This window comes from Rhineura floridana, chromosome 2, assembly GCF_030035675.1.
Source record: "Rhineura floridana isolate rRhiFlo1 chromosome 2, rRhiFlo1.hap2, whole genome shotgun sequence".
Lineage (NCBI taxonomy): Eukaryota > Metazoa > Chordata > Lepidosauria > Squamata > Rhineuridae > Rhineura > Rhineura floridana.
The window spans coordinates 139119017-140099016 of record NC_084481.1 but is presented as its reverse complement, the minus strand read 5'-3'; the positions used below and the strand labels follow the sequence as shown (position 1 = coordinate 140099016).

Sequence of the window (980000 nt, the reverse complement as noted above, 5' to 3'; positions counted from 1 at the left end):
AAACAATAATGAATGTACAAGATATGTTGGGCAAGAAGGAAGCTTGCCCTATTGCCTAGAACCATCTGTCCTCACAACTAGTGGTCCTTACAGCTTATAAAGGAAGGGCACACAAGCCACCATATCATCCTAGCTAGTCTCTTGGTCCATTAAAAGAACACACAATGCTTAGGAGCAGAATAATCTAGGAAAAGCTTGTGCATTCCCTTGCAACTACTCCTAGGCTTCTTCGGGAAGCCATGCTTGGAAGATGGAGTTTTAGATGAGGGTCTGCAGCTTTTTGAGCCTTGGGGGAGCTGCTTAAGGGCCAGACTCTCCTTATATTGTCATTCAAAGACACTCAACTTTCTAAGCTAGATCTTCATATGAATTAAATTATTATTCAGCTCAGTTCGGAACACACTGATTCTTCTCTGCGGACTTGTATAATAGTTCCAGTAGCATTAAACTACAGAGTGCCAGCTATAATAATTTGTCTAGAGTCCTGGACTATATGAGAAGTCTTCAGAAAATCTGATACTTTAATGAGATTAAATTAAAATAATGCTGCAACCATATTTTATACATTGGCATTTGTATGAGTCACAACAAGTTTTTGTTTATTACTGAAGTTTGCTGTGTTGGATTTGGAGAACTAGGTAGCACAAAGCTATGATGAATGAGAGGTACTGACTAGTCTAGACAATGAACATAGATATGCCTATTTAAAAGAGGCAGCACAAAGGCTGCTGCTTGGTGTCCTTGGAGGTTACAACAGGATGCAATTATATTTCTTTCAAAAAGCTTACATGTGACTCCCCCCTCCCCCTCATTTATCAGATGCCTGAATGTTATGGCTGTATTCTTCTGTGAGTCTGTGAGTCTGTAATGTCCAATTTTCTTTTGTAAGATTATAGCCCATTTAAATTGCCCATTGCAAATCGATTCCTACAGTGCAATTTAATGAAACCTTTTGTTGGCAATTAAGATTACTAATCTAGAAACACTTTTTATGTTACTGTAACTGTTAAGCTGGGCTACCTTGTTCTCTTTTTAGCAAAAAAATGCTATGCATATTGTGTGTGCGTGTTTAAAACTTGAACAGTTTTATTTAATCTAGTAAGGTGTTTGCTGTAAAGTATTCCAATTTCATTTTAAAATTAATTGATGTAAAATTTCAGTATTAAAATTAACCAGCTATGGAAAACTTTTATGTGGAAATTTTGAAGTGAAAGACCCCAGTCCAGAGATTCTTTTGTATAAAAATGATCTTCTCTTCTTGTATTCATGATGGATCCTAAATGACAGCATGGGTCACATGTTTGGGAGGTGGGAGTGATTCATCCCATCTCTCAGTAATTAGCATTGTCTTATATTTAATGAGAGAGATCCTAAAGTGCAGCCTACTCCATATGAAGAGTCTAGTAGCTGCCATTTCCCTTTGCCCAACATGCTTTTGTGTGCATACTTGATCCAGAAGGAAAATCCATATGAGAAAAGTTCATGCAGTTTGTCTCTAGGTAATTGGGTGTGCTCTTTAAACCACTTGAGAGCTCTAGCTCATTGTTTGTTGCTGCTGCCTTTTGGTGTGGGTCCTCCTCCCCCGCCAACACCAATACATGTTGGGGAGGTATGGGTGTTTTCCCTCAGAGTAGCTTTTCATGGAGGGTCTATTTCATCTTGTAAACATCAGAAGTCCAGAGCATTGGGTATGTTGGAGGCTGCTTTTATACTAAGACCATTGCTTATCTAGTTTAGTATAATCTGCCTGGTCTGGCAGAAGGTCTTCAAGGTTTCATATAGTAGTTGTTCCTAGCACTATCTGAGGATGCCAAGGATTGACCTCAGGACTTTTTTCATGCTAAGAATGTGTTCTGCCATTGAGCTAGTCCTTGTCCCACAAGGGTTTTTGTTGATATCAGTCTCCCAAGGATTTTCCAGTGACCCTCAAGATAATGTATAAGCTGACATGTCTTGGCTGCTCCCTGCGCCAAGCAAGCCCAGTCTTTTTCCCTGCTCTGTCTCTGACTCCCAGAAATCATCTCCTCGGGTAGATGTCATGGGAAGCCAGAAATTCTAACATTCAAAGAGCTTTATTTTGAAGTAAATGAAACCTTGTATGAAGCAGAAGTAATAGTGTGTCAAATGTTTTAACCATTGAACTTTGCTAGCCAAGAAACTATTCATAATCACAGATAATAATTGAATATCTATTGATTCTTTGTTTCTCTTGCTGGCCAGCTGCCCAGATTCTATAACGATGAGTAGTTGTCTGTGCGACATTTTTCATTGTTGAATGCATGGTAATGTGCAGTGCACATTTTTCCCATTGTGTCAAACACCAATTTTTTGATAATGGGGAAAAGAATATCTAATTAGGGAAGTACCTTAATTTATTTTAAAGCACATTACCCTCTATTGCACAATAATATTTTAACTGGATTGGTTATGTATGAGGTGTTGGAACTGTGTTTTGATACAAAACTACCTTCTTGCTGGGAGGCAATCATTTCTGTAAGTGTACAGATCATATCCTATGCATAACGTTCACATTCAGGAACCACACAAATATATAAAAATGGAGTGTCATGCTTGCAAAAGTATTATGTGAGAGAATGTAATATATGCAAAATGATCTGCAATGGCAAGTAAATTCTCAAGCTCAGGTAGAACATGCTTATATTGCACCCCCCCGGGGTTATCTGAAAATAAAGAGACTCCTTGGAGCCACTAGAATTAAAAGTTCAACTGATATGTTCCCATCAGGTGATCAGTTTTCATGATCTAATGTTTATGAAAAATTGCCTTATTTGTCAACTGCCACACTTTGCTACTTTTGAAGGTATGTCTGCAAAGAGAACCAGAGGCTGGGACCCAAAGGTTGGGCATGCAGCTGTGAGAGGGAAATGTGCCTGTATGTAGAGCTTTATGTGCTGCTTTCGTAACAGCAAGTCCACTCTTCAAGAGTGGAAGAGACATGTAGCTGTTCAGTTTGAAGAGTGCCTCGTCTCTTCAGCAGTAGGAAGTCCTGCATCAGACATAGCAAGCAAACATGACTTTCCTTGCTATGTAGAGACATGAAGCAGTTATGTGGCACTGCAGGTTATTCAGATTTGCCATTTTCATGCCTCTCACCTGCATTTCTATATGTCACCTTTTAAAAATGAATGACGGGTGTCATTGTCCAAATGTCCATGGTTCCCTATACTGTCCTGCATGTCCTGGTCCTGCATGTCCTGGTATACTGGCCTGGTTGACAACCTGTGGGGCACTGAGCAATGCTTGAATGGGGCCCAGAATTAGAAGGAACTGCCCAGCACTTGTAAGTAGATCTCAGATGACAAGATAATCTGGTTCCAACAAGCAAGGTAAGATAGAGTTCTCTAGGACATGGAAAACTCTGAGTGACAACACTAAGGTAGGACATACCTTGCTTTGTACTCAGCTGAGATCCTAAATAGCAAAATGGTTCTGCTGACTAACAGACTACACAGCATGCTGTCCTGAGACTGTGAATTTAGGAGTTCCTCAGTAGTTTCCGAGAGAGCCAGTGTGGCATAGTGGTTAGAGTGTTGGACTGTGACCTGGGAGACCAGGGTTCGAATCCCCACACAGCCATGAAGCTCACTGGGTGACCTTGGGCCAGTCACTACCTCTCAGCCTCAGAGGGAGGCAATGGTAAACTCCCTCGGAATACCGCTTACCATGAAAACCCTATTCATAGGGTCGCCATAAGTCAGGATCAACTTGAAGGCAGCTCAATTCCAGTTCAGTAGTTTCCAGTGGTGGCCTCTGCCTCCTCTGCAAATCTTAAAAAAATATTTAAAATCTTTTTAAAAAATCTTTAAAAAATCTTACAGTCTTACAAAAAGTGAGTGGCTTTGGGCTGTTGTGACACAGTGGAACTGTGGGTGGAACACACTTGAGGATTCTTAGCCCTAAGCCTTGTGGCAGAGTGGGTGGCATGCAGATTGCTTTGCTTTAAATTGGGCCTTGGCCATCTTAGGGTTTGAAGGATCCCTGAGGTGTACGGCTTCTGACTTGTGTATGTAGATACCTTGGAGTCAGTGACTGGGGCATCATGGCGATAGGACACAAGAAAGGAAAGCACAGCTCCTGGCAAGCACATCAGTGGGTTTCTGCTGCACATGCATGTTCTTTTTATGGATTTTGCCCATCATTGTTCTTTCACTTTTCATCATAACTAAAATTTGTCAGTATTTTTGATAATTACTCATAAGCTGCACTGAAAACCTACGTAAGCACTTTCTATTCTTCTGAATAAGAGTGCTCCCAAGGATATTATTGTTTAAATAGCAAAATAAACACCAGTGAGGTTTAAAACAACAGTGGTGAAAAACCATTCCTTTTTCTAATTTTTGAATATTTCAATTTGAAGTTGTCTTGGTGGGAAATAATTGCTAGAAGTGCAAGCTTCTTCCTCATCTAACAAACTATGAGTTTATCTCACAACTAAACCAAAGGCAACCTCTGAATGTTCAATAGTAGCTGTGTAGCATCCATTGATGGTGCGGGGGCAGGGGGCAAAGGAATTCTCTTCCCCATCTCTGCTGTCTGCATTTTAGCCTCTTGCTGGGACAGGACTGTGCAATCACATAAGGATTTATCTGAGAGAGCCCAGTGCCCCCAAATAAGAGATTCTTCCTTCCTTCCTTCCTTCCTTCCTTCCTTCCTTCCTTCCTTCCTTCCTTCCTTCCTTCCTTCCTTCCTTCCTTCCTTCCTTCCTTCCTTCCTTCCTTCCTTCCTTCTTGCCCTGAGTGGAACCATTAAAAAAAATAATATTCCTTTTTCTTGCTTTTCTAGAGTAGTCCACTCTCTGTGCTTCTGGGCACTGCCCCAGAAAGAAAACGAGCCAGAGAGATTTTAGAGTTTTTATCTGCACATCTAAGTCTAGCTGAATAGTGATCCTCTCTCGTAACTTTTACTTGTTACTTTTCTACCTCTATTAGCTCAATCTGTATAATCTCTTTAGACCTCTGGCTAAATTTACTTTTCCCCTGCTGCTTCCTGTTAAGTCAGTCAAAACAAATATCCATCAATTTGACTAGCAGGGTATTAAAAACATTTTTGTTTCTTATTTGGGATCACCTACCTGGATGATTTTAAGCCCTGAGAATGCATAGTGTAACTATGCAATAAGTTGATAAATACTGTATTGTATCATACTTTGACCACTATACTGTTAGCATCAAAACCACTAATTTAGTCTGGTACATAGAGCTGGCCACCACTTAGGAATACCTCTTTGGACTTTTTCATTGGGTATCTCCCAGTAAGACACATTTTACTGTGATAGTAAGCCACATCTTAAGCAATTAAGGTGACAAGAGCTTCATCTAGGACTGTGCTTCTAAAGTTATTATTACCAGCACAAGCCAATGAATGTTAATAAACACTGAGGACAAAGTATTGAAGGTCATTGTAAACTTGTTTAAAAATGTTGGCACGATATTCTGTCTGTATAGACCAGTGTCTCCTTAAATATGAGGTAAGCCTTGAGGGGAAGGTAAAGACGGGCAAAGTACATTCTCACTAACCATTCTCAACATGTGCTGGTGGCTAAGCAAGGAGGCACCTAGTCCCAAACTGAGCAAACTAAGATGCTGAGTCCTGCTTCCTACTGTTTTGCAATCTTTATTCTGTTTGGGAAAGTCACTAGCATATGGTTTCCCCCTAGGGAGGTGTATTATCATAGTTGTATCCCATCCTTTCTCCAAAGAATCTAGAGTACTGCATATGGTATGATGCCAACAAAGCAGGTTAAGTTGATTTATAGAATTACAGAGTTGGAAGGGACCTAAAACATCTAATCAAACTCTCTGCTGTCACAGGACACCCATTGCTGCAGCATCCCTGATAGGTGGTCATCCATCCACATCTTAAAAACCTCTAACAAAAGCAAGTCTACCACCTTTCAAGGCAATCTGTTCCACTGTCAAACAATTCATACTGTAATGAGAGTGTTCCTAATGCCTAGTCTAAATCCCTTTTTCTTGTAATTGAAGCCATTGGTTCTGGAGCAACCCCCCCCCCCAAGTTTGGTCCATCATCTGCATGATAGCCCTTCAAATATTTCAAGATGGTTATCCTAGTGCTTCTTAATCATCTCTTCTCCACAGGGCTGTGGAGTTGGTATGCCAGACCTTCGACTCTGACGCCTCTATTTTTCTACTGTCCTACTCCGATTCCAACTCCAACTCCGACTCCTTCATAAATGGTAAATGTACATTAACAAGTAACACATTTACTGTAGTAAAATGGTAGCACAAGGCATTTCATCACCACCACGTGAATCCAGAGCTTGAAAAAGTTACTTTTTTGAACTACAACTCCCACGAGCCCAATCCCTCAGGCTGATGGGAGTTGTAGTTTAAAAAAGTAACTTTTCCAAGCTCTGGATTCACGTGGTGGTGATGAAATGCCTTGTGCTACCATTTCACTACAGTAAATTTGTTATTACTAGTTAATATACATTTGCCATTTATGAAGGAGTCGGAGTCGGAATCAGAGTCGGTACATTTCTACCGACTCCGACTCCACCCAAAATTGCTCCTGACCAGACTCCACGACTCCGACTCCACAGCCTTGCTTCTCCAGGCTAAATATACCCAGGTTCCTCATCTTTCCTCATAGGATTTGGTGTCCAGGACACAGATCTTCTTTGCCACCTTCTTTCTTACATCTTTCTTATATTTTCTTATATTGAAGTGCCCAGAAGTGGATACGGTTGTCCACGTGAGGTCCATCTGATCAAAGCAGAATAGAACAGTACCAATACTTCTCATGGTCTGGATGCTATACTTACGTTGATGTACTCTAAAATGCCATTGGTATTTTTTCCACTGCATTGCACTGCTGACTCATGTTTAACTTGTAGTCTGTTAAAACTCCATAATCTTAGCTTGCATGTACTGCAGTCAAGCCAGGTGTTGCCCATTCTTTATTTGTGAATCTTTTTTTCCCTACCTAAGTGCAGAGCTTTACATTTATCTCTGTTGAAATTCATTTTGTTAGTTCTGGCCCAGTTCTCATGTCAAAATGATCACGGATGCTATTTCTGTCTGTGAAGGTATTAGCTAAACAATTGTGGTCCCAGCAGAGAACCCCATAACTAAGAAACTGGGTGACCCGAGTCTGTGAGATGAGCTTCATCGCTAAGCAGGGGTTTGAACCTGAGGTCCTTACATCCAGAGCCAACAGTGTGTATGGTGTAGTTCCAGTGTCGAATAGTAGGTGTCAGGCATGCGCAGTTGGGGCAAATCAATTCTTTATTTTAATTTTAATTTTAACAGGTGACCATCCTAGATGAACACTGTGAGCTGTTTTGGTTTCCTCACAGTTTTTTTATTGGTTTCCCACTTCTTTTGAACCCTGACCACACTTGCAAACGATGCCCATTTTGCATTACGTAGTTGCATCATAAACATGATAGGCAAAGTTGATATTATTGACTGTGCTGGCTGGGTCTAGCTGACCACTTGCCGGTAGAATGCTTGCCCAGTGCTGCTTTTGACAGCCCCAGCTTCTGTTACCTCCCAACATCAGCCACCCTTAAGGATGTGGCTCCTTTCTCTCCCACAGCTGCTGCTCAGTGAAAGTATCCCACTTACTCTTCTCTGCCCCAGACTCTCCAGGTAATGCCACAGGTGTTACATAGATGGAATAGGGCCTTGCTCCATCCACTTCATGCATTGACCTGGTAAACTGTTTTTAGTGCTTTATCATCTGATTGTCAACCTGGGCTCCCTTTGGGAGGAAGGATGAGATAAATAACAACAACAACAACAAGGATGATGATTGAATAAGGTTGTGCTCACGAATCTACCAAGATTAATTCTAACATTTAAGGTGTAAAATGTTGCTGCATAAAGTATACATTTGTAGACTTCTTTTTTCTTTCCCCAAATTTACAAATAACTGCTACTCTGGGTGACGAGATAGTGAGAAGAATAAAGATAAGCTACTGATGAGAATAAAGAATAATCGCAGATTATGATCTGTGGGAAGGACAGAGTTTACAACATTTCAAAAAGAATTTAATTGCCCAGAATTCTTAGATTTCATCTTGGATGTATAATTTGCTGACAGACATTTATTTTATAGTTCATCTGTTATGGGCAATTTGGTTTTCATTTTTAAAATTGCACAAGTTAACATTTTTGTGTCCCTGACTATATGGAATGCAACATCAAACTTCTAATGCCCCAATCCTAAATGGAAATAAATGAGGCTTCCCTTCAAGTAATGAGTTTAGGATGAAGATGCTGAGGTCAGTCTTCATCCAGGGCTGCAACATCATAACCATCTTCCCTTTCCTTAAAAACAACATTAAATGACAGTATTCCATCATACTTCCTCTCTTCATCTTTGAAAGTATTTTTCTGCCTGTTTTGTTGCTATTGGGTCAGCCTTAGCTGCCTTTCCTTTTCCCCATAGTTGTTAGTCATGCCACTTTAGATGACTTAGTAAGCAACTCTCTTAACATAAAATGCTTTAGGCTTATATTAGGATAATACTTCAGAAACAGCTAAATATTCTGTTCCTGCCCAAAAATATTCCCATGAGTTATTGCCAGTGAAACATGCTACTTCTACAAAGCTATTGTTTGGTTGTTTTCCTACTTTGTTGCTTGTCAAAATAAGGCTGTATATGTCTTATCAGTTCAGCCACAGACATATCACAACAAAGTGTGGAAGCCATGTATTTTTTGATACGCATTGCAAACATGTATTGTTTGAAATTGAAACCCAGCATTTTCTATTTGCTGTGATACTGGCATAGTGATAAGAAAGCTTCATTAAGATTTGATTATTTGCAACACCAATGGTATACCCATCCTCTGCCTTGCTAATCCTCCAAGTTCTACTTGAGGGATTCCTTCATTTGGCATGATTGTTTTTAAAACATTAAATCAGTTTCTGATATAGAGCCCTATGTCTTCCCTTTTTGGGATTTTGATTCTGAATAATAATTATTTTCTTGGATTTGACTGTCTTGTAATTGTAAAAATGCAAAGGTAAGCCAGAACATCCATATGTACTTGAAGTACTGTTCTGCCAAGCACCTGTGGATTACTGTTGACAGAATGCTAAGTTAAGTGTTTCTGGTCTTTTCCAGTCACAAATATATCTTGGTATATTTTAACTGACAATGCTAAGTGACAGTAATGAATCCTTTATTATTTAATGGCTTTAAATGTTCCTGAACACTTGTGTTAATACATAGGTTTCAATGCTAACTATTACTCCTTGAATGGAAGGTCTCCTTCTGTTCATCAAGGGAACTGGGAATCTGCTGGGGTACAAGGGTGGGATGACTTCCCCCCAATCTCCCATTTTCCCTGCAGCTCCCTGCTCAGTTCCTCATGCTTTTCTCATGCTTTTCTGGAGAGTCTCCAAACCTTTTCTCTCTTCCGCTGGTGGGAGTGTTCTGTGCACACACAACTGCTACCTAGAATACTTCAGATTGTCAACCCACATGCCCCTTTGCCTTCCTTGAACCACTCCTTCCATTCACATGAGCATGTGATACATCATTCCATCAACTATACTATGATATATCAACAAAAATTTGATATTTCTATTATATATACCACTTTGGAAACATGTGTTGGGAAACTGTTTATAAATTCTTAAGGTAAAAGATTCCCAGTCGCCTCATGAACCATGTCAGAAGCCCTCTGCATAGGAAAAGCTAAAACCTTCCAGTCTTTCAATTTCAGTATGTCATCAGTTGCTAAATGGGTGAAGTCAGACCAGGGAAAGATATGAAGGACAACCAAATCTCTAGGCCAGCCTTTCCCACTGTTTGGGTCCGCAGATGTTGGTGGACTACAATTCCCACCATTTCTGACCATTAGCCATGATGGATGGAGCTGATGGGAATTGTAGTCCAACAGCAGCTGGGGACTCATTGAAGAATATTTTCTTTGTGGGAAATATTAAAATAAACAAAAGATAATTTAAAAACATGCAGACAATGAACACTTCCCCATATTTTCACAAATTGTGTTATTCTTTCTGTATCCAAGTTCAGGCAAAATTCCTGTTATGGTTTTAATCAAGAAAAAAGACAGTCAGCCTCTGCTTATGTTAATCTGCTCACTAAGATTCTTTAAGAAGGAAGAGTAAAATGTATATAAGCTGTATAAAATAGGAATGGAATTGTGGCTACTGTGGTGTAGTGCAGTGGACAGCTATTCCTGGAGGCCATCTGGCTGAAGACATTTCTGCCTCTCGGATTATTCTTAAACCCAAGAAAAATCTTTGCATTGTCATCAGTGGCCCCTTTCCCTGCTAGATAAGATGACCTAAAATGTATAAATGTATACGTTTGTGGAGGCATGCTGTTTTTTAAGCACAGTGGCAATTCTAAAAGTAAATGTCCAAAGGTTATGCAGGTTGATAATGGAAATAATAGAATCTGAGAGGAGGAGCAGGAAATCTTAAATTTTCCAGAATGAAACATGAAAATGGGAATGGAAATGTTTCAAAGCCTGAGGTGTAGCTTACTTCACAGCTCAGGTCTTTCCCCATTTACTGGAACTGATCTAGAAACAGATTACCCCCCCCCCATAAAATTCTAGATCAGGATATGCTTTCTCAACCATTGGTGGTCTCTAGTGATCTCAGTGCAACAATAGGAAGTCTATTTCAGCATTTTGATATCAAATAGTATATAAAATTAATTTTAAAAATCTACATCTGGCTTTTGTCAAGTCAGAAGACCAAGAAGAAATCAAGACTAAGGCAAGAAACAGCAGCAAGTAAAGTTTTGGTGTGGCTTAGACTAAAACAGCAAATCTAACGCATGTAGGATCTAGACTTTTATGTTATTGCCTGCTCTGCCTGGCCTATTGATATTCTGATTTATTATCATTAGCGATGTTGCTGGAATTTGTAATTACTTGGTTTCATGTATGAATTTGTCTAGCTCATTCATGCTCAGCTGTTTCATGAATTGAGCACTATTTCCTTAAAGTTCTGCTTTAGCTCAGAATGTAAATGAGATTCTCATAAGGCAGCAAGAGACCAATATATATATTAACTCCTTATTTTCAATGAGAGTCACATTGATTGCTGTGTAACTACATGAAATACAAAGCCAGCTGCTTTTAGGTGCATGCACAGATGTTCTTTAATGTTAACCACTTACTCTCAATGAAGCACTCACTAACTGCTGTGAACTATATGACCAATTTGGTATTGTGTGTGTTTGAAAGGCCACTTATAGTTACTTTTAGCTAGACCTTGGTGGTGATACACAACTGAATCCTAACCTGATTTCCCTGCAACCCCATGTTAAACACATGCTGTGGATTCAGATCATGCCTACATCTAGAACTTGTGTGTACAGATTTGATTAGAAACCATCTCTGTTCTTAAGGCCATGTATAAAAGCCAATACCAACATGTTTACAGCAGTGTATAAAAACACACACACATTTGATCCATTTATTAATTTAAGTAAGGATTTTTGTGCTGCCTTTCAGAGCAAAATTATCTCAAGGCAGCTTAAAATCAATATCATAAAAATCAATAACATAAAAATCAGTATCATAAAAACATTTTAAATCTGTTCTAAAACAGCAGACCAATAATAATAATAATAACAGTTTAAGCAATATTACAACTTGAAGCAGAGAATTGCAGTTTTAAAGCCAGTCTCTTACTTTAAACAAAGGTAGATCAAAATAGGAACATAGGAAGCTGCCTTATATCAAGTCATGTAGCTCAGTATTATATACAATGACTGGCAGCACTTCTCTGGGGTCTCATGCAGGAGTTTGAATCTGGGACCTTCTGCACGCAAAGCAGCTGCTCTGCCACTAAGCCACACCGCATCCCCTCATAAAAAACTCTTTCAGGTATCCTTAAAAACAAACAAGGAAAGAGCCATATGTATCTCCCTGGGGATGGAGTTCCATAGGTGTGGGCACCAGTGCAATTGAACTTGTATTTGTCTTTGGGCAAAATCCAGTGCCCTCATTCCTTTAGCCCAAGGATTTACATTTGCACAACAGAACGTCTCCCCTTCCTTTCCCCCACATGCATCCCACACCCTCCCCAAATCTGCTCTGGAGAATTAGGGGAAACTCCAGAACAGATTCAGGGGGTGCAAGGGGGGGAGGAGTGGGGGGAAGTTCCACTGTGCAAGCACAATCCTTGAGTGAATGGCACAAGATTTAGCACTACTTTGGATGCAAGCCCAAATCTACTGTATGTTTGGGAAAGTTGCTTATTTGTCTTGGGCACCTTTTAAGATACGGTAAAAAAAAAGTTGCATGATGGTTCCTGAGATCAATAAGCACATTTTTGTCTGTTTGGATATGATTCAATGTCATTTTGAATCAAGACGGCAGACTGAATCTTTCAAAACTGCACTGATTTTTTTAGTTTCTTATAATTCCCAACCAATGCTAGGCACAAGGCTGCTACTCTACTACATATTTTGAAAAGTTGTTTGTTCTCTATGCATTTGGACACCTCTTGAGATATCATAACTACATTTTGCATCATGGTTCTTGCAATCAAGGAGCAGGTTTTGTCTATGATGGGATATGATTGGATGCTATTTTGAATCAAGATGGCAGACCAAACCTTTCAAAACTGCCTTGATTTTATCCACCGATTTCAAAATTGCCCTGATTTTTTTGGTTTCTTAGAATTCCTGAGCAATGCTGGGTACGAGGCTGGTAGTAGGTGAATATAGATGACCAGTTCACTAGAACCCTTTTCAGGCATTACAGCTGCAAAGGGCCAACATAATTAGAAAAGAGCTGTGGGATCATGCCTTCATTTATGCCCACGTGATTGCATGGTTCCTTCTGGCTTCTTCCAGGGTTCTCAATTGCATGGGGAGCCAACGTGAGTACAGCAGGCTTCCTGTTGCAGAAATTGCTATAAAAGTGGTAGTCAACGTGATGCCCTCCAGGTGTTGTTGGATTACAACTCCCATCAGTCCTAGTTGGCATGACCAATTGTCAGGGACGATGGGAGTTGTGGTCCAAAAACATCTGGAGGGCATCATATTGTCTATCCCTTTACTAGAACTCGGGGAAACCAAAGGAGCCTAGGAGGCTGTTTTATACCAAGTCAGACCATTTGTGTGTATTTCTAGCTTCGGATAGTCAACACTGCCTGGCAGTGGCTGTCCAGGTTATCCTATAAGGAGTCTCTTCCAGCCTCTTGTGTGGAAATGCCATGGATTGAACTTGGGACCTTTTGCATGCAAAGCAGATGCTCTGCCACTGCCTTATGGGTCATCCCTAAAGGAGCTAAAGGCATGGCCCCATATGTACAGGGAGTGGCGGTTAACTCTGTCTGGTCTTTCAGTGACACCCCCACCCCAAATAAATCAGCATCCTGAGCATGTTTTCTAGTCACAGGCTCTGCATGTGGATTATATACATGCAGAGACAGAGAAGGGAGAGAATTATAAAAGCTGTCTGTATTTTTAAAAATGTTTGTTTGCCTAAACTTATCATTCTGGCTTAAAATTTCTAATATACCATAGTAAATAAATTCCTAGCCTTGGCAGAGCCACATGATTACTTTTGCCAGCTGTTCCCAATGCCAGGGGAAACCATCGGCTTTAAATTCAAGAATTGCAGCTTGCTACTTCCCATTCATGTGTCGGTAGAGAATAACAATGTGAAGATCCCCCCCACTCTAGCTATCTGGCTGCTACTTTTAAGGGATTTAATTGTAGAAATAATAATAATAATAATTAATTTTACAATTTAATTGTAAAAATAATAATAATTGTAGAAATAATAATCCATATATCAGTTCATATCTGCTTTGTTAAATACAAACACTGCCTTCTGCTTTCTTGAAAAAAAAAGCAAACGGAGCTCCTGATAATTTAAACCTTTCATATAAGCAGCACAATTGAACTTCCTTAATAGAATTTGGTGCAGCATCTCCTCCTCAAATAAACAAAATGCATATGTAAAATTCAGTATCAGCTGCTTGCCAAGAAGGTCTGGGGGTCTAGTTCTTCATCATATTTTTATATATTTAGTAGCTGAGTCTTTGAAACACATCAGCTGGACAGAGGAATAGAGGTCTTCTCACACAGCTCTCCATCACACAGCAGCCATAGGAAAAACCCTGCCATGCTGATTTTCAGACACACACACCCAGTCATGGTAAGGCAATTGTGCAACTGTTAACACACTGCTAGTACAAAAGCAAGTGGATTGTCTTGCTGGATGAGAGCAAGAGCCATCTATTAATCTATCATTACATTTACAGGAGTGGCCAGTTAGACTTTTCTAACTGTATACAAGCCTAGAAGAATATACATTATAGCCTTTATCTGCCCTCAGCACCTGGAATTCAAAGATATAGGCCCTGATCAGACAATCATTCCAGGCATGATAAACCACACCCTGGCTTATTTTACTGGTTTGTTAACTGGTGTTCAGCCGAAGTTCCCCTGTTCAGACATAACAGGGAACCCTGGCTTAATAGAGTTCAGTTTAAGTTTATTAATATTTCACAGGCACTTGAATTCCAAAAAACAAATATTTTGATTTCATAAAAGTTTGGATAAACAAACACCCAAATACAAAAAAGTTCACTGACAATACATTTTTCATTGATAAAACGTAGAAACAATATTAAGCCCAAATTAAAATGACCATTTATTATTTAATTTATATCCCACCCTTCCTCCCAGCAGGAGCCCAGGGTGGCAAACAAAACCAGTAAAAACACTTTAAAACATCATAAAAACAGACCTTAAAATACATTAAAACAAAACAACGTTAAAAACATTCTTTAAAAAATCTTTAAAAACATCTTAAATAAAAAGGGTTAAAAAACATATTGTTTAGAAAAAAAATGTTTTTCAAAAAAATATTAAAAGCAATTCCAACACAGACGCAGACTGGGATAGGTCTTAACTTAAAAGGCTTGTTGAAAAAGGAGAGTCGTCAATAGGTGCCAAAAAGATAACAGAGATGGCGCCTGCCTAATATTTAAGGGGATGGAATTCCACAGGGTAGGTGCTGCCACACTAAAGGTCCGTTTCCTGTGTTGTGCAGAATGGACCTCCTGATAAGATGGTATCTGCAGGAGGCCCTCACCTGCAGAGCGCAGTGATCGACTGGGTATATAAGGGGAAAGATGGTATTTCAGGTACTGGTCCCAAGCTGTATAGGGCTTTGTACACCAAAACTAGAACCTTGAACTTGGCCCGGTAGCAAATGGGCAGCCAGTGCAATTCTTTCAGCAGCGGGGTGACATGTTGGTGATACCCTACCCCAATGAGCAGTCTCGCCACTGCATTTTGCACCATCTGCAACTTTGGCAGCCCCAAATATAGCGTATTACAGTAATCCAGCCTGGAGGTTACCAGTGCGTGGACAACAGTGGTCAGGCTATCCCCAGTCCAGAAACGGCCACAGCTGTCTTATCAGCCAAAGCTGGTAAAAGGCACTCCTAGCCACGGAGGTCACCTGGGCCTCTAGCGACAAAAATGGATCCAGGAGCATCCCAAGATTACAAACCTGCTCTTTCAGAGGGAGTATGACCCCGTCCAGTGCAGGCAACTGACCATCCGAACTCGGGAATCACCAACCCACATTGCTTCCATCTTGCTAGGATTCAGACTCAGTTTATTGGCCCTCATCCAGCCCACCACTGAGTCTAGGCAGCGGTCCAGGACTTGCACGGCCTCTCCCGATTCAGATGTTATGGAGAAGTAGAGCTGGGCATCATCATAATACTGGTGACACCTCACCCCAAATCTCCTGATGACTGCTCCCAAGGGCTTCATATAGATGTTAAACAGCATGGGGGACAAGATGGTACCCTGTGGAACCCCACTTGTCCAAATGCCTGGAATCCGTGAGTGGGTGGATGGGAAGGAACAGGCTGAAGCTCAATCCTGATAAAACCGAGGTGCTGCTTGTGGGTGACAGGGGAAGGTTGGGTGTTGTTGACCTGAAGCTTAATGGGGTGAGACTTCCCCTGAAAGATCAGGTCCGCAGCCTTGGGGTTGTTCTTGATTCCAAGCTGTCCATGGAGGCTCAGATTTCGGCAGTGAGCCGGGCAGCTTGGTATCAACTATACCTCATACGGAGGCTACAACCCTACCTCCCGATTCATCAGCTCCCACTGGTAGTACATGCCCTGGTCACCTCTCGATTAGACTACTGCAATGCGCTCTACGTGGGGCTACCCTTGAAAACAGTCCGGAAACTACAACTGGTGCAGAATGCGGCAGCTCGTTTGCTTACAAACAGCCGCTGCCGTGATCATATCACGCCAATGTTATTTCATCTACATTGGCTTCCAGTTGTTTTCCGGGCCCAATTCAAGGTGTTGGTGTTAACCTTTAAATCCCTATACGGTCTCGGCCCAGTTTACCTGAAGGAGCACCTCCAGTACCACCAATTAAGCCGCCCGACTAGATCAGCCACACAGGGCCTTCTCTCAGTCCCACCAACGAAAACAGCTAGGTTGGTGGGGACTAGAGAGAGGGCATTCTCAGTGGCGGCCCCCACTCTCTGGAACTCCCTCCCGTTCGATCTCCGCCATGCCCCTTCCCTGGATACATTTCGCCGGGCCTTAAAAACTTGGCTCTTTGGACAGGCCTTCGGGATCTCCGGGGTAGGCTAATTTTTCTATGATTGTTTTAAATTGTTTATTGATTGCCCTACATTGTTTTATACTGCTGCTATTTAAAATGGTTATGGTTGACTGCATTGTATTTTATTCTGTATTTATATTGTATTTTATTAATTTTAATATGTACATCGCCTAGAGTGGCTTTGGCCAGATAGGCGACACAAAAATTAAATTTTACTTTTTTTTACACAACTGCCAGGGGGCTGAAAGACAGTCACCCAATGCTATTCTCTGAGAGTGACCTTGGAGATAGAATCGGAACCACTGTAAAACAGTGCCTCCAATGCCCATCTCACCAAGTCGGCCCAGAAGGATACCATGGTCAATGGTATTAAAAGCCACTGAGAGATCAAGTAAGAATAACAGGGTCACACTCCCCCTGTCCTTCTCCTGATAAAGGTCATCCATCAGGGCGACCAAGGCCGATTCAGTCCCATAACCAGGCCTGAACCCAGACTGGGATGGGTCAAGATAATCTGTTTCATCCAAGAGTACTTGCTGCGCCACAACCCTCTCAATCACCTTCTCTAAAAAGGGGGTATTTGCAACCGGTTGGTAGTTGTCACAAACCAGTGGGTCCAGGGTGGGCTTTTTCAGGAGTGGTCGGACCACTGTCTCTTTCAAGGTGGCTGGAACCGCTTCCTCTCGCAATGGTGCATTGACCACACCCTGGATCCACTTGGTCAAACCCCCTCTTCAAGCTTTAATAAGCCAATAAGGGCAAGGGTCGAGAGGACACGTTGCTGGCTGCATCATCGCAATCACCTTGTCTACGTCATCAGGCCACATCAACTGAAACCGTTCCCAAGAAGTTGCAGCAGGCGTTATGCATTAATAAGTCTGTAAATTTTAATTGCTTGGAATACAAACTTTGCAGTTGTTTCAGTTACATAAGACTGCATGTCTATGACCAGGAAGGCCACTAACCGCTCCATTGACCTTCCTAGGAAGTAGGCAATCAAAGGACAAATGTCTGGTTCTTTGCAAATGTCTGGTTCTTTCATCTTAATACAAGTAGGATCGTATTGCTGAAGTTGGTGTACAACAGGAGGGGGGGAGAAGAGGGGCAAGAGGAGGAGTGTTGGCCCTGATACTCTTTCCTGGCTTCATAAAGCTAGCTAACGGCTATGATAGAGATATCTTCCTTGAATTTATCAATTCATACTTAAGTCCCTTATGTTTATAATGGACATAGGTCAAAATCAGTACAGTAGGGCCCCTTTTTACAGCTCTTCACTTTACAGCGTTCCACTAATGCAGCAGTTGTCAATTGCAGAAAGGCCCCGCTTTTACAGCGCTTGTTCCGCTTTTTCGGCATTTTTTTTGCTGTCGGGCGCTATTTTGGTCAATGTTAGTCAATGGGTTCCGCTTTACAGCGGGGGTCCGGAACGTAACCCACTGTATGAGTGGGGCCCTATTGTACATTGTATTTTCAACTTCGAGAGATCAATAGTGTGGTTTTATAAATGAGATGTGCACATCTCTCTCTTTGCTGTCCAGAAAGATGTAATCCCTGATTTGAATGAATGTTGGAATCTGGATGTTCTGGAGGAGGGGGAATTTTTTTTTTCCGTAATAAGATGACTGTGAAGGGCAAAGCAATCCTACTGAGGCGCCAGATAGGACTGGAGCAGTGGAGTCACTACTGCACCTGAGGCCTTGCTGGTGAGAGTGGAAGGGTGGTGCAGCTCAGAGGCCCAAGAATTAGATCCCTTGAAGAATCCAAAGAATCCAAACCCTCTGGTGCCTTGACTAGCTTTCTGCTGGCTACTGTAGGTGGGAGGATGATCAGTAATAGGTTGCTGCTCCTTTGACAGAATTCAGGCCTCTGCCACAGTGGCGTCTTTCTATCAGTAATGCTCTTCTCTGTTGATGGAAAGGCAGCTGCTCTGCATCCTAACACACATATCCTACCAGCAGCATGGGTGTGTATATGTGTGTGTTAGGATTGCAGCCTAAGACTACATAGATGCATCAGGGAAGGGCTTTCGGGCAAAGGTCTGCACCCCTATTTGGCAATTAGTTTGGGTGGGCATGTAGCAGGATTGACTGACCACGTTTTGAAGCAATATACATTACTATATAAAGGGTGTGTGTTGTAAAATCATTAAATTCAGGATCTAAAATAACTTAACAGCACCCCTGCATAGATGAGGTTGTGTTACATGATGCAAAGATTTTGGTTCGACAGCAGCTTTCTTTGCTTTTTTATTAAAATGGGGATACCTCTATTACAATATTTAAAATAAAATACAGAAACTTCTTTTTTGTCCCACATTAATGTAACATCTTAGGAATTCCAAAACAATTAATATTTTGTGTGTCATATTCATTGGTCTATAAACCTTTTATTTGTCAAGCAGTTTGTATAAGAATGCTAGGAGTGATTTTACAAACCTGTGTGGTCAACAATACACAGAATTTTTTTTAAAAAGAATTATGAGTTACATCAATATTTGTTTTAGATTCTATATTTATTTCCTTTGTCAAAAGCTTCCCTCATAGGGTTGCCAGGTCAGAAGCATCCCAAACCCTGAGATTTTGGGGGCAGGTCCAAGTGATGTCATGGGGTGTGCCTGAGTGATGTCATGGGGCGGGTCCAAGTGATGTCATTAAACATGATACATTAGTGCAGTTAGTGCAGAATGCTGCGGGTCAATTGCTGACATGAGTAAGACCCTATCAGCAGATAATACCTCTGCTCTGAAATCTGCACTAGTTGCTGATTTGCTACCAGGCCAAGTTGAAGGTGTGCTTTCTATGTTATGGGTTCCACATAGTACTTGTTCTGCTGTTGTAAGAAACCGATCGTTTAGTGTGGCAGCACCTACACTTTGGAACTCCCTGCCTATTGACATTAGCAGGTGCCTTCATTGTACTCTTTTGGATAACTTCTAAAAATATTTTTGTTTAGGCAAGCCTACCCAGGCATGTAGAAGCTATTACCTTTTATCTATTTTTAACTCATTGTTGGCTTTATTATTTTGAATATTTTTAAATACCTTTCTTTAACTGTTTTTGCCAATAATATTTTTGTTTTAATTCTTTCTGTAAGCTGCTTTAAGCTTTTTTTTTTTTACCATAAAGTGGTATATAAATGTTGTAATTAAAATACATTAATAAATTTTAGAGTCACTGTGGCCCTTGGGTCTCTTTCCATTTCTAAGAATAAAGGAATCTGCCTTACACTGCTGAGGCCATTTGGTGCCATCTAGGTGAGTACTGATGACATGGACTAGCATTGGCTCTCCAGGATTCCAGGCAACAGTCTTTTCCAGAAATTGAATTTTGGACCTTTGCATGCAAAGCATATGCCCTACCACTGAGCTACAACCCTTCCCCTGTTTTTAAAAAAACGTTTACAATTGTTCTTTTCAATTTACTAATGAATGCATATCATACCTAGTGCAGATCCACACCAGTCATTTAAAGCACATTCCACACATATTTGAAGCATATGAATCACAGCACAGAATCATGGGAACTGTAGTTTGTTAAAGGTGGTGGGAACTAAAACTGTGAGGGGGAAACCACACTTCCGAGGATTCTTTAGGGGAATTCATGCACTTTAAATGCAAGTTGGATGTGCTTTAAATGTATTGTGTGGATCTACTTAATCAACTTTGTTTTAGTTAATTGTTTAAAATGGAAATGTGCATAAAGCTTACTGGGTGACCATGGGCTACTTACCATCTCTCAGCATAATTTGCCCCTCAGGATGAAAATAACAGAGCGGAACCATGAACACCCTGAGGAAGAAGGGCACACTGAAAATGTAGAGGAAGTAATACTGTACAACCATAGTGTGAAATCAGATACTTATCAGGACATAGTATGAAGAAATATTTATATAAGCATGACTATCAAATATGTTTATTATTTACACAACCTGTAAAGATATTTATGGTGCAATCCTATGTTTTGTTTACTCAGAAGCAAGTCCCAATGTATTCAGTGGGGCTTACTCAAAGAGGGAAGCGTGCACAGAGCTGCAACCTGAAGTGATAAGCAACTTCATTCACGCAACCCAGAATTCAGAAACATGGCGGGTTAAGCTGATTTGCAACTGTTTATATTTGTTTTTATGGTTATTGGATGTGAAAGGGATTTATTTCTTATTGTGACTGCCTTGGTTTCCAGACTGCAACCCTACCTCACAGGGTTGTTGGAAAGATTCCCCAGAGCTTGGAAGTAATTAGCTACAAGTAATGAATTGTAATTCATTACTTTTTTGAGGAACGAGTGGGTAATTCCTTTAGATTTTGATTGTAACAAAACTAGGAGTAATTATTACATTTGTGGAGTAATTGTAATGTTTCCAGCATTACCTTTGGGCATTACTTGGGGGGGGGAAGCAGGGGAAGTCTTCTACTCCTCTGATTTGTGGATGAAAATCATTTCCCTCAAACTGGGCTTCTGTGCAGCGTCGCTCTTGCCTTGTGTTCTGTGGGTGGGTAGGCGGTGATAAGGGAGGAAGTGGTGAGTGAGATGGGATGAAGTGGAGAAAACAATTGTTTTAAAAAATGGATGATGGAGTGGAGGGAAAAAGGAGCCAGAGGGCAAGAACATGGATAAAGGAGGAGCAGGAGGCAGCAGCAGAATGGAGATAAAGAACTGTGGAGGTGAAAGATGACTGTGTGTGTGTGTGTGTGTGTGTGTGTGTGTGTGTGTGTGTGTGTGTGTGTGAATACTGTGTGTGCACTTGGCACACAAAGTGGCCTCCACCACCCTCTCTGGCTACTGTGCTGCATTTGCAGTATTTTTAACTTTTTTGCATCTCAGGGAAAAATGTTTGCTTAGGTGAGTGTCTCTTAGTTGGTGGCAGGGCAGCGTCCTGGAGGTGGTTAAGTGACAGAGATTACGCTTGCTGGCTGCGTAGGGGGGGTTGCACTTGGTTTGACATGCAAAGATCTGAGTAGTGGCCTCTGCCTCCCTCCCCACCTCCCTTACTAGTGGAGAGACCACCATTGCTAACTTGTGGATAAAAAGAATTGTTCTACCTCTGTATGTGTGAGTTTATTTTTAATGTTGTTTTAGGCTATTTAGATGTGCAGCAGCCAAGGCTAGCACCTTGTAGGCGTGTTTTTAAAAAGTATGAAATGTAACTGTAATTTGGAAAAAAGTAATCAGTTACTTTCAGAGCAATTGCAATTGTAACAGCAATTGCTACTTTATGTAGTTGTAACTGTAATATATTACTTTTTAAAAGTAATCTTCCAAGCTCTGAGATTCCCATATACACACACACTGGAGATGTAAAAATACATACACCCCATATAATAGTTTATTGTCAAAACTAGTTGATCATTGCAGAACATTAAAAAAAATAAAATCAATATTAGTTTTCTACATAATAAAAGCACTGATACCTAAGTAAGCCCTGCCTAATTGCTTTAAAATAGGATTGGTGGGGGAAGAGAAAGATTTACAACACAAACACAATTCTTTGCTATGTTCCCTCAAAAGTCCCATTAATTTACAGCGCATTCCTAACCATGTCTGCTCAAAAGGAAGTCCTATTAAATTCAGTGGGGTTTACTCTGGGTGGGATTAGCATTTAATTGGATTAAAGCTTCATATTGGGAAGGTTTTCAAAACACTGCCCTCTTCAAAATTTAAACCTGTCTGACTCCTACACACAAGAGAGAAAAAGACTGGAAGCTATATACTTACTCAATTTGTGAGATTTTCAGAAAAGCAGGAAAAAGGAAGTTTTCTGAGTTGTAAGGAAAAAGCAAATTTTTTGACTTGCAAAGTGCTGTGTAGTTACTGTCTTGTCAATCACAACCCTGACTTCACTAATTGGCTACGAACCTGAAAGGGTGGAATTAGAGCAGGAAGCTACAAGTGAATTAACTGAAGTTGCAGAGGGGAGTGGCGGCTGACATTTTGGTGTATATATCGGGAACCAGACCACCTAGAAACTTTTTTTTAATGAAAGCTGAAAGTCTGGAGATTAAGTTGAGTCACCTGGAGACCTGGAGAGGACCCCAAAAAAACAGAGTCTCCGGCTGAAAGCTGGAGATCTGGTAACTCTACTCCCCCAAGAGGCGTGGAACTTGGAATGTGCACATGTTGGATTTTTAAAAAAAAGTTTGATAAATTTAGCATGTTGCATCTTTTTATACCTGTGGACTGGTCACTACTTCTCCTCTTCCTTTTGCAGTGTTCACCACATTCTGAGCACATTTAAGATTCTGATTCTGGTATACCACTATCAACACATGTTCTACTTGCTGGTGGACTGCCTCATTGTTACTGCCATACACTGAAACCGTTGAGTGAGAGGGACCAGAAATTGATCCCGAAATAGTACATGGCATTGGCAACCCAAAGGTTAGGAAAGACAAAGGAACTGCTGTATTCTGAGATACCTAAAAATATGAAACGAAGAAACGTCTTTAACTTCTGCATCACAAACCAACTTAATAAGCTACTGAAAAACAAATTTCCAAGCGTGCTGGGCCAAATATAGGAACTTAGCTTTGTATGAGGTCTGTTGTGCAAACACATGCTTGAGAGCACTGGTGCAGCAGTATCCATGGCTGCTTCTGTGTCAGGATTGGGATTAGAAATGCATGGGGCCTTCTATTGTTTCCTGAAATAGATCCGCTGTGTCTTATTCAGTATTAGCACTTGGGAAGGAATCTAGAAGGAATCTTCACTCATCCTGGGCAAGTGGCTAACTTGGAAGGCTACTCATGCTTGATTGTATGAGTTGGTCTCTTGGTACAGTTCTCAGCCCAGCCCACAAAATCGAAATGTGTGTCTCTTTCTTAAGGGATCAGTGCATTAGGCATAGTGCTTGATCCTGCCTAATCTTTCTCAAAGTTATTCCTTGATAAATATTTCAGGAACAAGCTTTTCAACTTTTCTCACTAAACAGATGCAGGAGAATTTCATTTCAGTTGGGCTTATTTTAAAATGTTAATGCTCATAATTGGAGAGTTTTCTGTGACATATGAAAATCTCAATACAGTAGGGCCCCGCTTATATGGCGGGTTTAAGGACCAAGCCCCCGCCGTAAAGCGGAAATCGCCATAAAGCGGAAGCCATTGACTATGATGGGCTGCGTCGCACGAAAATGACGTGAAAATGTCGCAAAATGCCATAAAATGGCAAAATTGGCTTTAAAATGGGGAATTTCCCCGAATTGAAAGCCACTGCATCAGCGGAACGCCGCAAAACGGAACACCGGTAAGCGGGGCCCTACTGTATACACCTAAAATATAAACAATCTTATTTGTTAGGCCAGTTTGTCCCTTATTTACTTCACTTGATGAGTGTTTCATACAGGCCTGATGGTTGCTCTTAGCACTTCTGGCAGTTTGGGAATATTTGCCAATGATGTTTTTCTTTAATGTTTAGAGCTTTTAGATAAGCATGTTTTGAAGGGGTAAAGAGAGATTAATCAGTTCTAGAAAGTAGGCTGTGTTTTGTATGATGGGTTTCGCTGCCTGCATCCCCCCCCCTTTTTAAGTGAAATTAGTATCAGATTCAAAACAGTAGACTTCAGGTTTCTAAAAAGAAGAAGTTCCAGAAATTAGCATTTATCGGGTAGCCACTGAAAACCTGTGTACTTCGGACATGTTTATTTCTAAACATCAGCATTTCATTAATGCAACTTTTTTTATCAAGTAATTTTATTGAGGTTTTTAACTGAGTCTATTGCTGTACTTAACCATCTTCCTTAAACTCAGTAATACTTTTGTTGATAGGCTACTGGAGAACTTCTTAGAAACCTTTCATACTTGTGAAACCAGGGGGGGGAAGCAGAGGCAGCTCTGGGTGCATATAGCCTCCGGTCGGGTGGCTTTCCCACCAAAGATGGGCTGGAGCTATATATTCCAATAAGATAGGGAAAGTGACATCACATGTACTCTTTCCTCCAGTCTTTACCTGGAATATATGTTTTGCTACATTCTGAGAACATTTATATCTCTGCCTTTCCTGTCTTTACGATCCATTTTTCATCATCAAACGGGGAGGGGAAGACAGTTTGCAGGACTGGAGTTGAACACCAATCTTCCTTGTGAGCATTTGAAGAGAGGTGTTCATTTGTGTGAGCACCTGCTCTCAAATGTTTGTGTCATATAGGAAATTGCCATAGCAAAGTGAATCATGGTGCCGGAGAATTTTATTGTGTCATCTGGAAGACATGTGGTTCCAGCAGCTAGACACATCAGTACGGAACTGGCTTCCCGGTTATATCAAGAAATAACAGTTCTATGTGGTTAAGATCAAGATGTGTTTTTTAATTGATCATTTATTGTGACTAAGTCCAAATTATAAAGTAAGTCACTGGTAATAGGTAACGCATTACTGTAATTAGTGAAGGTGTGAATAGACCAACAGTAATCTGGCTTTAGCTCACTTAATGGCAGAAATGAAATCTTGGTTGGCCACAACAAACATCATTAACAGTTAAAATGGACTGAATAGCAGCATGATTATAAATGCATCAGGCAAAGAATATAAAGAGAATTTCATGTGTCTATTGGATTCATGGAGCCAAGGGAATTAGGAGCACAGCTGTCATCATTTGACTTTTTTGCTGCTGATGGTGGTAGCTTCCAGCTCCTATGCAATTATTACATATGGCAGCCAACTGGCTATACTGAAGCATCTTTTCAATTTCTTAGACAGCCCTGAGGCTCTGTTATTTACTGTCTATTCCATGGAAGCAATTTTTTAAAAACTTGTCTTAGGGATTTTTTTGCCCTGCCATTCATTTGCCTCTACTCTAAGGAATATTCAGTGCAGTCCCTTTTTGTCTGGGCTTTTTGCATCTCCTCTTCGCTTAACTTTAACTTCTTCAGAAATCCACATGTTCTACACTGCCAGAGAGGAACCCTGTGACTACAGTGCAAGCAACCCATTGAAAAAAGGGCTAGAAATTCTACCATATTAATCAGGAAAGAAACGACATTAGAATTCGAATAATCACAGAAAAATGGAAGAAGAAATGGCTCCTGTCCATTATTTTAGGATCTGTAGTTCAAATGGGCATATTGAGCCATATATATTTCCCAATGTTTATAAACCACTTGAATTTGATGTTCTTTATACAGTCTGGCACCAGCTTCCAAAAACACTGCTGCTCTGAACAGAAGGCTGTCTCCCTACTTGCATTCAGCACAATGAAAGAATTGACCTCAAGTTTATGTCCATTATTTAATATAAATACAAATAGCAAGACAGTCTGGGTGTACTGGAATCTTATTTTTTCTTCCTTTCCCTGATACTGGAAATGCCTCCTAAACCCCTTTACCTGGCACTGTCTCCTTTGGTTCAAGAAAAATGCCTGAGAACCTTTTTCGGCGATATCAACCACTTCCTCATACAGCAAATACTATTCTCTTTGTTCCCTTTCTTTTCATTTCTTTCCAGGTGATTAGGTGGCCCCACAGTTGCTGAGATCCGGTTTCTGATAACATCTATTAAATCTGTCTAAGGAGGTAGCTGCCTGAATTAATAGACCAGTTAAGATTGTAATTTTATGGCTTTGTGTTATAGCTCTACCTGCAACTGATTGCAAAATGCTACATATTTTGAATACTGGTCCCCTGAACGGTTGCCCTTTCATCAGCAAAATACCATGGCCTTTCCCACCTCTGATTGCCAATGCCTACAAACAAACAAAATTAAAACCCCTGTTTTGAACTCACATGTTTCTAAAAATTAAACAGAATTTAAGGACCTAACTCCTCTGACAGTTTAATGAAGCCCATTGAGACAGAAATTTCCGGCTAGTCTAGCGGCTGGTGGACCCAGTTTCATTGTAAGGGCTGCTGCCACTAGCATAGCCTTGGGACTAACGACTTTGGCTCTAGGGTCAGGTCTTGGCTTGAGTGCGGTGATGACAGCTGGTGTTCTTGTGCCAGAGCTGGAAGGTGACTCTCTGCTGCTCCATCACTGTGCGGACAACAGCCTTAATCAGCACAATTACCAGATTTCAAACTTTCATTTAAAAATAGTGAGAGAGCAAGCCTCTTTCCCTCAAAGAACCCATGATGCAAGGCAATATGTGCTGGCAGTATTCTGCTCATTTTTGTAAGAAACTAGTCTGCTTCAACTTTTCAGTGCTTTTAGCCAATGAATGAAGTCATAACCATGACTGACATTTAAGAAAACAGATCTAGCCAATTAGGCAAAGAGAAGTCTAGAGTGACACACCCACTTTCTGGAGAAGGAATTTACTAGTTACTTTTTAAACCTTATTATGTATTTCAGTCTTGACTGGTGAAGAGGTGATTGTTACTCCATAGAAAACAAGTAGATATCCAGGATTTTAGTGTAGCTGTGATGGAGCAGCAGCAGATATCTCCAAAAACAAAAGGTAGCATCAAAGACAAGAGTTTATGATCTTTCTGACTTGGGTCTTACTTCATTAAAAAAAAAAACCTTCTAAATTTGCAAACATTTAAGAAATTACCCTGCCAATGCAGATAAAACCCATAAGTATTCTGCCTATATTGTAGGGCATGGGTCTGTGACCAAGACAGTGTACGTTACATTGGTTCTGCAAAGTAACCTAGTTGTTATATCTATTTTGCTAGTGGAGGGGTGAGTAAGAGTAGTGTATGACAACCCTGAAATGTTATCCTAGCATGCTGTTTGTTCGTTCTGGGAAAATGCAGGGAGGGGAGGGGAGGTACTGTGAAGTGGATTGCAGCAGTGTAATTAATTAAGGGTTGGAGGGTGCGACGTGTGCCAGGAAAAAAATAATGAGGCTTTCAGCAGTGGGTGCATGCCACGTCTAGCCATGGATGGATGGAGAGCAGGTCTGTCTGTTGTGAAACGATTGAGGAGCAGACCTGCTGGTATACAAGTTTTTCAGAGGACAGGTCTTCTGAGCTTGCTAGATCTGGTGCCCAGGCCTCACTTAGTCACCACATCTAGCTATGCAAATGGTAGACCTGGTCTCTGATGCCTGTTAGGGTTGCTCATTTCGAATATTTAGTCTCCCCCCCCCTTCTGGCAGACACCCATGGCCATAAATGCTGCTGTCTACCTTTGTTAGGGCTGGAAAGTACCATACCAAGTCAGAACGGAGGGGCTTAGAAACATCTCTGCATCCCTGTACCCATTTTAGAATTTCCAGAGCCACATAAATCTGTATGGAAGGACTGAATTGCTATCAGCTGAATACTGTCAGCTGGTGGGAGTCTGCCTGTAATGAGTCTGTATTTGCCAAGCATCTAATTTGGCTTTGGCTCCTGCAGCAGAAGTCAATGTGCAAGCCATCTTTACTGCATCTAAAACTTATATTCAGGACTCCATTGTAAAAATAATAGCATGTACAAGATTTTGAGCTACCTCTAATATTGGCCAGATTGGTAACAGGGACCAGACGGTCTGAACATATAAAACCAATTCTGGCCCGCTTGCACTGGCTGCCTGTATGTTTCCGAGCTCGATTCAAGGTGCTGGTTTTGACCTATAAAGCCTTACACGGCTTGGGACCACAATACCTGATGGAACACCTCTCCTGATACAAACTCACCCGTACACTATGTTCAAGATCAAAGGCCCTCCTCCGGGTGCCTACTCCAAGGGAAGCTTGGAGGATGGCAACAAGGGAGAGGGCCTTCTCAGTGGTGGCCCCCAAATTATGGAATGATCTTATTGACGAAGTGCGCCTGGCGCCAGCACTGTTATCTTTTTGGTGCCAGGTCAAGACTTTCCTCTTCTCCCAGGCATTTTAGCATGTGTTTTATACTGTTTAAATTTTTTAATTGTGTTTTAAATTGTTTTTATAAGATCTGTTTTAAATTGTATTTGTCTTAATGTTTTTAGTTACTGCAAACCGCCCAGAGAGCTTCGGCTATGGGGCGGTAGACAAGTATAATAAAATAAATAAATAAATAAATAATATTTCTTCAGGCACAGTTGAATGGTAACTGAAGCCTGGGCAATTTTTGTCTGCTAATAAGATGCTCACAAAATGGTGAGAATGTATATGGAAATGTGGTCATGGGCTGAGTGGGCGGGTGAGGGCCAGCCCCAACTTCAGTGCCTTCAGACAGTCCCAGACGATTAACTCCCCAGGCCCCTGCTTCTTGTAGTCCTCTTCTGTTATGTAATAGTACTTATATAGCAACACTTGGAGATAAAATTTAGTGGTGCAATTGTTTTGTGCTAATCAGAAAGTTTGACTCAAGGAATTCAGTTGCTTTGTCATTTTTGTAAAATGTCTTTTTCTAACTAACATTCAAACTATCCCAAGCTTTTTAGTGTCCCCTTCTACTTCTGTAAGGTACAAAGTGGATGCCAAAGCACGGTGTTTTTCTTTAAAGGAAGAGGACCTTCAGGCTATTTTTACTTATAATGTTGGCAAATTTAGAATATTCCTTGCCTGACCTTTTCCATACATTGCATGTATGTTTTCTTCCAATGTACTATTGTTTCTCTTCAGGTATTAGAGTTTCAGCTTTTCTTCTGTTCTCATCTCAAACATTCTGCTGACAGATTGAATAACTCCGGTAAGCTTCTCTGGAGACAGAGGAAAAAAGATATCCCACCCCTTTGAGTTGCAAAGGTCATGGTCACTTTGCAGTTCAAACCGGGGGGGGGGGTCAGTACAAAAAAAGTGACCCAGAAGAGCTGAATCTCCACATTTTTGCACAAAGAAAGAAATGTGGTCATGGAAGACAGAAAAAGTTACCCTCTAAAACAAGATTTGTTTTTTTGTGGGGGAGGAGCAGTTACAGTCTGAAAGACCCATCATGCCACCCTGGGCTCCTACTGGGAGGAAGGGCAGGATATAATTTAATAAATGATTAATAAAATCATACAACCCCCTTGAGCTGTTATAGGTGCTGGAACTACCAAATTAAAAAAGGCAGATTTAATGGAGCCAAAGAGGGAATTTGGCATCAATGTCTAACTTGGCTTTTCTTATGAGACCTTGTAAGATGATGTAGTCTAATTATTTTACCTGGAAAATGGGGAAAACAGTACTTCCAAAGTGTGCCTTTTTAGCATTGCGTGGGAAGAAGCATGCAGCTCTTCTCTTTCCCTCTGTGTTATTCTTAACAATAGGACAGCCATCTGAAGAACTGGACCAGACACCCATATAGATTATGGCCCATGGATTTGATGGGTGGAGTTGTGGGGGCTCCATTTCTACTCCATTCCTCTTCTTCCCTTCCTTTTACCCGCAGATCCATATTTCCCTTACACCTGCAATTCCACTTCTTTCCCTTCATGGTCTGCACAAGTGCCTACAAATCCCTTCTTTCCATGCAAAGTCTTTTTCCTAAGGGACTTTAGCTGAGACGCAGCAAGAGGCATGGTACAGTACATCTCTGTCACTAGTAATGCTGTTGGCAAAGTCAATCAAGACAAAGCTTTGCACATTGCCTTCACGGGTCTCTGAAAGTAGTACAGTACCTAACACCAAGGAAATGATATGGGAAATGTTCCTGTAACTTGCTCAACAGTCCAGTAGTTTTTCAGGAGCAGCCGATTATTTCAGGATCATTGCCTTTTTTTGTATCTGTTACAAACAGTTGTCCATGAATTCAGTAATCATAATGATTTGATTTATTATTTACATTTAAAACCACCCTTCATATAGCAGGCTTTCAGGGTAAAATTAAGTACATAAGTACATAAGAAGACAAATATGATTTCCAGGGGCCTACCTGAGGTTATTTGTTGTTTATATGCAACTGAGCTGCTGTTGCTGTTACACTTTTTTGTATTTTCCTGTATTTAATAGTTTGGTATACTGTATGGTTTTTTAATGGTCTGTTGGCCATAATAAACTGATTATGATCATAAGATCTTACGCCACTGAGATAACTGCTTCAGATGTTTTCGGCCATATGAGGTGGGAGATTGCATGGAATTGAAGGACTTTGGATGGCTGATGTGTTGGTAAGAAAGCATGTCCAGTCTTGGCAACAGATTTAGATGTAGAATTAGATGTATCCTCCTCCCTCAGGACTTCATGTGGATTCTTCTCCCTCAGATTACTCCTTGGGTATGCTGAAAAACAAAACAAGACAGGGATTCTGAGGGAAGGACCTTCATTTAAAGATCACTAAAATTCCTAGGGTGTCTGAGGAATAGACTGCAAGAGGCATCTTCTTATGAAATAGACTGAAGGCACAGGTTCTCTCTTGTAAGTTCTCTATTTTTGAGATAAACACATGGATCCATTCTAGCCAACTATTATAAAGGCTCCATTATTTCATTTCTTCCCTGTGCTCTCCCATAACTAATTTTATTTAGTGAGGATGTTATCAAAACCAGCCCAGTCATATATCTGTTAGATAGAATATGTCTATATCTGGATCTGAAGAATGAATACAAATTCTGATTCACATAAGTTGTTTGCTGCTTGAAGATTGGGATCAAGTGGATCCATCTTTCTCCAGAACAGTCTTTCAAGGAAGAGGCCATAAACTCTGGGTAAGAATGCAGGTAAGTGTCTTTCTCTGACTATAGGAAATGCCCCCACCTTTTTAATGACTTACTTTCCCCCTACTGTTCAGACATACTGGTATGGGTCAGGCCAGATGACTTCTTCTAGTACCAAGATGGTGGGTTTGAAAAGCAATCATGGCTGCTTTAACCAAGAGAAAGCAATCAAGGTCTTCTGCTGGGGGAATCGAAAGGTCAGTTTCTGTAGAAGGCTGGGCAGCAGACACTGGCTTGCTGAGGCAGCTGGTTCCTCAGAGGAGAAGGAAACTGCAATGGTTGGCTCTTCCTATAGGAGCCTCACTTCTACTTCATGCTCCTGACTCTCCTGCCCAAACATGAAGTAGTTTTTAGTTTAGAAGGATAACTGTTACATACGTGCATGATTGTAGCTTGTTCTGCTGTTTTATTTGAAGGAATATATATGATATTTGTTGCCGTGTCATTGAGAGGAGGTTACAATAAATGCAAGCTTACAGTCTTCATTGCTATTTGTTTTGGGGGCAATAATTTTTAGCTGGTATATGCTTTTCAGAATATGACAAATATAGGTTCCCCTCTGTGGTTTATCCTCAACTGAATCCCACAAATTGATTTTGCATTTTTGAGGCACTTGCATTGTGATAACTGAAGTTTCCAGTAGACTAACATCTTGTTATTTTTTGAGTACAGATCAGTATAGGCACAATACAGCCAAAGTCGAATAAATGAATGTGTTGCATTCCACTGATTTCAGTGGAAGAGGTTGAACTCTCTTAACTCTCCCACTGAAATCAATGAGACTTCAAAGTGTTGAACTTTGTTGGACTGTGCCCCATTTTTAAACAAAAAACCAAAAAAACCTTGAATTGACTTTCAATGTCATTGGTGAAATCTGATCCTTTAGACTAACAGGCTCTGGTCTTGGGTATACATTGGGTTCTTTTATACAATAAATTATGAGTAAAAGGGTATTTTTTCCTTTGTGCATATATACAGATCAGTTGTGATAGATTCAGGAAGGCTGCACCCCTACATGAGATCACATAATTTGCTTTGAGCTGCCAAGTTCACATTTAAAAAAATGGGATACTCTTTTTCCAAGGTCTTCTTTTTGTGATATTTTTTTAACGATGAACTGTGGAGCCTCGGAGAATAATAACCAGGTGATCCTTTTCCTGATTTAGGGTTTTGAAGTGGGTGTCATCAATCACTCTGTAAATGTGTTTGAAACATATATTGTGTTATGATAGATGATGCTGTTCTTGAGGAAGAGAAGATCAAGGAAGGCTTGTAACCTGGTTTCTATCTTGTGAAATTGCAGAGGAAGAGGATAGAATGACTGTTCTATTTGCTGGGCTTGCAAACGTTTTTTTTTATATATTATATACTTGTAATTGAAAAGTACTTAGTCTGGTGTAGTCCCAAAGCTGCCAGCATAAGCAGTCTGTGAATCACCACTGAATGGCCTTAGTTGATTGGGGTGTAATAATTAAGCTCCTTTATTGATTTTAGCTTATAGTGCTTCATGGCCCATCCTATTTACATCTAGCTAAATATAGACCTAATATACACATGCATTTTGCTTCGTTCCTTCATCGCTTATTCCACTCTGCCGTGATGCATAAAGTTAAAAACAGTTACCCTAAACTTGATTTCTGAAAATGCATTTAAATAGTTCCTGGGAGAGAAACTGCAATTTCTTTCTATCATCCAAATGTCTGGGAATTTTTAAAATCTAAATGTAGAGAATAATTCTGAGTTTAGAGAGCTGACTAATATGAAGTTCTTGTGTGTTTACTAGGAACCTGAGATGGCTTATGAGACCAGATCTTCCATGATTTCACACGATACCTTTCTTATCTTGTTAGTAGTTCTTTTCTTTGTCAGGCAATTTCTGCTAATGTTATGGGTCTTGCACTTCTAACAGACCACAAATAGTGCTTCTAGAATTTTTTTACCAACTACACTGTTATTACCCACCTCAGAAAATGTAACAGGAAGTATCACAAGCAGAGGTTTAGAGCAGGGGTGTTGAACTGGTTCGGACTAGTCGGCTTGATCCTTGCCTCCTGCATAGGCCAACATTAACAGTGGGTGGGGCTGCTCACCTGTCAATCATCTGATGTCATTCTGATGTCTGGAGACAACTTCAAAGGGATTGATCGTAGTTCTAGCAAGTCCCTTTGAAGTCTCTTTATGGATGCAGTTTGAATTCAGACTACACATGCAATGGACATTTATTCTCTGCATCCTTACCTACCTCACACCTGATATCAGGTGTAGGGCAGGTTTTGTGAAAACTACCTCAAATTGGGACCCTTGTCAGACCTAATTAGGCCCAGGGGCTTGGAGGTTCCTCACCCTGGTTTAGAGTTCCTATTGCTGTTGTGACACAGGGCAGGTCCACACCATACATCCAATGCACATTTAAAGCATATGATGTTCCCCAAAGAAACATGGGAACTGTAGTTTGTTAAGGGTGATGAGAATTTGCAGCTCTGTGAAGGAAAAAACACAGTTCCCAGAACTGTTTGGGGGATGTCATGTGATTTAAATGAGCATTGAATCTGCTTTAAATGTATAGTGTGGATCTGCCCACAGTGTTTACTGTACTCCCTGTGCTTAGTCTGTATTGCATGGAGATCAGCACACCTTCCTGTGCACCAGCCCAGTGTCTAGAATTCTGAAATTGTTCAGGTCTTTCAGATACCTCTGCAGTTCTGGGCTCCACCCATTTGCATTAATGCAAACTTTTACACTCACACAGGAGGCTAAGGGTTAAACTATTCAGGAGGAATGGGCAATGGGCTCATATTCTTAATTGTTTTTTGAACACCAGATTACTGAGAGTAATTGGTGTGCATGTTTGTTTTTTCACGGAATTATGGAACCAGTCAGCTAGGAAGATCATATGGGCTCTAATAACAATGTCATTAATACTAATAGTGTTATAATAGGATCAGTTATTTATATGTTAAATTAATGGAAAAAACAATTGCAGAATGTGTGTGTCTTGTAAATTTATTGTAGCTTCAGTCAGAGTATAGAATTATCATTCCTGGTGATGGAATTCCATCATTTATTTATTTTGCCTTGTCTTCACTCACATACATGGACTCTATTGATTTCTTGTTGAGGACTAGGGATGATTCCCATTCAGTTTACCTTCTTGCTGTTTGCTTGTTCTACTTGCAGTAGCCTTTTGCAAGCTATGCTTGGGCACATCAACAAGTGATGAGGCAGGAAATCTACTTTTGCTGCTTTACTTATTCTGTTGCCTGAAGGGAGCTTCCATTAGCCTAAGGCAGGTGACTTGTACTGGTTTCCTCTTGTCCCAGGAAAAGGCAACACATTAATCTATGCTAATGATACTTCCCTCCTCTCCCTTGTGGAGCAGGTGGTGAGTGAACCATAGAGTGGAGACTCCTGGGACATGGAAAGCAAAAAAGGGATGAACTTTTTGTCACTTCTATGACTGGCGGCTTACACCACTTAATGAACTGGCGATTGCTAGATGGAATTAAAAATGGAGAGCAAAGGAAACAGAAGAATCAAAGATGAAGCCAATGCTCTGTTAAATAACTAGTCTGTATAACCATTGCATTCTTTGCTATTATTTTTTTACTTGTGAACCTCCTTCATAAAATTTGTGCTAACCAGATTTTATAATCTTGAAGCCATCTAGTTCCAAAATAACCTCAAATGCTTTGCCTGAACCCCTTTGCAGACTGTATCCAGTTATTTTAGATCAACATAACCTCTAATGGGTACAGGAAGTAATCAATACTCTTAAAAGACATTTAGATTAGAGCATATAAAATATTTATTTCCTGCATTTGTTGTTTTAAAAATATATTTTATATTCTTCATGCATAATTGAAAGGTGCTTAGCTTATTAAATTAGTTAAGATGTTGATTTTTATATTAACCTGAGATAAAAACGTAAATTAATTGGTCTAAATTTTCTTTTGTTGTGCTGAAATACAAGAGAAGGAATCTGATCCATTAAGTCTAGCAGGCTGCTGACTTACTGAATGGCTAGGTCTTTATTTAGTAACCTATAGAGTTGCCAGCCTCTTTCAGAAGAGAAGTGGTGTTTAGTCGTTAGTTGCATATGCATGTTTACAAATTTCTCCAAATGTTAGCAGATTTGAATGTCAATTGCTTGTCTTCAGCACTGAGGATGATCTGCCAAAACAGGTAAGGTGGCAAAGATGATGGTCTGGTCATTTTCAAAGGATCCCCTAATCCTTTGCAGGGGACTAAAGGGCGGATGCAGTGGAAGGAGAAATCTCATTGTGCAAGCAGAAGTCTGTTCTGCTGTTGGATTGGCACAACTGGATATCCCTCTCACTGTTGTTCTCAATAATACAGAAGGAGGAACACTTCAGATAACCTGATGCTTTACTAAACTCCCATCAGAGCAGAGGTAGCCAACATAGTGCCCTCCAGATGCTACTGGACTTCCATCAGCCCCAGCCAACATGCCCCATGGTCAGGGATGATGGAGTTGTAGTCCAACAACATCTGGAGGGCACCACATTGGCTACCCCTGACATAGAGGATCTAGGTTTCAGTCTTAGGAAAAATTTTAAAATGTAGGTAATCCTCATAAGATTTAAGTATTGGCAAAAGCATGAGATATTTCTTCTCCAAAGATGAACATTCACTATTTTGGCTTTTATTGTGAAACTATCTTACTTTTGTGTTTAATAAAATGGCATCCAAATGATGGAGTGACCATCAGTAGGATTCTGCACTACAACAAAACCAATGTTTGTGTGCATTAACCCTGCACATTTTCATCCATCAAATTCCTGACAATTTTTTCCACATGGCTAGAGTAGATTGTTAAATTATTTTTTCCTTACAGAAGCAGATTGCTTGAGGGGAAACCCTGACTATATCTTGGAAGAACTGACTATTGATATGGCACTTATTAGGTTGGCCATTGCCATGAGAGATTTTAAATTGTGTTTTCTATGAAAGTGCAATTCTGCATTGCTAGTATTGGATGTGTTTTAACCAGATCCTCGCCAAAGCCTACCATGTTTAATCTCTAGCTGTGTTAGGCACTCAGGCCTGCGGATGGGTGATTGATTGTCTTGAGCAGGCAGAGAGACAGAAATCAGGGAGGCAAAAGGGAAGTAGTCTGGGGAAACAGAAGAAGAACCTGATGGCCTTCCTCAGTGACACATTGCAGGGACTGAGGGAAAGCAGCATATCTGAGAGCATTATATGAGCCATTGATACTAGACTGGTTCTCTTCGTCACCTAACCTGTCACACCAAGAGGAGTATGGGCTGTGGGACACGTGGAATGTAGATCCCACTTCTGATCAGCAGCTCTGGTATAAAGGGAGTGGATGTCTTGTTTGTAGGACTTCTGGTTTGAGCACCACAGTGCCTCATAAGTAGGTAAATAAAGATCCATTTACTTATGAGGCACTGTGGTGCTCAAACCAGACGTCCTAGATTAAGTTGTTCTAGAAATTATATCCATTTCCATAATGATATACAATAAATAATTGTATACAATTGTAAATAATTGTATTACAATAAACAATGATTTCTAGAACAACTTAATTCTGCACCACCTGAGAGGTAGTCATGTTAGTCTGTTGCAACAAAAACACATTTATTATGGGATAAACTGTTATGGACTAGACTCTGCTTAATCAATTAGATACATTTTGTTAGTCTTTAAGGTGCTACAAGACTCCTTGTTAGTTTTTCTTAAAAACAAGATTTCTCTCTTTCTATTTTCCATTCAATTTAGGGATGTTGCTGAAGTTTATAAACTCTGCATTACAAAGCTAGCATTTTGACCCTGCTTTCTTTTCTCGATCAGAGCCAGAGATGAACTGAACTGCTGTGGTGTCTGAAAAATCTTCCAGAGTTGGGAAATTTTGTTTTAGGCATTGTCTTTGAATACTGAAGCTCCTTGAGCAAGTTGCCCCTGTGAACTGAATGTGAGTGCCAGTGGAACTGTTTGCCTGCTCCATGTGTGCATTTGCAAATGTGTAAGCCCAGGGATGGCAAGCCTGCCCTGGGCCCCGGCGCTCCCCTTCTGCGGTTTGTGGCAGGATTGCTGCCGTGGATAGCACGCTGACAGCTCCGGAGCCTCTGCCATGCCCTTGCTGCAGCTTTCTCAGCTGTTGTGCAGTTGCGCATGCAGCTCTGCCCTTAACCAAGATGGCAGCTGAGGTTTCCCTAAGGGGCTGAAGCCTCTGCCGCCATCTTGGCTCATGGCACATATGCACATTTATGTGTAAATCTTTGAACGTTTTCATATCATTGTGTCATATCATTAAAGAGCATGCATTGTTTAGGTTCCAGGAGCCAAACAGATAGGGAAAATGGACAGACAGAATGCCCAGGAAAGCACATCTGCAAAATAGTTGATTCAGAGCACACCACTTGATTAAATGTAGGAATTACACGAAGCTGACTTCTAAACAATTAGAAATAGCTCAAGAGCAGCTTCAATTTTTTTGTTTCCCCTATTGTTGTGAGAATAATGCTTCAGTGCAATCTTGTCTGTCCCCTTGCAGTATCTGAGCTGTCTGCCTCCAGCTCAAGATACCATTATGGAAGCATTAATGCTACTGGCAAGATAGTGGCACTCATGAAGATTCAGAATCCCATTAAGAGGCTGTATAGTAAGAACCAGGAAATATCAGGAGGTCAGAGGTTGAGAAAATCTATTCGCTTTAAGTCTGTATTTCTTGTTAGCTAAAGAGTACCTTGCTGGTTAAATACAAGGAGGAAAGTAGCCCTTATGGTGTTGAGAACCAAAATAACTCAAATCCTAAAAAATCCCAGGTCTTTTTCAGTTGATGGCTGCTTCTATGTAACTGTGATTCTAAAAAGAGAGGGAGAGAGGATAAGAATTGGAATAGCTTTAATTCTGTGTTTGTACCTTCTCACCCTAAGCCGGCTAAGGAATGTATTACTTAATTGAAGCAGGAAATGCAAGTATAAATCTGAATGTACATCCTGCCTGTCTGGAGAACATTGCTTTCAGTAGAATGTGCATGGAGACCCACATTTAACTATACATCTACATTCTAGTATAATTAATAGTCACATTTACATTACTTTTTTAAAGTTTAGCTAGAGCTGGATTGAGCATCTGCCTGTATTTTTTTTCTCTCCACATAAATTCATGCTCTCCATCAATTATTTCTTCAATTAGCAGGTGCTGTTTTTCATTAGTGTACACACACACACACACACACACACACACATATGGGTTACCAGGTGTCTGGATTTTGGCTGGATACTCCAGCTTTTGGGGGGTCCTCCCTAGGTTTCTGGGTGAGTCACCTTAATCTGTGGACTCTCAGCTTTAATTTAAAAGAAAATTAAGTTTCTAGGTAGTCTGGTTCACAAGATATACACCAAAATGTCAGCCCCCCCGCAACTTCCATGAAAGGATCTCTTAGCTGGCTGCTCTAACCCTGCCCTTTTCAGGTTTGCAGCCAATAAGTGAAGTCAGGGTTGTGATTTGTTGACCTCCAGGCAGTGCCTAGAGCTCATACTGCAATGCCAGAAAATGGTTGTTTTTTTCTTGTTGATCTGAAAATCTCATAAATTGAGTAAGTATATAGCTTTCAGTTTTGTTTTTTCTCTTGTGTGCAGTAGTCACACGCTGGGCTGTTGAAGAGGGCAGTGTTTTGAAAACCTTTCCAATATGAAGCTTTTCTGGGAGTAAAGCTGCAATGCTAATCCCACATACCCGGAGTAAACTTCATTGAGTAAACTCCTACTCCCTTCTTCTTCCCATCCTCCCTTCTTCCTCCTCTCCAGCTCACTCCAGCCCCCCTTCCTCCTTCCCCTCCTCTTCTCCTTCTTCCTCCTCCATGGCCAGTTTAAGTTATCCTAAGCAAGATTGCATGGAAGGAAATCCCACTGAACTCAATAAACATGCAAATGATCAAACCTGCCCTCCTCTTCCCCTCCCCCTCCTGACGGCTTACCTCCCCCTCCTTCCCTCTGCCCTCCTCCTCCTCCTCTCCCCATGCCCCCATGGTCAGTTTCACCTACCCTAAGCATGATTGCAGGGGAATAAATCTCACTGAACTCTTATGAGCCCTGTCTTTTGAAGCATTTACTACCAATTCGCTGCAATTTGGTATATTTCCATTTCACTCCTCTTTTCCCATCCCTCACCCACCCCCTTATAGTTTTCCTGCGAACATCCTCAGCCAGGTGTCTCTGTCCTCCGCATGAGAAACTGCAGGGAGAATCTTCCTTCAGGAACAATCTCAGCCTTCATGTATAAGACTTGACGTAAATTTTGTAACAGGGAAAATAAAGAAAAAGTGATATAAACCTTCAGACTGGTTGCCAATAATCCTTAGCATTTCTCCCCCTAGCAAAGGCAGTAATTTTTCCACATCACCCTAATTTGAATGTAAGATAAGACTAGAATTAAGGAGGGATTCGAAAATGAAGGGCATAAGTTCCAAAGAGCCTTAAAATGAATCTTTTCAGTCATGGTACATAGCCGAGGAGGGTAGGGTAGGTTTGATCATTTGCATGCTTACTGAGTTCAGTGAGATTTACTTCTGTGCAATCACTCTTAGGATAGGTGAAACTGACCTGGGGAAGGGACAGGGAGGGGGAGGGGAAGGGGAAGGATGGGAAGAGGTTGGGTGGGTGGGCACTGAGCAGAGGGAAAGCCCCTTTCCCTTTCAAAAGGAAAACATTGTTAACGGTATTATTATTTTTTTGGGTTTCCCCCCACCTTTTTATTCTACAGCAGACACTTATAGTCTCCCACCCAAATTTAAACAACAGCTGTCCCTGGCCACATCCACACCAGCCATTTGTTGTTGTTGTTATGTGCCTTCAAGTCGATTACAACTTATGGCGACACTATGAATCAGTGACCTCCAATACCACCCTGTTCAGATCTTATAAGTTCAGGTCTGTGGCTTCCTTTATGGAATTAATCCATCTCTTCTTTGGCCTTCCTCTTTTTCTACTCCCTTCTGTTTTTCCTAGCATCATTGTCTTTTCTAGAGAATCATGTCTTCTCATGATATGTCTGAAGTATGATAACTTCAGTTTTATCATTTTAGCTTCTAATGATAGTTCTGGCTTAATTTGTTCTAACACTCAATTATTTGTCTTTTTTGCCGTCCATTGTATCTGCAAAGCTCTTCTCCAACACCACATTTCAAATGAGTTCATTTTTCTCTTATCTGCTTTTTCACTGTCCAACTTTCACCTCCATACATAGAGATCAGAAATACCATGGTCTGAATGATCCTGACTTTAGTGTTCCATGATATATATTTGCATTTGAGGACCTTTTCTAGTTCTCTCACAGCTGCCCTCACCAGTCCTAGCCTTCTTCTAATTTCTTGACTATTGTCTCCATTTTGGTTAATGACTGTGCCAAGGAATTGATAATCCTTGACAAGTTGAATGTCCTCATTGTAACTTTAAAATTACAGAAATCTTTTGTTGTCATTACTTTAGTCTTCTTGACTTTCAGTTTTTGTGCTTTCCTCTTTAACTTTAATCAGCATTTGTTTCAAATCATTACTGGTTTCTGCTAGTAGTATGGTATCATCTGCATATCTTAAATTATTGATATTTCTCCCTCCAATTTTCACATCTCCTTCATCTTGGTCCAATCCTGCTTTCCATATAATATGTTCTGCATATAGATTAAACAAAAAGGGTGATAAAATACACCCCTGTCTCTCTCCCTTTCTGATTGGGAACCAATCGGTTTCTCCATTGTCTGTCCTTACAGTAGGAGATTAAATATGTAGGAGCATTTAGGCATCTGAAGCATTTGGTGGTTACTGACCCCATCCAGGACAGATTGGACATCCACAATCTGGTCAGATGAACCACCCACTAGCAGCATCTCAGTCTTGTCTGGATTGAGCCTCAGTTTATTAGCCCTCATCCAGTCCATTGTCGCAGCCAGGCACCAGTTCAGCACATTGACAGCCTCACCTGAAGCGGATGAGAAGGGAAATAGAGCTGTGTGTCATCAGCTTACTGATGGCAACCCACTCCAAAACTCTGGATGACTGCACCCAATGGTTTCATGTAGATGTTGAACAACATGGGGGACAGAACTGACTCCTGTGGAACCCCATACTGGAGAACCCACAGGGCCGAGCTATGTTCCCCGAGCACCACCTTCTGGAGGCGACCTGCCAAGTAGGAGCGTAACCACTGTCATGCAGTCCCTCCCACTCCCAACTCAGCCAGTCTTCCCAGAAGGATACCATGATCGATGGTATCGAAAGCCGCTGAGAGATCAAGGAGAATCAACAGTCACACTCCCCCTGTCTCTCTCCCGACAGAGGTCATCATACAGGGCAACCAATGATGTTTCCATGCCAAAACCAGGACTGAAACCCGACTGAAATGGATCCAGATCCCGACTGAATGGATCCCGACTGAAATGGATATTTTAATGCGTTCCATTTCTTGCTTGACAATTTATAACTTTGCCTGGTTTATGCTTCTTACATTCCATGTTCAACTCCGGACTCTCCAGACTCTCCTTTCGCATTTTCCAGACTCTCCTTTTGCTTTGACCATTCTGACTTCGGTGACCCTGCTTAGGAGTCTAGCCTCTTGGTCTAGACTTCTGATGACATTGCTCTCAGCTTCTTCGACACTCTCTAACCCCCTCATCACATTAAGGTGTGCATCCTAGAGGACATTTATTCCACTTTAAACAGTCATTTATTCCAGACATTTATTCCACTTTAAACAGCCGTCTTCCCCTCTACAGTCATCAGAAGAGGGGCTGACTGTTACACCACTATGGCCACTGGAGCTCTGTTGGGAATAGGAGACTCCTAACAACTCTCAGCACCCTTCACAAACTACATTTCCCAGGATTCTTTGGGGGAATCCATGACTTTTTAATAATAAATGTTTGGTGTGGGTGTGGTGCCTTGATTAGCCAAGCCAAATAGCTGTTAGTCTGGCTTTTAGAACACTCATGGTTCTTGCTGAGCATGCCGGCACTATCCAATGTTAACTTTCTTAAATTAATTAAAAATCAGCCATGCATTTTTTAAACTTTTAAACTGCAGAAGATGAAGGTCAGAGTATGGGGCAAGGTCAGTAATAGGATTACGAGTACTCTGTGAACATGGCTGATTTTTAATTAATTTCAACAAATTATGAGACCACTGACAGAAAAACGTTCAGCAGGGGTCTAGATTTTTTCTCTTGTTTTACACTTTGAACTGTTTTGTGTATTGCCATGAAAACTTAGAGTTGTTAAGCAACCGTTTCTGAATTCAGGACTATATGTTTTGTAAGGTTTTGTTTTGAAATGAGCTTATGGGAAGCAGCAGAATGGCATGGGGGTATTTTTAATTTAACATTGTGGAATGTGAAAAATCCATGCTGGCTATAGTATACAGCCACTCTCGTGGCTATATAATTTAAAAGCATTCAAAAATCACTTCAAAATGTAAAAATCTCTAAGCAGTGTACAGTATAAAAACAATAAGCAATATAATTTAGACAAAAATGCAACACATGGTAAAACAATAGTATAAAAGCATTTAAAAGTAGGAACTGATGGCATCTAAACACTTCAAACAGGGTCTGATCTTATAGATAAGGGAAAACTTGGGCAAAAAATTGTCTTTAGAAGGCATCTGAAGGATTTGGTGGTTACTGCTTCACAAATGGCAGAAGGAAGTCCAATGGACTGGGCAAGAGTGGGAAATGTCCATTTTTGGGGTCTTCACTCTGTGATATCCTGCAGGGAGTGGTACCATGAGTAAAATTTCCTCAGATGATCTAAGTAATCTTATAGGTCTACAGGGGCAGGAGGCGTTTCAGGTAGTCTCTGTATAGATTCTTTCCAAGGCTTACTGGGGCTAGCCCTAGAAGATATGAAGTAACATTAGAGCTAAGAATGGAGGAAGAATTTGTTTTAAAGAGATTTCTACATACAGTTAGCATGATTCCAAGTTCAGGACTATAAGTTTTGTAAGATATTGTTTTGAAATGAGCTTATGGGAAGCAGCAGAATGGCATGGGGGGTATTTTCAATTTAACATTGTGGAATGTGAAAAATCCATGCTGGCTATAGTATACAGCCACGCTTGTGGCTGTGTGATGTTTTATTTTGATGTGTTTATACCTCTCCCTCCATAATGGATCGCAGAGCTGCTCAATATAAACAGAAAAATAAAATAATTGTACCATACTGAAACTGCCTGGATGGCCTCTCTCATGTCAATGCAGAAGACGTTATTCAGTTTGCCCATTGGCTATGCAGGGTCCTTATATGTCAGATGTTCTGTTCACCTCATTTTACAGAGTCTCTGACATCAGTTGTCTAAGGTTGGAGCTCCCACACAAACCTTTTTGGGGCTTGGGAGAGATCAGGAAAATAAATGGGAGTTCAGCAGTGGCTCCAGTATTTCTTAAAACATTTATACTTTAAACATTTATTTTTTATTGATATAAATTATACATGTATCTGGCCTTGGAATAATGTAAGTCAGGATACCTGGTTGTACAATATTCCATACCTAGATTAACACATACATTATAAAGACTCTTAGATGGGAAATTTAAATGCATTAAATATGGGGTAAGCCCATAACAATAAAATTACAACATCAATAAACCACAAGATTACAATAAACAGTGATAGATATTTACAAAACTGCAACCCAAAACCAGTACAATTCATGTTCCGAATGCTTGGCAGCTAGAAACATGTTGAGCCTGTGTTTAAAGATGTCAGCTAGGAGGGAATTCCATAGACAGGGTGCCTGCCACTGAGTATGCCCTGTCTTATTCACCATTCTTCTAGCTTCTGCCATGGGTGGGAGTAGGGCCAACTGTAATGTCTGGATTACTGGAAGCGGGAAAGATACACTCCCTCAGGAACCTCCCTCAGGTTCCAAGTTGTTTGGGACAGGGACATGGAGCCTGTGGCCCTCCACATGATGTTGGATTTCCAACTCCCATAAGCCCCAGCCAGTATTGTCAGTGGTGAGAAATGATGGGAGTTGTAGTCCAACAACATTTGGAGGGACACAGCTTTCCCATCCCTGGTTTAGGGCTTTAAATGTTCATAAAGAGCTTGAACCAGGCTCAGTACCTCATTGGCACCCTCAGTTTCTGTTTAGCCAGTGTACCAAGCTTTTCTTAAAATGCCAATGTACAGATGGCAACAGAAGCTGCGGATTTCTTTGATTGTGTACTTTCTAGCTTTCAGGAAGCATAATTTGAAGCTCACACTTCAAAAATTCTCTGGAGGTGCAGCTAACAGAGCCCCCTTGGGACGAGGCTGCTGGCTTAATTTCCTCCCTATGGCAAACTGAATAGAACCCAAGTGCAGCACACAATTTTTGTCCGTCCATCGTTTTGGATAATGTTCATTCCAGTGTGTGATTTTGTTTTTATGCATCTTGGATGAGATGTTCAGAATATGGACTACTGGCGATGATGAACAAAGACCCTACTTCTTGGATTTTAATGTAACAAGACTGGAGATTTTAGTTCTTCCATCTCAGGGACGATCAGCTAGTGGCATAAACTATCCTGATGGTGTGGCATATTTAGAAACTGTAGATGATGACTCACCTTGATCTTTTGGTCAACAAATAGTCAATACACCTCCAATTTTTATTTAATTTTCTATGTCTATGAGCAATTTCACACATGACATTGTCAGCTGATGACTGTATCATCCAGTGGATGGCTTTTGTGCATGAAGGAGCCATCACAGATGCCAAAGTTTGCACTACCATATCTGGCATCAGGTCAAATTACCTGATGACAGTGTTTTTTTACGAAGGCTGATCATATATTCAGCTGGAAGCCGCAGACCTCCTTCTTACACTGGCAGCATGGAACTTCTTCCATTTGGCTTCTTTCTCCTGCACCCCCAGTGTACATGAGAAGCCCTAGACCAAGTATGAGGAACTTTGGCTACACATCATCACCTCACCATTCCTGGAAATGGCAGAGGCAACACTGGTATGGGGAAGAGCTGCAGGGTAGGCTTCTTTCATGCGCCCAGGGCCTCTCATGTTACCCCAGCAGCATGGGAAGTTGCTGTATAAAAAAACACCTTCCTTGCCACCATTGTAACATAAGAAGAGAGTCACAAGACACAGTGAAATCGGTCTTTGCAATGAAATGAGAGAAGGTGAATTGCTGATTGGAGGTACGTAGGTCTTCCATAGTAATTATTAATTGTTTAAAGAAATACTTTTTTGACACTTCATTCTACCAAATCTGATCTAAGAAAGTTAATTTCTGGACAAAAAAAGGTGGTCTAAAGTTTCCACTTGCTGCAGTCTGTGAGAAGCTGAAGGCTTTTAAGGTTTCTCAGCATGCCCAGAGTATTTCAGGATTCTATGTTCTTTGAACTAGAAGAACTACACTTTTCTAAGTTTAAGTTCTGCACCTTTCAAAAGAGAAGTGGGGAGAGAGCTTAATCGTGAGCCCAGGTTCAGATGACACACTAAGCGAAACCTTTGCTTGGCTCAATGCAGCATGGGATTAAAGAAACCCAGGGAGGAATAAAATGGCTGAGAGCTCATCTCCAGGAGCCCACACTTTCACACAGTCCTGGTCAGCCATAGTTCGGCTTATCATGTTGTGTGAACCAGGTGATAGTAAACTTTGGTTAGCTATGGCTGTTTTTATTTCTATGCAGACACTTTCCTTTGGCACAGAATGAAGTTGTCTTTGCAGTGGATATTTGCAGTTTGTCACTTCATTCTGTTTGGCACATAAGCTGAAATAAATGCTAGCTGACAAGTGACTGATCTGGGCTGGAAAGTTGAAATGAAAAAGGTAGCAATCGTCTGCTCAGTTAACATTTGCCTTGCCTATTAAAGGCAGTAGGACAGAGCAGATAATGTTTGGTGAACCAAGATACTAGCTTAAAGTATCTTGGTGAATGTGGCTCTGGTCTTCTGAGGTAGACATTTGGCAAATTGGAGGCTTTCACCCATATTAAAACCTTCCTTTATTTTGCTTTGTCCATCAGACCACTTTATTGCCTTCTTAACAGCATGTTTTACCAACAACCTCTGTATTAGCACATGTTTTCTTATGTTGTTGAGGGGGACATTCAGAGGAGTGTATTACTAATAATACTTGGGTATTATTAGGGATACCAAAATGTATTGAGATAAACAGTATGCATCACAGATTGGGGAGGTAATTTTGGCTTTCCCCGCTTACTGCTTGAAGTATTGCAAAAACAGTTTGGCATGAGACAGTGGAGCAGGATAAAGTCAACATGTGTACATTGACAGTACTCAAAGACTGACAGTACTCAAAGATCGCTTCATAGTCTTTAATGTGTGCACATCTATTAATTTTGATATGATTGAATTATCCTTAATTGTGTTCCAGGTTTTGCCCACAGGACTTAATGTAAAGGCTATATTAATGTAATACCTTTTAAAGTTTTTTTTTGAAACTCTGAGGCTACAAATTATGCCCAGTTACTTTTTAATTACGAACATGTCACAGGCTGCAGAATTGCAGTTTGGGGATACTGTCCACTAACATCCCATCTCCGTTACAAGTTTAAATCCATTTAAATCACTTTTAGACTCATAGGTTCTGAGATGGAACCCTGAAAATTTTAGAGACTCCTTTCCTTCTCGTAGGGTTCTCTACTTCCCAGGGTCCTTGAGGAAAAACTGACAGGTAAATAGGAATAAGATTATATTGCAGACATGTCCAAAGTACTGCTGCCACACATTTGGGGATTCTCCAGAGCATTTTTTTTGGGGGGGGGGAGGAGCAGGGGAGAGGGGAGAAACAGAAGATGTGCATAGAGCGCTGAATACATCCTTTTATCTCTTTCTATACATATCTTCTCCAATTGGATAAATTCAAAACTACTACTTTGTGTTAGTTTGTCAGGTAATCCCTTCCATTCCATTAATTTACAAATTTATGAATACAGTAGGGCCCTGCTCATACAGCGGGTTACGTTCCGGACCCCTGCTGTAAAGCGAAAACCGCTGTAAAGTGGATCCCATTGAATTACATTGACCAAAACGGCGCCTGGCGGCAAAAAACCACAATAAAAGTGGAACAAGCGCTGTAAAGTGGGGCCTTTCTACAATTCACAACCGCTCTATTAGCGGAACGCTGTAAAGCAAAGCGCTGTAAAGTGGGGCCCTACTGTAATACCATTGTTGAAAAGATTTATGAATTCAGTTCTTCTAATTCCCCAGTGCTTTGCTCTCTTTTATGCTGTTGAATGTCAGGCCCAGGATGTGACTCAGGAACCAGACCAACGGCTGTAGTTAATTCGTGTTTTATTAGGGTAATGTCCAAACAAAGACTGCGTTTTCTCATGAAGCAATACAGGGATACAGGTCCTGCGGCATTGGGAGAAAGTTGACAGAGCAAGGGACTTCTTCCCGCCTGTTCTTTAAGAAGGGGCCAAACGGGCGCGCAATCTTTCGCTCCTCCTTAACTGCCCCTCAGGTACTGCCCGCCTTCCCCCCCTTCTCTCCTGTCTTTTCAGCTGTCTGCGTGTGCGCGGTGAGGGGGGAAGCATCACCCCCTCCTCTTCTGAAGTTTCCGATTCCAGGATGGGGGATAGGGGAGGGGCTGATGGTAAACTGCCTCCCCGCTTTTCGGCTGTGAGCAGCCCTCCCTCTTTCCCCTCTTGCTCTGAGCCTGAAAGAGGGGGAGGCGTGAGAATGTCCAGGGAGGGCTCAGGCTCCCCGTCGCTAAGCGACCTTATCACTGGCAGTTCCTCTGTTTCGTCTTCGCTCCAAAGGGGGGAAGTTCCTCCCCCTTCCCTCTGCCATCCATCCGAATACTCTTCTCCCAACTCTCCGGGATCCAGCTCCCCGGGATTGGGACCCCAGCTCTGCCTTCCGACATTGAATGAGTCAGTGTGATGTAGTGGTTAAGGTGTTGGACTATGACCTGGGAGACCAGGGTTCGAATCCCCACATCGCCATGAAGCTCACTGGGTGACCTTGGGCCAGTCATTGCCTCTCAGCCTCATGAAAACCCTATTCATAGGGACACCATAAGTCGGAATCGACTTGAAGGCAGTATATTTACATTTCTTATGCTCTTGAAAGACTATTATCATTTGACCTGAAACAAATTCTCTGTCTTGGAAAATATGTTTTTTTCTATTCTACCTAGTTCCATTTCGATTTTAACTGTTACTCATTTTTTTTTATCATTGTATCAGCTTTGATATGGGCTGCTGTCACACTGCACTTTATTCTGTTTTTCTGGCGATTTCTTACCTGGTAATTTGCACATTATATTTGATCTTTCACACAACGTCCAAGCTAGTTCTGGCATTCTAGTGGAATATAGAGCAACTTTAGTACTAATTTTCATGATAAATAATACCAGAAATAATCATTTTGCAAGCTTGGGAACCCGGAAAATCGCAGGAGTTTTTTGCTAGCTGCAGCTGCTCATGTGACAGACATCCCAGCATGCAGTGCATTCCTGCCCTTATATATATGTCAGATGCTAAAGGGAGAGGTATTGCATGGCGACAGGATGAGATCTTAGATTTCCTACACAGTGGGGAACTACAGTGTGCATGTGTATAATGGGTGAGGGACAAAAACAAGACATCCATTGTAGCTGTATGAAAGACAGTTGTGTAAAATGCTGGCATATCAGCTGAAAAATCTACTTTTTCTTAACGCAACAGGTACTCAGTGTGAAAGGAATTTTAGAAATCGGGACAGAAGCGCTACCATTTTAATCCATTAAACTAATGCAATAAGGTCCATGTCTGAAAGCAGCAATGTACTGAGCAAATCTCCCATGCGTGGTCAATCAGACTCTGCCCTTTCCCATCTCTCTCTCTCTTTCTTTCTCTGTCTCTTCTCTCTCTCCCTCCCCCAAGCAGTGGTAACAGCCCCACATTATATTTCTATTATGTATGGTAGCTTGATCACCTTCATAATGTTGCTACCTGTTGGGACTACAAAACCAGGGGATTGTCAAGTACCTGGCCAGCCACAAATACATACAGTACTGTGTTCAGCTTCATGGGACTCAAGTTGCGCAGGCCTTGTCTAGCATCTTCATCTTGATAATTTCTTTCCAGTATACTCCTAATGGCTTTAGTGTTGACCTCTTGACACTCCTCTCTTATTAATGGTGTTGTGTGTAGCTTTTTGGCTAAAAGTTTTCTGCCATCATAACAGGGACAGGTCATTTCTGGTTCTGCTACATACTGACTGATAGTTTTCAATGAAGACCGGGCTGAGATCATCGAGGCTGTCTTGTTCCAGGCAGATGTGACTCTTAATCTCCCCCAGGGGGATAACAAGCTAATGGTTTGCCTGTAAAGCCCTGCAGCTTTTAATAGTCCTCTCTGAAAATGAACAGAGCAGCAGTGGAATCATATGCTGCACTGTGATAACATAATGCTCTTACAAAGCTGTTCATCATACAAGCTGCTTTGGTGGACAAATTAGACATGCAGAATTTCTAGGTTTTAGCTTATTCAGAGTTTAATTAATTTAGTGTAATAAGATGTAAGCACATTAATATTAACAAAATACTTTGTACTGTTAACTGTAATACTCAAATGAAAAGCCATAAGCATTGTTGTGGTTTTAAAATAAGAAAGACTTAGTGGTGTTTATAAATAATGTTATCTAATTTATTGAAATATGCATGTAAGGGGAAAACAAAAAAAGATGGCAATGCAAATATTTGAAATGCTTATTACAATAAAATATTTATTAGTTTTTAAATATATATATATACTCATTCATTGGCATGCATGGTTGATCCTGATATTTGAGATAGCAAGGTTTCTGCTAATGTGCCTTAGGACAGAGACACATTGTAATTTTCTCACGTCATTTGCAACTGCTTATTCATCATCATCATTATTTAATTACATTTATATCCTACCTTTATCTTTCCTTCAAGAAGCTCAAGGTGGTGTACATGGTTCTTCTCCCTCTCCATTTAATCCTCGCAACAGCCCTGTGAGATAGGTCAGGCTGAGAAACAAGGATTGGACCAAGGTCACCAGCAAGCTTCATGACTGAGTAGATTTGAACCCTGGTCTCACAGGTCCAACTCCAACACTCTTAACCACTACAACTCAATTGACAATATAGGTTAATATAGTAGGGTGACACAAACTATGGCTGCTGCAAAACATGTATTTGCAGTGAGAATTATAGTGATAGAACATAGACATCAAATGTAATCCATTCAAGACTGCTGTCCAAAGCAGGGGTATCCAAGTGTCAGATCCACTATGTTATCCAGACTATATCACAAACAGAGAGGAGTCAGATTTCAGACAGGTGGCTTATGTCATGGCTGAGGTGTAGATAGGTGTTCCTTCAGCTACTGGAAACCAGGAGCCAGGTGTTGTGTCAGGGGTAAGAACCAAGGGACCAAGCCAAGGGTCCATCCTAAAGACTGGAGTTAAAGAATACACCAGATCCAGGAAGGCTATTGTTCCTTAAGCAAAATTTGTCAATCTAAACAGGATTATATATAGTCTTGTATAGCCTCCTGTGAAGGTGACCAGCCAAATCTGAGAATACTTCACTGCCTGGGGAAATGCTAGATGTTCTGTGGCTCACCACATGGGGCAGTGGCACACAGAGCCAAAGGTGCTCAATTTTAGCTCTGGTGGCTCTTGACACATATGCAAAACACCTGACACATAGCAAGCAAATAGCTTTGTATGACTTAAACAACCACAAAGTTGTTAATCTATATCGACTGGCATGCGTTTGGAGTGTTATAGAATTATAAATGGTGTAATCATAACTAGTTCCCATGATTTACAGATGGCTCCTGAGAACCACAGACAAACCATGACTTAGTGCAGATGAGCAAACATGCAGGTTCCTGGAGCAAAGATTATGGCCGCTGCATTCCTTCTCAGGTCCTGGTGCTGCTGTGCTAGCCAGGGATAACCCTAGACTCATGGTTTGTCTCACTCCAGAGAAACCATTAGCAATAATCAAGGTTTGTTCTTGTTTTACCACTTATGGTTTGTCTGGGGGAGGCAAACTATGAGTCTGGACATAACACTAAACTAAACCACAACTTAACCCCAGGTAGTTCAGCAACAGGAGGACTTGGAGGGCAGCAAGTGACCACAATATTTGTTTAGGGAATTTTTGATCACACTAAGCCATGGTTTGGCTTAGTATTATGTGCAAACTGGGCCAACATGTTCAAGTTGAATATATTTATTTATTTATTTATTAAATTTATATACTGCCTCATAGCCGAAGCTCTCTGGGCGGTGCACAACAGACAAACAACCAATATACAATTAAAACCATATGTTAAACAACTTTAAAATAGATTCATTATATCATAAATCAAACATAATTAAACACAGAAGTAACTAAAAAACTCAGTACAAGATAATAAATATTAAATTAAATTAGTTAAGATATTAGGATGTGAAGATGTTAAGGTGTTAAAAATTACAATATTAAATATTAAAGGTATTAAAATATTAAAATGCCTGGGAGAAGAGGAAGGTTTTTACCTGGCGCCGAAAAGATAATAATGTTGGCGCCAGGCGTACCTCATCAGGAAGAGTATTCCACAGTTCGGGGGCCACCACTGAGAAGGCCCTTTTTCTCGTTATCACCTTCCGGGCTTCTCTCTGAGTAGGCACCCGGAGGAGGGCCTTTGATGTTGAGCGCAGTGTACGGGTAGGTTCGTATCGGGAAAGGCGTTCCAACAAGTATTGCGGTCCCAAGCTGTTTAGGGCTTTATAAGTTAAAACCAGCACTTTGAATCGAGCTCGGAAACATATGGGCAACCAGTGCAAGCGGGCCAGAGTCGGTGTTATATGATCGGACCGCCTAGTCCCTGTTAATAGTCTGGCCGCTGCATTTTGCACGAGCTGTAGCTTCCGAACCGTCTTCAAAGGCAGCCCCACGTAGAGTGCATTGCAGTAGTCTAGTTTAGAGGTTACCAGTGCATGGACAACTGACGCAAGGTTGTCCCTGTCCAGATAGGGGCGTAGTTGGGCCACCAGCCGAAGTTGGTAGAAAGCACTCCGTGCCACCGAGGCTACCTGTGCCTCTAGTGACAGGGATGGTTCTAAAAGAACTCCCAAACTACGGACCTGCTCCTTCAGGGGGAGTGCAACCCCATCCAGGACAGGATGAACATCCACCATCTGTTCAGGAGAACCACCTACTAACAGCATCTCAGTCTTGTCTGGATTGAGCCTCAATTTATTCGCTCTCATCCAGTCCATTATCGCAGCCAAGCATCGGTTCAGCACCTTGACAGCCTCACCTGAAAAGGATGAACAGGAGAAGTAGAGCTGCGTGTCATCAGCATACTGGTGGCAATGCACTCCAAAACTCCTGATGACGGCACCCAGTGGCTTCATGTAGATGTTAAAAAGCATGGGGGATAGTACTGACCCCTGTGGAACTCCATATTGGAGAGCCCAGGGTGCCGAGCAAAATTCCCCAAGCACTACCTTCTGGAGACGACCCACCAAGTAGGAGCAGAACCACTGCCAGGCAGAGCCTCCAACTCCCAGATCAGCGAGTCTCCCCAGAAGGATACCATGGTCGATGGTATCAAAAGCCGCTGAGAGATCAAGGAGAATCAACAGAGTTACACTCCCCCTGTCTTTCTCCCGACACAGGTCATCATACAGGGCGACCAAGGCCGTCTCCGTGCCAAAACCGGGCCTGAAACCTGATTGAAATGGATCCAGATAATCGGTCTCATCCAAGAGCGCCTGGAGCTGGTCTGCAACCACTCTTTCTAGGACCTTGCCCAGGAATGGATATTTGCTACCGGCCTATAGTTGTTAAGATTTTCTGGGTCCAGGGAAGATTTCTTCAAAAGTGGTCTCACCACCGCCGCCTTCAGGCAGTCAGGGACCACTCCCTCACGCAAAGAGGCATTAATCACTTCTCTGGCCCAGCCGGCAGTTCCAACCCTGCTAGCTTTTATTAGCCAAGAGGGGCAAGGATCCAACACAGAAGTGGTTGCACGCACCTGTCCAAGCCCCTTGTCAACGTCCTCAAGCTGCACCAATTGAAACTCATCCAAAGAATCATGATTAGACTGTGCTCCGGACACCTCATTTGATTCCACTGCCAAAACATTGGAGTCCAAGTCCTGACGGATGCAAGAGATTTTATTTATTTATTTATTTTATTTTATTTATATACCGCCCTAAGCCCGGAGGCTGTCTGGGCGGTGTACAAAAAGATAAAAACCAGCACAATATATAAATACAATAAATACAATAAATCAAGAAACAAAACAAACAAACAACAAAAGAACCAAACAACATCCAAAATACAGAAATGCTGTTAAAATACACTTTAAAATGCCTGGGAGTATAAAAAAGTCTTCACCTGGCGCCGAAAAGATAGTAGCGTCGGCGCCAGGCGCACCTCATCAGGGAGACTGTTCCACAGTTCGGGGGCCACCACTGAAAAGGCCCTAGCTCTAGTCACCACCCTCCGAGCTTCTCGATGGGATGGTACTCGGAGGAGGGCCTTAGATGTTGAGCGCAGTGTACGGGTAGGTTCATATTGGGAGAGGCGTTCCACCAGGTATTGCGGTCCCATGCCGTGTAGGGCTTTATAGCTCAAAACCAGCCCTTTGAATCTAGCCCGGAAACAAATAGGAAGCCAGTGCAGATGGGCCAGAACAGGTGTTATATGAGCGGACCTTCTGGTCCGCGTCAACAATCTGGCCGCTGCATTCTGGACTAGCTGTAGTTTCCGAACAGTCTTCAAGGGCAGCCCAACATAGAGCGCGTTGCAGTAGTCCAATCTAGAAGTTACCAGAGCATGAACAACTGAAGCGAGGTCGTCACTGTCCAGATAGGGACGTAGCTGGGCTACCAATCGAAGATGGTAAAAAGCGTTCCGTGCCACCGAGGCCACCTGGGCCTCAAGAGACAAGGAAGGATCGAAAAGAACTCCCAAGCTACGAACCTGTTCCTGGAAGTGCCTAGCAAATTCATTACAACGGGCTTCCGATGGATCTATCATGTTCCTAGGGCCAGAATGTAACAGCCCACCGACAATTTTAAAAAGCTCCGCCGGCCGGCAGATAGAAGATTGTATAGTGGCAACAAAATGTTGTTTTTTTGCTGCCCGCACTGCCCCTAAATACAGCTTGGTATAGGCACTTACCAGTGCAGAATTTCATCCATCAGGAGTTCGTCTCCATCTGCACTCAAGCCGTCTCCTGTGCTGTTTCATCGCTCTCAGCTCTGAAGTATACCATGCAGCTGTATGAGCTCTACCCAGGAGAGGGCGCTTGGGAGCGATCGTGTCAGCTGCCCGGGTCATTTCAGTATTCCATAATTTGACCAGGGCTTCGGCAGGAGCGCCAGCCCTATCAGCCGGAAAACTCCCCAGAGCCGTTTGAAAGCCTTCAGGATTCATTAGTCTCCGGGGGCGGACCATCTTAATAGGTCCCCCACCCCTGCGGAGGGGAGAAGCATGGTTGGGTGGGAATAAAATTGCAGGGAAAGGTCTGGTTTCTGAATTACTAACATTCATTTGAAGGTGAGGACAGTGGTTCCATACCTACAACCATACATGTTCAAGGCCCCCTCCCTGCTTTTTCAATGTTTCCCATTGTGAAGAGAGAGCCCTGTGTGTATAGGCTTTGTTCTGACCTTCAAATGAATGCACAATGATAGGGACAGTGTATGACCTGCCAACTCTCTCTCCCTCCTTCTCTAGATCCATTCATTTGTCCTCTGAAAAGGGCTTTGGCCTTTCACCTTTACCTTTCTTGTATAGAGAATCACAGTACAGTTCCTTATGCTTTGCAGAAATTCTGCCTTTCAGATTGGAATTATGATTCTCTTAATTCTGTTTTATGCTTATTGTCCAGCCTGTCGAAAAGACCAATTAGTATGTGATCTCTGGAGAAATGCCTTCAGAATATATAATACCAGTAATGCACTTTCCTTCTAGCAGAGACTTAAATTGCATTGATCCACCAGAATATATGTGGAATACACAGTGATTTTTATTTATTTTAACTAATTAGCCAGCCCTAAAAGTTCACACTGTGATCTGAGAGTCAAAACTGGGATCTTTCATCTTGCAAACCAATGGAGTACTTCTTTAGGAAAAGCTTTTAAAATGCTTTCCATGCAGTCAGTCTTCAAATTATGTCCAAAGTGACAACATATGACTTGCATGAAGGACACTGTAAGGAGGCAATAAAAATGTCCTATATGCTGTTTTCTTTGGAAAATATCCAAGTGATATAGCAACTGTTGGTGAATGGTAATTGGTTTTTAATCAGTGTCAAAGGAACGTGCACTCTACTGAATCTATACATAGGTTGAAAGTAACTGCCTTTAGCACCCTCTGCTATATTTCTGAAGCAGATTAATGTTGCAAGCCTGGCTTGGCAAAACAAACCCTTTGTGCAAAATGTATAATTTTGTATTTTCTTTCTTTTTATGATGCTCAACAACCAGTGTAGCTTCACAATATTTATAAACAGATAATTGGAGCATATTGGAGCATATTGTTCAGCTCTGCTGCCCTTCAACTGGGCATTTAAGCTGTTAAACCAGGCACGCCACCAGTATATATATTTTTTATCTCTTCCATTGATCTTGTACAACATAATATACATCTTTGCAAGGTTGTTGCAGATGAGCTGTCAAAAATCTAAATAGGTTGGTGGTGTCTAAAGTATATTGAATAGAAAGAGAAAATATTCCTCGTTTCTATTGTTGATGGTCCTTTGCAGCTAATAATGGCCCATTGTGAGCAAGGTAATGATTGGATACATCCTGGATCATCTTCTCTCAATGACCCTGGGTCTTTTGCTATTACAAGTGAGATTATAACCCAATCATTTCAGGATATCAAGGATGTTTCATAGGATATTGCATGAATGAATGAAGAGGGGTGTACACACATGCATGTGCGTGCGCGCGCGCACACACACCCCACACTTTTAAATACTGTTAATATTATTACTATTATTATTTATTCATTTATTCATTTCTTCCCATGAGGCATTCTTTTTTAAAAAATTAATCTGATTTACATATAATAATAACATATATAAAACAGTTACATGTTATCATAGTTCTCTCTAGGGATGCATGAGGAATCTGATTTCTGTGAATTCAGATGCGAACTCTCCTGATCTGCACCACATGAACTAATGTAAAGGTAGGAACTTACTGTCCTTTGGAGTTTGCACTTCTCTGCATTTTACTTGGAGTTTTTGGCTCAAAAAAAGGACCAAAATGCATTAACATACATAGTTTAGGATAGGATACTTTTACAAATGTATATGCTGATATAACATTCATATTTAAATAACCTCTTTACCCTGCCCTTTTGACACCTGAGACATATACATCCTATTATGAGACTTTAGGTTGTTTTTAAATTGTTTTTAATGTTTTATTTCAAAAGTGTTGTAACCCATCCTGGGATTTTTGGGTGAGGGATGGGTAGTAAATGATGATGATAACATACATATTTAAGTATGAAATTTAGTGTAGATTTTTTTTAAAATCTGCAGATTAATGTAGAAATAGGATGGAGCAGGCTAACAAATAAACAGATGTGAAATTGACATGGACAGGAAATAAACTCATTCCCTTCAACCTTGGTTGTCTTCCAAGGGACAACTCTGGGGAGCAGCTAACAGCACCTTCACACTCACACTCACACCACATCACTTTTGTCCACTTACTAGAGTTCTCACTACATGGATCAACCAAGTAAAAATAGCAATGTTTATTTTTAAAAATACACAGCAGTGATGACTGGAAAATTATTGGGGGCCCTCCCTGCATAATTTACAAATGTTTACTAATAGTGGCCTACATTGCAGGAGAACCTTGCCATTTCTCCAACCTGCACTATGAGGATAAGGGACTGTGAGGGTGTTGTCAGGGCAATTTTTCAACGTCTACAAACACGAAACAAATACTTTTTTCAAATGAAATAAAACTTGAATTTGAAAGAGCTTCTGCCTTTGAGGGGGTAGGCAAATGTAGAACCTCCCCCCTTCACACTGATGTTGAACAGGTTACTAGGAACTTTGTTGCCAGCACAAGTGCTGATGTGCAGGGTGTGTGGCTAGCAGTGTAATGCCACTACTCAGTCACGTTCATTATCCGCACATGCTGAATATGTGAAAGTTTGTCATAATTATATTCATAACCTTGCACCACCCCATGAACCATTTATTAACCTTTATTGTCTTGAATTTAAACCGAACCAAAGTGCTTTCAATCACAGCTGAACCTGTTCTAAAGCCACAAAACCAGAACATTTAGCATTTAGATTATCTGGACCTAATAAAGGGAGCTGGTGGGAGTTGGGGAGGATTTTTCTACTATGTTTGGTACATTCCTAACAACCACAGAGTCTTACCTGGTCATGCATTTGTTACTTTACTATTTGCAAGAATGTTTTAATTAGGAAAGGACAGTTTGTCACAGTAATTGTTGCAGAAAGAGAACATGTTTGTTCTATTCATAGTGATTTTAAATGTTCGTCCTCCTTTTTTGCTTGTAGTACGCTGTGCTTGTTCAGTTTTGGTTCAGCTGCACCGGTTTTTATAAACACACAATTTGTTTTCTTGTGTTGATGCCAAGCATTGTTTTTCAAACTTCTAGACCATGACCAGAACTCTGAATACAAAGTACACATTTATGTTTTGCTTGGTTGAAGAGCACTGCCTAGGAGCAGAAGGTGATTTTGACAACTATATTAATGAGACAACATGAATATAAAATGTATTTTAGTACAAGACCATTGTATACAAAAAGCTTAATTCTTTTAACATCTAAATTATTTTATTTCAATTGATATGATAATGCAGAGCAGTCATTACACAAATTTCTGATGCGTTAATATGTGTTAAAATCTGAAGAAAAATCCCCCAAACTTCTCATTATGTGCCAGTGCTGAACTATTGTATTAAAAGGTGTAAAGAAAAGAGACAGGGGACATGTTCAGACATTATGGTAAACTATGGTTTATTGTTACAGTAAAGGATTGCAGCAAGCCTTGAGCTTTTCTGCTCCCCTTTCCTCCTCTGGTATAGCCATGAGGAGATCAGAAGTTTTTGCTCTTGTTTTTGATTAACCACAATTTAGCCTTATGCCCAACCCTAATCTTAAAATGTGATTTGTTGAAACTAGCCAGTTTCAAACCATGGCTTATAAAGCTGGATAGTTTCAACAAACCATAGTTACGATTAACCACAGTTTAGGGTGCAGATGTAAAGCTAAGCTGTGGTTAACTGAAATGAAAGTGAAAGCTTCTAGAAGAGGAGAGCTAAGAGGAAGTACAAGAGTCTGAGGCTTCCTTTAGCTTGTGCCCATCATGATAAACCACAGTTAATTGTTATGTCCAAATCCAACCAAAGTCAGATTCAAGTTTGCTAAGTACTGGTGATACTGGTAATATTTCTCTTACCTGATTTAGTATTCAGGACACAAGATTGCTACATGACGTCTCATTTTTCAAAAATGATGTGAGAATAAAAATGCTGCTGAACATTTTTATTATCTCTTACGCTAATAGTGTGTTCTTTTAAATTAATTGTTTCTCTAATTCTGAGAGATGCCAGTGTGCTCTTTTGGCGGTAAAAGTCATGATAATCTCAATATGGTTCAAATCACTTAGTGGATGGAATGAAAATTCTTTGCACACATGGAGCTTGATTTTTCTTTTTAAATGCTTTGAAATGTTCAATTTGGAATTACGTTGTCTTGTTTGTGGTACCTACTTTCTCTGAAATGAGATTAACAGTAAAACAGAGCATGACTCTTTCTTTGGTGACCCTCACTTTTCAGAATACTCTTCCTGAAAGATTTGCCAAGAGCCATTTTTCCTTCTCCCCTTCTCCAGTTTCACCCATTTGTTTGATGTCTACTGCTGCTGCTGCTGCTGTTTATTGACCTTTTCATATCCAAATAATAATAAAAACACAGTCTTCAGATTTCATAGCCTAGGATCTCACTACTATGTCCCAATGACACCCAAGATGTACCACAATTACTGATTTTTCTCCAGTACCTAAATTGCCAAATATCTTGTGATGCTTGTCATTTTCACAACAGGAAGGCAACCCATCATGTGGTCAGCACAGAAATCCAATTTATCACCCTATCCATGCGTTCCTTCCATGCATAGGACTAATGTGTGGAGGCTGGAACAGAGCCATGCCTCTTGGCCAGCCCCCTCATATCATATGGCATGCTGTCCCATCCACAAAGTGGTATTTATACCTGAAAGCTGCTTGCGAATCAGTGCTCTTAGCACTCATACACGATTGTTGCTTCTGGTCATCCAATCACCAACAAGAACCCTACTTCCCACATGGAGGTAAATCCTTGGTGTTTAAAGAACTGAATTTCATATGAGCCCCACGCACTAATTGGGGCAAGTCAGTGGGCACTGCTCTCTGTACCACCTATATGACAGATCCAGATAGTTGCAGATAGAGGCTGAGCCTTTCCACAATATCAGCCAAACCGTGCAACCTCCTTCCAAAACATGTCAGGAAAGTTTTGTATTGGCCTCTGACAAAATTTATAAAACTTTTATATTTTATCAAGCCATGTTGAGTAAAACTGTGTTTTTCTTTCATGCAATATAGTGATTTAAATATTGTTCTGTTTTTGTTTTGTTTGTTTGCTTTGGTTGTTTGGTTGTATACCACTGTCATTGATATCAAAATATTGAAAAGCCTTTTGCGGGATTGTTTATGTATTTAAAGCATTCTTATTCTGCTCTTGTTGTTATATTAAGAATTTTGAGAAACTGAGAGATATGATGGGTTTTACTAAAGCCTGGTTGAATCTGATGCCCTCGCCTGTTTTAGAAGGAAGGTTCAGAAATACGTCAAATTTGAACATCCCTCTTTGTGATTTAAACTGGGTTGAAGACCTTACACGTATTATTATTTCTAATGTGCTGAGAGCAATACTTGAGACAAATTTTGGGGAGAGATGTAAAGAGGTCTGACCATGGGTCTATGATTTCTCTGCCTGGCAAATAAGATAAATACACAACTGAGAAAACTACACATTTTCTATCTGCAGTAAAAGATAAGAGGACAACACTCTTAAGAGAGAATGCTGGGCCTTGTATCTTGTTGACGTTTCAAAGGTTTATGCTTGCTTGATGCTTTTATTCAGGTTTTATAAATTGTTTTATTTTATTTTATTTTACTTTATTGTGATAGTTTAATCTGAAGTTCCTTTTTTTCACTCTCTCTTTACTATAGACTGATGGAATGGCTGCTCATGAGGGAGGACCCTGATGGATGCCCTCCTGTCCTGCACCCATGTTCTCTGCCACAGCAGCTATCAGCATAGGAGTGGTACCGCCAATATGTCCCTAAAGATTCAGCTAGTTATCTCTTTTAGCTAGCCTTTTTGTTGGGAGTTCTTTGTGTCAAAGACAGGCCAGAAAAAGTGTCACTCATCACGCAGATAGTTGTACACTGCATGTTCGGTACAAAACAATAAACAGACACAGAGTATTGGATTTTTAGTGTTTATGGCAGGTCTGCACTATGGAATGTAATGATCACTGTCCGTTCAAGACAGAGGAGCTGCATTTCCCATTTGGAGAGATTTATAATGTTGGTGGCATGGCCAGCATAAAGCCGTAATTGGTTGCATTTTGGAAGATTTCCTAAACAAGGCAGAATAGCCTCAATGGATGAGAAATATAGGAGAAGACGTGTGTGTGTTGATTCTGATTCTGTGTGTGGAAATAGGCAGGTGAGAGGGTGTGGTGCAGAAGACATTTCAGGAAGGATCCCTTGTGTCTTTTAATCCAGGCTTGGATATAAATAAAAAAAAATCTGTAGGAAGAGTTTTCTATTGAGTTGAGTCAAACAAGTGAAGCTTACCTTGCAAAGTCGGAGGCAAAACTATGTCTATATTTCATAGTAGTACAGAAATTGGGCATATAGTTCAGCTTCTCCTTTTTTAAAAGTGACTAACCAATATGTTGACAAAGGCATGCTAGAAAGGGGCTAAACCTCAGAAGCCAGAGAGGTAGTTGATTAAATATTTCAGTGGGAGGGGCTTCAGTGCCCTGCCTATTTTTTTGCATCTACCCACACATGTAAGAGCAGAGTAACTTATACAAAACAAATGAAATTATATATATTACATACATGAAATTACATACATGTCAGGAAGGATCCCTCATGCCTAATCCAGGCCTGGATATAAATCCAAAAAATTCTATAGGAAGAATTTTTTTTAAAAAAATGCATATTTTCTATAGAAGTTGTACAGCTCAGCATTTCTTGGTTCAGGTTACATTGGTATACATTTTTTAAAAAACTAGAGTGCTAGATGAAGATATAGGCTCACTGCAGAGTTGCCAATCTGACACCCAATTAAGGAGACTAGGATGAAACTTTTGAAAAGCAAATTGCCAATTTTTCAAGGAGGGATGATGTACTAGTAATGGGGGACTTCAGTTATTTATTTATTTATTTATTTAATTTATTAGTCGCCCATCTGGCTGGTTATCCAGCCACTCTGGGCGACGTACAAAATAAAACATCAAAATACATTTACGTTAAAACATTTAAAATCTCAAATCAGAATAATAAAACCTAACCCACCCCAAAAGCCTGCTTGAAGAGCCAGGTTTTTAAGGCCCGGTGGAAGCCCATCATAGAGGGGGCATGACGGAGATCATTTGGTAGGGAGTTCCACAGGGTGGGGGCCACAATTGAAAAAGCCCTCTCCCTAGTCCTCACCAGTTTAGCTGTTTTAACTGGTGGGATGGAGAAAAGGTCTTTTGAGGCTGATCTTGTTGGGTGGCATTGCTGATGATGCTGGAGGCGCTCCTTCAGATAGACTGGGCCAAAACTGTGTAGGGATTTAAAGGTCAAAACGAACACCTTGAATTGGGCCTGGCAAGCAACATGTAACCAGTGCAACTCCTTCAGCACTGGAGTGATGTGATCTCGCCGGCTGTTGCCTTTAATCAGACGCGCCGCTGCATTCTGTACCAGTTGCAACTTCCGGACTGTTTTCAAGGGTAGCCCCACGTAGAGCGCATTACAGTTGTCTAGGTGAGAGGAGACCAGGGCGTGTACCACCGATGGGAGCAGATGATTGGGAAGGTAGGGGCGCAGCCTCCGTATCAGATGGAGTTGATACAGCGCCGCCCGGCTCACAGCTGAAACCTGAGCTTCCATGGATAGCTGGGAGTCGAGGATGACCCCCAGGCTGTGGGCCTGGTCTCTCAGGGGCAATTGTACCCCACCGAGCACCAGGTCCAAATCCCCCAACCTTCCCTTGTCTCCCATGAACACTACCTCGGTTTTGTCAGGGTTCAGCTTCAGCTTATTCCTTCCCATCCCGTCACTCACAGATTCCAGGTACTTGGACAGGGATTCTACAGCCACTCTCGGTGAAGATTTGAATGAGAGATAGAGCTGCGTGTCATCCGCATATTGGTGACATTGTAGCCCAAATCTCCTGATGATGGCCCCCAGTGGCTTTATATGGATGTTAAACAGCATCGGAGAGAGGATGGAACCCTGTGGCACCCCACAAGTGAGAGGCCAAGAGTCCGAAACCTCATCTCCCAATGCCACTCCCTGGTGCCTACCCAGAGAGGAAGGAATGGAACCACTGCCACACAGTGCCCCCAATGCCTAACCTCTCCAGGCGGTCCAGAAGGATACCGTGGTCAACAGTATCAAAAGCCGCTAAGAGATCCAGGAAAACAAGGAAGGTGCATTCACCCCTATCCAACGCTGTCCTCATATTATCCACCAAGGCGACCAAGGCTGTTTCAGTCCCAAGTCCAGGCCTGAAGCCTGACTGAAATGGATCCAGATAATCCGTTTCCTCCAAATGCGCTTGCAACTGCTTCGCCACCACCCGCTCAACCGCCTTACTCAGGAATGGTAAATTTGAGACTGGGCAAAAGTTGTTCAAATCTTGGGGATCCAAGAAGGGCTCCTTTAGAATTGGCTTTATTACTGCCTCCTTGAGGACTGATGGCATTACTCCCTCTTCCAAGGATGCATTTACCACCTCCCTGATCCCCTCGCCCAGTCTGTCCTTGCAGCTTATGATGAGCCACGACGGGCAAGGATTGAGTAAGCAGGTGGCTGGCTTTAAAGTTGAAAGCACCTTGTCCACTTCATCAGAAGGAAATAGCTGGAACCGATCCCACATCACCAGAGAGCCACTGGCCGACTCTGGCTCGCTCACTGTATCCACAGCGCATGGAATTGCACTCTTTAGACGGTCAATCTTATCTGCAAAGTGCTTTGCAAACTCATCGCAGGAGGTTTTAGTATGTCCCATCGGTTCCAAGGCAACTGGACTGACCAGGCTTCAGACCACTTGGAACAGCCTTCTGGGACAGCACTCTGTGGACGTAGTAGAGGCACACTGCTCTTGTTGCCACATGGTAGGCTGCCGCAACCGCTCTAACCTGTGTCCAATTGTCCTCCAAGCGCGATTTCTGCCACCGGCGCTCTAGGCGTCTCACCTCCTGCCTCAGAGTTCACAACCTAATATTTTAAGGCAGACAAATTCTGCCAAACATGCCCCCCCCCAAATTCCTGACTTGTGTTGGGGATAACTTTCTCTTACAGAAAGTGGAAGAAGCAACTAGAGGATCAGCTATCATTGACTTGATTCTAACCAACAGAGATGATTTAGTGGATGAAGTGGCAGTTACGGGAACTCTGGGGGAAAGTGACCACACTATACTTGAGTTCTTTATTTTAAAGGAAGCAAAAGCCGAGAGTAGCCATATGTCCCCTGGACTTCAGGAAAGCCAATTTTAATAAACTCAGAACAATGGTAAATAAGGTTCCATGACAAGCAACCCTAATGAGAAAAAGAGTCCAAGATGGGTGGGAGTTTCTAAAAAAGGAAATTTTAAAGGCAGAATGGCAAACAATTCCATCAAGGAAAAAAGGGGGAAGACAGCAGAAGAAGCCAATGTAGTTTCACAAAAAGCTTAGAGATGACATGAAAACAAAAAGACACATATAGGAAGTGGAAGGAAGGCCAAATCACAAAGGAAGAATACAGATGGATAACACGGAATTGCAGGATAGCATCAAGAAATGGTGGTACAGCTATTCAGTGAGGATGGCAAAATGATAACAGATGAAAAAGAAAAGGCAGAAGTGCTCAATTCCTTCTTTCGTCCAGTCTTCTCCCAAAAGAAGGTCTGTGACCCTCCTGGGAAACATGAAGCTGCAGGATTGCAGCTTCAAATTGATAGACAAATGTTCAAGTAATACCTAATAACTTTGAACGAGTTCAAATCTGCAAGGCCTAATGAACTGCATCCTAGAATATTGAAGGAACTGTCTGAAGAACTCTGGGAACCACCGTCTATTATCTTTGCAAAATCGTGGAGGATGGGGAAGTGCTGGATGACTGGAGGAAGGCTAATGTTGTCTCTATCTTCAAAAAGGAAGAACCTGAGAACTACAGACCAGTCAGCCTGACATCAATCCCTGGAAAAAATCTGGAGCAGATTATAAAACTGTCAAGCAGACTGTGGAAATGCTGTGGAGATAATATATCTTGACTTCAGCAAAGCTTTTGGCAAAGTGCCACATGATATTCTGATTAGCAAGCTAGCTAAATGTGGACTGAATGGGAACAACTATCAGGTGGATCCACAGTTGGCTACAGAATCATACTCAAAGAGTGCTTATCAATAGGCCCCTTCCAACTCTACTATTCTGTGTCACGTGGAAAAATACCTTCCTGCCCATGAACATGATGTTTACTTAGACCAGCCTTCTCCAACTTGGTGCCCCCGATGCTTTTGCCCACAACTCCCATCATCCCCAGGTAGCATGGCCAATGATTAGTGATTATGTGAGTTGTAGTCCAAAACTTCTGGAGAGCACCAATTTGGGGAAGACTTGACCTCATTGAGTTCAATGGGTTTTACTTCCTCCGTGGCACAGAGTGGTAAGCGGTGGTAATGCAGCCGAAGCTCTGCTTATGGTCGGAGTTCGATTCCAACGGAAGGAGGAAGTCGAATCTCCAGTAAAAGGGGTTGAGGTCCACTCAGCCTTCCATCCATCCGTGGTCGGTAAAATGAGTACCTGGCATGTGCTGGGGGGTATAGAAAGACCGGGAAAGGAACTGGCAATCTCACTCCATATACACGGTCTGCCTAGTAAATGTCGCAAGACATCACCCGAAGAGTCGGAAACGACTCGCACTGTAAGTGCGGGGACACCTTTACCTTTAAGTATGTTTAGGATTACACTTTGTGTGTTTTTCATTACACTGCGGGTTACCTAGTTTCATCTGTTTTTTTTCTTAGCTTCACTGTGTGCAATATGATCATTTAGCTGAGATCCTATTTTAACTTAATTAAGATTGACTCCCTGTATGTATGAACTGGAAGAACTCCAAGGAGTGGACTCCTTTTAACACATGAGAAAATAGTCTACCTCTTAACAATGTGCTTCAAGAAGGCATGCCAAGATTAGCATTTTTTCAGTTATAGCTTTAGGGGATTAAATAATAGGGAGAAGAATTGTTATATTTGTGAGGAAATCTTACTTGGTAAACATTAGCAACCAGCTGAAGCCGTGATGGTTTCATAATGCTCATTGTTTTTTTGGAGAATGAAATGAATAACAACTGGGACCCCTTAAAAAAAACCCAAAACCAAACCATATCTCTGTCTCTGAAGTAGAAATGAAAATAATTTTAGAAAATTATGAATGTTTATAGCTAGAAAACAGATGGTAGTAAGCTGGGTTTTTTAAAAAGACATGAAACAGATAATCAGTTTTGAGCTAACATCTTGAATCTGTTCTAGGAATGCAAGAAAAACAAAGCTTTTGGTACATTTGTGTCTTTTGTACTTTTCAGAAGTGGAAATGATTTTCGCTGTACTAATTCTAGAATTAGAAATAAAAGAGTTTCAGCTCAAATATCTTTCATGAACAAGATTGCTCTGAACCCAAGGTAGCAGCAGATGTTATCCATGTGTACTGAGTTTTGTAGCTCTGTTGTTCTGAACTAAAGTAGCTAGTAGGCTTGCTTACTCAGTCATTCAAAGCAATAAATAAGCCCATACAATAAGCCAGAGACGGGCAGACTTCAGGTTCTCAGAAGCTTTCCCCCCTTAGAACCTCAAGCTCTACCAGTCAGAGGCAAGTGCAGAAGACACACAATTATGCTGTATACTGTCTTGCTGTATTTTTGAAAGTACAGTCTATAAATATTTAAATAATAAAGAAGTATAAACAGCAGTGTGCCTCTGAGCACATTCTGAGCCTTTGAATTTATCTTCTGTACCCAGAATTGAGCTCAGCTCACAGTCTTTTCTCACAAAAGTTCAATCTAGGTTAGTTTTCTTAATCTTAACAGCCTAATTTAGGTGAAAAATGTTTTGTTAAACAATTGGGAATTAGAAACCCATACTAATCTATTACAAATCACCCAGCGCTCAGCGGCAGCTGGTGGCTGCATGTTAGTGGGGCAGCGGAATCCGTCCCAGTTTTAATCTGAACTTTCAAGGAACTGTCGTATGTGGTTTGGAGTAAAACCCAGAGTGGGTTCCAGTGCCCCACTGACATGGAGCCACCAGCTGCGATGCCAGATCTATCCTAGTATACCTTCTGCCCCCCTACTATATGCTGTGTATAAGGGTGGCAAAGGGTTTGAACTGAGAAATGTCAGGTTATCCACAAATTCATTGCATGGCTTCTGGCACTTTTCTAGCAGCACTGACTTCTCAATATATGAAAGCTAATATAAACAAAAAATACCCCCCAAAAGAAACCGTTGCATAATAATATAAGCTGATGATGAGAGATGGAAATAGAATAACTGGTTAAACTATTCTAACTATTCAGTCATTGATAGGAAGCTGTTCTGTGCTGTCAGAATAATATATTAGGTATTGCACACAAGATAAATGACATAAATTACGACACAAATGCTTTGTAGGGACAATCAATACAGTGCTGATGTTCCTGCAGTTGTGTGCTGCTGTGATATTTATCAGAAATCTTTATAGAAATTGCTTAGCAGAAAGGTATTTGTCCTGGCACAGTGATGATTGTGAAAAGATATTGTGTACAAAAAGTGTCATGGGTCTTTGATGAAGTGATGGCAGTCTGCAAAATTAATAGTTCCTTGCAATTCACTTGCCTCCATATGTAGTCAATATTATGGTATTTGCTGCCACAAGATGGTTACTGGCTTAGGTGGCTTTAAAGGAGCTTTCAGAAATTCAGAGAGGATTGTTGTCCATCAATGGCTAGTTGAGCCCTGATAGTTCAAATGCAGCATGTCTGTAGGGATGAACAACTATGTCAATTCTGGTTTCTCTCAGTTCCTCATTTTCACACTCATAAGTTTATTTAACTGCATTTCCAGTTCATGATTTTAAAAAAAAATACATTACATGAAAATTTGTACACATTTTCTGTACATTTTCCCTAGTATACTTATTTTGTAAGCAGTTTTACCTAATATACATTTTTGTAGAAGTAATGTCACCTAATATAATGTATTTTCGTGTTATTTTCACTAGTATACATTTTTGTGTACACATAATGTATGCTTTTTAGTTGCATTTTTGATTGGATAAATACATCACAAAATTCAGAGAAGTGTGAATTTCAAAGAATAGCTGTGTTTTGATTTGCAGATTGTTTTGGAAAATGCGAATTAGGTAGGCTCACATAAAAATATGAACCAAAGAAATTTCTCCCCCATCCCTCTCTCTGAATATCAGTTGCTGGGCTACACACCATGCAGGAGAGCCATTGGGTGGTATTCAATGTTAGTCCTACTTAGAGTAGATCCATTGACGGTAAGTGACATGACTAAAATCTGCCGCAGAGGTTTGGAGGACCCTCCAGAGCAGGTTTTGTGAGTGCTCAGGGAATAGAGACGAAGGGGAAGTCCCCTCAAGTGACCAGAACTCAGTGAGCATGGTGCTGAATCCAATCCTAAATTAGTTGAACTTGCATCCCATTGAAAACAATGGAATGAGTTAGTCATAACATAACCTGTATGTTTCATTTAAGGTTTGGCACAGAACTGGGTTAGAAGGAAGACTAATTTTTCACAGATGGAGAGCAACCGTTGCTTCTCTATCTCAGAATCCTAAATGTATAAATCTGGGAGGGATTTATTTAATCTATAATCTCAGTCTGGGAACTGAGTCTACAAGCTGACCTCATACACCCTAATTTTTTATTTTTCCTCATTCCCTGCTTTGTGTCATCTTGCCTGATGAAGAGCTCTGGAGAACTGAAAAGCTTGCCACAGTCTTCTGATATTTTGGTTGGTCCCAATAAAAGTATTGTCAAACTGTGGGTTATTGATTCCAGTGGAGAGTAAGTTCAGCTAACTTCTGGATTCACCTACAAAAAGCCTGCAACACAGAGGTAGCTGTCATATAGCACTAAGCCACATTGAGCAATGTTACGATCAAAGCCTGTTTTCAGCCTCTTATGTAATCTCTAAGCTTGAATCCAAGCCAATTTTCTGATTTCTTTTTTTTTGTTCTTCCATTTGGAAGGAAAGAGGAAGGCACCACTCTTTATTAAATACAAACATATTTATTACCTCAGTTGTGTTTCTTTCATCAGTAAAATCTTTTGTGATTATATCAAAGTAGTGAAGGTGGGCGTATCTGTGTCTGGAATTGCAGTAATAATGGACTTTATTCTGCACAAGAAACAAAGAATTTAGGCAGCTTGTTTGTCTTCTGACCAATTCTCTTGTTCATCTGTCAAAGTTGGCTTGATCACAGACCTTCGTTTGGCTGGGATCCATCTTCTTCTTGTACAGTCATTTGGAACTGGGAGAATTTTTTTTATGCTGTAATACAATTGTAGTTGGTTTAGCCGTATCAAATCTGTGCACTCTGTACAAGCAGCTTTGAAATTTCCCCTTACTGACATATTTAACCTGACCTTAAAATGGAATAATTGCATGCCTGTAAGCTTGCTCAGCAAGTACTGGATGCCAAGATTTCAGTTTTGGATCACTCCTGCATCTTTGATTACCATCCTAAACATTTTCAAACTAATGATGACTGGTTATTAAAAATATAAAGGAAATTTTTGAAATTTATTATTTTTCAGGAGCATACTCTTACTCAGGAATACCTGTACAAATTGTGGCCTATCTACATAAACAAAGCCCTCCTGGTTTTGCCAGGTATTGGACAACCCCTCTGTTTTTGTAAGCAGGTGGTAAAAACTGGAAGTATATTGATCCCCTGGTGGGTTGCCATTGATGATCGTTGGGCTGCGTTCAGTTTTGCGAGTTACAAGGTCTTTAGCCTTCCTCCAAGTGATAATAAGCTCCCCTATTTGGATCCAATGTTCTTGTGGGAGTGTCTACTCCTACGTGATCCTGTGTTGTAAGATCAGCTGGGTACTCCCTGTTCCAGGTACAGTCTTTTGCTGAGATTAAGGAACTGGAGTTTACTCAGATGTGCAAGGCCATCTGTGTAACAGAGTCCTAAGGAAAAAAAGGTCCCTATTTTGTCCACTGTGAGGTGTCAGATAACAGCATTTCTCTTTTAATGACCTGCGTTTTGATCCACTAAGTGGTTTTATGTATCCTGTATGTGTGCATATGCCTCACAGTGTTATGTCCAACCTGCTTTGCTGCTCTGAGCTTCTTGGCTGAAGGGTGCTGTGAAATACATAGGAAACAGGAAGTAGGAAATTACTTTTGCTGATGTTTAAATGCAATGGCCATTTTTATTTTATTTTTTGCTATGGTGCTTTTCTGATATTTTTGACTGTTCTGTCGTTGTTTTGTCACCTTGTGTATATTAGCAAATTTTCACCTTATAAATGTTAAAATAAATTAACCTCTGCAGCCATTCCCAGATCTCTTTGCTTTACTGATGTTTTGGAGGCAAAAATAGTTTATTCTTGCTTGCTAAGCACCCACTGTCCCAGAAACCTGAGATCAGCATTCTTTGCAAATGTTTCATGCTGCAGAACCTTCTGTGCATGTTGGAAATGGGGAATGGGCCAGTTTCTTTCTTCTGCTGGATTTGGGTCCACCATTGAAGCTGCATGTGGCCATAACTCCCCAATTCACACCACAACTTATCTGATGTGTTGGGGAAATTTGTAACCAAGTATACCCTGTACTATAAATACTGGTCAGAGGTTCTGAAACATTGGGTGATATCCACGGTTAGTCACAGAGAAGACTGATTGAACTCAGATGGACTTAAATTACTTAAGTCAATTTAGTGTAGTTTGTCTACTCTGACTAATGTTGGATATCACCCATTGGCTTTAAGCTCTGTGGGAAGTACAGATATGCCTGTTTCAGGCTTTTTGCTTGCCTGGCCTGAGTCTGCCATTCAATGCAGTCTGGGAAAATTGCCATGGTTTTGCTTTACTGCCTGCCCTTTGGGTTGTCTGGCTCTGCTGGCAGCTTTCATACCCATCTTGTGTTTACAAGCAGAAGAGCACTCAGCTTATTCTCACGGCTGTTCCTCCCTGCCCCCATTGTACCTTTGGAAATTTCCCAAAGTCTGTCCTGTATTGTATATTTATGAATGTTTATGAAACCGTATTATCTCTTGAGGAGCTGCTTCTTACTGTGGAGTGCAATGTCAGTTCAGAGATACTTTTAATCTCCCTGTTTTCCCCTATTTAATGGCAATGTAAAGAGAATTCTTCTTTGGGGCATCAGGTGGATTAGCACTCCTATATGCAATTACGTGGGAGTAAGCCTCATTAACATCAATGGGATTTACCTCTAAGTAGATATGTATTAGGTTTGTGCTACAAGAGTCTACATTTACAAAGGAATCCTGTTCATTTTTATTTAGAAGTCCCACAGAATTCAATGAGGCTCTCTCTCCCTAGTAAATAGGGAGTAGTAAATAGTAAATATTCCCTGTGTGAATAATGTGCTTAGTTCTTTATCTGACATTTCAAAATAGCCTTTAGCTGGCAGGTTGTTGCCATGGGTCTCTGTATAGCCCTCGCTCTGTAATTGCTTCAGTTGCTGTTTACAATCAGGATGATTTTGTCTCAGATTTAAGTACTGGATGGGAAACTAATTTACAAAAAGTGTATTTGTACCTATCTCTGTATGTAAAATTTAAAAGATTAATACTATTGCATAGTTTTCTAAAGGGTAGTGTGAGTGATGCGTTGATAGACTGAGTGGCTGGCTACACATTACTCTCTTAATCCTTGTGTTGCATTGGGAACAGCATAGACACATTTTCTGCCTGGCTCAGTGCAATTCTCCAGGAACAGCCTGAATGGATCTCTGGCGATACGCCTCAGGTATTCAAACACTGAACACAGTTGATGGCAAGCAGAAATCTAGGCTTGGTAACCAATAGCCAGAATATAGCAGAAATGGCCCTGAGTACATATAAGAAATTGAAATGCCCTTCAGTTGAGCAAGTGTACCTGCAGCTGTGCTATCCTACGAACAATTAGGTGTACTCTGCATGGGAATGAACGGTAAGGCATCACAATATACAGTCTTCTGGCCCTTGGGCATTCTTATGCACCAACATGAAAAATTTCCCTGCCCTTTGCTTATTGATGAGTGATCTTGGTGAGTAGAGGACGGTGAGTGGCACCTTTTGACATTGTTGCAAGATCAACACCAAGCATTCCCCTCTATTTCCCCCCTATTCAGCACTAATTCCCCTCTATTCAGCATTGGTTAGGCCTCATCTTGAATACTGCGTCCAGTTCTGGTCTCTGCACTTCAAGAAGGATGCAGACAAACTGGAACAGGTTCAGAGGAGGACAACAAGGATGATCAGGGGACTGGAAACAAAGCCCTAGGAGGAGAGACTGAAAGAACTGGGCATGTTTAGCCTGGAGAAGAGAAGACTGAGGGGAGATATGATAGCACTCTTCAAGTACATGAAAGGTTGTCACACAGAGGAGGGCCCGGATCTCTTCTCAATTGTCCCAGAGTGCAGGACACGGAATAATGGGCTCAAGTTGCAGGAAGCCAGATTTCGACTGGACATCAGGAAAAACTTCCTGTTAGAGCCATACTACAGTGGAACCAATTACCTAGAGAGGTAGTGGGCTCTCCAACATTGGAGGCATTCAAGAGGCAGCTGGACAGCCATCTGTCGGGAATGCTTTGATTTGGATTCCTGCATTGCGCAGGGGGTTGGACTTGATGGCCTTATAGGCCCCTTCCAACTCTACTATTCTATGATTCTATGATTCCCAGTTTGTAAACATTTTAAACAATTTTTTTCTTCAAGGCTGGCCTCTTTCCATCCAGTATTCATTTACAGTTCTGCAAAAACAAAAAGAAAAATTATCTTCATCTCTCACATAAGCCTATTCCTGAGCCGCAAGGTTAATGTTGCCACATTCCATTACAGCAGGTATGGGGAAACTGTGACCTTCCAGGTGCTGTTGGACTACAACTCCCATCAGTCCCAGTCAGCATAGCCAGTAGTCAGGGATAATGGGGGCTGTAGTCTTATTTATTTATTATTAGATTTATATCCCACCCTTCCTCCCAATAGGAGCTCAGAACAGTAAACAAAAGCACTAAAACACTTTAAAACATCATAAAAACAGACTTTAAAATACATTAAAACAAAACATCCTTAAAAACATTAAAAAATCTTTAAAAACATTTTTTTAAAAAAGCTTTAAAAACATATATTTTTTTAAAAAGCTGTAAAAACATATTTTTTTAAAAAAAAGCTTTAAAAACATCTTAAAAAGCAATTCCAACATAGACGCAAACTGGGATAAAGTCTCTACTTAAAAGGCTTGTTGAAAGAGGAAGGTTTTCAGTAGGCGCCAAAAAGATAACAGAGATGGCGCCTGTCTAATATTTAAGGGAAGGGAATTCCAAAGGGTAGGTGCCACTACGTTGAAGGTCCATTTCCTATGTTGTGCAGAATTGACCTCCTGATAAGATGGTATCTGCAGGAGGCCTTTGGATCTAGAGCCATACAACTGCTGTTGCGAGGGTCAGTCCAGCAGATGTGTGATAGTCTCCGTGCAAAATGTTGCTTTAAGCAGACATGATTGGTCAAGATGTAGCAAAGCAGGTGTTGAGTATGTGGATATGTGCAGCAAACTCTGTACACATCATTGTTCACACCATTAGCCCTTGCATTTTTAAAGCCCCCCCTCTACACATTGGACTCCACGCTGAGGTCCAATGCAGCACCTTGCCTGCTATTTTTTTAAAACATTAAACATTTACACAATGGCTAATGACATCTAGTTTGACCATTATGTTCCTTACATCATATACTTCTTAACTGTAAGAAGAGTTGGTCATAACTGTGAATTGCCCTGAAAAGTTAAGGAATTTATCATTATAAATTATAGAGGAGGGATAAGATAAATATTTGTTGACTGTACCAGAGGTCTAGATGGGAGAGTACTTCAGCAATGTATGGAGGGCTTACAGACCTTTCACCCCTGGACTTAAATATTTGACGAATATTGTTACATTTCAATTGTCCTGAAAGTTAAAATATATTGGTATTCTTGTTTTAATGCTGTCTCAGTGAACTAAGTCTCAGTAAACTGTCATTTGAATCCTTGGCCATTAGCAAGTACAGCTCCCACCCTCATGCTGCCTCCCACATTATTCCAAAGGGTCCCCTAACACTCTGGAGTAGATTGTTTTTGAGTGGGGGGCATGAGAGGCTTCAGATGGGTGGGGGAATTACCAAAGAGCCCTGTTCTGCTGATGAAAGGCTCTGCTAAATCAGTCTTCCGTCAGACTCAGTATAGGGACACCAATTGGAAACAACCTGTTATAACTGATTCTTTTTGTAAAACACTTCACTGGACAAAATGTTACAATTCCCATGTAATCCCACAAGCAACAGACTGCTGTCTCATGCCCAGCCCCCTACTCTAGCCTCTGTTTTGCAGTATATTTCTATATTGCAGTTGCTTCAGTTTTATTATTTCAGCCATAAAGTAGTGATTTGAAAGAGTTGTGATTTTTTTTCCTCTTTGCCTTCTCATGTTGCCTGACAACTGCTGCAGAATCTGCTTTTCAAAATATGGGAGGTGGGATCCTTAATATTTTACAGAAAAGTGAGTAATATAATTGCAGTAGGAGTAATACGCATCTCAGCATGGGAATGGTTTGGGAACAAATCTCACTTCAGCAAAGCATTTAATGATGGTAAATTGATCCAAGTTGTTATAATTTGTATCTTCCCTTTGGGAACTGTGTAGAGGGGGATAAACTGTAAATGGGTAAATGCACAAGATTAAATGAAATATCCTCTTTCCTGTAATGGACTGGTACATTTAAATCTATAGAGCCTGACCCATGCTTTCCAAAAGGCAGAGGAAAGGTTCACATAATCGCCGTGACTTAGGCCCCATCACATGTGTGGCAAGCTGTGTGGGAGCTGCTCCTGTATGGTGATATCACAGATGACTGCTCTCTCTCTCTCTCTCTCTCTCTCTCTCTCTCTCTCTCTCTCTCTCTCTCTGCCAGTGGGTCTTTACTACATGCCTGGCACTCTTCCAAATAGGTTGAGTTTTAACATGATCATCTACACCAATATGGTTTTTGGCATTCACATACAAATCACAGCCAGAAAGAAACACTCTTGAAACACAGGAAAGTAGCTCTAGTCCTTCCAGTGTAAAGTTGAAGAGGGGCTTAGAACAAGACTGAAAAAGGGCAAATCTGTCCAACATTAAATGAAGTGCAGAGAAGAAATGTATGTGCAACTACTAGGGATTCTTCACTAGTTAATATTCCTCTACAGTGGCAGAGTGATTGGCTTGCTTATCAGAGCGTCCTCGGCAATCAGAACTCACGAATGCCTCATAGCGGTTCAGAGCTACCTTCCATACTCTCAGTCCTCCTAGCATCTTTCTTCAGATTTTTCTCTGTTATCTTCCTCTTGCAGGAGAAGGTATTTAATACGAAACAGCTCTTTAGCTTAGAGGAAAGAGCCTAGTGGCTGGAAGTTTGCCCTTTGATGAGCTGAAACTGGAAGTAGAGCACATAACATTTCAACAGTGAGGAAAATTCACCTATCAAGGCACAGTCAATGAGGCTATCAAGTATTCACTGTTACTTAGAACAATTAAATCAGAATTAGTTGTTTGTCTCTTGTCCCATATTAGATATTGTGGCCTCTGCTGTGCAGCAGGTCTGACTTGATTCTGTTTTGAAGTCCCTTTTGAATTTCAAATGGATTAATCATCTCCCCCCCCCCCCCCGGCAAGTACAGTATAGCTTTTGTCATAATAATTTGCTTTGCATTTATTTATTTTTTTAAAAATAGAAGGCACTTTTAATGTAATAAGTACAGAACTAACATTTGTGTGCATGTATGTATGGTCTCATAGTGATATGACTGAAATTCAGCAGCATTTTAGCGCAAATTTCCCCTAATATGCAAATTGTATGTAATTCTTGCCTAATATGCACTTCTTTCCAAAGCAATTTTCCATTACATAATGCATTTTTGTGTGCTGTTCTCACCAATAGTTGCATTTTTATGAATACTTTAGTATAGCCTTTCCCAACCTTTGGGTCCTCAGATGTTGCTGGACTTCAATTCCCATCATTCCTGACTATTGGCCATGCTGGCTGGGGCTGATGGGAGTTGTAGTCCAATAACGTCTGGGGACCCAAAAGTTAGGAAAGGCTGCCCTATATGTATTTTACCTGGCTGGAGAAGTACATTGCAAAATTTGGAGAAATGCAAATTTTGAAGGATTACTATGTTTCGCTTGACAGATTGTTTTGAAAAGTGTGAATTAGGTAGGTTCACCTATAAATGCAAACTGAAAGTAATTCCTCCCCCATCCCTAGTGAAAGTCCACTTACTTGAATCAAATTTGGGCTACTAACTATAAGCTGCTTCTGCAAACGACTGCAAAAAATAAAAGGTTACTTTCTTTATTGGTTCATGATATTATTGGCTATGCTGCTTGTGGGATATGTGTGAAGGTGGAAGACAGGCAGAAGTGCATTGTCTTCTAAGCAGAGTTCTGTCACAAATCTTGATGCTATGTCCCCTGACTGAGGAATATGTTAGCAATTCTGGTAACATCGGCTACAGTGGCAGGCTGCTGTCATTCTAGAGCAGGCAACTGTTTCAGTGGCACACATTCCCCTCCCAGTCCTCCTCCCCATGTGAAAGCGCTGGTAAGTGGAAGTATAGTTTTCTGGCAGGAGTGGTGGTGGGTGGGTGGACTTGATGATTTAATGCTTGGTTTTGAGACTGAACAGCAACACACCCAGACATACACATACACAAAGCAAAGTTGATGCTGTCCTGTCCTGGCAAAGCAGAGCCCACAGGCTTGTCAGGAGTTTGTAAACCTGGCAAGCAGTCTGGGACAAAAGGAGGGGCAGGCAGGAAACAGGCAAGCAGGGTTCCTTCAATGTAGTGAGCCCTTTAGGGCCCCAAACAGAGCCCCAAGAGCAGACAACTTGTTTCAGGCGAGAGCTTCCTCTCATTGGAGCCCTTTTATGTTCTCTGACTACACTTCTCAGACTCCACCTCCTTGGCGAGGTGTGTGAAGCCCTAATGTGCAACTTTTTGGGCTGAAGCCTAGCACTCTGTTAATTCTTCATGGCTGGGCATGCTGCCTGTGTTGGCTTCCATGGAATGTGAGGCCCTTGGAGGTGATCATGCTGTCTGTCTGCTGGGTGAAGGTTTGAGAGCTGCAGGTTCTGGTCTGTGCTCAGAGATCTCTGACATCTTGGTCCTGAGCATCTCTGGCATCTTCCAGTTCAGCCATGGTATTTGGACCCAGCGCCTCCTCCATCAGCACCACTGTCTCCTCAGCTTCTGTGTCTATGTCACAGTCGGAATCTAGGGTTATGGCAGACTGAATTAAAATGCAGTTATTGGGAAGGAGAGTTTCCAGTCTAGACCAAGTAAGGGGTTAAATTTATCAAGTTCTGAGAATTTGCCAACAGTAGGTACTGGCCTTGTTTGACAGGTCTGATGAACGCAAATTGCACAGGTGTACAAGTGGAACATCAGCTCCAAATATATGTCTTGTTATGAATTACAAATAGAGTAAGAATTATAGGGTGAAACTGCCTGACTGAAAAAGAAGTACAACATGCAGTGAAAATTCATATTATGAAACCTATAAACTAAGTTGACATCACCAGTAACATATCAGGATGATAATCTAAACGTGTTTTGAGTTTCTTAGTGAGTGGAATATAGTAATTGTAGGGCTATAGCCTGATCCAACAGCCCTGATGTTTATGGTTTTCATTTATTTTCAGTGTTGAGAAATGATTTTTAGTCACCATGAGATTACAGTAACTGAGCATTCCACAGCATTGAAGTGAATGGGGCAGGCTTTGCTCATATAGACCTTGATGTGTTATGGAACTCTGACTCATGACTCAGGTCTGTGGAGATGTTATCAGTGACTTGCAGCTCACTAGTGATGACAATTAGCATTAGTCAAATAGAAGTTTCCAAATACTTTAAAGGAGAGGGTTTTTAAAAAAATTATTGCCCATTCCATTGCCACTATTTTGAAAATGCAAGCAGTTAGGCGACAAATATTGTGGCAGTTTAAAGGAAACATACCTCAAACTTTACATGGTTTATTTCATATTGGAATTTCCACCAAATCTGTATTACTGTGTTTCAGTCCAACTGTTCCATCTGGAGTGATTGGGCCTAATAAGAATTACCTGGGGGGGAAGAAGTCTTTCCAATAATTACTCACAGGGGAGCATATGCCAGATTTCTGACTGATATGACAGAAATACACAGACAGTTACTATTTGCATACAGATAATATCAGATGCCTAGCAAGCTGTCTGGCTGGTGGGTAGGTTGCTTATCCATAAAGGTTAGTGTTTCTGTATCTCTGACACTGAACTATAATTAATCCAACTTTCATGTTTAATCCTGACTAAAACTTGGAACTTTTGAGATTCCTAAGCCTTTATATTTTAATTTTAGTGCTACAATAGGACTGAATGCTGATGTGGCCACCCACACAATTGTTGTTGGGGTGTTTGGCAACACTTTTATGCTTAGCAAGCAGGGCTGTGGAGTCGGTATGTCAAACCTTCAACTCCTACTCCTCTATTTTTCTACTGTATGACTTTCTCCTCTATTTTTCTACTGTCCGACTCCGACTCCTTCATAAATGGCAAATGTATATCAATTTTTCTACTGTCTGACTCCGACTCTGACTCCTTCATAAATGGCAATGTATATTAATATATTAATATTAATAAATTAATATTAATATTAAAATATTGATTTTATTTTGAAGTCGGAGCCAGTACATTTCTACCGACTCCGACTCCATCCAAAATTGCTTCTGACTCCGACTCCATGACTCCGACTCCACAGCCCTGTTAGCAAGTTAGCAGAGATTATGTGGAGATGGCAATTGTATGAGCTAGTGCCTTCATGATGCTAAAAATTTGTACAACTGCAACATCTCAAACTCAAACACGGACTCTAGTGGTCATATAAATACTGGCTGTGTTATGGATATGCACCACAGATAAGTTGCCAGTTCATAAACTGTTACCTCCAAATAATCCATACTACATGGCACTCATCAATCTGTTTGGTCCCATGGACACATTTGCACACAGGAGAAACTAATATCCACCATGCATACCCCCACACATATGCACATGCCATACATTGCAGTCATGCATACATGACAACCACAGTCACTCATAGCAACCACACACAACCATAGATGTACCACAACCCCCCACATACTTACTCCGTTTGTCCACCTACCAGCAATTAGACTTAAAAAAGTGTTTTAGCTTTTCTTCAAGCCGAATGGGAAGTGGTTTTGCTGGGGAGGCAAGAGTTAACCTTACCTCCCCAGCCGCAAGCTCCAGGAGGATCACTCCTCACAACAGTTAGGGTTGTAAAAAGCTTTCTGTTGGAGCCAATAGAAGGCTTTTCCCCACAAGCCTAATTGCAACAAAGGAGTGGCAATTGTGGGGGGTGGGGCACATCTAAACTGGAGAGAGAAGGGGTAATACTTCCTTCCCCATCTGCCACCACCAAAATTGCCCCTCCCCAATTGTAATTAGACTTTGGGAAAAACCCTTCTATTCAACGCAATAGAAGACTTATTTGGCTTCTGCTGAATGGTAATTTAGTGGAAGGGGAGCTCTATACCTTTGTGGATGGGAGTTCATAAACATACAGCTATGGTAACCACATGGGCACTGGTAAAGTGTGGGGCACCCTATATTCCTGATAACTGTTCAGTGGCAGCAGTCATTTTACTACCAGAGCACCACCACTTCGCTGCCTAAAATCATGAGGTCACAAGAGAAAGAGGGCCACATGAAGACTATCAGTGTATGTGTATTTATCGGTATTAAAATTTTATGTTATGTTATGTCATGTTACAATTTATTTCTATGCCGCTTTTTGGCCAAAAAGGCCCTCAAGGCGGCTCACAAAAAATAAACACAAATAAAAAATACACATCAGAAAAGAATACAGTTTACAAAAATTTAAATAAAAATATTAACATTGTTAAAAAAGCAACAGCAACATCTTTCAATAACAATACAATAACAAATGTCATATTGTCTCAGACGTAATGCTTCTTAATGGAGTTAGTTTGTATGTTCAGCTCCAAGTCATCCAGAGATGTATGTGTGAAACAGCCCCATGTGCCTTTGCTGGATGAACACTATGCATTTTCACAAACTATTTTCAGAGAGAGGTCCGCTGTAATATTTTTTATTAACATAGATTATTCTTACAGATACAGAATCACCAGCTAGAAACAGATGCCCAGTGGAAAGCTCTGTAGAACCAAAAAGCTTACATACTTCTATAGCAATCTAAGTTGAAGGAGGGGCAATCAGCTCAGTACTTGCTTTGACTGGATCCTTGGCATCTCTGTTTTAAATGATTTTAGGTAAAAAGGCTAGGCAAGACCACTGTCTGAGACCCTGGACCTAGATGGACCAACGGTTTGACTCAATACAAGCTAGCTTCACATATTCATATGGCCCATTAAAAGTTTATTTGACCCTCTTTCCATTCCCTCTACTTTAGAGTCAGCAGAGAAATCACTTATCTCCTCTTCTAACAAAGGTGAACCGAAAACGACATGAATCTGATTCGTACCTTGGTACTGAGAAGGAGGTTCTGACAGGCGTCCATACTTGTGCTTTTTGCCATCTTTCCAGTCTATTGCTAAAACCAAAGAGAGAAAATAACCCCACGAACATGTAAATGAGGAATCAAGTTACTTCAGCTTCTCCTTCATAGGCAAGAAGTCATGCTCCATGTTGCCCCCTGTTTCTTGGTCAACCTCAAGCAGCTTTAGGTTTCAGTGTGTAAATGCCCCTTCATTTGGTTCTTTCTGAGGGCTTGGTTTCCACATTATACTGCCTGTTACAGGTCCTTACCCTGGAATTGGCTCAGGTTTTCTAATCTGAATTTTTTTATTGTTAAATTCAACCCACTTCTCAGAGAGGTGAGAAGTTCTGGGGTGCAGAGCTTCTCAGTTTGGTTCCCTTTGGAAGAGAACACTGGATGCTTATTGACATTTTGGAATATTAGTTTTATTTATACATGTACAAATTGAGCAGCTTAAACATTCTGAAAGACAGATCAAAATCTACTGCTCCCACATAAGATTTCCATGGTGACAATCAGCACCTTGAGATGCTGTTAGCCTTTTCATCTTCAACAATGTCTCTGTATCTGTTCTCAGTTTTGCCCCCAAATGCATTCTGCCCATCTATTGTTCTTTCCACACATCATCTTTAGCTGGGTAGAAGAGAAAGGTCTTCTATCTCTCTGCTGGTTTCTGTACTATTTAGTTCTCATAGCAACATATTATTTCTAATTTACCTAACAAATATGAATATTTGCAGCCAGGCCAGAGATATTAAGGTAACCTGTCCAACCTCCAGTCTTTAACACCACACAATATGTTTTGATGTATAGCCTGTAGCCACATATGTGCTTTTTTCTTACTCTAAAGCATGGGGGACCAGTCCAGACTGGGACCACCACATATGGGTAGAAGAGGCTTAACCCTTTCCTCAACTGTGATACACTCATAATGTGCGCCTCCCACATGCAGCAGTTAACAATAGTAAAACAAAACAAGAATAATTGATACCCGTGGGAGCTTTTTAAACTATCACTACCTAGGGTGAGGTGTGTGTGGAGAACAAACTGCAGGCTGCACATTAAACATAATGTGTCATTTGACCCTTAGAAATCATGGACTCAAGAATTGGAAGAGACTTTGAATATCCCCAGTTTAACCTCCGCAATCTTAAAATGATTGCATACCTTTTGCCCCCAAGGATCTTGTTTGCTTTAATTTGGATTCCTACATTGAGCAGGGGGTTGGACTTGATGGTCTTATAGGCCCCTTCCAACTCTACAATTCTATGATCTCAAGGAAAAGTACATGACTCTCTTTCATTTTTTTATTCTCAAAACAACCCTGTGATGTAGGTTAGGGCTAAGAGATAATGTCTGTCCAAAGGCCATCTAGTGAGCTTCATGGGATGATTTGATCCTGGGTCTCCCCAGACCTAGTCCATCCCTCTAGCCACTACACTGCACTGGCTCCGGTATCAGCCATGGCCATGAATTGGACCCATTTCTGATGAGATTTTGATTGGGTGAAGCTGAGGCTTAATCCAGACAAGATGGGGGTGTTGTGGGTTGGGAAGCCAACTGACCTGCATGAAATGATATGCCTGGTCCTGGAGTGGGTTGTACTCCCCCTAAAGCAGAAGTGGCTAACTTGTGGCTCTCTAGAGGTTGCTGAACTACAACTCCCATCATCCCTTACTATTGGCCATAGTGGCTTCGGATGATGTGAGTTCTAGGTTAACAACATCTGGAGGACTACAGGTTAGTCACATTGCTCTAAAGGACCAAGTTTGTAGCTTGGGGAACCTCCTGGACTCAGAGCTATCTCTTGGAATTGCAGTTGTCATCTGTGGCTACCAGATCATTTCTCAGTCCAATTCAAAAGTCTGGCTTTAATTGTTACAGCCCCAAACTGTTATTTGAAGAACCACCTGCACCCATACAGCCCAGGCATTGAGATCTGCCTTGTAGGCTCTGATTGTGTACCTGCCTGTGAAGTTTCTGTTGGTGGGCATGAGAATCTGTTCCCTTTCTATGGTGGCTTTAGGCTCTAGAACTCTTTCCTCTCAGAGGTCTGTATGGCCCCTATGCTATGGATTTTTAAAAAAACCTCCCAACTTTTTCGAATGGCTTTTCTACAGAGCTATGTTAGAAAAGATTTTTGTTGTTATGTGCCTTCAAGTCGATTACGACTTATGGCGACCCTATGAATCAGTGACCTCCAAGAGCATCTGTCATGAACCACCCTGTTCAGACCTTGTAAGTTAAGGTCCGTGGCTTCTTTTATGGAATCAGTCCATCTCTTGTTTGGCCTTCCTCTTTTTCTACTCCTTTCTGTTTTTCCCAGCATTATGGTCTTTTCGAGTGAATCATGTCTTCTCATGATGTGTCCAAAGTATGATAACCTCAGTTTCATCATTTTAGCTTCTAGTGACAGTTCTGGTTTAATTTGTTCTAACACCCAATTATTTGTCTTTTTCGCAATCCATGGTATGCACAAAGCTCTCCTCTAGCACCACATTTCAAATGAGTTGATTTTTTTCTTATCCGCCTTTTTCACTGTCCAACTTCCACATCCCCTGTTAAATTTGCTTTATTAGTCTTTGCAATCATTTTGACTGGCCTTTTAAAATAATTGTTAATGCTTCTGCCTTTGTTTTAGATAATTGCATTTATTGTGCTTTTACACATGTCATGGGGGAGACATGACCCAAAAGGTGGCATATAAACAACTGTACGTATGTACGTATGCATAAATTAATAAATAATCTTACAAATGCTAGAACAGAGACTGAGCTGTTAAATAGAGTTTGCAGTGATTATAAGAAATGTGATACCCTGGGGACTGATATAAGGCCCTTGCACATTACCTGGCCATCCTCATTACACCCAAAGTGAATAACAAAGGAATAACAAAAAACTGGTAAATAGAACAGTAGAGATATTTCTTTGTTTCCTGAATCCTTCTCATTTGTATGTATGATTATGTTTTATTTTTTCAAAGCCCAGTTTAACATTTCCTGATGCAGAAACATCCCACCTCAATCTGAGAGTTTGTTTTCCCCCACCACACATCTCAATCAGGTAACAACACTGACGTTTTTCTAGTATGCACAGCAGATATTATAGTCTCTTTCTCTGAATCTCATTATTCAAGTTAACAGAGCAGAAGAGTAACACAAACCATCCATCTTGCTGGCTTGTTGCCCAGGGCTGGTGTCTAAAGATGGGTGTCATTATTTGAGAACACATGGAACAGGAGCACATTTCCCCCTTTAGCCTCAGAAAAGAGTGCCAAAGGTGTAACAGCCAGTGTCACTGGCAGAGACAAGTGTACCAGTTACAGGTGCAGACTGGAATAGTGTCTTGAGATTACATCACTATCATCATCTACATCCGTTGATCTAATGATCACAAAGTGGAAGAAATGGAAATAATGGTGGGAGACACAATATTTACATCCCTGTCCTTGTGGGCATACGAGTTGGTTATAAAAGAGAAAAGCAGAACCAAACAACTGTGCCAAAAATTTTCATCCCAGTGGCATTATATGGCCTTGCATAGAAATCAGTGGGCTGATCTATAATGCATAAAGCAGGCATTTCTTCACGTATTGACTGAGGCAATGTATGCATCAGAATGCCTCTGGCAGACAAGAGATCTGGTTTTGGGCCTGGAAGGTTCTTTGTTTGTATGTGCAATTTCAGTTGACTTACTTAGGGATGGATTCTGTCTAGTCTTTTGTAGCACAGAGGTAAGGGGAGGGGGCTGAGTTCAATATGCGGTGATATTGCTGACACAGCTGCTTTCAGCTGGCACTTAAATTAATGATAGGTTTCTCAAGAGGTGGTGGTGGTGGAGGAGGTGAAATAGATCTCCAACTGCTCTATACAGCCCTTCTAATGCAGGTAAAAAAAATGTCAAATATATCTAGCAATTGTTTATTGACTGAGGCATATCTCTGGGGATTACTGTGAAGATTTATACATATGAGGCAGTTTGTTATATTTACATGAAAATTATGGCCAAAGTGATAGCATTTTTTCCCGATGGAAATCTCCAGTGAAGGAACCCTTGGACCTGTACCATTTCACCTAAAGGTAAAGGTGTCCCTGCACTTATAGTGCGAGTCGTTTCTGACTCTTAGGGTGACGTCTTGCGACGTTTACTAGGCAGACTGTATATATAGGGTGGGATTGCCAGTTCCTTCCCCGGTCTTTCTTTACCCCCCAGCATATGCCGGGTACTCATTTTACTGACCACGGATGGATGGAAGGCTGAGTGGACCTCGACCCCTTTTACTGGAGATTCGATTCGACTTCCTCCTTCCGTTGGAATCGAACTCTGGCTGTGAGCAGAGCTTCGGCTGCGTTACCACCGCTTACCACTCTGCGCCACAGAGGATCTTACTCATCTGAAAAACAAAACAGAGGGCACAATCCATTTCAGTGGCCCATTAGCGTCAGGGGAATTTAAATTTAAATTGTAAACTCTTCAAAGCTGAAGCCTCACCTCTTGCGCTCCATAAAGCACCATTCATGCTGCTGATGTTGTTTAAATAAAATAATCACCATCACCAGAATGTTCATATATACATTTATTTGGCATCCATATTTTTAGCAGGTATGTGGATGAGATGGTTTCACACTTCTGTTAAATAACATGTACTCTTGTGTACTCGACACCGCGGCTTGATATCGGGCTGCCAGGGAAGAGCTACGGCGGGTGGTTGGCGGAGACTGGTACAGTTTAAAAGGACTTTTTGTTACTAGAAAAATGAAACTGTGAATAACATCATGGGTGGGGTGGTTCTAGTAGCTAAGCTGAAGTTGAAATTGTGTTACTTCTCTTCTACTTTTGCCATATTGACTAGTTGTGTAATAGGATTGTTACAATGTGTCATGTTATATTTATAGTGTTGGTATGGTTTTTGTGTTGCTGTTATATCTGCCATTTGTTTTTTCTCTAGTACTGTATTATTTTGCTTGAAATTGTTTTTGCCATTGTTGGACTTGCTGTAAACTATTTCATATGCAGTGTGTTTTTGTTTTCTTTTTTGTATGTCGCTTTGAGTCCTATTTTTGGAAAAAAGCGACTAACAAATGCTATTAATAAATAAATAAATAAATAAAATACTAGGTGAAGTTGACTAGCCACTTTATAATATGACAATGTATACTATTCCCAATATTTTTTTTAACCTTTGGAAAGCATTCCTTTTTCCTTAATGGCTTTAAAAACTGAATGCTTATAAATTATAGCGGTAAATAAATGCCAAGGAAATAAGTTCAATTAACTAAATTTTAAACACAATTAAATCAATAATTTTACTTTGGGTGGGGTTGTTGGAAAATTCTCTGAGAAATTTACTAAAACCCTTCAAGCTTCCTTCAAAATTTCTCAGATGTTTGTGTGAGAGATGTGAACACCCAAAATAACAAAACAAATGCCAATTAAAAGTCCAGATAAAATGTTTTCAGATTTCCCCCATTGATTTTCTTTTCCCCCTTATCATTTTATCCGTTCCTTGCTGGCGGAGGGGGACAGTTTACCCCTTCCTACATTTTACTGCTTTTAATACTCCTGAGTTTGTGCTAAGTGGGAACCTTAGGAGCCAATGTGGAATAATGGTTAGGGTGTTGGACTATGACCTGGGAGAATCAGGGTTCGAATCCCCACTCAGCCATGAAGCTCCCTGGGTGACCTTAAGCCAGTCACTGTCTCTCAGCCTGACCTACCTCACAGGCTTGTTGTGAGGATAAAATGGGGAGGGGAGAACCATGGACACCACCATGAGCTCCTTAGAGGAAAAGTGTGATATAAATGTAGTAGTAATAATAATAATAATCCACATCAAAGTTGTATGTTAGGCAAATTTCAGTGGCTCTAGTCCTAGCTTTCACTAACTTTGCCAATAGCATGCAGTTTCTTCACTGGCCTGGGCTTCCAAGAGGACATCCATAGCTGATGAGAAGCAGGAGACTCCCAGCACAGCTTGACTAACAGCCTGTTTTCACAACTTATGTGGGTTGCAGGTAGAGATGTGCAAAACTCCCTTGAGAAATTTAGTCTTAAGACTCAGATTGGGCCATCATAGCTCAATGATAAAGCGCATGCTTTGCATGCAAAAAGTTTTGGATTCAGTCCCTGGTAGGTAAAACGGATATGGTGCTGGGTGATGTAAACGACCTCTGCCAAGACTCTGGAGAGCCACTGTCAGTCAATGTGCACAGTACTGAGCTAGATAAACCAATGGTCTGATTCAACATAAGGCAGCTTTCTATGTCCCCCTCAACGTTTCTCAGATATTTTATGCATGACTATCCAAAACTTTCAGCACTCCCTTCCTCTTTAGGTTAAATTTAGTGATAACATTGGGTTATAGTTTTTGCACATTTTAGTCGAAGCAGAACAGGCTGCACACCACTATCTTGTTTTTCAAAACATTACATGGGAGAAACATGTCAGAACAAAGAAAGGCTGGTAAGTTTCACTGTTGATCTTCCCACTCTTCCCAAATGATATTGGTTTTGTCAGTTGTCAACTCATGCAGAGAATTAAGAGATGGTGTTATTAGTTTCTGTATTGTTCTGTATGACAGTAATCCATGTCCCTCAGGATAAACTGCAAGGGTGGATTATTATCAAAGGAAAGGAAAGAAACACCAGTCGGTACTAGTGCTAACTTTTTTTTTTCTACATTGAAATTGCTATTGAAATCATGTCTTATACTGGTTGGAGGTAAAGAAGAGCTGAGGGCAAGGATGTGTACGTGCTTCAAATTTGTTTGCATTAGATGAAAATGACCTCCAAAGTTGTTCTTTATGTATTTAATGTGTTACTGTACCTGAGCAGAGCACTGGCATCTGGGTACAATGAAATGAGTTAAAGTAATAATCTGGGCTACTGTCTGAAAGAAAATGAAACCAAATTAACAAAGAGGTTCAGAACGTTGGGAGGATATACAGTGCCTTGCAAAAGTAATCAGACCCTTGACCAATGGTCTCATATTATTGGATTACAAATGGTACATTGTAATTTCACTCTGTATGATATTTTATTTTGAACCACTGAAACTCAAAATCAATTACTGTAAGGTGACATTGGTTTTATGTTGGGAAATGTTTGTGAGAAACATAAAAAACTGAAATATGTTGCTTGCATAAGTATTCAGCCCACACACATTAACATTTGGTAGAGCCACCTTTCGCTGCAATAACAGCTTTACGTCTTTTGGGATAGGTATGTATCAGCTTTGCACACAGAGATTGGGTGGGTGGGCACTGGGCAAAGGGGAAGCCCCTTTCCTTTCCAAAAGGAAAACATTGTGAACAGTATCATTCATTTTCAGCGTTTCCACCACTAGTCTCACACACAAATTTAAACCAAAGCTGTCCCTGGCCACATCCACACCAAACCTGTATTTCACTTTAGACAGTCATGGCTTCTCCCAAAGAATCCTGGGAAGTGTAATTAGTGAAGGGTGCTGAGAGTTGCTACGAGACAAGGCGCCCTGTTCCCCTCACAGTGCTTCAATCAGAGTGGCTACCTATTCAACTACTCTGGTCACTGCAGCTCTGTCAGAGGAATAGGAGTCTCCTCTCAGCACCCTTCACAAACTACCCTTCCCAGGATTCTTTGGGGGAAGCCATGACTATCTCACCAAGGTCTGGTGTGGATGTGGCCCCCGATTAGGCAAGCCCAGCAGCTGTGAGTCTGGCTTTTAGAACACTGACAGTTGGTTCTTAGTGAGCATATCTGGCCTTTTAATTGAGTTCCTTGTAAAGTTTCTTAAATTAATTAAAAATCAGCCAGGCATTTTTAAACTTTTAAACTGCAGAAGATAAAGGTCAGCGTATGAGGCAAGGTCAGTTATAGGATTTACATGCACTCGGGTAACATGGTTGTTTTTTTAATTTCAACCAATTAGGAGAACTCTGACAGAAAAAAGTCCAAAAGGGGTTTGGGTTTTTTCTCTCTCTTTTTACTCTTTGAACTCTCGATTGTCTCTCAGTGTTTTATGTATCGCTATGAAAATTTAAAGGGTTGTTAAGCAAACGTTTCTGAGTTTCAGGACTTAGGTTTTGTAAGGTTTTGTATTGAAATGAGCTTATGGGAAGGGGGGTATTTTCAATTTAACATTGCGGAATGTGAAAAATCCATGCTGGCTATAGTATATAGCTACTGTCGCGGCTGTATAAAAAGAACAAAGGAAGCAGCCTTACACTGAATCAGACCATTAGTCCATCAAGCTCAACTGGCAGCAGCTTTCAAGGGTTTCAGCCAGGGGATATCCTCAGCCCTACCTGAAGATACTGGGGATTGAACCTGGGACCTTCTGCATACAAAACATGTGCTCTACCACTGAGCTGCAGCTTATAGTTTATTATTTACTGGGTTACTGGAAATGCTTCTGGACCACCCCTCATGATCTACAAAGATAGAGTAGTACCCAAAGGTAAAAATATAAAACAAAACAAACAAATCTAATCAATATATTATGTCTTATATTGAAGATAAGACAATGTCATGATAACTAACAAACACTGGAAGCAGTTTAAAACAGAGCAGACTAGATGCAAAACTTTAAATTATTATTAATAATAATAGTTAATAAATAAAATGCCTGGGCAGATGGATAATTTTGGCCTGGTGTCAGAATAATTGTACCTTTGGTACTGGTCCTATCCCTACACCATTCGTCACCCCTGCTCTGCAGAAAGGGTGTTCCACAAATGGGGTGCCACTACAGAGAAGGCTCTTTCCCTTCTTGCCACAGAATAAACTTCAGCAGCCAATGGGACATGAAGCAGAGCCTCCTCCAAATATCTTAAAATATAGGTAGGCTAGTACAGGAAGAAGTACTCCTTCAAGTATTTGGATCCCAAGCCATTTAGGGTAAGTACCAGCACCAAAGCAGATCTTTCAGAATCACTGGTCTGTTATTTAATCTGAAGTTTCCAAGTTATTTTCAAGGGCTGCCCCACATAAAACACATTGCAATAACCAGCCTTCCCCAGTCTGCTGGCCTTGTTTTAGAAGACAGCCAATGAGACGTTCCTTCCTGCTCTAGGTGGCCCTTACTGGCCAATGGCCATCCTGGCTGGGAATGATGGGGTTTGTAATCCACAACATCTGGAGAGCATGAGGTTTGGGAAGGGCCCACCTTGTAATCCACTTGGGAGGTTACTGGAGCATAGAGTTGCTACCAAACTGTGACAAAAGCAAATTCTGAAGTGAATTTTGAGGATTCTGCTACAGCATATCTATACAAGAATTTTGAGGGAGGCTGTAGTAGATTGATAAGTGGAATTCCTGTAAGATAGTTTAGAAGCAAAATCTGCATGTAGTGTATATGACATCTTCAGCCTGATGGCCGAATTAAATGTTTCTGACATAGTGTGCCCTAGCATGCTTGATTTAAACAAAAAAAGTGAGTTGGGGACTGAGCTGGACCAGGATTGTGGCTTGGGAATTCACTCCACAACTGCTATTTGCAATAGGAGACAAACTCCCATTGACCATTGGAGAATAGCAGTTGCATGTATGCAGGACCATACCAGAGTCAAAAGATTAACACTCCCTCTCCCCCATGCCACAATCCAATCTTGCTTCTGCTTTGCACCAGCAATTTATTTTTTAAAATTCAAGCATAGTGGGGCAACATTTTTGGTCCCAAGTTTCCATAATTCTTCCCACAAGAATTCTGAGGAATGCTGGAAGCTTCAGAGTGCTCTCTCAGCTCCGGTAAGATTACACATTGCTACTTTTGATTGGGAAATAAGTGATTCTGAAAGAAAAATTGGCCCCAGGGAGTTCTTTAGTTTTATGGCAGACCATGGCATCCATGAATTCTAATAAAGACTCATGGCTTACTCAGATACACAAAAAACTCTTCCATGTGATGTGCCTTAAGAACTTTAGTGGAAAACACAATGCGATGCCCACAAATACAGCTATGGCTTTTTGACAGTGGTGGGTGAAAAATGTGGTGTGTTGGCAGAAATTAATACCAGAGAGCTGACAAATATCCATGAATATTCCAAGTGTTAAATTATCTGTGGGGAAATGTGTCTAACACCATAAGAAGAACCCTGCTGGATCAGGACGAAGGCCCATTTAGTCCAACATCCTGTTCTCACCTGAGTGCAACAGCTCTCTCTTCACTTGTGATTCCCAGTAACTGGTAGTCAGACATAGGGTTGCCATATTCCAGTTCCACAAATCTGGGCAGGTTAATTTGCATATTATGTAAAGTATTTGCATATTATGCAAATTATTTGCATATTATTTGCATACTATGCAAATATTTGCATATTAATACTTGGATTGGCCAGTTGTTTTGTTTTTGTGCCTAGGAATTACCACCAAAAACTGGGGAAAGATGTGAGAAATCTTTTTTTAAAAAGTGACATTTTCAGCCTTAAATGCCTAGACTCTAGTTTCCAACACTATGGAGTATTTATTGATTGATTAAGAGAATTTATATCCTGCCCTTTTGCTGTTAAAAACAGAGCTCAGCACAGCTTACAAATATAATAAAAACAATAAAAATACACAATCAATATAAAAACATAATAAAAACACAAAATAGCAACAAACATAAAGTAAGTCAGGGCAACAGTACGGTTAACCATATACGATATATTTCAAAGATGTGGTGGGTGGAGAAAAACAAGAAGCCAAAATGTTAGGAAAAGGAGTCTTTCTCACCACATGCTCAGTTCTAAATACTGTTGCAGCAAGCTTTACAAGTTCCTCCAGTATTCCACTGGTGCAGGCACTCAGACATTCAAAGTATCTGTATGTTTCTTAGGTTTTATAAAAGCAGAGCTTTGCTTAACTCAAAATTTCTTCTCCCTTTGATCAACCACATCTACACAGGTTCCACCTCCATACTCAAAATGAAACTGGGCCTGGAAGTGTGCAACAACCCCACACATACCTTGCTAATTAGATTACCAATGCCAGGATGTCTGTCTTATGGACTACTCTCCTGCTCCCCCCCCCCCGGGCATCATGAAAGACCCAGTCCTGGGCTCAGAAAGAAAATAAATATCTGGTCCTCTTCAAAGTATTGATAAGCCTCTTGTTTTAATTGAAATAATAATTATAAATTCTTGTTCTTATCACTAATGGGAGTTAATTATCTTGCATATGCTGCTGTTGCTTCTATGGCTGTAACAGAGTGAGGTTAAAGATAAGTGAAATGCAAATAGGAAAAAAACAACACAAAAGACAGTAACACTTTCCTAAGTGTAATACCATACCAACCACAACAAGATTCCTATGAGTAAGGCAGAAAACTAAGCATCTCACAACCAAAAATATGATAAATGAAGAAATATTTATATAAAAGCATGACTATCAAATATATTTATTATTTACACAAACTGTAAAGATATTTATAGTGCAATCCTAGGTTTATTTATTCAGAAGCAAGTCCCAGCAGCGTATTCAGTGGGGCTTACTCAAACAGAGACAGAAATGCAACTTCAAGTGATAAGCAACTTCATTCACACAACCCAAAATTCCGAATCATGCCACTTTACGCTGTTTTGCAACTGTTTATACTTGTTTTTATGGTTATTGGATTTTAAATGGCTTTATTTCTTGTTGTGAGCTGCCTTGGTTTCCAACCCTACCTCACAGGGGTGTCGGAAAGATTCCATACACGCACACACACACACTGCAGATGTACAAATACATACAGCCCATATAATAGTTTATTGTCAAACCAGTTGGTCATTGCAGAAAAATCAGTATTAGTTTTTAAAAAATCAGTATTACTTTCCTACAGAATAAAAACTGTAATACCTAAGTAAGCCCTGCCTACTTGCTTTAAAATAGGACTGGAGGGCACAAACACAATTCTTTTTTACATTCACTCCAAAGTCCCATTGATTTTCAGCACATTCATAACCATGTCTACTCAAAAGTAAGTCCTATTGAATTCAATGGGATTTACTCTGGGCATATGGGATTAGCATTGCTTTTACAAAAAGCAAGCATTGGGAAAGTTTTCAAAACACTGCCCAAGCTCTGACTCCTGCACACAAGAGGAAAAAAACCTGAAATGTATATACTTACCCAATTTATGAGGTTTTCAGATAAACAGGGGGTGAAACCACCATTTTGTTTTCTAGACACTGCCTAAGGCCAATGAAACTGAAACACAATCCCTGATTGGCTGCAATCCTGAACGGGCGGGGTTAAAGCTACGAAGTGCTATACAGTACTGTTTAAAGAAAGATTTAACAGTCGGGGGGGCGGCTGATGTTTTTATGTATATCTCGAGAACCGGGCCACCTAGAAACTTTTTTTTTTTTAAATTAAAGCTGAGAATCCAGGCCACCTAAAGGGCTAGCTGGGCGCTGGGTGGCATGCATAGAATCCGGGTAAAACCCGGCTAACTGGGCAATATGGCAACCCTAGTCAGACACATCTTGCCTTCAACAGTCTTCAGGGACAGTTGGTGATGCAGTGTATAGATAGGGCTTTTGCACATCTAGACTGGCCTCAGTGGAAGAATTTTACTAACACACAAGGGCTGATTTATTGTCATGTTTATGGTTAGGATGGAATTTTCTCTCAGGTCAAGAAAACCCAGGAACTGTCATGTTTCTATTTGCCTTCCCCTGTAATACGAGGCCTGGTTCACTTGTTCAAGTCCTATTTGCTCAGGAGCAAATAGTATTTCAGGAAAACTAGACAGGCAGAAAGGTAAGGTGATGGGGAACAGTCATGTATTTGGATTGGACAATAGCCCTGGTCCTCTCCAGTTCTGTGATTCTATGAATTTCCAGAGTGAATGCAAATGCATGCTTACATTTTTGAGGAGCACATACAACATACTATTGTAGGTGTTTTCGGCATTCTTTGTATACCTGGGTAAATAAATGGATGTTTCTAGGTTGTTGTTGTTCTTATTGCTGTTACTACTGTTTAATATAGCACCACTGTTTTATCTTGTGCTTTACTTAATAATGTAAAGAAAAAAGACAGGTTCTTGCTCCATAAAAGTTTAAAATCTAAATCCTGACAGTGTGGGGGACAACAAAAGGAGTGTACCAAAGGAAGGGAAAAAATTTGATGGCACATTTGTTTATTTATTTTTAATTCAGTTTCATGAACTATGTGTCATGGGTACTCTGTGGGGTGTTTTTTAAAGAGTCAGATTAATTTTGTATGATAGTGATCCTACAACACTGTTCTTCAATCTTGGGTCCCCAGATGTTGTTGGACTACAGCTCCCATCATCCCCAAGCAGCATGGCCAATGGTCAGGGAAGATGGGAGTTGCAGTCCATCAACATCTGGGGACCCAAGGTTGAAGAGCACTGTCCTACAGGATAGCAAAGGCATCCCAAGTCTGCAGTTTTAGTACTGTGGATTGCTGACAATACTGGCTATGTAGCCAGTTTGATTAAGACATCTTACAAAACATGGAAAATACAGTGTCAAATTTTGCTTTTCAAAATCCCAAAGGATTCTGCTGGAACCTTAAGACAAGCTCTTTTCTGTTAGTGTGTGTCTTTTAAAACAAATATACAGGTAACTGTTTATGCTGAGATCTCATTGCCAAAAATCCTTTATCTGTTGTGAGTAATCCCTTGTTTCCTCTATGCCAAATGGCACTGTTGTGCGTGTCAGAAGGCAGCTAATACACTGAAACAGCGAAGTGCTTTATCACAGCTATCATTTCAAACGTAGCGGCTTGCAATGTTATCTATTTCAAGAGCACCAGATTTTTTGGGGGGTGGGTACCTTCCAAAAAGGGACTTTTGATAACACAGATATAAAGGTACTGTTCTGTGGAGGTGCTACAGCCAGTTTCATGCTATGAGCAGATGGTCCCTTTCTTGGAGATAGTCCCAAAATGGATTACTCCTCTGATGCAAAATGATACACTGGAAAATTGCAGATCCACCATGACCACACTTTTAACTTCCTTCATGCTTTTATTCTTTATGCTTTTATTAAATTTATTATTTATTTATTATTCTCCACCCTCCGTTTCCCCCCACCCCCCAGCTTTTTAAAATTATCACTCTGCTTTGTGCTGCTTAGAAAACCTTTGATAGACAGAATACAAGTTCACTCACAGCAGGAAAGATTTATCATTTAAAAAATGCACACATTACAATGTCTCAGAACTGGAGAAGAAAAAAAGAGGAAGCAATTGTGTTGGTAGCACATGTTCAGTTTTCCATTCAGAAGAATTAAAAAGTGATTTCTGAGTAAAGGCAAGGATTTCAGTATGCTTGCAGTCAGGTCGCCAATTGTAATGTAAGTTTTTTCACTCTGTAGATGAGTAAAATCCTCCTTCTGGGAGGAAGGGTGGGATATAAATTTAATAAATAAATACTTTCTCAGAGGGATGTCCACACAATTTGTTTGGTTGAAAATTCACCCATGGCTCATTATAAAGCTGTGAATTTAATGCTTGTGGAAGTTGAGACAAGCCAGTATAATTCTGGGTTTGGGAGGATGACCCTGATTCTTTATGGCTCACAGGGCTGGCTCCAGGTTTCTGGGGGCCCACAGGCACAGGGTATCAGTGGGCCCTTGTTCCCTCTCTTTCCTCCTCAAACCACATTCCTCCTACCTTGTGGCTCCACTCCTTTCAAAGAAAACAAATCTTTGCCAATATTGCAACTCCCTCTCATAAAATAAAAATACAAAATTTATTGATTGATTGATTGAATTTATTTTAATTTGTTGGGTTAAATTTATCTATTTTGTAGGCCTCAGCTCCTAAAAATTTATTCTGGTTTACCATGTTAATGATTGGCAGATTATATCAATAGTTTCAGAACCTGGGATCTTCCACAAACTGTACCATTGCAGACTGAACCTGAGGGATCTTCTGCATGCAAGGCAGATGCTGCAATGGCCCTTTCCTGGCACTCACAACTTACTCAGCTATGCTGAGATATTAGGAGGCATTCTAGAATTTATCTTAGAACCCCTTATTGCCGTGTGGCACTGTTATATCAGCAGGGCAAGCCAAGGACAGAACAGTAGATGAAAGTCTGCCCTTTTCAACAAATACTATTGTTGCGCGCCTCTCCAATCTCCGAGTGGTAAGATTTCCGGGGTCCCTACGCTCATCCAGGGTTTGGTTTCCTTTGGGAAGAAGGTCAGCGGAGACTGCGGTGTCTTTATGAAATATGGTTCGTTTACACACATTCCAACCTGAGCTTAGAATGGAGGAGGTTCAAGGCATCAGCAGTCCAATATCCAGCTTTTCCATCTGGGTTGCAGGAGGCATCCTAAAGCCATGGTGCAGAGGGATAGCCTCTCTGCCTGCCTTCAGCCCCAGCCATTCTCTAGACACAACTAAAAACACTCAAAGCACAAACTTCTGCTAGTGGCCAGGAAGGGGGGAAGGCTCTCGTGAAGAGTTTCAATGACAAAAGAGTCTTCCTGGCCCATCCACCAGTTGCTGGGCAACAGATAGACCCATTACAAACCTGGCCACTCTATTTGTTTAACAAAAGAGAGACTCATCTGACCAGCAGCACAAGTTCCTCATTCCAAGGCACAAGATTCCAAATCAGAGGCTGGAAAGGGGACCCACAGGGATCATCTGTTCCAACCCCCATGCTCATAACACAATTTTTTAAAAGTTAAAATTCCACTTCTCAAAAAATAAAAAGGCATTCACAATAATTCAGCTACAATGCAACTATATGTTAAGAGGTGTGTATAGTGTACAAAAATGACAGTAAAGGTTACCTCCATATCAGGGCTTACATGCAGAGAAACTTTCAGATACTGCAGACCCATATAAACACAGATGCAACACAATACTCCAGCATGCCTCAGTCCATCAGAAACCCTCATAAAAATGTCTATTAAGAGGAATCACCTTTGATGTCTAGTGCAGAATAAACACAAAGCACTGGTGGAGATTTAATGCTATTATTCGTTCATTCATTCATTCATTCATTCATTCATTCATTCATTCATTCATTCATACATAGATACATACGTACATACATGCATACATGCCAAAAGGCCTCAAGGCAGCTTACAAGAAAAACACAAGTATAAAATACATCAATAAAACAATACAGTTTACAAAAATTAAATAACAAATAACATTATTTAAAAAACAGCAATTACAACATCCAGTGAAAATACAGGATGGTGCAGGTTCCTGGAGTGGCAGAAACATCTCAGGTTGCCCCCAACAAAGGTGTGAGTTGGTTTTCTCTCTTTCCTTCTATGCTTGCAAATCCGACACCTTCAGTTGAACTTCTAATCAGCTTCTCTATTAGTATTACTAATACAGCACTTTGTATGAAAGACTGAAAAAAGGGCCTTTCTAGGGACAAACTATTAGTCTTTAAACATGCTGTGTGACCACCATGCATAATAAATGTACACATTTGCAAGTTAGAGACACATGATATAACTAGGACCTCCTGCCAGACCTCTCAATTAGACACAATTAGACTAAAGCCCCATTCATACAGCGCTTGTTCCTGGTTGCCAGGCTGGCCTCCAAGAGGTCTTCTGTATCTTTAAAAGTTGTGCAGGGGGAAGGGAGAATTCCACCTTGTGGTTTTTCCCATTACAGTGTTGCAAGAACACCTGCACATGGCTGACTTTCTCTTCTCCTAAAGATACAGGATCAGTCTCAGGTCCTGAACCTGGCAACCCCAGAGAGGGATCATGACCACCTCAAGGAAGAGGGGCACACTTAAAATGTTGAGGAAATAATAATGTACAACCATAGTCTGAAATCAGATACATATCAAAACAGAATATGAAGAAATATTTATATAAACATGACTGTCAAATATTTTTATTATTTACACAATCTGTAAAGATATTTATAGAGCAATTGTATGCATGCTTACTCAGAAACAAGCCCCAACATATTCAATGGGGCTTACTCAAACGGGAAGCATGCACATGACTGCAACCTCAAGTGATAAGGAACTTCACTCACCCAAAATTCAGAATCATGCCACTTTAAGCTGTTTTGCAACTGTTTATACTTGTTTTCATGATTATTGGGTTTTAAAGGGATTTATTTCTTGTTATGAGTTGCCTTGGTTTCCAGTTGGTAAATACATACACCCCATATAATAGTTTATTGTCAAAACCAGTTGGTCATTGAAGAACATTTTAAAAAAATAAAATCAGTATTAGTTTCCTACAAAATAAAAGCGGTGACACTTAAGTAAGCCCTGCCTGATTGCTTTAAAAATTAGGATTGGAGGAGGAGAGAAAGATTTCTAACACAATCCTTTGCTATGTTTACTCATAAGTCCCATTGAGTTAGAACACAATCTTAACCATGACTACCAAAAAGTAAGTCCTACTGAATTTAGTGGGGTTTACTCCCAGGTATGTGGGATTAGCATTGCAGCTTTACTCCCAGAAAAGTGAGTATAGGATTAAAGCTTCATATTGGGACGGTTTTCAAAACAGGTTATGAATAAAACAAACTTCCCTCTTCATCAGCCCAGGAGTATTTAAACTTGTTTGACTCCTTATAATTAGAAAAGTATAACACATTGTAACTGCATCATGACCTGCAGCATGTACACTTTTAATAATTTCTGTCCAAAAATTATTTGAAAGATAATATGCTATTTTTGCAAGTAATTAAAAACACCTGCATGTACACTTCTATTATAATCATAACTGAAATTGGTTACTGTACGTGCCTACCAAGATCCTCCTGTGATCTTCAATTCTAGTGCAATCCTATGCATGTTTACTCAGAAGCAATTCCCGATGTATTCAGATGTCCTGCACAGAAAAAGTTTTCTTTATGCTGCTGAAAGGTATAAATGTACTGAATTCCTGATGTGCAGACAAGCAGGAAAAGGCAACTGTTTTAAGAATTTGCAATGAGGTATAGCTATTGCCTGGAAGTCAACAAATCCCTTATCAATCACAACTCTTGAGTTCATTTATTGAAAGGGCGGGGATTAGAGCAGCTGGTACTAACAGATGTTCCGGAGGGGGCATGCTGACATTTTGGTGTATATCTCTTGAACCAGACCATCTAGAAACTTGATTTTTTAAAAATGAAAGGTGAGAGTCTGGAGAGTGGGGTGACTCACCCAGAGAGGGCCCCCAAAAACCAAGTCTCCGTGCAAAACACTAGTGTGTACCATTGACCCCCTGTCCTGACCCTGCCGCATTGCTCACCAGAATTCTTGTATTTTGTTTAAAGTTTTTATAAAAAGTGGAAATGGTTTATTAGAGTGTAAGATGACACTGATATCTCAATATATAATTGTGACATCATGGGAACTCTCCCCAGCTACTTTACATAGTTGTGTATGAAACAGAATAGATGCTAATATGAGGCTTAAGAGGGCTGTAAAATGTACTCTTGAGAGGCTGGAAGGGAGGGCCTGCTTATTAACTAGGCCTGCAGCCTAGTCCAAACCAATCACAGTAAGGTATTCTTTCTTTATGTCTGGGAAACAATAGTTATAAGTTATAAGCAATAATAAGATTGGTCAGGCAGGCTTAGGATTGGCCCAGGCCAAGTAGCCCCAGTTACAGAATTTGTTGTAAGGAGAGAAGGAACAGGGAAGGGTTTAAGGAAATATTCTGTGGCAGAGCAAGCAGCCTGTTCTTGTCACAGAAAGAACTCTAGGCCTGCTGGGGAAAGAATTCAAGGAGTGAGTGAATGGCACCTAAGATTTCCAGGCAAGAGTAATTTTCTGTGGCAGGTAGAGTGAGTAGTGAAGAAGGCAGTGGGGTCACTGCTACAGCAGTGCCAGCAAAAACAGCAACACCTGTTCACAGAATATATTTGATTTACTGCCATTATTATTTTCCTGTCTTTATGCCACAATATTGCATTATTCTGTACTCAGGAAGAATTTGCCAACTGCTTTGAGGTTGTGACAAGATTTACCCTTTTCTGTGCTAAAATGTCCAGTGCTTTCAGTTCACAGGCTTGTGTTAAGCATAATCTTGAAAAATATATATGAAAGTAACAGGGAAGATTGAGTTAAGAATATGTAAAACTCAAAGATCAACAGACCAGAATGACAATCGAAAGTGTGAAATGCAAATACCAAGATGCCTTAGAATATAATTATAATCTAGGCTGCTGGATTAAATTATGTTCTGTAGCTAAATATAAAAGCTCCAAATTTGGAAGCAAATGGTTGAGAGATTTTGGTCACCACAAATAATAGCTTCAGAAATATATTTTTTTGGATTATAGTCATCTCAGAAATCACATTAGCTCAAACCTTGCAATATTTATCAAGAAACTCTATTATTTGTAGTACCGTTTGCAAAGGTTTATTTCCCCGGGGAACTATTGAGAGAAAATCAGTAAAGCAAAACCTTCTTTTCTCTCAGCTATCCAAAGCATTGACTGCTTGGTATATAAACTGTTAAGTGCCTGGCAACATTGACACAAGCGTTGTGCACATCCTTGGACTTCCTATCTCCCCTTGGTTAAACCCCAAAGATTCCCCCCCCTCATACTAGAGTGAAAGAGCTTGTGAGAGAGGAGCCACAGCACAGTTTGAAAAGGAAAATGTAATGGAACATGTTTTAAAATCATTCACAGGAAGAACAAAGTGCCATTTCTCCCTATACTCTGGTTGGTACAGGAATAATATGTAGTAACTTAAGATCTGAACCTCTCACTGTAGTACAGGTATGGGGCTGCTGTGAACATCATGTTGGAGGTCATTAGAAAAGGGATAGAAAATAAAACTGCAATATAAAGCCTTTATGCAAATATATGGTGTGTGACAGCACGTATTTATTTTTATTTCATTTATGTTGGGAAAATAGGATATCATGCTTTGCTCTCCTTGGCATTTTTCCAGTGGGATTAATCCAGGCTTTCATGCCCTGTTCTTGACACCTAAATTATGTACAGGTGTACATACAACACTTTTTTTTATGAAAGAAGTGAAGTCTCCAGAAATTATTTAGAGACATGTTGGCCTAAGTCATATGAACACTATTGTCCTGTTCTCGCTAAGCTCCTGAGTAAACAGGGGACTTGCCAGTAGCAACAGCAAGGTGGGCAACAAGTAAAGCAGTATCCAAGGTCAGGGTCCAGGCAAGCAAAGTCCACAACAAAGGGTCAGGTGAGAGGCAAAGTCAGAGCAGTCCAAGCTCAGGGTCCAATCAGTCAGTGAGCAAGGCAGGTCAAGGGACAAGTCTGGGAGAGTCCATGGTCAGATTTGGGGTCAGCAGGAGATCAGCTAGCAGGCAGAATAGAGTGGTGGTGCATGGCCATTGTTCCAGCAACTCTTCCAGCCTAGCAGTGGGATGTTTGAGCTGGAGCTGCTGGAACCACACCCCAACCTCAGCTCTTTTCATCCAGAGGTCTCCTCAAGAGGAGGGTCTTACTCCTCAGGGGACCTTTACTCCCCAGGAGTCCTTGTCTGTGGTAGGGCACTATTCTCAATGGACTGGGTTTCCAGCTGGTGTTTGAGGAGCAACGGGGAAGGAGAAGGGAGAATTTCACCTTGCGTTTTTCCCATTACAATGTTGCAAGAAAACCTGCACTTGGCTGAATTTTCTCTTCTCTTAAAGATACAGAATCATTCTCAGGCCCTGAGCCTGGCAACCCTATTTAAAGCATGTCAGGTTTTCCTTAAAGTACAAAATTTTTGTCCTACTTGAGAGTTAGGAATATGAAGTAGACTTGTTGTTAGATTCAGATTGAAAGAAACATATTGATTTCAAGGACATCTTGATTTCTCACACGTGAATTGTACTGCTTAAAAGCGTCTAACAAATAATAGTCTACTACCTTCTGAGGCAGTCTGTTCCACCGTTGAACAGCTCATACCATCAGGAAGTTCTTCCTAATGTTTACCCTAAGTCCTTTTACCCTCTGGAATAACTGAAAATAAATTTGGCCCATCATATGACAGCACTTCAATGTTTGATTATGGTTATGATATCATCCCTTAAGCATCTCTTTTGAGCAATGCATACCCAACTCCTTAAAGCGTTCAGCTGAGACACAGACTCTGGGATTACACCTGCAAGTTCCTAGGATGCAATTTGCCAGGTTCTGAAGACTCGAATTAGTTTAGAGTGGCTAGATGATCCTGTACTGTACTGCAACTTCTTTCCTTCATAATTTGATCTGTTTTCCCCAGGTTGAGCACAGTTACCGTTGTAGGAGCATTTCTGCTTTCTCTGTATCACAGAGATCCTTCCTGGTGCAGGAAAGAGCCATGCTGTATCAGCTACCACACTGTTAAAGATAACATCAGAAAACACTTTTGGCAGCCTCAGGAGTCGCTCAGTTATTATGGTGTTGTTGCTAGGATCCAGAACTGCTGAGGCATTTAAATTAAACACATATTTGTAGTACTGTAGTACCTGTGTAGCTTGTTCAATTTTCAACTGTGCTAGGAACATGACATTACATGCTATAATGAGGGGTTTCCCTGGTATGTTGAAAAATGGCCTGATACATCTGAGGCCTGTTAACAAGTGCTAACTAAAGGAATGATTGTGGAAATGTAGGATTCAAATGTTGTAAATCAGTGGTTCCCAAACGTTTCTCCCCCCCCCCATGGACCTCTTGAAAATTGCTGATGGTCTTGGTGGACCACTTAATGATTTTTTTCTGCCTGTTATAGCAATTGTAATGCATTGTGCTAGATGCTGTATGATTTGTAATGTATTTTTATTTCTTATATTGTATTTTATAGTCATACAATTTGCATTCCATAGAATTCAAATTGTAATGCAATAAAATACAATTTAAGAAATAAAAAGCAATAAAAATGCAATTAAAATCAATATGAATATTTAATGTGAACATGTTGCAGGGTACCTGAATGAAGCTTGAGGACCACTGGTGGTCTATGGACCACAGTTTGGGAATCCCTGTTTTAATTGAAGTAAACATGACAAAAACTACAATTAAGCACCAACACAATCATGTCACCAGGATGTTGTCTGGATTAGCCCACAGGTTTGCTTCAAACTTAAGCAAGTGACTATATATAATGGGCTGATGGTGTATGAGCAGACATATGGAAACTTGTAACAGGCTTAGGGTGAAGCTTTGTTCTATATGGAATTTATACCACACTATATGGTCCCAAAGGGCAGCTTGCAATGTGTAATAAAATACAATAAAACCACAACAAAAGTGTAATATCTAACAGTGTCCCATGTAGCATTGGATTCCTCTCCAAAAATAGCAGGAGCAGAATAAATTAGGTAAAACAAGCAAACACATCCAGAGTTATATAATTTGTTATACAGGTTGCAGAATTAAGTTACTTATCATTAGTACAGATTTATTTTAAAACAACATACACATCAAAGCACACAACCCTGGATATGTTATAGCTGTGTGAGGGAATTAACGTTCCAGAATTCAGAGATAATATTGGTGCTTCTCTTTGACAAGAGGATCCCAGGATCCAGGCTGGTATTGCTCCGTACAACCATAAATATTTCCCCAGGTACAGAAAGTTGATAGAGGAAACCAAGACGCAAACAGACACAGACTGCAAATCTGTTGTGTAACATTACCTTCAGAGGAAAGAAACCTATGGTAGGATCATTCATTAAAAATCCCAAGGTTTACAGCATATAAATATGAATTAGAATCCAATATATACAGTAAATATAACCATCACCACAGTAGCTGGACAATCCTTAATGTCTTGGTATATTAAATGACCATCAATGATTGCGTTCAGTAAGGGCAGTGAAGAGAGCAGTCAACTTATCCAATACCGCAGTACACTAGGGGCAATGAGGGAGACAATGGGATACTGTAACTTTATCATGGTACTAAAACTATGATTACTGTTCCAACAAAGAGAGAGGTAAGTGTAGGGATCTTTAGCAAGATCACCTACCCAAAATAATCTCCATTTGCATATCTTCCAATGGACGCTTTGCACCTATCCATCGTAACAGGCACTTGCTCTCTTTCCAGGCACAGCTGCACATGGAATAATTCCCAACAGCTTCCTGGTCCCCAGTCCCCAGAGACAGTATTATCAGCACATTACCAGGCACGAAGGTGAAAACAAGGGAATGAAACTAGTCTGGGGAAGGAAGGGGAAATGGGGGAAACCAAATGAAAAATACACAGCAGCTGGTCAGTGACTTGATTTTCAACTCTAATCTCGGTTTGCACAGTCAATGGGGGAGAAATACCACAATTTGCATGACAAGAGCCAAGTGAATTGAATGGTAGCAAATCAATTCTGCAAAAGGAGATAAAGCCAGAATATAGCTAATGTATTAGCAGAAAGGCAGAAATTCAATTCCCGTAATGTCAGATGATATTGATTAAAACTGACACTTTTTTTTATTCTCCTGCCACTTGGGCTCCTAGAACAAGTTAGACTTATAAAGACACAGTTGTCCTACATGTATGTAAATACACTTCAGCGTTAGGGAGAATAATGCAAACTCCACCTCTTGAAAAATACAGTACTTGAGGCTTTAAAAGGTTGAGCTAACAAATGACTTATAAAAGGAGGAGGAGGAGGAGTTCAGGGACAGGACACCCCTATGTCAGTAAGGGAGCATAAAGACAAAAACACAACCTTGGAAGTATGTTGGTATTTTTAAATTTACAAGCTTCCGAAACCTATGACCATTTCAGGCAAGGCAAAGTCCAATTTATGTTTCTAATCCTACAACAATCCACTGATTGGAGCCAAAAGCCATCTTGCTCCAGGCATTTGGAATGCAAAGGGTCACCCATAGCTATCTTTTACTGCCTCCTAACTATTTTTAATCTCCAACCTGTGACTATTTATAGTTTGTTAAGGAATTATACACATTTAAATAACATCTCCAATCTCTTCCACCATCCATGGATATTCCTCTAAGTTTCTATGTGTTTGGACTCTGCTTCAATCTCGCATCTGAATTTAATAAGCCTCACCATCAACACTGAATTTAATAAGGTAGAAAATATTCTAAAAATGTGCACCTGTTTTCTGTAATTAAAAGCAATCCTTTCTATCTCCCACGTCTACCTCCCCCTATTTAATTATCTCATTAAACAGCAAGTCAGGTTTTTCTTAATGGAAGATATTACATCTGTATCAGATTTGCTGATTTGACAAAATAGGAGCATTCAGTGTCAAAAAGCTTCAGTTGATAGTGTAGCTTATAAAGTAAGAAGGAAGCTGCGTGTGTGTGTGTATAAAAGACAAACTGGACATGCTTGCATAATAAAGGAAGATTTGCAATGCTGAGACTTCTCCTAAAAATACTGAATACTTTTCATTCCTGAATAAAGTTTGTATTTGGAAAATAATTCATGTTTATATTGGAACTAGAAAAATGTTGTCATGACAGGCTGGATGTGTGTACGGAGGAAGATCCTGTACACTATGGAGATGAATTTTATTCTTTTTTTATTTATTAAAACTTATATCCCATCCTTCCTCCCAAAGGATCCCAGGGCAGTGTGTTGCCCTTTCACGGGTTGCCAGCTGCTAGTAGTTGAGCAGGCTTTGCCACCACTACAAATGCACCAACAACCATTCATTTCTTGCGGGGGAGGAAAGCTTGTTTTCATTCTTACTCAGATGTGAGTACACAGCCATCAGGGCCGCTGATCTCTGGATCAGAAGCAGGTTTTCCTCCATCTCCTGATCAGGGATGTAGTCATCCTGAGTCCTAGGGGGTCTTATACCCATTACTTTTTTGGTAACAGAGTCTCTATGTCTCCAGCATCCTAAGAGCCAATTGGCATGAAAGAGAGTAACTGAGAAGAGTATTACAACATACTTCCTTGTCTTTTCCTATTGATTGAAGCCAATCAGAGTGAAAGGAGGTGAGTCAACCACTGAGAAGACTCTTTTCAGTAGCTAGCACTCCCCCTTCATGCTTATTGACTCCTTGAGATGTCTGTTGTTGTGGGAGAAGGCGTTAACAAGGATCTCATTCTCAACTCAGCAGCAAAAAGGGGGTGTGACTGTGATTATCATGAAGGGACCCTGCACTTTTGCCACTACACTACTGCCCCCCTTCATGTGTCCCAGCTGCAGCCCCTTTATTGTGTCCAATAGAACCCAATGAGAGTCATTGAATGGCCCCTTTCTGCATAGTCCTGCCCCCTCAGCCAAAAGTTTATTCCTATATCCAGCCTCTTCTTGCCAATTGTTTCTCCCTTTTCTTCATCCAGACCTTTCTCTGCATTGAGATGTACATCAGAAGTATCTGGACTCCATTCATATTGTAAACTGCTTTGGGCATAATGTATAGATAAGTGATTCAATATTTTTATCAATAACTATGGGAACATTTGGGAGTCTGGATGGTAGGATCTAACCTTTCAACTGAATATGTTTATGAGTGTACGTTTAAAGTGCCATATCTTATAATTAGTTCATGAATCTATCTTTTTAACACTCAGAAAATCATCTCAGAGGTGCATTTCCTTCATCAAAACAGTTTGGGGTCTTGGTGTGACCAATCTTCTCTTCTGTATTGATCAGGCAATACAGCATAGTTATACGCTGGGTTTCAGTTTTACAAATAGGAATCTTTCTCTCTTTTTTTTATCATTAATTTTTATTCAAATTTTCAAAAACAAAACAAAACAAAAATAATTAAACAATAAAATAAAATGTTGACTTCTGATTTGTCGCAGATCAGTTATAGGTCTACAATATATAACAAACCTGTCTCTTAAATTATATTACAAAATCACTTTCCTCCAGTAGTTATCTTAATTAATCATCAAATCTCATAAACATTACTTTATTCTTTCCACAAAAAGTCAAAGAGAGGTTTCAATTCCTTGAGAAATATATCTATCAATTTTTGTCCAAATAAACATGTCAATTAATCCATCTCATCAAATCTGTTAGGTCCAATAATTTCAATAGCCATTCTTCCATTATCAATATTAATTCCATCTTCCATCTTCTTCCATCCTTGCACTCATAATAATCCTGTTAAATCCAGTAATTTCAGTAGCCATTCTTCCATTATCAGTGTCCCATAATAATCTTGCTGTCATAGCCATAGTCATATAATAAGAGTCTGATGGGAATTTCCTTTATCACAAATATTTCCTTGCCATCAATTCTGAATGTGTTGCTGAAATATTGTTGTAAAGTCATATCTCTGTTCTTCTTTTTTACGAAATGCACTGGCACATCTCTTGAGAGTTTTTCCATTGTCACATATCTGTAATTAATTCCATAGATTTTTTCTATGTCAAGCTCCATCACATCATTCCAGTCCAGAAATTTATCCAAGACATTGATAACTTTATCTCTAATATCTTCATTAATTTCTTCAGAGACAACGTTGAATTCCAAACAGTAAACTTTATCTCTAATATCCATAAACTCCAAGTCTTTTTCCAGTTCCACATTTGTTCCAATCTCCAGGGCTTGCATCTTCCCTTTAATTTTTATTTTTTCATCTTCTAATGCTTGTCCAGTTGTATCTCTGATCATCAACCTCCTCTCTCACAAGATCCCCTATTTCTTTAAGCTCCTGCTTCATTTTGCCAAATTCAATTTTCATCTCCTGTCTTACCCTGTCTCAGGGTTTGTTTCGTTATCTCAATCTCATCCATTATTTTCTGAAACATAATTACTTCCAGGGTCTCAGCCACTTTCTTGATTGCCATTCTTAAAACCACGAAGGAAAAAAAAAACCACTTCTTATTCCGGCAACAATTGGGTTAATACTCCAAGCCTGATGACATCACAGTGTAGACAGCACAACCTGCTTTATCTCTTATATGTTCAGGAATGCAAAACAAATTTAGTTCACAGCATCAAAACAGTTAGTGGCATCTTGAACAAGCAGATTCGTCAAAATGGAATAGACCAAAAAAAATAGTCCCAGACATATAATACTCCAAAATTCATAAATCAGATTTATTTTTTTTTCTCCTCAGAATAGAAATCCCTCATCCGTTTGTATCTTTAAAATGCACAATTCCAGGCCAGCTTTTTGCAATCAAAACAAAGATAAGCTTTTTCAATTTCTTTCCTCCTTAATTTCGTGAAGAAAGAGAAGAGTTATAACTCACCCAGGGATTCTTTATAGCTGATTCATTGACAAATCTCTTTTCGCTGCAACAATTTAAACCAGATGATAAAAATAGAAAGAAGGATGCTTGCCTGTTAAAATCCGTTTTTCTTTAAAGGAAAGATAAATGTGTCGCTTAATCAGTTGGAGCTTGTTTGAAAATCCGTCCGGCACTGCTGGCTGAACCTTCTCTCATAAACTAATGAAATCCAGTCCTCCCAACAAACACAGGCTTTTGTGGTTAATCTCTACGCTTCTCCCTGCCCGGGAGAAAGTCTTTACCAGTCAAAAAAAACGTTCTGACTGATTTTAAAACTGAAAAAGCTTCTTCTGAGACGAGAGCTCGTCTCAAAGGCAGGCACAGGCGAAGTCACCCTTCCCGGAAGTCCAAATCTTTCTCTCTTTCTGTGTGTATATATATATATACACACACATACAGAGAGAGAGAGATAAAGTGAGAGTTTCTAAGTGGTGTACAACAGGAATACAGGATCAGATACAAAAAGGATACAGCATAAAATCGGTTAAAATTAAACATAAAATCATACTAGCATACTTAAAATTCCTGCTGAAATAAAAAAGGCTTCAAGAAATGCCTATCTACAACCTGCCTACTCCTGTGCTATAGTATTTTATTTATTTATTTAAAAAAATTGTACCCTGCTTTTCACCTCATCTGGGTCTCAAAATGCCTTTATTTTTATATTGTTTACACTACACACAGACATAATTCCTAGTTTTCTCCTTAGAGAAGCCTAATTTAGAATGAAAAAAGAGCTTTTTAGTTGTTATTGTTAAGCAATTAACCATCAGAAACTCTTGCTGATCTACTGCAGATTACCCAGAGATCTACCACTAGTTCCCTATCTACCATCTGTCCAGCCCTGTACTATAGCATTTATATCCCTTAGCTCATTTAGGCTCCTCTGCACAACAATACAGTGAGGAGAGTTAGGCTAAAGAGTAGCCATTTCCCAAGGCCACCCTACTAACCTTCATAAACTGAGTCTTGGTCTCTGCCATCTAAACGCAGGACTCTTATCACTCTCTTAACACTGACAAGGAGAATGCTTCATTAAAGGGTGCCTGTATGGAAGCGAGGCTTTTGATTAGACAAGATGTGTTCTTGTGCTATAGAAACAAATAAATCCTTGGTTTAACGTTCTGTATTGTGGAATATGCAGGATTTTCATCTTTGGTTTTAAATTGTGTTTTTTTGCCTGACACCCCTGAGGACGTGCAAATACCTCCTGCAAGTGGCAGAGGGAGAGCAGCTGGCGGCAAGTTGTGGTTCAGGGTTACTGAATCAACAGGCCTAAAGTTCCATCTTACATGATGATAATCAGGTTTCTAGGCAACCAATCCTATTTTTACTTCCCTCCCATTGAGAGAAATGCCTCTTTGGGCAGGCAGGCAAGAAAGAATGACGGATTTCGGCAGTCTCTAATTGAGCTGAAAGTAAAACTTAGCCCTTGAAATCTCATGGCAAGGCAGCATAAAAATATAGCACTGGGAGCAATAAGAAGTAAATTGTTCCCACTAATTAAACAAAGCTACATCGGAGCCATGCTGATTGAAGCCTATCTCAGGTGTGCACAGAAACATGCTCTTCTCCAGTGCATGCATCACCCATGCTGCGTGCTCAGTCATGCCTTACTTCAATTATTAAGGCAACATTTAAAAGGGGTGTGTGTGATGCTTTTTAATGTCCAGAGTTAATTTAGTGCACAATCTATCAAGAGCGTTTCCTAGGCAAGCCCCATTAAGATGAATAACAAATGTTCAAGAGCACTGTGCTGTAATGCACCTCCCATAAAATTATGCATGGCATTGAGAAAGTGGATAGAGAAAAGTTCTTCTCCCTCTCTCATAATACTAGAACTCGTGGGCATTCAAAGAAGCTGAATGTTGGAAGATTCAGGACAGACAAAAGGAAGTACTTCTTTACTCAGCGCATAGTTAAACTATGGAATTTGCTCCCACAAGATGCAGTAATGGCCACCAGCTTGGATGGCTTTAAAAGAAGATTAGACAAATTCATGGAGGACAGGGCTATCAATGGCTACTAGCTGTGATGGCTGTGCTCTGCCACCCTAGTCAGAGGCAGCATGCTTCTGAAAACCAGTTGCCAGAAGCCTCAGGAGGGGAGAGTGTTCTTGCACTCGGGTCCTGCTTGCGGGCTTCCCCCAGGCACCTGGTTGGCCACTGTGAGAACAGGATGCTGGACTAGATGGGCCACTGGCCTGATCCAGCAGGCTCTTCTTATGTTCTTATGTTCTTATGTTCATTTGTTGGTGGGGCCTGTATAATGCAGAAATTATACTTTGGCTTAAATATGCCTTCTCACCCTTTTTTCTGATAATTTTGTTTTCCCTTAGTTGCTTAAGTGTCCTTGGTTGAACCCCAGAATCATATTGTCCATTACCTCCTGGAGTCTCACTCTAACATCCCTTACCCATCCTATTATTGTCACTTATGTGTAATGTATATATTTAAGTTAAATAATAATATATTATAATTTGGATGTTGTTCACATGCCCCTCCTTTTATTAGCAATTCCTTCCTGATACCTTTTCATTCTCCTACTTTTTTCTCTCATATTTCTTCCTCTTTTCTCTTGTCCCTTCTTCCTCCTCTCTCCTCATTTTTTCTCCTTTCCCCTCTCTTCTCCTTTTATTCTTTTTACCCACTCACTCCATTCCTTTATTATTATTGCCATTATACCTATTTACCTTCTAAATGTATTGAAATTGCTTCTTTTGAATTTTGGACATAATGTCCCCTTATTTCACGTATTTGAAAATCTTTTCAATAAATAATTTGTTCCAAAAAAAAGAGAAAAGGCCAGCCCTATTCAGCCTGTTGTCTCTTCATTCCCTATGTTGATCTGTCACTAGGCTAAGAGAAGATCAGGTGTAGTTTGAATATCAGGTGTAGTCCAGGTTAGTTTAAGGTGGACTTTCTTTGCTCTGAAAATGTTCTGCCCCTGCTACACCTGCCAAGTCCTTCTCTGTACCTTTCACAACCACAGCTGTGGTGGGAGAAAAAAGGCTGTGACACCTACAGCATTTCAGAGTGAAAATAGCACTAACAGAAGGAAAATGCTGAGAAAGGTATGCCCTTTCATCACCTATGGAGGAAGGCAATGGATTGAGAAACTGGTTTTATGTTGTTTGGTTTATTTATTAAAAGATGTTTATGCTGCCTTTTAGGGTAGCTTTTATACAGTATTAACATGCAAAACAGTAAAAACAATAAAAACTAAGTACAAAACCATCACAAAATAATAAAATGAATGTGTGTGCACGAGCGCATTTATTTGTTTATTGTATTTATATACCGCCCCATAGCCGAAGCTCTCTGGGCGGTTTACAATAACTAAAAACATTAAAAACAAATATACAAATTTAAAAACACATCTTTTAAAAACATTTTAAAACACAATTTAAAACAATTTAAAAACACATGCTAAAATGTCTGGGAGAAGAGGAAAGTCTTGACCTGGCGCCGAAAAGATAACAGTGTTGGTGCCAGGCACACATCATCCGGGAGATCATTCCATAATTTGGGGGCCACAACTGAGAAGGCCCTCTCCCTTGTTGCCACCCTCCCAGCTTCCCATAGAGTAGGCACCCAGAGGAGGACCTTTGATGTTGAGCGTAGTGTACGGGTGGGTTTGTATTGGGAGAGGCGTTCCATCAGGTATTGTGGTCCCAAGCTGTGTAAGGCTTTCTAAGTTAAAACCAGTACCTTGAATCGAGCTCGGAAACATACAGGCAGCCAGTGAAAGTGGGCCAGAATCAGTTTTATACGTTCGAACTGTCTGGTCCCTGTTACCGATCTGGCTGCTGCATTTTGCACAAGCTGCAGTTTCTGAACCGTCTTCAAAGGCAGCCCCACATAGAGCACATTGCAGTAATCTAGCTTGGATGTTACCAGAGCATGGACAACTGAAGCCAGGTTATCCCTGTCCAGATAGTTGGTGGAAAGCACTCCTTGCCACTGAGGCAAGTGACAGAGATGGCTCTAGGAGAACCCCCAAGCTACAAACCTGCTCCTTCATGGGGAGTGCAACCCCATCCAGGACAGGTTGGACATCCACCATCCGGTCAGAAGAACCACCCACTAGCAGCATCTCAGTCTTGTCTGGATTGAGCCTCAGTTTATTAGCCCTCATCCAGTCCATTGTCGCAATGCCACCTTCTGGAGACGACCCGCCAAGTAGGAGCGGAACTACCGCAATGCAGTCCAACCCACTCCCAACTCAGCCAGTCTCCCCAGAAGGATACCATGGTCGATGGTATTGAAAGCCACTGAGAGATCAAGGAGAATCAACAGAGTCACACTCCCCCTGTCTCTCTCCCAACAAAGGTCATCATACAGGGTGACCAAGGCTGTTTCCGTGCGAAAACCAGGCCTGAAACCCGACTGAAATGGATCCAGATAATCAGTCGCATCCAAGAGTGTCTGGAGCTGGCCCACAACCACTCGTTCAAGGACCTTGCCCAGGAATGGAACATTTGCTACCGGCCCATAGTTAAGATTTTCTGCATCCAGGGAGGGTCTCTTCAGGAGTGGTCTCAATACCGCCTCTTTCAGGCAGCCAGGGACCACCCCCTCTCGCAGAGAGGCATTAATCACTTCTCTGGCCCAGCCGGCTGTTCCATCCCTGCTAGCTTTTATTAGCCAAGAAGGGCAAGGATCCAGCACAGAAGTGGTTGCACGAAACTGTCCAAGCACCTTGTCAATGTCCTCAAGGTGTACCATCTGTCATCCAAGAAATTGGGACAAGGCTGTGCTCTGGATACCTCGCTCAATTCACCTGCTATAACACTGGAGTCTAAGTCCTGGCAGGTACTAGAGATTTTATCCTGGAAGTGCCTAGCAAATTCATTACAGCAGGCCTCAGATAGTTCTACCATGTCCCTGGAGCCAGAGTGTAATAGCCCCCGGACAATTCTGAAGAGCTCCACTGGGTGGCAGATTAATGATTTGATAGTGGCAGCAAAATATTGTTTTTTGCTGCCCTCACTGCCCCTAAATACAGCTTACCATAGGGACTGTCGAGCCCCAACCCTCTTGCGAGGGCCTGGAGAGGGGGGATATGAGTTTCAGGCTTCTCAGTTGTCAGAGGGTGAGGATGGCCCAGGAGTTGTTGAGACTCCGCAAGACCTTGAGCGAGGGAGTAAGGAGGATTTCAGGCCAGTTCCCTTGGACGGCGCTGTCCCAGCTGCGGAGAGCACGCCGCCCCCAGACATGTCAGAGGAGCAGCTGGATGATGAGCCAGAGTGGGCGTTAACTCCCCCTTTACCCAGTGGCTCACGGGATGAGTCCAACACTTTGCTGCCACCTGACCTCGAATCTCTGGCTAAGGAGCAGGTTCCTTCAGATGAGGTGTTGGAAGCACGCCCCCCTTCACCACGCTCTCAACGCAGGGAGGAATGGACAGGCCAAAGGCAAAAATTGCGCAGGAGCCAGAGAGTACGCTCCAAGACCCTGCATATTTAAGCCTGCCGCTTCCGGGTTGGAGCTGCTGAGTCAACTTTCTTTCAATGTTGCAGAGCATGCCTAGAGTGCAGTTAGGGAATTCTAGTGAGATAGCTTAGGGGTTTCTATGAAGTGCACTGCTTTTGATGTGTCCATTACTTTAATAAAACACATTTTAATTGCACCTGTGTCTCTGTCTTGTGGATCCTGCTCAGAACAGGACAGGCACTTACCAGTGTATAATTGCATCCACTAGGAGTTCGTCTCCATCTGCACTCAAGCCGTCTTCTGTATTATTTCATCTCTCTCAGCTCTGGGGTATACCATGGAGCCGTACGAGCTCTACACAGGAGAGGGCGCTCAGGAGCAATTATGTCAACCACCCAGGTCATTTCTGTATTCCACAGTTCAACCAGGGTTTCGACAGGAGTGCCAGCCCTATCAGCCGGAAAACTCCCCAGAGCCCTTTGGAAACCATCCGCATCAGTCTGTGGGGGCAGACCAACTTAATTGGTCCTGCACCCTTACAGAGGGGAAAAGCCACTGTAAGTCTAAACTTCAGCAAGCACTGATCTGTCTATGACAGAGGGAGTGATGTAAGGCCCCCCACATTCAAATCACTGTCTCCATGTCCATTTGCAAAAACCAAATCTTGAGTATGCCCTGCTACATGTGTTGGGCCAATGGCATATTGGGACAGTCTCATGGTTGTCATGGAGACCATGAAATCCTGAGCTGCCCCGGATAAGGCGGCCTCGGCATGGATGTTGACATCCCCCAGAACCAACAGTCTGGGGGATCTCAACAGTACACCCAAGACCACCTCCGTCAGCTCAGCTAGGGAGTCAGCTGGGCAACGGGGTGGGCGGTACACCAACAGAATTCCCAGTCTGTCCCGCTGCATATACACAATATAGTACAACTCATTAAAAAAAATAAAACCAGACTTATCAAAACAGTATTAAACGTCAATTTAAAATTAACTAAAAGCCTACAAATCCTGCAGCCAGTTATATCATTAGTAGTAGTTTTGTGTGCAATTGCCTTTATAATCCTGACGTCTATCCAAGTCGTAGGGTGATATCCACTTGTGCATATCTGCCAGTGAAATGAACTTCTGCTTGTACAGTGGGCCTTCCCCTTCCTCTCCTCCAACTGCAGCCCCCTGTATTTCCCAAAAATTGTTTCAGAGGGTTGTGGGACTGCAGGTAGGGGAGAGGAAGGAGGAGCCCATTGCAAAAGAGGAAGTCCACTCACGTAACATTGTATTTTCACTCATATGTTTTAATTCATTAAGCATTCATAAAACTGCACAATTGACATGTGCATTTTCCTATCAGTGGGGATAAACAATATACAAAGGCCGTGTCAGGCACTGACTCCTCACCGCCCCAAACTGCTTTGCAACCAGGCCTGGATGTAGATGTGGAAGTCAAACTTGGAAGTCTTGGAAGTCAAACTTGGCTCCCATCTATCTGCAGTGGCCATCTACCTCCACCTCCATGCCTACTGCCTCTGCAAAAGGGCCAAAGGGGGGTCCTTCTTCTCAGGCATTCTGGGCAAGATAGCCCACAATGTACCTGAGTTGCTGTGGTGCTTTGCCATGATAGCTAGAAAGACTTTTTAAAGTTAGTTTTTTTCTATAAAAAGAGCTTTTTTTTACAAGTCTGTTTAAAAGGCTTTGTAGCTGCTGTGGCAAACTGCTGTGGAAGCACAGGCATTCTCCTAGTCACCTCACCCGGAATGCCTGGTTTTAGAGGAGGACCTCTCTTTGGCCATTTCTCAGAGTCCAAGGGAGGCAAGAAGCTGCCAGTGCTGCCTCTGCTATTGCAACAGGGAATAATTAATTTTCTTAAAGAATAGGAAAAGGGGGGGTGGCAGAGAAAGGCAGGGGCTCAGGGGGCTCCTTTGCTGGGGTGTGGCTCCAGCAATAATAATAATAATAATAATAATAATAGTAGTGGTAGTAGTAGTAGTAGTAGTAGTAGTAGTAGTAATAATAATAATAATAATAATAAATTTTATTTATTGGTCGTCTATCTGTCCAGGTTAGTGGACACTCTAGGCAACTTACAATAGTAAAAACAATACATAGTATACAACATATTAAACCAATAACATAATCATAATCAGTTTAGAACAATTCCAGTTAAAACCACATAAAAATTAATCCTCCCCCATTCCATAGGCCCGCAATAGCAGGAGCATTGATGGCCAGGGGCACAGGCATCAGCCAGGCCCCTGAAGTCTGGCACCATCCCTTAACATACAATCTATGGACCATTGGCCACTTTTAGAGCCACCAAGGTCTTCTCCATAAGCTTTCAATGGGTTTGGACTAGGGTTGCCAGGTTCAATCCCTGAGACGGATCCTGTATCTTTACGAGAAGAGAAAGTCAGCCAAGTGCAGGTGTTCTTACAATCCTGTAATGGGAAAAACCACAAGGTGAAATTCTCCCTTCCCCCTGCACAACTTTTAAAGATACAAAAGACCTCTCAGTTGCCGGGCCCAGCCTCCAAGAGGTCTTTTGCATATTTTTTAGTTGTGCAGGGGGGAGGGAGAATTCCACCTTGTGGCTTTTCCCATTACAGGGTTGCAAGAACACCTGAACTTGGCTGACTTTCTCTTCTCCTAAAGATACAGGATCAATCTCAGGGATTGAACCTGGCAACCCTAGTTGGGACAGGAGACCTTTGCAGTGCAGGAAAGCATTTTAACTGAATACATTTCCTTTGCTACATTCTGGGCAGAATACAACTTCGGCTTCTTCTGTTCCCCACTGCAGCCTCCCATGCACCCCCAAAATCTGTTGGTCAGTGAAGCATGCTGTGAGACTCACAGACGGGGTTTTTAGCAAAGAGAGTGAAACCTGAAGCAGAAGGGTTAAGCTGTGAGAACAGAGCGCCAGGTTTGCCAAGGTCAGTAGCTGGCTGGGAAGCCTGATAAGGTGGGATGCTTGGAAAAGCTCAGTGTGGGGGAAAAGCTGTCTGTGAAGAGAACTGTGTCTAATGTCTTTGCCTAGTAAAGACTCTTACAAGAAACTTGCCTGGCCTGGCTTATTCCTGTTCTATGCGACTCTTGGATTCCATCCTTGTATGATCTATACATGCACACGCCAACAGGGGTTATGAGCCCAGCTTATCATACAAGGTAACGGGTTCGAGAGTGTTGACGTGACGTTGTTGCAGAGAGAAACAAAGTGCAAGTAAGAGGCAAGTAAGAGCGGACAACATGGCTGTAAACCTGTTATCCGGGATGCCAATGGAGAGACTGAATGCTGTAAACTACTCCAGCTGGAAATGGAGAATGAGAGCAGTTCTGATTAAAGAAGATTTGAATGATGTTGTAGAAAACCCCCCTCCGGCAGCTCCTTCAGCAGCGTGGTTGAAGAAAGACGAGAAAGCGAAGGCTTTTATTACTCTGGGGCTGTCTGATTCTCAACTGTTGCTGGTGAGTAATGAGCCGACAGCTAATCAGATGTGGGAGAAGCTAAGAGCCGCTCATGTGCAGCAAACTGCGGGGAGCAGGCTGTGTTTAGCACGGAAACTTTATCAGATGCGTTTTACAGATGAAGTGACTATGACAGAGCATCTGGCTGAATTTCGTAGATTAAAAGCTGAGCTGCAAGATAGAGGAGTGCATCATAGTGACATTCAGATGGTCTATATACTGTTATCTTCATTTGATCAAAAATGGGATGTCATGGTCTCTAGTCTGGAAACTTTACCCGACGGACATCTGAATTTGGACTTTGTAGAACAGAAACTTCAACAAGAGTGGAATAGAAGACAAGAGAATAAGAAAACAGAGTTAAAAGAGACTGTGGCTGTACAACAACAACAAAATCAAAGAAGCAGGCAAGAGAATAAAATATGTTACTTTTGTGGGTCCCGTGGACATATACAGAGACATTGTTTAAAGAAGAGAAATAACAGGGACTTTGGAAGTCAGAGAACAAGCGTGAACTTTGTTACTAAGGAGGACAATAAACTCATTAACTCTAAGTGGCTTCTCGACAGTGGAGCATCTAATTGCCTAATCACAGACTCTAGTTTATTTTACACTTCAAAGCCGGCGCAGGAGAAGATTTATCTGGCTGACGGATCGTCTCAGGACGCGATTGCAGAAGGCACGCTCAGGTTGAGTAATTTGGGAACTATATTAACAGATGTGTTATTGGTTTCTGGTTTAAAATATAACATTCTATCAGTAAGAAAATTGGCTCAAATAGGTTGTAAAGTTACATTTGAAAGGGATAGATGTTTTGTGAGAAAAGATGGTGAAATATGCATGCAAGGGAAATTACAGAACCAGATGTTTATGGTTGAGTGCAATCTTGATAAACCCACGTGTGCCTGGATAAGAGTTAATAAAGATAAACATGATAATTGTTTACATGAATGGCACAGAAAATTAGCACACGCACATTTCGAAAAGGTACAAAACACCCCAAAGCATAGTCAAGATTTGAAATTAACACATTGTGAGCATGTGGATGAGTGTGAAGTATGCTATAAAACAAAAATGACTGTGACTCCTGTAAATAAGAGCTGTGAAAGCACGACCACTGAACCCTATCAGCTCATACATGTGGATTTGGCTGGACCTTTCCAGTGCTCAAAAGGTGGAGCAAGGTTTTATTTAGTGATTGTGGATGACTTCTCCAGATTTACACATGTGTTCTTATTGAAAAAGAAAAGTGAAGCAGAAGAGAAATTGAAGGCATTTATACAGAGGACAGAGACACAATGTGGGGTTGTTATCAAAAATATCAAATCAGATCAAGGTGGGGAATTTACCAGTAATTCATTTAAAACATATTTGGAAAAGAAGGGAATAATACAGAGTCTCACTGCTCCCTTCAGCCCATCCTCCAACGGAACTGCAGAGAGGAGGAACCGGTCATTGCAGGATTCAATGAGAGCCATGCTAGCAGATGCAGATATGAATAACACTTATTGGGGTGAATGTATTCTGTACACTGTTTATATTCAGAACCGCCTCATGCACAGAACAATAGGCATGTCTCCCTATGAGAAACTGACTGGAAGAAAGCCCAGGGTGAAACACATAGAACGTTTTGGGGCAAAATGCTGGGTACATGTTGCAAAACAGAAAAGGCATGGTAAATTAGGCTCGAGAGCTCAGGCAGGACATATTTTGGGATTTCAGAATTCATATTATAGAGTTTGGTTGCCTGAGAAACAACAAGTAGTGTAAAGCAGAAGCATAAAGGTGATAGATAAACCTTGGAGAGACAGTCAAACAGTTATCCTAGATAGTGCAAGCAAGCAGGAAGCAGCAGATGTTCCTTTTGGGCAGCAAATTCCATTAAGAACTGCATTGACTGATCTAATACACGGTGGCAAACGTACTGTAAAAAGGCTGAGAAGTGAAGACATGGCAATGCAAGATACAGAAGTGCCAAGTACAAGTGCAGACACAGGTGCAGGTCCAAGTAAAATAGAGAGTGAGGAAGAAATGGAAATAGATAATGTTAGGAGATCAGAAAGAAAAACGAAAGGTCAACCACCTCAGAGATTCACATTTAATGTTACACAACAGAATAATGAAACAGATAAATATCCAGTAGAATGGGAAAAAGAAGGACCAATAGATAAAGAAACAATGGATCTCATGTGGAAGTTTTGTGTTGAGGAATGAAATATAAATGTATTATCAAATAAAAGTGAACAAAATGACTCTGTAAAACCTGTGTGAATAAAGAAATAAAGAAACAAGAACCGAATTGAAAAATGTAAATAGAAACTGTAAGAAAACAAACCATGTACTGATATATATTGTAATGAAAAGTTAATATTGTAGAAATGTAATAATGAACAATGAAGTTTTGTAATCTGTGAGTCTCAGGTGGGGGCTGTTGGTCAGTGAAGCATGCTGTGAGACTCACAGATGGGGTTTTTAGCAAAGAGAGTGAAACCTGAAGCAGAAGGGTTAAGCTGTGAGAACAGAGCGCCAGGTTTGCCAAGGTCAGTAGCTGGCTGGGAAGCCTGATAAGGTGGGATGCTTGGAAAAGCTCAGTGTGGGGGAAAAGCTGTCTGTGAAGAGAACTGTGTCTAATGTCTTTGCCTAGTAAAGACTCTTACAAGAAACTTGCCTGGCCTGGCTTATTCCTGTTCTATGCGACTCTTGGATTCCATCCTTGTATGATCTATACACGCACACGCCAACAAAATCTGCTCCAGAAGGTCACTTAACAGATTTTGAGGGCTTGCAGAAGGCTGGGAGGAAGTCCTGCTGTGCAAATGGAAGTCCATTCCACCTGGGCATGGACTACCTACAGGTCAAAATATCATAGTACTGTATGTAAATTCTTAATAGTAACCGTGTATGCTTTCTAACGTACATGGAACTGAGGACTGGAAAGAAAATTAAAGAAGAAAGGGCTGAATTTTTATATGGATGCATCCTTCACTGGTGAGGTAAGCATGGATTTTCAACATGGATATTGGTGTGAGAGTACAAAATGTAGCACAAGAACCCACCCTAAGACTTAATTCCAGGATAACTGCAGCCTTTCAACTTCCATTGGCCAAGGTCTTTTACTGGCAATCAAAATGTGAGATCTATTCATGCTCCTTTTATGCATCTTGTCTTATCTTTATTTTGTTCTCCACCAGCACTTGTTCCACTTAAGTGTGATTGGGGTTATGAGCCTAAGGAGACATAGAACATATGAGAACTTGCACCTTTTCAATTAAAACTTGATATAGCCAGAGAAGCTGCAGCCTGTTGTAAGTATTAAATGAATAAAAGAAGCTTTAAAAACCAGTAGCTGCAGATATTTAGTTGTTGCCTTGCATATTTTGTAAATTCCCTCTTGACAGGGAATGATATTGTTAATGCCAACTGGTGTATATTACAGTTGCAGTGATGACAGGTATCTGTTTGGTGCTAGCAGGCTGATTTTTAAAGAGCAGTGACCTGCAGGACCACTATATACAGAGATCAGATGAGCAGGTTGCTGCAGGTGCTTGAGTTTTTTTCACTGATTTAACTCTTTACAGGCTGCTTTAGCCTGCAAAGGCACTGATTTCTGTTCTTTAGAGTCTCCTTGTACAATCCAAGAAGCAAATCAGCTGTATTACTAGGGGAAAGGTTTTGTCATTAAATTTGCCTTTGTGATTATCCTTTTATTGACTTACTGGTATTCATTTAATGTCTCATAGGTTCTAATTTGAGGGCAAGAGGTTAAATGTTATCACAAATTGTTACTGTGTTCCAGAATTCATCATCTCATAGGGATTTCCCCCCTATTTTTAAGTGATAATTCTCTACCAGCAAAGACCAGCAAAACCCAATCTCACCAATTTATTTTTTATTTCTTTTATTTGGTATTTGGGCAGTTGCCAAATGTTAAGTATTTCAAAAGACAGGGGACAAAAATTAGCTGTGATTTATATTGCTGTAATTGATTTTTATTTTGTTTTGTTGGTTTTAATGCATCTAAGACTAAAAAGTTGCAGCCTCCATTCTCTCATGTATCTATACCTAAAAGGCCCAATTCATTCATATATCAAACATTTCCATAACTTCTTATTGACTGGGGATTTTGATTCAGACAAGGAAAGTCTTAAGTTACTCAACATCTTTCATATCTTTTCTTACATTAATTGAGAACTGGCTGACACATTTCCCCCTGACACATAAGATAATGTCTGGAAAACTGGCCAGTTGCCTGTTTCTGCTGATGCCTTGCTCGAAGTATTAAAAAAAATATTTCAACAAAAATGCCTATAATATACATCCTCCTGCAAAAGGCAACGGATGGAATCACCTGGTGAAGAAAGGTACAGTTTGCTTCTAAAAAAAATCATAATGGGATGCGGAGTCTGATTTCAATCATTATCACTGAAGCATTAGTTGCAAATTCTGTACAACCTGAGATGATGTTGAATCATATGCATTACACATACATCCCCAAGTGGTAAGAAGTCCTGCAGCAGCACTAACATGAGATTGGTTACCTCTGGAAGGAGCAATAACTGGAGGAGACTTAAGGCATTTCTCTAGTATTTGAGTTTAGCTACAAATCTACAAATACGGCATAGGTGAGGAGTAGGGTTGCCAGGTTCAATCCCTGAGACTGATCCTGTATCTTTAGGAGAAGACACAGTCAGCCAAATGCAGGTGTTCTTGCAACACTGTAATGGGAAAAACCACAAGGTGGAATTCTTCCTCCCCCCTGCACAACTTTTAAAGATACAGAAGACCTCTTGGAGGCTGGGCCTGGCCTCCAAGAGGTCTTTTGCATCTTTAAAAGTTGTGCAGGGGGAGGGAAAATTCCACTTTGTGGTTTTTCCCATTATAGTGTTGCAAGAACACTGGCACTTGGCTGACTTTCTTTTCTCCTAAAGATACAGGATCAGTCTCAGGGATTGAACCTGGCAACCCTAGTGGGGACACAGCTTAGCACTCCTACAGTCAGCAATTCTACTGTCCTCATATCAGTTCTCCAGAGATAAATCCACATCCCCACATCCTTCTCATTCATACTGTAGTTGCTCCAGTGCACGCACGCACGCACGCACGCACACACAGAGATTATCCAGCTATTTCCTGGTTATTATTGTCTCCCATTAAGACAATTTTCCTGGCCAGTGAGCCATTAGCCAGTAATCTCCCTCATCTAAGGAAGATATGGCCAGACTTGGCTGGTAGTTTTAACCAATATTCATATCACCAAATTGATAGAAAGTAACTTAGGTACTTTTTTGTTGTTGATCTTCAACCATAACTCCAGGACAACATCTACTAGTTACTGAATGTACTGAGTGAAATGACCCACTCACCATAACAAGGATCCACCATATTCAGGGCAAACAAGCTATCACTGCATGCAAAACAGCCGTGTTGGTTGTTCCATTCAAATTTGTAGTTTGTAGCACTAAGGAGAAGCAGCCTTTGGGGTGACTTACTTCTCACTGATGTGATTCATAAACACACATTGGTAAAAGTAGCTTTGATATGTGTGATTCCATGTGCACCTAACCGTTTGGCAGGACACACTGACAGGGCACACCACATAGAGAGAAGGATCAAATGTGAACTGCAAAGCCACCTTAAGGTAATATACTTCAGTTAGTTAAACGTGTGAAAGCATTTTGTGATGGGTTATAGGGCATGCTCTAAAAATGTAGGACAATTTATTGCCCGAACACAATCTATATTGGTTTTTTAATAATAAAAAAGGTATGTAGAAATGCTGTGGCAATGTTCACTAGTTAAGCCAGCATTTATGAACTATGGCTTGTTTTGTTTTTAGTAGGTAGGCTTGGTATGTAATTTGCTTAAAAATTGGAAAATTAATGTGCTGGAACAGTTACTAAAAGGCTCATAAATAAAGAATTGAGGACCAAAAGCTTGAAATGTATCTGAGGTTCTGTTAATTATGATTAATTGCTTCTCCTAAAGGTTTTTTTAGAAGCCTCTTAGCAACCATGAACCCTAATTATTGCCCATCAATGAAGGCACAAGAGACGTTTTTCTTCTTTCTTATGACTAACATATTGGCAATAATACAAATGAAAGAAAAGTCCAGTCCTGGGCAACAGTGGAGATTATGTTTTTTTAAAATACAAATGCCATCTGGCTTTCAAGCTAGCAAAGTTGTTTTAGTGTCTCTTTCTTGTTATCAGTTACTTGAGGGTCAATAAGGTAACAGGGTTTTCTTCCTTATTGACTCCCTGCTGTGGAATCATCTTTTTGATATTCACATCTCAGGTAACTTATGGGGCACCAGCACAAAGCATATGATCTTGTTTCAAGACTACCGAGATACCCTTTGCATGTATTTTTCCTCATGCAGTTTTAGTTACCAGCCAAATAAATTAGCCAGAGGCCGAGATTCATTGCATTTTAAAATGGTTAATTATTTAATACTCTCAAAAGATTGTATTTGTATCATTTTATAGATAAGCATATAGACGTTGCTTCTGGATCCCTAATACGTTTTGAGGTTACTTTATTTGATTTTGTCAAATTGCTGTAATTACAGCTTTTCTACCATGAAGAATGACTTGAAGGCCTTTTAAACATGGTCAGGAACATACAAAGAAACCCTTATTGTGACTAAGAATCCAGCCCTAAGCTTTTGTATTTGAACAAACTAAACTACAGTTCTGGTTTCCGTACCCTGAATATGTTTCATTTAGTAAAAGAAAAGCTGGTGGATTATGGCAAACAAAAGATGCTCATTTTACTGCAACAATTTAAAACCATTTGTACAGCTGAATGAGATTATGCATGAACAGATACTTTTACTTGAGTACTTTCCCCCTTATTCATGTAAAAATCACTTTTTGATAGCTGCAGAGAATTCCATTTCAAACCAGCAACACAGATGAGCTCAGAGCATTATCTATGTACAGATTGCTTACTTGCCTCTCTTTGCTTGAAGCAGCAAAATACTCCAGGAAATATAGGGTTTTTTGATGGCTGAGAGAGGTAGGAAAAAACACTTAATGCAAATGAAGACAGAAAATGTGACTTCATGAATAAGAAATAAGCAAAATCTGAAACTTCCTATAGGCAGTATTATGTGTTTTGAAATTAATTGCTCAATGCACTGCAATACCCGTGTCTCTGTTTTAGGAATATCATGCATAAATATGTAAGTTTTTCCTAGCTCATTTGGGGTGACTGAGGTAAGATGAAATGGTTTCATTTTTGTAAACACTACACACTTAAAATTAAAAATATGTCTATCTAAATCTCCGTGTAGCATGCATATATTCTGTGTTCTTCAGGGTGCATATATGCACAGTGTTATGTTTATTGGATCTAAATGCAAAGCTGGGGGAAAATGCAGAAAAAATAAAAATAGATTTACAATGGCAAGGCAATATAGAAATTATAATACAAAGATGATTCATTTATAGTTTCTAATCTAAGGAATAGAAGATTAACCCTTCATATTTCTTGGTCTTGTAACTTTAAGATGTATCCCAAGCACAAGCCAGTTAACATCTTAATTCTTCAAATTCCCACCTGACAATAAATGTGTGAATAAATGGATGAATTCACTACTAGGCAAAAAAAGCTTGTGGTTTAAGAACATGCCTATAGCTAACAGATATTTCTATCAAACTTTAAAAAGCAGGGAAATTGGGGAGCTATAGTGAATGCACCAGGGGAGCCAAAGACCTGATCTCCTCTCTGAGATATTGTATTGCCCTACAAATTTGTAGGGCAAAATTTGTAGATGCACAGTCCAATCCACTTCCTGTGTAGCTTGGAATAATTTGGTACCATGTGCCTCTGAGCATATAATGAGTGGTGGCAACTCCTGTCATCCCCAAAGATGGAGAATTACATTTTTGTATGTTTGTTGATGTTCTTCTTACTTTGCTTCTTTCCTGCGTTACTACTGTTTCTACAGAGAATCTAACTTAGAAAATTATATTTCTTTCATTATTCATCCTAGAAATCTTTGTCAAATTTATTTTTAATAATTTCAAAGCCTTTTTGTCGGTCAGTGTCATATGATGGGGAAGACACCCTTTTATGTTTCAAACTGGAGGTTATATTCTATTTCTATTTCTATTAACAGTTGAATCTGAAACTGCAGTTCGATGTAAAATCAGACTGATTACAATATGTTGCTACTTAAGCAATGACTCTAGCTGTTGGAAAAAACAAACTTGGCTTACCCAAGATGAATGTTTTCAGCCTGCTATGCTTAAATCATTCCACTTAAGGAAAGGTGGGTATGGTCGATTAAAAACATAGAGCACACCTAGAATTTTGCTAGAATATATTTCACCTCCCACTGTTTTATCTTGTGCAAACTGAGACACTCCTCATGTCCATTGGAAACTATTCTGCAGAACAGTCAGTGTCATTATTCCACATTTGTTTTTGGAGGTTTTTTAGTGTTTCAAAGTGTTGCTGTACTTCACATATTCACAGAAACAGAAGCAAACAAAAATGGTTTACTATAGGAAACTTCACTAAATTTGCAAAGTAAATCAAACATATTTCAAGGGATTACCTGAACTCAACTGTCTTAATATTGTTGCTTCCTCCCTGCTAAAGCAAGATCAGCACAGCACATGTCTTGTTTCTGTTATTTGGGCTGATTGCAGGTGTTACCACCACAATTGGTGTTACCAATTGGTAACATACCACAGTGAGCATGTAACCATATACATACTGGCTGTTGTACTCTCTTGCCATATGGTCCAGGGAATTTTACTGTTCTTCATTTAGTTACATACACACTGTGGTGAGTTACCACTGGGTGAATGATCATCTGTATATATATATAAGCAAGTGCCTTTATTTGTGATCACCAGAAAATGTACCTGGTAAACAGCAGTTGTATAAATCAGATGTGGGGAACCTTTGACCCACCAGATGTTGCTGAAAGACAACTCCTATCAGCCCCAGCAAGCATGGCCAAGAGCAAGGGTTGATGATTATTATTTATATTTATTAGTCGCTTTTCTCACAAATGCAACTTAAAACAACTTGTAGTTCAGCAACATCTGGAGGGCCCAAGATTCCCCACATCTGATATAAGCTTTACAGAGATGCTGAAGCCATTTATCTACTTGTTGTTTTTCATGAGTTGATCAGATGAATCCACATCTTTTAGCTTGGTCTTTACTCTGTAATAAGACAAAATGTGTGCCTCTTATGAGTAGTATGGCAAGATGATGCATCAGACAGTGAGCCAACTGATACATTTCAACTAGTATTCCTAGTACTTCCTGGATTAATAACTGTACTAGGAGTACTACTGTGCATTTAGCAGTGGCACTATTACCTGCTTTAAAATGCCTTGTGTTATATTGTCCAAATCTAAAGGAAAAGGAAGTCGGCAGATGGAGGACAGACAGTATATATTGGGACAGATGATGGAGAAAAAATAAGCAGAATTTCCTTGCTAGCAGAATTTTCTTTGCTAATTTAGAGCAGAATGCACTGTGCTTCAGCATAAAGGGATTATTTGGTTTTCCCATAGCAACATCACTCACTGCATTTCCAAGCTGTGCTAGGCTTGAGAGCGTTAGTTTGAACTGAAACAGGAAAGGAGTTGGAATGAGGAGAGAGGATGGGATGGAAATAGAGAAATGTGATGGCCTGAATGAAAATCCTTTACACTATGTTGCAAATTATATTATAAGCAGCTCGTCTGTGTGTGTTTCCCTGTTGACCGAATTCAGTGTGGTTATAGAAGTGTTGCTATGGTGACTGTAAGTGACAGCTGTTACGTTGTGCTCCCCAGAGAAATGTATGGTAATAATGGTCATCCTCCTCACATAGGGTTGCCAGGTTCAATCCCTGAGACTGATCCTGTATCTTTAGGAGAAAAGAAAGTCAGCCAAGTGCCAGTGTTCTTGCAACACTATAATGGGAAAAACCACAAAGTGGAATTTTCCCTCCCCCTGCACAACTTTTAAAGATGCAAAAGACCTCTTGGAGGCCAGGCCCAGCCTCCAAGAGGTCTTCTGTGTCTTTAAAAGTTGTGCAGGGGGGAGGAAGAATTCCACCTTGTGGTTTTTCCCATTACAGTGTTGCAAGAACACCTGCATTTGGCTGACTGTCTCTTCTCCTAAAGATACAGGATCAGTCTCAGGTCCTGAACCTGGCAACCCCAGAGAGGGATCATGACCACCTCAAGGAAGAGGGGCACACTTAAAATGTTGAGGAAATAATAATGTACAACCATAGTCTGAAATCAGATACATATCAAAACAGAATATGAAGAAGCATTAAAACTTGAAAATAAATGAACAGGTAGTATGGTTTTAAAAATCATTCTCATGTGCTGTAATTAATGATACCTTATATATTCAAAAATTGTGTTTATTGTGGAAGTACTCTTTACCCAAATGAATGTTTTGTACATTGTAGAGAATATATACTTTTCTTCTATGTACATCTAAGTCAGACAGAAAAGCAAGTGCTTTACATAATCAAGCCTGTCTGGGCTTTCAGTAAAATGCCAGCAGGATTTTTTTGTTTACACTTTAAATGTAGAGTTTATGCTAAGTACTTGTGGGTGTGCCACTTACAGGTTTGTACGATACAACATAAACATGTGCCTTTGCTGCTTATAGTAGCCAATTATGAATCCAAACCTTTAAACTTAAAGGGTAGTATGCAGTGCAGGCCCTACTCAGAGTAAACCTGTTGAAGTTCATAGACATGCTTTAACTTAGGTTCATTTGTTTCAATGGGTCTGCTCTAAGAAGGGCATCATTAAATACAACCCAAAGCGACCAAAGCCCTTGTCTCAGGCTCCCATCCATATATTCAGTCTTTAGAGGGGAGTGCAATTGTCACTGCTAGCCACACCCTTAAATTATGTGCAACCAATGGCCCTATCATCTAGCATCCATGCATTAGGCAAAACATAAGAACAGGCCCTACATGTTTACATGTTCAACTGTTCACACATAAGTAGGTGTGCATGATCAGGAAGCATTGTTGTAGCAGAGCTTCTGATGGTAAATGTAGGCCATATGCCCATATCTTCATGGACGGTCATTGTTATGTTTCACTCAATCAATAGAAGCCAGAGGCAAAGCTTTCCGTCATGATTCCACTTCCCTCCAGGAGTTGACTGAACTCTGATCCTGGAGTGGATCATGAGAAGGGGGAATTAGAGAAGCAGATTTCATTATGAATTTTGAAGCATGGAATAGGAGTAAATATATTTTTTCATTAATGATGTTTGTGACAGACTAAGGTTGTTTTCACTCTGCACTTTATTCTGTTATTCTGACAATTTCTTACCATGTAATTTGCACATTATATTTGATATTTCACACAATGTACATGCTAGTTCTGGAATTCTAGAGGAATATAGTGCAAATTTTGTGCTAACTTTCATGATAAAATAATACCAGAAATAATCTGTTTGCAAGTTTGGGAACACAGAAAATCATGGGAGTTTTTTGCTAGCTGCAGCCAATCATGTGACAGGTATCTTAGCATGCAGTGCATTCCCACCTTTAGGTGTGCTTTTTTTTTTTTTTTGGCCTGATGAAAATTGTGCCGGTATTCCGGTGTAGGTGAGGGTAGCAGCAAGCATTAAATGGAAATGGACTGCCTTCATGTTATGGTGATCCTATGAATAGGGTTTTCACCGTAAGCTGTATTCAGAGGTGGGTTACCGTTACCTTCCTCTGAGGCTGAGAGGCAGTGACTGGCCCAAGGTCACCCAGTCAGCTTCATGGCTGTGTGGGGATTTAAACCCTGGTCTCCCAGGTTGTAGTCCAACACCTTAACCACTACACCACATTGCATTACACAACTTTTTAAAAAGTCAGGTGCTAAAATGGGAGGGGTTGCATTGCAATGAGACGAGAGACCTCCTACACGATGGGGAACTACAGTGCACATGTGTATAATGGGTGAGGGATGAAAACAAGACATTCATTGCAGCCATGTGAAAGACAGGTGTGCGAAATGCTGGCATATCGGCCAAAAAGCCACAGTTCCTTAATGCAACAGGTACTGTTAATGCAAAAGGCACTACCATTTTAATCCGTTAAACTAATGCAATAAACCCCATGTTTGAAAACAGCTTAAGGGACCAAATTAGACACACCATCATTCACATAATTAAAAAGTGTATGAATTGTTTTTTTTAAATTAAATTGCAGGCATGGATGAGGAAGTATCCTATCCTTCATACCAGAGTCCTGATCTGAATCAGGACCTCCATACCTGCAGCTTCCTGTTAAAAAGCCATACAGATGCTAACTTTGGGAATGGCATCTTATTTAGTTTGGCCCCAACACATATGTCTTGTTACAAAGTTTACTTTAGGGATAGGCAGCTGGCTTCCCATCTGGCTCTCATTATAGCCCTCAATCCTGAAGATTGCTCTCTTCTGACAGGTGCATAATAAGAGGAAGGTTCTGCTGAAGCCTTTGTTCCCACCTGAAAGAAAGGGGCTAAAGAGCCTTACTGTTCATGTTTTTAACTGAGTACTTTGGAGAATTTAGAAAAACTATTCATAGAAGCGATGTTTCACAGAAGGACTTTGGTGCCTTCTCTTGGCTTTCCTTTTCTGGAAAAGGCAATTAATTGTGGTTCTACCATGCAGAACTCAGTTCCATATGCTGTGACTCCACTGGGGTTCAAATGCTATTCCTCCATCATTGAGACACAAGGTTGGCAATGATTTCAGACCATCTGTTTATACACTCCTTACAGCTCTTTGGTATCCAGTTTTCTTCCTAGCCCTTTTGTTCCATAACATACATTTCCAATTTCAATGGGCTTATGATGTGGTGCCCTTTGTTTGGACAGTTATGGAGAATCTCTTGCATGGATACCCTTTCTTCCTGAAGTAAAACTAAATAGAGTGCTTTCTTTAACTCTCATGGAGACTATTGAGAGAGTGTTCTTCATTGGGGTTGATCAGTGGTCCCCAAACATTCCCCTCTATGGGCCACTTGAAAATTGCTCAAGGTCTTGATGGACCACAATGATTTTTCTGCCTGTTGTAGCAGGCAATGCACTGTACTCGATGCTGTATGATTTTTGTTGAATCAAGGCTAAACTTCTTAATTCTAGCCTCCTAATGTTGGTAATCCTCTCCTCTCCTTTCAAAGGACTTTCGAGTGCCTCCTTACCCTGTCAATTCTGGTCTATCCTGCTCATCTTCCAGGTGGACCGCTGGACCACTGGTGACTCACAGACCATAGTTTGAGAGTCCTTAGGCTATATCTGTTCTTCAGCTTGTTTTTAGGAGATGAGTGAGAAGAATGGAGTACATCAACCATAGTAGAGAACTTTCATACAGTTTCCATATTTGTTCAAGTACTCATATGTTTATGTGAAATCAGGTATCCAAATATTGAATTTATAAGCCATCTTCTCAGTCAGTGCATGGAGGGGAGTGGGATCACCAGCTGCCTCTCCCTGCCAACTTCATGTGGATATAACTGTATGTATGCAGGCCTTGTACTTACAGTTGGAAATCTTTTCACAACCATTGATTCAGCGGTATTCATAAAGAGTATTTTCTTCCATTCTTTCCAATGCATGGAAGTCAGGGGTGTGGATAGCAGCTGCATGCAGGGGAGTGATGGGGCCAGCGGCTGTGATTCTACTCCATGTGTCTCCATGGAGGGGCCCAGGAGAAAAGGACTCCAATAAAAAAAGATGATGAAACATTTGCAGTCTCCCTCTTTAGTTTCTGAAAAAGAGGTGGCCTTTAGCATTTGGAATTAAACATTCTTTAGCAGCTCAAATTGGACACTTTCTAATTACCAATAATAACCAAGAAAGAGTGCAATGACTGCGTTATGGAATTAGAAATAGGTGGTTCAGTACTGCATGATCAGGTTCTGAGATTTGGAAACAGTACCTGAGAGATGAATATCACTGACCAAGTTTTCATGCCACACTATGCTAAACCATGGCTTTGAACAAATGAAAAAACATGTGGGTTCCCAGAGAGAAGATAGTAGCAGCTTTATACTTCTTTGGTTACGAGCTAAGCTGTGGTTTGGCTTAGCATATCATCCCAACACAAGCTCATGGTTAGCTCTCTCCAGAGTAACCATGAGCTGTAACCAAGTTGTCTTTTGGTTTACAGTTCCTGGTTTGTCTGGGAGAAGTCTGGGTTTGTATGACACACTGAACCAACCAAATCATGGCTTAGTGCAACACAGAGGCAAAATGACTGGGAAGGAGCATCCCTCTGGGAGTGTGCATGTTTGCACTATGCCATGGTTTCGCATAACAAAACATGGAAACAAGGGACACTGTCTTCTTCTTTAATCTCCAGGTTGCTATTCATGTATTTTGTAATGCATGCAGTAGAATTGTACTACTTTCTTAACTTCACTGACTTAGCAACATGGAATCCCTGGAAGTCACTCTGTATGTTTATCACTTTTCCATTGTTAGTCTTTTTCAGTCTCACACTGTCTCTGAACCATATGTACCTTCTTCTATTTTCCTGCCAAAGAGTTAACATTTTTCATTAGTAGCGACTGAAGTCTGCATTGTGAATTTCTGCGTTTTAAGAAGCTGCTGAGAAATGATGATGATGATTTAATTACCTGTGGAAAGCAGGTTATTGAGTACTCTTGGGTATAATTTCAAACCAAGTGGGAGTTATGTAAAGAGGTGCAAAGTGAACAGTAATCATAAGTGACGACAACTAAAGGATATGACTGCTGAGAATGGCTGATGACTAGATAATGGTTCAGCTTGACAACAATTAACTACTACTGTAAACACACAAAAAGACACTAAAAAGCCAGTATAGTAACCCAGTGGCCTTTATTACTTCAAATCACTGCTTCACATCCTACTTTGTGGCTAATTTTCAAGCATGATTTTAGATACTCAGATGTAATTCATAGCCAGAGCCACAGTGAAATGTGGAGGTAGCAATATGTAGTTGGAATCAGTAGTGGATGGTAGAGTGTGATGGAGGCACTTACCTGATCTCCCGACAAGTGAATTATTGCTTGTTACTGAGCAGGAGAGCGGGAGAGGCAAGGCAGTAGAGAGGGCGGAATGGTGCGAATGACTGCGTGAACCTCATTATCGCCTTATTCTTCCCCTTCCCAATAAACAGTGACTCAGCTGCTGGGAGATCAGGTAAGCACCTCCCCACCACCACACTGTTTAGGATCTCAGACCTCAGTGCCTAAATATATTAATGCTACATTTCACTGGATCCTGGTTATGCATTACATCTAGGGGTGGGTGAAAATCTTGCTGAATTCAGATTTAAGTCCAGACTTTTCAGTGGTCTGCATATGCCCCATCTTTGTGGAGCGATCCCGTTTGCTCTGAACTTCAGTGGCTTTCTCCAGATTCCCCCCCAAATATATTGTTCTTTTATTGACAGCAGTGCAGCTCTCTCGCTCGCTCTCGCTCTGTCTGCCAGCCCCCCTCAAATAATTCAAGCTCCAAACAGGAGGAAGCTAACCAAGCCTGTAATAGAGATTAAAAGGAAACCCTAGCAAAAGTGAGTCTCTAGTCCTCCTCATGGGTGAGACTCTCTACCCTTGCCTTCTAATCTCTGTAGTGCTAACCTGTTAAATGATTAAAAGGCAAGCCTAGAGACTAGAGAGACTCACCCACATTAAGGACTCTAGGCTTGCTGAGGAGGAGGTGGGGCACTGAAAGCTGTTTTCCTCCTTTCCAGAAGTAAAACATCCATTCTGTGCTTGCTAATGTAAAAACTGACCAGCTTCAGTCACAGAGGACTGTTGTCCTTTCCTTTATCAATATTTTTAAAATAGTAATATTTCCATTCAAAATTTTGATAATTCTTTTCATTTATTGACATTTCCTTTCAAGGTATTGATATTAATATTGAAGTTTTTTGGTAGAGAGAAAAATCAGACTGGTAAATGCAATAGATAGTGGACAAATAATGAAGTCAAATCGATACCGCCTGTGAGGTAAACAGAATGCTTTCAAAGTGGCACTGGCCAACAGATCCCATCTCGAATTACATCTGTATTAAAGCTTTGGATTGAATACAAAGTTTCCCTTTCTTCCATGGAAAGAGTTTCCATTGACAGAATACTTCCTTTGTTGGAGGAAGGAAACCTTTGGATACAACCCAGTTACTTTGTATTATTGTGCCACAAACTCAGAACTAAAATATATTAGAGAATGCATTTTAGATGGATTGTTATACATGAACCATGTAGGTGATATTCTAGGTAATATGCATTAACAGCAAATGAAAAATTTATTGCAGCAAACACCTATTTGCCATACACCGAAGTAGTCACAGCGCTTCCAAGGAAGAAATCACAGGACAAGGACCAGCTTTTTTCTGTGTTATACTTTAATCAATCATGGAAGTATTTAAAGTTTAAAAGAAATTGACCAGGAGAACTGAGCAGAAGGCCCAGGGACAGCGCGCATAGAATAATTAATGATCCATATAACTCTAGCAGCCAGGGGTGTTGACTGGCTGGAGAAGCAAGGCTACTACAGTCTGTCACTACTGTTTCATCACTCATCTGCTAATTGTGGTAAATAGCATTTTTATGGATCCCATGGCGCTCATATCTGTGTAGTACCAGCACCACAAGGAAAAATTAAACCCCCCCCATTGTAATAGCAATTGGGTAAAAAAGCTTTTAAAAAGTTCTTTTGGGATTAGTTGAGAGAGAGGAGAGGAGCGTAGTTAAAATATGGTTCCAGTTTCAATAAAATGAGCCCAATAATAAACATATATCTGTAAATCAGTAACAAAACAAATGTCTTGCTTTGTGATTGCATATGTTGCTACGCATGGGCAACACTAACTTTTAAATAACAGCACAAGCCTTTGCATATTTTATCTGAACTAAGTCCCACTGTGTTCAATGGGGCTTACTCCCTGGTAAGTGTGTAATATGATTGCAGCTTATGGCAGGTTGCAATTCACACAGAACCACAAGTGTCAAAGGCCACAAGCCATCCTGAACTGAAGAGAATTCTTCTTCCTGGGAGATTATACATACAGTGCATTGCAAAAGTAATCAGACCCCTAACCAATCGTCTCATATTACTGAATTACAAATGGTACATTGCAGTTTCACTCTGTATGATATTTTATTTTGAAACACTGAAACCCAACATCAATTATTGTAAGGTGACATTGGTTTTATGTTGGGAAATGTTTGTAAAACACATAAAAACTGAAACATGTTGCTTGCATAAGTATTCAACCCTCATACATTAATATTTGGTAGAGCCACCTTTCGCTGCAATAACAGCTTTACATCTTTTGGGATAGGTATGTACCAGCTTTGCACATAGCGTCGGAGAGATTTTGGCCCATTCTTCTTGGCGGATTTGCTCCAGGTCATTCAGGTTGGTTAGATGTCACTTGTGGATCACAATTTTCAAAAAGCGCCACAGATTCTCAATGGGATTGAGATCAGGACTTTGACTGGGCCACTGTAGGACATTCACCTTTCTGCTCTTGAGCCTCTCCAATGTTGCTTTGGTCTTGTGCTTGGGATCATTGTCCTGCTGAAAAGTGAATTTCCTCCTAAGCTTCAGTTTTTTAGTGGACTGAAACAGGTTCTCTTGCAGTATTTCTCTGTATTTTGCTCCATCCATTCTTCCTTCAGTTTTAACAAGATGCCCAGTCCCTGCTGATGAGAAGCATGCCCACAGCATGATTCTGCCATACTTCACTGTAGGGATGCTGTGTCTTGAGGGCAGTGTTTGGTTTGCGTCACACATAGCACTTTGAGTTTTGGCCAGAAAGCTCTTTCTTGGTCTCGTTTGACCACAAAACTTTTCCCCACATCACAGCTGGAGCACTCATATACTTTCTGGCAAACTCCAGACGTGCTTTCGGATGGTACTTTTTGAGTAATGGCTTCTTCCTTGCCACCCTCCCATACAGGCCAGTATTATGCAGAGTGCTTGATATGGTTGACTGGTGCACCATTTCTCAACTCTCAGCCACTGAACTCTGTAGCTCCTTCAAAGTGATTGTTGGCCTCTCTGTGGCTTCTCTCAGAAGTCTCCTTGTTCGAGCACTGAGTTTTGAGGGATGGCCTTTTCTTGGCAGTGCTTGGGTGGTGTGATACAGCTTCCACTTCCTGATAATTGATCCAACTGTGCTCACTGGGATTTCCAAACACTTGGATATTATTTTGTACCCTTTTCCTAATCTATGCATTTGTATTACATTACATTATCTCTCACTTCATTTTCCTTCAGATCCATAGCGTGACCAATGATCCTTCAACAGTGGGGGTTTTATCCTGACAGTGTGACAGCCACTTTAATGGTTCACATGTGGAGGCCAATGGTAAGGTAATTGTGTCCTCGATAGGGCAATTTCTTACATCTGTATAAACTGGGAGCTTCCATGGCACAGGGGTTGAATACTTATGCAAGCAACATGTTTCAGTTTTTAATGTTTCTTACAAACAGTTCTCAACATAAAACCAATGCCACCTTACAATAATTGATTTTGAGTTTCAGTGTTTCAAAATAAAATATCATACAGAACAAAATTACAGTGTACCATTTGTAATTCAGTAATATGAGAGCATTGGTGAGGGGTCTGAATACTTTTGCAAGGCATCATTTATAACAAAGATAAATGTTTTGAAAGTGGGAGTACTCCCCTGCCTCATAGTGATGGGGCAGGTTGCATCTGTTAAATTTCTACCTGTCACATAGCTGTTATAGGCAATCAGGTTACAGTACAGTGTAACCTAGCATATGTGAAGAAAACAGTGTCCTTATATTAAACTGGGGATTCTAAGGCTGTAGTCCTGTACCTCTTTCCTGGGAGTAAGCCTCATTGAATTCAGTGGGACATACTTCTGGGTAGACATGCATAGGATGGGTATGGTAGGTTCAAATTCCTCATTGGCATGAAGCTTACTGGGCGGGCCTGCCCTAAGTCACTACCCCTCAGCCTAAACATACCTGGCAGGATTGATGTAAGACTGCGATGAAATAACCTCTATGTACATTAACCAGATATCTTGGAAGAAGTGTGGGATACAAGCGCTATTAAAATATGCAATAAACAATTGCCTACACTGAATTTAGTGTACTCAAAACTGATTACAGAACCTCATTTTTGAATATATGCTAATAATTATTAACTTCTAGAGAAAATATTTACCTTGGGGATTTTAAATGGATAAGGGCATGTCTGAATTCTGTCTTTATTAGAATAATTATAATGAATAAAAATTTAAGTAAATTATGCAAAAAATATTATTGTTCCTAAAATGTTACCTTTTGATTATTTGTTAATAACTAAAACTAAAACTTTAATGCATAAAGTTTTTGGAAGTCTACTTTCATTGTTGGCATATGGCTACCATTTAACCTCAACGTTTTCCAAACACTTAACATCTTTGCAGTTTGTGATAATTCTAAAACCTGACAAACACTGATCCATTGGTTACAGTCTAATTAATATCTCCATTTAATGTACCAGTGACTGAAAGCAATGCTTCATTTTAGTGGATATACTGGCTTCCATTCAGTGATTAAATGAATACATTTTCTTGGTACAGATTGGCTGACAGTTATAATAGGGAATGGTTCTAGCAATTAACTGCGCATAAAATAATGCTGCTCACATCATGCCTGAAATTCAGATTGTGTACAAAATGGTTTGAGATTAATACAGTCATGATAGAGAGGACTATGAAGGGTCATTGCCTATCCAAAGCACCTTACACTAAGAAGAGGGGCTAATTATACAATATATGCAAAAAAGAAAAGGAAAGCAGCTTTGGCAAAATTTCCCTATCCCCAGTGTCTCCATTCTGCCACTCCCAAGCAACTTTTATACCTACAAGAAAATGGGCAAAGGTACGTTGTGGAATAATATGTATAAACACATGAAGCTTCCCTTATATTAAATCAGGCCACTGGTCCTACTAGCTCTGTATGGTCTGCGCTCACTGGCAGCAATTCTTCAGGGTTGCAGACAGGGGACATTCCCAGCCCTCCTTGGAGATGCCTTTTGCATGCAAAGTATATGCTCTATTACTGAGTGATGGCCCAAGCCACTGGAGCAAAGAAACAATGGTCAGGGGGAGCGTTATATGCCCTGTCTCCATGCTGATTTGTTGCTCAAAATCCTGCCCAAGAAGTGGCTTTAAAAAAAATGTTGTGGGACTCCATTTTACGTGTTACATGACATATGTGGCTACCGCACAGGCTATGATGCCTGATGGCAAAGTATAAACAATTAACATGTGTGGCATAGTCCTCCCAGCCTGTTGCTTTAAGATTACCCAACCCTCCATCATGTATAAGCAGAGGGGGGGCATTCTTCCCACCAAGTTTCCAAGACACCCCCAGAGGAAAGGGTCGCATGTTGGCAGCCCCTACCTTCCGTCACCCTGCTTGCTCCATCCCCTAGCTCCTGGGCATTTTCCTAGATAGGTGACTGCCTTGTGACCAGCAATGGCACGAGAAGAAAAAAAAGACACCAGAAAAAATGTCGGGGGCGGGAGGCACAGACGAGGCAAAGTATATTTCTAAGTGGGTGAAATATACTTGGTGGGGGAGCCAACTCCTGGTTTGGGGAAGCACTTGCCCCCCTTGCTCCCCTTTGGCACCAACCCTGCTTATGATTGGCTGGACAACATATCAGTCAGCATCCACCTGGACCAAAGGACTTTAAGAATACCTGTTGCCAAACTGTCCTTTGTTGCTCTTGATTTTCCCCAAACTGCAACTAATCCTTGAAGCTGCCACTTCCAATTGTGACCTTTGAGAGTAAGTTTTCCAGTGTAAGTTTGGACTAGTGTAGGAATAGTTAGACCAACATTCTGGTATAGTGTTCCCCTCCTCCCAGTTTTAGTTGGCTTACTCGCTATTTCTTCCCCTCTTCCGTATTACATATTCTCCTTTTGAATAAAGTGCTGAATTCAGTTTCTGGCTGTATTGGTTTCTGGATATACTCAAAGATTGGTTGCCCTCCCACAAAGTTTAGATCAGCGTTACCCAACCTTTTTCGATCCAACGCCCCTTTGCAAAATCTTTTTGTGCCCAACGCCCCCTTGCAAAATCTTTTTGTGCCCAACGCCCCCCTCAGATTATGTATATGCCAATGCTTCCTATTCTTCCCTTAAAATATGAGTAATGCATAAAAGGTATTTTAGTGATTATTACTGATTGTTTTTATCATGCCTTTTTATTGCACTTAGATTACACGTTGAATTCTTAGTATGATTTATTAATATACATACATAGTTACAGAAAAGTAAACATCACAGAAACAACGGGTAGCGAGTGTGTCCCATTCCTGAAGAAAACCAGTGAATAACTGACTGTCTGTGTCACCCGTTTGCACACAGCACTCATCCATTGGAAGAATGCGCCCTCCACCAACACACTCAGCTTATCAAACACTCTCTCTTGATTGGTTCCAACATCCCTCAAGACAGCATCGGAACATTACCTAGTGCTGGGGTGTGGCTGATATCCCCATTCCTTGATATGACACTGGCCGCTATTCAGAATTTCTTTACTAAAGAGCACACACTATTTATAGTGTTATTTCCATGAATTGAGACTATTAAATACATTCTAACTGGGGACAAAACAGTTTAAAAATTAATGATTTGTGTATTAAATAAAATTAAACTTAAATGCTTCAACTGTCACATCAGACCGCCAAATGTCAACACCCCCCTAATGAACCCAAACACCCCCCTAAAGTTTGTAGTCACAACAACGCCCCCCTGAAAGGCTGTAACGCCCCCCAGGGGGGCACTACCACCCACGATGGGAATTGCTGGTTTAGATTGTTTGGGGCTACACTACTGGTTGTTAAGGTGCCTGGGAGAGCAGGAGAGGCGACAAGTTGCTAAGCCAGAGACTCAGAATTCAGTGGACTCTTTCCCTACTTGTGTGGAAACCACCATAAGGCAGTGGGAAACCCATGCCAGAGGTGAGACAGAAATAGGTGGTGAAAGCAGAGAGAGAGAGAGAGACGCATTTTGTGACTGGGCTGCCCTTCAGGATTAGCACTGGAGTATGTAGTGCCCTTTCATTACAACATGGACATGTAAGGTTGAGCAAATGTAAGCACAGCTGATGTCTGGAAACAATTGAGTAATAGTGCAAAACTGGGGGAAGCTGTGAAAGTGGTCTCAAGGGACAGAGGACAGAAGAAAATAGGGGCTAATGGCAAGGAAAGGTAGACAAAGCATGCTGGGAAGGAAAATTGAAGCTTGTAATAAACTACACATATAGCTACAGCCATCTTTATGGCCACATTTCCATATCTGCTCCTTTCATTTGGTAGGCACCTCAAGTTTATATTGAGCTTGAAAACATTCTAGGCACATTACCAAAATATTAATAAAAATTCAAACAAAAAGTTCCCCACAAAATATAACATATAGGAAGTGGGGGGGGAAGAGGGGGAGAGAATAGGTCTTTGTCACTAAGACAACAGGAAAGGGCTCCAGAACAGTTTAGAAACCTGACAAAATATGGCAAATAGGTGACAAATCAAACATGTCAAAATACAGAGAATTAATTTCCAGTGGCTTGGATCCAGCAGTGCCCAGTGTGGGTTGAATGACATTTCTTGTCATGCAATTATTGGGTCACTGATTTCTGTCAACTTCCTCCAGCTTCAGCCTCCACGCTACATCAAATGCTGTTAATTAAAACATCATAAACAGCAAATACAAAAAAACACCAGAATATTTCCACATTCTATAAAACACAATTAACAATTAAATAGAGCTCCCTGTTTAGTATCAAAATACACATTATACATAAAGACCAGTCAGTTTTATTCACCTAAGTATCTTTCTTGTAGGTACAACATGTAAAACTTAGCATTCTGGACAAAGCCCACACAGGCCGTTAGCAACGACTACATGTGGTATTTTGCTTGCAAAATCCTAGCTTCTCATTCAGTGTGTCTCAATAATAAACAATATTTGTCTGAAAAGCAGTATAAAAGTATAGTAAATAATTAAATATTTAAAGAAAAGAAGCTCATCACAGCCAATAATTCTGTAAGAGTAATTTACAGATTAGTTTCCAAAGAGAATATAACAGCTTGCTATGTCTGCTTTATGATTTAGTGCAGTATGCTTAATTGCCCAGCATAAAGACAAACAGTAAAACGCGTTCCTTTAGGAAGGTATAACAGATTTCAGATACAGAAATAGGAAAATATAAATTATGATGTGTTGTTTACATTTCCATGATGTTCACAATTATATTAAAGTCTGATTTTGCTTTGTTTCTGCTAAAGATATGACATGTAAAAATCTATGCTGCTCATATGTTGTATTCTACATTTTGCGTGTTATTAAATGACATACATACATTTAATTTCCATTCTCTCTAAAATAAATTTGTGCTGAATATGGAATTTATCTTTTTAATGCAGTTATGCTAATTGGAGGTGAATCCTTGACTAAGCTGGGTCAAGGGTAGGATTTACAGCATCTCTAGACATGGAAGCTGGGATTCTTCATTGGCAAGAATGAAATATTATGAGGTTACAGTGATGACAGGAAGAGCTGACATGATGCTACAGAGGTTGATTGGATTATAAAGGGATTACGTTGTAATGGGATAGGAAGATACTTCGGGAATGAAAAGATGCTATGGATTTTTGGTGAGGCAAAATTTCTAGGGTCATGCCAGTTCAGGATTACAGCCAAGGGTTTTTGTCAAATATCAAATGGTGGGAGGAAGACCTGGAGGTGCTCACTAGAGTCCATGCATGTCAACTCAGAAGTAGGTTTCATTGAGTTCAGTGGAGCTTACTCCCAGGTAAATGTGTATAGAATTGCATCCTCTGATTTTATTAAGTAATAAGACACTAGTTAAAATCAACAACAAAATTACGTATGACAAACTGTCCTAAAGCTTTTAATAAGCAAGTGATTATATTGTTATGTGCCCTAAAAAGAAAAAGAAATCATACCCAGATTATTTTTCCATTTGATAAGCAAATGATAAGGATCATCTGGGATCATATCAGCTGTACCTTATTCAGCCATTATTACAGTTGTTGTGCTGTTGTCTAGGAAGCCTTCGCATCAAACAAATGCAAAGCCAAACCCAAGTGCCTGGCACAAGGTGCTTGCAGCTCAAACTGAGCCGAAGTTTATTCGTGAATTACATTTATTTATTTATTTATTGTATTTATATACCGCCCCATAGCCGAAGCTTTCTGGGCGGTTTACAATAACTAAAAACATTAAAAACAAATATACAAATTTAAAAACACGTCTTTTAAAAACAATTTAAAACACAATTTAAAACAATTTAAAACGTATACACATTACAAGGGCAAATGAGGCAAGTTTGAATGCATCTTCCCTGTGTGGGGCTGCATAGACTACAGATGCTCACCCATAGACTCACTGAGGAAGTTAAGTTCTATCTTCCCACACATTATCACTGAGCGGTAGTTCAGGTCTTCTCATACACCCACTTTCTCCTGCAACCTGGATCATGCAAAGCGTCCCTCAGCTTTCCTTCCCATGTTAGTTGCAGCCCCTTACAGATCTGCCAAAGAAGTCCCTGAAGTGGCCCAGCACAGACCTTGCTTAATTCTGACCCTGCTTAATGCGCCAAAGAGGAAAAAGAATGAGAAGGCTGCAGGCAAAACACCTGGGAACAGTCCCAAATATACCAGCGAGAAGAGCTGCGGCATTCAGACACTGAAGGAAGGAGGAATATCTCAGGCCCGTCCACAGGAGGAAAAAATCTCCTGTACAAAGCAAATCCTTCATCTGTCCCAACTATTAGGAAGATGAATAGTAATCTGGCAACTCCAAACAACAGAATCATTTCTTGGAAGTTCACTATAACATTCATGAAGTATCCTCCAATAAGAGCATAGACTCCTCCTGATGCTCCTACCAGACCCTGGCGGGGATCACAGATTGAGCTGGCCAAGGAACCTCCAATCACTCCTGAAATATAAACCAATCCAACTCTATGGCCTTTGTGAACCATTTCTAGGGGAATCCCCAAAAGAAGCTGCAGGAAAAGGTTTCCTAAGATATGTTCAATGCCAGCATGCACAAGCATGTAAGACAAGAATCTCCAGGCTTCCTGCCTTTTGTCAGACCTGTAAATAAGAGGGCTTTCCCAGATTTGGTTGTCTAGAGTGATCCACTGTTTCTGGGGTTTTAAAGCAGCATAATAAATGAACACAGCCAGCTCAGCTACACTGATGGCAACGATGAAGAGAGGTGGTGGGATGCAGTTGGCTCTTTCAAGGTAGGTCGCCCTGCCCTCTTCTGGAAGCATCCATTTAGAAACCGTGTCATGGATGTTGTTGCAGTTACTACAAGCCGCACAGTTTCTGCCTTCATTTCTCTCATCTTCCTCCTGTGACTCCGGAGCCCTCTCCAAGTTCAGTCGCTCAAACTCCATGTTAGAGTCAGCCTACTCCTGCCCAAGCTCCACCCTGCTTTCGGAGCCGGCTCCCTTGACACATGGCACATTCACCTGACTTGGGGCAACCGCAGCAGCAACAGCCTGCACCGCCGGCTGGTCCCAAATTGGGATTGTTTAATAAATAAACGATTTCCTGCTTGCATACTTAAGAAATTGCACAACTTGGTTTAGTCATCATGGTAGGCTTCATTCTAAGAATTCTGTTGCGTAACTTATATTGTGATGTTAAGAACTAAGGAGTTGAAACTAAAAGCTACTGCACTGGTGATGAGGCTACCACATGGAACCGAAATGCATCTGTCCTTCAAAATTCACGCTTCTCTGAATGCTGTGATGCAGTTCTCCAGTGAAATAATGTGTACAGAAATGCATATATTAGTGGAAAGTGTGCCTACACATTCACATATTAGTGAAATAACTCAGAAAAAATGTATTATATTAGGGGAAATTGCTTGCAACAATGTGAGTAACAGAAAAATAATGTTAACAGGCCAGAATGTTAACTGAATTGACTCTACTGGCTCCTAATTTGTTTCCATGCCCAATTCAAAGTGCTGGTTTTGACCTTCAAAGCCCTAAATGGCCTTGGACCAATGTACCTGAGGGACTGCTTATGCCTATATGTACATGCCCATGATTTAAGATCACCTGGCTCTGGTTTCCTCTTTGGTTTTCCCCTTGAATTATTAACTGTATTTTACGTATTTTTATCTTATTTAATGTTTTGTTGTGTTTTTATTTAATGTGTATGATTGCACTGTGAGCTGCCCTGAGTGCCCCATTATGGGGTAGATGGGCAGGATAGAAATATTTTAAATAAATAAAACAGCATACAAAAAAGTATATATTATAAGAAATTTGCACTAAAATAGACAAATTTTCATGAGGATTTTTTTTTTAAGGAAATACTTACAAACTGATGCAGAAACGTGAAGGGTACTTAAGACTGGAAAAATAAGAAACTGAGAAAACCAAAATTGATAGTGTAAAGAACTCTGCTGGTAGGTCAGCTCCCAAACCCAGGGCAGTTGGTCCCAGCCAGGCACAATCTGTGCCTCCATTATCAGGCCTGAGTTAAACCAATGCCAACCCTGTAAGGTAGGTAGACTGCCACCACCTCTTAAACCTGGTCACCCACTCTGGGCCAAAGGGAAACCCAGAGTGCCAGAAATAGACCTACTAAGGATTCCAAAATACAAGAGTCAAAAGTGCACTCCTTGTCTTGGAAACTTAAGACAAAATACTCAGTTATACAGTAGTTTGTATGATGCTGGATTCAGAGCCAAAATCTCCCTGGAATGAACATACACTGGTAAACAAAAGGTAGTCTTTATTAAAATAAAATTGTAAGTGCAAAAAATATAGCAGCAAAAATAGTTTCTTAAACCAAACACCCAGAAAGTTAGGTAAAATCCAAAAAATGCAGAGTTCAATCACAGGACAAATATAACAAATTTGGCTAACCTATTCTGTACCCACACGTAGTAGGAAGACAGACAGAATAACGTCACAGTTCCACATCCTCTCCAGAGATGTATAGCCTGGATAGCAATAGGAAGATGGAACCCCAACATCAGGTAACACTAAGGAACTTTGGGGAACAAAGAACAAAATCTTAGCTCTACTTTTATTGGGGAAAAGCCTGGCAACACCCAGGAATTAATTAGCCAATCAGAGGGCTCCCTGATGAAGAAATCTTCCAGAACTTTCATACCTAACAGTTGTGTGCTTCTCCAACTATCCCAGGCCTGTGGCCTTGAGGTTCAAGCCTCAGCTGAATAAGCAGGTGTTCTCAGTAACTGCCTATTTAATTAGATTCATCTGTGGGAACTGACAGTCTCACGGTCTTCTAGAGGCCCTAATTCAGGCAAGTTTTCTCCCCCACAATTCCCTGCCACAGAACCATCTTTATTAGCAAACCTTAGCAAACCAGGTGTTCTTGACACATTCTTGACAGATAGATTTACCCACCCTAGTTGTTCTAAACACAACCAGCACAAGTGATTCACCATGCCACCTGGTTTGCAGAGATACCAATGAATGCATACCCCTGGAACCAGCACCTCCTATAATTCCCTTCCCTCCCTCATAACAAAATCCAGTAGAAGAAAAATGATACACTTTATGTAGCATCTTTTCTTTCCACTCCATCCACCAGAGACAAAAGAGGCCAAGGTTGAGAATCTCTGGAAACTGTACTGTTGCCAATACCAGTAACATAAATTCACTTTTCTTTTATTCGGTATGAGATTTTAAACCTTAAGTACTGAATGGTGGGAATATAGTACTGAACTGGAGGGCAAAACAGAGTGCCTTATCTCTAAGCATGACATACCCTGCAGTGTAGGGCTATATATTTTGTCTAGGTTCTGCTGTTCTCTGTATGAATCAGACACACACACACACACACACCCCGGAAATATCAAAAAGTATAAAACAAGAAAGAGGAAACAAATATCAAAGATACCCAAATGAGGATATGTTTTATTGTAGATATGCCTGACGCATATTGGCACAATTGCCTTCATCAAGGGCTTATGTGTAAGAAATCCACTAATAGGCAAAAACCCTTGCGGTTTAAGAACGTACCTATAGCCCACAGATATTTCTATCAAACTTTAAAAAGCAGGGAAATTGGGCAGCTATAGTGAATGCACCAGGGGAGTAGGAGACCTGACCTCATCTCTGAGAGATTGGATTGCCCTACAAATTTGTCAGAATGCAAACACAATTTGGGTTGGTCTTTCACAGTCCAATCCACTTGCTGTGTGTATCTTGGAAGAATTGGGTAACGTGCCTCTGAGCATATGGTGAGTGGTGGCAACACCTGCCATCTCCAAAGATGGAGAATTATATTTTTGTATGTTTGTTGGTGATCTTCTTACTTTGCTTCTTTCCCGTGTTACTAATGTTTCTACAGATAATTGAAACTAGAACATTTTATTTCCGTCATTATTCATCCTAGAAATCTGTGTCAAATTTATTTTTATTAATTTCAAAGCCTTTTCATCGGTCAGTGTCATATGATGGTGAAGGCAGCCTTTTGTGTTTCAAATTGGAGGTTATGTTCTATTTCGGGTGCATTAACAGTTGGATCTGAAACTGCAGTTTGATGTAAAATCAGACTGATTACAATATGTTGCTACTTAAGCAATGACTCTAGCTGTTGGAAAAAAGAGGATGCATGTTTTCAGCCTGCTATGTTTAAACCACTTTATTTAAGGCAAGGTGGGCATGGTCAATTAAAAACATAGAGCACACCTAGAATTTTGCTAGAATACATTTCATTTCTCACTGCTTTATCTTGTTCAAATTGAGACACTCCTAAGGTCCATTGGAGAATATTCTGCAGAATAGTCAGTGCCATTATTCCACAATTATGTTTGGAGTTTTTGTTAGTGTAAATTTTGCAAAGTGTTGCTGTACTTCACATATTCACAGAAATAGAAACAAAAGAACATGATTTCCGATAGGAAACTTCACTAAAATTGCAAAGGAAATCAGACATATTTAAAGTGACCGTCTGAACTATATCAACTGTCTTAATAATGTTGCTTCCTCCCTGCCAGAACAAGATCAGCATAGCAAATGTCTTCTTTCTATTATTTGGGCTGATTCCAGGTGTTGCTACCACTCACCATATGCTCAGAGGCACATGTTACCAAATTCTTCCAAGCTACATAGCAAGTAGATTGGACTGTGAAAGACCAACCCAAATTGTGTTTGCATTTTGACAAATTTGTAGGGCAGTCCAATCTCTCAGAGATGAGGTCAGGTCTCCTGCTCCCCTGGTGCATTCACTATAGCTGCCCAATTTCCCTGCTTTTTAAAGTTTGATAGAAATATCTGTGGGCTATAGGTACATTCTTAAACCGCCATGTTTTTTGCCTATTAGTGAATTTCCCTGCTTTTTAATCTGGGAGGTAAGAAATGGGATCCTGTCCAAGTTTGCTAAGAATGGATTGATCATTTCATGCTTATTGAGTTCAGTGGGATTTACTGCCCTGCAATCATGCTTAGGATAGGTGAAACTGACCACAGGGGATGGGGAGGGGAGGAGGAGAAGGAGGGAGGGGAGGAAAGGCAGAGGGGAGGACTGGGAGGGGAGCAGGCATGAGGGGGAGGGGAGGAAAAGGACGGGTTTGATCATTTGCATGTTACTGAGTTCAGTGCGATTTACTCCCATGCAATCAGGCTTAGGATAGATAAAACTGACCGGGAAGAGGGAGGGAGGGCTGGAGTGGGCAGTGGAGGAGGAAGAATCAAGAGGAGGGAAAAGGGAGAGGAGAGGAGAGGGGAAGGAGGGGGAAAGTAGGTCTGATCATTTGTACACTTATTTAGTCCAGTTGGATTTACTCCTATGCAGGCATGGTTGGGATAGGAAAAACTGACCATGGGGGAGTGGGAGTGGGAAGGAGCATATTGGAGGGGGGCAAAGGAAAGGGGAGGGGAGGGCAGGTTTGCATGGTTATATAGTTCAATGGTATTTACTTCCATGCAATCATGCTTAAGATAGGTAAAACTGACCAGGGGGAGGAGGAAGGGGAGGGGGAAGGGGAAGGAGGGGATTGGAAGTGGATGGGGATGGGGAGGGAGGGGCAAAGGAAGGGGGAGGGAAGGGGCAAGAGGGAGGGGATAGAAGGGAGTAGAAGGGAGGGTGGGTTTGATCATTTGCATACTTTTTGAGTTCAGTGGGATTTATTTCTGTGCAATCATGTTTGAAAATGGAAATGGGCTGCCTTCAAGTCGACCGGACTTATGGTGACCCTTTGAATAGGGTTTTCATGGTAAATGGTATTCAGAGGTGGTTTTGCCATTGCCTTCCTCTGAGGCTGAGAGGCAGTGACTGGCCCAAGGTCACCTTCATGGGTGTGTGGGGATTTGTAGCCTGATCTCCCAGGTCGTAGTCCAACAGTGACCGGCGGCAGGGGCAGGGAGGGGTGGGGAATGGGGAGGGGAGGAGATTGGGTGGATGGGCATTGGGCAGAAGGGAAGCCCCTTTCCTTTCCTAAAGGAAAATGTTGTGAATAGTATCATTACTTTTCAGCGTTTCCCCCACCTTTTTATTGTACAGCGGGCACATGTAGCCTCCCACCCAAATTTAAACCAAAACTGTCCCTGGCCACATCCACACCAGGCCTTTAGTTCACTTTGGACAGTCATGGTTTCTCTCAAAGAATCCTGGGAAGTGTAGTTAGTGAAGGGTGCTGAGAGTTGCTAGGAGACGCCCTGTTCCCCTCACAGTCCTTCAATCAGAGTGGCTGACTGTTAAACCAGTCTGGCCACTGGAGCTCTCTCAGTGGAACAGGAGTCTCCTTTCAGCACCCTTCAGAAACTACACTTCCCAGGATTCTCTGAGGGAAGCCATGACTATCTCAAGTGAAATCAAAGTCTGGTATGGGTGTGGCCCCCTGATTAGGCAAGCCAAGCAGCTGTGAGGCTTTTAGAACACTGCCGGTTGGTCCTTACTGAGCATGACCGACGTTATAATTGGGTTCCAGCCAAAATTTCTTAAATTGATTAAAAATCAGCCAGGCATTTTTTTAACTTTTTAACTGCAGACGATGAAGGTCAGAGTATGAGGCAAGGTCAGTATTAGGATTACAGATACTCTGTGAATATGGCTGATTTTTAATGAATTTCAACAGATTATGGGAACTCTGAGAGAAAATAGTCCAAAAGGTCTCTGGGTTTTTTAAATCTCTTTTTACACTTTGAACTCTCTATTCTCTGTGACTGTTTTGTGTATCGCCATGAAAATTGAGAGGGTTGTTAAGCAAGCGTTTCTGAGTTCAGGACTATAAGTTTTGTAAGGTTTTGTTTTGAAATGAGCTTATGGGAAGCATCAGAATGGCTTGGGGGGTATTCTCAATTTAACATTGCAGAATGTGAAAAATCCACGCTGGCTATAGTATACAGCCACTCTCATGGCTGTATAATAATAATTGCTAAACCACACATACAAAAGTTTCCAAAAGGTTTTTGTATGTGTGGTATAGCAATTATTTTATTATTATTTCTTATAGCCTCTTAGGGAGCCTTTTGGCTAAAAATCAAGATATACATGTCTTAATTTTAATTTAAATAATAAAAGTAAATAAGCCCTTGATAAAGGCAATCATGCCAAAATGTGCCAGGCATCTTTACAATAAAGCATTTCCTCATTTGGGCATCTTTTGAGACATGTTTCTCTTTCTAGTTCTATCCTCTGTATGAAGAAATATTTGCTGTGCTTTCTTTCCTTTTTTATTTCAAGATTGATGCATGTTTAATGTAACCTTTAAGATGCCAGTTTGAATTTATAATAAGACTGGATTATTCAAAAGCCATAAAAGATTGGTTTCATGGTAATGATAACATGCCCTCATGTACTCATCTCCTAGAGCTCTTTTTTTCTGTTTTGAACTTTCAAAAGGTAACATAAAACCAACCATAGAAAGCAACTGTACACAATGTTGATGCCATAATTTTCTGGGTGCTTCTTCACAGGAATCTCCCTGTCTTTAGAAACATGAAAATATTTTGGGAAAATGCTTTGCTACCTCAAATAGAAATACTACTTGAGATCGCATAGGTGAAAAGGGATGCTATGCAGGTAATTTGCCCCCTTCCTAAAATTAGTTTTTCCCCTCTAAGGTTTGTTGCTCCTTTCCATAATTAGTTGCTAGGAAAGTGGACATTTGTGCTTTGTTCATAGCATACAGTCAGCTCAAGCTGCTACAAGTGCAGATTGTGACTTGCTGTTGTCACTTGTCGACCTAGAAATTTGCATTTTTGATTATTTGGTGAACCAAAATCATCTGACTCTTAAACAGTTGGGAATAATAAGTCATTTTAGTTATGCTCACTTCACCACTCTGACCACCATGTCTGGTGACCATTACTGACTGCCAGTGGAGTCCTATGCACGTTTACTCAGTAGCATTTCCCATCATGTTCAATGGAGCTTAGAATTTAGTGTCCATGGGACTGCAGTCATTGAACACAGTGGGATTTACTTCAGGCACCACAAATGTTGGCTAACAACAGTAAATATTTTTTCTTACTCATTATCAATATTTTCAGGCAATCCAACTTCTTGTACAAAATAGTTAGGTACTTTTAAACATTACAGTAGTGTCTGGGAGTCGCATTTCCATTCCCTGGTATTACTGTAACTTTTAAAACCCTGTAAGCATGGGTGGGCATCAATCATACAGATCTTTAACATGAAATCATTGCTGCACTATACTTTAAAAAGTATTCAAGTGGTATCTTAATGGTAAATAATAGTATGCTGACTTATTGGTCTTATGTCAACATACAGAACACAATATGAAATATATGGAGTGGAGCTACCTCCATGAGCTTCTGAGTTTATTAGGCCCATTAGTGTGTACATGGTGGGAGAGAGGAGAGTATTAGTGTTACTTTTCTATTAATATATATATATATATATATTATTATCATTATTTTTACCCCGCCCTTTTTCCAAAACTGGAACTCATGGCGGCTTCCAGATAAAAGCACACATATAATTAAAAACGTACAAAAGTCTAGATTAAAATCAAATTAAACAATTTACAGTATTAAAACCATTCATACATACAGTTAAAATAATTCAAACTCAGTTTAAAATAATACAGTTAGGCAACAGCAATGCAGCATCCTTCAAGACCTGTCCTTAACAGCTTTCAGTTCCAAAGGCTTGTTGAAATAAAAAAGTCTTTGCTTGCCGATGGAAGGACTGCAAGGAGGGGGCCATTCTTGCTTCCCTAGGAAGGGAGTTCCAAAGCCTCGGGGCAGCCACCGAAAAGGCCCTATCTCGCGTCCCCACTAGTCGTGCTTGTGAGGACGTAGGTATTGAGAGAAGGGCCTCTCCTGAGGATCTCAGGGCCCGGGCAGGCTCATATAGGGAGATACGGTCTGACAGATAGCCTGGACCTAAGCCATATAGGGCTTTATAGGTCATCACCAGCACTTTGAATTGTGTCCGGAAACAGAGTGGCAACCAGTGGAGCTTTTGTAACAGGGGAGTCGTATGGTCCCTGTAACCAGCCCCAGTTAACATTCTGGCTGCAGCACGTTGCACCAACTGAAGTTTCCGAACAGTCTTCAGAGGCAGCCCCATGTAGAGCATGTTACAGTAATCTAAGCGGGATGTAACTAAGGCATGTGTCACCGTGGCCAGATCAGACTGAACGGGCGCAGTTGGCGCACTAATCTTAATTGTGCAAAAGCACTCCTGGCCACTGCAGAAACCTGGGCCTACAAATTTAAAGCTGAGTCCAGGAGCACACCCAAACTGCGAACCTGCGTCTTCAGGGGGAGTGTAACCCCATCCAGCACAGGCTGAATCCCTATTCCCTGATTTGCCTTTCGACTGACCAGGAGCACCTCTGTCTTGTCTGGATTAAGCTTCAATTTGTTCACCCTCATCCAGTCCACCACTGATGACAGACACCGGTTTAAAACCAAGACAGCTTCCTTGGAGTTAGGTGGAAAGGAGAAGTAGAGTTGGGTGTGATCAGCATACTGATGGCACCGAACCCCAAACCCCCGGACGACCTCTCCCAGCGGTTTCATGTAAATGTTAAATAACATGGGGGACAAAACTGAACCCTGAGGGACCCCATAGGCCAACGACCAAGGAGTCGAACAGGAATCCCCCAGCACCACTTTCTGGGTTCGTCCCTCCAGAAAGGAACGGAGCCACTGTAAAACAGTGCCCCCAAGTCCCATCCCAGCAAGGCGGCCCAGAAGGATACCATGGTTGATGGTATCGAAAGCCGCTGAGAGGTCCAGCAGAACCAACAGGGACACACTCCCCCTGTCCAGTTCTCTGCGTAGGTCGTCCACCAAGGCTACCAAAGCCGTCTCCGTCCCATAACCAGGCCTGAAACCAGACTGAAATGGATCTAGATACTCCGTTTCATCCAGGAATCCCTGGAGCTGGGAGGCCACCACATGCTCTATTACCTTGCCCAAAAATGGGATATTGGACACTGGCCGATAATTATCCATTATGGAAGGATCCAGGGAGGGCTTTTTCAACAAAGGCCTTACAACTGCCTCCTTTAGGCACACTGGAACTCTGCCTTGTTGTAAGGAGGCATTGATCACTCCCTTCACCCACTCAGCCAGTCCCTCTCTGGCACATTTAATGAGCCCGGAAGGGCAGGGGTCTAGAAGACATGTGGTGGCTCTCACCTCTCCAAGGATCCTGTCCACATCCTCAGGCTGTACAAATTGAAAAGAATCCCTTATTATTGGACAGGCAGGAGCCAAAGTTTATCCACTGAGACTGTATCAACTATAGCATCCAAGTCGGAATGAATCTGAGTGATTTTATCTGCAAAGTGCCGTGCAAATTCTTGGCAGGGGTCTGTTGAATGGTCTATATTATCCCTACGGGGGCCAAGATGTAAAAGACCTCTGACCACTTGAAACAGCTCCGCTGGACGGCTCCCTGCAGACACAATAGTGGCAGAAAATAATGCTTTCTTTGCTGCCCGTACTGCCACGGAGTAGGCCTTCAAATAGGCTCTAGCCCGTGTTCGATCAGACTTGCTCCGAGTCTTCCGCCAACGTCGCTCTAGTCTCCGTCTCATTCGTTTAATCACCGCCAGCTCCTTGGTAAACCAGGGGGCTGGGCTGGCTCCACTTTGTGAGAGGGGACGCTCAGGAGCGATCGTGTCCACCACCCTGGCCATTTCCCCATTCCAGAGGTCAACCAGAGCTTCGACGGAATCACCTGCCGAGATGACAGGAAAATCCCCAAGAGCCATCAGGAAACCATCCGGATCCATCAGCCTCCTGGGGCGGACCATCCTAATCGGTCCCCCACCCCTGCAGAGGTTCTGAGTCCCAGTGAGTCTAAACCCAACCAGGTAGTGGTCTGTCCATGACAACGGAACTACAGAAAGTTCCTCCATACCAAGATCACCATAATCCCCCTCCACACAGAAAACAAGGTCCAGGGTGTGGCCAGCAACATGAGTGGGGCCAGATATTACTTGGGACAGTAGTGTTAGCAGTAGTGAAGTGGCAAATTCAGAAGTGCAGGGTCCCTTCATGATAGTTACAGCCTCGCCCCCTCCCATCCCCCCCTTTTTGCTGCTGGGTTGAGAATTAGATCCTTGTTAATGCCTTCTCCCACAACAGCGTACCTAGGAGCCAATCAGCATAAAAGGGAAGAGTGTTAGCTACTAAGAAGAGTCTTCTCAGTGTCTGACTCACTTCCTTTCACTCTGATTGGCTCCAATCGGCAGGAAAGGATAACGAAGCATGTTAGAAAACTCTTCTCAGTGGCTAACATACTCCCCTTTCATGCTAATTGGCTCATAGCATGCTGGAAACATAGGGACCCTGCTCCCAAAAAAGTAAGGGTTCTAAGACCCCCCGAGTCGCTGGATGACTGTACCCCTGAGTGTTAGTATTTGCATAGGATTCCAAGATTTATAACCCTATCAGGCCTGGAGGTGTGCTGTCCTCCTGCTCGGCTTCAATGCACACATTTTCTCCCTCTCTCGTAATACTAGAACTTGTGGACATCCAGTGAAGGATGCTGGAAGATTCAGGACAGACAAAAGAAATGAGTTTTTCACATAGCACATAGTTAAGCTATGGAATTCACAGAGAAGGCAGTGATGGCCACCAACTTGGAGGACTTTAAACGAGGATTAGACAAAATTCATGGAGAATAAGGCTATCAAAGGCTACTAACCATGATGGCTATGCTCTGCCTCCACAATCAGACGCAGTATGATTCTGAATACCAGTTGCTGGAAAGAGAAAAGAGCTCTTGCACTCAGGTCCTGCTTGCAGGCCTCCCATGGGCAAATGGATGACTGCTGTGAGAACAGGATGCTGGACTAGATGGGCCATTGCCTGATCCAGCAGGACCTTCTAGGGTTCTTATGTATTTATTTGCATACTTGTGTAAATATTTATTTGTTTGTTTGCTTGTTTATTTATTTGCGTATGCTGGGGAAGCAAGGGAAGACATTTCAAAACATTTTAAAATTATGACGTTTCAAAACTTAGAACAGATCATTTTGCTTTAATGATATACAGTAATTTCTATTCTGTTATCTGGTTGTTTACCTCATTTAAATCTCAGCTGTAAAAAAAGGGGTGGGTGGGGAGGCATATATTATATAGCCCAAACCTTTGACTTTTCTCCCCAAATTTGGAAAGGACACAAAAGTTAATAACTTAGATATAAAAAAATTACCCATGCCAGGGTAGGGTATAATGGAGAGTACACTTTACCTAAGAAAAGACAATACTTGTAAATGTATTCCATACAAAACAGTTGTTTTGTGGAGGTTGCCTTAATCTGCCCCAGCGGCAACTCCCAGATCCCACAATATCATTATAAAACTACCAAGCCATAGCTGTGAGAGCACTATGGAAAAAGGGTATGTTCTCTAAGTTGAGTCATTGGAAAGTAAGGCCCTGGAATGTGGTGATAGTATGCTTTGTAACTAGTGTGTCAAGGGGAAGCTGCTGGACCCCTGTGAGTTGAAAGATGGGGGAAGGATTATACCAAAAGTGATGCTGCTCAGACTTAGAAAAGTAGGGATATAAAGGACGAAAGGGTTTTTTTGTATATGAATTGGTTGATGAGGAGGTAAGTCTTAGTCCACATTTGAGTGGCCCTAGGGTTGTAGGCGTTAGCCCTGACTGATACCTCTGAAGCAGCAAGATGGCACACATGACCACCTGTCTTATTTCATACAACACCTGTAGCCACATCAGATAATAAGGTCAAAAAGCCTATGCAGATCCATGAAAGACAGTAGCCTCCTTCATCCATTAATCACATGGAAGGGGCACTGTGTGATTACAAGGATGCCCCTGGCATTAGATACATTGTTGGCTCTTCCCCACAGGGTTCTGCTTGCATGGAAGCCTATGTATGCATGAGCAGCTGCTTATGCATAGGCTTTCCCTACTGCAGATAGTTCACACTAATGTGGACATCATGGGGCCAAAACTGAAACCTATCAGGAAATACTGGGGTAGAGAAATAATTGGAGTGCCCTAATAGGATCATATTTTGAGGATTCTGTTAACTCGTCAGAAAATTAGGCACTATAATTTAAACATGGTACAGACTAATGATGATTAATTTTTAAATATAGAATTGTTCTTTTTGTTGAAGAAATCCCTCAGTACAGATTGTCTAATACTTGCAGTTGTTGCAGCTGTTAATGCTCATCAGCCATTACAGCTGCATACTTGACGTTATTTATAATGAAAACAATCCTGGCCAACTTTTATTCCATTTTTTAAAAATACTGAGAAGCCCCTCTCTCTTCTTCCTCTTCAATCCAAATGTAATAAATCAAGCCTGCAGAAATTACACATTTAGGAGGAAGAGCTTTAAACTTTTGCTTACGTTTTCCATTAACCACAGTTTAACATTTCATCTGAACCCTAAACTGTGGCTGTTAGATGTATAGGTAATTTCATTAAGTATTCACAAACTGGACTTTTTCTGTTTTATGCCACTTTTGCATTTGTTCTCCCCGAAGTCCATTCCATCCAGTTTCCAAATGGACAACTAAGTTCCAATCTGCACATTAGTCTGCGAGGTGAGAATCAGGTCAGTTCACTGAATCTGTACTTGATTAACTGCCAATTGATAGCAAAATAATGTTTGCTGTGCAGGTGAAAGTACGTTTTTAGTGTGCACTGATTCTTGTGTTTTTATTTTTAGACTGATATGCTGTACAATATCTATCTATACCTATCTATCCATGTATGTAAAATGACTTCTAAATAGTCTTTCACAAATTATTTGGTAGGACACACCACCAGTCCTCCATAAAGTAGCTTATTCAAAGGGTTGAATCTAACTAAGGCTTACTCAGAGTAGACCCACTGAAATTGTTAAAACTAGGTTAGACATGTTTATTTTCATTGGGTCTACTCTGAGTAGTACTAGCATGGGATGCCACCTGTAAGGTTTTCCAAATGATATGTTATGAGCTACTTTGTTCACTTACATATCAGTTGAGTATGATTAAACTGCATGCTAATTAATTGAGGGACCAATTATTTCAGGCACCAAAAATAATCAGGTCATATCTTCTCTGTATTTATCCCAGAGATAGATATGTACTTCTTTACCTGAAGGCCTATTTACAAAATCAGCCCCCCCCCCCAATGTATCCAGATTGTATTCATTTAATTCAAAGTGAGATCTGCAACATATCTTTCTTTAACAGAAATAAAGCAAAACCTTTTTAAAAACATAACTTTATTTTGAAATAAAGTTTAAAATACAGCCAACTAAAAAGGAAATATATACATAACAATACAAGACCACTAATTAAGGGGAAAAGGAAACTCGCTTGTTACAGTCCTTAGTATCATGGACAGATTTGTGGGGCAAGTGGAGTAAAACATCCTTAGAATAAGCTCATTGACTATTGTGAGAATCTGGATGGTTAAGTTGTCATAGTCAGAAAAATGCATATACCTCTGTCCTTCATTTGAATTTGATTAGAAGCTTGTAGAATGGCCCCCACTGCAGACACCTTCTCTGCCTCCCTGATTTTATTTGAAATGTGTTCTTTTAGCCCCCCACCTTTTGCTTGGTGGGCAATCACCTTCTGAGCACTGCAGGGAAATCAAGCTGTCCTTGTGTCAGAGGGCAAATGGACATATTGTAGCTGCAGGGAACTTCCAGTGTCAGAAGTTGTTATCCTCCAAAGGCATGCAAAGGGAAGCAAAACAGAGCTGCAAACTCTGCAAAGAGATCCTGTCCATCCTCTACAGTTATCCTTTTCCATAACTGCTGTCCCCTCAGGCTCAGCAATTTATATCCTTTGCCCATTCTCTCTCTCTCCCTCCTTGGGCCTGCCAGGAGCAAATTTCACCAACTGAGCTCCAGCTCCACAGGACAGCGGCCCTTGTGCCAGCCTTTCCCTCCCTTGCTCTCTCTGCTGCCCTTCCTACTTAATGCCCCAAGAGTCGGAAATCAAGAGTGACATGGCTGTAGCTCTCTTCCAAGTGAAAGTCAAAGCAAAGCTGCCTTCTTAAGTTCTGCACTGTGCCTCTCCTTTTACGTCCTGCTTCTGGTGATAAAACGGTTGTTCATCAACTAGGCACCCTCTTGGAATTCCCTAGCTGCTGTCTTAATATACATGGCTTAGCTGAAGGAAGATAACGGGAGCAGTGAAGCTGGATTTTATAATTTCCAGTTTTTATAACCTGGACAAACAGCCAGTCTAAGAATCAAATAATAGGCAGACTAGTAAAAACTATCCTGTGCATCCCAAAGTAGGTATCTTTTACATTAGTTGCAAGTTCTGTGGGTAACAGATTTGTCCTATTTTCAAGCTGCCTGAAGATTACATAATACTTAATAATAATAATCCTTTAGCATTTATATAACACTTTGGAGTGCTTCACATAGAATAACAGAATCATAAAATAGTAGAGTTGGAAGGGGTCTGTAAGGCCATTAAATCCAACCCCTGCTCAATCCAGGGATCCAACTTAAAGCATACCGGACAAGTGGCTCACCAGCTGTCTCTTGAATGCCTTCAGGGTTGGAGAGCCCACCACCTCTCTACGTAATTGGTTTCATTGTCATAGTGCTCTAATGATTAGGAAGTTTTTCCTGATGTTCAGTCGAAATCTGGCTTCCTGTAACTTGAGCCCATTATTCTGTGTCCTGCACTCTGGGATGATGGAGAAGAGATCCCGGCCCTCCTCTGTGTGGCAACCTTTCAAGTACTTGAAGAGTGCTATCATATCTCCCCTCAGTCTTCTCAAGTCTAAACATGCTCAGTTCTTTCAGTCTCTCCTCATAGGGCATATATCACCAGGAATTCTTATAAACCTGTAAAAGAAAGTCAGTATTATTTCCATATTGCAGATGGGGGATGAGTCTGAGACAGAGAGACTCTCCAGTCATTCTTTTGACTGTGCATTCATGATGATTTGTGGTCATGATGATAGCAGGGTGGTTTTATGTGATCCTGCTTTCTGTACTGTTTGCACCTTCAGGTTTCAGGGCACACATATTCTTCGTTTCCAACTGATGCCTGTTCCGTATCTTCCTGTAACTTTTCATACCATCGATATTCTGGGTGGGGGTTTTTGTCCTGCTTTTGTTCTACTATAACACAAGAGTGCCCCTCCAGATCAGAGCTTGGAAAAGTTACTTTTTTGAACTACAACTCCCATCAGCCCAATCCAGTGGCCAAGCTCTGTTCCAGATGGCAATAATGTGGGAAACTGGAGGAGCATTGCTGAACAACTAATAAAGCAAAATGATAGATGGACGGTCCAAATAAATCTACCACTAACTACACTACTGTTGCATCAATGACATGTTACAGAATATATCTGCAAAAAACAACCAGTCTGGAGGGGCCCAGAGTGGCATGTCTTACATCCCACCTAACTGATGCCAGATGTGATTAGCTTTTTTCTAAGTAAAGAAGCAAAGGGATGAGCTAAATTTCTTTTGTAAAAAACTTTTTGTAAAATAGATTGTATGTGCCCAGTTTCACCTGGTGTGGGAAATCCCAGACAGTGAAATCTTCACATTGTTGGGTGTCAATGAATAGGAGTTTCCTTTTACTCCCTTTCCTATTCTGTAGGAATAGGAACACTTGGTTTCTTCATTGCTGCCAACAAGACTATAGAGGTTGTGCCTAAATGCTCCTACATATTTAATCTCCTACTGCAAGGAGAGAATATGGAGAAACCGATTGGTTCCCCATTGGAAAGGGTGTGAGACAGGGGTGTATCTTATCATCCTATTTGTTTAATCTTATACGCTGAACATATCATATGGAAAGAGGGATTAGACCAAGATGAAGGAGGTGTGAAAATTGGAAGGGGAAATATCAATAATTTAAGATATGCAGACGATACCATACTCTTAGCAAAAACCAGTAATGATTTGAAGTAAATGCTGATGCAAGTTACAGAGGAAAGCACAAAAGCAGGACTACAGCTGAACATCAAAAAGTCTAAAGTAATAACAAGAAAAGATTTATGTAACTTTAAAGTTAATGAGGACATTGAACTTGTTAAGGACTATCAATACCTTGGCACAGTCATTAACCAAAATGGAGACAATAGTCAGGAAACCAGAAGAAGGCTAGGACTGGGGAGGGCAGCTATGAGAGAACTAGAAAAGGTTCTCAAATGCAAAGATGTATCACTGAACACTAAAGTCAGGATCATTTAGACCATGGTATTCCTGATTTCTATGTATGGATGTGAAAGTTGGATAGTGAAAAAAGCAGATAAGAGAAAAATGAACTCATTTGAAATGTGCTGTTGGAGGAGAGCTTTGCGCATACCATGGACTGCGAAAAAGACAAATAATTGGGTGTTAGAACAAATTCACTAATAGGCAAAAAACCTTGCGGTTTAAGAATGTACCTATAGCCCACAGATATTTCTACCAAACTTTAAAAAGCAGGGAAATTGGGCAGCTATAGTGAATGCAGGGGAGCAGGAGACCTAAACTCCTCTCTGAGATATTGTACTGCCCTACAAAGTTGTCAAAATGCAAACACAATTTGGGTTGGTCTTTCACAGTCCAATCCACTTGCTGTGTAGCTTGGAAGAATTTGGTAACATGTGCTTCTGAAACTCATGCCTTCCCCCTCCTTCCTTGGGAAGGAGGCTGGGTCCGTCAACCCAGGGCTCAACATGGATTGATTCCATAAAGGAAGCCACAGACCTGAACTTACAAGATCTGAACAGGGTGGTTCACGACAGATGCTACTGGAGGTCACTGATTCATAGGGTCGCCATAAGTAATTGACTTGAAGGCACATAACAACAACAAAATTTAATCTCCTAATGTAGGACTATGGAATCCTTGCCCTTTTAGTTAACTTCTGTTGGACAATTTCCCCATGTGTCTGAGACACAAACATCAAACTCTGGAGATTCATGTTGTTCTTCTCCTAAGTCCTTCCTCCAAATTCCAAACCACATCTGGCTGCCTTTTTTGGCTTCTTGGGGCTCAGTCTCACAGGTCTTCTGGTTGTGGTCTGCTACTGGCCTTCTCCACTACTCAGGAAGGATTCTCTTAAGGCTGGGCCTCACACCATTCCTTTGCCTTTACCTGTGTTTACTGCCTATCCATGAAGAACAACATTGCTCAAAACCTTGATCTCACAGCTTTGCTGAGAGCTCAAACATTCACATTCTGAGTAGTGGCAGTGTATTATGCAACACAGCATCACAGGTTTTACTTTGAATATTTTTATTTCGTTTTGTAGCAGTTCCTATCTTTTGGCAAATGTTCTTTATTTTAAAATATCCATTATAATCTTTATCTTTAAAAATAATGAAGAAAAGTCATAAATAAAAAAGTTATCCAGCTGACCTCTTACAGCTTTACAGTGCTTATAATGTTTATAGTATTTGAGGTGCTAAATGCTTGGTAATGTTGCTACAGCTTTACTTTGTTCCCACAGATTTTTACCTAGTACAAATGACATCAAAGTGGTAATGGAAAAATCACATACTTTAAACATATGTGATTGGTGATGATTCCAGATTCCTAGGGTCTATTTGCTGCTCCTCTTAGTCGAGTATTTCCATTACAGTAGGGCCCCACTCATATGGCAGGTTAGGCTCCAGACCCCCGCTGGAAAGCGAAAACCGCTGAAAAGCGGATCAGCTGTAGCGCGGGGGTCTGGAACCTAACCCGCTGATCCAGTGGGAGTCTGATCACACCAGAAGAGGAAAAGATCAGCTGTAGCACACTACAGCTGATCTTCCTCTCCTCCGGCGCGATCAGCTGGAGTCTTGGCGCCCCTGAGGAGGAGAAGATCAGCTGTAGCGTGCTACAGCTGATCTTCCCCTCCTCTGGCGTGATCAGCTTGAGCAGGGGAGTCTGATCGCACTACAAGAGAAGATCAGCTGTAGCGCGCTACAGCTGATCTTCCCCTCCTCTGACCCAATGACCTGGAGTGCGGGGAGCTCCAGCCCCCCCTCCAGCTGATTGCCCCTGCTGGCGCCGTATTAGCAGAACGCTGAAAAGCAGGGTGCTGAGAAGCGTGGCCCTACTGTATCTAGTGAGATAAATGAAAGTTAAGCATGCTTTGCATCTTACAGACTGAAGTCATCACCTCCACCCCCACCATTGTAAACACAAAGCAGTGTGGTTATTGATGGAGGAAGTGAGTAGAAAAAAATGAAATTGATGCAAAGGCAAAAAAAAAGTGAGTTGATACAGTGCATACAACCAAAATGTTTGAAAGGAAAGAATGTATTTACAATAGAAGAGAACCTTTTCAGATTAATTGAGCCTCAATTAATATTCCTTGCATGTGATCTTGAATTTAACCCTTGCCTCAGAAATGTCTAATCAGCCATTTGAGCATTGTACTCTTAGCTTTAGCACTTAATACTTGTCTTATAGGGGGCTGGTAAGTCAAGGATGTGGGTGGATCTGGGCTTAAAATGTTAACCATAGTGAAGTTGGTAATCATGCCAGTTTTATTCATCTATGTGTTCTCAATTATAATTATAATCATCTGAACATCACTTTAAATTTTACTTCGGAAATTTCTCTGTTGCATACTCCACTTTATAATCAGTTTATTTGCATTCTCTCTATCCTTTACTAATAAATCACATTTCAGCAGTCACAGCTAGCTCCTTTGATCACAGTGTCTGGTCATTCACAAACTTGGTTTCATTCCCTATTGACATATAAAATAATAATAATAATAAACTTTAATTTATAGGCCGCCTATCTAGCCAGTGGCCACTCTAGGCGGCGTACAATAAAACATGATAAAATACAATAAACAATATAGCCAGTACAGTACAATGTAAAAATTACAGTATTTAGTAGATTGTTCATATTACAGTTCTAGAACTAGTTCACCTTGGAAGTCTCAAAGGTCGTAAAGGCCTGATGGAAAAGCCAAGTTTTCAGCCCCCGGCGAAATATATCTAGGGAAGGGGCATGTCGAAGATCCATTGGGAGGGAGTTCCAAATCGTGGGGGCTGCCACAGAAAAAGCCCTCTCTCGAGTCCTCACCAACCTAGCCACTTTAGTCGGTGGAACCGAGAGAAGGCCCTGAGTGGCAGATATTGTAGGGCGGCACACTTTATGACGTTGGAGGCGCTCCTTCAGGTATACTGGGCCGAAACCATATAGGGATTTAAAGGTTAATACCAACACCTTGAATTGAGCCCGGAAAATAACTGGAAGCCAGTGAAGATTGTATAACACTGGGGTAATATGATCATAACGGCGGCTATTCGTAAGTAAACGAGCCGCCGTGTTTTGTACCAGTTGTAATTTCCGGACTGTTTTCAAGGGTAACCCCACGTAGAGCGCATTGCAGTAGTCTAAACGAGAGGTGACCAGAGCATGTACTATGAGTGGGAGCTGGTGGACAGGAAGGTAGGGTTGCAGCCTTTGGATGAGACGCAATTGACCCCAAGCTGCCCAGCATACCGATGAAACCTGAGCCTCCATGGTCAGCCCGGAGTGACTGACTGAAAATGACTCACTGAAAATGCAGTGATGCAAGCAAGCAGTGATGCAAGCAAGCAGAGGTTTCCATGGTCTGGATCATTAGCATTTTTTACTTATTGTAGATCAGCAATGAATTCCTCTGTTTTGCTTACATTTGAGACTTCATACCCACACACGAACCACATTAAGTGAGGTCACTGGTTCATCTGTCCCTTGTGACCTAACCTCAAGAAAATGCTCTGAGATAGTGTATATGTGCTCTATAGCTGCTGTCACCATTGATTTCAATCTAAATAAAAGAGAGCTAAACCAAGAGTGATACAAACATTTCAACAGTTTGCCTCTGGCAGACATAATGTTAAGCAAACACTTTTCTGATGAAGGTAAGAATAAAGACAAAAAACAATAGATTATATACAGAAAATATTTTAATATTTAAAGCAACAACAACAAAGACTATTGACCACAACAAAAAACACATCATGATACTCCTGAGACCTGTTTGCCTGTCCAAACATTCACAGTTTCAGATTATCTGGTATTTTAACCTGTATAATGCTGGTTGAAGAGTGAAGACAGATATAACATTCAGTGAAGGCTCACAGAGTTCTGATCCTGACCGACAAGTATATCAGCAAATTGAATGCTGAGTAATGCCCCTCAATCTTGCATCTCTCCACATTCAACCTTCTTCCCACACTGCTGCTTCCTCTGCCTCCTCCTGCTCCAGCTGAGGAAAATTAACCGTGCCTTGCAGCAAAGTGCCAAATTTATGTATTTAATATTCTGTCCTTCCTCCCAAACGGAGCCCAGGGCAGCAAACAAAAACACTAAAAGCACTTTAAAATATCTTTAAAATCTTTAAAACATATTAAAACAAAACATCTTTAAAAACTTATTAGAACAAAACATCGTCAAAACATCTTTAAAAAAAACCTTAAAAAGTAATTCTAGCACAGTTGTAGACTTAAAAGGCTTTTTGAAAGAGGAACGTCGTCAATAGGCGCTGAACAGATAACAGAGATGGGGCCTGTCTAATATTTAAGGGGAGGGAATTCCAAACAGTAGGTGTCACAACACTAAAAGTCCGCTTCCTATGTTGTGTGGAACGGACCTCCTGATAAGATGGTTTCTGCAGGACGCTCTCAGTTGCAGAGTGCAGTGATTGACCGGGTATAGAAGGAGTAAGACAATCTTTCAGTTTTTTTGCACATGTTTTGCTAGCTTTCTCCAGTTGGAGCAGGAGTAGGAGGAGACTCCAGTTTTGGGGGGTCCCCTCCAGGTCTCTGGGTGAGTCACCTTATTCTCCAGACTTTCAGCTTTCATTTAAAAAAATTAAGTTTCTAGGTGGTCTGGTTCCAGAGATATACACCAAAACATTACCCCCCCCCAAAAAGTTCTGATCTAATCCCTGCCCTTTCAGGTTTTTAGCCAATAAGAAATCAGGGTTATGACTGACAAGGAATTATAGAGCCAAAATGTAGAGTCAGATTGAATTGTCTGCCTTCCAGTCAATTCTAACTTATGGAGACCCTATGAATAGCGTTTTCATGGTAAGCAGTATGCAGAGGGGGTTTACCATTGAGAGGCAGTGACTGGCCCAAGGCTCAAAAACATGCTTTTTCCTGCTTTTCTGAACATCTCACAGATTGAATAAGTAAGCTTTCAGTCTTTTTCTCTCTTGTGTGTAGGAGTCAGACAGGTTTAAATTATGAAGAGGGCAGTGTTTTGCAAACTTCCCAAATTGAAGCTTTAATCCTCTTTTCTCAGGCATTTTAACAGCATTTTAAGAACATGAGTTTTTAACTTTCTTATCTGTTTTTAATGGTTTAAATTTGTATACTTGTTTTTAATTGCTGTAAACCACCCAGAGAGCTTCAGCTATGGGGCGGTATATAAATGCAATAAATAATAGTAGAAATAATAATAATCCAGTGCTTGCTTTTCCAGAGTAAACATACCCAGAGTAAACCCCATTGAATTCAATAGGATTTCCTTTTGAGTAGACATGGTTAGGATTGTGCTGTGAATTGATGGGACTTTTGAGTGAACATAGGAAAGAATTGTGCTTGTGTTGTATATCTTTCTCTCCCTCTCCAATCCTATTTTTAAAGCAATTAGGCAGGGCTTGCTTGGGTATCACTGTTTTTATTATGTAGGAAACTAATACTGATTTTATTTTTTTAATGTTCTGCAATGATCAACCGGTTTTGACAACAAACTATTATGTGGGGTGTATGTATTTTATATCTCCAGTGTGTGTGTGTTAGGGTTGCCAGGTTCAGGGCCTGAGACTGATCCTGTATCTTTAGGAGAAGAGAAAGTCAGCCAAGTGCAGGTGTTCTTGCAACCCTGTAATGGGAAAAACCACAAGGTGGAATTCTCCCTTCCCCCTGTACAACTTTGAAAGATACAGAAGACTTTCTCTTCTCCTAAAGATACAGGATCAGTCTCAGGCCCTGAACCTGGCAACCCTAGTGTGTGTATATGGGAATTTTCCCAACAACCCTGTGAGGTAGGGTTGCAGTCTGGAAACCAAGGCAGTTCACAATAAGAAATAAATACCTTTAAAATCCAATAACCATAAAAACAAGTATAAACAGTTGCAAAACATCTTAAATTGGCATGATTCGGAATTTTGGGTTGCGTGAATGAAATTGCTTATCACTTGAGGTTGCAGTTCTGTCCCTGTTTGAGTAAGCCCCACTGAATACATTGGGACTTGCTTCTGAATAAATAAACATAGGATTGCACTATAAATATCTTTACAGGTTGTGTAAATAATAAATATATTTGATAGTCATGCTTATACAAATATTTCTTTATTTTTCATATTTTTGGTTAGGAATCCTGACTGGTTGTGAGATGCTTTGTTTTCTGCCTTACTCGTAGCAATCTTGTTGTGGTTGGTATGGTATTGCATTTAAGAAATCACTGTCTTTTGTTCTTCTTTTTCTATTTGCATTTCATTTACCTTTATCCTCACTCCTTTTTATCCATAGAAGCAACAACAGTGGTTCCATGCGCTCCGCTCAACCTTCTTAAACCCACTGATGATGCATCTTGTTGTTTGTTTCTTGCCCAATAGTGGTAAAAGAGAATTCACATATTTGGAAGTGTGGATGCAATTGTTGTTCCCAAGCTGCTGCCTGCAAAGGTAGACCAAATCATGTGTGCTTTCTCTCGATCAATTATATCCACTGAAATTGGGTTGGCTGATAAAGTGAGTTTATAGCAGCCCACAGGGGAGACAGAAAAGGGTAAAGAATCTTCTTACTCAGACCTCTTTCTGAAGTGAAGGGTCAAATCTGTAAAGAAATTTGGATGTTAAAAGGTAGGGGCAGGGCATTCCAGGCAGGAGGTTGCCAACCCTACTTGGATATGGATATCTTTGCTTTATCAACAACTAGGGTTGCCATATTGCCCGGTTAGCCGGGGTTTACCCGGATTCTTGGCATGCCACCCGGCGCCCAGCTAACCCATTAGGTGGCCCGGATTCTCAGCTGTAATTTAAAAAAAAAAAAGTTTCTAGGTGGTCCGGTTCTCGAGATATACATAAAAACGTCAGCCGCCCCCCGACTGTTAAATCTTTCTTTAAACAGTACTGTATACAGTACTATAGCACTTCGTAGCTTTAACCCCGCCTGTTCAGGATTGCAGCCAATCAGTGAAGCCAGGGTTGTGTTTCAGTTTCATTGACCTGAGGCAGTGTCTAGAAAACAAAATGGTGGTTTCCCCCCGTTTATCTGAAAATCTCATAAATTGGGTAAGTATATACATTTCAGTTTCTTTTCCTCTTGTGTGCAGGAGTCAGATCTTGGGCAGTGTTTTGAAAACCTTCCCAATACTTGCTTTTTCTAAAAGCAATGCTAATCCCATATGTCCAGAGTAAATCCCATTGAATTCAATAGGACTTACTTTTGAGTAGACATGGTTATGAATGTGCTGAAAATCAATGGGACTTTGGAGTGAATGTAAAAAAGAATTGTGTTTGTGTTCTAACTCTTTCTGTCCCCCCCCAGTCCTATTTTAAAGCAAGTAGGCAGGACTTACATAGGTATTACAGTTTTTATTCTGTAGGAAAGTTACTGATTTTTTTAAAACTAATACTGATTTTTCTGCAAGGACCAACTGGTTTGACAATAAACTATTATATGGGCTATATGTATTTATACATCTGCAGTGTGTGCGTGTGCATGTATGGAGTCTTTCCAACAACCCTGTGAGGTCGGGTTGGAAACTAAGGCAGCTCACAACAAGAAATAAAGCCATTTAAAATCCAATAACCATAAAAACAAGTATAAACAGTTGCAAAACAGCGTAAAGTGGCATGATTCGGAATTTTGGGTTGTGTGAATGAAGTTGCTTATCACTTGAGGTTGCAGTTCTGCCTCTGTTTGAGTAAGCCCCACTGAATACACTGGGACTTGCTTCTGAATAAATAAACCTAGGATTGCACTATAAATATCTTTACAGTTTGTGTAAATAATAAATATATTCGATAGTCATGCTTATATAAATATTTCTTCATTTATCATATTTTTGGTTTTTGGTTAGGAATCCTGACTGGTTGTGAGATGCTTAGTTTTCTGCCTTACTCATAGGAATCTTGTTGTGGTTGGTATGGTATTGCATTAAGAAATCATGGTACGAAATGGCCTGAATCAGTATAAGGCGGATTCCTTGGTTCCTAAAAGTGGGAAGAGACTCAAGGGCCACAGTGACTCCAACATTTATTTATTTTTATTTACAACATTTATATTCCGCTTTATTGTAAAAAATCTCAAAGCGGTTTACAGAAAGAATTAAAACAATAAAATTATTGGCAAAAGCGTTAAGGACAGATACTTAAAAACATTCAAAATAATAAAACGAACAATGAGTTAAAAACAGATTTTAAAACACAATAGCTTCCACATGCCTGGAGAGGCTTGCCTCAAGAAAACTGATTTTAGCAGGTGCTGAAAAGAGGCGTCTCCCTAATGTCAATAGGCAAGGAGTTCCAAAGTGTAGGTGCTGCCACTTAACAGGACTGATTTCTTACAAGAGCAGAACAAGTACTATGTGGCACCCATAACATGGAAAGCACAGCTTGAACTTGGCCTGGTAGCATATCAGCAACCAATGCAGATTTCAGAGCAGAGGTATTATGTGCTGATAGGATCTCACTCATGTCAGCAATTGTGCTGAGTTTTCTGCCTTACTCATAGGAATCTTGTTGTGGTTGGTATGGTATTACATTTAGGAAAGTGATACTGCCTTTTGTGTTGTTGTTTTCCTATTTGCATTTCACTTATCTTTAACCTCTCTCTGTTACAGCCATAGAAGCAACAGCAGCATATGCAAGATAATTAACTCCCATTAGTGATAAGAGCAAGAATTTATAATTATTATTTCAATTAAAACAAGAGGCTTATCAATACTTTGAAGAGGACCAGATATTTATTTTCTTTCTGAGCCCAGGACTGGGTCTTTCATGATGCCCATGGGGGGGAGCAAGGGAGTAGTCCATAAGACAGACATCCTGGCATTGGTAATCTAATTAGCAAGGTATGTGTGGGGTTGTTGCACACTTCCAGGCCCAGTTTCATTTTGAGTATGGAGGCGGAACCTGTGTAGATGTGGTTGATCAAAGGGAGAAGAAATTTTGAGTTAAGCAAAGCTCTGCTTTTATAAAACCTAAGAAACATACAGATACTTTGAATGTCTGAGTGCCTGCACCAGTGGAATAGTGGAGGGACTTGTAAAACTTGCTGCAACAGTATTTAGAACTGAGCATGTGGTGTGAAAGACTCCTTTTCCTAACATTTTGGCTTCTTGTTTTTCTCCACCCACCACATCTTTGAAATATATCGTATATGGTTAACCGTACTGCTGCCCTGACTTACTTTATGTTTGTTGCTATTTTGTGTTTTTATTATGTTTTTATATTGATTGTGTATTTTTATTGTTTTTATTATATTTGTAAGCTGTGCTGAGCTCTGTTTTTAACAGCAGAAGGGCAGGATATAAATCCTCTTAATCAATAAATAAATGCACAATAGTGTTGGAAACTAGAGTCTAGGCATTTAAGGCTGAAAATGTCACTTTTTAAAAAAAGATTTCTCACATCTTTCCCCAGTTTTTGGTGGTAATTCCTAGGCACAAAAACAAAACAACTGAATGATCCAAATATTAATATGCAAATATTTGCATAATATGCAAATTAGCCTGCCTGGATTTGTGTGACTGGAATATGGCAACAACGCAATCCAAACCATATCTACTGAGAAGTAAGTCCTATTGAGATCTATGGGGCTTAGTCCCTTAGTAAATGTGTTTAGAATTGAAGCTCTTCGGGCATCTATCTTTATTCCTGAGTGCTCCCATCTAACGTCTCCACAACACTAGGCTCCTTTCTTCCTACAATGGCCTTCTGGTGACTGGCCTGGCCTGGCCTGGCCTGGCCTGAGGGCACTTAAACCCCTTTTGCCAGAAGCGAATTGGCTAGATTAAATGTTCCCTACCCAGGCTCCATCTTTTAGCTACGATTTCTATCTTAATTTCCAATCAGATAAATGTTTTTGTATGAATTGTATGTGACAAGCAACTGTGGTTGATGCTTAATGTATCATGCTTAATGACATCACTTGGACCTGCCCCATGATGTCACTTGGACCCACCCAGTGACATCACTCGGGCCCGCCCCACAACATCTCAGGGTTAGGGATGCTTCTGACCTGGCAACCCTAAGCAGGAGGAGGAGGCAGTACAAGAAGGAGTGGCTGGGAAGGGGGAAAATGAAGGTTTCAATTAGCTTTTGATTTGCTGGTATTCTCATATTCTGACATGAAGGCAAACTAAAAGTATGGCTAAGAATATGATATGAACCCTCCTTTTATATGACATCTGTCTTCTCTCTAAGATAGTGTCTGGATGGAGTATGGGACTAGATCTGGCTGGGGGGCTGGATCCAAACGTGGCCAGCCCTTCAAGTCACTTTGACAGAGGTGCAGGGGCTGCCTGCCAGTCTGTCAGCTGATGTGATATGACTTCAGGGGATTAAAACTCCAGAGGAAGAATCGGGAGCAGTTTTCCCTGTGACACTGAATTTTGGAAGTGATCAGATGTACTTGGAAGCAATCAGAAGCTCCCAAGTGTATCTGATCCCTACCAAAACCAGCATGATAGGGTAAGGTGCCAAATTCAGACAATACCAAATTCAACCCATGGCTGCAAAGGAATGTTGTTTGGCATCAGCAGATTGAATTCATTGCTGCTGGAACCCACAGCTTTACCTATCCCACACCTGATGTCATATGATGTCAGGTGATGGACAAGTGGGTGTGGCTTCTCCTAAATGGCCTGGTGGACCTAATTAAGCCTTTGCTGGAGTGAGCTCAGTGATAATCCTGGTTCTGAAACTGAAATAACTGTCTCTGAAGGATAAGGGGAAAGTCTGTGGTCCCAGGCTGCTTTCAGACATGAAAGTTATTGCATTAGTTTAATGGTTTAAAATGGTAGCGCTTCTGTTCCAATTTCTAAAATTCCTTTCACACTCATGTATATATATTTAGTTGTATAGACACAGGGAAATGTGTGTGGGAAATGCTGCTGCTACGAAGCCTACACCAGAATACCAGTACAATTTTTGTCAGGCAAAACAATAGGTGTACACCTAAAGAGCAGGAATGCACTGCATGCTGGGTGCCTGTTATGTGAGCGGCTGCAGCTAGCAAAAAACTCCTGTGATTTTCCGGGTTCCCAAGCTTGCAAACAGATTATTTCTGGTATTATTTATCATGAAAATTAGCACTAAACTTGCTCTATATTCCACTAGAATTTCAGAACTAGCTTGTACGTCATGTGAAAGATCAAATAGAATGTGCAAATTGAAATGGAAATGCACTGCCTTCAAGTCGATTCCAACTTATGGTGACCCTATGAATAGGGTTTTCATGGTAAGCTGTATTCAGAGGGAGTTTACCCTTCCTCCCTCTGAGGCTAGTCCTCCCCAGCTGGCTAGGGCCTGCTCAGCTTGCCACAGCTGTACAACCCAGCCCCTTCCTTGTCCGCAACTGCCAGCTGGGGGGCAACTGGGCTCCTTGGGACTATGCAGCTTGCCCACGGCAGCACAGGTGGCAGGGCACGTAACCCCTGAGCCACTCACTGTGGGGGTGATCTTTAGCAGGCCCTTTACACCCAGGAGACATGAGTGGGGATGTTATTTATTTTATTTTATTTATTTTATTTGTTTCATTTATAGACCGCCCATAGCGAATAGCTCTCTGGGCAGTGTACAAAAGGTTAAAATACAAAATATGACAATAAAATCAAGCTACACACAATAACGTTATAAACATTTAAACGTTTAACAGTTAAAATGCCTGGGAGCATAGCCAGGTCTTAACCTGGCGCCAGAAAGACAGCAGCGTAGGCGCCAGGCGTACATCTTCGGGGAGGCTGTTCCACAGTTTGGGGGCCACTACAGAAAAGGCCCTGGATCTAGTAACTATCCTCCGGGCTTCCCGATGAGTTGGTACCCGGAGGAGGGCCTTAGATGCTGAGCAAAGTGACCGGGTAGGTTCATAGCGGGAGAGGCGTTCCACAAGATATTGCGGTCCCACACCGTGTAAGGCTTTATAGGTCAAAACCAGCACCTTGAATCTGGCTCGGAAGCAAATAGGTAGCCAGTGCAAACGGGCCAGAACAGGTGTTATATGCGCTGATCGGCTAGTTCCCGTCAACAATCTGGCTGCCGCGTTTTGCACTAGCTGGAGTTTCCGAACTGTCTTCAAGGGCAGCCCTACGTAGAGCGCGTTACAGTAGTCCAGTCTAGAAGTTACCAGAGCATGAATAACTGAGGCGAGGTCATCCCTGTCTAGATAGGGATGTAGCTGGGCTACCAGCCGAAGGTGGTAGAACGCATTCCTCGCCACCGAGGCCACTTGTGCCTCAAGAGACAAGGAAGGATCGAAAAGAATCCCCAAGCTACAAACCTGTTCCTTCAAGGGGAGTGTAACCCCATCTAGAACAGGGTGAACATCCACCATCTGGACAGGGAAGGCACTCACCAACAGTGTCTCAGTCTTGTCTGGATTGAGTCTCAGTTTATTAGCTCCCATCCAGTCCATTATCGCGGTCAGGCAACGGTTCAGCACATCCACAGCCTCACCTGATTCAGATGAAAAGGAGAAATAGAGCTGCGTGTCATCAGCATACTGATGGCAACGCACTCCAAAACTCCTGATGACGGCACCCAGAGGCTGCATGTAGATGTTAAAAAGCATAGGGGACAAAACCGACCCCTGAGGGACTCCACAATGGAGAGTCCAGGGTGTTCCCCAAGCACTACCTTCTGATGACGATCCGCCAAGTAGGAGCGGAACCACTGCCAAGCAGTGCCTCCAACTCCTAACTCCGCGAGTCTCCCCAGAAGGATACCATGGTCGATGGTATCAAACGCCGCTGAGAGATCAAGGAGAATCAACAGAGTCACACTCCCTCTGTCCCTCTCCCGACAAAGGTCATCATACAGGGCGACCAAGGCTCTTTCGGTGCCAAAACCAGGCCTAAAACCGGATTGAAACGGATCTAGATAATCGGTCTCATCCAAGAGCACCTGGAGCTGATTTGAACTCAGGCTCTGGACTGTGAGCCAGGCTCTCCTTCCCACTATGCTATACCAGGTTAGAAATCATCAGAATAACGGAATAAAGTGCAGTGTGAAAGCAGCTCCAGTCTGCAAAATGTTGCAGTGGAGAATGTGGGAAACCAGGAGAAAATCAAGAAAGCATAACCGACCAAAAAAGACTCTAAAGCATTTGGCTGACTGACCATAGATGTTTGACATTTCAGTTCTAAATTTTGATGATCAGATTCAAGAAAGAAAATTGGGGCGGGAGTGGAACCTTCGTGTGTACAACTGAATATGTGAAGGTTCTGTTGCTACAGACAGTCATGCCCTTTGCATAAAGGCTAAGCAGCCAGGTTCCTTGACATGTCACTGCTCCTGTGTTGATGAACACAGGAGCCAGTATGCTTAAATACAGCTATTGTCATCTTGGATTCCACAAATAAAACAATATGTGGAATCTTCTGTACACAGGAAGCTGCCATATACCAGGTCAATTTATTTGTCTATCTGGCCCAGAACTGTCTGTTCTTGGTGGCAGTGGGTCTCTGGGGTCTAAAGTAGAGGTCTTTCACATCACCTGTCACCTGATCTGTTTTAGCTGGAGCTACCAGGGATTGAATCTGGGATCTAGTGCACTACCATTGAGCTGTGGTCCCATCACTAGCTGAGTCACCTTCCCACCTCAGGTTCATTGTTAGTTTCTCAATGAGGGTCACTTTGGTATATGCAGTTAGTGTTAAGCTCCTATTGTTGCTCCCTCTCTAAAATTGCAAAAACAGGGGTGGTTACGTGCCCCTGACACCAGCAGCAGGTGGACTGTGCTGAGCTTGGTGAGTCACAGGTTGTGCAGGGTCTAGAAGCACTCTGAGGTGGAGCACCTAACTGTTCATGAGAATCAAGCTTTTCTGCTCAGTGACGGGAGACATGCCCCTACATCTTTAAGCTACAGGACCTGCCAAATATACTTCTGTCTTTGGAGCCCACTTGATCACCTGTGTCTAGACTCTCACTAAGAGAGATAATTCATGAGAAGAATTGGGTCATACAAGGAGACAGAACCATAATGGGATATCATTTATCAGCATATTAATGACAGCTCCCTTGAAATCTCTACATTATCTCACCCACTCCTGCTTTGAATAGGAGAAAGAGCAAGATAGAATGCACATACATCCAGCCTCCTACAGAGCTATAAAAAATTCACTGAACATTTTACAAGAAACAACATGAAAAGTCAGAGACATCTCAATTTTTTTGCCATCTGAGACTAGGGTCTCTCTCTGTTTCCTCTGTTTCAGCTGAATATTTTTTTATTCAGGATAGGAATAAAGCTACTTTGTGCTTCAGTTCATAGATCTGTTATGCATGATAATCATTAATATTTAAGTGACGTGGAACTCCAGGAAGATGCTTGCAAAGTATAAATTATCATCATGATGATGATGATGAAGTCTCTTTGTTTATTTCTCTTTGCTGCCAGTGCTTGGGTCAAGAGCCAAATGGAAAGAAACGGTAGTTTCATTAAATTTTACTTGATAAATATTCAATTCCTTATATCCTGAACCTAAGAGAAGAAAGCTAAATAATGTTTCATATCTTGGTTTACCAGTGACAGAAAGAAGGGAAAAAAGATTAGTTTACATTTTCCTGAAAAAATGTATATTTGAACAAAATCCTTCAGCAACTTCAGGATGTGTGTGTGTGTGCCAGACGCTAAATGATTTATGGTGAGGTTATTCCTTCAGCTACACAAGACAATAATATGCATTTGTGGGTAACATGCAGCAACTCCATTTTGATTATATTCACATTTTAAGTTTCAAATCATGTGTAAAGTGACAGTAATGGGGAGGAGTTGTTAGGCAAATGACATAACAAATAATCTAGAATGTTTTCACATTTAGCCTTTCCAGATGATTGGAGGGTTTATTGCACTATAAACGAGCAGTTGTAATACAATTGTTGCAGAGAACCAAGGTACCACTTCTATTGCAAGTAAAACACATTTTCTCTGTAATCATAAAGCAGTATTTTGTTGCTGTTAAAATGCAAATCTTACTCTCCACACAGCTAGTACTCTGTTACAATAGATCTTCAATTTCATGCCTTTTATTTTGTGTGTGTGTGTGTGGTGGCGGGAGATGTAACATCACTGCCCACAAAAGAACAAGAGAAAGCACATTACCAGTGTCTGTAGAGTTATAATGCTGTTCTTCTTGATAGGAAGAACAATACCAGCCTCTCTCTTCTGCTGGTCCTGGCATTTAGGGGGTAGGACAAACCATTGGGATAGCACCATGGCAATTAGACAGCTATGAAGGACATTGTTGGAATTGAAAGGTCAGACCTTAGGTAAAAAAATCAGTTTTCCCCCGCATCTCAAGACTTCTGACTGATATTTTACCCAGAAACCATTTCTCAAGTAAAAGAGCTTTTGTCATGGGAGCCTTTTTAAAACAAGTTATCCCCCACATAAGATAGCACTGACTCTCCATTCATGTTTCAGATGGTTCTAAATTTATTACTTTCAAACTTGAAAAAATAAACAGCCTTCGCAAAATTGTAATATATGGCTTAATAACTGACAACCTAAAATACTCAGTGTGAATTTGAGTTTCTTTTAGTTTGCCTTCTTTTTTTCTTTAGTTTTTTGGTCTGCTGCCCCATGGGCTAGAAATGTACTTCCTTGGAAAGTGCATGCAGCCTACAAATGGTGTTCTGCCCACTTCTTTGTTAGAATAAAAGAAGTATAGTACACTCTTTACTTCTGTCTCCTCCTTCCTCCACTCCACCATCTACTTCCAAGAATTACAAAAGACTACTAAACTGTCATATGAAAATAACTCATGGAGCACATAATTTTGCTAGTCAGCTACCACAAAGAAGAGGCTTATTCAGTCTATGCATCATGTGCTTACACATGGGATTGTTTGGTGCTTACCTCAAAAAATATCATCCGTTTAATGTATGTATGAGATGACAGGTCTGTGGCTCTGGAAACAATCACAAGAGCTTAGAATGCAGAACATGCCAGAAGAAGAGAGATGTCTCTGGGATTTGTAGTGCCCACGGGAGCTATTTCTGCCAGTGGGTCATTTTATTTTGTTACAATTGGACACCGTTATTGATCTGAGCTGCATGCCACCTGGTGTCCTAGCAGCATGCTGTAATAGAGCCTAATCTACACAATGTTTTAGCTCACAATGATCTCACAAATAGTAAGCAAAATAACATTTGCCATTGCTATATGTATCCCCTACATTTAAATTTTGTTACGTATTTATAACTCTTCCCTGTTCTAATGTGTGCATTTCTATAAAGGCATAATGCATCCTCTGTTTCTAAATACAGAAATACATTTGTTTTTCTCAGAGAAAAACAAAACAGTGTGTTCCTTCTAACCTTATTGAGAGAAATATTGGGAACACTCAGGAACCACAGTACTCTTCTACATGTGTGTATCCCTCCTTTGTATTAGGCCCTTTCTCCTTGACCATTGCTCTTGCAGCCACCTATCCACCCACATTTTAATAGCTTTTCTTACCCTTCCTTCCCCATTCTGTCAGTTCTTGAAAAAAAGTCTTACATATTCTGCTAGTTCAAATAAAATGAAATCAGTATTTCCATAATCGCCTTGATTTTTTTCAATTAATGCAGCGTATGGGTGCCTTAGTGTTGATTTTGAGCATACAGAAGATCAAGAACAAAAAATGAAAATGAAATAATGGTTCAGGAAAGAGTATGAGCATCCTTGCCTGTCCTCTTAATCGGAGACATCCCCTGTCGAGCAGTGACATTACTTACCTGCATAGACAGCAGTTAGAAGTTGTTGGTCTCTGCCAATGCCTCAAAGGCTGGAAAATAACAGGGCAGTCAGCTGGCAAGGACGGGATGGACTTAGACTAGTACATTGTTGTTCAGGAATAGGAGTCTGCCTGCCTTATTCCTTGTCATGTTCAGGTCCAATACCACAACCCACAGAGAAAGTGGCAAGGCAAGATTGGTCAAAGGTTGCTGGACATGGATAGCTCCAAGTGAGCAGTTTGTTTTCACAAGTTGGAAGCAGAATGAGGCCTTTGAAGCTTCTCTCCAAACTACCTCCTCCAGGCTCCATCCCTTGTAGAGAGCTTCAAAGCCTTAAAGGGTCAACCCTCTGGGCTGAAGACAGGAACTCCTCCATTCAATAGCTTCCCTCCAGGTACGGTTCCTGTGATGCCAAACTAGTCATGTGTGGTGGGAGGTTTCCGATTTTTCAGGCTCAGGGAAAAGTGCCTGTGAGGGTCCAGGCATTAACAGAGTCTTTTTAGTCTGATGTGGTTGAATTTCCTGCATTTTCTACAGCAGGGGTGGGGAACTTGTGACCCTCAGTTGTTATTGGACTTCAGTTTCCATTAGCCCTAGCCAGCATGGGAGATGGTGAAAGATATTGTAGCCTAGCAACATCTGGAGGGCCACTCCCTACCCCTGTTCTCCAGAAAATCTTGGTCACTATTGGTCACTGGCTTCCAATATGCTACCGGGCCAGATTCAAAGTGTTGGTATTAACCTATAAAGCCTTATACGGCACGGGACCACAATACCTGCAGGAACGCCTCTCCCGTTATGAACCGGCTCGTACACTACGGTCTACTACGAAGGCCCTCCTCCGGGTCCCGACCCATAGGGAGGCCCGGAGGGTAGTAACAAGATCTAAGGCCTTCTCAGTGTTGGCCCCCGAATTGTGGAATAGTCTCCCCAAGGAGGTACGCCTGGCGCCGACACTATTATCCTTTCGGCGCCAGGTTAAAACCTTTCTCTTCTCTGAGGCATTTTAATCTAAGTTATTTATGTAAATGTTGTAATTGGTATTTTAGATGATGTACTTTTATATTTGTTATATTGATCTTGTAATTTTATTATTGTATATGTTTCTATGTTTGCTGCCCAGAGTGCTGTTTGCTAGTCGGGCAGGATATAAGCTGAATAAAATAATAATAATAAATAAATAAATAATAATGCAGGCTCTGCCCTAACTTTATATAGACACCTATAACAGCTTTGGTTCATGCCTTTTTAACAGACTCAGAAAGAGGACTGAGGCTCATTTGTTCTATTTTATCTCAGATTGGTCTCTGCAGCCACCACTTCTGAAGAAATGAGCAGCTCTGATTCATATGCATTTGAAGGGCGGGGAAGTTCATATGAATAAATAAATGAACTGGCAAAAAATAGATAAAGGTTGCCATTGGCATAGACCCCATAAGGCTACAGAAAGAGAGATTATCTGCTGAGCCTTGATCATACCTATTCTGTCACAATGCCCCCTTGGTAGAAAGCACCATCTGCCACAGTTTCCGTGCCTAAATCGCTCCAATGGTCATGCTGTACTCTACAACAGCCTTTTCCAGCTTTTGCATCCCCAGATGTTGCTGGACTACAGTTCCCATAATTCCTGACCATTGGCCATGCTGACTGGGCTGATGAGAGCTGTGGTCCAGCAACATCTTGGGACCCAAAGGTTAGGAAAGGCTGCATGAGCACGGATAGAAAATCATACCTATGACTTTTTTTTGTCTCTTCACTCTCCTCATGGATTATGTAACAACTGAAGCCAGTCTTAGTAGTTCTTAGAGAATCACAATAGCATATTATTGTAAGCATATTAAAAGCAGAATAATGCCACATGTCAATCTCAGTGTAGAAGTTAGTTTGCTTAATCCTGTTTTAAACTGTCTCAAGGTAAAAATATATATATTAAAATCTCAGCTGTTATTGATTTAAACCTGGGTCAGAAGAGAGTGATTCTGTGTTGAGATACAGGTTAGGTCAGTGTTCCCCATATATTTTAACTGGGGGCTCCTCTTTCATGTTTACCTCTGGTCCCTCACCAATCAAACACAATCCATTTGTTCCATAGTTGAGTGTATGGAGATTTGTTCATACTTTTCTGTATATGCATATATGACCACAGTGTGTGAGGTTCTGTGGACTGGGATAGTGACCCAACACTGACGTTATGGAAAAATATATAACACAACATATCTGACTCCTATGTTCCCTTGTTCTCAGATCAGGCTTGGTTGATCAGGGTGGAGTCACATTCTACTTCTCAAATCAAATGGGAACCAGAAGATATTAAATTCATCCAGTTTTTGCCTGGCAGGAGAGAAAGAGAGAGGAAATAAATATTTGCTTCTTTTTTCTCTGTGTGTTCTCCCTCAATTGCCTTCCCCAATAGAACCTTGCTTGAGAACCTAGTGATAATTCTGTATTAATTAATGTCAGGTAGACAGGAAGATGGATTATTGAATCTCTGGCATGGTACAACAGCTTTCTGTGTGAAAGTTCTGTTCCTAAACTAGCTGTTACTGAATAGTCCAAGTAGCTGACTCCAGATATCTTGTGTTGCCATGGTTGCAAGTCAGATATAAAACATTTTATACTCCTGGTTCTGTCTTGGGTTCAGATGCAGGATACTTGATATATAGGTCAAGTCTAAGTCCAAGTTGAGGTCAGACCTGAGGCCAGGTTGGGAATTAGGAAGTTATATATCAGTATTATTTCCTTACATTTATATCTCACCTTCCTTCTCTCATGGAACTGAAGGTGGTGTACATATGATTCTTAGACAGAAGAGCCATCTGGGCATTGACTAGACCGAGACCTGCCTAGCTTCAGCAAGACAGCGGCCTTCAGACGATATCCTGGAACCAATAAAGTACAACAGTATTCTCTGTGGCATTTGTGCAGACAATTGGATTGGAAACTAAATTTCAAAATCAATTTAACACATTGTATTAAATTCTTAGAACAGTATGTGTAGATTATCTCAACAGATTCCTTATGGTTGAGTTTACTACTTTTCATTCTGTTCGTATCTTCCCTCTTTCAGAAACTGAAAAATGAAACTGCCGGATGCATAGCAATTTTTGGATTAATGGTTACACATTAATATTCAAACCTACATATTATTTCTTATTTAATTGAAATACCACATGTAATAGAAATGCCACATGCAGCACCACTCCCTGGTGCTAAAATCTCAGCCAGTAATTTAAAATGACAATCCATTTGGAGAATCACAAATCAAGAAGAAGGCTCTTTATATAAAATAACTTATCTTACAGTACTGTAACTACAAGCAGTCTCTGCAATAGTCACAATCTTTATGAACTAGAGAGGCTCTTTCCAATTCCAGTGACAAAAGATAAGTTGAAATAGCCACTTTAAATCTGTGGAGAGTGAAGTTCTGAAGTCTGCATACTGCATCAATAATTTATGTTGTTGGTATACAAGAGCAAGAGGGAAATTGCACGTGTTTAGTATTATTTTTAAGAGTCTGCAATACCAAGAGGAATTATGACTATTGTTTATTATTTATATATCCCGCACCTTCCTCCAAAGGAGCTGAGGAAGCAAGAAATACAGTATATATATATATGGGGAAAGTGTTGGCTGTTGATTAGTACGAGTGGATTCCTCTGTGCTGAGGATGGACCTATATTCTCAGCCTTGATTTCCAGAAGAAAGCAAAACCAGTCAAGTTTCCTTTTGTGTTGTTAACTTTCATTCAATTACAGTTACAACAGTTTGTGACATTTTCTTAGTATTACTGTGTTAATTAAACGCATCCTAGATGTAATTGCCACTTTTTATGAATGATGAAACTACTATTTGTTTTTATTAGGGAATGTCCCTTGTGTGGTTTGTTTTTGTGATTACTGCGCATGATAGCAGTGCTCTTCCTTAGGAAGCCACTGCCAGTGTAAGTATTGATACATTGTTATACCAGCAATGTACCTGGGAACAGAAATCCATACCACAAAAGGAAAAGGATACAACTCAACTTTATTTGATACCAAAAAACTATAAGTAAGTAAAATAAATTTGTCCACAGGGCCTCTCCTATAGTAGAAGTGCCTAGAAGACTCCAGCCATAGCTGGGGGTGCAGGGGATAATTATGGAATGATGATGGTTTACTACATACTTGTGACACCTTCAGTAAAAGGGGATAGTAAATTCCTCTTGATCTTCAGGTGAAAGTGAGACCTTGAACTTTTCTGGCTGGTCCAGGGCAAGGCTTCACAGATGGAACAGGCAGGCTATTCTGGGATCAACTATTGAGAGGGGTTTTTTAAGTCTATGTATCACTTTGTCTTAAATCAACAGTTAAAGCTAATTGTGTTTGATTGTTCTTGTTTAGTGATGTCTTTCTGCTACCTTTTTCTTTTATATTATTTCTAGAAAAGTTGGGATATAGAAATGCATGTCATTCCCTATGTTATTCTACAATTCTGAGGTCATCCAAAATATGTAGTGATGTCAGCAAACCAGTATAGAAAGTTCAGCAGAACAATGTGTGAATCCTAATCAGTGAGTACATTAAAGTTCAGCATCATGTTCTGTGATTATGATTGCATTCAGATTTTAGGTAAGATCTTGAGCCATTTCTACCCCCTTAGTACTGTCTTCTTCCAGTTCTTCATGGATCATGTTCTTCAGCCCCTCTCTTCATGCTCATATATGTGGCCTTTATGGCCGCTCCATTGATTGTTATATATATTTGTCTCATCATAGTATCAGCAGATATATATCTGCAAGCAAGTCCTGATCTGCAGATGATGGCTTTCTACTACATACTGTGTGCACCAAGAGATTTTACCAAATGCACCTCTTACAACCAGACCCTTGTCAATCAGACCCCCAACTTCTGTGGAGGCCCAGGCCTTCACAAGCATCAGTCCTACATTATCCTGGATAGTCCTTACCAAGTAAGATTGTTTGTTGGTTTAATTGATTATTTCATTTGTTAGTTGCTTCATACCCAGTGGTCTCGAGGCAACTTACAACAGATTTAAAAACAACATAAAACAGATTTTAAAAGATGCAATATAATTTTTTTTTAAAAAAATAGTATAAAAATTTAAAACCCAAATGGAAAAAAAACCCTAAGGCTACAATACAATACATGTCTGTTCAGAAGTAAGCTCCATTGGGTTCAATGGGACTTACTCCCAGGTAAGTGTGCATTGGCCTAAGTGCCTAAGAAAGCACTCTTCAAGGGCTAAAGGCCTGAGTGAAAGCAAAGGATGGGCAAATTCACAACCAATTCACTGACTTCAGAAGCATCTTCTCTGTATCAGTGGGCAGTACCACCAGAACTGAATACGTCATTTTATATTCTGAGTTGCTAGGGGTTGTGACTGAAAGAATGCTGTTACTCTTAGGTCTTGCTTACAGGCTTCCTGAGGGCATCTGGTTGGCCACTGTGGCAATAAAATTCTGGGTTGAATGGGCCTTCGGTCTGATCCAACAAGTGGGTTCTTATATATTATTATGACTCTTGACAGAAAAGTTCTTTAAACCATATGGAGTTCCCATTAGGGCTGACAGTCAACTGGGGGCAGGGGAACCTTTCTGGCCCTTTTGTCTGATTGCTTTGGAGACATTTACCAGAAAAACATGAGGCATCTAATCATTTTATTTATTTATTATTTAGAGGCTTTATGCTCCACCCTTTCTGTCTCAAAAGAGATGTTCAAGGTAACTGTATGGATGGCCTTTACCAGGGGGCAAGTCTTTAGTGTGGCAGGCCCTGCCCTGCGGAATTCTTTGCCAATAGAGGTTCGGCAGGAGTCATCCCTGCTCTCTTTCAGACATCTTTGAAAAACTATTATTCAGGCAGGCCTTTCAAACATTGATGTGTTTGATGTTTTTATTGTATTATGTTTTATGTTTATGTGTTTTAGGTTTAATACCGCCTAGCAATATTTTATATGAAAGTGTGTTCTATAAACATTTAATTAATTAACTAAAACAAATAAATAGTGAATAAGCAGCTTTTACACTAGACATCACCTCCAGACCTTCCCCAAACCACCAGACTCTGGCTGTGGCCCAACCAGAACAGATGGGCTCCAGACCTGCCCCCAAATGCTGGACTCTGACTCCCCTGGCCCTGCCTGCTCTGGGCTCTATCGCAAAAGTCCTCCCAGTTACCAGAATTCAAGAGCTGAGAAACCTAGTAGTCTTTCCATTCTCTTCATGGACAGCTGTATGGAAAGCCGCCTAGATAGCTTTTTGCAAATACAATGAAGAAAGTGAGGAAGACTTTCTCCACCGCCGCCAACAGCATGAGATCAGTCCTTTCAAACAGAGCTAGCAGTCTGCTATGGTGCAGATTGAATATCAAATGCACTCAAGTCAGTCCCTCATACGGTTGCCAGGTTCAGGGCCTGAGACTGATCCTGTATCTTTAGGAGAAGAGAAAGTCAGCCAAGTACAGGTCTTCTTGCAACTCTGTAATGGAAAAACCACAAGATGGAATTCTCCCTTCCCCCTGCACAACTAAGAAATATACAAAAGACCTCTTGGAGGCTGGGCCTGGCAACCAAGAAGCATTCTGTATCTTTAAAAGTTGTGCAGGGGGAAGGGAAAATTCCACCTTGTGGTTTTTCCCATTACAGTATGCAAGAACATCTGCACTTGGCTAACTTTCTCTTCTCCTAAAGATACAGGATCAGTCTCAGGCCCTGAACCTGGCAACCCTAGTCCCTCACCATTTCTCCTGACTCAAGTTTTCCGCATACTTTCACATGTTTGAAGCATCAGTTCACTACTAATTCATCAGACAGAATACCTTTTTGATAACAAGAAGCAATGCTGGCACAATTTCTCCCTAGATAAGGCTGTCACTTTCAAACTGAAGCCCAAGCATTACACAAATGACCTGAGAGGACAGTTTGGTTCCACCAGATACACTCAAAAGAAAAGAATGTGGAATGTGTTTTCCTCCCAATTTTTGCTTTGTCATCTCTGAAAGTAAACTGCAAGCTAATGTTCTTCAAGTTCATATGTGCCTTTTTAAAATTTAGAACCCAGTAAAAATAGTAATTAGCTAGCACTAATTGCTTTTTGAAACAGACCTCATGTCAAAACAGCATTGCAATGCAAGAGTCTGTATGAACATCTTTGCATTTTAAATTCCACCCATTGAAGGCATTCAGAGCAGTAAATTGTATTATAGCAATTTGCTTCACGAAATATGTATTGTAAATCTAGCTTTCACTGACAGCTGTGACAAGCTATGCTCCTAAATATATGTCTGATCCAGGCTTGATTGCTAGTCTGGATTCTCTGATCCATAGTAGCAATTAAACACTTTTTATCTGTCACTAATTTTTTTTATTTGATCATTCATTCTGTTTTGCTGCTCCAATTCACCCTCCAGCTTTCTTGGTTTCATAAACTCTGTATTCTCTCAGCAAACATAGCATTAGCAAAATCTTTTTAGTGCCAGTGCAGTCATATTAGACACTTTTCTTTGTCTGACCAAAGGAGGAAGAGAGCGTGAATGGCATGGTTCCTGCCGGGTGAGGGGAGACTTGTCTGTTGTATTCAGCGGGTAAATAATTAATGGGAGCTGCTAAATGGAAGCCACGTGGTCTGCCAAGGCTGGAGGTGCTGCCTTTTGAAGACATTGAGGAGCCTTAGGCAGTTGATACACAATGTAAGAATGGGGGAGGCCCTAATGAAAACCTCTTGGAGGTTTGCTGGAGTTGATTTTATGACTCAGGACCTCCCACCAGCAAAATATGAAATGAAATGATTTTTTTTTATTTCGGTCCCAGACCAGCCATCACCAGCAAAATACAATGGTGTTATCAGGTGCATTAGATAGCTCAAGGGGTACAAGGCCTGTAGAACCCAATGGGTGCAAATCACTTGGAACTTCCCCTACACGAGATCCACTCAAAGACAGGATTGCAAAAGAACCATATTGTGCAATTCATTTTTGTGGCTTGAATGAAATAGAAATACTGGGTTCTTGTGTCTGTTTTTTTGGGGTTGTCAATTCTTGTGCTTCTTTTTTTCCTAGTTCAAAAAAACTTATTAAGGCAATATTTTGAATGCTAGCTTAATTGAGGTAACATGTAGAAAAAAGAGTGTGTGGGGGGAAGGACTGCACAGTTAATGTTCACACAGTGCTATGTCAGTTGGGCAATTTATGACAGTGGTGCTTAATGTTCTTTTTAGGACTCATGAGGCAAAGTAGACTCTGTCTGCACAGGACAGATACTGGGAACCTTTGGCAAAAGCTTCACTTTGATAATTTGTTGCAAAACCCTCGAGAAATCTCTTATATACGTCAAAAACAGCTGAATCAAATTATGACATATTCCGTATTCCAGGAGAAATAAATGAATATGCCAAATAAAGTATTCAGTGCTGAAGATTCTGCTTTTTTTATTCATACAGTATAAAGTCTTCAGATAGCAGAATCTGTCCCATGTTCACAGCTTTTCAGTTTTAAAAAACAGTTTAGTTCAATGGTTCCCAAACATTTTCCCCCATGGACCACTTGAAAATTGCTGAGAGCCTTGGCGGACCACTTAATGATTTTTTTTCCTGCCTGTTGTAGCAATTACAAGGCACTGTGCTAGATGCTGTATGATTTTGAAATATTTTTATTGCTTCTTTTATTTCTTATATTGTATTTTATTGTTTTACAATCCTCATTCCATGAAATTCAAATCATAATAAATAAAATGCACTATAAAAATAAAAGAAGTAATAAAATATAATTAAAAAGCAATATGAATATTTAACACGGACAGCCATGGACCACCTGAATGAAGCTTGTGGACCCCACAATTTGAGAACCCCTGGTTTAGTTCCAGGTATAAATTATCAGGATTGTAAAAATAAATATGTAAAAAAATATTTATTTGTTTTGTCATTTTCTCTAATGCTGAAATGTAGTGCTAATTGTATGCTTATTTGTATGTATAGTACAAGAGGGAAACAGCAAAGATGTCACAAGGAAGTCTCAGGTGTGAAATGTTTTATAGTCCTTGATGCCACAGGATCATATCCCAGAGAATTGATGTAGTTCTTGGTCTTCCAGTAAACCAAGTACCTTTCTGCTATGAAGAATTATTCTAGATTTTGTTTGGACCTCAACATTCTGCTGACTTGTTCCATAAAAGTGGATGACTTTATGACCAAGAGAACTTACATTCTATAGCTTGAGGTAGAAAGGATATATATGGGAAACACAAAGCCCTTTTCTGACAGGGAAATTCATGTTCATTAAAAAAAATCATGATACTTGAAGACTGTCCTGCCATCAGGGGATGGCAGCTGCTGATGGTCCCTGTCTCTCAAGAGTGTCCACTGCTGATGCTGCCCTGATTCAAAGTGGTAGTTATAGTCACCAAATCCATCATTTCTCTTAGTGCCAGATGGCCACCATTTTTCATTTACCCTGTCTGGATCCCAGGCAGCTGGAACCACCATTTTAATTCCCTGCAATTCTTTTGGCCCTGTCTTGGCATCAGTTCCAGGGGCACAATGGGGGGATAAAAATAGTAGGCACTAGCAAAAGCTTGTGTTTGCCAGTTAGGAGCATATTTGAATGCTCTGGCCATCATTTTCATTGTAGCGATGGTGGCAGAAAATAATGCTGGGCCACACACTGTGAGACACCACTGCCACGGGAGGGGAAAACTGCACCATGGTCCCTACCAAGGGCCCACCAACCCTGGAGCTGCCCATGCTTGAGGAGGTGCACCTTGAAAGCGGTCACAGCACAAATACAGAATGGAGGTTTGCTGGCCCAGAAACACCAGAGGGAAAATATGCCTATGTCTGTATTACTAATTTCAAACCTTCCACTGTGGAAGACCTGGGAATTATATTCAGCTCCTTCCCAAAAGCCCCCCCCCTGGGGATTCTGGAGAGAAAGCATTTTTGATTTGTAATGTATTGTAGGCATCTCTAAGATACAAAATTCATTGCTTGCCTGCCAAATTCACTGCCTCCAAGCAGGATGTGATACAGCACTTTTATTGTTGGAGGCCAGATCGAACTGCCTGAGTTTGTGGATGCAGGTTTATTGTTTGGGGTCAGTTGCTAGTATTCTCGTGCTGAATGCCTTTGTAGAGGTCTTTGCAGACATTGTGAGTGAAGTAAGTCTGGCAACCAGATCCAGCCTAAACACTTTTATTTTCTTCAGGTCAAGATTTTTTGTCAGAATTTTTTCATAAAATGGATTAAATTGTCAGAGTGCTGATGTCTAATTCATTGTATACTGTTCCTGGCAAACCACACTTAAACCGAATCACGCTGTATAGCAGCAGGACTTATATGCGTGGCTGCACTTTACTTATCTAAGAATTAAAATGGTCCAGCAAATCTTTTTAAACAACATTTATTTATTCATAACATTTATGTATGTTTATTTAGCCATTTTATATGCTGCCCATTGCCAATAAGGTCTTAGAGTCAGAAAGGTTTACATCAATAAAAAAACAAACCACACACAGTACAATACAGATCAAATATAACAAACAACAGTTCCAAAACTTGAATAAACAGGAAGGGGAAAGCAGCATCTTACCCCCCTTCATAATGTATATCCAAGGGCAGGATATATTTATATCACAGATCAATGTTGTGTAGCTGATAATATCTTTTTTAAAAAGATTCACAGCTTTGCTAGGAAAGCCCTACAATTTCTCAGCTTCAAAAGAACAGATGTATTATCTGAGAATATTACCTATTATCTGGGGGAAAGTTCCAAGATCTCTTGGAAAGAACATTTCCATTTTGAAGAATAGAACACATTTTTGATAAAAACAAGGCTACAGTTTGCTCCTTCATTTTCTCATGTACGGCATATAAGATCATAAGGTGCCCTCTACTGTTTTTTATAAGAAATGCAAGCTTGGTCGATTGAAAAATTCTAGTGATGGATAACTAGGAAACTGCAATTCACTTTGCAGAACTTTTCTGATCATTGACTCAACCTCAAGCCAATGGTCTCCTAAATTTTATCTTGATACTGATCCCTGTTAAGTGACGAAATATACTGATCCCTGTTAAGTGGGAACAAACAAGTACAGAGTATCAGAAAACCATTAAGTAACACTAGTAAAACATTTTCCCAGGGACACATAGCATTGGCACGTAGCTGCTGCATGCGCAGGGGGCTCTGTGTGGGGTAAGAGTTCTTAAACATTACTCTTGCACCAGAGTGAATAAAGCCTTTCCCCTATCCTGAATATGGGGTAAGTAAACAAATAAATCTAAAGCATAGTTTGTAACATGATTGAAATTGCCAAAAAACATAGAATGCTACCCCCTGTTTATCCTGACTCAGTTATGGTAATTGCCTATACCCAACAACTGATAACAGAATAGACTGTCCTGATTTAACCTTGCCTCACTCTCACATCTAGAATTGTTCCCACCTTTTTTGGCCGGTGGATTATTATATGGGTGCTTCCAGATAATTTGCAGGAAGATTAGCCGATGACAGCTACAAAATGTGCATTCACTCTGATTTGTTTGCAGGGAAGTTAGATGATGTTGCATCACAGCAAGTGTTATCCCACAGTTTTCATTTTCCTATCACTTTCCCTATCACAGAAAGTCTGATCTTTGGGGGAAGTTGGTTTGTTGTGCGAGATCTCCAGATCAGCTTTAACTGTGCATCCTGAATTTGTCAATATATGATTGAATCCCACGCCTTCCCAAATGGCATATGGGACCTCAGCAATACTTTTCACACCAATGAACCAAATATTAGTGGGAAACTGCCATTATTTACACCAATAGGTCCCCAAAACATATTAGCCAGTAAAAATATTAATAGATCACCTGCCAGCACTTACAAGTGATACTTCTGAGTGTCTGAAGAGAAAGAATCATCTTGTCTAATCTGGAGGCAATTCTTTTTTGTCATAACATGAGGATTTAAAAACATGAATCTTGGCAGAATGACATTTCATAATTCATTCAGTGTGTTTCATTTACTTTCATATCTTTTTCAGTGGGAACTGCAACAAAATGTTGCAATGTAGATCAATCTAGTTCAGGATAACAGCCAGCCAGCCATGCCCCTTTCCAGAACACTCCATTCTATCCCCTATCCCTCTAGGGTTTTTTTTAATCTAACAGTCATATCAATATTCTGTTCTCACTGGGCATGCTCAGTCTTCCCTGACTGATTTATGTATTTTTGCTGCCTTCTTGTATATATTTCTGCAAACTTTAAGATTCTTCTAAGTCTGCTGATACCTCATGTATGTTGTTCATGCCATTTTGGCTATATAAGGACCAGCACTGAGAGAACTGAGTTCTCTGTTAGTATACGTGACAAGCCTATAGGAACATCAGTCTTTGATGCTATGAATGCTGTGCTAGGCCATTTAATAAATAAGAATGTCTTTTATATGGAAAGTGTGTGTATGCATGTGCATGTGTGATCCCATATAGTGCCTGACTGTGAAAGAATTATAATTTAAATACAAGCAAGCCTATATTGCTAGCTTGCTTTCTGCATCTCCAAATATCAGTTTCTTGCTCAGAAGATGCCTTTGGTCCTCCTCCACTTCCTTTAATATAATCACCTTTTTTTTTTTTTTTTTTTTTTTTCAATAATTTTTATTCAGATTTTCATAAAACATACAAGACAAAATCATAAAACATTCAAAGACAAAAAACAAAATCAAAAATAGTTAAACAAAAAGAAAAAAAGAAAAGAAGAAAAAAAAAAAAAACAAAAATAAAAAATAAAGAGTAAAATATTGACTTCCCATTTGTCAAAGATCAAATCAGTTATAAGTCTATAATATATAGCAATCCTGTCTCTTAAGTCATATTATAAAATCACTTTCCTCCAGTAGTTATCTTACTTAATCATCAAATCTCATAAACATTACTTTATTCTTTCCACAAAAAGTCAAAGAGAGGTTTCAATTCTTTAAGAAATATATCTATCAATTTTTTTTTTCCAGATAAGCATATCGATTAATCCATCTCATTACTAATTATGATAATCTTATTGTCATAACCATAGTCAAAATAAACATTTCAATTAATCCATCACATCAGAATCTGTTAGGTTCAGTAATTTCAGTAGCCATTGTTCTATTATCTCTATTAGTTCCATTTTCCATCTTCCATCTTCAGTAGTCTTGTTAAGTCCAGTAATTTCAATATCCAATCTTCCATTATCAGTATTCCATAATAATCTTGCTGTCAAAGCCATAGTCATATAATAAGAGTCTGATGGGAATTACCTCTATCCCAAATATTTTCTTGCCATCCATTCTGAATAAGTTGCTGAAATACTGCTGTAAAATCATATCTCTGTTCTTTTTTTCAAAATACACTGGGTCATCTCTTAAAAGTTTTTCCATTGTCACATGGCTGCAGTTAATTCCATAGATTTTCTCTATATTGGGCTCCATCACATCATTCCAGTCCAGAAGATAATCCATGCCATTGATAACTTTATCTCTAGAGTCTTCATTAATTTCTTCAGAGATAACATATAATCACCTTTTGAGGTGAGGATTTAAGTAGGAGAGACCAAAGTTAGGACAATGCCAAACATACAAATGTCATTTAATTGTTCTGAGGCAAAGAAAGAATGTTTTCCTGTTGAACTATGCACATATTCATTGTCCACCAACTAGGGTTGATTTCTTGTGTTAACAGATGTATGCATGATGTAGCCTGCAGGTGGCAGTAAAGAACACCCTGCAACCAGGAAATATCCTCAGATACTCTCCTGTGCTACACTTGTGTCTACTGAGCTATACATGTTTTCCTCATGGGACCCCTTTGTTTTCTCCTAGGACTATTATTTCCAGAAACTCAGTGTTTATAATCGGCATTAATTAGATGTCATATATTCCCTAACTCCTCCATTTGCCAGGAGCAGAATAACTTTGACAGCACTATTAGGAGAAAGAGAGACCCACTCTTCACTTTGACCTCCAGGGATGAGTAGCATAGCAGAGTTAACATGCTTGAGCTCTGCAAAATTCCACTTGTGGTCAGGATCCAATACATTATAATCGACAAGAGTTACATCTGTTTTGCTTGTCTCTTTTTTCACAGTTGAATTATTCAAGCTTATTTTATGAAAGCTTCTTGTTATCTGTCTCTTGTGCACATGCTCACACAATCAATTTGAATGGTGGCTTAGCTGCCTGCTTCATCCAATTATAGAAGAGGGGAGATAGGAGATTGCCATAAACACGGTTTGCCTATATATTTGTTCGACTACAACTCCCATTCTCCCTGACATTTCATCTTGCCGACTTAGGCTGATGGAATTGTCGTCTAACAACATCTGGCGGGCACCATGTTGACTATCCTTGCCACAGAAGAACAATGATTTGTCCTTTACTCATTGGTAGCTTGATACTTGGATACCTCTTGGAACTTTAATGGGACTGACTTAGATGCAGCTCTCTCCTATGCATGTTTAATTTAAGTAAGTTACACTGCGTGGTGATTACTCCAATGTAGTTGTGCATAAGTAAAGCAACCTTTAGAAGTGAAGCAAGCACCAGCATTGTAATTTTTTTTTAAAGTGTTTGAAAACTTTTCAAGTCAGCCTATTTTATTTCTGCAGTTTTTTAAATTCTTGTTGGTTAATACTTAATACATAATACTGTTTTATAATCTGTTTTATGTTTTATATTCTCTTTTTGCACTCCACTTTTTATGTTGGTTTATTGTTTGGCTGTACAAAAATCATTTTTATATTTTATCGTTAGGTGGAGTTGGTTTTTATTGAAGATTGTAAGTTGATTTGGACTTCCGGGAAGGGTGACTTAGCCTGTGCCTGCTTTTGAGACGGGCTCCTGCCTCAAAAGAAGCTTATTCAGATATATCAGTCAGATTTTTTTTTTTTTGACTGATTAAACTTCTCCCGGGTAGGGAGAAACGAAGAGATTAACCTCAAAGCCTATTTTTGTTGGGACGACCAGATCTCATTAATTTATGGGACGAGGTCCAGCCGACGAAGGTGGGACGGATTTTCAACAACAAGCTCTATCTGATAAAGCGAACGTTCATCTTATCTTCTAAGAGAGAACGCACTAACAGGCAAGCACCCTTCTTTCTATATTTTTCTTTTACTTGACTTAAATTGTTGCTGTTTAAAAGAGATTTGCCAGATTGATCGGTTTTTGACATCTCACTGGGGAGCCATAACTTCTCTCTGCTACTCACTAATTAATAGCTTATCTCTGTTTTTGTTGCAAAAAGCTGTCCTGGATTTGCATTCTAAAGATATACACAGAAGAGGGATTTCTATTCCAGATTTTTATTTTGAAGAATATTATATTGTCTGAGACTACTCTCTTTTTGGTCTATTTTATTTTGACGAATCTGTTTCCTGACGACCGCCATTAATTGTTTCGATCCTGGGAACTGCATTTTGTTTACTTAAGCATGGAGAGATAAGGCTGTCTGCTCTGTTTATACTGTGATGTCACCAAGTTTGGAGTATTAACCCAATTGTTGCTGAAATAAGAAGTGGTTTTCCTATATTTTTCTTTTAAAATGGCAATTAAGAAAGTGGCTGAGAAGCTGGAAATAACTATGTTTCAGAAAATAATGGATGAGATTGAGATAACGAAACAAAACCTGCGACAGGGTTGTAAGGAGCCGAAAATTGAATTGAGTAAAATGAAGCAGGAGATTAAAGATATAGGGGTCCCTGTGAGAGAGGTGACCCTGGAAGGGGTCCCTGTGAGAGAGGAGACCCCGGAGATTGGAACAAACGTGGAACAGGAAAAAGATTTGGAGTCTATGGACTTTAGAAACAAAATCTATTGTTTGGAGACACAGGAGATTAAAGACATAGGGGTCCTTGTGAGAGAGGAGACCCTGGAGACTGGAACAGGGGTCCCTGTGAGAGAGGAGACCCTGGAGACTGGAACAGGGGTCCCTGTGAGAGAGGAGATCCCGGAGATTGGAACAAACGTGGAACAGGAACAAGATTTGGAGTCTATGGACTTTAGAAATAAAATCTATTGTTTGGAACTCAATGTTATCTCTGAAGAAATTAATGAAGATTCTAGAGATAAAGTTATCAATGGCATGGATAATCTTCTGGACTGGAATGATGTGATGGAGCCCAATATAGAGAAAATCTATGGAATTAACTGCAGCCATGTGACAATGGAAAAACTTTCAAGAGATGACCCAGTGTATTTTGAAAAAAAGAACAGAGATATGATTTTACAGCAGTATTTCAGCAACCTATTCAGAATGGATGGCAAGAAAATATTTGGGATAGAGGTAATTCCCATCAGACTCTTACTATATGACTATGGCTTTGACAGCAAGATTATTATGGAATACTGATAATGGAAGATTGGATACTGAAATTACTGGACTTAACAAGACTACTGAAGATGGAAGATGGAAAATGGAACTAATAGGGATAATAGAACAATGGCTACTGAAATTACTGAACCTAACAGATTCTGATGTGATGGATTAATTGAAATGTTTATTTTGACTATGGTTATGACAATAAGATTATCATAATTAGTAATGAGATGGATTAATCGATATGCTTATCTGGAAAAAAAAATTGATAGATATATTTCTTAAAGAATTGAAACCTCTCTTTGACTTTTTGTGGAAAGAATAAAGTAATGTTTATGAGATTTGATGATTAAGTAAGATAACTACTGGAGGAAAGTGATTTTATAATATGACTTAAGAGACAGGATTGTTATATATTATAGACTTATAACTGATTTGATCTTTGACAAATGGGAAGTCAATATTTTACTCTTTATTTTTTATTTTTGTTTTTTTTTTCTTTTTTTCTTTTTGTTTAACTATTTTTGATTTTGTTTTTTGTCTTTGAATGTTTTATGATTTTGTCTTGTATGTTTTATGAAAATCTGAATAAAAATTATTGAAAAAAAAAAGATTGTAAGTTGATTTGTGGAGGAAGTGCTTCAAAAAGAGTATAATTTTTTAAATAAATAGAGACTGCAAGCTTACTTCCATTTGGAACAGTGAAATGCAGAAGAAAAAGAATTCCTGGGACTCCCAGCAAGGTGAAGTTATGAGGCATGATCTACATATACACACATATCCATGCAGGCTCAGCCCAGCCCATGTTAAGGGATCATCAAAAAGCACAATGGATCCCTCTTCCCAGTGCATATTGCAATGCACCAGCTATTATTCAGAAGAGGAGGCCAGTGTGTACATCCTATAAAGTCATCTACTTTGATTCTTTACATTGGTTTCATGTATTTCTTGTATTGTAAATTATATATTATGATGAAAGGCATGCTAGACATACTTCTAATACATAATAAAATCAATATCTGTCAGTTCTTCTTCCCAGAATCCTGTATTCGAATGTAAAGGATAAGGTGACAACACTCAATCATTTTCTTTATGGATTTTAATTGTATTCCCTATTTTGATAGTTGTAAGTTGCCTACAGGGTATGGCATAAGCAACACACAAATATAATAAATTTGACTATCACATTCTTCAATTTCCATATTATTTTTAATAAATTAAATTGCATTGCCCTCATTCCAGATTCTTTGAGGACTTCCACTCCCTGTGCTATTAAAATATTCTGTTTATTTATGCTCTTTGCTTCCAGTTTTTCATCTAGTTAACAACAACAATAGGATGAAAAACTAGAAGCAATCTAGAACTCTTTGTCTCTTCTAATACTCTTCAGTGTGGCCACCCTCCATTCCAGGGCACTCACTTTTTCTTCCAACAGTGCCACCAGCTTGCACTTGTTGCACGTGTACGCCATGTTCTTCTCAGTCAAGAAAACAAACATTGCACACACCTTGCAGGTCGAAATGTCCACAAAGAATTGGGAGTGAGGGCAGTGCAATTGAATTTAATTTATTAAAAATAATATGGAAATCAAAGAATATGACCCTCAGGCCAGGCCAGTCACCAGAAGGCCAATGAGGAAGAAAGGAGCCTAGTGTTGTAGAGATGTTAGATGAGAGCACTCAGGAGTAAAGATGGATGCCCCTGAAAGCTGCAATTCTAAACACACTTACTAAGCCCCATAGAACTCAATAGGACTTACTTCTGAGTAGATAAGGTTTGGATTGTGCTATTAGTAAAGCTTGACTAGGGATCCTCTACAAAGATATCCATATCCAAGCAGGGTTGGCAACCCCCTGCCTGGAATGCCCTGCCTCTCCTTTTTAACATGGCTGCTCCAAACTTCTTTAAACCTTAACCACTTCTGAAAGAGATTTGAGAAATGAGTAAGAGTTAGAAGATTCTCTACCCCTTTCTGCCTACCCTGTGGGCTGCTATAATCTCACTTTAACAGTCAATCCAATTCCAGTGAGTAATATTTGACAGAGAGAAAACACTCATGGTTTGGCCTACCTTCACAGGCAGCAGCTTGGGAACAACAACAATTGCAGCTACACTTCCCAGTATGTGAATTCTCTTTTACCAGTATTGGGCAAGAAACAAACTGTCATGCAACCAACAAGGTGCATATCAGTAGGTTTAAGGGAGTTGAGCTGAGCACATGGAACCACTGTTGTTGCTTCTATGGTTGTAAGGGAGTGAGGTTAAAGTTAAATGAAATGCCATTAGAAAAACAAAATACAGTTATGATTTCCTAAATGCAATTTTATACCAACCACAACAAGATTCCTGTAAGGCAGACAACTCAGCATCCCACAACCAGTCAGGATTCCTAACAAAAAACCAAAACAAAAAAAATCCTGGCAGCCAGTCAGCCAAGGTCACAGAAATCCCCATGCAGCAGCACCTGACCCAGGGGCTGCAGTTAGTGCAGAATGCTGCAGCATTATTGCTAAGATGAGTGAGACTCTTATCAGCACATAATACCTCTGCTCTGAAATTTGCACTGGTTGCTGATTTGCTACCGGGCCAAGTTCCATGTGCTTTCCATATTACGGGTGCCACATAGTACTAGCTCTCCTCTTGTAAGAAATTGATTCTTTAGGGTGGTAGCACTTATGCTTTTGAACTCCTTGCTTATTGACATTAGGCAGATGCCTTAAATGTACTCTTTTTGGCACCTGCTAAAAACGTTTTTGCTTAGGCAAGCCTACCCAGGCATATAGAAGATATTATGTTTTTTATCTGTTTTAACTCATTGTTGGTTTTAGTATTTTGAATGTTTTTAAATACCTGTCTTTAACTGTTTTTGCCAATATTTTTATTGTTTTAATTCCTTCTGTAAACCGCTTTTTTCCCCAATAAAGCATATATAAATGTTGTAAATAAAATAAAATTTTGGAGTAACTGTGGTCCTTGGGTCTCTTTCCACTTTTAGGAACCAAGGAATCTACCTTATACCTTATACAATTTTGAACCTTTGCATGCAAAGCATATGCCCTACCATTGAGCTACAGCCCTTCCCGTTTAAAAAAGTAGCTTTAAAATTGTTCTTTTCAATTTACTAATGAAAGTACAGTATACCTAGGGCAGATCCGCACCATGCACTTAAAGCACATTCAATGTACATTTGAAGCACATGAATCCCACCACGCAATCATTGGAACTGTAGTTTATTAAGGGTGGTGGGAACTATAACTGTGAGGGGGAAACTGCATTTCCCAGGATTCTTTGGGGGAAGTCACGCGCTTTAAATGCAAGTTAGATGTGCTTTAAATGTATTGTGTGGATTTATTTATAAACTTTGCCTGCATATAAATCATTTTAATTAGTCTTTAAAAATGGAAATGAGTTTAATTGTTGTAAACCGCCTAGACAGCTTCGGCTATGGGCCGGTATACAAATGCAATAAATAAATAAATAAATATAAGGTTTACTGGGTGACTACTCACCATCTCTAAACCTAATCTGCCCCTCAGGATGAAAACAGAGGAGAACCATGACCACCCCAAGAAATAAGAGCACACTTAAAATGTAGAGAAAATAATTATGTACAATCATAGTGTGAAATCAGATACTAATTGGGACATAGTAGGAAGAAATATTTATATAAGCATGACTGTCAAAGATGTTTATTAATTACACAAGCTGTAAAGATATTTATCATGCAATGTATTCAATCGGGCTTACGCAAACAGGAAAACATGCACAGAACTGCAACCACAAGTGACAAGGAACTTCACTCACCCAATCCAAAATTCAGAATCATGCCACTTTAAGCTGTTTTGGAATTGTTTTATACTCATGTTTATGGTCATTGGATTTTAAATAGATTTATTTCTTGTTGTGAACTGTCTTGGTTTCCAATCAACAACCCTACCTCACAGGGATGTTGGAAAAACTCCATATACACATGCATTGAAGATGTAAAATACATAAACCCCATATAAAAGTTTATTGTCAAAACCAATTGGTCATTGCAGAACATTTGTTTTAAAAAATAAAATCAATATTGATTGATTGATTGATTGATTGATTGATTGATTGATATCCTGCCCTTCCTCCCAGCAGGAATCCAGGGCGGCAATATTCTTCCACCTCTTGTACTTCTCTTTGCTGTTGTTTGCTGCTGTTGTTCCAATGTTCTATCTAAGAACTCTTTGTCTCTTCTAATACTCTTCAGTGTGGCCACCCTCCATTCCAGGGCACTCACTTTTTCTTCCAACAGTGCCACCAGCTTGCACTTGTTGCACGTGTACGCCATGTTCTTCTCAGTCAACAAAACAAACATTGCACACACCTTGCAGGTCGCCACCAGTGGAGTGTCCTTCTGGTCTATAGTCTCTGCTTCCTTTTGTTCCTTTCTACTTGTCATGACCTTTACTTTGTCCTGTCCTTCAGGGTAAATAGGAGAGTCCACTGGTATGTGGTTTGCTGTACAAGAAAAAACAACTTGTTTTCTTTGAGCTCCCATGCCGAACTCCTCTACCAAACTCCTGCTAGCTCTCCCTGTCTGTTCACTCACTCTCTGAGAGCTGGCTTACTTATATATCCTCTGGACCAGCTGACACAGCTCCCTCTGCTCTGCTCAGTTAGGACTCAGGAAACAGAATGAAAACTCCTAGCACACCCAGCTGCTCCTAGTTGCACTCAGCAGCTCCCAGACCACCCCCCTTCAGCCAGCAGCTCTCAGGCCACGCCCCTTCTAATCAAGCTGCCATGGAGCCCTTCAGAGCACATGGTCAGAGCACACAGCTTCAGAGCCCTCTCTTCTCCTCCACTGCCTGGAAAAAGTGTTAAGATCAGCAGCTGGAACTCTGTTAATTTTGCCACAGCCTGATGATAATGATCTTACTTAAGTCCCAACAAATATTACCTCCCTTCCAATGCTAACGGCCCGGCAGTGAGGAGGCACCGCGGAGGACGACCAGGCCTGGTGAGGCCACGGGGAGCATTGGAGTGGCGGTGGCTGGGGAGCATCGCGGAAGGGGGCTGGAGGTTGGGGTTGGAAAACGCTGTGAAAGACGGTCTGGTGGCGGCGGCAGTGACAGCAAAAGAGCGCCGCAGAGGAGTGGCTCACGGCAGTGAGAGTGCCATGGGGGAGAGGCCAGCGACGAGAGAACCCCACAGAGGACAACCAGGCCTGGAGAGGCCGCGGACACCATTAGATCGGCGGGGGTTGGAGTCTGGGCGTGGCCTGCCTCTTTGCCCTGGTGGAGGAGAGGCGGCCTGGCAACGGAGGAGAGGTGTTGGGGAGAGTGGCCAAAGGTGGGGCGACCTACAAGCCCCCTGCGGTGTATATAAGGGAAAGGAGGAGACCGCTGGGACATAGAAATTGTAGAGAGGAGGACAATAACGGCTTGTTAACCCGTGGGTGGCTGGGAGATTCTGTTGAGCCCAGTTAAGAGAGGGATATGTGCTTGGCGGAGAAGGTTTCAGTAGGGAGGGTGGGAGGCCATGACATTAAGAGGCTAGGCGGCAGAGGCTGGACAGGTGTGAGGGGCAGGCCAGGCCAGTTTTGGGGAACAAGGAATAGATGTTTAATATCTATTCCATGTTCCGGGCCTGCCCACCACCAGAAGATAACTGGGGGAGGTGCAGCTCCAACCAATCTTCAACTGCTGCTCTGTAATGCCAGGTCTGTGGTACAGAAAACATCTCTCATCCATGACATGATCATGGATGAGAACGCAGACCTGATGTGCATTACGGAGACCTGGCTGGATGAGGCCTCAGCTCCTGTGCTTGAGGCCATGTGTCCAGCCGGTTTCCAGTATGCGCAGCAGCCAAGGATTGGGAGGCGGGGAGAGGGAGTGGCAGTTATTTATCGGAGGTCCTTGGTTTTTGCCAGACCCCCTCTCCACGAGACCAAGTTTGTTGATTGCATGTACTGGAGGTTAGGACCCAAGGGCAGTTTAGGGATTCTCCTTGTATACCGCCCACCCCGCTGCACAGCTGACTCCCTGACCGAGGTGCTGGAGGTCGTCTCGGCTGTGTGGGTTCTTTCCCCCAACCTTTTGGTTTTGGGGGATTTTAACCTGCATGCTGAGGCGGCTCTCATAGGAGCCCCTCGGGATTTCATGGAAACCATGACTTCCTGGGAACTGCACCTTAGTAATTCTGGGCCCACTCATGTAGCCGGTCATGCTCTCAACCTTGTATTTGCCTCGGGTGGGGGAGGTAGTACTCTGAAAATGGGGGTTATTTCTTCAGACCCCGTGTCATGGTCAGATCACTATCTGGTAAAAATGGACCTCTCATTGCCGCATACCCTCCGCAGGGGACAGGGACCTATTAGGATGGTCCGCCCCAGACGCCTGATGGAACCAAGAGGATTCCTGAATGCGCTGGGAGATTTGGAGCTGACTGAAGACCGCCCGGTCGAAACCCTGGTGACAGAGTGGAATAGAGAAATCGCCGGGGCAATAGACCGGGTGGCTCCGAAACGTCCTCTCCCCCTGAATAGAGCTCAAACCGCGCCGTGGTATACACCACGGTTGCGGGGCTTGAAGCAGGAGGTGAGACGACTAGAACGCCGGTGGCGGAAATCTCGCTCAGAAGATGATCGGACACAGGTTAGAGTAGCAATAGCGGCCTACCAAGTGGCAACAGAGGCAGCAAAGAGGGCTTTCTTTGCTGCTTCTATTGCATCTGCAGAATGTTGTCCCAGGAGGTTGTTCCAAGTGGTCCGAAGCCTGGTCGGTCCAGTTGCGCAGGAACCCTTGGAGCACTCTAAAGCCTCCTGTGACGCATTTGCAAAACATTTTGCTGATAAAATCGATCGTTTGAAGAGTTCGATTCCGTACGCCGTGGACACAGGAAGCGGGCCAGAGGCGGTCAGTTGCGATCCAGTCCGGTGGGATCGGTTTCAGCCTCTTCCCTCTGAGGAAGTGGACAAGGTGCTCTCTACTGTGAGACCGACCACTTGTTTGTTTGATCCTTGCCCTACATGGCTCATTGTGAGCTGTAAAGAGAGACTGAGCGAAGGGATCAAGGCAGTGGTAAATGCCTCCTTGGAAGAGGGGGCATTGCCATCGGCCCTCAAGGAGGCGGTAATAAAGCCCATCTTAAAGAAGTCCTCCTTGGATCCCCAAGATTTGAATAACTTCCGCCCAGTCTCCAATTTACCATTTTTGGGCAAGGTGATCGAACGCGTGGTGGCCAAACAGTTACAGACACACTTGGAGGAAGCGGATTATTTAGATCCATTCCAATCGGGCTTCAGGACTGGACATGGAACTGAAACAACCTTGGTCGCCCTGGTGGATGATTTGAGGAGGGCGTTGGATAGGGGTGAATACTCATTCCTCGTCCTCCTGGATCTCTCTGCGGCTTTTGATACCGTTGACCACGGTATCCTTTTGGATCGCCTGGAGAGATTGGGAATCAGGGGCACTGTGCTACAGTGGTTCCGATCCTATCTCTCTGATAGGCACCAACGAGTAGCAGTGGGGGAGGAGGTTTCAGACCCTTGGCCTCCTAATTGTGATGTGCCACAGGGCTCTATCCTCTCCCCCATGCTATTTAATATCTATGTAAAGCCGCTGGGGGCCATCATCAGGAGATTTGGGCTGCAGTGCCACCAATATGCGGATGACACTCAGCTCTATCTCTCATTTAAGTCCTCACCGGAGTTGGCTGCGGAGACCATTTCCAAGTGCCTGGAGTCCGTAAGTGAATGGATGGGAGGCAACAGGCTGAAACTGAACCCCAACAAGACCGAGGTACTGCTTGTGGGAGACAAGAGAAGATTAGGAGATTTTGACCTGGTGCTGAATGGGGTTAGTTTGCCCCTGAAGGACCAGGTTCGCAGCCTCAGGGTCATTCTTGACTCCCAGCTGTCCATGGAGGCTCAGGTATCAGCAGTGAGCCGGGCAGCTTGGTATCAATTGCATCTGATACAGAGGCTGCGACCCTATCTTCCGGTTCATCTACTCCCGTGGGTAGTGCACGCACTGGTCTCCTCTCGCTTAGACTACTGTAATGCACTCTACGTGGGGCTACCCTTGAAGACGGTCCGGAAATTACAGCTGGTACAGAATGCGGCGGCACGGTTGATTACGAACAGCCGCCGGGGGGTTTAACATCACCCCGGTACTTGAAGATCTACACTGGTTACCAGTTGTTTACCGAGCCCAATTCAAGGTGTTGGTATTAACCTTTAAAGCCCTACACGGTTTCGGTCCAGTGTATCTAAAGGAGCGCCTCCAGCATCACCAAGTATGCCGCCTGACAAGATCAGCCTCTCAAGACCTTCTGTCGGTCCCACCAGTTAAAACAGCTAGACTGGTGCGGACCAGAGAGAGGGCATTCTCGGTTGTGGCCCCCACCCTCTGGAGCTCTCTGCCATACGATCTACGCCATGTCCCTTCCTTGGTAGGTTTCCGCCAAGGACTAAAAACATGGCTATTTCAGTGGGCATATAGAATCCCTAGTTAATTTTAGTTTTATAGTGTACAGATGGGGGTAACTGAATATGTTATAATTGTATTTTTATGTATTTTATAAGTGTATTTTAAATTTAATTATGTACGCCGCCTAGAGTTGCTGTTCATTCAGCCAGATAGGCGGCCTAAAAATAAAATTTTATTATTATTATTATTTATTATTATTTGTCTTTGTCTCTTCCTCCCTATACCTCCTCTGCCAAACTCATCGCTCTCTGAGAGCTCGCTCGCTTGTACATATAGCAATATTGCAACTTAATCCCTTTTTTGCTTCCCTTCCCACCAGCAGTGCAGGCAGGCTCCTTAAGTATATTCACTAATAGGCAAAAAACCTTGCGGTTTAAGAATGTACCTATAGCCCACAGATATTTCTACCAAACTTTAAAAAGCAGGGAAATTGGGCAGCTATAGTGAATGCACCAGGGGAGCAGGAGACCTGACCTCCCCCCTGAGATATTGTACTGCCCTACAAAGTTGTCAAAATGCAAACACAATTTGGGTTGGTCTTTCACAGTCCAATCCACTTGCTGTGTAGCTTGGAAAAATTTGGTAACATGTGCCTCTAAGCATATGGTGAGTGGTGGCAACACCTGTAATCAGCCCAAATAATAGAAAGAAGATATGTCCTGTGCTGATCTTGTTTTAGCCAGGAGGAAGCAACATTATTAAGACAGTCGATATAGTTCAGATGGTCACTTTAAATATGTCTGATTTACTTTGCAATTTTAGTGAAGCTTTCTATAGGAAATCATTTTCTTTTGCTTTTGTTTCTATGAATATGTGAAGTACAGCAACACTTTGCAAAATTTATACTAAAAAAACTCCAAACATAATTGTGGAATAATGGCACTGACTTCTGCAAAATAGTCTCCAGTGGGCCTCAGAAGTGTCTCAATTTGCACAAGGTAAAACAGTGGGAGGTGAAATATATTCTAGCAAAATTCTAGGTGTGCTCTATGTTTTTAATTGACTGTGCCCACCTTGCCTTAAATAAAGTGGTTTAAACATAGCAGGCTGAAAACATGCATCCTCTTTTTTCCAACAACTAGAGTCATTGCTAAAGTAGCAGCATATTGTCATCAGTCTGATTTTACATTAAACTGCAGTTTCAGGTCCAACTGTTAATGTACCCAAAATAGAAATAGACCATAACCTCCAGTTTGAAACAAAAAAGGCTATCTTCACCATCATATGACATTGACCAATAAAAAGGCTTTGAAATTAATAAAAATAAATTTGACACAGATTTCTAGGATGAATAATGAGGGAAATAAAATTTTCTAGTTTCGATTCTCTGTAGAAACATTAGTAACACAGGAAAGAAGCAAAGTAAGAAGAACACCAACAAAGGCAGAGGGGAGGACTGGGATGGAAGCAGGCAGGAGGGGGAGGGGAGAAGAAGGACAGATGTGGTCGTTTGCATGTTTATTGAGTTCAGTGGGATTTACTCCCGTGCAATCATGCTTAGGATAGGTAAAACTGACTGGGGGTGAGGGATGGAGGGCTGGAGTGGGCAGGGAAGGCGGAAGAAGGAAGAGGGGAGGAGAAAGGGAGAGGAAAGGGGAAGGAGGGAAAAGGCAGGTCTGATCATTTGTATGATTATTGAGTTGAATCGGATATACTCCTATGCAATCATGATTAGGATAGGTAAAACTGACCAGGCTGGGCCTGCCAACCAAGATGTCTTCTGTATCTTTCACAGTTGGGCAGGGGGAAGGGACAATTCTACCTTGTGGTTTTTCCCATTACAATGTTGCAAGAACACCGGCACTTGGCTGACTTTCTCTTCTACTAAAGATACAGGATCAGTCTCAGGCCCTGAACCTGGCAACCCTACCTCCCACCCAAATTTAAAACAAAGCTGTCCCTGGCCACATCCACACCAGGCCTCTATTACACTTTGGACAATCATTATTTATTTATCTATTTTTTTAGTGTATTTATATACCGCCCCATAGCCAAAGCTCTCTGGGCGGTTTACAATAACTAAAAACATTAAAAACAAATATACAAATTTAAAAACACATCTTTTAAAAACAATTTAAAAGAATTTATCATGGCTTCTCTCAGAGCCATGGCTCAAAGCCAATCATGGCTTCTCTCAAAGAATCCTGGGAAGTGTAGTTAGTGAAGGGTGCTGAGAGTTGCTAGGAGACACCCTGTTCCTCTCACAGACCTTCAATCAGAGTGGCTGACTTTTAACCATTCTCTCAGGGGAATAGGAGTCTCCTCTCAGCACCCTTCACAAACTACACTTCCTAGGATTCTTTGAGGGAAGCCATGACTGTCTCAAGTGAAATCAAGTCTGGTGTGGGTGTGGCCCTCTGATTAGCCAAGCCCAGCAGCTGTGAGGCTTTTAGAACACTGACAGTTGGTCCTTACTGAGCATGCTCCACGTTATAATAGGCTTCCAGCCAAAATTTCTTAAATTAATTAAAAATCAACCAGGCATTATTTTAACTTTTAAACTGCAGTAGATGAAGGTCAGAGTATGGGGCAAGTATTAGGATTACAGGTACTCTGTGAACATGGCTGATTTTTAATGAATTTCAACAGATTATGAGAACTCGCAGAAAAAAGTCCAAAAGGGCTCTGAGTTTTTTTCTCTCTTTTTAGACTTTGAGCTCTTGATTCTCTCTGACTTTTTTGTGTATTGCCCTGAAAATTGACAGGGTTGTTAAGCAAGCGTTTCTGAGTTCAGAACTATAAGTTTTGTAAGGTTTTGTTTTGAAATGAGTTTATGGGAAGCTTCAGAATGGCATATTTTCCATTTAACATTGCGGAATGTGAAAAATCCCCACTGACTATAGTATACAGCCACTCTCGTGGCTGTATAATAGGCCTTTTGTACTGAGGCTACGCACACTCCAAAGTTCTACACTTCCAGCCAGAACTTAACTGGGTGCCATAACTGGAAAATACCAAAGGGGGGAAGGGAATAAATTTTTGCCAGGACTGTGCATGTGTGTGCTGTCATGGGGACCACTATATCTAAAGGACCACTTTTCCCACTATGATCCTGCCTGGACCCTGAGGTCACAATGTGAGGCCCTTCTCTGTGTGTCGCCTCTGGGTGCCAACAAGAGATTAGCACATTTCCATAGTAGATCCCTGCCTATGGAATGTTCTCCCCAAGGAGGACCACTTGGTGCCAACTTTGTCATCATTTTGGTGCCAAGAAAATCCCTTTTTGTTTTCCTGGGCATTTGGGCAATACCAATGATTGGATTTTTTTATTTTGACTATGTTTTAACCTGTTTATGTATTTTTATTATTATGTTTTATTCTTGTAAATCGTTTTGGGACTTTTGTTGTGGGAAGCAATACATAAATTCAATGAACCTAAACCTATGAGTTCTAAGAGGACTGCACATGTGCTATCTGTGTAGACATCTATGAAGATGCTGCAGACAGGGAATGTCAATGTTCATCCTTCCCTGCGATTAATCTTTCAGAGTTGAGTTGAACATAGTCTATAGGGCATTATTCTGGAATACAAGGGAATGGCTATCTTTTTGTTTTTATAGATCCAAATATTCTATAGACAGCCTAGTGTTGCAAGATGCTATTACTCTCTCATCCTCCAACTTGGCTGCTCAGGGCAGCAAATTCTATTTATTCCAATGACACAACTAAGTGAAATAGGCACAACCTCGCCTTTCACACTGGTATGAAAACTTTAGAACAGAGGCTGTTTTGTGTTAGGACTTTCTTTGCATGCTTTTATCTTTATGCAGGGGAAGTTTTTTAAGGCAACAAATAAATGGACAAGCTTCCAAGAAGATTCTGGCAGGACCTTAAAGTTGAATTGCTCTTTACAAAACTTTTTGCTTTTTCCCAGATGATCTTAAATGATCAGTGAATTGGGTGCTGCATTGTGGTGCTAACTGTTCCATCTGGAAATGGTCCTCTCTGTACTGTTGCTGTTTCTACTTTAGTGGAGTTAATTAATCATGTCACTTTGAAATTTTACAGTCTTGGCAATCTTTTCATCTGGATCTTAAAACATGTCAGACAATTGCCTTTGTTGTAAATGGGCTTCTGCATTTCTCTTGTGAACTTTTACATTATGCTTACCCTTTTCCCTTCAAGAGACGAAAAGCATTTCTGTATTTGACTCTTGCTCTGATTCAGCATGAGCAAGACCCTTTGGGCTAAGGAACTCAGACCTTTTGTATGGAAACATGTCCTCTACTATTGAGTGATGGTTCTTCCAACTTACCTGCTCTAGAAGCATACATAATTTAACAGAATGTGACTGGCTAATTCCTGGCATCTCCAGGTAAAATGATCAAGTAGCAGTTGATGTGAAAGATCTCTTCCTGAGACCCTGGATAGCCACTGCCAGCCAGAGTAGACAATATTGATAGAGAAATGGTCTGGTCTGGTATAGAACAGTTTCTAATATCATATCCCAGAAAGCCATCAGCTGGTAAACCTAGGACTGGTAGTTCAAGCAAATAGTCTAGAAGAAGACTGAATGTTGGAAGATTCAGGACAGACAAAAGGAAGTACTTCTTTACTCAGCGCATAGTTAAACTATGGAATTTGCTCCCACAAGATGCAGTAATGGCCACCAGCTTGGATGGCTTTAAAAGAAGATTAGACAAATTCATGGAGGACAGGGCTATCAATGGCTACTAGCCATGATGGCTGTGCTCTGCCACCCTAGTCAGAGGCAGCATGCTTCTGAAAACCAGTTGCCGGAAGCCTCAGGAGGGGAGAGTGTTCTTGCACTCGGGTCCTGCTTGCGGGCTTCCCCCAGGCACCTGGTTGGCCACTGTGAGAACAGGATGCTGGACTAGATGGGCCACTGGCCTGATCCAGCAGGCTCTTCTTATGTTCTTATGTTCTTATGATGCTAAAGAGCTTACCAGCCAACACCAAATCATGGCTGGCTCTAGGCTTCAATGGACTCTTGTCATAGTGGCCTCTAGTGGGCCTTCCTGGCAACGTTATGCATGGTGATGGTGCTCCTTTGACCAGCATTGGGCAGTCACCATTTTGATTTCTCACCATGCCCTGCAGCAATGCTACTTGGGAGCACTGTAGGAAATAGAGATGACGGTCCCCTGACCCTCTGATTCTGAGCTCCAAGAAACCATGTGACACAAGGTCCACAAAAATATATAACATAATTCAGTACACTGTACAGATCTGTCTCCATTCCTTCCAGCCAAAGATATGAGGCAGAGACTGATAAATGCAGAGCATTGTAACATCTCATCATGCATTGTCTCTGCCTCCATGCCTCTTATACCATCTAGTTTGGCCCTAAAGCCGTCCAGTCTGGCTAAGGAGGCAACAAGAACAATTAAACCCATACAGTGGCAAGGTAAAACACAGCTGCAAGTCAGAAAACTGCTGCTTTAAATTCTTTGTACCTTCAGCATAGGGGGCAGGACAAAAGTACTCAATAGTCCTGTTCAGGCTACATAAGATATCACTTGGGGTTTTAATCTTTGTTGAAGCTGCATTGCTGTTACAGGGCTTGACACTGACTATGTGCTGACCTATAATTTGTATTCCTGTTCTCTTGCTGTGTCAGCCCAGCTGTATCTGATATACCATTCAAGCAGTGGCGGCTGGTGCCCTCTAAAACTGGTGGGGTTGCTATGAGGTCACATGGGCATGGCCAATGAGGTTACAGGGGCGCGGCCAAGGTCTGGTTTTCTTCCCATCCTCCTGCACTGAAAGATTCTGTGGATGCTTAAACATTTCAGTTTTACAAATAGAACGTAAAGAAATGGGAAACTATTGTACTTTGGTTTAGAAAGGGTCCACAAAACTACAATAAAATTATTGATAAAACAAAATGAGGACTAAAACATACCCTGCTGCCACTGTGTTTTTTTTCCTTGCCCTCCGTGCAGCAACGCACACCCACCCACCTACTCTGTACAAATACTGAACTGAACTCACACAGAAATTTTGCTTTCGAAGGCTAGCTGCAGAGAAAGAATTGTGCTTCCTGTTGCTTTTGCCTGCTGCTTGCAAAAGCAAGAGAATAGCAACTCAGAGAGGAGCCGTGCAGATTGCAAATGCATGCATCTGATTGGCTCAGATCGAAATGCATTGGGAAAACTCTACATAGTTCTACTATAATGCTATGGAACTTCCAATGCATTTCTGAGGGACCTCTCCTGACTGGTCAGAGTTTATTCTATGGGAAATAAAATCAAAATGGAAGTCCTGGAAGTGCTGAGGGGACCTGCTTTGGTCCTGATGGGCGTTTTGCTGTTGGAGGGGGAGAGAGAGGGAGAGGAGGAGGAGGATGGCAGTAGCCACTCCTACTAGAATTTTAATCCTGGAGAGAGGGGTGGGATCATTGCAGTGATTGTGATTGGCTGTGCTATCCAGAGATGATTGGCCAGAACAGAATATGGACAGAAACAAATCCAGTGTATCTCTAAATGTGAGGTACAGTATAGAATATGAATGTAAGGAACCAGAGCTTGGAAGATTACTTTTAAAAAGTAATAAATTACAGTTACAATTACTTGGCCCAAAAAAGTAGTAATTACCGTTACAATTACAATTGCTCTGAAAGTAACTGATTACTTTACTTTTTCTCAAAAGTAATCCCTACAATTACATTTCAGTTACTTTTTTAAAAAAAACTCCTACAAGGTGCTGGCCTTGGCTGCTGCACATCTAAGAAGCCTAAAACAATATTAAAAATAAACACACACACACAGGGGGTAGTAGAATAAAAAAAATTATCTGTAAGATTAACATAATGGCATAACAGAATCTCACATCCCCCCAAGCAATGAAGATACCCCAACACTTGAAGATTAACATAACGGCATAACAGAATCTCACATCCCCCCAAGCAATGATGATACCCCAACTCTTGAAATCAAATTTTACACTTGAAATGCTTTTATAATATGTTTCTGTTATGTCTCAAAAGAACAAGATGCTCAAAGAGCATGTCAGACAAGGAATGTCTTTTTACAGTCATTACGTTGCCACCAGTACTGAACAGGCGTTCTACTGCGGCGCTTGAAGGCATGCCTGTGTTGTGCTGCAAAAAACACCGCAGCACACGTGGAAAGCCATGGAGTGATGACACTTCCCTGCTGGGAGACCTCAGGTACCTCACCAGTTCCTCCTCAGCAGTGTCCACTGCTGACTTCTTGCCCTGGAGCAGAAAGTTAAAGAAGTCATCTTCTAAGTCATCTCCTTCCTGGTCTTGATCTGAAGACTGATCACTGTCCTCATTAAGTACACCCATCTTTATTTCAGCTTTCAGCAAGGCTTCCATTGTGTATCTAAGAAAGAGAGAGGATATGTTAACACATATATGTTAGGAAACCATCATCTGCTCTTCATTTCCTGATGCTTGTCATGTCCCCTGGTTCAGGGTCCAGCCTGAGCCAGTGGATGATGACATGGAAGGTAGAAAGGTGACCAAGTCACCACACTCATGGGGCAGCACAGCAGACCCTTAAGGATTACCTGCAGCAACCCAAGGTTGTGATGAGGAGCCCCAGGAAGAAAAGGCCCAGCCCCTGCCTACCACCTTAAGCCCTCTGATGCCTCCTTTGAGACAACATTTCCCTTGGAGTAATCCACCCAAAGGGCTTCCCTAATGTTCTTACTTGTTGGTATGGGTGGTGGCCTGACACGATTCCAGCCAATCTAGTTTGAAGCGAGGGTGTAGGCAGGCTGCCAGAAGAAGCCTCTTGTCCTCCCAGATAGCTGCAAACCGCTTTCTTAGGGCTTCGCGCACACCTCTCAGCAGCTGAAAACAGTATGTGTACCTCTCAGGTTTGTTTTCCAGTCCTTCTAACTTGCGGTCCAGATTGCAGAGCGTTGGTAGCAAATACCCCATGAACATGCCGTTCTCCCGTTGCAGGATATCTAGGGACTGGGCTAGTGGCTCCATAATCTCTGTGTATTCCTGTACCACTTCAATCTCAGCAGCTGTGATCCTGGACAAGGAGCAGCGGTCCATTATGGCGTGCGTTTTTGGTGGCACAGTTGACAGGAGCTCATGTAGTTGCTTCAACGCATCAAAGGTGGAATTCCACCTGGTCTTATTCAGTACCTTCAGATACACACCACATTGCGCACGGATATACTCAGCAATCTGTGCTGACTGGTTCTGCTTGGACCACAACTTGCTGCACTTTCCCATCAAGGAATTTAACTGTTTCTTGAAAGGACCAAGAAGACTACTTTTGGAGGAGTCAGAAAGCATGGCCTCTATGTCTTGTGTTGCCACAAGGTTGAGGGTGTGGCTAGCACATCTCTGGTGTGGTGGTAAAACAAAATCCTCTCCTGAGTCTGCAGCTTCTTCCTCTGCCTCAGGTCCTGTGTCCAGGATCTCACAGATAGGCACAAACTCCACCTCAGCCTCCTCCTCCTCCTGGTTATCACCATCATTGTCACTGGTGCCTGCAGCTTCCACTGGTTCTGAAAACTCTGAACGCTTTCACAAAGTTGGAGCCATTGTCTGTAGTAGTGCACATAACTTTGTTGTGGATCCTGTACTGCACATGTACATCATGCAGTGCTTTTGAAAGGACATCGTATGTATGGTGCCCCTTCAGACGCTTACAAGCCAAGGCCCCGACCTCACGTTTCAGGGTAGTTGGGTTGATCCAGTGGGCTGTTACCCCAAAGTAACTCTTCTTGCCATTGGTCCAACAATCTGCAGTGGTTGCTATATATGCCACAGCACCCATTCAGTTTGCAAGAGTTTCTCTCATGTGGCATGCTCTCTTCTCAATTCTGTCTCTCAGAGTCTTGGCACATATGATGGTGAGATCTTTGGGGAGTCCAATGCGAACCAGATTAATGAATGATGGTTTGTCCACAGTCTGAAGTGGTAATGTCTCCTCTACAATGAAATCAATGATTCTCCTGTCAAGATTGCTCTGGGTGACAGGCTCCCTGCCAGATCCCCACCTCTCAAGGGTTGTCTGCTGCTGCTTCAGCATTTTGGGAGGAGGGGTGTCATGCATTGGTTCAGGAAGGCCACGTCTCCTTGCCTTTATTGCTTCTTCAATTGCTCTCAGCTTCTCAGGGTGTGCCCTCTGAGGAAGAAGAACAAAGCATGAATCCAAGAAAAAATGGAAGAGGAACTTCACAATTTAAACATAAATAGACAATGGACACTCTTTGAGGACCAGCATGACAAAGGCTTACCTCAAAATGTTTCTTCACATTGGATGAGGAGGAAACAGCTGATCTCAGATTTTTGATCTTTGGAAGGCAGTAATTGCATCGTACAACAACATTTTTCCCACTCTGGCTCACAAATGTACAAGCTTTCTCAAAGCCAAACCATGGTACTTGCTGTTCTGCAGATGTGGCTGTGGGCAACTGGCACTGCTTCATGCCCTCCTCCTCCTCATGCACAGGGCCTCCTTTCTGAACCTCACTTTCTAGTTTTGCCTCCTCAGGATCAACAAGCTGTGACTCAAGTGGCCGCACTAACTGACTGCTGCTCTCAGCAGCAAAACCTGCAACAGGCGTCTCTGTAATAAACAAGAGATAATGCTCCTATATGGGTGAACTTCAGCTGTGATGTGCCCCCATCTCTTCCCCATGCTGCAAGATCCCCTAGTCAGAGTGGAAGTAAGCAGGTCGATAGCACAATTAAAAGAGATCCTATTTGCATCATTTTTGCTCACTGAATAACCCTGCCTGGGCCAGTCTAACCTACTATCTCACAGGGTTGTTGTGAGAACAAAATGAGACTAGGGTTCAAATCCCCACATAGCCATGAAGCTCACTGGGTGACCTTGGGCCAGTCACTGCCTCTCAGCCTCATGAAAACCCTATTCATAGGGTCACCATAAGTTGGAATCAACTTGAAGGCGGTACATATATTTTTTATTTTGAATATGATGATTATGATAATAAATATGCAGCATTTCAAATTAATTCTGTATGAGAAGCATTCCATGCCAAGCTTGGAAAACCAAGGATGAGGTATAAAATGTAGACAAAAATACTTTTGACAAAATGCCGTTTATCTTTTATATCTATATCTATAATTAGCAATACAGCTGAATGATGTATGTAAAGTATTTTTTCTTTCCCTTTTCTTTTTTATTAATATTTTAGTACTACTGCTAAAGTTCTGATGAAAGAATAAAGCATTCATTAGCCAAATTCAAATGATTAGAACACATCACATAAATTCCACTGAAGTTGGAGTTTTTGCCATAGAAAATGAAAAAAACATAACCTATGATAGCCCAATAGACAATCAGAACTAATATAAAACCCTATTGCTTCTCATTTGCAAATCTTGCAAGATCTAAGGTAACTCTAGATCATGTGAGTTCAGGTGATTTATGTTATGTACATTTGTATAGATATTAGCAGAGATTGTCAACAGTCAATGATGCTTGTGTGTGCCAATGTGTGTGTTTGTGGCAGGCTTTTACCCTGCACTGAGATCACTGAGACTTAAGACTTAGTAAAATAAGAAAACCTATTTCATTTATAGAAATACATCGTAGATAGGAAAGGTATACCTAGTTCTAAGTAACTAGCTTGGAGGCGCAACACCCAGGTTTGGGAGTTGCCCTCACTGCCCCTTCTTCATGTGTACTGGAGAGTGACAGAATAGGGCTAGAAGCAAATAGAAAGCAAAAATGGAAAGTAGGGTAACATCTAAAGAAACACTCCCCTTTACATCTCTCCTTTCTTTCTTTCTGTATATATATATATATATTTATTTATATTTATATATATCCCACCCTTCCTCGCAGTAGGAGCCCAGGGCGGCACTGACAGTGGTTGACCTTCACTTCCTAAAAAGCAGTAATGATGAAACCCCTCAACATTGCCTATTGCAGCCTGTGCAGCTTTGGCACTGTTCATCTTATTGAAGCTTACTGGAGCTTCTGCTTTTTGCACCTGCACATTCTTTTCAAGGCAGCAATTGTGTTGCAGCGACTGCACCACACAGCCTGAGACTTCTCTCCTCCTTGCTTTGGTCACCACGTGGCAATGTCATCAAGAAAGGGCTTGCACATAAATACACAAGCCTGGGCTGTGATGAGAACAGATTAATCTCAACTCTGAAATTCACTGTATGCGAACTGAACAGTACTTGTCTTCCTGGTCAAATGATTTTTTTTAAAAAAAAAAACCAACTCTAGGGCTACAAGCTTTACTTTTCAGCAGATTAATTAACTAAAAGGAGAGTTGATTAATCAGTGGGGCCTATTTTTATTGGTAAGAATGAGTTTTAATATGAGACACTTGTTTATTGTTTTTAGAGTAATTTTGTGTGTTACTGTACCGGGGAATGCATGAAACAATAACAAAGATCAGCCTTGATTTTTTTTAACTGTGTGACCTAGAGCTTCTGTATTGAATTCTTCATTGTCTTGCACTCCTTTTAATTATTATATTCTGGAAATTCTCATAGATTTGAAGTCTTGGTGATAAGCAAATCAATTGAAATGTAATTGATCAGTTTATTGAAAGGGAGAGGATTAATCAGTTAAACATTTTAATTTTACATTGCCCAGATATTCAGCTGCAATAAATGGATTTTTTTCAACAAGAGGAGATCTTCACAGGTACCCCGCCTGGGGATGCTGTTGGAGAGAATGGGGTTTACAGGAGTTGTCTCTCTCTGGGACTGGGAATCTCTTTCTCACAGAACATGAGTTTGAGAGCTGGGGGACTGAGAGGAGGAGCTGCAAGGACCCTACTTCTCACCTCATCTCTGCCAAGAACAAAAAAATCAGCCTTAAGCCATTTATTATACGCCTAATGATTTTTTATTTTTATTATTATTATTACTGAGACAGTTTTTGTCCCACATACAATTCAGTCTTGTGATTAAACAGGACAAAAATACAAATAAAAAGAAAGATGGAGTTCAAATAAATATACAATAAAAAGCTAGCCGGCATTTTAAAAGGCAGGAGTAAATACAGCACACAGGTATGCATGGGAACAAGGGGGAGAGTTCAAAAAGGGGGGAAGGAAGAGAAGTAGGCCGTCGGGGGGGCAGAAGGTGCCGCGGAGGCAGCAGCGAGGTAAGGAGAGACACACACACACACACACACACACACAAATCATCGTCACTCACCTCCACAGCTCTTCGCCATTCTGCTGCTGCCTTCTCCGTTGTCCTTGCCCTGGCTTTTTCCTCCAGCGTCCATTTTTTCCTCTCAGACGCTAGCAGGCCCTAACTATTCACCTCTCACGAGGGAAGAGAGAGTCTGCGCAGAGGTCCAATCAGTGTGAGGCACATGTCTTGTGTTCACCAATCACAGCCAGGAGCTGACTTCCCCTTGTTCCCGCCCCCAAGTAACGTCCAACCTAACGTGGAAATGTTAAAGTCGCAGCTGAAAAGTAAGGAAATTACTAGTCGTTCCGTTACTTGCCAAATGTAATGGAATTACCCACTCGTTATTTAAAATTGTAACAAATTACAAGTAACTCGTTAAAAATAACGAGTTACTTCCAAGCTCTGTAAGGAACTGAGAAGGGACTGGGCTGTAGGTTTGGAGGTTTACGGTGGTTAGGGTGGGCAGTGCCCCACTTGCCCTTAATGAGGGAGCTCTACTGCATTCAAGGTGTTGTCACACCTTGTATGTGACAGAAATTGACAAAATGATCTCTTGGAGTGTTCAAGTCTTTTCAATGGTAAGGTCTGAGCTTCTGTATGTTTATTCAGAAATAAGTCCCTTTCAGTTTCAGAATTTGTAGGAGGCCCTGCTTGTGCTACTCCCCATTAGTATGATTTGTGGAGTCACTATATGAAGCAGGGCCTTCTTAATGATAGCACCCTGCCTTTGGAACTTCCTCCTAGTACAAACTTCCTCACATTATATTAATTCAGGTATCTGTTTAAAGTGCATTTATTTTTGCAGACCTTTGGAGCATAGCTGGAGTGGCCTTGCTTGTCTGCCTAACTTATCTAATGCTTTCTGTTCCATGGTCTTGAACACTGCTAATTGTTATATACTATTGTTACATTATATTTTATTGTAAATCTGTGGTTTTTATTTTGTTTTATGATGTATTTTATAAATATTGTTAGCAGCACTGGATTTTGTGTGAAGGACAGGATAGAAAAATAAAGCAGTAATGATAATTAATTTCAGCTGCATTGAGTTGCAACTTTTCCTGCAGACCCTCATCCTAACTTCCTGTTGCCTAACAAGACTCCTCTGTGTGTAGTTCTACTCTTAAATTTGCTGCTGTGCAATTTACAATTTGGGTAGCGCCAACTGGATTGTGGTTTGCATCAAACTAGCCAGAATAAGCTGTTAACAAATACTTAATGGAGAACATGTATTAAAAATATAAAAATTGATTTATGAAGTCAAATAATTACATCTGCAAAACTTGTGCAGTCTGCATAACTAACTTGTGCTGTTGCTGATGAACTGACGCAGTGTGATATTTGGAATCACGGCTTTGGGAATTAGAGTCAATTGATCTTTCTACCTTTAAACAATATTTTCCAATGCCTTCAACTATCTCCATCAAAAAAAATTTTGGTACAGGTGGGACATTCCTTTCCCTGCTGTCCCTCCCATTAATATGGGGAAGTGCAATCTCCTTGAATAAGGAAGGCAAAAGTATAGAAAAACAAAAAAAAACCCAAAATGGCTACCAGTGGATTTCTTTGTCAGGCTGTTATGCTCATGTTCTCTGTAACATTGAAGGGTTCTGTGGTAATAGAAAGCGAGGAAAACTTGTCATCACCTCTTTGAAAATTACCCCTACAAAAACCCTTCTTTTTAGGGCTGAAACGCTTAATTAGTTCATTGGTTAGAATTAATTTCTAAATGTTCAGCTGACTAAAAACATCCCTGATTAACTGGGCAGATTTTTTTAAAGTATTGATAATTGAAGTGCTTATAGAAACTAGATGACAAGCACTATCTTGAGAGGCATCTCCACACACAGAACAATGCAGACACATGTCTATATTATCTAAAAAGTAAGCATGATACTTGCTTCAAATATACTCCTATATAAGTGATAGCTTAATCAATTAACAGTGCAATCCTATGCATGACATCGTTTTCAGAGACACTTACCTCCAGCTAAGTGCATCTAACTAAGCCTGAAACTAATATGTTTAATTTATGAAAGCGTCTGCAATTGACTTGCAGCTTCTTGCTGATGGGTGACCTCTAAGTTCAGATATCACCATATATGTATATATCCTGCCTTCCTGTCACTTTCTCTATGGCTGCATACTGTGTCCACTAACCTGGATGGAAACCCTTTGAAGAAAGCAGGAATTCTAAGTAAACAGGAGTGAACTGTATGTGAAGCAAAACTTGCTCACCGAGTAGGCTGCAGCTGCCCAGAGGAATTCTTAGATAAAACACTAAATGCTCCCTAACTCTGCTGAGTATTATGCTTTTTAAAAAGCACTGCCTAGGGCTGTGGTGGTTGGGACCATGGGGCTTGCTGTCATCTTCCAGCAACTTCCTGCTTTCCCTGCAGGCATTTATTCACAAGACTCTATGGCTGAATTATTGGTGATACTTCTTTCTGATGTTTACATTTTGCTCCCTGCTGAACTTCCTACTTTTGATTTGCTTTTATAATTGCTTTCATATTTTTCCACCTTTGGCTTTTTCAAAACCTTACAGCTCTATTTTAGAGTTGTGTGTAATAACAGAACATTGGTGGAGAAGGGAAATCCTCTGCTTAATACAGGTTGATGCTGATGGCACTCAACATGGAAGCTGCTGGATCCACACTGCACACTGCAGTGTGCATCCATGTCAATGACATGAGTTTGTCTCCAAGTAAATTATACTCAGAGGAGACTAGGGTTGTGCTAGAATTCCTCCCAATTCGGATTTGGAACAGAATTTTCTACTAATTCGCTTATTCTCTATCATTGCAGATTGGATTTTTATGTAATGATTTTCCGCAGCTATTCAAAAAAAAAATTTTTTTTAAAAGCCACCTCTAAAATATCAATATTAAGAATGATAATTTTATCACTTTCATTTATCTTGTTCCCTTTCAAAGGATATATCTATTTCCTTTAAAATTATTGATATTTACTTTAAAAATATTGATATTAATATCAATAATTTTGGGGATGGGAAAAACATATAGGTAAAAGCAGCAGATAGTGGATAATGAACACACTCAAATTGATACCAGCCTGTTAGGTCGACAGAATGCTTTCACACTGGCACTGGCCAGTGGATCTCATCCCTAGAGGAGACCCATTGAAATTAATGGACTTAATCCCCCCCTTCTCAATGTTGCTGAATTACATCTTCCATCATTCCTGATTATTGGCCATGCAAACTATGGTTTATTTATTTATTTATTTAATTAAATTTCTATACCGCCCCATAGCCGAAGCTCTCTGGGCGGTGCACAACAATCAATACAATACAATAAAATACAATAGGTCACATATAAACAACTTTAAAAACTTTTTAAAAACTTTAAAATTATAAAATACCCAGAAGAATCAAGACAGTTTTCAACACATACTAAAAAGCTAAAATGCCTGGGAAAAGAGGAAAGTTTTAACCTGGCGCTGAAACGATAGTAATGTTGGCGCCAGGCGTACCTCATCAGGGAGATTGTTCCATAATTCGGGGGCCACCACTGAGAAGGCACTTTTCCTTGTTGTCAGCCTCCGAGCTTCCCTATGGGTAGGTACCCGGAGGAGGGTCTTCGATGTAGAGCGTAGTGTACGGGTGGGTTCATATCGGGGGAGGTGTTCCACCAGGTATTGTGGTCCCGCGCCATATAAGGCTTTATAGGTTAAAACCAGCACTTTGAACCTGGCCCGGAAACATATAGGCAGCCAATGCAAGCGAGCCAGGATCGGTGTTATATGATCGGAATGCCTAGTCCCTGTTAGCAATCTGGCCGCTGCATTTTGTACAAGCTGCAGTTTCCGGACCGTCTCCAAAGGCAGCCCCACGTAGAGCGCATTGCAGTAATCTAACTTCGAGGCTACCAGAGCATGGACAACCGAAGCAAGATTCTCTCTATCCAGATAGGGGCGTATCTGGGCCACCAACCGAAGTTGGTAAAAAGCATTCTGTGCCACCGAGGCTACCTGAGCCTCAAGTGACAGGGATGGTTCTAAAATAACTCCCAAGCTACGAACCTGCTCCTTCAGGGGGAGTGCAACCCCATCCAGAACAGGTTGAACATCCACCATCCGGTCAGGAGAAGCACCCACTAACAGCACCTCAGTCTTGTCTGGATTGAGCCTCAGTTTATTAGCTCTCATCCAGTCCATTGTCGCAGTCAGGCATCGGTTCAGCATATCGACAGCCTCACCTGAAAAAGAGGAAAAGGAGAAGTAGAGTTGCGTGTCATCAGCATATTGATGGCAACGCACCCCAAAACTCCTGATGACAGCACCCAGCGGCTTCATATATTAAAAAGCATGGGGGACAGAACTGACCCCTGTGGAACCCCATATTGGAGAGCCCAGGGTGCCGAGCAATGTTCCCCAAGCACTACCTTCTGGAGATGGCCCGCCAAGTAGGAGCGGAACCACTGCCAAGCAGTACCGCCAACTCCCAAATCAGCGAGTCTCCCCAAAAGGATACCATGGTCGATGGTATCAAAAGCCACTGAGAGATCCAGGAGAATCAACAGAGTCACACTCCCCCGTCTCTCTCCTGACAAAGGTCATCATGCAGGGCGACCAAGGCTGTCTCTGTGCCAAAACCTGGGCTGAAACCCGATGAGCATTGGAGTCCTACACCATGGGGGGAGGACATAGGTTAGCCATCCCTGAAATAGAACAAAGCACAAGAGCATGCATGTAAGTGAAAGAAGTTGAAATTGTCAAATTCACCCATTCTCTACACCAGTGGTTCCCAACCTTTATGAGCGCGGGACCCCCTTTGTAAACTCAATTTTTTTTGTGACCCCCCCACATGCTAATTGAAATTATAGTGTCTGTTAATTGAAAAAAAATACATAATGAAGTGTTAAGTAATGTCATTTTTTATTCATCTCAACAAAAAATATGATGATGATATTTATTTTCTGCCCTTTACCAGAAAGTCCCAGGGCAGATTACAGAATATAAACAACTTCTAACTATTTTTAAAGGATCATCAACTTACTAAGTAACTAGGGGCTTCATGCGCCAACCCCATACACATATATGCACACACACACTCCCCAAACATGCACACACATAACTTGGAGCTCCCAAAACACTCACATCCACACCCACACCCAGGGACACACATGCACACACACACACAGGTACTCCAGAACAGGTCCCTCCCCAAATGAATCTGCTCAGTTAATTACTTCTGAAACCCACAATGTGAAGAAGAGTGAAACCAGGCCATATTCACACTGTGTATTTATTCCACTATTATCCACTTCAAATACTAATGGCTTCCTTCAAAGAAGCCTGGGAAGTATAGTTTGTGAAGGGTGCTGAGAGTTGTTAGGAGGCTCCTCCTCAGAGAGCTACAGTTCCCTCAGTGGTTTAACGTTCCAACCCTCTTTCCAGGAAACTCTGGGAATTGTAGATCTGTGAGGGGAACAAGGGTCTCGTAACAACTCTCAGCACCCTTAACTACACTTCCCAGCATACTTTGGGGGAAGCCATGACTGTTTCAAGAGGAATAATAGTGGAATAAATGTACAGTGAATGCAGCCCAAGAGTGTCCAGGTGACCAAATGATTACTGTTGACAAGTTCTTAAAATCAAGCTCATACATCCATGGTATAACTGAGTTAATGAGAAGGCTGGTGCTGTTTTGCAGCTGTCAGAGATTGGAAGTCTGGTTGAAGAGATGTATGTTTCAACCTTAAATCTGGTTGCACATCTAACTTTTTTCGATATTTTGATTTCAATGCAACAAGTGCATTGGCTTCTTCTCCCCCCCCCACACACACACAAGAAAAGGGATTCCTCTTACTTTTCAAGGAGCTATCATGCTGGGAGGAAAGAAGAAAACATCCCTTCTGATGTTTTCAGCCCAATGTTGCTCCCCCTTCATCAGAGAGGAGAAATGCCTCAGTAAAAGCCACTCCTGCCTCTACTCCCTTGTCCCTTTACTGCAGGTTTTCAATCTGGGCTGGCTTCCTCCTGCAAGCCGTGTTTGGTGGGAAGGTGTGCAGTGTAGGCACTCTAGAATGGGAGTGATCCAGACTGCATGAGTAGTGGCTGCCTGGCAGAGAATTACCAGATATAGAATGCATGTTGAGTAGTTTTAAGTTGTGCAGCCACTATGCATGCAAGCTGAATCACTCCTATTCAAGAGAGCTTGCAGTGCACACCTTCCCGTTCAGCCCAAACCATCTAGTTCAGGAGGAGGGCGGGTAGTAGGTGGTGGCGCAGCAGAATTATGTCTGGGACTGGGGAAGAGAAGTGTTTAGCACAGTTAACAAACGTGCAGTTGCAGCACCTTTAGCTTTGAACTTGTTTAAGGATTTCGCACAAAATTCTCTAGCATGACATCACACACACACACACAAATACACACACACAGAGAGCCTCATCTGCTACCCACCCAGGAAAGATAGGGTACCTGAAAGCCTATTTGTGGGCACGAAATTTTACACAGGTGTTGACTTGAGGAGAGGGGAGGTATCTTATCTGATTCTGCTTATCTAATTCTATGAGGCACGATATACATTTGAGAGCATAACACTAACACCACCCCAGGAGTAATCCTGCCTCCGTGTATTTTTCTGTTGCTGCAAAGACCTCCCACCCTCCATGCCTCACCTGCAGCCCGCTCCAGCCGTAGCCCTGCGCTCACCCCTTTACTCTTTATCCCGCCCTTCCTCCCTGCAGGAGCCCATGGCAGGCAAGCAGGGCTGGAAGCAGGGGGTGGGGTGGAGGAGGAGAAAGAAAGGAAAGAAGATGACCCCGTCGGGGAGAAGGGAGGGAAAGGTGGTCAAGTAGCTGGGCTGGGCTGGGCTGGCCAGAAAAAGACACAGCAACAGCGGAGCTCCAGCCGATTATGTTACTTCCTCTCTGCAACCACGCACCCCCTTCGTGGATTTAGGTGGGAAGGGTGAGCTCAGTGGGAGGAGACAATGGGAGCGTCATGACATCAACAACGTCATGGGTGGGAAAGGATACGCCGCTGGCGGAGGGGCAGTCACCATAAAGATAGAAAAGGGATAGAGGCAACACTCCATCTGTGGCTTACCATTATTTGAAGTTCCTTTTTTAAAAAAAAATCTGTCTTCTTCACGACCCCCTTTTGATTGTTTCGTGACCAGGTTGGGAATCACTGCTCTACACATTATTTGGCTGGATAATTGCATTGCAAAATTCAGAGAAGCATGAGTTTCAAACAATTTTGTTCCAGAAAGTGTGATTTAGGTAGGTTTGCACATAAATGCCAACTGAATTCAATTTCTCTCCCTTCCCTACTGGTAATCCATGGGATCCAAACCCACTCAACTCACCCCCTCCAGTGATAGGCTAGGTCTGCTAGGCAGCATCTCAGCAGGCCTACCACCATCACCATGTTCATTCCCTCTATGCCACCCACATTCTTCCCATGACTCTGACCCATTTCAGCCGTTTTGCTGGTGTATCTTTGCTGGCATTCTACCAGTGTATCTGGGGCATTCTGCAAGCTCACCTGTCTTAATGGCAGTGTGTTTTGCATTCCACTTGCATAATGGGGCTTCTGCCAAATCCTATAACTCCTCAGTGGCTCTTAACAAGATTGTGCTCTGCAGCTGCAAATTGTACTCTTATCACTTACTCTAGGAAGTACTCTTATAGTAGTACTTAGTAGTTTAGGTTGCCAACCTACCCAAGTATCAGCCAGAGAGGCTCTGTTCACAGTGCCATTGCCAAATGAGGTTCAGGGGGCGACAGCATGTGAAAGGGCCTTTCAGTTTGGAATGCTCTCACACCAACATTATATGGCTTTTGTCAGCAGGTCAAGACTCAGCTCTTTGCCCAGGCTTTTCCTGAAGAGGAATGAGGTGCTGTTTCATCTGATTCTATTCACTTCTGCTTTTGAGTGCTGCTGTTTTGTTGTACATTACTCCTGCCCTGAGACCTTTGGGGAAAGGGCAGGTAAGAAATTTAATAAACAAATATTTGGATATTGATCTCAGTGACACAGAGGGCTGAAATATTTTCAGCAGCAGCCCATTCACTATGTGATTTCTCATTGGTTAGAATCACCCACATGAGTAATCCAGGTAGAAGAACAGATCAGAACAGCAATAAAAGGTGAATATTCATACAATATTTTGGGGGGAGATATTTCTACCCCAATAAAATTGCAGTTTTCACTTTAAAAATTTAAAACTGATGAATATTTGGCAATATTTGGCATAGTCCTACATCCAAGTACTCCTTAGTTATAGTAAATATAATAACCTACAGGTATCCTGCTGCACCTCAGAATTAAAGGGGTGAACTATGGGATTTTCTAGCTTCCATCTTTCCCCCCTAATTTCAATTCTAAGACAGTTATATGTCATAAAAAGCCGTCAATGAAGTGTTAACTAAAAATACACACACAGTATCAGCCTGGCTATTTGCTAGAATTCACACATTTTGTAAGTGACATATGGTTTCAACCCAGCTACACTCATTTCTGGAAGAGAAACACATTATTCTGGAAAGCAATCACTATAATTTCTACTAGCATTTATCACTAGCATATAAAAAACAGTAATACACAGAAGTGATTTTAACAAGAGGATATAGCTGTAATTTTGCAGCATTGATATTTATGGAGGTGTTTTTGGATCCTGTGAAAATTAATCTTTAAGGTCTCTATTACTGATAGAAAATGAGTTTCATGGACACACATATGTAAAGGCATTATATACAATCAGGTTTTTTAAAAAAATTAGGGACCTGCCATGTTTTATAATGCAGGGATGTCTGTCTATCTGTCTGTCTTTCTGTTACATTCAGACATACATAATAAAATGGCCTCCTGATATGGCCATCTTTTGTTTTAAAAGAATTATTGGTGTTGATGTCACCGAGCTCCTGATGTTTGTCTATTACTGCAGGATATAATTTGTAAGTTGCTGATGACAGGGGGCAGGCTGAGTTTAGGGGAAGGCAAGCTATCAGAGAGGAAGTATTGATCTGTTTGTGTGCATTTCCCTTCTCAATAGTGACCATGTTTTAGCTTCAATCACTTGTCTAAGTGCAGCCTTGTAAGTATGGAGGGCTTCAATTGCAATTGCGGGTCCCCTTTTTCATAAAGCAGATAGTTTGCAAGTTTGTGTTCATCTTGGTTGACTTAAAATATTTTTATTAACTGTTTATTTAATTTTAGCCACCCAGTATGGCTTTGGCATGCTCTCAGCATACTTTTGGCTGCCTTGCCTGTCTAAAGAGACTTTTGGCAGGGTCCTTGGTCTGGGATTTGCACACTTTTTCCATCCTAACAAGCATGCTTGAGGCGCCTAACCATACTTAGAAAATAAAAAGGACCAAGCTTTACTTAACCATGAAAGGAGTAAAAAGGGATTCTGTTGCTTCGATTAATACATTTTGTGAGCCTTGCTCTAATTTGAATTCTGATACCAAGCAAGAAAAATAACTGCCACTCCAAATATATACACACCAGAGCAAAATATATATCTTTCAAACTGAGAATATCTGCATTTTCATATTAGTGGTAAGGCAAAACCTCCTACAGAATGGGCTATTAAAATATATAGGCCAGGATTTACAGAGCTATGGGAGACACCTGGGGGCAAGACCGTAGTCCATGCATTGGTAATTTCAAGACTGGATTAGTGTAATGCACTCATGTAGGGCTTCCTTGGAGGTTGGTCTGGAAGTTGCAGCTGGTACAAAATGTGGCGGCTAGGATTCCAACTGGAGTGATGTACTGTGAGGATATTATGCCTTTGGACAGAGAGCTGCACTGCCTGCCCAGCTGTTAACCAGGTCAGGTTCAAGATGATGTTATTGATGAATAAAACCTTTAAAAACCTGATACTAGATTACTTAAGAAAACAGCTTCACCCCAAAAAGTCTGTGTGCCTGTCCGCTGAGATCTGCAGATAAAGTCCTTCCTGCGTTGTTTCATACACATCTTGTGGCAAGCTGGGGAGGGCCTCTATTCATTTATTTTTTGCTATGGTGCCCAGCCTCTGGAATCACCTCCCATCTCGGCCATGAAGCTTACTGAGTAACCTTGCGCCGGTCACAGTCTCTCATCCTAACCTAACTCACAGGACTGTTGTGAGGATTAAATCGGCAGGGGGAGAACCATGTTTGTATGCCACCTTGAGCTCCTTGAAGGAAAGGTGGGATATAATAATAATAATAATAATAATAATGTTCTGGCGTTTGTTTAAGGCCTATTCACCCAAGCATTCTGCTGATTTTTATTTCCAAGCTTTTAGTGATGGCTTTTTACTGTGGTGTATTTTTACTGTTGTAGTTTTTAATTTTATTTTGATATCTTTTGTACACTACCTTGAGACTGTATATACTGAAAGTTCCTCAGTTGCAAAAGTGATTTACTATATGGCATAGCAGATTGCTGTTTGAGGAAGATGAATTTAAATCTCCCTTCAGTTTTGGAACACAGGATATACAACACAGAAGGGGCTCCTGCCTAGAACGTCAGTGAGCTCTTCTCGCCCACCCCTGCTAGCTCTCAATGAGCCGAGGCATGTATTATGTAATGTGCCTGGCCATTCTGTGAACTGATTGTGCAGGAGGGGTTGAAATGTGTCCAAGGTTATTTTAAAATATCTGCTAAACTAAGTATCTATTTATTCCGGGACACCAAAGAAAAATATATTGCACCCCTTCCAGAAAATTGTCAGGTTTGATATTCCTTAGAGTTGGAAAGTATCTTGGAGGTCATCTAGTAGAACCTTCTGCTCAATGCAAGATCTGCAATGCAAGATACAAGCTCAAAAGGCCCCCAAATGCTTCTGTGTTTGTCCTTTCTGGTTGTGCCAGTGTTTAGGAAGCCACTCCCTGCTGAGCATAATTATTGTGATATGATACAGGAAAGAAATCAGTGTCTAAAATCTACCTAAATGAAGCTGTTGAGAAAAATGTGTAGGTCAGATCCTTGACTTATACTCCAAAGGCCCTAGAAAGCCAGCTCGGGCTCAGAAACAGTTTGTAATATGTTATCTGTGATTCAGTCTCAATGTTTTCTTCAACGGACAGTTTCCCCACAGAGTGCATTACAGTAGTAAAGTTTTGAAAAGATGAAGGCATGCTGTATGGATGATGATACCGAGGTCTGAATCTGTAAAAAGAGGTTACCTTTTAAGTAGTTGTTTAGGTTCTGCTTCTAAATATTTCTGATCACAATTATGGTATAACATTGTGTCATTTAACTTAAAAGCTAACAGCCTCCAGTATAGTGGCATTTTCATTCTAGTTGTAAGGTGAAACCGCCTATAGAATGAGACTGAAAAAATATATACTTTATATGGAAATGTTTATTCATTCTAAACACTGGCTTAGTACTGCCATCGTTTTTCATCACACCAGACAATAGGCAAAGGCTGAACTCCTGTGTTTGCTTATGCACACTTATGTCCTGCTTGAAAGCATTTTTATGTATGAGGTGTACCTCTCCTTTGAAACTTTTTCGAGTCTGGCTGTTTCTATATGGAGTAGAAAGCAGAGGAGAGTTTGCAATTGCAATCTGAATGAGCAATTTTGTTATAATAGGTTTTATTGTACATAAGGCAACAACAACAAGCTTCATGTGCACAAAAATTCACATAAATGTATGCACATGTAACTGGGACAGGATTTTAGCCATGCAGCCTGATTCTTATCCATATTTATTTAAAAGGAAACCCTCTGATTTCAGTGGGATTTCTAAAGAAGGGTGCATTGGATTCAAGCTAACATAAGTCAATTTGTCCAACTTTTAGGGCCATCTCTATAGCAGGCTCAGTATACACTGTGATGTTTAGCTCACATTCATTAAAGCATTGTCATGACATCTTTGCCAGATGGATAAATGATCGGTGATAAATATATAATTTATAGATTATGGCAGAGCAGCCATTGTTTTGCTATTTACAATGAAGAATTGTCACTTAACCAGCTGCTGCTGCAGCTATCAGGTAATCAGGTGCTAATATTGGCTTGGTTCACACATCACATTAAAGTATAATTAAAAGCAAACTATAGTTTAATGTGAATGTGCAGCATCCTAGCACATGCTGCTGAAAAATTTTTGCTCTGCTTCTCCCTGCTACTGCTGCACTGCTGGGAAACAAGCCATAATCTGGTTTGCTGTGACTTCTCTCCAAATAAACTATGAGTGGTAAACAAATTTTGTTCTTGGCTTAGTGCTTGTAGTTTGTTTGTGAGAAGCAAACAATGAGCCCAGGTTTGGACATCATGACAAGCCAGACCCCAGCAGTAGGCATGGGGAAGGAGTGGAGCAAGAACTTGGGCTCCTGCTGGGAGGAAGGATGGGATATAAATCAAATAATAAATATATAAACTTTTTAGCAACATGCAGCAACATAGTTTGTTTTAAAGCATGGTTTAACGTGATGTGCAATCCAGGCCAGATTATGACAGCCAGGTTTTTTTGGGGGGGGGGAGAATCTTGCTAATGGACAGCTAAATATGCCAGACTCACTCTCTTGAATGTGTAAAATGAAAACACTGGTCTCTGAGGATGAGCAAAGCTATTTAAAGATTTATTCCCCAAATGAGTTTGTAAACACTTATAAGATCACCACAGGGATATGCAACATCTGCAGTAAAATATATTTAGCAAGATGCAATGATAATGAAAATCAGCTTTCATTGTTTTTTAAATGGGGTACTGGAACAAACTCCATTGTCAAGATTTGAAGGAGCATACAAAGGAGCTTTGGATTTTTGTTTCTTGATCAGCAGCCATCCCAATGTACAGAGTAACCTGCTTTTAAAAGTGGAGGAGGTTTAAAAGCAGGGTGTGTTGCGATACAAAGGACAGCTTGGTATCAGAGGACAGCATTGATATAGTGGGCAAAACAGAAACCTGGTGAAATACAGAGAACCGATGGACACAGTTATCTTTGGATATTAAAGGTATAAAAGGTTGTGGATCTTGCTTGTTGTCTAGATAGCCTGGTAAATAGTGCTGGGGAGGAGAGGCAGTGGTTGTGGTGCACGTTGGCACCAATAAATGGGGAAATGTAGTTGTGAGGCCCTGGAAGCAAAATTTAGGTTAATAGGTAGGATTCTGAAAGCCAGGACTCCAAGGTAATTTTTCTGAAATGCTACTGGTTCCACACACAGGGCCAGCTAGACAGGCGCAGTTTAATAGTCTCAGTGTATGGATGAGAGAATAGTGTCAGGAAGAGGGGTTTGGATTTGTTAGGCACTGGGGAACATTTTGGGACAAGCCGGGCCTGTACAAAAGGGACAGGCTCCATTTGAACCGGGATGGAACCAGACTGTTGGCACTTAAAATCAAAAAGGTGGCAGAGCAGCTTTTAAATTGATTCAGAGGGAAAACTGATGGGACCTGAGGAGGGTTCAGTTAGGAACGACTCTGCCCCTGGGATAAAGACCAAAAAAACAAACTTTTCAGTGGGGTAGGCCTTGAACTGGGCACTGAGATTGCAGGAGCACATCAATCCAGAGAGGCAAAAGTACCACAGAGCAAAGCAAAAGTGCCAAAGACACTTGAAGAGAGACACTATATACAAGTGTTTAGATGCTAATGCTATAAGCCTCCAAGCCAAGATGGGAGGACTGGAGGGCTTGGTCTTGGTCTTGGAGGACAGCATTGATATAGTAAGCATATCTGAAATGATTATCCCTGGATATAAACTATAGCAGAAGAACAGGGGGAAATGTACTGGAGGTGGAGTCACGATATACATGAATGAGGGCATTGAATCCAGCAAGCTAGAAACCTCCAAAGTAGCTGACTCCTCCATAGAATTGTTGTGTGTGGTGATACCAGGCCCCAGGAGTAATTTGGTACTGGGGAAGTGCTATCATCTTCCTGATCAAAATGCTCAGGAAGTTCTCAAGATGAAGAATTAAATCAAGGAAGCATCCAAAAGAGGAAATGTTGCAGTAATTGGTGACTTCAACCAAGCACACATAGATTGGTTAAACATGTGTTCTAGTCATGACATAGAGGTAAAATTTCTAGATACCATAAATGACTGTGCCCTAGAACAGTTAGTCATAGAAGTGACCAGAGGGATGGTTACCCTTTGGGTAAAGCTATCAATGGTGGCTATGCTCTGACCCCGTGGTCAGAGGCAGCATGCTTCTGAATACCAGTTGCTGGAAACTGCAGGAGGTGAGAGTGCTCTTGTGCTCAACTCCTGCTTGTGGGCATCCCATAAGCATCTTGTTGACCACTGTGGCTGCTTTCACACATGGGGCTGATTGCGTTAGTGTAACAGATTTAAAAGTTAGCACTTCTGTCCCAATTTCTAACATCCCTTTCACACTGCAGTACCTGTTGCATTAAGGAACAGCAGCTTTTTCACCAATATACTGCCATTTCGCGCAACTGTCTTTCATACGGCTTGTTTTTGTCCCTCACCAATGCGCACTGTTGCCCACTGTGTAGGAGGTCTAAGATCTCATCCCGTCACCATACAAGCCCTCTCCCTTTAGGATCTGACTTTTTAAATTGTTTTAGTTGTATCAAGACGGGTGTGTGTGGGAAATGCTGCTGCTATCTGCACTGATGCCGGAATACCAGTACAACGTTCATCAGGCAAAAAAACACAAAAAACCCTCACAACTAAAGGGCAGGAACATACTGCATGCTGGGATGCCTGTCATGTGAGTGGCTGCAGCTAGCAAAAAACTCCTGCAATCTTCTGGGTTCCCAGCCATGCTAACAGATTATTTTTGGTATCATTTATCATGGAAATTAGTACTAAACTTCCATTATATTCCTCTAGAATTCCAGAACTGGTTTGTACATCATGTGAAAGATCAAATATAATGCACAAAGTACCAGGTAAGAAATCCTCAGAATAACGGAATAATGTGCAGTGTGAAAGCAGCCTGTGAGAACAGAATACTGGACTAAATGAGCTATTGGCCTGCTCCAGCAGACTCTTATATTCTTATATAGCAGACCAAATCCTACTAGGTGCATCCAAAACTTCAGGTGTCCCTACAGTAGATAATGGGCCATCACTTAGCACATCTTGAGGTCTTGAGTTTTCAGTTCTCAGACTATCTATGTTACATTTGTATCTCAGCATAGACTGTCTTCAAGACTATGGACACAGAAAAATGGCACAATAATGAGTCTAATAATGAATAGCTTTACAGTGACTACATATAAGGATCTATAGTGGTTAAGGTGTTGGACTACAACCTGGGAGACCAGGGTTTGAATCCCCACACAGCCATGAAGCTCACTGGGTGACCTTGGGCCAGTCACTGCCTCTCAGCCTCAGAGGAAGGCAATGGTAAACCCCCTCTGAATACAGCTTACCATGAAAACCCTATTCATAGGGTTGCCATAAGTTGGAATTGACTTGAAGGCAGTCCATTTTTTTTCATATGCAATTGATGGTATAGAAATAGAATGAAATCAGATCAGGAATCACAGGCAATTAGTGCCAAACCCTCAGGCATCCCTTTTCTAGCAAGAAGAGTGCTTCTAAGGTTCTATAGTAGGAATATCCTTAAATGATATTAATTACACCAGTTCATTTCTACCTCTGCTCTTCTTATGCTGAATTTCACAAGCCCCTCACTCCAAAGGACTTTCAATGATATCCAGAGATAAGACATGGAATGCACTTTATCTTATTATACAAAGCTCTAGAATGAAAACTCCAGCAGATAATAGCATAGGCATATTTCAGTTTTCTGTATGTACAAAGTAACTAAATAAAAGGTGTTTTGCAGACTCCCTGTGGTCCTACTTCCAACTATAAGATTTTGAGATAAAATCACTATAGTAACAACATCTCATGAACTTTGGACCCAAAGTATGAAACTCTCATCATATGATTTAAGTGGCTATCCTTAGAAATGGCAGTAGAGATCCTAATAGTACCTTCTATATCTGAATACGTATGCATAATGCAACTTTGGCAAAGAAAGCAAGACCAAGCTAAGGAGGACATAGCCTACTAGGAAGGCCTCCTGCAATGAGCTCTATAAAAACAAATGGTTGCTAGGCCAAAGCATGCTAGTGTGGATTGGGCCCTGTATTTTTAACTTCTACAGCAATGCACTCAGTTATGCGAAACAAAAATCCCAAAGGAACAACTTTCCTAATACAAGCAAGTTGAGTCTTTGTTTCGCTTAAGCTGTTCTTTGCTTACATAAGAGAAGGATCAATAGACAGAGACAGAGACTTGACCTCCGCCCACCTGCTGAGATTTTCTGAATAGCACATTATATTATGAAGTAGGGCCCCTCAATAGCAGTATTCATCCTGCTACTGTTATCTGTCACTAACTGCCAATTATAATAGAGACATATTTTGTAAAACATTATCTATCAAAGCCTCAACTGTGCTATAATAGAAAATGACAGGACAGTATTAAGGCATGTGTATTTAACACATTAATACATTGCAAATCATGGCATTCCAGTAGCTAAGAAAATATTCAGAAGACAAGGCAGTAAAAATGCATTTACAAATTATTTATCAAATATCACTTTTGTGTTACTGCTCCTCATCATTTTAACAAATAAAAATAAACATGGGATTGGTAGCACATGTGTGAAGGTTTTAAGCAAAAAATATCTACTTTAAATTGGAAAGTATTGGCTCTGTATCTAATGTGCTTTCCAATTTTATCTTCCTTTGCTAATATAAAAGTAATCTATATGACAGGAGGTACTTAAACTATGCTCCAGGAACCATCTGCTCCCTGGTGCAGTTTTTCCTCTCGTCGAGAAGCAATGGGACAATCCAGTTTAAGTCATTACATTATCTTGCATCTATGCCAAGCCACAATCCTGTGCACACTTAACTTGGGAGCAACATTACGTGGCAAGAATTTCCCCTTATCCAGCTATAGTCACATGTTACGATGACAGAAAGTGGATTGGGATATGCATTGTGAAGCACATGTAATGCACAGAAATTAAAAACAGGACAATACAAATGGAAAACATCTATATTCAGATGCACTTCTGGAAGCAGATGTCATACATCCATTCTGCACTACATTGCTTTCAGTAGGATGTGCATGGGCATCCACATCCGCATTCTGCCCTAACCAATAAATTATGGGCATTAGTGGGTCAGAGCATGGTATGTCTCAGCAATGGGAACACATTCCCCTGACAGGTTGGAAATATTTCCTGAAGGGATATAAGAAATCTCAAAAAGAGACACTTTTCATGAGGCATGATGTCCTTTTTTGGCTTCACATGTGTGTGTGTGCTGTAACCTGCCCCTTTGTCAGAAATTCCATGAGACAGCCAAGGTACATTGCCAATGCAACACAGGAGAAGCAAAGGCCACCACTGTTCTGAAGATGCTGCTTTGGGGGAAGAAATGTAACTCTAAAAGTGAATTCAGGTGGCGAGTGCCAACGAGATTGAAACCAAAGTGGGGCCACTAAGAAAGAAGAGCAAGGCATCATGTCCTCAGGAGAGGCTTGGACAAGTGCATTTTTTTAAAACAACCAAATCCTAAGGAGGCAACTGTCTGCCCCCCCATGTCCAAAGAGGACTGAGCATGCTCAGTATCAGTGGAATGTTGATTGAAAAATAAAAAGAGGGTGGAATGGAGGCATGATTGGCTGACTGGAACTCTGAACAAGAGTACTTTTGAGGGTATATAGACACATTCTTGCAAGTCCCAGTTATTTAGTTTCTAGTACTGAAATTCTGGTATTGTACATCCACAATGAATCCAGTTTAAATTAAAATTGGAAACCTTGCCAGCTCGTTAACAAGTGTTGATTGAGGAGGGTGGTCCTTTACTCTTGAGGACCCAAACTCAGAAAGAAATTAAATTACCTTTTAAAAAGCAAAACCTTCATTTTTGAATTTAAACCTAGCAGCATGAAAAATGGATAGAAGGCACACAATGAACATCTAGCCAGAAAAAGAAAAACAACATAGCAAGTATAATAAGTGATTAGATGCCCAGAAATTACATTAAAAGTTCAAGTCAGAAAGTCACCAGCATAATAAATCTTGTTCCCTTCTACTAATAAAATCTAATTTCATGAAAATAATTAAATTTTTAAAATGATCAGACACCCTTCATCTTCCTTGGGAGGAGGGGAGGGAGTATGCTACCAATAATAGGCATTATTTAAATCAACAATTAGTTGCTAAAGTTTAGTTTATTGAGCTAATATAAATATAAACAATGGGGATCATTATTATTTTCTAAGCCAATCTTTAAACAGGACTGGGGAGATCAATAATCCTAGTGATCCATGAGAAAAAACTTGAGTAAGTCATTCCTATTAAAAATAGTGGAAGCTCTGCTTGGAAATCCTCACGGGGGGGGAAAGGAAAGCTGCCTTGCTGAAACACTGCTGAGGCAGGTTTGTGTGGAAATCAATATTTTTTCTTTTGTAGACTTCTTTCAAGTACTGGGAAGGACAGATAGTTGCCAGGGAAATCTCACCCTCTTTCAGACTTTCCTCCCCTGGCTAGGAGTGCTTCCAGACAGGGACTTGTAATCATTCAGATATCACTAATGTTAATATCAATCAGATATCACTAACAAGTTGTTAGCAACAGGTTTTTTTATTGCATTTTCTGTGGAAAGGTTTGGATTAAGTTTGGATTAAACAGGAAAAAACTAGTATTTTGATGCGAACAATGTCCTTTGGATGCCACAAAAAATTGCAAGCATTAAGGGCAGTCATTCCACAATAAATACCTGTCTGGAAGCACCTGATGCCAGGAAAACACTATAAATCCAAACCACTTCAATGCAGGTGTGCACAAGCATCCTGCTGCTTATCCAAAAATGAGTCAACTTTCTCCTAGAATTCCAAGCAAATGCATGAAAAGGTTTGAGGGATTTCCAAGCATTCAGCTCAAGCACTTGCAAAAACTTACACTCAGTCATTGCAAACCACCTGCTGCTGCCTCCCACCTCCAGAATTCAGAAACTAGGTGCTGCAGCTTAGGACAGGGGAAGTCAGTGGCTTCCAAAAGCCTAGTTGAGCATCTTTTCCTGTATATCATTTCTACTGGGGATTGTGGGAGACTGGCAGTCCCAGTCTCTAATGGGAAAAGATGCTCAGTTGGGGCCTGGGGAGCAACTGCTGCTTCTCCCTTTCTGAACCCTAAAGTATGTCTCAGGCCCATGAGGAAGAGCAAGAAGATGGCTCACAGAAGAAGGAAGTGGCACTTGCCTCAGTTCTGTTTGTGAGCATAAAAGTTAGCTGTGAGGATCACTGACTGAATGCTCATGGCATCCCACATTTCAAGGATGCTTATTTTTCATGGCTGTATACAAAGGAATCAGAGCAACCGAGACAAATTCTTCAAAAGCTTGGCAGAACAGATCAGTTTTCACCATGCAGTGGAATTCCATCAGTGTTGTGGCCATCGATGCCTCTAATGAGGGAAGTTCACTTGGTGTTATCAACTATATTTCATCAGAGCTGAAACAGCTCTGTTGGTTCCTAGTTTGTTTCCATGCACAATTCAAAGTACTGCTGTATCTTAAGCCTATATAGCTTTCCACCTGTCTAAAGAAGTACTTCCTCTAGCATAAACCTTCATTAAGATCAGCCAAAGACAGTTGTCTCCACCTTGACAGGTTAATTAGATTGTGGCTGTCACGGACAGAGCTTTTTCTGTTATGGCACCCTGGATGTGGAATGCCCTCTACACACATTCCTAGCACCTTCTTTCACCGTCTATGAAGTTGTCCCAGGCTCAGAAAATGTTGTTCATGGCCCTGGAAGACAGACACATGCCATAAAGACCCATCTAGTATGGCTTACTGTTCATATATATATATATGGCTTACTGTTACACACACACACACACACACACACACACAGAGAGAGAGAGAGAGAGAGAGAGAGAGAGAGGCAAAAAACCTTGTGGTTTAAGAACGTACCTATAGCCCACAGATCTTTCTATCAAAGTTTAAAAAGCAGGGAAATTGGGCAGCTATAGTGAATGCACCAGGGGAGCAGGAGACCTGAACTCCTCTCTGAGATATTGGAATGCCCTACAAATTTGTCAAAATGCAAACACAATTTGGGTTGGTCTTTCACAGTCCAATCCACTTCCTGTGTAGCTTTGAAGAATTTGGTAACATGTGCCTCTGAGCATATGGTGAGTGGTGGCAACACCTGCCATCTCCAAAGACAGAGAATTATATTTTTGTATGTTTGTTGGTGTTCTTACTTTGCTTCTTTCCTGTGTTACTAATGTTTCTACAGAGAATCGAAACTAGAAAATTTTATTTCCCTCATTATTCATCCTAGAAATCTGTCAAATTTATTTTTATTAATTTCAAAGCCTTTTTATTGGTCAATGTCATATTATGGTGAAGGCAGCCTTTTGTGTTTCAAATTGGAGGTTATGTTCTATTTCTGTATTGGGTGCATTAACAGTTGAATCTGAAACTGCAGTTTGATGTAAAATCAGACTGATTACAATATGTTGCTACTTAAGCAATGACTAGCTGTTGGAAGAAACAAACTTAGCCTGCCCAAGATATATGTTTTCAGCCAGCTATGTTTAAACCACTTCATTTAAGGCAAGGTGGGCACGGTCAATTAAAAACATAAAGCACACCTAGCAGCTTGTTAGAATATATTTCTCCTCCCACTGTTTTATCTTGTGCTAACTGAGACACTCCTGATGTCCACTAGAGACTATTCCGCAGAATAGTCAGTGCCGTTATTCCAAAATTATTTTTGGAGTTTTTTTAGTGTAAATTTTGCAAAGTGTTGCTGTACTTCACATAGTCACAGAAATAGATACAAAAGAAAATGATTTCCTATAGGAAACTTCACTAAAATTGCAAAGTAAATCAGACATATTTAAAGTGACCATCTGAACTATATCAACTGTCTTAATAATGTTGCTTCCTCCCTGCTAAAACAAGATCAGCACAGCACATGTCTTCTTTCTATTATTTGGGCTGATTGCAGGTGTTGCCACCACTCACCATATGCCCAGAGGCACATGTTACCAAATTCTTCAAAGCTACACAGGAAGTGGATTGGACTGTGAAAGACCAACCCAAATTGTGTTTGCATTTTGACCAATTTGTAGGACAGTACAATATCAGAGAGGAGGTGAGGTCTCCTGCTCCCCTGGCGCATTCACTATAGCTGCCCAATTTCCCTGCTTTTTAAAGTTTGATAGAAATATCTGTGGGCTATAGGTACGTTCTTAAACCACAAGGTTTTTTGCCTATTAGTGAATTTCCCTGCTTTTTAATCTGGGAGGTAAGAAATGGGATCCTGTGCAAGTTTGCTGAGAACGGATTGATCATGAGTTCAGTGGGATTTACTCCCCTACAATCATGCTTAGGATAGGTGAAACTGACCACAGGGGATGGGGAGGGGGGAGGAGGAAGAGGGGAGGACTGGGATGGGAGCAGGCAGGAGGGGGAGGGGAGAAGGACAAGTTTGATCATTTGCATGTTTATTGAGTTCAGTGCGATTTACTCCCATGCAATCACGCTTAGGATAGGTAAAACTGACTGGGGGGAGGGACGGAGGGCTGGAGTGGGCAGGGGAGGAGGAAGAAGGAAGAGGGGGGAGGAGGAAGGGAGAGGAGAGGGGAAGGAGGGGAAAAGCAGGTCTGATCATTTGCATGCTTATTGAGTTCAATGGTGTTTACTTCCGTGCAATCATGCTTAAGATAGATAAAACTGACCATGGGGAGGAGGAAGGGGAGGGGAAGGAGGGGGAAGGCGAAGGAGGGGATTGGAAGGGAATGGGGAGAGAGGGACAAAGGAAGGGGAAGGGGCAAGAGGGAGGGGATAGGAGGGAGGAGAAGGGAGGGTGGGTTTGAACAGTTGCATACTTTTTGAGTTCAGTGGGATTTATTACTGTGCAATCATGTTTGAAAATGGAAATCGAGTGCCTTCAAGTCGACCGGACTAATGGCGACTCTTTGAATAGGGTTTTCATGATAAATGGTATTCAGAAGTGGTTGTACCATTGCCTTCCTCTGAGGCTGAGAGGCAGTGACTGGCCCAAGGTCACCCAGTCATCTTCATGGGTGTGTGGGGATTCGAACTCTGGTCTCCCAGGTCGTAGTCCAACACTGATCCAGGGAAGGGGCAGGGAGGGGAGGTGGAGGGGAGAATATTGGGTGGGTGGGCACTGGGTAGAGGGGAAAACCCTTTCCTTTCCAAAAGGAAAACATTGTGAACAATATCATTGCTTTTCAGCATTTCCCTCACCTTTTTATTCTACAGCGGGCACATGTAGCCTCCCACCCAAATTTAAACCAAAACTGTCCCTGGCCACATCCACACCAAGCCTTTATTTCACTTTGGACAGTCATGGCTTCTCTCAGAGAATCCTGGGAAGTGTAGATAGTGAAGTTTGGTGAGAGTTGCTAGGAGATGCCCTGTTCCCCTCACAGACCTTCAATCAGAGTGGCTGACTGGTAAACCAGTCTGGCCACTGGAGCTCTCTCAGTGGAACAGGAGTCTCCTCTCAGCACCCTTCAGAAACTACACTTCCCAGGATTCTCTGAGGGAAGCCATGACTGTCTCAAGTGAAATCAAGTCTGGTGTGGGTGTGGCCCCCTGATTAGGGAAGCCAAACAGCTATGAGTCTTGCTTTTAGAACACTGATAGTTGGTTCTTACTGAGCATGCCCGACATTATCATAGGGTTTCAGCCAAAATTTCTTAAATTAATTAAAAATCAGCCAGACATTTTTTAAACTTTTAAACTGCAGAAGATGAAGGTCAGAGTATGGGGCAAGGTCAGTATTAGGATTACAGGTACTCTGTGAACATGGCTGATTTTTAATTAATTTCAACAGATTATGAGAACTTTGACAAAAAAGTCCAAAAGGGCTCTGGGGGTTTTTACCTCTCTTTTTAGACTTTGAACTCTCTATTCTCTCTGACTGTTTTGTGTATCGCCATGAAAATTTAGACGGTTGTTAAGCAAGCGTTTCTGAGTTCAGGACTATAAGTTTTGTAAGATTTTGTTTTGAAATGAGCTTATGGGAAGCATCAGAATGGCATGGGAGGTATTTTCAATTTAACATTGCGGAATGTGAAAAATCCACGCTGGCTATAGTATACAGCCACTCTCGTGGCTGTATAATAATGCAAGTTTCCAAGTAGTTGATCCTACTAACAAATTACCATCTTCAGATTTTTAATTGCATTGCCATCCATTTTCCCACCCAGGGTTTCCCTCCCCTTTCTCTTGCTGTCCCACAAGCAGTTTTGGCAGGGGTCATTCCCTGTGATAAAATAATAATGAGAAGCCCTTAAGAAAACAAAGCAAAAAAAATCATTTTCAAAGCTCCTTAGGCACCCGGAGAAGAATGACTTTACGTCTTGTGTTCTAAAATGCTACTGTTGGGGTGGGGGGAGGTGGAAAGAGCACCATCCTGCTGCTGCTCCTGATGCTGTTCTCTTGAAGCAGCCAAAAAAACAAAGTACAAGCACACAACACACACATGCAGAGCACCTACTGTGTCACAATGTGCTTTCCAGTTCCTAACATCGGTAAGCTCCAGCAGCAATGCCAGGAAACTATTTACTGGAGGAAATAACTGTGATAAGAGGCTAAAAATAGTCTGGCTGTTGTGGGGGGGTTGGGATGGAACACATTTCGTTGAAAGGTATGTTGAAATGAAAGGAAATGAAGCTGTTAAAAAGATAGCAACACACACAGGGGAAACATATTCCTGCAGTTACAGCAGGGCTTGGAAAGCTATGGCCCTCCAGATGTTGCTGGACTGCAGCTCCCATCATCCTTGACAGTTGGCCACTGTAGTTGGAACTGATGGGAGTTAGAACCCATCCTGGAGAGCCACAGATTCCTTAGACCTGGATTAAAGCAAAAGGTCTGGCAAAATCGATGCAATATTTTCTGTTGATTTGGTTCTCTCCTACTCCACTTTGCTGAATATTTGGGTTCAAGGCTGATACAACCACTAAGCATGTTGGCTGACCTTGACAGAGAGGGGGAAGGTAATTTTTTTCCTACCATGCCAGCAGAAATACTCAGAAGAAAAGAAAAAAATGGTGAGATACATAGACAACACAGTATAATTTGTGCCTCAAGGTCACTGTCATCCTTCCTACCTTCCTAGAACTTTGAGGGTGGGGAATCTCTTTACAGCTAAAAAACATAGATCTAATGGGCTAGTTATACAAATTGCTTACCTTGATCCAGTCACTAGTTAAAGTCTCCTATTCAGCAATGCAAATAAAACTCCAGTTTAAATACTCTGCTCTCAATAATCACACTTATATTGATGGATAAAGACAAACAATTATATTAATTATCCTTACACCCTACCTTTCCTCCAAAGATATCAGTGTACATGGTTCTTCCTTCCTATCATATCCTCACAACAACCCTGTGAGGTAGATTAGGCTGAGAGATAGTGACTGGCTCATCATCTGCCAAGGAGCTTCATGAATTAGTGGGCATTCAAACCTGGTCTTCCAAATCATAGTCTGGCACTCTAACCATGATGGAAAGATTATTCTGTTCTGCTACAAGAATTTCCTAATAGGCTAAACCCATTGACGAGACTCCCTGTGAATGTATATGTCAATAACAGATGCCACAGGTGGGAGACCATCCACACTCTTCAGGCAGAAGACAGTAGGAGAGCCTTGCAGTATCTTCCACCACAATAAACTCCTAACAGCCAGTTCCAACACTGATGTTTTACATGTAAAATGCTTTCTCAGACTGCCATGCACACAAGTTTTTCAAAGACTATGTTATGCATTTAAATTGCTGAATAGATCTAGTTTTCAGGATGATCTTTGTACAAGCTACAAAGTCACACAGTTGGATGAAATATTTTCAGATGTGTTATGCTGCCACAGGGATTGTTCCCCAAAGCTTCCAGTAAGTGGATGCCAAACATTATGCTGGAACTGGCTCTTTTGCCTAAGCAAGTCAACGGAAACTGAAGGGTCATTTTTCAGAGACATCCATGGTGCAGTCATACAAACTCCTCCTTCTCATGAGAGGTTTGCAGCACCTTCTCCCACTGTAATTCCTGCCTGTAAACTCCTCCTGCCCACAAACATAGCTGAATTGGAAGCAGCAGCACTGATATGCTAGTTCAGCATACAAAATGCTTTCAAATGAGCCTTCTGAGGCCTATACATCTATGCAGGACTGTCTCACTGTCAGCTCTGAATGTTTACATGAGTACTTTACACAAGTCCTCCACATGCTCTTGAACTGGATTGGCTCTAATTGGATTTATCTATAAATAATCTGGAAAGGTATGTACTACTTGATGAGACAGCAATATATGGGACCCAATACAGTAAGATTTAAACAGTACTCTCTGACATCTGAATCAGTGCATTGAATATCTTCCATAATCACCTTAAATCCTCTGTGCCCACCACAATCATGACTGAGAACCAAAAAGCTACCTTAGGTGTGGCCAAAGGCATGCCTCATTGCAAATTGCCTTTAGCCCCCCTCTCCTTCCAGGTTCACTAATGTAAAAAAGAAACACATGCATTGGAGTTAAACTGTCAGTTTTTCTGATTTTTGGGAGGAGGAAGAACAGATCGAAATTTTTGACTCTCTTTCTGCCATTCTAGAATCTAGACTATAATGACAAAACTGCAGCATCTATAAGATTGTACTTTCTAGGTTCCTGGTGCTGGTGTGTACTTAATCAGTGCCAAATCTTATATTCAGTAAACAATTCTGTTCTGCTAAACAGCGTCTGCAAAGATTTTTTTATTTTTTCGGACTGCGCTGGAAACAGCACAGAGGCAATTAGCCTCTGCTGCTTCCAGAAAATTAAATAGAAAGCTGACATCACATCAATGTGACAAATCCAGCAAATGTAAGGAAATACACACTAAAAGCTGCTACTCAGTCCATCATTCAAGCGCTTATATATAAAAATATGTATTCTAGCCCCAGATCAGTTCTGTGCTGTGCATGTCAACTGAAAAGGTGTTTTCTTGACATTCTCTTAAACTGGGAATTTTGTTTCTGTTATAGTTTTCTTGTACCAGCGTCCCAATTACTCTAGCACCAAGGTCTTACAAATGGACACATGGACAGGCCAGCACTAACAACCCATTTCAAACACCCCATCCTGTGTGGAGAGCAGAAAGGAGAACCAAATCTGTTGCTTTGAAACTGCATAGAAAACATATGCTTTTTTTGGCACCATATATCAAAAGAGAGTATCATAAACTGTAACTGATGTCACTCATTATATTAGTCCAATATGGAAGGGGGTTCAAAAGCGGCTGCTTGGGCATTTTTGACCAACTCTATATCTCATTTATTCCTAGTGCGTTTCTTACAGTCAAGTGTTTTTCTCCCAGCGTGTTACTTCCCAGTATAGAAAACCAATGCTAAGCTTTAATAGAATATTTGGCATTCACATTAAAGTAAATTCCCAACCCCACAATAAGATTCCTTCATTTTCAAGTCATTCTGTAATTCATAAAACTGCCTCATTATATCTCCTGCAACAGTTTTCCAAGTTGCCCACTTCTTCTACTCATAGGGTAATTACAATATTGCAAATTTAGTAATAATATTTAGTTACTACAAATGCATCATCCTGACTAAATCTTTCATGGGGAACTGTGTGGTCAAACACTGGGAGAGGAGGACAAAAATCTTCAACTTTGCATCCTGTAGAACAAAACTTTCCCTACAGATTATACCTAAATAATTAGTTATGGAATCATTAATTAAAAAGAAAGCAGCTCCTTCCAGCATGCAGGTAAAATGATATATCCACAGGATGGTTCACAACACTTTCATATGCATCACCTATAGAACTTGAACAAAAACAATTCAACAATCCAGGTTGACATTGCAGTCATTTGGAGTTTGTTTCAGTTCTCTGCTGCTTGACATCTGGAAACATTCTTTTACTAATGTGTTTCTTAGCAAGCAGAGAGAAATACAAGGGTAGATGCTTGAAGGTTTTGCAGTATAACTCCTGTATATGCTTGGAAACAAGCTTGCGCTGTTCAGGACCCCAGCATGGGGACAACAATACACAACTGTCTGATTTTATGACATTCAGTTACCTTTGTCTATATGGGCTACTTACAAAATGAATATCCAGTGGGAAAACAGAACAGATTTAAGTGTTCAGTACCAGGTCATGTCACCATAAGTTAGGCAGCTGCTCATCATTTCACAAGCTAATATGACAATATACATTTCAGCCCTACCTGCTATATGCAAATACAGATGTAGCAGTGTATGCTCTTAGAGCAGATGAATGTAATTAGCAGCAAGTAATCTCAAACCATGGGATAATCCATTTTCAGTGTAACTCTGGCTCCATTCAATTTTTTCTTTCTTTTATTGGCTCATGTAAACAGCAATCTGGGAGGTTGCCTAACTCCATGACTCTAGCTCATAACTGTCACAGCTGAGCTGTTGAGAATTATTTTCTGTTAACAGCAATTTCTGCCTATTAATTAAATGTGTTCCTGCCTCTGCCAGTACTTTGGAACACAGAATGCATAATGAAGTGCAATATATCTAAGAAATAGAAACCAACTAGCATCTTCCAGCAGTTTTTAATGCTTCCGTTTTTTAAAAAATTGCAAGAATTGACCTTTGTTTTTATTGTATTTTAATATTTTTATTGTACAGTGGTTTTTGTTTTTTAACTTGTTGCAAACCACTTTGATGTTTTTAACGAAATAGCAGTATACAAATGATAGATAGATAGATAGATAGATAGATAGATAGATAGATAGATAGATAGATAGATAGATAGATAGATAGATAGATAGATAGATAGATAGATAGATAGATAGATAGATAGATAGATAGATAGATAGATAGATAGATAGATCAATCGATCCTTTGGAAGAGCAAAGGAGATTTCTTGCTGTTCAGCAGCTCTTCACTAACCTGACGAGTCTTTACCATTTTCCTTTGCTGAGCAAGTCATCCAGGGCAGAGACTGACCAAGTGCAATTCTACCCTGACAATCCAAGACTGAGAAAAGAGGCACTATTGAGTTGAGAGGTGGTTGGTATTTTAGGGGATGTGGACCTACATGCAGTGGCTTCCCCATGGCTCAAAGTTTTTCTCAAGAGACCTGTATCAAAGTTTCCCTTTTGCATCAGTTAGCCAATGGGAATGTTTGATACAAATGTGCTCTCATTGGTCCGAGTGTTATGAGATAGCAACTCTTCAGTCAGATTAGCCTTCTATGGTTTTCCTCCAGTGAATCCTTAGAACTGTAGTGTCATAGCGGTCCCAGTGTTTTCAGAACACTCAGGATCCATGACACTCCACATGAAAAGCACAAGAATTCCAGCACTTCCTTCTTTTTAAAAGGTCAGCCTGATAAACCAGTGTGGTTCTTTGCCCCAAGTAATTCTTGGAATATTCCTTAAATCTAAATCAGGACTTTTTTTAAATTATGGATATAAATGTTTATTAAATTGCAGTGATATTTTTATGACTGAACACTACAGTCATGTATGAGATATAAACATAAATAATAAAGCCCCACATTTATGCTGACTAATTTTAATGTATTTGAAAGTTACTTTAACATGTCTTTTTGTTTCCTTGAGCACAAGAATATGGGATTTGATACCATATTCATTTTTCTGTGTGCTATAATTCTGGAGGTCAGAGTTCCAAAAGTGGCACCATATGATTCCTTGCAACTCTAAAGCATTGTGGGAATTTGGGGGGAAGACTATTCAGTGAGGACAACTTACTGTCAAAAACCATCCATCAAAGGTAAATTTTGACAGTGACACAAAATTACTAAATTTGCTGTTTGGTGGGCCAACTAATATTAAAGAGTAGAAATGAACCTGAGGAGTTTGCTTATTTATTTATTACATTTATATCCCATATTTCCTCCAATGAGGTCTAGGCCAGAGTACATTTTGTCCTCTCAACAACCCTGTGACATAGATTAGGTTGAGAGGTAATGACTAGTCCAAGGACATCCATTGACAGCTGCATTTGAACTTAGAGCTTCTCAATCATAGGCTGACATTTCTTGCTAAAAGCAACAAAAAAGCTTTCTTCAGGTAATACATAGTAAAAGACAAGAGAAAATAAATGGTGGCTCAGCGACTCAGTGAGGATGGGAAAATGATAACAGATGACAAAGAAAAGGCAGAAGTACTCAATTCTTACTTTGGCTCAATCTTCTCCCAAAAGACGGAGACCCTCCTAGGAAATGCAAAATACAAGTTGAAGGGCATGATTGCAGGTTGAGATTAATAGACAAATGGTCAAAGAATACCTAATTACTTTGAACAAGTTCAAATCTCTAGGGCCCAATGAACTGCATCCTAGAGTAATGAAAGAACTGGCTACAACACTCTCAGAACCACTTGCTTATTAACTTTGCAAAATCATGCCAGATGACTGGGGGAGGGCTAATGTTGTCCCTGTTTTCAAAAAGGGCAAAAAGGAGGAATCTGGGAACTACAGACCAGTCAACCTGACATCGATCCCTGGGAAAATTCTGGAACAGATTATAAAGCAGTCCATCTGTAAACACCTTGAAAATAATACAGTGATTACTAGAATCCAACATGGATTTGTCAAGAACAAATCCTGCCAGACTAATTTCTCCTTTTTTTATTGGGTAACCTCCCTGGTAGACTGGGAATGCTGTGGATCTGCTGTGGATAATATGTCTTGACTTTAGCAAAACATTTGACAAAGTGTCCCATGGTATTCTGATAAGTGGGTTAGCTAAATGTGGGCAGGATGGAATAACTATCACTTGGATCCACAGTTGGCTACAGAATTGTACTCAAAGAGTGCTTATTAATGGTTCCTTCTCAAAGTGGGGGGAGGTAACAAGTGGGACACTGCAGGGCTCAATCCTGGGCCTGGTGCTCATCAACATTTTTATTAACGACTTGCATGAGAAGGTGCAGGGAATGCTTATCAAATCTGCAAATAATTCAAAATTGGGAGGGATAGCTAATGCCCTGGAAGACAGAAACAAAATTCAAAGGGATTTTGATAGGCTGGAGCATTGGACACTTTCAGAGGAGAGTAACAAGGATGATCAGGGGACTGGAAACAAAGACCTGTGAGGAGATACTGAAATAACTGGACATATTTAGCCTTGAGAAGAAAAGACTGATGGGAGATATGATAGCACTCCTCAAGTACTTGAAAGGTGGTCACACAGAGGAGAGCCAGGATCTCTTTTCAGTCATCCAGAGTGCAGGACACAGAGTAATGGACTCAAATTACAGGAAGCCAGATTTCAGTTGAATATCAGGAAAAACTTCCTAACTGTTAGAGCAGTACAACAATAGAACCAATTACCTAGGGAGATGGTGGGCTCTCCAACACTGGAGGTATTCAAGGGGCAGCTGGACAGCCATTTGTCAGGTATGCTTTAACTTGGATTCCTTGATAGACTCCTTCCAACTGTACTACTCTATGATTCTATCCCATAAGGGGTGGGGTTAAGATGTCTAGTCTTTGTAAAGTGTCCAGATCAAGATGATACAAGTGTGTTATTGTCTAGCAGCATTTACTAGAGCAGCCTTTCCCAACCAGTGTGCCTCCAGATGTTGTTGGACCACAACTCCCATCAGCCTCAGCCAGCATTGCCAATGGTCAGGAAAGATGGGAATTGTGGTCCAACAACATCTGGAGGCACACTGGTTGTAGGGTTGCCAGGTTCCTGGCCTGAGACTGATCCTGTATCTTTAGGAGAAGAGAAAGTCAGCCAAGTGCAGGTTTTCTTGCAACCCTGTAATGAGAAAAACCACAAAGTGGCATTCTTCCTTCCCCCTGCACAATTTTTAAAGATACAGAACACCTCTTGGTTACCAGGCCCGGCCTCCAAGAGGTCTTCTGTATCTTTAAAAGTTGGGGAGGGGGGAGGGAGAATTCCACCTTGTGGTTTTTCCCATTACAGAGTTGCAAGAACACCTGCGCTTGGCTGACTTCCTCTTCTCCTAAAGATACAGGATCAGTGTTAGGCCAGGAACCTGGCAATCCTATAATGCTGCTGGTTGCAAACAAAGGCAGACACACAGGCTGGTTGCTGGGGCCCCTTTAAGGAGCCACACCTCAGCTCCCAGCTGCTATGAAATGAGGTAGTGAACTACAGCTGTATTGCTATGGCAATGGGAGCAGGTCTCTGCCCCACTGTCTCACAAGAACAAGATTGACCCTCATAAGATTGTACTCCCTGTAGCAGCGTATGTGGCATACAGTACTGGATAACCAAGTCAAGACAGGAAGAAGAGGACCTGAATGAGCTCCAAAACCCTCCAATTATTATTATTATTATTATTATTATTATTATTATTATTATTATTATTATTATTATGGTGGTGGTGGTGGTGGTTAAATAATAATTTATCATCATTATCATCAAATAATGTTTTTTGAAAATTTTATTCTATATATAAGAATATAACAAAAAAATGAGCAAAAAGGGAAACTGCAATTGAGATAAACAACCAATATAGACACTAACATGTTGGGAATCACAGCATCAGCCATTTATAGCAGAGGATAGACACATTCAGTGAAAATCAAGATGTAATTATTCTCATAAGATGCAGCTGATCTCCTTAAAAATAAAACCATAAAATATCTCTTTTAACAGATCAGGAGGGAGTTAGATATTAAGATAACCATATTGATCTAGTTACGGTTAACAAATTATCATTAAGGCCTTGCACAGATGTATAATCCATGAAATCCCACCAAGTAATTATTATTATTATTATTAATTGAATTTATATCCTGCCCTTCCACACAAAGGAGCCCAGCTGGAGGGAGGCACATGTCTGAGATCACAGCAAGAAGTGAGGCCATCATGGTTCTGACAGCCTTGGCAGATGCAGGATCCCTCAAGATGCTCCAGCCAGGAAAAGGCACCACAAAAATAAATGAGTATGGCTTCGATCTTCCGCTAATGGACCTGAACTCAGTAGAACTTCATTCTGGATGGACACATAAGAACATAAGAAGAGCCTGCTGGATCAGGCCAGTGGCCCATCTAGTCCAGCATCCTGTTCTCACAGTGGCCAACCAGGTGCCTGGGGGAAGCCCGCAAGCAGGACCCGTGTGCAAGAACACTCTCCCCTCCTGAGGCTTCCGGCAACTGGTTTTCAGAAGCATGCTGCCTCTGACTAGGGTGGCACAGCACAGCCATCACGGCTAGTAGCCATGGATACCCCCGTCCTCCATGAATTTGTCTAATCTTCTTTTAAAGCCATCCAAGCTGGTGGCCATTACTGCATCTTGTGGGAGCAAATTCCATAGTTTAACTGTGCGCTGAGTAAAGAAGTACTTCCTTTTGTCTGTCCTGAATCTTCCAATATTCAGCTTCTTTGAATGTCCCTGAGTTCTTGTATTATGAGAGGAGAAGAACTTTTCTCTATCCACTTTCTCAATGCCATGCATAATTTTATACACTTCTATCATGTCTCCTCTGATCCGCCTTTTCTCTAAACTAAAAAGACCCAAATGCTGCAACCTTTCCTCGTAAGGGAGTCGCTCCATCCCCTTGATCAATCATACTGGTTGCCCTCTTCTGAACCTTTTCCAACTCTATAATATCCTTTTTGAGATGAGGCGACCAGAACTGTACACAGTATTCCAAATGCGGCCGCACCATAGATTTATACAACAGCATTATGATATCGGCTGTTTTATTTTCAATACCTTTCCTAATTATTGCTAGCATGGAATTTGCCTTTTTCACAGCTGCCGCACACTGGGTCGACATTTTCATCGTGCTGTCCACTACAACCCCGAGGTCTCTCTCCTGGTCGGTCACCGCCAGTTCAGACCCCATGAGCATATATGTGAAATTCAGATTTTTTGCTCCAATATGCATAATTTTACACTTGTTTATATTGAATTGCATTTGCCATTTTTCCGCCCATTCACTCAGTTTGGAGAGGTCTTTTTGGAGCTCTTCGCAATCCCTTTTTGTTTTAACAACCCTGAACAATTTAGTGTCGTCAGCAAACTTGGCCACTTCACTGCTCACTCCTAATTCTAGGTCATTAATGAACAAGTTGAAAAGTACAGGTCCCAATACCGATCCTTGAGGGACTCCACTTTCTACAGCCCTCCATTGGGAGAACTGTCCGTTTATTCCTACTCTCTGCTTTCTGCTTCTTAACCAATTCCTTATCCACAAGAGGACCTCTCCTCTTATTCCATGACTGCTAAGCTTCCTCAGAAGCCTTTGGTGAGGTACCTTGTCAAACGCTTTTTGAAAGTCTAAGTACACTATGTCCACTGGATCACCTCTATCTATATGCTTGTTGACACTCTCAAAGAATTCTAATAGGTTACTGAGACAGGACTTTCCCTTGCAGAAGCCATGCTGGCTCTGCTTCAGCAAGGCTTGTTCTTCTATGTGCTTGGTTAATCTAGCTTTAATAATACTTTCTACCAGTTTTCCAGGGACAGAAGTTAAGCTAACTGGCCTGTAATTTCCGGGATCCCCTCTGGATCCCTTTTTGAAGATTGGTGTTACATTTCCAGTCCTCAGGCACGGAGGAGGACCCGAGGGACAAGTTACATATTTTAGTTAGCAGATCAGCAATTTCACCTTTGAGTTCTTTGAGAACTCTCGGGTGGATGCCATCCGGGCCCGGCGATTTGTCAGTTTTTATATTGTCCATTAAGCTTAGAACTTCCTCTCTCGTTACCACTATTTGTCTCAGTTCCTCAGAATCCCTTCCTGCAAATGTTAGTTCAGGTTCAGGGATCTGCCCTATATCTTCCACTGTGAAGACAGATGCAAAGAATTCATTTAGCTTCTCTGCAATCTCCTTATCGTTCTTTAGTACACCTTTGACTCCCTTATCATCCAAGGGTCCAATCGTCTCCCTAGATGGTCTCCTGCTTTGAATGTATTTATAGAATTTTTTGTTGTTGGTTTTTATGTTCTTAGCAATGTGCTCCTCAAATTCTTTTTTAGCATCCCTTATTGTCTTCTTGCATTTTTTTTGCCAGAGTTTGTGTTCTTTTTTATTTTCTTCATTTGGACAAGACTTCCATTTTCTGAAGGAAGACTTTTTGCCTCTAAGAGCTTCCTTGACTTTGCTCGTTAACCATGCTGGCATCTTCTTGGCCCTGGCGGTACCTTTTCTGATCTGCGGTATGCACTCCAGTTGAGCTTCTAATATAGTGTTTTTAAACAACTTCCAAGCATTTTCGAGTGATGTGACCCTCTGGACTTTGTTTTTCAGCTTTCTTTTTACCAATCTCCTCATTTTTGTGAAGTTTCCTCTTTTGAAGTCAAATGTGACCGTGTTGGATTTTCTTGGCAATTGGCCAGTTACATGTATGTTTAATTTAATAGCACTGTGGTCACTGCTCCCAATCGGTTCAACAACACTTACATCTCGCACCATGTCCCGGTCCCCACTGAGGATTAAGTCTAGGGTTGCCGTCCCTCTGGTCGGTTCCATGACCAACTGATCTAGGGAATAGTCATTTAGAATATCTAGAAACTTTGCTTCTTTGTCATGACTGGAACACATATGCAGCCAGTCTATGTCCGGGTAGTTGAAGTCACCCATTACTACCACATTTCCTAGTTTGGATGCTTCCTCAATTTCATATCTCATCTCAAGGTCTCCCTGAGCATTTTGATCAGGGGGACGATAGATCGTTCCCAGTATTAAGTCCCTCCTGGGGCACGGTATCACCACCCACAACGATTCTGTGGAGGAGTCTGCCTCTTTTGGGGTTTCGAGCTTGCTGGATTCAATGCCTTCTTTCACGTATAGAGCGACTCTGCCACCAATACGTCCTTCCCTGTCCTTCCGATATAGTTTATATCCAGGGATAACCGTATCCCACTGGTTTTCTCCATTCCACCAGTTCTCGGTTATGCTCACTGTATCAATGCTCTTCTCTAAGACCAAGCACTCCAGTTCTCCCATCTTGGTTCGGAGGCTCCTAGCATTAGCGTACAGGCACTTGTAAGCAGTGTCTCTCTTCAAGTGTCTTTGGCACTTGTGGTTAGGCCTGTGGTAATTTTGCTCTTCTGAATTTATATCCTGTGCCCCTGCTCTCACAATGCCTACTTCTAGGCCTACCCCTTTTAAAATTTCATCATTTGTTTGGTTTTTATCAAATTGTAATCCAAACAGTAATCCAACCTGGAGTTTACTAGTGTATGACAACAGTGGTCAGGTTATCCCGGTCTGGAAACAGCCGGAGCTGTTCTACCTGCCGGAGCTGGGGAAAGGCACTCCTAGCCCCTGAGGTCACCTGGGCCTCTAGTGACAAAAATGGATCCAGGAGCACCCCCAGACTATGCTCTTTCAGAGGGCGTACAACCCCATCCAAATCAGGAAATTGCCCAATTATCTGAACTCAGGAACCACCAACCCACAGCCACCAGCACACCTCATGTTCATTATTTCACAGGGAACATCCTGGTCAGTCAGACAAAGATAAATGAAAACAATCTCCATTATAAAAACATACATATTCACACTGAGGTACATAAATCTAGATTCATAAAAAGAAAGAAAAAACACCTTTGTATATCCACAGGGCCTCACTGGCACCAAACAGGCAATGCCCTTTGGCTACTGCCCAAGATGACTGACTGCCTTGGACTTCTGCAGCTAAATATTTTCTCGCTGGGCCACACTTCTGAAACAGTTCTGCCTGCAAACAGACTAGCAGACAGGCAAAAACAAGTAGGTGCTCACAGAGTGCAACAGAGGTTGCAAGGGTCCCTCTCAGCACTGCCTTGGGCTTCCGCAGCTAAATATCCTCTGGAATGACACAAAAGGTAGAAAGAGGGCATTTACGTGTACCCTGTGGGTGTCTGCTACACCAGAACTCTTCTTATATCCCACTTAATTTTTGTTTTGTGCTATCCCTGAACCAGTCTTTGTACAATTGCGCATATTCTGTATAGGCAAAAGAACCAAATTCTGCTAATGAAAGTGCAAAAGGAGAACAATGGCCAGGAGGACAGGGAGTTTGAGATGTTAATCCAATCACAGGAATATTCACTAGTAGGCAAAAAACCTTGCGGCTTAAGAATGTACCTATAGCCCACAGCTATATCTATCAAACTTTAAAAAGCAGGGAAATAGGGCAGCTATAGTGAATGCACCAGGGGAGCAGGAGGCCTGCACTCCTCTCTGAGATATTGGACTCACCATATGCTCAGAGGCACATGTTACCAAATTCTTCCAAGCTACACAGCAAGTGGATTGGACTGTGAAAGACCAACCCAAATTGTGTTTGCATTTTGACCAATTTTTAGGGCAGTACAATATCTCAGAGAGGAGTTCAGGTCTCCCGATCCCCTGGTGCATTCACTATAGCTGCCTAGTTTCCCTGCTTTTTAAAGTTTGATAGATATAGCTGTGGGCTATAGGTACGTTCTTAAACCACACGTTTTTTTGCCTACTAGTGAATATTTAATCTGGGAGGTAAGAAATGGGATCCTGTGCAAGTTTGCTGAGAATGGATTGATTTGCATGCTTATTGAGTTCAATGAGATTTACTCCCCTGCAATCATGCTTAGGATAGGTGAAACTGACCACTGAGGATGGGGAGGGGAGGAAAGGCAGAGGGGAGGACTGGGAGGGGAGCAGGCAGGAGGGGGAGGGGTGAAGGAGGTTTGATAATTTGCATGTTTATTGAATTCAGTGCGATTTACTCCTGTGCAATCATGCTTAGTATAGGTAAAACTGACCAGGGGGAGGGAGGGAGGGAGGACTGGACTGGGCAGGGGAGGAGGAACAAGGAAGGGGAGTATGAAGGGACAGAAGAGAGGAAGGAGGGGAAAAGCAAGTCTGATCATTGGCATGCTTATTGAGTTCAATGGTACTTACTCCTATGCAATCTTGGTTAAGATAGGAAAAACTGACCATGGGAGAGGAGTGGGAGGGAGTGGGAAGGGGAAATGGAGGGGAAGGAGGAGATTGGAAGGGGATGGGGATGGGGAGGGAAGGGGCAAGAGGGAGGGGATAGGAGGAAGGAGAAGGAGGGGGGGTTGATCATTTGCATACTTTTTGAGTTCAATCAGAGTTATTTCTATGCAATCATGTTTGAAAATGGAAATGGACTGCCTTCAAGTCGATCCCAACCTATGGCAATCCCTTGAATAGGGTTTTCATGGTAAACGGTGTTCAGAGGTGGTTGTACCATTGCCTTCCTCTGAGGCTGAGAGGCAGTGACTGGCCCAAGGTCACCCAGTGAGCTTCATGGCTGTGTGGGGATTCAAACCCTGGTCTCCCAGGTCATAGTCCAACACTGCCCAGGGAAGGGGCAGGGAGGGGGGGAGGAGATTGGGTGGGTGGGCACTGCGCAGAAGGGAAGCCCCTTTCCTTTCCAAAAGGAAAACATTGTGAACAGTATCATTGCTTTCCTGCGTTTCCCCCACCTTTTTATTCTACAGCAGGCACATGTAGCCTCCCACCCAAATTTAAACCAAAGCTTTCCCTGGCCACATCCGCACCAGGCCTTTATTTCACTTTGGACAGTCATGGTTTCTCTCAAAGAATATTGGAAAGTGTAGTTAGTGAAGGGTGCTGAGAGTTGCTAGGAGACGCCCTGTTCCCCTCACAGACCTTCAATCAGAGTGGCTGACTGTTAAACCAGTCTGGCAGCTGGAGCTCTCTCAGGAGTCTCCTCTCAGCACCCTTCACAAACTTCACTTCCCAGGATTCTCTGACTGTAAGTGAAATCAAAATGTGGTGTGGGTGTGGCCCCCTGATTAGGCAAGCCAAGCAGCTGTGAGACTTTTAGAACACTGCCGGTTGGTCCTTACTGAGCATGCCTGCCCTTATCATTGGCTTCCAAGCAAAATTTCTTAAATTAATTAATTTTTTAAACTTTTAAACTGCAGAAGATGAAGGTCAGAGTATGGGGCAAGGTCAGTATTAGGATTACAGGTACTCTGTGAACATGGCTGATTTTTAATTAATTTCAACAGATTATGAGAACTCTCAGAGAAAAAAGTCCAAAAGGGCTCTGAGATTTTTTTCTCTTTTTAGATTTTGAACTCTGGATTCTCTCTGACTGTTTTGTGTATCACCATGACAATTGAGAGGGTTGTTAAGCAAGCGTTTCTGAGTTCAGAACTATAAGTTTTGTAAGGTTTTGTTTTGAAATGAGCTTATGGGAAGCATCAGAATGGCATGGGGGGTATTTTCAATTTAACATTGCGGAATGTGAAAATTCCACGCTGGCTATAGTATACAGCCGCTCTCGTGGATGTATAATTAATGCAATGCATTTTAATTTTTGTGTGAGAGAGACTGGAATTATCTGGAATGAGGCTGATAAAGAGGAACACAGGGTTGCAAATCATGAAATGTGGTGCAGTCTGGACAATGTCTCAAGATTTTTTTTAAATTAAAGATTGTGTGGGAAACTGCTCCCGTGGAGGCACCTGATGTGAATATAAACGTAGAAAGGTTTGTGCATCTGAGATTAGTCTATCAGCATTCAGTTCTGCTTCATAATTTACTTTCTGCCATCAGTTGTAAGATTGGAACAAGTGACTGTCAGTAGCTTGTGACATAGACAACAGATAGGGCCTCTGGGTCTCACAAATCAATACATCGTGCAGGAAGGGTGGCTTTCTTAAAAAAGCATCCTGTTTTATGCATAAATAAAATCTCTAGGTATCTCATTAGATTCCCAAGAATAGCGCCACTCTCCGAATAAAATGCATTATGTAGTGAAAAACAAACGTTTAAAGCCGTGTTTCTCTTATGCTGATGCAGCACTTGTTGGTACTTAATTTTCCAAGCATTTGGTGCAGTACAGGTGGAAAGATCTGTCAGTTTTGGTTCTCTCAGTTTCTCATTTTTCCAGTCTTAAATTCAGTTCTCCATATTTCTGCAGCAATTTGTGATTTGAAATAAAAAATCCTCCAGCATTTTAGTACAAATTTCTCTTTTGTATGCAGTTTTAACTAATGTACATATTTGTGCTAGCAATTTCTTGTCATATAATGCATTTATGTATGTTATTTTCACTCCTATATTCATTTTTATGCACACTTTTCTCTAACATATGCATTTTGGTAAATGTTGTTTCGTTGGCAAACTACTTTGGAAAATTCAAATGTGTGAAATTTGATAGTGCAGATTTGATAGATTTGGCCTGAAATACAAACTGAATCGAATGTCTCACCCATCCCTAGTAGCGTCCTCAATTTAGCAAAAGAGACAATCCATACAAGAATTCTAAGAGGTGAACTGTTTCTGTTGTGTTCTACAAGCATAACCAGAGCTTGGAAAAGTTACTTTTTGAACTACAACTCCCATCAGCCCCAGCCAGCATGGCCACTGGATTGGGCTGATAGAAGTTGTAGTTCAAAAAAGTAACTTTCCCAAGCTCTGAATAACTTTCTGTTAACAATGTAATCTGAATTATGTCTGCTTAGAAATAAGCCCCAAAAGTAAGGTCAATAAGGCTTACTCTCAGGTATGTGGATACAGGATTGCAGCCTAAAATGGGTCCCTCCTCCAAGAGTCAGCACCCCTGTAACAATGCTTTCTGGCCCACGCTTCCTGCAATGTGTAACTGTTTCATGTCAATTTTTCTGAGAACCTTTACCCTGAAGATGAGGATGGGGAAAATACAGGAAGGCTGGCACAAGACATGGCGCTGACTGAGCCAAGGCAAGACAATGCTATCTCTCCTCTCCCTCTGTCACTCCTCCTCCTCTCCTCTCCCTCCTTCTCTTACTTTTAACATTTTGGTGGTGCTAATGGAGGGGGAAGAGGTGCAGTGCTGTCATATTAATGCCAGCAGTGCATTTAAAATAAGGGGAGGGAGAGAGGAGCAGCTGAGGTTGAGGCAAGTGAGCAGAGGCACTGAGGACACTAATTAATAAATCACTGGCCTCTACTGCAAGAGGCAGTTACCTCATTTTGCCGAATGAGTGAACCAACGCCATCCTAAATATTTAAATCTGTGGATCCACCAGCAATTGTAAAAATGCTGGTGTGCACTGTGTGGCTTTTGGTGCTTCACATCACATGTGTCATGACCCCTGTATCCAGCAGTGATTGGGATACACAGTGAGTTGGTGGCTGCAGGGACACCAGATAGGGAGCTGGGTCAGGATTCAGATAAGGAGATTATTGCACCTGAGGCTGTTGGACTGCAATTCTGAGAGGAACCTCTCAGACCATCAGGGCCTATAGGGCCAGAGCCTGAACTCTCACAGGCACCTTCCCTGAATCTGAAGAACCAGATGACTCCCACCACCCATCAAAAGCAGCACAAAGACTACGCCAAAAGAGAGGCTATAGAATTGAGGAGAAGCGCCTGTCATCAGGCCAGAAGGTTGAAAGACTCTCAAGTTCTCTCAAGGGGGTGGAGCCTGGAGGAAGTAGTCTGAAGCCAGAGGCATAAAAAGCCTTAGTCTGCTCCCAACCTTTGTTGGAACCAGTTGCTCTCTCAGAGCTGTTTGTGATCTAGCAACCTGGGGCCAACCTTGCCTTGCCACTTTCTCTGTGGTATCTGGCATTGGACCAGAACATGACAACATGATAAGGATGAAAAGGGAAATAGTACACAATCTCAAAGCACCCCCTATCTATCTATCTATCTATCTATCTATCTATCTATCTATCTATCTATCTATCTATCTATCTATCTATCTATCTATCTATCTATCTATCTATCTATCTATCTATCTATCTATCCACCTTTTAACATATGGTCCCATGGTGGTTTCAACAATGGAATGTACAATTACAGAAACAGATCCATTACAGTTTAAAACAGGTAAAGCCATTCCAAATGGAACAGAACAGTATGAATTCAGCAAAAGAGGTAGGTCCCATAAAACAAAATGCCTATCTATCTAAGGCTAGGGTAAAGAGTAAAAGGGTAAAAATGACCTGTTGAGTAGAGAATTGGCATTGGATCTCCAATACAAGCAAAAAGAATTGTTCAGGGTAGAACTAGATGTTACAAGGAAAGCATGACTATTTTTTCCCCTCCCAAGGCAAATACAGGGAGGGACATTTGCAGGAATATTTGGGTAGTGGGAGACATTGCTGAACCTTTATCCCATGATTCTCCCATATAAATGTATCCTTTGGCTATTTCAAAACATTTTTATCTAGCAGGACTCTGAAACTAGAAGCTTACCTGGAGGCAAAAACCTGCCTTGGAAGGGAATTTGCAAGGGAAAATCAGTGGACACGGGTAAAGCTAAGCATGAACCATCCATAGCAAGAGCCCCTTGCCATAACATTCATGCTCTCTCTGCAGACACTAATGTGCTGGAAACGGAATGTCTGAAGTAATATGTTTTTCCACTCTCTTTGAATGCCTGTTTCTCAGCCCCTAAGTTTGTATCATACCCTTAGAAGCTCCACATCAGTCGAGTAATATAGGTAGCAGAAATCCAGCCTCTGACACCCATGTAGTTCTTTCCATTTGGTTGCAACCTTTCACAGACAATTTCAATACAGGACTAACACTGAGATGGAACCACACTGCCCCTGTAATGTAAGAATTGAGCTTTGACTCTCTTTGTATTTTATCTTGATTTTGGTGTGATTTACTTCTATATAATTAATCCAGTTGCTTTTGTGTGCATATAGGACTGTGGTTTGCTCCTTATGCACAATCCTATTGCATATGTGGGTATTTTCTGACTCTGAAGAGCAAGAATCTTGTGCAGATCTCCATGTGCTTATCAGTTGACATAGTAGGTCACAGCCAATCCACTTAAAACCGGGCCATTGGTATGAGACACAAAGCAAATAAAAGCATCTTAAAATGTTAACTGAAAGCAGCAGAACTTTACTTGTGTGATAAATGAGAATAGATCCCATATAATGATATATAGCTTTAAAAAAATGTCTCAAAATATTTACTTCTTGGTATCCACATGTAGGAAGCAACTCAAATGCACTGTACACCCAACAGTAAACATTCTGAAGGATTCATAGTTTATGTGTAGAAGTTACATCCAGTTATGATGCCATGCACATACTATTGATTTCATCTGGACTGCTTCATAGCAAGCAGATTGTGCCTTGGAGCCTAAAGCAGTACTCCAATTGATTCCTTCAAGTGTGGCTGTGCTTGTGATTTCATATAGCCAGGATTCATAAACTCAAAACCTCTAAGGAAATAAATGTGAAGAGTGGGCTTCTTTTAACACGTGCCATTTTCATGGTCAATACAAGCAGAAAAGTTTATTCTCCTCCAGAGCTCCAGGTAGACCTTCAGTGCACTTGAAAATAATTCCAATGGTGTCATTTGAACTGGGCCCTATCACTGAATAAAAGAACCTCGTAAGGTTAATTATATGTGCACTTATGAAGGATTCATTTGAAGCAGACAAGTGTAAGAAGGAATATGTTTTCTAATAATGACAGCTTTAGCCATTTGCTGCAGGAGTTATGATATCAAACCAACTTCATATAGATTTATTTATATCTGAGAGCGCATTTCAATTTATGAAGGATTTTTATGACAACATAAACAGGAGAGGAAGGGTTTTTTATATTTAAGGCCTCTGAGAGACTTATATTTTTTATATTGGTTTAAATCCAAAATCCTTTGCATCTGGAGAGCTTAGACAAACTGTACATTATCAATTACTGTTTTCTATCAAATATAATAACACTTAGCATTTAGAAATCTCTTTCTGTCAGTATTTGGCTTGAAATATATTAGGTTAATTAATCCTTATAGCAGTGTTGTGACCCTGGAGCGGTATAATCAAGTACCTATTAGCAATGTTTGGTCTGAGCATGTGAAGGCAGGTAGAATTGGTGAGGGTTTCTAGTTTCTACCCATAATAGAGATCTCACTGTTGTCAAAAAAATAGCTCCGCAAAGCTCCAAATATCGTCACAGGAAATTCCTTGGCTACAGAAAGTAACATGCACATGTGCAGCTATATATCCAGGTCACCAGGGCTTAAACTCATGGTTGACTGAGAGGAATCAGGCTGCTACTTCAGCCCACCAAACAAACAAACAATCTTATGATGGGTTCAGGACTGAACAGAGAAACGTTGGGTCACCTGCTGTACACTAGTCTTGAATCACTTGTGGTAGCTACAGTGTCGTGAATTTAGGATGCTGTTTTCAATCTCTGAGCAGAAGATTGCATTGGAACTGAAGGCCAAGGGAAACAGGTTCTTCAACCTTGGCAATTGTGGAGCACATCAAGGGGATTTTTGAGGAGATTTGGTTCACTGTTTCTAGATCAGCCTTCCTCAATCCAGTGATCTGATGTCCTCCAGATATTGTTGGACCACAACTCCCATTACTCTCAGCCAGGGATGATGAGAGTTGCAGTTCAACAACATCTGGAGGACATTAGGTTGCCCTAGACTATAGCTTCCCTGGGTGATGGGGAAACTAATTCTTGTCTAGCCAGCCTCACCCCATTGTGAGTACTCTTCAACCCCTTCTTGAAGTTGTGAGGAGAGAGGGCTGAAGCTATTCACTGATTTCACGGCTCACTTCAGATTTAACTCAGGGGGGTAAGCTCAAAGCCCTTGCTTCTAATTACTGTGCTATTCCAAGTGTAAGAATATTGAACAGTAATGTTTAACTTAATGTTTCTATATGGCTTCCATTCACTCAGTTGACCCTTTTTTTTTACACAGGGATTATCTCCATGTAAGAAAATGTTTGCATTGCCTAATATACAGAGATCAGCACAAGAGGTGCATTTTGCCACAGGCAGATGGACTAGGCAGTTTCTTCCATATGTGGTGGTGGGAGAGAAGCAACAGGAATTGTCTTAAGTCCCCCGGGAATAAGCTCACATGTATTTTTCAACACATGTGAGAAATACTCTTCCCATCAGATGAGATTTGGTGCCCCCGAATGGCTTAAAGTGGCTCAACCATATTGATTCTTCCTGGTCTTGGTGAGAAAGTTGAAACTGAGCCAATTGGTGTTGGCCTTATTTCTGATTCTAGTGTAACCACATTGATCCAATTGACATGCTCTATAGCTGGGGTGGTTGGGGTCTGTGACAACCTCAGAGTCTTCTGCCTTATACCTATGCCGTTGGGAACCCAAAGCATACTTACTTCTTTGATTGGCAAATTACTGGGACCCCCTGCTGAGCCATCTCACTTGTTTTGTTTACCTTTACATCCCACCTTTCATCCATGGCAGTGTTTTTAAAACCAATCCCTAAAGGCATCTGCATCTGCCTTTCAGTCATGCTTACACACGTGACTTATGAATATGTAATAAGCAGAACCTGTTTCGGTATGAACTGTGTAAGTCCATCTCCTAGAGTCCAAGTGTGGCATAATTCTGTTCTTCATGTATTAATGGAAAGACAAAGGAGAGGTAGAGCTCATGACAGGAGGGCCTATCTCCTCTGCGATGGGCACTTGAGTTGTTCTCCTGCTAGTCTTTCTTTTATACACACTTCTACACCAGAATGTACAGTTCAAAGGGGGAAAGGGTGAATTATAGCACTCATTCAGGCATTATGTTTTATTAGTAGCCAAAAATCAGGTATGAGAGTGATCCTAAACAGTGATCTGTGAGCTGGTTCTTAGTGAGTCCAGACTGAAAAAAATATGTGTGAATAGTAACTCAAAATCTGCTATATTCAAATAGAAATTGTAACTGTGGGAAACACTTGTGCATAAACTCTGCTCTGTAGTTTTATTACAAGAATGTCTTGAATAATGTATGAGTGATTTAAACAGAAATCTCAAACATGACAAATATCTTTTGGAGAACTATAAAGAGGCCCTGTATAATCTCAGACATTTGAACCCTAGATGTGAAATTACAGGCAGTCACTGCTTGCAAGCTAAGGAAGAGAATGTTGCCCGCCACATTCTTGACTGTTGCCTGAAGAAAAGTTCCTGATAACTGTAAGTCTCAATTTGTTTCATATTAGTTCAAAAATAATTACAGATGCTGGTAATTACCTTCCAATTCTGTATGTTGCTGGGCTGCTTGTATTCTTCCTTGACATTTTTTGCATTTTAAGTTAGCATGCAACTAAATGTTACTTTTATGGTATTTTGTGTAATATACAGTATCTGACAGTGCTGAATATTATTCATTTTATTTTTAAGGTTATTACTGTCTATAATGTTGAGCAGTTGGGGAAAAATAAACTGGGGACAGAAAAAAATCATGTTTTTGGGTTCACCGATCCAGCTACAATTTGGGGTTAGAGAGCTAACAAATGAACTCTGTAATTTGTGGCAAAGACGGCTGACAGCATGTGCAGTCAGGCTACAGAGTAAATTGTCATCTAGTAGAGGAGATTTTCAACTTGGATTGGTGCTTTTCTGGTTCACTTAAAACTTTTCCTAGTACTATGCGCCCTGGTGCCCTAAATCTGTTTTGCCTTCTCTGTTTCCATTGCTCTCCTGCTTAAAGCTTGTTTTTTAAAAGAGCTAATGCTGCAAAAAGAGATCCCAGCAGTTTTCACTATTCAAGGGACAAGTTATGAATTCTGACAATTGATGTTTATTTATTTATTACATTTATACCCTGCCTTTCTTTTCATGATTGAAACCCAAGTCTGCTTACATATGGTTCCCAGGCAGTCTCCTATCCAGGCACTAGACCAGACCTGACCCTGCTTAACTTCAGCAAGGAGCTAGCCTTATGTGCCTTCAGACCATAGCCTAGGACCTGGATATCTGTCCATTCTTCTGCAAAAGCTTGGCGGGATTTTTCCAGACCATCTTCCAGGGTGAACATATGTAAAGTGCATTACAGTAATTTAATTAAAAAGTTAGTGGTAGCTGTTCCTCCTTGCTTTTTATTTATCATAGAATAATAGAATAGTAGAGTGGGAAGGGGCCAATAAGGCCATCAGATCCAATTCCCTGCTTAATGTAGGAATCCAGCTTAAGGCATACCCAACAGGTGGCTGTCCAGCTGCCTTTTGAATGCCTCCAGTGTTGGAGAGCCCAACACCTCCCTAGGTAATTGGTTCCATTGAAAAAATCTCCTATTGGCTCCTACGGGAGATTGGTTTTCAAGCTTAATAGGCCCTAGATTATTTGGATCCTCAATATTCAGCCAGCACTTTCTTCCATTTAACATCCTCCTCCATTCCCAGGCCATTAAGTTGTGCCAGTGAAGCCCTGCCCTAGATGCCATGGTTATCCTCAACCAGCAGCCTGACTTTTTTTGTGATGTTCCTGTTCTTTTTAACTCCCTTCTGCTTAGAGCAGTGGTTCCCAAACCCATTCCCCCATGGACCACTTGAAAATTGCTAAGGGTCTTGGTGGACAATGATTTTTCTCCCTGTTATAGCAACTGTAGTGCACAGTGCTAGATATTCTCAATTGTATTTATATCTCTTCTTTTATTTCTTACACTGTATTTTATTGTATTACAATTTGAATTCCATAGAATTCAAAGTGCAAACGTTATTCATAGACATACTGCAGATCACCTGAATGAAGCTTGTAGACCACTGGTGGTCCATGGACCACAGTTTGGGAACCCCTGGCTTAGAGGATCAGGAGGCATAGTCACCCTTTTTTTTGTGAAAGTAAGGGGAGTGAAAACTTTATTTCCTGTTGTGATTTCAGTGATAATATAACAATCAAGAATAAATTGCTTTATCTTTTTGTGTGTGCTTATTCTAATGCTTTGTTTTGATTATTCTGTTACTTTTATTGGGGCAAATAGTGGCAGAAAGACATTTTGTAATGTAGTAAATAATTAATAAATAATATCCCTGCAGTCTTGACCCATGTACCTCTGACCATGCTCTGGGATAAACTTTACTTAGCAGACAACCAATGACTTCTATTTCAAGGCTCCGTCACAATTATTTTAGCTGTTCACATATTCCCAAACGATAATTCTGTACAGTGATTTCCTAAAGATATTTTAACACACACACACACACACACACAGAGAGAGAGAGAGAGAGAGAGAGAGAGAGAGAGAGAGGTTCAAAGAATTAGCACTTCAGACACAATCAAATATAGTATTTATAATGATTATACCCCAAATGCTAAAAAAAGACAGCTTTGTAGTGCAATCCTATACGTGTCTACTTAAAAGACAGTCCCAGTGAGTACGATAGGGCTTACTGCCAGACATATTGGTGTAGACTTGTAGCCTTGGATCAATCTGGCATCTAAGGTCTGTCAGTAGGTAGGTGACAGTAACAGAACAGACAAAAATAGTCTTCTAATGCTTTAAATCAATGTGATAGTGTTTGTGACAATATAAATTAGCCATTTGTATGGTTTGCAAGAATGTGTTCATAAATAAACAGAAGGGGGAATTCTTCCTTTTATCACTAAGCATGTATCATTAAAATGTTTGCTTATTTCTTTGCTATTAATAAAACTTCTTATTTCTTATTTTTATTATTTTGAAACATTTATTTTATTTTATTTTCTTCTCCCTCTTTAAATTTATCTATGTATATATGTTTGATTGTATAAGCTATATGTTGGTACATTGTAACAGGCATTTAAATTGCTACGAAGATTTTGATTTGTACACTTAAGAAGCTGATTTTAAAAAAAGAAGGAATTCAAGAAACACGGTAGACAAATTTTGAGCATCTTGGTTAAGTTTTATTGCATATGGGGTTATGTGAGTGAGTGTGTATGTATATGTATGTGTGTGTGTGTGTGTGTATGCTTATATACGTACTTGGACCACTCTGAAAAGACTGTATAGGAAAACTCAAAGTGGAAAAGACAATTAATAAAAAGGGGCAATTTAACACTAAACTGACTTCTTTATATGCACCAATGTGATTAATGCTCCTTTTTTCCTTTCTTTTGTTGTGTGTTATGTATTGCTTTATACTGTTCGAATATTTGAATGGCGAAGAAGAAATAAAATGTTAAATAAATAAATAAATAAAAATAAAACTTCACAGTGGTGTACAAAAATTTAAAACAACGGTGGGGGTAAAATAGGTACTCGTGACTATCAGTATTCTGAATCTGCTTGGCAGGGTTCATATTTCCCAGTGGTAGACATGTGTTTTAATTTTTCACAAGTTATGTATATTTTGAGAGAATTTTGCACATATGAGCATTCCAACAGGCTCCAAGCACAGGGTTGGGGATGTTGAAAATCCATTATCATGAGAGAAAAAAGTGAAGCAAAACTGAAGATCATGGTTGATGATATTTAATATGCTTACTTTTCCCCCTATATTCATATCATATAATATATATTGTTATTGTTATTGTTGGAAGAGAACAAGCAACATTCTGAAATGGGAGCTGCTGAGATAGACAGATACAGGAAACTCTAGAACTTGTGATGTGCTCTAGAGACTATGTGATGTGCTCTCTCAAAAATTATATGTCCCAGAGTTCTTTAATTTCTGCAGGCATTTATTGCGTACAGACAGGAGAGCTCACCAGCACATGACAGGAGGGATGGACAAGCACTCTAATAAGCACACTACTCAGACATTAACCAATTGTAACTGTGGAAGGGCTGCAGGGCTGCTCCCACCCCCTCCACCTTGACTTTCCCATGCTGAGGAGGCATGCAGTCAGCTGAATGAAATGTCAGTCCTCCTCACAATCAGGGTTCCTGACTGACAGAATGGGGATGGACATGCTGACTGTAACAGCACTCAACCAAATGTGTTTACAATCCCCCTTCAAACCTTTCTGCTTAATGCTGGAAGATCGGGCGGAGGGCTGGTACCCATGTTCCCATCCATGGATACATTTGGCAAATGTCTGAATAAGGCTATTGAGATCCCAGAAACAGAGGGAGCCAGTGCTGCTTACCAGATTTACCACCTTCAGAACATGTGTGAGCAAATGAGTCGCGCTTCCCGTCTCTAGAGTGCATGGAAGAGTTGACCCTGCATTAGGGACAGAGAACACTGTCTAACAGGCATTTGTTACCAAGGATAATTAATATACCTACATGCCATTCTGAGACTTCTGGCTATAAATATAAAACAGGCAACCAAGAATGTAAGGAACTTGAGCAAAAAGAAGCTAAAGGATGCCAATCAGCTAATTTCTCAAAACAGACAAAGCATTTCATAGAGTGGGAAGGGGCCCATGTTATAAGTTTGTAAAAAATCCCAGAAGGGCCCAGAGAAATTATGCTTGCATGCTGCATTCCAGTATCGCATAGTCAATTGAGGGAGGCAGCCCACAGCCCACGCTCAAAATCTGTTCCTACAGTTGCCAACACAGCTTAGATTTACATTGAATGCTTCAGGCCATTCTTTAGACTGGAGTCATATACTGATGTGATTTCTGCTCCAAAACTGTTTCTGTATGGTTGGGGTTGTGTGTTGCAGCAGTGAATCAAATCAAATCTTTATTTACAGTCGATAGACCCATAGGGTGTTGCAGCAGTGTTAGTTCCAACTACATGGAAGTAGTTTTGGGGTAACACGCATTAGATTTGAAAGACTGCTAAATACATATTTACTAGTCTTAAATACATAAATGAAGGTAATAGTTAAAGCATGTTTAGAAGGGAACGATCAATTCTTCTCAGTGTTAAATGTTTGCTTCACATTTTGTGCCACCTGTATACAATGGATTACATCACACCATAGGGATGACCCAGAAACAGACATTATCTCAGCAGGCTAAAATAATAAAGCAAGAATGTTGTACAGAAGATGTACTTTTCCCATCAGTCTCACTGTAGTATAAGATAGTTGGTTACAATATTGTCAGCTTAAAGTATTTCCAGATTGTTGTACAGGGTTATGGTTTTGCTGTAGATCCATGAAGAAGAAAAAAACACTGGGCTTGTGATTTCTTCTGGATATTTTCAAGGACTTCCTTTGCTTTGTTTGGTACATGATAAGAGGTTGGATGTTACATATTATTTTAATCATTACACAGCTTGGGATTTCTATACGAGGAAAAAAAATAATGTCCAGTTTTTTTCTGAAGGGTTAACAGGCTAATTTTATAGTTGAAATTCATCTTTTATAAGAATGCTTTCTCTTTTAGAAAAAAAATCTTGTGCTGATGTCAGTGTTTCCAACCACAAACAATTCAAATGCTACTTTTGAAAAATCAAATTAGGAGGAAACAGATCTGCAGAGATGCAATGATCCATATGTCATTATTACTGCCTTGATTTCTCCCCTCCCTCCAAATTATTACAATGTTTGAATTTGCACTACAACTTACAAATTAAAAAGTAATAATAAAGACAAACCACATAAATGGTTTACTTCAGAGTGTTTATTCACTCCACTATTTCAAGAGGTGTTTCCAGCCTGTTGATATCTTGTGTTGTAATATACCACACACTGAAGTCATCCTGCCCACTCACCCTAATGGAGAGGCTGTTTGACTAGTGAATTGAAGCAGGAAGCATACGTAATGCATACACATGTCCCTATGATTGAATTTATTTGCAATAAATGGTTCACGGTCATCATGAAAGTTCTGCATCTATTAAAGCAGGCGCTGCTTATGCATAAATTTAATTTGACATGGAAACCATGAAGAGGTCACTTAACAGTGGGAACATGTGTTCTCCTCTGTAGGTTTAAGCACTTTGAGCAGGTGTAGATGCAAATGATAATAAGTTATGGTCATTAGAGTCATAAATTTGGACAAGAGTCACACTTCCCAAACCACTAATTTGGCTGTGCTGGCTGGGGCTGATGGGAGTTGAAGTCCCAAACAGCTGGAAGACACCAGGTTGAGGAAGGCTATACTAACCAAAGGGCTTCAATCTCTTCGCCCTGTTCGTATGGAATGTCCAAGAGGACAGTTTAATTTTTCAGATGTGCCGATCGTTCTTGAAAGATCACCCATCTGCCAGACAAATGTTCTGAGGATTTGGTTTATGACAGCAAGAAAAAAAGTATCTGCATTCTGCTGGTTCAACTTATTTACAATTAGTTTACTGAAGCTGAACACAACCCTAAGATACCCGAATATATTTGCAGCTTTCATCAAATTATAATATACAGGAGATGTTATGGTGTCTCTCCGGCTCTCTGAACAATCTATCCATCTGATTTCAGGCTTAGTGCCACTATGAGTAGCATTCATACTGGCTGGGAGCGAAGAACAGTTTTAGCATCTGCTAGAAAGGAAGGACACTTATTCAGTATCTTCTTAGTTATGTAAGTCTCCATGAATCCTCATATGAGCTTTCTAAGCAGCATAATTCGTACTATTATATTTTTACATGCAGCCCAAAGTCAGTAATAAGAGATCCCAGGGACCTCAGCAAATATCACCAGTTTGGTTTCCTTGGGAAGGATGGTAACTGGAGACTGTGGTCCTTTGTGACATATGACTTTATTTGCACATTTAGGTGCTGGACTACAACCTGGGAGACCAGGGTTTGAATTCCCACACAGCCATGAAGCTCGCTGGGTGACCTTGGGCCAGTCACTGCCTCTCAGCCTCAGAGGAAGGCAATGGTAAAACCACATCTGAACACCGCTTACCATGAAAACACTATTCATAGGGTCGCCATAAGTCGGAATCGACTTGAAGGCAGTCCATTTCCATTTTCAAAGGTTGAGCATAAGAGGTTCACAGCATTCTTACAGATCATAGTCTCCCATTAGGTTTCTAGGGGGACCACCAAAGCCACAGCTTTGGATTCAGCACAGAGAGCAAAATCAGGCCTTTCTCACTTTCTAGCTTCAGTCCAAGACAAGACTGGCCCCAGGTCTTCTCCAACTGATGGCATCACCTTCAGCTAGGGGAAGGGAGAAGGTTGCCCACCTTCTGGAAGCATCCCTAGCTGTTTAGTTTCTATGGCAGCATACTTCCATGTGTCCAACTCTTTAATTATGCAAAGAGATACTTAAAGTAGAATCTGCACATCTGAAGTCTTCCTACTTCCAATGTGAGTGTACCACCAGTGGCTGCCTCTCAGGGTTGTGTGTCTGGAGGCAAGCTGATACTCAGCAGACTGTCTGCCAGCTGGGGTAGGGGAAAATGTGGACAAGTTAGTTTTCCTGGTGGGGATTTGCCCACCCTTGACCCATGCAACACCTGACCATAATCAAGCTATAACAGCAAAGAACATGTGGACATGATTGGGGCTGCAATCCTAAACAATCTTACATGAGTAACTATGTTTAGGATTGCTCTGTAAACTGGCAATTTGTATCATATTTACCTGTATGTAACCATTTTAAAAAGCTACTTGCTTAAACACTTTAATCTTCTTTGAAGTCTTCCGAATTTTACAGTCCATTTCCCATGGTTAGATGAATGTAACCAACTGCAGCATGTTTCTTCAGAACATCATCAGTATTTTCCAATCAAAATAATATTTTTAAATACCTATTTATAATGCTATTGTTTTGCCAGTGACTATCATTCATAGCAGAAAGTATTGTAGGTAAAGACAAATATCTCAGTTAACCAATTTCTTATTGCAAGGCACAAGCTATAGGGAACATTCTAATTTAAGCAACTGTTGTTTAATTAAGTCTCTTTGTCATCCATTTGGAGTTTAATGGTGATCTGGCAAAGAATAAGGGGGAAATGAAACATGGAATTACAAGACAGCGCACTGTAAGGAAATACTGCTCTGAGTCAGTTGCCATTTGTGGGCCAAGCATGCAGTGTCTTATAATCACTGCTTTACAATCAGCAGAGAAGTATTAGTGACATTAATTTTCTTTTGCAGTTGAATAGAACCCAGACAATGTGCCCTTTTCTTTAATGTATGCCGCATCACAAATAAAAGCTGGTATGCTGGCTTATATCTTCTACTCTTGATAATTATGTGAGGGGTTTTTTAATTGAAATCTTTCATTTTGTCTGTTTATCAAAAGCTATATTCGTGATCTTTTAAGAACCTGCACAGAGGGAAATAGTCTTATTCTTTACACCCAGAGAGACAAAGAGAAAAGACAATGGGAGGGATCTAGACAGCAGTGGGCAGAGTCCAGTTCATGGTGGAGGGTGACTGTTGAGGAAGCAGTCGTAAAGCTACTGCATGGTGAGGTTGCATGCTGCAAGGTCTACAATCCATTAAATTCATTCTGTTCACATTTTAAAACAACACAAAAGCTTCACAATGTGGCCTCCATTTTTGTCCAGGAATTCTGCCGCAGCAGTATTCCACATGTCCTGTGACCTATAGTTTCCCAATGCTCTTAGTAAAGACAAAGAAGACCCAAGTAGAATGGGAACCAAAACAAAGCTATGCTTCAAAATTTGCACTTTGAATTTTATGATGCAGCTCTCCAGCTAAAAGACATTTACCAAAAAAGCACGTATTGGGAGAAAGTACATATATCTTTTTAAGTACTGACCTCATCCCAGTCTGTATCTGTGTTGGAATTGCTTTTTAATACATTTTTAAAGCTTTTTTTAAAATGATGTTTTTAAAGATGTTTTGTTTTAATATGGTTTTAAGGGTGTTTTGTTTTAATATATTTTAAAGTTTGTTTTTATGATGTTTTATGTTTTTAGTGCTTTCATTTGCTGCCTTAGGCTCCTACTGGCAGGTAGAGTGGGATATAAATCTAATAAATACATAATAAATAAATAAATAAATAAATAAACATTCCTGAAAACATTGTACAAAAATGCCGTATATTAGGGGAAACTGGTTTCAAAAATGGGCACAGTAGAAGGAATTCACACAAAAAAGTGTACAAATTTTCATGCAGATTTTGTTTTGAAAAAAAAGGTTGCAAACTGATGCAGGAATGGGACAAACTGAATTTAAGATTGGAAAAAATGAGAAACTGAGAGAAACTGACATTGACAGATTGGCCCATCCCTAGTCCTGCAAGCTTCATTTTCCAAGGCCTCGATGCTGGCGTAGCTGTGTTGTAGGGCACTCCTTCCATTCCCATTCCTTCCCTGTCATTGCCGGTGCAGCCATTACCAGATGCATTTCACTGGGAAAGGGAAGACAGTCATGACATGAGAATATGCTTGTATTTGAGCACTTCCCACTCCCTCCATTCCACAATTTAATGCAATTGCTAGTATAATGCAATAACAATATTGTTTGATAAATTCAAGATCATGAATTAACTCAAAGTTCAAGTACTGCTCAGCTAGCCAGGATTTATTACCGATTGCAAAGACAATATTGGTCTTTCTATTTTATGTTGTGGGAATTCAGCCACACTACTATCTGATCAATTTGTTTGTAAAATGGATACAAACAGTGAAAGGCCCTTCTTGATTATTTTGGCTCTTCTTCCTGTCAAGAGAATTTTCTGTTAGGGGAATTTTAATGTTTACTTCTCTGGTTAGTTATTTAGACTTGTTTGTTTCATTGTGGCTTGTTCTAGGGTCTAAGGCCTGTGCTAATTAAACAAGGGCTCTCTGCAGAAGATGCCTGCCCTCAGGCTAAAAAAATTAGTGATTGTATCTCGAAGGCTTTATATTCAGGATGCAGTTACAGTGATTCAGTGGGTCAAGATTTTTAATGGGCCTGCTAACCTTGTAGGTGAATTGATTGTGCAATTGCAAACAACATAGCACATTAACTCCTGGAAAACAATAGTAACTGAGCCCCATTTAGCTTAGGGATGGAAGTGGAATTTGTTCTTCGGAGCAGACTGTCCAAATCCAATGTTTCCAAACTTGCTTGTAGATTGGAATGCAGTTAGTAGTTGGATTGTGCACTTCCCCAGATTTTGCTATGCAGTTTCAGTCCCAAAAGGTATGCACACAAATACATATCTTGTATACAAAATGTGTATTTTAGGAGGGGAATGCATGGAAAAGTATTGAAATGCTTACAAATGCTTATCATATAGAAAGAGTGCATACAAAATGCATAAATATATGAGCAGATTTTTAATGTTTTTTCAGAATGTCTGCAACAAAACCAAACCAGGATGGAATGGATTGAGCACCAGCAAAACTGCCACAAAACATATTTAGGCTGCTCCATATATCTGTAATTGAAATAGCTGGACAATATTTTTACTTCCTATGATCCTTTGTGCAGGCTACTCACACCAGGATAAACTGTGTACACTGTGACTTTGGAAGGTGTCATCCACTGGATGCCACAATGGTAAAAGGTTTTATGCTGGTTGGCCTGCTTGGTGTTTTGCAGCATGTCTGCAAACAGCATCATGAAAGACATACGAGATGCCCCTCCACAACTCAGTATGTAGAGGGGCAGGATCTTAGTTAGGGTTTGTGTCGTTTGAAACAATTGTATATTATTAAATATTTTGCATGTGAAATAATGTTTGAAATGTATGCATGCGAACTGAACAGGTGAACCACCCAGTAATGTACCTCTGTCTTGTCTGGACTGAGTTTCACTTCATTGGCCCTCATCCAGTCCATTACTAAGGCCAGGCACTGGTTTACAACACCCATTTCCTCACCTGGATTAAATTAAAAGGTGATATAAAGCTGGGTGTGATCTGCAAATTGGTGGCACCTTAGCCTACATCCCCAAATGACATCTCCCAGCAGTTTTGTGTACATGATAAATAGCATAGGGGGCAAAATAGAGCTCTGTGAGACTATAGCATAATTGCCAAGGTGTAGAGCAGTAGCCTCCTTGCATTATCCTCTGGACTCAGCTGCTGCTTCTGGCTCTCTCGGCAAAGGCCCACAGGCTGACCAAGGCATTTTTCATTCCAAAACCAGACCTAAAGCCTGATTAAAATGGATCTAGAAAATCAGTGTCATCCAAGAGAGTCTGCAGCTGACTGGCAACCACCTACTTGATCGCCTTGACCCAAAAAGGATTTCTGCAACCTGTCTATAGATATTAAGACCTCCTGGGTCCATGTCTTTAAGAGTGGTGTGATCATCATCTCTTTTAAAGAGGCTAGGACCTTCCACTTTTGCAATGAGGAATTTACAACCTCTGGAGGTTATGCAATTGTTTATAGCAAACTAGAAATGCTGTCCCTTGTAAAAGGTTGCTTGTTACCAACGCCTCTGGAATCTTTAAATTTTTTTACAGAGATACTAGATTATCTGTATAGCAGGGGCAGCCAGCATAGCGGGGTGGTGTCAGGGATCTCTGCTCCCAACACCGGCATCACTGCCACTTGTAGGGATGGTGTGGGGGTAGGGCAGGGAAGGCAGAGAGCCAATCTGACACTCCCACTAGTGCACCCATGCCTCACTGCCCCACCTCTGCACTGTTCAGGTAAGCAACAGCAACACTGGTGTTGGGAGGGCAGCTCTGAGGTACTGCCCCACTAACCCAGCTGCTCCTGCTGTACAGAAAGAAGGTAATATGGAAGTAAATTGATCAAAGTTTTCAAACAATGTGAAGCTAATCAGTGAAATGCTGCCAGTATGAAATTGCTTTTTAAGTTGTTTTTATAAAAAATTTAAAGGTTTTAAAAAGATATTTCTAATGATTTTAAAGATTTTTTGTTTTAGTATGTTTTGTTTTAATATATTTTAAAGTCAGTTTTTAAAAATGTTTTTAGTGTCTCTGTTCGCCGCCATGGGATATGATGATGATGATGATGATGATGATATCACAATATCATCACATAGCAAGTCAGATAAATTCTGTCCTTAATCTGAATGAGCAAACATTTTTGCTCTTTTTGCAGCTTCCCACATTCTCCACCCCCCAAAAAAGATGATGAAAGTGAACAGCTTTTCACAGTTGAGGAAAGCATCAGCAAAAAGCATATTTCCTCTTTCAACTCAGCCCTACAAAGTACTAATATGTGCAGTATGCTGACAAGTTAAAAATAGCCTGGTAAAGTGCATGCAGTATTGGTGGTATAGAAATGGAGGCTTTTTCCTCTCATCACTGTTGTTTTTCCACCACCTTTCTCTTCTAAGCAGTAATTAATGGGGAACAATAGACTGAAACACACATTGAAAAGCAACCAGATAGAAAAAAATGATTACAGCCTCTATAATCATAGGTTTTCAGATAAGTAAAGTTTAAATCTGTACTATTTTTATTTTTAAAAGACTGCAAATCATTTGATATTTTTAAAATCACAAGAATATTATCCTCATATGGCAAGAATATATTCTTTGACACTTGCTGAAATCATTTTCAGCTTTTTAAAAATTCAGTTATTAAGATTTAATTCTTGCCCTTCTGAACCACATTCTCACTGAAAGCTTTTCATTGTGTGGAGTCTGACACTGCATGAGAGGCCTTCTGTGCATGCAACAACACTTCCTATTCTCATCCTCCTTTCTGCAGCCTACACCTCCCCCCATATCAAGGGATGAATATGAACAAGCAGAAGCAGCTCACACAAAGCCATGAGACTAGCTTCCCAGCGGTGGTGTTGCTGTTGCTTACCAGGAGGACAAGTTGGCAGTGTGGTTGAAGCTGTGCTGACACGCTGGCGGAGCCAATCCAGCACTCCCATCAGTGCGGCCACACAGCCCTGACTCCCTCTCTCTCCCAGGAACCAATGGCAATGCTGCTGCCAGGAAGCTAGTGTCGTGGCTTGACCCCGCTTGGTGAGCTGCTTCTGTTAGCAAGTAACATTTGATGTATTTAGGTTTCACTGCAGTTGGAAATTATGATCTAGGCTTTATTTCAGTTGAGGATTGGAGGTTGCTAGAGATAGGCTAATCTGTCAATTTTGGTTTCTGTCAGTTTCTCATTTTTCCAATCTTAAATTCAGCTTGCCCCATTTCCACATCAGCTTGCAAGTTTATGTTATTTTTTGTGTGCATTTCTCCCAACATTTTTGCATACCAGGGCCTGGTATCACCACCCACAACAATTCTGTGGAGAAATCTGTCTCTTTTGGAGTTTCTAGCTTGCTGGAATCAATGCTCTCTTTCACTTATAGAGCAATACTACCATCAATACATCCTTCCCTGTCCTTCCAATATAGTTTATATCCAGGGATAACCGTGTCCCACTGGTTTTCTCTGTTCCACCATGTTTCCGTTATGCTCACGGTATCCATGCTGTCCTCTATGATCAAGCACTCCAGTTCTCCCATCTTGGTTCAGAGGCTTCTAGCATTAGCATATAAACACTTATACAGTAGGCCGCACTCATATGGCAGGTTAGGTTCCAGACCCCAGCTGGAAAGCGAAAACCACCGGAAAGCGGATCAGCTGTAGCGCGGGGGTCTGGAACCTAACCCGCTGATCGCACCAGAGGAGGAGAAGATCAGATCTTCCCCTCCTCGGGCGCGATCAGCTCGAGTGGGGGAGTCTGATCGCGCCAGAAGAGATCGGCTGTAGCGAGCTACAGCTGATCTTCCCTTCCTCCAGCACGATCAGCTGGAGTGAGTATTAACGGAACACTGAAAAGTGGGGCACCGAGAAGCGGGGCCCTACTGTATACATTGTCTCTCTTCACGTGTCTTTTGGTTTGGCCTGTGGTACTTTGGCCTCTCTCAATTGCTGTCTTGTGACCCTGTATTCACAATGCCTAGTTCAAGGCCTACCCCATTTAAATTTTCATCATTTTTTATGTTATGTTATGTTAAGGAGCAGATTTGTTCCAGACTAGACCCTCCTGAGCTCCTGTCAGCTTTCCCCCCTCAACCAGTTTACAAGCTTCTCTGACACCTTTTTTATTTTAAGTGCTACCAATCTGGTTCCATCCTGGTTCAGGTTGAGCCCATTGCTTTTGTACAGGCCCGGCTTGTCCCAAAATACCTAACAAATCCAAACCCCTCCTCCCATGCACTAAGACTACAAGCTGTGCCTGTCTAGCTGGCCCTGCACGTGGAACCAGTAGCATTTCAGAGAAAGCTGTCTTGGAGGTCCTGGCTTTCAGCATCCTACATAGCAACCTAAATTTTGTTTCCAGGACCTCACAACTGCATTTCCCCATGTCATTGGTGCCAACATGCACCACCACAACAGACTCCTCCCCAACACTATCTACTAAGCTATCTAGATGATGGGTGGCATCAGCAACCTTTGTGCCAGGCTGGCAAATCACTCTGCAGTGTGTATGCCCATCATACACCCCACTATCTATGTTCCTAATGATCGAATCACCTAATGATCCCTCCACCCCTCGGAGAAGTATCCTCGGCATAAGAGGGATAATTTCCCTCTTCCTCAGATAGATACTCTCTTTCCCCAAGGCCCTCATTCTCCATGATAGTAGAAGAGCTATCATCCTGGGAGTGGGACATAGCTATAAGGTCCTCAAAGGCCACAAATCTTTCTGCAAATCTCAGCTTCTCCAGGTCAACCACCTTGGCCTCAAGAAAACAAACTTGTTCCTGGAGAGCCAGGAGCTCACTGCACCAATGGCACACCCACGAGTTCTGTCCAAGAGGCAGATAGATGTACATGTTACAGACAGTGCAAAACATTGCCACATCCCTGCCGGATTACAACCTGCATAATTGTTTTGGTAGTTTATTGAGTTACTTTAAAAGGTTAGGTTTTGTTTAGGTCAAGGAATAGATGGGCAGAGCGGGGTGCCTTGGCTGCCTCGCTTTGCTGTCAAACTCTCTCTGCTGTTTAACTTGCCTTTGTCAGCTGGGGGCTGCCTGTAGCCTGTGGAGCAGGCTCCTTCACTAGGCTATTCTAAATTTATATATGTGACTGGTTCCTCCTAGCTACTACTGCAGGCCAGTGAGTTCAGGGTGTGTGGTCTAAAGTCCTGCTCTCATTCAGTTTAGCCCCCTGGGTATGGGGAGTAGATAATGGGAAGTGAACAAAGTGAGGCTGGTGGCTCAACTGTCAACTGGGGATTTACTCCTTTGGGATTAACTCAGCCTTCCTTCCCGAGAGAGGACTGTTTAAAAACTTTTACTAATGATACTAAGAAAAGCTAACTAGCTTTTAATTTAATTTAATTTAATTTGCTGACAACAACATGCTTTTAACAGTGCAAGTTCCTCTGTAGTTTTAAGTGATATTATGCTCATGTTAAAAATATCTGAGCAATATAGAAATGCAAATACTTTTGTGCAATGGTTGAGAAGCGGGCTGGTTCATATTTAAAGGTTTGAGGTGGTTGTTAAAGCATATTTACATCTGTCTACATACTCTGTGGCTGGGAAGGAAAATAAATAAACCATAATTTTGTTTGCATTTTTCATCTTCCTTTAATACCATTACTAGATATACTTTGGGCCATTTAGAATAATGAACAAAGGTGCCACTGAGTTGGTGCCACATACCAGCTGAGTCTCTCCTGGATTTCTAAGGCCTTATATAGAATCTACTGAGTGGCAAATTATAGTCCTCTGCTTTATCCAGGATTGTTGTAGTTTTACACACACACACACACACAAACACGTAATCTATGTTTTGTTAATCAGTGTAATGAATATTTGATTTTAGTGATTAACTGCATCTTATCAGGATCCAGAGCAAACCTATCTGAAATGCTGCATGAAGCTTGTCTATATGTATGTATATGGACCCATTTCAATCTGACTACAAGCACAAACACGACACTGAAAGTGCCTTGCTCTCCTTGTTTGCTTACCTTTTCCAGAAGAGAAACAGAGGGAGTGCAACCTGACCTATCAGGAACTTTTACTCATATCTTCCTGGGTGGATTGAGGGTTGGGAGTTGAGGGCACTGTGTTACCACAGTTCTGGTCTTACTTCCAAAGCTTAATCAGAGAATAGCAATCAGAGACTATGGCTTGGAACCTTAGGAGCTAACTTGTTAGGTCCCTCAAGGGTTGATCTTGTTCGCCATGCTCTCTATCAGTGTTGGGCAACCTTTTGGCTTCACAGGCCATGTCCTTATCAGGATCTAGCCTTACTGACATAGGATTGTAAGTGTGGAGTGCTTAAGTTGACATCTTCAGCAATGTAATTTTGTTAGCTGAGTCAGATGAAGATGCATCTATATAGATGGTGTATTTGTTGGTATATATTGGATGGGATAAGAAGAGCCCTGCTGGATAAGGCCAAATGCCTATCTAATCCAGCACCCTGTTTTCATTATGGCCAACCAGATGCCCATGGGAAACCCAGAAGCCAAACCTGAGCACAGCAGCTCTCTCCTAACCTGCAGTTCCCAGCATCTGGTATTCAGTGGCATACTGCCTCAGACTGCGGAGGTACCAAGTGGCAATATTCAACTACATTTTTGTGCTAGTGCAACTACATATTTGCACTAGGGAATTTTCGCCTCTCCTCCCCTGCACCATCCCCAAATCTGTTCTGGAAGATTGGAGAAAAACTCAGAACATTCTGTTGCATAAAGAGAAATCCTTATGGGTGACAGAAGAATCTACTTAGTGCTATGTTGAACAGTCTTTGTTCGTAGAAGCCATGTTCAGATATTTCTCTCATCCAACCTTTCAGTGCTTCCCTTCTAAGTATGGAAGGGCTAAGGAAAGGGGTATCCATGTTTCTTAAGGGAAGCACTACAGTGCAGTATATTGGGGAGAGTGCAGAGAAGGGAGTGCTGGTGTATTATGGCAATGGAAGTGTGGCTAGAAAAAACTTGAAACTGTATGTCTTCTGGAAGCTGTTTAAGTTAATTTAATCAAACTGGCATGTGGTAGTTAGCGATAGCCAAGCTTTAAGCATGGAATAGGCTAGAAGGCCAACAAATACATGAAAATGAGAGTTTAAATATTATTTTATTTTATTTATTTTTAAAACTTATATACCGCCCGACTAGCAATAGCTCTCTGGGCGGTGAACATATAAATTCTGGTTAAACACCACAGTTCTCTCTAGGTGTTCAGTGACTGTAGCTTTGAGGCACAATATCTTTGTTGCTTTTAAAAATTATTTTTGTACTTTCAGGTATCAATATGCACTTGGCCCAACTGGGTACCACCTTTGATTGCTTCCAATAATTCAGTTGAGCCATTTTCTGAATTGATTTTTATATAATCCTAAACAGGTGCTTCTGTGGTCCTTACATTAAACTGGTTCTTAAAAGATAATGTGTAGCAGAGTACTTGTATAATTTTTGATTTTGGTGCATCCTTTCAATCTGGTGTTGATTCCAAAGCCGCCTTCCTGCAGCTCCTATTCAAGTCCATGTTGGATGTTCTGTCCAACTTCCTCAAGGAAAGAGATTAATGCTTTTTAAAAAGGGGCATTGCACTATAGAGAGAACATCATGATTTCATAATCTATGGTTCATTTTCTTCCCCTAACATTGTTATCTTTAAGAAACGGATTTTGAACCTTGTGGGCCACCCACACCACCAGTGCAGGAGATTTCAAGAAGGAGATGAAGTGTTTATTTTTCTGGCTTGGAAAATGTAATGCTCCACGAAATGCCTCACATATAAATTGGCTGTGTTCATTTAAACTAGGCTCTGGTATTTACTAGCCTTCCCTCTCGCTCTCAAATGAGAATTAGATTTGCCAGATGTTGCTGATCATAAAGAATATTCTTTTCTTTCCCCCTGTAAATGGAAATGTTCTTTGTTATTTCAGAGCAGAAAAGCTACACAGAACTCCACAGACCAAACTGCAGCCCCATAATATACCTTTACCCCCTTTTTTTTACATTCAGTGTAATGCCACGGGAGATAACATTTTCTTTTAATGCTTTTTTAGCAGGCCTGCTTAGGTGCATTGTCTTGATTAAAGGCTTCATGTTTATTAAAATGCAGACAGCTTTTTTTCATACTCTCAGTGGAGATGATGATATGATACAGTGGGTTTGCATGACTGGAAACTGCAGCTATATTCATAAAACAAGCTTTCCAAGTAGACATTTTTATGCAGCAGAAGAAAGCATAAATGGATGCATCAAATAGATCCTAATTGTATAACTTGCATTTACAGCCTTGACTGAACACTTAGAAATGCTGTTAATTGTTTTCCAAAACACTGATCTCTCTAACAGGAATGGTAATGTTTCTTTAGCACTTTTGTATCCTGTTCTTCCTCCAGCGGTGGAACACCTCCTTCAGCAGCGTAGTGGCAAATTCAGAAGTGCAGGGTCCTGTCATGATAGTCACTGCCATGCCCCTTCTAAGATTATATAACCTTCTAAGATTTTAGAATAATCTGGTGAGGCTTGAATGCTGCTTTCTCATTCTTTATAATTTGACAATAGTGATCGAATTAGTGAATTTAATGTCTACACGTTTATCTCCTGCTGCTACTAAACCACTTGGTTATGTATATTGGATGCTATCATGAGGATTCACTGTCTCTTCTTCTACAGTTACAGAATTCTCACTCTCCACAATTTGGCTGCTTGAAGTAGGAACTAATAGGAACTACTCTCACTCTGATTGGCTCCAATCAGCAGGAAACAACAAGGATGCAAGTTTGAAGATTATTCTGAGTGGCTAACACACTCCCCTTTCATGTTGATTGGCTCATGGGATGCTGGAGACACAGTCCCTGCTGAGACCTGGCTCCCAAAAAAGTAAGATGCTGGATGACTATACTCTTGATCTCCTCACAATAATCATTTGAGCTATGATAGGCAGAGCAACAATGACCTGACCAGTGGCTGATTGGGAATATGAATGCAGGACTTCCTTATCCAAGTCCATCACACTGTCCACTACATCACACTACATCTCATGCGGGATGTAAAAGGGCTGGCATACTTGAGGTCACTTACCATAGATATCCAGAATATCCAATAGAGATGTTACCAAAAATCAGTGCTTGGGAATGCCCTCGCAAATAGGTAAGTTTTAACCAACTTGCAGAACACCATTACTGGAGCTGCCTGCCATCTCTGTGTGTGTATGTGGGGGGGGGGGTAATGCCACAGCATGGGGGACACAGCAATTAAGACCAGCCCTTGAGTTGCAACCAGATGATTCTTCACCATGTGTGGCATGACTAGAAGGGCCTCCTACAATGATATCAGTAAACAGGATGGATTGTACAAAAGGAGACACTCACTTAGACAGGCCCCAAACTGTTCAGGACCTTAGCAGACCTTAAATTCAGCTTGGTAGCGAATAGGCAGGCAGTGCAATTCCTATAGCACAAATGTAATATATGCACAGTAAGATGGACCACTGAGCATCCCAGCCATTACTTTTTGCACTAACTACGGCTTCTAAACCAACCTTAACAGCAGCCTCACATTCAGCACATTCTCTGTTCCTTATCTACACCATGCACTGCTCTGGCTGTTTGTTCTCTTGGCTCTGGTTGAAAAATTGGCAGATGTTCCACTCCATTCCCTTGATGAACAGTATGCATCCTACTGGCACCTGCAACAAAATCTTGCAGTAAGTCCTCACCTCATGGCAGACGTGCTCTTGTTCAGAGTTCCTGCCAGACATTCCGCCAGTGGTGCCCTCCCTGGGGCTGTTGTAAGCCATAAGGGGCGCAACAGTGACATTTCATTCTCCTCCTCTCTCCTCAATCTTCTGTTGTTGTTTTTCCTTTTCAGCTGTCACTCAACACTCAACTAGCTCCTTGTGAAGAATACTGAGCATACTCAATCCTCAGTGGGCTATGTTGGGGAGGAGAGTTTTCCCCTTTGGGTGCTTTTAAAAAAGGGTTTCTTGTCCTTTTGCAATTTTTGGGGTTTTCCCAAGCATACCGATTCCTCTGTCTTGTTTCTCAGTGGCCCTGTTTCATCTCCATTTCTCTCAGTATGGAGACACTGTCTGCTATTAGATGGAGTGATGGCATCAATGCCAGTGGGGCTTTACAGAGTAACAGAAGCAAACAAAATCAAGTCCCTGTTCCAAAGCATTTTCAGTCATAATTTGGATATGGATTAAGAAGTGAATGGGAGATAAGCAAAGAAAAATGAAGAAAAGGGCATGGTAATAGGTATGAATGCAAGAACTTGTATTCATCACACGTAAGGCTTTCTTTCAGTTGGGAATTAGGACTAAGGTATTAAGTGAAAGGGATCAGGGAAAAGGTGTGTTGCATGTGTTAAGGAGGGATTGGGGAGGGAGGAAGGAAGAAGAGGCGGCTATTCTGAGAGAGAGTTGTAGTAGCAGCAATGGACAGAGCTATATTAAGAAAGAGAAGACCTTTGAGTGGATGAGGTTGTTTGAGTTGAAAGAGTGAAAATCATAGGCAAGAAAAGAAGGGGAATAAAGGCAGAAATACAGGGGTGAGCTCATGAAAGATAAGGACAAGGGGTTGCATCTAATGCTGCAACAGTGGAGTTCCACTGGCAAAATGGGACTCCATTTTTCTCTCCTCCTCCTGTACCCCTCCATCTGCTCTGGAAGGTCCCACAACCCTCCAGAGCTGATTTTGGGCAGAGCACAGAAAGCAGTTGTCCAAGGGTTAGGGGTACTATAAGTTGAGACCTCACTAAGACCAAAGCCATGGGGCAAGGCTGAGTGATCAGACTTTCAGCAGAACCTCCTCAGCAGTGTAATAACTCACTCTACAACAGGAAAAGCCAGCTGTTCAAGATTTCTAATATTGGTTTAATTGAATGTCATATTTGCCAGCAGCTGAATGTTAAGGTTAGCATGATGTTGCACTGGGACTTTAAAACCCATTTAGTCAAAAGAAATAAGACACCAGACTAGCAGCCAAAACCATCAAAGCTGTCAAATGCTAAACTCTCTCTGTTGTTTTACACTGTATAGCCAACTCTGATGTGAATTGTGAAGACAGGTGTCATGTCACATAGAGCAACTGGGCTGCCTTCTAAAAATACTATTGTAATGCATGCAGGGTTTCCAGGGTGATTGCAGGGAGAGTAAGATTTGGGGTCACTTGTAAGTTCAATGGAAGGTTCAGAACTTGGATAATTGGCTGTTTTTTGCTTCCCCCCCCAACGCTTCTGCGTCACCTTTCCTTCAAAATTTTACACCAGTTTACAAAAACACATCCAAGGAAGTCAGCCGTGAAGTAATGCAACATAAACTAAAACTAGAATAATGAACAATTAAATAGCAGCAGTTAAAAGCAAACCAACAAGGGAATCATGTAAGGTACTGGCCAATCAACTGTTCTCAAATACTCTTTGGAATTGGAAGGCTTTGACACATCTTTGGAAAGACAGCAGGGAGGAAGCTGTATGGGCCTTTCAAGAGTGTTCCAGATCATTGGGGCTGCTACTGAAATGGCCCTGTTTCTGATAGGCTTCTCCAGAAGAAATCAAAGGCTGGAGATGTTCCTGAGATAATGGCTTAAGCCAGTCAGGGCTTTAAAGGTAAGGACCAGACTTTGAACTAGGCCCAGAAACAAACTGGCAGCCAATGCAGATGTTTCAAAATAGATGACATGTGAATATTGGTCCACATCTGTTAAATAGCAGAGTGGTGTGTCTGAACTCCCTTCAAAGGTAGTTATGAAGCATACCGCAATTAACTTAATCTGGAAATCACCAAAGCATGAATGACAGTGGCTGGGTCGGGTCTCTGTCTTCCAGCAGCTGGCAAGCTACTGTAACAGCTGAAACTAATATAAAGCACTTTCTTCCATAGCCACTACTGGAACTCCAGGAGCAATGTTGGCAGTAGTAATACCCCCAAACTCAGATCTGTTCCTTAAGAGTTTGACTTCATGCAGAACAGACCTGCTAACCAGCCCACTGAATGCTGCACTATTATCATCTCTGTCTTATCTGTACACAATCTGAATTTATTCACTTTCATCTAATCCACCACTGATCACAGGCATGAATTCAAAGACTGCACTGGCTTACCTGCTTTGATGAAAATAGAGCTGAGTTGTATCAGCATACATATGAAACTGAGCCCCATACTCAGCTAGCAATTTCATAGAATCATAAAATAGAATCAACCTATAAGGCCATTGAATCCAACCCCCTGCTCAATGCAGGAATCTAACTTAAAGCATACCCAATAGCTGCCTCTTGAATGCCTACAGTGTTGGAGAGCCCACCACCTCCCTAGATAATTGGTTCCATTGTTGTACCACTCTAACAGCTGGTAAGTTTTTTCTGATGTTCAGCCAAAATCTGTAACTTGAGCCCATTATTCCTTGTCCCACACTGTGAGATGATCGAGAAGAGATCCTGGCTCTTCTCTTTGTGACAACCTTTCACATACTTGAAGGCTGCTATGCTATCATATCTCCCATAGTTGTTAAACAGTATGGGAGACAATATTAAATCCTGAGTAACCCTACAGGATAATTTATTTTATTTTATTTTATTTTTATTTTATTCAATTTATTAGTCGCCCATCTGGCTGGGAACCCAGCCACTCTGAGTGACGTACAAAATAAAGGCATATAAACATCAAACATAAAAGTATATAAACATCAAAAAACAAACAATAAAACTAAACAACTAAGTAGAAGCTATTCCCCAAGCCACACAGCCCAACCCAAAGATCAGAAAGTCCTCCTAAAGAAGCTGCATTTGAAGGCTGGTGGAGCAAGGCAGGTGGAAACAGCCTCCCCTGATGGCAACAGAGTCTCTCTCCCCTCATAGTCCTTCTCCCGAGGCAGCTCCCTTTTGAAGGCTGGAGGGTGGAGCAAGGCAAGTGGAAACAGCCTCCCCTGATGGCAACAGAGTCTCTCTCCCCTCATAGTCCTTCTCCCGAGGCAGCTTCCTTTTGAAGGCTGGAGGGTGGAGCAAGGCAGGTGGAAACAGCCTCCCCTGATGGCAACAGAGTCTCTCTCCCCTCATAGTCCTTCTCCCGAGGCAGCTCCCTTTTGAAGGCTGGAGGGTGGAGCAAGGCAGGTGGAAACAGCCTCCCCTAATGGCAACAGAGTCTCTCTCCCCTCATTCTCATGGAGAGGAGCAAGCGTTCCCCAGCACCAACTTCTGAAAGTAATTTCTAGAAAGGGCAGAACATCTACAGAATGGTGCCTTCAACCTTCTGGCCTGAAAGGCAGTCTAGAAAGATCCCATGATTGATAATACTGAAAACTGTGATGAGGCCCACAAGAATCAACAGAACCACATTCTTATTTATTTATTTTTATTTATTTAATTACATTTCTAGACCACCCTATAGCAGAAAGCTCTCAGGGCTGTTTTCCTCTTTTCCAGAGAAGTTCATCAATCAGGGTGACCAAGTCAATACCAGTCATGAAGCTAGTCCTGAAACCAGAGTGAAATGGATTCATATAATCAGCTTCATTCAGAACCACCTGGAGCTGACCAGCCTGTACTTTCTCAAGCACCTGCCAAAAAGGCAGACTGGAAACTCAAAATCCCCCAGGCTCTTTAGCAGGATCTTTAAGGACAGGTCGCAAAATCACCTCCTCAAGCAACTGGAATATATCCCTCGACAAGAATGGTTTAACTAGATGGCTATATCAACCTTTTAACTACCATGAATAGTTTTGCTGAGTTGCTCTCCACAGATTCATTATTGTTGAAAAGTAAGGCTTCTTCCTAAGACTAACAAGGAACACACTCTCAAATCCTTGAGTAAAAAGTTTGATGGAAATGTTATGTTCAGGTGTGTTCCCTCTTAGATCTTGATGCAAATACTCATGGCACTAACTATGCCTTTCTTAATGTTATTATTGTTGCTGCTCTTGTTATTTATATTTGTTAGTCACTTTTCTCACCAAAGTGACTTACATTAAAACCAGTTAAAAAGAAGCACAATTAACAGAACCTAAACACCACATCTATACATTAAAAACCATAATGTAATCAGTCAATACAAAATAAAAAAATCAAATACATATGAAGGACAGGTCTTCAGGTCCTGCCCCAGTAAAAGAAGCTGGGAATAGTCAAGACTCCAAACGTTAAAAGCCAAAAGCCTGGCTAAAGAGGAAGTTCTTTGCCTGGCGCCTAAAGATAGATAAAGATGGCACAACATGTGCCCCCCCTTGGGAGAGCTTTCCACAACTGGTGGGCTACCACTATCAGTATTCAGAAGTGATTGGGCATTTTTCTTCCTGGTTGACCCTTTAGGCAAGTTTTCAGATAGAGATCTGGCCTTTAGAGACTGATGTTCTAGCTGTTTTCTACAGTTTCTAACTATACAATATATAATGCCTTAATTTTCTGAAGCTGTTATTTTCAAGCCCAGGATATATGCGTTCACTTTGAGAGAGAGAGAAAAAAATGAATGTAAGTTTGCTGCTCTTCTGACTTCCAGGAACATAAATTAGATAATAAGAACTTTACAAAGAGTAAATATTTTATTTTATTTTTTCACTACAAGACTAAGGTGAAATTTTCTGATGCTGCTCAAAGGGTTAATACAGATGGCCATTTATTTATTAGGAAACTTCCATAAGAACATAGGAAGAGCCCTGGTGGATCCATTGAAGGGTTATCTAGTCCAGCATCTTGTGTCCCACACTGACCAACCATATGCCTATGGAAAGCCCAAAAGCAGAACATGAGCATAACATCTCTCCTGCTGTTCTTCCCCAGCAACTAGTATTCAGAATAATCTTGCCTTTGATCTTGGAGCTTATATATATGTCATGACTAGTAGTCATGGTTCACCTTAGCCTCATGAATTTGGCTAATTCTATTTGAAAGGCATCTAAGGAAGGGCCATCACTGCATCACTTTGTCCCCTTACATATCAATGAAATTTTTACCACATATCTGCACCAATGAGATACATCAGGAGTGGTGCAATTTGTACCATGTGGGAAGATTCTTCAGACAACTAGCTTTCCCCCTGTTTGTAGGCTCCCTAAAGTATATCATTGCTTGTGAAATGGTCCTGGGATATGTTCTGAAGGCACATGATGCAGCCACCTTGCTGAAGCTAAGTTAGTCTAGGCCCAGATGTGGAAAACCTATTTATGACTATTAATGTTCAAAGATGGAAGAAAGGCAGGATATAAATGTAATAATACATTGTTACAAATTAATACTATCATAGATATTTCATAGAACAAGCAGCCAGGGTCATATTCCAAAAAGGCTGGGGTGCTCTTCAATGAAAAAGAACACTGATGTTCCCATTTCACAAGAGTATCAATTTGCAAGTATACATTTTCCTTAAGCCACATGGTGAGGTCACAATAAATGAAAGTCTTCTGTACGTGAGAAACGTTAGCATCCGGAAGGAGAGCAAAACTTTATTTAAACTGACATAGTGTTTCCAAGGATGCCACATGGAATTTCAGGAGGCAACACATTGTGTTTCCTCGCAGAGATGCAACAGTGGTTTGGCAAGAAGAAAGATACCTCCACTGTGGGACAGAAACAGATTGCTTCAAATCAAAGTGGAGAGAAATTGATGGATATTCCAGTCTCCCAAAAGGTATGTATTTCTATTTTCTATTTATATGCCATCTGTTAGGATCATTGCTGCTTGATATTAACTAAGATTTCCCTCTGTGTTTTGACAGTTCAAAGCATATAGTTCCTTGTCAGCATCTATCTTGTTTAGCCTACCCAGACAGATATGAAATTTATCTGCTTCAGGAGTTTCAAAACCAAAAGCTGGAAAGTCATATGAATAAAAAATATATCCAGAACTTTGAGTGTGAATTGGGCTAAGAGTTGTCCAACATATGAATCAAAATTATTTTAATTTTCCTGTGCTCTGAGATAATATACTGAGATAATAATTGTTTAAGTGCAGAAGTAAGTGCTTTCTGTTTATTTCTTTATTTGCAGCATTTACCAAAATGCAAAGACATAAAAATACATACAATTTTGAATAAAATCTCTGAAACATTTTGAGCCTGCTTCTAGACATGCTTAATAGTACAAACAAGTGGAGAACAACATAAATTCATTGATATGGGGTGTGCATATAATACATTCTCTATCACCTGTGTACTCACAGTATTCAAGACATAGTACTCATGTGCGCACACTAGTTGCACATCACATTCACTTACCATTCTCCTATACATGCAGCATTCAGATCCAGCTGGTCCACAGTTTGAAATTGCTCCACCTCTTTTCACCAACAGAAAAAAGCTCTCACTATCCTTAGGCCTTGTGTGATGACAATGTTTAAACTTCTGATGGCTAAACTATACATTACATGAATGATAGGATTAGCTTTAAAAAAAAATAAAAATAAAGTACATTGCAGTGAAGAGAGGTTTAAAGCCTTCCATCCCAACTATTATCTTGGTAGAAATTGCCCCTCCCCATGTAGAAATGGAGGGAGGGGGTAATCCCACTTGAGTTTTTTTCCCCTAATGCTAATCGGTGCACAGGAGGATTGTTATTGAGATCATGGCTAGGATGGGGAGGCTTACACCTCCATTTCCTTCAGGACCACAGTGCTGGTTACAACTGCCCTTCCTCCCACATGTGACACTTTAAAAAAATTACTCAATTGCTAATAACATCATTACTGCAATGTGCAGTGAGGCCCTGTGTTGCTGGAATGTTTCATAAAGCCTGACTAGGCGCACTAATAGCTTGCATAGGCTCATTTTACAAAAGCTAGTAATCTGCCATGTCCCCTTACATACTGAGAGGATTTTTACCACATATTTGCATCCATGAGAGACATCAGGAGTGTGGTTGTTATGGGAGGGTTGTTTTGTATGTGTACACACACACACACACATATATGGTAAGTATTTGTATGAATTCTTTTAATGGTATAAAATGTGTTTATGTTTATGTTTTTAAATGTGTTGTAGGTCCTTTGGGAGAACAAGCATCTAACAAGTCATTATTATCATTATTTCAGCCAACTGAATCCAGAGGTCCCACCCAGTAGCTTCCAAGGATTCAAAGACAATAGCCCATTTTTACCTCAGGGGTTTTTTTATCTGATTTTTTATGTATGTGTGTGGGTTAGGTCAGCAACTCTTGTTATTTTTCTGCAAATCCATGTTTCTGTGCTTTAAATTGATCTCTTAGTTGTGTCTCTACAAACCTAATAAGTGCCCTGAAGACTTAGGCAGTGTGCATTCCCATGTATGCCCAAGTTGTAAAGAAAATGTTCCCATATGAACTGAAACTGACTTGTTACAAGATAAAGCCTGGAAATCTTTTGTCAATTTCACAGCAGTAGGAGACCAGCTTCTAAAGCAGCCTTTCCCAACCAGTGTGCCTCCAGATGTTGTTGGACCACAACTCCCATCAGCCTCAGCCAGCATTGCCAATGGTCAAGAAAGATGGGAATTGTGGTCCAACAACATCTGGAGGCACACTGGTTGGGAAAGGATGTTCTAAAGCCTCAAGGCATAGTCTGAAAACTCATTCCTTGGGATTTGTATATGCCGAAACTGACAAATTGTTTCTCCAGAATTTGCCTTGAGACTATGGCACACTTCATGTGTTTCTATGAATGTGTCCAGAGCAAGCAGTGGGATTGTGCCCACTGTCCCTGCTCCAAGCTCATACCAGTCCATAATACCAGGCTCCAGGCTCTTCTGAAAGAGCCTATGTATATTCAAATTGTATGTGCATAGCTTGTGTGCCTGCAAGTGAGAATCCTGTTATTTATACATGCATAAGTTCTTTCAGATGTATGTGTAGGATATGAAAGAGGAAAATTATTGTTCCCTCAATACACATTTATTGCAATTTACAAAGAAGTTTTGTTGTCACTTCAGTTTCAGAGTTGTTTTCCTCTTTGAAAGTTGAAGGATCTCCTACTGAATTGGCCTACCCAAACCTGGGCTGGTGGCCACCAGCCAACATTCACCACCACCCCAAATGCCCCAGACATAGCATCATTCTGGGGCACCCAGGAGGGATAGTGGTCACCAGCAGTGGTTGCTTTTTTCTGGCAGTAGCCACCATTTCGGAGGGGGGCATTACTCAGATATTGCATCATTTTAGAGAATTCTGGGGGAAATGGAACTCACTAGTGGTGGATCATTTCCCCCCAGAATATCCCACAATGTATTCTGAGGAAAATGGTGGCCACTGATAGGAGCTCTGCTGCTGTCATGCCAGTGAGTCCATCCCCTCTCCCCAAATTGCTGATTGCTCCTTGATTCTATGGTCTGTGAATGGCGCTACAGAATTAGGGAATGAGGCATTTCAACCTGGTATAATACATGGGTTTCCTTTGTTCTTCATCATCAGAGGTGCTCATCTGGAGATAGGTGAATGGTGACAGGGGTGATGCCTTTTTTTGTTTGTGATATGCCCTCTCCAGGAAAGCTCACCTGCTGCCAACTGTGATCCCTTTTCTGTGCCAGACATTTCAGAAATGTTTTATAGCACGTCAGTGGTGTTTGTTATCGGTTGCTGGAGTTTGTGGATTTACTGATTTTACTGGTTCTTGGCTGTTGCTTTGCGATTACTATGGATTTTATATAGTGTTTTACTATATTGCTTTTATTGGACACTGCCCTGGAAATCTTGCACTGAAGGCTGGCCTATACATTTATCAAATAAACAAACAAATGTTAAATGCAATTTTTTTAAAAAAAAACCCTAAAAACCTTGAATGGCTGTATAAGTTGTAGGGATGTTCTTGTTTTTTCTGAATCACTGAGAACATCTTCTCTAGGTTCATTACCAGCCCATGCATCACACTGGAGAACAGGCTAAGTATTCAGCATTAGCAAAAGCACGGGTCAGTTGCTGCCCACTTTTCTTGGCTCAGTGTCAACAATGGCTGAAAGAAAGTTTCACTGGTCCAAAGAATGTGTAAAACAGCTTGGAAAGTTGCCTGTATCTCTGTCACACCCATCCTTCCCCCGTTTGAGCATGGCATTCAAAATGGCAAGCTTTGCTCTCTTTTTCTTAGCCCTGAAAAGCAAGGCCTTCTTGCTGAGACCTTGTCTCTCATGTTGTGTTCTCCTGTAAATGGTGGTTTTATTAGCTCCTCTTTTTTCTTTCGGTCTTTGGCAGCACACAGAATGACATAGCATCCAGGGCACCTTTCCAGGCTCTGAAGTTTTACAAGCAATACACAGTGGAAACATTTACAAATCTTTTCCAAAGCACATACAGTATGTGGGGGATGGGGGACTCCGTTGTTAAATGCTGGTAGCTGTTATTTGGGCTAGGTTTTCAGTTTGTTGAACTTCTTCTAAGGCACAGAAGAAAGTTTTGCAGGTCTTCAGGTTTGGGGGAAAACTGAAGTAAATCAGAGACTGCAGCGATGGCAGGCTGTAGATTCTGTCATGTTAGCAAGTTAGAATTTGCTGGTTCCTTCCGTTGTAGGATTGCGCTATACATTAACTGAATTGTTAAAATGATTGGTCCTTCAGGTTTATGATACAGACAGAAACCCCAATCTGCTTAATCTCTTAATTGTTTTCATTGGTGTATCACAACTTTGTTAGGGAGAGCAGACTCTTCAGATATTCACTGCTCAGCAAACAGTATTTGTATCATTTTCAGATTAGGCACACTCCTCTGAATTGTGCCAGCATGGAGAAATGTATATAATTTCTGTAAACAGAGTACCAGTCTTTGCCTATCTTGAAGGGCCCATTACATGTTTCTGTGGTTTTACATGTCGTTAAGGTATATTAATAGTTCAAAGTGTTGGTTTTATAACTTACTTTAAGTGGATTTTTAAAAACTGTATTTAAACTGTTGACCTGACTTTGGGCTAATATGGTTGTTTTTGTAATGTTTTTGTAATGATCAGAATTATTGTAATTTTCATATATATTATAATGGTGTGTTTTCCAGCACTAATTTCCATAATTTTTTTAAAAGGGGGGGGGGAAGACCACATCTGAAACAGCAGAAATCTGGATCAGAAATTTTCATATTTTTGTTCCTTGTTTTAAGTTACAGCTAATGCTTAGTCGAAGGGTTATATCTAACATAGTGCTAAGTAAACGTCCTATCAGGATTACTGCTAGTACAATGGAACTTCCCCCCTCTTCTCCCTCCATACACACCTGCTCTAGGGGTTCTCCCAACCATCCAGAGCAGATTTTGGTAGGGTGCAGGGAGAAGAGTGGGGGGAAATCACATTGTGCTAGTGGTAATCCTTGCATTGATGGGATGTGACCGTTGAATACCGCCTAAAACCTTTGTATCCAGAAGTGTCAAATCTCTGGTATGTAAGATTATCTGGTTTGGGTCTATTTCCTATATTAATTAGTTCCTGTGTACAGAAACCGTTCTGTACCAGAGTGTTCTTAAAAATCTGGTATTTTTAATACTTTTTTGAATACAAGTGAGCACCATGTTATTTTTATTCCAAGTACTATCACTGGAGACTCCCCAGGATTCCACATATCAAATGGCAATGCATAAAGAAGAGAAAGGCTTGAAAATAGCAGTCTCTGTACCTATATTTGCCCCTGAGGTAATCTGCATCCGCTATAATTGAAGCTTCTAATGCAACATAATTTCATTCATCCTCTCTCATTGTCAGAATGTAGAAATTCAGATCAATTTAGTCTTTGCAGTAATTCATTCTGTGATGCTCTGCCACAAAAGCTGGATTTTATGTCAAGATAGAAGAGTTAAAATGATTAGACAGCAATATCCAGAATATTTGATACATCTGCCACGTTAGGTGTATGAATCTGTATGACAAAAGGGGCCATGGATGGAAGGAAGGGGGTTGCATTCATCTTTGCATTTTTCCTACCATTTTTCCTTTTCTTCTCTGGATTGTCTGTGGCCAACCTCCTTAGTTTCCCTGTCCCAACATGACCCCCACTTTCTGCACTGTTCTCTTCCACTTCTTCTTTCGTCTACATTTGTTCTTTGCTTGGCACTTTTTGAAGAACTGGCATGATTGCGCATGGTGTGGTAGGCATGGGAATACAAAAGAACTGCCCTGCTCAAACGGGATAAGCCATATTTTTGCCTACCTGATAGTAAGTAAGTAAAATTTTATTTTTGAGTCGCCTATCTGGCCAAATTAACGGCCACTCTAGGCGACTTACAACATACAATAAAATACAATAAAATCAATAAGGATCACAATTCATCTAAAACCCCACTCTTCCGATTAATGACCACCTTAAAAACTAACCCATCCCAGAGACCCCATAGCCCTGCCTGAACAGCCAGGTCTTCAAGGCCCGGCGGAAACCTATCAGGGAGGGGGCATGGTGAAGGTCGAAAGGAAGGGAATTCCAGAGGGTGGGGGCCACAATCAAAAATGCCCTCTCTCTGGTCCGCACCAGTCTCGCTGTTTTAACTGGTGGGATCTTGCCACTAACCAGTGGCCATTGACCCAAACACTAGGGGCACCACTAGACAGCATATGCCTGGAGAATCAGCTGCTGGGACTTGATGAGTTGCTCACTACAACAGAATAAATGTACTCAAACTATGTCTACACTTTCTGTAACTTGCAGCCTTATTCTGCAGCACTGGATCTGCTTCAAGAACCCTCTGTGCTAGCACAGCAACTCCAAGTGGAACAGGTCAGGGAGTGGCTGGTGAGAGAGCGATGGAGCTACCTGAATGAAAGGCAGTCTTTGCCTGTCAAGCATTGACATTGTGGGTGGGTTGAAGCTTTGTAAAGGCAGGTTAGGGGGTGAAAGTGGAAAGCTCTGTGCCGCCTGCCAGATGTAGCACTTTAGGAGAGCTATGGCAGTGTAAATGTCAGCGTTAACCACAGCACCCAAGGGCAAGAACTAGGATCAGGCTGAAAAGATAAAACAAACAGGGATACTTCTGCACTGCATCTCCCTCCCCTCCCCCCACACACCTATCAACAAATAGGAATTAGGATTGTAGCCTAATTCACCAAATCAAAAGGATTTGATACAACGGAATCTTTTAATGAGTCCCTTTGTAAACTGTACAGTTGTGCTCAGCCACCAAGGCTTGCCTTTTATCTGTGCATTAAAAAAAATCCAATCTGTTTACGAATCTGTCTGTGCTGTGTTCACTTCAGTCTGGTTTGAGTTCTGCTCCCAGTAAAATGAAGCTTTGTGCTCCCATTCACTGTTACGGAGAATTTAAAAACAACTTTTTCCCATTTGGCAGAAGCAGATGAAATTTGTAGGCATAGGTGCTCCTCTGAAGTGGATTAAGTCTGCAAAATTGCAGGTCCAGAGGTTTTTGTGAGGGAAGTACAGGAGACTCACTTTCCTACATAAGCCAACAAAAAAACCCCTCCAGAATCCATATTAGTTTCACTGTGTGTATGTGTGTGTTTGTGTGTGTCTTTCTTGCTTGCTGAGCTTTAGACTCACAACAGCCCTTTCCCTCTGCAGAGGTGGGGGACCTATTAAGTTGGTCCGCTCCCGGAGGCTTATGGATCCTGTTGCTTTCCAGAGTGCTCTGGGAGTTTTTCCGGCTGATAGTACTGGCGCTCCTGTCGAGGCCATGGTCGACCTGTGGAATACGGAGATGACCCGGGCCATTGACATGATTGCCCCCGCGCGCCCCCTTCGGTGCAGAACTCAAACAGCACCGTGGTATACCCCGGAGCTGAGAGTGATGAAGCAAGAGAGAAGGAGGCTAGAGTGCAGGTGGAGGCGAACTCCTGATGGATGCAGTCATTCTTTGGTGAGTGCCTCCACTAAGGCGTATGTAAAAGTGGTTAGGGCGGCAAAAAAGTCTTACTTTGCTGCCACCATTAGATCATCTCTTTGCCGCCCAGCGGAGCTTTTTAGGGTGGTACGAGGGCTCTTACATTCTGCCCCTCATGACACTAAAGAAACATCAGAAGCCCGCTGCAACGAATTTGCGGAGCACTTCCAAGACAAGATTGCTTGCATCCGTCGGGACTTAGACTCTGATGTTATTGTCGGTGCGTGCGTATAGATACCGAACAAGTAAGCAATTCTGGTGCTGAATAGATCCAGTAAATAAGCCAGGCCAGGCAAGTATCTTGTAAGAGTCTTTACTGACAAAATACATTAAACACAGTTCTCTCTCTAAACGACTTTCCCCCACACCAGAGCTTCTGTGAGTTCCCTTCTTATCTACCCGGTTGCCCTTGCCAACCAGCTGCTGACCTTGACAAACCTGGCACTCTGTTCTGCTCTGCTTAACTCTTTTGTTTCAGGTTTCTTTCTCTCCACTAAAAACCCTGTCTGTGAGTCTCATAGTTTGCTTTACTGAACAACAGTTATTACAGATGATTCCATTGGAGTGTCCAGAGCACGGTCTTGTCCTTCATTGTTGGATGAATTTCAGTTGGTGCAGCTTGAGGAAGTGGACAAGGTGCTTGGAATGATGTGGGCGACCACGTCCACCCTGGATCCTTGCCCATCTTGGCTGGTGAAGGCCGGCAGGGCTGTAACCACCGGCTGGGCCAAAGAGGTGATAAATGCCTCCTTGAGAGAGGGAGTAGTCCCTGGTAGTCTCAAGGAGGCAGTAGTGAGACCTCTTTTGAAGAAACCTTCTTTGGACCCAGATGTTCTGAACAACTACAGGCCGGTGGTGAATGTCCCTTTTTTGGGCAAGGTCTTGGAACGGGTGGTCGCCGGCCAGCTCCAGGCGCTTTTGGATGAAACCGATTATCTGGATCCGTTTCAATCCGGTTTTAGGCCCGGTTTTGGCACCAAAACAGCCTTGGTCGCCCTGTATGATGACCTTTGTCGGGAGAGGGACAGGGGGAGTGTGACTCTGTTGAGTCTCCTTGATCTCTCAGCGGCGTTTGATACCATCGACCATGGTATCCTTCTGGGGAGGCTCGCGGAGTTGGGAGTTGGGGGCACTGCTTGGCAGTGGCTCCGCTCCTACTTAGCGGATCGTCGCCAGAAAGTAGTGCTTGGGGAACACTGCTCGACACCCTGGACTCTCCATTGTGGAGTCCCTCAGGGGTCAGTCTTGTCCCCCATGCTTTTTAACATCTACAAGCAGCCTCTGGGTGCCGTCATCAGGAGTTTTGGAGTGCGTTGCCATCAGTACGCTGATGACACGCAACTCTACTTCTCCTTTTCACCTTTTTCAGGTGAGGCTGTTGATGTGCTGAACCATTGCCTGACCGCGATAATGGACTGGATGAGAGCTAATAAACTGAAACTCAATCCAGACAAGACTGAGACACTGTTGGTGAGCTCTTTACCTGCCCAGATGGTGGATGTTCAGCCTGTTCTAGATGGGGTTACACTCCCCTTGAAGGAACAGGTTCGTAGTTTGGGGGTCCTTTCTGACCCTTCCTTGTCGCTTGAGGCTCAAGTGGCCTCAGTGGCGCGGAATGCGTTTTACCATCTTCGCTTAGTAGCCCAACTATGCCCCTATCTGGACAGTGACGATCTCGCCTCTGTTGTTCATGCTCTGGTAACTTCTAGATTGGACTACTGTAATGCGCTCTACGTAGGGCTGCCCTTGAAGACTGTTCGGAAACTTCAGCTAGTGCAAAACGCGGCAGCCAGGTTGTTGACGGGGACCCATTGGTCCGCGCATATAACACCTGTCCTGGCCCGTTTGCACTGGCTACCTATTCGTTTCCGAGCCAGATTCAAGGTGCTGGTTTTGACCTATAAAGCCTTACACAGTGTGGGACCGCAATATCTGGTGGAACGCCTCTCCCGCTATGAACCTACCCGTTCACTTCGTTCAGTATCTAAGGCCCTCCTCCGGGTACCAACCCATCAGGATGCCCGGAGGATTGTTATTAGATCCAGGGCCTTTTCTGTGGTGGCCCCCGAACTATGGAACAGCTTACCTGAGGAGATACGCCTGGTGCCTACGGTACTTTCTTTTAGGCGCCAGGTTAAGACCTGGTTATACTCCCAGGCATTTTAACGTTCATGTTTTATATTCAATGTTTTTTACTCTACCTTGTTGTGACCTTGTATGTTTTATTGTAACTTTGTATTTTAACTCTGGTGTTCACCGCCCAGAGAGCTATTCGCTATGGGCAGTCTATAAATAAAATAAATAAATAAATAAATAAATAAATAAATTCTTACCTTAAAAAAAATTAAGAGGTGGCTTAGAGGTATGTATTTGGGGAGTGAGGTCCAGTGTGGGAATGGCGGCAGGAGTGTTGGATTGGCTCAGCTGTCACACCCACACCACACTTCTTTCCCCAAGCTATATCCCCCTCCCACTCAGTACGGGGCAGCAACATTTGGTGTATGGAAGCCAGGTACACAATGCTGCAGTGCCTTCGCAGCCCCACTGACTGCTACTTCTCTGTCCAAATGCTAGAAAAGCTGGAAGAATATAGCTGTAGAGGCTATGGAGGAATAAGCTGTGGGAGAAGGGCAGCAGTGCTATCAGAAGAGGTCCAATGTCTAACATTGCATAACTGCACCACTGGAGGAGGGACTCTTTGGGACTCCTCATCCATGCACACCATTTACCGTTAAAATTGGACCCCAGCCCTTTTTTCATGATTGAAGCAATCCTGTGTTTAAGTACAGGGAACTACCAGCATTGCTTCCAGTTTGGCCCGTATAAGGACAGTGGCACATCTCCAAGACACAGAGAAAGGGGCAGGAGACATTATATGGAATCTCCTACCCAAATATTGATCTTTGCTTTGGATAAGCATTCAGGGGTGTTATGGGTTAGTACAGCTCCAAGGGAGTTGTGCTATGGGAGATAATTTTAAACATTTCTCTGGATGAGCCCAACAACCAAAATAATTAAATAGAAATGCTCTGCTATCCTTTGTTCTTGTTAGCCTCTACAGTCTGCAGGCAGTCCAAGTGGCATTCACCAGTTTGGCACCCGCCTGTACAAGTCAACCTGCAGTAAAATGGCTTTACGCGCCAAATGTTTAGACTGGAAGAAAAATAAAACATGTTTAGTTAAAGCTGTTTTTTGTATTCTCTGTTGTGCCTGCATTTTGGACTACACCCTTCAGTACAATTACCCAAAAGACTGAATCCCATATGTGCTGAAAGACTTTTAATTGGACAGAGTATTTCAATTTATGGCAGCTTGGCAAAATGTTTCTCATTTCTGCTACATCCACCTGCAAATAAGTGCTACAAAATTCACATCTCTTTGTCACTGTGTTGTCCTTGGATTAGAAGGATGGCAGCACACCCACTTTCGTAATAAATGCATGTACTTATTTACAACGAAAGAGCACAAAGACGGGGAAATAATTGAAACTGATGCTGTTACACAGAAATATTTAAGCAAGTGTCTTATGAAAGCGGAAAGGGAGAATCATTGTGGATTTGAAAACTCTGGGACAGATTACACAGAGAGTGACAGATTTCTAAGCCAGTCATATATTAATCATATTTTATCCCTTCCTTTTTTCCATGAAGCTGGGGTTCATCCCATTTTATTCTCACCACAACCCTGTAGGGTAGGCTAAGCTCAGAGACTGATTTGCCCAATGCTTCAACTTCATGGCTGAGCAGGAATTTGAACGTAGGTTTATCCAGTGCATAACATCACACCGACTCCTGGCTACCTCATTATTTAGAAACAGATTCACTTAGATTGGTTAGTTCAAGGTAGGCCTACTATTGCAGATAATTATTGTTGTGCCTTGGCTGAACACTGTGCCCTTTGAACAAGGGCACCAGGTTTTATGTAGAGTAATTTTGTTGTTTTATTGCTAGTGGTTTTATTGGTTCTAGTTTTATTGTTTTTACTGCATCTCCTATTGTTTTATTTGGTTTTTGTTGTTTATTGGTTGTCATGTTGCTTTTATTGTTATTTTAATATTATGCTACACCACATTATACATCTTTAATGGAAAGGTGGAGTGAATGAGCCTAAAAATTAGTAAACAAGTGTGCCTACTTTGTAGATTAGTAAAGCAACAAAAGAGCCTTGTAAAATCTTAAAGATTATGATTTTGTAGGCAAGGTTCTATTTTTTTTTTCAGATGTAGTTTAAGTCGCACTATGTACTCCATGTACTCTGTAAATTTATAATTGATATCTGTAGCTAAATTAGTAGCAACCTTGGTACTAGAATCCATTATTCTAAATACTCTTCTGCAACATAATAATATAGCAGCAGAGTAGTGGAGGCTGGTGTATTAGGGCTACTGGGGCTTAGCCCTACCAAGTGGAATGCCCAGCATTCTTTTTTAAGTTTCCCCAAAAATCTAAGCCGTACTCTTTCCTGACCCAAATATTTTTCCACAATCCATTTCAACACAGAGAGAGTCCGGGATACTTTTCTGTCAGTCTCCTATGCTCTGGCCAATCAGCTCTCTGCACTACTCAGCCAATCAAAATCCAAAAGTAACTATCGCCAGGAGGTCTCACCCATCTGTCTCCAGCCTGAAAAACCCACTTTTTCACCTTACTGAGGAAAATGGCCATTTGCCCTAGCTGTGCAGGTTTTCCCTCCGTCCTTTTGTCATTATCTCACTCCTTTTAATGTATCTAACCTTAACTGTATCTAACCAAATTACTTTTTGGTAGCCCAGGGAGATGTTCTGAGCATGCTCCAGACTTCAGAGCTGTTACCTTGTAGACTACATCTCCAAACTCTTTAAAGTAGAACCAGGAAAAAGGTGTGACTATTAGTTGCTTTTTTAAAAAATAGAATTTGGAGAGAGAGAGAGAGAGAGAGAGAGAGAGAGTATGGTGGCCACAGTAGACACAGTATTAGTCTTCCTCTATTATAAATATATATGTAGGGTTTTTAAATATATATATATACTATTGCATTTTTGTAAATGAGGGATAGGAGGATTTGGAGGGGAAATGGTGGACTGTGGACAGCTTGTGTGTGTTTGTGCTGGGAGGAGGCTGATATAGTCTCCAGATTGTGAAGCTGTGGCACCACCACTCCACATCACTGCTGTGGTGCTGCTACATGTGGTGAGCTTAGAACCCGAGGACAGGCCTTTTCAGCCTAAAAGGAGAGAGTCTGGTTTGTGCAGGCGGGGACTTCAAGTTCTCTCCCTGCCCCCATTGTTGCCTAGTCCAGGATCCACCAGGCCAAGGCCAAAAGGAGAGTTTGGTCTGTCCAGTTCTGGTGAGATGGGTGGGTGAAGAAAATCTTTCTTTTAAGGCTACCCTTTGTGTATTAAAACATGGTGTTATGATAAAGGCATTCTCCTGGGTTGTGGTGTGAATATGCACTGTTTGTAATTGAAGATATAGGTGAGACCTCCTTGCTAGCAACTTTGTAAAGGGCTGTAGACTCCCCAACGATCCCCAACGATTGAACATGCTCTCGCATGAGGTCCACCTGGCACATTCATTGACATCTTTTTGGCATAGGGTTGCCAGGTTCCTGGCCTGAGACTGCTCCTGTGTCTTCAGGAGAAGAGATAGTCAGCCAAGTGCAGGTGTTCTTGCAACTCTGTAATGAGAAAAACCACAAGGTGGAATTCTCCCTTCCCCCTGCACAACTTTTAAAGATACAGAAGATTTCTTGGTTGCCAGGCCCGGCCTCCAATTGGTCTTCTGTATCTTTAAAAGTTGTGCAGGGAGGAGGGAGAATCCCACCTTGTGGTTTTTCTCATTATACTGTTGCAAGAACACCTGCACTTCACTGACTTTCTCTTCTCCTAGAGATACAGGATCAGTCTCAGGCCTATTTTGGCACCAGGTAATGACTTACCTTTTTTCCCAGACATTTGATAGACTTAGATGGTGTTGTCTGTTATTGGTATGCTGCCAACGCTTCCTGTGGCTAAATGGGAGTGGTGTTGTTTTATTATTTTGTTTTTATAGCATATATTTGTTTTGTTTTTAACATTTGCTTTTTGTGTGTAATTGTTTGTTTTTGTTGTAGATGCTTTGAGACCTTCAGGTAACAAGCGTCTAATAAATCTAACAAATAATAATATTTGCTATGATGTGGAGAATTGTTTTATAAATCATTCCCTCAGGAATAATCTTTAGATTCTCTGAGGGGAAACTCTGGACTAGGTCCTAGGCATCACATTGGGAGATCAGTGTTTTTTGGAATTGCACATCTCTAACAATAAATATATTTACACAAGTGTAGTGTAGTGTGAATGTTGCAGCCCTTCTGGATTTGCTTAGAAGCCACATGACTGCCATGTTTAATTGATAATATGACACTTCAAACATTTCAAATCTATTACTGTAATGCAATGTATTTGATGTTAATTCTAGCTAATTTATTTGAGAGTTCTGGGATATCTTGTATGAGATCTATGGAAATCCCAAGGAATCCTGGTTTGGCTGTTTTTGTTTGTTGTCAGCTGTCTTGAAGCAAGATGTTAAAAGGATGCTGGCAAATTCTTATTTTTATACACATATACACACAGGTAAGCTCTATATAACACAGTGGGACTTGTGTCTGAGTGAACATCCATAGGATTATGTTGCATGACCGTTCCCTTGCTGGGGAACGCTGCTCAGTTGATGAGAATATGAGAAGGAGAGCGTTCATGCCCTGCTATTAGGCTTCACGTAGGCATCTGGTAGGGAACAGAATGGGCGTTTGGTCTGCTCCAGCAGGGCTCCTTCTATGTTCTTATGGTTAATGCTCTTTGGCCCCACTGAAGTGGCCCTACCAAATTCAGAGACCATTGGCTGCAGCTGCATTAGAGGAAATGTTTCGTAAGCGAATATGTTTGTTTGAATTTGGGAAATGTTGCTTCCAGGGCATATATAATAATATACTATGTTTTCAAGTTCTCATCTGAAATCATGAAAGCTAAAAACCTTTTGGAAATTAAGATTTACGTAGTATAGTACACATATTTACCTGGGAGAAAGCCACATTGAACTCAGTGGAACTTGCTTCTGAACAGACATGTATAGGAGTGTGCTGTAGGGGTTATATCTGACAAAATCATGCTCAGAGTAGAGCCACTGAAATCAATGGACTCCAATTAACAATAGCTAATTGAAGTTCATTGATTTTAGTGGGTCTATTTGGAATATGACGTAATCACGTACAACTCTTAATTGGCTTGATTATCACTTGTTTGTTCATCTTGGTGATTTGTAAGGGCTATGCCCTTAAAGGAAACCTATAAATACGAATACAAATTAAAATAAAAATGCTTTATACCTGTTTTGTTAAATATATTTTTAGTATGCAAAAACTGATAATGCACAAAGAACTTTTTTGGTATAGTCCCAACCAAGGCAGAAAGTCTTGTTTGGCATCCTGCATATTAACATGAAGCATGGTCTCTTCCCTAAACTGCGTCCTTGTTGCTGAGGTGACTGGTGACCTGAATTGATGCTGGGGGCTAATTGCCTGGCTTGATGGATGATTCTTTTCAAGGCAGAGAAAGTAGGTCACCAGCGTTCAGAATTTAGGATTGGGACAATTTAAGTATTTGTGGAGACTTTCTAACATTAAGCTGCCAAAAAGCTTTTGCTCTTCTTAAGACCTCTGAGTGAAAATCAACTAAATATCCAAGTTAGTATGCAAGCTTAGTTTTTTTCCACTGCCCATGAAAGTGATGATAATATATAATCCCGATGAAATGAGCCAAAAAGAAACTCTGAAAAACTTACCATAGTTGATATGCAATAACAATATAGTTTCCTGGCACATCATTTGCAGAAGCCCAGTCACTTAAAACTAAGAGAAATAGTACCTTAAGGACCTTAATCAATCTTACTCTGTCAGTGTGACAGATGTGCACACTTTCCTTAATGAATAATGGGGGGGGAAGCCCTTAGTCAATCCGTACTTTTCAAGGTACACCTCATTAAGCGTTAAATTCACATTAGTTGTTTGATTTTAATGCTAATGATGAATTGACTAGGCCAGATTATTTTAAGAACCTAGCATAAGAAAAGCACTGCTAGATAAGACCAAACCACGATTCTCTCTACAGTATTTCTGATTTCCAGAGGTGAGTGTTAGTGCCTGTGCAAATGTGGCCAAAATAACACAACCCACACAACACAGAGATATCAGCTGGCTTGGGCAACCCCCAAGGTTAGTAGAGGTTAAAAAAAAAATCTGGAGACCCCCAGAACAGCCCAATGAAAGCATGCTTAGCAGCCACAGAATGCTGAGTTTTTTTGGGGGGAGGTGGGAAACTGAGTCAGAAGGGGAATAGAATGGAGCATCCCAAAGGAGCTGCTCTCAGAGTGGAGAACTTGTGGGGGTCCAGAAACATCTGGAAGCTACTTCATCAGCCTACTTCATCAGCCCCAGCCAGAATGGCCAATGGTCAGGGATGATGGAAATTGTAGTCCAAAAAAACTTGGAGGTTCAAGGGTTCCCCATCTCTGCTCTAGAAAATGGAGGCTTAATTTAGCTGTCATGTCAATGGCACTGATAGATGTATGTTCCCCATAGACCCATCATCCTCTCTAGTCATGCTGCTAATTTGTTCCACTTTTCTCCACACAAATGCTTAGTATGAGCATCTGCCTACATAAGGACAGCTGCAACCAACTAGCAATCACAGTACATCTGTATGTTTTATCATGTTCACCATATAGAAAATAAGTGCTACTCCTTTGTGTGCATCAGTTCCAAGATACATTGTTACTTTAGAAAATCCAAAGCTTTCACCGTTGTATGGTGTCTTGTATTGTATACTCAGCAGCTCCTTCCCATGTGGACCTTTCCAATCAAGTGGATTAATGAAAACCAGATTTCTCCTTAACTGGCCTGGTATCTGGCCCAACTCTTTTCATAATGATGTAGGTGAAAGTGATTTGCTAGAGAAGGGTAGCTGTATTCCTTACTGCCTTCTCATATTGGATTTGTGATTGGTCCAAGCAGCTGAGAGTAGCTGCCTGCCTGTGTCTTACCTTGATAGAGGGAAGTCCTATTTGAAGGGCTGTCTGAGGATAGTCCTCTGTTTGATGGGAGTCCTCTATTTGAAGGGGTCTCCAGCCCAGCTTGGCTTAAAGAAAAAGAACCAAGAAAGGATAGCAGGGGCCTTGAGTTGAGTTGCCTATCAACAGAGATCACTGAGAGAGCAGACTGACTAGCACACAGGTCACCTCATTATAATCTTCCACTCAGTGGTAAAAATGTCCTATATTTCTATAGAAATTATCTCTAAATTTGCATCTATACCTATAAATTAGCATGTACAAATTTTATGCAAGCAGGTACCTGCCTTTGTCCACTTTTTGGTGATGCACCTCCTCAATGGCCACCCTAACTAAGGATACTAGGATTGCAACGTAGGTTGCTTGCAAAAGTGGCTGTGCAGTGGGAATGAAATTATTTTTTGGATCCATCTACTTTATGGCCATTTACAACAAATGGCTGCCAGTGTTTTTGTTTTTGTTTTGTCCAGTACAAGCCACAGTGTGGATGGGAACATATTGTTTAAGCATCCTAGGAAAAAGAACTGTATAGTTAGGTTAAAGAAATTTCAAAATGTAACCTTGAAAGAAACTTTCAAAAGTCCCCAATCACTGTTTCCTTGATCAGGAAGATGATTTAATGCTAACAGTTCTGCCTAAATCAGTATGATCTGGACTTTATAATGTGTATTTTCTTCAAATACCTCTTTTCCTTCCCTTAACATGACATGACTCTGTAATGGACAAAAACACTCTGCAAGAACTGAATATGTGGACCACTTGGGAACATTTTCTTACTAAATATTTTTTGTTTAAGTTGAAAGAACTCCATCATATAAACAAAACATAGCCATGAACTATCTTAAAATATGTAGCAAAGTGGAAGAATAGTGTACATAGCATGTCTCTGGTATAATGAACTGTTTTGTTTTGTTTGCAGTGCATTGATCATAAATGTTTACTACCCATTAATTAATGGCTACAGCTTGACCTATGCTCACACAAAAGTTCCCAAAACCAGACAAAGTCAGGATCAGAGAATTAAACTGGAAAAGAAGTGAAGTACAAAGGAGTACTGCAGATGGTAGCATTACTTTCAGGAGTAAAAGCAATGCGGGACAAGGAAAACTTTGTGGAGGAGGAAAAACCCTGAGAGATATGGTTACTGACAGCATAGTCCCATAAATGTTTACTTGGATGTCCCACTGTGTTCAATGGAGCTTAGTTCCTTGTAAATTTCTTTAGGACTGCAGCATTAATGTTTCTGACACTGAACCACTCCTAAGAGATAAATAAATCTACTTGACATTGAAACAGCATGCGAGCACTAATTTTCCTGGGAATTATTATTATTATTTTACACAAATTTATTTTCCTGCAATGTGCAAAAGCTAAAATTGACAGCAAGATATAGAGTAATCAACAAAGAATTCAGAGGGATGAAATATTTGTTGAATTTCACTTAAATCTGTGAACACTACAAATGGCATACAATGTGGATTTAGAAGAACTGGAAGACTGGAAGAAGTGCAAATAATTTGTTTTCTACCCTCAGGTTTTCATCTCCAATATGTGGCAACTGTACTGAATATTCATTACAGGGCCATTTTGCTGAGAAAATGTACTTGTGAATTGCTTTGGAAACTTATAAACACAATATAAATGGCTGAATTTATTTATTTAACATACATCTTTCCTCCGTAACATTGGTTGTCATGCGGACCAAGTGAGGTGTCCCTACAGATTTCTCTGTTGCCTTCTCTTCCAGGTTCCTTAGCTCAGCCTAAGCCAACCTGATGCCCCCTAGCAGTTTTGGACTACAACTCCCATCAACCCCAGCCAGCACCAAAGGGCAACAGGTTGGTGAATGCTGCCTTAGCATTTCCTGATAGTACGTCACCTGATAATACGTCAATCTACCTTTCTGCTCTGATTTCTTCTTATTTATTTGTTATCTTGTATTTCCATTTAAAAAATGCCCAAGGTGGCTAATCACAATAAAATCCAAAATAGAAATTAGCCACTCAATATAATAATCAATAATATAGTAAAGCTGTACAAAATCAGACATAAGAGCAGATAAAACATTAAGAAAACCAGTTAGAAACATAAATAAATTAAAAAATACACATGAGAGCACAGGACAGCTGAGAAGAACAAATTGCCTGAAATCCATGTTGTCTGATTCTGAGTATGTTTACTCAGAAGTGAGTCCCATTCACTTTAATAGACCCTACTCCCTAATAAATATGCTCGGTATCGCAACCTTGTTCTTGGATCTCCACCCCCCTCCATTAAATTAATGGATTTCCTTATTTACTTTTCAGTTTTGCCTGTTCCCATTTCTGCCCTTTCTGACATGAGCCACCACCTTGCTGGTCTCAGTCAGGTCAGTGCCTGGATGGCTAATGACCCAGGACCTCTGTGTGATTCTGCCTTGCATTCCATGAATTTTTACACCCTCCATGAAAACTCCAAGATGATTTGCTTGTATGGGACTCACCACATGTGACGAAACCTACAACTTTTCAAAGGCATGTGCAAACAAATGAGGAGGGATGGCATACCATCATTCCCTGTGTAGATTTATGCTGTCATTTGCTTTCTGCAGTGTCAGCAGCATGATGATGAAAACAAAGCAGTGCAGTAAGACCTACAGGGAGCTGTGTAAACACACTAGAAATCACAGGTCTGCTGTGATTATTGTTATCCTTGCTAAGAAAGAGACAAGCCCAGGGTAAAGGAAGCAGCACAGTGAGAGACATATCTGCATCTGTGAGAGATGATATGAAATGAGGAGGTCTTATAAGCGACACAGATTCCAACCTATACCATCTATGCAAGGGGTGGGAACATGTGAGTCTCCTGATGTTGCTCTACTACATTTCCCATTACTCCTAACCATTGGCCATACTGATTGGGGCTGATGGGAATTGGGGTCCAACAATGTCTGGATGCCCAGAGGTTTCCCACCACTGAACTAAGCTATCATCTCAAACCTTGCTATTTCTGCACTGAAAAACACTTGGGCTACAAGTCTCCAAGCATGGCACTTTGTCTCATGGTGACTTTTTAAGATAAAACTTCAAAGTTATATTTTCTGATTTACTTACAATCAAACTAGCCAGCAAAGAAACATATGTACACAAACATAGTCACTTATCAGTAACAAAAAACATATGTTGAACAGCCTCACACGATATCTCTGTTGCTGGGCTGTTCTACTTAAGGCTACAAGTGGAGGATTGAATGTTTAATGCTCTTTCAAGTTAAAAGCACCCTGAATGTTCAAAACTATGTATCAGGAAAGCTCCTAAGACAGAACATTTTTATGTTACATGCTTGTTTTGTTTGTGCAGGACTTTTTTAAAAAATGTGGGGGAGCATATGATGTTCCTGAAGTGGTACAGTCATATTACAAGTATATCAGATGGCTTGCAGATTGCATAGGCTGGCTCTCAGAGTTCAAAGTGGCAATAGTCAACTACCTCGCAGGAGATACGTGTGACCTTCCTGGACACCTTCCTTTTAAGTCTCCTGACCGAAATCCACTGTGACCCTGCTCCCAGACCCCCCTAATGATTGTGGCCTCTCTTTTAGCCAGGATTATGTGGCCTGGAGGCCTTGCTGTTCTGGATCCATCAGAAATAGAATTCTCAGATATCCCCTTTGACTTTGGTGGGAAGGAGGAGCAATTACTAGTCTAAACTGAAGACTGGCAGCTCAAACCAACAATCACACAGGGTTGTTTACTCTCCCTCTTCACTGTCTGAGAATGCATAGGACACAACTGAAGCTATTAATAGGTGCCACACCATGTATGGATCTATGTCAGTGTGCTGACTTTTTACATGTCTAGAAATTCATTTGGAGCAAAGCACTAGCAATCATCTAGCTCTGCCGGGGATGTAAGGACTCAGCTGGACTTTGGACTTTCTCAGATGAACTCCTGTTATCCCTAGGATGGCCATGTGTCCTACTTTACAGAGGCAGTTCTTTACTTGAAGGAGTCCTCTATTTGGAGGGCTGTCTGGTCTCAGCCCAATTTAAAGATAACGAACCCAAAAATGAAAGAGCAGGAGCTTGTAATTGCCCATCAAGGCACGCAGCTCACCTTCTCATAGTCTTCCCCACTAAGGTGAGATGGGTTGTACTTTCATTTAAATTACAGTAATTATTTCTCAGTTTGCTTCTATAAATGTAAGTTAGCATATCTAAATTGTATGCAAGGTTGTCTCCTCTTTGGGCCCTTCTGTGTGTGTGTTATGTACTGCTTCCTTTTTGATGATGTGTAATTAGCCACCCTAGTTGTCGCTCGAAGTAATCTTGTAGTACCTATAAATCTCTGCTCCAGTTCTGATCCTCCTTCAGAACTGATCTGCTCACCCTGCCTGAAACAGGTCACAGTCAGTCAGAGCTTGGAAAAGTTACTTTTTTGAACTACAGCTCCCTTCAGCCCAATCCAGTGGCCATGCTGGCTGGGGCTGATGGGAGTTGTAGTTCAAAAAAGTAACGTTGCCAAGCTCTGCAGTTAGTGCAGTACAAGATATCTTGTATTTGATATATGGGACAAGAAGAGTATGTAGATAGCTTTCTATGAAGTCCCTTTTCAAAGGGAACTTAACGCACATTGTGAGTCTATGTAGACTTGCTCCTTCCTCACTTTCCTTTTGGCTTGAAGATAGGTGTAAGCACTTCAAGGAAGGGTAAAACATTTTTATATCATTTACAGTTTGGGTGGCCCAGACTTATGGATGTTCACCATGACAAAGCTTGAACACCTCTGCTCTACTGTTGTTAATGGATTTAACGTCTGATTGGTTTCAATAAGCAGCACATTAACATGTTCAGAAAACACAATTGGCTTCCATGCAAGAATTTAAGAAAAGCTGGAGTTTTTCGGATTGGCTCTTCATGATATGTATCTCTCAGGAATTTTGCTTCTCCAAATTCCACTCCAGTAAAACCAGACATTCTAGTAAAGTTACTTCTTGTTACGTGATTGATCAGAAAGGAGAAACTATAGAGGAATTCTATTTACAGCACAATCCTATACATATCTGTTTAGAAGTAAGTGCCATGGAATTCACTGGGGCTTACTCGTCAATATGCATACACTTTACCCTCTGGTTACAAGTGGAGTGTATGGATAAGCCTGCCACGGAGAACTGTATGAACATGGCAGGCAGCTGAGATCATCATCTGAGACCATTGTCCGAGTACCCTGCCTTTGGAAGTTAGGGAGACAGCTAATGTGTAGTGGCACTGAGATTATGGAACTTGTTACCCACTGAGATTAGGAAGGCACCTTCTCCATTATGTTTTAGGTGCCAGCTCAAAACGTTGTTATTCCAGCAAGCCTTCTCTTGATGGTGACCCATATTGTACTTCTATGAACTTATTTTTTAATTTACTTTACAAATTTATAAACTGATTCACTCCCTGAAGCCATTGAAATGGCAAGCAAAATGAAAATGAGATAAAATATAAAATAAAAAAAAGTTAAAACCATTCGTACAAACTAAAATCTGTGTAACAACTTTTACTGATGTACAGTTATTATTCCACAAATGATTGGCTTACACAAAGCCTTCTCAAACAAATATGTCTTCAGTAGACACCTAAACTTACGATATTCAGTGCTTGCCTAATTTCATGCTGCATTTTTCATGTTTTCTCTATTGATTTAGGGCATAATCCAACTCGCATTTACACCGGGCTGAGGGGAGTTGGATGTGCCAGATCTCCAGCTGAGCCAGCTGGGCCCCAGCTCAGTCAGGCTGCGCCAGCGTAAATTCCTCAGCTGGAACTCAGCTGAGACTGGCATAAGTGAAGCTGGCGTAAGCAGGCGTAACTCCTGAAAAAGGGGTGTCCTGGGGGCATGCTGGGGGCATGTCAGGGGAGGGGCCAAGGTGAGGGGACTTAGGCCACATCCAACTCATGTTCGGAGCACTCCTGCAGCTCCCAATTCAGGCAAAAGTTACACCAAGAAAAAGGTTGGTCTAAGAAAATTAACACAATAGAAGTCAATGGAGAGGGCTTACTCCCTGGTAGGAATATTTGGGAGATCAGGCTTTTACTGTCTGGTCCCTGCACGCAGCTCCTGGCTAAGCCAGTGTTCAGCCAACCTAGAGGCTCCTGAACAACAACTGGATGCGGTGGAATTTTATGCCGGCTTCTCTTGAGCTGGTGCCACTTATGCTAGCTTCCCCTGAGTTGGATTACTCTGGCCCTTGTTTTATTTTGCATTGGTTTTAAATTTTGGGTTTTGTGTACTGCATAGAGATGTTTATAGTATGTGATATAAAAACTGAACAAATAAAGATCCTAAATAAAGGAGAGAGGGTCTTTTCTGTGGTTGCACCTGATTGTTGAATTGTCCTAAGGAAGATTTTCCTCTCATCTTCACTCAGGCACCCAGAAAAGGTATGCTCCATTTGCTTGGACTTTTTAAGGGCTAAATCGATGATTTTGGTAAGCCACCTTAAAATCAACGATGGCAGAAAGGAAGCATACAGTTAAAAGAAGAAAGAAGCAGGGTGGTTTTTTTTAAAAAAAAAAGCTTTTGATTGAAGTTGTTTTATATTTACATACAAACAACAAATACAGGGAACAAAACAAATCTGAATAACAATATAATGTAATTTAAAAAAATTGTTTCAAGATGTAGCTCATGTTTCCAGAGTGAAGGTAACAGAGGGTGGTATATGCAACATTATTGCTGCATCTCTAGAATAGCCTTCCCCAAACTAGTGCCCTACAAATGTTTTCGCCCGCAACTCTGATTAGCCCCAGCCAGCAGGTTGTGGAAGGCTGTTCTAGGAAATACAAACATACACTGGAGGGTACATTATAATTGTTCAATAAAAAATAATGTTCTGCTCATAAGCAAAGCTGTACTCAGCCATGACTTGTGTGAAGAAGCAATGTGAATGCAAAGTGGGAGTGGGGTCATGCTCTTTGCTGCACTCCTCTTGTCCTGAGGCTCCTTGGGTTTCTTCCCGGTCTGCAGTGGGGAGCCTCCTGTACTCGTGTGGGTTTCCTGTACGATCAGAATTCTAAACTGCTCAGGGAGCCTACACAAGCACAGGCATCCCGACGGTGGAACTCCTTCCCCCCTCAGATATGGTTGGTCCTGGGTCTTACAAGCTTTTGTCACCAACTGAAGACCTACAGTACATATTTACCCAGGCTTTTGGCTGAATCCGTGTCTGTGCACTTTGTAAACAGTTATTTGACTCTCTGTGTGGTCTTGCCTGTTTTATTGTTTTTCATAAGTTGATTGTGTGGTTTTATTGGTATTGCACCCCACTTTGGATTGTGTTATAATGAAGAGGAAGTAACACATTTTACAAATAAAAGACAGCAGGCTCCCCAGTTCAGACACTGCGGAGACACTGTCATGGAATATACCATTATTTTACATAACTTTGTTTTGGTCTTTTTTATATATAACAAAGTAATTGTACAGATTTTTTTTAAAAAATGCAGAATTTCTAGACCAATTTAATTATTCTTTTTGAAAATCATGTAGTAGAAATGAAAAGCTTCAGTCATAATCCCCCTTCCAAGGAATTTGGCTTCTGATGCATACATTAATATTCACATGCTGAAAACTGTTCAAGTGAACAAAAGCATTTTAGCGGAGCACAGTGCCGCAATGTGTGTTCCATTTGAAAAGGCAGAAGATCATTTATGAACGTTTTTTTCCCTCAGTTTGGCAATGCTGTGGAGTACAGAAAAGGCTAAGGATGACGGAACACCCACACGAGAGTATCAGCATCAGAACAAAATATTGGTCTGTAATTCTTAACAACACTGAATTCAGCTCTGTTATCTTGGCTAAGGGTTATGAAGCTAACCACATACAACTCCACCATCTTTTGGATGAAACTAATTGTCTAGATTGTTTAGGTTTGGATTTGGAACAGAAATTGATCACCCTGCTAGATGACTACACTGTGACCCTGTCTGTTCTGACAGCCTTCTGGGTCGTCAAACTGTGTTGAAAGATGGAGGCACCTAGGGTTGGCCCAGGGATGCTGGGGCCCTTGGGCACCAGCCTGCCCTGGACCCTGGCACCCGCACGCATGCACGCCCCACCTATGTACCAGGTGGGCAGAGGAGTGGGAGGTTGGGCGGGTGAGGGGGTGGGATGGTGGGCGAGCGAGCAAATGGGGTGGGTGAGTGAGTGGGGGGAGAGGAGGAAGCTCTCTAAAGGCATTTCTGAAGTGGCTCGTTTCCAAAGCTGTCTATGGGCCCATCCAAACTCACCCGGATATGTCCTTGCAAGGCTGAGAATGTCAGATAAAGCCATACTACAGCCCCCACCTTCCCCAAATAGAGCAATTTTATCTCACAAGGAATTTTCTGTGTGAGTTTGAGGGTCCCATGGCTGAAATAGCAGCGACCCTTTCCTGAGAGGAGAGAGATGAGAACTGGGAGAGTCTGGGGTGTGTGCGTATTATAGATATATTTATAATGGACTGATGAACGAAGTGGGTGTAATCCTTTGGCCTGGTGTCTGTCAAAGATTGCTTCGGATCCTTGGCTTTCAGCGCTCCCCTTCTTCAGAGGAGTGGCTCCAACTTCGTGCTCCTAAGGAGTGGCTTAGGCTGTGATCCTGAAGGCATTTACTAGGGAATAAGCCCCACTGTACATAGTGGGACTGACTTCTGAGTCAATTCCCACAGGATCACGTTGTGAAGCATTTCTCACATCTGCGCCCCTGCATCAGACCCACAGCATCGGACCCCGGCTTCAGGGTCCTCCTTCCCATTGCCACATGGCCATTCTGTCTACATCAGTTTGGGTCCCTGACCCCAGCGCCAGTGCCCAGACGTGACCATTCATTCCCAAATACTCCCACCATGACACACAACTCAGGACATGCCCAAACTTCTCCAGTTTCCCTAATCCCTGTCATAATTCTGCCCAGAGAGCGGCTGCTTCAAGCACAAGCATCTTGGAACCTGGAGCAACAGCCTTTCTGGGCAGATGTGTTCGTCCTCCCCCCGCCCAGAACAGGGCTGCCTAATGGTGCCCTGTTAGTGTTAAAAATAAACAGCTATAGTTGCTTCTGCGCAAATGCACATTTTTGCATCTGCACAGTAGTACTTGCAGAGCCCCCTAACACCACCCCATTTCACTGATTGGTCAAGCATTGTCATTTAGTTCTTGTGGGGCTTCTCGGACATTCACGCACATGTGCAGAAGTGGAAATACATGATTGGCTGGGAAGGAAGGAAGGAAGGAAGGAAGGAAGGAAGGAAGGAAGGGGAAACGCCCAAGGACCACCCCTGGAACACCTATAGTAGTAAACTCCACGGCATTGTGTCTGAGCGCCATAAAGGTAAGGCAATTGCTTCCCGCTTTAGGAAAGCATATCGCATTTTCCAAACAAACGCAAATACGGATTTGAGCATGCAAAAATCTGCAAAAATGACCAATGTTGTATGGACCACGGAAAATTAAACAATACACAAAGCAACCATATTGCACATTACACAGTTGTTTGGATGAGCCCTAAATTACATTGCGTGCACACATACCCAAGACAAGGAACAGGAGACATGCACAGCTGTTGCTCACCTTGCTATATATAACTAAGGTAAATGCAACACACCACTTTCCTGCTCCCAACTATTACATTATTTTCACTTCCGCCCCTGAAAATTGGCAAAATACCCTCCTCCAAGTTGCCCCTTGCAAACGGGTTAGTCAGTTGGCAGAATGCATCTTGCAACAGCTCTACTTTAAACAAACAAAGGTACTCTGTCCTGGATTCAAAGAACTGCGTAATTAATTCTGCTTACCCAAGGAAGTAAGGCACATCCAGATTGTCAGTATTTTGTCAGAGTGATTCAGATGCATCCTAGAACTAGGTTTGCACCTTTAAAGTGGGTTAAAGCACTATGTCATTCTAGCACAACAAATCTACTTTAAAAACAAACAGATTTTTTGGTGGTTTAGAAAGTGACAGGGAAATGCACTGAAAAGTGTGGGATGAATAAATGGTTTATGGGAAGACCATACACCCTGCAACCAAATTAGGATGAATACGGGACAAATGCCCATTGTTATATGACCGCCCTGTAAACAAATCAGAACAAATGCTCAGTAAAGACCAGACATAGTCTAACCTCCGCATAAGCTTTGCACGAACAAATCAGACTGAGAGCTCAATAAATAGGTTGTACAGATGGACCCTTGGACTTCTGTTTCATGAACAGCAGCCCTCCATCTCTGTGATGCACAAAGGGTGATTTTTGAGTCCACCATTTGTGGATCAGCCATCCCAACCAAGAAGGAATATATTGTTTTAAATTGTGTTTTAAATTGTTTTTAAAAGATGTGTTTTAAATTTGTATATTTGTTTTTCATGTTTTTAGTTATTGTAAACCGCCCAGAGAGCTTCAGCTATGGGACGGTATATAAATAAATAAATAAATAAATAAATAAATCCCAGTGTTCTTCTAAGCTGTTGGACACATCTGAAGAATCCTATTGGGATCTTGTCCTTTATACATGCTAAATTTGATTATTTCTTGTAAATAAAGGACAATGAAGCAAACATGTAAAACCCCTGGCTTGATTTCTCTACCCCATCCCATTCATGTAATAGTCACATGAGAGACCTACCTTTACATTTTCCCCTGCTGTTATCTTGCAGTAGGCAGAAAACATTAATAACTAGTTTATGGGTACTGATAGCACTTTAATGATATTGCACACTGTTTCCTGGCCCAGCATTTCCAGTTCTAACTGCATGCTGCTGTTTCTCCCTTTAAATAACGAATATCTTGGCAATTCATTCTGTTATGCCTTGGTTCAGAGTATATGTGACAATGGAATTCTGCAGAGGTGTGAAAATAAAAAAAATAAACAAGTAGTGAAAAGAGATGACCTGAATATACAAGATCTGAACAGGGTGGTTAACAACAGATGCTACTAGAGGTTGCTGATTCATAGGGTTGCCTTAAGTCGCAATCGACTTGAAGGCACATAACATACACACACACAGGGAAAAGTAGTATCCATTAAAAACCTACACTGCAGGTAAAAACAGGAAACAGAGAAAATGAAACAGCCAGTAGAATTTTTATTCAGTCTGGTGCTTTTTTCTCTTCTGTTTCACATAATTAAGTGAGCCAAAACACAGCTGAAATGCTAGCTGTATGTATGGATTTCAGAAATAACCTTCAGGTTTAAGTAATCACAGCTCAGTGTAATGCTTTGAGCAATTAAAGGAATGGGGATGCCTTTCAGGTACATTTACAGTGGCTTTTTATTTCACAGAATTAGGAATTGCTGAATAATTATAGACAGATACTTTCTATGAAATTCTCAGTGTTCATTGTTTCTAAAGTTTTAAAAACTCATCTAGAGCCTTAACCAGGAGCAGGCAGCATGATGAGATGGTGTTGTGGAGCTGTACTCCAAATGCCAGCATTGCAGCCACTTACCAGGATGATGGGGGGGGGGCACAGTGCCAGGGAGGTTGGGACTGTGCATGTATACCAGTGGGAGCACTGGATTGGCTCCACCAGTGAGCACGCACAGCTCCAACCTCACCGCGTTGCCTCCACGCTATCCCAGTAAGAGGCAGCAATGGCATTGTTGGGGGGCAGCTCTGCCGCACCGCCTCACTCTACTTCCACTTCTGTCTTTAACAGAATACAGTACAGAGCTAGAAAGTTGAAAGTCAGTTTTGCTAGATTTAACCTTTGTCTAAATCTCTTGCCCTTGGAATTACAATTACTTGTAAGGCTTAGTATCTTAGGGTTAATTGCACATGATGTTAATCACATAGTTTGCTCTGAAGTCCAGTTTTTTTCTTTCACAGCCCCTCCCCCTCCAGTCTGGCTCAAGACACTGGTGAGAAGGGTAGAGTTTACTGTTGTAGAGCCCTGTTCCATATCAGGGTCATTGTGCAAAGCAACAGGTTAAGTCTCCCTATACCCCAAGCAAAATCTCAGAGCAGATTGGGACCCCCCATGGTGGCAAGAAAAATCATGCACTCATACATAAACAATATTATTTACATCATGTGTGGTTTGTCCTTTGCATGTCAATGGGGCTAAAGTTCTTTTTTTGGGGGGGGGAAGCACATTTTGTGAAAAACGTTTCTGTTAAACATTATTGCAACGCATTGTATGTGGGGCTGTCTTTGAAGGCAATTTGGAAACCATAGCTAGTGCGGAACATAGAGGCTTGATCGTTAACTGGAATAAGTTCTGGCCCTACTTCACTGGCTGCCAGTTTGTTTCCAGGTCCAGTACAAAGTGCTGGTTTTGACCTTCAAACCTTACATGGCTTATGACCTCTATACCTAAAGGACTCTCTTTTCCAGTATGAACCTGTCTGAAAACAATCTCAATCATATGAGGCCCTTTTGTGCATGCCGTCTCCAAGGGAGGTCCAGAGAGTGACAATGAGAGAAGAGACCTTTTCTGTAGTAGTTCACTGTCTGTGGAATGTAATTCTGAGTGAGGCCCACCTGGTGCCGACTTTGTCATATTTTCAGCAGTATTCTTCCAGGCACTTGGGCAGCACCAGTGATTGGATGTTTCTACTCGGATTACCTTTTAATATGTTTATGTTTTTACTCTAACTAGGATTTTTTATACGTTTATGTATTTTTTACGGTATCATATTTTATTTTTGTAAATCACTTCAGGACTGTCTGATGTGAGAAATGATTCATAAATTCAATAAACTAAACTAAATGCTTCCTATTTCTAAGTGATGCTACAAAACTGGGTGAAAATGGTCATCCCTCCAAAATGACTGTCATCACTCTGATTTGGCTTTGTGATATCAAAACAATCTTAATTGTTTTCATGATCACATGACATCATCACATTGCCTACACAGTTCTTAGGATCACCTCAGAAGAAGCCCATCTTCATTTTAAATGGTACCAAAGCTACAGTTTAGGGGGGAAAGCATTTGTGGTAAGCAAGCTAAGCAAGGGGAGGCTTTTTATTAACGTGTTTCCACCAAAAATCTCACTTTGCTTTGAAAAAAGTCATAGGCAAAAATTCAGCACAGTGCTACCGGAAACAAAACAAAGCCTCCGTGCACCTGCAAAATGGTTTCACCTGAACAAAATATATTTAATCCAGACTAATTGCCTGAATAAACACTTGTTAATCTGGAGTGTTTCTCTCCAGGTCTTTGCATGCTTAAATCATACATGTATAGGCCCAGGAGTGTTTTAATTGTCCTATATATGAAGAATATGTGCGAAATCGTATAGCTGAAACATGCACAGTTCGTTTCCTCACAGTAGGTGGCTTGGGTCTCAAAAGTCCTGTGCCTACTGCAACTTTCACTTAAATCAAATCAGGTGTAGGCCCAAGGGAGCAGTTTTAAGGATCACAGGTTAAGGCTATGATAGCAACACTCTTTCACAGTAATTTGTACCAAGGGTGCCACAGCAGTTTTCCTTATTTAGATACATTGAACACCATAGCCTGCTTAGCTAAGGGATTTTAGTACTATTCTTCTTACTATTAGCAATACCTACCCAGAGGTATAACATTTTTATTGCTTTAGAGCGTGATGTGTAGCACCTGAATATCATTTGTATTTTGCATGTGGAAGCCAGATTCTTAAGGCGAACAGAATCCCTTTGGGATGCTAAATGGTGTGTGCTTGTGTGTGGAAAGAAAGAAGAACGAAAGAACATTATGCATACAATTTCACATAATAGATTCAATATAAGGTTCTTTCAATGAAGCACCATGGAAAAAGGACTTAATTCAGTTTTCCCCATATCTAAATTCCATTCAGTTAACAAAAATCCTTTTGGCTTAACATGTTGTGTTAAGGGCTTTCTGTGTTCTCTCAAAATGCCAGGAATTTACAGCTGTTGAGGGTCAAGCTATTAACAGAGGCATTATTTGAGTAATATTTATATGTTATGGTATCCCTCCTGTGGTTAGTTGGAGCTTCACCACTACCTTGGAGCTGGATGGCTGCCAGTGGTGGAGTAGTAGACCTAAGTCCCAGATTTGTCTGTTCACTAGAATGGACACATGGAGTTTATGCAACTGAAGCTACCATTCCATACTGCAACCTTGCTGCTGCACTGTGGGCACAGCAGGAGGTGGGGGGATGGGACGGGCTTTTTCTTCTTCCTTCCAATTGAGGGAAAGCAATGGAAGGCAAATAACTATATCAGGCCTGTTTCTGTGGGCATAACATGGAAACATAAGGGGCTTTGTACCCACTACAACCCATTTCCCCTTGCTCCACCAGTGGATCATTGCCAGAAGAACATCTACGCCGCTGAAGCTTTCTGTCAGCATAGAAGGGGATTGTTCTACTAGTGTACCTCCATCTCTGCCAGATACACTTATGCCACTCTCAATGACCCCTTGTCCAGCTTTGCAGTGGGGTTTGGATTGCACCATTAGATTCTCTCTCTTTCTCTCTCTCTCTCTCTCTCTTCTAATCCACTCCTTTTGCTGGGACTCTGATCTGGCTTTAACAGTCTGGATCTCTCATATCATTGCAGCAACGCTGGGTAGTAACGTTAGTGGTAAGGTTACTTTAGCAGTAAGGCAGATACCATATCTCAATGAAAGAGTGCATGCTTTGCCTACAGAAGATTCAATCCCTGGCATCTCCGTGGCACAGTAGGAAATGACACAAAAGAATAGACAATACAGGCCTAATACTAGGCCAAAGAGTTTGACCTGTTTTTGGTGGACATTTGGGCTGAGAATATCATTTGGTGCTGACAAGGCCAACCTCTCTGTCAACATCACATCCTCAAGTAGCCATCCAGTGGAGCTTTTCCGTATTGTCAGGGGTCTGTTGACCAACTCCAGGAAATGGAGTTTTAGACCCTTCAGAGTTCCACTGTGAATTGTTTGCAAGGTACTTAGAGGATAATGTTGCTCACCTTCATAGCAGTCTTGATGCCCCATCCACATCTACTATAGTTCCCAGCGAGGTGTTGAGTGCAACGTCTGCTGCAATGGTTTCAGTTGATGGCGGCCTGATGACGTGGACAAGGTGCTTGTGACGGTGCGGCCGGCAATGTGTCCTCTCGACTCTCGCCCTTCTTGGCTTATTGAAGCTTGCCGAGGGGTTTGACCGAAGTGGATCCAGGATGTGGTTAATGCATTGTTGCAGAAGGGAGTGGTTGCAGCCGCCCTGAAAGAGACGGTGATCCAAAAGCTCCTGAAAAAGCCCACCCTGGACCGACTGGTTTGTGACAACTGCCGACTGGTCGCAAATACTCCCTTCTTGGGGAGGATGATTGAGGGGGTTGTGACGCAGCAATTGCAAGTACTCTTGGATGAAACAGATTGTCTTGACCCATTCCAGTCTGGGTTTTGGCCTGGTTGTGGGACTGAGTCGGCCTTGGTCACCCTGATGGTGACCCTGTTATTCTTACCTGATCTCTCAGTGGCTTTTGATACCATTGACCATGGTATCCTTGTGGGCCAGCTTGGTGAGATGGGTATTGGAGGCACTGTTTTGCAGGGGTTCCGATCCTGTCTCCAGGGTCGTTTCCAGAGAGTAGAGTTGGATGATTGTCTTTCGGCCCCCTGGTAGTTGTGCTGTGGGGTGCCACAGGGTACCATCTTGTCCCCCATGCTGTTTAACATTCAGTCGGGTTTTAGGCCCGGTTTTGGCACTGAGACAGCCTTGGTCACCCTGTACGATGACCTATGTCGGGAAAGAGACAGAGGGAGTGTAACTCTGTTGATTCTCCTTGATCTCTCAGCGGCTTTTGATACCATCGACCATGGTATCCTTCTGGAGAGGCTCGCGGAGTTGGGAGTTGGAGGTACTGCTTGGCAGTGGTTCCGCTCCTACTTGGCGGGTCGTCTCCAGAAGGTAGTGCTTGGGGAACATTGCTCGACACCGCGGGCTCTCCAATATGGGGTCCCGCAGGGGTCAGTTTTGTCCCCCCTGCTTTTTAATATCTACATGAAGCCGTTGGGAGAGGTCATCAGGAGTTTTGGAGTGCGTTGTCATCAGTATGCTGATGACACGCAGCTCTACTTCTCCTTTTCATCTTCTTCAGGTGAGGCTGTCGATTTGCTGAACCGTTGCCTGGCCGCGACAATGGACTGGATGAGAGTTAACAAACTGAAGCTCAATCCAGACAAGACTGAGATGCTGTTGGTGGACGGGTTCTCTGATCGGATGGTGGATATATACCCTGTCCTGGACGGGGTTACACTCCCCCTAAAGGACCGGGTTCGTAGTCTGGGAGTCTTTTTAGACTCTTCCCTCTCACTTGAGGCTCAAGTAGCCTCGGTGGTTAGGAATGCGTTTTACCAACTTCGGTTGGTAGCCCAGCTACGTCCCTATTTGAGTAAAAAGGACCTTACATCAGTGGTACATGCTCTGGTAACCTCACGTTTGGATTACTGTAATGCGCTTTACGTAGGGCTACCTTTGAAGACAGTTCGGAAGCTACAACTAGTGCAAAATGCGGCGGCCAGATTGCTGACAAGGACCAAGCGGTCCGAGCATATAACACCTGTTCTGGCCAGCTTGCACTGGTTGCCAATATGTTTCCGGGCTAGATTCAAAGTGTTGGTATTAACCTATAAAGCCTTATACGGTGCGGGACCACGATACCTTGCGGAACGCCTCTTCCGATATGAACCGGCCCGTGCACTACGTTCTGCTACGAAGGCCCTCCTCCGGGTTCCAACTCACAGGGAGGCCCGGAGGGTGATGACAAGATCTAGGACCTTCTCAGTGGTGGCCCCCGAACTATGGAACAGTCTCCCCGAGGAAGTACGCCTGGCGCCGACTCTGCTCTCCTTCCGGCGCCAGGTCAAAACCTTCCTATTCTCTGAAGCATTTTAAGTTACACTGATTTACTTTTAAAAATGTTTATTGTATTGGATTGTTGATTGTATTTTAGTATTATTTTGTTATTCATTGTATTTTTATGCTATTTTATGTTCACCGCCCAGAGAGCTATTGCTAGTCGGGCGGTATATAAATTTAATAAATAAATAAAATAAAATAAATAAGCAAAGCTTGTTGATAACAACCCCTCTTCTATCAGTACAGCTTCCTGTTTTTCTAAGGAAGTTGCTTTTGAATGCCATACAGAGGAGCCTTCAGATGAGCTGGGATCATCCTGAAGTCTGTATCCACGGGAGGCTGATCCATTAGGGCTAAAGGGGCACTGCCCCACCAATCTGAGTTTGCCCACATCCAGCTCCCATCTGCCTGCCTTCTTGCTTACAATCCGTCCAGCGGACGGTGCTGCCTGTCAGCTTCCTCCCCCTTAGTCTCGCTGTTGGCCTTGTAGAACAGAGAAGGAAGGAGGATGGGGGCAAAGCCAAAATTAGTTGGCTCTGGTTCCACCAACTGTTTGGACTCCCTACCTTCTGCCCCACCAGCCCCAATGGGCACCAGCCACCACTCCCTGTAGCTAATGTTCTGCTCCTGGACTGCTTATTTATTTGACTGTTCACAGTACCATCCATCCAAATGTATACCGCCTAAATTCCTCAACAGTGTTTTAAATTTATTTTGAAAAGTGTTGCTTTCAGTTAATGTGTTGATTGAGATACTAAGGAATAAAACTGGATTCCTGGAAGCTTTGCTGTACGCAGTGAAGTTTAAGTATGTTGGTAAGGGCAGTTGACCCAGATCAGTATTTTACTGAATAAAGATGAGAGAGATTGCTTTTATAGCACTGTATTGACAGAATATAGGTTATCATCCAATAAATAAGTATTGCATTTATATCAGTGCACTGACAAGTTTTCATCCATTAAATTAGCCTTGACTGGTAAGGTTTTTTTTTTGCTAGTGTCAGTGTTGAGTGATATTCTCATCCCATATATGTCCATCAAAAACAAGTCAGGGGGGTGGTAATGGATGGCATTTTAGCAAGCTGAAAATCACAGTATTTGAAATGGTTAAATCACATCAAATGATAGTAACGAACAAAGTTTACATTTGACAAAGAATCTCCATAGCAACATTGGAAAAGGAACCAATTTTGGTTTCACGCATCTGTAAGGAAAAGCTGACCAAGAAGCAAATAACAGATGCATTTAGTTGTATTAATATTAAACAGTTAACAGTTTCTATAAGAGGAGCCACAGTCCTCTTTTTAGGGGGTCCTAATGACACAGTGTTATGTCATTTGTTAATAACCACATGTGAAAATAAATCTCTCTTGTTCCCTCTGTGTGGGATAATTATTAATTAACACTTGATGGCTCCTCACCCTCATTGAGAGGGCTGCATTTTGATGAAGTGAAAGTTCTGCCTCCCGCCTCCTTCTGCCAATTTAAGTGTGTGGCAAACGCAACTTGTCTCCTAGCAGCAGGATTTATGTCACTGGTGTCTCTGCAGGGTTGCTTATTCAAAGAGTCATTACAAATTCTCAAATTAAACTGCTTAGCTGTTTGCCAGTTCCTTATGTCTCACTGCTCCTTGGAGTCTCGCTGCTTTTCCACACCAAGAAAATCAACGGCCATCTTACTCAGGCTAATAACTGAACAATAGACTTCGTTTTGTCCCAGCTCTTGACCTTGTTCATTTGATCTTGGTCAAAGGAAGAAGTTGCATCAGCACGTTCTAGAGCTTGCTCAGTCGATATCCTCTTCCTCAAGAGCGTATAACACTGCTGTTGTCTTGCTCTATACTGAAGGGCATGGGCCCTGATGCCACTGCATGGCAGTGTGTGAGTGGTCTGAATGAGCTTTGCAGCACACAACCTCTTGCCTTCTCCCTTGCCTTGAGAAGCAAAACCTAGGAATCTGCAATTAACTCTGTCTTCCCATTATGTCTGAACTGGGAGACAATATTTTGGCTTGTTTGGAAACTAACTTTAAACCATGGCTTCATATTCCCGGTTTATGATTAATTGTAGCTTTCTGGCTTGTTTCCCCACTCATGTGAAGGGAGGAGCACAGCAGCTGCATATGGGTGCATGAAGCTAATCCACATCTCTGCTTATTAAGATGGGATTTGATTATCTGAACGTGGCCATAGTCTAGCCTAGTCCAAGACATTTTGCTGCATGAGGCAAGATGGTGCTCCTCAGTTCTAAGTACTGAAGTCAAGCAGACCCAGTGGCAGGATAACATCTGCTGCTACATCTGAGAGCAGCAAGGTAGCTTAGGGGGCATAGACCATAATGCACTGCACACAAGGCTCTGTCCCCCAGCACCTTGCTACTGCCGTGCACCCCTCCAGCATCTGCTACCTGAAGTAGCTGCCTCACTCCAGCTGCAGCTCTCTCCAGAGGTCTGAGGACTTGCCAAGTGATAATTAATAATTATACCATGCAGAGGAAAGAAAAGTGATTTATTTTCCACATGTGGCTATTCTTAACAAGTGACACAATGCTGTGATTTCTAGTTTCTCTGAGCTATCTTTAACAGATCTTAGGAGTAAGGAAGGCTGTGAGTGGCACCATCACAAACAACACAGAGCGGACCTTGAAGCAAAGAACTACATGCCAGCGTGCTCTTTTCTGAAAGAGAGTGAGTAGTCCTGTAGTTAAATTTTTGCTTCTGAGATAATATTGAATTGGTAGGCTCATGCAGCCGCATGCAGAAGGAGCCTGACTGATTGTCATCTCTAGTTTATCATTCAAAGGCTATTTTTGTATTCATGTCATAAAGATCATAGTGTCTGGAACTCTATGGAGGGCTTACTTTAATCCAGCCTGGGGGGTTCATGACAGTTTGTGGGGAGGGGGGAAACCACAGTGCCATTTGAGGGAAGACTTTTTCTCATCCTGCAACATGCTCTGATGCAAACTGATGAAACGAAGGAGCTTCTTAAAGTCTGGCGTAACATACCATTGAAAGGCTGTAAAAGGACTGCAGAGCTAAATGTCAAACACTTTGACAAAGGAGGTGGCCCTCATTTTGCTTTTATTCAAAGATTTGTGCTAGTCATATTTGTACCTATAAAGTGAAAGGCTTGCACTGTGTAGCTCTTGAATTAATTTATCCCAGATTTATTCCTCCCTTCTCCCAAGGCACTCAGGCAGGCCCAGGTACAAATCTGGGGGGAGTCTAGGCATGCTGCCCACAATGACTGTCCCCCAGTGCCAACTGGGCTTACCCTCCCCAGTTCCAGCAGCCACTTGGGACCTCCAGTGGTGGTAGCACTGCTGCATCTGACAACATACCCCTCCCCATCGCTCGCTCACGGACATACACAGCACGAGGGGAAAGGGGGTGGCAGCCACCAGCCTATCCCTCCCCATCGCATGTTTACTATGTATTTACCAGTGATGATATAAAGGACCAGGAGTTGAGCAGATACTTGGCAGCCAGCCCATTGCAATGCCATCACTGCTGCTGCATCCTAAATGAGTGAGAATGAGTGAGCGAGAGGAGGGGGAGGCTGGTGACTGCAGCATTGGTTCCAAATGACAGTGAGCGGGGGGGGGGTGGACCCTGCCCAGTGTCCCAGTATGCTGGTTTCTGATGCCAAGCTTGAGCTCAGGGTGAAGTACATGGTTCTGCCCTACCCATTTTACCCTCGCAACAAGGTTTGAGAGAGAGCTGACTAGCTCTCCTGACCTCAGATGCATCACTTATCTTGCAAACATATACATGTCTGCTCCAAAGCAAGACCCCTGGGGCTTACTCCCAGCTCAGTGAGTTGCATTTTTAAGCGGTATCCTTTAGTTATACTAGTTATCGCTACATCTCTTGCACAAGCACACATACTTTGATACTTAAAATTACCTTTTGAACAACCTTTTTCTTACAGTGGACTTTGTTGTGCTATCCTAATCTGCCTGTATGAATACTTGTAACTCAATTAAGTAAGCAGATGCGTATTTCACCATGGTGAAATCTGGATCAGAGCCATGTGAATCCGTGACAATAATTTGTTGTTTGCTGCTGCAAATATTTCAGCTCTAAAGATGTTAATGTGATTTGTTAGCTGTAATACCGTTTCCTGAAACATAGCTGCAGGCACAGCCTGAGCCAGCAGCTGGCAAACAGTACAACTCAGAGAAAGTTAGATTTGCTTCACTTCCATTGAAATGAATGAGAATTAAATTCTTAATGTGTGCTTAAACCCTTTGGATTGTAATGGGGCTTAAATGTGTGCCTAAATTTCTCTGGAGTATGCCCACAATCTCAAGTGAGTCTTTCAACCTCTCTGGAAAAATAGAAACTTTTCCAGCACTGTCAGCTAATATTGAAATAATTTTTTGCAAGATAAAAGGGACTAAATTTTCTTGAATGAGTTAACAAATTAGTTTGATGAATTAAATGATAGATTAAATGATACCCTAAAGATAGGTCACAGGAGTACCAGTGAGCATTACTGCTTATCAGAATGGTGTGGGGACAGGTCAGTGGGGTTAGGTCTGCAGGGACAGACCCATGGAGCCATTCTGGTGCTCCCTCAGGTGCACCTGTACAGCCCCATCCTCACCACCACCCTGCCTCTGCACTATCCCTGTAAGCCACAATGACACCTACGACTGGTTGTGTCAGGTACCGCACTGGCTGCTCCCTGATAGGTAATCTATTTTAGTCTTTAATACACTCTCTGATTTCTATATCTTAAACAGTCTGTGACTGATTGTACAGTACATATTGCAGTAATACTTTGCACCTTTACAGTTTAATGAAAACACTGTGATTAAAACCCTTGATATATACTGAACACTAAACATTACCCAGTTCTCCAAAGCTGAGAACCAACCAAGTTTTCTGACACTTATTTTTTAAAGACTTTAAACGGATAGCTTCGTATGTATACTGTAATGAAATTGGGGAGGGGTATCAATAATCACTCAAGGATTGTCCCAAAATCCTGTGCATCTTGTTTTAAAAAGAGACTGTGCGATTAGATTGGACATATTTAGCCTGGTGTATTCTCTTTTGTTAGGGGGATGGATCTAAATGAGATATACATCTTCAAAAATAAACCACTGAACATGTACATTGTGTAAGTGTGGATGAGACAAGTGTGTGTGTAAATGGTCAATGTCCTCCCGCCATTCACTCCCTCATTCCCCTGTTAGCTTGCTTTGCACATGCATGTGTTGGATTGGATATACAGACATACTACAAGAGGAAGTGTTCCGAGTGGGTGTGAAGAGATTTGTGCATGCCACTGCATGCACAATTTTTAAAAAAGAGCGAAGGAGGAGAAGAAAGCAGTGGTGACCCTGGCTACACCTTGGGCCTGCTTCAGATGGCAGCTGATGAGCCTGTTGCAGTGGCGGGTCTAGTTCATGCTGGTCTGGTGTGACACAGCCGAAAGACGGCTGCTTGGGGCTCCTGCAGTGGCTCCAATGGATGCAGATTGCCCACCTTCTCACCAACCCCATTTCATCTTGAATTGGTGGCTTGGCTCATGGCCAAATCACAGACAGCCAATGAGGTTGTGGCAGTGGTGGCAAGTCACTTGCCCACTTGTTTCCTGGGTCCAGTCCACCTGACACTTGACAACCCCTAGGCTGCTACTGGTGAATTAAGCCAAACCCAGGAGGAAGCAGCAGCACATCAGTTAGGGTTTGCATATGAGAGACAGATTGTGTGTGCATATGTTGGCCAGGCAGAGAGAGTGTTTGTGCTGGGAGCAGTTGTGTAGTCATCCAGAATCTCAGGGGGTCTTAGACCCGTTACCTTGTTAGAAGCAGGGTCCCAGCCGGTTCTCTAAGACTCTGGCATCCAATGAGCCTATCAGCATGAAAGGGGAGAATGCTAGCCACTGAAAAAAGTCTTCTAACATGCTTCCTTGTCCTTTCCTGGTGATTGGAGCCAATCAGACTGAAAGGAAGTGAGTCAGCCACTGAGAAGACTCTTCTCAGTAGCTAACACATTTCTCTTTCATGCTCATTGGCTCCTAGAAACATCTGTTATGGTGGGTGAAGGCATTAACAAGGATCTTATTCTCAACCCAACAGCAAAGAAAGGAGGGGGCGGGAAGGGGGCGTGGCTGTGATTATCATGAAGGGACCCTGCACTTCTGAATTTGCCACTACACTACTGGCTATGTTGGCCTTTCTTGAGTGTTTTGCTGGTTTGGATCAGTGCTGAGTCCTCTCTCCTCCATATTCTCTGATTGTCCTGTTTCTGAGCTCACTTTCTTGAGGTATGTGCTTTGTTTGCATTATAATTTCTCTGCTGTAGATTCAGATATTGTCTTCCTGACTAGAGATTCTCAGTCTCACTGTTTCTCATCTGCAAAATGGGTAAATGTTTTCTAGCACAGTGGTAAACTTTTCCCCTCATGGACCACTTGAAAACTGCTGAGCATCTCGGTAAATGACTTAATGATTTTTCTGCCTGTTGCAGCAATTGTAATGCACTGAGCTAGATGTTGCATGGCTTTTAATTGTATTTTTAAGGACATGCTACGGACCACCTGAACAAAGCTTGCAGCCTACTGGTGGTCCACAGATCACAGTTTGGGAATCCCTGTTCTACCATATCCTCTAAATGTTTTATTCCTTAATGTTGTCCTACATATATGTGTTATCCGTGTGACTTATGTGTAATCTGGGGCTGAGCTCACCTACATAAGTTATGCCCTTTTATTTCTTGCTTTGTGCTTGTGACTCAGCATAAGGATGCTGTTAAAGCTTAATGGGCAGGTGACTTCATAAGCACTTGAAGCAGCTATACACCATAGGTGCACAAAGTGTTTACCACTGGGTGCTGCACTTTTATCACCTTAGGTGTTCAGGGTCCATCCCTTGTCCCCAGTGGGCCCCAAGCCAAAGGGCTCTACCCTTGTTCCAGAAATTTTGGGAGTTGGTCACTTATCCTAGGAAGGCTATATCAAAGCTAATGTATGTAACAGAACCATTTCTGAATGACAGCAAAAACCCAGGAATCCTGTAACTCCAGGAAGGGAAGCTCTCAGGAATCTGTCGTGTTCTTATACTTGAAACTGGAATTGTCTACAACATTATTAGGACTTTCGTTTCTATATCAACTGCATTTCTGGAAACACATAAGGATATTACTACATATCAATCGCATGAGATGTGTCTGTTATATGATGATCAAAATCCTAGAACAAGCGTGGCTGTTGATTAGTATCTCCCTTGTCCTTGAGGGACATTAAACATCTCTAGGTTAAGTACTAATAGCACCCTATAGTCTGGAACTCTTACGCCCTTCTGACGTGATTTATTCTTAAGACAATGTGCTTTTGGGCTCCTGTGACAATTTGGAGGATATATTTTATTGTCCAAGCGTCTTCTTAGTGCTGAAGCCGCATGATAGCTTTACTGGAAAATGCAACAGAGATAGGGTTGCCAGGTCAAAGCATCCCAAAACCTGAGATTTCAGGGGCGGGCTCTAGTGAAGTCATAGGGCGGACCCTAGTGATGTCACAAGGTGGGCCCCAGTGATGTCATTCAGCATGATACATTAAGCATCAATCACAGTTGCTTGGAGCATACAATTAAAAAACAATTCTCTAATTGGAAATTAAGATAGAAATTCACTAATAGGCAAAAAACCTTGTGGTTTAAGAACATACCTATAGCCCACATATATTTCTATCAAACATTAAAAAGCAGGGAAACTGGGCAGCTATAGTGAATGCACCAGGGGATCAGGAGACCTGACCTCCTCTCTGTGATATTGTACTGCTCTACAAATTTGTCAAAATGCAAACACAATTTGGGTTGGTCTTTCACAGTCCAATCCACTTCCTGTGTAGCTTGGAAGAATTGCCTGCCTTTTCCATCCGGGCCTGGAGGCAGGCCTCACTGCAATCCAGTTAATTTTAGTAGGAGTACTATAGATTAAATAGCAACCTTACTTTTTCAACATTCAAAGAGAAAGATCACTCTCTTCAATAGTGAACTTGGGTAGTGAGTGCCAACAGAATAGGATTGTAACCAAAATGGGGCCATTTGAGAGACAAGAGGGAGGCACCTGAATGTTCAGGGAGAGCCTGAGGAATGCAGAACAATTAAAAAAAAAACACCTATTGGGATATTCCTGCAACACTCCTAACACAGAGCAAGTGAGTTCAATTGTCATGACATGTTGAGTGTCAGCAGGAAAAGAGAAACAGAAAGAGGAGTTCTGCCAGCTGGCAGAGATTCTTTAGGATTCAAATGAGGCACACCTGGTTGATGCCTTTTAGGCCCAGTGACAGCAAACAGTCAATTTGGGCCCTGTCTGAGGGCCCCTATAGGCCAGAAGGACCCCTGAGGGTGGAGCTCCCGATCCACAGCAGCATCTGGTCATGTGAATCGCAGAACGGGACCTCCTAGGCACTTCCCTAATACAGGCGGTGCAGGTGTTGGAGAAATTTTCCTCCTCTGGGTCTTTTGCTGGGGGTCCTTGAATAAAAAGTTTGAAGAGACAGGCTTGCAGCAAAAGGTAGGCCTTTATTGGATGACAAGTGTACACTTGATCAGTCTCTCCCTTAGTGAGTGGAGAACTGCAACTTGGCACTGGTTGCCTGGGGTTTTTATATATTTCAGGACAAAGACTTTAGCATCTACCAATCAGGATTTAACACTTCAGAATGACATAGACACGATAGTATTACACAGACATTTTGCATAGGTACATTGTACTTTAACACATCAGAATGACATAGACTTGACAGTATTATGCAGATATTACACAGGCATTTGCATAGGCATTGCATAGGTACTGTACTTCTCTGCATTGTGTTCTAGTGACTTTGGCAATGTTCAGTACTTCACATGAAAGTACATTTTCACAGTGAGCAAAGCACTCCAGCTAGTGAGCAAGCAATTTAGTTACGCATTTTATTACTGCAATTCTTTCTTTCTACATCTCAGGGATACTGAGATGTTCTGCACAGTGTTATCTATTATTTTGAGTACAAATAGTGCCAAACAAACCAGTACAGTAAAAGGAGACAGCTCCAAAGAGAAAAGGATGTGGCTTCTTACTAAACTATTAAAATGTTATGAACTTTTATAGCTTTATGAAAGAATATATTTTGCTTATTATTTATGTATATTGAATTCCCCATTAGCTATACATGTATGTATATATAAAATTCCCCATTACAGGCACCCACCTAATCTACCTGTCACATTAGCACATCATTGTGTACATCCTGCATGATGCATTTGCATGCCTGCCATCAGCCAAGATGGCAGCAAGGAAGGTGGGACATATGGGCCTGTTTCAGCCCCACACTTCTTGTATTGGGAGGGGGTGTTGGGGCTTACCATGCTGCAGCCTTGGGGCAGGCTGGTGCTCAAGGCCCAGGCACACTTGGTGCCAGCCATGATTCCCTTCCTAGATTTTATTTAGAGGGAGAAACAAGATGTCAACAGTACAGACAAAATGGAAAGGAACAGAGACAGTGCAATGTACATCTCTTCAGTTACTGGGAACCCAAGTGCAGTAACAGAAACATTCGATCCTTGCCCAGGGAGAGGTTTAAATGAATGATCTCCCCTGGGGCTTTCTCTACTATTTGCCCATCATTGGTCTCAATATAATCTACTGACTTATGACATCTTCTAATTATTTATCAGCCACCTCTGTGTCTTGGTGGTGTTCTCACAGATGCAACTGACCATCTTTAATCAGCTTATTGGTTGCACTTGGCTGCATGTGGCTGACCAATCCTTCATTAGCTCAAGCACCTGTCAATCCTGTGCTCCCTGAACCTTCCCATGGGAAAGTTCAGGCATACAGAGCACTCAAGGAAAAGACAAGTACATGAAGGAATAATTACATACTTCACACGATCTCCTCAAAATAGTGTGTCTTCTGGGTAGGGAGTACTACAAGCAGGGGTGTGGAATGCCCTGCTTGAGCCTCTGACAGCTTAACCTAAAAGATATGACTGGTCTGCTGGAACTCTGAATGGAAACACCACAGCTAGGAGGTAAGGATACACTGCAGCATTTTGTTACAGATCCCTCTTGTACTCGTTAATCTTCATCTTTACTGAAGAGTGCTGAGCTGCTGTTATACTTGGGAATATAAAGATAGGGAAAAGTAGATATGTGAGGTTTCACTCTGAAAAATGTATCGTGGACCCAGATTTTTCATCCGAATGCCTATTGAGCCTTCTGAATTGCAAATCCCATGCTCGCTTTTGAACATACTGAAATTTGATTCTAAACAGATACAGATTTGCAGCATTCACAATGGAAAGTGAGAGAATAGGGATTTTAAGGATGCTTTTCATATCAGAAGACTTTGCTGAACATGTGCAGCAGACCTACTGTGTCACTAAAGTCCCTACTACTACTACTACGATGAAACTGCACCATATTCCAGTAAGTTCCTAGTAGCACTACAGATTTGTTTCCAAATTCTGCATGCAGCATCTCTAATCAAAATATAGGAAAAACAGTGCAGTTTGCTGCTGCTTGTTGGTATCAGATAATGCATTTTCACTGACAACATTTAGAGTTGGTTGTATCTACCTTTATTTCTTAATAAGCAATCTCATAAGACATAACTTCATATTCAGTAAGCAATTGTATTTATTATTTGATAGATTAATTTTCTTCTATACCTTTAGAAGAACATTCCTTCTACTGCACTCTTGATCTCTGCTGCAGTGAATAGAAGAGGCTCGTGAACTGTATGAAGGGGGAGCTATTAAGTCAGAGTTGCCACTGGTATGCTCTCCAGGTGGATTCTCCCTCAGATCCTAGCAGCAGCCAACTGTCTTTGGTATAACTGCAAGAGTCCTCTCTCCCTGCCCCACCCAAGATTCTCTGATGCTGTAACAACCTGGGAAAACAGATACAGATTGGCAACATCCACAACTGAAAGTACATAAGATGATAGGGCAGGGGTGGATGACTTGTGACTCTGGGCTACACATGGCTCATGGCCTAATTTCATGTGGCTTTGGGCTGAATTTCATGCAGGTGGCAAGGCAGGGAGGGGAGAATTAAGGTCATCACCACCCAGTATACTTTCTTTCTCTGTAGATCATCCTTACTCCACACTATTTCTCTTTCTCTCTTGTATGGGCTGGCTCTGGTCTTGTTCAGTGCTGGCTTTGGATCCTCCCAATGCCAGCATGTGCCCCAGAGAGATTACCTCCAAAGGAATGCAGACCTCAATGCCTCCCCAAGTTGCCCACTCCAGCTTCTGAGAAGTGTTCTGGCTAGCTCTGCTCTGTTCTGCTTACCAGGAAAACTTTACTGAGATGACATGTGAAATCCCCTTCTTGTGTTTCTGAGGCTTAAGAAAATTGCCAAGGTCTTTCTTTCTTTCTGGGTTTCATTTCATGCAGAGGAGAATAATAAGCAGGGCATGATTTCATTTTTCTTCCTTTTTCCTTTGTATGTTGACACAGATTTAATAATGCTCTTAACAGGTTCTGATCATGCCTTCTGTCTGAACGTGTGGGATTCAGTAAAGCTTGGGCTTCCTATCTATTATATAAATGTCCCAGGATCCCTCAGCCAAACATTACAGCTCATCATTTTTCAAGCCAGTGGGCTATTTTCATACAATCCTGCTCCTTTATAAAACATGAAGTGAGGTCAAGAGTCAGGAAGGATTCCCAGGGAACAGTTCAGTATACACAACGCAGTGTTACAGGTTTAAAGTAGCAAGTGCCAGTGAACACACTGAATGGAAGGTTTTCAATTTTTAATAGCCCAAATTCAAATTATGCCTGAAGCCATAACAAGGGGCTTTGTTCTTGTCAGATCTAGCAAGCTGAACGGGTTTAAGACTGCTTAGTGGGTGAATCAGAAATCTCAAAGACACATTCAGGCTGTGGCATTAGTGGCATCAGTCATTCAGTGGGTGCCACTCTTTCCTTTTGAGTCCAATTAGCGCCATTGTACTTACAGTTAAGAGTCTGGTTGCTACAGCTGCTGCCAAAAACAAAAGCAAAAACCAGGTTTGCAATGTACTTAAAGATTTAGAACAATGCACAGCTACATGAGAATACTTGAAAATAAAACCCAACTGCCACTTTTTGTAGAGAAAGATAGCTTCAGGAAAGGGCAATTAGGAATGGGAAAGTGGCAGGGGAGTGTTACCTTACCCTGCTTTTCGCTGCAGTGCTTCCCCAGGTTGCTTCCTTCTCTTTTGGGCTCCAGACACGTTTGCAAATATAAACACAGATCTTGACACTCATAGGTTCAGGAAGTGTGTGTGCGTGCCTGCGTGCATGCACATTTTCAAAAGAAATGCCGTGAATGGTGGGGGAAGGTTAACCACCTTGTCTCTGCTCCACATTATGCTCCTTCAACTGCTTTTCCTTACAAAAAGCAGCTGCTACAGTTTTGTTTTGTGCACTCATGAGTAATGTGTAGCCTCAACCTAAGGATATCCTGCCTGGACTCCAAACATAATCGATTTACTCCAATTTATTTTCTTTCTGCCTAACTTCAAATCTCACTCAGCTTTGATTATTTCTTACCCATCCCTATAGGCCAGGTGTGGGGAACCTTTGGCCCTGCAGATGTTGCTGAACAATAACTACCTTCAACCCTACCAAGCATGGCCAATGATCAGGGATGATGGGACTTATAGTTCAGCAACATCTGCAAGGCCAAAGGTTCCCCTGCTATAGACTGTTAAATGTAAGGCTTATATGAAAGACTTAAAAAAAACCCTGTAGAGTGGTCAATCTGCATTTTAAAGTTAAGAAACCATCAGTTGCTTCATTTATTTATTAAAATATGTTTATCCCACCTTTCCATCTATATAGGACCCTTAAAGTAGAAAACCTTCTTGTAGAATACTGTAACTGTGACACCAGGTATTTGTTTAATCGTCGCAATACCAAGGGATATTTCCTGGCCTGTTTGGGGATGTAAATAATAAAAATAAAGTAAATATGGGTATCAGTAGAATTATTTATTTGTTAGATTTATATCCTGCCCTTCCTCCCAGTAGGAGACCAGAGTGGCAATTTAGAGTGTGAGTTTACACAGCCACCCAGTTTTTCTAGTGTTTTTAAAGAAAGTGGTCCTTCAATTGGATTTGCAAAAAGAGACCCTTCAGCCAATGGACTAAAAGCCCAAATAATACATAAACAGATCTTGTAAACTAAGAGCTGCATTTATTATACCTGCTCAGTCCCAACACAAACATGTTATGCTAGCTTTGCAATAGATTTTTTTTGAAAGTGTGTCTATTAAGATGAGGGGGGAAGAATCACGTTCTGCCCTAGGCTCCAAATCAGGTCAGTGGTAGGCTGACTTGACATGGTGATCGGTCAGGGTCTTGCTGTGTCTTCACCTACAACCCAAGGCTACAGGCAGTGAGTTGCAGGCTTTCTTCTCCAAGACAGATATCTCACTTGTCCATCAAGCAGATTTTCTGAAAATGTGAACTAAGACAGACCATCATTAGGATACAGGTTAGTAAATCAGTGAACAGCTCATTGGAACAGAAAATAGCGGCATGGTAGGAAAGGAGGACTGTCAGGCAAATTTTGGTTAGTCTGCACTTTATTTCTTCCAAGGCAGGAGGGAAAGTAGGTCATGTTTCCTAGACTTTTATATTCTTTTATTTACAGTTTTTGCCAGATACAGTACAAGAATGAAACAATCAAAATAAGCATAGTGATAAAAATGTTGTACAGTCAGCCCTGATCCTGTGAGGGTCTGAGCGCCATGGGGGATCAGAGGACTAGTTCTTTGCTTAAGTCATTGAGGATGGGAATTGATTGGATCCATGGAATGTGACTCCATTTTGTTTCAAATTACTTTAAAAAAATAGGTAACTGAACTAGGAAATCCTTCTCTACCTGAAACCCTGGAGAACCACTGCTAGTCCGACTAGATAATACTGACCTATATAAACCAGTGGTCTGGTTCAGTACATCGCAGCTTCACATGTTCATATGGAAATCCCGGTTAGAGTGACCATGTGTCCTACTTTACAGAGTACAGTGCCTTATTTGAAGGGCTGTCAGAGGAAAGCCCTCTGTTGAAGATATCCTCTATTTAAAGGCCTGTCTGGTCCAAGTCTGATTTAATGATAAAGAACCATATGAAAGGGAGGGTCTGGGCAGCAGACTGAAGAAACATAAAGATCATATGGACAAAGTATTTCTCACTATGTGTTTCTATTTAAATTATAGTGATTATTTCTAAGTATGCATCATTACATATTTTATTTATTTTATTATTTTATTTATACCCCACCCTTCCTTCCAGCAGGAGCCCAGGGCGGCAAACAGAAACACTAAAAACACTTTAAAACATCATAAAAAGACTTTAAAATACATTAAAACAAAACAATGTTAAAAACATTTAAAAAGTTTTTAAAAATATAAATTATTAGTCTATGCACATTTCATGCAAAACTGTGCCGTCACTTCTTGTGATGCATTTCTTCGTTTTTGGCAATGTATAACTGCCCACCACAGTCCCAGTTCTGAATTCTGAATTTGTTCCTCTGTTCAGATACCAGGTGCTGTTTTGTCAGCATTTCAGCTTTTCTCAGATTAGGATGAGCTTCCAGTGGGTGTAGGTTTTGGTTATATTGTGTTAATCCAGACAGATGTTAATCCAGACATAAGATTCACTTTACTTAGCAGGCAAGAGTAACACATGAAATATGCTCGTGGAAACTGTTTAAATGCCTGAAGTGTTTTTGTAAAACAGCTGAAGATAGTCTACCACTCTTTTAGCTTCGTGAGAAACTGCTGGATTTCCCAGACTACATTTATTATGTGGCTCAAACTACACAGAACTAGTAATAATCTACAAGGTTAGAAGCAAAGAGTCCACCAGCCCATCTTGGCTGAGAGCGATGACAACAGACAATTTACATGGCTGGAACAGCTCTTGGGGTCATGAGTCCTGTGGAATGGACTTGGAGTGATGAGGAAGATGAGGAGGAGACAAAATGGGACTTGGGGGAGAGCCCCAGTGACTTGCATTCAGAGGGGGTTGAGGCCGAAGACTTCAGTGTCACTGACAGTGACAGCTCCACCCCTGTAGCTCCAATTACTACTAATGAGGCGCTGCCCGATCAGGAGCCTGCCTCTTCACCTTCCCTTCACCACCACTTCCTCGCTCACCCCACTGTTGCCCCCACTCACCCCTCCTCCTCCTCAGGAGGATGACCTCACTGAAGTGTCTCCATAGCCCTTGCCTTGGACACGTAGGCTATTGCGCCAGCAGGCTCACAGGGTTCCCATTGTCCCACTGAGGAGGAATGCTTGCATGCACACACGTTTCCATCTGTGACACCTTTCTCATGCATGTTGAATGAACCCACTTGCTTACTTGAGGGTTCTAAGGGGCATGTCTAATTGCTGCAACAACATCTTAGTACTGTATAGCCTAGTTACTCTCTATAGAGATGCTGAGTCCCGTGTGATCTGTAAGCTGATTCATGAAGGGCTCTGAACTGAAATTTTCTATTAAACCTGTTAAAGAAAAGCACACCTTCATGTCTGTCTCTGACTTTAACAGGCTTGGGCAGGACACCAACTATACAAAGCCGGACTGTAGGCCTAGCAAGTAAGTAGGCCCCTCCCTTCCAGCTTCCTAAGGATACATTTTACAACCATTTTAAGCCTCAAATTTCATACACAACTATGTAAAATATTTACTTCATGATGCCCAGGGAGAGGTTCCATTATGTCACAATTATATGTTGAGATTCAATGCCATCTTACACTGTAACATACCATTTCTTTCTATGAAAACATTAAACAAAATACCAATAATTCTGGAGAGCAATGTGGCAGGAGCCAATGGTATGGACAGGAACTTAGGCAGGGGTCCCCTTGCTTTATGGGGACCTGGGGCAAATTGCACTAGTCCCCCCCCCACACCCACCAGGCATAATACAGCTTTGCAGTATTATCAAGTTGTATGGCTTAAGTAACAGACCCTACCAATCCCAGGCTTTCCCCAGCAATGCTAATAAAAAAGGGTCCAGACCAAGCTACATCTTATTTGAAGCCCTTGGGAGCAGTCATCAGGAAATTTGGGGCAAGGTGTCAGCAGTATGATACCAGTATGATGATAGCCAGCTCTATTTCTCTGCAACATCTGAACTGCCAGAGGCTGTGCAAGCCCTAGACCAGTGCCTGGACTTGGTGGTGAGCTGGATGAGGGCTAATACACTGACTCTGAATCCTAAAATATGTTAACAAAAATGTTATGAACTTGTAGCAATAGGTTCCACATGCATCATTTTACTGCTCTTTGTGTAGTTGGTCCTGTTTTCAGTGTTAGCTGTTAATGGACACAAAGTTAATTATGTGACAATAATTTAGGCTCTATCCAAGCCAGGCATGGAGTACCAGATATTGTTTGACTACAACTCTCATCTACCCTGAATATTGGACATGCTTGCTGGGGCTGATGGGAATGGGAGTTCAATGACATCTGTAGGGTCATGGGTTCTCTGTGCCTGACATGCATCGTGCAGTAGATATCTTTGCCAGGATAATTCAGTGATGATTTTGCTTTCCTCTAGTCACCTATGCATTTCATTCAGTTTGCCCCCAAATAGCAAGACTAATCTGCAGAAGAGTAGAAAGAAGTGGTGCAGGCCTCTCGGTGGAATGCAGCAGGATCTTCCAGAACTTAACATGAAGTGGCAAGAAGAGGCCTATTGGGCTCCACTACCTTGCAAAGCTGGAGTCACTTTAAGTAGGGTCTCTTCTGCAGAAAACATAGAACAAGTAGGTAGATTTGGGTTGGGAGCATTTTCTTAGCTAACTACAGCAAGCTCAGTCACTAGAAGAAAAACAGACAAGATGCATGTTTTGTGGCACTGCATCATTCAGGAATGCCCAGAACAAGAATAATACTATTGACTGTGGTCATCTGTGTAGTAACACTACAGTGTTAAGTCAGGAGTTATGACAGCATGGATGCTTGTAAATAAAATCATGTGGGGGCAAGTGAGGCTAAGCACAGTGAAGGCAAAGGAAACTGTGCTAAGAAGAAGAAAAAGAAGAATCAGCTAGAATAGAGGGAAACAGGTGCCCAATAGCAGAAAAACACCACCACTGCCACTGTTTGCTGAGGCAAACAATAGATGATAGCTCACTTGGCAATATAAAATGTTTTAGTTTGAAGTGCATATCAAATTAGGAGATAGAAGTGAAAACATGCAAAGGGGATGCACAGGGAGAAAGAAGAGTCTTTTGCCTGCCCCCCTGATTTCTCCCTCCCTCTTCCCTCATCTGCCTCTGTTCAATCCTCACTTCAAGCCTCCCCAAATCACCATCCTCTTTCTGTTTCCGCCTAGCTCAGCCCATCCAGTTCAACACCCATGTTCACCTTCATCCTTCCCTCTCCTCTTCTCAACTCTTGCATTCAGCTTCCCACCTCAACCCCTGCTGAGGGTTTTTTTTAGGGTTCCCCCCCAAAAAATATTCTTTTCTTCATTTTACTTAATTTAAATCAATGTTGGTTTTAATGTGATTTTTGTGATTGTTTTCTTTTATAGATTTTCCAGTGTAAAAGTATTTTTATTAATTACTGTAAATTGAAAGTCATATTGGGAGAATTGTATACTATAACATTACAATAATAAATTATTATTTTTTAATGTGGTTCAATGGTTTGTTAGACATGTACTGGAGAGTCCCAAGGTGACATCCCTGTTTAGCCACAAAACGTACTGGATGACCCTACCCCCACCAGTGACGCTCTCAATCTAACCTCTTTCACGGGGTTGTCGTTAGGATTAATATGGCAAACCTCAGTTCTTTAGAGGAAAGGTAGGCCAAAACTGGTTATAGTATGCTCACCTATGTCTTTCCTCACCTAATAATAATCCCACATCAGATCACTGGCCCATCTAGTTCTGCACTGTTTGCACTAAATGGCATTATTTGCCCTCCAGGGTTTCTGGCAGGGGCTCTCCCAGCGCTATTTGGAGAAGCTTGTTTTCTTGGCGGTGCAAAGGCTAGCACTTGCTTGCATGTTGCTCTCTGCTGCGAAGGTAGTTTTCCCAAGGCAGGAGGGCAGCGTTTTGACAATTTGGGGACAAAAGAAAAGTTCCCTGCCACTCTCATTTGCCACCATCTCTGTCATAAAGACATGAAAAGTGGCAAATAGATAAAGATTCAGCATAACCATCATTTAAACTGAATATGGACTTTTAAAATATAGGACTTTACCATTGTTTTAGATGATAACTGATTTTTATTGTACAACACATTGAATTTGTATTATATTTTTTATTGTACAACATCCTAAATATTAGAAGAAATGCTACTATTAACAAGTGGTATATAAACAAAGAGATTGTTAAAATTATTTCTTTATAAACGCACAGCCTACCTCCTCCGCAAAGTTCAAGAAGACAGCAGAATGCACCATATTTGTAATACTGAGCTTATGCAAACAGCTAATCTGAACCATTAGTGTTTGTTTGCTATAGAGTTGTGTTTCTCTGCCATTCTCTTGGGATATGTTCAGAGCAGACCTGGCCCCTCTACCTGTAATGACTAATCCTGAAAAGTTGCATCTCATCATATTGATTTCCAGGTTGGCTGCTAGCCACTGATAGCGCTGTGTCACCAAAATGTGCTAAATCACAGCCTGGGCCAGATCTCTATTTAAGGGAATTATGACATCTAACTTTAATAAAGGACAGCTTAATAGTAGAAAAGTGCACAGGCCTAGAGTCATGATTCACAAATGATAGTTGGGCATTGCCCAACTGTCTTCATATGAGGTGACAGAAGGTCTGGTTTCACCATTTCTGAATCCATTTATTAGCTGAGTCATCCATCTCTATCACCAGTTATAAATTTTATAGCAATGCAGTCTACAGAAAACTTCTCTGGGTTGTAAAACATCATTACAGATCACTGCAGTAGTAACTAACACTGAAGATTGGTGTGTCTTTATTCAGTGTGAGGTTTGTATATCTCAGAAGTCTTTAGATATTAGTACAACAGGTATTCAGCCCATGTCAATTGGCTTGAGGACAGTTATGTTCTATACAAAGCAGTCAGATGGCCATGGTTGGCTCCTACCGGCCATATAAAGACCTGTGTGCTCATCAACAATCTTGAGCATTGTTTGCTCATTACTGTTATTTCTAGATGATACAACAGGCCATTTCCTTGATTACTGCTGCCTTCCCTTGTATCTGGATTCTACCCAGACTCTTAACCTGCTTTCTATCCTGAGGTTGTATCTCCAATTTTGCACTAACCAGTCAGTCCAGTTTTAATTTTTGCTAATCTGCAACCTACCCTGAAGGACATATTTCCCTGGTTTTGACACTCTTAGAGCAGGATACATTCCATGTTTCACCCTTTCCTTTGCCTGGACTTAACAGATTCTGATTTCCTTGCCCAGACTATAACTTGGAATTAGTGTATGAACATGTAAATGGCTACCATGTACTTACAGGAACTGTGTATCAGCTGCCTCAGGATGACCATATCCTGATTCTTTACAATCAGCAGTTAAAGAGTGTGAACATCCGTAGCTCAGTGGTAGCACATGGTTTGCAGGCAGAAGGTTCCAGAGCCAGTCCCTGTCATCTGTAGTTAAAGAGTCAGAAGTAGTAGGCTTAGTATAGACCTCAGCCTCAGATCCTGAAGAGAGGAATAGGATGGTGAAGTGACCCAGTTTAGAGAAGGCAGTCTTCTATTGGAAGGGCTATCTAGTCCAAGTCAAGTTTAAATCAAAAGGAAGAGGAGAGATCTTCAAGTTTGCCACTTTGCCACTATCTCACTTTCCCCTTCCAGTACACAACAGTGATGCCACTGCCAGGTGAGCATGCTTCACCACCAGGTTAGCCACTTCTGTATTTAAATTATAGTGAGTATTATGTATAAATTAGCATGTGCAAATATTATGCAAATCTGTCCTCTTTTGTCCTCTCTTATGGTGATGCATTTCCTCTTTTTCAGCAATGAGTGGCCACTCTATAGAGCAGGGGTGGAGAACTGGATCCAGCTGGCAGGATGGATCCTTATCTCCCCCACCCCAGTGGTCCAAGTTTGACAGGTTGACACGACTGCCCACATGTCAGTCACCTCTTAATCACATCAGATCACCCATTTTTGCCCACATGGTTTCAAATTAAACCATATGGGCACTTTGAATCTCTGACAATCCAATGTGGGGTGGGGGTTTGGGGGGGGCTTCAAAATGCTGTGCAGGGCTTTAAACAAGCATCAATTATCAGATTTATTTATTTATTTATTTATTTATGCTTTTAAACCGCCCTATAGCAACGAGCTCTCAGGGTGGTGTACAGCAAAATAAAACCACATTTAAAAAATGAACAAGTGTGGATTAAAACATACAGTATAAAACATATTTAAAAACAAAATTAAAATACGAATAAAATAAAAATACAATTACAGTTAAGTTTAAAATAAAATTAAATTTAAGTTTAAAAGTTTAAAATGCCTGGGCGAAGAGGTAGGTTTTTACCTGGCGCCAAAAAGGTAACAAAGAAGGCGCCAGGCATATCTCATCTGGGAGGGCATTCCATAATTCGGGGGCCACCACTGAAAAGGCCCTAGATCTAATTGTTGTTCTCCGGGCCTCCCTATGAGTTGGGACCCGGAGAAGGGCCTTAGATGTCGAGCGCAGTGAACGGGTAGGTACATAGCGAGAGAGGCGTTCCATCAGATGTTGCGGTCCGATGCCGTTAAGGGCTTTATAGGTAAGAACCAACACTTTGAATCTGGCCCAGAAACATATAGGTAGCCAGTGCAGTTGGGCCAGAATAGGTGTTATATGGTCGAATTTCTTTGTCCCAGTAAGAACTCTGGCCGCAGCATTCTGCACTAGCTGAAGTTTCCGAATCGTCTTCAAAGGTAACCCTACGTAGAGTGCATTACAGTAATCCAATCTAGAGGTTACCAGAGCGTGAATAACTGAGGCGAGGTTCTCCCTGTCCAGATAGGGTCGTAGTTGGGCTACCAGCCGAAGCTGGTAGAATGCATTCCGTGCCACCGAGGCTACCTGAGCCTCAAGTGACAGGAGCGGATCTAATAAGACCCCCAAACTACGGACCTGCTCCTTTAGGGGGAGTGTAACCCCATCCAGAGCAGGTCTGACATCAACCACCTGGGCAGAGTACCCTCCCACCAACAGCATCTCAGTCTTGTCAGGATTGAGTTTCAGTTTATTAGCTCTCATCCAGTCCATTATCGCGGCCAGGCAGCGGTTCAGTACATTGACAGCCTCACCTGAGGAAGATGAAAAGGAGAAGTAGAGTTGCGTATCATCAGCATATTGCTGAAAACGCACTCCAAAACTCCTGATGACCTCACCCAGCGGCTTCATATAGATATTAAAGAGCATGCGGGACAGAACTGAACCCTGCAGGACCCCATATTGGAGTACCCAGGGACTCGAGTAATGCTCCCCAAGCATCACCTTCTGGAGGCGATTCCCAAGATAGGAGTGCAGCCACTGCCAAGCAGTGCCTCCAATTCCCAAGTCCGCGAGTCGCCCCAGAAGGATACCATGGTCGATGGTATCAAAAGCTGCCGAGAGATCAAGGAGAACCAACAGAGTTACACTCCCTCTGTCTTTCTCCCGACAGAGGTCATCATACAGGGCGACCAAGGCCGTTTCTGTACCAAACCCTGGCCGAAAGCCCGATTGAAATGGGTCCAGATAATCAGTTTCATCCAAGAGAGCCTGGAGTTGGTGAGCGACCACGCGCTCTAGAACCTTGCCCAGAAATGGAACATTTGCTACCGGTCTATAGTTGTTAAAATTATCAGGGTCCAAGGAGGGCTTTTTTAGGAGCGGTCTCACCACTGCCTGTTTCAGGCAGAGTGGGACCACTCCCTCTCGTAAAGAGGCATTAATCACCTCCTTGGCCCAACCGGCTGTTCCATTCCTGCTAGCTTTTATTAGCCATGAGGGGCAAGGGTCCAGAGCAGAAGTGGTCGCCCGCATCTGTCCGAGCACCTTGTCCACATCCTCGAGCTGTACCAACTGAAACTCATCCAATAAAACCGGACAAGACTGTGTTCTGGACACCTCATTAGATTCAACTGCTACAATATTGGAGTCAAGGTCCCGGCGGATGTTAGTGATCTTATCTTGGAAGTGCCTCGCAAACTCATTACAGCGGGCTATCAATGGTTGTATTGCATCCGGAGGACCAGGGTGTAGAAGTCCCCGGACAACTGGTGATCACTGGTGCTTGCACAGAGCCCTGCACAGCCCTGATGATCAGCTGATAATGTCTGACTCGGTATAATTTCATTCATGTGTTCATGTGAACTGTATGTTAACAAAGGTTTATCAATCTGCAAATGAACATTTCTGTTTACACATCCTTGCCATTTATCCTTGTAAATAATTTAGCTCCCTTGGAAATCTTTGCATAAGTCTTGTCATCCCACCCACAGAGAAGCTCAGTAGCTAGATGGGCATATGCCATGGCGGCTGCTTGGGGAAGCTGGAGTTGCTTCAGTAGAAACAAGTGTCCTGTGGGAGGGAGGAAGACAATGAGGTACTTACTGGCCTATTGTGATGAAAATTGCTTGACTATTAATTTTTCAAAAACTAAAATTTTGTTTTTTTCTTCTCGGCCTTCTATTTCAGATTGGTGAATTAATGGTCAAAGGATTTCCCAAGTCAGGGAGTATAAGTATTTGGGGATAATGCTCCACTCTTCACTCTCCTGGACCCCTCACCTACGCTCCTCTGTACCCACGGCCAAGTTCTTGGCTAAAGCGCTACTCCGCTACTTCTTTTCTAAAGGCGGGCAATTCATACCTGCTGCCACCAGAGTCTTCGCCGCTAAAATTGCCCCCAGCTCCTCTATGGAAGCCCAATTTGGATCGCGAATTTCTGCCCCAAAATTGAGGCTGTTCTTTCCAATTTCCTCCGCTCCATTTTTGGAGTGCCCCGTTGTGTCCCTAATGCAGTCTTAAGACTCGAGGCCGGGCTCTCCTCTTTGGAATGCCTTTCTTGGTCCCGAACATTATGTTTTTGGTCCAAGATAGCATTCGCCGATCCTGCCCCGGGATATCTCAATGCCATGCAGATTGACCGCTTCAGCAGTTCCTGGGCCAAAGTGGTTCAGCACAAACTTTCTTCTCTTGGCCTCTCTACGGAGTTTTTAGCCACACTCGATTTTGGCACTGCCAAAATGACCATCAACAGGCGCCTAAAGGACATAGATCTTCAGTGTGACGTAGCCAATGCCGCTAAAACCTGTTCCCCCCTCCACTCTGGACTGAGGTTCTTTTCCCCTCTTCCTGCCCCGTATCTTGAATTTTTAGGTCTGCCGCGCTATAGATTAGTTTTTACCAGGGCTAGATTTAACTGTTTAGCATCAGCCCTTCTTGAAGGTCGTTTTCGGGGCATCCCACATGCTAATTGTCTTTGCCCCTGCCGACTTAATGAAATTGAATCTCTGTTTCATGTTCTTTTTATTTGTCCTCTTTACTCCACTGAACGCATCAAGTTCCTAAATCCCTTGATCGTGAATTCGCTTGGAGGTACAACCTTGGACAAACTGAAGTTCCTTTTATCCAGCACAGATAAATCAATATCGCTTGGGGTTGCCAAATTTCTCCATGCGGCCCAACTTTTATGCAGTAAATACATTTCTAGTATTTCGTGTTGATTTTCTTGTGCTAGATATACCTACTTGTTTATCCTTTTTTATCTTGCCTGTTTTAATTTTCTTATTTGTATAATGGGTCTATGACCGTACAATAAACTGTATGTATGGTACTTACTGAAGTGAAGCCTTTCCGGAATCAGCATAGCCTAATCTCTTGTACACCAGCTGTTATCAGTTAATCCTTACCTTATGTTCTCACTATATGTTTTCTCCATCTGACATGGATTGTAAGTGTTCTCATCAGCATAAACAATGTCACTTCGGCATATTGTAGAACAGGCTTCCTTCACATGGTTCCCCTCCATTGGCCATGCTGGCTGGGAATGATGGGAGTTGTAGTCCCAAACGTTTGGAGAGTACCAAATTGGGGAAGGCTGTTGCAAAGAGTACCATTGCATGTTGTTGGGTCTATGTTAATAGTATATTGCTGCAGGTATAATAATGGTGGTAGATCCCTGTAGATCATAGGTATAGAGCCTGCAGCACGCCTGCTAAAAGTGTCACAAGTAGCAGGTGCTGGTGGCACACCTGAACAGCAGCTAGAATGCCTATAGGCTTGGCTACAGCATTGAATTAACACTGTATACCTGTCTGCTGTGCAGCTGCCCACTCCCTCACTCACTGAACTTAAAAACAAACACCAAGATAGAGAAGAGAAGTATGTGTCTACTGAAGTGATATTATCTCAACTGTAGACTTGACTTGTTGCCCACTTTTCAGCATGCTTTGGCTTCTATAAGCCTAGCTATGTAGATGATATATAGATGTTCTAGATCAGGGGTAGCCAACATGGTGTTTTCCAGATGATGTCTCTTCAGCTCCAGTCAGCATGGCCAGTGCTCAGGGGTGATGGGAGTTCTAGTTCAACAACATCTGGAGGCCACCACATTGACTACCCCTGTCCTAGAACATTGGCAATCCTGGCTTCCTACAGAGTGTACTCTGTGTTTAAATTATTTTCTTGCTGTCACATTCACACTGTGGTTTTAAGGTGAGCACTTAAACTAAGTTTGAAATGTAATATGTGAAGAAGCCCTCAGCTGTCAACTTCTAGAAAGATTTCTGAGTATGCAGCAAAACCTCCATCTGAATAGGTATCCTTTCATCAGTGGAGCCAGAATTAGATCCTTGGAGAGGTAAAACTATCATATCGGTGATTATTCCATTTCCCAGAATAGGGAAGGTTCTCATTAGCTCAGACTTGGAGACATCCCAGAATTAACACTGTAGCGTTACTAAGTATTACTGTTATTATTGAACTTGTCAGATCTGGCTGCTAGTCACATCTGCCTTAATTCCTTTGAACATCAGACATCAGATCATTTCCCCTAATGCAGTATTACTAAATCTCTGCATTTCATAAAAGATAAAAATTAAAGAATTCTTTGCCCAGCAGTGCAGTGACTCATCTGAGAGTCAGAGGATTTACAGTTTAAACTGACTAATGTAAGTGCCTGTTTTCTCAGATGTTTCTAGTATACTTTAGCTTAAGCTTTAGCTTCCTGGATAATTTGTTTTTATTCAAATTATAGAAATGTCAGAAAATACTTTGTAGCTTCCAAAATGTAATTGAGGGTAGTACAGTCACTGGGCACCAACCAACCATATGTAATATGATTACACTTTGAGGCTACTTCTGCGTACTTATTTTTTCCATGTTATTTATGGCTGTGTAGTATTATTATTATTTAATTACTAAGCCTAGTGCTTTAGAAATGTGCTGGACTTGACAATCTAGGAGTCTGAAGTATTAGATAAGTTGTGTGTGTGCATGTGTGGGTGTGTGAAGGTGGAACAGCAAATCGTGTTAACTCGTGATTACTACATAAATATAATGGGGGGGGGTTGTGAAGGATAATTGGGCAAGGAAAATGCTTACTTATTCTCCTACCCATTAATTCCTCCCCATTATCTCCTCCTAGAGCTACCCTACCCCAGGCTCTGAGTAAGGAGAGGGCCCTGAGAAAGGTGAAGGCCTGAGGTAAGAATTGGCAGCCAGGAAAGATTTCCACTCCCATCTGCCAATTCTACTGTGTACAAAAAATGAGTAGTTGGGAAACATCCTCGTAATGTGAAGTTCTGTCCTGAGCAACTGTCTGTCAAACTGTCATTCTCAGTGTTTTTCAGCCTTTCCAAGCCTAGAACCCACTTTTAATCCTATCATTTAACAACAGTGCAGATACACAGTTTCCCCCCTCAACTGGTATGCCACAGATGTTAGGCACATACGTTATGTGCACCCAAGTTTGCCCTAGTAGTACCATCTGAAAAGGGGGGGGGGTCAGACACCCTCTCACATGCATTGAAAAAACACGTGAGGGGAGCTGTTGACCTGTGCAGGCTAGCCACACCCCTGCCACACCCAGTAGCACACTCCTTGTGGTCTGCAGGTTTGGAGCATTCAGAAGGAGCTCTGCTGATATATCGGGATTTTCCCCTTGTATGGAGGAACTCTGTGAGTGCATGTTGGTATGCATGGAGAGCCCCTTCTGACATAGGCCAAATGCTCAGACCCAAGAGAGGATGCTGCCTGGAGCTGCAATGCTGCAGGCAGGTCAAGCCCCTACAGCAACCCAGCCCCTGTCATGTTTTCTTTCAGTACATGGAGGGAGGACCATGTGAAGGCCCATCATATCAAAACTGGCTCTTTTGCTGTGAAACTGGGCACATCAAACATCAGATCTACTGCCTGTATTTTTTATATTTTACAGTTGCTGTGATCTTTGTTTCTGGGCCACCCTGAACTTTGAAATAATTTCTGTATCTATATACTGTGACATACCAATAGTATTGATGAACAAAACTTCCTTCAGTTTGAACCAACATAGGGTACAGATAGGCAGTAAAGCTTCAATTCTATACCCAGTTTCCTGGAAGTCCATCTCAATGAATTTAGTGGGACACTTCTGAGTAGACGTGCATAGGATTTTATTTATAATATTTATATACTGCTATTCATAAAAACAAAGCCGTTTATAACAATCATATAAATACAGTAAAACAATGTACAAATTTCAGATCAGAAATCCTTGACTAACTATTGTGCTGTATAATTGTGGTAAAAGTGTTTAGAATGCACATTAGGACTTTGCACATCTATTCTCTGCCCTGAAAACAAAGGGGCTGGAGTGTGGCAAATGTGTGTTGCAACCACTTTACAATGTCTGTCTTCACCTGCAGAGGCATTTTAATGTTATCCTCACCCCCACCCCAAATATGGATTGCTGAGCAAGGGAGACTTTTTTGGTGGTAGCCACAGGTAGTAAGTAATATTTACGTTGGCTCACAATGCAGAAACAGAGATATAATGCAGGACTATGTGATCAGATTCAGAACTTTATTTGAGTAGAAGCCGAGTTTTCACAGAGTGGATGAGATGATAAATGTGTCTAGATTGTAGTATCACTACAGATAGCAGGTGGGACCTCAATGCCCCTCATACAAAAATTACTTCCACATAGAAAAGCATAGATGTCAGGGAGACACCTCTCTTGCCTAGTTTTATCCCTGACAGAGTTGGCCTTTCACATAGATACCCTCTACTCACAATCAATTTTATTATTTCATAGTTGTTCCTAATTGAAAATCTTCCCTAATCTTTAAACAGAGTTTGTTTGACCTTGGAAAGAAAAGTTGGAGGCACTGTGAGCTTCGCTGCTAAACAGATGCCTTGCTCTTTGTATAACACCAGCTTTTCAGCCATCTGAAGTTCTCTGTTGAAGACAGGATGGAGTCCAGTTTTCTTGGCCCTTTCTTGTTTATATCAAATGCAAACACTGATAATGTAAGGAATGCAAATATACTTCCGAACCTGATCAAAAATGTGTTGCTGATTTTCTTTCCAGAGACCAACATTCATCCTAAAGATGTCAAATGTGTGCTTTTAAAATTTCACCTATTGCATCACATCATGAATTTCACACATTGCATAATATTTAGAATATAGGAGCTTGGACTGATGTCATAGAAAATTATTGGTCTAAAGGTTTACTTTAAGTTTAACAATTCAGGATGGGGTTTTACTGTTCACTGAATTCAGGGTAATAACATTTGCAGAGCTGCCAATTAAAGAGAAAGCTTACTCTTAAATCACCTTTCAGTATAGGTGGCCTATAATGGTTAATGTGAAAATATAAATTTATAGAGAATTAGAGCAAGCTACTGTTCTATTATTTTCCTCTTCCCCTGCACACACCAAATAGAATAAACAAGAATAAACTTCAACCTTCATTCTGAGATATTTTGCCTGTGCTTTTGGAGATTTAACTACTACATTTTTCTTTAAGCTGGCTTCTTTCATTTATATATGCAATGTTAGCAGTGGTGCTCAATTACGCAGTAGGGTGTACTTAATGGCACAGGCTACTTTAAAGAATTTACAGCTGGACTTGCTGCTGTGTGCAAAGCATTGAGGAAGAGTTTAGGCTAATACAAGCTTTAGAGAGAGCCGTTTGTGGGCAAAATGCTTAGATACCAAGAAAATAAAGCTGCACTCTAAAAAATATTTGTTACAGCTTATCGGGATGTGATCAAATAAAACAATTATATAGTTAGTACAAGCTTTTTTGGAATTGCTATGATTGTCTAGCCAACATATTAACTGATTACAGGTTTTCTTTTAAGGTAGCATATTTCTTTACTGCTAGCTAATCTTTGAACATAGAGACATATACACTTACCCTATGCAGCTAGTCCAGTTAAGAATTTTATAGAATTCTACAGGGAAGCAGGCATGTGATGATACTTTTAAAATTGCATTTCTATCTCATAGGACAAAATCCTCTTCAGATGGCATAAAATCCCTGTTCCTTGGATAAAACCAAATGTAGCCTTTAAAAAGCAGGATTCTAAAACTGGAGGAAAGGAAATTTATGCCACCCGAAGTTGGGAGTTTATTCTCAGAGGACACTTGCCCTCCAACCACTAACCTAGTACCATTCTCCACAAGTTTATGAGAAAATAAATTGCATTTGAAAATTATTAAAGAGAAGGGAATATGTCAAAAGAAATTCTCCTGGGTGAGAATTTTGTTTCTTGCAAATGGGTGAGGGCTTTTGTTGTGCCCATCTTATTTAGGGTTTATCCACATGGGATCATTACTTCATACTAAATATGCTGTTTTAACCTTCATTTTCTATTTGCACTGTCCACAGTAAGGGCTCAATGCCAGCTGCAAACATGGTGTTTTCTATTCACACTGAGGGGAAGGATCAATCATACAGTTTCCAAATGACCACGCCTTCTAATTTAACATTTCCACTCCCTCTGGTTGCTTGGCAACTGAGCATGCCCAGTTTGTTCTGCCAGCTTCAGTAGGTTTCATTTTAAAAAACAACAACCCAGAAGTACAATTATTTGTATTTTACTGGTACAATATAGCTGCAATACAACTCTTTGAGCAGTGTTTTGTGCACAAGTTAGGGGGGAAAAGAAAAATAAGGCACAGTTTGCAGCAACATAAAAAAGGCCAGCAGAATGGAAGAGAGCAGTTGGAAGTTGCTTGTCAGACTGCAGGAAAAGAAATTAACAAGAGGAGGAGATAGTGGGTGTGGAGAGGGGAATGATTGACACACCCATCTAAAAGCATCGGATCAAAGCATCTGCAAGCACTAGAGATAGAGTGAAGACTTTTTTCCTTCCATTTTCATATTATCAATGGATTGGATTAGTATGGATTTACGGGGGGGACTGCATTATAGCTTCTGTTTGCCAGTAATGTCATGCGAACAATGCAAATTAAAAGGAGATGTGAGTAGCTCCAAACACACCGTAAGCCACCATGTAGATGAGCCCTTACAAGGTGGACAAGGGTTGTTTGATAGTGATTGCACTCATCTTGTATGTTTGGCAACCAAGCCTACTTGGCTTCTGATACTTCAGATAATACTCAGGGAAGATGTCATGAGCTAACATCACTCATGGGGCTTTTTCAGATCAGGAAGCTGGGAAGGCTGCAGAGCGCTGAAGAAATGTTTAATGGAAAGAAAAACATACCCATGACCTTCTCACAATGTTAAGCCCAACCTTGCACTCACCAAAATTCTAAAGAAATTCTGAAGAGCCCTGAGAATGTGGCAAAAAGAATGGAAGTCTCTTTTGCAGAGAAAGAAAACTTTGGGGAAATTGGAGGACAGATTTCAGCAGAACACTAGTTAAGGGAACCTAATCCAATTACATCTACTCCTTTTTCGTATGCTCCATCTTAAGGCTGAGACAATGCAAGCTTAATAGGTAGTCTCCAGACTAAGGCTGCAATCCAGTATGTGTCTACTCAGAAGTAAGCTCCATTGGATTCAATGGGACTTACTCCCAAGTAAGTGTATATTGGATTGCAGCCTTAGTCAGTCATACTATAGTCCCATTGAAATAAACAGACTTGTTAGTCATAACTAACAAATGCCCTTGATTTCAATGGTTCTAAGGTGTGACTGATTTATCCATCTGGATCTAACCCTATGGCTTTATGGATCTAATACCACCCAGCTACCCACACACCCTGTTTTGTGTTTAGTCTAATAAAGAGTTCTGAAAACTCAGCAACTTTCTCACTATTATGTAACTTTTTGGTAAAGATATTGCCCTACTGTGGAGTTTGGTTCAAGATGTGCAACAGCCCCACGAGAAAAGTTGTTGATACCCCTTCAGGGAACTATGTTTTTATGAAGCCCCAGAGCTGGTTCTAGTTATTGTAAATTGCCTTGAATCTGTCAAGGCACAGTCATTTTGGTGACAGAAAACTGATATAATTGAATAATTGAAAACTAATATAACTGAGTTCCTCCACTGAGCAAGGGGTTGGACTGGATGGCCTTATAGGCCCCTTCCAACTCTACTCTACTCTACTATGATTCTGTGAAAAGTGCTGATGTTAGGAACATAAGAAACTGTCTTATACTGAGTAAGATCATTTATCCGTCTAGCTCAGTACTGTCTACACTGACTGGCAGTGGCTCTCCAGGGTTTCAGGCAGGAGTCTTTCCCAGCCCTACATGGAGATGCCAGGAATTGACCCTGGGACCTTCTGTGTTCAAGGCAGATGCTCTACCACTGAGCTTTAGCTCTTCCCCATATCAACAAGGTATTGTCCACAATGAAACCCATTTTAAAATCTGGATGCAGTATCAATTAAGAGGAAATTGTGGGGGAAATGGTAGGCTCTTAGTGTTTAAAAATCTCCTATCTAGTAGTTTGTAATAAAGTATAGTTGAGTGATAGGTTTATGCTTTTAATATTTGGACTTCTTCATGATAGATATGTGAAGAAATATAATAAAAAGAGGTGTCCATGAAAATTTAGATACAAAATGAGGCTATATCCATCAAATGAAGAACATTTGTTAGTAAGACCCAAGCTTTAGCTTTGGCTTTTCTGCTTGAGTTGCTTCATTTTGAAAATTAATCTGGGGAAAGAAGGGTGATTTGGAAAACAAATATGTCCTTGCTTTTCATGTTTTTATGGCTGGATTATCACTTCCACTTGTACTCTGCTTCCTTAAGGACTCATGTGATAATGTTTTTTCCCCTTTACACATAACCTTGGGTGTTAAAACAAATTAAACTAGAACTGTCACTAGAAGCTAAAATGATAAAACTGAGGTTATCATACTTTGGACACATAATGAGAAGATATGATTCATTAGAAAAGATAGTAACGCTTGGAAAACCAGGAGGGAGTAGAAAAAGAGGAAGGCCAAACAAGAGATGGATTGATTCCATAAAGAAAGCCACAGACCTAAATTTGCAAGATCTGAACAGGGTGGTTCATGACAGATGCTCTTGGAGGTCACTGATTCATAGGGTCACCATAAGTTGTAGTCGACTTGGAGGCACATAACAACAACAACAACACATAACCCTGAAGCCAGGAATATTGCAGACCAGAACATTTTTATCAGTAAAATATCAGTAAACATCAGTATTTGTTGTTGTTTTAATCAGCAAATCTTACTGGTCTCTGATGTCCTCACTGAACAGAAATTAGGAAAACTGGGTGCGGTCCCTTTCTGCCTGCAGAAGGCATACAAGGTAGCAGGTGATGAGAGTGAACCATTGCATGCTGACCTGTCATGGAGGGACATCCCCTATAATAGCAAAACTGCAGGTCAGGAGGCAATAAGATTTCAAGAAGTCATCTGGTGATCAATAATATCAGGGCAGTGAAGGTGAGTTGCCCTGAAGCTTAATATACACCTTCCCATCCTTACCTCTGATCTCCTTGACCACTGTCAAATTAGAGACACAGAAACCAAAGATTGGGGGGGTAATCTTTTCTGTTCAGTATTAGGCTCTTTTTAAAAATAGGCCAATGGTATTCCTCACCCTACCCCACAAATTCATTTATTGGTTTCTTGCTGCATGCTACTGCAGCACATTTTTATGATACAGAAGGTTCGCCTCTGTTTGGCTAATTTTGCTTTGCAAATGTCAGGTGGAGAGAGTTCCCGTTTCAGATCTGAGGTGTTTACTTTCCTGCAGAAATTAACGTGAGAGAGACTTGAGGCAACATTATTTAAAACTTTGTTTAGGATTTGTTTTAGGGAGGCATTTAAAGATACATTTTTGGCTTGCAAACAACTAGTCACAGTTGATGCATTGCATGACAATAGTCATTAATTATCAAAGAGCTGCTAAGGAGTGGGCTGCATACTGCAGAAAGATTCACATGTGTGATGTAACTAATGCATTTTCCACAGATACTCCTCTGTTTGCATGCGTCTGAGCAGATCCGTACTTAAAATTGTTTTGGGAAACACTGTCACATAATGAAAGGACTGTGACAGAATGTTTAAACCATGCTTTGTACAAATGTGTGTAGATTCTTTGTTGCCACTGTAGCCAAACTAGTCAGGATCTGCAGCACTCCTTCCAACAAGGGAACATGTTTATTTATTATTTATATCCCGCCCTTCCTCCTGGCAGGAGCCCAGGGCAGCAAAATAGGTGCATATTTTATGTTAAACCAGGGGTCATTAACCTTTTTGGCCCAATGGGCACATTTTGCATTTTGAGAAAGTGTTGTGGACACCAGTTCCAAGATAGCTGCTGTGAGGGCATGGCATAACACAAAATGGCTGTCGTGGGTGCATAGCATAACACAAAATTAGAGAGTCATTGTCAGCTATGTCCTACTGCTCCTAATTGTGGAGATCATACAATATTGATCTTCTGTACACACATCCCAATGCTGTTGCTGTCTAGTAACAACAGGGAGCAGTCTGTAGTACCAGAAGAATTATATTAGGTGACTATACTGTGCTCTCTCTCTCCCACACATATGCAGCACATGAACATATTCACCGCAAACATACAGACCACAGACACACATGCAGCTCTCACTCTGTCTCCCACACACATTTCACATAAACACAGACACACATACATCTCTTCCCCACTCCCTCTGGCAAAGTCCATCTCTCCCTCTCATACACACTTTTGCTGGTCCACGACTGTAATAAACTGTATTGTATTGTATTATTGTATCTCATACACATCACACACATACCACAATATCTTTCCCTCTCTCTGCCTAAGCACATCACTCCTTCTCTCAGACTACACATACACACAGGCCACACTTCCATGCATACCTCCTCCTCTCTTCCTCATGCACCCACTGCACATGATTGCATGTGTGCATTTTGAATATTAATGTATTTTAAATACTAAATCCTAAAATGTACATTACTTTCAAAAATGCTGCAAAAATTGTAAAATCTACTCAAGTATGGTCACTGCATCAGGCCCGACAAACAGATGTGTATGTCTGGTATGCACTATTAAACTATTAAAAGACTAACAGCTGTTTGGCTTGGCTAAAGTGAAATCTGTTGGCTATAGGTATGTTCTTAAACCGCAAGGTTTTTTGCCTATTAGTGAATTTCTCTGCTTTTTAATCTGGGAGGTAAGAAATGGAATCCCGTGCAAGTTTGCTGAGAATGGATTGATCATTTGCATGCTTATTGAGTTCAGTGGGATTTACTCCCCTGCAGTCATGTTTATCATGGGTGAAACTCACCATGGGGGAGGGGAAGGGGGTGGGATGGGGAAGGAGGGCAGGTTTGATCATTTGCATGCTTTTTGAGCTCAGTGAGATTTACTCCTGTGCAATCATGCTAAGGATAGGTGAAACTGACTTGGGGGAGGGGCAGGTGTGCAAGGAGGAGGGCAGGAAGGGGATGGGAGGAGATTGGGTGGGTCTGCACAGAGAAAGCCCTTTCCTTTTCAAAAGGAAAACATTGTGAACAGTATCATTCTTTTTCTCGGTTTCCCCCACCTTTTTATTCTACAGCAGGCACATGTAGCCTCCCACACAAATTTAAACCAAAGCAGTCCCTGGCCACATCCACACCAGACCTTTATTTCCCTTTGGTTAGTCATGGCTTCTTCCAAAGAATTCTGGGAAGTGTAGTTAGTGAAAGGTGCTGAGAGTTGCTAGGAGACGACCTGTTCCCCTCACAGAGCTTTAATCATAGCGGCTGACTGTTAAACCAGTCTGGCCACTGGAGCTCTGTCAGGGGAATAGGAGCCTCCTCTCAGCACCCTTCACAAACTACACTTCCCAGGATTCTTTGGGGGAAGCCATAAATATCTAAAGTGAAATCAAGTCTGGTGTGGGTGTGGCCCCCTGATTAGCCAAGCCAAGCAGCTGTAAGTCTGGCTTTTAGAACACTGACAGTTGCTTCTTGCTGAACATGCCTGGGCTTATCATTGACTCTAATGCTAAATTTATTAAATTAATTAAAAATCAGCCAGGCATTTTTTACACTTTTAAACTGCAGAAGATGAAGGTGAGAGTATTGTGGCAAGGTCAGTAATAGGATTACAGGTGCTTTGTGAACATGGCTGATTTTTAATCAATTTCAACAAATTATGAGAAATCTGACAGAAAAAGGTCCAGAAGTGGTCTGGTTTCTCTCTCTCTGTTTTTACACTTTGAACTCTCGATTCTCTCTGACTCTTTTTTTGTATCATCATGAGAATTTAGAGGGTTGTTAAGCAAGCGTTTCTAAGTTCAGGATTATATGTTTTGTAAGGTTTTGTTTTGAAATGAGCTTATGGGAAGCATCAGAATGGCATGGGGGTGTATTTTCAATTCAACATTGAGGAAGCATCCATGCTGGCCACAGTATACAGCCACTCTAGTGGCTGTATGATTATCTGAGTGGTTCTTGCTTTCTATGCCACTTTGGAAAAACATATTTAAAATGTGGTTATGATGTGTTTATCATTTCACTTTAGACAGTGATGGCTTCCCCCAAAGAATCCTGAGAAGTGTGGTTTGTGAAGCGTGCTGAGAGGAGACCCCTATACTCCCCTTGCAGAGCTACAATCCCCAGAATTCTCTGGGAAGAGAGGTTGACTGTAAAGCCACTCTGGCCACTGGAACTCTCTCAGTGGAACAGGAATCTCCTAACTCTCAGCAGCCCTCACAAACTACCCTTCCTAGGATTCTTTGAGGGAAGCCATGACTGTTTAAAGTAGAATAACTGTCTGGTTTGAGGAATAGGAGGAGTTCCTTTCTAACTCTAGATTTAACCATCAATTCAATCTTGTGTGTGCAAACAAGAATCATTTTAAAGCTGCGATTAATCCTATTTATAGCACAAGATACGACTAGTATCTGTGTAATTATCCAGTATCCTTTCCACATTCTTTGCCATTTCAACCCTGCCATTTCTAGCTGCGTGTAGGAATATGGAATATTATACTGATGTTCTTTGGAGGGAAGAATCTTCAAATATGTATATGTCTCACTTGCATTGCTGTCCATTATGTTTTACTGTGCCCACTTAGTTCAACTTTATCCATTCCCAAATCCTTGTGATCCCTTTTAAGATACTTATATACATAAGAAGATCCCCCCGTAGCCTCTTCATCTTCATACTATGTAGTTTTAAGATCATTATTCTGGTTCCCATTAACACAGCAAAGTCCTGCTATACTGTGGTTCAGCCCTGAAGCTCTTCCCATTTCCTCTTCTTAAGCATGTGATAGGAAGGTAAGAGTCTCAAAGTAGACTCAAAATGCCAGTTAAGTCCTTGAACTTGGCTTTTTACCATGACATAATAATTCCTTCCATCTTGTTCTTAAAATGTAGCTTTGACTGCACTGCTGGAAACCAGTCGGTTTCTCTTGGCAAGGCAGTCATGTGCTCTGAACCTTTTACCTTTGGCAAGAACTCTGGCAAATAAATTCTATCTGCATTGCAGTCAACTTGCAGGAATTTGAGACCTGTAAAAACTGATTAAGCCCACTTATAGTGTAAAATCCAGCAGCAATTGCAGCTAATTAGGTTAAGTAAGTAAAAGAGCTGTTTGATTTTAATGTGTAAGGTTCTGATTGATTGGCTGATTTTGAAGAGACTAGCAGGGCTTCAGTGAAATCTGAAAGGGTAATGTAAGGTTGTACTTGGAGCATTTTGATATCATAGCCATAATTTAATGGAGCTACTTCTACATGCCAACCTCTGTGTACACATAGATATCCCTTTGTTAGGGTTAGGTTGTGAACAGGGTTGAGGTGAGCCAGAGCTGGGAACCAGGATATTCTGATATTTAACTCAAGGGGAGGGGTAAATTAACTGTTATTCTTCAAAGCTTGGTGAAAGCCAATGTTTTGTTGATGCCCCTGCCTGTCCATAGAATTATGTTTTAAAACTATTGTCAGATCATCAACAGTGATCTAGCTTCAGTTGGCAAGAGCTTCAAAGTTACTTCATAACACTGAAATGAAACCTTTGACATCAATAATTCTAGTATGCATCCAATGTTTTCTGTTTAGTTGTACTTCTGCCTTGGAGCCAGAGTCAGGTCTTAATTTTAAGAGCATGGCTTGCAGAAGTGCAAGGATTGTGTGCTTCTGGTACCCTACAATCAGAATAGTTTAAAGTTGGGCTCCAACACAGTTGAGCTCTGCACAGTAATGAGATTCATGATTTCCAGATCTTTGAGATCTATGAGGTCCATTTCAACACATTACTTCAATTGTGTAGAAATAAAAAGCATGGGGTGCTACCAAAGAACTAGCTATAAGCAATGATGAATGATCACAAAAGTACATGTCAGCCACTGATGGGATTAAGCCCCTGCCATTATTCAAAGAGGGTATTTAGATGTCATATACCAGTGCAGGCATAGCGTGGCAATTTCACCACACTTCCTGTTCCTCTGCAACAGTGTTGCATCTGAAATATAGACTTGCATATCCCAGGAAAATCTGCAAGCAATCTCCCAGGCACAGGAGAGGCAAAGGCTGTATTTACATGGGACACTATTGGAGGACCAGTAAGCATGGGGAATTTGTTCATCCACTTCCTCCATTTGTTCATCCATAGCAGGGGTGATGAACCTGTATGGCCTTCCAGATATTGTTGTACTACAGCTTCCATCAACCACTCCAACTTCCATCAACCAATGGTCAGGGATGCTAGGGGCAGTAGTCCAGTAACATCTGGAGATCCACAGGTTCAAGAGGCAGCTAGACAGCATTGAGCAGGGTGTTGAACTCAATGGCCTTATAGGTCCCTTCCAACTCTACTGTTCTATGATTCCCCACCCCTGCTATGCAGCAAATTATTGTTTGAAGCTGCTCTTAGCAGTGTGTACTTTAAGAGGGAGGGAGAGAGGTAACTTAGGTCCTATCTGCCTAGAAACAACACACACTGATGTAGAAACTCTTTCTCTAATCCTTGAGGAGGGCAGGCTGCCTGTACTCATTCAGTGGTGAGTAAAATGAACTCTTAACCTGTTCAGAACGCTTTTATTTATTATTTCTTTCTTTATGCATGCCAGGGATAGGGCTTGAAAAGGGTTGTTGGGGTTAAGCCCTAGTGTTATTTTATTTAGAGCTAGGACTTGCTATCAGATGCAACACTATCAGATGCAATGTTGATTCACATTGCTTACACTGTTTAATCACACAGACTTTTGTTTTTCTATTTGAAATAAATCATGGTTCTTATATGCATTGACTTACGGGGGGGGGGGAGTCCTTCCTCTTAATTGTTGCCAGAAGATATTCAGGCAGGCTGGGACTGGGTGGAAGAGTGTTGGATGTTCATGGATAGATTGGTGGTAGGGTGAGCTCCTCCACATTTGTTTTTTCTGAGTTTTCCTGGAAACAGCTTTGATGAAGCCCAAGTTTGTTCTGTGGATATTCTGAAGCAGCTCAGAGAAATTGAATGCTTGCCGAGATGAGCTGGAAGAGTTATCACTTATCATTAGTATTGAGCATTTGTGGGTTAAAGGTAAGAATGAGAGTGAAATATTGTGGAGCCTTGAGGAGTGATTAGTCGAATCAGGTCTCCCTCATCCCTCAAAACATGACTACCTCAAAGAACCTGGTTGTATTTATTTGCATTTTGTTAAAAGAGTTGACTGTTCCAGAACAAAAACCACTGTATATTTAGAAATCAAAATAATTAAAGGCTGGAATTGGCTGGAATTTTTTAAGCTAAACTATTTCTGCTCAGCATAGATATTAAAGGAGGTGTGTTAGGAGCCACTGTGACCCCTTTTCAGTCCTGGGCTGGGATTCAGGTGATGCATACACTGAATTCCACCTCAAATGCTGATCCTTCAGTACACCACTGACAAAACATATAAAGCCTTTGAACTTTTCTCCTTTGTCCCTGTAAAACTGAGGAAATGCTTTGTTTCATACAGTGTTGAGAGCTTGGGGTATTTTTTTTATTAAGCTTTAAAGTGAAAAGTCTTTACAAATATACATTCAATATATATAAAATTATACTCACCCACCATGAAGATAATAAAATCCTTCCATTCAACAGAAAATATCCTGGCTGAAGTGTGATAACAGTGATTAAGAAATGGCTGTGTTTGAGCCTTTGAATTTCAATTCTTAATTTATAGCACTTACAGCTGATGTAGCAACCCCATGCTTTGCACCCAGCTGTTTCTAGGAACTTAACAGATATTATTCTTTCATTACTACAATTGTTGTAGGGTATTTAAGATCCAGCCTGATAAGCATCTAATCAAAGCTCCCTTTTTTGAAATCCCTTTGTGACTCACCAGTCAGTTGTAGTTTCTTCTCTAGTTGTACATGACCCTTTTAAGAATTCTGGGCCACCAGCTCTTCTGCTGCTGTCAGTTTAGAGAATGCATTCTTCATATGCTGGAGTTTGGTTATCTAACGATAAGAACATTCTGTCAAGAGCTACTGGTCCAATCAGGCATAATATGTTCAAGGTTGGTTTCCCCAGTCTATGACATGAAGCATAGTCAGATGTACTCATATCTAAAGCGGATACAAAATTAGCATAGGTTATGTGGGGTGATGGGCATAGGAATGTCCTCAGTTATTAATATAATTGTCCATATTATAGCTGGGACTATATTCAGAAGTATTGAAAATTTATTTAAAAATCAAATTTCACCATCTGAAATGTGAAATTTACTTGAAAATTCAGAGGTTAAATGCTGCAGGTAATCTTCTGATTGTTTTCATTTTGGAAAACAGATATGAGTGCTCATATTTATCATCTGTCAAATACTGCATACCATTGTATGTTATCTATCAGGTGCTGACAGATACTAAATACCAGTGCATGTCACTGTGAAACAGTGTTGTGTATTTTATTATTTATTCATTCCATTTCTTTCCTGTCTTTTCTCCTGAAGGAGCCCAGGACAACAAAACACACCAAATAAAAAGAATTGTAAAAGCATTCTAAAAACAGTCACAGTAAAGAGGACTTAGTACCAGACTTGGTCTGGGACACCTCCGTCAGTTGTGAAACTCACTGACTTTGGGCAATCACTTTCTCTCAGCCATTCCTATCTCAGAGGGTTGTTGTGAGGATAGTTAAAATACCAGATATTCAGTGAGTCAGATTTTTATTACTTATAGCCAATGGCAGTTACAAAATACCCAGTATACACTACCTTGATCTCCTTGCAGTAAGGATATAATAAAAATGTGCTAAATAAAAGTCAGATAAACACAACTGCATATTAAAACTTTTCTATTGTATGACAAATGTCAAACATAGTCATATATGAAATACCATTGCATTTCAGCTGCCCTACACTAAATATAATTCCATGTCAACTGAAAAAAAAATCAAATACTGAAATCTAATTTCGTATGCTGAAATCAAATATTGTCAAATGTTAAACAGATATCAAAGATTGCGTGAACATTCTGCAAACTGAGAATAATTTGACTTTAGCATGTTATAGGCTTGCCACTATGACTTTTTGTCCTAGCCCCTGATTCCTGATGCCTTTTTATTTGCTCAAAGTGTAAGGGCTCCTCTCTCCAAATCCCTTTTCTCCTCTCACTTTTTTTTTTTTGGACACTGCTTTGGAGGCTTCACCCTCTTATCTCTGTTCCCCCAAACATCTCACTCTAAGCAGGATGGAATAGATCCTGTCAGTCCCTCTCCTTCTCTCCACTCTCCTGCTTCTCACAGCTTTGCTCTTTCAGATTCCTCATTAAGTCCATGTCTCCACGTCAGCATTTCTGTTTTATCCGTTTATACTGAGAAGAGAAGTGTGACCTCCAGCATGACATGATTTATTGCTGGTGGGGCTTCCTGCAAAGACTTACACAGACACAGCACTATTTAGTGCTTCCTCCTCTCAAGTACCACCAGTTCTAGGATGAACCCACTTTGGGTGAATCCCATTTTGATAGCTTTGTAAGATGGTTGTGCTGTTTTAAGCTACTGCTGTCAGCATTTCAGTGAGCAATTCTGTGATTTTGTGAAGCATTAGGATGCAATCTCATGCACACACCTGAGAGCTAGTCCTACTTATTTAAATAGGCCCTTCTTCTATGTAGGCATGCATTTCATGTTTAATCACATATTGAACTATCCTACATGTGTTTAAGAAGTAAGTCTTAGTTCAGACATGTTCAGTGTTCAGTGACATTTGCTCCCATACTCCCCTAGTGTGTAGGGTTGCAACCTTAATATTCTAAAAGCTCTTTTGAGATCCCGACATAAAAGATGTAGAGTAAGTACAAAGCCTTATTCCTGTAGTGATCATATTCACTGCTAGCTCTGAACTCTTGGTGCACATTTAATCTGTTTGTGCATTTACAAGGGAAGCTGAGTGCTGTCCTAATAATTGCTTCTAATCTTCTTTTTGTGTATTTATAGTATACAACACTTTCCCTCAAGTGGTCCCTCTTGCTAGTCTCTCTCTGCCCACACTGGAGGGACAGTTTCACAGTGGCATCTTTATGAAGCCAGTACTCTTATCACACTTGGTTCAGGAGGTGTTGCTGTCTCCGTACTAGGTTTCTATTAAGTAACTCATCAGGTTGGGCCTCAGAGAGGTTTTGATTACATTTTAATCAAACACTTCGGAGTCTTGTTTGGACCCTTGTGAATGTAAAGCATCATGAACTCTACATCATGCTGGAAGTCAAAGCAGAATGCCTCCCTGAGATAATGTGCAATGTTGCCTTAATATAGGTCTTCCTGGAGCTAGGCTTCCCTGTTCTCATTGCTCAGTTACTTGCACTGCGATGAAAGAAAGCTTTGATGCCTGGTAGAATCCTTGTTTCTGTGGTCCGATTTTTTTTCTAATCAGGCAATGCCCTTTGCTGCCACATTTGCCTTCTTGTTCATTATAGCCCCAGATTAATTTTTGTTGTCTTCAGTTATCTGCTCCTACACACAGCTCTGTAACATATGCAGCTTCAGACATCATTTGAGATGGCTGTACTCAGTTTGACTGATACCTGTTGGTGTTTTAAGAGGGTGGGGCATAATGATTAAATATTGTTTTGAAGCAGGCAACTGGGTGGATTGTCTGATGACATTTCAAACTTGACCTTTCCTAGTGCCCTATTTTTGGGGCAGGGACTGAAAATACAAAGGGGTTAAAGGAAAAACAAATAACAATTTCCATTTGTTTTTCATGGCCTCATGAGTGCTACTTTTATGATGTTTCCACATTTCATTTCTTTTTTTCTTTTTGTCCGTGACTCCTTTAAACATAAAGCCCCCATCAAGGCATATTTCCACATGAAAAGAGGCAGCTGTTAAAGCTGTTTTATATGGCTTTTATACATTTGTTTTTACTCTTTATTGGCTGTAGCACCCTCTCAGAAGCTGGGCCATATTTTTTCTCCCTAATGACTTCGGTCCTTTTCCATTTGGCAGGCTTTAATTCTCCACCCCTTTTTCCTGCTGTGTGTTTGTGTGGATCAGATATTAATAGGATTGTTTGTTTAACTACCACCACCTCCTTTTGCATAGCAGCCTTTGGGGTATCCAGTTGCCTTTGTTTATATACCTGTTTTGAGGATTTATCAGCAGCGAAGCATAAGGCTCTACTGATACACAGCTTTGTGGTGATCATATACAAACATTAGCTTAGTGGTGCCAGTATTATTTTTTTACTACAGAATGCTTTCAAGTGAGATCACACTATTGAGAACCTGATTTGAGCAAGTTGCACAGAATATCCCAGTGTTACCTTAATTAGTATATAGGAAGGGACTGTAGTTTGGGGATAGAGCACTTGCTTTTAATGTAGAAGTGTTCCAGGCAGTGCTAGAACTGAAAAACTCTGGGAAGCTGATGCCAACCTGTGTTGTAGAATCAGCTTTTCCCAGCCTTTGGGTTCCTGGATGTTGTTGGACTACACTCGGGTCCTGCTTGAGGGCTTCCCCTGGGCACCTGGTTGGCCACTGTGAGAACAGGATGCTGAACTAGATGGGCCACTGGCCTGATCCAGCAGGCTCTTCTTATGTTCTTATGTTCTTAACTCCCATCAGTCCCAGCCAGCATAGCCAGTGGTCAGGAATTAGAGCCATACGACAATGGAAACAATTACCTAGGGAGGTAGTGAGCTCTCCCACACTGGAGGCATTCAAGAGGCAGCTGGACAGCCATCTGTCGGGAATGCTTTGATTTGGATTCCTGCATTGTGCAGAAATGATGGCCTTATAGGCCGCTTCCAACTCTACTATTCTATGATTCTATGAATTATGGGAACTGTAGTCCAGCAACATCTGGGGACCCAGAGGTTGGGAAAGGCTGATTAACCTACTTGGACCAGTGATCTGACTTGGCATAAGGCAATTGTATGTGAATTATCTGTCAGCAGAAGAAAATATTTTTCAGTCTTCATGATCCATGCGCTATTTAAAAATCAACAGTGACACCTGGGCCTCCATTTTGGAAGGTGGAACACAGTTGTCGCTCATTAGGATAGGTCCCAGCCTTCGACTCTGATATTCCCAGCATAAGCCCCAGGCAGTGTCTTTCCGGAAGAACATGTATTTTTATTCTCCAGGAGGAGTGGTGCAGGTAGGTAATTTTAGACCTTGGGCCTAATGTGAGGAGGAGGGACTGCTTCACACAGCTTTGTGTAAGCACACAATGTGAAGCACACAATGTGAAGCACACAATGAACATTTCTCTTCTTCCTCCACACCCACCATCATTTCATGTTCTACAACTGCTTCTACATTGTCAGAGCAACAAAAATGAAACATAAAACACTTTACCAACATTTTACCAACCCTGATAAAAAAAGAAAAGAAATCATTGTTATTATCTATCCCCAATGCTATTTAACATCAATATGAAGTTGCTTGGTGCTGTCATCAAAGCGTTTGGAGTTCAATTTCACAAATTTGCTGATGGCATCCAGCTCCATATATCTATCCCATCTGAACCAGATGTGGCTGTGGCTGTGCTGAACCAGTGCCTGGAGATAGTGATGGGCTGGATGAGGGCCAAGAAACTGAGGCTGAACCCAAACAAGACAGAGGTGCTGTTGGTAGATAGTTCTCATATTTGGGAATAGTGTATTTGACCTTTTCTGGATAGAGTCACACTTCCCCTGAAGGAGCAGGTATGTAGTCTGGGAGTGCTCCTAGATCCATCATTGTATTTGAAGTCCCAAGTGGCTGGTTCACCTGCTACAGTCATTCCTGAATTGGGATAGCTTGACCACCCGCATAGTCTAGTAACCTCCCATCTTGATTACTGTAATGTGCTCTACTTGGGGTTACCCTTGAACACTGTCCAGAGACTGCCGCTAGTGAGGAATGATACCACTACAGTGCTGACTAGTGCTGTGGTATGGAACCTGTATTACACCTATTTTGTGGGATCTGCACTGGTTTCCTTTCTGTTACTAGGCCCAGTTTAAGCTGTTGGTGCCAACACATAGAACCTTAAACAACTTGGGACTTAAGACCTTGATGGAGCACTTTTCCCCGTATCAGCCAGCCTGGACTCTCAGATCAGCAGAGTGCGTCCCTTGATGTTTCTTGCTGTGTGGGGAAAGGAGATAGAGCCTTCTGAAAAAATGGTATCAAATTCTTGAATTTCCTCTACCTGGAGGCACAAGTGGCTTCCATCACCTACTTAAAACACATCTATTCTCCCAGGCTTTTGGAGGAGGTTAGGATTGTCTGTATTATGCTACTGCTGTTTGCTGATGTTATTTATATTGTTTCTTGTTGTGGTGGTTTATTGTGTTGGAAACTGCTTTGAGACCTCATTGTGGAAAAAAGTAGTTTATAAATGCATTCTATGAATAAAACAAATACACCTTTTCCTGGGCTATACTACTTAAATGCTCCCCATGTAACAATATGTCTCCATGCAGAAAACTAGCATGACAGGGAGAAGAGTTTAGCCTAGCCTCCTTCTATATTTCTAAGATCCAAAGCCTACTTTGGATATCTTACAGCTTGAGTCTGATAAATAAAGCAAAATTCAGGTTTAATCTGGGAAATGCTTGAAAATCATATTTTTTCCTTAGCAGCAGCACACATACTTACTTTTTAAAAATGTAACCATTATTTGAACCACAGTAGGGTTTATAGGATGATATACTGAGGATTAGCGGAGACTTTGAGGCAGCTTGAACTTGTTTTTTGTATCATCTCACGCTCATGGAGATGGAAATTACAGCACAGGGCATGACCAGAGAAGTGTGACATCTTTTTGACCCTTTCCCCCTGCCAGACATACTTAAGTAAAGGGATTCCCTCCTTACTGACCATGCAGGACCATGCAGCATGGCATGGGAGGATTAGTGTCAGCCTGAAGAAAATGAGCTCAGGCCTTGCGTCGATATTTGTCCCTTTAAAAAAAAAATCCAGCGATCCTACATTCCAGGACACTGATTTCTTTATTACATTTTAAAAATAACTTTTTAAAAAGAAATGCTTGATAGTTTTGCTGCTGTGATAAAATGCCTGGCTAGATGATCTCCTTTGTCAACCTGAGATTTTGGGGGGCGGGGGAGAAAGCATGATAAACAGCTTCTGCAGGACAAATCACCAGCTACTGCAAAAGGATGACACAGGGCGAGTTTTCTTTTCCTGCTTTTAGTTGTGCTAATAACAAATGCTAACCTCAGGAAGGGTTTATACTTATGTAGTTAAGTGCATGATGCCATGCCCACACACTGAAATGTCCTCATGCTACTTTTTCTTCCATAAACTGGTATAGCAAAAATTCCCTGATCTACCCCACTTTGTGTTTGCATACCTATCTACTTACCCCATTCCCATTAAAAATACATAAATCTTGAGCATGTACAGACGAACTGCCTTACATTCTTCTATGAGATACATATCAAACAATGAGTTAGTCATAGAATTTTTAGCTGCATTGGATTTATTTCTTTTAAAAAAGCTGAAAGGTGAAATATAAATATTTTAAATTTTAAAAATTGATGGGCTGTGGCTCCCATGCAACCTAGCAAAGAGAAGAAATAGCAGACACATACTGGAGAGAAAGGCAGGAGAAGATATTAAGAGTTTATGCTGATGTTTGAATCTCTGCCTTTCAACAGCCCCCCCCCCATGTTTAAATAAGAGTGCAAGGGAGAAAGGACTGTGAACAGAATGGTACACAATGAACCTTGTCAGTAATATAAGCAGAACTGACACTACAGTATAGAACCACACGGAAGCAATCTTTGGACTATTTTGTTGGCTTTGAGATGATACATGTTTCATATTGCATACAGTAGGGCCCCACTCATACGGCGGGTTATGTTCCGGACCCCGCTGTAAACTGAAAACTGCTGTAAAGCAGAACCCATTGAATAGAATGGTGCGCGATGCCCGAAAACTGCCGTAAAAGCGGAAGAAGCGCCGTATGAGTGGGGCTTTAGTCTACTTATGTCTAATTGAGACCGCTGTATTAGCAAATCACTGTAAAGCGAAGCGCCGTAAAGCGGGGCCCTACTATACATTGTGAGAAGAGCCGTATAGCAGTTAGAGTGCTGGATTAGGACTCAGGGAATCACGGGTTCAAATCCCCACTCAGTCACAAACCTTGAGCCAGGAATCACCATTTCTCAGCCTAACCTACCTCGCAGGGTTGTTGTGGGATAAGGCAGAGGTGGGGAAGAACTATGTATGCTTCCTTGAGCACACTGGAGGAAAGGTGGGGTATACATAATAAATAAAATAGAACTGTTGTCAAAAAAGGAATCCCCTATCTCAAGTTCTTCTTCTCCCCCTCCTTTGAAGTTAATACATGTTTTGAATGCCATCGTATCAGCAATAGCCAATGATGGGGAGTGGAGCAGGGCTCAGAAATGCACTAAGTGATGATTTCAGGATATGTTACTACACTTTATGGAAGGAGAGAAATCAGCACAAGGGTGCCAGTTTGCAGAGCCCTATTTTTTTTTAAAAAAAGAAGTAGTTCCACCCCCTTGGTGTTATGAACATTGGGAAAACCTGCTGTCCATTGTCAGAATAAAAGTGGAAGTACATGTGGAATATATACTCCAATTAAAAAGTGGGTCTGCCTGACTTTGACTTCCAGAAAGAGATCAAGGTAATGAGAATGAGTTAAGAGAATGAGTTATGATTTGGAAAATCCCAAATTCAAATATCTTTTAAGGCATAGAATTGCCTTTGACAAACCACTGTTATCTCAGCCTTTCCATCTATAATATGGATATAATAATAATAGTGGCCTGCCTTACAGTGTTGTAAAGATGACAGATGCATGTGAAATGCTTTAGGAATGCTATGTAGGTAATGGTAAGCTGACTAAAACCCATGTAATACAAGCTGAAACCTAACTGTACAATGTAAGGGGTTTCTAAAATTATTTTTGGTGAATTAGGCAAGGTTGTATAAAACAGCTGTTATCATGCTGCACAGTTTCTAGCTTTTCTAAAAGCTACAATTCTTGTACTTCCCAGATTGCAGTTGTGCCACCTGGAATCAGCAGCTGTTGCGTGATATCTGCCATGTCCTCTTTCATAATCATTCTCCAAACCGCTAGTATGGTCTGTGGAGATGTTGAGCCCGCATAGATCAGTAAGGACCTTGAGCTGCAAGCTTGGTCTACTGTATCTAGTTTTTCCAGAAGGATCACTTCTTATCTCTAAGCCGCAGGCATTAATGGTCACCCAGAGTAACTCAGAATAAATAATGGCAGCAGATCTGAGCTGAGGTTACTTTCAAAGATGAAGTCCCTTCTTGGCTTCCCAAAAGCTCACTGTTGTTGGATCAATTGCTGACATGGTCAGCAAGTATGCTCGTTGTGCAACATTTCCATTGTCAAGCTCCCTGGTGTCCAGTACCGTCAAGCTTTGCCCTCAGAATCTGCTTTTCCAGTCAACACCAGGACTCGGGGATAGGCTTGAAGTCCTGTTTTTGCACTGATCTTTGCTAATGCAAGGTTAAGGCTTTGATATTTGCTAGTGCTCTAATTGTAACACAATGTTAATTACTCTTTTGATTTGGAAATGCTTGTTCAGCACAGTGAAAGAGAAAGCTGGAGTGACATTGTGATGCTGTGTTACTTGGAATTGCCTCCAACCTTTCCCCCTTTATACAGAATATGCTATTTTAGTTTTCTTAGCCATAACTGCATTAATCACATTTTTATTCTCTTTAAAACAAACATATAATTCTCCACATTTGCCATTTCACTCCAAGTATATAAAACCATGAGTATGAACAACTCTTTCTTACTGTGCAGTAGTAGTAGCTGGAAGTAGGCAGTTTGTCACTCGGAAACATTTTTATCGCTTGTGAGAGATAACTTTTAAGTATCAACTAAAGGTGTATTCTGACGAATATGTTTATGTACCAATAAGCTTGTGAAGAGAATTAACACATGGAGATTAAAATGGTCAAGTGATCATGCAATAATTGATTACATTGTGAAAAATATATACATGCATAGATAGATAGAAGCCAAAACACCCTCAGTTTCTTCCACAAATGCTTTTTGTGCAGTGATCAGTATTATCATACAAGTGGGACCTCCAACAGATGTTGCAGTATTGAGTGCTCCTGTTCAGGGTGCTGGTCAGCCACCTGTACCCTTCTCCAGGACACTCCATTCCATTCCTTTTCCCCTAGTTTTCTAGTTTCCTCTGCAAGAGTTAGTCAGCAACCTCATTTTACTGTTTTGGAGTTCTTCCATCCTTTTATATATAAATATACTCTCTCTTGTGTGTCATGGTGTTGTTTCACATAAGAATGTGAGAGAGTCTACACCAAGTGTGTTTGACTGCAGACTCAGTTTCATCCACCTATGGAAGACCTATGGAACAGGAAGCTGTTGTTGTTGAGTGATCAGAGTACCTGTTAATGCATTTGTGAGGTTGTCACAGGCTGTGCCCACCAGCCACAGGGAATAAATATAGCCAACAACATTTACAGGTGAAACAGGCAACAATTTTATTGAGTTACAACAAGTTAGCAGGGTTGGCATGGCAGTAGGGCATGATCTGGTTTCATTCCAAAAGCCCTTGCTGTCAGGATGTTTGTCCCCAACTAGCCAGTTGGGATGCCACCATCAGGCATTGGCCAGTGATCAAAATGGCCCCTGACTGGAGCTGGTCCATGGCCTTTAAGGCCTTGCCCTACCCCCCTCCCCGCCCCCCAACCAAGCTCTTGTGGGACCACCCATCACACTCAGTCCCATGAGAGTTCTACTGTGGGCAAGTAGAAAGTGCCTGCCCATTGCTGCTTGGGGCCACCGTACCTTCCCACAATGGCACCCTGTGTTGAGGTGCATGGGACTGGAATTACTCATGCCTAACCCATCTTTTCTTCTGATGTTTCTCCTCCTCATCCTGAATTCTCATGCTTTCATTCACACCACCTCTATTTCCCTTCACACTGGAATTGGGGACATTTCATGTTACTGCAGGTATGTGGCCAGTGCTTCCATGTGGCCTCTTTCTGTGCTGCCCCAGTTGACATGCAATATGAACCACATGTGTGTGTGAGGACTACTGTGGTTCTTTCCCATGACATTATTAACTTCACTGGGGGTGGGGATCAGGAGATACTTGTGAAGGAAGGACCCATAACATATGCCCCAGACATATGGCTTCTCATCCATGTGTTAGTAGAGCAGGGGGGTGGGGGAAAGAAAACCGTGGGGATGCAGCTCCTACTCTGCTAGAGCTTCTTTTCATATCAGATTAACTTGATCTTGACCATTGTTATCAGATCTTTTCTGAAGCACCAAAACAAGGGAGAAGCTGAGGGAACCTGGAGAAAGAACAAGAAAGCAATATCTTGTAGAATAATGGTGGGTAAACCACAGGCTTCCTGAATGGCATTTGTCCAGGCATTGCTCTTCAGCTTCAGTCACCTCCTCAGCAAGATCCAGGGCAGTGGAAAATAGTGACATCTGAGAAGATGGAATAGCTGTTGCTGTGAAAGAGATAACAGAAGCAGAAACCAAGGTCTCATGTCATCTTTCAGACATCCAATCTTGTCCTGAGGGGTTTCATGGCTCAGGCTCATTATCTATAATAATAGATCTCTAGTACTTTCTAAACCTTATTCTTAGTTTTCCCCCAGTTAATTCAGCAGTGGGCACATTCAAACGCAAATTCAAATGTAGTATGTCAAATGCTACATACAACATAAGCTAATCGTGCAAGTGTGGAGGTTGGCAAGGGCATGGGCCATAATGCGGGTTATGTTAATGGCTTATGTTAATTTGTTTGCCATTAGAAATGAATGCTTGCTTTTTAAAAAGGAACAGTGAAATGGTCAGTTCTAAAGGGTTTTCTCTATATAACATTGCAGAGTATACAGTGCCCTGTGTAGTGTATAGTCTTCTTTACTGAAGGGGCTTTGCAAGCCCTTTCGGGTGCCATGTAGCTGTCTCCTTAATGACCATTTATCACTGTCTGTATTTGCCTTATTGTTTTTCATCTCAAGAATACAGCACACAATAAATAGCCAGATGCCAAGCACTTTTCTGGCATCCTACACCTTGGGAATATCATTTCTGTATTTCCCTTTATCCAGGGCATGTACTTCTCAAGTGAAGGCCCCCCAGGACTGGTGACCATTTGCATGTAGCCCTGGGAATAATAAAGTTAGTGGGATTAAAAAAAAAAAAAGGGAAATGTTCAAAAGCTTAGTGAAGGTAACAGTGGTTTGGTATAGGTGTAGCGCCAAATCATGGCTTGGCTCTAAGACAAGGTTTTTCAGCCTGGGGGCCGAATTCCCTTCTGAGCAACCTTCTGAGGGCCACATGCCAGTGGTGGTTGGGACCAGAGGCAAAGGTGGGCAGAGAAAAGAGTGTACAGTAGGCTAATTTCTACGTACACTCCACACACCTCTCCACACTCCATCCAGGCAAGCAAGAAGGATGATCAGAGTTCAAGGACACATTCCAGCCAGGCAGAAACACTCGGGGCATAGCCCTGACGGCCAACCTCTGCCAGAAGTTCAGACAGAGAGATCCAAAGTGTCAGAGGTTCAGACAGACAAATCCAAAGTGCCACATCTGGCCACCCTCCTGTCATTTCTTGGTTCAAGGCAAACAATGAGCCCTGTTCAGGATTCCCAGTCATGGAGAAGATTGCAGCCATATTCATTCAAATGCGCTTATAATAATACCCCATCAAACCTTCTTACTCCCATTCAGGGGTGGTTTGCCCCCTCCACAAATTTAAGAATACCTGACCTGCATAGTGCTATAGTTTGCTATTACATCCAAACCAGCAATTGAATTGAATTGAATTGAAACTTTATTTTTACCCCGCCCTTTTTCCAAACTGGAACTCAGGGCGGCTTACAAATAGAACTACATGTAGTTAAAAATATAGAAAAACATACAATTAAAATACAATTAAACTATGCACAGCCTTAAAACCGTAAAAGGCAGTTAAAAATCTAAAAACAATTTAAAATAATACAAATAATAATATAAAACAATAAAACAAGCCTTGTAAAGCTCAATCCTAAACACCTTCTATCCTAAAAGCCTGTCAGAATAAAAAAGTATTTAGTTGCCGACGGAAGGATGGCAAGGCCATTCGTGCCTCCCTAGGAAGGGAGTTCCAGAACCTAGGAGCGGCCACTGAGAAGGCCCTATCTCGCATCCCCACCAGTCGCACTTGCAAGGGTGTTCGGACAGAGAGAAGGGCCTCTCCTGAAGATCTCAGGGCCCGGGCAGGCTCGTATAGGCAGATACGGTCTGACAAATAGCCTGGACCTGGGCCGTATAGGGCTTTAAAGGTCAAAACCAGCACTTTGAATTGTGACCGGAAACAAACTGGCAGCCAGTGGAGCTGTTGTAACAAGGGAGTTGTATGGTCCCTGTAGCCAGCCCCTGTTAATACTCTGGCTGCAGCTCTTTGTACCAGTTTAAGTTTCCGAACAGTCTTCAAAGGCAGCCCCACATAGAGCGCGTTACAGTAGTCTAAATGAGATGTAACTAAGGCATGCATCACCATAGTCAAATCAAGCATTTCCAGGAACGGGCACAGCTGGTGCACTAGTCTTAACTGGGCAAAGGCACTCCTGGCCACAGCCAAGACCTGGGCCTCCAAGTTCAGCGCTGAGTCCAGGAGCACACCCAAACTGCGAACCTGTGTCTTCAGGGGGAGTGTAACCCCATCCAGCACAGGCTGAATCCCTATTCTCTGATCTGCCCTTCGACTGACCAGGAGCACCTCTGTCTTGTCTGGATTTAGTTTCAATTTGTTTGCCCTCTTCCAGTCCATCACTGATGCCAGGCACTGGTTCAGGACCAGAACAGCTTCCTTGGCTTTAGGTGGAAAGGAGAAGTAGAGTTGGGTGTCATCTGCATACTGATGGCACCGAACCCCAAACCCCCGGACAACCTCTCCCAGCGGTTTCATGTAGATGTTAAATAACATGGGGGACAAAACTGAACCCTGAGGGACCCCATAGGTCAACGGCCAAGGAGTCGAACAGGAGTCCCCCAGCACCACCTTCTGAGTTCGTCCCTCCAGAAAGGAATGGAGCCATCGTAACACGGTGCCCCCAAGTCCCATCCCAGCAAGGCGGTCCAGAAGGATACCATGGTTGATGGTATCGAAAGCCACTGAGAGGTCCAGTAGAACTAACAGGGACACACTCCCCCTGTCCAGCTCTCTGCGAAGGTCATCCACCAAGGTGACCAAAGCTGTCTCTGTCCTGTAACCAGGCCTGAAACCAGACTGAATCAGATAATCCATTTCATCCAATAATCTCTGGAGCTGGGCGGCCACCACACGCTCTATTACCTTGTCCAAAAATGGAATGTTGGAGACTGGCCGATAATTTCCCAGTATGGAGGGATCCAGGGAGGGCTTTTTCAACAAAGGCCGTACAACTGCCTCTTTTAGGCACAATGGAATTCTGCCTTGTTGTAAAGAGGCATTAACCACTCCCCTCACCCACTCGGCCAGTCCCCCTCTGGCACTTTTGATGAGCCAGGAAGGGCAAGGATCCAGCAGGCATGTGGTGGCTCTCATCTCTCCAAGGATCTTGTCCACATCCTCGGGCTGTACAAATTGAAAGGAATCCATTATTATTGGACAAGCAGGAGCCAAAGTTACATCCCCTGAGACTGTATCAATTTTAGCGTCCAAGTCGGAGTGAATCTGAGCAACTTTATCTGCAAAGTGCCGTGCAAATTCTTGACCGGGCTGTTGAGTGGTCTATATTACCCTCCTGGGGGCCAGAGTTTAAAAGACCCCTGACCACTCAAAACAGCTCCGCTGGACGGCTCCCAGCAGACGCAATGGTGTCAGAAAAGAAAAGCTATGCTTTGCACTTTCCCTGCAAGCTACGCCTGGAAAGTGTCAGTTTTACCACCTGCCAAAGAAACAGAAGTCATTCTTAAATATCTCATTGGGAGCTGTGAGAATGAATAGCGTAAAAAACCTGGCACAGTCCAAATGATTCCATGGCATCTTCCACAGCATGATTACAAAAAGCCCAAGAAACAAAGGAGGAGTGAAATCTCACAAATTGCCCTCTAGATTTACCTCTTTTTACACACTGGAAGACTAGTGTGTTATGCTAGTAAAAGGCCTGGAGGTCTGACAGAGATTCTGCACAAGTGCAGATGGGCGCCACTCCCAAGCCAGCTGGCAGGACAATTTTGCACTGGCTTTTAAGACAAGGCAGTGGATCTATTCCAGATGTACCAGAGTGTAGGCAAAAGGTCAATCAACTCTCCTAATTGTAAAATAGAAAAAGACCCATGATGTGTTCCTCACAAGTCTCTGTACATTGTGTGCTTTTTATTAGTCAGACTTTGATTGTTTTCCCTTCCTTGTGTTTTGAATGGAGCTGAAATCAACACAGCTGTTTCTGTTTAATAACTTCCTATTAAAGAGGATCTTATGCCTAAAACAAGCTGTCACCAGCTTTGCTGATTGCTCTCCACATAGTTCTGGGAATGGCTTGTCTCAGATAACCAGCAATGCACACGAAACAGAGGTATCAGCAATAACTTCATTATTTAGTTACAGCAAATGTTCTAGCCCCAATGAGAAAAGTGAATACAGTTTGTTTGGAAAAGGGAAGTAGCTGAGTGGTAGAGCATATGCATTGCATGCAAAAGGACCCAGGTTCAATCCCTAGTATCTCCAAGTAGGGCTGGAAAAGACTCCTGCCTTTGGAGAGGCACTCCCAGTCAATGTTGACACTACTAAGACAGATGGACCCAACAGTCTGTCTTGGCGTAAGGCAGCTTGTTATGTTGAACGTGCCTGGCTTGACCTTTGCAGATTCCAATTCCTATACTAGTGCTATGTTAGTGGCTCTTTCAGTACTTGAAAACAGCAATCATGAGACTGCTGCTTAAAAAAAAAAGGTTGCCTTGAATCGTTCCACCTATTGGCCCATTGCAAATATACCCTTTTTTGGCACCCAGTTTGAGCAGCTGGTTGTTATATAAGTCCATGCACTTTTGGATGACACTATTTAATTCAGGTATGGCCAATGTGGTGCTCTCCACGTGTTGCTTCAGCCCCAGCCAGCATGGCCAATGGTCAGAGATAACAGGAGCTGTAGTCCAACAATATCCAGAGGACATGGCATTGGTTATCCGAATCTAAATCTGTTTCAATCTGGGTTTTGACCTGGTTTTGACACAGGGAGGACAGGAGCAGCATGGCCCTGTTAATTCTCTTGAACGCTCAGCAGTTTTCAGCACCATCAGCAACAGTATCTTTCTGGAGTGTTCAAGGTGGGGGCTGGAAACATTGTGCTCCAGTAGTTCTGCTCCTACTTGGATGTCTGTTTCCAGAAAGAGATACTGGAAAACTGTTGCTCTGACCCATGGCAATGCAACTGGGCCCTACTTTGTTCCTCATGTTTCTCAGCATCTGTGACAAACTACTGAGTGATGTCATTCAGTCTGTAGATTCTGACGGCACCCAAATCTATTTTCCCTTTTCATCTGTTTCAAGCAAAACAATTGATGTGTTCAACCAGTGTCGGGGACTGTTAACAGACTTGATGAGGGCTGAGATGTGATTGGTAGATGGTTAATATGTCCTGGGAGTTGTGCTTAGCTGGTCAGGACAGGATTTTACTTCCCTCCAATAATCTGTTCTGGAGTCTTTTTAGATGCACTTCTTTTGTGAGAGGATCAAGTAACCTTGGTGGCATGAAGCAACTTTCATCGGCCTGCCCATAATCATTCATGCTCAGGTAACATTTTTGTGTTGTATGTCAGGCTTTCCATGAAGAACATTCCAAAAGTGGAGGGTAGTACAAAATGCAGCAGCTAGATTACTGACTGGGACAGAAGTATGGATACATCTTGCTAGAGTTACAACACCTGTGTTGGCTCCTGATTTATTTCCAGGCTAAATTCAAGGTGCTTGTTTTAAAAGTTGTCCTATGGTTTTAACCTTCAAGAAGGAATTGTGTTGGCAGAGCACTGCCATGTCTGAATATGAACTAAAATGAGAGTGAATGAGAGTCCAGCATATATTTGGATTTCTGTCCTACTTTCAGAGTAAAATGAGAAAACTAAAAAAGAAAATTCTTCTGCTCTGACTAATTCCACTACGGTGTGAGTCATAAGTAAACCAGGTTGATTAGTGTTTTGTGCTTTTTTAACAAATCAAAATCTATACTGAGAGGTGTGTGCATAGTTTCTCTTTGAGCTCAGGCTAGAGCTCAGGATGCATTCTGCATGCTTAAGCATTCTTGAGGGGGCTTCTATATGATTTTGGAAGTTTTAGTAATGGCACCTCACTTATCCTTCCTGTCCAGATGTAGAACTGTATTATTATTTCATTAGGCTACTATTTAGCGGTCATAATGGAAGTGCCGTGTATACCAGGGGTGAGGAATCTCCAACCTCTGGGCCAATCACGGCCCTTCAGGGACTCTCATTTGACTCCTCCATTTCCTCCAAACCACACCCATCCACTAATTAGCTGACATCACTAGTGATATCAGCTGATGGATGGGAGGACAGGGTTTAATTCTGGCTTGGCTAAGCCATCATCAGGAAACAAGACTGCACAGTCAAGGTAGCATGATTTAATCCCCACTTGCCAGCTGAGTAGGGATTAAAACCCCATGCAAAAGCACCTTTTGAAGCAGCTCATGTATACAAGTTACTTCAAAGAAGTATTTGCAAAGCCTTTAAGATTGCTCCTGTGCTCCCATTGGCTCAAACAGTCTTAAAGCCTCTAACTTTCCTCACTCTTTCTTTTTAAGTTTCTGAGATCAGGGACTTAAAGAGGGAGGGGGAGAGACTTGCAAAAGCCTCTTCCAAGTCTCCCCACACTTTCCTTTTAAGTCTATGACTTGGAAGAGGCTTTTGCAAGTCTCTCCCCCTCCCCCTTTAAGTCACCGATCTCAGAAACTTAAAAGCAAAGCACAAGGGATTTTGACAGGTGGGCAACCTTGCCCACCTGTCAGTTATATGATGTCATGTGGGCAGCCCCTCCCACTTGTAAAATTTGGCTAGCAAGGCAGATCCTGATAAGGATCTGGCCGGTGGAGCCATAAAGGTTTCTCTACACTGATGTATATGCATGGTTGCATGCATATGACATAGTGACTTTATATTACAATGTGAAATAAACTGGCATGCAGTTATGTCATTGTGGTAATGATAACATGACTATTTTGAAGCAGCAATAAATTGCTGGGAAAAAAATAAACCAAGATAATTCAAATATTGATGACAGTTTAGGGTCGGAAGTAAAGCTACTCTGATACCAACCAAAATATTGAGAGCAGATTTGCCATCACAATATCTTTTCTCTTTGACAAACAGAAGCAGCAACTGACTCTGGTAATACAATAAAGTAAGCAAAACCACTTAACTGAAAGTGGTTATGTACCACATCTGCTGTAAAAGGTGAAGCTAATTATTAAAGCTTAAACTACCAGGGAAATGCTATGGTGGATTCCTTTAAACGGAATTTAATCTTCTCTCATCCTATAAAAAGAAAACACATGGGGAGACAAGGAGAGTGTGTAGACTACAAGTATCTGGTGGAACTAATTCCCTTTGGAAAGTCTGGGATGCAGAGACACTTGACCATGTTCACTCTTCGCAAGTACAAAAGTGGAAGGCCAGGGGAAGTGCTTAAGAGTACATAGCAGTTTTCTCCAGTAACTCAATGGTCAGCTGGAATCATGACTTGCATTTAGTTGCCATCAGTTACAGTTTGGACTCCAAGACATGGTTTGTCTCTTGTTAAGATCCGAAGAAATACAGCACATGTTAATGGTCAGACTGCATCTGGCTGCAAGGAGGTGTGCATCATTTTCTCTACTGTATCATTCCCAAAGGCTTTCTGGAATTTCTCCTGGGAAACAATGGCTAAAAAGAGGCTACTCTTCATTCTCTTCCTGATATGTTCTGTTAAATCCGGGCTGAAAATTCTCAGGGGGGGAATTGTTAATTTTTCTTAAAATTTTCTTTTGCAAGACTCTGCTGAAGTGTTGGAAAATTTTGCCCCTCCCCTTCTTTGCAGAATATTCAGCAAAAGTGTGCCCCAGATTTCCACCAACAAATAAAGCGGGGAATTTCAAGTGTAACTATGGGTCTGGTTTTAATACTGATTAATGCATTTTAATATATATATTTTAATTATTGCTGAAGCAAGCAATGAACTGTACTTCTCCCAGTCTTCCTCCGTTAGCTCATGGCTTCCTTCATCGACCAGTAACAACAAACAATGTACTGTAATTTAGTATTAACTGAACCAAAATTTCTTAGAATTTTCTGAGAAATTTTCAGGTAATTTTCTTCCCCCACCAAGAATATTTGGTTAAATGCTGCTCTTCTAAATTTGCTACTTGCAGATAGGGTGCAGAATTTTAGGAGACTACTTTAACTCAGCCCCAAATTGTTGGCCTTAGCACAAAGCAATAGACTACAGTAGATAACAGAAAGTGAGCCATTTTCTTGCCCTTTGCCCTCACTGTTCTCTTTCATTTGTTTGAAGAGATACATCTAAGAGGGAGATAAAATTTAACTTTTTGTCAGATATGGATACATATGGCATATGAATTACTATAATTTTATTATAGTAATTAAATACTAAGGTGACATAACTGAAAATCGTTGGTGTAACTTTAAAAATCTGATTTTCAAACAGAAATAACAGTTCTCAGAAGTTTTTAGAAATTGAAAATGCTGTGTTACACTGAACCCAGGAAAGCATCAGTTAATCATGAATTACACTCATCATGTCTATGTAAGATGGACCCCTTGGGTGGAGTGTGTGGAGTGGTTTCCCTGTAACATATAAGCCACATTCACACTATACATTTATTTCTCTATTATTACACTTTAAAAAGTCAGACTGCCCCCAAAGAATCCTGGAACATATAGTTTGTGAAGGATGCTGAGAGTTGTTAGGAGACCCCTCATAGAGCAACAATTCTCAGAGTTCCCTGGGTAGAGGGACTGACTGTTAAACTGCTCTGACAATTGTAGCTCTGTGAGGAGAATAGGATTCTCCTAACAACTCTCAGCACCCTTCACAAACTACATGTCCCAGGATTCTTTGGGGGAAAGCTATGACTACTTAAAGTAGAATGATGGTGGAAAAATTTATAGTGTGAATGTGACCATAGCCTTCTCTTATATTGTTTGTCTAAGCAGAAAAAAACACCTACAAGACAATGCCTGTTTCTGACATGAGTTACGTGAAATGAAGATACAAAGCCAATTAAGTTATGTTCCTCTACCAGAATATAAATAGTCAGCTTGGAACTGTATTTTACATCTTTAATTTCTTCCATAATGAGAATGTTTTCTCAATAATTGCTCTTATTTCGAACAATGCACCTGTATTTGAAGGCCCCTTGTGTAGAATCTGGAACCAAATTCTCACAGAAGTAGTAAATCTCTGCCTGGATTGCATCACTTCAGACAGCAGGTTTAGGCTGACATGATTTAATGCTCATCTACATATTAAGAAAAGTTCCCTGCACATAGAAAACTAGATAACAGTAAGATGGCTAAATTGGAACCCTTTGTCCTGACATGCCAGCTTTCTATGTGGAGGGATTTTATTTTATTGGAAGAGTATTTGATAATCTAAGGCTCCACCAGCAATAGTCCAACCTACGCACAGGTTTATCACCTGCATGAGAACTAAGCTAATCTATTTGGATGTTCTCCACACTTCAAGGTTAACACTAGAGGCACTTTTGCACATCCCACCTCTGTCTGAGCCGATTTGAGCAGGAATGTGGGAAAGACCCTTCTCTGCAACAGTAGTGTCTCGGCTGTAGAATTTCATGCCCCAGGATATCCATCTGGTTCCTAAATCTCTGTCTTTTTTGCCTACTTCTTACAACTTTCTTATCTAGGCAGGTTGATTTTTCTATCATTTTTAAATTATCTGCCATCTTTATCTCTTGCTAATAGTTTGTGTTTTGATCATGTGATACTATTTAAATTGTATGGATGGTTTTAATTTGTTCCGTAACTGGTCAGCCTATTTTGTGAGTATGATTCTGCCTTCGTTTGGAGATTTCAGGTTGTGCAAGAGAATGAAAACAGTCACCCAGAGTCTTCCATCCCTCCCAGGAGCTGTACTTTCACTATTAAGCTGGAGAAACTTTGTACCAGCTGCCACTTGGGCAATGGGTACTTTAGCTTCAGTTCTCACTTGTTAGCTGCAGCTTCCACTGTTTACATTATCATAATTACTTTGTCTCATATATGTGATGATCACCAAACCATCCTATAATCTCACACTATAATTAGCACAAATGTCACCAGGTACTTATTCCTTCAGATATGGCATCCTCTGAACTACTGCAAAATGATGTACACCAGGTGTCAGTAAATTGACCATAGTGGGATTAAAAAATTAGCCTTGCATTGGAAGTGTGTATTCTATAGATCCTTAGAGGGTTGTTGTTTTTAAAAGAAACTATGTTTTTAAAAAGGTATCAGAACAAATGGGTATAGTGCAGTAACTCTTAACATACTGCTCTTCTTTTCATCTGGCAAAATCTGACACTGGCTTGTCAGGTTTATTAAAGCTTTAAAATCTTTGTTCACAATCATTTTCAGCTCAAAGCTGTACTTCATGCTGTGGCAAGAGAGAAAACACTGGAAGGTCTGCCTGAGTGAGATGGAAGAACAGAGATGAGCGCTTTGTAATCTGAGATTAGCGGATAAAAGAGACTGGAGGAAAAACACATTTCCTGTTTAAAAAATCACCCACTTAGCGTTAATGGAAGACAACCAACTGAGCTAGCATGGAAACTGAGGTTAGAAACCAGGATGCATCAAATGAAACGAAAGTACATGTGTTGGCTCTCAACAACCTTCAGGTGATTTTGCTGATTCTCTAGTGATGGAGAATGGAGAGCTGAAGATAGTATGCTTTCCCTTGTATACCCATTCATACTCCTGTCCTGCTAAAAAAAAGGTTTTGAAGGCTTTTGATGAGTGTGAAGATCACCAGCAACACTACATCTATAATAACACCTTCATAAAATGTGCCATAAAATTATGTCCGCGTTGTTTTACTGTTTTAGCCATTTTGTAGCTAATGCCTATTTCCACAATTTAAACTGCCAGTTGAAGGTTCGCTCTGTGTTGCAGGCCAGTTCTATCAATCTACTCCAGGTCCCTTCAAAATTTATAAGATGAGCAATGCGTGTGCAGAAGTAAACCAGATCAGAGAAATCATGTATAGCCTTCAAGACTAGAGATTGTGTACAGGTGTCAGGTGAATGTGTGAGGGCTCAAAATGTGCAAGGGATGTGGGATACCTATGTGTAGTCCCAGCACCTTGTCCCTTGTGTGCTCAATGTGAAATTCAATTGACCATTGTTAGGAAAAAAAACCACAGTCAGGAAAAATGTGCTATTAGGGTTCCTGATCTAAGGAACGATTGTAACAGTGTTCAGCTGAGTGTAATTAGATCGCATCAGATCTTCATGGACAGTGCAATGTCAGGAGAGGAAGGGATGGTATGGCACACCTATAGATGTTTTGGGGGTGACAGGTGCATATGCACTCAGGGACCCTACACATTTAGAATCTTTATGCATTTACCCATATGCCTGAAGATGGCTGTTATCTCATTAAGTGTCATCAGTGTGCTGATGATACCCAGCTCTATTTCTCCATGACATCTGAGTCAGGAGAGGCTGTGTAAGCCCTGGACCAGTGCCTGGATGCAGTGGTAGACTGGATGCATGCCAACAAACTGAATTTGAATCCTAGAAATATGAGGCCTTGTGGGTGGGTGGTTCCCCTGTCCAGGACATATGACAGTTCCTTGTTCTGAATGGGGTTGCACTCTCTTAGAAGGAGCAGGTTCACAGCTTTGGAGTACTCCTTGATCCATCTTTGTCATTAGAGGGCCAAGGGACCTCTGTGGCTAGGAGTGCTTTCTACCAGCTTTGGCTGGTATGCCAGCAGTGATCATTCCTGAACCAGGATAGCCTCAGCACAATGCTCCATGAATTGGTAACCTCAGGACTCAATTACTGGAACATGCTTCATGTGAGGCTAGCCTTGTATCTGGTCTGGAAGCCTCAGCTAGTGCAGACTGCAGCAGCTAGACTGCTCACAGCAGCAGGCTATTGGCATCATGTTAACTTCGCTTATGAGAGAGCTGCACTGGTAAACAATTTGCTACTGGGCCAAGTCCAAGGTTCTTGTGTTAATTTAAAAACTCCTAAACAACGTGGGCCCAGAGTACCTTAAGAACTGCCTGATTCCTTATGCTCCACCTCGATCACTGAGGTCTCCTGATGGGACACTTTTGGTGTTCCCCAACTCCTAAGGTTCAACTGACCTTTACCAGGGACTGAGCCTTTAGTATTGCAGACCCTGCCCTGTGGAAGTCCTTGCCAAAACAGGTTCAGCAGGAGTCTGTTGTCTTTCTTTCAGACATCTTTTTAAAACTATATTATTCAGACAGGCCTTTAGAACCTGTGATTCTTTGCCAACCAGCTTTATCTGATGTGTGTTTGGCATTTTTATTGTTTTTACTGTAGTGTTTTGTCTTTCGGTTGTGTACTGCTTTGCGATATTTCATATAAAAGTACAGTGTACAAATATTTAAATACATTATTAAAAATGTAATGTGCACAAGAGGGAGAGTCAATACAGTCTTGGCTTCTCCTGGTCTGCTTTGCCCTTGGTCCCTTCACCCTCCCTCCTACTTGCTGGAGAAAACAGGATCCCACTGCATAGCAAGTGGGACAAAAGGAGCATGGGACAAAGGATTTCTTCTCCTCCTGACAATGCTCACTAGCTCAGAAAAGGCAGTTGAATAGGACTCGGAGGCTCCAGAGATTGCCAGTGGACTCCTGTCCAATGATGCTGACCCCTGGCACCAGCCTTGTGTTAAAGAGACATGCATCAGCTTCAAGATGCAATTTTGTAACTCTAGTGAGATTGCCCCTTTCCAAAAGTCTGAATATTACCTAATCATTGCACTGTTCCATTCTCCATCTGTGTCCCCAGACTGGTAGAACAGCCTTTGAAGCTCCCCAGATTTATATTATTCTGGGGAAACATGAACTGCCCCATGTAGGCTTATGCCCCAGTAAATGTGTTTGTCTTTATAGAGTGACTTAACTGTTGTTACTTGTGTGGATCTTGTTCAAGGATGGGCGATAGATGAATTCTCATCAAAATCGGATTTGCTCATATATTCCAGGATAAATCAAAGTCTGGAGTGAGCTCAGACAGACAACTACCCACTTAAAACAAACAAAAAAGAGCATTCTGCATCTTTGGAATAGAAGCTGTGTAAGATTGGCTGGATCCCTGTGCTATCACCAGGAAACCTCCCTGGAGTTCTCAGAGGGGAAAAGTTAACAAGGCGATGGATGAAGCTATAAATGAATGAATGCTCATGCCGCGTTTCTTAAATCAGGTGTAGGGAACGCAGGCCCAGGAGCCAAATGGGGCCCTCCAGTCCCCTGTGCCCAGCTCTCAAGCCTCTCTCTGGACCACCACCCCCTAAGCTACCCCCTCACCAACGCTCCTCAAGTGCCTTTGCCTGGCTGAACTGTGATAGTGCCTCCTGCTTGCCTGGGTGGAGATTTGTGTGTGTGTTGAACCCTTCAACTTCCGCATGGCTGGAAAGTACAAAGGGAAGAGTCACATCCATTGGATCCTATGGGCTCACCCACCGGGCTCACCCACCAACCCGGGGCATGCAGCCCCTTGAAGCTTGCCACAAGGGAATGGGGTCCTCAGCCTTTGTTTTAAATAATGAGAAAAGTCACAGCTCTTCTGAAATGTGTTTTGGGGGGAAGGGAGGAGGTGGCTGCACAGTGTGCTGCTATGCACATTTATCCTGCTAATCTTTAATGCTGCATTGTACTTTTATTGTTATTTGCTTAGTACTGCTGAATTTATTTATTTTTTTCTTCTTGCTTGTGAGCCTTTCTAAGAACTCTGCTATAGAGTGGCCTATAAATACTAAATAATAAACAAATAAATAAATGAATGCTCTCAGCAAGAAGAGGGGCTCCTTCCCTGACTGGTCTCTATTTCATGAAAAAACAACAGCAGAGTATTCTTTGTCTCTAGTGACTAGAGTCCAAAAATAACCCATGAGAGTCATCAAGAAAGTGTAGATTTTTTTTGAAAAAAAGTGAACACTGTTATGACAAAACTGGTCCAGAATATTATTTGGGCATTGTCATTAAGGCACCATGGAAGAACACATTGGTTTTCTCTCCTTTAGGTATCTTCCAGGTGACCTTTGACATTCATTCATGTCTAGGGTTGCCAGGTTCTTTGCCTGAGACTGATCCAGTATCTTTAGGAGAAGAGAAAGTCAGCCAAGTGCAGGTGTTCTTGCAACTCTGTAATGGGAAAAACCACAAGGTGGAATTCTCCCTTTCCCCTGCACAACTTTTAAAGATACAGAAGACTTCTTGGTTGCCAGGCCCAGCCTCCAAGAGGTCTTCTGTATCTTTAAAAGTTGGGGAGGGGGGAGGGAGAATTCCACCTTGTGGTTTTTCCCATTACAGAGTTCCAAGAACACCTGCACTTGGCTGACTTTCTCTTCTCTTAAAGATACAGGATCAGTCTCAGGCCAAGAACCTGGCAACCCTAATGCTGCCTTTGAACATGGAGGCTCTTTTTACCTAACAACTGTTGTTAGACCGCTATTCCTCATTAATTTGTCTAAGCTCTCACGTATGAAACAGCTGTGGTATTCTGCTGTGTATAGGGGAGCTGTGGTAGACATAGTTGTACAGCACATGCAATTTTGCAAATGTGTTTGTTACATGTGTAAGTATTGTACATTTTATGCATGTGTGAAAAACATGTTTGAGCTACAAGTCAAAAATGTAATGTGTGAGGAAGCCTTTTGCCCACTAAGAAGACTGACTTCTCTGGGTAGAAAGAAAACCGGTCTCTAATCACCTGTGCCAAGCTCCTGCAGATTCTCAGCTCTGTCTTGATTGAGTTAAATTGCTCAGTCTTTATTCACCCACATTTTTGTTGGCAATTTTCGGTGGGAGTTTTCCTGTATCAGTAGTGAGTAAAAATGGAATTGTGATTCACCCTCATGTGTTTTTATTTGAAAGTACCTTCCTTTTTTTAAAAAACAAACACAGCAACATAGATGGTTAGGAATTTTCCCCTCACTTCTGCGCTCCCTCCATACCCCTCTATGTAACCTCTCCTGCATCCTTTACAGTTAGCCTAGAGACCCACCGTATTGCCGCAGAGCTGCTACAGATTGTGCTTTGTGCTGGAGCAGAGGCAAAAGAGTTTCCTGCCAGTCACTTGAGTTGAAGCCACTCCTCTCTTGCAGAGATATTTTGTTTCTGATTTGAGTTGGGAGGACCAATCAGGGGGCTCGCACTGTTTTTACTGTACTGTCAGATTGCAACCTTCTCCCGCTCCTGCTAATCTGGGTAGCCTTCTTTGGTGTAGTCCACAGCAGGCTGCCTTTACTCACACACATCCGCTCTTTCGCACATAGCTCAGCCTCTGTTAGCTATTCAGCTCGGAAACCTGTTTCACTGCTGATGTTTAAAAATGAGGTGGAAGCTGCTTTTCCTCCAGCTTTGACAGTGAAATTCTCCTTCTAGGCTTTCATGAGCAGCAACACTGTGAGATTGTTTTGCCACCAGCAATCTTGTGATTTAAATGTCATCCATGGACATTTCTCCCTCTGCTCCAGCATCGCGGGTCCTTTTCACAGATATTAAGATTAAAGAGCTTGGATTCTCTAAGGCTCGTATCCAAGGGCATCGGCTGTTAACATACTGAACTACATCTGCTTCTTGGCTAAGACTGAAGAAAGACATCTTAAGCCTGGAAATCCTGCCTGCGCTTGTTCTCTAGCACACTCACACACGCGCACACACACACACAGAGGCAGCACAAGAAGCATATGCTGCAGCAGGTTTTTTTTTTTAAATCCAAAAGGCTGCTTCACTTTCCCAGTTCCAGTGACAAGATAATGAAATAAGAACCTACCGTCTCCAAGAAAGGAAATTACAGGAATCAGCTACTGAAAAGGAATCAGCAAGTTAAACAGCAGCAGAGGACGAAGAACATTGGGTGAAAATTAAGATAAACAGCAACAACAAAAAATCAAAGGAAACAGGTGGAACACTGTGACACGCTTCTAAGAGCTAATTCAGGCTTTAAAGTGGGGGGAAAGCCCCCTTAATTTTTTTCTCTGATTGTTTGTGTGTGCAATCCAGCATCACCAGAGTGCAAAATCTGCCTCTAACCTCTTTCCCTGGCTGCTGCTTGTTGCTAGCCCTGTTGCTGTTAACTGACAGAAACGTGTTAACAAAGCAGAAAGAGGGAAAAATGCCAGCCATCCTGGTAGCCTCCAAAATGAAATCTGGACTACCTAAACCTGTCCACAGTGCTACTCCTATTGTTCATGTTCCAGCAGCAAGGACCATCCCGCAACCTTGTTACCTGAAGTTTGGGAGCAAGGTGGAGGTGAGCAAGTCATTCTATTCCAGCCAGATCCCTCTCAAATCAAATAATGGTCATGAGAATGCAGGAGATGGCTTGCCTCCCAAGAAGAGTAGCTCCATAGAAAATGGTTTTGATACACAGGTCAGTAAAAATGATGTTAGTGTGGTAACAGCATAGGTGTGTGGGTTGTGTTTTATGGAAATCTGTTGAGCATGGTGCTGATAGTACAGATTGTGTTGGGATGCTTAGGGAATGTATATGACATTTCTGGTGGATGCATATACTGGAGAGGGAATTGTATTTTTACAAATGTGTTGCAGTGGAAAAAGGAATGGGATATTCATAAATGTTTTTATAATGTTTCTTAGTTGTGGTGGGTAGGTGTTTATTTGAATAGTTTACTAAGACAGGAATATTGGTAGTGAAATGTGTGCTTTGTTTGTGATCCCAATACATAAGATTCAAATTTGTAGTGGTTCAGGTTGCGGGGGGGGGTTGTGCATCTTGCTGGCAACACAAGGGGAGCTGCTTGTAGTAGTTTCCTGTTGTGATTGTACTGTTTTATGTAGCTGAGCATCAGACTGCTGTATGTAGCCCACTTTGTGGGAGTAGAATGTATGTGTTTCTGTTTTTGGCAATTATGTGTGCAATGATGAAGCATGTTCTATATTATGCTAAACAAGAAATATACTCATGCTAAAACACAGCATACTTCAATTCAATGTGTGTGTGCATGCATGTGTGTGGGGGTGGGGAGAATATAGTGACATTGTCCATGCCTTGAATGCCTGGGGAAAAATAGGCTAATTGGAATTTCCTCTGCTCTATATATTCCTGTCATCCTGGATATAACCTTAATATACAATCTTAATATACAATCTTCAAATATGGCTTGAATCCATTTTTGGATGCCTCTTTAAATGATGTTGCTTTGTATGGTGAGAGACTGCAACTGTCTGTGTATTCTGACTTGTTTTATTTTTGTGAGTATATTCGTATTTTCAGCATGGATCAGATTGCTTCTACATCGCCAGTGCTTTAATGTGCTCAATAACAGTATAAGCAGATAGTAAAGGCTCACATACTACCGGGTGAGCAAAGCAGATGGTCTGCTGCCAGAAATGGGACTAATTAACATTAGCTAGATAGAGGTTGCCTGTGGCCAGAGCATGAATTCTCAAAACAGCTTTGCATGCTACAAGCTCTTCTGCAGCTGCTTGAGCCTGGTAGCAAATGGTGCAGCCATGTTGGGGTGGGAAGTTAGATGCTTTAGAAAGAATTCTATTGGTTTATCTCCCTGGCACTGGGGAATACTAGGTCATTCCTGCAAATCTAGGTTTTGCTGTCTGTGGCCTCGTAACCTATTCTGCTAAGGAATAGCATGGTTGCCGACTGAGCTTGGCCTCCTGCCTTCATTTTAGGGGATGCTGCATTCTCTGACCTGCCAGGCAGAGTGACATATCCGGTCCGACTCATGGAACAGTACCAGTTCCTGAGGGCTTGAGAACTAGAAGGGAGACATGATAACACTGGTGCCAGGGTAGTGACAGCAGACAGACTGACCTTTACATCACATCACACTCCAGAGAGAGCCACAAATGTTCTTTTGATTTTCTGTATTTCATTTTGAAATCTCAAATGTTTACACACAAAAAAGAGGATGATAATCTGGTGTTTGAAAGAGTGATTGATAAGAATATGATATGATATGAAGCAGGAGTGGGTGATGGAGTCAGTGAGATGATTTTATCTCTCTTATGAGGGCTTTAAAAGTCTACCATGCACCTATCTACGGCAAATTAAACACTGAGTACTGATTCACTGAAATATATGTATATCTACAGTATATATCTATATATATGGAGCTTGAAATTGAATCAATTAGTACTAATTGGGTTTTGCTTTGGAGGATGTAGGATAACTCACATGCCTGATCTATAGCACAAAGCCCAAGGAAGTGTTTCACATTTGCAAATCTCAATAGCTGTGATAGAGCACAAGGCTCAGCGGGAGTTCAACATGTCTCTGGAGTAGCCTGGATGTAGCCTCACTGATGCTAATAATGGTAATTTGGTTATAGCCCTTATGCATAGTCTGTTGCTCAGTTCTTGTCTTTTAAAAAAAGACCAGATCAGACGATTCATCCATTTAACCTAATATTGTCTCCTTGCTCTGATTAACAGTGGCTCTCTAGAATCACCAATGGGGTGGGGTCCTTCTCATCGCCTGCTGTCTGTCCTTTTGAACAGAAGGTGTCAGAGATTGAACCTGAGATTTTCTGCATGTGCTGTACTACTGAGGAAGGGATGCGGGAAGAAATTCATTCAGTTTGCATTTTAATGTGAACCTACCCAATTTGCACTTTCCAAAGCAATAAATGAATTGAAACATGGTGTCCTTTGAAATTTGCACTTTTCCAAATGTTGTGATGCAGTTCTTCAACCAAAAAGTGTTCACAAAAATTATATATTAGTGAAAATATTGTATAATCCAACATTATATTGATTGAAAAATGCTTATATTTGGCAAAATTGTGTGCAAACATGCATCTATTAGAGGAAATGCAAGTGAAAATGTCTTATTTTTAAAGAAAAATTAACAAATTGGTGCAGAAATAGGGTGATCTGAACTTAAGGTTGGAAGAATAAGAAACAGAGCATCCAAAACAGACAGGTTCTTGCATCCCTACACTGAGCTGTCCTCCCTCTCATGATCAGTCAGGTGGTGATGAGAAAGCCCTTGCTGGGACCCTTGAAACTTTGCAGATGAAGTCTTTCACTTTGCCTTTCTGCTTGTCTTTTCCTCCTTTAACAACAAAAAGCTACAAACATATATTGAGTTCTATAATGGCCATGTCTGGCTACTCCTAAACCTGTCAGGTTCTCCTATTCAGTATGGTTTTAGCCTAGAAATTCAAATTAGCATTGAAATCAGCATTCCCTTTTGAAAATGTTAGCCTTTACTTGTCTCTTAAGGGATCCATAAACAGGTGTGATACCTACAATGTAGTACTGACACTTTTTAGCAATAAGTGATGGATGCTGGAAAGTGCTGAGATGGCAGATTGCAATTTAGTGTAAGTGCTATTTGAAAACTGTAAACTGAGAAAACCTATTGGGGGAGGGGGCTAACTTGATTTAACAGTGGTACAACCTATGCTTTAGAAATTACATGGGGCATGCCAAACAGATTTAAAGCAGGGAGGTAATTTACAGAGCAATGCTAGGTGTGTGTTGTCAAAAGTGAGACCCATTGGGTTTAATGAACCTTACTCTCAGGAAAGCAAGTGTAAGACTGCAACCTTAAAGCAGCAGATAGAAATATAGGGCTGAATTCTTGCCTTACCCACACTCCCCTCCCAAACTATCCCCAAGCTATTTTTCTCCCAGTGGATCTTACTTCTAGTATTTTGCCCCAGCCAGGTGAAAAACAGCTAGGGGAATGGGCTTCAGAGAAAAGTGTAAGAGAGGAAGGATCCCAACACCCCCATCCTGCCAGCACCCCCTGCACATGAAAATGCTACCCCCCATTATCTTTGTTCATTTGTGACTAGGAATGGGGTTCGCTCTCTGATTAGGTTTCATTTTTCAATTTGTTAAATGGGCTGCCAGTTACGATTTGACATAAATTGTGTTCCACTAGTTGTCGTGACTCCTAGTTCTTCTTTTGTTTTTCCTTAATTTTTCTGTAAAATTCGGTATTTTTTCCATTATTCCTTATGCTGCTGTATAATTTATATAATGTATACATCAGTGGCTGATTACAAAAATAATTACTTAAGTAATTCCGTAATTCTCAGTGCGGATTTTTTTTTAAAAAAATTATTGTATTGCCAACAGCCATGAATGCATGCAGACAGTGGGAGCCTATTTGACAATGAGATGAATTTGCAGATTATTGCAGAATTTGATACCAAATCCAATTTTCCAAATATGCTATACCATCTCTAGTTGTGACCTACTTTCTAAAACTCATGCTATCACCAAGTCTAGTTATAGTAATGTACACCTGTGTTTCATGGCTCACAATAACTTTCTCCTCATTAACTGCTATGTTGATGTTTAAACGGTCAGTTTTGCAAACATACAGAAATAAGTTGTACAGCTATATAAACAGAATTGTTTTGGAAATATTTAACTTGTTCCCCTAGAAATCTCCATTCAGTAGATTGCGAGACAGGGATCTGAATACTCAGAATAGGATTTCACTAGTTATTTTTGCCATATCATTTCATGAACCACTATTGACTTTGTTCTGGTGTTTTTTAAGACAAACTGCTCGAGCTGTTCCAGAAGCTTGGCTTGTAATGAATAACTGGAAATAACATCAAGACTACAGTCCATTATAATTTTACGCTGGTGTGTTAAATGGCAAGATCATACCTAAAACAATTGGACGTAAGTTCCCCTAGAATGACCTTCTACAGGAGTTTCTGTAGACATCAATACTAGTCACAATGGCTATATGTTGCCTCCAGGATCAGAGACAATATGCTTCTGAATACCAGTTGCGGTGGGACAACAGTGGAAGAGAGCTATTGCTCTCATGTCCTCATCGACTTCTGGCTGGACTAGATAGGTCTTTCGTTTGATCCAGCAGGGCTCTTCTTATGTTCTTGACCCTTGAAATACAAAAATCTAGCATCTGGGCAAAGCCAAGGGCAGGAATCAGAGACAGGAACTATTGATAAAAAAAGTGAGCCCACGTTTGCAACATCCTATGGCCACGTATGGCCTCATTTGTTATACATGTTATATCTGAAACCCCTATGCATGTTTACTTACCAGAGACCCAAAGGTACCCGCAAGAGTGGAGTGTAACCTTTTGTTGGAAGTAAAACCCACACATTGCTCTAACACATGTAACACATGTAACATGTAATTCCACTCACAATAACGTGGGAAAGCACACACAAAAGGTAAAATAAAGGTTGGTTTATTGAAAAAGAAAATAGGAAAAATACAGCATTTCATTTACAGTAAAAAGATGGAGAACCTTGTAACACAATCATACACTAGAACTAAGAAAGCATGGAGAAACCTTACACCTAATCACTTCCGTGACTGCAAGCACATAGATCCATACCAAGAAAGAAAAGAAAGAGGAAGTAATAGAGGTATACCCTTCCTGAAGAAATATTGAGACCCAACCTCAGGAATAAGACTTCTGTGTCTACTGAGAGCCAAGGTTCCCCCTCTGAAGAAACCTGTTGCTAGACACAAAAATCTCACTCTTCCTCAATCTGGTATCCTGTACCATAAACTTATGTTCCTAAGAAGTGATATAGAGTATCAGGAAGTTGTTGGAGCTGTATGCATGCTGCTCTCCTGGGCGAAAACCTAATCTTAAATGTGTTTGGTGGTTGCATTGACGTACATGTAAACTGGTAAGGAGGACAGGTGAGTGATCTATTGTCATGAAAGGATTTCCTCCAGAATATTTGCCTTACTTAAGTGAAGTTAAAGATTATACCTGCTGTTTCTGGTGCAATATCTGAGGATAAATTCCTGTTTCTGGGAAGTACTGTCATCTTGTATGAGATTCTAATGGAAGAATAAAGGACTGCAGAGTGGACTTTGCTATGCAAAGTGGAAAGGTCTGTTGGAAACCATTAAGGTAGCTTCAGGACCAATAGTGGAGGGTAGACATGAATCCAGGAACCCAGCTGGAACCTGTCTTCTGTTCTCTAAGATCCATTGCTCGCCACAGTGAAATTCTGGGACCAGAAGATCTTCTTTTTCTACCAGTCCTGTGATCATAGAATCATAGAATAGTCAGTCCAGAGCAAGGAGAGGGGAGAAAGCAGGTAGGCACACCTAGAACAAGGCTAGGGAAAGGCACAAATGAAGGTGTAGCTGAGTCAACAAAGCCAGACCTGACCCAGAAACATTTATACAATGGTTGTGGTACAGGAGAAACAAACTGGCTATCTGGCCGGGGAGGAACACTGCTGGGACCTGAGATAACAATACTGTCCCCTTTTCTTCTACTCCAGCCTTTGCCAACTTGGTGCCCTCCAGATGTTTTGACTACAACTCCTATCAGCCCCAGCCAGCATGAAGTTGTAGTCCAAACCATCTGGAAGGCATCAGATTGGTGGAAGCTGCTCTACTCTGTAACTCAATAGACTAACCACAAGGGGCTTCAGAGTACAGACCAGGAAATTTGGGTCCTGGATGAATTTTCACTTCAATGTGTGTGTGTTACGTGCCTTCAAGTTGATTATGATTTATGGCGACCCTATGAATCAGCGACCTCCAGTAGCATCTGCTATAAACCACCCTGTTCAGATCTTGTAAGTTCAGGTAGTGGCTTCGTTTATGGAATCAATCCATCTCTTGTTCGGTCTTCCTCTTTTTCTACCCCCTTCTGTTTTTCCTAGCATTATTGTCTTTTCTGGTGAATCATGTATTCTCATTATGTGTCCAAAGTATGATAACCTCAGTTTCATCATTTTTGCTTCTAGTGATAGTAGCTGTGTGTAAAACACAGCCCTTTGAATGCCTTTCCTTGAGCTGAACTAAAGAAGAAACCAAACTAACTCAGACTTATTTACCTAGCTAAAAATACACCGGTCTCAGAATCTTAGAAACGTTTCTATATCGAGAATATAAATTGCTGATGTCCCTGCGTATTATTAGGCATGGACTGATGGTACATTTTGTAACAGGAAGCTGCTGGTTTTCCATTCACCAAGAACTGGAATGTAGTCAAACACTTGTCACTTAACTGGCAAGCTTCTCATTTTATCTGGAAATTCATTCCCTCAGAATTAGTTTGTGCACTTTAGATTGTTTGGGACAGAAATTTAATGGCTGAATCTAGGCTGTGCTTTTTGGTGTTGTATAGTTCCAGTTGCCATATCTTTTTTATTAAGAAGAATATTACAAACGGTATTATTTGTATCAATCTTAAAGTTTGTTGTAATTGTGAACTATAAATTCCAATTTTTTTAGATCTGAAATCAAGAATAGAGGAAGAAAATATATTTTATTCTATTTATTTATTTAAACATGTATAAGGCTTCATATAGTAAAAGTATCTAAGCAGTTTAGATTAAAACAATAAAAATACAAACAATCAGGGATGCCAACAGGATTTCCTGGGCTTGGTACACTGTATGTAGATTGGGCCCCCTACATTTTCACCTACCCACCCCCAGTTTATTGGCAAGAACTGCTGCTTATGTACATATATTATTTATTCATTCATTCATTTTATTTATTATTTGATTTATATCCCGCACTTCTTCTCAGTAGGAGCCCAGGGCTGCAAACAGAAATGCTAAAAACACTTTAAAACATCATAAAAACACACCTTAAAATACATTTATTGTAAACCGCCCAGAGAGCTTCGGTTGTGGGGCGGTATATAAATACAATAAATAAATAAATAAATTAAAACAAAACAATTTTTTTAAAAAAAAGCTTTAAAAACATCTTTTTTAAAAAGGTTAAAAACATATTTAAAAAAACATTAACAAGCAATTCTAACACAGACGCAGACTGGGATAGGTCTCAACTTAAAAGGCTTGTTGAAAGAGAAGATTTCTATCATATTATATTTAACAAAATTTATATACCGCTGGAATGTAAAGACATTTACAAAAAACATTAAAATTATCAATAAAACAGTTAAAAACAAGTAATTAAAACATATTTAAGACAATTAAAACAGCGACTAAAAAGATTAAAGCAGATCAACATCTATATGTCTGGATAGGCTGGCCTAAACAAAAAATTTTTAAGTAGGCACCGAAAAGAGTAGAGTGAAGGAGTCTGCTTGATGTAAATAGGCAGGGAGGTCCTAAGAGTAGGTGTTGCCACACTAAAAGAATAATTTCTTACAAGTGCAGAAAGTGTATTATGTGGCACCTGTAATAGTGCCTGTTCTGCAGAGCGAAGTGCTCGAATGGGCACATATGGGGTACAGTGGTTTCACAAGTAAACTGGTTCTGAGCTATTAAGGGCTTTATATACCAGTGGTAACACCTTGAACCTGGCCTGACAACAAATTGGTAACCAATGCAGATCTCTGAGCAGAGGGTTTATATGCTGAAAGGTTCTCTCTCCCATCAGAAATCTGGCTGCAGCATTCTGCACTAATTGCAGTTTCCAGGTCAAGTGCAAGGGAAGCCCCACATCGAATGTACTGCAGTAATCCAGTCTTGAATATTGATATTACCAACATGAAGAGTTATTTTGAATCCACAGTCTAGATTTAAGATGTATTTAACAGATTTTAACCTGCCTTTTAGAGGTCTTGCCCTCGCAAGGCATTTTACAACAGTTATAAATTATTCAAAACCACAATTATATAATTATTAAATAACATTTAAACATTAAAAAGACAGTAGCTAAAAAAACTTGTGCAGCTTGACTGAACCAAGTCTCAGCCTAACCTACCTCACAGGAAGAAACTTGAGGTGCAAATATATCATGTCATATTCACAAACCATGTGGCAGGGGACATACACAAAGGTGGCTCCCCCAGTTGCTTTAACTAAAGCATTCCACAGTCCTGATATTTTACAGCAAAATACAAAACCCCCCAAAAAACCACAGAACACTTGACCTCCATGACATCTTATGATGAAGACAAAAGAGGTGATGCCAAGAATAAGATATTGCATATATGCTTTTAGTGTAACATTCATGGAAATTTTTACATACATTTTTATAATTGTTATATTCTTTCTTTTTGTTTTGTATATGATTCATTTTGTTCTCATGTTATGTATATTTTTAGAGATTTATTGCTTAGTTATGTTTACTTAAAATGTGAACTATTGTTTTTTATTATGTAGAATTTATATTGATTTTTTTATGTTTTAAACTGCCCAGAGAGCTTCAGCTATGGGGCTCTATACAAATGTAGTAAATAAATAAATAAATACAACTTGTCAATACACACACACAAATACAAATATATTCTAAGCATGTAAAAGTGGGCAGGCAGACACACATGCTGCTGCTGAAACCTATAAACTTACTCAGTTCATGTGATGTGCAGACAAGCAGGAAAGGGCAGCTTCCAGGATTTGCAAGGGATTCTAGCTATTTTCTGGAGGTCAACAAATCCCTTGTCAATCACAACTCTGACTTCACTTATTTGCTAAAAACCCGAAAGTGTGGGGATTGGAGCAGCTGGCCACTAGCTCATTTAACAGAAGTTCTGGGGATGACAGTTGACATTTTGGTGTATACCTTTTGACCCAGAGCACTTAGGAACTTAATTTTTTTTAAAATGAAAGCTACGGGTCTGCGGCCCCTGGTGTCCCCAGTCTGGGAGAAATTGACCTTTTTTTACCTGTCTGTAAGCAGCCCTGCAAACGACATTCAATAAAATATCCTAAAAACTAGATAAAAATAAGTTTTTCTTATAAACCCCCCCCCCCACAACAGTATATCATAAATAAAAATGAGGAGTGCGTGAAACAAAATAATAAACAATTACAAGTCAAGAGTCCTGGAAAGCTTAGGTAAAATCTACATATTAAAGAGGCATATAAAGGTCCACTTCATGAATTACCCATGGGAGGGCATTCCAGAGAGTAGGTGCTATCACCAAGGAGGCCATGTCAACATTCCCAAGTGAAAATCCACTGATCATGGAACAACCAGATGATCTGAAAGATTGGCTTGCTGTGGTACCAGGAGAGACATTCTGATAGGTATCCTGGTCCCAAGTTGTATAGGTCTTTAAATGTTAGCTACAAAACCTTTAACTTGGCTTGGTAGCTAATAGACAGCCAGTGCAATATTGATGTCATGTGTGTAAACCCTCTGCGTTCCACTGAGTGCCAAAGCAGCTGCATTTTGCACTACCTGCAGCTTCCAAACCAGGCACATTGTAGTCCCACATACAGCGCATTACTATAGTCTAATCACAAGGTTATCAATGTACGAGCCACCGTGGAAAGGCTATCCATGCTCAGGTTGGAACTGGTGCAACAACCAAAGTTGGTAATGAGTGCTCTGAACCACTGAGGTCACCTGGGCCTCTAGTGACAGTGAAGGATTTAGGACCACACCCAAACTACACACCTGTTCCTTCAGAGATAGTGCAACCCAATCCAGAGCTGATATATAACCTAATTTCCACACATGAGAACCACCCATCCATAGGGTCTATGTCCTGTCAAAAGTCAGTTGCAATTTATTAGCCTTCATCCAGGCTATGACTGCATTTAGGCATTGGTTTAGGAAATGCACAGCCTCTACTGAACCAAATGTTACAAAGAATAGAGTTGGGTATAATCAGCATACTGATGACACCTTTCTCCAGATCTACTAATGATTGCCTCCAGTGGCTTTATATAGATATTAAATAGCATTGGGGACAATTGTAGATAATATTGGGGACAATACAGGTCAAATGCCAGAGAGATGAGAAACAGTCACATAATACTACTTTCTGGAACTGACCCTGTAAGCAAGGAAACTAGCATAAAACAGCCCCCCCAGTTCATGAAGATGGTCCAGGAGGATACCATGGTCAATGGTATCAAAACCTGCTGAGAAATCCACCAGGGTTACACTGTGACATCCCTCTCCTGAAGAAGGTCTTCCATCAGGGCAACCAAGACTGATTATGTCCCAAAACCAAGCTTGAACACAGACTGGAACTGTCAAGATCGTCATTTCCATCCAAAAGCATCTACAGCTGAACCACCATCCTCTCTATTATGTTGCCTAAAAATGTATATTGGTGACTAGATGACAGAATCATAGCAGAGTTGGAAGGGGCCTATAAGGCCATAGAGTCCAACCCCATGCTCAATGCAGGAATCCAAGTTAAAGCATACCCAACAGGTGGCTGTCTAGTTGCCTCTTGAATTCCTCCAGTGTTGAAGAGCCCACCAGCTCCCTAGGAAATTGGTTCCATTGTTGTACCACACAAACAGGACATTTTTCCTGATGTTCAGCTGAAATCTGGCTTGCTGTAACTTGAGCCCATTATTCTGTGTCCTGCACTCTAGGATGATCGAGAAGAGATCCTGTCCCTCCTCTTTTGTGACAACTGTTCAAGTACTTGAAGAGTGCTATCATATCTTCCCTCAGGCTTTTCTTCTCAAGGCTAAACATGCCCAGTTCTTTAAGTCACTCCTCATAGACCTTGTTTCAAGTCCCCTGATCACTCCTCTGAATAGAGGGGAACTAGTACTTCACGCAATTTGGAAACCATACTTCTTTTAATGCAGCCTAAAATGGCATTTGCCTTTTTTGCAGCCACATCATACTTTTGGCTCATATTCAGCTTTGATCAACAACAATTCCAAGATCCTTCTCATATGTACTATTGCTGAGGCAAGTATCTCCCAGCTTATAACTGCATTTTTCCTAGTTGTAGAACTGTGCACTAATCCCTATTGAATTTCATTCTGTTGTTTTCAGCCCAATGCTCCAGCCTATCAAGATTCCTTTGAATTTTTATTTCTGTCCTCCAGGGTATTAGCTATCCCTCCCAATTTTGTATCATTTGCAGATTCGATAAGTATTCCCTATACCTGTCATCCAAGTGATTAATAAAAATGTTGAAGAGCTCTGGATCCAGGACTGAGCCCTGCGGTACCCCACTCATTACTTTCCCCCAGTTTGAGAAGGAACCATTGATAAGTACTCTTTGAGTGCGATTCTGTAGCCAACTGTGGATCCACCTGATAGTTATTCCATCCATTCCACATTTAGCTAGCTTGCTAATAAAAGTATCATGGGGCACTGTCAAAAGCTTTGCTGAAGTCAAGTTATATTATGTCCACAGCATTCCGACAGTCTACCAGGGAGGTTACTGGAACAGAAAATGAGATAAGAATTAGATAGTGGCCCCCGAACTATGGAACGCCCTCCCTGACGAGATACGCCTGGCGCCTTCTCTGTTATCTTTTCGGCGCCAGGTAAAGACCTACCTCTTTGCCCAGGCATTTTAAAAATTTTAAAAATTTTAAAATTGAATTTAAATTTGGAATTTTAATTATGTTTTATTGTGTACTGTATTGTATTTACATCCGCTTGTATTTTAATCTGTTTTATTATGCTGTTCACCGCCCTGGGAGCTTATTGCTATAGGGCGGTCTAGAAATGTAATAAAATAAAATAAAATAAATGAATAAATAAATAAAGCTCAGGGTTTAGAGTGTTCTTTTTTCCAGGAGCGGCCATACCACTGTCTTTCTATTTAGTGGAGGCAGTCACTACACCCTGGATTGATCCAGTCAACCCTTTTTGGCATGCATGAACCAACTTGAATGGGCATGGGTCATGAGAGGATGTAATAGGCCACACAGCTTCAAGTGTCTTTCCACATGCTCGGGAAGATCTAATGGGGGGGACGGACACAGGAGAGCCATTGGTATGGGACTCAAACTCGAAAGGCTCAGATTTAGATACTTGTTTTGGCATTTGATTGGCTTTGCAACTTGTTTTTATGAGCATGAGACCAAAATGTGACACTCTTACCTTAGAGCTCAAACTTTAAGCAAATAAGAGATGTGATTTGGTAAAAGAAATATTTTTCTTAATAATTAGTGCATTTGCATAGAAAAATGTAAAAAAAGCATTCATTAAATAAAAAACATTCAAATTACGTCTCATTCTTATTTTGGTGCCTTATTTTGTTTTCATCATTTTTAAAATTTTTGTTATGGTCATGCTGAACCATGGACTTCATGCAGAAGTTTATCTGTTTCTGATCTCATGCCTCCATCTATAAAACATCAAATACAGAACTCATCCTTGGCAGTGTGGATCATTAATATATACACAGTACAATACATTACACATGTATATTGATATATACACTATATAATACGTATTACAATACACAGTAATGTATGTAAATTGGCATGTATTATTTATTGGCATAAACTGGCAAAATGTTTTTAAAGTTGTTTTGTTTTAATGCATTTTAAAGTCTGTTTTTATGATGTTTAAAGTGTTTTTAGTGTTTTTGTTTGCCACCCTGGGCTTCTGCTGGGAGGAAGGGTGGGATATAAATCAAACGATAAATAAATAAAATGTCAAATGATCAGCACAAATTCTGTAAAATGGATGTATAAACTCACACAGCTGCTGACATTACTCTTAGACTGGCCCAAGCTGTGGCTATTCTGGGGCTGTTTTTGTGTTGTATGCATTTGGTGAACAAGTTGCAAGATGGCAATTGGCTGCTAAACAAATTTGGCGTGAACTAAATTATCTGTATACTCTTTGACTAGCATTTTCTGTAAGTATGGTTGAAAACCACATTGATTGTTCTCTAGCTCCATCAATCACACCAGGCTGAGCTACCTTGGATGTTAAAATATGATTCAACTTTGTTGATTAGAAGTGCCATAGATACAGAAATATCAAATAGATGGTTGTCAACTGCAGTAATCTAGGTATACTTGGAGAATTCTCTCTAATCCATTAATAGTAAAACAATTCATTAGGGAAGTTTTTACACACATCCCATCAACACTTTTTGCATAGTCTTCTCCATCCCCTTCTACAAAGCTGAATTATGTGTTCCTACAAAAAGGTGTTAATTCAACATATAAACATGTCAGGAAGATATTTTCCACTTCACATCACTTTCTTCTGTTGCTTATCAGTATCGGATCAAACCAAGATCCCTGAAGACTTGTGTCCAATTAGTTAGTCACATGATACAAAGGAAGCTGGTTGAGAGAATGAATTTTAGGCTCCACAGATGAGTTAGTGAAGACCACAGCCAGGGAATTAAGTGAAAAAACAACTATATTGACATTTTCCTATATAACCAGTAATGCCAATTGCTGTTCTTTAGCATGGTGGACTTGTTGCCAAGGAAAGCCACTTGCCAGGACTGGCCCTGCTATAAAGCAGAATGAGGTGACCAAATCTGGCAGTGGATACTGGGGTGTGGGAGCTGCAGTGAGATGTTAAGAGCAGGGCTGTGCATGCCATGGACCTGCCCTCCACCTCCTAGCTTAGCTGGCTTCTCTCAGGTCTGGTGAAGGACCCTATGTTGTCTCATGTGTAGTAAATGACACTGTGCCATGAGGCCTGCCCTGCATCCCCTAAGCTAGCCTACTGTCCTCAGATGCAGTGAAAGATGCTGTCCCACTGCAATGGTTGAAGGAAGTTTCAACTGCCAGTCTTGTCAGCATCTGTTTGTAGAATGGGGAACACCATGTTGTCCTTAATCTGAGGCAAAAGAATGTTTGGAGCCATCTCTATTTCATCCCTGCCTGCTTGTCCATCCCAAGAGACTTTGCTACTTTAGGCAAAGATAAGATGGCACTCTCTCCCATTCCCCATACAGAAGCCAACTGGACCCGTTGCTGATTCTTACTTCACCCATTGCGATGGAACAGCATCCTCCACTGCATCTGTGGGCAGCAGGCTAGCTTAGGGGTAGCAGCGTAGGCAGCATGACATATCTGCCCTACGTCTTGCCACTACTCCCTGCCTCCAGCATCTGCCACCTGAGGCAGCTGCCTCATTCTTTCTAACGGTAGGGCTGGCCCTGCATCTGCCTGCCTTCTCCTCAGCTTGCCCTGCCCTGCCTCATATTGTCATACCACTTTGTGGGGCTGAGGCTGAGAACAAAGCTTGATCAAGGCCTCATGGCTGAGATGAGATCTGAACCGGGTTATTCCTGGTTTGTCCACCACCCAACATCCCATCTTAGGGCTAGCTAAAGTTCTCTCCAATATAAATGTATTCATGTGGTCTGCTATTAGAACTTGGAAATGTCAAGGACATGTGATGTAGCAAGCTTTTAGGAAATCAATCCACATTTAATTCAGGGGAGCTTAAGTGTCCACATAACTGTGCGAGTACTGAAATTTAGCCTAGAAACGCATCTTGAGAATTTTAAAACTGATTTAGTATGAACAATTCTATTGAATTCTGTAACGATCTTCTTGCATGCTATTGCTATCCCAAAAGACCAGGGAAGTAATTGTCTCAGAGACTCTGTCTTTCATCAATATAAATTAGAAGTTACTCTTACATGTTTTATTGCTTTTTCTAATTTCCATTAATCATCGGAATGTCTCCAGCTAAGCCAGTGTTGATTTAAATATGGGACTACATTATGAAGTTATGCTCAGACTTGACTTTCAGTTTTTTTTAAAAAAAATGTATATTGCCAGGACCAGATCCCGAGGGTGGCAAGGCTGGACATTTGCCAGGGCCCCAAGTCCAGTGAAGAGCCCACTGCCCTGCCAGTGCTATCATGTCCAATTTTCACAGAGTGTCCAAGAAAATTAGATGCAGCCTAGAAGAATTCTCAGTATGCATGTCTTGCCTCTCCCCAGTTAGAGGTTCCACTGAGGGTGCCATACCAGACAAACGGAGTCACATTCCCTTAGACAGTTTCAGTTCAATCTGAGATTCTTTTAAGACACCCAAGAGACTCTTGAGCTGACTCCAGAAACATAGAATATCTTTTCAAAGCTTTTTTAATACACACTTAGTGTTGGGAGGAAAGCACCAACACTTGCAACAAGTAACCTGAACCAATGGGGGGGGGGGTAGACAGAAAGGCAACCTATTCTTCCCTCACTGATTTCTTCTTTAGTAACTCAGTCTACTTGTTCATTTTTACTCAGGCTTTTGCTTCCTCCCTCTTCCCTTCTTGATTAGTATGAGATAGTGTCTGTGAATGCAAGCCTCATTGCTCTGCAAGGGCCACATGTTTATAGTCAGAATGACTATAATAGTAATATACCTTGTTTCTTTTTTCTGGCAACCAACACTTACCAGACTATTTATTTCTGCACTCCACTGCAATATATACCAAACTCCAATACTTATAACACAACTGTAATAATTTCCAGATAAATATGAAGATAGCACTTGGCAGCTCAATTGAGTCAGGTTAGACTCACATGCATATAGCTTCCTTCAAACACACATCAATTCCTCACACTGTAAACCAAGATATACAATGCATCTATCACTACAATGTAAGTATACCCAAGCACAACCCAAAGCCACACTTGTTGGCAGTGATAGCTGGTACCCATTGAGACTGGTAGGGCAGAAGGCACGGAGCCAAAACAGTAGGTGGAGCCAGAGCCAATGACAGGCAGAACTGACTCATTCTAGTGTTGCCCCTGTCCTCTGCCCTGTGGAGTTCTACAAGGACAACACTGAGACTAAGGAGGAGGAAGTTGACAGCCAGGGCTACCCCCTGGACTAGATGCAAGTAAGTCAACAGGCAAGTGGGGAATGGCTTAGAACAGGCTGATGTTGGTGGGGCAGTGCCCCATCTACCTAACAGACCAGCCTCCATTGCTAGTTGGGTAATCTAGCCAATACAATAGCTGCAGATCAATCAAGAGTGGTAGATGTTGTCCTAAGCGATGTGGAGTCTGACTTACAAGCAGGAGAAGGCATGCCCGCAGACTAGCATTGGACCTTTTGAAGGATTTGCGACCCTTTTCCAGCTCAAGGAGAACCTTCCTTCCTAACTCACCTGTTTGTCAGATTTTCCATCCAGTTTCCTCAGTCAGTCATGTCTTCATAAACAAGTTGCCAGTCGTACCCTGGTTCAAACACATTGTATCGCTCAAATAACCACAAATGTCCTCCAAGTTACTTTTGTCCATCATTGTTTTCTATGGACGGGGGACCATTTATGCTAAAGTTCAGCATGCACAATGTATGCCTGTCCATCAGATAATCACAAGTTGTACTGTGTTTCATTTTGTTTTTAATCTCGCTTTTAGGAAATTTAATTTAATGTTATTATGTAAACTGCTTAGAGATTTTTATAGATAATAGATATAGATAGATATAGACAGACAGACAGACAGACAGACAGACAGATAGATAGATATCCCCCCACTCCCACACAAATAAATATATGTTAGAACTAAGCAAAAAAATTCAAAGTCCCTTTAGGGGTCCTTCTAATGTGACAAAGACTTATCGTTTAGAGACCACCCCCAAAGCTACAGTAAGCCCCCCTCCCAAAATTAGAGCCAGTATTGCATGTTCCAGAAGTGAGAAACATTTTAAAATCATTTATCTTTTGATATTTCAGCAGACTTTCTACGTGCATTTTGGAAGATAAGCGTAGACCTATTAACATTAAACATTAAAGAGACATCTATATAATCTATATACATTCCTGAGTCTGCCTGCATTAACATTAAAGATGTTGGCAATAAGGAAATCATTTTCAATCTAACTCACTTTGAAAATGATCCAGGCCAGAGAAATTGTAATGATTCGCATATCACATCTTTCAATATGTGATATGTTGAAATGGACAGAAGGTTGTTTTTTCGTACAAACCTTCATTACATGTTTAGATTTTAAAAGATGCCTATCCAATGTAAAGAAGACTAGGACAGGCTTATGGGATTTGTTTGTAAATTCAAATCAGTTCATTAGTGACTAGATGTTCCAGGAAGTAAAATCTGGTGATGCTGTACACTTCTTACCAATAAACTTCCAGTACCAGTTCTAAAACTAATTTAAAGGATTCTGTTCTTCAAAAAAAGAAATCTTATTAGGCAACTTAAAGAAGGCACCATTACCAAACACAAAGATTTATATTTATTTTACTTTGCATATCAAGCAATTATTTCTAGAAATATCTTCTCCTAAATCTGTATTTCAGGTTTTGAGCAGAGCTTGGAAAAGTTACTTTTTTAAACTACAACTCCCATCAGCCCCAGCCAGCATGGCCACTGGATTGGGCTGATGGGAGTTGTAGTTCAAAAAAGTAACTTTTCCAAGCTTTGGTTTTGAGTAGTTCTTTGATGTAACTTGGATGCAAATGAGTATTTCGTATTGCTCATGCAATATACTGCTCCTTCGTTAGTGATCGATTTTTGTTTTGTTTTGTTTTCTTAACATGCATGTTAGTGGCTTTCAGGTATTATTACATATACTAGCTTTTGCTGGCTGTCTGCTATGATTTAGTCTGATCCAGCAGGGCACTTATGAATGAGTGGACAAACATTTTACAGTGGCCCTCATTCCAGCCTTAAGTACCCCGAAGGTGAGTCTACACATTATAATTGACATGGGGCTGCCACCAAAAGTGGAATCTGTAAGACAAGTTCTTTCCAGCCATATTAAGTCATACCATTTGCATCTAAACACACAAGGAGAACTTGGATTATGTCCACCGGTCCTGCCTTCAGTGTGACTGTGCCACACTGGCTGCCCTGTTCCCATCAGAAAGGTCTATGTAGTTAGGTAATTTTAGGCTCTGGACCTGCAGGAGCCTTCTCTTTAGATGATTATCTTTAGAATGATGATAATATGTATTACTTCACTTTTTGTGGTAAGCCAGGCCTGCTGTGTTTGGGGACCCTCCCACTACTTCTACTGCGTGAGGCCATGGACACCTGGCTCAGAGTCCGTTCAGGACCAGCAGGCCTTGTACCATTTCCTTCTTCCCACCATGAAGTTATACTTTGCGTGGAGGGAATGACTGGACACAGCTTCAGTGTCTGCTGTAACATGTATAATTGTTTAACCCATGTCTTGACATCATCCTGATGTGCATTTTCCCTGCCCCACCACATCACTGATCTCCACTGGCAAAGACGGGGGAAAACTACATCGTGACATCAGAACATGAATAAGTGATCATTCATGTAAGAGAAAGATAATGAGAAATTGACACGGGGATCCCATTTTGACCAGTGTAACATGTCATTCCACCTTCTTAACATTGTCATTCCCATGTCCTGGTCTTCTTAACACTGGGTAGGTATAAAATCAGTTTCATCTCAAATGTAAACACATAGTTCCACTTAGATGTATAATGAGTTAGAAGCTCACGTCCCGCTCTTCTTTTAGCACTTTTAGAACAACCTGCAGCCCCAATAGAAGCAAGCATGTATTAACATGATACAAAGAAGAGAAGAGAGTTTATTGGAGACAAAACAAAGCAAAGCAAAACAGGAAGAACTTCCACAGAGGGATACCGGTGCAGACATAACCAAAGCAGCCATATGCTTCCACTTAGAGCATCCAGAATGGACTACTATCAGAGGCAAGACATGAGACTGTTGATATGACCCTGTAAAAGTTGTTTTTCCCAACAATGAACAGCTATTTAGATTCAAATTCAGAAGTCATTTCATATCGGCCTTAATTTGTCTTATTAGTTTAGTGCATTTTGAAATTCATCTCAAGAGGAAAAGAAATCCATTTCTGTGGTCTGGAGAAGAGTCTGAAAATAACGTAGGATGCAATCCAACTTGTATTTACACCTGGCTTAGGGGAGTTGGATATGGCAGCTCCCTGGCTCCACCTGACCCTGCCGGGCTCCATCAGCAGAAGCCCTCACCCTGGCTTAGCTGCTGCACAGCCGAGACCCTGCCAGCTCAGCCAGGGGTCCATCAGGGAAGCCCAGTCCAATGGAAGGGGTGCTGCCAGAAGGCCCGAAAAAGGGGCATTCTGGGGCATGTCAGAAGAGGGACTGGAGTGGGACTTACGCAACATACAACTCCCGTTTGGAGCACTCCTGCAGGTCCAGATCTGGGCCAATGTTACACCAAGAAAAAGGTTGGTCTAAGAAAATAATTACAATGGAAGGCTATGGAGTGTGCTTACTCCCCAGTAGGGGTATTTGTGAGAGCCGGCTTTTACTTTCCAGTCCCCATGTGCAGCCCCTGGATGAGCCTGCGTTCAGGTGGCTCAGAGGCTCCTGAACAGCAATTGGATGCTGCAGAGCTTCCTGCCGGCTCCTCGGGCCCCCTTTTACTGACTTCCCATGAGTTGGATTGCTCTGCCCACACTGGAAGATAATGCAAAACTGAAAGGATACAGAAATCTCAGCATTTTGACTGAGGGTGACCCAGAGTGTTCCTGTACCTTTAATAGCACTTTATTAAGGAGTGGATTTTGACAGGAAATGTATCATATATAGGATGCAAATAGCTCCTGAAGTCTCTCTACACAACTATTAAAGCCAAAGAAGCACTCAAATATTATGTCCTACACAGATACCCCATGTATAAGCTATCTATTAACCTCCTATTGGTTATTAGGAGACTGAATTGTTCCTGTGGATGCCATTCAGATTTTGCCCTTATAGAATGAAACACCCACTGTCAGAAAACCCTGGAAGTATCCTAGGTCTTGCTTGCCTGCTAAGGGTTATGCTTCCATAGCAGCTTTGAACCTGGCCCACGACCAGGAACACTTGGCAAGCTGTGATGTGCTTAGTCATTTATTGTTAGGGGACTACAGTGGGAGCTTTGCCAGTAGTTTTACTTTTCAGCACCCTCTGCTGGTCTGTTCCTGGGTATGCACACATATACACTGCAATTCCAAATCTTACATGAAATGGTGGTGGAATTTTATATCTGGAAACCATAGGGGGAAAGATCAGATTTGTCAAAAGTTTATGTTATAGAAAAGCCAAATTGTCTGATAGAGTAGTTACTATTGACCTCTTGCATTCTCTTGGTAACTCAAATACAAGCTTAGGAAAATTTGCTTCCGTTATCTTTTAAGACGTGTGTATTCAATGAGCAGTACTGTTCCATTTGCTTCCATGGAACATGTCAACATAGCAGCTTGCCACACAGTCAGGGCTGGTGCTATCATTAGGCCAACTAGGCAGCCGCCTGGGGCGCAGACCTAAGAGGGGCGCAGTACTGACCTTTGAGGGGCACAGTTTTATACAGATTAGTTTTTTTAACCCTTGAAAAAAAATGCAACTAAAATAAATTTAGCAGTTTCAAGTTTTGTGCTTTTCATTTGTTCTACAAGACATCTGTTTTTGAAAATTGAAGTTAGCAATTTTTTGGGGGGGTGCAAGTAGTTAGCCTTGCCTAGGGCGCAAAATAGCCTGGCATGAGCACTGCACACAGTTTAGCTGTCAAATCAAGTGCCTACAAAATATAGGTAGCTGTTTGGATGGGGGGACTCATAATGCTACTGTCTCAGGCATCCATTGGCTAGCACCTGTGATGGTAACTTGCAACAAGTTGTTTCCCTGCATCAAGGACATCTCCCTCAGCTGGACAGAGATGGAGGCAGGATGCTTCCAAATACCAGTTGCTGGAAACCACAGAAGGAGATAGTGCTCTTTGCACTCAGGTCCTGCTTGCAAGTTTCCCATGCACAACTGGTTGGCCACTGTGAGAACAGGATGCTGAGCTAGATGGGCTTCTTATGTTCTTATGAAACACAACGAGAATTCAGACTATCTCACCTCACTCATTCAGCAGTCATGCCCCTGTCATTAGGCTCATGTGAGAATGTGAGAAGGCATCATCATCATCATCTCTCTCTCTCTCTCTCTCTCTCTCTCTCCCTCCCTCCCTCCCTCCCTCCCTCCCTCTTCCTCCCCCTCTCCCTCTCCCCCCTTCTCACATACACTGAATGCACAGGCAGTGAGGGGTGGTGGTGATGTGTCCACTAGGGATGTCAGAAGTGTATGTGGGGGGCTAGCCTGCTTTATTTCATAACCCCTGAACAATTGAGGGGCAGGGCTATCTAACTCGCCTACAGTGTTGCCTCATTGGTGGCAGCCAGTCGTTTGGAGTAGGGAAGTGGAAAACTTAACATGATGACATTGCAACATGGGGGAGTCATTCTGCACATTACAGGGGGAAATAGAAAGCCTGGCATAGAAAAGCTGTCTTCTGTGACAGCATAGAAACCTCCCTTAAAATGCCAGCTCAGTTGGATAATGAGCTGCTGATATATCATGAACTATTCTAGACCACTTTTTAGTATCAAACTATGGGAGATTCTTTACTACCTGCCATATAACTGTCAGTTCCTCTCACCCAGGTGTCTCCAAACACTCTTGAAGGAAGCAGATTATCTAGATCAATTATAGTCTGGATCTAGGCCTAGTTTTGAAATAAAAACCGCCTTGGTTGCCCTGATGGATGATCTTTATCAGGAGAGGGACAAGGGAGCATGTACCTTTGTTGGTTCTCCTTGCTGTCCCAATGGCATCCGATATTATTGGCTATGGTATCCAGGAGCGGCTCTGTAGGTTGTGAGTTGTGACACAATATTGCTGTGGTTCTACTCTTTCCTACCAAAAATATCCTGGCAGCCAGTCAGCGAAGGTCACAGAAATCCCCATGCAGCACAACCTGATCCAGGGGCTGCAGTTAGTGCAGAATGTTGTGGTATGATTGCTGAGAAGAGTGACCTCTTATCAGCACATAATACCTCTGCTCTGAAATCTACACTGGTTGCCGACTTGCTACCAGGCCAAGTTCAAGGTGTGCTTTCCATGTTACGGGTGCCACATAGCACTTATTCTGCTCTTGTAAGAAATCAGTCCTTTAGTGGAGCAGCACCTACACCTTGGAACTCCCTGCCTTTTGACATTAGGCAGATGCCTTCATTGTACTCTTTTCAGCACCTGCTAAAAACACTTTTGTTTAGGTACGCCTACCCAGGCATGTAGAAGCTATTGTGTTTTTTATCTGTTTTTAACTCATTGTTGGTTTTAGTATTTTGATCGTTTTTAAATGCCTGTCTGTAACTGTTTTTGCCAATCATTTTATTTTTTTTAATTCCTTCTGTAAACCGCTTTGAGGTTTTTAAAATGCATAAATAAATTTCAGAGTCACTGTGGCCCTTGGGTCTCTTTCCACTTTTAGGAATAAAGCAATCTGCCTTATACCAACTCAGGCCATTTGGTACCATCTACCTCATTACTGATGACATGGACTAGCATTGGCTCTCCAGGATTCCAGGCAATAGCCTTTTCCAGAGATTGAATTTTGGACCTTTGTTTGCAAAGCATATGCCCTACCAATGACCTACAGCCCTTCCCCTGTTTAAAAAAGTACCTTTTAAAATTGTTCTTTTCAATTCACTAATGAATGCACATCATACCTAGGGCAGATCCACACCATTCATTTAAAGCATATTCAACACACTTTTGAAGCACATGACTCCCACCACAGAATCATGGGGACTGTAGTTTGTTAAGGGTGGTGGGAACTATAACTGTGAGGTGGAAACTACACTTCCCAGGATTCTTTAGGGGACGTCATGCACTTTAAATGCAAGTTGGATGTGCTTTGAATGTATTGTGTGGATCTATTGAATAAGCTTTGCCTTCATGGAAGTAGTTTTAATTAATTTTTTAAAATGGAAATGAGCTATAAAGTTTACTGAGTAACGATGGGCTACGCACCATCTCTCAGCCTAATTTACACCTCAGGTTGAAAACAAGAGAGGAGAACCATGACCACCCCAAGGAAGGGCACACTTAAAGTGTAGAAGAAATAATGATGTGCAACCATAGTGTGAAATCAAATACTTATCGGGACATAGTATGAAGAAATATTTATGTAAGCATGACTGTCAAATATGTTTATTATTTCCACAACCTATAAAGATATTTATAGTATAATCCTATGTATGCTTACTCAGAAGCAAGACCCAATGTATTCAATGGGGCTTACTCAAACAGGGAAGCATGCACAGAACTGCAACCTCAAGTGATAAGGGACTTCACTCACCCAACCCAAAATTCAGAATCATGCTACTTTAATCTGTTTTGCAACTGTTTATACTTGTTTTCATGGTTATTGGGTTTTCAAGGGATTTATTTCTTGTTGTGAACTGCCTTGGTTTCCAGTCACCAACCCTACCTCACAGGGTTGTTGGGAAGACTCCATACACACACACGCACTGGAGATATAAAAATACATACACCCCATATAATAGTTTATTGTCAAAACCAGTTGGACATTGCAGAACATTTTTAAAAAATCAGTATTAGTTTCAATATTAGTTTCAGATACCTATGTAAGCGCTGCATAATTGCTTTAAAAATAGGATTGGAGGGGGAGAGAAAGATTTACAACACAAACACAAAAGTCCAATTAATTTACAGCACAATCCTAACTCCACTCAAAAGTAAGTCCTATTGAATTCAATGGGGTTTACTCCAGGTATGTGGGATTAACATTGCAGCTTTACTCCCAGGAAAATGAGTATTGGATTAAAGCTTCATATTGGGAAGGTTTTCAAAACAGTACCTTCTTCAATACGCCCAGGAAAATTTAAACTTGTTTGACTGCTGCACACAAGAGAGAAAAAGACTGACAGCTATATACTTACTCAATTTATGAGATTTCAGATAAGCAGGAAAAAACAATGCAATGGGATCTAAATACTGCCTGGGGGTCAACAAATCCCTTGTCAATCACAACCCTGACTTCACTTATTGCCTACAAGCCTGAAAGGGCAGGGTTAGAGCAGCCAGCTATAAGCTCATTTAACAGAAGTTGTGAGGTGTGTGTGACATTTTGGTGTATATCTTGTGAACCAGACCACCTAGAAACTTAAGTTTTTTAAAAAATGAAAGCTGAGAGTCCGGAGATTGAGGTGACTTACCCGGAGACCCAGAGAAGATCCCAACAATCTGGAGTCTCTGGGCAAAAAACGGAGACCTGGCAACCCTAGTGGCATACATGGTTTTCCTCATCTCCATTTTTATCCTCACAACAACCCTGTGTGGTAGGTTAGTCTGAGAGATTGTGACTGCCCCAAAGTCACACAGTGAGCTTTATGGCTAAGTGGGGATTTATACCTTGCTGTCCCGGGTCCTAGTCTCTCTAACCAATATACCACACTGTTAAGATGTGCCGGGGAGGCTTTCTTGGCTGTGCCATCTTTAGTTGAAGCCTGCTATATGGCAACACTGAGAGCCTTCTTAGTGGGTAATGCCCCCCACCCCGGTGTCTATTCTTTTACATTTTTGATGCAAGCTGAAGATGTGGTCATTTGCCCAGATTTTTAGTGGAATCTCATGTCAGGACTGATGCTTGTGATTTACCTGCCTTGTTTTTAGAAACTGATTTATTAGTTTGAAACTGTTCTGGTTGTATCCCATTCTGACATTGCAATCTGACAGTGCAATGAAGAGTGGCTGTTTTAAATCAACAAAGTTAATAAATTTTTAACTGAATTAAAATTTGTACACCTTTTCAAGAACCACAACCCACTTCATGATCCTGCCAGATAATGTGATATCCTGATTTCTCTCTGAAAAAGAAACAAACCCATTAAAACTGGATGACCAAACTGTCAGTTAAGGCAGAATGTACCCTTTGTATCGACAAGGTAGATTGCAAAAGAAATCACAGTGCGTGGGTTATACCATTGCCATAAAATCTAAGGCTCCCAGCATTCCTTTGCCCATATTGAAATACTGAAGGAATGAAGAACTCACAGATGAAAGAATTTGCTTTCTGCCCTGGGTAATTAGCACAAACTCATCAGAAACAGGAGAATGAGAGTCTAATCTTTTAATACCAATCCTCTTAGAAATTCACCATATTACGGGAAGGCAGTGCATCTTGAGAAAATAGCTGTGACCAATGTATCATATGGGAAGTCCCATAGAATGGAAGCTAGTGTACATTTCTTTCAACTCTTGGTTCAGTAAAATGGTTGTTAATTTATAGGAATTGAGAATGAAGGCCCAAGATCCTTTTATTATATTTTTAATGCAGGATATCTTAATATGCTTAAGTGTATTAATATGACGCTTTTCACTAGCTTGCCAAACAAATAAAGGACAGTCTAAATCCAACCAGGACAGAAAAAAAAATATCTACCAGCCTATCTCTTCTTCCCTCCCCTCCACCTCAGCTTTCCAAGCTCTGTCTCATTACAGAGCTTGGCATTACCCCTGCAAGACTTCACTTAATACATCCAAACTATTGCCAGTATTGTTGGAAGGAGGATGGACGGATTGGTTTATACTTTCACCTTTGGTGGGAGTGTTCAACAGCATGGGAGTTCTGGAACATGGGTGCTGATTACTGTCAGGAATTTCTTCATATAACTCCTAAACGTATCTACATCATTTGGATACCTAATGATTCCTGCATAAAGACCTTCTTAAGCAATTCTATATATAGTGGCAAAATTGTGTATATTGTGGTTTGATCAAATTTGAGAAATCTTGATTATGTACAAAGTACCATAGCAAGCTCAATAAGCAATAAATCACTGTTTTTAAAAAACATTGTTGTGGTCCCATGGTTCCTACATGGAAGGCTTTCTTATCACAATCCAAACAAATTCAACTGCCATTTCAACCTGTGTTTTAGCTCTCCCCTTAGTGGTCCTGGAAAAAAATTTATAGCATGTTTTTAATATGGAAAAAGTACTATAATGTGCCTGATTATGGGAAGGGGGGAGTTTCCCTTGTGAGTGGCACTAAGATAAATGGACCTTCAGGGATGAGGCAGACAAATCTTACCTTGCACATGCATTAATAAGTTACCTCATGTTCAACCCTATGGTGGGTCTGCATTTAATGAAATTAATGTCTACTGCCGAATGACCGAATTATTTAGAGTTAAGGGGAAACCAGGTGCAAAATAACTCAATTAAGTTTGTATAGATTTCCCGGTGTGTATCCCATCCTTTCTTATTTGTCTCATTCCCAAGCTGAGTGCCACAACACACACTGAAGATGAGAACGTTGTTAGCTATGTGGATGACACCTATCATCCTTCCAGCTGCTTCACTCTGGGGTGCTGCACTTCCTGATGAGAGAGGAAAGGGGGGGTTCACTTCCAATCCCATTGAACAATAATGCCAGTGAGTGTAAGCTATGTTGCAAAGTGCCAATTCTTTTCAAATGGATATGAAGGACTCTACTAGAGTAAGTTATAGATTTTAATCAAGCATACCGTAGCTTATTCCCATTCATTTCTGGGCCCAATTCAAGGTGCTGGTTAGATTACTTGAGGCCAGAATAACGGAAAATTGCCTCTTCCATCACCAAGAGAGGTGCAATTGGTGGGGGAGGCATGGGGACTTGGGAAGATACTGAGTCAGACCAGTGGTCCATTAGCTCAGTATTGTCTATCCTGAGAGCCAGTGTGGTGTAGTGGTTAAGGTGTTGGACTACGACCTAGGAGACCAGGGTTTGAATCCCCACACATCCATGAAGCTCACTGGGTGACCTTGGGCCAGTCACTGCCTCTCAGCCTCATGAAAACCCTGTTCATAGGGTCACCATAAGTTGGCATTGCCTTGAAGGCAGTACAATTTGTCTATCCTGACTGGCTACAGCTCTTCAGGGTTTTAAACAGGGGCCTTTCCCAGCTCTACCTGGAGATGCCAAGGACCAAAGTTCGGACTTTTTGCATGCCCAGGAGATGCTCTACCACTGAGGTACAGCTCTTCCCAGGACAAGGCCTTTGTGATCTCTCCCCCATTGTTGAATTCCCTTCCTAATTAGGTTTGCCCCTTCATTGGCATCTTTTAGGTGTTTTATTTTTTAATTCTGCCAGTTTTTTAAAAGTATGTTAATCTTGTAGGTTATGCATTTATTTTTCTGGCTTTTTTCTGGCTTTAATATTATGGTTTCTTTTTTTCACTGGGTTCTGATTTTTATTGTTCTAACTGCCATTAGGTTTATCTTCAGGGCTCAAAGGCGGTATATAAATATTTTGTAAAAACATGCATACTTCAAGTCACTTGTGGGCTGAAAGAGAAGATTTTTAGAACATGATTAGAAAGAACAGACATTATTATTATTTTGGGCCTCCTTGCAGAGAAGCAACACTGCATGCATCACTTCATTCTAAAAACATTATAAAGAAAAGATAAGAATCAAAATGGCCTGTGCACAGAATTTGAAACAGTGATGAGGAGTTTGTGGGCTGCGGGTTACCATCCGTATTCCGCTTTGATGCCATCTGCCCACAAGCAGAATATCACCATAGGGGAAAATAGCAGGATGTCCTGCAATTATCAAACCACATAACCACCAGTTAGACATGGAGACTTTTCAGAATTTGTAGAGAAATCTAAATCTTTGATACTATGGTTTTGCAAAAAGAGAGGAACATGGGAAATAGTGGGTGGGGGGCAATCTTTGACATTATTTTGTGGCAGATGAAGGTTATGTTCCAAAAAATGCCAGATGAATTCCTTGGCTGGCCACATGAAGGGAAAGAAGAGTGCATCCCGACCATTAATTTATACCATATAATGTTGTAAACTGAACATTGTTAGTGAAGGCTGAAATTATGGTAATTTTATGCAGTTCCCACTGCTGCAAGAGTTTAAAAATAGCTTCATTTCTAGCAAACTGGTGGTGCTACCACAGATGATTGTACTCTGCAGTTTGTGTAGCTTTTGCAAACACTAACTGACTGAACACCAAGTAAACCCCCAATTATTTGAGCCTTTTACATGCAGGAACAACCGAGTAGTGTGGTGCAGCATATGTTTTTCACTCAAGAGGTTGAAAAGATTACAGGGGTGGGGCAGTTTGGAGAAGAACACAGGCAGGTTGACGGCAGTGGCTGCTAGTGCCCATTGGGACTGGTGGGGCAGAAGGCAGGGGGGTCCAGCAATAGGTGGAACCAGATCAATTAATTCTAGTTTTGTCCCCATCCTCTTCCCTGTTAAATTCTACTAGCTCACTACTGAAGCCAAGGTGGAGGAACCTGCCAGCTAGGGCCACCCCCAGGACTGGATGTAAGTAAGCAGGTGGGAGCTGGCTGAGGTCAGATTGAGGTTGCTTGGGCAGTGACTTACTTGCCCTAATGGAACAGGCTTCAGTGACTCATTGCGGTGCTATTAATCAGGTAGATCCATTGGATAGGTTAAGAGAAAAAGAAAAAAATAATTCTAGGTCAGATTTAGTTTTATAGTGTTTGTATCAGTCAGATCTGCTTGGCTGGCCACATTAAGGGAAATAATATTGTATCTACAGTTCTCTAGAAAGGGTTGCCCTTAAGGGACATTTGACATATCTTTGGCCACACTGTACAATCATTTATTATCGCTGGCATTGTAGGTAGGTAGAAGGGAAAGGACTTTGTAATTGATCAAACTAAATGTTAGTTTTTTCTGCTATTTTAAGATGAGTTCTCAGCATTGTTATTTATTTATTTATTTATTTTATCAGAGTATTTCTAAATAGCCAATTCATTTAAAATATATATATATCATGATAGTGTACAATCAAATCATTAAAACATCATGAAATTGTAAAATCATAAAATACAGACCAGCCCTGAATCAAATTATCTAAAACTGCTTGGCAAAAGAAATGTTTTCAGCAGGATTGTAGGTTCCTGTCTGATTTCAGCCAAAGGTGGAAGAAATTACTGGTATGTTAAAAGCCTTGGTTCACATAGAAACAAGAGATAACTGTGGAAAAGTCAACAGGGCTTCTCTAGATGGTCGCAGTGATCTGGCTGGTATATAGGGTCAAGGCAGTCCTTCAGGTAAACTTATCCTAGGCCATTTAGGGCTTTATACACAAAAACTAATACCTTAGCTTGGTAATGTACTTGCAGCCAGTGCAGAGTTTTCAGCATTGGTGTAACACGCTGATGTGGAGTGCTCAAGCTAAAAGCTGGACTGCAACATTCTACACTAGATGCAATTTCCACATAGAGCATATTGCAATAGTCCAGTCCAGTGGTTACCAAGACCTGCACCATTATGGCAAAGCTATCGCTGTCCAAGAATGGTCATAGTTTATACATCAGCCAAAGATGGAAGAAAACACTCTTAACCACCCAGGACTCCTGTGCCTCCAGTGATGGATCTAAGAGTACTCCTAAGCGATATACTTGCACCTTCAGGGAGATTAAAGCCCCATCAAGAACAGGCAACCTGCCAATTTCACAAACTTGGGAATCACTTGCCCCCAAGGCTTTTGTCTTATTAGGATTCAGCTTCAGTTTATTTTCCCCCATCCAGCCCATCACCAGCTCCAAACACTGGTCCAGAACTTGCACAGACTCGCCTGATTCAGATGTTATTAAGAAATAGAGTTGTGCCATTGGCATACTATTGACAAATCTCCGAATGACTGCTCCCAATGGTTTCAAGAAGATGTTAAAAAGCATTGGGACAAAATGGTACCCTGAGGGTCCCCACAGCACAAATACCAGAGGGCTGACCCAAAGCCACTTTTTGTGAACAGTTCTGAGGTGGAACTGGAACCACTGAAGTACAGTACCATCTCACAGAGCTAGTCCAAGAGAATACCATGGTCGATAGCATGAAAACCTACTGAGAGATTGAGTAACAGCAATAGGGCTGTTCTCCCCCTGTCCTTCTTGCAATAAAAGTCATCCACAAGGTGACCATGGATGATTCGGTCCTGAAACCAGACCTGAAGCCAAACTGAAATGGGTCAAGGTAATTGGCATCTCCCAATTGTGCCATCACTACTCTCTCAATCAACTTGACTGACATCGCTACAAGTGATAGCTGACCGACTGATGGATGAGATACTGGGGCTCAGTGAAGATATCAAAAGAACATCAAAACATTATCTGACTATAAAGACACCCCAGCTTCGCCAGAAGATTTGAGAAGTTTTCAATAAATCATTTAAAATTGTTTATCTTGGTGTGGTCCCAACACTTTTGCTCGTTCCCACTATCTCCTGGCTTGATCAACCAGGAGTGGTTTTGGGTTCATTGGCAAGAACATTGGCCGCTCTGGGCTCTTGCTGGGAGGAAGGGTGGGATACAAATAAAATAAATAAATAAGAACTAATTCCCTAACTCTACATGTCATGACTTCAGTGGGTTCTGGCAGGACAATTTGTCGCAGCCTCTAACTCCTCTAACTGATGACCCAATGAGTGAGATGGAAGCAAGTGGCAGGACAGAGGAGGCCTATCAGAGTGTCTTAGAAACCATGCTAGCCGAGTTCCAGAAACTCTGTGCCAAGACCCAGACTCTTTGAAATGAGACCCAGACTCCAGAAGTGGAGAACCACAACCAGCAACTTCGGCTGACCCACCTTGGGAACAACATGACATCCATACAGCAGAGGACTGCTTCAGCCCAGCCAGTGCCTGCACCTCATATCAAGACTCCCGTAGGATTCCTTCATGATCAGTCTACTGGAAGGGGAGGCCGCCCAGTGGTCTACCCCTATGCTCCTTCGGAATGACCCTGTGTTGGGGCAGTATGATAATTTTATTGCTTCCATGGCAGAACTTTCTCGAGATCCTCAGTGGAAGGCCACAGTAGCTTGCCAGCTGGGAAACCCCCATCAGGGTAAGAACTCAGTCGGGACTTATACCAACACTTTTCAAAATTTGGCGCAGGAAGTGGATTGGAATGAGTCAGCTCAAGGGCCTAAAAGATGAGATGTGGGATGAATTGGTGTGAATTCCAGCTCCTAACTCCTTATTGGAGCTCATCCAGCTGTGCCTGCAGATAGACAGCTGTCCCGTCCGGAGCCAAGGAATGCAGGCACACACGGTTCAGTAAGGTTTTCTCTTTTTATTAAAGTTAGTTATGTCAAAAGCTTTTCAACTCATTCACCTAACTATGCTTTCTAAGAACTATTTCCCTGACTAGCACTGACTAAGCAAGCCTCCAGTTACAGACGTTGACTCAGCACCCCCTCCTTGTTAACACCCCGTTAAATAGGTTTCACTTTCATGCGCAAATGACAGCTCCTCCTAACCCCCAGGCATTGTTTTTCACACCTCTGAATTTTATGAGAGTGGGGGGGAAAGGGGCTGGACCTCAACTTCTTCCGAATGAGGGGGGCTAGCTGACTGGGCAGGCATGGGGAACTGCTGAGCACCTGGCTGGGAATCAGCAAGTGGATAAGGTGGCTCCTCAGGTACAGGAGAAAGGGGTGTGTCCTCAGAAGCAACCTCTGACAGCTGTCCCTGTGCTTCCACGGGAGGAGTTGGGATTTGGGTGCGCTGAGATCCCTCCCTCAGCTCCATGCCTGAATCCTCAAAGTCAGAGTCCTCCTCCTGCAAACTCTTCCTCCTGTCCTGGGTCACAACAACAGCAGACTTGAAGGTTGTCACCTGGAGCATAGGGCTTCCTCGGCTCAGCCATTACCTCCCATACCTGTCCCTGGCCCACAGTCCCCTCCCAGCATGGCAACTTCTGCTCAGTCAGGGGAGGAGCCCATGCAGATTGGAGGGGTGTGGCAACACCTGATGGAGGAGGAGAAAGAGAAGGATAATTGAGAGGGGCTGTGCCTATACTGTGGAAAGTCAGGGCACTTCATGATGGCCTGCCCCTCCAAATTGGAGAAAGCCCCAGTGCAGGAAAACTACAAATCCCAACTCTTGCAGAGATCCACAAGATGGGATTGACTGTAAGCCAAGGACGTGACAACATTCCTGCCCCACCAAAGCCTGCTTTACACCTGCCAATCTGCCTGGATCTACTTTCAGGACAGAGCATCCAAGTATATACTATGGTGGATTCAGGGGCGACCAGCAACTTTATGGACTTGGGCTTTGCAAAGCAACACAACGTCCTCATCAGTACACTCGAAGCACCCCTAGTTGTGGAGACCATTGATGCTTGGCCCCAGCTTCGGGGGCAGTCATACAGGCAACCATAGGACTGCAAGTGGATCTGCCTGGGCATCTTGAACAGCTGCCTTGCTACCTTGCCACGTTTCCTGGTGGTCCTGGGGATGACCTGGCTGATGCAACTTGATCCTACAATCTCCTGGGGGAAAGCATCTGTGGTGTTCCAGTTAGACCATTGCAAATGGCACTGCCATGGATCTACCCCCATCCCAGGGAAATACTACTATTCTGGTGGTAGTTGATACTTTCTGTTAAAATGCCCTATTTCATCCCAGCTTACTATCTGCAAAACAGACTGCTCAACTATTAATCAAACACATTTTCCGGGTGCATGGTCTCCCAAAGTGCCTGGTCTCGGACCAGGGACACCAGTTCACCACCCATTTTTGGTGAACCCTGTTGCAACTGCTACAGATTCAGCTATGGCTTCTGCACACCATCTTCAGACAGATGAGCAGACAGAGAAGGTTAATGCCACCCTGGAACAGTACCTTCACTGCTATGCCAGTTATCAGCAGGACAACTGGATGTCTCTGTTACTTCTTGTGGAGTTAGCCTACAACAATTCAGTGTATGCCTCTACCCAACAGACTCCTTTTTTCACCAATTATGGCTACCACCCTCACACCTTTCACAATCCTACCACCACTCTGGCTGTCCCTACAGTGGCGAAATACGTGCAAGAGCTACAGGCAATGCAGCAAATGCTACAAGAACAACCAGTGAGGGCCAAGGATGCCTACAAACAAGTTGCCAGCCAGCATCGCCAAACTGGTCTGAAGTACAGGTGAGGTATAGAGTGTGGCTTTCCATGCATTGCTTGCCAACAACTGCTCTCTGCCATAAGTTAGAAGCTTGGTGAAGTAGAGGCACAGATTAACCCGGTAGCATACCACTTACATTTACCTTCCTCCATGAAAATCCATCCAGTATTCCACCATTCGTTAACCCCTGAAGCACCACCCTATCCACACCGGGCACCTGAGTTACCACCCGCTTCTTTACTTGTTGATAGCCAGGAGGAATATGAGGTGGAGCAAACGCTCGACTCCCATCTGTGCCAAGGGAAGCTGCAGTACCTGATCCACTGGAAGGGGTTTGGATCGGAGGAAAGATTCTGGGAGGCAGCCCCAGACAGCCATGTGCCAGATTTGGTCAGAGAATTCCATGAACGCTATCTGGTAAACCCAGGCCTCTGGGGCAGAGGGAGGATCAGCATGGAGGGGGGGATGATGTCATGAGCCCTGTAGAAAGGGTGTGGAGCAGCGAGAATGCGGAGGAGGACTTTGAATGGGATGATCGTTCCAGTGACGAGCCTACAGGTGTGCTGGACTCTGAAAGCTCTCACGCCATGGACAGTGACAGCTTCGCCTCTATAGCTCAGGAGGAGGCTCAGCCCAGTCAGGCAGTTGCCTCTCCACCCAAATCTTACCCGCTCTGATAGGGAGGATATTGCTGAGGCAGAGCAGCCGCTTTCACCTTGTACTCAGAGGCTGTTGCGCCGGCAAAATCAACGTGCCTCCACGGCCCCTCTGAGGAGGAGCGCTCATGTGCACATGCATTCTCAAAAGTGACACTCAGGTGACACAAATAGGGTGCCTGCCCATCATTACTTAAGCACGGTGAGGGGGCTTGACTAGTTGCTGTGACAACGTCTTAGTGCAGTATAGTCATCCTTAGTTACTCCTAGTAAAGATGCTGAATTCTGTGTAACCTGTAAGCTGATTCATGTAGCTCTCTGAACTGAAACTTACTGTGAAATCTACTAAAGAAAAGCACACTTCCACGTTCATGTATGATTTCAGGGGGTTCGGACAGGACAGGGTGAAACAGCAGTGAGGTGTCACAGTGCAAATGTATCAGTGGGAGTGTGGATTGCCTCTGTCGGTGTGTTTGCACCATGCCTGCCTCACTGCCACCTTGCCCCTCTCCCTCCCCCTGCAGTGATAGTGGTGACAGGATGTCAGGTAAGCACAGCCACACCACCCACTGACCGATACTGCCCCTGAGATGGCAGATGGCTTTGTCAACTTTAGCCCTGTTTGAGAGACATGCAAGCCAGGTTTCTTTCTTCCTGCTTCAACAAGTGATCAGCACTATCAAAGCTGGCACTGTTGATTATTCAGGGAGTGTGCTCATACAGATCTCTGAAAATCCAGCCATAATATGAAAACAGATACTTATGACATAGGTACATCTGGAAATTACACTAAAAACCCCATGTGATGCACAGTGGCATTAATGGAGCATTCTTATGAACTTAGTTCTGAGCCAAAGCAAGGGGAAATATTTTGCAAACAAATTCATCCCCTATGAAACCTGTCCAGTGTTTTATGCCGTGTCCCCAAAGTAGCGCCTATCAAGGGTAAGAGGCGACAGGATTGACAGTCCCTTGGCCCAGTCCAGTTACATTTGATTGACTAGTTGGAGCAGAACATGATGCAGATTCAGATGTGGGCAGAATGGGAATGAGGTGCTCATCCCATTGAAGGTAAAATAGAATGGCTGAATAACATCTGGATATACAGGATGTATGTCAGAATGCATATGTCGTCCATCTGCAGTGCGTTGCTTTCTCTTTTTGTCCTTTGTTATAATAAATTCTAATCACAAAATTTAAGGAAAATAATCTACAACAAAGCAAATGGCTAAACATTGTCATTACGTTTGTAATTCCAATAATGGATAAATAAACTCCAGTTTTCCAAACATCAATCTGTTGTCCTCTGATTGTACTGCATTACTTTCAATGGGATGCATATCTGAATGCTCATACTCATCTGCCTTCTTTCTGTCCCAGTTAGTAAAGATGTCAAATCTTGTCACGGCAGCCAAAGTGGCCCGGCTGCCATGCCTGGAGAGGAAAAGAGATCCACGTCTCTTTTTCCCACCCATCCTCCGTTAGCAGCAAGCAGTGGCAGAACAAGGGTTACTTACAAACAAGTGTGGGAAGTGTGCAAAAAGTGAAAGAGAAGATTCTTGTACAGTTTTGCCCGCACACAGAACAACTTTTGAAATGAAAGTTGAACCTCACAAAAATTGACTATAAAGCACAGTACACTGATTCATGTGTCCTTCTTTCATAAGATCATTGTACTAATTCCTCTGTACAATAATACTTTCATTAGATCTAAAGGTAAACCTTCTAAGTCATGCTAAACTGTGACCTGCCTGCTTCAGACTTTTTCCTGGGCAGCAGCAAGGCATTGTTTGGTGGAAGGTAGGAATTCACCTCTCCCTTTCGCTATGCACACAAAATAAGATGTGACATGGATGCTCCACACAGAGGCACTTATGCATGAAAGCTTCAATGTATGATTTCTCTTTTTTGAGAGGGAAGAATTTTTCTTCATCATGTGGAGGACTGTTGCTTCTAGGTAAGTATCCAAACCTTGCTGAAGGGTCCTGTCATCTAGTTAACAGCTGAAATTACATCCAGATGTTGCACAGTAGCTTGTTGCTGTAGCCAAATAATACTCCTGTGAGGTATGGAAGCTCTTGTTACCAAAAAGGGTAAAGATGACTGATTGGCTAAATGCCACATGTGAAGGCATAGGCATTATAAAATAAGATCTAGAATTTGTCCAGATATCTTGTGCCTGAATACATTCTAAGAGGATGCTGTGCCTTCCAATAGTCGTCAGAATTGGAAGTACATCCACACCATTTATTTATTTATTTATTTATTTGTTAGTTTGGAGGTATATCCTGCCCTTCCTCCCCAAAGGAGCCCAGGGCAGCAAACACATCAACAAATCAATTTAACAGCAACAAAAATCTAAAAACAGTTAAAAACATTTACAGGATATGACTTCTACCAAAGAATCCTGGGAACTGCAGTTTGTTAAGGGTAATGGGCTCCGCGAGGGGCAAGCTACAGTTCCCAGGATTCTTTGAGGGAAGCCATGTGCTTTAAATGTGCAATGCATGATGTGGATGTGACCCCAGTCAAAATAACATGGGCCTTAGCTAATCTCTCCAGACTTCCATTCATTTAAGCCTTATCATGACCTATAAGCCTTCAAATAAAGGATAAGGGTGGGCTCTATTAGAGATAACCTTATTAGTATAGTCTAGCTTTTTGTGCATAGGCGGGCATGCAAATTGCATTTTGCATACTTCTATGAATGTGGTGCTTCATTGAATTTATCACTGCTCTCAGATTACTTCTGTTTAATCTATGTATTTATTTTTCTGTGTATGTAATAGAAAAGTGCGATGTACTGGCATGGAACTATAGGTGATAGTACAAAGTTTTCGTGTTATGCTCAATAATGTATGTTTACTGCAACGATTCCTGTGGGCAATTCATAAATTGTACCCTTATAAATTTTTGCGGTTTTCTTACAACATTGGAGAAATGTAATTATGTTACATTGGATCTGGTCCTAAATTCTTGAGAACCTCAGCTTCCATAGTAGTTTCTGGTTTCTATCCTTCATTAGCAAATGTGAAATGGCATCATATCCAAAATGTTCACAGACTAAAAGATATGGATATTCTTTAAAATATAGAATTTAATTTTAGAAATCCAATGATTTGACAGGCACAGGATTATTTTTTAATTTTATTTTATGTTGCATCTCAGAAACTGATAGCATTACCATTTGGCTGAATTTGGTGCTCCTGGAAATTAGAGCCAAAGTCTCACATGAAAGAAGTCAAAGAACTTGTCAGTGTGTATGTCAGAAAGCAGCCAACACAATTGCCTTTTTCTTTCTTTGAAAAAACCCAGGGCACTCTGAGAGGTATTCTAGTCCTGGACCTGATCCAAGGTACATAATTATTTTTCAAACTGGGCACTGTATTTCAAAGATAATTGCATTCGGCGAGGATGTATTTGCTGTTCCCTGACTTCGCAGGAATCCCAAGTGCTGAGAAAACAGCCATATGGTTTCCCTTTTTACACATGATTAGGGTGAAGGAAATTAAACTGCTAGAAAATTAAACTGAGCCTTATCCTGTGTATTTAGGAAGATAAAGAATAAGGACACAATTTGGCTGGTTGACTTGGTTGCTCATGCCATCTGGTGGGTTTAGGGGGAAATGCACAGGCACCATTCTGCTAAATTTCCTTTCTTTTCAAGTGGATTTGAATTGTAAATGTTGTATATTAGTGTTTTATTCCTAAGCACACATCTGTCAAATGATACGTATTCTAAAATAAAATCTGTCTGTGCATGAAGGCTGGGCCTCTGCTAACATTATGTTCCTTTCCCAAGGCTCTCAGCAATCCATATGTCTTCTCTTGCCTTCCATGACCTTCTTTAAGACAATAATTTTAGTACTTCGCACACATTTGCCTATTTGATTTAATAATTCTGGATTTTTCTGTACAATTTCTTCTTATTTGTCATCGACTTGTTTAGTGAAGGACAGAAAAGAGAAATGCATTCTGTTTTGGAAAAAATATAGTATTATAGAGTTTGAAGGAACCTTGGAGATAATTGAGTCCAACCTGTCTTGCATCACTACAGGATGCAAACTACAGCACCCCTGACAATCTCTGCTTAAATACCTCCAGCAAAAGAGAGTCCACCACCTCCTGAGGCAGTCTGTTCCACCATTGAACCATTAGGTATTAAAGAGTGGCATTTCTCCAACTTCCACCAATTTGTTCCAGCTCCAATGGTCTAAAATTGATAGATATTTTTAGAGGGGGGGGAGAGATTGTAGGGCAGGGGTAAGAAACCTCTAACCCATAGACCCAGTAGATCCATCAGGCCTCCCCATTTGGCCTGGGAGGCCATTTTAGACAAGCCATGTCCACCTGCCCTACACAAGGTAAAAATCCACAGGTAAACCCCTCAAGGCTATCTGTGCCTTGTTCCTTGCTGACACTCCTCCCATGCATGGGTTCTTCATTGCTTATCTGCTATGCCTACTGGCCTGTGTGTGTTGTTGTTCAACTCCAGATCAGTACACTATAAGACTCCATCCATGAAAGTGCCAGTTTGGTGTTCATTACCAAGACCTGGGTGGGTGAGCTGGGAGGGGTTGATCTGACCCAGCTTTGCCCACCTGGATACTTGGTGCAACACCAGCACAGGCTGCAGGGATGGGGGGGAGGAGTTGCTGTGGTCTACAGAACTTCCACTCGGTCACCAGGAAACCACTCTGTTTTGGAGCTGGCTGTGAGGGCCTGCACCTGGTGTTGGGCCAAGGAGACAGTAAACTAGGGTTGCTGCTGGTGTACCGTCCACCCTGCTGCCCAGCAGCTTCTCTCACTGAGCTGGCAGAGGCCGTCTCGGCTGTGGTGTTGGAGGAGCCCAGAACGATAGCGCTGGGTGATTTCAGTGTGCATGCTGAGCCTGCCTCTCCTGTTCCGGCTCGGGACTTCATGGCTTCCATGACGATCATGGGACTGTCTCAAGTTGTCATTGGCCCAGCGCATAGGGCACGGCACATCCTCGACTTGGTTTCTGCTCCAGATGTAGGAAGGGGTGGTCTGGAGATAGGGGGGTGGATATCACCCCATTGTCATGGTCAGATCACTTCCTGGTGAAGTTTAGACTTATGGCTCCAATCCTTCCCTGGAGGGGTGGTGGACAGATTAAGATGATCCGCCCCCGGAGCCTAATGGAATCCATAGGATTCCTGAATGCCCTGGAGGAGTTCCCAGTAGATAGCGCAGGTGACCCTGCTGAAGCCCTTGTCACGCTGTGGAACAGGAACCGTTGACATGGTTGCCCCCGAGCGCCTTCTCCGGCATTGTGGAGCCCGGTTTGCCCCTTGGTACACCAGTGAGCTAAGGGCAATGAAACAGACTGGATGACGGCTAGAGTGCAAGTGGTGAAGGACATGCTGTGAGGCTGATTGGGCATGAGTAAAACATCATAACCATGCCTACTGCGTGGTGGTGAGGGCAGCGAAGAAGGCCCACTTCTCTTCCTCAATTGCATCCTCAAAGTAGCCGTCCAGTGGAGCTTTTCCATATTGTCAGGAGTCTGATGACATCAACTCCAGGAAATAGAGTTTTAGACCCTTCGGAGGCCCATTGTGAAAGTGCAAGGCACTTTGAGGGTAAAGTTGCTCACCTCCGTAGCAGTCTTGATGCCCCATCCACATATGCTGTAGTCCCCAATGAAGTGTCCAGTGCAACATCTGCTGCAACTTCTTGGGAATGGTTTCAGTTGATGTGACCTGATGACGTAGATAAGGTGCTTGCGATGATGTGGCCAGCAATGTGTCCTCTCGACCCTTGCCCTTCTTGGCTTATTAAAGCTTGCCGAGGGGATTTGACTGAGTGGATCCAGGTCAACGCATCATTGCGAGAGGGAGTGGTTCCAGCTGCCTTGGAAGAGGCGGTGATTTCACCATTCCTGAAAAAGCCCACCCTGGATGCATTGGTTTGTGACAACTACTGACCGGTTGCAAATACTCCCTTTTTAGGGAAGGTGAGTGAGAGGATTGTGGCGCAGCAATTGCAAGTACTCTTGGATGAAACAGATTATCTTGACCCATCCCAGTCTGGGTTCAGGCCTGGTTATAGGACTAAATCAGCCTTGGTCACCCTGATGGATGACCTTTATCGGGAGAAGGACAGGGGGAGTGTGGCCCTGTTATTCTTACTTGATCTCTCAGCGGATTTTGATGCCATTAACCATGGTATCCTTCTGGGCCGACTTGGTGAGATGGGTATTGGAGACACTATTGTACAGTGGTTCCGATCCTATCTTCAAGGTTGCTCTCAGAGAATAGCATTGGGTGACTGTCTTTCGGCCCCCTGGCAGTTGTGCTGTGGGGTGCCGCAGGGTACCATCTTGTCCCCCATGCTGTTTATGAAGCCCTTGGGAGCAGTCATCAGAAGATTTGGGGTGAGGTGTCAGCAGTACACTGACAATACCCAACTCTGTTACTCTGTAACATCTGAATTGGGAGAGGCCATGCAAGCCCTGGACCGCTGCCTGGACTCGGTGGTGGGCTGGATGAGGACCAATAAACTGAGTCTGAATCCTAGCAAGACAGAAGCACTGTGGGTTGGTGGTTCTCAAGTTCAGATAATTGGTCAGTTGCCTGCTTTGGATGGGGTCATACTCCCTCTGAAAGAGCAGGTTCGTAGTCTGGGGGTGCTCCTGGATCCATTTTTGTCACTAGAGGCCCTGGAGGTTCCCAGTGCCTTTTACCAGCTTTGGCTGATAAGACAGCTGTGGTTGTTTCTGGACTGGGATAGCCTGACCACTGTTGTTCACGCACTGGGAACCTCCAGGCTGGATTACTGTAATGCACTCTTTGTGGGGCTGCCCTTGAGGTTGGTCCAGAAGTTGCAGCTGGTGCAACATGTGGTGGCAAGACTACTCACTGGGGCAGGGTATCGCCAACATGTCACCCCTCTGCTGAAAGAATTGCACTGGCTGCCCAATTGCTACCAGGCCAAGTTCAACTTTCTAGTATGGTGTACAAAGCCCTATACAGCTTGGGACCAGAATACCTGAAAGACCGTGTTACCCCTTATATACCCAGTTGATCACTGCACTCTGCAGGTGAGGGCCTCCTGCAGATACCAATCTTATCAGGAGGTTTGTTCTGCACAACATAGGAAACGGACCTTTAGTGTGGCAGTACCTACCCTGTGGAATTCCCTCCCCTTAAATATTATACAGGCTCCATCTCTGTTACCTTTTCGGCGCCTATTGAAGACTTTCCTCTGTCAACAAGCCTTTTAAGTTGAGATCTATTCCAGTCTGTGTCTGTGTTGGAATTGCTTTTTAATATTTTTTTAAACCTTTTCCCCCCATAAACAATATGTTTTTTCACCCTTTTTATTTAACATGTTTTTAAAGTTGTTTTGTTTTAATGTATTTTAAGGTCTGTTTTTATGATATTTTAAGGTGTTTTTAGTGCTTTGGTTGCCGCCCTGGGCTCCTGCTGGGAGGAAGGGCGGGATATATATGAAATAATAAATAAATAAATAATCTGATCAGTGGTATCTGCAAAGCCCTGTGCAAAGTGCTTTGCACAGAGCTTTGTAAGTTTTGCTTAGGCCCTTGCAAAGCACTCTGCATGATAGCATTATGAAAAGGGCTTCGCAAGATCCGACAGCCAGCTGAAGTCACTTTCGAAGGGCTTTTTCAGACCAGACAGCTGATTTCCAGTTCTTGCTAAGCCCCTCACAAAGTGCTAAGCAAGATAGTGCTTTGAAGGGGCTTTGCAACACCCTGCAGGCAAAAAAGACCAGCTGATGTTGTTATGACACAAGATGATTGACAGGTGGATGGCCCTGGGGGGGTGGGAGATCACAGTCTGGCCTACTGGCTAGATCCAGTTCCAGGGAAAATAAGGACTGAGACTCTAGAAAGGGCAATATGGATAAGAATGCCCCATGTTTTAACTTACTGGAGCCACCCATCTCAACATCCCCATAGTTTTTAACAGAAACCTCCCATATTTTTTTATTATATCTTTTTTTGAAAAGCTTGTTCTTTAAGGGTAAAGGAAAACTCCCTGAAAGCAGGATTTCATAAGATTCCCATCAGGCTTTCAGATCCTGTCCTATATCAGGCCATCCACATTTCTAGTTCCCCTGCGCATAATTAAGATTCACACATGGAAACCTGACTGGGTAGAGAATTTTAAAATCAGAGCAAAAGTGTTGTAGTGGAAATACCAGGAAGGTATAAAAGTTGAATTCCAGTCAAGTATTAATGTAAAATCAAATCAGCCGCATTTCAACAATTTTAGCAGGGAAAAATACTAGCCTGGACTGGAAACATCTCTTCTCCACACCTGCATGAACCTGAGTTGGCTTCAGTCAAGAGCCTTTCCAACATTGTGATCAGATGCTGGACTTGGGCCAGGAAGATCATGATTCATGTCCGCATTAGGACATGAAGCTACTGTGTGGCCCTAGCAAAGTCACTGTCTTTCAGTTTAAGCTATTCCAGGGCTGTTATGTGAAAATAAAAAGAAGACCAATTTTATCCAGTCACTCAAATTCCCGGGCAGAATTCTGGTTTACACTTGGATCAGAAAGGTTCCCAAAATGCATCTAAGATTAGATGCATGCCTAGAAGTTTCCAATACTTTGAGGCGATGCTGTACCAGAACACTCAGAGAACGAGACATGAGGTCTGTTGTTCTACTGAGGCTTGCGGCTCACTGGGAAAGTGGTAGCAATTACCAGACCAAGGCCCTGGGCAAGTCTCAGTGGGCCCTGCTGGCTGAGCTTTGGAAGATGTTATCTCAGGAAAGGAACAGAGTCATCTGAAGGTTTAAGAACGTTTTTGCTAGTGGTTTTGCTGGGAGAGCTGCCTGCAATCTTTAAAGAGCCCATAACTTATTATGCAGTTATGTTGTCCTGAATGGCTATGTAGCAAGAGAAGCTCCATCTGAGAAGGCTGGGGCAGTGTCAAAGGGGGCATTTAGGGCTCCCCTCCCCCAGTGGGGCAACTTGTGAGTTGTCTAAAACTGACTCCTCAGGGTGACAATTGGACATGGATGCAGGTGACATGACATTAGGCATATTCTGAACATGGCTACCTCTTGCCTTCCATGAAGTAAAGGTCTTTGGTGAGCAATTAGTTATGTCCACCCATGCTCAGATGGAGTTCATTTTTCGAATTTGGCATCTAGAATACAATTTCATCATAATAGCACACTATTTCCACATAGTTAGCAATTACACCTCTCATTGCACAAAATACTTGCAATTCTCATTTATTCTCACAACAGCTGCATCTGTTTGACTAGGTTCCATCGTGGCCTGCAAATCATGGTTCCTAAAGATGGAAACAGGAAGCCTTAATCTCTGTACCTCTGACTGATAATCCAGGTAAAAAAACGGTAGCTAGCGCACCACTACCTTCTGGGGCCAAAACAAGGAACTGCATCAGAGCTACTTTTGTGCCACTTTCTTCATCTGGCTATTTTTTCATCCACTTTCTTTATTTAATTTTCCCTTTCAGTAAACCATGAGAAACCCCTGGTATATTTCCAAAAGGAGCAACTACTACTGAAATACCAATTTCCGTAAATATTTTTGCTAGGAGCTTGCCTTCTCTCATTGCCAAAACTAACACTTGCATTATGTTTTTTTTTAACTGAAGAGACTATTTTGACCAGACAGTATATAGTCATTTCTCAGTTTTAAGGGCTTGTGATTACTAATAGCTTATTGGAATGGGGAGCGTGGTCATACCAGCAGGAAACAGAACAGCCAGGTGTGTACAAGTGCTACTTGAATTAGTAATATTTCCTGAAATGAAAGCCAACAGAATTTTTTCATCTCTGGCACTCCTTCCTTCCTTCCAGCTTCAGTTTGTTTGTTCACTGCAGCACTTCAAAATTAATGGAAGAGCGATATTACAAGCCATGTCCCACATAACAGTGTACACTTTAGAGTGAACCAAAACAAACACCCTGAACTCAATATATGTTTATCTCAGCAGCATGTTGTGGTTTAGGATAAATGTTCGCTGCTCTTTTATAGGGTACAGCAAGTTCAGTACAGGCAATGAGAGGAGTTGGCAATGGTGCTGAAGGAACTGTGAAAAGTTATATATTTCACAGAGGCTCATTCTGTGTACCAATTGTGTAAACTTGCCACAGCCAGAACAACTCTTCTTGGAGACAAATGGTTACTGTCATGATCAAAGGCTTCCTATGTGGGCAATGTTCACTGGGTAGCAGCTGGAGATGTGAAATTTTGTCACAGGAACAATTGCTCTTCTTCAATCCAGGAACCCTAATGAGTGGCCTAATTTAACCCTAAGCCTTCTCTCTCTTACACACACACACCTACCTACCTCTTATTCAGTCCATGGTCTGTCTTCTCCCAGGAAATAATAGTCAGAAGGTAGTGGTATAAATGTGCCAGAGCCATCATTTTTCACCCAGCAGGTGAAAAATCTTCTTCTTAGCTTGATTGGATGCCAACTAGCAGGCAAAGGAATTGGGGACCACAGCTAGCAAGGAGTGCGAACTGTACAGATGATATTGAAAGCCTGGGATGAAGTATTTAGCTGAGCTGCATGCCTATCGCAGGTAAAAGTAGACGGCAATAAACTTAATATAAGCAACTTTTCTATTGTACTTGCTCCTTGGATTTCAAGCTGCTTGATGTAATTGTCCTAAGAGAACGATATATGATCTAAATGTTTCCGATGTAGACTGTGGTTAGCATGATGGAAAGCTTGGATCCTCTGCTTGCACAACTTTTTCTACATATTCCAAACTTTAAGTCAAAGGAATCCTAATTTTTTGTTGAAACTGTAAGTGTAACATTTATGCTAATGCTAATTATCATGCAAGTACTATTTCAAATCAGTTTATGTTGTACGTGTTCCTTCATCCTCATTCCCAGTTTTAAACTTTTCTGAATTTTATACACACATCCTTAAAATCCTTTCACGTTTTTTACATAGGAATGTTTTTTTACATAGCTGTGGCTTTGAAGGAATCATGCTGTATCCCAGCCTTTCCCATCCGGTGTGCCTCCAGATGTTGTTGGACCACAGCTCCCATCAGCCTCAGCCATTGGCAATGCTTGCTGAGGCTGATGGGAGTTGTGGTCCAACAACATCTGGAGGCACACTGGTTGGGAAGGTCTGCTGTATTCTGTCAGAAATGTTCTTTGTGAACGGCTACAGCAAGAATAAGCTGGCCGAAATATTTTTTTCAAGGACTATATATCTTTAGGACAATTTAAGTTGCACTTGTCAAATGTTGTTGTTATGTGCCTTCAAGTCGATTACGACTTATGGTGACCCTATGAATCAGCGACCTCCAAGAGCATCTGTGGTCCCATATTCACATACATACTGTCAGTTACTACCTGCACCCGCTGTCCTGTTCAGAGCGGGATTCACGAGGCTGAGACGCCGGTGCAATTAAATCTTGTTTTATTAAAGTAATGGATACATCAAAAGCAGTGCGCTTCATAGAAAGCTTTAAGCTAGCTCACTAGAATTCCCTAACTGCACTCTAGACATGCTCTGCAACGTGTGAAGAAAGTTGACTCAGCAGCTCAACCCAGAGAGCTGCAGTCTTAAGTAGGGAAAGTTTTAGATCGTAATCTCAGACTCCTTCACAAGTCCTGCCTCTGTCCTGTCCACTTCTCATGGCGTCGAGAGCGGGGTGACGGGGTGTGTGCTTCCAACGGCTCGTCTGAAAGAACCATCTCCTTAGCAACCGGCTCAAGGTCGTAAGGCGGTGACGCGCTTGAAGCATCCTGAGAGCCGCTTGGTAAAGGGGGAGTCAATGTGCCCTCCGAAACATCTTCCAACGGCTCATCCAACCTGTCTGGGGGCAGTGCACTCTCCTCTTTGGAGACCGCGCCATCTGTGGGAACTGGCCTGGACTCAACCTCACTTCCCATCCCAAGGTCTTGCTGAAACTCAACAACTCCTGGGTCTTCCGTGCCTTCTGACAGCTGGGAAACCTGAAACTCTTGTCTTTCCCCTCTCTGGCCCTTGTAGGGGAGCGGAGGCTCAACACCCGCCTTACTTAAACTGGTGCCCTCCAAGGGCTGTTGAGCTACAACCTCCATCATTCCCAGATACCATAGCTAACGGTCAGGGATGATGGGAGTTGCAGTCCAAAATCTCTGAAGGGCACCAGGCTGGGACAGGTTGATCTACACCAATCACAGCAGCTTTGGACTTCCATTTAAGCCTACACCTCTGCTTTGAGTTAAACTTAGCTGGTTAATTAACTAGTTAATATTTATTTATATGCCTCTTTTTGGCCATAGGCTCCCAAAGCTGCATACATACAACTGAAATACAAATCATACCAATCAAATTCAATAAACTACAATATGCATACTGGTTACATAACAGGATGGAAGCAAAATAAGAGGCACAACCACACTCTGAAATGAACAGAAAAAGAAGCTCTCTGAATTAAACATTGAATGCAATTGATATGAATGGGGGGGCAACCTGTTCCCCAGTTTATAGACACCAATTAGTTGCTAGTTCTGCCCAGTTCTGGGGTTAATGCTTAACACAGAGATGGGGAATCTGTGGCCCTCTAACTCCTGTCAACACCAGACAGCATAGCCAATGGTCAAAGATAATGGGAGTTGTAGTCCAACAATATCTGGAGTGGCTCGGGTTTCCCGTCTTGGCTGCAGCATTGCACACAGGGTGCTTCAGTAACATTGAAATCATTGGGAAACTAAACATCTTAACTGTGCGTGGAATTGCAGTCTTTGTCCCCTAGAAGAAACAACCAATGTATTCAGGTAACTAAAGCACATGCCTTATCCCATCTCCTTCTCCATTTGCATTAGACCACCCAGAGCACACTGCCATTACGACCATTTCAAGTAAGTACACAAAGACATCATTACTTCTGCTATACAACACTTGAATTGGCAGAAGTCTTTCCCACTGCCGCTGCTTTAGAATCTTTTGTCCACACTGGAAACGAGAGGCTAAAATATATAGAAATACCAGCAGAACCCACAACAGTGAATAGGTACTAACTGAAAATTTAATAAACACAATTACTTCCCCTTGACCTCTTCCTGCTGGACCATGATGATGCCTCATAGGACCATAATCCTGCTCTTTGCTCAATAGAAATGTATCTTCATTAACAGACTTTCCTCACACGATAGAGCAAGAGTTGGCAGCTAGGGAGGGTCACTGCTGCATGTTGAGATACTAAGCACCTGTCAGGGTTGTAGGGACATTTCCTGCTGAAGGTAACCCTTTTTGTAATAAAGGTGTTATGCTTCCATACTTTCTTGTATTAATAGATAGCCTTCTGAATGCCAGCTCAGCAGTATGCTATGGCAGTATGTGGCACGATAATAGAATACACTCTGGTAACCAGGACTCTGGAACATTTACAAATGTAAATATGTATACTCTATCAAATTTGCTGATCTATAGAGAGCACCAGAGAGTAAAAGACAACAAAATAACAGTAATAGCTTAATTGCTTAAGAAAAGAATGCAGATACGTAATAGCAGTAAGACAGTTTTTTAGTTATTTGACAGCATTTGTGCTATTCAGCAATATAATGGAAAAATCAGACCGTAAGGACAATTACATAACCAAAACAGTAAAGATCCCAGTCCTTGGGCTTCTCTATTACATTTCAGGTTGCTTCAGTACAAAAGAGACCTAATCACATGGGCAAATATATCACACTTCAAACTGTTTCCTAGAATTTGATCCCTCGTTTAGCTATCAATGACAGAAACTGAAAATCCACCCACATTTTTCAACATTATCTGTTTGGTTTGAGACCCATAGGGCAAATATGGCTGCAGACAACTAGCTGAAACTTGTTCCCATGTCTAGTAAAGTTGATAAATAATTCTGCCATCAGTAGCTCTTGTCCAGAGATCTGTGGGAAACGAACACAAATGCATGAATGGATCTGTCCCCCCCCACACACACACACTGAAAGGTCGTGCCATCAGTTTTGATGGTGCTAGGCATCTGTTTGTGGACAGGGCATCTGTACTCAGTCTTCCTATTCTCCCTGGACAGATCATAAAAAATTGAAAATGGACTGCCTTCAAGTCGATCCCGACTTATGGCAACCCTATGAATAGGGTTTTCATGGTAAGCGGTATTCAGAGGGGGTTTACCATTGCCTCCCTCTGAGGCTGAGAGGCAGTGACTGGCCCAAGGTCACCCAGTGAGCTTCATGGCTGTGTGGGGATGCGAATCCTGGTCTCCCAGGTCATAGTCCAGCACTCTAACCACTACACCACACTGGCTGTCTGGACAGATCACCTATCTGGATAGCATTGTGTGTGTGCATTCCAGTCTGATGCCATAAGTGGGGCATATGAGGATCCAGCCATGAGACATATGTGTTGTACAGGCATTCTCTATTGTTTTCTGAATGTCATTAGGCCCTAGCTGGAGTGGCTCTCCAAATATAATTGGTTACTCTGCTTCTGTTATAGAATCAGATATGCAGAAAGTCAATTAGCTCTTTCTTATTTGAGTGTTTAGAAGTTCTAATAATTTTATTTATTTATTTATTACATTTTATACCCCACATTTTCATGATAGAAACCTAAGGCGGCTTACATATGGTTCCCAGGCGGTCTCCCATCCAGGCTTGCAGGCCTCATGTGCCTTCAGACCATAGCCTGGGACCAGACATTTTATCAAGTGTCTCATGTCATGCAAGGGGTGGTTTTCAGTTTACTTAGCCAAAATGTAAAACAAATACTCCAAAGTATTCAGGATCAAAAATAAATATGTGTCTTAGTTAAAGGGATCACACAACCAGATATGTTGTGATTGTATAGGTAGATAATAATGAGAATCAGTTATCAAATCATTTCATATTAGTGCCATTCATGTCTGGAGTTGTATTTTATTTTTAACTTTCTTTTTCTTTTTGCTAGTTCCAGAAAATATGTATTAATAATGTGTTTGTCTAAACAAGACTTTATAAGTAAATTCATTTTTGTCTTAATGGAACTTCTGATGTGAATTTAAAATCCTACCTGGTTTTGTGTTGGATTCTACAAAACTAATTTCATTTAATTGTTCTGTATTGTGCCAAGCGGATTTATTTATTTCAGATACCTGCAATTATACATTCAAGATTAGCAGGGCATGGGGCCTTGGCTTTTCTTCATTCCAATTTAAATTATGCTTGCTTTGTAATGGAAAAAAGACACTGATAATAGGTCAAATTAATCCTTTCCAGCTGGAAAGCTTTGGAAAGAAAGAAAAACTATGTTGATACAATACATCAGTCAGATGCACATTTGTTTTGAAGCTTCAGGCACTAAAATTCATAGGTTTGCTTTAGCAACAAACCACAGTGGCCTTTTAACATTGATGCTGGCCAATTTGTTAGACTGGCCCATAAGTTAGCTAGTTTTGAAAAACCCAGTTTTGCCAGTGTAAACTTTTAGGGGCATGATTTTAGCCACAGACCATGCCTATACGATAATAATTCTAGAATTTTCATCTTTATTGTCTATAGTACAATACTACAGATGTAGTTCATCTTTATTGTGTTGATTGTCTTGGCTCCTACTGGGAGGAAGGGCGGGATATAAATCTAATAAATAAATAATAATTAATAGTAAAATCTTTTTACAAACTACAGTAAATATCTAGGATATTAAATGCAAGGCCTGCGCCTCTTTACAGATACTTGACTGACTGCTGAGTGTTTCAAATAATTTACGGAGATACCAGAAACTATACATAATCTATACCTGAGATCCCTGTATCTCTTTATAGCACAGTAACACCTCAGTTAGTAAATCCTCCAGGAATGAAGCTCCTTTTAATTAAGGCTTTTTTAAAGGTGAAACTCATCAGCTTTGCTTTGCTGTGGATAAACTTTCAAGCCTGTGCCTTTGCTTTATGGTGAAAATGACTAGCCTGTGTCTTTGCTTTGCTATCACTAAAGGGATAAGCCCGGCCTTTGCTTCCTAGGGTGAAACTGACAAGCTTGTGTGTTTGCTTTGCATGAAAGGGATCTCTTGCTTTCCCCCAGGGCTGGGGAGGGAAGGATCCAATACGATTCAGAGGAGGAGAAGGGGGGAGGGGAGGGGAGGAAGAAGAGTGGGCGGGTGCCAGGTAGGCATCCTTTAAAGCCCCTGTTGAAGCTGCCCCCACCATATGTGAGTGGGTGTAGGAACCTATCCCTGTTCTTTCTATGTTATTCCTACCTCTAGTACCAAAGTTTCTGTTAAAGAAGTAATGTCCAGGAATGCATCTACTTTGTTAACTGAGGTATTACTGTAGGTCTTTTTTTTATGAAGACTTGGTCTTGCTGTCTTTCTGGGCTGTCCCTTAGGGAACTGCCTATATGATGACTGTCATCCAGACAATTATTGTATTTGAACGTAATTGTAAACTGTGGTTTATCATTACATGAATGAGCCTTGGGTTTATCAGCTCCCACCTCCCTTCTCCTCTAGCCCAGCCATGAGACAATGGACGTTTTTGCTTGTGTGTTTAACTAACTGCAGTTTGGCATTATGTGCAAACCTGGAAAAATGTGGTTAGTCTTAACTATGGTTTACTGAAACAAGCCAGCTTCAAACCAGGGTTTATGAAACTGGCATGTTTCATTAAACCATAGTTAAGATTAACTACAGTTTAGAGCAGTGTCAGAAACCTGTGGCCCTCTAGATGTTGCTGGATGATGTTAGCCAGCATGGTCAATGGTTAGATATGATGAGAGCTGTTGTCCAACAACATCTGGAGGACCACAGATTCTACATTCCTGGTTATATTTATGGCATTTGCCCCCTGCTCTTCATTAAAAATAATGAAAACTGGGATTTATGTCCACTGTTTATCTATCACCTCCCACCACCCACAGAGGCTCCTCAGAATGCTAATATACACGTACTTGAGCCCAATGCTACAAGAGCTCAGACTCCCCTTTTGTCACTGGATGCTTCCCTGGGCTTGTCCTTTATCCTGCTTCCTACCCATACTTTCCTAATGTTCCATCACCACTAGGAGCTTTTGTCCCAGACCCCAATTCCAATATCTCCATTTCTTGTTCCCTTCTTATTTGCTTAAGTGTGAGAGCTCCCCCCTCCAACCCCCTTTTCTTCTCTCACCTTTCTTTGGACACTGCTGTACAGAGCTCTACCTTATCTCTGTTTCCCCAAACTTCTCACTCTGTGATTGGGACTGCTTATCTTAGCTTTCCTCTTTCTAGTGCCTCATCAAGCCACCTTACCCACAGCTTTTCTGCCTCTCTCTGCACTCTGAAAGGATAGACTTATTGCTGGAGGGGCATCCCTCAAAAACTTACACCAGGGTTTCCCAAAGTGTACAGACAACCAGCAATTCCTGGACTTCATTCAGGTGGTTTACAGCATGTCTGTGGATTTGTGGTTGAAGACAGGAGATGGCAAATCCATCACTTACTTACTTACTTTATTATCCTGCCCTTCCTCTTAGTACAAGCCGAGGTGGCAAAGAAAAACACTAGAAACGCTCTGAAACATCATAAAAACAGACTTTAAAATATATTGAAACAAAACATCTTTTAAAACATCTTTTTTTAAAAAGCTTTAAATACATCTTAAAAAGCAGTTTCCAACACAGATGTAGATAAGAACATAAGAACATAAGAAGAGCCTGCTGGATCAGGCCAGTGGCCCATCTAGTCCAGCATCCTGTTCTCACAGTGGCCAACCAGGTGCCTGGGGGAAGCCCGCAAGCAGGACCCGAGTGCAAGAACACTGTCCCCTCCTGAGGCTTCCGGCAACTGGTTTTCAGAAGCATGCTGCCTCTGACTAGGGTGGCACAGCACAGCCATCACAGCTAGTAGCCATTGATAGCCCTATCCTCCATGAATTGGTCTAATCTTCTTTTAAAGCCATCCAAGCTGGTGGTCATTACTGCATCTTGTGGGAGCAAATTCCATAGTTTAACTATGCGCTGAGTAAAGAAGTACTTCCTTTTGTCTGTCCTGAATCTTCCAACATTCAGCTTCTTTGAATGTCCACGAGTTCTAGTATTATGAGAGAGCGAGAAGAACTTTTCTCTATCCACTTTCTCAATGCCGTGCATAATTTTATACACTTCTATCATGTCTCCTCTGACCCGCCTTTTCTCTAAACTAAAAAGCCCCAAATGCTGCAACCTTTCCTCGTAAGGGAGTCGCTCCATCCCCTTGATCATTCTGGTTGCCCTCTTCTGAACCTTTTCCAACTCTATCATATCCTTTTTGAGATGAGGCGACCAGAACTGTACACAGTATTCCAAATGCGGCCGCACCATAGATTTATACAACGGCATTATGATATCGGCTGTTTTATTTTCAATACCTTTCCTAATTATCGCTAGCATGGAATTTGCCTTTTTCACAGCTGCCGCACACTGGGTCGACATTTTCATCGTGCTGTCCACTACAACCCCGAGGTCTCTCTCCTGGTCGGTCACCGCCAGTTCAGACCCCATGAGCGTATATGTGAAATTCAGATTTTTTGCTCCAATATGCATAATTTTACACTTGTTTATATTGAATTGCATTTGCCATTTTTCTGCCCATTCACTCAGTTTGGAGAGATCTTTTTGGAGCTCTTCGCAATCCCTTTTTGTTTTAACAACCCTGAACAATTTAGTGTCATCAGCAAACTTGGCCACTTCACTGCTCACTCCTAATTCTAGGTCATTAATGAACAAGTTGAAAAGTACGGGTCCCAGTACCGATCCTTGAGGGACTCCACTTTCTACAGCCCTCCATTGGGAGAACTGTCCGTTTATTCCTACTCTCTGCTTTCTGCTTCTTAACCAATTCCTTATCCACAAGAGGACCTCTCCTCTTATTCCATGACTGCTAAGCTTCCTCAGAAGCCTTTGGTGAGGTACCTTGTCAAACGCTTTTTGAAAGTCTAAGTACACTATGTCCACTGGATCACCTCTATCTATATGCTTGTTGACACTCTCAAAGAATTCTAATAGGTTACTGAGACAGGACTTTCCCTTGCAGAAGCCATGCTGGCTCTGCTTCAGCAAGGCTTGTTCTTCTATGTGCTTAGTTAATCTAGCTTTAATCATACTTTCTACCAGTTTTCCAGGGACAGAAGTTAAGCTAACTGGCCTGTAATTTCCGGGATCCCCTCTGGATCCCTTTTAGAAGATTGGCGTTACATTTGCCACTTTCCAGTCCTCAGGCACGGAGGAGGACCCAAGGGACAAGTTACATATTTTAGTTAGCAGATCAGCAATTTCACCTTTGAGTTCTTTGAGAACTCTCGGGTGGATGCCATCCGGGCCCGGTGATTTGTCAGTTTTTATATTGTCCATTAAGCTTAGAACTTCCTCTGTCGTTACCACTATTTGTCTCAGTTCCTCAGAATCCCTTCCTGCAAATGTTAGTTCAGGTTCAGGGATCTGCCCTATATCTTCCACTATGAAGACAGATGCAAAGAATTCATTTAGCTTCTCTGCAATCTCCTTATCGTTCTTTAGTACACCTTTGACTCCCTTATCATCCAAGGGTCCAATCGTCTCCCTAGATGGTCTCCTGCTTTGAATGTATTTATAGAATTTTTTGTTGTTGGTTTTTATGTTCTTAGCAATGTGCTCCTCAAATTCTTTTTTAGCATCCCTTATTGTCTTCTTGCATTTCTTTTGCCAGAGATTGGGATAAGGTCTGTATTTAAAAGGGTTATTGAAAGGGGAAGTTCTTCAGTAGGTGCCGAAAAGTTAACAGAAATGGCACATGTCTAATATTTAAGGAGAGGAACTTCCAAAGGGTAGGTGCCACTACAGTAAAGGTCCACTTCCTATGTTGTGTGGAACTGACCTCCTGATAAGATGGTATCTACAGGCCTTTACCTGCAGAGCATAGTGATTGATTTATTGGTTCCATTATTTCTTAGATTGTATCTTGCTGTATTACGTTTTTAATTTTGTGGAATTCTCGAACATGCAATACATAAGAAATAAAAGCAGCAAGAAAAATACAGTTAAAAATCATGCAGCATTTTTCACAGTGCATTACAATTGCTACAACAGGCAGACAAATCATTAAGTGGTCCACTAATAGGGTTGCCACCCTGAACCTGTATCTTTAGGAGAAGAGAAAGTCAGCCAAGTGCAGGTGGTCTTGCAACATTGTAATGGGAAAAACCACAAGGTGGAATTGTCCCTTCCCGCTGCACAACTTTTAAAGATACAAAAGACCTCTTGGAGTCCGGGTCTGAGAAGAAAGGTTTGGGAACCAAGGACAAATTCAGACACAGACACATTGCTTTGAGGAGGCTGTCCCACTTCACAACCAATTAAGCCAAAGACTTGCATGAACAAATAGTTTTTAACTCAAGCCTGAAACCCATCAAAATTGGTACCAGTCAATTTGTGAGGTGAGGGCATTTCACAATCAGAGTGCCTTAGCACACTGATCTCTTCCTTGCAGGTTCTGATCTCCTCCTTGCAGCCACAGTGAAGAGAGAGAGGAGAAGGAAAAGGGTGTGAGCCTGATACTTATTCATTGAATAATAAACCATTGTTCATCATGACATCCAAATGCAGTCAATGAAAAGAGGAGGAAAAAGTGATGGACAGAGATAATGTAATGTAGACATGTGCAGTACAAACCTACAAATGTTGTTTATTGAGAAGCAAGTCCTGCTGTGCTCAATGAGCCTTCTTCCCTAGTATGAGTGGTCTGGATTGCAGCCTTAACAGCATTAATATAAATTGATAAAAAGAACTTTTACTGATTTTTTTCCTGAATTTTGTCACAATTAACTAAGATAAAGTCACACACACATACACACACATTTGTAACTTGGATGAAAGGTAACTGAAACAAAAACAGCTGCATATGCTTTAAGACACTCCTTGTAAAAGCCATTTATCTCAGTTTTGTATCTTTGTTGAGTTTCCTTGTTTTATTGAAAGGAATGCACCATCTTGCATTCTTTGCTCTATAACAGGAGACACCTCCTGGGGCTATTAAACCATCTTTTGATCTTTCATGTCCCTTTTCTTTTATATTCCAGGACAGTCTGAAATATTCCTTTCTCTTCCTAATAGATGTTTATGTCTATTTTATATATTATAAAATAGACATATACTATATGTCTAGTTATATTTTAACTCACATTGAGCTTTAGACATTGTGATCCATTGGTTTGACAATAAGCAAAATCCTGGATGCACCAGGTTAAGGGGGAAAACTCACCAAGATTTTATTAGAGACAGGGAAATTACACTTCAAAAAGGAAAGAACTGTCTGTTCACACCTATTCCAAATTAGAATTAGACCAATTGTTGAAATGTGTTAGGAATGAATTATACCTTACAACAGGTGTAGGGAACTTTTGGCCCTCCAGATATTGCTGAACTACAACTCCCATGGGATTTCAAGTTCCGCAACATCTGTAGGGCAAAGGTTCCCCATACTGTCCTATAAGAGCCACATATATTATAGCAATAACAAGCATTTTACAGTAGATGGTGCTGACAGATGTTATATTCAGAGTAATATGGGGATCTAATGAAGGAACATTTTTAGTGCATCTGAATTTATTAATATTCTCAAGATAGGAAATAATAGTGAACAGCTTATCCACCCTCACCACACCTACATAGCAAAAGATGTTGCTGTACTTTTAAGAGTTGCTGGAAAATTCTGGAAAAAATCTGCCAACTGAGTCATTTCCTTTCAGAGGGCTGCTTTTGGGATTTTTTGATGAGTTTTTCTTTTCTGTACAATTTTTAGAGTAACACCCTTCCCTTCTGAATCCATCTTGGAGAAACCTACATTCAAAAAAGTGGCAGAGATCCCAAGTGTTCACTTGGTACACCCAAGCACTTTTGTGTACACAATAGAGTTTACCCTACAGTGAAACTGGAGCTACTTGCACTCTTTTGAGGAGTCTCATAAAGGTTCCTAAAAGTTCACAAGTAGCTTTTCATGGAGCAAAGAGATGCAGAAGAGAGGCTCCAAAGTCATCCTGTGCAAGCAGGTCCTGTGCAGCACTTTGGATCATAAGTACAAGAGGTTATATCCTGTGCTGTCTTTCCATTCACAAAAGTCTCTTTGATCCAGTGGAGTGGAGGATGGTGACTTGCAAATTCCCATTCCCAGCAGAAGCTCAAAAATGATGATTGCCAGGCTGCAAACAGGAGAGAGCTTTTCTGCCTTTAATAGCTGCACAGAAGGAATTGGAATGTTCTTAAAAAGAAGAGAAGGTGCATCTGCCAAAATTTCTCCATTCTCAGTAACCATTAAAGGCATGGGTCGGAGGTCTGGCCTGTGTAGAAGGTGATAACTCTATTTAATCCTTTCTCATGCTAATAACGCCTTTAGAGTGCTAATTATTAAAGGTTAAAATTTAATCAAGGCTAGAAACATAAGTAATGTACAGTGTTCCCTTCCTATATAGATAGGCTATTTCAATTTTGCTTGCTGTTTTTGAATGGAAACTATGCCATGTTTCAGATTTTATCTCCAGTGCAAAGAGCTTTGAACTGAACTGTTTTGGCTGCCCTACTTGACCACTCCTCATCTTATCCATAAAAACATTCCTGTCAATTGTTAGTTTCATTCTAAATACTTATTACAGGGATTGGTTTCTATGTGTGAAGTTTGTTTTAGGGGCTCATGGGCACCTTATACAGCATGAAACTGCTTTAACAAGGTAACCTAAAACTTCTCTAATCTTGCCAGAACTTAATTACTTCATCATGCCAGAATATAATCAAAGTAAAGGAAAATGCAGAGGAGGTGATAATTGGGTAATTGAGCAAATAGTTTCAGAGGGGAAAAATGCTTTCAAAATAATTTTAACTGAAGAGTTTTTTTAATGAGACTAATGAGGGTGCAACTGGTTTTTAGGATATGGAACAATTAAATGACTGTCTGGCCAAGGCAGGAATGGGAATAAGCAGAGTTCATTGTACTCTGTCCCCATAGAGGTGCATCTGGCACAGATACTTGACATCTTTCGTCAGCCACTTAAGATGCACCTGTTTATTCTGGCCTTTAGAAATTAAGCATGCATTTTTAGTTGTCCTCCCTATAAATGGTATACTTAGTTGTATCTGTTTTTATTGTTGTTGTTTTATGGTTTGTTGACTTTTGTGATTGCATTTTAGTTTATATAATCCACCTGGGACCTTAAGGATGAAGGGCGGCTAAGGAATGCCAGAAATAAAATTAATAAATTTATGCCACTGAGAATTTAACATGAAAATATTGATTTTGTTCAAGGTGTTTGAAAAAGAAAATTCATGGAAGGCATCTCTAAAAGCTCTATATCCAGCAAACCTATATTTTTTTTCATAAAATCTAAGATCGGTACACAATAAGACCACACTCATCCATGATTTAATCGTTGATGAAGGTGCCGATTTAGTGTGCGTTACTGAGACCTGGGTGGGTGAGCTGGGAGGAGTTGATCTGACCCAGCTTTGCCCACCTGGATACTCAGTGCAACACCAGCACAGGCTGCAGGGACGGGGGGGAGGAGTTGCTGTGGTCTACAGAACTTCCATCTCTGCCACCAGGAAATCACTCTGTCTTGGAGCTGGCTGTGAGGGCCTGCGCCTGGTGTTGGGCCGAGGAGACAGTAAAGTAGGGTTGCTGCTGGTGTACCGTCAACCCTGCTTCCCAGCAGCTTCTCTGACTGAGCTGGCGGAGGCCATCTCGGCTGTGGTACTGGAGGAGCCCAGTGCTGGGTGATTTCAATGTCCATGCTGAGGCTGCCTCTGGTGTTCCAGCTCGGGACTTCATGGCCTCCATGATGACCATGGGGCTGTCTCAAGTTGTCACCAGCCCGATGCATAGGGCAGGGCAAACCCTCAACTTGGTTTTTGCTCCAGATGAAGGAAGGGGTGGTCTGGAGATGGAGGGTGGATATCACCCCATTGTCATGGTCAGACCACTTCCTAATGAAGTTTAGACTTATGGCTCTGATCCTTCCCTGCAGGGATGGTGGACAGATTAAGATGGTCCACCCCCGGAGACTAATGGAATCCACAGAATTCCTGAATGCCCTGGGGGAGTTTCTAGTAGATAGAGCAGGTGACCCTGTTGAAGCCCTTGTTGTGCAGTGGAACAGCAAGATGCGTCAGGCTCTTGACACGGTTGCACCCGAGCGCCCTCTCCAGCATTGTGGAGCGCGTCTGCACCTTGGTACACCAGTGAGCTAAGGGCAATGAAACAGGCTGGACAACAGCTAGAGTGCAAGTGGTGAAATACATGCTGTGAGGCTGATCACGAGTAAAACATCACCATGCCCACTGTGTGGCGGCGAGGGCAGTGAAGAAGGCCCACTTCTCTGCCTCCATCGCATTCTCAAGTAGACGTCCAGTGGAGCTTTTCCATATTATCAGGGGTCTGTTGACATCAACTCCAGGAAATTGAGTTTTAGACCCTTCAGAGGCCCACTGTGAATTGTTTGCAAGGCACTTTGAGGGTAAAGTTGCTCGCCTCTGTAGCAGTCTTGATGCCCCATCCACATCTACTATAGTCCCCAATGAGGTGTCCAGTGCAACGTCTGCTGCAGCTTCTTGGGAATGGTTTTAGTTGATGTGACCTGATGACGTAGACAAAGTGCTTGTGATGATGTGGCCAGCACCGTGTCCTCTCAACCCTTGCCCTTCTTGGCTTATTAAAGCTTGCTGAGGGGGTTTGACTGAGTGGATCCAGGATGTGGCCAACACATTGTTGCAGGAGGGAGTGGTTAGAGCTGCCCTGAAAGAGGCGGTGATCTGACCACTCCTGAAAAAGCACACCCTGGACCCACTGGTCTGCAACAATTACCGACTGGTTGCAAAATCCCCTCCTTAGGGAAGGTGATTGAGAGGGTTGTGGCGCAGCAATTGCAAGTACTCTTGGATGAAACAGATTATCTTGACCCATCCCAGTCTGGGTTCAGGCCTGGTTATGGGACTGAATCAGCCTTAGTCACCCTGATGGATGACCTTTATTGGGAGAAGGACAGGGGGAGTGTGGCCCTGTTATTCTTACTTGATCTCTCAGCAGCTTTTGATACCAGAATGAAGTGGCCAGATTGTTGACGCGGACCAGAAGGTCCGCTCATATAACACCTGTTCTGGCCCGTCTGCACTGGCTTCCTATTTGTTTCCGGGCTAGATTCAAAGTGCAGGTTTTGACCTATAAAGCCCTACACGGCATGGGACCGCAATACCTGGTGGAACGCCTCTCCCAATATGAAACTACCCGTACACTACGCTCAACATCTAAGGCCCTCCTCCGAGTACCATCCCATCGAGAGGCTCGGAGGGTGATGACTAGAACCAGGGCCTTTTCAGTAGTGGCCCCCGAACTGTGGAACAGTCCTCCTGATGAGGTGCGCCTGGCGCCGACGCTGCTATCTTTTCGGCACCAGGTGAAAACCTTTTTATACTCCCAGGCATTTTAAAGTGTATTTTAAACAGCATTTCCGTATTTTGGATGTTGTTTGGTTCGTTATTGTTTGTTTTTTATTATTATTATTTATTGTATTTATATATTGTGCTTGTTTTTATCTTTTTGTACACCGCCCAGAGAGCCTTCGGGCTTAGGGCGGTATATAAATCAAACTAAATAAATAAATAAATAAATAAATACCATTGACCATGGTATCCTTCTGGGCCGACTTGGTGAGATGGGTATTGGAGGCACTGTTTTCAGAGTCATTTTCAGAGAATAGCATTGAGCTATTATATTTCGGGCCCCTGGCAGTTGTGCTGTGGGGTGACGTAAGATACCACATTGTCCCCCATGCTGTTTAACATGTATATGAAGCCTTTGGGAGCAGTCATCAGGAGATTTGGGGCAAGGTGTCAGCAGTACACTGATGATACTCAGCTCTATTTCTCTGTAACATCTGAATCAGGAGAGGCGGTGCAAGCCCTGGACCGCTGCCTGGACTCGGTGGTGGGCTGGATGAGGGCCAATAAACTGAGTCTGAATCTAGGCTCTTCAGTCTGGCACTTCTCCTTCTTTTGTGCCTACTAACGTCCCAGCCCCATGTCCCTCAGTATACACTTCTTTTAAACAGAGAAGCCCAAGTATTTTGAACTGGCCAATAGAAGTAGAATGTGAATGGATTCTGTCTATTTAGTAGAATGCAAATGGATTCTATCTAGCAAAACCAGAACTTTTTGTATGCTTCTTGAAGCCTCAGAAATGTAGTTCTGATTATGATTTTGGAGAGAGGAAGATAGAGCTGCATAAAGATCTGCTCTAAACTATAGAGGGCAAGGAACCTGTGGGACTACACTGTAATTTATCACAGCTCTGAGTAATCTCTCTGCACATGGGAGGAGGAGGGAAAAGAGCAAGGAAGAAAATCTTTGAAGTGAGTGGAACTGTCCAGCTTGGGGGATGCTAATGTCATCCCAGGGATCATTGAATGATAAGCTTCAGTAAATCTGGTGAGTCACTGCTGCATAATAAGAAGGGCAAGAGAACACTGAATGCTTTCAAAGATAATGCTCTAATAAACAACTGAAAATAAATGGATAGGGCTGTAAATCCCTCAGAGCAACACAAACTGATGCAGTCATGATGAAACATAAAAGCAAATGTGGAATCTTGTTGACTCATTAGAAGTGGCCTTTGGTTTTCAAGGGCTGGTGAAGCAGCCACAGAAGCTTTGTCAATAAACAAGGACATCCATTTCCCCAGCTGCTTTGCTGTCACTTCTAAATTCACTAAAACATTTATACTCAAAATTTGCTCAGACTTCAGTCATTCTCATATCTTATTTCTTCATAGAAGGAATGTATGTTAGATTGGAGACCTATATAAAATGAATTGGACTCTCATTTCATTTTATATGCCCTTCTCCTTGCTTCAAAATGACTTACAAACTGATATTCATTGTTATTTTTTAAAGTGTTGGGGGGCATTTCCTAATGCTTCTGCAAAAGAGATTCATTTGATAAAAATATGTTGTTTGCATTGATTTCAAATTTATTGCATGTCAAATCCAACTGATTCTAGTGCCTATAAAGCAGGTGGCAAGTCCCTTTATAACGCCATTCTTCAGCCCATCAACATGATCAAGGGTGTTTTCTTCAGTCATTGCTTCTGGGCACATTGATCCAGGAAGCACTATTAGTGAGACAAAGAGATATTTCAACTTCCTGAAAAGAATTAGCAAGCAGCAGCACTTATCCTTTTCTGCAAGAGAAATAAAGAAGGAGTTTTTTCAGTTAAGGTTTTTCTCTATCAGACAAAATCTGATGGGGCCATATGAAATCTGATGGGGCCATATGTTGTGTTGTGTTGTTGTTTATTTTATTTCTAGACTGCCCTTCCCTCCCTGGGAGCTTAGGCTGGTATGCAACACAGTCACATAAAATGCAAGAAGTTACAATAATTAATACAAAACATTTAAAAACTACACAGCTAAATAAAATGTTATCAGCCGAAACAATTGCCATAATGCAGCAGACGAAAAAAAAGACACCCAATTTATCACCCCAAAGCCCCAGTGAACAGATGTGGCTTCAGTTGACACCAGAAAGTCATCAATTGAGGGGTACAAGCGTTTTTCCACAGGGGGAGATCACCACAAATGAGGTGCTGTCACAGAGAAGACCCTGTCTCATGCCACTGCATAATGAGTGATGCCCATAGAAAGAACTACAAGCAGGACCTTTCTTGTAGATTTAAAAGCATGAGTTGGCAGGTATGATGATGATGATGATGATCCCTTCATGATCAGGTTCCAGGGCAGGTTACACCAATTTAAAATGTAATACTAAAAACAGTTAAAAGCAGTTATTGAAGTAGGTACTAGGGCACAAGCCTTTCAGTGCTTCAAATATTTACTTACATCTTGCCTTGAATTGAGCCTGGTAGGTCACAGGCATCCAGTGTAATACTTTAAGAATTGGTGTTGCATGATCCCATTTTGTTGCACTTTTTAACAGCCATGCAGCCACATTCTGCGCTAGCTGTAGCTTCCAGACCATCTTCAATGCTACCCCATGTAGAATATATTGCAATAGTCCAGATTACTGAAACCAGGCTGGCCCAGTTGAGAAATGGCCAGAGTTGGTGAACAAGCCAGAGATGGGCATAGGCATTCCTCACCACTGAAGCCACCTGGGCCTCCACTTACAGCACTGGCTCAAGGAGTATCTCCAACCCCACCCAGAACTGGCTTGTTTGCAAAATTACCAGACATGAGAACCATCTACCAACAACCCATCTGTCTTGTCAGGATTCAGTCTCTCTCTTTTTTTAACCCTCATCCAGCCCATCGCTAACTTCAGACATTGAAACAGCACTTGCACAGCTTCTCCTGATTCAGACAGAATGTAGAGGCAGGGCTGGATGTCATCAGTGTACTGCCGCTCTGCTTGCTCCAAAGTCCTGGATAACGTCTCCCAGTGGCTTCATACAGATGTGAAACAGCTTGGGGGACAAAATGGAACCCTGTGGGACACAACACAGATGCCTTTAGGTAAGCAGAAGTTCCCCAATGCTACTGTCTAGAATGATCCTGCAGGTAGGAACAAATCTAAATTTGGGGGCAGGATAGAGTTAGCAAAATCATGACATAAAATCTACCAGTGGAACTAATATTCTAACTAGCACATATCTATTGAAACTATAAATGGCTTTGGCAGTTCATTTATATAAATGGCCCACTGGCTTAATATGCATGGAGTGCACCAAAGTGGGGATATTAATATCTGAGGAAAATGCATCTTCTTAAGCACCACAGATCACATTTGTATCTTCTCTCTAAGAGGTGTGGATTCTAATTTCAACTGGGGTTTATTTACATTGATTATAGTGCCCACAAATACTTTCTCACATATAATTCAGTATATAAATGGAAAATCCTAATGGAAATATATTTATTTTGAAAAGATGCTGCCTTGGATTCTATGAGCTTTTCAATCCCACCAATAATCATTATTGAAATCTTTCATAATTTAGTTGTCTTTCATTATTCTGTGGAAAAGTTAAATCAAAACATCCTCTACAAAAACATTTCATTTCATAGCCAGTACCTTTCATAGGGAAGCATTCATCTGCATCTGATGACACAGGCTCTTGTCCACAAAGGCTTATGCCGCAATAACATGGTTTGTCTTTAGGTAGCCACAGGATTTTGAGAAACACATGTTTAAAGTCACCCCAGAACAAAGTCCAGATGAGCAGCTATTTTGGTCTGTTGCAGTAAACACAACAAAAAAAGTCTTGCGGCACCTTAAATACTAACAAATTGGAAAACAACCGGTTACTTGGACTTACTTTTGCGTAAGCATGGTTAGGATTGTGCTGTTAGTGCAGCATCAACACAGGAAAACAGCAAGTATGAATAACAAAGTGTTCTATTAATATGCTCCATGTAGCAATTAATGAACAATTGCAACTGAGTTAGAGAACTCTGAAAAAATGCCAAAGTAATTGCAGTGGATCCAATATGATGGAGCAGCTCAAATGCTAGCAAGCCAGTTATGCATATTTTTCATGGCAACACAATGGATTAGTAGTTAATGGTTTTTTCTGCTTTTTCCCTCTAGCAACTGATGTGTTGGCAATGCTTGTGCTCTCTGAATTCATTCATAATTTCCCCAACATCTGTTTCCTCTTGTTTTCCCAACAGTATTCCTTGTGTCCTGGGAGCTAGAATTATATTCATTAGCGGCCTGAATGCAGCAGTCATACCTGTTTTCTGTGTCATTGAAGACCCATCAATGAATAACAAGAGTATTATTTTGCACATTAATTGGGATATTTAAGTGCCCATTAACATCCCATTAGGGCTGCTCACAAGCTTTTTAGTCTGACATGCATTTCATGTACTGGGAAAAAGCTCCCCACCCCCACCCCCACCCCACCATTACTTGCTAAATGTCAAGAGTATAAAGCAAAGGATTTGTGAAATCCTGAGAAATGTTATTTTTAAAGAAATTATTTGAATGTGATTGCCTTTGTGCCTTTGCCATTTTGTCCTTCTAAATTAAGGCTGAATATGAGCAGTTTGTCTCTATGGGGTCAATGCACAGCATTCAAGGAAGAGCTGTCCAACGGTTGCTTGTGGGGGAGGTAAAAGGTCAAAGCGAGGATTCTGCCAACTCCACTTCCAATCTTATCTCTTCCAGTTTGTTCAAGGAGCTTCTTAATAGGGAAGTTCTGCAGGAGGATGAAAGGAACTCCAGGGCATTACCAATTAAAAAAAAATAGAGAGAAACAAGTGTCAATTACACCTGGCAACGCTATCGGGATTCCTGGGACAAGACCTTCTCGAGACAAAATACATATTGAGTTCAAAAAAGCTCAGTTAAATGAATGTATCCAAAGCAGAGTGTATTTTTGCCTGTGGGCTACTAGATTAGTTTGTTGACTGTAGAAAGTGATGGGAACAAAATAGGATTTATGGTTTAATCTTTTCTAGATTATCACTGCATTCTGATAAATTTCTGAGTTGATGAGAGTCCCTGCATTTTCTATCAAACTCAGGATATTCTAGCATGCTTTGTATATTGTGCAGCATAATAATTGCATTCTGCCCACCTTTCCTCTGAGGAGCTCAAGGCAGTATACATTGTTCTTCCCCTGCCCTCCATTTTGTCCCCTCAACAACCCTTTAAGGTAGGTTAGGCTGAGAGATAGCTCAAGGTCACCCAGTGAGGTTCATGGCTGAGTGGGAATTTGAATTGGCCCCAAAAGATTCAAATTGGCATGACAAACAAAATCACCAGAGACAGAAAATATCTCAGAAGTGGTTGCCAATTTGTGTGTGTGTGTGTGTTAAGACCATTTGAGGTTGTGGGGCGGGCTGGTGGCTGTTCTTCATAACAATGTCAAGTGGGTAGACAGCAACCCACCAAACACCAAAACTGTAACACCCAAAAGTAACACCAAGTAATAACAATACTGGTGGTTGCTTCTGTTGCAGTGGTTGCTTGTGCCTTCTGGGATCAGAATGGCAACATCCTCCTAACTTTGGTCCAGTCTGTGCTTGGCCTGTTATGCCTTGTTTCCAGATACTCTGTACTCATCAGAGAAGTAAGCAGCCTTCCACCATCAGCTTTAGACGAGTCCCACGTGAGCCACTGACTTGGCACTCCTCCTGCAGTGGTACCTCTCTTCACTCCATAGCTCCCTTCCCTCTCTTTCCTGCTCCTCCTTTTTGGGGCCTTCCCTACCATTAGGCAGAGTGAGGCGGCCACCACAGGCAGTAGATTTGGGGTGACATGAAAGGGCGGCAAAGAGATAGATATTTCATTTTGTTATTGTAATCTTACTGCCAGGGAGGGTCACTTGTGGAATTTTCAGTCTGAGGTGCCAAAGCACATTATTATTTATTATTATTTATTACATTTGTATACCACCCCATAGCCGGAGCTCTCTGGACTAGCCTTGGGAGGTTTACACCTTGACTTTTAGGAAGGGGTTTGGGCAGGGGGTAGAGTGCCATTTGCTACTCTACCTCAGCTATACCCCCCTTTCACACGTACATGTGTGCGTGTACACACATGCAGGGTGTCCTCCCAGGCTGCACCTGCTCTTAAATAACCTTTCTAAGGTTCCACCTTGGCCATCTGTTTTCCACTGTTTTAACCCTTCCTGCCCTGGTGTGTAGCTTAAAACTCCTTCCTCAGCCACATAGATTGTGCTCCCCTGCCAAGGGTAAGAGGATTCTTTCTCCACACCACCACATGGAGGCCTCTTTAAGCTGATGCATGTAGCAGCAGATGGTGAAATGATACCACAGCTCCTACAGTGGATATGGCCCCCTTCCCTCATATATTCTATCAAACTTTTATTTTTGAATGTGTTGGTCACAAACTTGGATAGGGATTAGACAAATTCAAGGAGGATAAGACTACCAATGGCTACGAGCCATGATGGCTATGTTCTATTTATTAGTATTTATTATTTAATTATTAAATTTATATCCCGTCCTTCCCCCAGTAGGAGCCCAGGGTGGCAAACAAAAACACTAAAAACACTCTGAAACATCTTCAAAACAGGCTTTAAAATATATTAATATATTAAAACTACTTACAATATTAGAGACAGAATGTTTCTGAATACAGTAGGGCTCCGCTTATATGGCGGGTTCCATTCCGGACCCCCACCGTAAAGCGGAAATCGCTGTAAAGTGGAACCCCATTGACTTTAATGGGGCATGTCATGCGAAAATGCCGCAAAAGCGGCAAAATCAGCTTTAAAAGAGGGGAGGAAAGCTGCCGCATTAGCAGAACGCCGGGAAGCGGGGCCCTACTGTATCACTTTCTTGGAATCACAGGTGGTGCAGGTGTTGTTGCCCTTAAGTCCTGCTTTCAGGCTTTCCATAGGCATCTGGTTGGCCATTGTGAGAACAGGATGTTGGATTAGATAGACCTTTGGTCTGATGCAGTAGGGTTCTTCTTAGGTTATTGTGTAATGTTTGTAGTGGTGTGAAGAACGTGTCAAAGCATGTGAACTGCTTGCCACATGTTGGGAATTGTTATCTGTAGCCACTTGAAATATTCATAAACAGCTCATATTGTGGTGGTAGTCACTATACAAAGTGACTAAAAATAGGTTCCCTATAGCAGTTGCAATGAGGAAAAAGGTCCTTTACTGGTCCTTATTTAATGTAATGGAAGGACACTTGCTTCTTCATTGCTTGTTGATAGTGGGATGAAATGATGACCAGTATGTCATTGTGGTAGAGCAATGAGAGACTGATCATCACTGATGGAACTTTTGTATTACCCAAAGCTAATTCAAGGAAAATAATGTTCAATAATTCAATAATTTTCACTCATTTTCATGCTGAAATTAGCCTTTCACTTCTAATGCAAGAAATTATTTCTTGCTATGGAAATGCGGCGATGCAACAGAGAAGTCATGGAGGTCCACATCTTCTTGGTTCCCCTGTAATGTTAAGACAGACAAAGGTGGCGGCAGCAGGTCAGCCCTGAGCTTGATCCCAGTCCAATCATTGCAAAGGAAAGAGACCATAATAACATAAGGGTCCACTGGGTCAAGCCAATGGCCCATCTAGTCCAGCTTCCTGTTCTCACAGTAGCCCACCAGTTGCCCATGAGAAGGCCACAAGCAGGACCTGAGTGCAAGAGCAGTGTCCCTTCCTATGGTTTCCAGCAAGTGGTATTCAGAAGCATGCCACCTCCAACTATGGAGGCAGAGTATCGCCATCATGGCAGGGGCAGGCTGCGGGGGTCACAGAAGACAGAGGATGTGGAGGAGGGACAGGGATAAGTGCAAGAATCTATGAAAGGAAAGAGCATTGGACTGCTAGGCTTTGGGGGTGTCAGAAGCAGATAACAGTAAGGGAGACAAAATAACACAGAATATATGTAGGAAGTCATATTGGTGAAAATAAAGGAAAAGGCTATATGAATGAATGGTGAAATAACTGAAGAACTAAAATGCTGCTGATTGGGTTGTTTGTTTTAACATATTATCACCAGGCTGAAAACCTGGCATTTCAGTGCTGGGCCCTATTGGATCTTAACGGGCTTCTGTTTAGGAGGTCGTTCTAATTCTTCCCTTGCAAATTAGAGCAATCCTGAGTCATGTCCATTCAGTTCAAGGAGCTGCTTAAACCACAGGGAAGCACTGAAGAGACAAATATGGCCTAGAGCCCTCTTCCACATCCTTCCTTGAGCTGCACGTTTTGGCCTGCACCTCCTTGGGACTCAGCTGAGAAGCTCAGTGACAGCATCCTAAGTGGCAGGCTGTGTCGTATTTCCACTGAGTCAGCAGCAGCACAGAACAGACAAATTAAATTCAGTTAAAAGGAAAGTTCTAAAGGGCCTGGCAGTTTGCGTGAGCACTGGTTAATAGGACTTATATAATTCCCTTTGAAATCCCTTTGGCCTCACATCCAAGCTTCTCTCTCCAGTCCTTGTATTCATTTATCTGCACATTTACCATTGGCATTTTGTAGCTGCTTTTGACTCTCCTGAAAACCATGCATCTAATTTCTAAGTCAACCAAGAGATTGCAACCCTCTCCCTTGGATTTCCAACATCCTAGGGTGACCTTTCAGTGGGGCACTTAAACTAGTTCAGAAGGTTTTGTAGTGCAAGGGCTTTTGCTGCCACAAAAGCAAAGGAACCAGAGATCTTTATCCTTGAGAAAGGATTAAAAGTTCATTCTGTAACAGTCTAATGGAACCGGCCAAATTTAAATATTGATATATCTGTGCAGGTATATATCATTATCTGCTTTAAAACTGTAATACAGGGAAAACGTTTTAATTATTTGCTGGTCTCTGTCAAAAAATTTCTTTGCCAAGTTGATCTGCAAATCCTTTGAAGAGTACAATATTATGTTACAGGGCTGGAGAATATGCTTTGTATGCTTCTAGATTTGTGCTGCACCAAGGCATTGATACCTGCTACCTGGACATGTCCTTACTTTCCTTAGACTCCATTGGTTGGATGTCTGCTGAGGTGATCTTGGAGCATGTGCCACACCACCATCAACTCTAGGTATCCCAGGAGAACCTATGTTCAATACAAAGCAGCAACAAGGGTAGCCATGTTGGTCCATCAGAAAAAGAAGAAAATTCTTGAAAGTCCACAGCTGGGTGATATCTTTATTAGATATAGCAGCTTCTGATCAGGATCTAGTTGTGTGCAGTCCCTAGTGGCCCTGGATGGGCATGAACATCCAGCCATTTCACCATCAATATCTGTACCCAGCAAATTCAGTGCAGCAGAGTTTAGCACTGCAATGACAATGCACACAGGTGTACATCTGCAGCAGCTACACATACATAGAAGCTGGTTTCCATTGGCAGATGTCTCTTTGAGCAAGTGTGAATGGCTATAGGATATGAAATTCTGTCCTTCTGAACAGAGCCACCCAATCCAGCAAGGCAGATTTGCATGTGGAAGTAGGATTTCCTTCCTGTATCTGATGTGCATGTGTATCCTCATCTGCACTGCAGAGTTCAGTCATGGCTTATGGAACTGGCCGGATGCATTTTTGATATGGAAGGGGATGTGCATTCCCCCAGCCTATGACCATATGTTGACCTCTGCTTAATTTCACCGCAGCTGGCAGCCTAATTTCATATGGCTGAGAAGGAACCCAGAAGGAAAGAAGAGGGGCAGGAGGGGAAAAACTGATGGTGTGATGGAAGGAGGAGGGGAGAGAAGCCCTTTTCAAACAATCAAAGCTTCTGTCAAGAGCAACCTGTCTGTACAGCGGCACCCCATGGATGGGTTGGAAAAGTGTGGCAGAGGAGACAGATAGAAAATGGTGGCGCAAAGAAAGAAAGGGAAGGGGTGTGTCAGAAAGAAAAAGTGAAAAGGGGTGTCCCACCCACTGGCATGCAGCCCCTCTGATGGAGTGTATCCCTTAGCCGAAACCCCACCACCACCAGTGCATGCCCCTAGGCCACAAGTTGTGATATAGCTTAAATTAGATCAGTGGCAGGATCTTTTAGGATCTCTTACACTCTGCAAAGACATTGTCACATGTGAAAAGGAACAAAACCGGTGCAAATGGAATGTGATCAAATTGGGAGTATAGGTATGAAAAAGAAACAATTATCGCAGAAATTCTATCATTACTCTGAAGGCTGCTTTGCAAAAAAGCATAGTGAGAGGAGATACCATGTGACTGATTTGCGCATGACTTGCGCTTCTGGTATAATCTTGCCAGGTCACCACCGATCAGCCAGGAAGTAGTGGTGATGGTGAATTTCCAGTACAGCAGCAGTTGGTGAAACAGCCTGCCTCTTTCCCCCTTTAACTGCACCAGTACTGCTTACCCATAGACATGTGTTCGCTAAGCCATGGGGAGAAATGGCTTTGGGAAGGTGTTTCAGGGTGACAGCTGTGGATGGGGAAAGGGTTAAGCACCACCCATCTGCTTGAAATCTCACCTTTACAACTTGCCAGCTACTCAGTGGTGACTCAGGTACCCAGAAGCAGGATTTCTGCAGAACATATTGGTCTGGCCCTAGGAACTATGGAGCAGAGCATGGGGAGTCGATGTGGCGCTCTCCAGATGGTTTTGACTACAGCTTCCTTTATGCCAGACCGTTGACCATGCTGGCCAAGTCCATAATATCCAAAGGGAAGCAGATTGGCTACCCCTGGGGTGGAGGAATAAGATTCTTTTTCAGGCCAGAAGATTGAAATATTGCAGTATTTCATTCCCCTCCCCCACATCTTACAGAATATTAACACCCAAACAAGAGCAGGAAGGTCCTGGGAAGCAGTGGTACCCATAGGTAATTTTAGAGTTTGGACTTAGTGGTCTTACCAGGCAGGGGCTCTTATTGTAATGCCTTATTAATTCATGCAGAGCAATCTAACCCCCTGGCTTTGAACAGTGGGGTGGAGCGGTGCATGCACTGCTACATCCAAACCCTTGCGGAAGGTGGGGGTGGTTCTTTTTCTCTTTTTTAGGGGATCAGAGGATCCATGGAGCTTTAGATCTAGCAGATCCACCTGCAGCAGCTTTCCTCCCACTATGGCACACCCCTTACCCCCAGCAGAGCCTGGCAGGAAGACAGCTACATCCTATCCTAAAATGTGGCAAGCCAGCTCTGCTGCGTTTGAGAGCCCTTCTGGTCATTCTGCTGGGGGGTGGGGTGATCTTCTGCCCCAAACACCTGTACTGATGCTGGCAAGCCATTTATTACCATACAGCATAGACAATATTGGGCTGCATAGATCAGTGTCTGACATATCTAGCAGCTTCACATGCTCATGATGTTTGTTTTAAACTGTTTGAATACTGTATTTTGCATAGGTGTGACCCACTCTGGGACCTTCTGGTAAACTGCAGGTAATAAATTTGATGATGATGATGCCACCTATCAGGAATGCTGTGTCAATAGATTTCCTGCATTGGCAGAGAGTTGGACTAGATGAAGTTTGTGGTCCTTTCCAGCTCTTATGATTCTATTTATATATACGATTCCTCCTTCTGCTTTGCAAAAGAGAGAATTTCAGCAAGTGCAGCTTCGTCCGCAACCTGAATACCTGCCCAAATGCCCTTTGCACCTAGAGAACATGGCACCTTTCCTTACAGCGTGTGGCATCCCCTTTTGATTGTGATTTAATCAAACCGATCATCTCAGCACTTGACCTTGAAAGCAAGAGATCCGCTTTGAAATCGGCGGCAGCACGGAATAAGAAATTCTCCCTGGGCCTTTAACTCCCCCCCTGACCTGCCCGCACTTCCTCCCATGCAGCCAGCCAGTTGCCGTGCGCTGTTGAAAATCTCCCCGGTTCACTGATCAAACTCTCCCTCTTGAAAGGGTTAAAAGGGATTCTCTTCAGAAACGATGAACGGCCCATTGAACCAGGAATGCCCAATCTGTGAAGTGCTTGTGGCTGCGGGAGGGGGGAGAGAGGCGGGAGACTTCCTTGTCCTTCTTTCACTCCTGCCGCCCCAGCCGCCGCCGCAGCTCTTCAGGAGTTGTTTGATTTGGCTTGGGAGGAAGAGGAGTCTGTGTATCATGTGCTCAGCTACGCTCTGTGTACAAGCGAGCTAAGTTGCCAGAACGCCGTCAAGATGAGCGAGACTTGCTTCAACCGAACAGAGGGGAATGCGCTCTGTAGCAGCTGGATTGTAAGGGACTGGAAACACGCATGAGGGGGGCTTGCAGCCCGGCTGGGTCCTGGCTCCTCTGGGCAGGTGCTTGCTTGGTGCTCTGGCTGAGGAAAATGAGTGTGATGCTGTGGCGCTGGGAACAGAATAACATGACCATGAAGTTGGTAAGGATTTCTGATGGCACATTGGTGATAAAACTGAGCACAAGGAGCCTGAATGAGATCCTCTCACTTGGGCATTTCATTTGGATGGCATTTTGTGCTGTTTGCTGTGTATCATTGCAGAGGAGCAGGAATTTGGCTCTAACTGGCATAACGTTCCGAATAAAGCAAAGCAGGAGTGTGGAAGCTGAGGCCAATCTCCCAGTGGATTATCCTTTATTTTTTCTGTTTGATCTTTCCTAGCTTAAATTGATTTCAAAGCAAACATAGACATTGATGGTGCGTACTTTGTTCTTCATCTTCCTTCTCTCCCTCCCTCCCTGCCGCCTCCTCTGGATTGCCTCAGTGCCCCTGCTGTAATAATAATTCCTCAGGCGCAAGCATAGGGTCCTGGGTTTGCTGATGGGTTGTTTTTTATCCTCCCTGTTGATTTCCCCAGGAGAGTTAAAAAGAAACCGCAGCTCCTTGTTTGTAAAGGGAAAGTGTGTGGGTTTCCCATTTCCCCGAGTGCAAAGGAGATCAGGAAACCCACACATCTGCCTGTCTTTTCAAATTACTATCCATGCCAAGATTGAAACTGCGGGTTAAAAAAATGAGAGTCTGCACATTAGCGGCTTTTGGAAATCTACTTCAAAACCTGAGCCAACAACTGTTCTTTTAAAGACTGTTATTCTTTTTATCCATCTATTGGATTAAGTTAAACAATGGAAATTGCACTCCTGTGCACATTTCACTTTAAATATGTTTCCTATGAAGTTCAAAATTCAATATCAAGGGTTTGTTCCAAGTGTCAAGGGGCCCAACACTGGTATGCCTAGGAAATTGGTATAAAAGTGGAGAAACCTTAGCACCTTAAGAGCATCACTCATGCTGAATATTAATTGAAATGTGTTTCTCTGACTGTCATTCAAAGCTGCCTCTGATAAAATGTTTTCCTTTTGAAGGATTGTTTGGACAGTCATAATCAGTTTATGGATGATATTGCTGGATATGAAAGCTATTCTTTCTTGGGAGATCAGGACAGTTTCCAGTTTGGCATGCATGAATGCCTCTTAGAAAATTGAAATTTTGAATTGGCAGCAGAGGGCTCATGTTAAGCATAGGGGTTGCCCAAGCATGGTTTGAGCGGCTGCCAGGCACGCTGAGATAAGAGGTGACTGCTATTCCAGGAAATCAGGAAGCAGAAAGAATGGGCTATGCAGGTGTATAAAAAGCCACCCCCTTTTTTTGCAAACATAAACATCTGATCCACTTTGGAATGGGCCTCCCAAACAAAGAGCCATTTTCATTTAGTGCATGGGAGGAACTGAGCCAGCTTTAAAAAGTAAAGGAGGAAACAGAAGCTTAAAAAGGGGAGAGCAATTTTGCGCTTGATATTTTGATGAATAGCTGAGACACTTTTTAGTGTCTCAACCAACCAACCAACAAAGTACCAACATGCAAACATGTGAGATTGTTTCTCATGGGGTCACAGAGGTAAAATGGAGGCACAAAGTCTAGAATAACCCATAGATCTAAAACAAATTGGGACAAGAAAGTAATTTTTCTCCCTCGCATTTGTGCCTCCTTTACATTTTCCAGATAGATATGCACGTAATATCTCAGGCAATTCAGTGGTTTCCCCCTGCACCTTTCTTGGTGTTTCTGATTTTTTTAAAAAAAAAATCTGCAAGGAAGTGTAGCAAGCCAAGGTACTGTCCATACAACATTGGCAGGGAATGTCTCTGGCCATTGTGTGGGCTGGGCTCTTCTGTGGGCTTTCGTGACAATCAGATACAACTGATGCTGTTTAATATTTATTTACTCAGTGATGTGGCAATAGCTGGTAGTGAAAGCTTACAGTCACACATAATAGGCTAAAGGCCCAGTGCCCAAACAAGGAAAGGACCTGGGCAGGGGCAGGGTTCCATATCCCACACCAGCTGTCCTCCATGGTTGTGGCATCTGTGCCTTTCATAGGTTATTGCTGCTGCCCATCATGTTTGTTTCATGTATAGCAGGAGGAGCCTTTCTCTTTCCATTGTTGATTTGTCTACTCACCTGGGGTCACTCTCCTCTTCCCTGCCAGTTGCAATTCATTGCCCCTTTGGTTTGAAGATCAGATCATGGAAGAGCTTCTGTATGCATTGCACAGAAAGAAGAATTTCACAAAGTGTGGATTTTTCTGACATTGTGTTGTGGTGAAGGGAGAAGCTGTATCTGGTAGGATTTTCCCTCCTATGCTTCCCAAAAAAGTACAGGAGTCTTTCATGGGATGAATCTAGTGGCCTCGTCCTTGGATCTCTGGCACTCCTTTCCTGCCAACAACTCATGACACCCATTCTTCTTTCTAATGTAAATCCTATGTGAAGTTTGTCTCTGTGAAGCACCCCCGCCACTGCTCTTCCTGTGCCAAGGCTTGTATGAGGTTTTAAATCCTGCCAAACTGATCTTATACTTTTCCTCAAAGAAAGCTGCTTGGTAACATTCTATGTTGCCTGTTTTAGGGGCAAGCTAGGTGATACACAAATCTGTGTGTATCAACTTTCCCTTGGTTTAGAAAAGAAAGACAGCCTCAGTAGACTGTGTTCAGAAGAACAGCGGGAGAGTTACTCACCCTTCCCCCCCTGGCAATAAACCATTTTAAAAAATTGAAATCATCCTACCAAGCTACTTTTCTTCCATGGGGGTAAAAGATGCAGCGGTTACAGGGAAGGGTTAAGTGCCCCCCTCCCGGCCACCATTCCTTCAGTCCAAATGGCTGTTTCCTGAATCTGTTTTTCATGATAGAAAAAAGTGGAGGGACAGCTATATGCATCGATGTGCAGTGTCCAGTTTGGCCCAACAGTGATAATGTTTGTGGACATTGGATGACATATCAGTCCAGCCAATGTGCATTGGTGGCAATCCTAAAGCCAGCTAGTGAGGACTGGCCCTTCATTTTAAAACAACAATGACATTGTAGTTCTGGTTCATGGATCATCAAATAGTGCTTAGAAGTTTCTTTCTTTTAAGTTGCTTTACAAGCACTCCTGCCTCAGGTAGGTGAATATTCTTAACTCTGCTTGTTTGCCACTGTTTTATTGGCCTCCATGAAGACTAATTGCTTCCCTCTCTCCTCTTCCATGGCGACCATGCTCAATATGTTGTAAACACCTTTCTGTCACTTTATTACAGATAGCATAGAGAAACTAGAAGTGCACTGAACTTTCTACACTTGTTGCACCTGGTGTGGATGTCATGGTGGTTCCCCTTGGATGCTTTACTATAGGTCTAAGTATTTTAGTGGCAGGAGTCCACAGAGAATTTTTTTCCTCAGGGAATTTTTTCCTCTGTATTCCATATGTAGTGTTCTTGGCTAGTGAATACTATTGATGTTGAGGTTGTGGAGAAATCCTCTGTACCTGCTGTAATGGACAAACTGCCTGGAAAACATGACATTTGCACATCATATATGGATGACAATTCATTCCTTCAAATTAAGGAAGAGAAATCATCTTACATAAAGCAATGTTTATTTCCAATTTGTATTGAATATTATTATTTTGCTAAGTACATGCAACAATAAACTCCCCTCCCCATATCAACTAACATTACAAGAAAAACAAGGTGTGAAAAACAGGGTGTGGCAAGAGTTGACACAGGACAATAAAATTTACACTCTTTTAAAAACTAACCAGATCTGCTCATTAGCCTCTTCCACTTCTCTGTCTTTAAACACCATTTAATTGTTTTTAATTTCTTCCACTACATACATATTTTGCCTTATCGCTAACGAACTCATGAATGCATGCACACACCCCTCCCTCTTTTATCCTCAATCCAATCCCGTCAGATGCACCTGGGGTCTGTGTGTATGCACATTTGCTTATTTCTTTTAAACATTTATAAATTGTTTTAATATTAAAAAACTATAAGCAGTGTACAACATAAAAACAATAAAACTGAAACAAAAATGTAACATAAAGCCAGTAAAACAGTATTATAAAAGCCTATCAAAACGGACTCATGAGCAAGAGTGTGTGTTTAGTGGTCATAACAACTCTGGCTACAAGAACCACTGACATACAGCCATTGAAGGGTTAGCCAACCCTTTGGTCAAAAAGGCTAGCCACTCCTGCTCTAAGCAGTGGGGAAAGGTATGAGCCCCTGTCCCTGTCTTTGCAAGCACCAAATCCCAATTTAGAAGTGATTGTGGACTTAAAAAAAAAAGAGTACCCATGTGAGACTCCACATAGCAAATGTCACATTTTAAATTGTGTTGTTGGCTCCTATGCATGCTATGTTAGGACACCGGTACAATGTGCACTTATGGTAATACGGCATGCATAGGAAACAGCAACGCAGTTTTTAAAACATAATGATGGTGATGTGGAACCTTTTTTTTTTCATGCACCTCAGCACCACTGTTAAATTGGACTCTAGTGGCTTCCAGAAAAGACTTTAGTATAAGCTGTGCAGAACCTTTACATACAAACATACATACATAAGAACACCAGAACACTAGGCTAGATCAGACCAAAGCCCTATTTAATCCAGCCTAGAGTAACCAGCCAGATGCCTCTGGGGAGCCCGCAAGCAAGACTCAGGGCCCACAGCACTCTCCAAGTGTTGCTTCCCAGCAGCTAGGATTCAGAAGTGCATACCACCTCTGAATCTGAAGGTTGCCGTCATGACTAATGGCCATTGATAGGCTTAGCCTGGATGATTTTGTCTACTCCCCTTTTAAAGCTTTACAAGCTAGTGGCCATTGCCACGTCTCTTTCCCTCTCCACATCTCATAGCTCTATTTATTTTACATGGATGCTATTTCTTCCTCCTCATTCTCAGCTTGTTCTTGTGAATGGTGCCCTCTTTTTCTGATGCTGGCAAGTATATGAAGAATGGTTGCTTGCTTGCAACGTAGTGATGCTGTTACTAGTTATGTCCTGTGTCTGCAGTATCCTGTGGCATCCTAATATTCTTTTCCTTCTCCCCCCTTGTAAATCTTCTTCTTTCCCCCCTTTCAAAAACAGTGTATTTAAAGGTAGTATCAGACAATTAAATGCAGAAGTGCTTAGTCCAATTCCTGTATAAAGAAACCATGCTTCCTTTGAAACATGATCAAGGTTTATGTTATCATCTGCTATCAGTTTACATGTCGAAAGATAAGCCTTGGATGGAAAAAATGTTTATGTGAAATTCTAGACAAGGCAAACATAATGATCTTTTTATGCCTATAAATGCCTTTAAAAGGGGATCTGACCTTTAATCGTACTGATAACCTGTTATTTTCTGAGACAGCACCGCATTTATGTTTCTCTCTGAAATGCACTGACTGCTTGCATTTGGTTCCTAACTGCTTATAGAGCTGCATGTTCCACAGAGTATCATGGGAATATGGGCAAACTGTCCCACTATTTTGCCATTGAAACCTCACTCTGGCAAAGATCAAGGCACCAGCATAAGTGAGAGACCAGAGCTTTCTGTTTGTTCCCAAGACTCAGCTAGCTGTGAGCTGAAGAAAAAGCACTCTTGGTTTATTGACATGCAAATAAGCACTGCAAGCTTTCCTCTTAAATGTCTAGAATCTCCTTATGCAACACTGGCATAAACCCTAGAATTCTATGGGGATTCTGTTGGGAATTGGGGGGCAGGAACTGGACAGGTGGCTTCCCTCTGAGCTGCTTCTGTTGCAGAAGTGCCACTTCAGTGCTAAAAAACATTCTCCCCCATCCCACATCATTTGCATACTCTGTGCCTTGTGCTATAGATTTCTTTGCCCGCTTCCCCCCCCCCAGCAGTGTGAACATGTTGCTATGTCACAACAAGGTAATATTTTGTTTCTAACTCAGGTTCACTACTAATGATCTAGTAAGGTGCCATTTTTTTAGGATGATCAATGGCTATGCGACTATGATATAAAATGTCACAAGAAATAATTTATTTGTTAAGTATTCTTTTAGCCCACTCTTCATCTTATACATTCAGGGTGAATTACAGTTCAACTAAAATATAAGCAATCTTACAAACAATAGAGCAGTTTAAAACATCCCTGAAATCAGCTGTAAGATCAACCATTACACATCCCATGGAAGTATCACAGCTCCTCATAACTGTGTAACAACATAAAAATGTGTAATCAATACACATAAATTAATATTTTTGTGTATACTGTATACACATACGCATGTATATTTGTAGACTGTTCCATGGAAACATTCTCCATTGATTTCAGTGGACTTTTGATTGGTATTGTACTGTTGAAGACTGTAAGGGTACACAGAGGTTTAAAAATCCTGAAAGCAAATGCAAGGGGGAAATGTATTCTTTGTTTTTGTTCTTTGTTTGATTGATCCCCCCTTTCCTGTTAGAAAATTGCTGAGTGACATGTTTTTCACAATCTCAAAACCACATACTCTTATCTTGGTAGGAGTATGTAAAAGTTATCAAACAGGTTTCAGAGTTACAGTTGACTGGGATCTCTGAGCAAGAAGCCAGTGGCAGAAGTGGTCCATAGGTTTGAGCACTGGAAGCCACAATGTGATCTGCAGGCAGCAAGAGGCATGTGATCCCATACCAGACTAATCAGGCAGCGTTCAGAATTCAGAGATAAAACTATGTAGGGATCAGTATCCCAGGCTCTACATCAGACATCACTGACCTTTTTGGGCCTGTGGGTACATTTGCAAACTGAATAAACGATTGTCGACAGTACACACACACACCACAACTAAGCACACACCACAACATACTCTATTAACTATAGTAGAATGCTTCTTTAAAGCCTTCTTTCTGTTTTCGGCAGGAGCAGGGGGCTCTGCAAGTGCTAGAGAAGGCCTCTGTGATCACATGTGTGCCCACAGATGCCATGCTGCTGGCCCCTGCTCTCCAGATCTGAATCAGGCCATACTGACTGTCCAGGAAGAAAGAGTCATTATCTAAATAACAAGACAGGGTCTGCTCACTCAGGACTTTCCCTGACTGAGGGTGGATTTTTCATGCTCACAGTCACTTAAGTGATCCTGAAAAAAACACAAAGCAGGAACTTCAGAGTTTGTACCACCCGCCAACAAAAGGTGACTGTTAAATGACTAATCACCATAATGAGTTATCGCACTGCTGACTCTTATCATCTCCAGCTTAGTTTCCATTTTGGTGGTTTTTCTGAATGCTAAAGTAGATTTCTCCAGACCTTTAAAGGGAATTGGAGTACATTTGTAAGGTGAACTCCTCACACAGTTAATCATGTGGTGGCTAATGCTACCATGGGCCACCGTGGGCTCCTTTTGGGAGAAAAGGTGAGATATAAATTTAATAAATAAATAAATTGAGCCTCCTGGGTAGTAACTGCAATACCCACATTAGTGATATCATGCAAGAGGTTCATGCTTAGGTGGACCATTTTAAAATCTGGGAAAATACACTTTACTCTAGGACCTTCCTCCCTAGGCTGAACCCTGAGCTGAGGTTAGCAAAGGAATCAATTAGGAAAATGTTCATGGTATTGTAGGGATTTGTGGTTGAAAAACAAAGCTTCTGCAGTAGATCAGATCTTTACACTTTGTACTCGGACAGCCCTATAGTTGTGGGGGGGGGGAAATGGGTGCACTGTTCCCCACAGAGCTGTCCTTTGCTCTCCCCCCTAAGATTTTATTGGGAAATTGTCTTTGTGACTTGACAGATAATGACAGCCTCCATTTTAAGAATGACAGCTTGTTTTAAGAACAGGAACAATTTAAGAATAGGACTCTCTGCAAAATTCAGTGAATAAGGCAGGGTGAGTACACAGCCAAAAAAATGTGCTCACTCAGGACTTTCCCTGACTGAGGGTGGATTTTTCATGCTCAGGATCACCCTATAATTACTTAAGTGATCCTGAAAAAACAGCCAGAATAGTAGCATGACCTTTGAAGAATTAAATACTAGAACTTTGTATTATGGGTTAAAATTAGACTCCATCCCTTGGGCTTTCCCATTGCTCTGCTTTTCAGTTTGTTTCAGTTGTGTTCTCTATCCAGCCAGCAATAAAGAAGCATGTTTGTTTGCCTGCAGTAAGAAGCAAGAGTTTGTTTATGCTGCAGTTATTATGATAAATAGATCATGATTGGGTGTTCATTGCTAAAGGGTGAAATAAGGAGAGAATTTAATGTGAACAGAAAAAATACTACCCTAAATTACCCTTTATTCTTTTAAAGCACTCATTCACAATAATAGTGGCTATTTTTTTCCTTTGTTTTCTTGAGTACTTGATGGCAAAGGAGGAAAACAGAATAGAAATACTACTGTGTACACTACACCGTGTAGGCCAGCCACCTAGGCTGTAATTCAGATCTAATTCCTGATCTTCCCAATGTGTGCAGCTCAACATGAGGCCTTTTTATGGTCCAGTGATTCACAAATGTTTGGCAAATTTGGTCTTCCGTGCATCTGAAAAAGAAAGCATAGCTAAAGTTAATTTTGATTTAAAAAATTCATTACAGTAGGGCCCCACTCATATGGCAGGTTAGGTTCTAGACCCCTGCCGAAAAGTAAAAATTGCAGAAAAGCGGAACATAGCCTTTAGTATGGTACACACATTGCTTGGGGAAGGCGGGCCTAAGGCGAGCAACTCCCCTGCATTTCTGCCCCTCGCCAGCTCCCTCTCTCTCACCAGGTCCCGCTACGTGGCGGTCTTGCTGAGGCTCTGAGACATGATGGAAAGGTGCCAGCCAGGCCTGCGGAACCACCATTTCACCTGAGGCAGCGGCAACATGTTCATACATTTACAAAAGGAAGTCTATTATGCAGTAAATATTTTACAAAGTTACATTCTCAATCTCATTGATTTCAATAAGAAAGTTTGCATATTGTTCTCAGCACCATTCTTCCTAAATACTTGACTATGGTTGCATTGTAACATGCTCTTACTCTGTTTCTAAACCTGCTTTTTTTTTGTGATACAAAATTAAAATTGAATTTTTGACAAAACAATCTCCATACTAGGTTTTAACTACTCAGTTATAGCATAAACAATGTTGTTGTTGTTGTTATTAAATTTTATTTATACCCCGCCTTTCGGCCACAGGCCCTCAAGGCGGCTTACAAGAAAAATAAACACAGGTATAAAAATACAGTAATATACAATATAAACAATACAATATACAAAAATTAAATTAAATATAAACAACATTATCATTATCAGCACCGCCAAGAAAGAGGAGGTGGTGTTAGCGGGGGCGGCAGTTCTCGAGAGGCAGAAGGGTGACAGGCATTTAATACGGCGAAGCTGTTTGCTGGTTCAATATTGTCTTCCTCCCCATATCCTTGGGCTCACTCAGCTGCTGCTCCCCAGGCTTCTGCTGCTGCTGGCAGTTTATTTATTTTATTTATTTATTTATTTTGATTTCTATACCGCCCACAGCCAAAAGACTCTCAGGGCGGTACACAACATAGAGTAAAATACAATAGAATTACAAAGGTCAGTAAAAAGCATACATATTAAACAGTAAAACAGCCTGGTATAAATTGAAAGCTAAAAAATAAATTAAGTTAAAATGCCTGGGAGAATAAAAAGGTTTTAACCTGGCGCCGAAAAGATAAAAGTGTAGGCGCCAGGCGTACCTCATCGGGGAGACTGTTCCATAATTCGGGGGCCACTACTGAAAAGGCCCTGGATCTTGTTACAACCCTCCGAGCCTCTCTGTGGGTCGGGACTCGGAGGAGGGCCTTTGATGTTGAACGTAGTGAGCGGGTAGGTTCATATCGGGAGAGGCATTCCGCTAGGTATTGTGGTCCCGCGCCGTGTAAGGCTTTATAAGTCAAAACTAGCACTTTGAATTTAGCCCGGAAACAAATAGGTAGCCAGTGCAAACGAGCCAGGACAGGTGTTATATGTGCGGACCGCCTGGTCCTCGTCAACAGTCTAGCAGCTGCGTTTTGCACTAGCTGTAGTTTCCGAACTGTCTTCAAAGGCAGCCCCACGTAGAGCGCATTGCAGTAATCCAATCTAGAGGTTACCAGAGCATGCACGACTGAAGTGAGGTCATCGCTTTCCAGATAGGGGCGTAGCTGGGCTACCAAACGAAGGTGGTAGAATGCATTCCGTGCCACCGAGGCCACCTGAGCCTCGAGAGATAGGAATGGATCGAAAAGAACCCCCAAGCTACGAACCTGTTCCTTCAGGGGGAGTGTAACCCCATCCAGAACAGGTTGGACTTCCACCATCTGGGTGGAGAAGGCACTCACCAACAGCGTCTCAGTCTTGTCAGGATTGAGCCTCAGTTTATTAGCTCTCATCCAGTCCATTATCGCGGCCAGGCAACGGTTCAGCACATTAACAGCCTCACCTGATGAGGATGAAAAGGAGAAATAGAGTTGCGTGTCATCAGCATACTGGTGACAACGCACTCCAAAACTCCTGATGACTGCACCCAGCGGCTTCATGTAGTTTAAGTTGGAGAGCAGCTGTGAGAGTTCGGGCTTGGGAATCTGGGCCCTGCCTGGAGCAGGAGGGGTAGAAGGACATGGAGGCGGCAGCTGTTGTCGAGCAGGAGGCCCTGTGTCAGAAGGCCCCGTGCCGGGACGCCCCGCACCAGGCTGTTGTTGAGCAGGAGGCCCCCATGCCGGGAGGCCCTGTGCAGGAGGTCCCACACCAGGCTGTTGCCGGAGGCAAGGACGTGGGTCCTACTTAGAGCAGGAGGAGGAGAAGAATGCAATGGCAGTGGCTGTTGCCGAGCAGAAGGCCCTGTGCCGGAAAGCAGTGATGAGGGGCGCTCCCCCCTCCCCCACACCTTCTGATGTTGTTCTGGTGTTCCAGTTGTTGTTGCTGATTAAACAGTTGCTTCCCTGTTTTTGGCATGGTGCCGGTGGGCTCGGGTGGTTCGGCAGGCTCCTCTCGGGGCAGCGGTGTCAGCTGCTGGGCGCTTCCCATGCTGGCATTTCCCCCCACAGTTGAGGTGCTGGATAGGCTTGCTCAGAATCTTTCACTGTGATAGGATTCAGAAGTCCTTTAAACATGTTGAGCTCCTTTTTCTGTGAGTAGTTCCCATGGGGCTGCCATGCAGCCAGAATCTGGCTTCCTGTAAGTTGAGCCCATTATTCCATGCCCTGCATTCTGGAATGATTGCGAATGGGATGATGTTGTTTGTTATACAGCTTTTGGTATCACCTTGTATTCTTAACATTCTTTCTTCTTATGAAACAAAAAATATGCCAGTCATTTAATTCCTGGTATTCATACTACATTTTCTGTTAACTTGACTTTTACATTGCCCATTATGTAAGTGAACGCACTCTCTGCATGGACGAGGAGTGAGGGGGAAGGTCACTGCCTTTCCCTTCCCTTGGCCTGGCCCTCACATCCTCTCCACCAGTGAGTTGGGAAGGGGGATTGGCTGGAGCTATGCACTCCCCCCTCCCAATGTCCCACCTAGAAATGTGGCTGTCCCACCTAACAAAGAAGGCTGGCTACAGGGTTGTATTTGGGTACATAGTCCCCTGTGTGGACAGCATATGCATATAAAATGGCATTCTTGTCCTTTTAAAATATCCCATGAGTGGAATGAGATCCATCTCCATTCTTCACATTTGAGTATTTTGAAATGAAATGGGTATGTGCTGAATTTTACACACACATTTAACACTTAAAGGATGCGTGTATGGTTTGTATTTTGTAAATGTAAAATGAGAACTGACCCTCGGTCCTTGATTCTTGATACTGTAGAATGACCAAGGTCATTGTTGCCTAATCTTCCTTTAAAGCCATCCAAGTTGGTGGCCATCACTACATCTTGTCAGAGTGTTCCTTAGTTTAACTATGTGATGTGTGAAGTACTTTCTTTTGTCTTGAAACATCCAGCTTCATTGGAAGGTCTAGGATGATGAGAGAATGAGGGGGGAAAGGAAGCTTTCTTAAAATCCCAACATGCAAGACTGTTTTTCCATACAAAACTTATTGTTAGTTTGGACGCTTAAGTGTAACTGGAGAAAACCCTTTTATGGACTCGTGTGGACTCAGAATGATTTGAACTGCATGTAACTACTTGCATGTGGAGTCTTTGTCTAAGATGAAGGTAACAGAAAGCATCTCTGTGACTCATTTAATACTGAGAAGCCAAGTAGTATTGTAGAAAAGACAAAGATCAAAGGCAAATGAGTGTGTTATTAATCAAAATTATGGGGAAAACAAATTGATTTTTTGTCCTGTCTGAAGACTACTGTTTATTGTTTGAACAAGTAACATGATTTGTCCCCATCTTATTGGCTTCCAGCTAAAAGAAGAATGAAGAAGGGCAACACTGATTCAAAGATCTATGTCTGACCTTCCCTTAAAAGGCCCTGGATTTTATTGCCATAGAAATGTTCCAAGAAAAAAAATGTTCAAAAGAGTAAAAGGACAGAATGACTGAATATACTTGTGCTCAAATTTAGTTTCTTGAAGCAATTCTGTAAGCCACATTGTATTATGAGCCAGAGAATAATAGTAATTTCAATAAATTGTATCCAACGTTCCTCCCCTGCCCCTTGCTTGTGATAATCTATGCTACTGATGAACTGGTTTTCTGGTTGAAGGGAGGCTATCATTTGGATAGGCAACGGACAAAAAACTAAAATGTGCATTGACCGGCTTGCAAAGTGGTAACTTCTGCTTGTGGCAAAAGATTTAGATGTACCACACATTTGCCATAAATATGGGTTGCCACAACCATCTAATAGGATCAGGTAACTGTGAGCAGAGTGGTTATGGGAATTCTACCCTTATCCAGGTCGGGCAAGTTCTTAAAAGTAGGAGTATGTACCAACAGTATTTTCATAAAGGCTGTGATAAACTCTTTCTTTGGAGTAAGTTCCATTGAACTTAGTGTGACTTCTTAGTCCACAACTAGAGGAGCAGGCTGAAAGCATTTTTACACTGTTTTGTTGTTCAGTGTTTTGTGGATCTAGCACAAAGGACAAAAGGTGGAATAGAAATTCATTCAATAAATAAATGTTGCATTGGGAATAGCAGGCACCAGCCTCCAAATATGGCTACAGTGCAACTGTCTGACATTGATTTAAATATGACCTGTGCAAACTACCTTGAAAAAATAGAAGAGTATAGCAACTGCTGTAAACCGCCCAGAGAGCTTCAGCTATGGGGTGGTATACAAATACAATAAATAAATAAATAAAAACTGTGCTTACAGGAGGGTTCCAGTTTTGCTGGATCTTTCATGTTGGTGATGTTCTGCTTGTCACAGTAGTCTTCTCTTCTTTGGCCACCCTGAGGCTGACATTGTAATTTTTACGCTAACCACAATGCTGTTCCACGAACAGCCTGCATAATAGATTTCATTGACATGTAATCTCTTGTTGGAGGATTGCCAGCCCAAGACTTCATTTTCATGTTCCCATTTCCCTTACAATGGCCTGTTTATGCAGGTGTCAGAACACAGATCTGACCCTAGAATGCGTGCTTGGAAAGCTGTCTTACCACCATGGTGGAAACCCCCAAGCTCCTTATGGCTATTGAAAGTAATATCAGCAACCTACATTTTTAACAATCCAAAATATGACACTTTTCCCCCATCAGAAACTCCATGTCGTCTACATGTCTCTTAGCAACGCCTTCTGTTTTTAACATAACCATAGCGAGGTTACTATGACCTGTTCACTACTGCCTGCTTTGTATATTTGCAGGGAATGACGTGTTGTTCAGGTGTTGTGGTTAAAGTGCTGAATGTGAGCTACTGCTGTAAACTTTTGATCTGCATTCTCTTGATACGAGGTTTCTAACACTTACTGTGGCCAGCCTAGGACATGTATGAAACCTGAGACTCATCTTGCTCCTTTTCGGATTAACCTCTTGCCATTATTTCAGTAAAAAGAGTGATGGCTAATGTAACTGGATATAATAGGCATCAGATAACCCTTCCTGCTTTGTTTCTATAATCTGTTAGAGTCTGGAAGGGAAGGGCAAAGTGAAGAAACTGAGAGAACTTTTCAACAAGGAAGCAGGACAATCCTAAACACATTTACATGATTTATTTATTATTATTTTATTTATTAGATTTATATCCCTCTCTTCCTCCCAGTAGGAGCCCAGGGCGGCCATAATAGTACGGTAAGCTGCACTTTCTTTCAGTGACTGCTCTTAGACTCTGGACCTCCTTGCTAAAGGAGACTTAGTTTATCTCCATCTCTGATGACCTTCTGTAGGTAGGCGAAGCCTTCTTTTGTTTTTTGACAGGACTTTGGGCCATAAACTAATTTATAGATCTGTTGAAACTGGTTTTAATTGGTTGTTCTTGTTGTTGTTTTTATTGATGCAATTGCCTGCTTTGTTCTTATGATTTTATGTATTATTATTATTTCAATTTCTTACCCACCTTTTCACCACAAGTTTCCAGGGTGGGTTATGGCAAATGAAAAATACCAGACGCGTGGAAACTACATAATGAAAGTTCCAGACACACCCCAGCAGGGAGGCAATTCCACAAATTAGGGTCTTCCTAAGAGAATAGCCTCTCCTGTGCCCCTGCCACAAACTTCTGAGGTCAATGGAACTATCAAGAGCAGTAGTGTCGTGACAAATTCAGAAGTGTAGGGTCCCTTCATGATAGTCACACCATGCTCCCTCAGTCACTCCCCCTTCTAAGATTATATAAAAAAATGAGCTTTCAGTCTCTTATTTTGTTTGGAGTAGTTTCTCTTAGTGATGCATTGCAACAATCAATGTGTTGCCTTTCAGCTAGATCTATTGTGCATGTATATGGGCAAATGTACTAAGATGCTGTAAGGTAAGGAATTGCTTTGCTGAGTTTCCTTTTTGATTGCCATTCTAAGACTAAAGGGGAGTGTGTTAGCTACTGAGAAGAATCTAATTGGCTTCAGTTAGCAGGAAAGGACACTGGAGACATAGGGACCCTGCTAGGACCCTGCTCACCAAAAAGTAAGGGGTTGAAGACCCCCTGGGATCCTGGATGACTATGCCTCTGAACAGGCCCCATTCTACTGACAAACACCTGAGAGAATCTGCAGGGAATGACCTTGTCTTTCAGATATTTGTGGCCTAAGTCATTTAGGGCTTTAAACACACATATGAGCTCTGTGAATTGGGCCTGGAAAGGAACTGGCAACCAAGTGCTATTTTTATTGTATTTGGGGTGTTAGTATTTACTGTTAGTATCTACTTTGAGCATCATTTTGTGGAAAGGTGATATAAAAATAAAATAGATATAAAATCTGCAGCCCTTTATATAGACAGCAACAACATGGGAGCAACCTCCTATGGGTTCATTCCTTTTGGGTTTCTCTCCTGGGAAGGTCTTGGGAAAAGAAGATTGAGAACCACAGTGTGCCAAGGAAGGAGGGTCCCTCTGTCTGCTGATGGCCTCTTGTTTCTCTTTCTTATCAGAACTGAAATGGGGATAAAGAAGGGAGAGACTGATGGCCATTAGGCTTCCATGAGCTGTTGCATTTAAATGGTTCATGTATGAAAAAATAGGTTCCAACCCACAGGGAACCAATATGTTTGATACTGTGTTTCAAGGAAAAGTTGAAACTTGTTTAGCTGTGCAGATTCATGGCAAAAACGTGGATTCTTATCATTGTTGCAGGGATATCATTATAAACACTGGCATATTTTTATAAGCAGTTGTGAGATGAAAACATTTATGCCCTGGTCATGTTTTTCTTTATGAGATTTGTTTTGCGGCAGGAGTCGCTCACACATAATGTATGAGGTTCTTGACTCACAGACTGTAGAAATATTAGCAGTAGAGAATTCAGCTTAATTCCACTTTTATCCTTTATTCCACAACTGCATAGCTGACTGGGGCTGATGGGAGTTGTAGTCCAGAATATCTGAAGGGCACCAGGTTAGCGAAGACTAATCTAGGGACATAGATTGTTCCAAGCCTGTGACGTTACTCCCAATCGATCCCTAGCATAGCACGCGTAATAAGTATAACCTATTTATCTTCCTTCCTTTTGCTGATTCTGTATTTGTAACAGCATGTACCACAGGGTAGGATGTTAGAACTGGACTTGGGATACTTGGGTCATCCACATTTTCATTGTGTGACCTTTGGCAGTTTACCCTCTCAACCTCAAATTCCTATCTGTAAAGTGGGAATCCAGATGGAATGAAACAGATCATGATTTTGCAGTGCTAAATTGCAAAAGGCAAACTGCCCGTCTGCGGTTTCCAACAACTGGTTGTCAGAAGCATGCTTCCTCTGACTATGGAGGCACAGCATAGCCACCATGGCTAGTAGCTACTGACAACCTTATCCTCCGTGAAGTTCGCTGCCCCCCCCAAATTCTTTCTCTCATCCCCACGTTTTTGTGTTATATTAAAAGAAAAATGGAATAAAAGTATTAGTTATAATAAAAAATAATTTTCTGTACATTTTCACATTTATTCTGAGTAGGGTTGCCAGGTCAGAAGCATCCCAAACCCTGAGATTTCAGGGGCAGGTCCTAGTGATGTCACAGGGTTGGACCCAAGTGATGTCACAGGGGCTGGCCCAAATGACATCATTAAACATAATACATTAAGCATAAACCACAGTTGATTGGAGCATACAATTCAAACAAAAACATTTTGCTGATTGGAAGTTAAGATAGAAAACTTAGCTAAAAGATGGAGCCTGGGTAGGGAACACTTAATCTAGTTTACTTGCTTCTGGCAAGAAGGGTTTAAGTGCCCTCAGGCCAGGCCAGTCACCAGAAGGCCGTTGTGGGAAAAAGGGAGTCTAGTGTTGTGGAGATGTTAGATGGGAGCACTCAGGAGTAAAGGTGGATGCCCCCAAAGGCTGTAATTCTGAACACACTTACTAAGAGACTAACCCCCTTATAACTCAACAGGACTTATTTATGAGTAGATACAGTTTGGATTGTGCTGTTGATAAAGCTTGACTAGGAATTCTCTGCAAAGATATCCAGCAGGGTTGGCAACCCCCTGCCTGGAATGCCCTGCCCCTATCTTTTAACATGGCTGCTCAAAATTTCTTTACAGATTTGACCCTTCACTTCAGAAAAGAGGTCTGAGAAATGAGTAGGAGTAAGAAGATTCTCTACCCTTTTCTGTCTACCCTGTGGGCTGCTATAAACTCACTTTGATAGCCAACCCAATTCCAGTGAATAATAATTGACAGAGAGAAAACACACATGGTTTGGTCTACTTTCACAGGCAGGAGCTTGGGAACAATAATTGCAGCCACGCTTCCAAATATGTGAATTCTTTTTTACCACTATTGGATAAGAAACAAACTGTTATGCTACCAACAAGGTGCATCATCATTGGTTTAAGGGGGTTGTGCAGAGTGCATGGAACCACTGTTGTTGCTTCTGTGGATGTAAGGGAGTGAGGTTAAAGATAAATGAAATGCAAATAGAAAAGAAAAACAAAAGACTGATGATTTTCTAAGGCTGCTTCCACACTGCCCTTTATTCCTTTTTTCTGTTGATTTCTTACCTGGTAATTTGCGCATTATATTTGATTTTTCACACGATGCACAAGCTAGCTCCAGAATTCTAGTGGAATGTAATGGAGGTTTAGCGCTAATTTCTGTGATAAATGATACCAGAACCAATCCGTTAACAAGGCTGGGAACCTGGAGGATCGCAGGAGTTTTTCACTAGTTGCAGCTGCTCATGGGAAAGTGATCCCAGCATGCAGTGTGTTCCCACCCTGTAGTCACATGGGGGAGATTGCCTGATGAAAATTGTACCGGTATTCCGGCATCAGCACAGATAGCAGCACCCCTGTATTGATACAACTAAAATAATTTAGAAAGTCAGATGCTAAAGGGAGAGGGTTTGCATGTTGATGGGACAAGATCTTAGATCTCCTATACAGTGAGAAACAGTGTGCATGTGTATAATGGGTGAGGGACGAAAACAAGCCATGTGAAAGACAGTTGCGTGAAATGCCAGTATATCAGTTGAAAAAACTGCTGTTCCTTAACGCAACAGGTAATGCAGTGAAAGGGATTTTAGAAATTGGGACAGAAGTGCTATCTTTTTAATCTGTTATACTAACACAATCATTCCAAGTGTGTGAAAGCAGACTAAATGCAATACCATACCAACCACAACAAGATTCCTATGAGTAAGGCAGAAAACTCAGCATCCCACAACCAGTCAGGATTCCTAACCAAAAACCAAAACTAAAAAAATCCTGGCAGCCAGTCAGCCAAGCTCACAGAAATCCCCATGCAGCACAATGTGACTGTTGGGTTTAAGCGAGCTTGCATACTGCCTCCTTTGATAGGGAGATGTTTCCTCTAATTAATATTTGGGAATATCTCTATGTACCTGTTTACCGTGATGTAACTTCCTAAAGGGTGGGGTTATTTACCTTCTCTTCTCCCTCCTTTGTCTGGAGATATTGTAGTTTCCTGCATATCCACCATTATTGAGCTTTACCCTCTAGCAGAGGCAGCATGGCAGATGCTCTTCCAGGAGCGTCATCACCAAAGACTAAAATGGACTAAGACTTCTACTTTTTCATCTAAGCTAGAGCCTATGTTTCCTGAACATATGAAAGGTCGTGAGTAAATATTCTTTATACTTTTTACCTAAGAAGATTGTTTCTGTTGTTATTTGTGTCTGAGGGAAAGGTGGGCTGGTTAATTCTCAAAATCCACTGTTGTTACTGTTGTTACTAAATACTTCTGCAAAGAAATAGGACTACATACTGTTCCTATTTCATTTTTAAACCAAACAGTGACCTGGGGACTGCAGTTGGTTTTATTATTTTGAATGTTTTTAAATACTTGTCTTTATCTCTTTTTGCCAATTTTTTTTAAATTCCTTCTGTAAACCACTTTGAGATTTTTTACAATAAAGCAGTATATAAATGTTGTAAATAAAATACATAAATAAATTTTGGAGTCACTGTGGCCCTTTGGTCTTTTTCCTCTTTTAGGAACCAAGGAATCTGCCTTGTACTGACTCCAGCCATTTGGTACCATCTAGCTCAGTACCCTTTAAAATCCAGTAACCATAAGACAAGTATAAAACAGTTGCAAAACAACTTAAAGTGGCATGATTCTGAATTTTGTATGAAGTTCCTTATTATTTGAGTTGCAGTTCTTTCCACTCTTCCCTGTTTGAGTAAGCTCTACTGAATACATTGGAACTTGCTTCTGAGTAAACATGCATAGAATTGCACTAGTAACATCTTTATCGGTTGTGTAAATAAACATCTTTGACAGTCATGCTTATATAAATATTTCTTCATACTATGTCCCAATAAGTATCTGATTTCACACTATGGTTGTATATTATTATTTCCTCTACATTTTAAGTGTACCCTTCTTCCTTGGGGTGGTCATGGTCCACATCTGTCGTTTTCACCCTGAGAGGCAGCTTAGGCTTGCAGGCTTCCCCCAGGCACCTGGTTGGCCACTGTGAGAACAGGATGCTGGACTAGATGGGCCACTGGCCTGATCCAGCAGGCTCTTCTTATGTTCTTATGTTCTTAGATGGTGAGTAGCCCATCCTCGCCCACTTTGTAGCTGATTTCCATTATAATTTTTTAAAATTATTTACATGCAGGCAAAGTTTATGATCCACACAATACATTTACAGCACATCCAACTCACATTTAAAGTGTATGACATCCCCTATAGAATCCTGGGAAGTGTAGTTTCACCCTCACAGTTATAGTTCCCACCACCCTTCCCAAACTAAAGTTCCCATGGTTCTGTGGTGGGATTCATGTGCTTCAAATGTATGTTGAATGTACTTTAAATGCATGGCGTGGATCTACTGTAGGTATGCTGTGCATTCATTAGTGAATTGAAAAGAACAATTTTAAAATATACTTTTTTAAACAGGGAAAGGCTGTAGGTCAGTGGTAAGGCATATGGTTTGTATGCAGAAGTTCAAAATCTAATCTCTGGAAAAGTCTATTACCTGGAATCCTGGAGAGCCCATGCTAGTCCATATCATCAGTACTGAGGAATATGATACATCAGTACTGAGGAAGATGATACCAATGGCCTGAGTCGATGTAAAGCAGATTCGATGTAAAGCAGTCGATGTAAAGAGGAAAGAGACCCCAGGGCCATGTTTTTTGTTATGTGCCTTCAAGTCCATTACGACTTATGGTGACCCTATGAATCAGTGACCTCCAATAGCATCTGTCACGAACCACCTTGTTCAGATCTTGTAGGTTCAGCTCTGGCTTCATTTATGGAATCAATCCATCTCTTGTTTGGTCTTCCTCTTTTTCTTCTCCCTTCTGTTTTTCCCAGCATTAGTGACTTTTCTAGTGAATCGTGTCTTCTCATTATGTGTCCAAAGTATGATAACCTCAGTTTCATCATTTTAGTTTCTAGTCACAGTTCTGGTTTAATTTGTTCTAACACCCAATTATTTGTCTTTTTCGCAGTCTATGGTATGTGCAAAGCTCTCTTCCAATACCACCAGGGCCATAATGACTCCAAAATTTATTTATGTATGTTATTTACAACATTTATATACCAATTTATTGTATAAAAACTTCAAAGTGGTTTACAAAAGGAATTAAAACAATAATATTGGCAAAAACAGTTAAAAACAGGTATTTAAAAAAATTCAGATCAATAAAACTAACAATGAAAAACAGGAAAAAATATAATAGTTTCTACATGCCTGGGTAGGCTTACCTAAACAAAAATGTTTTTAGCGGGCGCCAAAAAAAAGTACATGAAAGCACCTGCCTAATGTCAATAGGCTGGGACTTCCAAAGCTGCCATACTAAAGGATTGATATCTTACAAGAGTAGAACAAGTACTATGTGGCACCCGTAACATGGAAAGCACACATTAAACGTGGCTGTCAGCAAATCGGCAACCAGTGCAGATTTCAGAGCAGAGGTGTTGTATGCTGATAGGGTCTCACTCATGCCAACAACCGTGCCACAGCATTCTGCACTAACAGCAGCCCCTGGGTCAGGTTGTGCTGCATGGGGATTTCTGTGAGCTTGGCTGACTGGCTGCCAGGATTTTTTTAGTTTTGTTTTTTTGTTAGGGATCCTGTTCTGTTGTGGGATACTGTGTTTTCTTCATTACTCATAGGAATCCTGTTGTGGTTGGTATGGTATTGCATTTAGGAAATCATCACTGTATTTTTTTCCTTTTTCTATAAGCATTTCATTTATCTTCAACCTCACTCCCTTACATCCATAGAAGTAACAACAGTGGTTTCATGTGCTCAACTCAACCCCCTGAAACCCCCTGATGATGCACCTTGTTGATTGCATGACGGTTTGTTTCTTGCCCAATAGTGGTAAGAGAATTCACATCCTAGGAAGTGTGGCTTCAGTTACTGTTGTTCCCAAGCTGCTGCCCATGAAGATAGACCAAACCATATATGTTTTCTCTCTGTCAGTTTATTACTCACTGGAATTGGGTTGGCTGTCAAAGTGAGTTAATAGCAGCCCACAGGGTAGAAAGAAAAGGGTGGAGAATCGTCTTAACTCTTACTTATTTCTCAAACTTCTCTCTGCAGTGAAGGTCAAGTCTGTAAAGAAGCTTGAAGCAGCCATGTTAAAAGGCAGATGGCATTCCAGGCAGGGGGTTGCCAACCGTTCTTGGATATGGATATCTTTTCAGAGGATCCCTCGTCAAGCCTTACCAACAGCACAATCCTAACCATATCTTCTCAGAAGTCCTATTGAGTTCTATGGAGCTTAGCCCTTAGTAAGTATGTTTAGAATTGCAGACTTCAGGGGCATCCATCTTACTAGGCTCCCTTCTTTCTGCAATTGCCTTCTAGTGCCTTGCTTGGCCTGAGGGCATTTAAATCCTTCTTGCCAGAAGCAAGTTGGCTAGATCAAATGTTCCCTACCCAAGCTCCCTAAGCAGTGAGAAGGAATGATTCCATCACTTCAGCTGGACCTGGGAACACCATCTTTTAGCTAAGTTTTCTGTCTTAATTTCCGATCAGAGAAATGTTTTTGTTTGAATGGTATGCTCCAAGCAAATGTGATGCTTAATGTATCATGCTTAGTGACATCACTAGGGCCCACCCCTGTGACATCACTAGACCTGCCCCATGACATCACTAGGGCCCACTCCCATGAAATCTCTAGGGCCCGCCCCTGAAATCTTAGGGTTTGCGATGCTTCTGACCTGGCAACCCTAATGCATATACAAAGCAAGCCTCAGGGCACTTCAACAAGGCATTTTTGTATTCTGGTATGATCCCTCAATACCAAGTATAGGCCAAACATCTTATTTTGAGATGCATTCTTGAATACCCTTTAGTTCCATTTCAACAGCAGTTTGGAAAGAATTGCATCCCCACGTGTTATTAAAGAGGCAAGTTCAAATTGACAAATGCAACTTGTATATTTTTACTTAGAAATGAATGCCCCCTCCAAAAACTTTCACTTAAGCAATCCTGAGTTTCTGACAGACTGCCTTTTAACAGTGAATTTCAGCATGTGTTTCAAAACGTTTTAAGTTGGGCTCATGTAAATTTTGAACTAATTTAGAATCCTTCCTCTGAAGCGTGCAAGAAGGTTTATATCACTGCTACTAGGATATCTGTTGTACACGACTTCACTTTCTGCTCAGAATATGTCTTATCACCATGTGCCTTCTGGGTTCTTGGAGAGTTTTTACCAAAGATGGAATGCTTATATAGGATTGTAATTACATTTGGAAAGAAACTTGCATCCTGAAGTTTAAAACTGCAAGGGATGAACTGATTCAAGAGGATAAGAGATTATGGAGTTTTTCTTCAGCAGTGTCCTCAGTTCTGCATGTATTTGTTAGCTATTTTAACATCTATTGGATTTCATGTGTGTGCAAAGTACAGCTGCAATTTTAACGAAGAATATTATCATTTCCAAAGCTTTTCCTTTCTCTGTAGGATCAAATAAAATTCTTTATTAAAATCAGATTTAATTAGAATGGTAAAGGTCATAGATCAGTGGCAGAGCATCTGCTTTGCATGCAGAATCTCCCAGGTTCAGTCTCTAGCATCTCCTGGTTGGACTGGGAATGTACCCAGTTTGAAACCCTGGAGAACCACTGCTGAACTTAGAACAGTTTGCCAGAAAAGACGCATTGCTGATGTCAAACAGTTTTCCTCAAAAAATAAACAAGCAAGTTTATCTCCTGTAACATAGTTTTGCCTTATTTGTCTGTCATGCTCTATGTTGTTAGTCTGATCTATTCTTATTTTATGACAAATTACTCTTGGCCTAAATTACCCTATGTTTTACCAGTGCCTGCCAAATGGCGAGAAGAAAATGAGAAGCTGGTTGTGTTATTCACCGAGCAAAGGTAAAGCCTTTTGTTTTCAGTGCAAACTGTTTTCAACAGATGAGAACTCATTTGCAACAGTTGGTTATTGTGATTGGAAAAATGCAGTTCAATGTTTTTCAGCTCACGAAAGCAGCAGATCTCATAGAGAAGCTACCATCCCCCTTTGCCAAAGGGCAAATGCTACTGGTTGTGTGAATACCCTTGTTATGAAAGGACAACAAGCTGAACATGCTTACGCAAAATCTGTTCTAGATCGTGTGGTTGCTACTATAAAATTCCTAGCTGAGCATGGATTAGCTTTCAGAGGTAATGACGAGGTGTTTGGGTCACCAACCTATGGCAACTTTTTAGGCACTCTAGAGTTATTGGCCCAGTTTGATCCCTTCTTAGCTGCACATATAGAGAAATATGGCAACAAAGGAAAAGGTTCTGTTTCTTACCTTTCATCCACCACTTCTGACCAGCTCATAGATATTATGGGGGGGAATGTACTGAAGGCTATCATTGAAGAAATTAGAAAAGCTAGATATTATTCTCTTTCTGTGGACTCTACACCAGACATTAGCCACGTAGATAAGTTGTGCTGCATATTTCATTATGTTCTGGGTAGTGATCCAGTTGAGAGATTTGTACAGTTCATTGAGATGAAGGGTCACAGTGCTGCAGAGCTTGCACAATTTTTGCCGTTTTGGAAAAGCATGGCATAGATATAGCCAATTGTAGAGGACAGTCATATGATAATGCGTCAAATATGAGCAGGAAATATACAGGTTTACAAGCCAGAATTCGTGAGAAAAATCCCCTTGCTGAATACATACCATGCTTTCCGCACTCATTAAATTTGGTGGGCCATTCTGCTGTAGACAATATCTCTGCAGCTAGTGAATTCTTTGAATTAGTTGAAAACATCTACTATTTCTTTAGTGCATCACCACACAGATGGGCACTTCTACTTGATGCTCTTGGTGGTTTACCTGTTGTAAAGCGACTCAGTGATACGCGCTGGTCTGCTCATGCTGATGCCACAAAGGCACTTGACTCTGGCTATGAAAGAATAAAGGAAGCATTGCACAAATTTGCTGAAGATCCTGAAGAGAAAGCCACAGCGCGACAGGAAGCAAAAGGTCTCCTGTTGAAGTTAAGTAGTCTGGAGAATGGGATACTCTTGGTGGTTTGGTCATCAATAATGGAGAGATTTCACCAAACAAGCCTAAGACTGCAAAGCACAGAAATGGATCTCAATGAGGCAGTGAAGTTGCTGAAGTCATTAGGTGATTACATTTCCAACTTAAGGGAGAGCTTTGAGGAATTTAATGGAAAAGCAAAGACCAGAGTGAGCCATTCAGATTACATCAAGGAACATCAGAGAAAGAGAAAGAAAAGTGTAAAACTTCTTATGAATGATGGACCTTCAGAATCCACGGATTTTTCCACCAAGGAAGATTTTAGAATAAAAGTTTACTTGTCCATCATTGACCACCTGTCAACTGCCTTGCAAAAGAGGCGTGAAGCTTATACTTCAGTGTCCACAAAGTTTGGATTCCTTTGCGAAATTTTTTCCTTGGTAATGATGAGCTTAAGCATGCGTCTCAGCGTCTCGTATCTATTTACTAAAGTGATCTTGGTGACAGTTTTGGTGATGAACTTATTCATTTTAGAGAATTTATTGGGGAATCAGATGAGGTTAAAAAAGATGACAATGGAACCAGTAAGTCTTCAATTGCTCTTTGCATGTTTAGAATCCTTGTACACAATGGCCTTCTAAAGTTTTTCCAAATATATTAATCTGTCTTCATATTTATTTATCGCTTTTGACAACCAACTGCTCTGGAGAACGGTCATTTTCTGCACTAAAACGTGTTAAAAACTATCTATGATCCACCATGAAGGATGATAAACTGAACAATTTGGCATTGATGCACATCGAACCTACTATTTTCAGAAAAACAGATTTTTTTGCCAATTATTGAACAAATTGTTGAGAGAAAAACAAGAAAATGTTTTCAATAAAATGTGTTTTATTGTATTTACCATAATATTAATACTAAAAACATTATTGAAAATAATAATTACTAGTAAAAGAGGTAAGCTATGCTAACAAAATAACATACAAGTCAAACTATATATACCATCAGTCCATTACCATTGTAAGGGGTTTGAGAAAAATATTGCCTAAGAGGAGAAGGGCCCCCCAAACACCAATCAGCCTAGGGGCCCTCCTCAGCTTAATCCGGCCCTGCCCCCATGCCAGCCCTTCCCAAATGCCATCCTCACATTTGGGACCATGTCTGCAGCAGGGCAGCCTACTGAATGTTCCCTTGAGGTGGAATCGCGAACCCTCCAGGTTCCAACTCATGGGGCTGGTTACACATCCACTCCACAGGTTGCACTGCTGCAGGTGTGTTCCCAATGAATGGGCAGTTTTGCGGAGGGACTAGCATGGGCACTTCAGTACACATAATGTCTTAGGTTACCCTGGATTTGACACTTTAACACATCTGCTGCTGAAGTGCTCATGGCCAGCTAAGAAAAGAGAAACATCAATATTTAACTATGCACAGGGTTGAGGTGATGTCCTCTTGTGCTAATACCACACACTATAGGTCCTCATCTAGCTCCCAGTATGGTAAAAAGTCAGCAACGGGACATCTCTGGCCCAGATTTGGCCCGTGAGTGAATGTCTCTTGTCCCACCAGTTACTAATAACCCAAGACAAAGGAAGGGAATGGAATGAGTTATGTGTGTAGAAAAGGGCTTTGCTAGTTAGCCACTTGATGAGGGGTGGGAAGAAAGGTTTGTGTTCCCTACAACCTTTTACTTCCAAATCAAAGTGTCCTTCCAAGAAAACTAGATGCTGACTGAGGGCCAAGGTTTAACAACAAGGGCAGAGTGTCTTTGCTTTCAGTACAGATTCTTATGAGAGAACGAAAGTCTTCCCCACTCTGTGAAACTATGAATTAGTTAATCAAAGTCGAAGTCATGGTTGCTGCCAGTATCACTTACTTTCTTCACTGAAAGCATAGGACTTGCCTATTAAGCTTTTGTTAAATACATATATATATAGAATATTTGTATTAATTCAGCAGCTAATTCTGTTTATATTTATAGCCCCTTACAGTAAATCCTCATGACAGAATGCCACCTTTGTGGCTTTAGACCATATAAATAGTTCTAAATACTGGACTGACTTTTACTTCTTGAGGATAATCTTATGAATGCTTAATACTGAGTGGTGGCTGCAGATATTACCATGAAGCCCTTTTAAGACCTAAAGGGGTCACTTTGAAGGGTGGGGTGACACTGTGGGGGCTTGCCTCCTTGCATTTAATAGCAGTGGGAATGAGATCATGAGTGGGCCTCCATTTCTTACATTTGTTCTTGTTCTTAAATTTGGTTAATTTACAGTTAATTGCATTTTGTTAGAAAAGACTTTATTTCTTGTGAGCCATCTTGGATGATAGGACTGATTGGAAAATAAGCAATTCTCAAGATGAGCCCTAAATAATTAACACTTTGTTCACTTTGTTTGTAAGGAAGAAGATCCGGGGCCATTTGCCACTGTGAAATTGGTAGTTCTGAGGCAGCTGTCTTACCCATTTAGAAATAACTAATGCTAATTGTGCATAATCCTCTCAGAAGGAATCAGTTGGCCCAACTGCCAATAAGCACGGTTTATGAGGTCTGTCAGTTATCGTTGGATGCACAGCAGTACCAATTTCTGTTAATCTGATCTTCCATTTTCTCTCTGGAGATTGCAGGACTTGAAAGACAAAATTGAGTCTTTCCAAGTTCCATAACAGAAATGTCTAAAAGATACTATAGAAAGCAGTACTTGTTTATTTGTTATTTTAAGCATTTTTATCTCACTCTTCAGCTTAAAAGGTTGAGTGGCTTTCAGACCAATAAAAACAAGAGTCCCTACCTGCAGGCTCTCAGTCTTCAAGATATGACACAAAAGGGAAAAGGGGATGGGGAAGGATGAAGAAAAAAAAGCAAACATATGTCCCAGTTGTTACATTTATAGTTTTTATAATGATCAGCTTGGATGGAAACAGTTCAGGTAGCCTGATGGAACAGCTGCTGCTAAGTGACAGTTTTTGCTGTTGGAGGATGTGAGGATGTTGAGAATGAGCCAAATACTGTTGATATCTCAGCAGAGCCAAAGGAATAGGCCTGCTTCCCTTCACTCCTTCTGTTCTGCAGCCTGATGGAATGGCTGCCACTAGGTACAGTATTTGAGGTCATTGTACATTTTCAAAATCCGATGGAAACTTCTACTAATAATCATATTGGTGTGGGCTGGTCCTATCCATGTTTACTCAAAAATCAGTAGAGTAGCCGGTAGTGGGCCAGATGGATCAGTGGTTTGATTTTAAAAAAATGTAAGGCAGATTTATTAGTTGTTTTAATTTTTCTTTTTGGGGGGATGGGCAGACAGAAGTTTGATGAACGTGTTGCTGGTTTTTTGAAGCAGCCTTGTTATAAGTTGCGTTGAGCTGTGGTCTCCTTTTACACTGAGGACAGTTGACTGACTCCAATGGGCTTACCAGGCATTAAATTTCCAGCATTCCTCAGAGTTATGCTGTACTGTGGGGAGCTGTGAGGCATTGCAGGAAATTTAAAGAGCATCCCTGAGGTGCCTCACTGCTCATCACAGCATAGGAAAGGGGGGATGGGTGGTAGGTCCTGCTAGTACATTGGGCCCTGGCAACTGCCCGTGGGAGGCTGATGCTGGTCCTGGTTGGGTGGCAAGAGATGAAACACCCATGACCACAGTTCAGTAGAAATAATACTGTAACTCTTGTCGTGGCTGCCACATGGTTTGCTAATTGGTATGACCCCCAGTTAGAACTTTCATTATGTCTAAATATCTTTCACATTCTTTCTTGTCCAGACAAATTAGACTTTGGACCCTTTGAGATAGAAATCAAATTTATTTTCCCCACTTTTAATATTATAACTGCTATATGTTTGCTGCCTGCCCTGATCCCTTAGACATAGGCAGGCTTGGAGTCCATATAAATAATATAATCCAAATAAGGTTTTGCAAAGCATTTAGTAGAAAGATGTTTATAGAGCATAGAAAAGGTAGTTTTGTCAAAAATGCTTTCCTTCATCTTACTGGGGCGATCTTATATATTATTGCATAAGCTAAAAACATTTCTTCTTCCATTCTCATTGCCACTTTGCAACTGGTTTCAGTTAAATATGTTATTTCCATTTTATGTGAAAATTGACCATTTAATTACCTTTGGTTTGGGATAATCATGGTTTTGCTGTTTTTCCTGACAGATTTTATCTTGGAAAAATTGCCTTTGTATATCTACTACTGCTCAGATATCAGTCAAAAAGTTGAAAGAAGATGTGGTTCAAAGATTTTCAGCTTTGATCACTGCTGTGTGTCATTTGAGAGCAACTTGCCATACTACAGGCAACGAGAGGGCAAAAAAGCATGTTTTCTGCTTCTGATTCCTTCTGTTGGGTGTAGCACACCTGAAACAGTTTGTTTTACAGTAAAAGACAAAACAAAAATTATATGATCTAAGCCAGAATGTGTATTCTACAATAGTGTTTGCTCCAAACTTCTTACAAATTCAACCTCCACCCCCAGTTATGTCTCCCTGTTTAATATTTCCAGATCATCTATATCAGCTAGGAAAAATTATGAGCTATAGCAATCTAGGCCTCACAATAGTGATAATTTACCTTTACCCTAGGGTTACCAGCTGTCCAGCTTTTGGCCGGAGACTCTGGCTTTCTGGGGTGCTTTCTGGGTCTCTGGGCAAATCACCCCCCTGGTCTTCAATCTCTGGTTTTTTGGACTGGCCGCCCGGCCGTGGCACCAATCTTGCAATGTCCTAGAGGAGGACATAGCCGGTTAGAATATTGAAAAGACCCGTTAGGAGTAATGACAAAGCAAATCCCACATATCTGAAGGAGGAAGAAAGGCTTCCTCCAGAGGAGACAGAGGAGGCTGGCTGGGCAGAGAACGGGGGCTGCGGCACTGGGGAGTCCTGCCTGTATGGCTGCCAAGTCCATCAGTGGCTTGCCAAGGGCATCAGCTAGCACCTGCTCTGCGCTCAGTTTTGGTGCATTGCTCAGGATGGGAAAGAAGGTACATTCTGCCTCTTGCTTTTTTCAAAGCAACTGCAGGAGAGGGGGCGGGATCCACAGGCAGCTGGGGCTGGATTTCCCTGTCCCTGATTGGCTGTGCGGGCCTGAGTGGCAGCGCTCACAAGGTGGTGGTGTTGAGAGCCTGGCAGAGTGCGGGTGGGTAGGACTAGGGGTCCTCAGAGGGGAGGGAGCTGGGCTCCCATGCGGCAATGGTAGACTGGGGAGGGGGGCAGAACCACAGGAATCTTTTGCCTCCTGCAGCAGGTGGTGGATCGGGGTAGCCAGGAAGGGGCTGGCAATGATCGTCATGGCATCCTGCAGTCTTGGTCTATGTCTTTTCCTTCTCTGGGGGAGAAGAGGGGGAGGGAACTCCCTTCTGCTGATGTTTATCTGCCTGTCCCTCTCTCATGATACTGCAACTCAGGGTCTCCCAATAAAACTGAGTGACTGGCAGGAAGTACTTCTTCACTCAGAGCATAATGAACGGATGGAATTCGCTACCACCAGATGCAATGGGCACTGGCTGCTGAGATGACTTTAGAAGGGAATTTGCCAAAGCCAAAAAGGTGGACAGGTCCATCAATGGCTACCATGATAGCTAAATGGAACCTCCATGTTCAGAGGCAGTATACCTTGGGATACCATATGCTGAGAAAAAGTAACAGAGGATCGATTTGTCCTCTTTTTCCTGGAGGCATCTGTATGACCACTGGTGGAAAGAGGATGCTGGTATTACAACCCTCTTTTGGAGATGAAGGAGAGAGAGAGAGAAAGGGAGATGGAAAAATGAGAGAGAAAGGGAAAGATAGACTAGAAAGAGAAGGGGAAAGCCTGACAGAGAAATAGGAGACAGAAGAAAGGAAGAGAAAAATATCAGATCCAGTTACAGTGAGTAAAAATTATAATAAATACATAAGATAAAAATTAAATGTGGGTCCCAAGTTGAAGCTTAAATTGGAGTCCTGGATTTTGGAAGGCTGACGGCCACTAAGAGCTAAAAGGCAACCTTCCCTTCCTCTGCCCTAGTTCATATGCTTTCCATGCTGGCAGTCATTCTTGCTTGGTTGGAAGGAGGAGCATATAGGCAGATGCCCAAAGGGGAGAGCCAAATCCCACAATATTTCCCCTTCAAATAAAGAGGGGACAATTACATGAATCACACCCACAACCAAATTGGGCATATGCATGCCCTTCACCCATTATATGTTGTGTGGTGGAGAGGAGGAGTGTGTGTGCCCAGTGCTGCACCACATGAAGAGGGCTGTCAACCTGGTAGCAACTTCCAGAGAGGTAGCTATCTGTTGCAGCAGAACCAACAGAGAATCTTGTGGCATCTTAAATAATAATAATAATAATTTAATTTATGTGTCGCCTATCTGGCCAGTGGCCACTCTAGGCGACGTACAACTCAGTTACAATAAAATACATCATAATAATACAATACAAATGATAAAAATTATAAAACAAAGACAGTTCAGAGTAATAGGCAATTAGTCATAGAGATTAACCCTCCCCGGAAGTCCCGAAGGCCTGTCTGAAAAGCCAGGTCTTCAAGGCCTGGCGGAATACATTCAGGGAAGGGGCATGCCGGAGATCATACGGGAGGGAGTTCCAGAGAGTGGGGGCCGCCACTGAGAATGCCCTCTCTCTAGTCCCCACCAACCTAGCTGTTTTAGTTGGCGGGACTGAGAGAAGGCCCTGTGTGGCTGATCTTGTCGGGCGGCATAATTGGTGGCGTTGGAGGCGCTCCATCAGATAAACTGGGCCGAGACCGTGTAGGGATTTAAAGGTTAATACCAACACCTTGAATTGGGCCCAGAAAACAACTGGAAGCCAGTGCAGATCGAACAACACTGGAGTGATGTGTTCCCGGCGACGGCAATTTGTAAGTAGTCGAGCCGCCGCATTTTGTATAAGTTGTAGTTTCCGGACCGTTTTCAAGGGTAGCCCCACGTAGAGCGCATTACAGTAATCCAAACGAGAGGTGACCAGGGCATGTACCACCAATGGGAGCTGATGAACAGGAAGGTAGGGTTGCAGTCTACGTATGAGGTGTAATTGATACCAAGCTGCCCGGCTCACTGCCGAGATCTGAGCCTCCATGGACAGCTTGGAATTTAAAGACTAAGAAATTTATTATGGCATAAGCTTTCATAGACTAGAGTCTACTTCATCAGTCTGATAACTGTATGAGTCAGGCCTTATGCACTCCTCTCTCTCCTTTTTGCTATATACCTTTGCTTCTATCGTTGACATTGTGTACAATTTGTTTTTAGAATTCTGCTCATTCATTCATACACACACTTTCCTTCACATGTTTCTTATCTCTATTCACTAATAGGAAAAAAACCTTATGGTTTAAGAACGTACCTATAGTCCACAGCTATTTCTATCAAGCTTTAAAAAGCAGGGAAATTGGGCAGCTCTAGTGAATGCACCAGGGGAGCAGGAGACCTGACCTCCTTTCTGAGATATTGGACTGCCCTACAAATTTGTCAGAATGCAAACACAATTTGGGTTGGTCTTTCACAGTCCAATCCACTTGCTGTGTAGCTTGCAAGAATTTGGAAACATGTGCCTGGATTGTGATTTGCCAATCTTTGTTTCACTGTCCTAGTCAGATTGAAACAGCAGGTGCCTTCTCTTTCAAGTGATGATTGATATGATTGTTTCCGTAAATGAGATGGGGTCCATACAGCAACCAGACCTCATGCATTGGCCAGTGAGAGAGCAGCTGCAGCAAGTTTGCATGGAAGAACAAGCCGAGGCAGGCTTGTCTTGTCTTTTAATATATAGAAAAATTAGGTGCTTTATAAATATTTAATAACAGTAACAACAGTGCAACTAGTGTGTGCTGCATGTTCACAATGAAGCACTTGTCAGGACAGTTCACATCACCAATGTGTTCAAAGTTCTTGTACCTATCCCCCTCTGAGACTTGTCATTATGTTATGGAAAATAGAAATGGACTGCCCTCAAGTCGATTCTGACTTATGGCGACCCTATGAATAGGGTTTTCATGGTAAATGGTATTCAGAGGTGGTTTACCATTGCCTTCCTCTGTGTTATTTATACAATACATTTAAAAAAGGTCAATTAAGGTCAGTCCCAAGCTCCCTTCAGATATTAGCTTTGTGGATTAAATATTAAAATAAAACAAAACGAAGACAATTAAAAAAATTGTCATGGTAGTTGCATGACAGCGGTATAAAAAGGAATAGGAGTCTAAGAGTAGCTGCAGTCATAAAGCAAACAGAATCCCATGTAATGATCATGCAGTTGTTTTATTAGCATCTTATTTCCTCCTCTCATACATTCTCCTGAACTCCAGTAATGGCTTTGAGCTCCTCCAGGACTGTGCTCCTGTTTTTCAACCAGTCTTCCATGTGCAGCACTACTGCAAAGAGCAGGTGCTCTTCCTTCTCTTGAAGTTCTTTCTTCCAACCCATACCTCTAACTAATGAGTGAGCATCTTTGGATATGCCAGCGTGGTACATAGGTGTGTTTCACCGACAGGGCTGGGTTTGTAGACCACCCATGGTCTGCAGTTTCAGTCAGGTCGTCTGTTGCATTACCACATTAAATATTTATATTGATTTCAAATGGTATTTTATAGCTTCTTTTATTTCTTAAATCCTATTTTATAGTACCACAGTCTGAATTCTATGGAATTCAAAATCATACAGCACCCAGCACAGCACATTGCAATGCACAGGTAGAAAAATCATTAAGTAGTCCAGCAAGATCCTCAGCAATTCTGAAGTTGTCTGAGGGGGAAAGTGTTTAGGAACCAATGTGTTAAATCATTTGCTTGAGGATGTAATGCCCAAATCAATGCACAGATCACTGGATTTCATGACAGTATTTCCTCTATCTATGATCCCACTCGGGGTTTGGTGCCACGATAAAGTTCTGTTCTCAGGTCAGCACTACACAAAGGAAGGTCCATAAACAGCTTCCTTTTTATTAGGAATAATGCATAGAAACACAACTATCTTGAAACAAGGTAGACTAACTCATTCATTTCTACATGCATCATGTGCACACTCATACACAGGTAGAAAAAATGAAAGCCACACACACTGGAACTAAACCCCACCGGGCAAGAAAAAGAGAGGAAACTTGATTTCCATTACAGGTTCCTTAAAGGTACATCCAATATAATACAATCACTGATTGTGTATAATATGAGTGTTGTGTCCATGTATTCCAAATGGTAAACCTCAGGGTTAGGAATCAGAAGCGGCTTTTTTCTTAATTTAAGCAAAGAAACCAATTTTCCTATGCGATTCCTTTTTTAATGAAATGTATGCCAGGCTTAATTTGAGTCCATGCACCTGTCATCTTATACATTGAGCCCTGGAGATATGCAACACAAATAATGGAATAGGATGGGCTTCTTCATGCTTGTGTCACTGTAGTACCCCATATCTGGCTCTAAACCATTGTTATATGTGCACTTTACTTATAACCATGTCAGTCACAAGCATCATTTAATGCACAATGAGTCCTGTTCATTCAAGGCAAATTACACCCCAGTAGAAAGTACCAGCAAAAAGCCCTTAAGTGTTGTCATCAGTATAGGCTCTTAGATGCTTAATGGACTGAGTGCTTCTTCACTGTACTTGTATGGATTTCACATTCAAATAGTTCCTTTTAGTGCTTTCAGCCACTCTTTTTTATTATTATTATTCCTCATAGCATTTTAGTTGGAGGGATTTTCATTCCTGGTTGCTATACTTTTGAGCAAATTTTCAACAGCAGTATCAGTTTTAATTGCTGGAGCAATCCAAACATAGTTTAGTTGTAATCTGCTGTATCTGTCTGGTTAAGAACATTATTGACTTGTCTGTGGCAATGGGAGGATTGAACTAATATCTCATTTATTTTGGTATGTCTTTGGAAATCAAGAGACTTAAGTTGACCCAGTGGTTCATTGGCAGAGCAATCAAATATTGTGAGCCCTGCTGATCGTACAACCAGGGTGGATGGTGGAGGACCAACTGGAAGGAAAATAAATACATCTCCAACGCTGGCATGCTTTCCCCTTTGTCTTGGGAACATATCTAGCTCCCACATGTCCCCTTCTCTGGCAGCCTCATCTCGACCATGAACTGTAATAATGTTTTGAACACCCTTAGGGTGCAATCCAAGTTGCATTTATGCCGGTTGAGGGCAATTGGATGCAGCGGATCTCTAGCTGAGCCAGCTGGGTCCCGGCTCAGTTGCTCAGCCGGTTGACTCAAGACTAGTGCAAGTAGAGCTGGCATAAGCCAGCGTAAGGCCTGCAAAAGGGGCATGTTAGAGGGGTGTTGGGGAGGGGCCAAGGTGAAGGGACTTAGGCTACATCCAACTTGTGTTTGGGGTGCTCCTGTATGTCCCAATCCAGGCAAAAGTTATGCTAGGAAAAACATCAGTCTAAGAAAATAATGGCAATAGAAGTCAGTAGAGAAGGCTTACTCCACGGTAAGGGTCTTTACTTTCTGGTCCCCGCACACAGCTCCCGACTGAGCTGGTGTTCAGCCAACCCAGAGGTTTCTGAATAGGAATTGGATGTGGCAGAACTTTACATCAGCTTTTCTTGCTCCAGCACAGTTTATGCCGGCTTCCCCTAAGTTGGATTGCTCTGCCCAGCTCTAGATAAATTTCAGGTATTATTCTTCAAATATTATTCTTCATCTCCACTGGTACCTTCCCTTCTTTCTTTCAGTATGTCTTCTAATATATTCTCTCCATTCTTAAAATTTTGTTGCCAGTATTGGTTAAGCCATAACAAGATATCAATAAAATTACTGAACCAAGAAATGAATACACTTAGGAAGCTTTTCTGTATCAAATTTGAAAATGGGGCAAATTTGAAAAAACTTGGTAACTTTATTACCTTTTTCATGGCTCTAATTTTATTTTTTCAGCAACTAGCTTGACTGTTTAAATAGTGTCAATTTGTATTGTAATTGCAAAATGCCTTTGACTCTTCAATACATGTCCCAGAAACCTCTAAATAGAAGCTAGGGCAACCAAGCTGACAGCTGGGTCACAATAGACAATTTAGGAAGTTATCAGTCAATCCAAAATTTACTTTGGTTTACATCTGTGAAACAGATGGCCAATTACAGGATGATTTGATTAGATCTGTTATGTGTGTTTGAAATTAATTCAGCATCATATTATTTTAAAACCTGGATGATATACTTAACACAATCTAAGGAGATTTATGGCAGCAACATTGTTCTTTGATGTAAAATTAAGAAACACACTGAACATACAAAATTATGTGTCTGGTGACTGCAAAGTATATGAGGCGCAACCATACACTAATATAAATGCTGCCATCTATTGATGTATGATAGCTACTGTTGTTTCAACCATTAGTTTACTTTAGTTTACTCTGTCACTTGGAGCAATGATTTGCTTCTCATTGGAATGCTCTAGATTAGACCCTCCATTATAACCTCTGTCTCTGCGTGTTTGAGCTTTCTTTTATGATGACTATAATGTATTTTACTCATTCTGAAAGTGTGGTACAAAACTGAAAAGTTGTAATTGTGCTGCATTTCTTGGGATAGATTCCAGACCATAAACATTTTCTTATCTCAAGGTATGTTTTCCGTTAAACAATCAGTTTAAATCAGAAGTGGGTCTTCTGTAACCCCACTGGAGCAAATGAAACGTGCTCAGACAAAGTCCTTGGCCTACTGTGTCTTAATATTTGAAACATGGAGAGCCACTACCCTCTTGTAGCCAGGCTTACATGAACTTCATACCTAAATGATACACACACATCAACAGTCTCCCCTCATTGCTAAAGGATAGGAGCTTAACGGTTTGACAGTTAATTTTATGAAGGAATTCTGTAACATTTTACAACTGTTTTAACTGCTTCATGAAAAGTAAATAACTTGATCTGCCATATGTGCCTGAATTAATTCTCTCTTAAGAAATGTTATAGAAGCTTTTTTCCAAACCCTAAATGGGTGAAGAATAAGTTACAAAAATATTGTGCATTTTGTAGAGGACATAATGTACTCTGGCTATCAACAGTTGAAGTGGCTACTTTACTTGAATGTTAACTGTTAAGTAGCATCACTCCACTGTCACTGGGAAATACTTGATTCTAAGCAAGAAAGTACTAGTCTTCTGCTGATAGTTACTGAAGACCTTTCTCTTTCAACAAGCCTTTTAAGTAGATATCTTATCCCAGGCTACATCTATACTGGAATTGTTTTAATTTGTTTTTAAATAAATTTTTAAGATGTTTTGGTTTTCAGATGTATAATAATAATAATAATATGATGATGATGATGATGTGTGGGAGGGCAGAGTACAGTAAGGGGGTATACATTTTGTAAATGAGAACAAAGCCAATCTAATTATACATATAAACTGAATAAAGTCCTAGAATTGGAAGGCTTAACCAGTTCTGCCTTCTGCACTGACGCAAAATTATTTCTCTACTACATATGCTTCTATTCATACCTTAAGGCTAGACCAATTTGCAGCAAATGTTACCAGGAACCAGAACCAGACACAAGCTTTGGGGGCTTGTTAATGCTCACCACCTTTATGAGGCAATAATTTAGGAGATCCTGAATTCTTAAGAACATAAGAAGAACATAAGAAGAGCCTGCTGGATCAGGCCAGTGGCCCATCTAGTCCAGCATCCTGTTCTCACAGTGGCCAACCAGGTGCCTGGAGGAAGCCCGCAAGCACGACCCGAGTGCAAGAACACTCTTCCCTCCTGAGGCTTCCGGCAACTGGTTTTCAGAAGCATGCTGCCTCTGACTAGGGTGGCACAGCACAGCCATCACGGCTAGTAGCCATTGATAGCCCTGTCCTCCATGAATTGGTCTAATCTTCTTTTAAAGCCATCCAAGCTGGTGGCCATTACTGCATCTTGTGGGAGAAAATTCCATAGTTTAACTATGTGCTGAGTAAAGAAGTACTTCCTTTTGTCTGTCCTGAATCTTCCAACATTCAGCTTCTTTGAATGTCCACGAGTTCTAGTATTATGAGAGAGGGAGAAGAACTTTTCTCTATCCACTTTCTCAATGCCATGCATAATTTTATACACTTCTATCATGTCTCCTCTGACCCGCCTTTTCTCTAAACTAAAAAGCCCCAAATGCTGCAACCTTTCCTCGTAAGGGAGTCGCTCCATCCCCTTGATCATTCTGGTTGCCCTCTTCTGAACCTTTTCCAACTCTATCATATCCTTTTTGAGATGAGGCAACCAGAACTGTACACAGTATTCCAAATGCGGCCGCACCATAGATTTATACAACGGCATTATGATATCGGCTGTTTTATTTTCAATACCTTTCCTAATTATCGCTAGCATGGAATTTGCCTTTTTCACAGCTGCCGCACACTGGGTCGACATTTTCATCGTGCTGTCCACTACAACCCCGAGGTCTCTCTCCTGGTCGGTCACCGCCAGTTCAGACCCCATGAGCGTATATGTGAAATTAAGATTTTTTGCTCCAATATGCATAATTTTACACTTGTTTATATTGAATTGCATTTGCCATTTTTCCGCCCATTCAGTCAGTTTGGAGAGATCTTTTTGGAGCTCTTCACAATCCCTTTTTGTTTTAACAACCCTGAACAATTTAGTGTCGTCAGCAAACTTGGCCACTTCACTGCTCACTCCTAATTCTAGGTCATTAATGAACAAGTTGAAAAGTACAGGTCCCAATACCGATCCTTGAGGGACTCCACTTTCTACAGCCCTCCATTGGGAGAACTGTCCGTTTATTCCTACTCTCTGCTTTCTGCTTCTTAACCAATTCCTTATCCACAAGAGGACCTCTCCTCTTATTCCATGACTGCTAAGCTTCCTCAGAAGTCTTTGGTGAGGTACCTTGTCAAACGCTTTTTGAAAGACTAAGTACACTATGTCCACTGGATCACCTCTATCTATATGCTTGTTGACACTCTCAAAGAATTCTAGTAGGTTACTGAGACAGGACTTTCCCTTACAGAAGCCATGCTGGCTCTGCTTCAGCAAGGCTTGTTCTTCTATGTGCTTAGTTAATCTAGCTTTAATAATACTTTCTACCAGTTTTCCAGGGACAGAAGTTAAGCTAACTGGCCTGTAATTTCCTGTAAATTCTTTTCTGGATAGGATTCAAATCTGAGCTGGAGAAGAATTCCTGGCGTACGATCTCAACTAACTTTCCAATCCCAAACTGAAGAATGGGAAAGAAGGAAGCTCTGTGTGTGTTTGTGTGTGTGTGTTAGGATAGGATCTTTATTTCTGAAGCTATCTTTTCTAGTATATTTTCAAATTCTTCATATATTTTCTGAGCCAGTCCAACACAAACTCCAGGGGAAGTTCCCATCTCCTTTTGTAACAGGTTCTCCAGCACTTGAATTTACAAACCCTGATCCACATGCCAGGTCAGAAGCATCCCAAACCCTGAGATTTTGGGGGTGGGCCCAAGTGATGTCATAAGGGTGTGTCTGGGTGCTGTCATGGAGCAGGCCCAAGTGATGTCATTAAGCATGATACATTAAGCATCAACCAGAGTTGCTTGGCACACACAATTCAAACCAAAACATTTATCTAATTGGAAATTAAGATAGAAATCTTAGCTAAAAGATGGAGCCTGGGTAGGGAACATTTAATCTAGCCAACATGCTTCTGACAAAAAGGGTTTAAGTGCCCTCAGGCCAGGCCAGTCACCATGAGGCCATTGTAGGAAGAAAGGAGTCTAGAGTTGTAGAGATGTTAGATGGGAGCACTCAGGAATTTTATTTATTTATTTTATTTATTGCACCTGTATACCACCCCATAGCCGAAGCTCTCTGGGCTATGGGGCGGTATACAAGTGCAATAAATAAAGAGGGATGCCCCAGAAAGCTGCAATTCTAAACACACTTACTAAGGGACTTAAGCCCAGTAGAACTCAATAGGACATACTTCTCAGTAGATAAAGTTTGGATAGTGTAGTTGGTGAAGCTTGACCAGAGATCCTCTGCAAAGATATCCATATCCAAATAGGGTTGGCAACCCCCTGCCTGGAATGTCCTGCCCGTACATTTTAACATGGCTGCTCCAAATTTCATTACAGATTTGACCCTTCACTTCAGAAAGAGGTCTGAGAAATGAGTAAGAGTAAGAAGATTCTCTACCCTTTCCTGCCTACTCTGTGGGCTGCTATAAACTCACATTGACACCCAACCCAATTCCAGTGAATAATAATTGACAGAGTAAAAATGCACATGATTTGGTCTACCTTCGCAGGCAGCAGCTTGGGAACAACAACAATTGGAGCCACACTGCCCAGTATGTGAATTCTCTTGTACCACTATTGGGCAAGAAACAAACCATCATGCAACCAACAAAGTGCATCATCAGTAGGTTTAAGGGGGTTGAGTGGAGTGCATGGAACCACTGTTGTTGCTTCTATGGATTGAATTGTATTGAATTGAAACTTTATTTTTACCCCGCCCTTTTTCCAAACTGGAACTCAGGGCAGCTTACAAATGGAACTACATGTAGTTAAAAACATAGAAAAACATACAATTAAAATAAAGTTAAACTATGCACAACCTTAAAACCGTAAAAGGCACTTAAAAATCTAAAAAGAATTTACAATAATACAAATAATCATATAAAACAATAAAACAAGCCTTGTAAAGCCCAATCCTAAACACCTTCTATCCCAAAAGCCTGTCGGAATAAAAAAGTCTTTACTTGCTGACGGAAGGATGGCAAGGAGGGGGCCATTTGTGCCTCCCTAGGAAGGGAGTTCCAGAACCTAGGACCAGCCACCAAGAAGGCCCTATCTCGCATCCTCACCAGTCGCACTTGCAAGGGTGTTCGGACAGAGAGAAGGGCCTCTCCTGAAGATCTCAGGGCCCGGGTAGGCTCATATAGGGAGATATGGTCTGACAAATAGCCTGGACCTGGGCTGTGTAGGGCCTTAAAGGTCAAAACCAGCATTTTGAATTGTGACCGGAAACAAACTGGCAGCAAGTGGAGCTGTTGTAACAAGGGAGTTGTATGGTCCCTGTAACCAGCCCCTGTTAATACTCTGGCTGCAGCTCTTTGTACCAGTTTAAGTTTCCGAACAGTCTTCAAAGGCAGCCCCACGTAGAGTGTGTTACAGTAGTCTAAATGGGATGTAACTAAGGCATGCATCACCATAGTCAAATCAGGCATTTCCAGGAACGGGCACAGCTGGTGCACTAGTCTTAACTGGGCAAAGGCACTCCTGGCCACAGCCGAGACCTGGGCCTCCAAGTTCAGTGCTGAGTCCAGGAGCACACCCAAACTGAGAACCTGTGTCTTCAGGGGGAGTGTAACCCCATCCAGCACAGGCTGAATCCCTATTCCCTGATCTGCCCTTCGACTGACCAGGAGCACCTCTGTCTTGTCTGGATTTAGTTTCAATTTGTTCGCCCTCATCCAGTTCTATGGATGAAAGGGAGTGAGGATAAAAGTAAATGAAATGCAAAAAGAAAAAGAAAAAAAAGACAGTGATGATTTCCTAAATGCGATACCATACCAACCACAACAAGATTCCTATGAATAAGGCAGAACACTCAGCATTCCACAACCAGTCAAGAGCCCTAACCTAAAAACCAAACTAAAAAAATCCTGGGAGCTAGTCAGCCAAGGTCATAGAAATCCCCATACAGCACAACCTGACCGGGGGGCTGCAGTTAGTGCAGAATGCTGTGGCATGATTGTTGACATGAGTGACATCCTGTCAGCAAATAATACCTCTGCTCTGAAATCTGCACTGGTTGCCGATTTGTTACCAGAGCAAGTTCAAAGTGTGCTTTCCATGTTATGGGTGCCACATAGTACTTGTCCTGCTCTTGTAAGAAATCAGTCCTTTAGTGTGGCAGTACCTACACTGTGGAACTCCCTGCCTATTGGTATTAGCAGGTGCCTTCATTGTATTCTTTTTGGCACCTGCTAAAACATTTTTGTTTAGGCAAGCCTATCCAGGCATGTAGAAGCTATTATGTGTTTATCTATTTTTAATTCATTGTTGGTTTTATTATTTTGAATATTTTTAAATACCTGTGTTTAACTGTTTTTGCCAATAATGGTATTGTTTTAATTCTTTCTGTAAACAACTTTGAGATTTTTTATAATAAATTGGTATATAAATGTTGTAATTAAAATACATAAATACATTTTAGAGTCACTGTGGCCCTTGGGCCTCTTTCCATTTTTAAGAACCAAGGAATCTGTCTTATACCATTCAAGCCATTTGGTGCCCTCTAGCTGAGTACTGATGACATGGCTAGCATTGGCTCTCCAGGATTCCGGGCAATAGTCTTTTCCAGAAATTCAATTTTGGACCTTTACATGCAAAGCATATGCCCTATATTTTAGAATTATTCTTTTCAATTCACTAAAGAATGCACATCATGCCTAGTGCAGATCCACACCATTCATTTGAAGCACATTCAACCCATATTTGAAGTGCATGACTCCCACCACAGAATCATGGGAACTGTAGTTTGTTAAGGGTGATGGGAACTATAACTGTGAGGGTGAAACTACACTTCCCAGGATTCTTTAGAGGAATTCATGCACTTTAAATGCAAGTTGGATGTGCTTTAAATGTATTGTGTGGATCTATTGAATAAACTTTGCCTTCATGGAAGTAGTTTTAGTTAATGTTTTAAAATTGAAATGAGCTGTAAAGTTTACTGGGTGACCATGGGCTACGTACCATCTCTCAGCCTAATCTGCCCCTCAGGATGAAAACAACAGAGGGGGAACCATGACCACCCCAAGGAAGAAGGGCACACTCAAAATGTAGAGGAATATACTGTACAACCATAGTGTGAAATCAGATACTTATCAGGACATATGAAGAAATATTTTGAATTGAATTGAAACTTTATTTTCACCCTGCCCTTTTTCCAAACTGGAACTCAGGGAGGATTACAAATAGAACTACATGTAGTTAAAAACATACAATTAAAATACAATTAAACTATGCACAACCTTAAAACCGTAAAAGGCACTTAAAAATCTAAAAAGAATTTAAAATAATACAAATAATCATATAAAACAATAAAACAAGCCTTTGTAAAGCCCAATCCTAAACACCTTCTATCACAAAAGCCTGTCGGAATAAAAAAGTCTTTACTTGCTGACGGAAGGATGGCAAAGAGGGGGCCATTCGTGCCTCCCTAGGAAGGGAGTTCCAGAACCTAGGAGCAGCCACCTAGAAGGCCATATATTATATGTATATAACTATCAAATGTGTTTATTATTTCCACAACCTATAAAGATATCTATAGTGCAATCCTATGTTTGTTTACTCAGCAGCAAGTCCCAGTGTATTCAGTGGGGCTTACTCAGACAGGGAAGAATGCAGAGAACTGCAACCTCAAGTGATTAGGAACCTCATTCACCCAGCTCAAAATTCAGAATCATGCCACTTTAAGCTGTTTTGCAACTTTTTATACTTGTTTTTATTGTTATTGGATGTGAAAGGGATTTATTTCTTAATGTGAGCTGCCTTGGTTTCCAGTCTGTAACCCTACCGCACAGGGTTGTTGGAAAGAGTCCATATACATACACACTTTGGAGATGTAAAAATACATACACCCTATATAATAGTCTATTGTCAAAACCAGTTGGTCATTGGAGAACATTTAAAAATAAAATAAAATCAGTATTAGTTTCCTACATAATAAAAGTAGTGATACCTATGTGAGCCCTGCCAAATTGCTTTTAAAAATAGGATTGGAGGGGGAGAGAAAGATTTACAACACAAACACAATTCTTTCTTGTGATCACTCAACAGTCCCATCAATTTACAGCACAATCCTAACCATGTCTACTCAAAAGTAAGTCCTATTGAATTCAATGGGATTTACTCTGGGTATGTGGGGTTAGCATTACAGCTTTACTCCCAGAAAATCAAGTACTGGATTAACGCTTCATATTGGGAAGGTTTTCAAAACAGTGCCCTCTTCAATAGCCCAGGAAAATTTAAACTTAGTGACTCCTGCACACAACAGAAAAAAAGACTGAAAGCTGTATACTTAGTCAATTGATGAGATTTTCAGAAAAGCAGGAAAAAGCAAGTCTTCTGACTTGTAAAGGGCTCTAGTTATTGCCTTTTCAATCACAACCCTGACTTTACTTGTTGGCTACAAACCTGAAAGGGCAGGATTAGAGCAGCCAGCTACAAAACTCATTTAACTGAAGTTGCAGGGGGTTGGCTGACATTTTAGTGTATATCTTAGGAACCAGACCACCTAGAATCTTAATTTTTAAAAAAATGAAAGCTGAGAGTCTGGAGATTAAGGTGACCCCAAAAATCCAGAGTCTCTGGGTGAAAACCAGACACTTGGCAACCCTAGAGCCACATTGGAGGATGGAGCTGAACCAGACTCCAGTCCTTCACAAGCCTCACTGCCTAGTAAGGCTTTGTTGTCCATAGACTTCTGCTTTAACCACAGAATGTTACATTTGAAATACTTCTGTGCTCCTAATTCTTTGAAGTTCATCCTACAGTCAAAACAGATAGAGACATGAACAAGACATACCCCTATCTAACCAGCAACTCTCTGGGAAATTGAAGAGCTCTTAAATTAATTGGCTTAGAATTTACCAATTAGTCACTTTATCGAAAAGCCTGAGATTCATGGTCTTGCGACCAGATCCCTGTCAGTATTTGAATCAGCTCTATTTCTTTCTCCATCTAAAACTGGGGGTCTGGTCTCAAGGCTATATGCAGTGCTTCTTGATGCTCAGTTTCCGTCTCACAAGCCTCAAAGTTATCTGGGAAGAGGAGCCTGGCTGAAAAATCGATATGGCTTGCTGGTTAAAAATATGGTCCTCAAAACCATTTTCGTTAGTATCTACCAATGTTAGGGAAAACTTGATGAAAGTTGTACATAAGTGGTTTTACACCCCAGTTCAACTGGCTCTCATTCGGGGAGATGGTAATGGCCTTTGTTTGGTGCAGTTGTGGTTCACTGGGAACTTATTAGCATTCATGGTGGCTTTGTTCCTATGTCCACCAGTTTTGGTCCTTAGTAATGCCTGAAATCAGTGCTATTACTGGTCAAATAATATTCTTGGACTCAGCGCTTTGTTTATTATCAATGTTACATGGTGACAATTTGGATCTTTGTTTAAAGCCTTTAACACATTATTTACTGGTGGCTGTCAGATTGGTAATCTCCCAGGGATGGAAAGATGCTTCGAATTTCAGTTTGGAGATTTGGTATAAGAAATCACTCTACAAAGCCTTGACTGAAAAACTCACCATCAACTCAGGGTTTTGCAGGGCAAGGCTGAACCAGAGGACTCTGCTGCAGCTTGGTGGTCTTTCATGACCTATGTCACCGATTGTCCTCTTCGTGCTCTGATCCCCGCTAACCATGATTTCAATTGGCTCTGTTTGTAAAATGTTTTTCCTTATCTTACTTCCTCTTCCTCCCTTCTCTTCCTCCATCTGTCCCCTCTTGGTGTTTCTATGCATTCTTTTTCATCCCTTCACTGTTTAATTTTTCTGATATCTTCAGCCCCCTGGAATTCCCTCCATTCCCTCTTCAGGTTTGATGTGCTCTCAGTGGGGAGGAGATCCTGGCTGGGAGTCCAGAGTCTGTGAGTTCAAACCCCTGCTCATGTCTCCTGGGTGTCAAGGGCCAGCTAAATATCACCCTGCAGTGAGTGGCTCAGGGGTTACGTGCCCTGCCACCTGTGCAGCTGTGGGCAAGCTGCATAGTCCCAAGGAGCCCAGTTGCCCCTCAGCTGGCAGTTGCGGACAAAGAAGGGGCTGGCTTGTGCAGCTATGGCAAGCTGAGCAGGCCCCAGCCAGCTGGGGAGGGCTAGCCTCCAAGGGAGGCAATGGTAAACCCCCTCTGAATACTGCTTACCACGAACACGCTATTCATAGGGTCGCCATAAGACTTGAAGGCAGTCCATTTCCATTTCACATTTATGGATGAAGGACATTGTAAACATGGTTATTGTTTTTTTATTGTTTATTGTTATTTCAATTCAATTCAATTGTTATTTTCCCTAACACAAAATAAAATATTTTTTTTTAAAAATCAGATAGAGACAGATAACTAGAAATTTGATGGCCAGTTCCTCTGGACTACCTTGAAAGTACAGGGTACTAATTGTAGCTTGAAACATTGCTTCAGGTATAACTTTCCTTCTCCCCGTTTCCCCCCCTTCAAAATATGCATTCCTCAGGGAACAAAGGGGCTGTGAGGGAGTTAGATTGTGCACCAGGCTGTGACTGCTGAGGCAGAAGGGAGATGTCCTGATTAAGAGGGAATTTCCTGTCTCATACAAGACAGCTATGAAGGGACTTTCCTACGTCACACTGAGAAACGGAGTCAGAGAATTGTAGAAGTGCAGAGCTTGGAAAAGTTACTTTTTTGAACTACAACTCCCATCAGCCCAATCCAGTGGCCATGCTGCCTGGGGCTGATGGGAGTTGTAGTTCAAAAAAGTAACTTTTCCAAGGCCACTGGATTGGGCTGATGGGAGTTGTAGTTCAAAAAAGTAACTTTTCCAAGCTGTGATAGGGAATGAGATTTTGTAGAAAGGGTGGGTGAAAACAGGTGGGAGGATAACAATATCAACTGACAGCATGTTGCACTATCAAATCCCTTTTATTTAGCAGCAGGCATTCGGTTGAAATATTTGATGGCAGTATGAACTTGAGTTGTGGGATTTAGAATGCAATTCCTGCCCTCACTGCATTGCAATGTGAGGTAGATAACTGAATGAATACATTCCAAAAATGAAGGACACCTGCCTATAAACTGTAACAGAGCAATGTGAAACTAAGATATGTATGTTATTTAACTGAGCTCAAAGCCATACAGTCACAATGTCTAGGGAGAAAATGTAAATACCAATTACATTTTTCAACCACAATAACATTTAAACACTATGAGCTATACTAATTTTGCACCATTAATAAATGGTCATGGCTACAGAAATCTCTGTCTTTTGGTGCCTTGTTTCCCAGTGCAGAGTAACTCTTGAAGATGGGTATTGCTCTGTTATGAATTTATTTTCTTATGCCTGCTACATTCAGTGAAGATCATTGCCATTGAATCAAGGCTGAATTCTGGTTTCCTTCAGTTTAGTAAAAATCATGTTGCCCAGCACTATAAAACTGCCTGTATCATGCTAGTATTAGAATATAAAACCTGAGAGGCTCTGGGCTGAATTCAGCTCCATTCAATTCAGCTACATGAAAATTAGTGAGGTTTTACTCTTTCCTTATTTATTTATTATTTATTTATTTTATTACATTTCTAGACCGCCCTATAGCAATAAGCTCCCAGGGCGGTGAACAGCATAATAAAACAGATTAAAATACAAACGGATGTAAATACAATACAGTACACAATAAAACTTAATTAAAATTCCAAATTTAAATTCAATTTTAAAATTTTTAAAATTTTTAAAATGCCTGGGCAAAGAGGGAGGTGGGCTGTGACTCTAATTGTGCAAAGCCATAAACTGCTCAAACTGCAAAAGGGGTAACATCTAACTGCCCATGCATGAGTGGAATAGACTTTGCTCATACTATGGGTCTTTCCCTACTTTTCCTCCCTCCTGCAGCCCCCATGTGCTTTCTCCAGAGCAGACTGGGGAGGCAAAGGGGACTACAAGGGGAGGAGAGGAAGGGGAAGTCCTATAGCCTAAGCAATGTCCATTCCGCTCACAGATGGGCACAATTAGATGTCACCCCCTTTTGCAGTTTGAGCAGTTTACTGCTTTGCACTGACATGATGTTTGATGGCACCAAGGTGTTAGAGAACAAATTCTGCCTTGAATATCTTCAGTAATACAACAGAGGCTCACCCCAGATCAGAGGTCTATATACATTTCAGCTGTTCCCTCTTCTTATGGTTAGATGAACGTTTCAGAAATAAAAGGCACTACAAGCTTTTGATTTTATATGGTTCAATGAAAATTGTCATGTTTTGAAAAAATGAGCTGATCTAGTACATCAGCAAAATTGGTAGTATGTGTGACTCCCACTTAGGTGGGGCTAATGAGAAGAGCGGAAGTTGTTTTCAATTTGCACAAAGACTAAAATTTTGCCTTTTAATTATAAATACTTTCGTAGCTGATTTGGGCTTCCATATTCAAGTTACAAACTTAGAGACATTTTCTTCTAGTTTTCTGAATACCCCGTTATTTAATATTTTTAAGAGGAGAGGGAGAATGATCTTGCACTGTAAAATCCACCAAACCTGGAATATTGTTTAGATATAAAGCATTGGGGAGCTCAGCTGATGACTGCGCATACCACATACCATTAAAATCAGAGGCATATGACTGATTATTGACACTATGGGATTAGCAACTCCATGTGCTTCTTCAGGTAATATCTTGGTGCTGGCATGTTTTGTTGACAGTTTGAAGCTCTGAAATATTTACTGGTTTGGATATCCTCTTTTCAAAACAGTAGGTGTTGCATGGATTTTAAAAGATGCTCAGGATTATACAGAAAAAGACTGAGAAGGAGGAGGTGACAGGGTTATGGAGGCTGAGAGATATGCATGAACTGTATCAGGGTGGGTGTACTAATCCTGCAAGACATTCCTGTGTAAGAATATCTGAACAGGGTGCATGCGTGACCTCCACTAAAATTAACTACTGAGGCTTTGCATGCCAGCATATATTCCACCCTTCACTGTACATCACTTGACAAAGAAGAGTGGGCTGCATTGTAAATGGCTATTCTACCCTCATTATAAATATTATGCCAATAAGCATGAATTTCCGGGCCCCAGCTTGTGAGCGAAGTAAATTTTCCTATGATCACTATAAAAGAGTAAGCCGCTTTTGGTTTTGTTTTATTATCATTTCTGTGGTGTTACCCTGCTGTGTCAGTGTTCTGTCTATCTTAGATGTTGGAATTCAGTTTCCGTTTTGTTGTGACTTCTTGTCTATGAGCTGTTCAGATAAGTCCTTTTCCCGTTTGTTTTACAGGAATAATACTTAAGGTCTCTAAACCCACATTTAAAGCATATAAACTGTACTGTAAGGGAAATGTCAGAGGAGGGGCTTCCAGGACCAGCCTTATCATTGGGCAGAGTGAGGTAGCTGCTTCAGGCAGCTGATTTGGGGCATCATGACAGGGCAGCAAATTTTGAGTTATTTAATTTATTATTGTAGTTGCATTTGTACTTTGAGGCAGGGGGAGTGGGATTTGTGGGATTTGGGATTTTCTGCCTCATCTGGCAAAATAACTTGAATAGCTTTGGGTTATTCACCATTATCTACAGGGAAAGCACCACTGACTCTTCCTCAGACAATAGAATGTTTTGGGCTGGCCCTGAGGGCAGAAAAAAATCTGTCAGACATTTAAATACATTGGTGCTACTGGCTCAAGGCATGTACTCCACCTATATCTATGGACAAGTTTTTATTTCTGACTCCCTATTTTGCATTTTTTTCTTAAGAAAAAAAGTTTAGCGTGTGAACATTTCCCCGCTACATACAGGAATTGCTTATTCAGTTAGTAAATCCTCTACATGCGTTTTAGTTGCAGTTATTCTATAATAAGTATAATGTGTATTTTGAGAAATAGACACTGTTAAAATATTACAAAATTTGAAAAGAAATGAAACTCCTAGTAGGAAAAAAAGAAAAAGAGGAGGTATACATTTAAAAATGACTAAGATTTCAAAAAAGATAGAGGGACTGTTATTTCTGTATGCTAACACTCCTGCTTCAGAAGGTTGTGCAGGGAAGGCAATTGGAGAGTTGAGTAAATCAGTGCAGTATATGGCAGGCACAAAGTGTTTAGTTTGGGATGTGGGCTGAGTGTTCAGGAAATGGTCTTTGGTATTAAGAATAGTGGGAGTACATAAGAGTCCAATTTTGTTGGGGGAATAATTTTGGGGCAGATACGCATTGCAGCAAGAAAGGCCACATTATCCAATTGTGTTGAACTGTTGGGAATAATGACTGATTTCATAAAGATACATCTGCATGGAGATTTGAAGTTTGTTCAGAGGTGCATCTAATGCCTTCATATAGCACATGTGCTGGGATCTTTTTGTCTAAGTGCCTAGAAGTGTTTTGCTGTCTTCTAGGAGTGGAATTTGCAACTCTGATCTAGCACAACCGATATGATTTTATTTTAACTTTTTGCCAGTGTTTTACTGTTACTAAAATTGTGAGAATGCAAAAGGTGCTAGCCTATATATTTTTGAATACTTTCAAGTGACAATACTTTCACTTGACTTTTTTCAAACGTAATTAAAAACTTGTTAATTAAATAAGTTTAAACAAAATAAATTTTACAAAATTAAGAACTAATCCAACAGATACAGCACAGTAATTTATTATAATTATATCCCATCCTTCCTCAATGGTTGTCTTGTTTAGTGGAGGACAGTTAGCATGGGGAAAGTCTCCTAAACCAATTTCAGGAGAAGGGGCCTCTCCCCTCAGTCCCTAGCCTTCCTGCCTTTGTCACAGGGAAACAGGCTCTGACAGGGGGTTGAGAGAAAAAGCTCCCTCCTCTGAATCCTGGATTAGGAGACTACCTAATCTTTTAGGTTCTTTCCCCCATGGAAGCTGCCCTTCTTCCTCTTGAGACAAACGGAAACTCACTAGTAAGGGCAGAATTTATGTCTTTCCCTTCCCTCTTTCCTTGCAACAACCCTGTGAAGTAGGTCAGGCTCAGAGGTAGTGACTGGTCCAAGATCACTCAGTGAGCTTCATTGTGACTGAATGGTTATTTGAACTTTGGTATACCAGGTCCTAATCCAACATTCTAACCACTACTTACACTAGCTCAAATAAGAGGTCAACTGATAAAACATTGGCATTGAAATGTGATTCAGTGGCAAGGTATTTACAAGTAAAAATACCAAATGACATCACTTTAAAATAGGAGTTGAGTTCAGCCTCCTGAGAATTATATAGAGACAATTTAGAGTGAAAAGAGTTGTGGCGTGACATCTGTAGCGGCAGAACTTGCTAGCAATAGTGGGTGTGAGTTAAGATGCAGTCTCCCCCCTCTCTCCCTTTTTAAACTTTCCTTTTAGGTAAATTTGGTTTTGACCAGGGCTCCATTTACACTTGCACTTTATTTTGCACTTGGGATTGTGACAAGCAGTAAATGTGAATGTTCCTGTGAGGATCACCTCAGAGTGCTGATTCTAAGTTTAAGTTAAGTGTGATTCTCAACAGTCCCTTGTGGTTTTAGATAGCAGTATGAGAAGCACTGCATTTTAACACTTGCTTTTTTTGTGGTGCATTTGCTCGGGCTAACTTTGTCAGACAATAATGAACACAGCACACTCTTAGGTCAGTTCTAACTATGGTATTTGCTTTCCAAAATACAGTGTTCAGCTGTTACTGTGGTATCTCCTTGAGTCATTCTCATGAGTGTCTGATTCACAAAGATCTTTTCAAAAGAAAATGGTCAGAAGGATAGCAGAAAATGCTTGTTTTGTTAGTAACTGGAAATGAGAACTAAAAAGAGAAATTAGATGTTTTAGTATAGATAGTAGTTGTGTTTGACAATTAAAAATGTCCAAGACAGCTTCTAAATGCACTTTTGCTTGGCACATATATGTCATTCTCATCTGTAACCTTATTTAGTCTTGCTTTATTTATTTATTAAAAATAGTTATAACCTGGCCCTCATATATATGGATACAAGGGTAAGGTACGGTACATAATATAAACAGCCTATACAATAAAATTCTGAAACAATAAAACATTACAGCGGAATAAATATGGTCAGCTAAACACAAAATAACGGCAGCAGAGTCAATCAAACGGTAAAAACTTTACAATGCTTGGGCAAATAAATAAGTCTTGACCTGGCACTGAAATGATAACAATGTCAGCATCAGTCACACTACTGAGGGGAAGGCATTTCACAGATAGGCACCACCACAGAGAAGGTTCTCTCTTGTGTCACTATATAATGTACTTATCCTAACGATAGGTCCCCTTAATAGGCTATCTCTTCAAAACAATATTTTTAGATATATTTTATTGTATTTACTCTCTCTCTTGTGGATATAGTATTGCCTTCTGATAATGTCACATGGACAGGTCTGTGGACGGGCAAAGACATAATGTGCAAGCATAATTAAACTATCATGCCATACGATTGCATGCTTCCTCCTGCTCTGCCTCCTTTTGGGACTGCAATTTTTCCCTGGAAAGTCTAACCATACTTAACCACTATGTAGGTAGTGGTGTTAACCACAGTTAATGCAGGAAGTGAAACCATGGGTTAAAGTTGGTTTATAGCTGTACCATGGTTAAGCAATTAGGAGTGTTACATATGCACTAGTCTTCCATGTGTGTTTTTGTACTAAGTATTAGGACGTTGCAAGCATCTAATGGTTAGCCTTGCCAATTGAGACTTTTATCTTTTAATTGGGAGAAACATAAATAATGGGCTCAATTAAGCGCCTGCAATTAATCCAGTGAGACTTGTGAATGTAAATTTTAGATTACTGAGCACAGTTGTGCTTAATCTGAAATGGAGGCAATGGAGGTGGAAATATTTGCTTTCTTTCACCCTTGATATTTATGCTAAATCTTCTGGAATAGGTTCCCAGAGTATTCTTTTCAACTTCCTGACTTCATTAAATCATTTTTAGAATATTGACAGAAGAGCAACATTGACCCTTGAGATTTAATAAATACCTGCTGGTAAGTGATAGATAGCCATTTGCTTAGGAAAGGGTAGTGCAATGCAGAAGCTGTTGTATTTAGGCAGAGTGATTTAACTGTGTGTAACCCCTTTCAGACTCTGCCATTCATTCTCCCCATTGAGTGGGAGGATTCCAAAGCTGTGTGTAAAGCACATAGGTAGGCACTGCACATCTCCAGTAGTCCTTGCCGTATTGGAGCTTTTCCTTTACCCCTCACCCCCTCCCAGGATAATTAACGACTGGCACCTTACTAGTAATATATTTAAACTGTGAAAACAATATTAATATTGTAAGATCTGTTGGCACTCTGACAGTGCAGGAAGCTTCTAACTATCTTAAAAAGTGGTCTGAAAATGAAATATTATCAGTATAGGTTGAAGGTTGTAATATTACTATTGTGGAGAACTGTTGTTGACTGCCGTAAAAAATGTATTTTGAACCAGGATCCCATTGGATATTTACTGAAGTAAAACCATGGTTTGGTAGGTCTCCCCACTCAAGCTCTTCGTCCACCAAGCAATGCATATTGCCTAAGTGGACCCCTTGCCCAGTTATCATGTCACTCTTTAAAGCTTTCAAGAAAATGAAGTTTAGCTCAACACTTGATTAATGAGCTTGTCAGCTTTTTGAAACTAAGGGTAAATAAATGTGCTACGTTTTTAACAAAATTTCCATTGGAACTTTTGTATGTAGTATAAGAGAGCCCTTTGTGTACTGAATAAATTCAGTTCACCCGTCATAACCAGTTCAGTGTTCTAGGCCCTGCTAAAGTTGTGTGTGAGAGTGACAGCCAAAGCTTTTGACAAGGCTGCATGTTTGACAACCACACTTGCATATTTTCCCCAGCTTGTGTTTTTAAGCTTCCAAATTTTACAATATAGTTGTTTCGTTAGGTCCTACTCTTGGTTTTTTTTACAGGCAGTGTCCTGTTTGTATTGACTTTACAAGGTCACCAGTCAGAACTTTGACTGCTCTGTCTTTATGCAGTGAACTGAAAAATGCTGGGTTATATTTGCAAAAACAATATTGACCTGGCACACCCCTAATTCAAACCTAGAGTATGAAAAGGGTGTGCGTGGAACTCTTCCCCCCCCATAGATTGCTTTCTTCATATATGTGTTGGAGACAACTGTTGTGATTTAATAACAGTTCTTCCATCCCCAGAAATGTGTATTTTGGCATGATATATGAAGGGAAGGTCCTTATTAGATGGCAGCAGTCATGTAGAATGAGTGGCAGAGAGTCCAGTTTTTAACAGCCAAAGGAGTACGGGTAAACCCTTATCCTTGGTCATTAATTATAACTCTTCTCCTCATGTGCTTTTCCCACCATCCAAGGTCAATTCCAGTAACAGAAGAACATAGAAATGCACCTTATACCCAGTCAGACCATTGGTCTACACTGGCAGCAACTCTCCAAGATTTCAGACAGGGGTCTATCCCAACCCTACCTGGATATGCCAGGGATTGAACTTAGGGTCTTCTGCAGAGAAAGCCAATGCTCTGCCACTGAGCTAGGGCCTTACCTAAGAGCTTGGTTGAAATAGAGGAAAGCACCTGAGGTGGTGGAAAGAAGCTATGGAATGGTAAACCATAGGTGGGAACTGCCACTGTCATGTTTAGTTTGGCCCTCATGAGCAGGGTACATGCTTTGCCTGGAGAAAGATTTAATACCTAGCATACTCAGTTAGAAGAACCTCTGGTAGAAGGGCTGGAGAAAGCCCCTGCCTGAGACTTTGGACTGTACTGCCCATCAAGAGTGGACAGTTCCGGGGCAGATGAAGTCATGGTTTGATTCGTTATAACGGAGTTTCATATGTTCAAGTTCTCTGCAGCTTCAGAGGTTTTTCCTAAACGCGGTACAAGGTGTCCATACATTATTTTATGTCTTGTTAAAGATGGATTGTTGTTGTTATGTGCCTTCAAGTCAATTACGACTTATGGCAACCCTATGAATCAGTGACCTCCAAGAGCATCTGTCATGAACCACCCCGTTCAGATCTTGTAAGTTCAGGTCTGTGGCTTCCTTTACGGAATCAGTCCATCTCTTGTTTGACCTTCCTCTTTTTCTACTTCCTTCTGTTTTTCCCAGCATTATGGTCTTTTCTAGTGAATCATGTCTTCTCATGATGTGTCCAAAGTATGATAACCTCAGTTTCATCATTTTAGCTTCTAGTAACAGTTCTGGTTTAATTTGTTCTAGCACCCAATTATTTGTCTTTTTCACAGTCCATGGTATGTGCAAAGATATATTATGCATACTACGTTCAAGATCAAAGGCCCTCCTCCGGGTGCCTACTCCAAGGGAAGCTTGGAGGATGGCAACAAGGGAGAGGGCCTTCTCAGTGGTGGCCCCCAAATTATGGAATGATCTCCCTGACGAGGTGTGCCTGGTGCCAACACTGTTATCTTTTCGGCGCCAGGTCAAGACTTTCCTCTTCTCCCAGGCATTTTAACATGTGTTTTAAATTGTTTTTATATTGCTTTAAATTTTAAAATTGTGTTTTAAATTGTTTTTAAAATATGTGTTTTAAATTGTATATTTGTTTTAATGTTTTTGATTGCTGTAAACCACCCAGAGAGCTTCGGCTATGGGGTGGTATACAAGTGCAATAAATAAATAAATAAATATTATTATTTAATTCTAGAAAACAGTCATAGCATAATCTTTGCAGTTCTGTCACTGTGTCCATATGTTCATTGGTCTTTTCAGCCACTTGAATCTGTCAGTTGCTATGTAGATTTTGAATGGTCTACAGGGGATGAGGAGAAAGCATTGATTATGTAAATAGCACTTTTCTCAAATAACTGGACCAGGGCTAGATTGGTGAACATCCCAGATCTTGCAAAACTAGGGGAAGCTGAAGATGACAGTTCCGACCTCAAGCAGTCTCTTTCCTATACTCAGCAAGGTTTCATTCATTAATTTAATGTATGCTAGGAGAATTAGCATTGAATACAAAGTAAGGAGTTATTACAAATGATCAATTATCTTGGTAATTTAGCATTCATAGAATTGTGCTATAAAGCAAAAACACAGACTACATCTCTTCTTTCCATTACATACCCTGTAATTCTATTAGATTCAAATATGCATATGGTTGAATTGTGTTGTCTTCAGGAAATGGATGATATTAATAACATTTTTCATTTTCAAAGGTGTCAAAAAATAGTGTTTTGCCATCCTGTTTCTAAATTCTATCAGCTCATATCTAGCCCTTTTTAAACAATGCTCCTTTCAGCTAAAATGTTGTGCTTTCAGTACCTATCTGAGATTGTAACGAAAAGACAGAGACGTTTGTTGTAATTCTGTCCACTATTTTATTAATAGCAATTGGCATTGCATTTAGTTTCTACTTTCTGTGCACTAAAGAATAGGACTGTCCCAGAATGAAGTCAATGTGGTCTAACAAGAGGATGGTTTGCTTAACGCTAATGGGGGGGGGGATTTACAATTATTAAAATATAGCAGTGACAAAGTAAAATGGCCTGCTAAACATCATTCATGCATTTTCTTACATTATTATTTGGACAACATTTTTCAATGAATACTTAAACTGTCATTTTAAATGCTCCAATGCATCGTAAGCCATAGTTTGTTTATAACTATGGCTTTTACTGTTACATGCAAACAAGGTCAGCGTACCCAGGAAGGCTGACTTTTTCTTCAAATAGTTGTGTTTAAGAGCAATATTCTTTGTTTATTGAAAATGTTGGCTCCATAAAAGTGCTTATGCAGCATTTAATACAACCCTGGAAGGATCAGAGATCTTGTTTATAATCTATACATGCTTTTTCTCAAAGCTTAATTCTTAAAAAGAAGCCAACAAAAGATTTATATTCGACTTGCAGGAAAGAATTATTGTAGAAAACTATTCAGGTCATTTCACTGAAGCAAATGGATGTCTTTAATATACTGGATGTCTTAAAATGTAACACAATGGGAATATAACTTTGATATGAATATTATCAAAGTGGGAAGGAAACTTTCCAATTTGTATGTACAATTCTTCACAGCTTGGAAAAGTTACTTTTTTGAACTACAACTCCCATCAGCCCAATCCAGTGGCCTTGGAAAAGTTACTTTTTTGAACTACAACTCCCATCAGCCTCAGCCAGCATGGCCACTGGATTGGGCTGATGGGAGTTGTAGTTCAAAAAAGTAACTTTTCCAAGCTCTGCAATTCTTTCATAGAAAGATCACGAAGTACATTCTGGATCGATCGATCTATCTATCTATCTATCTATCTATCTGTCTGTCTGTCTGTCTGTCCGTCCGTCCGTCCGTCCGTCCGTCCGTCCGTCTGTTTTAAAAAAATCCTTTAAAAACAATATTAGATTTTCCAGCAGAGATATCTTCCATAAGAATGTGATTATATTTCGGGATGAAAGCAATGTGTGTTTCACAAATTTCTTTGACATACCAATTTTGGAACTGTTGTGAGCTGGCACTTTGCAATAAGGAGAACGTTTCATATGTAAAGTGAATAGCAACATCATTTATGTTTCTTGCTAGCTGCATTCAAGAGGGATTTATCTGTTTAAATAAAGCTAATTGATTTCCCAAATGCTATGGATCAGTAACATTTACAAAACTTGGTATGTAAAAATGTATGATGTTTGCTATAGAAAATATCTTTTAGTTTTTCTCAGTACAGTACTAGGACGTTGAATTCTTTAGCATAAATAGAGAAATTCAGCAGAGACTCTCTTGCAGACTGTTTAGTTCCATGTCTGATAACCCATTCAGGCTGTAGCATGTTTAGGAGCGTTCTTTAGTTTCCTTCAGCTCTGATGTCAAATTTCTCTATACAAGAAAGAGCTGCTATAATAAGCTGAATACTTGGTTAGCACAATGCCTTGAATTTTAATGTTGCTAACTTTGTCTCAAACAGCTCAAGAAAAAGAAGAGAAACGCTCTATTCCAGGGATTGCAAACCTTATTGGTTGGCTTTAGCTAGTTTACTTGATAAAATTATGGTTGAAAAAGCAAATTAGATGTGGTATATAGCTTTTAATCCCCTCTCTCATTTTTACAGATTTATACAGACTGGGCCAATCACTATCTAGCAAAATCTGGCCATAAGCGTTTGATAAAGGATCTGCAACAAGATGTGACCGATGGAGTTTTACTGGCTGAAATCATCCAGGTGGTAGGTAAGTAAGTTTGCCTTTCATTATATCATAGTCACAATAGTCTGGTCAGGATCACGTTTTCTGTGAAAAAGAAAATATGTTTAATTAAAACTTTGCACAGCCAAAACAGCCCATTTGAAGGTGGTTTGCAACATAAAATCATAATAAAACAGGATAGAAAGTCAAATGCAATGATTTATTATTATTATTAACAACAACAACAACAACAACTTAAAAACAATACCTTCTACAATCAGCAGTAAATATATATATGTGAAGCTATGAACACACATGCTGTAATAGTTTGATTTCTAAAAACTCCATCGAAATGGTTTGTGGTAATTTTTTGTTCCTGATAAGATATCCTGTCAAAGCAATATCATGAGAACAGCTAGAGCCAAGAAGAAGCTGATGACAAACTTTCTAATAGTCACAATGGACATTTCAGTAACCCCTGTTACATGTTCCCTTTTTATTTTTTTGTCTTTTCTTTTTGATTAATATTGAAATATTTTATGAGTTAGCTAAGCTCAGTTTTCCCTAGTTATGGATCTAGTCTTTATGAATAGAATTTCATATTGTGAACTTGCTTTGAGATGCTTTATAGGAAGTGATTAATAAGTGTAAGAATAAGAAGCAAATGAAAATTTAAAATTGTTATCAGCTTTACAAAAATAAATGGGTTCTTTGCAAAACAAATTTAAAACTGAGAGATTATATAAGTCAAAATCAAGATCTAAGTACAAACATCAGTATATCCTTGGACTCATCATATACTGTTGAAAATATAAGTTTCTAATGCTGCAGTCCTATACATGCTTACCTAGGAATAAGTCCCGCTGAATTCATTGGCACTTCCGAGTAGTTGTGCATAGGATTGCTGGTTCACAAATGCATGTTCATCACTCTCACCATCAATCAAAGAATGAACATACCAGACAGAACTGAGTCTGAATCCTAGCAAGATGGAGGCACTGTGGGTTTGTGGTTCCCGAGTTTGGATAATTGGTCAATTGTCTGCTTTGGATGGGGTTGTACTCCCTCTGAAAGAGCAGTCTGGGGATGCTTTTGGATCCATCTTTGTTGCTAGGGGTTCAGTTGACCTCAGTGGCTAGGAGTGCCTTTTTCCAGCTTCGGTTGGTAAGACAGCTGCGACTGTTTCTGGACTGGGATAGCCTGACCACTGTTGTCCATGCACTGGTAACCTTACAGTTTGGATTTCTGTAATGCACGCTGTGTGGGGCTGCCCTTGAGGTTGATCCAGAAGCTGCAGCTGGTGCAAAATGTGGTGGCACGACTGTTCACTGGGGCAGGGTATCATTAACATGTTACCCCACTTCTGAAAGAATCGTACTGGCTGCCCATTAGCTACTGGCCAAGTTCAAGGTTCTGGTTTTGGTGTACAAAGCCCTATGCAGCTTGGGACCAGGATACCTGAAAGATTGTCTTACCCCTTATATACCCAGTAGATCACTGCATTCTGCAGGTGAGGGCGTCCTGCAGATACCATCTTATCAAGAGATCCATTCCGCGCAACATAGGAAGTGGACCTTCAGTGTTGTGGAACCGACACTTTGGAATTCCCTCCCCTTAAATATTAAACAGGCACCATCTCTTATTTTTCAGTGCCTACTGAAGACCTTCCTCTTTCAACAAGCCTTTTAAGTAGAGACCTTACCCCAGTCTGTGTCTGTGTTGGGATTATTTTTTTAGATGTTTTAAAAGTTGTTTAAAAAAGATGTTTTTAAGATGTTTTGTTTTAATATTTATTTATTTATTTATTTAATTAATTTGTATCCCGCCCTTCCTCCTAGCAGGAGCCCAGGGCGGCAAACAAAGCACTAAAACACTTTAAAACATCATAAAAACAGATCTTAAAATACATTAAAACAAAACAGCATTAAAAACATTTTTAAAAACAACCTTAAAAAGGGTTAAAAACATTATTAAAAAAACATATTAAACAATTCTGACACAGATGCAGACTGGGATAAGGTCTCAACTTAAAAGGCTTGTTGAAAGAGGAAAGTCTTCAAAAGGTGCCGAAAAGCGCCTGCCTAATATTCAAAGGGAGGGAAATCCACAAGGTAGGTGCCGCCACACTATATTGTGCAGAACGAACCTCCTGATAAGATGGTATCTGCAGGAGGCCCTCACTTGCAGAGCGCAGTAATCTACTGGGTATATAAGGGGTAAGACGGTCTTTCAGGTATCCTGGTCCCGAGCTATATAGGGCTTTGTACACCAAAACTAGAACCTTGAACTTGGCCCGGTAGCAAATGGGCAATTCTTTCAGCAGCGGGGTGAAATGTTGGCGATATCCTGCCCCAGTGAGCAATCTCGCTGCCGCATTTTGCACCAGCTGCAGCTTCCGGACCAACCTCAAGGGCAGCCCCACATAGAGCGCATTACAGTAATCCAGCCTAGAGGTTACCAGTGCGTGGACAACAGTGGTCAGGCTATCCTGGTCAGAAATGGCCACAGCTGTCTCATCAGCCAAAGCTGGTAAAAGGCACTCCTAGCCACGGAGGTCACCTGGGCCTCTAGTGACAAAGATGGATCCTGGAGCACCCCCAGACTACGAACCTGATCTTTCAGAGGGAGTACAACCCCATCCAAAGCAGGTAACTGACCTATTATCCAAACTTGGGAACCACCAACCCACAGCATCTCCGTCTTGGTAGGATTCAGACTCAGTTTATTGGCCCTCATCCAGCCCACCACCAAGTCCAGGCAGCGGTCCAGGGCTTGCATGGCCTCTCCCGATTCAGATGTTTCGGAGAAATACAGCTGGGTATCATCAGCATATTGCTGACACCTCGCCCCAAAGCTTTGGATGACTGCTCCCAAGGGCTTCATATAGATGTTAAACGGCATGGGGTAGAAGATGGTACCCTGCGGCACCCCACAGCACAGCTGCCAGGGGGGCGAAAGACAGTCACCCAATGCTATTCTCTGAGAATGACCTTGGAGATAGGATCGGAACCACTGTAAAACAGTGCCTCCAATAACCATCTCACCAAGTTGGCCCAGAAGGATACCATGGTTAATGGTATCAAAAGCCGCTGAGAGATCAAGTAAGAACAACAGGGTCGCACTCCCCCTGTCCTCCCGATAAAGGTCATCCATCAGGGCGACCAAGGCCGATTCAGTCCCATAACCAGGCCTGAACCCAGACTGGGATGGGTCAAGATAATCTGTTTCATCCAAGAGTACTTGCAGTTGCTGCGCCACAACCCTCTCAATCACCTTCCCTAAGAAGGGGGTATTTGCAACCGGTTGGTAGTTGTCACAAACCAATGCGTCCAGGGTGGGCTTTTTCAGGAGTGGTCGAATCACCGCCTCAAGAGGTGGCTGGAACCACTCCCTCTCGCAATGATGTGTTGGGCACACCCTGGATCCACTCAGTCAGACCCCCTCGGCAAGCTTTAATAAGCCAAGAAGGACAAGGGTCGAGAGGACATGTTGCTGGCCGCATCATCGCAAGCACCTTGTCCATGTCATCAGGCCGCATCAGCTGAAACCGTTCCCAAGAAGTTGCAGCAGATGTTGCACTGGACACGTCATTGGGGACTACAGTAGATGTGGATGGGGCATCAAGACTGCTACATAGACGAACAACTTTACCCTCAAAATGCCTTTCAAACAATTCACAGTGGGCCTCTGAAGGGTCTAAGACTGCATTTCCTGGAGTTGATGCCAACAGACCCCTGACAATATGGAAAAGCTCCACCGGATGGCTACTTGAGGATGCGATGGTGGCAGAGAAGTGGGCCTCCTTCACCGCCCTCACTGCCACACAATAGGCACGGTTGTGATGTTTTACTCATGCTCTATCAGCCTCACAGCACTTTTGCCAGACCAGTGTGTCAAGTTAATTATTTCTTTTAGTGATTCATTCATATCATATTGTCACCCACATGGATGGAATAGTAGTGAACTAAACACTCAAGAAAGTCCATTAGTACAAATTAGAGTGAACAAGTGAAGAACTTTGACATGTGACATTTTCTTCGCAAAGGACTAGGAGAGACGTACCATGTCTTCATTGGTGAGAAGCTTCAGGGGTGGTCCATCCTTAACTTCATTCACTTCCTTTCTTTCACAGTGCCTGAGCATGGTTGACATATATACAATTTCATCATCAATAGTGCTTTAACTATTCTGTTCCCCTCACTGACAGCTTTTTAATCTATGAATATCTAACTGATTAATTTACACATTCCTAATACTGTTTTATAACAAACGCTTATGCACACACAGAAATACAGATAACTATGTCTTCAAAAGAATAATCTCAGTAGACAGTATTGGAACCTGTGGTTTTTAACTAGTTCATAGAAGAGCTACAGCAATGAAGAAGCCAAGTTTGCTGATGACACAAAATTGTTCAGGGTGCTCAAAACACAAAGGGTTTGAGAGGAGCTCCGCAAGGTTACCTCCACACTGGTTGAATGGGCATTAAAATGGCAACTGTGATTCAGTGTAGGCAAGTGTAAAGTGATGTACATTGGGGCAAAACCCCCCTTAATTTCACATATACACTATTGGTATCTGAACTGATGATGACTGGCCAGGAATGAGACTTTGGAGTCATAGTAGATAGCTCGATGAAAATGTTGACCGAATGTGTGGCAGTTATATAAAAGATGGATCATTAGGAAAGGAAAATAAAACTGCCCATATCGTAATGCTGTTATTATACAGCCACAAAATAGTCAGACAGAATCAAGAGTTCAAAGTAAAAATAGAGAGAAAAACTTTTTTGGACTTTTTCCTCATAATCTATTGAAATTCATTAAAATCAGCCGTGTTCACAGAGTACCTGTAATCCTATTACTGACCTTGCCCCATACTCTGGCCTTCACCTTCTGCAGTTTAAAAGATGAAAAAAAAATGCCTGGCTGATTTTTAATTAATTTCAGAAATTTAACATTGACATCTATTATAGGATTGGGCATGCTCAGTAAGAATTGTCAGTGTTCTAAAAGCCAGACTCACAGCTGCTGGGCTTGTCTAATCGGGGCCACACCCACCCCAGATCTTTATTTCACTTGAGACAGTCATGGCATCCCCCAAAGAATCCTGGGAACTGTAGTTTGTGAAGGGTGTTGAGAGGAGACTCCTATTCCTCTGAGAGAGCTCCAGTGGTCAGAGTGGTTTAACAGTCAGCTGCTCTGATTGTAGCTCTGTGAGGGGAATAGAGCATCTCCTAGCAACTCTCAGCACCCTTCACTAACTATACTTTTTGTGCTTTTGTTTGCCACCCTGGGATCCTGCTGGGAGGAAGGGTGGGATATAAATCAAATAATAATAATAAATACACTTCTAGGATTCTTTGGGAGAAGGCATGACTGTGTAAAGCAGAATAAAGATCTGGTGTGGATGTGGCCAGGGGCAACTTTGGTTTAAATTTGGGTGGGAGGCTATGTGTGCCTGCTGTAGAATAAAAAGGTGGGGGGAACCCTGAAAAAGAATGATACTGTTCACAATGTTTCCTTTCGGAAAGGAAAGGGGCTTCCTCTCTGCCCAGTGCCCATCCACCCAATCTCCTCCCCTCCCCCTCCCTCTCCCTCCCCTTCCTGCCTTCCTCCTCCCCTCCCTGCCCCTCCCCCAGGTCAGTTTCACCTATCTTAAGCATGATTGCACAGGAGGAAATCCCACTGAACTCAAAAAGTTGCAAATGATCAAACCTGCCCTCCCCTCCCCCTCCTATCCCCATCCTCTTGCCCCTTCCCTCCCCCTTCCTTCACCCCGTTCCTCTCCCTCATGCCCTTCCAATTCCCTCCTCCTCCGTCTTCCTCCTTCCCCTTCCCTCCCCCTTCCCCCTCCTCCCTGTCAGTTTTACCTATCCTAAGCATAATTGCAGGGGTGTAAATCCCACTAACTCAATAAGCATGCACATGATCAATCCATTCTTAGCAAACGTGCACAGGATCCCATTTCTTACCTCCCAGATTAAAAAGCAGAGAAATTCACTAATAGACAAAAAACTTTGCAGTATCTATAGCCAACAAATATTTCTATCAAACTTTAAGAAGCAGGGAAACTGGGCAGCTATAGTGAATGCACCAGGGGAGCAGCAGATCTGACTTCTCTCTGAGATATTGTACTGTCTTATCAATTTGTCAACATGCAAACACAATTTGGGTTGGTCTTTCACAGTCCAATCCACTTGCTGTGTAGCTTGGAAGAATTTGGTAACATATGCCTCTGGGCATATGGTGAGTGGTGGCAACACCTGCCATCTCCAAAGATTGAGAATTACATTTTTGTATGTTTGTTGGTGTTTTTCTTACTTGGCTTCTTTTCTGTGTTACTTCTGTTTCTACTAAGAATCTAACATAGAAAAGTATATTTCTCTCATTATTCAACCTAGAAATCTGTGTCAAATTAATTTTATTAATTTCAAATCCTTTTTATTGGTCAATGCCATATGATGGTGAAGACAGCCTTTTGTGTTTCAAACTGGAGGCTATGCTCTATTTCTATTTTGGGCACATTAACAGTTGAATCTGAAACTGCAGTTTGATGTAAAATCAGACTGATTAAAATGTGTTGCTACTTAAGCAATGACTCTAGCTCAGGCTTTCCCAACCGGTGTGCCTCAGATGTTGTTGGACCACAACACCCATCAGCCTCAGCCATTGGCAATGCTGGCTGAGGCTGATGGGAGTTGTGGTCCAACATCTGGAGGCACACTGGTTCGGAAAGGCTGCTCTAGCTGTTGGAAAAAACAAACTTGGCCTGCCCAAGATGCATGTTTTCAGTCTGCTATGCTTAAAACTACTCCACTTAAGGAAAGGTGAGCATGGTGAATTAAAAACATAGAGCACACCTAGAATTTTGCTAGAATATATTTCATTTCCCACTGTTTTATCTTGTGCAAACTGAGATGCTTCTCATGTCCACTGGAAACTATTCTGCAGAACAGTCAGTGCCATTATTCCACAATTGTTTTTGGAGCTTTTTTTTAGTGTTGCAAAGTGTTGCTGTACTTCATATATTCACAGCAACAGAAGCAAAAGAAAATGATTTACTATAGGAAATTTCACTAAAATTGCAAAGTAAAGCAAACATATTTAAAGTGACTATGTGAACTATATTAACTGTTTTAATATTGTTGCTTCCTCCCTGTTAAAACAAGATCAGCACAGCACGTGTCTTGTTTCTGTTATTTGGGCCGATTGCAGGTGTACTGTAAGGACAGAATATGGAGAAACCAGTTGGTTCCCAATCGGAAAGGGTGTGAGACAGGGGTGTATTTTATCACCCTACTTGTTCAATCTCTGCGCAGAACATATCATTCGGAAAGCGGGATTGGACCAAGATGAAGGAGGTGTGAAAATTGGAGGGAGAAATATCAGTAATTTATGCAGACGATGCTATAGTACTAGCAGAAACCAGTAATGATTTGAAATGAATGCTGATGAAAGTTAAAGAAGAAAGCACAAAAGAAGGTCTATAGCTGAACGTCAAAAAGCCTAAAGTAATGACAACAGAAGATTTATGTAAGTTTAAAGTTGACAGTGAGGACATTGAACTTGTGAAGGATCAATACCTTGGCACAGTCATTAACCAAAATGGAGACAATAGTCAAGAAATCAGAAGAAGGCTAGGACTGGGGAGGGCAGCTATAACTAGAAAAGGTCCTCAAATGCAAGGATGTATCACTGAACACTAAAGTCAGGATCATTCAGACCATGGTATTCCCGATCTCTATGTATGGATGTGAAAGTTGGACAGTGAAAAAAGTAGATAAGAGAAAAATCAACTCATTTGAAATGTGGTGTTGGAGGAGAGCTTTGCACATACCATGGACTGTGAAAAAGACAAATAATTGAGTGTTAGAACAAATTAAACCAGAACTATCACTAGAAACTATAATGATGAAACTGAGGTTATCATACTTTGGACACATAATGAGAAGACATGATTCACTAGAAATGACAATAATGCTAGGAAAAACAGAAGGGAGTAGAAAAAGAAGGTCAAACAAGAGATGGATTGATTCCATAAAGAAAGCCACAGACCTGAACTTACAAGCAAGGCCAGCCCCAGGCATGCTGGAACCCTTGGGCACCAGCATGCCCCGGGCCCCGGCACTTCCCTTCTGTGATTTGCGGCAGGATTGGTACAGCAGATTGCAGGGTGGGAGCTCCCAAGCTGCCTGCCATATCCCCACTCTACTTACCTTTCTCACTGCTGTTTTTTTGGCTGTGTGCACTGCGCGTGCAGAGTTGCCTCAATCAAGATGGCAGCTGAGGTTTCCCTGAGGGGCTGAAGCCTCTGCCACCATCTTGGTTGATGGCACGCATCGGAAGCTCCTGTCCTGCGATCACGGCAGCAATCCTTCAGTGGATTGCAGAAGGCGAGTGCAGGGCCCCCACTGTAGCTCCAGAGGCCCTCGGCCAGGGCCCCACCTGGCTGCCCTTTAGAGCCGGCTCTGCTTACAAGATCTGAACAGGGTGGTTCACGACAAATGCTATTGGAGGTCGTTGATTCATAGGGTCGCCATAAGTTGTTATCTACTTGAAGGCACATAACAACACCATATCTGAAAAACTATCTGAAAAAATCTCAAAGTGGTTTACAATAGAATACACAAGGTAGAATAAAAAAATCAATTTACAAAGCAAAATACATGAACAATATCCATATACATAAACACACTGTAAAAGCCAGAGTAGGCCACCCAAGTGCAAAAGTCCCAAAAGGGACCCAAGTGCAAAAGATTCAAACACTGAAATTCCTTGTATGGGCTTCAGGAAGAATGTATTTGCAGCTGATACTCTGAGCTTTGATAAACCAGGCAGGTGATAGGGATTTAGCGCCCATCGACAGCGCTAACATGATCAGGGAAAACGGGGTCCAAAAACTGTTTGTTCGCTGGGCTTCCATGGCGAGATGTCTTGGTTTCTCCATTGAGGGTGTGGCCTGCAAGGTCACACTCCAGTCACACCAATGTATCACCTTTTCCAGTCATCTTCTGCACTGACACCAACCAGCCCCCAACCGCGACCACCTGGGTTGACTCCTCATCCCACCCCACCGTCGTCGCCCAGGCGCAAGTCTTGGATGAGATGAAATGGCTGCTGGGTCCGGGGACTGCCACCACTGCCGCTTTACTAGGGAGATGCTGCGAGCTCTTTTGGGTGCGAGAAGCTGAGGAGCCGCATGGCCGCTGCACAGGTGTTACAGGCGGCCATAGGTAACTGTGTTACCTGCTTGAGTTCTCTTTCCCACTGTGGTGTATAAAAATGAACTTCTGAAATTAACGATTGCTCATGAGTGACCCACATATCACAGACACACTTTTTTCCACGTATATTATTAATTAATAATTAATTAATTTGTATCCTGCCCTTCCTCCCAGCAGGAGCCCAGGGCGGCAAACAAAGCACTCAAACACTTTAAAACATAATAAAAACAGATCTTAAAATACATTAAAACAAAACAGCATTAAAAACATTTTTTTAAAAAACCTTAAAAAGGGTTAAAAACATTACTAAAAAATATATTAAACAATTCTGACACAGATGCAGACTGGGATAGGTCTCAACTTAAAAGGCTTGTTGAAAGAGGAAAGTCTTCAAAAGGTGCCGAAAAGATAGCAGAGATGGCGCCTGCCTAATATTCAAAGGGAGGGATTTCCATAGGGTAGGTGCCACCACACTAAAGGTCTGTTTCCTATATTGTGCAGAACGAACCTCCTGATAAGATGGTATCTGCAGGAGGCCCTCACCTGCAGAGCGCAGTGATCGACTGGGCATATAAGGGGTAAGATGGTATTTCAGGTATCCTGGTCCTGAGCTGTATAGGACTTTGTACGCCAAAACTAGAACCTTGACCTTGACCCAGTAGCAAATGGGCAGCCAGTGCAACTGTTTCAGCAGTGGGGTGACATGTTGGCGATACCCTGCTCCAGTGAGCAGTCTCGCTGCTGCATTTTGCACCAGCTGCAGCTTCTGGACCAACCGCAAGGGCAGCCCCACATACAGCGCATTACAGTAATCCAGCCTAGAGGTTACCAGTGTGTGGACAACAGTGGTCAGGCTATCCCGGTCAAGAAACGGCCGCAGCTGTCTCACCAACCGAAGCTGGTAAAAGGCACTCCTAGCCACTGAGGTCACCTGGGCCTCTAGCGACAAAGATGGATCCAGGAGCACCCCAGGCTATGGACCTGCTGTTTCAGAGGGAGTACGACCCCATCCACAGCAGGCAACTGACCAATTATCCGAACTTGGGAACCACCAACCCACAGCACCTCCATCTTGCTGGGATTCAGACTCAGTTTATTGGCCCTCATCCAGCACACCACCAAGTCCAGGCAGCGGTCCAGGGCTTGCACGGCCTCTCCCGATTCAGATGTTACGGAAAAATACAGCTGGGTATCATCAGCATACTGCTGACACCTCGCCCAATGCTTTTGATGACTGCTCCCAAGGGCTTCATATAGATGATAAACAGCATGGGGGACAAGATTTTACCCTGCGGCACCCCACAGCACAGCTGCCAGGGGGGCGAAAGACAGTCACCCAATACTATTCTCTGAGAACGCCCCTGGAGATAGGATCGGAACCACTGTAAAACAGTGCCTCCAATACCCATCTCACCAAGTTGGCCCAGAAGGATACCATGGTCAATGGTATCAAAAGCCGCTGAGAGATCAAGTAAGAACAACAGGGTCGCACTCCCCCTGTCCTTCTCCCGATAAAGGTCATCCATTAGGGCGACCAAGGCCGATTCAGTCCCATAACCAGGCCTGAACCCAGACTGGGATGGGTTAAGACAATCTGTTTCATCCAAGAGTTCTTGCAATTGCTGCGCCACAACCCTCTCAATTACCTTCCCTAAGAAGGGGGTATTTGCAACCGGTCGGTAGTTGTCACAAACCAATGCGTCCAGGGTGGGCTTTTTCAGGAGTGGTCGAATCACCGCCTCAAGAGGTGGCTGGAACCACTCCCTCTCACAATGATGCGTTGGCCACACCCTGGATCCACTCAGTCAGACCCCCTCGGCAAGCTTTAATAAGCCAAGAAGGGCAACGGTCAAGAGGACACGTTGCTGGCCGCATCATCGCAAGCATCTTGTCCATGTCATCAGGCCGCATCAGCTGAAACCGTTCCCAAGAAGTTGCAGCAGATGTTGCACTGGACACCTCATTAGGGACTACAATAGATGTGGATGGGGCATCTTAGTACGGAGGAACATGGGTGATGCCACCCCAGTTTCAGTGGTTATGGGCAGAGGGAAATATAGCCATGGGGAGGTGGTGAATTACCCGAGAAGGCGAAGGCAAGGTTATCTGCGCCTTGTTCCTTGCTGCCACACCTCTCATGGTTTGGTTCCTCATTGCTCATCTCCTGTGCCCACTGGCCTGTGTGTGTTGTTGTGTAACGCCAGATCGGTACATAATAAGACCACTCATCGATGACTTGATTGTGGATGAAAGTGCCAATTTGGTGTGTATTACCGAGACCTGGGTGGGTGAGCTTGAAGGGGTTGATCTGACCCAGCTTTGCCCACCTGGATACTTGCTGCAGCACCAGCACAGGCTGCAGGGACGGGGGGGAGGAGTTGCTGTGGTCTACAGAACTTCCATCTCTGTCACCAGGAAACCACTCTGTCTTGGAGCTGGCTGTGAGGGCCTGCACCTGGTGTTGGGCCGAGGAGATAGTAAACTAGAGTTGCTGCTGGTGTACCATCCACCCTGCTTCCCAGCAGCTTCTCTGACCGAGCTGATGGGGGTCATTTCGGCTGTGGCGTTGGAGGAGCCCATTACGATAGTGCTGGGTGATTTCAATGTCCATGCTGAGGCTGCCTCTAGTGTTCCGGCTCGAGACTTCATGACTTCCATGACGACCATGGGGCTGTCTCAACTTGTTACTGGCCCAACACGTAGGGCAGGGCACACACTCGACTTGGTTTTTGCTCCAGATGGAGGAAGGGGTGGTCTGGAGATAGTGGGGGTGGATGTCACCCCATTGTCATGGTCAGATCAATTCCTGGTGAAGTTTAGACTTATGGCTCCAATCCTTCCTTGCAGGACTGGTGGACAGATTAAGATGGTCCGCCCCCGGAGCCTTATGGAATCCAGTGGATTCCTGAATGTCCTGGGGGAGTTCCCAGTAGATAGAGCAGGTGACCCTGTTGAAGCCTTTGTCACGCTGTGGAACAGTGAGGCGCGTCGGGCTCTCGACACAGTTGCCCCCGAGCACCCTCTCCGGCACTGGAGCCCAGCTTACACCTTGGTACACCAGTGAGCTAAGGGCAATGAAACAGGCTGGACGACGGCTAGAGCGCAAGTGGTGAAAGACGTGCTGTGAGGCTGATCGGGCACGATTAAAACATAACCGTGCCTACTGTGTGGCAGTGAGGGTGGTGAAGAAGGCCCACTTCTCTGCCTCCATCGCATCCTCAAGCAGCCGTCTGGTGGAGCTTTTCCGTATTGTCAGGGGTGTGTTGACATCAACTCCAGGAAATGAAGTCTTAGACCCTTTGGAGGCCCACTGTGAATTGTTTGCAAGGCACTTTGAGGGTAAAGTTGCTCATCTCCGTAGGAGTCTTGATGCCCCAATGTTTGTGTGTACACATACATAAACACACACAACAGCAGCAACAAAAGTACTTCCTTATAAAACATAATGTTGTTAAAAATGTATTTCAGGTACAGCAGTTCTGTACTAAAGCATGTATTTTCTCCATGCTTATGAGACTTTTACTAGGGGGTGCATCTGCTTCAGATGAAGCCTGAATCCAGAACTAAAGGGGCCAGCTTCGAAGTAATTTGGGCTTTGGCAGAGGTGAAGCAGGGCATCCTGAAAGCTGCTCAGTATCCTTCTGAAGCCTTAAATCTGCCTCGGATTTGAAAGACACAGAGTTAGACAGTTTCAGACTGTCTGTTAAAATTGTTACAACTCTCCCATAAAATGGCAGGCAGGTGGAGGAGAAAGGAGATAGATGTATTCTTGGGACTGACAGTTCTAGCTTCCAGCCAGGGAATAACTTTACTAGTTACCTTTTTACTTCCAATTACAATGTTTTCGAATGTGTCACGTCCTCTGCCTCAGTGTTCCAGTGTTGCCTGAGGAGGACTATTTTCAGATGATGCACCAGTTGTCTCACTCAAGGAGAAGTCCTCAGCTCCCTCTTCTACACTGCCTGCCTAGTGGGAGCTGCCCATGGTCCTGATTTGCCTTGCCTTACTTTGCACCAGACCTGACCTGGATTAGAAGAGGCTCTGCTATTTATTACCACATCCCCTGCAAGATTACTTACCAAGGACAACCATACTATGTGTGCCATGTTCATACAAATTCATCCAAAATCACAGATGGGTGTGTGTGTGTAAGAAAATCCACTCCTCTCCACAAATTAAAGGGATTTTGCATAAAACATCCTTCAGACATGTGCCTGAAATTTGGCAAGCTTGAGCATCTGACAAGGAGTAGCTAAGTCTGCAAATTTCATCTAATTCTGCCTATTACTTTTTTTATAGGTGTTGCTTAAACCCCACCACCACCTGAACATATTCCTATCACAACCCTCCCTGCACCTGTTTGGGCAGTCTTCATTCACTCAGAAAGTGATACTATTCCTGAAAATTTCATACAGTTCTGTTAAAAACAAGCAGCTGTTCATTTCCTCACATTAGTCAATGGGGAGGCCCATGAAACCTTGGATTTTCTAAAGCAAGAGATACCAAAGCTTCCCGAGCTGTCCGAGAACTGATCCACTTTCCGAACTGAATCTTGTCTTCCATATACATCAATAGTATTTACGCATGAAAAAGTAATAAAGACAGGAAAGTTATGTATTTTCAAGAGAGGGAACACTTGACTTAATTTTCCTTTTCTATTTCCTCTTCCCACTGCTGTAATAGAATTTGGGTCTAGTCATTAAAAGAACACTGAATCATTCATGCATATGATTCCACCAGCCACCATCCTTTTCCATTTAAAAGAACCCCCATGTTTAAACACACCTCCTATTTTAATCTTTTTTATATTGACACCAAAACGTTATAGTTGTTTGCTTCCCATAGTCTATCCTTAGGCAAAGTGAATCTCATTGTCACATTGGAAGTGATAATATACACCTGTGGTGATTTATAGCAGTTTTAGTATAGCTGATGAAACGGAAGCTACAACATCACAACTCACCCAGATAGGTAAAATGCAGTACACTTCAGAAGGATAGTGTAAGAGTCTTTTCTATCATTCCAGTTGCTTCAGTCTTGTCTGGTCTACATTTAGAAGCAAGTAGATATAGTACAGGAGTGCTACATATCTATCTATCTATCTATCTATCTATCTATCTATCTATCTATCTATCTATCTATCTATCTATCTATCTATCTATCTATCTATCTATCTATCTATCTATATACACACACACACATATATATATATACACACACACATATATATATATACACACACACATATATATATACACATATATATATATATACACACATATATATATCTACATACACATATATATATATACATACATATATATATATACATACATATATATATATATACATATATATATATACACACACACACACACACACACATATATATATATACATATATACATATATATGTATATATATATATATATATACATATATATATATATACACATATGTTACCCAAGTTGCCTATCCTCTGTGAGGAAAGGTTACAGCATTTGAGGCTTTTTAGTTTAGAGAAAAGGTGAGTAAGAGGTGACATGGTAGAAGTTTATAAAATTATGCGTGGCATGGAGACAGTGGATAGAGAGAAGTTTTCCCCCCTCTCTCATAACACTAGAACTCGTGGAAGTCCAATGAAGTTGAATGCTGGAAGATTCAGGACAGATAAAAGAAAGTACTTCTTCATGCAGCGATAGTGGAACTGTCTCCCAGAGGCGGCAGTGATGGCCATTAACTTGGACGGCTTTAAAAGAGGATTAGACAAGTTCATGGAGGATAATGGTATCAAAGGCTGTTAGCCATGATGGCTGTGCTCTGCCACCCTAGTCAGAGGCAGTATGCTTCTGAAAACCAGTTGCCAGAAGCCAGAGGAGGGGAGAGTGCTCTTGCACCTACGTCCTGCTTGTGGGCTTCCAGTGGGCATCTGGTTGGCCACTGTGAGAACAGGATGCTGGATTAGGTGAGCCACTGGTCTGATCCAGCAGGCTCTTCTTATGTCTTCTCTGTTTTTGTTATGACTATGGTGGTCTCCCCAAATTTAATAAACCTATTTAGATTATTAGGAACATATAAAGCTGCTTTATACAGAACCAGACCAATGGTCCATCTACCTCTATGTTTACACCGACTGGAGATGTATTTTCAAGAACAGGAATACTGACTTGATTCTCTTTTACCCCTTCCTCCCATTGTTGTGTTATTGTTCAGGTTTAGTTATAGAAATATTTATACACTGTCTTTTGGCCCCCTCAGGGCTCCCAATTTAGAAGTGTGTTCTTAAATTGAAGTATTTGTACATATGAACTTGTCCCAAAATACCATGGTTTGCTTGGCAATGTGTGTTTGTGTGTGTGTCTTTGTTGCTATGCACCAATGTGGTTTGTCTGGAATTTATTCAGATGAAGTTGTGTTGATAATGGTTACACAAGAAACATTGGGGCCCTGTATAGGAGTCCTGGTGAAAGCGCTTTGCTGCACTTAGCCCAGTGTTTTAAGGCAATCTGTAAAAGGGAAAACATATTTGTTTGCCATTCAGTTTTGTGATGAATGGAAAGAAGAGTGAACAGCTTACTTCTCGTTCCAGGCTTTGGGGGGGGGGGGTTAGCCTGTCTCTAGCGTTTTTTTTTTTTGTGTGTGTGTGTATATATATATGTTTTGATTTTCTTGGACAATTCTATGATGATTAGAGACATGCAAGGATTATACTGGCAGGAGCAACATGAACATAAAATTTCAGTATGCCTTTCGATTTTCCAAGATTTTGTGAGCACTGTATGAACTTGCTACAATACCTTCCACGTTCACCAACATCCTTACTACTGCTACATTTCATACCATTTGAAACCACTTCTTAGAACTTTTTCACATATGATCCTAAAATCATATTGTAGCCTTTCTCCAAGCCATATATGTATGTTGTTAATAGCCAGTCAAAAGAATTAAGACAAAAATAAAAGCCAGATTGGAAGTACTCCAGATTCTGATATACTAGAACTAGTAGAAAACATGAAGTGGATTTTTAAACATGACAGAAAAGATCCACTTTCAAACAGAAAGTACATTGGACACATCTAGGAAAAATGATTAATTAAAAACTTATAGTTGGCAACATCTGTGTTTAATGTGAAGAAAGCAACTAATGCAGCTGCTATAACAGAAGTGCACTATATGAGGAAGCAAAACAACCTCCAGATGAATATAAGAACCTTGTAGGTGGATCAGACCACCATGACAAATCTCTTGTTCAGGTTATGCCTACAACAGCAGTTTATGCATGTGTATATGTATTTTCATATACTTTCAGGACTTGTCACAGCTATAATAATCTTGAAAAAATTCATTGGGGGTGAAAGCAAAAAATAAAAAATAAAAAAGGTCTTAACACACCCTATTAGTGTGATTATCATTTTGAATTGTGAACACCCAGAAGACGGCTTTCAGCTGCTTCCACATCTCAAAGCCATCAGCATGCGTTATTATCAAGCTTTGCTGAGACCAGCAGGGGAGAATTAACCATGGCTCATAGGCAGCAGAACATCTTGTGGGAGTTTGCAGCTCCCACATTGCTGCAAAGGCGGAGGAGAGGAGAGCCATGGTGTTGACTGGCTGGCCTTAGTGCTTTCACTACTCATGCTCTGCCCTCTCACTCCTTTGGATCTCCCAACCCCAACCCCTGTATGGGAAAGGAATGGATTTAGCATGAAATTAAATCCTTTTTGAAAGCCCCTCTTTTTCTTGGCATATGGTTAAGCTTCATTATAGGAGAGGAGGGAAGAGCATGGCATTCTGATAAAACTATCTGCTGGCTATGGATAGACATCCTGCCACATCTACCAACTAATCCATATTACATTATTGATGTATGCAAGAGCAGGGCCAAGCAAAGTTCATCATACCAACCGACTGCCTGTAAAATACTGCTCTCAGAAGTGTCCATTTGTTGCAAGGGATTTGGTTTGCTGGTGATTTTTCATTTCTATATATACATTTGGGAAAGCCAGCAGCTGCCCAGCAAAGTTATTTAAGGAATACTTCACTATAGCTTGTAGTGGAGAGATGTTCTCTTGCTCCACTGTAGCCATAAACATTTAATACTCCATGTTTCCATGCAGAAACTAGCAGACTTGGAATGTGCCTGTCACTGAACAGTTGAAGCAAAGCATTTCTTAGGCTGCCTTCCAGTTTTTGATCTGCTCATGTACAAGATGGAAAAGTAAGGCCAATCCTCAAAACTGCTTTCACATGGAGCGCTGCCATTTAATTTGCTCTTTTGACATGGAGAAGGAGGAAGCCATAATTCATCTCATAATTCAAAATAATGTATGGAATGAGCATTTTAAAAAGACTCTTATTTTGATCCATGTTTTCACCCAGGTGCAGAATTTGTATATGTGTAGTATGCAGCGCAGTGGGAGAACACAGAAATATTGTTTGAGAATTTAGGTATTTCTGTCATGCAATTTCTTTTCATTATTCTACAGATCTGGGGTGTGGAGATCTGTTTAATATCTATATACTCTGATACTTAATTTGACAGTTGTCAAAATTGCCTTAAAAGTAATGAACTAGTGTGTTCCACTGGATGAAATGCTGCATTTGTGCCTGGAAGGATAAGGCTCAAATCTAAACATACCTATAGTTTAGATCAGCTTTTCCTAACCTTTGGGTCCCCAGATGATGTTAGGACTACAACTCCTAACAGCCACAGACAGCATGGCCAATGGTCAGGAATGATGGGAATTGTAGTCCGGCAACATCTGGGGACCCAAAGGTTGGGAAAGGGTGGTTTAGGTGGTCTTTGAGCAAGACATATCTCTTGAATAATGTTCTCCATCTGGAACATTAAAATAACTTACCACTCCTGCTGCATCTTCCCCTGCTCTCCCTACCTCTTTGAAGCCATTGACTGACCTACTGGCCCCATTTCCTTGTAACAGTAAGCCATTGTTAGAAACAAACTGTGGTTTACCATGAATGAACAGTGTGCTGGTGCTTGTTGCTCAATCATGTCTGTTGCGGTCCACCCTGATTGGAGCCAGAAAACAAACAGTAGAGTGGCTGGCTTACCATCACATGTGAACCTGCACTGGTGGTTGCTTTCTCTCAAACAAACACTGAATGGTAAGCCAATAACAAACTTGAGCATCTGTTCATGGTTTGCTTCAGGAAAAGCAAACCACAAGTGCTGGTTTGCACATAACAATAAGCTAGCCACTCCACAGTTTTTTTAGCTCTGGTTGGGGTGGAGCAAAGTGGACATGACTGAGCAGCATGCACAACATTGTGCTAAACCATAGTTTTTCTGAGACTATAGTTTACTGTGAAGTGTGTACCAAGCCACTGTGTTGTCACAATCGATCTGTGTGAAACTTACAAGTGAGCAGAGTCTTTGGGTGTCCATATGAGTGGGAGTTGTACCCACTGGCCATACCTCCTGATGCCAACATGCTCTCTGGCATCCCAATGGCTGCACATTTTGTATTAATGGAAAAGGGCCCCTATGTATCCTGTGTTCACAGGCTGCTCCATGCTTTTGGGAATGGAAATCTGACTGGCCACACACACCAGAGTCTTGAATGCCACACATATAGTTGCAGGGCCACTTTCCTACTAAAACCAAATATGCAGCCACCAAGAGGCATATTCAGAGAGGGCATCAGCATGTAGGACATGGCTAGTGGGAGTGATCCTGCTTTATCCTAACACATTAACTGAACACCAGTTACCTCACCCTAGTCTTTCAACGCCTAATGTGATTTCATGGGGCCAAATGGGTAGGCTCCAATGTCTTGGCCTCCCAACTGCCATTAATTCAGGTGGTATGATATCACTGTCCAGCAGCTATGATGGCACAAAATACTTTGAAAGAATTGAGAGAAAATGTAGATTGCTTACAGGAAGTGTAGAATCTTTGAATCAGAAGTCTGAATATCATCAACAACTTGACTGAATTGCACAATACTGGAATATACTGTATTTACACCATGAGCATTTACACTTTGTAGGTTCAGGTTGGTTGCTAGTCCTTGGAAATGTGTCATCAGAAACAGACTTTCCCACTGCTGATAAAGTAAATGAAGATGTTTAAAATATGTATTTATTTACAATTCCTGACTTGTGCTTATTAAGTAAACCGGGCCTTGAAGACCTGGCTCTTCAGGCAGGCTTTTGGGGTGGGTTAGGTTTTTATTGTTATGGTTTTAAATGTTAACGTTTTAATGTATTGTTTTTATCTTGTACGTCGCCCAGAGTGGCTGGACATCCAGCCAGATGGGCGACTAATAAATTTAATATTATTATAAACCAACCATGCACCCATGCATAAAAAGTGATGTGGCTTCCCGACTTGAAATCATCTGTCTGGTAAAGATTACCAGTCATTTTAAGAATCGCTGTCAGCTCAGTTGTTTCCTTTTGAAAATGGTGGTGACCTTCTCCAGCTGTCTCTAGAGGAATGGCTCAGGAGAAGAATTCAGCAGGATGGCTTTTGGTGTTTCACACATTTGTTTTGACTGGGGAACCACAGCTCTAAGCTGTTTGATGTAGTTGCAACAAGTGCTCTGGGAATAACGGCACCAGGTGTTTTTGCAATAGGTTTTGTTTTCAAATAATTCTTTCTGTTCATTTTTAGCAAATGAGAAAATTGAAGACATCAATGGTTGTCCAAAGAATAGATCTCAAATGGTAAGTGAAAAATTAAATGTGTTCTGTCTTTACTGTGTTTCCTCATGTTGTGAATCTCTAGGCATGCTTAAGAGGAAGTGAGTGTCTTTGAGCTCAGTAGGACTTCTAAATAACCCTCTTTTGGATTGGGCTGCAAAAATGAAGGCATATTTAACATTTCATCAGTAGGTCAATATTTCTTTGTTGCATACACTTTCACTACATCAAAGATACCCAGCAAATCAGAAATACATGGAAAGCATCAAATTAATTATTATACTTGCTTCTACTGTCTATTAACATGTTATACACACAGTGTGATGAAACCTTACCTGCGACCCCTAAAAATAATGCTACTTTATAGGCTTATTTAACAGCAGAATTCAGAATATGAATGCAAGTGTATTGGAAGTAGAATGTTTAATTCATTTAATGGAATATTAAAATATAGTATGGGGGAGGTACACATTTTTGGTATAGATCCATTTAATATTGATATTCAGATAGGGACTGATCACTTAAAATGTATATATTTTTCCTGTGTCATATGCTATAGTCTTTAAACCAGGCTTATGGAGGTTTCACTGCTGAACTGAAGCCATATAGTAGGACATGGTAGAGCTGGTAAAGATGTCAACATAATAATAACCTCCCTTGTTTTAAAGTCTTTACCGTTTTTTAAACGGTTTTCTTCTATCCGCTGTGTTTTTAAATGAAGGCCTTGCCTTCAATTAATGGCATTAAAGCTAACTTGTTCTGCATCTGAAGGATATATGTTATGTGGCAACCAAGGAGAAGGCTTACTCTGATAATGAAATGCCGTCCCCCAGATATATGACTGGTGCCAACCCTAAGTAGTTTCTGGTGCCAGTGGAAACCCTAGTAATTCTAGCAGGCTTTTATGGTGATTTAATAAACTGACCAGAGTGTTGTTGCTGTTTTATTCCTTTGCTGCTACCAATTTGGTTCTGATGTTATCTGGCCCTTTTATTTGTTGTCTATGCTGACTTCATCTTTGATATTTAGATGTTGTGATTGTACCCAACCCTGATATTATGTACTGAGGAAGGCTGAGTTTAAAATATTTCAAATAAATAAAATAAAGCATGCGTTTGATATATTAAGCCGGAACTTTGGGGGTTCATTGTTTTTACAATGATTTTAAGTTCTGCTAATGACATGAAAGTGCTTGTTTTTTTAAATAACGTGTAAGTATTACATAAAACAAGTTCTGCAGAAGATGCAAGTACCACCTCTGAAAGGCTAACTAAAATCACAGAGCGTTTGATGCAATTCTTTTTTTTTTTTTACAATAATTTTTATTCAAATTTTCATAAAACATAGAAAACAAAATCATAAAACATTCAAAGACAAAAAACAAAACAAAACAAAAATGATTAAACAAAAAAAATAAAATGTTGACTTCCCATTTGTCACATATCAAATCAGTTATAGGTCTACAATATATAACAATCCTGTCTCTTAAATCATATTATAAAATCACTTTCCTCCAGTAGTTATCTTAATTAATCATCAAATCTCATAAACATTACTTTATTCTTTCCACAAAAAGTCAAAGAGAGGTTTCAATTCTTTAAGAAATATATCTATCAATTTTTCTCCAAATAAACATGTCAATTAATCCATCTCGTTAATAATTATAATAATCTTATTGTCATAACCATAGTCCAAATAAACATTTCGATTAATCCATCTCATCAGAATCTGTTAGGTCCAATAATTTCAATAGCCATTATTCCATTATCCCTATTAGTTCCATCTTCCATCTTCAATAGTCCTGTTAAGTCCAGTAATTTCAGTGTCCAATCTTCCATTATCAGTATTCCATAATAATCTTGCTGTTGTAGCCATAGTCATATAATAAGAGTCTGATGGGAATTTCCTCTATCCCAAATATTTTCTTGCCATCCATTCTGAATAAGTTGCTGAAATACTGTTGTAAAGTCATATCTGTGTTCTTCTTTTTTACAAAATGCACTGGCTCATCTCTTAAGAGTTTTTCCATTGTCACATGGTTGCAGTTAATTCCATAGATTTTCTCTATATCAAGCTCCATCACATCATTCCAGTCCAGAAGATTATCCAAGCCATCGATAACTTTATCTCTAATATCTTCATTAATTTCTTCAGAGATAACGTTAAATTCCAAACAGTAGATTTTATTTCTAAAATCCATAAACTCCAGATCTTTTTCCAATTCCACATTTGTTCCAATCTCCAGGGCTTGTATCTTCCCTTTATTTTTTCTTTTCTCATCTCTGATCTCATTCTCCTCTCTCACAGGATCCCCTATTTCTTTAAGCTCCTGCGTCATTTTGCTCAGTTCAATTTTCAACTCCTTACTACCCTGTCGCAGGGTTTGTTTCGTTATCTCAATCTCATCCATTATTTCCTGAAACATAGTTACTTCCAGATTCTCAGCCACTTTCTTGATTGCCATTTTTAAAACCACGAAAACAAAGCAAAACAAAAATAAAGAAGAACCACTTCTTATTTCAGCAACTATTGGGTTAATATTCCAGGCTTGATGACATCACAGTATAAACAGAGCAACCTGTCTTATCTCTCTATGTTCAAGAATGCAAAACAAATTTAGTTCCCAGCATCAAAACAGTTAGTGGCGTCGTGAAGAAGCAGATTCGTCAAAATAAAATAGACCAAAAAGAGAATAGTCCCAGACAATATAATATTCCTCGGAATAGAAATCAGGAATAGAAATCCCTCTTCTGTTTATATCTTTAGAATGCACTTCCAGGACAGCTTTTTGCGACAGAAACAGAGATAAGCTGTTAATTTCGTGAATAACAGAGAGGAGTTATAGCTCACCCAGAAGTTGTCCAAAGCCGATCAATCTGACAAATCTCCTTTTGCTGCAACAATTTAAACCAAGTAAAAAAAAAATAGAAAGAAGGGTGCTTGCCTGTTAGTCCGTTCTCTCTTTAAAGAAAAGATAAACGTATCGCTTAAACAGATAGAGCTTGTTCGGAAGTCCGTCCGGCATTGTTGGCTGGACCTTATCTCATAAATTAATGAAATCCAGTCCTCCCAACAAAAACAGGCTTTTGAGGTTGATCTCTACGTTTCTCCCTGCCCGGGAGAAATTTCATCAGTCAAAAAAAAAAATGTTCTGACTGATTTATATCTGAATAAGCTTCTTTTGAGGCGGGAGCCCGTCCCAAAAGCAGGCACAAGCGAAGTCACCCTTCCCGGAAGTCAGCGTTTGATGCAATTCTTAGATGTAGGAGAGTGAGGCTGCATTCAGACAGCACTTCATTCTGTTTTCCTGATGTTTCCATACCTTTCCACGTTTTATATGATCTTTCACATGAAATAAAATCTGCTTCTAGAAATCTAGCAGAATCAAGTGGAAGTTTAGTGCTCATTTCCATCTTAACTGCTTCCAGAAAAAAAAAGTTTGCAACCCTATTTACCCAGATAATTGTGGGAGTTTGGCGTTATATATTCCCCAAGGCTTTCCTGGAATCATGCCACCACCACTCATGTAACAAAATTTGAGGCAGTCTTCCAACAAACAGAATGCGCATAAAGGGTGGTAGGGTGGCGAATGAGATTTAGCACAACATGATAGTATATTAATGAGGAAAACAACACAGTTCCATAGTGCAACAGGCACTGCAGTGTGAAAGGAACATTAGAAATCAGGACAGAAGTGCTAGGATTATAATCAGAAATAACTCAATAAACCCCACATCTGAATGCAGCCTTAGTCTGATGCCCAGCATCTCCCCTGACCAAACTGGCTGAGATGGTCTCGAGCCCGATGCTGGAGAACCTCAGGACAGTTCAACATTCACAATCAGGCTGCCTTAATGGGCCTGCTTGGGACTTCATGGCTTCCATGACAACCCTGGAGCTGTCTCAGTTTGTTACCAGCCCTGGGCCTGAAGCCATAGTTTAACCTTACATCTGAATCAGGCAGCGTGGAAGTTGGGGAAAGGCAAAATGGTTGAACCAAAAGATGAGAGAGTAAGAGTAAGATGTAGCCAAAAGGAACTGAAGGAAGCACTAGAGCATGCAAGGAGTAATATCAGACAAGCAGAAAGAAATGTTGTCTTGACAAAGAAACCAGGGATTTATCTTATAATTAGAACAGGAAATAACTGTGGTGGCTTTGTGGTGCTTGTGGTAAAGTGTGTAGAGCTGGGCCTAGATGTTCATAGAGGAGGTGCCTTTGGTTTTTTCTATGGCTCTGCATTCCCACCTAAATGTGTTTCTTTTACTCTCACCCTGGGATTATTGAAATATTATACCTAAATGGCTACAAGAAGCAGCTTGGATGAATATAGCCAGCTGTACTAACCATTATAATGAAACCCTCTCAGGAGAATTTTAAGATTGAGAATATAATTCATCTTCCTAACACCAAGGGTTTAACTGGCTTTGAAAACTGTTGTGGGAATCACAGAAGTGACAAAGTTCAAAAGCACCTTAACTTTTTTTTGCCCTGCAAATTCCAGAGGAATATATAGCTGCAGAATACTACCCCCACCCCCCCCAAAAAGCTTTCCTCAGTTAGTGTCATAATACATGCTGTGGGCAATTATCTTGGATAATATATTTAAAACTTTGTCATTTCTTTCATATATATATATATTTGCAAATGTATATTAATTTATTAATATAAATATTTATATGCTGCCTTTCACACATGTATGGGCCCATAAAAGCAGTTCATAAATGTAAGAAAACAATAACAGTAGCATAAGTTCCTAAAACAATCACCTAACTGAGAAATCCTAACTATAGGAAGCTGGTGTAATTTAGGCTTGCATAATTTATTCAGTGTAAATTACCTCTATTTCAAGCTTCATTTAGGAACTTCTGGGAGGAGTTATAGCCAGCTAAGCGGGCAGATGATTGTAGGCCCAAGTTGTGAGGATTTGGGCACTAGGTCACATAACTGAGTTGAAAAGGATTTGGAACAGGTGTAAGTCTCTCCTTGCCCCATCCTGTCCCAGTCCCCAGTAGTGTAGTGGCAAATTCAGAAGTGCAGGGTCACTTCATGATAGTCAAAGCCATGCCCCCTTTTTTGCTGGTGGGTTGAGAATGAGATCCTTGTTAATGCGTTCTCCCACAACAACAGACATCCCTAGGAGCCAATAAGCATGAAAGGGGAGAGTGTGAGCTACTGAAAAGAGTATTCTCAGTAGCTGACTCACCTCCTTCCACTATGGTTGGCTCCAACCAGCAGGAAAGGACAAGGAAGCATGTTAGAAGAATCTTCTCAGTGGCCAACATGCTTCCCTTTCATGCTGTTGGGCTCATAGAGTGCTAGAGACATAGGAGCCAATAAGCATGAAAGGGGAGAGTGTGAGCTACTGAAAAGAGTATTCTCAGTAGCTGACTCACCTCCTTCCACTATGGTTGGCTCCAACCAGCAGGAAAGGACAAGGAAGCATGTTAGAAGAATCTTCTCAGTGGCCAACATGCTTCCCTTTCATGCTGTTGGGCTCATAGAGTGCTAGAGACATAGGAGCCCTGCTGGGACCCTGCTCTAAAAAAAAGTAAGGGGTCTAAAATCCCCTGAAACCCTGGATGACTACACCCCTGCCCATCCCACCCACACCACTGCCTCGGAACACCCCTTTTTGGGGACTTAAACTGGCCTAAGTTCCACCTGGCTGAGCTGTGCTGAGAGATTTACAGTGGCATAGCCCTGGTTTAGCCCCAGGTCAGCTTGGAAAGCCCAAGATCTGCCAAATGCAAACTCTCTCATCCTGTTGGATCTTAAAAACAAACTGCAGCATCATAAATAAAACTCTCAGGAGTCAGATAGTATAAACATGATTACTGAAGACTGGCTTGTCAATCTGGGAGGGCAAGTGCTAAATGAACCTTCTGAGAGATGGAGTTCCAGAGTGTAGATGCCACCACTGAGAAGGCTCTGTCTCAATGAATGCACTAATCATATCTCAGATAGTAGAAGAATTTATTTATTTATTTATTTATTTATTTTATTAGATTTATATACCGCCCGACTAGCATTAGCTCTCTGGGCGGTGAACAACAGAATATAAAAATACAAAACATCTCAGATCTCATAATAAATACAGCATAAACATATATAAAACAAGAAATCAAAAACAATTACAACAAAATTTAAAACTAAAATGAGTTACATATTAAAACGCCATAGCAAAGAGGCAAGTCTTAACCTGGCGCTGAAAGGAGAGCAATGTCGGCGCCATACGCACCTCTTCGGGGAGACTGTTCCACAGTTCGGGGGCCACCACTGAGAAGGCCCTAGATCTTGTCACCGTCCTCCGAGCCTCCCTATGAGACGGAACTCGGAGGAGGGCCTTCGATGTGGAGCGTAGTGTACGAGCAGGTTCATATCGAGAGAGGCGTTCCGATAGGTATTGTGGTCCCATGCCGTATAGGGCTTTATAGGTCAAAACCAACACTTTGAATCTAGCCCGGAAGCATATTGGCAGCCAGTGCAAGCGAGCCAGAACATAGTCTCTATAAAAAATTTTAACAGGTGGGAAGAGTTATGTGGGATAAGGTAATCCTTCAGATATCCCAGACTGAAACTATATAGAGTTTTAAAACTAAGAACCATCACTTTGAATTGAACATACCAGGAGCAAATGCAGATTAAATAGCAGTGGAGTCACATACTCCGAATAACATCAACAGCCTGGCAGCAGTATTCTGAACCAACCAGCTGTTGTACAATTGTAATCTATATACATTTGCTTGGAAATAAGCCAATATTTAACTCAAAGGGACTTACTTCTGTGTAAATACATATATATTAGGCTCCAAGTGTTTAAAATATGTTTTGAAAGCTTTTTAAAAAAATGTTTTTAAAGATGTTTTGTTTTAATGTATTTTAAAGGCTGTTTTTATGATGTTTTAAGTGTTTTTAGTGCTTTTGTTTGCAGCCCTGGGCTCCTGCTGGGAGGAAGGGCAGGATATAAATAAATAAATATTTGGTCATAACATCTTTAGCTGCAGTTTAGTCATTTAAGTATTCTCTGAAAGTATGTCTCAATACTCTTTGGAAGGAGAAGCAGCACTTGAAATATTGCTAGTGTGTATCTTATTGCCACATGCTTCACACCTAGACCTGCTTCAATCATTATTCAAATGACCCAGCCGCTGCTGAGTGTCTGAGTCTTATGGGCTTCTACATGCTTGTATGAAGCTTCACCCACATAACTGTGCCATTTTCATTTGTACTGCAGAAAGCCCTTATTTTTAAGTGTGATTAGAATTGACCTGAAAATCTTGTTCATTATTTCACATTACAGGCTAACTGCATGGGTCTGAATTAGAGCTGGCCCAAGTAGAGTTACCAGGTCTCCGGTTTTCAGCCGGAGTCTCTGGTTTTTGAGGGGACCCTCTCGCTCTCTGGCTAGCACCCCTTAATCTCCAGACTCTCAGCTTCAATTTAAAAAAATAATTAAGTTTCTAGGTGGTCTGGTTCCCGAGATATACACCAAAACGTCAGCCACCACCCCCGCAACTGTTTAAGCTGTTTAACTGATACGACGCTGAAGTTGGTTCCTAATTCCCAGTTCCTTATTTGCTTGAAAGTTCAAAACACTAAAAAAGAAGAGTTGACAACTACAGTAACTTCAAACCAAACTTAACATGTCTCTGAACCCCAAAATATATGTTGGGGTACCCTGTATGATATATCACTGTGATCAGGGGACTCTCCCTGTCAAGAATAACAATACATTTATGCAATCAAAACCATCAGGCTTCTGATATTATCATAAATACATGATGTCATAAAATCATGAAAAATAAGTAACTGGGGGTGCCCACCCCAAACTCTGCTCTGGGACAGGACAAATCATATACACCAGGAAAGGGGAGGGTGTCCTCTATGAGATGCCACTGCCTCCCGCCTGGCCCAGAGCTTCTGCTGGGTGCAGGGCACGGAGAAGGGCATCTATGCAAAATCAAAGCAGACCAAAAAATACAGGAAAAAATAAGTAACTAGGGGTACCCACCCCGAAATCTACTCTGGGACAGCACAAATCATATACCCCAGGAAAGGGGAGGGTGTCCTCTACGAGATGCCACTGCATCCCGCCTGGCCCAGAGCTTCTGCTGGGCGCAGGGCACAGAAGAGGGCATCTATACAAAATCAAAGCAGAAAAAGACATACAGGAAAAATAAGTAATTGGGGGTGCCCACCCCAAAATTTGCTCTGGGACAGCACAAATCATGCACCCCATGAAAGGGGAGGGTGTCCTCTATGAGATGCCACCGCGTTCCGCCTGGCCCAGAGCTTCTGCTGGGCGCAGGGCATGGATGAGGGCATCTATGCAAAATCAAAATGGACAAAAACACGTAGAAAAAAATAAGTAACTGGGGGTGCCCACCCCAAATTCTGCTCTGGGACAGCACAAATCATATACCCCAGGAAAGGGGAGGGTGTCCTCTACGAGATGCCACTGCGTCCTGCCTGGCCCAGAGCTTCTGCTGGGTGCAGGGCACAGAAGAGGGCATCTATACAAAATCAAAGCAGAAAAAGGCATACAGGAAAAATAAGTAATTGGGGTGCCCACCCCAAAATCTGCTCTGGGCCAGGAGAAATCATACACCCCATGAAAGGGGAGGGTGTCCTCTATGAGATGCCACTGCGTCCCGCCTGACCCAGAGCTTCTGCTGGGCGCAGGGCACGGAGGAGGGCATCTATGCAAAATCAAAATGGACAAAAACACATAGAAAAAAATAAGTAACTGGGGGTGCCCACCCCAAATTCTGCTCTGGGACAGCACAAATCATATACCCCAGGAAAGGGGAGGGTATCATCTACGAGATGCCACTGCGTCCCTTCCGGCCCAGAGCTTCTCCTGGGCGCAGGGCACAGTAGAGGGCATCTATACAAAATCAAAGCAGAAAAAGACATACAGGAAAAATAAGTAATTGGGGGTGCCCACCCCAAAATTTGCTCTGGGACAGCACAAATCATGCACCCCATGAAAGGGGAGGGTGTCCTCTATGAGATGCCACTGTGTCCCACCTGGCCTAGAGCTTCTGCTGGGCGCAGGGCACGGAAGAGGGCATCTATGCAGACAGAAAGGGTAGAGAATCTTCTTACTCATTTCTCAGACCTCTTTCTGAAGTGAAGGGTCAAATCTGTAAAGAAGTTTGGAGCAGCCACATTAAAAGATAAGGGCAGGGCATTCCAGGCAGGGGGTTGCCAACCCTGCTTGGATATGGATGTCTTTGCAGAGGATCCCTAGTCAAGCTTTACCAACAGCACAATCCAAACTATATCTATTCAGAAGTAAGTCCTGTTGAGTTCTATGGGGGCTTAGTCCCTTAGTATGTGTGTTTAGAATTGCAACCTTCAGGGGCATCCATCTTTACTCCTGAATGCTCCCATCTAACATCTCCACAACACTAGACTCCTTTCTTCCTACAGCGGCCTTCTGGTGACTGGCCTGGCCTGGCCTGAAGGCACTTAAACCCTTCTTGCCGAAAGCAAGTAGGCTAGATTAAATGTTCCCTACCCAGGCACCATCTTTTAGCTAAGATGTCTTCCTTAATTTCGTCAGATATTTTTTTAATTGTGCACTCTAAGCAACTGTGATTGATGCTTAATGTATCATTCTTAATGACATCACTCGGGCCCGCCCCGTGACATCACTCGGGCCCACCCCGTGACATCACTCGGGCCCACCCCGTGACATCACTCAGGCCCGCCCCATGACATCACTTGGGCCCGCCCCTAATATCTCAGGTTTTGGGATGCTTCTGACCTGGCAACCCTAGGCCCAAGACATTTTATTGCCTGAGGCGAGGGACAAGATGGCACCCCTCTCTAATCCTATACAGAAACTGACTATACTGGCAGTTGAATCTTATTTTAACACTGGTGATAGGTCTGCCTCTTCCACTGCACCCAAGGGCTAGTTTAGGGCACACACAACTCTGTCCCCCAACATCTTGGTGCTGTACCCTGTCTGCCAGCATCTGCTGCCTGAGGCAGCCACCTCACCCTGCCTAGGGATAGGACTGGCCCAGGAGAGAGACAAGATGAGAGGGTTGGGTACGGAACTACATTATGCACTTAATCATATGGTGTCTGTTACAGGAGGGCATGTCGTTGTCTGTAGCCTCTGACCACATTATCACTCTACTACAGCTGCTTAGGAATTTGGCTGAGGGAAGTGGGATAAATCTGGGTTTAACTAACTATTGAGCATGGGTGTGGCTACAGAGAGATTTAAATATAAAATGGAAATGGACTGCCTTCAAGTCGATCCTGACTTATGGCGACCCTATGAATAGGGTTTTCTGTTGATGTCTGTGCGTTGTTGCGTGAAACAGCATACATTACGTTGGAGTTAAGTTGAGCAAGAAACTTCTTCAGAGCATTAGAGCATGTTAAGAGTCTTTTATTAAGACATTATGGCTTAAGGCTTAAGAGTAAATACATGTAGAGTTTCTTCAGTCATCCCCCCCTCTGGTACATCTCTCTCCAAAGGTAAACACAAAAGACAACCTCTCAGTTCAGAGGCAATATTCAGAAGACCAGCCTCACAGATCAGAGGCATAAATCAGAAGACACAACTTACAGACTCTGTTAGAACTTTCCCAGTCTATCAGATGGTTACCATAGCAACGGCCTTGACAGCCCGTTCCCAGACTGGGCTAAGACATAACTCCCCCCTAGTTACAGTTTTGCAGACTTGATGGAAAACTACTAGGCCTCATGCCAACATTTTCATGTTAAGTGGTATTTAGAGGGGGGTTACCGTTGCCTTCCTCTGAGGCTGAGAGGCAGTGACTGTGCGCTCCTGTGCGCCCTCTCCTTTGTAGAGCTCATACAGCTCCATGGTATACTCCGGAGCTGAGGGCGATGAAACAAAATAGGAGACGGCTTGAGTGCAGATGGAGGCGGACTCCTGACGAATGCAACTCTGCACTGGTGAGTGCTTATAATAAGACGTATTTTGGGGCAGTGCAGGCAGCAAAGAAACAACACATCACTGCCTCTATTGAATCTTCTATCTCTCGTCCGGCGGAGCTTTTTCAAACTGTCAAGGGGCTTTTACACTCTGCCCCTAAGGACGTGATTGAACCTTCTAAAGCACGCTGCGACAAATTTGCCAAGCACTTCCAGAATAAAATCTCTTGCATCCGTCAGGACTTAGACTCTAATGTTACAGCAATTGAACCAAATGAGGTCTCCAGAGCACAGTCTGGTCATGTTTTGTTGGATGAGTTTCAATCGGTGCAGCTACAGGCCGGTAGCAAATGTGCCATTCCTGGGCAAGGTTCTGGAAAGGGTGGTTGCATCCCAGCTCCAGGCTCTCTTGGATGAGACCGATTATCTGGATCCATTTCAATCGGGTTTCTGGCCCGGTTTTGGCACAGAGACGGCCTTGGTCGCCCTGTATGATGACCTTTGTCGGGAGAAAGACAGAGGGAGTGTAGCCCTGTTGATTCTCCTTGATCTCTCAGCGGCTTTTGATACCATTGACCATGGTATCCTTCTGGAGAGGCTTGCGGATTTGGGAGTTGGAGGTACTGCTTGGCAGTGGTTCCGCTCCTATCTAGCAGGTCGTCTCCAGAAAGTAGTGCTTGGGGAGCACTACTCGACGCCCTGGGCACTCCAATATGGAATTCCGCAGGGATCAGTTCTGTCCCCCATGCTCTTTAACATCTATATGAAGCCGCTGGGTGCTGTCATCAGGAGTTTTGGAGTGCGTTCGCATCAGTACGCTGATGATACGCAGCTCTACTTCTCCTTTTCATCTTCTTCAGGTGAGGCCGTCAAGGTGCTAAACCGATGCTTGACCGCGATAATGGACTGGATGAGAGCGAACAAATTGAAGCTAAATCAAGACAAGACTGAGATGCTGTTAGTGAATGGATCCCCTGACCAGATGATGGATGTTCGACCTGTTCTGGATGAGGTTACACTCCCCCTGAAGGAGCAGGTGCGCAGCTTGGGAGTCCTTTTGGACGCGTCCTTGTCACTTGAGGCGCAGGTGGCCTCGGTGGCACGGAGTGCTTTTTACCAACTTAGGCTGATGGCCCAGCTACGCCCATATCTGGACAGGGAACATCTTACTTCAGTTGTTCATGCTCTGGTAACCTCGAAATTGGACTATTGCAATGCACTATACGTGGGGCTGCCCTTGAAGACGGTTCGGAAACTGCAGCTCGTGCAGAATGCAGCGGCCAGATTAATAACTGGGACCAAGCGGTCGGAGCACATAACACCGATTCTGGTCCGCTTGCACTGGCTGCCTATATGTTTCCGGGCCCAATTCAAAGTGCTGGTTTTAACCTATAAAGCCTTACACGGCACGGGCCCGCAATACCTGATGAAACGTCTCTCCCGATATGAACCTACCCGTGCACTGCGCTCAACAGCGAAGGCCCTCCTCTGGGTGCCTACTTATAGAGACACCCGGAAGGCGATTACAAGAAAGAGGGCCTTCTCGGTGGTGGCCCCCGAACTTTGGAACACCCTTCCTGACGAGGTTCATCTGGCGCCTACACTACTATCCTTTCAGCACCAGGTGAAAACCTTCCTCTTTGCCCAGGCATTTTAACATGTTAATATTTTTTTTAACATTTTAAAAATTTTAGTATTTTGTACTTAATGTTCTAACAGGCAGTTAAATTGTAATCTGATGACCAGGTTGTTTTAAATTGTATTTGCTGTGTTTTTACTTGCTGTGCACCGCCCAGAAAGCTTGCTATGGGCGGTATAGAAATTGAATAAAATAAAATAAATAAAATGGCTGTGTGGGGATTCGAACCCTGGTCTCCCAGGTCATAGTCCAATACCTTAACCACTACACCACACTGGTGTAGTATAATATAGTGTTAGTAAAAATAAGGCAAACCATTACGTATTGTATATGCAGAATATCAGAAGCCATATATGCAGAATATCAGAAGCCCCCTCCACAGTAACTTGGAGCAGAGCTTTCAGTGTGGCTGTCCCTGTTTTGTAGAAAACATCCACAATTATGACAGGCACCCATAATCTGTACTTTTCAGAAACAATTGAAGACATTTTTGTTTCAAAAAGCTTTTCTAGCTGGATGAAAAGGTCTCTGCTATAATTGCTCATTTCTGTATTGTTTTAAACCTATCTTTAGTTGTTGTTGGTTTGTACTGTTTTTAAAACTATTTTTAGCTGTTTTAGTAGCTGGTATGGTTGTAAATCGCCTTGAGACTCATGTAAAGGGCAATTAATTAATTAATAAAAATAATAATATGCAAATAGGTGTTTTTGACCTTCCTGGTTGGAAATGTAATACGCAGCTGGGTACATGAGTAGTGCTTCCACCACTCAAGTCATTCCTGCTCACAGTGGGTAGTCACTATCTCATCTCAGTGACGTGGAAAGCACCACTGAAGGATCAGACCAGGCTAGCACCTTGTGAGTGTGGGTTAGAAAGTTGTGGCTTTCATCTTATCTTCCACAATAAATGCAACACATCAGTATCTGCAAAAGGGTGTGAATTTAGAGGATTGGAGCTTGCATACTCATGGCTTACTCACAACAAATCCACTATTTAAATATGCCTCTCTTTATAGAATACCCAGTGTGGGTGTTTTTCACACTTGTGTATCCAAAGTGAGTCACACTTGACAATGGATTCTACTGAAGGCAGAAATAATAAGTTTTATTCTCTCCAAACTTCTAAAGCTTCTTAGTGGGAAGCATATCTATTTATTTATTTATTTAGCACAATTTGCTTCTAAAGTTTGCATTTCTGAATCCTTAATCCTTGGCTTGATCAATCCTAGCATTGTTATGTCATATAGGTGTGCTGAGGGATGAATAAAAATAAGGTTCGTTCTGCCTTTCTTATTTAGATTTTTTTCTATAATGTTTTGTAAATTTTTTAGAGTGATTCTGGATTTTCATATATCTAAGGCTGCCATCCTACACACATGTACCTGTCTTTAAGCTCCAGTAAAGTAAATATGCATAGGATTCCTCTGCATGTAAGAAACCATCAGAGTTTCATTCTAGATTTGAGCTTCTTCAAACTTTAGGTGGTAGTCCAGGTACAATTACAGTGCTTGGACAACTGCATCTTAGCTTATGAAGCCAAGATATGCACAAGCAATTTGCCTGCGTATGCAGCCTCTTCACATGAACTGTGAAAAAACCAGGAAGCTTCTAATTAACCATAGTTTTCTCTTTCATCCAAACCTCGAAATTATGGCTACCAGCTTTGGAATAAATAAGGGCATCAAGCCGCAGTTTGAAGACTTGCGCTATTAGTATTAATTATATTATATTTTTATTACCTGGCCTTCACCCTGAGCTCCCAGGGTGAGTAACAACAATTTAAAGTACATCCTTTAAAACCATTTAAAACAACATACAATCACTATTATATAAAATATAATTGTCTGAACAGCTCAGTGTATTCCATTAGTATCTGCTGTAGTAGATGCCTATGGTTTGGAATTGAGATGTGTCTCCAAACACTTGGGAGGCAGGTGCAGAAGAGCCATGATTGGCTGTGGCTCCCTTGCATGGCTGGGATGCACATTTACTATGGTAGCCCAGTGGCAGGCCACATGGTTGGCATGTTCAAGGTCCCAGATTCAGTCCATTGAAAGAATTAGGCAATGGGTGATGGGAAGTACCTCTGTTAAGACCCCGGAGAGCTATTGCCAATCAGAGTAGGCAATACTGGGCTTGAGAGTCCATAGTCTGACTTTGGTGTAAGGCAACTTCTGTATTTCTTCCTATTTTAGCTTCAGACTTTGTTTTCTCATTCAGCTCCATAATTCTATATGCTATCTCTTTTACATTCTCTTCTCCTTTATTGTATAAGCCTGAGTGTGTTTCTAACACAGATAAAAACAGAAAGTAAGTTTGTCGGTAGTGTGGCTACAAAATTCTGTACGGCTGTTTTTGTAGAAAATCTTGGAAATGTATGCAGAGAGTATAAGAATCAAAACGGAGACATACACTTCTCCCAAGTTGTAGTGGAATGAACACAGATGGGAATCAGAAGAAAAGCATACATGGGATGCATGTATCCTGCTGAAAGATCTAAGCCCAACATTTCTAGCATATTCAGCCAGACTTCCTCAAGCTCTATTCTGTATTTTTCATATTTATTTCTAGTGATGATTCTAGTGTTTTTACATAAGATACTGATATTGTAATTTTTCATTGAAGTTGTGCCTTTTTATTCCACAATTTAAATATACTTTTAAATAGTTTCTGTACTTTACACCGATATAGAAAATAGATCTTGGCAGGGAGCTAAAGGGTGGCCACTAAAGGGAGCAAAGAAGGATTGGTTATTTTCCCTAATGAGGAACAAATAAACACAAAATGAGCCAAAATAAATCTGGCTGGGATGGATCCAATTGGTTCTCAGTAACTGGTCCATCTTTCTGAGCTTTCCTCCTCTGGATATTCAGTAATGAAAAAAAATTATAAAGAGGGTAAAGGCCCATTCACACACCCACTGGAACATGTGATGGTAGCCATTCATTTACTGTGGGCAGACATAATTTTATGCCTGTTCTGGATGCACAGAGGATTTTAGTTTGTGCTATAATCTGGTCAAATTGTGAGTGTCAAGTTCAACCTGGACGTAGCAATTTGGTTGTGAGAAGCCGCAAGCCTTGCTATGTGGACTAAAAGCAATGTGTGAGTTAGGGTAATTATTCCAGCTCACTGGGACTGTAGTGGAGTTGGTCTTCTCTGTGCAGCTGGACTTCTCCTGTCAGCTCCAACCAGCATGGTCAGTGGTAAGATGGGAGTTATAGTCTAACAACATCTGGAGAGCAACAAGTTCCCCATCCTTGGACTACAGGGTAGAGTCTCTCTCTCTCTGAACTTGCTGTTCTTGTCACATACCAGACTTGCCATGAGGTGTTTCATTTTTTGGTATTCCAGCTCCTTCTCCAGACATATATGTAAGTGGATACAGAAACACTTTGGATGCAATGCACAGGAGATCTCCATGTGCTGTGCAGACATACCCACAAAGTTTAATTCACATTACAAATGTCTCTGCACAACAGTCGCTGCATGTTAATGTGTTTTTATGAGCAGATTGTAAGTTCCTTCATTTTTAGATGGCATCTGGTGATTAGCTTGGCAAAAGAAGAAAAAAAAAAGAGTGATGTCCAATCTTAGTTGTACTCAGAGTAGTTCGACCTATTGAAGTCAGTGGACAAGCTGCAGAGTCTTAAGAAGAAATAGCAGCATCCACAAGTTCTTGTTGTATTATATCTTGATGTATTTTGAATTGATTATAGATGGGCATGTTTATAGTATGTTGATTTTACTGTGGTGAAATTGAAAACATTATGATTCTGGATGTGCAAGCTTTCAATTTCTTCTGCCTACTACTCTCTGCCTCCCAAATTCTTTGATGGTGTGTGTTTGTGTGTGTAATTGATTTTCAGGACTCATCTCTATGTCTTTTCCTGTACTGTACTGTAAAGTTGCCCTCAGCAGAAGGAGGATGTACAGGGCTGTTGACAATCAGAACTGGCTGCCAGATTTGTTCAAAGTGTAAAAGAAAACACAGAGAGTCCTTTTGGCAAATCAACAGATTTTCTTGTGTTTGTCTTGGATCATGTCTTGCCTTGGCCTGGATGGAAACCCTAGAAATATCACTAATGTAGTTGTAAACAGTGAACGTTTTCAGTGTGGGCCTTCCTGACAGGGAGCTGATTCACACATTACATTTTCCCCCTATAACTGTGTAGCTATAGCAGTGATATCCAAGTTTGCATTCCTGCAATAACACGTGAAGCTGCAAGACACAAGTCTCATCTACAGTAAGATTACAAGCTCATGTAAAGCCATGGCTAAGAGGGTGAGCAAGGAAGCCAATGCTTAAAGCTTGCTTCAGCTTGAGGCCACTTAGGAGGCCTAAGGAAAAGCCCCTATCCCTCCATCTCATAAGCACTGTCCACACAATGATCATGCATACAATAAACCATGTCAGGCAGGAGTGGTTAACCCCCTGTTTGGGGGCCTGTTACAGCCTTCCAAGCATATTTTTCTACTCTCCACCCCCAAGACCCACTGAATTTGGTAGTGGCAGCAATTTTTTTAAAATATATATATTTTAAAGTAGACACAGCACTGGGATGGGGAGAAAAGTTCAAACCTCTGACCAATCCAGTACCCTGATGGGTATGCAAATCATCTCCTCCCCAGTCAGTTAGTGCAGGGAGGGGTAGTAATCCCCCCATGCCTCAGGTGATCTGTGTGTGTGCCCATGTGTGCGTGCATGCACATGTGTGAGTGTGGGGTGGCCACATCTACCACTGGTATATGGCTCCTGTAGGGTTGGTGAATATAACAGTATAACAGTCAGGCGATAACAGGTTAGCCACCCCTGATGTAAGATGAGAACAAGATCATTGTGGCAAACTCCATGGTATGACCAGGCTGAGTTCACTCAATGGTATGTATGGTTCTCACACCTTTGCAAACTGTATACCTATAGGGACTGTTTGTACATCCAGGGATCTTTTTGAGGGTGCCTAAATGTGTATATAGTCTTACATGAGTACAGTTTGTGTGGGTTAGGGACCATTCAGAACATGCATAGGTTGAAGGCAGGCTTGCCTTCACAATCTTGGAATGCTGTTAGGAACTGTGGCTCACTGGGGAGGTCTTGCTCTGAGTGTCCCCACCATCAGATAGTGGCAGAGAATTGGCCTTCTCCTTAATGGCACCTTCTCTATAGAATCCAGTCCAGAGGAAGCTTGTCAGACCAGCTCTGAACTTTCTTTACACAGGCCCTTGAGACCAAAAATTATGTATTTATTTCAGTTGTGTTCTCTGCTGTACACAGAACCTAAAGTGACTCACAGGTTTTTAAAAAACAACTTTTAAAGAAATGGTTGGCAAGGAACTTGCTGATGGATGATCCATTTATATTAATGTTTTTTATAGATAAAAAGGCAAGATGCCCAAATATATCAAATACTTCAGCCACCTACACCTTAGTGCTGCTGTTATGATGACAATTCTGTTGTATATACTTTGCATTTCCATTGTTATACATGAAATGCTGCTTGTTGTTTGAGGCAGGGGTTCTTTTCCTAAACCCCCATCATCACCACCACCACCACCACCACCGGGATAATTTACATTAAGTTGTCAAGTTAGGTATTCCTAGGAAAAGGATACCATGACAACTGCCACAACAGATGGCATTTTTCCTGTCTCTGAGATACAGAACAAACATTCACTGGTGTCCTGCCCTTTTGAGATTTGTAAAATATTTTGGGGCCCCACTCAAATGTTATGAATCAAAACAGACTTCGTGGAAGAAATGTGATGGTGGCAATCAGCAACTAGCTTTCAAGTTGTATTAATGTAGAGGGGTGCAAAAATAGAGTTACATAGGGTGACAATGGATTTCATGGACCTTATTTAAAGCCCATTAAAATTAAAACCCATTAACATCAATAAACTTTTAATCTCAGCCTTTTGTTTAGTGCTTCATTTTGGCTTTCAGTCAAATTAATTGTATTATTTATAACCCTCTTTTTTTAATGTCAAGAGCTTTTGTGTCCTGGTACATAACCTAATTCAGCAAGTGTTTCATAAACAGCTGTCAATATGTAAATGAGGTTCCGTATTTCTAATAGATTATACATTTTGGGCTCTTTGTTATATCCCTGCAGAAATACCTAGGACTATATGCATGGTTCCTCAAGTTGGATTGGGGCCACATGCACAGTAGTGTGTTCAGCAATGATTTCAAAGAGGGTGGAGGGACTAAATCCTTCCTTTTCTCCATGGGTGACAGCTTATTTATTTGTTTGATCTGACACTTTCGTCAGCCTAGAAAACAATTCCCTTGAATCTGTATAAGGGTCAGCCTGTCTTGTTAAATCACTAATAAATGGCTAGCGGTAGAGTCTATGAACTGGCTCCAAGTTGCATTCTGAAATGACACAAAACACCCCCTATTAACAAATATATATTCATAGTCGGAGGGCATGAAAGATCACCAATGGGGCCCTGCTAGGTAGGGTTGTCATATCAGGATGTTCTACATGGTTGGGGCTATGCAATTACTAGGTCTTATCCTAGGCACTTGGACAGAGGAGAAAGAGACTAGTATATAGACTGCATAGGGATCTGACAATATGGTGATGGAAGGATGCGGGAAGCCACCATAGAATGAACCTTATTACCGTTTCATGCATCATAGAGGATTTCAAGTCTTCACTACAACCAGTTCTCCAAAGAGCTGGGATGTCCTAGGACTGACTGTGACTATGTAAGGATGGGGACATTCACATGTCCTGACTCCCATGTGATAGTTTGGGTAGTGTCCATTATTTGAATCATATGTATCTTTCTGCACTCTCTTTTTTCCTCTTTACTTTCTGCATTTGTTATTCCTAGACACTGGTAATTGAGATGGAAGAGTAGATTGAACAGCATTATAACTGATGGGCTTTACAAACCATCTTTTAAGTCTTTTCTTTGCTGTGATTAGTGACGTTTACCAGACACGCTTACTAAGCTAGAAAGGTTGTACTCCTTACGTTTTTTCCAGTGCAGATCTTGATTGGCTACTGTTATAAGCCTACATTATGAGCACTTTTCAACAAGGAAGGTTTGTTATTAAATATCTGACCAAATATAATTTCACATCTAGTCAACAAGAAAGAAAGAAAATATACTAAAGGACAATATTTGTCTGTTTCACTTTTATACTATAAAACATCCAGCCTTGACAATGGAAGCGTATATATGTTTGATTCAGTACAGATGTACATAATAAATGATGGACTCTTTTAGGGTAAAACCTATTTACTTGAATCCTTTTTTACAAATTATCAGAAAGTGTTTTTCACTGCCCCCTTGAATCTAGGGATAGATGTCATGCTTCATATCAAAGAGAATAAAAAGAGATCCAATCTATACCTTATGTGTAATGAGATAGTGGAATTCTGGTCGGTGCCACTTCATACTACAGATGAAGTGGTGGTTGTCATGGAAGGTTTTAGATGAAGACTGTCAGAAAACTAGAAAGGAACTCTTTTGTGTCTCTTAAACAAGAACAGACACAGGAAACTCCTGATTCCACCCAAATATAACAAAGTCCAGTACCACCTATGGGCAGAGCTTGGAAAAGTTACTTTTTTTGAACTACAATGCCCATCAGCCCAATCCAGTGGCCATGCTGGCTGGGGCTGATGGGAGTTGTAGTTCAAAAAAGTAACTTTTCCAAGCTCTGCCTATGGGCTAAATTATATGATACTATCCATACGGTGGTCATACTTTAAGATACACTAAAGCATTGTTCTTGCACCTTGAGTCCCCAGGTGTTGTTGGCTACAACTACCATCAACCCCAACCATCTTAGCCAATGGCCAAGGATGATGGCAGTTGTAGTCCAACAACATCTGGGGACCCAAGGTTGAAGAATAGTGTACTAAAGCATCAGGGAGAGAACTGTGGTAAACCTTTTTATCAGATATGCTAGCTTGCTATATGAAAGGAGCTTTTGCCTGGAGGATTGTTTTAAAAATGGACAACCCTTACTTGCAGTTTGAAGTAGCACAATCCAGAATTCTGTCCTCATCCGGAATGATATAAGCCTGGTCTAAGTATGCATCAGAATGAGGGAAGAATAAGGTGGCAGAATGTTGACATGGTAGATTGGAATGGATTGTACCAACTGCAGGTAGGCCATCATGTTTATGAATTGCCCCTTGTATTAAGAAAACAAAAACCTCCTGCAAAAAGAAATCTAGCACAGCAGTAATTGGCAAGGTTAGAATCATGCATCACAGGGTGCTGGGTTTGTGGTTTATTGGCTTGGCTTCCATGCAGAAGCATTAAAAAATGGTGCTTCCTGCATTCAGCTTGAAGTGGCATAGTTCACTTTACCACCTCAGGATTCTTCCTCATGCCTGTGTTGGCCAGGCCATATAAATTAGCAAATCCAGAGATTTGGGGGGAGGGAGGAGATATCCCTTCTCTACTAAAAAGGAAGAGAAATATTGTGAGATTTGATGTTGACACCTGGCAGTCACTGAACTTGGAGCTGGTATGCATTTAAATAACAGGAAAGAGGGAAATCTTTTAACATTAGGGTATTACCTTCACAATGATTTTTTTGGACAAATGAACACACACTGGTACTTCTACTGCTTCACTAGGGAGATGTGGATAGAGATCCTCCCTAGCACTGGTATTGGTGAATAAAATTCTGAAACCCTGCATAGCCCACTCCATACATGTTGCAGTTCCCTTCGTTTTAGATGTAAGAGATCCACCATGAGAAATGGCAGTTACCATCAGTAATCAGCTGTTATTCAGACCATCTAGAGAATTATGTGAGGAAACATGCTCTGGATTCCCGTTGAGGTTTCTAGTTTCCTTTTTTGAATTCTACTGCCCCCATGGCTGGAAATTTCTGCCAGCTGTCTCACTTAAGAGTATATGAGAAACTTTTTTCACATCAAACAAATATGGTGCCCCATGTTTATTTTCAGCAGAGAGTGACCAGAAACTTTGGAAGGTTATATGTGGGACCCATTCTTACATGGTACTGGTAGTGTGGCATAGCTGAGAACAAAAATGAACTCCATTTGTGTGGGAAATGCTCTGTGTGTGAGAGAGAGAGAGACAGAGAGAGAGAGGCAGACAGACAGACAGACAGACAGCGAGAGAGAGAGAGAACAGTCCCTATGTGATTGAGGCAATCTTAACTGTTCCATGAAAACCTCCCCACAAATAAGAATTTTGCTGTACTTAAGATCACCTAAACCACATAATCACACCATGTGACACAAACCACTTCCCTTAGGGTTTATTTTCCGAGAGGCAACTAGTATAAGTTAGGCATGTCCACTTATTACATGAGTGAGAAGAGCGTTAGGTAAACTGTTCTGCACAAATGTAAGCAGTGAGCTGTGTTCTGCTCAGGAGATGTCATGTTGTTGCATGTTCTTTGGAGAAAAGGAGGGTTATAAATGTAATAAATAATACCATAAAGTATTCAGCATATCTGGCCAATGTTATGATTATTTTTCAACACAAATTTCTGCCTGACAAGTTGATTCCACGTGAATAGTACAATGAAGTCAAAACATTATTGCAGTGCATCTTCATCTCTCTCTCTCTTTTTCTCTTTTTAAGATTGAAAATATAGACGCATGCCTGAGTTTTTTGGCTGCCAAAGGAATAAACATACAGGGACTGTCTGCGGAAGGTGAGTCCATGTTCATAGGATTTTTAAAAAAAAACAACTGCGTAACTTTTCATGGCATTGAAAGTGTGCAGTGAAAATTACAATAGCAATAAGAATAATGGAGGTACAGGCCAGTGTGTTACAAATGATGATGATGAAGATGATAACAATAATTAATAAATGCCATCAATATGCATAAGTGTTTTATACAGAAACCACAAGAAAAAGAATATGTGTCCAATTCATTTAAATATGGATAGGCTTGGTTTCAGTTAAGTCTAAGGGGTTATGACAAAGGCTTCAGGGTTGGGTTTTGATATGGGATTTGAAGGAAGAAAGAGAAGAAGCAGCATGAAGGTGTTTGGATACAATTCAAACCATAAGGGCAGCAGGGGTGGAATATTTTAGGGAGCCGGAGATCTTTGGGTGCCTGAGAGTGGTGGAGTTGAAGAATCAAACGTCACAGGTATGGATCTATCACAATGTGACAGCAAAAGCATAAGAGAGCAAACAGATGGATAACTTTGAAGGTAAGGGCAAGAAATGTGTAGCTGCTGGAACAGATGACAAGCCAATGTAGGGATTTAAGGAGATTTTGGTATCATAAAGCAGGCCAAGGTATAAGGGTGGAAGACCAGAGACAAAAAGGTTGCAGTGGTCAAGGCAGTGGTCAAAGAGATGGCCAAAAATGTGAAGCAGGGTTTTTCTAGGTCAGAGAATGAAAACTGTGTTCATACAGGAAAGAACAAAATGACTTGATTACAGGACTGAATGTGGCAAGCAAACTAGTGATAGAATTTCCTTTCTTTTGACTCAAGTGGCAAGAAAAACATGTAGACCTCATTCCAATGAAGGGGCCACAAACCTCTCAGGGTGTTCCTGATGGATAACAGTACCTGGTAATTAAAGAGCTCCTGGAGTCATTAGGGTCATTGGAAAGCTCATTAATTAGGATTGTAGCTTTTTCCCAATTTCCCATCTATGCTTCAAAAAAACAAAAAAAAACCCTGCCCTCCTTTTGTCTATTTGTCTTTCTATTCTTTGCTCTTTTCTTCTTCATCGTTCTCTTTGTTCTTCTGTCATCAAAATACACTTGGAGTGTCCCAGTTGCTACTTCCCCCTCCTTCCATACAGTGTTTGCAAGGAAATATTCCCCCTGCTTTCAGGTCTATTGGAGTCCAATATAGCACTGGACCTGTCTTATCTAATAACAAGTGTAAATATTATTATTATTTATTATTTACTACATTTGTATACCGCCCCATAGCTGAAGCTGTCTGGGTGGTTTACAAAAAATAGGGGCTAGCTTGGTTATCCTTCTTTAAGTGTGGTGCCATTTTGGCTTTGACGTAGGCAAACTAAATTCAAAAAATGAATTGTACTTTGTGGTTAATACATTCATCAAGATCATGTGCCTGAAAGGTACTGATATAAAATAGTACAATATTCTGACCTTAATTGTTTAAATGAACTCCTTCATGGTATAATCATGAATTAGGTATTATTTTTATTACTATTTTGCCTGTTAATTAAAAGCAAGCTGTATATTTTCTGGCTCTTGTCCATGCTCCATAGGCAGTCATATGTACTTATAACGGACATATTGATCTGTTTCTGGTTTTGTGAGGTCAGTAGGGAAACTCTTGTTTGCATCAGTCATTGTGCACACAGAAGGTGATCCTTGACTGGGCTGCATGGAGAAGGTATTGTATGTTCATCTCAGTTCTGAGTTGATCTTTCACTTTCACTTGCATGTTTGCAAGAGGAAGCAGGTACAAGCCGCTTCACTAAATGGCAGTTAAATCAACTGCTGTATGTTCTGTCTTATTCCTTCTCCGTATTCTCAGAGTTAGCAGTTGGATTTGCAAATACAGGTGAGACTGTTTCCTTCTTGATCATTTGTCTGAAAGACAGGTTGTGTGAGCTTTGTATGCGGTTTTACCTGCGGATAAGGCAACTTTGTTACCTTAAGAGCAAAAGCTGCAGCTCTTTCCTTGAGTTCACAGTGCATCTTTGATATCATAGTGAATTTGAGAGCATATTTGTACATGTCAGTGTGCCAGAATGCTTAAATAGAAGATCAACAGATCAACAACTCTCATCTGAGATAGGAAGGATCCTCCCCATCCCCATTCAGTAGTAGAATCCCTGTTGCCAGCAAATGGAAACCTCTGGCTGTAAGCATGAACTCTGAGCATGGAGGGAATCCCAGTTTCTTATGCCAATTGGATAATTATACAATGTTTCTTGCTGTCTTCCACTTTTAGGCTGAATTATATTTGTTTGAAGTAAGAGCACTAAGTTCAGACAAGTACATACAGAATATGATTTTCAGATCAAAACAAGGGGAGCCTAGAAATTCAGCAGGTTGCTCTCTGTTTTTCCCTGAACAGGGCATGATGGCTCACCCTTTTAGGATGAGAGAACACTTCCAGTTAAGGGCTGCTTCATACATGTCTTTACATCACCAAAATTTGATGACTCACAGCCGACTCCACAGAAAAGCGTTATGTTTGAGGTTGTTGCCTGTCTGAATAATGAAGGCACATTTTCACATGCAAATTTGGTCTGTCATGTTTCTTCTTCTTCCTCTTCCCTTCCTCCTCCTCCTAGCTTAGTAATGAGCTTTTCAGCTTTCTGCATGGCTTCCTTTGCTCCAAAATGAGAATTCAGTGGTTTGTGTTACAAGGGGAAAAAAGATTATTTTTTTTAAATGGAGGTAAAGGAAGTCGAGGCAACCAGGACAACAGAAACCTCACAGCATGGAAGCTTCCAAACACCAGACTGAAAAAAGAGACCCTCCCTACCCTAAAAACCAGAACATCTGGCAGTATTTTGTTTTCAGCTTTTAAAAAAATGCCTCTTGTGGCCAAAATGGATATGACTGGGTCATACACTCACACTGTCAAAACCTGTGCGTATATTTTTAAACAGACATACAAGACAGAAGGGAGCACCAAGAGGAAGTAATTCAGACTGTTCTAATCGGCAACACACAAAGAGGTTGATGTGCCCTCTATGTACAAAGTCCAGTGGCATAGTTCCAGGTGAATTACCTCAGTCCATCTCCTGAGGTAACAGAACAAGAAATGCATCTATAGGGTTTATTTGAAACCTAGTATATAGCTCATTTTTAAAGAGCTAAAACCAGCACAAAGTCCAGTAAAAGTTTGCTATTCCATTTGCTGGGCATGGGTGTACTTTTTAGGGTGTGTTATCTGTATCACCGTCTGAAGATTCATGCTACCAGGGCGTGAACTGTATTGGAACTCATCTAATTATTCTGGCCACAACATATTAAGGGGGGTTCATGTGAACCTTCCCATTTATTGAAAACACACGAGGGGGTTGTGAAGTTGTGCTGATGCACATGCTGGCCTTGCGTCTCACTGGCTATGTGTTTGGTGGCTGTATGAAATGCAGAGGGTTACCTCATGTAAGATGGAACCTTATTGACACTGTACACAGGGCCACTTCACATGACCAGCTGCCAAATGTGTGTGTATGTATGTATTTTGTTTCTGCTGGGAGAAATATCTAATTTACTTTGTGGATGATGCCCAGTTTTAATCAGTTGTGATAGCAATGATGTTTGCAGGGAGTCTGCCAGTATTATGAATAGCTTTAAGGCTTAAACAAACCATTTTACTGAATTAATAAAGTGCATTGGTTGCTGATATAAATGGCTTTTAAATTGTCTTTCAGAAATCAGGAATGGGAATTTAAAGGCCATCTTAGGCCTTTTCTTCAGTCTATCACGATACAAGCAGCAGCAACAGCAGCCCCCCAAACAGTATTCACAGCACCACCCATCCCAGCAACCTCCCACATCACCCCAGCAACTAGGGTCTCCATCCCAGTGCCAAGCTGGGCTGCAAGAACAGCATCTGCAACAACAAGAACAGCAGCAGCAACCACAACAATCTGTGCCAGTTTCACCCCAGACTCAGTGCCAACAACCTCAGCAAGCACAACATCTTCAGTTAAAAGCACAACCAGAAATGCAGTCCAGGTGGGTTGTCTTCTCCAAAAACTTTTATTTTTAAAATATCAGGTGTTTCACAAATGCTAAAATAGCATCTTACTTTGTAATCTTTACATCTACAAATATTTGTAGCTAATATGAAGTAGCATCCAAATTTCTGGTAACAAATTTGGAATGAACATCAATCCGGATTCCCAAGTGAATGGAGGTTTCTAAGAATGTTCAGCTGACTATTCTTGGAAGCTCTTCCCACTCATTCCCACTCAGTGTAGCAGGTCAGGGAAACACATGCCAGTTGGAGAAGTTAGGGGTGAGACAAGGGGAATGTGCCCCCACTCATCCCTCCCACGTATTGCTTAAATGCCTGAATAGGGTTTAACTAGGCTCCACACGTGAAGCCAAGCTGCTGGATTGTGGAGGAAGGAACTGTGTGTACAGCAGCCACATGCTCACAAGGTTCCTTATCATATGGATGCAGGGGCCGGCTTCCAGAAGTGTATGAACCCTAGCTTGATTGGACTATTTGTGTGGTTGCAGATTGCTCATTGGTTGGTGAGTTCATATTATGATTCGTCAATCTGCAATCAGTTATATGTTTTTTACTCTATTTATGTTGCTTAAGATGTACCAATGTACTCTCAGTCTCAAACTACATATGACTAGATCTCTTCATGTCTTCTTTGTAGCTTGAGAGACACGCAAGGGCAAACTGGCTCACAGGAGGAACTGTTTAAACCTTTTCACACATGCTGTCTCCCAAATGAAGTCCTTCCCTCTCCATCCTGATGAATGGAAAGACATAAGCATTTTCTGGCTTGTGTAGGGCCATTTGAAATAGCTTCTCCCCCCCCCCAAAAAAAACCTCTCTCCAGAACACATTCAAATTATTTCATACAGAAATCTTAATTCTTTTCCCTACATGACACACAGTTTGTATATCTTTTGGTGTAGCACCATATATGTTCTTTGTTGAATATGATATTCATATTTTAAACTGAGCTATAAACCCTTTATAGCCCTTACAAATTATTCACAGACTAAATTCAAATCAACTATAAAACTGAATCAAATATCAAATCTTTTTGAATAGTTACATTTTAATTTTGCCACAAAATTGTACCCATGGATTTTGATTGGTTTGGATCTTATTTTCCTCAAGTAGTGATGATAAATATTTTCATGTACATTTTGAATGTGAAGATTATACATGTTGAACCATAAACATACCATTTACAGTCTTGCATTACTTTTTATTTTTTGTTTTTTGTCATGGTATTTGAAAATAAATAATCCCTTCCCTTTTACATAAGAAAGCTTTAACTGAAATACACCCTCGTGTGGTGAAAGCTGGTGTTTACCACCATAACAAAAAATCAACTAAAGGAAAGTCAGCCTGACCAAAATGTGCTTGATGACATGGTGAATATTAGATCATACCAACCTGTGGAAATTTTACCATTTCAGAAATGTACACACGTATTGCATTTCAATGGGAAATTTCATAAGAGTCTTTTCATATGAGCTTGAAGTCTATTGATTGATTGACTGATTGATTGCATTTGTATACCACCCTATAGCCAAAGCTCTCTGGGCAGTTTACAACAATTAAAACCATTAAAAACAAATATACAAATTTGCTTGCATACTGTGCCTCTCTTACTATTGCTGCCTTAATAAATCCAAAGGTACTACACCTGGACTTTCTATTGGGCTGAGAGGGATTATTTTTCTCTTCTGAAACATGTGGATTAATCTCTTTCCAAAAATCTTTGTCAGCTCACTGGGTTCATGTGTGAATGTTTCTTTTTTACTCACATCTTCCACTTTTTTTCTTTCTTGTACAGTGCGTCACCCAGGGACTCATCTCAAAGCAAAATCATCCGATTCACTCTTGGTCAGAAAAAGACTTCTAGGTTAGCGTTTCTGCCTCTAATGCAAAGCATGGATAACTCTCCTTACAAGAACCCCATTTTGCATGTCTTAGGACTCACCTTATCAGTGCTTACCTGTTGGTTTCAAACCAAACATTTAAGAAAAACCAGAACAAAGGGTGCTACTTTATTAAATATTTCATAATTTATTTCATTTATACCTCTCACTATCCTATGGGTTGAGGTTATTTTTACAGCAATTATCATCAGTATCTGCCCCTGTCCTGAAAGGGCTCACAATTATCATTTGTAATTTTTATTACTAGTTTGGGGACTGGTGGTAGAAGTGATGAGATTTGGAATCATTTATAATAGTAGCATAAAGGCACCCATCACAGGTGCATCACATGTGATTGTTATTGAGTGATACATACTGCTGGGCCCAGCCCCAGACATCTGAACTGACAAAGGCTATGTGTGAGCAACTATTTGTATGGAGGTCTCCACATGATGAGTTCTCATCATGTAGAAGCCAGCACTAAGGGCCTACTATTCATGCATACTCTGCATCAGTTCAGTTGTCCTTTCAAGTACACTGAAATCTAAGGACAGGGCCAGCAGGGCAGCTCCATGGTAATTGTGTGATGTGCCTTCAAGCAGTTCATGTTTAAAGGGGGCTCAAGTGTAATTTCTGTGAATTCTCCATTCTGAAATCCACTAATTTTCTCATGAGTAATAGAGTAATTAATACATTACTGTCAGGTGATGGAACACAGGATCATAGATATGCATGTCATCTCTATTCTGGATTCCTCAGTGTCCTGTAATGGGGAACATCTAATCTTCCTGAGAATGAAGAATAGGTGTTTCAGCCCATTCATTTCCCTCTAAGTCACAGCTTGACATACATTCTGACTCCTACTAAGCATCTCACCACAGCAGTTCAAAATTCAGCTCTAATCTTTATTAATACCTGTAGTATTTATCATATGTTTTCTTGAGATTACCATTACATTTACCCTGCTGTCACGCGTGCTGTATTAAAAATACCCTCAAAAGCTCTGTATTACACAAGGCACCAGTTTATCCTGCTTTGTGCACAAACTGTAATACATTAGTTTTAAATTGCAATTTAGATTCTTTTGTTCCAACATTCATTCTTCGGTGTAGGAATATACAAAATATAAGAGCTCCTCTCCTTTACTGACTTTTCAGTCATGCTTCATCTCAGTTCTTTTCATATTTATGTTTTATCACCTATGCCCATTTTTAAATCAACAACTTCCTGCTCTGTTTTAGAGAGAAACTAGACAGACTTGGCAGTTTTAGAGAGAAACTAGGCAAAGCATGGGACATGCAGGAGTAGTCTGCTGATTTTTTAAAACAACTGAAATGCAGCTGCGGAAGGGTTGGGATTCAAATTTGATGGATGCAAATGGCAGGAGTATGCACTAAACTCTCCATGTGGTCCATTTTTTTCTGATCAAATATACCCACCCAAAGCTTCTTTTCTCCCTGTGGTAAAAACAGGTTCATTTTACTGAGAAATTTATTGAGAATTTACAGGGCTGAATGATTCTAGGGTCATATCCACACCAGACATTTAAAATGCATTTATACCACTTCAAAACAGTTATGGCTTCCCCCCAAGAATCTTGGGAACTGTAATTTACCCCTCTCAGAGCTACAATTCCCAGCACCCTCAGCAACTCTACAGTTGCTACAACACTTTTACAGGCATACCCCGCTTAATATCGCCTCGCTATAACGTACATGCTCCATATGCCTGTATTTCTCCAGAAACGCAGCGCAGCAGCAGAGGCTTTAGCGCGCGGGGGTGGAAATAGACGCGATCGCGCCACCGCAAATGAGCTGGGAGGCGCGATCAGCTGGGAGACGCGCAGCAGAGGCTTTAGCGCACGGGGGTGGAAATAGACGTGATTGCGCCACCGCAAATGAGCTGGGAGGTGCGATCAGCTGGGAGGCGCGCAGCAGAGGCTTTAGCGTGTGGGGGTGGAAGTAGATGCGATAGTGCCACTGCAAATCAGCTGGGAGGCATGATTGCGATCAGCCGAGAGGCGCGGCAGCACATCAGCAGAGGCTTTAGCGCGGGGCTTTGGGGCTCCGCATGAAGGAGAGGTAAAAAAAGTTTTAAAAGGTAGTGCTTCGCTTTAAGGACATTTTCGGTTTACATACTCGCTCTGGTCCCATTGAGTACATTAATGCGAGGTATTACTGTATTTCACTGTCAGCAACATCTCTGTTCTTCACTATTGCTATAGTCAAACTACTCTCTCCTCTTGGAATGAGTTCTGTAATTGCTACACAATTACTAAATTTTGTCACATACTAATTTATCTATCTGTACATAGTCAACCCATCGTTATGAGAGACTGTTCATGCCCGGGTTCTTCTGATGGAAGAACACTTTATGGGTTTTAGACATAGAAATAGGGGAGTTATCATCAAATGTCCCAGAAGCCGTGAAGGGAGATAAGGACTAGGGGGAAAATGTACTGTCTCTCTTTGTGTAAGAAGATTATGCTTCAACCCTTGTACTGTAAGGGCTGTTTCTCTATACCTTTCAACTAGCATGATCTGTGCATGAAAGTCCTTGTCACTTCAACGTCAGATCTCTCACAAAAGCATGAAAAGAGAAAAAAGAATCTTATTTTTCCTAGTCTTTTCCCCTGAATTTGAATGCACATTCCATTGTATCCTTTCTTTGGGTTGTTTCTGAATCCAGGGCTGTTTGTGTGTGGCTTTGTGATGACTGCTGTGTGCAATGTTGTAGTGTTCCTCTTGTGGCTACCTAGGTTTATTTCACACATGTTTGAGAACAGAATAGTTTGCCTTTGGGAAAGCAAGAAAGAAAGCTTCATACAGTTCTGTGTTTTAGTGGTCAGCGATGATGGGAGCTAAATTAGTTGTGTGCAAAGTTGTCAGCTTTAAGCTTTGAAAGCATGTGCATGCACCTGCATTAGGCTTATGTACTCTCCCTCTTCTCCCCATTGAACCTCCTTCCAATTATAGATCTATGACTTTGTTGAGAAGAAAGCACTAACTCAGTTTCTTTCCAGCCCTAAAGGTGCCATTGGAGTAACAAAGGTTTCTAAGCAGATGAGAATTATATCGTCAATGTTGCAATAGGTTTTAGCCTATTGGTTTTATGGTTTACTTCAAGCACGCCAAGTACTGTATTCAGCAAGTTGGGGGGGGGGGAAACAAGCTATTGCATATTTTAATTCCTGAAAACAGTGGTGTAAATAATTTGCTACTATACATTAAGGGCATTGGCCACTGGAAACATGTGCACAAGCCATTGTGAGAAGAACATGACTTACACAAGCACTGTATGATAACATAATGCAGGAAAAAATCTAGGTAGATTGTGCCAAAGTGAGCTACTGTTATTTTTTTTAAAGCCCTAGAATGAAAAGCTCCACACAACATTAGGTTTAAAAAGTTCAGCAACATTCCATTGAAAACATTGTTTTTCACTGTTAGTTTCACTGCATATATTTGATCAAATGATCTCTTCAAAATTAAGGGCGCATTCCTACTTACTTCTGAGCAGAGACGCTTCAGATTATACTGCTTAGCTACATTCTAGAGCCTTGCATGGCAACTCAGTACTCTGGACCTTTGAGAGGGAATATATATATTGTTGTTGTTGTTATGTACCTTCAGGTTGATTACAACTTATGGCAACCCTATGAATCAGTGACCTCCAATAGCATCTGTCATGAACTACCCTGTTCAGATCTTGTAAGTTCAGGTCTGTGGTTTCCTTTATGGAATCAATCCACCTCCAAAAAAGGTCTTCCTCTTTTTCTATTCCCTTCTGTTTTTCCCAGCATTATTGTCTCTACTAGTGAATCATGTCTTCTCATTATGTGTCCAAAGTATGATAAACTCAGTTTCATCATTTTAGCTTCTAGTGACAGTTCTGGTTTAATTTGTTCTAACATCCAATTATTTGTCTTTTTTGCGGTCCATGGTACACGCAAAGCTCTCCTCCAACACCACATTTCAAATTAGTTGATTTTTCTGTTATCTGCTTTTTTCGCTGTCCAACTTTCACACCCATACATAGAGATCGGGAATGCCATGGTCTGAATGATCCTGACTTTAGTGTTCAGTGATAGAGGACCTTTTCTAGTTCTCTCATAGCTGCCCTCCCCAGTCCTAGCCTTCTTCTGATTTCTTGACTATTGTCTCCATTTTGGTTAATGATTGTGCCGAGGTATTGATCATCCTTGACAAGTTCAATGTCCTCATTGTCAACTTTAAAATTACATAAATCTTCTGTTGTCATTACTTTAGTCTTTTTGACGTTCAGCTGTAGTCCTGCTTTTGTGCTTTCCTCTTTAGCTTTCATCAGCATTAGTTTCAAATCATTACTGGTTTCTGCTAAGAGTATGGTATCATCTGCATATCTGAAAATATTGATATTTCTCCCTCCAATTTTCACACCTGCTTCATCTTGGTCCAGTCCCGCTTTCCATATGATATGTTCTGTGTATAGATTAAACAGATAGGGTGATAAAATACACCCCTGTCTCACACCCTTTCCGATGGGGAACCAATCGGTTTCTCCATATTCTGTCCTTACAGTAGCCTCTTGTCCGGAGTATAGGTTGCGCATCAGGACAATCAGATGCAGTGGCACCCCCATTTATTTTAAAGTATTCCACAGTTTTTCATGATCTATACAGTCAAAGACTTTGCTGTAATCTGTAAAGCATGGGGTGATTTTCTTCTGAAATTCCATTATCTAATATATGTTTGCAATATGATCTCTGGCACCTCTCCAGCTTGGACTTCTGGCATTTCTTATTCCATATATGGTAAGAGCCTTTGTTGTAGAATCTTGAGCATTACTTTACTTGCATGGGATATTAAGGCAATAGTTCAATAATTACTGCATTCCCTGGGATCCCCTTTCTTTGGAATCGGGATGTATATTGAACGTTTCCAGTCTGTGGGCCATTGTTAGTTTTCCATATTTCTTGACACATTTTTGTCAAAATTTGGACAGATTCAGTCTCAGTAGCTTGTAGCAACTCTATTGGTATGCCATCTGTTCCTGGTGATTTGTTTCTTCCAAGTATTTTAAGAGCAGTTTTCACCTCACATTCTAAAATTTCTGGTTCTTCATCATATGGTTCCTCCGTGAATGAATCTGTCATCCTGGCATCTCTTTTATAGAGTTCTTCAGTGTATTGCTTCCATCTTCCTTTCATTTCATCTCAGTCAGTCAGTGTGTTCCCCTGTTGATTATTCAACATCCCTACTCTTGGTTTAAATTTATTTATTTATTATCATTATTTTTACCCCGTCCTTTTTCCAAAACTGGAACTCACGGCGGCTTCCAGATACAAGCACACATATAATTCAAAACATACAAAAGTCTAGATTAAAATCAAATTAAACAATTTACAGTATTAAAACCATTCATACATACAGTTAAAATAATTCAAACTCAGTTTAAAATAATACAGTTAGGCAACAGCAATGCAGCACCCTTCAAGACCTGTCCTTAACAGCTTTCAGTTCCAAAGGCTTGTTGAAATAAAAAAGTATTTGCTTGCCGACGGAAGGACTGCAAGGAGGGGGCCATTCTTGCTTCCCTAGGAAGGGAGTTCCAAAGCCTCGGGGCAGCCACCAAGAAGGCCCTATCTCGCGTCCCCACTAGTCGTGCTTGTGAGGACGTAGGTATTGAGAGAAGGGCCTCTCCTGAGGATCTCAGGGCCCGGGCAGGCTCATATAGGGAGATACGGTCTGACAGATAGCCTGGACCTAAGCCATATAGGGTCATCACCAGCACTTTGAATTGTATCCGGAAACAGAGTGGCAACCAGTGGAGCTTTTGTAACAGGGGAGTCGTATGGTCCCTGTAACCAGCCCCAGTTAACATTCTGGCTGCAGCACGTTGCACCAACTGAAGTTTCCGAACAGTCTTCAGAGGCAGCCCCACGTAGAGCGCGTTACAGTAATCTAAACGGGATGTAACTAAGGCATGTGTCACTGTGGCCTTTCATTTCTCTAATCTTTCCCTTTCATTTCTCTAATCTTTTGGAATAGGGCTCTTGTTCTTCCCTTTTTGTTGTCCTCTTCTACTTCTATACCATAACTATCACAATAGTTCTCTTTGTCCCTATGTACTAGTCGCTGTATTGTTGCATTTAGGGTTCTGACCGTGTTTCTATCCTCTTTTGCTTTCCTTCTCTCTTTAACCATTTGAAGAGTTTCTTCAGTCATCTATTGAGGTCTTTCTCTCTTTTTAACTAGAGGTACTGTCTTCTTGCATTCTTCCCTGATGATGTCTCTGACTTCACTCCATAATTCTTCTGGTTTTCTCTCTTGCTCTCTCTATATATACACACCCAGTAAATTGCTACCTAAAGGACTGCCACTGTAGATTGCCTATGCTCCTAAAGCCTTGCTGCCTTAAGGCCCATGCTTGTATTTCATGTACATACATGTCAGTAGACTTGTACAAGGATTTGATCCTTTGAATCATAGTCTATGGCTTTAATCCAGCAGATAGTTATGCCTAGCTGAAATCAGTGGGTGAAATCCAACATTGCACACGCTGATTTCCCCTTCCTCTCCTTCTTCCTGCAGCACCCTCACCTTTCCATATCTGCTCCAGAGAGTCCCCCAGCCAAATCTCAAACAGATTTGGTGAGTACAAGGGGTCTGTAGGGGGGAGAATGAGAAGGGGAAGTCTTCTTGCACAAGCACAAGTCTGCTCCATTAGTGATAGACTCACTTAGATCTCACCGGTTTAAGACACTGTTCTCAGAGTTTATGGGATTCCACTAAGAAAAGGTGTTTCCCAACTTAAGGCATCAAACATTTTCAAAAGGAGTTGAAAGAACTGCAGCAACACTCAGTTTGGTTGGTGTTATGCTTTTATAAAAATAGGCACACTATAGAGGTTCACTATTGGTGGTAACACCAATCCTATGACCTTGACCTTTCAAGGATACTAAAATCAGCTAGGTAGCGGGCTATAAACATCACTTGGAATTGGCTTGGTACCTGAATCCATTGGGATATCTTATAGAATAATTTTTTATTTGCAGTTAACCAAGTGGCCAGATTGAAATATTTCTGGTGTCTAGTCATTCTGAATAACATTTTAGTCAGTTTATAATATTAAAGCAATTCTTCAGTGGTGTGGAAGCGCCAATACACAAGAGCATGAAAGGGGTTACCAACTCACCACAGTGGAGTGAACAGCTCCATGCACAATTTTTTTTGCATAAGCAGAGCTGCTGTCGTTATTGAAGTGATTGAGAATGCTCTTATGTTGAAGCTCCATATGAGCACAGACCGAGATCTTCACTGTGTCAGTTGTCTTTTATGTGAGTTACATGCCTCCAATTTGACATGAATTTGATTCTGTGTTCTTTGGGAAAACAGGTTTGCTTCTTTCTTTCACTTTTTTACCTTGAAAACAGGCTGCCAGGTCGTACTAGAGTTCCAGCTGCAGGCAGCGAAGCAAAAACTCGTGGTTCCATTAATGCCAACAACCGGCGCAGCCAGAGCTTTAACAACTATGACAAATCCAAACCTACAAGCCCACCATCCATTCTGTCAAATAGCAATGAGAAAGGTATGTGAATTTAAATATTTATTCTATTCTCAAAAGTAGAATATCTATCTAGCTTTTTAAAATTTATTTAAAGAAGGTGTTGCAAATATAGGTCATGACCCATCAAAATTTGAGCATTTTAAAACATGTGCATCTCTCTGTCCTATTGAAATAGCTTTAAATAACTTTGACTGGACTGTGCCCATAGACTCTCTCATACTACAGTTACTAGTCTAATGAATCTCCAAAGAAATTATATGGAGTTTATTTCTTTTTTTGTGTAAATATTTGTACATATTCCTGTATGTAGCAGAGTTCAGATTATCTTCTACTCTTATTTGTTTTCTGCTTAGAAGGTTTCATAGATTTTCAAATGTAAGGAAATGGCACTAAATATACTACACAAACTTTCTGAAGTGAATTTGGACTATTTGACTGGTATTTTTATATTTGTTATATGTGGTGGGAGGGAACAGCTGGGCCTCCACAATGCTTGGAGGTCCAGGAAAGAGTGCTTTCAATAACTAGGAAATCTTGGCCCACAAGGTTGGACAAAGTCAATTGATAGGTTTGGCTGTATATTCAGAGTTTGATCACTGTATCCGAGATTGGCAAGGAATTTCTCCCCAGTTGTCCTCCCTTCCCCACTTGAAGCTTTTCATCTGTTTTGTGGGCACTCTGGAACAGTACACTGTGTTTGCTTCTGCTTTCTGTTTGAGATCCATTAAAGCACTTCTCCACTCCAAATAATGTTTTCTAAGAACCTCCCACCACTAATGCAGATTTCCAAAGAAATCTTTGCAGGGGTAAAACATGTTTGGGAACGGAATGCAGCTTCAGGATATATTGGAGTAGAAATGTGCTGGCTGGGAAAAGGGTTAAGCATACCCTCAGCCCCCATCCCCATTGCTTCATATTGCCCCTTCTCTATAAGAAAAGAGAATAATTGAGTTAAAGGAAGAAGGTCACTTTTCACTTTTTAGAATGTTCTCTATAGGTTATATGAGAGCCAGTGTGCCGTAGTGGTTAGAGTGTTGGACTACGACCCGGGAGACCAGGGTTTGAATCCCCACACAGCTCTCTGTAACAGTTCATTAATGTGTAAATGGCAGTGTAAGAGTGAATAAACTTAATTTAGGGTATATTTCAAATCAACAGCTTAAATAGTTGTGTTCAGGTCCTGCTTGTATGCTTCTCATAGGCATCTGGTTGGCACTGTGAGAACAGGATGGTGGACTACACCCGCCATGGACCTAATACAACAGGCTCTCCTTATGAATTCTTGTGGTGTTTTCAAATATATACTTTAGGAGGCTTAGGAATCTGTTATTGCTTCATTAAGGATATGTGTCATCTGCATGGGGACAGGCATGGAATTGTTATATTAGTTGCTAAAGCTCTAGCAAGAGCCAGTGTAATGTAGTGGTTAGAGTGTTGGACTACAACCTGGAAGACCAGAGTTCGAATCCCCACACAGCCATGAAGCTCACTGGGTGACCTTGGGCCGGTCACTGCCTCTCAGCCTCAGAAGAAGGCAATGGTAAAACCACCTCTGAACACCGCTTACCATGAAAACACTATTCATAGGGTCGCTGTAAGTCAGGATCGACTTGAAGGCAGTCCATTTCCATTTCCATTTTATAAATAATATTCAAGTGGCTGTTCTACTGACTCTCTGAACCTGTTTTGTGCCATTGTTCTCCTTTGCGGCTTGAGGAAAAGATAAATTGAATGCGTATAGCATTTACTATTTAAAACCAGCTGGCAGCTGTAGCCATGAAATGTATATTCTTGGTTCAACATAACTGAAGTAAATCCTCATATTGTTTGGTAACCTTCCTCATCAGCATATACGTACACACAAATCATGTCAATGAATCCTATTGCCCTGGCATCCCTGTGATTTTGCTTTGTTGTTTAGGGGGCACTAGTTTCAGGGAACTGGGATAATAAATGTCATCTTTTTTTATTAGTAGGAATAAAAAAGATAACTGGTGGAGACATCCTCAGAGTTGTTGTATGATATGATAAATAAGCCTGTTGCCTCCCATCCTCTTCTCTTCCCCCACTTTCTACAGTAAGGGTAAAAGTTGCCAAATGTACATGATTTAAATTTAATTTCAAGGATCATTGGATACAGGCTTGATAGCTGAAGATGTGCTGTAGCTTTACAAATGTTGCAGAGAAATGAGGCATCTCATCATGAATGCCAAATACAGTGTTTTCCGAAGAGATGCGCTGTGCATTTATTTGGTGTTTTTCTGAAGATGGACCTTTTACCTGAGTTAAAGAACTTGATATGATATTCAGGACATGAGTTGGTATCTTACAGTACCACACCAACTCTCAATCTGGGGGATTAGGAACAGGCAGGGGTATCCCTTTGTCCCCTGCCACACCTGGTGAAAGCCAGGCAGTCTGGAGCTGGTACAGCAGCAAAGAAAAAATAACCTGCCTCTACAACTACTACCTTCTGGCTGGCTGGTATAAGCAGCAGGGCTTCAGATGCAGCAGCGAATCTGTCATGCCATTCCACCCCATTACTGCTGCCCAGGGTTTTGGATTGTTGTGCCTGAATCTGGTTTACAATATTGTTTTAGAAGTATATAAAAGTCTAGGTGTGTATGTGGTGGTTTTATTTGCGGCATTGACAGGCTGCCCAATAACAAAATGCTCTAAGGTCCACTTACACTATAAAGGCAGAGAAGCTTAAAAAAACCATTAAAAGTAATGTAGCATTTTAAAAAACCTCCAAATTAAGATAAAAAAACAAAGACTTGAGAATAAAACATAAGAGCTAAAGCGGATTTAAAGCTTACAGCAAGAGTTAAAAGTTATGTAAAAACTTGTCCATTCCATAGGAGTTGAGCAATATCTGGAAGATCACCGTTTCCCTATCCTTTTTTGCTAATAGTCAATACTGTGTATGTAGCATGAGTTATTTTACTTATTTTTGAGACACATCTGTAGCTTTCACATATTTGAGTATCATAAGTAATTTTTACCATATGGTGTATTCTCTGTCCATACACCATTACATTTTCCAAATGTGAATTAGAACTTGCATTTCCAAGCAATTTCAAGGAATGAGACTGTGTGCGTACAGGATCAGCAAAAGCTTGTTAGTCATTATACTTGATGAAGTCCTTCAATATTTGTACACTCAGAAATGCAGGGAAGTATGTGATGATTAGGTACTATCCAGTTGTGTTTGTTACCTTTTGCCATTGTTTGGGTGACAGTTACACTTTCCTTTTAAAAATAGTTGAATGTTAAGCACAGAAACAATAAAGAAACAGTGCATGTCGGCAGTTTTTTTGCCCACAGAAATAAAAGGTAAGAAGTTGATAGAATCAGTATGAGTTCAACACTTACTGTCATTTATGTCATGACTGAATCTGTCCATTTTAGAGGCTGGAGGCCTTAGCACATTGTCAATGAAGTTAACATATGCAATAAAAGGAGACCATACTTCAGAAAACATATCCTCTTGTACTTCACATGTAGCCAGCCTACAACTCCAAGTTAGGTTCTCTGCCAAAACCACTCGCCACACCTTGTCATGCCATCTTTGCATAGAGAAGTCCTCCCCTGTTTGCTAGGTGGGCTGCCACAAACAACTGTACAACACCAATGTGGTGTAGTGGCTAGATCTGGGAGACCAGGGTTCAAATCCCCACTTGGCCTTGAAGCTCACTGTCTCTCAGCCTAACCTACATTATTGGGTTGCTATGAGGATAAAATTTGGAGAAGAGAGAACCATGTTCGTACACTACCTTGTGCTCCTTGGAGAAAAGGTGGAATATAAATGTAATTTTTAAAAAAACATTTTCTATTATAAATGTAAGAATCCTGATAAAGTGTAACGGTTACAAATATAGCTATGTGTGACAAGCAGCCATAGTCTCCAAGTCTTTATATTTTCCCCACAATAATATCAGCATAAGAAAGTTCCTATATATCCAGCATCGTAAGAGTTCAAACAACCCCCAAACAGAGGTGCAAATGACCTAAAACTGTGAATAAATTAAAAAGACTGTACTGTAGCTGAAGCCATATTCATATACTTAAGAACATTTGTTTTAAAATAAAAATACCAGTGGCAATCCATACATGGGGAAACAGAAGCTTTCATAACACATCTCCAGCATTTATCAAAAATTGAAATCCACCTAGAAGAAAAGCTTCACTTGTGCTCTGTACATTGCTTCTTAACTTCTTGTATCAAGCACAAACCTCTGTGAACAGAAATCCAAAACAAAAATTCTGTACACAGCAAATAATGTCATAGCGCTTTGTTTAAAGTGTTCTATTCATTTTCACTATACTTAAATGATTTTTTAAATTAGCAATCAGCAGTCTCGGCACTGCATTTTGATGTGAATTATTGCACTTCTTGGGCTGGTTGTGGCATTTTTCATGGTCAAGCAACTGAACATAGCTTTAATTGTAACTTGGGGTTACAAAGAAAGTGATGAAGCATTCAAGCTTGTGATTTCTGATGTCACCCACTTGCCTCTGTATAATTAAAACCTTGTAATCCACATCTAAATTGTCACTGTCAGTTACCCATTGTTTATCTAAATGTAACCCCTATCTGTTTTTTCTTTTACAAGACAGCCTGTGAATAAACTGCAGCATATGAAACATATGCCCCCTGGACAAGGTCATTGCTGAACTCTTCTTAATTGCTTGAGACATTTCTGTGCAGTCTAAACAAACACGCACTATGTATGCCTTTCCATTCATCGTTCTGTGCTTGTCCCTTGGGGTACATATATCTCTGACTCACTTTGCATTTCATGTCCCTATTGGTATTTCTCATTATACATAATGTTAAATAAACATGCAGTTGTTCTAATCCATGTTCAGTGTTCAGAGGTATAGTCCTGTGAAACATTGATGTTTCTTTAAAGTTTGAATGGCATGAAAGACCTACCTCTTTAGTATGAAGATTAAAACTTAATCAAAGGAGTACAAGCCATATCAGCAAGCTTCAGTTTTGAAACCAGTGTTACAAGCTTGTTCTGACTGGTTGATGCACTTCCTTAACTGCATTGTTTGGTAGTCTTGGTTGTGCCCCAACCTTTGCATTGACATAAAACTATGCTGTGAATCTGTTTTAACAACCCCATGTAATAGTCTGTAACAAAGGAACATTATTTGTTTTAAATTCTCTTTGTTGTAAAATACTGACTTGAAAATAATCCTGCAGGTGGCAGTAGAAATCTAAATGAAATCATTTTTATTTCAACGAGAGTTAATTGTCAGTGCAATGTATGGTATATCTGATAAAAACTGAGGTGACAATTCACATTTCAAGCAGAATTTATAAAATTTGCAATTTCCAAAACAATATGAGAACCGAAACACAGCCATTCTTCAAAATTTGCATTTATTCGAATTTTGGGATGTAGTTTGCCAAGTAAACAACATTTACGAAAATGTATATATTCGGGGAAAGTGTGCATAAAAATGAATACATTAGTGAAAATAACATGCAAAAAGGCATGAAATGAGAAATGGCTTGCAAAAATGTGTACCTTTGTCAAAACTACCTACAAAAATGTGTTTATTTGGAGAAATTCACACTAAAATGGTGGTGAATATTCATGAGGATTTTTTAAAAAAATCGCAGATCACTGTAAGAATGTAAAGAACTGAATTTAACATTGGAAAAACGAGAAACTGAAAGAACCAAAAAAGACAGATCTTTCCATCCTTAGGAACACAGTAGTGCCTGGTGCCCTCTAAAACTGGTGGGGGTGCTATGAGGTCACAGGGGCATGGCCATGATCTGGTTTCCTTCCCATCCTCCTGCATTGAAAGATTCTGTGGATACTTAAACATTGCAGTTCTACAAATAGAACCTAAAGAAACTGAAAAGTGCATTACTTTGGTTTAGAAGGGGTCCACAAAAGACAATAAAATTATCAATAAAACAAAACGAACATTTATATATGTATACATGCAATGGTTAGAGCATTGGACTAGCATCTCAGCTGTGAACAACACTAGAAACTCTTTTAAACAGCTCTCTCCTTCTGCCTCCCCCCCCAACAGAGAGGCCAAGGCCTATCCCCACACACATTGCCATCCTCCTCTCCCTCCTCATCCAACTGTCAGCAAAAGGCCCGCAAGTCAGCAAAAAGCCTACTCCCACCACTGCTATCCTCCTCCTCTCCCTCCCCTTCCAACAGTCAGCAAAGGGCCCATCAGGACCAAAGTATAGCCCCCTGCGCCACTCTTGTGTTTTTTTCCTTGCTCCCCATGTAGCAACATATACCCACTCACCTACTCTGCCCAGAAATTTTGCTGCACTTTCAAAGGCTGGCTGCAGAGAAAGAATTGTGCTTCCTGCTGCTTGCAAAAGTGAGGGAATAACAATGAAAACTCATTGGGGAGGTTCTTCATGACATGGAAGTTCCAATGCATTTCTGAGGGACTACTCCTGATTGATTATAGCTTATTCTATGGAAAATAAAATCAAAATAGAAGTGCTGGGGGGACCCCTGCCATCCCTAAGCCACTCCTACTAGAATTTTAACCATGGAGACAGCGGTGGGACCACAGCAATGGTTGTGATTGGCTGTGCTATCCAGAGATGATTGGCCAGAACAGAAGATGGACAGAAACAAGTCCAGTGTCTCTAAATGTGAGGTACTGTATTGAATAAGAAAAGTAAGGAAAGGAGGACTGGGCTATGGGTTTGGAGATTTAGGGTAGGCAGTTCCCCACTTGTCCTTAATGAGGGGCCTTCACTGGTGGAACACTTTCTCCCATATGAACCTACCTGTACCCAGAGCTTGGAAAAGTTACTTTTTTGAACTACAACTCCCATCAGCCCAATCCAGTGGCCATGCTGGCTGGGGCTGATGGGGGTTGTAGTTTAAAAAAGTAACTTTTCCAAACTCTGCCTGTACCTTTATGCCATCATCATAGGCCCTCCTCTGGGTGCACCCTCTGAAAGAAGTTCATTTATGGAATACTCCCCAGAGAAGGTCGCTCTGTGCCAACTTTGCCATCATTTCTCCAGTGTCTGGCATTTGAATATTGGTGTTATTTCTCTTGGGAATTTTCAGTGTATGTATTATTTCATAGTGATCATGTTACAGTTGTAGAGAGGAGTATGTTTTGAGATGTGTTCACCAGATTAGATAATGTTATTGTATTTTAACTTGGTAGTTTGTGTGTATGATTCTTGTATCTGTTATGAAATGTTTATATTCATCATCTTGAAATATCTCCATATAAGGTGATTCATAAATTTAATAAAAGTTAATCTAATTTCAAAGGAACATATCACATCCTATTGCACTAAGAATGCTTTTTTTTAGACAATAATGCTATCAATAGGTTGTATTTATTTTATTTCATTAATATTTCTTGTTTATGCATTGGAGAAGGTCCTCTGACGTTTGTACTAAGTTACAGACAATACGCGATTCATTTTTTCCCAGAAAAGTTTTTGGAATTCTTTTAAGTGTAAATAAACTTGTGTCTGATATATAGGACAGAAATGTGTAACTGTGAAGATGGATATCTCTACCAGCCTCCGTTGTACACTGTACACATTAATGTGATTTGCCAATGAGAACTCTGATATACTTTATCTTGAAAAGCCAGTGACCCTTTCTGGACAAACTGCCAGATCATCAGTAAAATTGATTTTTTGACTGTGCCAAATTCACAGTAGCATTGAATCCAAGTGTGTTAGTTGGGCAAAGGAGGCGGGGTAGAAGGGGAACTCTGAGAATTTTTCAGAAACTGAAAGGGATTAACAGCTTGCCCAATTGTCAAAGCTAAGTAGAGGTTTTTAGGTAGAGATCATTTTAGTTGTCGGCGAATGCTGCTTTCGTGCATGCAGAGGAAAGCTAGCAACAGCAGTTGCAGTCTGAAATAGTGTGGCTCAAACATCTCAACGCAGTAAGTTAAATATGTTTACTTTTCTTTATGGTAGTGGATGAATGTTTAACTACTTCATACACTGGGACATTTGTGAGCAATTTATTTTGATATTTCTGGATGTTTGCTGCTTAATGTGCTATGGTGAGTTTTTCATTTTTTAATAAAACTTTAATCATACTTGCTATTTTTAATTGGATTCTGCTGGCTTTATTCTTGCTTTTGGTATTCATTTCATGCATTTTTTTAAAGTATTGCAACCACATAAAAGTATTTTAGTATTGCAAACCAATAAAAACTCAAGCTGACAAATAATGCTGGCTATGCTGAAAACTTCTGAGTTTTCAGTAAAGAAAAAGGAGCTTAAAATTGCAGTGCAGTGTGGAGTCCATTCCTGGGTTTCTATCTAGTAAAAGAATTTGTGCAGCAGTACCAGTGCATATATCAGCACTGTATACATATTTTTACGTATTCATGTGCCAAAGAACTGTCTGGCGTGCTACATCCCAGTTGGGTGCTAAGCAAGCATCACATTATCAATGTCAGAAGTTGATATGGCCACTGCCAAAAAACCACGCAGAAGCTCCTACTCTAGAAAAGTGAATTGTTTCTAAATACAGTATAGTTAATAGTTAATAACAATGCATTAAGAAATGCTTTAGACAATATATCTTAATGTAATGCATTAAATTCTCCCCCCCCCCCATATATACCATATACATAGCACTGGGATTCTTCAATTACTTTTTAAATGGCTGTGCTGCAGAACTGCATAGAAATTATGGGTTGGATCCAGACTAAGTTGGTCATGCTTTAGTTCCATTAAACGAATAGGTTTTAAGTTAATTGTGGCTAATTTGGATCGATTTCAATAGAACTAAAGCAAGATTGGTTAAATGCAAGACTGCCTACATGCAATGGGAGATAGTCAAAATGTAATGATGCATGATTGGACCACTTGATGTTAGCGCAGAGAGAGACTGAGAGACAGAAGGGTGACTAATTACGACTTCCAGAGAGGGGATAAGGGATAGAAACACTTTCTTGGGTATTCACAGTGATCTGGAAGTATACGTTTAAGGCTGGATACCTAGATGAATTCTTGGAGGTCAGACACTCTGGCTCTTAGATAACAAGTTGGCCATGATGAGGAAACCAAAGATAGTCAAGGCTTTGTAGGCTTCTTTGAGCTCCACACAGCATGGCTCACAAGCAAGCAACCTCGGTTCCCCTAGCATTCCCATTTCAATGGAAGATAGATTAACATGTCCCCTTTACATTCTTTACTAAGAGCTCATCCAAACGGAGCGGGATAATCCGTGTTTTTCATATCCGCTTTGTCATCTGACAGTCCCCACTCACCTGTTTGTTCGCTCTTTCCCGATGTAAAAAAAACATTTTTTCACGCCCTCACACGCAGCGGGAGGACCCCCACATTCTTTTTGCTTTTTCCCAGCTCCGCTTCCGACACAACCCACTACCAGCCAATTGGTGCGCAAAATCTGATGTGTGCTCCTCCGCCCATTCACCCACAATCAGCAACACGCATGCGCTTGAACATAAGAGCGCGAAAGTTTGAATTTCCTGTGTCAGTAATGGAGTTCCTTGCCACTCGCCACTCTTGTATTTTCGATATTACACAAAAATGAATGTATGTGTTTTTGCTGAGGTTTTCTACAGTGCAGCGCTCGGCTGCAGCTCCCAGCTCGTCCCCAGGAATGCTGCCCCCGAGGGAAGCAAGCAGCACCCCCCCCGGGGGTGGCCGCTCTTGGCTTGGGCAGGGAATGCAGGCAAAGAGCTCTGTGCACTGTTGTGCAAAGCCTGAGAGATCCAGGCAATTCTGCGAGGTATTGGGGGGGTTAGAGAGAGAATGGGGCAAGCCATCGTCATGTCGACTTTGCGTGGGGTTAACGTGCTGATTTTTAAAAGGGATTTTTTTAAAACAAAAAAAAATCTCCCCTCTGAAATTGACAAGAGGGCAGGGAACAGGCTAGTCAGTTTCATGCGAGGGCGGCTCAAAGCATCCCTGCAGATGATGAGGGCACCCTAGTTACACAACTCGCTCCCCCCACCCATAAATCCATATTAAAATTGCAGAAAAGAGCCCCACGCGCTGCCGTGCAAAGCCTTGCTGAAGCGGCCAGCACAGGCTTTGCGGTGTTCCCACTGATAAAAGAAACGTGCAAACCACTTATATGCCAATAATACCTGTATTTCTGTTAGTTTGTATTTGCGATATTTCGCAAAATCGACTATGCGTTTCCACCTTTACGCATATTAACGTTTCTGGAGATACACATGGCTGGCAGTTCCACTTATTTCTCCAGAAACGCAGTGCGATGCTCTAGTAAACCACTTACAGGAATACCCCGCTATACAGACCTTCACTTAACGTACACAAATCAGCTGGGAGGCGCAATCACGATCAGCTGAGAGGCGTGGCAGCGCAGCAGCAGAGGCTTTAGCGTGTGGGGTGGAAATAGACGCGATCACGCCACCACAAATCATCTGGGAGGTGCGATCAGCTGAGAGGCGCGGCAGCGCAGCAGCACAGGCTTTAGCGCGGGGCTTTGAGCCTCTGCATGAAGGAGAGGTAAAAAAAGTTTTAAAAGGTAGTGCTTCACTCTAAGGACATTTTCGGTTTACGTACTCGCTCTAGTCCCATTGAGTACGTTAATGTGAGGTATTCCTGTGCCAATATTTCCTGTATCTGTGCAGCAGAAGTTGCAGAGCCCCCCACAACACTGGACCATTGCTCTGATTGGTTCCCTTTTCCCGTGCTTTCCCCAGACATTCGCGCACATGCGCAAAAGTGGAAATACGTGATTGGCTGGGAATGAGGGAAGGAAACGCCCAAGAACTGCCCACAGCTGTAAAGTCTGCGGTATTGCATCTGAGCGGCTGAAGGCACAGCGGATGATTCCCGATTTAAAAAAGCAAATCATATTTTTCGCGGTTATGCCAAAGTGGATTTAACCACGCGAAAATGTGCAAAAGCGCTCGAGGTCACCTGGACGACCAAAAAATAATGAGAACACAAAGCGATCATGTCATACATTATACAGTCGTCTGGATGAGCCCTAAGACTGAAGAACATTTTTTTAAAAAATGAAGAGAAGAGAACAATATGTGTGAGAGGAAATTGCAATGGGAAGCTGACTAGGGATGGAATAGTCTTGGTGAGGTCCCACAACAATTGGGAGAGACTGAACAACATGGTCTCTTGACGAAGAACTCTTATGGATTCTGTTTTCTGAGGGAAGGTGTCATCTAAAACAAAAAGTTAACTAATAAAGGAAGGTAGAATACTTGAGGTGTCTTGCCACACAATATTAAGGAAGCTGGCTGGGCTCACACCTCAGTTATTGTTCTGGCTCAAGCCCTTGCAAAATCTTAGGTATGTGGAGATGAGCAGGACCATTATCTGCAGTCCAGCTGGGAGCCCTTCTCTATTTCCATTCGATGTTCCAGTTTGATGTTCCAGTTTGAAAAACATACTTTTCCTGCAAATTTCCTCATTATTACCTTCATTTCTATCCCACTTAGCCCACCTGAGCATAAAACACAGGCTGCAGAACAACTGCAGTAAAATGAATTATATTTGGGAAGACACCCTAAGTCCCTCTTGTGGCAAGTCGTTTGGGTGCTATCCTTCAACAGCTAGTCTCAGAAAGGACGCCTAAGATGGAGTTTTGCTGGGAAGGGGGACAGATTTTGATAAACAAAAGTATCTGTAGGATGGGCTGGGCAATGTTCTGTTTTCTAAATAAGAGCCACCAGAATGAAGCAGCTGATGTAGGAATGTGCATTTTGCCTTTTTTGTTCATCTGTTTCTATTGATATTACCAGCGTTCAGATTCCTTGCACCATTATTATTTGATGTAACTTTTTAACATTGTCTTAAGAGCACAATTGGCTTGTCTGAGTCAGTCTTGACATCTGGTTTATATTGGGGCTGTGCCACAGGGCACAGTAAATCCTGAGGCCCAATCCTGTTAAGAGGACAAGATACAAGTATGCAGTAAATCATGCTGTTTAATCTTATGTCTCTTTTAATAGGGTAAATTTGGCATTTCTTTTGGCATTTTGAAACCTGCCCAGATCTCTTACTTAAACACAAAGAGGTTAAAGTTTCAATAGCAACTGAAATAGTGGAACTTTTGCCATACTTGGTATAAACATGTAAGAATATTAGAGTAAAAGAAAACTATATTTAAATACAGTTCTTCAACAAACTGACAATAGCCAAGAAATATCGTTGGAGCAATTTTCTCAACACTCACCATTTTAACAACTTTTAAAGGTCACAAAAGCAGTTGTAAAACTATATCATTAGAATGGGGTCTGTAGGGATTCATAAGGTGTAAGAACATAAGAAGGTTCCTGCTGGAGCAGGCCAAAAGCCCATCTAGTCCCGCATTCTGTTCTCACAGTGGCCAACTAGATTCCTGTGATAAACATACATGCTAGATCTGAGTGCAACAGCCCTCTCCCCATTTATAATTCCTGGCAACTGGTATTCAGAGGCAGACTGCCTCTGCAGCAGAAGTAGAACATAGCCATTATGACCAGCAGCCATTGATGGCTTCCATGAATTTGTGTAATTCTTTTTTAAAGCCATCCAAGTTGGTGAAAAGTAGAGAGGAACCCCTGTAGGCTACCCAGAAGAGTTCTTTGTGGTGGGATCTTTACTTGGGCATGGCACAACCATTGTTTTATTGGTCCCTGGAGCATTTTGTACCAGCTCAAGTTTCTGAAAACCTTTTTTCAGAGGCAGTCCCAAGTTGTAGAAATCCAATCCAGATGTGACCAATTGATGTGCGAAAGGGCAGCTGAAGGCCAGGTAATCATACTAGCGCCTCCAGACCAGCAGTGATCAGGTGACACAAGGAACCAGTAGGGTTCCATCAGAACTATAAAGCTGCTGACTCTGGTGTGTTTCATCAGTCAGAACACTCAGGAGTACATTGATCTGGTTCCCTAAGTGCCCACCTACCTGCCTGGCCACATGTGCATCACATGTTGGCATCCAGGCCACCAGCTGCCTGAAGAGTCTTTACTCCTGAATTGTCTCTGTGTGAGTACCATACGTTTCTGGTGGCAGATAGTATTGGAGTGGAGTCATTCCCATCTGATCAGAAAGACGCGTGTGTAGTTTTTAATGGTGATCATTCCCTTGTGGACCAACAGCCCCTTGGGGACATTTCTTGGCAGTTTCCACATGGCCGTCATAACATATAAAGCAGCACTTAGCTTGTATGAAACAGCAGATCTATGTTTGATAGGATAGCAGTAATTCACACCAGTCACATTAACACAGTTAATGCTGTAGCTTAGGGGTGGCTGACCTGTGGCCCTCCAGATGTTGTTGGACGCCAGCTCCCTTCAGCCCCAGTCAGCATGGCCAGTGGGCAGGAGTGGTGTGAGTTGAAGTCCAACAACATCTAGATCAGCCTTTCCCAACCAGTGTGCCTCCAGATGTTGTTGGACCACAACTCCCATCAGCCTCAGCCAGCATTGCCAATGACTGAGGCTGATGGGAGTTGTGGTCCAACAACATCTCGAGGCACACTGGTTGGGAAAGGCTGATCTAGAGGACCACAAGTTCCCCAGTCCTGCTGTAGCTGGTTATTCCATGCTGTGTATGTTCTGTGACTTCAGAATCAGAATTCTGCACCCTTGTTCTGCACCAAGAAAAGATAGACCCTGTAACATGTATATTATACAAATTTAGCACATTTCATTTATTTGCAAAGAACAAAGTACAGAGATGGCATAGAATTGTAGAATCATAGAGTTGGAAGGGGCCTTGTAGGCCATCGAGTCCAACTCCCTGCTCACAGCAGGAAATCCATAGCTAGAGCATCTCTGCTTGAAGACATCCAGCGAAGGGGATTCCACCACCTCCCTAGGCAGTCAGTTCCATTGCCAAACTGCCCTTACTGTCAAGAAGTTCCTTCTAATGTCCAATCTGAATCTACGCTCCTGCAACTTAAAACCATTAGACCTAGTCCTACCCTCTGGGGCAGCAGAGAACAAATTTGTACCCTCCTCTATGTGACAGCCCTTCAGGTACTTAAAGAGTGCAATCATGTCACCCTTCAGCCTTCTCTTCACCAGACTGAACATGCCAAGTTCCGTCAACCTTTCCTCATAAGACTTGTTCTCCATACCGGCTATCATCCTCGTCGCCCTCTTCTGAACCTGCTCTAACTTGTCTATATCTTTCTTAAAATGAGGCGCCCAGAACTAAACGCAGTATTCCAGATGAGGCCTGACTAATGCAGAATATAGTGGGACTATTACTTCCCTCGACCTGGAAACTATAGCTCTGTTTATGCAGCCCAAAACTGCATTTGCCTTTTTTGCCGCAGCATCACACTGCTGGGTCATGTTCAACTTGCGATCCACTACAATTCCAAGTTCCTTCTCACACGCACTACTGCTAAGTGGGGTATTTCCCATCCTGTACCCATGCATTTTGTTTTAGTGGCCTAAATGCAGAATCTTGCATTTGTCTTTATTGAATTTCATTTTATTAATTTCAGCCCAATTTTCTAGTCTATCCAGGTCCCTTTGGATTTTATTCCTGTCTTCCATTGTGTTAGCTATCCCTCTCAGTTTCGTATCATCCGCAAACTTCATAAGGCTTCCCTCCACCCCATCATCTATGTCATTGATAAAAATGTTGAAGAGTATCGGCCCCAGGACAGAACCCTGTGGCACTCCACTCAAAACCTCCTTCCAGTCCGAAGCAGAGCCACTGACGACCACTCTTTGAGTACGGTTTTCCAACCAGTTGTGAATCCACCTGACAGTATTTCCATCTAGTCCGCATTTGACCAGTTTGCTAATCAAAAGGTCATGGGGGACTTTGTCAAACGCTTTGCTGAAATCTAGATAGATGACATCTACAGCATTTCCACCATCTACTAAGCTAGTGACCCGATCAAAAAAAGGGATGAGATTAGTTTGACAGGATTTTTTCTTGACAAACCCATGCTGGCTCCTACTAATCACAGCATTGCCATCTAGATATTTGCCAATGGACTCTTTTATTATCTGTTCTAATATCTTTCCCGGTATTGAAGTCAGACTGACCGGCCTGTAATTCCCCGGATCTTCTTTTTTACCCTTTTTAAAGAGTGGGACCAAGTTTGCCCATCTCCAATCCTCCGGCACCTCTCCCGTTCTCCATGATTTCTCAAAGATGATGGCAAGAGGTTCCGAGAGTACATCAGCAAGTTCCTTCAATACTCTGGGATGCAGTTCATCAGGCTTTGGAGATTTGAACTCATTTAGGTTAACTAGGTATTTCCTGACTATCTCCTTATCAATCTTGAACTGCAATCCCGACCCCTTACTGAGATTGCTACCGATGCAAGGTTGAACACTGTTCCCTTTTTGGGAGAAAACGGAGGCAAAATAGGCGTTGAGCAGTTCTGCCTTTTTCTTGTTATCTGTCAACATTTTGCCATCCTCATTGAGCAGCAGTCCCACCGTTTCCTTGGTCTTTCTCTTGCTTCGAACATATCTGAAAAACCCCTTTTTGTTGTTCCTCGCTTCCCTCGCCAGCCTCAGCTCATTCTGGGTTTTAGCTTTCCTTACGCTATTCCTGCAAGCCCAAGCCGCTCGTCAGTACTCTTCCTTGGTGATGCGTCCTTCCTTCCATTCTTTATACATGCTCTTTTTTACTTTTACCTCCTCCACCAGTCTTCCGTGTAGCCACATTGGCTTTTTCCAATGTCTTCCGTTTTTCTTCCTCTTTGGAATTGTTTGCGATTGCGCTTTTTGTAATACGTTCTGTGTACCATATTTTAACTACCTATTGGCAAACCCATATTTGCTTTTTAGATTCTATCAAAATGGTAATTTCTTCATTGTGGCTGCACTTATGCAATGCAATTACAAAATAAATCCAGACTTGCCTTACTGCTTGCTAATGCAACAGCTGACACAAGATGCAGGTAGGATGTCTCTTGTACAATTTGTTATTGCTAGATGAATAGTGCCAGACATAAGCCATGGAAGGAAACTAAGTCCTTTTCATTTGGCCAGACAATGAATAGACCTCAATAATGCCAAGTTATTCCACCATCCAGCAAGTGTGTTTTTGTCTCAGCTTTTGCCTGCAGGGCAGGTAACTTGATATATGTGAACCAATAAAGGTTTGTCTTTGAGATTTTGCAGACATATTCCTCCAGTGCTGAATTTAAGGAATGAACAGGTACTGGACTGATACAGTTATAGCTTTTCCCATAGAGGTAGGAGGGAAAAATCATGCAAAACCTTCCCACCAGTTGTCTGTGTGAATGGTGGCATTCTCAAGTTGTAATGAGCCTGGGTCATGTGAGAAACAACTCTTTGATTCCATGCTGTTCTCGTGGAAACTGCTTTCCTCAGAATGAGGTTGGAGAAGAATCTTCACCATCAGCACATAGGCAGGTGGTAAGGCTTTTGCTCAGCCCTATGGAATTATTGAATTGTGTTCTTGTCTGACTTACCGTTGTGAACTAAGATCTAAATGGAGATATAAGGGAAGAATTTGGTAGGAATAGTGTCAACCCACCTCTCTGTTAAAGGTGGCTGTTTGATAGACACATACCTAGGACTGGTCACAATTGGTGGATCTTAATTTATGGCCAAAGGCAAGGAGCAAAACAAGGTAGGGTTGCCAGGTGTCCGTTTTTTGCCCAGAGACTCCGATTTGGGGGGGGGGTCCTCTCCAGGTCTCCTGGTGACTCACCTTACTCTCCAGACGCCTAGCTTTCATTTTTTTAAAAAATTAAGTTTCTAGGTGGTCTGGTTCAAAAGATATAAACCAAAATGTCAACTGCCCCCCCAACTTCTGTTGGAACTGGCTGCTCTAATCCCTACCCTTTCAGGTTTTTAGTCAGTAAATGAAGTCAGGGTTGTGATTGACAAGATTTGTTGACCCCAGTAATAGCTAAACCCAGTTTCCTTTTCCTGCTTGTCTCACATCAGGAATTCAGTAAATATATAGCAGCTGCATAAAGAGTACTTTCTCTGTAAAGGATTGGGACTTGCTTCTCCGTAAGCATGCATAGGATTGCACTACAACATAAGAACATAAGAACATAAGAAGAGCCTGCTGGATCAGGCCAGTGGCCCATCTAGTCCAGCATCCTGTTCTCACAGTGGCCTACCAGGTGCCTGGGGGAAGCCCGCAAGCAGGACCCGAGTGCAAGAACACTCTCCCCTCCTGAGGCTTCCGGCAACTGGTTTTCAGAAGCATACTGCCTCTGACTAGGGTGGCAGAGCAGAAGATCACAGCAGGATCTTGGTAGGCATGAAAGTGTACATGCAGGGTTTTTTAATTACTTGCAAAAATGGCATATTATACATGCTATCTTTCAAATAATTTTTGAACAGAAGTTTTAAAAAGTGTACATGCTGCAGTGTTATACTTTTCTAATTAAGGAGTCAAACAAGTTTAAATTTTACTGGAAGAGGGCAGTTTGTTGTATTCATACCCTGTTTTGAAAACCTTCCCAGTGTGAAGCTTTTCTGGGAGTAAAGTTGCAATGCTAATTCCACATACCTGGAAGCTAATCCCATTGAATTCAGTAGGACTTACTTTTGAGTAGACATGGTTAGGATTGTGCTGAAAATCAATGGGACTTTTGAGTGAACATAGAAAAGGGCTGTGTTTTAAATCTTTCTCTCCCCCTCTGATCCTTTTTTTAAGCAGTTAGGCAGGGCTTACGTAGGTGTCATTGCTTTTATTTGGCAGGAAACTATTTTTTTTTTAAAAGTCCGCAATGTCCAACTGGTTTTAACAACAAACTATTATATGGAGTGTGTGTATGTATATGGAATCTTTCTAACAACCCTGTGAGGTAGGGTTGGAAACCAAGGCAGCTCACAAGAAATAAATCCATTTAAAATCCAATAACCATAAAACAAGTATAAAACAGTTGCAAAACAGCTTGACGTGGCATGATTCTGAATTTTGGGCTGGGTGAATGAAGTTCCTTATCACTGAATTGCAATCCTGTGCATGTTTTCTTGTCTGAGTAAGCCCCATTGAATGCACTGGGACTTGCTTCTGAGTAAACATGTATAGGATTGCACCTTGGGGTGGTCACGGTCCCCCTCTGTTGTTTTCACCCTGAGGGGCAGATTAGGCTGAGAGATGGTGCGTAGCCCATGGTCACCCAGTAAACTTTGTATCTTATTTCCATTTTAAAATTTAATTAAAATTATCTATATGCAGGCAAAGTTTATGAAGTAATGCAGATCCACACAATACATTTAAAGCACATCCAACCCACATATAAAGTGCATGACTTCCCCCAAGAATCCTGGGAAGTGTAGTTTCCCCCATTCCCATCACCCTTAACAAACTACAGTTCCCAGGATTCTGTGGTGGGATTCCTGTGCTTCAAATGTATTATGTGAATCTGCCCTAGTACGCTGTGCATTCCTTAGTGAAATGAAAAGAACAATTTTAAAAGGTACTTTTTAAATCAGGGCTGTAGCTCAGTGACAGGGCACATACTTTGCATGCAAAGGTCCAAAATTCATTGCCTGGAATCCTGGGGAGGCAATGCTAAACCTTGTCGGCAGTACTGAGCTAGATGGTACGAAATGGCCTGACTCAGTATAAGGCCATAGTGACTCAGAAATTTATTTATATATTTTATTTACAACATTTATATAGTGCTTTATTGTAAAAATCCTCCAAGCAATTTATAGAAGGAATTAAAACAATACAATTGTTGGCAAAAACAGTTAAAGACAGGTATTTAACCATGGTGTTCCCAATCTCTATATATGGATGTGAAAGTTGGACAGTGAAAAAAGCAGATAAGAGAAAAATCAACTAATTTGAAATGTAGTGTTGGAGGAGAGCTTTGCGCATACCATGGACAGTGAAAAAGACAAATAATCAGAACAAATTAGACCAGAACAAATTAAACCAGAACTGTCACTAGAAGCCTAAATTATGAAACTGAGGTTATCATACTTTGGACACATAATGAGAAGACATGATTCACTAGAAAAGACAATAATGCTGGGAAAAATAGAAGGGAGTAGAAAAAGAGGAAGACCTTTTTTGGAGGTGGATTGATTCCATAAAGGAAGAGAGATGGATTGATTCCATAAAGGAAGCCACAGACCTGAACTTACAAGATCTGAACAGGGTGGTTCATGACAGATGCTATTGGAGGTCACTGATTCATAGGGTCACCATAAGTCATAATTGACTTGAAGGCACATAACAACAACATTTAAAAACCTTTAAAATAATAAAACCAACAATGAGTTAAAAACAGGAAAAAAGCATAATAGCTTCTACGTGCCTGGGTAGGCTTGCCTAAACAAAAATGTTTTTAGCAGACCAAAATGAGTATAAAGAAGGTGCCTGCCTAATGGAAATAGGCAGGGAGTTCCAAAGCATAGGCGCTGCCACACTAAAGGAGTGATTTCTTACAAGACCAAGTACAATGTGGCACCCATAACATGGAAAGCACACCTTGAACTTGGCCTTGTTGCAAATCAGCAACCAGTGCAGATTTCAGAGCAGATATTATTCACTAATAGGCAAAAAACCTTGCGGTTTAAGAATGTACCTATAGCCAACAGATATTTCTATGAAACTTTGTTGCTTGTATTTTAGTATTGTATTGTTTTGTTATTTATTGTATTTTTATGCTGTTTTATGTTCACCGCCCAGAGAGCTATTGCTAGTCGGGCGGTATATAAATTTAATAAATAATAAATAATAATAATAATAAAAACAGTTAAACTTTAAAGAGAGGTCAGGTCTCATGCTCCCCTGGTGCATTCACTATAGCTGCCCAATTTCCCTGCTTTCCCTGTTCGATAGAAATATCTGTTGGCTATAAGGTACATTCTTAAACCACAAGGTTTTTTGCCTATTGGTGAATTATGTGCTGATAGGGTCTCACTCATGTCAGCAATCGTGCCACATCATTCTGCATTAACAGCAGAAGGGCCAAGTTGTGCTGCATGGGGATTTCTGTGACCTTGGCTGACTGGCTGCTGAGATTTTTTTAGTTTGGTTAGGAACTCTGACTGGTTGTGGGATGCTGAGTTTTCTGTCTTACTCATAGGAATGTTGTTGTGGTTGGTATGGGTATTGCATTTAGGAAATCATTACTGTCTTGTTTTTCTTTTTCTATTTGCATTTCATTTACCTCTGACCGTACTCCCTTACATCCATAGAAGCAACAACAGTGGTTCCATGTGGTCAGCTCAACCCCCCTAAACCCACGGATGATGCATCTTGTTATTTTCATTATGGTTTGTTTCTTGCCCAATAGTGGTAAAAGAGAATTCACATCCTGGGAAGTATGGCTTCAATTGCTGTTGTTCCCAATCTATTGCCTGTGAAAGTAGACCAAACCATGTGTGTTTTCACTCAATTATTACTAAATGAAATTGGGTTGGCTGTCAAAGTGAGTTTATAGCAGCCGACATAGTAGGCAGGAAGTAGAGGATCTTCTTAACTCTTACTCATTTCTCAAACCTCTCTCTGCAGTGGTCAGTCTGTAAAGACATTTGGAGCAGTAATGTTAAAAGGTAGGCAGGGCATTCCAGGCAACCCTGCTTTGATATGGATATTGTTGCAAAGGATTCCTAGTCAAGCCTTACCAACAGCACAATCCTAACAATATCTACCAAGAAGTAAGTCCTGTTGAGTTCTATTGGGCTTAGACCCCTAGTGTGTTTAGAATTGGACCCTTAGGGTCATCCATCTTCCTGAGTGCTCCCATCTAACATATCCACAACACTAGGCTTGCTTCCTTCCTACAACAGCCTTCTGGTGACTGGCCTGGCTTGAGGGCACTTAAACCCTTCTTGCAAGAAGCAAGTAGGCTAGATTAAATGTTCCTTACCCAGGATCTCTAAGCAGGCAAGAAGGAATGATCCCATCATTTCAGTTGGTCCTGGAAACACCCTCCTGTAGCTAAGATTTTTATCATAATTTCCAATCAGATTTTTTTAAATTTAAGTAGTATGCTCCAAACAAGTGTGGTTATTTATTATTATTTATTATTATTATTATTATTTATTAAATTTATATACCGCCCGACTAGCGATAGCTCTCTGGGCGGTGAACATAAAATAGTATAAAAATACAATGAATAACAGAATAATATTAAAATACAATCAACAATACAATAAACATTATTAAAATTAGATCAATGTAACTTAAAATGCTTCAGAGAATAGGAAGGTTTTGACCTGGCGCCGGAAGGAAAGCAGAGTCGGCGCCAGGCGTACTTCCTCAGGGAGACTGTTCCATAGTTCGGGGGCCACCACTGAGAAGGCCCTAGATCTTGTCATCACCCTCCGGGCCTCCCTGTGAGTTGGAACCCGGAGGAGGGCCTTCGTAGCAGAACGTAGTGCAGGGGCCGGTTCATATCGGAAGAGGCGTTCCGCAAGGTATCGTGGTCCCGCACCGTATAAGGCTTTATAGGTTAATACCAGCACTTTGAATCTAGCCCGGAAACATATTGGCAACCAGTGCAAGCTGGCCAGAACAGGTGTTATATGCTCGGACCGCTTGGTCCTTGTCAGCAATCTGGCCGCCGCATTTTGCACTAGTTGTAGCTTCCGAACTGTCTTCAAAGGTAGCCCTACGTAAAGCGCATTACAGTAATCCAAACGTGAGGTTACCAGAGCATGTACCACTGATGTAAGGTCCTCTTTACTCAAATAGGGACATAGCTGGGCTACCAACCGAAGTTGGTAAAACGCATTCCTAACCACCGAGGCTACTTGAGCCTCAAGTGAGAGGGAAGAGTCTAAAAAGACTCCCAGACTACGAACCCGGTCCTTTAGGGGGAGTGTAACCCCGTCCAGGACAGGGTATATATCCACCATCCGATCAGAGAACCCGTCCACCAACAGCATCTCAGTCTTGTCTGGATTGAGCTTCAGTTTGTTAACTCTCATCCAGTCCATTGTCGAGGCCAGGCAACGGTTCAGCAAATCGACAGCCTCACCTGAAGAAGATGAAAAGGAGAAGTAGAGCTGCGTGTCATCAGCATACTGATGACAACGCACTCCAAAACTCCTGATGACCTCTCCCAACGGCTTCATGTAGATATTAAAAAGCAGGGGGGACAAAACTGACCCCTGCGGGACCCCATATTGGAGAGCCCGCGGTGTCGAGCAATGTTCCCCAAGCACTACCTTCTGGAGACGACCCGCCAAGTAGGAGCGGAACCACTGCCAAGCAGTACCTCCAACTCCCAACTCCGCGAGCCTCTCCAGAAGGATACCATGGTCGATGGTATCAAAAGCCGCTGAGAGATCAAGGAGAATCAACAGAGTTACACTCCCTCTGTCTCTTTCCCGACATAGGTCATCGTACAGGGCGACCAAGGCTGTCTCAGTGCCAAAACCGGGCCTAAAACCCGATTGAAATGGATCTAGATAATCAGTTTCATCCAATAGCGCCTGGAGCTGGCCAGCAACCACCCGTTCCAAGACCTTGCCCAGGAATGGAACATTCGCCACTGGCCTGTAGCTGTGAAAATTGTCTGGGTCCAAGGAAGGCTTTTTCAGGAGTGGTCTCACCACTGCCTCTTTCAGACAGCCCGGGACCACTCCCTCTCGTAAAGAGGCATTTATCACTTCCTTGGCCCAGCTACCTGTTCCATTCCTGCTAGTTTTTATCAGCCAGGAGGGGCAAGGATCCAGTACCGAAGTGGTTGCACGTACCTGTCCAAGCACCTTGTCCACGTCCTCGAGTTGAACCAACTGAAGCTCATCCAACAAAACAGGACAAGACTGTGCTCCGGACACCTCACTAGGATCTACTGCTATAACTTGAGAGTCTAGGTCCTGGCGGATACATGAGATCTTATTCTGGAAGTGATCGGCAAACTGATTACAGCGGGCCTCCGATGATTCCACCCTGTCCGGAGGATTTGAATGGAGAAGCCCCCGGACAACTTGAAAGAGCTCCGCTGGGCGGCAAAGAGATGATTTAATAGTGGCAGCAAAATGATGTTTTTTAGCTGCCTTCACTGCTCCTACATAGAGCTTAGTCGAAGCACTAACCAGCGCATAATTGTATCCGTCGGGAGTTCGTCTCCATTTCCGCTCAAGCCTTCTCCTATCTTGCTTCATCGCTCTCAGCTCCGGAGTATACCATGGAGCTGTATGAGCTCTACACAGGAGAGGGCGTGCAGGAGCGATCGTGTTTACAGCCCGGGTCATCTCCGTATTCCACAGAGCGACCAGGGCTTCAGCAGGAGCGCCAGTCCTATCAGCCGGAAAATCCCCCAGAGCCCTTTGAAAACCTTCAGGATCCATTAGTCTCCGGGGGCGGACCATTTTAATAAGTCCCCCACCCTTGCAGAGGGAAGAGGTTACTGAAAGTCTAAACTTCAGCAAGCAGTGGTCTGTCCATGACAAAGGGAGTGTTGTAAAACTCCCCACATCCAGATCACTTTCCCCATGCTCAGTAGCAAAAACAAGGTCTAGAGTGTGCCCCGATACATGTGTTGGACCACTAACATATTGAGACAGCCCCATGGCTGTCATGGAAGCCATGAAGTCCTGAGCCGCGCCAGACAAAGTGGTCTCGGCATGAATGTTGAAATCCCCCAGTACTATTAGTCTGGGGGACCTCAACAATATATCCGAGACCACTTCCGCCAGCTCAGTTAGGGAAGCCATTGGGCAGCAAGGTGGGCGGTACACCAAAAGGATTCCCAGCCTGTCCCTCTGGCCCAACACAAGGTGTAAACACTCCAGGCCAGTAACTGAATGAACATGGTGCTTGGTGAGTGAGATGGAACTCTTATAGACGACAGCAACCCCACCTCCCCGACCCTCAGATCTACCATGATGCTGGACCAGGTACCCCGGTGGGCAGAGCTGAGAGAGACCAACTCCTCCCTGCTCACCCACCCAGGTCTCAGTTATACATGCCAGATCGGCTGCCTCATCCACAATCAAATCGTGGACGAGAGAGGTTTTATTATATACCGATCTGGCATTTAATAACAGCAACTGGAGATCTGAGAGTTGGCTGATAGGACTACCAACGACCTTGCGGGTGTGGGAAGGACCGGAACAAGGCACAGCCACAACATGTCTGGACCGCGTTCCCCTTACCTGGCACGTCCTTCTCACAGCGCCATACCTTCCTTTGCCCGTCACTACGGCAATTGGGGCCCCCTCAAGTCTCCCCGCCTGATGGATAAAACTCTCTCTGAAGCACATAATACAACTAAAATATACAACAATTAAACGTATAAAAACAGCTATATATACAGCCATATATACAGCATATAAACAAACATACATTCATATAATCAGGCACCCATTCATCTCAAATTGCATCAACACACCAACAAAAAGTAAAAAAAAAAGAAAAAGAAAGGAGCAGCACAGCAGCAGCAGCAGCCTCTCCTTCCCTTGGGGCGATGCTTTCTTTCTCCTGCAGGGCCTGGGTCTCCCAGGCCACCTCAGCCAGCCGGCTTATATATCCCTCCAAAGAGGGACAGGTGGTAAGAATCAGTCCTGGCTGGCTGGGTACCTGGGGCCTGGTCCTGCCAGGCAGAAGTCCCTCTGGGAAGGGTGGTGGAGGTGGTGGTCCCGCAGCAGCAGCAGCACAGCAGCAGCAGCCTCTCCTTCCCTTGGGGCGATGCTTTCTTTCTCCTGCAGGGCCTGGTTGATGCTTAACATATGTGTAATCATGCTTAATGACATCACTAGGGCATGCCCCATGATATCACTAGGGTACACCCCCTATGACATCACTTGGGCACGCCCCCTATGACATAACTAGGATCCACCCCTGAAATCTCAGGGTTTGGGATGCTTCTGACCTGGCAACCCTAAAACAAGACAATACCTGTTTCTTATGGCTTTGTTTGCTGCTACTGTATAGAAGGAGCAATGGCACTCAAAACTAAATCCTACAATGTGAAGCAGCTTGGTATTGAGCTAATTACTATGAAAAAAGGTATGGACAGAAGGTTTTGAGTGTTGTATAAGGGCAGAGAGATACGTATGTAGAGAGGTTCGCATGCATAAATGTGGATCTAGGGATGGAATAAGGGTATGCTGTTGAACACAGCAAAGAAACACGTGTAAAAACTGAGAGAAACGCAGGTGAGTACAGATAAGCATATGTCTGTAGGAAGAGTATGCATGTGTTTATATAACATGGAATATGGGATTTACTGATATCTGATGCAAATTAGTTGTTCTGGTATCTCAAACCCTCATTGGTTTAGCGATGTGAAGGCCTTGAAAAAAACCAGAAAAATGGGGGGGGGGGAATGTTTTTCCTCATTTATCGTCCAGTCTTTTTTTTGTTTTTCCCTCAAAACTGAAAAATTTTGGAGTATAAAAATCCAGCATAAAACATAAAGCCAGCAAAACATCAATTAAAAGCAATATTATGACAGAGAGATTGTCTGTACCAACAATTAGGAAATGTGAAGTGAATACCCCACTACAACCTGTAACACAGATAGAAATCAAGATATTTTTTTAAAAAAATGCAGTAAATTCTAGAGATCCAGCAAGCTGTGCCAGCATTAGGCAGGGCAGCATATAGTAAGAAAGAGAGATGTACCTTACCCACCCAGTCATTTTTTGCCTTCCATGAATAATGCTGCTGCTGGTATCTCCTGAAGGAGCTAATGACCCAGCTCACATTGTCCCCTAAGAACCTAGCATAGCAGTAGGAATGGCAAAGATCTCAGCCACTGCAAAGGGGCAGACATGTAGCTCCAAGAAAAAAAAATACCACATAGTAAGCAAATAACTTTTCCCAGGGCGATGAGTGTGGGGTAGATTGTTCCATACCCATTTGTCTTAGGGGTGTGTGTGGGAGTAAAGTTGCTCCCCCACGGCAGTGAATATAAATATAGTCTCTGTCTCTGTCTCTGTCTGTCTGTCTGTCTCTCTGTCTCTCTCTCTCTCTCTCTCTCTGTGTATATATATATATATATACAAGAAAAATAAAAACAGGAGATTCAAAAGTTACTCCAAAAACATCCACATGTATAACAAGATCACCTGACATAACTTACAGAAATGACTCCACAACAATAATAGATCTCACTGCAGGCAAAATGTCACCTAATGAAATTAGGCTTCTGTCCAAAGGCCTCAACTTCTGCCCAACACCTAGAGAGCACAGTATAGCACAGATGAAATGCGACATCAAAGCATTTGAAAGGAGATGTAGATTGGCTGAATTTTTTTATGATGACTCTAAGAACAACATAGACCTCTACAATAGAGATCCTCTGCTACAGTTTCTGCCACCTAAAACTTGAACACCGAACATTAACAGGAATCCAGTCCTAGAAACCTTTCTCTTATCAATAAACAGAGTCATCAACAACCACACACCAACTCCTACTCACGACAACCTTTCAAAAGAAGAAAAAATAGCCCAAAGGAACCTTCAGATGAGAAGGGATGTTGTCATCAAGCCTGCAGATAAGGGTGGTGCTGTTGTGGTACTTAACACTACAGACTATATAGCAGAAGGTCAAAGACAACTAAAGGATGAAACAACATATAGATTTCCTGACAAAGACATCACCACAGATTTCAATAATCGTATCATTACATCTATACAGAACCTTACAAGTAGGAAACTTCTTAAAGAGGAAACTGCTGATCTCCTTGTTAACCCAAATCCCACCCCTGGAAGGTTTTACATGCTGCCTAAAATCCACAAAGCCAACCATCCTGGTCGCCCAATTGTCTCAGGTAACAACACAGGTACTGAAAGGATTTCTCTGTACATTGACTTAAATTTACAAAACATGGTGCAAAACCTCCCATCGTATATCAAAGACACCAAGGACTTCTTGCTTAAAATTGAGTCTTTAAACAAGCAGTATCAATTCCACAACAATACTATACTAGCTACTTTAGATGTCACATCTCTTTACACCAATATACCACATAATGATGGGATTCAGGCTTTAAATGAGTTCCTTAACACCAGAGATATGAACAATCCTCCAACAGAGGTTGCGGCCCAGGGGTGAAATAAGACACAGACACAATATGCATTGGGTTAAATAACGGGCCACTTTATTAACCAAATCCATATCAGAATAATGAACCTGCAGAGGGGAACATAAGTGCGGGATTATCTTGGTGAGTCAGGCAAAGCCTGATTGCAGCTATTGGGGCGATTCAACCCCTGCCAGGCAAGGGGGTGCCAATCTGCCAACCCCCTGCCTTGACCACACTCATGTGGTGTGTAGGAAGGCCAACAGGCATCACCGCCTTCCCCCGGTGCCCTGAAACTCCGAGTGGATGAGACCTGTTGGCCCCAAAGGCGACCCGTATCCTGCCCTCGGGCCGTACAACCCTGAGCTGCAGGCCTCCAGAATCGCCTATCACCTCCAAAGGTGCCTAAAGGTGTCACCTAGCTGCCCTTCACCCTTAACCTTTCCGCACTTCCTTGCCACCAAAGAGGGGACAAACCTCTGTTTAGTTCCCACTTGCCTCACCGATGAACAACAGTTCACGCAAACCCCCCTGCAGGTCCCCTAAAAGGACATCATTACCCATATCTGTCATATGGACTCTATCTGACCTATATAGTTCGATCCTACTGCGTCTTATCTCTGGATGGTGTATAACCGACCCACCAGAGCCCAAAAGAATCAGCCTGAGCTGCCTATTAACTTTATTGGGGGTCCTATTTATACCCCTAGGGTCACCTATGCAGTTCCACTGCCTACGGGGCAAAATATCCGACCACACCAGGTGCACTCCCGGCCAGCGTCCTTCGATGGCCCGGAAGTCAGCACACGCCTGCTCGATAAGAGCCCTGCTTTTAGCATACCCAGGTCATTACCACCAAGGTGAATAACCAAAAACTGTGGCACCTCACGAACCACTGCCGACTGGAAAAGCGTTGGAAGGAGCCCGTCCCACCGCATCCCTCGGCGGCCGAGCCACTGCACCGTGGCCCATGGCTAAGCCCCAGCTGCGTTCCAACACGGGACTTCGCCGCCCTGCAGCCAGCCCAAAATATCATACTATGACCACAAAGGAGGATGCGTGCTCTTCCATTTTCTTTCCAGTGGCCTGTCAAAACAAATGAATAACGTATAACAGTAATAACCAACTTCAACGGCTAGCGTTTTGACTCCCTGTAAACGATCGCACATAGGACTTATATGCCTTGGAACGCCATCTCCCCAAAGCCTGTAGTCGCTCCTGGGGGTATCCCAGGCATGCTGCTGTAGAAGCTGCCCCGATACGAAAGGAGTGAGTCCCGAACAAGTGGTGGTCGAGACCCAAATTGTCCATGGCCCTCCGAGTCCAAGCCCAGAATTGAAATTTTGAAAGGGGTTGACCATCCTCGTGAGTGAAAACATATCCTGGTTGTTGACCCCTCAGGGCCAAATAACACCTCAATGCTAACACTGGGCAGATGTCACCCATCAGTGAAGGGGAATCACCAGCCGACCCTTCCTGCGCTGGTCAGTTTTGGACCATCGCAGCCGCAAGAGGGCCTGCTCCTTCTGCCAAACTAAGGTCCGATATCAAAAGGGCACGTAGAGATAAGTCCCCCTTGGACCTAGCCACCACTTCACTAATCTGGAATGCTCCGAAGAAAAGTGTAAGTGCAGTAGCATGAAGAAGCTTGGCCTCAAAATTGGAAGAACATAGCACCTCCCACTGCCTTTGAAGCCCCCTAAGAAGTTCTGAGTGTATCGGAGAGCAAGCATCCAGAATTACAGGGTGCTCCCCTGCCCAACCTTCCAACATCTTACAGATGCGGAAGTTGTCTGAAAGGTCCAGAAATCCCTGGGACTTAGCCAAAAAGGAAAGGCCAGAAAGCTTACCTCTAATAGTTGTGACAGCCAGGCCCTTCCTTCTGCCTTCTACACAAAACTCAATGAGGTGCTCCACTGGGACAGGCCATTGTTGTATGTATCCCCTTTTAGCCCTGATAGCCAAAAGCTCCCTATCTGATCTTTGGTAGCTGGCCATAGTGCTGGGCACAATAGAGAGGCTTATTGCCTTTTCTGATTCAAGCCGCCAATCTCCCACAGTTCCGGTGGCACCACGTCCGGCTGAGCCCTGACTCACGGTGCCAGCTGTCAAAATCTCTCCATCTGGTTCCGTGACAGAGCATCAGCAATATTATTATCAACACCTGGGATGTGGCATGCCAGGAACAGAATATTAAACTGGAGACAATGCAACACGAAGGCGCGCACTAGGTGCATGACTCTAGGGTTTTTTGATGATAATGAATTAATAACATGCACCGTGGACAGGTTATCACACCAGAAATGTACTGTGGTATCCCGTAACCTGTCTGGCCAAAGATGTACTGCCACTACTATGGGGAAGAATTCCAAGAGGGTCAAATCTCTGACTAAACCCTCTTGAACCCAGTGCAGCGGCCAGCTACCATGGCACCAGGAATCATTAAAAATAACTCCAAAACGAAAAGACCCGGAAGCGTCGGAGTGCACTTGGAGTTCAGCCTCCAGTAGGTGATCCCGCCTCCAGAAAGAGACCCTATTAAAATCCTGTAGAAACGCAGACCAAACTACCAGGTCTGCCTTAAGGGCCGCTGAAACTCTAACGTGGTGTCGTGGATGTGATAGTCCTGACATTGCATCGTACACCCTCCGAAGGAAGGCGCGCCCCGGTGCTACTACCCTGCATGCAAAGTTTAATGAACCTGCTAGCTCCTGGAGAGAAAGCAGTGTCGCCTTCCTGGAGGCCAGAACACGTGTGATCTTGTCACGCAACAACTTTAACTTTGCCAGTGGAAGCCGGCAGCATTGGGACATAGTATCAATTTCAATTTCTAAAAAGGTAATAATAGGGGATGGGCTCTCGGTTTTCTCCTCTGCTAGCGGAACCCCAAGGTACTCTGACAAACCCGTGAAGTGATCCATAAGAGCTTTACAATCACCAGTGTGTGCACAGCCAGCAAACAAAAAATCATCCAGATAATGAACCACTGATTGTGCCCCAGACCGCCTCCTGATTGACCACTCCAGAAAAGAGCTAAAACGCTCAAATACTGAGCAAGAGATCGAACAGCCCATGGGCAATGCTCGGTCCATATAAAAATTGCCCGCAAAAGCGAACCCCAACAATTCGAAGTCCCTGGAATGGACAGGCAGGAGGCGGAACGCTGACTTTATATCGCACTTTCCCATCAGTGCACCAATCCCGCAGCGCCGAACCATCGCCACTGCACTGTCAAAGGGGGTGTAGCGCACTGAACAGAGATTTTGGGGAATAAAGTCATTTACTGACTGGCCGTGCGGGTAGGAGAGGTGATGTATCAAGCAGAACTCACCAGGTGCCTTCTTTGGCACAATGCCCAGCGGAGAAACCTGAAGGGAAGAAGTGGGTGGTGAGGGAAAGGGACCTAAAACCCTACCTGCCTCCCTTTCTTTGTCAATTTTGTCTTGTACCACCTGTTCCATGCCTAAGACCGACTTAAGGTTCTTGGACCGGAACGCACACCTAGGTCCTATATAAGGGATCCGAAAGCCTCTCGTAAAGCTGTCTAACAGAAACTGAGCTTCGTGAACTAGGGGGTAAACTTCCAGTAAACTTTGTAACTCCATCAACTTAATTGGACTTGGGCCCTTTTCCTTGATTTGGGCCAGGAGCTCCTTGCCTCCTGGGGCTGGGGTGGTCCTTATTCCCTCCTTTGAAGAAACGTCTCCTTGGGCAGGACGTACAGGCATGCTGGCCCCCACACAGGGAACACTCATGCCTAAAGTGGCATGAGCTATGGCCGCAGGAACCACAGGAGCTGAACTCCCAGCAGAGCAGGCGTGATTGAACCCCCTGTCCCGCTGGACCACGGGAAGGGGTCAACATTAACTGCTTAGGCAAGAGGTGTCCACTATCCGTACAGTCACCCGGCACTGGACGTGAATGGGACATGAACTGAAGCCATAGGTCCGCCTCCTTCTTGTCCCAAAGAAGGGAGGTGTCATATGCAGCCCTCATGCGAAGGACTTCGTCATACGAAAGCCAAGCCAGACCCTGGAACTCTGCGTATGCTTTATAAATAATGTCAAGATATTTAATCATGACAGAGCCACGCTGTGACTGTTTTTGTATAATGACACCCATATAAGTTAAAAAGGCAGGTAGCCAATTAGCCCAAGTACGTTCAATCTTGCGCCTCTTAGTCATGTCACTACCCTTATCGTCTCCCTTATCTTTCTCCTCCCTCGCTAGTTCCCTATACCACAGGGTAAAAAGGTCTATATAGTCACCTTTCCATATTTTCTCCCTAGTTGCAGGCAGCAAGTGAAATCCCAAAGGGGCAGAAGTTTCACCAAATGGGATGGCTCCCTCACAAATGCGCCCTAGAGGGTCAGCTGTAACATCTGGCGAAGTCCCCCCTAAGGAAGCCGTCGCGCCAGCCTGAGAAGGTCCCCATACCCGGTCACAGGCCTGGAGCAATGTGGGTTGTTGTTCCTGAATGCCAGCCCCTTCTTGCATAGCAGTAGCTTGGTCAACCTCCTCAGCTCCCATCGGTGCTGAAAAGGGCCAAGCCTGCCCCGGCCCCCAGTACGGATAGCCCCAAGGCGGCCAGCCCCACACAGGACCTGGTCCTTGGGAGCTGGCCTTGTCGCACTCACCCGAGTTCTCCCCCAATCCAGCATCCATTGATGACTGCGGAGTTGAAGTCCCTGCCTGCTCAGAAACAGATGCCACATCAGCCAACCTGCTGGGCCCTGCCTCCAGGGCATCCAGTCAAGCTGATTAGGGGTGGCTTACTGAGAAGAGGCAATAGTCGTATGGACAGCAGTAGCAGTTCAACCATCTCCTTCAGAGGTCGTATTCTGCTGGTGCCTACCGCGAAAGTGTTTGGCATAGGGGTTGCTAGCTGTGGTGGTAACCACTCAAACAGGAGTGGATTTCTGGGAAGAAGAGGCCATAGCTGTATGGTCATTAAATCCCACGCATGATACCTGCTGACCCCTCCCCCTGGCCCGTTTCGCAGGGGGGTTGTTAGTTGTGGTAGCAACTAACTGAGTGGTGGTGGAGTGCCATGAGGGAGCCCTCTCCAAGGTCTCAAGGCGAGCCAGGATAGCAGCCCAAGGTGGTTCAGCATCCTTCGCCATAGAAGCACCGAGAGGAGGCGCCTCCAAAACCAATCTGGGGGCCCTACCTTTCCCCTTAGGCCCCCCTTGTCCTTTTTTAGGTGGCATTATGAAATCTCAGGTAAAAGTGGGGGCCTAATGCCCCTGGCTCCTATTACTCCCACTCCCGTTATAGGAGGCCTTATAGACCAAATTCACAGCCCACTAACTAAACTAAACCCCTTGAGAGCAGTCGTAACGAAACCCCGAGAGCAGTTGTAAATGAGAAGGCCTAATGGTCCTGCAAGCCTATATGATACCCTCACAGACAACGCGAGGCCCAGTCAGCCAGGCTCAGCAGGCCTAGAACTGGGCTCTGTTAGTCAGCCTCTGAAAAGCCTGCAAGCCGTGCAGAACCTCCCCTGGGCGGAGTTAAGGCTCCCACCCAGTGAAGGCTCAAAGGCCTTGCAGGCTGGCTGGCTATCCGTGGGGAGAGGGAAACCCAGACCCAGCCCGCGCCAGCCAGGCCCCAGATCGGGCCCTGGAACCGGCCTCTGTGAGGCTAGATGGCCCCCTTAACGCTCCTCGCAGGGGAATATAAGGCTGGAGATGCCCAGGAACCGGCCTCTGTAAGGCCAAACGCTGCAGCCTCGCTCTCTTCACCGAAGCGCAGATCTCTCCGATGCCAAATAAAGAAGAGGGAGAGGAGGAGCCGGCGTGAGCTTAAATAGGTCCGGCCAGTCGTCCTCTGAGGCGCGCCTTGATGACCTCATGCCAGTTCAGGCGCGCCTGCCCTCTTCGTTGATGGCTGCTGGGCTTCACTCCAGGCCGCAAATCTCGCCTTGCGGCCCGGTAAGTAAACCGAGCGCAGAGCGGGGGTTCTCACAACTTTATCTACGCTAGTCCTGACTTGTAACAACTTTACATTCAACGGAGAACACTACCTGCAACTACAAGGCACAGCTATGGGGACTCGCATGGCTCCATCATATGCGAATCTCTTTATGGGTAAACTGGAACAGGAGATCCTCAAAAAGGCACTCAAGAAACCACTTATATGGTGGCGATACATTGACAACATCTTTATGGTCTGGACGAATGGTAAAGAGAGTTTGGAACAATTTAGAAATAACATCAACTCTATCCATCCCTCTATTAAGTTTACATTTAATAGTACAAATGACAATCCGCACATCCCTTTTCTGGATGTCTTTCTCACCATTGAAAACAACAAAATAGCCAGTGATCTCTACAGCAAACCCACTGATGCCCACATCTATTTAAACTGGAAATCCTGCCATCCTAGGCATATAAAGAAGAACATTGTGTATAGCTTAGCTCTGAGAATCAAACTTATTTGCAACACTGAAGATAAATACCAGAGAAGGATCAGTGAACTTAAAGAACGTCTTCTTCTAAGAGGATATTCTCCACATATTATCAATTGCAACATCCACCGAGCCTCCATTCTGTCCAGAGAAAACCACCTCCATCATACTGAGGTGTCAAAGAGCAGAGAGCAATGGATTCCATTTGTGGTAGATTTCCATCCAGCATCTCCTAACTATCACCGAGCAATCAAGGAGAGCTACCCATTGCTGGCAAACTCTGAACATCTTACCAGAGCCATCAGCAGGCCTCCTGTTATAGCATTTTGCCAACCTCCTAATTTGCGCAGACTGTTGGTGAGAGCTGTGCTTAAGCCACCTATCACCAATCCAGGGTCTCATCCTTGTCACTCCAAACACTATATCACCTGTGTGTACCTCAGGGAGACAGCCACTTTTACAAGCACTAGGAAAGGCAGGACATATTACATTAAACAGAACATCACCTGCAGGTCCTGCAATATAGTTTACATCATCGAGTGCAAAAGATGTCATATCCGATATGTAGGAAAGACCACAACTGACCTACGCACGCGCTTCAGGAACCACAAGTCAGCAATTTTGACAAAAAAAAAAGTGGAGCAACCAGTTGCAAAGCATTTTAACATCGAGGGTCACAGCCTGTTGGATTTTTCCATTACAGCTATAGAGATGCCAACAGATCCAGCAGCGTTGACCAAAAGGGAGAACTTTTGGATTTACTCTCTGGACACATTGGCACCACATGGCCTGAACCTGGAGGACAGTACCACCACTACTTAGCTTCTGCAAATGAAGCCCCTTTGAGCATTCCATCCTCAAAGCTCTATAACTGCCACCTTGGTAACAGCATTTGTATGTTGGCAGCTGATGAAGGCGGAAGCTGAAAGGTTTTGTTAATATAATAAAAACCTCTGTTTGGTTAATCACAATTATGTTTATATATACATGCATACACACACACACACCCATCCATCTATCCCTGGGGAGGAAATGAAGTAGGGTGATCTTTGGTGGGGAGATGCCTGCCAGTTATTTTGAAGGAGGATATGTATTAAAAAATATTTTTAGCCTTTTCTGAATTGCTTGACAGACGCTCTTCCGCAGGCAACAAGGTGAGCAAGGCTGCATTCTAACGTAATTTTACTTGGGAGTAAGCACCATTTAACAGGGTGGATGCAGGGCCAAAAAATGTAAATGCTAATACCTCACCCTCTTCTACAGAGAGGTTTGCTTTTATATGTTGTATTTGTTCAGGGAAGGGAGCTTTTGGTGGATTCATACCCCTTTATTCCATCGTCCATGATGGCAAGCAGACATTCCCATTGTATTTACCACTTAAGACACATGCCCTGAGACACAGAGGCAATTGAGATGAAGGCTGTTTCTCCTTGCTGACTCAACCAGAAAGTCTACGGATAAGTAGTGGAGCTGCACATGTTGATCAAGTGAGCGTGTGCAGTTTTCTAAACTGCCTAGATTCTGTATATGTGGCAGGCAGGCTAAAATTCTTGATGTTCCCTGGAGAGCTGTGGTGTCCCTCAGTGGCTAAGAACAATAGAAGGTGGGACTAGGCTGATTTCTCAAAAAATGATTGGGAAAGTGGCAGGCTGCAGCTGATAACATTTTGATTGGGTAGAGCTGCAATCTTTAGCCTTGCTGTTTTCATCACAATATGACTTGAACAGCACTTTAGGAAAGTGTCCCATTACACATGTGCAAAGTGCCACTGTCTCCCCACTTTAAAAGAAATCTCAATTCTCTGCACATTTGTGGATGGAGGAGAGCTTCCATGTAATAGGACCCAAGTACAGTATGATTTTGAGACAAGATTGACTCCATGTCTCTTGAAATCTTTTTTGTGCCAACAGGCCTATTCAGTAGTTTTTTTTAAAAAAATCAAGATGAGCCAGTCATTTTTATTATTTTTTATTGTTTTGCTTTATAGTGTCTTAAGTTTTATTATATTTGTATGTATTGTTGTACACCACCCTGATATTTTATAGGAGTAGGAGGTATATAAATATATTTATAAATAGAAAAAATATAAATAAATATCTTTCAGCTGTTGCTGCTGCTGTTCCAACCTTGTATTAGGAGCTGGTGCACAGCTCTTAATGGTGGAGGTGACTTTAAATTTCTACCTGGGACAAGTGTCTTTATGTGAGCCATTAGCTCACCACGTTAGTTGCATTTATTTATTCATTCAGTTATTGCAATATTTCTAGCCTGCCTTTCTGGCCCATTCAGTGGGACATCCAGGACAGCTTCCTGCCTTACAGCAACAATTTGAAAACAGCAGCTTGAAAAAAATACACAGGACAAACTCCAGAATATATCATGAGGCAGTAGTAATGTGGAGGAAGTGACCAAAGTGACTTACAACATTGAAAACTGATATAAAAACAAGAATAAAAACATCCTAAAATACTCAGACTGCATAAAAACAAAACCCAACTTCTCCCCACCTGACTAAAACAAACAGAAAATTAAACTCCAAAGGACTGGGTGAATAAAAATGTTTTTGCCTGACACCTAAAGATAGATAGTGATGATATCAGGCGTGCCTCCCTCAGGAGAGCTTTCCACAATGGGGAGGCACCACTGAGAAGGTGTGTTCTCTTGTTGCCAACCTCTACACAAAGCAGAAGCTCAGATGACAAATGCAGGGTCCAGGTTGTCTCATGAGGGGAGAGATGGACCTTGAGGTATTGCAGTCCTGAGCCACATACGGCTTTATAGGTCAAAACCAGCACTGGAAACTAATTGGTAGCCAGTGCAGCTGTGCCAGACATGGTGAACGTGATGTGTTCCGACTGTCTTGCCCCAGTCAGCAATCTGGCTGTTCTGCACCAGCTGCCGTTTCCAAATTGCCTTCAAATGCAGCCCCACATATAATGCATTGTGGCAATCTAACCTAAAAGTTACTAGAGCATAGACAACAGAAGTTAGGCTCTCCCTGTCCAAATAGAGACATAGCTGGGCTACCAGCTGAAGCTGATGGATGGCATTTCACACTACTGAAGCCACCTTAGCCCCAAGCAACACATCTATTCCTTCAGAGGGAGTGTGACCCCATCCTGAGCAGGCTATGCCCCACCCATTGGGTCTAGAGAACCACCCACAAACAGTGCCTCAGTCTTATCTGGATTAAATTTCAGCTTGTTGGTTCTCATCCAGTCTGTTACCAAAGCAAGATATCAATCTACCCCATCCATTGCCACATCTGCATATGTAAAAGAGAGATAGAGCTGCGTATAATCAGCATATTCTGACAATGCACTCCAAAATTCTAGATGACCCCACTCAGCAGTTTCATGTAAATGTTAAACAGGAAAGGACATAGAACTGAACCCTGTGGGACCCCACACTGAAGGCTTCATAGGCCTGAATAACAGTCCCCAAGCACCACCCTCTGAAAATGACCATCTAGGTAGGACTGGAACAACTGTGAAGCACCACCCCCAACTTGGACAGTTATTCCAGAAGAATATCATCGCTGATGGTATCAAAAGCCATTGAGGGGCCAAGAAGGATTAATAGAGATATACTCCCCCATCTTTCTCCCAACAAAGGTCATCATACAGGGCAACCAAGGTAGTTTCCATGCCAAAACCGGGCCTAAACTTCAGTTGAAATTGATGTAGAATTTCAGTTTCATCCAAGAGAGCCTGGATTTGGCCCAAAACCATGGGCTCAGGAACCTTGCCCAAGAAGGGAACATTAGTGACTGACTGAATTATTTAGATTTTCTGAATCCAGGGAGGGTTTCTTAAGAAGTAGTCTTGCCACCACTTTCTTTAGACAGGTGGAGACCACCTTTTCTCGCAAGGAGAAATTAATCACTTCCCTGGCCCAGCTAGCCATCTGTTCCTTGCTAGCTTATATCAGGGGCAAGCGTCAAGAGCACAAATGGTTGCCTGAACTGAACCAAGCGCCTTGTTCATGTCCTTGAGCCTTACCAACTGAAACTCATCCAACACAGCAGAACTAGACAGTGGGCCGGACATCTCTTGAGATTAATCTGCTCTAACAGTTGAGTCAAGGTCCCAGCGGATGCAAACGATTTTACCCTCAAGTTGTTTTGCAAACAAGTCACAGCCAGCCACTGTCAGTTCCGCCACATCCTTTGAACCAGACTGTAAAAGGCCCCACACCACCCGGAAAAGCTGTGCTGGACAGCACAGTGAGGATGCAATGGAAGTGGCAAAGTATGTCTTTAGCACCTTCACAGCCACTGGGTAGGCTCGATAATGGGCACTCACCAGTGTTCGACTGCATTCATCTGGTGTTTTCTTCCACTTTCATTCAAACCTCCTTCCAACTTTTCATTGTCCTCAACTCTGGTGTATACCAAAAAACCAGCTGGGCTCTGTCAAGTGGGAGAGGACACTCAGGGGCGATTGTGTCCACAGCCCGGGCTATCCGAGTATTCTACAGATCAACCAGGGGTTCAACAGGAATGCCAGTCATATTATTTATTTATTTTATTTATTTATTGTATTAGCTGGAAGATTCCCCAGAGCCATCTGGAAACCAATTGGATCCATCAGCCTCTGAGGGCAGATCATCCTAATAGATCCCCCCCCACAGAGGAGAAAAGCTGAGAGCCTAAATAACAACAGGAGGTGATCCAACCATGGCAACAGTAGTGCTGGGGTCTCCCTCTACCATAAAACTAGAGATAACAGAATGCTGGACTAGTCTGGCCTTTGGGTCTAATCCACTGGGTGCACCATATTGGCTCTGTCTGTGTGCTTGCACTGCCCTGACCTCACTGCTGCCCTGCCCTACCCTACCCTACCCTACACTCCAGCCATCCCAGTAAGTGGCAGTGATGCTGTGGTTGGGAGGCCAGCTCCATGGTGCTGCCTTGCTTGGCTACCTGCTTCTGCCTCCTGTTATGTTCTTAATTGGCTAGTGCTACTTGCTTCTGCGTAAATATACTCAAGCTAAGATTATAAATGTAAACTAGAGAAGTGTTCTGTTTGGAAGGTTTCATATGTGCAGCTGAACTTTTCCTGTCAGAATTGCACGTCACTCTGCTGCCCCAATATTTTTTTCTGGTGCTGCAACTGATAGGAAGAATTGAAAAGAGCTTCCAGTGCCCCAAAACTGTATGTATAGGCAAAGAAAGGTGTCTTGCATGTAATAAGAAATTTAAAAACTTAGGTTGCAATACTTTTAATTTGAGCATTTAAAAAAAAATCCAAAAAGTGATGTCTGTGATTATTTGCTGGATTGGTTGCATCTAGGAATACAAGCTTTGGTAATCCCCTGCTGTTTTTAATATTTTGTTTCCAGAGGAATCAAACATGTCAATTACACTTTTCTCTTTTTGCATCTGGGTGATTATATCATACCTTCTATGCCTGGTTATTTCTCCATGACAAAAGTTGTCTACCTTGATGTCCATGACTGGCAGGTACACATGATCATTTCATGTCTTTCTAGTGTCTTTGAGACCTCTCTCTGTGAATTTTCATTAAAACATCCTGTCAGGGTCCAAGGAGAAGTACTGTCTGCTAATATATGTAGTTCCTGAAGAGGGCCGTCATTGAAGCAGCGTTCCAAGGACTCTTGGGGGGCTCTGTCATTTTAAGTTTGTCAGAATTTGTTATTGCAAATGACAGAAATCTTGGAAGGACAATATGGAGGAAGCAAATCTTGTTCAGTTTTAAAAAGCAGCTCCTGTCTTCCATTGTTGCATAAGGACATAATAGGTTGATAGAAGTACTATTAGTCTTGCAAACACTTATACAGTGTTTAAACAAAGACAACAAGGAATTCAAATGCCTTAGGCTGCAATCCAATACACACTTACCTAGGAGTAAGTACCATTGAACTCAATGGAGCTTACTTCTGAGTAGATGTGTATTGGATTGCAACCTTAGTCACTTACAAGGAGAGAAAAATGTCTGTATTGCAGCTTTGTGGGTTTTTCTCCCCCCTTCCAGGTTAATTTTCACAGTGAGAGGCCAGTTACTTCTCTGTGTAACCAAATTTATTGCAGTTAGATCTGCCCCAGTCCTCCAGAAAGCTCAGGGCTGCATATGCAGTGTTTCCCCTGTTTTATTCTATCCAGAGTGTTCCCATTGCTGGTCTGGGAAGTGATGGTATACACAATGTTAGCCACAATCCATATCTGTCCTGTGGTTTCCTACAAAATACTGCATCCCCCAAAAAAACCAACTTCAGTCCCCATTGAGAAAAAGAATGATCTACCTGTGTTTTAAGCTAGTAATGTGTTTGCAGTCTGAGTGGCCCAAGGGCCCTGCTGAGCAGGGAGTTGAAATCTGGTCTCCCTGGTTCAAATCCAAGTCCTATCACATTTATATTCTACACAAGAGATTCCCAAACTGTGGTCCGTAAGCTTCATTCAGGTGGTGTGTGGCATGTCTGTAGATTTGTGGTTGAAGACCGAAGAAGGAACATCCATCAAATTAAATATTCATATTGAGTTTTAATTGCATTTTTAGTGCTTCTGTTTATTTCTTGTGTTGTATTTGATTGTATTACAAATTGAATTCTATGGAATTTAAATTGAAATACAATCAAATACAATATATAAGAAATAAAAGAAGCAATAAAACACAAAATCATACAGCATCTAGTACAGCATATTGCAATTGCTTCAACAGGCAGAAAAAATCATTATCTGCTAAAATCATCAGCAATCTTCAAGTGGTCCATGGGAGAAAAACTTGGGTACTGCTGTTCTACGGTTCACTGTCTTTTAAGGGTCCAAACAGTATAGCGGAACTAAAAACTCAAAGTTTCTTACTACTCAAGGTCTTAAGGAAGAGAGCTACACTAAGAGAGGATGTGCAAGTTCAGAGGGAAAAATGGCAATGTGTGCAATCAGAGTTCATGTGTTCACTCTGTAGATCTCCACAGCCAAGGTGGTTCTTGGAATCACCATGGAAATAATGTACGTACTGCCAATATACATACAGGGCCAGAATTGTGTGAAGAAACAAGATGTTTTTCTACTGTGAAAACAGCCCCTCAATTGTTTGGAACACCTGAATCTTGATGCTTGTTTGTCACATTTTTACCCTGCTCTTCAGCCAAAAGTGCTCCCAGAGTGGCTTACATAAGATCAATAAAAACAAGACAGTCTTTGCTTTACAGGCTTATGATGGAAAAGTCTTGACACAGAAGGGGAAAGGGCTGAGGGAGGAAGTGGGAAACTCAAACACCAAGTCACATATTAGTTCTTAATTGTCAGGTGGAAAGGAAACCGTTCAGGGAGAGGAGGAGCCAAACTGAGCTGGTCTCTCAGCAGAGCTCATGGAATAGCCCTGCTTCCCATCTTCCTCTGATGGAACGGAGCTGTCAAGTGACAGTTTGTGATATAGTTAGTTTGACATAGTTCGGCTTAAGCCAAACAAGAGAATGTGCTTCTTTATAGGAATTTTTGGCTGATGCTTCTACACAGGGCTGTGGAGTCGGTATGCCAGACCTTTGACTCCAACTCCTCTATTTTTCTACTGTCCAACTCCGACTACTTCATAAATGGCAAATGTATATTAACTAGTAATAACAAATTTACTGTAGTAAAATGGTAACACAAGGCATTTCATCACCATCACATGAATCCAGAGCTTGGAAAAGTTACTTTTTAAAACTACAACTCCCATCAGCCCCAAGGATTTGTGAAGGAGTCGGAGTCGGTACATTTCTACCGACTCCGACTCCAACTCCACCCAGAATTGCTCCTGACTCCACGACTCCAACTCCACAGCCCTGCTTCTACATACCTTGGATTTCATTTTCAGAAGTGAACTACCAAAAAAATTAGGTCATAGATCTTTATCCTGCAGCCATCTGTGGGTAAATGTGATCATCATCTACTGCCTTTTAAAAGCTGTTTTAGTTGTTTCTGATTGTTGTTTTAGCTGCATTTTTATTATTGTGTATTTTTTCCATATTGTTGTAAGCCATCTGCCTAAGCAATGGATAGAAAGCTGGGGTAGAAATGTTGGCAATAAATAAAGGATAGATATCCTTGCAGATATCCAGTAAGGGAATGTGGGAGCCTCATGTTTGATCTGGCTGAGTCAGCATTCCCTTCTGCTGCAGCATTCAAATTAAGACTTTGGGGTATTGGCTACAGGGAGATCCTAAGGGCAGCTTGTGTTCATGGATCTCATTATGGTAAAATCATTCTCCACGCAATTCTGGCCCTGTATGTATGATCACCTGCAGAGACATCTTATGTATGTTGTCAATACATAAGTTATTTCCAATAACATTTATATGTTATTGCAGACATAGCTTATTAGAAGCATGAATTACCCATACTTATACTTCCTGGCTCACCAAGATCTCTTCTGAAATACACTGTATTTTCTTCTGAATTAATGAAATGGCTGCTGTATTTCCATCTTTGGGTATATTTATTTTTGTAGACATAAAGGTAAACTTCCTGCTGAATATTCTCAGTATATATTTTAACTAAAACCTACACTGTGCTCTACTTAGTTTATGGTGTCTGGCTTCACACAACTTATTGTGTACGAATGAAATTGGCCCAGGTTGACTTTATGAGCACAGCCAACATGCCCTGAGTGATCTTTTGAAAATAGACCAGGAAGTAGCATCCGTTAAAGAGCTGTTAAACTGATCTGATGTTATTTTTATTACATTTTCTCTTAGTTTGTGCTTTGCTATGTCTGTGAATTCAAGATGCCATTTAGCTATTTGTCTTATGAAAATCTCTAATGTTTATAAGGTACTCACAATGAGTCTGCCTAGAACTATGTTCAGTCATATTTAGAAATATTTTTGGTTACTTCTAATGAAGTTATACAGATAGCAGTAACCTAAGAGCGCAGCTTGTGTTTAAACTTAACTTGACAAATTATGGGAAATTGCATATATTTTCTGTGGCATTTATTATAGTGCAAGCTCTCAAGCATTTCCCAGAACAATTTAAACCATATGCATCTTTTCATTGCAAGTGATTAAGCTTGCGTTTGTAGTCAAGACATTACAGGAGCTGGTGAAATCCAACCTAACCTTACTACAGTGTATATTGGCATTCAGACAGGACCACCATCATCTGTGTAACAGTAACACTGGGAATTAAATAAACTCCAAGCCCAGCACTTGTCTATGAAAGAGGCAGAGAAAGTGCTTATTTAGCTTAACTGTATTTTTGAATTTGAACACATTTCATTTGTTGTCAGTTAAAGTCAGCAAAGGTTCTTGCAGGGAAAAAACTGTTTTAGGGAAGAAGGCAAATGGGAATTTAACTCATCACAATACCTTTTTCATGGAAGAAAGCCTGTGCTATTTCAAATGAAGATTTCTTTAGTAAATGAGGTATTTTAAGATGTACTACTGGGGTACAACAACAACAACAAAATGTTTTATCAGAGCAAGAAGTAGATTTTAGCTGACGAAATTTGTGAAGTAAAAATTGATCCAGACATGGTGCTGGGAATCTGGTAGAGTCCTCATGCAAATATACCTTCTCTCAGAAATTCCAGATTTGGAACTGAGGATGAGCAAGACTGACTTGCCCTTGAAGTTATGCAGTCTGTCCATAGCAATGGTGGGGCTTCATGTTTCAACTCTTTTAATGTCCAGCTCTCTGGCCACTAGAAGTTTCTTTAGGGAATAAAATATAATATATATGTAAAAGTAATCCCTGTTAGAAGGTATGATTATGGGATGGGGTACTCAGGAGTTACAGGTATAACAAGATTAAGGATTGTGACATGGCTTATATTTAACTGAAGAGGCAACGTTTGATGGCTAAAGTTGACAGCTATGAATGTCAAGCTTTATAAAGAGTTTGAAAAAGTCAGTTTGCTGCCAAGAAAAGCCATAGTAATAAAAAACACTTTCAGTACCTTGACTTTGTCAAAGGTAGTTGTAAGGAGGCACAAGTAACCTAGTACCTAAGCAGTAAGCAGGCACGAGTAATTGTCTACAGAGTCAGATCAGTAGCAGCAGGGGATGCAGTTGATGCTATTGCCCCCATGTTTATCTATATGGGGCACATCATTTATTGTAAAGGTAATTTTTAATTTTTACATCTGCACATGTGCATACATGCAGTGCATTGGTAAAACAAAGAAGGAAAAAGATACTGGGATAACAAGAGAAAGGACTAAACCAAAACAGTAGTCACAACAGGGAACAACAAGGTCAGTGACTGAGTAACAGGTGAATTGATTACCAGGCATTGGCTTATGAAGTAAAAAAAAAGTGCTTAAACCTGCCCTGGTTTGCAGTAAAAAGGAGATGCACCAATGTAAGGTCTGGGGAATTAGTGTTCTTTGCCACGAACAAACTTGTTAAGATGATAGATTTATCGGCCTATATGTTGTTGGTAAGGTAGTTAGCAGAGCTTGGAAAAGTTACTTTTTTGAACTACAACTCCCATCAGCCCCAGCCAGCATGGCCACTGGATTGGGCTGATGGGAGTTGTAGTTCAAAAAAGTAACTTTTCCAAGCTCTGGTAGTTAGCATCTCAGTGGCACAGACATTTTCTTCAGAAAGCATTGACTGTAGGCAGACTAGACAGTACATGCAAATATATGTACTGTTATGCCTATAGTCCTTTTAAACAAAGCAGTCTGTATCAGGAGAGAAATTAGAGACAGAGATGTGACACTTAATGGGAAAACTGAGCTGGGGCTGCATGAAGTCAGAGATAGTGAAGAGTACATATGAAAAGCACTCTTTTGCAAGAGTTCCCACCAATTAATTAATTAATTTATTTTATTTATTTTATTAGATTTTTAAACCGCCCTATAGCTTTCTAGCTCTCAGGGCGGTGTACAAAATCCTTCATTTAACATTGCAAAAATGGTTTATATGTGAATTAAACTACCATTTTGCAAATCAAATCAAATCAAATTTTATTATGCGGTCATAGACCCACAATACAAGTGATTAAGCAGTCAGTTAAACAAACAAGATTAAAACCAAATACAGTATTAATGATAATAATTTAGCAAGAGGCCAGGGTGGAACGGACTGGCCTTTTCCGTAAAGTCTGAGCTACATAGAGAAACTTCGCAACCAGTTCAGTAGTGTCTTTATCCTTGTCAGACAGAAGATATTGCATGAGCCACTCAATAGATCTACCAGGAAAGGCTTTGGTGATTGGAAAAATAAGTCTAGATCGAGCATCCCTGTATAGTTCACAGGAAAGTAGGACATGTCCAATTGTTTCAACCTCCCCCAATTTACAGAAGCAAAGACGCCTTTCCAGGGGGGGTCCTTGAAAACGGCCCTCTAATACCGCAGAGGGTAGACAATTAAATCTGGCTCTGGTAAACAGGGATCGGTAGTGCGAAAAAGTCAAAGTTTCAAATAAGCTGCATATTTTGGAAACAAAAAGCTCAAGCCATAACGGATGGGTGAGCAAGATGTATGTGCTTCGGCCATTGAGAATTGAAGGTCTATGTCCTTAATACGTTGACCAACAATATGATTCGTTACCTCAAGGTCCCAGGTTGACAATAGCTCCAGTGAAAGGCCAAGACACTTTATCTTTTCATTAAAGATCTTGGACCAAGAGCTTATAAAGGAATCCCTCCATAACAAGTTTAAGTACCCTAAGGAAGGTCCAGCGTAGGCCACTTTGGCCCAAAATCTAAAAGCCTGGAGCCAGGCTGAACACTCAACTGATGTAAAGCCCACTTCAAGGCGAAGTCCAGCCGCAGAGGCGCAGCGTGGCAACCCCAATATAGCTCTCAAAAAGCACGAAAACACCGCCTCAACTTTGGCGCTAAAGCTCGTAACCCAGATAGGAATTCCATATAAAAGCTGGGGGAGAATTTTTACTTTGAAGATTTGGAGAGCAGCCGGGATATACTGGCCACCTCTACTATAAAAGAATCGGGTGGTGGCCTTGGAGGTATTGTAGGTATTATTTTGCATGGCCAGGGAATTCAGTTTTCTGCCTGTTGCGCTGAAGCCAAGGTAACTTGATGGTTTGAGAAGTTGAGAGATGCAAAGTTGCAAAGAGGGAGAGGTCCATATTTCTGGAGGCAGCATGTTTCAGAGGAAATGGGTGGCAAGAAGAAATGACAGCTGGATTGGGATATCTTGACCATTGTAGTCCATGTGTTATAATATCAAGGGTGGATTATTGCATTGTGCTCTATTTGCAGCTGCCATCAGGCCTGGTTTGGATGTTCCAGTGGTGCAAAATGTGGCGGCCAGATTGCTGATGGGGGCATATGGCCGACAACACTAGCTGCTCATCTGCTACCAAGCCAGGTTCAAGGTCCTTGTATTAATTTACATAGACCTGAACAACTTAAGTCTAGGGTACCGTAGGGACCACCTGAACCCTTACATCCCAGCTAGATCACTGAAATCATCTGCAGTAGTGGTGCCAGTTGTCCCCTGAGTTGGCGAGGCTCATTTAACATCAGCACAAAATTGAGCCTTCAGTGTTATCGGCCCAATTCTCTGGAATGCTCTGCCAACAGAGATTCAGCAGGAACCTTCTGTTTTAACTTTTAAATGCCTGCTGAAAACCTTTCTGTTTCACCAGGTTTATGCAGGCAGTTAAGAAGATGTCTCTTTGCAATAGCTGGCCTTGTTTTTATTCTATTTTTAATGGTTTTTATTATATAGTTTTTGTTTTTTATAAACTGCTTTTTATGAAACACAGTTGTGCACTGGTAACCTCTAGGGTGCATTATTGCAATGGACTCTGTATGGGGGCTCGCCTTGAGATTGGTCTCTGGACTGCAGCTAGTCCAGAATATGTTGGCTAGACTGCTTGTGGAGCCAAACTACTATCAGCATATACCACTTTGTCTGCAGGATCTGTCCTTGTTGCCAGTTTGTGACCAGGCCCACTTCAAGATTTTGGTACTAACATATAAGGCCCAATACAGCTCAGGACTGCCTTACTTGATGTGAGTACAGTGGAGAGCAGGATTGTATCCATGAGCTCTGCCTTTTCAGGTGCATTTAGCATAACTTGTGAAAAAGCCCGTATGTGTAGAGTAGGGTTGCCAGGTTCCTGGCCTGAGAATGATCCTGTATCTTTAGGAGAAGAGAAAGTCAGCCAAGTGCAGGTATTCTTGCAACACTGTAATGGGAAAAACCACAAGGTGGAATTCTCCCTCTCCCCTGCACAACTTTTAAAGATAGAGAAGACCTCTTGGAGGCTGGGCCTGGCAACCAAGAGGTCTTCTGTATCTTTAAACGTTGTGCAGGGGGAAGGGAGAATTTCACCTTACGGTTTTTCTCATCACAGTGTTGCAAGAACACCTGCACTTGGCTGACTTTCTCTTCTCCTAAAGATATAGGATCATTCTCAGGCCAGAAACCTGGCAAACCTAGTGTAGAGTCTGTGCACCACCTTAATGTGTGTCTCTAGTCCTCTGCTTCATGAGGGGTTATTCAACAGTTTTATACATCTAGCTAAAATGGATGCCTTTCTTTGACTCCTGCCATAACATTTCTGTGGAGGAAACTGCAACAGTTTGATATTTTGTGGTTAATAATTCAGCATGCTTGAAATCTTCCCATTCTAGCAATGCCTCCTTTCTATAAAACAAGCATACACATCTGCTTTACCAGTTAGGATGTATCAGTGTGAAATGACCATGAGCTTATTACAAGAAGAATCTCTTGGAAACCCAAATCTCTTCTCAGTAAGGAAGATGGGTGTGCTTGGAAATGTGAGGTGGTCTGGTATGGATCACATGAGGGAGGTTAACAGAGCCGTATCTTCAGTGAGCAGCCAAAAATGAAGTAAAACAGCCTTTGTGTGACTGCAGCAGCTTGTGATTCACAGAACAGCATTCACAGTTCTATTCCAAACTGCTGCAAACATTCACTCTCAGTCGCTGTTTATTTTTAAGTTCAAATAAAAAAAGCTCAAGAAGCTCTATATGCCGTTTATTGCTGGAGGATGCAGGATGGCAGGTAAAAGCCGTTAATCCCCAGCAAGCTTCTGGGCAGGCTAACTAACAGTCAGAGATGACAAAAGTTAATTGGAAACACGAGCAGCATAACAGAAGGCATATTTGCAGTAATTGGGATGTAATGTCTCCAGAAAAAAGTGTTTGCATGTAATGTCTCCAGAAGAAAGAAGGAGAAACTTCATGAAAGAAGTAGCTCTCAAGAGGTGAGTAAGCAAGTGTGATGCTTATGCTGTCTCTAAAAAATCCAAGGAAATGCCTTCATACAGAATAAGTAAGAGATTTGAACTGGCCAAGGAAACATTTTCAGCTAGTTCTTTTTATTCCAGCTGGTTTTGATTATGAGATAAAGATACACCGTTTATTAGTGCTGTGTGAATAAGGATATGATGAGTTTCAGTTTTGTGGATTTGGGTTTGATTCAGTTTTTTAACTGAACTAGAAACTTAGTGTGCCGTTATTGGAAGAATCTTCTGGTGATTTTCATGTGTGTTGTGTTGTTTGACTCATGTTACAGTTGGAGTCTTGCCAAGAACCAAACTTCAGCAGAACTAATTTCACTGAGTATAAGGCAGACTCTTTGGGTTAGAAAGGTTTTATTTTTATTTTCTAATAATTCTCACCTGTTGTCTGAGGAAGACACTTCGACATGTGTTGACCATGTGTATTTATTTGAATGTAGTTTCTGTTAGATAACATCTAAAACCACCAGTATTTTTGGTCAGCACCTAAAAGTAGTCTAGGTTATCCTTAGGAATAAGAAACAGACGATTCCTGCCTGCAGGATTTTTTTTTTAATTTAACAGTTTTCATTATTGGTCATCTGATCATGCTATTACTCTTTTTTCCCTTTTTTGGAACAAAAAGAAAATTGATTTTGTTTCTAATGGCATAGATAGTGATGTATACAGGTAATACAAAAGATTATCTCAATATTCCTTAGTTTCTGTTAAATGTCACCTCTTTGTGAAAGTGAACTGTGCTCATCTGAAGAAAAACAAAGGCATATAATTTTCTTGTCTTTTTTTCCTCTTTTGCCAGAGCCAGCAGACAATTTAGCTTCCCAACCCACAGGAATGAATGAAAATGCACCATCTTCAACCCAAAGCAGCAGTAGCAACAATGTTGCCAGTTGCAATAACTCCTCAGCCATCCCCCAGCCCAACTCCACTGTTAAACCCTGGCGCAGCAAGTCACTTAGTGCCAAGCACACAGCCACGTCTTCCATATTATCAGTAAAGCAGCAGGTTCAGGAGTCTCCAAAAACCCCTCCAGATATGGTCAAACCAACTCCCAATGGTCAGAAATCCATGCTTGAAAAGCTGAAGCTTTTTAATACAAAAGGTGGCTCCAAACCAGGAGGGTCATCTCTTGAATGTCCAGGGTCTCGGGACACTAGTTGTGAAAGACTAGAGGCCCTCCCTAGCTTTGAGGAGAATGAAGAGATAGATGCTGCAAATCGGAATGCAAACAACCCAGGACCAACATCAAATAGTCCTAAAATTGCACTCAAGGGAATTGCACAAAGAACATTTAGTCGGGCACTGACCAATAAGAAGAGTTCCCCAAAGGGCAATGAGAAAGAAAAAGAGAAGCAGAAAGATAAAGAAAAGGAAAAAAACAAAGACATAGCAAAGAGAACATCTGTCACTGAGAAAGCAGACGTAAAAGAGGAGCTGAAAGAAGAACAGATCCCACCAGCTACAACAGAGATGCCAAAAAAATCCTCCAAGATCGCAAGCTTTATCCCTAAAGGAGGAAAGCTAAACAGTGCCAAGAAGGAGGCATCTGCCCCTTTGCACAGTGGAATACCAAAACCAGGGATGAAAACCACAACAGGGAAATCCTCAAGTGCCCCAAGTTGTTCTGCAAAAGAAGGCGAGAGAAGCCGCAGTGGGAAGCCTGCCTCAGGCCCCTCTCATCAGAAGCCCCAGCTGGATGGTAGGAATTCGAGTTCCACATCAAGTTTGGCCTCCTCTGAAGGGAGAGGCATTGGAGGGGTGTCTGTCCTGAGTACTAGTAGCAGTGCCCAGGCTGTCAATGGGCCAACAAATAGTACCACACAGACCACAGGAAGCCATATTGTGAGTGTTCAGCTACCTCATCCACAACAGCAATACAGCCATCCGAATACTGCCACAGTAGCACCATTCATGTACAGGTATGAGTAACTTTTTAAGCATGGTGTCTGTCAAGTCTGACCCTCTTAGTGTAGTCAATTTTTTCCATGGTATGCTTTTTCTAGGAGTATGAAAAACTATGATATTTACTTGGGTTTGTTCCCACCTGCCCCAGATATCCTAGATACTAATAAACAACAGGCTAGTTGTATATTTAGGAGAGGACTTCTTTTTGTTGGTGTCTCATGTGAGCTGTAATAGCTATGTAAAGAGGAAAAATACAAATGTATATCTGTAGGCAACAAATACTAGTTCTGTGCTGAGTGGTTGGTTATCTCTTGTGCCAAATGTTAATAACACAGGCCTGCTTTGGGTTCTGAATGCAAAACCACTCTCCACAACTATACAGTGATTACAGAGAGGTTTGGAAATTGATAGAGATGTTTAAAGCAGATTGTAGCTCAATCCAGATAAGACACTGTTAGTGGGTTGTTCCTCTGTCTGGATGAGCAGAATGCATCCTGTTCTGGATGGGGTTACATTCCCCTTGAAGGAGCAGCTTGTGGGGGTACTCTTGGACTCAGCGTTGTCACCGGAGGTGCAAGTGGTTTCAGTGGCATAGCAAGTTTTCTACCAGTGCTGCAACCCTATGGCCAGGGATAGCCTGACTTCACGTGTCTGTGTTCTGGTAATCTCCACGTTAGATTACTGCAATGTGTTGTACGTGAGACTGCCTTTGAAGCTGGTTCAGAAACTACAGTTAGTACAGAATACAGTGGCTCAATTGTTAACTGGAACCAGAAGTCATGAACATACAACACTGGTTCTAGCCTGACTGTGCTGGCTGCTAATTTCTTTCTAGGCCCAATTCAAAGCACTGGTTTTCACTTTTAAAGCCTTATACAGCTCAGGACCCATATACCTAAAGGACCATCTTTCCCCATGTGAACCTGCCTGGACCCTGAGATCCATCTGAGGTCCTGATCTGTGTGTCATCTCTAAGGGAGGTCTGATTGATGGCAACCAGACAGCAGGCCTTTTCTGTATTAGCTCCCTGTCTATGAAATGCTCTCCCCAGGAAAATGCTCTCATAATTTTTTTGGTGCCTGGCAAAGACTTTTTTTTTGTTTTCCTTGTCTTTTTTCTCAGTTTTTAATGTGTTTATTATTAGATCACTTTATTATTGTAAATTGCTTCAGGATTGTCTGTTGTGGGAAGTGATTTATGAAGTCAATAAACTAACTCACTCTGTCTGAAGTTTGTGTGTGTGTGTGTATTCACTAATAGGCAAAACATCCTTGCAGTTTAAGAACATACATATAGCTAAAAGATATTTTTTATCAAACTTTAAAAAGCAGGGAAATTGGGCAGCTATAGTGAATGCATCAGGGAAGCAGGAAACCTGATCTCCTCTCCAAGCAGGGCTGGTTCTAAAGGGTGGCCAGGTGGGGCAATGGCCCAAGGGCCCCTGAAGCTACAGGGGACCCTGAGGTGCCCCTCTGCTCCCCTTCCACAATCCATGGCAGTAGCCACGGATTGCAGGACAGGAGGAACTTCTGAGCTGTTCGCCATCTCCCTGCTTCACCAACCTTTCTCTTTGCTGTTTTTTGCAGTGCGCGCAGGGTTGCCATCAATCAAAATGACGGCTGAGGTTTCCATAAGGGGCTGAAGCCTCTGCTGCCATCTTGGCTGATGGCAGCAATGTGTGCGCGTGCGTGCCATCAACCAAGATGGCGGCATAGGCTTCAGCCCCTTACGGAAACCTCGGCCGCCATCTTGATTGATGGCAACCCTGCACACGTAGTGTGCGCAGCTGTAAAAAACAGCAGAGAAAGGTAGGTGAAGCAGGGGGATGGCGGGCGGCTCGGAAGCTCCTGTCCTGCAATCTGCGGCTCCTGCCGTGGATCACGGAAGGGGAATGGAGGGGCCCGGGGCAGGCTGGTGTCCAAGGGCCCCGGCATGCCTGGAGCCAGCCCTGTAGATTGTACTGCCCTGCAAATTTGTAAAAATGCAAACACAATTTGGGTTGGTCTTTCACAGTCCAATCCACTTCCTGTATAGTTTGGAAGAATTTGGTAACATGTGCCTCTGAGTATATGGTGCCTGGTGCAACAAACTATAATTAAGATTAACTACTGTGGTTAATTGAAATTGGAAGTGAAAGCTTCCAGTCTCCTTCTTGTTTGGCTTCATTAGAGGAGCAGAATAGATCAACACAAGCCTAAGGGGAAGTATAGTTTCTTGTGAAGTCTGAATGTGACAAAGTGTGTAATGTACTTACAGGACTGTGAATGAAACAATATCTAGACGTGACTTTTCAGATCCTTTGCCTTCTTTCAAGGACACAGTTTGCTTGCCTGCAGAAGATATATCAAACCTTTCTACAAATAAGAATATATAGGAATACTCATAATTAGAATATGCCTTCTCAGCATATATCATTCTCTAGTTAATGTGTTAATGAAAATAAGCCGTCTGCTTAACTTTGCATCAAGAGGAGTCCTAGCTTTTTTTCGCATCCCTCACATGGCAGTGAATATGTAAATAAGGCACCTTCATTATGGTTCCTACGCAAGAATATGTTCTCATCACCACCCAACTGGGGAGAAAATCATCCAAATCACATGATGAGCCACTTCACACAGTTGGTTAACCATTACAGTAGCTGCCGTATGGTGGCCATCCTGGGTCAGTCAGCCCCAGAACTCCAGAATGAGAATTCATAGAGGGGTTATAGATAAAAACTAGGAAGTCAACTGTTGTTTTTTATGACAGACCTAAAACACTATATAACTTGCAGGAAAGGCAGGATTCAAATGGAAGAAATAAGCATAAAAGGAAAGAAAAAAAGCTGACATTAACAACCTGCATTTTATTCCATAGCATGGGCTCTCTTGTCATCAGCAATGGTTGGGTTTTGAACCATCCATTGCTGACCAGACTGAATACTTAATTTGAAACTGAAGGTACTGGAAAAGCCAGTCTGAGGGTCTGCAAAGCCTGTATTTGACAGTGAATATTTCATTTTTTTCTTATAGTTGAGTGCTTGTTTCCATTTCTAGGACATAGCTCAACATGGGACTAATGAATTATGTAAAGTCAGTCTGCTAGTGTATCCTGGGGAGAGGACTGTGACGCTCCTTCCCTGGCTCTCCCTGTCAGGTTCCTACCTGCTCGTGGTTACTGCCTGTCTCTAGGCACCACCAGGGACTCCACCAGTCCGGACCGCTCTCTCTTATGATTTCTCTCCCCGCTCTAGCACAGATCTCAGCAGATCCCCCTGCTAGGCAACCACCAGTAACGTCCCAATACTAGTATTCCCAGAGACTCTGAATACTGGTATTGTTACTCTCTTCACCGCTGCCACCATTTGTTACAGTTCCCCTTCAGCCTTGGTCATTACCTTACCCTCCCTTCTGGTCTGTGAAACCCCAGCCAAGGATCAGGCCTTTGGTAAACCAAATTAAGTATTTATTAAAGATAACAAAGCTAACAAGATTAACAAGATTTCTTCTTAAGGCACATAAGCATATGGTTTTACTCAATACTAATCCGAACTCCACCTCCCTCCTTCTTCACGCTCTCCTGGCAAACAACTCTCTCAAACCCCACCAAGCAATCCACTCTTTCTCTTCTCCCCCTAGATTCCACAATTCACCACCTCACATTCCCCCAGATTTACCTGTCATCCTTTCATTTATACTGTCAGCCATTTTAAACATTCAGCCAATCATCAAGCATTCTATTGCCCATTCACTCCCCCTCCTCTTTCACTACTTACCATGTATACTCTAAACAACCAGCACTTACCATATATACACTAATATATAGGAACATCACAAGGACACAATGCAAGATGGCAAGTACAGTTTTATTGGCGCTGGAATTCTTTTTTGGCATATAAATGACTACATTTCTGTCTCACTTTTTTGCACTTAAGGTCCCAGACAGACAATGAAGGGAATGTAACGGCTGAGCCTAGCACTGGAGGGGTGAGCACAAGCATGGATTCTGCTCCTCACACTAAAACAGGACAGCCTATTCTAGAAGATCTTTCTGGTAAGACATGGGATGCATTCAGTGGGTTGACTGTGTTAACGCAGAGGAATAATGCATGGGATAAATGAGATCAATAGGTACCACTATCTCCCTCTGTGGTGGAAAGAAGGTTAGTGTGAGTGTATATTTTGCTGCTGGGCAAATAGAGCTTTCCTAACCTTTGTGGTCCTGTTCTTTGGCTGCAAAAGTGGGGAGCCACTTTGGGGCGATGGGCTGGGGAAATTCTTAAAATTTAGGGGGTGGGGGACTTAAAATGAATGTCCAAAAGCAGAAGCTTCCGCCCCTTCTCTATCTTTTATTTATTTATATATTAAAATCCTTTGTACAACCATGGCAAGCAGTGGGAGTCCTATTTATTTATTTATTTATAAAATGTATATACCACTTAAAATAAAAAATACATCTCTATGTGGTTTATATAAAACATAATCAGAAAAACTATAAATTCATCATAAAACCACAGACTCATTTAATAAAACTTGTTAAGAATGTATTTCCTTTATTGACTATGATGATCCACAAGTGTCAGATCGATGTGCCCGCTTTTGGAATTCATACCTGTCTCTCCTAGGAGACAGTTGAGAACCTGGTCACTAGCAATTCAACCAGGTCAAGCAGGGAAAACAATAGAAATATTGTTCTATTGTTCTATCCAGCAATAAAATAATATAAAAGAGTTATTTTAGTTTAATTCTTAAACTGTCTCCCTTTACCCCATAATATACTCATTTGTCTACTTAATCTTTTGTCATTATATGTTTTGTTTTATGTTTTATGTTTGTGTTGTGGATGTATAATTTTTTTAAAAAAAGGATATATAGATGTATATACACACATACATTCAAATAAGACTCTCTGCCACTTGAAACACCTAGGGAAGGGCAGTGCAAAGGATAGGTGCAACCACCAAGAGAGCCTGCTTCCATGTTGTCACCAAGTGGCAATCTACTGGTCAAGGAATGGCCTGCAAGGGCTCCCTCATCAGTTGGGTTTTGCACTAGCTGAAGCTTCTGAATCAGGCACAAGGATAGCCCCACATAGTCCACATTACAGTAAATCATGGTTACTAGTGCATGGACTGCTGTAGTACGGCTATCCTTGTCCAGGAATGGTCATAGCTGGTGAATCAGTTGGTAATGGGCAATTTGAGCCACTGAGATCACCTAGGCCTGGTGGAGCAGTGCAGGTGGGGCTGCATTGGTGATCTGGCATCCCAATGCCATATGCCACTGCCTGTCACCAAGAGAGGAAGTTGCAAGGCAGCTTGGCGCGGTGCAGGCAGTGTTAGGAAGCCAGGTCAGCAACGTAGCCCCACTGGCCACTACTGCTCTGCTCTAGTGACAGCAATGGATCTAGGAGCATCCCAAAACTTTGCACCTCCTTCTTCAGAAAGAGTGCACCCCTGTCCAGGACAGGTACCCAGTCCAATTTCCGGACCTGGGAATCATCTATCCATAGGGTCTCCGCCTTGTCAGGATTCAGTCACAGTTGATTAGCTCTCATCCAAATTATAACTGCGTACAGGTTTAGGACATGCAGATTCAGATATTACAGATAAATAGAGCTGGGAATCAATCAGTGTATAGGTGACACTTTGCTCAAACCTCCGAGGCCATCCCCCTCCCTCCCCACATATTGACGTACAATGCCTCTGTGAAATGACTTTGAGCACAACACTAGTTTGTTTTTGGTGTTTTTTTCCAGGGACTTAGGGGACCCTAATTACTCAGTTCCTCATTTCTGATGCAGCAGGTACTCATAATTGTACAAGATGAGCCCTACAGAACTAATTGGCAGTAGCCTTTTCTTGTATGACTTTAGATTAGGTACACAGAGAGGTTCTCAGTGGGTGGCTGCTAGCTAGTCAACACCCTGTTGCTGGAGATTAATCAAAGTCCATTCTGAGCATCCGTCAGAATATTTACTTTGTTATTCATTGTGGCTTTTTGGTACCAGACAGCTGGGACGTCTGGAGGTTTGCAATGGTTCTGTTTGTTTCATTTGATATGAACTTGGATTGTTGCATGCACCCTCCACACATTAGGTCATGGTGGACTGGTTAGATTGAGAAATAGATAAACTGATCCTGGGACTGTTCTAACACCTTGTTTGCTCATAGGTATTCCATCTGCACATATAGAAACACATATCTGCATAAGCAGTAAGGAAAGATACACATTTCCCATACAGTGGTGCCTCCGGCTATTTTCCAAACCTGAGTTACACATCTACAAATGGCAAATAATAGCTAACTTATACTGGTCCTTTGTCATCAAAACTGGAAATGTTTATTTTGAATACGCTATAGTTTGTGATTGAACGGCATGAGAACTGGAACAATAGTTGCACAAAGACAGATGGTTAGTGCCATTCAGTAGACAGTTTTCTGTACTGTAGATCACTAACAAAATATTGAGGGAGGGTGGAGAGAGAGATGGAGCAGTATAAGAGAATGAATGAGCTTCTGAATCCATAGAAATGATAAAACTACCTTGGGACAAACTCTCTCATGGCATCTTGGGGTTCCTTCATCAGATCAAATAAGTTACGTTATTATAAATTCAGGCTTTCCTTACATTAATGAACACAAGAAAATGATGTTTTGCTTTTAATCTGTGATTCATTCCATGATTTAACAGTGCTGTCCTCTCAGTTTTTAAAAACACTAATTTGCTGTTCAAAAGTTCATTGTTATAAAATGTTCAGATACAATGCATTTTAATACAAAGTTCAAAATGTGAGAAAGGTATGCTGGTAAGATGTCTTCTTAATTGCACAAGAAAATGTATTATAAAAGTGAAGGAAGAATAAGAATTTTCCAAGACCAAGGAGTCTTGTAGCATTTTAAAGATTAACACTTTTAATCCCCAAGATAGATCACTAAAACTTTCTAACTACAAACTTTATCACCCCTTTCCATATTCTTCTGAAACACACTGAGCATTTGCTTTAACAGTTAGCTGATTGATAATATGACTAGAAACAGTAACTTTGTCAGTAACAAGAGTAATATTTTAATATGTTAAACAGTTTAAACTGGGTTATTGTAGGAGTTGTGTGGATGTTTGTAAAATCAATAATGTGGTATTGTACATTAATGTTAGGCACCCATCTGATAAAAAACTGAAGCCAATATAGTATTTAGTTCAGGGTATTAACAACTATAAAAGCAGGAAATTGCATTTGGCTTGAAGCCATAAAAAGATGGTTCTTTCTAGTTACTTCCTCCCCCCCCAAAAATTACATTCTGCTATAGGGGAAGATCCAGAAGCTCGCCGATTGCGAACTGTCAAGAATATAGCTGATCTTCGACAAAACTTGGAGGAGACCATGTCAAGCTTACGAGGAACCCAGGTTTCTCACAGGTGAGACTTGTGAATTGCTTCTCTGTTCAAACAGAAGAACTGTGTGGGCCTGTCTTGCATGTCCTTGACTCTGTCTGTTTTTGCCCTTGAGAAATGATTAAGAGTGATAATGGCAGGCATTCCTGGACTAAGCATGTATTGTGCTATGTTCTCTTTAAAACTGAAACCCCAGATTTTGAACTGTCTTAAGATGATGAAGAGTACATCTTGCTATTGGAGAAAACCAGAGAGAATGCTGTAAATAGAATTCTAACCCCGGAGAAATGCTTGTTAAATACTTTAGGTGATGTTTGAATAGAAATGTGCAAAGGTTACTACTTAAAATGTTACTTAAACTTGCTCATGAGAAACTTCAGTGCATTTTTACCAGATGTACAATATTGTGTGTAAACAAGCTGCTGAACTGCATGTGACCAGTTTGATAAGGTGCATACCGTGAATTCCTACCTGGTCTTTGGACAAACAAAGCCTTGTCATTTTTTTTAGTGATATACATGTGTACACTTTTTGGAAAGAAAAGCAGCATTTCGGACTCTCCAATAATGCTTCAGAGGTTTTAAAAACAACAACTGTTATTACACTGAGCAGTCAGGGAGATTGCCAATTTAAGTGTTCAGCAAAAGGTTTGGGGAGAAATATGACTTCCAAACACATTCAACAGCTAGTATGACTCTGCTGGATACCTCTTAGGAAAAGATCTCAAATAAATTCACCACTTGAACATTTGCCTGGCAAATTCAGTTAATTTACTTCCTGCACTTAGGAACCTCCAACACATCAGTTTTCCTTTTCAAGTTTAAATTAATACGGCTTACTATGATTATTGACAATTTCCATGGAGTCCTTATTTATTTATTTATTCAGTTTATATCCTGCCCTTCCTCCCAGCAGGAGCTTCTCGAAGGTGACAAACAAAAGCACTAAAAACACTTTGAAAAAAAGAAAAGAAATGGACTGTCTTCAAGTCAATCCTGACTTATGGCGACCCTATGAATAGGGTTGTCATGGTAAGCGGTATTCAGAGGGGGTTTACCATTGCCTCCCTCTGAGGCTGAGAGGCAGTGACTGGCCCAAGGTCACCCAGTGAGCTTCACTTTAAAACATCATAAAAACAGACTTTAAAATACATTAAAACAAAACATCTTAAAAACATTTTTAAAAGCTTTCAAAACACCTTTTTTTAAAAAAGGTTTAAAAATATATTAAAAAACAATTCCAACACAGGCACAGACTGGGACAAGGTCTCAACTTAAAAGGCTTGTTGAAGACCTTCAATAGGCACTGAAAAGATAACAGAGATGACGCCTGTCTAATAGTTGAGGGGAGGGAATTCCACAGGGTAGGTACAGCCACACTAAAGGTCTGTTTCCTATGTTGTGCAGAATGGACCTCCTGATAAGATGGTATCTGCAGGAGGCCCTCACCTGCAGAGTGCAGTGATCAACTGGGTATATAAGGGATAAGATGGTCTTTCAGGTATCCTGGCCCCAAGCTGTATAGGGCTTTGTACACCAAAACTAGAACCTTGAACTTGGCCTGGTAGCAAATGGGCAGCCAGTGCAATTCTTTCAGCAGCGGGGTGACATGTTGGCGATACCCTGCCCCAGTGAGCAGTCTCACCGCCATGTTTTGCACCAGCTGTAGCTTCCAGAGCAACCTCAAGGGCAGCCCCACATAGAGCGCATTACAGTCATCCAGCCTTGAGGTTACCAGTGGGTGGACCACAATGGTCAGGCTATCCCAGTCCAGAAACAGCCGCAGCTGTCTTACCAGCCAAAGCTGGTAAAAGGCATTCCTAGCCACTGAGATCACCTGGGCCTCTAGCGACAAAAATGGATCAGGAGCACCCCCAGACTATGGACCTCCTCTTTCAGAGGGAGTATGACCCCATCCACAGCAGGCAACTGCCCAATCATCCGAACTCGTGAACCACCAACCCACAGCGCCTCCGTCTTGCAAGGATTCAGACTCAGTTTATTGGCCCTCATCCAGCCCACCACCGAGTCTAGGTGGCGGTCCAGGGCTTGCATGGCCTCTCCTGATTGAAATGTTACAGAGAAATAGAGCTGGGTATCATCAGCGTACTGCTGACACCTTGCCCCAAATCACCTGATGACTGCTCCCAAGGGCTTCATATAGATGTTAAACAGCATGGGGGACAAGATGGTACCCTACGGCACCCCACAGCACAACTGCCAGGGGGCCGAAAGACCATCACCCAATGCTATTCTCTGAAAACAACCTCGGAGATAGGACTGGAACCACTGTAAAACAGTGCCTCCAATTCCCTTCTCACCAAGTCGGCCCAGAAGTATACCATGATCAATGCTATCAAAAGCGACTTAGAGATCAAATGAGAGTAAGAGGGTCGCACTCTGTCCTTCTCCTGATAAAGGTCATCCATCAGGGCGACCAAGGCCGATTCAGTCCTATAACCAGGCCTGAACCCAGACTGGAATGAGTCAAGATAATCTGTTTCATCCAAGAGTACTTGCAATTGCTGCGCCACAACCCTCTGAATCATCTTCCATAAGAAGGGGGTATTTGCAACCGGTCAGTAATTGTCGCAAACCAATAGGTCCAGGGTGGGGTTTTTTCAGTAGTCCTTAGACTTGCTCAGAACCCTGTAGAATAGTTATTGTTCTAATTGATAATCTGAATGCAGCCATTTTGTATGTTTCAGTGCACCTATAGTATATGTTATGTATCTAGGAAATAAAATCAACCACAAAATAAATCAGGAAGACCCATAGTTCAGTGGTAAAGAAAATGCTTTGCATGTAAAATGCCCCATGTTCAACCTTCAGCATGTCCACGTGGGGCTGGGAAAGACTCCTGCCTGAAATCCTGGACAGCCACCACCACAAGACAAAACTGAACTAGATGGATCAGTTGCCTGACATGGTGTAAGTCAGATTCATATGTTCCTCTTTTCAAGCAGTAACTATGGAAAAATGATGGAAGAATAGCATAATGTTTTCTGGTTAATTAAAGAAAGACTGCAGCCAGTAGACATCCACAAACAAATATAAACTGTTCAAGTATACTTGGATCTTCGTGCAAGCAACCTTAAAACAGCGGATTGGGACCAGAGCAGCTGTTCCATTTACAAAAGCACTGACAATCTGGTGAAGACAATTTTCTCTGCATCTTCCTGCATCACCTATTACACAGTTCAAGGGGTCCTTCAACACTCTGGAGAAGATTATCCGGGGACACAGGGCACTGCTGTGGAATCAGCAGAAATTGCCTTCACTCGTAGGATCATTGAATCCAACCCACTGTATATATTTAGTCCAATTTTCTGTTGATCAAATTAGCATTCTAGCTAAATGTTAATTTAAGCTAAAATCATAAGAACGTGACATCTTATGAATGTCTTATGAATGTTAATCAACCAGCACACCATATTTTAACATTAGGAGTTCAAGCTCCCTTTTTTGACCTCCACATTAAAAAAAAATGCAATAGTGAATAAATCTAAAATGTTGTGGGAATTTATTTCTTTTCTTGAGAGATGCAAAGATGTCACTTTGGTTCAGTGATGAAGCATGTTTTGCTCAAATATGTTGCCTGCAGGATTCCTTCAGCAAGGATGAAAACTTTGACTAAATGCCTGCCTCCATCTTGGGAGTAATATTATAGGTTGTAAATTCAAATATATTTATGTTCTTTCATTGTTATAGATCACAAAGGACTCATTGAAAATAAAGACTGCAACTTAGAATTGTTTTGCCCAAAGATCTGTAAAATAAAATATTTATATTTAAGCAGAATAAGCCTGAAAAGGGAAATGGATTAGGCTGGAGTTCAATGTAGTTATTAATTTCAGCAAAAAAAGGTTAAAATGAGTCCTATATATTTAAAAATATTTACATCACTCTTTATGTTGCATTCCTTTATAATAGAGGTGGAGAACCTTGTCCTGTGGCCCTAATTAGGCCTAACATTTTAGGCTGCCAAGTCACGGCCACATGCACTACACCTGACAGCTGGGTCAAAAAGATGGTGCAAGGAGCTTCCAAGCCCTGACTGTCAGCTAATTATAGGGGCTTGAAGTGCATCACAGAGCTCTTTGCAAGCACTGACAATCAGCAGATTGTTGGGTCTGGAGAAAGCGCTTTGAATACAAGGTACTTTCTCTGCAGAGGGGAAAATGCTCCATTTTTAGGAGCGTTTTCTCCTCTTCAGAGATTTCAGAGGAGCTTCCTGTAACTGATGATCAGCTGATTGTTGATTACATGGAGCCTCTGTGAAGGCATGCTCCCAGTGCCAGTCAGCTGATTGGTGCTTAAAGTATGTCTTCAAAGGAGGTTGCTGTAATCTCCTTTAAACTTTTGGACAGGTCTGTATCACCTGATGGCTTTAAGATGTCATGTAAATGACAAGTGGGTGGTCCTGCCCAACTGTCAAAGTTGGCCTGTGAGGAAGATATTGGAGAGGATGCTCATTGGTTGAGTACATGCTTTCAGTGCAGAAGATCCCAGATTTAATCCCTGGCATCTCTAGTTGAAAAGCTGATTGGGAGAGTCCTCTGTCTTAGATGAAAAGCCACCACCATAGTCAGGTTTAATTCTACATAACTAGTTAGAACAATGGTTAGACATAGTTTAATTTGTTCAGTAATGATAGTATGGACCATCCATGTCAATACAGGTCTGCCCACTTTCAGTGACAGCCCATGCTAACCAACTATAGGTGTACCTTATGTTGAAATGGTATGAGCATCACTGAGCAGTCTGAAGATGGGTAGGATTATGCAGGCTTGCATCATTTTTGAACAAGAACAACATGGAACGGTATAGATATATAATGCAACTTAGGTGAGGCTTGTCTAAAATTGTGTAGGGCAGATGTGGGAAACCTTGGATCTCTAATGTTGCTGAACTACAACTCCTATCAGTCCTAGCAAGCATGGCTAATGGCCAGAGAAGATGAGAGTTGTAGTTCAGGATAATCTGGAGGACCAAAGATTCCCCACACATGGTTTAGGGCTATTATGTATTATGGTGCGATCATATTATAACACATGCACGGGTTATAAATGGGCCACTAACAGGTGCCCTTACCTGAATCTAGTGTCAGCTTTATCCATAGTACTGTTTTTCCTCTTCCCCGTTTTGTAATTGTAACAACAGGGAAAAAAACCTTGCTACTCATTAAAGACATCAGGTATCTTGATAAAAGACATTTCCATTTTTGCCTGAAATCTAATTGATTGTAAATATTCAGTATAATTTTAATTTCTTATTCTTTGAAGCACGTTGGAGACCACCTTTGATACCAATGTTACCACTGAAATAAGCGGACGCAGTATTCTTAGTTTGACGGGAAGGCCAACACCCTTATCATGGAGACTTGGGCAGTCTAGTCCCCGTCTTCAAGCAGGTGATGCTCCATCAGTGGGCAATGGATATCCTCCAAGAGCTAATGTCAGCCGGTTCATCAATGCAGAATCAGGACGTTACATGTATTCAGCTCCTTTGAGAAGACAGCTAGCATCACGGGGCAGTAATGTTTGTCATGTGGATATCTCAGACAAAGGAGGTGATGAAATAGATCTTGAAGGAATCAGCATGGATGCTACGGGTTATATGAGTGATGGAGATGTTCTGGGGAAAAACATAAGGACTGATGACATTACAAGTGGGTAAGTACATTCAAGGCTGCTAATTTTTTTAATAAAATTACATTATACCCTTCTTTTGAGCCAACATTTTATAATAATTAAAATCCTCTTTGAAGAGATGGACTTCAGCATGCTGTGTTAACCAAACAGCTTGTTTTAAGCAAGCTGTTTGGTTATCACAGCATACTGAAGTACATCTCTGGGCTGCTAGACCTGATACTTCAGCTGTTTTCACAAACATAGAACATAAAACTAACACAAATAGTTTTATAATGAAATGTCTACTAAAAACCACATAGTCTATGACATTCTTTGTGCTCCAAGCAGCCCTCTGTGCATCCTGCCTGATTCAGCCCACTCCACATACACCTTCTTAGCCAACTGTAGCTGAAGAGGCTTAGCTCCTGGCGGCATCATCAAACTAACTTTTCTTATTGCATTTGTTTTTGTTCCTTGTCCCTTCGCACCTTTACTACTCATTCCACCTTCGTATTCAGGGACCGCAACAGTGTTGTGATCCTACACACCATTATTGGCTGTGTATGCTTTTGTTACAAAATGTTTATAAAAACAAACCTAACGTTTTTCATTAGGTTAAGGCAGCAACTCATGTGCCAAAAAGAAAAGCCCGGAAATTATATGTTAAGGTATTTGGCCTCAACTTCTATGCCATGTAAACAGTTGACATGTTCTGCAGGCCCTTCTGCAGGACTTACACCTTGGCCTCCGTGCACCAATTATTTCTTTTAGTCTTTCAGCCCCAATCTTCTTCTGCAGGTTAGGAGAACACTAAAGCTCAAGAGACTCTGTTTGACAAGAATATAGTTTAATGGCAGTGTTTCTCTGCCATTTCTTAATAGGCCTGCCTGAATTTTCTCAACTTATGGCACCGACCATGCCATCTTTCAGACAGTTTGCACAAATTGTCTGCATTTCATAAACATTTAGAGCTCTCACAATCTATAATGGTGGAATCAAGTTTAACACCTCTGCCTTAGCTATACAAGCTCTATCTCATTAGTATAATCTTGTCTGTTTCCAACAACATCAGGCTCATGACTCTCTAATCTAAAGCAAAGGCAAAAAGATACCGTAGAATATTTGGTTCCTAAACTAATTTTCATTTGTTTCATATGTTTAGCTTATTTCTCATATCCACCTTTTAAAGACTGGGGGTTCTTAATATATGTGGCAAAGCCCATATTCCTCATGCACTAGCAAGAGCAACTGAAAACTGGCCAATTGAGGGTTTATGATAGACCCCAACATGGTAAAGGAGTGTGTTGTGTTTTAGTAGGAGTCTAAAAGCAGAGAGCCGCTGCACCATTCCCTGTCACCACAAGGAGGTGCATCATTCTACTCTTGGTTCAGCAACAGCTTTTTCAGAATTCTGTGAAAAATCTAAATGCTGCCAGATTAATGCAGGAGATTATCATTATGTGGGAAGATATTCCATGCACAACATATTGTTTATCTATTTGTAGGGAAAGATTCTGAGTATGTTTTGATAGGCCATGAGTGAAGCATTTTGTCAAAAAAATGTAGTATTCCTTTTTAAAAAAAAGGAAACATTTATCAGAAAAATATATCTTTCGGTATGGTATATCTCTAGCCTGTTTTCTGAACTTTTTTATTTATTTATATACACCCTGTATAGGTTAAAAAAAATAATGTCAAGAAAACAGTGTAGAAAATGCTGGTGACTCTTTAAAGGGTCTGTAGGACCAGGAGAGCTCCTAAAAATCTAATCTTTAAACTGGGCTCTCCATGCATTGAATGTCATCCACGCCATCCTTATCTGCCTCTCCTCCCCTGCTCTCCCAAATACAGACGAGCCCATGGCCATCTGATTTCATAAGCAGAGAGCAAGTGCAAATGAAGTGTATGTTTGATTCAGGAAATAGTTTATAACAGTTTTGATGGGTCAAATCAATCTCCCAAGATAAACAAAAGGGCAAAAACTCCTCAGGATCTCTTTCCAATCTTATCTGAAATAAAATTCTTTCCAAGTGCCAGATATATGGCAATTAGCTAATCTCAGTGTATGCTGAAAACCTTATATAATGGAGTCAAATGCTGCCTGATTCCTCTATAGAGGGGATTTTTGTGTTGAAATTACCATCTTGTCCAAGGTTGTGATATGTGCCAATCCCACAGAAATATAAACTGCTGCAGATACACCAAGATAGACAGTGCAGAGGAGTGGATTAAATGCCTCTTCTCCAGCACTACTTCTCTGGTTGAATCTTCCCCATGACTGTTTTGATCTAAAAGCAACTTCAAGCCCATGGCAAATATGAGCATGGATCTCCTGGTGTCTCATTTAGGTTGGCTCATACCCGAAACATTTTGAATGTGAGACTACTCATTTTAACTCTGGCAATTTCAAAGGCATATTGTAAAAAAAAAAAATGCTATCCTGTGAAAGGTTTAGGAAATGATTATGAAAAGAACCCTTTATCGCCCAGTGTTCTAGTAAATGCATAACTTGCCTGTCCTATGTTTCTGCAAATAAAGTAGTGTGTCTATGTTTGTCAGTGTTTCTTGTGCTAATATTTAGAAGGCAAATGACCTTCAGTTGAAACTGCTTTTGGAATGTATTTTTTCCAAGAAGTTTTTTTTAATGGTTTTAAAATCTTTTCATCAAAGGAATGTCTTCAGTCAAGAAAATATGTACATATGCACATTCCATTTAATTACATAGGAAATATGCACTTGGGCACTGGGGGAGTTGGGAACACGCTTTGACCAGAAAAACTTCAGTTCATGAATATAATTTAAAAGATGAACATATTCTGGTTGTGAAGTAAAGACCATGGGCATGAATAATAATTCTATCTTATGCTTTTCCTAACTCATTGACTTTTAAGTTGAACATTGGCTATTGCACTGAATATCCACAGGTAGCTCTCAAATCTGGGTAATTTGAAAACACAATGTACATATGTTTTGTTACATTCAAACTGTACACACCACATAGTATGTTCACTTATTTATTTATAAAAATATTTGTATACTGCTATTTTGTTAAAAACGTCAAAGCGGTTTACAACATGTTTACAACCACCACCACCACCACAGAATTTAAAAAGCAAACATTACAAATACAATAAAAACAAAGGTCAGTTGTTGCAAAAAAAAAAAAAAAAAAGCATGTTCTTAATTGCTTGCATAAGCCTGGTGAAACAGAAAGGTTTTCAGCAAGCTCTTAAAAGTTAAAACAGAAGGCACTTGCTGAATCTCTGTTGGCAGAGCATTCCAGAGAACTAGGCAGATGATACTGAAGACTTGATTTTGTGTCGATATTAAATGAGCCTCGCCAACTCGATCTCCTGCAGAAGATCTCAGTGACTGAGCTGGGATGTAAGGGTTCAGGCGGTCCCTAAGATATCCAGGACCTAAGTTGTTTAGGGTTTTGTAAATTAATACAAGGATCTTGAACCTGGCTCAAGGCCAGCAAATCATATCTATGACATATTCCAATGCTCTTTTCTATTGGGTATCCAAACTCAAGAAGTGCTCACAGGAATAAGTCCTTTATTGGAAACTGGAAAATATAAAATAGAGGTGGCCATCCTAACTGTGGCTGATGTGAGTTATAATTCAGCAACATCTGGAGATCCATAGGTAGTAAAGAGAGTCTTGATTTCTCAGGCAGCGAACTTGTTTAGGGAAGTGTAAACTGGAAAAGTGTAAACTTTTCAAGTGAGAGTAAAGTGATCCTGGAGAGGCATGATATGAACTGTCAAGAATATTCTCTCACTCATGCTTAGAAGAGTTTTGTTGATTTATCTTTGTTGTCTCAGAATCACAAAAACTTGTAGTAGTTCCCAGCATAGTAACCTATCATATTATCTTTTCCAGCTACAATTCTTTGTCTTAATAGAAATGAATGACATAGAGAAAATTGTAGCCTTCGCACAGATGGTTGTCTTTTTATATATTAGGATAGCTTTTAACATGCACTTGCAGTGACAGAATCCTAAACTTTGTAGATGTTTTACTTTTTTGTTTGCTTGTAGCTCCATCTAGTGGTGGATGAGTTTCTTAATATACTGTATTTGAAAGAGTTCAGCAAACGCATTACTGAAAGGTAGAAATTCAGTTTCCTATTTTTTTACTTGTAACTATCAGGAACAGAAACAGATAGAAAGTTCAGCATTGCTGTTTCTACCGTATACTGTTACCTAACTGGTGGCTTGCCTGCAGAGCATAATTATAAACAGTAGATCCAACATTGCAATTGTTGATTGTTATTACTGAGCTGCAGATACTACTGTTGTTGTTATGTGCCTTCAAGTCGATTACGACTTATGGCGACCCTTTGAATCAGTGACCTCCAAGAGCATCTGTCATGAACCACCCTGTTCAGATCTTGTAAGTTCAGGTCTGTGGCTTCCTTTATGCAATCAATCCATCTCTTGTTTGGCCTTCCTCTTTTTTTACTCCCTTCTGTTTTTGCTAGCATTATTGTCTTTTCTAGTGAATCATGTCTTCTCATGATGTGTCCAAAGTATGATAACCTCAGTTTCATCATTTTAGCTTCTAGCGATAGTTCTGGTTTAATTTGTTCTAACACCCAAATATTTGTCTTTTTCACAGTCCGTGGTATCCGCAAAGCTCTCCTCCAACACCACATTTCAAATGTGTTGACTTTTCTCTTATCCGCTTTTTTCACTGTCCAACTTTCACATCCATACATAGAGATTGGGAACACCATGGTCTGACTTTAGTGTTCAGTAATACATCAGCAGACACTAGTAGTTAACATGTTTCCATTTTTCTATTATTTAATTTGTGTATTGTTGTTCTGTTAGGGTGTTTGATTAATGCAAGCTGCTGTGATTGATATGAATGTATTAGAAGGGAAGGATATAAATCTCGTGAGTAAATAAATGCAAGTATTTAGGTTGAACAGTTTGCTGTGCACTTTACTGAAGAGAAATAAAACTAGCATACATGAAAAGATGGAAACACAGTTGATCTTTTCCAAGTAGTGATTATTTATTTTTATTTTATTTAATTACATTTCTAGACCGCCCTATAGCAGAAAGCTCTCAGGGCGGTGTACATCTATTGGACATTCTAGTTAACAACACTACTGTACATATGTATCCCTACTTATTTAACTGAAATAGCACATATAATCTCGTTGTGTGGGCTTTGATTTGTTTTTGTAAATGATACAGTGTTAAATAGGAGGTATAACTTTTAACAGTTATCTCATGTGCTTATGAAAAGGTTTGTGGGTTAAACATTAACAGACACAGATAAATAATTATATACTCCACATGTGAATTGCTTTGCTAGATTGGGCCAAAGGTCTGTATAGTCCAGCACTCCATCAGTGGCCAGCCAAGCTAGATTCCTTCTCTCTGGCTTTGTAACTCATACAATGACAGATTAATTGTTACTCATATACATTGGCAAGTCTATTAGATTAATGACTGAATATGAAGTTGCTAGTGTTTGGGGATAAACAAACACCATACTTGCTTAGAAGCATTTGAATCAAGCTATTGTAGTGGAAGTGGGAAACTCAATCCCAGCAGTGTTGATTTTGGACTTTATAATCTGAGTGTAAGATCATATTAATGTTTGCCCCAAAGGAAGTCAGCATTCCAGTACTGTGTTGCAATGACACTTTTGAATATAATCCCAAAAAGTGTTATGGGACATAAGCTGTTCTGCCTCTAGGGGAAGGGTGTTGCCTTACTGAACAATGCAGGCACCTAACAATGCTGGACTTGTGTTGTCTACAGTGTAAACAGATGTTTCTGTAACATCAGTTTCATGAGACATGGCTTTTGGATGTCGATAACGTACAAGAAAACCGAGGAAGCCATATTTCCCAGTGCAACAGAAATAATATAGGCTGCTGTCATCTGTACAATTAGATATACCCAAAGAAACATTCATATGTGTTTCACTCTGTATGCAGCAAGTGTATTTTCAACATATCCATCATGTGTCATGCTTGAAGGGGAGAATCATACCTGTAATCACACAGGCAGTAGCGTATGGTGTTGTGTGGTAGAGCTGCAGAGCCACCCTCCTGACACTGGCATGACTGCAGCTTACCTAGAAGGTGCAGGGGTGGGATAGGGTGGCAGCAAGGTCAGAGCTGTGGATGTGCAGATGCAGATAGTGGGAGCACCAGATTGATTCTGTTGGTGTGTCCAGCCAGTCCTGAGTGTGGTGCTGCCCTTCTCTATCCCAGCACTGCCTATGTAAGCTACGATGATGCTGGTGTCAAGAGGGCAGCTCTGTCAGGTCTCAGCATCGGGGGATTCCTCATCAGAGGAAGACCAGGAGGCTCCTGTCTTGGACCCAGCCCTGGGTCAGGCTGCATTTGAGGGTGAGGAGCCAGGGTCTTGTGATAAGACTGTGGACGGCCCTTCTGCACCCGGGGCAAGTTTGGCCTTGGACATCAAGGCTGAATGGGTCCCAAGCCCAAGGGAGAGGCAACACCTCAAATGCCAGCTGAAAACTTGGCCCATTCAGAAGAGTGCCTGACTGCAGGCCTGGACTCTTCAGGAGCAAAGTTCTTGCTTCAGGTGTTTAATAGGAGTCAGCTGAGGTTTGGGGTGTAGCTCCAGCATAAAAACCCCAGTGCTAGGCTGGAAGAAGTCTGGAACAATGTCTATACACGATGTCTGTACCTGGCCTGTTGAGTCCAGACCTGACCCTGGATGTGCCTCCTGCCTTGCCCTTGCCCTGCTCTGCCCATGGACTGCTTGGATCTTGACCTTGGACTGCTCTGACCTTGCTTCTTACCTGACCCCGTTGTTGTTGTTGTAGACTGTATTTGTACTCTGACTTTGGACTGGCCCTGGACACTCCATGGCTCTGCCCCACCACACCAAGTGCTACTGTGCATAGGTGGCCCATGCCAGGTTTCTTTTGTTCAGAAACAACCTGTCTCTGAGTACCAGATCCTGGAGACAAACAAGAAGAGAGAGCCATCACTTTCATGACCTCTGAGAATACCCAGAAAATTTCACTGTGGGAAACAATGCTAAACTAGATGGACTTTTGGTCTGATCTATCAGGACAGTTCTTTTGTTTTTAGTAGTAGATCCTAAATAGTACCCGTTCTCTCTCTCTCTCTCTCTCTCTCTCTCTCTCTCTCTCTCTCTCTCTCTCTCTCTCTCTCTCTCTGTGTGTGTGTGTGTGTGTGTGTATCCATCCTTTCTGATCATGACATCTACTCCAAAAAATGTGGAGCAGAAATTGTTTTAAAAAAGTATTGCAACACCCTCTGCCTACTGATGTTTCCACTATACCAGTCTTTTCCTTGCTTGACCCCTGCTCACACTCTAAGATGGGAAAATATGTGGTTATCTTTTCCAAGAAATCTTGTGAGACAAGAGGGTGGAGGGAAAACCACTGATAAATCAGGCAGATAGGAGAAGTTACACTCTAGCCTAGGTTAATTTGCAGAAGCATTTTGCATTGACTTAAACTGAGAAGCAATGAACAGTTGCTTCCAGGATTGTCAGTTTTGAACAAGGTTTCCTCCTCTGTGACAAGGGCACTTAAAAATGAGGAGAAGTGCTAGTATGAAAACAGCCTGAGATATGCGCTAGAACAAATGTGTACAAATACTTTGCTGTGTCTTGTGTACAGATAATAACAAGAGATTTGAAAATATTTTACAGTATGAATGCCTTTTTGTCAGCTGGCAAATGTTCCACTGTCATTTACAGAATGGCAAGTGTCTGTGTTTTTACTGGCCACTAGATAGGAAAGAGATCCAAAATATTTGTTATAGCGAAAACAAACCCAGTGGCCAAGATAAATCATTGTAGCCCCACGTTCTCGGATCCTTCTCCAATCTATGTTGGGTCATGGGAAATTTTGTAAGGCCTCACTTCCAGGTCTGTCCAAGCAAAGTTCTGGCAGGCAGCAGTTATGGTATCTTGAGGTTAGAAGGAATCAAATTCCTCTTGGCTTGTAAATATCAGAAAATATCTATGACCTTATATGCCTGTGCAAACCTTAGGAGATCGCAGGTGCTTATTCTGAAATGGACTGACCCATCCAGGGGAGTTGCTTTGTCATAGATACCAAAAATCAACACAGTCAAGCACCCTAGAGGGAGAGTATAAACAATATATCCCTGCGTATGTCCATCTTCTCTTTAAAGAGTATGCCAAATCTAGTACTACTCATGTGTAACACAAGCAATGTGCAGCTCGTTGGGTGAAAATGTGGACTGGGATTTACATTTGAATGCACATTAGAAGTACATCCCATTCATAGCAATACAGTGCAAAAAGACTACATCTCCACTTGGATGTGCAACTTATGGCTAAGTTCCTAATGCAAGCCGATGATACATGCACACAAACCTCATGTATGTTTGTTGTTATGTGCCTTCACGTCAACTACGACTTATGGTGACCCTATGAATCAGCAATCTCCAACAGCATCTGTCGTGAACCACCCTGTTCAGATCTTGAAAGTTCAGGTCTGTGGCTTCCTTTATGCAATCAATCCATCTCTTGTTTGGCCTTCCTCTTTTTTTACTCCCTTCTGTTTTTGCTAGCATTATTGTCTTTTCTAGTGAATCATGTCTTCTCATGATGTGTCCAAAGTATGATAACCTCAGTTTCATCATTTTAGCTTCTAGTGATAGTTCTGGTTTAATTTGTTCTAACACCCAAATATTTGTCTTTTTCACAGTCCGTGGTATCCGCAAAGTTCTCCTCCAACACCACATTTCAAATGAGTTGATTTTTCTCTTATCCGCTTTTTTCACTGTCCAACTTTCACATCCATACATAGAGATCGGGAATACCAGGGCATCTGACTTTTCACCACAGTATTAATTCCTGTTTTACACAGATTTAATCACATCAGTTTTGCAACCTGCTTATCTCTGACTGGAACCACATTGGTATGTGTGTGAATGTCAGACGCTTCACAGAATATGACCTCTCCAAGGTCATTCTCAGAGAATAGCATTGGGTGACTGTCTTTCGGCCCCCTGGCAGTTGTGCTGTGGAGTGCCACAGGGTACCATCTTGTCGCCCATTCTGTTTAACATCTATATGAAGTCCTTGGCAGAGGTCATCAGGAGATTTGGGGTGAGGTGTCAGCAGTATGCTGACGATACCCAGCTCTATTTCTCTGTAACATTTCAATCGGGAGAGGCAGTGTAAGCCCTGGACCACTGCCTGGACCAGGGCTGTGGAGTCGGTATGCCAAACCTTCGACTCCGACGCCGACTCCTCTATTTTTCTACTGTCCGACTCCGACTCCAACTCCACCCAAAATTGCTTCCAACTCCACAGCCCTGGAAAGGGCTGTAAATGTCTTTTTAAATTGGAAGCTCTCATAGGAGCATTTTTATCGCTGCCTGAATATGCGCTGATCTTGGCATCACAGCATTTGTCTTCATCTGGGTGCTGTGTCATGCACTGACACACAAAATGTTTTCCATCTTGAGTTATGGTGAAATGCTCAACTACAGCTGACTTCATGGGAAGCTTCTTTGACATTTTGAATTTATATTTTAAAAATACTGTCAATCAAAATTTATTTTGAAGCCGGAGTCGGTACATTTCTACCGACTCCGACTCCACTCAGAATTGCTTCCGACTCTGATTGCATGACTCCGACTCTGACTCCACAGCCCTGGCCTGGACTTGGTGGTGGGCTGGATGAGGGCCAGTAAACTGAGTCTGAATCCTAGCAAGACGGAGGCACTGTGGATTGGTGGTTCCTGAGTTCGCAGAATAGCCTGACTACTGGTTGTCCACTGGTAACCTCAAGGCTGGATTACTGTAATGCGCTCTATGTGGGGCTGCCCTTGAGATTGGTCTGGAAGCTGCAGCTGGTGCAAAATGCGGTGGCGAGACTGCTCACTGGAGCAGGGTATCACCAACATGTCACCCTGCTGCTGAAAGAATTGCACTGGCTGCCCATTTGCTACCGGGCCAAGTTCAAGGTTCTAGTTTTGGTGTACAAAGCCCTATACAGCTCAGGACCAGGATACCTGAAAAACCGTCTTACCTCTTATATACCCAGTTGATCACTGCACTCTGCAGTTGAGGGCCTCCTGCAGATACCATCTTATCGAGGTCCATTCTGCACAACATGGGAAACTGATCTTTAGTGTGGCAGTACCTACCCTGTGGAATTCCCTCCCCTTAAATATTAGGCAGGCACCATCTCTGTTATCTTTTCGGTGCCTATTGAGGACTTTCCTCTTTCAACAAGCCTTTTAAGTTGAGACCTATCCCTGACTGCATCTGTGTTGGAATTGCTTTTTAATATTTTTTAAACCTTTTTTTCTGAACAATATTTTTAACCCTTTTTATTTAAGATGTTTTGAAAGCTTTTTTTAAAAAAAATGTTTTTAAAGTTGTTTTGTTTTAATGTATTTAAAGGTCTGTTTTTATGATGTTTTAAAGTGTTTTTAGTGCGTTTGTTTGCCGCCCTGGGCTCCTGCTGGGAGGAAGGATGGAATATAAATCAAATAATAAATAATAATTTATAATATTGGAAAATATGTATTGCAGTGAGCTTGAGGGTACAAGACATTGAATGTGAACAGTGGGAGGTGGAAGGTGCTTCCCAGTTCCCATCCACATATGAACTCTAAAGGAGGAGCTGTCACCCAGCCATCAGTTGATGTCCCTTCAACTTAACAATCCAAAGATCTGTGAGGAAGGTCAGCCCTATAATGAAGCATGTGTCTCAGGTGGTAGATCAGATGAGTGGTAGATACCACTTCCCATCTACTGCCCATGAGGCTGCCTGCTGTTGCCACCAGCGTGGCTAACTGCAAACCACTTTCTTGTCTGCCTGCTGCGACTAAGGTTGTTGGAGCTGTTGGAGCAGCAGTAGCAACAGCTGCCCGCCTACCATGCCCACCTACCCATTCACCATGGATTCTTGCTGCAGTCAGGGAAGCCACTGATGGTGCTTCAGCAGGCCTCTCTAAAACACCACAACTCACTTTGAGGGAGGGGTCCTTCCTCAGAACAAGGCATTGTGAGCAAGGTGTGCCTGGATATTGCTTGTGCCACTGCTGTGTTGAATTAATCGTGGTAAATCTTGTTTAAAAGTTCACAGTTTCTCTTAAATCTTTAGCAGAGTCTGTTAAATGCTGAACAGTATTTGCCACTGTGGCAGTAAAGCAGTGATGGCACAAGCAATGTTTTGGACCACCTCAGCCACAATACCTCACCCCTTCTTCAGAGCACAGCACTGAGGATGGCCCCAGCATGAGTGGCAGGACAGGGAGGAGGCCTGTCTCAGGTGATGCAAAGTGCTGCACCGGCCTTGTGCAAGCAGTTTGCAAGGGGCTGGTTATTTCCCTTGGGAATCAGGCACTGCTTTCCAGGCACAGCTTTCCAGTGTTTTCTAGGTAGTTTTTTTTGCATCATGGTTTGCTATGAAGGAGAGCCAGTGTGGTGTAGTGGTTAAGGTGTTGCACTACGACCTGGGAGACCAAGGTTTGAATCCCCACACACCCATGAAGCTCACTGGGTGACCTTGGGCCAGTCACTGCCTCTCAGCCTCGGAGGAAGGCAATGGCAAACCCCCTCTGAATACTGCTTACCATGAAAACCCTATTCATAGGGTCGCCATAAGTCAGAATCGACTTGAAGGCAGTCCATTTCCATTTTGCTATGAAGAGCTGCCCAGGAAAAACTGGGGATGAGGGCAACAGCCCACCTCCTGCAGAGGGCCCTTTGACTTTCTTATGTAGTTGGTTCTTATGCATGGATAATTTTTCTGAGCGCTGGAGTCAATTGGATTGTGCCGATTTTGGAAGAAGAAACTTGAATGTTTTCAAGGATAATATGAAGGGAATAGAGGAGCTCTTACCTGTCTCCACTTGGAAGCTGCCTGGCACTGAGTTTGACTGGTATCATCCTAGAAGAGGAGTGGAAACCTGTGGCTCTCCCAAATATTGTTGGACTACAGCTCCATGACCATTGAACATGCTGGCTGTAGCTGATGCAAGTTGGAATCCAAAAACATATGGAGAGTCACAGACTCTCTACTCCTACCCTAGGATCTTATAGGAAGTCCCCTCCACAATTCTACAAATGTCTCAGAATAGACCTGGGCAGGTTTTGTGAAAAGGATCATTTAAAGCCCTCCCCATGAGATGTTTACTCCCACCTCCCCAGTTATTAGGAATAAAAACTGTCTGGTTTCTCCACCCACCCAACTCCCCTCCCATGTGCTGTGTTGGTTATTGTCTTTTTGTTTTTTAAATATGTAGTATTGCTTTATTATATTATTGGAGAAATATTAAAAAATATGTCACCACTTTTTTTTTTAAGCCTCACAAGTCCTGCTCCTTAATGTTTTCCCGTTCCGTGCCCGGTACCTGCCGGGCAAAAGGGGCGTGTTTGCGGCTGCTGCCGAAGCCAGGCCGCCATCAAGGGTGTGTGCGTGCGCACGTGGCGCGCCAGCGCGCCGTCGTGACGCACAGTAAGGAGGCGGGGCAGCTGAAGGCCATTTAAGGCCACTCCACCAGCCTCCCGCCCTCCTTTGAATCTTGGCGGCGGAGGCCTTGTGGCGGCGGCTGCTGCGCGCCGCGGGGAGCCTTCCGGCCGCGGCGGGCCCTTTGGCCTCCCGCCCTCCTTTGAATTTTGGCGGCGGAGGCCTTGTGGCGGCGGCTGCTGCGCGCCGCGGGGAGCCTTCCGGCCGCGGCGGGCCCTTTGGTGCGCCGGCCTAGCGGGGGCAGCGGCGGCAGCGGGACGCGAGGGGCCTTGGGGCCGCGGCGAGGCTCGGGAGGCCTTCCGGCCACGGCGAGGCCTTTGATGGGCCGGCCTCGCGGCTGCGACGAGGCACATGGGGACTTCCAGCGGCGGCGAGGCACGGGAGGACTTTCAGCCGCGGTGAGGCCTCTGATGGGCCGGCCTTGCGGCTGCGACGAGACGCGTGAGGACTTTCAGCCGCAGCGGGGCACGGGTGGCTTTCCAGTTACGGTTTCAGTTTCAGTTACCCCTGAGGAAGAATCTTTATTCAGAACATGTCAGGCCTAAACAAACTGCACTGCTATGGGGGCACCTTTGATGCTCTTCTGCTCTCTCCTGTTTCTTTCCTTCAAACTATCACCTTCTGATTCCATCATTTATCATAGAAATAATGTTTGGGATTAAGGGAAACACAACAACCTACTTCTAGTTAAATAGTACCCTAGACTTTCTATCATAAACCTGGAATATGTGGAGTAGGGGGAGAGACAATGTTTAAAATTTAATTCTATGCTGATAGTAAAAGAGAGATTGAAAAGGCCAAATATGTCTTACAACCCAGGGCATGTGTGTCTGTGTTTTAAGTATGCAGAGAGAAATGTTTACTTTAGCGGAAGGTGAATTACAGTCAGCATTTTATGGATTAAATATAATTTGAAAAGAACAGTAGGGAAAAAGGTTATTTTAAGGATTTTCTATTTAAACTAAACAAAATATTTATGCAGGCAGGCTTCTGTGCAGAACATAGAGGCAAGTATTCATGGAGAGCTCCTGTCTGTTTCTCTAAGCATAGTAATGCAGCAGGTAAAGGGATGATGCATAGACGAAGAGCTGCCTCTCTCCTCTCCTATGTATTTAGGTCCAGTTCCACACCTTATGTGGCAATTGACATTGCCACTTGCTCACTACATGTCTCTCACAATGCTGTAATGGGTGGCAAACCTCCAGTTAGGGCCAGGAGATACTTCTATTGGGGTCCCCTGCCCATTACAGAAAGCAAAATAGGAATAGACTCCTTTTCTCGATACTGAAGTGTATTTTTAGTTTAAACTAAATGTTACTTTTCAGTTACCCAGGGGCAGCTGGATACCTAGAGAGGTAGTGGGCTATCTGACACTGGGGGCATTCCAGGGGCAGCTGGAAAGGGGATGCTTTTATTAAGGGATGTACTGAGAAGGCCATCCCACTTCCTCACTGTTTTGCAAACCAGGAAAGTTCAGAGAAGGGGTTAGTCAATTAGGGAGAACTTCACCCTCCTGCTGCCTGTGGCCGCCACTTCTTTTGCAGAATAACCTAGAAAGATGCTCTGTCATAACGTAGCGGCCATTTGGATTGGAGCAATGCAATGTAATTACAAAGAGCAGAGGCTTTCTGATGAGGGTGGGGGGCAGCTGGAGACAGAAAGGAGGCTGCAGGAGCCAGTAGGGACCCCCAGTTAGTGCTGCAACCTCACCTCCAAAACTACTTCAACTCCAAATGCAAAGGGGAACTCATTCCCCCTGTTTTCACTGTCAAGCTTCTCCCCCCCCAAATACGTTCTTCAAAACCCAGGTAAAATATATGAACCTTTCCATCAGTTAAGTCCCATAAACCTCTGTCCTAAGACCCATTTAATCTGTGGTATTCTGAGTAAACACACATAGGATTCTGCTGTATGTGTGCAATCACATGCACCCTTCCGGGGGAAGAAGTAACGATACACTCGGGGATTTTCTCATAAGTAAGTATGCATAGAATTGGTCCAATTCATATTTCTCTGAGTAAATTATTTAAACATAATGGAATTAATCACGTGCAGGCTGCACATTTGCTTGCATCTTCTCTTTAGCTAGTTTACAAACTGGTCTGTAGATAAGGTGCCCACCTTTTTTACAGGCCTCTAGTCCTGTGCTTTTAAGAGTCATCTGATCTGCAGACATTAGAAGATGACATTGCTTAACTCCATGCCATCTAATAACTGCTGAATACGAACCTGCTATTAAAGGCACAACAACAAGCCAGAAGGATATGTGGGGCCAGGGCCCCCCAAAGGAGTGGGAAGCAGCCCCCAGCAGAGGCTGCTTGAGAAAAGTGTCCCTTCCCAGCTACGCTCGAGGGCTATGGACCTTGCTTGCAGACTGCCCAGTTATGGGGAGACTCATTTTATGATGTGGTTTTTCTTTATTATGCGGTTTTCCGGATCCTATGGACGCACTGGTCCAGGGGACAATTGATGAAGACACACAGTTGGGCAGGGTTATTGGCCCCTTCCCATCATCCCCTACCTCTGCTCTCTCAGTGCCCCCCCTGTATAGTGCCCAAAGTGGCAGTGGGCAAAGTCTACCTGATCCACCATCCGTCATACAAGTGGGGTCAGTCAGTGATGGCTTCATACCAGATAGTCTATGCACAGTGCACTACACTTCATTCAATATAGTGCGCACCTGTGGCAGAGATGCCTTATGGGCAAGTGTGGCAGCTAATCTGCCTGCGTTGCCAGCTGTTACACATGGTGGATTTTGAGCTGCTGAGTTTTGCCTTTTAGGTCAACTATGCAGCAGAGCATTACCTATGGGCTGCTGTATTCTTGCATGGAGCACTTCAGCCCCTTCTGGGAAGGGACAGCCAGGAGACGAGAGGCCCCAGAAGCGGTGGGGCACTATTTTCATGATGTCCAGTTCTCGGGTAGGGCAGACTTTGGGTGCATGTTAGCGCTTGATGGCACAGTTTATAGCGTAGCTATGAGCTGGGGAGTTCTTTTGGCAGCTGGGAAAGTGGAGGATCCTGCCCCAGTGTTCACCTTCCAGGGTATTAAAATCGACTTTTGGACCCAGGGCTGCAGGCTGCCTGGAAAAAGCTTGAATTGTTGCAGATCAAGATCCTGAAGTTTTCAGGGGCTGGGAAAGTGTTTGCTTTCTGCCCTTCAGGTATTGGGGGCCTTCTGCGGTGGGGTTTATAGTGCCATAACAGGGATTTCACAGCCTCACCACAGGTTCAGGGTTTTGGCTGCCTTATGCGCCAACCTGCGGTGTGGCCCCCTCCGTTCCTGCAGTGCGTCAATGGTGTTCCAGTTAGAGGAAGGACCGACTCTGCTAGTCCCATACCGCATACTGGGAGATGGGGGAGGGGAGTCAGAGATGGTCAGGGCAGGAGGGGACTCCTGGGAGTTGGGGGATGGCAGGGGCTATGCAAAGCGTGGCCTATTCCTAGGAATCTCGTCCTGGAATTCATCACAGATGGTAGGAGTAAAGCTTGTCTGCCAGTGTGTCGCAAGGTAGGCTTGCAGGGGGCCTTTAGGACCATTCACATGTCTTGGGATATGTCATGTGCTGGCCAGCTGGCCCATGCACACCCCCATACCCCTTATCCTCACCCTCCATGTTCACCTGACCCGCCAGGGATGGTTGATCAGGGAGGTGCCCTGTGACCATCATGCTTCAAAGCTCAGCGGTTACATGTAGCACCCCTCACACTTAATTTTGGAGCCTTCCGGATGGGGGGTGGGGGTGTTTGGGGCCAGGTCAGACTTCCCTTCGAGCCATCCTGGGGTCCAAGGTTTGTTTCCAGGCAGACCAGGGGTACAAGAGTCATTCCACATTATTTTACCCTCCCCTGGACTGGACACTTCCCCATGACGGCGACATAGTGTTTTTGGCCGGAAGCTATAGGCCTGGCTGCCTGATATTCAGGGGGAGGGATCTTCCCTCATAAAGTTTCGGTCTAGTGTCGCGATGCCTGGGAGCGGACCCATGGGGGTTTGAGGGCCATGCCCCCCGGAATTGGGGTTGCCTACCCGGCAGTGGAATTGCCTACCTGGGACGGTCTATTTGGTTTTGTATATGCAGGTGCAGGCCGCTAGGAGGTGGAAGTAGGGGGCGCATGGAATACATTCACCCCAGGGGCGAGTCTGAAGGTCTGGGACCCAACTGTTCACGATTGTTTCTGTTTTTGGCAGGTTGCTGGACGGGGATGGAGCAGATGCGCAGTCTACTCTGCAGCCATGGCATGAGCTCATAGGCTGGCCTTGGGGCCGCAAACGCACATTGGTTCACAGCTGGGCCTCTGATGGTGGGCCATGGTTTGGTAACTGGGTCGACAGAGTATGCGCTGGAATGGTCTCCTACCCATGTCGTTCCAGCAGGGTTCAGGGCAGAAGGTTACTGAAGGGCAAGACATGTGAGAACATGCAGTTGAGGCCACAATAGCCTCTGGTCGTCTGCTATGGTCAGACAGGAAGGGCAAGGCCCTCAGTGGCAGGCATGTGAGGACATGCAGCTGAGGCCTTGGTAGCCTCGGGTCGTCTGCTGTGGTCAGACATGGAGGGCAAGGCCCTCAGTGGCAGGCATGTGAGGACATGCAGTTGAGGCCACGGTAGCCTTGGGTCGTCTGCTGTGGTCAGACATGGAGGGCAAGGCCCTCAGTGGCAGGCATGTGAGGACATGCAGTTGAGGCCACGGTAGCCTTGGGTCGTCTGCTGTGGTCAGACATGGAGGGCAAGGCCCTCAGTGGCAGACATGCTTGGACATGCAGTTCGGGAGGCAACGATGCCATCCTCCTGATGGACCTGCAGAGGGGTCTGCATGAGATTCTTATCGGGTGTGGGGTAAAGGGAGACTAAGCAGAGGCTTGTCCCCCTTTTGTGGCAAAGAAGTGCGGGAAAAGGTTTAAAGGGAAAGGGCAGCTAGGTGACACCTTTAGGCACCTTTGGGGGCGATTGGCGGTCCGGGGGCCTGCAGCTCAGGGCTATACGGCCCGGGGGGCAGAACACGGGCCGCCTTTGGGGCCAACGTGCCTCATCCGCTCGGAGTTTCACGGCTCCGGGGGGCGGTGATGCGGGTTGGACCCCCTACACATCTTCAGGGTGTGGCTTGAGCTGGGGTCTGGCATAGGGCAGCCCCGGGCTCAGGCAAGGTTTAGTCGCCCTATGGCTGCAAGCAGGCTTTGCCTGGATCATCAGAATGCTCCCGCACTCGATTTCCCCTCTGCAGGTTCATTATTCTAATTGATTCCGTTTAATAAAGTGGCCCATGATTTAACCCAATGAATGGTGTTTGTGTTTTATTTCGGCAATAGGCCGCAATCCCGTTCCGTGCCCGGTACCTGCCGGGCAAAAGGGGCGTGTTTGCGGCTGCTGCCGAAGCCAGGCCGCCATCAAGGGTGTGTGCGTGCGCACGTGGCGCGCCAGCGCGCCGTCGTGACGCACAGTAAGGAGGCGGGGCAGCTGAAGGCCATTTAAGGCCACTCCACCAGCCTCCCGCCCTCCTTTGAATCTTGGCGGCGCCCGCCCGACCCTCCCTCTACTGCAGTGTGATTCATTTGGTCGCTACGGGGCCGACTAGGAATTTTTGGCCTGCCTGCCTCGCTTTGCTGGCAGGTTTCTTTTGCCTACTCCACACTGTGGTTGGGGGGACGGGTCAAGGGTTAGCACGGGTGCCTTTGGGGTTAATAGGCTGATTGGTGTGTTTTTAGCTTCAATATGTCAACGGTCACTTGTGGCAAAGAAGTGCGGGAAAAGGTTTAAAGGGAAAGGGCAGCTAGGTGACACCTTTAGGCACCTTTGGGGGCGATTGGCGGTCCGGGGGCCTGCAGCTCAGGGCTATACGGCCCGGGGGGCAGAACACGGGCCGCCTTTGGGGCCAACGTGCCTCATCCGCTCGGAGTTTCACGGCTCCGGGGGGCGGTGATGCGGGTTGGACCCCCTACACATCTTCAGGGTGTGGCTTGAGCTGGGGTCTGGCATAGGGCAGCCCCGGGCTCAGGCAAGGTTTAGTCGCCCTATGGCTGCAAGCAGGCTTTGCCTGGATCATCAGAATGCTCCCGCACTCGATTTCCCCTCTGCAGGTTCATTATTCTAATTGATTCCGTTTAATAAAGTGGCCCATGATTTAACCCAATGAATGGTGTTTGTGTTTTATTTCGGCAATAGGCCGCAATCATGTATTTGTAACTTTAATTTTCATAAAAGTGCAGCTGACTCCAGGCAGGACTAAAGTAACTATTCAGTATACTTTCATTTATCTTAATTACTGATGAGGATTCAAAAGACAGAGTCTTCAGTATTCTGTTAGCTACAAAACAATCTGGGACGTTTGGTTTAGGAAGTTACAGAATAAATGTGGACAACCCCTCTCATATGGGGTTTCCCCCTCTCGCAGCATTCACTGTGGAAGATTCATTGTTCTCTGTCTCTTCAGAAATCTAGAGGATGAAAGCCAACTCTGAATATATGGTTGTTGAGCTAGGTCACAAGTTGAGTTCGAGTAAGCTAGGTTTGTTTGGCTGGAGATAAGAACGTAGCAGAGCTAGTGAAGCAAGATAGAGCGTGGATTTGTTTGAGTGTTGAGTAACATGGACAAGATACTGATATGTGTCTGGTGCCTCTGTGATGGATGCTACATGTCAGTGTCACTGTTCATGTAAATATTGTCTGGAAAGCATCAGTTGTACATTTCCTACCTGCCACTTTAGATTTGAGAATTCATTTAGTCTTTGCTTAGAGTGAATGCCCTTTATAGCCATTTCTATACATTGAGTCACCATGCTGTACATGTTGGGTAGCTGAGACTTTGGGAGATTTTAAAGAGGAGGAATATTAAGAATGATACCATATCTTGCCATCAATGTACATGTCATTTTATATAGTTTTATAAGGGGGGGGGAAAGCCCCTACCCTCGATATCCTGGTTCTGTAACCCCGTTTCTGTGATCCTGATAATCTAGATTCTTTTCAGGGTACAAAATCTCAAAGCCAATTGCCTAAATCCTAATGCTAATAAATCAATAGGTGAAGACTGAACTGTGCCATTATCAAATTCAAGTGCAATTTGAACTTTGTCACCTTTCCAGCATTCATACCAGGAGGCCTTCCACGGTGTTAAAAATAAATTAACACTGCTTGGTCAGTTCAAAAGACGCAGTAACATTAAACAGCTTGGCTTTACAGCAGCAGGACTTCATCTAGCTGAGTAATGAAGAGAGCTGAAAACTCTACTTACATGCCATATATGGCTGTATGATTTCAACATGTCTAATAATAATTACAATGTCATGTTGTCTTTTCTGGATGTGCTGCTTGTTTGAACTGCTTTCTGCTGGAGCAGGCTCATCGCTAGTTTTGTTAAAATACGTTGAATACTATAACAGTGCAAACAGTATACAGTACAGTGGGACAGAAAGCCAGCATTTTTAGTTACTGCTAAACCATCTCCAGAATGTCAGTGAACAGGCTGTCCTTCCTCACCTTCCTATTCTCCATTTCATTTGGGTCCACTCTCAAGGGTTAGGATTAGGGCTTGAGACAGCTAGATCAGGGCCAGTTCCACATTTGCAATAAGCAGGAGACAGTTCCCATTGCTCCACAGAAATAATAGCCTGTACACTGTACTGGTGTGAGCAGGGCCTGTGGAATATAAAAAGGTGGAAACTTCATTGGATAATGAAAAGAGGGATAAATTTATAGACAAGAAATTATTGAGGCCATTCTGCTGCCATTTGAGTGAAACAATATTAGACATTTATTGCACACTAGATCTGTCCACTAGAGGGAAATGCGATCACAAACAGTAACCCAGTGGAATGCAGCAGAGTGCATATTTTGTTTGAGATTTTCCATTGTTTGATTCTTCAAGGTAATAAAACCAATATTTTCTTTTCAGTACTTGTTTCCTTGCTAAGTCTGAAAAGGATAACAGAGAAACAGACCAGTTATTTCATTTTTAGCATACCTAAGATCTTGTGCTTAAAACTCCCCCCCCCCGGCGAGGTCATCGCAAGTTTATTTGCCCCTGGCCATACAAAGAAATGGGTGGATGTAGTTGAAGCTCTTTTCATTTCAAATGCTCTGGGAGTTGCTGGGTGTGGAAACTGACTCTGGACAAATGTCAGTTTTTTCCTACACTTCCCCATCTGCATTTTTAAAAAGAGGTCTCAACGTATCATAAGTGCACCATTATGGAGATAAATTTTGACATTCTGTTTAACCTAAGATATGTCTCATTCAATCCCAAGGGCATCTGTTGCTATGGAATCTAGGCTAAACATTTATTTTAACAAGCACTGAATTAATAAGGTTTGCTATATTTTGATACCCTTTCCATTGCATTTCCGAGCTAGAAACCAAACCACCAGCCCACATAACATACTAATGGCTGACAGGCTCCATGTAGATTTGAAACACTGAGCAAGTGGATACGTAGACTCCACAGATAACTTTATTTACCTGCAAGTCTGATGGGAATCTTTGCCTCTGTCTGGAGCCATATGCACTTTGAAATTTGGGAGTATCTAGCAAGGGTCTACAACTTTAGGCTTGGTGGCCAAGCTACCCCCCTCCCAGTCTTTCCCACGGGAAAGAGCCAATGCCAAAGGGCAGCATCCAACACCCCTGTCCTGACCTTTCCCCAGGAAAGGCCAATGGGAGCACCCCCAATTGGGTGCTTCTGTTTGAAAGCACCCTGAGCACCTTCCAGAGGTGATGTCTAAATCTTCCCCATTCCCAAAGAATGTGGAAAGTGTGCCTGGTTGGGGCCTGCTGCTTGTAGGCTTCTTCAGCACCTTTAGGCAGCAGTGTCCAATTCATCCCTCACCTGCTGTTTCTGTTACAGGGTAGAAAAGACCAGTGGGGAGGGACGCATACTGGCTTGGAGTGGCATAAGACATCATACACACACAAACACCCTTTTTCAAGCAGAAGGTCAGCAGGGAATGTGTCTACTTCAGTGCCATTGCTCAAAGGCATCTAACTATCTTTTCCTGAGCACTTTCCAGCCGCAACATCCAACATCCCCTCCACCTGCCTTTCCAGAGGAAAGAGCCAGAAGAGTCTGTACTTAGGCGCCGCTGCTTGAAGGGATTCTTTTAGGTACTGGCTTCCAACCCTCCGTGCCTGAAGCAGGAAAGACTGTTGAGCAGAGGGGTTACTGGCTTGGGCCTGCCTTGCCAAGGCTCTTCTGAGGCCAAGGCTCTTTAGGTGTTTTGGTCACTCAGAGCAAAGCAACCAGTCTTCCTCACAACTCTGGAGCTGGGCAGGTAGTGGAGAACGGCGGGGGGGAGGGGGAAACTTCAGGTGCTAGAAGTCGAGAAAAGGAATATATTACAGGTCTGATAGATTTTTAACTGGGTTCGTATGTTTTTTATTTAGGCTGTGCTAGGCACACACACACATTTTAAGTTCTTGTAATTTTTTATAACAAATAATTTGATGACTTTTGGTATTCATTTAGTATGAGTTTATGAAAATGTATTCATACTTTATTCTATTTTATTATTTATTATTATTTATTGCACTTTTAAACCGCCCTTTAGCAACAGGCTCTCAGGGCGGTGTACAACAGAATAAAACCACATTTAAAACCAGCGAATGTGGATTACAACATATAAATATAAAAACACATTAAAAACAGATTAAGACAAAATTAATAGAAATTACAATTAATTAACTATAACATTAAAATTAAAACTAAGATTAAAATGCCTGGACAAAGAGGTAGGTCTTTACCTGGCGCCAAAAATATATCAAAGAAGGCGCCAGGCGTATCTCGTCAGGGAGGGCATTCCATAATTTCTTAGTCGCCCATCTGGCTGGCTAACCAGTCACTCTGGGCGACGTATAAAATAAGCAAAATAGCACAAAATGACACGTCAATACAATAACATTAAAATCTAAAAGCAATGATGTTAAAATCTAGCCCACCCCAAAGGCCTACCTGAAGAGCCAGGTCTTCACAGCCCGGCAGAAACTCATTGTAGAGGGGGCCTGGAGGAGATCATTTGGAAGGGAGTTCCATGGGGGGGGGCAATTGAAAAAGCCCTTTCTCTAGTCCTCACTCATTGTCCTATTTTCTATGCAGTGGACATAGTGATCCAGTGGACATAGTGTACTTAGACTTTCAAAAAGCTTTTGACAAGGTACCTCACCAAAGACTTCTGAGGAAGCTTAGCAGTCATGGAATAAGAGGAGAGGTCCTCTTGTGGATAAGGAATTGGTTGAGAAGCAGAAAGCAGAGAGTAGGAATAAACGGACAGTTCTCCCAATGGAGGGCTGTAGAAAGTGGAGTCCCTCAAGGATCGGTATTGGGACCTGTACTTTTCAACTTGTTCATTAATGACCCAGAATTAGGAGTGAGCAGTGAAGTGGCCAAGTTTGCTGACGACACTAAATTGTTCAGGGTTGTTAAAACAAAAAGGGATTGCGAAGAGCTCCAAAAAGACCTCTCCAAACTGAGTGAATGGGCAGAAAAATGGCAAATGCAATTCAGTATAAACAAGTGTAAAATTATGCATATTGGAGCAAAAAATCTGAATTTCACATATATGCTCATGGGGTCTGAACTGGCGGTGACCGACCAGGAGAGAGACCTCGGGGTTATAGTGGACAGCATGATGAAACTGTCGACCCAGTGTGCGGCAGCTGTGAAAAAGGCAAATTCCATGCTAGCGATAATTAGGAAAGGTATTGAAAATAAAACAGCCGATATCATAATGCCGTTGTATAAATCTATGGTGCGGCCACATTTGGAATACTGTGTACAGTTCTGGTCGCCTCATCTCAAAAAGGATATGATAGAGTTGGAAAAGGTTCAGAAGAGGGCAACCAGAATGATCAAGGGGATGAAGCGACTCCCTTACGAGGAAAGGTTGCAGCATTTGGGGCTTTTTAGTTTAGAGAAAAGGCGGGTCAGAGGAGACATGATAGAAGTGTATAAAATTATACATGGCATTGAGAAAGTGGATAGAGAAAAGTTCTTCTCCCTCTCTCATAATACTAGAACTCATGGACATTCAAAGAAGCTGAATGTTGGAAGATTCAGGACAGACAAAAGGAAGTACTTCTTTACTCAGCGCATAGTTAAACTATGGAATTTGCTTCCACAAGATGATGCAGTAATGGCCACCAGCTTGGATGGCTGTAAAAGAAGATTAGACAAATTCATGGAGGACAGGGCTATCAATGGCTACTAGCCGTGATGGCTGTGCTGTGCCACCCTAGTCAGAGGCAGCATGCTTCTGAAAACCAGTTGCCGGAAGCCTCAGGAGGAGAGAGTGTTCTTGCACTCGGGTCCTGCTTGCGGGCTTCCCCCAGGCGCCTGGTTGGCCACTGTGAGAACAGGATGCTGGACTAGATGGGCCACTGGCCTCATCCAGCAGGCTCTTCTTATGTTCTTATGTATGTACTCTAAGCATGCGAGAGGCCAGTGATGTGGGTTCTTTCCATCCAGTTGGCATCATCTCTCTTAGCAGGATGCTGATTGGATGGGATCAGCCCCACCAATTATGTTGATTAGAATTCACATGCAATCTCCACCTGTGTGGGATCATGCACAGTGAAATAGTTCCCAGACCTCTGGGGATGCCTGTGAGGGGAGCTCAGAGAGAAATGGAAGAGAAGGGCATGAATATTCGGCCAGCATTCAGCCAAAAAAGAGCTCCATAAATCATGTTCCAGGCATGTGATGATGTCCCTGAAGACCTGGACCCCAGGAATCTTTTCTGTGGGCTCTTTCAGGATGTGGGACTGCTACAATGACAGGAAATTGTAGGAAATTTTTAGAACTCTGAAGTGTCCATACCATAATATTCAGTGACCCCTCTTTGTCTCAGCTGCTTTCCTCATAACTATGCCCCCTCCCTAAAGAGGACCTGCTTTTGAGAATGTATGCAGTCTACAAAAGTATTTCATCATATGGTTTGGAAGATACCAAGGCAGTTTCTTCAAGGCTTGACTGTACTATTAGATTGAAATGTAATGCTCAGAGTATCTTGAGCACTTTGGCCTTGAAACAGCAAAACTGTGCACAAGTTCATGACCAAACTACACTTCTGCCTGACTTCACTCATCATGAAACTTGAAGTGACCCTAGCTGGCTGGCTGTTTGTTTTCACATAGTCAGAGCTTGTGGGCAGACTTCACATACCACTCTTTGACCAGAAATATCAAGTTGACAGGAGATGGTGGTCAGTTTAAGACTGATGGTTTGACAAAGTATGGGACTAAAAATATGGTTTGGCACAGAAGTTTAGCTGGGCGGGGAGAGAGAAAAACACTGTTGTGTACTAATGTTTCAGGTTTCCAGTAGTTCTAGAGAAATTATGGGACTTTGCTGTCTCATATTTCTTGGGTGCTTCAGCCCATATTTTAACACAGGAATTCTTAAACATTGGTGCATTGTGGGCCAGCATATCCTCTTTCTTTAAGGTTACCACATGGACTTCAAAACTAAATTTAAATTCTTTCTGCATTCCAGTTGGGATCTCATGGCTAAGCCACCAAAAACCACAACCTATTCAATAGCTGTAGCAAAGACTATTTTAATTTTATTATACCCTATATATTAGATATATTAGATAAGTGTCCGATCTAACCTGGAGTCCTGTTTCAACTGGTGTTTCAACATGACTGCCATGACTTGTACACTCAGAGTGGCCCTTTTGCCATCATGATCAGCACACTGTAGGGGTCAGGTTATTTATAAAGCCCCCATGTGGAGGTGGTGCTTCATACACATGGTGCTTCCATGTAAATGCTTCTCAGCTGCAAGCATGGTAGCCATGCACTCCCCAAAACCTTCTCATGTAGTGTAAACTGGCCTTTATATAAGCAGCCATACGTGTTGTGACCTTTAAAAAAATTAAAAGGTATATACATTTTGCTAAATAAATAAAAAATTCATATAAATAAATATTTGGGACTTGAAAGGAAGGTGGCACAGGGTGGGGAAGATGGAATCACAGAAAGCCCTTCTCCTTTACTTATGTTAGCTGATTCCTCTGCTGGATTAAAAGCTGTTCTGCAAGTGGCAGAGTAGCACTGCATGTCACCTACGGCAGACTAGAGAAAAGCAAATGGGGGCTCAAACATTTGACTATTTTTGTTCATCTTAATGTTAATTATTCTATTTATAAATAAAAGAACATACGTTAAAGAATCAGTCATTCAAACAGAAAACAACTGGGGGGGGGGGAACAGAAGAGAAGTGATGGCAAAATCCAAACTCAGTAGCTGCACTGAAGATCTTAAATGGCCATTTGAGAAAGGCAATCCTCCCCCTATACCTACATCCTGTGAAGAAAACAGCATATCATTTATACACCTCCCCAAGAAACCCATCCCAAGACTTGGTGCCATAACAGAGAAGGCCTAGCACATTCAACAGTTCTCATCTAAGAACATAAGAACATAAGAAGAGCCTGCTGGATCAGGCCAGTGGCCCATCTAGTCCAGCATCCTGTTCTCACAGTGGCCAACCAGGTGCCTGGGGGAAGCCCGCAAGCAGGACCCGAGTGCAAGAACACTCTCCCCTCCCGAGGCCTCCGGCAACTGGTTTTCAGAAGCATGCTGCCTCTGACTAGGGTGGCACAGCACAGCCATCACGGCTAGTAGCCATTGATAGCCCTGTCCTCCATGAATTTGTCTAATCTTCTTTTAAAGCCGTCCAAGCTGGTGGCCATTACTGCATCTTGTGGGAGCAAATTCCATAGTTTAACTATGCGCTGAGTAAAGAAGTACTTCCTTTTGTCTGTCCTGAATCTTCCAACATTCAGCTTCTTTGAATGTCCACGAGTTCCAGTATTATGAGAGAGGGAGAAGAACTTTTCTCTATCCACTTTCTCAATGCCATGTATAATTTTATACACTTCTATCATGTCTCCTCTGACCCGCCTTTTCTCTAAACTAAAAAGCCCCAAATGCTGCAACCTTTCCTCGTAAGGGAGTCGCTCCACCCCCTTGATCATTCTGGTTGCCCTCTTCTGAACCTTTTCCAACTCTATCATATCCTTTTTGAGATGAGGCGACCAGAACTGTACACAGTATTCCAAATGCGGCCACACCATAGATTTATACAACGGCATTATGATATCGGCTGTTTTATTTTCAATACCTTTCCTAATTATCGCTAGCATGGAATTTGCCTTTTTCACAGCTGCCGCACACTGGGTCGACAGTTTCATCGTGCTGTCCACTACAACCCCGAGGTCTCTCTCCTGGTCGGTTACCGCCAGTTCAGACCCCATGAGCATATATGTGAAATTCAGATTTTTTGCTCCAATATGCATAATTTTACACTTGTTTATATTGAATTGCATTTGCCATTTTTCCGCCCATTCACTCAGTTTGGAGAGATCTTTTTGGAGCTCTTCACAATCCTTTTTTGTTTTAACAACCCTGAACAATTTAGTGTCGTCAGCAAACTTGGCCACTTCACTGCTCACTCCTAATTCTGGGTCATTAATGAACAAGTTGAAAAGTACAGGTCCCAATACCGATCCTTGAGGGACTCCACTTTCTACAGCCCTCCATTGGGAGAACTGTCCGTTTATTCCTACTCTCTGCTTTCTGCTTCTTAACCAATTCCTTATCCACAAGAGGACCTCTCCTCTTATTCCATGACTGCTAAGCTTCCTCAGAAGCCTTTGGTGAGGTACCTTGTCAAACGCTTTTTGAAAGTCTAAGTACACTATGTCCACTGGATCACCTCTATCTATATGCTTGTTGACACTCTCAAAGAATTCTAATAGATTACTGAGACAGGACTTTCCCTTGCAGAAGCCATTCTGGCTCTGCTTCAGCAAGGCTTGTTCTTCTATGTGCTTAGTTAATCTAGCTTTAATCATACTTTCTACCAGTTTTCCAGGGACAGAAGTTAAGCTAACTGGCCTGTAATTTCCGGGATCCCCTCTGGATCCCTTTTTGAAGATTGGCGTTACATTTGCCACTTTCCAGTCCTCAGGCACGGAGGAGGACCCGAGGGATAAGTTACATATTTTAGTTAGCAGATCAGCAATTTCACATTTCAGTTCTTTGAGAACTCTCGGGTGGATGCCATCCGGGCCCGGTGATTTGTCAGTTTTTATATTGTCCATTAAGCCTAGAACTTCCTCTCTCGTTACCACTATTTGTCTCAGTTCCTCAGAATCCCTTCCTGCAAATGTTAGTTCAGGTTCAGGGATCTGCCCTATATCTTCCACTGTGAAGACAGATGCAAAGAATTCATTTAGCTTCTCTGCAATCTCCTTATCATTCTTTAGTACACCTTTGACTCCCTTATCATCCAAGGGTCCAATCGCCTCCCTAGATGGTCTCCTGCTTTGAATGTATTTATAGAATTTTTTGTTGTTGGTTTTTATGTTCTTAGCAATGTGCTCCTCAAATTCTTTTTTAGCATCCCTTATTGTCTTCTTGCATTTCTTTTGCCAGAGTTTGTGTTCTTTTTTATTTTCTTCATTCGGACAAGACTTCCATTTTCTGAAGGAAGACTTTTTGCCTCTAAGAGCTTCCTTGACTTTGCTCGTTAACCATGCTGGCATCTTCTTGGCCCTGGCGGTACCTTTTCTGATCTGCGGTATGCACTCCAGTTGAGCTTCTAATATAGTGTTTTTAAACAACTTCCAAGCATTTTCGAGTGATGTGACCCTCTGTGACCTTTGTTTTTCAGCTTTCTTTTTACCAATCCCCTCATTTTTGTGAAGTTTCCTCTTTTGAAGTCAAATGTGACCATGTTGGATTTTCTTGGCAATTGGCCAGTTACATGTATGTTTAATTTAATAGCACTGTGGTCACTGCTCCCAATCGGTTCAACAACACTTACATCTCGCACCAGGTCTCGGTCCCCACTGAGGATTAAGTCCAGGGTTGCCGTCCCTCTGGTCGGTTCCATGACCAACTGGTCTAGGGAATAGTCATTTAGAATATCTAGAAACTTTGCTTCTTTGTCATGACTGGAACACATATGCGGCCAGTCTATGTCCGGGTAGTTGAAGTCACCCATTACTACCACATTTCCTAGTTTGGATGCTTCCTCAATTTCATATCTCATCTCAAGGTCTCCCTGAGCATTTTGATCAGGGGGACGATAGATCGTTCCCAGTATTAAGTCCCTCCTGGGGCATGGTATCACCACCCACAACGATTCTGTGGAGGAGTCTGCCTCTTTTGGGGTTTCGAGCTTGCTGGATTCAATGCCTTCTTTCACGTATAGAGCGACTCCGCCACCAATACGTCCTTCCCTGTCCTTCCGATATAGTTTATATCCAGGGATAACCGTATCTCCTTGTAACAACAGGTCCAGTTCTCTATTGGATCATGCCGATTGCTCCTGTAAAATAGCATCAGAAAAGCAGCCAGCATTTAGACTGCTAAAGTGAAACTTACTGTACCTGATCTTGTTGTTCATTGAATGCATTTAGGTGTGAAAAGTATCACTTAGGCATCTTTAAAAAAAAAAGTAAAAAGAACTTGGAAGGACTTTGCTAGCACCACAAACATATTGTACGGTACAGCAGTTGGCAAAATGAGAGAAAAGTTCAAGAGTTTAAGTTGCCAGGGAAACTCAGAAGCAGTTGCTTTGTGCCAGAAAACTGGGAACAGGGGAGGGGAGGCATTTTTCTTCTTCTCCCCCCCCTTTTCTTTTTTGCCTAGGAAGGTACATGAGGTTGAATTTCCATTTGTGGAAGCCCTTTTAATGCTGTATTAATAACAGTTGCATAAATAAAGACTGTACACTGAATGTGACTGTAGAAAATGTATTCTATGGCCCTTTTCTAGCTGTAGAATAGTACAGTCATTGAGATAAATCATAACAGATAATCAGAGAAATGAACTAGGGAATTCTTTTTGATAGTTTATCCCTAGCTCTTTCATTAATTTCTATTTGAGTGTAGAAATGGCAGTGATCTCCATCTGATATTTTTAGCCATGCTGAAGTTGTCTTGAATTACTTTGAGAAAGTGCTCAAATTTATACATTTGCATAGAAAACACAGTGTTTAAGGGCTCATTTGGCTTAGCTCCGCAAATGCATTCAAAATGTCTCAGTGTGTTATTTATACTTTCCATTCCTCAAATGTACGTAGGGCAATGTATGTTGGGTTACTTTAAGCCCTCAGATAAAGGATCATCTAGTCCAACTTCCTGTTCTCACACTGGCCAATCAGATGCCTGTAGAAAGCCCACAAGCAGGCTATAAACACAACAAACAGGTGTTTAGCATGCGTTTTTAAATTGCTTTTTAAAAATGTGTTTTAAAATTTGTATATTTGTTTTTAATATTTGTAATTGTAAACCGCCCAGAGAGCTTCGGCTATGGGGCGGTATACAAATGCAATAAATAAATAAATAAATAAATTTTAGCACAACAGCACTCTCCCCACTTGTAATTGCCAGCAACTGGTATTCAGAGATATATTGCCTGACACTGGAAGTACAACATAGTGATCATTCATTTATGTATTTATTATGTATTTATTATTTGATTTCTATCCTGCCCTTCCTCCCAGCAAAAGCCCAAGGCAGCAACCAAAAGCACTAAAAACACTTTAAAACATCATAAAAACAGACTTTAAAATACATTAAAACAAAACATCTTAAAAATATTTTTAAAAAGCTTTCAAAACATCCCCTTTTTTAAAGAAAAGTTAAAAAATTTTTTTTTAAAAGAGGAGGTTTAAAAAACATATTAAAAAGCAATTCTAACGCAGAGTGGGACAAGGTCTCAACTTAAAAGGCTTGTTGAAAGAGGAAAGTCTTCAATAGGCGCCAAAAAGATAACAGAGATGGTGCCTATCTAATATTTAAGGATAGGGAGTTCCACAGGGTAGGTGCAGCCACACTAAAGGTCCGTTTCCTATGTTGTGCAGAATGGACCTCCTGATATCTGCAGGAGGCCCTCACCTGGACAGTGCAGTGATTGGCTGGGTATATAAGGGATAAAACAGTCTTTCAAGTATCCTGGTCCCAAGCTGTATAGGGCTTTGTACACCAAAAGTAGAACGTTGAACTTGGCCCAATAGCAAATGAGCAGCCAGTGTAATTCTTTCGGCAGTGGTATGACATGTTGGTGATACCCTGCCCCAGTGAGCAGTCTTGCTGCCCATTTTGCATCAGCTGTAGCTCCAGACCAACCTCAAGGGCAGCCCCACATAGAGTGCATTACAGTAATCCAGCCTGGAGGTTCCCAGTGCATGGAGAACAGTGGTCAGGCTATCTCAGTCCAGAAACGGCCACAGCTGTCTTACCAGCTGAAGCTGGTAAAAAGCACTCCTAACTGCTGAGGTCACCTGGGCCTCTAGTGACAAAAATGGATCCAGCAGCACCCCCAGACTGTGAGCCTGCTCTTTCAGAGGGAGTACGACCCCATCCAAAGCAGGCAACTGACCAATTATCTGAACTCAGGGGCCACCAACCCACAGCACCTCCGTCTTGCTAGGATTCAGATTCAGGTTACTGGCCTTCATCCAACCCCACCACCGAGTCCAGGCAGCGGTAGAGGATTTGCATGGCCTCTCCTGTTTCAGATGTTACAGAGTAATAGAGCTGGGTATTGTCAGCATACTGCTGACACCTCGCCCTAAATCTCCTGATGACCGCTCCCAAGGGCTTCATATAGATGTTAAACAGCATGGGGGACAAGACGGTACCCTGCAACACCCCACAGCACAACTGCCAGGGGGCCGAAAGACAGTCACCCAATGCTATTCTCTCAGAGCAACCTTGGAGATAGGATTGGAACCACGGTAAAACAGTTCCTCCAATACCCATCTCAACAAGTCGGCCCAGAAGGATACCATGGTCAATGGTATCAAAAGACGCTGAGAGATCAAGTAAGAGTAACAGGATCGCACTCCCCTTGTCCTTCTCCCAATAAAGGTCATCCATCAGGGTGACCAAGGCTGATTCAGTCCTATAACCAGGCTTGAACCCAGACTGGGATGGGTCAAGATAATCTGTTTCATCCAAGAGTACTTGCAATTGCTGCACCACAACCCTCTCAGTCACCTTTCCTAAGAAGGGGGTATTTGTGACTGGTCGGTAATTGTCACAAACCAGTGGGTCCAGGGCGGGCTTTTTCAGGAGTGGTCAGATCACCGCCTCTTTCGGGCGGCTGTAACCACTCCCTCCCACAACGATGCGTTGACCACACCCTGGATCCACTCGGTCAGACCCCCTCTGCAAGCTTTAATAAACCAAGAAGGGCAAGGGTTGAGAGGACACATTGCTGGCCGAATTATCGCAAGCACCTTGTCTACATCATCAGGCTGCATCAACTGAAACTGTTCCCAAGAAGTTGCAGCAGACGTTGCACTGGACACCTCATTGGGGACTACAGTTGTGGATGAGGCATCAAAACTGCTACGGAGGTGAGCAACTTTACCTTCAAAGTGCCTTGCAAACAATTCACAGTGTGCCTCCGAAGGATCTAAAACTCCATTTCCTGGAGTAGATGTCAACAGACCCCTGACAATACGGAAAAGCTCCAGTGGACAGCTACTTGAGGATGCGATGGAGGCAGAGAAGTGGGCCTTCTTCGCCGCCCTCACCGCCACACATTAGGCATGGTTATGATGTTTTACTCGTGCCTGATCAGCCTCACAGCATGTCTTTCGCCACTTGCACTCTAGGTATTGTCCAGCATGTTTCATTGCCCTTAGCTCACTGGTGTAGCCAGGTGCAAACTGGGCTCCACAATGCCGGAGAGGGCACTCAGGGGCAGCCATGTCAAGAACCCTATGCACCTTGCGTGACAAGGGCTTCAACAGGGTCACCTGCTCTATCTACTGGGAACTCCCCAAGGGCATTCAGGAATCCAGTGGATTCCATTAGTCTCCAGAGGCAGACCATCTTAATCTGTCCACCATCCCTGCAGGGAAGGATCGGAGTCATAAGTCTAAACTTCACTAGGAAGTGGTCTGACCATGACAATCACCACCCATTCCTTTATCTGGAGCAAAAACCAAGTCGAGGGTACGCCCTGCCTTATGTGTTGGGCTGGTGACAACTTGAGACAGCCCCATGGTCATGATGGAGGCCATGAAGTCCCAAGCCAGAACACTAGAGGCAGCCTCAGCATGCACATTGAAATCACCCAGGACTATTGGCTCCTCCAATACCACAACAGAGACAGCCCCTGCAGACTCGGTCAGAGAAGCTTCCAGGCAGCAGGGTGGACGGTACACCAGCAGCAACCCTAGTTTCCTGTCTCCTTGGCTCGACACCAGGTGCAGGCCCTCACAGCCAGCTCTAAGACAGAGTGGTCAGATCAACTCCTCCCAGCTCACCCACCCAGGTCTCGACAATGCACACCAAATCAACACCTTCATCCACGATCAAATCATGGATGAGCGTAGCCTTAATGCGTACCATCTGGCTTTAAACAACAACACTCACAGGCCAGTGGGTACAGCAGATGAGCAACGAGGAACCCATCCATGAGAGGAATGGCAGCAAGGAACAAGACATAGATAACCTTGCCCTCGTCTTCTATGGTAATTCACCACCTCCCCATGGCTTTACTTCCCTCCAACTGTGATAACTGGAATTGGAGTGGCATCACCCATGTCTCTCCTTACTAAGACTCCTACTAAACACCTGATATGGACCCAACAAGAACCCACCAACAAAACCTACCTGAGCCAATTATCCTAGTAGGCCTCTGTGAGAATTGGGAACAGTGAGACCTGCTCAATATTTTTCACACGGCACATCTACTCCCCCCCCCATCTTACACCCAGGGAGGGCCAGCCTTCTGCCATTTACAGACTCTCATTCTGAAAGCATCTGTTAACTTTTTCCTATCATTCAGTTCACTGCATAGGCTCTCACCCTGCTCAGGAACTACACATGAGCCATATGCCCTCCCCACTACCAGTCTTCTCTAGATTGGTTAGAAGAAGAAGAAAAAAAAGAGATAGAAGAGGTTAGCACCCTTGCCCTTGGGACTCCCTAAGGACATCCCCAAGGGGCAACTCCCTTTGGTGTCTCCCCTTCGGTGGTGGCAGACCCGCTGCCCATGAGTAGCTGGGCTTTTATGCCCCCTGACCCAACCAGGAGCTGAAGCAAGAGGCTGCAAGATTAAGCCTCTCTCTGGAGCCAGGGTCAGGCAAGGGGTCCCAGGCCTTGCAGCACTTACCAGGGACTTCAGCTGTCTCAAGAGACAGCAGCCCAGAGGAGTGAGCAGCAAGCACCCAGATGCTCAGATACTCACTCCCAGGGCAGGTCTTCTTCAGTCCCCTAGTACTGCAGCTTTTCACAAGGACCCAAAGGGCAGCTCGGCTTTTATGCCTCCTGAACCAGCCAGGAGCTGATGCAGGAGATGGTTGTCTCTAACACTGGAAGTACAACATAGTGAACATGTTATCTTTTTGTTCAGAGCAACCCTGTGAGGTGGATTAAGCTGAGTGGCCTGAAGCTTCATAGCTGAGCAGGATTTTAATCTTAGCTTCTCCAGGCCAATCCCCCTGTCAACTTTCCAACCACACATTGCCCTAGTTTGCACTTCATATTAAGCCAAATCATGGCTTAGCACAAATGTGCGAGCATGCAGGTTTCAGGAGAGGAGACTGAAGTGACTTTTCACTTCCCCAGTCGTTCTGCTGCTGTGCTGTGGTGAGATAAGGTTTAGCTCTCTCCAGACTAACCACAAGCTGTAACCAAGATTTGTCCTGTACTTTACGCCTCATGGTTTGTCCAGGAGAGCTAAATCACAAGCCTGTGCTCAGTTCAGCAGCAAAAGAACCTGGGAGGAGCAAAGTGGTTTGGCGTAGTATAATGTGTGAACCAAGCCTCTGTAGCTATTATTATAACAGCAGCTTCCTACACGGCAGTTTGCAAGTGATTATCTTTATCTACATGTCATTAAAAAAGGCACCTATTAATTCCTGCGTGTTGATCTACTGTTAAAGACAGTTACTAAGGCTGCTTAAAAAGTTGGCAACTCTGAGTTGCACATTCTGTACAGTATACAACACTGGTCCTGTAGGGTGGTTTTCGATTTTTAGTGGTTTTCTAAAACAGAAGCATATTACCATCACCGTACTTAACTGCTGACCCTGTCATTTTTGTAATTGTTTTAGATTGTTTAATGAAATTGTAATGTTTTATGTTATAAGCCCCCCTATCAGTGTTTTTACATTAGAATGGTGGGATGTATTTTTTTTAATAAACAGGAAAATAAATAAAACAGGCTAGGTATCAATTGATGTACATCAAATATGATCATGGTCTATTCTCAGCTATTGCTGGTTTGTACTCATAATTGTATGAAGATTTCACAGATGTGTTCAGTAAATATTGCAATGTGATACATTTTGGACAGTCAGTCATTAGAATGTATGTCCATATCTCCAATACTTGTTGCAACTTGCTGCTGTGCAAGAGGTTCACAGACTTTGTTGTAACAGGCCTGCCAAAGTGAAGAAAATGCCTCCCCTCACCTCCCGCAAAAAAACCGCTGTGATTCTGTGGAGCAATTATTCAACAAAACAAATGGAGAGACTTCTTACTTGCAATTACTGTGACACTGGCCCTAATCCTGAAATAATAGGTTTTTCATTTATTACAACCTCAAGAAAGAGAGCCTTCTTGGGATATGAGAAGGCAATTTGCTCTGTTTCCTAATTGCAGCTGCTTCCCCTGTAGGCTTGCAAAATTTAAGATTATTTCCCCCACTCCTGCACATAGTGTGGCTCCTCTATGGAAATTCCATATACCTGTTGCCTGTGGTCTCTCCATACTTCTTTATAGGGATATTTATTATTTTTATGGCACTGATATCACACCTTTCCTCCAAGGAGCTCAAGGTGGCATACATGGCCCTTCCCCCCTCTTTATTTACCCTTAAAACAACACTGTGAAGTTGGGTAAGCTGAGAGTTGGTGACTAGCCCATGGCCACCCAGTGAGCTGCATGGTTGAGTGGGGATTTGAACTCTATTGTCCAAGACCTAGTCCAGCACTCTAATCACTATACCTCACTGGGCCACGTAGGACCATCAACAATGAGGCTATGAATGGAAGAATGCCTATGTCACTGTTTGCTTATTTATTTATTTTGGTCCCAGGGTAGGTTACAGCAATTTAAAATTCAGTATTAAAAACCTCAAAAAAACAAATTGCAGTTACAGGAATAGGGTGAATCCTAAAAACTTCTATCTCGGGTGCCTTCAGCATACAATGGAAATTATATAATGAAGAAGCCAGACGCACCTCTGTGGAGAGGGAATTCCACAACCTAGGAGTTGCTACAGAGAATACCCTCTCCCAGGCCACTACTCCTCAAACCTCTGAGGGCAATGGACCCACCAAGAGGGCCCCCTCCCCAAGAGGACCTTCTTAACACCTGAGAAGATCTGTAAAGAAGAAGGCGGTCTTTAGGGATGGGGTTTGCTAGCTGGTTCCCATCCATTTTAATTCTGACAGTCCGGCTTTTCGTGCTGATCCACCATTTTCTTGTCCCATTTGTTTTCGTAGTTGCTGATTCTCTGGGGGGGGTTTCTAAGCCAAAAAATATGTAATTTCTCATGAAAATGCTTATGCTGTAGTCGCTTGTACCACCTTTCCCCCCCCATTTACATATCAAATAGGCCGACAATCGCCCATTGAGTCTGTCTCTTACCACAGGCTAACCAATGTGCCGCTTGAAGATGACTCCTGCCCCCATTTCACTATGCTTGTTGTTTTGCAGTACTTTTGATTTTTACTGTTGAAAAGTCGACCACCGTTGCTTATTTTAAACTACTTTTTAAAGTGAATTTATAACTAAGTCACTCACACACATACACACAACACAATCAGTCACACTCACACACACACACACACACACAAAGCAGCAGCAGCAGCAGTGATTCAAAAGTTGGGGGGAGGAATCCTGTCCAAGTCTGTTCTATACTACAATTTAATGGGCAGGAGGAAAAAAAGGGCCATTGTTGGCCATTTCTGAGAATTACCATAACAAAGAGAAAATTGGAGGGAGGTTAATGGATGTAAATGGTGATTGTTATCACCTAGACAGCAGTTAAGAACGCATCCATTTAGAGGAAAGCCAATTATGAAGACAGTAACATAAATCTGGAGTGGATTTTTTAAAAAAAAAAAAGTATTGATGACAGCCACGACCCATCACAAAAAATCAGTGCTGGTCTGAAAACACAGTGGATTGTTAATTATGTCAAAATCCAGTAACAATTCCGATTTAGTGGATATTCTTACCCATCCCTAGTGGTCTTCCAGATATTTGGAGCTTAATTTGTTTTGGGCTTTAAACAGAAGCATGTGCACCTTAAATTTGCTCCAGAAACAAACTGGTAACCAGTGCAGCTGTTTCAAAACAGGGATTATAGGAGTTCTAATGGAACCCAGCCCATAATCTGTCTGCTGCATTTTGAATCAGTTGAGGTTTCTGAGTCGGATTCAGGGGCTGCCCCATCATATTGCAGTAAACCAACCTGGAAGTTAGTAGAACATGGAGTGCCGTGGTCACGTCATCTCAGTCCAAAAGGGGCCATTGCTGGCGAACCAGCTGTAGCTGGAAATAGGCACTCCTAACCATCAAGGCCACTTGAGCCTCCAGTGACAATGTTGTATCCCAACATATCCCCAAGCTATGAATCTCCTTCTTCCAGGGAAGTGGAAACCCATGCAGGACAGGCTGTCTCCCCACCTTCTGGACTTGAGAACTTGGGACACATAACACATATGTCTTTTCAGGATTCAGTTTTAATTTGTTGGCCCACATCCAGCCCATCCTGTCTGTACTCTCTTCCTTGACACAGAAGCACATAACTGGACTGGTTTCCAGCCTCTTGCAGCCAGCCAAGCCACGCTTCAAAGCCCCTTTGCTTCTGAGATTTCCTCGCTGTGTGACTTGCTGGCAGAGTGGAAGTCTTGTGTACAGTTTCTGCCAAATTCAGTGAGGTAGAAGAAAGAGGAGTGATAAAGAGGGGTGAAAAGAAGCAGAGCAGAGAGAAAGAGAGAGGAGGAGGTGGAGGAGGAGGAGGAGGAGAAAGGGAGGAACAGTGAGATGGGAATGCAAGGAGACAAGTCATGTGGAGAAGGAGAAAAAGACGAAGAAACCTACAGGGCTGGAGAGGGTTTTTTAGTGGTTCAAACAAAGGAAAAACAGTGATATGAAGTACAGAAATCATTAAGTTAAACTTGAAACAACTATGTTTTTCTTGAGTTAATTGTAGCAGAATTCCCACTGTGTTAGCAAAAATGTAAGAGTGCCCCTTGAGTGGAATTGGGCAGTACCCTTCCCACCATACAAGTAAATGGAACTATGAAATGGAGTAATTTGGATTGTAACTAGCTCTGCTGTAGTCAAATTTTACTCTTACTGAAGGAAAGTTGCACTTCTTTTCTTTTGCTCATACACACAATCTTTTGCACCCATCATTTTGCACATGTGAAACAAATTTCTGCTTAACTTTAAATTATTCCAAAATTGTTCCATGCCTGTGGCAAGGAAATGTTGCATGTGTATGAGTCAGTCATGCTAAAATGCCCACATTTCTATAGAACAATTATGATCATGCAACTACAAACTTGTTTGTATAATGATAGCTCTGTAATATATTTTCTGATTCCTAATTACCATTTTTCTGTTTATACATAAATATATCATATATATCTCTTTCATATGTTTTGATAGTTATAGATTCTCAGTAGCATACTATTTAGAATATGTATTTTGTGTTTCCAAATACTTTGTCTGCCTATGGCAGTGGTAGCCATTGTGGTGCCCACCAGAAGTTATTGGACTCTTAACTCCCTGCAGCCCCAGCCAGCACAGCCAATGGTCAAGTATGATAGGAACTGCAGTCCAGCAACATGGGGGGGGGAAGCACAATGGCTGCCCCGACCTATAACTAAGAAAGTATGTACATTGTTATTTTTAACAAATATTTGGGTATAATAATGTCCTGATAGTGATGAATGGTGGCTGCTGCTGTTTTAAGACAAGCAGAAAGAATAGACCATAAACATGCATATATTTGGAATGCCGCTTTTATTTTGTATGTGCCCTGTATGTGATAGGTCTGTCAAAAATATTTCATTTAAATAATTAAAACTAAAAAGATGTCCACATACACCTCTGATCTGATAATGTGCAGATGTTCCACTGACCTGAACCTCCTTGGACTCTGCTTTCTTCCCTCTTCCCACACAAATGTCCAGAAGGGATGTGATGAAGAGGCACAAAAAGATCTCTATTAAAAAAAAAGAAAAAGAAAGGAGGATTGGGTGTGTAGTCATTGTGACATGTTGGAATGTCAAAGTTCATTTGGTGTTTAGTGTTTGCAATGCAATGCCATAGCAAAAGTTGCTCATGTAGGAGAAGAGGGTTAGAATCATATGACTGTCTTTTTAAATTGTTGTAAACCTCTCTCAGTTATTCATAGGAACAGGATGGAGATGTCTGTATAAAAATAAATAAAATGATGTGTCTATTAGACATGAAAAGCTAGCTCTGTGGATGGGACAGGTGAGCAGAAGCTGGAATAACAGAAACTGAGTTCATTCATGCTGTTGTTTATCTTGATTGCTGTACTGTATAACTCCATAGATTATAGGACAAAATCCCATTGATCTCAATGGAGAGATTTCAGCATGTGCTTGGCTGTCCCACTGGAATCAGCAGGGTTTCAAAGTTCTTAAATTTGGTTGGAATCTCCAGTACATATTTTGGATGTACATCTAAGATTTTAAAGATTTTTAAAGTGTGACATCTAAGTGTGTCAGGTTTGTATGCAAGAAAAATATGTTTTAAAGTGCATCATAAAAATACAATTGATCAGACAGCATTGGCTGTAGTGTTTTGTTAAATGCTGCCTTGGTGGCAAACCTGTTTGTTACTGTATGGACTATGTGAGTATGTGTTTGTATTTGTTTGTGTATATATTCTTTCTGAAGCACATTCCACGTTGAATAATATGTCCTTAAATACTAGCCCTTTTAACCTGGTCTGTTACATAACTGCTCTGTTTGCTTCTTCCAATTTAAAGTTGATTTCTGTAAACTCCTGAGAAACAAATGTTATAATGAATGAAGGACTTGAAGCAAGCTAGCTTCTATTAGTGCCATTGAAACTGGATGCCTTGTTTATGCAGTTGAGAGAAAGTATTGTGTCTTGTCCCCAGGGACAAAGAAGAACTGAGAATAGCCCTGTCCCTAGTTTAACTAGCTTAGCAACCTCTTTGTGAAACCCCCAAGGGGCAATTGTCTATTGTTCTTGAACCCAGTAGAGACTTACAAAGCTAACTTACATCCATTGCACTTTTTTCTTCCTGTTGCACGTGAAGTTTAATAACTGAGTCGCCATCAGAGTGAGGTTTTATCTATTACCGTTGACAATATAGCACAAGTGTTTCAAAAATGGGTTTAGTGCTTCTCTGGGCTAAGGGTTGCTTTCTGTTAGTCATTGGAAGATTACTGACTTTAACAACATTTGGATTGCCTGTATGATGGGGAAGGCTCTTTTTTTATTTTGTTGGCAAAGATAAGTCTCTAAAAGAAAAATCAGTGAGTGACAATGAACTTTGCAATCCCGAAGGACGTATTCAGACTTTTCAGATAATTTAGTCACTGTTTTCAGAACTGCACTGGAAGGATTGAAAGGAAATAGCTCTTCAGGTTACAGTTTAGTTAAGTATGTTATTTCATTGAAACTTTACCAAAGTTTATCAGTTTCATTGCTTGTTTTCCTCTTGTTTATTTGTTGCACATTTGGGTTGCATTGTTAGACTGTACAGAAACTAGAAGGGGGGAAGTGCACATTTCATATACTGTGCATTTAGGATTTTTTTCTCCAATGTTCATAGATTTTTTCATCCAAACTACTGTTAGCTAAAAATGAAATATCAGTGATTCAGAGCATACATTTATATCTATGTTTAAACATATATTTGTATTTGGACTTGTGGTTTTCTTGGGTTTCCTTTCTTTTTAAATTCTTCTATAAATCTGTATCCTCAATGGGTAAAGGCTGTTAATTATACTTACTTTACAATTTTAAAGCAAGATTTTTCATGCAATTTGTTACTGTTGTTCATGCATATTTCATTTCCTGTGTTTTATTTTGTATTGTTCTTAAGCGTGGCAAATTTACAGTCTGTTAACCTCTATGAACTAAACATAGTGACACTATATTAGGCTAATAGGTTTGAGTTGAGTGTGACTGTATGAGTATGACTGTACGGTATGCTATAAACATGTTGTTGTTGTTGTTGTTATTATTATTATTATTATTATTATTATTATTAAATATATATCCCACCCTTCTTCCCAGAAGGAGCCCAAGGTAGCAAACAAAAACACTATAAGCAATTTAAAACATCTTAAAAACAAAAGACTTTAAAACATATTAACATCTTAAAAATATATTTTAAAAACAAATTTAAAAGCATCTGAAAACAATTCCAGCACAAACGCACACTACGATAAGGCCTCTACTTAAAAGGCTTGTTGAAAGAGGAAGGTCTTCAATAGGTGCCGAAAAGATAACAGAGATGGCGCCTGTCTAATATCTAAGGGTAGGGAATTCCACAGCGTAGGTGCCGCCACACTAAAGGTCCATTTCCTATGTTGTGTGGAGCAGACCTCCTGATAAGATGGTATCTGCAGGAGGCCCTCACCTGCAGAGCGCAGTGATCAACTGAGTATATAAGTGGTAAAACAATCTTTCAGGTATCCGGGTCCCAAGGTATGTAGGGCTTTGTACACAAAACTAGAACCCTGAACTTGGCCCAGAAGCTAATGGGCAGCCAGTGCAATTATTTCAACAGCATGGTAACATACGTTTTTACTGACTGAACGTGTGCAGTAATCATTCCAGCATTAAAAAAAAAATCCTCTTTATTCCAAAATATTATACAAGATCAATGATACTCACCCAGTGGGAATGAGAGATCTGATGCTGGTATTACCAGCCCCTGCTACTGCTACTTGAGGAATTTCCTTGTTACCCTGTATCCTCAAGTATATACAGGTGTCCTGGTTGTTGCTGTAAAAGCTTTTGAGAACAACAACAACAACAATACAGGTATGGGAATTAAATTTGTCTAAGCTACAGTGGATAACTAACAGTGTATTTAAATACTTTTAATAGATAATCAAAACAAAATAACACACCATCCTTTAATTTATGATAGCTAACGTCCTTATGTTGTTTCCCTTAAACTACAAGATGCATACCTCTCTCTCTCTCTCTCTCTCTCACACACACACACACAGAGTTCCCTTGGGCTTCTTCCCTTTGCTGGAGCCCTCAGCTTCCAACTGCCCCTAAATATCTTCTACATCACTCCAATTGTTCAGCTGTTATTAGAACTCAGTGAAGTAACCAAATCGTATTGTTCTACAATCTCCATAGCCAATCAAAATATTGGCTTCGTTCACAGAACGCATTAAACCATAATTTAAAACAAACTATGGTTTAATGTGAATGCAAGTTCCTATGGAGCTCCCCACTACTCCTGCTACTGCCACTCCACAGACAAAGCTAGCTAAAGACTGTCTTCGGAACTCAGGCTTATGGTTTCTCTGCAAACAACCCATAAGGGGTAACTAAGGTTTGCTCTTTGCTTACCACTCATGATTTGTTTGGAACGCAAATGCTGAAACAGAAGCCCAAATTCAAACAACATAATAAACCATACTCTGGTTTGTTTTGTCCATGGGGCAGAGCAGAAGTGGGGAATAAGCACCACAGGAACTTTTGAGCAGGCCCACCAGCATGCTGTGTGTTCACATTAAATCATAGTTTATTTTAAACTATGGTTTAATGTGACATGTCAGCTAGGCTGGTGTGTTTGCCTTCATTAGTCTTCATAATCAATATCTACTAATTTTATGCTTCTTCATCTATAGACTTCACCATTCTTTTAATTTTTTTCCCTAGAATCCAGCAATCCCCTATTTCAACACAAGGACATTTACCCTCCTCCTTATATTTTGTGCAGTAATGCTGTGTAGGGTTATGATTAGCCAGTCATCTTCATAGGAGTGTGGGGATTTGAACCTGGATGTAGCACTTCCCAGTCTAACATTCTAGCCACTACTGCAAAAAGGAATCAAGCCCAGTAAATAGTACAGCTAAATATAAAATATGAATACTTAATAATCAGATATATAATTTCTTATAATTTGTCAGAATTTAAATAGTGGATCTGTGACTGGAATTTCCCTATATGTTCCAATTTGTTGGATCAGAAACATTGTAATGAAATAATGTCCCATTGTAATGACCTATTGTGATAGGTCAGCCATGGATTCCCTGGGTTTCTCTGAGCAAATCCCTCTCTCTCAGATTCAGTCTCCTATCTCCTAAATGGGAATAATGATCTCTGTGACGGGAATGGTCTAAATATGAACAAGATAAAGAGTGCCGAGCACTATTAAAAATGCTGCATAAATTAATAATAAAAACTAATACAACTCATTTGGGGAAGGGAGGCATCCCTTATGCAAGTGTATTTTTAAATGCAAGTAGAAACTCCTTAAAAGAAAGGCAGTCTATCTCTTTTTCTAGTTCAAACTTTCTACTACGACTACTACATTCTTCTACTATTTTCTTCTGAAATAATACGCTTTCTTGAAAACTACATCTGTTCATCTCTCATTCCTGTGTAGAATGCAATTGATATTTAACAGGATCAGAGTCATTGAGAGGTGATCTCAATAATGGAATCAACTTTTTCTCAAGTGCACAGAAGCTTTCATGAGCTGCAGGTTTTAATATGGCTGTAGTTACCTTTTACAAAGCAAATAAAGTCAGGTCAGAGGTTAGTTGAGCAAGATATTCTATCCTATCTGTTCAGTCCATTGTTTGTATAGTTTGTATATAGTTGAACATTTTCAAAATCTTGAAAATCTTTTAAAGGTTTGGTCACTTGTTGTCATGGCAGGCCCAACCTGGTGAGGTCTGGCCATTGATGTTGCAGATGGTGAGGAGATGAGAATGACCCCTCTCCCCTTACATGAGGATGGGCAGCAATAGGTCCAGGATCACAACCACCTGCACTGACACTGATTGGTATTATCAATCTGCCACATAGGAGCTTTCAGCCCAGTTGCAGTGAAGCCTAGTACAGGGTGCCTTTCTGGATCCATTTGAAACCTTCTATGACCTTCTATTAAGTCTCCTAGGGGCCATTCTCCAAATATGGGGCAATGACTCTAGAATCCACCATGAGAGTCCAGATATTTCTGGAATTCAGTGGCAAACATAGACATAATCAGTGTTCTGTGAAAGTATTCTGTGTGTCAAGGATTGTTTGGTTTCACCCACAAGAGTCACTACTGGTTAGCAATCACCAGCAGATTTAAATTATATGTACGCTTGCCAATAAAAGGCATCATTTTGCCTTCACTCTCTGCCATTCTTTGGGAATTACAACTAAACTGCTGTCTACAAGCAAGAGATTAAACTGTGGTTCTTTGGAGAATCTTTCTTATTGAAGGCTATAACTAAGTACCAGTTCTGACAAGGCTGAGTGGTTTATTGTTCAGTAGCCGTTCAGGAGATGTGTGCTTTCTAGGCCAGGAATGTCCTAATGATTATATACCAAACAGTCTTCTGGAAGCCAAAGGGTATTTTGCTGCATAACTAAAGCTCCTTCTGGCCAATCATATTCAGTGCTACCTAGCTGTAGAGATTTCATAGTGGAGCTTATGCCACCAAGCAATATGAGGCTATGGATCTGAAGATGAGTGGTTTAAGAAACACTTCTCAAAAGGCAAATTTGATTATACTTATTTGTCTTTTCAGAAGGTATATGAGACAGCAGTACAACTCTGTGTGGAATTCAGTTGGTCCTCTTGTGCTTATGGAAGGGCTTTTGATCCAGTGGAGGTATCAATTAATAGAAGAGGAAGGGAGGTAGCATTTGCTGATTTGGCCTTCTCTGTGCATGGAGCTGTTTGCGGAAGTGTTGTGTGATTCCCCTGTGGCACCTGGCATCCGTGAAAATCAGCTGCATACAGGACCCTCCAAATAGGGTTGAAAGATGTCCGGTTTTTAGCTGGAGACTCCAGGGTTTTTTTTGTCCTCTCCAGGTCAGGAATCTCAGGACTCTCAGCTTTCTTTTTTTAAACAAATTAAGTTTCTAGGTGGTCTTGTTTTCGAGATATACACCAAAACGTCAGCCACTGCCCACTGCAACTTCAGTGAAATGATCGCTTAGCCGGCTGCTCTAACCCTGCCCTTTCAGGTTTGTAGCCAATAAATGAAGTCAGGGTTGTGATTGACGGGATTTCTGGGCCTCTAGGCAGTACCTAGACTGCATTGCAAAGGTAGAAAGCTGTTGTTTTTTCCTGTTTATTTGAAAATCTCATAAATTGAGTAAGTATATACCTTTCAGCAGTACCAAAAGTCTTTTTTTTTCTGTTGTGTGCAGAAGTCAAACAATTTAAATTTTCTGGTCTGTTGAAAATGGCACTCTTTAAAAAAAACCTTCCCAATATGAAGTTTTAATCCAATACTTGCTTTTCTGGGAGTAAAGGTGCAATGCTAATCCCACATATCCAGAGTAAATCCCATTGAATTCAGTAGGACTTACTTTTAAGTAAACATGGTTAGGATTGTGCTGTAAATTGATGGGACATTTGAGTGATCACAGCAAAGAATTGTGTTTGTGTTGTAAATCTTTCTCTCCCTCTCCAATCCCCTATTTTAAAGCAATTTTAGGCAGGGCTTACATAGGTATCACTGCTTTTATTATGTAGGAAAGTAATACTGATTGTATTTTTTTTTTAAAAGTTCTGCAATGACCAACTGGTTTTCACAATAAACTGTTATATGGGGTGTATATCTTTTTACATAGAGAGAGAGAGAGAGAGGAGTCTTCCGAACAACCCTGTGAGGTAGGATTGCCGATTGGAAACCAAGGCAGCTCATAACAAGAAATAAATCCCTTTAAAATCCAATAAACATAAAAAGTATAAACAGTTGCAAAACAGCATGATTCTGAATTTTGGGTTGGGTGAGTGTTCCTTATCAGTTGAGGCTGCAGTTCTGTGCACTCTTCCCTATTTGAGTAAGTCCCACTGAATACATTGGGACTTGCTTCTGAGTAAACAATGAGGATTGCACTACAAATATCTTTACAGGTTGTGTAAATAATAAACATCTTTGACAGTCATGCTTATATAAATATTTCTTCATACTATGTTCCAATAAGTATTTGATTTCACACTATGGTTGTAAGTTATTACTTGCTCTACATTTTAAGTGTGTCTTCTTCCTTGGGGTGGTTATGGTTCCCCTCTGCTGTTTTCATCCTGAGGGGCAGATTAGGTTGAGAGATGGTGAGTAGCCCATGGTCACCCAGTAAACATTACAGCTCATTTCCATTTTAAAAAATTAAAACGATTTACATGCAGGCAAAGTTTATGAAGTAGATCCACACAATATATTTAAAGCACATCCAGCTTGCATTTAAAGTGCATGAATTCCCCTAAAGAATCTGGGAAGTATAGTTTCCTCCTCACAGTTATTGTTCCCACTACGCTTAACAAACTACAGTTACCATGATTCTGTAATGGGATTCATATACATCAAATAATGTGCTTTAAATAAATGATGTGGATCTGCTCTACATATGCTGTGCATTCATTAATGAATTGAAAAGAACAATTTTAAAAGATACTTTTTTAAACAAGGAAAGGGTTGTGGCTCAGTGGCAGGGCATATGCTTTGCATGCAAAAGTCCAAAACTCAATTTCTGGAAAAGACTATTGCCTTGAATCCTGGAGAGCCAATGCTAGTCCATGCCGTCAGTACTGAGCTAGATGGTATCAAATGGCCCCAGTAGGTATAAGGTAGATTTTTTTGTTCCTAAAAGTGGAAAGGGACTCAAGGGCCACAGTGACGCCAAAATTTATTTATGTATTTTATTTACAATATTTATATACCACTTTGTTGTAAAAAATCTCAAAGCAGTTTACAGAAAGAATTAAAACAAAAAAATTATTGGCAAGACAGTTAAAGACAGGTATTTAAAAACATTCAAAATAATAAAACCAACAATGAGTTAAAAACAGATAAAAAACACAATAGCTTCTACGTGCCTGGGTAGGCTTGCCTAACAAAAAAGTTTTTAGCAGGTGCTGAAAAGAGTATAATGAAGGTGTCTGCCTAATGTCAATAGGCAGGAAGTTCCAAAGAGTAGCTGCCACACTAAAAGACTGATTTCTTACAAGAGGAGAACAAGTACTATGTGGCACCTGTAACATGCAAAACATGCCTTGAACTTGACCTGGTAGCAAATCAGCAACCAGTGCAGAGGTATTATGTGCTGATACAGTATCGCTCTTGTCACCAATCGTGCCACAGCATTCTGCACTAACTGCAGCACCTTGGTCAGGTTGTGCTGCATGGGGATTTCTGTGACCTTGGCTGACTGGCTGCCAGGATTTTTTTAGTTTTGGCTTTTGGTTAGGAATTGTGACTGGTTGTGGGATGCTGAGTTTTCTACCTTACTCATAGGAAGCTTGTTGTGGTTGGTATGGTATTGCATTTAGGAAATCATCACTGTCTTTTGTTTTTCTTTCTCTGTTTGCATTTCATTTACTTTTAACCTCACTCCTTTCCAGCCATTGAAGCAACAATGGTGGTTCCATGCTTTCAGCTCAACCCCTTTAAACCCGCTGATGATGCACCTTGTTGGCTGCATGACAGTTTGTTTCTTGCCCAATAGTGGTAAAAGAGAATTCACATACTGGGAAGGGTGGCTGCAATTTTTGTTGTTCCCAAGCTGCTGAATGTGAAAGTAGACCAACCCATGTGTGTTTCTTCTTTATCAGTTATTACTCACTGGAATTGTGTTGGCTGTCAAAGTGAGTTTATAGCAGCCCACAAGCTAGAGAAAAAAGGGTAGAGAATCTTCTTACTCTTACTCATTTCTCAGACCTCTTTCTGAAGTGAAGGGTTAAATTTGTAAAGAAGTTTGGAGCAGCCAAAAGGTAGGGGCAGGGCATTCCAGGCAGGGGGTTGCCAACCCTGCTTGGATATGGATATCTTTGCAGAGGATCCCTCGTCTAGCTTTACCAACAGCACAATCGAAACCATATCTACTCAGAAGTAAGTCCTGTTGAGTTCCATGGGGCTTGGTAAGTGTGTTTAGAATTGCAGCCTTCAGGGGCATTCATCTTTACTCCTGAGCGTTCATATCTAACATCTCCACAACACTAGGCTCCTTTCTTCCTACGATGGCCTTCTGGTGACTGGCCTGGCCTGAGGGCACTTAAACCCTTCTTGCAAAAAGCAAGTTGGCTAGATTAAATGTTCCCTGTTCCCTATCCAGACTCCATCTTTTAGCTATGATTTCTATCTTAATTTCCAACCAGAGAAATGTTTTTGTTTGAATTGTATTCTCAAAGCAACTGTGATTGATGCTTAATGTATCATGCTTAATGACCACTAAGACTTGGGCCCACCCATGACATCACTACGGCCTGCCCCCATGGCATCAATATGACCTGCCTCCATGACATCCCTTGGGCCCGCCCCTGAAATCTCAGGATTTGGAATGCTTCTGACCTGGCAACCCTACCTCCAAAACAGCGTGGAAGGTGCTGTGGAGGGATTTTTGCCACCACCATGCGGAGAGGGAATTAAATTGACAGAAATCTCTTCCCTTCTGTGCTGGATCAAAAGCCTATGAGCACAAGGGCACCTATTAAAAACAAATACCTGTTTTTAACTGCCTTTTATTGATAATTTTAATTGTTTGGGGGGGTTGTAAACTGTTTAGAGATTTTATTAAAATCAAGCATTACATACATTTTGTTAAATAAAATTAGATTCCATCTAAAATGTATAAACAGGGTATCTCATTGCTTCTCCAAATTACTGTTCGCTGGACGTTGAATGTAGAATTCAAATGAGAGATGAAGCATTAAGACACATGGGGTTGCATTCAATTAAGTCCTACTCAGAGTAGACCATTGAAATTAATGACCATAAGTTGTGTCTATTAACTTCAGTGGGTCTACTCCAAGTAGGACTAGCACTGAATACCACCCATGATTTGGGAGCAAGTTCCTCATGACTGCATGTGAACAAAATCCTCCTGTACCTTAATTCAAATTGATACTCAGATTGACTGAAATTTGGTACAAAGATATCTAGTTGTCTGTCCCTGTTCTAAGGAGTACCACAAATAATTTTGGGTTGTATTCTGCTAAATCCTACACAGAGTAGCCCCACCAAAATTAATGAACCTAAGTTAGTCATGTCTATTAACTTCAATTAGTCTAACTCTGAGTAGGAATAGCATTGAATACCACCCATTGCCACCACGCCAAAGAAGACTCGTGACGCATATATGGAGTAATGTTATATTTATTAAAATATAACACATAATCAATCAGATTCAAATCAGCCAATTAATTGTATATCAAATACTTCGGGCAGGTGAGGCTCAACCTATCTGAGAGGGTATAGACCCTCCAATCCAGAAGTCAAGTCAGTCACATCGGACTGTAACTCCCCAGTCAAGGATGTGGGAAAACTTATCCCTCCTTGCTATTGGAGTCAGGTATGTGGTTCTAACCTCCGCATCCTGGCCCCGCTGTACAGGCGTTCACCATGATGCGCAAGCCGGTCCCACGTGGACACTCCCCAGATCCACACCAGATGTTACACCCTGATGGTTCCCTAGGGAGTGCCCATTACCAAAATGCCTCAGCCACCTCAATTTTTAACCCCAATGACCTCACCTGCCTGAATTCCATGTCAGCCAAACCGGAATCACCACAACCCCCTCCCCCCGGCAAGCCAATTGAATCAAACCAAGCAGTATGGAGTAGGCGAAATCAGGATCTCAAAAAAAAAAATCCTACTCAGCCCCATTTGGTGACTCGCAGAGCCCATACTGACAAGGGGGGGGTTGCCGCAAGGCAAAAAAGGCAAGTTTTTAGGGAGGAGCAGACTATTTATAGTAGCTCAATCCCTCACCTAATTGGTCAAATTACCCCACCTGACCAATTTGGAACCTTCAGGACCCTTCCCAAGCCTTCTCTACAGTGGGGTGGCGGCAAACACGCCCCCACACAAGGTGGGAACGCCATAGTTTTTAACGTGTTACACACATAAAAGAATAGATTATTTAAATTTAAGAACAGTATATAACTACACACTGTTTCTACACAGATTTGCTCTAAACAAAACTCTACTTCAGGCTTTATGCATTTGTAAGCATATAGGAGGTACAGAGCTGTGCGTATTGCCCCCTCCCCCCTTTAAGGTCTGAGTGGCTTGTAAGCATGTTTCCCCGAACAGACTTGCAATCTTTCCTGCCATCAGGAACCCGGCATGATCAGGGTTCCAAATTTTGGTGAGATAGAAGCAAACATTCTTATAAGTCCCCTCAGACCTTTGGTGGACAGGTTGGGGCAATCACACATGGTCCCATGCTTCATACATGGTTACAAATTTATAGCACCTGAAAGGAGCTAAAGTCAGTGCAAGAAGACACTTGGTGGAAGTAGGCTTTCAGCAGATCTTAGTCAATCCATTCTACTGTATATAAAATCTGCCATACTGGAAGAATAATCCTGCCTAAAACATACATTTTTTTATATTTTCACTTATGAAAATAATTTCAAAATTATAACTTCAAAAGCAAACTCTACCATTTGGAATTTGGAATTATAACTTTGAAAGCAAAATATCTCCAGTCCATTCCCAGTTGGAAGATTTTACTGGTGGCTAGGTCCTTGTCATATTTCTAACTGCTTGTGGGCTTCCCCTAGGCATCTGGTCGGAAACTATGAGAACAGACCGAGGTACTACTTGTGGGGGACAAGAGAAGGTTGGGCGATATTGACCTGAAGTTCAACGGGGTGAGTCTACCCCTAAAGGACCAGGTCCGCAGCCTTGGGGTTGTGCTTGATTCCAGGCTGTCCATGGAGGCTCAGATTTCGGCAGTGAGCCGGGCAGCCTGGTACCAACTACACCTCATACGAAGGCTGCAACCCTACCTTCCTGTTCACCAGCTCCCACTAGTGGTACACGCCCTGGTCACCTCTCGTTTGGACTACTGTAATGCGCTCTATGTGGGGTTACCCTTGAAAACGGTCCGGAAATTACAACTGATACCAAATGCGGCGGCTCGACTACTTACGTATAGTCGCCGCCGAGATCACATCACACCAGTGTTGTTCGACCTACACTGGCTACCAGTTGTTTTCTGAGCCCAATTCAAGGTGTTGGTATTGACCTTTAAATCCCTACACGGTTTCGGCCCAGTTTATCTCACGGAGTGCCTTCAATGCCACCAATTATGCCGCCCGACAAGATCAGCCACACAGGGCCTTCTCTCAATCCCGCCAACAAAAACAGCCAGATTGGCGGGTACTAGAGAGAGGGCATTCTCAGTGGCGGCCCCCACTCTTTGGAACTCCCTCCCACAAGATCTCCGGCACGCCTCTTCCCTAAATGTGTTTCGGAAAGCCTTAAAGTCCTGGCTCTTTCAGCAGGCCTTCGGGGTATCCGGGGAGGGTTAATTGTTATAACTGTAATGCCTCCTGCCCAGTTTTAATATTGTTGCTGCAGATGTATTGTTTTTATATTGTATTATTATATTTTATCAATTGTATTCTAACAAATATGTAAGTCGCCTAGAGTGGCCATCGGCCAGATAGGCGACGAAGAAATTAAATTTATTATTATTATTATTAACAGGATGCTGGATTAGATGGGCCATTGGCCGTCCCATGTTTCTCTAAAACTGATTTTTAACTGAAATCATGGTCAATTTAGTGAATAGTTAAAACTCTTATGGTTTAATCCATGACAAAATCTAGTTTAAGTAAGTGTCACAACGTGCTCCAACTTTACATCTTCAAGACATTGGATGTAATTATCATATTACGTGTGGTGCTTTGTTCTTATTTTGTTGTACACAACTCTCATTTTTTGTAGTGAAGGGTGGTGTAAAAATAACTTAATAAATATGGTAAACCTATAATATTTAACTGGCTTTCTGGTATTTTTTTAAGGTACATGACTGATGGTGGATTGGGCCTTTACACTCGAAGGCTAAATAGACTTCCAGATGGGATGGCTGCTGTACGGGAAACTCTGCAACGCAACACCTCACTGGGCCTGGGTGATGCTGACAGGTAGGCCTGCATCTGCATTTCTATATTTTTACATTTTTTGTGCATTGTGTTCTACTGCAAGCATAAAACAAAATGCACATATTTTCAAATGCCTGAGACTATAACAAGAAAGTGGAATTTTTGCTCCAGAGATTTGCAGTTGAGATGTTGGCTGGGATCTTTTGAGGATGATTGAGTTAGTATATTTAAGTAGAGTGGGAATTAACTATATAGGCACATCTGAACAGTTATTTCTGTAGTTAGTTGGTTAACAGAATAAAACTGAAAATAAATTTCTTAATGTCAAAAAGTAATTTCTTATGCCTGGGAAACAGGAATAACAAAAAAATGTTGGACTGGAATAAACTGACCAAATGGTCCATACAGTAGTCACTAAAATACAACTCCCCCTGCCAAAATAAGAAAACAAATGAGGAAAATTGGCCTGCCTAGTACATTCACATACATTACAGCAGGAACATAAGCAAGCAAGAAGGAAGCTTATTGTCTACTTCTCATAGCTCAAATAAGGGAGAAAGAGATAAGGCAACCTTTATCCGTGATTTTGATTCATCATCATGGAGTGCCTGTAGTCTCAGATAAGTTTTCTTACTAATTGTGGCTCAGTTGTGACTGTGGTTAGACATAGGGTTGGACTTGTTGCTGTTCTTTTGGTCTATTTGAATAGGTTAAATTATGTTATAAAACTACACTTTTGCATTCCTAGCAACCAGAATGATCAAGGGGATGGAGCGACTCCCCTATGAGGGAAGGTTGCAACATTTGGGTCTTTTTAGTTTAGAGAAAAGGTGAGTCAGAGGTGACATGATAGAAGTGTATAAAATTATGCATGGCATGGAAAAGGTGGATAGAGAAACGTTTTTCTCCCTCTTTAACACTAGAACTCATGGACATTCAATGAAGCTGAATGTTGGAAGATTCAGGACAGACAAAAGAAAGTACTTCTTTACGCAGCACAGTTACACTGTGGAATGCGCTCCCACAGGAGGCAGTGATGGCCACCAATTTGGATGGCTTTAAAAGAAGATTAGACAAATTCATGGAGGATAAGGCTATCAGTGGCGACTAGCCATGATGGCTGTGCTCTGCCTTTACAGTCAGAGGCAGCATGGCTCTGAAAACCAGTTGCCGGAAGCTGCAGGAGGGGAGAGTGTTGTTGCACTCAAGTCCTGCTTGCGGGCTTCCCATTGGCATCTGGTTGGCCACTGTGAGAACAGCAGGCTCTTCTTATGTTTTTATTTTCTTACTCCATTTCTCATAGAATCTTGGGCCTTGTGTGTGTGTGTGTGTTTTCACCCAAAATAACTCTTTCCCTGAGATAGGTGTTGTATTGTTAATCTCTACATGTGTTCAAGTGAGTTGCCCAGTTTGTGTGGATTCTGCCCACATCACCTGCAGCAGCAACCCTGATGGATGTACCATGATGTCATAAGAATTACTGGTAATGTTTGAATTAGATTTTAGAATAGATAGAGTTGGACTGAATCCTAACTGGGCATCTGCAAATGAAAGGGCTCCTTACATTCATGGAGAGGACTAAGATTCAGCAGAGCATCCTGCTGGCAGAAGTAGGGGAGGCAGTTTTTGCCAGTTCCACCTGTAGTGCCCTGTACCACCACTTATACTGGTCCAGATGGTCTTCTAGCTCTCAAGAGCATATTTGGTGGGGTGGAGGGGTACAGAGGGCTGCAGAAGGAAATGGGAGTTGGGGAAAGTCACTCAGGAAACACTCTTGCCAATGGAAGTCTAGTTAGGATCCAAGTCATAATTTATTATTATTGTGATAGTGCCATCAGTTTGCACTTTCAGTGTGAAATTCAACACAAGGAAAACAACAAAAGTTGCTTAGGCTTGGGGACGGACTTACAAGGCATGGGACCTGTGGGGTGTGCAAAAGGTTTCATGGAAAAAGTGGGATATGAAGATGGTAAGAGAGGCTGTATCACACAGGTGTCCTGGGAGGTAGTTCAAATCATACAAGGCAGTAAGGGAGAAAGGGTGGAGTTGTTTGAGGGGAAAGGACACCTTCAGCTAGCAGAGGATGGTGGAATGTGAAGAGCAAAGGTCACAGGCAAGAATGTGTCAGATATAAGAGCGGAGAGATTGGAAGGGGAGGGGAAATCATGCATTCCATAACTCCCATTTCCCATATGATGATGATAATAATTGTAACAAATATTTATCATTTATATTTAATGCTTCTTAATGCTTAAGGGGTATACACAAATGACCTTTGTACTACTCCTTTCAACACTCCTGTAAGGTAGGTAAACATTATTATTCACATAGTGCAGAGGGAGGCTAAGACTGAGAGACAGTAGCTTATTTAAGATCACATGGTGAGTTTGTGGTAGAGGTTAAATTTTATTTGTCCCATAGCCACTGGATGAGATGAACTCAGAATGCAATAAATCAAAGCCTTATGGCTGAACCAAGTGAAGAAGGCCATACAGATTCTCACACTATTCTAGAATCTGCAGCCATACAGTGGGAACATATTTTACATGTTAGTCCATAAGAGCTTGAACCTGAAAACAAAAATCTTCATCCAAGCCATGTCAAGAGATCACTTGCTTATCAGAAACATAGAATCATAGAGTTGGAAGGGGCCTATAAGGCCATTGAGTCCAACCACCTGCTCAATGCAGGAATCCAAACTAAAGCATACCCGACAGGTGGCTGTCCAAGGTGATCTCCATCCTTCATAATACCCCAAATCAACCTGTGATATTTTACTTTGTGAAAAGCCATATAAAGAGATGTCTATGGATTATAATTAAGGCTTGGCTGCTTTCACTCCATTTTGGGCTTTTCATTATACCGTCAAACAAAAGCCTGAAATGGGCTGCAGTCTTGGAGTGGAGGAGCAGAGCATTACATATTGTTTCCAGGGGAGCTTACCATTTTTAACAATAAATAACATGCTATCTGCTATAGCAGTGGCTTTCCCCCCTCTACTCCATACCTTTAAAAGTGTAAAAAACCTGCTTCTTACATCTTCTGCCATATTCTTGTCCAGATCAGCCCTTCTAATGATGCTAATGCTGTGATGCTTGCATCATTCAGTAAGGCACTAGGGAGAAAAATGGTGGCAGGGAAAAGTATAACATTTACTAGATTTTTAAACACAAAGGGATGAGGGGAGAAAGCTGCATATTATTATTTACTGTTAAAATATAGCATATTATTTACTGTTAGAAAGGGAGGAAAAGGAGGTATTCTCTACAAAAAGTCAAAAAAATAAAAATGTAATACTTTATCCCAATCCTGAAAACCACCAAAATTGTCACCACAATTTGCTCCTTCTGTGAACAGGGGTAGTCAATTTATAGGAGGAGCATTTCAGCTGAGCCCTAGTTATCATTAAAAATTAGTTGGTTGTTTGAAAACACAATTCATGAAAGAATATTCTGGAGACTGGATTTATATTCCTTTTAAACTGTATAAATCTGAATGCCCCAAGGTAGAGCCAATCCAACACTGAACATGCATGTCACAGTAAAATGGCTTATTGCTAAGATATTCCCAGTGGAGCTCTTGCATTTCCAGCTACTTGGCTTAGCTATCTCATTAGCTGTAGATAGAATAAGGATTTCTCCATATTAACTGTATTAGCATCAAACATGGTCCTTACAAGGTATATCTTCCCCTACAGATCTGAATGTGGAAAATTAATTTAATGCCTGATAGCTAGGTTAATGGGGATCATCTCATAAACAGCTGAGCTTACTAGTTTATTTGTATTTTGTGTGTGCAGTCATACACACCACTCAGAATGGATAGCATCTGAAAACTCCTTTTAATTTAGATTTGTTGTTTTTATTTTAAAAGGATATAAAATAGCCAAAAATAGTTTCAGCTCTACTCTGTTTATTTACTCTGTTGGGTATACCCATCTGGTGATGGAAGTTATTTATATTTTATTTATTGCAACATCTGCCTAAACCAAAGACTTCTTTTTTTGTTCCAGAATGGTAAAACAGAAAAGGGACATTTATAATTGTGTAGGTACAGAGTTCTAGATATAAAAGTCTATTTTCCAAATCTAGGTTCCAAGGCCTGTGTTCATAACAAAAGAGCATATACAAAAAAGTTATGTCACGGCAGAAAACCACCAGCTGCCAGGTGGTTTTGCACTACGGTTGCCTGGTCAGAAGCATCCCAAAACCTGAGATTTGAGGGGCGGGCCCTAGTGATGTCATGGGGCGGGAGCAAGAGATGCCATGGGGCGGGCTCGAGTGATGTCATGGGGCAGGCTCCAGTGATGTCATTAAGCATGATACATTAAGCATCAATCACAGTTGCTTGTAGCATACAATTAAAAAATATATCTGATTGGAAATTAAGATAGAAATCTTAGGTAAAAGGCGGAGCCTGGGTAGGAAACATTTAATCTAGCCTACTTGCTTTCAGCAAGAAGAGTTAAGTGCCTTCAGGCCAGGCCAGTCACCAGAAGGTCGATGTAGGGACAAAGGAGCTTAGTGTTGCGGAGATGGATGCTCCTGAAGGCTGCAATTCTAAACACACTTACTAAGGTATTAAGCCCCATAGAACTCAACAGGACTGACTTCTAAGTAGATATAGTTTGGATTGTGCTGTTGGTAAACCTTGACTAGGGTTCTTCTGCATAGTAAAAATATTATTTCTTTAAAAGGCCTTTTATCTGTTTAAATTTTTAGTTTTTTAAAATTATTGCTGTCCCTAGGCATTATTGTTGTTAACCACCCTTCTTCAATAAGAACCCATGGCAGGTTACAGAAATAGTCAAAACAATGTAAACTCAGTAAAACATGACAAAAACAAAACCATTCCATTTGAAGTCACATGCAATCAGTCTATTGTTAAAATACAATAGTGAAGATCACAATTACATTGACCTTAATCTATCCCAAAGGGAACAAATATGTCTTCATTTTAGGGCCAGCACCAGGTTGGGGTGGGTTCTTGGGCACCAATACCCCCCATGGCCATCCCACTTCCTGTGTTGTGGCACCAGCATGCTGATGTGATGATGCGGAAGGCAGCACCAACGTCAGGAGGTGTCTGGGAGGGTGGTGGAGCACCCACTCTATGATCAGCTTCAGGGTGTGGGGCGTGATTTGCTACTGCAAATCATGCTCCATGACCCAACACCGTTGTGGATCGCAGAACTCCACCCTCCCAGCCCCAACCTGTAGATCAAATCAGGGGGCCCTTGGGAGCAATCTGCAATCGGTGTCGGGTTGCAGGGTGTGATTTGCAGTTGCAATCATGCTCCCAGCCCCAGCCTGTAATCCTAGGCAGGGGCCCCTCAAGAGTGGCTGAGGCCCTCGGACCCATGCCCCACCTGGCCACTGCCACCCACTTCTTCTAACGACATTGAAAAATCAATACTGAGAATGATAATATCTTTTCCTAGGGGGAGGGAATTTCACACATGAGGTGCCACCACCAGGAGAGCCCTATCCCACATCACTATAGAATGGGCTATGCCCAATGGTGGGATCATGTGAAGGGCCTCCCCAGCAGAACTCATAGTAATTTTTATTATTGTTTTTAGGGTTTTTCTGATTTGTTATCTGCCATGGATTCCTTTTTGAAGTAAATTTATTATCTGTCATCAATTCCTTTTTGAAATATCACATTTTAATAAATAAATACTAAGGTGAAGTGTACAATCAAAATTGTATATGAAGGAGGAAAGGTTTGTTGTGACTAGCCAATTAGATAGGGGAAGGCATGCAGGACATTATGCACTAGAGCAGGGCAAACAAGTTCTGCCTAGCAACAGCTTTATTAGCATTTACATGGCAAAAGCATAAGGCCCGGCAGACAGACAACCTGACTCCCTGTAGGTGACAACAGAATTCAGACAAAGGAATGGAAATGGGTTGGACTAACTGCTTTGCCAGCATCTACAGTAGACGTTCCATTTTTTTGTAAAATGGAAGCTGGCCAGACCTAAAGATCATGGCAATTATAGGCCCAGATCATGACAGGGCGTGTTTATAATTCATTACCCTAACTGGTGGGCTATAATTTAATTTAACCTTGAAAGTTGTCCATGCCTTGATAAGCTTAGAGGATACATGAGCAGTTGCTGTCAAAGTTAATGTGCGGGAAAGGTTATTTTAGTAGTATATCTTTAACTCTAAATATATGTGTGGCATGTTGGGTCCACTTACACAACTCTTATTCATGCCCCATGTTTTAATACATATTTCTGAATGTTCCTGTGAAAACAAGTATTTCTTATAGCTGACAAATCTAGTGATATTTTGTCTTTTGTAATTGTACCTAAAGAAATCAAGTGTTGTTTCCTTTAAAGTACATATAAGCCAACCGGTTTATGGAACTGGTGGATATGTCTTGCAGAGAAACATCTGGCTGATAATTATTAGGGCCATTATTTTATGGTTTCCTCCAGGGTGTGACACCCAATTTTTAATTGGAAGAGACTAGGAGATGCTGAGAATACTTTTTTCACACCCCAAACACCCCCATAAAAGGCTTGAGGCACCTTAAAGCCTAGCATAGGTCTAGAATATGAGCTAAGAGGAAAGGAGCTGATAGAAGAAGGTGAGGAAGAAAGGGTAGGGATAAGTGCCCTCTTCTTGCTTACAGTTTCTCCACTGCAAATAGCACACTCCAGCTGGTGTGGTGTAGCGATTAGAGTGTCAAATTAGGACCAAGTAAGATTAGGACGGATTCAACTTTCCACTCTGCTGTGAAACTTTTGCGAAGTGATCTTGGGCCAGTCACTCTGTCTTTCTTTCAGCCTACCTTACTTCACAGAGTTGCTGTGATGATAAAATGCGAACAGCAGAGGACCATGTGTATTGACCTGAACTTTGTTGATGAAACGCAGTATCAAAATGTGACAAATAAAATACATTTTAATTGCAGTGCATGGTCTGAGGATAGGAGAAACTAAACAGGTCTGGATCTGATCTAGCACCCCCATTTGTTCCCCCACTCCAGCTACAGGCCTGGTTCACAGCCTAGTTCAGCTGCTGCATTATGCCACGGTAATCCAGTTAGTCCCTGAACACTCTAGAACACCTTTATCATTTTACTGGTACAGACTAACATCACTATTTTTCTGGTGTTTGTCTCCGGGTATTTGTTGACACCCTGGCCCTTGGAAGAGTTCATGTATCCCAATTTAGCCACCTAAACTGTACTATATGAATATTTATAGTTGCTCTAATACAGAAATCAAAGGACCACTTAAATACTCAACCCAGCAAATCCCACAGCTAGCTGTCTGGTTTGGTTTTTATCAGCTGGCTCCAAGCAACCCTGCTCCCAAAGCAATGTTATACTTCAGTGCATGGAGATAATCCCCTTCTGCCTTTGAAAGACAGCATTTATCTTGAAAATCAGATGCCAAAAGAACAAAGGAAATTCCCATCAGAGTTCTTTTTAACTCTGTATTTCTCTTGCATACCAAAGAAATGATTATCTGGTCACAGTAACAAGCAATAACAATTGAAAAGGCCTTTATTTTATAGTTGAGATTTTTGCATGTGTTGACTCAGTAGGAGAGGCCCACCTCACAGCTACCCTTTGATAAGCATGAGCACAGATGAGCACCCAAACTTGGAGCTTACAGAAGGGGGCCAGGGATCATCCCCACAATTGGACAGTCATTCCCTGACCTCTCTCCAACATCAAAATTGCAGTTGCTTGGCTGCTGCAGTGCTCTGAGCTCCATAGCAGTACATGGCAACAGACATGCCTTCAGCAATCTTTCCAGCTCCAAACTGGTAAAGGGGCAGGGTCCTGACAACCACAGTGTTTCTCTTGGCTACGAAAATTATGGAACCATGTCCCCTCCTTCAGAGTCCAAAAAGTAGAAAGTGTAGTTGTAACATTATTCTGTTGAGCGTAAAGGTTTAAGTGCACTCCTAAAAAAATAATATATATTTGCCTAAAAAAACCAAGTTGAGTTAACATATGTGCACATTTACACATACGCAGGCAGGGTACAATACTTGGATACCATCTTTTTTTCTAAGTACCAATGAAATTAGGTTTGTGCTGGAGACCAAGTCCCAGTTAGCTGCCTTCCATCTACAGTTTCTCTCCTTGCTATAGCTATCCTATTCTTTGTGGTCTAATTGAAAACAGAAAACATAAAGCAATATTCCATCTGGCTGCACCACTAAAAATTCTGTCTGGCAGCTGCATTCTACACTAATTAAAGCCTATGAGTCATTTTCAGAGGCAGCCCCATGTACAGTGCATTACAGTAATCCAGTTGTGAGGTTACCAGAGCATAGCATATATTACATACAGTGGCTTTTCAAGCTCCCAGGACAAGTGGGAAAATAGGTTTGCTTTCCAAGAATAAACAAAGTTGCTTTGCATGACAAGCTGAAGAATATAAAATGCTTTTTGACACAGAGCAGGGGCCGTTACTTGGTTTTTCACATCTAATGGCAACAACAGAAACAAAAGTCTCAAGACTGAGGCTGCTTTCACACTGCACTTTATTCTGTTAGTCTGACGATTTCTTACCTGGTAATTTGCTCATTATATTTGATCTTTCACATGATGCACGGGATAGCTCCAAAATTCTAGTGGAAAGGGGTGGACTTTAGAACTAATTTCCATGATAAATGATACCAGAAATAATCCGTTAGCAAGGCTGTGAACCCAGAAGATCGCAGGAGTTTTTCACTAGCTGCAGCCGCTCACATGACAGGCATCCCAGCATGCAGTGTGTTCCTGCCCTTTAGTCGTGCAGGGGGTTTTTTTGCCTGACAAATGTTGTACCGGTATTCCAGCATCGGCTCAGATAGCAGCAGCATTTCCCCCATACACCCGTCTTGATACAACTAAAACAATTTAAAAAGTCAGATCCTAAAGGGAGAGGGCTTGCATGGCGACGGGACAAGATCTTAGACCTCCTACACAGTGGGGAACAGTGCACATGGGTGAGGGATGAAAGCAAGTCATGTGAAAGACAGTTGCGTGAAATGCCGGTATATCAGCTGAAAAAGCTGCTGTTCCTTAACGCAACAGGTACTGCAGAGTGAAAGGGATTTTAGAAATCAGGACAGAAGTGCTACCTTTTTAATCCATTAACCTAACGCAGTCAGACCCATGTGTGAAAGCAGTCTGAGTTGCTTGAGTAACCTCTGTGCTCGGGATTTCCCTGGTGTTGAGGTTATCTGTTTAGTTTCCAAAGTGCAAAAGCTAATTTCATACATTTCGACCTTTCAGTCAGGCAATAAGGTCAAATATAAAGGCATTCAAACAACAAGAAGCCAGGGCAATTTTAAGCATTCAGGCATATATATGGTAAGTCATTGGGGAAGGATGTAACGCAGCTGAAGCTCTGCTCACGGCCGGAGTTTGATTCCAACAGAAGGAGGAAGTCAAATCTCCGGTAACAGGGGTCAGGGTCCACTCAGCCTTCCATCCATTCGTGGTCGGTAAAATGAGTACCCGGCATATGCTGGGGGGTAAAGAAAGGCCGGGGAAGGAACTGGCAATCCCACCCCATACAAATGGTCTGCCTAGTAAACGTCGCAAGACGTCACCCTAAGAGTCGGAAACGAGTTGCACTATAAGTGCGGGGACACCTTTACCTTTTATGAACTCTACTTTTGTTGCTGTTAGTATGCAGTACAAATGGTTGTCACTGAATTGTGTGCTTACAAGTGACAGTGAGAGGCTAAGGCTGCAAATCTATACTTGGCTGGCACTTAAGCCACATTAGACATAGTGAGAATTATTATGTAGCACCAGTGGGATTTCTGAATAAACACGCGATGGACTGGTCTGTACATGGTCTTCAGTGCTTTTGCTTGGCACCCTGGGCTCCTGCTGGGAGGAAGGGCGGGATGTAAATCAAATAATGAATAAATAAATAAAATACATCTTATGTATCCTCATTCCAAGGACTGCATCTATGTCAGAACTTTTCATGTCATTTTCACAATATGCATAATTGCTGACATAAAAGGCCCAACGCAATAGGTTAGGTGCTGAGTTTTCAACTCCACTGATGGAAACTGCCACTGAAGCAAGTATAGTGATGTTTTTGAAAGGGAGATCACTTCTCATGTGACTGATGTACGTGCATGGAGAACTAAGGCCTAGTGACCTTCTGGAAATTATCACATTGCTGAAGGCTGCACTGATGTATATCAGAATGTGAATAGTCAATGAATAGCTTGAAAGGTTACAAGGTTGCTCTTGAGTATATCTGAGTAAAGATTTCAGGTTTAAATGGTTTTGGTCAACACTGTTAAAATCTCGAATGGATCAGAGAGGGCATTTAACGCATTGTCACTTCACACTGCTGTCTACCTTTTATTTTCTTAATCTAACTATTCCTCAGTTTTATCTTCTCTGATAATACCACATTCTGAATTCTTTTCTGTTGATTTAGCCAGTTAGTTAGGGCAGTTTGAATGGAGGCAATGGAACCTGGTCCTAGCTTCAGTACATGTTTTCCTTTCTGCCTGGTTTCTTCCATGTATTTATAACTGATTGATTCATATTCTATTATTTAACAATTTTCATAAAATTCGATGGTTGGATCCAGACTTTACCTTCTATGGATGGAAAGGTTCTTCCACCCATGGAAGGCTTTTTATTAAGCAGAAGAATTCAGCTGGTGCAGGAGGGAGGTGGCTTTTGCCAATTCTCCACTTCCTTTGTACTAATCTTCCCAGCACCTGAAAAATGATGAATGATGACACAATAGAGGAGGTGGAGCCAATGGGTTGTTCCTGCTCTCTCCTTCATCTCTTGAGGTCTGAATGCCTGAATATATAGCATATAAAAAGTGCCAAACAGCAAGAGCACCAGAAAAAAAATTCTGGGGTGGGGGGAAACAGACACTAGAAAAAAAAATCTGGGGGGCCACAGAAGGCAAAGTATATTTCTAGGTGGGCAAAATATACTAGATGGGGTGAGCTCCTTGTTTGGAGGGGGCACTTGCCCCAACCCCCCTTTGGCGCCCATTGCTCCCTGTCCCCCTTTGGCATTGCCCTGTTGCCAAAACATGTCAAATATTAAGTCAGCAGATGTCTTCAGACTATCACAAGCAAAGTGATTGTCTTCCACAGTTGTTTTTCAACAGCATCTGGTGTTGCAAGTTATACTGCCTTAGAAGATGGACGTACCATTCAGCTGTTATGGCTAGCAGTCATTTCTTCCACAAACGTCTCATGATTGACTTCTAGGTTACCTTGTCTGCTTAAATATGTATTGGCATTTTCATTTCCCAGATAGTATCTTGCTTCCACTGTCTAACTTGGTGACACTCGTTAAAAGCTTGAGTGATCAATTTTAATGAGTAGTAAGACAAAGAGTATCTTATGAATAGACATCTTATGGCAATCCAAAGTAAATATTTAACACCATTTATAAGGTACAAAATAGAGACATTTACGTTATGGACAACTAAAAGAAACCCATTTTGCAGATCTTAGGCTGCTTTCACACATGGGGCTGATTGCGTTAGTTTAATGGATTACAAAGGTAGTGCTTCTGTCCCGATTTCTAAAATCCCTTTCATATTGCAGTACCTCTTGTGTTAAGGAACAGCAGCATTTTCAGCCGATATACCAGCATTTCACACAACTGTCTTTCACATGGCTTGTTTTCGTCCCTCATCCATGTGCACTGTTCCCCGCTGTGTAGGAGGTCTAAGATCTCATCCCGTCACCATACAAGCCCTCTCCCTTTAGGATCTGACTTTTTAAATTGTTTTAGTTGTATCAAGACGGGTGTGTGGGGGAAATGCTGCTGCTATCTGTGCTGATGCTGGAATACCGGTTCGTCAGACAAAAAAACCAAACTCTCGCATGACTAAAGGGCGGGAACGCACTGCATGCTGGGATGCCTGTCATGTGAGCGGCTGCAGCTAGCGAAAAACTCCTACAATCTTCTGGGTTCCCAGCCTTGCTAACGGATTATTTTTGGTATCATTTATCATGGAAATTAGTTCTAAACTTCCACTACATTCCACTAGAATTTTGGAGCTATCTTGTGCGTCGTGTGAAAGATCAAATATAATGAGCAAATTACCAGGTAAGAAATCATCAGACTAACGGAATAAAGTGCAGTGTGACATTTCATGAATCAAGTTGACAATTGTAGATCTCTAAGCACATGGTGCTATCTTGTCAATAAAAATTTAAAAATGGAGTTCCCAATGTGAATAAGCAGAGTTGTTAAATACAATAAAGCCAAAGGTACTGCGTGGGTGAATACAAATCTTTGCAGTTCATGTTGTCGATCAAATTAATAGGCTTTGTTGTTATAGTGTTTCTATTACTTATAATCAGGTACTTTTCCGCAAAGAAAATTTCATTACATTAGTAACTTTTCTCCATATTGGGCTAAAGATATTAGTCTGATGACTGTGACAGTGATAGCACTTTCCCTCTCCATTGCCAGGGAACACTCAAGGGAAACCTTGTCTCCTCTAATGTAACCTTGTGTTTGCATTGCCACTTTAGTTCCAGGGAGAATGGCAGGGAAATCAACCGTTATTAAGTCATTTTGCACCACAGACATCATGCTTGTGCTTCAGTGCAAGAAATTTTACATACTGAACTTTGTTAGACATGTAGTGTATTGTCTTGAGAATGGAAGCAACCATCATTGCACATCCAGAATAGATTGGGAAGCTCACTGACAATCTTCCCAGTCCAGCATTTATGCCGAATCTTGTTCAGGCAAACCCCTCTTCAGGTGTTCTTTAAATGTGTTTTGTAAGCAGGCAAGAGAGACAGCAGAGACAGGCACTCTAGGTCTGTCTCTCATTGTTGTTCTTAACACCCTCCATAAGTTGGAGGGCAGCTATCTGAAAATGAGAGCGTTTGTACTTGTAGAAACTTCATCCACACCAGACTTTTATTCCACTTTAAACAGTCATGGCTTCCTGAAAAGAAGGGTGCTGAGGTTGTTAGGAGACCGTAATTCCTCTCACAGAGCTCCAATTCCCAGAATTATCTGAGAAGAGGGACTGTCTGTTAAACCACTCTGGCCACTGGAATTCTGTCAAGGGAATAGGAGTGTCCTAATAACATTTAGCACCCTTCACAAACTATACTTCCCAGGATTCGTTGTGCAAAGCCATGATGTGATGTCGAAATGTCCAATTTAGAACCCTGGAAAATCAGAATCTTCCAAAATTTTAAGAGGCTCCCCTCTTCAGTCCTTCTCTAACTTGTGAAGGGTGACAAGATGCGAGGGCAGCACTAGCTTGTCCCCACCTTCTTTCCCTACCCTTACATGTTTATTGAACACATTTATCTAATGTCTGAAGAGTGCTGATGCCATTTTAACATGTAGAAGCACAAATAGCGTTAAGAATTAGCACGTTTGAACCTGTGGAAACATGATGGTAATATATCAAGTGGAACCATACACTGCACATTCCTTTGTTATGATAAGCTGAGAATCTCACAAGATTCTCAGAAGATGTCACCCAGAAAATGGGATAATTTGGAAAATTAATCTTTTAGCCTTATTTGTAGTTTTGCATAATTTACCGTTAGGTAGCTTCTCCTCAGGCTGCTTTCACACTGCATGTTCTGATGATTTCTTACCTAGCAATTTGCACATTATATTTGATCTTTAACATGACATACAAGCTCGTCCTGGACATCTTATGGAATATAGTGCACGTTCAGCACTAATTTTCATGATAAATAATACAAAAATAATCCATTTGCAAACATGGGAACCTGGAAAATCATGGCAGTTTTTCACCAGCTGCAGCTACTCATGTGACAGGCATCCCAGCATGCAGTGCACTCCCACCCTCTAGAAGTGCGAGGGTTTTTTTGCCTGATGAAGATTGTACCGGTATTCTGGCTTAGGTGTATGTAGCACAGCATTTCCCACACACTCCTGTGTCTAAAACTACAGCTAAAAATAAATCAGATGCTAAAGGGAGAGGGGTTGCATGGCAACTGGATGAGATCTTAGACCTCCTACACAATGGGGAACTACAGTGCACATGCGTATAATGGGTAACGTTCATTGCAGCCATGTGAAAGACATTTGCGTGAAATGCTGGTATATCGGCTGAAAAGCTGTTGTTCCTTAACACAACAGGTACTGCAGTGTGAAAGGAATTTTAGAAATCAGGACAGAAGTGCTATCATTTTAATCTGTTAAACTAATACAACAAGCCCCATGTGTGAAAGCAGCCTCGGTTATATGCCATATCAATTTGGATGCCAAAAGAATGCTTGTCAAGAATTGAGAGGAGGGATTAATTCTTGGTTGTAAAGCTATAAATGAAGAGTACACTGACCATGAAGGGAAAATTTGAGCTATTTGATCCTAGCATTTATGTGGGCTGTGGTTTCTTTCCAATAAAACTCCTTGAAGTTGATACGCTTAGTCATACCTTGCCTTGTAAGACTGTTAATATTCTCAAACATAGCATAAAGGGCTTGACTAGATCTTTATTACACAGTAGCTCTCTGTAACAGTTCATTAAAGTGTAAATAGCAGTGTAAGAGTGAATAAACTTCATTTAGGGCATATTTCAAATCAACAGCTTGAATAGTTGTGTTCAGGTCCTGCTTGTATGCTTCTCATAGGCATCTGGTTGGCACTGTGAGAACAGGATGGTGGACTACACCCGCCACTTACCTAATACAACAGGCTCTCCTTATGAATTCTTGTGGTGTTTTCAAATATATACTTTAGGAGGCTTAGGAAACTGTTATTGCTTCATTAAGGATGTGTGTCATCTGGATGGGAACAGGCATGGAATTGTTATATTAGTTGCTAAAGCTCTAGCGAGAGCCAGTGTTATGTAGTAGTTAGAGTGTTGGACTACAACCTGGGAGACCAGAGTTCGAATCCCCACACAGCCATGAAGCTCACTGGGTGACCTTGCCTCAGAGGAAGGCAATGGTAAAACCCCTCTGAACACTGCTTACCATGAAAACCCTATTCATAGGGTCACCATAAGTTGGAATCGACTTGAAGGCAGTCCATTTCCATTTTTTTCAAAGCTCTAGCAATGACAAACTGAAAAAGGCTTTTGTTTTTAAATCTGTTCACTTGTGAGAGAATCAACGTTGGGAAGAGATAATGTTTGTCAGATTTCTTATAAGTTATCTTTTTTATTAAGAACGATCGTACATTGATAGGAAAATATCATGTACAGGCATGATAGAATTTTGCAAGAGGGAGAAAATAAAGTTGTCTGAACTCTTGAGTAACGTATGTGTTAAACTGAAAAACAGTGGATATGAAAGCCTATTGCATGGAAAGACTTTACTAAGAGAAGAGAATAGGTAAACTCCAAGTTAGCTTGATTTTTTTGGTATGAACAAAAATTCCTGCCTGGGATTCATATGTAAATAGCAAACTGTTCCATTGTTAAATAGGTCTAAATGGTTTGTTTATTGCAGTATAGAGACTTCACTTGAATAGTCAACTCTCTCATGCACTGAAAGAATATGTGATGGGGGGTGTCACAGAATCATGCTTGCATGATCTCACGTCATCACTGTTTACACTGCCCAGAACCCCATTGGCTTCTTATTTAGCAGCCATTTGAATGAGCCCTACATGTGTACCAGTATATGCACGTAGAGTTGCCCAATGAGAGAGGGGATCCATAGGGCCCATTCACAGTGCCTCTAAACATGCAGCCAGTGGGGACAATGACCTACACAAATGTTGACAGTAGGGACCAAGGCAATGCAGCATAACTTCACAACCAACTTATCCATTCTTTAAACACATTAAGTGGTTTAATTTTTCTTAAAAAAGACCTTGGATAAACAGAAAAGAAATATGAAATTATGTTATGTTGAAGTAGGACTTTTGGCAGATGCAGTGCTTTAGGGTCAAATTCAGGAGATGTTCCCTGAAAAATAAAAAAGCATAATCTGGAGTGTGAGAATCCTGCACTGATGTTTCAGGTATTATAGTTTGAATACTGAAATCCATATTAGGCCTGCTGTTATTCCTTTCTGCCATGCAATGGCTTCATTGTTACCAAGGAACATAGGAAGCTGCCTTATATTGACTCAGACCATTGGTCTATCTAGCTCTATATTGTCTACACTGACTGGCAGCAGCTCTCCATGATTTCAGACAGAATGTCCTACCAGTCCAATCTGGAGATGCTGGACATTGAACCTAGGAGCTTTTGCATGCAAAAGCATGTGCTCTGCAACAAGGCCTTTCCTCACTGGGATTGGATGTACTGAGGACTATCCAATTCTAAAAGAAAGCCTTGAGTAGAAGGACCCAATTGAATTTTTATTGGCTCTAATACGTTTTGTTGAATAGTGTTACTCTTATGCCTTTAAGCCCATTCTACTGTATAGCCAATTTTCACTGTAATTCAGAGCTTTTGTTGACCAGTCAGAATCCAAAACCCTAACAATCCCTTTGGGAGGAAGGGCGGGATATAATACGAATACTACTAATAATAAATTCTCCATGTTTACTCAAATTCAGGTGATTTGTTTATTTAAATACTATTATATTATCTACCATATTAATCATAGTTCCTCATACTTTTCTACTAGTGAAACTGGAGCAGTGGGGAGAGGAAAGAAAATTCAGTTGTTTGATAACTTTTTGTAGTCCAGAGAACCTAGTCAAATATTAACAGCTGCAGAATACAAGGGAGTATTGTAGTATAAGAAAGCAAAGTAATATACTTGTCTGTTCCACTACTACAAGAATGGGATGTTCCTCCTTATCCAAGGAAATTAATCTGGAAGGCTATCATATTGTTTGCATTGTGTAAAGCTATAAGAATCAAAGTTGGGTTAAAATCAACGTTAGATGGAAAAATCCATTTTAGGTGGAGTAATTACAATAAAATATGCAATTTGGAAAGAGGGGGAGCATACATTATCCTCATCCTATACTACGTCACTAGAGGTGTAAGTTTGAAGCCATGAAAGAAACAGTCATTTTCTGGAGGGGGAAATGACATTTTTGGGGAAATGGAAAAACATAAAATACTTATTTATTTAGCACTCTTTACAAATCAAAAGTCACTTTGTTACTTTAGGAGTATAAAATATTGTGTACAACTTATTTTAACCATAACAGTTGTCATGTTTGGTATATTAAAAGTACAGTTTATTCAGACAATAATTACAAATTGAATTTACTTTTTAATTTAAAGAAATTGTTACAAATTGAGCTACAAGTGGCTGAACTGTAAGGAACCTTACATCTTTTTGCCAGTTTATGGGGAGCAGGCAAAAAACAATCAAAAGAAAGAAACCATCAACACTATATTTATTTATTTATTATTTATAAAGTTCATATCCCACCCCTCCTCTCAGTAGCAGCCCAGGGCAGCAAACAAAAACATATAAAGACAGACTTTACAATATATTAAAACAAAACATCTTTTTTAAAAAAAGCTTTAAAAACATATTAAAAAGCAATTCCAACACAGATGCAGACTGGGATAAGGTCTATACTTAAAAGGCTTGTTGAAAGAGGAAGGTTTTCAGTTAGGGTTGCCAGGTCAGAAGCATCCCAAACCCTGAGATTTTGGGGCAGGGCCTAGGGATGTCATAGGGGTGTGCCTGAGTGATGTCATGGGGCAGGCCCAAGTGAGGTCATGGGTGCGGTCTGAATGATGTCATGGGATGGGCCCGAGTGATGTCATTAAGCATGATACATTAAGCATCAACCACAGTTGCTTGGCACATACAATTCAAACAAAAACATTTCTCTGATTGTAAATTAAGATAGAAATCTTAGCCAAAAGATGGAGGCTAGGTAGGGAACATTTAATCTAGCCAACAGATTTCTGGCAAAAAGGGTTTAAGTGCCCTCAGGCCAGGCCAGTCAGCAGAAGGCTGTGGTAGGAAGAAAGGAGCCTAGTGTGGAGATGTTAGATAAAAGCGCTCAGGAGTAAAGATGAATGCCCCTGAAGGCTGCAATTCTAAACACACGAAGCCCCATAGCACTCAACAGGACTTACTTCTGAGTAGATATGGCTTTGATTGTGCTGTTGGTAAAGCTAGACGAGGGATCCTCTGCAAAGATATCCATATCCAAGCAGGGTTGGCAGCCCTCTGCCTGGAATGTTCTGCCCCTACCTTTTAGCATGGCTGCTCCAAACTTCTTTACAGATTTAACCCTTCACTTCAGAAAGAGGTCTGAGAAATTAGTAAGAGTAAGAAGATTCTCTACCCTTTCCTGCCTACCTTGTGTGCTGCTATAAACTCACTTTGACAGCCAACACAATTACAATGAGTAATAACTGACAAAGAGAAAACCACATGGTTTGGTCTGCTTTCACAGACAGTAGCATGGGAACAACAACAATTGCAGCCACCCTTCCCAGTATGTGAATTCTCTTTTACCACTATTGGGCAAGAAACAAACAGTCAAGGAACCAACAAGGTGCATCATCAGTGGGTTTAAGGGGGTTGAGCTGAGCTCATGAAACCACTGTTGTTCCTTCTATGGATGAAAGGGAGAGAGGTTAAAGGTAAATGAAATGCAAACAGAGAAAGAAAAACAAAAGACAGTGATGATTTCCTAAATGTAATACCATACCAACCACAACAAGATTCTTATGAGTAAGGCAGAACACTCAGTATCCCACAACCATTCAGGATTCGTAACCAAACACCAAAACAAAAAAACATTCTGGCAGCCAGTCAGCCAAGGTCACAGAAATTCCCATGCAGCACTATCTGACCCAGGGGCTTCGGTTAGTGCAGAATGCTGTGGCACGGTTCCTGACATGAGTGAGATCCTATCAGCACATAATACCTGTGCTCTGAAATCTGCTGACTTGCTACCAGACCAAGTTCAAGGTATGTTTTGCATGTTACAGGTGCCACATAGTACTTGTTCTCCTCTTGTAAGAAATCAGTCCTTTAGAGTGGCAGCACCTACGCTTTGGAACTGCATGCCTATTTACATTAGTAAGCACCTTCATTGTACTGTTTTTGGCACCTGCTAAAAACATTTTTGTTTAGGCAAGCCTACCCAGGCATGTGGAAGCTATTATGTTTTTATCTATTTTTAACTCATTATTGGTTTTATTATTTGAAATATTTTTAAATACCTGTCTTTAACTGTTTTTGCCAATTATTTTTTTGTTTTAATTCCATCTGTAAACTGCTTTGAGATTTTTTTACAATAAAGTGGTATATAAATGTTGTAATTAAAATACATAAATAAATTGTAGAGTCACTGTGGCCCTTGGGTCTCTTTCTGTTTTTAGGCACAAAGGAATCTGCTTTATACCACTCAGGCCATTTGGTGCTGAGTACTGATGACATGGACTAGCATTGGCTCTCCAGGATTCTAGGCAATGTTTCCAGAAATTGAATTTTGGACATTTGCATGCAAAGCTACAACCCTTCCCCTGTTTTAAAAAAAATCTTTTAAAATTGTCCTTTTCAATTCACTAATGAATGCACATCATACCTAGTACAGATTCACACCATTCATTTAAAGCACATTCAACACATATTTGAAGCACATGAATCACACCATAGAATCATGGGAACTGTAGTTTGTTAAGGGTAGTGGAAACTATAACTGTGAGGGGGGCCCAACACTTCCCAGGATTCTTTAGGGGAAGTCATGTGCTTTAAATGCATGTTGACTGTGCTTTAAATGTATTGTGTGGATCTACTTCATAAACTTTGCCTGCATGTAGATTGTTTTAATTAATTATTTAACATGGAGATGAGCTATAAAATTTACTGGTTGACCATGGGCTACTCACCATCTCTCAGCTCAATCTGCTCCTCAGGATGAAAACAACAGAGGGGAACCATGAACACCCCAAGGAAGAAGGGCACACTCAAAATGTAGAGGAAGTAATACTGTACAACCATAGTGTGAAATCAGATACTTATCAGGACATAGTATGAAGAAATATTTATATAAGCATGACTGTCAAATATGTTTATTATTTACACAACCTGTAAAGATATTTATAGTGCAATCCTATGTTTGTTTACTCACAAGCAAGTCGCAATGTACTTGGCTTACTCAAACAGGGAAGTGTGCACAGAACTGCAACCTGAAGTGATAAGCAACTTCAAAATTGCAACCCAAAATTCAGAATCATGCCACTTTAAGCTGTTTTGCAATTGTTTATACTTATTTTTATGGTTAATGGATGTAAAATGGATTTATTTCTTATTGTGAGCTGCCTTGGTTTCCAGTCTGCAGCCGTACCTCTCCGGGTTGTTGGAAAGACTCCATATACACACACATACACTGTAGATGTAAAAATACATACACCCCATATAATAGTTTATTATCAAAACCAATTGGTCATTGCAGAACATTTAAAAAAAACCACAGTATTAGTTTCCTACATAATAAAAGCAGTGATATCTGAGTAAGCCCTGACTAATTGCTTTAAAAATAGGATTGGGGAGGGGGGGGGAAGAAAGATATAGAACACAAACACAATTCTTTGCTATGTTAACTCAAAAGTCTCATCAATTTAGACAATTCTAACCATGTCTACTCAAAAATAGGTCCTATTGAATTCAATGGGGTTTAGTCTGGGTATGTGGGATTAGCATTACAGTTTACTCCCAGAAAAGCGAATATTGGATTAAACCTTCATATTGGGAAGGTTTTCAAAACAGTGGCCTCTTCAACAGCCCAGGAAAATTTAAAATTCCTGTGCCCAGGAAAATGTAAACTCAGAGACCTGGGCAGCACTCAAAAAATCCAGAATCTCCAGACGAAAACTGAATACCTGACAACCCTATCTTCAGTAGGGTCGAAAAGATAACAGAGATGGCACCTGTCTAATATTTAAGGGGAGTGAATTCCAAAGGATAGGTGCCACTACACTAAAGGTCTGCTTCCTATGTTGTGCAGAATGGTTCTCCTGATAAGATGGTATCTGCAGGAGGACTTCATCTGCAGAGCATAGTGATCGACTGGGTATATAAGGGGTATTTACTTATTTATTAAATTTATATCCCATCCTTCCTCCCAAAGAAGCCCAAGGTGGCAAACGCACAAGTAGTAAGACATCTAAAAACATATTTAAAAAACAAACAAAGGAAAGTATTATGTATGCTGAAAATTATTATGCCTCCTCCAGTCTTCCACTATGTCAAGCTGTCAAAAAGTGCTTCTTTCTACAGGAAGAGCTGAGAAAAGAGGAGGTGGGGGAATCAAGACTACATGAATACTACATGAAATTTAATTAGTTTAATTTCTCTATCACTTTCAATTTCTCCTTTTTTATGTTGCTCTGAACCTTCTTCCACTCCCAGTCCTTTGAGGCCTAGTCGAGAGGACAGAAGCAGATTCACCATCTATGCCAACAAGGGAAAGTCCACAAGCATAGAAGCCACTGAATCATTCCTCCTTCTCTTGTGCCTTTGGCAATGACTCCAAGAGGTAGAAATGCATATTGCTCTTGCCTTGAGAATTACACTCTTTTAGTGTATAACTCAGGATTTGCTTGTCCTCAGTATAGAGGCACTGTGATGATCTGAAACTGATCTTATTTTGAAATCATTCGGGAGGAGTAAATATATGAAGACTGTCTTAAACATTTTATTAATCATTCTAAAATGAAATATTTCATAATCAATTTTTTTCAATTTTTCAGAAAAAACAAGAAAAGGTTACAGAACATTCTCCCATTTTTTTTGTCCCACCCCACCCCCGGCCTTCAGATTGTGAGAATAAAATGGTGGAAGGGAGAAGGATATTGAGCTCCTTGGAGAAAAAGTGTGATATAAATATAATAAATAAAAATAAACAAGAGTGTATTAGGATTGCAGTCTTCAGGCGAATATTTATTTATGTAAAGCATTTGTGTACTTCCTTTGAAGTAAAGCCCTTCCAAGGTAGATTACACAACAGGGTTTAAATCTCTACTCAGCCATGAAGCTCACTAAGTGACCTTGGGCTAGTCACTGCCTCTCAGTCTAACCTACCTCACAGTGTTGTTGTGGGGATTAAATGAGGAGCGGGAGAATCCTGTACGCCACCTTGAGCTCCTTGGAGAAAAGGTGGGATATAAATGAAATAAGTAAATAAATAAAACCTTGTGTGAAATTTTATCTAACTTTTTTAACCCACTCTTTTTAGGAAATCTTCCACAAAGCTGCTTGCATCACATTTAAAACAGAAATACATATAAATATACAGTAGGGCCCCATTCATATGGCAGGTTAGGTTCCAGACCCCCGCCGGAAAGTGAAAACTGCCGAAAAGCGGATCAGCTGTAGCGCGGGGGTCTGGAACCTAACCCTCTGATCACAGTAGTCTAGTCTGGATGTAACCAGAGCATGATCAGAGGCATAATCTGCTTTTTCTATATAGGATTTAAGGTTGCAAACCAATCCTGAGTCGGGAAAAGACACTCTTAATCACTGATGTTAAATATGTATGTATGGTATCATGTTTAATATAGTCTTTTAACCTTTTCTTAAGTTTCTTTATAGCAGAAAATCAACTAATACATGCATTACCCAAATAAGTAATTATAATTATCTTTAGTAGGGTCAAGTTCTTCATTTGTCCAAGCAAATTATAAAGTCAACTTGGATAATCTAAATCAAGTTCTGTCAGGAAGTGCATATAATAAATTTAAAATAAATGTGTGTTAAGTCTCTTTCTTGCTGTCTGAGGAAAGATTTCCAACCTCACGTGGGTGCAATATGGACATCATATTTACTGAAAACTTCACACTTCATGACAGGAAATAAAAGTGTAAAGTTGACTTTTTGTATTAATGTGGTAATGTGGTAATGTGCCACTGCCCCTGTTCACTGCAGGCTGGATCCAATTCCCATCAATATAAAAAGGAGCTGAACACATGCTTAGGCAGGGGGCCTAAGCCATAAACCAGTGATTGTTTGGCTTATTTGTCTGTGGTTTCATTACACTGGGTATGTATGACACAATGCAATGTGTTTTCAAACAGCTGCTCTTTAGGTAAATTAATACCTGGGGCCTCTTTGCTTCTATCCACAGTTTTAACACTGGAAAAAACCTTTAATGCAAAACTTATCTCAACAGATTGCTATTTGAAAATACGAATTAAAAAATCCAAACACTCCTTGTAAATTGAATCCTTATATATATACTGAATCACAACTAATCTTACAAGGGTTCTGAAACCTTAGAAGTGTGATGATTATTAAGTGTAAAATAAATAAATCCAACCCATGTTCATTTTCCATGCACTGAATAAGTGCAAAAAATTAATCTTAATTCAGAGGAGTTCAAGGAAATTAAACTAATTGAAGCACACAGGCTTTGTTCCTCTTTGGGGACTTCATGGATTGCAGCAAATCAGGCCATCAAGTTATTTTCATTAAGGCTGCTTTCACACTGCACTTTATTCCATTATTCTGACGATTTCTTACCTGGTATATGCGTATTATATTTGATCTTTCACAGGACGTACAAACTAGTTCTGGAATTCTAATGGAATATAGTGCAAGTTTAGCACTAGCTTTCATGATAAATAATACCAGAAATAACCCGTTTGCAAGCTTGGGAACCTGGAAAATTGCAGGAGTTTTTTGCTACCTGCAGACGTTCATGTGACAGGCATCCCAGCATGCAATGCATTCCCACCCTTTAGGCGTGCGGGGTTTTTTTTGCCTGATGAAAATTGTTCTGGCATTCCAGTGTAGGCGCAGATAGCGACAGCAATTCCCCCACACTCTCTTGTGTCTATACAATTCTAAAAAAATGTGTCAGATGCCAAAGAGAGAAGGGTTGCATGGTGATGGGATGAGATCTTAGACCTCTGGGGAACTACAGTGCGCATTTGTATAATGGGTGAGGGACAAAAACAAGACATTGTTCATTGCAGCCCTTGTGAAAGACATTTGCGCGAAATGCCAGAATATCGGCTGAAAAAACTATTGTTCCTTAACGCAACAGGTACTGCAGTGTGAAAGGAATTTTAGAAATCGACACAGAAGTTCTGTCATTTTAATCTATTAAACTAATGCAATAAGTTCCATGTCTGAAAGCAGCCTAAGTAAGGCTGCAATCTAATACATGTCTACTCAGAAGTAAGCTCCATTGGCTTCAATGGAACTTCTTCCCAGGTAAGTGTGTATTGGATTGCAGCGTAAGATGCTCTTTCCAATTTGCCTTGTCACTGAAAGGATCCAAGTAGTTTTCCAGTGGTACAGACTGTGCTGTAGATAGAACATGCTGTTGTTGTTCCTTGATTCTGTGATGCCATGTATATGATACTGAGTAGAAATTTTGACCAGTCTCACCTTTCATTTTTTAAAAAGAATAACATAAAAGTTAAATTTCTAGCCCTCATGGGTTTGAAAATTTCCAGGCAGCATGTGTGTCATATTCTATGAATGCAAGGTACCTTTACACTTAAACTGTACTTAGGGCTGATTCATATTTTAGAATTTCCTACATGAACCCCAGTCTCTGTGTGGAAAAAAACTTGGATGCTGTAACAGTTACTCTGCAGATTGTGTTATGTGGGACTGACTTTGAAGAGGCAATGAAGGATGGTGGGCACAAGCCCCTTCTGTTAGCAAGTTCCCCTGTGATTGCCAGCACTTCTCCTTCCATATATCTCTCCTGGATCTGGTTTGGCAACTGGAGAGAGGGCGAGGCAGATGTTATTCCTCAGCAAGCTGGGATTGGCCCTAGGACCATCAGTTGCTAACCACTAACCCCCCAACATGGGTATGTATTTTCCTTTGGTTTTCTGCCAGAAGTATACTGATCCAGGCAGACAACACTTGCAATGGCTGCCCAGGCTATGTATTCTGGACAGAAAAAGATTCTAGTGCCACACTTCAAAGGTTACACCAAACATGATTTTTCCTACACAGAGATTGATCTCCGTGGTAGAAGCTCACTCATATGAAGCAGCTCTTATTTTGTTCAATTGACAATCTCTCTTTGATATCTACTCACTGAGAATCCACCCAGCTAACAGGGTCTCTAGCTCTGTCATTATACGAATATGTGGTGAGAGAGTGGAGTGCTCCTGTCTTTTTATATTCATAGCTAATCTAGTTTAATATGATAATGGTCCAGCTGCAGGAAGGAATTTCATTAACACTGTTTCTTTTTGTCCCAAAAACATAATAATCTGTTTTTTAATTAGGCTTTTCTGAACGGCTGTGATTTTTTTTTGTTTATTCAAAAACAGCAAATTGTCACATGCGCCATCCTCTAAATAACCAGTCTTTTATGTTGCTATAGTGACACAGTAGCCACTAAAATATAGGCTGAGGAAAGAAAAAGCAAGTCTGACATATATATGTCTTGGAGTTTTTTGTTTCCCGAGGTCTATTTTTTTTATAACTCTTTGGAAAGCATATATTTTTAAACCATTAAAACAAAGAAACGTTCTGTTATTAATAATTTTGTGTGTGTTTACATTATGACAAACCATGTAGCCCGAAAACAGTTTTCAAATGTGATTAAAGGTCATTTCATACATTACACAGAGGTAAACCTGATTCTTAACATGGAACTGCACCGCACAGTTATAAGGTGAATTTTATTGTACTTTTGAGGGGGGGTGGTAGCCAAAGGGGGCGGCCCTTTTTTCCCCAAGAGTGTTGCTGGGAATTGCTCTACATCTTGATGTAGTGTTGTTCCCATTAAGGCATTCTGTCTGAAATTAGAAATGAATGCCACCAGACTGTTCAGGCAGTTTCAGAAGTGTTTTCAGTGGCATCACAGATTCTCTGTGTGAATAAAAAGAAAAGGAGAAACCTTCAATCACCTCATTCCCAACCCCAAACCCCAATTATTAGAATTTATTATTATTCCCCAAAAGGTGTTGGTTTTTTCTCCCCTTCCCCCCATTTCGGGATGGAGAATTTTTGCCTTGTATTAGCAAGTACACTTAGTGATGCTACCCAAACTTGTATTTCTACCTTTGGCTGATAAGAGTTTTGTAAGCTTGTACTGCATGCCTCAAATATGATGTAAGCATTTGATTTGATTTAAATTCCCTTCTTTCCACTAAACCAGCCCCAAAATGCATTATTGTCCCCCATACACACCCTTTACCTTGGGACAGCAGAGAGGGAGGGATGTCTGCCCCCCTTTGGCACCAGACATTGCAGCCTCCTGAGGAAAACTACATTTCCCAGAGATTATTTGTATCTGACTTACTATATAACAGTATACCATTTGCTAGACTGAGATACAGCTTCCTTTCCTTCTGCTTGCTGCTTCTTCCTGCTGCAAAGTATATGGAGTGAGAGGAAAGGTGTGAAGAAGGTTGAATGGAGGCATGGTTGGCAGGTGTCCGGCTTTTGCCTGGAGACTCCAGATTTTTGGGGTCTTCTCTGGGTGAATCACCTTAATCTCTGGACTCTCAGTTTTCATTCTTTTTTTAAATTAAGTTTCTAGGTGGTCTGGTTCTTGAGATATACACCAAAACGTCAGCCGCCCCATTGCAATGTCTGTTAAACGAGCTTGTAGCGGGCTGCTCTAACCCCGCTCTTTCAGGTTTGTAGCCAGTAGGTGTTGACTTTCAGGCAGTACCAAGACTACATTGCAAGGCCTGAAAACTATTGTTTTATAAATTGAGTAAGTACATAGTTTTCAATTTTTTTTCTCTGTTGTGTGCAGAAGTCAAACAAGGTTAAATTTTCCTGGGCTGTTAAAGAGGGCAGGGTTTTGAAAACCTTCCCAATATGAAGCTTTAATCCAATATTCACTTTTCTCAAAGTAAAGCTGCAATGCTAAACCCACATAACCTGAGTAAACCCCATTGAATTCAATAGGACTTACTTTTGAATAGACATGGTTAGGATTGTGCTGTAAATTAATGGGACTTTTGAATGGACATAGCAAAGAATTGTGTTTGTGTTGTAAATCTGTCTCTCCTCCTCCAGTCCTATTTTTTAAAGCAATTAGGTAGGGCTTAAATAGGTATCACTGCTTTTATTATGTAGGAAACTAATACTGATTTTATTTTATTTTTAAATGTTCTGCAATGTCCAACTGGTTTTCACAATAAACTGTTATATGGGGTGTATGTATTTTTACATCTCCAGTGTGTGTGTGTGTGTGTGTGTGTGTGTATGTGTATGGAGTCTTTCCAACAACCCTGTGAGGCAGGGTTGCAGACTGGAAACCAAGGCAGCTCAGAACAAGAAATAAATCCTGTTAAAATCCAATAACCATAAAAACGTATAAACAGTTGCAAAACAGCTTAAAGTGGCATGATTCTGAATGTTGGGATTCGTGAGTGAAGTTTCTTGTCACTTGAGATTGCAGTTCTGTACACTCTTCCTTGTTTGAGTAAGCCACATTGAATATGTTGGGACTTGCTTGTGAGTAAACAAACATAGGATTGCACTATAAATATCTTTACAGGTTGTATAAATAATAAACATCTTTGACAGTAATTCTTATATAAATATTTCTTCATTTAAAGTACACGATCTCCCCTAAAGAATCCTGGGAAATATAATTTCCCCCTTACAGTTATAGTTCCCACCACCATTTACGAACTACAGTTCCCATTATTATGTGGTGGGATTCACTTGCTTCAACTGTGTGTTGAATACACTTTAAATGAATGATATGTATCTGCCCTAGGCAGGACCGGTTCTAAGGGGCGGCCAGGTGGGGCACTGGCCCGATGGCCCCTGGAGCTACAGGGGGCCCCTAAGCCACCCCTCCGCTCCCTATCTGCGATCCATGGGGCCCCCACGCCCCTCCCACCCCCACTTACCTGTCTGCTGTCTTTTACCATTGCCCTTAACGAAGATGGCAGCCGCGGTTTCCCTAAGGTACTGAAGCCCCTGCCGCCATCTTAGATGATGGTAGAGATGCACGCATGTAGCACGCACACATGCAATCAACAAAGATGGCGGCAGAGGCGTCATCCCCTTAGGGAAACCGCGGCCGCCATCTTCGTTAAGGGCAATGGTAAAAGACAGCAGACAGGTAGGTGGGGGGGCGTGGGGGGCCGCGTGTGTGCATGTGCGAGCGCGCAGTCACGCATGCACACACATGCCGGGGCCCAGGGCCAGCTGATGCCCAAGGGCCCCGGCATTCCTGGAGCCAGCCCTGGCCCTAGGTATGATTGGCATTCATTAGTCAATTGAAAAGAACAATCTTAAAAGATACTTTTTTAAAACAGGGGAAGGGCTGTAGCTAAGGGGTAGGACATATGCTTTGCATGCAAAGGTCCAAAATTCAATTTCTGGAGAAGGCTATTGCCTTGAATCCTGGAGAGCCAGTGCTGGTCCATGCCATTAGTACTGAACTAGATGGTACCAAATGGCCTGAGTCGGTATAAGGCAGATTTCTTTGCTCCTAAAAGTGGAAAGTGACCCAAGGGCCACAGTGGCTCCAAAATTTATTTATGTATTTTATTTACAACATTTATATACCACTTTATTGTAAACAATTACAAAGCAGTTTACAGAAGGAACTAAAACAATAAAATTATTGGCAAAAACAGTTAAAGACAGATATCTAAAAACAGTAAAACCAACAAGTTAAAAACAGATAAAAAGCACAAAGGTTCTACGTGCCTGGGTAGGCTTGCCTAAACAAAAATGTTTTAGCATTTTAGCTGAAAATAGTACAATGAAGGCATCTTCCTAATGTCAATAGGCAGGCAGTTCCAAAGCGTAGGTGCTGCCACACTAAAGTATTGATTTCTTACAAGAGCAGAACAAGTACTGTGTGGCACCCATAACATGGAAAGCATACCTTGAACTTGGCCTGGAAATTGGCAACCAGTGCTGATTTTAGAGCAGAGGTATTATTTGCTGATAGGGTCTCACTCATGTCAGCAATCGTGCCACAATATTCTGCACTAACTGCAGCCCCTGGGTCAGGTTGTGCTGCACGTGGATTTCTGTGACCTTGGCTGACTGGCTGCCAGGCTTTTTTTAGTTTTGGTGTTTGGTTAGGAATCCTGAATGGTTGTGGGATGCTGAGTGTTCTGCCTTACTGATAGCAATTTTGTTGTGGTTGGTATGGTATTACATTTAGGAAATCATCACTGTCTTTCGTTTTAATTTTTCTATTTGCATTTCATTTACCTTTAACTTCTCTCCCTTACATCTATAGAAGGAACAACAGTGGTTCACTGATTTAAGTCTAGCAAGAGAACTAGTCCATCGCTGCTTAAAACATTTTAGGTGTACAAATAAAAACGAGATTGGTGAAGTTCCTTTTAATGCCCTGCATGTCTATTCTTTTCTGTAAGATGGATTTTTAATTTATTCATTACCAATTTTCACTTCCATAGCTGGAAATCAAATATTGCAATAGAGGTGCCCGTGCAGACCACACTTAAAAAAAAAGGTTTGCAATGTAAAATATATCCCTATTAGTAACATAGAGTTTTTTTTTTAATTTCAGGAGTTAAAATGCAATATCTTCAAAACATTATAAAAATAAAGAATTGGGGTTTCAGAACACTTGAAAATATGTATGTTGTAAGACAGGCATAGTTCAGGAGTGTTTCAACATGCTGGTTAAGTCAGGCCTGCACAACTTGTGATCTCTCAAGCCAAAAGCAATCCACCAACTACAGATGGCAGCTATTGAGCCTCAGTAAACCTTCGTGCTTTGCTGCCTGTAGAAACGGAAGTTTCCAAGCACCTAAGAGACTATAATACAAGGTTGGGGGGCTGCATTCAGGTTCGTGTGTCACAAGTGGTGAAGCCCTGTTTTTTTATTTATACAGTAAACAGAAAATAATGATTCTTATAAATAGCAGAATGTTCCTTGTTTCAAATGCCTTATGATTCCGACAAGTAGCACAGTATTCAGGAGTTCTTGCTTCAACTGCTTTTTTACAATTTATTTTGTACTTCCCCAGTTAAGAATAGGTGCACTGTTAGGGTGCCTATGAGTAATCTGAGGTTCATGGTTGAAATATAGACACATCTTTAATTTTGATGTCTCAGTCTTCAAAGTCAAGCTTACTTTTTTACTGGCAACAGGATGTTGTCATGAACATGTTTAGTGACGTTCATTAGAATGTCTCAGTCTTCAAGGAAAATAGTAAATTGCATTGTATGCAATAAAAGTGGAGTTCACATCAACTTCCACATGCATAATAGGGTTGTGGAACTGCATGGACTGGCCATAGCAATTTGCCCCCTATTCATACCTGCTGCAGGTGATGTCCCTGCCAGCCACATGTTGTGTGACCATGAAAAGAGTCCCTTACGTGCAGACCAGTGTATGTACATAGACATCCTTCATGCTAGGGGGGCTCCTGAATTGATCATCATACCTCTAGTCTAGAGTCTGAAAAGAGGCTGAGGGGAGGTGGAGCAGGGCTTAAATAGCCGCCCTGCTCTGCCCCCTACGCGACAGGTGCATGTGGCCATGTCGCGCCAAAGGTAAGGGGCTTTTGCAGCCATGCCAGGTCTTCCCTGGCATGGTTGCAGAGGCCCACCATCGCCAGAACCCTTGGGGTCTGACGATGGTGGGAATTCTAGGGAACCTAAACAGATGTATGTGCACAGAGCCCATTGTTACTGTTGCCAAACCTGTGACCAGCAAGGTCTGTGGCTAGCAAACAAAATGACAAACAGAATGTCAAACTAGCAAATTAAAGCAAGGACCCCACTTCTGTCAGCCAATAATACATATCCTGACTTGGATCAAGCCAATACTTCAGCATACTATCTTTTTGGCGCCTTTTGAAGACTTTTCTTTTTCAACAAGCCTTTTAAGTTGAGAGCTATCCCAGTCTGTGTCTGTGTCAGAATTGCTTAATATGTTTTTTTAATATTGTTTTTAACCCTTTAAAAAGTTTTTTTAAATGTTTTTAACACTGTTTTGTCTTAATGTGTTTTGGGATTTGTTTTTGTGATGTTTTAAAGTGTTTTTGGTGCCTTGTTTGCCACCCTGGGCTCCTGCTGGGAGGAAGGGCGGGATACAAATAAAATAAATAATAATAATAATAATAATTTGTGTTTTTTCCAGTACAGTTTATATCACTTATTCAAATTATAGCTATCAAGCATGCATTCTGTGTATCTTGTATCCATAAAAAGCCAGATGTATGATGTTGAATAAGGCAATTGGGCAACACACCAGTTACCTTCTAACAATTGAAACTATTAAAGGAATTTAGCTTATTCAAATACAAGTATTTGTTCAGTGATTTCACTGTTTGAGAGAGCCAGTTCTGATGTATTGTTTCTTCACAAAAGCATGGGCTGGAGAAGGCAAGAATCTGGTCTCTGCTTTGGAGACCTTTTCTTCAAAATCCAATATAATGTTTCTATGCAGATTTTTCTCTATGGAGAAAAAATATGTATTACATTGGGGGCAGCATGATAAAATCCACTGGAAACTGAGAAGTATACCAAACTTGTTTTAATTCAAACGAGGTTAGGATTGTGTGATCAGGTTTGTTTGTTTCCAGCAGACGCAGGTACACTAGCTGTGATCAGATTGTGCTGCCTGCATGAGGGTAACTGAGAGTATCTGATCTGAAGGTTTTGCACAACCTGGTCTGCCTCTTTAAAGTGAAGCATGTTGAATCTCTTCACAGCAGACCTAGTACCGGAAGAATGGCTCGATCTCATTCTCCCTCAGCACCTCAGAGGTTAATTTCACAGAAGTATCAGATTACTTTGTAGGGCCGTTTATAGTGTTCACCTTCTAGCTACCCTGCTTCTTTCTCAGCCTGTTCCAGAGCCATGGAATGAGCTCTTGGAGAGAGCAAGCCCTGTTTTCTCCTGTCACTGTGATCGTAAACTTTTTTTATTCCTGGTGGAGTATTTTGATGGCAGCCAGATGAAGGTGTCAACCTGTAAAATAAATCTGGCCCCTTTCTCTAGGGTTCTTCATGGGCAGCAAAATGGAGAAATGCTTTGGCCTAGGGACCTGGCAAGGTAGGATTATTTTTCTGCACTTCAAGGAAGCATGGTCTTGATGCAGTGGGTAAAAGACAATAGCAAAGGGGAAATGTTAAGGTTTTTATTTAAATAGGTGACTGAATTCTTGCAACACTTGCATAAGAATTCTCCCAGCTGAAATGCCAAAATCTTCTGCACTGATACGAAGTTGATCTGCGGAGTGGAATCTCTTTTATTATTTTTAATTTTCAGTGTAATAAAACATTTTAGGACATAGATGTGTACAATTAACAGATGGCAATTGTAGTTTGCATAACAAGTTTCTTCATACTGGGTTTTCATTTTATTGAGTATTCTTTTGTATTACTTAGTTTGTTTTGGTAATTTTTATCTTTCTGTATTTTTTTTTTTAAAAACTCTGCCTTGTTTAGTCAATGACATTTATATTTATTTTATGTCTCTGAAAATTTACCTTTATGTAAATAAGCTCATCTCATGCAGCTGCAGTTGGGCCATAAATTGACTCTAGAACTTAACTGTTCTGTTAGTATGCTGCTTTGTTGTACAGTTTTTTGTTGTTTTCATTTTTAGGTATTTTATTTATTGATTGTATTTTGATGTGCACCACCCAGGGCTCCCTAGGAAGAAGGGCAGTATATAAATGAAATAAATAATAATCTCTCTGCACCATGAAAATTGCTTTCCAGTCTACTGTGCCAGTGAGAACGTGGTTGTGCTTTTTAAATACTTCAAATGTATGTATCCTTGAGTGACTAACTACAGTGGGTTGTATTTAACTAAGTGCTACTCAGAGTAGACCTATTGAAATTAATGAACCTAAGTTGGTTATGTCTATCAACTTCAGTGGGTCTACTCTGTGTAGGACTAGCATTGAATACGACCCAATTTATTTAAAATATATTTTAATTAAAACTTTAGTCAAAACATTTAAAAACAAGGATATTTTGATCACAGTCAGGTTTTTAAAACTACAATGGAAAACATCTCTCTCATGTGCGTGTAACATTACACAGCAGCTATTATTTAGTGACTATAAATTTGGACTAGTTAGACTTAGTTCTAAGCCACACTGTTGTGTGTAGTCTTGAGCAAGTAATTGTGTACAATAATGGAACAGTACCTAACTCAGACAAATTGTTGTGATGGCAAACGCAGTAAAGACTTTGCAAATTAAACAAAACTGCCCTAGCAGTTCCAAACTTCTTTTCCTTGATTTTCCAAGTGCTTTCCCAGCCTTATCCTGAAGGTGGAGACTTTCTTTGAACTCTCTCCGCCCTCCTGCTCCTTGTTCCTAGGATAAAGTCCTTGCTTTGTCTACCTGACTGAGATCTGTTCAGATCCCCCTGTTTTCCAGGGCAAATATGATCACTTTGTGGCCCAGCCTAGATTTTTGAAACAAGATTTGTGGTGATTTCAGTTAGCTAGCCACATCAACTTCGTATCCACGTTTGTATTCAGGCCTGGTGCCCAGTGCTCAGCCAGGCTGTGTCACACGCACACACACACCCCGGTCACACACCATACTTGTGTCCAATATGAATATAAAGCACCAGGAAAGTCTGATATTGTAAAATTAACAATGTACCTCTTCCATTATGTACATCTAGGTGGAAATGTGACCTAGAGCAGTGGTTCCCAACCTTTATGAGCACAGGACCCCCTTTATAAGCTGAAAAAAAATTGTGACCCCCTCCCCCCAGGGAGGCAGGCTGGCTGCCAGGAAGGAAGAGGGAAAGCAGCCTTTCTTTGCAGGCTTGCTTCTTTTTGCTTCAGAAAAAGCCCTCTCCTCTCATTCTAAGTAAGGGCGCTGTCAGTAGCGGCAGTGCAAGGAGACAGGAATCAGTGATAGTAATCCCCTCTTCTTCCTGGTAGCTCCACCCTCAGCCTCCTTTGGCATCTGCCATGTATTTTAGAGGCAGATGCCTGCCCTTAGTGCTCCTGAAAGACACTCTGGAGCTTCAGAAAAGGCCTCCCCTCTTGTTTGGAGCAAGGGGGAGGTGTCATCTGCAGTGGCAGTGGAACGCAGACAGTGTAGAGGGAGTGAAGACTTTTTTAAAAAAAATAATAAATAATTCATTTCTTTACTGTTCGCGGCCACCTCTGGATTACTTCGCAGCCCCCAGGTTGGGAACCACTGCCCTAGAGGAAACTGGCAATCTTTGGATAATGAATATTGCTGATGTATAGATACCATGTCAAAGGGATGGGAAACAGAAAAAGTAGCAGCTGGAAGAGAGGTTGAAGCACCCCTTGTTAGAGAGTTGTTGTTGCGGATTTATTTATTTATTTATTAAACTTCCATTCTGCCCACCTTCCCAGAAGAGCCAGGATGGCAAACAACAAAACAGTAAATTGAAAAACTAAAAAACATTTACACTGAGGTTTCAATGAAAAGATGGGTATATGCTATATATGAGAAAAACAAAAGGTATTCTCAATGTAGGAAGATGGCATTAATGAAGATGTAGGAAGGCATCTTTGAGTCAGTATCTTGTGAATCAGAATAGACCTCGGTAACAGTATGCATTCATTTGGAGGAAAGATTCAACAGTCCTGGAGAAATATATTTTGAGTCCAAGTTTGGGGAAGGCCAATTTTAAAATGCTTTCTGTGGCACCCAAAAAGGAGGCTTCCCTTTGTACCTCTTTGTTGCCTGATTTGTACCCAATCTGCAGGTGAAGCATATGACTTCTTGTTCTATTTCTTGTTATTTGAGTGCAAGCCAGATTTCAGTGGGGTGAGGTCTTGTAAACTTGATAAAAGAAAGGCACCATCCAAACATATGATGGACCAAATAAAGTGCATTATTTCATTCATAGTAAATGCTGACTGCATAAGCAAACTTGTGCTAAACCAGACTTAGATTAATATAAACTAGTATAAATTTTCATGTGGCCAGAATCCATCCTGGGTTGCCCAGCAGGTGATGGGCAATGTGAACAGTCATGCTCCAATAATCTGGAGCAGGCTTCCCTACCTGTTTATTCCCTCACCCATTTTGATGTAATTTTTACTTTGTTTGGTGGGCACTCGCTGTGTTTCTGCACATTGCTTCAGGGTATACTCAGATAGGGCCTGATTGAGGCCAATTTGATCTTATTTCCAGAAACTGTGTGCAAATATGTATGGGATTTGGATCCCAGCTGCTGCCCACTAGCAGCTTTATAATGACTCTTGGCTTACAGTTTGTCACAGCTGCAATGCTTCAATCATCCATATAAATTATGTGTGCATGTGGTGTTTAAATGGCTGGGCTCTATACGGTATGGTTGGTAACAAATTGGGTGGTACTCTATACATTTCAATACATTTAAAATCAGACTGAAAACGCTGCAATAAGTGCAGGAGGCTGTAGTGAGCATCTGCTGTGTGCAAGGGTGCACATTTAGGAGCAGTTGGATGGGGGAATTGTACAACAGTCCTGTTTCCAAACCAAACATTTGCTTCCAATCAACCCCATTTGAGTTGGTTGTTTCCACCTCTTTGGAAGTGCCTATCGCCCTGTAGAAAAATGTTTGAACCAGTTACTGCTTGGATATAGCTAGCAGAAATTTCCACAATAATGTGGCAGCTGTTTCCAAACTACAAAAACAAACATCAAAACAAAATAAGAGTTACATTATTAATTACTAACAGATGAGGATGTGTTTAACTTTTCCCCCCTCTTTAGGTGTAGGTATGCATGTGTGTAAGATCCATTGGGAACTTGGATATTTTCTCTATACTTCATCATAATGAAGCTCCTACTGGGAGAAAGGATGGGATATAAATCAAATAAATAAATAAATAATGTTGCAATTTTACATCATCTCCTTTCCTTAATCTGATGAAACTGTTCGTTAAATCTTGTTGCATATGTCCCTAGTTTATATATGAAATAAAATCATACCACACTACTAATGTGCCTCCCATTTCACTGTTTTTACATCCATATGAGAAGAAAGTCAGGACAGTTCATACCTGGGTAAAGAAAACTGTGAGCCAACTTTAACTGGTGTGTGTTTAATGAGTTATTGCAAACTACCCTGGAATTTTTTGAATTGAAGGATAGAGTAGAAATGGCTTAAATAATTAATAGGCTTCTCTTCTTTTGATTTATATTAAACCAGCAGAAATCCAGCCAAGCAAACATTTTGGCAGGGCTTTATAATAATTGTGAGAGAAGCTCAGGAATTCCTAGGTATTCTGGCATTTATTCACACATTGTAATGTAAGTGCTGATGCAGTCCTGCAGTCTTTCTCTTTTTTTTATGAATTGCTCTTTTTAGTGATATCTTCCATTCCTAACAACTCCAACAGACCAGGCTCTGTGTTTTTATCTCAGGGATGTTCCTTAGGTTATAGGTAAGCTGGAAGCTTACAACCACCTCCCCCACTGTTATGAAGAAATTGTGCCCTTGAGCCTACAGTTCTAAATGATGCCTGTAGGCAAATCCAGCACCCTTTCTCAGTGTGTGAAGAAACCTGACTGTAGAAATATGATATTAAAGGTCTGCTCTGAGGAGGAGCATGGGTTTAATGGAAAGAGGGCATGTCCAGCTATAAGGACTTCCTGTAGCTGGAAGGAACCCCCAATTCTTCATAATGGACCATCAGTACATCATTTATTGTAAACAGACAATTGAAGGTGTCATCCTTTGTCCTTTGGTAGGCTGTGTTGAGAGGCTGCGGATCAGTGTATAAGTTAATAAGGCCTAATTCTTCAGATTATAATGTTGCATACATAATTCATCACAGAAAGCCACATTAGAAACATAGGGTTGGGTTGAGATGGGCTGTCCCACAAATAGAGGGGATTCTTCCATTTGCAAAAGGCACCAAGATCCAAGAGAGGGGATCCTACTGGACAAAGGAACAGGAGGCATTATTTGCCAGTTCCCCCTTTAGCCCCCTGCACTGCCTCTCATGCTGCTTCGGAGGGTTCCCCAACCCTCTGGAACTGTTTTTCAGGAGCCGCCGCAGGAGGGGGACTGCCAAGGGGAGTACAAATCAGCAGAAATTGCCTTCCAGCCCCTTTCTCTAGTGTGGGCAGAACTCTGCACAGTACTACTCTGGACCCATCCTATGGAATGAAGTGGAAGAGATGCAACTAATTTATATATGAGTTAAAGCATGTTGATTACATCAGGATGGATAAGGAGCCATGCTGGAACTGATGGGAGTTGTAGTCCAAAACATCTGGAGGGCACCAGGTTAGCAAAGTGTGCCATATAGGATCGATATTCTTTCTAATATTCTTAATATATTTATTGAGTCATTGCAGAGATTAATAATCTCTAATGAAAAACTTTTTGTCAGTAAAAAATAATCCTGAATCAAAATAGGAAATTGAGAAATCATGTAATGTGAGTAATCATGTAATGTGGAAAAAAGTGGTAGCTCAGTGGTAGAGCATCTGCTCTGCATGCAGAAGTTCCCAGGTTCAATCCCCAGGTAGGACTTGGAAAGACTCCCTGCCTGAAATGCTGGAGAGCCGCTGCCAGTTAGTGTAGACACTACTGAGCTAGATGGATCAATCGGCTGACTCAGTCTAAGGTAGCTTCCATGTGAATGGGAGGAGCAACTTGTGGTGCATTTTTGCATTTATTTTTGATGTTTTAATGTCAACACTGACATTTTTGCATGATAGCTATTTTTTCAGAATTAGTAAATCTCTGATTTTTGAATGTTTATTATGTCCTAGAATAGTGGTAGCCAATGTGCCCTCCAGATGTTTTCAGTCTCCTGTCAGTCTTAACCAGCATGACCAGTGGTAAGGGATGATGTAAGTTGTACACCAACAACATCTGGGGGGCACCACAGTGGCTACCTTATTCTGGAAAAGGTAATTTAATATAACAGATCACACCAGATACGGGTATACATATATTATTTTTACTCAGCAAAATTTATATACTGCTTAATTTTTTTAAAAAATAACCACTTCACATCAGATAGTATAAAATATTCATTAAAAAGACATTTAAAACAATGCACAATAAAATTATCAAAATAATTGACAGAAGAGATGCTAACTCAGAAATAGTGACTAAAAGCTACAGTTGCAGTGATTTTGCATAGCAAAAAGTGAGTATGAAAATTGGACCTCGCTTAAGGGAAAAAAGATAAAATCTGAACTATCCAGGGCACTAAAAAGAATGTATAGTCCCTTAGTGTACATAATATGAAATATGAACAGTTTGGGCAGTAATAAATGAAGCTATTTATGTACCATATTTCTGTACAACTTTGAAATTATTCAGTTTGTAGGTGGAATTAAAAGCAACAAGAGTTTCAGTAGAGTGTAGTGCTTAGTACTGCCCACTCTGAGATTTAGGAATAGACCAGATCTAAATAGTCTTGAACTAACTGAATGGTAGGCACTTTTAAATCCCATTGGCTTTAATGGGACCCTTTCACTTTTTCAGTACAACCTTGGTGTTCAGTCCCACACGAATATTTAGATTTAAACAACAACGTGAAAACAGTAAAGTTACCATGAGGTTAATATGTCTGGCTGAAATCTTTGCACATTACTCTGATCCCTTTTCTGTAGGTTAGTGCTAATCCTCCCTTTGGGTTTGAATTTACTTACTTCCTGATTTATCTCCTGTCCCTTAAGGCAGTTTGGGTTTCTTTGGAAAACTTGCATTGAACTATTCCCAAAAAACAAGTTCCACTAGTTACAAGTGATTCTTAGAGCATAACTGAAAGTACAAGAAAAAAGGCTATCGTATTGCATTGAGTTTTAATTTACAATATGAGAAATGTCCCAATCTCTCTAGAAATGCACAATTGTTTTTATTGTGATCCTTTGATAGCGGAGTACTGTATATAACTTTAATCAGCTGATAGTCCTGTTGGTGGCTAACAGACTGGTTAAGACTTACAAAAGCAGAAAAGAAGAGGAACATTGAATTTAAGAACTGATAAATGAGCTGTGATCAGGGTTTAATTTGTAGTGAGGGCAGGAGGTACAGCATCATCCATTCTTGATCAATGCCTTCTCCTAAAAAGTAACTTCACTATTTGCCAAATCTTCTTTTATCAGGTGTTTTTGTTTTTCTTAAGGTATTGTATTATATTCTTAGTTGCTAAATGGATTCATTAATCACCCCAAAGTACAGTACAGAGTTAAGCATCCTTAAGCCATTTGAAACCAACTTTAGGCTGTTGCTCGTGAAAACTCATGTCACAATCAACTAGCTAAATATCTATTTCATCACATGAATAAAGTAGACTGAAAAAAAGAGAGGGTATGTATGTGTTTCAGTTGAAAACCTATCTAGATTATCTAGTCCCAGACTGCATCACCTGATTGTGCATGGACCTCTAACCACCTGATTGTATGTGTAGGAGAGAAACTAGTGCAGACTCACAAGTTGAGAACAGGCAAAGCAATCCTAAATGGGGCCTGGGACAATTGGAGAAGCTGAGCCATAGTTACTCAGGGCAAAATATTTGGGGCATGCCCATTTTTGCTGCACCAACTTGAGGGCTCTGGAAGCTCAGGGACTGAGGATTGAGTCCGTCAGGGGATCTGCAGGACTTCAACTGCATGGTTCCGAAGCTTCCAGCACCCCACCCTGTAATGAAATGCAGGAGTGCAGTTTTTCATCTGCTTGGGGAGAGGTCAGCCCCCCCCCCTGCTCCCCATCAGTAGCACTCCTATCTTTCAGCAGAGGCTAGCGGGAGAAGCCTGCACTGTATCCCCACCCAATCTATCAACAACCCATGGTTAGGATTGCATGTGAAGGATAACAGAACATATCCTAATTTGTGGAGCAGTAGACAGTGTATATAGTACATAGTTGACAGCTGATCCATGTGACATGTCAGGTTTATACAGTAGGGCCCCGCTAATATGGCGGGTTAGGGACCAGGCCCCCGCCGTAAAGCGGAAATTGCCGTAAAGCGGAACCCATTGACTATAATGGGCCACGTCGCGTGAAAATGTCGCAAAACGCCGTAAAAGCACAAAATCGGCTTTAAAACAGGGAATTTCCCCGAACTGAAAGCCGCCACATGAGCGGAACGCCGCAAAACAGAATGCCAGTAAGCGGGGCCCTACTGTATTAGGGCTTTTGGCTCCCGTAGAAACCATTACATGTTCACATTTTCTCTTCCATTTATGAAGGTTTCTATTCCAGTTGGCTTTTATGAAATAAATAATATTAACAGAGTATATATTGAAATCTCAGTTTAATTTATTTTGAAGTGCTTTAGTAAATCAATAGAATGTAAAAAAGCAGGGTTTGGGGGCAACAATACCTAAAAATACTGATTTTTGTCTGGATGTTTTTTAAAGATGAAATTTAAGGCTAACTTTTTTTAAACATGCAGTAACTTGTCCTCATTTACTCTGTAGACTGATGATACAACATTTTGATATAAACCCTATGCAATCATTGTATATCGTTCCTGGAATTCCTCGTGCCGTTATGTCAGTACCTGATGGGGAGTCCCAAAGGAAAACAATGGAAATGGCTATTCTCTCTTGTTTTATAGTACAATTTAACAGGCTTTGTGGCTTTTTTCGAAAGAATTTGTCTCTTATGGTGTGAAGTCTTGAATATGCTGCTGAACAAATGAATAGTTAATATTTTAGGAAGAGGGGTAATCACAGAGTTTCCAGTTGAAATGCCATGCGCACCACTTCCCTGTGTAGTGTAAGATACCCCCCCTTTGGTACTATAGAGAGAGTTCCATATTAAACTTGAACTATTCCTACTTGGTTGGTACATTTCTAAATACCTCACATCTTTTTCCAGGTCAGTAGATATCCCAAACCACCTGCATATTACTCTTGTTTGGGATAGGGGAAACATGGGGAATTTCTGTTTGTATATGAACAAATACACTTGCCCATTTCCAGTAGACAGATACAAACTGATGTTGGACTATACAATATTAAACTTTTCAGTTTTGTCTATGCATAATGGTATTTGCAAAGCTTTGAATAGTTTGCTGAGTGGTAACATTTGCCTGTTTGAGAATCAAGTTTGTTTATTCTACAGACTGCTCTTTAAAAGCATCTGATTTGCTATATTGCTTTTCTGAAGAGATGGAATTCCTGTGGTTGGCTGCAGTGAGCATGCAGAATTTGGCAAAGTTCGCAAACAGCCAATTTGGCGTGGGAGGATTGTGATATGAGCAGAAAACAGTACCCTTTGGAACAGCTGCCAGCACTGTCCAGGAACCCTTAACTGAAGCCAGCTTTTCAGGGCGTGCTACTTCTAAGTATGTCACTAGAAATACACACTTTGCATATAGTACTTTTAGACACCTCTTCATACCAAATCCCATGGGGTCATATTCAGTGCTGGTCCTACTCTAGACCCATTGAAGTTAACAGACACGACTAACTTAGGTTCGTTAATTTCAGTGGGTCTGCTCTGAGTAGAACTGAGTAGTGCAAATGATAAAAGTCCATGGGTTATAGTCAACTAACCCATGGACTTTTACCATTGTCACTTCACATGCTGTGTTGTCCTGAGTACAACCAATTAAGGGCTGCTTTCTGTTGCAAAATTTAAACATGATAAAAGTAAAACCTAATGGCTCAAAGACTGGGAGAAGCCATCATCCCTAAAATTGTAAGCTTTCTGGGAAGATCCTGTGTGGTGTTTGGAATGTGGAGCTTGGCCTTGGGACCCCAGGTTCAAAGCCTCACTGACTGGGTGGCTTTTGGAAATCATGGTCTTGCAGTTGCACCTCATAGCATTTTAGTGAGGATAAATGAGACAATCCACTATTGGTTTGACAAGGCACTTAGAAAGGATGGGCTTAAAACACGATTAATAAACAAAAGTAAAGAAATGTTCAAATTATGATATTGAAGACTTTAATAATTTTAGGTGTCTTAAAGGTAAGGCTGCCAGAGGAGTTACTTGGCTAAAGGCTTCTGGCTAATAATATATTAGCCAGTGATTTTGTTTTTAGCTTTTGGTTGCTATATTAATGCCTCTTTACGAGAGGGAGTGGTCCCTGGCTGTCTGAAAGAGGCGGCAGTGAGACCACTCCTGAAAAAACCTTCCTTGGACCCAGAGGATGTCAGCAGCTACAGACCAGTAGCCAATGTTCCGTTCCTGGGCAAGATCCTGGAACGTGTGGTTGCTGACCAGCTCCAGGCGCTATTGGATGAAACCGATTATCTAGATCCATTTCAATCGGGGTTCAGGCCTGGTTTTGGCACTGAGACTGCCTTGGTCGCCCTGTTTGATGACCTATGTCGGGAGAGAGACAGAGGGAGTGTAACTCTGTTGATTCTCCTTGACCTCTCAGTGGCTTTTGATACCATTGACCATGGTATCCTTCTGGAGAGGCTTGCGGAATGCTTGGCAGTGGTTCCGCTCCTACTTAGCGGGTCGTCTCCAGAAGATAGTGCTTGGGGAACATTGCTCGACACCGTGGGTTCTCCAATGTGGGGTCCCGCAGGGTTCGGTTCTGTCTCCCATGCTTTTTAACATTTATATGAAGCTGCTGGGGGCGGTCATCAGGAGTTTTGGAGTGCGTTGTCATCAGTATGCTGATGACACGCAGCTCTACTTCTCCTTTACATCTTCTTCAGGTGAGGCAGTCGACGTGCTGAACCGTTGCCTGGCTGCGACAATGGACTGGATGAGAACTAACAAACTGAGACTCAATCCTGACAAGACTGAGATGCTGTTGGTGGATGGTTTCTCTGATCGGATGGTGGATATATACCCTGTCCTGGATGGGGTTACACTCCCCCTAAAGGAACAGGTGCGTAGTCTGGGAGTCATCTTGGGAGTCACACTTGAGGCTCATGTAGCCTCGGTGGCCCGGAATGCGTTCTACCAACTTCGGTTGGTAGCCCAGCTACGTCCCTATCTGAGTAAGGAGGACCTCTCATCAGTGGTACATGCTATGGTTACCTCGCGTCTGGACTACTGCAATGCGCTTTACGTAGGGCTACCTTTGAAGACGATTCGGAAGCTACAGCTAGTGCAAAATGCGGCAGCCAGACTGCTAACAAGAACTAAGCGGTCTGAGCATATAACACCTGTGCTAGCCCGTTTGCACTGGCTTCCAATATGCTTCCGGGCCAGATTCAAAGTGTTGGTACTTACCTATAAAGCCTTATACGGCGCGGGACCACGATATCTGTCGGAACGCCTCTCCCGATATGAACCGGCCCGTACACTACGGTCTACTACGAAGGCCCTCCTCCGGGTTCCGACTCATAGGGAAGCCCGGAGAGTGGTGACAAGATCTAGGGCCTTCTCAGTGGTGGCCCCCGAACTATGGAATGGTCTCCCCGAGGAGGTGCGCCTGGCGCCGACACTATCATCTTTTTGGCGCCAGGTTAAAACCTTTCTCTTCTCTGAGGCATTTTAATTCCTGTTAATTCTAAATTATTATATTTTGATTTTAGACTGTACAGTTTTGTGTACAGTTTTGTGTTATTTTTATTGTATTTTTAATGTTCACCGCCCAGAGAGCTGTTGCTAGTCGGGCGGTATATAAGCTTAATTAAATAAAATAAAAATAAATAAATATTAATAAAGTATGTGTTTAAGTGCCTTTTATCCTTCTTGTAATATTCTCCCTGCTTCGTGGCTGCACAGCATATACTAGGAATCCGGCAGCGAGGTGTTTATTTAGGACAAGCTGAGATTATTGTTTGCGGGTTTTGGTGACCCCTCCCAAAGTTTGCATGGACTTTATAGATTCTGGTCGTTTGGCTGAAAAAGGACATATTCTTGGTAAAGATTTAGAGTCTAAATTTTAGACAAATGTCTGTACTGGCTATTGGGATCCTTCATTCTTCACTTGGCACCTGCCAAGTGTCACTTTTCCTTAATTGTAGGATGGAGTAGGGAAGATTTGAATGATTAATGGAGTTTAGTGCTATTTGAGGGCTTATTGCACTCATCTTATGAAGCTTCATTTGTTCTCTTGCCTTACCTGTCAGACTGAAAATAAAGTTGAAATTCAATGTTTTAAAAATTGCTTTCCACAACAAGATGGAAAATGTATATTCAGCACTCACATAATCTTCCAACATCAAAAACAAATTTCATTTGATTGATCAAGGGAATAATAGGAAGTATACAGGGTCTCAGGTTATGGCTGAGTAGATTTTTGTTGACATCAGAAGTTATTGATTGCCCCAGCTAAATTACAAAGATCCTATCATTGCTCACAGAGTCTGGAATGCTTTAATTAGGAGGGCTGATACATTTCCTTTTCTTTCCATTCTTGTCTGAATTTAACCACTGAGGTACTGAAGCATGGGGAAAATTTATAAACCAATATTTATAGTGAAGTTGTCTAAAATAGTATAACATTGTGGCATTGAGCTGTACTGAAGAAAAGAATGCTTGTGTAGGTTCTTTGATCTATCAAACATTTTTGCTGCCTGTAGGTTTCATGGGCTTGCTCTTCAGTTGGTTATATCATAACACAATGTTTTGTTTGTACTGTAGGAGAGGAAGCCTATGTTTGCTGCTATAGAAAGGAATCTTATTGGTGTAACACAGAGGTCACTAACCTTTTTGGACCAGAGGGCACATTTTGAATTTAAAATGCTGCCATGGGCCCGTGACATAACACAAAATTACCAAACGTTACCAAATTCTTCCAAGCTACACAGCAAGTGGATTGGACTGTGAAAGACCAACCCAAATTGTGTCTGCATTTTGACAAATTTGTAGGGCAGTACAATATCTCAGAGGGGATGTCAGGTCTCCTGCTACCCTGGTGCTTTCACTTTAGCTGCTCAATTTCCCTGCTTTTTAAAGTTTGATAGAAATATTTGTGGGCTATAGGTACGTTCTTAAACCACAAGGTTTTTTTCCTATTAGTGAATTTCCCTGCTTTTTAATCTGGGAGGTAAGAAATGCGATTCTGTGCAAGTTTGCTGAGAATGGATTGATCATTTGCATGCTTATTGAGTTCAGTGGGATTTACTCCCCTGCAATCATGCTTAGGATAGGTGAAACTGACCACAGGGATGGGGAGGGGAGGGAGGGCAGAGGGCAGGAGGGGGAGGGGAGAAGGACGGGTTTGATCATTTGCATGTTTATTGAGTTTAGTGGGATTTATTCCCATGCAATCATGCTTAGGATAGGTAAAACTGAAAGTTGGGGAGGGAGGGAGGGAGGGCTGGAGTGGGCAGAGGAGGAAGAAGAAGGAAGAGGGGAAGGGAGGAGGAATGGAGAGGGGAAGGAGGGGAAAGGCAGATCTGATCATTTTCATGCTTATTGAGCTCAATGGGATTTACTCCTATGCAATCATAGGTAGGATAGGTAAAACTGCCCATGGGGGAGGAAGAGAGGGAGGGGGAAGGGGAACGAGCAGATTGGAGAGGGGCAAAGGAAGGGGGACAGCAGGGCAGGGCAGGTTTGATCATTTGCTTGCTTATAGAGTTCAAAAGTATTTACTCACATGCAATCATGCTTAAGATAGATAAAACTGACCATGGGAAGGAGGGAAGGAAGGGATTGATGGAGATGGGCAGGGAGGGGCAAAGGAAGGGGGAGGAAAGGGGCAAGAGGGAGGGGATAGCAGGGAGGAGAAGGGAGGGTGGGTTTGATCAGTTGCATACTTTTTGAGTTCAGTGGGATTTATTTCTGTGCAAACATGTTTGAAAATGGAAATGGACTGCCTTCAAGTCGATCGTGACTTGTGGCGACCCTATGAATATGGTTTTCATGGTAAACAGTATTCAGAGGTGGTTTTACCATTGCCTTCCTCTGAGGCTGAGAGGCAGTGACTGGCCCAAGGTCACCCAGTGAGCTTCATGGCTGTGTGGGGATTTGAACCCTGGTCTCCCAGGTCGTAATCCAACACTGACCTGGGAGAGGGGAGGAGACTGGGTGGGTGGGCACTGGGCAGAGGGGAAGCCCCTTTCCTTTCCAAAAGGAAAACATTATGAACAGTATCATTGCTTTTCAGGGTTTCCCCCACTGTTTATTCTACAACAGGCACATGTAGCCTCCCACCCAAATTTAAACCAAAGCTGTCCCTGGCCACATCCACACCAGGCCTTTAGTTCACTTTGGACAGTCATGGCTTCTCTCAAAGAATCCTGGGAAGTGTAGTTAGTGAAGCGTTCTGAGAATTGCTAGGAGATGCCCTGTTTCCCTCATAGAGCTTCAATCAGAGTGGCTGACTGCTAAACCAGTCTGGCCACTGGAGCTCTGTCAGGGGGATAGGAGTCTCCTCTCAGCACCCTTGAGAAACTACACTTCCCATGATTTTTTTGGGGAAGCTATGACTGTCTCAAGTGAAATAAAGGTCTGGTGTGGGTGTGGCCCCCTGATTAGGCAAGCTCAGCAGCTGTGAGTCTGGCTTTTAGAACACTAACAGTTGGTTCTTATTGAGCATGCCCAACACTATCATTCAGTTCAATGCAAAATTTCTTAAATTAATTAAAAATCAGCCAGGCATTTTTTTAAATTTTAAACTGCAGATTATGAAGGTCAGAGTATGGGGCAAAGTCGGTAATAGGATTCCAGGTACTCTGTGAACGTGGCTGATTTTTAATGAATTTCAACAGATTATGAGAACTCTTGACAGAAAAAAGTCCAAAAGGGATCTGGGTTCCCCCCCCTCTCTTTCTAGACTTTGAACTCTCTATTCTTTCTGACTGTTTTGTGTATCGCCATGAAAATTTAGACGGTTGTTAAGCAAGCGTTTCTGAGTTCAGGACTATAAGTTTTGTAAGGTTTTGTTTAGAAATGAGGTTATGGGAAGCATCAGAAAGGCATGGGGGTATTTTCAATTTAACATTGCAGAATGTGAAAAATCCATGCTGGCTATAGCCACTCTTGTGGCTGTATAATGTTAATAACCAAAAATAAACATGGTTGATGCTAATTGGGGCCCCAGTTCTTACATTTATTGTAAACCAGTGCTGAAACAACACATTAAAAGAGTGGTTAAAGCAAACTATGGAAGCAAGGGGGCATTTATGTGAGAGAAAGGAGGAGGGAATCTGCAAAAGTGCAGCACATGTCCCATCTCCAAGTGAATATTTGGAGATAAGGGTTACTGTATCAGAACCAGGCCTTGCTCTGACATAAGTTCCATTGAAATTGGTGAAATTTAACCTCAGGGGGATGAGTTTAGAGTGTGTCTGTCCCAGCTGTTCTGTACATGATACGTCCCAGAACATATTGCAAACAGCTGGGCCAGTCTCTAATAATTCTCTAGGGCCTCCTGTGAAGACTTTATAAATATTAGATTCCTGTTTACAAATTTCTCTACTAGTAGTCCATATTTAAATCAGTTCGTGTTTTATCAGTTACAGCTTTTACATTGCATATGCATTTATATTGTGTGCTAAGCTTCATGTTCAGAGGATTTTAAAAAACTGAGTCTCTTGCTTGACAATGCTAATCTTACATACTAAGTCCTTGTTTTTGTGCTTGGTGTAATTTTGGAAACTGAATCTAGCTGGTAGTTCCTGAATGAATTTCTGCTTCATCTCCCCACCTCAACTGATCCCAACTAAGTTTAGAAGTGATACTGCTCATCTAGTTTTTGAGAAGGTTGATGAAAGGGCATATCATTCTGTCAGGTACACTTAATAAGAACACCCAGTGGTTTCCATAGAGATACATTTTTGAGGTCTTATGAATGAGATCGCATTCGCTTTTGAACCAGTAAAGATTTACTTCCTGAGGTGTTCTTTTCATAACCTCTTTCTAAGAGCTATTTCACGTTACACTTTTTTACGCCGAGTTTATATTTTAGGTTGTGTAATGTCTGAGGGAAAACAATCTTGTTTTGTTTAGTAGGAAACAGAAGAGCTTTTCAGGTGGGAAAATAATAAAATCCTCATTGAGTAGTTTAACTCATATCTGCATATTGATGCATGCATGCACAACATATACACACATGAATTGTAATCACATATGGTGATACATATCTGGGTTTGGTGTTTTGTTTTTTACTTTTCCTTAGGAGTAGCCCATTGTATGAAACTTCTCTGAGAGACTACTGCTTTGAGAAAAGAGAAAATATTCAACAATATTTCACAGATAATTTTGATTTAATTAAATAAAGACTCAGCATGAGAACTGTCAGGGCTGGCTTGGGGAATTCTCTTTTCGAGTTCCAGAATTTCACCTCTGTCATTGGGTTGGATCCAGACTTTGCCTCCCATGAATAGAAGGGCTCATTCCATCCACAGAAGGTTTCTGATCCGGCAGATGAATCCTGCTGAATGAACAGGAGGAGGTGGTTTTCATTAATTCCCTTCTGCCTCTGCAGCACCCTTTAACCCCGATCTGGAGGGTTTGAAAGATCCTTCAGGACAGCATGGAAAGCGGCACTGGGAGCTTCAGGGAAAAGAGTTTGATGAGCTTGGGGAAAACAGAGAGGGGGTTGGCGGTGATAGTACTGATGAATTCAAGGTTTTGAAGTCAGAGAAGAACCTGCCAATTTTTGTCCAAATAACAGTTGTCCATGGTCTACTTCTTGTTCCACAACTCCAGTGTGAGCCTCTTCTTCATTTCCATGGTTCAACAGCAACCTCTTCAAATGGGCAATCAGGTCAAGCTTCAAGCAAGCAACCACCAGCCCCACAGACTTTAGCAGCAAAGCAAAAAAATGCCCCCTCCCCTGTTTTCCACTGGCAGAAGTGCTATGAGTGGAACACTTCTCAGAGGATGCTGTCACAGGAGGGAGGAAACTCGGTTTCTGGTTCATTGTGTGCCTAGGGGCAAGCCTCTGCCTCTTTGTCCTTTCAGTAAAATTTAACTAATTGCCTACCTCACAGGATTGTAGTGACATCAAACACAATAAACAACTCTAAATCATTTTGAAAAATTATAAAGCTTATAGAATTAATAGGTAACAGAAGTAAGTTTGTTTGAAAATGGCACAAATTACTAGAAGCCTAAATCAGTAATTGCTGTGAAATCCTAAGATGTCTTAAAGCTCTTTTTGTATCATCAGGTTTCTTTGTGGCTTTGGCTATTGCGAGTTTTTATTATTTTTTTCCTCCCCTCAGCTGGGATGACAGCAGTTCTGTTAGCAGTGGGATCAGTGACACCATAGATAACCTCAGTACTGATGACATTAACACAAGCTCCTCTATCAGCTCCTATGCCAACACGCCTGCATCCTCTCGTAAGAATATAGATTCTCAGGTAAAGTTTTTTTTCTATTTCATACATTTTCTAATAGTATTAGAGGTACTCATTACCTTACAAAGCTCATGAGACTGTCTGTATTGTTGCCTGTACCAAAAGAGAATTAAGGACTTCTTTGTTTGAAGCTGCAGGACTTCAAGGCTGCAGTCCTAAACATACTTATTAGAGAGTATGCCCCATTCAATACATTGAGGTTTGCTTCTAAGTAAACATATATAGACGTCTAGATTCTAATATTTCTTGACTACTCTTTGAGATAAGAGACTTTTAGATCTGTGACCAGACTAGAATAATGAATTGTTGATGTCAGTATATGTTTTGGTGATTGCCACGTGCTTTGTTTAATTGATGAAATGTTTTATATGTATATTTATTAATTACTTTTATATTCTGCCTATTTTGCTGAAATAAGAGAGCTTTCAGTAACATATGAGCAAATAAAGTACAGTAGGGCAGGGGCGTCACTAGGGCGGTGCGGCAGGTGTGGGCCGCACCGGGTGACACCTCCAGACGGGGGTGACACCCAGAGCCGCCGCCCCCAGGCACCGCCTAGGCACCAATGAGAGTCTTCATGTGGCGCGCCGGCTGCCTTCGTCAGCTGTTAGAAGGTGGAAGCGGTGGCAGGCAACGAGGTGGTGGCATGCTCCCGGGCCCTGTCGTTCAGCCGCACGCTCCTAGAGGCCGCGTGCGCGATCGCTCACAGTCAGAGAGAAGGCGCTGCGGGCCGCACCAGGTGACACCAACCCTAGTGACGCCACTGCAGTAGGGCCCTGCTTCTCGGTGCTCCGCTTTTCGGCGTTCTGCTAATACGGCGCCAGCGGGGCGATCAGCTGGAGGGGGGGCTGGAGCTCCCCACGCTCCAGCTGATTGCGCTGGAGGAGGATGCTACAGCTGATCTTCTCCTCTTCTGGCATGATTAGACTCCTGCTCGAGCTGATTGTGCCCGAGGAAGGGAAGATCTGATCTTCTCCTCCTCTGATGCAGTCAGCGGGTTAGGTTCCAGATCCCCGCGCTACAGCTGATCCGCTTTTCGGCGGTTTTTGCTTTCCAATGAGGGTCTGGAACCTAACATGCTGTATGAGTGGGGCCCTACTGTATATGCAAAGATACTTTCTTTCCCTAGGTGTTCTTACATTGCATCTTATATTCTGAATTCCAAGATTTTAGTTGCTACAGAATTGAATAAAGAGATCAGAATAAATGAAAGGTTTGTATCAAATTCTCTGGCAAGAGAGAAGTGACTATAGATCAGATAGGTGGAAGAGGAGTACCACATCATGCTGCCTACCCCTGGCTTCCAAACCTGTGTGTTGCACTGAAAAGGATCCACACATGTACAACTGTACATATTCATGATTGTAAAACCTAATTTGCACGGAGACTTCACATACATATCAAGTGTACAGTATACACATACATCCTTTTCTCACATTGTTGCACACACAGGCCATGTGCAGGGCCAACTGTTTATTTATTTTAAAAAGTATTTATATACTACCTCTTAAAATTCATTTCAAGATGGTGTCCCAGCACGGAGAATTTAAAGGTCAGCATTCTCTGTGCTGGGGATTGGTGACTTCTCGACTGCAATAGAAAGGTAACAATTGGGTGCTGAACTTTAAAAAGAATAAGATGATGTATAACTAACAAATTGTTCCTTTTCTTCCTTTGACACTGAAAATGTATAATTTCCTATTCATTAAAGAACAGAGTTTTAATTAAGTTCACATTAAAGCTTAAAATTATTGCACTTTCAGTGAAAATATAAATACATGCTACTTAATGAAATGTATTATTATTTTCCAACATAGCATGTTGTTACAAGGCCTCCATTTTTTGGCAGCTTTTCGCAAGAAAATTATATTTAATGTCTGTAGGTAGCATTCATAGCTTCCAGTATTCGTAGCCAACAGATCCAAACACAGTAAAGAATTTTGGATCAGTATACTATTTGGAAGTTTTCAGTAATTTTCTGTCCCCAAGATGTGTTATAAGAATTTGCATTCTCTTTTGTTTTCTTTTTTGTTTTACAGTTAATACATCCTGATTACGTCTAAAACTTTGGGGTTCTCAACGTCTAAAACTTTGGGGTTCTCACAGATCAAAGGCAACTTATCCATACTTAGTTACTGTTTTGTAAATATTTCTATGCTGTTATTATTTCACTTCCTTCCTTCATTCTTTTTCTTTTTTAAATTGAAACCTGAAACTATTTTAATAACAGTTTTTAATATAACAGTGGAGTTGCCACGAAGTACTTTGATGCAAGAATCTTATTCCTCTTTGTTCTTTTGCCATGAAGTGGATAGCTGTGGCTATGTTAAAGAACTTTGCCTCTGGTTGTATATCAGAATTTTCATATGTGTTTTAAATTGCTAGTGCTCAGTTCTACTCTGAACTTGATCATATGTACTGTGGTTTTGAGGCACTCTTTATACATGTCCAGCTCCTGTTTTCCCTACACAAATACTCCTTTTAGAACACTCAAATAAATCTTTCCTCAAGTTCTCAAAGTGTGGGATGTGCTAGGAGAGGCACTGGTTTCTTCAACCCCAGTCCAGATGTTTATCTTGATATAAGCAGGATATGCATCTTTACTGTGACCTCTTTTATATACATGCACACAACATTTTAAATTTATCTTGTGTTAGAGTTTGTTTGTACATTCATTGATTGTAGGAAGCTGTTGCCAAGAGGTGAGAGTTTTAATTCCTTTATGGGTTCTTGTGTGTATAAAAGCAACCCAATGCAGTATACTAGAATCAACAGATTTTCTTCTATTAAAAATCAGTGGTCCTTTATCTACGCTTCTAATTCTGTATTGCCACATTAGAATGCATTTAGAAGAATAGCTTAACTGCAGTCTACTCAACATGAAGTGATATTTGAAAAGCTGGGGAGGCTAAAACTCTACCTCTCTTATACACTTTGTGGTAAATTGGGAGAATTTATTGGATTATGCTAACACTAATAAATAGTGTAAAGCAGGTATGGGGAATCTTTAGCCTTCCAGATGCTGTTGAATTATAACTCCCATCATCCCTGCTCACTGGCCATGCTTGCTAGGGCTGGTGGGAGTTGTAGTTCAGCAACAAAGTGTCCCACACCTGATGTAAAGCATATGTGGCTATTAGCTCTGATGTGTATATGTGTAAATCATAAATCATGTGGTTGACTTATGCATGTTTTAGAAGTACATGTCTGTATCAGTAAGCTTTATTCCTGCAGCAATTCTCTGTATTTTATTATTATTAAGATAAATTATTGTGGTGTACTGATTTTCAAATACCCATCAGAGAGTACTAGTAGGGAGAACCTATGTTTACAGAGGCATGTAAATAAATTACTTTACATATGTATAGCATACTGGATATGCAAATCTACAGCTAGTGTCCACAAAGTAAATGTATATTTAGATTTGGTATCTAGGGCAAAATCCATTGCAAATGCTCCTTGAATGGAATTAGCTTCTGTTCGTGGAACATTCCCTTCTGTGAGCTCAGTTCATGTTCTGCTTCTGTTGACAGAGTGATTGCATTAGATGTCACCCATTCCAACCTTTCTACTAGTATATAATTCAGATTAAGAAACATACATTAACCAGAATAAATCACCTCAGTTGTTCAAATATGCATACATTTACTCAGTTTGCATTTGTATGATTCAGGTTTAGGGTCAGGTTTAGACATCCAGCACTTTCATTCTTTTTACAGAAGGAGCTTCCATTCATGAACAAGAATTATCCTCATGGAATATGTCCTCCTGTGGGTTCATGAATGGAAACTTCTTCCATGCATGAAGCAAAAAGGTCCTCCCTGTATTTTTCCCCCAGCAAAAAAACTACATTGCGATGTAGTGCTTTCAGGTGAGGCATTGTGGGGAAGATGTGGCTGCCAGACTGTTTGGAGGGGCACAGCTACTGTGGCAAAATAAATAAGTTCAAGAAGAAGAAAGCTATCACTCCATCCCTCTGGAAAAAACTTTCCTCCCACATCTGAAAATTGCAAAAAAAGGTCTCCCATCCACAAAAGCGAGAAGCCATTTTTGGTACATTTGTAACTTAAGAGGTTAACCAAAGACACAAAGTTCTAAAAAACCCAACCAAGTCACCTTTATTTTGTAAGATCATTGCTCGTGACTGAAGAAAAATGTTGACTAATTAGTTGACTTTAAAATGTTTCATTTATATAAATGGAGCAGGAAATAAAGGATCAGACAGGTTAGGAAATAGGGTGCTCAGAGATACAGATTCCCCGAGCATCTGTGTTTTGGGGTTCCCATATTTATAGCAGGTTCACAGCTTTTTCAGCTAGTAGCGGCATGTGTGGATGTTAGTCTCCATGTGTGGGATTTGAATTGCAAATCATTTCAGATGGCTCATGAAGCCAGAGCAAGTGAAACAAAAGAGTACAGATAAAGAATACATCCCAGCAAATGGTCTCTTTCCTTGGTCACCATAGGAAGAAAAAAAATCAGCATTGTATTTGAAGGACCTTAACTAGTGGCATGTTTGGCACAAAAAGAAAATTAAATGTGATGAATAAAATGGGTTTTTTAATGATTCTGGGTAATCACAAATTTAAATTTAGTCAGCAGGAGATGTGAAGCATTGCCACTTTGAACATATCTCACCTCAATTGATGATAAAGTTAGCATGAGGCTGGGGGAAAAACACACACATTTTATCTTTTAGTCTTTCAAAAAGCTGCCTCTTCATGCTCCACGGATCAAATTGCCAGCAAGGAGATAGGAAGGCAGAACAAAGGAAAAAGCTCACACAACACAGAGTTGAAGTCAGTTTATGCCTTGCTATGAAAGGTATTGTGTGGAATGGAAGGATGAGGAAGCTACATAGTATTAGGATAAATAATTTCATTTCTAACCTTCATAAATCTTGTTTTTATGTCTTTGATTATTTAGTGATTTTTTTGGCTTAAATGTATTAGACATGAAATTACAGATATTGTGATTGAGCTTAATTATTGTCTGGTTTGAGGACTGATGTTTAAAATATTATTGTTCTTAGAATGGAGGTAAAAATAACTAACTAAAAAGTCTAAAGAGCAGTCCTTAAAGAATTAGTGACATTTTCTTGGATTTTGGATGCTGGAGGAAGAAAAAGTTTATAGTGGAAGTTTAAGATTTTGTTTTTCCTTTCAGACCGATGCTGAAAAGCATTCCCAAGTAGAGCGGAATTCCTTGTGGTCTGGTGATGAAATCAAGAAATCAGATGGTGGCTCAGACAGTGGTGTAAAGATGGAGCCTGGGTCTAAATGGAGAAGGAATCCCTCTGATGTCTCTGACGAATCTGATAAAAGCACTTCTGCGAGGAAGAACACAGTCATTTCACAGACAGGTTCCTGGAGATGGGGCATGTCAGCTCAGGTTGGCATTACCACACCAAGGACAAAAACAGCAGCCACCTCAGGAACGTTGAAGACACCTGGAACAGGTGAGGAATGCACAGCCAAGAGGCGAATGATGAAGGCCAAGAATTTGTGCTGTTAGGATTGTTCCTCTGAACAGTCAGGATTTCAACTGCATTTGCTCTATGCTTGTCTTTGATGGCGAATAGTGCAATAAATCTCTGCCCTTGTGTCCCTGTGCCAAACTGAATAGATCCTACTAACAATAATGTCGACTCAGTAGTCTCTTGTGATTGGGATTAAATATACCTCTTATTGTATTGCTAAGAAGTAGAACTGTTGTCTTTTTTGAATGTTTATGTAAATCTGTATGTGCCTTTAGAATGCTTAGTTAAGGCTTGCTATTTTTAAAAAACACACAAGCCCTTCTGCTTAATTAGAAAACGTGTCTACATTTTCATATGCACTGTCTCCTTGTAAGCATCACATCCTGCTGTGATAACTTCAAGGAAGCTTTTTAGCACTGCGTTATATTGCAAATTAATTATAGCAGGAGAAACCCAGTGTACGTGTATCTTTAGTACAGTGTATAGATATTCTGTAGTTTAAAGTGACTTTGAATTTTTAAACTAATAGTGAACAATATTTTATAGCCAGCATGGCAAAGCAGCAGCAACGCAGGCACTCTCAGGACACCTTGCCCACAATGCTTCACTCTGAGGAATGACCCACCTTTCTCAGAGCTAGGGAAAGTGAGAATGCTAGTGCTGCCAGCTTTAAACCACAGGGATGAGGAGAGGAGTGGGAATAGCAGGGACTATTGTGGAGATGCAGTGCCATGCAGCAGCCCTGTGTGGCCACCCCTTGTTGCTCCAATTTACCATATTCTAGGGATATTCCTGCGCACTTATCTATGTGTCCACCTCTTCAAATTTTAACTTTAAATTCAAACGGTTGTATTATCGTGGCATATCTGTGCATAGTACTCGATTTACAATATTTAAGCAAGATCAAATGCTTCCAAACACTCTTGTGGTTCATGTGTTTAAGCTTTTTCTCTCCTGTTTGCACTATATACTCAATATTTGATAGTATACAATATCTGAGCTTGTTCTCAATTTTTCTAGGAAAAACTGATGATGCCAAGGTATCGGAAAAGGGTAGAATTTCTCCCAAATCTGGACACATTAAACGTTCCCCATCAGATGCAGGACGTAGCAGTGGTGATGAATCGAAGAAAACTTCAGCAAATAACTCCAGAGTGGCTGCTGCTAATACAAATTCATTTGGATTTAAAAAACAGAGTGGATCAGCTGTAGGCATGACCATGATAACAGCTAGTGGAGCAACTATCACTAGTAGATCTGCTACTCTGGGCAAAATCCCCAAATCATCTGGACTCATGGGTAGGTCTACTGGTCGGAAGACTAGTGTTGATGGCTCACAGAATCAGGACGATGGTTACTTAACCATTAGTACCCGAACCAATCTTCAGTACCGGAGTTTACCCAGGCCCAGCAAATCCAGCAGCAGAAGCGGAGCCGGCAATAGATCTAGCACCAGTAGCATAGATTCCAACATAAGTAGCAAGTCAGCAGGCCTGCCTGTTCCTAAAATGAGAGAGCCAACCAAAGTTGCCCTTGGGAGCTCTTTGCCAGGCTTAGTCAACCAGACAGATAAAGAGAAAGGGATCTCATCTGACAACGAAAGTGTAGTGTCTAGTAATTCTGTTAAAATGAGCCTAGTATCTCAGCCAGCTTCCAGTGCATCCCAGAACACTCACCAGCAAGGAGTCAAGTACCCAGATGTAGCCTCCCCCACTTTGCGCAGGTATGTATAGCTTCTTCATTTGTGCAGTGCTTTAAAAGACTTAAAAAGAGGCAGGGGGTGTTATGTTCTGGCTTTTACATTTCGATACTTGCAATATAGAATGAAATGTTTTCTTTGAAGGCCTTTAGCTAAGACAGATCCTCAGTTACACTGTCATACTGGATGAAATACAAAAGATCACCTCTTCTGAAATGAAAATTTCATTTTGTAGTGGGAGTACAGAGCAACCTCGTGATATTTAATACTTTTTTGGGGGGAAACACCATAGCTGCTAAAACACAGTCATTGCAGACTTTTGTTGATAACTAGGAAATGTCATTTGCTAATGCTAGGCAAGATTACATATGCCCTGTAGGTATACTTGCTATCAATCACATGAATGTGGGATAAAGTATGCAACATATTTCCTGAAAAGTGTGCTAGTGAGATATGAGTACTTATAGCTCGCTTGTTTCATTAAAGATTTTTTTTAAAAAAGACACTGTCATATGGGGGCAGATTGCTTCAGCAGTAGTGAGTTAGGGGAAAATAAAAATACTATTTAATGTTAATAATATTCACTGTGGTTAGCAATTGGAAGTAATAATAATAATCCTTCTTAACTCAGATAATAATAGTATTACTTGAGGCTGCCCTTGAAGACAACTTGGAAACGTCCACTGGTTCAAAATACAGCAGCCAGATTATTAGTTAGAGACTTTAGACCTCATATAACCCCTGTTTTGAAACAGCTACATTGGTTGCCAGTTTGTTTCTGGGCTCAATTCAAGGTGCTTATGCTAGTGTTTAAAGCTCTAAATGACTTAGACCTCAAATATCTGAAAGACCATCTCCTTCCCTACAGACCTTCTCAGGTGTTGAGATAGCAGAGGGGACCCTTTTGGTAGTTCTGCCACCCTTGGAAGCTTGAGGGTGGTGGCCTGGGAGAGGCCATTCTCTGTGACTGCCCCATGCTGTGGAGGTGTGTCTGGCAACTTCATTGTACAGTTCTAGGCAAAATCAATTCAAATAAAAATAACAAATATATTTTTTAAATAAAATATGTAAATAAGGATGGGACTGAAATTTATTGGGAAAGAACAGAAAACATACACAAGCCGAACAAATGCCATCCAACCCCCACCAAACATTTCTGAGAAACAGAACTTGCTCAAGATTCTGCATTTTAAGGCTTCACCCCTTCCTAGCAGTGTGATTAGAGATGGGTGGGTTGATAGCATTCTATCCTTCCTCCCTCTCTCCCCACCCTGGTGTTCTCCTTTATGGTATTGTAATTCCTCTGTTTCAGAGACACCCTGTCTGGGTTCATCAGAGACTGTTTTGAGCTACAGATCTGTACAAATCGATTTGGGAATTTATTGTTGTTATTAACATTAACACTAATATTAATAATATCTCCAAGTTGCTACCCCCAAACAATAAGTAGCAGTCGGCTTGTGTGGTTAATTTTTTTTTTATTATTAACCAGCCGGCCAAACCTCATGGGCATATTAGCCATTCTGAATTAAGAATTATTATTGTTGTTGTTGTTGTAGTTGTTGTTGTTATTTCCATTGGCCAACCACAGTGAATACGATTAGCATTAAATAGTATTTTTGTGTTTTCCTCATTCACTACTGCTGTTGGCAATCTGCCTCCTATATGACAGAGTCTTCTTTAAAAAACAAAATTTCCTTGGAAAAAGTGAAGTTTAAAGCTGGCTAGCATGAAAGCCCCTGGAGCTACCCACCTGAAAGTTGGCAGGGTTAATGCCCTCTATAGGGGCTACCATGTTACCAAATTTCATGTCCCTGTGTGAAAAAACAAAGCTGCTGTTTCCATTTTAATTTTAAAACATTTTAAAATTTAAATGTAGCTAGCATGAAAATCCCTGGAGCTATTCATCTGCAATTTAATCCCCTATACAGCAGTTACCATGTCTCAAAATGTCATGTACCTAGGTCATAAAACAAGAAAGTTATGACTGCTTCGGTTTTGCAGTGTAACTCAGTGGGATTTTTGAAAAGTTGTATTATCTGGATTATGATCCAGAATCAGATCTGGATTGGATCCGAATTTGTCCAGACCAGATTGGGCCTGATCTGTATTTACAAATTGGAGCTACAAATTGGATTGGGGGGATGTCCGTGCACAGCCATAGTAGTGGCCACTTTGACGATGTCATCACAGGTAGACGTAAACTTTCCCTGGAGTGTCTCCCATGTGATTATCAAAGTACAATATATCTACAACTATAATCTGGAATTTGGAGCTAATAGCCAGAAGTGGACTGTTTTTACACTAACGCTCTGCACTGTTTTGTTTGGTCCTGCTTTGAGTGAAAATTAGGGCTAAACATACACAGAAGAAAGGGGGAACCCATCATACTTCATTCAGATCCAAGCCAGCATATTATGTCTTGGTCATTGGTATACTGACTCCAATTTGCCTGTTCTTAAGTGCAGTTACACAGGGGTAATGTGTACTACAGTATGCACCAGAACAAAGTAATCTCTAATGTATCTCATTAATCTTAAAAATAAGGATTTTTTTTCATTCAAATATGTTAGAGCCAAATGAAATGTTACAAAACTTTTAAATGCAAACATTTCCGTAACTTTCTTTTCTTTTTTCACCCCTCCCCTCAGACTTTTTGGTGGAAAGCCAAGTAAGCAAGCTCCCATCACAACAGCAGAAAGCATGAAAAATTCGGTGGTCATCTCCAACCCACATGCAACCATGAACCAACAGGGGAATCTGGATTCTCCTTCTGGCAGTGGGATGCTGAGCAGTGGTGGTAGTAGTCCCCTTTATAGCAAAAATGCAGACATGAACCAGTCTCCATTAGCGTCTAGTCCCAGTTCAGCTCATTCGGCTCCTTCCAACAGCTTAACTTGGGGTACTAATGCCAGTAGTTCTTCTGCTGTTAGCAAGGATGGAATTGGATACCAGTCTGTCAGCAGCCTGCACACCAGTTGCGAATCCATTGATATTTCATTCAGCAGTGGAGGTGGAATAAGCCACAATTCTTCCAGTGGCTTGATTGCAGCTTCTAAAGATGACTCTTTGACTCCCTTCGTTAGAACCAACAGTGTAAAGACCACATTATCAGAGAGGTAAGAAATTTTCAGAAAACATTTGTCATATATATTGCGGGTATTGATACGTGGTTTATGTAACTGATACCTTAATGTTTCATTGTGAATTAGTCCCACTGAGTTCAAAAGTAATTCAGGATAGCAGTCTTAACTAACACTTATTTTAGTTCAAATTGACATTCCTATGAGGGTTGGTGGAGTTACTTTTGTGTAAACACAGATTCAGTCTAGGGAGTGAAATAGATGGCCACCATCACTATTGCCTACCATCTTTTCAGAAATTTTCTGATAACTGTGAGCTTCAAAATCTATGTATTGAGAAAACTTCTTAGATCCTTTGCTACCAACTTTTAAAATCACCCATAGACTTCACATTACACCCAAATCCTGGGTTCCCAAGCATGCAGATTTTCAGAAAATGAAGAGTTAGCCATCTCATATGTGAATTGGCTAGTCTGATTTACAAATGAAAACTGTAACCATGAATAAGTGGTTATTTCTTTATTTGATTTATATCCCGCCCTTCCTCCCAGTAGGAGACCAGGGCTGCAAACAAAAGTACTAAAAACACTCTAAAACATTATAAAAACAGGCTCTAAAATATATTACAATAAAACATCCCCAAAAACATATTAAAACAAAACATCTTTTTTTAAAAAAAAGCTTTAAAAACATCTTTTAAAAAAAGCTATTTGTTGTTATGTGCCTTCAAGTTGATTACAACTTATGGTGACGCTAAGACTCTGCCACCTCCAATAGCATCTGTTATAAACCTTGTAAGTTCAGGTCTGTGGCTTCCTTTATGGAATCAAGCCATCTCTTGTTTGGCCTTCCTCTTTTTCTACCCCCTTCTGTTTTTGCCAGCATTATTGTCTTTTCTAGTGAGTCATGTCTTCCCATTATGTGTCCAAAGTATGATAACCTCAGTTTCATCCTTTTAGCTTCTAGAGATAGTTCTGGTTTAATTTGTTCTAACACCCAGTTATTTGTCTTTTTCGCAGTCCATGGTATGTGCAAAGCTCTCTCCAACACCATATTTTAAATGAGTTGATTTTTCTCTTACCGGCTTTTTTCACTGTCCAACTTTCACATCCTTACATAGAGATCGGGAATACCATGGTCTGAATGATCCTGATTTTAGTGTTCAGTGATACATCTTTGCATTTGAGGACCTTTTCTAGTTCTCTCATAGCTTGCCCTCCCCAGTCCTAGCCTTCTTCTGATTTCTTGACCATTGTCTCCATTTTGGTTAATGACTGTGCCGAGATATTGATAATCTTTGACAAGTTCAGTGTCCTCATTGTCAACTGTAAAGTGACATAAATCTTCTGTTGTCATTACTTTCATCTTTTTGACAGTCAGCTGTAGTCCTGCTTTTGTGCTTTCCACTTTAACTTTCATCAGCATTCGTTTCAAATCATTACTAGTTTCTGCTAGTAGTATGGTATCGTCTGCATATCTTAAATTATTGATATTTCTCCCTCCAGTTTTCACACCTCCTTCATCTTGGTCCAATCCCGCTTTCCGTATGATATGTTCAAATAGGGTGATAAAATACACCCCTGTCTCACACCCTTTCCAATTGGGAACCAATCGGTTTCTCCATATTCTGTTCTTACAGTAGTCTCTTGTCCAGAGTATAGTTTGCGCATCAGGACAATCAGATGCTGTGGCACCCTCATTTCTTTTAAAGCATTCCATAGTGTTTCATGATCTACACAGTCAAAGGCTTTGCTGTAATCTATAAAGCACAGGGTGATTTTCTTCTGAAATTCCTTGGTCCGTTCCATTATACAATGTATGTTTGCAATATGATCTCTGATACCTCTTCCCTTTCCCATCTTGGACGTCTGACATATAAAAAGAAAAACGCTATAAAAACATCTTAAAAAGCAATTCCAGCACAGTTGCAGACTGGGATAAGGTCTCTACTTAAAAGGCTTGTTGAAAGAGGGTCTTCAGTAGGGCCAAAAAGATAACTGAGATGGCACCTGTCTAGTATATAAGAGGAGGGAATTCCAAAGGGTAGACGCCACCACACTAAAGGTCCGCTTCATGCAGAACAGGCTTCCTGATAAGATGGTATCTGCAGGAGGCCTGCAGAGCGCAGTGATCAACTGGGTATATAAGGGGTAAGATGGTCTTTCAGGTATCCTGGTCCCAAACTGTATAGGGCTTTGTACACCAAAACCAGAACCTTGAACTTAGCCTGGTAGCTAATAGGTAGCCAGTGCAATTCATTCAGTGGGGTGACATGTTGGCAATACCCTGACCCAGTGAGCAGTCTCGCTACCACATTTTGCACGAGCTACAGCTGCCAGACCAACCTCAAGGGCAGCCCCACAGTGGCAAGCACCTCGCCCAGATTGACATACATATTGACAGAACATGGCAACTATGAGGAACATCCTTTACTGTATTACCTCTTGAGCCACAGCTTGCCTTATTGTGTCCATCAAACCAGATGAAAATCCTTTTCTGCCTTCTGGATCTCCACCCGGATCACATCAGTGTACAATCACTTTTCAATACTGTACTGAGCTAATAAAATAATTATAATTAGGTATTGATCAAGGCATAAGAACTCTGCATAAAGCATAGTGACTGAGAGAGTGTGCTGTGAATTGGGAAGGCTTTGGTTCAAATCTCACCTGAGCCACAAACTCACTAGATAACCCCAGGGAAGCTATTATCTATCGATTTGAGCCATCCCTTTTTAACATGATGAGAGTAATACTGACTATTGATGTGATAATTACTGAAATAATGAATGTTAAGTATTTTGAAATACTACAAGCCAAGCTACATGTGACATTTAGTGTGCCCAGTTTTTGAAAAAAATGCAAATTGCATCAGCTGTATTAAGTAATTAATTACTAACAGGATCAGAACAGACATGAAGATGGAATTTAACCTTTTCCTCCCCCTGCTGCCATCCTGAGAAAAGTCCTTCCTTTGATGTTGGTGTTTGCTTTCGAGGGAAATCTTTCATTGGTGCCAGTGGAAATACCCACTTCAGAAGAGGGGTTTACCTCAGGACTGCTGCAGAAGGTGAAAGAGTTACATTTCATTTTTACTCTGTTTCCATTAATGATCAGACTCCTCCCCCCCCCATCTGATGTAATTGCATTTTTTAAAACTTGAGCACTAGCTGCAAATATGTTTTTATGTTACATTTAACATGTAATATGGCCCTAAGTATTAGTCTCTGTTGTTCCTTTCTGAACATATCCATAACAGTTATCACAATCCAAGTAACTCAATTTAATTTTGTCCCTCTTCATTCATTTATATGCATAATTATATTCATACATATTCACTTTGATTGCAAAAGTAAACTATATTAATTGATCTTACCACCATTCTGAGATTATGAGTAGGGTGGTAGGAGGTAGGCACTGGGTGCTAAAGGAAGACAACATGTCTAGGACAGGGATTCTCAAATTGTGGTCCATGAACTTTGTTCAGGTCATCTGTGGCTTGTCTGTAAAAATTCAGTTAAAACCACACTACACCTAGTACAGTTCATTACAATTACTACAACAGGCAGAAAAATCATAAATGTTCTGCCAAGACCCTCAGCAATTTTCAAGTGGTCCATGGGGTGGGGACTTTGAGAGCCACTGATCTACAAAGCTTTTCCTTGTAGCAAAGTGTTATTGATGATAGTGTGAATGTGTTGTGCTATTCTACTGCAGCCTACTATATTTATTTTTTAACAATAGAAATGTGCTGAGTCTTCTACAGAACATAAGAGTGATATGATGCCTGCCTACATTGGGACTATGGCTAGTGGGGAGGTGTGTTGACCTAAGTCAAAGCATTTTCACCAGAATGCTCTCAGCAGCCCTCTGTCCTCCATATCCACACTAGAAATAGTTAGATTTATGTATTTAGATCTGTTGCAGATGCACTTCAATGGATGCTTTACAAGATAAATCAAAATATGGGTTCTAGTACCTGCACTTCATCAGATTGTTTTGATATTGGAATTACACCATTTTCCACAAGAATGCACACTCTGATAGGGATCCTGAACAAGTGGTTAAGCTGTCATGCCATTGCACATCAATGACCACAAAAGTTGACAGGTGCCATTCTATTCAGCTCATGCAACCACTTTCTGTGTGAATATGAAACCAGAAAACAAAGACTTTAAATGTTTCTTTAAATGTGAAAACCACAAGAGTGAAAGACATTTTTAAGCTTGTCTGGTCATACTGTAGAACTTCCTCCACTGTTAGAATGTTCTAATTTGCTGTGGCTTTGTAGCATAACAGAGCTCTTTCCCTTTCTTCCTTTTGTGCTAATATTCCTCTCTCTTTTTGTTGTTTTGTTTTGTCGTCTTGTTGGACTTTATTCTTCTAGCCCTCTCTCTTCCCCTGCTGCTAGCCCCAAATTCTGCAGAAATACTTTACCCAGGAGGCAGGACAGGTAATGCTGTCTCAGGGCAGTAGAATGCACAAACGGCTGAGAGGGTTCATTTTGATACTTGAGAAGCCAAAGTGTATTGTGCAAGAATGTGCTCAGTGAAGAATGTGTGTGTTTCACTGGGATGTGTAAACTGTCACTCAAAGACATGCCAGTGAGAGGCCGTTTAACACCGCTATATCCCAGTTTACTCTGGGGAATGGCATGTGGAAAAGCTGGGAAATGTAGTGTTTTTACACCAAATTAGTGATCTTTTAAAGTTCTATAATTTTATCTTGTCAGCATAAACTCTCACTAGCATTTCAGCATTCTGGTGGCATGCTGCTTTCCCCCATGTTTCAGGCCGTATCACCTTTTGTCTTGATTTCCCTGTCCCAGTGTGGCTGAAATATATTTCCTGTTATTAAGTTGCTCACCCAGTAAGGCGGGGGGGGGGAGGAATTTGTAATCTTTGATGTGTATATATGTATGTGTGTGTATGTGCCCTTGTAAAAATGAATGCAAGGAAGCAAATGTATCAGAAGTGCTGTTGCTGTCATTGGCGTCATGTTCATCTGACACCTAGTAACTGATGGTAACATTAGAATTAACTGAATTCTCTATGTGTCCTAAACAGGCACCATTTCATATTTCAGTAGGTGGGGAGGAGGGCAAAGATACTGTCGTGTGAGGAAACCTTTTCAACTAGATTGAAAGTCTTACTGTTGGAGAAACAATATAGTTTGAGAGCATTTGTTGCAAGTACTTTTTAATGTCTCATAACGTACAGTGGCATTATCAATTCACATTGACCACATCTTAAAAACAAAAATATTTGTGCAATTGGTAATCATACCGATTACACAACTAGTCCCTTTGAGAATTTATAATAGTAGTGTGTAGAGTGCGAGGAATAATCACATGTGATCTGGATCATAGCCTACCACAATGTAGATAATAGCACCCCTGAAAATAGAAATGTAGGTGTCTGTTGGTTGGCTATGTAACACAACCCTTTTTGACTTTAAAAATGCATGTTGATAGATTTTACCAGTTATGCCCATTTAAAAAATGGAAAATCTTTTGGTGTATCATGTTGGAATTAAGGGACAGTAGCTATACTGAATGAAGTATTTTTGAAGGCACCTTTTCAGTGATGTCATTGGTTGGAGATGGCCACACTCCTGTTTTAATTTGTCTATGTTCCCAAAGTATTCATTTGAAGCATGCACATTTCATTTTAAGAGTGAGCTGTTCCAGGCACTTTTGTGGAAGAGAAATAGTGAGGTCACTGTGATCTTCAAAAGTCCCATAAAAGAAAGGTGCTGCTTACAACCAGTAAAGTGGTTTGAGGGTCCAAAGCCTCAGGTTTTACTTCATTTTGCATGGTCCCTTGTGCATGTTCTATATATCACAATCCACATGTAGTTAGAAGGTTTTTGCATGTTGGCTTGGCAGGGGCTCTCCTTTCCAGTACCATGGTGCAGCTGTTTAATAGTAAAGTCTTCTCTATTTCAAGCTGATCTTTAATCTTCCTATTTTGTTCTTCTCTGAAGCTCTTTTCTTTTAACTTTTCTACAGCGACCCACATCTTGATAGGAACACTTTGCCTAAGAAAGGACTCAGGTATTGGTGTTTCTGCATAGCATAAGCAGTTTTCCATGTGGTTTTTGGAGCTTTGCTTTGTGTGTCTTTTGTAGCTGTCAGTAGTGCTGGTGGTGGTGGTCTCAGCTTTTGCAGTGGGTGGCTGGAATCGCTTCCTCCTTCCCTGAGCCTTTTTGATGCAGGTCATTACCTCCTTTCCCTACCCTACATGCTTCTTTTCATCTGATAATTTTTCAGCTTGAGCAGGGATTGTAACAGTAGCTGGCTGACTTTTGGAAAGCATCTCACACGCCATCACTGAGCTTTATTTGCAAGCAATAATTTGCAGCTTTTATTACTGAAGTAGTAACTGGATAATATTCTCCCAATGTAACTCCTGAAATTAAATCAAGAGAAATTTAGAGGTTATTAAAAGTGTAAGTTTTGCTATATAGTAGATGGAGCTGTAATTGTGTTTTAAATAAAAAAGAATCAAACCAGCCAGGTGCACCATAAATGTCTGCTTCCAAAACACAGCATGTGTAATGTGTGTGATTTAACATCAAGAGAATTTACATAGAGAAGAGTGTTTCGTTCATAAAGAAAGTAGACCTAAACATTTACTAGATTGATTAGATTGAGTGCAACAAATTGAAAATGCTAAACTAATTCAATGGAAAGCATCTGGCTAAATTAAAAACAGTTCAACTTCATACTGGATTATAATGCTTTTTTAGATAACTGAACCAATGGCTTTACATTATAGCTGCAATTTATTCTGTACTACAAACACATTGTTCTTAGAAGCTTTGATTGCCTCACTGAGCTGGGTGCTAAAATCATTTTGCTAAATTAGGGTGGGGGAGGATATAGGTTGTTCTGAATTGTTTTCTGTGTCTGTCATATGTCTCCAGCAAATAATGCATTTTTAAAGTTTGAAATATTTGAATGTGAAAGAGGTAGGTAATTGCACTTTTCCCCTTTTGTGTATTGTGCTAATATTTGTGTGCATTTTCATGGCTCCAGCCCTTGAAAGATCTATACACATGAATAACTTTTATCTCTAATATAAAAAACTAATACTGGAAATTCAAGGATGATGGCAGGAGGAAGGTGGTGTTACCAGTGCCATCTTAACAGTTCTGTTTTCTCAGTTACTCTAGGACTAAAAATTAATTGATGATGATCACTGTTACCTAGAACCTGATATGTACAAAATCCATATGTGCATATAAATGGGTTTTACCTATATATTCTGGTTTTGTTTTTGCAAAGACAATTTATCTCAGCCTTGCAAATATCAGTTGATTTATTGTTTTTATTTATTGTATCTACATCCCACTCTCCCTCCAGAGGGAGATTGTTCGTCTTCTCTGTGCCCCCTCTCTAGCCCCATGTTATCTTTATAGCCACTATGTGAGGTTAGTTAGGCTGAGAGATAATGACTGGCCTTAGTTCATCCATGAAGTTCATGGTTTAGTGGGGATTTCAACCTAGTCTTTCCAGTCCTAGTACTGATACTCTAACCAGCAGCCTGAAATATAGTGGTATTGTTGGGACAGCTAACTTTTTTGCTTAGTTATCTAGAGGCGGTTTGTCCTTGGACATGCATCATATGCAGGGGACTATTTACAAGCTCACTGAAGCTTTTTTGCTGTGATCCTGAAGGGGTTTAGAATTGGGCAGAGGTGTCCCTTTGAGCATCTCTGCTGGGTTTTGCTGACAAGTGGGCTTCGCCACCACAGAAGACACTGGCTGTCTGGGGGCAACTGCCAGCATTGTCTTATTGACAGTAGCCAGCATAAGGCTCCCATACAGGGTGTTTTTAGAGTGAACTAGAGCAGGGCCTGCTAAGGATCCATTGGCAGATGAGGGGCGGGCTCTGAGCTCCACTGCTGCACTAATTTGGATCTGGCACAGCAAAATAATAATTTAAAAAAACAGCTTCTGTCTTACCAGCAGGAGCTACCAAGACTTTGGATGCAGCAGTGGCTCCACCGCTCCAATCATCTTTGTGATTGGGTGTCCTCAGGAGCAGATTGCTCTGTGTGAAATCTCTCATCTCAATTCCCTGTATTTCTTTTCATCTAGACTTATGTAAATTGTATATTGCTTCAGTATGTCCTCTTTCTACAGATCCCTCATGTATCTTTGCAACAGCATCATATGCCGCCCTGGGCTTCTGCTGGGAGGAAGGGCAGGATATATATAAACAAACAAACAAACAAACCTAAATACCCCAAATGTAGAAATGCTTTTCAGAGGAGAATTAAGGAATTTCACACATGTATATAAGATCAGACTCCCAAGCTCCCCCCCTCCTTCTGTTAGCACAATCCAGTGTAAAAAAAGTCTCTGGCAGGCAGGAGACTTATTTCAGGTTTGCTGCCTTTTTTCTGTCCGCGCATGCTGGATTTTGGGCAAACAAAACATTTTTTTGAACAAAAGCTAAAACTAGTTTTGTTCGTGCAGGTATACTCCATCATCACAACTTCGCAATCAAGAAGAAGCGAAAGAATGGCTGCGTTCTCACTCTGCAGGAGGACTTCAGGATACAGTTGTCAATTCTCCATTTTCCTCTGGTTCCAGCATCACATCACCTTCTGGGACTAGATTTAACTTCTCCCAACTTGGTGAGCGATCTATTTGCTTTTCATAATTAGAACACATTAGCATGCCTACCTTAAAAAGTAACAATACAGTGATTTCCCCCCCTCTCCATAAATGAACGTGGTTTCTCTGCCTACACAAATGTATGCTGATAGTACTCGAAATCAAATATTTTCCAAAATATTTTTATTTAAATTCAGTCTTTCTCCTCCATATCATCATAAGGCTTTCTAGATTATATTTTCCTGGTTCAGAATGGAATGTTTAGCCACACTCTAGGTCTTTCAGCTAAATGAGGCAGGCTACATATAGGCACCCCATAGTCAGAAGAAAAAGGGCATACCAAGGAGGCCTCAGGCAGGTGCAGTGAAGTAGGCAGGGGAGAATCCAAACACACACAAAATCAATATCCAAGATGTGGCAGCAAACCAGGGAAAAGAAAAGGAATTAGAAAGAACAAGCAGTAACTGTCTGAGCAATGTGAGAAGAGAGTAGCTGGGGAAAAATACAGTTTTATCATGTTGTTAAGGACATACCCACATGAGAGCTTTAAGGGCAGGGGTGGGGAACTTTTTTCAATGCAAGGGTCACATTCCCTTCTGGGCAACTGTCTGAGGGCCACATGCCAGTGGTGGTAAAGGCCAGAGGCAAAAGTGGGCAGAGCAACAAAAGTAAATGTTAGCTTTGTACCATAGGCTAGTTTCCGCACACACTCTTACGGCACTGTCTGTCTTCCATCCAGACAAGCAAGCAGCATTATTAGAATTCAATTCCAGCCAGACAAAAACATTTGGGGTGCGAAGCCGGAGCAGTGAGGCATGTGGGTGGGGAGAAGGGGGTGGCCTGGGAAGAGTTCTGAGGCCCAGATACAGAGGTTTTGAGGGTCATATTTGACTCCCGTGCCTGAGGTTCCCCACCTGTGTTTTAGGGCATCCTCTGGTTTTGGAGGGAGGGGTTGACTCATTTATCCTGAAGCCTCAAATAATTTAGCACACCTAGTCTCTAGGAACTGTAATATTATCCATGCATTGCCTTGGCCAGTTTCTTGCCTATGTATCAGGCACTGTGTACAGATATTTCAGGAATCACCAGAAGAGTGGAAGAGATCGTTTATCTCCACATTGCAGTGCTACAGCACCATCATCCGAAACACAGAGATCATAATATAACCAAACATGGTGGGAAAGGCCTGCATAGTAATGGGAGTTCCTGCTCCAGAGATTGGGAATGCAAGTAGCTACCATCTTTGGTGGGTGATATCCAGCTGGTGCCCTCCTCTTCTTTAAGCAGATGCTTCCGCTGACACAACAGCACTAAGAACACCTAACTGCATCTTGCCCACCGTCTGTAACCAAAGAGATCTACATGCTGATGGTATTCAATAGGTGGCATTAACTGCTCTTGCTGGATGATAGCTGTTACTAGTAATAGATACTATTGACCTGTTTCCATAGTTGTGTTACAAAAGTGTTATTTGGCCATCTGTGTGGAGCCTTAGCTATCAGCGTGTGGCTTAACAGCCGTACCATTCACATTCAGGATACTCAGACCCTGTAACTCATTATTTATTTATTTATACCCTGCCTTCCAGCCAAAGGCCCTCAAGGCGGCTTACAAAAAACACAAATATAAAATTACAATATAAAATACATCAATAAAATAATACAATTTACAAAATACAATTTACAAAAGTTAAATAACTGCTCTTAGGCTAACAGTGTAAGGTGTTCGACACATGAGGGAAAAGGGACAGGGAAGAACAAGGAGAAAAGCACACTCAGGCACCAGTTCTTAAATTACAGTTCTTATCATGACCAGCTGGAATGGAAGCAGGTAGCGTGATAACATGGTGGCTACTGGGGAGGGCAAGGACAGCTAGTAGCTCAGCAGAGGCGATGAAACAGCTCATGGATGGATCAGCTTTGGCATGGAAACAAAACACATCTTTGCTGCTGAAGCCACGAGGCATCCTGGCAAGCACATTGCACGGTGCCCTCCACCCTGCGCTTTGCCCCTCTCGTTCGCATCTCTCTCTGGTTCCTTAGCTGCCATGAGGCTACAGAGATGCTGGATATGCTCGGGGTCAGCGGGGGGCCGGTCGGCTCGACTCCCGGCAGAGTGGCTGCTGCGCCTAGGGGTCCCTTGCTGACGGCCTGAAGCGCGGCGCAGGAAACTCTCGTACTCAGCCAGGTTGTTGAAGCAGGGCGCGGCCAGGTAAGGCGTGCACTCCGAGTAGTGGCTGGGTAAGGCGCGCACTCCGAGTACAGCGCCAGCAGCGGGGTCAAAGTGTGAGGAACTCATGACCAAATACGAAGTGGGAGATTATCAGGAAGGTGACTCTTTGGCATATTCCTGAGAAATAATGCTCCTCATCCCATATTTTAACGTTTACCTGGTGTACTGCTTGAGCTCCACCTATCTTAGCATAGTCTTCAGCCCAGGAACTTAGTCCTGTAAATGCCTTATCCCAAGAAGGAAAATTCAGTATAATGATAATGGAGAAAATATATGCCTGTTTTATTTTTCAGATACAAATAATGAAACATTATACATTTCAAGTATTTGGTGTCTCCCTAAAAACAATTCCTGATATACTTGATTCTTGTTTTGTTGTTGTTATTAACTCTCTGTCTGTTTGCAAGAGAGATACAGAACTACTATATGAAAAAGCTAAGCACATACCCATGGGTGTTGCTCTGTGACTTGTAGAAACCTGCGGCAGCCTTGTAATTTTACTGAATTTGAAGCAGTCACAACCTAAAGCAGCTTATTTAGCGTATTTAAAGGCATCATGGTAATAAAGTGCCAAAGTTCTTGATGAGATTATTTATTCACGATACAATTTATTTCTTTATTTGTTAAATTTGTGCCCCTCCTCCCGCACCCAACTGTTCCTAGAGCAGATACCAACAACAAATCACAACAAATACAATAGAATGTAATAAAATGCAATAAAACAGCAATAAAATACAAGAAAAAACATAAAAGTAAGGTAGGTCTAAATTTTTCTTTGTTTCTTTTATTAAGTTTATATCCTGTCCTCCCTCCCAGAAGAAGCCCAGGCAGCAAACAAAAACACTAAAAACCACTCTAAAACATATTAAAAACAAAAGACTTTAAAACATATCAAAACAAAACATCTTTTAAAAAAAAGCTTTTAAAAACATCAAAAGAAGTAATTCCAGCACATACGCAGAATGGAATGAGGTCTCTGCTTAAAAGGCTTGTTGAAACATCAAGGTCTTCATTAGGTGCTGAAAAGATAACAGAAATGGTGCCTGTCTAATATTTAAGGGGAAGGAATTCCAAAGGGTAGGTGCCACAAAACTTATTATGTTGTGTGGAACGGACTTCCTGATAAGATAGTATCTGTAGGAGGCCCTCACCTGGAGAGCACAGTGAATGACTTGGTATATAAGGGGTAAGATGATCTTTCAGGTATCCTGGTCTCAAGCTGCATAAGGCTTTGTACACCAAAACCAGAACTTTGAGTTGGCCTGGAAGCTAATGGGCCGCCAATCACTATAATCAATAAAAACAGCCAGTTAAAATATTTTTAACATACATACATATCAACTTGTGGCCCAAAGATCTGTCTAAATAAAAATGTCTGCCTGCCAGTGGAAGGTCATTGGAGATGGCTAGCTGGACATCCCTTCCCAAGGAGTTCCAGACCCTGCAAACAACCTCCAAGAAGGTCCTCTCTCTTCATATGAAGCGTGTTTCAGATATTAGCAGGACAAAACAGAAGGCCCTCTCCAGAGGATCTAAAAACCTGGGCAGGCTCATATGGAAGAATGCAGTCTTTCGGATAACCTGGTTGTATAAGGCCAGCACTTTGAATTATGCCTGGAAATAGACGGTAGCCAGTGAAACTGTTAACAACTGAAATGTTAAGAACTTCAGTACTCTGAGTTTCAATCAGGTGTGGGGAACCTTTGGCCCTCCAAATGTTGCTGAACTACAACTCCCATCAGCCACAATAGGTATAATCAGTGGCCAGAGATGGTGGGACATGTAGTTCAGCAACATCCAGAGGGCCAAAGGTTCCCTATACCTGGTTTAGATGATGACATCATGTAATTTAGTTTAGGCACTTATTTGCTAGCATTGATATACAGACAGCCCTCGATTAGCTAAATCATTCGTACAAGGCATATTAAATATGTTGATCCTTTGTAACATTTGCAACATTGAGGATATTCTAAAGGGGGCAGGAAATTTCATTGATGTATGTAAAAAATTTGGGAAGGACAGATATCCTTTTTTAAAAGCCTAGCATACACATAAAGGTAAAGGTGTCCCCGCACTTAAAGTGCGAGTCGTTTCCGACTCTTAGGGTGATGTCTTGTGACGTTTACTAGGCAGACCGTTTGTATGGGGTGGGATTGCCAGTTCCTTCCCCGGCCTTTCTTTACCCCCCAGCATATGCCGGGTACTCATTTTACCGACCACGGATGGATGGAAGGCTGAGTGGACCTTGACCCCTTTTACCGGAGATTCGACTTCCTCCTTCCGTTGGAATCGAACTCCGGCCGTGAGCAGAGCTTCGGCTGCATTACCACTGCTTACCACTCTGCGCCATGGAGGGTCTCAAAAAAGTACTTTTTGTATCATTTAATTGTTACCCATTTATTCTTTGTCTTGGTTCACTGATCTGAACAATGATTCTTCATAGTTATATTTTATCTGGAAAACTGCAGTAGAAAAGAAAACATTTAGAAGGACCATGCCCATATTTTTGTTAGCACTTTTAAGTTATTCAGTGACTTATATGAATAGAAGGGTTTATCTACTTACCTAGTGATATGCAAAGTTTTGTGACACTTTTGACAGTCCTCAGTTTTGTAATGGTACAGGAGGATGTGAGGACAGATATTGTTTGTCTAATCTTTCATTGCTCTTTATTTATTCTTTAAAATTCTAAGGGGTCATAAAAGTAATATGCTTTAAAATGAGGCATAGATTATATTGCTAATTATAACCATTCTTACACAACAGAAGGTCTGGCCTTTTACAGTACCTATGCATGTTTACTCAGAAGTAAGCCTCACTTAGTTAAATTAGACTTACTTCCAGATAACGCAGCCATGTGGCACCATCCTAAGCATATTTACTGCTCAGTTCTATGAAACTTACTTCCTAGTAAGAATGTTTAGGATTGTAGCCTTAGTTAAAAAAAAAAAGGATGATAAATCTTCCAGACCAAATGAAGTAATATATTAATATGAAAATTTGTATTTTACACGAGGTCAGTGGTAGAGTGCATGCAGAAGGTCATAGTTAAGTTCCTGACATGTTCAGTTAAAACAATCTCAGGTGTGTCTAGGCTAGGGAAGAGTCTCCTTTGGAAAGCTGGTCAGAATACAGTACTGGGCTAAATGGACCAATATAGCCAGGCAGTAGAACAAATCATGTTGTAAGATATGCAATCCTATATAGCCTGTTCCTGCAGCTTTTACTGCTTGCATACAACTTATGCTTTCTTGAAAGAATGGGGAAAAAAGAACCAGGCCACACTTGCAATGAGCTACTTGGCATTCATTACTTTTGGAGGGTTCTTCCCTGATCCCATCAACTTCGTTGGATATATTTGCTAGTATTATGGGAGATCCAGTAGTAGCCAGTGGGGCGGCATAGGTGAGGTTCCATTACTCTCCTGGCTTCCTATCGCTGTGGGCTGCTGCCGCTGACCAAGAGGGAGGGGGGGGGCACAGGGAACTTGGTGCAGTGCATGACAGCAGGGGCATTGGATTGACTCTGCCTCATCATGCCAAGCTTCCTGCATTTAGTCGCTCTCAGTCACGGTGTTGGGAAGTCAGAAGCTCAATAGAGCCTCAACAGCCACTACTGGGGAAAACTGAATCCATTGGATTTGAAGCTAATGCTAAATCCATATGAAATGGCAGATATAGCTTTGATTCTTGGATGTAGAAAGAATGACAGGAAGCACTAATTAATGATCATTTGGGTTACTTTGGAGATGACGGGTTTGGTTTCATAGAAAGTTATTCTAAATCATCTGGTAATTATAGAGTTGATGTCTATGAGGAGGCTTATGTTTGATGTGGCTTGCCAATTGAAACTTATCAGACCAGTGTAGATATACTGCCACCCAATCTTCTAATTATACTTGGAGTGGCCCATAGGCTTACAGTCTCCTTTCTCCCCACTCTTGCATATAACCTTCCTTCTCCTTTAAATGTTTGGAGCCAACTATAGTAGTATTACATCTGCACCTGTATTTTCACTAATCTGGGTTAGCTCCAAACCCCAGTGAACAGTCAGGGTTGGAAGACCGTTTGCAAATTATGGAATTCTCAAAGAGAAGACAGCCCTAAATCAGTCAGAATGGGCAAAGGAGCCAGAACCTTTGACAGCTCCAAGCAGATGCTGCAAGAAGGTCTGGAGTCCACCTGAGCTCTTATGTGCTGCTTGGGCCTGGCTACGTTTGTTAGGCTCCACCCCCAGTGAGATAAAGGAAGATGTTTAAAGGGGCAGCCTTTGCACTCTTTGCTGCCCAATTATGTCTGTCTGGATGCATTATATTCTTTACCAGGTGGTAAGACATCGGGAGATCCTTAGTGATAAGAGTAGTGGTTCTTTTAGGGGTTGTAACCCAGGAGTGAGGAGGTTCTGACTCAGGAGAACCCATTTCAGGTGATTCAGGAAAGGTCCAAGAGTGGTGACATGGTCTGTGACTGGTACCTTTGCAATCCTTGCCATTGGACCCCAGAGTTGCTGGGGACTTTTGGTTATATCCCTTATGTATCTGAACCTTGGTCACTGCTCAGAGCCAGGGTCATAATATGGTTTGAACTAACCATAGTTAGTGATGATGCAGATACAGATGTAACTCAAACCATTGCTAGCTCCAAAAATGAAAGGCGCATGGGAATGAGGATAGGAGGAAACATGAAAGGCTGCATAGGAATGCCTGTGATTAGGAGATTATCCCATGAGCTCAATGTTACGTGTGGAAATTAATTAATAACCCTCACTTCCTCCCAATAAACCTTGTATCATTTTTGGCTTCGCTTGTATAGCTTTTTGACTAATCCAGTAATTAGGGAAGCATTTGCAGATAGATGTAGGCAGAGACCGGTAGTTGCGTGTGCATAGATTTTTGAATTTTCTGTGTTTGCCTTGCTTTCTAGCAAGCCCCACCACAGCAGCCCAGATGAGCTTGTCAAATCCAACCATGTTACGGACGCACAGTCTTTCTAATGCGGACAGCCCTTACGATCCTTACAGTGACACCCGGTTCCGGAACAGCTCAATGTCACTGGATGAAAAGAGCAGGACAATGAGCCGTTCTGGGTCATTCCGGGATGGCTTTGAAGAGGGTAAGTAAGCTGAAGATCTCTTTTCAAAAGCTAGATCAAGTTTCCAGCTGAAATCAGCTGGGGAAGAAACTGCAACAAACATAACAGACATTTTGCTAATTTTTAACCTTTATTTAACATTTAATTAACACTGGTTTTGTGTGTATTTAAGGTAAACATCAAATGGAAGATAAAATACAAAGCCTAGTTAGCTAATTCAATAGACTTTGAATTTAAAAAATTGTCAAAGGCAAGCTGGGGTGAAGAGAATCAGATGCCAGTATTTTGCTTGAGCCCAAATGTGATGCAAATTAGCCTAAGACCACTAAATCATTTAACAGTTGTTTTCAGATGTCAACACACCCTGTGAAATACCTTGTCAAACTCTGATGCTTCTCACTGAAGAATACTCTTGCTCCTGAATGCAGCAATATAAAATGTCTTTTTCAGTGTGTAAAGATTTGTTCATTCTACGTCCTTGCATCCTAATGTGCACACCCTTCCATATTCAGTTGCTTGCAGCTTTCCTTTTTGACACTATATGAATGCTAATGGTCCCATTTTCTGTCCCTTTTAGAGCCTCTAACCCCCCTGGTCACTACTTGCCTTATCAGTTCAAGAAGTTCCTGGTAGCAATGTCCGAACTTGAGCATAGCTCAGACTTCTTTCTCATATTATCAATTGAATGTGGATTGTGGGTATCTGTGGTTATTGATAGTGGTGTCATTTGGAAAAGTTTTTATGACACATGTGACATCATGTTTTCACAATTTTTCATTGACGTTGCAATATTACTTAGCAACTAGCTATTTTTAAAAAGCTGAAATGCTGATTTGAATTAATATCTTGTTCACCTAGCTTAAACAATATGTTGCTGAGAGTGATCAAGTAGTTGGCTATTGCATGCTGTAATTCAAAGTTTACCAGAATAAATGTCAAAGAAGCCAGACATAACAGAATGGAGTTGCTACTGAATGTGGGAATATGATGGCATTGTGTTATTGGGCTCATGAAATGTAATATCAAATGTAATATTATTCAGGTGTTCAGAGAAAGGGCTATTGAGAAGATGCAGGCTAGCCCTACCCCATTGATACCAAGACATATGCCAGCCAGACACCTAGCTAATGCGTAATCAGCATCAGTCTCAAGGAGGGACTAAATGAGTATGGATAGGCTTAGATGGGGCTCCCTCTACAAGGACCGGAAATGGGGTTCCCATCCCTGTGGAGGGACCATACATATCGGCTCCCTTCAGATTAATGCTGATCATGCGTCTGCGGGTAGGGCTATCCTGCATGTGTTCAGTAGGCCATGAGGGCAGAACTGTTCCTGCCCCTGCCATTGTTGACTTCTACCCTGAACTCTTCCCTGCTTGCTTTTTGTGGTGGTAGGAATAAAGCCTGCATTAGAACTGTTTCTATATGAAGTTCTTGTAACATGTACATGTTGCCAACTTAAAAAGGCATCAACGTATGAAATTAAGATCTCTGACTTGAATCCCTTAATTTCTAACTTAAAAGTCCTAATGATATTAGTGGGTCTACTCTAAACTTGATCCACCCCATGAAGAAAATTCCATATTACATAAACTCTTATTTCTCTGTTGTTGCAGCAAAATGTTTTTAATAATCGTGATTGACTGGGGTTTTTTTACTTCTTTTTGTATACTGGCACTTCCAGATTCTTTTTCTTTTAGTGCAGTAAACTTGCAGTTGTTGCTAAGCTGTGGGAAATAAGGACTTCTTGCTTCAGGGAAGCTCTTTTTGGTTTGTTATTTTACTATGCTTTAATCTTGTAATGTTCTATTGCATATTGCCTTTTGAGAGAAAGGCTTTTAATACATTGTAGAAAGAAAGAAAGGATGCTGGGACCATGGTTTGCCACAATTGTTCTGGTACAGAGCTAGGAGGGTAGGAGAGAGGAAGTTAAGGAGGAGTCGTATGGGATCCGCTGTGTGCAAAAGAAACAGGACTTGTAAGTTCTGCCTTGTGGTAAGGGAGGGAAGTGGGATGCCCAATAACAAAGCAGCTTGTCTTGTTGCCTCTGGAATACTCAATGCTAATGGCAGATTTTTAACGCCTGATGTACACATGCTTAAGGCACTTGCATTTTTCATAATGCAACTTGATTGTTTACCCTAAGTATTAGAAAAAAACAGTATTGGGTTTTTAGAGCAAAACCTGTTTCTAAACCAGTTATTTTGCAAGAATATATTTTTGTATTTTTCCCACTTTTATCTCCATAGAGCAGGGGTGGAAAACCCTCTAAATGTTGCAGGAGTACAACTCCCATCAGCCCCAGTACACATGGCCAAAAACCAGGGATGATGGGAATTGTAGTTCATCAACATCTGGAGAGCCAAAGGTTCCCCAGTGTGCCCTAGAGCAACCTACCTCAACCTGGTACCCTCCAGATGTTATTAGACTACAGGTCTCATCAGCTGCAGCTGGCATGGCTGATGGTCAAGGATGATAGGAGATGTGGTCCAAACTATCTGGAGGGCACCAGCTTGGGGCTTCGTGCTCTAGAAGAACTGACAAAAACATTTTCCAGGTTTTTTTTCTTGCTAACTTAAACATTAATGAGTCTTTATCTATATTTACACCGAATATTCAACCTTCTTTATTTGTAAAACCTTTTAATTCCCTTTTGCTGTTTATGCTTCAGGCCAACCATATGGTGAAACTGGACTGGTCAGTTTAACCTTTACTTTGTCTGCTTTCCATCATCTTCTGTTTCATTTTTCATGCTCTGTCATAATTTGGTAATGTTTGAGATGCAACAGGCAGGCAAATGTTTACATCCAAATAATGTTTTGGTTTTTTTTTAAAAAAAAGCTTTATTTTGAGACCATTTGGGGGTATGTTCTCTATAATGCTTCCATTTATTTCAGCTTACTTCTTGATACTTCTGCAAAGATTTGTTTTGAGTAAATATGCTTATGATTCGTGATGCAATTTTTAATAGGCTGCTGATGAATGTTAAACCTGCTAGCAGCATCCACAGTGAATAATCTGCTGTCATTTACTTTATCGTACACAAGCAATCAGATGAGCAATTCGTTTGTTTTATGTTTCCTTTAGTGCATGGGTCCTCTCTCTCTTTGGTTTCAAGTACATCATCTATTTATTCAACGGTGAGTATCATAATAGAAATGTTTATCTTAATGCTCAGAATTGGGCACAATCCAGAAAATGTTAAGCATACTTAAGTTGCATTGATGTCAAGAGAACTCCTATGCTTAGCTGTGCCCTTATCTCCCATTGGTTTCCATGATATTTAAGCATGCAAAATTATTTAATTTCTCCCATTTATTTTTGGACAATACTTGTTATGTGCCTTCAAGTCGATTACGACTTATAGCAACCCTATGATTCAATGACCTCCTATGGCATCTGTCACAAACCACCCTGTTCACAGCTTGTAGTGACAGTTCTGGTTTAATTTGTTCTAAAACCCAATTATTTGTCTTTTTTTGCGGTCCATGGTATCCGCAAAGCTCTCCTCCAACACCACATTTCAAATGAGTTGATCTTTCTCTTATCTGTTTTTTTAACTGTCCAACTTTCACATCCATACATAGAGATCTGGAATACCATGGTCTGAATGATCCTGACTTTAGTGTTCACCTTTGCATTTGAGGACCTTTTCTAGTTATCTCACAGCTGTCCTCCCCAGTCCTAGCCTTCTTCTGATTTCTTAACTGTTGTCTCCATTTTGGTTAATGACTGTGCCGAGGTATTGGTCCAATCCCGCTTTCCGTATGATATGTTCTGCGTATAGGTTAAACAAATAGGGTGATAAAATACACCCCTGTCTCACACCCTTTCCAATTGGGAACCAATTTGTTTCTCCATATTCTGTCCTTACAGTAGCCACTTGTCCAGTGTATAGATTGCGCATCAGGAGAATCAGATGCTGTGGCACTCCCATTTCTTTTAAAGCATTCCATGGTTTTTCATGATCTATAACAGTGTTTCCCAAACTTTTTTTATTTTTTTGTTGCTGGACTACAACTGCCATCAGCCCCAGCCAGCATGGCCAATGGTCAGGAATTATGGGAACTGTAGTCCAGCAACAAAAACAATAAAAAAAGTTTGGGAAACACTGATCTGTACAGTCAAAGGCTTTGCTGTAATCTATAAAGCACAGGATGATTTTCTTCTGAAATTCCTTGGTCTGTTCCATTATCCAACGTATGTTTGTGATATGATCTCTGTACCTCTTCCCTTTCTAAATCCATCTTGGACATCTGGCATTTTTCGCTCCATATATGGTAAGAGCCTTTGTTGTAGATTCTTGAGCATTACTTTACTTGCATGGGATATTAAGGCAATAGTTCAATAATTACTGCATTCCCTGGGATCCCCGTTCTTTGGAATTGGGATGTATATTAAATGCTTCCAGTTTGTGGGGCATTGTTTAGTTTTCCATATTTCTTAACAGATTTTTGTCAAAATTTGGACAGATTCAGTCTCAGTAGTTTGTAGCAACTCTATTGGTATGCCATCTGTTCCTGGTGATTTGTTTCTTCCAAGTATTTTAAGAGCAGTTTTCACCTCACATTCTAAAATTTCTGGTTCTTCATCATATGGTTCCTCCGTGAATGAATCTGTCATCCTGGCATCTCTTTTATAGAGTTCTTCAGTGTATTGCTTCCATCTTCCTTTCATTTCATCTCAGTCAGTCAGTGTGTTCCCCTGTTGATTATTCAACATCCCTACTCTTGGTTTAAATTTCCCTTTCATTTCTCTAATCTTTTGGAATAGGGCTCTTGTTCTACCCTTTTTGTTGTCCTCTTCTATTTCTGTACAATAACTATTGTAATAGTTCTCTTTGTCCCTACGTACTAGTCGCTGCATTGTTGCATTTAGGGTTCTGACAAGGTTTCTGTCTCCTCTTGCTTTTGCTTTCCTTCTCTCTTTAACAATTTTAAGAGTTTCTTCAGTCATCCATTGAGGTCTTCCTCTCTTTTTAACTAGAGGTATTGTCTAGTTGCATTTTTCCCTATAATGTCTCTGACTTCTCTCCATAGTTCTTCTGGTTCTGTGTCAACTTTGTTTAAAACCTCAAATCTGTTCCTTATTGATCTTTATATTCTTCTGGGATGTTATTTAAATTGTATTTTGGCATTATGATTGCTTTTGTTCTTCTGTTTTAGCTTTGCTCTGATTTTCAATACAACCAGTTCATGATCTGTACCGCAGTCTGCTCCTGGTCTTGTTTTCACAGAAAGTATGGAACTTATTCATCTTCTGCTGCCAATTATATAATCAATTTAATTCCTATATTGACCATTTGGTGACATCCACGTTTACAGTCTTTTTGGTTGCTCAAAAAATGTGTTTGCAAGAAACAAATTATTAGCTTCACAGAATTCAATAAGTCTTTCTTCTGCTTCATTTCTGTCTCCTAGGCCCCATTGTCCCACAATTTCTAGTTCTTCTCTGTTCCCTATTTTTGCATTGCAGTCCCCCATGATTATCAGCACATCTTGTTTTGGTGTGTGTTCAATTTCTTCCTGTACTTCTGCGCAAAATCTTTCCAATTCCTCGTCTTTTGCATTTGATGCTTCAAGAAAATAGTACTAGAGATTTGGCCAGCACCTGTAGCAGGTCTGCACAACCTGTGACCCACTAGCCAAGTGGAGCTCTCCAGACCATTAGGAGCTTGGGAAACCTTCTGTTTAGCTGCTTGTGAGGGACAGCAAGAACTAGGCAGACACTAACAAAGCACCAGGCAAAACAATAGGAACATAGGAAGCTATCTTCTACAGAGTCAGACCATTGGTCCATCTAGTTCAGTATTGTCTACACTGACTGGCAGCAGCTCTCCAGGGTTTCAGGCAGGAGTCTCTCTCAGCCCTACCTAGAGATGTGACCTTCTGCATGCAAAGCAGATGCTCTACGATTGACCAGTGGTCCTTCCCCAATAATTTATATCATGCTGTGCCTCATAAAGGCCTGATCAGGACCAGCCAGACAGGACCAGCTTCGCAGTCTCAATGCGTGGATGAGACGATGGTGTCGGGTGGAAGGGTTTAGATTTGTTAGGCACTGGGGAACATTTTGGGACAAGCCGGGCCTGTACAAAAGGGACGGACTCCACTTGAACCAGAATGAAACCAGACTGCTGGCACTTAAAATTAAAAAGGTAGCAGAGCAGCTTTTAAACTGACTGAGGGGGGAAACCCGACAGGAGCTGAGAAAGGTCCGGTTCGGAATAAACCTCCCCCCTGGGATAAAAACCAAAGAAATGATGAAATTTTAAAAGGGGTAGGCCTAGAAGTAGGCATTGTGAGAGCAGGGGCACAGGATATAAATTCAGAAGAGCAAAATTACCACAGGCCAAACCACAAGTGCCAAAGACACTTGAAGAGAGACACTGCTTACAAGTGCCTGTACGCTAATGCTAGGAGCCTCCGAACCAAGTTGGGAGAATGGGAGTGCTTGGTCTTAGAGGAGAGCATTGATATAGTGAGCATAATGGAGACCTGGTGGAATGGAGAAAACCAGTGGGATACGGTTATCCCTGGATATAAACTATATCGGAAGGACAGGGAAGGATGTCTTGGTGGCGGAGTCGCTCTATATGTGAAAGAAGGCATTGAATCCAGCAAGCTCGAAACCCCAAAAGAGGCGGACTTCTCCACAGAATCGTTGTGGGTGGTGATACCATGCCCCAGGAGGGACTTAATACTGGGAACAATCTATCGTCCCCCTGATCAAAATGCTCAGGGAGACCTTGAGATGAGATATGAAATTGAGGAAGCATCCAAACTAGGAAATGTGGTAGTAATGGGTGACTTCAACTACCCGGACATAGACTGGCCGCATATGTGTTCCAGTCATGACAAAGAAGCAAAGTTTCTAGATATTCTAAATGACTGTTCCCTAGACCAGTTGGTCATGGAACCGACCAGAGGGACGGCAACCCTGGACTTAATCCTCAGTGGGGACTGGGACCTGGTGCAAGATGTAAGTGTTGTTGAACCGATTGGGAGCAGTGACCACAGTGCTATTAAATTAAACATACATGTAACTGGCCAATTGCCAAGAAAATCCAACATGGTCACATTTTACTTCAAAAGAGGAAACTTCACAAAAATGAGGGGTTTGGTAAAAAGAAAGCTGAAAAACAAAGTCCAGAGGGTCACATCACTCAAAAAGGCTTGGAAGTTGTTTAAAAATACTATATTAGAAGCTCAACTGGAGTGCATACCGCAGATCAGAAAAGGTACCGCCAGGGCCAAGAAGATGCCAGCATGGTTAACGAGCAAAGTCAAGGAAGCTCTTAGAGGCAAAAAGTCTTCCTTCAGAAAATGGAAGTCTTGTCCGAATGAAGAAAATAAAAAAGAACACAAACTCTGGCAAAAGAAATGCAAGAAGACAATAAGGGATGCTAAAAAAGAATTTGAGGAGCACATTGCTAAGAACATAAAAACCAACAACAAAAAAATCTATAAATACATTCAAAGCAGGAGACCATCTAGGGAGGCGATTGGACCCTTGGATGATAAGGGAGTCAAAGGTGTACTAAAGAACGATAAGGAGATTGCAGAGAAGCTAAATGAATTCTTTGCATCTGTCTTCACAGTGGAAGATATAGGGCAGATCCCTGAACCTGAACTAAGATTTGCAGGAAGGGATTCTGAGGAACTGAGACAAATAGTGGTAACGAGAGAGGAAGTTCTAGGCTTAATGGACAATATAAAAACTGACAAATCACCAGGCCCGGATGGCATCCACCCGAGCGTTCTCAAAGAACTCAAATGTGAAATTGCTGATCTGCTAACTAAAATATGTAACTTATCCCTCGGGTCCTCCTCCGTGCCTGAGGACTGGAAAGTGGCAAATGTAACGCCAATCTTCAAAAAGGGATCCAGAGGGGATCCCGGAAATTACAGGCCAGTTAGCTTAACTTCTGTCCCTGGAAAACTGGTAGAAAGTATGATTAAAGCTAGATTAACTAAGCACATAGAAGAACAAGCCTTGCTGAAGCAGAGCCAGCATGGCTTCTGCAAGGGAAAGTCCTGTCTCAGTAACCTATTAGAATTCTTTGAGAGTGTCAACAAGCATATAGATAGAGGTGATCCAGTGGACATAGTGTACTTAGACTTTCAAAAAGCGTTTGACAAGGTACCTCACCAAAGACTTCTGAGGAAGCTTAGCAGTCATGGAATAAGAGGAGAGGTCCTCTTGTGGATAAGGAATTAGTGAAGAAGCAGAAAGCAGAGAGTAGGAATAAACGGACAGTTCTCCCAATGGAGGGCTGTAGAAAGTGGAGTCCCTCAGGGATCGGTATTGGGACCTGTACTTTTCAACTTGTTCATTAATGACCTAGAATTAGGAGTGAGCAGTGAAGTGGCCAAGTTTGCTGACGACACTAAATTGTTCAGGGTTGTTAAAACAAAAAGGGATTGTGAAGAGCTCCAAAAAGACCTCTCCAAACTGAGTGAATGGGCGGAAAAATGGCAAATGCAATTCAATATAAACAAGTGTAAAATTATACATATTGGAGCAAAAAATCTTAATTTCACATATACGCTCATGGGGTCTGAACTGGCGGTGACCGACCAGGAGAGAGACCTCGGGGTTGTAGTGGACAGCACAATGAAAATGTCAACCCAGTGTGCGGCAGCTGTGAAAAAGGCAAATTCCATGCTAGCAATAATTAGGAAAGGTATTGAAAATAAAACAGCCGATGTCATAATGCCGTTGTATAAATCTATGGTGCAGCCGCATTTGGAATACTGTGTGCAGTTCTGGTCGCCTCATCTCAAAAAGGATATTATAGAGTTGGAAAAGGTTCAGAAGAGGGCAACCAGAATGATCAAGGGGATGGAGCGACTCCCTCACAAGGAAAGGTTGCAGCATTTGGGGCTTTTTAGTTTAGAGAAAAGGCGGGTCAGAGGAGACATGATAGAAGTGTATAAAATTATGCATGGCACTGAGAAAGTGGATAGAGAAAAGTTCTTCTCCCTCTCTCATAATACTAGAACTCGTGGACATTCAAAGAAGCTGAATGTTGGAAGATTCAGGACAGACAAAAGGAAGTACTTCTTTACTCAGCGCATAGTTAAACTATGGAATTTGCTCCCACAAGATGCAGTAATGGCCACCAGCTTGGATGGCTTTAAAAGAAGATTAGACAAATTCATGGAGGACAGGGCTATCAATGGCTACTAGCCGTGATGGCTGTGCTGTGCCACCCTAGTCAGAGGCAGCATGCTTCTGAAAACCAGTTGCCGGAAGCCTCAGGAGGGGAGAGTGTTCTTGCACTCGGGTCCTGATTGCGGGCTTCCTTCAGGCACCTGGTTGGCCACTGTGAGAACAGGATGCTGGACTAGATGGGCCACTGGCCTGATCCAGCAGGCTCTTCTTATGTTCTTATGTTCTTAAGGGTTATTATGAAAAATAACAACTCACTATGGAGAAACCAATTGGTTTCCCATCAGAAAGGGTGTGAGACAGGGGTGTATTTTATCACCCTATTTATTTAATCTATACGCAGAACATATCATATGGAAAATGGGATTGGACCAAGATGAAGGAGGTGTGAAAATTGGAGGGAGATGTATCAATAACTTAAGATATGCAGATGATACCATACTCCTAGCAGAAACTAATAATGATTTGAAACGAATGCTGATGAAAGTTGAAGAGGAAAGCACAAAAGCAGGACTATAGCTGAACGTCAAAAAGACTAAAGTAATGACAACAGAAGATTTATGTAACTTTAATGTTGACAATGAGGACATTGAACTTGTCAAGGACTGTCAATATCTTAGCAGAGTCCTTAACCAAAATGGAGACAATAGTCAAGAAATCAGAAGGCTAGGACTGGTGAGGGCAGCTATGAGATAACTAGAAAAGGTCCTCAAATGCAAAGATGTATCACTGAACACTAAAGTCAGGATCATTCAGACCATGGTATTTCCAATCTCTATGTGTGGATGTGAAAGTTGGACAGTGAAAAAAGCAGAACTCATTTGAAATGTGGTGTTGGAGGAGAGCTTTGCGGATACCATGGACTGCGAAAAAGACAAATAACTGGGTGTTAGAACAAATTAAACCAGAACTGTCACTAGAAGCTAATATGATGAAACTGAGGTTATCATACTTTGGACACATCATGAGAAGACATGATTCACTAGAAAAGATAATAATGCTGGGAAAAGTAGAAGGGAGTAGAAAAAGAGGAAGGCCAAACAAATGATGGATTGATTCCATAAAGGAAGCCACAGACCTGAACTTACAAGATCTGAACAGGGAGATTCACAACAGACGCTGTTGGAGGTCGCTGATTCATAGGGTTGCCATAAGTCGTAGTCAACTTGAAGGCACATAACAACAACAACAACTCACCCATGATGGCAGGAAGCACTGGTTTTAAATTCTAGTAGATGAAGACTAGGTATCAGAAAAACCTCCTAATGGTGTTTTACCCTTGTGTCTGCTGTATTCGTTCATCTCATGGGTTGGGCAGAGAAAGGCTATTTGTTATTTATTGTTTTTTTATTGCTTATTCTCAAATTGTAATAGCTATATATTAAAATATTTTAATTAAAAGATCCAGTGTGGTGTAGTGGTGAGAGTGTTTGACTAGGACCTGGGTTCGCATCTCTGCTCAGCCATGAACCTCACTTTGGTGACCATGGGTCAGTCACTGTCTCTCAGCCTAACCTACCTCACAGGATTGTTGTGAGAATAAAATCGGGAGGGAGAGAACCATGTGCGTACATTACCTTGAGCTCCTTGGAGGAGGGGCAGTGTCATGGCCCCGTCAGAGGACTCCTCAGATGAGGACGACTCGGGAGTAACAGCAGCAGACCCAGGAGCAGCAGGAGACACGGAGGAGCCTCCTGAGAATCCTGCCCCTCAGCTGCAGAGCACCCCAGGGACAGCAGAGGCCCTGCAGCCAGACACAGACAGTGAACAGGATACTCCCCCCTCACCTGCAGAACGTAGACAGCAGAAGGTCAGGCAGAAGAGAGGCAGGCCTGTCTCCTTAAGGCCCAAACGCTGAGGGCTCACACCTGCTGTCAACCTTGCTCTTTATAAGGCACACCTTGGCTGCAGCTTGTTGCTGACTGCAGCGTCAGGCGTGGCTTTGTGTAGACCTAGTTTCCCTGCATCATCTCTTTGACTGACCTCCTTGGCAATTGATCCCGGACCTCTACTGACCTCACTGCTGGACTCCTGACTCGGCAAGTACGCTTCGGATAGGCCTGGCAGATTTACAACCTGACTGCTGGCTAAGGACTTTCCTTCCCTGCCAAAGACCCAGGAATTTCCAGCCCCCCCGACACTGCTGATGCAGTGTAGAGCTGACAGGCGGGATATAAATGTAATAATAAAAAATACACATAAATAAATAAAAGTACAATAATGTGACATGGGCTATAATCCTATACCCCCTGACCTGAATGTAAGCCCTTCTGAACTCAGTGGAATGTTTTTTTGAGTAGCCACAGATAGGAGTACACTTTAGAGTGCTAAGTGATATTTGAAGTTTCCTAGAGAATAAGTGATTAAACAATGAAACTTCTTGAGGAAATCAATATAACCTCATGAGCGTCAACAATCTCAGCACATGAAATTAATTTTTAATTTTAATTTTGATTTCAATATGACTTCTGTATAATCACTTTTTATTCTTTATTCCAGCCTGAAGAAAAATGTCAGTCAGAGGTAAGGAAATGTTCATTTTCTTTAATACTAGTAACCTTTGCCCTTTCAGCATCAGACACTTTTTAAATAGATAGATAGATAGATTGATAGATTGATTCATTAGAATTTTTAAAGTGACAATACCCCAGCTTTTGTAAAATCAGTGAGCCCAACACAGTGCCCTGCTGAATCCTGCCTTTCTGCACATGTTGCACCTGCATGTGTAAATCTCTCCTTGCCAATCCCATCAGGCTCCTTTTTATATACAGAGCTGTGCATGTGTGTGGACTGCATGTGCCAAGTATTGTAAATGGGGCGCGGACTAGATCATGCTCAAAATGTTCTTTCATTATATGTATTGATTGGTATTCTGCCCCACTACTATAACTCATTGGCCTTGGGTTACATCAAATTTCTGGACAAAGAACAAGCTCTATTGTATATATTGATTTCTGCAGTTTATTGCTGGTCTTAGATTTGTTCAGACTCAGTTTGCACCCATTACTTTGTCACTTTCTCCAGACCAAAATTGGATACAGTGGAATTGAAGACACTGAACAGCCTGACTTTGCTACCATCTAATAATACACTCCCCATGTTCAAGTCTAAACCTTTGGTTCAGCAGCAAGACCTTTGGGAAGACTAGAAAAATAGTAAAACCCCGGAGTTCAAACCAATGCCTCAGTCATGGTCAAAAAACATCCCTCAAGAATCTCCAGTAGCAAGTGGTTCTGCCCTAGCTAAGAACTGGGCATGGGATCTATATTCCCCAGTTCCTTCTAGAGAGAGAAAACCTAACAGTGTGTGTACCTTGCAGTATTCTCCGTGCTGCTAAATATGTGTTGTTTAAGTTTCCTTGATTTTTAAGTGTTTATCACACTTTTCTACATATGTAATCATCTGGTTTGCACTTTGCAGATATCTCTAATCTGCCTGCCCACCTCCAAGCAACATTTCTTGAAAACCCATTAGCACAATTTCCCATGATTCAGGGAACATACTTCCAATATGTAGAAAACCAAACTCTCATCTCTGGTTCATATTTTCAGTGATCAGAAATGGAAAAGGATTGTTTGCCAAGCATAAAATTTAAAGTTTTGTACTATATTCATCCAGTTATCCTTATTACATGATAATTGTTGTCCAAATAGTCCTCTAAGCAACTAACAAGGGTTAAAATAAAAACAAATAAAAATTCAAAGAATTACTAAAATCAACATTAATGAACAACTCCAATAAATTCAGCAAGAGACAACACAGAACCAGCAATAAAACTGGCAATAAAAAAATTACTTTTCTCACAAAAGTGGCATGGATCTGGTGAGATTCTATCAGTAGGGTAGCCCACAAAATAGATGCAACAACTAAGAAGGCACTATTTGTAGAAGACACTTCTACTAACCGTAATGGTGGAACTTTGAACAATACTGTGCTACATTTGAACAACAAAGAAAGAATCTTGTAGTACCTTAAAGGCTATATTTATTATGACTTAAGCTCTTGTGGACTGGAGTCCATTTCATCCGATGCATGAAGTGTTAGCCTCATTTGGCAGGTATATACACACATGGATGTAGGGAGAAAAAATGTTAGCAGTGAGATCAGAAAGAAATGAAAAACAACAAATACAGACTGCGTTAAAGCTTAGATGCATGTAAAATAATTTCAGTAACCATACACAATGCAGTATTGATAACACAAACATTCTAAACTAATTAATACCTGTTGTGGCATAACACCTTTTTATCTCTGTTATGGTTGCAGGTGGTAGAATTAAACTTCCTGATAAGTGCTATTTCAGCAGTTTCAGGCTGTAGTTTTCCCCTCAAATTTAAGAATGAGCGCAAGGTCAACAACAGAGTGTCCTGGGAGGCTGAGCTGTTCTTCTACTGCAGTGGTTCTTCCTGCAGGCCTAATTAGATCCACCAGACCTCCCAGTTTGGCTCCCAAGGCCATTTTGTGCTGGCTACACCCTCCTGACTCCTGATAGCATATAATGTCAGGGGTAGGAAAGATAAAGCCTTGGCTGCAAAGGAACAAACAGGAACCTTAGAGGGCACCCCCAGTTATTCCTTCGTAGCACTGGCTTGCATTTGGTGCTAATTAAATTTGGCATGGAATGCTTTCAGGCAGGACTGGTTTCACTCAGGAGTTGCTGGTCCAGAGCTCCTGAGTGGATCCACTCCTGCCAAAAGCAGTGCAGCTTGCATTCGGCACCAGATTTAAATAGCACCAAATGTAAGGCATGGCTGCCAAGGAACAATTTGGAGTACACTCTAATCCATGCACTCTTGATTGTTCCTTTGCAGCCTCAGCTTACATTTGGCACTGTTTAAATTTGGCACCAAAAGCAAACCCAGCTGCTTTCAGCAGGGATCAGTTCCATCTGATATTATATGACATCAAGTGATAGTCAGGTGGGAACCACTGCCCACCAGTCAGTTATGGCCCACAGAGGGTTGGCCGCTGTGTAATCCATCCCTCTGGCCAAAAGTGGTTTGCTACCCCTATCCTACTGGTTTCTAAATATTGCCATTTCTCATTTTGTCCAGAAATTTATTCATGTGTACATGTATCGCTCTTCTTTCTTTAAAGCAGCTAGATATGAATATGTTTGTGCATCTTAATCTTAAAGATAATTTTGTTAAACAAAACAAACTTTTGAAATATAATATTTAGATTCGGAAATTAAGGAGGGAGTTGGATGCATCTCAGGAGAAAGTATCAGCTCTGACGACACAGCTGACAGCCAATGTGAGTACACTGTAGATAAAGAAACTGATAACTGCTGGCAAGTAGTGAGTTGGGTTATAAGGAGAATTTTATATATAGTTTTGTAACTCTCAAATATAGTACATTTAGACTAACTGTGCTTTATTCGCTTTTAGTCTCCTAATTAAATATATTCTCAGGGCAGCACACACATTAAAATATATCAAAACAAATAAAAACAATTTTGCTTAATTAAACATAAATCAACTGAATCAACCCAGCAGTATATATTTTTGAAAAATATGAAAGTGTCATATGGCTTTTTTTAGGCCTCTGATGTTTTGTTATTTTTTTTGCCAGTTTGATATTTCAGAAGTTTATTAAGGTTCCAAGCCCAACTTTTTCAGATTATAGTTTTGTTTATTGGCATTCATCTCAAATTTTCTAATTATTCCAGATACTGAAGCTCCGAAGCACTAATGGTGCTACCTAGCTGAGAACAGCTTACCTGTTAATTTTGATGGAACAAGACAGTCCCTGCATATATTATTTTGCATGTGTGGATTAGCTTCTGCTATTGAAATGAATGGGGGACATCCTGTGCTTGCAAATCATGTCTATGCTCATGGTTTGGTTTAGCTTGTTTTTGAACCTTGGCTTTTGGCTTGTCTCCTCCAAACAAACATTGGTTATGGTTTGTGATTTGTCTGGAGCGAGACAAACCACAAACCTGGCTCCAGCAACACATTAAGCCAAGCCGTGGCTTAGCTTTGTGCAGCAGCAGGAGGAACAGGGGAGGAGCATAGTAGCTGTGATCTCTGGGAATCTGCATGCTCACACATTCACACTAAACTATAGTTTGGCTTAGCATTTCGTGTGAGCCAGGTCTCTCACTTAAGTCTGTAGTTGATCATTTGAGACACAAAAAGTTAAGATGTCACTTGTGAACATCCATCCCCACAAAAGGAATATGGAAGATTGGGAAGAGAGGGGATTGGCCTGCTCAGTCCCCTGACACTTTACAGTAAGTATCCTGGAGGGACGATTAGGATTGGGGAGCCATATGCATGTGGTTAAAGGACTCCTCTCCTGCACTATCCAAGTACAGATATGTTTCAACAGAGCTTGGAAAAGTTACTTTTTTGAACTACAACTCCCATCAGCCCCAGCCAGCATGGCCACCGGATTGGGCTGATGGGAGTTGTAGATCAAAAAAGTAACTTTTCCAAGCTCTGTGTTTCATTCTACAGAATTCAGTGGCTTAATTTTGCAAGTCTTAACTTGTGCTAAAGGTAATTTCTTTCTTAAACTATATGACTGCCTTCCTTATCAGTTATTTGCCACTCTGCTGAGACTGCTGGTTGGAGTGAGGATTGGCTTGCTGCTACTTGAAAGCTAATCAACCCCCACCTAGTTTATTATTATTATTATTACCCATGGAACAATGATCAAATAGCAACCACTTTTGATCCTGTGGGCTGGTTTCACACCAACTATCTAAATCTAACAGAGGTCACCTTAATCACCACTATGGAATTTACTAACTGCTCCCCCTTTGAATGCCTCTTTTTTTTCCTCCTTGTATTTGAACTGAGAGTCTTTGCTGGTTCTTTAAATAGTTGGCAGATCTTTTCAAACAGGAATTACTCGCTCCAGTATTTTTAAAATAAACATTTTAGCTTTATAACACATTAGTCAGTGCTAAGCTTGTTTTATTTCTACCATTTTTCTCACAGATTTGGCCTAGTTTGTTTTTATAGGGGCCAGAGGGATCAAGAGCCACATCTCCCAGTGTTATCATACTCTTCATGGTTGTTTTCATGGTGAATGTGAGAACAGTTACTTGGGATAAGGCAGCTATGTGCTGATGGTGAACAATGCTGGAATGACTGCACAAGGCTTTATTGTGCAATGTAGATACAGGAAAAATATTTGTCATGGCTTTTCCTTAGCTAGTGGGAAATGGTTCTGAAACTGCCATCCTAAGCAGACTTGCCATGGATAAATATACCTGGGAGGCAGAATATTGCACAGGCCAGAAGCTGTGCATCAACATGCTTAGTACTATGACTGGTTGGAGCAGTTGGAGCAGCAAACTCATTGTAGGTGATGCTACAACTAGATGCAGTAGCATCAGTGGTTGTTGTATGGCCACTTAGTTTGATGGGTTTTGTGATTCCAGAAACGGTGGGTTTGCCAGGGCTTAGTTGTCTGTGCCAGTCTTGCAAAGACTAACCGCTTGTAGATTACATCATTTATGCAGAACAGTATCTTCTAAATTCTTCTGCAAACAAAAAGTCTACAAATACAGTCTTAACTGTGATGCAATTTAACTTACAGGCACACCTTGTGGCAGCATTTGAACAGAGCCTGGGAAACATGACCATTAGACTACAAAGCCTTACCATGACTGCAGAACAGAAGGCAAGTTTGAGGTTCACTTGTATGTTATTCATGAATGTCTATTTCAAAATGACCTTTTAAAATTAACTTGATAGTAACATGGTATCTTTGGGATCAGTAAAACTTCCCTAAGCACAGATCAACATATTTGTGTTGCTGTTGTGCCAGTAACCATTGGGTATAAACATTGTCTCCTGGAGAAAAGAAAAAAGGAGATAATAGACCATTTGTATCAGCAGCTTTCTTGAGCCCATGTTTTACGCATGGCATTAATCCTGTCTCTCTCTTCATTTCCACAAAATGAGCATGTCAATGCCTGTACATTAGAGGGGTTGTAAAAACAGATTAGGGAATGACTCCAAGTAATAAAAATTTATTTATTTCAGTTATACTCCATTTTTCCTCCAAAAAGTCCTCAGCAGCTTCCCTATGGTTCCTAGGTGGTCTTTCATTCTCAGAAAGTATACAGGACCAGAAGGTTTTCGTTCCAGTAGCAGAACACCAATTGATGTCTTCAGGCCATATTTTGAGCTAATTCTACACTTGCTTAGTACTTTATTTTGATTAATCCTGCTCTCTTTCATGTGTTTATAGTATGTATGTAATCACTGAACTACAAATAATACATTTCCTATAAATTATATCCAATATCCAATTTTAAACTGAAACCAATATTTTCCACCAAACTGTAGAACTACAATATCTTAGAACAAAATTTTATTTAAAATAAGGTACTACAGAGATATAGACATGACACCCTTACATATTTGACCTATTGTACAATTTCAATTTACTTCAGTCGGGGTGAAGATTTAAAATAATTATCATTATCATAAAATAATTATTTATAATACAAGTCACTCATTATCTAAATGTACATCAAGATGACTGTAGTTTTGATTGCTTGTCCAATCTGTAGTTCAATACATTTGTGCTGCTTTTGTGCATCAGCTTATTCCTTTCTGCTCTAGACTATGGACTAGAGCAACTGATGGACTAGAGCAAGTGGTCTACAGCATCAAACTGGGAGCATGGGAAACTAGCATTTTGATGTGTGCTCTAAGACCAAATGCCAATCCTAGATTAGTCTGTGCCATCCAGTACAGTGTATCACAACACAGAACAGGAATGAGCAAGGTGTGTTGTGCCTATAAGGGTTGGTGAAATTAACCTACATGGCTCAAAGAAGTGAGTTATGATGTGGAGAAGACAAGAGCACAGACAAGAACATATGGCCTGCTAGTTTCTAGCCCATCTGATGTAAGGGTTGTTCCTTCATGATATCAAATATATTAATCAGACTAATGGCCAAACCCACGTACTAAAGTAAGAAATCTTGTACTGTTATATCATGTGTCCAGCCCATCCAATACCCCTTTTTTAGTTGTAGCCATCTTTGATCAATTAGACAAAAATACAAACAGACAAAATTCCTAAAATCTTACTAAGTCTCAGTAGCTGGCCACTGCTTGGATAACACATTCAAACTCATCTTAGGTTATCTATTGAACATTTCTCCAGATGACTGCACTGGGCTCATCCTTCAGATTAGTATAAGCTACTCCAAAGTAGTATAAGCTGCTTTGGAGAGAATTCAGATATAACTTTTTTTTGTGTGCTTCAGGATTCAGAACTGAATGAGTTAAGAAAAACGATCGAACTACTGAAAAAACAAAACGCTGCTGCTCAAGCTGCCATTAACGGTGTAATTAACACACCTGAGCTTGTCTGCAAAGGTAAAGAAATGACTCAATGTTCACTTTCAATAACAGCGTAGCACTCTGAGGGCATGGTAATAGCCGATGCAAAGTTTTGTGGGCTTTTAGGCATATATATTTAATAATCAAGCTGAACTTTCTTTCATTCACTAGTAGCCCTATCATTACTAATAATGTTTATAAACTTGTAGTTTAGAAAATCCCACGATTATACAGTAGGTTACTTTGCTGCATCCTGCCACCCACATCTCGCCACCAGTTCCTCTTCCACCTCCCTGGTTGTCTTTCTTACCCAGCAACCAGCATTGCTCTGCTTCAGCCATCAAACATTACCACCACTGTTCTGCTGTCCCAGCAATCAAGATTCACTTCCTGCTCCATCACTACCACAGTGAAGTTAGGATAGTGTGGCAGGAGGAACTGAGATTAGGTGTGGCACAGGCAATAGCAGTGGGAAATTCACAGCATGGGACATCCTTCCCCAACCTGGTGGTCTCTAAATGTTTTGACTACCACTCCCATTAGCCCCAGCATAGGACTACTGTAGCTCTCTGTGCTGACTCTAAAGAAGATGGGATAGGCAGTACTAACTGCAGATGGTGGCAAGAGGCAGCAAGGGAGAATGTGCATATGTGGAGAAAGGAAGATTCAATTTCTGAATGTATTTAACTAGGTTTAATTGCTGTTTAGGAAGTGGAACTGCGCAAACCACTGACTTGCGGATCCGAAGGCAACACTCCTCAGATAGTGTCTCTAGCATTAACAGTGCAACTAGCCATTCCAGTGTGGGAAGCAACATAGAATGTGACTCTAAGAAAAAGAAGAGAAAAAATTGGGTGCGTATTCTTCAACAAAGCATATCAAATGAGTTGAAGTGTGTGTCTATCAGCATTCCAAAAAACCCAATATATGAGCCAAGTAGACTCTGTAAATGTCCTGCTTTGAACTAAAATGAGTATTGTAAACAGTTAATAATATTTTGTGCCCATTTTTAGGACATAACAAAATATTACATTGAAGTGGTTGATACCCAAACTACATGTTTCACAGGAGATCTGTGATTGCATCTCCATTGTTTTCCCACTGAAAGGCATCTACAAGGATTGCCAATTTCAGAGCAACTGAGGTGGTGAGTTAACCATTTTCCCCGGGCTGTTCAATAAACAATGGATCCTGTCTTGGCTATTGTCATCAAAACTGGTGTGTTTTTAATATAGTGGGGCAAACAGCAGCCTGGGAGAGAGGACAGTTTTGACTGGAAAATGGTATGTGAGAGAAGAATTACACACACTGCTGCTCCAGAGAAATTTTCAGTGCCCCACAGCTGGGTGACGTGGGATTGCAGGCAATCTAGGCATGTACTTTGCTACAGATTTGGAAATGTACATTTCAGTACAGTATTTGTTAAGAATTCACAGTAAAAAGTAATTTTTGCTATAGTTTTATACTGCTTATCTGCACAGGATGCTGGAAGTGATGGATTTTACTTTAAATGGAAATCAGCTGATAAAAATCGAGCAGTCAGATAGCAATTGGTAAATAGGGCTGTGATAAATGTATTGCATAGACTATTTTAGTAAGTGAAAGCTTCACTTTCTTGAGTAATCTGGTTGCACTCATGGAAAAATTATCAGTTATGTTAATTATACCTTGGAGCCTATTTTGGCTATCATAGAAAATGGCTGAACAAAAATACAGTCTTTAAGTTTAATTTGTGAGGCGAGCCTTCAAAATAATCATTTTTCACTTCCCATTTGTTCATTTGCTTGCCGCTTATTGTGTGCAAGGTCTCATGTGCCGGAGGAAAGGTACCTACTATCAAACCCCGTTTTTTGTGAGACTACTTCTGCCTTAGTGATGTTGCTTTTTTTATAGTCTGAAGAGACGCACTTAGTTCCTGTAGTCCCTTTGAGCCCTAAGATGCTGTGTGTTATACCCAAACAAATGATCACTGCCTCCTATCTCAGATGAATTTGAAAACCCTAAAAAAGGATAGCTAACAGACTTTCAGGTCCAATTCAGCCCACTAAGTTTTTTTCCATGGAGAAGGTTGACTTCCAACATGAACATCTACCATCTGGGCTTTTATACTCCCTCCCCTTCTGGCTCTTGATCTGTGCTTGTTCAGACTAGCAAATCAGATCTCCCTTAACTGTGGATAAGCTTCTTTCTCTAGGGATTTCATTATCGTCAGTTTGCAAAGATCAAAAATACAAATACATATAAGATATCATAGGACAGAAATAACTTTCTGTACTGGTAAGAACAACAGATAAGAAGTGTGTATGCCTGAGGCCTTCTCCTGATTTTGCTGAATGTAATGGAAGGCCTGTAACGTCCAGATTCTAAAGCACTGTTCTCACCTCCTCCATTCATCAGTCAACACATGGAGAGGGAGTGGGATTGTGTCCACTTGAGGTCCTCTGACCTCTGCACATTAAGCAAAAATTGGAAAAGGGCTCTATGCAAATACAGTTTTATACACATAGGACACATGTTCACCACTGGGACCAAACGTGATGGAAAAAAGGAGAATAGGGTTATTGTGTACAATAACTTTGAGGGATTATGTACAGTACTTTTGAGGGGTTTATGGTTACAGGGGTACACGTCCTACAAATGTACAGTTGACAGAGTGTATAGCAGAGAATATGAGAATAGAGCGTTTGTGTACAGTAATTTTGAGGGATTGTGTTCGTGTGTAGTCCCACAGATGTATGGTTGACCAAATGTGTGGTGGAAGTGATGAGAAAAGGGCATTTGTGTACAGTAATTTTGACAGATTATGTGACATTGTTGCGGTGATATTGGGTAATTTAGGTGATGTGCAAATTACAATCTAAATTTTTATTGAAATGTGTACGTACTTCCAGCTGTGTAAAATGTACCAGACCCATTTTTGATCATAAGATAACATGCTTTTCAAAAAATTATTTTTTTCCTGTAAAATTATTTGTTTTGTGTGTGTGCTTTTGTGGAGGGTGGGTGATTTTTCATGTTTGTCTGAGAAATCCAGCGCTTTCCCTGTCACTGGCTTTATCTGTTAAAACTTGTCTTTTTTTCCTTCCTGCTTCCCTTTTTGCTTGTACTTCCTCTGGCAGGTCAACGAGGTAAGAAAGATGTATTTTAAATTTTAAAATACAAAGCTAACTCATCCATTTACATGATTAACTCTGTCAGCATCTGTAACCCTGTCTGAGCCATTTCATTTCATAACTGCCAACCTGTGATAACACTGTAATAAAAAGGTTCTTGAATGAAAAAGAATTTGCAATGTCTCAGAATGCAAAGGTATGCTTCAAAATAGGACTTGTCAACAGTCAACACTTTTGCAGTGGCTTATACACTGTCCTGTCTAAACAGAATGTAAAGACTTCCAGAACAAAAGGGTGGGAATCTGTACCTCTGCTGTTAATTTGTGCTGCCAAAAATGAACTTATGTAACCATTTTTAAAAGTGTTGCATGCTAACTATTCTCTTACGTTCTTTATTTCTTGTCATAAAACATGACTTGTTTTATTTATAATCCCTTTTGTTTCGGTCTTCTTCTTTCAGTTACGTAGTTCCTTCAAACAAGCATTTGGTAAAAAGAAGTCTCCCAAGTCAGCATCTTCTCATTCAGATATTGAGGAGATGACAGATTGCTCCCTGCCTTCATCTCCAAAACTGCATCACAATGGCTCAGTTGTCTCAACACCATTACTGAGAACATCACATTCCAATTCACTGTGAGTTGAATTTGTGTGTTTTGTAAAAAGTTCCTCTTGATATGTTGGTATTATTTTATATCATAATTTAGATCCATTTTGCTGGGGTCTCTGTGACACTAAGAATCAAATAGGTTTTCTTCATTGAAAGTTCTTTCCTCCTTCAGGTCTGCTTTTCTCTATGTGATGATCTAAAATCACTTCTAAGCGCTAATGTCCATAATGGCATATGAAGAGAAATTATCCACACCTGTTGCATTGGATAAGGACTGATTATCACTTCACAGATTGTAGTCAAGTAGGGATATCATAGTACAACATTCATGCATCTCTGAAGGGTGTTCACTTGTAGAATTCACAGTATGTCCCTTTAAAATGTTTTGAGGTGACAACCATGAAAGGTTGTGTCCCTCTTTGTCGTTCATAGTGACACAGAATGAACCATATATATGCAAAGATTTGACAAGAGGCACTGCGTATTTTTTAATCAGGTACCTGAATCTAATGCCAAATATAAAGGGGGTACATGGTTTATCTTTTTCCCTGATTGTTCCTGACTGTTCATTTATACAGTAATACTTACTCATGGCCTACCTGAATCTGCTACATCAGCCCCAGAAACCATGTATGTGGTGATGAGAAGCTGACAAAAGTATTTGAAGGATTCAGGAAATAATGTTGAATTAGGGTTGCCACTTCAGAAGCATCCCATACCCTGAGATTTCAGGGGCGGGCCCTAGTGATATCACAGGGGCGGGCCTGGGTGATGTCACAGGCGGGCCCAAGTGATATCATTAAGCATGATACATTTAAGCATCAACCACAGTTGCTTGGAGCATACAATTCAAACAAAAACATTTCTCTGATTGGAGATTAAGAAATCTTAGCTAAAACATGAAGCCTGGGTAGGGAACGTTTAATCTAGCCTACTTGCTTCTGGCAAGAAGGGTGTAAGTGCCCTCAGGCCAGGCCAGTCACCAGAAGGCCGCTGTAGGAAGAAAGGAGCCTAGTGTTGTGGGGGTGTTGGATGGGAGCACTCAAGAGTAAACATGGATGCCCCTGAAGGCTGCAATTCTAAACACGTTTACTAAGCCTCATCGAACTCAATAGGACTTCTGAGTACATAATCTCTAGGGACCTTAAGAGCTGCTATTTTCCTCTCCCCTTTAGTGCACTTTTCATGCTTCTGTGTAATTTTCTAGTCCTTCCTTTTTCCCTAGCTACCAAGATGCATCTTTCCCATGATGGGTTCATCTGAGAACTGGTAGTCCCCAGATGTTATTTTCCATAGATATTATTACACAATAAGAGTTGGTGGATATTAAATAATTCCCCCTCACCCCAAAAGGCACATCTGAAAACTTTGCAAAGAGGCTTAGGCATATCTCTTTACAGGAGCTAAAGAGCAGCCAATCCTTAAGAATTTACTGTATAATTAACTTACAGTACAGTGGTATACATGTCTACTCTGAAGTGTCGCTTTGTATTTAATGGGACTTACTTCCAGAAAAGTGGGTACAGTACAGGATGGCAGCCTAGGCTTTGGTTTAGGGTTGGCATTGGGGAAAAACAGTGTTCTTGTGCCTTTATGTATGGCAGGCAGAAATTCAACAGGTTAAGTCTTCTCTCAAATGGAAACACAATGGTGGGAAAAGCTTCACATTACTGTACTTGAGAGCCATGTTGTGTTGTGCCACACCCCCATGCTGCCCATTGTGTGACTGGTACTCACAGAATTCTCTCAAAAACTGAAATGTGCCCACTGGTTCAAAAAGTTTGGTGACCTCTACTCCAAACTAAATTGGCTTTATTTACAATGGGTTTTTTCTGGCCATTATTTGATTGTAGTTTAACAACAGGCATTTCAAAGTCTCCAACATTAATGCAATGAACCCTCCCCTGGGATCTGAAAGTGGAACCAAAACTCTAGACGCTGATCCGTTACCATGGCAGCATCCCATAAGTTTTGGTGCTTTGTAAATGTTCCAGCCATCTCAACCAGGTCAGAACACAACCCCTTGTGCACCAAAGAGAGAGAATTAAAATATGAGCTCCACAAGCCCCATCACTTCCGTTTTCCAATTGCAGCTTTTACAATCATTCACCTGTGGAGAAAGAAGTAAAAAAGAATTGAGGGGAAAACGATAACACGGAGAAGTTCCTTTTCTTTACTGTAGCGCTTTGACATAATCATGCCTCTAGCCTTCCTCCTTGACTCCTGGAATATAACTCTGCTGTTGGCGAGTGCAGGATGGAAGGCGACAGCAGGGAAGCTGAGAGCTAGAGTTCAGTAGACAAGCTTGATTTGTTATGAAATAAAAAATAATGAAGTATAAGCATTTTGGAAATGCAGCGTTCCCACCTTCTTTCAATCCAAGTAATGCTGCTTTCCAACTAGCAGGATTTAAAGCCACGGAATGGTATGCAAATCCTGAATAGCTCGCAAGAAAAGTGCTATATCTGTACATTGTGTCTCAGAACTGGAGAATTTAGGCAGGCTGCCTGGAGAGTTACCAAGAGAGGGAATATGTTTTGGCATTAGAAGTACAGCATTTGGCTTTGACAGGGAAAACTTTAGGCAGAAAATCAGCAGGTGCTGCTTTTCCCATTGGCATGAGGGGACAAAGCTCTAACTTTTGAATATCTGCCTGGCATGCAAATAGCTGTGCTCCCCTTCTTCTTTTCACCCTGTGTAAATGGATCCCTGCTGTTTCCAGCAGAGATCTTGATGCTTTAAAAGCATTGTTGCAAAAGGAACCCTGCAATTCATATGCCTTTAAAAGCTAGACCTGCAAGAAGAAAATCATTTTGCATCACCACACCTCTCTATGTTGAATTGCTGCCTGCTGTCATGAGGTGTTTAAAGGTACAGGAATCCTGCAAGGAAAGAGATTTCCATGTTTATCTTTCTTCTTACATTAATATGTAAAGCACTGCAATTGAAGGGATCCTCTAACCCCACCTTGTCTTTTTGAATGTTGACACTGATTTCCTATTTCCATTCACTGCTCTTGTACCAAATCAGAAGCCAGAATAAATGCTAGAAAATAAGCAAGTCTTATAGCCCGCTGCTCCCTAGCCTGAAATCCTTGCTCTCAGACATGGAAGTGGCTGTTCTTTCCTCTTTGATACAGAGGAAAGGGTGTGGCTTGCTTCAGGTTACTGAGTGAGCCCCATGATTCCTCCTTCTAGGGCTGAATAGGAGGAAGTAGTAGTGCCTTTTCAATATTCTAGCCGGCTATGTCCTCCTCCAGGATGCTACAAGACTGGAGCCACAGCTGGGCGGCCAGTCCAGAAAAACGGAGATCAAAGGACAGGGGGGTGATTTGGCCAGAGAGCACCCCAGAAAGCTGGAGTCTCTGGTCAAAAGCCGGGCAGCTGGTAACCCTATGGTGAATGTAAACAATATTGCAAAACTTGGCTATTCCTTTACATGCAGCCTCCTTTGCCAAGATGAAGTTCTACGGTCCTTACAATAAACTATTTATGATGGTAAGACACAGCATTAAATATAGATTAGAAAGTGAGGAATACTTGGCTGTAAGAAAATCAGGCATCGCTAAAAATTGCATTCCTAAGATTAAAAGCCTTGTAGCTTTAGATACCAAACATATTTTCATGTTTAAAAAATCTCACTTACCTTCAGCCACTTACTCTCACTTTCATCACTTTGAAACTGTCCTGTCTCTGGTATTCAATGGTCTGCAAAAGCTTAAAGCCATGAAATCGATCATGTCTTTTGTGATAGTGCCTGTTATCAGTCAAAATATACATATGACAAGTCTTGACAAATACCAAGTACCTGAAGAGTGAACAAGCATGGAGAATGAAGGAAGGAAAATGCATAGCAGTGGGCTGCCTGGGGCTTCTGCATTTTTATTTGGCATCTGGTGACAACCTTATTAGAAAACAGAAGAGCCAATGAATGAATGCAAGTAATGGGATGGTTCCCAGATTCAGTCCACATAATATTTTCAGAGTAACAACCATACATTGAAGGCGAGATCACATCACTCCAGTGCTGAAGGAGTTGCACTGGTTACCGGTTGTTGTCCGGGCCCAATTCAAGGTGTTGGTTCTGACCTTTAAAACCCAATACGGTTTCGGCCCAGTCTATCTGAAGGAGCGCCTCCAACATCATCAGGGATGCCACTCAACAAGATCAGCCTCAAAAGGCCTTCTCTCTATCCCACCAGTAAAAACAGCTAGACTGGTGAGAACTAGGTAGAGGGCTTTTTCAATTGTGGCCCCCACTTTCTGGAATTCCCTCCCAAATGATCTCCGCCATGCCCCCTCTATGATGAGCTTCCACCGGGCCTTGAAGACCTGGCTCTTCAGGCAGGCTTTTGAGGTGGGTTAGGTTTTATTATTGTTGTTGAGATTTTTAATGTTTTAATGTATTTGTATGTTTTTATTTTGTACGTCGCCCAGAGTGGCTGGACAGCCAGCCAGATGGGCAACTAATAAATTAAATAAATAAATACATAAATAAATACACAAATAAATAAATAAATAAATAAGCAAGACTATATTTTCTGCAGACATACTGAAGCAATATTTGAAACCTGAAATTTTTTTATAAGGCCATATTTCTTGACTTGGTAGCACTTTGTCGATCTCATTCATCTTCCAGCCTGTGAAGAAGTGGGGAACAGTACATTTGACCTTTTTAGTGGGGGATGAATCATATTGCATAATGTCCTTTGGGCACTTCATGTTCCTGATGTCAGAAAGTTTTGTCTCTCTTAAGATTATGACTTAAAGTTCTGTGAGTGCTCTAGTGTGAACACAGAATTTACAGACAAAGGGATTTTTTCATTTGCCATAATGGGAAGTGGAGAGAACCACAAGTAAAAGAATGAATACACAGGATTGCTTCCTTCATTGAAATGAATGAAGAACCTGTCAGACACGCTGGAGTGTTCTGTAAGCTTGATGGAATGTCTGTGAGCAGAAAGCTACTGGTCTAGGGCATATACACACACACACACACACACACACAGCAAGTAGTTCTGGCTCTCTAATTTACTCTTTGAAGCTTGCTTCAATTAACTTTCAAAACTCGGGGTGTGTGTGGAAATTGAGCCATTCTGAGGGCTCTGAAAAAGTACCCACTTGTTTCCACCAGCTCACATTTTCCTCAGAAGCTTGCCCCCAAACACACACTTTTCCTATCCTTTGAAACAGAAGAGCATTGAGAGAAGAGAGGCTTTTTTCGCTCTTTCTATCTCTCTCCATCATCTCAGTATACTGGATAACAGTGTTCATGGGAAATGCAATTGTAGCAGTCCTTGGGAAAAGCAGCATCTTCTATAGTGCTCTGTGGTCTTCCATCTTACTGTTATCTTACTGACAGAAAGGGAGGAGGAACCCTTCCTCCTATTTTTTCCACGTGCCTCTGCTGCTGCCACTGTAGCTTCATGCACAATGGGGGCAGGGGGACATCGTTTGGAGAATTGTGGCAGGCAGGGATGATATTTGGGGAAGCCTAGCAGAAATGAGTGAGGAGAAGCCTGGAATTCTTCTCCAGCTTGAAGAAGAACTTTGGGCAGAAGAGCCTCAAGATTTAAAAATTCTTGCATTTGAGACAGGCTTTCATGAGCCCCCAAAGTTAGTTTCTTAGCCTGAACTGAAAGAACTTTCCAAGCATTCCTTACATAGATGTTAAAGCACCATTTTTCTTCATACGTCTCAACATGCATTGCTTTTTTTGACTGCAGTACCTTATCATTGGTTTTTGATACTACTGAAAAAAGACATTCACAGGATGCACGCAATATGAAAAATTGCCAGAAAACAGCAGGGGTGCTGCTTGTTTTTTATGTGTTAGGAAGCAGCTGAACTCAGTTCAATTTCAGAAGGCGGGGAGAGAGAAAGCTGGTGCCAGGAGAATAAAACTGGGGTTTTTTTTAAGTCTGAGCAGTGCAGAGTGAGTGTTTCATATATGAGAAGGTATAGGGTTCCAAACCCCTCCAGAATCATACAGGGAGGCCCAGCTGTGATCTACACCTGCCAAGTCCTAAATCTTTCTTTAAGACCATCAATCTCCAAGTGAGTGCTGTTACTGTGCCTCCTTATTTTACCTGGGATCCTCAGTCTGAATAGATTTCCCGCAGAATGACTACTTTTAACAGCAGCTTAACAATTAAAGCCAAGTATAGGTCACAATTGAAATGGTAGTTTTGTGTCCGGATTCCATTAACTGCTGTGGTATTTTTTTTTCTTGGGCAGGCTGAGACAGTTTCTGATTACTGCATCCCCTTAGTCTCTTCATTGCTGCCAAGCCAAAAAACAAAAACAAAACTAGTTGAAACCAGGGTATAATTTTTGCTAACATTCAGAATTTCTGCTTTCCAAGATCTTCAGTTAATGGCTTATTATCATCTTTTTCCAGGATTTCAGAATGCATTGATAGTGAAGCTGAAACAGTCATGCAGTTGCGAAATGAGCTGAGAGACAAAGAGATGAAGCTGACTGATATCCGTTTGGAGGCCCTAAGTTCCGCCCATCAACTTGACCAGCTTCGGGAAGCTATGAACAGAATGCAGGTAGGAAAGAGCTGCAGCAACACACATAAGAAGAGACATGCTGAATCAGGCTAAAGGCTGATCTAGTCTAGCACTCTGTTCTCACAGTGGTCATCCAGATGCCTGTGGGAAACTTGAAAAGCAGGACCTGAGCACAGCAGCACTTTTCCCACTTGTGATTCCCAGCAATTGGCATGAAGAGGCACACTGCCTCCAACAGTAGAGGTAGAGCATAGGCATCATGGCTACTAAGCATCAATAACTTACCTTCCATGAATTTGCCTAATCCTCTTTTAAAGCTTTCCAAGTTGGTGACCCTCACTGCCTCTTGTGGGAATGAATTCCATGGTTTAACTATGCACTTTTTTCTGTCCTGAATTGTCCAACATTCATCTTCATTAGATGTTCATGAGCTCTAAGTATTAATGAGAGAGGGGGAAAAACTTTTCTCTATTTGCTTTCTCCACACCATTCTTAATTTTACACACCTCTACCATATCTCCTGTTAATCACATTTTCTCTAAACTTTAAAGCCCCAAATGATAATTTCAGTTGCTCGTTTCTGAACCTTTTCCAGCTCCACAATATCCTTTTTGAGGTGAGGCAACCAGAACTGTACACGGTATTCCAAGTGTATTCACACTGTAGATTTGTATAATGGCATTGTGATATTGACAGAGGTTTTTTATTTACTGTTCCTTTCCTAATGTTCCATAGCATGGCATTGCCTTTTTCACAGCTGCCACACACTGGATTGACATTGAGATATCCACTATGACTGCAAGGTGGCCCTGGCCTCCTGCTGGGAAGAAGGGTGGGATATAAATCAAATAATAAATAAAATAAATAAGGCCTTGTTCCTGGTCAGTCACCGCCAATTCAGACCCCATGAGCTTATATGCGAAATTTCTATAAAAAAACTTTTTTTGCTCCAGTATGCATTACAGTACACTTGCTCATGTTGAATTGCATTTGCTAATTTAATGCTCCCCAGCCTGTTAGGAGAGATCTTTTTGGAGCTCTTCAGAATCACTTTTTGTTTCAACCATCCTGAACAATTTGGTATCATCAGCAAACTTGGCTGTGTCACTGCTCCCCCTAACTCTAGATTGTTTATGAAAAAGCTAAAAGGTGCAGGTCCCTAACCCAATCCTACGGAAATTCCACTTTCTGCATCCCTCCATTGGGAATACTGCCCATTTATTCTTATTCTCTCTGCTTCCTGTTTCATAGCCAGTTCCTGATCCACAAGATACACATCCACCCACAAGCTCACATCTACACGCTAAACCTAAAATTAGAACTTCTCTATCAAGGAATTTACATAACACTATATTTTTCATTCCAGAGGAAATACCAAGGCAAGATCCTTATTTCACAGTCATCAAAGTTGCCACTAATTGACACCAATGTGTACGCAAGGGGGGGGCGCGGGGTAAGGTGGTTACTCTTCAGTGGTTTGGTTAAGTTCTGTCTTGAGGATATAGATATTATACATCTCCACATCTCCATCATTTCTGTTTTAAAAAGCTGGCTCTTCAACCCCACTATTGTTTTAATTATAATTCATTTATTTTAGTTGTACAGTTTTTTCATTTAATGTGGATGTTCAAAGTGACATCCAAAAATATATTAAAACTTAGAAAATGTTCTGAAAACAGAAAAAAAATACAAACAGAAGAATAAAAGCACACCCATCATCAAAAAGCCAATTTAAAGTCAAAATTTAAAATGTGTGTCTCTGGGGACAAGTTCCCTTTCAGAAGTGGTGGGCTTTTGGTGCATCGCTCCTACATATTGTGCTTTTGGGTATGGTTAAATAGAAATAGAAGTTAACAATATAAGCTGCTAGAACAAACCATGAGCTCAGTGCTGTCAGCATGCCCTTTGCAAGACTGCCACCTTTTTCTCTGAAAGACGTCCTATGCCTTTAGCCATCTGCGTGCAGTTTTAAATTCAACAAGTGAAGCTTTCTCTACAGGCTGAGGAAATCCACTCTTTTGAGCTTCTTCCTGTTGTGTACCTGTTAGCACAGGAGCCCTGCTAGGAAAAATAAAGTTGCAAGTCCCAGATTTGATCTTTGACATACTACAGTTAAAATTTGGAAAGGACTGCATAGCTAATTTTAATAGCCCAAAAAGTGCAGAGATCCCTGCAGATTTCAGAGCAGTTCAGGAAAAATTGCTATGAAACTTTCTCACCTCGTTCATGTAATTCTGCCTGGGTGGGGAAAGATTGACTGTAGTGGTGGCAAGGAGGAGGTGAGAGGGTAGAAAAGATCTTCCTACAGAAGTCAGGTCGAGAGGCCTGGACTACCAGCAAGGGTGGAAAACAAAGGACCTGGATGGAAAGCCATTGGGACAGTGGGAAAAAGTGGACATGCTGGTAGGGTGTTTGCTTGGGCATGTGTGTCTGTGTGTGTGAAACAGAGATATGTATCTATCTTTGTATATAAAAATAGCTGAAAACACATGTGCCTTCTATTTCCTTTCTGACCATTTTCTTTTTCTAATCTAGAGTGAGATTGAGAAACTAAAAGCTGAAAATGACCGGCTGAAGTCTGAAAATCAAGGTAGCTGCAGCAGGACCCAGTCTCAGGTTTCCATTTCATCCTCTCCAAGGCAGTCAATGGGTCTCTCCCAGCACAGCCTGAACCTCACCGAGTCAACTAGTCTCGGTGAGTCCACGCAAAGAGTAGTAGGCAGGTTTTATCTTGCAGCCTTAAATAAATAATAGCTAAGGTGAAAAAGTTTAAGGGCTGGGATAAAACCTTCCATTACAATGTCAGCAGCAGCTCTGTTACACTTTGAAGTGTAGCACGCCAGCTATGACTTCAGCTACACAAAATCATGTTCAGAGTCTATTTAATTGCACACATTTGCCAAAGTAATATATTTTTCAAGAGAAAAATGGTAATTTTTCTGGGATCTTCCCTCATTTCTACAATATCCGTTCCAGATTGCTAGGGGAATATGTTTTTATTATTTCAGAATGCACATATATTCAGAGAAGTGTGTACTTCACAATTTTGAAAGCACTGAGACTAGCAGTGTTCACAGGATGAAGCAATTAAAAATAAATTATGCAAAAGACGCAAATGAATGCAAATTTGCATAAGACATGTGAATTTCCACTTTTCTTGGAGCAGGATATTGATCAATAAACTCAGAGTAGACACAGCCCTGCAAATATCCACTAAAAAGTTTAAGCTGGGGGGGGGGGTTGTAGCAGGTTAAGTCAAGAACATGTTCTCCCATATGAACCTGCTCTTTAAGTTTACAGTTTAAGATCTGCTTCAGAGGCCCTGCTATATGTTCCACCACAAAGAGAGGTTGGGGTGATGAAAACACAACATTTTCTGTTGCAGGACCCTGATTTTTTAACTCCCTTCCCTTCTAGGGAGGATAGGTTAACTTCATCTTTATTTAGGGCCCTTTAAAACCTTTTTGTTCCACATAGCTTTGGAATGTCATTCATTTCACACTCTGTTTTGAAGGTGATTTCCTCCCCCCGTTCTTAATTTGTTTGCCATGATACTATGTTTTTTAAAAAATTAAAAGTTTTTAAATTGTATTTCAGCTTTGAGCCCAAAGACAACTGATTAATCATTTTATAAACAAAATAGATAATAATAAGAGCATAAATTCCATCTTAACATTTGTAACTAAAAGAGAATGTGTGTTTTCTGTGCAGATATGCTGCTGGATGATCCCAGTGATGGTTCTTCTCGAAAAGAAGGTGGCAGGCATGTTAAAATAGTTGTCAATTTTCAGGATGAAATGAAATGGAAAGAAGTAAGTCATGGGTGGTTCTTGCTTTTCACCTTTTGTTATTCCGCATTGCTATATAGACCTGCTTGCATGCTATATAGGCTTACAATTTTTTTGTGAGGAAAATACGTTGCTCAAAGAAACACCTGTTCATGTGTTATGCTGTACATGTGTACAGCAGTATTGTGGAAATAACAATACACAGGTAGATTTTCAAAGTTAACACAGGTATTGAACCCCTAAAAACCCACAGGTTTTTATTTGTGTTGTATGTTTCTGGGTTTGATTGTCTGCAGTGTTCTGAAGCCCCTCTTGAAGGTCTTTGGCCCCTACAGAGTAGTTTTTCTGCTAAGAGGTTGCATCATCAGGGCAAGTAAATCAACTACTTGTGTTTTTTGAGAATAGTCGTGTCCTTTGTCCATACCTTGCTTTCTTCAAAGAGACAGCTCAAACATCAGGACTGCCTCTGTCAGTCAAGTACTATTTCTCTCGGGATGAATTAACCTGGATCTCAGCATTACCACTTCAGATTGTAGGTAAGGACTCACATGATGGCATGGTCTCCCATAGTCGAACTGGTGGTAAATTTTGAAGGGAAGGAGCTCATTATGACAGTTTCTATAGTCTAAGGACAGCCCTCAGGACAGTCCAAAAAGTCAGACATTATACAATATTGCATTGAAATTTTATAATTTAAACTGACAGTGTGAAGTAAGAACCCAACCAAAGGAAAGTAAAGAAGTATCCAGCCTCACTATTTTCCTTCATATTCTGACTTCCTCCATGCTAATTTGCCACAAATAATAGTAAAATTTGAAAACCTCATTAAGATCTCCTTCACTTGCCAGAGCAAGGAGGATCCCTCAGTTACCAGGCACTCCTGCAGATGAAGTAATTGTGTGGGCTCTGAGAAAAGCTACAGAGTTGCGCTTCCCTGCATTCCCTTTCCACTACACCCCAGCTCCCCCATGAAAAGAAATCCTTGCACAAAGAAAACTGCTTTGGAAAGGGCCAGGGCTAGGTTAGAATCTTCCAACAACTATTTCTCTATTTGCAGGGATGTTTTCCTATTAAGTATTCAGTCATCTGTATCCCTATCTGTAGTATGAATTGATGCCATCAAGACACAGGTTTATCACTAGTTTCCTTCTAGGAAATGACTGATTAATAAGACCTAATTGCTGACTGACGGAAGAATGTTATACTTAAATGAATGGAAAGTTGGAGAAGCTGCTTAAAGCATACACCCGCTTTTAGGGCAGGAATAGGGAAGAGGATCCTGCCAGTGTCCAGATTCTGAGCTCCTCCACCCCTTGTGGGCCATTTTGGCAGGTGGACATGGCTGCCCACCTGTCAGTCACCTGATGTCAGGTTGACCAGCTTCCAAGTCCATCCCTTCAGGACTTGCCGCAAACAATGAACAGCTAAGTTAAAAATTCCTTCTCATGGGGAGAGTAAAACTACAGGATGTTCCAGAGGGTGGAGAATTCTACAGGATGAAACCTGTAAAGTATGTCTTTTGTAGCTGCATTTCCACAGCCCCCTCCCCCCACAATGCCTTCTGCACATTTCTTTCTGGAACACTAGGAAGAGGAAATTATATAAACTTGAGTTATATACAATATTAATCATACTCAGAGTAAACCAATTGACTAACTTAGGTCCATTTATTTCACTGGATCTACTCTGAGTAAAACTTAGTTTTAGTGGGTTGTATACAACTATTTCCTTAGTTTTCAAAGACTGTGAAAGAAAAGGCTTGTTTTCAGAAGTGCTTCCATTCTCAAAAGATCATCTCTGGCCTAGCTTCTTTTGCACCATTTTTTCATTGCTGCCCGTCTTGTCTAGACACAGTGCCAGCAGCCAAGGGTGTTTTAAGCAGTGTGAAGTCCAGACCTGCTAGTACTCTAGAAACTTGGCATGAATAAAAGGGAAACTAGACCACACATGCTGAGCTTTGAGGAAATAGATTTTCAAGATCTGTCTTGTAAACGCTGAAGAATGTCCTTTGGCCTTTTTGTTGTTCACTGGTTTTAAATTAGCTTTTAAAATAAATGTTAGTGAGAGATGATCCAAGACCTAGATCAGGCGCAGGGTAATGAGAAAGGCGCCTGTCTATCAACAAAACTCGCTTGCTGGGTTTAGAGGAGGCTTGTAATGTCACATGATAGTGCATTTTTTTAACTTCTGAAGGGATCTGTTTGTAAGCATTTTGATAACAATGCAGTTATTTTATTTATTTATTTATTGGATTTCTATTCTGCCCTTCCTCCTGAAGGAGCCCAGAAGACTCCAGGAGCCCAGATATGTAGAAGCAGCATTGATTTTTCAAGTCCTGCCAGACTAATCTTATCTATTAGATTAGGCTACTAAATTAGTGGATTGTGGGAATGCTCTGCACATAATTTAATTCTGGATATAATTCAACAAAGCATTTGACAAGCCCCCCACCCGCAATTTATTTTAGTTAGCAAACTGGTTAAATAGATTGCACTAGAATTTAGGAACTTGACACATACTTTGATTAGGTGCTAGTACACCTACAGAATTGTTTGCGTCTAGGACGGTCTGCCCCATTTGCATCTGTGAAGGAAATCCTGAGTGTTCTTACGGATTTTTTCCATGTCAGAGAATAAATCAGGTCAGCAGATGTGCACATATAGGGGATATAGTTCAGCCCAGGTATGTACATCAGAGTTGTTGGATCATGGTGAAATACTTTAAATACATAGAGGCACATGTTTAGACAGCAGCATCACCATGTTCTCCTTTATTTACCATATTTGTCTTCATTTAGGATTCTAGGCCTCGCCTCTTCCTCATTGGCTGTATAGGAGTCAGTGGAAAGACCAAATGGGATGTTCTGGATGGTGTTGTTAGAAGGCTGTTTAAGGTGAATATTATTATTTTTCTTGCCTTGCTTTGAAAGGTAACTTAGAGTTTCCTTTAAGCTGTCTTATTTGAGTCAGGATGGAAACACTGCTGACCAGTTCCTCTTTGTTGCATCAGTAAGCATAGCTGATAATCTCTGAACATTGTAATTCTAGAAAACTTTCAAGAACTTCAGCTTTAATTGAGGTTTCCCCAAGACCTGATTTACCTACACCTGAAAAGCATACTAATATTAAACACTGTATTCCTCTTTATGATGTTAGGGGGGGGGTTCATAAGAAGACAATAAATACTGTCTGTGGTTTGTGTTTTAAATTGTTGTTCTGCTGCCATTTTATTACATTACAGTTTTTTTAAAAAAATACGTTATATTTGGTAATATGATACATACTTCTTGACCTTAGGTAAGGCATTACATCTCCCCTGCTTGAGTTGTTTAAACATCACCAACCAAGGATATGTGAGACCTATTCTTCAGTTGTAACATGTAAAGTGGCAACTTACACATTTCCCCTGATATTTATGATCTCGTCATAGGGGAGATGCTTTGTACATTATGCCATAACCTGAGAAAGAGAAAAGTAAGAACTGCCTTGCTGGTTCACAGCAAAATTCCACTTAAACCAGCCTTTCCATCCTTGTAATCCAACAACATCTGGAGACCCAACTCCTATCATTTTTTACCTTTGGTCATGCTGGCTGGTGTTGGAGTCCAAGAACATCCAAGGACTCAACATCCAGGAAATACCCTATCCATAAGTAGCCTGCTAGATGTCTCTAAACGTTCATAACCAAGGTAGAAAAATGATAAGATCCCCAGTTGTTCTTTTTCTCCAACATTTGGCCTCTCTTTATAATGAGTATAGGGTTTCATATGTGTCTGCTCTTCAAAGCAAATACAGTGGGTGGTGTTCAACGCTAGTCCTATTCAGAGTAGATCCATTGAAGTTCATAGACGTGGCTAACCTAAGTTCATTAATTTCAGTGAGTACACTCTGAGTAGAATTTGGTTGCATACAACCCAATATCACATATAAGGAAAGGTTCTATAATAACCTTATCTGGAAATTAGGCTGGATGATGCAGCCAGTAAATCGCTGCTGATTTGCTTTGTGATTTTGCATATTTCTGTTTCCCTTTCACCTTCTGTGCTCTCTGTACTTCTTTTCAATTTAGTGGGTGGGAACATCTTGCTTTGAGCAAAATGGATTTTGCATTTGGCTTTCTTATTGTTGGTGTTATGTGCCTTCAAGTCGATTATGACTTATGGTGACCCTATGAATCAGCAACCTCCAATAGCATCTGTTACAAACCACCCTGTTCAGATCTGTGACTTCCTTTTATGGTATCAATCCATGTTTGATCTTCCTCTTTTTCTGCTCCTGTCTGTTTTTCCCAGCATTATTGTCTTTTCTAGTGAATCATGTCTTCTCATTGTGTGTCCAACGTACAACCTCAGCTTCATCATTTTAGCTCCTAATGATAGTTCTGGTTTAATTTGTTCTGACACCCAATTTGACTGTTTGTCTTTTTTGCAGTCCATGGTATGCGCAAAGCTCTCCTCCAACACCACATTTCAAATGAGATGATTTTTCTCTTATTCACTTTTTTCACTGTCCAACTTTCCCATCCATACATAGAGATCAGGAATACCATGGTGGAATGATCCTGACTTTAGTGTTCAGTGATACATCTTTGCATTTGAGGACCTTTTCTAGTTATCTCATAGCTGCCCTCCCTAGTCCTAGCGTTCTTCTAATTTCTTGACTATTGTCTCCATTTTGGTTAAGGACTGTGCCAAGGTATTGATCATCCTTGACAAGTTCAATGTCCTCATTGTCAACTTTAAAGTTACATAAATCTTCTGTTGTCATTACTTTAGTCTTCTTGACGTTCCACTGTAGTCCTGCTTTTGTGCTTTTCTCTTTAACTTTCAACATAATTCGTTTCAAATCATTACTGGCTTCTGCTAGTAGTATGGTATCATCTGCATATCTGGAATTATTGATATTTCTTCCTCCAATTTTCACACCTCCTTCATCTTAGTCCAATCCCACTTTCCGTGTGATATATTTTGCATATAGATTAAACAAATAGGTGATAAAATAATCCCTGTCTCACACCCTTCCTGATTGGGAACAAATTGGTTTCTCCATATTCTGTCCTTACAGTAGCCTCTTGTGCAGAGTATAGGTTGTGCATCAGGACAATCAGATACTGTGGCACCCCCGTTTCTTTTAAAGCATTCCATAGTTTTTCATGATCTACGCAATCAAAGGCTCTGCTGTAATCTATAAAGCACAGGGTGATGTTCTTTTGAAATTCCTTGGTCCGTTCCATTATCCAACGTATGTTTGCGATATGATCTCTGGTGCCTCTTCCTTTTCTAAATCCAGGTTGGACATCTGGCATTTCTCACTCCATATATGGTAAGAGCCTTTGTTGTAGAATCTTGAGCATTACTTTACTTGCATGGGATATTAAGGCAATAGTTCGATAATTACTGCATTCTTTGGGTTCCCCTTTCTTTAGAATTGAGATATACATTGAATGCCTCCAGTCTGTGGGCCATTGTATAGTTTTCCATATTTCTTGCCAGATTTTTTAAAAATTTGGACAGATTCAGTCTCAGTAACTTGTAGCAACTCTATTGGTATGCCATCTATAATTGTTTTTGAGATGTATTTCTGTCCACCTTGTTGTAAGCCATGTTGAGCACAATGTTTTGTGGAAAGGTGGCATACAAATAAAATGATGAATGAATGAAATAATGAATTAATGTTCCTGATGATTTGTTTCTTCCAAGTAGTTTAAGAGCAGCTTTCACCTCACATTCTAAAATTCCTAGTTCTTCATCATATGGTCCCTCCGTGAATAAACCTGTCATCCTCGCATCTCTTTTATAATAATAGTTCTTCAGTGTATTGGTTCCATCTTCCTTTTATTTCATCTCGGTCAGTTAGTGTGTTCATTATTCAACATCCCTACTCTTGGTTTAAATTTCCCTTTCATTTCTCTAATCTTATGGAATAGGGCACTTGTTCTACCCTTTTTGTTGTCCTCTTCTATTTCTATACAATAACTATTGTAATAGTTCTCTTTGTCCCTACATATTAGTCGCTGTATTATTGCATTTAGGGTTCTGACAAGGTTTCTGTCTCCTTTTGCTTTTGCTTTCCTTTCTTTAACCATTTAAAGAGTTTTGTCAGTCATCCATTGAGGTCTTTCTCTCTTTTTCACTAGAGGTATTGTCTTTTTGCATTCTTCCCTGATAAAGTCTCTGACTTCACTCCATAGTTCTTCTGGTTCTCTGTCAACCACATTTAAAACCTCAAATCTGTTCCTTATTTGATCTTTATATTCTTCTGGGATGTTATTTAAATTGTATTTTAGCATTATGATTGCTTTGTTGTTCTTCTTTAGCTTTACTCTGATTTTCGATAGGACCAGTTCATGATCTGTACCGCAGTCTGCTCCTTGTCTTGTTTTCTCAGAAAGTATGGAACTTCTCCATCTTCTGCTACCAATTATGTAATCAATTTGATTCCTGTATTGACCATTTGATGATGTCCACATGTACAGTCATCATTTTGGTTGCTGAAAAAATGTGTTTGCAAGAAATAAATTATTGGCTTCACAGAGTTTTTCTCCTGCTTCATTTCTATCTCTTAAGCCCCATTTCCCCACAATTTCTACTTCTTTTCTGTTCCCTCCTTTTGCATTGCAGTCCCCCATGATTATCAGCACATCTTGTTTTGTGTGTGATCAATTTCTTCCTGTACTTCTGTGTAAAATCTCTCCAATTCCTCTTCTTCTGCGTTTGCCATTGGAGCATAGACTTGGATGATGGTTATGTTAATAGGTTTCCTGGTTAATGTCATTGATATCACTTGCTCAGACCTTGCGTTATAGCTCCTAATTGCTTTTGCTACTTCACTTTTCACTATTAAAGCAACCCTGTTTCTTCTGAATTTCTCGTTTCCTGATTGAAAATGTCCCATTCCCGTCCATTTGAATTCACTCACATCAAGTATTGTAATGTTGATATTTTCCATTTCTTGCTTGACAATTTCTGACTTTCCCTGGTTCATGCTTCTCACATTCCATGTTCCTATCGTGTACGTAGTACAACTCTGGACTCTCCTTTCGCATCTGTTTGTATCAGCCTCTGGGCTTCCTTTCAGCTTTGACCCATCTGCGTCATTTGTCACAGCGCTACTTATACTTATCCGTTGTTCTTCCCCAGTAGCTCGCTGAGTGCCGTCTGACCTGGGTGTCTCATCTTCCAGCACTATCTCGTGTTGTATTTTGGATACTCTGTTCATAGGGTTTTCATGGTAAGAGGTATTCAGAGGTGGTTTACCATTGCCTTCCTCTGAGTCTGGATGCATGTTAGTCTGGTGTCTCAGCTTTGACCATTCCGCCTTGGGTGCCCCTACTGGGAATCTAGCCACTTGGTCTGGACTCCTGACAGCATTGCTCTCAGCTTCTTCAGCACTCTTAAACCCCCTCACCACGTTAAGGTGTGCATCTTAGAAGAGGCTGGCTTTCTTGAAAATGGAAATGGACTGCCTTCAAGTCAATTCTGACTTATGGCAACCCCATGAATAAGGTTTTCCTGGTAAGCAGTATTCAGAGGGGGTTTACCATTGCCTTCCTCTGAGCCTGAGAGGTAGTGACTGGCCCAAGGTCACCCAGTGAGCTTCATGGCTTTCTTATTTGGAGGCAATTCCTTCATTGTAGAGATTAGTTCATTTTAAAAATGAAAAATGCACTTGGTTTTGAACTTTTATTATTAAAAATCCAAGAACCTTGAAGGTAAGGTTAATTTATTTATTTTTCAACACCCCTTTTGCAGGAATACATCATTCATGTTGATCCTGTGAGTCAGCTAGGGTTGAATTCAGACAGCGTCCTGGGATACAGCATTGGGGAAATCATTCGCACAAATAGCATGGAGACACCTGAGCTGCTGCCCTGTGGCTATCTGGTTGGTGAAAACAATATCATCTCAGTGACTATCAAAGGTAAATGACAGGCAATCCATTTATTCCTGTTCTTTGTAATTACAGGTTTTGCTAGGCACTGGAGGAACCTCAGAGGAATAAAAGAGATTTTCATGAGGTTTTCTTTCTTCCTTTTTCTTAAGCTTTCATTTTTTTTCTTTCAGTGAGCAGTTTCAAATACAGCAGCATTCACGTACACTCGCATTAGGGTGCCACATGAAAAAAATAACAGATATCTTGCAGCTTGTATAGTTGTGTAGAAGAGGGAATTTCAGCCAGTAATTTATTCATTTTAGCTTGTTCATCACCGTTGGTTGTCATGCAACCTTCACCTGCTAAAATTTTATTTTTTCTCTTCTATTTATTTAGGCATTTCTCAAACACCCAATCAACTGTGTAATCTGGGTAGTACCCTCTTCTACACAATGATTAAAGGTGCAGAAGCTCTTTCTTCTTTTTCATTTGCCACCCTAACTATCATATCACTGATCAAAAGGAAATCATGTGTATGATTGGTCTACAGATGTGTACATAATGGGGACAGGTCCACATAGCATTCCCTAGTATTAAAGAGAATGGGTCAATCCTTTTTTATGGAGAGCTCTTATTAGCCATGCAATTGCTTTTCTCTCAAATGTTTTCTGTAGCAAGAGAGATCAGCCAACTGAAAACAACAGAGCCTTGGAACCGTCCTTGCAATGTAACAAAGCTTATCTGCCAGTGCTAAAAATGTCAGAGTTGTTGTTCGATGGATTACAATATATACTTAACAGGAGATGTAGGAGAGCTGTGGGTGTGCAGTGGCTTTATGTTCTCATTTCTGAGAAAGAGCTCTTAAGAGAATTTTTCATTATACATGTGGAATATTTATTTCCTTTCTATATGAAAATAGGAAGGCCATGTGTACACAGAGTGCTGCCTTGCATTTATAACATAGATCCTAATTAGCACATAAGAAACTTGACTGTCCCTATGCAGGATGATCTTATGCATGCATCCTCTAAAATAAGTCGTACTGAACTTAATGGTCCAGAAGTATTGTGAATAATTGAGCATAGTACTCCCAAGAAAGTGTGCATGGGATTGTAACCGCAAATGATTTAGTCTGAGAGAATCAGCCATAATTAACAAGCTGAAGGGAAATAAGTATTAGCTTTTTCTGCCTTCTCCCTGCTATTTCATTTTTCTTCCATTCAGTGTCCTATAGCTACCTCATGTTAAGAACTTGTCAAATTTAAAAGAACAGCCCATGGTACACTAATGCTGGATCTTGAGAGTCAGCTTATGATATAGATATTTTTATATGATTAAATTGTTCTTGCCGTGGTAAGCTAGTAAAACAGTTACACCTTCCAGATACACAGCTGTTCATACAAATGTTTAAACCTGATGATTTTTAGTGGATGTGAAACATTCCATCTCTATGTGATATCCCAACTGAAGTTCCATCTGCTGGGTTTTAAGAATTGCTGACCTTGTCTTCTGAGTCAATTCAGTCTGCTGACATTGCATATTTTTTATTCCTGTGGAAGTTTTTCTGCCAGAGAATTCTGTCTGTAATAGTAAACTTAGGCAGTGAGTGCTGGCAGCTATGTAGCCAAAACATGGCCACTGAGAAACAGGAGGGAGGTATTAATATGCTCAGACGAACCACTAGGTTTACATAAATATGTGAACAGTCCCATTTTTAATTTTAAAAAATTGGAGAAGAAAATATTTTAAAAGCTAAGGAGAAATCCCCCCCAAGTACAGCTCTTTGAAGACTGAATATTCTCAGTACTCATGAAAGGTTGAGTGTCAGTTGGAGGGGGGGGGACTCAGAAAAATGGGGGGTTGGGAGAAGGATTTTCCTGACTAGGCTACAACCCTGCCATGGTTGTCCGGCTGAAATCCTGTGCATAAGCAATCCACACTGCAATATTTTGTTGTAGGTCCCCCTTTTTGCTATCATAATATACAAAACAAGATTGAGCATTTGGCTTGGTGGGAAAAACAGAAACATTTTGTTTGATTGGTTAACCCAAAGAAAGTGTAGGAGGAAAATGTTATGGAAAAGTGAGTGCAGTGGGGCTTAGGCAAACACTTTGGAGATTGTACATATTTGCATGAAAATTATAGGAAATGTGCACAATCTGGGAGAAGTCTGCCCTCCTTCCTGATCCTTGCCCATTTTGACTTTGTTTTTTTTTTTTTTTTTATATAGTTTTTATTCAAATTTTTCCAAAAAACAGACAAAACAAAGTAAGAAAAAACATAACAATACTACAACAAAAAATAAAAATAAAATGGTTGACTTCCGATTTGTCACAGATCAGCTATAAGTATATAATATACATCAAACCTGTCCCTTAATATGTACATACAAAATCCCTTTTCTCCATAAGCTGTCTTAATTAATCATCAAATCCCAGTATCATCATTTTATTTTGATCTTTCGACAAAAAGTCTAAGAGAGGCTTCCAATCCTTAAGGAATGTATCTGTCGATTTTTCTCTAAGTAAACACGTCAATTTATCCATTTCTACTAAGTCCATTAATTTCAGTAGCCATTCTTCCATTGTTGGTATTGATTCCATTTTCCACTTTTGTGCATATAATAATCTTGCTGCCGTAATCATATATAATAATATTCTTCCATATTTCTTTTCTATTTGTTTATCCATAAAACCCAGTAAAAAAAATTCTGGTTTTGACTGAATATTTATCTTTAAAATTTTTTGCATCTTCCTACCTATCTGTGCCCAGAATAATTTCGCCTTTTTACATGACCACCACATATGATAAAAAGATCCTTCTTGTTGTTTACATTTCCAACAAACATTAGAGACATTACTATACATTTTTGACAGCTTTTCTGGAGTCATGTACCAACGGTACATCATTTTATAAAAAAAATTTTTAAGATTATAACATAATGTAAATTTCAAGCCTTTTTTCCACATATTTTCCCATTGATCCATTTGTATGTTATGACCAAAATTTTTTGCCCACTTTACCATGCACTCTTTTACTTGTTCTTCCTCCATATCCATTTTCAATAAAAGTTTATACATTTTTGCAATTATGTTTTCATCATTTGTATACAAACCTATTTCAAAATCAGATTTACTTATTTCAAACCCATACATTTTCTTGTCCATTTTATATCTTTCTAACAATTGTAAATAGGCAAACCAATGAAAACTATATCCTTCCTTTATCAATTGTTCTCTCTCTTTCATTGTGTATTCTCCATGTACATTTTCTAATAGTTCTTGATAAGTTGACCATTTCTCTTTTCCAGACATTTCTCTTCTATAAAACGCTTCTTGACTTGAGACACATAATGGTATTTTCGAATAAAACCTTGGTTTGTATCTATTCCATATTTTCAACAGAGAACGTCTTATAAAATGATTGTTAAAGTCTACGTTTACTTTTACTTTGTCATACCATAGATATCCATGCCATCCCCACTTCAGATTGTGGCCCTCCAAATCCAATAGTCTTTTATTCCTCAATAAGATCCATTCCTTTATCCAGACTAAACAGCAGGCAGCAAAATAAAGTCTCAAATTTGGTAATCCCAGTCCTCCTCTTTCTTTAGCGTCTTGAAGTAATTTAAATTTAACTCTTGGTTTTTTTCCTTGCCATACAAATTTAGAAATATCTTTTTGCCATTGTTTAAAAGGTAAATCAGAGGATATTACAGGTATTGTTTGAAACAAAAACATCATTCTCGGTAATACATTCATTTTTATCACAGATATTCTACCCATTAATGACAGTTGTAGTTTATCCCATCTTAGCAAGTCTTTCTTAATCTCTGTCCATAATTTTTCGTAATTATTATGAAACAGCTTTGAGTTTTTATTTGTCATGATGATGCCTAGATATTTCAACTTTTTTTCTATTGTAAAATCTGTCTTGTCCATTAACTCTTTCTGTTCCCTTAAAGTTAAATTTTTCACCAACATCTTTGTTTTTTGATTGTTGATCTTAAATCCTGCTAACGGTCCAAATTCTTTTAATTTGTCCATCAATATATGAATTCCTTCCAAAGGGTTTTCTAGTACAATTATCAAATCATCAGCAAATGCTCTCAATTTATATTCTTCTTTTTTTATTTTTAATCCCGAAATCCTTTTATCTTGCCTTATATCTCTAAGCAGCACTTCTAAAACCAGAATAAATAAAAGGGGAGATAATGGACATCCCTGTCTTGTACCCTTTTGTATTTCACATGAATCCGTTAAGTCTCCATTAACAATTATCTGGGCCTTCTGTGATGTATAAATCGATCTGATCCATTTTATAAAGTTGTCTCCAAAATCCATTTGCTCCAAAACCTGGAACATAAATTTCCAATTCAAATTATCAAATGCTTTTTCAGCATCTAAAAAAATCAAAGCTGCTTGTTTATCATTTCGTTGTTCTAAATATTCCAACACATTCAAAACATTCCTGACGTTGTCACGTAATTGTCTTTTAGGTAAAAACCCTGATTGATCTTCCTGAATAAATTGTTGCAATATTATTTTCAATCTTTCAGCCAAAATCATTGTAAAAATTTTATAGTCATTATTCAGTAGAGATATTGGCCGATAATTTTTTGTTTTAGTTAAATCTTGGTCCTCTTTAGGTATTAATGTTATATTAGCATTTTTCCAACTATCCGGTATCTTTCCCTCTTGCAAAATAGAATTCATTGTAGACTGTAAGGGTAGCAAGAGTTCTTCCTCCAAACATTTATAATACATTGCAGATAGCCCATCTGGTCCTGGCGCCTTTCCTAATTTAATTTTATTTATAGCTTCAGATATCTCTCTTGACGTAATAGGGCCATTAATAACTTGTCTCTGAAAATCTGTAATTTTCGGCAAATTCTGTTTAGATAAATACTCTTCTATTTTTTCAGATGGAATTTCTTGACACTTATACAATGTTGAGTAATATTGATGAAAAATCTTTTTGATTTTTACATTATCTGTCAGCGTCTCATCTCCTTCTTGTATCTTTAAAATAATATTTTTTTGACGTTCTTTTCTTAATTTATATGCTAACCATTTCCCAGGTTTATTTGCAAATTCAAAAGTCCTTTGTTTAGCAAAATTTAATTTCCTTTCAATTTCTCTAACTGTCAACATTGATACTTGCTTCTGTAACATTTTAATTTGATTTACAATAGAAACTTTAGCTGGATTCTTTTTCAATTCTTCCTCTTTTTGTTTTATTTCTTCCAAAATTAATTGCATTTTCTGTTGTTTCTTTTTTTTTAATTCAGAATTACATTTAATAAAGTATCCCCTCATAAATGCCTTACTAGTATCCCAAACAATATTTTCACTTGTTCCTTTATATAAATTATATTCAAAGAACTCCTTTAATTTCTTCTTACATTCTTGTACTACTTTATCATTCTGTAATAAAGATTCATTTAGTCTCCATCTAAATCCAAGATTTTTTTTTTTTAAAGTTAATATCACAGGATTGTGGTCCGAAAAAGTTTTTGGTAATATATCCATTTTAAAAATATCCTTCGCTAAAATTTTTGACATCCAAATCATATCAATCCTCGAAAATGTTTTATGTCTTTCTGAAAAATAAGTAAATTCCTTTGCATTATCATTTATATATCTCCAGGTATCCACCAATTCTAAATGTTCCATGAGTTCAAAACAAATCTTCGGTAATTTACCTTGTGTCTCTTTGATATTTTTTTCAGAAAGCCTATCAATTTTTGGTGAGATTACCCCATTCCAGTCACCCATGACACACCAATGCTCATATGAAAACTCTGACAATTTTTCCATAAGTCCTGTATAAAACCTTGTTTTATCTTCATTGGGGGCATAAATACCCACTATCAAAATGTTTGTACCTTGTAAAGTAATTTCAACCCCCACAAATCTACCACTATCGTCCAATAATACCAATTTAGGAAGCAATTGTGGGTTAATATAGAGAACAACTCCATTTTTTTTTTGGTCCAGCTGAAATAAATTCTTCACCCAAATTTTTACAAATCAAATATTTGGAATCTTTCTTCTGAATATGAGTTTCTTGTAGACAAATTATATCCAATTTTAATTTTTTCAAATAATGAAACACTTTCTTTCTCTTCTGCGCCGTGTTGGCTCCATTTATATTCCAAGTTAGGTATTTGTAATCCATCATTAAGCGTGTATTTTAAAATTTGCCTGATGCTCCTTTTGATCCATCATCTTCCTTCCCCTCCTCTGCATATCCTTGTTGACTTTGTTTCCCAGGAACTATATCCATATCTTTGAGTTTATCTTCTTCCATATCTTTTGAAGCTTTTCTCAAGAAGTCCCTTGCTTTTTGAACAGTATTCAGTCTGTATTTCTGTTGTCTGAATGTAAAAATCACTCCTTCTGGAACGTCCCACCTAAATTGAATTTTGCATTGCTTAAGTTTTTCTGTAAGGAAAGCATATTCTTTTCTCTTACGTAAAAGTCTAATAGGAATTTCCTTCATCACCAGTATTTCCTTACCATCAATTTTAAAGGTATATTTAAAGTGTTGCTGTAAAACCATATCTCTGGTCGTCTTCTTTACGAAATGAACAAGCACGTCTCTTGGAATTTTTTTCATTGTTGCATATCTGGAGTTAATTCTATAAACTTTGTCTATTTCAAATTCCATCCTATCTTCATTCAAGTCCAGAAATTTTACTAAAGCATTAACAATTTTATCTCTAATGTCTTCACCTGTTTCCTCAGGGATTGCACGGAATCTCAAACAATGCTCTTTATTTCTCATTTCAGTCACAGCTAAATAGTCCAAATTTTTTTCTAGTTCCAGATTTAGTATATCTGTTCTATTCTCCAAGGTTTGTACCTTTTCTTTAGTATTTTTTGCATCTTCCTTTATTTGCCCAATTGTCCCTTTAATCTCATCCACTTGTGTTTTAATATAGTCTTTTATATCTGTCAATTCAGTTTTCATTTCCTGTTTCATTTCCTGTTTTATAGCATTAATCCCTTCCATTATTTTTTGAAACATTTCTGGGGGTATATCCTCTTCCTGTGTATCAATAGAACCTCTTCGCCCCTGGGCCTTGGTTGTTTTTTTAGTTGTCATTTTCAAAAAGAGGCCTTTAATTTCTAATATTAATCACTGTTTCAGAACCTAAGGGCAGTCTATTTCTTTTCTTTTTTTCCCTCCACCAAAAAGAAGAGTTAATATTCCAGGCCTATTATTGAAATCCAGCCAGCACAACACAGTCCTTATCTGCTTCCAGGAATGCAAAACAATTCTGGTTGCCAAGACTAAACAATTAGTAGCATATACGAGCAGCGGATTCATCCAACAAGAAATAGTCCAAAGAGAAAAATAGTCCAAAATATAATAATTACCTCTCATCCGTTTTTAAACTTTAAAAGTCCAAATTCAAGCCAGCTTTTTGTCGTAAAAAAAGTATATAAGTTGTTTATATTTTCTTTCTTCCTTAATTATATTTAAAAGAGAAAAAGTATGACTCACCCAGGTTTCTCAATTGCTGATTCATAAACAAATCCCTTTTATTGCAGTAATTTAAGCCGAATGATAAGGTTTAGGCAGAAGTGGGCTCGCTGGTTAAGAACGTTTTTTTTTGAGAGAAGAAAAAACGCTTCGCTTTATTCCAGTTCAGCTTGCGTGGAATTCCTGACTCCGTCTTCAGCCGATCGGCTTGCCTTCTTATCTCAGGAATTTCCTGATCAATTCCAGCCGCCGACAGCTCAACGAAGTCTTGTGGAAGATCTGATCGGTTCTCCTATACCTTGGAGAACATTTAAGCCAGTCCAAGATTCCTCTTGGCTGGCTTTTAACCTGAAAAAAGCTTCCTCTGAGGCAGAGCTCCCTCAGAGACAACCACCAGCCAGCACCACTTCCCGGAAGTCCCCCATTTTGACTTTGTAGAGCTAGCTGAAGGGAGTGATGTTGGAGAATATGCATAAATAGAAGACATCACTAGCATGGTGTGTGCATGTACTAGTAAATGTACATGTTTCCTACTTGAGGAGAGTGCACATAGTTAGGACATTTGAAACTAATATGGAGGCTGTGCATGTCTATAAAACATGTAAAAACATTTTTTCTGTAAAAAAGAATGTTACATTATTTGCAACAGTAGGAATATTTTCCTAAATAAGAAATGATAATTATATAGGTTTTCACTAGAGAACTGTTTCTTAAAGAGCTTTGGGATGTGGAATTGTAAAAGACACATGATGTTTATTATAGTACGGTACTAATTCTCCTTGTGTAGGGATGGACAAGAAGTCCACTGATGGGGATTTAGCACGAGATTTCCCCTCTCAAGTGGTCCTCACATTCTTATCTTTGTAGAGCGATCCTGTTTGTTCTGAACTCCCTTGACACCAGATTTCCCCCCTCAAATATTCCCTCAAATATATTGTTCTTTTACTGATTTTACTCACAGCACAGCAGTACAGCTCTCTCTCTCTGCCACCCCCTTTCACTCAAACGATCCTCCAAGCCTGGAGGAAGCAAGCCAAGCCTATAATAGCTTATAATAGCAAAGTAAGAGAAGGACGCAAAGCCACTTTCCTTTCAAAATATTGATATTTTATTTTGAAATAATAATATTGATACTTTTGGAGGGGGAAAATCAGACCGGTAAAAGCAATGGATAGTGAACAGAAAAAATGAACAGAAAAAATGAACAGAAAAAATGAACAGAAAAAATGAACAGAAAAAATGAACAGAAAAAATGAACACGGCTACTAGCCGTGATGGCTATGCTCTGCCACCCTAGTCAGAGGCATTATGCTTCTGAAAACCAGTTGCCGGAAGCCTCAGGAGGGGAGAGTGTTCTTGCACTCGGGTCCTGCTTGCGGGCTTCCCCCAGGCACCTGGTTGGCCACTGTGAGAACAGGATGCTGGACTAGATGGGCCACTGGCCTGATCCAGCAGGCTCTTCTTATGTTCTTATGTTCTTAATCGATGTTATGTCGATGAAATGCTTTCAAAGCAGCACCAGCCAACAGAACCCTTCCCTATCCTTGTGTGTATTTTGGAGAGCAATTAAAATTTTAATACCATTTAGTTTTAAGCAAGTTTTGAGAGCAGTGCCCTCTTCTTACAGGTATTGTGGAGAATAGTTTGGACTGTCTGGTGTTTGAGTCTCTGATCCCAAAGCCTATACTGCAGCGTTATGTGTCACTCTTGATGGAACACAGGCGAATCATCTTATCTGGTCCGAGTGGCACAGGAAAGACTTACCTAGCCAATCGTCTGTCAGAGTATATGGTACTTAGAGAGGGCAGGGAGTTGGCTGATGGTGCTATTGCAACATTTAATGTGGATCACAAGTCCAGTAAGGTGAGTATACATATAATTGACAGGAAAAAATCTTTTAATTGTTTACAAATGAAGACATTTTTTCTTCTGAACAGCAATTTGGTGGGATGTAGGCCTTGATGTCTTAACCTGTCCGGGCAGGCAGGCAGGCAACATTTTGCTTGAAGAGTAAGCTGATGTTTCTTCTAGGTGTGACGTAAAGAGCTCTGATTTCATGGGAGACCTGTGAACTACTCAGGGTGAAGAGGTCCTCCTTTTCCTGTCGTTCAGTTACTTCATTGTTTCTTTGCGACAGTTTGTAATACTGAGTCACTCTCCACAAAATCCACCTGTTCAATGACATTCTTGGACTAGACAACTTTGTGTGGAAGACAAGCTGATATCTAGGCTGCTTTACCTGGCCAGACCTGCCAATGCCACTTTTGTCATCATAATCCTGGCACACAGTTCTTGCTTTTCGTGGTCCTGTCTCCACTCCCTCCCCAGACCACCTCTCAATCAATGATCACATCAAGGAGAACCTTTTACTATCTACAGAGGCAATCTCATGCTCTGGGAATATCAGGGGAAACCTGTGAACTGCCCAGAGTGGCAGAGGACCACCTTTTCCTATCTAGTGTGGAATGGCATTTCGTTACTAATTTTGGAATCATAGTTAGCGTTTCAGTTAAGATTCCAAGTAAATTGTCTAATTTGTCTGAGTTATTATTGTTTAAAAACTCTATTCAGGAGGTTTTTTTTCTTAGGAGAATGTTGGTCTGTGTAGTTTACTGTTCATACAGCCACAAGAGCGGCTGTATACTATAGCCAGCATGGATTCTTCACATATCACAATGTTAAATTGAAAATACCCCCAAATCATTCTGTTGCTTCCCATAAGCTCATTTCAAATCAAAATCTTACATAATTTATAGTCCTGAACTCAGAAACGCTTACTTAACAATCCTCTAAGTTCTCATGGTGATACACAAAACACTCAGAGAAAACCTAGAGTTCAAGGTCTAAATCAATAGTGAAATAATCCAGACTCCTGTTGGACTTTTTTCTGTCAGTGGTCTCATAATTTGTTGGAATTAATTAAAAATCAGCCATGTTCACAGAGTACATATAATCCTGTTATTGACCTTGCCCCATACTCTCATCTACATCTTCTGCAGTTTAAAAGATTTTTTAAAATGCAGGGCTGATTTTTAATTAATTTAAGAAAATTAACATTGGATTCCATGATAAGTGCAGGCATGCTCAGTAAGAGCCAACTGACAATTTTCTAAAAGTAGACTAACAGCCACACTCACACCAAGACATTTATTCTACTTTAAACAGGCTCCAGTGGCCATAGTGGTTTAACAGTCATCCCCTCTTCCCAGAGAATTCTGCTGATTGTAGCTCTATGAAGGGAATAGGGCATTTCCTATCAATTCTCAACACCCTTCACAAACTATACTTCCCAAGATTCTTTGGGGGAGCCATGACTGTTTAAAGTGGAATTCACGTCTGAGGTGGATGTGACCAGAGACAGCTTTGGTTTAAATTTCAGTAGGAGAATACATGTATCTGCAGTAGAATAAAAAAGTGGGGGAAACCCCCAAAATAATGATACTGTTAACAATGTTTTCCTTTTGGAAAGGAATGGGGCTTTACCTCTACTCAGTGCCCACCCACCCAATCGCCTTCTTTCCCTTCCCCCTCCTTCCTCTCCCCTCCCTCTTGCCCCCTCCTCCTCCTGCCCCCTCTCTCCTCTCCCTACTCCAGCCCTCCCCCCTCCCTGCTCCTCCCCCAGGTCAGTTTCACCTATTCTAAGCATGATCGCACTGGAATATATCCCATTGAACTCAGTAAGCATGCAAATGATCAAACTCCACTCCCCCTCCCGCCTGCTCCCTTCCCCCCCTCCTGCCCTCTGCCATATGCTCAGAGGCACATGTTACCAGATTCTTCCAAGCTACACAGGAAATGGATTGGACTGTGAAGACTAACCAAAATTGTGTTTGCATTTTGACAAATTTGTAGGGCAGAGAGGAGGTCAAGTCTCCTGCTTCCCTGGTGCATTCACTATAGCTGCCCAGTTTCCCTGCTTCTTAAAGTTTGATAGAAATATCTGTTGGCTATAGGTATGTCCTTAAACCGCAGGGTTTTTTTGCCTATTAGTGAATATATTCTTACACAAGATGGTTATACCACTGAATCCAGCCCCTTTAATTTCTTTCAAGATTTTCAAAAGAAATAACTGAAAGCCAATTTTCTTTTTTGCATCTGCATCACAGGAACTCCGCCAATACCTTTCCAATCTTGCTGACCAGTGCAATAGTGAAAATAATGCTGTGGAGATGCCTCTTGTGATCATCCTAGACAACTTGCACCATGTTAGCTCTCTGGGAGAGATCTTTAATGGGCTGTTGAACTGCAAGTACCACAAATGGTAACAGCATGTTATTCCTCAGACTTTCATGACAGAAAATGGATTTGCTTCAGGCATATTCCCTGAGACTTAATGTAAAACGCAGTGGACTGGATCTAGTGTGTTAGTTGCACTTGGTATCACTGCAATCAGTGTGAAAAGTTAGTCATGACTTAGTTCCCATTGAAATCAATGGGTCTTAATTTAAGTGAACTAACTTATGGCAGAATCTATTGGGGCTTTGCAAAGCAGCGGGGCTACTGTCTCATCTTCAGCCCTGCTGCTCATGATGGTGGAAGGAGTGGGTGGGCTGATCGGGCCCAATTTGGGGCTAATGCTATTGTGCAATGGCGTTGAGATTGGCTCAGCATTCAGCGAATCCTGGGCTGACTCAGCCCCACCATTGGAACACCCAGTTTGGGGGCTTTCCACAAGGATCCTTCCAGAGAGGCCTCCTGCTCATCTGCATGTTCAGCAGCTGGCTGGAGAATGTCTGAGCCAGGAGAGCTGGGTGGAAGGACACCTCTGCCTAATCAGAACTACCACCTCAATCGGCTTAAGATGGGGTTTGGATTGCTCTGCCCATCTGGATCCAACCCAGTATAAATAAAAATATGTAAGACCTGCAACTAAAGGTTTAGGCGGTTGATGGATTAGTTCAAATTTAAATGTGAAATCCAGCCTCCCTCTTGGGCTGTGCTGTCATTTTTGTTACTAATATACTTGGCTTTGAAGTGCTTGCCTGTCCTCTATCTTCCAGCCAACAGCACAGAGCCCATTGTGTCTTTAGGCCTGAATCAGGCTGCCCTCCTTTTGCTTCTCTCCCTTTCCAAACATTATATCTTCAGCTCCTCTTCCTGTGGACCTCTACCTTCTTCACCTTCCCTTTAGAACCTTGAAGAATAATTGTTGAGAGTGGGATATAAATTAAATAATAATCAGAAAAAATTGTCCTTGCCTCTCACACTCTCCTCCTTCAACCACCTTTCCTGTAGGTTCTGTCAGCTTCTCATTTATGTGATCTGCTGCATGCTCACCATTCTGGCATCTTTCTGTCTTCCCGCTTCTCAGAGTCCCTCCTAATCTAAAATAGGGCATTTTCTTTTTTCATTATTCATTCACAGATTCTGTACTGTTAGTGTTCTATTTAATGAGCAGATGAAATGTTTTTGAAACATTCTGTAATGTCATAGAGACTTGGCCAATACTGAGGAAAAGGGAAGGTCTGATCAGTGTTGGTGAGGCTGGGATAGATTTCATTTACATCTCAGTGGCAGTAGCAAAAAAGGTGGATAAAGTGATCAGTTAAAGGTCTTCTGTTTTTTCTTTAAAAAATATTTTCTAGAAGTTAATAGTGATTAATCTATTTCCCATAGTCCCTACATCATTGGAACTATGAACCAGGCAACTTCCTCTACACCTAACCTTCAGCTCCACCATAACTTCAGATGGGTGCTGTGTGCCAACCACACTGAGCCAGTCAAGGGCTTTCTCGGCCGTTTCTTGAGAAGAAAACTAATTGAAACAGAAATTGGTGGCCGGATGAGAAATGCAGAACTGATTAAAATCATAGACTGGATTCCAAAAGTCTGGCAACATCTCAACAAGTTCTTGGAGGCTCATAGTTCTTCAGATGTTACTATTGGTGAGAACTCAGAATAATCTGTTAGAGCTTTTGGCACATTTCCCAGCACATCATTGATAACATAGATTTCATCTACTGTACAGAAAATGATTTTTGTTTTTTCCTAAGTGTCGTTGTTGTTGTTATGTGCCTTCAAGTCAATTACAACTTATGGCTACCTAATTACATTAAAAATTAGGGCTTTGTAAGACATGGAATTAGATACTATACTTTTTTATTATAACCTTATAAAAATAGGCTGCATCCAACCTATTGAGATAGCTCATTTTAAAATGCCTGCTCACTCAAGATGTTATAGCGAATGCTTAGCTCATAGATAAATCTTGGTTGGTTATTAAATATTGTTTATTAGTTCCTTTGTTATCAGTGTAGTGTTTCATCATCATAAATGTACATTTCTTCCTCTTTTCTCTTGTGTTCCATGCTTAATATCATGGTTGTAATAAATACTACAGTCCGTGCTCACCAGAGATACTTGACATGTCATCTTCTCCCTCTCACAGGTCCACGACTCTTCCTCTCTTGCCCCATAGATGTGGATGGTTCTAGAGTTTGGTTCACTGACCTGTGGAATTACTCCATCGTTCCCTATCTTCTTGAGGCTGTCAGAGAAGGGCTACAGGTGAGGAGCCTGCATGTTAGCTATAGCAGATCTCTATTCAAAGAAGACGGCAGGAGGGGGAAACCAAATACAGCACAACCATATAAACCTAGGCCACTACTTGTGAGCCATCAGGCCAAATACAGCACAACATCCATTTGATTGTAACCTGACAAGTGCTGGACAAACCTTAGCATGCCTCAGAAGCTGTGAGATCATTAATGGTGGGCAAACATTCTTAACAACACCCCTATATTTTCAGTCCTCAGAATGCATGGAAAACAGGATAAGTATTGAGTCCCCTTTTTCCCTCCCCATCCCATTTCTGGCTTTGTTTGGCTGATTAGGTCACAAGTTATGTAGGCTTACATTAATGTTTTCTGCAGCCTAGAGCAGACTTGTGCTAATGCCCAATGGGTTAGATCTAGCCTTGCTGGGAGCAGAATGGGACACTTCTGCTGGAGGAAGTAGGGGAGATGATTTTTGCTGATCCCTCCTGCAGTCCTCTGTTGGATGACAGCAACAATGCTGGAGCCTCCACTGGATCAGAATCCCTTTTCCGAATGAAATTAGCCTTTCTTTTCATGGAAGGGAATGTCTGGATCCAACCCAACTTTTGTATTACTTGCATTTTAAGAAGATAGTATTAATTACATCAGAGTAAGATGTGGGGCGAGGTCACTTCTCTCTGCAATTCAAGCACCTTTGTTTACTACCTTTTCCTCTTATCATTCGGAAGAAAAAAGCAAGTAAAAGTGGTGTAATTAAATTGGTTCTCTCTCTCACTCGCTCTGTCTGTCCGTCTGTCTGTCTGTCTGTCCACACACAATGCTGTTGTTATCTAAGCCAGTATATCTAGAGGGCAAATAAGATAACTGCTGGTGATTTCGCATCTTAATCTATATTATGCTTCATGTTCCCATCCTCAACAAGTTGGTAACTATCTCTGTCTCATAAGGATGTTAAAAGTAAAAGTCACCATTTCTTGCTGATTATATTCCATAAGAACACATACTTGGGGACAGCCATGTTTTTTCAATGTTAATAATTTTCTGGATATGTGCTGATATGAAAGGACATTTTAGACATTTAATTGGCCTTAAAAATAACTGAATAAAGAACAAACATGGAGGTAAATATAGCAGCTTTATAACCTTAACTTCTCCAAACCAATCCTTGTACTTTTCCTTTACAATCTTGTGGGCCTGTAAATTAAAATAAATTTAATCCATATTTTGTAACGTCACTACATATGAATAAGATGGGGGAAAGAACACTTCTTTCTGCAATTCAATAAGTTTTTGAACTCCATTAGAGAACAACGGAAGCGTTATCTCAGCTGTCTGAAACTGCTGAACAATTAAAATTTGTAATAAGATATGAAACACTCTTAGGTCAGTTGCTTGTCCACATAAATTCTATTGTGATCCACAAATCAATTAATCTGAATTACTTGAATTTAAAAGAGTTTGTCCTTAAGAACTTCAAGAGAATAAATGCTACTCTTTACACAACAGGTACTCCTGTTTTACATCATTGTTTTCCATGGCAAAAATGTAAAGCAGGACCATTGCTTGGCCTTTGAGACTCAGGGCACATCCCCATGACACAACTTTGCTAATTTATATGGGCAGTATTCAAATAAAACATCAATCAGCGCAAGGATTACCACTAATACAATGGGATTTCCCCCCTTTCCTTCCCAAAATCTGTTCCGGAGGGTTGGGGGAACCCCTAGAGCAGATACATGGCCCATGTGGGGGGAGGAGAGGAGAGAAAGTCCCATTGTGTTAGTGGTAGTCCTTGTACTGATGGGACACGTAGAGTAGTATCCAAATTAGTGCTGTCTATACATGCAAATATAGTCTCACTTTCAGGGGGAAAGCTGCCCTATAAGTAAGGTGGTGGTGGTGGTGGTAATAATGGAGCCCCAATTTTAATGTAGCAGAGGCTACCATTAAAATCCTCTTATTGATTTCTATGGGAGAATGGAAATGGAGTGCCTTCAAGTCGATCCCGACTTACAGTGACCCTATGAATAGGGTTTTCCTAGTAAGCGATATTCAGAGGTGGTTTACCATTGCCTTCCTCTGAGGCAGAGAAGTGGAGACTGGCCCAAGATCACCCAGTGAGCTTCATGGCTGTGTGGGGATTCAAACCGTGGTCTCCCGGGTCGTAGTCCAACACTCTAACCAAGCCCTCATTTATTTCCTTGGAGACACAGGTTGGGAGGCACTGTGACAGTCCTGCAATGTCGTTCACTTAGAATTCCAACACCCTTGAAAAGTTGCCCAGCCTATTTAACCCCTTATTGCATGCTGTAGGTTGGGCTGAGAATGGCTCAATGGCTTGCTTGTGTCTGTTTGCAAATCCAGCAACACTGTGACTTTGATTCCGAAGTTCAACTGGAGGATTTCCACATGCTGCAGGGACTTTCCTCAGCCGTAGTATAACTGCCCCAAGTGCTTGCAGCAAGTCTTAACACTCCTTCTCGTAAATACCCCTAAGGCAGTATCAGTGCATAGCTAAAAATGTAATGTACTAATGCACCAAATACGTTTCCAAGCATGTAAGTACACCTGACAAGGGAGCCAAGATTTGCTACATCTTCCTATTGAGTCCATTCTTGATAACAAACCAAGGTTTTCCTCTGATAATTGTGAGATATGGCCTCAGGATAAGAAAATCTCTGGCTTGCTTCCCCACAGTGATGCATATTTTTCTTTTGTAATGTACATCTCAGTCTACCAAAAATATTTTCTGCACATGACGACTTGAAATAAAGTAGGGATGCTGAAAAGCACAGCTGGCCCACAACTATAATTCATTTCATGTTTGCACAAAACTAGTTGCTGACAGATCACTCCAAAGGTGGTTTTCCTCTCCCCCCAAAAAGTCTTTTAAATCAATCTTTAAGGAATGAAAATGAAAGATTAAAGATAACATCCCACATTTTTTTGTAAAGGAGACTTGCAAATCGAATTTGAATTTTGTAAGCATCCATTTGCCAGAATGAGTCTCTCTCTTTGGAGTAAAAAACTTCTTAGCTTCTTGTTCCACATTGTCTCCAGTGATTCATGGTTCTTCTGACACATAAATTTGGTTGAGAATCCTTGGTTTCAGATCACATTGCACCACCTAGTGGACAAACTTGCTCAGTAACCATTTTGGTGTGCTGTCAGAATAGAGTGTAAATTCTGTTCATTATTATTTATTTATTTGATAAAGTTATGCTTTGCTATTTGAGACATCTTCTCTACAAAGCTTATTTTGCCATGTCTAGAATTGTTTTACCAACTTTACCATATATATAAAATAAAATATAAAAATAGAAGAAAAAATTATTTAATAAATTAATCTGAGTAAAACAGCAAATCAACATTAAAGCCAAATGACTCATATCACAAAATCCCCAATCTCCTGAAAATCACTGCTAAAATCTTCTGAGAAGCTTGCTGCACTCTTAAAAGGACCAAGTTCCACAACTGCAGAGCCACTGCTGAGAAGGCACTATGACAATTTTAAGGAGGGGCCTGGAATCCACTTCTTCATACTTGTGGATACAGTCCATATCTTTTGCATCATTATAGACTGTTTGATCAAATTTGTTGAAATCTTTCTAGTGAAGTATTATTGCTTCATAGATTCTGTGTTTTGTTACAATCTACGGCCTGCACCTAAAGATCACTTGGCACATGATCCCAAAGGTATGTGTCTTTCTCAGGCAGCAGCCCCCTCCACTCCTGGCCACTCCATACAACATGACAAACCTATTTTGAAACTGGGGGAGTTTAATAAACAAATTGTGATATGGGGTTCTTCTGTTTAAAGGGGGAAAGTTAAATTTCCATTAGGTGTGCCTAAAGGTAATTCTTTTTAATTCGGAGCCCAAATTTGCTGTTGCCCCATGCACTGAGGTAGTGCTTTTGTCTATGATTAGCCTACATTGAAGGACTGGTGGTTATGAGGAGCAGTCTAGTGTCATCCCGCGCTTTATCTTTCTGTAATTAGATGCCCTGAGAAGTCTAAAATATCATACGTGGTATTACATAATATGTAGCCTGTAGGCAGGGCCTATTATGTACAACATCTGGCATTTAGCGTGCCCAAGGCTTGTCTTAAGAAACTTCTTGGATCCTGGCAGAGACATTGGTTGGCATGGTTGAAACACAAGAGCTGATCAATTAGAGCACTGTCATAATATAGAGCTCGCTTTGCTTTCTAGACTTGGAATTGTGAGCAGAGACTTAAATTGCAAATTTGCAGGGATGTAAAATCATGTAATGGCCTGGTTCAAACATCACAGCCTTCCCTGACATGATGATCTTCAGATGTTTTAGACCTCAACTCCCATCAGTCTGAAGCTGATGAGAGTTCTTATCCAAAATATCTGGCATGTACCACATTGGAAAGGCTGTACTAAACCATACCTTAGTGTGAGAACAAGCTGCGGCAGGTGCACTGTTTTTCTGCCCTCCTCCAATACGCTCAGAAGGAATAGTTCAGAAGCTTTCACTTTGCTTTACATTCACCACTGTTTCTTGCTATGTCTGAACCTGACAAATTGATTAATCTTAACAATGGTTTGTTTGAAACAAGCCAACTTTAAACCATGAGTTATGAAGCTGACTTGTTTAAACAAACCACAGTTTGTTTGTTTGTTTAAAGTTAACCACAGTTAGAATTCAGACAACACATTAAAGTCTGCTTAACTGCAAGCAAACACTTCCAATCTCCCTGTAGCTGCACCAGATGAAAACAGGAGGAGGGATTATGCAAGCCTAGCATCTGCTCTGGTTCATTCTCATCATGTTCAGATATGCTTTAGCATGACATCCAAATGCATCCTACATATAAGGAAAGAAACACAAACAGTGTTTTTTTATATACGTGTTCCACTTTTTGAACAGGGAGAAATGAAGAAGGATGCAGGAAACAATTTAAAACTGTCTGCTTAACTCAAACACGGGAGATGCAGTGTCCTGTTCGCAGGATTTCTTTTTTTCTTACACATTTGTTGTGTGCAATAAATACTCAAGAGGAAGTGTTTGTCTTTAAACGGGGACATTTAAGTGTAGAGACACCATAGTTGTACAGGTACCAGAATGTTGTCAGATCAGATAGTGGACGCCTCAAAGAGAGAAATGGGAAAAATCAGTCCTAACACAGGAAAAACTCTGACTCAAGGCTGGTGGATAAAACATGAGTTTTAAGAGGACTATAATCCACAATCATAGTTTTTAAAATGTACACTTTTTCTTTTCTTTATTACAGACCTTGGTTTTAGAGTTTATTCTAATTGTGGTGCATAATCCATAGGGAGGGCCTATCTAGGAGGAAGGTGCAGATAAAATTGCTTTTTTTGTTTTCTGAAAAAATAACATTGGCAGTCTCTTTTGTAACAAGCATTTGTCTCCACCACAGAACATCTATAAAGGGGATTGTAGTCATGGGTTTTGGCTTGTTCTTGCAATATTTTTGCTTGGAGCATTAATGATATTCTCATAATGCATCTTTACTTCCTGTGGGGTGTTGCTGCTTAATGTTCCACCATATGATCTATATAGGAGTATGAGCTGTCAGAACAAAAGTATAGCAAGTGGAAAACAATCCCAAAGAGGGCAGCCACTTTAAACTCTGTATTACAGGCATGAAAACATGAGCATTTATTTTCCTCTGGAAACCAGCTTGTGTTCTTCAGCTTTCACCTTATTCAAAGGATTTTGGCTAGCTCAAAGAGCTGTGTGTGTATGTATGTGTATATAAGCCATGGCTTCACAGAACAGGGTTTGTGATGTATTTGTGTGAGCTGCAGTCAAATCAAAGCACTTCTTCAAAGTGGCTTGGACATGTTTGAAGTAGAAGACTAAAATGCACTGAGTCACCTGTTCCTTGGGAGATTTTTGGCACTAAAGCAGTAGATGCTTGCCAAACACCGAGCTGTGGTTCTTTGATGATTTTGAAATCAAACATTCAAGCAAACAGTTTGGAAAGGGCACTTCTTTGACTTTGACCATATTTAGTCTAAAAAGAACGGTGATCAGAGAAGCTTCTTACCTCTATTGCTTCTTTACACTTTTCTAAGACATTCTCAGAAGAGACAGTTGTCCCTCTCTGGACACTTCCAGATTCATCCTGAGTTGTTCTCAGGGACGTTAGGAGACATTTGCTGTTTCATGAGCTTGCATTCCAATTTGTTTGGGAAGCAGTTAGATGACGTTAATGTCAAAGCAAGTGTTATCCCACGCTGTCCTGTGCATTTTCCTGTTACTTTCCTTATCGGAAAAAATCTGATATTTTGGGGAAGTAAGTTTGATGTGCAAGGCTTCCCAATCAACTGTAATTGCACGACCTGAATTTGCAGATGTCATTGAATCCCACTCGAAAATAGCAACTATCTGGAAGTGCCCTGTGGGTGTAACCCAGTGATGGAAGGCCCTTTTGTCATGGTCTTCTTCAGCTAGAAGGCTATTTTCAAAACTGAAGGTTTGCTCTGCTACATTTGCAAGTGCCTGCACAGTTGTTTTGCCTTTCTCTACTTCTTTAGCATTCAGTTACTCCTTGAGGGTATTTCAGTCACAATGCAGATGTCAGAATTAACTTATTTCCTTGAAATAATGAATGACCTCTGGCTAGGCAGGATTTTTTAGAGTTGCCTGTTTTTCAGTTGGCCTCTGAACTAATACTTTAACATCTTCTTGTTGTACAGACTTTTAACAGCTGATAATATTTATATTCACTTTGTGGAAAGCTTCATCTGCAATTTTCAGCAAATAAGCTGTTGTTAAATGCATAGCACTCTGAACAGGTGGCATTTTTCCATGTCCATTTGGCAACCCAAAAGCTATCCTACCTGGATCTACTTCAATACTATCACCTAAACCAGAAAAATGATTTAAGAACACCTGATATAGTACCACCACAGAAGCCAAGTGAGTCTGGGCCTGAACATTACAGGAAGAAGGGCACCTTATAATAATATGATACAGATGAATGTATTATGATTGGTTTGGCTTACATGCATTTTTTTCCTGGGTTCACCATGAAAGTATTTGATACTTACTCTGTTCTGTCAGCTGCGTCTTTGCATTCACAATTAAATTTTATGTTATTATTTTTATTCAATGGTTTGCAAACTTTTAGATTGAGGGAACTCTTTCCGCATCATATGTCTGATGTTGAATCTATGTATGTCTGCCATGAAACCATAGCAGATTGACAGAGAGCTCCAGCATGAATCATAATGCACAGTTCACATCAACTGGCCAGCACTATTGATCCTTTTCTTCAACACACATGTATTAAGAGTTCATTCTAGATCATGGAACACATCCATAAGATCCCATGGCTATGTATAATCTTGGAGATGAGTGTGTAGTAGGGGTACATTTGCTTACTCTTAATAATCTTTTAATTGAGAAAACCCTTATTAACCCCTGAGGAATCCCAGATTTTCCCAGAAAACAGTTTGAAACACATTGCTATGATGGTTATGACCTGTGAGAAATGTAGATGTTCATGCATGGAGCATGGTCTCCAGATGTTAAGAAATCACCATTCCACTTGCAATAAGTATAACCTATGAACAGATAGAGCTTTGTGATTAAAGGAGGAAGTGCACAGAGCTTTAGCCATCATTGGCTCAGACATTTTTCCACACTGGAAGATTCCTCTCACGAAATGTAGTCATGTCAAAGCAACAGGGTGTGCTATGCTATATCTTAAATGCCTAAAAATATGATACATTTTTTTAAGTTCCAGCCCTTTTATTAAGGATGACTGCTTGTTATTGCTTCCAGCTGTATGGAAGAAGAGCACCATGGGAGGACCCTGCTAAATGGGTAATGGACACTTACCCATGGGCAGCCACACCCCAACATCACGAATGGCCTCCTTTGCTGCAACTGCGGCCAGAAGATGTTGGATTTGATGGATATTCCATGCCACGGGAAGGTTCAACCAGCAAGCAAGTTCCACCCAGTGATGCTGAAGGAGATCCTCTGGTGAGATTTGTCAGCTGGATAAAATTATTATTGTTATTGTGTTAGATGGTAGATTGTTAAATGTAAACTTTAGAGGCAATACTTGTTGGTCCAGGATGAAGCAGGTACTTCGTGAAATGTACATGCAGATGACCACAGTATTGCCCGTGTGTGTTTTGTGGGCCATGCTAGGAGTTCAATTATGTTGTAGATGTCATGAAGTCTGCTTGGGTTGTAGTGTCTGTGTTTAAGAGTGTTTTGTGGGAAGTTTCTCTAACTTTTTGGAGAGACTAAAATAATGGTCTAACCCTTCCAAGATAATACCTATCCAGGCCACAGAGCCGTGTAATTGCATATGTAGGTTTACATCGACTGGAGGATCACTTAACTGCCACTGAAAGTATATAGGAAAGACCACCTCAGTACAAAACACTATCTTGGAGCCTTACAAAAAGGCTATGCCTTCTGCAAATTTCTCTCATTGAGTACATTATGGTGCATTTTCCACATTACAGCAACGTCAAGGAAGCTGCTTTTTCCATGGATTCATTCAGTGGCACTGCTATATAAGTGGCCTTGCCCATTACAAATAAGTGGGCAGAACCAATTGTGTGGATCTGTCCCAAAGGATACCAATTCTGTTGGAAAGCCCATGCTAGTGGCTCTGCCCAGACAGTTGTGGGCCTTTAAAACATTAAAGCAGTGCTGTGAAATGAACCCATGGGAAGACAGCTCCCACCACATGACTGTAATGCGCAAAGGGCACATATATGGCTTCATGATTTAGTGACATATCTTTAGTATGAAGATTTTTTTCAACTATTTGTCCTCATGCACTGACTTGCACAATGCTTATGGAACTACATTATCTAAAGAGTCTCAAAGTCTGTTAGATTCTCATGCCACCACACTTCATATGATCTGCAAAAATCTTGCTAAAGTATGGTGACACTGAGTTCACTGGGTGCTGGACATCTTAGAGAAGTTACATTGCATGTGACTTGCAAAAGCCGATACATCAGGGGTAGGGAACCTTTTGGCCAAGGACCACATACATCCCTTATTTCATTTGTGTGTGGGGAGGCCAGAGTGAGAAAATGAAGATAGGTGGAAGGGGAAAAAGGAGGAATGTCAAAATGGATGGAGCGATGGAAGGAGATAGAACCATGAGAGTTCTTGGCAAGCAATTGTTTCAGACCTCTAGCAAGAACAATCTGCCCATCTCCTGGCAGCCCACCAGAGAGGGTTGAAGAGGGAGAGAGAAAAGAGGTGTCAGAAAGAGAGAGAGAAAAGGTAACAACCTTTTGAGGAGACAGTTGGTTAGCCCTTGCATTAGCCACTTTGGACTCTAGCCCAACGCACCACTGGCCTCAGCCCCGCCCACCATCGCCATGTGGGCCCCAGCAGATTACCTTTGAGGGAATGCAGTTCTTGACACATGTAAAATGTTTCACACACCTGCACTACATGATGGGGTGGAAGAAGGTAATTTACAGCCTTCACAGTGAGGCTGAATTACTTAACATAATTGGTAATCAGGGAATTTATTAAACAGGCTTTAAGTTGCCTGCTGGGAGGAAGGGCGGGATATAAATCAAATAATAAATAAATAAATAATCTGCAAATAGGGCTGACGTTCATGTAACACACCTTGTCCTTTGTGTTATTTCCTCAGATGAACATGCTGATGAGGTTGCAAGAGGCAGCTAACTATTCGAGCCCCCAGAGTTATGACAGTGATTCCAACAGCAATAGCCATCACGATGACATTCTTGACTCATCTCTGGAGTCAACATTATGATGCATAACTAGCAGCAACAATTACAATTGATTGCCATGGTTTATCTCCTGACTTGCTTAGAAAATGTAATCACCAACCCATGAGGATAACTGGTCGTTGGTCCAGCTGGAATCTCAGTATTAGAGCTGCAAGAACAATACAGACTTATTCCACCCCTTCTCCTCCCCCCCCCAATTTTTTTCAGTCTCAAATATGGGTGCAGGCAACCCAGTTGATGTTTTTGTACTGTGTTTTATTTTCCTTAATAATAAGAACTGCACTACTTTGTTTTTTGTTCTTTTGACATTGCTGTGAGCTCACATGCCTAAGACACTGAATACATGTTTCCATAAAAACAATAATATTAGTCATAGTAATTTGTGGGGGTAAGAAGAGAAGAAAACAACTGCTCACCTACAAAGCTATGAAACAAGAGCTTTGTGCCATGTACTGTCCAGAAAGGAAGGAAAGGGAGTGGATCTTGGCTATGCTGCTTCTGACCAAACTCATTCAGTAATCACTCAACTTGCATGTCATCTTTCAACCTAACCTCATCTACAGATAGTTCTGGTGCTATAAAATATTTGCTTGCCTTGATGATAATGTTCCATAAAAGGCAAAGAGCTGAAAAATGGAAAATGTGTGCACACACACAAAATGAAGGCTGTTCTCCTGTTTGAGACCTGGCTTTTTATATTTCTGTATTTCATGCAGACAAGAGGCTTAATCCACCGAACGCAGATGTTTCACATCATCTGTTAACTTCCACTGAAGTTTTGTGCCACAATAGCATGTTGTGGACTGTGATCATTTTGGCCAGGTTTCAAAAAATGGATAGTAACATATAAGAAAAATCAAACACATAGCCAGAGTTTTACTTCCACTTTTTGCTTCAGTAGTTGTCACTGTTGAAAAGACAAGCATTTTTTAAAGCTACGTAGCAGCTTTTCTCTTCAGCAATGGGACCTGCATCAGGAAAAAGTGAAAGCCGAACTCCAGTTTCTTTTGGTCATCTGCTCATACCTTAAATGTGAAAACATACGCTTAATCCCTTCAGTTTTTTGTAACATTGTTCTTTAGCCAATCATTTAACAAACTTTTGAGGAGGCAGTTGTTTATCCCTTGCACTGGCCAAGTACAATTTTTTAAGGCTTCATCCTCATGCCATAGAGCAAACTTTGTGAACTCCCTCATGTTCAAAAGCAGCATGTCATGGGTTAAGAAAAATCTGAAGCCCGTTTGGGCTCATCAAACTAGTTTCATAGGGTATCCAATGTTAGTCATACACAGAATAGACCCATTCAACTCAATGGTCTTAAATAACTTAGGTCTACTGATTTCCATGGGTCTGCTCTATGACTTAGTTGGATATCACCCATAGTTCTTTGTGTCCTGGCCAGTGCCTCTTGAAATGAGAAATAGACTTACCTGCCCATTTAGACTTTTCCTCCATACATAAGTTAAATGCATGAGATAAGTGGAACTGCACGTGCTGTCTCTGCCACACTATTGGCTCTGCCCACCTGACATCCGCACGTTCAGCAGGATGTCTGAAAGGGGGCATGTAAACCCAGACACCCCTTATTAGACTTTTGGCTGAATATACAGACATCAGAGGCAGGGCAACATCAAGGGTAAGGCTAGAGGGCGTGGGCATTTAGCCCACACGTGGAGGAAATGCCTTAACAAATATTGAGATACTTACTTAATTCTCTTTCCCTTTGCTTCTCTAACACCAATTACCACCCCTAGGGATAGGCATATTTGTCCGTTGAGATAAAGTCTATTTGCCTAAAACAGCATGTAAACATTTTTTTAAAGAAGGATCATTTTTTTCCTCAGCCAGTGGAAGCCTGGTACCTGTGTAAAATAGAAGTGAGACTGAATGTGCTTACTGAACATCAGTGAATTTCTCCCAGTAAACGTAGACTTTTCTTTTTATATTGGCATTTTTTTGTTAGCTTTTCTATTTTTAAAAATTACGGTGGCTTTTAAAATCTGTGTTCATTAATACCATGCTGAATCCATTCAGGCTGTGTGAAAACAATTAAGAATTGTCCATTTTATTTTATTTTTAAATCATTTTTACTAAGCCAGGTCTTGAGTAAAAGAGAACTGTGTCTATAAAGATGTTGTTGTTGTTTGAAGCGTCATGTTTTTGAAGCGATACGGTTCTCCAATTCTCCTTTTCTTCCTTGCCTCCAAACGCACAAAGTTTAAAATAAAAAAAAGCTTGATGCTTCTGCTGGGAACAAGGAACACCTCACAAAGAATTGCACTCTGGTTTGTGTTGTTGTTGTTTAAAATAGACAGCAGCAACCAATCAACTGTCTTCAGGCTGTACCTCAGCTAGAGCCTCAACACACACACACACACACACACACACCCCTTTTCAGCTATCTTGGGTGCTGATTTTTTAAAGTGATGCCTTACCTACTTTCTACTAATTGTGTTTGAATTCCATTAGTGCTGCATATGATGGGATTGTTTTATTATTTAAACAAAACAGGGCTATAGAAGTCATCTCTTGGAGTACCATTATGTGAGTTGCTGTGAATATTGTTTGTAATAAGATACTGAGATTTCTTTTGTTTTTTACATGTGAAAATAACTAAAAGAGTGAAATGACAGAGTGGGAGAGGGCTTTTCAGAATGTCCATATCAGCTTTCAGCTAATAATTCATTGCACAGATGTTTATCGAATGGAAGCAAAAACAAGTCTTTTCTATGATTCTGTATGGTATCACCTAACCTAAAAGAATGAGCTGGAACCTTTTTTGTTTTAAATATGCAGGCAAAATATTTGCCACAATTTTAACAAGAAAGTGAATCTTTGTAGGGTTAACATGATTCAACAGACACAAGAGCCTTCTTCAGACATAAACAGCTTCTAAGCATGTAGGACAGCCTTCACTAAGCTGGTGCCCTGCAGATGTTTTGGAGTACAACTCCCACCAGCCCAAGCTAGCACAGAGTGAGCTGATGGGAGTTGTACTCCAAAACATCTGGAGGACAAAGGCTGGTGTAGGAGGTCTTGCTCCACTCCAACTTGGATGTGTTGAGCAGCAAACTATATAGGGGGCTTGTAAATGAGTTCACCTGAACATGCTTACGAGCCCATCTGCAATCAGGAATCCCAATTGTGGGGAGGTGAACCCATTTGCAAGCCCCCTTCAAACCTTAATACTCAATTGTGCCAGGGCAGGGGGGGGCACAGCCAGTATGCATGTTTTTGCACCTCCTACATGCTTGGTAAAGCCTGAAGAGGATTAAGGTCACACTACCGTGTCTCATGAGCGGGTAGTTTTTATTATTATTATACCTCATGACTCTATCCTTTCAGTGACATGAGTGAATTTAATCTGTTGTCTTTTGAGCTTTTGGGGAATTTGCTCCGGTTTCATTTTTCTAGAACTGATGACTTTTTGAAATGACACAACAATTTGCAAAAGACAATTTCAGATAACCCAAATGGATTTTAGCTGTTGAATTAGAAAGGGACAATTGAGTGTTTCTTCTTCACAAAATAGAAGGTTACTTAGCTAACCTTAATTCTAATCTGGTTACTGAAAATGGGCCACAGGTGATCCACAGTCCTAAGAAGATCAATCTTAAGATGGTGGGGAGAGCTAGTTTTTCAGCACCCTACTGCTTCTTCCTAACACTGATTGTGGGATACAGATTTGAAAGGTCTCCCAGGTCAAAAATTCCCTTTATGTGGAAATCTTAGTCATGGGAAAATGTTGTCTTTCCAGCCAAGAGGGAGCATTCATATATGAGACCCATGTACAATTTGAACGGCATAGTCCCGAAAGAATTGAACTGCATACTTTTTCTAAATGTTTGAACAGATTCTTAACACCCAATATTGAACACAATCTGATCTTCTTTCAGCATAACACTTTATTTCATAGGAATATATTTGTGTTGTACTCCATTGAAATAATTTTGAGGGGAAATAAGTTTTGGAGGAAAACTTTGCACTGGAAAATGCCAGCTACATTGACCTCGTTGGAACTGTTTCCTACATGACATGTTTTTAAACACTTTCTTTTATACCCCATGGGTGTTGTGGCGTGGGACTCTCTTCCATAGCTCCGGAGCCTTGCAGATCACCTGAACTTGTACCCTGTTTAATGTGGTTGATGGCAACCACACACCAGCTTGGAATCTAGAGCTTGTCTAAGTACTTCATACTGGCAAGTTGTATTGTATATGCGAGGCCTGTCCCTAAGTATGGAATTTAGGAAACAAGTGTTCCTCCGCTGCACACTGATATGGTGTGGGCTGGGTGGTGTGGGCTGGAGTGTCCCTGCATGGTAAGATCTACATGGAATTGTGTAGCAGGAAGTGGTTCCCAGCTGCCATGCTTTTTGCATGCAACATTTTCTAGCTTTGCTGAAAACAGGCGGTTGCACAGTTGATTGTGTTGACTGTCTGTCTGCAGTGCTTGTAGAAGGGTTGCCCTTTCTTTGCTTTGTATCTGCTAAAAACACAGGGACCCTGTTTAACGTAAACTACCTGTTAGTGGTGCAGACAAGGAGGGGCTTTGTTCCATGGAAATTGTGGAATAGGCATCTTTACGTGTGTGCATCTAGGCTCATAATGTATAGAAACACTCAAGGATTCTGTTCACCCTAACTAATATGGTAACTGTTCTGAGAATAATGTATTGTGTATAAATCTGGCTAAACAATTTTTATTACAATTGTGTCCCAATGGCTAAATTATACTGTTTGATTTTTCATGTATCTGTTTGGAAATATTTAGAGTTTGTTCATTTGTATTTTCCAGTCAAGCAGTCTCCACTGCAAAGTGAATTCTGTGAAGATACAATGTGTGAACGACAACACATTGACAATTTGAATTCTTAATGAATGTCTCTAGAAACGTTTAAAAGAAAATGATAAAGTTTGTCTTGATACAGTGATTTTCTTGCAGGTGTGTGCTCTCTGGTGCAGGTTTTTGGGGGAATGATGAAATGTTCATCATTTTAGAGGAAAGGACAACTCTGCATGTGCAAACTTAAAATAAATAAGAAAAGAAAGCATGTATGGTACTGATCTCTCCAGTGAAATGTGTGGAGAAATTCTCTTGTGCAGAAGCCGTAGTTGTCCACAGGGCTCTGGATTGGGAGCATTAAGATTGCATAAATATCAAGAGACACAGGAATTATATACAGGAATAATATGCCTGGGAAAAGCAGTATATGGATGGCCCCATAGATTGGGATCTCAGCTGACTCCACATCAGAGTCCAACGAATCCCATTTGGCTTGTTTTATAAAAACACTTATGTTTTGATATTCAGGGGTGTTTTTTCCTCCACGTATCCTGATGCCATAAACAGGAAAGGAATTCTGTTCTTTTTATTGCTCTTGTTTGGGTCACAGAAAAAGAACACGGAGTAACTTTGTCCTTTTTAATTATCACACAGCCGTAGTGTCCTTTCTGAAACTTCGGGAAGCAGGGTTGTTTGTTAATGCACATTTCTTACCTAGCTCATCTTTTTAAAATAGATAAATAAAAACTCCTTCCCCTTTGAAAATGATGAAATGCTTTATCCAGATTGCTTCCAGTTTTGCATCTCCCTGCCTCTTACAAAATTTGGCATTATTTCCTGTTGTTTTTAGTATAAAACTCTATGCAACATTCATATTTAGTTATAAATTGGAAGCGTACAAAATTTTTATTTCGTTCATAACTGTCAAGACTCATACAAATCATATATTGGATACTGTTTTGTTTTTTATTTTTAGGGTGATGGTACCGGAACAGGGAAGTTTTGGCTAGCCTCTCCCCCTTTTTTGGACTATTTTGCAAAAGAAGAAGCCTACAATGTTGCATTGTCAATGCTTAAAGTTTTGATATTCTGTGTCTTGAAACTTGTCTAAATGTGGCAATTCCCTTTTAAGGAAAATGAAAGAAAAAACAAAAAAAATGTGGATATTAAATGGAAGGTTGCTGTTTTGACCTAGTTGTTTCCAGTGGAACCATTTATGAGAAATGTTCTCTTTAAGATGTACATTTTTTCATTGTAACATAGAAATGTAAATATTTGATTACAAGTGCTGCATTTTGATGAATTTTTTCTAGCCATTTTTAAAGAGAAAAACTAGGAATTGAGTATTTTGTGTACAGTTTGATGTCCCTATTTAATTTTCTGTTACCATTTAGGATTGGAATTTGCAGATGGTATATTTGGAATTATGCCTCTCTCTGGCTTGTCTTTACCTCTCCCCCCATCCTGTGTCATGGAGAATAAAGCTAATGATTGTACCAGTCTTAAATTATTCATGATTCAATAAATTTGATGATTATTTATTCAGACTTGCTGGTCTTACTGCCATTTTTACTGTCGTAAGGATGGGAATGGATTTTGCATAGTTCATCTGCCATATAATTGATAATGGAAATGATGGTGATAATGCCTCATGTTCATCTATCCATTTCCTTGTATTTTGGATCCAGATATTTGTAGTGTTTTTTTATTACTAATACTACTAAATGTATTACCCTAATCCCAGCAACAATGATGTGAGTATGTAGCTGATGAGGATATGCAATACTTATTCAGACTTCGGTGAACTTGGCATTCTAGGGCAGCTCTCTGCAGACAAGGGTTATTTGCTGAATCACAGCAGTTAACTATGCTGACAGTCACAAGCCAATGGATGCACACCCTAAACTGACAGTCTGCATTCACTCAGATGGGCAGGACATGTCTCTCCAGGCAAGTGTTGCTGCTGCTCCTAGAGACCCAAAATGAATGCGAACATTACTAGTGTGATCTTATACAGTCAGCTTTTCAGCTTAAAAAAGAGGGGGGCAGAACATGCTAGAGGTGTATAATATTATGCATGGTATGAAGAATGTGGATAGAGAGAGAGTTTCTTCCTCATTATACTAGAACCCTGGGTCATCCCATGAAGCTGAATGGTAGAAAACACAGAATTGGGGGAGGGGGAGGGAAGGAAGTACTTCTTCACACAGCACAAAGTTAAGCCATAAAATCTGGCACCAAAAGATGTAATGATGGGCACCAACTTGGAAATAGACAAATTCTTGGAGAGTAAAGTTATCAACAGCTGTTTGTCATGGTGATACTGATACATCTGGTATCAAAGACAGATTACCGCTGAGTGGCAGTTACTGGGGAACCCAAATAGGAGCATGCTGTTGTGCTCATGTTCAGTTTGCGGGTTTCCCATGGGCATCTGGTTGGCCACTGTGAGAACAGGATGCTGGACTAGATGGGCCTTGAGTCTGAACCAGCAAGGCTGTTCTTAGGTTGGTAAGCCAGCATCACTGAGTTCAGTAGCACTTCTTTCCAAGTAAGTTGGGTGTAAGAGTACAGCTAAATTATCTACTATTGCTTTTCTGTGTTTAGCTTCTCCAGAGTCATTTAGCAGAGGCAGGTGGGGTAGAGGCATTCTAGGTTTTTGAATGTTTGTAGGCATTATTGATCAAGCAAAGTGCAAGCGTAGAATCCCATAGTTACATTGTAGATAATAATGAAAGACTTGATCCAGAAATAAACAGTTGAATCTCATTGAGGCAAATTGGAGTGATTTAAGAATGTAGGCAACAAGATTTCAGATTGCTTAGCTTCGGCTGGACTGAGACCAAAATTGTTTAGTATGAAGATCTCTCATAGTTGAGAGCTTTCTTTAGAAGAGGAGAGATTTTGTAAATAGTTATCTGAAACTTGCCACCAGATGGCAGCAAACTCAAGCCAATTGAAACCAGACTTTGCTCAGCTGCTTAGGTGACTATATCTTCACATAAGCCCACACTTTTATTTAAAAGTTTTGAGAGAGAGAGTGTGCCGGCACAAAGCAGATATACCTGATGTTATTTTTAGAACGTAAGCTGCCTTACTCTGAGTCAGAGCACTTATCCATCTAGCTCAGTATTGTCTACACTAGCTGGCAGCAGCTCTCTGGATTTTGCACAAAGAACATTCCCAGCCCTACGGGAAGGTGTTGACACAATTGAACCCGGGACCTTCTGTGTGCAAAGCAGAGGCTCTACCACAAAGCCATGGACCTTTCTTTCATAGACTAATTTATTTTCCTAATAATCTTAAAATTAAAAGTTGATAAACCAATTATACCAATAAAGTTTGCCCAAGATCCAGGGTGGGGAATGTGGCCCCTCGGCCTTCGAGCCTCACTGACCCTGCTCTGATCCCTCCAGGGCTTTTGCAGGTCTGGAACTGAACGGTGACAATTGCCTCTTGCTTTATAACAGGAGTGGGGAACAGGTTTGTAGTCATCCAGGGACTTGGGGGGTCTTAGACCCTTTACTTTTTGGGGATCAGGGTCTCAGCAGGGTTTCTCTGTCTCCAGCATCCTTTGAACTAATCAACATGAAAGGGGAGCATATTAGCCACAGAGAAGAGTCTTCTAGCATGCTTCCTTGTCCTTTCCTGCTGCTTGGAACCAATCAGAGTGAAAGGAGGTGAGTCAGCCACTGAGAACACTCTTCTCAGTAGCTATCACTTTCCCCTTTCATGCTGATTGGCTCCTAGGGACATTGGCTGTTGTGGGAGAAGGCATTAACAAGGATCTCATTCTCAACCCAGCAAGGAAAAAAAGAAAGAATGGGAGGAGACGTGGCTTTGACTATCGTGAAGGGACCCTGCACTTCTGAATTTGCCACTACACCACTGGTGGGGAACCTCTACCCCAGGCATCCCCATTTGTACCTTGCCAGGTCATTTTGGGATAGCCACGCCCATATGCACTGTGCCTGATGTAGGACAGATAAGGGTTGGGCTTCGAAGGAACAATTGGGAGCTTAAAGTGGCCTCCTGATTCCAATGCGGGAGCAAAACTAGTAGCATGCCTTGTTCAAGGAGGGGGAAGCAGTTCCCATTCCTTGGGAGCTGCTTCTCCCTCCCAGCACTGCTCTTTGAAGCTGCCCTGTGTGGCTCCTTTCCGCTTCAACATCAGCAGTGGAAAGAAGCAGCACAGTGAAGCTTGCAAAGCATGGGGTTGACGGCACCCTCTGCAGTGCAGTTCCCAAGCTTGAGAATCCCGCACAAGGGATTTTGACAGGTGGATTGCCCCACTCACCTGTCCAAGTTGGCTTGCAGGGTGGGGCAAAGTAATTATCTGGCCCCCAGAGCCAAGAAGGTCCCCCCAACTTTGCTTTATAGTTATGTGGGTACCAGGTGGGCCAATATATATAGAAATCCCTGGCTTTTGCTGAAATGTAGCTTACTGTACAAACATGAGAGCCACACCTGTTGTTCCATGCCCCTTTGCCTCTGGGTCGGCCCACCAGTGGCATGCAGCCCCTGAAAGGCTACCCATCAGAAAATGTGTCCATCAAACTAAAAATGTTCCTCGCCCCTAGAAACATACTTTAGTAGAGCTGGAAGGGGCTAATGAGGCCATCGAATCCAACCCCTTGCTCAGTGCAGGAATCCAAATTAAAGCATTCCCAACAGGTGGCTGTCCAGCTGCCTCTTGAATGCCTCCAGTGTAGGAGAGCCCACTATCTCCCTAGGTAATTGGTTCTATTGTCATGTGGCTCTAACAGGAAGTTTTTTCTGATGTTCAGTACAAATCTGGTGTCCTGTAACTTGAGCCCATTATTTCATGTGCTGCACTCTGGGATTATAGAGAAGAGACCCTGGCCTTCCTTTGTGTGACAACCTTTCAAGTACTCAAAGAGTCCTATCATAGCTTCCCTCAGTCTTCTCTTCTCATGCTCAGTTCTTCCAGTCTCTCCTCTCACAGCTTTGTTTCTAGTCCCCTGATCATCCTTGTTGCCCTCCTCTGAACCTATTCCAGTGTGTCTGCATCCTTCTTAAAGTGTGGTGTCCAAAACCGGACGCGGTACTCAAGATGAGGCCTAACCAATGCTGAATAGAGGGGAACTAATATCTCACACAATTTGGAAACTATATATTTGTTAATGCAGCCTAAAGTAGCGCTTTCCTTTTTTGCAGTTACATCGCACTATTGGCTCATATTCAGCTTGTGATCAACAACAATTCCAAGATCCTTCTCACATGTAGTATTGTTGAGCCAAATATCTCCCTTCTTTTAACTGTGCATTTGGTTTCTTTTTCCTAGGTGTAGAACTTTGCATTTATCCCTGTTAAATTTCATTCTGTTGTTTTCAATGCAATGTTCCAACCTATCAAGATCCCTTTGAATTTTGTTTGTCTTCCAAGGTATTACTATCCCTCCCAATTTTGTATCATCTGCAAATTTGATAAGCATTCCCTGCACCTCCTCATCCAAGTCATTAATAAAAATATTGAAGAGCACTGGGCCCAGGACTGAGCACTGCGATACCCTGCTCGTTTGAGAAGGAACCATTGATAAATACTCATTTGAGTATGATTCTGTAGCCAACTGTGGATCCACCTTACAGTTGTTCCATCCAGCCCACATTTAGCTAGTTTGCTAATCAGAATATTATGGGGCATTTTCTCAAAAGCTTTGCTGAAGTCACCATATATTATATTATTTTTATTTATTATTTGATTTATATCCCGCCCTTCCTCCCAGCAGGAGCCCATTATGTCCACAGCATTCCCAGTCTACCAGGGAGGTTACCTGATTGGAGGTTATCCAAGTCTACCAGGGAGTTAACTCTGCCATAGATATGTAATCTTCTCTTTTCTGTTAAAAATTATGGGTCAGGATTTGTCATTATTAAAAAGTAGCAGCCTCACACCTGCTGTTGCTTGTGAATTCTAAGAAACCAAAAATAAATGTGGTTTCAGTGGTTAAATCAGTGCAGTGTGGCATCTTGATTCAAAATGGTATCCAATAGTATCCAGACTACAACCAAAATGGATAGAAACCCAACCTGGACAACCTCAGAAAAACTCAGTTGGATTACGTAATGTAACTATTAAAACATCTAAAGTAATAAATGTAATTTAAATATATATATAATAACTAGCAATCACAAAACATTGTTAAAAACAATAATATATGGCAATAAAATATCCTTAATCCATTCCATGCATTCAGATCTTATACTAGATCTTCCCCAAACACGTTTCAACCTATGAAGGTGGTCTTCAGTGGGCACTTTGGATTTTTGTTGGCTGGCTGTTACTGAGCTCCTCTGGCATTTTTTGATTTTGTAGGTAATAAATCTGACCTATCGATAAAGTGGAAAACACATATGGCCATCTACAATTACACAACTGTGTGTATAAAAGATATCCATAAATCTACTGCAGAGCTTGGAAGTAACTAGTTACAAGTAACGAATTACTTGTAATTCATTACTTTTTTGAGTAACAAGTGGGTAATTCCTTTACATTTTTATTGCAATAGAACTAGGAGTAATTTTACTACTTTTGTGGAGTAATTGTAATGTTTCCAGAATTACTTTTGGGCATTACTTTGTGGGGGGGAGCAGGGGAAGTCTTCTGCTCCTCTGATTTGTGGATGAAAATCATGTGCCTCAAACTGGGCTTCTATGCAGTGTCGCTCTTTCCTCATGCTCTGTGGATGGGGAGGAGGCGGAGAGTGAGACGGGGTGGAGTGGAGAAAACATTTTAAAAAATGGATAGTGGTGGTGAAGAATGGAGTAGAGGGGAAAAGGATCTGGAGGTCAAGAACATGGATAAAGGAGGAGAAGGAGGCAGCAGCAGAATGGAGATAAAGAACTGTGGAGGTGAAAGATGACAACGTGTGTGTGTGTGTGTGTGTGTGTGTGTGTGTGTGTGTGTGTGTGAGAGAGAGAGAGAGAGAGAGAGAGAGAGAAAATACTGTGTTTGCATTTGGCACACAAAGTGGCCTCCACCACCCTCTCTGGCTACTGTGCTGCATTTGCAGTATTTTAACTTTTTTGCATCTCAGGGGGAAATGTTTGCTTGAGTGAGTGTCCCTTAGTTGGTGGCAGGGCAGGGTCTGGGAGGTGGGTAAGTGAGAAAGATTATGCTGGCTGGCTGAGTGGGGGGGGGGTTGCACTTGGTTTGACGTGCAAAGATCTGAGTAGTGGCCTCTGCCTCCCTCCCCACCACCCTTACCAGCAGAGAGACCACCATTGCTATCTTATGAATAAAAATAATTATTCTACTACCTCTGTATGTGTGTGTTTATTTTTAATGTTGTTTTAGGCTACTTAGATGTGCAGCAGCCAAGGCCAGCACCTTGTAGGCGTTTTTTTAAAGTAACTGAAATGTAATTGTAGTGATTACTTTTGAGAAAAGTAAAGTAATCAGTTACTTTCAGAGCAATTGTAATTGTAATGGTAATTACTGCTTTTTGGGCCATGTAACTGTAATTTATTACTTTTTAAAAGTAATCTTCCAAGCTCTGATCTACTGTATCTACAGAAATACCTACACCATATATTATACAGATCTTGCTCAGTCTCTTAATTTGGACTAGTGAATGTATGGTAAAAATCCAAATTTTAAACAATGCCGGTTAGAATGTGTCACAATTATATCTCAATTTTTTCCTGTAGATATATTCTTATATTACATTATATTATTTATTTATTAGATTTATATCCCGCCCTTCCTCCCAGTAGGAGTTTGGGTCCTAAGATAAGTCAACCCAAGCCACTTGCTCTCCCTCAACACCCAAGCTGCCAACAAGAGCTGCTTTGACAGTGCCCTTTTTCTTCTTTTTTTCTTTTTTGGTAAAAAAAAATGAGGTGCTAGTACTCATATCTTCATCATTATCATTAATAATATTTATATATATTTATATATTTATATATCGCTTAATATGCAAAATCCCTAAGCGGTTTACAAAAACAGCTGCAGCACTGGGGGACTGGAGAAGACCTGCCCTGGGAGTGAGTACCTGAGCACTTGGGTGCTTGCTGCCTCACTCCTCTGGGTTGCTGTCTCTTGAGATAGCGAAGGTCCCAGGTAAGCGCTGCAAGGACTGGGGGGCCCTGCCTGACCCTGACTCCAGAGAGAGGCTGCAGTCAATCTTGCAGCCTCTTGCATCAGCTCCTGGCTGGGTCAGGGGGCATAAAAGCCCAGCTGCCCTTGGTTGAAACCAAAGGGTGTTGTCCCTTGGGGATGTCCTTAGGGAGTCCTGAGGGCAAGGTTGCTACCCCCGTTTGGTTTTGTTTTTTTAAACCAATCTAGAGGAGATTGGTAGAGGGGAGGGTGGATGGTGATGTGTAGTTCCTGTGCAGGGTGAGAGCCTGTGCAGTGAATTGAACAATAGGAGAAAGTCACCAGTTGCCTTCAGAGTAAGAGTCTGCAACTGGCAAAAGGCTGGCCCTCCCTGGGTGTGAGACAGGGGAGGAGTAGATGTGCCCTGTGTGAAAGATATTGAGTGGGTCTGACTGTTCCCAATTCTCACAGAGGCCTACCTACTATATCAGGTAGGTTTTATTGGTGGGCTCTTGTGTCCATATCAGGTGTTTAGGAAGAGTCTTAGTTAGGAGGAGAGAGCCAGTGTGGTGTACTGGTTAGGGTGTTGCACTAGGACCTGGAAGACCAGGGTTCAAATCCCCACAGAGCCATGAAGCTCACTGGGTGACCTTGGGCCAGTCACTGCCTCTCAGCCTCAGAGGAAGGCAATGGTAAATCCCCTCTGAATACCACTTACCATGAAAACCCTATTCATAGGGTCGCCATAAGTCGGGATCAACTTGAAGGCAGTCCCATTTTAGTTAGGAGGAACATGGGTGATGCCACCCCAATTTCAGTGTTTATAGGTAAAGGAAGGTATAGCCATGGGGAGGTGGTGAGCTACCATAGAAGACAAGGGCAAGGCTATCTATGCCCTGTTCCTCGCTCCCACTCCTCTCATGGATGGGTTCCTTGTTGCTCATCTGCTGTGCCCACTGACCTATGTGTGCTGTTATTTAATGCCAGATCAGTACACAATAAGACCACACTCATCAATGATTTGATCAAGGATGAAGGTGCCAATTTGGTGTGCATTATTGAGCCCTAGGTGGGTGAGCTGGGAGGAATTGATCTGAACCAGCTTTGCCCACCTGGATACTTGGTGCAACACCAGCACAGGCTGCAGGGACTGGGGGGGGGAGTTGCTGTGGTCTACAGAATTTCCATCTCTGTCACCACTCTGTCTTGGAGCTGGCTGTGAGGGCCTGCACCTGGTGTCGGGCCAAGGAGACAGGAAACTAGGGTTGCTGCTGGTGTACCCTCCACCCTGCTGCCCGGCAGCTTCTCTGACTGAGCTGGCAGATGCCTTCAAAGAATCATAGAATAGTAGAGTTGGAAGGGGCCTATAAGGCCATCAAGTCCAACCCCCTGCTCAATGCAGGAATCCAAATCAAAGCATTGCCGACAGATGGCTGTCCAGCTGCCTCTTGAATGCCTCCAGTGTTGGAGAGACGACTACCTCTCTGGGTAATTGGTTCCATTGTCATATGGCTCTAACAGTTGGGACATTTTTCCTGATGTTCAGTCGAAATCTGGCTTCCTGCAACTTGAGCCCATTATTCCGTGTCCTGCACTCTGGGACGATTGAGAACAGATCCCGGCCCTCCTCTATGTGATAACCTTTCATGTACTTGAAGAGTACTATCATATCTCCCCTCAGTCTTCTCTCCTCCAGGCTAAACATGCCCAGTTCTTTCAGTCTCTCCTCATGGGGCTTTGTTTCCAGTCCCCTGATCATCCTTGTTGCCCTCCTCTGACCCTGTTCCAGTTTGTCTGCATCCTTCTTGAAGTGCACAGACCAGAACTGAATGCAGTACTCAAGATTCCTTAATGCCCTGTGGGAGTTCCCTGTAGATAGAGCAGGTGACCCTGTTGAAGCCCTTGTCATGCTGTGGAATAGCAAGGTGCATCGGGCTCTTAACACAGTTGCCCCTGAGTGCCCTCTCTGGCACTGTGGAGCCCAGTTTGCACCTTGGTACACCAGTGAAGTAAGGGCAATGAAACAGGCTGGACAGTGGCTAGAGCTCAAGTGGCGAAAGACATGCTGTGAGGCTGATTGGGCATGAGTAAAACATCATAACCATGCCTACTGTGTGAAGGTAAGGGTGGCGAAGAAGGCCCACTTCTCTTCCACCATCACATCCTCAAGTAGTCATCCAGTTGAGTTTTTCTGTATTGTCAGGGGTCTGTTGACATCAACTCCTGGAAACTCCAAGAAACTGGAGTTGTTAACATCAACTCTAGGGAATTCAGAGACCTGTTGGAAGTGAGGCAACAGCAGCTCCTGTTTTGTTCTTTTGTATATGTTCCAGAAGGAAGATAGAGTTAGTGTCCTCCAGATGGATAGGCTTGACTACCTTTACCTGTGGTGCTCTGACTGACTTCATTTCGTCATTAAACTGATAGGGAAGCTTATCTGCCCCTCCTCCTTCCGCCCTTCCCCTTTCTTCTCTTTTTCAACTGTACACCGTTGTCTCTGCTCTCTCCCTGGGCATTGCACCTCCAGCTTAGTTAGTTAGAACTAGATATGCATTTCTAACTACTATGTATTTCTATAAATAAAGTAGCTTGTTCTTATTTTACTCAGTCTTACGTCTCAGTGATCTCAATGCAGGGTAAAAGCCTGCTTTCTTAGGTAAACCCACACACTGGCACACAGCATCTCAGACAGTTGACAATCTCTGCTAATATCTATACAAGCCACCCTGAAAGAGGCAGTGATCCAACGGCTCCTGACAAAGCCCGCCCTGGACCCATTGGTTTGCGACAATTACTGATTGGTCGCAATACCCCCTTCTTAGGGAAGGTGATTGAGAGGGTTGTGGCACAGCAATTGAAAGTACTCTTGGATGAAACAGATTATCTTGACCTATTCCGGTTTGGGTTCAGGCCTGGTTATGGGACTGAATTGGCCTTGGTCACTCTGAAGGATGACCTTTATGATGAGAAGGACGGGGAGTTACTCGACCCTGTTACTCTTACTTGATCTCTCAGCAGCTTTTGATACCATTGACCATGGTATCCTTCTGGGCCAACTTGGTGAGATGGGTATCAGAGGAACAGTTTTACAGTGGTTCCAATCCTATTTCCAGGGTCTTTTTCAGAGAACATTCTATAAAATGATTGTCTTTCAGTCCCCTGACATTTGTGCTGTGTGGTGCCTCAGGGTACCATCTTGTCCCCCATGCTGTTTAACATCTATATGAAGCCCTTGGGAGCAGTCATCAGGAGATTTGGGGTGAGGTGGCAGCAGTACACTAATGATACCCAGCTCTATTTCTTTGTAACATCTGAATCGGGAGAAGCTGTGCAAGCCCTGGACCACTGCCTCGACTCTGTGGTGGCTGGATGAGGGCCAGTAAACTGAATGTGAATCCTAACATGATGAAGGCACTGTGAGTTGGTGGTTCCTGAGCTTGGATAATTGGCCAGTTGCCTGCTTGGATGGAGTCGTAGTTCCTCTGAAAGAGCAGGTCCGTAGCCTGGGGGTGCTCCTGGATCCATCTTTGGCACTAGAGGCCCAGGTGACCTCCGTGGCTAGGAGTGCCTTTTACCAGCTGTGGCTGGTAAGACAGCTGCAGCCTTTTCTGGACTGGGATAGCCTGACCACTGTTTTCCATGCACTGGTAACCTCCACACTGGATTACTGTAATGCACTCTATGTGGGGCTGCCCTTGAGGCTGGTCTGGAAGCTACAGCTGGTGCAAAATGTGGTGGCGAGACTGCTCACTGGGGCAGGGTATCGCCAACATGTCACCCCTCTGCTGAAAGAATTGCACTGGCTGCCCGTTAGCTGCCGGGCTAAGTTCAAAGTGCCAGTTCTGGGGTACAAAGCCCAATACAGCTTGGGACCAGGATACCTGAAAGACCATCTTACCCTTTATATACCCAGCCCATGACTATGCTGTGCAGGTGAGGGCCTCCTACAGATACCATCTTATCAGGAAGTCTGTTCCGCACAAGATAGGAAGCAGACCTTTGGTGTAGTGGCACCTACTTTTTGGAATTCCCTCCCCTTAAATATTAGACAGGCACCATCTGTTATCTTTTCAGTGCCTATTGAAGACCTTCCTCTTTCAACAAGCCCTTTAAGTAGAGACTTTATCCCAGTCTGGGTCTGCGTTGGAACTGGTTTTTAAGATGTTTTTAAAGCTTTTTTCAAAAAGGTGTCTTTAAAGTTTTTTTCCTAAAAGATATTTTTTAAGGTGTTTTGTTTTAATATGTTTTTAAGGATGTTTTGTTGTAATATATTTTAAAGTCTGTTTTATGATGTTTTAGAGTGTTTTTAGTGCTTTTTTTTTTGCTGCCCTGGGCTGCTAGTGGGAGGATGAGTGAGTTATAACTCAAATAAATAAATATAAATAAATAAAAAGAATTTACATGCAACATTATACAAAAAATATGTCAGTAAAAACAACCCACCATTAAAACATTGTTAAATATCAATAAATAATAAAACAGCAGTGTCATTAATGTTAGGAGCCAGGGAAAGCCTGTGTCAGTAGATGGGTCTTTAGGAGGCGTGTGAAAGTGCTGTGGGTGCTAGCACAAAAGTGCTGCCATAGGCAGCATAAAAAGAGGTGACGGTTCTCCATACCATCGAGTACCATCACACCAAACTGCTCTCCAAAGAATCAAAGGGCTATCCTGAGCAATGTGGAATGGGTTGTGCAGGACTGATGGGAAAGGGAGAAATGGCCCCAAATTGGGAGGGCCTCTGCCTGGTTTTGTGTGATCTGTTCCCTCCCTAGCAGCCCCCTGTGCTCCAGGCCACATTATCCTCCTGACCTCCAGGGATCACAGGTGTCACCAAGAGAAAGAGATGCAGGAAATATCACATTTACCAATCATTAAATATATACCACTTTTTTTCTTTTCTTTTTCAGCCTGAGAAAGTGGAATTTTTGACTTCTTTCAGATGATACATCCATTGTTGTTGTGATTTGTTGTATGGAACATGGCAGCAAGAATGAAATAGTTATTTGTAACATCATTACCCTATTGCAAGCAACATAGCTTATCACCTCAGTCCTTTAATAACATTATGGAATAACATTTATATCATTCGATGGCTGTCAACTCACCCCACAGTACAACCCTGGAGTTTGGTGTTCTTAGACTTTTTTTTAATACACTGAATGGCAGTCCTGTTCCCACTTCTTACAAATCTCTAGATGCCCTGCCTCCCCCACAAATGGTAGCCATGACAATATGCTCTCATTATGTCCAAAGCCAGCATTGCAGTTCTCCTATAGTACTCTTGAAGAAAAAGCCCCCTTTCCCCACTAAAAGTAAGGCCATTCACACAAGTGAAGTTCACCCTGCCCATCCATTACATTGCACAGCAATCGTCCATCACATTCTTGGCCCTTAATCAGTCACCTGTTCAACGAGTGAGTGACTGTAGCAATGATAACTGAAATGTAGGGGAATATTGTTTGCTGTGCATGAGAAAATATTGTTTGCTGTGTGCTTCTTAGGGCACAATGGAACATTTTTCTTGTATTTATTTTTATGTAATTCTTTCTGATTCATTCTCTTTGCAGGCCTAACTTATTCCTCCAGAAACCATTTCTTTCCATGGTGGTTGTTAATTCAGTATTACAACATACTTGGGTGGCGATGGGCTTATCTGAAGACTGTTTGTTGCATTACCTTTTCCATCATAGGATGAACTAATGTGAAAACTAGTTATGAGCTGCACCTTACACTGATTTGCTCTTTGGTTTATGGCTTCACATGAACATGCACGCACAAGATATTTACACCAGTACAAGCTGTAAAGAGAAGAAAAGGCAGGGAAAACATAACTTATTTTATGCTAAGATTTTTTATATTTGTCATGGGACTGTTGAATTGCTTGCTTTGTTGGCAAATGATACTGGTAATGTGCAAAGAGAATACTCACATTTCCTCCTGAAGATATCTGTTCTTCAAGATCATTGCTGCACCCAGCAAGAGTAACCTGCGTCTGAACTGGGGATCCCATGTGCATAAGGATCTGGTGAGGCTCCCCTTTCAGACTGTGTGATTTTGTATGGATCGTCATCACTAGTAGAAAAAAATGGCCAGATTAGCAGGATCAATGTGACGCACTCCAAACAAGCCTTTTGTTGGCAGAATTATGTGCAACTTTATACAACTTTTTAAATTGAGGCTGCTGTTATGTTTTGGCTGAATTGCACAACAAGCTGGGTGGGAAGCTGCTCTTAGCAAGCCCTGTAATCTTGCACTCCAAGTGCCATTTGCCCATGAGAAAGGACAGACAAGGTCCATGGCAAGGAAAAATTATTTCCAGTTGTGCTGTCAGGGCAGCATTTTGGGACGGAAGACTAGGACCCTAGTTAGCAGACTGAGTAGACAAGTCCCCAAACACAGCAGGGCTGCCTTGCCCCCCCACACACACACAGCGCGCAAGTGGTACATATTCTAAAAAAATAATAAATGTTGACGTAAGTGAAGTAATACACATTGCCATGGTGTACATGTTACCAGGAGCAGTGCCCTTTAAGACCATAAAGCACAGAGTTTAAAATTTCCTGCCTGCATCACTGATTCTTCAGCTTCTTTGTGGAATGGAATTTGCATGTAAAATGTAGGTGCATTTTAGAAATTGCTACAGCCAAGTGGAACTTGCATGTACACCCTTCTTCTGGGACTTTATAATTGCTCATCCTCACTTCTGCCTTCTCCAAAGTGTCCATGTCCTATGATCCTATGCTGACAAAATAACACTGTCCATTTCTGGATGGCAAGCGCCGTTAATCCAGTAATTTGCCCATGCATATTAAGGAAACTGGGGCAACAAACACATACAGGAGTTTCATTGCCATGCAGATTTTAAATACAACTGACATCAATAAGTGTGCTTAGAATCAGTACTCACTTCATTTTAGAATAAGTGCCTCACTAGCCAGGCTATGATTGAAAATGCATGACTGAATGTAAGAAAAAAAAATCCCAGATCTACAAAAAATGACCAGTCTCACACACTTTTTTTTAATTTGGCATTTGCTTCATTTGTTATATATACATATTTAAAATATGTACACAGCAAAAATACAAAATAGACAATATTTTATAAGTTACACAGTTAAAAGCTAACCTTCTCTTTAAGTTTAAAAAAAATCCAAAAAAGCGCATGCGCACGCGCACGCACGCACACACACACACACACACACAGAGGCCAAATATAGTAAAGTCTTCTTCTACCTGCATACTCACAATAGCCTTGGCATAAAATATCCATACAGTGTAAGTGTACAAAATAGTGTACAGTTCATATGAGCTGTGCAAAGACAGCAACGTTCAGTCAAAAATCGAAGAGGCGTATCAAATTTCCCGGTGTCCACATTGCTCCCTCAGCAGTCACAAAACAAGAAGATGGCCAATAAGCTGGGGACAGGTGCAGAAAAGTTTTGAAGTTGTTTGATGCATAAATTAACATGGAAATGTTTACTATTGGCGCCAAACCAGGAACTACTGTATTTGTGGATGGACATGAATGATTTGGGGGCCAGTTGCAGTTTATATGCTCACACTCAGTATGTTCTTAGGAAAATATCCCCAATGATTTACCCTGGGAATATCGCTGGTTGTATTTTAGAGGTAATTATGAAAGGCAAGGCTCAGATCATTAATAACCACATGGATTTTGCAGCATCTCATCAGAGTAGCGCTTACGGGAATAGATAGTTGATCTCCCAAGTCCTTTGGAGAAATGGATGTGTCCTGGAGTTACCTAAGTGAATCACAATTGAATTAGGCTAATTATGCTACTTCTAAATCAATAAGGCCTCAATAACATTTTTTTTTAAAAAATAGACTTTCTAGTCTATAATTTCCAGTTGAAAAGTGTAAGGCCAGCCGGTTGGTCAGCAACCCCAATGGGAGGCTATCGAGGCAAAGCTTTCTAATCAAGGTACATGTGGAATATGTCATACAGAAGTCCCTTGGATGCATGACGATCAGTACATTACCTATGTGGACCATATGGATGTGGAAGGACACCACCTCTTCAATTAGACAGCCCTTAGTTTATTTACATCTTTGAATGTCCCCTTTTTGCCATAGCAAGTAGAAGGGTCTCTAGGAGACTGTGATCTCTTCTTCTTCTTCTTCCTCCTCCTCCTCTTCCTCTGAGTCTGAGAAGTCTGATGGTTTGCTGGGGCTGCTGGAATGGGTGGGAGAAGAGAGCATGTGAGAGTCCAACCTCTCTCTCAGGTGTGGATCATCTGTGGACTGGTGATATGTTAAGGAATGCCTGGGGCTGACTGGGCACAAGGGGGATGCTGCTTCCTCTTCCTCTTCCCCAGAACCTTTCTTGCCTACGTCACTGAGGTCTGGGTGAGGGTTGAACTTTGTGGGTAAGGTCTGCTCCCGGCAGCCACCAGACGACAGGAGCTCTCTCTCTTTGGAGTTTCTCCACTTCATCCTCCTGTTCTGAAACCAGATCTTCACCTGGAGTTTTCAAGGGTACACCAAGAAGGTTGTTCAGCATTAAAGTAGCCACACACATGACTCACACCAACCTTGAAAAATCATTTGGGGAGTGGAATCCTTGCCTCCCTCCCACAGATCCTAAAGGGTCACTCCCAAAGTGTGGTGCATTAGGGGGTCTTCACATTTGAGCTGAATAGTGCAAAGAAGCATTGAAGGTGACTCCACAAGGCAACAGTTGTGGAAATCTGTGTGATTCTTTGCATATTATTTGAGTTGGCGTGTTTGGGTTGTATCCAGAGCTACTGTGGTGTCAGTGGAACAGACATCCACTTGCACAATGGGACTTCCCCGTCCTCTCCTCCCCTTTGCAGCCCCTTGTGCACCCTCAAAATCCCCTCCAGAGTACAAGTTTAGGGGGCACATGGGACAGGGAGGAGAGAAAGGGATGTCCTGTTGCATTAGTGGAACTCCACTCACCCAGTGTTGAATACAACCCCATGTCTCACTGTTACTAGGAGATGAGAGTTTTGCACATCAAGTTTTCAGAGACAACAATTACAAGGTGTTCTGGGTCTGTATTCTTGCTGAAGAGGGCAGTGGCTTGGGGAAAATCTAAGATTACTCTCATATCTGATGTCTAATGGCAAACAGCACTCCCAAATTTTACCAATTTTCAAATTGTCCTCTTGGTGTAAACTTCATTCCCACCCCCTTTCCCCATCAGCTACAGATCCTGGTATGATTTTTCTCCTGACCATGAACTGACTAGGTGGCTGAGGGCACACACCTCATTTTCATTTACAGTATGTCTCTTATTTTCTCTTTCTTTTCTTTGATTGCTGCAGTTACACAGGCTGATCTTGGCTTATAAACTATGGATGAAGGTGAGGAACAATGCAGGTGTTTGCTGGGCTTACCCACTGGGTGAACAAAGGGTCTGGCACAGAAGAGCCAGCACCTCCAGGGCCTTGTTTGTTAAAAGAAACAAGTTCTAAAAATGTAGGCAGTGAAGATAGGGTGCTGAGCAGGCCCCCACCCACACTTGTGGGTGTGTTCATCGGTTGGAAGCAAGTCATGTTTCTAAATGACTGCACTGTTTGCAGTTTTGTCCTTTTGCATGAGTTGTTAACCCACCTTACAATCCAAGCACTTGGAGCCAATGCCACATAGCAGTTAATGTGCCAGACTTGGACTGGGGAGACTTTGGCTTCAAATCCTCATGAAGCTCTCTAAGGTTTGGCCCAATCACTATCTTTCATCCTAACTTACTTCACAGGGTTGTTGTGAAGATAAAAGGAGGGCAGTGTACTCTGAACTGGTTTGAGGAAGGGTGGGATAACACTGTAATAATAGCTAAATGCATGTTGGTCTGTGATAAGCATTTATATCTGATGTTCTTAAGTTGCTCTGAGACTTTTTTTTTTTTACAAAGCAACAAACAAATGCAATAAATAATAATACAGTGCTTTTTATTTGCACAAAGCGCTTCACTAACATGTTGGGTGACATCTAACAGTGTCAGCCCACATGCAGAATGAACTTCCACTCACACAATGGATTCCTCCTTCCTCCCCACAACTCCCCACTTCAAAGGTAGGGACCCGCTGGAGCAGATTTTGGGGCGAGGGGTGCAGGAGACTCTAGGGGGAGGAGGGGAAGGGGAAATCCAGTCTCACTCACTCCCATGATGTTCAATATTGCTCACTGACTAATTCTTACAACAGCCCTATAAGGTAGGCACATCATCATCATTCCTATATTGCTGGTGCAGACTGAGAGTGGCCTGCCAAAGACTACTAAGCTCATGGCTGATGTGAGATTTCACTACACCACCAGCTGTGTAATCGTCCAAGGTCCTGGGGGGGTGTCTTAGACCCTTTATGTTTTTGGAAGCAGGGTCCCAGCAGGATCCCTATGTCTCCAGAATCCTATGAACCAATCAGCATTAAAGGGAAGTCTATTAGCTACTGAGAAGAGTCTTCTAACATGCTTCCTTGTCCTTTCCTGCTGATTGGAGCCAATGAAAGTAAAAGATGGTTGAGTCAGCCACTGAGGAGACTCTTCTCAGTAGCTCATACTCTCCCCTTTTCCACTTATTGGCTCCTAGGGATGTTGTTGTTGTGAGATAAGATATTAACAAGGATCTCATTCACAACACAGTGGCAAAGAAGGGGTGTAGCTGTGACTATCATTAAGGGACCCTGCACTTCTGAATCTGCTGCTACCCTACTGTACACAAGTTCTCAAAATAGGCGCTCAACAATTACTTGGAAATTGCATTGATGCAGTAAGAGTTTCCCATGAATGGACTTGCGGAATTAGTCTCATTGGCTTTAATGAGACTAACAAACTCATGTGAAACACTTTATGACCCCAATCAAAAGAAACAATTTCCTTAGATGTAGCCATGTTGCATCTTATTTTGCATATGTTTACAGTGCAAAGTAGATCCTCCGTGGCGCAGAGTGGCAAGCGGCGGTAACGCCACCGAAGCTCTGCTCACAGCCGGAGTTCGATTCCAACGGAAGAAGGAAGTCGAATCTCTGGTAAAAGGGGTCGAGGTCCACTCAGGCTTCCATCCATCCGTGGTCGGTAAAATGAGTACCCAGCGTATGCTGGGGGGGAGAGAAAGGCCGGGGGAGGAACTGGCAATCCCACCCCATATATACGGTCTGCCTAGTATATGTCACAAGACGTCACCCTAGGAGTCGGAAACGACTCGCACTATAAGTGCGGGGATACCTTTACCTTTACAGTGCAAAGTAAGTACTATTGATTTCAGTGGAGCTTACTTACAGGATCACACTCTTAAGCCCTAACTGAATTATCACATACTATGCTATTTGCATTTCATTGGCATTTAACTCCAACTATGTCTGCCAACTGAAGATTACACTTCATGCACCTGATGAAGTGCAGTTTAAGTTCACAAAAGCTTATGCCATAATACATTCATTAGTTTTTAAAAGTGCCAGAAATCAAAAGACAGTCATGCTTATGTCTCACTGAAATCAACGGGACTATAAAAGAACAGGTTGCCACACTGAGCAACTTCCAGACTGGCGGGTTCAAAGTCCTACCAGACAGCCAGTGGGCCATGTCTAATTGGCCTTATGTGTAAGCAGTGTTCTCTGAATGGGGTCTTCGGTTCCAATCCAGAAAGTCTCCTTATATCCATACTTGTCCTTTGAGGAGGGGAGGTTCTGTATTTGAGAATTACAGTAGAAAGGCCCAATGAGCATGTTGATGTACTTACCTGGATCAGGACCTTTTATGTCAGTAATGCTTAAGGCCGATTGATGAACCTCTGGCTGTGTTGTCACAACTTGGAATCCCCTCATCTGGAAACTGTTCAATGTGGCAGTCTGATCTTACCATGCAAAACCTTCCATTCTCATCTACATCCATAAAGTTTTGTAATGGTGTGATTGGAAATGGAAAGCTCTGCATGGTGAACATCTGCATATGAGGAGTTTGCCATACGAGTGCCCTCCATGTGCTGAAATCTAAAGCAGTCACTGTGTGGATATTTAGTGTTGTCAATTGTCCTACACAGTAGCCTCTAGTGTTAAATAAACAACTCCCATTCAATGTGAAAACAAAGAGAATCTCTTCTTGATGAATGACTATAGGATTTAGAGAGGTGTTGGAATTTCACCTAATGTGTCTAAGAGTGGGCATGAAGCTACAAATCTAAGTACATGCTGAGTGCACTTGGAAGTAAATGTGACTGGCGGAATGTAGATTACCTTTTCCCTTGGAAAAATGTTTCACTAAAATAAATGGGTTTTGTTTTCTAGTAACCAGTGTTAGAATTTGAATGATAGTTCCATTCACTTTAGCAGGCTTAGACTGCCTGAAATCCCTGTGCTCTGACTAAACTGGGTTAAGACTAAGGCTGTCATGCAGGAAACACTCATTTGCATGGGTGGACATCTCCCATATTGCCTTTGTTCCCTCTAGGACGTGAAGGTTAAATATCCACCCTCAAACCTTCTCCTTCCATTCTATTTCATATTCTCTGTGTTGTTTAGGAGTCTACCTGAGAATCTTTCAGGCCCAGCTTGGCTGCTAGTTTCTTTCTGTCCGGTTTGCTAATGTATTTCTGCTTCTGAAACATTTTCTCCAGAGCTTTGCGCTGCACATCGGAGAAGACTGCCCGGCGGAGCATCCCTCTGCGTGGTTTCCCTCGGGCAGCCAGAGGCCAAGAAAATGTGCCAGGAATAGGCACCACAGAAGATGCTGTGGGGAAAGGGACAATAAGCACTGAAACAGGCTGAATTACCAAAGAGAAAGAAAAAGAGAAGAAAAGTTTGGAGCCAAGGGTTCTCCTGTTCCAAAAGATGGAGCCCCTATCCCATTGAAGGCAATAGCAAAGCCCCTTTCATTTGCATGCCTGTAGATTTTGCCACTGGCTCCAATTCTCTCTTCTCCTTTCTCCCTTTTTTTACCCCTCCTCCTTTTCCTTCTGTCCTCTTCTGTCTGAGTTAAGCAGATCAGCACCTATAAACCTGATTTCATGAAAGGGAGTTTACGCTTAACTTAACTGTCCTTTTCAGCCAATGTTAACTAGATTCGATTAGATACATCAAGTGAATGTAGCTATAGTTGGCCTGTTTTGTTACCAGATTCAAAGATCTCAACGTTGAAAAGGAAAAGCCAGGAAGATAGAGATATATTTTTAAAGGGGAAAAGGGGGGGGCTTTCTCTCTCTCTCTCTCTTGTTCAAATATTTAATTTTTCAAATGTTTTCACCCCTTTCATTATTATATTTATTATATCCCAGATTAAAACAAGGGACTTTTTCTGACTGGAACAAAAATGTTCTTTTTAGATGCAAGTTTTGATCAGTCAGTATTCATCTTTTTTTATATATGAATCCTTCCTCCTCCTCCATTTCTTCCTTGCAAAACTTTCAGAATTCACTCTGAAGACATGAAAAGTAACAGCTAATTAGCACATTGACTGGTTCCCAATGGGATTGGTATGATAAAAAGGGCAGAGTTTCGCCTTTAAGGGGAAAGAAAAACTCCCAAAGAGAAACAGAGATTCTAATGAAGCGTGAATGGTAATTGTGTAGTAATGAACTAACAGAAAAAGACTGAGGACAAGCAGCTAAAGCCATATATTATTGGAACAAAAGAGATTTACACTTTCAAACTAAACACAACTGCATGCCAAGCTCCTTGGGGAGAATACTGATGACACAGCCCTCTCTTTCCCCAAATCATTTTCATTAAATGGACATGAATATATAAGGCTCAGGTTGTTTTTGTTGGACAATTCAAACGCTGGAGAAAGGAAGAAAATTCCATTATCAGGAGAATGAATGAAGGAGCTCTTGGCTTTTGGGACAAAATATATTAACAGCTTGTTGGTGGAGTGATATTTTTGAAACCTGGTCCTTTTGATGGCCACTTTTCTCAGCTCCAAGATTAAGATCTGAATTTAATTTGACTTGGCATTTCTGATTATTTTAGGCGTATTCTTCTAAACATCTTTAAGTTCAGTTTGACACCAGTAGAAGTTTAGAGTAGATGTGTAATGTGAGGACTCTCTCTCTCTCTCTCTCTTTCTCTCTCTCTCTCTCTCTCTCTCTCACACACACACACACACACACACACACAGAGAGAGAGAGAGAGAGAGAGAGAGCTAGCCCTGGAACATAACGTTAGTAAGGAAAAGTGGTATTTATGCATGTATCGTTTGCACCACCACCCCTTTAGAAACCTTGGGGGAAGCTTTCCTGGGGAGGGGGTCCTATTGGTCTCCTTTCCAAACATGGATCAGGTCTGCACCTGCTTAGTTGTTCCAATGCAATAGCATCAGGTGCTCCCAGGCTCACACTAGGCACTCCATATTGAGTTTTAACACTTTGGCAGAAGCAGCAGGGGTGGGCAACTGGTTGGATTTCTAAAGTCACACTGAGTAGCAGGAAAGTTGGTGATCATCGGGGTAGTAACGGTTAAATTGGTCCTGGCACACCTGCCTGGCTTGTAGGGTCTTCTGGCTTCTGCAGTGTCACAGGCCCACCTGTTTTCACAGCCCTTTGAAATGGATGCAATAACTTTCTAAAAGCAAAAGATTTAGAGGGGAAAGGGGGTTGGCTCGGCCACACGGAAGTCCCCAAACAAGGAAGCTCCCCATGTGGCCTTGTGAAAATGTTGGCAGAGCGAATGACCCTTAATGGGAAATTAGCCCATGGCTGGTAAGTGTCTATCAGCAGCAGGGCCGAGTCAGCGCCTGGTTTGTGTGTGGCTGCCCGGAGGGAGCTGACCAAATTGGTCATGGTGCTGAAACTTTTGTTGGCGATCAGGGGAAGAGCGCCGTGACTCTGTGGGAAAACAGCCGCCCTGAAGCGGAGGCCGGCAGCATCTCTGTCAGAAATGAACGGCCTCACATGTGGACCATGACAATCCCGGCTAATTTGGAGACCAGGGGAGGGGGAAAAACTGGGAAGGAAAATGTCAAGCAGTCACCGCTGGTGCTAAATAGGGCATCAAATTGGCGCGACTGATTCTTCGATGTTGTACCCCGTTCAACCTCTGAACTGGAGGACGAGTTCCGTCCTCCCGAATCCCCCGAGAGGCGTAATTCGTTTTTTATGCCGGCGACAATGAGCGAGGAGCGCGAGTAGGTGGGCGGCTTGAGTGTGTGGAGAGCGGCAAATGGAGGGGGTGAGCGCGGAAGAGGACCTACCTGGAAAATAAGAGGATCTGATAAAAGGTTGGAAGGAGCCTTCGAAATAGGGGAAGGAGAAGGTCTTGGGAGGGACATTCTGCATCAGAGCGCGGGAAGTGTCTGGGGAAAGAAAAACGCGTATTAGAAAGGAGAGGAAGCGGAAGGCAGGAGGCGAGGGGGGACTGGGGCTCAGTGGCTAGAGCACAGGTACTGCGTGCAAACGGTCGCAGGTTCAATCCCTGACATCTCCAGGTGGGGTTGGGAGAGATGCCAACCTGGAACCCCGGAGGACCACTGTCGACGATACTGAGCTAGACGAGGGAGCGCTGGCCCAGCTCTCCTTGCAGCAGCTTCCTGTGTAACAAATGATCGCTTTGGCAAACAATGGCTTCTCTATACAGAGGCGACACTCTTTTTGCCAGGCCGGTGGTACTACAGGAGCAGACGACAGTCCCCCGGGCAGTCTGTCCGTCTGTCCATCCAATGACTCACTTTTCAAGCCAACTAAAGAAAAGTCGCCCCACCTGGCTTGTGTGACGTGATGCTCTCCTACGCGGCGAGTCCCGCCGGCTTCTCTCTTGACTGGCTGCGGGAAGAGGAAGCTCCTGCCCCTCGAGGCAACTTCCACACCTACCGCCCACACCTACCCGCTCCTTCCATTACCGGCAGCCCTTGCAGCGAACTGGCCAGGCCGGCGCCCTTCTTCCTCGAGCGAAGCCGGGCGAAGGCTTCCCACAGGATCCCTCGCTCCCTTTTCCTTTCCCTTCTGGAGAAGCTGCCGCCGCTTACCTGCTCTGGGAGCCGACGACAGGATGGCGTTGACGCCAAACTTCAAGAAAGTGGACTCGTTCCTGGGCGAGGCGGAGGTCTGTCCGGAGCAGCCCCTTCGGGCGCCGGAGGCATTGGAAACGACCTGCTCGGAAGAAGAGCCAGCCGTGTCAGTCCTTGCGGGGCTGGCGCCCGAGAGCGGCGGAGACATGCTGGGCGGAGGGGCGCTGCTTCGCGGCAGGTAACCGGCTGGCCTGCTGATCCGAATGAGGTCTTCCACCAAGAAGCTGGAGTGGCTGGAAAAGGCGGATTGCAACGACTGAGGCAACGAGAGAGTGGGGGTTGGCCGCAGGAGACTCGGGTATACCGCCGGCGGAGCGATCAGGCTTGGGAACATCATGACATGAGAGAGAGAGAGAGAAAGAGAGAGAGAGAGAGAGAGAGAGAGAGAGAGAGAGAGAGAGAGACGTTCCAAGTGTCCAAGGAAAAGCCTAAGCTTAGAATTGCTGGGTATTGGTTGTCAAAAACGACTTATGGTATCATTTGCCCCCCCTTAATCCCCGTTTTTTCTCTTGTACAAATTGTCTTGTTCTGCCGCCGTCTGTAGAGATCCACCGAGTGAGTCCGGCAGGGTTTTCCTTGCCCTTCCTCCGGTGTGATGGGGTTTTATAGCGGCCGGCGCCGCTCAAGCGCTTTCAAAAGTGACAGCTTCAACAATGGGGTGCTCCACTTGAGTTTCATTCATCGAGAGCTCGGGGCTCCCTGATTGGTCCGGGGGTGCAATTTATGATTGGATTAGGCTTCATAAGCAAGCCACGCACAATGGCCCCGCAACAAAGAATGTGCGGTCATCAATTTTGCATATTGACCGCCTCTTTTGGAAAGACGTCGCTCCAAAGGCGACCAGCGGGGTTTTGTTCCGATGCAGGGCGCACACACATGCGGGATAATTAAATGCCTATTTTTTTTTTATTAAAGAAAGAAAGAAAGAAAGAAAGAAAGAAAGAAAGAAAGAAAGAAAGAAAGAAAGAAGTTTTCAATGACATCTCCCTCTCCTAAGGAAAAAAAAGAATTATTTCAAGAAAAGCATTAAATGTATTTGCTTTCTCTCCCCCCTCTCCGCCCCCGCTGGCTTTCAGGAAATAAACCAATAAATATTCATATAAACTTATCTCGGAGCTTTCTGAAGAATTGAAAATACAAATGAGGGGACATGAAATGAAATCACTGCGGATGAAAAAGGGTCTTGATATCGGATCTGATGTTTGGACTCCCTGTGCCTTTTTCCCCCTCAGCTGCTGATTTCTGGCATTCCGAAGCCGAAGGTGGCCTGCATCCCACAGTGACTGCTTCGGAACAAGTTTCCTATTGCCAAGGTTTAACGGTGGCTTCGCCACTACTGCGGACAAGGAACGAAGCTTTCAGGATTGCAGGGTTTGGGGGGTATTTGGGTGTGTGTGTATGTGCGTGTGTTTTGAACTGGTCCAAAGCAAGAGGTAGATCTGTACAACGGAAATTCGAAATACAACTACAAGAGTAGTAACTAATTTATGTCAGTTTTTGAGACATGCTGGCAAAGATAACTTTCTTTATTAAACGAACGAAAGAAAATGCTTTGGTAACCCATCCTAGTATACCATTTGCTACAGTTGCTGAAAACAAAATCTTACACATTAAGGAAAACAGCCTTGTAACAATCTTACTCCTGGGTGACATCCAATAACTAATTAACATTATCTAGCAATGTTTGTTTGTTTATAGTTTCATGCAGTACAATAAACATAGCTTTAAAAATATTGAAGACTTTAGCGGATTTCTGTTTCGGTCCTGAATATATTACTTGGGAGTAAGGCCCATTTATTTAATGTTATTGAAAGTAAGCTATTATTTCAACTGATATCGAAATCCCATTGCTTGATTTCAAATGGATTCACTTCCACTTGAGAGGACCAAAACCGGCTTAAGTGCAAATACTGTCGTTGCGCTGGGTTGTGGATCTCAGTGATTGCTTTAAACAGACACACCAAGGTTGCAACCCTGTCAGACACACCTCCCTAGGCGTAAGCCCCATATAGTACATGAGGACTTTACTGCCTAGTAAAAATGGGCAGGGTTTTACTGCAACTGTCGCTCCCTTTACAGGCGGATCTACAACCCATTTGCTTGATGTTTTAGCCCGCAGCCTCTACACCGCTATTTAGCAGACTTTCTGAAAACAGCCATATCATTCTCCAGAGGGGTACCTTGCAGCAAAACCAAAGAGTCTTGTGACACCGTCAAGACTAAGCAGTTTATTATGGCAAAAGGTCGTGCACTGCAGCCCACTCCATCAGTTCCGTGGTTTCACACACACAGGAGTGCGCGCGTGAGAGAGATACTGTAAACAGTGATATCTGTTCTCGCCCTTGAAGTAGAAATCCTACCCCCATCCCCACTCAAAAAGGAAAAATAAAAAGTGATATTCTGATACTCAAGAAAAACGGAGGATGGGTAAATATAACAACAACAGAACGTGCTGGGCAGTCGAAAAGGGAGGGTTGTTAGGTCGTTGCAGAGGCTTTTGTTTCTTTCCTTTTTTGTTTTGGGGTAACTTCTTCGTTGCAGACTCGAGCAGATGTGTTCACTGGTCGCATGGGTTCAAAGCACCCTAGTCAGCCTTTTGGTGCGGAACCTTTGGCCAGCAGAAGCGTGCAGCCCGAGCCAGGCAGCCCTGATCCTATTAAGCATGAACTAACTGTCACCTTCAGCTGTTTCACCCCCCCTCCTTTTTAACTTGGGGACCCAAAGCTTTCTCCCTTCCAAAAATCTTATTAACCAGCTTTGCTTCTTTCGATGGTGTTCCTTTGGGGTCCGGCCTTCTCCTCCTATTCTTTCTTGCGCGTGTGCGCGCGCTCGCGACCTCCATGTCCACGCTTAAACCATTCAAGGGAGGGCGAGGGGAGAGAGCGCGCGAGAGCGCGTAAAGGGCATCTGTGATTTAGATCGCATGAAGGAAGAAAGAACGTCTGTTCCACCTCGCCCTCGATTCAAATCAAAACGTTGTTTGAGAGAAGGCGGAGGGGATTAGCCAGGGAGCGCATCGGGGGGCGAGAAGGCCCTCCTGCTGCCTCGCCCTCTCCCCACCCACCTGCATGGGGGCCGGGGGGCGAGAGAGCACTGGAGGAGTGAAGGTCTTCCAGGGGGATAGTTTCGAAGCCTTACTATGAATTTCGGCGAAAAAGAACGAAAACGTGCCAAGGAAACAACTTAAGAGTCCGATGGACGCCGGAGCGCTCCCCCGCGTTTCTCGCCAAGGAGCAGCGTCTGCGCGGCTTTCCCGGTCAGCCTCCCTTTCCTGCCCCAGCACAGGCTTCGGGAGTCCTTGCTTGCTTCAGCAGCGGGACGCAGACTTGTTCCGTCTACTGTCCCGAGACACAAACGATCGAAAGCTCCCAGGACAAAAAGAAAAAGGGGGCATCATTTTATCTCCAGCTTGAAGCGTCCTTATTTCGAATTAAGTCCCATGCACGGATTCCCTAGGATACGGGTAGGGAAGGTTCCGTACCCTCACTTGGGGATAAGTCCCACTGGGCCTTATCCAACGTTAGTCATACTCAGAGTTAACCCACTGACATTAATGGACCCCAGTTAACCTTCAGTCGGTGTCCTCTGAGTATGGCTATTGTTGGGGACAACCCATTGAATCCAGTGGAACTGCCTTCCGAGTAAGAAAGGATAGGATCCGGCTTGCATGTGTGCTCAAAGTCTGAGCCAAAGCACGTGATCTGGTTGCCACTGACCCTGGCGCAGTTCCAGATGAGGCCCACCGAAGCCAAAGGCTGCGGCGGAGATCTTAAAAGTATTTGGATTTGATCCTAGCGTGCATCCTTTGCAAGCTTTTTGCAACAAATTTTGGGAGGCAAATTCTATGTAAATAAAAGGAAGAGGACACTGAAGACCACCCGAATCAGTCAGTCTTTAACCTTTTTTAAAAAAATCCTTCAGTCATGGAACTTAAAATTTGGAAATGGGGTAGACTTTGTTGTTATATGCCTTCAAGTCGATTACGACTTATGGCGACCCTATGAATCAGTGACCTCCAAGAGCATCTGTCATGAAGCAATCTGTTCAGATCTTGTATGTCTGTGGCTTCCTTTATGGAATCAATCCAACTCTGGTTTGGCCTTCCTCTTTTTCTACTCCCTTCTGTTTTTCCCAGTACTATTGTCTTTTCTAAGGAATCATGTCTTCTCATTATGTGTCCAAAGTATGATAATCTCAGTTTATCATTTTAGCTTCTAGTGATAGTTCTGGTTTAATTTGTTCTAACACCCAATTATTTGTCTTCTTCGCAGTCCATGGTATGCGCAAAGCTCTCCTCCAACACCACATTTCAAATTAGTTGATTTATCACTTATCCGCTTTTTTCACTGTCCAACTTTCACATCCATACACAGAGATCGGGAATACCACGGTCTGAATGATCCTGACTTTAGTGTTCAGTGATACATCTTTGCATTTGAGGACCTTTTCTAGTTCTCTCATAGCTGTCCTCCCTAGTCCTAGCCTTCTATTTCTTCACTATTGTCTCCATTTTGGTTAAGGACTGTGCCAAGGTATTGATAATCCTTGACAAGTTCAGTGTTCTCATTGTCAACTTTAAAGTTACATAAATCTTCTGTTGTCATTACTTTAGTCTTTTTGACGTCCCACTTAGTCCTGCTTTTGTGCTTTTCTCTTTAACTTTCAACAGCATTCGTTTCAAATCATTACTGGTTTCTACTAGTAGTATGTTATTGTCTGCATATCTTAAATTATTGACATTTCTCTCTCCAATTACCTTTTATATCCAATCGAGCTTATGGCAACTGAAAAGTCTCCCATTCCAACGAATCTTAAGCGAATCTTAACATTTGCTTAGAAGTACGTTCCATAAAGTAACAGGCACTTTCCTTTCAGTAAGGATCTAAAGGCACCCCGCTGCGTTGGGCGGCTGTTATTCCGGGTTAATAATTAAGAAGGATCTCAAGGATATGGATTTATCTGCCTGGGGTGAAATTTCGGTGTTTCTGAGTGAAAGAAAGAGAATCCCCTCCAGCCAGGGCTACGCGGAATTAGGCTGATCCTAATAAAGACAGAAAGTGAAGGAGCCACTCCCAAATCAACCCCCCCAACTTAGTAATGAATTAATTTAACAGAAATAAGTGCCCTAACAGTCACTCCGGCTTTCTACTTCCTAATACCAATTAGAAATCTCCAGGTCGTCCCTAAATAGAAGGATGGAATCTCCACCATCCTTTACCCTCTGACGACAGGTAAGGCAGAGCAGGTTAAATGTCCTTAAGGAGTCAAATTACTAAATCTTGTAAAAGTGTCCGTTACAGGGTATACTCACTTGCAGGCAGTGCTTATTTTATTTCTAGCACTGAGAAGAAGGAAGAGCATTCGTGATTCATCACGTTGGACTACTCATTTATTTAATTCCTCGCCTGGAGGAAATGGGGCGCGCGTTTGCTTTCTTCATCTGTCCGACGAAATTTCGATGATGTGAACTAATGCCAAGAAATTGTCAGAGCCAAAGTTCCTGGGATAAAATTGAACAGGAAGCGATCCCTAACCCGTTCATTTTAAAGCAAGGAGGCCAACTGCTGTAAATGTTCTTTGGAAGCTTGCTTGTAAGGAAAAGGGTTCTTATCTGGGTTGCTAGCCTGACAGGCTTCCATCGGACTTAAAAGACCCGATCCTACTGAAGTGAACATACAGTACTTCTAAGTAAAATGTTTACTTGAGCCCTTTGCCATTTTCTTTGTAATAGTTGGCCTTGTTTTCACCTTGTTTTTAATGGTTTGGTTGTTGTAAAAATGGGATTTCCTATGAAAGAATATTTGCATACTATTATTGTTGCGTCTCGGTTTTTCTCAGTCGGTTTAGCTAAAGCGCATGTCAAAGCGGGATATAAATGCTGCACGCAGCAAGCGCAAAGAAAGAAGTCCCAAGCCTCGGAGTGCAACCCAGGGCTCTCTGCCTCCCGAACAGGCCCACTGTTCTTGGAAGACATGGTGGCAGCAGGAGACTATCATACCTTTCCGAAACGGCCAGCCAGCCCCACCCAGCAGGAGTCTAACTAAGCACGCTGCCTTGGGAGAAAGGCCCACTGAACTCCCTGGGATTTGCAGAGCCTGGAGCGAGTGACCGGCCACAGGCTTCCCTCGGAGAACACTCCCCCACCGGCTTCCAGGGAGCTGGCGAGGAAGCCGGAGCTGCGGAGGCCCCGGGCGAACGTCTCCTATGCTCACTTCGGACCCGAGGTCGTAGCCCCGCCCGGCTCCGTGGAGGCGGCCCTTTCTTTGCCTCTGGTCTGGGTTGGGCGCACGCTGAGGCGCACACGTGGCCTCCGGTCCTCGGACTGTTCCGGGGACGCTCCTCAAGCACCACGGCAAAAAGGACTAGAGGAAGTATTGAAAAGGGAAGGGGGCAGCCTGAGACACCAAGAAATGGGACGGCAAGGACCTTCCTTTTCAGCGATTCCTTTGGAAGTGTCCCTGCAAATGCACTGGGGATTTAAGGGAAAGGGATTCTCCCTCTAGAAGCCCGAGGAATGCCGTTTGACCTATGATCGCCTGGGGGCGGCGGCGGGTCGTACGCCCTGCCATTCATTTTCATGCCCTTATCTTCGTATTTATTTCTTAATCCGGCGTCGCTCGGTCACATGGTTACCCTTCTCCTTTTGCTTTCCAAACGTTAAAGGGGGCGGGGCGGGTGAGGGTGGAGCTTGGATGTAGGCAGGAAGGACCCGAACAGGGCCCCTGGCCCAGGACCATTTCGGCAGAGTCCCCCTTCCCTACGCATTAAGGCACTAACAGAGTGCTGAAAGCCAGCAGGCTCTTTTGCACCTAAGGCAGAAAACCCAACTCCTGGCAGTAAAACATCAGCTAGGATACATGGGGGAAAGTGCCATCACGGAACCGGCCTCCCAGCAGCAGTGTCACTAGTGCAGTCTGACGGGACAGCAGGGAGGCACTGACAGGAGAGCCAGATTGGCTCCAGCGATGCACCTGTGCCGCCCAGATCTCATGGCAGCTCCCCCCTGCACCCACCTGGCAAGCTGTGGTGACCCTGCTGTTGCTGTGAGGGGTTGCCCTGCCAGCTGCTCCTGGGTCCAATGTCAGTCATACTCATTGAAATCAATGGACTGAAGCAACTTCAGTCCTTTGGTTTCAATAGTATAATCTGAGGGAGATGAACTAACAAATTGCTGCCCAATCATTATAGCCAAATCAGTTGCCAGAGGTGATTGCCTCCTTGTCTCATGGTAAAGCCAGCTGGGATCCAAGGTTGGTGGACACTACTAACCAAATGGTACTGGCAGTGATAGCTCATCTTGACCAAACAAGCCAGTGGCACCCTATTCCTTGCTCTAGTCGGTTTCCAAGCATGTCCTCCTCAGTTTCCTAGCCTGGGTCTGAGTCTAAGGTTCTTGGGAAACTAGTCTCCTCAGAGTTCTCCATCACACGGCCATCTTCTGGATTTTTCTACATTCCCATTCTGCAGTTCAATGTTTCTTCAACTTCCCAAAGTTGGCATATGTGAAGAGAAAATCTTAGATATTACATGAAAGTGTGTGTGTGTGTGTGTGTGTGTTGTGTGTGTGTGTGTGTGTGTGTGTGGTGAATGGGTCTAACTTCACAGGTTGAATTTAAAAAAACCAAAATCCTGCAACAATAAAGCAACTTCCACAGGATGATGTAATGTATTTTGAATGGATGCTAAAGATATAACCTTGGATCCCAACTTTATTTCCATGAAGAGAGTTCACAGTAACAGAATAGGGCTTTCCCCCCTCCTTTTTGCTGTCTCTTGCAGCTCCTGAAAATCTGCTTCTGGAACTTGGTGGATTATTGGAAATGGTGTACAGGGCACTGCAAATGAAGGGGGGGTTCCCTTAATGTTCGATCATTAGGAACATAGACAGTGGGGTGTGTGATGGGCATGCAGACCGCAAGGTGTTTTGCCTGCCTGGTGCGAAGGTTGCAGATATCGCCCGTCGTTTAGATAGTTTGGTAGACAGTGCTAGGAAGGAGTCAGTGGTCGTGGTGCACGTTGGCACCAACAACATGGGGAAATGCAGCCGTGAGGTCCTGGAAGCAAAATTTAGGTTGCTAGGTAGGATGCTGAAAGCCAGGACCTCCAAGGTGGCTTTCTCTGAAATGCTACCGGTTCCACGCGCAGGACCAGCCAGACAGGCCCAGCTTCGCAGTCTCAATGCGTGGATGAGACGATGGTGTCGGGTGGAAGGGTTTGGATTTGTTAGGCACTGGGGAACATTTTGGGACAAGCCGGGCCTGTACAAAAGGGACGGGCTCCACTTGAACCAGAATGGAACCAGACTGCTGGCACTTAGAATTAAAAAGGTAGCAGAGCAGCTTTTAAACTGACTGAGGGGGGAAACCCGACAGGAGCTGAGAAAGGTCCGGTTCGGAATAAACCTCCCCCCTGGGATAAAAACCAAAGAAATGATGAAATTTTAAAAGGGGTAGGCCTAGAAGTAGGCATTGTGAGAGCAGGGGCACAGGATATAAATTCAGAAGAGCAAAATTACCACAGGCCAAACCACAAGTGCCAAAGACACTTGAAGAGAGACACTGTTTACAAGTGCCTCTACGCTAATGCTAGGAGCCTCCGAACCAAGATGGGAGAACTGGAGTGCTTGGTCTTAGAGGAGAGCATTGATATAGTGAGCATAACGGAGACCTGGTGGAATGGAGAAAACCAGTGGGATACGGTTATCCCTGGATATAAACTATATCGGAAGGACAGGGAAGGACGTATTGGTGGCGGAGTCGCTCTATACGTGAAAGAAGGCATTGAATCCAGCAAGCTCGAAACCCCAAAAGAGGCAGACTCCTCCACAGAATCGTTGTGGGTGGTGATACAATGCCCCAGGAGGGACTTAATACTGGGAACGATCTATCGTCCCCCTGACCAAAATGCTCAGGGAGACCTTGAGATGAGATATGAAATTGAGGAAGCATCCAAACTAGGAAATGTGGTAGTAATGGGTGACTTCAACTACCCGGACATAGACTGGCTGCATATGTGTTCCAGTCATGACAAAGAAGCAAAGTTTCTAGATATTCTAAATGACTATTCCCTAGACCAGTTGGTCATGGAACCGACCAGAGGGACGGCAACCCTGGACTTAATCCTCAGTGGGGACCAGGACCTGGTGCGAGATGTAAGTGTTGTTGAACCGATTGGGAGCAGTGACCACAGTGCTATTAAATTAAACATACATGTAACTGGCCAATTGCCAAGAAAATCCAACATGGTCACATTTGACTTCAAAAGAGGAAACTTCACAAAAATGAGGGGATTGGTAAAAAGAAAGCTGAAAAACAAAGTCCAGAGGGTCACATCACTCGAAAATGCTTGGAAGTTGTTTAAAAACACTATATTAGAAGCTCAACTGGAGTGCATACCGCAGATCAGAAAAGGTACCGCCAGGGCCAAGAAGATGCCAGCATGGTTAACGAGCAAAGTCAAGGAAGCTCTTAGAGGCAAAAAGTCTTCCTTCAGAAAATGGAAGTCTTGTCCGAATGAAGAAAATAAAAAAGAACACAAACTCTGGCAAAAGAAATGCAAGAAGACAATAAGGGATGCTAAAAAAGAATTTGAGGAGCACATTGCTAAGAACATAAAAACCAACAACAAAAAATTCTATAAATACATTAAAAGCAGGAGACCATCTAGGGAGACAATTGGACCCTTGGATGATAAGGGAGTCAAAGGTGTACTAAAGAATGATAAGGAGATTGCAGAGAAGCTAAATGAATTCTTTGCATCTGTCTTCACAGTGGAAGATATAGGGCAGATCCCTGAACCTGAACTAACATTTGCAGGAAGGGATTCTGAGGAACTGAGACAAATAGTGGTAACGAGAGAGGAAGTTCTAAGCTTAATGGACAATATAAAAACTGACAAATCACCGGGCCCGGATGGCATCCACCCGAGAGTTCTCAAAGAACTCAAAGGTGAAATTGCTGATCTGCTAACTAAAATATGTAACTTGTCCCTTGGGTCCTCCTCCGTGCCTGAGGACTGGAAAGTGGCAAATGTAACGCCGATCTTCAAAAAGGGATCCAGAGGGGATCCCGGAAATTACAGGCCAGTTAGCTTAACTTCTGTCCCTGGAAAACTGGTAGAAAGTATGATTAAAGCTAGATTAACTAAGCACATAGAAGAACAAGCCTTGCTGAAGCAGAGCCAGCATGGCTTCTGCAAGGGAAAGTCCTGTCTCAGTAACCTATTAGAATTCTTTGAGAGTGTCAACAAGCATATAGATAGAGGGGATCCAGTGGACATAGTGTACTTAGACTTTCAAAAAGCGTTTGACAAGGTACCTCACCAAAGGCTTCTGAGGAAGCTTAGCAGTCATGGAATAAGAGGAGAGGTCCTCTTGTGGATAAGGAATTGGTTAAGAAGCAGAAAGCAGAGAGTAGGAATAAACGGACAGTTCTCCCAATGGAGGGCTGTAGAAAGTGGAGTCCCTCAAGGATCGGTATTGGGACCTGTACTTTTCAACTTGTTCATTAATGACCTAGAATTAGGAGTGAGCAGTGAAGTGGCCAAGTTTGCTGACGACACTAAATTGTTCAGGGTTGTTAAAACAAAAAGGGATTGCGAAGAGCTCCAAAAAGACCTCTCCAAACTGAGTGAATGGGCGGAAAAATGGCAAATGCAAGTCAATATAAACAAGTGTAGAATTATGCATATTGGAGCAAAAAATCTTAATTTCACATATACGCTCATGGGGTCTGAACTGGCGGTGACCGACCAGGAGAGAGACCTCGGGGTTGTAGTGGACAGCACGATGAAAATGTCGACCCAGTGTGCAGCAGCTGTGAAAAAGGCAAATTCCATGCTAGCAATAATTAGGAAAGGTATTGAAAATAAAACAGCCGATATCATAATGCCGTTGTATAAATCTATGGTGCGGCCGCATTTGGAATACTGTGTACAGTTCTGGTCGCCTCATCTCAAAAAGGATATGATAGAGTTGGAAAAGGTTCAGAAGAGGGCAACCAGAATGATCAAGGGGATGGAGCGACTCCCTTACGAGGAAAGGTTGCAGCATTTGGGGCTTTTTAGTTTAGAGAAAAGGCGGGTCAGAGGAGACATGATAGAAGTGTATAAAATTATGCATGGCATTGAGAAAGTGGATAGAGAAAAGTTCTTCTCCCTCTCTCATAATACTAGAACTCGTGGACATTCAAAGAAGCTGAATGTTGGAAGATTCAGGACAGACAAAAGGAAGTACTTCTTTACTCAGCGCATAGTTAAACTATGGAATTTGCTCCCACAAGATGCAGTAATGGCCACCAGCTTGGATGGCTTTAAAAGAAGATTAGACAAATTCATGGAGGACAGGGCTATCAATGGCTACTAGCCATGATGGCTGTGCTCTGCCACCCTAGTCAGAGGCAGCATGCTTCTGAAAACCAGTTGCCAGAAGCCTCAGGAGGGGAGAGTGTTCTTGCACTCGGGTCCTACTTGCGGGCTTCCCCCAGGCACCTGGTTGGCCACTGTGAGAACAGGATGCTGGACTAGATGGGCCACTGGCCTGATCCAGCAGGCTCTTCTTATGTTCTTATGTTCTTAATGTGAAAGGAAGAGGATCCAACCCACAGGGTGAAATCTAGAGAGAGAAAATGTTCTATTAAAATAAATGGGACTACAGTGTCTTCACATCCCTGCAAGGAAAACACTTAAATAAAATACATTAATTTGTTTGCAAATTATGATGATTGCACTGTGTACAGATACTTAGGTGCCACACTACATATGTCTACAATGCACACCTGAGAGTATACTCATGCTTAACACTGTTCCCCATTACCTGCGTAGAATTAAGCAATGCATGTAGTCCTCATATTGCATTCTTAATAAATTTCCTTGGAAGGAAACCCTATTATTTTCAGTGTAATTTACATCCATATAACAGAGTTTTAAACATTTAAAGTTCATTTAACAAATAGATAAAAGCTTTGAACCTACTGGCTTCATTTGTAGTTAGAGGCACTTAACTTTCTCTTGATTACATAGTCTGCCAACTTGATCCTGAACACACTGACTTGCACAGTAATCAATGAGACTTGGAGTAGATAAATATAAGGATGGGGATACTAAAGCCTTATTTCCACCCATCAATGCTATGAGCTCTAAACAAAGATGGAATCTTACGCTTAGGTGTAAACTTACATAAAGTCAACAAATTTATGTTGCTTAAATGGCACCATCCATATACAGAGGGAGGCATCAGCAGGCAGAAGGTCTGCCGAACTACAAAGGAAACTTTAGAAGGAAAACTTCAAGGAGGGATAGAATCTAAACACAGCCTAATGAAGACTGATCATGGGGTTAGAATAATTCACTAATAGGCAAAAACCTTGTGGTTTAAGAACGTACTTATAGCCCACAGATATTTCTATCAAACTTTAAAAAGCAGGGAAATTGGGCAACTAAAGTGAATGCACCAGGGGAGCAGGAGATCTGACCTCTCTGAGATATTGCCCTACAAATTTGTAAAAATACAAACACCATTTGGGTTGGTCTTTCACAATCCAATCCACTTGCTGTGTAGCTTGCAAGAATTTGGTAACGTGCCTCTGAGCATATGGTGAGTGGTAGCAACACCTGCCATCTCCAAAGATGGAGAATTACATTTTTTGCATGTTTGTTGGTCTTACTTTTCTTTCCTGTGTTACTACTGTTTCTACAGAAAATCTAACCTAGAAAATTATATTTCTCTCATTATTCATCGTAGAAATCTGTGTCAAATTTATTTTTATTAATTTCAAAGCCTTTTTATTGGTCAATGTCATATGATGGTGAAGACAGCCTTTTGTGTTTCAAACTGGAGGTTATGTTCTATTTCTATTTTCGGTGCATTAACAGTTGAATCTGAAACTGCAGTTTGATGTAAAATCAGACTGATTACAATATGTTGCTACTTAAGCAATGACTCTAGCTGTTGGAAAACACAAACTTGGCCTGCCCAAAATGCATATTTTCAGCCTGCTATGCTTAAACCACTCCACTTAAGGAAAGGTGGGCATGGTCAATTAAAAACATTCAGCACACCTAGAAATTTGCTAGAATATATTTCACCTCCCATTGTTTTATCTTGTGCAAACTGAGACACTCCTCATGTCCACTGGAAACTATTCTGCAGAACAATCAGTGCCATTATTCCACAATTGTTTATGAGGCTTTTTTTAGTGTTGCAAAGTGTTGCTGTACTTCACATATTCACAGAAAGGCAAAATAAAATTATTTACTATGGAAAACTTCACTAAAATTGCAAAGTAAATCAAATGTATTTAAAGTGACTATCTGAACTACATCAACTTAATATTGTTGCTTCCTCCCTGATAAAACAAGATCAGCACAGCACATGTCTTGTTTCTGTTATTTGGGCTGATTGCACGTGTTGTGGGCTACAGGTACGTTCTTAAACCGCAAGCTTTTTTTTTTGCCTGTTAGTGAATTACTCTGCTTTTTAATCCAGGACATAAGAAATGGGATCCTGTGCAAGTTTGCTGAGAATGGCTTCATCATTTGCATGCTTATTGAGTTCAGTGGGATTTACTCCTCTGCAATCATGCTTAGGATAGGTGAAACTGAATACAGGGGATAGGGAGGGGAAGGGGAGGAAGGGCAGAGGGGAGGGGTAGGAGGGCAGGTTTGATCATTTGCATGTTTATTGCATTCAGTGGGATTTACTCCCATGCAATCATGCTTAGGATAGGGAAAACGCCATGGGGAGGAGGAGGGGAAGGAGGAGGGGGGAAGGAGGGGATTGAAAGGGGATGGGGGCTGTATGATGTAAAGTAAGGAATAATGACTAGCTGCGGGGATGGCAGAAAACTGGGGGAGGGGAACTGGAATAGAATATGTGGAGGAGGGCATGGTTGGTTGGCTGAAACACTGAACAGACATACTATGCACTGCAACAGTTTGTTGCAGGTCTCACTTGTAAACTAATAATTATGATTCATCAATAACTAATGGATACAATACATTTACTTCTACATATATGCTTGATGATGTGTTCTAACATCCTATTTTAAAGTAATATAGAAGATTTGTGGGTAATTTGAATGGAAGTACATTTCATTCTGTAACTTTCCTTGAGTTCCATTACACAGATGTAACTTTGAGCCTATTTACACAGACTTTGGAGGCTGTGGAAGTTCTCTTGCGATTACTGCACATATTTTCCCCCTAGGGCAGTGGTACGTGTGCACACACCTCACAATAAACTGGATTCTATTTTTTTAAAAAGTGCTACCCAACTGTGAGCTAACAGTGGTGTGACACAAAACCAGACACAAAACCAGTGAATGGCTACACTTGCATGGGGTTAAGTCCCACAAAGTCTGGCTCCTTGGCATGCCAGGGCAGTAAAAAACCCTACCTGTATGACAGTCACTGAATGCAGAAATAACAATGTGAATGAGCTCACCTTGGTAGCTTACTGCAGACCATTATTAGAGCCCATTTGTGCAGTGACTCCAGTAGGCTGGCACGTGCCCAGGTGTTTCAGTTGGCCATTACTTTACTTACGTTTATGATGGGCCTGTAAGGGAGTTTAAACTCAGGTCCAAATTAGGAAATCGCATCCACTCAAACCGGCTTAAGAGCAGATTGGAACTGCTCTTGGCGACAACCTTTTTGTAATTTTGGGGTGTGGGGAGAAATAGCTGCTTGCACATCTTGCTTCTTTTGCCTTTCTTTGAGAGATCATACTCGAAGCATGTGGAATTTGATGCTAGGTAATCATTTGGGCCTGGATGCATTCTTGCTGATAGCAGGGTTCTTTACTATGGCCCCATTGCCTGGTGGTTTTTCAAAATCTAGTCTATCTAGCTGTCCATCTAAAACATGTGGATATTTCTCATTTTTTCCTAAGAGGTTGAAGATGAAAGTTCTCTGCATAGAGTTTTAATACCTTTCTAGGCGCCCTTATTGAGGCTCATTGACCTTCCTGAGTGCCTGCCTGAATGGGACATGCTGTATTAAGACACCTAAGGCGTTCACCTTTAGAATTCAGCACAAGGAACAGTAACTGTTGGGTTGTTCAAAGCTTTGCTGGTCTTTCCCCCTCCTCCTTCTCCCCCCTTTTTTTCTTGAAAATCCCTCTATTGTGCCAATCAAGCAGATGGTTTGCAGGAAATATAGCTTGGCCCCAATGACCGAAACTAATTTTAACTAGCTTTCCAAACCTGGCACGTTTGTTTTGCTCTTTCAAACTAGCTCCAAAAACAGCTGGCAAGGATGAATTAAACCCATTAAAGACACATTTATAAGAAATTATATTCACATAGGTTGTCTGAATCTACCCCCTCCTCCCTCTATCCCCAAAGAGGGGGGGAGAGATGAGTGCATTGAAATGAAAATGGCTTGCATACACTACCCTCCTTAACATCGCCTGAAAGTCTCAAAACATTTTACTAAATAGATTAACTTGACTATTGTTTTGCATCACATTTATCAGCTTCATTAAGTGAATAGCTGAACAAATATATTAAGCATGCATGAAAAGCTCTTTTGGGGGCTGCCTTATTGTGTTTTCAGCCCTGACAGGTGGTTAACTGTGTGGTATGTTTTTCCCCCTTTTTCTTTTTCTCCCCCTGCCCCAAAGAAAGAAGGGATCTTGGATAGAACAGCAGAGACGAGACTTGGCAAAAGAACCTGGAGGCGAGAGTTACATGCTTCCACCCCTTCCATTCAGAGTGGCCAACCCTGAACGACCATGTTCTCAAATACACAGACGAAGGATGTGATCAGGTCAAAAGTAATTCACTGGAGTTTTGTCCCTGTTTCTTTGCCAGGCCAACTGTGAGGCTAGTTAATTTGCCCCTTCTCTTCTCAATGCATTTGTCTTGTCTACTTTGAATCTTATTTTCCCATTTGTCATGTGTCTGGTTACTGTTGTTATTAACTTGATCTCTATCTATATCTACATATATTTTCTTCAGCTGTTTAAACCACACAGAGCAACCATGCACAGACTAAGCATTGTCCAAACCTTCCCCTTACAAACAGCTGCGTGATCATCATGATTGTGCTCCATAAGCAGGTGGACTATTGGATATTGACCTGACTGACTTGCTATCAGATTCATTGGGAGTCCTTAACCGAGTCCTTGGCACAGTCATTATCCAAAATGGAGACAATAATCAAGAAATCAGAAGAAGGCTAGGACTGGGGAGGGCAGCTATGAGATAACTAGAAAAGGTCCTCAAATGCAAAGATGTATCACTGAACACTAAAGTCAGGATCATTCAGACCATGGTATTCCCAATCTCTATGTATGGATGTGAAAGTTGGACAGTGAAAAAGGCAGATAAGAGAAAAATCAACTCACTTGAAATGTGGTGTTGGAGGAGAGCTTTGCTCATACCATGGACTGCGAAAAAGACAAATAATTGGGTGTTAGAACAAATTAAATCAGAACTATCTCTAGAAGCTAAAAGGATGAAACTGAGGTTATCATACTTTGGACACATAATGAGAAGTCATGATACACTAGAAAAGACAATAATGCTGGGAAAAACAGAAGGGAGTAGAAAAAGAGGAAGGCAAAATGAGAGATGGATTGATTCCATAAAGGAAGCCACAGACCTGAACTTACAAGATCCGAACAGGGTGGTTCATGACAGATGCTATTGGAGGTTGCTGATTCATAGGGTCGCCATAAGTCATAATCGACTTGAAGGCACATAACAACAACCAACTCCTGCTTTTCCAGTTACCATTTCTCACCTGTCAAACGAGAATATCAACAGCCTCTGCCAGCCTTTCCCAACTTGATGCCTTCCAGATGTTTTGGGCAACAACTCCCATCAACTCCAGCCAGCATGGTCAATGGTCACATGATGGGAGTTGGAGTTGAAAACACTTGGAGGGCATCTGGTTGGGGAAGGCTGGCAGAGGCTGTTGATAGACCATAGTCTATGTTGTGAAGACAAAGTAGTTGGTTGTCCAACACCTTGGATGTTAACTTTTCTTGCTCTTAATTTTTATTATTTATTTATTATATTTCTATTCTGTTCTTCCTCCCTTTGATGGATCCCATTGCAACCTTTCAGCTTGCACCCTTAGGCTACTTGCAATCTAGAGCAGAAACTCTCTGAATTGCTTATTGCCTTTACTCAACTATCACAAATTAACAGAAAGCAAAAAAGCTAAGAACCCCTTCTAGCCCTCTGCACACAAAAAACAACGTTTGCATCTGAGGATGGATTTGTTGAACTCACTGCTCATCCCTTTTGAACTCTAGGATAGGCATGTACATAATGTTAGCCACTTTGAGAATTCTGAGGCATTGGAAAATAGAAATGGACTGCCTTCAAGTCAATTCCGACTTATGGTGACCCTATGAATAGGGTTTTCACGGTAAGCGGTATTCAGAGGGAGTTTACCATTGCCTTCCTCTGAGGCTGAGAGGCAGTGACTGGCCCAAGGTCACCCACTGAGCTTCATGGCTGTGTGGGGATTCAAACCCTGGTCTCCCAGGTTGTAGTCCAACACCTTAACCACTACACCACACTTGCTCTCTAAGGAAAAGGAGGGGAGAGAATGGAACAGGGACCCTTAATGAAATCCTCAAGTCCCACCACTAACTCCTCTCACTTTTATTCAAATCATGGTTCCTTGTATCTTTCTAAAAACAGTAGTTTGGCAAGAATAAAAGATTCATTCTTACCAAGGTAATTACTCTCAGAAGTTTTGATATGTAACTATTCACAACATATGAATGTTGGCATATAATGAAATTATTCCTTATTTTAAATTCTTATGCCTGTTGATGCTGATCTGATGAAAAGTGATAGGGCAAATAGGTGACATAGAGCTAGTGAGAACTAGTAACAGAACACAGCATTACCCCAGTCAGACTAAAGAGAAGTCATGGTGGTCCAGTTCTCACTAAGTTGTGAAATGTTGTCTGGGCTGCACAAGAGGGATCAGGTTGTTGTTGGACTCCAGCTCCAGCTCCATGATGGCTGGGGCTGATGGGAGGTGGACTCCAACAACCTCTGGAGTGCCATAGGTTGCCAACCTGTTGTACAGCTTCAGAAAGCATATGGAGGCTTCCATGCCCCAGATAAATAAATAAATGTCTGAACACAGAAAACGGTTAGGCCTAGCTTTCTAATGTGCAGGGTTTGGATTTTTGTACAGAGGAGCGTTCCATCATGTTAGCCCCCACTTGCAGTCAGGAATGGTGCAACATAGAGATACATTTATAACCTCATGCTTCCACTTTCCACATCTCTTCCATAACATTTGTTACACAGGAGACTTGTCATAACTATATTGACTTTACTACTACTACTAAAATTTGATTTCTTATTCCCTCTTCATTGTAAGGTCCCAGGGCAGATCACAGCAATTTAAAAATACAATATTAAAATCAAACTGAGCTTGAGTATTTCTTCTGTCTGAGTTCTTCAGATTGTTGGAAGTGTTGGAGATTGCAACTCAAATTGGGGGTTGAAGTCTTGCATACCAGAGGGAAGATAAAGAGGTAATCCTCCAAGGTGGCTAGACTATCCATCTGACCTGTGTTTATCTGACTGTCTGCCTTCCTTTGTCAACTGATACCCTTGGGGAAGCTGACCACTCCTTCCAACCTCTCCTTTTTTCTCTCCAACCATCGAAAGCAGAGAGGAGACATCTTGCCTGCCTCTCTCTCTCTCTCTCCTGTAGCATGGGGGCAATGACCAAGCCAGGCTATTGCGTCTCCAACTTTTCTTATTTTCAACCAAGTTCGTAGTCTCAGCGATTTAAAGCACGATAAAAGCCTGACTCCTTTACAGGTAAATCATACACACACTGCTCCCAATTCTGCTGCCAAGGCTGTACCAGAGCTAATCTCTGAGAATATTCAGCATAGATAAGGGAAACTTAAGTATAAACCAGGAGTCACTAACCTGTTGCCTGTGGGTGCCAAGGCACCCATGAAGGCCTTCAGTAGCACACCCAGCCTAGAATCTGAGCTTTCAATTAAAAAAATTCTAGCCCTCCTAGATAGAAAGTTATGGATCAATATGTGGAAGTTCCTTTTTAAGCGATTTCTGTGATATGAGCCAGCCTGGCTGTTACTGCCTGTTTGTGTTATTAGCCAATTAATCAAAGAACCACAGAAGTCCAAGGGCATGGCTCATACTTAATTAGAGTTGAAAACCCTAATTAAACATATGGGGGAGGGGAGCAGGGGAAGGAGATATTGCATCTCCTTCTCCCCCCAACTGAGAGTGGGGTCAATTTATTCTGCACAATGCTGTTTTGCAAAGGGCTTTCCTGCAAGAAAACCCTTTGCAAAACAAAATCCCCCAGGATCATTCCCTCTGTGAGCAATAAACAATCAATGCCTTCCTGTTAAACATTACCTCGCTACGTGTGTAGGCTGACTTTGCCTGTTAAACTGGTTTTACAGGTCATAAAATGGCGCTGGGCAAGGAGACAACGCCCAAAGGGAGAAGGGTGGAAAAGTGCCAAACAAGCCTTATATGGAAAAGTTTGGGAATGAGGAAATGGGCTGGCTAAATAGATAATGTATGCATGAGGCATGTGGTGCAAAAGGTATAAAGCCTGGCTGCGTCCAGGAAGTGGCAGACTCGGCCTGGTTCGTTTCTCCACTTGCGCGAGTGTTTCAATAAAACTTGGTTTTGCTTTTTAAAGTCGTTTCGTCGTTCCTTGAGTAATATTGGAACACTGTACTTGGGAGCGAACTCTCGCCTAACAACAAAAGTAATATTGTGGGCATTTATTACAAGTGGCGACCACGAAGGAACAGGTCTTTGAGCGCCGCGGCTTTCCGGGGCAGCCCCCGAACGGAAAAGAGCGCTCCGGACCCCATTGAGGTCCGTTCCAGGAGGGAAGCGGTTGTGCCGGGGCGCCGGGGCTGGCGCCGAGCCTCTCCACAGAAATCGAAACGAGCAAAACCAGGTTTTCGGGAAGGGTAAGTCGCCTGGAAGGGCTGAAGGCTTTGTGTGTGAAAGGGTGTGAGTGGATGTGCGCATGAGACGGGAGGTATCCTAACGGTTATCCCGAAGTGAATGTGGACCGGCCAGTAGTGCGGTTCCCACGTCCTCGCGAGAGGCTGGGCCACGACAGCAGGGAAGCGAAAGTCGTCTGTTCAATTGTCTGTTCTGTGTAGGGTCGGGAGGAAAAGGGATTGAAAATATCACCTGTACACCGACTGGGAGAAGGGAATAAGGATACAGACAGACGAGGTGGTCACCTGTAGGGTCGGCTTTGTCTCAGACACCAGTACCACGGAATGGGTCAGGGTGCATCAAAAGTGACTGGCAAAGGGGCCCCTCTTAAGACCAAACGCAAAAACCGACAGACACTGGCAGTGGGGTCCAAGACGCCGCTACAATGTATTTTGGGGAATTTTCTACGCTTTAAGATTTCTGTTATTTCTTCTGGGGGGCCGGTGCCTACCCCAGAGAAATTAGAACAACTTTGTATGATTGATTGGGTGGAGTTGGGAATTTCCTGGCCGCCGGGTGGAACATGGGATCAAAAGAAAGTTAATCGCCTTGTCTCCACTCTGTATGATGCCTTACCGGAAGCGGCCGATTCCTGGCATTATGCAGAGGGCTGGCAGGCAATCAGTCATCACCCCCCTGAAGAAGGTGCGCTGGAGATGGTCGGGACTCAGTGGAAGGGGAAGGCTACAAGAAAGCCGGTCCTTAATGATACCGAGGATTTTCAGATCCAGGGAATGGTCGGTAGGCGCCCACCTCCACAGGATGGGGGTGCGGGGGGCCCTCTGGTGGTTATAGAGAACCCTCCCCCTCCGGCTATTCCTCCCCCTAATCCACCCCCTTATTTGGTTCAGCCAACCCCGACGGCGCCCCCTAGCCCGTATGATGACTTACACCGTACTTTGGAAGAGATTGCAGCGTCTCAGCGGGCCCGGGATAGGGAGACTGAGAAGATGCTAGATTTATACAAAAAGCTGGCGGAACAGAAGAAAGATTCCTTGCCAGAAGCAACGGCAGAAAAACGCCGTGAACTTTTTGAATCATTGAGACAGCCTGATGGCCCTATGCAGTTAAGGTGTGGGAAGCAACTCCCAGAGTATCCATTTACTTCCCTAGATTGTGACCGGATGGACCCTCGAAGGTATAGGTCCGGCTCTGTGTCGGATCTACCGACTCTCCTGGACCCCATGCGGGAGGTATTGGATGCAAATGCACAAGTCGCGTTTGTACACGCACCCTTTTCGACCTCTGATTTGTTTAACTGGAAAAATCAGATGCCAGGACTGAGAGAGGATCCGGACAAGCATTATCAAATGTGGGATTCCATTTTTGTTAACCACCATCCCACTTGGGCGGACATTCAAACCTTACTGAATATGCTGCTAACCCAAGAAGAAAAGGGTCTGGTTCTGTCCCAAGCCCAAACAGAGGCGTTAAGAACCCAGTGAGCGGGAGCAAATGCAGCTGATTTAGCTCCTGCTGTGGTACTGCCCACAGAAGATCCTGGTTGGCTTCCCACCCCGGGAGTGCCACACCCACAATTAAATAACTATAAGCAGCTGATTTTGTACGGAATTCAAAATGCCATCCCAAAACCCATGAACATGGCAAAGCTGTATCAGGTGCAACAGGAATCCAAAGAAACCCCCTCTGTCTTTTTGGAAAGACTGACAACCACCATGCGGAAGTTTACCTCCCTTGACCCACAGGCACCCGAGAACCAGCGCTTGTTGGTCACCTTGTTTATTGGCCAGAGTTGTAGTGACATTAGGAGAAAGTTGCAGAAAGTTGAAGGTGTCATGGGAATGGGATTAGGACAAATCGTGGAAATAGCATACAAAGGTGTATGTGAATCGCGATGAACAAGTTAAGAGGGAAGAAGGCAAGGCGATGAAGAAGCAATATGGAATGATGGCGGTGGCCATAGCAGAAGGAGTGAACCAGGTGACCCAAGGGGGGCATAGGAGTCGTCCCCCTCCAAATAGGCCCATGGGGCCTAGACCCCGTTTGGCCCAGGACCAGTGTGCACGGTGTCTGAAGTGTGGACATTGGGCAAAGGATTGCAGGGGGGATAAGGCTCAGACCCCGGTAGAATTCCGGAATGCGGAACATAAGCTGTGGCAGGAGGGAAAAGCAATGGAACAACCCTCAGGAAGATCCAAAGAGGTTCCAAGGGAATTGGCCCAATGGGAGGATAGGGAGGACTCAGACTGAAGGTGGACGGGACATAAGGGGGGCCCGAGGGAAGAACCCATGCTAAAATTAATGGTTAATGGAAGCCCCTTAAAAGGACTAGTCGATACGGGAGCTTCATTTTCAATGATACCTCGAGCCTATTCCCGTCATAAGATACCCCTTACCTCCCAAGTTACCACCGTGATGGGAATAGAAGGAAATAAGCAGAAGATACCAATGTCACGGCCCGTAAAGGTCGCCTTTCATGATCAAGGGGCGGAATTCAGCCATCAATTTTTGATTTCACCAAATTGCCCCCTCCCCATTTTCGGCCGCGACGTCTTAAGCAAGTTACAAATTCGTATCGAATTTAAGGAGAATGAGCTGCATGTGCAAGTTCCTAAACGAAATGAGTGCGCCTTTCAAATGGCACTAGCAGGAATACAGGAAAAACGCCCCCAGCAAGAGGACTTGAGGATCCCGGCCGTACATCCAGATGTGTGGGCAAGGAAGGACAATCCGGCAAAAGCGAAAAACGCCATTCCAGTAAAGGTGAAGCTAAAGCCCGGGACCGCTCCAACACCAGTGAAGCAGTTTCCTTTGAGAGCGGAGGTTCGACAAAGTCTACACGAAATGATTACCGTGTTTCTAGAGTATGGATGGGTGTACCAAACGACCAGTCCCCACAACACCCCAGTATTTGGAGTCCCAAAAGAAGGACGACCAGGGCAGTATAGGCTGGTCCAAGATTTAAGAATAATCAATGAAAAGGTCCTTGAAGATGTACCCGTGGTTCCAAACCCGCACACCCTTTTGTCACATGTGCCATTCATGTCAACTACATTCACTGTTCTGGACCTGAAAGACGCCTTCTTCTCCATCCCACTACATGAAGAGAGCCAGAACTTGTTTGCCTTCCAGTGGGAAGACCCAATGGGGCCGCGAACCAGCCAGCTCACGTGGGCCGTGGTCCCTCAAGGGTTCATAAGTTCTCCAAGTGAATTCACAAAAGCACTGCAGAAGGACTTGTCAAAATGGTACGCAAAAGGAAGACCGTCCACCTTGTTGGTTTATGTGGATGACTTGCTGATATGCAGCCCAACGGAAGAAGCCTGTGAGGAAGATGGGAAGCATTTGTTGAATTACTTGCATGACTGCGGGTACCGAGTATCGAAGGAGAAGGTCCAGTGGAACCTGAGAGAAGTAACCTACTTAGGGTACCAAGTCTCGGCTCAAGGTCGCCGGCTGTCTACCGAACGAAAACTGGCTATCTGTGCTGTTCCGCCACCACAAGATATCAAAGCATTGAGATCCTTCCTAGGATTGATGGGGTTCTGTCGACAATGGATCCCGGGGTACAGCGAGCATGTTGGGCCGCTGTACGAGTTGCTCAAAAAGGAGTCTAAGTGGCATTGGACTAAGGTGTGTGAGAAGTCGTTCCAGAAAATTAAGAACGTTTTGCAACAAGCCCCAGCCCTTGCCTTGTCAAACGGAAGTAAGCCCTATAGGTTATATATTGCAGAACGAAAAGGCATGGCAATGGGAGTGCTGACACAGAAAATGGGACCCGATCATCTCCCAGTGGGGTATTACTCATCCAAATTGGATCCAGTAGCTCAAGGGTGGCCTGCCTGCTTGAGGACCATGGCAGCTGCAGCCGTGATATTAACGAAAGCTGAAAAGATCATGATGGGCGCACCAGTGACAGTTCTTGGCCCTCATGATCTCCGAAGGATCTTAGGAGAAGCAGCTTCAAAGGTCTTAAGCCCAAGCCGCCTGACCCAATATGAACAGCAACTACTGGGCCGCCCTGACCTAACGTTAAAAACCTGTAACACCTTGAATCCAGCAACGCTCTTGCCAGAGCCGGGAGAGCTCGAACATGATTGTATTGAGGCCCTGGAAATCATGTTGTGTCCAAGAATTGATCTAATAGACCAACCGATAGAGGGAAGGCATGTGTTTATTGATGGCAGTTCCCGTGTGATAGAAGGGAAACGCAGAACAGGATATGCAGTGTGCGAGGACATAAAGATTCTAAAAAGTGCCCCTTTGCCGTCAACATATGTTGGCAAGTAAAAAGTTCCTAAGAGTATTTTTCCATGGCAGAGTTACAAGGCCAAGTAACTCACAAGGCTGGAGTGGACGTGCACTCCTCAAGGACACGTTGCGAGGACAACCAGCTGTCTTATCAGTATATAGCTGGAAACTGAAACTGGCAGAGTGTGGGGGTCAAGGAGTTTGGTTGTACAGAGAGAGACCTTGTAATGTATTCTATACCTCTATTGTCAGTAAAGTGACTCTTAAAACTTATTACTTGTCTGGCTCATTGCTTCAACTGGGATCTAGCCTGTCACTATTCTGTTCTACATCCTGGGCATCTGCTTGTGCCTGAACCAACATCCAACAAGTGGTAGCAGAGGATGGTTTCGATGTGCAGACGGATGTCCGAAGAAAAGCCAAAAGAGGAGTAAAGAGGACAAGCGTGTGAAGAGACGGCGAAACCGAAAGCTGAGCTGAAAGCTGTGAGAGAGCCGTGGGAATAACTGACTGAAGGACGGAGGTGAGAAGCTCTAATCACAAAGGCGGTGAACTGTGAAAAGTGAAAGTATGTCTGTTACGTTATTGGCCGGGATTCCCTTGGAAAGGCTGACACGGAAAAATTATGGCAGTTGGAAACAGAGAATGCAGGCTTTTCTAGTGAAAGAAGGAGTTTGGAATGTAATCGCAGAAGACCCACCCGCCGTAGTGCCAATTCCAGCAGATTGGAGAAGGCTGGATGAGAGGGCAAAGGCATTAATTGTTCTTGCTATTGATGATTCTCAATTACTGCATGTGCGTGACGCAGTAACAGCAAAGGAAACCTGGGAAACTTTGAAAAATATTCATGTGAAAAAGACTGCCAGTTCTAAAATATATCTTGCCAGAAGATTGTATCAGATGCGCTTATCTGGAGATACAACCATGTCAGAGCATTTGTTGGAAATAAACAGACTGTTTACTGAGTTGTCAGAACGTGAAATTGAACATTCTCAAATGCAAAAAGTGTATATCACATTAGATTCACTAGATTCAAGTTATGATAGTCTGGTGAGCTCTTTGGAAGCAATGGACGATGCAAATCTCAATATGGATTATATAGAAGGCAAACTTTTACAAGAATTCCAAAGGAGGCAGGAAATGGCAAAGCAGGAAAAGACTGAGTCTAAACACAACGTGGAAAAACAGAACAACAAAGCTGCACAAGAGAGACTGTATGGACAAAAGGCATGTTATTTTTGTGGTTCCAAGCAACATCTTCAAAGGAATTGTGAAGCAAGAAGAAGAGAAAGAGGAAGAAAACCACGTGTACAGGTGATATGTGCTAGCCGAAACATGCAAAGTAAAGCTAATAACAATAAATGTGATGATGTATGGGCTCTTGACAGTGGGGCTACAAATAGCATAATCAAAGATAAATCAATGTTTCATACATATTGTGACGTAGAGGATTATGTGATAATGGCTGATGGATCTAAGAAACTGATCAAAAGTGGGGGTACAGTGAAATTAGCAGGTTTTAATACGATTATGACAGACGTGCTGTTTATTCCAGACATTGAAAATAACATAATGTCAGTTTCTAAACTTAATGGAATGGGGTTCAATGTGTTGTTTCAAAGGGGCTCATGTCAAGTCATGAAAGGGAACAAAATATTCATGAAAGGAATAGTAAGGAACTCATTGTTCTTCTTACACTTGAAACAAACAAATCATGTACTCATGTGTGCTAATGAGAAACCCCACAATGATTGTGTACATTGATGGCACAGGAAATTGGGACATATAGGATATGAAAATGTGGTGAAAACAACTGAGAACAGTAATGATATTACATTGAGAAACTGTGGTAAATATGTAGACTGCAATGCGTGTCATCGAACCAAGGCAATTGTAGCAGCAAGGAACACTAAAGCCAAGCCTAGTACAAATGCACCCACAGTACATGACAGAGAAACAGGGGTAAAAGAATACCTTGGTAAAAGTGACAAGCAAATGTTGAGACGTTCTGGAAGGGCAAATGTGAGTGTGCTAACTGACAGATTTAGGATTGCCACAATAAAGGGGAATGAAGCACAAACACACAGGGAAATGGATGCTGACACATTATACTTGGAGTGTGTAAAACCCAAAGAGATAAACTGATGTTTGTAAAACCTCTGTAAAATAAAGGAACAAAGAAATGTAGATGTACACTGAACTGAACATGTAAACTGAAAAATGTATCATGTGGAGAAATGTGATTTAAGTGAATACAAGAAATGTAAATGTAAATGTAATGACAAATGGAAGCAAAAATGTGAACAAATGTAAAAGGTGCTGGTTATGGAAAAATAGGTGGGGGGTGTTGGCAAGTAAAAAGTTCCTAAGAGTATTTTTCCATGGCAGAGTTACAAGGCCAAGTAGCTCACAAGGCTGGAGTGGACGTGCACTCCTCAAGGACACATTGCGAGGACAACCAGCTGTCTTATCAGTATATAGCTGGAAACTGAAACTGGCAGAGTGTGGGGGTCAAGGAGTTTGGTTGTACAGAGAGAGACCTTGTAATGTATTCTATACCTCTATTGTCAGTAAAGTGACTCTTAAAACTTATTACTTGTCTGGCTCATTGCTTCAACTGGGATCTAGCCTGTCACTATTCTGTTCTACATCCTGGGCATCTGCTTGTGCCCGAACCAACATCCAACAACATATTCAGCCCAAGTCGCGGAATTGATGGCGGCCATAGAAGCATTAAGGATGATGAAAGGGCAGAATGTGACCATTTATATGGACACTAAATACATATTCCAGACGGCCCATGCATTTGCAATGATTTGGAAAGAATGAGGGTACGTAAAAAGTGGAGGACAACCGGTGGAACACCGGGAGCAGATTATTCAATTTTTGGATGCTATCCAGGAACCCAAGAAGGTGGCGATCGTGCATGTATCAGCTCATGGAAAGGATAAGAACCCGGTATGGAGGCAAGGAAACTAATACGCGGACCAAAAGGCAAAGGAAGCAGCACTTGAAGGTGATAGTGCCAAGGTAGAATTGTGCGCAATCCAATTGCCTCTCCCCACACGAGCACCGGAGTACTCTCAGAAGGAGGAGGAAAGAGCACGAAGTCAAAAGGCTATCCAGTTGGAAGCTGGATGGTGGCAATTGCCAACGGGACAAATCGTTATCCCGCGGCAAATCCTTCATCAATTGGTACAAGACCTACACGCGCAGACGCACCTGGGAGGAAATGCACTAGAGGATCTTCTAATTCGCCAGATCATTGCGCCAGGATTATATGAAGAGACGAAGAGAGCTGTGTTCAATTGCGCCATATGTGCCGCAGTCAACCCCGCACCGAAGCCCCCTGCACCGATGGGAGGGAGACAATGGGCATATTATCCTTTTCAGAGGTTGCAAATTGACTTTGCGGAATTGCCTCGCAATCAGGGCTACAAGTACTTGTTGGTGATTATTGATCAATTAACGGGATGGCCAGAAGCGTTCCCCACCCGTAATGCCACTGCAAATACGGTCGCTAAAATCTTGCTGAAACAAATCATCCCGAGATATTCTTTGCCAGAGACTTTTGAATCCGATCAAGGCCCCCACTTTGTGAGTCAAATTATCAGAAACATCAGTTCCGCTCTGGGGTTCGAATGGAAGCTACATACCCCTTGGCGGCCTCAGTCATCCGGTCAGGTGGAACGCGCTAAAAGGACAATAAAGACACTGTTAACCAAGATTTGTCATGAAACATCATTGAAGTGGGTGCAGGCTCTACCTTTGACTTTAACCATTATGCGGAATACTCCCCGGGGAAAGACTTTTCGGACGACCTCCCCTTGAGTCTCGGCCCCAGACAGGAAGGGCTCCCAAGACAGGGGATATAGGCACAAAGCAGTTAAGAGAATATGTAATTGCCTTGCAGGATGTTCTCTCTTCTCTCCACAGGCATGTTCGAGAGTTCCAGAGACTCCCATTGAATTTGGCCATTCATGATTATCGACCTGGCGACTGGGTTCGGATCAAGCAGTGGAAACAGAAACCACTCCTACCAACTTGGGGACCCGAGAAGCAAGTCACCCTGGTGACGGAGGCAGCAGTAAAAGTGTTTGGAAGCAATAAATGGATCCACGTTTCCCGCGTAAAGAAGGCTTTTGAACCACTTACTGCGGAGGATCCAAAGGAGAGGGTAGCGAAGGACCCTCCAACTGGAGGGGTGAAAAGTCAAGAACCCGAAGATAAGTGGTCCTCGAGGGCAGTACCGGGCTCTGACCTGAAGATCAGATTATCCAGAAGAAGAGAGAGTTTATGAAATGTTAAATGCTGATTTACCCCACTAAGTAAAATTCTTAATTTTCTTGGAAAGAAGGGGGGAACCCTAAAAGAATCAGTTTTATATACAAACATCACCTCAGTAGCTTACCAACCTTGGGGATATTTTAAGTTGCATATGGTGAACTTCCCTCTGTATCAAATGGCTCCTTTTTCAAAAACTAAGTTGTCCGTGTTGTTAGGCTTTCTATGTCTCATGACGCTATTATGTATGTATCATTATCATAAGCAACCCAAAGGCAGGCTGCAGAGGACAAAAAGGTCCATGCCAAGACCGAAAGAGAAAAATACATTTGTTGAGCTTGCTGGTCAAGTAACTAAGGTATTCCACCTCAGGAATTGTTGGATATGTGGGAATCCTCAAGGGTTTCCACAGTGGCCATGGATAGGGTTTCCCCTTGCACCCCGATGGCTCTTGAGTAATGAAAGTGAGGTGCATATTAATTCGAGTACTTGGGCAGAGCCTCATACGTGGGATTTGTATAGATCAAGTTTCGGTAAATATTGTCTCCAACAGAACATTTCCCGAGGCAATCAGGTTGGGACCAGTAAATGTAATTGGATGCTGGGATGGCGAGAGTATTGTTTCATTAAAGGTTGTCCAGTTACGAATTGCATTATATTCGCCTCCAAATGGAATACCACACATGTTCAACTCGGAAATGGAACGTGGTGTCCATGTATCCCAAATGCACGCAATCGGAGTTCATGTAGGTCTAAGTGTTTGGACTCCACAGATATTCAATTGCATGAATGCCAAGAAAGGAATTTAACTGTCCCTACAATTTTAAAAGATCAGGGTTGGCTATGGAAGCACCTTAATGGAACTGTTATTTTGGGATTTCCAAATTATTGGGCAACATGGAAACAAAACTATGCAGGTAAGAAGCCAGCAGGGGTGTGGGGGCTTTCCAGTGTTTTGCACCGCCTGCAGCATGTACGACTATCTGCCTGTTGGACAGAAGTCGTGGGTGTGCTCTCGGTGCAATGAGCTCCTGGCTCTCCGGGAACGACTTCATTTCCTTGAGGCCAAGGTGGCGGACCTGGAAAAGCTGAGAGAGGCAGAGAGGTGTGTGGAGGAGGCCTTCAGGGACGTTATAGCTGTGTCCCACTCCAACGATGATAGCTCTCCTGCTATCATGGAGAACGATGGTCTCGGGGAAGGAGAGCATCCAGCTGAGGAAGAGGGAAACGATCCCTTAGAAGGGACCCATTCCTTGGGGGATGAGCAGCTATCCTCTCGTGCCGAGGATATATCTCCAGGGGGTGGAGGGATCCTTGAAGTGGGTGATTCGATCATTAGGAACATAGACAGTGGGGTGTGTGATGGGCGTGTAGACCGCAAGGTGTTTTGCCTGCCTGGTGCAAAGGTTGCGGATATCGCCCGTCGTTTAGATAGTTTGGTAGACAGTGCTGGGAAGGAGTCAGTGGTCATGGTGCACGTTGGCACCAACGACATGGGGAAATGCAGCCGTGAGGTCCTGGAAGCAAAATTTAGGTTGCTAGGTAGGATGCTGAAAGCCAGGACCTCCAAGGTGGCTTTCTCTGAAATGCTACCGGTTCCACGCGCAGGACCAGCCAGACAGGCCCAGCTTCGCAGTCTCAATGCGTGGATGAGACGATGGTGTCGGGTGGAAGGGTTTAGATTTGTTAGGCACTGGGGAACATTATGGGACAAGCCGGGCCTGTACAAAAGGGACGGGCTCCACTTGAACCAGAATGGAACCAGACTGCTGGCACTTAGAATTAAAAAGGTAGCAGAGCAGCTTTTAAACTGACTGAGGGGGGAAACCCGACAGGAGCTGAGAAAGGTCCGGTTCGGAATAAACCTCCCCCCTGGGATAAAAACCAAAGAAATGATGAAATTTTAAAAGGGGTAGGCCTAGAAGTAGGCATTGTGAGAGCAGGGGCACAGGATATCAATTCAGAAGAGCAAAATTACCACAGGCCAAACCACAAGTGCCAAAGACACTTGAAGAGAGACACTGCTTACAAGTGCCTCTACGCTAATGCTAGGAGCCTCCGAACCAAGATGGGAGAACTGGAGTGCTTGGTCTTAGAGAAGAGCATTGATATAGTGAGCATAACCGAGACCTGGTGGAATGGAGAAAACCAGTGGGATACGGTTATCCCTGGATATAAACTATATCGGAAGGACGTATTGATGGCGGAGTCGCTCTATACGTGAAAGAAGGCATTGAATCCAGCAAGCTCGAAACCCCAAAAGAGGCAGACTCATCCACAGAATCGTTGTGGGTGGTGATACCGTGCCCCAGGAGGGACTTAATACTGGGAACGATCTATCGTCCCCCTGATCAAAATGCTCAGGGAGACCTTGAGATGAGATATGAAATTGAGGAAGCATCCAAACTAGGAAATGTGGTAGTAATGGGTGACTTCAACTACCTGGACATAGACTGGCCGCATATGTGTTCCAGTCATGACAAAGAAGCAAAGTTTCTAGATATTCTAAATGACTATTCCCTAGACCAGTTGGTCATGGAACCGACCAGAGGGACGGCAACCCTGGACTTAATCCTCAGTGGGGACCAGGACCTGGTGCGAGATGTAAGTGTTGTTGAACCGATTGGGAGCAGTGACCACAGTGCTATTAAATTAAACATACATGTAACTGGCCAATTGCCAAGAAAATCCAACATGGTCACATTTGACTTCAAAAGAGGAAACTTCACAAAAATGAGGGGATTGGTAAAAAGAAAGCTGAAAAACAAAGTCCAGAGGGTCACATCACTCAAAAATGCTTGGAAGTTGTTTAAAAACACTATATTAGAAGCTCAACTGGAGTGCATACCGCAGATCAGAAAAGGTACCGCCAGGGCCAAGAAGATGCCAGCATGGTTAACGAGCAAAGTCAAGGAAGCTCTTAGAGGCAAAAAGTCTTCCTTCAGAAAATGGAAGTCTTGTCCAAATGAAGAAAATAAAAAAGAACACAAACTCTGGCAAAAGAAATGCAAGAAGGCAATAAGGGATGCTAAAAAAGAATTTGAGGAGCACATTGCTAAGAACATAAAAACCAACAACAAAAAATTCTATAAATACATTCAAAGCAGGAGACCATCTAGGGAGACAATTGGACCCTTGGATGATAAGGGAGTCAAAGGTGTACTAAAGAACGATAAGGAGATTGCAGAGAAGCTAAATGAATTCTTTGCATCTGTCTTCACAGTGGAAGATACAGGGCAGATCCCTGAACCTGAACTAACATTTGCAGGAAGGGATTCTGAGAAACTAAGACAAATAGTGGTAACGAGAGAGGAAGTTCTAAGCTTAATGGATAATATAAAAACTGACAAATCACCGGGCCCGGATGGCATCCACCCGAGAGTTCTCAAAGAACTCAAAGGTGAAATTGCTGATCTGCTAACTAAAATATGTAACTTGTCCCTCGGGTCCTCCTCCGTGCCTGAGGACTGGAAAGTGGCAAATGTAACGCCAATCTTCAAAAAGGGATCCAGAGGGGATCCCGGAAATTACAGGCCAGTCAGCTTAACTTCTGTCCCTGGAAAACTGGTAGAAAGTATTATTAAAGCTAGATAAACTAAGCACATAGAAGAACAAGCCTTGCTGAAGCAGAGCCAGCATGGCTTCTCCAAGGGAAAGTCCTGTCTCAGTAACCTATTAGAATTCTTTGAGAGTGTCAACAAGCATATAGATAGAGGGGATCCAGTGGACATAGTGTACTTAGACTTTCAAAAAGCGTTTGACAAGGTACCTCACCAAAGGCTTCTGAGGAAGCTTAGCAGTCATGGAATAAGAGGAGAGGTCCTCTTGTGGATAAGGAATTGGTTAAGAAGCAGAAAGCAGAGAGTAGGAATAAACGGACAGTTCTCCCAATGGAGGGCTGTAGAAAGTGGAGTCCCTCAAGGATCGGTATTGGGACCTGTACTTTTCAACTTGTTCATTAATGACCTAGAATTAGGAGTGAGCAGTGAAGTGGCCAAATTTGCTGATGACACTAAATTGTTCAGGGTTGTTAAAACAAAAAGGGATTGCGAAGAGCTCCAAAAAGATCTCTCCAAACTGAGTGAACGGGCAGAAAAATGGCAAATGCAATTCAATATAAACAAGTGTAAAATTATGCATATTGGAGCAAAAAATCTTAATTTCACATATACGCTCATGGGGTCTGAACTGGCGGTGACCGACCAGGAGAGAGACCTCGGGGTTGTGGTGGACAGCACGATGAAAATGTCGACCCAGTGTGCGGCAGCTGTGAAAAAGGCAAATTCCATACTAGCGATAATTAGGAAAGGTATTGAAAATAAAACAGCCGATATCATAATGCCGTTGTATAAATCTATGGTGCGGCCGCATTTGGAATACTGTGTACAGTTCTGGTCGCCTCATCTCAGAAAGGATATTATAGAGTTGGAAAAGGTTCAGAAGAGGGCAACCAGAATGATCAAGGGGATGGAGCGACTCCCTTACGAGGAAAGGTTGCAGCATTTGGGGCTTTTTAGTTTAGAGAAAAGGCAGGTCAGAGGAGACATGATAGAAGTGTATAAAATTATGCATGGCATTGAGAAAGTGTATAGAGAAAAGTTCTTCTCCCTCTCTCATAATACTAGAACTCGTGGACATTCAAAGAAGCTGAATGTTGGAAGATTCAGGACAGACAAAAGGAAGTACTTCTTTACTCAGCGCACAGTTAAACTATGGAATTTGCTCCCACAAGATGCAGTAATGGCCACCAGCTTGGATGGCTTTAAAAGAAGATTAGACAAATTCATGGAGGACAGGGCTATCAATGGCTACTAGCCATGATGGCTGTGCTCTGCCACCCTAGTCAGAGGCAGCATGCTTCTGAAAACCAGTTGCCAGAAGCCTCAGGAGGGGAGAGTGTTCTTGCACTCGGGTCCTGCTTGCGGGCTTCCCCCAGGCACCTGGTTGGCCACTGTGAGAACAGGATGCTGGACTAGATGGGCCACTGGCCTGATCCAGCAGGCTCTTCTTATGTTCTTATGTTCTTATGTTCAAACCAACAATTCTACTAAATGTACTTACAGAAGTGAATCCCGATTATGGAAGTGTGATTTTGTTCTGGGACAAGGATACCGCATTGTCACAGGCCCTCTTGGTTCAAGGGATACTTATTATATTCCCTATAATAAGAAGTCTCCCAAATTACATAATGTTCCCAGGCCAGCATTGAAAGGCCATTATTGGATTTGTGGTCAAAAGGCTTATGCGATTCTCCCTTTAAATTGGACTGGTACTTGTTATGTTGGAGTTATACAACCTCTGTATAGTATAAAAGGTGGAAGTTTAAATCCTTTAATTCCAGTATTCGATGAGGAACAGCCTGACAGGGAAGAACGGTCAGTAGATACCAGCCTGGCAAAAGGACAAGACAACGGATGGGGTGATACATGGCCACCCGAACGGATCATGGCAACCTATGATCCTGCTTCTTGGGCCCAGGATGGTACTTATGGGTATAGAACTCCTATATATCTGTTAAATAGATTAATTCGACTACAAGCTGTGGTGGAGATAATTACCAATCAGACAGCAGAAGCTTTAACATTGCTTGCTGATCAGTCAACCCAAATGAGAGAAGGAATCCTCCAGAATCGGTTAGCCTTAGACTATTTACTGGCAAAAGAGGGTGGAGCCTGCGGACTCCTAAACCTAACTGAATGCTGTTTAAAAATAGACAACAATGGGGAGATTGTGATGGACATAGCAAGTAGAATAAAGAAGCTCGCACATGTGCCAACACAAACGTGGAAGGGAATTGACTTGGGTGCTTGGAGTTCTTGGTTCAACTGGTTTGGAGGAATGAAAACGATGATTGTATTAATTGTTTTGATTTTATTAGGATGTATGCTTTTGCCTTGCTTAGTGCCAATAATAATGAACGGTATTCGTAGTATAGCTGATAATGCAGCAGCCAGAAGTAGTATGCAAATGTATGGAAAAATAATGTATCAAAGGGTATATGGTGAAGAGCATCTTCAAGATATTAGAATTTTTTGAGAGTGTCAACAAGCATATAGATAGAGGTGATCCAGTGGACATAGTGTACTTAGACTTTCAAAAAGCGTTTGACAAGGTACCTCACCAAAGGCTTCTGAGGAAGCTTAGCAGTCATGGAATAAGAGGAGAGGTCCTCTTGTGGATAAGGAATTGGTTAAGAAGCAGAAAGCAGAGAGTAGGAATAAACGGACAGTTCTCCCAATAGAGGGCTGTAGAAAGTGGAGTCCCTCAACGATCGGTATTGGGACCTGTACTTTTCAACTTGTTCATTAATGACCTAGAATTAGGAGTGAGCAGTGAAGTGGCCAAGTTTGCTGATGACACTAAATTGTTCAGGGTTGTTAAAACAAAAAGGGATTGCGAAGAGCTCCAAAAAGACCTCTCCAAACTTAGTGAATGGGCAGAAAAATGGCAAATGCAATTCAATATAAACAAGTGTAAAATTATGCATATTGGAGCAAAAAATCTTAATTTCACATATACGCTCATGGGGTCTGAACTGGCGGTGACCGACCAGGAGAGAGACCTCGGGGTTGTAGTGGACAGCACGATGAAAATGTCGACCCAGTGTGCGGCAGCTGTGAAAAAGGCAAATTCCATGCTAGCGATAATTAGGAAAGGTATTGAAAATAAAACAGCCGATATCATAATGCCATTGTATAAATCTATGGTGTGGCCGCATTTGGAATACTGTGTACAGTTCTGGTCGCCTCATCTCAAAAAGGATATGATAGAGTTGGAAAAGGTTCAGAAGAGGGCAACCAGAATGATCAAGGGGATGGAGCGACTCCCTTACGAGGAAAGGTTGCAGCATTTGGGGCTTTTTAGTTTAGAGAAAAGGCGGGTCAGAGGAGACATGATAGAAGTGTATAAAATTATGCATGGCATTGAGAAAGTGGATAGAGAAAAGTTCTTCTCCCTCTCTCATAATACTAGAACTCGTGGACATTCAAAGAAGCTGAATGTTGGAAGATTCAGGACAGACAAAAGGAAGTACTTCTTTACTCAGCGCACAGTTAAACTATGGAATTTGCTCCCACAAGATGCAGTAATGGCCACCAGCTTGGATGGCTTTAAAAGAAGATTAGACAAATTCATGGAGGACAGGGCTATCAATGGCTACTAGCCATGATGGCTGTGCTCTGCCACCCTAGTCAGAGGCAGCATGCTTCTGAAAACCAGTTGCCAGAAGCCTCAGGATGGGAGAGTGTTCTTGCACTCGGGTCCTGCTTGCGGGCTTCCCCCAGGCACCTGGTTGGCCACTGTGAGAACAGGATGCTGGACTAGATGGGCCACTGGCCTGATCCAGCAGGCTCTTCTTATGTTCTTATGTTCAAACCAACAATTCTACTAAATGTACTTACAGAAGTGAATCCCGATTATGGAAGTGTGATTTTGTTCTGGGACAAGGATACCGCATTGTCACAGGCCCTCTTGGTTCAAGGGATACTTATTATATTCCCTATAATAAGAAGTCTCCCAAATTACATAATGTTCCCAGGCCAGCATTGAAAGGCCATTATTGGATTTGTGGTCAAAAGGCTTATGCGATTCTCCCTTTAAATTGGACTGGTACTTGTTATGTTGGAGTTATACAACCTCTGTATAGTATAAAAGGTGGAAGTTTAAATCCTTTAATTCCAGTATTCGATGAGGAGGGGAGAGTGTTCTTGCACTCGGGTCCTGCTTGCGGGCTTCCCCCAGGCACCTGGTTGGCCACTGTGAGAACAGGATGCTGGACTGATGGGCCACTGGCCTGATCCAGCAGGCTCTTCTTATGTTCTTATGTTCTTAAGATGCCAACATGGAAGGATACATGTAATTAAAAATTCCATGGGTTCTTAAGGGGGGAATCGTGAGCAATAAACAATCAATGCCTTCCTGTTAAACATTACGTCGCTACTTGTGTAGGCTGACTTTGCCTGTTAAACTGGTTTTACAGGTCATAAAATGGCGCTGGGCAAGGAGACAACGCCCAAAGGGAGAAGGGTGGAAAAGTGCCAAGCAAGCCTTATATGGAAAAGTTTGGGAATGAGGAAATGGGCTGGCTAAATAGATAATGTATGCATGAGGCATGTGGTGCAAAAGGTATAAAGCCTGGCTGCGTCCAGGAAGTGGCAGACTCAGCCTGGTTCGTTTCTCCACTTGCGCAAGTGTTTCAATAAAACTTGGTTTTGCTTTTTAAAGTCGTTTCGTCGTTCCTTGAGTAATATTGGAACACTGTACTTGGGAGCGAACTCTCGCCTAACAACAAAAGTAATATTGTGGGCGTTTATTACACCTCCACTTACAAACCAGCACCAGCACCCCTGGAGGATTGCTACCTCTGCTCATCAGACAGAAAGGACAGCCACTGCTGCTTTTTTTTCCTGCATGAGACCCCAGCCCATGACAGCCCCAAGTCACTCTAGGTCATTGAATCTGACCCATAGTGATCTGTGGCTGTCAAAGCTTACTTGGCCGAGGCCCAAGACTGTCCGAATGAGCCCAATTTGGCTCAGCCCTCAGCCAAATCTGGTGCACAGCCCTAATTAAGAATTCACTGTATAGTTGAGCCTTTCCCAACTAGTGGGCCACCAGATGTTGTTGGACCACAATTCCCATCTTTCCTGACCATTGGCAATGCTGGCTGAGGCTGATGGGAGTTGTGGTCCAACAACACCTGGTGGCCCACTATTTATTTATTTATTTATTTATTTATTTATTAGATTTGTTAGATGCCCATCTGGCAGAGGTTAATCTGCCACTCTGGGCGACGTACAACAAAATACAATACAATCCATGTAAAAACAATTCAAAAAGCAAACAATATAAAATTTAAAACTGAATAAACCCCCACGGAACTACCCTCTGCCACCCTAACCCCCTTCCCAAGCCTGGTTAAAGAGCCAGGTTTTCAAGGCCCGACGAAAGCATAACAAGGAAGGGGCCTGACAGAGGTCAGTTGGTAAAGAATTCCAAAGTGAGGGAGCCACTACTGAAAAAGCTCTGGACCGTGTCCTCCCCAATCTCGCTGCTTTTGTTGGGGGAATAAGAAGTGAACCATTCAAGGACGATCTTGTAAGCCGGCGCCCCTGGTGTGAGTGGAGGTGACTCTTTAGGTAAAGTGGGCCAGCCTCGTGGAGCACCTTGAAAGTTAAAGCCAGGATCTTAAATTTGGCCCTAGCAACCACCAGTAGCCAGTGCAGTTCCTTAAGTACTGGGGTAATATGATCACGGCGGCGGCAGCCCTTAATCAGGCGAGCCGCCGCTTTCTGCACTAGCTGCAGCCTACGGACCGTTCTCCAGGGAAGACCCACATATAACGCATTACAATAGTCCAGCCGGGACAGAACAACAGCATTTACCACATTAGGGAGCAGGTGGCTCAGGAGGTAAGGGCGCATCCTACGAATGAGGTGAAGTTGGTAAAGCGTCGCCCAACTAACAGCTGCTACCTGTGCCTCCATGGATAGCTGGGAGTCAAGAATGACCCCCAAACTCCGGATGTGGTCTCTTAGGGGCAGTTATATCCCATTAAGCACCAAATCCGTAATCCCCAGCTGCTCTTTATCACCCACCAACAGAACCTCAGTTTTATCAGGATTCAGTCTAAGTTTACTCCTGCTCATCCAATCCCTCACAGCCTCCAGACAATTTGATAGCCTTTCTATCGCCACCGGTGGGGGGGACTTAAATGAGAGGAAAATCTGGGTATCATCTGCGTATTGATGGAATTGCAGTCCAAATCTCCTAATGACATCTCCCAGTGGCCTTACATAGACATTAAATAACGTTGGGGAGAGGATAGAGCCCTGTGGTACCCCACATGTAAGAGGCCAAGGCTCCGAGACCTCCTCTCTCAGTACCACTCTCTGGTATCTCCCAGAGAGGAAGGAGCGGAACCACCGTAAAACGATGCCTCCAATCCCCAGAGTCTCAAGGCGATCTAACAAGATATCATGGTCGACAGTGTCGAAGACTGCCAAAAGGTCCAGGAGAACAAGGAGGGTATACTCCCCTCTATCTAGTGCCCTTCTCATGTTGTCCACCAGGGCTACCAGGGCTGTTTCTGTCCCATGTCTGGGTCGGAATCCCGACTGAAATGGGTCAAGGTAGTTCACTTCCTCTAAGTATGCCTGTAATTGGATCGCCACCACCAGTTCGACCAATTAACCCAGGAATGGCAGATTTGAAACTGGGCAGAAGTTGTTTAAATCCAAGGGGTCTGAGGAGGCTTTTTTCAAAATTGGGGTTATTACTGCCTCTTTAAAGGTAGATGGCAGATGGCCTTCATCAAAAGACGCATTCACCATTGCCTTAATCCACTTGCCAAGTTTGTCTTTACAGCTCATAATAAGCCACGCTGGGCAAGGGTCGAGTATACAAGAAGTTGGTTTAAGCGAGGATAGGGCTCTGGTGATTTCCTCAGAGGAAGGAAGCTGGAAACTATCCTAAGACCCTGAGGGTTCGATGGTCATTTCTGGTTCCATTATTCAGGCTGTGGCAGGGGGAATATAACTCTTGATGTAATCGATTTTGTCCGCAAAATGTTTTGCAAAGTTATTACGGAGGCCAAGGCATGTTCTGTCGGGTCTGGCGCAGCTGGCCACACCAAGCTCTGGACCACCTGAAACAGTATCCTTGGGCAGCTTTCTGCGGTAGCTATGGAGGCCGCAAAAAACTCCCTTTTTGCTCTCCTCATCGCCATCCAGTAGGCGGCAGCTGCTACTCTACTCTGAGTTCTATCTGCCTCTGCACGTGTCTTTCGCCAACGCCGTTCAAGCCGTCTTACCTCCCGCTGTAAGCTACACAACCGTGGGGTGTACCAAGGTGCTGTCCTGCATCTATCTAAAGGGAGGGGGCCAACCGGTCCACCGCCTCGGTCACCCCTGCATTCCAGCTGGACACCAAGGTCTCAGCCAATTGGTCATCAATAGCATTTAGAAAATCTCCCAGTTTGCGTATGAAGCCATCCGGGTTCAACAGCCACCTCGGGCAAAACGTCCTGGTGGGCCCTCCAGTTCTCCGAGGGGGAGGGGACACACGAAGGTCTATTCTGACCAAATAATGGTCTGAGCAGGACAGGGGGGCAGTGACCAGCCCCCCAACTTCCAAGTCACTGCCCACCTCTCCTGACAAAAAGACCAGGTCAAGGGCATGACCCGCTACATGAGTAGGCCCTGTTTGAATAGGTTGTAGCTCCCAGGCTGCCATCGAATCCAGAAAGTCTCGGGCCGCTCCTGAGAGAGGGGCCTCGGAGTGCACGCTAAAATCCTCCAGAACTACCAAGTTTGGGGATTGCGCACGTACATCTGAGACCACCTCCAGCACCTCGGCCAAGGAGTCCGAGGTGCAGTGTGGTGGCCGGTAAATCAATAGGAACCCAAGACTGCCCGTTGGGCCCAATCGCCAATACAGGCAATCAGCGATCTTAGTCTCACAGAGTGGTATCCTGGAGAAAAACAGGGAACTACGGAAAATGACTGCCACTCTTCCGCCCTGGCCCCCACTCCTCGGCTGCTGCGCAAACAGAAACCCAGTGGGGCATGCGGCCGCTAAGATGGGACCCGCGGCCTCATCCATCCAGGTCTCTGTGATGCAAGCCAGGTCTGCCCTCTCATCCAGGATCATGTCATGGATGAGGGGGGTCTTCTGCTTAACCGACCTAGCATTAAATAGCAGCAGCCGAAGGCCAGAAGACAGGGTCAGGCGATCCCCTACTCCTTTACGCCTCTGATCAGGCCCTGAGCAGGTAATAGGTAGTACACATCGTTCGCGCCTACTAGTTGGGAAAGGCTGGTATAGTTAATTATCAGTATAATGATTACTCAGAAGTATGTCTCTTTGTATTTAATGGGGCTTAGAGAGCCAGTGTAGTGTAGTGGTTAGAGTGTTGGACTACAACCTGGGAGACCAGGGTTTGAATCCCCACACAGCCATGAAGCTCACTGGGTGACCTTGGGCCAGTCACTGCCTCTCAGCCTCAGACGAAGGCAATGGTAAACCCCCTCTGAATACCGCTTACCATGAAAACCCTATTCATAGAGTTGCCATAAGTCGGAATTGACTTGAAGACAGGCCATTTCATTTCACTTCCAAGCAAGTGGGTAGAGGATGGCAGCCTAGGCTTTCACAGGGTTGGCATTGGGGAAAAACAGGGTTCTTGTGCCTTTAACAATGTATGGTAGGAAGAAATTCAACACATCAGGCCTTTTCTAGTATGGAAATACAATTGTGGGGAAAACTTCACCATGACTATTCTCTAATTTTGTGTTATGCCACCTCCCCATGGCAGCAATTTTGTGTTATGCCACACCCCCATGGCAGCATGTTGTGACTGGTGCCCCCAGCACTGTCTCAAAATCTGAAATGAGCCTTCTGGTCCAAAAAGTTTGGTAACTCCTGCTGTAAACTTATCCATAGAAGACCACTAAGCATTACAGGCAGAGTTCTCATCTTGGCTAAAATAATACAAATGTAATCTGTGTGCATATAAGCACTTTGGGTTGTATTCAATGTAGAGTTAAGTTGCTTGTTCTGTCAGCACAAGGATTTCTCCTTACACACTGGAATATTCTCTCCACCTCCTCCCCTCATGTACCACGTAAATCTGTTCTGGGGATTCCCCCAATCTTCTGGTGCAGATTTGGGGATGGCATAGGGTATGTGGGGAAAGGTGAGGGGCAAAATCCTGTTTCATTAGCACAAATAGTTGTATGTGCACAACTATTTAGTTGAATACCACCCCAAATATAGGATTGACAATTTACTCTAGCACCAGTTGAGACCTGGCATATGCCAGGCAGGCATACCTATAATCCCTGGATACTGGTTAATGCCTAATGAGAGTGAGTCTGTTTGTTCTAAGGTAGACAATCTACACTTAGAACTCTGCAAAGGCTGTAAACAACTTTATTTTTATAAGCCAATGTGGCTATCTAAGCCACATTGAGAACTTATTGTTGAAAAATGAAATGAACTGCCTTCAAGTTGATTCCAATTTATGGCAACCCTATGAAAAGGGTTTTCATAGTAAGCGGTATTCAGAAGTGGTTTACCATCGCTTTCCTCTGAGGGTGAGAGGCAGTGACTGGCCCAAGGTCACCCAGTGAGCTTCATGGCTGTGTGGGGATTCGAACCCTGGTCTCCCAGGTTGTAGTCCAACACTCTAACCACTACATCACACTGGCTCTCTTATTGTTGAAAAGTGGTATACAAATATTCTAAACAAACAAACAAACAAACAAACAAACAATTTCTTAAGGTGTTCTTCATAGTGATGGTGCTCCAACCTATCTGATCAGCCTTGCCTAATTACCATTTTCAGTATCTTTCTCAGTTCTATAATAACCTTGTGATAGGCAACCAAACAGCACACAACTATCTAAACATGGCCATGCTAAAGATTTATATTAAGTAACATTTATGGAAGTAAGATGCTTCTTATTTTCTATTCATTTTTCACTAAATTTTCAGCTTTGATCTCTTTCTGGTTAGTTGAAGCCAAATTATACCTTATTAACATACATGTGTTCAAGATCTTCTGACTCAAAGCATGTCATTTATATTAAATCCTATCGTGTGCATAAATCCTTTTGGAACAATTCACATCCACTTGAAAGTTCACCATCCTGATGTCCACTACAAACTTGGCTACCTCTCTGCATAGCATAAAGATGACCTCTCTTCACCAGAAATAGTAGCATAGGGCCAACTTTCAGTGAGTTTTGAATGGCTGTATTTAACCTTCCTAGGTGACATGCGCCTTAGAGGCTGAATTACAGATCATATGATATGTTTAGAACACATATTGTAAAATAATCTCTCATTACCCATGCTTTTTCAAGTAAATAGAAGGCTTGTTTTCTTTTTCTTCTCCAAACTTCCTTCATCCTATTTAAATCAGATTTTTAACTGGAGCCTGAGAGGCTTAGTTATCAATTATGCACAATGAACAATATAGCAGGGAAAATGTTTTGATAAGGGTTTCAAAGAAGGTCTAATAATCTAATTAATGAATGTAAGTTCTTTGCCACAGAGCTGCCTACACAGGGGGAAAAGGCTTTCCTCACACCTGGTGGATTAGTCAATCTTTAGCCTATGGTTTTGGGGTGGGGGCTTTTTCTTTAAAAACACACATGTTCCTGTGCAGTGCAATTGAAAGAATTTAGTGGTTGTCAACATGAGTTTAGTATAAAGGTGCTGTGTAAAATGTGAGTTCAGTTTACAATGACCTTTACTCAGTTATCAAAAAATGATTTAATAAAGGGGTGTATGGGTGTGTGTAGAGTTAACAACAATGTGATGCATAATAAACTTGGGTGACTGTTTTAAAATTAAAAGTTAAGCACCCATGTGTATTTTTGTTGTTAGGATTCAAAATAGTTGACAGCTAGTTGGGAAGTTTTAAACTGTAGTCACACCAAAAGAGCATTGAAAAGCGCACTCTGTTTAGTCCTTGGTTCCTACAAACAAAATAAAGTACCTTGTCAAATAGGGTCCATTGAGCAGGAATTATGGGTTAAGAGAGGGGGTACGAGGTGGCAGCGTGGGTGCTTGTTTATCAGGGAGGAGTTGTCAGTTGTTAGGAAAGCCAATGAAAGGAAGGACGCCAGAATCTGATGGCTGGGATAGCATTGATGTGAAGTAACGGAGTAATCGGATTGAAAGTTAGCCATAGTATTTATGTCAGTTCACATTTCGTCAAATGAATAATATGGGGTTGCTACCTAGCCCAGGCCTTGGCCTAGGGGTTCAATTATAAAGCATCTAGGCCTCATTTGATTCAAATATAAATTAATTCTCACTGAAGCATTGGCTGATTAATCTATTTGCATAATAGTAAGGGGGGGAACTGCACCATGGTTATTTTGCAGGGATTTGGAAAAGAAAAGCTCTAAATTCATTTAAAAGAATATTGTGTGAGAAGTCACAGAAGCTGAAATACCTCTATAGGGCTTCTGAAGCCAAGAGGCTGATGTGCTAAATTCTAAAGGTGCCTGAATTTAGTTGCACCAAAAAAGCTGCATTTTAGTCTTCTTTTTGTATGTTTTGTGTCCTTTGCTTTCAAAAGTGTGCTCTATTCCCACAATTTTTCTTCCTTTCGCAGGCCATATACTAAGATGGGCTGAAGGCATATTGGGGCACTTACCACAACAATGCTTTCTGTGGAATAATATACATCCAGATATGTTACTGTTCTACTGGATGAAAAGAGTTATAAAATGTGATTAAATAATAAATAGGAATTAGGAATTCTCACTAGTTTTTCTGGTAGAAGTATAAATTAAATAGTGATTCAAACATAAAAAGAGCAGGTAAATGTTTATGTCACTGCAGTGTGCATGTGTGTTTGTGTGTGCGGGTGTGTGTTTTGTCAGAGAGCCAGTTTGGTCAGTGTACTACTCCACACCCACAAATGCTTACAAGTTTACAATTATCTGATCAAATAGGATGTTACCTGAGCAAGCTCATTTCAAAATACACCATTTACAGAGCCATCCTTTGTGAGATGGAGAGGGAGAACTAAAGGCAGAGGAATCTTTGGCTTGGGCCAAAGAGGGTCATGGGTGTCTTCCCTTCCCATCTACCCATTCTGGGAAATATGTGATACCAGCTCCACGGCTGATGTAGTTTGTCCCCAGTTCCTGGGGTATGTTGTGGTAACAGAAAAACTTTGGATCTTGCAGCTACACAGTTTCTCCCAGTCCCAGCACACTCCCATAGCATGCCTCCTTTTTGCCCTTTCTGGAGTCCAAGATCTGATGTTGGAAGAGGATCAACTACGAACCTTTCCACAGCCTCATGGATGCAGATCTCCATCTGCAAGGGCAGACCTCTTTCTCCACCCTTGGAGAGGGAGATCTAAAACATCCTGTGGCCTCTGAGATGCCCTCAGAGGGACCAGAGGACTGCAGCATTAATCTATTAGGTGACACTCTTTTTGTATTTTTCATGCTTTCACAGAAGCAGAAGTTAATTCTTGCTACACGTGTCCATTATGTTTTGCTTTCCCTATAGTCTGTGGTTTGACTCACCTATTATTATCTTCTAGAACCATTTATTCTGCATAACATTTATTGATTTCTGCTTCTGCCGTGAGTAAAGACTAGATAGTAACCTGGCAGGCCCTGCCCCCTATTTCTTACAATATATAGAATTTGCTGCGTCTTGCCATTTGCAAAAGGAAAAGAAAAGAAAAAATGAAAAGGAGAATACTTTGCAGCTTAATTATTCTGGAGAGAGAATGTATGAAGGAAGGAAGGAAAAAAGAAGAGACAGATAGAATTGCAACTCCAGTGCAATTTTGTATGATTTTTCAAAGTTGATTGCCTCAGAAAAATGTACAATATCATCTCATTAAGCCAAATGGGCTTGACGTTATTAAATAGTTTTGGGTCATCAGAATATTAGCTGAATGGGGTGCTATTTACTTTGTATTATACTGTGTGCCATTAAATGTATACACGTGTTATTTCTTCTCTGAATAATTTCATTCTTAACTTTTATGTGGCTGCACTACATGTCCAATCTTCAAGTATTGGTTAGATAAGGAAAAGTATTGGCCACTGATAGAAAGCCAACATGGTGGACACTTTTCTTCTCTCAGGTGGAGCCCAACACATTCCCAACTCATACCGCTAAGCTTGACTCTCTCACATAGTGTGAACACCTCACAGTTAGGGTGGTTTCTTCATATCTCCCAAAGTGGCATGAAAGCAGACAGTCTCATTTTTCTGCTGATTCCTCTGCAGTTGTATTATCCACCTTGTTTTGTTCTGTGGAATTCGGGTCACTACAGCTGATGGGCGAGATGGCAGATAACAGACCAAGGGAGGGAGCAGACAGAAGGCGCAACAGCTGCTTTATCTTCAAATTCTTCAGCAGCTTTGGGGAAGGGCTGTAGCTCAGGTAGAGCATCTGCTTTGCATGCAGAAGCTCCCTGGTTCAATCCCCGGCATTTCCAGATAGGGCTGGGAATGTCTCCTGCCTGAAACCCTGGAAGGCCGATGCCAGTCAGTGTAGACAATACTGAGCTAGATGGACCGATGGTCTGACTTGGTATAAGGCAACTTCCTATGATCCTAGGTTTTAAGGAAGGTTGTTAAGGTGGCAGGATGGCAACCTCACGCTACCTTCATTATTTTAAAACTTTTTAGCCCAGAAGAAAAATAAAGACTAATCTCTGAAGGACGGGGGTACAACTCAGGGATTTTTTGAAGATGTATAAATCTCTCTTGATCTAAACAAATAGATACAATTGGCACTGATAAAGACCAATTGCTCAAGATATGGTAGGCACCATGAATAAATATTGCAGTGTTTTTCGTATTAAAACAATTTTAAGCACCTTGGAGTTCACTTCCTTTCTTTTGGGTGGACCCTACGAGTGGACTATAACCCCTGAAAAAATTGAGGGACTTTTAAAATGAATCTAAAGTGAATTATGGTGCTTGACTTTTCCTTGAGGGAGCTGGAGATGAGCTGAGATTTTCCAACCAAATGAATGTTTCTGGTGTGTGTGACAGGGAAGATCTCATCAGGGCAGGACTTGATGAGATTTAAGGCTTTGGCTACCAGGTACAGTCCCTCCAATTCATTGTGAGAGTTTTCATACTGTATATACATATATTGTACTGAGTGCAGAAATAACTGGTCTGTTAAGACTTATAGTTGAAAGAATAAAGAAACTTAAGATTTATTACTATAAAGAGGTAAAGTCATATATGCTGAAGCAGCCATGCAGCCTGCACTCAGGGACCCATTACTAACTAACTGAGAACAAAGACAGGAAATAGAATCATAGAACAGCAGAGTTGGAAGGGGCCTGTAAGGCCATCGAGTCCAACCCCCTGCTGAATGCAGGAATCCAAATTAAAGCACACCTGACAGGTGCCTGTCCAGCTGCCTCTCGAAGGCCTCCAGTATTGGAAAGCCCACTACCTCCCTAGGTAATTGGTTTTATTGTTGTACCACTCTTAACAGTTAGGAAGTTTTTCTTGATGTTCAGTAGAAATCTGGCTTCCTGTAACTTGCTCCCATTATTCCATACCCTCAGAGCCGGCACCAGAGCGTGGCCAGTTTGGGCCCTGGCCGAGGGTCCCAGGATCCCAAGGGTCCCTAAAGGGCCCCTCCTTAGGGTGGGTGGGTAGTGCTCCCTTCCGCAATCCGCACAGGCCCACAATGGTCACCTGCAACATGCTCCACCTACCTCTCCCTTGATGTAAATGCTGGTTGCCCGGGCCGGTGCCAGCCATGCCAGGGCCTGTTGTGCTGCAGGTGCAAGCCTGCCATCAACCAAGATGGTGGCTGAGGTTGCCCTAAGGGCCTGATGCCCCCGCCACCATCTTGGTTGATGGCAGGGATACGTGCACGTAGCACACATGTCCCATCAACCAAGATGATGGCAGACGCATCAGGCCCTTAGGGAAACCTTGGCCACCATCTTGGTTGATGGCAGGCTTGCCCCCGCAGCACAACGGGCTCTGGCATGCCTGGCACCAGCCCTGGCAACCACCATTTACATCAAGGGCAGAGCATGTTGCAAGTGGCCATCAGGGGGCTGCGCAACAGTGTGTGTGTGTGTGTGAGCTCCCTCCCACCCTGAGGGGCCCTTCAGGGAGAGGTAGTTGGGGCATGTGTGTGGGCGTGCGTGCATGTGCTGGGGCAGGCTGGTGCCCAAGGGCCCTGGCATGCCTGGTGCCAGCCCTACGTGCCCTGCACTCTGGGACAATGGGGAAGAGATCCTGGCCCTCCTGTGTGTGGCAACCTTTCCAGTACTTGAACAGTACTATCTTATCTGCTCTCAGTCTTCTCAAGGTTAAACATGCCCAGTTCTTTCAGTCTCTTCTCATAAGGTTTTGTTTCTAGTCCCTTATCATCCTCATTGCCCTCCTCTGAAACTGTTCCAGTTTGTCTGCATCCTTCTTAAAATGTGGTGTCCAGAACTGGATGCAGTACTCAGGATGAGGCCTAAGCAGTGCTGATTAGAGAGGAACCAATACTTCACATGATTTGGAAACTATACTTGTGTTAATGCATTATAAAATACCATTTGCCTTTTTTGCAGCCACATCACACTGTTGGCTCATATTCAGCTTCTGAAGAAGGGAGGAAGGAGAGGAGCAAACCCTGCAAAAAACAACAAGCACAAATACTTTAAAAGAAGAATCAGCGGAGGGAAGAATATATTGCTTTTCTGTCTATTGCTCTCACCCCCACTGCTTCACATCACTTGTAACATGCATTGATGCATTACACTCAACATTCAGTACCTTTTAACAGTGCTTACAGGCCAGCAGCCTTTTGACTACATACTTAAAAGTTAGGATAATTAACACTTAGCTTGAGATGAGCAAGCCAGCATCTCAAGGTAATACAAGCCAACAATGGCATTCCTAATTAACTGAATGTTGTCACAGGATAATGGTGGCCCTGCTGATTTGCTTTGGTTTTTGTCATCAGCAAACAATACTGAGGCAAAACTAAGGTATCTTCTTCCTGTGACAACTTTCTAGCCCAATTAGCTGGTTTTTTTTACTCTAAAAATGATTGGTGTTGGCACCCTTTGTTTTGCCTGGAATTCAAGCCAGCAAATCACTGATCAGGGATTAACTGCCTAAGGCTGCCATCCAATACACACTTAGCTGGGAGTAAGTCCCAATGAACCCAATGGAGCTTACTTCTGAGTAAACATATATTGGATTGCAGCCTTAGATGGATGACTCATCCAGCATTAGCCGCAAATATGTACGCTGTAGAAAAAGGATATTGCTTCTCCGTTTATTTTTTTCTGTTTTTATCAGAGCTCAGCAGGAGGAAATGTAGCCTACAATGGCTAAACAATGGGACTGGTTGCCTGGATTCTTAGATTCTATTCTGAGCTCTAGTTTGCTGGCAGCCCTTAAAGAAATGTTAGCTGAATCTCAAGGCCCAGAGAGCAGGCGTTCCCAAACTGTGACCCATGGATCACCAGTGGTCTGCAAGCTTTATTCAGGTGGTCAATGGCATGTTTATAAAAATATAATTAAAAATCATACAGCACATAGCACAGCACATTACAATTGCTACAACAGGCAGAAAAGTCATTAAGTGATCCACCAAGAGCCTCAGCATTTTTCAAGTGATCCATGGGGGGAAAGGACTGGGGACCACTGCCATAGAAATTAATAGTGTGTACTTAATCTATAGTGTGAAAGGGTAAAGAGGTCCTTATTTTAAGGTACATCTCTGAAGAAGTTGTCACTTACTACAAAATAACAAGCCTCATTCAGAAAGTCACACAAAATGGATCATGTACACCAGAGGATAGGTTGAGTGCTAACCTGTTAGTTATCCTGGACCTCAATACCTGTGACCATAGTATTCTTCTACATCGCTTGTCTGGACTGAGGCACTGTTGTAGAGTGGTTCTGGTCCTTCCTGGATGAGTGTTCTCAGAAGCTAGTGCTGGAGATTTGTGGCTTTTGGCATTCCACAGGTGTTGATATTGCCCCCAATGCTTTTCAACATCTACATGAAAGCACTGAGATATGGCATGTGGATGACACTCAATTCTAATTCTCATTTCCATATTCTGATCCCAGGGAGGCTGTAGAAACTAGTACCTGGAGGCAGAGGGCAAACAAGCTAAGGTTGAATCATAGCAAGATAGAGATGCTGTGGATGGAGAGATCCGTGCTCCAGAAAGTGGTTTACAGCTATTAGGTATGCAGTTTTGGAGTTCTCCTGGACTCTTTGCTAATTGGGGAGGCCCAGGTGGCAGCAGTGCGCAGGATTTCACCAGCTTTTAATTTAACCAATAGCTTAATCCCAAATTATTTGAAGGACTACCTGTACCCATATCAGCCTGCTCACACATTCAGATCTACAGCAGAAGCTGTCCTCATTTGTCTAGGTTAGTGAAATGGCTGAGCACAAAGGAGAGAGCCCTTTAAGTGGTGGTCCTGTGGCTCTGGGATTAATTGCCTATCAAACTCCACACATTCACCACACTCCAGTCCTTTAGAAAGAGTCTGCAGACTTATTTGTTTCAGGCAGCCTATGCATAATGCATATTTTGGACAACATTTTAACCATGTAAGCTGCCTTGGGGGAGTTTTGCTCAGAAAGTAAGAATCACAGATCCTTTGGAGCTGTATATGACATTGTCTGGTCTAGCCTGGTTTGGGATGAGTTTCAGTTGACAAAGCCTGAGGATGTGGACAAGATGCTTGAAAGTGTTCAGTCGACCATCTGTCATCATGACTCTTTCCCTTCTTGGCTGGTGAGATCTAGCTAGGGTGGCAATTGATTGGGTGGGTCCAGGGGGTGGTTAATGACTAGTAGTAGTAGTAGGGGTTTCTTTGCACTGAAAAAGTTTGCTCAGAGAGGGGATATTTGCATCTGGATGGTACTAGGGACATACCTCTAACTTTTTCAGTGCTCAAGACGGTGGTGGTGGCTGTTGAAATTCAGGTCCTTGCAGGAAGCTGATTGTCTTGACCTATTTCAGTCTAGCTTCAAGCTTGATTTTCGCACTGAAATGGCTTTGGTCACCATGATAGATGAGCTGTATCGGGAGACAGACAGAGACAGAAAGAGTGCAATCCTGTAGGTTCTCCTTGATCTCTTGATAGCTTCTGATACCATCAACCATGGTTATCCTCCTAGACCGACTTTGTCTCAGACATAGCCTGTTCCTGTCTCTCTTTAAAATCCTGGTTCTTCAGTCAGAGCACCTAGCGAGGGAGCCTGCTCCACGAGCTAGAGGGAGCCCCAGCTGACGAAGCGTCAAGGCGAGTTAAGCAGCAGAGCGAGTTCGGCAGCAGGGCGAGGAGGCCAGGGCCCCCCACTCTGCCCTTCTGTTCCCTGACCACAACTAAACCACAGTCTCCAACCTATTGATGTATTGATGTAATAAACCTCAAACAAAACTATGCAGGTAAGAAGCCAGCAGGGGTGTGGGGGCTTTCCAGTGTTTTGCACAGCCTGCAGCATGTACGACTATCTGCCTGTTGGACAGCAGTCGTGGGTGTGCTCTCGGTGCAATGAGCTCCTGGCTCTCCGGGAACGACTTCATTTCCTTGAGGCCAAGGTGGCGGACCTGGAAAAGCTGAGAGAGGCAGAGAGGTGTGTGGAGGAGGCCTTCAGGGACGTTATAGCTGTGTCCCACTCCAACGATGATAGCTCTCCTGCTATCATGGAGAACGATGGTCTCGGGGAAGGAGAGCATCCAGCTGAGGAAGAGGGAAACGATCCCTTAGAAGGGACCCATTCCTTGGGGGATGAGCAGCTATCCTCTCGTGCCGAGGATATATCTCTAGGGGCTGGAGGGATCCTTGTAGTGGGTGATTCGATCATTAGGAACATAGACAGTGGGGTGTGTGATGGGCGTGTAGACCGCAAGGTGTTTTGCCTGCCTGGTGCGAAGGTTGCGGATATTGCCCGTCGTTTAGATAGTTTGGTAGACAGTGCTGGGAAGGAGTCAGTGGTCGTGGTGCACGTTGGCACCAACGACATGGGGAAATGCAGCCGTGAGGTCCTGGAAGCAAAATTTAGGTTGCTAGGTAGGATGCTGAAAGCCAGGACCTCCAAGGTGGCTTTCTCTGAAATGCTACCGATTCCACGCGCAGGACCAGCCAGACAGGCCCAGCTTTGCAGTCTCAATGCGTGGATGAGACGATGGTGTCGGGTGGAAGGGTTTAGATTTGTTAGGCACTGGGGAACATTTTGGGACAAGCCGGGCCTGTACAAAAAGGACGGGCTCCACTTGAACCAGAATGGAACCAGACTGCTGGCACTTAAAATTAAAAAGGTAGCAGAGCAGCTTTTAAACTGACTGAGGGGGGAAACCCGACAGGAGCTGAGAAAGGTCCGGTTTGGAATAAACCTCCCCCCTGGGATAAAAACCAAAGAAATAATGAAATTTTAAAAGGGGTAGGCCTAGAAGTAGGCATTGTGAGAGCAGGGGCACAGGATATCAATTCAGAAGAGCAAAATTACCACAGGCCAAACCACAAGTGCCAAAGACACTTGAAGAGAGACACTGCTTACAAGTGCCTGTACGCTAATGCTAGGAGCCTCCGAACCAAGATGGGAGAACTGGAGTGCTTGGTCTTAGAGGAGAGCATTGATATAGTGAGCATAACGGAGACCTGGTGGAATGGAGAAAACCAGTGGGATACGGTTATCCCTCGATATAAACTATATCGGAAGGACAGGGAAGGACGTATTGGTGGCGGAGTCGCTCTATACGTGAAAGAAGGCATTGAATCCAGCAAGCTTGAAACCCCAAAAGAGGCAGACTCCTCCACAGAATCGTTGTGGGTGGTGATACCATGCCCCAGGAGGGACTTAATACTGGGAACGATCTATCGTCCCCCTGATCAAAATGCTCAGGGAGACCTTGAGATGAGATATGAAATTGAGGAAGCATCCAAACTAGGAAACGTGGTAGTAATGGGTGACTTCAACTACCCGGACATAGACTGGCCGCATATGTGTTCCAGTCATGACAAAAAAGCAAAGTTTCTAGATATTCTAAATGACTATTCCCTAGACCAGTTGGTCATGGAACCGACCAGAGGGACGGCAACCCTGGACTTAATCCTCAGTGGGGACCGGGACATGGTGCGAGATGTAAGTGTTGTTGAACCGATTGGGAGCAGTGACCACAGTGCTATTAAATTAAACATACATGTAAATGGCCAATTGCCAAGAAAATCCAACACGGTCACATTTGACTTCAAAAGAGGAAACTTCACAAAAATGAGGGGATTGGTAAAAAGAAAGCTGAAAAACAAAGTCCAGAGGGTCACATCACTCGAAAATGCTTGGAAGTTGTTTAAAAACACTATATTAGAAGCTCAACTGGAGTGCATACCGCAGATCAGAAAAGGTACCGCCAGGGCCAAGAAGATGCCAGCATGGTTAACGAGCAAAGTCAAGGAAGCTCTTAGAGGCAAAAAGTCTTCCTTCAGAAAATGGAAGTCTTGTCCGAATGAAGAAAATAAAAAAGAACACAAACTCTGGCAAAATAAATGCAAGAAGACAATAAGGGATGCTAAAAAAGAATTTGAGGAGCACATTGCTAAGAACATAAAAACCAACAACAAAAAATTCAATAATACATTCAAAGCAGGAGACCATCTAGGGAGGCGATTGGACCCTTGGATGATAAGGGAGTCAAAGGTGTACTAAAGAACGATAAGGAGATTGCAGAGAAGCTAAATGAATTCTTTGCATCTGTCTTCACAGTGGAAGATATAGGGCGGATCCCTGAACCTGAACTAACATTTGCAGGAAGGGATTCTGAGGAACTGAGACAAATAGTGGTAACGAGAGAGGAAGTTCTAGGCTTAATGGACAATATAAAAACTGACAAATCACCGGGCCCGGATGGCATCCACCCGAGAGTTCTCAAAGAACTCAAAGGTGAAATTGCTGATCTGCTAACTAAAATATGTAACTTGTCCCTTGGGTCCTCCTCCGTGCCTGAGGACTGGAAAGTGGCAAATGTAACGCCGATCTTCAAAAAGGGATCCAGAGGGGATCCCGGAAATTACAGGCCAGTTAGCTTAACTTCTGTCCCTGGAAAACTGGTAGAAAGTATGATTAAAGCTAGATTAACTAAGCACATAGAAGAACAAGCCTTGCTGAAGCAGAGCCAGCATGGCTTCTGCAAGGGAAAGTCCTGTCTCAGTAACCTACTAGAATTCTTTGAAAGTGTCAACAAGCATATAGATAGAGGGGATCCAGTGGACATAGTGTACTTAGACTTTCAAAAAGCATTTGACAAGGTACCTCACCAAAGGCTTCTGAGGAAGCTTAGCAGTCATGGAATAAGAGGAGAGGTCCTCTTGTGGATAAGGAATTGGTTAAGAAGCAGAAAGCAGAGAGTAGGAATAAACGGACAGTTCTCCCAATGGAGGGCTGTAGAAAGTGGAGTCCCTCAAGGATCGGTATTGGGACCTGTACTTTTCAACTTGTTCATTAATGACCTAGAATTAGGAGTGAGCAGTGAAGTGGCCAAATTTGCTGATGACACTAAATTGTTCAGGGTTGTTAAAACAAAAAGGGATTGCGAAGAGCTCCAAAAAGATCTCTCCAAACTGAGTGAACGGGCGGAAAAATGGCAAATGCAATTCAATATAAACAAGTGTAAAATTATGCATATTGGAGCAAAAAATCTTAATTTCACATATACGCTCATGGGGTCTGAACTGGCGGTGACCGACCAGGAGAGAGACCTCGGGGTTGTAGTGGACAGCACGATGAAAATGTCGACCCAGTGTGCGGCAGCTGTGAAAAAGGCAAATTCCATGCTAGCGATAATTAGGAAAGGTATTGAAAATAAAACAGCCGATATCATAATGCCATTGTATAAATCTATGGTGCGACCGCATTTGGAATACTGTGTACAGTTCTGGTCGCCTCATCTCAAAAAGGATATGATAGAGTTGGAAAAGGTTCAGAAGAGGGCAACCAGAATGATCAAGGGGATGGAGCGACTCCTTTACGAGGAAAGGTTGCAGCATTTGGGGCTTTTTAGTTTAGAGAAAAGGCGGGTCAGAGGAGACATGATAGAAGTGTATAAAATTATGCATGGCATTGAGAAAGTGGATAGAGAAAAGTTCTTCTCCCTCTCTCATAATACTAGAACTCGTGGACATTCAAAGAAGCTGAATGTTGGAAGATTCAGGACAGACAAAAGGAAGTACTTCTTTACTCAGCGCATAGTTAAACTATGGAATTTGCTCCCACAAGATGCAGTAATGGCCACCAGCTTGGACGGCTTTAAAAGAAGATTAGACCAATTCATGGAGGACAGGGCTATCAATGGCTACTAGCCGTGATGGCTGTGCTGTGTCACCCTAGTCAGAGGCAGCATGCTTCTGAAAACCAGTTGCCGGAAGCCTCAGGAGGAGAGAGTGTTCTTGCACTCGGGTCCTGCTTGCGGGCTTCCCCCAGGCACCTGGTTGGCCACTGTGAGAACAGGATGCTGGGCTAGATGGGCCACTGGCCTGATCCAGCAGGCTCTTCTTATGTTCTTATGTTCTTAAATATGATATAATCTGGCTCATACTCTGGTCTGTCTGTTCTAGCACACAAGCAGTTAATTTATGACGCTCGTAGCTCAAGAGAAATGCATGTCATCATCAAATTGTCTTCCACACCTCTCCAGTTCATGGAGTAGTCCTGTGAATCTTTCTAAATGTGTATTGAGACTGTCTGCCTCTCTCAGAGTAAACCATTCCTTGTAAAAGTGCATTACATGATTTTTAGGCTTTCTGTTATATATTGTTATATATTCTAGCTTCTGCCACATTTCTTTCACATTCTTACATCCTATGCAAACATTTAGTGCCTCATCTGATAATGCAGAAATAAGAAGAGATTTCACTTTTGCATGCTTATGTCTCCAGGATGCTGTAGCAGTTTCATCCTCTGCCGAGGGTTCAGAATTGGTCAGGATTTCATACAGATCCTCTCCTTCCAGGATTGCAGTTATTCAAAGACTCAAAACAGCATAATTGTCCTTCTCCAGTCTCAGGACGCTTGTCTTAAGTGTTGATTCTTCAGCCATGGCTTTCCTATCTTTTGTTCTGCTTTTCTTTCTCTAGCCCAGTCTCCTTGTCTGATCTCTTTGTAAATCACACACAGTATTTAGTCTTTTTAGCTTTTAGGCACAACTTGCAATTCAACTTAGTTTACTGGGTCCATAACCCTTTGTTATGTAAATTTGTATAGATATTAGCAGAGATTGTCAACGGTCTGAGATGCGTGTGTGCCAGTGTGTGCGTTTACCTAAGTGGCAGGCTTTTACACTGCATTTAGTTCACTGAGACTTTAGTAAAATAAGAAAAGCTATTTTATTTATAGAAATACATGGTAGATAGGAAAGGCATACCTAGTTCTAACTAAGTTGGACGTGCAATGCGCAGTCATGCGTATTGCCTTCATGGTTCAGGAGAGAGAGCAAAGACAAAGGTGTCTCCTCTCTCTCGGACAGTCGAAGAAGAAAGGGTGGAAGGAGGAGGGGCAGATAAGCTTCCCTAAGCATATCAGTCTGCGACGGAAGGAAGTCAATCAGAACATCAAAGGTAAAGGTAGTTAAGCCTAGCCATCTGAAGGACCCTAACTCTATCTCCCTTCTGGAACATAAACAAAAGAACAAAACAGGAGTTGCTTTTGCCCCACTTCCAACACTTTGCAGGATGCAAGTTGGGAGAACTGTTGTTCAGTGATACCAGAGAGGAATCATGGAAGGGTGTTTGTTTGGCCCCTTGGCTGTTGTGCTGTGGGGTCCTACAGGGTTCAGTTGTGTCCCTCATGTGCTTGAATATCTATATGAAGTTACTGAGAGTAGTCATCAGGGGATTTGCAGTGAGGTGTCATCAATATGTGAATTACACTCAACTCTATTTCTCCTTACCATTGGAGTTACGTGAAGCTATGCAGGTGCTTTATCAATAACTGGAGACAGTAATGGGCCGGATCAGAATGAATAAACTTGAGACTGAAACCTGACAAGATGGAGTCACTGTGGATTTTGAGTTTCCAGGTCTAGGAATCAGAAAGGTGGCCTGTTCTAGACTGGGTTTTACTTTTCTCTGAAGGATCAGGCGGGTAGTCTGGGGGTACTCCTGGATTCTACTCTGTCACTTGATGCCCAGGTGGCTGCAGTGGTGAGGAGTGGCTTTTTCCAGCTTATACACCAGCTATGGCTGTTCCTGGATGAGAATAGCCTGACCACTATGATCCATGCAACCTCCTATTCGGCAGCAAGCTATTCAGTGTGGGACTGCCCTTGAAGATGGTCAAAAAATGCATCAGCCAGAGTTTTAATGGGCCTATCTATGCAGGACCATATAATATTAAAGATTGGCACTGGCTGCCTTTTTGTCACTGGGCTCAATTCTATCATAAAGCCTTGAAATAATTAGAGAGTGACTTGAGGCATGCCTTTTCCTATCTTGTCCAGCCAAGATGCTGAAATCAGCTGAGGAGTGCCTCTTGGAAATACCATCATTGAGTGAGGCCAGGGAATCTATACCTTGCTAGAGAGCCTTCTGAGCAATGACACCCTGGGTATTGAAACACTCCTCCCTGGAGATCCGGCAGAATACTTTGGAGATTTTTAGACATTAGCTGAAGTCTTTTCCTTAAGCCCTTTAGAGATTTTAGTCACACAGCTATATGGATTGGATATGTGACAGCTAAAGGAAGTAATGATTTGATTGTATCTTTTGTTCTTTTGTCCTTCTTTAACCTGCTCTGAGGTCACTTGTGATAAAGGGCAGGATATAATTCTATAAACACCCACACAAATACATACATACAATTATGAGGAAACCTTATTGCTATTCAGTAGGAATTTACTTTCCAGTCAACTCCAATCTGTGGATATGTATACATCCAATAATTGGTGATAAATCATCTAATTTTTCTGACTGCTATTTCATGCTTTTTTTTGTAAAGAGAAAAAGAAAGGACTTAATTGCTCTGCTCAATTAATTGCTGAGCAAAGCAGCAGAATCAAATAGCACAGCTTTTTCTGAACTGCCACCACAATGAACTAGTGTCAGGAGAGGGAAATCTCGTATTTGGACACTTTCCTATAAATTTGTTCTTGCATGCAGAAAACTAGAAGCAGAATGCCTAGCACTACAACATTGGTTTTGTCCTTTTGACCTGAAGAAAAATTCTTTATGACTTAGATATTTGCATTCTAAATACTAATGGTCCATTCACTGCACTCTTTCTGTGCTTCCTCCATGACAACAATTCAGTGTAAGGACTGGAAAAGTGATCAGTTGCTCCAGCAAAGTGATCGGTTGTTGGGAGAGATGAATGGGATTTTCTCAGAAAGCAGTATGAACCAAATAATAAGAGATAAACACATCAAAAGGCAGCTGAGATCAGTTGGAATCTTAAATTGCCTGGTTGTGAATTTGCATGGAAATCCAACTTATCTTCTGTACAAACTAATTGCCATTAATTTTAGGAAAATACTAGCACGACAATGGATTCACGTATACACAATTCCTGTGTGGTATTCTTGACTAGACCATAAAGGGTTAATTATATTTATTTCCAGTAGCATACTAAAAATACACCAATGACAACTACTAGAAGTAACTCCAGTTTTGCATGTGCAAATTCACTCTATATGAGCAGGTAGAGAGAGCCAGTGTGGTGTAGTGGTTTGAGTGTTGGGCTACGACCTGGGAGACCAGGGTTCGAATTCCCACACAGCCATGAAGCTCGCTGGGTGACCTTGGGCCAGTCACTGCCTCTCAGCCTCAGAGGAAGGCAATGGTAAACCACCTCTGAACACCGCTTACCATGAAAACCCTATTCATAGGGTCGCCATAAGTCGGGATCGACTTGAAGGTAGTTCATTTCATTTTTTTGAGCAGGCAGATCAGCCCACTGAAACATCATATCCAGAAAGGCATGTTAGTCTATTGCAGCAAAATCAACAAAGAATCTCATGACACCTTAAAGACTAACAAATTTATTGTAATATAAGACTTTGTAATTCATATCATTAGATGCACCATAGCTCATGTCGAAGATTCAGCACCCAGGTCCATCAGTTAAAATGATCTTACGAGAGTTGAGACCTTGCCTGAGACCCTGGAAAACTGTTACTTCTCAGATTAGAAAGGACTTGACTAGAATGACCAATGGACCATCACTAAAATTTTAATTTGGATTCCATCTTGCTCCCATCTTCTTTTGCCTCTTGATCCATATCCATCTCCTGTTCCATCTTTTTCTCCTTCAGTGGTCTACTGATTGACACATAATTCTATTTTCTTAAGTGCTGTTCTTTGAAGATAAATAAAAACAGCAAAAGGACAACACCACTTTTAATTCTTTTAGGTGAGCCATTGAAATAAATGACTCAGAGTTTCAGGACGCTGAATGACTGACATAACAAACTAGTCATTCTACAATGGGATATGTTCAGCAATATTTATGTGAGCTTTATAGACTAAGATACACTTGGGCAGCAATGAATTGTCAGTTCCAATATCAATCTGCTAAGTATGATGGGCCTTAGTGAGCCTGAACATTAAGTTCAGGAATCCATAAAGCCGATAGAGAACATGCATGATATCAATATGACCTTAATCTTGGAGGATATAAATTAATCCATTTTAAGCAAGTGAACCACCTTACTCTGCAATGTTGCATCTCAGATTTCACACAGAACATTTTGTTAAGATGAAAATAGCCCAATATTGACTCTCAAATGAGGGCCAATTAATGTAATAATTGAAATGGCAGCTATTGTGATACATTTACCTCTATACAGGTTTCCATTAGTAGCCACTGCTATAGAAAGCTCTGTCTGTGATAATGAAATCTGTGTCAAGACATTTTGTGCAGTTAAGTTATCACTTTGAAATCATGGTTGTGTGAATTATCTCTGGGAATCTGGTCACTGTGCACAAATGGTTAATGATTTTGATATCATTATTATCCATGCCATCTTACACAACCCTATCAGAGATGAACTGGATATTATGCTTGACATGTTGTTACCACCCAAAATATGTATTTATACATGTTCTGTGGCCTTTTGGGGCCTGTGACCTGTTACTAACACACTGGACTACTAGATGAGATCAGCATTTGAGATCTATCCAACATTCCTCCAGCCACAGTGAGTTAGTTACTTGCCTTCAAGGCTTGCAGTATTGCTGTTGATGTCAGGGCAGTATATAATATAACATCTACTATCCATGACTTGATCATGTTTGAGGAGGCCTGTTGTGTATTACTGAGACGTAAGTAGGTAAGTTGCGATACATGATTTCTCAGCTCTGTTTACCTGGGATCTCAGTGTAACACTAATATAGGCTTGAGGATTGGGGAGTGAAGGATCATTATAGTCTGTAGCAGCCTTCCCCAAACTGGTGCACTCTATATATTTTAGAGTACAATTTCCATCAGCCCCAGCCAGCATGGCCAATCTTTTATGGAAATATGCATATATATGCAGAGATACTCAGCGGTCTGAGCTGTGTGTGTGCCAGTGTGTGTATTTACCTAAGTAGCAGACTTTTAACCCTGCATTTAGATCACTGAGACTTAAGAGTAAAATAAGAAAAGCTACTTTATTTATAGAAATACATAGTAGATAGGAAAGGCATACCTAGTAACTAACTAAGTTGCACAATGCCCAGACTTGGGCATTGTCCTCATGGATCAGGAGAGAGAGCAAAGACAAAGATGTCTCCTCTCTCCTTGGACAGTCAAAAAAGAAGACAAAGGAAGGGACAGGTCAGCTTCCCTGAGCATATCAGTTTACAACGGAAGGAAGTTAGGTACATAAGAGCACAGGTAAAGGCAGGCAAGCCTATCCAGCTGGAGGACCCTAAATGTATCTTCCTTTTGGAATACACACAAAAGAACCCAAATAGGTCTTGCCCCACTTCCAACACAATCACCAAGGAAGATGGGAATTGTAGTTCAAAACAACTGGAAGGCACCATAGGTTGCAGAAGGATAGCCTATAGGGATTTGGATTTCTTCTCTCCCGACTGCCCTTCTCTCTCTCCTGACTGCTCTTTCCAGTACGTATAGCTGGAACTGCTGTTGAAGTCTTGGACCCTCCCTGGAATATCAACAGTAGATATGATAACTCCCAAGTGCCTCTCCTATGTAGTCTGCTTATTGGCTTTCTGAGGAGTTAGGATCAATGAAGCATTCTGGGAGATTACTAGAACAAAAGTGGTGAAAGTATCAAAGTAAATTTGACTGAAGCCAGAAAAGAGCTCATCACTAAGTCTACTGTATGGCAGTCATGATAACAAAGCCGGTTCAAGACATTTTACTGCCTGACGCAAAGGACAGGTTGGTGCCTCATCCATGTACAACAGCTGACAAGACTGACAGTTTCATCTTCCGTCAACGCTGGTGACATGACAGCATTCTCCACTATACCAGAGAGCAACAGGCTAGCTTAAGGAACATAGGATAGACTGTGTAGCACACATAGCTCTGTCTGCTTCCTGCTCTTCAGCATCTGCCACCTGTGGCAGCTGGCCCTGGATGGTGGTGAAAAAGCAAGACTTATCAAGCCATTGCATTCTCAGAGTGCCACCCAGTGTTTTTCAAGTTGTTCAGTATCTACTTGGCCAAAACTGTGATGTCAGAGAAGTTTTGGAGGGTTGCTGAGATACTTTGAGAATAAACACTTCTGTACCTTGATCTGGACTCTACTTGTTCAGTGGTTCAGTCAATGGATATATCTAAGTCACCTATCTAGTTCTGAGTTATGGGGTATTTTTTGTTTGGTTTTGCACCTTGAAGATGTGAACAAGATACTTGAATGAATGTGGCCTACTATGTGTCTTCTTGTCTTTCTTGACTTCTAGACCTAGCAGAAGTGGGTTGATCAGCTAAGTCGAGAAGATAATACATGCCTCCATGAAAGGCAATAAATCCTGACTGTCTTGAATAAGATGGTTATGAGGCTTCTCCTGAAGATCCTCCTTAGACCCTGAGGATTGTAACAACTCTCTGCTGGTTAGAAATATCCCTGTCTTTATTAGCAAGGTGCCCTGGCAGGTTGTTGTTATGCAATTCCAGGTGCTGCTGGATGCTTTTAATCTAAATCCATTTCAATCTGGTTTTAGACCTAGTTTAGGCATAGAAACTAATTTGGTCACCCTGTCGGATGAACTGCACCAAGAGAATGGCATGGAGAATATGACCCTGACAATTCTCCAGATATTTCAGTGACTTTTGATACCATTGACCATTGCACCCTTCTGAATAGTCAATAGTTTTTCTCCGATCTAGACGGCTGAATGTAAAGGTGGTTCTGGGTAATTCTGCTTGATCACATGTCATCTACATTGTAGGGTTCCATTTTGTTCTCTGTGCTTTTTAACATCTATATGAAACTGCTGAGTAAGGTCATTGAATGTTGCATGCCAGCTATACATAGCTGACATGTAGCTCTATCTCTTTTTTATAGTGGATTCAGGCAGGGCCGGCACCATTCTGCAGCGGGTGTTTGAAGTCAGCGGAAGCAGCACTACCCACACCCATCCACGTCAGCGTGTTAGTGCATTGTGTACACATGCCTGCTATCACCCAAGATGGCAGCAGGGGCACATTGGTGCCCCCACCGCCATCTTGGGTGATGGCAAACATGTGCACAGTGCACTGATGCAGTGACACAATGCAGGACGTGGTGTGGCCAGCCTGCACTGCTGGCGGCAGAGGTGTTGCCTGGGAGGGTGGCTCCCGCTCCACGATCTGTGCCAGCATTAGGTTGTGGGATGCACACTCTGCGACCCAATGCCGGCATAGATCACAGAGCAAGAACTAACTCTACCCAGCTCCAGCAACAGGGCCTCTCTCAGCCATGGGGGCTCTCAGCCAGTGCCTATCCCAGCCGCCTGTTAGCTACAGGCCTGGATTCAGGTAAGGCAGTAGATGTGCTGCTGAATTATTTCCTGGAAGCAGTAATGGAATGGATGATGGGTAACAAAATGAAACTCAGACAAAAAGAGGTATTATTGGTTGGTAGTTTATCTGTCCCAAGAGATGATGTTCAACTGTCAGTGGAACTGTCTGGGGTACTCATTGACCTATTTCAGTCACTAGAGGCCCAAATGGCCTCAGTGGCACAAAGCACCTTTCACCAGATAAAGTGAATCCGCCAGTTATGATCCCTCCTGTACAGAGATAATTTGGCCACAGTTACCCATGCTATAGTAACCTGCAAGTTTGACAATACGGTAAAATGCAGTTCATGGAACTGCCTTTGAAGACTACCTAGATCAGAGCTGGCTAATCTGCGGTCCTCTAGATGTTGTTGTGGCCTACACTGACTGAGAGTGGCTCTCCAGAGTTTCAGGCAGGAGTCTGTCTCATCTCTACCTGGAGAGGCCAGGGACCGAACCTGGGCTCTTCTGTATGCAAATCATGTGATCTATTATTTATTGATTGATTACATTAATATCACACCTTTCCTCCAAGGAGCTCAGAGTGGCACACACACTTTTCCTCTCTCATATTATCCTCACAATAACCCTGTGAGGTATGTTAGGCTGAGAGATAGTTGACTGGCCCAAGGTTTCCCAGTGTGCTTCATGATCAAATGGGGATTTGAACTCTGATCTCCCAGCACTCTAACCACACTGAGTCTGTTCCCGTATTAACTTCTTGAGGTGGATATTAGAGTGTACACTTGTTATTTAATTGACCTTTGCTGCCTCTAGAAGTCCATATCTCAATACCAATACTAACACTAATAATAATAGAACTGATAGTTCAACCCACAATCTGATACATGGAAATGACAGAAATATTTCCCACAAAATATAGAAAATCAGTATTATTATTTTTACTTATTATGGACAGAATTATACTGATATAAGAAGAGTCCATAAATTATAAACTTGTGGCAACCTTACAGACCAATATACTATGAAGGCAGGACTGCCAAAATACACTCTATGAAGCTGAAAGATGAAAGAGAAGCCTGAGTGCAAACTAGCTTAAAAAATGGTTAAATATTGTTAGGTGATATCTGATAGCATGTCTCTTAAACACCGACTGCATTGTGAAATGTAGAAAACAAGCAATACGTCTTGCCAAGAAAAACTAGCTTGAAAATGAAAGGGGAAGACAGAGAGATGAGCATAGGGAAAGAAAGAATTGTGTTTTTTAATTGACTTTTGATAAGTGAACAGCCACTGTGCTTCTAGGGAATGTGATCCTGGTCAGTAACACACAGACCTCAGGGCAGAGAGGTCCTTAACATTCCATTAGGACCTTTTGAACTCTGTTCAATCTATGAAAACTTCCTTTGAAAGAAAATGATTCACTAGCCTGTCAGAATGAGGTGTGGGGGGGGTGATGCTAAATTAATACCCTCCCCCTCCTGTCTTGTTTGACTAAGAATCTGGCTGGGGAAGTGTTAATTCCAATTGCTGCTGGATTAACAGTATGCCCTATATTCAAACCCTTATTAGTCCTTTACTATGAAAGAAAAGCCACACATGGCTATTAATTACGTAAACAGAATTACTTTTTCATCATGCATGCAAAAAGAAAGAAAGGAAAAGACTAGCCATTTCCCCATTATGGTGGGGGAACTTCAGTAGTATAATTTAATTACAAACCCAAATGATTGAGGCAGACCAAACACTACAACATTTTCCTTTCCTTTTTTTAAAAAATACAATCATTCTCTCATTAATTGCTTGAATCTGTGAAGGGAAGGCCTCCAAGCCCAGGCTTTGCACAAAACTCATCCAAGAGTGAAGAGGGCAAGCTGAACACTTTAGTCTGTCCAGCTGCCTTTAAGTGAATGGTTTTCTGAAGGGTATGAATGCTTTCTGTCTCTCCTCATACAATGTAGGTGTTACTGCTCTGAGGGAAAGAAACAAAACAATAATCACTTGAAGGGAGCTCCATCCTGCAGAGGGGAGGGCAGCGTTCTCACTCACTCATAAAATCATGCCTCCTTCATATCAGTAAGAGGGACATGGCACAAAAGGTGACTTCGAATGGTACTCTCAGGGGCTGGGGAGAGCCCTTTGAAAGCACCAGGCTATTTGAAACAAGATTGGAATAGCATCTGCCTTAGTTGTGTGAGTCAATTCGTGGGCATTTTGCAGTGAAATAACCCTCAAAAAGACCAAGCAGCACTTAAAGATGCACGGAAGAGGTGCATTTTAACACAAAATCCCCCTTCCACCTCCACTGGCCTGCATAGATATCTACCATTAACATCTTTACAGATGCCTTTTAAAATAACAAATGCGGCCACAGGATTTGTATGACGTGCAGACACACTCCTCTGCCATACTATAGCAAACATGGGTTCTCATTGTATAGAGAGGTTGTGCTTCTTTTAGAAGAGGCCTTATGGCCACAGATTTTGTTTGCCATAAAGGTGGACAAAGTGGTTTTTGTCAAACATAGCTTTATGTGATGTATAAGCAGATGCCCTCCTCCCCAAATAATAATTTAATCTATGTGAATCTGAACTGTTAAAAGATCTTCCACATTATAGATTAATATTCTGTTCCATAGGTTAGGCAGAACTGGTTGTTCTCAATCCTTAAGTATTAATAAGCGAATCTAGATTTTTTGGTTAATACCCATAACTTCTATATTACACTTCATTTGCCATCTTCTGTATCGGGATGCTAAAATTGGGGAAAGTTTTGTTTCAGTGTCAAAAGGATATTATATGAGCTACATATGTTCTTGTCAGAGCTTGGAAAAGTTACTTTTTTGAACTACAACTCCCATCAGCCCAATCCAGTGGCCATGCTGGCTGGGGCTGATGGGAGTTGTAGTTCAAAAAAGTAACTTTTCCAAGCTCTGGTTCTTGTAAGCTGAGTTTTCTTTTTCTTGTTTCTTATATCCTGTTGCTATTATAGCTAAGATAAATTGCAATTTATCTATAAAAGCAAAAAAATGCAATAAACTTTATTTCCCTTGACATGGAATGGTGAAGTTACCCATTAGTGAATTTGATATTAGCACAATTTTGGTGGTGCTCTGTGTACTTCTGATAATTAAATTAGGTTTAGTACTTATAGAACAGGCTACAGGCTTGCTATATCCAGAGAGATGTATTGCTGTCCCTTTCTTCTAACTATAATATTTCCCTCAAGGTCTCTCCTTACACAGGAATTCTCACCCACAGTGTTGGCTGGTTATGTACAGATTGGAGAAAGGTGGCAAGGCACAAATAGGTAAGTTTACTGCAGTCAGATGCCTCTTTTCTTTTTAAGTCCTTTTGCGTTTAGTTACTTTTGGTCCGAGAAGACCTTTACTCTGATTCCAGCATAAAAGGGTTAGGTGCCGTGCTTTCTATGGCAAAAAGCCCTTGCGGGGTCAGAGTAAAATCTCTCCCCCCATGCACCAAAGCGGACCAACACAAAAGATTTAAGGAGGAAAATTGTTAAAAGGGAAACCCTTTTCTCTTTGGGATGAATGCATTGGGGAGATTAAAACTTTCATTTGAGATTTTGCTGTATTCATAGTAGGGAGGCTATGAATAGAGCTAAGTCAGAGCCCACAGTAGTGGTGGTGTGCCCTTTTATACTCTGGCACATCTTCAGACACAGGTTGTTTTGCACTTGAAAGAAGGGGAATGTGGGATTTTGACAGCTGATATTGGCCTCTGAGCTCTTGACGGGGATTTTCTAATTAACCCCAAGAGCCCATCAGGTGGTCAAACTGAAATGATTTCTGTCAGAGAGGGCAAAAAGTTGGGTTTTCCTATTCCTTCTGTCCATCGAGTTCACTGGGGAAGTCTTTTAACATCACCTATTAAATGAAACCAATTTTCTTCCCTTTAAAGGGGTTTGGGAACTGAAAGGCCAAAGTAACCCTGACAAGCTGGAGGTTTCACAAAGAACTTTTGAACAAGTTAAAAACTGTCTCCAATAGTGATAGCCAAAATAATAATGCCATGAAAAACTCTTAAAAATTAATTGTCAGTGCTTTGGCCCCAGATAATGTTGGGCAATAAGCAATCTATTTTTTTTTTGTTTAATTTAGAAAATGTCAAGTTGAATTCTTTTGTCAGATGGCATGACTGGGAAAACTATACAAGCCCTTGAATTCTTGCAGATATCCTGAATGTGAATGCTCACTAAGCATTCTGAATCCAAAATAACTTTTCTTGACATCATTAATGTGTGTATCATTTTCTTAATATGTGACACCTATCAAGTACTTGATTTTTGTGAATGAGCTTGCTACATATCTCATTTCCACAGTCCTGGAAAGCTTTGTGGCAACCAGACCTCATCCTGTGAGCATACAGCACACATTCCAGACACATCCAAGGAAAAGATGGATTCTTATTTTCCCAATCTTACTGCAATCATTAGTGCAACAAGATCTATGTGGACTGGACTGCCTAAACTGGCCCAGGTTAGTTGGTTTTGGACTGGCATGACCCGAAACACTTTGCACATGTGGGAAGCAAGAGTTTGCATCTGAGGTGACTGAACAGTACTCTCAATCCATGAAGTCAGAGTTATCAGGACAAACCCCAAGACATTGCTAGATTTAGTTGGAAGGCATACATTTATATCATGTTTAGAAATATGCACCAAAGCTGAGTTCTGTGTTTAACAGAAGAGCCCTCAGAGCAAAATCTAACAATACAAAAATTGCAGGTGCAGAGAAGGAACATTTGTGCTCAATGTTTGTGTTCCTTGACTGGGTCTTGCAAGTTCAAGCTGCAAGCTGCAAGGAGCAGTGGGTGGTTTAAATGTAAGTGATGCTGTCCATATCATGCTTTATCTGCATAAATCAAACCCATGCATTCACTCCCTGACAAATGGAAGTGGACACCGTAAGGAAGCGGGTGTAAAGCATGTAGGTTTAGTACAGCTAGCAGAAAGACATGATTATTTGTATTATTGCTGCACTGAGAGCAACAAGTGAGAGCTTGGGGGCCATTGTGTTAGACATGGCATATATTTATAGAAAAGGACAGCTTTGGTCCCAAAGAGCTTACAACTTACACTGGAAAGAAAGGGTTGAAAAGGAAATGGGGGCAAAGAAGAAAAGTGACTTGTTCACATTTTCAGCTTTCCCTTCTGTCAGTTTGTGGGAGTGATCTACAGGCTTTGAAGAAAAGAAGCAAAAAGAAGGAGGGATGGAAGAAGAATTCCAGCAAGCCTGTATATTGTAAGACTGTTCACTCATTTTAATTATTTGTGTCTGTTCAAAGTGGCTGAAATATATATATTCATATTTTGTTGTGTCCTCTAGGGGCACCACTACTCCAGTCAAGCTACAGTCAAGGTTATGCCTGTAAGTGAAGAGCACACAGAGAAGATTTGACTGGAGAGTTATTCCTTGTGAAATGGGGATAGAGTGGAAGGACGATGTTCCATGGTGAAGTTGCCACTGTGATGGATCAGGTTACATCTGGGGAAGAGAGAAGAACTGCTTCCTTTCAGTGAAACTCATCCTAGTCTGAAAAGCCATGGACTACTTGGTGTGCGTAGGCTGTTTGATGTCCTCCTCCTGGCCTGCCATACTGAGGTACTGTAGTCTGCTTCTTCAGAATGTTGGAATAACTCAAGTTGGCAGTATTATTATACAGAAAATATAATGTTACCATGTAAATTAATATGATCTAATAATTATTAATTTATACAGCACTATGAGTGTGTATGGAGCGTAAGAGAATATAAAGTATGACAGGTTCCTGCTGCATGGAGCTTAAATTTAAAATTCAATACAGGAAAAACAATAGATGAAAGTGAAGTAAGTGGAGTCAGCGGGTTTGCAGGATGTTGCCTTGATCACCTTGTAACAGTAATGCTATATCACATTTTCTCAGCCTTGTTCTGTATAGCGGTAATTGCACATGACACAAGTATCAAAAATAGCTAAAAATGGCATGAGCTTTTGAATGCACAGAAAGCAACACAAAACTAGGTACATAATTTCAGCCTAGCTGAAATCAGGATGTGCACTTCTTTTCCACATCATTGACATAGAGGAGCCACATTTTTAAGTAGCTCTGTGTAAAGACAGAAGCACACTTCAGCTTGAAACAGCTGCTGTTTTTGTGTAACTATATACTTTGAATTGAGGGTGAGTCACCAGATTTATTTATGATTTATTTATTTATTTGATTTATATCCTGCCCTCCCTCCCAGTAGGAGCCCAGGGCAGCAAACAAAAGCACAAACAACACTTTAAAACATCATAAAAGCAGACTTTAAAATATATTAAAGTCAGGAGCCAGTGTGGTGTAGAGGTTAAGAGTGTTGGACTATGACCTGAGAGACCAGGATTCGAATCCCCACACAGCCATAGGCTCACTGGGTGACCTTGGGCCAGTCACTGCCTCTCAGCCACAGAGGGAGGCAATGGTAAACCACCTCTGAATACCGCTTACCATTCATAGGGTCGCCATAAGTCGGAATTGACTTGAAGGCGGACCATTTCATTTCCCCCCAAAATATATTAAAACATAACATCTTCAAAAACATTTTTTTAAAAAGCTTTAAAAACATATCAAAAAGCAATTCCAACACAGATGCAGACTGGGATAAGATAACTACTTAAAAGGCTTGCTGAAAGGGGAAGATCTTCACCAGGTGCCGAAAAGATAACAGAGATGGTTCCTGTCTAATATTTAAGGGGAGGGAATACCAAAGGTGCCACTACACTAAAGGTCTGTTTCCTATATTGTGCAGAATGGACCACCTGATAACATGGTATCTGCAGGAGGTCCTCACCTGCAGAGTGCAGTGATCGATTGAGTATATAAGGGATAAGATAGTCTTTCAGGTATCCTGATCCCAAGCTATTCTGGGCTTTGTACACCAAAACTAGAACCTTGAACTTAGGCAGGTAGCTAATAGCTAGCCAGTGCAATTCTTTCAGCAGTGGGGTGACATGTTGGCAATACCCTGCTCCAGTAAGCAGCCTCGCTGCCATGTTTTGCACCAGCAGCAGCTTCTGGACCAACCTCAAGGATAGCCCCACATAGAGCACATTACAGTAATCCAGCCTGGAAGTTACCAATGCATGAACAACAGTGGTCAGGCTAACCCAGTCCAGAAATGGCTGCAGCTGTCTTACCAGCCGAAGCTGGTAAAAGGCACTCCTAGCCACTGAGGTCACCTGGGCTTCTTGTGACAAAGATAGATCCAGGAGCACCCCCAGACTATGGTCCTGCTCTTTCAGAGGAAGTACGACCCCATCCAAAGCAGGCAAATGATCAATTATCCAAACTTGGGAACCACCAACCCACAACATCTTGCTAGGATTCAGATTCAGTTTATTGGCCCTCATCCAGCCCACCACTGAGTCCAGGCACTTTTCCAGGGATTGCACAGCCTCTTCTGGTTCAGACATTACTGTCATGGCCCCGTCAGAGGACTCATCAGATGAGGATGACTCAGGAGTAACAGCAGCAGACCCAGAAGCAGCAGACCCAGAAGGAGAAATGGAGGAAACTCCTGAGAACCCAGCTCCTTCTCCCCCTCAGCTGCAGAGCACCCCAGACACAGCTGAAGCCCTTCAGTCAGACGCAGACAGTGAACAGGATACTCCCCCCTCACCTACAGAACGTAGACAACAGAAGGTCAGGCAGAAGAGGGGCAGGCCTGTCCACTTAAGGCCAAAACGCTGATGGCTCACACCTGCTGACAAACCTGCTCCTTAAAAGTCAAACCTTGGCTTCAGCTTGTTGCTGACTACAACGTCAGGCGTGACCACTGTGTGTCTTCCTATCCCCTGAACCTTGACTTGGACTGATCTCTCGGCAAACTAGACCCGGACCTTCACTGACGTCTCTTCTGGATTTCTGGCTTGGCACGTAAGCTTTGAACGGCCTCTGCCCTTATCTTGCTTCCTCCTTGCTAGCCTGGCAGATTTATAGCCAAGCTGCCAGCTGAGGACTTACGGCCTGGCAATTACCAAGGAATCTCCAGCCCTGCCTGCACCCCCACCGACACTGCTGTCTCAGTGAAGAGCTGACAGTTATAGAGAAATAGAGCTGGGCATCATCAGCATACTGCTGACACCCAGATCTCCTAATGACCACTCCCAAGGGTTTCATATAGATGTTTATTTATTTATTTTTATTTATTTATTAAATTTATATACCGCCCGACTAGCAATAGCTCTCTGGGCGGTGAACATAAAATAGCATAAAAATACAATGAATAACAAAATAATACTAAAATACAATCAACAATCCAATACAATAAACATTTTTAAAAGTAAATCAGTGTAACTTAAAATGCTTCAGAGAATAGGAAGGTTTTGACCTGGCGCCGGAAGGAGAGCAGAGTCGGCGCCAGGCGTACTTCCTCGGGGAGACTGTTCCATAGTTCGGGGGCCACCACTGAGAAGGCCCTAGATCTTGTCATCACCCTCCGGGCCTCCCTGTGAGTTGGAACCCGGAGGAGGGCCTTCGTAGCAGAACGTAGTGCACGGGCCGGTTCATATCGGAAGAGGCGTTCCGCAAGGTATCGTGGTCCCGCACCGTATAAGGCTTTATAGGTTAATACCAACACTTTGAATCTAGCCCGGAAACATATTGGCAACCAGTGCAAGCTGGCCAGAACAGGTGTTATATGCTCGGACCGCTTGGTCCTTGTCAGCAATCTGGCCGCCGCATTTTGCACTAGTTGTAGCTTCCGAACTGTCTTCAAAGGTAGCCCTACGTAAAGCGCATTACAGTAATCCAAACGTGAGGTTACCAGAGCATGTACCACTGATGTAAGGTCCTTTTTACTCAAATAGGGACGTAGCTGGGCTACCAACCGAAGTTGGTAAAACGCATTCCTAACCACCGAGGCTACTTGAGCCTCAAGTGAGAGGGAAGAGTCTAAAAAGACTCCCAGACTACGAACCCGGTCCTTTAGGGGGAGTGTAACCCCGTCCAGGACAGGGTATATATCCACCATCTGATCAGAGAACCCGTCCACCAACAGCATCTCAGTCTTGTCTGGATTGAGCTTCAGTTTGTTAACTCTCATCCAGTCCATTGTCGCGGCCAGGCAACGGTTCAGCAAATCGACAGCCTCACCTGAAGAAGATGAAAAGGAGAAGTAGAGCTGCGTGTCATCAGCATACTGATGACAACGCACTCCAAAACTCCTGATGACCTCTCCCAACGGCTTCATGTAGATATTAAAAAGCAGGGGGGACAAAACTGACCCCTGTGGGACCCCATATTGGAGAGCCCGCGGTGTCGAGCAATGTTCCCCAAGCACTACCTTCTGGAGACGACCCGCCAAGTAGGAGCGGAACCACTGCCAAGCAGTACCTCCAACTCCCAACTCCGCGAGCCTCTCCAGAAGGATACCATGGTCGATGGTATCAAAAGCCGCTGAGAGATCAAGGAGAATCAACAGAGTTACACTCCCTCTGTCTCTTTCCCGACATAGGTCATCGTACAGGGTGACCAAGGCTGTCTCAGTGCCAAAACCGGGCCTAAAACCCGACTGAATGTTAAACAGCATGGGGGACAAGATGGTACCCTGTGGCACCCCACAGCACAACTACCAGGGGGTTGAAAGACAATCATCCAATTCTATTCTCTGGAAACGACCTTGGAGACAGGATTGGAACTCCTGTAAAACAGTGCCTCCAATACCCATCTCACCAAGTTGGCCCATAAGGATACCATGGTCAATGGTATCAAAAGCCACTGAGAGATCAGGTAAGAATAACAGGGTCACCATCAGGGTGACCAAGGCCGACTCAGTCCCATAACCAGGCCTAAACCCAGATTGGAATGGGTCAAGATAATCTGTTTCATCCAAGAGTACTTGCAATTGCTGCATCACAACCTTCTCAATCATCTTCCCTAAGAAGGGAGTATTTGCGACCAGTTGGTAGTTGTCACAAACCAGTCGGTCCAGGGTGGGCTTTTTCAGGAGCTTTTGGATCACCGTCTCTTTCAGGGCGGCTGTAACTACTCCCTTCTGCAACAATGCATTAACCACATCCTGGATCCACTTCGGTCAAACCCCTCGGCAAGCTTCAATAAGCCAAGAAGGGCGAGAGTTGAGAGGACACATTGCTGGCCGCATTGTCACAAGCACCTTGTCCATGTCATCAGGCCGCCATCAACTGAAACCATTGCAGCAGACGTTGCACTCAACACCTCGCTGGGAACTATAGTAGATGTGGATGGGGCATCAAGACTGCTATGAAGGTGAGCAACATTATCCTCTAAGTACCTTGCAAACAATTCACAGTGGAACTCTGAAGGGTCTAAAACTCCATTTCCTGGAGTTGGTCAACAGACCCCTGACAATACGGAAAAGCTCCACTGGATGGCTACTTGAGGATGTGATGTTGACAGAGAGGTTGGCCTTCTTCATCGCCCTCACCACTGCACAGTAGGCACAATTATGATGTTTTATGTGTGTCTGCCCCCTCTAGAATGCACACCTTAATGTGGTGAGGGGGTTTGAGAGAGTTGAAGAAGCTGAGACCAATGCTGTCAGGAGTCTAGACTCCTAGCAGGGACACCCAAGGTAGAATGGTCAAAGCTGAGATACCAGACTAAGATGCATCCAAACTCAGAGGAAGGCAATGGTAAACCACCTCTGAATATCTCTTACCACGAAAACCCTATGAACACAGTATCCAAAATGCAACACGAGATAGTGCTGGAAGATGAGACCACCAGGTCAGAAGACACTCACTGAGCTACTGGGGAAGAACAAAGAACAAGTACGAGTAGCGCTGTGACTAATGACACAGCTGGGTCAAAGCCAAAAGGAAGCCCAGAGGCTGATGCGCACAGATGCGAAAGGGGAGTCCCGAATTGTACAACGCACACAATAGGAACATGGAATGTGAGAAGCATGAACCAGGGAAAGTTAGAAACTGTCAAGCAAGAAATGGAACGTATCAACATTACAATGCTTGGCGTGAGTGAATTAAAATGGACGGGAATGGGACATTTCCAATCAGGCAACTACAAAATATTTTATGCAGGAAATGAGAAATCAAGAAGAAATTTGGTTGTTTTAATAGTGAGAAATGTTGTAGCAAAACCAATTAAGAGCTACAACGCAAGGTCTGAATGAGTTATATCAATGAGATTAAATGGGAAACCTATTAACATAACCATCATCCAAGACTATGCTCCAAGAGCAAACACAGAAGAAGAGGAATTGGAGAGATTTTACGCAGAAGTACAGGAAGAAATTGATCACACACCAAAACAAGATGTGCTGATAATCATAGGGGATTGGAATGCAAAAGTAGGAAACAAAGAAGAACTAGGGATTGTGGGGAAATGGGGCTTCGGAGACAGAAATGAAGCAGGAGAAAGACTTATTGAATTCTGCGAAGCCAATAATTTGTTTCTTGCGAACACATATGAGCAACCGAAAAGATGACTGTAAATGTGGACATCATCAAATGGTCAATATAGGAATCAAACTGATATATAATTGGTAGCAGAAGGTGCAGAAGTTCCATACTTTCTGTGAAAACAAGACCAGGAGCAGACTGCGGTACAGAACATGAACTGGTTGTATTGAAAATCAGAGTAAAGCTAAAGAAGAAGAACAAAGCAATCATAATGCCAAAATACAATTTAAATAACATCCTAGAAGAATATAAAGATCAAATAAGGAACACATTTGAGGTTTTAAACTTAGTTGACAGAGAACCAGAAGAACTGTGGAGTGAAGTCAGAGACGTTAGCAGGGAAGAATGCAAAAAGACAACACCTCTAGTTAAAAAGAAAGACCTCAATGGATGACTGAAGAAACTCTTAAAATGGTTAAAGAGAGAAGGAAAGCAAAAGCAAGAGGAGACAGAAACACAGTCAGAACCTTAAATGCAACAATACAGCGACTAGTACATAGGGACAAAGAGAACTACCTGTATTACAATAGTTATTGTATAGAAACAGGACAACAAAAAGAGAAGAACAGGAGCCCTATTCAAGAAGATTAGAGAAATGAAAGGGAAATTTAAAGCAAGAGTAGGGATGTTGAATAATCAACAGGGGAACACACTGAATGACAGAGATGAAATAAAAGGAAGATGGAAGCAACACACTGAAGAACTGTATAAAAGAGATGCCAGGACGACAGATTCATTCACGGATGAACCATATGATGAAGAACCAGAAATTTTAGAATGCGAGGTGAAAGCTGCTCTTAAAATACTTGGAAGAAACAAATCACCAGGAATAGATGGCATACCAATAGAGTTGCTACAAGCTACTGAGACTGAATCTGTCCAAATTTTGACAAAAATCTGTCAAGAAATATGGAAAACTAAACAATGGCCCAGACTGGAAGCGTTCAATATACATCCCAATTCCAAAGAAAGGGGTTACCAGGGAATGCAGTAATTATTGAACTATTGCCTTAATATCCCATGCAAGTAAAGTAATGCTCAAGATTCCACAACAAAGGCTCTTGCCATATATGGAGCGAGAAATGACAGATGTCCAAGCTGGATTTAGAAAGGGAAGAGGCACCAGAGTTCATATTGCAAACATACGTTGGAACGAACCAAGGAATTTCAGAAGAAATTCACCCTGTGCTTTATAGATTACAGCAAAGCCTTTGACTGTGTAGATCATGAAAAATTATGGAATGCTTTAAAAGAAATGGGGGTGCCACAGCATCTGATTGTCCTGATGCACAACCTATACTCTGCACAAGAGGCTACTGTAAGGACAGAATATGGAGAAACCGATGGGTTCCCCATCGGAAAGGGTGTGAGACAGGGGTGTATTTTATCACCCTATTTATTTAATCTATACACATAACATATCATACAGAAAGCAGGATTGGACCAAGATGAAGGAAGTGTGAAAACTGGAGGGAGAAATATCAATAATTTAAGATATGCAGATGAAACCATGCTACTAGCAGAAACCAGTAATGATTTGAAATGAATGCTGATGAAAGTTAAAGAGGAAAGCACAAAAACAGGACTACAGCTGAACGTCAAAAAGACTAAAGTAATGACAACAGAAGATTTATGTAACTTTACAGTTCAAAATGAGGACACTGAACTTGTCAAGGATTATCAATACCTTGGCAGTCATTAACCAAAATGAGGACAATAGTCAAGAAATCAGAAGAAGGCTAGGACTGGGGAGGGCAGTTGTGAGAGAACTAGAAAAGGTCCTCAAATGCAAAGATGTCTCACTGAACACTAAAGTCAGGATCATTCAGACCATGGTATTTCCGATCTCTATGTATGGATGTGAAAGGTGGCAGTGAAAAAAGCAGAGAAGAGAAAAATAAACTCATTTGAAATGTGGTGATGGAGGAGAGCTTTGCGGATACCATGGACTGCGAAAAAGACAAATAATTGGTGTTAGAATAAATTAAACCAGAACTATCACTAGAAGCTAAAATGATGAAACTGAGGTTATCATACTTTGGACACATAATGAGAAGACATGATTCACTAGAAAAGACAATAATGCTGGGAAAAATGAAGGAAGTAGCGAAAGAGGAAGGCCAAGCAAGAGATGAATTGATTCCATAAAGGAAGCCACAGACATGAATCTACAAGTTCTGAACAGGGTGGTTCACGACAGATGCTGTTGGAGGTCGCCAAGTCATAGGGTCGCCATGTCGTAGTCGACTTGAAGGCACATAACAACAACGTGTGCCTGATCAGCCTCACACTACGTCTTTCACCATTTGCATTCTAGCCGTTGGCTAGCCTGCTTCTTTGCCCTCAGCTCACTGGTGTACCAAAGTGCAAACCGGGCTTCACAGTGCTGGAGAGAGCACTTGGGGGCAACCATGTCAAGAGCCCAACAAGCCTCACTGTTCCACAGCGTGAGAAGGGCTTCAACAGGGTCACCTGCTCTATCTACTGGGAACTCCCCCAGGGCATTCAGGAATCCTGTGGATTCCTGATAGTGTTAGACTACAATTCCTGGGACCATCCAATTATTGTTAGACTACAATTCCCATAATCCCTCACCATTGACCATGCTGGATGAAACTGATGGGTGTTGGAGTCCAATAAAATCTAGAGCGCCACAGATTCACCCATCTCTTTTCTAAAGCATACAGAACTGATAATGGCAGAGATAGGATGCTCGGCAAGGTAAGGGTAATGGAGAATTTTTCTCCATTGGGTTCTTTTGCTGGGGGTCCTTAAAAAAATATTTGAGGACACAGGCTTGTAGTAAAAAGGTAGGCCTTTATTCTTTACAACCATATGCAGGGTCAGCCTTCCAGAAACATCCAGGAGAGACTGCACTGAGACACTGTGTGCAAGCCCTTTTATACAGTACAGTTACAACATGTGACAGTGATTCACCAATCTCACGAGTTCCTGCCCACATAACATCACAGTTCCTCCTCTCTACAACCGTTCCAAACCAATCAGAAAGCATTAGGTAACTCCAGTGCTGATTCCAAGATTCTGTCCATCTCATTAATGTCACCATTGTTCTGCTGTCCACCTTGACTAATGAATTTTGGGGCTAGCTGAGACCAGTTTCCGCCATACACTTACATTCTGCTATTGTGAATGTTCTTTCATGCATCCTTGTACTTTTATTGTTCTCATCTTACCAGCACTGTTACCTATGAGCACATTGTTACTGCAGCACTGCAAAGCACTGAATTTGTGACTTATTTAGTTCAGTAAATGGAGACAGCTGTGATCTGATGGGAGGGTAAGACCCATGAAAAACATGAATTTCAAGAGGACCAATTTTATTACATTCACCTTGTGTGAGAACACGTACGTATGCATGCCTTCTCTCTCTCTCTCTCTCTCTGGCACTCTGTTCCTCTTGACTTCTGTGTCACCCAGTCTTTTGCCCCACTGCCTCCTCCCCTGGTCACTCCATTTCCCACTTCTCAATCTCCCAGGTCATGCCCCTTTCCTTCTTAGCCTCTCAGTCGCTTTGCTTTCTGTTCAGGTTCTGATCTGAGCCTTGAAAAGCACATAGAGTGGAAAGAAGTGAGAGTGTCACTCTCTCCATTTTCTCTTTCAACTCTATGCACGTGTCAAATAGGAGAAAGGCTACAGAGGCTTTGTGGGCACCAGTAAAGATCTTCAAGGCACCAGTGGGCAATGTGATGTTCATGTATTAGTGTATATATGGTAAGTGCTGTTTGTATAGGAGATACATGGTAAGTGGAATGAAAGAGGAGGGGGGAGTGAATGGGCAGTAGAATGCTGGATGATTGGCTGAGTGTTTAGAATGGCTGAGGGTATAAATGGAGGGATGACAGTTAAATCTGGGTGGACGGTGAACGTGAGTGGGTTGTTTTGGTGGGTTTTTGAGAGGAGATTGGGTGGAGAGTTGGTGGATGTGAGGAGAGTGTGGAGTTCGGATTAATACTAAGACCAGTACCTCAGAAATAGATGAAACCATATGCTTAAGTGCCTTTATAAAGTAATCTTGTTATCTCTGTTATTTAATAAATATATTTGGTTTACCAAAGGCCTGATCCTTGGCTGGGGTTCCACAGACCAGAAGGGAGGGTAAGGTAAATACCAAGGCTGAAGGGTAACAAATGGTGGCAGCGGTGAAGAGAATAACACCACAAGTATTCAGAGCAAACCAGGATTATCTGCATTGATACAAAGGGATTGGGACAGCTTAAGCACGCAGTCACAGAGGTAACCTGATAGAGACTCAGGCAGAGTCTCTGGGAATACGGGTTATAGGACGTGACTGGTGGTGCTGCCTAGCAGGGGGATCTGGTGAGGTCTATGCTAGAGCGGGGAGAGAAACCATAAAAAAGGCCAGTCCGGACTGGTGGAGTCCCTGGTGGTGCCTAGTGACAGGCAATAACCACGAGCAGGTAGGAACCTGACAGGGAGAGCCAGGGAAGGGCGTCACAGGCAACATATTAGCAACTCAGGCTGGGTAAACCCATCTTCTTTAACATCTAAAGAACGGTTTCAGTTTATTGTGGCCTGATGACGTAGACAAGATGCTTGCGATGATGCGGCTAGCAACGTGTCCTCTCGACCCTTGCCCTTCTTGGCTTATTAAAGCTTACCAAGGGGGTCTGACCGAGTGGATCCAGGGTGTGGTCAATGCATCATTGCGGGAGTGGTTCCAGCCGCCTTGAAAGAGACAGTGATCTGACCACTCTTGAACCCACCCTGGACCCATTGGTTTGTGACAACCAGAGCTTGGAAAAGTTACTTTTTTGAACTACAACTCCCATCAGCCCCAGTCAGCATGGCACTGGCTGGAGCTGATGGGAGATGTAGTTCAAAAAAAGTAACTTTTCCAAGCTCTGGTCACAACTACCGACCGGTTGCAAATACCCTTTTTTAGGGAAGGTGATTGAGAGGGTTGTAGCGCAGCAATTGCAAGTACTCTTCGATGACAGATTATCTTGACCCATCCCAATCTGGGTTCAGGCCTGGTTATGGGGCTGAATTGGCCTTGGTCGCCCTGATTGATGACCTTTATTGGGAGAAGGACAGGGTGATGGAGAATTTTTTATTTTCTCCTGTGGGATCTTTGCTGGGGGTCCTTTAAGCAATCAATGACACAGGCTTAAAGCCTTTATTCTTACATGCATATGCAGGGTGAGTCCCTCAGAAAGTCTGGAGAGAACTGCCCTGTAGCACTGTGTGCATAGATCTTTTATACCTTACAATTACAGCATGTGACAATAATTAACCAATCCCCTACGTTGTTCCCCACGTAATGTAACAGTTCTTCCCTCTTGCAATATTTCCAACCAACCAGATAACTTTATTAAAATGAATTCATGTATATTCATAATTTTACAGATACCTCCCATCCTATTGTCTTGTCTTCCCAGATTGATGTCAATCTGTCCCCTTGACTGATATTACCACTATTCTACTGTCATACGTTACCGATGATTTTGTACTATACATTCCATTCTATCATGGCTTCTGATCAGCCAAGCTGGCCAGGGACATCTCTAGGACATTACAACCTGTTCTTTTAAGTGATACCATGATGCAAGGCCAAGTTTGGTTCTCCTTAGAGTGACTGGAAGTTCTATATGAAATTCCACTTATAATTACACTGCTATAGAGAAAGATTAATTTTAAATCACCATAATATAGCTGAAAGCCACACAATATAAGAAGTGATTAGGGAACGCAGTAAAGAAAGGGGTAATTCTGAGCCAGACACTCTTCATCAAACACAGAGGGATGAAGAAGGCAGCCCACCTCAGAATACCTCTCACCTCGAGAACACACTTAATTACATTTATGAAGTAAAATTATACACATGATGCTATTGTAAAAAATCAGTATCAAGCTTAAATTTTATCTCCTTTCTACCTTGATTCTGTTATGAAGGCTTCCCTTAGCAGAGGCCATTGCTCTGCAGCATACAAGACCAGAAACCTCTTTTCCAAGATCAAATAGTAAAAAGTATATTAATCAAGATTGTACACATTTTGCTTAAAACAATACCAAATTAATGATCTGCCAGTCATGCATTAGCCAGTCTTGGCACAGAAAGAGCTCAGGAATTTACAGCAAGGTGAACTTGACCATTTTCCTGCTTTCCCTACACGCAGGACTACTTTTAATGCGTGTGAATACAGGGAAAGTAATTCATTTTTCCTTCATCATTTTCAAGGGCCCAAAATTACTTGGGGCCAGGATGCTTGGGGGATCCTCCATCAAGGGGAAGTGCAACACTGTTATTCTTACTTGATCTCTCAGCGGCTTTTGATACCATTGACCATGGTATCCTTCTGGGCCGATTTGGTGAGATGGGTATTAGAGGCACTGTTTTACAGTGGTTCCAATCCCATCTCCAGGGTCGCTCTCAGAGAATAGCATTGGGTGACTGTCTTTCGGCCCCCTGGCAGTTGTGCTGTGGGGTGCCACAGGGTACCATTTTGTCCCCATGCTGTTTAATATCTATATGAAGCCCTTGGGAGCAGTCATCAGGAGCTTTGGGGTGAGGTGTCGGCAGTATGCTGATGATACCCAGCTCTGTTTCTCCATAACATCTGAATCGGGAGAGGTCGTGCAAGCCCTGGACCACTGCCTGAACTCGGTGGGGGGCTGGATGAGGTCCAATAAACTGAGTCTGAATCCTAGCAAGACGGAGGCACTGTGGGTTGGTGGTTCCCAAGTTCGGATAATTGGTCATTTGCCTGCATTGGATGGGGTCGTACTCCCTCTGAAAGAGCAGGTCCATAGTCTGGGGGTGCTCCTGGATGCATTTTTGTCGCTAGAGGGCCAGGTGGCCTCCATGGTTAGGAGTGCCTTTTACCAGCTTCAGCTGGTAAGACAGCTGTGGCCATTTCTGGACCGGGATAGCCTGACCACTGTTGTCCACACACTGGTAACCTCCAGGCTGGATTACTGTAATGTGCTCTATGTGGGGCTGCCCTTGAGGTTGGTCCGGAAGCTGTAGCTGGTGCAAAATGCAGCGGCGACACTACTTACTGGGGCAGGGTATTGCCAACATGTCATCCCGCTGCTGAAAGAATTGCACTGGCTGCCCATTTGCTACCAGGCCAAGTTCAAGGTTCTAGTTTTGGTGTACAAAGCCCAATACAGCTCAGGACCAGGATACCTGAAAGATTGTCTTACTCCTTATATACCGTTGATCACTGCGCTCTGCAGGTGAGGGCCTCCTGCAGATACCATCTTATCAGGAGGTTCGTTCTGCACAATATAGGAAATGGACCTTTAGTGTGGCGGCACCTACGCTGTAGAATTCCCTCCCCTTGAATATTAGGTAGGCATCATCTCTGATCTTTTCAGCACCTTTTGAAGACTTTCCTCTTTCAACAAGCCTTTTAAGTTGAGACCTATCCCAGTCTGCGTCTGTGTTAGAATTGCTTCTTAATATGTTTTTTTAAATAATATCTTTTTAACCCTTTTTAAAAGATGTCTTTAAAGCTTTTTTTAAGATGTTGTTAAAGTTGTTTTGTTTTAATGTATTTTAAGGTCTGTTTTTATGATGTTTTAAAGTGTTTTTAGTGTTCTTGTTTGCCACCCTGGGCTCCTGCTGGGAGGAAGGGAGGGATATAAATCAAATAATAAATAAATAAATAAAATCTATATGAAGCCATTGGGAGATGTCAGGAGATTCAAAGTGAGGTGTCACCAATATGTGAATAACACTCACCTCTATTTCCCCATACTATCTGAAGGAACCAAACTGGTGTCTGGAAGCAATAATAGGCTGGATATGGATCAATAAAGCTGAATCCCAAGATAGAGGCACTGTGAGTTGATGGTTCTCAGGTTCAAGAACTGGGTAGACAGCATGTTCTGGATGTGATTGCACTTCCTTTGAAACTACAGGTGTATAGCTTGGGGGTACTCCCAGATCCAGTTCTGAGACTGGAGGCCCAAATGGCCTCACTAGAGAGAAGTGCCTTCCATCAGCTCTGATAGGTGCACCAACTAAGCCTACGGCTATTCCTTAACAGTGATAGTCTGGCCACAGTTATCTATGCACTAGTAACCTCCAGACTGGATTATTGTAATGTGCTCTACGTGGGGCTACCCTTGGAAATGGTTTGGAAGTTGCAACCAGTGCAGAATGGAATTGCCAGGATGTTAAATGACACCCAGCAATGGGCCCATATTACACCAGCTGATATACTTCCAAGCCTAATTCAAGGGGTTGATGATAACATACAAAGCCATAAATTACTTGGGGCCAAAGGGGGGAGGGTCAAGGTGGCGGAGAGGTGCAAATGCACCAGCAGAGCCAATCTGGTGCTTCTATTGGTGCATATGCTCTGTGCCAACCTCAATGACACTCCCTCCTCCCCCTATGCCTCCCAGTAAGAAGCAGCAATGTGGTCAACTGGAGGTCAGGCAAGCACCATTGCCCTACTGGATGCTATGTAATATTTTATTCAGTTTTACCATATAAATAATCCACCCTGGAAATAATAGAAAATGGTGGGCCTCTATCAGTCAGTCAAAAACTAGCCTGACCATGAAAGGGTTGAGTTTTGGAAGATGCCATGGTACAATATGTAAGCAAAGCAGATTACAAATAATTACATTCATTTATTTATTGAACAAAATTTATATACTGCTTGACTGTAAATAGAACCTTTACAAGGCTTACAAAAATAAAACATTAAATTGGCAATAAAAGAGTTAAAAACGGGATTGAAAAAATAATTAAAAGCTACAAAAAGCTAAAAACAGATTAAAACACACATCTTCTACATGTCTAGATAGGGTTGCCTGACAAAAATGTTTTTAGAAGGCACTGAAGTTTCAAAGTATAGGTGCTGCCAGGCTAAAAGATCAATTTCTTACAAGTATGGAACAAGTGCAGAACATATGATCACCTTGACTTGTTTTATTTATTTATTTATTTTACAACAAAACATCCATGATCAGTTACAACTGCAGCTGTTCATTTTCCAAATATAATGGCAGATGGTTGTTGTATGCTTATCTGGTCTGAATGATAAAAATGAACATGATGAGATTAGGTGCAATCAAGGAGAGATGTTATCTGATGTATATTTGGACAAATAAATAAATAAAAAAGAAACTAACCAATTTGGACATTGTTTTAACAATCATTGGCAAGATAATAATAAACAGTGTAAAATAAATGTATTCCCCCAGTTCTGCTCATTGCTACAATATATTATATCAGATACCATTAATCTTGCTGACACAACTTGTCTCACATGTTGCTGTTACAGATTGTCTCACAGTAGGAAGGAAGGGTGGGATATAAATCTAATAAATAAATAAATAAATAAATAAATATTAAGTTAAATATTCCAAAGAGTCGGGCCCCAGACAAGTGGATGCCCCTGACATAGTCTAATTGTTTAGAATTTACCAAAGTAATCTTGCTCTCTGTTCTAAACTTCTTTCAGACTGCTACATAAACAATTATTAGTTATATCTAACATTTGCCTACATAGACTACAAACTTTAAAAGCTTTGACTCTGGGTGCTTTGAGGGTCAAAATGGACATGACTACCATAGCAATTGTGTGGCAATTTTAAAGCAAATAGCAACAGCAGGGGTGGGAATCCAGATTAGAACCATGGCATGTGTGAGAGGAGATTTAATCCTTTGTCCCCAGTGCAGTCCCAATATCGTTCAGCTCACACACAGCTGCAATTTGCGTAAGGAGGAAAGGTCCCATTGGTGTTTATGGGAGCTTTCCTCCCAATGCAGATAACAGCTACAGGAGCTGAGACAGACTGGGACTGTGGTAGAGGCAAAAGGTTAAATTTCCCTCTGCCATGTTCCCATCTGGACTGGGTGGTCCTTGAGGCTGCTGTTTCCTTTTTTATTTTCCAAAAAAGCACCCAATTACTTATTGCATGATTATCACCATGTTTCAGACCTGACATTTCCCGCCTTTTAAAATTAAAATTTTACAAATATATCTTACAAAAGCTCACATCATCAACAAACAATGAACAATAAAAAATAAGTCTGCTATCCTATGTCAAGTGAGAGTGAGCTGCATTACACTGAATGGGACTTCTTTCTGAGTAAACATGTATAGGATTGGGTTGTAACAAATATGGTCTGCTGCTTTCTTGGATACACAGAAAGAAAGAAAATTAGTAATCAACCATGCTTTGTTACAGTATCTGGATCAGGGCTTTTTTGTTGTTCTTGCTTTCCATCATAGCATGTCATTTTTGTTACCTGAATTTATGCTATTTTATAATGTTTTTAGGTTTACTGTTTGTTTGAAGCTGCCTTGAGCCTTGTAAGTGATGCTTGAACAATCTGGCACTATCTCATCTCCAGACCTTCCCTACTGCCTTTGTTTTTGTGGCACATTGTGGTCTTAGGTGACTTAATATGTGGGAATTTATTTATGGGGAATCAGGCATTAGAGACAGAGAAGTGACTTTCTGATTTTTTTTTCAGATCTAGGGAGATGAGGGAAATTTAACAAAACAAGTGAATTCCTAGACCCAGACACTTATATCAGATAAGCAAATGGAAATGGATGGGTGAGAGGTCTAAAACAGGTGTCAGGTTCAGCACTAATGGGTTCTGCTGGGGCACCTGATCCCCAGCTGCTGCCAAGAATGCCAGACACTGACACTGGGCCTGAAAAGGCATTATGGTTGCCAGGTCTAGCCCTTGACACTTCATTTGTACAGGGCAGTGAAAATAGTATGCAGTAGCTGCAAGTCCTGCCCTAGAATTTAAGTCAGCTCATTTACCTTTCTGTTCAGCATGCTGTAGCAAGCAGGACTCCATTGTTGTCAGATTCACTATTTAGAGAGGAGAGGGAATTCTTCCCCTGTTCCACATTGGAGATCCCAATACCTTTCCCTGTGACACTGCCCAGACCCTTCCACATGTGCCCCCTTTGGCAGAAGTCTCAGTGGTAGGCCCCGATTTATGAAATGCTCTCCCCCGGGAGGCTTGCCTGGCATCAACATTGACAACTTTTTGGTAGCAGGAGAAGATATTTCTCTTTTCCCAGGCATTTGGTGTTCATTTTCTATAGCAGCTGGATACACTTCAGGCCTATTCGTTTTGTGATCTAGTCTATGTAAAATGTGAGGTAAATTCTGAGACTTTGAGGTGAGCATTTCAGGCCCGAGTCTGGGGTAGGGAACTTTTTTCAGCCATATATTCTCATGGGCAACCTTTCAAAAGCTGCATGCCCGTGGTGAGTATAGTCAAAAGCATAAGTGCAATGGATGCAATGCATGTGACTCTTACCTTTGTACAGCAGGCTACATTCCAGCAATGCAAAAACACTTAAGGGCACAGAGGAGGGCCAGTGAGGAGTATGACTTGGAGAGGGTGCATGGCCTTGGGAGATTCCAAATGGCTGGATAGAGAGGCCAGGAGGACCACATTCAGCCCCCAGGACTGAGGTTCCCCACCCCTGCCTTAAGAAAAACTCCTGCTTGCTTGTGTAAAGGTAACAGAAGGAATATGGGTACATGAGGTCCTGTAGATACATTAGAGATGGTTAGTCTTACGTTCCATGTCCTGTGGAATATGGAACAGATCTTGTATGCCCATACTTTTTGTTTACAAGTTACGTCCAAGACTTCACTAGATATAAGTTCATATAAGGCCTACAAACCAGCTTGTTCAGTTTCTGACATTCCTGATATGGCCTCAACACACGTTGAGGTGTGTGTCTATCCAGACAGATAAACTCACGTCCAATCCACACTTTACGTAATTTAAATCTTCTATTTTTTATTGATGAACAATCTTAAACAGCAACCAATAAACACTTAACTGTACAAAGTTGATTAGAGGATCCAGTTGAATAAAGTAGATGGAATGGGTGTGTGGTGAAAAGATAATGCACAGCCAAGCCCTCTGAGCTGTGGAGAACCAGGCCTGAGGGAGGTTGTCTGCCTTCTAGAAAGAACCACCACAAACATGTAACTAAAGACGTTTTCCAGGGGCAACCAGTCGAGGCATGATCACAGACAATCAGACCTAATCAGTTGCTAACAGATTTTCTGAAGAGAATTCTACCTCCTAGCCTGCAGGCAGTATATTAAACAACATAATGCTCAATTGGGGCAGAACAATTCCTACTTGGCAGACTTATAGCTATGAAAGTTTCCATGCCATTTTCAGTTAGAAATTTATCTCTCTTCCACTCAGCTTGTTTGTAGGTTTGCAAGTTTGGGAAGCCTGATCATGAACTAATGGCTTCTCTAGTAGAAATGGTGCTGACAATTGAGGAACAGGGCTATGTTGTGGCTCTTTGGCCATTCAAAATATTGCCTGGAACAGAAACCTCTTCTTGCAATTTTCCATTATATTCAACAAGATGAGAGGGCTGAAGGAATTTATCTTTATTATTTAGCTTAACATTAACCGTTGGCATTAATGACTTTAGCAATTTGGCACCCTTGGTTGTTCATATGATGCACATAGGGCTATAATTGAATGCAGGTCAACTTTCATTTGTCTTTAACTAACTGCCAGAGTTTTTCCTCCTCTTCTGTCCAGTGCAATCCCATGCACATTTCCTCAGACATAAGCCTCACTGTGTGCATAGGATTACAATGTCAGACTTTTAATCCTAAGTGTGGTTACTTGGGAGGAAGCTCCACGGAAATCAAACATGGTAAATGTGTTTAGTATTGAGCTGTAAGTGGAATAAATTGCTGGAAATTCTAATAACTTTTATTTCTCTTTCTTGTTCATGTCAAAGGCAGGACTACAGCATGTTTGCACAGCAGGAAAAGGTCGGTGAGGGCAAGTGCTGTCAACAGGGATACTGAGTTTGTGTTGGATAACATTATGTTCCGTTATCCTATTCTCTCAACTTTCTTAAAAATCTTTTTATTATTATTGACTAATTGTCATAAAGCTGAGGAGTCTTCGGAAACTGTCAACAAGCATCTTTAAGACCCCACTATAAATATAAATATTTTTTTATGTACATAGTATCGCTTTAATAAACCAACAATTTAAGTTTGAAGTTCACCCCATCTCCATTGTTGTTGTCCATCTCACACCTAAGCCTGCTATACCAGCTTCTAAGAGGTTTTGAAAACATTCTGAGTGAATTGGTGGCAGCAGAAAATTAAGGAGGCACAGATACCTAAACCTGTGTACACACAAAGTGAGGATGAAGGAACCTGGTATCCCTGACAGGGCTATTTAGTTCAGAAATTGGAGTGGAGAGTACGCATAAAGTAGATGGAGCTAAGACCCAGGCCATCCAATGATGCTGAACGTTGGGAGACTGAGAATGAAGAAAAGAAAGGACTCCTTGACACAGTGCAAGTTAAACTATGGAATCCACTCCACAGTATAGAGTGATGGCTGCCAACATGGTTAGCTTTAAAAAGGGATTAGACAGATTCATGAAAGTTATCTATGGTTGCTGGCCATATGGCAATATGTTAGCTCTAGAATCAGAATCAGAATGCCTCTGAATACCAGTAAGTGAGGAACAAGAGCAAGACAAGGGCTCATGTCTTACATGTGGGCTTCCATTTGGCCACTGTGGCAACAGAATGCTGGATTAGAGATGGGACATTTGGTCTGATCCAGCAGGGCTCAGCTTGTGTTCTTATGTTTACAAAGGCAAGGCAGGCTCTAGCATTGTAGACTCTGGAAGCCAGAGACAAAGATATATAAGAAAAAAAAGAATTCTTTCTCCTTTCCCTTTCACACTGTAGACCTTCCCTTTCTATCAATCTTCCTTTGGCTGGGAAAGAACATAGTAGGTAGTGGCTGTCACTTCAGCTGTTTATTCTAAGCATTTCCCTATATTTCTGCATGGGACATCTGATGTAAGTAGCCACCTTATTAAGGATTTCAAAGAGATTCTAGTTTGATTCAATCTCATTTCACTTTACTTACATTATAGAGGCTATTCAATAGTACCCAATACTACAGTGGATGAGCGTATTAAAAATATGACTTCCAACCCTATGAAAGTTTACTCAATTTACTTCAATGTAACTTCCTCCTATGCACATCATGCTATTATAAAATCAATATCAAGCTCTCCTTGATTCCACTATGAAGACTTCCCTTAGCTGAGGCCATTGCTCTGCAGCATACAAGATCAGAAACCTGGTTTCCAAGATCAAATAGAAAAAATATATTAATCAAGAGATTGTATTCATTTTGCTTAAAACAATACCAAATTAATGATCTGCGGTCATGCATTAGCCAATTTTGGCACAGAAAATAGCCCAGGAATTTGCATGCTTTTAATGCCTGTTGTGTGTGAATATAGAAAGAAATCCATTTTTTTCTTCATCATCTTCAAGGGCCCAAATTGCTTGGGGCCAGGATGCTTGGGGGATCCTCCATCAACAGCATTTTGCACCAGCTGCAGCCCCCGGGTCAGCTTGTGCTGCATGGGGATTTCTGTGACCTTGGCTAACTGGCTGCCAGGATTATTTAGTTTTGGTTAGGAACACTGACTGGTTGTGGGATGCTGCGTTTTCTGCCTTACTCATAGGAATCTTGTTGTGGTTGGTATTGTATTGCATTTAGGAAATCATCACTGTCTTTTGGTTTTCCGTTTGCATTTCATTTACCTCTGACCTTACTCCCTCACATCCATAGAAGCAACAAGAGTGGTTTCATGTGCTCAGCTCAACCCCCTTAAACCCACTGATGACGCACCTTGTTATTTGCATGATGGTTTGTTTCTTGCCCAGTAATGGTAAAAGAGAACTCACATACTGGGAGGTGTGGCTGTTGGCAAAGAAAGAGTGCCTGAATGTATTTTTCCACAGCAAGGTAGCAAGGCCAAGAAGCTCAGAAGACGTGCCAATCCCAAGGACATGTTACCAGGCAACCGTGGCTCTTGCAGCTGGCCTTATCTATAAGACTGGGCAGAGCAGCCAGTCTAGTGTGGGGAAAAGCAGTGGGGGTCGAGAACTTTGTAGTGGAGAGAAAGAGCTTGTAACGTGTATCCTAAAACTTCTTGTCAGTAAAGTGACTCTTAATACTTATTTGAGTGTCTGGCTGCTTACTTGAAAATGGGACCTAGCTTGCAACTATCAGTGGCTTTATCCTGTGCATGTTTTGTCTGAGCGCTGGAAGACCAGCAGGACCAGCATATCGATCCAACAAGTGGTAGCAGAGGATGGTTACCTGGTGCTGATGGTTTCCTGGTGCTGATGGTTACCTGGAGCGGATGGTTGCAGACAAGTGGTGGCAGAGAAAAGCCAGAACTGGAGAACAGCGGGTAAAGAGCAAGAGACGGCGAAACCGAAAGCCGAGCTGTAAGCTGTGAGAGAGCCGTGGGAAAACTGACTGAAGGACGGAGGTGAGAAGCTCTAATTACAAAGGCCGTGAACTGTGTAAAGTGAAAGTATGTCTGTTACGTTATCGGCCGGGATTCCCCTGCAAAAACTGACAGGGAAAAATTATGGCACTTGGAAGCAGAGAATGCAGGCGCTGCTAGTGAAAGAAGACCTGTGGAAAGCTATCGCAGAGGACCCACCCGCCGTGGTGCCAATTCCAGCAGACTGGAGAAGGCTGGATGAGAGGGCAAAGGCATTAATTGTTCTTTCTATTGATGATTCTCAATTACTGCACGTGCGTGAAGCAACAACAGCTAAAGAAACCTGGGAAACTTTAAGAAATATTCATGTGAAAAAGACTGCTAGTTCTAAAATATATCTTGCCAGAAGATTGTATCAGATGCGCTTATCTGACAATACAACAATGTCAGAGCATTTATTTGAAATAAACAGACTGATTGCTGAATTGTCAGAACGTGAAGTTGAACATTCTCAAACGCAAAAAGTGTATATCACATTATCTTCACTAGATTCAAGTTATGATAGTCTGGTGAGCTCTATGGAAGCAATGGACGATGCAAATCTCAATATGGATTATATAGAGGGAAAACTTTTACAAGAGTATCAAAGAAGGCAAGAAATGGCAAAGCAGGAAAGGACTGAGTCTAAACACAACATGGGAAAGCTGAACAACAGAGCTGAACAAGAGAGACTGTATGGACAAAAAGCATGTTATTTTTGTGGTTCCAGGCAACATATTCAAAAGAATTGTGAAGCAAGAAGAAGAGAAAGAGGAAGAAAACCATGTGTACAGGTGATCTATGCTAGTAAGAATAAGCAATGCATTAACAATGAGCAGGGAAATAAATGTAATGATGTATGGGCTCTTGACAGTGGGGCTACAAATAGCATAATCAAAGATAAATCAATGTTTCATACATATTGTGACGTAGAGGATTATGTGATAATGGCTGATGGATCTAAGAAAATTATCAAAGGAAGGGGTACAGTGAAATCAGCAGTTTTTAATACTATTATAACAGATGTGCTGTTTATTCCAGACATTGAATGTAACATAATGTCAGTTTCTAAACTTAATGGAATGGGGTTCAATGTGTTGTTTCAAAGGGGCTCATGTCAAGTCATGAAAGGGAACAGAATATTCATGAAAGGAATAGTAAAGAACTCATTGTTCTATTTAAACTTGAAACAAACAAATCATGTGCTTATGTGTGCTAATGAGAAACCCCACAATGATTGTGTGCATTTATGGCACAGGAAATTGGGACATATAGGATATGAAAATGTGGTGAAAACAACTGAGAACAGTAATGATATTACATTGAGAAACTGTGGTAAATATGTAAATTGCAATATGTGTCAACAAACCAAGGCAATTGCAGCAGCAAGGAACACTAAAGCCAAGCCTAGTACAAATGCACCCACAGTACATGACAGAGAAACAGGGGTAAAAGAATACCTTGGTAAAAGTGACAAGCAAATGTTGAGACGTTCTGGAAGGGCAAATGTGAGTGTGCTAACTGACAGATTTAGGATTGCCACAATAAAGGGGAATGAAGCACAAACACACAGGGTAATGGATGCTGACACATTATACTTGGAGTGTGTAAAACCCAAAGAGATAAACTGATGCTGTTTGTAAAACCTCTGTAAAATAAAGGAACAAAGAAATGTAGATGTACACTGAACTGAACATGTAAACTGAAAAATGACTGCTGAGTGAATAAAATGAAAAATAACTATTATTGATGTAAACTGAAATAAAAGGAAATGTATCAGATGAATAAAACAAATGATGATGCAAATGTATATATGACATGAAGCATGTAACACACGAGAAAAATGTAAAATGTAATGTAAATTATAAAGGTTTATGCTATGGAAAAATAGGTGGGGGGTGTTGGCAAAGAAAGAGTGCCTGAATGTATTTTTCCACGGCAAGGTAGCAAGGCCAAGAAGCTCAGAAGACGTGCCAATCCCAAGGGCATGTTACCAGGCAACCGTGGCTCTTGCAGCTGGCCTTATCTATAAGACTGGGCAGAGCAGCCAGTCTAGTGTGGGGAAAAGCAGTGGGGGTCGAGAACTTTGTAGTGGAGAGAAAGAGCTTGTAACGTGTATCCTAAAACTTCTTGTCAGTAAAGTGACTCTTAATACTTATTTGAGTGTCTGGCTGCTTACTTGAAAATGGGACCTAGCTTGCAACTATCAGTGGCTTTATCCTGTGCATGTTTTGTCTGAGCACTGGAAGACCAGCAGGACCAGCATATCGATCCAACAGTGGCTTCAACTGCTGTTGTTCCCAATCTACTGCCTGTGAAGGTAGATCAAACCATGTGTGTTTTCTCTTTGTCAGTTATTACTTACTGAATTGGGTTGGCTGTCAAAGTGAGTTTATAGCAGTCCACAGAGTAGGCAGGAAAGAGTAGAGAATCTTCTTACTCATTTCTCAGACCTCTCATAAGAACATAAGAAGAGCCTGCTGGATCAGGCCAGTGGCCCATCTAGCCCAGCATCCTGTTCTCACAGTGGCCAACCAGGTGCCTGGGGGAAGCCCGCAAGCAGGACCCGAGTGCAAGAACACTCTCCCCTCCTGAGACTTCCGGCAACTGGTTTTCAGAAGCATGCTGCTTCTGACTAGGGTGGCACAGCACAGCCATCACGGCTAGTAGCCATTGATAGCCCTGTCCTCCATGAATTTGTCTAATCTTCTTTTAAAGCCGTCCAAGCTGGTGGCCATTACTGCATCTTGTGGGAGCAAATTCCATAGTTTAACTATGCGCTGAGTAAAGAAGTACTTCTTTTTGTCTGTCCTGAATCTTCCAACATTCAGCTTCTTTGAATGTCCACGAGTTCTAGTATTATGAGAGAGGGAGAAGAACTTTTCTCTATACACTTTCTCAATGCCATGCATAATTTTATACACTTCTATCATGTCTCCTCTGACCCGCCTTTTCTCTAAACTAAAAAGCCCCAAATGCTGCAACCTTTCCTCATAAGGGAGTCGCTCCATCCCCTTGATCATTCTGGTTGCCCTCTTCTGAACCTTTTCCAACTCTATCATATCCTTTTTGAGATGAGGCAACCAGAACTGTACACAGTATTCCAAATGCGGCCGCACCATAGATTTATACAACGGCATTATGATATCGGCTGTTTTATTTTCAATACCTTTCCTAATTATCGCTAGCATGGAATTTGCCTTTTTCACAGCTGCTGCACACTGGGTCGACATTTTCATCGTGCTGTCCACTACAACCCCGAGGTCTCTCTCCTGGTCGGTCACCGCCAGTTCAGACCCCATGAGCGTATATGTGAAATTAAGATTTTTTGCTCCAATATGCATAATTTTACACTTGTTTATATTGAATTGCATTTGCCATTTTTCCGCCCATTCACTCAGTTTGGAGAGATCTTTTTGGAGCTCTTCACAATCCCTTTTTGTTTTAACAACCCTGAACAATTTAGTGTCGTCAGCAAACTTGGCCACTTCACTGCTCACTCCTAATTCTAGGTCATTAATGAACAAGTTGAAAAGTACAGGTCCCAATACCGATCCTTGAGGGACTCCACTTTCTACAGCCACTTTCTACAGCCCTCCATTGGCAGAACTGTCCGTTTATTCCTACTCTCTGCTTTCTGCTTCTTAACCAATTCCTTATCCACAAGAGGACCTCTCCTCTTATTCCATGACTGCTAAGCTTCCTCAGAAGCCTTTGGTGAGGTACCTTGTCAAACGCTTTTTGAAAGTCTAAGTACACTATGTCCACTGGATCACCTCTATCTATATGCTTGTTGACACTCTCAAAGAATTCTAATAGGTTACTGAGACAGGACTTTCCCTTGCAGAAGCCATGCTGGCTCTGCTTCAGCAAGGCTTGTTCTTCTATGTGCTTAGTTAATCTAGCTTTAATCATACTTTCTACCAGTTTTCCAGGGACAGAAGTTAAGTTAACTGGCCTGTAATTTCCGGGATCCCCTCTGGATCCCTTTTTGAAGATTGGCGTTACATTTGCCACTTTCCAGTCCTCAGGCACGAAGGAGGACCCGAGGGACAAGTTACATATTTTAGTTAGCAGATCAGCAATTTCACATTTGAGTTCTTTGAGAACTCTCGGGTGGATGCCATCCAGGCAGTCTGCAGTGAAGGGTCATGTCTATAAAGAAGTCTATAAAGAAGTTTGGAGCAGTCATGTTAAAAGACAAGCAGGACATTCCAGGCAGGGGGTTGCCAATCCTGCTTTGATATGGATATCGTTGCAGAGGATTCCTAGTCAAGCCTTACCAACAGCGCAATCCTAACCATATCTACTCAGTAAGTAGATAGTAAGTCCTATTGAATTCTATGTGGCTTAGCTACTTAGTAAGTGTGTTTAGAATTGCAGCCTTAGGGGCATTCATCTTTACTCCTGAGTGCTTCCATCTAACATGTCCACAACACTAGGCTTTCTTCCTACAACAGCCTTCTGGTGACTGGCCTGGCCTGAGGGCACTTAAACCCTTCTTGTAAGAAGAAAGCAGGCTAGATTAAATGTTCCTTACCCAGGCTCTCTAAGCAGGTGAGAACGAACAATCCTGTCACTTCAGCTGGACCTGGAAACATGGTCATTTAGCTAATATTTCTATCTTCCAATCAGAGAATTATTTTTGTTTGAGTGGTTGATGCTTAATGTATCATGCTTAATGATATCACTAGGGCCTGCCTCATGACATCACTAAGGCCCGTCCCTGAAATCTCAGGGTTTGGGATGCTTCTGACCTGGCAACCCTAATCAGCACAGATTGCACTAACAACATTGGAGAGAAGCATTTTTCAAGCACTAAAATATTGCGGCTTGAAGGAAGGGAAACAGTGGTATCTTTGCAACAGAAACTCTGCACTGAGGGAATATATCTGAACCATCTTTGATAGATAATAACTGCATTTATGGAATAAATTGATAATGCTGACAGCCCCTAGGCATACATCTAGTCCTATTCAACATTTTAATCAGAAAAAATAAACATTACACTCAGATCCAGCCTTTAGCAAATTAATTATCTGTGTGACTTTGACCTTTGTTCACCATATCCATACACCTGTTTTAAAAAACTGCTATCAGGAAACTGGAACAAGTGGAGTTCTTTCTCATTGCTGCTTTATTTCCCTGAGCAGACTGTAATTCATCAATTTTCCATGTTTATGGGCATGAATGCTTGACATCACCATGTTCAGCTGATAACAAAAAAGACATTTCATGCCTTAATTTTTAACTATAAAATAGGGAAGGGCATGAAAGCCTACTCCAAATATGGAGCAGATTTTAATTAGCAAGAGTGCCAAATGCAAATGTATAGCCTTTTTATTATTTATTTTATTTTATTTTATTTATTTATTATTCGATTCATATCCCGCCCCTCCCAGCAGGAGCCCAGGGCAGCAAACAAAAGAACTAAAATCACTTTAAAACATCATAAAAACAGACTTTAAAATACATTAAAACAAAACAATTTTAAAAACATTTTTTTTAAAAAGCTTTCAAAACATCTTATGTAAAAAGGGTTAAAAACATATTGTTTAGGGAAAAAAGGTTTTAAAAAAACATTATTAAAAAGCAGTTCCAACACAGACGCAGACTGGGATAGGTCTCAACTTAAAAGGCTTGTTGAAAGAGGAAAGTCTTCAATAGGCGCCAAAAAGATAACAGAGATGGCTCCTGCCTCATATTTAAAGGGAGGAAATTCCACAGGGTAGGTGCTGTCACACTAAAGGTCCGTTTCCTATGTTGTGCAGAATGGACCTCCTGATAGGATGGTATCCGCAGGAGGCCCTCACCTGCAGAAGGCAGTGATCGACTGGGTATATAAGGTGTAAGACGGTCTTTCAGGTATCCTGGTCCCAAGCTGTATAGGGCTTTGTACACCAAAACTAGAACCTTGAACTTGGCCCAGTAGCAAATGGGCAGGCAATGCAATTCTTTCAGCAGCGGGGAGACATGTTGGCAATACCCTGCACCAGTGAGTAGCCTCACTGCCACATTTTGCACCTGCTGCAACTTCCGGACCAACCTCAAGGGTAGTCCACCATACAGCACATTACAGTAATCCAGCTTGGAAGTTACCAGTGTGTGGACAACAGTGGTCAGGCTATCCTGGTCCAGAAACAGCCATAGCTGTCTTACCAGCTGAAGCTGGTAAAAGGCACTCCTAGCCACAGAGGTCACCTGGGCCTCTAGCGACAAAGATGGATCCAGGAGCACCCCCAGGCTACAAACCTGCTCTTTCAGAGGGAGTATGATCCCATCCAAAGCAGGCAACTGACCAATTATCCAAACACAGGAACCACCAACCCACAGTGCCTCCGTCTTGCTAGGATGCAGATTCAGTTTATTGGCCCTCATCCAGCCCCCCACCAAGTCCAGGCAGTGGTCCAGGGCTTGTACCGCCTCTCCCGATTCAGATGTTACAGAGAAATAGAGCTGGGTATCGTCAGCATACTGCTGACACCTCGCCCCAAATCTCCTGAGGGCTTCATATAGATGTTAAACAGCATGGGGACAAGACGGTACCCTGTGGCACCCCACAGCACAACTGCCAGGGGGCCGAAAGATAGTCACCCAATGCTATTCTCTGAGAGCGACCTTGGAGATAGGATTGGAACCACTGTAAAACAGTGCCTCTAATACCCATCTCACCAAATCGGCCCAGAAGGATACCAAAGTCAATGGTATCAAAAACTGCTGAGAGATCAAGTAAGAATAACAGGGTCACACTCCCCCTGTCCTTCTCCAATTAAGGTCATCAATCAGGGCAACTAAGGCCGATTCAGTCCCATAACCAGGCCTGAACCCAGACTGGGATAGGTCAAGATAATCTGTTTTCTCAAAGAATACTTGCAATTGCTGTGCCAGAACCCTCAAATCACCTTCCCTAAAATTTGCAACCGGTTGATAGTTGTCACAAACCAATGGGTCAAGGTTGGGATTTTTCAGGAACAGTCGGATCACTGCCTCTTTCAAGGCGGCTAGAACCACTCCCTCACACAAAGATGCATTGACCACAACCTGGATCCACTCAGTCAAACTCCCTCTGCGAGCTTTAAGAAGGGCAAGGGTCCAGAGGATACATTGCTGGCCGCATCATCGCAAGCACCTTGTCTACGTCATCAGGTCACATCAACTCAAAGAAGTTGCAGCGGACGTTGCACTGGACACCTCACTGGGGACTACAGTAGATGTGGATGGGGCATCAAGACTGCTATGGAGGTGAGCAACTTTACCCTTAAAGTGCCCTGCAAACAATTCACAGTGGGCCTCTGAAGGGTCTAAGACTCAATTTCCTGGAGTTGATGTCAACAGACCCCTGACAATATGGAAAAGCTCCACCGGACGGCTACTTGAAGATGTGATGGAGGCAGAGAAGTGGGCCTTCTTCGCCACCCTCACCGTGCTACAGCTGATCTTCTCCTCTTCTGGCGCGATTAGACTCCTGCTCGAGCTGATTGCACCCGAGGAGGGGAAGATCTGATCTTCTCCTCCTCTGGTGCGATCAGCGGGTTAGGTTCCAGACCCCCGTGCTACAGCTGATCCACTTTTCGGTGGTTTTCGCTTTCCGGTGGGGGTCTGGAACCTAACCTGCCATCTGAGTGGGGCCCTATTGTATCCAGGTGGGCAAAGCTGGGCTGGATCAACTCCTCCCAGCTCACCCACCCAGGTCTCGGTAATGCACACCAAATCGGCACCTTCATCCACAATCAAATCATGGATGTGAGTGGTCTTATTGTGTGCCAATCTGACGTTGAACAACAACACACACAGGCCAGTGGGCATAGCAGATGAGCAATGAGGAACCCATTCATGAGAGGAGTGGCAGCAAGGAACAAGGCGCAGACAGCCTTGCCTCGTCTTCTATGGTAATTCACCACATCCTGATGGCTATATTTCTCTCTACCCATGATCACTAAAATTGGGGTGGCATCACCCATGTTCCTCCGTAAGACTCCTCCTAAGCACCTGATATGGACCCAACACGAGCCCACCAACAAAACCTGCCAGAGCCAATTATCCCAGTGGGCCTCTGCGGGAATTGGGAACAGTCATACCCATTCAAACTTGTTCACACAGGGCCCATCTACTCCCTCTCCTGTCTCACACTCAGGGAGGGCCAGCCTTCTGCCAGTGACAGACTCTGAATCTGAAGGCATCTGGCGACTTTCTCCTATCATTCAGTTCACTGCACAGGCTCTCACCGTGTGCAGGAACTACACACCCTCCCCACCACCAATCTCCCCTAGATTGGTTTAACAGAAAACAAAACTAAAAGGTAATAGAAGAGGGGTAGTGCTCGCGCCCTCACCTTCGGGATTCCCTAAGGGGCTCACCAAGGGGCAACCTCCTTTGGTGGCGATCCAACCAGAGGCAGACCCGCCACCCAAGGGCAGCTGGGTTTTTATGCGTCCTGACCCAGCCAACAGCTGATGCAAGAGGCTACAAGATTAACTGTAGCCTCTCTCTGGAACAAGGGTCAGGCAGGAGGTCCCAGTCCTTGCAAAACTTACCAGGGACTTCAGGTGTCTTGAGAGACAGCAACCCAAAGAGTGAGCAGCAAACATCCAGATGCTCAGATACTCCCAGGGCAGGTCTTCTTCAGTCCCCTCGTGCTGCAGCTGTTTTTATTATGCAGACTTTAACAGGAGAATAAGATTCCTACAGAATTTTTGTATCATTAAATATTAATATTTTATGCTTTGTATCTACATTAAATAAATGCACCATTGTATGAGATTTTCACTTTTGAACAACAACAACAACAACAACAACAAAGTACTTGTTGGATTCTATTCTTACTGGTTTAAACTGTATTTGATATTCCCTTGATTTAATTTGTCATCAGTTAATTCTTTCAGTAAAGGGCAGAATTTGGCACCCATATGTTCCAGTGTAGAAAGTGCTTTCAAAAATTAGGCTCCCTCTCAGAATACAGCCACGAGAGCGGCTGTATACTATACCCAGCGTGGATTTTTCACATTCCGCAATGTTAAATTGAGAATACCCCCCAAGCCATTCTGATGCTTCCCATAAGCTCATTTCAAAACAAAACCTTACAAAACTTATAGTCCTGAACTCAGAAACGCTTGCTTAACAACCCTCTCAATTTTCATGGCGATACACAAAACAGTCAGAGAGAATCGAGAGTTCAAAATCTAAAAAGAGAAAAAAACCTCAGAGCCCTTTTGGACTTTTTTCTCTGAGAGTTCTCATAATCTGTTGAAATTCATTAAAAATCAGCCATATTCACCTGTAATCCTAATACTGACCTTGCCCCATACTCTGAGCTTCATCTTCTGCCATTTAAAAGTTTAAAAAAAAGCCTGGCTGATTTTTAATTAATTTAAGAAATTTTGGCTGGAAGCCTATGATAACTCGGGGCATGCTCAGTAAGAACCAACTGTCAGTGTTCTAAAAGCCTCACAGTTGCTGGGCTTGGCTAATCAGGGGGCCACACCCACACCACACTTTGATTTCACTTGAGACAGTCATGGCTTCCCTCAGAGAATCCTGGAAGTGTAGTTTGTGAAGGGTGCTGAGAGGAGACTCCTGTTCCACTGAGAGAGCTCCAGTGGCCAGACTGGTTTAACAGTCTGCCACTCTGATTGAAGCTCTGTGAGGGGAACAGGGCGTCTCCTAGCAACTCTCAGCACCCTCCACTAACTACACTTCCCAGGATTCTTTGAGAGAAGCCATGACTGTCCAAAGTGAACTAAAGGCCTGGTGTGGATGTGGCCAGGGACAGCTTTGGTTTAAATTTGGGTGGGAGGCTACATGTGCCTGCTGTAGAATAAAAAGGTGGGGAAAACGCAGGAAAGCAATGATATTGTTCACAATGTTTTCCTTTTACTCTCTGCTATCTTTCTGGCGCCTTTTGAAGACTTTTCCTCTTTTAACAAGCCTTTTAAGTTAAGACCTATCTCAGTCTGAATCTGTGTTAGAATTACTTTTAATATGTTTTTTAATAATGTTTTTAACCCTTTTTTTTAAAAAAAGATGTTTTTAAAGCTTTTTTTAAAATGTTTTTAACGTTGTTCTGATTTAATGTATTTTAAGGTCTTTTATGATGTTTTAAAGTGTTTTTATCGTTTCTTGTTGGCCGCCCTGGGCTACTGCTGGGAGGAAGGGTGGGATATACATCAAATAATAAATAAATAAATAAAGGAAATCCCTTCTGCCCACTACCCACCCAATCTCCTCCCCCTCCCTCTCCCTCCCCCACCTGGGAGACCAGGGTTCAAATCTCCACACAGCCATGAAGCTCACTGGGTCTGACTCTCAGCCTCAGAGGAAGGCAATGGTAAACCACCTCCGAATACCGCTTACCATGAAAACCCTATTCATAGGGTCAACATAAGTCAGGATTGACTTGAAGGCAGTCCATTTCCATTTTCAAACAAGATTGCACAGAAATAAATCCCACTGAACTCAAAAAGAATGCAAACAATCAAACCCACCCTCTCTTCTCCTCCCTCCTATTCCCTCCTTCTTCCCTCCCCCTTCCTTTGCCCCTCCCTCCCCATCCCCAACCCCTTCCAATCCCCTCCTTTCCCTTCCCACTCCTCCCACTCCACTTCCTCCTCCCCATGGTCAGTTTTACTTGTCTTAAGCATGATTGCATGGAAGTAAATACCATCGAACTCTATAAGCCTGCAAATGATCAAACCTGCCCTTCCCTCCCCCTTCATTTGCCCCCTCCAATACGGTCCTTCCCCCTTCCCCTCCTCCTCCCCCATGGTCAGTTTTTCCTATCCTAACCATGATTGCATAGGAGTAAATCCCATTGAACTCAAGAAGCATGCCAATGATCAGACCTGCTTCTTCCCCTCCCCCTCTCCTCTCCCTTCCTCCTCCCCTCCCCTCTTCCTTCTTCCTCCTCCCCTGCCCACTCCAGCTCTCCCTCCCCCCCAGTCAGTTTTACCTATCCTTCCTGAGCATGAATGCAAGGGAAGTAAATCGCACTGAATTCAATAAACTTGCAAATTATCAAACCTGTCCTTCTCCCTTCCCCATCCTGCCTGCTCCCATTCCAGTCCTCCCCTCTGTGTTTCCTCCCCTCATCCCCTGTGGTCAGTTTCACCTATCCTCAGCATGATTGCAGGGGAGTAAATCCCACTGAACTCATTAAGCATGCAAATGATCAATCCATTATCAGCAAACTGGGACAGGATCCCATTTCTTACCTCCCGGATTAAAAAGCAGGGAAATTCACTAATAGGCAAAAAGCCTTGCGGTTTAAGAATGTACCTATAGCCCACAGATATTTCTATCAAACTTTATAAAGTAGGGAAATTGGGCAGCTATAGTGAATGCACCAGGGGAGCAGGAGACCTGACCTCCTCTCTGAGATATTGGATTGCCCTACAAATTTGTCAGAATGCAAACACAATTTGGGTTGGTCTTTCACAGTCCAATCCACTTGCTGTGTAGCTTGGAAGAATTTGGTAACATGTGCCTCTGAGCATACGGTGAGTGGTGGCAACACCTGCAATCAGCCCAAATAATAGAAAGAAGACATGTGTTCTGGTGATCTTGTTTTAGCAGGGAGGAAGTAACATTATTAAGACAGTTGATATAGTTCAGATGGTCACTTTAAATATGTGTGATATCCTTTGCAATTTTCGTGAAGTTTCCTATAGGAAATCATTTTATTTCGTTTCTATTTCTGTGAATATGTCAAGTAGAGCAAAATTTGCACTAAAAAAACTCCGAACATAATTGTGGAATAATGGTACTGACTTCTGCAGAATAGTCTCCAGTGGACCTCAAGAGTGTCTCAATTTGCACAAGATAAAACTGGGAGGTGAAATATATTCTAGCAAAATTCTAGGTGTGCTCTATGTTTTTAATTGACTGTGCCTACCTTGCTTTAAATGAAGTTGTTTAAACATAGCAGGCTGAAAACATGCATCCTCTTTTTCCCCACAGCTAAGAGTCATTGCTGAAGTAGCAACATATTGTAGTCCGTCTGATTTTACATCAAATTGCAGTTTCAGATTCAACTGTTAATGTACCCAAAATAGAAATAGAACATAACCTCCAATTTGAAACACAAAAGGCTGTCTTCACCATCATATGACATTGACCAATAAAAAGGCTTTGAAATTAATAAAATAAATTTGACACAGATTTCTAGGATGAATAATGAGGGAAATACAATTTTCTAGTTTAGATTCTCTGTAGAAACATTAGTAACACAGGAAAGAAGCAAAGTAAGAAAAACACCAACAAACATACATAAGAACATAAGAAGAGCCTGCTGGATCAGGCCAGTGGCCCATCTAGTCCAGCATCCTGTTCTCACAGTGGCCAACCAGGTGCCTGGGGGAAGCCCGCAAGCAGGACCCGAGTGCAAGAACACTCTCCCATCCTGAGGCTTCTGGCAACTGGTTTTCAGAAGCATGCTGCCTCTGACTAGGGTGGCAGAGCACAGCCATCACAGCTAGTAGCCATTGATAGCCCTGTCCTCCATGAATTGGTCTAATCTTCTTTTAAAGCCATCCAAGCTGGTGGCCATTACTGCATCTTGTGGGAGCAAATTCCATAGTTTAACTATGCGCTGAGTAAAGAAGTACTTCCTTTTGTCTGTCCTGAATCTTCCAACATTCAGCTTCTTTGAATGTCCACGAGTTCTAGTATTATGAGAGAGGGAGAAGAACTTTTCTCTATCCACTTTCTCAATGCCATGCATAATTTTATACACTTCTATCATGTCTCCTCTGACCCGCCTTTTCTCTAAACTAAAAAGCCCCAAATGCTGCAACCTTTCCTCGTAAGAGAGTCGCTCCATCCCCTTGATCATTCTGGTTGCCCTCCTCTGAACCTTTTCCAACTCTATCATATCCTTTTTGAGATGAGGCGACCAGAACTGTACACAGTATTCCAAATGCGGCCGCACCATAGATTTATACAACGGCATTATGATATCGGCTGTTTTATTTTCAATACCTTTCCTAATTATTGCTAGCATGGAATTTGCCTTTTTCACAGCTGCCGCACACTGGGTCGACATTTTCATCGTGCTGTCCACTACAACCCCAAGGTCTCTCTCCTGGTCGGTCACCGCCAGTTCAGACCCCATGAGCGTATATGTGAAATTAAGATTTTTTGCTCCAATATGCATAATTTTACACTTGTTTATATTGAATTGCATTTGCCATTTTTCCGCCCATTCACTCAGTTTGGAGAGGTCTTTTTGGAGCTCTTCGCAATCCCTTTTTGTTTTAACAACCCTGAACAATTTAGTGTCGTCAGCAAACTTGGCCACTTCACTGCTCACTCCTAATTCTAGGTCATTAATGAACAAGTTGAAAAGTACAGGTCCCAATACCGATCCTTGAGGGACTCCACTTTCTACAGCCCTCCATTGGGAGAACTGTCCGTTTATTCCTACTCTCTGCTTTCTGCTTCTTAACCAATTCCTTATCCACAAGAGGACCTCTCCTCTTATTCCATGACTGCTAAGCTTCCTCAGAAGCCTTTGGTGAGGTACCTTGTCAAACGCTTTTTGAAAGTCTAAGTACACTATGTCCACTGGATCACCTCTATCTATATGCTTGTTGACACTCTCAAAGAATTCTAATAGGTTACTGAGACAGGACTTTCCCTTGCAGAAGCCATGCTGGCTCTGCTTCAGCAAGGCTTGTTCTTCTATGTGCTTAGTTAATCTAGCTTTAATCATACTTTCTACCAGTTTTCCAGGGACAGAAGTTAAGCTAACTGGCCTGTAATTTCCGGGATCCCCTCTGGATCCCTTTTTGAAGATTGGCGTTACATTTGCCACTTTCCAGTCCTCAGGCACGGAGGAGGACCCAAGGGACAAGTTACATATTTTAGTTAGCAGATCAGCAATTTCACCTTTGAGTTCTTTGAGAACTCTCGGGTGGATGCCATCCGGGCCTGGTGATTTGTCAGTTTTTATATTGTCCATTAAGCTTAGAACTTCCTCTCTCGTTACCACTATTTGTCTCAGTTCCTCAGAATCCCTTCCTGCAAATGTTAGTTCAGGTTCAGGGATCTGCCCTATATCTTCCACTGTGAAGACAGATGCAAAGAATTCATTTAGCTTCTCTGCAATCTCCTTATCGTTCTTTAGTACACCTTTGACTCCCTTATCATCCAAGGGTCCAATCGTCTCCCTAGATGGTCTCCTGCTTTGAATGTATTTATAGAATTTTTTGTTGTTGGTTTTTATGTTCTTAGCAATGTGCTCCTCAAATTCTTTTTTAGCATCCCTTATTGTCTTCTTGCATTTCTTTTGCCAGAGTTTGTGTTCTTTTTTATTTTCTTCATTCGGACAAGACTTCCATTTTTTGAAGGAAGACTTTTTGCCTCTAAGAGCTTCCTTGACTTTGCTCGTTAACCATACTGGCATCTTCTTGGCCCTGGCGGTACCTTTTCTGATCTGCGGTATGCACTCCAGTTGAGCTTCTAATATAGTGTTTTTAAACAACTTCCAAGCATTCTCGAGTGATGTGACCCTCTGGACTTTGTTTTTCAGCTTTCTTTTTACCAATCCCCTCATTTTTGTGAAGTTTCCTCTTTTGAAGTCAAATGTGACCGTGTTGGATTTTCTTGGCAATTGGCCAGTTACATGTAAAAATATAATTCTCTATCTTTGGAGATAGCAGGTGTTGCCACCACTCACCATATGTTCAGAGGCACATGTTACCAAATTCTTGCAAGCTACACAGCAAGTGGATTGGACTGTGAAAGACCAACCCAAATTGTGTTTGCATTGTGACAAATTTGTAGGGCAGTCCAATATCTCAGAGAGGAGTTCAAGTCTCCTGCTCCCCTGGTGCATTCACTATAGCTGCCCAATTTCCCTGCTTTTTAAAGTTTGATAGAAATATCTGTTGACTATAGGTACGTTCTTAAACCGCAAGGGTTTTTGCCTATTAGTGAATAAAATATTACATGGCTACAACTTTCGTTAGGGAGCACTGTATAGTCCATTACTAATAAAATGAGATAGCTGCTATGGATGCCCAGGACCTGCAATACAAAGGAATTTCTGGCTATCTTCAGTGTAGAGTCCTGAAAGTATTATACAGCCATCATTACTAGTAGTCACTGAGGGCCCTATCCTCCATGAATTTGGCTAATCCTCTTTTGAAGCTGTCGAAATTGGTGGCCATCACCACAGCTTGAGAAACTTCGCGGCTGGATTATTGTAATTCCTTGTATGTTGGACTCCCGATTAGATCGCTTCGACCGCTCAAATTGGTACAAAAGCAGCGGCAAGGATGATCACAAGAACTGGCCCTCGGACCCATACCACACCTCTACTATATCATCTACACTGGCTCCCCATAGAACTTCGACACCAGTTTAAGTTACTGGTTCTAACGTTTAAAGCCCTACATGGATTAGCACCGGCGTATTTAGCGAACCCATCGACCCATGAGATCAAGTGCCGAATACACCCTTAGGGTTCCATCAACTTTTACCATCCGCCAAATGGCCGTTAGAAAACAAGCTTTTTCTGTCGCAGCACCTACCTTTTGGAACAATCTACCACTTGAGATACGGCTCTCTCCCTCCCTTATGGACTTTCGTCGTCGGACCAAAACTTTTTTATTTTATCAAGCTTTTAATTGTTAAAGGGAAATGTCTCTGACTTTTTAGTAATTATTGTTATACTTTGTTTGATTCTGTACTAATGAATTATTTTACTTTGTTCACCGCTCTGAATTTGGATTTTCTGAACTAGAGCGGGATATAAATCTGTAAATAAATAAATCTGTAAATAAAATGAATTTGATAGTTCATGTGATGACGGAAGAAGTATTTACTTCTGTCTAAACAGAATCTCCCAACATTCAGCTTTATTGGTAGACCTTAGGTTTTAGTATTATGAGAAATGAAGAAAAACTTTCTCCACACCATGCATATCTGTCATGCCCTCCCCTTACATGCCTTTTTTTCTAAATGAAATAATTCTAAATGTCATAACCTTTCCTAGTAGAAGAGCCTCCTGGGACTGGATTGTTACAAGATACTTTACAGTGCAATGATAAACATATCTACTCAGAAATAAATGAATTCAGTGCCTGTATGTCTCCTAAGAACTAAATACCATTGAGTTCATTATGGCTTACTCCTAGGTAAGTTAGTAAGGGACTACAGACTTACATGTAAGGATGCATAAGATTCAGCCTGAAAACACCTAAAACTGTGCCATTCCAATGTATATTTTTAAATAAAAAGAGCTTACAACAATAGCTGCTTCTAAACATAGACTGGAGTAAAATATATGGAACTGATTGTCTGGCCTAATAAGTACCTTTTTTACATTTTAAAAAAATCTTGTGAATGCCGGTGTTATCTGCAAGCTCCAGCTTGATAAGACACTATTTCAGGCTTATGATTTAATGTATTAACAATAATTAAGGAATCTACAAAAATCTTGGTAGCTTCTTGTATCTTATTTATTTGATGGATATCTATATTCTACATATCTAAACAGTTCAGCAGACTATTGAGCCCATGAGATAATGGCTAGTAGCTATGAAGAGCTGTGACTCAGTGGTAGAGCAGCTGCTTTGCTTGTCAAAGGTCCTAGGTTCAATCCCTAGTATGGGGATTCCAATCCCAGCCTGAAAGTACTCTGGCCTGAAACTCTGGAGAGCCGCTATCAGTCAGTCAGTATAGACAGTACTGAGCGAGATGGATCAATGATCTGACACAGTAAAACTGCTTCCTGTGTTTTATGGATCTGTGGCTGACTCCCTTTGTATTTGGAGCCATCTGCAGGGCAAACAAGTGAGCGCTCTTGCATTTAGATAAAACTGCTCCCACCAGAATCTTTTAGAAACTGTTAAATACATTGCTGGAGCAAGGATATGTGTGATTCAAAGATTTATCATTCCAGGTCAATGATCATAATTCTGGCTTTCTTAGGCAAATAAAGAATCACACCCCTGTTCTGTTGTTGTCTTGGTTTACGTGCTTTCTGTGACATTTAAAGGAACCTACCTGCGGAAAAGACTGAGGTATGGCTGACATTGTTAATTATTCTTGAGGTGAAAATCAAGGCAAGGAAAGGGTGCCTGATCATTCGAGAGTGTTCCTTTTTGTTATCTCTTGGTTTGGTAAGAAGTTATCAGGATACATGATCAAGTCAACAAGACCATGGTGCTGCCATGTAGTGGCTGAGGCAGGGAGATCATAAGAACTGTACTGCTGAATCAGACTAAGGCTGAAACTACACCCACAAGTAAGCCCCACAGAAATCCATGGGGCTTACCAGTTTCTAATAGCAGCAAACAAATGCTTTTGTGTGGTCATAAACAGAGCATGAAGATGATGGCTTATCCCTGTTGTTTGTCCTTAGCATTTGGTAAATTAGAGGGTTGTATTTCAACTAATAGCTGTTGACAGAGCCATCTTTCATGAATTTGTCCAGTTTTTCTAAAGAAAAACCTAAGCTTGTGAATGTGCATTCCATATGTATGGTGGGACAAGCAAGTTCACTTTATAACTCCTGAATCTACTGGCATTCAGCTTCACATTCTGTGCAAAGGAAAAAGTGAAAAAGCATTCCAGCAAAAATGAACCAAAAAATGAAACAGAACCTGAATCGTTATTTGAAAGATTCTGATGAATATGAACTTAAACAAGCACACAGAGATGCATGTAAGAACATACACAGGCTAATGAATGCATCATAGTTCTTAGGAATTATGGTTGCCATCTAGTTTTTTAAAAATTAGACCCATGCATTTATTCTGTCCTACAGCACTATAAGGTTATTGTTATGCTCATCCCACTGACGTGAGAAGTTCCAGGGATGCAGCACTTACACAGATTTGTTTCCCTTTAGAAGGAAGTCACTGGAGGCTTATTGCCATTTTGTAATCTTTGTGCTTATGTATAAATATACAGGCTGAACATAGGTGGCTGAACACTCCAATACACAGCCAGAGTCCACGGCTCCCACATCAGATATCTAGGTATCCTAAGATGCTTATAGAGCCCCAACTAAGCTCCCTCTCAGTTGCTCCCTCAAACTGCCATCTATTGTTCTTTCACACACAGACACCTTGTATTCTTGCCCATGCTGGGACAGAGATGGTTGGGAGAGAATGTGGAAGAGTCTTCTTCTGATACCTAATTCCAAAGACGTATCACTGGAACATAACAGGCTATCAATACTCCTCTGTCAAGTCTGAGATCCAGGGAAAGTATCCCCTAAGGCCCAGGTAAACCCATATTAATAGCACTATTCCTAGAAATCTGATAGGAAACCCATAACAATATTTAAGAGGAGCCATATGAACTGGAACTGAATTTGTTCCAGACCTTTATTAGCAGAGCAACTGGAACCAAACTAGAACAACTTTAATCACAACTGCCTGCAAACAACCATCCCATCACTGAACCTGGCTGTGGTTGTAGCACTCACAGGACCAAGGCAAATAGGACCTGTTTGCTCTGCTAGTCTCAATCCTATTTGCCAGTATTCAAACAGGGTTGCCCCTATTTTAATGCTTGTAACACCTCCCAACCATTTAAAGGTTCGATTCCTTGCCTATAAATTGCTAGCTTCTAGGGGCAGGGGAGGGGTGGATTAAAGTGCCTTGGTCATTTGCATATGCTCATGTAATTTGGTAACCAAATACTAATTTGAACACATAATGAGAAGTCATGATTCACTAGAAAAGATAATAATGCTGGAGAAAACAGAAGGAAGTAGAAAAAGAGGAAGACCAAGCAAGAGATGGATTGATTCCATAAAGGAAGCCACAGATCTGAACTTACAAGATCTGAACAGGGTGGTTTATAACAGATGCTGTTGGAGGCTGCTGATTCATAGGGTCACCATAAGTCGTAATTGACTTGAAGGCACATGACAACAACGTATTTAAATTAAGCGCCAACACTGAGACCTTTGCCTTTCACTGAAACTGAGCCTTTATAAGTTTCATACTTTATTTATAAAATAAGGCTTGATCACTGCAATCATCTGGAGAAGCCCTCCTGACTGTCCCACAGTGATTTCATATTCTACACAAACTAAGGCTTTTAGTGTAGCTTCACCAGTATGTTGTTTGGAACACTGTTTCTACTGAAATCAGACAGGCACCTATAATTTTGATGTTTCATTGCCTGCTGAAAACATTTTTGTTTTGCCAGGCATTTTTAGAAAGTTAGTTTGGTTTATTGTTGGTCATTTGTTTTGTACTTTATAATTTTTGTATGTTATGATATTTTAATAATTTTATTGCGTATTGCCATGGTTTTTTATGAGTTGACAGTTTACAAATATAAATAAATCGAACAAAGATAAAAAGTCTCCATTAAGGACCCCATCATACATTGTTTCTTCGTTGTAAAGAGCTCATACCAAGTACAACTAAAAATATTTATGAATCTAACACATATTTATTTACTTATCTGAGATATATGTTATCTGACCTTCACCAAAGGATTGTAGGGTGGCACACAATAAACATTAAAATTATAAATGTAAATGTACTGCCTTCAAGTCGATTCCGACTTATGGCGACCCTATGAATAGGGTTTTCATGAGGCTGAGAGGCAGTGACTGGCCCAAGGTCACCCAGTGAGCTTCATGGCTATGTGGGGATTCGAACCCTGGTCTCCCAGGTCCGTAGTCCAGCACCTTAACCACTATACCTCACTGGCTCTCATAAAATCATAATTATCAATAAAAATTAAAATGAAATTACATTGAACATCACTCCAAAATTTATAACAACAAATAAAACAGGTAGCAAAAGTGGAAATAAAATATCACCATGCATTTATCCGTCCCTAAAAGCCTGGGCAAAGTGTGCAGTGTTGAATGTACATTGACAAATCATGACAAACCCAGGTTTGCTGCTGTGCAGTAAGCATACACATATAAACAAATGGCTTAAAAGAATGAATGAATGAATGAATGAATGAATGAATGAATAAATAAATAAATACATACATACATACATACATACATACCATGGGTAATGCCAATGACATTTTACTTCTTGATTATCAGAGAGAATTAAAGAACTATTCAATAAGTTGGACTGAAATGCTTATCAGCGACTGATATTATTACTTAACCACTAAATTCTTTGTTTCAGAAGCCTGAGAAAGTCTGTTACTTTTTATCTATACAATTCAGTGCATTCAAAAAGATGGTTTAGAGGTCCTGTTACACTTCTGAAAATTGTGGAACAGTCTCCCCGAGGAGGTACGCCTGGCGCCTACGTTGTTATCCTTTCAGCGCCAGGCTAAAACCTTCCTATTCTCCCAGGCATTTTAAATGCATTTTAAATACATTTTAAATATATTTAATATATTTTTATGTATTCCAATTGTGTTAATTGCTTTAGTTGTTTCTAATATTGGTTAGTGCATCTGTATTTTATATTGAGTGATTTTGCTGATCTATTGTATTATTGTACTATTGTATGTTGTACACCGCCCAGGGAGCCATTGGCTATGGGCGGTTTATAAATGAAACTAAATAAATAAATAAATAAAAATAAATAAATAAATAAAACTCTAACTGCACAATGAAATTAGCCAACCATTTTTAATACTAGGTGAGCTCATCTCTATTATAGAAAAAATATTGGTGTTATGGAGTAAAAAAATGAGATGGTCACTTCTGACTTCCTCCTAGCACAGATTCATTTTTTGTAGTTCACACTGCTCATTGTTACAGTAGACTCTCAGGCAGGGCCGGATTAAGCTGAGGAGGGCTCCTAGGCTGATTGGTGTTTGGGGGGCCCTTCTCCTCTTAGGCAATTTTTTTTCTGGCTGCGCGCACTGCACACACAGGTTTGCCATCAATCAAGATGGCAGCCGAGGTTTCCCTAAGGGGCCGAAGCCTCTGCCACCATCTTGGTTGATGACACACATGCATACTACACGCACGCATTGCTGCCATCAACCAAGATGGCAGCAGAGGCTTCAGCCCCCTAGGGAAACCTCGGCTGCCATCTTGATTGATGGCAAACCACAAAAAACAGTGGAGAAAAAGGTAAGTGAAGCCGGGGGATGGTGGGCAGTTCGGAAGCTCTTGTCCTGCGATCCGCGGCTCCTGTCCTGCTTCCGTGGATCGCACGGGCCCCCAAGAGCTCCGGGCCCCTAGGCTACTAAGCCTAATGGATAATCCGGCCCTGCTCTCAGGGCTGCTGCACTTGCTGACCTTGACCTAACAAGAGGAAATGTATGCCCAAATGGCTGATGTGCTCACATTTCCAAGGGATCAAAAGTCTGATTGAGGAGTCACAGTTGCACATGCACAGGCAGCCCTGGTCAGGTTGTATGGGAATAAAACCAATCATCTGTTGAGGAGAAAGGAATGGGGAAAAGAAGACAAAATTCAGAGCACAGGGGTTTATGTAGTATATATTGTATCAATTATATTGTAATGGTTTACAGAAATTCTCTGGCTTCTACTGTGTATTTCTTTTTCCCCTTTTTTGTTTTGCTCTGAACTGTTTTTCAGCCCTAATGATTTAATCCTATAGCCCCAATAAACAGTGCACATATTCATGGCTCTAATAATTCCTGTAACAGTTTGTGCACTCTGATTTTTATTTAAATTTCTTGAAACATTTCTATCTATTTTTGGTACAATCCAAAGATTTTATCAATCTATGTAACAGGCATTTCTGTTGTAATTATATTTTATGTCACCAGTGTGACACATTAATGAAATGTGTCTCTACACCAGTGTTAGGATACATTTCATTAATGCAAAGCACTTTTGTTCTACGCTTTACATTTGGAAACAGATTTAAGTATTAAGTGGCTAATGTCTGCAGCCAGGGAATCCTTTCCGAATTTGTAACACTAACCAGAACAGACCGCATTACACTCTCCAAATGGTGCATTTTTGCATTTGAATGTCTGAATTATCCTGGTTTCTTAGAGACGACCACAACACCAACATCTTAAATCCCCAAAATATTGTCCGCTTCATTGAATGCTCGTGATCTAAGCATATGTGTAATTATTCTGTAATTCTCCCCAAAATGCGATTCCTTGGAAATGCATACTAGATTTCCCCTATTGTAACTGCAATGACTATTTCTTTGTGTCCATTTCTTTAAATACGGTCACAAGGATGTTTGTATGGCTTGGTGCACTGCATGGATAATGATGATTTCCCCACCCCCACCTCCACCAGAAGAAGAAAAAATCCTTCCCGTTTGTTGGAGGGTACAGACCAAGGTCACGAAAAGACCATTTAAGACACTATACATACAACAGTGGCCTTTATTATGGGACACAAGCCTAATGTCAGATGCAATGGAATTGTAACTAAGCAGGTATAAAAAAAACTAAGAATTTGCAATTGTCACCACCAGACCTGGCTGTGGCAATCCATACATCCATATACTCTAGAAGGGAAGCAGAAAAGTTGTATGAGCTCATTCATATAAAAACTGTTACAATATATTTTTGGTGGCAGTTTGTATGGCTGCCTCTCTCTGTACAAAAGTTATTTCAAATTTTAATTAAAGGTTTATAATTACTGTATGTTTAGTAATAATTGACTGGTTTCAAAATTGTATACATAAAGAGGTTGATGAAAATAGTGCCTTTCATTTTGTTTTTTCAAAATTAAAACCAAGGTTATTGCATTTATATGAAGTGACCATTTTATTTTAGCTACAAGGTTCACATCTGTATTGCATCGTTTTGTTCCATCTGTTTTGTAAAAAACTGCAAGCTAACAGATCAGGAAACACTTGATATCAAACCTCTCCAGAAGTCCTCTATGTGTTGCTGAACTCTACAAAGTATGGAAAATTATTCGTCTTTAATATTGTAAATTTATTTTAAAAATGTATGTTGCAGCAGTCCTGAAAAACCATCCAGTTTCTGTCATTCACAATCTGTTATACTCTCACTCCATTTATGAACAAAAAGTGGGATGAAAGAGTATAACAGACTTTGAATTAACAATAACCCAATTGGTCTTAAAAGTGGGAGAATTAGTGGTGTAGTTTTAAAAGAGAAGCTGATTGAAATAGTGACAAATAGCCCTAAATGCTAAAAATCGATTTAAAAGATTTAAAATTTAAAAGACCTATTCATGTCACAATTATTTCATGGGTATTTTTTTTAAAAAAAGAAATAACTTATAAAGTCTGCTTTAACCCAAAGGGAAATTGTTTTCCTTTTAAAACTAATTATTTAATTAGTTAACCTTTCATTAAATATATGAAATAACAGGGTTGTTTATTTAAAAAAATTAATCTAATTTATTCTAAATAGTGTTTGAGAAGCATGAAACATTGGAAAAGGCAATGATGCAATGAAACTGAGAAATACATGATTTCCTTGGAATGGATCCATCATGTAAATGTTTGACTTTACATCACTACAACAATAAAAATATGAGAACTTATAGGATAGAAATAATGAAAGAAACATTATTGAGCAATAAATGTTACACTATTTAAAACAGATGATGAGATTTCCTTTCTGTACAACTATAATTTGTAAATCACTTTGACACACATGTAGGAGATGATTCATAAAATAGTAAAATAAAAAATATTTCTAAATAAAATAACCAAATGCATTGCAATCCTCAACATTTCTCCTAAGAGGTTAGCCCCACTAGGTTTCAATGGAACTTACTCCCATGGTTTTAAAAATTAAATATTTTTAATTTATTGCTAAATTCTAGCAGCTAAAACTAAATTCAGTGGGAGCTAAGCTACTATTTTTATTTAAAGCTGCAAGCGATAAGCCCCACTAAACACAGTGAGACTTACTTCTGACAAAACATGCATAAGATTGCACTGTAATAGCTCCCCCCCTTCTGCACATAGCTTTCATGGCAGATGGTTACGAAAGACTCCTGCCTGAAACCCTGAAAAACTGCTGCCAATCAGTGGCAACAATGCTGGGTCAGGTGGATCAATGGTATAACTTGGTATAAGGTAGCTTCCTATATTCCTGTGTTCCAAGCGAGCATAAATACCACTTGCTCAGATGACAAATCAGGCACAGAAATGGCTGCAGTTTCTGTCTCTGGTTCAGCTGCCTGTGCTATATATACAGAACTGTGTTAGAAAATTTATGGTTGTGCTGTATGTCTTTCTAACAGGGTGCTGCAGATGGATGCCAGCTGCTGCATAAGCAATTGTACTGGGCCCTTGTTTTTAAACTGGTGGCTGCCAGTTTTAATTGGGGAGCAGGGGTGTAGTCATCTAAGGTCTTGGGGGGGGTCTTAGACCATATACTTTGTCTTCAGAATCCTATGAGCCAATCAGCATGAAAGGGGAGTGTGTTAACCACTAAGAAGAGTCTTCTAACATACTTACTTGTCCTTTCCTTCTGATTTGAGTTAATCAGAGTAAAAGGAGGTGAGTCAGCCACTGAGAAGACTCTTCTCAGTAGCTAACACTCTTCCCTTTCATGCTTATTGACTCTTAGGGATGTCTGTTCTTGTGGGAAAAGGCATTAACAAGGATCTCATTCTCAACCAAGGAGCGACAATGGGGAAGGAGCGTGGCTGTGGCTTACATGAAGGGACCCTGTACTTCTGAATTTGCCACTACACTACTGTTGGGGAGGACAACAATTTATTTATTTATTTATTTATTTAAAATATTTCTTACCCACTCTTCATTGCCAAAGCAATCCCAGAGCAGGTTACACTGAAATCAAACACCCAACAGACATTAAAAAAGAATAGGCAGAAGTAATGTTAACTATTGGCATGGATGTTCTCTGCATCCATCCCCATCTGGTTTTAACTTTATTGTCCTTCCTGTTTTAAGGTTATAATATAGTGAAACATGGAAAGAAACTTCACTAAGCAAACTGTTTACTGGTAAATGGTTTATGTTTATTTCTTATATCAATAATAATTATTCGATACAGCACTGCTCAAGTCTATGCCTGTCTTTTTGTAAGGCTTCAATACTACATATATCTACTCAGAAGAAGTAAGTCCCACTGAGCATTCAGGCTTGCTTCTAAATAAGTGTGTATAGGATCGCGCTGTATCCTTCAGTTTTGTATAATTTGTGTATGATTGCTATTTCTGTGACGATCGGTCTTGATGACACTGTTCAACTATGATTTTGATTTCTGGTCTTCCTTGGATTTCTATTTTGATTTTATTTGGTTATACTATAGTATTTTTATGGAGGGAAATGCAATAAAAATATCATTTTGAAAAAATAAAAAATCAAATGGAAAACATTTTGCTACAGTATAGTTAAATTTCAGTTAAATGTTTTTATTGATGCCAGCAAGGGGGTTTCTTTTCTTCCTCCCTCGCTCCCTTCTTCTAAGGAGTTGATTGTATACCAGCAAAATGGGTTGGGCTTTGTATGCTCCAACTTGGCAACAGCTTGTTGAGAATAAATCCTGTCATGGAAGGTTTTGCTAATCTGAATAAATTCAATTTCAAAATCCTTCCTTGATCTAAGATTGCTTAAGCTCTCACTGAGGCCTAAGGATCCTGAGGGTCAATTCCAATAACAAAAGATAAGAAAAACCTGCCCCTTTCTCATATCTCTTTGCAAGACACTATAAGCTGTTACCTCACTGCAAAGAATCTTTAGGTTTAATGAAGTCGCCTTCGGATACTTTTTTATGGATGAAGTTCAATGCTTCCCACCCTAATGCTTATCTGCTCTGCATGCCACCCAGGAGTGATGTCATAAAGACCGTATAGACATCTTTCCTGGGGCCAGGATGGGAAAATTAGACACCCACAAAGCATATATAAAACACTGAAGAGTCTTTCTGGCATGGTAAGATGTTGTACATTAGGCTTTTAAACTGCTGATACTGGCAAGAATGAAGAAAGAGAAAATAGAGAAAACCTTTCATGTAGTCAATTTCTGCTGGAGAGAGGAAGTGTACATGCTCTCAGACATGACAGAAAATATGGAGTTAGGGAAACAGCAAGACTATGTTAAAGAAACATGGAAAGGCAGAATAGGTGCTTCTAGTCTTCTGCATAACAAGAGGTTCTCAAGGTTAAGATTCAGGCATACTTTTTTTAAGCACAGTCACTGCTTAGAAGCATGGCAACAAAATGAAAGGGGAGGCAAGTTTTTATTCACTAGCTCTTCACAGTTCACTTGTCTTACGTTTGGCTATGGTTTGCACATCACAGTAGTTTCTGAATAAACGTCAACTGATCTACACATAATGATTTTGAAATAATGATGTATATACATGCTGCAGAATCATCAAAACCCTTCTGACATCACTATTAGCACTAAGTTTCTTTGCCTCAGTTGAACATTTTTGTTAATATGCAGTACTTATTATGAAACTTCACTACCCCCTTTCAGAGATTATATGAATGGACTGGGAGTGCACAGGACCTGCTTTCGGACACATTGAATGCACAGAGGTTGGATGCATACAATCACCACTCCCCATTCCATTGTTTATGTCACATCTGGAAGGGGCTGTTATGTGGGTAATCTCCAGATTAGTGTAGTAGCAAATTTAGAAGTGCAGGGTCCCTTCCTGATAGTTACAGGCACACTTTGGGTTTTTTTGTCTGTTGGGTTGAGAATGAGATCCTTGTTAATGCCTTCTCACACAATAACAGACATCCCTAGGAGCCAATCAGCATGAAAGGGGAAAGTGTTTGCTACTGAGAAGAGTGTTCTCAGTGCTGACTCACCTTTCACACGGTTGGCTCCAATCAGCAGGGAAGGACAAGGAAGCATGTTAGAAGGCTCTTCTCAGTGGCTAACACATGCCCTTTTCATGTGGATTGCCTGGTAGGATGCTGGAGACAAAGAAACCCTGCTGAGACCCTGCTCCCCAAAACATAAAGGGTCTAAGACCCTGTGAGACACTGAACAACTACATCACTGCTCCAGATAGTTCCATAAAAAATTTAATGCTATGTAAATGTTCCCTTTTATCCAAACTGTAATCATCCAAATGTACTAGGTATCACCTAAGCTACCTAGACAGTTTCCTTCATTTCAGAGTCCTGTCTTTAAAGAAGGTGGTAGTGTGTATGTGAACTAGTGGTGGTAAACAGATTTATGATATATTTTAGGATTAAAGCTGGGTTCATTTTTGGCTTCAAAACCAGGATACACTTTCAGTCTCAGAAATCAATAATGCATTTTTTAAAAGGTATCTCACTTATCCCATGGCATATCTTATTTATCTTCTGTGCATGCCTCTGAACTGCACAAAATGAGATACTTGGTGTCCCAGCTGGGAATGCACGATGGGGTGGTGGATGATTTGGGATAGCCTTTGGACAGCTCAACATCTAAAATGCTGTGTAAGAAGAAAGCCAGCAAAGAAGCCAAGTAAAATACCAGATGTCTTCTACCCCAACAGGCAACACGTGTTGATTACTACATCTTTTTACATAATTGGTGTTATTGAATTTTCATGCTATTTTTAAAATATGGCTTTGATTTATCTATTGTATGCATTGTATTTCTACTGTATATTTTATGCATTGTTTGCAATATGTTTTATAATATGTTGTTCACCACTTTGGGGGTATTTTGGTGGTATATAAATATTTTATAACAATGATAAATAATAATAATCCCATGGTTTTAGACCAGGTTACACCAATGATCTGGGCAGTAAAAGTTAAACAAAATGGAAGAACAGAGCAGAAACTCCTTTTATCCCCATTACATTTGGGGTAAGTGGATCTCTATATTCCCAACTGGGATGCCTTCTGCTTTAGAATTATATTCTTGATACACAGTTTAATCAATTGACATTTAGGATGAGTGTGAATCAGTAAGCAGACCTAAATGACTGGCACCACTCTACGGAATGGCACGAAAATGACAAATGCTGTGTTTTATAAACCTAATTTAAAGCTTTTAGATTGAACATTTTCAATGGGCAGGCCAATTTCCCCCCTATTCCACTGAGCATGCACTTGTTTTCATTTTCATACCATTAAGCTTTTTTGTGTTGTACACAGACACAAATAAACTGCAGTTATTAGTGTGAAGCTATCAAATTCTAAACAGTGATACTGGTACAAGTGATACTTGCTTTCCAGTTCTGGCTCGCAAAAGGACTAATTTGACAGAATATTTCTTCAAGTCCCACTGTTCAACATGTCCCCAAATCAAGATGCTGAATTTTCTTTAATAAGTTACACAAGATAGTCCCCATTCAAAATTGGTTAAATTATTCAGTGTGTGAATGAATTATCAGGTTAATCGATCCTTTATCAGTTTTGAAATGATTCATTAGTCAATCTGATTTCTACCCACAGCAAAGCAATCATCAGTTAATTGGTTTAACTGATTATGACTTGATCACAGATTAATAAGAGACAGCCATCTGGACTACCTCATGGTTATTGCCAACTCCTCTTGACATTCTCTTGGTATAACTCTGATTCCGTCAGGGACTCAGCAGTGCATGGCCCTACTAGCGTCAAAGTCAAGCAGAGAAGTCAGCAAGGAGGCAAATAGGAAAAGCACCATAATAGCAACAAAGGTCAGGAAGACACTGATATCAAACTCAACTGGTTCAGAGGTGCTTCTGTTAATTCACAAAGCCTTAAACAACTTTGGCCGAAAGTACCTTAAGGACCATCTGATTCCTTATGCTTCATCTCGATCACCAGTATCTTCTGATGGGGCACTTTTGGTAGTTCTCCATGCTTCTGAGGTTTGGTTTGCCTTCACCACGGACTGAGTCTTTGGTGTGGCATGCCCTGCCCTGTGGAACTCCCTAGCAGTAGTTGTTCAGCAGGAACCGTCTCTCCCTTCTTTCAGAACTCTTGTGAAGCCTATATTGTTCTGACAGGCCTTTGTAATATGATTTTTTTCTTTTTCATCAATCAGTATTTGTTGATGTTTGACTGATGTTTTTAATGATGTTTTATGGTTGTTTTTACTGACTTTATTTTTGTGTTATACTCTGCCTTGATATTTTCTTATGAAATTGCTGATTATAAATATATATATAAATAAAAATTAATAAACAAACATCAGTGAGTTGGGTCATAGCCATGAGGCTCATTGAATGTATACCTGAGCAATGTGTATTGTAGGCATATACCATAAACATACCTATACAGCAGAATAATGTTGCCTTATCTAAAGCACTGTTTTTATGTCCTAATTGTTTACTTGTGGCTTCGGTACATTCAGTTATAATGTTGCTTATTTGAGTGGGCAGTAGTACACTAAAGGTTAGGAACCACTGACCTAGATCAAGATATTTTTCCATACCAGGTGCAAAACTTTGAAGCATTTGCCTGCCTCAGTAGTTATCAAGACTTCTGAATTGATGGTCAAAAATTAATATTTGCTTGTGTGTAGACTTGGGTATCTGCATTTTTAAAACATATTTTTATTATCTAAGAGGGTCACAGGAACAGCTCAAAGGACAAGAACAGCAGAGCTACAAGGAATTGGGATTCTGTAAAGTAAGTTGATGCCCTTGCCTGCACTCTCCTTGCTCCCTGCCTCCCAAAAGACCAAATGAACATGATAACTCCATTAGCAGCCCCAGAACACATCGTTCCTGGAAGCAGGGATGCCCAGGAAAACCCGCCTAAGGTTTGAAAAACGTTCATCAAGTGCAGCTTACAGTCACTATAAAACTGTGGACCTTGAAACTAAATGCATTTTATTTATGTACATTAGAAAAGAGGCTTTTAGTATTGAGTGGATTCTAATAATCTAAATAATGCAGTAACAACATATTGACTGAAAAGCATCCTTATAGAGGGAAAACAAGCTCACTTTTCTTTTAGTGTGTGCATACGGGAGGGAGAGGAGTTTGTGGAATGATTATTACCTCTGTTCATTTTATGTATTACTTTGAATTTGTAACATACTTTATCGTATTAATTGTGTTAGCTGAAAACCATACTTTGGTTTAAATAGTTTTCTTTTAGATTTTAGGCTTTGTTTGTTTCACTGTTGTGAAACATCTTGTGGAGCTATAAAATGGAAAGGCAAGATATTAATGGTATAAGTAAAATTATTAAATAGATTTGCCACATTCTTTATACTGAAATAGTTGGTAGGTCTAAGGAATAGCTCAGATGAATTGCACCTCTGCCATGGAAGAGATGTGTGATCTTGGATTAACCCTGCCTCACAGGCAACCTTACATGTATAAAACAAAAGCAATCTATTTCACAGGATTGGTGTGAGTGCAAGTCCTACTTGGACTTGATTGAAGGTAAGAGACATGACAAACTTAGGTTCATTAATTTCAGTGTGTCTACTGTGAGTAGGACTTAATTGAACACAACCCAATGTTTCTTCAGAATCTGTCTCTTATATGCTCAATTTATACTAGCGTGAGCAGGAAATGGTTACAACAGATCAAAAGGAAGTAAGTGGTGTACAACGAGAACCTGCAACAAAATGTTTCAGTTTGGAGTGCTACTGTTCAGGATTCCAGCCAGTCCATGCCATCACTTCCCCTCTGCAAAATAAAGTCAGCATTCCATGGCCAGTATAAATAAGCACAGTGCTAATTGGAATGTTTTCTGAGTCCCCCCACCACTACAATTTTTCCAGGGTTTTTTCTTTATATATACTTCTAAAACTTGCCATTTCCAAAACCTTGCTGATACCTCTTTTTTGTGCATGGATAGCATCATTTTGGCTACATAAGGAACAGAACCATAGCCTGAACACTGGAAACCAAGTGAATAATTTCTTTAACAGTACAAACACTTTTTCCTCATCCAGACTTGTTCTCAAGATGCTGGACTAGATGCCTATGGGAAACCAGAAATCAAGACCTGAGCACGAGAGCACCCTCCCGTCCTGCAGTTTCTAGCAACTGGTATCCAGAAGCATGCTGCCTCCGACCATGGAGGCACTTCATAGCCATTGTGGCTAGTAATCACTGATAATCTTTTCCTCCATGAATTTGTCTAATCTTCTTTTAAAGCCGTCCAAGTTGGTGGCCATCACTGCCTCCTGTGCTTCCTGTGCCTTCTTAACTATGTGCTGCCTGAATAAGTACTTCCTTTTGTCTGTCCTAAATTTTCCAACATCCAGATTTACTGGATGGCCACAGATTCTAGTGCTATGACAGGGTGGGGAAAAAACACACACCTCTGTCCACATTCTCCATGCCATGCATAATTTTATACACTTCTATCATGTGCAGGGCCAGCTCCAGATTTCTGGAGGCCCATGGACAAAGGCTATCAGGGGGCTCCTTGCCCTCTTGCTTTCCTTCTCAAACCACATTCCTCCTCCCTCTTGGACTCACCCTTTTAAAGTAAAACAAAACCTGAACAGAGAGACTATGGTGACAGAGGAATCAGGCAGGAGAGAGAGAGAGAAAGAAGAGGAATGCCAAACCTCCGCCTTGAAGTACCTTGGGGTGATTTCTGCCACCACTCTGGAGCCCGCGTTGCTGCCACAGAGTCCCTGCTCCTTGTCCTGCAGCAGAGGACGCCCTGCAAGGAACCCTCCTCTTTCTTCTTTGCTCCTTCATGATCCAGCCTGGCTGCCACTACTCTTTCCTTTTGCCCTTCTTTGGGGGAGCATTTAAGGGGATAATACCACAGAGATTAGGAGGCAACTAGCCTAGACAATCTCCTCAACCCCTGCACTGAGCAAGAAAGTGGCCAAGTTGAGAAAACCCTCAGGGCTCAGCTTTTCATCTCTATGGTATTAACCCCTCAATTTTCCTTCCACTCTCATGAATTGGACAAAAAGAGAAGGTAGTGAGGACAAAACACTTCCTATCCTTTGGAATAGGATAGGGTGGGCAACAAGCAGCAGATCCCATTCCACTGGGACCAGTGAGGAGTCCCTCTGCACTCCTGGGCTCTCGGCCAGTGCGCCACATGGGCCATTCCTGGAGCCGGCCCTGATTATGTCACCTCTTACTTGCCTTTTCTCTAAACTAAAAAGCCCAAATGTTGTAACCTTTTCTCATAAGGGAGTTCCTCCATCCCCTTGATAATTTTGGTTGCCCTTTTCTATACAATTTGCAACTTTTTTGAGGTGAGGCTGCACAGATGTTATTTCTGAATACTTACTGATTTATTTACACAATGTCTTAATCGCAAATAGTGACCACAGAGTGGTTTCCAACATTTTATAAAATGATGTCAAATCACATAAAACAACAGTAAAATATAATCATTAAAACTAGCCAACAATTAAAAACTAGCACAGAATAACATCTGAGACCTTAAACAGACCCAGCTAATTTCCAACAAAGAACTGGGATAACAGACCAGTTTTAAACTTGCAGAAGAATCCTAACAAAGTTGTCACCATTCATGCCTCCAGGAGGAGAAAATTCCATAGTCAAGACACCATAGCAGAGAAGCTTCTCACTGGCGGAACTATAAAAAGGACTTCCCACCCCAACTGACTGCACTGTCAGGGTTAGTTGACAAGGGAGGAGCCACTCTGGTCCCAGGTTATTTAGAGCTGTAAAAATCAAAGTACTAAATACCTTAAATTGACCCAGGTAGCATATAAGGCATTCAGATCCCACAGAATAGGGGATCTAAATATTATATGACTAAGTGCTGATGCACCTGTCAATACGCCAGCAGCAGCATTTGAAGGAAACCCAGTGTAGAGCACCTTACAGTACTCTAGATGTGAGGCTACAAAAATATACACCACAATAGCCAGGTTATCCCAGTCCAGGAAAGGCTTCAGCTGGGGCACCACATAGAGTTGGTAATAGGCATTCCTCACTAGAGATGGGATTCATTGGCTGGTGCCGATTTGAAAGCATTCCGTCGACCCAACAGGCCAGTATCGATTCGAGTTTGTTCTTCGTCAGCTAGCCACTGCTTTTACCAATCTGTTTTTTCCTCGTAAAAGATATTGATATTAACATCAATATAATTTTAAAGGAAATATCATTATTTTGAAAGGAAATATTGATAAATGAAAGGAATTATTTATAAATTGTTGTTCTTAATATTGGTATTTTAGAGGTGGATTTTTAAAAAAAAATGTTTTCAAAAATAGCCACAGAAGATTGCTATATAAAAATCTAATCCGCAATGATAGAGAATAAGGAAATTAATGGAAAATTCAATACCTAATCCAAATTAGTGGAATTCTAGCACATGCCTACTTCTCACCAACAAAGTCACCTGGGCCACAGGTTATAGCACTGAATCCAGGAGTACCCTCCAGACTACTTTAGGGGAAGGACAACTCCATCAAGAACAGGCCACACACCCAATTCCTGGGCTTGGGATCCTTCCACCAGTAGGGCCGCTATCTTGTCAGGGTTCATCTTCATTTTGTTGGCCTACAATACATCAAACTCATAAATGCCTCCAGGCACCAGTTCATCACCAACACAGCTTCATACGGTTCAGATGAAATGGAGAAATAGAGCTGGGTGTCACCTGCATATTGGTGAAACAGAGTCACCCAAGCTGTTCCAGTGCTGAAACCAGGCTCAAATATATAAAGATAATCTGCTGCATCCACACATGCCTGTAGTTGCCTGGGCACAACCCACTTACGAACCTTGTCCCCAAAGGGGGCATTTGCTATTGGGTGGTAGTTGTTACAAACTTCAGGGTCCAGAGAGGGCCTCAAAGGAAGGGGGTGCACCACTACATCTTTCAAGGTGGAAGAACAACACAGACATTGTAGTGAGGCATTTACTGCTCCCTGAACCCACATAATCAACTCCCTTTTGGTTACTTTTTAAAAGTAAAGATGGGCAAGGGCTGAAAAAGCAAGTAGCAGGCCGGACTCCTTCTAATGTCTTATCCAAATCCCCAGGCCACAGTAACTGGAACTAATCTCCAAAAACATGACTAGATGATGATGATGATATTAGATTGCGCTCTGGATATCTCACCAGAAACTATCAAATGTAGGATCAAGATCTGAGCAAAGCAAAAAACGTTATCTCTGGAATGGCTTGTAAATTTGTCAAAGTGTTCAGATGGTTCTAATATATTTAGGCTGCAATCCAATACACACTTACCTCAGAGTAAGTCCTATTGAACCCAATGGAGCTTACTTCTGAGGAGACATGTATTGGATTGCAACTTTCATTGTGATCCTGAGGTCACTAGTCCCTTGAGCAGTCTGAAAGGTTCTGCTGGATGGCTAGTCGAGAGTGCAATGGTGGCACAAAAGTAAGCACATGCAAACCAGGGAGAGGAGAGTCCTCAAGGTGCTGAGGCCAGATGACACTGCAGAGTTGTTGAAATATTAAAGATAATTTATTCAGGCCCAACATATTTTGGGTTATCACAAAAAACGTTTCTGAATGGCAATCTTAGGGAGGCTTAAGACAAATTCCTTTTAAAACTGAGAGGTAAATTCAAAGAGCCAACTAGCATCAGGGGATGCAGAGGTGATAACCCAAAATGTGTTGGGCCACAATAAATTATCTTTAATATTTTAACAACTCTGCAGTGTCATCTGGCCTCGGCCCCTTGAGGACTCTCCTCTCGCCGGTTGGCATGCACATTGGTGCCTCTGTCATTCCTGGTTTTCTATAGGTAAGTACACTGAAATGAAGATGCTTACTGGGATTGTGTCTGGTGCCCCCTCTCCACTATGCATTTTCAGTGTAACATTAACTCCACATAGAGTCTATGCACATTCAAGGATCCAGGGCACATGTATAGCATTTATGCCCCTTTGAACATATATAGTGCAGTTATTATACTGAATGCTCATAGAAGGGTGCAGCCAACATTATTGTGTTCTCCATTGAATCTACATGTAAGCAACATATGCACAGACCTATGAAGTTCCACCATGAGATCACCTTCCTGTTCCCTTTGGTAGTGACAGAACTCTATACATGCAAGGATTCCTCACATACTTCTGTCCTAGCCCATATCACTGCAATGAATATGGGAGCCATTTCACAACATTTTATGCGTACCAAAAGAGAGACTGGTTCAGGCCAATGATTATTTTCTGTTCCTGCAGTAAAAAACAACCAGGAACTGCCTCCTCCCTTTCTTGAAAGGAAAGACTTTTTCTTCATAATGATAATGATTTAGCTGACTTGCCTGGACAAAATCAGGAGAGTTGGTTTCCCTACAAATGGTATGACAGGAAAACAGTTCTTAGTTGGCTCTAAGAATTGCAGTAAGACATAAGGAAGAAGTCTGCAACACCCAAGCTGTTTACTGCCTTTATGAAAGCAATGCTTAGACATGTAAATTAGCAGTGAGACAAAGCTTTATTGTGAACGTTGAATTAAACAATTTGTATGCATTCAGATAATGCAAATTCAAATGTTCATCAAATGAAATGCATATTCATCTTCAAGTCTCTGAACTTGAAACCTGCTCTGCAAATACATTTGATCAGCTTGAGTAGGCTGAAGCAGAAAACTTTATCTAAACATCTGTACTATAAGAGATTAAATAACTATTAAAACTAGAACATCACATATTGAAAAAGTAGAAATTTATATCTTGTGACATTTTTAAAAGGTTAACAGGCTTGCATATGTATCTCAGAATATCACCTGAACAGTTTTAAAAGATGATAACCAGGCAACTGACTGAGTCATAAACACAAAAAAATAAATAAAAATTAACCCAATATGAAGTTAATTCAAATGAACAGTTTTCCCCATCAATTCATCCACTAAATGTTTACACAGATGCCATAAATGAGACTTTTATGGAGGAAAAAAAATCCCTTGCATTGCTGACAGCCCAACTTTGCATATGTGTGTTAACAGGAGAATGCGCTATGTTTAGGATGAATGGTAAAGCGGGTCTAAATGACTTTCAGATTAGCTGGAACAGATGGAAGGGTCACAGTTGAACAACTTTACACAGCAACATAAAGGCAATGTTCAAGTGGAGTTCATTGCCTCTGACAGATACTGTCAATCAAGCTGGGGACTTCTCAGTTAACCAGCAGCATGTCCTTTTAAAGATTAATAATAATAAAAAAGGAATTGTGAGGTGATGACTAGAGTTTATCTAGTCTATGTTCACCATAAGCTCCACCCTAAATGACTAGTTTTTCACAGGAAGCACAATAGCTTGTAGATATTTTCAAGGCAATAGAGAGTAGAGACACTGCTCATGTGTCGTTACCACATATAATCACTATAGCTGTGTGTCCACAGCAAGGAAGCCATTTTAAGATTGTATTTATTATGCTTTATTGTTACTAAATAGCCTGAAGATACTGTGAAGAACGGTAGGTAGTGCTACTTCAGAAAAACAAGGTGATTTTATTTCAAAGGTAAAAAAACTAGTGCAAATATATATATACGGGCTTGGATAAGTGAACTGTGTTCAAGAAATGTTTTTTGGTTGGGGTGCTAAACAGCATTTCAGGAAATTAGCCTTTCACTGTTATTTCTGATGGACCACAGACTTTGTACTGTGGTGTTGATACATAATACAGTCTTCCTAACTCATATGCACGTGAAGATTGACTACAGTATTAGATTCTATCATATAGGAGATGGTTTACAGAGTTGCCTACTCCACATTAACTTGCCTACACATTAAGATTATCCTCTGAGGACCTTTTCCAGATACTCCTAGAGGTTTAGCTGGACTGCACTTTCTGCCCCACCCCCAATCCATGCCCAACTACCAACTGCCTTTGGGAAGGAAAGTGAGAAGGAAAGATGAAGAAATCACTACAGCTTACTACAGCTGAACAGCCCTCCCTCACCCCTCCTGGCCCAAATACCACCCATAGCCCTGAGAAGAATCCCAGGAAAGCAAGGAAGACAACAGGAGCTTGCTCCACTTCCAGCTGGACTGTTTCCTCCACCACAGGGTCATCTTCCATCAGCTGCTCTGCAGGAACGATCCTTATGTTTCGCTATATGGTGATACTGCTTTGCATGTGTATGTTTGAATGTGCACTGATGTTCTTTGTATGCCACCGTGGAAGGATATGTATCCTGAAAGAGAGAATGTCTATAACTGTAATGAATAAATAACTGAAGAAGAGCCTTCATAGTTATGGTGTCCCAGCTGTACAATGCTCTCCTCAGGGAAGCTTCTCTGTCACTAACTCTGATGATGTCCTTTTTGCACCAGGCAAGGACCTCTTTCTTTACCGAGGCCAGGGATGGGGACCTGTGGCCTTCCAGATGTTGGTGGAGTACAACTCCCATTGCCCCTGACCATTGGTCATGCTGGTTGGGACTGATGGAGTCCAACAACAGCTGGAGGATGACAGATTTTCTATCCCTGACCTTGGCTTTTTAACAATCTTGCTCTGGTTTTAATTTCTGCTGAAATGTTCATTACCCTGATGTTTTCATTGCTTTCAGCAGTTTGAACTGTATTTTGTTATTAATCTGCTATTTTAATGTAAGCAGGTTTGAGACTGAAACATGAGGTGTAAATAATTTAAATAAATGTAAAATAAGCAAGTCCCAAATCTCTTGATTGCATTCTTTGAATACCCACAACTAGCTCTATCACATCATTTCAATCACATCTCAATATGCAACAGTAATTCTGTGTCACAGTTCATATGTAAAGCTAAGCTAAACCATGACGAAGTGTGAATAAGCAAGCATGTGGGTGTTCAAAGAAAAAAACTGCATCTGCTTCCCTCCTTTCCTGGTCCAGCTGCTGCTGCGCTACCTAGAGCCAAGCCATAATTTGGCTGAGCATTATGTCAGAACCTGAGCATGAGCGATAAGTCAAGAACAAACCTTGGCTACAGCTTGTTGTTTGTTTGAGCGTGGGACAATCCACAAGCCTGAGTTCAGGCATAGTACTAAGCCAGACCATGGCTTATTTCTTGGTAGTGTGGCAGCAGCAAGACTGGGAGAGAAGTGAAGTAGCTGTGATTTTTTTTTTGCTCTAAGTACTTGCATACTTGCTTATTCACACTTAAGCATGGTTTGGCTTAGCACTGTGTATGTAAGCCAGGCCAACAAGGACAGTGCCATCATTCTGCCTTCATCTCTGTCTGTCCTTTAGAAAACAAAATCTGCTGTCCCTATTAGGATGTCTGGGTACTGGCAGGTGGCCTCAACAAGAGTTGAGCTGGCATCTTTGGCTGGCCTAACTCTACCTCTGTAATACCCCACTTCAAAGTCCTCTGCCAGCAGGAACACTGCCAATGTTCCACTGCTCTTCCTTTGACTGCAACCAATTCCTCTGTGGCAGTGAACCTTTCTCATAAGCAAAGGGAGGTTAGTGGATGAGGACAACCACTGACTGGATCCTTACCCTCTCCAGGAGAGCATACTGGGGATTAAGTGCCCTTTCAAAAATTACCACTAATGCTGGTAGACATTTTTCTGTTGGTTCAATTCAGAGTGCTCCTGTAATGTTTAAAAACCCGCAACTCTGGTGAAGTGCTGATGCCAAGGGAAAAACCTGCACTTGGATTGCCCCAACCAAGTGGCAGTTGGTCTTGCTGTGTATGAACCCCACAGAAAAGTGCCTAGTGTAACAACAAACAACAACATTAGCATTTATATCCAGCCTTTCTTTCAAGAAACTCAAGTAGTGGACATTCTACCTTTCCAGCAACCCTGTGAGGCCAAAGGTCACCAAGTGGGATTTCCACCCATCCAAGTCAAACATTCTAACCATGGTTCTCTCCATTTAACAGTACAACGTTTAAAAGCCATCTTGTAGCTACTTAAAGCATGGGACAATTATAAAACAGCCTAATTATATGCATGCACAAAAGCAGGACTACAGCTGAACATCAAGAAGACTAAAGTAATGATAACAGAAGATTTTTGTAAGTTGAGGAGAACATTGAACTTGTCAAGGATTATCAATACCTCGGCATAGTATTAACCAAAATGGAGACAATAGTCAAGAAATCAGAAGAAAGCTAGGACTGGGGAGGGCAGCTATGAGAGAACTAGAAAAGGTCCTCAAAATGCAAAGATGCAAACACCAAAGTCAGGATAATTCAGACCATGGTATTCCCGATCTCTATGTATGGACGTGAAAGTTGGACAGTAAAAAAAGCGGATAAGAGAAAAATCAGCTCATTCGAAATATAGTGTTGGAGGAGAGCTCTGCGCATACCATGGACTGTGAAAAAGACAAATAATTGAGTGTTAGAACAAATTAAACCAGAACTATCACTAGAAGCTAAAATGATGAAACTGAGGTTACCATACTTTGGACACATCATGAGAAGACATGATTCACTAGAAAAGCTCAGAGGGTGGCAACAAGGGAGAGGGCCTTCTCAGTGGTGGCCCCCAAATTATGGAATGATCTCTGTGATGAGGTGCGCCTGGTGCCAACACTGTTATCTTTTTGGAGCCAGGTCAAGACTTTCCTCTTCTCCCAGGCATTTTAGCATGTGTTTTAAATTGTTTTTATTCTGTTTTAAATTTTAAAATTGTGCTTTAAATTGTTTTTAAAACATGTGTTTTAAATTGTATATTTGTTTTAATGTTTTTGATTGCTGTAAACTGCCCAGAGAGCTTCAGCTATGGGGCGGTATACAAGTGCAATAAATAAATAAATAAAATAGATAATGCTGGGAAAAACAGAAGGGAGTAGAAAAAGAGGAAGACCAAATAAGAGATGGATTGTTTCCATATAGGAAGCCACAACCTCAACTTACAAGATCTGAACAGGGTGGTTTATAACAGATGCTATTGGAGGTCGCTGATTCATAGGGTTGCCATAAGAAGTAATCAACTTGAAGGCACATAACAGCAACTTGAAGGCACATAACAGCAACAACAAAAGCAGCTGAATAGAGGGGAACTAATACTTCACGCGATTTTGAAACTATACTTCTGTTAATACAGCCTAATATAGCATTTGCATTTTTTGCAGCCACATCGCACTATTGGCTCATAGTCAGCTTGTGATAACAACAATTCCAAGATCCTTCTCACATGTCGTATTACTGAGCCAAGTATCCTCCATCTTATAACTGTGCATTTGGTTTCTTTTTCCTAGGTGTAGAACTTTGTATTTATCCCTGTTGAATTTCATTCTGTTGTTTTCAGCCCAATGCTCCAGCCTATCAAGGTCCCTTTGAATTTTGTTTCTGTCTTCCACGGTATTAACTGTGCCCCCCAATTTTGTATCCTCTGCAAATTTGATAAGCATGCTCTGTAGCTCCTCATCCAAGTCATTAATAACACTGTTGAAGAGCACTGAGCCCAGGACCGAGCCCTGTGGTACCCCACTCGTTACTTCCACCCAGTTGGAGAAGGAACCATTGATAAGTACTTTGAGTACGATTCTAGAGCCAACTGTGGATCCACTCGATAGTTGTTCCGTCCAGCCCACATTTAGCTAGCTTGCTAATCAGAATATCATGGGGCACTTTGTCAAAATAATCTGCTGACTATGTGCATGATGTGTGTATGTGGAGACCATGTTGCTCTTCATAGGAGTGAAGCAGAAGCTTCCCTGTCCCACCGTACTGCTGCTGCATGAAGCATGCCATTGCCTAGCCAGCATACTCTGTCTCAAGCAGAAGACCAAAAATAAAGCATGCAGCACACAACTTTCCTTCATGGAGAACACAACTCTGGTCAAACAGTTCTAACAAAATTAATCAGAAAAGCTTTATAAGCAATCCATAATATACATCAGCCATACTAGATGGGGTCTGCAATGGAGTAAATGAGTGGAGCGTTCTTTCCACTGAAGTGAAAAGGAAATGCCATTTACATGAGATCTTTGCATGAGTATCAGGAAGGAAGAACCCTGGATCCCCAATAACCAGTGCATTCTGAGCCAGGGGTGTAGTTGTCCACGGTCTTGGGGTATGTGTGTCTTAGACCCCTTACTTTTTTGGGAGCAGCATCCCTGTAAGGTCCCTATGTCTCCAGCATCCTACGAGCCAATTGGCATAAAATGGGAGTGTGTTAGCCACTGAGAAGAGGCTTTTAATATTCTTCCTTGCCACTTCCTGCTGATTGGAGCCAATCAGAGTGAAAGGAGGTGAATCAGCCACTGTGAAGACTCTTTTCAGTAGCTAACACCCTCTTCTTTAATGCTTATTGGCACCCACACTGTTGTTGTGGGAGGAGACATTAACAAAGATCTCATTTTCAACTCAGCAGAAAAAAGGGGGGAGGGACAAGGCTGTGACTATTATTTCCGAATTTGCCACTACACTACTGATTCTGACTTTCTGCATTAAAAAAAAGAAAAAGATGTTGTCTGTATATAAAGCCAAAGGCTGAAATAACGCACAGACTTATTTAGGAATAATAAGCACTGAATTCAGTTGGAACTGCTTTTGAATAAATGTGTGTAGGGTCAGGCTGCATGTCTTGAGGTCATTAAATCTCTTCAGGATATCATAAGATGACACAAAAATCAAGAAACTAGCCCTGCAAGATGTGAACAATTACGAAAACATACTAGAAATCCTTAGCTTCTATTCATTGAAACCCATCTCCCAGTATCAAATTTAGTAATGAATAACATCTTTACTATACAGACATTTATTCTTATGTTGATACTATCACTTATATACCATTATATCCTAAATAATTCTTTATCACTAGTTTTTGTTGTTAATTCAAAAGGATCAATGAAGCAAATTAGCTAGCAGTTCAGTCAGTGTGATACTAATATATCGCTGAAACTTCACCAACTATGTTTTTATTTTTATACATATGCCTGAAAAATGGCAGGAATTTGTAACATCTTTTATTCCTTGCATATTACTTCAAAGAACAAAATAGAACATAGATGCTGCCATGTACGAAGTCAGGCCATTGGTATAACTAGCTAAGTATTGTCTACAATGACTGGCAATGGCTCTCCAGGTTTCAGTCAGGAGTCTTTTCCCAGCCCTACCTGGAGACACCAAGGATTGAACCTGGGGACATCAGCATGCAAAGCACATACTCTACCACTGAGCCACAGTCTTTCCCAAACCTGTGCCATATTGCTGATTCTTTTCACAGATTTCCAGAAAGGCCCACTTAAAATGCTCTATTGCTTCAAACATCTGCCACCAGGAATTAGATGTAGTACGAATTCTATCAGTCACACCCATTCCACAGCGGCAAAAGTGTCAGACATTTGTTCCAATGAACACACACATGCTAGTGTTGTTCACTGCGGTTGATCTCCCAAAACACTAGAATTGCAAAGTATCTTTCCATCTGAACACTTCAGGAAGGATACGCTGCAGAAAGTAAATTTGCAAATATTCAAGTGCAGAGCAGAGGGGTGTAAAAACAAAAGTTACAGAGGCTTTGCCTTCACCTGCAGAAGAAAGCAAATTCCTCCAGAAGGATGGCCCCATTTCTTCTCTTGCTTTTATAAAGAGCCTGGGGTTGTCAAACTTTGATTCAGAACAGGAGTGCATTCAGCAGCATCCTCAGGCTCGGCTGGGAGCTGCTCACATCCCCGGAAAATTCAGTGGGAGAAAAAGTTTATGGAAGCGAGTAGGAGTTTATTCAACAGTGTCTGAGGCCTTTCAGAATCATGAGTGAGTGTCTATAAGGGGGCAATCAAGCATAGGCTGGGAATTATCTCTGTTGGTTGCCTACCTGTGACAGGCCCTCAAGTGCGGCTAAGAGGCTCATTCAGTGACGGAGAAACAATAGCTGAAGGGGAACAAACAATTCAGAGGAGTCTATCATTCTGTATGGTGTTATCTTTAGCACTGAATAAAACCGGAGTTCCCCTTTTCTGCCTCATAGTCAGCACTATTTTTAGGAGCCAGTGGTACTTTTCAACTCTCTTTCACTACTTTTCAACAGGTTCATAAGGGCACGAAGTGCAGTATATAAAAAAAGGATAATAACTTTACTCGAGTGCAGGAAAAGGCCCAATGAACAGAGCAGCCAAGCTTGCAGGACTGGAACAGATAAAAAATGTTTCAGAAGTGCCAAGAACTAATGTCATTGTCTATATCTTAAAATGTTATTTTACACACAGTGGGTTCTGGGGAGAAACACTAAAATTGTTTCTTTCCTCTGGTAAAGTAAAATCTTTATTTTCAGACTTCATTTAATTTCTAAATAATTTAGAAATCTAAATTTCTGCACCCCAACAACTCAGTATCCCGTTACTATTTTTTGTTCAGTGCGCAGATCATGTTAGGCCATCTGTTTAAAAATACATGCAAAAAATTAGTAGGAGTGGGAGGGAATTCAGTGCAAAAATACCCTTAAAAATAATACAGTGCTAAAAGGGCTCATGTGCTACTAGTACACTAAAGCTTTGGTTTGAAGATTTATTTTTTAAAGTGTTGGAATTGAGATCTTGAATTGCAGAAAGAGGTGAGAAACCTTTACTCGCCTGTGAAAGCATTCTCTGGAAATGTCATGGACATATTCTTAGCAGTAAACACAACTAGCCATTGTGAGGTATAATGAAAGCCTTAGAAGACACACTAGTCAGGAATCTAGACAAGAACGTTATTGTCTCTCTAACAAGAACAGAATAGTAAAAATAAACTTCTCGCATTTAGTGGCGAACAAGAAACTCCAGACTTCATTGAGACATAACAAAGTCCAGTGCCACCTAGTGACTAAACTATATAATGGCACTATCCATTCATCTGTCCCCTCTTGTTAAACAATTAAATATATCAGCACTATTGAAATGTTTGGTATTTCAGGTAATCAGTCATTCATCTCTAAATCTCATAGGCTTCCAAATGATTTCACTGAAGCGAGTGACACTCTGAGCAGTAACATTGTTGTCAGTTTGACAAGATGTCTTTGGCCATCTCAACAGATGAACTTGGGTTTACTTGTGATTTGGCAGTTGTACTTTCTAAGAAATAGGAAAAAATATGGTGATTTCTATTAAGTGTTCCATATTCAGTGTTAACAGAATATGATTTGGGTGTTCCATTCCCCCCCCCCCAGTACAGCAGTTGGAGTCTGCCATGACTATTCTCCAGAAAGTTTATATAAACTCTGTCTCCCAGCTGTAAATGTGGTAAATCTCACACTGAATTGTACTGGTTATAGAGATGCTTGCAACTTTTTTAGTGTGGTAATCTGAAGAAGCAACTTTTTCAAAGTCAGGCCACTTTGGAATGAGATTCTTCTTTAGAGGTGAAATGTTGTCTTCCCATTAGCAATTCAACTGAGCTATATCCAGTATATATCAGTAGTGTTACTCTTTATCTTAAAATAACAATATGTGGATCATTCTCTCTCAATATCTTCTTTGCAGTCAGTACTGCTAACTCTGTCTCCCTGTATATTTGTAGTGAGGGCTAATGGAAATATGGCAAAAGTCGTAAGATGTCTGGAATAGCTGGAGTTCTGCTTTCATGAATTGGGTTGCACTGTTGGTCATCAGATCATCTTGAATGTCAAAACAAACAAAGGTGTCCATCCGTTGTGCAACAGTCCTGTGACAGATAATTTATCTATTTATTAAATTTATAGCCCTCACGTAGTCTCACTTGTCCCAGGGCAGGTTACAAAACATCAATTTACAATCAGATTCATATAAACAAAAGGAACAAATTAAAGTATCACAATTAAAATAACAGCATAATATCTAAAACTATCTTTATATTACAGATGACTTTATCCTGTAACAATTAAGCTTCATTAACATCCTATGGGCTGACCAAATAAGTATGTTTTCAATTGGCAATGAAAAGCAGACAAAGTCTTTACTGACTATACCTCAGAGGAGAGAGCATTCCATAAGCAGGGCACCACCAGGGAAAAATCCTTTTCCATATCACCACATGATTTATCACTCATAGTATTGGGACATTGAAAATGTCCTTCCCCAAGATTTTAAGACATGGACAGGCTGGTACCGGAAGGTACAATCCTTCAAATATTTCGGTCCCAAATTGTTTAGGGCTGTATAAGTTATTGTTAACCCCTTGCATAACAGCAACCAGTGCTGATCCTTAGAACTGACATCACATGATTCCAGCCGAGTGAACAACTCAGCACTCTGGCAGCTGCATTCCACACTAGTTGCTGCTTTCATACCATCTTCAAGGGCAGCCCCACACAGAGCACACTACGTTAATCCAATCAGGAGGTTTCCAGAGTATGAATTCCCATGCCATGGCTATCTCTGTCCAGGAATCGCCACTGATGCTGAACAAGTTGTATCTGGAAATGATTATCCTCCAGTGACAAAGCCAGATCAAGGAGCATCTCCAAAATACACACCTGCTCTTTCAAGAGGAGCACAGCCCCATTCAGGAAAGGCTGTCTACCCAATTTCCATACCTACGAACTATCAACCCAGAGACTCCCATTATCTTGGCATTCAACCTCAGTTTATTGGCCCTCAGGCCATTACTATCCCTCAGACACCAGTCCAGTACCTGATTCAGCTGATAAGGAGCAATAGAGCTGGGAGTCATCTAACACATTCCCAAAGTCCTGATGGTCTCTCCCAGCTGCTTCATATAGATGTTAAAGAGCATGGAGGACAAGATGAAGCTTTGTGGGCACACAACTGCCATGGGACTGATCAGATCCCCTATGCCACTGTCTTTAATCAGTCGTGTAGGTAGGAGCAGAATCACTGCATCACTATAACTCCAGCTCCCAAACTACAGAGCTGATCCAGCAGATATCATGGTTGATTGTATCAAAAGCCACCAAGAGGTCAAGAAGAATAGGGTTGTACTTCTACTGCCTCTCTCTTGAAAAAGGTACTCTAAATGGTGACAAGGCCATTTCAGTGCTGAAACTGGGTCCAAAACCAGATGAAAATGGATCCAATTAATCTGTACCCTCCAAGAGCATCTGAAGCTAAATAGCCACTACCCTCTTGAGCACCTTGTTCAGAA

At 41.7% G+C, this 980000-nt stretch overlaps 3 protein-coding genes and 4 long non-coding RNA genes across 19 annotated transcripts in view; 3 read left to right on the top strand and 4 right to left on the bottom strand.

The window, feature by feature from the left end:
• LOC133377171 (uncharacterized) overlaps positions 1-274382 on the top strand; it is a 319888-nt gene extending 45506 nt beyond the window's left edge. Inside the window, exon 4 of one of the 3 annotated variants that reach the window (XR_009760637.1) lies at positions 274286-274382. This is a non-coding gene — a long non-coding RNA (uncharacterized LOC133377171). Of the gene's footprint in view, positions 1-36902; positions 37071-60319; positions 60394-274285 lie in introns of those variants that run through there. The other 2 variants (XR_009760639.1, XR_009760638.1) reach the window with 2 other exon arrangements.
• LOC133378319 (rhomboid-related protein 2-like) lies at positions 140429-141545 on the bottom strand. Its single transcript, XM_061613144.1, has one exon. The coding sequence runs from the start codon at positions 141543-141545 to the stop codon at positions 140727-140729; it is 819 nt and encodes a 272-aa protein (XP_061469128.1). The 3' UTR covers positions 140429-140726.
• A 19812-nt stretch (positions 274383-294194) lies between the features above and the next one.
• Positions 294195-377164, top strand: LOC133377169 (uncharacterized). Its single transcript, XR_009760634.1, has 4 exons — positions 294195-294268; positions 299195-299285; positions 373677-373939; positions 376288-377164. It is a non-coding gene; the product is annotated as an uncharacterized LOC133377169 (long non-coding RNA).
• Positions 345781-352745, bottom strand: LOC133377170 (uncharacterized). Its single transcript, XR_009760635.1, has 3 exons — positions 352665-352745; positions 351887-352108; positions 345781-345993 (listed from the first exon to the last, which is right to left on the bottom strand). It is a non-coding gene; the product is annotated as an uncharacterized LOC133377170 (long non-coding RNA).
• LOC133377172 (uncharacterized) lies at positions 362807-378392 on the bottom strand. The gene is made up of 3 exons (XR_009760640.1): positions 378309-378392; positions 378015-378117; positions 362807-363562 (listed from the first exon to the last, which is right to left on the bottom strand). It is a non-coding gene; the product is annotated as an uncharacterized LOC133377172 (long non-coding RNA).
• A 123-nt stretch (positions 378393-378515) lies between these two features.
• NAV2 (neuron navigator 2) lies at positions 378516-823141 on the top strand. 11 transcript variants are annotated; one of them, XM_061610648.1, is made up of 38 exons: positions 378516-379559; positions 507927-508044; positions 527862-527914; positions 550044-550116; positions 553801-554107; positions 555925-555993; positions 563424-563578; positions 611861-612980; positions 616880-616998; positions 620255-620363; positions 625624-626013; positions 677468-677590; positions 726353-726491; positions 731655-731946; positions 732988-733690; positions 736318-736785; positions 741136-741201; positions 742759-742803; positions 745234-745394; positions 752529-752717; positions 755783-755835; positions 764369-764392; positions 767051-767125; positions 769424-769507; positions 771111-771222; positions 771895-772040; positions 774760-774932; positions 781306-781459; positions 783956-784115; positions 785132-785232; positions 788006-788101; positions 792959-793127; positions 802198-802433; positions 804677-804831; positions 806187-806455; positions 806959-807077; positions 814856-815059; positions 816714-823141. In XM_061610648.1, the coding sequence occupies exons 1-38, from the start codon at positions 379422-379424 to the stop codon at positions 816837-816839; spliced, it is 7293 nt and encodes a 2430-aa protein (XP_061466632.1). In that variant the 5' UTR covers positions 378516-379421; the 3' UTR covers positions 816840-823141. The 11 variants fall into 11 exon arrangements, with proteins under 11 accessions (XP_061466632.1, XP_061466631.1, XP_061466629.1 ...); XM_061610647.1 differs by having other exon boundaries at positions 378516-379679; positions 783956-784010; XM_061610645.1 differs by having other exon boundaries at positions 378516-379679.
• A 14626-nt stretch (positions 823142-837767) lies between these two features.
• On the bottom strand, positions 837768-845970 carry DBX1 (developing brain homeobox 1). Its single transcript, XM_061613143.1, has 5 exons — positions 845592-845970; positions 844821-844922; positions 842395-842397; positions 842164-842363; positions 837768-838139 (listed from the first exon to the last, which is right to left on the bottom strand). Exons 1-5 carry the CDS (start codon positions 845968-845970, stop codon positions 837768-837770), a joined length of 1056 nt encoding a protein of 351 aa, XP_061469127.1.
• Positions 845971-980000: the final 134030 nt, after the last annotated feature.

Coding starts and splice junctions, on each gene's coding strand:
- LOC133378319 (XM_061613144.1), bottom strand. CDS start 141,545: ATGGAGTTTGAGCGACTGAACTTGGAGAGGGCTCCGGAGTCACAGGAG.
- NAV2 (XM_061610645.1), top strand. CDS start 379,422: ATGCCAGCCATCCTGGTAGCCTCCAAAATGAAATCTGGACTACCTAAA. Junction 508,045..527,861: donor TGAAATCATCCAGGTGGTAG/GTAAGTAAGTTT, acceptor GTTCATTTTTAG/CAAATGAGAAAATTGAAGAC. Junction 784,116..785,131: donor CACCGAGTCAACTAGTCTCG/GTGAGTCCACGC, acceptor TTTTCTGTGCAG/ATATGCTGCTGGATGATCCC.
- DBX1 (XM_061613143.1), bottom strand. CDS start 845,970: ATGATGTTCCCAAGCCTGATCGCTCCGCCGGCGGTATACCCGAGTCTC. Junction 844,923..845,591: donor GTCGTCGGCTCCCAGAGCAG/GTAAGCGGCGGC, acceptor TTCTTTCCCCAG/ACACTTCCCGCGCTCTGATG. Junction 838,140..842,163: donor TGGGCCTGAAAGATTCTCAG/GTAGACTCCTAA, acceptor TGAAAACTCCAG/GTGAAGATCTGGTTTCAGAA.